The 1,153,433-nt window shown below is 46.3% G+C and overlaps 8 protein-coding genes, 4 long non-coding RNA genes, 4 other non-coding genes, 4 pseudogenes and 4 gene segments (V, D, J or C); 16 read left to right on the top strand and 8 right to left on the bottom strand.

Moving 5' to 3' along the window:
* The first annotated feature begins 79,068 nt into the window (after nt 1-79,068).
* LOC132675103 (U6 spliceosomal RNA) lies at nt 79,069-79,172 on the top strand. The gene has a single exon (XR_009608693.1). It is a non-coding gene; the product is annotated as a U6 spliceosomal RNA (small nuclear RNA).
* A 73,752-nt stretch (nt 79,173-152,924) lies between these two features.
* On the top strand, nt 152,925-153,454 carry LOC132674755 (immunoglobulin lambda variable 1-40-like). The segment is given in 2 exon segments: nt 152,925-153,037; nt 153,151-153,454. Coding segments are annotated over 2 exon segments (345 nt in total).
* A 31,900-nt stretch (nt 153,455-185,354) lies between these two features.
* LOC132676706 (U6 spliceosomal RNA) lies at nt 185,355-185,458 on the bottom strand. Its single transcript, XR_009609089.1, has one exon. It is a non-coding gene; the product is annotated as a U6 spliceosomal RNA (small nuclear RNA).
* A 17,082-nt stretch (nt 185,459-202,540) lies between these two features.
* On the top strand, nt 202,541-204,036 carry LOC132665517 (uncharacterized). The gene is made up of 2 exons (XR_014135858.1): nt 202,541-203,495; nt 203,586-204,036. It is a non-coding gene; the product is annotated as an uncharacterized LOC132665517 (long non-coding RNA).
* A 27,843-nt stretch (nt 204,037-231,879) lies between these two features.
* Nucleotides 231,880-240,752, top strand: LOC132674428 (putative non-functional immunoglobulin lambda variable 5-48 pseudogene; annotated as a pseudogene). Its single transcript, XR_014135911.1, has 2 exons — nt 231,880-231,983; nt 240,340-240,752. The product of XR_014135911.1 is annotated as a putative non-functional immunoglobulin lambda variable 5-48 pseudogene (transcript).
* Nucleotides 240,753-323,530: 82,778 nt separating this feature from the next.
* LOC144613953 (putative non-functional immunoglobulin lambda variable 5-48) lies at nt 323,531-324,065 on the top strand. The segment is given in 2 exon segments: nt 323,531-323,621; nt 323,713-324,065. Coding segments are annotated over 2 exon segments (399 nt in total).
* Nucleotides 324,066-388,820: 64,755 nt separating this feature from the next.
* On the top strand, nt 388,821-388,924 carry LOC144613971 (U6 spliceosomal RNA). The gene has a single exon (XR_013551473.1). It is a non-coding gene; the product is annotated as a U6 spliceosomal RNA (small nuclear RNA).
* Nucleotides 388,925-414,405: 25,481 nt separating this feature from the next.
* LOC132675490 (immunoglobulin lambda-1 light chain-like) lies at nt 414,406-914,833 on the top strand. Of its 2 annotated transcripts, none has more exons than XM_081790729.1 (4): nt 414,406-414,485; nt 414,597-414,888; nt 912,401-912,435; nt 914,348-914,833. In XM_081790729.1, the coding sequence occupies exons 1-4, from the start codon at nt 414,440-414,442 to the stop codon at nt 914,665-914,667; spliced, it is 693 nt and encodes a 230-aa protein (XP_081646855.1). In that variant the 5' UTR covers nt 414,406-414,439; the 3' UTR covers nt 914,668-914,833. The 2 variants fall into 2 exon arrangements, with proteins under 2 accessions (XP_081646855.1, XP_078291784.1); XM_078435658.2 differs by lacking the exons at nt 414,406-414,485; nt 414,597-414,888 and adding exons at nt 440,460-440,541; nt 440,654-440,945.
* LOC144613970 (U6 spliceosomal RNA) lies at nt 460,858-460,961 on the bottom strand. Its single transcript, XR_013551472.1, has one exon. It is a non-coding gene; the product is annotated as a U6 spliceosomal RNA (small nuclear RNA).
* LOC144613894 (immunoglobulin lambda-1 light chain-like) lies at nt 494,231-923,372 on the top strand. The segment is given in 4 exon segments: nt 494,231-494,347; nt 494,467-494,771; nt 921,434-921,470; nt 922,890-923,372. Coding segments are annotated over 4 exon segments (708 nt in total).
* Nucleotides 541,859-546,432, bottom strand: LOC144613963 (uncharacterized). The gene is made up of 4 exons (XR_013551464.1): nt 546,346-546,432; nt 545,765-546,012; nt 543,828-544,060; nt 541,859-542,941 (listed from the first exon to the last, which is right to left on the bottom strand). It is a non-coding gene; the product is annotated as an uncharacterized LOC144613963 (long non-coding RNA).
* On the top strand, nt 571,170-905,053 carry LOC132675035 (Ig lambda-1 chain V regions MOPC 104E/RPC20/J558/S104-like). The segment is given in 4 exon segments: nt 571,170-571,277; nt 571,375-571,677; nt 903,188-903,223; nt 904,568-905,053. Coding segments are annotated over 4 exon segments (705 nt in total).
* ZNF280B (zinc finger protein 280B) lies at nt 596,357-618,112 on the bottom strand. Its single transcript, XM_060612597.3, has 3 exons — nt 617,968-618,112; nt 617,096-617,153; nt 596,357-600,867 (listed from the first exon to the last, which is right to left on the bottom strand). The coding sequence occupies exon 3, from the start codon at nt 600,794-600,796 to the stop codon at nt 599,162-599,164; it is 1,635 nt and encodes a 544-aa protein (XP_060468580.1). The 5' UTR covers nt 600,797-600,867; nt 617,096-617,153; nt 617,968-618,112; the 3' UTR covers nt 596,357-599,161.
* Nucleotides 617,647-629,584, bottom strand: LOC132665203 (zinc finger protein 280A-like; annotated as a pseudogene).
* PRAME (PRAME nuclear receptor transcriptional regulator) lies at nt 642,948-654,871 on the bottom strand. 6 transcript variants are annotated; one of them, XM_078435652.1, is made up of 9 exons: nt 654,781-654,871; nt 654,034-654,082; nt 653,269-653,399; nt 651,165-651,217; nt 647,513-647,599; nt 646,461-646,536; nt 645,941-646,260; nt 644,918-645,526; nt 642,948-643,836 (listed from the first exon to the last, which is right to left on the bottom strand). In XM_078435652.1, the coding sequence occupies exons 6-9, from the start codon at nt 646,497-646,499 to the stop codon at nt 643,260-643,262; spliced, it is 1,545 nt and encodes a 514-aa protein (XP_078291778.1). In that variant the 5' UTR covers nt 646,500-646,536; nt 647,513-647,599; nt 651,165-651,217; nt 653,269-653,399; nt 654,034-654,082; nt 654,781-654,871; the 3' UTR covers nt 642,948-643,259. The 6 variants fall into 6 exon arrangements, with proteins under 6 accessions (XP_078291778.1, XP_078291779.1, XP_078291777.1 ...); XM_078435653.1 differs by having other exon boundaries at nt 653,269-653,378; XM_078435651.2 differs by having other exon boundaries at nt 654,034-654,254; nt 654,781-654,869.
* On the top strand, nt 655,256-658,159 carry LOC132665530 (uncharacterized). The gene is made up of 2 exons (XR_009604168.1): nt 655,256-655,338; nt 657,746-658,159. It is a non-coding gene; the product is annotated as an uncharacterized LOC132665530 (long non-coding RNA).
* LOC144613896 (uncharacterized) lies at nt 689,757-863,719 on the bottom strand. Of its 3 annotated transcripts, XR_013551336.1 has the most exons (6): nt 863,623-863,719; nt 861,204-861,368; nt 796,953-797,081; nt 793,495-793,810; nt 719,704-719,793; nt 689,757-690,255 (listed from the first exon to the last, which is right to left on the bottom strand). It is a non-coding gene; the product is annotated as an uncharacterized LOC144613896 (long non-coding RNA). The 3 variants fall into 3 exon arrangements; XR_013551337.1 differs by lacking the exon at nt 719,704-719,793; XR_013551338.1 differs by lacking the exons at nt 689,757-690,255; nt 719,704-719,793 and adding an exon at nt 773,976-774,084.
* A 2,338-nt stretch (nt 923,373-925,710) lies between the features above and the next one.
* IGLL5 (immunoglobulin lambda like polypeptide 5) lies at nt 925,711-928,261 on the top strand. Its single transcript, XM_078435331.2, has 2 exons — nt 925,711-925,812; nt 927,776-928,261. Exons 1-2 carry the CDS (start codon nt 925,752-925,754, stop codon nt 928,093-928,095), a joined length of 381 nt encoding a protein of 126 aa, XP_078291457.1. The 5' UTR covers nt 925,711-925,751; the 3' UTR covers nt 928,096-928,261.
* Nucleotides 928,262-929,348: 1,087 nt separating this feature from the next.
* On the top strand, nt 929,349-938,058 carry LOC144613954 (immunoglobulin lambda-like polypeptide 5). Its single transcript, XM_081790847.1, has 4 exons — nt 929,349-929,364; nt 933,035-933,263; nt 935,575-935,660; nt 937,573-938,058. Exons 1-4 carry the CDS (start codon nt 929,349-929,351, stop codon nt 937,890-937,892), a joined length of 651 nt encoding a protein of 216 aa, XP_081646973.1. The 3' UTR covers nt 937,893-938,058.
* A 4,905-nt stretch (nt 938,059-942,963) lies between these two features.
* On the top strand, nt 942,964-946,597 carry LOC144613827 (immunoglobulin lambda constant 6 pseudogene; annotated as a pseudogene). Its single transcript, XR_013551245.2, has 3 exons — nt 942,964-943,001; nt 944,487-944,695; nt 946,115-946,597. The product of XR_013551245.2 is annotated as an immunoglobulin lambda constant 6 pseudogene (transcript).
* Nucleotides 946,598-952,743: 6,146 nt separating this feature from the next.
* Nucleotides 952,744-956,071, top strand: LOC132665511 (immunoglobulin lambda constant 6 pseudogene; annotated as a pseudogene). The gene is made up of 3 exons (XR_014135910.1): nt 952,744-952,804; nt 953,519-953,653; nt 955,612-956,071. The product of XR_014135910.1 is annotated as an immunoglobulin lambda constant 6 pseudogene (transcript).
* Nucleotides 956,072-1,011,573: 55,502 nt separating this feature from the next.
* On the top strand, nt 1,011,574-1,069,048 carry LOC132665198 (sodium/glucose cotransporter 1-like). 4 transcript variants are annotated; one of them, XM_078435660.2, is made up of 15 exons: nt 1,011,576-1,011,813; nt 1,016,076-1,016,147; nt 1,020,865-1,020,969; nt 1,022,255-1,022,314; nt 1,031,267-1,031,371; nt 1,033,236-1,033,341; nt 1,034,609-1,034,689; nt 1,039,196-1,039,416; nt 1,046,084-1,046,219; nt 1,048,699-1,048,806; nt 1,050,276-1,050,426; nt 1,060,788-1,060,956; nt 1,063,364-1,063,579; nt 1,065,893-1,065,992; nt 1,068,303-1,069,048. In XM_078435660.2, the coding sequence occupies exons 1-15, from the start codon at nt 1,011,691-1,011,693 to the stop codon at nt 1,068,728-1,068,730; spliced, it is 2,181 nt and encodes a 726-aa protein (XP_078291786.1). In that variant the 5' UTR covers nt 1,011,576-1,011,690; the 3' UTR covers nt 1,068,731-1,069,048. The 4 variants fall into 4 exon arrangements, with proteins under 4 accessions (XP_078291789.1, XP_078291786.1, XP_078291787.1 ...); XM_078435663.2 differs by lacking the exon at nt 1,063,364-1,063,579 and having other exon boundaries at nt 1,011,574-1,011,813; XM_078435661.2 differs by lacking the exon at nt 1,016,076-1,016,147.
* On the bottom strand, nt 1,053,103-1,152,376 carry RSPH14 (radial spoke head 14 homolog). 2 transcript variants are annotated; one of them, XM_078435665.2, is made up of 7 exons: nt 1,152,302-1,152,376; nt 1,150,111-1,150,368; nt 1,148,946-1,149,048; nt 1,145,894-1,146,012; nt 1,077,677-1,077,902; nt 1,075,684-1,075,820; nt 1,053,103-1,053,362 (listed from the first exon to the last, which is right to left on the bottom strand). In XM_078435665.2, the coding sequence occupies exons 2-7, from the start codon at nt 1,150,307-1,150,309 to the stop codon at nt 1,053,313-1,053,315; spliced, it is 834 nt and encodes a 277-aa protein (XP_078291791.1). In that variant the 5' UTR covers nt 1,150,310-1,150,368; nt 1,152,302-1,152,376; the 3' UTR covers nt 1,053,103-1,053,312. The 2 variants fall into 2 exon arrangements, with proteins under 2 accessions (XP_078291791.1, XP_060468573.1); XM_060612590.2 differs by lacking the exon at nt 1,053,103-1,053,362 and adding an exon at nt 1,073,111-1,073,410 and having other exon boundaries at nt 1,152,302-1,152,373.
* Nucleotides 1,084,673-1,138,140, top strand: GNAZ (G protein subunit alpha z). Its single transcript, XM_060612589.3, has 3 exons — nt 1,084,673-1,084,946; nt 1,107,745-1,108,924; nt 1,136,220-1,138,140. The coding sequence occupies exons 2-3, from the start codon at nt 1,108,202-1,108,204 to the stop codon at nt 1,136,562-1,136,564; spliced, it is 1,068 nt and encodes a 355-aa protein (XP_060468572.1). The 5' UTR covers nt 1,084,673-1,084,946; nt 1,107,745-1,108,201; the 3' UTR covers nt 1,136,565-1,138,140.
* Nucleotides 1,152,377-1,153,433: the final 1,057 nt, after the last annotated feature.

Below are 1,153,433 nucleotides of genomic sequence, written 5' to 3'. Positions count from 1 at the left end.
ACAAAACATTTCAGAGAAATTAGAGAAAAGTTGAATAAATGAATAGATATTCTTTGCTTGTGGATCAATATGTTGAATTTGGCTAAGGTAAGGATTCTTCCCAAAATTTTCTGTCAGTAGTTGGTGTCAATAGCTCCCAGGCAGAAAACAAACAAAAAATGGAGTATCTTTCACAAATAGGGACACAAAAATTCCAAAGAAAATACTAGAAACAGTATTCAATCATATATATATCTACATATATATATACATATAGATATATATATACATATCTATATATATATAGATATATATATACATATATATCTATATACATATATATATCTCCTATATTAACAGGCTAAAGGAGAGAAACCCTGATCTTACCAACCATTACAGAAAAACATTTTGCACAATTCATTATAATGGACAAGAATAAATGAATAAATGAATGCAAATGATAAAAGTTCTCAGAGAATGAAAAATAGGGGACCTAAGGAAAAATGCCTAGGAAGCTACAAATATGATCATAAATATATACATTTAAAGAGTAATAAAGAATTTTGGGAATGTTGAAGAATACAAGAGCAACATAGAAAGATCATTTAGATGTGTATACACTAGCAATAAGAACGTGATAAGTAATTTAAAAGAACACTTAAAACCACTCAATGATGATGTATTTGGGTGCATATTTAAAAAAATATGTACAGGGGCGCCTGGGTGGCTCAGTCGGTTAAGCGGCCGACTTCGGCTCAGGTCATGATCTCACAGTCCGTGGGTTTGAGCCCCGCGTCAGGCTCTGTGCTGAAAGCTCAGAGCCTGGAGCCTGTTTCAGATTCTGTGTCTCCCTCTCTCTGACCCTCCCCCATTCATGCTCTGTCTCTCTCTGTCTCAAAAATAAATAAATGTCAAAAAAAATTAAAAAAAAATATGTACAGGCCATTGGTGCTGAAATCTGGACAATCCTGGGAAGTGTACTCAAAGTGGATCTAAAACAGTGGAGAGATATGTTGTGTTCAAGGATTAGAAGATGAAATCTACTAAAGATGAAAATTCTTCCCAAATTCTATAAAAGCGTAAGTCAATTCCTATCACAACAATACAGATTGCTATGGATGGAGGGTAGATACATTGGCCAATGGAACAGAACAGAAAACCCAGAAACAAACTCATAAAAGTATGGATAAGTATTTTTGACAAAATTGCAGAAGACTTCCAGAGGAGAAAGGATGGCATTTTGGACAAATGGCCACAGAACAATTGGATATCCATAGAAGGGAATTAATCTTACCTAAAACTCTCACTTTATAAAACAAAATCACTAGGGACCCCTGGGTGACTCAGTCGGTTAAACTTCCAATTCTTCTTTCAGTTCAGGTCATGTCCTTATGGTTTGTGGGATGGAGCCCCACCTAGAACCTCAGACCCTGCACTGACAGCACAGAGCCTGCTTGGGATTCCCTCTGTCCCTCTCTCTCTCCCCCTTCCCCTCTGGAGCGCGCGCTCTCTCTCTCTCTCTCTCAAAGTAAATAAAGAAACTTGAAAATAAAAAAGAAAAAATAAAAAAAAATTCAATAAATGGATTATAGACCTAACCGTAAAATATAAAGTTATAAACATTAAAAAATGGAGAACATCTTCAGGATACTAAGGTTTAGACAAGACCCCATCAGCAAAAATCATAATAAAAAACTGATCAGTTGGCCTTCACCAAAGATAAATTCATTGTTTTTCCTTAACTTTGTAAATTAGTAAGCAATAAAATTAGCTACAAAATAGATTAAAATAAAACTCAATTTATTGGACAGTAGTTGGAATTCATTGATACAATGCACAGAAGTTGTAAAACATTCACAAGGCAGGCATATTCTAAATTGTATACCAATACAGTGGTATGATGTCTGTAGTATTTTCTGCCAGACGCCAACAATTTACCACTTAATTGTGGTAAATGTTTGCATCTCACGTTAGAAGGACTCATTCTGAGAGTGAAAATCACTGCAGTAACCATAGACGTGCTATGAGATCACATTATCCATGATTCAGATCACTGATGTGTGAATAGACAAGAGACCTGGTGAGCTTAGGAAACCAGCTGGGCTCTCAGGGCTGTGGGACACAGTGAGGTGTGTGCCCTTCAGCCAGCAGGGGGCATTGTGGGACTGCCCTGTGATCTCTACACAGAGGCTCAGTGACGATCTTGAACTCAAAGGAGCCTGGGCCTGGGGACTGAGCCCTGTGCCCCTGATAGGGACTCAGCTGCTGTGTCCTCTCAGGCCTGACAGAATCCCCTGAGCAGGGACATGTGGGTTGTCTCAGCAGGTGCTTCCTCCTAGTGTTCTCCCCAGGGGTGAAGCCAACCCTCATCCTCCCCAGTGTGTGATGTGAGCTGAGCTCCAGCACCAGGGCTCAGCGAGGGGCTGGGCAGTCACTGGATGGACCATATCTGCATGGACAGCCCTCCTGTTGCAGAGGGTGGAGGAGAAACGGAGGCCAGGGGCAGCTCACCCCACTGTGGGGACCAGAGGCTGTGTCACCATGGCCTGGACTCCTCTCCTCTTCATGCTCCTGTCTCACTGCACAGGTAGGGACTGGCCTCAGGGACACAAGGTAGCCCCAAATGATTCTTCCCATGCTCAGCATTTTAAGAAATTTTTTTCCCACTTTTTCCATTTTTAGTCCCATCACTTATGAGTGTCTCTGTTATAGATTCTCGGTCCCTCCCTGTGCTGACCCAGCCACCTTCCCTCAATGCATCTCCTAGAACAGCCAGAATCAAATGCACCTGAGCAGTGACATCAGTGTTGGTGGTTATAGCACATACTGGTACCAGCAGAAGCCAGGAAGCCCTCCCCAGTATCTGCTGAAGGTTCTACGCAGACTCAGATAAACACCAGGGCTCCAGGATCGCCAGCCGCTTCTCTGGATCTGATGATGCCTCGGCCAGCACAGGGCTTCTGCTCACCTCTGGGCTGCAGCCTGAGGACGAGGCTGACTATTACTGTGCAAACTGGCACAGTGGTGCTGGTTACAGTGACACAGACACATGGGAAAGTGGGACAAATACCTCAGCCTGCTCAGACCCCTGGTCTCTGACTCTCTTCCCGTTTAAAATAACTGGAGGGGGGCCTGGGTGGCTCAGCCGATTTAGTGTCTGACTCTTGATCTCAGCTCACATCATGACTCCTGGTTAGTGAGATTGAGTCCCAAGCCAAGCTCTGCACTGACAGCATTTAGCCTGTTTGGGATTCTCTCTCTCCCTCTCTCTCTGCCCCTCCCCCACTCATGCTCCTGCTCTCTCTCTCCAGATAAATAAATAAACTTAAAAAAATAACTGGAAGGCACACTGACTGTACTTGGAAATGGTTTCTAGATCACAATGTCCTTCTTCCCACTTTCCTATTCAACCTCTTTGTAGTCTCAGGAAAACAACAACAACGACAACAACAACAACAAAATACAAGCAACAACAACAAAAAAACCATGATGATGCAGAGACTTTGGTGATCCAGGTGTAAAAATCAGAACTTGTTGAACTGGCTTTTTTTTCTCTTTACAAAGGCAAGTCAACTTTCCTTAGTTTTCTCGGCCAGAGCCTGCGGACCGTTGGACAGTCCTCCACAGAATGGATTCTGTTCCTCCAGGAGTCAGAGCAGAGACCCTCCCTTCCCTCCAGGCTCCTGTGCTCAGGGCTGGTTGAGTAGCTCTGTGTGCCAAGCACAAAGTACTAAGATTGGTGCTGAGTAAGGACTAAGAAGAGGAGGAATCCCAGGCACAGGGCTGGCCTGGCACCGGGGCTAGCTACCTGCCCTTCGGTTGTGGTATCAGGCGATGGTGCTTAGCCCTGGGAGGAGCTTTGGGTGTCAGGTTAGCAAACCTCCCAGTGGGGCTTGTGAGGGTAAGGAGGAGGCTCAACCACTGCTACAAAATCCTGAGCCTGTTCTCGTGAAGGTGGGTGAAGTGGATCCCACAGATGTGAGTTTCCCCCAGCTGCCACCATCATGCCCTGGGGGCACCTTGTGGCTGGTTTCCTGAGCTCACAGACCCTGATTGTGAGCTCCTTTCCTGCTGCATCGGTTCTCATCGATGATCCATGCAGTAGAAAGGCTGTGGGGCATCATGAGAAAGATCTCCCCCATCTGTGCACAAAGGAAGATGTTACCCTAAGAGAAATAAGTCCTACAAAAAAGGCAAATGCTGCATGATCTCATTTATATGTAGAATCTACAGGAGAAAATAGTTTTAAAAATTACTGTAAAATTTTACTGATGATGATGAGTTAGAATAGGGTAACATATAAGCGTGGGGAGGATATTTGCATGAGGACAGCTTCTTAAATATATTTTATTTTCAACTCATAATTTATAATTATGAAAATAAACAACAAAATTTACTATTTTAATCACACTTTAAAGTACAGTTCAGAGGCACTAAGCATCTGCACAGTGAGTGTTTTGTAACCATCACGACTTTCCATTTCCAGAACTTTTTCATTATTCCCAGCACTCAGCAGGGGAATGGGTAACCTGGATATGACAGAGGAGCCAGGGCTCCAGAAGCCCATGCCAATGCAAGAAGCAGCAGAGAGAAGAAGGCACCTCCCTTGGGGGCTCTTGGCAGGTGTGCCTGACTCATGTGAAAGCATTCTTTGGGCTGTGCTTCTTACCCCAGATTAACCATGTGGATGCACGCTGCCCTCCATGCACAGGTATCAATGTGTCCCATTACAGGGGGTCCAGCACTTCCAGCTTTTTCTCCCAAAGTGTGTCAAGACACTTCAGTGACAACCTGAGAATTTGGGTCATCTTCTGTATGAGTCATGCATATTCTTATCTGAATCCCCACCAAACTCCATGTCAGCTGTCTTCCAGAGATGTCACAAAGGCCCTGTTTTCAGCTCACTTGCTCCCTGGTGATCAAGGGGAACTTGCATTACTTTCTGGTCTTTTTATTCTGTGGCATCTCTCTATGTGTGCCTTTCTAGGTCACTACCATACTGTTTTCAATATTATAGCTTTGTTGTATAATTTAAAGGAAGAAGTATGTTGCCTCCACCTTAGTTCTTCTTTCTCAAGATTGCTTTGGCAGTTTGAGGTCTTTTCTGGCTCTATAAAATTCAGGGTTTTTGGGTTTTTTTGTTGGTTTTTTTTTTGTTTTTTTTTTTTTTTTTGCTATTTCTGTGAAAAATGTCATAGGAATTTTCATAGGAATTGCCTTGAATCTATAGATTGTTTTGGGTAGCATAGACATATTAAGGTTATTTTTGTGGTGGAAAACACTGGATTTAGGAATTACCTGGAGGTTGTGTGTGAGGCATAAGGATGTGTCTAAGATGACACCTGTGTCTGTGGTTAAGAATTTAGATGGATGATGACGGCCCAAAGGAAAGAAGAGATACATGCTTAGCCATAGAGTAAGAAAGGAGATATTTGTATTTTTTTCTTGTTTCCTTTGCTGATGTATTTTTTAATTCAAAATTGTTTGCCGAGCACCAACTAAGTATTATCAGCAAGCTCCAGATAGTGCTGCAAGGAGCAAAAAAAATTGTGCAGGTGATGGACACATGCTGGATTTTTTTCTGACTCACTAGGAAAGATAGTGATCAGATGTGTTATGTGAAGTTCAAAGGGAAGCATTAATCATTTGTAGGAATAGGAAATCCAGTTCTATGTTGAGAGTTGCAGTATATATACATTTATGTAACCATATCATATTTTATAACTTGTGTAGAGGTGGGTGGACAGAATGACAGGCTGTCTGAAGTCCAGAGATTCCCTCTCTGCTCAGCTCCAGGGACATCCTGGAGTCATCCAGTCATAGGTGAGTCTGGAGACTGAGACAGCAGGGGGCACTGTGGGCCTGCCCTTGAGGGTCTATGTGGGGGAGGGATCTCAACTGAGCACCCAGGTCTGGAACCCTGCCTTGTACCCTGTGCTCTGTGCTCACTGGGGTCCTGGGGAGGCTACCTAGTCCCACCCAACACTCAGCTGTCACCAAATTCAGCCCTAGAGACCCCAGCGGAAAGAGTGATTTGCATGAAGGCTTCCTCGCTGCTTTCCCAAGAGGGGAGAGGATAAGAGAGGCTTTGTGCAGGTCTGTCACTTGTGGGCTCAGAACCACAGCCTGGGGCATCTCCACCATGGCCTGGACCCCTTTCCTCCTCACTGTCCTTGCTCTCTGCTCAGGTGACTGGCTGTGGAAAGCAGGGGGAGTGATTATGGGCTATCACTGTTCTTCTTCTTGCCCCCTCTTTTTGAGAACATGCTGTGGGCAATACCATGAGATTCACCTGTATGTGTGTCCACTGCTCTGTTGCAGGATCCTGGGCACAGCCTACGCTGACACAGGAAGCCTCCATGTCAGGGTCTGTGGGACAGAAGGTCACCCTCACCTGCACTGGAAACAGCAACAATGTTGGGTCATATTATGTGGGCTGGTACCAACAGATTTCTCACGGTGTCCCCAAAACTGTGATGCTCGGAAGTACTAGACCCTCAGGGATCCCAGCTCAGTTCTCTGGCTCTGACTCTGGGAACACGGCCTCTTTGATTATCTCGGGCCTGCAGCCTGAGGATGAGGCTGATTATTACTGCTCAACGTGGGACAAAAGCATCAAAGCGGACACAGAGCTGCAGGCCCATGGGGACCTGAGACAAAAACCTGCCCCTGTTCCCCATGGTCACCCCCATGACTTCCTGTGACAAACAGGGACACTGTGGAGACCCTGAAGGGTCTGACTCTGAGCCCAGAGGAATTTTAAGGAGTTAGTGATAGAAGCTTCTTCTCATGTTGTATTTTCTAAAAACAAAACAAGTCTATTACGATAATTTACATGCCATAAAGTTCAATCATTTAAATTGTATAATTCAGCAGTCTGTAGTATATTTACTGAGTTTGGCCACCACCATCATGATCAAATTGAGAACATTTCCATCACCTGCAGAAATAATCCACCAGCAGTCAGGCCATTGCCCTCCCCCCCGCGCCCCCCCCCCCCCCACCCTTGCAGTCAACCCTTTGCAGCCACCAATCCTTCCTGTCTGCAGTGATCTTCCTATTGTGCACGTTTCATAGGTGCTGAATCACACAGCAGGTGCCATTCCAAGTTCTCCATTCACTGGCATTAGGAGTGTGGGTAATGTGTGGGGACATCACCACCACCTCTGTAAATATAGGGAATGCTTCATGTATAGACATGTCCATCTTGTACAGAGTCCATGCTAAACTATCTAGATGTCTCCAACTTTAATACAGAGCCTATTGAAATAGCAGAACTATTTTTCTATAGTGGTGTATAAAGTAATTACAATTTCCTTTTTTTTAATTTGTATTTTCCAATGTCTATTACCACCATTGTCAGTTTTAATTTTTTATATTTCTGCATCCTCCATTTTGGTTCAATAATTTAGCCAGTACTGTTTTACTCTTATGAAAAGTAATATTATGTATTAATTAGTCCGTTTTTCCTGTTTTCATCTCATATACTTTTGCTTATGGTGAGAAATGGGCTATGTCTTCTTTCCCTTTTTCCTATTCCTTTGTGTCTGGAAGATGCTAAATGTATCCTTTCCCCTTTTTTCCCATCACTGAATTGTTTCCAGACTCCCTTCTTAACTTTCTCACCCCATCTGCCCACAGCACTGCATCTGAAACATCCTGTCTCCCTCCTGCTCTCCCTGGATTGCCATCCAATTGGCAGGGCTCAGGTGTCCCTACGCGCTGTCCTGTATTTTCACACCTCAGGGGACTTTCTCCTGTGATGGTGGTTCAGGCCATTGCTAGTTTTCCCCTTCTGTCTCCCACAGACTTTTTTATCCTGACTCTTCTTTCCACTAAAGCTCATCACTTACGGTGTGAACATGAGAACCAGTCTGTCAGGATTCTGTAATCCATTTTTATAATGGAGGTATTCATCCACTTATAATGATTTATTAATAGGTTTTCACTTCTAGGTTGTATGAATTTGGTACATGATCTGCATCATGCTTTACTGAAGGTGTGAATTTTGCAGTTTCTTCTTTGTCGTTAATTGTTTATGTAAACACATAATTATGAGCTGTGATGGGTATTTCTAATGTCATTGCTGGGTATTACCTTAGCACCAGAATTTTCCATATTTGTAAATATCAAAAAAAAACATACTAAAAGTCACTTCTTGAAAACTTAGATGCAAGTTTAAAAAAATAAATTGTTTTATTTCATTTTTTTACCTTGTATCTAACATTGACATAAACAGTAAAAATTATCAAAGAATGTTGGTGACCAATACTACTTAATATTCCTCTTCAACTTCTTATCAATACAAAATGAATGTAACTAAAGGGAGAAGTAAAGTGTAATGAGAAGGATACAGGTTTTACTTTTTTAAGTTTATTTATTTATTTTGTGAGAGAGAGAGAGAGAGAGAGAGAGAGAAAGCAATGGAGGGTCAAAGAGAAAAGAAAGGGAGAGAATACCAAGAACTCTCTGAGCTGTCAGCACAGAGCCCAACCCGGTGCTCAATCCCACAAACTATGAGATTATCACCTAAGCCAAAATCTAGAGTGAGCCACTTAAACTACTGAGCCACCCAGGCCCCCATTTTTTTTTTTTATTTGAGAGAAGAAATATATATTACATAGTGAGCTCAGGGTATTTAGTTTAAAAATATTTTGCTGATTCAGTAGAATCATTAGAAACACATAAAATAAAAGTTTTATTTATTATTTTTCATAATAATTTAAAGAAGAAATATGGGGGCACCTGGGTGGCTCAGTCGGCTGGGCGTCCGACTTCGGCTTAGGTCACGATCTCACTGTCCGTGGGTTCAAGCCCCGCATCGGGCTCTGTGCTGACGGCTCAGAGCCTGGAGCCTATTTCGGATTCTGTGTCTCCCTCTCTCTGACCCTCCCCCGTTCATGCTCTGTCTCTCTCTGTCTCAAAAATAAATAAATTTAAAAAAAAAATTAAAAAAAAAAGAAATATGCTTTTTCATAAGTTAAAAATAATGAAAGTGATCCCAATGATATTACCAAAAAGGTAAAGGTTCTGAGTATAGATTCTGAGACATGTGCAATCTGTATGTATTAAAAAAAAAAAATCGTGAGGAGGGGCCAAAATGGCAGAGCAGCATGAAAGTTTTTTGTGTTTCTCGTCCCTGAAATGCAGCTAGATCAACACCAAGCCATCTTGCACACCTAGAAAATTGATCTGAGGATTAACTCAACATCTGCACAACTTGAACCACAGAAATCTTCAGGTACGTGGCGTGGAGAGGTGAACTGGGGGAGAGAGAAGCTGCGAGGGTAGGGAGCTGTTTTTGCTTGCTGGAGAGAGGACAGAGAAGGGGGGAGAGTACAGGAAAAGCATTCCCCTCAAAAGCAGCTGAAGAGAAAGAGAAAGAGTGGAAACACCCATAAAAGAATTAAGACAAAAGGGAGAAAGGACAAAGGAAAGGGTTCGGATACCATTAATACTATACGAACAGGAAATGTAGAGTCTGAAGCTTCATAGCTCTATACCTGGTGGAGCTCTGGTGGGAAAGACGAATCCCCAGGAACAGACAGCAAAGTCCAAGTGGTCTTTAGGCCACGTGGGCAGAAGGTGGTTTCCCTGCTGAGAAGACATTTAGTAGAGGCTGTGTGGCCTCCCCACAGGCAAAGGTCCCAGCAGACGCCGAAGAACAGCCACCTTTGACGGTGTTGGAACAAGGATGTTAAGAGGCAGCGAAGCCTGGCTCCAGATGTGTGTTGTGATTCACCATAATCCCTGAAACACTGCTGCTACACAATAGCACAAACTTTTTCAGGGACAGGCTGGCACCCGGCCATTGCTTGGCGAGACCGTCCCCCAAAGGGTCTGAGTGGGTCAGCCGTAGGGCACTCAGAAGTGAGGAGTTTGGAAACACAGCCCCATCTGGGATAAAACTCAGGAGAGAGGTGCCACCTGGCAGGCTGACAACTTGGTCACAGACAGGGTAGAAGTGGGCAGTGGAAAGAGGCTGGAGGCAAAGGAGGGGGCTTGATTGCCAGTCGGCAAGAGCACAGAGTTCTGATACCAGAGACTGGGTAGCTGGGTGACGCCATTTTCACCTCTCTCGCATATGCACATACATGCATACATGAGCCACAAAGATCCACCCCAGTAAACTAAGCAGCACCATCTAGTGGAGAATGGAATCGTTACACCAAGCGCCATCCAACTGTGCTAACCATGCTCTAGAGGATCAAAACAAGTCTCTCTGCCTGCGTAGTGTAGGGAATATAAAGTGCTTCATATTTCACTTCTAGGGGAAAATGGATGTAATGTCAATCGTATTTCATTCTTTTCACTGAGCCATCTATTTATTTTCTTTTCCTTTTCTCTTATTATTATGGAATACTGAAAGAGAAAAAAATTTGCTTTTATTTTCCATTTTAATAAAAAAGATTGTTCTTTAAGCTTTTCTAGTATTTTTTTACTGTTTTGTAAAATTTTTAAATTCTATTTTACTTTCATCATTTCATTTCATTTCATTCTATTTTATGGTATTCATTTTTTTAAAGTTTTTGAACATTTTCCCTTTTTTCCTACTTTTTTCTGCTGGAGTCCAGCTCCAGCAGGTCCAGGGGTTCCCGAAGGGTGGACAGCGTCAGTGAAAATAAAACAAAACTAAAATAAAAAATAAAAAATAAAAAACTAAAATAAAAATAAAAAATAAAAATGGACACAGACAACAGCAGTGTGTTGAACTGGCCGATTTATTGTAGCAAACGTGGCATTATATATGCTAGTGGTTTCCTTGTAACATACGTCATCTATGTTTTTCTAACATTACCTAATTTTGAAAATGTTCCTATGTGTAATGAACCTTTAAGAAATTACATGGCGATTTTCTCGTAATGTTCCCACATACCCTTTGATTATTGATTAATTTCTTACATTAATCCATTATGAATCTGCATTTGTCTGTAATTATCTACAGTCGATAAAGCATTTGCTTTGCTGTTCTCATGAAAGGCCATCCATTTCTCAACACCTCAAGTGGAACAGTTACAGGGACATGACCTCCTACCCACACGAGGCCAGAAGAACAATGTGTTTGCCTTGGTCTGAGGTGCCAGGAAGGGGTCGGTAAGGCCTTAGAAACCCATGCCTCACACATTCTCACAGAGACAATGCACCTAGGAATTAGTGAACCATTCTGTACCAAAACTGACTAGGTTCAGTCATCATCTGGAATGCCTCCGGGGGGCCAGGTGGGCCTAGGGGTTGAAGTCACCTGTGCCCAGAGATATACTCCTTAGTTGCCGGAGTGGGGCTTTCAAATCCATATGTCTCTCCTTTGTTGGCTGCCTCTGCTGGCAAATGCATGAGGCTATCCTTCCTGTAAGTAGAGGAGTCTCCATAGGGGATGGCAAGGGCTAAACGTAAGGCCACACAATATCTTGCGGAAACTTGTTTTCTACCCTAATGGTTCTTTTCCCAGGGGGTCTGCCGAGGGCAATTCCCCAACAGACAATACCCCAAGTACTTAAGGCCAAATTACCTAAAAGCAGGAGTACAAGAAGCTTCCCTGTCTGTGGGCTGCCTTGCAGTCACCAATCCGTCCACAGTCCAGGCCTTGCCACTCAGGCTGGGATAGCTCGGCTTCCAGCATTTTTCTTTTCTTTTCTTTCCCTTCTTCCTCTATTCTATCAAGCTTCTTTCAACAACCAGACCAAAACACACCTAGGATCTAGCATTCTTTATTTGATTTTTTGTGTTGTTTTTAATTTTTATTATTTATTTTATTAGTTCTTTTTCTGTCTCCAGAATAACAAAATAAAGGAATTCACCCCAAGAAAGAACACAAAGAAATGACAGCCAAGGACTTAATCAACACATTTACAAGCAAGATGTCTGAACCAAAATTTAGAATCACAATAATAAGAATACTAGCTGGGGTTGAAATAAACATAGAATTCCTTTCTGTGGACATAAAATAAGTAAAAGCTAGTCAGGACAAAATTAAAAATGCTATAACTGAGATGCAGTCTTGAATGGATGTTAAAGAGGCAAAGATGGATGAGTCAGAGCAGTGAATCAGTGACTTAGAGGACAAACTTATGGAAAATAATGAAGCAGGAAAAAAGAAGGAAACTAAAAAAAAAGAGCATGATATAAGAATTAGAAAACTCAGTGACTCATTAAAAAGGAATAACATCCAAATCATAGGGGCCCCAGAAGATGAAGAGAAAGAAAAGGGGGTAGAAGGTTTATGTGGGCAAATCATAGCAGAAAACTTTCCTAACCTGAGGAAAGACACAGACATCAAAATCCAGGAACACAGAGAACTCCCATTAGATTCAACAAAAACCAACCATCAATAAGGCATATCGTAGTCAAATTCACAAAATACACAGACAAGAAAAGAATTATGAAAGCAGCAAGGGAAAAATGTCCTTAACCTACAAGGGAAGACAGATCAGGTTTGCAGCAGACCTATCCACAGAAACTTGGCAGGCCAGATGGGAGTGGCAGGATATATTCAATGTGCTGAATCAGAAAAATATGCAGCCAAGAATTCTTTATCCAGCAAGGCTGTCGTTCAAAGTAGAAGGAGAGATAAAAAGTTTCCCAGACAAACAAAAACTAAAGGAGATGCATTTTCCCACATACTGCTTCCGAATACCATTCTCCAGGGAAGAGATGTAGGCTTCTTTGGAGAAATTCTTAATTCCCAAATCAGGAATTACACAGGGTGAGCACATAGCACCTTGTAGGGTCAGAAACTGAAGACTCCTTCCAAACAAACACAAGCATATCAACGCAAACCCACCACACACACCCATGTGTGCACACACATACACACAATGACAACGTTTGTCTAGGAGCTCATGAGGCAACTTAAAGGGCTCCTGTTGGGTGAAACTGGAAAGACTTGAGCAACCAATTATGTGTAATGGCATTGGGTTAAAACTCAAAGTCTAAAATATCTGTCCATGATTCATATTGTTAACTGGTTATACAAATGAATAAATGGAGGGAGAAGAGACACATTCCCATGCAGATAGTTCAAGGAAAAAAGTTTTGGCCCTGAAGAGTGATAGGAATAATCCCCTCTCAGTAAGGGTGGACAAAGACATCAAAACAAGGAGATTCAGAGAAAGCGTCACAGAAAGAGAAGCTTATGGAGACATCACATCTAAATGTAGCAAGGAATTTTGAACTGGATCTGAGAACAGAAAAGGGACATTAGGTAAAAACCAAGAAAATGTGAATAAACTGTGGACATTAATTATTATGGTTTAAACTGTGTCTCCATCTATTTCTATGATAAAATGTTTCAGGATGTGACCTTGCATGGAAATAGGGTTGATGCAGATGTAATCAGCTGAAGGCAAGAGCAGTGAGATGTACTGGCAGGTGTCATATTCCTTTTCTCTCTTTGGTTTTCCTCTGATTTTGTTGGAGTGATGCTGAAGTGCAGCTCATAGTTTATAATATTTTATTATTTCATTTCATTTCATTTCATTTCATTGATTTGTTATGTGTTTTTTGCTTTTTTAAAAACACTGGCTACTCCAGTCTACAGAATGAGATTTACACATAAGCAAAATTAATTAGACTGTGAGCAGGGAACACGGGCCAATGTTAGCTCCAGGAGATCCTGTTAGGAACTCAAGAATAAAAACAAGATATTAAAAGTTTGTTTGAATGTTCTGATTCTTGGTGTGAGAATGACCTCACTTACCTACAATTTCCACATTCATTTAGCATAAGTGCCCATAGATAAGACTTGTTTTGACAACTACCTGACCAGTTAGGTGGGGTTTCTGAGCTATATTTTTAAGAAGCGACTCAACCCAAATCTGATATGATAAACATTACAGGAAGAGACGTGCCATTGCACAGAACAAACACGTTTGTATGAAGAATCCTGAGCAGGAAGACCCTCAGGGAAGAGAATAGTAAAAAACTGGGGAAGAGGGATCTTGAGGCTAAAAGTGAGGTCTCAGCAGCTGAATTCTGGAGAAATCTCCCCCTGGCCTGGATCCTTCTGCCCTTCACCCTCTTCATCAATCACTGGCCAAGGAGATTTTTCAGAGCAAATGAAAGGATGTGTGGGACACATTTTTACCACTTTTCCTCCTGGCATTCAGCATAAATGGTCAGTCATTTTGTATCTGGTTATGAAAATAAAAATGTAACTATATGTGTGTATGTATATATGCATGGATGAGCATATATAATATTTATTATATTTTATGTTAATACATTGATGTGTCTATATAATATGTATATATCAAATATAACGTACAGTTTCGAATCAGTAATAAAATATTTTCATTCAGGCCACCTGGGTGGCTCAGTCTGTTAAGCTTCCAACTCTTGATTTTGGCTCAGGTCATGATCTCATGGTTCATGAGAAAGACATCTGTCTATCAGTGTGGAGCCTGCTCTCTCTCTCTCTCTCTCTCTCTCTCTCTGCCCCTCCCCTACTTGTATGTTCGTATGCTCACTCTAAATTAATTAATTAAATTTAAAAAGTATCTTTACTCAAAATAAGAGCAAGGCAGAAAACATCATGAGAGACTGCTAACAAACATGCAAGAAAACTTCCAAAAACTTTTAAATAGAGAGCACATGACCCAAACTCATTTCTAATCCTAAAAAATCCATGGTGCACGATCCAACATGAGCAATATGAGATATGAAAATTCTCGAATATTCCAATGTTTTCACATAGATGCAGAGTCCTGAGCATATGAACAAAAAGAATCCATCATCATTGGTACAATTCCCTTTGACCTCCAGGGAGGAATTAGGCTGAAAGCAGGGCCCTTGCAGGGTCTCTGGAGGAGAGAGTACAGGGATTGAGGAGGGGCTGCAGACAAGAAGAAACAATGGGTCATATGTCCAACGCCCTAGTAAGATTCTCGGGCTCTCACTGTCAGTTCCTGAGACACTTTGGGAGAGAAAGATGGGGATACTGGGCACACTGACAAAAGACACAATGCCATTCTAGCCCACTGTGGTGGTGCACAGTATCGTGAGTGTGCATAGAGCCACTGAATTGTACAGCTAAAGTGATTAAAGTTTAGAAGCTTACATTTATGCATATTTTGCCACAACTAGAAAATCACCAGCTCAAAGTCCAAGTGTCTTCATTAAGACGTGATAGAATAATCTGTCCTCTATTCCCCTTACCAGATCCATCTCCTGCCTTTCCCTATCTATGACCCACACCTGCTCATGTTCAGCTTCCATGTCACTTGTGCTAATTACATCAGGAAGCCTGGTGCTGTTACCTAGGTCAGCCTTTGCGGAGTCAGTACAATGTGGTTGACCTCCATGGGATCCAACAAAACAGCTCCAAGAAGACAAGGTGAATGGGCTCAGGCTTTTCAGGTATGGGGATTGAGGAAGTCCGGGCATTCACTGAATCCGAAGCAAATCTAGAATGGGTAGCAGAGCAGGATTATGTGCATTGTCTGTGTCCTAGAGATACACTTCAGCAGCTGGGCCTGTCGTTCACACCGCTGAATGGTGTCTTGGAAGCTTCCGGCACTGAAAGTGGTCAAAGAGCATCCAGGAGGAGCTGTTCCCAGGACTCACTCTACGAAGCTGGATGACCTGAACAGTGGAAGGCATGCACTGTCGTCACACAATGGTGCCCACCCAGTAGCTGTGTCAATAACCAACAAGTCTCCTATGTTCTTGGGTAAGGGATCACTCAAGTTCACTAACTCTTCCAAAGGCAGCCTACCTGCAATGACTAACTGATGCGTGGCTCCCTGAGTTTCCCTCTGATCTCCCACCAGGACGCAAAGGCCATCGCAGCGCCAGACTCACCACGGAAGTGACTGAGCTTGTTGCAACAGTATCACGGCGCAAGTCCTTCCTCAGTTCCATTACCCATTCATTCCTCAGTCCTGAACAGCTGGTGACCCTGAGAGGGCGCCCCATCATCTCTGCGGACAAAATCTCCATTTCAGTGACTGCAGCTCAGGACAATTATAAGAATGAGGAAAATCTGATACAGGGATGTAGGCTGAAGAATGACTATCCCATGAACAGTGAAGTTCTGGCTGGGTTGTTGAGCGAGACCTTAGGGGCAGGGAGAGCGATACTCACCACCTGTGTGGATGTGTGGAGTAAGCACTCGGCTTGAAGAAGTCTCGCTTTATTTCAGAGAAGTCACAAAATACCTGTGACACATATCAGCATCTAACAAAGGATTGAAATAATGAGGAAAATTGAGGCAGAGACTTCTTTATTTTTTTAAGTTTATTTAATTATTGAGAGAGAGAGAGAGAGAGAGAGAGAGAGAGAGAGAGAGAGAACACGTGCACCCAAACGGGGGAGGGGCAGAGGAAGAAGGAGGGAGAGAATCCCAAGCAGGCTCAGCACTTGTCAGCTCAGAGCCGGAGAACTCACGGCTGATCCATGAACCTTGAGATCATGACCTGGGCCAGGATCAAGAGTCTGACGCATAACTGACTGAGCCAGGGGTCCAGGAGCCCCGAGTCAGACTTCTTTATGCATATTTGTTTCTACTGCAAATTTAAGGTGATTTGAGGAAATTTCCAGTTTTTAATTAATTAATTAATTATTTTATTAAAAATTTTTTAAATGTTTATTTCATTTTTGAGAGAAACAGAGTGCAAGCGGGGTGGGGCAGACAGAGAGGGAGACACAGAATCCGAAGCAGTCTCTAGGCTCTGAGCTGTCGTCCCAGAGCCCGATGAGGGGCTTGAACTCACAAACTGCAAGATCATGACCTGGGCCAAAGTCAGACACTTAATCGACTGAGCCACCCAGGCACCCCTCTAGGTGTTTAAAAGAGAAGTTTTCTCAGTAATAAAGAAACAAAAAATCTAATTAAAAATGTGAAGGATATGAAGAAAGATAATACACAGATGGCAAATAAGCTTGAGAAAAGATGTTCAACATCACATAACATTAGAAAAGTGTAAAATAATACAGCAATGAAGTAGCATAGCACACGTATTAGAATGGCCAAGTTCAACAACACAGATGGCATCACATGCTGGCCAGGATGTGGAGCTGGAACTCCCTTTCGGTGCTGGAGGGAACACAGGATAGTACAGTCACTTTCAAAAAAGAGTTTGGCAGTTTTCTTTTAAAAGTATGTATCTCCTTACATTAACATCCGGCAACATGGCCCTTGGTATTTACCAAAAGGAGTTGAAAACAGTGTGAACAAAATAAAAAAAACAAACAAACACAAGGACATTTACCGTGGCTTTGTTCATAACTGCCCAAATCTGGAAGCAGCCAGCTGGGATGCCTTTCACTAGGTGATGAATAAATAAACTATGGTGCATGCAAACAATGAATGGAATATTGATCAACACTAGAAGGATCTGCACCATGAAGCCATGAGAAGACAGAGAGGACATTTAGATGCACGTTGCTAGATGAAAGAAGCCAACCTGAAATGGCCGCACGCTGTACGGCTCCCGGAATATAACATTGTCAGGAAAGGCAGATCTATTTGAAAATAAAAGTATTAAGTGGTGCCAGGGGTTGGAGGTAGGAAGGGATGCACAGCTGGAGCACAGAAGAGTTTTAGGGCAGTGGGAGGGAGCTCTCTGTGTGAGACCAAAATGAACATATATCACTGTACGTGTCTTAAACTTCTCGAATGTACACACCAAAAGTGAGCCTTGCTGTCATAAGGTATAGACTTTGGGTCACAGTGACTTGTTGATGTTGGCTCATGGGTCAAAACAAGTGACCACACTGGTGCTGGAGGAGGACAATGGGAAAGACAGAGGTGGATGAGGGGGTTGGTGTGTGTGGGAACTCTGTAATTTACACTAGGTTTTTCTGTGACTTTCAAACTTCTATAAAACGTAAATTCTACTGCTGTTTTTAAGTATTCAGTGGACAAGACCAAACATATGGGCAACTCTGGGCCTCGGGCAGCAGGGGGCGCTGTGGTTTACTCTGAGCGCTGTGTGCTCTGTCCCTTCTGGGAGCCACCTGGCTCTGGTTCTCACCGGGGCTTAGCATCCGGGTGCCAACAGGCTCCTGGGGAGCCCCAGGCCAGGCCCCAATGCTCTATCTCCACCAGCTCCCACGATGAACTTTCTAGGCAGGGGTCGGATTCAGGGTTCAGGCTGGGGCTGGTCAGTCAGGGGGAGGCGGCTGGTTTGTATGAAGTGTTCCCCACCCCACCCTGCCTCTTGGGCTCCTGGAGACAATAAGAGAGACACAGGGAGGCCAGACCCAACTATGGGACATTCAGAACACTCTGCTGAGCAGAGGTCTCCTCCATGGCCTGGGCTCCTCTCCTGCTCACACTGCTGGCTCACTGTACAGGCAGCTGGAGGCTAGGGTCAAGGCTGGAGATGAGAGGACTATGGAACCATCTATGGGCCCTGTCCATTGACCCCTCTCTCTCACCCCGTGCCTCTCTCCTGACATCCAGGGTCCTGGGCCCAGTGTGTGCTGACTCAGTCATCTGCAGTGTCCAAGCCTGTGGGTCAGACTGTCACCACCCCTGCACTGGAAGCAGCAGCAAAGTTGGGGCTGGAGGTGTATCTTGGTACCAGAAGCTCCCGGGCAGAGGCGCCCCCAAACTTGTCATCTCTAACAGCACTGCTAGACCCTCGGGGGTCCCAGCCAGATTCTTGGGCTCCAGGTCAGGGAACATGGCCTCTCTGAGCATCGCTGGACTCCAGGCTGAAGACGAGGCTGATTATTACAGGTCAGTGTGGGACAAAAGTCTCAATGCTCACACAGAGCTCCAGGCCTGGGGGAAGTGAGACACTTAAACCTGCTGTTGCCTTTGATAATATCACCGGAACTTAAGCCCTGGGGATTCTGGTTCAAAATGGCGTCCCACTATAACTGTTTCCTTTTCTTACACATGATACTCATGGAGACTCTAAAATTTCAAACAAACAAACAAACAAACAAAAATCTATATCAGTACTAAGAAACACTAATGTTACTAGTAAGTTCCCACTAGTGAAAGATGTGTAGAATGGACAGTGAAGTTCACCCAGGTAACAGCACCCAATATCATAATATATCTTTGGAAAGATTCCATACATATAATTTCAAGACAGACTGTAACCTGCAGCTTATCCCAGCCCCCAGGGGTTGCTTTTGCCTCCAAATGAGAAAGCCAAGGAAACTGCCGAACCTAATGAGGATCCTTCCTCCATAACAGAGATTTCATGGGAGATCAGCGTTTGTTCCCGCCCAGAACCACAAGCAGCCAGGAGCTTAGAAAATGCATTGGGTGAATGTGCTGCTTGTAAAATAAACTGCCATCTCTCCGTCAACTATGCAACTGCCCTGGCAGTTCTACAGAAGGCACTCACACAGGGTGTTATCGTTTCTTTCTGTTTTTGTTTTCTCCCCTTTGCTTTAGAGTCAAGCCACCCATCCCTGAGGGTCACAGAATACCCAGGACCCCTTCGATGGGCAGTAACCTTTTCCTGTAAAATAAAAGTTGTGTTTATCAATTTTGTGTGTTTGTGTGTTTCTTTAAAAGGTACCTCACTGTACTTTGCATCACAGGGTAAGTTTCCTGCTCCTTGTGAGGTCTTCTTGAAGCATGCTCTTAGTTTCTAATTAAAATACAGCAATGTTTTAGTTTGTTTTTGTGGCAATATTAAATCCTCTTGACAAAGCATAAGAGACTCTTAAAAACTGAGAGCAAGCTGAGGGTTGATGGGGGGTGGGAGGGAGGGGAGGGTGGGTGATGGGTATTGAGGAGGGCACCTTTTGGGATGAGCACTGGGTGTTGTATGGAAACCAATTTGACAATAAATTTCATATATTGAAAAAAAAAGAAAGATTGGGCTCCTTTTATTTGTTTAATTTTTTTAAAACTTTTTTTAATGTTTAATTTTGAGAGAGATAGGGGTGAGTGAGGAGGGGCAGAGAGAGGGAGACACAGAACTTGAAGCAGGCTCCAGGCTTCACGCTGTCAGCACAGAGTCCCATGTGGGGCTTGAACTCACGAACTGAGAGATCATTAGATGATCAACCGACTGAGCCACCCATGCACCCTGGCTCCTTTTAAAAGTGTTCAGTTCACTCATCCTAGAACCTGCAACTGTGCTTCATCCAAAGAAGAGAGACTTAGTAATCGTTGCTAAAATTCTCATGCAAGGGGTTTCTCCTGCAATAATCAACAGATGAAAGTGACAATGTGGCGATCCACACCTGGGGTTCAGCTGACTGTCAACACCACACTAGCTAACTGAGTGCCCCAAATCAGTCTTTATTATTTTAATACTTAAGTCCCTATTTTATTTTTTTAATATTTTTTTAAATTTCTTTTTTTTAATGTTTTTATTTATTTTTGAGACAGAGAGAGAGACAAAGCATGGGCAGGGGAGGGGCAGAGAGAGAGGGAGACACAGAATTTGAAGCAGGCTCCAGGCTCTGAGCTGCCAGCACAGAGCCTGACACGGGGCTTGAACTCACAGACTGTGAGATCATGACCTGATCGGAAGTTGGATGCCCAACCGACTGAGCCACCCAGGCACCCCATGAGTTTATTTATTTATTTTAAGAGAGAGAGAGAGAGAGAGAGAGAGAGAGAGAGCATGGGGTAGGGGCAGAGAGAAAGGGAGAGAGAATCCCAAGTGGGCTCTGCACTGTCTGCACAGAGCCTGATACAGGATTTGAACCCACCAACTGGGAGATCATGACCTAAGTCAAAACTATGAGTCCAGGGCTTAACCAGCTCACCACCCAGGTGCCCCACTGTTTTCTTCTAAAACAATTCATTTATTAAAAACTGGAATTCGGGTTGAGACATGGGTTCAGTATTCATTTTCTATATTAGTACCATGATGGGAAATTACCAGGCAGGCTTTATATGTTTTGGTCAATTATTCTTTTAGTATTTTTCATTTTTATTTGTTGTTTCTTCCTGCCAATACATATGTAGGAATACTTCATTCCCTAACACAAATGATATTGAGCATCTGTTCATGCACTTATTTTCCCTCACTGTATCTTCCTTGGTGAACTTTGAGCATTTTCTTAAACAAGTGTATTGCTTATTTATTTATTTTTCCAGCTTGTTTGTGTTTTATTGACTCCTATGCTCAAACCTTGACCGTGGACTCCTGCAGCTGTAGGGCTGCTCCAGGGATTGGGGATTGGATGGACCTGAGGAGCCCCTGCATCAGGGATGTGGAATGGCCGTGAAGGAGACTGGGGGGGGAGCCCCAGCAGATCTGAAGATCTCTGGGTGCAGAACTCAGGGTTGGCTGCACACTGACCTGCACCCATCTCTTCCCAGTGCTCCCCACTTTATGCACAGGGGACAGGCAGGGACAGCGGAGGATTCTCTTTCTCTCTCTTCATATGCTAAGGTGTCTCCTCAAAGGATAGATCTGAGTCACACACACACACACACACACACACACACACACACACACAACTGGCCCCTGATCCACCTGCACTCATGCTTCCTTGGGCTTGTCCTCTCTGCACCTCCTTGTGCACCCAATATGAATATGAAGATTGTGAAGCTGAGAACCATGCTGGGGACAGTGGTGGCAGAGGCTCCGTGGCCTGGCAAGGTGCTGTCATGACACAGCCCCTCTCTGTCCTCAGTTGTTCTATAGACACGTGTCAAATCCTCTGTCTCCCAGGGAGAGACCAAGGCCCGCTAAACAGGACTACAAAGGAGATGCTGAGCATGCAGTTGGGGTCGTCACCCTCAGGTCCACTCAGAGACACAAAAGGTCAAGGCTGAAGGAGCTCATAGGTAAAACACCTTCTGGAGATGCAATAGGTGCCTGATTGACCCCCATTCCCTGTGGGTCTAGTATCCCTCACTCAAAAGCCAGCAGGGAGCTCCTGGGACATTCACAGATTCCAGCATGTTGGGAGTATGGTGCATAGACCTGTGGGAAACCTAGAACAGATGGCCCATAAGTTCAAGATGGTCTGCGGTAGAAGAGAACTGGGGGCTCGTTCTCCACAGCCACCAAATGTGGGGAGGAATGTGGTGCTTGCTCTGGGCCTCTGTGGGCCCATGGGGGAGAACCACCGGGAGATTCTTTCCATCTTGCTCCAGAGAGCCTCCCCAGGGTAGAATATTGGTCTGTAGGAATGCCCTGAATTTACCCATGAACCTGACTCTTGAGTTCTTTTCAATCCCCGGGCTGTTGTTCATTGAGATATGTTAACAAATACACCAGCCTGTTGTGCTGAACAAGCTTGTCCTGGGGTGGGGTGGGGGGGCGGGCAGTGTGGACAGGGCCTCTGAACTAGGAGTGTGTGCAGATTGCATGATTGTTTCTCTGTGGTCATTGTTTTTCTGTGACAGATTATAAACTCTTGTCCCTTTGTGGTTAGTCATCACCTGCTGTCACTTGCTTTGGCCACAGATACAGTGAGAGGAATCCTGTGCTGCTTGTGGACAAAGTGTTAAGAGCCCATGCTCACCCCAATCCTGGGTCTCCCCTTCTGCTTCCCTGACCCCCATTATGTCAAGGATGGCTCCTCATCCACTTCAGCATGAGAGGCACCTGAGCATGTAGAGGCCAGAAGAGTCCACAGCTGCCTCAGTGGGTGGCTGGGCTGTTGTGTGCCATCAAGCTTGGGATGAAAGGGGTCCATGTGGGAATCCTCCTCTTTGTTCACAAGACACCCAGACAAGAGCATGCAAGTGCTGGGAAATCACTGGCAATCACGGAGGGCACCATACCGAGCAGACCCCGCCCTGGCGGGTCTGGGACCTCCAGTCCTAACTGTGAGTGATGTGCAATGGCAGCGTCAATGTCATGAGAAGGCAAAGAACTCAAGAACCCAGGTCCTCCGAGTGGGACATCGGTCCCACAAGCAGATGAGCAGCTAAGATCTGGTGACCCGTCCCCTGAGGTGGCGACAGTCTTGAATGGGTGGTGGTAGCAGGAAGTTCAACATCTTGTGCCTCAGGATCCATCAGAACAGCAGTGACAGTAAGGTCCTCATGTCCCACTGCACTGACATTGCATTAAGGGAGCAGAGTGACATCAGTAGGAAGATAGCGTAGAAGAGTTTCCAGTGTTCTTCTCCTTCCAGAAACATCAATTTGAACAATGATCCACATGCATAAACACCTCTGTGATAGGTAAGGGTTCCAGGTAAGTCAGTAGAGCACCTGGGTGAAACAACAAATATGAAAATATGACAAAAGAGGTAAGGAAAGAGTTTCACATGATGCCCATAAGCCCTTCCCCAGGCCCAGGGCCCAGCTCAGAGAAAAGTCCTTCCCCTGGGAGGCAGAGTTACATGAGAACCTGACCTGACCACGGACCACAGGTCCTGCCCACACCAGGGACAGGCCAGCTCCCACGAACCCTGGCTCCCACATTCCATGGCTCTTGGATCACCCCTGTGCCCCAACATCCTTTGAAGCCTAAGCAGTTCCTGAGGTCCTAGGCTTCCCACCCTTTCCCACAGAACCAAGCCCCATCTGGGCTATAGTGAACACAGGCTCTTGCATGGTTCCAGACCAGACCAGTTATGGAGAAGCCAGTTTCCACAGACCTAGACTCTAAACCGCTGACCACAGCTAGCTCCCATGCCAGGCTAGCTACATGCACCCAGGGGACAGGAGGGCCCCATCAGACCCAGGATCCCACCTGCCAAAGTACCAGCCCAAGGCCTGCAGCCCCAGGTTCACGTCCAATCTCAGATCCACCTGAGTGCCAGGCTGACCCTCATGGACTTACTCTCCAGACTGGCTCTCTTAGAAACAAGCTCCTGGCCTGACCCAGTGTGAGGTTGGAACCCGTGGACCCAAACTCCCCACAGGCTCACCCAAATCCAGATTCTCAGCCCATTTCAGCCCCAGGCCAGCCCCCACGGACCCAGACACTAGCCCTTTCCCCATGGTCCCCAGAAACTGGTCCCCCTGTAAATCCAAGATCCAGGCCCTTCCACATGGACCTAGGTCCCAGACTCATCACTGCAGAACATGGAGACAGACATGATGTGCTTCCGGCTACTCAGTAAGAAAGCGACAGGGAGGAGGTGTCCAAGGGTCAAATTTTGAGCACAGGAGACAACCTCCAGGAGCATATAAAGCACAAACCATGGTGACCTAGGTGATCTGGGTGATTGTCTGATATCATTTCACTGAAGAACATATAACCATTTGTCGTGCTTCTTCTTCCTTTTTTTTTTTTTTTTTTTGCAACTGACACCTTTACAATTTCATTTTTTTTTAATCCAAGAAATTGTTTATGATACCATTAGCAGAGACTTCAGGGTACCGTGTTTTTATATCATTCATTTAAGTTCAGAGTCTGTAAGACCCACAACATACATTTAGCAACTAATGTAGTAACAGGTTCCAGGGAGAAAACAAATGAGTAAATTCTAACTTGCTACAATTGTTTCTCTTTCTTAAGCTTGAAATGCATATGCTCTTGGGTCAGGCTGGAACCACACCCAGAAACTGTGGTCGGTGCCATGTTCGGTCCATAGCTTGAATGTTATAAAACTTGCACAACAGATTGGTGAATATGGATGAAAGATGTCGGAGGCCGCGAAACATAGAGTATTTTAGAAAATACATCACTTTAGGTCAGAGTATTGATTTGTTATATGGCATGCATACAAAGAGAAACATTTGTTCATTTCACATGGGATATGATATCCTGCAATTTTACCCTCATTTCTACAGCCTCAGCAAACTGTAATTCACAGGCTGGCATGACTTCAGTGGGTGCAGACCTACTGAAGAAGAGATTTTTTTTAAGTTTCATTTATATTTTCTGCACCACACTATGAAGTGCCCCCGGTTGCTTTGTTTCTCAGGGGCAGGATTAGAGCGCAAGACGGGAGAAGAAAGGCATGAAATTCTAGACTTGGAAACATTCAGTCAAGATTTATACTGTATCTCTTGTTCCCTGGCGCCTCTATGATACCCTTCACTGGAGAATTTCAAAGCCCATGATGCTACACAAGTGTATTGATAAGTAAAAATTTAGAACTATTGTCTCTGACAAGATTAATCAAACTACACTAGAGGTGAAATTAATGAGCAACTGAGAAGAGACATTTTGGGTTGTTGGTTTGTTTTGTCAATAAGATCTAACATCAAATAAGTCTGACCCAGTTGGAAGCATGGCAGCCTGAGTTCTTTCTGTTTACTTCTTCTTGGCTCTAGTCCAGTTAGGCCATTGACAATTAGGGGAAAAGACTACTTTCTCTCTCATGTGTCTTACATATGTCTCCATGGTACCAAATAGTCTGTACCAGAACCACATCAAATGCTTTTATTTTTGGCTGGACTTTTTATACTTCACATTTTGGTAAATTATTTTTTTTAATTTACATCCAAGTTAGTTAGCATATAGTGCAACAATGATTTCAGGGGTAGATTCCTTAATGCCCCTTGCCCATTTAGCCCATCCCCCCTCCCACAACCCCTCCAGTAACCCTCTGTTTCTTCTCCGTATTTAAGAGTCTCTTATGTTTTGTCCCCTCCCTGTTTTTATATTTTTTTGCTTCCCTTCCCTTGTGTTCATCTGTTTTGTATATTAAAATCCTCATATGAGTGAAATCATATGATATTTGTCTTTCTCTGACTGACTAATTTCGTTGAGCATTGTACCCTCTAATTCCATCCACATGGTTGCAAATGGCAAGATTACATTCTTTTTGATTGCTGAGTAATAGTCCATTGTATATATATATACATACCACATCTTCTTTATCCATTCATCTGTTGATGGACATTTGGGCTCTTTCCATACTTTGGCTATTGTTGATAGTGCTGCTATAAACATGGGGGTGCATGTGTCCCTTCGAAACAGCACACCTGTATCCCTTGGACAAATACTTAGTAGTGCAATTGCTGGGTCATAGGGCAGTTCTATTTTTAATTTTTTGAGGAACCTCCATACTGTTTTCCAGAGCGGCTGCACTACTGTGCAGTTTGCATTCCCATGTCATGCTTCTTTAATGTGTCACTGGTACAATAAATAAATTAGGTAATGATGGTAGATTAAAACACAAATAAATCGATATGAGAGTATTTAGAACTGTTATGCCCAGAATTCGTGATCCCCAAAGACCACTAGGGAGCCGAGTCCGATGCAAAAGCAAAAGAACCTTTATTCGAGCTAGCTCGAGCTCAATCCCCTACCTGCACCGACGCAGCGGTGAGATACCAGGGAGAGAGAGCGAGTTTCAAAAGCACAAAGGTTTTATAGGGGTCTAGGGGCAGTTGGTGAGGTAATGGCTGTGGCCTCAGCCGATTGGCTGGGGAAGGGTCGTGGCCTCGGCCGATTGGCTGGGGAAGGGTCGGAGTCCTGTTACACAGGTCGCTGGGCGTGTTTTGATCAGGAAATTTGAACGGGTGAGCGGGAGGTTACTCAAGGGGAGGAGGCGCGGTCTGAGGTTTCTGTGATTTTCCCGGAAAATGGGTCATGTCGGGGACATAGTCACTCAAGGTGGAGAACACAGAACAAGATGGAGTCGGCCGGCGTAGGCCCGCCCTTTCATTCCCCCCTTGTCATGTAACTTACGGACCCAATCATGGGACCGGCTGCATTTATGGTGACAAGGGGAACAGAGTTTGGAAGTTTACGCTAAGTTCTGGGAAGCCTGTGTCCCTGGGGTGGCTCTGGGAGGTCTGATTAAGTATTGTCCCCGAGCTGGTATCTATGATCTGCCAGGTGATGTTTTGGGGGACGTGGGGACTCCCGGCAGCATGAGCAATGACAAGCAGAGTTAACAGAGTTACCAATATTAGGTGGGTCGAATGCGCTGTAGCTTGAGCTTGAGCGGGTTGTGTTGGTCCCGACTGATGGCCCATCGCTTGACGAAGTCCTTCCGGATTGAGGAGGGGTCCGCTGGCCGAATGTGGGTGTGATGGACCCAGGTCGCGATGCCGTCTACTTTGAGAGCGGTGGGGGTTGTCAGTACTACAATGTAGGGTCCCTTCCTGCGTGGCTCGAGAGTCTCTCGGTGGTGCCTGTTGACATAGACCCAGTCTCCCGGCTTGTACTGATGAGGTGTCGGGGTCGGGCCAGCCTCGTAGATGGCACGGAGGCGCGGCCAAATGTCCTCGTGCGCCCTCTGGAGCCCTCTCAAGGAAAGAAAAAGTTCTTGATCTTTAAACTCTGCAAGAAGTTCAGCTCGAAGGCTGGGAATAACAGGGGGTGGCCTGCCAAACATGATCTCGTAGGGAGTAAAACCCAGAGTGTAAGGAGTGTTTCTAACCCGGTAAAGGGTGTACGGTAGGAGAGTCACCCAGTCCCCGCCAGTCTCCATGGTTAATTTGGTAAGGGTCTCTTTTAGGGTTCTATTCATTCTTTCTACCTGTCCTGAGCTCTGGGGCCTATAAGCACAATGTAATTTCCAGTTTGCCCCCACCGCCTTGGCTACTGCCTGTGTTACCTGAGAGATAAAAGCTGGTCCATTGTCTGATCCTACCATGGCAGGAAAACCATACCTGGGTAAGATGTCTTCTAGTAGTTTCTTAGCCACCGTCTGAGCCGTTTCATGCTTGGTTGGGTATGCCTCCACCCAGCCAGAGAAGGTGTCTGTAAATACTAAAAGATATTTATAACCATACTTTCCTGGTTTGACTTCAGTGAAGTCGACTTCCCATTGGGCTCCCGGTCTGGTGCCTCTGAGCCTGGTTCCTTTTTTATTTGATGTGGCTCTCACGTTGGTGAGTTGGCAGGTCTTGCAGGCAGATACAACTTGCTCTATTTTGGTGTCCTGTTGGTGAATCTTGATTCCAGCATGTCGGATTAAGTCTTTTAATTTTCGGGCCCCCATGTGAGTAGACCGATGCATGTGCTCTAATATTGAGACTCCGAGCCGGTCTGGCAGCACGAGCTCCTTGTTAGGTGTATACCACCATCCCTTTATCTCCTGGGCCATGGGGAGTTTCTTGATCCGCTGTAACTCCTCCTGGGAGTATTTGGGCTGGTCTGGTAAAACTGGGTCTCCCGGGTCCGGTAGTTGTATGGTCATGGTGGGGACTGGAGTAAGGGCTACTGCCTTGGCTGCCTGGTCAGCCTTTCGATTACCTCTAGCTACTGGGTTATCAGCTTTTTGGTGCCCTTGGCAGTGGATAATGGCTAGCTTGGCAGGAAGCCATAAGGCCGTAAGTAGGTTAAGTATCTCCTGCTTATTTTTTATAGTCCGTCCTTCTGCCGTCAGTAACCCCTCTCCTGATAAATTCCCCCATGAATATGAGCTGTGGCAAATGCATAACGGCTGTCTGTGTAGATGTTAAGCCGTTTTCCAGCTCCCAGCATCAGCGCCTTGGTGAGGGCTATGAGCTCCGCTCGCTGGGCTGACGTTCCGGAGGGTAGAGCCTCCGCCCATACGGTGTCCGTTTCGGTGACCACCGCTGCACCCGCATACCTGTGTCCGTCTCGCACAAAGCTGCTGCCATCAGTGAACCAAGTAGCCTCGGCATCGGGGAGGGGCTGGTCGGTCAGGTCCATCAGGAATCCATGTACTTGTTCCAGGATTCCCGCACAGTCATGTAGTGGAGCACCTAGGTCAGGGTCGGGCAGCAGGGTTGCAGGATTGAGGGCTGCACTGGGGTGGAACCGCACTTGTGGAGGGTTGAGTAGGAGGCTCTGGTAATGAGTCATACATGTATTGCTCATCCATCTATCAGGAGGCTGTTTCAGGATCCCTTCAATGGCGTGTGGGGTCGTGATCCAGATCTCCTGTCCTAGGGTCAGTTTGTCTGCATCCTTGACTAGGAGTGCTGTCGCCGCAATAATTCTTAGGCATGGCGGCCAGCCGGCAGCCACTGGGTCTAGTTTCTTAGACAGGTAAGCCACTGGGCGGTTCCAGGGGCCTAAGGCTTGAGTTAGAACCCCTTTTGCTATTCCCTTATGTTCGTCTACAAAGAGGTGGAAGGGTTTCGTAATGTCTGGTAGGCCCAGGGCTGGGGCACTTAGGAGGGCCTTTTTTAACCGATTAAAGGCAATTTCTTCTTTTTCAGTCCATTTAAATGTTTTCCCCTCTTTGGTAGCTTCATATAGGGGCCTGGCGATCTCAGCAAAACCTGGAACCCAGAGGCGGCAGTAGCCGGCTGATCCTAGGAATTCCCTCACTTCTCTTCGGGAGGTGGGAGTAGGGATCTTTAGGACAGTTTCTTTTCTGGCATCTGATAACCGCCGCTGTCCGCCCTCCAGGATATATCCCAGGTAACTTACCCTCTCCCTGCATATCTGAGCCTTCTTCGCGGATGCCCGCTACCCTAAAGCCCCCAGGGTAGCCAGCAGGTCCTGGGTCCCTCGCTCACAGTCTTTGGCCGTGTCGGCAGCAATCAGGATGTCATCTACGTACTGTAGAAGGGTGAGGCCAGGGTGCTCCCTTCTGTACTCACCCAGGTCCTCGTGTAGTGCCTCGTCGAAGATGGTGGGTGAATTTTTGAATCCCTGAGGTAGCCGTGTCCAGGTGAGTTGCCCACTGTAGCCCTCCTCCGGATCATGCCACTCGAAGGCGAACAGGGGTTGGCTCTGGGGTGCCAGCGGCAGACTGAAGAAGGCGTCCTTTAAATCTAGTACAGTATACCAGACCCTGGAGGGCGCCAAGGAGCTCAAGAGAGTATATGGGTTGGGAACAGTTGGGTATATGTCCGCGACCCTCTTATTTACTTCCCGGAGGTCTTGTACCAGTCGGTAGTCATTTGTGTGAGGCCTTTTGACCGGCAGTAAGGGGGTGTTCCAGGCAGACTGGCAAGGAACTAGTACCCCTAGGCTTCGTAGTCTCCGGATGTGTGGCTGGATCCCCTTCCGGGCCTCCTGTGACATGGGGTATTGTTTGATCCTTACCGGACTCTCTCCTGGCTTGAGCTCTACCAGGACTGGGGTCCTGTGAGCGGCTAGTCCCATCCCCCCACCAGTCTCTGCCCAAACTGAGGGGAATTCTTGTAGCCATCTGTCTATATTATCCTCTCTCGGGAGCGCCTCCTGGTGGAGGAGGTATTCATCCTCCAGTTTCATGGTCAGTACCTGGATGGGGTGGCCCTTGCCATCGGTGACCTGAGGCCCCCCTTGTCTGAAAGTTATCTGAGCTCCAATCTTGGTCAGTAAGTCCTGTCCTAACAGCGGGTAGGGGCATTCTGGTATTACCATAAAGGAGTGGGATACCCGGCCCGTTCCCAAATCTACTGTTCTTCGGGTAGTCCATGAATACTGGCTCATACCAGTTGCCCCTTGTACCCAGGACTTCTTGCTGGCTAGTTTTCCTTGTGGGGTGCGGAGGACCGAATGTTGTGCTCCGGTGTCGACAAGGAAGTCAACAGGGGTCCCCTCCACTTTAAGAGTTACCCTGGGTTCGGGGAGAGGGTCCGAACCCCGACTCCCCTAATCACTTAGTTCATCTAGCTCTAGGACTTTTACTCGATCAGTCTTGCTTCCTTTCCCGCCGGCCCTTTTCAGACAATCTCGGGCCCAATGCCCTATCTCCTTGCAGTATGCGCACTGATCCTTCTGCAGCCTCTGCTTCCCCCCCTTGGTGGTTCTTTTACCTTTTCTTGCGTCGTCTGCCAGCTGCCGGAGACGGCGGTCTCGTTCCTCAGGGGAGTCAGCAGTGGTAGCTAGTAGTATTCTCGCCAGGTCTCGAGTCTGCTTACTGCTGGCAGCCGCCATGGCGCGAGCCTGCTTGTCCTCAGGAAGCTCCCGGTTATTATATACCTTTTCGGCTACCACCAGTAAGTCCTGCAGACTTTTTTCTCCTAGTCTATCTATTTTCTGTAATTTTCTCCTAATGTCTATGGCCGCTTGGTTTACAAAGGCCATGATAACAGCTGCCTTGCTTTCCGGAGCCTCTGGATCCATGGGGGTATAGGTACGGAATGCCTCCATGATCCGTTCTAAAAAGGCAGCCAGAGATTCATCTTTTCCCTGTTGTACATTTCCTACCTTGGCCAAATTGGTTGGCTTTCTAGCAGCCATTCGGAGACCCCCCATTAGAGTCTGGCGGTAGACCCGGAGCCTCTCCTTACCTTCTGCCGTGTTGAAATCCCACTGGGGCCGATTTAAGGGGAAGGAGGCATCTATCTGAGCCTGGTTGGTGGTGGGATTCCCGTCTGTGCCCGGAACTAGTTTTCGGGCCCCATTGAGGATTCTTTCTCTTTCTTCAGTCGTGAACAGGACCTGCAAAAGATGCTGGCAATCGTCCCACGTGGGCTGATGGGTAAAAAGAACAGAGTCTAATAAATCAATAAGCCCTGCCGGTTTCTCGGAAAACTTAGGATTCTGAGCTTTCCAATTGTAGAGGTCACTAGTGGCGAAAGGCCAATAGTGATGGGGCTGGTTCCCCTCCGCATCTGGGGGTCCGGTGGCTCGCAGGGGCAGAATAGTGGAGTCGGCAGCGGAGGCGGATTGCTCCCTCTGAGCCCTTTGTCTGGTGAAGGGCGGGCTTCCCACTGGAGCGTTTCTGCCTCCCGCTCTCGGAACAGCGTCTGCCTCCCCCGGAGGGGGAGGATGGTGTTCTTCCAGCATCCTAGAGGGGTTATACGAGGGAGGAAAAAATTCTTCTTCAGTACCCCCCTGTAAGACAGGGTAGAGGGGTGCTGAAGGCTGGATAAGACTTTTCTTCTTCTTTGTCCCCTGCAAAGCAAGAATGGGTTTTGGCTCCGGAGGGAGCGGGCTAGGAAGGGCTTAAGCCAAGAGGGTGGGTCTTCTACAAGGTCCTGCCAAGTGATAATGTAAGGGAGCTGATCAAGATGGCCCGTCTTAGGCTGAGAGATGATACTCCTGACTCGGTGGATGGTAGGGAGGTCGAAGGTCCCCTCTGGTGGCCATCCGACATTGAAAGTTGGCCACTCGCTAGAACAAAAAAACTGCCACTGACCCTTTCGGACTTCCACACTGAGGTTGTTAGCTCTTCCCCTCACATCCTTAAAGTGATCAATCATAATACTTAGAGGAGTAGTCTGAGTCTGTCCCATAACGTCCGTCCAGTAAGTCCACAGAACAAAACAGAGAAACACAAAAACAGACAAACACAGGGCCCCTAGAAAATCTTCCAACTCCATGGAAGCAAAACTGAAAGCTAGCTTAGACATTTGAGGGGATTCCACGTCCCTCCAAAACCGATGAGGGGATTCCACGTCCCTCCAAAGACGACGGCCTCACGCCGACCAGCGGGAGCAACCCGCCTCGTCTCAGACCTTTGAGGGGATTCCACGTCCCTCCAGAAGGGAGAATCGGAACGTCTTCCGAAACTCCCGGCCCGTGGTCCTCCAGTGCGTCCACTTAGACCGCGTCGGGCACTACCAGAATTCCAGAAGTGAGCTCACACAGAAAAGACAGAACAAACAGACAGATACTAACCGTGGCCAGTCAGGCTCTCCGGGTCGGGGGTCCCTCGGGGGTCTTGGGGATCCCGGACGAGCCCCCAAATGTTATGCCCAGAATTCGTGATCCCCAAAGACCACTAGGGAGCCGAGTCCGATGCAAAAGCAAAAGAACCTTTATTCGAGCTAGCTCGAGCTCAATCCCCTACCTGCACCGACGCAGCGGTGAGATACCAGGGAGAGAGAGCGAGTTTCAAAAGCACAAAGGTTTTATAGGGGTCTAGGGGCAGTTGGTGAGGTAATGGCTGTGGCCTCAGCCGATTGGCTGGGGAAGGGTCGGAGTCCTGTTACGCAGGTCGCTGGGCGTGTTTTGACCAGGAAGTTTGAACGGGTGAGCGGGAGGTTACTCAAGGGGAGGAGGCGCGGTCTGAGGTTTCTGTGATTTTCCCGGAAAAGGGGTCATGTCGGGGACATAGTCACTCAAGGTGGAGAACACAGAACAAGATGGAGTCGGCCAGCGTAGGCCCGCCCTTTCAGAACCCATGGCTTTAATACACAGGAGATGGAACCCTATCTGTGAACCAGACACTGATGTGTGGAGATAGACAGGGACCTGGTGAGTCACAGAAACCCGCTGGGCTCACAGGGCTTTGGCCATCGTGAAGTCTGTGCCCTGTGACCAGCACGGGGAGCTGTGGGACTGCCCCGTGGTCCTTACACAGTTGCTCGGTGAGGGCCATTCACTCAAGACTCTGGGCCTGGAGGCAGGGCCCTGTGTGACCTGAGGGGACTCAGGGAGGGGGGGACCTGAGGGTACTCAGCAGCTGTGTCCCCTCCAGCCTAGCAGAGTCCCCTGAGCAGGGACCTGTGTGTTGCCTCAGCAGGTGCTTCCTCCCAGTCCTATCTCTGGGGTTGAAAGCAACCTCCATTCATCTCAGTATGTGGTATGAGATGAGTTCCAGCACAAGGGAGGGGCTGGGCAGTCACTGGATGGGACCCATTTGCATGGACAGCCCCTCCTGTGGCAGAGGGTGGAGGAGAAAAGGAGGCTTGGGGCAGCCCAGCCCACTGTGGGGACCAGAAGCTGTGCTACCATGGACTGGACTCCTCTCCTCCTCATGCTCCTGTCTCACTGCACAGGTTGGGACAGGCCCGGGGACACAGGGAGCCCCCAAATCTCTATTCCTGTGCTCAGAGTCCTGAGAATTCCTTTTTCCATTTCTAGCTTCATCACCCATGATTATCTGTTTGCAGTTTCCCTGTCCCAGCCTGTGCTGACCCAGCCACCCTCCCTGTCTGCATCTCCGGGAACAACAGCCAGACTCACCTGCGCCCTGAGCAGTGGCTACAATGTTGGCGGCTACTACATAAATTCGTTCCAGCAGAAGCCAGGGAGCCCTCCCCGGTATCTCCTGTACTACTACTCAGACTCAGATAAGCACCAGGGCCCCGGGGTCCCCAGCCACTTCTCCGGGTCCAAAGATGCCTCGGCCAATGCGGGGCTTCTGCTCATCTCTGGGCCACAGCCTGAGGATGAGGCTGACTATTACTGTGCTACATATCATGGCAGTGTTACTCACAGTGACTCAGATAACCAGGAAGTGAGATAAAAACCTCTGGGTCCACAGATTTTGTCTCCAAGCCTCTTTTATTGAGAAGCTTCTGTGGAGGATCCTATAGGGGAGAGTCCTCTGTGGTGAGACCTGTCCTTGAGGAGGTTGAAGTGACACACAAGAAATTTAATAGTGAACATATGGGAATCAACATAGACCTAGAAAGTCAAAAGACACGCAGGCAAAACGAGATCTATGTTTTTGTGAATTACATGGAAGGAGGTAGGGGTCTAGTATTCAATGCAAAGAAATGCACTTCACAGACAGAAGAAGAAGAGTAGAGTAGATGTTTCATAAACAATGTGTGCAGGGCCCCTGGGAAACGATGAGACACAGAGGACTGTGTCTCAACAGGCTTTGCTGGCTTTGCTCAAACAGGCTTTGCTGGGTCCCCGTCTGCCCCACCTCGTTCATATCCTAGTGCAGTTGTCTGTGGTGCCAGCTCTCTTCCTGGGGCAGCTGCCCCCCCCTGAATGTTTCAGTCAGTTGAAGAGACATGAAGAGCTTTTCCTGAGTGTATGGGCATCAACTGCTTTTTAACTCATGATAGTATTCATGTCAGTGTGGCCCATCCAGGGGTGGCCTGCCTTGTGCCCTGTAGTTCTAGTAAAAAGTTGCTAAGGCCAAGGTCAAAACGTTGCTGCCTGTGTTCTCCTCTAGGATTTTGATGGTTTCCCGTCTCACATTTAGGCCTTGCATCCATTTTGATTTTATTTTTGTATAGAAAAATAAGTGTAAGAAAGTGTTCCAGTTCTATTCTTCCGCATGTTTCTGTCCAGTTTTACCCCATGCCATTTGTTGAAAAGACTGTCTTTTTTCCATTGGATATTCTCTCCTGGTTTGTCGGACATGAACTGGCCATATATTTGGGTTTTCTATTCTGTTCCATTGATCTCTGTGCCTGTCCTGTGCCAGTACCATACCATCCTGATGACTCCAGCTCTGTAATCCAGCTTGAAGTCCGGAATCAGAGTCTCTTTAAATAGATGCTATATTATATTCACAGGCTATAAAATACAGACCCTGCTAAATATTTAATGTTATCGAGCTCTTGTGACTCCAGCGTGGCTTTGAGGCCGGTGACCTCAGTGTGATCTCCCTGTTTGCCTGGGTGACAGTCTCATGTTGCTGGACATGTGATGCCGCTGTTTCTGTCCTCATTTCCAGCAGCTTCCTTTCTTCAATGAATACAATTTGGTTCCCTCTGTTCCTTTCTACCCTGATATCTAATTTGGTATCTGTTCAGACTCTGGTCACTTTGTTCAGTACTTGTTTCATCCTATGTAGTTCAAGGTTTATTTTCTCATTTTCTGTTCTGAGGATGAAAATTCATAGCCTGAGGTCCAGTCAATCACCTCCTTGTGTCCCACGTGGGGACACACCCTTCCGCGTCCTGTGCTGTGCCACAGCTGTCCCTTCAGTGTCCCCAACCAGCTCTCGCTGTCACAAATTCTGCCCTAGGACTTCCCACAGAGCAAAATCTCTAATGAGCAGCGCTGACGGCAGGCAAAGCCTGGATAAAAAGTCTCTGGGAACATGGAGGGGAGATCACATGATGGCTCCATAGAGGTCCCTGCTGGATGCTCAGGCCCCGCTCTGCCCTCACACCTGCAAAAGCCTCATCTGAATTTGCTGAGTCCTGTCTGCCCTGCTCCAGACGGGCCTCACATCCTCACACTCTGTGTCCTCCTCTGTGAAGGTGTGTGTCCCTAGGCGAGCTCCTGTTCACACTCTACTCCCAGAGGCAGCTTGCCTCCTCTGAGCCTGTCACGGGGACAGATCCCTTCTGCTGTCTGCTCCCTTTGTCCTTTCTTCAGCTCCACAGTGGTTCACAGGCTCCCCTTGGTCAGGTCTGATCATGTCCCTCCCGCTAGTCCCCTGTCCACAGAGGAAGCCCAGTCAGGGAAGGCTCACCGGGACTGCACTTCCGTCCTTCCCTGGAAGATCACTCTCATCTGGTAGAAATACAGCCATCAGGGAAGTGGATGAAGGAGGGGTTTGGGGGGAGCAGGTAAAAAGGAGAGGTTTCTCCTGCAAGGTTTCTCCTGCAATAATCAACAGATGAAAGTGACAATGTGGCGATCCACACCTGGGGTTCAGCTGACTGTCAACACCACACTAGCTAACTGAGTGCCCCAAATCAGTCTTTATTATTTTAATACTTAAGTCCCTATTTTATTTTTTTAATATTTTTTTAAATTTCTTTTTTTTAATGTTTTTATTTATTTTTGAGACAGAGAGAGAGACAAAGCATGGGCAGGGGAGGGGCAGAGAGAGAGGGAGACACAGAATTTGAAGCAGGCTCCAGGCTCTGAGCTGCCAGCACAGAGCCTGACACGGGGCTTGAACTCACAGACTGTGAGATCATGACCTGATCGGAAGTTGGATGCCCAACCGACTGAGCCACCCAGGCGCCCCATGAGTTTATTTATTTATTTTAAGAGAGAGAGAGAGAGAGAGAGCGCATGGGGTAGGGGCAGAGAGAAAGGGAGAGAGAATCCCAAGCGGGCTCTGCACTGTCTGCACAGAGCCTGATACAGGATTTGAACCCACCAACTGGGAGATCATGACCTAAGTCAAAACTATGAGTCCAGGGCTTAACCAACTCACCACCCAGGTGCCCCGCTGTTTTCTTCTAAAACAATTCATTTATTAAAAACTGGAATTCGGGTTGAGACATGGGTTCAGTATTCATTTTCTATATTAGTACCATGATGGGAAATTACCAGGCAGGCTTTATATGTTTTGGTCAATTATTCTTTTAGTATTTTTCATTTTTATTTGTTGTTTCTTCCTGCCAATACATATGTAGGAATACTTCATTCCCTAACACAAATGATATTGAGCATCTGTTCATGCACTTATTTTCCCTCACTGTATCTTCCTTGGTGAACTTTGAGCATTTTCTTAAACAAGTGTATTGCTTATTTATTTATTTTTCCAGCTTGTTTGTGTTTTATTGACTCCTATGCTCAAACCTTGACCGTGGACTCCTGCAGCTGTAGGGCTGCTCCAGGGATTGGGGATTGGATGGACCTGAGGAGCCCCTGCATCAGGGATGTGGAATGGCCGTGAAGGAGACTGGGGGGGAGCCCCAGCAGATCTGAAGATCTCTGGGTGCAGAACTCAGGGTTGGCTGCACACTGACCTGCACCCATCTCTTCCCAGTGTTCCCCACTTTCTGCACAGGGGACAGGCAGGGACAGCGGAGGATTCTCTTTCTCTCTCTTCATATGCTAAGGTGTCTCCTCAAAGGATAGATCTGAGTCACACACACACACACACACACACACACACACACACACACCAGGCCCCTGATCCATCTGCACTCATGCTTCCTTGGGCTTGTCCTCTCTGCACCTCCTTGTGCACCCAATATGAATATGAAGATTGTGAAGCTGAGAACCATGCTGGGGACAGTGGTGGCAGAGGCTCCGTGGCCTGGCAAGGTGCTGTCATGACACAGCCCCTCTCTGTCCTCAGTTGTTCTATAGACACGTGTCAAATCCTCTGTCTCCCAGGGAGAGACCAAGGCCCGCTAAACAGGACTACAAAGGAGATGCTGAGCATGCAGTTGGGGTCGTCACCCTCAGGTCCACTCAGAGACACAAAAGGTCAAGGCTGAAGGAGCTCATAGGTAAAACACCTTCTGGAGATGCAATAGGTGCCTGATTGACCCCCATTCCCTGTGGGTCTAGTACCCCTCACTCAAAAGCCAGCAGGGAGCTCCTGGGACATTCACAGATTCCAGCATGTTGGGAGTATGGTGAATAGACCTGTGGGAAACCTAGAACAGATGGCCCATAAGTTCAAGATGGTCTGCGGTAGAAGAGAACTGGGGGCTCGTTCTCCACAGCCACCAAATGTGGGGAGGAATGTGGTGCTTGCTCTGGGCCTCTGTGGGCCCATGGGGGAGAACCACTGGGAGATTCTTTCCATCTTGCTCCAGAGAGCCTCCCCAGGGTAGAATATTGGTCTGTAGGAATGCCCTGAATTTACCCATGAACCTGACTCTTGAGTTCTTTTCAATCCCCGGGCTGTTGTTCATTGAGATATGTTAACAAATACACCAGCCTGTTGTGCTGAACAAGCTTGTCCTGGGGTGGGGTGGGGGGCGGGCAGTGTGGACAGGGCCTCTGAACTAGGAGTGTGTGCAGATTGCATGATTGTTTCTCTGTGGTCATTGTTTTTCTGTGACAGATTATAAACTCTTGTCCCTTTGTGGTTAGTCGTCACCTGCTGTCACTTGCTTTGGCCACAGATACAGTGAGAGGAATCTTGTGCTGCTTGTGGACAAAGTGTTAAGAGCCCATGCTCACCCCAATCCTGGGTCTCCCCTTCTGCTTCCCTGACCCCCATTATGCCAAGGATGGCTCCTCATCCACTTCAGCATGAGAGGCACCTGAGCATGTAGAGGCCAGAAGAGTCCACAGCTGCCTCAGTGGGTGGCTGGGCTGTTGTGTGCCATCAAGCTTGGGATGAAAGGGGTCCATGTGGGAATCCTCCTCTTTGTTCACAAGACACCCAGACAAGAGCATGCAAGTGCTGGGAAATCACTGGCAATCACGGAGGGCACCATACCGAGCAGACCCCGCCCTGGCGGGTCTGGGGACCTCCAGTCCTAACTGTGGGTGATGTGCAATGGCAGCGTCAATGCCATGAGAAGGCAAAGAACTCAAGAACCCAGGTCCTCCGAGTGGGACATCGGTCCCACAAACAGATGAGCAGCTAAGATCTGGTGACCCGTCCCCTGAGGTGGCGACAGTCTTGAATGGGTGGTGGTAGCAGGAAGTTCAACATCCTGTGCCTCAGGATCCATCAGAACAGCAGTGACAGTAAGGTCCTCATGTCCCACTGCACTGACATTGCATTAAGGGAGCAGAGTGGCATCAGTAGGAAGATAGTGTAGAAGAGTTTCCAGTGTTCTTCTCCTTCCAGAAACATCAATTTGAACAATGATCCACATGCATAAACACCTCTGTGATAGGTAAGGGTTCCAGGCAAGTCAGTAGAGCACCTGGGTGAAACAACAAATATGAAAATATGACAAAAGAGGTAAGGAAAGAGTTTCACATGATGCCCATAAGCCCTTCCCCAGGCCCAGGGCCCAGCTCAGAGAAAAGTCCTTCCCCTGGGAGGCAGAGTTACATGAGAACCTGACCTGACCACAGACCACAGGCCCTGCCCACACCAGGGACAGGCCAGCTCCCACGAACCCTGGCTCCCACATTCCCTGGCTCTTGGATCACCCCTGTGCCCCAGCATCCTTTGAAGCCTAAGCAGTTTCTGAGGTCCTAGGCTTCCCACCCTTTCCCACAGAACCAAGCCCCATCTGGGCTATAGTGAACACAGGCTCTTGCATGGTTCCAGACCAGACCAGTTATGGGGAAGCCAGTTTCCACAGACCTAGACTCTAAACCACTGACCACGGCTAGCTCCCATGCCAGGCTAGCTACATGCACCCAGGGGACAGGAGGGCCCCATCAGACCCAGGATCCCACCTGCCAAAGTACCAGCCCAAGGCCTGCAGCCCCAGGTTCACGCCCAATCTCAGATCCACCTGAGTACCAGGCTGACCCTCATGGACTTAAGTCTCCAGACTGGCTCTCTTAGAAACAAGCTCCTGGCCTGACCCAGTGTGAGGGTGGAACCCGTGGACCCAAACTCCCCACAGGCTCACCCAAATCCAGATTCTCAGCCCATTTCAGCCCCAGGCCAGCCCCCACGGACCCAGACACTAGCCCTTTCCCCATGGTCCCCAGAAACTGGTCCCCCTGTAAATCCAAGATCCAGACCCTTCCACATGGACCTAGGTCCCAGCCTCATCACTGCAGAACATGGAGACAGACATGATGTGCTTCCGGCTACTCAGTAAGAAAGCGACAGGGAGGAGGTGGCCAAGGGTCAAATTTTGAGCACAGGAGACAACCTCCAGGAGCATATAAAGCACAAACCATGGTGACCTAGGTGATCTGGGTGATTGTCTGATATCATTTCACTGAAGAACATATAACCATTTGTCGTGCTTCTTCTTCCTTTTTTTTTTTTTTTTTGCAACAGACACCTTTACAATTTCATTTTTTTTCAATCCAAGAAATTGTTTATGATACCATTAGCAGAGATTTCAGGGTACCGTGTTTTTATATCATTCATTTAAGTTCAGAGTCTGTAAGACCCACAACATACATTTAGCAACTAATGTAGTAACAGGTTCCAGGGAGAAAACAAATGAGTAAATTCTAACTTGCTACAATTGTTTCTCTTTCTTAAGCTTGAAATGCATATGCCCTTGGGTCAGGCTGGAACCACACCCAGAAACTGTGGTCGGTACCATGTTCGGTCCATAGCTTGAATGTTATAAAACTTGCACAACAGATTGGTGAATATGGATGAAAGATGTCGGAGGCCGCGAAACATAGAGTATTTTAGAAAATACATCACTTTAGGTCAGAGTATTGGTTTGTTATATGGCATGCATACAAGGAGAAACATTTGTTCATTTCACATGGGATATGATATCCTGCAATTTTACCCTCATTTCTACAGCCTCAGCAAACTGTAATTCACAGGCTGGCATGACTTCAGTGGGTGCAGACCTACTGAAGAAGAGATTTTTTTTAAGTTTCATTTATATTTTCTGCACCACACTATGAAGTGCCCCCGGTTGCTTTGTTTCTCAGGGGCAGGATTAGAGCGCAAGACGGGAGAAGAAAGGCATGAAATTCTAGACTTGGAAACATTCAGTCAAGATTTATACTGTATCTCTTGTTACCTGGAGCCTCTATGATACCCTTCACTGGAGAATTTCAAAGCCCATGATGCTACACAAGTGTATTGATAAGTAAAAATTTAGAACTATTGTCTCTGACAAGATTAATCAAACTATATTAGAGGTGAAATTAATGAGCAACTGAGAAGAGACATTTTGGGTTGTTGGTTTGTTTTGTCAATAAGATCTAACATCAAATAAGTCTGACCCAGTTGGAAGCATGGCAGCCTGAGTTCTTTCTGTTTACTTCTTCTTGGCTCTAGTCCAATTAGGCCATTGACAATTAGGGGAAAAGACTACTTTCTCTCTCATGTGTCTTACATATGTCTCCATGGTACCAAATAGTCTGTACCAGAACCACATCAAATGCTTTTATTTTTGGCTGGACTTTTTATACTTCACATTTTGGTAAATTATTTTTTTTAATTTACATCCAAGTTAGTTAGCATATAGTGCAACAATGATTTCAGGGGTAGATTCCTTAATGCCCCTTGCCCATTTAGCCCATCCCCCCTCCCACAACCCCTCCAGTAACCCTCTGTTTCTTCTCCGTATTTAAGAGTCTCTTATGTTTTGTCCCCTCCCTGTTTTTATATTTTTTTGCTTCCCTTCCCTTGTGTTCATCTGTTTTGTATATTAAAATCCTCATATGAGTGAAATCATATGATATTTGTCTTTCTCTGACTGACTAATTTCGTTGAGCATTGTACCCTCTAATTCCATCCACATGGTTGCAAATGGCAAGATTACATTCTTTTTGATTGCCGAGTAATAGTCCATTGTATATATATATGCATACCACATCTTCTTTATCCATTCATCTGTTGATGGACATTTGGGCTCTTTCCATACTTTGGCTATTGTTGATAGTGCTGCTATAAACATGGGGGTGCATGTGTCCCTTCGAAACAGCACACCTGTATCCCTTGGACAAATACTTAGTAGTGCAATTGCTGGGTCATAGGGCAGTTCTATTTTTAATTTTTTGAGGAACCTCCATACTGTTTTCCAGAGCGGCTGCACTACTGTGCAGTTTGCATTCCCATGTCATGCTTCTTTAATGTGTCACTGGTACAATAAATAAATTAGGTAATGATGGTAGATTAAAACACAAATAAATCGATATGAGAGTATTTAGAACCCATGGCTTTAATACACAGGAGATGGAACCCTATCTGTGAACCAGACACTGATGTGTGGAGATAGACAGGGACCTGGTGAGTCACAGAAACCCGCTGGGCTCACAGGGCTTTGGCCATCGTGAAGTCTGTGCACTGTGACCAGCACGGGAAGCTGTGGGACTGCCCCGTGGTCCTTACACAGTTGCTCGGTGAGGGCCATTCACTCAAGACTCTGGGCCTGGAGGCAGGGCCCTGTGTGACCTGAGGGGACTCAGGGAGGGGGGGGGACCTGAGGGGACTCAGCAGCTGTGTCCCCTCCAGCCTAGCAGAGTCCCCTGAGCAGGGACCTGTGTGTTGCCTCAGCAGGTGCTTCCTCCCAGTCCTATCTCTGGGGTTGAAAGCAACCTCCATTCATCTCAGTATGTGGTATGAGATGAGTTCCAGCACAAGGGAGGGGCTGGGCAGTCACTGGATGGGACCCATTTGCATGGACAGCCCCTCCTGTGGCAGAGGGTGGAGGAGAAAAGGAGGCTTGGGGCAGCCCAGCCCACTGTGGGGACCAGAAGCTGTGCTACCATGGACTGGACTCCTCTCCTCCTCATGCTCCTGTCTCACTACACAGGTTGGGACAGGCCCGGGGACACAGGGAGCCCCCAAATCTCTATTCCTGTGCTCAGAGTCCTGAGAATTCCTTTTTCCATTTCTAGCTTCATCACCCATGATTATCTGTTTGCAGTTTCCCTGTCCCAGCCTGTGCTGACCCAGCCGCCCTCCCTGTCTGCATCTCCGGGAACAACAGCCAGACTCAGTGGCTACAATGCTGGCGGCTACTACATAAATTGGTTCCAGCAGAAGCCAGGGAGCCCTCCCCGGTATCTCCTGTACTACTACTCAGACTCAGATAAGCACCAGGGCCCCGGGGTCCCCAGCCGCTTCTCCGGGTCCAAAGATGCCTCGGCCAATGCGGGGCTTCTGCTCATCTCTGGGCCACAGCCTGAGGACGAGGCTGACTATTACTGTGCTACATATCATGGCAGTGTTACTCACAGTGACTCAGATAACCAGGAAGTGAGATAAAAACCTCTGGGTCCACAGATTTTGTCTCCAAGCCTCTTTTATTGAGAAGCTTCTGTGGAGGATCCTATAGGGGAGAGTCCTCTGTGGTGAGACCTGTCCTTGAGGAGGTTGAAGTGATACACAAGAAATTTAATAGTGAACATATGGGAATCAACATAGACCTAGAAAGTCAAAAGACACGCAGGCAAAACGAGATCTATGTTTTTGTGAATTACATGGAAGGAGGTAGGGGTCTAGTATTCAATGCAAAGAAATGCACTTCACAGACAGAAGAAGAAGAGTAGAGTAGATGTTTCATAAACAATGTGTGCAGGGCCCCTGGGAAACGATGAGACACAGAGGACTGTGTCTCATCAGGCTTTGCTGGCTTTGCTCAAACAGGCTTTGCTGGGTCCCCGTCTGCCCCACCTCGTTCATATCCTAGTGCAGTTGTCTGTGGTGCCAGCTCTCTTCCTGGGGCAGCTGCCCCCCCTGAATGTTTCAGTCAGTTGAAGAGACATGAAGAGCTTTTCCTGAGTGTATGGGCATCAACTGCTTTTTAACTCATGATAGTATTCATGTCAGTGTGGCCCATCCAGGGGTGGCCTGCCTTGTGCCCTGTAGTTCTAGTAAAAAGTTGCTAAGGCCAAGGTCAAAACGTTGCTGCCTGTGTTCTCCTCTAGGATTTTGATGGTTTCCCGTCTCACATTTAGGCCTTGCATCCATTTTGATTTTATTTTTGTATAGAAAAATAAGTGTAAGAAAGTGTTCCAGTTCTATTCTTCCGCATGTTTCTGTCCAGTTTTACCCCATGCCATTTGTTGAAAAGACTGTCTTTTTTCCATTGGATATTCTCTCCTGGTTTGTCGGACATGAACTGGCCATATATTTGGGTTTTCTATTCTGTTCCATTGATCTCTGTGCCTGTCCTGTGCCAGTACCATACCATCCTGATGACTCCAGCTCTGTAATCCAGCTTGAAGTCCGGAATCAGAGTCTCTTTAAATAGATGCTATATTATATTCACAGGCTATAAAATACAGACCCTGCTAAATATTTAATGTTATCGAGCTCTTGTGACTCCAGCGTGGCTTTGAGGCCGGTGACCTCAGTGTGATCTCCCTGTTTGCCTGGGTGACAGTCTCATGTTGCTGGACATGTGATGCCGCTGTTTCTGTCCTCATTTCCAGCAGCTTCCTTTCTTCAATGAATACAATTTGGTTCCCTCTGTTCCTTTCTACCCTGATATCTAATTTGGTATCTGTTCAGACTCTGGTCACTTTGTTCAGTACTTGTTTCATCCTATGTAGTTCAAGGTTTATTTTCTCATTTTCTGTTCTGAGGATGAAAATTCATAGCCTGAGGTCCAGTCAATCACCTCCTTGTGTCCCACGTGGGGACACACCCTTCCGCGTCCTGTGCTGTGCCACAGCTGTCCCTTCAGTGTCCCCAACCAGCTCTCGCTGTCACAAATTCTGCCCTAGGACTTCCCACAGAGCAAAATCTCTAATGAGCAGCGCTGACGGCAGGCAAAGCCTGGATAAAAAGTCTCTGGGAACATGGAGGGGAGATCACATGATGGCTCCATAGAGGTCCCTGCTGGATGCTCAGGCCCCGCTCTGCCCTCACACCTGCAAAAGCCTCATCTGAATTTGCTGAGTCCTGTCTGCCCTGCTCCAGACGGGCCTCACATCCTCACACTCTGTGTCCTCCTCTGTGAAGGTGTGTGTCCCTAGGCGAGCTCCTGTTCACACTCTACTCCCAGAGGCAGCTTGCCTCCTCTGAGCCTGTCACGGGGACAGATCCCTTCTGCTGTCTGCTCCCTTTGTCCTTTCTTCAGCTCCACAGTGGTTCACAGGCTCCCCTTGGTCAGGTCTGATCATGTCCCTCCCGCTAGTCCCCTGTCCACAGAGGAAGCCCAGTCAGGGAAGGCTCACCGGGACTGCACTTCCGTCCTTCCCTGGAAGATCACTCTCATCTGGTAGAAATACAGCCATCAGGGAAGTGGATGAAGGAGGGGTTTGGGGGGAGCAGGTAAAAAGGAGAGGTTTCTCCTGCAAGGTTTCTCCTGCAATAATCAACAGATGAAAGTGACAATGTGGCGATCCACACCTGGGGTTCAGCTGACTGTCAACACCACACTAGCTAACTGAGTGCCCCAAATCAGTCTTTATTATTTTAATACTTAAGTCCCTATTTTATTTTTTTAATATTTTTTTAAATTTCTTTTTTTTAATGTTTTTATTTATTTTTGAGACAGAGAGAGAGACAAAGCATGGGCAGGGGAGGGGCAGAGAGAGAGGGAGACACAGAATTTGAAGCAGGCTCCAGGCTCTGAGCTGCCAGCACAGAGCCTGACACGGGGCTTGAACTCACAGACTGTGAGATCATGACCTGATCGGAAGTTGGATGCCCAACCGACTGAGCCACCCAGGCGCCCCATGAGTTTATTTATTTATTTTAAGAGAGAGAGAGAGAGAGAGAGCGCATGGGGTAGGGGCAGAGAGAAAGGGAGAGAGAATCCCAAGCGGGCTCTGCACTGTCTGCACAGAGCCTGATACAGGATTTGAACCCACCAACTGGGAGATCATGACCTAAGTCAAAACTATGAGTCCAGGGCTTAACCAACTCACCACCCAGGTGCCCCGCTGTTTTCTTCTAAAACAATTCATTTATTAAAAACTGGAATTCGGGTTGAGACATGGGTTCAGTATTCATTTTCTATATTAGTACCATGATGGGAAATTACCAGGCAGGCTTTATATGTTTTGGTCAATTATTCTTTTAGTATTTTTCATTTTTATTTGTTGTTTCTTCCTGCCAATACATATGTAGGAATACTTCATTCCCTAACACAAATGATATTGAGCATCTGTTCATGCACTTATTTTCCCTCACTGTATCTTCCTTGGTGAACTTTGAGCATTTTCTTAAACAAGTGTATTGCTTATTTATTTATTTTTCCAGCTTGTTTGTGTTTTATTGACTCCTATGCTCAAACCTTGACCGTGGACTCCTGCAGCTGTAGGGCTGCTCCAGGGATTGGGGATTGGATGGACCTGAGGAGCCCCTGCATCAGGGATGTGGAATGGCCGTGAAGGAGACTGGGGGGGAGCCCCAGCAGATCTGAAGATCTCTGGGTGCAGAACTCAGGGTTGGCTGCACACTGACCTGCACCCATCTCTTCCCAGTGTTCCCCACTTTCTGCACAGGGGACAGGCAGGGACAGCGGAGGATTCTCTTTCTCTCTCTTCATATGCTAAGGTGTCTCCTCAAAGGATAGATCTGAGTCACACACACACACACACACACACACACACACACACACACCAGGCCCCTGATCCATCTGCACTCATGCTTCCTTGGGCTTGTCCTCTCTGCACCTCCTTGTGCACCCAATATGAATATGAAGATTGTGAAGCTGAGAACCATGCTGGGGACAGTGGTGGCAGAGGCTCCGTGGCCTGGCAAGGTGCTGTCATGACACAGCCCCTCTCTGTCCTCAGTTGTTCTATAGACACGTGTCAAATCCTCTGTCTCCCAGGGAGAGACCAAGGCCCGCTAAACAGGACTACAAAGGAGATGCTGAGCATGCAGTTGGGGTCGTCACCCTCAGGTCCACTCAGAGACACAAAAGGTCAAGGCTGAAGGAGCTCATAGGTAAAACACCTTCTGGAGATGCAATAGGTGCCTGATTGACCCCCATTCCCTGTGGGTCTAGTACCCCTCACTCAAAAGCCAGCAGGGAGCTCCTGGGACATTCACAGATTCCAGCATGTTGGGAGTATGGTGAATAGACCTGTGGGAAACCTAGAACAGATGGCCCATAAGTTCAAGATGGTCTGCGGTAGAAGAGAACTGGGGGCTCGTTCTCCACAGCCACCAAATGTGGGGAGGAATGTGGTGCTTGCTCTGGGCCTCTGTGGGCCCATGGGGGAGAACCACTGGGAGATTCTTTCCATCTTGCTCCAGAGAGCCTCCCCAGGGTAGAATATTGGTCTGTAGGAATGCCCTGAATTTACCCATGAACCTGACTCTTGAGTTCTTTTCAATCCCCGGGCTGTTGTTCATTGAGATATGTTAACAAATACACCAGCCTGTTGTGCTGAACAAGCTTGTCCTGGGGTGGGGTGGGGGGCGGGCAGTGTGGACAGGGCCTCTGAACTAGGAGTGTGTGCAGATTGCATGATTGTTTCTCTGTGGTCATTGTTTTTCTGTGACAGATTATAAACTCTTGTCCCTTTGTGGTTAGTCGTCACCTGCTGTCACTTGCTTTGGCCACAGATACAGTGAGAGGAATCTTGTGCTGCTTGTGGACAAAGTGTTAAGAGCCCATGCTCACCCCAATCCTGGGTCTCCCCTTCTGCTTCCCTGACCCCCATTATGCCAAGGATGGCTCCTCATCCACTTCAGCATGAGAGGCACCTGAGCATGTAGAGGCCAGAAGAGTCCACAGCTGCCTCAGTGGGTGGCTGGGCTGTTGTGTGCCATCAAGCTTGGGATGAAAGGGGTCCATGTGGGAATCCTCCTCTTTGTTCACAAGACACCCAGACAAGAGCATGCAAGTGCTGGGAAATCACTGGCAATCACGGAGGGCACCATACCGAGCAGACCCCGCCCTGGCGGGTCTGGGGACCTCCAGTCCTAACTGTGGGTGATGTGCAATGGCAGCGTCAATGCCATGAGAAGGCAAAGAACTCAAGAACCCAGGTCCTCCGAGTGGGACATCGGTCCCACAAACAGATGAGCAGCTAAGATCTGGTGACCCGTCCCCTGAGGTGGCGACAGTCTTGAATGGGTGGTGGTAGCAGGAAGTTCAACATCCTGTGCCTCAGGATCCATCAGAACAGCAGTGACAGTAAGGTCCTCATGTCCCACTGCACTGACATTGCATTAAGGGAGCAGAGTGGCATCAGTAGGAAGATAGTGTAGAAGAGTTTCCAGTGTTCTTCTCCTTCCAGAAACATCAATTTGAACAATGATCCACATGCATAAACACCTCTGTGATAGGTAAGGGTTCCAGGCAAGTCAGTAGAGCACCTGGGTGAAACAACAAATATGAAAATATGACAAAAGAGGTAAGGAAAGAGTTTCACATGATGCCCATAAGCCCTTCCCCAGGCCCAGGGCCCAGCTCAGAGAAAAGTCCTTCCCCTGGGAGGCAGAGTTACATGAGAACCTGACCTGACCACAGACCACAGGCCCTGCCCACACCAGGGACAGGCCAGCTCCCACGAACCCTGGCTCCCACATTCCCTGGCTCTTGGATCACCCCTGTGCCCCAGCATCCTTTGAAGCCTAAGCAGTTTCTGAGGTCCTAGGCTTCCCACCCTTTCCCACAGAACCAAGCCCCATCTGGGCTATAGTGAACACAGGCTCTTGCATGGTTCCAGACCAGACCAGTTATGGGGAAGCCAGTTTCCACAGACCTAGACTCTAAACCACTGACCACGGCTAGCTCCCATGCCAGGCTAGCTACATGCACCCAGGGGACAGGAGGGCCCCATCAGACCCAGGATCCCACCTGCCAAAGTACCAGCCCAAGGCCTGCAGCCCCAGGTTCACGCCCAATCTCAGATCCACCTGAGTACCAGGCTGACCCTCATGGACTTAAGTCTCCAGACTGGCTCTCTTAGAAACAAGCTCCTGGCCTGACCCAGTGTGAGGGTGGAACCCGTGGACCCAAACTCCCCACAGGCTCACCCAAATCCAGATTCTCAGCCCATTTCAGCCCCAGGCCAGCCCCCACGGACCCAGACACTAGCCCTTTCCCCATGGTCCCCAGAAACTGGTCCCCCTGTAAATCCAAGATCCAGACCCTTCCACATGGACCTAGGTCCCAGCCTCATCACTGCAGAACATGGAGACAGACATGATGTGCTTCCGGCTACTCAGTAAGAAAGCGACAGGGAGGAGGTGGCCAAGGGTCAAATTTTGAGCACAGGAGACAACCTCCAGGAGCATATAAAGCACAAACCATGGTGACCTAGGTGATCTGGGTGATTGTCTGATATCATTTCACTGAAGAACATATAACCATTTGTCGTGCTTCTTCTTCCTTTTTTTTTTTTTTTTTGCAACAGACACCTTTACAATTTCATTTTTTTTCAATCCAAGAAATTGTTTATGATACCATTAGCAGAGATTTCAGGGTACCGTGTTTTTATATCATTCATTTAAGTTCAGAGTCTGTAAGACCCACAACATACATTTAGCAACTAATGTAGTAACAGGTTCCAGGGAGAAAACAAATGAGTAAATTCTAACTTGCTACAATTGTTTCTCTTTCTTAAGCTTGAAATGCATATGCCCTTGGGTCAGGCTGGAACCACACCCAGAAACTGTGGTCGGTACCATGTTCGGTCCATAGCTTGAATGTTATAAAACTTGCACAACAGATTGGTGAATATGGATGAAAGATGTCGGAGGCCGCGAAACATAGAGTATTTTAGAAAATACATCACTTTAGGTCAGAGTATTGGTTTGTTATATGGCATGCATACAAGGAGAAACATTTGTTCATTTCACATGGGATATGATATCCTGCAATTTTACCCTCATTTCTACAGCCTCAGCAAACTGTAATTCACAGGCTGGCATGACTTCAGTGGGTGCAGACCTACTGAAGAAGAGATTTTTTTTAAGTTTCATTTATATTTTCTGCACCACACTATGAAGTGCCCCCGGTTGCTTTGTTTCTCAGGGGCAGGATTAGAGCGCAAGACGGGAGAAGAAAGGCATGAAATTCTAGACTTGGAAACATTCAGTCAAGATTTATACTGTATCTCTTGTTACCTGGAGCCTCTATGATACCCTTCACTGGAGAATTTCAAAGCCCATGATGCTACACAAGTGTATTGATAAGTAAAAATTTAGAACTATTGTCTCTGACAAGATTAATCAAACTATATTAGAGGTGAAATTAATGAGCAACTGAGAAGAGACATTTTGGGTTGTTGGTTTGTTTTGTCAATAAGATCTAACATCAAATAAGTCTGACCCAGTTGGAAGCATGGCAGCCTGAGTTCTTTCTGTTTACTTCTTCTTGGCTCTAGTCCAATTAGGCCATTGACAATTAGGGGAAAAGACTACTTTCTCTCTCATGTGTCTTACATATGTCTCCATGGTACCAAATAGTCTGTACCAGAACCACATCAAATGCTTTTATTTTTGGCTGGACTTTTTATACTTCACATTTTGGTAAATTATTTTTTTTAATTTACATCCAAGTTAGTTAGCATATAGTGCAACAATGATTTCAGGGGTAGATTCCTTAATGCCCCTTGCCCATTTAGCCCATCCCCCCTCCCACAACCCCTCCAGTAACCCTCTGTTTCTTCTCCGTATTTAAGAGTCTCTTATGTTTTGTCCCCTCCCTGTTTTTATATTTTTTTGCTTCCCTTCCCTTGTGTTCATCTGTTTTGTATATTAAAATCCTCATATGAGTGAAATCATATGATATTTGTCTTTCTCTGACTGACTAATTTCGTTGAGCATTGTACCCTCTAATTCCATCCACATGGTTGCAAATGGCAAGATTACATTCTTTTTGATTGCCGAGTAATAGTCCATTGTATATATATATGCATACCACATCTTCTTTATCCATTCATCTGTTGATGGACATTTGGGCTCTTTCCATACTTTGGCTATTGTTGATAGTGCTGCTATAAACATGGGGGTGCATGTGTCCCTTCGAAACAGCACACCTGTATCCCTTGGACAAATACTTAGTAGTGCAATTGCTGGGTCATAGGGCAGTTCTATTTTTAATTTTTTGAGGAACCTCCATACTGTTTTCCAGAGCGGCTGCACTACTGTGCAGTTTGCATTCCCATGTCATGCTTCTTTAATGTGTCACTGGTACAATAAATAAATTAGGTAATGATGGTAGATTAAAACACAAATAAATCGATATGAGAGTATTTAGAACCCATGGCTTTAATACACAGGAGATGGAACCCTATCTGTGAACCAGACACTGATGTGTGGAGATAGACAGGGACCTGGTGAGTCACAGAAACCCGCTGGGCTCACAGGGCTTTGGCCATCGTGAAGTCTGTGCACTGTGACCAGCACGGGAAGCTGTGGGACTGCCCCGTGGTCCTTACACAGTTGCTCGGTGAGGGCCATTCACTCAAGACTCTGGGCCTGGAGGCAGGGCCCTGTGTGACCTGAGGGGACTCAGGGAGGGGGGGGGACCTGAGGGGACTCAGCAGCTGTGTCCCCTCCAGCCTAGCAGAGTCCCCTGAGCAGGGACCTGTGTGTTGCCTCAGCAGGTGCTTCCTCCCAGTCCTATCTCTGGGGTTGAAAGCAACCTCCATTCATCTCAGTATGTGGTATGAGATGAGTTCCAGCACAAGGGAGGGGCTGGGCAGTCACTGGATGGGACCCATTTGCATGGACAGCCCCTCCTGTGGCAGAGGGTGGAGGAGAAAAGGAGGCTTGGGGCAGCCCAGCCCACTGTGGGGACCAGAAGCTGTGCTACCATGGACTGGACTCCTCTCCTCCTCATGCTCCTGTCTCACTACACAGGTTGGGACAGGCCCGGGGACACAGGGAGCCCCCAAATCTCTATTCCTGTGCTCAGAGTCCTGAGAATTCCTTTTTCCATTTCTAGCTTCATCACCCATGATTATCTGTTTGCAGTTTCCCTGTCCCAGCCTGTGCTGACCCAGCCGCCCTCCCTGTCTGCATCTCCGGGAACAACAGCCAGACTCAGTGGCTACAATGCTGGCGGCTACTACATAAATTGGTTCCAGCAGAAGCCAGGGAGCCCTCCCCGGTATCTCCTGTACTACTACTCAGACTCAGATAAGCACCAGGGCCCCGGGGTCCCCAGCCGCTTCTCCGGGTCCAAAGATGCCTCGGCCAATGCGGGGCTTCTGCTCATCTCTGGGCCACAGCCTGAGGACGAGGCTGACTATTACTGTGCTACATATCATGGCAGTGTTACTCACAGTGACTCAGATAACCAGGAAGTGAGATAAAAACCTCTGGGTCCACAGATTTTGTCTCCAAGCCTCTTTTATTGAGAAGCTTCTGTGGAGGATCCTATAGGGGAGAGTCCTCTGTGGTGAGACCTGTCCTTGAGGAGGTTGAAGTGATACACAAGAAATTTAATAGTGAACATATGGGAATCAACATAGACCTAGAAAGTCAAAAGACACGCAGGCAAAACGAGATCTATGTTTTTGTGAATTACATGGAAGGAGGTAGGGGTCTAGTATTCAATGCAAAGAAATGCACTTCACAGACAGAAGAAGAAGAGTAGAGTAGATGTTTCATAAACAATGTGTGCAGGGCCCCTGGGAAACGATGAGACACAGAGGACTGTGTCTCATCAGGCTTTGCTGGCTTTGCTCAAACAGGCTTTGCTGGGTCCCCGTCTGCCCCACCTCGTTCATATCCTAGTGCAGTTGTCTGTGGTGCCAGCTGTCTTCCTGGGGCAGCTGCCCCCCCTGAATGTTTCAGTCAGTTGAAGAGACATGAAGAGCTTTTCCTGAGTGTATGGGCATCAACTGCTTTTTAACTCATGATAGTATTCATGTCAGTGTGGCCCATCCAGGGGTGGCCTGCCTTGTGCCCTGTAGTTCTAGTAAAAAGTTGCTAAGGCCAAGGTCAAAACGTTGCTGCCTGTGTTCTCCTCTAGGATTTTGATGGTTTCCCGTCTCACATTTAGGCCTTGCATCCATTTTGATTTTATTTTTGTATAGAAAAATAAGTGTAAGAAAGTGTTCCAGTTCTATTCTTCCGCATGTTTCTGTCCAGTTTTACCCCATGCCATTTGTTGAAAAGACTGTCTTTTTTCCATTGGATATTCTCTCCTGGTTTGTCGGACATGAACTGGCCATATATTTGGGTTTTCTATTCTGTTCCATTGATCTCTGTGCCTGTCCTGTGCCAGTACCATACCGTCCTGATGACTCCAGCTCTGTAATCCAGCTTGAAGTCCGGAATCAGAGTCTCTTTAAATAGATGCTATATTATATTCACAGGCTATAAAATACAGACCCTGCTAAATATTTAATGTTATCGAGCTCTTGTGACTCCAGCGTGGCTTTGAGGCCGGTGACCTCAGTGTGATCTCCCTGTTTGCCTGGGTGACAGTCTCATGTTGCTGGACATGTGATGCCGCTGTTTCTGTCCTCATTTCCAGCAGCTTCCTTTCTTCAATGAATACAATTTGGTTCCCTCTGTTCCTTTCTACCCTGATATCTAATTTGGTATCTGTTCAGACTCTGGTCACTTTGTTCAGTACTTGTTTCATCCTATGTAGTTCAAGGTTTATTTTCTCATTTTCTGTTCTGAGGATGAAAATTCATAGCCTGAGGTCCAGTCAATCACCTCCTTGTGTCCCACGTGGGGACACACCCTTCCGCGTCCTGTGCTGTGCCACAGCTGTCCCTTCAGTGTCCCCAACCAGCTCTCGCTGTCACAAATTCTGCCCTAGGACTTCCCACAGAGCAAAATCTCTAATGAGCAGCGCTGACGGCAGGCAAAGCCTGGATAAAAAGTCTCTGGGAACATGGAGGGGAGATCACATGATGGCTCCATAGAGGTCCCTGCTGGATGCTCAGGCCCCGCTCTGCCCTCACACCTGCAAAAGCCTCATCTGAATTTGCTGAGTCCTGTCTGCCCTGCTCCAGACGGGCTTCACATCCTCACACTCTGTGTCCTCCTCTGTGAAGGTGTGTGTCCCTAGGCGAGCTCCTGTTCACACTCTACTCCCAGAGGCAGCTTGCCTCCTCTGAGCCTGTCACGGGGACAGATCCCTTCTGCTGTCTGCTCCCTTTGTCCTTTCTTCAGCTCCACAGTGGTTCACAGGCTCCCCTTGGTCAGGTCTGATCACGTCCCTCCCGCTAGTCCCCTGTCCACAGAGGAAGCCCAGTCAGGGAAGGCTCACCGGGACTGCACTTCCGTCCTTCCCTGGAAGATCACTCTCATCTGGTAGAAATACAGCCATCAGGGAAGTGGATGAAGGAGGGGTTTGGGGGGAGCAGGTAAAAAGGAGAGGTTTGCCCAGAGAACCGCGGGAGGTGCTGTGAGATGGTGTCTAGAGGTTTCTGCAGGCCACGTGCTCCCAGCTGGGCAGCCCTCCACTGACGGTAGGCCCAAAGACTGGGCTTTTTACTTTCCGTGGGGACTGGGAAAGATTGTTCTCTCTGGGCCTGGCAGAGTCCCCTGCACAGGGGCCTGTGTCTAGTCCTAGGAACTGCTTCCTCCGGGCCCACTCATGGGGAAAACAGCTGCATAAGGCAGGCTCCCTTTCCAAGGGCTTCAGGCATGGTGAAGGCACATGGGGGAGAGGCAGCGGTGGTCTCAGTTGCATGTGAAGCCTCTCTGAGAAGGCCACAGGTAGCAGATAAGAGAGGCCTGGGACATCCCAGTCCCAGCCCTGTGGCCTAATAAGGGTCTGTGTCATTATGGCCTGGACCCATGTCCCCCTTATGCTCCTCTGTCACTGCGCAGGTAAGGACAGACCTCAGCACTCTAGGGTTGGCCTCCAGCCTGAGTCAGAATCCTCTGGCTCACATCCTCCAGTGTCTATACTCTGTCCCTTCTCCTCATTCTGATGTGTCTGTGTTTATACTTCCCTGTCCCAGCCTGTGCTGACCCAGCTGCTCTCCCTCTCCACATCTCCAGAAACAATTGCCAGACTCGGTTGAACCCTGAGCAGAGACAGGAGTGTTGGTGGTTATAACATCTTCTGGTACCAGCAGGAGGCAGGGAGCCCTCTCCGGTCTTTCTGTTCTACTACTCAGACTCATACAAGCAGCTGGGACCTGGGGTCTCCAGTCATATCTCTGGATCCAAAGATGTCTCCACTAATACAGAAATTTTGCCCACGTCTGGGCTGCAGCTTGAGGACGAGGCTGACTATTACTGTGCTACAGCTCATGGCAGTGGGAACGGCTATCGTTACTCACAGCGTCTCAGATAAGGAGGAAGTGATGTAAGACCCCTGGATCCACAGACCTCGGCTTCAGCCTCTTTTCATTGAGAAACTTATGTGGAGGCACAAGCAGGGGTTACATAACTTCAGGAAGATCTGTCCTTGAACAGAGGAAAGACATACCCAGGTTATGCCTGCAACGCGGGACAGCACAGGGCATCCCAGGAAGACACTGACATTGACGTAACACAGCCCAACTTCACGTCCCCGTGGGGTCTGGATGATAAACACGAATAAATACTGCATCTGTAACTGAACGTGCTACCCAGCAAACATTCATCCACACATCAGTTCCACCATCTCATTCCATAAAGTGTGACCTTGTGTCACTACTGACGCATCCACAGCTGACATATTGACAATAACCCTGGTCATAGACACAGTCTCCTCTCTCTGAATCAGCTACACTTGAACTTGGACCAGACTCTACAGACTCTTCCTGATAACACTCCCCACACCCTCCCTTCTTTTCTCCTCTCTGCTCCCTCATCTCTCAGGCTTAGGCCTTCAGTCTCTCCATCTGGCTCTTCAGGTAGGAACTCCGTCTCCATGTTAGGATTTCAGAGGGAACTGGAAATGATCTTGCTGTAGTTTTCCAGTCTCCAGGGCCCAACTCCAGGGAGGAGAATGACCAGAAGATAGAGCTGTGTGAATCCTCTCATATTCTCCTTCCTGCTTCTGTCACTTGACAAGGCCCGGACTTCTGATTGAGGGAAGCGTTAAAAGGTCTGCTCTCAAAGGAGCCACAATTGCCTAATAAATCCTCCTCCAGTAGAAAAGGCTTTAAGAAACTGACTTTTAAATTAAAAATCCTGGGCCCTCAGATGGAGAGCCATCCCTCAGTGTGTGGAGAAGCCTTAAGAGGATTTAAGGGCAACTTGGCCTCATTTTTGGTCACATATGCGCATGCACGCGCCCACGTACAAACACACACACACACGCACGCGCGCACGCGCACGCACACACACACAGAACTCCCTCCTGAGTCTATATTGTCCTGGACTCTGCAATTTCTGGGCTTCTTTGTCTCTCCAGAAGTCATGGTCAACCTGAGCTCACCCAGCCATTCTCAGTAAAACAGCCTCCAGGAGGCAGAACCCCAACCAGCATGAAACCCAGTGACATCGAGTGTAACTGAGGTCCTGTCACCAGGGCAGGATGTGCCCTGATCATCTGCTTTCTGGGACAAGTTTATGCTCAGGAATCCCAGGGCAAGTCTCCATCCATTGGGCAGTTCACCCCCCAACCATCTCTGGGCTCCAGTCACTGCCTGAGGCTGATCAGTAGATTGATTCTGAGACAGCAGAGTCAGTGCTGCTCCCATGGAGCTCAAGGCTCATGAGGACATAACACAGGCCCTCCCTGTACTCTCAGGGCTGGCTTCACTCCCCCAGACACTCCAGTGAACCCCCAGCCAGAATGGACCTGTACTGAAAAGTCTGTCCCAACTGAGGGCCACAGGGACTGTGACTTCAGGGACACAGCGCTCCTTATCTCCACCTCACCTGGAGTCACAAGTGGGATCTTCGAAAGAATTTTCTGGATCAGATTGGTCTTGGGTAATAGAAATTCATTCCTCTAGTCACCGGAAACTGAGTTATTACTCTATTGTGAACTTGCTGGACACAAGATACAGTGACTATTGTTCTACCCACCCCTGAGATGAGTCTGACCCCTAAGCATCCATCCTGGAAGCTCTGTGTGTTAATTCCATCACTGAGGTGGGTCTGAAGTTCACAGGAACTAGCTCTTCATGGTGTTTACCTGGGCACCGCGTTGGGCTTTCCTACTCCTACTTGCAGGACAAGACCTAGTGTACAAAACTCACAATTAAAATAATAATAATAAAAACAATAATAGGTGAAATGATTTAGAAACAAGTTTATAGACCTCTATTCAACTGAGAACCAAAAGTCATATCATTTCATTATTTTTTCATCCATCTTTTTTCAACTACTATTTCAGTCCATATTGTCTCAGCAATAAGCACGAATCTGTGAAAATACACTGGTGATTAAATACCTGCATCTTCCCGTTGACAGTGTCGTTGAGTTTAAATATTCTTACTGAGCTGAATGTTGTATAAAATCACCCACGTTCATTTTGAGCTAACAGTTGTCCAAATGGTGACAGACACATGAAGTCTGTGACGAGGTCCCCGTCAGAGCACCCACGGCTGTCACTCCTTCCCTCCTGGAGCTTCCTGCAGGTTTGCCCTTCGTGTTCTGAGGTCAGAGCCACACTCGGGCTCCTGCAGACTTGGGTCCGTGTGCTGGGGGACAGATTCTAGGAGGGAATCACTAACCACAGTGTGTGGAGAACTGTTGTTTCATGGAGGTGGAAGTAGTGAGACACGACGAAGATGGTCAGTGTGTAACCCCCCTAGGAAGGCACACGAGGGCGTCTACCCACAACCTGGAGAAAAGGGCTCCCTGTCTCTTCAGTGCTGAGGGAGCTTCTGGGAAAGAGAACTCTGAGCCCAGAGAGGAACCAGGGAAGAGGGAAGAAATCAGCCTCCTGCACAGAACTGGCCATGTGTCAATGTGGACCCGTCGCTGCTCTGGCCCTGATCCTCATCTGTGTGGTTGTGCCAGAATCACCACCTCAGTCCTGCCCCATCAACAGCCAAGGGAACCGTGGACAGACTCACTACGTGGAGCCTGAGTAGAGCAAAGTGCACCCTGAGGTGATGGGAGGTCACATAGCGGGCATCCGGCCTGGCCTGAAGGAATGGGACAGTGGACAGAGCAGTGGGGAGGCAGGAGCTCTCTTTGATGGGCTCTGGTCGCCATGCCACATAACGCTGTGTCCAGGCCTGGACACCAGGGGGTGCTCATCACTTGTGTCTGAGGAGTCAGGGATGGCCAGAGCTGGGAGTTTCCACCTGCCACTGCCTGTGCCCTCTGATCATGGGTCACAGCTGTGACGTTCCCACTCCTAGCTCTACATAGCACCTCTCTTGCTCACCCCCCGGACATCCTCAGGCAGAGGCACCTAAAGCAGGACCAGTTAGGGGGCAGAGAGCTGGGGTCTCATTTGCATGGATGGGCCCTCTGGAAGGGAGATATTGGGGGGGGCTCTTCAGCTGTGAGACCACAAAAGGCAGGATCAGTGATGACCCCCACCATGGCCTGGTCACCTGTCTTGCTCACCCTCCTCACTCTCTGCACAGGTAACTGTATGCAGGGACGGGGAAGGGGTCCTGGGAGGACACATGGACCCTGATCCCCCTCTTGCCTCCAGATCCCAGCATCCCCCTCTCTTTGTCTCTCCCACTCCTAGGGTCCTGGGAAGACGTTGGGCCCTGTCTGTGCTGACTCAGCCAGCCTCATTGTTTGTCTGGGTCCCTGGGACAGACAGTCACCATCTCCTGCACTGGAAGTGCCAACAACATCGTATTCTTAAATTTTTGTTTATGTTTATTTATTTTTGATAGACACAGAGAGACAGAGAACAAGTGGGGGAGAGACAGAGACAGAGGGAGACACAGAATCTGAAGCAGGATCCAGGCTCCAAGCTGTCAGCACCGAGCCCGACGTGGGGCTCGAACCCACAATCCGCGAGATCATGACCTGAGCCGAAGTTGGACGCTTAACCGACTGAGCCACCCAGGTGCCCCAACAACATCGGTATTCTTGGTGTGAGCCGGTACCAACAGCTCCCAAGAAAGGCTGCCTCAAACTCCTCATCTATGATAATAGCAAACGACTCTCAGGGCTCCGTGACTGATTTTCTGGCTGCAGGTCTGATGACTCAGACTCTCTGACCATCACTGGGCTCCAGGCTGAGGACAAGGCTGATTATTACTGCCAGTCCTTTGACTACTGTATCAGTGTTCATCCAGTGCTCCAGACCTGTGGGGAAGTGAGATAAAAACCTGTCCCACAGCAATGGGACTTGCCATCCAACCCTGACTTTTTGGCCAAGTCAGCTGTTTCTTTGTTTGTTTGATATAAACCGGGGTCTGAGACCCGCTCCAGGGAATATGTCTGTCTACAAAGTCTTTCCACATTCTTTTAAATTTCGGCTTGAAGCCTGTCCTTGGAAGCAATATCGTGTGATTTTTTTTCAAATTTAGCATATAGTCCAGGATGTCACTGGCAGGCTGCCTTAAGGGTAGAGTCCGTGACAGGTCAGGGCAGAAATAGGGACACCAAATGCAGCTCGGTCTGAGTCAGGACACATCAGGAGAGTCCAATACGTGTCCTGGTAACAACAGCTACCGCAAATGTGCTCCCAAATACTCATCTATTATGATGGTTAGACCCTCTAGGGACCCTGCTCCTCCCTGCCCCTCCTGGGACAGCATCTCGGGCTCACACAGAGCCCCAGGCCCATGAGAACTGAAAGCAGAACCCCTTTCTCATCTGCTGGGAGGGCGAGGCCCCAGCAGCTGCTCAGGTTCAGCCTGTGACTTCTGCTTCTGATGCTCCTGCTGCTGCCGCCATGGGCTCAGGTGCACACAGCAGCGCCACCTGGGAGTGAGGGCTCTGCCTTTCCTTAAGCCCCTTCCTAGACAAAGGGACTCAAGGGACACAGAAAACTCATCTCACCCATTAGGTTGAGACACAGGTCTCTTTTCACTAAAGTTCATGGACTGGGGTCCAGTGTGCCCCTTTCCCACCTGACCTCTCAGGATCTAGCATCTCCATCTTTGGCCATTTACCTATTTCTGGAAGTTTCCAGACCTGTGTAATCCTCTTATTAATCTTCACTAGGAATGCCTGTTCTTTTTGCTCTTTGGGGTGATTTCTTCTGTCACTGTTGCACCAGCCCTGGAGTATCTATGGGTGAATTGTGTTTTGCGGTCTTTTGAAATGAGTTCCTGTCCGTTCCCATCAGTGCTGAGATCCAACCAGTGATTTTTGGTATCCACTTGCATTGTTAATACTTACTTGCAGAAGGATGTTGAATGATAATGGTGTTTAGGTCACGTTAGCCTATTCACCTTGTAGAAATGTCCTTCCCACCCTCACCCCATTAGGTAATTTCCTGGCTGTGGGACTGAGTTCTATGTGTGTGGGAGAGAGTGTCTTATCACAGTATAAATGTCTCTGTTGCCATTTTATGCGTTTTCTATCAGGACTTTTCTTTCAATTTTGTAAAGGATCTTTTGTGTTCTAGTGAGATAATGATTTTCATCTGTTGATTTACAAATACGATGTCTTAGAGGATTTATCAACATATAATTCCACTCTATGTTTGCAATAAATCACATATGGTCCCAATGTAAGATTATTTTAGTCTGATAATGGAATCTCACTGCTGATATTTTACTTAGAGGATTTGCTTCCATATTTTATAATTTCCACAATTTTCATTTTTCTGTATTTTGTATATCAAGTGTATGGATCATTGCGACAATTCTTTCTATAGTAATTTAAATTGTCCTTTGTTATTCATGATATATATATATACATATATATATACATATACATATACATGTATATATACATATATATATATACATATATATACATATATACATATATACATGTATACATATATATATATATATGTATTTTTTTAATGGAACCATTTTTACTTCCTAGTAAAGTAGGCTTTTAAATTATTCTTATTAGACGTTAACAGTATGATTTTTTCACTTTTGATTTTTGTCCACATGCCATTTCTCATTCCCATACTTGTGTATTATCCATTTTCATGCAACGGTTAGTAAGTGAATTGTTCCCTCATTTAAAAACCTGATTTTGCAGTACCGATTAGATTTATATACAGATTATGATTCCGGGGACACTAGGGGGTGCTGTGCCTGACAAGAGAGCAGGGACTGATGCCCACCTCTCCCATACATGGGAAGAGCCTGAGCCTGCTTCAGTGGGACTGGGAACAATGACCCCACCCATGTGTGACTCTTCTGCACTGTGACTCCTGTAACCCATGGAGAAACCAGATGCTGGTCCTACCTCAGGCCTTCGGAAACCTGGTCATCTATTCCTTCTCTCTGTGACTAGAACCATCACCAGCACAGAGTGACGCAGGGACCAGCACGGGGAATGGCAGCCCCCTATTCGCATGAATGACTCCGTTCCCAAGAATGAAAGGAAAAAAGGAATGGGATCCTGTCCCCAGTCCCCAGGGTGGTCCTCAGGAGGCTGTGCTGTCATATTTCCGATATGGCTCCATGTTACTTTGCAAAATACAATGCGTATGAGAACACTCCTTGCTACCCAAGTGCCGCTCAGAGAGGAGCTCCTGCCCTCACTTGCAGGAGGTGGTCCCCGCCCCCCGACCGAGCCCCACCCTATTCACTATTCCAGAACTGCCATCTGCTCCTACTCTGGAATCCAGAGCAGCAGGAGCTGCAAAGTCAGCACAATTACGGTCCCTGTTCAGGTGACCAAATGTCAGGGAGGGCAGGTGGGGACGGGAATCTTCTGATGGGAAGAGAGGCTGTAGGGTGTCCTGAGAGGAGTGAGGAGGTGGAAGTCCTTCAAAATGGGAGACACAAGGTAAGTGACAGATGACAGCTTGTTCAGCTCACAAGGGCATCTCTGACCTGAGAGTAGCCTGAGCAGTGACTGGATCAATCTTCTTGCAGGTTCTCTGTGCCCGTCCAGCTTCTTCATGCCCTCAGCCCTTCCTTTCACCATATTCTGCAGGCTCCTCAGACAGCTCTCTTGCGGAGGGGCAGGGGCTCTGTGTGGAGAGTGTGGGATGAACCAGGCAGAGGGGGTCCTTTCTCTCTGCCTTAGAGGTTCCTCCCTCCCCCTTCACTTCCTTGTTTCACCTTCTCTCCTCTCCAGGGCATCCCCAAATCTTTGAGCTCCTTCCCATCTGGTGACTGACCCATTTCCTTTCACTCTAATCACTTGTCATCCCTAGGTGGGACAGACCCACATATCTCAGGAAGGACTGATGATATTTGACAACCTCCTCTCCTAAGGATTCACATAAGTGGTCTCCATGACCCCTCAACATGAAATACCCTGAACTTTTGTCTGTGCACATGTCATACCCTACTGACACCTACGTATTTTAGATATTAACATACATTTCAAATACGATCTTGTATTTGAAAATTGCACTTTATTGGTCTTTTACTTATAGAGGACAAATACTGAATGATTTCTATAACTTGTTAAATTGTAATTGAAGATGTCTCAGTAATGCAGCACATGAGTCAATAAAATAAAAGTACAATTATCTGGGAATAACTTGTAATTTAAAATTTATAGGTAACTAAGTGCATAATCCCACTGTAAATATAAAAGAAAAGATGAATAACTGGAGTGGAATACGTTTTTTGTCTCCACCTTGAAATAATCCAATACTCCAAGGTGGGTGTCAAAGCTAGAGGGCTTCTTTTAGATGATGTTGATCTAAGAGAAGAGGAATAAGGTTTCAGAGAGGAAGTGTGGGGAGATGCTGGAGGCTGAAGGAAGGAGTGAGAACTGGTCAGCCAGCAGAGAGGCGCTGGGTGCTGGGAGGTCTGGTGTCCTCTCCCAGGGGCCAAACCCTGAGGAAGCAGAGTTCTGGAAGCAGAGCTCTCTTCTCAGTCCTGATAGAACCACTGGGTCAGGAACACAGGAGACAGGAACACAGAGCCGGCTCCTCCCTGACCCTCCGTGTTACTCCCCCATTGCACCCGTCAGAGAATAGTTGGTGCTTACGAAATCTATGTTTCACAAATAGCTAAAAAGTTCTGGAACATAGAAATGAAGAGTTTCTCAAACTTGAAAGGAAGTAAAGCTTTAGAATTTTCAGTTTCCATCATGAGTGGAGATGGCCTGGGTTCTATCTGGTTATTTACCTCCTCATGTGCACAGTGTCTGCCATGTGAGATTGCTCATTTCATGGTCATGGAGGCAGAGCGTCACTTTCTCATTCCCTCCTGCTTCATTACTTGTTCCTACTGTTCCCACATAGGAAACAAACTCTTATTATAACCCTAAATGCTATCTATGTAGCATCTCCTACAAAAGTTCAAGTAGTAATTCTCTAGACTAATCAGGTGGCCTTCTCTATGCCAACATTGAAGAAGCCCATAAGGATACTACAAAATTACTCCACTCTGGACAGCATCAAAAAGAACAAGACATTTAGGAGTGAACTTAACCAAATGGCCAAAAGCCTTGGAATCGGAAAGCTACAAAAGATTGCTGAACATATTAAGCAGACTTACATATATGGGAAGACAGCACGTCCATAAGATGGATGACTTAATATTGTGAAGATATAACCAACACCATCCAAATCCATCTCCACATTCAGTGATGTCTCGCCAAGTGCTTACTGCCCCCAGTATAATCCAAAGAGGTGTACTGCTCACCCCCTCTGGTTCTTTGTTTGGAAAGATGTTGGATAAATGTCTGTTCTTTGGACTGAGATGTTAAACACCCAACCCTCATGAATTCCATGGAGTGCTGAACAAAAAATCTTGGTTAGGGTCCAATGCATGTAGAGCAACAGGTCATTACTACTCCAACATTTTCAGTGAAAGAGAAGTGGAGAACCCCTCAGAAGGGAAGAGGGCTCCATTTATATTAACGTTTTGTTTATGCCAGTACTCATACTGAATAAAATTATAAAACGGATATATCAAGTATATCAGAGTGTCAAATTTATAAGCATTTGTCAGGCTAAAGTTCAAGGGAAACTTGAACCCAGAAAAGTTATCAGGAACAGAAGACACATTTCTCTGACAGCATTCTATCCTCATGGCAAAGACAAGCATCAGAAGTCCTTAAGGTGTGGGTTGAAGGGACCTAGCAGGAGAATCTAACCCACAACAACAATGGTCAAACTGGAAGGCAAGTCCAAGTAGAATTATTTTGAGGCGTGAACCACCTTGGAACTCTAAGAACTTTAAGTCTTTCATTAGGTTCAAGATGACACTAGACTGGTTATGACCCCAGGCACCTCGAAGAGGCAAATTCTGATGTCAGGTAATACCTGGTAGCATTAACACTGTGCAATCGATACACCATGTATTTAACCACATGGAGGTCATTAGTGACCTGGAAAAAATACAACCAGTCCTAAAAAAGCACAGAGGGCACCTCTTCATCCCTCTGCACTCGTCAATGGCACCATTCTAGATCCCATTGCAAAAGTCTGGACACCATTCCAGGGGTGTTGGGAGGTGTCAGAAGGACTAGACCACTTAGTGTCTAAGCCCAGCAGGTGGCACTGTGGGACCTGTCCTGTTTGGACAGGCTTCTGGAGCTGACCAACTAGGGAACCACTCGAATAATTCTCGCACACTCGTCAGGCAGTGTCCTCACGGCAGTGTGACCCTGCAGGGACCCACATGAGCCCTCAGCTCTGACTCCCTCACTCCCATGTTTCATCCTCCAACCCCAAGGAGTCAATGCCCAGGTGGTGTTCAGGTAAGGACAGGTAATCCCACACCTGGAGAAGTTTGCATAATGAAAAAATCACCTGCAATATTCTCTGGTTCTAGAGCAAGGGACCCCTGGGGAGGGGAGGATGGGAATTCCAGCAACATATCCTCAGCCAGCAGAACTTGGGGCTTCCTTGGCCTGTCCTGATTTCTTTCTTTACCTCCTCTCACAGACAGGGAGTTAGCTTTAGGGCTGAAGAGAAAAGATGCTGGGTTGGCAGGTAGGGGAGCAACCTCCCCTGAAAGTATTCACGTGGCTTTCTTTCCATCGTCTGTGCATGGCTAGTCATCACCCCCATTCTTTCTCACCTTGTAGCCTCCAGCTTTCCTTCAAGGGCCTCTGTCAGACTGTGCTACTTTGTCATCCAGGGCATCTGGGTCCTTGATAGGGGCAAAAAGAAATATATATATATATATATATATATATATATATATATATATATATATATTTATTATAAATAAATATTACATATTACAAAAGTATGTATAATATATAAGCAATATATAAACACATTTTAAATATGTGTAATATGTTATGTTGAATTATTACATGTGTAACTGTATTATATAACTATTAAATATAGGTATCTTATATAATATAAAACACTACAGATTGCATATACACATTATATGTATGTTCCATGTTGCAATTTACGTATCATATATTATAATTTATATATTTAAGTAATAGAACTTAGAGAGACAGGGAGAGGAAAATGAAGTTGCTGTCTCAGAACTAAGCTGAGTTCTTTCCACCCAGAGTGAAATTTAGAGACTGCCAGGTGTGTGGTCTCACAGAGGAAACTGGTTTTGCAGCAAAATAATGAGATCACGAGGAATAACATGCAAAGCCTTGAGTCTCAGAGCAGGAGTGAGCAGGTTCTTTTTATTTAGTCATCGGGATCGATATTCAGAAAGGGGACTTTGTCACCCTGCGAAAGGTGGCCATCGTGTCTCACGGGCACACTTAGAAAACAGGACCCTACCTGCATCCTAGGATATGTCCGTGCAGCTTGCGCTCTCATGTGGAGACTGACATCATAACGAAGCAGAAGTAACCGTCCCGCAAGGGGAAGGGGCCAGGGGCCTGCTCCCAGAGCCAGTATAAACTGGAGGAGGTTTGGGCTCCTGACCTGGGGAAAGGAATGTAGGGCCTTGCTTCCTCTGACACAGCGCTGGGAGTTTGCCCTCTGCTGTGTTGTCTCTGATGTGGTGAAGCACTTTCCTGGCCTGGTGGAGATTGTTAACCTTTGTATTCCCTTTGTTCCCTTAAAAACCCTTAATTACTGATGTGTTGTTGCATTTATTTGTAATTCTGACTCATGTTAAAAGCCACTAGGGGTTAGCTGGATCTTTCTGTCCCTTCCAACTTCGTGACGGACTCCAGGGACCTGGGTTCTTCTCCCACCTCCAGTTTTCCAATCCTTCCTGAAACACAGGCCTTCCCAGCAGGGAAGGATTTTCTGACTTGGGGTGCCTTAAGAATATCTGAGAGTTTCTTGGGTTGGCTCAGGGCTCCCTTCAAGGTCAGGGATCCCGGCTGATTAGTGTGACTCCCCAGTTTATTATGATAAATAAAGAATAAATTCATTAGTTTTCAAACTGCTACGATTTCAGTTGCTATTTCTAAGCAATATGATATTCGTCAATTATTTCTATATTTCATGGTGACTTATGGAAGCTGACACTGTATTTTTCAGATGTGTCAATTACTCCTTTTGATTCTTCCTTTTGTCTTAAGTTTTAGATCCTCCTTATATTTTACATTTGGTGCATATACAGTTGTATCCTTTTTTTCCCAGTGTATCAAGGATTCCTTTGATAAATAGACACAAATCGATTGGGTAGGAACCTTTGGGTAATATAAGTTGGGCTGTCAAATACAGAGAAGGAGAAAGGCAAACAGCAACCTTGCACATCATATGAAACAGACAGTGTACCACAACTCTGAAATGAATAGAAAATCATATTTTATTTCACACTGTGATGAGCACTGATCTTACACTTGCGGAAATTACTTTAATGTGGGTTGAATGAAAGAATGAATGAATGAATTGAATGAATGAATGAACGAATGAATGGTGCAGACTAAGCCCACAGTCAAGGAGTTACAGTAACACCCCCATCCTTCCTATGGGGGAGGAAAGGCATCCTTCAGCCCTGGTCGTCTGTGACGTTTCCACACCTGTCTAAATCATGGTTGCCATGTGACGCGGGGACAGCAGACCCCTCACCTGCCCTCCACCTGCTCTCCCACCTGACCTCACCTGTGTCAGTCAGGGCATCTCTGTCTCTCTGGGCATCAGCCTCCTTCCACAAGACCCTCTGGAACATCCCTCCATCTCCCATAGCTGAGGGTCCACTCTGTCACCTCCTTGTGTCCCACCCAGGGACATGTGTCATTCCCCCTTCCCTGTTTCCTCTGTTGTCATCTTTCTCCAGCTGACGCCCAGTGACATCTTCCAGGTCTCCTTGTCCCAAGTTCTGTCCTAGGATTTGCTGTGGAGCTAAATCTCTAATGAGTGGCATTGACCAGAGGCACAGCTGGGATTAAAAGTCTGAGACAAATGGAGGGAATAGCAGGGATCCCAGCAGTGATCCCTGTGGAGAATGAAATTCTCATTAAAAATAAGGAAATACACAAGAGGATTTCCATGCCCAGTTCTCACAGGAGAAGGAAGGAAGGCAGGAAGGAGGAAGACTTCTCTAATCAATGGTTCACTCAGATTTTGTCTATCCTTCCAGATTCTTTTCCCTGAGGTCATATTCCTGACCTGCAGCTCCCTCTCCAATGACCTCATCCCCTCCTTTCCCAAGACCACCATGCAGTCCATGCTTCTGTGACCCAGGACCCCTGGACTGGCCTTGGCTGTCACTGATAGACCTCTAGGCCTGGGGACAGGAAGGCGAGGGAAGGAGCTGAGGAGTAGCGGCTTTGGGTCTCAGCCCCTGTATCTACCAGCTTAAGAAGAATGGATAAATTCACATTTGTTAAAAGAGTTCTTCCCTCCATGGGGCCCAGAGCACCCCGGGTGACCTCTCCTCTCCCTCCCTTTCTCCACACTATCCAGCCACAGGGGTCTCAGGCACACACCATGTTCTCCTGAGATATCTTGGGGTGCAGGCTAAACCTTCCTAAGGACCCTGTATTGCACGAGCATTTATGACAGGCTTTGCCTGGGAGGAGCTGGACCCTCCGCTGTGACCACCAGCCATAATGACACCTGCCCAATGTCCTATACCCATTTCATTAATTGTCAGACCCTTGCATTCTGACTCTCCTGAAGTTTGAAATAACTTGCATACACACTGACTGTACCTGTCAGTGGCTTCTGGATCTGAATGACTTCTTCCCAGTTTCTTATGCAATGTATCAGAACTCTCAGGGAAATTAGAAACAGAAAAGGCAACAAAATAACGATGATAACACAGACACTTTGTCTGGTCAGCCACGTGTAAATATCAGAGCCTATTGAGCTGGCTTTTGTTCTCTTCACAAAGGCACATCAAATTAGTTTTCAGAGTGCAGGCACCATCCTGGCTGGTGGACAGTCCTCCACAATATGTACTCTGTATCTCCTGGGGTCAGAGCCGAGGCCCTCCCTTCCCTCCAGGCTCCTGTGCTCAGGGCTGACTGAGTCGCTGTGTGTTTCCGCTGGCCTGGCGCACTGGCTGGGTACCTGCCCTTCAGGTGTGAAGTCAGGAGATGGCGATTAGCCCTGGGAGGAGCTTTGGGTGTCAGGTTAGCAAACCTCCCAGTGGGGCTTATGAGGGTGAAGAGGAAGTGCCACCATTGCTCCAAAATGCTGAGCCTGCTCTCGGGAAGGTGGGTGAAGTAGACCCCTCAGATGTGAGTTTCCCACAGCTGCCACCACCAGGGCCCAATGGGCACCCCTGTGGCTGGCGCCCTGAGCCCCCAAGGCACTGACTGTGTCCTATTCTCCTCTCCTCATCAGTGATCCCAGTAGTAGGAAGGCGGTGGGGTACCAGGAGCAGGATCTCCCCCATGTGTGCACAAAGGAAGTCAACCCCATGGGTCTTTCCAGGAGGAAGTCCTGTCATTAGTGACAGCTTGGACGAATCTGCAGGACATTGCCCTACGTGAAATAAGCCCAGCGGAGAAAGAGAAATACTGTGCCATCTCCTTTACGTGTGGAATCTGCAGCAAGAAAACAAATTTTTTAATTGCTGTAACTTGTTAGTGCTGGGGTGAGTTACAATAGGGGAGCACATATAAGGGTGGCAAGGGTATTTGTTTGACTATAGCTTCTTAAATATAATTTTGATTTTCAACTTTTAGTTAATAATTACGAAAATACACATAACGGTAAATTTACTAGTTTAATCATTCTCAGAGACGCTAAGTGTATGTGCAGTGTTATGTAACCGTCACAACTATCCATTTCTAGGACCTTTTCATCATTCCCCAAAGTAACAGTGCACCAGCAGGGGAATGGGTAACCTGGAATGGCAGCGGAACCAGGGCTCAGGACCCCGTGCCAACGCAGGAAGCAGCAGAGAAAAGAGGGCAGCTCCTGCAGCGGCTCTTGGCAGGTGTGCCCTGACCCAGCTGAAAGCGTCCTTTGGGCTGCGTTTCTTACCCCAGATTGACCATGTGGATGCACGCTGCCCACCATGGCATGAGTATCAATGTGTCCCATTGCACGGGGTCCGGCATTTCCAGCTGTCTCTCCCAAAATGTGTCAGGAAACACCAGTGAGAACCTGAGGATCTCATTTGGGGCATCTGCGGTATGATTCACGCACATTCCTGGCTGAATCCCCTTCAAAATCCACGTTAGCTCTCTTCCAGAGACCGTGCAAAGTCCTTGTTTTCAGTCTACATCCTCCCTGGTGGTCAAGGGGAACTTGCATTTATTTCTGGTCTCTTTTTTTCCTGTGGCATCTATCTATGTGTCTCATTCTACACCAGTACCACACTGTTTTCATGACTACAAAATTTGAAAGCAGAAAGTATGATGACTCCAGCTTTGTTCTTTGTGGGAGATGCAGGAGAGAAGCCTCCAAGGAAAAGACTTCAAAAGGGAAGGGCTGGAGAAGGTGCAAGGCTTTAGGACATGTTTACATAGCTGAACGTGTCCAAGGTGGATCCTCCTTCACATCTGACCCTTCCTAGTGATACAGAAACCAGTTAACTGGAAATTCAACCTTGAAAAGCTAGACCGTTAGGTTGAGTAACACACTTGCTTAGCTGACTTTATGTACATAGTCTTTAGCAATTATCCTAATAAAAAGAAGCTTCATTCTAGAGTTGGGGCCTCATCCCGACTCGAGTATGAGGACCTTCACTTAACGGCACTTCGTTTGTGGACTCATCTTTTGTGACTCTGGCCATACACCCTGCGACAGTTCGTTCTCAAGATTGCTTTGGCCCCTGGAGGCTTTTCTGACTCGATACAAACTTCGGGACTTTTTTCTATTTCTGTGAAAAAATGTCGTTGGACTTTTCATAGAAATTGTATTTAATCTATAGATTGATTTGGGTAGCATGGACATTTTAAAGTTACTTTTGCTGTGAAAAGCACCGGATTTAGGAATTACCTGGAGGGTATGAGTAAGGTATAAGGATGTGTCTAAGATGACACCCATGCCTGGGGGTAAGAATCTGGGTGGATAATGATGGCCCAAAATAAAATGGAGATATATGTTTTAGCCATAAGTTAAAGAAAGTGATATGTGTATATTTTTTTCTTTTTTTATTCACTGATTTATTTTTTAATTTAAAAATATTGACTGAGCACCAGCTAAGTATCAACAAGCTCCACATACTGTGCTATAAGGAACAAACAGAATTGTGAGGTCATGGACATCTGTTGGGTTTTCATCTAACTCACTATGAAAGACAGTGATCAGATGTTTTATGTGAAGTTCAGAGAGAAACAGTAAGCATTTGTAGGAATAGGGCATACAGTTCTATGTTAAGTGAGAGTGGTTGGCTAGAAGTGTGTATATATGTATATCCATATCTAATATTTCATGTAAGTAATTTGTGTTTCATATGTATGACCACACACACACACACACACATACACACACACATATATATACTTAAATCATACATACACACACACAAGGAAGGTCAGGGCACAGGGTTATAGGGAATGAACTGCAAGAGTGGGAAATGTCTTGAGTTGAGAGAGAGATTGGCTTTCCCCTCAGGCCTCCCACATAGATGCTGTGGAGGGGCGTATGTGCCCTCTGCCCTTGTGCTCAGGTCACATTCTCCCTGATAGTCTGTGGGGGTCTAAGCTCGAAACCCAGGCCTGGGGCCCTACGTTGTGCCCTCTGCTCTGTGCTCACTGCAGCCCCGGAGAGGCCTCCCAGCCCCAACTCACATCCAGCTTTCCCCAAATTCAGTTCCGGCACCCCAGGGGATGGAATGACTTGCATGAAGGGTTCCACTCTGCTGTCCCAGGAGGGGAGCGAGAGGTTTGTGCAGGTGTCTCACTTGTGTGCTCAGAAGCAGAACCTGGTGCCTATCCTCCATGGCATGGACCCCTCTTCACTTATTTGCAAACCACCCTTGTATGGATGCCATGCTAACTGATCTGGAAGATTCCCATTTTAATAAGAGGCTGTCTAAATAAGCATAATTTATTTTTCTTTAGCGCTCTATGAAGTAATTACAGATTTCATTTTTTTAATTTTTATTTTCCAATATCTGTTACCCCTTGTCATTTTTAAACTGTGTATACTTTTGAAGATTCCATTTTTGTTCAAAACTTTAGCCAGTGACTCTTCCATTCTGTTATGAAAATTATTATGTGATTATTAGACAATTTTTCTAGTTTTTGTATCATACATTTTTGCTTTCCTTGTGGTAGGGAGGTGGGCTGTTTCTCTTTTCTCTTCTTTCTTATCCCTCGTGGCTGGCAGGTGCTTACTGTCTCCTTCCCCCTCTTTTCCCATCACTGAGGTGTTTCCAGAGCTGCTCTCCCAACTTTCTTGCCCATCTGCTCACAACAGTGCATCTGAGACCTCCTATCTCCCTCCTGCTCGCCCTGAATGCCCATCCTGTGGTCAGGGTCAGGTCTCCCCGCACTCTGTCCTGTGTCTTCACACTCAGGGGACTTTCTCTTCTGAGGGTGGTTCAGGCCGCTGCTAACTTTCTCCTTCTCTCTTCACAGATGTTTCTGGAACTGACTTCTCTTTCCACTAAAGCTCATGACTTGTGGTGTGAGCGTGCGAGCAAGGCCACCAGGGTCCCTGCATTTACTTTTGCATTTGCATTTACTTCCTCATTTATTTCACTTCCATGTTGTGTGAAGATGATGCATGGTCTGTCTCATGTGTTAAAAGAGTGTGAGTCTTGTGTAGTTTCTTCTGCCTTCTTAATTATGCAGGTGTTTTTAAGAGCTGTCATGGATATTTCACCTCAGCTATCCGGAAATTCTCATGAAAATTTTGTTTAAATGTGAAAAAATCATATCAAAAGGGAACCTCCTTTAAAGAATACTTCTTAAGTTAATTACTGTTTTTATTTTTTACTGGATTCTAACGTTGATATAAGGAGTAAAAACGATCAAATATATTTAGTTTATATGTATTGGCAATTTCTTATTAATACATTCAATAAATGTGACTAAAACCACAGGTAGAGTAGGGAGAATAAGCCAGGTTTTCTTGTTAAGGGATGAAATGTATCAGGTCCAAGTGTCACAGAACCACCATGAGTTCACTCCTTGGTGAGTCACAGGGGGAGAGGCTGCACTAGACGTCACACAAAGGAATCTTGATCTGCAGCCAATAAGGAGATCAGGGGAGTAACTTCCAAAGCTGTGACTCCCTGAGTGGAGGGGAGTGGGTTCCTTTGATTCAGGGTTAGGATGGAGACCCAGAAGAGGGAGTTTTGCCATCCCACGTAAGGTGGCACCAGGTTGTGCAGGGGTCCTGAGAGCACGGGCCTGTGTGTGTATCCTGTGAGGTGTTAGCTGAAGCTTGTGCTCCTCCGAGAGCGGAGATTGAACATCATCCTGAGGCGGAGGTCCCTGGAGGACACGCCGGGGTCCATCTGAGCAGGTGGAGTTGGTGGAGGATGTAACTGGTCTAGGCTGCCAAGCCCGTCCTGCTGTTTGCCTCTGAAACAGAAGGTTGACTTTCCTGTGAAAAAAGAAGGGGTGTCAGTGCAGGTCCTGCTGGGGACAGGTCTAACCTCATTAACCCTTTGGGGCGCGGTTTGAACCCTGCAAAAACAACTCAAGAATGTGCTTTAGGTCAGCTTTACTTTTGAAACAACACTGGGTGTTACACCACTGAGTTTTTGTCTCTGATGTGGTCAGACTGTTTCCTGACCTCGTAGAGACTTAGTTTTCGCATTCCCTTTGTTTCCTTAAAATCTTCTATGACCAGGTTGTTGTATTTATTTGTTCCAACGCTTCCTAGAAGGTTCTGCAAGATGTGTACTGGGCAAGTAGAGCCTGCAGGGTATGGATTCCAGAAAACAGCTGGGGGCTGAAATTATTGCTTTTGGGTCAGGAAAGCTGTCTCCTCTTTTTCTGTTTTTATATTTCTTTTGTTTTGGTTTTGTTCTAGGGACCACCAAACTTTCTGCTTATAGAAAGCTCAAGGTATTTAGATTAAAAATATCGCACTGATAAGAAAATTCAGTGAAGTCATCAGAAATATAAATTAAAGTTTCTATTAATTATTTCAATAATCTTTAAATAATGATACTTTTTCATAAGTTAAAAATAATGAAGGGATGGGGCTCCTAGGTGGCTCAGTCAGTTATTAAACATTCGACTTTGGCTCAGGTCATGATCTCATCATTCCCAAGTTTGAACCCTTGCCTTGGGCTCTGTGCTGACAGCTCAGAGCCTGGAGCCTGTTTCAGATTCTGTGTCTACCTCTCTATGCCCCTCCCCCACTTGCACTCTGTCTCTCTGTGTCTGTATCTGTTTGTCTCTCTCTCTCAAAAATAAATAAACATTAAAACCTTTTAAAAATTTTTTTAATGTTTATTTGTTTTTGACAGAGAGAGAGAGAGAGAGAGAGAGAGAGAGAGAGAGAGAGAGAGAATGAGCAGGTGAGGGGCAGAGAGAGAGGGAGACACAGAATCCAAAGCAGGCTCCAGGCTCTGAGCTGTCAGCACAGAGCCCGACACGGGGCTCGAACTCACAGAACATGAGATCATGACCTGAGCCGAGGTCGGACGCTCAACCGACTGAGCCACCCAGGTGCCCCAATAAACATTAACACTTTTTAAAAAATAATGAAGGGATGCCTGGGTCACTCATCTGTTAAGTGACTGACTGCTTATTTCATCTTAGGTTAGGATCACGGTCGTGAGATCGAGCCCCAGGTCAGCCTGTTGCCAGGCATGGAGCCTGCTTGAGATGCTCCCTCTCCTTCTCCCTCTGCCCCTCCCCTGCAGTCGCTCTCTCTCTCTCCATTCCTCCCTCTCAAAAAAATAATAATGAAAATGATTTTAATGTTATTACGAACAAAATAAAAGTGCTAATGTTACTGGACAAAGAACCAGTTCCAAAGTCGGGTTCTGCTATAGTCACTGAAAAATCAGTGCTGGAGAGACGAGTGATGGTGAGAAAGGAAGCCGGCAACCTGGGAAGACTATGGACAGATGTCTCAAAACCCATCTTTCTTGTCCAGGTGAAGCCAGAGGGTTCACCACGGGAAGGTGTCAAAACGGTAGGGGCTCTGTGCAGGAGAAGCAGGTGCCCAGACCATAAACCATATGAAGACATGACTCTGCACACACTTACTGACATCTGCTGTTTGACTTATCCTCTGGGAGCGTTTGGTCCTTCACTCCTCAGGCCAGTGGTCTGCAAATCTGAAGGAAAGTAGGATAGTTCTGCTATAGGCCAAAAAACTTTGGTCAGCAAATGAAGAATGCATAAGCTTGAAGCAAGTTTTATTTTAAGAATAGTGGGAGTGCTGGGGCGCATGGGTGGCTCGGTTAAGCGTCTGGCTCTTTATTTCGGCTCGGGTCATGATCTCATGGTTTGTGATCTCATGGTTTTCACATTGGGCTCTGTTCTGACAGGGTGGAGCCTGCTTGGGATTCTCTCTCTCCCTCTCTCTGCCCCTTCCCCCGCCTCTGAAAATAAATGTAAAAAATTGTTTTTAAATCTTAAAAAAAGACCAGTGGGAGCGCTATTACAGTAAGAGCAAATATCCTGAGATGTGTGCAATCTGTATATTACGGGGAATTGTAAAACTCCCTGAAGAATGTGAAAGCACGTTTGAAAAAAGTGGTGAACATATTGTTGTGGTCTTTAAGAAGAAAACAAAATATAAGCATTGTAACAGTTCACAGGTGAGCTCCTGCAACTATCTTCTAGCTTCTGTTTCCAATTTGGGGTCTGGATGGGAGATACATTCTAACTTCAAGGAAATTGAGAAAAGTCTGACTATGTACTGTGGACGGGGAAAGACGTAACAATGGATTACAGAGAGGGATGGGAGAAATGGAGGATCACAGAGTGGCTGAGCTAGGGTCTCCCTAGAGGGAGTCTCATAAATTCAGAGCGAGAACAGTCAGCACGGCCACGTGCACCTGCAGCCACAGGCAGCTGGGGAGGAAGTGGCATAGTGGGTTCTGTGGGGGCTGTTAGCGAGGCAGGCAAGACTAATGTCGGTGGTTACAAAGAATACATTATGATGATAAGGATGATCCGTGATTTTAAAGTAAGTGAGGAGGAACAGGGAGTCTAAAGAAATGAAAAAAAGCAAGCAGCGTATTTCCCAGTACAGTGAATCGGGGCCCAGGTTGTTGGAGATAACAGGCCATGGGGGTCCTCATCCAGCAGTGGAAGAATCTGTAATAAAGGCAAGGGTCCATTGATACACTTTATTTATATACAGTGTTCTTTTTATATCAGTCCTAATGTGCAGAGCAATTTTAAAATAGGCTGAAAGGCAATAGATACATCACTGCATCAGAAGAAAACTACGAATTGCCAAGAAAATACCAATAAGTACATTAAAACCCAGAGTAGGGTGCAAGGGCAGAAAATACTTTCCCCACCAGTATTGTATTTTCATGTACAGACCGATGTTAGAGGCCAGGGCCTGTCCCCTGGGATTGAGGGAACCTATCAGGAGACCCTCACAAAACAACAGCTGCAACACATTTGGCACAACAGTAACATGTAAGAGAATCTGTAAGGGAAACCCATGCCAGCTGTAATGATGGGTGAACTTATAGGTCAGTCTGGGTCATTACATGCCTAATGTCTGTTTTTAGATAATCCTAGATTGTTAATCACCCAAGGCACCTGCCAGAAGCCAACTCACTGCCAGATTATGTGGAATATCTGTAGAGGTGACAAGTAGACGGGAGGAATGAGACCTGAACACCTTGGTTCTGTCCTGAATCCCTTGTATCTGAACAAAATCTCCCATTTGGCAGCTGGTTTCCAGCATGTGTGGGCTCAGGGCATGTGTTCCTCAGGCCTCCAGATGGAATCCTCACAAGGACTTTTTCTACCAATGCTGGTAGTCGCTCCAGAGCAAAGTTTCTTTCCTTTTCCCCAAGTTATTAGAAGCACTGGCATATTTGGCCAACTTCAAAGGCAATGACTATGAGAGAAGATCACAGAGGGTTCAGGAGCATTGTAGCAGATGGAGAGCACCCGGCCCATGACTCATATGTAGTATGAGCTGACTGACTGGAAAATCTGATACTCAGTGTCTATACTATAAGAGAAGATGTGTACCATTTCTCCAGAGTAATGACAAAAATAAAATCTAATAGTGAAAACCAATAAACCAGAAACAGAATTTATTTCAGATCAATTGTCAAACTTCTGTACAGTTGAGCAGTACAAAATAAATGCACAAATAAATGTGTATGAGAAAGGAAAGAAAGAAAAAAGGATGGAAGGAAGTAGGGAAGAAGGGAGGGAGGGAGGAAGGAAGGAAGGAATGAAGGAAGGAAGGAAGGAAAAAAGGAAGGAAGGAAGGAAAAAAGGAAGGAAGGAAGGAAGGAAGGAAGGAAGGGAGGAAAGAAATGAGGAAGGATAGATGGGAGGGAGGGAGGAAGGAAGGAAGGAAAGAAAGAAGGAAGGAAGGAAGGAAGGAACCATACAATGAACTTTTCAAACAAGGTACAGGAAAACAAACAACCTGAATAGAAAATAAGTCAAAAACATTACCAGACACTTTGCACAAGATGATATTACCAAGGTCACCTGGACCGGAAGTTCCCATCAAAGAACTCACATATGAGTGGTAGAGAGGTGGAGATAAGGGGGACTGTGTCCCTGAGGTCACAAGCCTTGTAGCTCTGGGTTGGAATAAAAAAGTTCGCTGTAAAGGTTCCCCCTCCCTGCCTGAGGGTGTCACTAAGGGAGTGACAGCCCAGCCCTGAGAGCAGAGGGAGATTATATGTCACATTCTTACGGGCCTTGGCCTTGTGAGAGCAGCACTGAGACTGCTTTCCCAGAATCAATGTACCAAACAGTATCAGCTGCAGATTGGAGCCCAGAGATGGTTGGGGACTGTGCTGCCCACGGGGACAGAGACTCAACCTGGGATGCTTGGTCATTGGCCTTGTTCCAGGAGAGCCCTCCTGCCCCCACACCACAGCCATCCCACAGTCCCCTGTGTCCCCAGGTGTCCACTGTGATGACTTTCAGTGGAAAAGGCTAAAGCCTAGAACATAAGCGACAAGAGGAGAATGTTTCTCTGGAGGATCTACTGTCCAGATAGTTCTTGGGAAACAGATTCTGGGGCATAAGAAAAATGATTCTATATTCTGAAGTTTGCAGGAAGTCTCTGGAAGAGAATCACACCTCCTGAGAGGCTGAGGGAGCCCTGCTGTCATCTAGTTTTTAATAGATCAACTTTTATCACAACCAATTTTTTGTGACAATTATGACAACCAAGGTGTCAAGGTGACCAGGCAGGAGGCAGGGGGGGAGAGATAGCACCCCCTCCTGTCCAGGGTGAAGGTGAGTGGGAGGGTTTTTGGAATAGGAAAGAAACTGCATTTTCTCTTTCCCTTTCCCTGCTGATTTCTTCACTTCCTTATACCCCTTGTCCCTCCTCACTTACATCAAGTCATGGGTCACCATTATCCCCATACTCCATCCCTCATCACCCACCAAGGATTAGTCTCCTCACCTCACTAGCCCCCTCCCCACGCCCATGGAATCCACCAGGATGCTTCTTCTCCCCCTAAATCTGCCAGCTGACTATGGCTGCAGGTGCACACGCCATGCTGACGGCTCCCACTATGGATTTATGAAACTCCCTCTGGGGTGTCCCTAGTTCAGACGCCCCATGACCCTTCACTTCCCACATTCTCTCCGTAACTCATTGGTATGTCTTGCCCTGTCTTCAATACATAGTCAGATTGCCCTCAACTTCCTTGAAGTTAGAAAGTATCTTCTATCCAGACTCCAAAGTAAAACATAGAAGATAGAAATGAGATCACCAGCTAAAAAGGTTAACAGGTTTATGGTTAGTTTTCTTATTGAAGACAAAAGTAAACATTCGCCAGTTTTTTCAAATGTGCTTTCATATACTTCAGGGAATTTTACAATTTCCTTTAAAATACAAATTGCACACATCTCAACATGTTTATTCAGCACTTTAACTTTTTTTGGTAATCTTATTAGGACTATTTTCATTATTTTTAACTTATGAAAAACTAAATGAATATAGAAAAAAATAGTACACATAAAAAAGAGAACAGAAGAATTAACTTAAAAGAAGTCCAAATGTGAACAGTAATTGCTTAAATAATTAAAGACATGAGTAAAAAAAAAATGAGGGATTTAAAAAAGTAAAACTCTTATTTAAAATTTTATTAAAGTAATACGTTTTATTTTACATACTTCTGATGATTTTACTGAATTGTTTTTTTCAGTAAAATATTTTTAAATTTAAATGCCCTGAGCCTTTTATATAACATATTTCATTTCTCAAATAAAAACCTTATTCTTTCTTATTACACTTTACTGCTGTTTTTAGTTACATTCTTTTTGTATTCGTAAGAAGTTGAAGAGAAATATGAAGTGTATTGGTCATAACACTTAGCTCTGATAACTTTTCCTTTTATGTCAATGTTAGATATTAGATAAAGTATGAAATAAAATAATTTATTTTTTACATCTGCATCAACCATTTTAGGAGGTATTCTTTTGTTATTATTTTTTATATTAAAAATATGGAAAATTCTGGTGCTCAGGTAATATCCAACAAAGAAATTGGAAATACCCATGACAGCTGTTAAAAACACACCAACAATTAAGAAGACAGAGGAAACTACACAAAATTCACACCTTCCGTAAAGCATGAGATGGACCGAGTGGCAACTTCGCACAACCCGGAAGTGAAAATCAGCAAATAAATAAGCGCTCAGACTGGAAACCCTGGCGGCTTCACTCCCGTGCTCACACTACAAGTCAGGAGCATCAGTGGGAAGAAAAGTGAGTTCCAGAAAAAGCTGTAGGAGACAGAAAGGGAAGGCGACTAGTGGCCTGAACCAGCATGAGAGGAGAAAGTCCCTTGAATGTGAAGACACAGGCCGGCATGTGGGGAGACCTGAGCCCTGACCACGGGACATGCATCCAGGAAGAGCAAGAGGGAGACAGGAGGTCTCAGTTGCAGAGCTGTGGGCACAGGGGGTGAGAAAGTCAGGAAGGGACTCTGGAAACACCTCAGTCAAGGGAAATGAGAGGCAAGAACATTTGGCATCCACCAGGCACGAGGGAATAGGAACCAGGGAAAGGAGACACAGCCTGCATCCTCTCCAAGGGTAAAGCAAAAATGCATGAGACCAAAACCAGAAAAACAGTCTCATAACACACAGTATTATTTTTCATAACAGAATACAGCAACTACTGGCTAAATTGTTGAACAAAAAGAAGTATGTACAAATATATAACATAAATCATGGAAGGGGTGAATTGATATTGGAAGATAAAAATTGAAAAAGAATGAAATCCTTAATTATTGTATAAACCACTAAGGAAAAGTAAGTGATTACTGTTTTGACAGCCGATGCCATTAAAACTGGAACCATACAGATAGATCGGCATGGTCGCTGCACAAGAGTGACAAGCAACCAAGTGAAGCAATCCATATATTTACAGATGGTGGTGTTGATGTTCCCGCAACAATGCACACATTCTTAATGCCAGTGAGTGAAGTGCTTACAGTGGCACCTGTTCTGTGATTCAGCACCTGTGAAATGTGCGCAAGAGGGAAGTCACTGCAGACAGGAAGGAACCGGTGGTGACAAAGGGGTGAGTGCAGAGAGGGGCAATGGCATGACTGCTAGTGGGTCAGCGCTTTTTCCGCAGGTGATGGAAATGTTGTCGATTCGATCATGATGATGTTTGCACAACTCCGTAAATATACTACAGACTGCTGGGTTGTATACTTGAATGAGTGAACTCGGTGACATGCAAATTATCTCACTAGATTTGTTTTATTTTTAGGAAAAAGAACTTGAGGTGAGAGGCAGGGTGAGTCAAGCCCGGGTGGTGGTGTGTGTAAAGGCTGGAGGAAACACCTGAACATGTGGAATCCCAATGCCAAGCAGCCAGGTCCAAATCCAGATCTACTGACATCAGGTACCCTGAAGGTGCCCATCCTGCCATCCACCACCTGACCACCCTGCCTGCCCTCCAGGCCCCTCTCCATCTCCTGCAGCAGCTCCCCGGGGGAATCCAGCTTTTCCCCAGTGCACCCCCATCCTGCACCATAACCAGGGCATCCGGGAGGCCAACCCCTAGGTCCCTACCTGCTCCCTACCCACCACCTGCTCCTGGCATTCCTCCTGTGAATCCCTTGGCACCTGGCATGCAAAACAGATGGAAAAGAAAACATGGAAGAAAATGAAGAAAGTTCTTACAGATATACAAATACAACAAGCATGGTAAGCATTCCTCCTCCACCTCCTCCTCCTCCTCCTTCTCTTCAGACCGAGTACAGGGCCTGGACCCTTCCCTCAAGCCTTTCTGGTTCTGCTCTCCCACCAAGCTTTAGATGCGAACTTATACTGGAGAAAATTAGCCCCGTCCCTTCCCCCTTCACCCCCAATCTGAGCCTTACACTGCTATGCAGCCCTACTGGCTGGGGAAATTGGATTAGAATGACCATGGGCCAGCAAAGACTGTCTTCTCACTACATGGATGGACGTTTCAGCCGATGAGTTTAGTAGAACTATTTTTGGAAGATGATGAGACTTTGGAGCTAACTACTCAAGACGAGTACAAGATCTGTCAAATGCGATTTTTTAAAACATTTTTTGTAATATTTGTGGTGTCATGGGAGGTGTTGTGGAGATTTAATTATGGAAAAGAGAAACTCTACCATTGTAGTGATGGTTGGCAAACGTTGGTGATTTACTGGCAAATACATTTCCCAGCAGGCCTTTATTGACCCTACTAACTGGAAGGCTGCTGGGAAATGGAGTCCATTGGGTTGATAAGCTCTGCCTGCCCTTTTGGAACCTAATCTCACTGGAGTCTTGGGCCCTTCTCTTTCACCAGCTCTCATTTAATCCAAATAAAGCTCTTTATCCAAGGAAGAAAGGAAGGGAGGAAGGAAGGAAAGAGGAAAGGGAGAGAGATAGAGGGAGAAAGAGAGAGAAGAAAAGAAAGAAAGAAAGAGAGACAGGAAAGGGAGACAGGAAAGGGAGACAGGAAAGGAAGAAAAAACAAATGAGAGGCAACTACTGTCACTGACCCTTTAAATTTCCTCTGTGCTCAGAGTCAGACCCTCAGACCCTCCAGGGTCTCCAAGTCCTCCCTGTCTGTTTCTCACCGGCAGTCCTGGGGGTGACAGAGACAGCTTTCTGTCTCAGGTCCCCATGGGCCTGCAGCAGTATGTCAGAACAGATGCTTCTGCCCCATGTTGAGCACTAACAATAAGGCTCATCCTCAGGCTGCAGGCTGAGAAGGTCCTAGAGGCCTTGTTCCCAGAGTGGGAGCCAGAGAACCGAGCTGAGATCCCCGAGGGCTCATTTCTTCTGAGCACCACAGTTGTGGTAACGCTGAGAGAAATCTCTTGGTAGCAGCCCACATAATTTGCTCCAACACTGTTGCTAATTCCCGTACAGGTGAGGGTCACCTTGTGCCCCTGAAACCCTGACAGGGAGGCCTCCTGTATCGGGGCACACTGTGCCCAGGACCCTGCAACAGAGCAGTGGAGACACGGACAGGCAGGTCCTGAGGGAATGCCTCCAGCTTGTTCTTCAAAAGAGGGGAAGAAGGAGGCCAGCACACCCCAGCCCAAAATCACTCGCCTTGCTTTCCACAGCCAGTCACCTATGCGGAGAACAAGGGGGGTGAGGAGGAGAGGGGTCCAGGTCAAGGTGGAGACAGCCCAGGCTGTGCCCCTGACTGAGCCCACCAGTGAGAGAACTGCACAAAGCCTCTCTCATCCCCTCCCCACTTTGGAGAGCAGAGAGGAATCCTTCATGCAAATCACTCCCCTCCTGGGTCCCTAAACCTACTCACTGAATATGGTGACAACTGAGTTGGGGGGGGGGGGCTGGGGAGCCAATCGTGGGCCCCGGTGAGCATAGAGCAGAGGGTACAAGGCAGGGTTCCAGGACTGGGTGCCCAGCTGAGACACAGCCCAGCCATCCCTGCACCTCCCCCAATGCACAGGGACAGACCTCCAGCGCCCCCTGCTGTCTCAGAGTTCAGACTCACTTAGGACTGGGAGAAGGAACTGGAGTTGAGCAGAGAGAGGGACCCTCTGGACTTGAGCCTGCCTGGCACCCCACCCATCCCTATACAGGGTCGGGGGCTTCTGATCCCCCAAGTGCGACCTCCTGTGTGGCAGGCACCACCACACCTCAGTCCTTACTTCAGAGCTGTGGCTTCCTCAGCATGAATCACTCTGTGCCCCCCCCCCCCCCACCACCACTTAGATAGTTGTGTTGTTGGGACGTCAGGTGAGGGACCCCCTCAGGGAAGTTGTGTCCTGCACTGAGGGATAAGAAGTGCAGAGGGCAGGCTCACCACTCCACAGGCTGTATCAGGAAGGCCTGAGGAGACATCCCATCTCTTTGTCATGCCAGGTCACTTCCCACCCAGGCAAGCCAGTCCCCATAATTCTCTGCACCTGCCCCCATCCTCACACTTCATGGGGCAGGGTCCGTTAACAAAAATGCACATGGGATTCTTCAAGGACAGACTGTAATTAGAAACAAGGGGCATGTGCCTCTCACGTTGCCTTTTCCCAAGAGCACCCATAGGTGATGGTCAACAACACAGTCATCCCTAGATGCAGCCAGGGAGCCCCAGCGCTGAGGAGAGACACTGGAGGTGACTGGGTCACCTGCACCAGAATGGGGCCCCCATCCAGACGGGATTGCCCATTTGGGAACCTGCAGAAGCTTGGGAATTGTAAGGACAGAGCTCATCCCATGACCCAGAAGATCCTGGTGCTCTAAGCCCTCCTTTCTCAGTGTGCAATGTATTATAATTACTCACATCAGATCCCTCTCTAGTCCTTCTCTGTCTCACACAAGGTTCTACTCCTACTGTAAATATTCACACAATTATTTTCCCCAGTGGTTTATCTAATCCATCTCTGCACTGTTCATGACAATACATCTAGGATATATCTCCTGGGATTTATATCATATATGTGTATATATATATATATATATATATATATATATATATGTATATACACACATATATACATATATATGTATATATGTATACATATATATATGTATACATATATACATATATAACACAAAATACGTATAAAGAATACATAAGATACAGTTATACACACACACACTTCTAGTCATCGACTCTCGGTTAACATAGTACCGTGTGCACTAGTCCTATAAATATTCAATGCTTCCCATTGAATACCTCACATGAAACATCTCCTCCTTGTCTGTCATAGTGTGTCAGATGAAAACCTAACAGGCTCCACGACCTTGACAGTTTTGTTTGTCCTTGAGGCACTGAGTGTCTGCAGCCTACTGGTATTTAGCTGGTGCCCAGGAAAGGTTTTTGAATTAAAAAGAATACATCAGTGAATAAAAAAAGAAAAAATACACATATCCACATTCTTTACCTTATTGCCAAAACTAGTAACTCTTCTTTCGTTTGAATCATCATAATCCATACACATTTTTAAGCACAGAGATGGAGGTCATCTTAGACAAACCCTTACACCTCACACACAGCCTCCAGGTAATTCCTAAATCCTGGGATCTCCACAATGAATATAATGCTAAAATGTGCACACTACCCAAAGCACTCTATAAATTCAATGCAATCCCCATAAAAAATCCAATGACGTTTTGCACAGATATAAAAAAAATACACAAATTTTGTATAGAACCAGAAAAGACCCCAAATAGACAAAGCAATCTTGAGAAGGAACAAACCTTGAGACACCATTTTTTGTACTTTCAAATTATATTACAAATCTGTAGTCATGAAAACCAACGTGGTATTGTTCTCAAGAGACACATAGGTTGATGCCATAGAATAAAAAGACCAGAAAGTCATTCAAGTTCCTCTTGACCACCAGGGAAGACATAGGTTGAAAACGGTCCTTTGCGAGGTCTGCGGAACAGAGCTACCATGGATTTGGGAAGGGTTTCAGAAAGAATATACTTGAATCCTAGAGCAGATGCCCCAAATGGGATCCTTAGGATTTAACTGATATTTCCTGATGCACTTTGGGAGAGAAAACTGGAATGACTCAGACGTCTGACAAAGAGCACATTGACATAGATGCCGTGATAGAGTGTGAATCAACACACTCCATCTGGGTAAGAAGCACATGTAAAGAATAATCTCATCAGGGTCAGGTCCCATCTGCCAAAGTTCCCCATGGGAGCTGCCCTCTGCTCTCTGCTGCTTCCTGCATTGGGATGGGTGCCTGAACCCCTGCCTCCGCTGTCATATCCAGTTAACTCCTTCCCTTATTGGTACACATTTACTGTTAGAGGAATGTGTGTAGAGACAACTCTTCAGTCCTGATCCATGAACAATCAAGGGAGCCATGGACAGGCTCACCCCCAGGAGTCTGAGTAGAACAGAGAGTCTGCCCTGAGGTGATGGGGGGCCACGTTGGGAGACCTGGTCTACCACTTAGAGGAGAGTGGCTAGAGCAGTGGGGAGGCAGAAGTGGTCTCTGATGGGCTCTGCTCATGTCATACAATGGCATGTCTGTGTCTGGACACTAAGGGGCACTCAAGGCCTGTTTCTGAGGTGTCACGGTAGATCAGAGATGAGAACTGCCACCTGCCACTGCCTGTGCCCTCTGCTCAGGCCTCACATCTGTGACCTCCCCACCCGCTGCCCTGAAATTGCCCCTACCCTGCCCATCCCCCTGACATCCTCAGACAGAGGCACCTAAAGAAGTCAGTGAGGAGTCAAAAAACAGGGGGGTTGCATTTGCATGGTTGGGCCCTCCCCCTCTCAACAGATCAAGAGGTGAAGGGAGAGGTGAAGGGAGGCTCTGCTCAGCTGTGAGGCAACAGAAGTCAGGATCAGTGCTGACCTCCACCATGGCCTGGTCACCTCTCCTCCTCACCCTCCTCGCCCACTGCACAGGTGACTCGATGTGGGGACACGGGAAGGGGTTCTGGAAGCACAGGTGTGAGCCTGATTCCTCCTCTTGTCTCTAGACTCCAAGAATATCCTCTCTGTTGTTTCTCTTTCCAGGGATTTGGGCTCAGTCAGGGCTGACTCAACCATCCTCAGTGTCTGGGGCCCTGGGCCAGAGGGTCACTATCTCCTGCACTGGAGTTGGTAGTTACGTGCACTGGTACCAACAAATCCCAGGAATGGCCCCCAAAACCATCATCTATGATAATAGCAACCGACCCTCAGGGGTCCCTGATCGATTCTCCGGCTCCAAGTCTGGCAGCACAGGCACCCTGACCATCACTGGGCTCCAGGCCGAGGACGAGGCTGATTATTACTGCTCATTGTGGTACAGCAGTGGCAGTGCTTACACAGTGGTCCAGGCCTGTGGGGAAGTGAGACAAAAACCTAGTTACTCATCTGTAAAGAAGGGAAACACATCAGCAGTTGCCTCCTCAGCTTAGCCTGTGATTCTGCTCATTCCGTGGCTGATGACTTGGACGCAGGTCCATGCAAGGGCACCTCCGTGAGTGAGGTTCCTCCTGTCCTTTCTGTCCTCAAAGTCACTCTCAGAAAACCCTTCCGACACAGAGTCTTGATGGAAGACAAATCTCTTGTTTTATCAGCTCAGGTATTTTACTTCTAGGCCATATCATATCAATTTTTCCTTCTGATATAAAAATAAATAAAGCATTTTTATTTATTCTATGAACTCTACCCATGTGGTCCCTGAAGAAAGTCAGCCTTATTTGCATCTGGTACTATTATCTCCATGGCAGTGGCTAGTCTTTTCTTCTTATCTATTATTTGTGAAAAAATGCCAATTTAAAATTGTAAAATTATGAAGATAAGTTTCAAAACCTTTGTCCATAGGAAAAACCCTGCACTTCAATGTTTATAACAACTGATTGCTAATCACAAAAGCCTGAAAGCACCCTAAACATGGCACATGGATATTTATTCTAGGTTTAAAATAATCACCCAAACCAGGAACCAACTAAGAGGACACCCAGGAGGTGCCACTTTTATAAATAATTTGATAATTATATCAAACATTGGAAGAAGCAAAACTCTGCAAACATCTGTAGGTCGTGGGGGTGCTAAACGCTGAAAAAGAAGTAGTCATGTGAACAGAGGAAAACATTCTGAGCCACAGAATTATTCTCTATGATACTAATGGCCCTTCAATGACACTCTGTCATTGTCTGGCATTGTCTCCAAAACAAACGCAAGGAAATCAGCGCACAACCACCACACATACACATGTGAGCACACACACAAGGACAGGTTGTGTCTAGGAGCTCACGAGCCAACTGAAAGGGCCCCCATGAGGCAAAACTAGAAAGATTTCAACCACAGGAACATAAAAGGATTGGGTTGTAACTCAGTGTCTACACATGTATCTGCCGTCTATATTGTTAACTGATGGTATAAATAAATGGAATCAGATGAGACACGTTCCCGTGTGGAGATTTCATGGAACAGGTGTAAACCCTTGGCTTGAATGACGTCAGGCATAACCCCCACTCAGTAAGTATGGAAAAAGGCACCAACAAGAGGGACAGTCTGAAGAAGTGTCACAGTAAGAAAAGCTTAAGGACAATTCACAACTCAATGTCACAAAGAATCTTAACTGGATCTTACTACAGAAAAAGGACATTAGGTAAAAACTAAGAAAACCTGAATAAACTGTGGATATTAATTGTTACGCGTTGAACTGTGTCTCCAACAATTCATGTGATTAATGGTTCTAAAAACTCCCATATTTCAGGATGAGACTCTATTTGGAAATGAGACTGTTGCAGATGTAATTACCAGGGTGAGACCAGTAGAGTGTAACTGCATCTGTTCTAGGCTTTCTCTGTCTTTGTTTTTCCTCTGACTCGGTCTGGAATGCTGCTGAAAGGAATCTCACTATTTTGGAGAAAAGGCCTATGAACCCATCATACATTGTCTAGAGAACCCTGGTATCACCAGAAAAAATCTAGACATTTTGTCGTCTTTTCACTCTTAACCAATGGAACATTTACCAAATAAAGATAATAGGGTTGAATGTGAGTGGGATTCCCTTCCCTGAATGTCCCTTAATGGATGAGCAGAGAACGAATTTCTAAGAAGATCGATTCCCTTGTACTGTATAATGGTTTACATCATGGTCATCCTGAAAACACTTACAAAACTGAACTATTAGAGAGGCAAATGAGTCATAAGTATACCAGAGAAGAAAACTAAATTCCAGACTAAGTATAAAGGCCCGGTCAAAACCCAAATTGGGAATTAAGTACAGTGGATACTTCTCTGCGGAGACCAGGTAGTCTTTTGACAAACGGAGACTTCAAAGGCCCCAGAGCCTGTACCATGGAGGTGATGGGATATAACAGGAGATTCTCATAATACAGCAGCAACAGCAAAAAGTATTCAAAGTTCAAGAATAACCCCCATGGACTTTTTATCACATATGAACCGGGAGTGATCCTGGGAAATATGAGGCCTTGAAATTGGTTTCGACTGGAGACTGGTAGGGGTGCCTGGGTGCCTCAGTCAGTTAAGCTTCAGACTTCAGCTCAGGTCATGATGTCGTGGTTCGTGAGCCGAAGCCCTGCCTTGGGCTGTGTGCCACTAACTCAGAGCCTGGAACCTGCTTCTGATTCTGCGTCTCCCGCTCTCTCTCTGTACCTCCCTGCTCTCTCTCCCTCTCTCTCTCTCTCTGCCTCTCTCTCTCTCTCTCTCTTTCTCTCTCTGTCCTCTCTCTCTTAAAAAGAAATAAACATTAAAACAAATTCATATTGGAGACTGTTAGTGATGGCAGGGCCCTGCAGCAAGCAAACCCAATGTCAGGGAACACTAATATGTCCAGGAACATAAACACTGTAAAATAAGCCCTATGGTGAGCAGCCTGGATGCTGTTAGTGACCTGAAGAAAATTAATGTCTCCATCCCAAGCACCCAGGAGAGGATCCACTCATGATCCTTCCCTGGACACTGAAAGCTCAAATATCCATCTGCAAAGGTCAGAGCGTCCTCTAGGGATGCTGTGTGTTGTCAGAGCAGCTGGGTGACCAGGACAGGGGTCATCGGTGGGCTGCTCAGACTGCCCTGAGAGGACTGGGCTCTGGGCCAGGCCAGCAGGAAAATACTCGAATGGCTCTCATCTACTAAGGCAAACACGGTCCACACTGCAGTGTGACTGTCCCTCACCTGGGCTCAGGGGCCCCGGGAGTGCTCAGCTCTGACTCACTCCCTTACATCACCTTTCTCCCTCCAACCCCATGGCACCCTTCCCCAGGCCTGAGGCCAGGCACAGACGTCTGGGCCATCGCACAGAACAAAAACGTTTGCAGGAAGAATCTTGAGCGGGACCACAGTCAGGGAGGTGACTACTAGAAAAGTGGGGAAGAGGGGTCTTGTTTTATTCTTCTGCTCTTTTTATTCTGTCGCATCAATCCATGTGTTTCTTTCTAGACCAATGCCCTGCTGGTTTTCATTACTATAGCTTTGTAATATAACTCAAAAGCAGGAAGTCTGGTCCCTCGAGCTTTGTTCTACTCTCTCAATATTGTTTGGCAATTTGGGGTCTTTCTGGTTGTGTATAAAAGTCAGGAGATTTTTTCCATTTCTGTGAAAACTGTCTCTGGAATTTTCATGGGAATTGCATGGAGTCTATAGATTGCTTTGGGCGCTGTGTACATTGTAACATGGCTTTTGGTTTGGAAAACGCTGGATGTAGGAATTACCTGGAGGCTGTGTGTGAGGTCGAAGGATGTGTCCAAGATGACACCCGTGTCTGTGGTTACCAATTTGAATGGATGATGATGGCCCAAAAGAAAGACCCGATGCCAGTTTTAGACATAAGGTAAAGAATGTGGAGACTGGTATTTTTTCCTTTGTTAATTCACTGATGTATTCTTTTTAATTCAAAGGCATTTCCTGAGCACCAAGGACATAGCAGTAAGCTGCAGACACTTAGTGCTGCAAAAGACAAACTAAACTCTCAAGGTCATGGAGCATGTTGGGTCATCACCTGACTCACTATGAAAGACAAGGATAGATGTTTTACGTGAAGTATTCATATATTGTGGCCCTTGAATATATGTACATTCACACACATGCACAATGAGTCAAACCAGATTTCAGGGTTAAGGAAGGTATATTTCTCTTCCTAGGTTTGCCTTTCAATTCCATTTGGAGATGCTGGATTCAGGTGGTCAGTTGGCCTACCTCTTAGACCTCCAGTAGATGTCCACTAGAGTCATCGACAAACAGCCACCCCTCTTTCTCGGGCCTTGACACATGCCCTGACCTCTGACCCAGGGCTCCTCCTCTCAGGGACATCCCTTGGCTCACTCTACAGTTCCCCCCTTACGTACCACAGCTCTGTAAAGACCTCTTTGTCCCAGCTCCCCTGCACGCCGCACATGCACACGGGCCGTGTCGCCATATGTGTGTCCCAGTGACACCCCTTCGCTGTCCTTACATTTACCACGTGCAGCATCTGTAAACAGGAGACACAGAGCAGTTCTGGGGATACTGTTGGCAGAGATGGACATTTTGAACCAAATCACAAGCTTCCACTGAGATACATTTCCAAACGTGAGAGTGTCATGGTTCCAATAAGGGACCCAGAAAGGCCCTTTCGTACTCCGCTCCCATGGGTCACAACATCAGTATGACTGCTGTCCAAATGAACATTCTGCTTGGTGTGCAGAGGGGATCACAGCAGCTAGAGGACATGGTGCTTAGGGCAGCAGGGGAGCAGAGCAAACAGGGGCCTGTAGAGTGAGGGTCAGCAGCTAAGCTGCCTGGGGGGCAGTAGGCACACTGGAGCCTCAGTGCTATGTGACCTGCCTCCACCTGAGAGCGTCCATTGCCCTGTGAGCCCCTGCATCTGGCTGCGTCACCACATTGCTTCCAACGTGGACCACTTCTTCCTTGTTCCCTCTGGCGTCTGGAAATATCAGGCTTATACACAAGGAATAGACAGAGCACATTTCCTAGGAGGAAGTAGGCTCTCAGGACCTGCCCAGAGGATAAGGTAGCTTGTGGGCAGAATCCCTCCAATGGAACCTCAGGGAACAGAGCTCTGTGTAGTCTCCACCATGTCCTGGAGTGTCTCCTTCAGTCCTTTATACAGGGAGCCTTTGCCAGATTTTATGGAAAGCAGTCCCTGAGGTCACACAGGACATGCTCTCTCCTCAGTTCATCAAGGAGCAGGGGCAGCAATACCAGACTCACAACCCGTCTCTTAGTAAACTGGTCACTTGAGCCAAGGTCCCCACTGGAAACCTCTGCAATATGCACTATTCTGGGTGTGGGACAGATGCCCCATCAATGTGAAGCTTGACATCGTATAGGATGCAGCCTGAGTGGGAGGAAATAATCACTTCAGATCCAGGGTCACTGCCCCACACCTTGCAAAGGGCTCTTCACCCGCTCACGTGGGACAAGACCTCTTCTCTGCTGCGTTTGTTCCACCCATCGTGTCTCTGGTACCAAGTGTCACCAGTAAGTCACCAACAGTGACTAATCATTCACTAAGATCTCTGCTGTCACTGCTGCCACAGCACGGCCCTATCTAAGGCCATGACATCCATCTGGGACTTCAAGAGTGACCACTTTCCTTTCCCATCCATGCAAAGTAGTAACCATCGATTTGGCTTTTTAGTTACATTGTCTAACACGTGAGGAATAATGTTGCAAAATAATGGACGTGAAGATTCCCTTTGCAAGTTCTTGATCCTTGTGGAACTGGTCCCCTCGCTACTCCATGAACAAGGATGCCGGCCTCAGGACCACATCATAAGTGTGTGAGAGTGTGTGTTTTACCATGTCATAAATGGATCTGTTTTTGTGTTTATGTGGCTCTTATTAGGATTTGGTGTGACATTTGGCCAAAGACTCTTTGAGACCAGTTGGGGCAATATGATCGTATCTCTTAATGTAATAAGATGGTATGTAAGTAAAGATTTTCTTACTATGTGACCCAACTGTATCATTGGAATAAATCACACTTAATAATTGTGTATCAATTTATTAATATGGTATTGAGGTCTCTTTGTTAATATTTTATACAGAGTATTTCTATCACTATTTAATAATAATGGTCTGTAATTTTCCTTTTTGGGCAATGTTTTTGAAAGTGTACTTTTGAGTTTTATAACCCTTGTAAACGAACTAAGAAATATTATATACCTTTTGATATTATGAAATAACAAGGAGCAAATAAAAAATATTCTTCTCAATTCTGAAGTTTTGTTAGTTGTCCCCTGTGAAAACATCTGTATCTTATGCATTTCTATGGAGTGCTTCTAGAAAAACATTTTCCATTTTTCAATTAAAGTTGGTCTATACACTCAGTATATTTTTAGTATAGCCAAATTGTAACTTTTTGAGAAAGTATGCATTCAATGTATTCTTAATAGGAGCTATCTCTCACAAGTTGCTTCCATTCATTTTTCGTGTTTCAACATGAGTTCAATAGGATGTGCTTGCAACAGCCCTGTGGACCCTACAGTGCTGGTCAGTGACGACCAATCACCCAAAGGAGCCCAACCTGGAGGCTTTGAGCTATGTCAGCATGTGCTTGTTCCAGAGCTCTTCCTGGGGTTTAGTGGAAACTGCACCCTCCTCAGTGTGTGGTGTGGGCTGGGCTCCAGCACCAGGGCTCAGGGAGGGGCTGGACTGTCACTGAATGGGACCCATGTGCATGGACAGCCCCTCCTGTGTCAGGGGTGGAGGGGAAATGAGAGCCTGGGGCAGCCCAGCCCAGTGTGGGGACCAGAGGCTGTGCCACCATGGCCTGGACTCCTGTCTTCCTTAAGCACCTCCCGCACTGCACAGGTAGGGACAGGCCTTGTGGACACAGGGTGGGCTCCAAATCACTCTTTCTGTCCTCAGTGACCTGAGAGATGCTTTTTCTTTTTCCTTTCTAGCCCCATCCCCCCTGAGTGTCTGTGTTCGCATGTCCCCTATCCCAGCCTGTGCTGACCCAGCCGCCCTCCATCCCTGCATCTCCAGAAGCAATGGCCGGACTCACCTGGGCCATGAACAGTGGATTCCGTGTTTGCAGCTACTACATAGACAGGTTCCAGAGAAGCCAGGGAGCCCTCCCTGGTATCTTCTTTCGTTCTCTTCACACTCAAATAAGCACCAGGGTCCGGGGTCCCCAGTTGCTTCTCTGAATCCAAAGATGCCTGGGCCAATGCAGGAATTCTGCTCATCTCTGATGAGCAGCCTAAGCACGAAGCTTCTATTGTGCCACAGATCCTGGCAGTGGAAGCAGCTTTCCTTACAGTGTCTTAGAGGAAGAGCGAGTGAGACCAAAACACTTGGGGCTGAAAGCCTTGTCTCTGAGCATCCTGTACTGAGACACTTGTGTGGACGCTCCTGTAGGAGGGAGTCCTCTGAGGGGTCACGTGTCCTTGAGGAAGAAGGAATAACACACAGATCATGCTGTTGCCTGAGACAGCACAGGTGTCCCAGGAGCGCACACAGGTGAAGGAATAGGCCCGATGGCACAGGCCTATGGGGTCTGGAGAATAAATACTTTTACAGCATAAACCTCAGTCTCTCTCTCTCTTGTTGTCTCTCCTTTACTACTCTCAGAATAATTCACTTTACACACTCCTTGTCATTGATTATATGTTTGTCTGTTTATGTGTTTTCCCACAACAAGGAACTCTCTGGGACATGTGGAGAGTGTCCTCAAATTTACCTGAATTTCACACCGAGGTTTATCTGCCAGGAAAGGTGACATGTGCACAGGTGAAGGGCTCAGCACCAGGAGGCTGCTCCCCATTTTGATGTCAACAGCAGCTAGTAGCTCACCTGTACCCTCTGTCCAACGTGTGACAAATTGGAGGTTCCCACAACTCCCTCGATGCGTTCCATTTATTCGCCTGAGGGGCTCACAGATCTCAGGGAAACACTGACTCCTTTAGTCAGTTCATTAAAGATATGATGAAGGGGACAGGGGAACAAGTAATGAAGAGCCACCTAGTGTCAAGTCTGGGAGCGTCCCGAGCACCAGAGCATCAGTCCCTGGGGAGTTGAGGTGCATCTCTTCTGGGAGTGGATGTGTTCGCCAAACCAGAAGATCTTCAAACACTGTACTTTGTGATTTTATTGAGGATTCGGGGAGACATGATCAGACATTAACTATGCTGTCAGCCTTTTTCCTGTCTCTCAAGTATGAGGGGTGAAGATTCCCAGCCTCTGACCAAGCCTTGGTCTTTCTGGGGACCAGCCCCATCCAGGAGGCTTCAGGGAGCCCACCCAGAGTCACATCATTAGAACTAGGATGTTTCTAGTGTTCTTTTCAGTTAGAAAATGACAAGAATTTCAGCAATTCGGTGTCAGCATCTAGGATGTAGAGACAGGTGTGTAGTTTCTGAGATCATACAGTACTGTTGTCTGGACTGAAAATGGTGACAGAGGTACTCACATTCATCTACAAATCTCAAGCCGTAAACTGTGTCTCTTGTGTTACTGATGACACAACCATATCTGACATGTTAATAAGCACCTTGGTCGGAGACAATTTCCTCTCTCACCCATCTGACTAAAAGTGAGTCCCAAAGTCTTCAGACTCTCCTCACTGCACCCTCCCCCACACACACTCTGCTCGTCTCCCCTCTTCTCCTACTTCCCTCAGGCCTTCCGCCTCTCTCTATGGCTCTTCAGGCCCGAACTCCATCTCTATGTTAGGATTTCAGAGAAAACTATAATCTTGCAAGAGTTTCCACTCTCCAGGGTCCATCTCTACAGAGACGATGCAGAAATGGACCAGCAGGAAATCACTTCCTCATGTGATTCCTGCTCTCATCTCTGATTGTAGTTTTCATGCCCCACCAACCTCATCAATCTCTGTAATACGACCACATGATTACCGTATTTCCGTGAAATGAATGTCCACCCAGCCTTTGAGTATTTGCACAGAGAAGCGATTCATGCAATTACTTCCTCCTTCAGAATGACCGAGGCTGCACACAGGGTAACTTTTGCCATGGTGAACGAAGGAAGGATTGGCTGCATATTTCAATACATGACAGCTTTTCTTGGTCTTGAGAATATTGGTTTCTAAGACCACAAGGACACTCACTCAGCCACACACTTTTGCACCAAGCAATGCAGTGTCAAGCATTAACCCTTTTGCAAAATAACAGTAGACACTATCTGACGGTCACCCAATGGAGGTATCAGGGGATACGAGAGGCACAGTGGGGGAGGGCTGTGATGTGAAGGGCATGAAGAAGGGGCTGTGTGATCAGCCCCTATCTTGTGCTTCCGAAGACCTGAAGACCCCACAGCTATGGGAAATGTGTCTACAGGAAGGAGAATGGATAGAAGGCCCATCCACAAGGCCTGACATTCTGATTCAGTGAAATTCCTATAGAACTAATTCAGACCATATTCCTCCCCTTTGTGTAAGTTTCATACTCGTGCAAGAGAAGTGGCCTTCCAGACATTGGCCTTCTTGAGTTCCAAGCTCCAGAACGCTGGACGGTCATACAGAGAGCCAGCCCCAGGGATGGGTTTGCATGGGGACCAACACAACACTCAGCAAATGCAGAGAGGACACAAGGGGACAGGGATACACTTGTCTTCATGTGTGGCCTCTGAAGGAAAGGTTTTCCATTCTCTCTCTCTTTCTCTCCCTCTGTCTCTCTCACATACACACACACACACACACACACACACCCCCCCCACACACACACACACACGGATCTCTCCTCTATCTGAGTATATGGAGTTCTGGATTTTGTAGCTTCCTGGCTTCTCTTTCGCCCCAAAACTCATGGTCAACCTGTGCTCATCCAGCCAACCTCAGGGTCACAAGCCCAGGAGGAAGCATTCTCATCATCAGGAAACTCCAGCGACATCCAGTGTGACCAGTGTCCTGTCACTGAGCAGCCAGGACTTGCCCTGATCACCTTCTCTCCTAAGACAGGTTGATGCTCAGGAATCCCAGGGTGAGAATCTATCGCTGTGGGCAGCTCAGTCTCTGACCCCCTTGGGCTCCAGTCAGCACTTGAGGCTGATCAGTACATTGGTTCTGGAATAGCAGCTTCAGTGTTGCTCCCACACAGCTCAAAGCCCAGGGTGATGTATCACACCCTCCCTGTGCTCTTAATGCTGGACTGTTACTCCCTCAGTCCCCCCAGCGACACCTCCAGCCAGGTTGGAGTTCTGATGAAAATTCTTCTGTCTCAAACTGGGGCCACAATGCCTGTGACCTCAGAGACATAGTCCCCCTCATCTCCACCTCTCCACCACTCACATGTGGGATCTTTGACCGAAGATTCGTGTAGCCTTGGTGAATAGAAATTCACTCCTCTAGTTATGGTGGCTGGATGAACTATTGCTCTCTCCTGCATATGCTGGACACAAAGAACGCAGGTAGAGCTGTGCTCACCCCAGAGACAAGTCTGACCCCAAATCGCTCGCTCCTAGAAGCTCTGTGTGTGCTTAGTAATTGAGTCACTGAGATGGCTGCGGTTCACAGGAACAGACTCCCCCTGGGCTTTCATTGGACATCATGCCAGACTCACCTACTTATAGAACAATGCCACCATAGTAAGCTGGTGGCAAAGAAAACATGACTTTGCAAAAAGTTTATAGCAGGCATCCTTTTTGCATTGTTTTTCCATCCAGGTTTTTACCTACAATTTCTATCCATCTTTGCTCTGCAATAAATACCGTTGTATGAAAACTATACTAGTGATTGTATCTGCATTTTCATAATAACGATGTCATTGACTGAAATAAATATTACTGAGAGAAATTTTGTGTGAAGGAGCACACACCCATTCAAAGGGCACACTGGGCTAAGTGCTGACTAACACATAAACTGTGTCACCGGATCCTCGTCAGAGCACCTGCTGCTGTCGCTCCTTCCCTCCCAGAACGGCCTGCAAGTTTGTCTTTGGGCTCTGAGGTCAGTGTCACACTCAAGGCTCCTGCAGACTTGGGTCTCTTTGCTGGGAGAGCAGTACCTGGAAGGAATCACTGCACATAGTATGAGGAGAGCTATTGTTTTCAACAAGCAGACAGAGTGACAGATGACAAAGATTTTTTTGTGTAACGCCCTGAGGTATACACACAACTATTTCTACTCACAGCCTGAACAGAAGCTCTTCCCCTCTCCTCAGTGCTGTGGGAACCTTGGAGGAAGGTGAGCTCTGGAAACCCGGGAGAAATCATGTAACAGGAAAGGACACAGAATCCTACACAGAACGGTCCACGTGTCCAGTGGTACTCATCACTGCACTGGGCATGATCTTGATCTAAATGGACTTTTGGTAGAGACACCACCTCATTCCTGACCCATGAGCCATACAGGCGGCCACGGACTGACTCTCCCTGAGGAGTCTGAGTAGAGCATCCAGTCTGGCTTAGGTTATGGGAGATTCCCTAGAGGGACACCTGGACTGACCCTTGTCAGAGTGCAGTGGACAGTGCAATGGGGACACAGGAGCTGTCTTTGGTGTACTTGCCTACCAGTTGAAACAATGGCGGCTCTGAGTCCGAACACCAGGGGGCTCACAGGACCCATTGCTGTGGGTTCAGGGCTGATGACAACTGAAACCTGCCACCTGTACTGTCAGTGCCCCCTGCACACAGCTCACAACTGTGTCCTCCTCACCCTTTGGCCTGAAACAGCCCCCCCTCGACCAGCCCCCAGACATCCTCAGGCAGAGGGAACTGACACAGGCCCAGGGAGGGGTCAGAGAGCTGGGGTCTCATTTGCATGGAGGGGGCCCTCCCTCCCTCAGAAGATGAAGAGGGGAAGGGAGAGGTTAGGGGAGGCTCTGCTCAGCCGTGAGGCACAGAAGACAGAATCGGTGATGACCACCACCATGGCTTGGTCTCCTTTCCTTCTCACTCTCCTCGCTCATTGCACAGGTGACTGGATGAGGGCACACAGGAAGGGGCTCTGGGAGGACATGTGGGTCCTGCTTCCACTGTCTTGTGTCCATACCCCAGCATCACCCTCTCTGTGTTTCTACCCCTTCCAGGTTCCTGGGCCCAGTCAGTGTTGACTCAGCCGCCCTCAGTGTCGGGGTCCCTGGGCCAGAGGGTCACCATCTCCTGCACTGGAAGCAGCTCCAACATCGGGGGTGGTAATTATGTGAGCTGGTACCAACAAGTCCCAGGAGCGACCCCCAGTCTCTTGATTTATGAGAATAACAAAGGACCCTCCGGGGTCCCTGATCGATTCTCTGGCTCCAAGACTGGCAGCTCGGGCTCCCTGACCATCACTGGGCTGCAGGCTGATGACGAGGCTGATTATTGTTATGCATCATGGGACGATAGTCTCAGTGCTCACACAGAGCTCCAGGCCTGTGGGAAAGTGAGACAAAAACCTGCTGTGCCCACAGTGAAGGGCTTTCCTTCTTCAGCCCCACTTTCTGTCAAAACTGTTGCTTCCCTCTTTGTTTAGCCTAAAACTGACCCTGAAACCAAACCCAATGAACCGCCTCTAGTACCTGTCCTTTTCCTGTCAATTCTGTCCCCAAAGCCTGTCCTTATATGCACACATTTTCTGTTTCATACAAGCTGATCAGAAATTCCTGGGTGCTGGGGCAGGTTGTCCTGGGGACCAGTGTCCCTGAGGGTTGTGCCTGTCTGCTAGGCCTACCATATGACGATACCATTCACTGGATGCCTACACCAAAGATAGTGAATTTCTCTCAGTTTGGAGCCTAAATGTCCACGTTCAAGGGGGTGGCAGGATTGATTTCCCCTGAGGTCACTCTCCTTGACTTGCAAGTGGTGACATTCGTCCTGGGTCCTCACGTGGCATTCCCATGTGTACTCACCCATGCTGCCTCTACCTCTTCTGTAAAGACGCCCGCCCTGTTTATGGGGGCAGCACCCTCATAACCTCATTATCCACGATGACATCTTTTAATGCCTTTTCTCAAACAGTCACAATGTGGGTTCAGGTTTCCATACAGGGTTTTGAGGGACACAGATGCGTTCATATCAAGGTGTCAGGACAGACCCGGACACACAGTACAGCTGTGTCTGACTCAGGATAGTCATTGTCCACATGATATGCATGAATGGCATTTACTGAACCCTCACTACATGATCTCTGTTGGTTTAGGAGCTCAAGTTGCAGTGCAGAAGTGACGGGGAGAGTCCCCAGGCTCAGGGAGCCGACACTGTCTGGGGAAGAAAGGGAACACACAGCAATACATTGTGCCTCACCCTGACTTCTCACATGAGGACCGAATGTCTCCACAGGCTCCGGTCACACCCACACGACACACCCTCTGCATGACACAGACTTGTTCTCCGTCTCCCACCAATCAGCCACCTCAGATTTCACGTGACTCGATCACATCACCCCTCCATCTGCCCTGACGCCATTGGGCGACTAGGGAAGGGATTGTGCGATTGGTTTGGTTAACACAGTGCGTGTCTTGTGGGAATTGAACTCAGTCCCTGACTAACCACGTAGCTTGGAAGTTTGGGGTCCAGATCAGAGAGGCAGATGATAGAACTTTGAACAACCAGGTCCCCACCATATGCATCGTCTTCCCTCCATCCTCTTTGTAAATCAGGTTGGGACATGGTCTGTGAGCTCCGGCATCTGCGGAGGAGACACAGGCCAGGTGGTTCCCATCTCATAAAACTACAGCTCGGGCCCCTGTCCATTCTGACGTCTGCACCTGGTCATCTCAGGCCAACACACACTCCCAGGCACAAGGTGCTGATGTGAAACGGAGGCAGGTCCAGGAGAGGTGGAGAGCATTAATAAAAGCAAATGCTTTGTTTTCTTAGAGACTTTAAAAAGAATTCAGAGTGTTCACTGTTTTTGATCCTAGGATAAAGATGTATACATTTCAAATGGCTCTGTAAGAAAACAATCACTGAATTCAGGTAATAACATAAAAGGTAATTTGAATAAATGGTGAAATATTTTCTTTCCTAAAGACCCTGTCTCAAAACTTTAGCAATAAGTAGACAGGTTGCACAAGACTTTATCACTGCTTCTTTTTAGGTTTCCTTTGAGAAGGCGTGTGGGCAGGTACAAGCACAGGTGCCATGCAGATCCTTCTGAGACCGGAACGGGGGAGAAGACGTGGCAAACCCCAGCGACTCAGTGTGCCACCCGGGACACCTGCTCCTTCTCTGAACAGGCTCTTTGACAGCAGAGACAAGCCTCACGTCCAGGCTTCATGGCCCTGAGGACTCAGAAGACTGCCTAGTCTGGTTGTGGCAGTTGCTTCTTTCTGCTTGGGAAAATGTAACAAACTTTGCCGTGAAAAACATGGGCTGGCGCTAACAGCTCTCTGGTGGAGGCCCCAGTTGGGTTTCCGGTGACACCCAGTCCTCAGGGTCTCCTCCTAGTTCTCTAGTTCCAGGTCAGGCTACTCCTCATCCATGCTACTAAATGTAAAAACTGCACAACAGTCAACATGTGAAAGAGTCAATATGTGAAACAGGAGGCAAGAAAAGAGTGAGAAAAGAATTTAACTTCTTTAAATCTAAATCTGGATTTAAGAAGAGAACAAAATAAGATAACAAAAATGATATTAAATTAAATATATTACACAAGGATATTAAATTATATTACATTTAAATGCACCAATTGTTCTAGTTACAGACATGGATTGACATAACGGATCAAAAGGGCCACTCTTAAAATAAAAATACATATAGGATGAATTTAAAAGAACGGTAAATGGGGTGCCTGAATGGCTCAGTCAGTTAGGTGTCTGACTTCGGCACAGGTCATGATCTCCTAGTTCATGAGTTCAGGCTCTGCGATGGGCTCTATGCTGACAGCTCGGAGCCTGCACCTGTTTCAGATTCTGTGTCTCCCTCTCTCTCTGCCCCCCCTTGCTCACACTCTGTCTTTCTCTGTCTCTCTAAGGTGAATAAACTTCAAAAAGTTTTAAACTACAATAAAAGAAAAGAATGGTAGAGAAAAGTATATCTTGAAACAATGAAAGGACAGAAAGATGTGGTTAGATAAGTGTCACGTAAAGCGAAGGACTTGGTGGTTACAAGGGCTGAGTGCAGAGAGGGGGCAATGGCCTGACTGCTGGTGCGTCAGGTACCCTGAAGGTGCCCATCCTGCCATCCACCACCTGACCACCCTGCCTGCCCTTCAGGCCCCTCTCCATCTCCTACAGCAGCTCCCCGGGGGAATCAGCCTTCTCCCCAGTGCACCCCCATCCTGCACCATAACCAGGGTATCCGGGAGGCCAACCCCTAGGTCCCTACCTGCTCCCTACCCACCACCTGCTCCTGCCATCCCTCCTGTGAATCCCTTGGCACCTGGCATGGTAAGACCAGGAATGCCGATGCAAAGAAGATGTGGAAGAAAATGAAGAAAGTTCTTACAGATATACAAAACCACAAGCATGGCAAGCATTCCTCCTCCTCCTCCTCCTCCTCCTCCTCCTTCTCCTCCTCCTTTTCCTTCACCTCCTCCTCTTCCTCCTCCTCCTCCTCCTTCTCTTCTACAGCACTGTTTCTGACTGAGTACAAGGCCTGGACCCTTCCCTCAAGCCTTTCTGGTTCTGCTCTCCGACCAAGAATCAGATGCCATCTTTGTACTGGGGAAAATTAGCCCCATCCCCCTCCTCCTTCACCCCTCTCTGAGCCTTACTCTGCTGTTCAGCCATGGCTGGCCGGGGGAATTGGATAAGAATGACCATGGGTTAGTAAAGACTGTCTTCTCACTACTTGGATGGACATTTCAGCTGATGAGTTTAGTAGAACTCTTTTTGGCAGATGATGAGTCTTCACAGCTAACTACTGAAGACGAGTATAAGAGGTGTCAAATGTGATTTTTTAAACTTTTTTGCAATCTTCGTGGTGTCGTGGGAAGTGATATGGAGTTTTAATTATGGAAAAGAGAAACTCTACCATTGTAGTGATGGTGGGCAAACATTGGTCATTTACTGGCAAATACATTTCCCAGCAGGACTTTACTGACCCTACTACCTGGAAGGCTGCTGGGAAATGGAGTCCATTGGGTTGATAAGCTCTGCCTGCCCTTTTGGAACCTATCTCACAGGCGTCTCAGGCCCTTTGCTTTCTCCAGCTCTCATTTAATCCAAATAAAGCTCTTTATCCAAGGAAGAAAGGAAGGGAAGAAAGAAGGAAAGAGGCAAGGGAGAGAGATAGGGAGATAAAGAGAGAGAAAGAAAAGCAAACAAAAGGAAAGAAAAGATGAAAGAAAGAAGAAAGAAAGAAAGAAGAAAAGAAAGAAAGAAAGAAAGAAAGAAAGAGAAAGAAAGAAAGAAAGAAAGAAAGAAAGAAAGAAAGAAAGAAAGAAAAAAGAGACAGGAGAGGAAGAAAAAACAACATGAGAGGCTACTACTGTCACTGACCCTTTAAATTTCCTCTGTGCTCAGAGTCAGACCCTCAGACCCTCCAGGGTCTCCAAGGCCTCCCTATCTGTTTCTCACCGGCAGTCCTGGGGGTGACAGAGACAGCTTTCTGTCTCAGGTCCCCATGGACCTACAGCAGTAAGTCAGAACTGATGCTTCTGCCCCATGTTGAGCACTAACAATAAGGCTCATCCTCAGGCTGCAGGCTGAGAAGGTCCTAGAGGCCTTGTTCCCAGAGTGGGAGCCAGAGAACCAAGCTGAGATCTGCGAGGTCCCATTTCTTCTGAGCACCACAGTTGTGGTAACGCTGAGAGAAATCTCTTGGAAGCAGCCCACATAATTTGCTCCAACACTGTTGCTAATTCCCGTCCAGGTGAGGGTCACCTTCTGCCCCTGAAGCCCTGACAGGGAGGCCTCCTGTGTCAGGACACACTGTGCCCAGGACCCTGCAACAGAGCAGTGGAGACACGGGCAGGCAGGTCCTGAGGGAATGCCTCCAGCTTGTTCTTCAAAAGAGGGGAAGAAGGAGCCCAGCACACGCCAGTCCATAATCAGTCGCCTTGCTTTCCACAGCCAGTCACCTAAGCGGAGAACAAGGGGGGAGAGGAGGAGAGGGGTCCAGGTCAAGGTGGAGACAGCCCAGGCTGTGCCCCTGACTGAGCCCACCAGTGAGAGAACTGCACAAAGCCTCTCTCATCCCCTCCCCACTTCGGAGAGCAGAGAGGAATCCTTCATGCAAATCACTCCCCTCCTGGGTCCCTAAACTTACTCACTGAATATGGTGACAGCTGGGGGGGGGGGGGGGGGGGGGACTGGGGAGCCAAATGTGGGCCCCGGTGAGCATAGAGCAGAGGGTACAAGGCAGGGTTCCAGGACTGGGTGCCCAGCTGAGACACCCCTCAGCCATCCCTGCACCTCCCTCATGCACAGGGACAGACGTCCAGCGCCCCCTGCTGTCTCAGAGTTCAGACTCACTTAGGACTGGGAGAAGGAACTGGAGTTGAGGAGAGAGAGGGACCCTCTGGACTTGAGCCTGCCTGGCACCCCACCCATCCCTACACAGGGTCGGGGGCTTCTGATCCCCCAAGTGCTACCTCCTGTGTGGCAGGCACCACCACACCTCAGTCCTTACTTCAGAGCTGTAGCTACCTCAGCATGAATCACTCTGTGCCCCCCCCCCACACACACACACCACTTAGATAGTTGTGTTGTTGGGACGTCAGGTGAGTGACCCCTCAGGGAAGTTGTGTCCTGCACTGAGGGATAAGAAGTGCAGAGGGCAGGCTCACCACTCCACAGGCTGTATCAGGAAGGCCTGAGGAGACATCCCATCTCTTTGTCATGTCAGGACACTTCCCACCCAGGCAAGCCAGTCCCCATAATCCTCTGCACCTGCCCCCATCCTCACACTTGATGGGGCAGGGTCCGTTAACAAGAACGCACATGAGATTCTTCAAGGGCACACTGTAATTAGAAACAAGGGACATGTGCCTCTCACGTTGCCTTTTCCCAAGAGCACGCATAGGCGATAGTCAGCAACACAGTCATCCCAGGATGCAGCCAGGAAGCCCCAATGGTGAGGGAGACACTGGAGGTGACTCGGTCCCCGGCACCAGAAGGGTTTCCCTTCCAGACAGGACTGCATATTTGGGAACCTGCAGAAGCTTGGGAATTGTAAGGAAAGAGCTCATCCCATGACTCAGAAGTTCCTGGTGCTCTAAGCCCTCCTTTCTCAGTGTGCAATGTATTATAATTACTCACACCAGACCCTTCTCTAGTCCTTCCGAGTGTCACACAAGGTTCTACTCCTCCTGTAATATTCACACAATTGTTTTCCCCAGTGTTTATCTAATCCATCTCTGCACTGTTCATGACAACATCTAGGATCCTACATCTAGGATATATCTTCTGGAATTTATATCATACATATGTGTGTGTGTGTATATATACACATACATATATATATACATATATACATATATATATATATATGAAACACAAACTACATATAAATAAAACATAAGATTGTTATACACACACACACACTTCTAGTCATCGACTCTCGATTAACATAGAACCCTGTGCTCTAGTCCTATAAATATTTAATGCTTCCCATTGAATACGTCACATGAAACATCTCCTCTTTGTCTGTCATAGTGAGTCAGATGAAAACCCAACAGGCTCCACAACCTTGACAGTTTTGTTTGTCCTTTCAATACTGAGTGTCTGCAGTCTACCGGCACCTAGCTGGTGCCCAGGAAAGGTTTTTGAATTAAAAAGAATACATCAGTGAATAAAAAAAGAAAAAATACACATATCCACATTCTTTACCTTATTGCCAAAACTAGTATCTCTTCTATCATTTGAATCATCATAATCCATCCACATTTTTAAGCACAGAGATGGAGGTCATCTTAGAAAAAGACGTAGACCTCACACACAGCCTAGGTAATTCCTATCCAGGGATCTCCACAATAAATATAATGCTAAAATGTCCACACTACCCAAAGCACTCTATAAATTCAATGAAATCCCCATAAAACTCCAATGACATTTTGCAGAGAAATTAAAAAAAAAAAACAAATTTTGTATAGAACCAGAAAAGACCCCAAATTGCCAAAGCAATGTTGAGAAGGATCAAACCTCGAGACACCATACTTTGCACTTTCAAATTATATTACAAAGCTGTTGTCATGAAAACCAATGCGGTATTGTTCTCAAGAGACACATAGGTTGATGCCATAGAATAAAAACACCAGAAAGTCATTCAAGTTCCTCTTGACCACCAGGGAAGACATAGGCTGAAAACGGTCCTTTGCAAGGTCTCCGGAACAGAGCTACCATGGATTTGGGAGGGAATTCAGAAAGAATATACATGAATCCTAGAGCAGATGCCCCAAATGGGATCCTTAGGATCTCACTGCTATTTCCTGATGCACTTTGGGAGAGAAAACTGGAATGACTCAGACGTCTGACAATGAGCACATTGACATAGATGCCGGGATAGAGTGTGAATCAACACACTCCATCTGGGTAAGAAGCACATGTAAAGAATAATCTCATTGGGGTCAGGTCCCATCTGCCAAACTTCCCCATGGGAGCTGCCCTCTGCTCTCTGCTGTTCCCTGCATTGGCATGGGTGCCTGGAGCCCTGTGTCCACTGTCATATTCAGTTAACTACTTCCCCTATTGGTACACATTTACTGTTAGAGGAATGTGTGTAGAGACAACTCCTCAGGCCTGACCCATGAACAGTCAAGGGAGCCATGGACAGTCTCACCCCCAGGAGTCTGAGTAGAACAGAGAGTCTGCCCTGAGGTGATGGGGGGCCACGTGGGGAGACCTGGCCTAACACTTAGGTAGAGGAGAGTGGCTAGAGCAGTAGGGAGGCAGAAGTGGTCTCTGATGGGCTCTGCTAAAGTCATACAATGACTTGTCTGTGTCTGGACACTAAGGGGCACTCAAGGCCTGTTTCTGAGGGGTCACGGTAGATCAGAGATGAGAACTGCCACCTGCCACTGCCTGTGCCCTCTGCTCAGGGCTCACATCTGTGACCTCCCCACCCGCTGCCCTGAAATTGCCCCTACCCTGCCCATCCCCCTGACATCCTCAGACAGAGGCACCGAAAGAAGTCAGTGAGGAGTCAGAAAACAGGGGGGTCGCATTTGCATGGTTGGGCCCTCCCCCTCTCAACAGATCAAGAGGTGAAGGGAGAGGTGAAGGGAGGCTCTGCTCAGCTGTGAGGCAACAGAAGGCAGGATTGGTGCTGACCTCCACCATGGCCTGGTCCCCTCTCCTCCTCACCCTCCTCGCTCACTGCACAGGTGACTTGATGTGGAGACACGGGAAGGGGTCCTGGAAGCACAAGTGTGGGCCTGATTCCTCCTCTTGTCTCTAGACCCCAGGAATATCCTCTCTGTTGTTTCTCTTTCCAGGGATTTGGGCTCAGTCGGGGCCGAATCAACCATCTTCAGTGTCTGGGGCCCTGGGCCAGAGGGTCACTATCTCCTGCACTGGAGTTGGTAGTTACGTGCACTGGTACCAACAAATCCCAGGAATGGCCCCCAAAACCATCATCTATAATAATAGCAACCGACCCTCAGGGGTCCCTGATCGATTCTCCGGCTCCAAGTCTGGCAGCACAGGCACCCTGACCATCAATGGGCTCCAGGCTGAGGACGAGGCTGATTATTACTGCTCATCGTGGTACAGCAGTGGCAGTGCTTACACAGTGGTCCAGGCCTGTGGGGAAGTGAGACAAAAACCTAGTCACTCATCTGTAAAGAGGGAAACACATCAGCAGTTGCCTCCTCAGCTTAGCCTGTGATTCTGCTCATTCCGTGGCTGATGACTTGGGCGCAGGTCCATGCAAGGGCACCTCCGTGAGTGAGGTTCCTCCTGTCCTTTCTGTCCTCAAAGTCACTCTCAGAAAACCCTTCCGACACAGAGTCTTGATGGAAGACAAATCTCTTGTTTTATCAGCTCAGGTATTTTACTTCTAGGCCTAATCATATCAATTTTTCCGTCTGATATAAAAATAAATAAAGCATTTTTATTTTTTCTCTGAACTCTACCCATGTGGTGCCTGAAGAATACATAAGCCTTATTTGCATCTGGTACTATTATCTCCATGGCAGTGGCTAGTCTCTTCTTCTTAACTATTATATGTGAAAAAATGCCAATTTAAAATTTAAAATTATGAAGATTTCAAAACCTTTGTCCACAGGAAAAACCCTGCACTTCAATGTTTATAACAACTGATTCCTAATCACTAAAGCCTGAAAGCAACCTAAACTTGGTACATGGATATTTATTCTAGGTTTAAAATAATCACCCAAACCAGGAACCAACTAAGAGGTCACCAAGGAGGTGCCACTTTTATAAATAATTTGATAATTGTATCCAACATTGGAAGAAGCAAAACTCTGCAAACATCTGTAGGTCGTGGGGGTGCTAAACGCTTAAAAAGAATGAATCGTGTGAACAGAGGAAAACACTCTGAGCCACAGAATTATTCTATATGATACTAATGGCACTTAAATGACACTCTGTCATTGTCTGTCATTGTCTCCCAAACAAACGCAAGCACATCAGCGCACAACCACCACACATACCCGTGTGCGCACACACACAAGGACAGGGTTTGTTTAGGAGCTCACGAGCCAACGTAAAGGGCCCCCATGAGGCAAAACTAGAAAGATTTCAACCACAGGAACATAAAAGGATTGGGTTGTAACTCAGTGTCTACACATATGTCTGCCGTCCATATTGTTAACTGATGGTATAAATATATGGAATCACATGAGACACATTTCCGTGCAGAAATTTCATGGAACAGGTGTAAATCCTTGGCTTGAATGACGTCAGGCATAACCCCCACTCAGTAAGTATGCACAAAGGCACCAACAAGAGGGACAGTCTGAAGAAGTGTCACAGTAAGAGAAGCTTAAGGACAATTCACAACTCAATGTCACAAAGAATCATAAACTGGATCTTACAACCGAAAAAGGACATTAGGAAAAAACTAAGAACATCTGAATAAACTGTGGATATTAATTGTTACGCGTTGAATTGTGTCTCCAACAATTCATGTGATTAAAATTTCTAAAAACTCCCATGTTTCAGGATGAGACCCTATTTGGAAATGAGACTGTTGCAGATGTAATCACCAGGGTGAAACCAGTAGAGTGTAACTGCATGTGTTCTAGGCTTTCTCTGTCTTTGTTTTTCCTCTGACTCGGCCTGCAATGATGCTGAAAAGAATCTCACTATTTTAGAGAAAAAAGCCGATGAACCCATCCTACCTTGTCCAGAGAACCCTGGCATTACCGGAAAAAATCTAGACATTTTGTTGTCTTTTCACTGTTAACCCATGGAACATTTACCAAATAAAGATAATAGGGTTGAATGTGAGTGGGATTGCCTTTCCTGAATTCCCCTAAGTGGATGAGCAGAGAACAAATTTCTAAGAAGATAGATTCCCTTGTGCTGTATAATGGTTTATATCAATGTTGACACTGAGAACCCTTACAAAACCGGACCAATAGAGAGGCAAACGGGTCATAAGTATACCAGAGAAGAAAATAAATTCCAGACTCAGTATAAAGGCCTGGTCAAAACCCAGATTGGGAATTCAGTGGATACTTCTCTGCGGAGAACAGGTAGTCTTTTGACAAACAGAGACTTCAGATGCCCCAGAGCCTGTACCATGGAGGTGGTGGGATAACAGGAGACTCTCACAATACAGCAACAACAGCAAAAAGTATTCAAAGTTCAAGGATAACCCCCATGGACTTTTTATCACATATGAACCGGGAGTGAACCTGGGAAATATGAGGCTTTGAAATTGGTTTCGATTGGAGACTGGTAGGGGTGCCTGGATGGCTCAGTCGGTTAAGCTTCAGACTTTGGCTCAGGTCTTGATCTCGTGGTTCGTGAGCCGAAGCCCTGCCTGGGGCTCTGTGCCACAGAATCAGAGCCTGGAGCTTGCTTTTGATGCTGCGTCTCCCGCTCTCTCTCTGTACCTCCCTGCTCTCTCTCTCTCTCTATGTCTCTCTTTTTTCTTTCTCTCTATCCTCTCTCTCTAAAAAAAAATAAACATTAAAACAAATTTAGATCGGAGACTGGTAGCGATGCCAGGCCCCCGCAACAAGCAAACCCAATGTCAGGGAACACTAATATGTCCAGGAACATAAACATTGTAAAATAAGCCCTATGTTGACCAGCCGGGACGTTGTCAGTGACCTGAAGAAAATTAATGTCTCCATCCCAAGCACCCGGAAGAGGATCTACTCATGCTCCTTCCCTGAATACTGAAAGCTCAAATATCCATCTGCAAAGGTCAGAGTGTCCTCTAGGGATGTTGTGTGTTGTCAGAGCAGCTGGGTGACCAAGACCGGGGTCAGCAGTGGCCTGTTCACACTGGCACTGAGAGGACAGGGCTGTGAGGCAGGCCAGAAGGAAAATACCCGAACAGGTATCTTCCAGACAGACCTTACTACCCGACAGAGCTCAGTCCCATGACCCAGAAGTTCCTGGTGCTCTAAGCCCTCCTTTCTCCGTGTGCAATGTATTATAATTACTCACACCAGATCCTTCTCTAGTCCTTCTCTGTGTCACACAAGGTTCTACTCATATGTAAATATTCACACAATTATTTTCCCCAGTGGTTTATCTAATCCATCTCTGCACTGTTCATGACAATACAACTAGGATATATCTCCTGGGATTTGTATCATATATATACACATATATATATATACACACACACATATACATATATGTGTATATATAAAAATGTATGAAACACAAACTACATATAAATAAAACATAAGATACAGTTACATGCGCACATACACACTTCTAGTCATCGACTCTTGGTTAACATAGAACCGTGTGCTCTAGCGTATAAATATTTAATCCTTCCCATTGAATACCTCACAAGAAACATCTCCTCGTCTGTCATAGTGAGTCACATGAAAACCCAACATGCCCCACGACCTTGACAGTTTTGTTTGTCCTTGCAACACTGAGTGTCTGCAGCTTACCAACACTTCGCTGGTGCTCAGGAAAGGTTTTTGATTTTTAAAGAATACATCAGTGAAAAAAAGGAAAAATGCACATATCCACATTCTTTACCTTATTGCCAAAACTAGTATCTCTTCTTTTGTTTGAATCATGATAATCCATCCACATTTTTAAGCACAGAGATAGAGGTCATCTTAGACAAACACGTAGACCTCACACACAGCCTCCAGGTAATTCCTAAATCCAGGGATCTCCACAATAAATGTAATGCTAAAATATCCACACTGCCCAAAGCACTCTATAAATTCAGTGCAATCCCCATAAAAATTCCAATGAAGTTTTGCACAGAGATAAAAAACAAAAACCTGAATTTCGTATAGAACCAGTAAAGACCCCAAACTGCCAAAGCAATCTTGAGAAGGAACAAACCTCGAGACACCATACTTCGCACTTTCAAATTATATTACAAAGCTGTAGTCATGAAAACAAATGTGGTATTGTTCTCAGGAGACACATAGATTCATGCCATAGAATAAAAACACCAGAAAGTCATTCAAGTTCCTCTTGACCACCAGGGAAGACATAGGCTGAAAACAGGACCTTTTCAAGGTCTCCGGAACAGAGCTACCATGGATTTGGGAAGGAATTCAGAAAGAATATACATGAATCCTAGAGAAGATGCCCCAAATGGGATCCTTAGGATCTCACTGATATTTCCTGATGCACTTTGGGAGAGAAAACTGGAATGACTCAGACGTCTGACAATGAGCACATTGACATAGATGCTGGGATAGAGTGTGAATCAACACACTCCATCTGGGTAAGAAGCACATGTAAAGAATAATCTCATCAGGGTCACGTCCCATCTGCCAAAGTTCCCCATGGGAGCTGCCCTCTGCTCTCTGCTGCTTCCTGCATTGGGATGGGTGCCTGAACCCCTGCCTCCGCTGTCATATCCAGTTAACTCCTTCTCCTATTGGTACACATTTACTGTTAGAGGAATGTGTGTAGAGACAACTCTTCAGTCTTGATCCATGAACAGTCAAGGGAGCCATGGACAGGCTCACGCCCAGGAGTCTGAGTAGAACAGAGAGTCTGCCCTGAGGTGATGGGGGGCCACATGTGGGGACACCTGGTCTAACCCTGAGGCAGGGGAGAGTGGCTAGAGCAGTGGGGAGGCAGAAGTGGTCTCTGATGGGCTGTGCTCACCTCATACAATGGCATGTCTGTGTCTGGACGCTAAGGGGCACTCAAGTTCTGTTTCTGAGGGGTCACAGTAGATCAGAGGTGAGTCCTGCCACCTGCCACTGCCTGTGCCCTCTGCTCAGGGCTCACATCTGTGACCTCCCCACCCGCTGCCCTGAAATTGCCCCTCCCTTGCTCATCCCCCTGACATACTCACACAGAGGCACCTAAAGAAGTCAGTGAGGAGTCAAAAAACAGGGGGGTCGCATTTGCATGATTGGGCCCTCCCCCTCTCAACAAATCAAGAGGTGAAGGGAGAGGTTAAGGGAGGCTCTGCTCAGCTGTGAGGCAACAGAAGGCAGGATCGGTGCTGCCCTCGCCATGGCCTGGTCTCCTCTTCTCCTCACCCTCCTCGCTCACTGCACAGGTGACTCGATGTGGGGACACGGGAAGGGGTTCTGGAAGCACAAGTGTGGGCCTGATTCCTCCTCTTCTCTCTACACCCCAGAAATATCCTCTCTGTTTGTTTCTCCTTCCAGGGTCTTGGGCTCAGTCGGGGCTGACTCAACCATCCTCAGTGTCTGGGGCCCTGGGCCAGAGGGTCACTATCTCCTGCACTGGAGTTGGTAGTTACGTGGATTGGTACCAACAAATCCCAGGAATGGCCCCCAAAACCATCATCTATAGTAATAGCAATCGACCCTCAGGGGTCCCTGATCGATTCTCCGGCTCCAAGTCTGGCACCACAGGCACCCTGACCATCACTAGGCTCCAGGCTGAGGACGAGGCCGATTATTACTGCTCATCGTGGGACAGCAGTGGCAGTGCTCGCACAGTGGTCCAGGCCTGTGGGGAAGTGAGACAAAAACCTAGTTACTCAACTGTAAAGAAGGGAAACACATCAGCAGTTGCCTTCTCAGCTCAGCCTGTGATTCTGCTCATTCTATGGCTGATGGCTTTGGCGCAGGTCCATGCAAGGGCACCTCCCATGAGTGAAGTTCCTCCTGTCCTCTGTCCTCAAAGTCACTCTCAGAAAACACTTCTGACACAAAGAGTCCTCATGAAAGAGAAATCTCTTTTTTATAAGCTGAGGTATTTAACTTTTAGGCCAGATCATATCAATTTTCCTTCTGACAGTAAAATAAATGAAGTATTTTCAGTTTTCCTCTGAACTCCACCCTTGTGGTGCCTGAAGAATAAGTCAGCCTTATTTGCATCTGGTACTATTATCTCATTGGTGGTGACTAGTTTTGTCTTGTTATCTATTATTTGTGAAAAAATGCCAATTTCAGATTATAAAATTATGAAGATAAGATTCAAAACTTTTGTCCATCGGAAAAACCCTGCACTTCAATGTTTATAACAACTTATTCTGAATCACTAAAGCCTGAAAGCAACCTAAACTTGGCACAAGGATATGTATTCTGGGTTTAAATGTAATCACCCAAACCAGAAACCAACTAAAGGTCACCTAGGAGGTGCCACTTTTATAAATAATTTGATAGTTATGTCAAACATTGGAAGACGCAAAACTGCAAACATCTGCAGGTCGTAGAGGTGCTAAACACTGAAAAGGAGTTAATCATGTGAACGGAGTAAAACATTCTGAGCCACAGAATTATTCTATATCATACTAATGGCACTTAAATGACACTCTGTCATCATCAGAATTCACTGAACACTGTACACCCCCCATGTCAGAAACTTAACGAGTACGTAGAAAAATGTAGGAATTTGGGGCACATGATGGAAAGTAGAAGGTGACAAAACTCATGTAGCTGCAGTAACACGTGTGAGCCCACGTCAGTGCAGGGGTGGAGCGAGACGCTGAGCCGAGTGGCTGAAAGTGAGTGGAGCCTCTATGTGTAAAGACATAAGAAACTGCACGAAAGTTCTGTCCTCTAGTAACTAAGGTTGTGTCCCGTGGTGGGGGGGGGGGGGGCAGGTTGACGATCGTGACGTGACTGCACTGTGTACTGTCACCGAACAATGAAGTAAATGGATGGAATGTGGTGCTGGAGCCACAGTTGTTGCTTGAAAGGAAAGTCACAGATACAACCAAAGGAGGAGGCTGGGGAGAGGATGTGGTCATGGATTAGAGCCGCAGATGGCAGTCTGACGACGTGTGTAGTTTGATGGAGACAGAGACTTGCATGTGGAAACAGTCACCAATATGTCCACGGTCCTGGCTTAGTTTCCTCATGAATTTGTCCTTCATGCATCAGCTGAGTGACACCGGAAGCAATGATGCCCCATAAGGCCTGAGATGCATTTTACCAGATATTACCTTCTAATACCGTTCTCCCGAGAAGACATGGGGCTTTCTCGGGGGAATCTTATCCCAGACAGCAATGGTGCAGGATGAGTACGGAGGACCTTAGTAGTGTCAGAAAACGAAAAAAGTGCAGGAAAAACCCTGCACTTTAATGTTTAAAACAACTGATTCCTAATCACGAAAGCCTGAAAGCAACCTAAACTTGGTACATGGATATTTATTCTAGGTTTAAAATAATCACCCAAACCAGGAACCAACTAAGAGGTCACCCAGGAGGTGCCACTTTTATAAATAATTTGATAATTATATCCAACATTGGAAGAAACAAAACTCTGCAAACATCTGTAGGTCGTGGGGGTGCTAAACGCTGAAAAAGAATTAATCATGTGAACAGAGGAAAACACTCTGAGCCACAGAATTATTCTATATGATACTAATGGCACTTAAATGACACTCTGTCATTGTCTGTCATTGTCTCCCAAACAAACGCAACCAAATCAGTGCACAACCACCACACATGCACATGTACGCACATACACAAGGACAGGGTGTGTCTAAGAGCTCACGAGCCAGCCTAAAGGGCCCCCATGAGGCAAAACTAGAAAGATTTCAACCACAGGAACATAAAAGGATTGGGTTGTAACTCAGTGTCTACACATATGTCTGCCGTCCATATTGTTAACTGATGGTATAAATATATGGAATCACATGAGACACATTTCCTTGCAGAAATTTCATGGAACAGGTGTAAACCCTTGGCTTGAATGACGTCAGGCATAACCCCCACTCAGTAAGTATGCACAAAGGCACCAACAAGAGGGACAGTCTGAAGAAGTGTCACAGTAAGAGAAGCGTAAGGACAATTCACAACTCAATGTCACAAAGAATCTTAACCGGATCTTACTACAGAAAAAGGACATTAGGTAAAAACTAACAAAATCTGAATAAACTGTGGATATTAATTATGATTTGAACTGTGTCTCCAACAATTCATGTGAGTAAGAGTTCTAAAAACTCCCATATTTCAGAATGAGACCTTATTTGGAAATGAGACTGTTGCAGATGTAATTACCAGGGTGAGACCAGTAGAGTGTAACTGCATGTGTTCTAGGCTTTCTCTGTCTTTGTTTTTCCTCTGACTCGGTCTGGAATCATGCTGAAAGAATTTCACCATTTTAGAGAAAAAGGCCTATGAACCCATCCTACCTTGTCCAGAGAACCCTGGTATTACCGGAAAAATCTAGACATTTGGTTGTCTTTTCACTGTTAACCCATGGAACATTTCCCATATAAAGATAATAGTGTTGAATGTGAGTGGGATTCCCTTTCCTCAATGCCCCTTAATGGATAAGCAGAGAAAGAATTTCTAAGAAAATAGAGGTCCCTTGCACGGTATAAGGGTTTCTATCATGTTCATCCGAGAACAATTACAAAACTGGACTAATAGAGAGGCAAATGGGTCATGGGTATACCAAAGAAGAAAATTAAATTCCAGACTAAGTATAAAGGCCTGGTCAAAACCCAGATTGGGAAGTGAGTACCCTGGGTACTCGTTTGCGGAGAGCCGGTAGTCTTTTGACAAACAGAGACTTCAAAGGCCCCAGAGCCTGTACCATGGAGGTGATGGGATATAACAGGAGATCCTCATAATACAGCAACAACAGCAAAAAGTATTCAAAGTTCAAGGATAACCCCCATGGACTTTTTATCACATATGAACCGGGAGTGAACCTGGAAAATATGAGGCCTTGAAATTGGTTTTGATTAGAGACTGGTAGGGGTGCCTGGGTGGCTCAGTCGGTTAAGCTTAGGAATTTGGCTTAGGTCATGGTATCGTGGTTCGTGAGCTGAGCTCTGCCTTGGGCTCTGTGCCACGGAATCAGAGCCTGGAGCCTGCTTCTGATTCTGTGTCTCCCGCTCTCTCACTGTAACTCCCTGCTCTCTCTCTCTCTCTCTGTCTTTTTGTCTCTCTATGTCTCAAAAAAAATAAACATTAAAACAAATTTAGATTGGAGACTGGTAGTGATGCCAGGGCCCTGCAGCAAGCAAACCCAATGTCAGGGAACACTAATATGTCCAGGAACGTAAACACTGTAAACTAAGCCCTATGGTGAGCAGCCTGGACGCTGTTAGGGACCTGAAGAAAATTAATGTCTCCATCCCAAGCACCCAGAAGAGGATCTACTCATGCTCCTTCCCTGAGTACTGAAAGCTCAAATATCCATCTGCAAAGGTCTGAGTGTCCTCTAGGGATGCTGTGTGTTGTCAGAGCAGCTGGGTGACCAGGACCTGGGTCAGCGGTAGCCTGTTCACACTGACACTGAGAGGACAGGGCTGTGAGGCAGGCCAGCAGGAAAATACCCGAACAGGTATTTTCCAGACAGAGCTTACTACCCGACAGAGCTCAGTCCCATGACCCAGAAGTTCCTGGTGCTCTAAGCCCTCCTTTTTCAGTGTGCAATGTTTTATAATTACTCACACCAGATCCCTCTCCAGTCCTTCTCTGTGTCACACAAGGTTCTACTCCTCCTGTAAATATTCACACAATTATTTTCCCCAGTGGTTTATCTAATCCCTCTCTGCCCTGTTCTTGACAATACATCTAGGATATATCTCCTGGGATTTATCTCCTGGGATATATCTCCTGGGATATATCTCCTGGGATAGACAAACTACGTATAAATAAAATATAAGATATAGTTATACACACACACACACACACACACACACTTCTAGTCATCAACTCTCGGTTAACATAGAACCGTGTGCTCCAGCCCTATAAATATTTAATGCTTCCCGTTGAATACCTCCCATGAAACATCTCCTCCTTGTCTGTCATAGTGAGTCACATGAAAACCCAACATGCTCCACGACCTTGACACTTTTGTTTGTCCTTGCAGCACTAAGTGTCTGCAGCTTACCGGTTAGCTGGTGCTCTGGAAAGGTTTTTGTTATTTAAAGAATACATCAGTAAAAAAAAGGAAAAATGCACATATCCACATTCTTTACCTTATTGCCAAAACTAGTATCTCTTCTTTGTTTGAATCATCATAATCCATCCACATTTTTTTTTAATTTTTTTAACGTTTTTATTTATTTTTGAGACAGAGAGAGACAGAGCATGAACGGGGGAGGGTGAGAGAGAGAGGGAGATACAGAATCTGAAACAGGCTTCAGGCTCTGAGCTGTCAGCACAGAGCCCGCCGCGGGGCACGAACTCACGGACAGTGAGATCATGACTGAGCCAAAGTCGGACGCTTAACCGACTGAGCCACCCAGGCACCCAATCCATCCACATTTTTAAGCACAGAGATGGAGGTCATCTTAGACACATCCTTAGACCTCACACACAGCCTCCAGGTAATTCCTAAATCCAGGGATCTCCACATTAAATATAATGCTAAAATGTCCACGCTACTCAAAGCACTCTATAAATTCAATGAAATCCCCATAAAAATTCCAATGATGTTTTGCACAGAAATTAAAAAAAAAAACCTGAATTTTGTATAGAACCAGAAAAGACCCCAAATTGCCAAAGCAATCTTGAGAAGGAACAAACCTCGAGACACCATACTTCGCACTTTCAAATTATATTACAAAGCTGTAGTCATAAAACCAATGTGGTATTGTTCTCAAGAGACACATAGATTGATGCCATAGAATAAAAAGACCAGAAAGTCATTCAAGTTCCTCTTGACCACCAGGGAAGACATAGGCTGAAAACGGTCCTTTGCAAGGTCTCCAGAACAGAGCTACCATAGATTTGGGAAGGGTTTCAGAAAGAATATACATGAATCCTAGAGAAGATGCCCCAAATGGGATCCTTAGGAACTCACTGATATTTCCTGATGCACTTTGGGAGAGAAAACTGGAATCACTCAGACGTCTGGCAATGAGCACATTGACATAGATGTCAAGACAGACTGTGAATCAAGATACTCCATCTGGGTAAGATGCACATGTAAAGAACAATCTCACCAGGGTCAGGTCCCAATTGCCAAAGGCCCCCATGGGAGTTGCCCTCTGCTCTCTGCTGCTTCCTGCATTGGCACGGTCACCTGGAGCCCTGCCTCCACTGTCATATCCAATTAACTCCTTCCCCTTTTGATACACCTTTACTGTTAGAGGAATGTGTGTAGAGACAACTCCTCAGGCCTGACCCATTAAGAGTCAAGGGAGCCATTGGACAGGCTCACGCCCAGGAGTCTGAGTAGAACAGAGAGTCTGTCTTGAGGTGATAGGGGGCCACATGTGGGGACACCTGGTCTAACCTTGAGGCAGGGGAGAGTGGCTAGAGCAGTGGGGAGGCAGAAGTGGTCTCTGATGGGCTGTGCTCACCTCATACAATGGCATGACTGTGTCTGGACACTAAGGGGCACTCAAGGCCTGTTTCTGAGGGGTCACGGTAGACCAGAGCTGAGTCCTGCCACCTGCAACTGTCTGTGCCCTTGGCTCAGGGCTCACATCTGTGACCTCCCTACCCACTGCCCTGAAATTGCCCCTCCCTTGCCCATCCCCCTGACAATCTCAGGCAGAGGCACCTATAGAAATCAGTGAGGAGTCAGAAAACAGGGGGATCGCATTTGCATGGTTGGGCCCTCCCCTTCTCAACAGTTGAAGAGGTGAAGGGAGAGGTTAAGGGAGGCTCTGCTCAGCTTGAGGCAACAGAAGGCAGGATTGGTGCTGACCTCCACCATGGCCTGGTCCCCTCTCCTCCTCACCCTCCTCGCTCACTGCACAGGTGACTCGATGTGGGGACACGGGAAGGGGTCCTGGAAGCACAAGTGTGCGCCTGATTCCTCCTCTTGTGTCTAGACCCCAGGAATAACATCTCTGTTTGTTTCTCCTTCCAGGGTCGTGGGCTCAGTCGGGGCTGACTCAACCATCCTCAGTGTCTGGGACCCTGGGCCAGAGGGTCACTATCTCCTGCACTGGAGTTGGTAGTTACGTGGGTTGGTACCAACAAATCCCAGGAATGACCCCCAAAACCATCATCTATGGTAATAGCGACCGACCCTCAGGGGTCCCTGATCGATTCTCCGGCTCCAAGTCTGGCAGCACAGGCACTCTGACCATCACTGGGCTCCAGGCTGAGGACGAGGCCGATTATTACTGCTCATCATGGGACAGCAGTGGCAGTGCTCGCACAGTGGTCCAGGCCTGTGGGGAAGTGAGACAAAAACCTAGTTACTCATCTGTAAACAGGGAAACACATCAGCAGTTGCCTCCTCAGCTTAGCCTGTGACTCTGCTCATTCTGTGGCTGATGACTTGGGCACAGGTCCATGCAAGGGCACCTCCCATGAGTGAGGTTCCTCCTGTCCTTTCTGTCCTCAAAGTCACTCTCAGAAAACCCTTCCGACACAAAGAGTCTTCATGAAAGAGAAATCTCTTGTTTTATCAGCTCAGGTATTTTACTTGTAGGCCTGATCATATCAATTTTTCCTTCTGATATAAAAAGAAATGAAGCATTTTCATTTTTCCTCTGAACTCTACCCATGTGGTGCCTGAAAAATAAGTTAGCCTTATCTGCATCTGGTACTATTATGTCCATGGCAGTGGCTAGTTTCTTCTTGGTATCTCTGATTTGTGAAAAAATGCCAATTTAAAAGTATAAAATTATGAAGATAAGTTTCAAAACCTTTGTCCATAGGAAAAACCCTGCACTTCAATGTTTATAACAACTTATTCCTAATCACAAAAGCCTGAAAGCAACCTAAACGTGGCACATGGATATTTATTCTACGTTTAAATGTAATCACCCAACCAAGAACCAACTAAGATGTCACCAGGAGGTGCCACTTTTATAAATAATTTGATAATTATATCCAACATTGGAAGAAACAAAACTCTGCAAACATCTGTAGGTCGTGGGGGTGCTAAATGCTTAAAAAGAATTAGTCATGAGAACAGAGGAAAACACTCTGAGCCACAGAATTATTCTATATGATACTAATGGCCCTTCAATGACACTCTGTCATTGTCTGGCATTATCTCCCAAACAAACGCAAGCAAATCAGCACACAACCACCACACATACCCATGTGAGCACACACACAAGGACAGGTTGTGTCTAGGAGCTCACGAGCCAACCTAAAGGGCCCCCATGAGGCAAATAGAACAATTTCAACCACAGGAACATAAAAGGATTGGGTTGTAACTCAGTGTCTACACATGTATCTGCCATCTATATTGTTAACTGATGGTATAAATAAATGGAATCAGATGAGACACGTTCCCGTGCAGAAATTTCATGGAACCGGTATAAACCCTTGGCTTGAATGACGTCAGGCATAACCCCCACTCAGTTAGTATGCACAAAGGCACCAACAAGAGGGACAGTCTGAAGAAGTGTCACAGTAAGAGAAGCTTAAGGACAATTCACAACTCAATGTCGCAAAGAATCTTAACTGGACCTTACTACAGAAAAAGGACATTAGGTAAAAACTAAGAAAATCTGAATAAACTGTGGATATTATTGTTACACGTTGAACTGTGTCTCCAACAATTCATGTGATTAAGAGTTCTAAAAACTCCCATATTTCAGGATGAGACTCTATTTGGAAATGAGACTGTTGCAGATGTAATTACCAGGGTGAGACCAGTAGAGTGTAACTGCATCTGTTCTAGGCTTTCTCTGTCTTTGTTTTTCCTCTGACCCGGTCTGGAATGATGCTGAAAGGAATCTCACTATTTTGGAGAAAAGGCCTATGAACCCATCATACATTGTCTAGAGAACCCTGGTATCACCAGAAAAAATCTAGACATTTTGTCGTCTTTTCACTCTTAACCAATGGAACATTTACCAAATAAAGATAATAGGGTTGAATGTGAGTGGGATTCCCTTCCCTGAATGTCCCTTAATGGATGAGCAGAGAACGAATTTCTAAGAAGATCGATTCCCTTGTACTGTACAGTGGTTTACATCATGTTCATCCTGAAAACACTTACAAAACTGGACTATTAGAGAGGCAAATGAGTCATAAGTATACCAGAGAAGAAAACTAAATTCCAGACTAAGTATAAAGGCCCGGTCAAAACCCAAATTGGGAATTAAGTACAGTGTATACTTCTCTACGGAGACCTGGTAGTCTTTTGACAAACAGAGACTTCAAAGGCCCCAGAGCCTGTACCATGGAGGTGATGGGATATAACAGGAGATTCTCATAATACAGCAGCAACAGCAAAAAGTATTCAAAGTTCAAGGATAACCCCCATGGACTTTTTATCACGTATGAACCGGGAGTGATCCTGGGAAATATGAGGCCTTGCAATTGGTTTCGATTGGAGACTGGTAGGGGTGCCTGGGTGGCTCAGTCGGTTAAGCTTAAGACTTCGGCTCAGGTCATGATATCGTGGTTCATGAGCCGAAGCCCTGCCTTGGGCTGTGTGCCACTAACTCAGAGCCTGGAACCTGCTTCTGATTCTGCGTCTCCCGCTCTCTCTCTGTACCTCCCTGCTCTCTCTCCCTCTCTCTCTATCTCTGCCTCTCTCTCTCTCTCTCTCTTTCTCTCTCTGTCCTCTCTCTCTTAAAAAGAAATAAACATTAAAACAAATTCATTTTGGAGACTGGTAGTGATGGCAGGGCCCTGCAGCAAGCAAACCCAATGTCAGGGAACACTAATATGTCCAGGAACATAAACACTCTAAAATAAGCCCTATGGTGAGCAGCCTGGATGCTGTTAGTGACCTGAAGAAAATTAATGTCTCCATCCCAAGCACCCAGGAGAGGATCCACTCATGATCCTTCCCTGGACACTGAAAGCTCAAATATCCATCTGCAAAGGTCAGAGCGTCCTCTAGGGATGCTGTGTGTTGTCAGAGCAGCTGGGTGACCAGGACAGGGGTCATTGGTGGGCTGCTCAGACTGCCCTGAGAGGACTGGGCTCTGGGCCAGGCCAGCAGGAAAATACTCGAATGGCTCTCATCTACTAAGGCAAACAGGGTCCACATTGTAGTGTGACTGTCCCTCACCTGGGCCTCAGGGGCCCCGGGAGTGCTCAGCTCTGACTCACTCCCTTACATCACCTTTCTCCCTCCAACCCCATGCACCCTTCCCCAGGCCTGAGGCCAGGCACCGACGTCTGGGCCATTGCACAGAACAAAAATGTTTGCAGGAAGAATCTTGAGCGGGACCACAGTCAGGGAGGTGACTACTAGAACACTGGGGAAGAGGGGTCTTGTTTTATTCTTCTGCTCTTTTTATTCTGTCGCATCAATCCATGTGTTTCTTTCTAGGCCAATGCCCTACTGGTTTTCATTACTATAGCTTTGTAATATAACTCAAAAGCAGGAAGTCTGGTGCCTCCAGCTTTGTTCTTCTCTCTCAATATTGTTTGGCAATTTGGGGTCTTTCTGGTTGTGTATAAAAGTCAGGAGATTTTTTCCATTTCTGTGAAAACTGTCTCTGGAATTTTCATGGGAATTGCATGGAGTCTATAGATTGCTTTGGGCAGTGTGTACATTGTAACATGGCTTTTGGTTTGGAAAACGCTGGGTTTAGGAATTACGTGGAGGCTGTGTGTGAGGTCGAAGGATGTGTCCAAGATGACACCCGTGTCTGTGGTTCACAATTTGAATGGATGATGATGGCCCAAAAGAAAGACCCAATGCCAGTTTTAGCCATAAGGTAAAGAATGTGGATATTTTCATTGTTTCCTTTTTTAATTCACTGATGTATTCTTTTTAATTCAAAGGCATTTCCTGAGCACCAAGGACGTAGCAGTAAGCTGCAGACACTTAGTGCTACAAAGGACAAACTAAACTCTCAAGGTCATGGAGTATGTTGGGTCATCACCTGACTCACTATGAAAGACAAGGATCAGATGTTTTACGTGAAGTATTCATATATTGTGGCCCTTGAATATATGTACATTCACACACATGCACAGCGAGTCAAACCAGATTTCAGGGTTAAGGAAGGTATATTTCTCTTCCTAGGCTTGCCTTTCGATTCCATTTGGAGATGCTGGATTCAGGTGGTCAGTTGGCCTACCTCTTAGACCTCCAGTGGATGTCCACTAGAGTCATCAACAAGCAGCCACCCCTCTTTCTCGGGCCTTGACACATGCCCTGACCTCTGACCCAGGGCTCCTCCTCTTAGGGATCCATTGGCTCACCCTAAAGTTCCCCCTTTACGTACCGCAGCTCTGTAAAGAACTCTTTGTCCCAGCTCCCCTGCACGCCGCACATGCACACGGGCTGTGTCCCCATATGTGTGTCCCAGCGACACCCCTTCGCTGTCCTTACATTTACCACGGGCAGCATCTGTGAACAGGAGACACAGAGCAGTTCTGGGGATACTGTTGGCAGAGATGGACATTTTGAACCAAATCACAAGCTTCCATTGAGATACTTTTCCAAACATAAGAGTGTCATGGTTCCAATAAGGGACCCAGAAAGGCCCTTTTGTACTCCGCTCCCATGGCTCACAACATCAGTACGACTGCTGTCCAAATGAACATTCTGCTTGGTGTGCAGAGGGGATCACAGCAGGTGGAGGACATGTTGCCTAGGGCAGCAGGGGAGCAGAGCAAACAGGGGCCTGCAGAGTGAGGGTCAGCAGCTAAGCTGCCTGGGGGGCAGTAGGCACACTGGAGCCTCAGGGCTATGTGACCTGCCTCCACCTGGGAGTGTCCATTGCCCTGTGAGCCCCTGCATCTGGCTGCGTCACCACATTGCTTCCAACATGGATCACTTCTTCCTTTTTCCCTCTGGCGTCTGGAAAATTGCAGGCTTATACACAAGGCATAGACAGAGCGCATTTCCCAGGAGGAAGTGGGCTCTCAGGACCTGCCCACAGGATAAGGCAGCTTGTGGGCAGAATCCCTTCAACGGAACCTCAGGGAACAGAGCTCTGTGTGGTGTCCACCGTGTCCTGGAGTGTCTCCTTCAGTCCTTTATACAGGGAGACTTTGCCAGATTTTACAGAAAGCAGTCCCTGAGGTCACACAGGACATGCTCTCTCCTCAGTTCATCAAGGAGCAGGGACAGCAATACCAGACTCACAACCCATCTCTTAGTAAACTGGTCACTTGAGGCAAGGTGTCCACTGGAAACCTCTGCAATATGCACTATTCTGGGTGTGAGACAGATGCCCCATCAATGTGAAGCTTGACATCGTATAGGATGCAGCCAGAGTGGGAGGAAATAATCACTTCAGATCCGGGGTCACTGCCCCACACCTTGCAAAGGGCTCTTCACCCGCTCACGTGGGACAAGACCTCTTCTCTGCTGCGTTTGTTCCACCCATCGTGTCTCTGGTACCAAGTGTCACCAGTAAGTCACCAACACTGAGACTAATCACTCACTAAGATCTCTGCTGTCACTGCTGCCACAGCACGACCCTATCTAAGGCCATGACATCCATCTGGGACTTCAAGAGTGACCACTTTCCTTTCCCATCCATGCAAAGTAGTAACCATCGATTTGGCTTTTTAGTTACATTGTCTAACACGTGAGGAATAATGTTGCAAAATAATGGACGTGAAGATTCCCTTTGCAATTTCTTGATCCTTGTGGAACTGGTCCCCTCGCTACTCCATGAACAAGGATGCCGGCCTCAGGACCACATCATAAGTGTGTGAGAGTGTGCGTTTTACCATGTTATAAATGGATCTGTTTTTGTGTTTATGTGGCTCTTATTAGGATTTGGTGTGAAATTTGGCCAAAGGCTCTTTGAGACCAATTGGGGCAATATGATCGTATCTCTTAATGTAATAAGATGGTATGTAAGTAAAGATTTTCTTACTATCACACTTAATAATTGTGTATCAATTTATAATATGGTATTGAGGTCTCTTTGTTAATATTTTATACAGAGTATTTCTATCACTATTTAATAATAATGGTCTGTAATTTTCATTTTTGTGCAATGTTTTTTGAAAGTGTACTTTTGAGTTTTATAACCCTTGTAAACGAACTAAAAAATATTATGTACCTTTTGATATTATGAAAAAACAAGGAGCAAATAAAAAATATTCTTCTCAATTCTGAAGTTTTTTTAGTTGTCCCCTGTGAAAACATCTGTATCTTATGCATTTCTATGGAGTGCTTCTAGAAAAACATTTTCCATTTTTCAATTAAAGTTGGTCTATACACTCAGTATATTTTTAGTATAGCCAAATTGTAACTTTTTGAGAAAGTATGCATTCAATGTATTCTTAATAGGAGCTATCTCTCACAAGTTGCTTCCATTCATTTTTCATGTTTCAACATGAGTTCAATAGGATGTGCTTGCAACAGTCCTGTGGACCCTACAGTGCTGGTCAGTGACGACCAGCCACCCAAAGGAGCCCAACCTGGAGGCTTTGAGCTATGTCAGCATGTGCTTGTTCCAGAGCTCTTCCTGGGGTTTAGTGGAAACTGCACCCTCCTCAGTGTGTGGTGTGGGCTGGGCTCCAGCACCAGGGCTCAGGGAGGGGCTGGACTGTCACTGAATGGGACCCATGTGCATGGACAGCCCCTCCTGTGTCAGGGGTGGAGGGGAAATGAGAGCCTGGGGCAGCCCAGCCCAGTGTGGGGACCAGAGGCTGTGCCACCATGGCCTGGACTCCTGTCTTCATTAAGCGCCTCCCGCACTGCACAGGTAGGGACAGGCCTTGTGGACACAGGGTGGGCTCCAAATCACTCTTTCTGTCCTCAGTGACCTGAGAGATGCTTTTTCTTTTTCCTTTCTAGCCCCATCCCCCCTGAGTGTCTGTGTTCGCATGTCCCCTATCCCAGCCTGTGCTGACCCAGCCGCATCTGCATCTCCAGATGCTTCTGCATCTCCAGAAGCAACGGCCGGACTCACCTGCGCCATGAACAGTGGATTCCGTGTTTGCAGCTAGTACATAGACAGGTTCCAGAGAAGCCAGGGAGCCCTCCCTGGTATCTTCTTTGGTTCTCTTCACACTCAAATAAGCACCAGAGTCCGGGGTCCCCAGTTGCTTCTCTGAATCCAAAGATGCCTGGGCCAATGCAGGAATTCTGCTCATCTCTGATGAGCAGCCTAAGCACGAAGCTTCTATTGTGCTACAGATCCTGGCAGTGGGAGCAGCTTTCCTTACAGTGTCTCAGACAAGGAGCGAGTGACACAAACACACTTGGGGCTGAAAGCCTTGTCTCTGAGCATCCTGTACTGAGACACTTGTGTGGACGCTCCTGTAGGAGGGAGTCCTCTGAGGGGTCACGTGTCCTTGAGGAAGAAGGAATAACACACAGATCATGCTGTTGCCTGAGACAGCACAGGTGTCCCAGGAGCGCACACAGGTGAGGGAATAGAGCCCGATGGCACAGGCTTATGGTGTCTGGAGAATAAATACTTTTACAGCATAAACCTCAGTCTCTCTCTCTCTTGTTGTCTCTCCTTTACTAGTCTCAGAATAATTCACTTTACACACTCCTGGTCAGTGATTATATGTTTGTCTGTTTATGTGTTTTCCCACAACAAGGAACTCTCTGGGACATGTGGAGAGTGTCCTCAAATTTACCTGAATTTCACACCGAGGTTTATCTGCCAGGAAACGGTGACATGTGCACAGGTGAAGGGCTCAGCACCAGGAGGCTGCTCCCCATTTTGATGCCAACAGCAGCTAGTAGCTCACCAGTACCCTCTGTCCAACGTGCGACAAATTGGAGGTTCCCACAACTCCCTCGATGCGTTCCGTTTATTCGCCTGAGGGGCTCACAGATATCAGGGAAACACTGACTCCTTTAGTCAGTTCATTAAAGATATGGTGAAGGGGACAGGGGAACAAGTAATGAAGAGCCACCTAGTGTCAAGTCTGGGAGCGTCTCGAGCACCAGAGCATCAGTCCCTGGGGAGTTGAGGTGCATCTTTTCTGGCAGTGGATGTGTTCGCCAAACCAGAAGATCTTCAAACACTGTACTTTGTGACTTTATTGAGGATTCGGGGAGACATGATCAGACATTAACTACGCTGTCAGCCTTTTTCCTGTCTGTCAAGTATGAGGGGTGAAGATTCCCAGCCTCTGACCAAGCCTTGGTCTTTCTGGGGACCAGCCCCATCCAGGAGGCTTCAGGGAGCCCACCCAGAGTCACATCATTAGAACTAGGATGTTTCTAGTGTTCTTTTCATTTAGAAAATGACAAGAATTTCAGCAATTCGGTGTCAGCATCTAGGATGTAGAGACAGGTGTGTAGTTTCTGAGATCATACAGTACTGTTGTCTGGACTGAAAATGGTGACAGAGGTACCCACATTCATCCACAAATCTCAAGCCGTAAACTGTGTCTCTTGTGTTACTGATGACACAACCATATCTGACATGTTAATAAGCACCTTGGTCAGAGACAATTTCCTCTCTCACCCATCTGACTAAAAGTGAGTCCCAAAGTCTTCAGACTCTCCTCACTGCACCCTCCCCCACACACACTCTGCTCGTCTCCCCTCTTCTCCTGCTTCCCTCAGGCCTTCCGTCTCTCTCTATGGCTCTTCAGGCCAGAACTCCATCTCTATGTTAGGATTTCAGAGAAAACTATAATCTTGCAAGAGTTTCCACTCTCCAGGGTCCATCTCTACAGAGACGTTGCCGAAATTGGACCAGCCGGAAATCACTTCCTCATGTGATTCCTGCTCTCATCTCTGATGGTAGTTTTCATGCCCCACCAACCTCATCAATCTCTGTAATACGACCACATGATTACCGTATTTCCGTGAAATGAATGTTCACCCAGCCTTTGAGTATTTGCACAGAGAAGCGATTCATGCAATTACTTCCTCCTTCAGAATGACCAAGGCTGCACACAGGGTAACTTTTGCCATGGTGAACGAAGGAAGGATTGGCTGCATATTTCAATACATGACAGCTTTTCTTGGTCTTGAGAATATTGGTCTCTAAGACCAGCAGGACACTCACTCAGTCACACACTTTTGCACCAAGCAATGCAGTGTCAAGCATTAACCCTTTTGCAAAATAACAGTAGACACTATCTGACGGTCACCCAATGGAGGTATCAGGGGATACGAGAGGCACATTGGGGGAGGGCTGTGATGTGAAGGGCATGAAGAAGGGGCTGTGTGATCAGCCCCTATCTTGTGCTTCCGAAGACCTGAAGACCCCACAGCTATGGGGAATGTGTCTACAGGAAGGAGAATGGATAGAAGGCCCATCCACAAGGCCTGACATCCTGATTCAGTGAAATTCCTATAGAACTAATTCAGACCATATTCCTCCCCTTTGTGTAAGTTTCATACTCGTGCAAGAGAAGTGGCCTTCCAGACATTGGCCTTCTTGAGTTCCAAGCTCCAGAACGCTGGACGGTCATACAGAGAGCCAGCCCCAGGGATGGTTTTGCATGGAGACCAACACAACACTCAGCAAATGCAGAGAGGACACAAGGGGACAGGGATACACTTGTCTTCATGTGTGGCCTCTGAAGAAAAGGTTTTCCATTCTCCCTCTCTTTCTCTCCCTCTCTCTCTCTCTCTCTCTCTCTCTCACACACACAGACACACGCACCCACACACACACACACACACACACAAACACGGATCTCTCCTCTATCTGAGTATATGGTGTTTGGGATTTTGTAGCTTCATGGCTTCTCTTTCTCCCCAAAACACATGGTCAACCTGTGCTCATCCAGCCAACCTCAGGGTCACAAGCCCAGGAGGAAGCATTCTCATCATTAGGAAACTCCAGCGACATCCAGTGTGACCAGTGTCTTGTCACTGAGCAGCCAGGACTTGCCCTGATCACCTTCTCTCCTAAGACAAGTTGTTGCTCAGGAATCCCAGGGTGAGTCTCTATCACTGTGGGCAGCTCAGCCTCTGACCCCCTTGGGCTTCAGTCAGCACTTGAGGCTGATCAGTACATTGGTTCTGGAATAGCAGCTTCAGTGTTGCTCCCACACAGCTCAAAGCCCAGGGGGATGTATCACACCCTCCCTGTGCTCTTAATGCTGGACTGTTACTCCCTCAGTCCCCCCAGGGACACCTCCAGCCAGGTTGGAGTTCTGATGAAAACTCTTCTGTCTCAAACTGGGGCCACAATGCCTGTGACCTCAGGGACATAGTCCCCCTCATCTCCACCTCTCCACCACTCACATGTGGGATCTTTGACCGAAGATTCGTGTAGCCTTGGTGAATAGAAATTCACTCCTCTAGTCATGGTGGCTGGATGAACTATGGCTCTCTCCTGCATATGCTGGACACAAAGAACGCAGGTAGAGCTGTGCTCACCCCAGAGACAAATCTGACCCCAAATCGCTCGCTCCTAGAAGCTCTGTGTGTGCTTAGTAATTGAGTCGCTGAGATGGCTGCGGTTCACAGGAACAGACTCCCCCTGGGCTTTCATTGGATCATGCCAGACTCACCTACTTACAGAACAACGCCACCATAGTAAGCTGGTGGCAAAGAAAACATGACTTTGCAAAAAGTTTATAGCAGGCATCCTTTTTGCATTGTTTTTCCATCCATGTTTTTACCTACAATTTCTATCCATCTTTGCTCTGCAATAAATACTGTTGTATGAAAACTATACTAGTGATTGTATATGCATTTTCATAATAACGATGTCATTGACTGAAATAAATATTTCTGAGAGAAATTTTGTGTGAAGGAGCACACACCCATTCAAAGGGCACACTGGGCTAAGTGCTGACTAACACATAAACTGTGTCACCGGATCCTCGTCAGAGCACCTGCTGCTGTCGCTCCTTCCCTCCCAGAACGGCCTGCAAGTTTGTCTTTGGGCTCTGAGGTCAGTGTCACACTCAAGGCTCCTGCAGACTTGGGTCTCTTTGCTGGGAAAGCAGATCCTGGAAGGAATCACTGCACATAGTATGAGGAGAGCTATTGTTTTCAACAAGCAGACAGAGTGACAGATGACAAAGATTTTTTTGTGTAACGCCCCGAGGAATACACACAACTGTTTCTGCTCACAGCCTGAACAGAAGCTCTCCCCCTCTCCTCAGTGCTGTGGGAACCTTGGAGGAAGGTGAGCTCTGGAAACCCGGGAGAAATCATGTAACAGGAAAGGACACAGAATCCTACACAGAAGGGTCCACGTGTCCGGTGGTACTCATCACTGCACTGGGCATGATCTTGATCTAAGTGGACTTTTGGTAGAGACACCACCTCATTCCTGACCCATGAGCCATACAGGCGGCCATGGACTGACTCTCCCTGAGGAGTCTGAGTAGAGCATCCAGTCTGGCTTAGGTTATGGGAGGTTCCCTAGAGGGACACCAGGACTGACCCTTGTCAGAGTGCTGTGGGCAGTGCAATGGGGACACAGGAGCTGTCTTTGGTGGACTTGCCTACCAGTTCAAACAATGGCGGCTCTGAGTCTGAACACCAGGGGGCTCACAGGACCCATTGCTGTGGGTTCAGGGCTGATGAGAACTGAAACCTGCCACCTGTACTGTCAGTGCCCCTTGCACACAGCTTACAACTGTGTCCTCCTCACCCTTTGGCCTGAAACAGCCCCCCCTCGACCAGCCCCCAGACATCCTCAGGCAGAGGGAACTGACACAGGGCCAGGGAGGGGTCAGAGAGCTGGGGTCTCATTTGCATGGAGGGGGCCCTCCCTCCCTCAGAAGATGAAGAGGGGAAGGGAGAGGTTAGGGGAGGCTCTGCTCAGCCGTGAGGCACAGAAGACAGAATCGGTGATGACCACCACCATGGCTTGGTCTCCTTTCCTTCTCACTCTCCTCACTCATTGCACAGGTGACTGGATGAGGGCACACAGGAAGGGACTCTGGGAGGACATGTGGGTCCTGCTTCCACTGTCTTGTGTCCATACCCCAGCATCACCCTCTCTGTGTTTCTACCCCTTCCAGGGTCCTGGGCCCAGTCAGTGTTGACTCAGCCGCCCTCAGTGTCGGGGTCCCTGGATCAGAGGGTCACCATCTCCTGCACTGGAAGCAGCTCCAACATCGGGGGTGGTAATTATGTGAGCTGGTACCAACAAGTCCCAGGAGCGACCCCCAGTCTCCTGATTTATGAGAATAACAAACGACCCTCCGGGGTCCCCAATCGATTCTCTGGCTCCAAGTCTGGCAGCTCAGGCTCCCTGACCATCACTGGGCTGCAGGCTGATGACGAGGCTGATTATTATTGTGCATCATGGGACGATAGTCTCAGTGCTCACACAGAGCTCCAGGCCTGTGGGAAAATGAGACAAAAACCTGCTGTGCCCACAGTGAAGGGCTTTCCTTCTTCAGCCCCACTTTCTGTCAAAACTGTTGCTTCCCTCTTTGTTTAGCCTAAAACTGACCCTGAAACCAAACCCAATGAACCGCCTCTAGTATCTGTCCTTTTCCTGTCAATTCTGTCCCCAACCTGTCCTTACATGCACACATTTTCTGTTTCATACAAGCTGATCAGAAATTCCTGGATGCTGGGGCAGGTTGTCCTGGGGACCAGTGTCTCTGAGGGTTGTGCCTGTCTGCTACGCCTACCATATGACGATACCACACACTGGATGCCTACACCAAAGATAGTGAATTTCTCTCAGTTTGGAGCCTAAATGTCCACGTTCAAGGGGGTGGCAGGATTGATTTCCCCTGAGGTCACTCTCCTTGACTTGCAAGTGGTGACATTCGTCCTGGGTCCTCACGTGGCATTCCCATGTGTACTCACCCATGCTGCCTCTACCTCTTCTGTAAAGATACCAGGCCTGTTTATGGGCGCAGCACGCTTATAACCTCATTACCACGATGACATCTTTTAATGCCTTTTCTCAAACAGTCACAATGTGGGTTCAGGATTCCATACAGGGTTTTGAGGGGCACAGATGAGTTCATATCAAGGTGTCAGGACAGACCCGGACACACAGTACAGCTGTCCGACTCAGGATAGTCATTGTCCACATGATATGCATGAATGGCATTTACTGAACCCTCACTACATGACGTATGTTGGTTTAGGAGCTCAAGTCGCAGTGCAGAAGTGACAAGGAGGGTCCCCAGGCTCAGGGAGCCGACACTGTCTGGGGAAGAAAGGGAACACACAAGCAATACATTGTGCCTCACCCTGACTTCTCACATGACGACCGAATGTCTCTGCAGGCTCCGGTCACACCCACACGACACACCTTCTGCGTGACACAGACTTGTTCTCTGTCTCCCAACGATCAGCAGCCTCAGATTTCACGTGACTCGATCACATCACCCCTCCATCAGCCCTGACGCTATTGGGCGACAAGGGAAGGGATTGTGCGATTGGTTTGGATAACACAGTGCGTGTCTTGTGGGAATTGAACTCAGTCCCTGACTAACCACGTAGCTTGGAAGTTTGGGGTCCAGATCAGAGAGGCAGATGATAGAACTTTGAACAACCAGGTCCCCACCATATGCATCGTCTTCCCTCCATCGTCTTTGTAATTCAGGTTGGGACATGGTCTGTGGGCTCCGGCATCTGCGGAGGAGACACGGGCCAGGTGGTTCCCATCTCATAAAACTACAGCTCGGGCCCCTGTCCATTCTGACATCTGCACCTGGTCAGCTCAGGCCAACACACACTCCCAGGCACAAGGTGCTGATGTGAAACGGAGGCAGGTCCAGGAGAGGTGGAGAGCATTAATAAAAGCAAATGCTTTGTTTTCTTAGAGACTTTAAAAAGAATTCAGAGTGTTCACTGTTTTTGATCCTAGGATAAAGATGTATACATTCAAATGGCTCTGTAAGAAAACAATCACTGAATTCAGGTAATAACATAATAGGTAATTTGAATAAATGGTGAAATATTTTCTTTCCTAAAGACCCTGGCTCAAAACTTTAGCAATAAGTAGACAGGTTGTGCAAGCACTTTATCACTGCTTCTTTTTAGGTTTCCTTTGAGAAGGCGTGTGGGCAGGTACAAGCACGGGTGCCATGCAGATCCTTCTGAGACCGGAACGGGGGAGAAGACGTGGCAAACCCCAGCGACTCAGTGTGCCACCCGGGACACCTGCTCCTTCTCTGAACAGGCTCTTTGACAGCAGAGACAAGCCTCACGTCCAGGCTTCATGGTCCTGAGGACTCAGAAGGCTGCCTAGTCTGGTTGTGGCAGTCACTTCTTTCTGCTCGGGAAAGTGTAACAAACTTTGGCGTGAAAAACATGGGCCGGCACTAACAGCTCCCGGGTGGAGGCCCCAGTTGGGTTTCCGGTGACACCCAGTCCTCAGGGTCTCCTCCTAGTTCTCTTGTTCCGGGTCAGGCTACTCATCATCCATGCTACTAAATGTAAAAACTGCACAACAGTCAACATGTGAAATAGTCAATATGTGAAACAGGAGGCAAGAAAAGAGTGAGAAAGGAATTTAACTTCTTTAAATCTAAATCTGGATTTAAGAAGAGAACAAAATAAGATAACAAAAATGATATTAAATTAAATATATTACACAAGGATATTAAATTATATTACATTTAAATGCACCAATTGTTCTAGTTACAGACATGGATTGACATAACGGATCAAAAGGGCCACTCTTCAAATAAAGATACATATAGGATGAATTTAAAAGAACGGTAAATGGGGTGCCTGAATGGCTCAGTCAGTTAGGTGTCTGACTTTGGCTCAGGTCATGATCTCCTAGTTCATGAGTTCAGGCTCTGCGATGGGCTCTATGCTGACAGCTCGGAGCCTGCACCTGTTTCAGATTCTGTGTCTCCCTCTCTCTCTGCTCCCCCCCACTTGCTCACACTCTGTCTTTCTCTGTCTCTCAAAGATGAAAAAACTTCAAAGAGTTTTAAACTACAATAAAAGAAAAGAATGGTAAAGAAAAGTATATCTTGAAACAATGCAAGGACAGAAAGCTGTGGTTATATAAGTGTCACGTAAAGCGAAAGACTTGGCGGTTACAAGGGCTGAGTGAGAGGGGGGCAATGGCCTGACTGCTGGTGCGTCAGGTACCCTGAAGGTGCCCATCCTGCCATCCACCACCTGACCACCCTGCCTGCCCTCCAGGCCCCTCTCCATCTCCTGCAGCAGCTCCCCGGGGGAATCCAGCTTTCTCCCCAGTGCACCCCCATCCTGCACCATAACCAGGGTATCCGGGAGGCCAACCCCTAGGTCCCTACCTGCTCCCTACCCACCACCTGCTCATGGCATCCCTCCTGTGAATCCCTTGGCACCTGGCATGGTAAGACCAGGAATGCCGATGCAAAGAAGATGTGGAAGAAAATGAAAAAAGTTCTTACAGATATACAAAACCACAAGCATGGCAAACATTCTTCCTCCTCCTCCTCCTTCTCCTCCTCCACCTCCTCCTCCTTCTTCTCCTCCTTCTTCTTCTCCTTCTCTTCTACAGCACTGTTTCTGACTGACTACAGGGCCTGGACCCTTCCCTCAAGCCTTTCTGGTTCTGCTCTCCGAACAAGAATCAGATGCCATCTTTGTACTGGGGAAAATTAGCCCCATCCCCCTCCTCCTTCACCCCTCTCTGAGCCTCACTCTGCTGTTCAGCCATGACTGACTGGGGAATTGAATAAGAATGACCATGGGTTAGTAAAGACTGTCTTCTCACTACTTGGATGGACATTTCAGCTGATGAGTTTAGTAGAACTCTTTTTGGCAGATGATGAGTCTTCACAGCTAACTACTGAAGATGAGTATAAGAGGTGTCAAATGTGATTTTTTAAACTTTTTTGCAATATTCGTGGTGTCATGGGAAGTGATATGGAGTTTTAATTATGGAAAAGAGAAACTCTACCATTGTACTGATGGTGGGCAAACGTTGGTCATTTACTGGCAAATACATTTCCCAGCACGACTTTACTGACCCTACTAACTGGAAGGCTGCTGGGAAATGGAGTCCATTGGGTTGATAAGCTCTGCCTGCCCTTTTGGAACCTAATCTCACTGGCGTCTCAGGCCCTTCGCTTTCTCCAGCTCTCATTTAATCCAAATAAAGCTCTTTATCCAAGGAAGAAAGGAAGGGAGGAAGGAAGGAAAGAGGAAAGGGAGAGAGATAGGGAGAGAAAGAGAGAGAAAGAAAAGAAAACAAAAGGAAAGAAAAGAAGAAAGAAAGAAAGAAAGAAAGAAAGAAAGAAAGAAAGGGAGACAGGAGAGGAAGAAAAACAACATGAGAGGCAACTACTGTCACTGACCCTTTAAATTTCCTCTGTGCTCAGAGTCAGACCCTCAGACCCTCCAGGGTCTCCAAGGCCTCCCTGTCTGTTTCTCACCGGCAGTCCTGGGGGTGACAGAGACAGCTTTCTGTCTCAGGTCCTCATGGGCCTGCAGCAGTATGTCAGAACTGATGTTTCTGCCCCATGTTGAGCACTAACAATATGGCTCATCCTCAGGCTGCAGGCTGAGAAGGTCCTAGAGGCCTTGTTCCCAGAGTGGGAGCCAGAGAACTGAGCTGAGATCTCCGAGGGCCCATTTCTTCTGAGCACCACAGTTGTGGTAACGCTGAGAGAAAACTCCTGGAAGCAGCCCGCAAAATTTGCTCCAACACTGTTGCTAATTCCCGTCCAGGTGAGGGTCAACTTGTGCCCCTGAAACCCTGACAGGGAGGCCTCCTGTGTCGGGGCACACTGTGCCCAGGACCCTGCAACAGAGCAGTGGAGACACGGAGAGGCAGGTCCTGAGGGAATGCCTCCAGCTTGTTCTTCAAAAGAGGGGAAGAAGGAGCCCAGCACACCCCAGCCCATAATCACTCGCCTTGCTTTCCACAGGCAGTCACCTAAGCGGAGAACAAGGCGGGTGAGGAGAGGGGTCCAGGTCAAGGTGGAGACAGCCCAGGCTGTGCCCCTGACTGAGCCCACCAGTGAGAGAACTGCACAAAGCCTCTCTCATCCCCTCCCCACTTTGGAGAGCAGAGAGGAATCCTTCATGCAAATCACTCCCCTCCTGGGTCCCTAAACCTAATCACTGAATATGGTGACAGCTGAGAGTGGGGTGGGGCTGGGGAGCCAATTGGGGGCCCCGGTGAGCATAGAGCAGAGGGTACAAGGCAAGGTTCCAGGGCTGGGTGCCCAGCTAAGACACCCTTCAGCCATCCCTGCACCTCCCACAATGCACAGGGACAGACCTCCAGCGCTCCCTGCTGCCTCAGAGTTAGGGGGACTCACTTAGGACTGGGAGAAGGAACTGGAGTTGAGCAGAGAGAGGGACCCTCTGGACTTGAGCCTGCCTGGCACCCCACCCATCCCTACACAGGGTCGGGGGCTTCTGATCCCCCAAGTGCGACCTCCTGTGTGGCAGGCACCACCACACCTCAGTCCTTACTTCAGAGCTGTGGCTTCCTCAGCAAGAATCACTCTGTGCCCCCCCCACCACTTAGATAGTTGTGTTGTTGGGACGTCAGGTGAGGGACCCCCTCAGGGAAGTTGTGTCCTACACTGAGGGATAAGAAGGGCAGAGGGCAGCCTCACCACTCCACAGGCTGTATCAGGAAGGCCTGAGGAGACATCCCATCTCTTTGTCATGTCAGGACACTTCCCACCCAGGCAAGCCAGTCCCCATAATCCTCTGCACCTGCCCCCATCCTCACACTTCATGGGGCAGGGTCCGTTAACAAGAATGCACATGAGATTCTTCAAGGACACACTGTAATTAGAAACAGGTGACATGTGCCTCTCATGGTGCCTTTTCCCAAGAGCACCCATAGGCGATAGTCAGCAACACAGTCATCCCAGGATGCAGCCAGGAAGCCCCAGTGGTGAAGGAGACACTGGAGGTGACTGGGTCCCCGGTACCAGATGGGTTTCCCTTCCAGACGGGACTGCACATTTGGGAAACGCAGAAGCTTGGGAATTGTAAGGACAGAGCTCATCCCATGACCCAGAAGATCCTGGTGCTCTAAGCCCTCCTTTCTCAGTGTGCAATGTATTATAATTACTCACACCAGATCCTTCTCTAGTCCTTCTGAGTGTCACACAAGGTTCTACTCCTCCTGTAAATATTCACACAACTGTTTTCCCCAGTGTTTATCTAATCCATCTCTGCACTCTTCATGACAACATCTAGGATCCTACATCTAGGATACATCCTACATCTAGGATATATCTTCTGGGATTTATATCATATATATGTGTGTATATATAAATATATACACACATATATATATACATATACATGTATATATATACATACATATATACATATATATGTATATATATACAAATATATATGAAACACAAACTACGTATAAATAAAACATAAGATATTCTTATACACACACACACACTTCTAGTCATCGACTCTCAATTAACATAGAACCCTGTGCTCTAGTCCTATAAATATTCAATGCTTCCCATTGAATACCTCCCATGAAACATCTCCTCCTTGTCTGTCATAGTGAGTCAGATGAAAACCCAACATGCTCCACAACCTTGAAAGTTTTGTTTGTCCTTTCAGCACTGAGTGTCTGCAGCCTACCGGTACTGAGCTGGTGCCCAGGAAAGGTTTTTGAATTAAAAAGAATACATCAGTGAATAAAAAAAGAAAAAATACACATATCCACATTCTTTACCTTATTGCCAAAACTAGTAACTCTTCTTTCATTTGAATCATCATAATCCATACACATTTTTAAGCACAGAGATGGAGGTCATCTTAGACAAACCCTTACACCTCACACACAGCCTCCAGGTAATTCCTAAATCCTGGTATCTCCACAATGAATATAATGCTAAAATGTCCACACTACCCAAAGCACTCTATAAATTCAATGCAATCCCCTTAAAAAATCCAATGACATTTTGCACAAATATTAAAAAAAAAACACAAATTTTGTATAGAACCAGAAAAGACCCCAAATTGCCAAAGCAATCTTGAGAAGGAAGAAACCTCGGGACACTATTCTTCACACTTTGAAATTATATTACAAAGCTGTAGTCATGAAAACCAACGTGGTATTGTTCTCAGGAGACACATAGATTGATGCCATAGATAAAAAGACCAGAAAAGTCATTCAAGTTCTTCTTGACCACCAGGGAAGACATAGGCTGAAAACGGTCCTTTGCAAGGTCTCCCGAACAGAGCTACCATGGATTTGGAAAGGATTTCAGAAAGAATATACATGAATCCTAGAGAAGATGCCCCAAATGGGATCCTTAGGATCTCACTGATATTTCCTGATGCACTTTGGGAGAGAAAACTGGAATGACTCAGACGTCTGACAAAGAGCACATTGACATAGATGCCGGGATAGAGTGTGAATCAACACACTCCATCTGGGTAAGAAGCACATGTAAAGAATGATCTCATCAGGGTCGGGTCCCATCTGCCAAAGTTCCCCAAGGGAGCTGCCCTCTGCTCTCTGCTGCTTCCTGCATTGGCACGGACGCCTGGAGCCCTGCCTCCGCTGTCATATCCAGTTAACTCCTTCCCCTATGGGTACACATTTACTGTTAGAGGAATGTGTGTAGAGACAACACCTCAGGCCTGACCCATGAACAGTCAAGGGAGCCATGGACAGTCTCACCCCCAGGAATCTGAGTAGAACAGAGAGTCTGCCCTGAGGTGATGGGGGGCCACGTGGGGAGACCTGGTCTAACGCTTAGGTAGAGGAGAGTGGCTAGAGCAGTGGGGAGGCAGAAGTGGTCTCTGATGGGCTCTGCTCATGTCATACAATGGCATGTCTGTGTCTGGACACTAAGGGGCACTCAAGGACTGTTTCTGAGGGGTCACGGTAGACCAGAGCTGAGTCCTGCCACCTGCCACTGTCTGTGCCCTCGGCTCAGGGCTCACATCTGTGACCTCCCCACCCGCTGCCCTGAAATTGCCCCTCCCTTGCCCATCCCCCTGACATCCTCAGGCAGAGGCACCCATAGAAGTCAGTGAGGAGTCAGAAAACAGGGGGGTCGCATTTGCATGGTTGCGCCCTCCTCCTCTCAACAGATCAAGAGGTGAAGGGAGAGGTGAAGGGAGACTCTGCTCAGCTGTGAGGCAACAGAAGGCAGGATCGGTGCTGACCTCCGCCATGGCCTGGTCCCCTCTCTTCCTCACCCTCCTCGCTCACTGCACAGGTGATTTGATGTGGGGACACGGGAAGGGGTCCTGGAAGCACAAGTGTGTGCCTGATTCCTCCTCTTGTCTCTAGACCCCAGGAATATCCTCTCTGTTGTTTCTCTTTCCAGGGATTTGGGCTCAGTCGGGGCTGAATCAACCATCCTCAGTGTCTGGGGCCCTGGGCCAGAGGGTCACTATCTCCTGCACTGGAGTTGGTAGTTACGTGGGCTGGTACCAACAAATCCCAGGAATGGCCCCCAAAACCATCATCTATAGTAATAGCAACCGACCCTCAGGGGTCCCTGATCGATTCTCCGGCTCCAAGTCTGGCAGCACAGGCACTCTGACCATCACTGGGCTCCAGGCCGAGGACGAGGCTGATTATTACTGCTCATCATGGTACAGCAGTGGCAGTGCTTACACAGTGGTCCAGGCCTGTGGGGAAGTGAGACAAAAAGTAGTTACTCATCTGTAAAGAGGGAAACACATCAACAGTTGCCTCCTGAGCTTAGCCTGTGATTCTGCTCATTCCGTGGCTGATGACTTGGACACAGGTCCATGCAAGGGCACCTCCCATGAGTGAGGTTCCTCCTGTCCTTTCTGTCCTCAAAGTCACTCTCAGAAAACCCTTCCGACACAGAGTCTTGATGGAAGACAAATCTCTTGTTTTATCAGCTCAGGTATTTTACTTCTAGGCCAGATCATATCAGTTTTTCCTTCTGATATAAAAAGAAATGAAGTATTTTTATTCTTTCTCTGAACTCTACCCATGTGGTGCCTGAAATATGTAAGCCTTATTTGCATCTGGTACTATTATCTCCATGGCAGTGGCTAGTCTCTTCTTCTTATCTATTATTTGTGAAAAATGCCAATTTAAAATTATAAAATTATGAGGATAAGTTTCATAAATTTTGTCCATGGGAAAAACCCTGCACTTCAATGTTTATAACAACTGATTCCTAACCACTAAAGCCTGAAAGCACCCTAAACTTGCACATGGATATTTATTCTAGGTTTAAAATAATCACCCAAACCAGGAACCAACTAAAAAGTCACCAAGGAGGTGCCACTTTTATAAATAATTTGATAATTATATCAAACATTGAAAGAAGCAAAACTCTGCAAACATCTGTAGGTCACGGGAGTGCTAAACGCTGAAAAAGAATTAATCATGTGAACAGAAGAAAACACTCTGAGCAACAGAATTATTCTATATGATATTAATGACACTTAAATGACACTCTGTCATTGTCTGTCATTCTCTCCCAAACAAACGCAAGCAAATCAGTGCACAACCACCACACATACCCGTGTGAGCACACACACAAGGACAGGGTTTGTCTAGGAGCTCACGAGCCAACTGAAAGGGCCCCCATGAGGCAAAACTAGAAAGATTTCAACCACAGGAACATAAAAGGATTGGGTTGTAACTCAGTGTCTACACATATGTCTGCCGTCCATATTGTTAACTGATGGTATAAATAAATGGAATCAGATGAGACACGTTCCCGTGCAGAGATTTCATGGAACAGGTGTAAACCCTTGGCTTGAATGACGTCAGGCATAACCCCCACTCAGTAAGTATGGACAAAGGCACCAACAAGAGGGACAGTCTGGAGAAGTGTCACAGTAAGAGAAGCTTAAGGACAATTCACAACTCAATGTCGCAAAGAATCATAAACTGGATCATACAACAGAAAAAGGACATTAGGGAAAAACTAAGAAATTCTGAATAAACTGTGGATATTAATTGTTACGTGGTGAACTGTGTCTCCAACAATTCATGTGATTAAAAGTTCTAAAAACTCCCATATTTCAGGATGAGACCCTATTTGGAAATGAGACTGTTGCAGATGTAATTACCAGGGTGAGAGCAGTAAAGTGTAACTGCATGTGTTCTAGGCTTTCTCTGTCTTTGTTTTTCCTCTGACTCGGCCTGCAATGATGCTGAAAGGAATCTCACTATTTTAGAGAAAAAAGCCGATGAACCCATCCTACCTTGTCCAGAGAACCCTGGTATTACCGGAAAAAACCTAGACATTTTGTTGTCTTTTCACTGTTAACCCATGGAACATTTACCAAATAAAGATAATAGGGTTGAATGTGAGTGGGATTCCCTTTCCTGAATTCCCCTTGATGGATGAGCAGAGAACAAATTTCTAAGAAGATAGATTCCCTTGTACTGTATAATGGTTTATATCAATGTTCATCCTGAGAACACTTACAAAACTGGACCAATAGAGAGGCAAACAGGTCATAAGTATACCAAAGAGGAAAATAAATTCCAGGCTCTGTATAAAGGCCTGATCAAAACCCAGATTGGGAATTAAGTACAGTGGATACTTCTCTGCGGAGAACAGGGAGTCTTTTGACAAACAGAGACTTCAGATGCCCCAGAGCCTGTACCATGGAGGTGGTGGGATAACAGGAGACTCTCACAATACAGCAACAACAGCAAAAAGTATTCAAAGTTCAAGGATAACCCCCATGGACTTTTTATCACATATGAACCGGGAGTGAACCTGGAAAATATGAAGCCTTGAAATTGGTTTCGATTGGAGACTGGTAGGGGTGCCTGGATGATTCAGTCAGTTAAGTTTCAGACTTTGGCTCAGGTCATGATCTCGTGGTTCGTGAGCCGAAGCCCTGCCTGGGGCTCTGTGCCACAGAATCAGAGCCTGGAGCTTGCTTTTGATTCTGCGTCTCCCGCTCTCTCTCTGTACCTCCCTGCTCTCTCTCTCTCTCTCTCTCTCTCTCTCTCTCTCTCTCTCTGTCTCTCTTTGTTCTTTCTCTCTGTCCTCTCTCTCTTAAAAAAAATAAACATTAAAACAAATTTAGATTGGAGACTGGTAGTGATGCCAGGCCCCCGCAGCAAGCAAACCCAATGTCAGGGAACACTAATATGTCCAGGAACATAAACATTGTAAAATAAGCCCTATGTTGACAAGCCTGGATGTTGTTAGTGACCTGAAGAAAATTAATGTCTCCATCCCAAGCACCCAGAAGAGAATCTACTCATGCTCCTTCCCTGAGTACTGAAAGCTAAAATATATATCTGCAAAGGTCAGAGTGTCCTCTAGGGATGCTGTGTGTTGTCAGAGCAGCTGGGTGACCAAAACCAGGGTCAGCGGTGGCCTGTTCGCATTGGCACTGAGAGAACTGGGCTGTGAGGCAGGCCAGAAGGAAAATACCCGAACAGGTATTTTCCAGACAGACCTTACTATCCGACAGAGCTCAGTCCCATGACCCAGAAGTTCCTGGTGCTCTAAGCCCTCCTTTCTCAGTGTGCAATGTATTATAATTACTCACACCAGATCCTTCTCTAGGCCTTCTCTGTGTCACACAAGGTTCTACTCATATGTAAATATTCACACAATTATTTTCCCCAGTGGTTTATCTAATCCATCTCTGCACTGTTCATGACAATACCACTAGGATATATCTCCTGGGATTTGTATCATACACACACACACACACACACACACACATATATATATATATATATATATATATATATATATATATACATACATATATATGTATATATAAAAATGTATGAAACACAAACTACATATATATAAAACATAAGATACAGTTACATACACACATACACACTTCTAGTCATCGACTCTTGGTTAACATAGAACCGTGAGCTCTAGCGTATAAATATTTAATCCTTCCCATTGAATCCCTCACAAGAAACATCTCCTCCTTGTCTATCATAGTGAGTCACATGAAAACCCAACATGCTCCACGACCTTGACAGTTTTGTTTGTCCTTGCAACACTGAGTGTCTGCAGCTTACCGATACTTCGCTGGTGCTCAGGAAAGATTTTGATTTTTAAAGAATACATCAGTGAAAAAAAGGAAAAATGCACATATCCACATTCTTTACCTTATTGCCAAAACTAGTATCTCTTCTATCATTTGAATCAGGATAATCCATCCACATTTTTAAGCACAGAGATGGAGGTCATCTTAGACAAACACGTAGACCTCACACACAGCCTCCAGGTAATTCCTAAATCCAGGGATCTCCACAATTAATATAATGCTAAAATGTCCACACTACCCAAAGCACTCTATAAATTCAATGCAATCCCCATAAAAATTCCAATGAAGTTTTGCACAGAGATAAAAAAAACCTGAATTGTATAGAACCAGTAAAGACCCCAAATTGCCAAAGCAATCTTGAGAAGGAACAAACCTCGAGACACCATACTTCGCACTTTCAAATTATATTACAAAGCTGTAGTCATGAAAACAAATGTGGTATTGTTCTCAGGAGACACATAGATTCATGCCATAGAATAAAAACACCAGAAAGTCATTCAAGTTCCTCTTGACCACCAGGGAAGACATAGGTTGAAAACAGGACCTTTGCAAGGTCTCTGGAACAGAGCTACCATGGATTTGGGAAGGAATTCAGAAAGAGTATACATGAATCCTAGAGCAGATGCCCCAAATGGGATCCTTAGGATCTCACTGATATTTCCTGATGCACTTTGGGAGAGAAAACTGGAATGACTCAGACGTCTGACAAAGAGCACATTGACATAGATGCCGTGATAGAGTGTGAATCAACACACTCCATCTGGGTAAGAAGCACATCTAAGAACGATCTCACCAGGGTCAGGTCCCAATTGCCAAAGGCCCCCATGGAAGTTACCCTCTGCTCTCTGCTGCTTCCTGCATTGGCACGGGCGCCTGGAGCCCTGTGTCTGCTGTCATATCCAATTAACTTCTTCCCCTTTTGATACACCTTTACTGTTAGAGGAATGTGTGTAGAGACAACTCTTCAGGCCTGACCCATTAAGAGTCAAGGGAGCCATGGACAGGCTCACGCCCAGGAGTCTCAGTAGAACAGAGAGTCTGCCCTGAGATGATGGGGGGCCACATGTGGGGACACCTGGTCTAGCCCTGAGGCAGGGGAGAGTGGCTAGAGCGGTGGGGAGGCAGAAGTGGTCTCTGATGGGCTCTGCTCATGTCATACAATGGCATGACTGTGTCTGGACGCTAAGGGGCACTCAAGGCCTGTTTCTGAGGGGTCACGGTAGATCAGAGGTGAGTCCTGCCACCTGCCACTGCCTGTGCCCTCTGCTCAGGGCTCACATCTGTGACCTCCCCACCCCCTGCCCTGAAATTGCCCCTCCCTTGCCCATCCCCTTGACATCCTCAGGCAGAGGCACCTAAAGAAGTCAGTGAGGAGTCAAAAAACAGGGAGGTCGCATTTGCATTGTTGGGCCCTCCCCCTCTCAACAAATCAAGAGGTGAAGGGAGAGGTGAAGGGAGGCTCTGCTCAGCTGTGAGGCAACAGAAGGCAGGATCGGTGCTGACCTCCGCCATGGCCTGGTCTCCTCTTCTCCTCACCCTCCTCGCTCACTGCACAGGTGACTCGATGTGGGGACACGGGAAGGGGTCCTGGAAGCACAAGTGTGCGCCTGATTCATCCTCTTGTCTCTACACCCCAGGAATATCCTCTCTGTTTGTTTCTCCTTCCAGGGTCGTGGGCTCAGTCAGGGCTGACTCAACCATCCTCAGTGTCTGGGGCCCTGGGCCAGAGGGTCACTATCTCCTGCACTGGAGTTGGTAGTTACGTGGATTGGTACCAACAAATCCCAGGAATGGCCCCCAAAACCATCATCTATTATGATAGCAACCGACCCTCAGGGGTCCCTGATCGATTCTCCGGCTCCAAGTCTGGCAGCACAGGCACTCTGACCATCACTGGGCTCCAGGCTGAGGACGAGGCTGATTATTACTGCTCATCGTGGGACTATAGTCTAAAAGCTCACACAATGCTCTAGGCCTGTGGGGAAGTGAGACAAAAACCTAGTTACTCAACTGTAAAGAAGGGAAACACATCAGCAGTTGCCTTCTCAGCTCAGCCTGTGATTCTGCTCATTCTATGGCTGATGGCTTTGGCCCAGGTCCATGCAAGGGCACCTCCCATGAGTGAGGTTCCTCCTGTCCTCTGTCCTCAAAGTCACTCTCAGAAAACACTTCTGACACAAAGAGTCCTCATGAAAGAGAAATCTCTTGTTTTATAAGCTGAGGTATTTAACTTTTAGGCCAGGTCATATCAATTTTCCTTCTGACAGTAAAATAAATGAAGCATTTTCAGTTTTCCTCTGAACTCCACCCTTGTGGTGCCTGAAGAATAAGTCAGCCTTATTTGCATCTGGTACTATTATCTCATTGGCGGTGACTAGTTTTGTCTTGTTATCTATTATTTGTGAAAAAATGCCAATTTCAGATTATAAAATTATGAAGATAAGATTCAAAACTTTTGTCCATCGGAAAAACCCTGCACTTCAATGTTTATAACAACTTATTCTGAATCACTAAAGCCTGAAAGCAACCTAAACTTGGCACATGGATATGTATTCTGGGTTTAAATGTAATCACCCAAACCAGAAACCAACTAAGAGGTCACCTAGGAGGTGCCACTTTTATAAATAATTTGATAGTTATGTCAAATATTGGAAGACGCAAAACTGCAAACATCTGCAGGTCGTGGAGGTGCTAAACACTGAAAAGGAGTTAATCATGTGAACGGAGGAAAACATTCTGAGCCACAGAATTATTCTATATGATACTAATGGCACTTAAATGACACTCTGTCATTGTCAGAATTCACTGAACACTGTACACGCCCCATGTCAAAAACTTAACGAGTACGTAGAAAAATGTAGGAATTTGGGGCACATGATGGAAAGTAGAAGGTGACAAAACTCATGTAGCTGCAGTAACACGTGTGAGCCCACGTCAGTGCAGGGGTGGAGCGAGCCACTGAGCCGAGTGGCTGAAAGTGAGTGGAGCCTCTATGTGTAAAGACATAAGAAACTGCACGAAAGTTCTGTCCTCTAGTAACTAAGGTTGTGTCCCGTGGTGGTGGTGGGGGGGGGGGCAGGTTGACGATCGTGACGTGACTGCACTGTGTACTGTCACCGAACAATGAAGTAAATGGATGGAATGTGGTGCTGGAGCCACAGTTGTTGCTTGAAAGGAAAGTCACAGATACAACCAAAGGAGGAGGCTGGGGAGAGGATGTGGTCATGGATTAGAGCCGCAGATGGCAGTCTGACGACGTGTGTAGTTTGATGGAGACAGAGACTTGCATGTGGACACAGTCACCAATATGTCCACGGTCCTCGCTTAGTTTCCTCATGAATTTGTCCTTCATGTGTCAGCTGAGTGACACCGGAAGCAATGATGCCCCATAAGGCCTGAGATGCATTTTACCAGATATTACCTTCTAATACCGTTCTCCCGAGAAGACATGGGGCTTTCTCGGGGGAATCTTATCCCAGACAGCAATGGTGCAGGATGAGTACGGAGGACTTTAGTAGTGTCAGAAAACGAAAAAAGTGCAGGAAAATACTCGAATACTCGAATGGCTCTCATATACTAAGGCAAACACGGTCCACACTGCAGTGTGACTGTCCCTCACCTGGGCTCAGGGGCCCCGGGAGTGCTCAGCTCTGACTCACTCCCTTACATCACCTTTCTTCCTCCAACCCCATGGCACCCTTCCCCAGGCCTGAGGCCAGGCACAGACGTCTGGGCCATCGCACAGAACAAAAACGTTTGCAGGCAGAATCTTGAGCGGGACCACAGTCAGGGAGGTGACTACTAGAAAACTGGGAAGAGGGGTCTTGTTTTATTCTTCTGCTCTTTTTATTCTGTCTCATCAATCCATGTGTTTCTTTCTAGGCCAATGCCCTGCTGGTTTTCATTACTATAGCTTTGTAATATAACTCAAAAGCAGGAAGTCTGGTGCCTCCAGCTTTGTTCTTCTCTCTCAATATTGTTTGGCAATTTGGGGTCTTTCTGGTTGTGTATAAAAGTCAGGAGATTTTTTCCATTTCTGTGAAAACTGTCTCTGGAATTTTCATGGGAATTGCATGGAGTCTATAGATTGTTTTGGGCGCTGTGTACATTGTAACATGGCTTTTGGTTTGGAAAACGCTGGATGTAGGAATTACGTGGAGGCTGTGTGTGAGGTCGAAGGATGTGTCCAAGATGACACCCGTGTCTGTGGTTACCAATTTGAATGGATGATGATGGCCCAAAAGAAAGACCCGATGCCAGTTTTAGACATAAGGTAAAGAATGTGGAGACTGGTATTTTTTCCTTTGTTAATTCACTGATGTATTCTTTTTAATTCAAAACCATTTCCTGAGCACCAAGGACGTAGCAGTAAGCTGCAGACACTTAGTGCTACAAAGGACAAACTAAACTCTCAAGGTCATGGAGCATGTTGGGTCATCACCTGACTCACTATGAAAGACAAGGATCAGATGTTTTATGTGAAGTATTCATATATTGTCGCCCTTGAATATATGTACATTCACACGCATGCACAACGAGTCAAACCAGATTTCAGGGTCAAGGAAGGTATATTTCTCTTCCTAGGTTTGCCTTTCGATTCCATTTGGAGATGCTGGATTCAGGTGGTCAGTTGGCCTACCTCTTAGACCTCCAGTGGATGTCCACTAGAGTCATCAACAAACAGCCACCCCTCTTTCTCGGGCCTTGACACATGCCCTGACCTCTGACCCAGGGCTCCTCCTCTCAGGGACATCCCTTGGCTCACTCTACAGTTCCCCCCTTACGTACCGCAGCTCTGTAAAGACCTCTTTGTCCCAGCTCCCCTGCACGCCGCACATGCACACAGGCCGTGTCCCCATATGTGTGTCCCAGCGACACCCCTTCGCTGTCCTTACATTTACCACGGGCAGCATCTGTGAACAGGAGACACAGAGCAGTTCTGGGGATACTGTTGGCAGAGATGGACATTTTGAACCAAATCACAAGCTTCCACTGAGATACTTTTCCAAACGTGAGAGTGTCATGGTTCCAATAAGGGACCCAGAAAGGCCCTTTCGTACTCCGTTCCCATGGGTCACAACATCAGTATGACTGCTGTCCAAATGAACATTCTGCTTGGTGTGCAGAGGGGATCACAGCAGCTAGAGGACATGGTGCTTAGGGCAGCAGGGGAGCAGAGCGAACAGGGGCCTGTAGAGTGAGGGTCAGCAGCTAAGCTGCCTGGGGGGCAGTAGGCACACTGGAGCCTCAGTGCTATGTGACCTGCCTCCACCTGAGAGCGTCCATTGCCCTGTGAGCCCCTGCATCTGGCTGCGTCACCACATTGCTTCCAACGTGGACCACTTCTTCCTTGTTCCCTCTGGCGTCTGGAAATTTCAGGCTTATACACAAGGAATAGACAGAGCACATTTCCTAGGAGGAAGTGGGCTCTCAGGACCTGCCCACAGGATAAGGCAGCTTGTGGGCAGAATCCCTCCAATGGAACCTCAGGGAACAGAGCTCTGTGTGGTGTCCACCATGTCCTGGAGTGTCTCCTTCAGTCCTTTATACAGGGAGCCTTTGCCAGATTTTATGGAAAGCAGTCCCTGAGGCCACACAGGACATACTCTCTCCTCAGTTCATCAAGGAGCAGGGGCAGCAATACCAGACTCACAACCCGTCTCTTAGTAAACTGGTCACTTGAGCCAAGGTCCCCACTGGAAACCTCTGCCATATGCACTATTCTGGGTGTGAGACAGATGCCCCATCAATGTGAAGCTTGACATCGTATAGGATGCAGCCTGAGTGGGAGGAAATAATCACTTCAGATCCGGGGTCACTGCCCCATACCTTGCAAAGGGCTCTTCACCCGCTCACGTGGGACAAGACCTCTTCTCTGCTGCGTTTGTTCCACCCATCCTGTCTCTGGTACCAAGTGTCACCAGTAAGTCACCAACAGTGACTAATCATTCACTAAGATCTCTGCTGTCACTGCTGCCACAGCACGGCCCTATCTAAGGCCATGACATCATCCATCTGGGACTTCAAGAGTGACCACTTTCCTTTCCCATCCATGCAAAGTAGTAACCATCGATTTTGGCTTTTTAGTTACATTGTCTAACACGTGAGGAATAATGTTGCAAAATAATGGACGTGAAGATTCCCTTTGCAAGTTCTTGATCCTTGTGGAACTGGTCCCCTCGCTACTCCATGAACAAGGATGCCGGCCTCAGGACCACATCATAAGTGTGTGAGAGTGTGTGTTTTACCATGTCATAAATGGATCTGTTTTTGTGTTTATGTGGCTCTTATTAGGATTTGGTGTGAAATTTGGCCAAAGACTCTTTGAGACCAGTTGGGGCAATATGATCGTATCTCTAAATGTAATAAGATGGTATGTAAGTAAAGATTTTCTTACTATGTGACCCAACTGTATCATTGGAATAAATCACACTTAATAATTGTGTATCAATTTATTAATATGGTATTGAGGTCTCTTTGTTAATATTTTATACAGAGTATTTCTATCACTATTTAATAATAATGGTCTGTAATTTTCATTTTTGGGCAATGTTTTTGAAAGTGTACTTTTGAGTTTTATAACCCTTGTAAACGAACTAAAAAATATTATGTACCTTTTGATATTATGAAAAAACAAGGAGCAAATAAAAAATATTCTTCTCAATTCTGAAGTTTTTTTAGTTGTCCCCTGTGAAAACATCTGTATCTTATGCATTTCTATGGAGTGCTTCTAGAAAAACATTTTCCATTTTTCAATTAAAGTTGGTCTATACACTCAGTATATTTTTAGTATAGCCAAATTGTAACTTTTTGAGAAAGTATGCATTCAATGTATTCTTAATAGGAGCTATCTCTCACAAGTTGCTTCCATTCATTTTTCATGTTTCAACATGAGTTCAATAGGATGTGCTTGCAACAGTCCTGTGGACCCTACAGTGCTGGTCAGTGACGACCAGCCACCCAAAGGAGCCCAACCTGGAGGCTTTGAGCTATGTCAGCATGTGCTTGTTCCAGAGCTCTTCCTGGGGTTTAGTGGAAACTGCACCCTCCTCAGTGTGTGGTGTGGGCTGGGCTCCAGCACCAGGGCTCAGGGAGGGGCTGGACTGTCACTGAATGGGACCCATGTGCATGGACAGCCCTCCTGTGTCAGGGGTGGAGGGGAAATGAGAGCCTGGGGCAGCCCAGCCCAGTGTGGGGACCAGAGGCTGTGCCACCATGGCCTGGACTCCTGTCTTCATTAAGTGCCTCCCGCACTGCACAGGTAGGGACAGGCCTTGTGGACACAGGGTGGGCTCCAAATCACTCTTTCTGTCCTCAGTGACCTGAGAGATGCTTTTTCTTTTTCCTTTCTAGCCCCATCCCCCCTGAGTGTCTGTGTTCGCATGTCCCCTATCCCAGCCTGTGCTGACCCAGCTGCATCTGCATCTCCAGATGCTTCTGCATCTCCAGAAGCAACGGCCGGACTCACCTGCGCCATGAACAGTGGATTCTGTGTTTGCAGCTACTACATAGACAGGTTCCAGAGAAGCCAGGGAGCCCTCCCTGGTATCTTCTTTGGTTCTCTTCACACTCAAATAAGCACCAGAGTCCGGGGTCCCCAGTTGCTTCTCTGAATCCAAAGATGCCTGGGCCAATGCAGGAATTCTGCTCATCTCTGATGAGCAGCCTAAGCACGAAGCTTCTATTGTGCTACAGATCCTGGCAGTGGGAGCAGCTTTCCTTACAGTGTCTCAGACAAGGAGCGAGTGACACAAACACACTTGGGGCTGAAAGCCTTGTCTCTGAGCATCCTGTACTGAGACACTTGTGTGGACGCTCCTGTAGGAGGGAGTCCTCTGAGGGGTCACGTGTCCTTGAGGAAGAAGGAATAACACACAGATCATGCTGTTGCCTGAGACAGCACAGGTGTCCCAGGAGCGCACACAGGTGAGGGAATAGGCCCGATGGCACAGGCCTATGGTGTCTGGAGAATAAATACTTTTACAGCATAAACCTCAGTCTCTCTCTCTCTTGTTGTCTCTCCTTTACTAGTCTCAGAATAATTCACTTTACACACTCCTGGTCAGTGATTATATGTTTGTCTGTTTATGTGTTTTCCCACAACAAGGAACTCTCTGGGACATGTGGAGAGTGTCCTCAAATTTACCTGAATTTCACACCGAGGTTTATCTGCCAGGAAACGGTGACATGTGCACAGGTGAAGGGCTCAGCACCAGGAGGCTGCTCCCCATTTTGATGCCAACAGCAGCTAGTAGCTCACCAGTACCCTCTGTCCAACGTGCGACAAATTGGAGGTTCCCACAACTCCCTCGATGCGTTCCGTTTATTCGCCTGAGGGGCTCACAGATATCAGGGAAACACTGACTCCTTTAGTCAGTTCATTAAAGATATGGTGAAGGGGACAGGGGAACAAGTAATGAAGAGCCACCTAGTGTCAAGTCTGGGAGCGTCTCGAGCACCAGAGCATCAGTCCCTGGGGAGTTGAGGTGCATCTCTTCTGGGAGTGGATGTGTTCCCCAAACCAGAAGCTCTTCAAACACTGTACTTTGTGACTTTATTGAGGATTCGGGGAGACATGATCAGACATTAACTACACTGTCAGCCTTTTTCCTGTCTGTCAAGTATGAGGGGTGAAGATTCCCAGCCTCTGACCAAGCCTTGGTCTTTCTGGGGACCAGCCCCATCCAGGAGGCTTCAGGGAGCCCACCCAGAGTCACATCATTAGAACTAGGATGTTTCTAGTGTTCTTTTCATTTAGAAAATGACAAGAATTTCAGCAATTCGGTGTCAGCATCTAGGATGTAGAGACAGGTGTGTAGTTTCTGAGATCATACAGTACTGTTGTCTGGACTGAAAATGGCGACAGAGGTGCTCGCATTCATCCACAAATCTCAAGCCGTAAACTGTGTCTCTTGTGTTACTGATGACACAACCATATCTGACATGTTAATAAGCACCTTGGTCAGAGACAATTTCCTCTCTCACCCATCTGACTAAAAGTGAGTCCCAAAGTCTTCAGACTCTCCTCACTGCACCCTCCCCCACACACACTCTGCTCGTCTCCCTTCTTCTCCTGCTTCCCTCAGGCCTTCCGCCTCTCTCTATGGCTCTTCAGGCCCGAACTCCATCTCTATGTTAGGATTTCAGAGAAAACTATAATCTTGCAAGAGTTTCCACTCTCCAGGGTCCATCTCTACAGAGACGATGCAGAAATGGATCAGCAGGAAATCACTTCCTCTTGTGATTCCTGCTCTCATCTCTGTTGGTAGTTTTCATGCCCCACCAACCTCATCAATCTCTGTAATACGACAACATGATTACCGTATTTCCGTGAAATGAATGTTCACCCAGCCTTTGAGTATTTGCACAGAGAAGCGATTCATGCAATTACTTCCGCCTTCAGAATGACCGAGGCTGCACACAGGGTAACTTTTGCCATGGTGAACGAAGGAAGGATTGGCTGCATATTTCAATACATGACAGCTTTTCTTGGTCTTGAGAATATTGGTTTCTAAGACCATCAGGACACTCACTCAGCCACACACTTTTGCACCAAGCAATGCAGTGTCAAGCATTAACCCTTTTGCAAAATAACAGTAGACACTATCTGACGGTCACCCAATGGAGGTATCAGGGGATACGAGAGGCACAGTGGGGGAGGGCTGTGATATGAAGGGCATGAAGAAGGGGCTGTGTGATCAGCCCCTATCTTGTGCTTCCGAAGACCTGAAGACCCCACAATTATGGGAAATGTGTCTACAGGAAGGAGAATGGATAGAAGGCCCATCCACAAGGCCTGACATCCTGATTCAGTGAAATTCCTATAGAACTAATTCAGACCATATTCCTCCCCTTTGTGTAAGTTTCATACTCGTGCAAGAGAAGTGGCCTTCCAGACATTGGCCTTCTTGAGTTCCAAGCTCCAGAACGCTGGACGGTCATACAGAGAGCCAGCCCCAGGGATGGGTTTGCAAGGGGAACAACACAACACTCAGCAAATGCAGAGAGGACACAAGGGGACAGGGATACACTTGTCTTCATGTGTGGCCTCTGAAGGAAAGGTTTTCCATTCTCTCTCTCTTTCTCTCCCTCTGTCTCCCTCACATACACACACACACACACACACACACGGATCTCTCCTCTATCTGAGTATATGGAGTTCTGGATTTTGTAGCTTCCTGGCTTCTCTTTCTCCCCAAAACTCATGGTCAACCTGTGCTCATCCAGCCAACCTCAGGGTCACAAGCCCAGGAGGAAGCATTCTCATCATCAGGAAACTCCAGCGACATCCAGTGTGACCAGTGTCCTGTCACTGAGCAGCCAGGACTTGCCCTGATCACCTTCTCTCCTAAGACAGGTTGATGCTCAGGAATCCCAGGGTGAGTCTCTATCGCTGTGGGCAGCTCAGCCTCTGACCCCCTTGGGCTCCAGTCAGCACTTGAGGCTGATCAGTACATTGGTTCTGGAATAGCAGCTTCAGTGTTGCTCCCACACAGCTCAAAGCCCAGGGGGATGTATCACACCCTCCCTGTGCTCTTAATGCTGGACTGTTACTCCCTCAGTCCCCCCAGCGACACCTCCAGCCAGGTTGGAGTTCCGATGAAAATTCTTCTGTCTCAAACTGGGGCCACAATGCCTGTGACCTCAGGGACATAGTCCCCCTCATCTCCACCTCTCCACCACTCACATGTGGGATCTTTGACCGAAGATTCATGTAGCCTTGATGAATAGAAATTCACTCCTCTACTCATGGTGGCTGGATGAACTATGGCTCTCTCCTGCATATGCTGGACACAAAGAACGCAGGTAGAGCTGTGCTCACCCCAGAGACAAGTCTGACCCCAAATTGCTCGCTCCTAGAAGCTCTGTGTGTGCTTAGTAATTGAGTCACTGAGATGGCTGCGGTTCACAGGACCAGACTCCCCCTGGGCTTTCATTGGACATCATGCCAGACTCACCTACTTATAGAACAATGCCACCATAGTAAGCTGGTGGCAAAGAAAACATGACATTGCAAAAAGTTTATAGCAGGCATCCTTTTTGCATTGTTTTTCCATCCAGGTTTTTACCTACAATTTCTATCCATCTTTGCTCTGCAATAAATACCGTTGTATGAAAACTATACTAGTGATTGTATCTGCATTTTCATAATAAAGATGTCATTGACTGAAATAAATATTTCTGAGAGAAATTTTGTATAAAGGAGCACACACCCATTCAAAGGGCACACTGGGCTAAGTGCTGACTAACACATAAACTGTGTCACCGGATCCTCATCAGAGCACCTGCTGCTGTCGCTCCTTCCCTCCCAGAACGGCCTGCAAGTTTGTCTTTGGGCTCTGAGGTCAGTGTCACACTCAAGGCTCCTGCAGACTTGGGTCTCTTTGCTGGGAGAGCAGTACCTGGAAGGAATCACTGCACATAGTATGAGGAGAGCTATTGTTTTCAACAAGCAGACATAGTGACAGATGACAAAGATTTTTTTGTGTAACGCCCCGAGGAATACACACAACTCTTTCTACTCACAGCCTGAACAGAAGCTCTCCCCCTCTCCTCAGTGCTGTGGGAACCTTGGAGGAAGGTGAGCTCTGGAAACCCGGGAGAAATCACGTAACAGGAAAGGACACAGAATCCTACACAGAAAGGTCCACATATCCGGTGGTACTCATCACTGCACTGGGCATGATCTTGATCTAAGTGGACTTTTGGTAGAGACACCACCTCCTTCCTGACCCATGACCCATACAGGCGGCCACGGACTGACTCTCCCTGAGGAGTCTGAGTAGAGCATCCAGTCTGGCTTAGGTTATGGGAGGTTCCCTAGAGGGACACCTGGACTGACCCTTGTCAGAGTGCAGTGGACAGTGCAATGGGACACAGGAGCTGTCTTTGGTGGACTTGCCTACCAGTTCAAACAATGGCGGCTCTGAGTCCGAACACCAGGGGGCTCACAGGACCCATTGCTGTGGGTTCAGGGCTGATGACAACTGAAACCTGCCACCTGTACTGTCAGTGCCCCTTGCACACAGCTTACAACTGTGTCCTCCTCACCCTTTGGCCTGAAACAGCCCCCCCTCGACCAGCCCCCTGACATCCTCAGGCAGAGGGAACTGACACAGGCCCAGGGAGGGGTCAGAGAGCTGGGGTCTCATTTGCATGGAGGGGGCCCTCCCTCCCTCAGAAGATGAAGAGGGGAAGGGAGAGGTTAGGGGAGGCTCTGCTCAGCCGTGAGGCACAGAAGACAGAATCGGTGATGACCACCACCATGGCCTGGTCTCCTTTCCTTCTCACTCTCCTCGCTCACTGCACAGGTGACTGGATGAGGGCACACAGGAAAGGGCTCTAGGAGGACATGTGGGTCCTGCTTCCACTCCCTTGTATCCAGACCCCAGCAACACCCTCTCTGTGTTTCTACCCCTTCCAGGTTCCTGGGCCCAGTCAGTGTTGACTCAGCCGCCCTCAGTGTCGGGGTCCCTGGATCAGAGGGTCACCATCTCCTGCACTGGAAGCAGCTCCAACATCGGGGGTGGTAATTATGTGAGCTGGTACCAACAAGTCCCAGGAACGACCCCCAGTCTCCTGATTTATGAGAATAACAAACGACCCTCCGGGGTCCCCAATCGATTCTCTGGCTCCAAGTCTGGCAGCTCAGGCTCCCTGACCATCACTGGGCTGCAGGCTGACGACGAGTCTGATTATTATTGTGCATAGTGGGATGATAGTCTCAGTGCTCACACAGAGCTCCAGGCCTGTGGGAAAATGAGACAAAAACCTGCTGTGCCCACAGTGAAGGGCTTTCCTTCTTCAGCCCCACTTTCTGTCAAAACTGTTGCTTCCCTCTTTGTTTAGCCTAAAACTGACCCTGAAACCAAACCCAATGAACCGCCTCTAGTATCTGTCCTTTTCCTGTCAATTCTGTCCCCAACCTGTCCTTACATGCACACATTTTCTGTTTCATACAAGCTGATCAGAAATTCCTGGATGCTGGGGCAGGTTGTCCTGGGGACCAGTGTCTCTGAGGGTTGTGCCTGTCTGCTACGCCTACCATATGACGATACCACACACTGGATGCCTACACCAAAGATAGTGAATTTCTCTCAGTTTGGAGCCTAAATGTCCACGTTCAAGGGGGTGGCAGGATTGATTTCCCCTGAGGTCACTCTCCTTGACTTGCAAGTGGTGACATTCGTCCTGGGTCCTCACGTGGCATTCCCATGTGTACTCACCCATGCTGCCTCTACCTCTTCTGTAAAGATGCCAGGCCTGTTTATGGGCGCAGCAAGCTTATAACCTCATTACCACGATGACATCTTTTAATGCCTTTTCTCAAACAGTCACAATGTGGGTTCAGGATTCCATACAGGGTTTTGAGGGGCACAGATGAGTTCATATCAAGGTGTCAGGACAGACCCGGACACACAGTACAGCTGTCCGACTCAGGATAGTCATTGTCCACATGATATGCATGAATGGCATTTACTGAACCCTCACTACATGACGTATGTTGGTTTAGGAGCTCAAGTCGCAGTGCAGAAGTGACAAGGAGGGTCCCCAGGCTCAGGGAGCCGACACTGTCTGGGGAAGAAAGGGAACACACAAGCAATACATTGTGCCTCACCCTGACTTCTCACATGACGACCGAATGTCTCTGCAGGCTCCGGTCACACCCACACGACACACCTTCTGCGTGACACAGACTTGTTCTCTGTCTCCCAACGATCAGCAGCCTCAGATTTCACGTGACTCGATCACATCACCCCTCCATCAGCCCTGACGCTATTGGGCGACAAGGGAAGGGATTGTGCGATTGGTTTGGATAACACAGTGCGTGTCTTGTGGGAATTGAACTCAGTCCCTGACTAACCACGTAGCTTGGAAGTTTGGGGTCCAGATCAGAGAGGCAGATGATAGAACTTTGAACAACCAGGTCCCCACCATATGCATCGTCTTCCCTCCATCGTCTTTGTAATTCAGGTTGGGACATGGTCTGTGGGCTCCGGCATCTGCGGAGGAGACACGGGCCAGGTGATTCCCATCTCATAAAACTACAGCTCGGGCCCCTGTCCATTCTGACATCTGCACCTGGTCAGCTCAGGCCAACACACACTCCCAGGCACAAGGTGCTGATGTGAAACGGAGGCAGGTCCAGGAGAGGTGGAGAGCATTAATAAAAGCAAATGCTTTGTTTTCTTAGAGACTTTAAAAAGAATTCAGAGTGTTCACTGTTTTTGATCCTAGGAAAAAGATGTATACATTTCAAATGGCTCTGTAAGAAAACAATCACTGAATTCAGGTAATAACATAAAAGGTATTTTAAATAAATGGTGAAATATTTTCTTTCCTAAAGACCCTGGCTCAAAACTTTAGCAATAAGTAGACAGGTTGCGCAAGCACTTTATCGCTGCTTCTTTTTAGGTTTCCTTTGAGAAGGCGTGTGGGCAGGTACAAGCACAGGTGCCATGCAGATCCTTCTGAGACCGGAACGGGGGAGAAGACGTGGCAAACCCCAGCGACTCAGTGTGCCACCCAGGACACCTGCTCCTTCTCTGAACAGGCTCTTTGACAGCAGAGACAAGCCTCACGTCCAGGCTTCATGGTCCTGAGGACTCAGAAGGCTGCCTAGTCTGGTTGTGGCAGTCACTTCTTTCTGCTCGGGAAAGTGTAACAAACTTTGGCGTGAAAAACATGGGCCGGCACTAACAGCTCCCGGGTGGAGGCCCCAGTTGGGTTTCCGGTGACACCCAGTCCTCAGGGTCTCCTCCTAGTTCTCTTGTTCCGGGTCAGGCTACTCATCATCCATGCTACTAAATGTAAAAACTGCACAACAGTCAACATGTGAAATAGTCAATATGTGAAACAGGAGGCAAGAAAAGAGTGAGAAAGGAATTTAACTTCTTTAAATCTAAATCTGGATTTAAGAAGAGAACAAAATAAGATAACAAAAATGATATTAAATTAAATATATTACACTATTAAATTATATTAAATTATATTACATTTAAATGCACCAATTGTTCCAGTTACAGACATGGATTGACATAACGGATCAAAAGTGCCACTCTTCAAATAAAAATACATATAGGATGAATTTAAAAGAACGGTAAATGGGGTGCCTGAATGGCTCAGTCAGTTAGGTGTCTGACTTTGGCTCAGGTCATGATCTCCTAGTTCATGAGTTCAGGCTCTGCGATGGGCTCTATGCTGACAGCTCGGAGCCTGCACCTGTTTCAGATTCTGTGTCTCCCTCTCTCTCTGCCCCCCCCCCCTTGCTCACACTCTGTCTTTCTCTGTCTCTCTAAGGTGAATAAACTTCAAAAAGTTTTAAACTACAATAAAAGAAAAGAATGGTAGAGAAAAGTATATCTTGAAACAATGAAAGGACAGAAAGATGTGGTTAGATAAGTGTCACGTAAAGCGAAGGACTTGGTGGTTACAAGGGCTGAGTGCAGAGAGGGGGCAATGGCCTGACTGCTGGTGCTTCAGGTACCCTGAAGGTGCCCATCCTGCCATCCACCACCTGACCACCCTGCCTGCCCTCCAGGCCCCTCTCCATCTCCTGCAGCAGCTCCCCGGGGGAATCCAGCTTTCTCCCCAGTGCACCCCATCCTGCACCATAACCAGGGTATCCGGGAGGCCAACCCCTAGGTCCCTACCTGCTCCCTACCCACCACCTGCTCTTGCCATCCCTCCTGTGAATCCCTTGGCACCTGGCATGGTAAGACCAGGAATGCTGATGGAAAGAAGATGTGGAAGAAAATGAAGAAAGTTCTTACAGATATACAAAACCACAAGCATGGCAAGCATTCCTCCTCCTCCTCCTCCTCCTCCTCCTCCTCCTCCTCCTCCTCCTTTTCCTTCACCTCCTCCTCTTCCTCCTCCTCCTCCTCCTTCTCTTCTACAGCACTGTTTCTGACTGACTACAGGGCCTGGACCCTTCCCTCAAGCCTTTCTGGTTCTGCTCTCCGACCAAGAATCAGATGCCATCTTTGTACTGGGGAAAATTAGCCCCATCCCCCTCCTCCTTCACCCCTCTCTGAGCCTTACTCTGCTGTTCAGCCATGGCTGGCCGCGGGAATTGCATAAGAATGACCATGGGTTAGTAAAGACTGTCTTCTCACTACTTGGATGGACATTTCAGCTGATGAGTTTAGTAGAACTCTTTTTGGCAGATGATGAGTCTTCACAGCTAACTACTGAAGATGAGTATAAGAGGTGTCAAATGTGATTTTTTAAACTTTTTTGCAATATTCGTGGTGTCATGGGAAGTGATATGGAGTTTTAATTATGGAAAAGAGAAACTCTACCATTGTACTGATGGTGGGCAAACGTTGGTCATTTACTGGCAAATACATTTCCCAGCACGACTTTACTGACCCTACTAACTGGAAGGCTGCTGGGAAATGGAGTCCATTGGGTTGATAAGCTCTGCCTGCCCTTTTGGAACCTAATCTCACTGGCGTCTCAGGCCCTTCGCTTTCTCCAGCTCTCATTTAATCCAAATAAAGCTCTTTATCCAAGGAAGAAAGGAAGGGAGGAAGGAAGGAAAGAGGAAAGGGAGAGAGATAGGGAGAGAAAGAGAGAGAAAGAAAAGAAAACAAAGGACAGAAGTAGGAAAGAAAGAAAGAAAGAAAGAAAGAAAGAAAGAAAGAAAGAAAGGAAAGAAAGAAAGAAAGAAAGAAAGAAAGAAAGAAAGAAAGAGAGAGAGACAGGAGAGGAAGGAGAGGAAGAAAAAACAACATGAGAGGCAACTACTGTCACTGACCCTTTAAATTTCCTCTGTGCTCAGAGTCAGACCCTCAGACCCTCCAGGGTCTCCAAGGCCTCCCTGTCTGTTTCTCACCGGCAGTCCTGGGGGTGACAGAGACAGCTTTCTGTCTCAGGTCCCCATGGGCCTGCAGCAGTAAGTCAGAACTGATGTTTCTGCCCCATGTTGAGCACTAACAATAAGGATCATCCTCAGGCTGCAGGCTGAGAAAGTCCTAGAGGCCTTGTTCCCAGAGTGGGAGCCAGAGAACCGAGCTGAGATCCCCGAGGGCCCATTTCTTCTGAGCACCACAGTTGTGGTAATTCTGAGAGAAATCTCTTGGAAGCAGCCCACATAATTTGCTCCAACACTGTTGCTAATTCCCGTCCAGGTGAGGGTCACCTTGTGCCCCTGAAACCCTGACAGGGAGGCCTCCTGTGTCGGGGCACACTGTGCCCAGGACCCTGCAACAGAGCAGTGGAGACACGGACAGGCAGGTCCTGAGGGAATGCCTCCAGCTTGTTCTTCAAAAGAGAGGAAGAAGGAGCCCAGCACACCCCAGCCCATAATCACTCGCCTTGCTTTCCACAGCCAGTCACCTAAGCGGAGAACAAGGGGGGAGAGGAGGAGAGGGGTCCAGGTCAAGGTGGAGACAGCCCAGGCTGTGCCCCTGACTGAGCCCACCAGTGAGAGAACTGCACAAAGCCTCTCTCATCCCCTCCCCACTTGGGAGAGCAGAGAGGAATCCTTCATGCAAATCACTCCCCTCCTGGGTCCCTAAACCTAGTCACTAAATATGGTGACAGCTGAGGGGGGGTGGGGCTGGGGAGCCAAATGTGGGCCCCGGTGAGCATAAAGCAGAGGGTACAAGGCAGGGTTCCAGGACTGTGTGCCCAGCTGAGACACCCCTCAGCCATCCCTGCATCTCCCACAATGCACAGGGACAGACCTCCAGCGCTCCCTGCTGCCTCAGAGTTAGGGGGACTCACTTAGGACTGGGAGAAGGAACTGGAGTTGAGCAGAGAGAGGGACCCTCTGGACTTGAGCCTGCCTGGCACCCCACCCATCCCTACACAGGGTCGGGGGCTTCTGATCCCCCAAGTGCGACCTCCTGTGTGGCAGGCACCACCACACCTCAGTCCTTACTTCAGAGCTGTGGCTTCCTCAGCATGCATCACTCGGTGCCCCCACCACCACTTAGATAGTTGTGTTGTTGGGACGTCAGGTGAGTGACCCCTCAGGGAAGTTGTGTCCTGCACTGAGGGATAAGAAGTTCAGAGGGCAGGCTCACCACTCCACAGGCTGTATCAGGAAGGCCTGAGGAGACATCCCATCTCTTTGTCATGTCAGGACACTTCCCACCCAGGCAAGCCAGTCCCCATAATCCTCTGCACCTGCCCCCATCCTCACACTTGATGGGGCAGGGTCCGTTAACAAGAACGCACATGAGATTCTTCAAGGGCACACTGTAATTAGAAACAAGGGACATGTGCCTCTCACGTTGCCTTTTCCCAAGAGCACCCATAGGCGATAGTCAGCAACACAGTCATCCCAGGATGCAGCCAGGAAGCCCCAGTGGTGAGGGAGACACTGGAGGTGACTCGGTCCCTGGCACCAGATGCGTTTCCCTTCCAGACGGGACTGCATATTTGGGAAAACACAGAAGCTTGGGAATTGTAAGGACAGAGCTCATCCCATGACCCAGAAGTTCCTGGTGCTCTAAGCCCTCCTTTCTCAGTGTGCAATGTATTATAATTACTCACACCAGATCCTTCTCTAGTCCTTCTGTGTGTCACACAAGGTTCTACTCCTTCTGTAAATATTCACACAATTGTTTTCCCCAGTATTTATCCAATCCATCTCTGCACTGTTGATGACAATACATCTAGGATATATCTTCTGGGATTCATATCATATATATATGTGTATATATATACATATATATATGAAACACAAACTACGTATAAATAAAACATGAAGTATTGTTATACACACACACACAACTTCTAGTTATCGACTCTCGATTAACATAGAACCCTGTGCTCTAGTCCTATAAATATTTAATGCTTCTCATTGAATACCTCCCATGAAACATCTCCTCCTTGTCTGTCATAGTGAGTCACATGAAAACCCAACAGGCTCCACGACCTTGACAGTTTTGTTTGTCCTTTCAACACTGAGTGTCTGCAGTCTACCGGCACTTAGCTGGTGCCCAGGAAAGGTTTTTGAACTAAAAAGAATACATCAGTGAATTAAAAAAGAAAAAATAGGGGCGCCTGGGTGGTGCAGTCGGTTAAGCGTCCGACTTCAGCCAGGTCACGATCTCGCTGTCCATGAGTTCGAGCCCCGCGTCAGGCTCTGGGCTGATAGCTCGGAGCCTGGAGCCTGTTTCCGATTCTGTGTCTCCCTCTCTCTCTGCCCCTCCCCCGTTCATGCTCTGTCTCTCTCTGTCCCAAAAGTAAAAATAAAAAAACGTTGAAAAAAAAGAAAAAAGAAAAAATACACATATCCACATTCTTTACCTTATTGCCAAAACTAGTAACTCTTCTTTCATTTGAATCATCATAATCCATCCACATTTTTAAGCACAGAGATGGAGGTCATCTTAGACAAACCCTTAGACCTCACACACAGCCTCCATGTAATTCCTAAATCCAGGGATCTCCACAATAAATATAATGCTAAAATGTCCACACTACCCAAAGCACTCTGTAAATTCAATGTAATCCCCATAAAAAATCCAATGATGTTTTGCACAGATATTAAAAAAAAAAAAACAAATTTTGTATAGAACCAGAAAAGACCCCAAATTGCCAAAGCAATCTTGAGAAGGAACAAACCTCCACACACCATTCTTCACACTTTGAAGTTATATTACAAAGCTGTAGTCATGAAAACCAATGTGGTATTGTTCTCGAGAGACACATAGATTCATGCCATAGATAAAAAGACCAGAAAGTCATTCAAGTTCCTCTTGACCACCAGGGAAGACATAGGCTGAAAACGGTCCTTTGCGAGGTCTGCGGAACAGAGCTACCATGGATTTGGGAGGGAATTCAGAAAGAATATACATGAATCCTAGAGCAGATGCCCCAAATGGGATCCTTAGGATCTCACTGCTATTTCCTGATGCACTTCTGGAGAGAAAACTGGAATGACTCAGACGTCTGACAATGAGCTCATTGACATAGATGCCAGGATAGAGTGTGAATCAACACACTCCATCTGGGTAAGAAGCACATGTAAAGAATAATCTCATCAGGGTCAGGTCCCATCTGCCAAAGTTCCCCATGGGAGCTGCCCTCTGCTCTCTGCTGTTTCCTGCATTGGCATGGGCGCCTGGAGCCCTGGCTCTGCTGTCATATTCAGTTAACTCCTTCCCCTATGGGTACACCTTTACTGTTAGAGGAATGTGTGTAGAGAAAACTCCTCTGGCCTGACCCATGAACAGTCAAGGGAGCCATGGACAGTCTCACCCCTAGGAGTCTAGGTAGAACAGAGAGTCTGCCCTGAGGTGATGGGGGGCCACGTGGGGATACCTGGTCTAACACTTGGATAGAGGAGAGTGGCTAGAGGAGTGGGGAGGCAGAAGTGGTCTCTGATGGGCTCTGCTCATGTCATACAATGGCATGACTGTGTCTGGACACTAAGGGGCACTCAAGGCCTGTTTCTGAGGGGTCACGGTAGATCAGAGATGAGAACTGCCACCTGCCACTGCCTGTGCCCTCTGCTCAGGGCTCACATCTGTGACCTCCCCACCCCTGCCCTGAAATTGACCCCACCCTGCCCATCCCCCTGACATCCTCAGGCAGAGGCACCTAAAGAAGTCAGTGAGGAGTCAAAAAACAGGGGGGTCGCATTTGCATGGTTGGGCCCTCCCCCTCTCAACAGATCAAGAGGTGAAGGGAGAGGTGAAGGGAGGCTCTGCTCAGCTGTGAGGCAACAGAAGGCAGGATCGGTGCTGACCTCCGCCATGGCCTGGTCCCCTCTCCTCCTCACCCTCCTCGCTCACTGCACAGGTGACTTGATGTGGGGACACGGGAAGGGGTCCTGGAAGCACAAGTGTGCGCCTGATTCCTCCTCTTGTCTCTAGACCCCAGGAATATCCTCTCTGTTGTTTCTCTTTCCAGGGATTTGGGCTCAGTCGGGGCTGAATCAACCATCCTCAGTGTCTGGGGCCCTGGGCCAGAGGGTCACTATCTCCTGCACTGGAGTTGGTAGTTACGTGTACTGGTACCAACAAATCCCAGGAATGGCCCCCAAAACCATCATCTATGGTAATAGCAACCGACCCTCAGGGGTCCCTGATCGATTCTCCGGCTCCAAGTCTGGCAACACAGGCACTCTGACCATCACTGATCTCCAGGCCGAGGACGAGGCTGATTATTACTGCTTATCATGGTACAGCAGTGGCAGTGCTTACACAGTGGTCCAGGCCTGTGGGGAAGTGAGACAAAAACCTAGTTACTCATCTGTAAAGAGGGAAACACATCAGCGGTTGCCTCCTCAGCTTAGCCTGTGATTCTGCTCATTCTGTGGCTAATGACTTGGACGTAGGTCCATGCAAGGGCACCTCCGTGAGTGAGGTTCCTCCTGTCCTTTCTGTCCTCAAAGTCACTCTCAGAAAACCCTTCCGACACAGAGTCTTGATGGAAGACAAATCTGTTGTTTTATCAGCTGAGGTATTTTACTTCTAGGCCAGATCATATCAATTTTTCCTTCTTATATAAAAATAAATGACGCATTTTTATTTTTTCTCTGAACTCTACCCATGTGGTGCCTGAAGAATAAGTCAGCCTTATTTGCATCTGGTACTATTATCTCCATGGCAGTGGCTAGTCTCTTCTTCTTATCTATTATTTGTGAAAAAATGGCAATTTAAAATTATAAAATTATGAGGATAAGTTTCATAAATTTTGTCCATGGGAAAAACCCTGCACTTCAATGTTTATAACAACTGATTCCTAATCACTAAAGCCTGAAAGCACCCTAAACATGGCACATGGATATTTATTCTAGGTTTAAAATAATCACCCAAACCAGGAACCAACTAAGAGGTCACCAAGGAGGTGTCACTTTTATAAATAATTTGATAATTATATCTAACATTGGAAGCAGCAAAACTCTGCAAACATCTGTAGGTCGCGGGGGTGCTAAACACTGAAAAAGAATTAATCATGTGAACAGAGGAAAACACTCTGAGCCACAGAATTATTCTATATGATACTAATGGCACTTAAATGACACTCTGTCATTGTCTGTCTTTGTCTCCCAAACAAACGCAAGCACATCAGCGCACAACCACCACGCATACCCGTGTGCTCACACGCAAAAGGACAGGGTGTGTCTAGGAGCTCACGAGCCAACTTAAAGGGCCCCCATGAGGCAAAACTAGAAAGATTTCAACCACAGGAACATAAAAGGATTGGGTTGTAACTCAGTGTCTACACATAGTCTGTCGTCCATATTGTTAACTGATGGTATAAATATATGGAATCACATGAGACACATTCCCGTCCAGAGATTTCATGGAACAGGTGTAAACCCTTGGCTTGAATGACATCAGGCATAACCCCCACTCAGTAAGTATGCACAAAGGCACCAACAAGAGGGACAGTCTGAAGAAGTGTCACAGTAAGAGAAGCTTAAGGACAATTCACAACTCAATGTAGCAAAGAATCCTAAACTGGTTCTTACAACAGAAAAAGGACATTAGGTAAAAACGAAGAAAATCTGAATAAACTGTGGATATTAATTATGAGTTGAACTGTGTCTCCAACAATTCATGTGATTAAGAGTTCTAAAAACTCCCATATTTCTGGACGAGACCCTATTTGGAAATGAGACTGTTGCAGATGTAATTACCAGGGTGAGACCAGTAGAGTGTAACTGCATGTGTCCTAGGCTTTCTCTGTCTTTGTTTTTCCTCTGACTCTGTCTGGAATCATGCTGAAAGAATTTCACCATTTTAGAGAAAAAGGCCTATGAACCCATCCTACCTTGTCCAGAGAACCCTGGTATTACCGGAAAAATCTAGACATTTTGTTGTCTTTTCACTCTTAACCTATGGAATATTTACCATATAAAGATAATAGTGTTGAATGTGAGTGGGATTCCCTTTCCTCAATGCCCCTTAATGGATAAGCAGAGAAAGAATTTCTAAGAAAATAGAGGTCCCTTGCACGGTATAAGGGTTTCTATCATGTTCATCCGAGAACAATTACAAAACTGGACTAATAGAGAGGCAAATGGGTCATGAGTATACCAGAGAAGAAAATTAAATTCCAGACTAAGTATAAAGGCCTGGTGAAAACCCAGATTGGGAAGTGAGTACCCTGGGTACTTGTTTGTGGAGAGCCGGTAATCTTTTGACAAACAGAGACTTCAAAGGCCCCAGAGCCTGTACCATGGAGGTAATGGGATATAACAGGAGATCCTCATAATACAGCAACAACAGCAAAAAGTATTCAAAGTTCAAAGACTTTGAATAACCCCCATGGACTTTTTATCACATATGAACCGGGAGTGAACCTGGGAAATATGAGGCCTTGAAATTGGTTTCGATTAGAGACTGGTAGGGGTGCCTGGGTGGCTCAGTCGGTAAAGCTTAGGAATTTGGCTTAGGTCATGATATCGTGGTTCATGAGCCGAAGCTCTGCCTTGGGCTCTGTGCCACGAAATGAGAGCCTGGAGCCTGCTTCTGATTCTGTGTCTCCTGCTCTCTTACTGTAACTCCCTGCTCTCTCTCTCTCTCTGTCTTTCTGTCTCTCTATGTCTTAAAAAATAAACATTAAAACAAATTTAGGTTGGAGACTGGTAGTGATGCCAGGGCCCTACAGCAAGCAAACCCAGTGTCAGGGAACACTAATATGTCCAGGAACGTAAACACTGTAAATTAAGCCCTGTGGTGAGCAGCCTGGACGCTGTTAGGGACCTGAAGAAAATTAATGTCTCCATCCCAATCACCCAGGAGAGGATGCAATCATGCTCTTTCCTTGGGCACTGAAAGCTCAAATATCCGTCTGCAAAGGTCAGAGTGTCCTATAAGGATGCTGTGTGTTGTCAGAGCAGCTGGGTGACCAGGACCTGGGTCAGCGGTAGCCTGTTCACACTGGCACTGAGAGGATGGGCTGTGAGGCAGGCCAGCAGGAAAATACCCGAACAGGTATTTTCCAGACAGAGCTTACTACCCGACAGAGCTCAGTCCCATGACCCAGAAGTTCCTGGTGCTCTAAGCCCTCCTTTCTCAGTGTGCAATGTATTATAATTACTCACACCAGATCCCTCTCCAGTCGTTCTCTGTGTCACACAAGGTTCTACTCCTCCTGTAAATATTCACACAATTATTTTCCCCAGTGGTTTATCTAATCCCTCTCTGCACTGTTCATGACAATACATCTAGGATATATCTCCTGGGGTTTTTACCATATATATATATATATATATATATATATATATATGAAACACAAACTACGTATAAATAAAATATAAGATATAGTTATATACACACACACACTTCTAGTCATCAACTCTCGGTTAACATAGAACCGTGTGTTCCGTCCTATAAATACTCAATGCTTCCCATTGAATACCTCCCATGAAACATCTCCTCCTTGTCTGTCATAGTGAGTCACATGAACCCAACATGCTCCACGACCTTGACAGTCTTGTTTGTCCTTGCAGCACTGAGTGTCTGCAGCTTACCGGTTAGCTGGTGCTCAGGAAAGGTTTTTGATATTTAAAGAATACATCAGTGAAAAAAAGGAAAAATGCACATATCCACATTCTTTACCTTATTGCCAAAACTAGTATCTCTTCTTTTGTTTGAATCATCATAATCCATCCACATTTTTAAGCACAGAGATGGAGGTCATCTTAGACAAACCCTTACACCTCACACACAGCCTCCAGGTAATTCCTAAATCCAGGGATCTCTACATTAAATATGATGCTAAAATGTCCACGCTACTCAAAGCACTCTATAAATTCAATGCAATCCTCATAAAAATTCCAATGAAGTTTTGCGCAGAAATAAAAAAAAAAGCCCTGAATTTTGTATAGAACCAGAAAAGACCCCAAATTGCCAAAGCAATCTTGAGAAGGAACAAACCTCGAGACACCATTCTTTGTACTTCCAAATTATATTACAAAGCTGTAGTCATGAAAACCAATATGGTATTGGTCTCAAGAGACACATAGATTGATGCCATAGAATAAAAAGACCAGAAAGTCATTCAAGTTCCTCTTGACCATCAGGGAAGACATAGGCTGAAAACAGTCCTTTGCAATCTCTCCAGAACTGAGCTACCATGGATTTGGGAAGGAATTCAGAAAGAGTATACATGAATCCTAGAGCAGATGCCCCAAATGGGATCCTTAGGATCTCACTGATATTTCCCGATGCACTTTGGGAGAGAAAACTGGAATGACTCAGACGTCTGACAAAGAGCACATTGACATAGATGCCAGGATAGAGTGTGAATCAAGACAACTATCAGGGTAAGATGCACATGTAAAGAACAATCACACCAGGGTCAGGTCCCATCTGCCAAAGGCCCCCATGGGAGCTGCCCTCTGCTCTCTGCTGCTTCCTGCATTGGCATGGTCGCCTGGAGCCCTGCCTCCACTGTCATATCCAATAACTCCTTCCCCTTTTGATACACCTTTACTGTTAGAGGAATGTGTATAGAGACAACTCTTCAGGCCTGACCCATTAAGAGTCAAGGGAGCCATGGACAGGTTCACGCCCAGGAGTTTGAGTAGAACAGAGAGTCTGCCCTGAGGTGATAGGGGGCCACATGTGGGGACACCTGGTCTAGCCCTGAGGCAGGGGAGAGTGGCTAGAGCAGTTGGAGGCAGAAGTGGTCTCTGATGGGCTCTGCTCACCTCATACAATGGCATGTCTGTGTCTGGACGCTAAGGGGCACTCAAGGCCTGTTTCTGAGGGGTCACGGTAGACCAGAGCTGAGAAGTGCCACCTGCAACTGTCTGTGCCCTTGGCTCAGGGCTCACATCTGTGACCTCCCCACCCCTGCCCTGAAATTGGCCCCACCCTGCCCATCCCCCTGACATCCTCAGACAGAGGCACCTAAAGAAGTCAGTGAGGAGTCAAAAAACAGGGAGGTCGCATTTGCATTGTTGGGCCCTCCCCCTCTCAACAAATCAAGAGGTGAAGGGAGAGGTGAAGGGAGGCTCTGCTCAGCTGTGAGGCAACAGAAGGCAGGATCGGTGCTGACCTCCGCCATGGCCTGGTCCCCTCTCCTCCTCACCCTCCTCTCTCACTGCTCAGGTGACTTGATGTGGGGACACGGGAAGGGGTTCTGGAAGCACAAGTGTGGGCCTGATTCCTCCTCTTGTCTCTAGACCCCAGGAATATCCTCTCTGTTGTTTCTCTTTCCAGGGATTTGGGCTCAGTCGGGGCCGAATCAACCATCCTCAGTGTCTGGGGCCCTAGGCCAGAGGGTCACTATCTCCTGCACTGGAGTTGGTAGTTACGTGGGCTGGTACCAACAAATCCCAGGAATGGCCCCCAAAACCATCATCTATGATGATAGCAACAGACCCTCAGGGGTCTCTGATCAATTCTCCGGCTCCAAGTCTGGCAGCACAGGCACTCTGACCATCACTGGGCTCCAGGCCGAGGACGAGGCTGATTATTACTGCTCATCGTGGTACAGCAGTGGCAGTGCTTACACAGTGGTCCAGGCCTGTGGGGAAGTGAGACAAAAAGTAGTTACTCATCTGTAAAGAGGGAAACACATCAACAGTTGCCTCCTGAGCTTAGCCTGTGATTCTGCTCATTCCATGGCTGATGACTTGGACACAGGTCCATGCAAGGGCACCTCCCATGAGTGAGGTTCCTCCTGTCCTTTCTGTCCTCAAAGTCACTCTCAGAAAACCCTTCTACACAAAGAGTCTTCATGAAAGTGAAATCTCTTGTTTTATCAGCTGAGGTATTTTACTTCTAGGCCAGATCATATCAATTTTTCCCACTGATATAAAAATAAATGAAGAATTTTTATTTTTTCTCTGAACTCTACCCATGTGGTGCCTGGAGAATAAGTCAACCTTATTTGCATCTGGTACTATTATCTCCATGGCAGTGCCTAGTCTCTTCTTATTATCTATGATTTGTGAAAAAATGCCAATTTAAAATTATAAAATTATGAGGATAAGTTTCATAAATTTTGTCCATAGGAAAAACCCTGCACTTTAATGTTTATAACAACTTATTCCTAATCACTAAAGCCTGAAAGAAACCTAAACTTGGCACATGGATATTTGTTCTAGGTTTAAAATAATCACCCAAACCAGGAACCAACTAAGAGGTCACCAAGGAGGTGCCACTTTTATAAATAATTTCATAATTATATCCAACATTGGAAGCAGCAAAACTCTGCAAACATCTGTAGGTCGCGGGGTGCTAAAGGCTGAAAAACAATTAATCATGTGAACATAATAAAACATTCTGGGCAACAGAATTATTCTATATGATACTAATGACACTTGAATGACACTCTGTAATTGTCTGGCATTTTCTCCCAAACAAACGCAAACAAATCAGTGCACAACCACCACACATACCCGTGTGCACACACACACAAGGACAGGGTGTGTCTAGGAGCTCACGAGCCAACGTAAAGGGCCCCCATGTGGCAAAACTAGAAAGATTTCGACCACAGGAACATAAAAGGACTGGGTTGTAACTCAGTGTCTACACATATGTCTGCCGTCTATATTGTTAACTGATGATATAAATATATGGAATCAGATGAGACACATTTCCGTGCAGAGATTTCATGGAACAGGTGTAAACCCTTGGCTTGAATGACGTCAGGCATAGCCCGCACTCAGTAAGTATGCACAAAAGCACCAAAAGAGGGACAGTCTGAAGAAGTGTCGCAGTAAGAGAAGCTTAAGGACAATTCACAACTCAATGTCGCAAAGAATCATAAACTGGATCATAAAACAGAAAAAGGACACTAGGTAAAAACTAAGAAAATCTGAATAAACTGTGGATATTAATTGTTACGCGTTGAACTGTGTCTCCAATAATTCATGTGATTAAAAGTTCTAAAAACTCCCATATTTCAGGATGAGACCTTTTTGGAAATGAGACTGTTGCAGATGTAATTACCAGGGTGAGACCAGTAGAGTGTAACTGCATGTGTTCTAGGCTTTCTCTGTCTTTTTTTTCCCTCTGACTCAGCCTGCAATGATGCTGAAAGGAATCTCACTATTTTAGAGAAAAAAGCCTGTGAACCCATCCTACCTTGTCCAGAGAACCCTGGTATGACCGGAAAAATCTAGACATTTTGTTGTCTTTTCACCGTTAACCCATGGAACATTTACCAAATAAAGATAATAGGGTTGAATGTGAGTGGTATTCGTTCCCTGAATGCCCTTTAATGGATGAGCAGAGAACAAATTTCTAAGATAGATTTTCTTGTACTGTATAATGGTTTATATCAATGTTCATTCGAGAACACTTACAAAACTGGACTAATAGAAAGGCAAATGGGTCATGAGTATACTAGAGAAGAAAATTAAATTCCAGACTAAGTATAAAGGTCTGGTCAAAACCCAGATTGGGAAGAGAGTACAGTGGGTACTTGTTTGCGGAGAGCCGGTAGTCTTTTGACAAACAGAGACTTCACAGGCCCCAGAGCCTGTACCATGGAAGTGATAGGATATAACAGGAGATTCTCATAATACAGCAACAACAGCAAAAAGAATTCAAAGTTCAAGGATAACCCCCATGGACTTTTTATCACGTATGAACCGGGAGTGAACCTGGGAAATATGAGGCCTTGAAATTGGTTTCGATTGGAGACTGGTAGGGGTGCCTGGGTAGCTCAGTCGGTTAAGTTTAGGACTTTGGCTCAGTGCATGATCTCGTGGTTCATGAGCCAAAACCCTGCCTTGGGCTCTGTGCCACGGAATCAGAGCCTGGAGCTTGCTCTTGATTCTGTGTCTCCCGCTATCTCTCTGTAACTCCCTGCTCTCTCTCTCTCTCTGTCTGTCTTTCTGTCTCTCTATGTCTTAAAAAAAATAAACTTTAAAACAAATTTAGATTGGAGACTGGTAGTGATGCCAGGGCCCTGCAGCAAGCAAACCTAATATCAGGGAACACTAATATGTCCAGGAACATAAACACTGTAAACTAAGCCCCATGGTGAGCAGCCTGGACGCTGTTAGTGACCCGAAGAAAATTAATGTCTCCATCCCAATCACCCAGGAGAGGATGCAATCATGCTCTTTCCTTGGGCACTGAAAGCTCAAATATCCGTCTGCAAAGGTCAGAGTGTCCTCTAGGGATGCTGTGTGTTATCAGAGCAGCTGGGTGACCAGGACCGGGGTCAGCGGTGGCCTGTTCACACTGGCACTGAGAGACTGAGCTGTGAGGCAGGCCAGCAGGAAAATACCCGAACAGGTATTATCCAGACAGACCTTACTACCCAACGGAGCTCAGTCCCATGACCCAAAAGTTCCTGGTGCTCTAAGCCCTCCTTTCTCAGTGTGCAATGTATTATAATTACTCACACCAGATCCCTCTCCAGTCCTTCTCTGTGTCACACAAGGTTCTACTCCTCCTGTAAATATTCACACAATTATTTTCCCCAGTGGTTTATCTAATCCCTCTCTATACTGTTCATGACAATACATCTAGGATATATCTCCTGGGATTTATATCATATATATATATATACATATATATATATACACAAACACATATATATGTATGTATATATATAAATATACACATATATACACATATATATGTGTGTATATATATATACATATATATAAATATACACATATATATATACACACACACACACACATATATATATATAAAACACAAACTTCATAAAGATAATACATAAGATACAGTTATACACACACACACTTCTAGTCATCAACTCTCGGTTAACATACAACCGTGTGTTCTAGTCCTATAAATATTTAATGCTTCCCATTGAATACCTCACAAGAAACATCTCCTCCTTGTCTGTCATAGTGAATCAGATGAAAACCCAACAGGCTCCATGACCTTGACAGTTTTGTTTGTCCTCGCACACTAAGTGTCTGCAGCTTACCGGTACTTAGCTGGTGCCCAGGAAAGGTTTTGATTTAAAAAGAGTACATCAGTGAAAAAAATAAAAATAAAAAATGCACATATCCACATTTTTTACCTTATTGCCAAAACTAGTATCTTTTCTTTCGTTTGAATCATCATAATCCATCCACATTTTTAACCACAGAGATGGAGGTCATCTTAGACAAACACTTAGACCTCATACACAACCTTCAGGTAGTTCCTAAATCCAGGCATCTCCACAATAAATATAATGCTAAAATGTCCACACTACTCAAAGCACTCTATAAATTCAATGCAATCCCCATAAAAATTCCAATGACATTTTTCACAGAAACTAAAAAAACCCGAATTTTGTATACAACCAGAAAAGACCCCAAATTGCCAAAGCAATCTTGAGAAGGAACAAACCTCGAGACACCATACTTCCCACTTTGAAATTATATTAACAAAGCTGTAGTCATGAAAACCAACGTGGTATTGTTCTCGAGAGACACATAGATTGATGCCATAGAATAAAAAGACCAGAAAGTCATTCAAGTTCCTCTTACACCCAGGGAACGCATAGGCTGAAAACGGTCCTTTGCAAGGTCTCCGGAACAGAGCTACCATGATTTGGGAAGGAATTCAGAAAGAGTATACACGAATCCTAGAGCAGATTCCCCAGATGGGATCCTTAGGATCTCACTGATATTTCCTGATGCACTTTGGGAGAGAAAACTGGAATGACTCAGACGTCTGACAATGAGCACATTCACATAGATCCCAAGATAGAGTGTGAATCAACACACTCCATCTAAGAAGCACATGTAAAGAACGATCTCATCAGGGTCAGGTCCATCTGCCAAATTTCCCCATGGGAGCTGCCCTCTGTTCTCTGCTGCTCCCAGGCACCCATGCCTGGAGCCCTGCCTCCGCTGTCATATCCAGATAACTCCTTCCCCTATTGGTACACCTTTACTGTTACAGGAATGTGTATAGAGACACCTCCTCTGGCCTGACCCATGAACAGTCAAGGGAGCCATGGACAGGCTCACCCCCAGGAGTTTGAGTAGAACAGAGTCTGCCCTGAGGTGATGGGGGCCACATGTGGGGACACCTGGCCTAGCCCTGAAGCAGGACAGAGGCTAGAGCAGTGGGAGGCAGAAGTGGTCTCTGATGGGCTCTGCTAACCTCATACAATGGCATGTCTGTGTCTGGACGCTAAGGGGCACTCAAGCCCTGTTTCTTAGGGGTCATGGTAGACCAGAGCTGAGTCCTGCCACCTGCCACTGTCTGTGCCCTCGGCTCAGGGCTCACATCTGTGACCTCCCCACCCCCTGCCCTAAAGTTGCCCCTCCCTTGCTCATCCCCCTGGCCTCCTCAGGCAGAGGCACCTATGGAAGTCAGTGAGGAGTCAGAAAACAGGGGGGTCGCATTTGCATGGTTGGGCCCTCCTCCTCTCAACAGATCAAGAGGTGAAGGGAGAGGTGAAGGGAGACTCTGCTCAGCTGTGAGGCAACAGAAGGCAGGATCGGTGCTGACCTCCGCCATGGCCTGGTCCCCTCTCTTCCTCACCCTCCTCGCTCACTGCACAGGTGACTCGATGTGGGGACACGGGAAGGGGTTCTGGAAGCACAAGTGTGCGCCTGATTCCTCCTCTTGTCTCTAGACCCCAGGAATATCCTCTCTGTTGTTTCTCTTTCCAGGGATTTGGGCTCAGTCGGGGCCGAATCAACCATCCTCAGTGTCTGGGGCCCTGGGCCAGAGGGTCACTATCTCCTGCACTGGAGTTGGTAGTTACGTGGGCTGGTACCAACAAATCCCAGGAATGGCCCCCAAAACCATCATCTATTATGATAGCAACCGACCCTCAGGGGTCCCTGATCGATTCTCCGGCTCCAAGTCTGGCAGCACAGGCACCCTGACCATCACTGGGCTCCAGGCCGAAGACGAGGCTGATTATTACTGTGCTCATCATGGTATAGCAGTGGCAGAGCTTACACAGTGGTCCAGGCCTGTGGGGAAGTGAGACAAAAACCTAGTTACTCATCTGTAAAGAGGGAAACACATCAGCAGTTGCCTCCTCAGCTTAGCCTGTGATTCTGCTCATTCTGTGGCTGATGACTTGGGCGCAGGTCCATGCAAGGGCACCTCCCATGAGTGAGGTTCCTCCTCTCCTTTCTGTCCTCAAAGTCACTCTCAGAAAGCCCTTCCAACACAGAGTCTTGATGAAAGAGAAATCTCTTGTTTTATCAGCTGAGGTATTTTATTCTAGGCCAGATCATATCAATTTTTCCTTCTGATATAAAAAGAAATGAAGCATTTTCATTTTTCCTCTGAACTCTACCCATGTGGTACCTGAAAAATAAGTCAGCCTTATTTGCATCTGGTACTATTATCTCATTGGTGGTGTCTAGTGTTGTCTTGTTATCTCTTATTTGTGAAAAAATGCCAATTTAAAATTATAAAATTATGAAGATAAGTTTCAAAACTTTTGTCCATAGGAAAAACCCTGCACTTCAATGCTTATAACAACTTATTCCTAATCACTAAGGCCTGGAAGCAACTTAAACTTGGCACATGGATACTTATTCTAGGTTTAAATGTAAATACCCAAACCAGGAACCAACTAAGAGGTCACCCAGGAGGTGCCACTTTTATAAATAATTTGATAATTATATCCAACATTGGAAGAAGCAAAACTCTGCAAACATCTGTAGGTCGTGGGGGTGCTAAACACCGAAAAAGAATTAATCATGTGAACAGAGGAAAACACTCTGAGCCACGGATTATTCTATATGATACTAATGGCCCTTAAATGACACTCTGTCATTGTCTGGCATTGTCTCCCAAACAAACGCAAGCAAATCAGCGCACAACCACCACACATACCCATGTGAGCACACACACAAGGACAGGGTTTGTCTAGGAGCTCTCAAGCCAACCTAAAGGGCCCCCCTGAGGCAAAACTAGAAAGATTTCAACCACAGGAACATAAAAGGATTGGGTTGTAACTCAGTGTCTACACATGTATCTGCCGTCCATATTGTTAACTGATGGTATAAATAAATGGATCAGATGAGACACATTCCCGTCCAGAGATTTCATGGAACAGGTGTAATCCCTTGGCTTGAATGACGTCAGGCATAACCCCCACTCAGTAAATATGGACAAAGGCACCAACAAGAGGGACAGTCTGGAGAAGTGTCACAGTAAGAGAAGCTTAAGGACAATTCACAACTCAATGTCTCAAAGAATCTTAAACTGGATCTTACTACAGAAAAAGGACATTAGGGAAAAACTAAGAAAATCTGAAAAAACTGTGGATATTAATTGTTACGCGTTGAACTGTGTCTCCAACAATTCATGTGATTAAAAGTTCTAAAAACTCTCGTATTTCAGGATGAGACCTTTTTGGAAATGAGACTGTTGCAGATGTAATTACCCGGGTGAGACCAGTAAAGTGTAAGAGCATGTGTCATAGTCTTTCTCTGTTTTCCCTCTGACTCGGTCTGGAATGATGCTGAAAGGAATCTCACTATTTTAGAGAAAAAGGCCTATGAACCCATCCTACATTGTCCAGAGAACCCTGATATTACCGGAAAAAATCCAGACATTTTGTTGTCTTTTCACTGTTAACCCATGGAACATTACCAAATAAATATAATAGGGATGAATGTGAGTGGGATTCCCTTCCCTGAATGCCCCTTAATGGATGAGCTGAGAATGAATTTCTAAGAAGACAGAGGTCCCTTTTACTGTATAATGTTTTATATCAATGTTCATCCTGAGAACACTTACAAAACTGGACTAATAGAGAGGAAAATGAGTCATAAGTACACCAGAAAAGAAAATTAAATTCCAGACTGAGTACAAAGGCCCGGTCAAAACCCAGATTGGAAAGTAAATACAGTGGATACCTCTCTGCGGAGAGCAGGTAGTCTTTTGACAAACAGAGACTTCTAAGAAAAGAGTAATAAAGGAACTTAAATTGTTTAAATCTAAATTTAGATTTAAGAAGAGAACAAAATAACAAAAATGATATTAAACTTAATATACTACATAATGAGTTAAATTATATTGCATTTAAATGGACAAATTGTTCCAGTTACAGACATGGATTGACCTAACAGAGCATGATGGTTAAAATTTAAAAAAAAGTATACCCTGTAACCATGAAAGTACAAAAAGATGTGGTTATATAAGTGTCACGCCAAAGACTAAGGGAAGAAATTTTCTAGAAAACCAGTGACACATTTAATAGTGATAAAATAATCTATTCAAGAAAAAAAAGAAGCTCAAATATAATAACATACCTTTGCAAAACTATCTGAAGAATAAATTATAGAAGCAAAGAGAGGAATAACTAGTCCACAATTATAGTTGCAGATATTAACACAATGGTCTTAGTAACTGAATGAATACAGAAAAAAAATAGTACACATTAAAAAGAGAACAGAAGAATTAAAAGGAGCACAAATCTGAACGGTAATTGCTTAAGTAATTACATAAAGACAGGAGTAAAAAAAAAAAAAACTGAGGGATTTCCTGATTTACTTCTAATGGATTTGTACGCTTTATCTTGGTTCTGTGAGCAGGGTTGCTCCCTGCGTTTCCTTCTTATTCCTTTTTTTCATCTTCCCCCCTCTCTTATCTTCTCCTTTCCTTACCACTGACCCGGAGCTAGTGCACAGCAGGAAGCGATGCTCCGGCCACTGCACGGGGAGGACAGACTTCGCATATCTCACGTTCTTGTTCCCACGTAGTTCCCACATGCCCACCTTTACACATGTGACACAAACCCCTTTAACTGTCCTCAACCTTATTTTTCCCTCTCATGTCCTTCCCGACAGTGCACACAGCTGGAGCCCTCAGCTCATCCTTTCCCTCACCCTCAGTCCAGGGCCACGGTCACCTCTCCATGCTCTTCCTTGTGGGCCCTACTTGCTCATCTTCCTCCTCCAGATTCCCTGTATACTCAGCCCTCAGGCCCTCCGGACACGGCCTTGCCTGCTCTGTTGTCGTCAGGCACATTGTTGAAACTGACACCACAATGTCTGTCTAAAGTATAAGTTTCTTAGTTAATAATACTGTACTGTAGATTTGAAATTTGCAGACAGGATAGATCTTAAGGGTTCTCATGAAAGAAAGAAAGAAAGAAAGAAAGAAAGAAAGAAAGAAAGAAAGAAGAAAGAAAGAGAGAAAGAAGAAAAGAGAGAGGAGAAAGAAAGAAAGAAGAAAAGAGAGAGCGAAGAAAGGAATGAAGGAAGGAGGGAGGGAGGGAGGAATAAAAATAGAAAACTGGCATGTATATGAAGTGATAAATGTATTGATTAGCTTGATTGTTTCACCTCACAATTTTAATGTATATCCAATCTCCATTCTGTGCCTTAAGTGCATACAATGTTTGATTTTTTATTATACTTGGAAAAGCTGAAAAGTTAAACAGAATAAATAAAAGCAATATGCTGCATTTCAACAATATTTCTCCCGTTTTCAATCTCTAAGAAATACAAATAAAATAAAAGCCAAGCACCTCACTCTGACATAGAAGTACTTTTACACTTAGGCGTCAAACGTCCTCACCCCTTTCGCACTTACATTCCATTTGCTCAAAGCTGCTATCAAATGACGTAGTTTTCGTCCCCTCAACACATCATATCTGATGCCCCACCCACCTCCAATTCCATCTTTCTTCTGGGAAGGTAGTGTGTTTTATTTGTCCTGCTGTAGGAACCCTGGTCCCAACTCTCCACCCAGAGAACCAGTCTCCTCCCTCACGTGGCCCACCTGAGACAGCAGCTCAGGTGTGTTCTTCCAGAAACCGCTGTATTCTCAACCCACTGCGGCCCCATTCACGGTGCTTGGTGGTGATTCACCACATTTCTTTCTCTGACAAACACAGAAATTCTTGGTGGGAAGGCTGTTTGTTCATATGAGTTACCTTGGGCACTAGGGCATATGGCACGTGGATGCTTGTGGTCTGACAGTGGCCAGGCTGTCAGGTCAGTGTCCCTGACATCCTTTCCAGGGACAGACTGAAGCTTGACCTGTGGGCAGCAGGGGGCACTGTCGGCCTCCCCAGGAAGAGCACACTGGGGGCCCCCTGCTGTGTACCCTACAACCCCCTTAGGCCGCCCACACTTTTGCCTATGTGTGCTAGTGAGAACTCAGCAGCTGTGTCCCCTCTGGCTGGGAGGGGTCTCCTGCTCACAGGTCTGTGGAAATTTCCAGCAGCTGCTTCTTCCCTGGTCCCTCCCAGGAGACAAACTCTGAGTCTCTGTGGAAATCAGCCCCCTCTTTCTAAGGGACTAAGCTGACACTTCAGCTAGTAGGCAGGATGGAAATCTGTGTGAACAGCTGGTCCCCATGAGTCCATGGAGAAGACAAAAGAAACCGCTACATGCCCGCCCTGATCTGGGGCTGCAGGAAGAGCATCCATCATGGCCTGGACCCTTCTCCTTGTGCTCCTGGTGCTCCTGGCTCACTGCACAGGTAGGGACATCTCCAGATCCATGGCAGCTCTTTTTTTTTTTTTAATTTTTTTTTCAACGTTTTTTATTTATTTTTGGGACAGAGAGAGACAGAGCATGAACGGGGGAGGGGCAGAGAGAGAGGGAGACACAGAATCGGAAACAGGCTCCAGGCTCCGAGCCATCAGCCCAGAGCCTGACGCGGGGCTCGAACTCACGGACCGCGAGATCGTGACCTGGCTGAAGTCGGACGCTTAACTGACTGCGCCACCCAGGCGCCCCTCCATGGCAGCTCTTGAGTGGGTGTCACCCTCACTGTCACAGACCACCAAGCAGCTTCACCTTTTCCGCTGCCCCGTTTCCCATGAGGGTCTGTGTTTACAGGTTCCCTGTGCCAGCAGGGGATGACCCAGCTACCCTCCTTCTAAAGACTTCCACTGTGCTCCAGATCTATGGGGAAGTGAAACAAAAACCTGGCCTGCACCCTCCTGACTTGGTGTGCCCAAGTAATAAGGAACTCCAAATATCCCTGCCCCCTATATTTTCTGTAATTTAGGTTCCTGTTTCCAGGATCTACAGACTCATCCATCCATGAGGTTGGGGTCAGATCTCAAGGACAAAATCATCTGTAGCAGAAAAAGCAGCAACATGAGATGAAATTGTGGCCTGGCACAAAACACATATGTGGAAGCCATAGAAATAGGGACTGAGGAGATCTTGTCTCATTGTTATCTGAGATGAAACCTCTGGCTTCAGGTCTGCCAAGGCATGATTTCTTAGGTCCTGTCCTAAGACAAGTCTGACCACTGGGTCCAGACATGGGGCCATCTGGACAAACACTGTTCCAGATCAGTGAAGAATCAAGATGCAGCCTCCCTCCTCCTCTTGTGGGCCCTTCACTCTCTGGACACTTATTGCATCTAACTGTACATAATTTACAATCTGTCCTCATCCTCTCAAACTATGTCCCCAAATCCAGTCCTTGGCAACACATATTGTGATACCGTCTCACATTGAGCAGAAATCCCTTGATGCAATGGTCAGCCTTCCCTGGGGGCCAGGTCCATGAAGTGTCAGGTTGGAACCAGAGACACAGGAGTCCAACTGCATTTGACTTAGGACAGTTGACTCACCAAGAGTTCCTTCGTCCCACACTATTTACTAAAACATACTTGGTACCACACTTGGTCTAGAGGCTCAGGATACAGTGTAGGCAAGACAGGGATTGCCCCTGTCCTCAGGGAGCTGACGCTATCTGGGACAGGGAAAACAAACCAGGAAAAGCATAAACACATGTAAAATGTTACCATGGAGTGAGGGGAGTTGAGTATTGTAGGTGGATACAGGAGCCACTGGAGCATTTGACAAAAAGACACAGGATCTAATTCAAGCTTATGAAGAAAAGTCCAGATGTTTCAGTGAACATGAATGAGGAGGAGGGAGGAAGGAAGCCAGTGGGAACACCGGTAGCTGTTAGAGGATAATGGGCAGATTCAGCAAGTTTGGGGAGGAAGGAGGCACCGAAGAAGGGGGTGTGGCTTCGAGCTAACCCTTAGGAGCTGGATGGCATGTGAGTGAGCTCCTAGGGAGAACATTCTTGATCAGAGGTATGGAGATGAGGTCCCAAGTTCACCCCCATGATGGAGGCGTCAACAACTTCCCTGTCTTGTTCAGTGGTAACATGGGGATATTTCGGGGTGTCTGGGTGGTTGGGTCGCTTAAGCATCTGACTCTTGATTTCAGCTCAGGCCATGATCTCACGGTTTGTGAGTTCAAGCCCCACGTCAGGCAGCTTTGCATTGGTAGTGTGGAGCCTGCTTGGGATTCTCTTTCGCTCTCTCTCTGCCCCTCCCCTACTCATTTTCTCTTTCTCTCTCTCTCTCTCTCAAAATAAATAAATAAATAAAACTTAAGAAAATAAAACACAGGCATATTTCCTCTCCAGATAACAAGAGGGAAATCCTTCAGGACTCACTCTTCTTTCTCTGATAGTTATCTGAGACGACCCTTCTCCATGACCCCCATGTCCCCAAGCTGATTTCCCAAATAGGAACAAAATGCCTCTGCATTCCCATGTGTTTCATCCACACAACAAGCCATACAGAATAAGAGATTCTCATCATCCTGGACCCATTGATCAGGAATCCCAGGCTTCAGGACTGGACCAGATCTCTTACACCATCTTCCCTGCCATCAACATGGTACCAGAAAGAAATTCATCTGATTTCTCCCAGAAACATGAGGTTCATCCCAGCATTTGGAGCCAGGATCAATCACGTTCTGACAGCATGACTGGAAGATGTGGGTCTGGATAGGAGAGGAAAAGGTCAGACGGTTTGTGCAAGCATCCCCACCTTGTATATCACTCAGCTCTTTATTACCAGCTCTGCCCTCCACCCTCATAGCTGGTTCATGTTTGAGTCTTGTGTTGTGTACGTTAAGAGCTGAGCAGGGGACACAGACAATGGGGTTTCTGTCTCATACGGTTGTAATTCTGACTCCCAGAGTTTTCTAATGTCTTATAAAATATAAGACATCCCATGACCACCTGTGGTTTTCTCCTCCATCTGTCCCTTCCTCAGGAGAGGATCAGTCCCAGAGGCCCAGCACAAGATGCTCTGTACACATCCCATGATGGTTCCTCATCTGCTCCAGTCCCCAGTAAGTGCCACCCCAGGCCACCTCAAGATCATTGCTGAGAGACTCCACCTCACAGGGAGGTCACAGAAGGCACTGACACATTTAACCTTTTCTGTGTCCTGGGAGTGGGATCAGAATTAGCCAGACTCAAAAAGCCAAATATCTGATTCTCATACAAATACAAAATGAACAAGTGTAAAATATGTTACTCAACTCATCTATTAGTGAGAAGACCAATAAAATGGTGAATCTTGAATAAAGATCAGATAAAAAACAAAAATACTTACAGTTCACCAGGAAAATGGACTTTGAAAAAATATTTTTTTGTGTGTTGGAGATACACTGCTAAATTTGTAACAAGCAAGGAATCACATAAGAGGAAAAAACATGTGTCCTGCACAGAAAGAGACACGTCTTCATGGGGGTAGCACAGTGCTCTGGATTTGATCCTGACTGAAAAGGAATCTGAGCCGAGACGCCACCTCGACCCTGACCCATGAACAGCCAAGGTAGCCATGGCCAGACCTTGAAGAGTCTGGGTAGAGTATACAGCTTTCCTTGAGGTAATGGGAGGCAACATAAGGGGATACCTGGCCCTAAAGCAGGGGATAGGGGACAAAGCAGTAGGATGTCAGGAGGTGTGTCTGACTGGCTCCAGTCACATGTCACACAATGCTGTGTCTGGGCCTGGACCACCAAGGGACACATACGGCCCATTTCAAGGGTTAAAAGGTGATCAGAGCTGGGACCTGCCACCTGGAACTGCCTGTACCCTATGTTCAGGGCTCACAGCGGTGACATCCACACCCCCTGGCCCCACACAGCCCCTCCCATACCCATCCCCTTACCTCCTCAACAGAGAGACCTGACCCAGGGCCAGTGAAGTGTTAGACAGCTATGAATCTCATTTGCATGGACAGATCCTCCCCCTCTTAGAGAATGAAAAGGGGGAAGAGACCTATTAGGGGAGGTCTGCACACCATGGGTTACAGAAGGTAGGAACAGTGATGACTTCCACCATGGCCTGGACCCCTCTTCTCCTCACCCTACTTGCTCACTGTACAGGTAACTGGATGTGAGGCCAAGGGAAGGGGCCCTTGGAGGACATGTGGGTCCTGCTTTTTCCTCTTGTCTCTAGACCCCGGCATCACGGTCTCTGTGTCTCTCATTTGCAGGGTCCTGGGCCCAGTCTGTGCTGACTCAGCCACCATCAGTGTCTGGGACCCTAGGCCAGAGGATCACCATCTCCTGCACCGGAAGCAGCTCCAACATCGGGGGTGGTAATGCTGTGAGCTGGTACCAACAAGTCCCAGGAATGGGCCCCAAAACTGTCATCTATTGGGATAACAGCAAACCCTCGGGGGTCCCAGATAGATTCTCTGGCTCAAAGTCTGGCAGTTCAGGCACGCTGACCATCACTGGGCTGCAGGCTGAGGACGAGGCTGATATTACTGCTCAGCATGGGATGATAGTCTGAGAGCTCACACAGTGCTCCAGGCCTGTGGGGAAGTGAGACTAAAACATGCTGTCCCTGAAGTGATGGGATTTCTTTTGCAGCCCCCATCTTCTGCCAAGATAGCCGGTTCCCCTTTTGTTTGACCTAAATCTGAGGTCTGAAACCCAACTCAGGGAACTTTCTCTAGGATATGTGTCCTTGTCCTCTCAATTGTGTCTCTGCAGCCTGTCTTGCAGGTACACATTTTCTGTTTCATGCTAACTGAGCAGAAATTCCTGTACGCTGGGATATTGCCCTGGGGACAGAGTCCCTGAGGCTTGTGCCTGTCTGCTAGGGCTACCATAACATAACCGTAGACTGTGTGGCTCATCCAAAAGATACTGATTTTCTCACAGTTCTGGATGCTGAATGTCCAAGTTCAAGGTGTTGCCAGCTTTGATTTCTCCTGAGGTCTCTCTCTTTGGCTTGCAGATGGTGGCGTTCTTCCTGGTGCTCACATGGCCTTGTTTGTGTTTTCTCCTCTGGTGTCTCTACCTCTTCTTATAAAGACATCATCCCTATGTTTTAGGACACCACCCATATGACCTCGTTAATCCATAATTACATGCTTCAATGCCTTATCTGCAAACATCACAATGTGGGTTAGGATTTCCACATAGGGTTTTGAGGGCACACAGTTCAGTCCTTATCAAGGGGTCAGGACAGAACCAGGACTCAGAGTCCAGCTGTGTCTGGCTTAGGATAGTCCACTCTTCCAATGGTATGCATTCACACCCTTTACTGAACCCTTGCTACATGGCAGACTTGGGTCTAAGGGGTCATGACACAGCAAAGGAAACACATGGAGGGCACACCTGCTCAGGGAACTGACAGTGTCTGGAAGTAGAGAGAAGAAACAGAAGTAAAACATACTGTGTCTCAGGCTGACTTCCCAGATTGGGACAAATGTCCCTGCAGTCCCAGAATGAGGTCCATACAACACACCCTCTGGACGAGAGATTTGCCCTCCATGACCCATTGACCAGAAACTTCGGTTTTCAAGTTGTCTGGACCAGATCACTCCACCATCTCCCCTGAAATCATCATGGTGACCAGGGAGGGGATTGTCCGAGTGGCTTGGGTATACAGTGGCTATCTGGTTGGAACTGAGCTTAGTCACTGACTAATCACATGGCTGGGGATTTGGGGTTCAAATAGGAGAAGAAAATGATAAGTTTCACCAAATATGGCCGTGCCTGCCACCTCTTCTTCCCTCTACCCTCTTTGTTATTCAAGTTGGGACATGGACTATGGACACTGGCATCTGGGCAGGGGACATGGGCCAGGTTGTTTCCATCTCATAAAATCATAGCTCAATCCCATGACCATTCTGATGTCCATGCACCTGATCAATTCCAGACCAACACACACTCACTCCCCGGCACGAGGTGTTGATATGAAATGTAGGCATTCACATGAGAGTTAGAAAGCAGAAAGTATAGGGGCGCCTGGATGGCTCAGTTGGTTAGGCGACTGACTTCGGCTCAGGTCATGATCTCACAGATCGTGAGTTCAAGCACCGTGTCAGGCTCTGTGCTGACAGCTCAGAGCCTGGAGCCTGCTTCAGATTCTGTGTCTCCCCCTCTCTCTATCCCTCCCCTGCTCACACTCTGTGTGTCTCTCTCTCAATAATAAATAAACATTTAAAAAAATTAAAAAAAAAAGAAACAGAAAGTATATTACTCACATGATGACCTTCTCTTCCCAGAGGTAGAAAGAAGGTGAAGAGTTGCAAGAAACTTCAATGGTGGTCACTTCCCCACCACCTGACACCTGTGATCACTTTGTGATCATGATTTCTCAAGGTCTTTGCAGGACCTAGAGCACAGACTTAGCATTGCCTGATCAGCTGTCTTGATCCCTCTGTAGAACTGAACCATGCAAAGGGCTAGAAAAAAACAAAGAATAAGACTGAGATTTGGATAAAGGACTGCACATGAGTTAGGGTTCTCCTGAGAAACAGAACCAATAAGATGCATGTGTGTATGTATGTGTAATATAATGTATGTATATGTGCATGTCTATGTGTGCATATCAATCTATCTGAGATATTTATTTTAAGGAATCTTATCCATTGTTGTAGCGGTTGGCAAGTCCAAAATCCACAGTGTGGGCTGGAAGGCCACAGACCCAGGAGAGGAAGTGTAGATGTTGTAGTTTTGTTCTGAGGGCAATGTGTTCCCAGAATCCCTTCTTTCTGTGCAAGGTCAGTCTTTTCTACATCAAGGCCTTCAACTGATTGGATGAGGCACATTCACATTATGGATGGTAATTGGCTTTAATAAAAGTCTACTGACTTAATTCCATTTTTTAAAATTTATTCCTTTATTTGAGAAGAGAGAGAGCACAGTGGGGTGGGGGGAGGCAGTGAGAGAAGGGAAGAGAGAATCCCAATCAGGCTTCATGCTTTCAGCTCAGACCCCAATGCAGGGTTCAATCTTATGAACCGTGAGATCATGACCTGATCTGAAATCAAGAGTCAGTTGCTTAACTGACTGAGCCACCCAGGTGCCCCTACTCATTTACTTCTTAATATTATGTGAAATATATATTCGCAGAAACTACTAAAATCATGTTAGACCAAACATCTGGCTCTCATGGCCTACACAAGCTACACGTAATTTAACCATCACAGACCCAATTCCTCAGGGTGTGGAATGGAGTAAGAAGTGTGAGGCAGGTGTGCCCTCGTTGGCGACTTAAGGATCAAGGTGTCAGATCGTGGCCACCACAGACTGAATGCCCCTAGTCCTCCCTGTTCTTACTTACCACCCAGATGAATGCTTCCTGAGCTCCAGCAGGGATCCTACCCTAGCCCCACTCTCTGAAGTGTTGACCCTGCCCTGTGCTCACAGATCTCCACACCTCTCCCTGCTGATCCAGCCTTCATCAGGGACAGAGACCCCAGGACAGAAATGCACTCTCTACTGCCCCCCGAAGGAGCAACAGCAGTGGACAGAATGACATGATTTTGACACATCACTACTGGGATATCTCCTCAAATCTCTGGACTCAACCAGAGTTGAGCCAAATCATTGACTCAACCATGTACCCTGGGACCAAGGTTCCTTTTTTGTCTCCACATCATGCTACCTCATCAGCACTTGTTTCCAATCCATAATGAAGCCAGACATCACTGACCAACACAACCCAAAGGTCGTAGTGCTCCTCCAGTGACCCAGGCTCAGGAACATGAGATCCAACCTTCTTGGGCCCCACAGTCAATCCACTCCATCCTGCAGTGCTAACTACAGGTTGACTACTTCTTCCACTTTGTCCTCTCCTTCTCCTTCTTCTTCTTCTGTTTTTTTCTTCTTCTTCCTTGAGACTCCCCTGTCTGTGTCTCCACTGCTCTGTTACAGGGTCCTGGGCACAGTCTCCACTGACATAGGAAGCATACACATCAGGGTCTGTGGGACAGAAGGTCACCCTCACCTGCACTGGAAACAGTAACAATGTTGGAACAAATTATGTGGGCTGGTACCAACAGATTTCTCACGGTGGCCCCAAAACTGTGATGCTCAGGACAAGTAGGCTCTCACAGTTCCAGATCTCTGGCTCCCACTCTGGGAACACAGCCTCTCTGACCATATTGGGCCCGCAGCCTAAGGACGAGGCTGATTATTACTGCTCAGTGTGGGATGAAAGCATCAATGCTGACACAGTGCTACAGGCCCATGGGGACCTAAGACAAAAACCTGCCCCTGCCCCTCGTGGTCACCCCCATTATTGCCTGTGACAAACAAACAGGGAGACCATGGACACCCTAGAAGGTGTGAGGGTCTGCTCTGAGCACAGAACGACCTTAAAAGGTCGGTCACAGTTGTTCTCCCTCGTATTGTTTTTTTCTAAAAACAAAGCAAAACAAAGCTATTGAGATAATTTGCATGCCACAAAGTTCATTCATTTACAGTGTACAATTCCATGGTCTTTAGTATAGTTACACAGTTGGACAACCTCTATCATGACTGAATTTACCACATTTCCATCGCCTGCAGAGAAACCTTGGACCTACCAGCAGTGAAGTCACTGTTGCCACTGCACTCCGCCCTTTGTAGCCACAAATTCCATTCTGTCTGCAGTGATTTATTGTGGGCATTTCATGTGCACTGAAACACTGAACATGTGCCATTTTAAGTGCCCCATTCACCCACATTAGGTGCATGCACATTGCTGTGGGAACATCACCATCTGTAAATGTATGGAATGTTTCACTTAATTGCCTATCATCCTTGTGTGGAGCCCATGCTAATCTATCTGGAAGGTTCCAATTTTATTGCATAGGCTGTCAAAACAAACATATGATTGCCTTCTGTTGCTGAATCTTAGGTGTAATATGTTTTTGAGGTCCATCTAGTTATATCTGGCTCTGTAGTTCACTTTTTTAAATTGGTGACTAGTATTTCACTGTATGGATGCACCATATGTTCATTATCTATTTATCAGCTGATGGACATTTGTGTCATTGACACCTTCTGTCTATTATGCATATTGCTGCCATAAACACTCCTATACAAGCTGTTTGTGTGGACATATATTTTAGTTTCTTTTGGTTTGATACCTAATAGCTGAATTCCTGGGCCCTATCATGACTTTATTATACACTTCTGAATAAAGTGCCAGACTGTTCTCCAATGTGGCTGCAAAGGATTGCATTCCCACTAGCATACATGAGGTTTCAGATGACCATCTCTTCGTAAAGCTGAAGTGGTATGTAAGTGGTTTTGATCTTCATTTCCCTAATGAGTAGGGATGTTGAGCTCCTTTTCATGGTCTCTACTGTTTCTATCACATTACCAGGAGCCTAGGCTCTGAAACTCTCCAGGAAGCATTGACTTTAAGGAGCTTTAGTCTGAGCTATTGTTGAAATTGTAGGCTCAGCCTGCTCACGTGAACACAGCAGAAAATCCTTGCTCAGGAAGATAATTCTCTCAGAGACACTAGAATGGGGAGACTGAGGGATGTGAGGACCATAGTTAGGAATGTCCTGTGGAATCTGCCTGTGCCAGGCACGGCACGCACAGGACTTCAGACCTGTTCTGGAATCTCTTCCTGACCATGCCGTTCACTAGTCAGCACTGGAGGCAAACTTCAGGCTCAGCAAGTCTCCCCATGGCTCAGAAGAGAAGGTGCCCCTGGGAACCAAGGAATGGTGGCAGCCCCTTCTTCCCTGCCAACACACAGCGGCAACTTTATGAACCCACACATTCCACAGAGACTCCAGCCCATCCCTGACAAAAAATGCATAAACTCTAGGAAAACATGAAAAATCCTTTCAAAAAGATAGAAAAGGACTTGCATAAATAGAAAGATAAACTTGTTGGTAGTTTGGCTTAATGATTTCTTTTTCCCTAATATTTATAAGGACAATTTTAAGGACAGAAATAGTCTAGAGCATTTTGCAAATGAATGGACAAAGAAGTAGGACATAAATTGTTGGATACTGAGACATTTGTTAAAGCTAAAATAATTTAACCAATGTGATACTGATATAAGAATAAAAAACAAGATACGTATTAGCATCCAAGAAAATAATCTATGCATGCAATGCACTTAAGAGTGATGTTTGAAGCACCATCCAGCAGTGAGACAAAATAACTTCACACATGAATAGTTTACTTCTGAATTCTAGAAAAGTGAGATTTTCCATGAGATATATGAAAAACTAACTTTTATGTAAATTTAAAATGGTTCCGGCTATGATGGAAAAACCCAGGAAGGAGTCAACCACCTGAAATTCTGGTCACCAATTCCAGTGTGGTAAGGGATTTCCCCACACCAGCAAGCCATACTGGGACATCAGCTGGGTGCCCGACAAGTCAACTCAATTCACACTACAAGACACTCAGTGCTGGAGATTACACAGATCCCACAGGGCAAGGGCTCAGTCCTGCAAGAATGCCCTCCGTTTGGGGTGCCAATCACAAGTATTGGGTGTTTCCTGAGCTTTGGGCCCACTTGAAGTGGGTTGCAGTTTCCAATCACCTCCTACAGGGATTTGATTAATTTGCTAGAGTGGTTCACACAATTCAAAGAAATGTCTTTTTTTTTTTCTGACAAGATTACTGATTCATTATAAAAAGGTATAACTGAGGAGCATCCAGATGGAAGAGATACACAGGGCCAGGTATGGGGGAAGGGCATGGAGCTTCCATGTCCACTGTGAGCCTGATATGGCTCCAAATCTCCACCTGGTCACCAATCTTGAAGCTCTATGAAGCCCCTCCTTTAAAAAAAAATTTTTTAGAAAGAAAAAACATGCAAGTGGGGGAGAGGGAGGCAGAGAGAGAGAGAGAGAGAGAGAGAGAGAGAGAGATGGAGAATCTTAAGCAGGTTCCATGCTCAGCACTGAGACTGATGCAGGGCTCAATCCCACGACCCTGGGATCATGACCTGAGCCAAAATCAAGAGTTGGATGTTCAAACAACTGAGCCACCCAGGTGCCCTTCCTACTGGGTTTTAGTGGAGACTTCATTACATACTCATGATTGGTTAAATCATCAGCCATTGGCAATAGATTCAAACTAATCCCTCCCCACCCAGGTCACGAGGGGGTATTGATAGTTCCAACCCTCTACTCACAAATGTGACTGCTGGCAACCAGCCCCCTATCTTTAGTTGCTTTGCAAAAGTCACTTTGCTAACTTAACCAAAGACACCTTCACCACTGGCATCGCTTGCAAGGTACATCTTTTTTGTTTGATCTGTAATTAAGGAGTGGTGGGCGTGAGAGTTTCCCCTACTGGTCTCCCAGCAACACTCTAAAGGAGATTTTTCTTTAATTTTGACGCTATATATACATGTTTACACTCCCATAGATCAGGGCTCCTTCTAAGAGTGAGAAAAAAGTATAATAATCATGTGCAGCATTACAGGATCATAGCATTTAGAAATCGGACCTGGATGTTAGAATAGACTGGGACCCGGTGAGCTACAGAAACAGCTGGTCTCTCAGGGCTTCGGGCCATGGTGAGGTGTGTGCCCTCCATCCTGAGCCATGAACAGCCAAAGAGCTATGCGCACACTCACCCTGAGGAGTCTGAGTAGAATGTAAAGTCTGTCCTGAAATGATGGGAGGCCACATAAGCGGAAACCTGGCCTGGCTGTAATGCAGGACTCAGATCAACACAATGTCACCCAATGTTGTGTCTGGGCCTGGAGACCAGGGTGCGCATGGGTTCCATTTCTGAGGGGTCAGGGATGATCAGAGCTGGGACTTGCCACCTGGCACTGCCTGTGCCCTGTACTCAGAGCTCACAGCTGGGGCCTCCCCACTCCTGGCTCCACCCAGCCACTCCCCTACCACCCCCCTGACATCCTCAGATGGAAGGACCTGACCCAGGGCCAGTGAGGGGACAGAGAACTTGGGTCTGATTTGCATGGATGGGCCCTCCCTCTCCCAGATGAAGAGGGGAAGGGAGAGATTAGGGGAGGCTCTGCTCAGCTGGGTGGCCACAGAAAGCAGAAACAGTGACGATCTGCCCCATGCCCTACATTCCTCTCCTCCTTACCCTTCTTGCTCACTGCATAGGTAACTGGATTCAGGGACAGGGAAGTGGTCCAGGGAGGGCTCTTGGGCCCTTTATCCTCCTCTTGTGTCTAGACCCAGCATCATCCTTCCTTTGTCTCTCCCCCTTGCAGAGTCCTGGGCCCAGTCTGTGCTGACTCAGCCACCCTCAGTGTCTGGGGCCCTGAGTCAGAGGTTCTCCATCTCCTGAACTGGAAACACTGACAACATTGGTTGTGTTTATTGCGTTTACTGGTACCAGCGGCTCCCATGAGTATGCTCCTCAGACTTCTCATATGTTATGATAACAATTGACGACTGATGCTCAGCAGTCCCTGATTGACTCTAGAGCTCAAGGTCTTGCAGCCCAAGCTCCTTGACCATCACTGGCCTCATGCTGAGGCTGGGGCTGATTATTATTCCAGGCCTGTGAGAACCATCTCAGTGCTGACATAGTGTTCCAGGTCTGTGGGGAGGTGAGACAAAAACTTACTGTCCTTATAATGATGGGGATCCCTGTGCAGCCCCGACCCCTCTGTCACAATAGTTGCTTCCTTTGTTTGTTTTGTCAAAAGCTAGGGTCTGGGATCCATCCACTGGGAACTTGCTACAAAGAATGGGAACCATCTTCTCAAATTCTGCCCCCAAGCTTGCGGTTGGCCACAATACATTGTCTGTTTTTACTCTAATTGAACATAAATCTCTGGATTCTGGGGCAGGTTGTCCTGGGGAAAGAGTCCACGGAGAGATGTGTCAGTCTGCTTGGGCTGCCATTATGTAATAACACAGGCTGTGTGGCTTAACCAACAGAAGCACATTTTCTCAGTGTGGAGACTGGAGGTCTCCAGTCCAAGGTCTTCGTAGGTTTGCTTTCCTGAGGTCTTTCTTACAGATGGCTGCATTCTTGTGGATCCTCACTGTGGCCTATTTTCTGTGTGTGCTCAACTCTGTTTTTTCTTCTTCTTTTTATGAAGAGACCATTTGATTAGGCCATCACCCTTATTTACGACTTCATTTACCTTAATTACTTCCTTCAGTGACTTATATCCAAATACATACCATTGAGGGTTGGAGCTTCAACACAGGGTTTTGAGGGGGGACACAATTGAGTCCATATCAGGGAGTCAGGGGAGAGCCAGGGACACAGTGTCCAGGTGTGTCGACTCTGAATAATTGACTGTGAAGATCCACACCATTTGGAGAATACCTACTATGGGAGAAACCTGAGTCTAGGGACGCGGACCACATACGGACACCATAGGAAAGGTCCCCATGCTCAGGGCATTGACAGTGTTTGGGGGAAGAGAGAGGACACAGAAGCTAAACATGTATAGGAAAGCTATGTCCTGGGAGCATGGGGATGGGTGGGGTCGGTGGGGTGGAACCGGAGCATTGGAGCGGTTGACAGGGTACTCCAGAATCTGATGTGTTGTGATGAGGTCCCAGTGCTATGCAGACGAGGAAGGAGCAGGAGGGGAACATGAAGGTGGGGACCAGGCGGGGCTGTGGATGATGCCCACGTCACCCGGTCCTGGACGAGGGTTGGCCAGTGGGGTGGAGAAGGAGGGTCAGGACCCCTGTGACATAGAGGATTTAGGGAATAAGGAGGGGGATGGGGATGAGAAAAAAGAAGTGGGCGGTGTGGCAACATTTCAGGGAGGGGGCTCCACCAGCTGGGACAGCATGAGGACCCGTCTCTGATGAAGGATGACTTCCACCTCCTGATTCCGGGAAAGATCAACCCCTGACCCAGGTGACTTGTTCATAGTTCTAGGAATGCACATATCTGCTTACTCTCATCTCACAATGTTCCTGTTGGAAGAGCAAAGAATTGTTACAAGAACACCATGCGAGGCTGAGCTCAGTTCCCTTATTCTCATTGCTACCCATGTGTTATAAACGTTCCCCTTTAGGGAAGCACAGAAAATCACAATTTCCTTTAGATAAGTTAACATGAACTTCAAGAACTGGGGTTCTGTAGTTGGTTTGGATTTAAATGTTTCCAGAGCATTCTTTCATACAATAAAGATTGTTAATGACTACTTGGCTACCCTTCTCACTTTCTTGCTGAGGAAAAGGGATCAACAGGACATGGCGGATAAGGAGGCTGAAGCTGAGCTCCATACAGGACCCCAGCCTCGGAGCAGGGGGTCAGCAGTCCCGCAGGCAGGATCAAGGCAGATGGGTCCACACCCTGACCCTGTCATCCCCTGGTTGGGGCTTGCAAAGATGTGCTGGCAAGCAGTGTTAGGACAGGCTCATTATGTCCCAGGGCACACTGTCTAGAAGAAATAAGGAAACTACTAGAAATCCAATGGGAAGTCACCTAAAGAAGACAAAGCCTACACTGCAGTGATCAGAGGAAGAAGGGTTGAGGCCATGCTTTACAGAAGAATCAGAGAAAACTCTGAGATTATTTCTTAAGGAAAGAATTTCATGTTGTCACTAGTTTATAAATCCATTAAAGGAAACATAACTTTCCACAAGTTCACTTGCCCCTTCATTTACGACACACATGGGCTAATGTGATGGAAAGTTCACTGAGCCAGGCACAGGGTCCCCATCAAGCAAGAGAGAAGCTTAACCTGCAGGGTCTCCCAGCCAGGCGTCTTACAGTCTTTGATCTGGACAGTCTCCCAGAGGAAGAACGCACAAAGGGATCCCTTGGTCCTGCTTCAGCACCATTACATCCAGGGTGACTACAGAGCTTGGGTGAAGATGGCAGGCAGCTGAATGATGACCTTTCAGAAGAAATCACTGTCAGCAGGGTCGCTGGGCACCACTGAGTCTCTGTGATGCCCTTGCTCTTCCTGAAGCCCAGCCCCTCCAGCTGCAGCCCAGCTCCAGAATATTCTGATGTTCCTGCCACAGAGCATTTTCGGGCCAGGCCAGGCTCACGCTCACCCACGGGGTTTGATCTGGAATTTAGGTAGTCTCACGTGACTTAGAAATCAGAAAATAAATTCCTCATGATGGAATTTCTCTGACCCCTTGCACCTTGCTCACACCCAGAGCTGGCCACGTGGCTGGTCAGGGGTTCTTTCTCCCCAGACTCAAATCAGTTCAGAGACTGATGCGTGGAATTCCAGAATTTCTCTTTTTTTATGTTTTTATTTTTTTATTATTTTTTAATGTCTATTCATTTTTGAGAGAGACAGAGACAGAGGGAGAAGATGGGAGGAGCAGAGAGAAAGGGAGACACAGAATCCGAAGCAGGCTCCAGGCTCTGAGCTGTCAGCACAGAGCCCGATGTGGGACTTAAACTCACGAACCACGAGATCATGACCTGAGCTGAAGTCGGATGCCCACCTGACTGAGCCACCCAGGGGCCCCCTAGGATTTTCCTAATTTAAAAGCATCTGTTTACTTTATTTTGGCAAATGGGATCAATGTTTCATCTGTTCATTTTTGGTTGAAGTCTGTTTCTGGCAAGATCATGATGAAAAGTGGATATATTTTCAGATGCAAGCACACAAATTATTGTCATTTTTCTTTAGCTCCCACAGCACTCATTCCTTAATATGGACTATATTTTTCTCAAACTTTACATTTGAAATGTTGATCCTAAACATTTGGTCACCACCAAAGTCATGCTCTTCTGGAACACACCCTGCTCAAGGGATTTAGAGTTTTAAGTAAAATGCTACAGAGAATATCATTTGTCACAGCTCCCTGCAGACTTGTGTCCTGTGCTTGCAGACAAGATTCCTAGGAGTGACTCACTGTGTTAAAAATCTCTATGAATGACAGTAGTCCCAAGTGTGTGGAACGTTGACAGACAAGGAAAATTCGCCTGGAATAACCCACTAGCAATGTCTTCCAGGTCCCTTCCCGTGGCCTCCCATTCTTGCAGAAAGGCTGTCTCTCCCCTTGGTGCTATGGGGAGTTGACAGGGAAGGGGAGCCATGGTCACCAGTAGATCACATCAGAGGAAAGAACACAGCGTCCTGCACAGAAGGGGCCATGTGTCCCTGGTGACGGGATCATGCCCATCACATTTTACACCTTATATATAGACTATTTATTTGTTAATTATACCTCAAAGCGTGTTGGTGAGAAAATGATTGGAAATTGAATTTTAAAGCCCAGATTTTTCTCTCAAAAAATTATCAAATTTGGTAAATTCCTTTCTCATTATCTCTATACGTCATCTACTACTTCGTTGTATGAGGTAAGCCTCTGTACTTAGTGACCTCTCTCTGTGAACTTGTGAGCAATTTCTCTGTCGTTGTGCGTGTGAAGGGCTGCCTGTTACTGAGAAATTCAGAAAGACATACCATGCTATTTCCACAGTGTATCTCTGTTGTGAATATGTAGAGTTAAAAAAAGTGAATGTATACACACCCACATAATTATTCTGCTAATAGTGTCTTTCAGATCATCGAAACCATCTAAGATTAAACATGTATTCTGATTAACAAATCAACACCCAATGAAACACATTCTATGAACAGTTCATTTCACCTCGAACAGGTAAGAAGGTGACTACACACAGCACTCATGGAACAAGTAAAAATTTGGGGACAAAAGTGAGACAGCTGCCACATTTAAAAAAAAGTCAGCGTCATTCATGGTGTGAAATGCTACAGGACACATGCCCATCACAGCTGATTCAGCCCACATGTCTTTGTGAGAGAGAGAGAGACAGACAGACAGAGAGAGGAGTAGAAATCATTATGCCTTTCTGAATGTTTTCCGTAAGAAGGGTGCTGGGGACAGTCAGAGGCAGCTGAACAGGTCTCCAGCCTTCTCCAACAGCACCTCTTCAGAACAGCTCATCACCAAAGAACCGTCCAATCTATTGGATGGTCCTTGTCACCTTCTGACAGGAGGGTCCCCACAGGCCATAGGACAGTCTGAAATCCTCTTTTTCTGTCACTAGCCTCAGCTCAAGCACTCAAAATTACTTTTGGGGGCTCCTGGGAGCCTCATCCCTCACCCCCCTTCATTCCTCAGTCTCTCCTCACACCAGTATCCCCACTCCACCCTGGCCCCGCTCTCTTCATGGAGACCCATCCTCCTCAGGTCAGGGCTCCAGCCCCAGGTCCTACTGGGACAGGCGTGCTAAGAGGTGGGTCTCAGGGAGCCGACCTCTGTTTTCTAAAGGTGCAGAGCACCGTCTTCTCAACCCCTTCCTCCGGGGTCTTCCTCCGGTAGACAGGAGAGGAATCCAGGGGCAGGGCCGGGTTTCTGACCCTGCCTCACTGGAAAGTGAGGTCAGAGGGAGGAGGAGCTCCCCAGCCTTCCCAAACCATGGGCTGTGGCTGGTCCAGGCCTCTGTCTTTCTGATATGCTGACAGCAGGACACATCTCCCTTCAGGTGCTAGGTCTCAGGGCTACCCCGTTCCACTAATGTAACCCATGAGAAAGGGTCAGCATTTGAGGAGGCCGTTCTAGGGAACTAAGGGACGCGTGATTTGAGGAGGTTGCAGCTTCGTGAAAGGCCCCTGGATGAAGGATTTTTCCCATTTCTGAGGCAGGGGCAATGGAAGTGGCGCTGGTCAAGGAGGGCCTGCCCCTCCCTCAGGCAGGATGGTGACCTTGCCTTTCACACCTGGTGCAATGTGCTCCAGGGCCAGCAGGTGGCGCTGTGGGCACGTGCCTCCACCACAAGGTAGCGCCCAGAGCTGGAGACCAAGCACCTGGCTGCTTAGTAGGTGCCCCTGCTCAGGGATGCCTGGGGCCCAGCAGCCCCTTTCTCCCAAGGCCCTAGATGTCTCCACAGAAGAAATTCACCAGTCCCACGCTCTTTAAATACAACTTTGAAGCAGAGGGTATTGATTCCTGGTGGATGGAGAGGTTGGGCCAATCCGGAGGGATGGGGAATAATCTGAATGATGGGCCCTGTTCCCATCAGAGTGAGGGAAGGGATAAGAGAGGCTGGGGGATCTCTATCCCAGCGGGAGTACGGGGAGAAAGTTCTTGGGTCATCTCTACCATGCCCTGGACCCCTCTCCTCTTCACCTTTCTCACATACTACACAGACAACTGAACTCCGACGTCAGTGGTGGGGGAGGGGGGGTCCCTCTGGGGATAACTGGGTCTTTTCTTTCTCCTGGGTCCTTATCTTGAGTTGTTGGTGGGACCCTGACTCTCTCTCACTCTGTCCTTCACTTTAGGGTCCTTGGCATGGTCTTTGGTGACTCAGTCACCATCAGTGTTGGGGACTCTGGTCCAGGACGTCACCATCACCTACACTCGGAGTAGCAGCAGCACCAGATCTGATAATGGTGTGGGTTCCACCTCTTAGTGCTGTTGTTCCCCCAAATACTGGCTTTTGGAAGTACCTGGCCATCAGGGGTTCTAGATTGATCTTCTGCCTCCAAGTCAGATAGATACATGGCTTCACAGACCATCTGTGGGCTCCAACCTGAGGATGAGGTTGATTCTTACTGTCTCACAAATGACAGAGACCTCAATGCCCACAAGGTGCTGGGTTCCCAGGAGAGATTGAAACATAATACACCCTCTGGGGTCCCTGATCAGACCTTCCCACCCTTGCAAATTGCTGTCATCATGACACCAGCACCTGAAGGTCTGAAACCCTCTGTATATCTGTTGATTCAATAATGTCCCCACCTCTGATCCCATCCAGGCTTGAGGCTGAGACATTCTTATGATGACTCCTCTTCTCAGACATGTCCACATAGGCAGGAGCTCAGAGTCTGTCTCAAACACAGAGACATGAAGAAGGCACTAGAGCTGAACCCAGCAGCCTCTGAACTCACGTGGATCCTCAGTTACTGCAGATGAGTATAAACAAGTTAGTGTATTAAGGGTTGGCCAATTGGCCGCATGAGGTGCAAGCGGAAATATTCTCGTTTTCACAGTTGTAATACATGATCTAATCATCAGGAATCCTAAGCATCAGGAATAGGTGATATAATAAAATTCTGCTGATGCAGCTGAGACACAAGCTTTCTATGGCCCCTTTGTAGTGAGAGGGGCCTCCCTTAAGCCCGATGCCCCCTTCTTCAAAATTCCCAGATGCCCTGGGTCTCTCTGTGACATCAGGAGCAGCTCAGAAAAGAGGGTCAGGACAACCTGTGGAACTCTAACTGGGGTGACAGGAGTGCAAGAGAGGACAGGGAGTGTCTGGGGTCTGATGGCTTGTGAGACAGGCTGGGACAATCCTGTGTGGCCCCTGCCAGCAGAGACAGCACTCAGGGCTTCTAGGGTGTTCAGGCATCAGTGTGCTCACTAGATATTGCTGACCTGCCAGGACCCAGGGGCCATCACCACACGGGCCACCCTATCCCTGAGTCAGCTCCTCACCTCCTCCTCTGTTTCCTTCCACCTGTGAGAGGCCCTGACAGGGAGGCCGGACAGATGGACAGCAAGGGCTTAACTGAGCACAGCAAGCCCACCCCTGTGGAACTTTCCAGAGAAGTAAAGAGACTTTGGGTGCTCAGTATCCACGACAGAGCTTTGGCGTCAGAGTCTGGGTCTTAGGACCTGGGTTCCTCTCCTCACCCTCCCCACTCTCTGCACAGATGAGGGCAGACCTCTCTAGGGTGGATGAAAGAACCCCCCAACTCTGCTCCACACCCCCACTCTCCACTGCAGTGGGATGCCATCCTCCTCACATTCCTCTCTGTCCCCTTACAGTGTCTGTGACCGAGGTGGGGCTGAATCAGCCACCGTCGGTGACCAAGCCCACCCTCAGTGACTAAGCCCACCCAAGATGGCCACATTCACCTGCACTGAAAGTAGGAACACTATTGGCAAAAAGTGAGCAGCTTGGCTGCAGCAACACCCGGGCCATGTCCCTACACTTCAAATCAACAGGAAGAAAGAACACCTGGCCCTCTTGTTCTCCCATAGAGCTTCTGGATGCAAGTCAAGCAGGCTGGCCTCTCTGACCACCCCTGAGTCCCAGGCTGAGGACGAGGCTGACCACTCCTACTCAGCATGGAAATGCAACCTTGGAGTTTGCACAGCACTTCAGGCCAGTGGGGAAGTGAGACACCAACCCTGAGCTCCCAGGCCTCACTGGCACGCAGGGCCTTCGTAGAGCACCATGTCACCGGCCCACAAAGAGACAAGGGCTGGGTTCGACCTGACAGTTGTGTGGACTACTCAGGATTATAAGAAATAATAACGTCAAGAAAAAAAAGGCTGGATCTGCAGAATTAGCAAGTGCATATGGACAGCTTCATTACAACTCTATTTGGCCTTTATGAATACATGTACACTCACGTGCTTTCACAAAGAGTAAAAACAGACTTCAGGTTTAAGTGAAAGGATATTTACTTTCCTAGGTCTTTCTTTCTATTTCATTTGGAGATGCTGGATTCATGTGCTCAGCTGGTCCATCCCTATGACCTTGAGTACATATCCGCCAGGGTCACCAGCCACCAGCCCCCTTCCCCCACCATTTCTCCAGCCTTGACACATGCCCTGACCTCTGACCCAGGGCTCCTCCACTTCTTCAGGGACTTCACTCAGCTCACCCTACAGATCTCACCTTACATACCATAGCTGTGCTCAGACTCCTCTGTCCCAGCTGCCCATGTGAACCCCACATGCACACAGGCAGTATCCCCATATGTGTGCCCCTGCCGCACCCCCTTCTGTCCTTCCAGGTACCACATGCAGCAGGAGACACGGTTGGAGCTCCAGGGATACAGTTGACAGAGACGGACCTTTTGAAATAAATCATAGATTTCCACTGAGGTGACATTCCAGTTAGGAGGCTGTCACTGTTCCCAGTAAGAACTTAGAAATTTTCTGTTCCTTTAGATACTATGGGAAAAAAATAGAAACCAAATAAATTGGAACCATCTGATCTCTGAGTGGTTTCTATATGTTCCCTGTGAAAATGTCTGTATCTTCTGACAATCTGTGGAGGGGTTTTAAAATCACATTTTTTTTATTGTTTCTAATAAAAGTATTCTACTTACTCAATTTATGTCTGCTGGAGCCAGTTTTGTATCTTCCTAGGAAAGCGTGTATTATTTCCAGTGGAGCAGAGTTGAAACAAAATGTTAGTTTATACCTATGCTTAATACAGGCTCTCAGATTTTTCGTTTTTCATTTTTCCACATAGGACCACAGGTGATGCTGTGGGACTGTCCTGTGATCCATACACAGCTGCTCAATAAAGACCTTTCTTTCACTCAAAGGAGATTTGCTTCAGGGATGGGCCTTGTGCTCCTGTTGGAGACTCAGAACCTGTGTCCTCCCTGGTCTGATAGAGTCCTCCGAGTAGGAACATGTGTTCCCTCAGCAGGTGTTTCCTCCCAGGGCTCTCCACAAGGGTGAGGCCAACCTCCATGGTCCCCAGTGTATGGTCTGAGCTGAGCTCCAGCACCAGGGCTCAGGGACGGGCTGGGCAGTCACTGGATGGACCACATTTGCATGGACAGCCCCTCCTGTGGCAGAGGGTAGAGGAGAAAAGGAGGCCTGGGGCGGCCCAGCCCACTGTGGGGACCAGGGACTTTGTCACCATGGCCTGAACTCCTGTCCTCCTCGCGCACCTCTCTCAATGCACACGTAGGGACAGGCACCAGGGACACAGAGAAGCCTTCCAGGTGGTCTCGGCCCACCTGGCTCAGACACTAGGAAACTTTTTACCCTGGTCCCCGCCCCATCGCTCATGAGTGTCTGTGTTTGCAGGTTCCCTGTCCCAGCCTGTGCTGACCCAGCTGCCCTCCCTCTCTGCATCTCTGGGAATGACAGCCAGACTCACCTGCACCCTGAGCAGTGGCTTTAGTGTTAATGCTGTATCATATACTGGTTCCAGCAGAAGCCAGGGAGCCCTCCCCAGTATCTCCTGTACTACTACTCAGACTCAATTAAGGAGTTAGTATCTGGAGTCTCCCGCCACTTCTCTGGATCCAAAGATGCCTCGGCCAAGGCAGGGCTTCTGCTCCTCTCTGGGCTGCAGCCTGAGGATGAGGCTGACTATTACTGTGCTACAGCTCATGGCAGTGGGAGCAGCTTTCATTAGTCACAGCATCTCAGATAAGGAGGATGTGAGGCAAAAACTCCTGAACCCACAGACCTAGTCTCTGAGTATTTTTCCTGACAAGCTTCTGTGGAGGCTCCTGTAAGGGAGACACCTCTGTGGTGAGACCTGTCCTTGAGAAGAAAGGAGTGACACACAGATTACACTGTTGCTGGGACAGCACAGGGGTTCCAGGAGCACACGTGGGTGGGGGCATAGATCCCAAGCGCACATGCCCCAGGGTGTGGAGAAAATTAATAAGAAAGAATCATATAAAAGCAAAAGACCTCAGTTTTTCCCTCCCACTGTATCTCTTTTATTATTCATCCAGAATGTTTTATTTCTCACACTTTGGGTCACCAATTCTATGCTTTGTTTGTCAAGTGATTGTCTACAACATCAGTTGCGGGTTCTACAATTTAAATAAATGTAACACTCAACTTATCTGCCTGGAAATGGTGTCAGATGCACAGGTTAGGGGCTCTGTCCCAGGAGACAACTCCTATTCCAACGCCGATAACAAATAGTAGTTAACCCATAAGTTCTGTCCAACGTGATACAAACAGGGGTTCCCGTGCACCCTCCGCAGGTTTGATTAATTTGCTAGAGCTGCTCACAGAACTCAGGGAAACTCTTACTTCCACTTGCCAGTTCACGGAATGATACTGAAAGAGTAGGATGAATGGTCAGACGAAGAAGCACATGGGTAGAGGTCTGACAGGAGCCCCCAAACAAGAGCTCCCGTCCCCGTGCAGTTGGGGTGTGTCACCTTCCCTATATGAATGTGTCCACCTATGTGGGAGTCTTTGAATCCCATATTTTGGCATTTTTATTGAGTCTTCATGTAAACGTAATCAACCATTGACTCCACATTCAGCTCTTCTCCCCTCCCAGCAAGGGGGAGGCTGGATATTCCAAGCGTCTGGTCATGGCTCAGACTTTCTGGGGACCACTCCCAGCCAGGAGCCTTTCTAGGGTTGCCTCACTGAAACAAAAATGCTCCTAGTGGCCTTGTCACCTAGGAAATGCTGAAGGCTTCAGGAGCTCTATGCCAGGAATCGGGACAGAAACCCACGGTTTCTAAGATCTCACAATATCGTCTCAACTGAAAATGATGACAGTCATACTCATCCATTAAATGTAACTCTTTGTACTAATGATACATCCATAGCTGATATGTTAATACCTACCTTGGTCACAGACACAATTTTCTCTTTCTCTGAAGACAAAAAAGTGGTCACAACTGTTTCTTACACTGACAATACCCTCCCCCCCCCCACCGCATACCATACCCCACCTTTTCTCCCCTCTGTTCCTGCCTCCCTCAGGCTTCAGTCTATCCCTCTGGCTATTCAGGTGTGAATGCTGTCTCCAGGTTACGATTTTAGAGAACACTGGAAACGATCTTGCTGTAGTTTCCAGTGTGCAGTGTCCATCTGTAGGGAGAAGTCGCAGAAATTGGATCAGCATGAAATCCCTTCATCATTTGATTCCTGCTGTCATCCCCAGATTGTAGCTCCTATGCAGCATCAGCCTCCATCAGTCTCTAATATGCTGACACGATTACTGTATTTCTTACAAATGAATGCTTATCCAGACTTGGACTATTGGTGTACTTATTTATCTTCTTCAGAATTAGTGAGGACCCACAAAAGGTCACTGTTGAAATAGTCAAAAAAAGGAAAGATTGATTGCATATTTCAATACATGCCAACTTCTCTTGTTCCCCAAAATATTTGTTTCCTAAGACCATCAGGACACTCACTCAGCCACACACACTTTGCTCCAATCAGTGGAGTCTCATGCATTGGCCCTTTGCCAGAATAAGAGTAGATGCTCTCTCATGGTCAACACAAGGGAGGCATCGGGGGATCCTGGAGGTGCAGGGAGGATGGCTGTGATGCAAGAGTTGGGGGAGGGGGAATAACGGGGATGTGTGGTAACCCCTGGTCCTGTGCCTGCTGAGACCTGAAGACCCCAAAGCTGCGGGGCTTTGTGTCTATAGGGATGAAAATGGACAGAAGTCTCTCCATCCAGAAGACTTGAACTTCTGATTCAGTGGAATTACTGTCAGAGCTAATCTGCACCAAATTCCTCCTCCTCGTGTAAATTCCATCCTTGTGCAAGAGAAATAGCACTCAGGACACTGACCTTCTTTAACTCCAAGCTTCAGGACACTGGTGTGTATTGCAATGAGCCAGCCCCAGGAATCAGTTTGCATGGAGATCAACACTCAGGGAGTTGAGAAATCAGAGACGGACAGGGGAACACTTGTATTCATGCTTGGCCACTGAGTGGAAGTCTTCCTGAGGGCACTGGGGTGTATTTTTGTTCTTTCTTTCTCTCTCTTTCATACACACACACACACACACACACACACACACGGCTCTCTCCTCTCTCTCAGTGTCTATTGTCATGGACTCTGCAGTTTCTGGGATTCTCTGTCTTTCCAGAAGTCAGGTTCAGCCTGTGCTCACCCAGCCATCCTCAGAGTCACAACCTCCGGGAGGCAGAATCTTTTCAGCAGGAAATACCATGGACATCGAGTGTGACTGGGATCCTGTCACCAGGGCAGGACATGCCGCGAACACCTGCTCTCCTGGGACAAGGCTGATGCTCAGGAATCCCAGGGCAAGTCTCTATCTCTGTGGGCAGTTCAGCCCTAATAATCTTTGAACTCCAGTCCATGCCTGAGGCTGATCAGCACGTTGATTCTGGGATAGCAGCCTCAGTGTTGCTCCCACAGAGCTCAAGGCCCTGGGGACGTAACACAGTCTCCCTGCGCTCTCAGGGCTGAACTGTCACTCCTGTGACACTCCAGTGGCACCTCCAGCCAGGATGGACCTCTGTTGAAAAGTCGATCCAACCAAGGGCTACAGGGACTGTGACCTCAGGGACATAGTGCCCCTTATCTCCACCTCACCCAGAGTCAAATGTGGGATCTTTGAAAGAATTTTCTGGGTCAAATTGGCCTTGGGTAATAGAAATACATTCCTCTGGTCATGGGTGACTGAATGAGCAATTAATTGCTCTATCTTGAACATACAGGACACACAAAACACAGCAACGATTGTTTTACCCACCCCTGAGATGAGTCTGACTCCTAGTCAGTCCATCCTGGAAGTTCTGTGTTAAATTCCATCACTGAGATGAGTCTGAAGTTCACAGGAACAGGCTACTAATGGTGCTTCCCTGGACACCATGTTGGGCTTTCCTTCTACTTGAAGGACCAGACCTAATATACAAAGTCATGATTAAAAAATAAATTAATAATAACAACAGTAATAAAAATGATTTATTTTTTTATTTTTTTTCTTAAATTTATAATGTTTATTTAGTTTTGAGAGAGAGAGAGAGAGAGAGAGAGAGAGAGAGAGCATGAGTGGGGGAGGGGCAGAGAGGGAGATACAGAATCCAAAGCAGGCTCCAAACTCCAAGCTGTCAGCATAGAGCCCGATGCGGGGCTCCAACCCATGAACTGTGAGACCATGACCTGAGCTGAAGTTGGATGCTTAACCAACTAAGCCACCCAGGTGCCCAAAAGCATGAAGTGATTTAGAAACAAGTTTACAAGACCCCGATTAAACCAAGAACTAAAGTCACATCTTTTCCATTAGGTTTTCATCCATTTTCTCAACTACTATTTCAATCCATAATTTCTCTGCAATAAGCACGAATCTATGAAAACATACTCATGATTGTACCCGCATCTTCCCATTAACAGTGTCATTGAGTTTAAATAATTCTTGCTGAACTGAATTTTGTATAAAATCACCCACATTCATTTTGAGGTAGCAGTTGTCCAAGTGGTGACAGACACATGAATCTGCGACGAGGTCCCCGTCAGAGCACCCGCAGCTGTCACTCCTTCCCTCCTGGAGCTTCCTGCAGGTTTGCCCTTTGTGCTCTGAGGTCAGGGCCACACTCGGGCTCCTGCAGACTTGGGTCTGTGTGCTGGGGGGACAGATCCTAGGAGGGAATCACTAACCACAGTGTGTGGAGAACTGTTGTTTCGCGGAGGTGGAAGTAGTGACAGACGACGAAGATGGTCAGTGTGTAACCCCCCTAGGAAGGCACACAAGGGCATCTACCCACAACCTGGAGAAAAGGGCTCCCTGTCTCCTCAGTGCTGAGGGAACTTCTGGGAAAGGATAACTTTGAAACCAGAAAGGAAACAAGCAGAGGAAAGAAATCAGCCTCCTGCACAGAACTGGCCAGGTGCCAATGTGGACCCATCACAGTTCTGGCCCTGATCCTCATCTGTGTGGTTGTACAAGAGTCACCACCTTAGTCCTGCCCCATCAACAGCCAAGGGAGCCGTGGACACGCTCACTATGTGGAGCCTGAGTAGAGCACAGTGTGTCCTGAGGTGATGGGAAGTCACACAGGGGGACACCTGGCCTGGCCTGAAGGAATGGGACAGTGGACACAGCAGTGAGGAGGCAGGGACTCTCTCTGATGGGCTCTAGTCACCATGTCACATAATGTTGTGTCCAGGCCTGGACACCAGGGGGCACATATCACTTGTTTCTGAGGAGTCACAGATGACCAGAGCTGGGACCTGCCACCTGCTATTGCTTGTGCCCTCTGCTCAGGGCTCACAACTGTGACCTCACCACCCTCTTACCCAACAGAGCCCCTCCCCTTCCCTCCACCCTGACATCCTCAGGCAGAGGGACCTGACCCCGTGCCATTGAAATGTCGAAGAGCTGAGGGTCTCATTTGCATGGATGGGCCCTCCCTCTCTCAGAGGATGAAAAGGAGAAGGAACAGATTACGGGATGTCTGCTCAGCTGTTCAGCCACAGAAGGCAGGATCAGTGATGATCTCGACCATGGCCTGGTCCCCTCTCCTCCTCACCCTTCTCATTCACTGCACAGGTGACTAGATGTGGGGACAAGGGAAGCGGTCCTGGGATAACATGTGTGACCTGATTCTTCATCACCTTCTCTTTGTCTCTCCCCTTCCAGGGTCCTGGGCCCAGTCTGTGCTGACTCAGCCACCCTCAGTGTCTGGGGCCCTGGGCCAGACGGTCACCATCTCCTGCGCTGGAAGTGCCAACAACATCGGTATTGCTGGTGTGAACTGGTACCAGCTGCTTCCAGGAAAGGCCCCTAAACTCCTCATCTATGATAGTAGCGATCAACCCTCAGGGGTCCCTGACAGATTTTCTGGCTCCTCGTCTGGCAACACAGGCTCCTTGACCATCACTGGGCTCCAGGCTGAGGACGAGGCTGATTATTACTGCCAGTCTGTTGACATTACTCAAGGTGCTGACACAGTGTTCCAGGCCTGTGGGGAAGTGAGACAAAAACCTGCTGTCCTCTCAGCAATGGGACTTCCCATCTATCCCTGACTTTTTGGCCATCTGAGCTGCTGCTTTTTTGATATAAACTGGGGTCTGAGACCCACCTCAAGGAATTTTGTCTACAGTCTTTCCACATTCTCTGAAATTTCTCCTTGAAGCCTCTCATTAGGAGCAAGATATTGTGTGATTTTCTCAAACTGGGCACAAATTCCTGCATTCCAGGGGCAGGCTGTCCTGAAGACAGGGTCCATGACAGGTCATGGCAGACACAGGGACACAATATTCAGCTCTGTCTGAGTCAGGACACATCAGGCGTGTCCAATATGTGTCCTGATAATAACAGTTCCCATAAATTGTCCCTAAATCCTCATCTATTATGATGGTTAGATCCTCTGGGGACCCTGATTCATTTTTTGACTCCGTGTCTGGAAACTCTCACTCTGAGATCATCACAGGGCTGAGGTCTGAGGATAAGGCTGCTCCTCCCTGCCCCCTCACCCCCACTGTGACAGCATCTTGGGCTCACACAGAGTCCCAGGCCCATGAGAACTGAAAGCAAAACCCCTTTCTCATCTTCAGGGAGGGCGAGGCCCCAGCAGCTTACCAGGCTCAGCCTGTGGCTTCTGCTTCTGATGCTCCTGCTACTGCCACCATGGGCCCTGGTGCACGCAGCAGCACCACCTGGGAGTGAGGGCTCCTCCTTCCCTTCTGTCCCCGATGTCACTCACAGCAGCCCCTTCCTAGACAAAGGGTCTCAAAGGACACAAGGAAGCTCATCTTGCCCATCAGGTTGAGACACGAGGTTTCTTTGCACCGAAGTTCACGGACTGGGGGTTGTAGGTCCAGTGTTCTCAACTCCCACCTGACCTCTGACGAATCCAGGGTCTCCATCCTTGGTCATTTACCCATTTCTAGAAGTTTCCAGACCTATTTAATCCTCTTATTAGTCTTCAATAAGAATGCCTGTACTTTTTTTGCTCTTTGGGATGATTTCTTCTCTCACTGAAGCATAAGCCCTGGATTACCTATAGCTGAAACATATATTTCAGTCATTTGAAATGAGTCCCTGTCCATTCCCATCAATGCTGAGACCCAACCAGTGACTTTTCTTCTTCACTTTCATTGTATAATACTTGCAGAAAGATGTTGCATAATAATGGTGTTTAGCTCAGATTAGTCTTTTGATCTTATAGAAATGTCCTCCCGTCCCCACCCCATTAGCTAATTTTCTGGTTGTGGGACTGAGTCTGATGTGTGGGTAGAGAGTGTGTTATCACATTATAAAATCTCTGTCTGCTTCCATTTTATGTGGTTTTTATTAGAGCTTTGCTTTCAGGTGGAGTGGACCAAGATGGTGGAGCAGCATGGAAGTTCTAGGCTTCTTTCATCCCTAAAATGCAGCTAGATCAGCACCAAACCATTATTTCTAGCACACCTAGAAAATTGCTCTGAGGATTAACACAACAATCTGCATAACTTGAGCCACAGAACTTGGAAGGTACTTGGCACGGAGAGGTGAACTGGGGGAGAGAGAAGCCACAGAGGGTAGGGAATGGTATTTGGGGACAGAGGACAGAGAAAGGAAGGAACATACAGGAAAAGCACTCCCTGCAAAAGTAGTTGGAGAGAAAGAGTGGAAGCACCCATAAGTGCCTGAATAAGAAAGGGAGAAAGCAGAAAGCAGAAAGGAGAGGGTTTTAGTATCATTATGACTCTATTACCAGGGCAGGACAGCACTGGAAACACTGCAGCGCAATACCTGGCGGCGTGCTGGTGGGAAGACCAAATTCCCAAGGACAGGCAGTGAGGTCTGAGGGATCGACGGGCCACATGGGAGAAGCAGTTTCCCTGGTACCCTGCTAGGAGGGCATTTGGTAGAGGTTGTACGGACTCCCCACAGGCAAAGCTCCCAGAGGACCTCGGAGAACACAATTGCTGGTATTGGAACAGAAACGCCAGGGTGAGGCGAAACCTGACGTGGATAGTGTGTTGTTATTGCGTTGAAATGCTACCACTACACGATCACACAAACTTATTCTGTGGCAGGCCAACATCCAGCCACACCTCTGAGTCTCTACAGCTGCGTGATAGCAGGAACTTTCCTGGGGGCAAGCCGGCATCTGGCCATGGCCTAGGGAGACCATCCGTGAAAGAGTTGGAGCGGGTCCAGGTGGCAGGGCCCTCAGAAGTGAAGGGTTTAGAAATACAGCCCCATATGACATAAAATTTGGGAGGGAGGTGCTGCCTGGCAGGCTGATGTCTTGGACAGGGACACTATAGAAGTGGGGAATGGAAGGACCCCAGAGACCTAGGAGGGGTGCTTGATTGCCAGTCAGATAAAGCACAAAGTTCTGATCTAGAGACTGGAAAGTTAGGTGACGCCATTTTAACCTCTCCCATGCATCAACGCACATCCCACACACCGTGCCACACCAATCCACTTCAGTAAGTTAAGTAGCACCACCTAGTGGAGAATGGAGCCATGACACCAAGCCCCGACCAACTGCACCAACCAAGCCCTAGAAGAACACCACAAGTCTCTCCCACTCCTTAGGGTATGGACTATAAAGTGCTTCATAGTTTGACTTGTAGGGGAAACTGGATGTAATTTCATTCGGATTTCATTCTGTTTGCTGGTCCATCTATTCATTTCTTTGTTTTGTGTTTTCTTTTTTTTTTTCTCTTCTTTCTTATTCTTGGATACAGAAAGAGAAAAAATTATTTTTTACTTTCCACTTTCATATAATTTTTTAAATTTTTTGACTATAATTTTTAGAAATTTATTTTTTATTCTATTTTACCTTCTTCAACTCATTTTATTCTGTTTTATTGTATACATTTTCTTAATTTTTAAACATTATTTTTTTTCTTTTCTTTCCATTCCCTTTTTTCTCTGTTCAATCAAGCTTCTTTCAACAACAAGACCAAAGCATACCAAGGATCTAGCTTCCTTTATTTGATTTTTTTGTTTGTTTTTAATCTTTTTAATTTTTATTTTTTATTTTATTAATTCTTTTTCTTCCTCCAAAATGACAAAACAAAGGAATTCATGCTAAAAGAAAGAATAGGAAGAAATGACAGCCAGAGACCTGATCAACACAGATATCAGTAAGATGTCTTAACTAGAATTTAGAATCATGATAATAAGAATATTAACTGGAGTTGAAAAAAAAGAATAGAATCCCTTTCTGTGGAGATAAAAGAAATAAAATCTAGTCAGGACGGAATTAAAAACGATATAACTAAGCTGCAATCTCGAAGTGATGTCATGGCTGCAAGGATGGATGAAGCAGAAAAGCAAATTAGTGATATAGAAGATACAATTATGGAGAATAAGGAAGCAGAAAAAAGGAGAGGAACTAAGGCAAAAGAGCACAATGTAAGAATTAGAGAACTCAGTGACTCACTAAAAAGGAATAACATCCAAATCATAGGAGTCCCAGAAGATAAAAAGAGAGAAAAACAAGTAGAAAGTTTATGCAAGCAAATCATAATGGAAAATATTCCTAACCTGGGGAAAGACACAAACATCAAAATCTAAGAAGCACAGAGAACTCCCATTAGATTCAACAAAAACCAACTATCAATAGGCATAACATAGTCAAATTCACCAAATAGACAAGGAAAGAATTATGAAAACAGCAAGGGAAAAAAAGTCCTTAACCTATAAGGTAAGACATATCAGGTTCACAGCAGACCTATCCACAGAAACTTAGCAGGCCAGAAAAGAGTCGCAGGACATATTCAATGTGCTGAATTGGAAAAATATGCAAGAAATAAAGAAGTTCCCAGACAAACAAAAACTAAAGGAGTTTGTGACCACTAAACCAGCCTGCAAGAAACTTTAAGAGGGAGTCTCTGAGAGAAGAAAAGACAAAACAAAACAAAAAAGGCCAAAAGCAACAAAGAGTAGAAAGGACCAGAGAACACCACCAGAAACTCCAATTCTACAGGCAACACAATGGCACTAAATTCATATCTTTCAGTATTCACTCTAAATGTCAAAGTTCTAAACATTCTGATCAAAAGACATAGGATAACAGAATGGATAAGAAGAGAAGATCCATCTATATGCTGTTTACAAGAGACCCATTTTAGAACTAAAGACACCTTCAGGTTGAAAGTAAGGGGATGGAGAACCATCTATCATGCTAATAGTCACCAAAAGAAAGCCAGAGAAACCATACTTATATCAGACAATCTAGATTGTAAAATAAGGACTGTAAAAAGAGATGAAGAAGGGCATTATATTAAAAATAAGGGGTCTATCCACAAGATCTAAGAATTGTAAACCTTTATATCCCCAATGTGTAGATACCCAAATATATAAATCAATTAATCACAAACATACAGAACCTCATTGATAATAATACCATAAGAGTAGGGGACTTCAATACCCCACTAAACAGCAATGAACAGATCATCTAAACAGAAAATCAACAAGAAAACAATGATTTTGAGTTATACACTGGACCAAATGGACTTAACAGATATATTCAGAACATTTCTTCCTAAAGCAGCAGAATACACATTCTTCTCGAGTGCACATGGAATGTTCTCCAGAATAGATCACATACTGGGTCACAAATCAGCCACCAGCAAGTTCAAAAAGACAGAGATCACACCATGCTTATTTTCACACCACAATGCTATGAAACTCGAAATCAAACACACGAAAAAATTTGGAAAGACAATGAATACTTGCAAATTATAGAACACCCTACTAAAGAATGAATGGGTTAACCAAGAAGTTAAATAGGAAATTAAAAAGTACATGGAAGCCAATGAAAATGATAATCTGACAGCCCAAAACCTCTAGGATGCAGCAAAGGCAGTCATAAGAGGGAAGTATATAGCAATCCAGGCCTTCCTAAAGAAGGAAGAAAGGTCTCAGATACACAACCTAACCTTACACCTTAAGGAGCTGAAAAAACAACAGTAAATAAAACCGCAAACCAGCAGAAGACATGAAATAATAAAGATTAGAGCAGAAATCAATGCTATGGAAATCAAAAAAATAGTAGAACAGATCAATAAAAACAGGAGCTGGTTCTTTAAAATTATTAACAGAATTGATAAACCCCTAACCAGTTTGATCAAAAAGAAAAAGGAAAGGACCCAAATAAATAAAATCAGAAATGAAAGAGAAGTCACAACGAACACTGTAGAAATAAAAAAAAAAAAAAGAAGAAGAAGAAGAATATTATGAGCAATTGTATGTCAACAACTGGGCAATCTGGAAGAAATGGACAAATTCCTAGAAACATATAAACTACCAAAACTGAAACAGGAAGAAATAGATTATTTGAACAGACCCATAACCGGTAAAGAAATTGAATTAGTAATAAAGAACCTCCCAAAAAACAAGACTCCAGGGCTGGATGGCTTTCCAGGAAAATTCTACCAAACAGTTAATGAAGAGGTAACTCCAATTCTTTTGAAGCTGTACTAAAAAATAGAAATGGAAGAAAAACTTCAAAATTCATTCTATGAGGCCAGAATTACCTTGATTCCAAAACCAGACAAAGACTCCACTAAAAAGGAGAACTATAGTCCAATTTCCCTGATGAAAATGGATGCAAAAATTCTCAACAAGATACTAACCAACCAATCCAACAATGCATTAAAAGAATTATTCATCACAATCAAGTGGTATTTATACCTAACATGCAGGACTGATTCAATATCTGCAAATCAATCAATGTTATACATCACATTAATAAAAGAAAGGACAAGAACCACATGATCCTCTCAATAGATGCAGAGAAAGCATTTGACAAAATGCAGCATCCTTTCTTGATAAAAACCCTCAAGAAAGTAGGGATAGAAGGGTAATACCTCAATATCATAAAAGCCAAATATGAAAGACCCACTGCTAATATCATCCTCAATGGGGAAAAACTGAAAGCTTCCCCCCTAAGGTCAGGAACACGACAGAGGTGTCCACTCTCACCACTGTTGTTTAACATAGTATTGGAAGTCCTAGCCTCAGCAATCAGACAACACAAAGACACAAAAGGCATCCAAATATGCAGGGAGGAAGTCAACCTTTCACTCTTCACAGATGACATGACACTCTATATGGAAAATCCAAAATATTCCCCCAAAAAACTGCTAGAACGGATCCATGAATTCAGCAAAGTTGCTGGATATAAAATCAATGCGCAAAAATCGGTTGCATTTCTATACACCAATAATGAACAACAGAAAGAGAAGTCAAAGTATAAAACCCATTTACACCTGCACCAAAACCCATAAAATACCTAGGAATAAACCTAACCAAAGAGGTGAAAATCTACACACTGAAAACTATAGAAAGCTTATGAAAGAAATTGAAGAAGACGCAAAAAAATTGAAAAATATCCCATGCTCATGTATTGGAAGAACAAATATTGCTAAAATGTCAATACTACCCAAAGCAATCTACATATTCAATGAAATCTCTATCAAAATAACACCAGCATTCTTCACAGAGCTAGAACGAACAAATCCTAAAAATTGTGAGGAACTAGAAAAGACCCTGAAGAGCCAAAACAATCCTGAAAAAGAAAATCAAAGCTGGAGGCATCATAATTTCAGACCTCAAGATGTGTTACAGAGCTGTAATCATCAAGACAGTATGGTACTGGCACAAAAACAGACATTCAGATCAATGGAACAGAATAGAATAGACAACCTACAAATGGACCCACAAACGTATGGCCAATTAATCTTTGACAAAGTAGGAAAAAATATCCAATGGAATAGACAGTCTCTTCAGCAAATCGTGTTGGGAAAACTGGACAATGGCATGCAGAAGAATGAACCTGGACGACTTTCTCACATCATACACAAAAATAAACTCAAAATGGATGAAAGACCTAAACATAAGACAGGAAGCCTTCAAAATCCTAGAGGAAGTAGCAGACAAAAACCTCTTTGACCTCCACTGCAGCAACATCTTACTCAATATGTCTCCAGAGGCAAGGGAAACAAAAGCAAAAATGAACTATTGGGACTTCATCAAGATGAAAAGCTTCTGCACAGCGAAGGAATCAATCAACAAAACTAAAAGGCAACCTACGAATGGGAAAAGATATTTGCAAATGACATAAAAGATAAAGTGTTAGTATCAAAAATCTATAAAGAACTTGTCAAACTCAACACCCAAAAAGCAAATAATCCAGTGAAGAAATGACATGAATAGACATTTTTCCAAAGAAGACATCCAGATGGCCAACCGACACATGAAAAAAATGTTCAACATGAGTCATCATCAGGGAAATACAAGTCAAAATCACAATGAGCTACCACCTCACACCTGTCATAATGGCTAAAATAAAAACTCAGGCAAAGACAGATGTTGGTGAGGATGGGGAGAAAGAGGAACACTTTAGCATTGCTGGTGGGAATGCAAACAGGTGTAGCCACTCTGGAAAACAGTATGGAGGTTCCTCAAAAAATTAGAAATAGAACTACACTACGACCCAGCAATTGCAATACTATGTATTTATCCAAAGGGTACAGGGGTGCTGTTTTGAAGGGGCACATGCACCCCAATGTTTATAGAAGCACTATTGACAATAGCCAAAGTAAGGAAAGAGCCCAAATGTCTATCAACAGATGAATGGATTAAGATGTGGTACATATATACAATGAAGTATTACTCAGCAATCAAAAAGAATGAAATCTTGCCATTTGCAATAATGTGGATGGAACTAGAGGGTATTATGCTGAGCAAAATTAGTTAGTCAGAGAAAGACAAATAGCATATGACCTCACTCATGTGTGGAATTTAAGATACAAAATAGATGAACAGAAGGGAAAGGAAGTAAAAATAATATAAAAACAGGGAGGGGGACAAAACATAAGGGACTCTTATAATACAGAGAATAAACTGAAGGTTGCTGGAGTGGTTGTTATTGGTAGGATGGGCTAAATGGGCAAGGAGGCATTAAGGAGGACACTTGGGTTGAGCTATGGGTGTTATGTGTAGGAGATGAATCACTGGATTCTACTCCTGAAATCATTATTGCATTATATGCCAACTAACTTGGATGCAAATTTTTAAAAATAAATAAAATAATTTTTAAAAACTTTGTTTTCAATTATGCAAATGACTTTTCACAGTCCAGAGAGATCACGTGATTTTCATCTGTTGATTTACTAATTTGTTGTCTTACCTTAGAGGAATCACCCATATGTAATCCCACTCCATATTTGCAAAACTCACATGTGGTCATAGTATGACTATTTTAGTCTGACAAGGGTATCCCACTATTGATATTTTATTTAGAATATTTATGTCAATATTTCATAATATTCCACAATTTTCCTTTTTCTGTATTTTATGTGCCAAGTGTTTGTATCACTGTATATTTCTTTCCATAAGAATTTAAGTTTTCCATTGTTTTTGATGATTTAAATATATATATGCTTCATATATATATATATGCTTCATATATGTTATGCTTATATGCATATATATATATATGCTTCATATATATGTATATATATGAAGCAAGCAAATGAAATTATGATCTCTGAAGATTGCTAGTGGTTTTTGGTGAAGTTAATCACGTCTTATGCCTTTTTGTGGAAAAGTCCCTAATAAATTATCTATTCTTTTTCTAAGGAAATTGGTCTGCTTTTATTTTTGGAAATTTGTTTGTTTTTTAAATGAAACCATTTCTATTTCCTAGTAAAGTATGCTTTTATTTATTGTTAAGAGAGGTTAAGAGTATTATTTTTTTTCATTTTTGATTTTTGTCCACGTGTCATTTCTCCTTTGCATTTTTGTGTATTATCCACTTTCATGTAAAGGTTAGTAAGTGGATTGTTCTATTTTCTTATCAAAATCCTGATTGTCGGAGCACCTGGGTGGCTCAATCGGTTAAGTGTCTGACTTCGGCTCAGGTCATCATCTCAGAGCTCGTGAGTTCGAGCCCCTCATCAGCCTCTGTCCTGACCACTCAGAGCCTGGAGCCTGCTTCAGATTCTGTGTCTCTGTCTCTCTCTGCCCCTCCCCTTCTCTTCTCTCTCTCTCTCTCAAAAATAAATAAGCATTTAAAAATGCATCTTCAAAAGACTAAATAAAAACCTGATTTGGGGGAGGAGGAGTTAGGTTGGCAGAGCAGCATGGAGACCCTGAGCTTGCCATATCCCTGAAATGCAGCTACATCAGCACCAAGCTATTTTGAACACTTAGGAAATTGATCTGAGGGTTAAGGCAACAATCTGTGCAACTTGAGCCACAGAACTGTACAGGTATGTGATGCAGAGCGGTCATCTGGGGGAGAGAAAATCTGCAGAGGGTACGGAGCCATTTTCGCTGAGGGAAGACAGAAAGAGAAAGAGAAGGAGGTGGGGGGAGTGCAGTGCATCAGGATCGTGCAAGAAAAGCAGTCCCCCCGCAAAAGTAGCTGGAGACAAAGAAAAAGGGAAAAAACACTTGCAGGGGCTGAACAAAACAGTCTGTTCCCCAAAACCATTGATGGGGAGAAAGGAGAGGTTTTCAGTGCCACCAGGATTCTATCAATAGTGGAGCACAGAGTCTGAAGTCTTCAGAGCTCAGTGCATGGCGGTGTCCTCAGGACTGGAACTGTGACCTCCTCCCTTTGCCTCCTCTTGCACCTGGACCCCAAACAGGTCAAAGCTGAGGTGTCTCAGGGAATGAGAGAGCCTTGTAAACCTGCAGGTCCTTGCAGGCACAGAGACAACTACCTCTGCCCCAAGCTGCATGCCTGGGAGGGAAGACTCCGTGGGAGACTCACACATCTTAGCCCTCAGCACCTCTGGGGGACACAGTGAAGTCCTCAGACCCTGGAGTAGCCATGGGACCATCGCCATCATGCTCAATCATCAGTTCCTCCTGCCGTCGTGACCTAGACCCTGTCCTTGCCCCCATTATACTTCCAGTCTGACACATGTGGACATTCCATATATATTTGCTTAAAGAATGAATGAGTGAGTGATTGAATGGATGAATGAATGATGAAGACAAAGCTCTCACGTAGGCAGTTGCTGTAACAACTGCATTCTTCCTATAGGGGAGGAAAGGCATTCCTGCAGCCTTGATTGTCTGTGACATTTCTACACCTCTCCACACTTCACATCATGGTTTCAATGTGACACAGGGACAGCAGACCCATCACCTGCCCTCCACCTGCTCTCCCACCTGACCTCACCTGTGACATTCGGGGCACCCGTATCTCTGTAGTATCACGATCCATCCACCTGACACTCTGGACCATCCCTCCCTCTCCCATAGTCCAGGGCCCAGTCAGTCATCTCCCTATGCCCTATCCGGGGACTTGTGCCATTTCTCCCTTCCCTGTTTCCTCTGCTGCCATCTTCCTCCAGCTGCCCCTCTGCCCAGTGTCCCCTTCCAGATATCCCTGTCTCCAGTTCTGTCCTGGAACTTCCCTCAGAGCTATATCTCTAATAAGCAGCACTGATGACAGGCATAGCTGGTATTAAAAGTCTCCCAGCACATGGAGTGGAGGTCACAGGATGGCGCCGTAGTGGTCCCTGCCCTGCCCAGGTCCTATTCTATCCCCACACCTGCAGCAGCCGCATCAGGGTTTGCTGAGTCCTGTCTGTCCTGCTCCAGAAAGGCCTCACATTCCCACAATGTGTGTCCTCCTCAGTGAAGGTGTGTGTCCCCTAAGTGAGCTCCTGTCCACACTCTGCCCCCAGAGTCAGCCCACCTCCTCTGAGCCCCTCCCGGGGACAGATCCCCTCTGTTCTCTGTTCCCTGTGTCTTGTCCTCAGCTCCACAGCAGTTCACAGGCTTTCCCGGGTCAGGACTGCCTGTGTCCTTCCCCTTGACTCCCATCCACAGAGGATGCGTTATCAGGGACAGCACACCAGCGTGGCATCTCTGTCCTTCCCTGGAAGGCCACTCTCATTTGATGGGAACACAAGCATCAGAGAAGCAGGAGAAAAAGAGATTTGAGCACAAAGGGAACGAAGGAGGGGTTCTCGTGGAGACCAGCGGGGGCGATGTGAGACCATGTCTGGGGGTTTCTGTAGGACAGGGGTCCCAGCTGACAGGAGGCCTCAGGGCCTGGCCCTGGCTGCCTAAGGGGACTGGGTAGGCATGCCTTCTCTGAGCCTGGCTGAGTCCCCTGTACATGGACCTGTGTGTGGTCTCAACAATTGCTTCCTCCAGGCCCAGTCATGGGGAAAACTAGAACATCAGATAGGCTCCCTGTCCAAAGGCTCCAGACCCTGCGTGTGCATACAAGGAGAGGCAGGGATGGGTCACATGTGCATGAGAAGCCCCACCTGTGTGAGTTCCATGGGGAGGGGATAAAAGAAGCCAGAGGCAGCCCAGCCCCAGCTCTGTGGCCTAAGAAGAGGCTGTGTCACCATGGTCTGGACCCCTGTCCTCCTCGTGCTCCACTGTCACTGCATAAGTAGAGACAGCCCTCAGGGCCTCAGGGAAGCCCCCTAGCCTGAGACAAATGCCTTTGGCTCGGGTTCCAAACAGCTGCAAATTGTCCCTTCTCTGCATTCTGATATGCCGGGGTTTGCAGATTCTCTGTCCCAGCCACCCTCCCTCTCGGAATCCCTGGAATCATCACCAGACTCACCTGCACACTGAACCAATGACATCAGTGTTGGCGGCTGTGGCACATACTGTTAACAGGAATATGACCATTGGCTGGATATTACCTTAACACCGAAATTTTCCATATTTTTAATATAAACAAACACTAACAAAAAGAATACTTCTTGGAAAATTGGATGCAGATAAAAAATAAATGTTTTTATTTCATTTTTTATCTTATATCTAACATTGACATAAAGGGTAAAAATTATCAAAGAATATTGCTATGGCCAATACTACTTAATATTTCTCTTCAATTTCTTACTAATACAAAACGAATCTAACTAAAATGAGAAGTAAAGTGTAATGAGAAGGAGTCGAGCTTTTTTTTTAAATTTTATTTATTTATTCTGAGGCGGGAGGGGCAGAGATTGAGGGAGAGAGAGAATCCCAAGCAGGTTCCACACTGTCAGCTCCGAACCTGATCCAGGAACTGTGAGATCATGACCTGAGCTGAAATCAAGGGTCAGATGCTTAACTGACTGAGCAAACCAGGGACCCCAGGGTTTTTATTTGAGAGAAGAAATATATTACATAGTGAGTTCAGGGTACTTTAAAAATATTTTACTGATAAAATAATTCAGTAAAACCATTAGAAATGTATAAAATAAAACTTGTATTACTTATTTTAATCATTTTAAAGAAGAATTATACTTCTTCATAAATTAAAGATAATGAAAGTGATTCTAATGGTATTACCAAAAAGGTAAACGTGCCAAGTAAACATCTTGAGACATGTGCAATCTGTTTTAAAAAATAATTGCAAACTCCCTGAAAAATATGAAAGCAAATTGGAAAAACAAATTGAACATTTTTTTTGGTCTTGAATGAGAAAACCAACTGAGTACATCAACAGTTAGTAGGTGATGCCATATAACTTACTTTCTACTTTCTGTTTTCCAGTGTGGAGTCTGAATGGAAGATATTTTCTAACTACAAAGAAATTGAGGAAAATCTGACTATGTATTGCAGACAGGGAAAGACATAACAATGGATTACAGAAAGGAATGTGAGAAATGAAATGTCATGGAGTGTCTGAACTAGGGACACCCTGGAGGGAGTTTCATAAATCCATAGTGGGAGCCGTCAGCATGGCGTGTGCACCTGCAGCCACAGTCAGCTGGCAGATTTAGGGGGAGAAGAAGTATCCTGGTGGATTCCATGGGCGTGGGGAGGGGGCTAGTGAGGTGAGGAGACTAATCCTTGGTGGGTGATGAGGGATGGAGTACGGGGATAATGGTGACCCATGACTTGATGTAAGTGAGGAGGGACAAGGGGTATAAGGAAGTGAAGAAATCAGCAGGGAAAGGGAAAGAGAAAATGCAGTTTCTTTCCTATTCGAAAAACCCTCCCACTCACCTTCACCCTGGACAGGAGGGGGTGCTATCTCTCCCCCCCTGCCTCCTGCCTGGTCACCTTGACACCAAGGTGTCAAGAAAAAAATTGGTTGTGATAATAGTTGAACTATTAAAAACTAGATGACAGTAGGGCTCCCTTAGCCTTTCAGGGGGTGTGATTCTCTTCCAGAGACTTCCTGCAAACGTCAAAATATATAATCATTTTTCTTATGCCCCAGAATCTCTTTCTTAAGAACTATCTGGACAGTAGATCCCCCATGGAAACATTCTCCTCTTGTCCCTTATATCACAGGCTTTAGCCCATCTCTGTCTCCTACTCAATCCCAGGAGACACCTGTGGATAGATTTTTATGGAGAATCATCTCTCACAGTGTGAGGAAGCCACAAGAAGAACTGAGGGCCAGTTGACCTCATTTTTGGTCACACAGAAACACACACACACACACACACACACACACACACTCATAGACACACAAGGATCTTCCCTCTCTCTGAGTGTCTACTATTTTTGATTCTTCAGTTTCTAGGCCTCTTTGTCCCTCCAGAAGTCAGGGACAACCTATGCTCACCCAGCCATCCTCAGGATCTCAGTAACTGGGAGGCAGAATCCCCATTAGCAGAAAACCCCAGGAATAGTGAGTGTAACTGGGGTCCTGTCACCAGGTAGCCAGGATGTGCTCTAAACACCAGCTCTCCCGGGACAAGGCCGATATCAGGAAACCTATAGCAGGTCTCTGTCCCCATGGGAAGCTCAGTCCACAACCATCTCTGGACTCCAATCTGCACCTGAGGGGCTGTGTGGTACATTGATTCCGAGAGCAGCAGCCTGAATGCTGCTGTCATGAGGCCAAGGCCATAGGGAAGTGACACACAATCTCCCCCTGCTGTCAGGGCTGGGCTGATACTCAGCGACACCTCCAGACATGGTGGACTTTTACAGCAAACTCTACTGTTCCAACCCAGAGCCACAAGGCTTGTGACCTCAGGGACACAGTCCCCCTTATCTCCACCTCTCCACCACTCACATGTGGGTTCTTTGAATGACCTGGAACTTCTGGGTCCAGGTGGCCTTGGGTAACAAAAATTCATTCTTTTAGTCATGGGTGGATGAATGAGTACTTGCTCTATCCTGAATATGCTGGACACAAGGCACAGGGATACAACTTTGCACACCCCAGAGACAATTCTGACCCCAAATAGTTTTGTCCTGGAACCTCTCTCAGTGTTTAATAATTCCATCACCGAGATGGCTCTGAGATTCAAAGGAACAGGCCCCTTATAGGGTTTCACTGGATACCATGTTGGGCTTTCCATCCTGCTAAGTCAGACCCATGATAATAAAACTCATGACTAAAAAAAAAATAAGAAGAAATGAATAAAAAATCAAACTACTTTAGTAAAATTTTATAGACTCCTATTCACCTGAAAACAGAAGGCATTCCTATTCCATTGTTTTTCCATCCTTGATTTTAACCACAGTCTCCATCCATATTCTCTCTGGAGTAAGCACAGACCTGGGAAAAATACACTAATGATTTTACCTGCATCTTCTCAATGACATCAGCATCGAAATTAAATCAATCTTAATGAGATGAATTTTATGTAAAAGGACACACCCATTTATATGCAGGTTTGGCTAAGTGGTGACTAATACATAATCTCTGTCACCGGATCCTTGTCAGAGCATCTGCAATTGTTATTCATTTTCTCCTAGAACTTCCTACAGGTTTGTTCTTTGTGCTCTGAGGTCAGTGCCACACACAGCCTCACATGGCAGGGCTCCTGCAGACTGTCTGTGCGCTGGGAGAACAGATCCTAGGAGGGAATCACTGCCCACAATGTATGCAGAACTGTTGTTTTAAGCAGGTGGAAATCATAATGGATTACAAAGATGTTCAGTGAGTAACCCCTCTATGCATGGGCACTAGGACTTCTATGCACAACCTGGAGAGAATCTCTCCCCATCTCCTCAGTGCTGCAGGAACCTCAGAGGAAGGAAATCCTGGAAACCAGGGAGGAATCACATAAGAGGAAAGATGCAGTGACCTGCACAAAAGAGGCCATGTGTCCATGGGGACCTGTCAGTGCTTTGGACTTAAACCTGATCTAAGAAGAGTTTGTGTAGAGACACTTAATCAGGCCAGACCCATGAATAGCCAAGAGAGACATGGACAGACTCACCCTGAAGAATCTGACTAGAGCATAGAGTCTGCCTTCAGGTGATGGGAAGACATATAAGGGGACACTTGACTTGGTCCTAATGCAGGAACCAGTGGACAGAGCAGTGAGGAGGCAAGAGCTGTCTCTGATGAGCTCTGGTCACCATGTCACACAATGGTGTGTCTGTGTCTGGACATTAGGGGGAGCTCAAGGCCAGTTTCAGAGGAGTCAGGGGTGATCAGAGCTGGGACCTGGCACCTGGCACTGCCTGTGCTTTCTGCTCAGGGCTCACAGCTGTGACCTCACTGATGGCCCAGGGACCTGACCACGCCCAGTGAGGGATCTAGAGCTCAGGTTCTCATTTGCATGGATGGGCCCTCCCTCTCTCCGAGGATCAAGAGGGGAAGGGAGACATTAGGGGAGGTCTGCTCAGCTGTGGGCCTGCAGAAGGAAGGAAGGATCCGCGATAACCTCCACCATGGCCTGGTCTCCTCTCCTCCTCATCCTCCTCGCTCACTGCACAGGTGACTGATGTGGGGACAGGGGAAAGGGACACACTTTCCTGGGAGGACAAAATGGGCCCTGCTTCTTCCTCCTGTCTCTATACCAGCATCACCTTCTCTGTGTCTCTCCCCCTTTACAGTGTCCTGGGCCCAGTCTAGGTTGACTCAGCCGCCCTCAGTGTCTGGTTCTCTGGGCCAGAGGGTCACCATCTCCTGCGCTGGAAGCAGCTCTAATATTGGTGGTTATGGTGTGAACTGGCACCAACAATTCCCAGGAATGGCCCCCAAAACCATCATCTATAGTAATAACAATCGACCCTCCGGGGTCCCAGATCGATTCTCCGGCTCCAGGTCTGGCAACACAGGCACCCTGACCATCACTGGGCTCCAGGCTGAGGACGAGGCCGATTATTACTGCTCATCATGGGACAGCAGTGCTCGCACAGTGGTCCAGGCCTGTGGGGAAGTGAGACAAAAACCTGCTTTCTCATCTGTAAAGAGAGGGAACAGACCAGCAGTCGCCTGCTCAGCTAGGTCTGTGATGCTCCTTATTCCTTTGCTGATACTCTGGGCCCAGGTCCATCCAGCGACACCTCGTGTGACTGAGGCTCTTCCTGTCCCTTCTGTTCTCAAATTCACTCTGAGCAGACCATTCTTAGACAAAGAGTCTTCATGAAACAGATGTTTTTGTTTTGTTTTTTGTTTTCTGGGGTATTTTGCTTCTAGGCTGGATCATATTATTTTTTTCTTTTTTTTTTTAAATAAATGAAACATTTTATTTTGCCTCTGAACTTATCATGGGACCTCAGTTACACCCATGCTCTTCTTGAAGAAAAAGTCAGTCTTGTTTGCATATGATATTTTACCCAATTGGTTATAAATGGTGCTGGTTAGTTTTTGTCTTAGTGCCTGATTTGAGAAATAGATGCCAACTTAAAATTACAAAATTATAAAAATAAACCCAAAAAATTTTGTCCATAGGAAAAAAACTGCATGTGAACGTCTATAGCAGTTTCATTCCTAAACACTAAAAATTGAAAGCAACCAGAAATCTGCACATGGATGTTTTTTCCAGGTTTATCTCTAATCACTCAAACCTGGAACCAACTAAGATGCCACCAAATAGGTGGTACATTTATAAAATGGGATATGACTCACAGGACGATTAGAGTTATAGCACATACTGGAAAGGGCAAAACTCTCGAGAGTATAAACATTTGTGGTTTCTGGGGGACTGCAAGTAGAAAAAAAGTTGATCATATGAAGAGAGGAAAATGTTTCCCAGCAATACAATCATTCTATATGTTAGTATAATGACACTGAAATGACACTATGGCATTGCCAGAACTCATTGAAAACTGTACAGCCACATGGCAGAACCTTAGAGTGCACATGCAAAAAACTAATTTAGGAGAGTTGGGGCCCATGATGGAATGCAGAATGTGACAATTCTATTGACTTCCAAGGCAAATGCGTGAACCCACCTCAGTGCAGGGGTTGGGAGAAAGCTGCTGAGCTGTGTGACTTTGAAAATGGGTGGAGCCTCTACATGTAAAGATGTAAGAAACTGCATGCAAGTTCTGAACTCTAGTAGATAAGGTGGTATCCCATGGGGGAACAGGTAGATTATTTTGAATTGGCTGCACTATGTACTGGAACGGAACAAGCAAGTAAATGGTGGTGGTGGTGGGGCCAGATTGCTCACTTTAGGAATGGAAAGTCACAGCTATAACCAAGGGAAGAGACTTAAGTGAAGTGTGTGGTCATGGATTAGAGCTGGAGACGGCAGTTTGGAATCATGTGTAATATGGAAATAGTCACCAATATGTGCACATTGTTGGGTTAGTGTACTCATATATATGCCTTTGTCATCTGAACAAGACTGGAAGCAATGATGCCTCATAGCCATGAGATGCATTTTCCCACATACTGCTTTCTAATACTGTTCTCCAGGGAAGAGATGTAGGCTTCTTTGGAGAAGTGCTTAATTCCTAGTCAGGAATTACACAGGATGAGCATAGAGTACACTGTAGTGTCAGAAAGTGAAGAATCCTTCAAAACAAACACAAGCACATCAGTGCACACCCACCACATACATGCAAGTGTGTGTGCGTGTGTGCGCCCCACCCCACACACACACACAATGACAGGGTGTGTCAAGGACCTCATGAGCCAAATTAAAGGGCTCCCATTGGGCAAAACTGGAAAGATTTGAGCAACCAAATAAATGTAATAGTATGGGGTTAAAACTCAAAGTCTAAAATATCTGTCCATGATCCATATTGTTAACTGGTTGTATAAATGAATAAATGGAAGGAGAAGAGACATATTCCCATGCAGATATTTCAAGGAACAAGTGTAAATACTTGCCCCTGAAGGACGTCAGGCATAATCCCCACTCAGTAAGTATGGACAAAGGTACAAAAAAGAAGGAGAGTCTAAGAAAGTTTCACAGTAAGAGAAGCTTAAGGAAACATCATGACTAAACATCACAAAGAATCCTTGAACTGGATCTTAGAACAGAAGAAGAACATTAGGTAAAAACTAAGAAAATCTGAATAAATTGTTATGGGTTAAACTGTGTCTCTACCAATTCATATGATAAAAAGTTCCCCCAAATCTTATATTTCAGGATGTAACCTTATTTGAAATGAGATTGCTGCAGATCTAATTGGCTAAGGTGAGACCACTAAGGTTTAATTGCATGTGTCAGAATTCTTTTCTCTCTTTGGTTTTCCCCTGACTCTTTGGTTGGAGTGATGGTCAATTGTGTATGAATATTTTAGAGAACAAAGCCTATGAACCCATTCTTCAATTTCATAGAAGGCCTTGAGATTACAGAAAAGAAATATATAAAATGCTGTTTTCTTTTTAAGGTCAATCCCTAGGGCATTTACCAAATAAACATGATTAAGGCTAAATATGGGTTGGGTACCTTATCCTGGAGGCCCTCTCATGTAGAAATGGAGAAATTCTAAGATGACAGAGGGCCCTTGTACAGTGTAATGGTTTATACCGGTCCTCATACCGAGAACAATTATAAATCTGGACTAATAAAAAGGAAAATGAATCATATGTATGTCAGAGAGACAGAAGAAATAATGAATTCCCAGGGTAACTGTAAAGGGTAAGTGAAAACCCAGCCTGAGAAGCATGAACAGTAGACACGTTTTGGTTGAAAGCATTTTAGTCTCATGACAAATGCAGACATCAAATCTCAGGACCTGTGCAGGGGGTTATGGGATGTAACAGGACACTCTCATAATACAGCAACATTAGTCTCCCTGTAAGGAAAACTCAAACAACCTTTTTAAAATTTTTTATTTACTTAAACTCAATTAGTTAACATGCAGTGTAGTGTTGGCTTCAGGGGTAGAACCCAGTGATTCATCACTTACATATAACACTCAGTGCTCATCCCAACAACTGCCCTTCCTAACGCCCATCAGCCATTTAGCCCATCCCCCCACATACCTCTCCTCCAGCAACTCTTAGTTTTTATGATGTATTTAAGAGTCTTTTATGGTTTTCTTCCCTCTCTGTTTTTATCTTATTTTTGCTTCCCTTCCCAATGTTCATCTGTTCTGTTACTTAAATTCCACATATGAGTGAAATCAGTCTTTCTCTATCTCACTTAGCATAATACACACTGGTTCCATTCACATTGTTGTAAATGACAAGATTTCATTCTTTGTGATTGCTGAGTAGTATTCCATTGTATATATAGATACCACATCTTCTTTAATCATTCATCAGTCGATGGACATCTGGGCTTTTTTCATACTTTGTTGATTGTTGATAGTTCTTCTATAAACACCAAGGTGCATATGCCCCTTCAAAGCAGCAGTTTTTGTATCTTTTGGATAAATACTTAGTAGTGCAATTGCTGGGCCATAGGGTAACTCTATTTGTAATTTTTTGAGGAGTCTCCCTACTGTTTTCCAGAGTGGCTGCACCAGTCTGCAATCCCACCAACAGTGCAAAAGTGTTCCCCTTCTACACATGCTCACCAACACCTGTTGTATTTAGCCATTCTGACAGTTGTGAGGTGGTATCTCATTGTGGTTTTGATTTGTATTTCTCTGATGATGAGGGATGTTGAGCATCTTTTCATGTGTCTGTCAACCACCTGGATGTCTTCTTTGGAAAACTGTCTATTTATGTCTTCTGCCCATTTCTTCATTGGATTATTTTTGGGAGATGTTGAGTTTGATAAGTTCTTTATAGATTTTGGATATTAACCCTTTATCTGATATGTCATTTGCAAATATCTTCTCCCATTCTGTCGGTTGCCTTTTAGTTTTGTCGATTGTTTCCTTCACCATGCAAAAGCTTTTTATCTTGAAGTCCCAATAGTTCATGTTTGCTTTTATTGCCTCCAGAGACATGTCTAGTAGGAAGTTGCTGTGGCCAAGATCAAAGAGGTTGCTGCCTGTTTTGTCCTGTAGTATTTGGGGTTTTTGTTTTGGGTTTTTTTATTACTATAATTTATTGTCAAATTGGCTTACATACACCACCCAGGGCTCATTCCAGCAAGTGCCCTCTTCAATACCCTTCACCCATTTTCCCCTCTCCCCCACCCCCATCCACTCTCAATTTGTTCTCTTAAATACAGAGGCAAACCCTCCCTCACTGTAACTATTTTTTCCCCTTCCCTTCTCCCATGGACTTCTGTTAAGTTTCTCAAGATCCACATATGAGTGAAAACATGATATCTGTCCTTCTCTGACTGACTTATTTCACTCAGCATAATACCTTCCAGTTCCATCCATGTTACTGCAAATGGCATGATTTCATTCTTTCTCATTGCCAAGTAGTATTCCATTGTATATATAAACCACATCTTCTTTATCCATTCATCATTTGGTGGACATTTAGGCTCTTTCCCTAATTTGGCTATTGTTGAAATCACAGCTATAAACATTGGAGTACATGTGCTCCTATGACTTAGAACTTCTATATCCCTTGGGTAAATTCCTAGCAGTTCTATTGCTGGGTCATAGGGTAGTTCTATTTTTAATTTTTTGTTTTCGAGAGCAGCTGCAACAGTTTGTATTTCCACCAACAGTTCAAGAGGGTTCCCATTTCTCCACATCCTCGCCAGCATCTATAGTTTCCTGATTTGTTAATTTTAGCCACTCTCACTGGTGCGAGGTGGTATCTCAGTGTGGCTTTGATTTGTATAACCCTGATGATGACTGATGTTGAGCATCATTTCATGTCTGTTGGCTATCTGGATGTCTTCTTTGGAAAAGTGTCTAATCATGTCTTCTGCCCATTTTTTTCACTAGATTATTTGTTTTTGGGGTGTGGAGTTTGACAAGTTCTTTATAGGTTTTGGATACTAGCCCTTTATCTGATATGTCATTTGCAAATACCTTTTCCCATTCCATTGGTTGCCTTCGAGTTTTATTGATTGTTTCTTTTGCAGTGCAGAAGCTTTTTATCTTGATGAGGTCCCAATAGTTCATTTTTGCTTTTAATTCCGTTTCCTTTGGAGATGCGTTAAGCAAGAAATTGCTGCGGCTGAGGTAAAAGAGGTTGTTGCCTGCTTTCTCCTCTAGGGTTTTGATGGTTTCCTGTGTCACATTTAGGTCTTTCATCCATTTTGAGTTTATTTTGGTGTATGGTGTAAGAAAGTGGTCTAGTTTCATTCTTCTGCATGTTGCTGTCCAGTTCTCCCAACACCATTGCTAAAAAGACTGTCTTTTTTCCATTGAATACTCTTTCCTGCTATGTCAAAGATTAGTTGGCCATAAATTTGTGGGTCCAATTCTGGGTTCTCTATTCTATTCCATTGATCTATGTGTCTGTTTTTGCACCAATACCATACTGTCTTGATGAGTGTAGCTTTGTAGTAGAGGCTAAAGTCTGGGATTGTGATGCCTCCTGCTTTGGTTTTCTTCTTCAATATTACTTTGGCTATTCAGGATCTTTTGTAGTTCCATATGAATTTTAGGATTATTCTAGCTTTGAAAAGAATGCTGGTGCAGTTTTTGATTAGGATTGTATTGAATCTGTAGATTGCTTTGGGTAGTATTGACATTTTAACAGTATTTATTTTTCCAATCCATGAGCACGAAATAAATGTTTTTCCATTTCTTTGTGTCTTCTTCAATTTCAATTTTAGGATCTCTTGTAGGGCTGGTTTAGTGGTGATGAATTCCTTCAGCTTTTGTTTGTTTGGGAAGACCTTTATCTCTCCTTCTAGTCTGAATGACAGACTTGCTGGATAAAGGATTCTCAGCTGTATAATTTTTCTGTTCATCACATTGAAGATTTCCTGCCATTCCTTTCTGGCCTGCCAAGGTTCAGTAGATAGATCCGTCACAAGTCTTATTGGTCTCCCTTTATATGTTAGAGCATGTTTATCCCTAGCTGCTTTCAGAATTTTGTCTTTATCCTTGTGTTTTGCCAGTTTCACTACGATGCGTCGTGCAGAAGATCGATTCAAGTTACGTCTGAAGGGAGTTCTCTGTGCCTCTTGGATTTCAATACCTTTTTCCTTCCCCAGATCAGGGAAGTTCTCAGCTATGTTTTGTTCAAGTACCCCTTCAGCCCCTTTCTCTCTCTCTTCCTCTTCTGGAATTCCTATTATACGGGTATTGTTGTGTTTCATTGCATCACTTAGTTCTCTAATTCTCCCCTCATACTCCTGGATTTTTTTTATCTCTCTTTTTCTCAGCTTCCTCTTTTTCCATAATTTTATCTTCTAGCTCACCTGTTCTCTCCTCTGTCTCTTCAATCTGGGCTGTGGTCGCCTGCATTTTATTTTGCACATCATTTATAGCATTTTTTAGCTCCTCATGACTGTTTCTTAGTCCCAAGGTATCTGTAGCAATAGATTCTCTGCTGTCCTCTTTCCTTTTCTCAAGCCCTGCGATTAATTTTATGACTATTATTTTAAATTCATGTTCCGTGATATTGCTTAAATTGTTTTTGATCAATTCGTTAGCTGCCGCTCCTTCCTGGAGTTTCTTTTGAGGAGAATTCTTCCATTTTGTCATTTTGGATAGTCTGTGGGGTGGCACAGAACTGTAGGGCACTTCCCCTGTACTGTCTGGAGTAACTTGTGTTGGTGGGCGGGGCCGCAGTCACACCCGATGTCTGTTCCTAGTCAACCGCTGGCATCACAGTCAGACTGGTGTGTACCTTATCTTCCCCTCTGCCTGGGGCAGGACTCGCTGTGGAGTGGTGTGGCCCCTGTCTGGGCTACTTGCACACTGCCAGGCTTGCGGTGCTGCTTGTATGGGATCTGGCGTATTAGCCAGGGTGGATCCGCAAGGTGCACCAGGGAGGGAAGGGCAGACTCAGCTCAGTTTGCTGTCGGTGGTCCCCTCTGGGAAGGGCCCTGCAGCACCAGGAGGGAAGCAGGCAGACCCGTCCAAGGGATGGATCTACAGAAGCACAGCGTTGGGTGTTTGTGCGGTGCATGCAAGTTCAGTGATGGCAACTGGTTCCCTTTGGGAGTTCAGCTCGGGGATGGGAAAGGGAGATGGCACTGGAGAGCGCCCTTGTTCCCCGGGGAGCTGAGCTCTGTCTTCTGGAGCTCAACACCTCTCCCACCCGGTGTCCTTTTGCCCTCCCGCTCCCCGAGCAGGGCTGTTGACTTTTATAATTCCAGATGTCAAGTCCCGCTGGCTGTCCGAACTCATGGAATCCGGCCCCTCCGCTTTTGCAAGCCACACTTGGGGGCTCTGCCTTGCCCGGCGCGCTGCCCCCCCTCTGCCCCGGATCCCTCCCACCAGTCCATGTAATGCGCACCACCTCTCCACCCTTCCTACCCTCTTCCATGGACCACTTGTGTACACTTGACTCTGGAGAGTCCATTCTGCTAGTCTTCTGGTGGTTTTATGGGTTATTTAGCAGATTTGGGTGGAATCTAAGTGATCAGCCGGATAGGTGAGCCCAGCATCCTCCTACGCAGCCAACTTCTCCAAACAGCCTGCCTGTATATATAAAATTCTAAAGATTCTACCAAAAAACTGTCAGAACCAAGAAATAAATTCAGTAAAGTCACAGGATACAAAATCAATGTACAGAACTCTGTTGCATTTCTATACACTGATAATGAAGCCACAGAAAGAGAAATTAAGAAATCAATCCACCTGGCTCTGGTTCTCACTGTGGCTTAGCCTCTGGGTGCTCACAGGCCCTTGGGGAGCCCCAGGTCAGGCCCCACAGCTTTCGCTCCATCCCCTCCTGGGGTGAGATTTCCAGACAAGGGTCAGCTTCAGGGTTCAGGCTGGGGCTGGCCAGTCAGGGAGAGGGGGCTGGTTTGCATGAAGGGTCTCTCCCTCCCCTTGGGCTGCTGGAGGCAATAAGAGAGACTCTAGGAGCCTGGCTGAGGGACATTGAGGACACACTGCTGAGCAGGGGTCTCCACCATGGCCTGGGCTCCTCTCCTGCTCACACTGCTGGCTCACTGCACAGGTGGCTGGAGGCTGGGATCGGGGCTGGAGACGAGAGGACTGTGGAACCATGTATGGGCCCTGTCCACTGACCCCTCTCTCTCATCCCATGTCTCTCTTCTGACTTGCAGAGTCCTGGGCCCAGTCGGTGGTGACTCAGCCATCTGCAGTGTCCTAGCCTGTGAATAAGACTGTTACCGCCTCCTGCACTGGAAGCAGCAGCAATGTTGGGGCTGGAGGTGTGTCCTGGTACCAGCAGCTCCCAGGCAGTGTCCCCAATGTTGTCATCTATGGTAGCAGTGCTCGGCCTGCGGGGTCCCGTCTAGACTCTCAGGCTCCAGGTCAGGGAACGTGGCCTCCCTGAACATCTCTAGGCTCAAGCCTGGGGATGAGGCTGATTATTACTGCTCAGTGTGGGACCACAGTCTCAAAGCTCACACACTGCTCCAGGCCTGTGGGGAAGGGAGACCCAAACCTGCTGTCCCCTCAGCAATGGACTTCCTGTGAAGCTCACACCCCTTGGCCGACACAGCTGCTTCTTTCTTCGTTTCTTCTAAAAGTGGAGTCTTAGACAAGGCTAGGGAATTTCGTCTAGAAATAGTGTCCTTGTTCTCTCAAATTGTGCCCGGAAACCCAGCCCTACTCTGCAAAACATTGTCTCATTTTCTTCCGTTGGGCAGGATTTACTGCACACCTGGGGGCAGGCTGTCCTGGGAATTGAGTCCCCGTTGGGTCAGACCCTGGCAGGTTTCATGTGTTCCTGATTAGGATAGACGACTGTACAGAGATCCGTCCCTGCACACCCTGTGGTGAACACCAAGTATGTGCCAGCCATGACCCTTGGGCTTAGGCTCGGCGTGAGTGCACTAGGGACAATCTACGTCCTCATGTTGCTGAAAATGTCCTGGGAGAGAAAGAGGACAAAGAAGTATGAATAGCAACACATAAGATGTTTCTGGAGAGTGAACAAGGGTGAGGCAGTGAGGTGGACCTGGAACATTGGGGGATGGGGGGCTGACAGGAAACCCCCGAATCTGACGTGCTGTGATGATGTCTCAGTGCTGCATAGATGATCAAGGAGCCAGAGGGGAGCGTGAGGAGGGGACCAGGCATAGGCTGTTGACTGTGTCCCCATCAGACCCCTCCTCCTCAGGTCAAGGGTCCAGGCTCGGGTCCTGCTGGAAGAGCTGTGCTGAGAGGTGGGTCCCAGGGAGCCACCTCTGTCTTTCTGACAAGGCAGAGCTGCCTCTTTCTAATCCCTTCCCCTGTGGTCCTTGTTGATGGGCTCCCCCATTCCCACAAGCAGTAGAAGAAGAGGAATCCAGGGGAGGGCCGTGGGGTCTGACCCTGTTCAGCAAACTGGGGTCAGAGGGAGAAGGAGTGCCCCAACCTTCCCAAGCCGTGGGATGTGGCCGGTCCAGGCTTCTGTCTGCCTGCTATGCCAGCCGCAGGACACATCATTCCTCAGGGGCCAGGTCTCTGGTCACCCTGTCCTCCACTCATGTAAACCCATGAGGGAGGGTCAGGATCTAGGGAGGCTGCTGTAGGGAATGGAAGGGTGGGTGGGGGTGAGAAGGTTGCAGCCTAGTGATGGGCCCTGAGGTGAGGGATCTCCCCCAATATTGAGGAGGGGGCCGTGGAGCTGGCAGGAGTCAAGAGGGCCTTTTCTTCCCCCAGACGCGATACTCACATTGCCTTTCACGTGCTTTGTTGCCTGTAATGGAGCCAGAAAGGGGTGCTGTGGGCATGTGTATGAAGCACATGGGTGAGCCCAGAGCTGTGGACCCAGCACCTGGCAGCCATCAGGAACAGCTCAGTAACGAGGGTCCAGACAACCACGGGCCTCTAACTGGGGTGCCAGTTTTGTCACAGAGGACAGCATGTTTTCAGGGTGTGAAGGTATGTGGGATAGAATGGAATAATCCATGTGGTTTTGGCCAGCAATCAGGGACAGAAGTCAGGGCCACCAGGGGCCAGCCATCAGTGTGCTCGCTAGAGGATACTCACCTGATAGGACTTGGGGCTCATCACCACCCAGGCTGCCTGTGCCCTTAGGTTAGCTCCTCTCTTCTTCCTCTGGCTCATTCCACCTGTGAAATCCCAGAGCACGGGAGCTGGACAGACGTACAGCAAGGGCGTATCTGAGTGCAGCAACTCCACCCACATGGGAATTTCTGGATACAAGGAGACTTTAGGGAGGCCAGTCTCTGTAACAGAGCTTTAGAGGTCAGAGTCTGCGTGTCCATCATGACCTGGGCCCCTCTCCTCCTCACCTCCCTCCCTCCCCACACAGCTGAGAGCCAGCCTCATCCAAGGTGGGTGGGAGATGTGCCAGCTCTGCTCCAAACCCTCACTCTCATTCACAGTGGACTCCTGTCCTGCTCAAACTCCTCTGGGTCCCTTTAGAGTGTCTGTGAGCCAGGCAGGGCTGACTCGGCCACCGTCTGTGATCAAGGTCCTAGAACGATGGCCAAGTTCTCTTATACTGGACACAGTAACATTGCTGGCAATGAGGCAGAAGCTTGGCTTCAGCAACACCTGAGCCATGTTCTCAAACTTCATTTCAATGGAAGAACAAACATCTAGCCCTCTGGGGTCTCCACTGAGTTTCTGGATGCAGGGCAAGCAGCCTGGCTTCCCTGAACATCCCTGGTTCAGGCTGAGGGGGAGGCTGTTTATTCCCGGTCAGCATGGAAAAGTAGCCTTGGAGTTGCACAGTGCCTCAGGTCAGTTGGTTAGTGACACCCCAACCCTGAGCTCCCAGGCGTCACCCATCACCTGAATACCATGTCACTGGTCCCTGAAGAGACAAGAGCTGGGTTTCCGCTGACAATCGTGTGGACCACTCAGGATTAGAAGACATAATAACGTGAGGATAAAAGGTCAGATATGCAGGATTAGCAAGTGCATGGGAAGTATCATTATGGATCTATTTGGCCTTTGTGACAATATGTACATTCACGTGCTTTCCCAAAGGGGAAACACAGATTTCGGGTTTAAGTAAATGGATACTTATTTTCCAGGTCTTTCTGTTCCATTTGGAGATCTGAATTCATGTGTTCAGCTGGTCCATCTCTCTTCCCTCCAGGAGACATGTTCACCAGGGTCACCAGCCACCACCCTCCCCTGTTTCTTGGGCCTTGGCACATGTTCTGCCCTCTGACCCAGGGCTATCTCCCTTCTGCAGGGACATCAGTTGGGTCACCTTACAAGATCCCACCTTACATACCACAGCTGTGCTCAGACCTCTTTGTCCCGATTCCCGTGCACACCGCACATGCACATGGGCAGTACCCCTGTATGTATGTCCTCTGTCTTTTGGTAATTTTATGAGTATTATGGTTCTGAGTGCCTAAGTAGAGACCCCTCAAAGGGTTTCATTGGGCATCATGTAGACCTTTCCTACCTGGAAGATTAGACCCACAATATAAATAAGTGATTTTAGAAACAGGATATAAACACCTCTTATACTGAGAACAGAACAAATTCCTGCACAGCAGGACCTTTCTCTTTCCCAGGAGGGTCATTCTCAGGTTATGGAAACACAGGCATCAGGGAAGCCAGAGGTGGGAAAGGAGAGGTTCACCCAGAGACCAGCAGGGGGAACTGTGACACTGTGTCTGGGGCTTTCTGCAGGACAGGGGCATCCAGGTGGGCAGTCCTCCACTGACAGAAAGCAAGGACTGGGCCCCTTGCCTCCAGTGGGGCCAGGGCAGGTGTGTTCGGTCAGGACCTGGAGGAGTCCCTGGACCTGGGGTTGTGTGTGTTCCCCAAAGCTGCTGCTTCCAGGCCCACCCAGGGGGAACCCAGTGCATCAGTAAGTCTCTGTGTCCAAGGTCCACAGACCCTGTGTGTGCACATGGAGACGAGGCGGGTGTGGGTCTCATTTGCATGAGCAGCCCCTCCTCTGTGGCCCTGTGGACAGGGGATAAGACAGGCCAGGGGCAGTCCAGCCCCAGCTCTGTGGCCTAAGAAGGGGGTGTGTCACCATGGCCTGGATCCCCGTCTTCCTCGTGCTCCTCTGTCACTGCACAAGTAGGGATAGGATCCAGGGCACCAGGGTGGGCCCGCAGCCAGAATCAAATCCCTGTGGCTCAGCTCCCTAATCTCATGTACCCTGTCCCTTGTCTTCCCTCTGCTGTGTCTGTGTTTGCAGGTTCCCTGTCCCAGCCTGTCGTGACTCAGCCAGCCTCCCTCTCTACATCTCTGGGAGCCACAGCCAGACTCACCTGCACCCTGAGCAGGGACATCAATGTTGGAGGCTACTACATATACTGGTACCAACAGAATCCAGGGAGCCCTCCCCGGTATCTCCTGTACTACTACTCAGACTCCAGTACACAGTAGGGACCTGGGGTCCCCAGCCGCTTCTCCGGATCCAAAGATGCCTCGGCCAATGCAGGGCTTCTGCTCATCTCTGGGCTGCAGCCTGAGGACGAGGCTGACTATTACTGTGCAATCTGGCACAGTAGTGCTGGTCACAGTGACACGAACTCATGGGGAAGTGGGACAAATATCTCAGCCTGCTCACATCCCTGCACTCTGACTCTCTTCCAGTTGAAAATAACTTGAATGCACACTCACTGTCTTTGGAAGTAGCTTCTAGGTCACAATACCCTTCCTCATCTGTGTCCTATTCAAACTCTTTGTACTGTCATGAAAACAAACAAGCCAACAAACAAACAGGCAACAAAGAAAGCCACGACATTGCAGACATTTTGTCTGGTGGTTAAAGTGTAAAGCTCAGAGAATGTTGAGCTGGCCCTCTTTCTCTTTACAAAGGCACATCCACTGTCTTAGTTTTCTAATCAGAGTCTGGACCATCGCAGCAGGTGGACAGTCCTCCAGAATGTAGACTCTGTTCCTCCAGGGATTGGGGCAGAGGCTCCCTTCCCTCCAAGCTCCTGTGCTCAGAGCTGGCTGAATAGCTGTGTGTTCCAGGTAGGATGTACTAAATAAGATTGGTGCCCAGGGAAGACTCACAACAGAAGAAATAGCAGGCACAGAGCTGGCTGGGCAACCAGGCCAGCTACTTGCCCCTTAAATTGTGACGTTGAGGGAGGGGGGTTAGCCAGAGGAGAAACTTTAGTTGTCAGCAAAACTCTCAGTGGTGCTTGTGAAGGCAACATGCAGGGCTCCATCATTGCTACAAAATGCTGAGTCTGCTCTTGGGAAGGTGGGAAGTAGATCCTACAGATGTGAATTTACCAAAGCTGACACCATCAGGCACTTTGGGTACCCCTGTGGTTGGTTTCCTGAATTCCCGGCCCTGACTCTGTCCTCCTCTCTTCTCCTGTGACATCAGGGCTCATCAGTGATCCAAGCAGCAGGGAGGCTGTGGGGCGACAGGGCAGGATGTCCCCTATCTGTGCACAAAGAAGTCCAGTCCTATGTCTCTCCAGAAAGAAGTTCTTCCATTTGTGACAACATGGATGAACCTGCCAGATATTACCCTAGGAGAAATAAGCCCTACAGAGAAAGAATAAATGCTATATGATCTCATTTATATGTGGATTCTATAGGAAAAATAATTTTAAACATTACTGTCAAGTTTTGCTGATGATGATAAGTTAGAATAGGGTACCACATACCAGGACAAGAAGGATATTTGTATAAGTACAGCTTCTTACATATAATTTGATTTTGAACTGATAATTTATAGTGATGAGAATAAACACAAGATTTATTATTTTAATCACTCTGTATTGTGCAATTCAGAGATACTGAGTATACTCACAATGTTTGTAACCACCACAACTGTCCATTTGCAGAACTTTTTCATCATCCCGAGCACCCAACAGGGGAATGGGTAATCTGGAATGGCAGAGGAGCCAGGCCCCAGGAACCCATGCCAATGCAGGAAGCAGCAGAGGGCAGAGGGCAGCTCCCATGGGGGCTCTTGGCAGATGTGGCCTGACGCGGCTGAGAGAGTCTTTAGGCTGGGCTTCTTACCCCAGATTGACCATGTGGATGCATGCTGACCACCACGGCATGCGTACCAACGTGTCCCATTGCAAGGTGTCCAAGAATACCAGCTTTCTCTCCCAGAGTGTGTCAGGAACACCAGTGAGAACCTTAGGATCTCGATTGGGTCACCTGCTGTATGATTCATGTATATGCCTATCTGAATCCCCTCCAAACTCCGTGTCACTTCTCCTCTAGGAACCTTGCAAAGGCCCTGTTTTCAGTGTACTTGCTCCCTGGTGGTCAAGGGGAACTTGCATTACCCTCTGGTCTTTGTATTCTGTGGCATCTATCTATGTGTGGCTTTCTAGGCCAGTTTCATACTGTTTGTATTCCTAGAACTTTGTTATAAATTTAAGCAGGAAGTATGGTGCCTCTAGATATTTATTCTTCTTTCTCAAGAAAGCTTGGGCAATTTTAGGTCTTTTTCTGCCTCTATACAAAAGTCAGGACTTTTTTTTCTATTTCTGTGAAAAATATCATAGGAATTTTCATAGGAAGCCTTGAATCTATAGATTGTTTTGGGTAGTATGGACATTTTAAGGTTACTTTTGTTGTGGAAAACACTGGATATCGGAATTCTGGATGAAATACATAATACACACAGCTTCCATTATCTGCAATAGTCACAGATAAGATTCAGATTATTCTGTGACTTCTCATGTGCTTCAGCATTTTATAGTGACGGATGTGAATTGATAACTTTTCTCTTAAGTTTTAGGTCTTCTTCTTCATCTTGAAATCTGATGCATATAATTACACATTAACCACTGTCTCAAGAATAAATTTGGCTAATAGAATTGGATTTAATATGAATCTTTTTTTGACATTTATTTATTTTTGAGGGGATACAGAGAGAGAGGGAAACAGAGGAACAGAAGCAGGCTTGGCATTGATAGCAGAATGTCCGATGCAGGGCTTGAACTCAGGGACTGTGAGATCACGACCTGAGCTGAAATCGAAAGTCAGATGGTTAACGGACTGAGACACCCAGGTGCCCCGAATTTACTATAAATCTTTACGTCTGATGTGAGTTAAGTCTCTGAACACAGTTGATGGCAAAGAAAGCAATGGTCGTATACGTATCACGAAACAATCTACTAACCATTCAGAAATGAGCATTGGATCACATTCTTATTCCACAGTGGGATGAAGTCCAATTTTGTGGCTTTTCTTTCACCTATTACTCCAGAAATTGTATGTTTTTCCATTTCCGCGGCCACCCTTTTGGTTCTTTCTGCTGCATAGCGACTACACAAGGCAAGGGTATTTTATAATGCCTCGGGATGGTCACACAATGTTTTCAGACAGTGCCATTTTCCTTCTCATTCTTTTTTTCCCTGATGTTTGGAGAAATCTCATAATTTAATGGTGATATGATTACCTTCCCCTCAAAACCAGCAGTTACATTGTTGCTACTTCAGATAATAGATGGCTTCCAAGAGCAAATGAGGATGCCTTCCACAGCCTGGGGTGCCTCTGGTGTAGACTCCCCCACCTCTGGTCTTCTGCCCCATGGCTATCAGGAGACAGGGACTAGGACTGAGTCAGAAGAGACCCTGTTTGTTCATACCCAGCGCGGGCTTTGAAATTTCCAGTGGACTCACTCCTGGAGGACTGACCACTAAGTTTCTCCAAAGAGACAAGAGGCCATTTCACTGGGGAGGGCAGAAAATATTCCCAGGGATGGGGTACATGTGGAATGAACTAGAAGCATGGCTAGGATATGAGAAGCAGATGCATGCCCTCAGTCTGCATTTCCAGGGAAGAAACTTGGGACTGAGGCCACCAGGGACATGGAGGAGATGACTCGGGGCAAGATGTCACCCTGTCACTCAGTGTCCCAGGCTCCCTGCAGTCATTGATTCTGTGTAGTCCCAATATATGCCTCTTTCAAGGTCTCCCCCAGGCGACATCAGGGTGACCAAGGGGCAGTAAAAGAGAGGAAGTTAATTTGCATGAAGCACCTCTCCTCCTCATAGGTCTGCAGGCATGAAAAGGCCCAGAGGAGACCCCAACCCAACCCAAGAACCTGAGGAGGCAAGACCTGTGAGGATCCCCACCATGGCCTGGATGGTGCTTCTTCTCAGGTTCCTTGCTTATGGTTCAGGTCAGGGGAAGAGACCCTGCTTTCTTGGAGGGCACATAAAATCAAGGTTTCAGGGTGACCCTTGCCTCTCCTAATAACACATGTGCCTCCTTTTGGTTTTAGGAACCAATTCTCATACTGTGGTTATCCAAGAGCCATCACAGTCAGTGTCTGCAGGAGGCATGGTGACACTCACCTGTGACTTTAGCTCTGGGTCAGTATCTATCAGTAACTTCCCTGGCTGGTACCAACAGACTCCAGGCAGGGGTGCCCACCCCCTTATCTACCACAAACAATCACCTGTCTCGGGTCTTTGATCACTTCTCCAGGTCCATCTCCAGGAACAAAGCCGTCCTCACCATCACAGGGGCCAGCTTGAGGATGAGGCAGATTAGCACTGTATGCTGTCTCCGGGTAGTGGCATTCCACAGTGATCTCAATCTATGGAGAAGTGCAAGCAGGGCTCAGAATGTCTCAGCCCTGAGCAGCAGGGGAGCAAGCGAGGGGGAGGATGGTCAACACCACCATGGGAAGGGAGGCTCCCTAGCCTGATTCTGCTGTGCAGTGGTTCATCCTGATGTGCCCATCCCATCTCTCCCAGTGTGTGTCCATCTCACCAGTGTGACCCCAAGACTGGGCTTCCTTTCCACATCTGCACATATAATGAAGGGGAGGGGGTTCAGCACCTAAATATATCAACAAATGGTCAGAGTCAGCAACCTCAGCAACCTGCTCCCTGTGAGATGCTTATTCAAATGACATTAAGAGCCATGTTGTCATTCACTAATCTGCTGATGGAGACTAACTGAATAAGTTATGCAGGCCAAGTCGTCAGTCAGGCAAATACTGTAATACCCACATCCTTCCTATGGGGGACAGAAGGCGTTGCTGCAGCCCTGGTTGTCTGTGATGTTTCCAGGCCTCTCAACATGTCACACCGTGGTCTCAGTTTGACACGGGGACAACAGACCCATCATCTGCCCTCCATCTGCTCTCCCACCTGACTTCCCCTGTGTCAGTCAAGGCATTCCTGTCTCTGTGGTCATCACCCTCTAGCCACCTAACTCTCTGGACCATCCCTCCCTCTCCCACAGCTTGGGGTCCATTCAGTTACCTCCCTCTGTTCCACTTGGGGACACAACCCATTTTACCCTTCCTGTTTTCTCTGCTGTCATCTTCCTCCAACCATTCCCCGGGGTTGCCTTCTATTTCTCCTTGCCCCAAAATCTGTCTTAGACTTCCTGCAGAACTAAATCTCTAATGAGCAGCACTGACCAGGAGAAGCCCAGCTGGAATGAAAAGACTCCCAGCACAGGGATGGGAGGTTGCAGGATGGCCCCGCAGTGGTCCTACTGGACTCCCGGGCCCTGCTCTGTCCCCATACCCTCAGCAGCCTCATCAGAGTGTGTGGAGTCCTTTTTGCCATGCTCCAGAAAGGCACAGATTTCCATAATCTATGTGTCCTCCTCTGTGAAGGTTTGTGACCGCTCAGGAAGTTCCTGTTCACACTCATCACCCAGAGTCAGCCTGCACCCTAGAAGCCCCCTGTGGGGGCATATCCCCTGCTCTCTGTTCCCTGCATCTTGTCATCAGCTCCACCGGGATTCCTAGACTGTCCTGGGTCAAGATTGCTCCTGTCCTTCCCACAATAGCCCCGCCCAAGGAAGAACCCGGTTCAGGGAGAGTGCACCAGGACTGCACCACCATCTTTCTCTGAAGGGTCTGTCTCACGTGGTGGAAGCACAAACATCAGGGACGCAGGTAAAGGAGAGCATTGGTAGCAGTGGGAAAGAACAAGAAAGTGGGAAAGAGTGAGACATTTGCCCGGAAAGCAGCAGGGGCTGCTGTGTGATCATGTCTAAGGGTTTCTGCAGGACGGGGGATCCAGCTGCCAGCCCTGCACTGACAGGAGGCCCCAGGTCTGGGCCCCCTTGTTTCCTGTGGGGATATGGCAGGTGTGTCCAATCAGGACCTGGAGGACCTGGAGGACCTGTATTGATTGTATCAATCAATACAGAAAAAGCATTTTACACAATTCAAAACCTATTAAGGACAAAGAGCAAGAATGAATGAATGAATGAATGCATGAAAAGGCAACGTTTCTCAGAGAATGAAAGTAGAGGAGCACATCCTCAGCTTGATAACGAAAATGATGAAACACCACAACTTACACACACTGAAGTGAAGCACTGAAAACTTTCCCCCCAGGGTAGCCACCAAGATCATCATGTCCAGTCTCAATACTGGTGTTGGCCATGGGACTGGATGTGCCTGACCAAACCATAAGGCAAGTCAAACAATGAGAGGCATACAGACTAAGGAGAACAAGAGGCAATTGTCCCTGATTTCAGGCCACAGGATGATATAGGGGAAAAATGCAAAGGGAGCTATGAATTGTGTGTAAATATATGAATTGAAAGGGTAGGGGCGCCTGGGTGGCTCAGTCGGTTGAGCGCTGACTTCGGCTCAGGTCACGATCTCGCAGTCTGTGAGTTCGAGCCCCGCATCGGGCCCCTGTGCTGACAGCTCAGAGCCCGGAGCCTGTTTCAGATTCTGTGTCTCCCTCTCTCTGACCCTCCCCCATTCATGCTCTGTCTCTCTCTGTCTCAAAAATAAATAAACGTTAAAAAAAAAACTTTAAAAAAAAAAAGAAAGGGTAATAAGCAATTTCGGGAAGGTGGTGGAACACAAGATCAATATAGAAAGATCATTTAGTTGCGTATATACAAGCAGTAACCTTGTGAAAAACAATGTAAAAATCACACTTCAAACCACTCCATGATGAAATATTTGGGTGAATATGTAACAAAACATGTACAGGTCATGGATGCTGAAATTTTGACAATGCTGGGAAATGTAATCAAAGTGGATCTAAAACCGTGGAGGGATATGTTGTGTTCAAGGAATAGAAGAGTCAATATAGTAAAGATGACAATTCTTCCCAACTTGTAGAGAAGTGTAATTCAATTCCTATCGCAACAAGACAGAGTGATATGGATGGAAGGTAGACACAGTGGCCAATGTGACAGAACAGAAAATTCAGAACCAAACTCACAAAAGCATGGATAAGAAATACTTATGGATACTTATGGATAACAAAACCTTATTGACAAGGTTGCAGAAGCCTTTCAGAGGAGGAAGGATGGCCTTTGAACAAATGTCCACAGAACCACTGGATATCCATCGAGAGAAATGAATCTCACCGAAAACTCTGACTTCATAAAAAAATTCACTAAAAGGATTATTGACATACTGTAAAGTATACAGTTGAAAACATAAAAGTGGAAAAAGTCAGGCTCTAGGGTTTGTATAAACATGTTTAGATAAGACCTCATTAGCACAAGCCATAAAAAAACTGATACATTGGACTTCATCAAAGATAAATTCATTGTTTTCCCTTTCCTTGATAAATCACTTAGCCAATAAATGAGCGAAAAAATCGCAGATTAAAACAAAACCCAATTTATTGGACACTCGTTGGCATCCATCGTTACAGTGCATAGGAGCTGAAAAACATTCCCAAGGTTTACAGATGCTACCTCGCACACCAGTGCAGGGATATGAAGTCTGCAGCATCTTCTGCCAGATGTCAACAACTTACCACTAATGGGAGGTAATGTTTGCATCTCACAGAGACCAGGACTCCTTCTGAGCGTGCAAAACACTGCAGTCATCACGGGCAGTATTATAGGATCACGTTGGCCATGATTCAGCTCAAGGATGTGTGAACAAAAGGAGCTGAGGAAGCCAGCTGGGCTCTCAGGGCTGTTGGACACAGTGAGGTATGTGCCTGTCAGCCAAGAGGGGGCACTGTGGGAGTACCCTGTGGTGTCTTCACAACTGCTCAGAGCCTGGGCCTGGGGACTGGGCTCTGGGCTCCCTGATGGGAAGTCAGCATGTGTGTCCCTTCTGGTGTGGCAAGTTCCCCCGGGCAGGGACCTGTGAGTTGTGCATGCAGTGCTTCCTCCCAGGGGTCTCCCCAGTGGTGAAGCCAACCTCCATCGTCCCCAGGGTGTGTCCTTCAGCTGGGCTGAAGCACCAGCGTTCAGAGAGGGGCTGGGCAGTCACTAGATGCACTTCATTTGCATGGACAGCTCCTCCTGTGGCAGAGGGTGGAGGAGAAAAGGAGGCCTGGGGCAGCCCAGCCCAGTGTGGGTACCAGGGTCTGTGTCACCATGGCTTGGCCTCTTCTCGTCCTCATACTCCTGTCTCACTGCACAGGTAGGGACTGGCCTCAGGGACACAGGGGGGCCTCAAAGGATACTTCCCATGCTCAGCCTTTTGGGACATTTTCCCCCCATTTCTGGTTCCATCACTGACGAGTGTCTGTGTTTGCAGGTTCCCTGTCCCAGCCTGTGCTGACCCAGCCGCCCTCCCTGTCTGCATCTCCGGGAACAACAGCCAGACTCACCTGCACCCTGAGCAGCGGGTTCAGTGTTGGAGGCTACTACATAAATTGGTTCCAGCAGAAACCAGGGAGCCCTCCCCGGTATCTCCTGTACTACTACTCAGACTCAGATAAGCACCAGGGCCCTGGGGTCCCAAGCCACTTCTCTGGAACCAAAGATGCCTCGGCCAATGCAGGGCTTCTGCTCATCTCTGGGCCACAGCCTGAGGATGAGGCTGACTATTACTGTGCTACAGGTTATGGCAGTGGGAACAGCTACCTTACTCACAGTGACTCAGATAACGAGGAAGTGAGACCAAAACCCCTGGGTCCACAGACCTTGTCTCTGAGCCTCTTTTATTGAGAAGCTTCTGTGGATGCTCCTTTAGGGGAGAGTCCTCTATGGTGAGACCTGTCCTTGAAGAGGTTGAAGTGACACACAAGAAATTTAATAGAGAACATATGGGAATCAACATAGATCTTGAAATTCAAAAGACACTCAGGCAAAAATGAGGTCTATGTTTTTCTGAATTACATGGATGAGGTAGGGGTCTAGTATTCAATGCAAAGAAATACACTTCACAGACAGAAGAAGAAGAGTAGAGTAGACGTTTCATAAACAATATGTGCAGGGCCCCTGGGAAGCGATGGGACACAGAGGACTGTGACTAAACAGGCCTTACTACCCCTTTGCCCCGTCTGCCCCACCTCATCCATATCCTAGGGCAGTTGTCTGTGGTGCCAGCTGTCTTCCCGGAACAGGTGCTACCACTGAATTTTTAGTCAGTTGAAGAGACATGAAGAGCTTTTCCTGAGTGTATGGGCATTGACTGCTTTTTAACTCAAAATGACCGTCATGCCAGGGCGCCTGGGTGGCTCTGTCTGTTAAGCGTCTAATTTCTGCTCGCGTGATGGTCTCATGGTTCGTGGGATGGAGCCCTGCGTGGGGCTCTGTGCTGACAGTTTGGAGCCTGGAAGCTGCTTCAGATTCTGTGTCTCCCTCTCTCTCTGCCCCTCCCCCACCGATGCTCTGTTGCTCTCTGTCTCAAAAGTAAGTAAACACGCGAACATTTTTAAAAAATAATAAATAAAAAAACTTCATGCCCAGTGGCTCATCGAGGGGAGGCCTGCCCTTGTGTCCTGCAGTTCCAGTAAGAATTTGCTATGGTCAAGGTTAAAGTTTGCTCTCTGCGCACTTCTCTTGGATTTTAACAGCTCCCTGTCTCACACGTGGGTCTTTCATCCATGTTGAGTTTATTTTTGTATATGGTATAAGAAAGTGGTGCGGTCGTTCTTCTGCACGTTGCTGTCCAGTTTACTCCACACATTTGTGGAAGACACTGTCTTCTTCCCATTGGATATTCTTTCCTGCTTTGTCCAGCATGAGCTAGTGTATAGTGTCCTGGACTTGACACTTTCCAGGTTCCTCTGTCTCCCCAGGAGTCATTGTCAACCTGTGCTCACCCAGCCTTCATCAGCGTCACAATCCAGGAAACAGAATCCCCATGAGCAGGAAGCCCAGTGACAGCAAGTGTCACAGGAGTCCTAACACCAGGGCAGGACTTGCTTTGAACACCTGCTCTCTTGGGATGAGGCTGATGCGCAGGGATCCCTGGGTGAGTCTCTGTCCCCATGGGCGGCTGAGCCCCCAACCATGTCTGGGTTCCAGGTAGCGCCTGAAGCTGATCAGTGCATGGATTCTGGGACAGCGGCCTCAGTGTTGCTCCCTTGGAGCTCAAGGCCCACGGGGACACGAGGCACACTCTGCATCCTCTCAGGGCTGGACTGTCACCCTCAGACACTCCAGAGACACCTCCAGCCAGGATAGGCCTCTGCTGAAACGTCTGTCTCAGGGCTACAGGGCCTGTGACCTCAGAGACACAGTGCCCCTTATCTCCACCTCAGCTGGAGTCAGTATGGGATCTTTGAAAGAATTTTCTGGGTCAAATTGGCCTTAGATAGTGGAAAATTATTCCTCTAATCAGCAGCGGCTGAATGAGCAATTTTTCTATCCTGAACACGGTGAACACAAGACACAGTGACTATTGCTTTACCCACCCTGAGAGGAGTCTGACCCCTTATCGTTCCATGCAGCAAACTCTGTGTTTGACCATTCCACCAGAGAGATCAGTGTGAAGTTCACTGGAACAGGCTCCTCATGATGTTTCCCCGAGAACCATGTTGGGCTTTCCTACTTTACCTGTTAGTCCAGCCCTAATATGCAGAATTGTTATTAAAATAATAATAGTAATAACAATAATGAATCAAGTGATTTAAGCAAGGAATTGGCCCCTATTCAACCAAGAACTAAATGTCACGTATTTTCCGTTATGTTTTCATGCATTTGGCAACCACTATTTTAAATCATATTCTGTCTGCAATAAACATGGGTCCGGGGAAACACACTCGCAATTGAACCTGTACCTTCCCATTGAAACTGTCACTGAGTTTAAATCACTCTTTCGGAGCTGAGTTTTTGGAAAAAATGACACACATTCATTTTAAGGTAACTGCTGTCTAATAGGTGATTAACACATGAAGTCTGCAAGGAGGTCCCTGTCAGAACACCTGCAGCTGTCACTCCTTCCCTCCCAGAACTCCCTGCAGGTTTGCCCTTTGTGCTCTGAGGTCAATGCCACACACAGCCTCACTTGGCAGGGCTCTTGCAGAGTTGGGTCTATGTGTTTACAGAACAGATAATAGGGATTCCGTGCCCACAGCGTGAGGAGGACTGTTTTCTAAACTGGTGGAAATAGTGACAGATGACTGAGGCTTTTAGGGCTTAACCCTTCTAGGAACAGACACGAGAGCTTCTACACAACCCAGAAAGGAGTGCTCCCCAAGTCCTCAGGGCTGTGTGAACACGAGTGGAAGGGGAGTTCCGGAAACCAGGGAGGAATCCCATAAGAGGAACGGTCAGCCTCCTGGACAGAAGGGAACACCTGTCCATGGAGACCTGTCACTGTTCTGAACTTGATCATGATCTCAAAGGAGTGTATCCCAGAGATACCAGCTCAGTCTTGACCATGAACAAGCAAGGGAGCAGTGGGGAGGCTGGAGCTGTCTCTCTGATGGGCTCTGGTCACCATGTCACACAATGGTGTGTCTGTGACTGGACACTACGGGTCACTCAGGGCCTGGTTCTGAGGGGTCAGGGTTATTGAGACTTGAATCTGCCACCTGGCACTGCCTTTGCCTTCTGCTCAGGGCTCCCATCTGGGACCTCCCCACCCCCTGGCCCCACACAGCCCCTGCCCTGCCCACCCCTGACCTCCTCAGGATGAGGGACCAACCGGGGCCTGTGAAGGGTCAGAGAGCTGGGGGTCTCATGCATGGATGGGCCCTCCCTCTCTCAGAGGATGAAGAGGGGAAGGAGGGGTTAGGGAAGGTCTGCTCAGCTGTGGGGTCACAGAGAGCAGGAGCAGTCATGAGGAACGGGCCTCCACCATGGCCTGGGTCTCTCTCTTCCTCATCGTACTTGCTCACTGCACAGGTGACTGGATGCAGAGACAGGGGAAGGGGCCCTTCTTCCTCCTCTTGTCTCTAGACCCCAGCCTCATCCTCTCTGTCTTTTCTTCTTCCAGAGTCCTTGGCCCAGTCTGTGCTGACTCAGCCATCTTCAGTGTCTGGGTCCCTGGGCCAGACGCTCACCATTTCCTGCACTGGAAGCCCAGCCAACACTGGGGCCGGTTATTGTGTGTTTTGGTACCAACAGTTCCCAGGAATGACCCCTAAAGCCATTCTCCATGAGAACACTTGGTCTTCGGGGGTCCCAGACCAGTTTTCTGGCTCCAAGTCTGGCAACACAGGCTCCTTGACCATCCCTGGTCTCCAGGCGGATAACGAGGCTGATGATCACGGCTCACCGTGGGACAAGAAACTCATTGCTTATGCAGTGCCCAGTCCTTTGGGGAAGTGAGACAAAAATCTGCTGTTTTCCCAGCAACGGGGGTCCTCTTGCAGCCTCCTCCCTTTGGCCAAGTCAGCTGCTTCCTTCGTTTGGGGTAAACTGTAGTGTGAGAACAATGTCAAGGAACTTTGGTTAGCAAATAATCCATATTCTATTAACTTCAGGCCCCCAAGCCTGTCCCCGGTTGGAAGACATTGTAGGAGATTCTCCTACCGAGGAGAAATTCCCGGGTGTCAGGGGCCAGCTGTCCTGGGGACAGAGTCCGTGACAGGTCAGGACAGAGCCAGGAACAAAGAGTCCAGGTATGTCTGAGTGTTGATACAGTGCTTCCCAGATAATGTGCATCCATAGCACTTCCTGAACACCTAGTGTGTGCCACAAATGACTCTAGGGATGTGGGTCCCTGTGGACGTGACAGGAAGGGTCCCCATGTTCAGGGAGTCGACAGTGTCTGGGAGAAGAGAGAAGACACAGAAGCTAAACATGTTGTAAAGGAAGGTTGTCAAAAGTCCTCTCCATGAATATCCTTGATGATGAAACACATTGCAGGAGCATGGGAGTAACATGATCACTGTACATGAGAAGCCTTAAAAGTAGTCATGGCCAAAGACGTGAGTAGAGTTCATTACGATGCAATTGACAAGAAAATGGGTTTATTCCTGTGACACACAACACAAACACATTTTAAAGGCAAGTAGAGAAAGTTACCTAGTTATAAGCAACATGTAAGACTTCTGAAATATTATAAACAATTTGTTTTCAATGAATGACATTTCTGATAAACATAGGAAGTATTTTGGTAAAACAGAGTGCTTGTATTCTAGGCAGATAAGGTTAAAAGTGAATAAACCTTTTGTTTCCATTTTTAATAAGAGCAGACCAATAGTTCAAGAGAATTTTGACCTTTTAACCCAGAGAAAACACAATTTTAATTTTTCATCCATGTATTTTGATATGAAACCTCATTTATTTACTGAATATCTTTAAAATTTAACCAGTACTGACCACACTTAAAATTCCTTTCCAGGTTTCTTTTCCAAAATCCTACTACAGCTTTCTCTTATACATTTAGATCTTGATCTAAGGATTCTTTGAATAACCGGACTCATGTTAGGACAATATTATTTTTCTTTTCCTTCAACACAAAATGTATTCCCTTTCTTCATACTTTTCCCCCTCAAAAAACACACGTCTTACTTTCCTGGAGCACATAGCTGTTTTCCTTATTGTTTTTAGTAGCCTAAGTTATATTTATTAGAATTCCTAACTCTAGAGACCTTAGTTTTCTAGTGAAAATTAAATAGGAAGCAACTGTGAACTGTTTGCTATGCCAGTATTCTTTAGATTAGCAAATTTATGACTGCCTTTCACAATTTCTAGAAACATAATAAAATATTTAAATAAATAACAACCCAAGTTTACTAATGGACCCACATTTATCTTTATAGTTTTTCTGTACTAAGACAAAAGTAGATAAACAGATGGTTCATACTTAAATGTTTTACTATTTTATCTTATTTATCTTACAAAACATAAAGAACTACAATTGTTAGGAAGCTATACTCTCCGTAGCAATTAGTAGATTAAATGCAATCCCTATCAAATGCCCACATGCCTATTTTGCACTCTAAGAAAAAATGATCTTAAAATTTCTGTGGAATTGCAGGGACTCAGACCATGCAAAAAATCCTGAAGAAGAACACATTTTCAGGACTGACAATTCTAGATTTCAAAACTCACTGGGGCACCTGCGTGGCTCAGTTGGTTTGGCATCCAACTTCTGCTCAGGTCATGTTCTCACATGAGTTCGAGCCCCACATTGGGCTCTGTGCTGAAAGCTCGGAGCCTGGAGCCTGCTTCAGATTCTGTGTGTCCCTGTCTCTCCGCTCCTTCCCTGCTCGCACTCTGTGTCCATCTCTCTCTCTCTCAAAAATATATAAACATTAAAAAATTTTTTTCTTAGATTTCAAAACTCACTAAAACTCACTTATGAAACTATAGTCAACATGAATGTGGTACCCGCCTAAGGATAGACATAGGGATAAGTAAAACATATCTCAGAGGCCAGAAAGAAATCATTCATCTATGGTCAATTGATTTTCAAAAGGATGCTCAGAGAATGTACTCTGAAAAAAAAAGGTCTCTCCAACCAAAGGTGCTGGACCAACTAGATATTCACACACAAAAGTATGAAGTTAGACTCTTACCACACACTATAAACAAAAATGGATGTAAAATGGATCAAAGATCTAAATTTTAGAGCTAAAACTATAAAGATCTTAGGAGAAAACAAGAAGAAAATCCCCATGATTTTTGAGCTTGGCAAGAGATTCTTCACATAGGGTATCATAAGAAACACCCAAAAAAGGGGGGGGATGATCATCAATTGGGCTTCTCAAAAGTTCCTATTTTTGTACACCCAAAGATACTATCAAGAAAGAAAATGCAACCCTAAGTACAACCGCATCTCCCAGAGGCCACTGAAGGAGATAAGAAATGCCTGGGACAGCCTAGCTCTAGCCATGGGGTCTCAGGAGGACTGTGACCACCATGGTGTAACCTCTTCTCCTTGTGTTCTCTTCTTACTATACAGGTAAGGACGGTCCTCGGTGACCCAAAGCAGCCTCTGAGCCTATGTCGACACCTATGGATCAGACCTCCAAGCAGCTTCACCTCCATCCCTGCCCCATCACCCATGAGTGTCTGTGTTTGCAAGTTCTTTCTGCCAGCTTGTGCAGACTCAGACCCCCTCCTTCTCCGCATCTCTGAAGAATCAAATAGACTCATTTTCACCCTGAGAAGTGACATCATTGTTGTTTTAAGAAATATGCATAATGGTGCCCGTAGAAGCCATGGAACCCTCGGCGGTATCTCCTGCGATTCAAGGCAGGGTCAAATACCACACCAGAGATCCCAGTGCCCTGTCGTTTTCTGGATCCAAAGATGTTTTGACCAATGCATATGTTCTGACGTCTCTGGAATCTCGTGTGCAAGGAAGTGACTCTTAGTGTCCTATATGCCAAGATAGTACCAATGCTTACACAGTGCTTTAGATCCATAGGGAAGTGAGAGAAAATCTCCCTCCACTCTCTAGACCTGGTGGCATCCCCTGTCAAGAGGTTCCAGGAGTGACTTTTGTTGTCAGATCTTCCAAAAAATTATTTGTTGTCTGGGAATAAGATGATCTGAGAGTGCCATATCCCTTCCTTCAGTTATATCTTCAGAGTGATCCTTATTCACCTGTGTTCATATTTTCGAAGGCAAACTAGCTTGTTCAGAGTTACAAATGACTCAGTGAAGGAGAGCCTGGCTATCTCAGTGGTTAGAGCATGCAACTGTTGACCTTGGGTTCGTGAGTTCAAGCCCCACTTTAGGTACAGAGGTTACTTCAAAATAAACTGTTGAGGGTCACCTGGGTGGCTCAGTTGGTTGAGCGTCCAACTCTTTGATTTCAGCTCAGGTCATGATCCCAGGGTGTTGGGATTGAGTCCTGCGTCAGACTCCACACTCACTTTCTCCCCTTTTCCTGTGATAGAGCTCTGCTGATCTCCTGAATTCCCTGGTGCTGGGCAGTGCCTTCCCAATGAGCAGATCTGAACAGATCCCTTAACAAGGAAGATAGACAAAATGACTATTACACATGCAAAGTGATTTCCAACTTCATATGTCATTGTGGTATTACAAATTGAACAAGGACGTACCAGAGGCCTCCCGTGACCATGGCTAAAGTTCAATACAGTGCCAGCACCAATACTACCGAGGATGTGGGGCAGCAGGAACTCTCATTCACTGCTGGTGGGAGTGCGAAAAGCCCCATCACTTGGGAAGATTCCTTGGCAGTGTCTTCCATGGCAAACAAAGCCTTAAGGATATAATGCAAAAAGAACAGTCCTACGGATTACTCTATATGAGGTTCTTGTGTGCAACTAGAATATGCACCTAAATGTTTGTTGCTGTCTTATTTATGATTGCCAAGACTCGAAAGTGACCAACGCACCCTTTAGAATGGATAAACAATATCTGTATGTCCACACATGGAATAGGATGCAGGAGAGAGAAATGAGTTATCAGGCCACAAAACACATGGATGAAACTTCCATGCATATGTGTTAGTGTCAGAATCCACTGTGAAGAGTCTGCAGCAGTGAGTAGGGGGGATGAGGGGCAGGGACCCAGGCCCCAGCTCCAGGCCCTGGGTCACGGTGCATCCTGTGTCTACCAGACGGCACTGGTGCTCCCCCAATCCCTCAGCTGGCAGGTTCCCTCTCCTTGTGTCTAGCAGGTGCTCTTGATGATTTGCACAGACAGGATTGCAAGTCTCCCAGAACACGGAGGTGAGGTCGCAAGATGGCCTTGCAGTGGTCCCTGCTGGATGCCCAGCCCTGCTCTGTCCCCACACCTGTAGCACCCTCATCAGGGTTTGCTGTGTCTTGTCTCCCCTGCTCTGGAGGGACCCGGCATGCCCACATTACATGTCCTCCTGCGTGAGTGTGTGTCCCCTAGGTGAGCTCCTGTCCACATCCGGCACCCAGAGCCAGCATGCATCGTCTGAGCTGTACCATTGGGACAGATGGTTTCTATTCCCTCTTTTGTGGGTCTTGTCCTCAGCTCCATAGTGGTTCACAGGTTGTACTGAGTTAGGACTGCATGTGTCCCTCTCATCAGACCCCATCCATGGAAGATACCTGATGTACAGAAGGACCTTTCTCTTTCCCTGGAGGGTTACTCTCAGGTGGTGGAAACACAGGCACCAGGGAAGCCTGCACTGGGAAAGGAGAGGGTCACCCAGTCAGCAGCAGGGGGCACGGTGACAAGGTCTGGGGCTTTCTGCAGGATGGGGGCTCCCTGCTGAGTAGCCCTCCAGAGTAGAAAGCCCCAGGGCTGGACCCCTTGTTTCCAGTGGGGACAGTGCAGGTATCTTCTTCTCTGTTCCTAGAGGAGTCCCTGAACCTGGGCCTGTGTGTGGTCCCAACAGCTGCTTCTTCCAGGCCCACCCAGGGGGAAACTAGTGCATCACATAGTCTTCCTGTCAACGGGCTGCAGACCTCTAAGTGCACAGGAGCAAGCAGGAGAGGTGGGTCCCATTTGCATGAGCAGCCCCTCCTTTTGAGCTCTGTGGACTGGGGATAAGAGAGGCCCAGGGCAGCCCAGTCCCGGCTCTGTGGTCTAGGAAGGGCGTGTGTCACCATGGCCTGGATCCCCGTCCTCGTCGTGCTCCTCTGCCACTGAACAGGTAGGGACAGGACCCAGTGTCCCAGGGTGGGCCTGCAGCCAGAATGAAACCCCTGTGGCTCAGCTCCCTAATTCCATGTGCACTGTTCCTTCTCTTCCCTCTGCTATGTCTGTGTTTGCAGGTTCCCTGTCCCAGCCTGTCGTGACTCAGCCAGCCTCCCTCTCTGCATCTCTGGGAACAACAGCCAGACTCACCTGCATTCTGAGCAGGGACATCAATGTTGGAAGCTATAACATATACTGGTTCCAGCAGATGGCAGGGAGCCCTCCCCGGTATCTCCTGTACTACTACTCAGACTCAGATAAGCACCAGGGGCCCGGGGTCCCCAGCCGCTTCTCTGGGTCCAAAGATGCCTCGGCCAATGCAGGGCTTTTGCTCATCTCTGGGCTGCAACCTGAGGATGAGACTGACTATTACTGTGCAATCTGGCCTAGTAGTGCTGGTCACAGTGACACAGACACATGGGGAAGTGGGACAAATACCCAGCCTGCTTAGACCACTGTAGTCTGAATCTCTGAAGTCTAATGTAAATTGAATGCACAGTTACTATACTTGGGTGTAGCTACTGGATCTGAATGTCCTTCTTCCCAATTTCCTATCAAACCTGTATGAACTCTACGAATAAAAGAAAAAAAGAAAAGAAAAATGACAACAACAATAAAGCAAACCAAAGACAACAGAAAAGTTATAATGATGCAGAAATTTCGCCTAGTGGTTCACACGTAAAAATTAGAGCCTGTGGATTTGGCTTTTTTTCTCTTCACAAGGGTCCATCAACTTGCCTTAGGTTTCTGGTCAGAGTCTACAGACCGTGCCTGAGGCAGACAGTCCTCCACAGCATGGCCTGTGTTCCTCCAGGGGTGAGAGCAGAGGCCCTCCCTTCCCTCCAGGCTCCTGTGCTCAGGGCTGACTGAGTAGCTCTGTGTCCCAGCCAGGAGACACTAAGAATCACAGACGCAGAGCTGGCCTGGCCCACTGGCTGGGTACCTGCCCTTCATTTGTGATGTCGGGAGAGTGTGACTGCCCCTGGGAGAAACTGTGTGTGCCAGTCAGCAAACTTCTCAGTGGGGCTTGTGAGGGACAGGTGGGAGTGCCACCAGTGCAGCAAAATTTTTAGTCTGCTTGGGAGATTTCACTGACGTGACTTCCCTACAGCTGACACCATCAGGGCCCATGGGCAGCATGTGGCTGGTTTCTGCAGCCCAGAAGAATGGACTGTGTCTTCCTCTCCTATCCTGCCGCATCGGGGTTGTCCATGATCCATGCAGTAGAGGGGCTGCGGGGCACCAGGTTGCATAAAGGAAGTCGATCCCCTGAGACTTTCCAGGAGAACGTCTTGTCATTTGCGACAACATGGACGAACCTGCAGGACATGACCCTGAGAGAAATAAGGCCTACACAGAAAGGCAAATGCTTTTTTATCTCATTTATATGTGGAACCTACAGGAAAAAGATAATAAAATCCCTGTCAATTTTTAGTGATGAGGATGAGTTAGAATAGGGTAACACATATAAAGATGGGAAAGAGATTGGTGTGAGTGCAACTTCCTTAACATAAGTTGGATTTTCATCTAGTAATTTTTAATTATGAAAATACACACAACAGGAAATTTACTCTTTTCATCACTTTCTTGTGCAATTCAGAGATATGAAATATATTCGCCATGTTGGGTGACCATCACGACTCTCCATTTCTCAAAGCTTTTTATCATCCCAAACAGTAACTGTGCACCCAGGAAGGGAATGGGTCAGCTGGGTGTACAGAGAAGCCAGAGCCCCAGGAGCTCATGCCAATGCAGGAAGCAGCAGAGGGCAGAGGGCAGCTCCCATGGGGGCTCTCTGTGGATGTGGCCTGACCCAGGTGGGATCATTCGTTAGGCTGTGCTTTTTACCCCGGAATGACCACGTGGGTGCACGCTGCAGCCCATGGTATGGGGATCCGTGTGCCCGCTGCAGGTGATCCAGAAACTCCAGCTTTCTTTCCCAAAGTGTGTCAGGGAACATCCGTGAGAACTGAGGTCCTCCTATGAGGCATCTGCTATATGATTCATGCTTATTCTTGTCTGAATTCCCTGCAAAATCCATGTGTGCTCTCCTCCAGAGACTGAGGAAAGGCCTCATTTTCAGTCTACATTCTCTGTGCTTGTCAAGAGGAACTTGCACTTATTTCTGGTCTTTTTATTTATATTATTTGGGTATTTTTAGGTTTATTTATTTATTTTAAGAGAGAGAGAGAGAGAGAGAGAGGAAGGAGCAGAGAGAGAGGGAGAGAGAATCCCAAGCAGGCTCAGAACCCGGCTCAGGGCTCAATTATAGAAGTTGAGGTCATGACCTGAACTGAAATCAAGAGTCTGACACCCAACCGACTGAGCCACCCTATTTCTGGCCTTTTGAATCTGTAGCATTGATATATGTGTCTCTTTTGGGGCCAATACCATACCAATTATAGGTAATGTAGAAAATGCAAAGTTTGATAGATGATAGACAAAATATACTCACGTGATCTATAGCCATGCACCGTCATTGATCTACCTCATCGAGGTCAGTGCAGAGGGTAATGGGGACTGGCCTGCCAGAATGGGAAATGAGATGAGAAAACTGGGGTGTCCCCTCAGGGCTCCCAAAAGAGGCTGTGGAGGGGAGTGAATGCTCTCTGCTCTTGTGCTCACTGGGCGGAAACATCATCCCAGAGCTGTCGATGAGTCTTGGCCCCAACAACACAAGTCTCTAAGTAGTGGGAGGAGCCCAGGGTGATTCATGCTGAGGAGGCCCTGTGTCTGCAGCAAGGACTGAGGTGTGGTGGCACGTGCAGAAGCCCTGAGGGAGGAGAAGATCTGGCCTGTGTGGGGGTGGACAGTATGCCAGGCTGACTGAAGTCCTTAGTGCCCTGGTCTCTCTCTCACAGCTCCAGGATGTCCCTTCTAGTCCTGGGTGCGGCTGGACACTGAGACAGCAGGGGGCGCTGTAGGCCTGTGCCTGAGTGGTGTCTGTGTGGGGAGAGATCCCAGCTGAGAACCCAGGCCTGGAGCCCTGCCTTGTGCCCTCTACAAAATTGTGCCTAGAGGAGTTTCCCTAGTCCCACCCACCCCACACTCAGCTGTCACCACATTCAGTCCCAGGGGAGGGAGAGATTTGCATGAAGGCTTCCTCTCTCTCTTCCAGGAAGGGAGAGGATAAGAGAGGCTTTGTGCAGGTCTCTCCCTTGAGGGCTCAGGACCACAGCCTGGGGTATCTCCACCCTGGCCTGGACCTCTCCCCTCCTCACCTTCCTTGCTCTCTGCTCTGGTTACTGGCTGTGGAAAGCGGAAGAATTGCTTTCGGGGGACCCCTAAGTTGCTTGTTTCCCCCATTTTGAGAACACACTGTGAGTAATAACCTGACACTGACCTGTGTCTCCACTGCTGTGTTGCTGGGTCCTGGACACTGTCTGTGTTGACACAGGAAGCCTCTTCATCAGGGTCTGTGGGCTAGAAGGTCACCCTCACCTGCACTGGAATCAGCAAAAATGCTGGGTCGTATTATGTGGGCTGGTACCCACAGATTCCCCACCGTGTCCCCAAATCTGAAATGCTCAGAAGCACTGGGCCTTCTGGGATCCCAGCTGGGTTCTCGAGAACAGGGCCTCTCTGATCATCTCGGGCCTGCAGCCTGACGACGAGGCTGGTCATTACTGACACAGTGCTCTAAGCCCGTGGGCAAATGATACAGCAACGTGCCCCTGTTTCCCATGGTCAATGCCAGTGACAAATAAACAGGGAGACTGTGGACACCCTGGAGGGTCTGAGGGTCTGACTCTCTGAGCACAGAACAACTATGAAGAGTCAGTGACAGTAGCTTCACCTCATGTTGTTTTCTTCTAAAAATAAGACAAATCTCTTAAGATCATTTACAGGCATAAAGTGCAGTCATTTAAATGGTACGATTCAGTGGTCTGTAGTATGTTTCCTGAGTTTGGCGAACATCATCAGGATCAAATTGACAACATTTCCATCACCTACAGAACAAACCCTGACCCCTGAGCAGTGAGTCCATGGCCCCCCTGCATCAGCCCTTTGGAGCCAAAAATTCCTTTCTGTCTGCAGTGATTTTCCTGTTGTGCACATTTCACAGGTGCCGAATCACAGACCACGTGCCCCCGGAAGCGCACCTTTCATGGCATCAGCCTGTGCATTGTTGGAGGAACATCACGGGCACCATATTTAAATACAGGGAACGTTTCATCGTTTCCTCTAGAGACGTGTTCATCTTGTGCCGAGGACACGCGGATCTATCTAGATGGCTGCAATTTTAATAGAGGCTGTCGAAATAACAGAATTATTTTCCATGATGGTGTGTAATGACAGATTCTTTTTTAAAAGTTTATTTTCCGATGAATATTGTCCCCCACTGTCATTTTTTATTTTGTAGATTTCTGCATGCTGAAATTTTGTTCAATAATTTAGCCGGTGTTGTTTATTATTATGAAAAATAGTATTATGTGTTACGGTCCATTTTTCAAGTTTTTGTCTCATACATTTTTCCTTTCCTTGTGGTGGGGAGGTGGGCTCTGTGGCCTTTCTCTTTTTCCCATTCCCTCATGCCCGGCAGACTCTACATGTCTACTCCCCCTCTTTTTCCTTAGTGAGATGTTTCCAGAGCGTCCCTCCTGACTTCGCTTTCTCTCCCATCTGCCCATAGCACTGCATCTGAGACCTCCCGTTTCACTATTGCTCGCCCTGGATGCCCGTCCTGGGGTCAGGGCTTGGGTCTCTCCACTTGCTGTCCTGTGTCTTCACTCGCAGGGGCTTTTTCGAGTGATGGTGGTTCAGACCCACGGCTAGCTTTCCCCTTCTGTCACCCCAGCCTTTTCGGGAACTGACTTCTCTTTCCACTGACGCTCATGATTTGTGGTGTGAGCCCAGGCGCGAGGCCACCAGGGATTCTTAACAACAGATACCTTTAAAATTATTTCATTTTTTTCTAACTTACTTTGATCTAAAGGGTGAAAATGAGCAGACAAAGATAATTTTAAGAAAACTGTTACTTAATATTTCTCTGAAATTTCTTATTAATAGACTTAAATGTCACTAAAACCACAGGTAGAGAGTAGAGAGAAGAAGGCAGGTTTCCAAGTTAAGGGATGAAATATATTACTTAGAAGTGTTGGAGCTACTTTGAGTTCACTCCTTGGTGAGGTACAGGCAGAGGCTTCAGCAGATGCTGTCACCCAAAGGAAACTTTATTTGCCACAGATAAGGGGATCAGGGACAAGAATTATCAAAGCTGTGACTCCCTGAGTGGAGGCGAGTGGGTTCCTTTCGTTCGGGGTTAAGATGGATACCCAGAAAAGGGAGTTTTGTCATCTTATGCAAGAGTGGGCCTGAGGTTGTGCAGGAATATGGAGAATAGGAGCTGTGTCCCCATCATGTGGTAGGTTAATGAAGCTTGTCCTCCTCCTAGGGCAGAGACTTAACGTTATAAAGAGGCAGAGGTCTCTGGAGGACACTCCCTGGTCCATCTGCACTGGTGGAGCTGTTGCAGGAGATAAAACTGGTCTAGGCTCCCAGGCTCTTTCTGCTGTTTGCCTCTGAAATACGGGAACATTCCTGTGAAAAAGAAGGGTTGTCAGCGGGGGTCCCGCTGGTGACTGTTTTAACCTCATTAACCTGTGGGGCAAGTTTTCAATCCTGCAAAAACAACTCAAGCATGTGCTTTAGGTCAAAGTTTACTTTTGTTCCTGCACTGGGACTTTTCCTCTGGTCATTGTCTCTGAAGCACTCAGGCTATTTCCTGGCCTGGTGGAGACTGGTAGGCTGGCATCCCCTTTGGTCCCCTCAAACCCTGAACTCCTGACCTTGTTGCATTTCTGTTTTCTTTTCCTCCCAGGAAAGTGCTCAGTATGGGTGCTGGGCAAGTAGAACCTGCAGGGCACAGACCACAGAAAATAGCTGGGGGCCTCAAATGAGTGCTCTTGGGGCAGGAAAGCTGTCTCCTCTTTGTATACAGAGATTTTTTTCCCACCTGGGGACCCCTTCAGTTCTGCTTTCAGATGGCTCAGGGTATTTAGTTTAAAAACATTGTGCTAACAGGCGGCCCTGGGCGGCTTAGTCAGTTAAATGTCTGACCTCAGCTCAAGTCATGATCTCCTGGTTTGTGATTTCAATTCCCAAGTCCGCCTGTCTGCTGTCAGCAAGGAGCCAGCCTAGGGGCTAAGGCAGACAGGGGGAACAACCTCAGCGTTAACAAGGCACCTTTTCTTTTGTTAACCATCTTTGCTCTGGGCTGCTTTGCCTGCAGTGTAGAGGTCTGTAACTCAATTTACCTCTTTACCTAACTTGGTCCTTTCCTCCAGTGAAAGCAGTTTTTCTGCTATAGTACTAAGTTGGAGAGTGCTTCTGCCCTGAACACCTAATCTTGCTTACCTCATATACCTTTGTATGGGGAGCCTTTGTGCCTGATCTTATTTTAGGCCTTTTCCCCTTCCTCTCTACTGTGGGGGTTCTGCACCCCTTTCTATTCTGGGGTGCCTTTACATCCCCCTAGTCTTGGGGTGCCAATCTGGTTTGCCCAAATTCAGTTGTGAGCATCCTGTGGCTTTGTGTTTCTTTATGTCATATGAACCCGTTGGTGTAAGCCCAGGGGACTCCTAAGCTCATCCCCCACAGTGAATATCATTTTTTGTTGTCGATAAGAAAACAAAACATGTGCCTGTTAACAATTAGTGGGTGATGCCATGAAACTTATCTTCTAGCTTCTACTTTCCAGTGTGGATTCTGGATGGAAGATATTTTCTCACTTCAAGGAGACTGAGGAAGTCTGACTGTGCACTGTAGATACGGACAGCCCTAACAATGGATGACAGACAGGAATGTGAGAAATGAAGGATCACAGGGTGTCTGACTTGGGATGCCCCAAAGAGCAGCAGGGTCAGTCATCATGGCCATGTGCACCTGCAGCCAGGCAGCTGGGGGCTCAGCTGCAGAGGGAGCAGTATTTGGATTTGATGGGGTGGGTGGTTAGTGAGGCGGGTGGGATTAAACCTTGAGGGGAGGGGTATGTGGGATGGATTGTGATCATGAAAATGATGACTCAGGATTTTAAGAAAGTGAGGATGGACAGGGAGTCTAAGGAAGTGAAGAACCCAGCAGGAGAAGGGCGAGAGAAAATGCCATTTTTTCCATGTCATAAGTATCCTCTCACCCACCCTCATATCAGACAAGAGGGAATGGTATCTGTCTCAGCAGGCTTCCTTCCTTGTCTCTTTGTCACCAAAGTAGAAGTAGAAATAAATCAGTCGTGATAAAAGCCAAAGTATTAAATGACAGCTGAGGGGCCCCTGGGTGGCTCCGTCAGTTAAATATCTGACTTGGGTTCAGGTCATGATCTTATGGCTACCGAGTTCAAATGCCATGTCGGGCTCTCTGCTGACACCTCGGAGCCTCCAGCCTGCTTCGCATTCTGTCTTCCTCTCTCTCTGCCCTTCCCCCACTTGGGTTCTGTCTTTCTCTCTCTCAAATATATATAAACTTTTAAAAAATTAAAAAAGAAAGACAGATGAAAGCATCTCCCTCACTCTCTCAGGTAGGTTTAATTCTCTTCCACTTCCTGCACAGCTTAAAACCTATTTGTGCTCATGGAAAAGAAAGAATGAATATATGAATGAGAGTGATAAAAGTTTTCAGAGAACCAACTATAAAAGAGTACATCTTCAGTTTGGTAAAGAGAACTATAAAACACTTTCCCTTCGTTGAACACACATGGAGATGAAGCACTGAAAGCTTTCCCACCTCGGGTAGGGAGCAAGGCCACCATGTCCTATGTCAACACTGCTGTTCCATAGGACTGGAGGTGCCCGTCAGAACCATAATGCAAGGCAAAAAATGAGAGGCATACAGATGAAGAAGAGCAAGAGACAGTTGCCCCAATTCCAGGTGAGAGAATGATTTCCATGAAAACTACAAAGGAAGCTACAATTAATTATGCAAATGTATAAACTCAAAGAGTAATAAATAATTTTGGAAACATTTTAGAATGAAGATCAACATAGAAATATCATATAGATGTGTATATACTAGCAATAAACTGGTGAAAATAATTTTTTTTTTATTTTTTAATATATGAAATTTACTGTCATATTGGTTTCCATACAACACCCAGAGCTCATCCCAAAAGGTTCCCTCCTCAATACCCATCACCCACCCTGCCCTCCCTCCCACCCTGCCCTCCCTCCCACCTCCCATCAACCCTCAGTTTGTTCTCAGTTTTTAACAGTCTCTTATGCTTTGGCTCTCTCCCACTCTAACCTCTTTTTTTTTTTTTTTTTTTTTTCCCTTCCCCTCCCCCATGGGTTTCTGTTATGTTTCTCAGGATCCACATAAGAGTGAAACCATATGGTATCTGTCTTTCTCTGTATGGCTTATTTCACTTAGCATCACACTCTCCAGTTCCATCCATGTTGCTACAAAAGGCCATATTTCATTTTTTCTCATTGCCACGTAGTATTCCATTGTGTATATAAACCACAATTTCTTTATCCACTCATCAGTTGATGGACATTTAGGCTCTTTCCATAATTTGGCTATTGTTGAGAGTGCCGCTATAAACATTGGGGTACAGGTGCCCCTATGCATCAGTACTCCTGTATCCCTTGGATAAATTCCTAGCAGTGCTATTGCTGGGTCATAGGGTAGGTCTATTTTTAATTTTCTGAGGAACCTCCACACTGCTTTCCAGAGCGGCTGCACCAATTTGCATTCCCACCAACAGTGCAAGAGGGTTCCTGTTTCTCCACATCCTCTCCAGCATCTATAGTCTCCTGATTTCTTCATTTTGGCCACTCTGACTGGCGTGAGGTGGTATCTGAGTGTGGTTTTGATTTGTATTTCCCTGATAAGGAGCGACGTTGAACATCTTTTCATGTGCCTGTTGGCCATCCGGATGTCTTCTTTAGAGAAGTGTCTATTCATGTTTTCTGCCCATTTCTTCACTGGGTTATTTGTTTTTCGGGTGTGGAGTTTGATGAGCTCTTTATAGATTTTGGATACTAGCCCTTTGTCCGATGTGTCATTTGCAAATATCTTTTCCCATTCCGTTGGTTGCCTTTTAGTTTTGTTGATTGTTTCCTTTGCTGTGCAGAAGCTTTTTATCTTCATAAGGTCCCAGTAATTCACTTTTGCTTTTAATTCCCTTGCCTTTGGGGATGTGCCGAGTAAGAGATTGCTACGGCCGAGGTCAGAGAGGTCTTTTCCTGCTTTCTCCTCTAAGGTTTTGATGGTTTCCTGTCTCACATTCAGGTCCTTTATCCATTTTGAGTTTATTTTTGTGAATGGTGTGAGAAAGTGGTCTAGTTTCAACCTTCTGCATGTTGCGGTCCAGTTCTCCCAGAACCATTTGTTAAAGAGACTGTCTTTTTTCCATTGGATGTTCTTTCCTGCTTTGTCAAAGATGAGTTGGCCATACGTTTGTGGGTCTAGTTCTGGGGTTTTTATTCTATTCCATTGGTCTATGTGTCTGTTTTTATGCCAATACCATGCTGTCTTGATGATGACAGCTTTGTAGTAGAGGCTAAAGTCTGGGATTGTGATGCCTCCTGCTTTGGTCTTCTTCAAAATTACTTTGGCTATTCGGGGCCTTTTGTGGTTCCATATGAATTTTAGGATTGCTTGTTCTAGTTTCGAGAAGAATGCTGGTGCAATTTTGATTGGGATTGCATTGGATGTGTAGATAGCTTTGGGTAGTATTGACATTTTGACAATATTTATTCTTCCAATCCATGAGCAGGGAATGTCTTTCCATTTCTTTATATCTTCTTCAATTACCTGCATAAGCTTTCTATAGTTTTCAGCATACAGATCTTTTACATCTTTGGTTAGATTTATTCCTAGGTATTTTATGCTTCTTGGTGCAATTGTGAATGGGATCAGTTTCTTCATTTGTCTTTCTGTTGCTTCATTGTTAGTGTATAAGAATGCAACTGATTTCTGCACATTGATTTTGTATCCTGCAACTTTGCTGAATTCATGTATCAGTTCTAGCAGACTTTTGGTGGAGTCTATCGGATTTTCCATGTATAATATCATGTCATCTGCAAAAAGCGAAAGCTTGACTTCATCTTTGCCAATTTTGATGCCTTTGATTTCCTTTTGTTGTCTGATTGCTGATGCTAGAACTTCCAGCACTATATTAAACAACAGCGGTGACAGTGGGCATCCCTGTCGTGTTCCTGATCTCAGGGAAAAAGCTCTCAGTTTTTCCCCGTTGAGGATGATGTTAGCTGTGGGCTTTTCATAAATGGCCTTTATGATCTTTAAGTATGTTCCTTCTATCCCGACTTTCTCAAGGGTTTTTATTAAGAAAGGGTGCTGGATTTTGTCAAAGGCCTTTTCTGCATCGATTGACAGGATCATATGGTTCTTCTCTCTTTTTTTGTTAATATGATGTATCACGTTGATCGATTTGCGAATGTTGAACCAGCCCTGCATCCCAGGAATGAATCCCACTTGATCATGGTGAATAATTCTTTTTATATGCTGTTGAATTCGATTTGCTAGTATCTTATTAAGAATTTTTGCATCCGTATTCATCAGGGATATTGGCCTGTAGTTCTCTTTTTTTACTGGGTCTCTGTCTGGTTTAGGAATCAAAGTAATACTGGCTTCATAGAATGAGTCTGGAAGTTTTCCTTCCCTTTCTATTTCTTGGAATAGCTTGAGAAGGATAGGTATTATCTCTGCTTTAAATGTCTGGTAGAACTCCCCTGGGAAGCCATCTGGTCCTGGACTCTTATTTGTTGGGAGATTTTTGATAACCGATTCAATTTCTTCGCTGGTTATGGGTCTGTTCAAGCTTTCTATTTCCTCCTGATTGAGTTTTGGAAGAGTGTGGGTGTTTAGAAATTTGTCCATTTCTTCCAGGTTGTCCAATTTGCTGGCATATAATTTTTCATAGTATTCCCTGATAATTGTTTGTATCTCTGAGGGATTGGTTGTAATCATTCCATTTTCATTCATGATTTTATCTATTTGGGTCATCTCCCTTTTCTTTTTGAGAAGCCTGGCTAGAGGTTTGTCAATTTTGTTTATTTTTTCAAAAAACCAACTCTTGGTTTCGTTGATCTGCTCTACAGTTTTTTTAGATTCTATATTGTTTATTTCTGCTCTGATCTTTATTATTTCTCTTCTTCTGCTGGGTTTAGGCTGCCTTTGCTGTTCTGCTTCTATTTCCTTTAGGTGTGCTGTTAGATTTTGTATTTGGGATTTTTCTTGTTTCTTGAGATAGGCCTGGATTGCAATGTATTTTCCTCTCAGGACTGCCTTCGCTGCATCCCAAAGCGTTTGGATTGTTGTATTTTCATTTTCGTTTGTTTCCATATATTTTTTAATTTCTTCTCTAATTGCCTGGTTGACCCACTCATTCGTTAGTAGGGTGTTCTTTAACCTCCATGCTTTTGGAGGTTTTCCAGACTTTTTCCTGTGGTTGATTTCAAGCTTCATAGCATTGTGGTCTGAAAGTATGCATGGTATAATTTCAATTCTTGTAAACTTATGAAGGGCTATTTTGTGACCCAGTATATGATCTATCTTGGAGAATGTTCCATGTGCACTCGAGAAGAAAGTATATTCTGTTGCTTTGGGATGCAGAGTTCTAAATATATCTGTCAAGTCCATCGGATCCAATGTATCATTCAGGGCCCTTGTTTCTTTATTGACCGTGTGTCTAGATGATCTATCCATTTCTGTAAGTGGGGTGTTAAAGTCCCCTGCAATGACCACATTCTTATCAATAAGGTTGCTTATGTATGAGTAATTGTTTTATATATCTGGGGGCTCGGGTATTTGGCGCATAGACATTTATAATAGTTAGCTCTTCCTGGTGGATAGACCCTGTGATTATTATATAATGCCCTTCTTCATCTCTTGTTACAGCCTTTAATTTGAAGTCTAGTTTGTCTGATATAAGTATGGCTACTCCAGCTTTCTTTTGGCTTCCAGGAGCATGATAGATAGTTCTCCATCCCCTCACTCTCAATCTAAAGGTGTCCTCAGATCTAAAATGAGTCTCTTGTAGACAGCAAATAGATGGGTCTTGTTTTTTTATCCATTCTGATACCCTATGTCTTTTAGTTGGCGCATTTAATCCATTTACATTCAGTGTTATTATAGAAAGATATGGGTTTAGAGTCATTGTGATGTCTGTATGTTTTATGCTTGTAGTGATGTCTCTGGTACTTTGTCTCACAGGATCCCCCTTAGGATCTCTTGTAGGGCTGGTTTCATGGTGACAAATTCCTTCAGTTTTTGTTTGTTTGGGAAGACCTTTATCTCTCCTTCTATTCTAAATGACAGACTTGCTGGATAAAGGATTCTCGGCTGCATATTTTTTCTGTTTAGCACACTGTAGATTTCGTGCCAAGCCTTTCTGGCCTGCCAAGTTTCAAAGGAGAGATCAGTCACGAGTCTTATAGGTCTCCCTTTATATGTGAGGGCACGTTTATCCCTTGCTGCTTTCAGAATTTTCTCTTTATCCTTGTATTTTGCCAGTTTCACTATGATATGTCGTGCAGAAGATCGATTCAAGTTACGTCTGAAGGGAGTTCTCTGTGCCTCTTGGATTTCAATGCCTTTTTCCTTCCCCAGTTCAGGGAAGTTCTCAGCTATAATTTCTTCAAGTACCCCTTCAGCACCTTTCCCTCTCTCTTCCTCCTCTGGGATACCAATTATGCGTATATTATTTTTTTTTAGTGTATCACTTAGTTCTCTAATTTTCCCCTCATACTCCTGGATTTTTTTATCTCTCTTTCTTTCAGCTTCCTCTTTCTCCATAACTTTATCTTCTAGTTCACCTATTCTCTCCTCTGCCTCTTCAAGCCGAGCTATCGCGGTTTCCATTTTGTTTTGCATTTCGTTTTAAGCGTTTTTCAGCTCCTCGTGACTGGTCCTTAGTCCCTCGATCTTTGTGGCAAGAGATTCTCTGCTGTCCTGTATACTGTTTTCAAGCCCAGCGATTAATTTTATGACTATTATTCTAAATTCACTTTCTGTTATATTATTTAAATCCTTTTTGATCAGTTCATTAGCTGTTGTTATTTCCTGGAGATTCTTCTGAGGGGAATTCTTCCGTTTGGTCATTTTGGAGAGTCCCTGGCGTGGTGAGGACCTGCAGGGCACTTCCCCTGTGCTGTGGTGTATAACTGGAGTTAGTGGGCGGGGCCGCAGTCCGACCCGATGTCTGCCCCCAGCCCCCCGCTGGGGCCACAGTCAGACTGGTGTGTGCCTTCTCTTCCCCTCTCCTAGGGGCGGGATTCACTGTGGGGTGGCGTGTCCCGTCTGGGCTACTTGCACACTGCCAGGCTTGTGTTGCTGGGGATCTGGCGTATTAGCTGGGGTGGGTAGGCAAGGTGCACGGGGGCTGGAGGGGCAGGCTTAGCTCGCTTCTCCTTAGGTGATCCACTTCAGGAGGAGCCCTGTGGCAGCGGGAGGGAGTCAGATCCGCTGCCGGAGGTTTGGCTCCACAGAAGCACAGAGTTGGGTGTTTGGGCGGAGCGAGCAAGTTCCCTGGCAGGAACTGGTTCTCTTTGGGATTTTGGCTGGGGGATGGGCGAGGGAGATGGCGCTGGTGAGCGCCTTTGTTCCCCACCAAACTGAGCTCTGTAGTCCGGGGGCTCAGCAGCTCTCCCTCCCTTGGTCCTCCAGCCTTCCCGCTTTCCGAGCAGAGCTGTTAACTTATGACCTCCCAGACGCTAAGTCGCGCTTGCTGTCGGAACACAGTCTGTCCAGCCCCTCCGCTTTTGCCAGCCAGACTCGGGGGCTCTGCTTGGCCGGGGAGCCGCCCCTCCGCCCCGGCTCCCTCCCGCCAGTCCGTGGAGCGCGCACCGCCTCGCCACCCTTCCTACCCTCTTCCGTGGGCCTCTAGTCTGCGCTTGACTCTGGAGACTCCCTTCTGCTAATCCTCTGGCGGTTTTCTGGGTTCTTTAGGCAGGTGTAGGTGGAATCTAAGTGATCGGCAGGACGCGCTGTGAGCCCCGCGTCCTCCTACGCCGCCATCTTCCCGAGAGCTCTGAAAATAATTTTTAAAAAACCCTTAAAACCACTCGATGAAGTGTTTAGGGGCATGTTTATTAACACAGGTATAGGCCACAGGTGCTAAAATCTGGACAATGCTGGTAAATGTAATCAAAGTGGACCTAAAACAATGGAAAGATATGTTCTGTTCATGGATTAGAAGACTCATTATCGTGGGGCGCCTGGGTGGCGCAGTCGGTTAAGCGTCCGACTTCAGCCAGGTCACGATCTCACGGTCCGTGAGTTCGAGCCCCGCGTCGGGCTCTGGGCTGATGGCTCGGAGCCTGGAGCCTGTTTCCGATTCTGTGTCTCCCTCTCTCTCTGTCCCTCCCCCGTTCATGCTCTGTCTCTCTCTGTCCCAAAAATAAAAAAAAAATAAAAAAAATAAAAAAAAAAAAAGAAGACTCATTATCGTAAATATGCCAGTTCTTCCCAAATTGTATAAAAGTGTAATTCAGTTCCTGTCCTAGAAGTCAGAGTGGTATGGATAGAGGATAGACACATTGGCCAAGATAACAGAACATAAAACCCAGAAACGGACCCACAGAAATAAGGATAAACAATTTTTTTTTGACAAAGTGAAGAAGCCTTCCCGAGGAGAAAGGATGGACTTTTGGACAAATGGCCACAGAACAATTGGATATCCTGAGAGATAAATGAATCATACTTAAAACTCATTTTATAGGGGCGCCTGGGTGGCTGGCTCGTCGGTTGAGCGTCCAACTTCGGCTCAGGTCATGATCTCACAGTCTGTGGGTTCAAGCCCCACATCGGGCTCTGTGCTGACAGCTCAGAGCCTGGAGCCTGCTTCCGATTCTGTGTCTCCCTGTCTCTCTGGCCCTCCCCTGCTCATGTTCTGTCTCTCTCTGTTGCAAAAATTAATAAAAACATTAAAAAAAACCCTCATTTTATATATATTAAAACATCACTAAAAGGATTATAGAAATAACTGTAAACATAAAGCTGTAAACATAAAAGGAGAAAATATTCAGGATGTAGGGTTTCTATAAAAAAGTGTAGACAAGACACTGTCAGGATAACCCATGAAAAAACAAAAAAAGAAAAACAAAAAATGACACTTGTTAAATACGACTTCATCAAATATAAATTCATTGTATTGCCTTTTCTTCTTAAGGTAGTAAGCCAAGGAAATTACCTAAAAATATAGAAGATTAACATAATACTCAATTTAATGGACAGTAGCTGGAATCCATTGGTTTAACGCACAGGAGTTTTCAAACATTCACGAGATAGACATATTCTCAATTGTAGGCCAGAGGAGGGACATGAGGTCTGGAGTATCTTCTGCAAAGAACTGGCAATTTACCATTTAATTGAGGTAAATGCCTCCAAATCCTATGGACTAGGGCTTGTTTGGGGACTGAAAAATGCTACATTGATCACGGGCAACACTAGAGGATCATTATCCAAGATTCAGCTCAATGATGTGTGAATAAACAGAAGTGAGGAAACCCGCTGGGGCTCTCAGGGTTGTGGGACACAGTGGGCTGTGTGCCCTTCAGCCAGGAGGCGGCGCTGTGGGACTGCCCTGTCGTCCCTACACAGGGCCTCAGTGGGGACCATTCATTAAAAGGAACCTGGGACTGGGGACTGGGCCCTGTACTTCCTGAGGGAGACTGAGCAGGTGCGTCCCTTCTGGTGTGGCAGAGTCCCCACTTGAGCAAGGACATGTGTGTTGTCTCAACAGGTGCTTCCTTGCAGGGGTCTCCCCAGGGGTGAAGCCAACCTCCATCTTCCCTAGTATGTGATGTGAGGTGGCAAGAGTGACAGCTGACAAAGATGATCAGTGTGGAACCCTGTGGAATGCACACGAGAGATGTGGGCTTCTACCCACAACCTGGACAAAAGGTCTCCCTGTGTCCTCAGTGCTGAGGGAGCTTCTGGGAAAGGAAAACTCTCAGACCAGAGAGAAAGCAGGGAAGAGGGAAGAAGTCGGCCTCCTGCACAGAACTGGCCATGTGTCAATGTGGACCCATCGCTCTGTGGCCCTGATCCTCATCTGTGTGGTTATACAAGAGTCACCACGTCTGTCCTGCCCCGTCAATAATAGCCAAGGGCACTGTGGACAGACTCACTATGCGGAGCCAGAGGAGAGCACAGTGTGTCCTCAGGGAATGGGAGGCCACACAGGGGACACCTGGCCTGTCCCGAAGGAAGGGGATGGTGGACAGAGCAGTGGGAAGGCAGGAACTCTGATGAGATCTGCTCACCATGCCACATATGCTGATGATTAGAGCTGGGACCTGCACCTGGACAATGCCTGTGCCCTCTGCTCAGGACTCCAAACTGTGAACTCCCCTCTCCTGGCATGGCCCCAGAGACCACCTCCCCGTCCAACCCACCTGACATCCTCAGGCAGAGGGACTTGACCCAGGGTCAGAGAAGTGTCAGAGAGCTGCTGGTCTGATTTGCATGGATGGGCCCTCCCTCTCTCAGAGGATGAAAAGGGAAAGGAAGGGATTAGAAGAGATCTGCTCAGGTGTGGATCCACAGAAGGCAGGGTCGGTGATGACCTCCACCATGGCCTGGTTCCCTCTTCTCCTCACCCTTCTCATCCACTGCACAGGTAACTAGATGAGGGAACAGAGGAAGTGGTCTGGGGAGGACACGTGGACCTTGGATTCTCCTCTGGTGTCTAGATCCCAGCATCATGCTCTCTTTGTCTCTTCCCTTCCAGGGTCCTGGGCCCAGTCTGTGCTGACTCAGCCGCCCTCAGTGTCTGGGGCCCTGGGCCAGACAGTCACCATCTCCTGTGCTGGAAGTGCCAACAACATCGGTAGAATTGGTGTGAACTGGTACCAACAGCTTCCAGGAAAGGCCCCTAAACTCCTCATCTATGCTAATAACAGACGACCCTCAAGTGTTCCTGACAGATTTTCTGGCTCCACGTCTGGCAACACAGGCTCCTTGACCATCACAGGGCTCCAGGCCAAGGACGAGGCTGATTATTACTGCATGTCTGCTGACTCTGTAGAAAGTGCTGCCACAGTGCTCCAGGCCCGTGGGGAAGTGAGACAAAAACCTGCTGTCCCCACACTGATGCACTTTCCTTGTTCAGCCCCAACCGTCTGTCAACACAGCTGCTTCCCTAAAACGGAGGTCTGAAACCCAAACCAGTGAACTTTCTCTTGAGTATGTGTTCTTGTCCTCTCAATTCAGACACCAAGCCCTGTCCCTGTAGGAGCACATTTTCTTTTTGATGTGAACTGAGCAGAAATTCCTGGATGATGGGACAGGTTGCCCTGGGGACAGAGTCCTTGAGGATTGTGCCTGCCTGCTGGGGCTGCCATAACATAATACCACCCACTGGGTGAGCAAATCAAAAGGTATTTATTTTCTCACAGTTTTGGAGGCTAAATGTCCAAGTTCAAGGTGGGGGCAGGTTTGATGTCCCCTGAGGTCTCTCTCCTTGGCTTGCAAATGGTTACATTCGTCCTGGGTCCTCACGTGGCATTTCCACGTGTGCTCACCCATGCTGTGTCCACCACTTCTATAAAGTCTATAAAGTCACAATGTGGGTTTCCATATAGGAATCTACGGGGACACAGTTCAGTCCATATCAAAGCACCAGGACAGAACCAGCAGCACAGAGCATAGCTGTGTCTGACTCAGGATAGTCAACTGTCCACATGCTCTACATGCGTGGCATTGAGACAACCCTCACTACATGACCTATGTGGGCTCGGGGCTCAGATCACAGTACAGAAATGACAGGGAGGGTCCCCATGCTCAGAGAGCTGACACCGTCTTGGGCAAGAAAGAGGACACATAAGCCGAATGTATTGTGTCTCACACTGACTTCCGACATGGGGAAAATGTGTCTGCAGTCCCAGGTAATGTCCTCACAACATAACGTCTGGATGACAGAGACTGGCCCTTGCGGACCCACTGGTAAGAAACCCCAGATTTGAGGATGACTGGATCAAGCCACCCCGCCCTCTGCCCTGACACCATCATTGCAACCGGGGAAGGGACACCTATTGCTTTGGGTAACATAGTGACTGTCTGGTGGGACCTGGACGCAGTGACTAACCATGTATTTGGGAGAGTTGGGGTCCAGGTAGAAGAAAATGATGGAAGCTTCACCAAAGAAGTCCCAGCCACCTGTATCATCTTCCCTCCATCCTCCGTGTTATTCAGGTCGGAGCACGGACTATGGACAATCTGCACAGGGGACACAGGCCAGGGTCTTTATGTCTCATAAAACTACAGCTCAGCCCCCAGACCATTCTCATGCCCCTGCACCAGATCAATTCCAGCCCAACACACCCTCAGAGGCACGAGGTTCTGGCCTGAAATGTAAACAGTCCCGTGAGAAATAGAAAGCAGAAAACATATTCCTACTCTGATGGCCTCCTATTCCCAGAGGTTGTTAGAAGGTAAAAGTTTTCCAGAAACCTTAATGGTGACTATTTCTAGACCACCACGCACCTGAGACCTTTTCTTTTGCTCTCACTCTGTTGGGTGAGGAACAGACTCAGGGGCCAGTACAGGAACCACTCCTTTTTTTCCACACACTCCATATGGGGCTACTCCTGCTCTCAGGCTCCCTCAGTCACTTCTGTGTCATTGTTGAGTGTTTCCACCTCACAGGGTCCTGGTCACAGGGAGTCAGATCACAGTCTGCCTGATTCCCATGCCACTGTGACTCTGCCTCTGAAAGACACAAAACTTACTATTAAGAGTCACAAATGAACTCTCCTGGTTATCCCACACTTGGAACTCTCTTTGTCAGTGTCCCACCTGAATGTTCTTTCTCTATTCATTAATGTCATGTTATATCTCCAGGCCTAGGGTCATTTCTTTTCCCAAATTCCACTCTTCTCCTTATCCCTCCTCCCCTTTCCACTAATCAGTTCATGAACCTATACTGTCATCTCCTGTCTGTCGCCAGAGTAATGTGGAAAAACACAGAGTCATTAAAGAAGGGTTTACTTCCTAGGAATCACTCCAGGATGTAAGAGAAGTCATTCATTTAAAAAAAAAATTTTTTTAATGTTTATTTATTTTTGAGACAGAGAGAGACAGAGCATGAACAGAGGAGGGTCAGAGAGAGGGAGACACAGAATCCGAGGTAGGCTCCAGGCTCCAAGCTGTCAGCACAGAGCCCGACGCGGGGCTCGAACTCATGGACCGCGAGATCACGACCTGAGCGGAAGTCGGCCGCTTAACCGACTGAGCCACCCAGGCGCCCCTAAGTCATTCATTTTTTAAAGAATTTGTTAATGTTTATTTATTTATTGAGAGAGAGACAGAGAGAGAGAGAGAGAGAGAGAGAGAGAGCATGAACAAGGGAGGGGCAGAGAGGGAGACAAAGAATCTGAAGCCGGTTCCAGGCTCTGAGCTGTCAGCACAGAACCTGATGTGGCGGTCAAAGTCATGAATCGTGAGAGTGAGACCAGAGCTAAAGTGGGACACTTAACCAACTGAACCAGCCAGGAGCACCTAGAAAAGTCATCTGCCCTTAAAGATTTCGGCGTCAAATGACTTTTTTTCTGACATGTCAAATATTATTTTATTTATTTATTTTAAATATTAAGTTTATTGTCAAATTGGTTTCCGTACAACACCCAGTGCCCATCCCAACATGTTCCCTCCTCAATACCCATCACCCACCCTCCTCTCCCTCCCACCCCATCAACCCTCACTTTGTTCTCAGTTTACAGTCCCTTATGGTTTGCCTCCTCCCTCTCTAACCTCTTTTTTTTTTGTTCCCCTTCCCCATGGTCTTCTGTTAAGTTTCTCAGGATCCACCTAAGAATAAAAACATATGGTATCTGTCTTTGTCTGCATGACTCATTTCACTTATCATAACACTCTCCAGTTCCATCCACATGGCTACAAAAGGCCATTTTTCATTCTTTCTCATTGTCACGTAGTATTCCATTGTGTATATAAACCACAATTTCTTTATCCATTCATCAGTTGATGAACATTTAGACTCTTTCCATGATTTGACTATTGTTGAAAATGCTGCTATAAATATTGGGGTACAAGTGCCCCTAAGCATCAGCACTCCTGTATCGTTTGGATAAATTCCTAGCAGTGCTATTGCAGGGTCATAGGGTCGATCTATTTTTAATTTTTTGAGGAACCTCCACACTGTTTTCCAGAGAGGCTGCACCAGTTTGCATGCCCACCAACAGTGCAAGAGGGTTCCCGTTTCTCCACACCCTCTCCAGCATCTGTAGTCTCCTGGTTGGTTCATTTTAGCCACCCTGACTGGCTTGAGGTGGTATCTGAGTGTGGTTTTGATTTGCATTTCCCTGATGAGGGGCGACGTTGAGCATCTTTCCATGTGCCTGTTGGCCATCTGGATGTCTTCTTTAGAGAAGTATCTATTCATGTTTTGTGCCCATTTCTTCACTGGATTATTTGTTTTTCGAGTGTGGAGTTTGGTGGGCTATTTATAGATTTTAGATACTAGCCCTTTGTTCGATATGTCATTTGCAAATATCTTTTCCCATTCCATTGATTGCCTTTTAGTTTTGTTGACTTTTTGCTTTGCTGTGAAGAAGGTTTTTATCTTGATAAGGTCCCAATAGTTCATTTTTGCTTTTAATTCCCTTGCCTTGGGGATGTGTCAAGTAAGAAATTGCTGCGGCTGAGGTCAGAGAGGTTTTTTCCTGCTTTCTCCTCTAGGGTTTTGATGGTTTCCTGTCTCACATTCAGGTCCTTTATCCATCTTGAGTTTGTTTTTGTGAATGGTGTAAGAAAGTGGTCTAGTTTCTTCCTTTTGCATGTTGCTGTCTAGTTCTCCCAGCACCATTTGTTAAAGAGACTGTCTTTTTTCCATTGGATATTCTTTCCTGCTTTGTCAAAGACTAGTTGGGCATATTTTTGTGGGTCTAATTCTGGGGTTTTTATTTTATTCCATTGGTCTATGTGTCTGTTTTTGTGCCAATACCATGCTGTCTTGATGATGACAGCTTTGTAGTAGAGGCCAAAGTCTGGGATTGTGACACCTCCCAATTTGGTCTTCTATTTCACAATTACTTTGGCTATTCGGGGCCTTTTGTGGTTCCATACAAATTTTAGGATTGCTTGTTCTAGTTTCGAGAAGAATGCTCGTGCAATTTTGATTGGGATTGCATTCAATGTGTAGATAGCTTTGGGTAGTATTGACATTTTAACAATATGTATTCTTCTGGGCCCTGAGCACGGAATGTTTTTCCATTTCTTTATATCTTCTTCAATTTCCTTCATAAGCTTTCTATAGTTTTCAGCACACAGATCTTTTACATCTTTGGTTAGGTTTATCCCTAGGTATTTTATGCTTCTTGGTGCAATTGTGAATGGGATCAGTTTCTTTCTTTGTCTTTCTGTTGCTTCATTAGTAGTGTCTAACAATGCAACTGATTTCTGTACATTGATTTTGTATCCTGAGACTTTGCTGAATTCATGTATCAGTTCTAGCAGACTTTTGGTGGAGTCTATCGGGTTTTGCATGTATAATATCATGTCATCTGCAAAAAGTGAAAGCTTAACTTCGTCTTTGCCAGTTTGATGCCTTTGATTTCCTTTTGTCGTCTGATTGCTGATGCTAGCACTTCCAACACTATGTTAAACAACAGCAGTGAGAGTGGACATCCCTGTCGTGTTCCTGATCTCAGGGAGAAAGCTCTCAGTTTTTCTCCATTGAGGATGATATTAGCTGTGGGCTTTTCATAAATGGCTTTTATGATGTTTAAGTACGTTCCTTCTATCCCGACATTCTCAAGGGTTTTTGTTAGGAAAGGATGCTGAATTTTGTCCAATGCTTTTTCTGCATCGATTGTCACGGTCATATGGTTCTTATCTTGTCTTTTATTAATGTCATGTATCACATTGATTGATTTGCAAATGTTGAACCAGCCCTGCAGCCCAGGAATGAATCCCACTTGATCATGCTGTATAATTCTTTTTATATGCTTTCGAATTCAATTTGCTAGTATCTTGTTTCGAATTTTTGCATCCATATTCATCAGGGATATTGGCCTGTAGTTCTCTTTTTTTGCTGGGTCTCTGGTTTAGGAATCCAAGTAATGCTGGCTGCATAGAATGAGTCTGGAAGTTCTCCTTCCCTTTCTATTTTTTGGAATAGCTTGACAAGGATAGGTATTATCTCTGCTTTAAATGTCTGGTAGAATTCCCCTGGGAAGCTAACTGCTCCTGGACTCTTATTTGTTGGGAGATATTTGATAAGCGATTCAATTTCTTCGCTGGTTATGGGTCTGTTCAAATGTTCTATATCTTCCTTTTTGAGTTTTGGAAGTGTGTGGGTGTTTAGGAATTTGCCCATTTCTTCCAGATTGTCCAGTTTGTTGGCATACAATTTTTCATAGTATTCCCTGATAATTGCTTGTATTTCTAAGGGATTGGTTGTCATGATTCCATTTTCATTCATGATTTTATCTATTTGGGTCATCTCTCTTTTCTTTTTGAGAATCCTGGCTAGAGGCTTACCAATTTTGTTTATTTTTTCAAAAAAACAACTCTTGGTTTCAATGATCTGCTCTACAGTTCTTTTAGATTCTGTATGGTTTATTTCTGTTCTGATCTTTATTATTTCTCTTCTTCTGCTGGGTTTGGGGTGTCTTTGCTGTTCTGCTTCTATTTCCCTTAGGTGTGCTGTTAGATTTTGTATTTGGGATTTTTCTTGTTTGTGGAGATAGGCCTGGATTGCAATGTATTTTCCTCTCAAGACTGCCTTTGCTGCATCCCAAAGCGTTTGGATTGTTGTATTTTCACTTTCATTTGCTTCCATATATTTTTAAATTTCTTCTCTAATTGCCTGGTTGTCCCATTCATTCTTTAGTAGGTTGGTCTTAACCGCCATGCTTTTGCAGAGTTCTAAATATAACTGTCAAGTCTATCTGATCCAATGTATCATTCAGCGCTCTTGTTCCTTTATTGATCCTGTGTCTAGATGATCTATCCATTGTTGTAAGTGGAGTATTAAAGTCCCCTGCAATTGCCACATTCTTATCAATTAGGTTGCTTATGTTTGTGATGAATTGTTTTATATATTTGAGGGCTCCCGTGTTCAGTGCATAGACAATTATAATTGTTAGCTCTTCCTGATGTATACACTCTGTAATTATAATATAATGCCCTTCTTCATCTCTTGTTACAGCCTTTAATTTAAAGTCTAGTTTGTCTGATATAAGCATGGCTATCCCAGCTTTCTTTTGACTTCCAGTAGCATGATAGTTCTCCATCCCTTCACTTTCGATCTGAAGGTGTCCTCAGGTCTAAAATGAGACTCTTGTAGACAGCAAATAGATGGGTCTTGTTTTTTTATCCATTCTGATACCCTATGTCTTTGGTTGGAGCATTTAGTCCATTTACTTTCAATGTCATTATAGAAACATAAGGGTTTAGAGTCATTGTGATGTCTGTAGGTTTCATGCTTGGAGTGATGTCTCTGGTACTTTGTGGTCCTTGCAACATTTCACTCACAGAATCCCCCTTAGGATCTCTTGTAGGGCTGGTTTAGTGGTGATGAATTCCTTCAGCTTTTGTTTGTTTAAGAAGACCTTTATCTCTCCTTCTCGCCTGAATGACAGACTTGCTGGATAAACGATTCTCAGCTGCATATTTTTTCTATTCATCACATTGAAGATTTCCTGCCATTCCTTTCTGGCCTGCCAAGGTTCAGTAGATAGATCTGTCACTAGTCTTATCGGACTCCCTTAATATGTTAGAGCGTGTCTATACCTGGCTGCTTTCAGAATTTTGTCTTTATCCTTGTATTTTGCCAGTTTCACTATGATACGTCGTGCAGAAGCTCAATTCAAGTTACGTCTGAAGGGAGTTCTCTGTGCCTCTTGGATTTCAGTGCCTTTTTCCTTCCCTAGATCAGGGAAGTTCTTAGCTATGTTTTGTTCAAGTACCCCTTCAGCCCCTTTGTCTCTCTCTTCCTCTTCTGGAATTCCTATTATACGGATATTGTTGTGTTTCATTGCATCACTTAGTTCTTTAATTCTCCTCTCATACTCCTGGATTTTTTTATCTCTCTTTTTCTCATCTTCCTCTTTTTCCATAATTATATCTTCTAGTTCACCTATTCTCTCCTCTGTTTCTTCAATCCGGGCTGTGGTCGCCTCCATTTTATTTTGCACATCATTTATAGCATTTTTTAGCTCCTCATGACTGTTTCTTAGTCCCAAGGTATCTGTAGCAATAGATTCTCTGCTGTCCTCTTTGCTTTTCTCAAGCCCTAGGATTAATTTTATAACTATGATTTTAAATTCATGTTCCGTGATATTGCTTAAATCGTTTTTGATCAATTCGTTAGCTGCTGCTCCTTCATGGAGTTTCTTTTGAGGAGAATTCTTCCATTTTGCCATTTTGGATAGTCTGTGGGGTGGCACAGAACTGCAGGGCACTTCCCCTGTATTGTCTGGAGTAACTTGTGTTGGTGGGCGGGGCCGCAGTCACACCTGATGTCTGTTCCTAGCCAACTGCTGGCATCACAATCAGACTGGTTTGTACCTTATCTTCCCCTCTGCCTGGGGCAGGACTCACTGTGCAGTGGTGTGGCCCCCGTCTGGGCTACTTGCACACTGCCAGGCTTGCGGTGCTGCTTGTATGGGATCTGGCGCATTAGCCCTGGTGGATCTGCTAGGTGCACCAGGGTGGGAGGGGCAGACTCAGCTCAGTTTGCTGTCGGTGATCCCCTGCGGGAGGGGCCCTGCAGCACCAGGAGGGAAGCAGGCAGACCCGTCCAAGGGATGGACCCACAGAAGCACAGCATTGGGTGTTTGCCTGGTGCAAGCAAGTTCTGTGATGCAACAGGTTCCCTTTGGGAGTTCGGCTGAGGATGGGAGAGGGAGATAGCGCTGGCCAGAGCATTTGTTCCCTGCGGAGCTGAGCTCTGTCTTCTGGGGCTCAACACCTCTCCCTCCTGGTATCCTTTTGCCCTCTCGCTCTCCGAGCAGGGTTGTTGACTTTTAACATTCCAGATGTCAAGTCCGGCTGGCTGTCAGAACTCATGGAATCCGGCCCCTCTGCTTTTGCAAGCCACACTTGGGGGCTCTGCCTTGCCAGGCGCGCTGTCCCCAATCTGCCCCGGATCCCTCCCACCAGTCCGTGTAGTGCGCACCACTTCTCCACCCTTCCTACCCTCTTCCGTGACCCACTTGTATACGCTTGACTCTGGAGAGTCCATTCTGCTAGTCTTCTGGTCGTTTTATGGGTTATTTAGCAGATGTGGGTGGAATCTAAGTGATCAGCAGGACACGGTGAGCCCAGCATCTTCCTACGCAGCCAACTTCTGTGAACAGCCTGCCTGTATATATAAAGTTCTAAAGATCCCACCAAAAAACTGTCAGAACCAAGAAATAAAGTCCGTAAAGTCACAGGATACAAAATCAATATACAGAACTCTGGTGCATTTCTATACACTGATAATGAAGCCACAGAAAGAGAAATTAAGAAGTCAATCCCATTGAAAATTGAACCAAGAATAATAAGATACCCAAGAAGAAACTTAACCGAAGGGGTGAAAGACTTTTACCATGAAAACTCTAAAGCATTGATGAAAGAAATTGAAGATGACACAAGAAATGAACAAACATCCCTGCTCATGGATTGGTAGAACAAATATTGTTAAAATGTTTATACTACCCAAATCGATCTATAGATTGAAGGCAATTCCTATCAAAATGCCAAAAGCCTTTTTTCACAGAACTAGAACAGTCGTAAAATTTGTGTGAAACCACAAAAGTTCCCAAATAGTGAAACAGTCTTGAAAAAGAAAACCAAAACTGGAGGTATCATCATTCCAGATTTCCATTTATATTAGAACACTGTAGTAATGGAATCCGTACGGTACTGGCACAAAACAAGACAACAAAATAAATGAAACAGAATAGAAAACCCAGAAATAAGCCCAAATAATATGACCAATCAATGTTTGACAAAGTAGGCAAGAATAAGCAATGGGAAAAAGACAGTCTTGTCAACAAATGGTGCTGGGAAAACTGGACAGCTACAGGTAAAAGAATGAAACCAGACCACTTTCTTTCACCATACACAAAAATAAACACAAAGTGGATTAAAGACCTACATGTGAGGCCTGAAACCATAACAATTCTAGAGAGAACTGGCAGTTATCTCTCTGACTTTGGCCGTAGCAACATTATTCTGGGGATATCTCCTCAGGCAAGGGAAATCAAAGAAAAAAATAAACTATTGGGACTACATCAAAATAAAAAGCTTCCGCAGAGTGAAGAAAAAAATCGACAGAAGTAGAAGGAAACCTGTTGAATGGGATTAGTCAAGGTCATAACTTTTGCAAAGGAAGCCTGCATGCAATGGCGGACTGATTCATGGTTCCATGATTTTTCCCTCTGACCCCCTCTCAGAATCTAAAAGGCCTTCCCGGTCCCAGGCTCACCATAAAAGGGGATGAACTTGTTTCTCCTGTATTACAACAAAAGTTCTCCCTCTTCACCTTTATTCATTTTTCCTCTTGAGCAGCTGGTGACCCTGTGAGGGCCCCCATATTCTCTGTGGGCAACATCTCCATTTCAGTGACTGCTGCTCAGAAAGTGATGGGGACGAGGAAAGTCTGATACTTATAAGAATGTAGGCTGGAGAATGGCTCCTCCATCTACTCTGAAACTCTGTTCAGGGTGTTTTGAGAGTCCTTCGGTAGATGTTCACCATCCATGAAGATGTTCACCATCCATGATGGGGAGTAAGGACTCCCTTTGGATACATCTCTTCTTATTTCAGGGAAGTCACAAAATACATATGACATATATTTGCATCTAACAAACGATTGCAATAACGAGGAAATGTAGGGCATAGACTTCTTTATACATATTCCTTTCTACTGCAAATGGAAGGTGATTTAAGGAGAGAACTATTTGTTTTTAATTTAAAAGATAAGACTTCACAATAGTAAAGAAACAATCTCAATTTTAAAAATGCAGATTATCTCAACAAAGGTGATGTTCGTGTGATATAAATAAGCTTGAGAAAAGCTGTTCAACATCATATGTCAGTAAGAAATTGCAGAAAAACACAGCAATGACATAGTATTACATACCCATTAGAATGGCCAAAATCAAAACCAAGATGACACCAACGTCTGGCCAGGATGTGGAGCAACGGAACTCTATTTCATTGGTGAGGGGAATTCAGGATGGTACAGCTACTTTGGAAAAGAGTTTGGCAATTTCTTTTAAAACTGAAGATTCTCTGAATTCTTGCCATTTGCAACAAACGTGGATGGAACTAGAGGGTAGTATGCTAAGTGAAATTAGCCAGAGAATCACCAATATAAAATGATTTCACTCATATGGGGAATGTAAGATACAAAACAGATGAACACAAGGGAAGGGAAGCTAAAATAATATAAAAACAGGGAGGCAGACAAAAAATAAGAGGCTCTTAAAAATAGAGAACAACCTAAGGGTTGCTGGAGGTGTTGTGGGAGGGGGGGATAGGCTAAATGGACAAGGGGCATTAAGAAGACATTTGTTGGGATGAGCACGGCCTGTTCTATATAGGGATGAACCGCTGGATCCTACTCCCCAATCATGATTATTGCTAACTAACTTGGATATAATGGAAAAACATTTTTTTTAAACCCAAAAAAGAAAAACCAAACAAACAAAACCCCGGATCATTGTCTTGCTTTAAAATCCAGGGATCATGCATCTTTGCATTTACCTAAAGGAGTTAAAAACAATGTGTACAAAAAAACCCTGCACAAGTATGTGGACAGTGGCTTTATGCATAACTGCCCACACCTGGCAGCAGCCAATCTCAATGCCTTTCAGGAGGTGACAGGTGAGTAAACCCCAATGATAGAATATTGATCAGAGCTACAAAGATATGAGGCACCAAGACATAAAAAGACACAGAAGACATTTTGTTGCACGTTGCTAAATGAAAGCAGCCAACGTGTAATGGCTGCACGCTGTGTGACTCCAAGGATGTAACATTCTCCAAAAAGACGAATCTATGTAGACAATAAAAGAATCAGTGGTTGCAAGGGGTTGAGCATAGGGAGGGATGCACAACTGGAGCACAGAGGTTTTTTGTGGGAGTGGAAGTGTTCTTTGTGGTTCTAAAATGGACATATATCAGTGTATAGCTCTTGACCTATTGAATGAACAACGTCAAGAGTGAGCTTTGCTGTTATAAATATAGACTTTGGGTGACAATGACTTGTCAGTGTTGGTTCATGGTGTATAACAAGTGACCACACTCATGCTAGAGTTGGATGATGGGAAAGACAAGGTGGTGGAGGGGGTTGGTGTATTTGGGAACTCTGGAAATTCTACTAAATTCTTCTGTGACAATAAATCATAAAGTCTATTGATGTTTTTAAGTATTCAGTGGGCAAGACCAAACATATGGGCATGTCTGGGTCTCGGGCAGCAGGGGGCGCTGTGGCCTGTCTCTGAGCCTTGTGTGCTGTGATCCCAGCTGGGAGCCACCTGGCTCTGGTTCTCACTGTGGCTTAGCCTCTGGGTGCTCACAGGCCCTTGGGGAGCCCCAGGTCAGGCCCCACAGCTTTCGCTCCATCACCTCCTGGGGTGAGATTTCCAGACAAGGGTCAGGTTCAGGGTTCAGGCTGGGGCTGGCCAGCCAGGGGGAGGTTTGCACTAACGGTCTCTCCCTCCCCTTGGGCTGCTGGAGGCAATAAGAGAGACTCTGGGAGCCCGGATGAGGGATAGTGAGGACACTCTGCTGAGCAGGGGTCTCCACCATGGCCTGGGCTCCTCTCTTGCTCACACTGCTGGCTCACTGCACAGGTGGCTGGAGGCTGGGATCGGGGCTGGAGATGAGAGGACTGTGGAACCATGTATGGGCCCTGTCCACTGACCCCTCTCTCTCACCCCGTGTCTCTCTTCTGACTTGCAGGGTCCTGGGCCCAGTCGGTGGTGACTCAGCCATCTGCAGTGTCCTAGCCTGTGAATAAGACTGTTACCACCTCCTGCACAGGAAGCAGCAGCAACGTTGGGGCTGGAGGCGTGTCCTGGTACCAGCAGCTCCCAGGCAGTGTCCCCAACGTTGTCATCTATGGTAGCAGTGCTCGGCCTGCGGGGGTCCCGTCCAGACTCTCAGGCTCCAGGTCAGGGAATGTGGCCTCCCTGAGCATCTCTAGCCTCCAGGCTGAGGATAAGGCTGATTATTACTGCTCAGTGTGGGACCACAGTCTCAAAGCTCACACACTGCTCTAGGCCTGTGGAGAGGTGAGACCCAAACCTGCTGCCCTTCAGCAATGGGACTTCCTGTGAAGCTCATACCCCTTGGCCGACAGAGCTGCTTCTTTGTTATTGTCTTCTAATAGTGGAGTCTTAGACAAGGCTAGGGAATTTCGTATACAAATAGTGTCCTTGTTCTCTCAAATTGTGCCCCTAAATCCAGCCCTACTCTGCAAAACATTGTCTGATTTTCTTCCGTTGGGCAGGATTTACTGCACACCTGGCGGCAAGCTGTCCTGGGAATTGAGTCCCCGTTGGGTCGGAAGCAGGCAGATTCCATATGTTCCTGATCAGGATAGACGACTGTACAGAGATCCGTCCCCGCACACCCTCTGGTGAACACCAAGTATGTGCCAGGCATGACCCTTGGGCTTAGGTTCGGCGTGAGTGCGCTAGGGACAATCTACGTCCTCATGTTGCTGAAAATGTCCTGGGAGAGAAAGAGGACAAAGAAGTATGAATAGCAACACATAAGATGTTTCTGGAGAGTGAACAAGGGTGAGGCAGTGAGGTGGACCTGGAACATTGGAGGGGTTGACAGGAAACCCCCGAATCTGATGTGCTGTGATGATGTCTCAGTGCTGCATAGATGATCAAGGTGCCAGAGGGGAACGTGAGGAGGGGACCAGGCAGAGGCTGTTGACTGTGTCCCCATCAGACCCCTCCTCCTCAGGTCAGGGGTCCAGGCTCGGGTCCTGCTGGAAGAGCTGTGCTGAGAGGTGGGTCCCAGGGAGCCATCTCTGTCTTTCTGACAAGGCAGAGCTGCCTCTTTCTAATCCCTTCCCCTGTGGTCCTTGTTGATGGACTCCCCCATTCCCAAAAGCAGTAGACAGGAGAGGAATCCAGGTGAGGGCCCGGGGTCTGACCCTGCTCAGTAATCTGGGGTCAGAGGGAGGAGGAGCACCCCAGCCTTCCTAAACCGTGGGATGTGGCCGGTCCAGGCTTCTGTCTGTCTGCTGTGCCAGCCGAGGACACATCATTCCTCAGGGGCCAGGTCGCTGGTCACCCTGTCCTCCACTCATGTAAACCCATGAGGGAGGGTCAGGATCTGGGGAGGCTGCTGTAGGGAATGGAGGGGTGGGTGCGGGTGAGAAGGTTGCAGCCCAGTGATGGGCCCTGAGCTGAGGGATCTCCCCCAGTAGTGAGGAGGGGGCCGTGGAAGTGGCAGGAGTCAAGAGGGCTTTCCCTTCCCCCAGGCGCGATACTCACATTGCCTTTCACGTGCTTTGTCGCCTGTAACGGAGCCAGAAAGGGGTGCTGTGGGCATGTGTATGAAGCACACGGGTGAGCCCAGAGCTGTGGACCCAGCACCTGGCAGCCATCAGGAACAGCTCAGTAACGAGGGTCCAGACAACCACGGGCCTCTAACTGGGGTGCCAGTTTTGTCACAGAGGACAGGATGTTTTTGGGGTGCGAAGGTATGTGGGATAGAATGGAATAATCCATGTGGTTTTGGCCAGCAATCAGGGACTGCAGAGGCCCACCCCAGGGGCCCCTGGGTGGCTCCGTCAGTTAAATATCTGACTTCGGTTCAGGTCATGATCTCATGCCTACTGAGTTCAAGTCCCATGTCAGGCTCTCTGCTGACAACTCGGAGCCTCCAGCCTGCTTCCCATTCGGTCTCCCTCTCTCTCTGCCCTTCCCCCACTTGTGTTCCGTCTGTCTCTCTCTCAAATATGTATAAACATTAAAAAAATTAAAAAAGAAAGACCGATGAAAGCGTCTTCCTCACTCTCTCAGGTAGGATGAATTCTCTTCCACTTCCTGCACAGCTCAAGGCCTATTTGTGCTCATGGAAAAGAATGAATGAGTATATGAATGAGAGTGATAAAAGTTTTCTGAGAACACAATATGGAAGAGTACATCTTCAGTTTGGTAAAGAAAACTATAAAATGCCTTCCCTTCAGTGAACACACACAGAGATGAAGCACTGAAAGCTTTCCCACCTCGGGTAGGGAGCAAGGCCACCATGTCCTATCTCAACACTGCTGTTCCACATAGGACTGGATGTGTCTGTCAGAACCATAAGGCAAGACAAACAATGAGAGGCATTCAGATGAAGAAGATCAAGAGACAATTGTCCCATTTCAGGTGAGAGAATGACCTACAGGAAAACTACAAAGGAACCTACAATTAGGTATGCAAATATATAAATTCAAAGAGTCATAAATAATTTTGGAAACATTTTAGAATAAAGATCAACATAGAAGATCATATATATGTATACATACTAGCAATAAACAGGTGAAAATAATAAAAAAAAAACCTTAAAACCACTCGATGAACGATTTAGGGGCATATTTAACAAAACAAGTGTAGGCCACAGGTGCTGAAGTCTGGACAATGCTGGTAAATGTAATCAAAGTGGATCTAAAACAAGGAAAGATAAGTTCCGTTCATGGATTAGAAGACTCATTATAGTAAATATGCCAGTTCTTCCCACATTGTATAAAAGTGTAATTCAGTTCCTGTCCTAGCAAGTCAGGGTGCTATGGATAGAGGATAGACACACTGGTCAGTGTAACAGAACATAAAACCCAGAAACGGACCCACTGAATGAAGGATAAATGATTTTTTTCTTTTACAAAGTAGAAGAAGCCTTTCTGAGGAGAAAGGATGGACTTTTGGACAAATGGCCACAGAACAATTGGATATCTTGAGAGAGAAATGAATCATACTTAAAACTCACTTTTTATATATTAAAAAATCACTAAAAGGATTATAGACATAACTGTAAAACATGAAGCTACAAACATTATAAAGGAGAAAATATTCAGGATCTAGGGTTTCTATAAATTTGTTTAAATAAGACCCTGTCAGGGTAACCTATGAAAAAACAAAAAAAGAAAAACAAAAAATGAAACTTGCTAAATAGGACTTCATCAGATATAAATTCATTGTTATTTCCTTTTGTTTTAATGTAGTAAGCCAAGGAAATTACCTAAAAATATGGAAGATTAACATAATACTCAATTTAATGGAAAGTAGCTGGAATCCATTGCTTTAATGCACTGGAGTTTTCAAATATTCACAAGATAGACATATTCTCAATTGTAGGCCAGAGGAGGGACATGAGGTCTGGAGTATCTTCTGCAAAGAACTGGCAACTTACCATTTAATTGAGGTAAATGCCTCCAAATCCTAAGGACTAGGGCTTCTTTGGAGACTGAAAAATGCTACATTGAACATGGGCAGCACTATAGGGTCACATTATCCAAGATTCAGCTCAATGATGTGTGAATAAACAGAAGTGAAGAAACCCACTGGGCTCTCAGGGCTGTGGGACACAGTGGGGTGTGTGCCCTTCAGCCAGGATGGAGCACTGTGGGACTTCCCTGTCTCCCTACACTGGACCTCAGTGGGGACCATTCACTAAAAGGAACCTGGGACTGGGGACTGGGCCCTGTACTTCCTGAGGGAGACTCAGCAGCTGCGTCCTTCTGGTGTGGCAGAGTCCCCACTTGAGCAAGGACATGTGTGTTGTCTCAACAGGTGCTTCCTTGCAGGGGTCTCTCCAGGGGTGAAGCCAACCTCCATCGTCCCCAGTATGTGATGTGAGGTGGCAAGAGTGACAGCTGACAAAGATGTTCAGTGTGGAACCCTGTAGGAATGCACACGACGAATGTAGGCTTCTACCCACAACCTGGACAAAAGGTCTCCCTGTGTCCTCAGTGCTGAGGGAGCTTCTGGGAAAGGAAAACTCTCAGACCAGAGAGGAAGCCGGGAAGGGGGAAGAAATCGGCCTCCTGCACAGAACTGGCCATGTGTCAATGTGGACCCGTCGCTCTGTGGCTCTGATCCTCATCTGTGTGGTTGTACAAGAGTCACCACGTCAGTCCTGCCCCGTCAATAATAGCCAAGGAAGCTGTGGACAGACTCACTATGCAGAGCCAGAGGAGAGCACAGTGTGTCCTCAGGGGATCGGAGGCCACACAGAGGACACCTGGCCTGTCCCGAAGGAAGGGGATGGTGGACAGAGCAGTGGGAAGGCAGGAACTCTGATGAGATCTGCTCACCATGTCACATATGCTGTGTCTGGGCCTGGACACCAGGGGGTGGTCGTCACCTGCTTCTGAGGGTCGGCCATGATTAGAGCTGGGACCTGCACCTGGACAATTCCTGTGCCCTCTGCTCAGGACTCCAAACTGTGACCTCCCCTCTCCTGGCATGGCCCCAGAGACCACCTCCCCGTCCAACCCACCTGACATCCTCAGGCAGAGGGACTTGACCCAGGGTCAGAGAAGTGTCAGAGAGCTGCTGGTCTGATTTGCATGGATGGGCCCTCCCTCTCTCAGAGGATGAAAAGGGAAAGGAAGGGATTAGAAGAGATCTGCTCAGGTGTGGATCCACAGAAGGCAGGGTCGGTGATGACCTCCACCATGGCCTGGTTCCCTCTTCTCCTCACCCTTCTCATCCACTGCACAGGTAACTAGATGAGGGAACAGAGGAAGTGGTCTGGGGAGGACACGTGGACCTTGGATTCTCCTCTGGTGTCTAGATCCCAGCATCATGCTCTCTTTGTCTCTTCCCTTCCAGGGTCCTGGGCCCAGTCTGTGCTGACTCAGCCGCCCTCAGTGTCTGGGGCCCTGGGCCAGACAGTCACCATCTCCTGTGCTGGAAGTGCCAACAAACATCGGTAGAATTGGTGTGAACTGGTACCAACAGCTTCCAGGAAAGGCCCCTAAACTCCTCATCTATGCTAATAACAGACGACCCTCAAGTGTTCCTGACAGATTTTCTGGCTCCACGTCTGGCAACACAGGCTCCTTGACCATCACAGGGCTCCAGGCCAAGGACGAGGCTGATTATTACTGCCTGTCTGCTGACATTACTCAAGGTGCTGACACAGTGCTCCAGGCCTGTGGGGAAGTGAGACAAAAACCTGCTGTCCCCACAGCAATGGGACTTCCTGTGCAGGGCTGACTTTTTGGCCAAGTCATGTGCTTCCTTGTTTGTTTTGTACAAATTAGGGTCTGAGACCCTCCACAAGCAATAAGTCTACAAAGTCTTTCCACATTGTTTGCAATTCCTCCTTGAAGCCTGTCTTTGGGATCAATATACTGTGTGATTTTCTCAAACTGAGCACATTCCTGGGTGCCAAAGGCAGGCTGCCCTGAGGACAGGGTCCATGACAGGTCACAGCAGAAACAGGGACACAAATCCAGCTCTGTCTGAGTCAGGACACATCGGGAGTGTCCGCTATGTGTCCTGGTAACAAAAGCTCCCACTAATTGCCCCTAAATCCTCATCTATTATGATAGTTGGATCCATTGTGGATCCTGATTCCCTCTTTGGCTCCAGGTCTAGCAACTGTGCCTCCCAGATCTTCCCTGGGCTGAGGCCTGAGGGCTGAGGAGAAGGCTTCTTGTCCTTGCCCCTCCTGGGACAGCATCGTGGGCTCACACAGAGTCCCAGGCCCATGAGAACTGAAAGCAGAACCTCTTTCTCATCTGCTGGGAGGGCGAGGCCCCAGCAGCTGCTCAGGTTCAGCCTGTGACTTTTGCTTCTGATGCTCCTGCTGCTGCCACCATGGGCCCCGCAGCAGGCAGCAGCACCACCTGGGAGTGATGGCTCCTCCTTCCCTTCTGTCCCCAACGTCACTCACAGCAGCCCCTTCCTAGACAAAGGGTCTCAAAGGACACAGAAAGCTCATCTCGCCCATCACGTTGCGACACAAGTTCTCTAAGTTCATGGACTGCTGTCATAGGTCCAGTGTTCTCAGCTCCCACCTGACTTCTGAGGAAGCCAGGGTCTCCATCCTTGGCCATTTACCTATTTCTAGAAGTTTCCAGACCTATGTAATCCTCTTATTAGTCTTCAGTAGAAATAACTGTTCTTTTGGCTCTTTGGGATGATGTCTTCTCTCCCTGCAACACCAGCCCCAGAGTATATATGACTAAATCACATTTTTTTTTTTGCCTTTTGTAATGAATCCCTGTCCATTCCCATCAATGCTGAGAACCAACCAGTGATTTTCTTATTCACTTGCATTGCCTACTACTTACAGAAAGATGTTGGATAACATGGCGTTTAGGTCACGTTAGCCTTTTCATCTTGTAGAAATATCCTCCCCACCCCCATCTCATTTTATTTTCTGGGTGTGGGACTGAGTTCTCTGTGTGTGGGAGACTCTGTGTTATCACAGTATACATTTTCTGTCTGTGAATGTGGAACGAGGTTGTAGACAAATGAAACTATGATCTCTGAGGGTCGTTACTGTATTTTGTTTATTGTGTTAGTGTATTATTTATTTCTTCACTCGTCTATTTGCATCTAAATTAGTTAGCATATAGTCCAGTAATAATTTCAGGAGTAGATTCCAGTGATTCATCCCCTATGTAAACACGCAGTGCTCATCCCAACAAGTGTCTTCCTTAATGCCTCTTTCCCATTTAGCCCACGCCTCCCTCACAACCCCGCCAGCATACCTCAGTTTGTTCTCTATATGTAAGAGTCTCTTATGTTTTGTCTCCCTCTTTGTTTTTATATTATTTTTGCTACCCTTCCCTTATGTTCATCTGGTTTGTATCTTAAGTTGCTCATATGAGTGAAGTCATAGGATGTTTCACTTTCTCTGACTTGCTAATTTCACTTAGCCTAATATCCTCCAGTTCCATCCCCGTAGTTGCAAATGGCAAGATTTCATTCTTTTGATTGCTGAGTACTTCTCCATTGTATATATATACCACATCTTCTTTTTCCATTCATCTGTCGATGAACATTTGGACTCTTTCCATACTTTGGCTATTGTTGATAGTGCTGCTAGAAACAGCCTGTTTCTGTGCCCCTTTGAAACAGCACACTTGTATCCCTTGGACAAATACCTAGTAGTGCAATTTCTGGGTTGTAGGGTAGTACTTTTTTTTTCTTTTTTCTCACTCACTTTTTAAAAAAATATAACTTATTGTCAAATTGGCTTGCTACAACACCCAGTGCTCATCCCAACAAGTACCCTCCTCAATGCCCGTCATCCATGGGTAGTTCCATTTTTAGTTTTTTGAGGAACCTCCATACTGTTTTTGAGAGTGACTGCACCAGTTTGCATTCCCACCAGCAGTGCAAGAGAGATCCTTTTTCTCTGCATCCTTGCCAATATCTGTTTTTGCCTGAGTTGTTAATGTTAACCCTTCTGACTGGTGTGAGATGCTATCTCATTGTGGTTTCAATTTGTATTTCTTTGATGATGGGTGATGTAGAAACTTTTTTCATGTGTCTTTAACCATCGGGATGTCTTCTTTGGAAAAGTGTCTATTCATGTCTTTGCCCATTTCTTCACTGGAATATTTGTTTTGGGGGGAATGGTTTGGTGTTTGAGGGTATGTGGGGAAAGGCTGGCTAATCCTGTTTGTCCCCTGCCAGCAGGGACACCATTCAGGGCCTCCTGGGTTTCTGGCAGCAGTGTGCTCACTAGATGATGCTGACCTGCCAGGACCTGGGATTATCACCACCCAGACCACCTCTATCACTGTATTAGTTCATTAACGCCTCCTCTGTGTGCTGCCACTTGTGAAAGCCCCGGGCATGGAATCTGGACAGACAGACAGAAAGGGTTCACTTGAGTGCAGCCAGTCCACCCCCATGGAAGTTTCTGTAGCCATAAATATACTATGGGGAGCTCAGTCTGCACAACAGAGCTGAGTATCTACCATGACCTGGGCTTCTCTACTACTCACCCTCCCCACTCTCTGCACAAGTGAAGGCAGGCCTTACCCAGGACAAGTGGGAGATCCCCCCACTCTGATCCAGGAGATCCGGGGTCACTGCCCCACACCTTGCACAGGGCTCTTCACCCAGTCAAGTGGGACAAGACCTCTCTCTGCTGCCCTTGTTCCACCCATCTTGTCTCTGTTACTTAGTTTCACCAGCACTAGTCAGAGTCAGCAACTAGTCCTCACTGAGGAGATCTCTGCCGTCACGGCTACAGCAACACAGGCCTACCTAAGGCCATGACGTCCATCTGGATATTCAAGAATGACCACTTGTCCTTTGCCATCAATGCTAAGTAATAACCATTGATTTTGGCTTTTTAATTACATTTTCTAGCTATTGAGGAATAATTTGAAAATAAAAGAAGTGAAGATCTCCTTTACCTGCCCTTGATCTTTGTGGAAATCATCTCCTCACTACTGCAGGAACCCAGATGTGGGCCTCAGGACTACATCATCCGTGTGTGCGAGAGTGTGTGTTTTACCATATTATACATGTATCTGTTTGTATTTTTATGTAGGTTTTATTAGGATATGGTGTTAAATCTAGTGAAAGGCCCTTTTGAGACCAATTGGGGCAATATGGTCATATCTCATGATGTAATAATATGGTGTTTAATATAAAACTATTTCTTATTATGTAACCCAATTTGTATCATTGGAATCAATCACACTTAATGATACTATCAATTTGTAAATATGGTATTGAGGTCTCCTTGTCAATATTTTGTACCCAATATTTCTATCAATATTTCATGATACTGTTCTATTCTTTTCCTTTTTGTGAAAGGTATTTTGAAAGTGTATTTTTGAGTTTTATAACATTTTTAAAAGAAGCAAGAAATATTCAATACCGTGTTATATTATGAAAAAATATGAAGCAAATAAATTGGAATCATCTAAATTCTGAAGTTTTGTTAGATGTCCCTTGTGAAAACGTCTGTACCTAATGTATTTCTGTGGAGTGCTTCAGTAATAACCTTTTCCATTTTTATATTGAAATTCGTCTATTCACTCAATGTATTTCTAGGACAGCCAGTTTTGTAACTTCTAAGAAATTACGTATTTAATCTATTCTTAATAAGGTTTACCACTTACAGGATGTTTTTCTTCATTTTTCCTTTTTCCATGTGAGATTAACCGGATGCGCTGTGGGACAGCCCTGTGGTCCCTACACAGCTGGTCAGCGAGGACCAATCACTCAAAGGAGACCAGACCTGGAGGCTTTGTGGTGTCGCAGCAGGTGCTACCTCCCAGGGCTCCCTGGACAGGAGTTCCACCCCCATCCTCCCCAGTGTGTGGTGTGAACTGAGCTCCAGCACCAGGGCTCAGGGAGGGGCTGGGCAGTCACTGGATGGACCTCATTTGCATGCACAGCCACTCCTGTGGCAGAGGGTGGAGGAGGAAAGGAGGCCTGGGGTGGCCCAGCCCAGTGTGGGGACCAGGGGTTGTGTCACCATGGCCTGGATATTGCTGCTCCTCCTACTCTTCCTTCACTGCACAAGTAGGGACAGGCCTTATGGACTCAGGTGCTCCCCACGTCACTCCTCCTCTGCTCAGAATCCTGAATTTTGGTTTCCATTTCTAGCCGCATTCCCAAAGGGTGTCTGTGTTGGCAGGTTCCCTGTCCCAGCCTGTGCTGACCCAGCCGCTCTCCCTGTCTGCATCTCCGGGAAAATTGCCAGACATCTGCACCTTGGGCAGTGGCTTCAGTGTTGGCAGCTATTACATACATTGGTTCCAGCAGAAGCCAGTGAGCCCTCCTCTGTATCTCTTGTACTACTACTCAGACTCAAATAAACACCAATGCGGTCCCCAGCCGCTTCTCTGGGTCCAAAGATGCCTCGGCCAAGGCAGGGCTTCTGCTCCTCTCTGGGCCGCAGCCTGAGGACAAGGCTGACTCTTCCTGTGCTACAGCTCATGGCAGTGGGAGAAGCTTTGGCTTCTCACAGTGACTCAGATACGGAGAAAGTGAGACAAAAACCCCTGGGTCCACAGACCTTGTGTCTGAGCTTCTGTTATTGGGAAGCTTCTGTGGAGGCTCCTGTAGGGGAGAGTCCTCTATGGTGACAGCTGTCCTTGAGGAGGAAGGACTGACACACAGATGATGCTCTTGCCTGAGACAGCACACGTGTCCCAGTAGCCCACGTGAATCAGGGAATGGAGCCCAACTGCACATGCCCCTGGGTCTGGAGAAAAGTAACAAGAGCAACTATTTTACAACCAAAATCTCTGGCTCTCCCTCTAGTCATATCTCCTTTACTACTCGCAGAATACTTCACTTCACACACTCATGTTCATCAATTATACGTTTTGTATCTGTTTTCCCACATCTAGAAATTCTTTGGGACACACACACAATTGAGTGTCCTACAATTTAACTGAATTTAATGCTTAGTTTGTCTGTGGGGAGATAGTGTCAGATCCACAGGGGAAGGGCTCAGCACCAGGAGGCTGCTCCCTATTTTGATGCCAACAACAACTAGTAGATGGCCTGCACCCTCTGTCCAACGTGGCTACACGTTGAAGGTTTCCACGACTCCCTCCTCGAGTTCCATTAATTTGCCAGATCAACTCACAGAACCGAGGGAGACACTGACTCCTTTTGTCAGCTCATTAATGATATGATGATGGGGGTCACATAAACAAATAATGAAGAGACACCTAGTGTTAGGTCTGGGAGCGTCTCAAGCACCAGAGCTTCAGTCCCTGTGGAGTTGAGGTGCATCTGTTCTGAGAGTGGATGTGTTAGCCAAACTGGAAGCTCTTCAAACCCTGTACTTTGGCATTTTTATTGAGGATTCGGGTAGACATGATTGGACATTAAGTGCACTGTCAGTCTTCCCTCCCTGTCTCAAGTATGAGGGGGTGAATATTCGCAACCTCTGATCAAGGCTTGGTCTTTCTGGGCACCAGCCCCATCCAGGAGCCATCCAGAAGCCCACCCAGAGTCATGTCATTAGAATTAAGAAGCTTCTAGTGCTCTTGTCACTTAGGAAACGACAAGAATTTCAGAAACTCTGTGTCAGGATCCAGGGTGCAGAGACTCGTATATAGTTCCTAAGATCACACAGTAGTATTGTCTCAACTGGACAAGGTGAACTAGATAGTCATGTTCATCCACAAATCTCAGGCCAGAAACTGTGACTCTTGTGTTACTGACGACACATCCATACTCGATATGTTAATAAGCACCTTGGTCATAGACACAATTTTCTCTTTCACCCATCTGACAAAGAGTGAGTCACAACTTCTTCAGACTCACCTCACCCCTCCCCCTCCCGACACAGGCTCCTCTTCTCCCCTCTGCTCCTGCCTCCCTCAGGCCTTCAGTCTCTCCCTATGGTGCTTCAGGTCTGAACCCCAGCTCTATGTTAGGATTTCAGAGAGAAGTAAAATTTTACAGTAATTTCCACTCTCTAGGGTTCATCTCTAGTGATGAGAAGTCGCAGAAAATGGACTGGCAGGAAATCCACTCAACATCTGATTCTTGCTCTCATCTCTGCTTGTAGTTTTCATGCCCACCAGCCTCAGTAAATCTCTGTAATATGACAACAATATTATTCTGTTTGTGACAAATGAAGGTTCATTCAGCCTTTGAGTATTTGCCCACAAAAGCCATTAGTACAATGACTTTTTGCCCTTCAAACTTACTGAAGTTCCACCAAAGGTAACTGTTGACATAGCCAACAAAGGAAGGATGGGCTACATAGTTCCAGACATGACAACTTTTCCTGTTGTTGAGAATATTTGTTTCCGAGGCCATCAGGAGACTAACGCAGCCACACAATTTTGTTCCAATCATTGAGGTCTCATGTATTAGCCTTTTTCCAAAATAAAAAAGGCACTCTTTCATGGTCACCGCCAAGGAGGCATCCAGGGACCTTGGAGGCATAGTGGGGGGTGGCTGTGCTGTGAAGGGCAGAAGGAAGGGACTGTGTTGTCACCCCTGTCTTGTGCTTGAGACCTGAACCCACACATGTGGGATATGTATCTGTTGGGTAAAAATGGACTGAAGACCCATCCCCAAGATCCATATTTATGATTCAATGGAATTCCTATCAGAACTAATCTGAACCAAATTCCTCTTCCTTGTGTACATTCCATCCTTGTGCAAGGGAAGTGACCTTCAAGACACTAGCCTTCTTTAGCGCCAAGCTCCAGAACACAGGAGGCTTTTTAAAGAGCCAACCCCAGCGATGGATTTGCATGGAGAACAACACTCAGGGAGTGGAGAGAGGACATTAGAGGGACAGGGGTACACTTGTCTACATAGTTGGCCTCTGAAGGAAAGACTTCCTGAGGATACATGAAGCATTTTCTCTCTGTCTCTTCTCTCTCTCTCTTTCTCTGTCTGTCTTACACACACACAGACACACACGCAGATACACACACACACACACACACACACACACACACACACACATCTCTCCTCTGAGTGTATAGTGTCCTAGAGTTTTCAGTTTCCCAGCTTCTCTTTCTCTCCAGAAATCATACTCAACATGTACTCAAACAGTACCACCAGGGTCAGAATCCCAGGAGGCAGAATCCCCAAAATCAGAAACACCAGCAACATCCTGTGTGACTGGGGTCCTGTCACAAGGGCAACAAGCCCATTATCTGAACACCTGCTCTCCTGGGACAAGATTGATGCTCGGGAATCCCAAGGAGACTCTCTGTCCCATGGGTAGCTCAGTTCCCGACAATCTCTGGGATCCAGCCAGCCCCCAAAGCTGATCAGTTCATTGATTCTGGGACAACATCTTCAGTGATGCTCCCACGGAGCTCAAGGTACATGAGGACATGCGGGGGTCTCTGCTTCAGTCTTCCCAGCGACACCTGCACCAATCTGGATCTCTCCTGAAAATTCTTCTGTCCCACCCAAGGGCCACAGTGACAGTGACCTCAGGGACACAGTTCCCCTTATCGCCATCTCTCCACCAGTCACATATGGAACCTTTGATAGAGAGTTTTCAGCCCAGTTGGCCTCAGATAATAGAAATTCATTCCTCTACTCATGGATGTGTGAATGAGCTTTTTTCTATCCTGAATATACTGGACACAAAGAACAGAGGTAGAGCTGTGTTCATCCCAGAGACAAGTCTGACCCCAAATCACTCTTTCCTGGAAGCTCCCTCAGTGCTTGGTAATTGCATCACAGAGATGGTTCTGGAGTTCATAGAAATAGGTCCCTCATGGGATTTCACTGGACATCATGTCTCTCCTACCGGTAGAAAAATTCCACCATGCTATACTAATGACAAAGAAAACATGATTTTTGAAAAACTTTATCGACTCCTATTCAACCTGCAAGAGAAAGCATCCCTTCTACATTGTTTCCACAATTTCTATCTGTTTTTCTTTGTAGTAAATACAGATCTGTGAAAAGTATCCTAGTGATTGTATCTGCATTTTCATAAGAACATTGTCATTGAGTTTCAGTCAATGTCACTGAGAGAAATTTTTTATACACAAGCATATGCCCATTCAGTTTTTAAAATTATTTTATTGTATTTTTTTAATATGAAATTTACTGTCATGTTGGTTTCCATACAACACCCAGCGCTCATCCCAGCAGGTGCCCTTCTCAATGCCCATCACCCACCCTCCCCTTCCTCCCACCGCCCCATCAACCCTCAGTTTATTCTCAGTTTTTCAGAGTCTCTTATGGTTTGGCTCTCTCCCTCGAGTTCTCTCCCTCAAACTTTTTTTTTTCCTTCTCCTCCCTCATGGTCTTCTGTTAAGTGTCTCAGGATCCACATATGAGTGAAAACATACGATATCTGTCTTTCTCTGACTGACCTATTTCACTTTGCCTAATACCCTCCAGTTCCATCCACATTGCTGCAAATGGCCAGATTTCATTCTTTCTCATTGCCAAGTAGTATTCCATTGTATACATAAACCACATCTTCTTTATCCATTCACTACTTGGTGGATATTTAGGCTCTTTCCATAATTTGGCCATTGTTGAAAGTGCTGCTATAAACATAGGGGCACAAGTGCTCCTAAGCATCAGCACTCCTGTATCCCTTGGGTAAATTCCTAGTAGTGCTATTGCAGGGTCATAGGTAGATCTATTTTTAATTTTTTGAGGAACCTCCACACTGTTTTCCAGAGTGGCTGCACCAGTTTGCAACCCTCAGTGCAAGACAGTTCCCATGTCTCCACATCCTCTCCAGCATCTATAGTCTCCTGATTGGTTCATTTCAGCCACTCTGACTGGCATGAGGTGATATCTCAGTGTGGTTTTGATTTGTATTTTCCTGATGAGGAGTGATGTTAAGCATCTTTCCATGTGCCTGTCGGCCTTGTGGATGTCTTCGTTAGAGAAGTGTCTGTTCATGGTTTCTGCTCATTTCTAAAGTGCACACTTGGCTAAGTGGTGACTAACACATAAACCGTGTCACTGGAACCCTGTCAGAGCACCTGCTGCGGTCACTCCTTCCCTCTTGGAACTTCCTGCAGGTTTGCCCTTTGGGCTCTGTGTTCAGTGCCACACTAGGACCCCTGCATATTTGTATCTGTGTGCTGGGGGTACAGATCCTGGGAGGAAATCACTAACCACAGTGTGTGGAGAACTGTCGTTTCAAATAAGCAGACATAGTGACAGATGGCAAAGATTTTTAGTGGACAGTGCCCTTAGGAATACACACAGTTGTTCCTTCCCACAGCACTGAGGACAGAAGGAGAGCTTCTGTTCAGGCTGTGAGATCCTCAGAGCAGGAGAGCCCTGGAAACCAGGGAGGAAGCACATAATAGGAAAGAACACAGAATCCTACGCAGAAGGGGCCACGTGTCCTTTGGTACTCACCACAGCTCCGGACATGATTCTGATCTAAATGGCGTTTTTGTAGAAATACCACCTCAGTCCTGACCCATGAAACATACAGGGAAACATGGCCTGGCTTTTCCGGAGGAGTCTGAGAAGAGCAGAAAGTCTGGTTTGAGGATATGGGAGGCTACCCAGAAGGATACCTGGCTGGCCCTAGGAAAGGGGCAGTGGACAAAGCAATGGGGGACAGGAGCTCCTTTTATGGGCTCTGGTTACCATTTTGCACAATGATGTTTCTGAGTCTGGACACAAGGGGGCTCACAGGGCCCATTTCTGAGGGTTCAGGGGTGATGAGACCTGAGACCTGCCACCTGCACTGCCTGTGCCCTCTGCTGAGACTCATAACTGTGACTTTTGCACAGTCTGGCCCCACACAGTCATTCCTCTGCACACCCCCTGACATCCACGGGCGGAGGTACCTGACTCAGGTCCAGTGAGGGGTCAGAGAGCTGGGGTATCATTTGCATGGACAGGCCCGCCCTCTCTCAGTGGATGAAAAAGGAACAGATTAGGGGAGGTCTGCTCAGCTGTGGGGCACAGAAGACAGGATCGGTGATGGTCTTCACCATGGCTTGGTCTCCGGTCCTTCTCACCCTCCTCGCTCACTGCACAGGTGATTGGATGTGGGGACAGGGGAAGGGGCTCTGGGAGGACACGTGGGCCCTGCTTCCACCCTCTTGTGTCCAGACCCCTGCTTCACCCTGTCTGTGTCTCTCCATTTTCCAGGGTCCTGGGCCCAGTCTGTACTGACTCAGCCATCCTCAATGTCAGGCTCCTTGGGCCAGAGGGTCACCATCTCCTGCACTGGAAGCAGTTCCAACATCGGTAGCAATTATGTCAGCTGGTACCAACAACTCCCAGGCACAACCCCCAAAACCATAATCTATTGGGATAATAGCAGACCCTCGGGGGTTCCTGAACGATTCTCTGGCTCCAAGTCTGGCAGCACAGGCACCCTGACCATCACTGGGCTCCAGGCTGAGGACGAAGCTGATTATTACTGCTCAGCATGGGATGATAGTCTGAGAGCTCACACAGAGCTCCAGGCCCGTGGGGAAGTGAGACAAAAACCTGCTGTCCCCACACTGATGCGCTTTCCTTCTGCAGCTCCCACCTTCTGCCAACACAGCTGCTTCCCTAAAACGGAGGTCTGAAACCCAAACCAGTGAACTTTCTCTTGAGTGTGTGTCCTTGTCCTCTCAATTCAGACACCAAACCCTGTCCTTGTAGGAGCACATTTTCTGTTTGATGTGAACTGAGCAGAAATTCCTGGATGATGGGACAGGTTGCCCTGGGGACAGAGTCCTTGAGGATTGTGCCTGCCTGCTGGGGCTGCCATAACATAATGCCACCCACTGGGTGAGCAAATCAAAAGATACTTATTTTCTCACAGTTTTGGAGGCTAAATGTCCAAGTTCAAGGTGGTGGCAGGTTTGATGTCCCCTGAGGTCTCTCTCCTTGGCTTGCAAATGGTTACATTCGTCCTGGGTCCTCACGTGGCATTTCCACGTGTGCTCACCCATGCTGTGTCTACCTCTTCTATAAAGTCTATGAAGTCACAGTGTGGGTTTCCATATAGGAAGCTATGGGGACACAGTTCAGTCTATACCAAAGCCCCAGGACAGAACCAGCAACACAGAGCATAGCTGTGTCTGACTCAGGATAGTCAACTGTCCACATGCTCTACATGCGTGGCATTGAGACAACCCTCACTACATGACCTATGTGGGCTCGGGGCTCAGATCACAGTACAGAAATGACAGGGAGGGTCCCCATGCTCAGAGAGCTGACACCGTCTTGGGCAAGAAAGAGGACACATAAGCCAAATGTATTGTGTCTCACACTGACTTCCCACATGGGGAAAATGTGTCTGCAGTCCCAGGTAGTGTCCACACAACATAACGTCTGGATGACAGAGACCCTTACTGACCCACTGGTAAGAAACCCCAGCTTTCAGGATGACTGGATCAAACCACCCCACCCTCTGCGCTGACACCAGCATGGCAACTGGGGAAGGGACACCTATTGCTTTGGGTAACACAGTGACTGTCTGGTGGGACCTGGACTCACTGACTAACCGTGTAGTTCAGAGATTTGGGGTCCAGGTAGAAGAAAATGATGGAAGCTTCGCCAAAGAAGTCCCAGCCACCTGTATCACCTTCCCTCCATCCTCCGTGTTGTTCAGGTCATAGCACGGACTATGGACAATCTGCACAGGGGACACAGGCCAGGGTCTTTATGTCTCATAAAACTACAGCTCAGCCCCCAGACCATTCTCATGCCCCTGCACCAGATCAACTCCAGCCCAACACACCCTCAGAGGCATGAGGTTCTGACCTGAAATGCAAACAGTCCCATGAGAAGTAGAAAGCAGAAAACATATTCCTACTCTGATGGCCTCCTATTCCCAGAGGTTTTTAGAAGGTAAAAGTTTTCCAGAAACTTTAATGGTGACCATTTCTAGACCACCATGCACCTGAGACCTTTTCTTTTGCTCTCACTCTGTCGGGTGAGGAACAGACTCAAGGGCCAGTACAGGAACCACTCCTTTTTTTCCACACACTCCATATGGGACTACTCCTGCTCTCAGGCTCACTCAGTCACCTCTGTGTCATTGCTGAGTGTCTCCACTTCCCAGGGTCCTGGTCACAGGGAGTCAGATCACTGTCTGCCTGATTCCAATGCCACTGTGACTCTGCCTCTGAAAGACACAAAGCTTACTATTAAGAGTCACAAATGAAGTCTCCTAGTTTTCCCACACTTGGAACTCTCTTTGTCAGTGTCCCACCTGAATGTTCTTTATTCATTAATGTCATGTTATATCTCCATGCCCAGGGTCATTTCTTTTCCCAAATTTCACTCTTCCCCTTATCCCTCCTCCCCTTTCCACTAATCAGTTCATGAATCTATACTGTCATCTCCTGTCTGTCGCCACGGTAATGTGGGGTGCATTGCAGGAAAAACACAGGGTCATTAAAGAAGGGTTTACTTCCTAGGAATCACTCCAGGATGTAAGAGAAGTCATGCATTTTTTAAAGAATTTTTTAATGTTTATTTATTTATTGAGAGAGAGACAGAGAGCATGAACAAGGGAGGGGCAGAGAGAGGGAGACACAGAATCTGAAGCAGGTTCCAGGCTCTGAGCTGTCAGCACAGAGACTGATGTGGGGCTCAAACTCATGAACCGTGAGAGTGTGACCTGAGCTAAAGTCGGACGCTTAACCAACTGAACCAGCCAGGAGCCCCAAGAAAAGTCATTCTGCCCTTAAAGATTTCAAACTCAAATGACTTTTGTCTCTCATAAATATACTGGTTTCTCCTGATGGTTTTGAGGGTGGATTCTTAGACTGTGGTGACCCAGGAGCTTTCACTGGCAGGGTCTCCAGGACGGATGGCCACACTTACCTGTGCCTTTCGCTCTGGATCAGTCTCTACCAGACAACCACCCACCCACTTGGGGCCCATGATGGCTTCTCCAGGTCCATCTCTAGGAACAAAGCCACCCTCACTTCTCAGGAGCCTCGCCTGAAGATGAGGCTGTCCCTGCATGCTGTATATGGATAGTGGCATCCCACAAGGATCTAAATCTACGGGATATTACAACCAGAACCTCCTCATGGGCTCAGACTGGCTCAGCCCTTAGAGGCAGTGGAGAAAATTATGGCGGGGGGAGTAGTCAACACCACCAAGGAAAAGAGGCTCCCTGGTTCCATACTTGTGTCCAGTGGTTCATGACCACATGCCCCCATCCCCCTTGTGTCAGGGTGAGTCCATTTCCCAGTGTCACGCTACAAGATTGTGCTTCCTTCTTTCTTCTCTGCCTGTAGTGATGGAGAGGGCATCCACCTCCCAAATGTGTGAACCAGCAATGAGTCCCTGAGACCTCATTGCTCCTTGTGACATACTTCTTATTCAAATAGCATTAACAGCCATGGTCTCATTTATTAATTTGATTACAGAGACCAAATTAATATTGAATATTTCTTCATCTGAAAAGACAGGAGCTGGATCCACAGCACATGCCAGATGCTTCTAGTGTGTGTGCAATGAAGATCATGAAGGAGAGAAACAGGTGGGAGAGTTCGTGTGTTACTGTTGTCTGAGCTACCCACACTTTTCACGTCTTCCGCTTTGGAGAATAATTTAATTTTCTGTGACAGGATATGCCTTTTTAATGGTGCAAAGTAAAAACTTCTCAAAACCTAATATTCACACTATGGTAGAATAAAAAATTACTTACTCATTTGGGAAGGATTTTATATCTGAGAAAGCAATCAATGTATGTCAGGAACTTGGGTCACCCAAGTGCATGGGTGTTTGAGGACTAACAGTGAGCAGGCTGTCTGAACTGACCCCAACATCATTTCTACCCAGAGCTGCAGTTTGACTAGTGGGCATAGGAGGTGATGTGGGCCTCCCTCGGGTCAGGACAGTGGGGTCCATCTGTTGTGTAATCCCCAAAATTTGCCAGGGTTGGGGCATTGGTGTCCATGCGGGCCAGTGGGGTCTCAGCAGCTGTGTCCCCTCTGGCTGGGCAGAGCGTCCTGCTCTCAGGTCTGTGGAAGATCCCAGCTGCTGCTTTTTCCTTGGCACCTCTCATGGGACGAACTCTGAGACTCTCCCTCGGACTCGAGTCTATCTAAGAACTAAGCTCAGACTTCACCTCATGCTCAGGACAGAGCAGATTGTCTAACAGGAAAAAGTTCATGTGAGCAGTGCTCCCCTTTCAGGTCACCGGAGAAGACAAAAGAGGCCTGGTCACCGAGCCCCAGCTTGGATCTCAGGACAGCAGTGTCCCCATCACCTGGTCTGCTGTCCTCCTCATGCTGCCCTCTCACTGGTCACACAGGAACAAGCCTCAGAGACCTGAGCTTGGCCCTGTGACAATCAGGTGATGGGAAGGATTAGACAAGAACATGATTGTCAGGCAGGGATGCTGGTGTCGGATCACCGGGGAAGGAGCTGGAGTGGGAAGAAGAACCCGCACGCGTAAGTCTAAATCACGAAAGGAGACAAGGGAGGAAGGAGCAGGTAGGGAGTGTCTGGGACCAGAGGTCTGAGCATGTCAGCAGGGATGACGAAGGTCCTGGGGCCTGGGGACATTAGAGAAGTCTGCCTCCCCCAGGAAAGGCCTGGCTCAGAAACCTCTGAGCTCATGCTTGCCTGGAGCTGCCCAGGGGCAGTGGGTCTGTCAGTCACCTGGTGTCCTCCCTGCAGGGTCTCCTGGGGTGGGAGTCACCGAAGTCTGCACCTCCAGGGCCACCGCCACCGCCATTTGCAGTGTGCCATCCCCAGGACAGGGGCCGTGCCCTCCTCCCTCTGCATCCTCTTCCATCTGGACCGCAATTAAGTCACAGCTAAGGTGTCTGAGGACATTAGAGCCTTTGTCCCCTGCAGGTCCCTGCAGACACAGAGACAACTACCTCTGCCCCCAGCTGCGTGCTGGGAGGGAATACTTTTTGGGAGGTTCGCACCTCTTAACATTCGGCATTTCTCGGAACATAAAACAGTCCTCAAACTCTCTGTACCCATTGGACCATCTCCAGCATGTTTGTTACCCTGGTTCCTTCTGCTCCAGTGACTGGGCCCTGTCCTTGACCCCATTATATTCCCACTGCCTGACACATGTAGACATTCCATGTAAATCTGTTTATAGAGTGAAGGAATAGGACGCGTGGGTGGCTCAGTTGGTTCAGCACCTGACTCTTGATTTTGGCTCAGGTCCTGATCCCAGGGTTGTGGGATTGAGCCCCACGTTGGGTTTTCACTGAGAATGGAGCCTGCTTAAGATTCTCTCCTCCCTCGGCCCCTCTCCCCCACTCCCATGTGCTCTCTGTCTCTAAAATAAAACACATTAAAAATGAATAAGTGAGTGAATGAAGGAATGAATGGATGGATGGATGGATGATGCAGACTAAGTCCTCAAGCAGGGAGTTAATATAATGCCCACATCCTTCCTACAGGGAAGGAAAGGTGTCCCTCATCCCTGGTTGTCTGTGATGTTTCCACACCTTGTCACATGTCACAGCATGGATGTCATATGACAAGTGACAACAGACCCATCACCTGCCCTCCACCTGCTCTCTCACCTGACGTCACCTGTGTCAATCAAGGCATGTCTCTGTGGGCATCACCCTCCCTTAACCTGACCTCTGGACCATCCCTCCTTCTCCCAAAGCCTGGGGCCCAGTAGGTCCACTCCCTGTGTCCCACCTGGGGACAAGTACCATTTCTCCCTTCCTTGTTTCCTTTGCTGTCATCTTCCTCCAGCTGACCCCCAATGTCCCCTTGTAGGCCTCCCTGTGTCAAATTCTGTCTTAAACTTGGAGCTAAATCTCTCATGAGCAGTACTGACCAGAGGCACAGGCGTGATTAAAAATCTCCCAGCACATGGAGAGGAAGTCGCAGGATGGCTTCACAGTGGTCCCCCTGGACTCGCTGCCCTGCACTGTCCCCACACCTGTCGCAGCCTCCGCAGAGTTTGCTGTGTCCTATCTGCCTGGCTCTGGAAGGGCCCAGATTTTCACAATCTGTGTGTCCTCCTCTGTGAAGATTTGTGACCACTCAGCAAGTTCCTGTTCACGCTCATCACCCAGAGTCAGCCCGCCTCATCTGAGCCCCCTGCGGGGGCAGATCCCCTCTGCTCTCTGTTCCCTGTGTCTTGTCATCAGCTGCACAGGGAATCATAGGCTGTCTGGTCAGGATGGCACCTGTCCCTCCCGCTACAGCCCCACACAAGGAAGAACCCCGATCAGGGCAAATGCGCCAGGACTGCACCTCTATCCTCCCTGGAGGGTTTTTCTCACGTGATGGAAACAGGCATGGGGGAAGCAGGTGAAGGAGAGCTTTGGAAGCAATGGGAAAAAATGAGTCATTTGCCCAGAGAGCAGCAGGGGGTGCTGTGAGACCAGGTCTGGGGGTCTCTGCAGGATGGGGGCTTCCAGCTGGCAGCCCTGTACTAACAGGAGGCCCCAAGTCTGGGGCCCTTGTTTCTTGTGGGGACAGCGCAGGCATGTCCTCTTGGGGCCTGGTGGAGTCCGCTGGACACGGGCCTGTGAGTGGTCGAGCTGCTGCTGCCTCCAGGCCCACCCCTGGGAACACTAGTGTCAAGTGTCAAGTGTCAAGTGTCAAGGGCCCCACTCCCTGTCCAAGGGCCACACACCCTGTGTGTGCACATGGAGAAGGGGCAGGGGTGGGTCCCATTTGCATGAACAGCCCCTCCTCCGTGAGGCCTGTGGACAGGGGATAAGAGATACCCAGGGCAGCCCAGCCCCAGCAATGTGGTCTAAGGAGGGGCTGTGTCACCACGGTCTGGACCCCTGTCCTCCTTGTGTTCCTTTGTCACTGCACAGGTAGGGACAGGACCCAGTCCCCTAAGGTGGGCGGCCCCCAGCCTGAGTCAAATTCCTCTGGCCCAGGTCCCTAAGCAACAGCTACTTGTCTGGTCTCTTCATTCTGATGCATCTGTGTTTGCAGGTTCCTTGTCCCAGCCTGTGGTGACCCAGCCACCATTCCTGTCTGCATTTCCTGAAACACCCGCCAGACTCACCCACTCTCACCCTGAGCAGTGGCTTCAGTGTTGGCAGCTACCACATATACTGGTACCAGCAGAAACTGGGGAGCCCTCCCTCCCTATCTGCATAGGTTCTACTCACATTTAAATAAGCACCAGGGCTCTGGGGTCCCCAGCCGCTTCTCTGGATCCGAAGATGCCTCGGCCAATGCAGGGCTTCTGCCCATCTCTGGGCTCCAGGCTGAGGACGAGGCTGACTGTTACTGTGTAATAGAAGGTAGCAGTGGGAGCAGCTATGCTTACGCACAGTGTCTCAGATAATGAGGAAAATTGGACAAAATCCAGTTGGTCTACAGACCTTGTGTCTGAGCCTCATTTCATTGATAAACTTACCTGGAGACCTACAGTGGGGACCCTTCTATGGAAAGATCTCTCCTTGAACAAAAGAAGGACAAACACACATGCTATGCCTGTAAAGTGACACAGCCCAGGACGTCCTAGGAAGACGCTGATGGATGAGGACGTATCAGAACAGAACCGCACGTCCCCATGGAGTCTGGAGAAGATGAACAGGAATGAAAACTGTGTCTCAAATGAACCTGCTGCCCAGCAAACATTTACCAGTGTCGTCACTCCCCCAGACATTCCGGTAACCCCTCAGCCAGGATGGACCTCTTTTGGAAAATCTGTTCCAATGGAGGGCCGCAGGGCCTGTGACCTCAGGGACACAGTGTCCCTTATCTCCACCTCACCTAGATTCACATGTGGGATCTTTGACAGAAACTTCTGGGTCAAGTTGGCCTTGGGGAATAGAAATTCATTCCTCTAGTCATGGGTGGGTGAATGGACGATTTATGTTGAACATACTGGACATAAAGAAGAGAACCCAGACCTGTGCACACCTCAGAGATGAGTCTGACCCCTCCTCAGTCCATCTTGGAAGTTGTGTTTAGTCATTCCATCACAGAGATGGCTCTGTAGTTCAGACAAACAGGCTCCTCGTGGTGTTCCCCTGGACACCATGTTGGGCCCTCCTCCTTCTACTTGCAGGACAAGACCAACTATATAAAATGCATGTTGATGATGATGATGATGATGATGGTGATGGTGATGGTGATGATGACGATACATCAAATAATTTCGAAACACCCTTATTCAACCGAGAACTAGATGACACTTACTTTCCATCATTTTGCCATCTATTTTTTCAACTACTATTTCAGTCCATATTGTCTCAGCAATAAGCACGAATCTGTGAAAATACACTGGTGATTGTACCTACATCTTCACAATGACAATGTCAGTCGATTTAAATCATTCTTACAGGGCTGAATTCTGTGTAAAATCACCCACATTCATTTTGAGGTAGCAGTTGTCCAAGTGGTGACAGACACATAAAGTCTGTGACGAGGTCCCCGTCAGAGCACCCGCAGCTGTCACTCCTTCCCTCCTGGAGCTTCCTGCAGGTTTGCCCTTCGTGCTCTGAGGTCAGGGCCACACTCGGTCTCCTGCAGACTTGGGTCTGTGTGTTGGGGGACAGATCGTAGGAGGGAAGCACTAAGCACAGGGTGTGGAGAACTGTTGTTTCGCGGAGGTATAAGTAGTGACAGACGACAAAGATGGTCAGTGTGTAACCCCCCTAGGAAGGCACACGAGGGCGTCTACCCACAACCTGGAGAAAAGGCCTCCCTGTCTCCTCAGTGCTGAGGGAACTTCTGGGAAAGGATAACTTTGAAACCAGAAAGGAAACAAGCAGAGGAAAGAAATCAGCCTCCTGCACAGAACTGGCCAGGTGCCAATGTGGACCCATCACAGTTCTGGCCCTGATCCTCATCTGTGTGGCTGTGCCAGAGTCACCACCTCAGTCCTGCCCCATCAACAGCCAAGGGAACCATGGATGGACTCACTACGTGGAGCCTGAGTAGAGCAAAGTGCACCCTGAGGTGATGGGAGGTCACATAGGGGACATCCAGCCTGGCCGGAAGGAAGAGGACAGTGGGCAGAGCAGTGAGGAGGCAGGAACCCTCTCTGATGGGCTCTGGTCACCATGTCACATATGCTGTGTCCAGGCCTGGACATCAGGAGGCACACGTCGCCTTTTTCTGAGGAGTCAGGGATGATCAGAGCTGGAAGTTGCCACCTGACGCTGCCTATGCCCTCTGCCTGCCCAACCCCCTAGCCTATCAGAGCCCCTCCCCTACCCACCACCCTAACATCCTTACACAGAGGGACCTGACCCAAGGCGGTGAAGTGTCTATGAGCTGGGGATCTCATTTGCATAGATGAGTCCTCCCTCTGTCAGAGGATGAAAAGGGGAAGGAACAGATTAGGGGAGGCCCTGTTCAGCTGTGGGGCCACAGAAGGCAGGATCGGTGATGACCTCCACCATGGCCTGGTCCCTTCTCCTCACCCTCCTTGCTCACTGCACAGGTGACTAGATGTGGGGACAGGGGAAGCGTTCCTGGGAGGACACTTGTGCCTTAATTTCTCCTCTTGTCTCCAGACCCCAGCTTTACCCTCTCTTTGTCTCTCCTCCTTCCAGGGTCCTGGGCCCAGTCTATGCTGACTCAGCCGCCATCAGTGTCTGGGGCCCTGGGCCAGAGGGTCACCATCTCTTGCAGTGGAAGCACCAACAGCATCGGTATTTATGGTGTGAACTGGTACCAACAGCTCCCAGGAGAGGCCCCTAAACTCCTCATCTATGGTAGTAGCAATCGACCCTCGGGGGTTCCAGATCAATTTTCTGGCTCCAAGTCTGGCAGCACAGGCTCCTTGACCATCACTGGGCTCCAGGCTGAGGATGAGGCTGATTATTACTGCCAGACCATTCACTTAACTGTCAGTGATTACACAATGTTCCAGGCTCATGGGGAAGTGAGACAAAAACCTGCTGTCCCCACAGAAATGGGACTTTCTGTGTAGCCCTGATATTTTGGCCCCATCGGCTGTTTCTTTGTTTGATATCAACTGAGGTCTGTCACCCGCCTCAAAGAATTTGTCTACAAATCTTTCCACATCCTCTTAAATTTCTCCTTGAAGCCTGTCCTGGGGAGCAAGATATTTTCTGATTTTCTCAAACTGAGCGCAAATTCCTGGGTGCCAGAAACAGGCCACCCTGAGGACAGTGACCATGTCACGTTAGGGCAGAAACAGGGTCACAAAATCCAGAGTATCTATGGCTGATTCGTACATTTGGGTCTTTTGAAATGAGTCCCTGTCCGTTCCCATCCGTGCTGAGATCCAACCAGTGACTTTTGGTATCCACTTGCTATTTGTTATTCACTTTGTTAATACTTACTTGCAGAAGGATGTTGAATGATAATGGTGTTTAGGTCACATTAGCCTGTTCACCGTGTAGAAATGTCCTCCCCTCCACCACCCCATTATTTAATTCCCTGGTTGTGGGAGTGAGTTCTATATGTGTAGGAGAGAATGTGCTGTCACAATATAAATGCTTCTATCTGTTTCCATTTTATGTGGTTTTTATTAGGACTTTGTTTTCAATTTTTCAAAGAATCTTTCAAGGTCTACTGAGATCATGGGATTTTCATCTGTTTGTTTACTAATATGATGCCTTATCTTAGAAGATTTATTAATACGGAATCCCACTCTATATTTGCAATAAATCACGTATAGTCACTTTATATGACTATTTTAGTCTGATAATGGATTCTCACTATTGATATCTTATATTTAGAACATTTGCATCAATATTTCATAATATTCTACAATTTTCCTTTTTCTGTACTTTTAAAACAAATTTTAATTTTACTTCATGACAGAGGGAGACACAGAGCGTGAGCACGAGAGGGGCAAAGATAGAGGGAGACAGAGTCTGAAGCAGGCTCCAGGCTCTGACCTGTTAGGTCACAGCGGGATGTGGGGCTCAAACTCAAGAGCCAAGCCTTGAGATCATGACCTCAGCCAAAGTCAGACACTCAACAAAGTGAGCCACCCAGGCACCCCCCCCTTTTTCTGTATTTTATATATCAAGTGTATGTATTTATTTCTATAAGAATATATATATTTCTTTCTATAATAATATATATATATATGTACATAGAGAGAGAGAGAGAGAGAGAGAGAAGTGCAAACAAATGAAACTATGAAACTATGAGCTCTGAAAGTTGTTAGTGTATTTTGTGCAGTTAACCACATCTTATGCATGTTTATGGAATAGTTCCTAATAATATTGTCTTTTTTTCCTAAGGAAATTGGTCTGTTTATTCATTTTTTTAATGGAACCATTTTTACTTCTTCTTAAATTATGTTTTTAATTTATTATTAAAAGAGGTTGACAGTATGATTTTTCCACTTTTTATTTTTGTGCACATGCCATTTCCCATTTGCATACCTGTGTATTATTCACTTCCATGCAAAAGCTAGTAAGTGGGTTGTTCTGCATTTAAAAACCTGATTTTGAAGTACTAATTAGATTCAAATACACGTTATGATTCTGTGGACACCAGGGGGCGCTGTGGCCTGACAAGAGAGCAGAGACTGATGCCCCCCTCTCTTACACATGGGAAGAGCCCGAGCCTGCTTCAATAGGAATGGGAGCAATGACCCTTTCCCCAAGTATGATTCTCCTGCACTGTGACCCATCTAATCCCATGGGAAAACCGGGTGCTGATCTTCCTTCAGCCCATAGGAAACCCAGACCATCTCTTCCTTTCCCTTGACTAGAACCATCATCAGCCCAGAGTGATGCAGGGGCCAGACATGCCCCATATCTGCATGAATGACTCCATTCCCAAGAATGAAGGGAAAGAAGGAGAGAAATCCTGTCCTCAGTCCCCATGGTGGCCCTCAGGAGGCTCTGCTGTCATATTTCCTGTATGGCTCCATGTTAATTTGCAAAATACAATGCATATGAGAACACTACTTGCTACCCAAGTGCAGCTCAGAGAGAAGTTCCTGCCCTCACTTGCAGAACGTGGTTTTCCCACCCCCCCCCCAGCCCCACCCCATGCAGGATTCCAGAACTGCCATCTGCTCCTACTCTGGAATCCAGAGCAGCAGGAGCTGCAGTCAGCAAAATTACGGTCCCTGCCCAGGTGACCAAATGTCAGGGAGGGCAGGTGAGGGCGGGACTCTTCCCATGGGAAGAGAGGCTGTAAGTTGTCCTGAGAGGAGTCAGGAGGTGGAAATCTCCCAAAATGGGAGACACAGGTGAGTGACCGATGACAGCTTGTTCAGCTCACAGGGGCGTCTCTAACCTGAGAGTGGCCTGAGCTGTGACTGGATCAATCTTCCTACAGGTTCTCTGTGCCTGTCCATCTTCCTTATGCCCTCAGACATTCATTCCGCCACATTCTGCAGGTTCCTCAGACACTCCTCTGTGGAGGGGCAGGGGCTCTGCGTGGGGAAACTGCAATGAACCAGGCAGAGGGGGTCCTTTCTCTCTGCTTTAGATATTCTCCTAATCCCCCCCTTCACTTCCTTGCTTCACCTTCTCTCCTCTCCAGGGCATCCACCAAATCTTTGAGCTCCTTCCCATCTCATGATTGACTCATTTCCCCTCACTCTCATCACCTGTCATTCCCAGAGGTGGGATAGGCCCACACATCATAGGAAGGACTGATGGTTTTTGGCAACCTCCTTCCCTACGGATTCATATAGATGGTCCCCATGAACCCTGAACATAAACTACCCTCTGGTGAACATCCTTGAACATTTGTCCATGTATGTGTCATATGCTACTGATACCTATGTACACTTGACATTAACACACATGTCAAATACTATCTTGTATTTGAAAATATGCACTTTATGGTTACTGGTCTTTTACTATAGAGGACAAATACTTAATGATTTCTATAACTTGTTAAAGGGTATTGAAAAATGCCTCAGTAATGTAGCAATGAATCGATAAAATAAAAGTATAATTACCAGGGAATAATTTATAATCAGAAACTTATAGGTTACTAACTGCACAATCCCTGTGTAAATATAAAAGAAAAGACGAATAATTGGAGTGGAATACGTTTTTTGTCTCCACCTTCAAATAATCCAACAGTCCAAGGTGGGTGTCAAAGCTAGAGGGCTTCTTTTAGATGATGTTGACCTAAGAGAAGAGGAATAAGGGTTCAGAGAGGAGGTGTGGAGAGATGCTGGAGGCTGGAGGAAGGAGTGAGAACTGGCCAGCCAGCAGAGAGGCGCTGGGTGCTGGGAGGTCTGGTGTCCTCTCCCAGGGGCCAAACCCTGAAGAATCAGAGTTCTGGAAGCAGAGCTCTCCTCTCAGTCCTGACGGAACCACTGGGGCAGGAACACAGAGACGGCTCCTTCCTGACCCTTCGTGTTACTCCCTCATTGTACCAGCCAGAGATTAGTTGGTGCTTATGAAATATATGTTTCACAAATAACTATACAAGTTCTGAAATATATAAATGAGTTATTATTTCCCAAACAAAAAAAAATCTTTATGCTTTTCTGTTTCCCTATAAGAAACGGAGGCAGCACAGGATCCACTTAGTTCTTAAAGCCATCCTATGCTCAGAGTCTGCCCTGTGAGATCGCTCATTTCATGGTCAGGCACACAGAGCTCCCCGCTCATACTCCCTCCTGCTCCAAAATGGGGAGCAAACTCTATCATCACCCCAAACCTGGGTCTGTCTAAGATCTCCTACAGGAGTTCACATAGTAATTCCCTACAACACTCGGGTGGTTTTCTCTATGCCTACAAGAAGCCCCAAAGGACATTTAAAACCAATTCCATGTAGGATAGCATCAAAAAGAATAATAATAATTTCAGGAGGCAAAATAAACAAGTAGCAAAAGACTTGCAAACTGAAACCTGCAAAAGATTGCTGAAAACATTAAAAAGATTAAATACGTGAGAGAACACTGTGACCGTGGATTGGGTGACTTAATATGTGAAGGTGTAACCAACAAGGTCCAAATCCATGTCGATATTCAGTGCCATCCTGCCATGAGCTTGCTGCCCCCAGTTTAATCCCTCAATATCTACTGCTCACTCCTTCTGGTTCCTTTGTTGGGAAGATGTTGGGTATACATCTGTTCTGCGGACCCAGATCTTAGACACCCAACCCCCATGAATTACATAGAGTAATAGGTCATGAGTGTTTGCGGTCCAAGAGAGATAGAAAAACCCCTCAGAAGGGAGGAGGTCTCCATTTATAGTAATGTTCTGTTTATACCTATCCTCATACTGATGAAAATTACAAAATGGGGGTGCCTGGGTGACTCAGTCGGTTAAGCGTCTGACTGCAACTTAGGTCATGATCTAGCAGTCTGTGAGTTCAAGCCCCACATTGGGCTCTGTGTTGACAGCTCAGAACCTGAAGCTACTTTGGATTCTGAGTCTCTCTCTCTCTCTGCCTCTCTCTCTCTGCCTCTCTCTCTCTCTCTCTCTCTCTCTCTCAAAAATAAATAAATATTAAAAAAAATTTTAATTACAAACTGATATATGAAGTATATCAGAGTGTCAAATATATAAGCACTTGCCAGGCTAAACTTCAAGGGAAAACGTGAATGCTGAAAAATAAGGAGCAAAAGACACATTTCCCTGACAGCATCCTGTCCTCATGGCAAAGACAGGCATCAAAAGTCCTTGCAGTGTGGGCTGAAGGGATCTGTCAGGAGAATCTAAACCCCCCACCACAACAAAGGTTAAACTAGAGGACGCGTCCAAGAGAACTATTATGAGTTTGAACCATCAAACCATCAGTTTGAACCATCAAACCATCAGTTTGAACCTGAGAACTTTAAGGCTTTCATTAAGTTTAAGATGACACTAGACTGGTTTTGACCCTAGGCACCTGGAAGGGCAAACCCCAATGTCAGGTAATACCTGGTAGCGTTAGCACTGTGCAATCAATACACCATGTATTTAACCACACGGAGGTCATCGGTGACCCAGAAAAATTGCAACCATTCCTAAAATAGACAGAGGGCATCTCTTCATCCTACTGCATTTGGGAATGAAGCCATTCTAGATCCAATTGCAAAAGTCTGGACATCATTCCAAGAGTGCTAGGAAGTTTCAGAATGACTGGACGATTTGGTGTCTAAGCCCAGCAGGTGGCACTGTGGGACCGGTCCTGTGAGGACAAGCTTCTAGAGCTGACCGACTAGGGAACTACTCTAATAATTCCCGCACACTCATCAGGCAGTGTCCCCACGGCAGTGTGACTCTGCAGCCCCTGTGCCCCTGGAGCCACATGAGCCCTCAGCTCTGACTCACTCCCTCGCTCCATGTTTCATCCTCCAACCCCATGGAGTCAGTGCCCAGGTGGTGTTCAGGTAGGGACAGACAATCCCACACCTGGAGAAGTTCGCACAATGAACAAATCACCTGCCATGCTACCTGCGTCTAGGGTAAAAGACCCTTGGGGAGGGGAGGATGGGACTTCTCTGTCCTGTCCTGAGTCCTCTCCTCACCTCCTGCCTCACAGACAAGGAGATCCCTTTAGGGCTGAAGAGAAAAGATGCTGGGGTGGTGGAGGGCGGGGGTGGGGGGGCATTTGCACTCCTTTGTTCCCGTCATCTCTGTATGGCAGTCATCACCCCCATTCTTTCTGTCACCTTATAGCTTCTAGCTTTCCTTCAAGGGTCTCTGTCAGACTGTGCTACTTTGTCATCCAGGGCATCTGGGTCCTTGATAGGGGCAAAAAGAAAAAAAAAAAAAAAAAAATATATATATATATATATATATGATATTTATTATAAATAAATATTACATATTACAAAGCTATGTATAATATATAAACAATATATAAACACATATTTTAAATATGTGTAATATGTTATATTGAATTATTACATATGTAACTGTATTATATAACTATTAAATATAAGTATCTTGTATAATATAAAACACTACAGATTGCATATACACATTATATGTATGTTCCATGTTGCAATTTACATATCATATATTATAATTTATATATTTAAGTAATAGAACTTAGAGAGAGAGGGAGAGGAAAATGAAGTTGCTGTCTCGGAACTAAGCTGAGTTCTTTCCACCCAGAGTGAAATTTAGAGACTCTGCCAGGTATGTGGTCTCACAGAGGAAACTGGATTTGCAGCAAAATAATGAGATCACGAGGAATAACTTGCAAAGCCTTGAGTCTCAGAGCAGGAGTGAGCGGGTTCTTCTTATTTAGTCGTTGGGATCGATATTCAGAAAGGGGACTTTGTCACCCTGCGAAAGGTGGCCATCGTGTCGCACGGGCACACTTAGAAAACAGGACCCTACCTGCATCCTAGGTTATGTCCATGCAGCTTGCGCTCCTCCTCGTGTGGAGACTGACATCATAACGAAGCAGAAGTAACCGTCCCACAAGGGGAAGGGGCCAGGGGCCTGCTCCCAGAGCCAGTATAAACTGGAGGAGGTTTGGGCTCCTGACCTGGGGAAAGGAATGCAGGGCCTTGCTTCCTCTGACACAGCGCTGGGAGTTTGCCCTCTGCTGTGTTGTCTCTGATGTGGTGAAGCACTTTCCTGGCCTGGTGGAGATTGCTAACCTTTGTATTCCCTTTGTTCCCTTAAAAACCCTTAATTACTGATGTGTTGTTGCATTTGTTTGTAATTCTGACTCATGTTAAAAGCCACTAGGGGTTAGCTGGATCTTTCTGTCCCTTCCAACTTCGTGAGGGACTCCAGGGCCCTGGGTTCTTCTCCCACATCCAGTTTTTAAATCCTTCTTTGCTCCACTGACTCCAGGCCTTCCCAGCAGGAAAGGATTCTTCTCACCCATGGTGCCTTGAACCTATCTGAGAGTTTCTTGGGTTGACTCAGGGCTCCCTTCACTGTCAGGGATCCTGGCTGATTACTGTGACTCTGCCATTTATTAGAATGAATATATAATCAATTCATTAGTTTTCAAACTGCTATGATTTCAGTTGCTATTTCTAAGCAATATGATATTGGTCATTTACTTCTATATTACATGGTGACTAATGGAAGCTGATTTTGTATTTTTCAGATGTGTCAATTACTCTTTTTAATTCTTCCCCTTTGTCTTAAGTTATAGATAGATACTCTTTATCTTCAAATTTGGTGCATATACAATTGCATACTTTTCCCCAGTATATCAAAGAATGTTTTGATAAAGAAGCACTAACTGATTTAGTAGGAACCTTTGTGTGATATAAGTTGGACTGCCAAACACAGACAATGAGAAAGGCAAACAGTAACCATGCAAATTATATGAAACAGACAACGTACCAGCGATTCTGAAATGAATAAAAATCAGATTTTCTTTCATGCTGTGATGAGTGCTGATCTGACATGTGTGGACAATACTTAAATGTGTATGTAAGGAATGAATGAGTGAACGAACGAATGAATGAATGATGCAGACTAAGCTGCCAGTCAAGCAGTTACTGTAACTCCCACATCCTTCCTATGGGGGAGGAAAGGCCTCCCTCATGCCTGTTGTGATGTTTCCACAACTCTCCACATGTCACACCATGGTTGCCATGGGACACAGGGACAACAGACCCCATCACCCTGCCTCCCACCTGGTTCCCATCTCACCTCACCTGTGTCAGTCAGGGCATCCCCGTATCTGTGGGCATCACCCTCCCTCCTGACCTGACACTCTGGACCATCCCTCCATCTCCCACAGCCCGGGGTCCAGCCAGTCACCTCACTGTGTCCCACCTGGGGACATCTTTCTCATCTTTCTGTTCTCATCTTTCTCCAGTTGACCCCCAGTGACTCCTTCCAGGTCTTCTTATTTCAAGTTCAGTCCTAGGACTTGCTGTGGAGGTAGGTCTCTAACGAGCAGCATTGCAGAGGCACAGCTGGAATTAAAAGTACCAGAAATATGGAGACGAGGTCACAGGATGGCCCAGCAGTGTTCCCTACTAGACCCAGAGGTTTATTTCAGTCTCCGCACATGCAACAGCCTCATCAGAGTTTGCTGTGCCCTGTCTGCCTGGCTCTGGAAGGGCCCAGCATTCTGACACTGTGTGTCCTCCTCGGTGAAGGTGTGTGTCCCCTCAGCGAGCCCAGTTCACATTTGGCTCCCAGAGTCAGCCTGCCTCCTCTGAGCCCTGCCACGTGGACAGATCCCCCCCTGCTCTCTGTTCCCTGTGTCTTATCCTTAGCTTCACAGAAGTTCACAGGCTCCACTGGGTCAGGACTGCACGTGTTCCTCCTGATAGACATTCCTCCCATCCACGGAGGAAACGTGATCAGGGACAGCACAGGAGGACTTCTGTCCTTCTCTGGAGTGCTGCACACACATGGTGGAAACTCAGGCATCAGGGAAGCAGGTGAAGGGGAAGATTGCCATCCTTGGGCAAGAAGGAGAGCTTCTCCCAGAGACCAGCAGGAGGTGATGTGGCATTGTGTGTGTGTTTCTGCAGGAAAGGGGATTCGAGCTGGCAGCCCTCCAATGACAAGAGGCCCTGGGGCTGGGCCCCTCCTTCCAGTGGGGACAGGGCAAATGTGTCCTATCTAGGCCTGGACCAGTCCCTGAACCTGGGCCTGAGTGTGATGCCAGCAGCTACTTCCTCCAGGCCCACCCAGGGGGAAACTAGTGCATCAGGAAGTCTCCCTGTCCAAGGGCCACAGACCTGTGAGTGCACAGGAGGGAGAGGCAGAGGGGGGTCATATTTGCATGAGCAGCCCCTCCTCGGTGAGGCCTGCAGGGAGAGGACAGGAGAGACTATGGGCAGCCCAGCCCTAGCACTGTGGCTAAAGTAGGGGCTGTGTCACCATGGTCTGGACCCCTGTCTTTCTCCTGTTCATCTGTCACTGCACAGATAAAGCTAGGCCTCAGTCCATAGGGTGGGTCCATAGCCTGAGTCAAATCCCTCTGGCTCAGCTCCCCAATCACATGCACCCTGTCCCTTCTCTTCATTCTGCTGTGTCTGTGTTTGCAGGTTCCCTGTCCCAGCCTGTGCTGACCCAGCCGACCTCCCTGTCTGCATCTCTGGGAACAACAGCCAGACTCACCTGCACCCTGAGCAGTGGCTTCAGTGTTGGTGGTCAAAACATGTACTGGTACCAGCAGACGGCAGGGAGCCATCCCTGGTATTTCCTGTAATACTTAGACTTAGAAAAGCAGCTGGGACCTGGGGTCCCCAATCGTGTCTCTGGATCCAAAGATGCCTCCACTAACACAGCAATTTTGCTCATCTCTGGGCTGCAGCCTGAAGACGAGGCTGAGAATTTCTGTGGTACAGATCACATCGGTGTGAGTGGCTACCGTTACTTACGGAGTCACAGATAACGAGGAAGTGAGACAAAACCCCTGGCTCCTTGTCCCTGGTCCTCTTCATTGGGAAGCTTCTGTGGAACTCACTGTCAAGTGTAGGACAGTGGTGTTTATCACAGTGACAGAGACACATGAGAAGGTGGATGAAACCCTGAGGCCTTAGGTTCCGAGATGTGAAACAATTATTGAGATGATTAGTACCTTTACTAGCAAAATAGCAATAGAACATATTCCCTGGGGTTTCTGGCCTGAAATCTGTAACTCTTGCCGTTTCTTACACACAGTACCCATGGAGCCTCTAAAAAGTTAAACAAAATGTATATTAATACTAATAAATGTTAACATCACTACTATATTTTCAGCTTGCAAAACATGGGTAGAGCAGAACATGAAATCCATCCAGATGACGGCACACACGATCATACTATGTTTTATGAAACTTTACATTGACATGTATATTTTCAAGACAGAGGGTAACCTGCACTTATCCCAGGCCCTGGGGTGTGCTTTTGCCTCCAAATAAGAAAGCCAACTAAATAGATAGAACTTATGATGACCCTCTCCTCCAAGGTAAAGATTTCACCAAAAAGCAGTGTTTGTTTACCAAACCTGGAGTTTAGCAACTGCATTCTCTGAATGTACAGCATTTATTTTTTGTATTTATTTTCTTTTTTTTTGCTATTTATTTCTTTATTGGAGAATTTTTTTTTTAATTTTTTAAAATTTATTGTCAAGTTAGCTAGCATGCAGTGTATACAGTGTGCTTTTGGTTTTGGGGGTAGTTTCCCGTGATTCATCGCTTACATACAACCCCCAGTGACCCCTAACACAGTAGCTCAGTGAGGCCCATTCCCCACCCAAAGAAGATACAGAGCTGGGACTGGGCCCAGTGCTCCCTGATGGGGACTCAGCAGTTGAGTTCCCTCCGGTCTGACTGAGTCCCCTGAGCAGAGACTGTATATTGTTTGCTTTGGTTTGGCTTTCCAAAGAATACATTTCTTTATTAAAGGTACCCAATTACATCGTTTGGTTAAATTATCCTCATACACTTATACAATGTCTTTTTTTCTTACAGTTTCAGTAATGTCTGTCTTATGTATTTATTTTTAACATAATTGTCAGAGACTTTATATTGTCACTGAATACACTTCGTCTCCCCAGGGTTGAAGCCAACCTCCATCCTCTTTAGTGTGTGATGTGAACTGAGCTTCAGCACCAGGGTTCATGGACAGGCTTTGCAGTCCCTGGATGGACCCCATTTACATGGATAGCCCTTTCTGTGGCAGAGAGTGGAGGAGAAAAGGAGGCCTGGGGAGCCCCAGCCCAGTGTGGGGACCGGGGTCTGTGTCATCATGGCCTGGACTCCAATCCTTCTAGTGCTCTTTAAGTGCACAGGTAGGGACAGGCCTTGGGGATGCAGGGTAGCCCTCCAGCCTGCATCAGTCACTCAGTCTCAGACAGTGGGAAACTTTACCCTTGTCCCAGGCAGTGCTGACCCACCCACTCTCTCTCTCTCGGCATCCGTGAGAACAATAACCAGGCTCACCTGCACCTTGGGCAGTGGCTTCAGAGTTGGTAGCTATGGCATAAGCTGGTTTCATTAGAAACCAAGGAGCCCTGGTAAGTCTCGTGTTATTACTCAGAATCAAGGAGTTCGGATCTGCATTTCCCAGCTGCTTATCTGGATCCAAAGATGCTTCAGCCAATGCAGGGATTCTGCTCACTTGTGGGCTGCAGCCTGAGGCTGACTCTTACTGTGCTCTATGTCATGGCAGTGGGGGCAGCTACCGTTACTCACAGTGTCTCAGATAATGAGGAAGTGAGACAAGAACTCTTGGTCCCCCAGACCTTGTTTCTGAATCTCTTTTCAGTGAGGAGCTCATGTAGAGACACATGTAGAAGGGATCATCTGCAGAAACATCTGTCCTTGAAAAGGCAAAAGAGGGACACTCTTGTTTGAATGTAAAGTGAGAGGAAATTGGGCATCCCAGGAAGACACTGACAGATGAGGTAACAGAGCCCAACTGCACGTCCCCACGAGGTCCGGAGAAGATGCACAGGAGTAAATACTGTGCCTGCACCTGAACGTGCTGCCCAGCCAACATTCATCCACACATTAGTTCCACCACCTTATTCCATAGACTGTGACCTTGTGTCAGTACGGATGCATCCACGGCTGATATAGTGACAATAACCCTGGTCAGAGACACAGTCTCCTCTCTCTGAACAAGCTAGACATGAACTTGGACCAGATTCTACAGACTCTCCATGACAACAGCCCCCACACCCTCTCACCTCTTCCCCCCTCTTCTCCTTTGTCCCTCAGGCTTCAGTCCCTCTGGCTCTTCAGGTCTGACCTCTGTCTCCAAGTTAGGATTTCAGAGAAAGCTGGGAATGATCTTGCTGCAGTTTCCCATTTCTGGGACCCATCTCTAGGGAGGAGAATGACCAGATAATAGAGCTGCATGAAAACCCTCATATTCTCCTTCCTGCTGTCACTCAACAAGACTTCTGATCCAGGGAAGTGTTAACAAGTCTTCTCTCCAATGAATCCTCACTGACTAAATAATTCCTCCCCCAGGGAACTGGTATTTGAGATATCTGCCTTTAAATGCAAGGTCTATGACCCTGGAGATGGGCAAATATCTCTCAGGATGTAGAGAAGGAATAAGAGGGATGTAAGGCCACCTGGTTTCATTTTAGGTCACACACCCAGACACACACACACACACACACACACACACACACACACAAAACCACACACACAACCTTCTCCTTTCTCTGAGGGTATAGTGTCCTGGATTCTGTAGTTTCCAGGTGTCTCTGTCCCTCCAGAAGTCAGGGTCAAACTCTGCTTACCCAGCCATCCTCAGTGTCAGATTCTCCATCACTAGAAAGCAACAGGGACATTGAGGGTGACTGGGGCCCTGTCACCAGGGCAGCCAGGACATGTTCTGGACACCTGATCTCCTGGGACGAGGCTGTTGTTCAGGAATCCCAGGGCAAGTGTCTGTCCCCATCAACAGCTCAGTCCCCAACCATCTCTGGGCTCCAGTCAGTGCTTGAGGCTGATCAGTACATTGATTCTGGGAGCAGCAGCCTGAGTTCTGCTCCCATAGAGTTCCAGGCTCATCGGGATGTGAGTCACAGCCTCACCTGGTTCTCAGAGCTGGGCTGTTGCTCCCTCCGTCACCCCAGTGATACCTACAAACAGGCTGACCTCTGCTGAAATGTCTTCTTCCCAAACCCAGGGCCTCAGGGCCTGTGATGTCAGGGACAGAGGCCCCCTTGTCTCTGCCTCTCCACTATTCAGGTGTGGGACCTTTGACAGAAACTTCTGGGTCCAGGTGAACTTGGATAATAGGGACTCATTCCTCTAGTCATGGGCGGTTGCATGAATAAATGCTCTGTCCTGAACATGCTGGACACAAGGTAGAGGGCTACAGCTGTGCCCACCCAAGAGACAAATCTGACCCCAACGGCTCGTTCCTTGAAGCTCTGTGTTTGAATCCCATCACTGAAATGGCTCTGAAGCTCATAGGAACAGGCCCCTCTTGGAGTTTTACTGGGCACCGCGTCAATCTTTCCTGCCTGCAGGGCCAAAGCAATGATTAAAAAAAAAACAAACTCAAGAGAAAAACATCACATGATTTCACAAAATGTTTATGGAACTCTATTAAATGAGAACAGGGGTCATTCCTTCTCCTTTGTTTTTCCACCAAATTTTTAAACCATAATTTCCATCCATATTCTCCCTGCGAGAAGCACAGATCTGTGAACAATGTACTAGTGATTCACAAGGGCGTTATCTTTGAGTTTTAATCAATCCTATTGAGACGAATTTCATGTAAAAGAACACTCATCCGTTTTTATGTGCCAAGTTGGCTAAGTGGTGACAAATACGCAAACTGTGTCACTGGATCCCTGTCAGAGCATCTGCAGCTGTCACGTTCCCGCCTGGATCTTCCCACATATTTTCCCCTTGTGCCCTAAGGCCAATGCCACACACAACCTCTCCTGGCAGGGATCCTTCAGACTTGTGTCTGTGTGCTGGGAAAAGGAATCCTAGGAGGAACCATTGCCCATAGTGTGTGGAGAACTGTTATGTCAAACAGGTGGAAGTAGTGACAGATGACAAAGATGTTCAGTGTGTAACCCCTCTAGGGTTACACACGAGGGCTTCTGCTCACACAATGCAGAGAATTGCTGCCAGTCTCCTTGGTGTTGTGGGAACCTCAGGGTAATGAGACGTCTGTAAAGGGGGGAATAATCACACCACAGGAAACACCTAACACAATGCACAATGGGGACATGTATCCGTGGGGACTAGTCACTGATCTGGACATGACCCTGATCTAAGACGAGTTTGTATAAAGCCCCATGAACAGCCAGGGAGCCCTAGACACATTCAGCCTGAGGAGTCTGAGTAGAGGATAGTCTCCCCTGAGATGATGGGAAGCCATATTAAGGGGACACTTGGTCTGGCCCTAATGCAGGGGACAGGAATCAGAGCAATGGGGAGGCATGAGCTATTTCTGTGTCCTCTCCTCACCATGCACACTATGATGGGTCTGGGTCTTGACACCAGGGGGTGCACCGGTCCTGTTTCTGAGGGGTAAACCATGATCAGAGCTGTGACTGCAGAACTGGCACTGACTGTGCCCTCTGCTCAGGGCTCAAAACTGGGACCTCCCCATACCCTGATTCTACACAGCCCCTCCCATCCCCACCCCTCCTGACATCATCGGTCAGAGGCCTTTGACCCAGGGCCAGTGAGGGGTCAGAGAGCTGGGAGTCTCATTTGCATGGAAGGGCCCTCCCTCTCTCAGAGGATGAAGAGGGGAAGGGAGAGATTAGGGGAGGCTCTGCTCAGCTGTGGGGCCACAGAAGGCAGGAATGCGTGCTGACCTCCACCATGGCCTGGTCCTTTCTCCTCCTCACACTCCTCGCTCACTGCACAGGTGACTGAATGTGGGGACAGGGGAAAGGGACACACTTTCCTGGGAGGACAAAATGGGCCCTGCTTCTTCCTCTTGTCTCTAGACCATATCATCATCCTCTCTGTGTCTCTCCCCCTTCCAGGGTCCTGGGCTCAGTCTGTGCTGACTCAGCCGCCCTCAGTGTCTGGGGCCCTGGGCCAGAGGGTCACCATCTCCTGCACTGGAAGCAGCTCCAACATCGGGCGTGGTGAATATGTGAACTGGTACCAACAACTCTCAGGAACAGCTCCCAAACTCCTCATCTATGGTAATAGCAATCGACCCTCGGGGGTCCCAGATTGATTTTCTGGCTCCAAGTCTGGCAGCACAGGCTCCTTGACCATCACTGGGCTCCAGGCTGAGGACGAGGCTGATTATTTCTGCTCAGCGTGGGACAGCAGTCTCAGTGCTCACACAGTGCTCCAGACCTGTGGGGAAGTGACACAAAAACCTAGTTACTCATTTGTGAAGAGCGTGAATAACCCAGCAGCTGCGTGCTCAGCTTAGTCTGTAAGTTCTGCTTATTCTTTGGCTGATGCCCTGTGTCCCGCTCCATCCAGTTGCACGCCATAGGAGTGAGGCTCCTCCTCTGCCTTCTCTCCTCAAGGTCACTCAGATTAGTTCATTCATAGACAGATGGTCGCTATGGTACCAGAAAGTCCTTGTCCTCATGAACTATGACAATTTACTTCCATGCTAGTTTATATTCATTTATTGTCTTCTGATCTTTCAATGAGTGAAACATCTTCCCTGTTCTGAGCCTCTCGATGGGGCCTCAGCACTGTCCCTGCTCTGCTAGATGGACAAATCAACTCTCTTTGCATCTGGTACCATTTTGCTTAGCTTTAACCAGATGACTAGTTTCGCTTGTATGCTGATATTTGTGGGGAATACAGGAAACGTGCCGAACTTCAAATTGAAAAGGTGAAATAAAAACAATCTGCCCAGAGCAAATCTTGAATGTGAATGTCTGTAGAAGCTTTCTTCATACCCATCACATGTAAAAGCAATGAAAACTCTGCACACGGATGTTTATACCAGCTTTTTACATAATCTCCAAGACTTGACGTGACACAGATTTCCTCCAGTAGGCTGTACATTGTACACTGGGAACTTAGCCAGCTGTAAAACAAATGACCTCTGACGTCACAGTAACATACACCAATTGTAAATACATATTTCTCCAGAAAGGAGAACATTTAAAGTGCTGCATAACACAATTGTGATTGGATTACATTTTAGAAAAGGCACGACTCTGGAGTGTTTGAAGGTCAGTGATCGACAGGAGGTGGAGGAAGGAGCAGGAGGGTGAATGTGTGAAGCACGGCATTGCATTTATGGTGGTGACACTCTCGTACGGGACACCGTGATGGCAGCCACACCGTACTGCTGTGTTGTCACAGATCACTATACTCTGCAGCACAATAACAGCACCTTAGGGCATGCATGTAAAGTCATCTAGGAAGTCTCGGGTCTCGAATAGGGTGCACAGTGTGACATCATCCAATCTACTGCTGCGAGGGCGTGAACCTGCTTCGCCGAAGGGGCGGGGCGAAAGGGTGCTGACCTGAGGGACTTTGAAAAGGAGGGGAGCCTGTATGTTCAGAGACAAAAGAAACCACATGTAAGTTTGGCTGATGTAACTCCATCACTCCAGTTGATGGAGTTGTATCCCATGGGCTGAGTAGTCAATAATCGTGATGTGTCTGGGCTGTGCACTGGAAATGAACAATGAAGTCAATGGTTGCAGATGGTGGGAGGCAGTGTTCTCTCTTCAGGAATGGATGCTAATGTTTTATGGGGGTCTTAGTTTGTCCGTAATCGAAGTGGTGGCCAGACCCACCCTTGTGGTTCTTATTATGCCTACGAGGTATTCTTCAGCTACAACCATCAGGAATCTTTGAAAAATACGGGTTTATTACTTACAAGACCTGGAAACTACACAGCACACTTGGGGCTACAGACTGAGGTCCTGGGCAGAGAAAGAGAAGAGGAAGTGGGGGTGGGGAGCAGTGACCAGAATGAAGTGCCCCTTCCCCTGGGAGCTGAGGGGGTTGAGAAAGATCCTGTAGGTCTGCCTCCCTGTGGTTGGAGGTCCTGGGGATGTGCAGGTGGGGTGAGAGGTTCCTGTTCTTCAGCCCCACTTCATGATGCCCACTGTCCCAGGCATTTCAGTCTGATCTTGGATGCTCCACCCTCACGGACTCTCATGACCTGTCCCAAACTCACCCTTGAGTCTACAGGTCTGCAAACATTACCACCAATCATATTTTCACTGTCACCAGCCCTCCCTGGGCATCAACCTGGGAAAGACAAACCTACCCCCGGCTCACCAGAAGGTAGGACATCATTAATACACACATGCCACACGAATGATGAAGGGACTGGGTACCAGAGCCAGCCTGGACTTAGGGACTCATGGGGGATCCTCTCACCCATTCTGTACAGGGGTATGGTACCCTGGGTTCTGTCCCAGGCTCCTGTCCTTCTTACACATCCACACCTGGGTGGAGACTGCTCACCACGCCTGGACACCAGCCTCAGGCACAGTCACTGTTTGCTGCCACCAAGGTCAGGGTCCACCATTTATGAGCTTGAAATTCACTATTTCTACTTGTTTCCCAGGTCTTCAACTAGTTTCTTAATAGAGAACCATCTCCTTATCTAATGCTTGCCTGCAGTCAAAGGCAGCACCATCTGACGGGTCAGTCAGAGCAGGAACCCCCAGTTCACACTATCCTCTTCCTCCTTCTCTCCCCGAGTTCCTTCTGCCTCACAGTCCTGAGCGTCTCCTGTGAGCACAGCCTCCTGTGTCTCCACCTCCTGTTCTCCTGTCTCAGTTGCTCTCCCTGGACCACATAGTTTCCTAGGTCTTGCCCTGCCGTGTCCACCCTCTGACCCCTGGTCCACAACGTCACCAGATGGTTTCTCCACTCTGTGAAGTCACATCCCATCATGGTTAGAGCAACTTCATGCCCTGTTTTGATTTTCCCTTCTGTGAGCTCATGTGGAGAACACAGTCATCCCTTTCTTTCTCCTGAGATGTAGGAAATGACAACACAGATACATGTAATGTGAGAGTAGTTGGAACCCATTGCTTTAATGTACAAGAACTCTGGAACACTGAACATGAAGGTAACGTGCTAAATCTCTCAAAGTTCATACATCAGTGAAAGCCATACTGATGATGGAGTGTTTGGATTTGTTTTATGTTCAGGAAGGGAGGAGGATGAGGGACAAAGAAAGGTGGAAGAGTCAGCAAAGTGAGACCTTGTGGTTGGACATGGATGCAGGCTATTCTTTACACTTTTGTTTATTGTTTTTCAACTTGAACAGGGCCATGATCTATCTATATCTATATCTATATCTATATCTATATCTATATCTATATCTATAATCTACTTATCTATCTATCTATCTATCATCTATCTATCTTTCCACCTCTAGCTTTTTTCTTATGAGGGATGATGTATGCATATCCTGCTATAAATAAAGTTCTACTCAGAGTTGCCAAAATATGTGTTTCATCCACGATCTGAGGTTATCTCGCGTCTCCTCCCAACAGGCTGAGGAAGAGGCAGCTTGGAGACCTTGGAAGAGATGGGAATTCAGGATTTTAAGTAATAGGAAAGAAGGGAAGTTGGAGGTAGAGATCAAGGGGCGTGGCTGTTCAGGGAGTGGAGAAGTTGGGGGCGGGGGCAGACCATAATGAACACCTTGGGTAGGAAAGACTTTGGGTTTTATGCCAAGAGCACTGAAGGACCTGTCTGAGTTCGACGAGGAAGATCCCTCTGACTGCCTTGAGACAAACTGTCTTAAGGAGGTGGGTGTTTCTGGTCACAGAAATTTACTAAAAAGGGCTTTGAGTCGAGAAGTGTGGGAATCATTTGCACAGTGAAAGTTGAGGTGGATCCATGGTGCAATGAGAAAGTGAGGGTTTATGGAAGCAAATGCTCAGACATTGAACACATCTGAAAAACATTAAAGTCTCACATTTAACCTCTATTAAACTAAGACAATGTGTAATAAAATACAGGTAGGGAATTTTCTTTTAACATAAGGAAATGTTATGACACCAAAATAAACTCCTGACAAGAGATACATGACACAGATATGCAGAACCTACAAATTTGGGGAATATAAAGTCAACTCCTAAGATTAAAAAGTATGGGACACTCTTCACTGGTAAATGTGAAGCTAACCAAAGCTATTGTATGTATGTATGTATGTATGTATTTATCTACTGATCAATAAATCAAATGTAATTATTAGCAACACATTCAGTTCAATTTTTTGAGATGTTGGCTGAATTATCCTCTTTGGAATATGCCACTAGGTGAGTGTATTCCTACAAAATTCTCTTTCTATTCCTTTCCTGGGAACAACCTCTACAATTTCTTCCAAGCAGCTCAAGTGTCCCCTCTTCTCTGACACCTGACCTGATGCACACCTGGGTCATTCAGCTTTGTCTAGAACATCCTGTAATTAATTATATATGCACAGGGCTTCTCCTGGAGGGAGAAGTTACAATAATTAAGCACAAGGATCAGAATCATGGTACAGGTATCTTTACCTTTTGAAAGTTCTGTTTAAGCCACTTACCTTCTAGGAAACATTTACATTAGTACCTGTCTTTGCTGCTAAAAGAAATCTGAGGAGGATTTTCAGTTTTACAAAGGAAGAAGAACCAAAATAGCATCCAGCCTTTGTTTTGCAGGAAGCCTCTACAGAGACAGGGCACAATCAAGCAGCATCAAGGGTGCCATCTAGCTCCTCTCCTGAGAACTGCACACACAGCATCTCAGCACCAGGGCACCAGAGCTTTGAACTGTGTACGTTATGTGCTCTTACTCTCCATACATTTTGTGCATCTGAGAACAAGATGTGTCCATAGGTATTAGAGGAGCCTAGGAAAGGTTGCTTTTTGAGTCAGGAAACATGCAACCAATTGTCCATATAAAGTAATGTTAATGGCTTCTTTGCCTTCTTCCGTTTGTGGCTAAGATTCTTAGGGGTGATGTACTTTCAGATAGCAGGGGGAACATGTGCTAAGGATTGGACGACGGATGTGTGCAAAGACAGGGACCTGGTGAGCTGCAGAAACCAGCTGGGCTCTCGGGGCTTTGAGACACAGTGAGTGCTGTACCCTGTGACCAGGAGGGGTGCTGTGGGACTGTCTTGTGCTTCCTACAAAGCTGCTTAGCGAGGACCATTCAGTCAAGGGCACCTGACCCGGGGACTGAGCCCTGTGCTCCTGATGGGGACTCAGCAGTTGCGTCCTCTCTGGCCTGGCAGAGTCCCCTGAGGAGGGACCTGTGTGTTGTTTCAGCAGGTGCTTCCTCCCAGGGATCTCCCCAGGGGTGAAGCCAACCTCCATCCTCCTCAGTGTGTGGTGTCTGGCCGGTTCCGGCATCAGGGCCGAGGGAGGGGCTGGGCAGTCACCAGATGTGCCTCATTTGCATGGACGGCCCTCCTCTGGCAGATAGTGGAGGAGAAAAGGAGGCCTTGGGCAGCCCCGCCAGCTGTGGGGACCAGGATCTATATCACCATGGCCTGGACTCCTGTCCTCCTCATGCTCCTCTCCCATTGTGCAGGTGGGGAAAGGCCTCATGGAAACTGGGCAGCCCTCAAAATCACTCCTCCTGAAGTCGGAATCTTGAGAAATTTCTCCCTGTTTCTTTGCAGGTTCCCTGTCCCAGCCTGTGCTGACCCAGCCGGCCTCCCTGTCTGCATCTCCGGGAACAACAGCCAGACTCACCTGCACCCTGAGCAGTGGCTACAATGTTGGCAGCTACTACATAAATTGGTTCCAGCAGAAGCCAGGGAGCCCTCCCCGGTATCTCCTGTACTACTACTCAGATTCAAATAAGCACCAGGGCCCTGGGGTCCCCAGCTGCTTCTCCGGGTCCAAAGATGCCTCGGCCAATGCGGGGCTTCTGCTCATCTCTGGGCCGCAGCCTGAGGACGAGGCTGACTATTACTGTGCTACAGCTCATGGCAGTGGGAGCAGCTACCTTTACTCACAGTGTCACAGATAACGAGGAAGTGAGACAAAAACCCCTGAACTCACAGACCTTGTCTCTGAGTCTCTTTTATTGAGAAGCTTCTGTGAAGGCTCCTGTAGGGGAGACACCTCTGTGGTGAGACCTGTCCTTGAGGAGGAAGGAGTGACACACAGATGATGCTATTGTGTGAAGACACAAGATGATCACAGATGTCACAAGAGCACATGCAGGTGAGGGAATAGAGCCCAACTTCCCATGACACAGGGTCTGTGGAAAATTTAAAAAGTATAAATATTCAATAATTGTAGGTATACGTAGAGGCTTTGGCCACCACCGTCATGATTAAATTGACAACATTTCCATCACCTTCAGAGAAAACCCTGACCCACCAGCAGCGGGGCCATTGTCCCCCTGCACTCAGCCCTTTGGAGCCAATAATTCCTTCCTGTCTGTAGTGATTTCCCTACTGAGCACATTCCCCAGGTGCCGAATCACAGAACATGTACCATTGTAAGCGCTCCATTCACTGGCATCGTTGTAGGAGCATCACCACCACCATCTGGAAATACACGGAAGGCTTCACTTACTTGCTTGTCACCCTTGTGCGAAGGCCATGCTAGCTTCTGTATGGCTCCAATTTTAATGCACAGGCTGTCAAAATGATCATTGTTTATTTTTCCATAGTGGCCTATAAGATAATTAGGAATTTCGGTTTTTAGAAAAAAATTTATTCTCCGATGTCTATTATTCTCTTGTCACTTTTTATTTTGCGCATTTGTGCACACAAACATTTTCCTCAATATTTTAGCCAGTTGTTCTATTGGGTTATGAAAAAGAATATTATGTGTTAATTAATTTTTCTAGTTTTTGTCTCATATGTTTTTGCTTTACTTGTGGTGGGGAGGTGGACTGTGTCTCCTTTCCCTTTTTTTCTACTCCCTTGTGTCTGGAAGATGCTAAATGCCTCCTTCCCCCAATTTTACCTCCACTGAGATATTCACAGAGCTCCCCTCCCAACTTTCTCACCCCATCTGCCCACAGTTGTGCATCTGAGACGTCCTGTCTCCCTCCTGCTCGTCCTGGATGCCAGTTGTGTGGTCAGGGCTCAGGTCTCCACACAGGCTGTCCTGTGTCTTCACACTCAAGGGACTTTCTTCCTCTGGCGGTGGTTCATGCCTGCTGCTAGCTCTCCCCTTCCATCTCCCACAGCCTTTTCTGGAACTGACTTCTCTTTCCACTGAAGCTCATGTCTTGTGGTGTGAGCATGGGAGTGAGGCTGCCAGGATTCAGTCATTAGTGCCGCATTTATTTATTCATTTATTTTCACTAACAGGTTGTGAGAAGTTGGTACATAACCTGTCTTATGTTAACAGGATGTAAGTCTTGTGTAGTTTCCTGTCGTCTTAATTGTGTTGGTGTTTTTAAGAGCTTTAATAGGTATTTTGGTTTTTCTGGGTGGATATCATTTCAGCTACCCAGAATTGTTTTTGAAAAACTCATTTATGTAAAAAAAATCATAATAAATCATGATTTCCTTTGAAAATAGATACTTTCTAAATTAATTACTGTGTTTTATTTTTTTTTTAATTTTTTTTAACATTTATTCATTTTTGAAAGGCAGAGAGAGACAGAGCGCGAATGGGGGAGGGGCAGAGAGAGAGGGAGACACAGAAACAGAAGAAGGCTCCAGGCTCTGAGCTGCCAGCAAAGAGCTCGACGCGGGGCTCGAACTCACGGACCGTGAGATCATGACCCGAGCCGAAGTCGGCCGCTCAACCGACTGAGCCACCCAGGCACCCCTACTGTGTTTTATTTTTTACTTGGATCTAACATTGCTATAAAAGGCAGAAGTGATGAAAGATAATTGCTATCACAATTTTTACTTAATATTTCTCCACCGTTTCTTATTAATACATTCAATAAATATAGCTAAAACCACAGGTAAACAATAGGGAGAAAGAGTCAGCTTTTGTACTTAAGAATGAAATATATCATGTAGAGATGTCTGGGAACTACTGCGAGTTCCTTCCTTGGTGAGTCACAGGGAGAGGCTCCACCAGATGCTGCCACACAAAGTAAATTTGATCTGTGGCAAATGAGGAAATCAGGGGGGATAACTTCCAAAGCTGTGACTCCCTGAGTTAGGGTGAGTGGGTTCCTTTCTTTCATTCAGGGTTAGAATGAATGCTCAGTAAGGTGACTTTTGTCATCCCATGTAAGGGTGGGCATAACGTTGTGCAGAGGTACTGGGAACATAAGCTTGTGTTTGCACCCTGTGGTATGTTAGTGAAGCTTGTCCTCCTCCTAGGGCAGAGACTTAACATTATAAAGAGGCAGAGGTCCCTGGAGGACACTCCCTGGTCCATCTGCACTGGTGGAGCTGTTGCAGGAGATAAAACTGGTCTAGGCTCCCAGGCTCTTTCTGCTGTTTGCCTCTGAAATAGATGAACATTCCTGTGAAAAAGAAGGGGTGTCAGTGGGGGTCCTGCTGGTGACTGTTTTAACCTCATTAACCTGTGGGGCAAGGTTTCAATCCTGCAAAAACAACTCAAGCATGTGCTTTAGGTCAATGTTTACTTTTGTTCCTGGGCTGGGACTTTTCCCTCTGGGTCATTGTCTCTGAAGCACTCAGGCTATTTCTTGGCCTGCTGGAGACTGGTAGGTTGACATCCCCTTTGGTCCCCTCAAACCCTGAACTCCTGACCTTGTTGCATTTCTCTTTTCTTTTCCACCCAGGAAAGTGCTCAGTATGGGTGCTGGGCAAGTAGAACCTGCAGGGCACAGACCACAGAAAATAGCTGGGGGCCTCAAATGAGTGCTCTTGGGGCAGGAAAGCTGTCTCCTCTTTATATTGTTTCTTCCCTGGGGACCCCTAATTTTCTGCTTGCAGATGCCTCAGGGTATTTAGTTTAAAAATATTGCACTCACTAAAGTCATGAGAAATATGTAAAATGAAGTTTCTATTATTTCAACAATAATTTAAATAACAATGATACTTTTTAATATGCTAAACATAATGAAAATTGTTCTTAAATACTACCAACAAAGTAAAAATGCTAATACTATCAGAGAACTGGTTCCTAACTCAGATTCTGCTAGTTGCCGCTGGAAAGTCAATACTTGAGAGACAAGGGATGGTTGGAAAGGAATGTGTGCTTTACTCAGGAAGCCAGCAACCTGGGAAGATGGTGAACAAATGTCTCAGAGACCTTCTTCCCCATCCAGGAGAAGCCCTATAGTTTTATAGAGGAAGGTGCAGGAAATGGTGTGGGCTCCATGTAGGAGAAACAAGTGTGCAATCGGCTAATCCTATACGGACATGACCCTGAACGGACTTGCTGGCATCATTTGCAGCTGTTTCAAATGTGGTCAGGTCTTCTCCTCTGGAAAAGTTCGTTCCTTCATTACTCAAGGCCAGTGGTATGCAAATTTCAAGGAAATTAGGTTAATTCTGCTGAAGACCAAGGGACTTAGGTCAGCAAACAAGGAGTGTATAAATTTGAAGCAAGTTCATCCTTAAGACCGGTGGGAGTGCTGTTACACTAAGAGCAAATATCCTGAGACTGTGTGCAATCTGCATATTAAAGGACAATGTAAAATTCCCTGAAGAATGTGAAAGCATATTTGAAAAAAATTGTGAACATCTTATTTGTGTCATCAACAAGAAAACAAAAGATAAGCATTGTTAACAGTTAGTAGGTGATCCCATGCAACTTATCTTCTAGCTTCTATTTTCCAGTTGGGAGTCGGGATGGAAGATACTTTCTCACTTCAAGGGAACTGAGGAACGTCTGACCACACATTGCAGACAGAGAAAAACGTAAGAATGGATTATAGAGAGAGACATGAGAGATGAATTATCACACAGTGTCTGAAGTAGGGACGCCCTAGAGTAAGTCTCCTAAATTCACAGCGGGAGCAGTCAGCATGGCCATGTGCACCTGCAGCCACAGTCCACTGGGGGATTCAACTGGGGAAGAAGGAGCATGGTGGATTCCACGGAGGCGGGTGATTAGTGAGGTGAGTGGGACTAACCCTAGAGGGGTGTATGGACTGTGACGATGATAATGCTGACCGATGATTTTATGTCTGTGAGTGAGGAGGAACAGGGAGTATAAATAAGGAAGTGAAGGAACCAGCAGGGTAAGGGGGAGAGAAAATGCCATTTCTTCCATGTCATGATTATCCCCTCACCCTGACTCCTGCCTTGTCACCTTGATTTCAAAGTAGAAGTAGAAATAAATCAATTGTGATAACAGCCAAAGTATTAAAATGTCAGATGATAGCGGGCTCCCTCACATTCTCAGGTAGGTTTGATTTTCTTCCACTTCCTCCTTATTGAATGTGGTTTCCCCCGTTCTTCTAATTCCACACGTCCTCCACCAGTGAGTCCACTCCCCTCCTGATATCCCCACCCACCCCATTTGTTGATTCGCTACAAGCATTCATGGATGGCCCCCACCTTCTATTGCCAAATATTGACCTGAACCATTTTTATCTACACATAATTCCTTATATACTCCACATTTTTGAAAAGGAGGAAATTGAATCAATTCTATAAAAGTTATGAAACCAAATGACTGCATTGACATCATCATCCAATAGAGACTCCATATGTCATCATTACTTCTCCATCCCTCATCCCCAGAGGCCTTGCTGGTTACCTCTCCTGGATGATCTCACTAATGATTATGTTTTGATTCATGCCCTCCTCCTGATTTCCCCGTGTAATATTTCCTCCAAAACTCTCATGGTCTCTGTTCTCCCTCAAGCCTGCATGCTCTCCAACCAACTTCCTTCCTTTCTTCTTCATGGTCAGATATCACAGACTTGTATATTCCTCCCACAGGCTCTGCTGTCTTGTGACCTTGGGCATTATCACCCACTATATCTTCCTTCACCCAGGACACCCCTCCATCTAGATTCTTTCCAAACCACACCCAGATCCCCACTTCTAGGAACCTCATCCACAGAAACTTCTGCGTGTTGGAAATAAACACATAGAGGATTGTCACTTAGCAAAGTTGTAAAAGAAAAAAAAGACTCACCATGTATTTCTATCCATTGCAGTCCATTGTGACACTGAGAATCTATTCAAATGAGTGAGGTAGGTGTATTGTGAACTTTGAAAGATGCCCTCATTGTATACTTGGTAAATGTAGAAGAAGACAGAAAATATATATACACAAAAACACATACATATGTATATATGTGTATGCATACATATATATGTGTGTGTGTATATATATATATATATATATATATACATATATACATAATATCACTTAAGCACACTTGTGTAGAGATGGCATGCATTTGATAATATATATATTTATTGAAGAATGAGGGGAAAGTCTGAAAAGATACCCATATGAAACTGTTTACTTGAGATAGCTGTAAAAGTAGCTGAATGGAATTAGCAAGAAAAAAACTTTAAAATCTGCATATACACCAATATAGTGTTTGGATGTGCTGTTTTGTGTCATATTATGTTTGTTTTGTATGTACCATTCTGAGTACTTAGGTCAAAAATATGTTTTGTTTTGTTTTGTTTTGTTTTGTTTTGTTTTGTTACAGAGTACTCAGTAACTGCAACCTGAGGCCCAGGTTGGTTTAAATGACTTTACCACTGGAGTTCAAAATCTGCATATTGGGAGTCACTGACTGATTAATATCATAAATCATATAAGATTTGAAGACATCAATTTAAACATGAAAAGATTTTATGCAAAGAGAAGTACACTTTTGTAAAGAATTCAAAAATGAGTCCAAATAGAAGTTTTCAGAAAAAAAGATTGCAAGAACATTGAGGACAATAGTCTGGGAACGTATAAGTAGCAGCATGAATTTAAAATGTTGGAGAAAAGCAGAAACATAGAAAGTTAATGGTTTTTCTCTTAGTCGTTTTACTTTTAGCTTTGTTGTAGAATAGTGTATACAAAAATACTGCCTATTGAATACATACATATTTTTTAATGTTTCTTTACTTATGTTTATATTTATGTTGAGAGGGACAGAGAGAGAGAGAGAGAGAGAGAGAGAGAGAGAGAATACCAAGCAAGCACAAAGCTAGACATCAGCCCTGATCCCACGAACCATGAGATCATGACCTGAACGAAAACCAAGAGTCTTTGCTCAATTGACTGTCACCCACGTGCCCCTTTACATCTTTTCTTTTAAGTTTATTTATTTATTTTGAGAGAGAGAGAGAGAGAGAGAGAGACAGACAGACAGAGAGAGAGAGAATACCAAGCAGTCTTTCCACTGACAGTTCAGGGCCCGATATAGGGCTTGAACTCAAGAACTGCAAGATCATGATCTGAGCTGAGGTTGGTCGCTTAACCAACTGAGCCACCCAGGCGCCCCTGAATATATACATCTTGGTGAGTTTGGACATATGGGTCACCTGTGATACTATCAACACAATCTACATACTACACTTATCTATCCCCTCAAAATATGTATATATGTCTTTTTGTTGTTGTTGCAAGAACACATGACCTGATCTATTTCCTTAACACATTCTAAAGTACAGAATACCATATTGTTAACTAGAGATCCTATGTTGTATCACACATCTCTGGAGCCTATTTATCCTGCATAACCAAAACTTTCTACTCACTGAGCAACAGTTTTCCATTTCTGCTCTCAGTCCCGGGCAACCACTGTTCTATGCTTTTAGTAAGAGTTTCCCTACTTAGAATATTCATATGAGTGGAACTACATAGGATTTGTCCATCAGTTACTGGCAGGCAGGCAGACAGAGAAAGACAGACAGACAGACAGAGAGACTTGGGTTCCTACTCTGTTTCTATGGCCACCAACTTCCACCCTGGTAAGTACATTCCAGAGGGTAGAGACCAGAGAGAATGGTCTCACTGGTCAAAATCCAAGCTATTAAAATGTAGAATGATAAGAAAGAAAATGCTCATCAATTTTTTTTCTGGCTAAGCCTCTTGTAGCCACACTAATATCTAGGAGAAATAGACCATGGGGCTGGGGACTGTGGGGCTTCATGGTTACTTCATTTAATGGAAGTCTTCTTGAGGTTGGTGAATGACCTAGTATCAGTCTAACATGTTCCCTGAACAACTTAGCCCTTGAACTGAGTTTTTGGAAGTGAACATTTTAACAGCTTTTAAGTGCTTGACCTGCACCACTAATTTTGCACTTTGGCTTCCAAGATGCCCCTTAGCAACAGTCTGTAACCCACATCAGATTTTATCCAAACTGACCCCAGTCTGAGGAGAACCGTGGACTCACCAATCTGTGGGACTGACTCCAGAAGAAATCTTCTAGGGCCTATGTTTGCTGTCTGTCCCATAGTAATTTCTTTTTAGGGCATAGAACACTAAAGACACAAAGGAAAACAAAGATCATCTCTGGGAAGAAATGGATCAATAACTAAAATTTGTTTTGTTGTATTTTTACTAAGATTTGCTGAGCCCAAGGAACTAGCGCCACAATATTTTCTTCCGCTAATTGAAATGTAGAGAGAAAAATGTCCTCATACTACTCTTGCTCCATTGGACTCCGCAGACACAGATTGTGTGGGGCTCACATGGTAAGAAATCACCTTTGCTGACTGTATGTCACATGTCCCAGGATGTCAGCTGCTGCATCACATTTAATCAAGTTCACATGTCCTGCCCTCTCTGACGTCCGTCATGGAGGAAGAAGTTCCTATGGACTAAAAATCAAATCAACATGGGAAAGACTAATAGGACATTAATCAAATTTAGTTTCATACTGATGGGGAATCCACATACACCTGAAATTTCAAAGACAGTCATACAACAGAAAGCTTCTCGGACATCCTGAGGAAAGGACAGGGATAGGGGTCTGGGGACACAAATGGGAATGAGACCGTCAGCAGGAAAGTGTGAAGAGATGTATGGAAAAGAAAGATTGCACTGTTATGCAGATATGTTTCTTAGGTACAGAGAAATCTCTGTTAACAGCTCTGTTCTTGATTCAAGCAGGCGGTAGAGGGAGGAATAAAGAGCTTTTACTTTGGATTGATTGAATTGTGAACGTTTTTAACTGAAAATAATTTTCATGCCAAAGATGCCCATCTTGGGACAGCCTGCCCTTGGCCCCACATCGTCAACTTGACTGTGGTGATGGCTTCATGTGTCTATACACCTCTTAAAATGTATCAAGTTGAAAAGTTTAAGTATGTATAGTTGATTCTAAGTCACTTGTAGTTCAATAAAACTGTTGTAAACAGTTTCAAATCTCTTCAAAATGAAAATGTCTGTCTTACTATCTGTCCGTGAACACCCTCACAGTCCAGACATCTCCATGCAGTGGTCACCCCATAGCATTTGTCTTCCTGTCATCAGTGTCTGTGGCTAATGTATCTGTACCTTCTGTTACTGCTGCTAAGAACCCTGCTCTCCTTCCAGGAATCTGTTTCTTTCTTTGCCCTGCAGCAGGACATGCAGCCTGCATCAGACCAGGTCATGAGAGGCCCCTCATGTGGCTGTGCTGAAGAAGAGGCTCAGGCATTTGCCCCCAGGCTTACCCCTTCCCACCTCCCTGTGTTCCCACTCACCCTGCACAGGGTTATATTCCCACATATCTTTCTCCTGGAATTCTAGGAGTTCCCATAATGGAAAAGGGTGTTTATTAATATCAGTTACCTGGGGACATTTCAGGTGCGGTTGCCCGTGGGTATCTGAGAACAGACAGTGATCATGTTGTCAGTCCAGTGTCCTCAACACATTACATCCACTGAGAGAGTGATATTTGGCCAGTGGGCAGCACGGGACACTGTCGGTCTTTCCCTCATGTCTGCACTGGTGTTGACTTCTGTGTAATTCTCCCAAATCACCCAAATACCCCATGGCTGTGTTATCTGTGCCTGTGTCTGGTGACAGGGACTCAGTGTCTGTCCCACCTCTAGGCTGGGCAGAGTCTTCTGCTCACAGGTTTGTGGAAGGTCCCAGCAGCTGCTTCCTCCTTAGTCACTCTCAGGGGACACACTGTGAGACTCACCCATCAGTCCCCTATGTCTAAAACCTGAGTCCATACCTGAGCTGGTTCTCAGAGTGAAGCAGAGTTCACCAACAAGGGAAACAAATTTAGAGGAACAGCTCCTCCTCCCAGAGACCAATGAAAGGCATCACAGATGCCTGGGTCAGCCCAGCTCCAGCCTCGGAGTCTTTGCAAGGCTGTGTCCATCATGGTGTGGACTCTTCTCCTTCTTGTGTTCCCCTCTTGCTGCATATGTAAGAACTAAACTCAGACGTCTGGGGCATCCCCGAGGCTAGGTCAACCGCTTTGGATCACACCCACAAGCAGCTTTACCTCCATCCCTACCCCATTACCATGAAGGTCTGTGTTTGCAGATTCCCACCACAGCCAGTGCTGACTCAGCCACCCTCTTCTGGGTGTCCCTGGAAGAATCTGCAGGACTCATCTGACCCTGAGAAGCAACACCATTGTTGGCAAAAAATAAAAAAAATTAAAAAAAAACATACTGGCACAAGCAGAAGCCAGAGATCCCTCCCTAGTTTCTCCTGAGATTCCACTCAGGATCCTATATACATCAGGGATCCTGGGTCCCCTGTCATTTTCTGAATCCAAAGATGCTTTGATCAATTAAGTTATTCCAATATGTCTGGACTCTAGAATGAGGACAAAGTAAAACCAGGGTGACTATTATGGTCATATATGCCAAGATAGTGCTAATGCTTATGCAGTGCTTTAGATCCATAGGAAAGTGAGACAGAATCTCCCTCCATTCTCTGGGCCTGGTGACATCACCCCTTAGGTGGTTCAGGAGTGATTTCTGTTATCAGATTTTCAACAGACTCTTTGTTGTCCTGAAATGAGATGATTTAACAGTGTCATATTCCTTCTTTCAGTTAATTTTTTAGATTGATAACCTATTCTCACCTTGTTCATGTTTTCAAAGGCAAACTACATTGCTGAAAGGTAAAAATTACTCTGTGGAGATGTTACAGGACAAAAGTTGTTGATTCCAACTCTGGATCTAGGGGTGGATCATAGATAGTTTTTGGTCTGATTGCTTCAAATCTGGGCTTCAGGTTACAAAAACAGCATGTGGAAACAAATGGTGGTCTATATAGAGGCAGTAAACTATCAACACATAAAAATAAAATCTGGGGCACCTGGGTGGCTCAGTTGGTTAAGCATGAGACTTCAGCTCAGGTCGTGATCTCAAGGTCCCTGAGCTGCAGCCTCGCCTCTCACTCACTTGTGCCCTCTCTCTCTCTCAAAGAAAAAAATTAGTAAGTAAAGTCAATGCCATTTATAATGACATAATTATGAAATTCTTAAGGATATATTTTAGAAAAAATGGAAATCTTGTATATGGAAAATTACAAAACATTTCAGAGAAATTAGAGAAAAGTTGAATAAATGAATAGATATTCTTTGCTTGTGGATCAATATGTTGAATTTGGCTAAGGTAAGGATTCTTCCCAAAATTTTCTGTCAGTAGTTGGTGTCAATAGCTCCCAGGCAGAAAACAAACAAAAAATGGAGTATCTTTCACAAATAGGGACACAAAAATTCCAAAGAAAATACTAGAAACAGTATTCAATCATATATATATCTACATATATATATACATATAGATATATATATACATATCTATATATATATAGATATATATATATAGATATATATATACATATCTATATATATATAGATATATATATACATATATATCTATATACATATATATATCTCCTATATTAACAGGCTAAAGGAGAGAAACCCTGATCTTACCAACCATTACAGAAAAACATTTTGCACAATTCATTATAATGGACAAGAATAAATGAATAAATGAATGCAAATGATAAAAGTTCTCAGAGAATGAAAAATAGGGGACCTAAGGAAAAATGCCTAGGAAGCTACAAATATGATCATAAATATATACATTTAAAGAGTAATAAAGAATTTTGGGAATGTTGAAGAATACAAGAGCAACATAGAAAGATCATTTAGATGTGTATACACTAGCAATAAGAACGTGATAAGTAATTTAAAAGAACACTTAAAACCACTCAATGATGATGTATTTGGGTGCATATTTAAAAAAATATGTACAGGGGCGCCTGGGTGGCTCAGTCGGTTAAGCGGCCGACTTCGGCTCAGGTCATGATCTCACAGTCCGTGGGTTTGAGCCCCGCGTCAGGCTCTGTGCTGAAAGCTCAGAGCCTGGAGCCTGTTTCAGATTCTGTGTCTCCCTCTCTCTGACCCTCCCCCATTCATGCTCTGTCTCTCTCTGTCTCAAAAATAAATAAATGTCAAAAAAAATTAAAAAAAAATATGTACAGGCCATTGGTGCTGAAATCTGGACAATCCTGGGAAGTGTACTCAAAGTGGATCTAAAACAGTGGAGAGATATGTTGTGTTCAAGGATTAGAAGATGAAATCTACTAAAGATGAAAATTCTTCCCAAATTCTATAAAAGCGTAAGTCAATTCCTATCACAACAATACAGATTGCTATGGATGGAGGGTAGATACATTGGCCAATGGAACAGAACAGAAAACCCAGAAACAAACTCATAAAAGTATGGATAAGTATTTTTGACAAAATTGCAGAAGACTTCCAGAGGAGAAAGGATGGCATTTTGGACAAATGGCCACAGAACAATTGGATATCCATAGAAGGGAATTAATCTTACCTAAAACTCTCACTTTATAAAACAAAATCACTAGGGACCCCTGGGTGACTCAGTCGGTTAAACTTCCAATTCTTCTTTCAGTTCAGGTCATGTCCTTATGGTTTGTGGGATGGAGCCCCACCTAGAACCTCAGACCCTGCACTGACAGCACAGAGCCTGCTTGGGATTCCCTCTGTCCCTCTCTCTCTCCCCCTTCCCCTCTGGAGCGCGCGCTCTCTCTCTCTCTCTCTCAAAGTAAATAAAGAAACTTGAAAATAAAAAAGAAAAAATAAAAAAAAATTCAATAAATGGATTATAGACCTAACCGTAAAATATAAAGTTATAAACATTAAAAAATGGAGAACATCTTCAGGATACTAAGGTTTAGACAAGACCCCATCAGCAAAAATCATAATAAAAAACTGATCAGTTGGCCTTCACCAAAGATAAATTCATTGTTTTTCCTTAACTTTGTAAATTAGTAAGCAATAAAATTAGCTACAAAATAGATTAAAATAAAACTCAATTTATTGGACAGTAGTTGGAATTCATTGATACAATGCACAGAAGTTGTAAAACATTCACAAGGCAGGCATATTCTAAATTGTATACCAATACAGTGGTATGATGTCTGTAGTATTTTCTGCCAGACGCCAACAATTTACCACTTAATTGTGGTAAATGTTTGCATCTCACGTTAGAAGGACTCATTCTGAGAGTGAAAATCACTGCAGTAACCATAGACGTGCTATGAGATCACATTATCCATGATTCAGATCACTGATGTGTGAATAGACAAGAGACCTGGTGAGCTTAGGAAACCAGCTGGGCTCTCAGGGCTGTGGGACACAGTGAGGTGTGTGCCCTTCAGCCAGCAGGGGGCATTGTGGGACTGCCCTGTGATCTCTACACAGAGGCTCAGTGACGATCTTGAACTCAAAGGAGCCTGGGCCTGGGGACTGAGCCCTGTGCCCCTGATAGGGACTCAGCTGCTGTGTCCTCTCAGGCCTGACAGAATCCCCTGAGCAGGGACATGTGGGTTGTCTCAGCAGGTGCTTCCTCCTAGTGTTCTCCCCAGGGGTGAAGCCAACCCTCATCCTCCCCAGTGTGTGATGTGAGCTGAGCTCCAGCACCAGGGCTCAGCGAGGGGCTGGGCAGTCACTGGATGGACCATATCTGCATGGACAGCCCTCCTGTTGCAGAGGGTGGAGGAGAAACGGAGGCCAGGGGCAGCTCACCCCACTGTGGGGACCAGAGGCTGTGTCACCATGGCCTGGACTCCTCTCCTCTTCATGCTCCTGTCTCACTGCACAGGTAGGGACTGGCCTCAGGGACACAAGGTAGCCCCAAATGATTCTTCCCATGCTCAGCATTTTAAGAAATTTTTTTCCCACTTTTTCCATTTTTAGTCCCATCACTTATGAGTGTCTCTGTTATAGATTCTCGGTCCCTCCCTGTGCTGACCCAGCCACCTTCCCTCAATGCATCTCCTAGAACAGCCAGAATCAAATGCACCTGAGCAGTGACATCAGTGTTGGTGGTTATAGCACATACTGGTACCAGCAGAAGCCAGGAAGCCCTCCCCAGTATCTGCTGAAGGTTCTACGCAGACTCAGATAAACACCAGGGCTCCAGGATCGCCAGCCGCTTCTCTGGATCTGATGATGCCTCGGCCAGCACAGGGCTTCTGCTCACCTCTGGGCTGCAGCCTGAGGACGAGGCTGACTATTACTGTGCAAACTGGCACAGTGGTGCTGGTTACAGTGACACAGACACATGGGAAAGTGGGACAAATACCTCAGCCTGCTCAGACCCCTGGTCTCTGACTCTCTTCCCGTTTAAAATAACTGGAGGGGGGCCTGGGTGGCTCAGCCGATTTAGTGTCTGACTCTTGATCTCAGCTCACATCATGACTCCTGGTTAGTGAGATTGAGTCCCAAGCCAAGCTCTGCACTGACAGCATTTAGCCTGTTTGGGATTCTCTCTCTCCCTCTCTCTCTGCCCCTCCCCCACTCATGCTCCTGCTCTCTCTCTCCAGATAAATAAATAAACTTAAAAAAATAACTGGAAGGCACACTGACTGTACTTGGAAATGGTTTCTAGATCACAATGTCCTTCTTCCCACTTTCCTATTCAACCTCTTTGTAGTCTCAGGAAAACAACAACAACGACAACAACAACAACAAAATACAAGCAACAACAACAAAAAAACCATGATGATGCAGAGACTTTGGTGATCCAGGTGTAAAAATCAGAACTTGTTGAACTGGCTTTTTTTTCTCTTTACAAAGGCAAGTCAACTTTCCTTAGTTTTCTCGGCCAGAGCCTGCGGACCGTTGGACAGTCCTCCACAGAATGGATTCTGTTCCTCCAGGAGTCAGAGCAGAGACCCTCCCTTCCCTCCAGGCTCCTGTGCTCAGGGCTGGTTGAGTAGCTCTGTGTGCCAAGCACAAAGTACTAAGATTGGTGCTGAGTAAGGACTAAGAAGAGGAGGAATCCCAGGCACAGGGCTGGCCTGGCACCGGGGCTAGCTACCTGCCCTTCGGTTGTGGTATCAGGCGATGGTGCTTAGCCCTGGGAGGAGCTTTGGGTGTCAGGTTAGCAAACCTCCCAGTGGGGCTTGTGAGGGTAAGGAGGAGGCTCAACCACTGCTACAAAATCCTGAGCCTGTTCTCGTGAAGGTGGGTGAAGTGGATCCCACAGATGTGAGTTTCCCCCAGCTGCCACCATCATGCCCTGGGGGCACCTTGTGGCTGGTTTCCTGAGCTCACAGACCCTGATTGTGAGCTCCTTTCCTGCTGCATCGGTTCTCATCGATGATCCATGCAGTAGAAAGGCTGTGGGGCATCATGAGAAAGATCTCCCCCATCTGTGCACAAAGGAAGATGTTACCCTAAGAGAAATAAGTCCTACAAAAAAGGCAAATGCTGCATGATCTCATTTATATGTAGAATCTACAGGAGAAAATAGTTTTAAAAATTACTGTAAAATTTTACTGATGATGATGAGTTAGAATAGGGTAACATATAAGCGTGGGGAGGATATTTGCATGAGGACAGCTTCTTAAATATATTTTATTTTCAACTCATAATTTATAATTATGAAAATAAACAACAAAATTTACTATTTTAATCACACTTTAAAGTACAGTTCAGAGGCACTAAGCATCTGCACAGTGAGTGTTTTGTAACCATCACGACTTTCCATTTCCAGAACTTTTTCATTATTCCCAGCACTCAGCAGGGGAATGGGTAACCTGGATATGACAGAGGAGCCAGGGCTCCAGAAGCCCATGCCAATGCAAGAAGCAGCAGAGAGAAGAAGGCACCTCCCTTGGGGGCTCTTGGCAGGTGTGCCTGACTCATGTGAAAGCATTCTTTGGGCTGTGCTTCTTACCCCAGATTAACCATGTGGATGCACGCTGCCCTCCATGCACAGGTATCAACGTGTCCCATTACAGGGGGTCCAGCACTTCCAGCTTTTTCTCCCAAAGTGTGTCAAGACACTTCAGTGACAACCTGAGAATTTGGGTCATCTTCTGTATGAGTCATGCATATTCTTATCTGAATCCACACCAAACTCCATGTCAGCTGTCTTCCAGAGATGTCACAAAGGCCCTGTTTTCAGCTCACTTGCTCCCTGGTGATCAAGGGGAACTTGCATTACTTTCTGGTCTTTTTATTCTGTGGCATCTCTCTATGTGTGCCTTTCTAGGTCACTACCATACTGTTTTCAATATTATAGCTTTGTTGTATAATTTAAAGGAAGAAGTATGTTGCCTCCACCTTAGTTCTTCTTTCTCAAGATTGCTTTGGCAGTTTGAGGTCTTTTCTGGCTCTATAAAATTCAGGGTTTTTGGGTTTTTTTGTTGGTTTTTTTTTTGTTTTTTTTTTTTTTTTTGCTATTTCTGTGAAAAATGTCATAGGAATTTTCATAGGAATTGCCTTGAATCTATAGATTGTTTTGGGTAGCATAGACATATTAAGGTTATTTTTGTGGTGGAAAACACTGGATTTAGGAATTACCTGGAGGTTGTGTGTGAGGCATAAGGATGTGTCTAAGATGACACCTGTGTCTGTGGTTAAGAATTTAGATGGATGATGACGGCCCAAAGGAAAGAAGAGATACATGCTTAGCCATAGAGTAAGAAAGGAGATATTTGTATTTTTTTCTTGTTTCCTTTGCTGATGTATTTTTTAATTCAAAATTGTTTGCCGAGCACCAACTAAGTATTATCAGCAAGCTCCAGATAGTGCTGCAAGGAGCAAAAAAAATTGTGCAGGTGATGGACACATGCTGGATTTTTTTCTGACTCACTAGGAAAGATAGTGATCAGATGTGTTATGTGAAGTTCAAAGGGAAGCATTAATCATTTGTAGGAATAGGAAATCCAGTTCTATGTTGAGAGTTGTTGCAGTATATATACATTTATGTAACCATATCATATTTTATAACTTGTGTAGAGGTGGGTGGACAGAATGACAGGCTGTCTGAAGTCCAGAGATTCCCTCTCTGCTCAGCTCCAGGGACATCCTGGAGTCATCCAGTCATAGGTGAGTCTGGAGACTGAGACAGCAGGGGGCACTGTGGGCCTGCCCTTGAGGGTCTATGTGGGGGAGGGATCTCAACTGAGCACCCAGGTCTGGAACCCTGCCTTGTACCCTGTGCTCTGTGCTCACTGGGGTCCTGGGGAGGCTACCTAGTCCCACCCAACACTCAGCTGTCACCAAATTCAGCCCTAGAGACCCCAGCGGAAAGAGTGATTTGCATGAAGGCTTCCTCGCTGCTTTCCCAAGAGGGGAGAGGATAAGAGAGGCTTTGTGCAGGTCTGTCACTTGTGGGCTCAGAACCACAGCCTGGGGCATCTCCACCATGGCCTGGACCCCTTTCCTCCTCACTGTCCTTGCTCTCTGCTCAGGTGACTGGCTGTGGAAAGCAGGGGGAGTGATTATGGGCTATCACTGTTCTTCTTCTTGCCCCCTCTTTTTGAGAACATGCTGTGGGCAATACCATGAGATTCACCTGTATGTGTGTCCACTGCTCTGTTGCAGGATCCTGGGCACAGCCTACGCTGACACAGGAAGCCTCCATGTCAGGGTCTGTGGGACAGAAGGTCACCCTCACCTGCACTGGAAACAGCAACAATGTTGGGTCATATTATGTGGGCTGGTACCAACAGATTTCTCACGGTGTCCCCAAAACTGTGATGCTCGGAAGTACTAGACCCTCAGGGATCCCAGCTCAGTTCTCTGGCTCTGACTCTGGGAACACGGCCTCTTTGATTATCTCGGGCCTGCAGCCTGAGGATGAGGCTGATTATTACTGCTCAACGTGGGACAAAAGCATCAAAGCGGACACAGAGCTGCAGGCCCATGGGGACCTGAGACAAAAACCTGCCCCTGTTCCCCATGGTCACCCCCATGACTTCCTGTGACAAACAGGGACACTGTGGAGACCCTGAAGGGTCTGACTCTGAGCCCAGAGGAATTTTAAGGAGTTAGTGATAGAAGCTTCTTCTCATGTTGTATTTTCTAAAAACAAAACAAGTCTATTACGATAATTTACATGCCATAAAGTTCAATCATTTAAATTGTATAATTCAGCAGTCTGTAGTATATTTACTGAGTTTGGCCACCACCATCATGATCAAATTGAGAACATTTCCATCACCTGCAGAAATAATCCACCAGCAGTCAGGCCATTGCCCTCCCCCCCGCGCCCCCCCCCCCACCCTTGCAGTCAACCCTTTGCAGCCACCAATCCTTCCTGTCTGCAGTGATCTTCCTATTGTGCACGTTTCATAGGTGCTGAATCACACAGCAGGTGCCATTCCAAGTTCTCCATTCACTGGCATTAGGAGTGTGGGCAATGTGTGGGGACTTCACCACCACCTCTGTAAATATAGGGAATGCTTCATGTATAGACATGTCCATCTTGTACAGAGTCCATGCTAAACTATCTAGATGTCTCCAACTTTAATACAGAGCCTATTGAAATAGCAGAACTATTTTTCTATAGTGGTGTATAAAGTAATTACAATTTCCTTTTTTTTAATTTGTATTTTCCAATGTCTATTACCACCATTGTCAGTTTTAATTTTTTATATTTCTGCATCCTCCATTTTGGTTCAGTAATTTAGCCAGTACTGTTTTACTCTTATGAAAAGTAATATTATGTATTAATTAGTCCGTTTTTCCTGTTTTCATCTCATATACTTTTGCTTATGGTGAGAAATGGGCTATGTCTTCTTTCCCTTTTTCCTATTCCTTTGTGTCTGGAAGATGCTAAGTGTATCCTTTCCCCTTTTTTACCATCACTGAATTGTTTCCAGACTCCCTTCTTAACTTTATCACCTCATCTGCCCACAGCACTGCATCTGAAACATCCTGTCTCCCTCCTGCTCTCCCTGGATTGCCATCCAATTGGCAGGGCTCAGGGGTCCCTATGCGCTGTCCTGTATTTTCACACCTCAGGGGACTTTCTCCTGTGATGGTGGTTCAGGCCATTGCTAGTTTTCCCCTTCTGTCTCCCACAGACTTTTTTGTCCTGACTCTTCTTTCCACTAAAGCTCATCACTTACGGTGTGAACATGAGAACCAGTCTGTAAGGATTCTGTAATCCATTTTTATAATGGAGTTATTCATCCATTTATAATGATTTATTAATAGGTTTTCACTTCTAGGTTGTATGAATTTGGTACATGATCTGCATCATGCTTTACTGAAGGTGTGAATTTTGCAGTTTCTTCTTTGTCGTTAATTGTTTATGTAGACACATAATTATGAGCTGTGATGGGTATTTCTAATTTCATTGCTGGGTATTACCTTAGCACCAGAATTTTCCATATTTGTAAATATCAAAAAAAAAACCATACTAAAAGTCACTTCTTGAAAACTTAGATGCAAGTTTAAAAAAATAAATTGTTTTATTTCATTTTTTTACCTTGTATCTAACATTGACATAAACAGTAAAAATTATCAAAGAATGTTGGTGACCAATACTACTTAATATTCCTCTTCAACTTCTTATCAATACAAAATGAATGGAACTAAAGGGAGAAGTAAAGTGTAATGAGAAGGATACAGGTTTTACTTTTTTAAGTTTATTTATTTATTTTGTGTGAGAGAGAGAGAGAGAGAGAGAAAGCAATGGAGGGTCAAAGAGAAAAGAAAGGGAGAGAATACCAGGAACTCTCTGAGCTGTCAGCACAGAGCCCAACTCGGGGCTCAATCCCACAAACCATGAGATTATCACCTAAGCCAAAATCTAGAGTGAGCCACTTAAACTACTGAGCCACCCAGGCCCCCATTTTTTTTTTTATTTGGGAGAAGAAATATATATTACATAGTGAGCTCAGGGTATTTAGTTTAAAAATATTTTGCTGATTCAGTAGAATCATTAGAAATACATAAAATAAAAGTTTTATTTATTATTTTTCATAATAATTTAAAGAAGAAATATGCTTTTTCGTAAGTTAAAAATAATGAAAGTGATCCCAATGATATTACCAAAAAGGTAAAGGTTCTGAGTATACATTTTGAGACATGTGCAATCTGTATGTATTTAAAAAAAAAATCGTGAGGAGGGGCCAAGATGGCAGAGCAGAATGAAAGTTTTTTGTGTTTCTCATCCCTGAAATGCAGCTAGATCGACACCAAGCCATCTTGCGCACCTAGAAAATTGATCTGAGGATTAACTCATCATCTGCACAACTTGAACCACAGAAATCCTCAGGTACGTGGCGCGGAGAGGTGAACTGGGGGAGAGAGAAGCCGCGAGGGTAGGGAGCTGTTTTTGCTTGCTGGAGAGAGGACAGAGAAGTGGGGGGAGTACAGGAAAAGCATTCCCCCCAAAAACAGCTGAAGAGAAAGAGAAAGAGAGGAAACACCCATAAAGGAATTAAGACAAAAGGGAGAAAGGACAAAGGAAAGGGTTCAGATACCATTAATACTATACGAACAGGAAATGTAGAGTCTGAAGCTTCATAGCTCTATACCTGGTGGAGCTCTGGTGGGAAAGACGAATCCCCAGGAACATACAGCAAAGTCCAAGTGGTCTTTAGGTCACGTGGGCAGAAGTGGTTTCCATGCTGAGAAGATATTTAGTAGAGGCTGTGTGGCCTCCCCACAGGCAGAGGTCCCAGCAGACGAGAAGAACAGCCACCTTTGACGGTGTTGGAACAAGGATGTTAAGAGGCAGTGAAGCCTGGCTCCAGATGTGTGTTGTGATTCACCATAATCCCTGAAACACTGCTGCTACACAATAGCACGAACTTTTTCAGGGACAGGCTGGCACCCGGCCATTGCTTGGCGAGACCATCCCCCAAAGGGTCTGAGTGGGTCAGCCGTAGGGCACTCAGAAGTGAGGGGTTTGGAAACACAGCCCCATCTGGGATAAAACTCAGGAGGGAGGTGCCACCTGGCAGGCTGACAACTTGGTCACAGACAGGGTAGAAGTGGGCAGTGGAAAGAGGCTGGAGGCAAAGGAGGGGGCTTGATTGCCAGTCGGCAAGAGCACAGAGTTCTGATACCAGAGACTGGGTGGCTGGGTGACGCCATTTTCACCTCTCTCGCATATGCACATACATGCATACATGAGCCACAAAGATCCACCCCAGTAAACTAAGCAGCACCATCTAGTGGAGAATGGAATCGTTACACCAAGCGCCATCCAACTGTGCTAACCATGCTCTAGAGGATCAAAACAAGTCTCTCTGCCTGCGTAGTGTAGGGAATATAAAGTGCTTCATATTTCACTTCTAGGGGAAAATGGATGTAATGTCAATCATATTTCACTCTGTTCACTGGGCCATCTATTTAATTTCTTTTCCTTTTCTCTTATTATTATGGAATACCGAAAGAGAAAAAAATTTGCTTTTATTTTCCATTTTAATAAAAGATTGTTCTTTAAGCTTTTCTAGTTTTTTTTTTTACTGTTTTGTAAAATTTTTAAATTCTATTTTACTTTCATCATTTCATTCTATTTTATGGTATTCATTTTTTTAAAGTTTTTGAACATTTTCCATTTTTTCCTACTTTTTTCTGCTGGAGTCCAGCTCCAGCAGGTCCAGCAGTTCCCGAAGGATGGATGGCGTCAGTGAAAATAAAACAAAACTAAAATAAAAAATTAAAAATAAAAAACTAAAATAAAAATAAAAAATAAAAATGGACACAGACAACAGCAGTGTGTTGAACTGGCTGATTTATTGTAGCAAACGTGGCATTATATATGCTAGTGGTTTCCTTGTAACATACGTCATCTATGTTTTTCTAACATTACCTAATTTTGAAAATGTTCCTATGTGTAATGAACCTTTAAGAAATTACATGGCGATTTTCAGGTAATGTTCCCACATACCCTTTGATTATTGATTAATTTCTTACATTAATCCATTATGCATCTGCGTTTATCTGTAATTATCTACAGTCGATAAAGCATTTGCTTTGCTGTTCTCATGAAAGGCCATCCATTTCTCAACACCTCAAGTGGAACAGTTACAGGGACACGACCTCCTACCCACATGAGGCCAGAAGAACAATGTGTTTGCCTTGGTCTGAGGTGCCAGGAAGGGGCCGATAGGGCCTTAGAAACCCATGCCTCACACCTTCTCACAGAGACAATGCACCTAGGAATTAGTGAACCATTCTGTACCAAAACTGACTAGGTTCAGTCATCATCTGGAATGCCTCCGGGGGGCCAGGTGGGCCTAGGGGTTGAAGTCACCTGTGCCCAGAGATATACTCCTTAGTTGCCGGAGTGGGGCTTTCAAATCCATATGTCTCTCCTTTGTTGGCTGCCTCTGCTGGCAAATGCATGAGGCTATCCTTCCTGTAAGTAGAGGAGTCTCCATAGGGGATGGCAAGGGCTAAACGTAAGGCCACACAATATCTTGCGGAAACTTGTTTTCTACCCTAATGGTTCTTTTCCCAGGGGGTCTGCCGAGGGCAATTCCCCAACAGACAATACCCCAAGTACTTAAGGCCAAATTACCTAAAAGCAGGAGTACAAGAAGCTTCCCTGTCTGTGGGCTGCCTTGCAGTCACCAATCCGTCCACAGTCCAGGCCTTGCCACTCAGGCTGGGATAGCTCGGCTTCCAGCATTTTTCTTTTCTTTTCTTTCCCTTTTTCCTCTATTCTATCAAGCTTCTTTCAACAACCAGACCAAAACACACCTAGGATCTAACATTCTTTATTTGATTTTTTGTGTTTTTTTAATTTTTATTATTTATTTTATTAGTTCTTTTTCTGTCTCCAGAATAACAAAATAAAGGAATTCACCTCAAGAAAGAACACAAAGAAATGACAGCCAAGGACTTAATCAACACATTTACAAGCAAGATGTCTGAACCAAAATTTAGAATCACAATAATAAGAATACTAGCTGGGGTTGAAAAAAACATAGAATTCCTTTCTGTGGACATAAAATCAGTAAAAGCTAGTCAGGACAAAATTAAAAATGCTATAACTGAGATGCAATCTCGAATGGATGTTGCAGAGGCAAAGATGGATGAATCAGAGCAGTGAATCAGTGACTTAGAGGACAAACTTATGGAAAATAATGAAGCAGGAAAAAAAGAAGGAAACTAAAACAAAGAGCTTGATATAAGAATTAGAAAACTCAGTGACTCATTAAAAAGGAATAACATCCAAATCATAGGGGCCCCAGAAGATGAAGAGAAAGAAAAGGGGGTAGAAGGTTTATGTGGGCAAATCATAGCAGAAAACTTTCCTAACCTGAGGAAAGACACAAATATCAAAATCCAGGAATACAGAGAACTCCCATTAGATTCAACAAAAACCAACCATCAATAAGGGATACCGTAGTCAAATTCACAAAATACACAGACAAGAAAAGAATTATGAAAGCAGCAAGGGAAAAATGTCCTTAACCTACAAGGGAAGACAGATCAGGTTTGCAGCAGACCTATCCACAGAAACTTGGCAGGCCAGATGTGAGTGGCAGGATAAATTCAATGTGCTGAATCAGAAAAATATGCAGCCAAGAATTCTTTATCCAGCAAGGCTGTCGTTCAAAGTAGAAGGAGAGATAAAAAGTTTCCAAGACAAACAAAAACTAAAGGAGATGCATTTTCCCACATACTGCTTCCAAATACCGTTCTCCAGGGAAGAGATGTAGGCTTCTTTGGAGAAATTCTTAATTCCCAAATCAGGAATTACACAGGGTGAGCACATAGCACCTTGTAGGATCAGAAACTGAAGACTCCTTCCAAACAAACACAAGCATATCAACGCAAACCCACCACACACACCCATGTGTGCACACACATACACACAATGACAACGTTTGTCTAGGAGCTCATGAGGCAACTTAAAGGGCTCCCGTTGGGTGAAACTGGAAAGACTTGAACAACCAATTATGTGTAATGGCATTGGGTTAAAACTCAAAGTCTAAAATATCTGTCCATGATTCATATTGTTAACTGGTTATACAAATGAATAAATGGAGGGAGAAGAGACACATTCCCATGCAGATAGTTCAAGGAACAAAGTCTTGGCCCTGAAGAGTGATAAGAATAATCCCCTCTCAGTAAGTGTGGACAAAGACATCAAAACAAGGAGATTCAGAGAAAGCATCACAGAAAGAGAAGCTTATGGAGACATCACATCTAAATGTAGCAAGGAATTTTGAACTGGATCTGAGAACAGAAAAAGGGACATTAGGTAAAAACCAAGAAAATGTGAATAAACTGTGGACATTAATTATTATGGTTTAAACTGTGTCTCCACCTATTTCTATGATAAAATGTTTCAGGATGTGACCTTGCATGGAAATAGGGTTGATGCAGATGTAATCAGCTGAAGGCAAGAGCAGTGAGATGTACTGGCAGGTGTCATATTCCTTTTCTCTCTTTGGTTTTCCTCTGATTTTGTTTGAGTGATGCTGAAGTGCAGCTCATAGTTTATAATATTTTATTATTTCATTTCATTTCATTTCTTTAATTTGTTATGTGTTTTTTGCTTTTTTAAAAACACTGGCTACTCCAGTCTACAGAATGAGATTTACACATAAGCAAAATTAATTAGACTGTGAGCAGGGAACACGGGCCAATGTTAGCTCCAGGAGATCCTGTTAGGAACTCAAGAATAAAAACAAGATATTAAAAGTTTGTTTGAATGTTCTGATTCTTGGTGTGAGAATGACCTCACTTACCTACAATTTCCACATTCATTTAGCATAAGTGCCCATAGATAAGACTTGTTTTGACAACAACCTGACCAGTTAGGTGGGGTTTCTGAGCTATATTTTTAAGAAGCGACTCAACCCAAATCTGATATGATAAACATTACAGGAAGAGATATGCCATTGCACAGAACAAACACGTTTGTATGAAGAATCCTGAGCAGGAAGACCCTCAGGGAAGAGAATAGTAAAAAACTGGGGAAGAGGGATCTCGAGGCTAAAAGTGAGGTCTCAGCAGCTGAATTCTGGAGAAATCTCCCCCTGGCCTGGATCATTCTGCCCTTCACCCTCTTCATCAATCACTGGCCAAGGAGATTTTTCAGAGCAAATGAAAGGATGTGTGGGACACATTTTTACCACTTTTCCTCCTGGCATTCAGCATAAATGGTCAGTCATTTTGTATCTGGTTATGAAAATAAAAATGTAACTATATGTGTGTATGTATATATGCATGGATGAGCATATATAATATTTATTATATTTTATGTTAATACATTGATGTGTCTATATAATATGTATATATCAAATATAACGTACAGTTTCGAATCAGTAATAAAATATTTTCATTCAGGACACCTGGGTGGCTCAGTCTGTTAAGCGTCCAACTCTTGATTTTGGCTCAGGTCATGATCTCATGGTTCATGAGAAAGACATCTGTCTATCAGTGTGGAGCCTGCTCTCTCTCTCTCTCTCTCTCTCTGCCCCTCCCCTACTTGTATGTTCGTATGCTCACTCTAAATTAATTAATTAAATTTTAAAAATATCTTTACTCAAAATAAGAGCAAGGCAGAAAACATCATGAGAGACTGCTAACAAACATGCAAGAAAACTTCCAAAAACTTTTAAATAGAGAGCACATGACCCAAACTCATTTCTAATCCTAAAAAATCCATGGTGCACGATCCAACATGAGCAATATGAGATATGAAAATTCTCGGATATTCCAATGTTTTCACATAGATGCAGAGTCCTGAGCATATGGACAAAAAGAATCCATCATCATTGGTACAATTCCCTTTGACCTCCAGGGAGGAATTAGGCTGAAAGCAGGGCCCTTGCAGGGTCTCTGGAGGGGAGAGTACAGGGATTGAGGAGGGGCTGCAGACAAGAAGAAACAATGGGTCATATGTCCAACGCCCTAGTAAGATTCTCGGGCTCTCACTGTCGGTTCCTGAGACACTTTGGGAGAGAAAGATGGGGATACTGGGCACACTGACAAAAGACACAATGCCATTCTAGCCCAGGGTGGGCAGCAAACAACGTGGTAATTCTGAATAAAAAGCACAGACCAAACAGAACTCTTACCTGGGTCTGGCCACATTTCCAAAGGCCACAAGGGGAGTTACTCTCTTCTTTCTGCTGCTTCCTGCATCCTCACGGGCTCCTGGAACCCTGGATTCTTCTGTAACTCCCAGTTTGTAGAATCTACTATTCACTCCTGGATAAGGAGAAAAGGGGGTGTGTTCCATGGGTACACAGTTCCTGTTTGGAATTATGAAAGGACTGGAAATGGACAGTGGTGGTGGTGCACAGTATCGTGAGTGTGCATAGAGCCACTGAATTGTACAGCTAAAGTGATTAAAGTTTAGAAGCTTACATTTATGCATATTTTGCCACAACTAGAAAATCACCAGCTCAAAGTCCAAGTGTCTTCATTAAGACGTGATAGAATAATCTGTCCTCTATTCCCCTTACCAGATCCATCTCCTGCCTTTCCCTGTCTATGACCCACACCTTCTCATGTTCAGCTTCCATGTCACTTGTGCTAATTACATCAGGAAGCCTGGTGCTGTTACCTAGGTCAGTCTTTGCGGTGTCAGTACAATGTGGTTGACCTCCATGGGATCCAACAAAACAGCTCCAAGAAGACAAGGTGAATGGGCTCAGGCTTTTCAGGTATGGGGATTGAGGAAGTCGGGGGTTCACTGAATCCGAAGCAAATCTACAATGGGTAGCAGAGCAGGATTATGTGCATTGTCTGTGTCCTAGAGATACACTTCAGCAGCTGGGCCTGTCGTTCACACCGCTGAATGGTGTCTTGGAAGCTTCCAGCACTGAAAGTGGTCAAAGAGCATCCAGGAGGAGCTGTTCCCAGGACTCACTCTACGAAGCTGGACGACCTGAGCAGTGGAAGGCATGCACTGTCGTCATACAATGGTGCCCACCCAGTAGCTGTGTCAATAACCAACAAGTCTCCTATGTCCTTGGGTAAGGGATCACTCAAGTTCACTAACTCTTCCAAAGGCAGCCTACCTGCAATGACTAACAGATGCGTGGCTCCCTGAGTTTGCCCTCTGATCTCCCACCAGGACGCAAAGGCCATCGCAGCGCCAGACTCACCACGAGAGTGACTGAGCTTGTTGCAACAGTATCACGGCGCAAGTCTTTCCTCAGTTCCATTACCCATTCATTCCTCAGTCCTGAAAAGCTGGTGACCCTGAGAGGGTGCCCCATCATCTCTGCGGACAAAATCTCCATTTCAGTGACTGCAGCTCAGGAAAATTATAAGAATGAGGAAAATCTGATACAGGGATGTAGGCTGAAGAATGACTATCCCATGAAGAGTGAAGTTCTGGCTGGGTTGTTGAGCGAGACCTTAGGGGCAGGGAGAGCGATACTCACCACCTGTGTGGATGTGTGGAGTAAGCACTCGGCTTGAAGAAGTCTCGCTTTATTTCAGAGAAGTCACAAAATACCTGTGACACATATCAGCATCTAACAAAGGATTGAAATAATGAGGAAAATTGAGGCAGAGACTTCTTTATTTTTTTAAGTTTATTTAATTATTGAGAGAGAGAGAGAGAGAGAGAGAGAGAGAGAGAGAACACGTGCACCCAAACGGAGGAGGGACAGAGGAAGAAGGAGGGAGAGAATCCCAAGCAGGCTCAGCACTTGTCAGCTCAGAGCCGGAGAACTCACGGCTGATCCATGAACCTTGAGATCATGACCTGGGCCAGGCTCAAGAGTCTGACGCATAACTGACTGAGCCAGGGGTCCAGGAGCCCCAAGTCAGACTTCTTTATGCATATTTGTTTCTACTGCAAATTTAAGGTGATTTGAGGAAATATCCAGTTTTTAATTAATTAATTAATTAATTATTTTATTAAAAATTTTTTAAATGTTTATTTCATTTTTGAGAGAAACAGAGTGCAAGCGGGGTGGGGCAGACAGAGAGGGAGACACAGAATCCGAAGCAGTCTCCAGGCTCTGAGCTGTCGTCCCAGAGCCCGATGAGGGGCTTGAACTCACAAACTGCGAGATCATGACCTGGGCCAAAGTCAGACACTTAATCGACTGAGCCACCCAGGCACCCCTCTAGGTGTTTAAAAGAGAAGTTTTCTCAGTAATAAAGAAACAAAAAATCTAATTAAAAATGTGAAGGATATGAAGAAAGATAATACACAGATGGCAAATAAGCTTGAGAAAAGATGTTCAACATCACATAACATTAGAAAAGTGTAAAATAATACAGCAATGAAATAGCATAGCACACGTATTAGAATGGCCAAGTTCAACAACACAGATGGCATCACATGCTGGCCAGGATGTGGAGCTGGAACTCCCTTTCGGTGCTGGAGGGAACACAGGATAGTACAGTCACTTTCAAAAAAGAGTTTGGCAGTTTTCTTTTAAAAGTATGTATCTCCTTACATTAACATCCGGCAACATGGCCCTTGGTATTTACCAAAAGGAGTTGAAAACAGTATGAACAAAATAAAAAAAACAAACAAACACAAGGACATTTACCGTGGCTTTGTTCATAACTGCCCAAATCTGGAAGCAGCCAGCTGGGATGCCTTTCACTAGGTGATGAATAAATAAACTATGGTGCATGCAAACAATGAATGGAATATTGATCAACACTAGAAGGATCTGCGCCATGAAGCCATGAGAAGACAGAGAGGACATTTAGATGCACGTTGCTAGGTGAAAGAAGCCAACCTGAAATGGCCGCACGCTGTACGACTCCCGGAATATAACATTGTCAGGAAAGGCAGATCTATTTGAAAATAAAAGTATTAAGTGGTGCCAGGGGTTGGAGGTAGGAAGGGATGCACAGCTGGAGCACAGAAGAGTTTTAGGGCAGTGGGAGGGAGCTCTCTGTGTGAGACCAAAATGAACATATATCACTGTACGTGTCTTAAACTTCTCAAATGTACACACCAAAAGTGAGCCTTGCTGTCATAAGGTATAGACTTTGGGTCACAGTGACTTGTTGATGTTGGCTCATGGGTCAAAACAAGTGACCACACTGGTGCTGGAGGAGGACAATGGGAAAGACAGAGGTGGATGAGGGGGTTGGTGCGTGTGGGAACTCTGTAATTTACACTAGGTTTTTCTGTGACTTTCAAATTTCTATAAAACGTAAATTCTACTGCTGTTTTTAAGTATTCAGTGGACAAGACCAAACATATGGGCAACTCTGGGCCTCGGGCAGCAGGGGGCGCTGTGGTTTACTCTGAGCGCTGTGTGCTCTGTCCCTTCTGGGAGCCACCTGGCTCTGGTTCTCACCAGGGCTTAGCATCCAGGTGCCAACAGGCTCCTGGGGAGCCCCAGGCCAGGCCCCAATGCTCTATCTCCACCAGCTCCCACAATGAACTTTCTAGGCAGGGGTCGGATTCAGGGTTCAGGCTGGGGCTGGTCAGTCAGGGGGAGGCGGCTGGTTTGTATGAAGTGTTCCCCACCCCACCCTGCCTCTTGGGCTCCTGGAGACAATAAGAGAGACACAGGGAGGCCAGACCCAACTATGGGACATTCAGAACACTCTGCTGAGCAGGGGTCTCCTCCATGGCCTGGGCTCCTCTCCTGCTCACACTGCTGGCTCTCTGTACAGGCAGCTGGAGGCTGGGGTCAGGGCTGGAGATGAGAGGACTATGGAACCATCTATGAGCCCTGTCCATTGACCCCTCTCTCTCACCCCGTGCCTCTCTCCTGACATCCAGGGTCCTGGGCCCAGTGTGTGCTGACTCAGTCATCTGCAGTGTCCAAGCCTGTGGGTCAGACTGTCACCATCCCCTGCACTGGAAGCAGCAGCAATGTTGGGGCTGGAGGTGTATCTTGGTACCAGAAGCTCCCGGGCAGAGGCGCCCCCAAACTTGTCATCTCTAACAGCACTGCTAGACCCTTGGGGGTCCCAGCCAGATTCTTGGGCTCCAGGTCAGGGAACATGGCCTCTCTGAGCATCGCTGGACTCCAGGCTGAAGACGAGGCTGATTATTACAGGTCAGTGTGGGACAAAAGTCTCAATGCTCACACAGAGCTCCAGGCCTGGGGGAAGTGAGACACTTAAACCTGCTGTTGCCTTTGATAATATCACCAGAACTTAAGCCCTGGGGATTCTGGTTCAAAATGGCGTCCCACTATAACTGTTTCCTTTTCTTACACATGATACTCATGGAGACTCTAAAATTTCAAACAAACAAACAAACAAACAAAAATCTATATCAGTACTAAGAAACACTAATGTTACTAGTAAGTTCCCACTAGTGAAAGATGTGTAGAATGGACAGTGAAGTTCACCCAGGTAACAGCACCCAATATCATAATATGTCTTTGGAAAGATTCCATACATATAATTTCAAGACAGACTGTAACCTGCAGCTTATCCCAGCCCCCAGGGGTTGCTTTTGCCTCCAAATGAGAAAGCCAAGGAAACCGCCGAACCTAATGAGGATCCTTCCTCCATAACAGAGATTTCATGGGAGATCAGCGTTTTTTCCCGCCCAGAACCACAAGCAGCCAGGAGCTTAGAAAATGCATTGGGTGAATGTGCTGCTTGTGAAATAAACTGCCATCTCTCCGTCAACTATGCAACTGCCCTGGTAGTTCTACAGAAGGCACTCACACAGGGTGTTATCGTTTCTTTCTGTTTTTGTTTTCTCCCCTTTGCTTTAGAGTCAACCCACCCATCCCTGAGGGTCACAGAATACCCAGGACCCCTTCGATGGGCAGTAACCTTTTCCTGTAAAATAAAAGTTGTGTTTATCAATTTTGTGTGTTTGTGTGTTTCTTTAAAAGGTACCTCACTGTACTTTGCATCACAGGGTAAGTTTCCTGCTCCTTGTGAGGTCTTCTTGAAGCATGCTCTTAGTTTCTAATTAAAATACAGCAATGTTTTAGTTTGTTTTTGTGGCAATATTAAATCCTCTTGACAAAGCATAAGAGACTCTTAAAAACTGAGAGCAAGCTGAGGGTTGATGGGGGTGGGAGGGAGGGAAGGGTGGGTGATGGGTATTGAGGAGGGCACCTTTTGGGATGAGCACTGGGTGTTGTATGGAAACCAATTTGACAATAAATTTCATATATTGAAAAAAAAAGAAAGATTGGGCTCCTTTTATTTGTTTAATTTTTTTAAAACTTTTTTTAATGTTTAATTTTGAGAGAGATAGGGGTGAGTGAGGAGGGGCAGAGAGAGGGAGACACAGAACTTGAAGCAGGCTCCAGGCTTCACGCTGTCAGCACAGAGTCCCATGTGGGGCTTGAACTCACGAACTGAGAGATCATTAGATGATCAACCGACTGAGCCACCCATGCACCCTGGCTCCTTTTAAAAGTGTTCAGTTCACTCATCCTAGAACCTGCAACTGTGCTTCATCCAAAGAAGAGAGACTTAGTAATCGTTGCTAAAATTCTCATGCAAGGGGTTTCTCCTGCAATAATCAACAGATGAAAGTGACAATGTGGCGATCCACACCTGGGGTTCAGCTGACTGTCAACACCACACTAGCTAACTGAGTGCCCCAAATCAGTCTTTATTATTTTAATACTTAAGTCCCTATTTTATTTTTTTAATATTTTTTTTAAATTTCTTTTTTTAAATGTTTTTATTTATTTTTGAGACAGAGAGAGACAAAGCATGAGCAGGGGAGGGGCAGAGAGAGAGGGAGACACAGAATTTGAAGCAGGCCCCAGGCTCTGAGCTGCCAGCACAGAGCCTGACACGGGGCTTGAACTCACAGACTGTGAGATCATGACCTGATCGGAAGTTGGATGCCCAACCGACTGAGCCACCCAGGCGCCCCATGAGTTTATTTATCTATTTTAAGAGAGAGAGAGAGAGAGAGCATGGGGTAGGGGCAGAGAGAAAGGGAGAGAGAATCCCAAGCGGGCTCTGCACTGTCTGCACAGAGCCTGATACAGGATTTGAACCCACCAACTGGGAGATCATGACCTAAGTCAAAACTATGAGTCCAGGGCTTAACCAACTCACCACCCAGGTGCCCCGCTGTTTTCTTCTAAAACAATTCATTTATTAAAAACTGGAATTCGGGTTGAGACATGGGTTCAGTATTCATTTTCTATATTAGTACCATGATGGGAAATTACCAGGCAGGCTTTATATGTTTTGGTCAATTATTCTTTTAGTATTTTTCATTTTTATTTGTTGTTTCTTCCTGCCAATACATATGTAGGAATACTTCATTCCCTAATGACAAATGATATTGAGCATCTGTTCATGCACTTATTTCCCTTCACTGTATCTTCTTTGGTGAACTTTGAGCATTTTCTTAAAGAAGTGTATTGCTTATTTATTTTTCCAGCTTGTTTGTGTTTTATTGACTCCTATGCTCAAACCTTGACCGTGGACTCCTGCAGCTGTAGGGCTGCTCCAGGGATTGGGGATTGGATGGACCTGAGGAGCCCCTGCATCAGGGATGTGGAATGGCCGTGAGGGAGACTGGGGGGGAGCCCCAGCAGATCTGAAGATCTCTGGGTGCAGAACTCAGGGTTGGCTGCACACTGACCTGAACCCATCTCTTCCCAGTGCTCCCCACTTTATGCACAGGGGACAGGCAGGGACAGCGGAGGATTCTCTTTCTCTCTCTTCATATGCTAAGGTGTCTCCTCAAAGGATAGATCTGAGTCACACACACACACACACACACACACACACCTGGCCCCTGATCCACCTGCACTCATGCTTCCTTGGGCTTGTCCTCTCTGCACCTCCTTGTGCACCCAATATGAATATGAAGATTGTGAAGCTGAGAACCATGCTGGGGACAGTGGTGGCAGAGGCTCCGTGGCCTGGCAAGGTGCTGTCATGACACAGCCCCTCTCTGTCCTCAGTTGTTCTATAGACACGTGTCAAATCCTCTGTCTCCCAGGGAGAGACCAAGGCCCGCTAAACAGGACTACAAAGGAGATGCTGAGCATGCAGTTGGGGTCGTCACCCTCAGGTCCACTCAGAGACACAAAAGGTCAAGGCTGAAGGAGCTCATAGGTAAAACACCTTCTGGAGATGCAATAGGTGCCTGATTGACCCCCATTCCCTGTGGGTCTAGTACCCCTCACTCAAAAGCCAGCAGGGAGCTCCTGGGACATTCACAGATTCCAGCATGTTGGGAGTATGGTGAATAGACCTGTGGGAAACCTAGAACAGATGGCCCATAAGTTCAAGATGGTCTGCGGTAGAAGAGAACTGGGGGCTCGTTCTCCACAGCCACCAAATGTGGGGAGGAATGTGGTGCTTGCTCTGGGCCTCTGTGGGCCCATGGGGGAGAACCACTGGGAGATTCTTTCCATCTTGCTCCAGAGAGCCTCCCCAGGGTAGAATATTGGTCTGTAGGAATGCCCTGAATTTACCCATGAACCTGACTCTTGAGTTCTTTTCAATCCCCGGGCTGTTGTTCATTGAGATATGTTAACAAATACACCAGCCTGTTATGCTGAACAAGCTTGTCCTGGGGTGGGGTGGGGGGGCGGGCAGTGTGGACAGGGCCTCTGAACTAGGAGTGTGTGCAGATTGCATGATTGTTTCTCTGTGGTCATTGTTTTTCTGTGACAGATTATAAACTCTTGTCCCTTTGTGGTTAGTCGTCACCTGCTGTCACTTGCTTTGGCCACAGATACAGTGAGAGGAATCTTGTGCTGCTTGTGGACAAAGTGTTAAGAGCCCATGCTCACCCCAATCCTGGGTCTCCCCTTCTGCTTCCCTGACCCCCATTATGCCAAGGATGGCTCCTCATCCACTTCAGCATGAGAGGCACCTGAGCATGTAGAGGCCAGAAGAGTCCACAGCTGCCTCAGTGGGTGGCTGGGCTGTTGTGTGCCATCAAGCTTGGGATGAAAGGGGTCCATGTGGGAATCCTCCTCTTTGTTCACAAGACACCCAGACAAGAGCATGCAAGTGCTGGGAAATCACTGGCAATCACGGAGGGCACCATACCGAGCAGACCCCGCCCTGGCGGGTCTGGGGACCTCCAGTCCTAACTGTGGGTGATGTGCAATGGCAGCGTCAATGCCATGAGAAGGCAAAGAACTCAAGAACCCAGGTCCTCCGAGTGGGACATCGGTCCCACAAGCAGATGAGCAGCTAAGATCTGGTGACCCATCCCCTGAGGTGGCGACAGTCTTGAATGGGTGGTGGTAGCAGGAAGTTCAACATCTTGTGCCTCAGGATCCATCAGAACAGCAGTGACAGTAAGGTCCTCATGTCCCACTGCACTGACATTGCATTAAGGGAGCAGAGTGGCATCAGTAGGAAGATAGTGTAGAAGAGTTTCCAGTGTTCTTCTCCTTCCAGAAACATCAATTTGAACAATGATTCACATGCATAAACACCTCTGTGATAGGTAAGGGTTCCAGGCAAGTCAGTAGAGCACCTGGGTGAAACAACAAATATGAAAATATGACAAAAGAGGTAAGGAAAGAGTTTCACATGATGCCCATAAGCCCTTCCCCAGGCCCAGGGCCCAGCTCAGAGAAAAGTCCTTCCCCTGGGAGGCAGAGTTACATGAGAACCTAACCTGACCACGGACCACAGGTCCTGCCCACACCAGGGACAGGCCAGCTCCCACGAACCCTGGCTCCCACATTCCATGGCTCTTGGATCACCCCTGTGCCCCAGCATCCTTTGAAGCCTAAGCAGTTCCTGAGGTCCTAGGCTTCCCACCCTTTCCCACAGAACCAAGCCCCATCTGGGCTATAGTGAACACAGGCTCTTGCATGGTTCCAGACCAGACCAGTTATGGGGAAGCCAGTTTCCACAGACCTAGACTCTAAACCACTGACCACGGCTAGCTCCCATGCCAGGCTAGCTACATGCACCCAGGGGACAGGAGGGCCCCATCAGACCCAGGATCCCACCTGCCAAAGTACCAGCCCAAGGCCTGCAGCCCCAGGTTCACGCCCAATCTCAGATCCACCTGAGTGCCAGGCTGACCCTCATGGACTTAGTCTCCAGACTGGCTCTCTTAGAAACAAGCTCCTGGCCTGACCCAGTGTGAGGTTGGAACCCGTGGACCCAAACTCCCCACAGGCTCACCCAAATCCAGATTCTCAGCCCAGTTCAGCCCCAGGCCAGCCCCCACGGACCCAGACACTAGCCCTTTCCCCATGGTCCCCAGAAACTGGTCCCCCTGTAAATCCAAGATCCAGGCCCTCTCACATGGACCTAGGTCCCAGCCTCATCACTGCAGAACATGGAGACAGACATGATGTGCTTCCGGCTACTCAGTAAGAAAACGACAGGGAGGAGGTGGCCAAGAGTCAAATTTTGAGCACAGGAGACAACCTCCAGGAGCATATAAAGCACAAACCATGGTGACCTAGGTGATCTGGGTGATTGTCTGATATCATTTCACTGAAGAACATATAACCATTTGTCGTGCTTCTTCTTCCTTTTTTTTTTTTTTTTGCAACTGACACCTTTACAATTTCATTTTTTTTTAATCCAAGAAATTGTTTATGATACCATTAGCAGAGATTTCAGGGTACCGTGTTTTTATATCATTCATTTAAGTTCAGAGTCTGTAAGACCCACAACATACATTTAGCAACTAATGTAGTAACAGGTTCCAGGGAGAAAACAAATGAGTAAATTCTAACTTGCTACAATTGTTTCTCTTTCTTAAGCTTGAAATGCATATGCTCTTGGGTCAGGCTGGAACCACACCCAGAAACTGTGGTCGGTACCATGTTCGGTCTGTAGCTTGAATGTTATAAAACTTGCACAACAGATTGATGAATATGGATGAAAGATGTCGGAGGCCGCGAAACATAGAGTATTTTAGAAAATACATCACTTTAGGTCAGAGTATTGGTTTGTTATATGGCATGCATACAAGGAGAAACATTTCTTCATTTCACATGGGATACGATATCCTGCAATTTTACCCTCATTTCTACAGCCTCAGCAAACTGTAATTCACAGGCTGGCATGACTTCAGTGGGTGCAGACCTACTGAAGAAGAGATTTTTTTTAAGTTTCATTTATATTTTCTGCACCACACTATGAAGTGCCCCCGATGCTTTGTTTCTCAGGGGCAGGATTAGAGCACAAGACGGGAGAAGAAAGGCATGAAATTCTAGACTTGGAAACATTCAGTCAAGATTTATACTGTATCTCTTGTTACCTGGCGCCTCTATGATACCCTTCACTGGAGAATTTCAAAGCCCATGATGCTACACAAGTGTATTAATAAGTAAAAATTTAGAACTATTGTCTCTGACAAGATTAATCAAACTACACTAGAGGTGAAATTAATGAGCAACTGAGAAGAGACATTTTGGGTTGTTGGTTTGTTTTGTCAATAAGATCTAACATCAAATAGGTCTGACCCAGTTGGAAGCATGGCAGCCTGAGTTCTTTCTGTTTACTTCTTCTTGGCTCTAGTCCAGTTAGGCCATTGACAATTAGGGGAAAAGACTACTTTCTCTCTCATGTGTCTTACATATGTCTCCATGGTACCAAATAGTCTGTACCAGAACCACATCAAATGCTTTTATTTTTGGCTGGACTTTTTATACTTCACATTTTGGTAAATTATTTTTTTTAATTTACATCCAAGTTAGTTAGCATATAGTGCAACAATGATTTCAGGGGTAGATTCCTTAATGCCCCTTGCCCATTTAGCCCATCCCCCCTCCCACAACCCCTCCAGTAACCCTCTGTTTCTTCTCCGTATTTAAGAGTCTCTTATGTTTTGTCCCCTCCCTGTTTTTATATTTTTTTGCTTCCCTTCCCTTGTGTTCATCTGTTTTGTATATTAAAATCCTCATATGAGTGAAATCATATGATATTTGTCTTTCTCTGACTGACTAATTTCGTTGAGCATTGTACCCTCTAATTCCATCCACATGGTTGCAAATGGCAAGCTTACATTCTTTTTGATTGCTGAGTAATAGTCCATTGTATCTATATACATACCACATCTTCTTTATCCATTCATCTGTTGATGGACATTTGGGCTCTTTCCATACTTTGGCTATTGTTGATAGTGCTGCTATAAACATGGGGGTGCATGTGTCCCTTCGAAACAGCACACCTGTATCCTTTGGACAAATACCTAGTAGTGCAATTGCTGGGCCATAGGGCAGTTCTATTTTTAATTTTTTGAGGAACCTCCATACTGTTTTCCAGAGCGGCTGCACTACTGTGCAGTTTGCATTCCCATGTCATGCTTCTTTAATGTGTCACTGGTACAATAAATAAATTAGGTAATGATGGTAGATTAAAACACAAATAAATCGATATGAGAGTATTTAGAACCCATGGCTTTAATACACAGGAGATGGAACCCTATCTGTGAACCAGACACTGATGTGTGGAGATAGACAGGGACCTGGTGAGTCACAGAAACCCGCTGGGCTCACAGGGCTTTGGGCATCGTGAAGTCTGTGCCCTGTGACCAGCAGGGGGAGCTGTGGGACTGCCCCGTGGTCCTTACACAGTTGCTTGGTGAGGGCCATTCACTCAAGACTCTGGGCCTGGAGGCAGGGCCCTGTGTGACCTGAGGGGACTCAGGGAAGGGGGGGACCTGAGGGGACTCAGCAGCTGTGTCCCCTCCAGCCTAGAAGAGTCCCCTGAGCAGGGACCTGTGTGTTGCCTCAGCAGGTGCTTCCTCCCAGTCCTATCTCTGGGGTTGAAAGCAAGCTCCATTCATCTCAGTATGTGGTATGAGATGAGTTCCAGCACAAGGGAGGGGCTGGGCAGTCACTGGATGGGACCCATTTGCATGGACAGCCCCTCCTGTGGCAGAGGGTGGAGGAGAAAAGGAGGCTTGGGGCAGCCCAGCCCACTGTGGGGACCAGAAGCTGTGCTACCATGGACTGGACTCTTCTCCTCCTCATGCTCCTGTCTCACTGCACAGGTTGGGACAGGCCCGGGGACACAGGGAGCCCCCAAATCTCTATTCCTGTGCTCAGAGTCCTGAGAATTCCTTTTTCCATTTCTAGCTTCATCACCCATGATTATCTGTTTGCAGGTTCCCTGTCCCAGCCTGTGCTGACCCAGCCGCCCTCCCTGTCTGCATCTCCGGAAACAACAGCCAGACTCACCTGCACCCTGAGCAGTGGCTACAATGTTGGCAGCTACTACATAAATTGGTTCCAGCAGAAGCCAGGGAGCCCTCCCCGGTATCTCCTGTACTACTACTCAGACTCAGATAAGCACCAGGGCCCCGGGGTCCCCAGCCGCTTCTCCGGGTCCAAAGATGCCTCGGCCAATGCGGGGCTTCTGCTCATCTCTGGGCCACAGCCTGAGGACGAGGCTGACTATTACTGTGCTACATATCATGGCAGTGTTACTCACAGTGACTCAGATAACGAGGAAGTGAGATAAAAACCTCTGGGTCCACAGATTTTGTCTCCAAGCCTCTTTTATTGAGAAGCTTCTGTGGAGGATCCTATAGGGGAGAGTCCTCTGTGGTGAGACCTGTCCTTGAGGAGGTTGAAGTGACACACAAGAAATTTAATAGTGAACATATGGGAGTCAACATAGACCTAGAAAGTCAAAAGACACGCAGGCAAAATGAGATCTATGTTTTTCTGAATTACATGGAAGGAGGTAGGGGTCTAGTATTCAATGCAAAGAAATGCACTTCACAGACAGAAGAAGAAGAGTAGAGTAGATGTTTCATAAACAATGTGTGCAGGGCCCCTGGGAAACGATGGGACACAGAGGACTGTGACCAAACAGGCTTTGCTGGGTCCCTGTCTGCCCCACCTCGTTCATATCCAGTGCAGTTGTCTGTGGTGCCAGCTGTCTTCCTGGGGCAGCTGCCCCCCCTGAATGTTTCAGTCAGTTGAAGAGACATGAAGAGCTTTTCCTGAGTGTATGGGCATCAACTGCTTTTTAACTCATGATAATCTTCATGTCAGTGTGGCCCATCCAGGGGCGGCCTGCCTTGTGCCCTGCAGTTCTAGTAAAAAGTTGCTAAGGCCAAGGTCAAAACGTTGCTGCCTGTGTTCTCCTCTAGGATTTTGATGGTTTCCCGTCTCACATTTAGGCCTTGCATTCATTTTGATTTTATTTTTGTATAGAAAAATAAGTGTAAGAAAGTGGTCCAGTTCTATTCTTCCACATGTTTCTGTCCAGTTTACCCCATGCCATTTGTTGAAAAGACTGTCTTTTTTCCATTGGATATTCTCTCCTGGTTTGTCGGACATGAACTGGCCATATATTTGGGTTTTCTATTCTGTTCCATTGATCTCTGTGCCTGTCCTGTGCCAGGACCATACCGTCCTGATGACTCCAGCTCTGTAATCCAGCTTGAAGTCCGGAATCAGAGTCTCTTTAAACCGATGCTATATTATATTCACAGGCTATAAAATACAGACCCTGCTAAATATTTAATGTTATCGAGCTCTTGTGACTCCAGCGTGGCTTTGAGGCCGGTGACCTCAGTGTGATCTCCCTGTTTGCCTGGGTGACAGTCTCATGTTGCTGGACATGTGATGCCGCTGTTTCTGTCCTCATTTCCAGCAGCTTCCTTTCTTCAATGAATACAATTTGGTTCCCTCTGTTCCTTTCTACCCTGATGTCTAATTTGGTATCTGTTCAGACTCTGGTCACTTCATTCAGTACTTGTTTTATCCTATGTAGTTCAAGGTTTATTTTCTCATTTTCTGTTCTGAGGATGAAAATTCATAGCCTGAGGTCCAGTCAATCACCTCCTTGTGTCCCACGTGGGGACACACCCTTCCGCGTCCTGTGCTGTGCCACAGCTGTCCCTTCAGTGTCCCCAACCAGCTCTCGCTGTCACAAATTCTGCCCTAGGACTTCCCACAGAGCAAAATCTCTAATGAGCAGCGCTGACGGCAGGCAAAGCCTGGATAAAAAGTCTCTGGGAACATGGAGGGGAGATCACATGATGGCTCCATAGAGGTCCCTGCTGGATGCTCAGGCCCCGCTCTGTCCTCACACCTGCAAAAGCCTCATCTGAATTTGCTGAGTCCTGTCTGCCCTGCTCCAGACGGGCCTCACATCCTCACACTCTGTGTCCTCCTCTGTGAAGGTGTGTGTCCCTAGGCGAACTCCTGTTCACACTCTACTCCCAGAGGCAGCTTGCCTCCTCTGAGCCTGTCACGGGGACAGATCCCTTCTGCTGTCTGCTCCCTTTGTCCTTTCTTCAGCTCCACAGTGGTTCACAGGCTCCCCTTGGTCAGGTCTGATCACGTCCCTCCCGCTAGTCCCCTGTCCACAGAGGAAGCCCAGTCAGGGAAGGCTCACCGGGACTGCACTTCCGTCCTTCCCTGGAAGATCACTCTCATCTGGTAGAAATACAGCCATCAGGGAAGTGGATGAAGGAGGGGTTTGGGGGGAGCAGGTAAAAAGGAGAGGTTTGCCCAGAGAACCGCGGGAGGTGCTGTGAGATGGTGTCTAGAGGTTTCTGCAGGCCACGTGCTCCCAGCTGGGCAGCCCTCCACTGACGGTAGGCCCAAAGACTGGGCTTTTTACTTTCCGTGGGGACTGGGAAAGATTGTTCTCTCTGGGCCTGGCAGAGTCCCCTGCACAGGGGCCTGTGTCTAGTCCTAGGAACTGCTTCCTCCGGGCCCACTCATGGGGAAAACAGCTGCATAAGGCAGACTCCCTTTCCAAGGGCTTCAGGCATGGTGAAGGCACATGGGGGAGAGGCAGGGGTGGTCTCAGTTGCATGTGAAGCCTCTCTGAGAAGGCCACAGGTAGCAGATAAGAGAGGCCTGGGACATCCCAGTCCCAGCCCTGTGGCCTAATAAGGGTCTGTGTCATTATGGCCTGGACCCATGTCCCCCTTATGCTCCTCTGTCACTGCGCAGGTAAGGACAGACCTCAGCACTCTAGGGTTGGCCTCCAGCCTGAGTCAGAATCCTCTGGCTCACATCCTCCAGTGTCTATACTCTGTCCCTTCTCCTCATTCTGATGTGTCTGTGTTTATACTTCCCTGTCCCAGCCTGTGCTGACCCAGCTGCTCTCCCTCTCCGCATCTCCAGAAACAATTGCCAGACTCGGCTGAACCCTGAGCAGAGACAGGAGTGTTGGTGGTTATAACATCTTCTGGTACCAGCAGGAGGCAGGGAGCCCTCTCCGGTCTTTCTGTTCTACTACTCAGACTCATACAAGCAGCTGGGACCTGGGGTCTCCAGTCATATCTCTGGATCCAAAGATGTCTCCACTAATACAGAAATTTTGCCCACGTCTGGGCTGCAGCTTGAGGACGAAGCTGACTATTACTGTGCTACAGCTCATGGCAGTGGGAACGGCTATCGTTACTCACAGCGTCTCAGGTAAGGAGGAAGTGATGTAAGACCCCTGGATCCACAGACCTCGGCTTCAGCCTCTTTTCATTGAGAAACTTATGTGGAGGCACAAGCAGGGGTTACATAACTTCAGGAAGATCTGTCCTTGAACCGAGGAAAGAGACATACCCAGGTTATGCCTGCAACGCGGGACAGCACAGGGCATCCCAGGAAGACACTGACATTGACGTAACACAGCCCAACTTCACGTCCCCGTGGGGTCTGGATGATAAACACGAATAAATACTGCATCTGTAACTGAACGTGCTACCCAGCAAACATTCATCCACACATCAGTTCCACCATCTCATTCCATAAAGTGTGACCTTGTGTCACTACTGACGCATCCACAGCTGACATATTGACAATAACCCTGGTCATAGACACAGTCTCCTCTCTCTGAATCAGCTACACTTGAACTTGGACCAGACTCTACAGACTCTTCCTGATAACACTCCCCACACCCTCCCTTCTTTTCTCCTCTCTGCTCCCTCATCTCTCAGGCTTAGGCCTTCAGTCTCTCCATCTGGCTCTTCAGGTAGGAACTCCGTCTCCATGTTAGGATTTCAGAGGGAACTGGAAATGATCTTGCTGTAGTTTTCCAGTCTCCAGGGCCCAACTCTAGGGAGGAGAATGACCAGAAGATAGAGCTGTGTGAATCCTCTCATATTCTCCTTCCTGCTTCTGTCACTTGACAAGGCCCAGACTTCTGATTGAGGGAAGCGTTAAAAGGTCTGCTCTCAAAGGAGCCACAATTGCCTAATAAATCCTCCTCCAGTAGAAATGGCTTTAACAAACTGACTTTCAAATTAAAAATCCTGGGCCCTCAGATGGAGAGCCATCCCTCAGTGTGTGGAGAAGCCTTGAGAGGATTTAAGGGCAACTTGGCCTCATTTTTGGTCACATATGTGCATGCACGCGCCCACGTACAAACACACACACACACACGCGCGCGCGTGCGTGCACACACACACAGAACTCCCTCCTGAGGCTATATTGTCCTGGACTCTGCAATTTCTGGGCTTCTTTGTCTCTCCAGAAGTCATGGTCAACCTGAGCTCACCCAGCCATTCTCAGTAAAACAGCCTCCAGGAGGCAGAACCCCAACCAGCATGAAACCCAGTGACATCGAGTGTAACTGAGGTCCTGTCACCAGGGCAGGATGTGCCCTGATCATCTGCTTTCTGGGACAAGTTTATGCTCAGGAATCCCAGGGCAAGTCTCCATCCATTGGGCAGTTCACCCCTCAACCATCTCTGGGCTCCAGTCACTGCCTGAGGCTGATCAGTAGATTGATTCTGAGACAGCAGAGTCAGTGCTGCTCCCATGGAGCTCAAGGCTCATGAGGACATAACACAGGCCCTCCCTGTACTCTCAGGGCTGGCTTCACTCCCCCAGACACTCCAGTGAACCTCCAGCCAGAATGGACCTGTACTGAAAAGTCTGTCCCAACTGAGGGCCACAGGGACTGTGACTTCAGGGACACAGCGCTCCTTATCTCCACCTCACCTGGAGTCACATACGGGATCTTTGAAAGAATTTTCTGGGTCAAATTGGTCTTGGGTAATAGAAATTCATTCCTCTAGTCACCGGAAACTGAGTTATTACTCTATTGTGAACTTGCTGGACACAAGATACAGTGACTATTGTTCTACCCACCCCTGAGATGAGTCTGACCCCTAAGCATCCATCCTGGAAGCTCTGTGTGTTAATTCCATCATTGAGGTGGGTCTGAAGTTCACAGGAACTAGCTCTTCATGGTGTTTACCTGGGCACCGCGTTGGGCTTTCCTACTCCTACTTGCAGGACAAGACCTAGTGTACAAAACTCACAATTAAAATAATAATAATAAAAACAATAATAGGTGAAATGATTTAGAAACAAGTTTATAGACCTCTATTCAACCGAGAACCAAAAGTCATATCATTTCATTATTTTTTCATCCATCTTTTTTCAACTACTATTTCAGTCCATACTGTCTCAGCAATAAGCACGAATCTGTGAAAATACACTGGTGATTAAATACCTGCATCTTCCCGTTGACAGTGTCGTTGAGTTTAAATATTCTTACTGAGCTGAATGTTGTATAAAATCACCCACGTTCATTTTGAGCTAACAGTTGTCCAAATGGTGACAGACACATGAAGTCTGCGACGAGGTCCCCGTCAGAGCACCTGCGGCTGTCACTCCTTCCCTCCTGGAGCTTCCTGCAGGTTTGCCCTTCGTGTTCTGAGGTCAGGGCCACACTCAGGCTCCTGCAGACTTGGGTCTGTGTGCTGGGGGACAGATTCTAGGAGGGAATCACTAACCACAGTGTGTGGAGAACTGTTGTTTCATGGAGGTGGAAGTAGTGACAGACGACGAAGATGGTCAGTGTAACCCCCCTAGGAAGGCACACGAGGGCGTCTACCCACAACCTGGAGAAAAGGGCTCCCTGTCTCTTCAGTGCTGAGGGAGCTTCTGGGAAAGAGAACTCTGAGCCCAGAGAGGAACCAGGGAAGAGGGAAGAAATCAGCCTCCTGCACAGAACTGGCCATGTGTCAATGTGGACCCGTCGCTGCTCTGGCCCTGATCCACATCTGTGTGACTGTGCCAGAGTCACCACCTCAGTCCTGCCCCATCAACAGCCAAGGGAACCGTGGACAGACTCACTACGTGGAGCCTGAGTAGAGCAAAGTGCACCCTGAGGTGATGGGAGGTCACATAGCGGGCATCCGGCCTGGCCTGAAGGAATGGGACAGTGGACAGAGCAGTGGGGAGGCAGGAGCTCTCTTTGATGGGCTCTGGTCGCCATGCCACATAACGCTGTGTCCAGGCCTGGACACCAGGGGGTGCTCATCACGTGTCTGAGGAGTCAGGGATGGCCAGAGCTGGGAGTTTCCACCTGCCACTGCCTGTGCCCTCTGATCATGGGTCACAGCTGTGACGTTCCCACTCCTAGCTCTACATAGCACCTCTCTTGCTCACCCCCCGGACATCCTCAGGCAGAGGCACCTAAAGCAGGACCAGTTAGGGGGCAGAGAGCTGGGGTCTCATTTGCATGGATGGGCCCTCTGGAAGGGAGATATTGGGGGCGGCTCTTCTGCAGTGAGACCACAAAAGGCAGGATCAGTGATGACCCCCACCATGGCCTGGTCACCTGTCTTGCTCACCCTCCTCACTCTCTGCACAGGTAACTGTATGCAGGGACGGGGAAGGGGTCCTGGGAGGACACATGGACCCTGATCCCCCTCTTGCCTCCAGATCCTAGCATCCCCCTCTCTTTGTCTCTCCCACTCCTAGGGTCCTGGGAAGACGTTGGGCCCTGTCTATGCTGACTCAGCCAGCCTCATTGTTTGTCTGGGTCCCTGGGCCAGACAGTCACCATCTCCTGCACTGGAAGTGCCAACAACATCGTATTCTTAAATTTTTGTTTATGTTTATTTATTTTTGATAGACACAGAGAGACAGAGAACAAGTGGGGGAGAGACAGAGACAGAGGGAGACACAGAATCTGAAGCAGGATCCAGGCTCCAAGCTGTCAGCACCGAGCCCGACGTGGGGCTCGAACCCACAATCCGCGAGATCATGACCTGAGCCGAAGTTGGACGCTTAACCGACTGAGCCACCCAGGTGCCCCAACAACATCGGTATTCTTGGTGTGAGCCGGTACCAACAGCTCCCAAGAAAGGCTGCCTCAAACTCCTCATCTATGATAATAGCAAACGACTCTCAGGGCTCCGTGACTGATTTTCTGGCTGCAGGTCTGATGACTCAGACTCTCTGACCATCACTGGGCTCCAGGCTGAGGACAAGGCTGATTATTACTGCCAGTCTTTTGACTACTGTATCAGGGTTCATCCAGTGCTCCAGGCCTGTGGGGAAGTGAGATAAAAACCTGTCCCACAGCAATGGGACTTGCCATCCAACCCTGACTTTTTGGCCAAGTCAGCTGTTTCTTTGTTTGATATAAACTGGGGTCTGAGACCCGCTCCAGGGAATATGTCTGTCTACAAAGTCTTTCCACATTCTTTTAAATTTCGGCTTGAAGCCTGTCCTTGGAAGCAATATTGTGTGATTTTTTTCAAATTTAGCATATAGTCCAGGATGTCACTGGCAGGCTGCCTTAAGGGTAGAGTCCGTGACAGGTCAGGGCAGAAATAGGGACACCAAATGCAGCTCGGTCTGAGCCAGGACACATCAGGAGAGTCCAATACGTGTCCTGGTAACAACAGCTACCGCGAATGTGCTCCCAAATACTCATCTATTATGATGGTTAGACCCTCTAGGGACCCTGCTCCTCCCTGCCCCTCCTGGGACAGCATCTCGGGCTCACACAGAGCCCCAGGCCCATGAGAACTGAAAGCAGAACCCCTTTCTCATCTGCTGGGAGGGCGAGGCCCCAGCAGCTGCTCAGGTTCAGCCTGTGACTTCTGCTTCTGATGCTCCTGCTGCTGCCGCCATGGGCTCAGGTGCACACAGCAGCGCCACCTGGGAGTGAGGGCTCTGCCTTTCCTTAAGCCCCTTCCTAGACAAAGGGACTCAAGGGACACAGAAAACTCATCTCACCCATTAGGTTGAGACACAGGTCTCTTTTCACTAAAGTTCATGGACTGGGGTCCAGTGTGCCCCTTTCCCACCTGACCTCTCAGGATCTAGCATCTCCATCTTTGGCCATTTACCTATTTCTGGAAGTTTCCAGACCTGTGTAATCCTCTTATTAATCTCCACTAGGAATGCCTGTTCTTTTTGCTCTTTGGGGTGATTTCTTCTGTCACTGTTGCACCAGCCCTGGAGTATCTATGGGTGAATTGTGTTTTGCGGTCTTTTGAAATGAGTTCCTGTCCGTTCCCATCAGTGCTGAGATCCAACCAGTGATTTTTGTTATCCACTTGCATTGTTAATACTTACTTGCAGAAGGATGTTGAATGATAATGGTGTTTAGGTCACGTTAGCCTATTCACCTTGTAGAAATGTCCTTCCCACCCTCACCCCATTAGGTAATTTCCTGGCTGTGGGACTGAGTTCTATGTGTGTGGGAGAGAGTGTCTTATCACAGTATAAATGTCTCTGTTGCCATTTTATGTGTTTTCTATCAGGACTTTTCTTTCAATTTTGTAAAGGATCTTTCGTGTTCTAGTGAGATAATGATTTTCATCTGTTGATTTACAAATACGATGTCTTAGAGGATTTATCAACATATAATTCCACTCTATGTTTGCAATAAATCACATATGGTCCCAATGTAAGATTATTTTAGTCTGATAATGGAATCTCACTGCTGATATTTTACTTAGAGGATTTGCTTCCATATTTGATAATTTCCACAATTTTCATTTTTCTGTATTTTGTATGTCAAGTGTATGGATCATTGCGACACTTCTTTCTATAGTAATTTAAATTGTCCTTTGTTATTCATGATATATATATACATATATGTGTGTGTGTGTGTGTGTGTGTGTGTGTGTGTGTGTATATATATATATATATATATATATATATATATATATTTGTTTGTTTGATATATATCAAATGAAACTATGGTCCCTGAAGGTTGTTGGTGTTTTTCGTGAAGTTAACCACATCTTACACATTTTTGTGGAAGAGTTCCTAATAATGTTGTCTATTTTATTCTAAGGAAAGTGGTCTGCTTTTCATTTTTTTAATGGAACCATTTTTACTTCCTAGTAAAGTACACTTTCAAATTATTCTTATTAGACATTAACAGTATGATTTTTTCACTTTTGATTTTTGTCCACATGCCATTTCTCATTCCCATACTTGTGTATTATCCATTTTCATGCAACGGTTAGTAAGTGAATTGTTCCCTCATTTAAAAACCTGATTTTGCAGTACCGATTAGATTTATATACAGATTATGATTCCGGGGAGACTAGGGGGTGCTGTGCCTGACAAGAGAGCAGGGACTGATGCCCACCTCTCCCATACATGAGAAGAGCCTGAGCCTGCTTCAGTGGGACTGGGAACAATGACCCCACCCATGTGTGACTCTTCTGCACTGTGACTCCTGTAACCCATGGAGAAACCAGATGCTGGTCCTACCTCAGCCCTTCGGAAACCTGGTCATCTATTCCTTCTCTCTGTGACTAGAACCATCACCAGCACAGAGTGACGCAGGGACCAGCACGGGGAATGGCAGCCCCCCATTTGCATGAATGACTCCGTTCCCAAGAATGAAAGGAAAAAAGGAATGGGATCCTGTCCCCAGTCCCCAGGGTGGCCCTCAGGAGGCTGTACTGTCATATTTCCGATACGGCTCCATGTTACTTTGCAAAATACAATGCGTATGAGAACACTCCTTGCTACCCAAGTGCCGCTCAGAGAGGAGCTCCTGCCCTCACTTGCAGAAGGTGGTCCCCCCCCGCCCCGGACCGAGCCCACCCTATTCACTATTCCAGAACTGCCATCTGCTCCTACTCTGGAATCCAGAGCAGCAGGAGCTGCAAAGTCAGCACAATTACGGTCCCTGCCCAGGTGACCAAATGTCAGGGAGGGCAGGTGGGGACGGGAAACTTCTGATGGGAAGAGAGGCTGTAGGGTGTCCTGAGAGGAGTGAGGAGGTGGAAGTCCTTCAAAATGGGAGACACAAGGTAAGTGACAGATGACAGCTTGTTCAGCTCACAAGGGCATCTCTGACCTGAGAGTAGCCTGAGCAGTGACTGGATCAATCTTCTTGCAGGTTCTCTGTGCCCGTCCAGCTTCTTCATGCCCTCAGCCCTTCCTTTCACCATATTCTGCAGGCTCCTCAGACAGCTCTCCTGTGGAGGGGCAGGGGCTCTGTGTGGAGAGTGTGGGATGAACCAGGCAGAGGGGGTCCTTTCTCTCTGCCTTAGAGGTTCCTCCCTCCCCCTTCACTTCCTTGTTTCACCTTCTCTCCTCTCCAGGGCATCCCCAAATCTTTGAGCTCCTTCCCATCTGGTGACTGACCCATTTCCTTTCACTCTAATCACTTGTCATCCCTAGGTGGGACAGACCCACATATCTCAGGAAGGACTGATGATATTTGGCAACCTCCTCTCCTAAGGATTCACATAAGTGGTCTCCATGACCCCTCAACATGAAATACCCTGAACTTTTGTCTGTGCACATGTCATACCCTACTGACACCTACGTATTTTAGATATTAACATACATTTCAAATACGATCTTGTATTTGAAAATTGCACTTTATTGGTCTTTTACTTATAGAGGACAAATACTGAATGATTTCTATAACTTGTTAAATTGTAATTGAAGATGTCTCAGTAATGCAGCACATGAGTCAATAAAATAAAAGTACAATTATCTGGGAATAACTTGTAATTTAAAATTTATAGGTAACTAAGTGCATAATCCCACTGTAAATATAAAAGAAAAGATGAATAACTGGAGTGGAATATGTTTTTTGTCTCCACCTTCAAATAATCCAACAGTCCAAGGTGGGTGTCAAGGCTAGAGGGCTTCTTTTAGATGATGTTGATCTAAGAGAAGAGGAATAAGGGTTCAGAGAGGAAGTGTGGGGAGATGCTGGAGGCTGAAGGAAGGAGTGAGAACTGGCCAGCCAGCGGAGAGGCGCTGGGTGCTGGGAGGTCTGATGTCCTCTCCCAGGGGCCAAACCCTGAGGAAGCAGAGTTCTGGAAGCAGAGCTCTCCTCTCAGTCCTGATAGAACCACTGGGTCAGGAACACAGGAGACAGGAACACAGAGCCGGCTCCTCCCTGACCCTCCGTGTTACTCCCCCATTGTACCCGTCAGAGAATAGTTGGTGCTTACGAAATCTATGTTTCACAAATAGCTAAAAAGTTCTGGAACATAGAAATGAAGTGTTTCTCAAACTTGAAAGGAAGTAAGGCTTTAGAATTTTCAGTTTCCATCATGAGTGGAGATGGCCTGGCTTCTATCTGGTTATTTACCTCCTCGTGTGCACAGTGTCTGCCATGTGAGATTGCTCATTTCATGGTCATGGAGGCAGAGCATCACTTTCTCATTCCCTTCTGCTTCATTACTTGTTCCTACTGTTCCCACATAGGAAACAAACTCCTATTATAAACCTAAATGCTATCTATGTAGCATCTCCTACAAAAGTTCAAGTAGTAATTCTCTAGACTACTCAGGTGGCTTTCTCTACACCAACATTGATGAAGCCCATAAGGATACTACAAAATTACTCCACTCAGGACAGCATCAAAAAGAACAAGACGTTTAGGAGTGAACTTAACCAAATGGTCAAAAGCCTTGGAATCGGAAAGCTACAAAAGATTACTGAACATATTAAGCAGACTTACATATATGGGAAGACAGCACGTCCATAAGATGGATGACTTAATATTGTGAAGATATAACCAACACCATCCAAATCCATCTCCACATTCAGTGATGTCTCGCCAAGTGCTTACTGCCCCCAGTACAATCCAAAGAGGTCTACTGCTCACCCCCTCTGGTTCTTTGTTTGGAAAGATGTTGGATAAATGTCTGTTCTTTGGACTGAGATGTTAAACACCCAACCCTCATGAATTCCATGGAGTGCTGAACAAAAAATCTTGGTTAGGGTCCAATGCATGTAGAGCAACAGGTCATTACTACTCCAACCTTTTCAGTGAAAGAGAAGTGGAGAACCCCTCAGAAGGGAAGAGGGCTCCATTTATATTAACGTTTTGTTTATGCCAGTACTCATACTGAATAAAATTATAAAACTGATATATCAGGTATATTAGAGTGTCAAATTTATAAGCATTTGTCAGGCTAAAGTTCAAGGGAAATTTGAACCCAGAAAAGTTATCAGGAACAGAAGACACATTTCTCTGACAGCATTCTATCCTCATGGCAAAGACAAGCATCAGAAGTCCTTGCGGTGTGGGTTGAAGGGACCTAGCAGGAGAATCTAAACCCACAACAACAATGGTCAAACTGGAAGGCAAGTCCAAGTAGAATTATTCTGAGGCGTGAACCACCTTGGAACTCTAAGAACTTTAAGTCTTTCATTAGGTTCAAGATGACACTAGACTGGTTATGACCCCAGGCACCTCGAAGAGGCAAACTCTGATGTCAGGTAATACCTGGTAGCATTAACACTGTGCAATCGATACACCATGTATTTAGCCACATGGAGGTCATTAGTGACCCGGAAAAAATACAACCAGTCCTAAAAAAGCACAGAGGGCACCTCTTCATCCCTCTGCACTCGTCAATGGCACCATTCTAGATCCCATTGCAAAAGTCTGGACACCATTCCAGGGGTGTTGGGAGGTGTCAGAAGGACTAGACCACTTAGTGTCTAAGCCCAGCAGGTGGCACTGTGGGACCTGTCCTGTTTGGACAGGCTTCTGGAGCTGACCAACTAGGGAACCACTCTAATAATTCTCGCACACTCGTCAGGCAGTGTCCTCACGGCAGTGTGACCCTGCAGGGACCCACATGAGCCCTCAGCTCTGACTCCCTCACTCCCATGTTTCATCCTCCAACCCCAAGGAGTCAATGCCCAGGTGGTGTTCAGGTAAGGACAGGTAATCCCACACCTGGAGAAGTTTGCATAATGAAAAAATCACCTGCAATATTCTCTGGTTCTAGAGCAAGGGACCCCTGGGGAGGGGAGGATGGGAATTCCAGCAACATGTCCTCAGCCAGCAGAACTTGGGGCTTCCTTGGCCTGTCCTGATTTCTTTCTTTACCTCCTCTCACAGACAGGGAGTTAGCTTTAGGGCTGAAGAGAAAAGATGCTGGGTTGGCAGGTAGGGGAGCAACCTCCCCTGAAAGTATTCGAGTGGCTTTCTTTCCATCATCTGTGCATGGCTGGTCATCACCCCCATTCTTTCTCACCTTGTAGCCTCCAGCTTTCCTTCAAGGGCCTCTGTCAGACTGTGCTACTTTGTCATCCAGGGCATCTGGGTCCTTGATAGGGGCAAAAAGAAATAAATATATATATATATATATAAATATATATATATATATAATATTTATTATAAATAAATACTACATATTACAAAATTATGTATAATATAGAAGCAATATATAAACACATTTTAAATATGTGTAATATGTTATGTTGAATTATTACATGTGTAACTGTATTATATAACTATTAAATATAGGTATCTTATATAATATAAAACACTACAGATTGCATATACACATTATATGTATGTTCCATGTTGCAATTTACATATCATATATTATAATTTATATATTTAAGTAATAGAACTTAGAGAGAGAGGGAGAGGAAAATGAAGTTGCTGTCTCGGAACTAAGCTGAGTTCTTTCCACCCAGAGTGAAATTTAGAGACTGCCAGCTGTGTGGTCTCACAGAGGAAACTGGATTTGCAGCAAAATAATGAGATCACGAGGAATAACTTGCAAAGCCTTGAGTCTCAGAGCAGGAGTGAGCAGGTTCTTCTTATTTAGTCATCGGGATCGATATTCAGAAAGGGGACTTTGTCACCCTGCGAAAGGTGGCCATCGTGTCTCACGGGCGCACTTAGAAAACAGGACCCTACCTGCATCCTAGGTTATGTCCGTGCAGCTTGCGCTCCTCCTCGTGTGGAGACTGACATTATAACGAAGCAGAAGTAACCGTCCTTCAAGGGGAAGGGGCCAGGGGCCTGCTCCCAGAGCCAGTATAAACTGGAGGAGGTTTGGGCTCCTGACCTGGGGAAAGGAATGCAGGGCCTTGCTTCCTCTGACACAGCGCTGGGAGTTTGCCCTCTGCTGTGTTGTCTCTGATGTGGTGAAGCACTTTCCTGGCCTGGTGGAGATTGTTAACCTTTGTATTCCCTTTGTTCCCTTAAAAACCCTTAATTACTGATGTGTTGTTGCATTTGTTTGTAATTCTGACTCATGTTAAAAGCCACTAGGGGTTAGCTGGATCTTTCTGTCCCTTCCAACTTCGTGAGGGACTCCAGGGACCTGGGTTCTTCTCCCACATCCAGTTTTCCAATCCTTCCTGAAACACAGGCCTTCCCAGCAGGGAAGGATTTTCTGACTTGGGGTGCCTTAAGAATATCTGAGAGTTTCTTGGGTTGGCTCAGGGCTCCCTTCAAGGTCAGGGATCCTGGCTGATTAGTGTGACTCCCCAGTTTATTATGATAAATAAAGAATAAATTCATTAGTTTTCAAACTGCTACCATTTCAGTTGCTATTTCTAAGCAATATGATATTCGTCAATTATTTCTATATTTCATGGTGACTTATGGAAGCTGACATTGTATTTTTCAGATGTGTCAATTACTCTTTTTGATTCTTCCTTTTGTCTTAAGTTTTAGATACTCCTTATATTTTACATTTGGTGCATATACAATTGTATCCTTTTTTTCCCAGTGTATCAAGGATTCCTTTGATAAATAGACAAATCGATTGGGTAGGAACCTTTGGGTAATATAAATTGGCTGTCAAATACAGAGAAGGAGAAAGGCAAACAGCAACCATGCACATCATATGAAACAGACAGTGTACCACAACTCTGAAATGAATAAAAATCATATTTTATTTCACAGTGTGATGAGCACTGATCTTACACTTGCGGAAATTACTTTAATGTGGGTTGAATGAAAGAATGAATGAATGAATTGAATGAATGAATGAACGAATGAATGGTGCAGACTAAGCCCTCAGTCAAGGAGTTACAGTAACACCCCCATCCTTCCTATGGGGGAGGAAAGGCATCCTTCAGCCCTGGTCGTCTGTGATGTTTCCACACTTATCTAAATCATGGTTGCCATGTGACGCGGGGACAGCAGACCCCTCACCTGCCCTCCCACCTGACCTCACCTGTGTCAGTCAGGGCATCTCTGTCTCTCTGGGCATCAGCCTCCTTCCACAAGACCCTCTGGAACATCCCTCCATCTCCCATAGCTGAGGGTCCACTCTGTCACCTCCCTGTGTCCCACCCGGGGACATGTGTCATTCCCCCTTCCCTGTTTCCTCTGTTGTCATCTTTGTCCAGCTGACCCCCAGTGACATCTTCCAGGTCTCCTTGTCCCAAGTTCTGTCCTAGGATTTGCTGTGTAGCTAAATGTCTAATGAGTGGCATTGACCAGAGGCACACCTGGGATTAAAAGTCTGAGACAAATGGAGGGAATAGCAGGGATCCCAGCAGTGATCCCTGTGGAGAATGAAATTCTCATTAAAAATAAGGAAATACACAAGAGGATATCCATGCCCAGTTCTCACAGGAGAAGGAAGGAAGGCAGGAAGGAGGAAGACTTCTCTAATCAATGGTTCACTCAGATTTTGTCTATCCTTCCAGATTCTTTTCCCTGAGGTCATATTCCTGACCTGCAGCTCCCTCTCCAGTGACCTCATCCCCTCCTTTCCCAAGACCACCATGCAGTCCATGCTTCTGTGACCCAGGACCCCTGGACTGGCCTTGGCTGTCACTGATAGACCTCTAGGCCTGGGGACAGGAAGGCGAGGGAAGGAGCTGAGGAGTAGCGGCTTTGGGTCTCAGCCCCTGTATCTACCAGCTTAAGAAGAATGGATAAATTCACATTTGTTAAAAGAGTTCTTCCCTCCATGGGGCCCAGAGCACCCCGGGTGACCTCTCCTCTCCCTCCCTTTCTCCACACTATCCAGCCACAGGGGTCTCAGGCACACACCATGTTCTCCTGAGATATCTTGGGGTGCAGGCTAAACCTTCCTAAGGACCCTGTATTGCACGAGCATTTATGGCAGCCTTTGCCTGGGAGGAGCTGGACCCTCCGCTGTGACCACCAGCCATAATGACACCTGCCCAATGTCCTATACCCATTTCATTAATTGTCAGACCCTTGCATTCTGACTCTCCTGAAGTTTGAAATAACTTGCATACACACTGACTGTACCTGTCAGTGGCTTCTGGATCTGAATGACTTCTTCCCAGTTTCTTATGCAATGTATCAGAACTCTCAGGGAAATTAGAAACAGAAAAGGCAACAAAATAACGATGATAACACAGACACTTTGTCTGGTCAGCCACGTGTAAATATCAGAGCCTATTGAGCTGGCTTTTGTTCTCTTCACAAAGGCACATCAAATTAGTTTTCAGAGTGCAGGCACCATCCTGGCTGGTGGACAGTCCTCCACAATATGTACTCTGTATCTCCTGGGGTCAGAGCCGAGGCCCTCCCTTCCCTCCAGGCTCCTGTGCTCAGGGCTGACTGAGTCGCTGTGTGTTTCCGCTGGCCTGGCGCACTGGCTGGGTACCTGCCCTTCAGGTGTGAAGTCAGGAGATGGCGATTAGCCCTGGGAGGAGCTTTGGGTGTCAGGTTAGCAAACCTCCCAGTGGGGCTTATGAGGGTGAAGAGGAAGTGCCACCATTGCTCCAAAATGCTGAGCCTGCTCTCGGGAAGGTGGGTGAAGTAGACCCCTCAGATGTGAGTTTCCCACAGCTGCCACCACCAGGGCCCAATGGGCACCCCTGTGGCTGGCGCCCTGAGCCCCCAAGGCACTGACTGTGTCCTATTCTCCTCTCCTCATCAGTGATCCCAGTAGTAGGAAGGCGGTGGGGTACCAGGAGCAGGATCTCCCCCATGTGTGCACAAAGGAAGTCAACCCCATGGGTCTTTCCAGGAGGAAGTCCTGTCATTAGTGACAGCTTGGACGAATCTGCAGGACATTGCCCTACGTGAAATAAGCCCAGCGGAGAAAGAGAAATACTGTGCCATCTCCTTTACGTGTGGAATCTGCAGCAAGAAAACAAATTTTTTAATTGCTGTAACTTGTTAGTGCTGGGGTGAGTTACAATAGGGGAGCACATATAAGGGTGGCAAGGGTATTTGTTTGACTATAGCTTCTTAAATATAATTTTGATTTTCAACTTTTAGTTAATAATTACGAAAATACACATAACGGTAAATTTACTAGTTTAATCATTCTCAGAGACGCTAAGTGTATTTGCAGTGTTATGTAACCGTCACAACTATCCATTTCTAGGACCTTTTCATCATTCCCCAAAGTAACAGTGCACCAGCAGGGGAATGGGTAACCTGGAATGGCAGCGGAACCAGGGCTCAGGACCCCGTGCCAACGCAGGAAGCAGCAGAGAAAAGAGGGCAGCTCCTGCAGCGGCTCTTGGCAGGTGTGCCCTGACCCAGCTGAAAGCGTCCTTTGGGCTGCGTTTCTTACCCCAGATTGACCATGTGGATGCACGCTGCCCACCATGGCATGAGTATCAATGTGTCCCATTGCACGGGGTCCGGCATTTCCAGCTGTCTCTCCCAAAATGTGTCAGGAAACACCAGTGAGAACCTGAGGATCTCATGTGGGGCATCTGCGGTATGATTCACGCACATTCCTGGCTGAATCCCCTTCAAAATCCACGTTAGCTCTCTTCCAGAGACCGTGCAAAGTCCTTGTTTTCAGCCTACATCCTCCCTGGTGGTCAAGGGGAACTTGCCTTTATTTCTGGTCTCTTTTTTTCCTGTGGCATCTATCTATGTGTCTCATTCTACACCAGTACCACACTGTTTTCATGACTACAAAATTTGAAAGCAGAAAGTATGATGACTCCAGCTTTGTTCTTTGTGGGAGATGCAGGAGAGAAGCCTCCAAGGAAAAGACTTCAAAAGGGAAGGGCTGGAGAAGGTGCAAGGCTTTAGGACATGTTTACATAGCTGAACGTGTCCAAGGTGGATCCTCCTTCACATCTGACCCTTCCTAGTGATACAGAAACCAGTTAACTGGAAATTCAACCTTGAAAAGCTAGACCGTTAGGTTGAGTAACACACTTGCTTAGCTGACTTTATGTACATAGTCTTTAGCAATTATCCTAATAAAAAGAAGCTTCATTCTAGAGTTGGGGCCTCATCCCGACTCGAGTATGAGGACCTTCACTTAACGGCACTTCGTTTGCGGACTCATCTTTTGTGACTCTGGCCATACACCCTGCGACAGTTCGTTCTCAAGATTGCTTTGGCCCCTGGAGGCTTTTCTGACTCGATACAAACTTCGGGACTTTTTTCTATTTCTGTGAAAAAATGTCGTTGGACTTTTCATAGAAATTGTATTTAATCTATAGATTGATTTGGGTAGCATGGACATTTTAAAGTTACTTTTGCTGTGAAAAGCACCGGATTTAGGAATTACCTGGAGGTTATGAGTAAGGTATAAGGATGTGTCTAAGATGACACCCATGCCTGGGGGTAAGAATCTGGGTGGATAATGATGGCCCAAAATAAAATGGAGATATATGTTTTAGCCATAAGTTAAAGAAAGTGATATGTGTATATTTTTTTCTTTTTTTATTCACTGATTTATTTTTTAATTTAAAAATATTGACTGAGCACCAGCTAAGTATCAACAAGCTCCACATACTGTGCTATAAGGAACAAACAGAATTGTGAGGTCATGGACATCTGTTGGGTTTTCATCTAACTCACTATGAAAGACAGTGATCAGATGTTTTATGTGAAGTTCAGAGAGAAACAGTAAGCGTTTGTAGGAATAGGGCATACAGTTCTATGTTAAGTGAGAGTGGTTGGCTAGAAGTGTGTATATATGTATATCCATATCTAATATTTCATGTAAGTAATTTGTGTTTCATATGTATGACCACACACACACACACACACATACACACACACATATATATACTTAAATCATACATACACACACACAAGGAAGGTCAGGGCACAGGGTTATAGGGAATGAACTGCAAGAGTGGGAAATGTCTTGAGTTGAGAGAGAGATTGGCTTTCCCCTCAGGCCTCCCACATAGATGCTGTGGAGGGGCGTATGTGCCCTCTGCCCTTGTGCTCAGGTCACATTCTCCCTGATAGTCTGTGGGGGTCTAAGCTCGAAACCCAGGCCTGGGGCCCTACGTTGTGCCCTCTGCTCTGTGCTCACTGCAGCCCCGGAGAGGCCTCCCAGCCCCAACTCACATCCAGCTTTCCCCAAATTCAGTTCCGGCACCCCAGGGGATGGAATGACTTGCATGAAGGGTTCCACTCTGCTGTCCCAGGAGGGGAGCGAGAGGTTTGTGCAGGTGTCTCACTTGTGTGCTCAGAAGCAGAACCTGGTGCCTATCCTCCATGGCATGGACCCCTCTTCACTTATTTGCAAACCACCCTTGTATGGATGCCATGCTAACTGATCTGGAAGATTCCCATTTTAATAAGAGGCTGTCTAAATAAGCATAATTTATTTTTCTTTAGCGCTCTATGAAGTAATTACAGATTTCATTTTTTTAATTTTTATTTTCCAATATCTGTTACCCCTTGTCATTTTTAAACTGTGTATACTTTTGAAGATTCCATTTTTGTTCAAAACTTTAGCCAGTGACTCTTCCATTCTGTTATGAAAATTATTATGTGATTATTAGACAATTTTTCTAGTTTTTGTATCATACATTTTTGCTTTCCTTGTGGTAGGGAGGTGGGCTGTTTCTCTTTTCTCTTCTTTCTTATCCCTCGTGGCTGGCAGGTGCTTACTGTCTCCTTCCCCCTCTTTTCCCATCACTGAGGTGTTTCCAGAGCTGCTCTCCCAACTTTCTTGCCCATCTGCTCACAACAGTGCATCTGAGACCTCCTATCTCCCTCCTGCTCGCCCTGAATGCCCATCCTGTGGTCAGGGTCAGGTCTCCCCGCACTCTGTCCTGTGTCTTCACACTCAGGGGACTTTCTCTTCTGAGGGTGGTTCAGGCCGCTGCTAACTTTCTCCTTCTCTCTTCACAGATGTTTCTGGAACTGACTTCTCTTTCCACTAAAGCTCATGACTTGTGGTGTGAGCGTGCGAGCAAGGCCACCAGGGTCCCTGCATTTACTTTTGCATTTGCATTTACTTCCTCATTTATTTCACTTCCATGTTGTGTGAAGATGATGCATGGTCTGTCTCATGTGTTAAAAGAGTGTGAGTCTTGTGTAGTTTCTTCTGCCTTCTTAATTATGCAGGTGTTTTTAAGAGCTGTCATGGATATTTCACCTCAGCTATCCGGAAATTCTCATGAAAATTTTGTTTAAATGTGAAAAAATCATATCAAAAGGGAACCTCCTTTAAAGAATACTTCTTAAGTTAATTACTGTTTTTATTTTTTACTGGATTCTAACGTTGATATAAGGAGTAAAAACGATCAAATATATTTAGTTTATATGTATTGGCAATTTCTTATTAATACATTCAATAAATGTGACTAAAACCACAGGTAGAGTAGGGAGAATAAGCCAGGTTTTCTTGTTAAGGGATGAAATGTATCAGGTCCAAGTGTCACAGAACCACCATGAGTTCACTCCTTGGTGAGTCACAGGGGGAGAGGCTGCACTAGACGTCACACAAAGGAATCTTGATCTGCAGCCAATAAGGAGATCAGGGGAGTAACTTCCAAAGCTGTGACTCCCTGAGTGGAGGGGAGTGGGTTCCTTTGATTCAGGGTTAGGATGGAGACCCAGAAGAGGGAGTTTTGCCATCCCACGTAAGGTGGCACCAGGTTGTGCAGGGGTCCTGAGAGCACGGGCCTGTGTGTGTATCCTGTGAGGTGTTAGCTGAAGCTTGTGCTCCTCCGAGAGCGGAGATTGAACATCATCCTGAGGCGGAGGTCCCTGGAGGACACGCCGGGGTCCATCTGAGCAGGTGGAGTTGGTGGAGGATGTAACTGGTCTAGGCTGCCAAGCCCGTCCTGCTGTTTGCCTCTGAAACAGAAGGTTGACTTTCCTGTGAAAAAAGAAGGGGTGTCAGTGCAGGTCCTGCTGGGGACAGGTCTAACCTCATTAACCCTTTGGGGTGCGGTTTGAACCCTGCAAAAACAACTCAAGAATGTGCTTTAGGTCAGCTTTACTTTTGAAACAACACTGGGTGTTACACCACTGAGTTTTTGTCTCTGATGTGGTCAGACTGTTTCCTGACCTCGTAGAGACTTAGTTTTCGCATTCCCTTTGTTTCCTTAAAATCTTCTATGACCAGGTTGTTGTATTTATTTGTTCCAACGCTTCCTAGAAGGTTCTGCAAGATGTGTACTGGGCAAGTAGAGCCTGCAGGGTATGGATTCCAGAAAACAGCTGGGGGCTGAAATTATTGCTTTTGGGTCAGGAAAGCTGTCTCCTCTTTTTCTGTTTTTATATTTCTTTTGTTTTGGTTTTGTTCTAGGGACCTCCAAACTTTCTGCTTATAGAAAGCTCAAGGTATTTAGATTAAAAATATCGCACTGATAAGAAAATTCAGTGAAGTCATCAGAAATATAAATTAAAGTTTCTATTAATTATTTCAATAATCTTTAAATAATGATACTTTTTCATAAGTTAAAAATAATGAAGGGATGGGGCTCCTAGGTGGCTCAGTCAGTTATTAAACATTCGACTTTGGCTCAGGTCATGATCTCATCATTCCCAAGTTTGAACCCTTGCCTTGGGCTCTGTGCTGACAGCTCAGAGCCTTGAGCCTGTTTCAGATTCTGTGTCTACCTCTCTATGCCCCTCCCCCACTTGCACTCTGTCTCTCTGTGTCTGTATCTGTTTGTCTCTCTCTCTCAAAAATAAATAAACATTAAAACCTTTTAAAAATTTTTTTAATGTTTATTTGTTTTTGACAGAGAGAGAGAGAGAGAGAGAGACAGAGAGAGAGAGAGAGAGAATGAGCAGGCGAGGGGCAGAGAGAGAGGGAGACACAGAATCCAAAGCAGGCTCCAGGCTCTGAGGTGTCAGCACAGAGCCCGACACGGGGCTCGAACTCACAGAACATGAGATCATGACCTGAGCCAAGGTCGGACGCTCAACCGACTGAGCCACCCAGGTGCCCCAATAAACATTAACACTTTTTAAAAAATAATGAAGGGATGCCTGGGTCACTCATCTGTTAAGTGACTGACTGCTTATTTCATCTTAGGTTAGGATCACGGTCGTGAGATCGAGCCCCAGGTCAGCCTGTTGCCAGGCATGGAGCCTGCTTGAGATGCTCCCTCTCCTTCTCCCTCTGCCCCTCCCCTGCAGTCGCTCTCTCTCTCTCTCCATTCCTCCCTCTCAAAAAAATAATAATGAAAATGATTTTAATGTTATTACGAACAAAATAAAAGTGCTAATGTTACTGGACAAAGAACCAGTTCCAAAGTCGGGTTCTGCTATAGTCACTGAAAAATCAGTGCTGGAGAGACGAGTGATGGTGAGAAAGGAAGCCGGCAACCTGGGAAGACTATGGACAGATGTCTCAAAACCCATCTTTCTTGTCCAGGTGAAGCCAGAGGGTTCACCACGGGAAGGTGTCAAAACGGTAGGGGCTCTGTGCAGGAGAAGCAGGTGCCCAGACCATAAACCATATGAAGACATGACTCTGCACACACTTACTGACATCTGCTGTTTGACTTATCCTCTGGGAACGTTTGGTCCTTCACTCCTCAGGCCAGTGGTCTGCAAATCTGAAGGAAAGTAGGATAGTTCTGCTATAGGCCAAAAAACTTTGGTCAGCAAATGAAGAATGCATAAGCTTGAAGCAAGTTTTATTTTAAGAATAGTGGGAGTGCTGGGGCGCATGGGTGGCTCGGTTAAGCGTCTGGCTCTTTATTTCGGCTCGGGTCATGATCTCATGGTTTGTGATCTCATGGTTTTCACATTGGGCTCTGTTCTGACAGGGTGGAGCCTGCTTGGGATTCTCTCTCTCCCTCTCTCTGCCCCTTCCCCCGCCTCTGAAAATAAATGTAAAAAATTGTTTTTAAATCTTAAAAAAAGACCAGTGGGAGCGCTATTACAGTAAGAGCAAATATCCTGAGATGTGTGCAATCTGTATATTACGGGGAATTGTAAAACTCCCTGAAGAATGTGAAAGCACGTTTGAAAAAAGTGGTGAACATATTGTTGTCTTTAAGAAGAAAACAAAATATAAGCATTGTAACAGTTCACAGGTGAGCTCCTGCAACTATCTTCTAGCTTCTGTTTCCAATTTGGGGTCTGGATGGGAGATACATTCTAACTTCAAGGAAATTGAGAAAAGTCTGACTATGTACTGTGGACGGGGAAAGACGTAACAATGGATTACAGAGAGGGATGGGAGAAATGGAGGATCACAGAGTGGCTGAGCTAGGGTCTCCCTAGAGGGAGTCTCATAAATTCAGAGCGAGAACAGTCAGCACGGCCACGTGCACCTGCAGCCACAGGCAGCTGGGGAGGAAGTGGCATAGTGGGTTCTGTGGGGGCTGTTAGCGAGGCAGGCAAGACTAATGTCGGTGGTTACAAAGAATACATTATGATGATAAGGATGATCCGTGATTTTAAAGTAAGTGAGGAGGAACAGGGAGTCTAAAGAAATGAAAAAAAGCAAGCAGGGTATTTCCCAGTACAGTGAATCGGGGCCCAGGTTGTTGGAGATAACAGGCCATGGGGGTCCTCATCCAGCAGTGGAAGAATCTGTAATAAAGGCAAGGGTCCATTGATACACTTTATTTATATACAGTGTTCTTTTTATATCAGTCCTAATGTGCAGAGCAATTTTAAAATAGGCTGAAAGGCAATAGATACATCACTGCATCAGAAGAAAACTACGAATTGCCAAGAAAATACCAATAAGTACATTAAAACCCAGAGTAGGGTGCAAGGGCAGAAAATACTTTCCCCACCAGTATTGTATTTTCATGTACAGACCGATGTTAGAGGCCAGGGCCTGTCCCCTGGGATTGAGGGAACCTATCAGGAGACCCTCACAAAACAACAGCTGCAACACATTTGGCACAACAGTAACATGTAAGAGAATCTGTAAGGGAAACCCATGCCAGCTGTAATGATGGGTGAACTTATAGGTCAGTCTGGGTCATTACATGCTTAATGTCTGTTTTTAGATAATCCTAGATTGTTAATCACCCAAGGCACCTGCCAGAAGCCAACTCACTGCCAGATTATGTGGAATATCTGTAGAGGTGACAAGCAGACGGGAGGAATGAGACCTGAACACCTTGGTTCTGTCCTGAATCCCTTGTATCTGAACAAAATCTCCCGTTTGGCAGCTGGTTTCCGGCATGTGTGGGCTCAGGGCATGTGTTCCTCAGGCCTCCAGATGGAATCCTCACAAGGACTTTTTCTACCAATGCTGGTAGTCGCTCCAGAGCAAAGTTTCTTTCCTTTTCCCCAAGTTATTAGAAGCACTGGCATATTTGGCCAACTTCAAAGGCAATGACTATGAGAGAAGATCACAGAGGGTTCAGGAGCATTGTAGCAGATGGAGAGCACCCGGCCCATGACTCATATGTAGTATGAGCTGACTGACTGGAAAATCTGATACTCAGTGTCTATACTATAAGAGAAGATGTGTACCATTTCTCCAGAGTAATGACAAAAATAAAATCTAATAGTGAAAACCAATAAACCAGAAACAGAATTTATTTCAGATCAATTGTCAAACTTCTGTACAGTTGATCAGTACAAAATAAATGCACAAATAAATGTGTATGAGAAAGGAAAGAAAGAAAAAAGGATGGAAGGAAGTAGGGAAGAAGGGAGGGAGGGAGGAAGGAAGGAAGGAATGAAGGAAGGAAGGAAAAAAGGAAGGAAGGAAGGAAAAAAGGAAGGAAGGAAGGAAGGAAGGGAGGAAAGAAATGAGGAAGGATAGATGGGAGGGAGGGAGGGAGGAAGGAAGGAAGGAAAGAAAGAAGGAAGGAAGGAAGGAAGGAACCATACAATGAACTTTTCAAACAAACAAGGTACAGGAAAACAAACAACCTGAATAGAAAATAAGTCAAAAACATTACCAGACACTTTGCACAAGATGATATTACCAAGGTCACCTGGACCGGAAGTTCCCATCAAAGAACTCACATATGAGTGGTAGAGAGGTGGAGATAAGGGGGACTGTGTCCCTGAGGTCACAAGCCTTGTAGCTCTGGGTTGGAATAAAAAAGTTCGCTGTAAAGGTTCCCCCTCCCTGCCTGAGGGTGTCACTAAGGGAGTGACAGCCCAGCCCTGAGAGCAGAGGGAGATTATATGTCACATTCTTACGGGCCTTGGCCTTGTGAGAGCAGCACTGAGACTGCTTTCCCAGAATCAATGTACCAAACAGTATCAGCTGCAGATTGGAGCCCAGAGATGGTTGGGGACTGTGCTGCCCACGGGGACAGAGACTCAACCTGGGATGCTTGGTCATTGGCCTTGTTCCAGGAGAGCCCTCCTGCCCCCACACCACAGCCATCCCACAGTCCCCTGTGTCCCCAGGTGTCCACTGTGATGACTTTCAGTGGAAAAGGCTAAAGCCTAGAACATAAGCGACAAGAGGAGAATGTTTCTCTGGAGGATCTACTGTCCAGATAGTTCTTGGGAAACAGATTCTGGGGCATAAGAAAAATGATTCTATATTCTGAAGTTTGCAGGAAGTCTCTGGAAGAGAATCACACCTCCTGAGAGGCTGAGGGAGCCCTGCTGTCATCTAGTTTTTAATAGATCAACTTTTATCACAACCAATTTTTTGTGACAATTATGACAAGCAAGGTGTCAAGGTGACCAGGCAGGAGGCAGGGGGGGAGAGATAGCACCCCCTCCTGTCCAGGGTGAAGGTGAGTGGGAGGGTTTTTGGAATAGGAAAGAAACTGCATTTTCTCTTTCCCTTTCCCTGCTGATTTCTTCACTTCCTTATACCCCTTGTCCCTCCTCACTTACATCAAGTCATGGGTCACCATTATCCCCATACTCCATCCCTCATCACCCACCAAGGATTAGTCTCCTCACCTCACTAGCCCCCTCCCCACGCCCATGGAATCCACCAGGATGCTTCTTCTCCCCCTAAATCTGCCAGCTGACTATGGCTGCAGGTGCACACGCCATGCTGACGGCTCCCACTATGGATTTATGAAACTCCCTCTGGGGTGTCCCTAGTTCAGACGCCCCATGACCCTTCACTTCCCACATTCTCTCCGTAACTCATTGGTATGTCTTGCCCTGTCTTCAATACATAGTCAGATTGCCCTCAACTTCCTTGAAGTTAGAAAGTATCTTCTATCCAGACTCCAAAGTAAAACATAGAAGATAGAAATGAGATCACCAGCTAAAAAGGTTAACATGTTTATGGTTAGTTTTCTTATTGAAGACAAAAGTAAACATTCGCCAGTTTTTTCAAATGTGCTTTCATATACTTCAGGGAATTTTACAATTTCCTTTAAAATACAAATTGCACACATCTCAACATGTTTATTCAGCACTTTAACTTTTTTTGGTAATCTTATTAGGACTATTTTCATTATTTTTAACTTATGAAAAACTAAATGAATATAGAAAAAAATAGTACACATAAAAAAGAGAACAGAAGAATTAACTTAAAAGAAGTCCAAATGTGAACAGTAATTGCTTAAATAATTAAAGACATGAGTAAAAAAAAATGAGGGATTTAAAAAAGTAAAACTCTTATTTAAAATTTTATTAAAATAATACGTTTTATTTTACATACTTCTGATGATTTTACTGAATTGTTTTTTTCAGTAAAATATTTTTAAATTTAAATGCCCTGAGCCTTTTATATAACATATTTCATTTCTCAAATAAAAATCTTATTCTTTCTTATTACACTTTACTGCTGTTTTTAGTTACATTCTTTTTGTATTCGTAAGAAGTTGAAGAGAAATATGAAGTGTATTGGTCATAGCACTTAGCTCTGATAACTTTTCCTTTTATGTCAATGTTAGATATTAGATAAAGTATGAAATAAAATAATTTATTTTTTACATCTGCATCAACCATTTTAGGAGGTATTCTTTTGTTATTATTTTTTATATTAAAAATATGGAAAATTCTGGTGCTCAGGTAATATCCAACAAAGAAATTGGAAATACCCATGACAGCTGTTAAAAACACACCAACAATTAAGAAGACAGAGGAAACTACACAAAATTCACACCTTCCGTAAAGCATGAGATGGACCGAGTTGCAACTTCGCACAACCCGGAAGTGAAAATCAGCAAATAAATAAGCGCTCAGACTGGAAACCCTGGCGGCTTCACTCCCGTGCTCACACTACAAGTCAGGAGCATCAGTGGGAAGAAAAGTGAGTTCCAGAAAAAGCTGTAGGAGACAGAAAGGGAAGGCGACTAGTGGCCTGAACCAGCATGAGAGGAGAAAGTCCCTTGAATGTGAAGACACAGGCCGGCATGTGGGGAGACCTGAGCCCTGACCACGGGACATGCATCCAGGAAGAGCAAGAGGGAGACAGGAGGTCTCAGTTGCAGAGCTGTGGGCACAGGGGGTGAGAAAGTCAGGAAGGGACTCTGGAAACACCTCAGTCAAGGGAAATGAGGGCAAGAACATTTGGCATCCACCAGGCACGAGGGAATAGGAACCAGGGAAAGGAGACACAGCCTGCATCCTCTCCAAGGGTAAAGCAAAAATGCATGACACCAAAACCAAAAAAACAGTCTCATAACACACAGTATTATTTTTCATAACAGAATACAGCAACTACTGGCTAAATTGTTGAACAAAAAGAAGTATGTACAAATATATAACATAAATCATGGAAGGGGTGAATTGATATTGGAAGATAAAAATTGAAAAAGAATGAAATCCTTAATTATTGTATAAACCACTAAGGAAAAGTAAGTGATTACTGTTTTGACAGCCGATGCCATTAAAACTGGAACCATACAGATAGATCGGCATGGTCGCTGCACAAGAGTGACAAGCAACCAAGTGAAGCAATCCATATATTTACAGATGGTGGTGTTGATGTTCCCGCAACAATGCACACATTCTTAATGCCAGTGAGTGAAGTGCTTACAGTGGCACCTGTTCTGTGATTCAGCACCTGTGAAATGTGCGCAAGAGGGAAGTCACTGCAGACAGGAAGGAACCGGTGGTGACAAAGGGGTGAGTGCAGAGAGGGGCAATGGCATGACTGCTAGTGGGTCAGCGCTTTTTCCGCAGGTGATGGAAATGTTGTCGATTCGATCATGATGATGTTTGCACAACTCCGTAAATATACTACAGACTGCTGGGTTGTATACTTGAATGAGTGAACTCGGTGACATGCAAATTATCTCACTAGATTTGTTTTATTTTTAGGAAAAAGAACTTGAGGTGAGAGGCAGGGTGAGTCAAGCCCGGGTGGTGGTGTGTGTAAAGGCTGGAGGAAACACCTGAACATGTGGAATCCCAATGCCAAGCAGCCAGGTCCAAATCCAGATCTACTGACGTCAGGTACCCTGAAGGTGCCCATCCTGCCATCCACCACCTGACCACCCTGCCTGCCCTCCAGGCCCCTCTCCATCTCCTGCAGCAGCTCCCCGGGGGCATCCAGCTTTTCCCCAGTGCACCCCCATCCTGCACCATAACCAGGGCATCCGGGAGGCCAACCCCTAGGTCCCTACCTGCTCCCTACCCACCACCTGCTCCTGGCATTCCTCCTGTGAATCCCTTGGCACCTGGCATGGAAAACAGATGGAAAAGAAAACATGGAAGAAAATGAAGAAAGTTCTTACAGATATACAAATACAACAAGCATGGTAAGCATTCCTCCTCCACCTCCTCCTCCTCCTCCTTCTCTTCAGACCGAGTACAGGGCCTGGACCCTTCCCTCAAGCCTTTCTGGTTCTGCTCTCCCACCAAGCTTTAGATGCGAACTTATACTGGAGAAAATTAGCCCCGTCCCTTCCCCCTTCACCCCCAATCTGAGCCTTACTCTGCTATGCAGCCCTACTGGCTGGGGAAATTGGATTAGAATGACCATGGGCCAGCAAAGACTGTCTTCTCACTACATGGATGGACGTTTCAGCCGATGAGTTTAGTAGAACTATTTTTGGAAGATGATGAGACTTTGGAGCTAACTACTCAAGACGAGTACAAGATCTGTCAAATGCGATTTTTTAAAACATTTTTTGTAATATTTGTGGTGTCATGGGAGGTGTTGTGGAGATTTAAGTATGGAAAAGAGAAACTCTACCATTGTAGTGATGGTTGGCAGACGTTGGTGATTTACTGGCAAATACATTTCCCAGCAGGCCTTTATTGACCCTACTAACTGGAAGGCTGCTGGGAAATGGAGTCCATTGGGTTGATAAGCTCTGCCTGCCCTTTTGGAACCTAATCTCACTGGAGTCTTGGGCCCTTCTCTTTCACCAGCTCTCATTTAATCCAAATAAAGCTCTTTATCCAAGGAAGAAAGGAAGGGAGGAAGGAAGGAAAGAGGAAAGGGAGAGAGATAGAGGGAGAAAGAGAGAGAAGAAAAGAAAGAAAGAAAGAGAGACAGGAAAGGGAGACAGGAAAGGGAGACAGGAAAGGAAGAAAAAACAAATGAGAGGCAACTACTGTCACTGACCCTTTAAATTTCCTCTGTGCTCAGAGTCAGACCCTCAGACCCTCCAGGGTCTCCAAGGCCTCCCTGTCTGTTTCTCACTGGCAGTCCTGGGGGTGACAGAGACAGCTTTCTGTCTCAGGTCCCCATGGGCCTGCAGCAGTATGTCAGAACAGATGCTTCTGCCCCATGTTGAGCACTAACAATAAGGCTCATCCTCAGGCTGCAGGCTGAGAAGGTCCTAGAGGCCTTGTTCCCAGAGTGGGAGCCAGAGAACCGAGCTGAGATCCCCGAGGGCTCATTTCTTCTGAGCACCACAGTTGTGGTAACGCTGAGAGAAATCTCTTGGTAGCAGCCCACATAATTTGCTCCAACACTGTTGCTAATTCCCGTACAGGTGAGGGTCACCTTGTGCCCCTGAAACCCTGACAGTGAGGCCTCCTGTATCGGGGCACACTGTGCCCAGGCCCTGCAACAGAGCAGTGGAGACACGGACAGGCAGGTCCTGAGGGAATGCCTCCAGCTTGTTCTTCAAAAGAGGGGAAGAAGGAGGCCAGCACACCCCAGCCCAAAATCACTCGCCTTGCTTTCCACAGCCAGTCACCTATGCGGAGAACAAGGGGGGTGAGGAGGAGAGGGGTCCAGGTCAAGGTGGAGACAGCCCAGGCTGTGCCCCTGACTGAGCCCACCAGTGAGAGAACTGCACAAAGCCTCTCTCATCCTCTCCCCACTTTGGAGAGCAGAGAGGAATCCTTCATGCAAATCACTCCCCTCCTGGGTCCCTAAACCTACTCACTGAATATGGTGACAACTGAGTTGGGGGGGGGGGCTGGGGAGCCAATCGTGGGCCCCGGTGAGCATAGAGCAGAGGGTACAAGGCAGGGTTCCAGGACTGGGTGCCCAGCTGAGACACAGCCCAGCCATCCCTGCACCTCCCCCAATGCACAGGGACAGACCTCCAGCGCCCCCTGCTGTCTCAGAGTTCAGGCTCACTTAGGACTGGGAGAAGGAACTAGAGTTGAGCAGAGAGGGACCCTCTGGACTTGAGCTTGCCTGGCACCCCATCCATCCGTACACAGGGTCGGGGGCTTCTGATCCCCCAAGTGCGACCTCCTGTGTGGCAGGCACCACCACACCTCAGTCCTTACTTCAGAGCTGTGGCTTCCTCAGCATGAATCACTCTGTGCCCCCCCCCCCCCACCACCACTTAGATAGTTGTGTTGTTGGGACGTCAGGTGAGGGACCCCCTCAGGGAAGTTGTGTCCTGCACTGAGGGATAAGAAGTGCAGAGGGCAGGCTCACCACTCCACAGGCTGTATCAGGAAGGCCTGAGGAGACATCCCATCTCTTTGTCATGCCAGGTCACTTCCCACCCAGGCAAGCCAGTCCCCATAATTCTCTGCACCTGCCCCCATCCTCACACTTCATGGGGCAGGGTACGTTAACAAAAATGCACATGGGATTCTTCAAGGACAGACTGTAATTAGAAACAAGGGGCATGTGCCTCTCACGTTGCCTTTTCCCAAGAGCACCCATAGGTGATGGTCAACAACACAGTCATCCCTAGATGCAGCCAGGGAGCCCCAGCGCTGAGGAGAGACACTGGAGGTGACTGGGTCACCTGCACCAGAATGGGGCCCCCATCCAGACGGGATTGCCCATTTGGGAACCTGCAGAAGCTTGGGAATTGTAAGGACAGAGCTCATCCCATGACCCAGAAGATCCTGGTGCTCTAAGCCCTCCTTTCTCAGTGTGCAATGTATTATAATTACTCACATCAGATCCCTCTCTAGTCCTTCTCTGTCTCACACAAGGTTCTACTCCTACTGTAAATATTCACACAATTATTTTCCCCAGTGGTTTATCTAATCCATCTCTGCACTGTTCATGACAATACATCTAGGATATATCTCCTGGGATTTATATCATATATGTGTGTATATACATATATATATATATATATATGTATATACACACATATATGCATATATATGTATATATGTATACATATATACATATATACATATATAACACAAAATACGTATAAATAATACATAAGATACAGTTATACACACACACACTTCTAGTCATCGACTCTCGGTTAACATAGTACCGTGTGCACTAGTCCTATAAATATTCAATGCTTCCCATTGAATACCTCACATGAAACATCTCCTCCTTGTCTGTCATAGTGTGTCAGATGAAAACCTAACAGGCTCCACGACCTTGACAGTTTTGTTTGTCCTTGAGGCACTGAGTGTCTGCAGCCTACTGGTATTTAGCTGGTGCCCAGGAAAGGTTTTTGAATTAAAAAGAATACATCAGTGAATAAAAAAAGAAAAAATACACATATCCACATTCTTTACCTTATTGCCAAAACTAGTAACTCTTCTTTCGTTTGAATCATCATAATCCATACACATTTTTAAGCACAGAGATGGAGGTCATCTTAGACAAACCCTTACACCTCACACACAGCCTCCAGGTAATTCCTAAATCCTGGGATCTCCACAATGAATATAATGCTAAAATGTGCACACTACCCAAAGCACTCTATAAATTCAATGCAATCCCCATAAAAAATCCAATGACGTTTTGCACAGATATAAAAAAAAAACACACAAATTTTGTATAGAACCAGAAAAGACCCCAAATAGACAAAGCAATCTTGAGAAGGAACAAACCTTGAGACACCATTTTTTGTACTTTCAAATTATATTACAAATCTGTAGTCATGAAAACCAACGTGGTATTGTTCTCAAGAGACACATAGGTTGATGCCATAGAATAAAAAGACCAGAAAGTCATTCAAGTTCCTCTTGACCACCAGGGAAGACATAGGTTGAAAACGGTCCTTTGCGAGGTCTGCGGAACAGAGCTACCATGGATTTGGGAAGGGTTTCAGAAAGAATATACTTGAATCCTAGAGCAGATGCCCCAAATGGGATCCTTAGGATTTAACTGATATTTCCTGATGCACTTTGGGAGAGAAAACTGGAATGACTCAGACGTCTGACAAAGAGCACATTGACATAGATGCCGTGATAGAGTGTGAATCAACACACTCCATCTGGGTAAGAAGCACATGTAAAGAATAATCTCATCAGGGTCAGGTCCCATCTGCCAAAGTTCCCCATGGGAGCTGCCCTCTTCTCTCTGCTGCTTCCTGCATTGGCATGGGTGCCTGAACCCCTGCCTCCGCTGTCATATCCAGTTAACTCCTTCCCTTATTGGTACACATTTACTGTTAGAGGAATGTGTGTAGAGACAACTCTTCAGTCCTGATCCATGAACAGTCAAGGGAGCCATGGACAGGCTCACCCCCAGGAGTCTGAGTAGAACAGAGAGTCTTCCCTGAGGTGATGGGGGGCCACGTTGGGAGACCTGGTCTACCACTTAGAGGAGAGTGGCTAGAGCAGTGGGGAGGCAGAAGTGGTCTCTGATGGGCTCTGCTCATGTCATACAATGGCATGTCTGTGTCTGGACACTAAGGGGCACTCAAGGCCTGTTTCTGAGGTGTCACGGTAGATCAGAGATGAGAACTGCCACCTGCCACTGCCTGTGCCCTCTGCTCAGGCCTCACATCTGTGACCTCCCCACCCGCTGCCCTGAAATTGCCCCTACCCTGCCCATCCCCCTGACATCCTCAGACAGAGGCACCTAAAGAAGTCAGTGAGGAGTCAAAAAACAGGGGGGTTGCATTTGCATGGTTGGGCCCTCCCCCTCTCAACAGATGAAGAGGTGAAGGGAGAGGTGAAGGGAGGCTCTGCTCAGCTGTGAGGCAACAGAAGGCAGGATCAGTGCTGACCTCCACCATGGCCTGGTCACCTCTCCTCCTCACCCTCCTCGCCCACTGCACAGGTGACTTGATGTGGGGACACGGGAAGGGGTTCTGGAAGCACAGGTGTGAGCCTGATTCCTCCTCTTGTCTCTAGACTCCAAGAATATCCTCTCTGTTGTTTCTCTTCCCAGGGATTTGGGCTCAGTCAGGGCTGACTCAACCATCCTCAGTGTCTGGGGCCCTGGGCCAGAGGGTCACTATCTCCTGCACTGGAGTTGGTAGTTACGTGTACTGGTACCAACAAATCCCAGGAATGGCCCCCAAAACCATCATCTATGATAATAGCAACCGACCCTCAGGGGTCCCTGATCGATTCTCCGGCTCCAAGTCTGGCAGCACAGGCACCCTGACCATCACTGGGCTCCAGGCCGAGGACGAGGCTGATTATTACTGCTCATCGTGGTACAGCAGTGGCAGTGCTTACACAGTGGTCCAGGCCTGTGGGGAAGTGAGACAAAAACCTAGTTACTCATCTGTAAAGAAGGGAAACACATCAGCAGTTGCCTCCTCAGCTTAGCCTGTGATTCTGCTCATTCCGTGGCTGATGACTTGGACGCAGGTCCATGCAAGGGCACCTCCGTGAGTGAGGTTCCTCCTGTCCTTTCTGTCCTCAAAGTCACTCTCAGAAAACCCTTCCGACACAGAGTCTTGATGGAAGAAAAATCTCTTGTTTTATCAGCTCAGGTATTTTACTTCTAGGCCATATCATATCAATTTTTCCTTCTGATATAAAAATAAATAAAGCATTTTTATTTATTCTATGAACTCTACCCATGTGGTCCCTGAAGAATAAGTCAGCCTTATTTGCATCTGGTACTATTATCTCCATGGCAGTGGCTAGTCTTTTCTTCTTATCTATTATTTGTGAAAAAATGCCAATTTAAAATTGTAAAATTATGAAGATAAGTTTCAAAACCTTTGTCCATAGGAAAAACCCTGCACTTCAATGTTTATAACAACTGATTGCTAATCACAAAAGCCTGAAAGCACCCTAAACATGGCACATGGATATTTATTCTAGGTTTAAAATAATCACCCAAACCAGGAACCAACTAAGAGGACACCCAGGAGGTGCCACTTTTATAAATAATTTGATAATTATATCCAACATTGGAAGAAGCAAAACTCTGCAAACATCTGTAGGTCGTGGGGGTGCTAAACGCTGAAAAAGAATGAATCGTGTGAACAGAGGAAAACACTCTGAGCCACAGAATTATTCTATATGATACTAATGGCCCTTAAATGACACTCTGTCATTGTCTGGCATTGTCTCCAAAACAAACGCAAGCAAATCAGCGCACAACCACCACACATACACATGTGAGCACACACACAAGGACAGGTTGTGTCTAGGAGCTCACGAGCCAACTGAAAGGGCCCCCATGAGGCAAAACTAGAAAGATTTCAACCACAGGAACATAAAAGGATTGGGTTGTAACTCAGTGTCTACACATGTATCTGCCGTCTATATTGTTAACTGATGGTATAAATAAATGGAATCAGATGAGACACATTCCCGTGTGGAGATTTCATGGAACAGGTGTAAACCCTTGGCTTGAATGACGTCAGGCATAACCCCCACTCAGTAAGTATGGAAAAAGGCACCAACAAGAGGGACAGTCTGAAGAAGTGTCACAGTAAGAAAAGCTTAAGGACAATTCACAACTCAATGTCACAAAGAATCTTAACTGGATCTTACTACAGAAAAAGGACATTAGGTAAAAACTAAGAAAACCTGAATAAACTGTGGATATTAATTGTTACACGTTGAACTGTGTCTCCAACAATTCATGTGATTAATGGTTCTAAAAACTCCCATATTTCAGGATGAGACTCTATTTGGAAATGAGACTGTTGCAGATGTAATTACCAGGGTGAGACCAGTAGAGTGTAACTGCATCTGTTCTAAGCTTTCTCTGTCTTTGTTTTTCCTCTGACTCGGTCTGGAATGCTGCTGAAAGGAATCTCACTATTTTGGAGAAAAGGCCTATGAACCCATCCTACATTGTCTAGAGAACCCTGGTATCACCAGAAAAAATCTAGACATTTTGTCGTCTTTTCACTCTTAACCAATGGAACATTTACCAAATAAATATAATAGGGTTGAATGTGAGTGGGATTCCCTTCCCTGAATGTCCCTTAATGGATGAGCAGAGAACGAATTTCTAAGAAGATCGATTCCCTTGTACTGTATAGTGGTTTACATCATGGTCATCCTGAAAACACTTACAAAACTGAACTATTAGAGAGGCAAATGAGTCATAAGTATACCAGAGAAGAAAACTAAATTCCAGACTAAGTATAAAGGCCCGGTCAAAACCCAAATTGGGAATTAAGTACAGTGGATACTTCTCTGCGGAGACCAGGTAGTCTTTTGACAAACGGAGACTTCAAAGGCCCCAGAGCCTGTACCATGGAGGTGATGGGATATAACAGGAGATTCTCATAATACAGCAGCAACAGCAAAAAGTATTCAAAGTTCAAGAATAACCCCCATGGACTTTTTATCACATATGAACCGGGAGTGATCCTGGGAAATATGAGGCCTTGAAATTGGTTTCGACTGGAGACTGGTAGGGGTGCCTGGGTGCCTCAGTCAGTTAAGCTTCAGACTTCGGCTCAGGTCATGATGTCGTGGTTCGTGAGCCGAAGCCCTGCCTTGGGCTGTGTGCCACTAACTCAGAGCCTGGAACCTGCTTCTGATTCTGCGTCTCCCGCTCTCTCTCTGTACCTCCCTGCTCTCTCTCCCTCTCTTTCTCTCTCTGCCTCTCTCTCTCTCTCTCTTTCTCTCTCTGTCCTCTCTCTCTTTCTCTCTCTGTCCTCTCTCTCTTAAAAAGAAATAAACATTAAAACAAATTCATATTGGAGACTGGTAGTGATGGCAGGGCCCTGCAGCAAGCAAACCCAATGTCAGGGAACACTAATATGTCCAGGAACATAAACACTGTAAAATAAGCCCTATGGTGAGCAGCCTGGATGCTGTTAGTGACCTGAAGAAAATTAATGTCTCCATCCCAAGCACCCAGGAGAGGATCCACTCATGATCCTTCCCTGGACACTGAAAGCTCAAATATCCATCTGCAAAGGTCAGAGCGTCCTCTAGGGATGCTGTGTGTTGTCAGAGCAGCTGGGTGACCAGGACAGGGGTCATCGGTGGGCTGCTCAGACTGCCCTGAGAGGACTGGGCTCTGGGCCAGGCCAGCAGGAAAATACTCGAATGGCTCTCATCTAGTAAGGCAAACACGGTCCACACTGCAGTGTGACTGTCCCTCACCTGGGCTCAGGGGCCCCGGGAGTGCTCAGCTCTGACTCACTCCCTTACATCACCTTTCTCCCTCCAACCCCATGGCACCCTTCCCCAGGCCTGAGGCCAGGCACAGACGTCTGGGCCATCGCACAGAACAAAAACGTTTGCAGGAAGAATCTTGAGCGGGACCACAGTCAGGGAGGTGACTACTAGAAAAGTGGGGAAGAGGGGTCTTGTTTTATTCTTCTGCTCTTTTTATTCTGTCGCATCAATCCATGTGTTTCTTTCTAGGCCAATGCCCTGCTGGTTTTCATTACTATAGCTTTGTAATATAACTCAAAAGCAGGAAGTCTGGTCCCTCGAGCTTTGTTCTACTCTCTCAATATTGTTTGGCAATTTGGGGTCTTTCTGGTTGTGTATAAAAGTCAGGAGATTTTTTCCATTTCTGTGAAAACTGTCTCTGGAATTTTCATGGGAATTGCATGGAGTCTATAGATTGCTTTGGGCGCTGTGTACATTGTAACATGGCTTTTGGTTTGGAAAACGCTGGATGTAGGAATTACCTGGAGGCTGTGTGTGAGGTCGAAGGATGTGTCCAAGATGACACCCGTGTCTGTGGTTACCAATTTGAATGGATGATGATGGCCCAAAAGAAAGACCCGATGCCAGTTTTAGACATAAGGTAAAGAATGTGGAGACTGGTATTTTTTCCTTTGTTAATTCACTGATGTATTCTTTTTAATTCAAAGGCATTTCCTGAGCACCAAGGACGTAGCAGTAAGCTGCAGACACTTAGTGCTGCAAAAGACAAACTAAACTCTCAAGGTCATGGAGCATGTTGGGTCATCACCTGACTCACTATGAAAGACAAGGATAGATGTTTTACGTGAAGTATTCATATATTGTGGCCCTTGAATATATGTACATTCACACACATGCACAACGAGTCAAACCAGATTTCAGGGTTAAGGAAGGTATATTTCTCTTCCTAGGTTTGCCTTTCAATTCCATTTGGAGATGCTGGATTCAGGTGGTCAGTTGGCCTACCTCTTAGACCTCCAGTAGATGTCCACTAGAGTCATCGACAAACAGCCACCCCTCTTTCTCGGGCCTTGACACATGCCCTGACCTCTGACCCAGGGCTCCTCCTCTCAGGGACATCCCTTGGCTCACTCTACAGTTCCCCCCTTACGTACCACAGCTCTGTAAAGACCTCTTTGTCCCAGCTCCCCTGCACGCCGCACATGCACACGGGCCGTGTCCCCATATGTGTGTCCCAGTGACACCCCTTCGCTGTCCTTACATTTACCACGTGCAGCATCTGTAAACAGGAGACACAGAGCAGTTCTGGGGATACTGTTGGCAGAGATGGACATTTTGAACCAAATCACAAGCTTCCACTGAGATACATTTCCAAACGTGAGAGTGTCATGGTTCCAATAAGGGACCCAGAAAGGCCCTTTCGTACTCCGCTCCCATGGGTCACAACATCAGTATGACTGCTGTCCAAATGAACATTCTGCTTGGTGTGCAGAGGGGATCACAGCAGCTAGAGGACATGGTGCTTAGGGCAGCAGGGGAGCAGAGCGAACAGGGGCCTGTAGAGTGAGGGTCAGCAGCTAAGCTGCCTGGGGGGCAGTAGGCACACTGGAGCCTCAGTGCTATGTGACCTGCCTCCACCTGAGAGCGTCCATTGCCCTGTGAGCCCCTGCATCTGGCTGCGTCACCACATTGCTTCCAACGTGGACCACTTCTTCCTTGTTCCCTCTGGCGTCTGGAAATATCAGGCTTATACACAAGGAATAGACAGAGCACATTTCCTAGGAGGAAGTAGGCTCTCAGGACCTGCCCAGAGGATAAGGTAGCTTGTGGGCAGAATCCCTCCAATGGAACCTCAGGGAACAGAGCTCTGTGTAGTCTCCACCATGTCCTGGAGTGTCTCCTTCAGTCCTTTATACAGGGAGCCTTTGACAGATTTTATGGAAAGCAGTCCCTGAGGTCACACAGGACATGCTCTCTCCTCAGTTCATCAAGGAGCAGGGGCAGCAATACCAGACTCACAACCCGTCTCTTAGTAAACTGGTCACTTGAGCCAAGGTCCCCACTGGAAACCTCTGCAATATGCACTATTCTGGGTGTGGGACAGATGCCCCATCAATGTGAAGCTTGACATCGTATAGGATGCAGCCTGAGTGGGAGGAAATAATCACTTCAGATCCAGGGTCACTGCCCCACACCTTGCAAAGGGCTCTTCACCTGGTCACGTGGGACAAGACCTCTTCTCTGCTGCGTTTGTTCCACCCATCGTGTCTCTGGTACCAAGTGTCACCAGTAAGTCACCAACAGTGACTAATCATTCACTAAGATCTCTGCTGTCACTGCTGCCACAGCACGGCCCTATCTAAGGCCATGACATCCATCTGGGACTTCAAGAGTGACCACTTTCCTTTCCCATCCATGCAAAGTAGTAACCATCGATTTGGCTTTTTAGTTACATTGTCTAACACGTGAGGAATAATGTTGCAAAATAATGGACGTGAAGATTCCCTTTGCAAGTTCTTGATCCTTGTGGAACTGGTCCCCTCGCTACTCCATGAACAAGGATGCCGGCCTCAGGACCACATCATAAGTGTGTGAGAGTGTGTGTTTTACCATGTCATAAATGGATCTGTTTTTGTGTTTATGTGGCTCTTATTAGGATTTGGTGTGACATTTGGCCAAAGACTCTTTGAGACCAGTTGGGGCAATATGATCGTATCTCTTAATGTAATAAGATGGTATGTAAGTAAAGATTTTCTTACTATGTGATCCAACTGTATCATTGGAATAAATCACACTTAATAATTGTGTATCAATTTATTAATATGGTATTGAGGTCTCTTTGTTAATATTTTATACAGAGTATTTCTATCACTATTTAATAATAATGGTCTGTAATTTTCCTTTTTGGGCAATGTTTTTGAAAGTGTACTTTTGAGTTTTATAACCCTTGTAAATGAACTAAGAAATATTATATACCTTTTGATATTATGAAATAACAAGGAGCAAATAAAAAATATTCTTCTCAATTCTGAAGTTTTGTTAGTTGTCCCCTGTGAAAACATCTGTATCTTATGCATTTCTATGGAGTGCTTCTAGAAAAACATTTCCCATTTTTCAATTAAAGTTGGTCTATACACTCAGTATATTTTTAGTATAGCCAAATTGTAACTTTTTGAGAAAGTATGCATTCAATGTATTCTTAATAGGAGCTATCTCTCACAAGTTGCTTCCATTCATTTTTCGTGTTTCAACATGAGTTCAATAGGATGTGCTTGCAACAGCCCTGTGGACCCTACAGTGCTGGTCAGTGACGACCAATCACCCAAAGGAGCCCAACCTGGAGGCTTTGAGCTATGTCAGCATGTGCTTGTTCCAGAGCTCTTCCTGGGGTTTAGTGGAAACTGCACCCTCCTCAGTGTGTGGTGTGGGCTGGGCTCCAGCACCAGGGCTCAGGGAGGGGCTGGACTGTCACTGAATGGGACCCATGTGCATGGACAGCCCCTCCTGTGTCAGGGGTGGAGGGCAAATGAGAGCCTGGGGCAGCCCAGCCCAGTGTGGGGACCAGAGGCTGTGCCACCATGGCCTGGACTCCTGTCTTCCTTAAGCGCCTCCCGCACTGCACAGGTAGGGACAGGCCTTGTGGACACAGGGTGGGCTCCAAATCACTCTTTCTGTCCTCAGTGACCTGAGAGATGCTTTTTCTTTTTCCTTTCTAGCCCCATCCCCCCTGAGTGTCTGTGTTCGCATGTCCCCTATCCCAGCCTGTGCTGACCCAGCCGTCCTCCATCCCTGCATCTCCAGAAGCAATGGCCGGACTCACCTGGGCCATGAACAGTGGATTCTGTGTTTGCAGCTACTACATAGACAGGTTCCAGAGAAGCCAGGGAGCCCTCCCTGGTATCTTCTTTGGTTCTCTTCACACTCAAATAAGCACCAGGGTCCGGGGTCCCCAGTTGCTTCTCTGAATCCAAAGATGCCTGGGCCAATGCAGGAATTCTGCTCATCTCTGATGAGCAGCCTAAGCACGAAGCTTCTATTGTGCTACAGATCCTGGCAGTGGAAGCAGCTTTCCTTACAGTGTCTTAGAGGAAGAGCGAGTGAGACCAAAACACTTGGGGCTGAAAGCCTTGTCTCTGAGCATCCTGTACTGAGACACTTGTGTGGACGCTCCTGTAGGAGGGAGTCCTCTGAGGGGTCACGTGTCCTTGAGGAAGAAGGAATAACACACAGATCATGCTGTTGCCTGAGACAGCACAGGTGTCCCAGGAGCGCACACAGGTGAAGGAATAGGCCCGATGGCACAGGCCTATGGGGTCTGGAGAATAAATACTTTTACAGCATAAACCTCAGTCTCTCTCTCTCTTGTTGTCTCTCCTTTACTACTCTCAGAATAATTCACTTTACACACTCCTTGTCATTGATTATATGTTTGTCTGTTTATGTGTTTTCCCACAACAAGGAACTCTCTGGGACATGTGGAGAGTGTCCTCAAATTTACCTGAATTTCACACCGAGGTTTATCTGCCAGGAAAGGTGACATGTGCACAGGTGAAGGGCTCAGCACCAGGAGGCTGCTCCCCATTTTGATGTCAACAGCAGCTAGTAGCTCACCTGTAACCTCTGTCCAACGTGTGACAAATTGGAGGTTCCCACAACTCCCTCGATGCGTTCCATTTATTCGCCTGAGGGGCTCACAGATCTCAGGGAAACACTGACTCCTTTAGTCAGTTCATTAAAGATATGATGAAGGGGACAGGGGAACAAGTAATGAAGAGCCACCTAGTGTCAAGTCTGGGAGCGTCTCGAGCACCAGAGCATCAGTCCCTGGGGAGTTGAGGTGCATCTCTTCTGGGAGTGGATGTGTTCGCCAAACCAGAAGATCTTCAAACACTGTACTTTGTGATTTTATTGAGGATTCGGGGAGACATGATCAGACATTAACTACGCTGTCAGCCTTTTTCCTGTCTCTCAAGTATGAGGGGTGAAGATTCCCAGCCTCTGACCAAGCCTTGGTCTTTCTGGGGACCAGCCCCATCCAGGAGGCTTCAGGGAGCCCACCCAGAGTCACATCATTAGAACTAGGATGTTTCTAGTGTTCTTTTCAGTTAGAAAATGACAAGAATTTCAGCAATTCGGTGTCAGCATCTAGGATGTAGAGACAGGTGTGTAGTTTCTGAGATCATACAGTACTGTTGTCTGGACTGAAAATGGTGACAGAGGTACTCACATTCATCCACAAATCTCAAGCCGTAAACTGTGTCTCTTGTGTTACTGATGACACAACCATATCTGACATGTTAATAAGCACCTTGGTCAGAGACAATTTCCTCTCTCACCCATCTGACTAAAAGTGAGTCCCAAAGTCTTCAGACTCTCCTCACTGCACCCTCCCCCACACACACTCTGCTCGTCTCCCCTCTTCTCCTACTTCCCTCAGGCCTTCCGCCTCTCTCTATGGCTCTTCAGGCCCGAACTCCATCTCTATGTTAGGATTTCAGAGAAAACTATAATCTTGCAAGAGTTTCCACTCTCCAGGGTCCATCTCTACAGAGACGATGCAGAAATGGACCAGCAGGAAATCACTTCCTCATGTGATTCCTGCTCTCATCTCTGATGGTAGTTTTCATGCCCCACCAACCTCATCAATCTCTGTAATACGACCACATGATTACCGTATTTCCGTGAAATGAATGTTCACCCAGCCTTTGAGTATTTGCACAGAGAAGCGATTCATGCAATTACTTCCGCCTTCAGAATGACCGAGGCTGCACACAGGGTAACTTTTGCCATGGTGAACGAAGGAAGGATTGGCTGCATATTTCAATACATGACAGCTTTTCTTGGTCTTGAGAATATTGGTTTCTAAGACCACAAGGACACTCACTCAGCCACACACTTTTGCACCAAGCAATGCAGTGTTAAGCATTAACCCTTTTGCAAAATAACAGTAGACACTATCTGACGGTCACCCAATGGAGGTATCAGGGGATACGAGAGGCACAGTGGGGGAGGGCTGTGATGTGAAGGGCATGAAGAAGGGGCTGTGTGATCAGCCCCTATCTTGTGCTTCTGAAGACCTGAAGACCCCACAGCTATGGGAAATGTGTCTACAGGAAGGAGAATGGATAGAAGGCCCATCCACAAGGCCTGACATTCTGATTCAGTGAAATTCCTATAGAACTAATTCAGACCATATTCCTCCCCTTTGTGTAAGTTTCATACTCGTGCAAGAGAAGTGGCCTTCCAGACATTGGCCTTCTTGAGTTCCAAGCTCCAGAACGCTGGACGGTCATACAGAGAGCCAGCCCCAGGGATGGGTTTGCATGGGGACCAACACAACACTCAGCAAATGCAGAGAGGACACAAGGGGACAGGGATACACTTGTCTTCATGTGTGGCCTCTGAAGGAAAGGTTTTCCATTCTCTCTCTCTTTCTCTCCCTCTGTCTCTCTCACATACACACACACACACACACACACACACACACACACACACGGATCTCTCCTCTATCTGAGTATATGGAGTTCTGGATTTTGTAGCTTCCTGGCTTCTCTTTCGCCCCAAAACTCATGGTCAACCTGTGCTCATCCAGCCAACCTCAGGGTCACAAGCCCAGGAGGAAGCATTCTCATCATCAGGAAACTCCAGCGACATCCAGTGTGACCAGTGTCCTGTCACTGAGCAGCCAGGACTTGCCCTGATCACCTTCTCTCCTAAGACAGGTTGATGCTCAGGAATCCCAGGGTGAGTCTCTATCGCTGTGGGCAGCTCAGTCTCTGACCCCCTTGGGCTCCAGTCAGCACTTGAGGCTGATCAGTACATTGGTTCTGGAATAGCAGCTTCAGTGTTGCTCCCACACAGCTCAAAGCCCAGGGTGATGTATCACACCCTTCCTGTGCTCTTAATGCTGGACTGTTACTCCCTCAGTCCCCCCAGCGACACCTCCAGCCAGGTTGGAGTTCTGATGAAAATTCTTCTGTCTCAAACTGGGGCCACAATGCCTGTGACCTCAGAGACATAGTCCCCCTCATCTCCACCTCTCCACCACTCACATGTGGGATCTTTGACCGAAGATTCATGTAGCCTTGGTGAATAGAAATTCACTCCTCTAGTCATGGTGGCTGGATGAACTATTGCTCTCTCCTGCATATGCTGGACACAAAGAACGCAGGTAGAGCTGTGCTCACCCCAGAGACAAGTCTGACCCCAAATCGCTCGTTCCTAGAAGCTCTGTGTGTGCTTAGTAATTGAGTCACTGAGATGGCTGTGGTTCACAGGAACAGACTCCCCCTGGGCTTTCATTGGACATCATGCCAGACTCACCTACTTATAGAACAATGCCACCATAGTAAGCTGGTGGCAAAGAAAACATGACTTTGCAAAAAGTTTATAGCAGGCATCCTTTTTGCATTGTTTTTCCATCCAGGTTTTTACCTACAATTTCTATCCATCTTTGCTCTGCAATAAATACCGTTGTATGAAAACTATACTAGTGATTGTATCTGCATTTTCATAATAACGATGTCATTGACTGAAATAAATATTACTGAGAGAAATTTTGTGTGAAGGAGCACACACCCATTCAAAGGGCACACTGGGCTAAGTGCTGACTAACACATAAACTGTGTCACCGGATCCTCGTCAGAGCACCTGCTGCTGTCGCTCCTTCCCTCCCAGAACGGCCTGCAAGTTTGTCTTTGGGCTCTGAGGTCAGTGTCACACTCAAGGGTCCTGCAGACTTGGGTCTCTTTGCTGGGAGAGCAGTACCTGGAAGGAATCACTGCACATAGTATGAGGAGAGCTATTGTTTTCAACAAGCAGACAGAGTGACAGATGACAAAGATTTTTTTGTGTAACGCCCTGAGGAATACACACAACTATTTCTACTCACAGCCTGAACAGAAGCTCTTCCCCTCTCCTCAGTGCTGTGGGAACCTTGGAGGAAGGTGAGCTCTGGAAACCCGGGAGAAATCATGTAACAGGAAAGGACACAGAATCCTACACAGAACGGTCCACGTGTCCAGTGGTACTCATCACTGCACTGGGCATGATCTTGATCTAAATGGACTTTTGGTAGAGACACCACCTCATTCCTGACCCATGACCCATACAGGCGGCCATGGACTGACTCTCCCTGAGGAGTCTGAGTAGAGCATCCAGTCTGGCTTAGGTTATGGGAGGTTCCCTAGAGGGACACCTGGACTGACCCTTGTCAGAGTGCAATGGACAGTGCAATGGGGACACAGGAGCTGTCTTTGGTGTACTTGCCTACCAGTTGAAACAATGGCGGCTCTGAGTCCGAACACCAGGGGGCTCACAGGACCCATTGCTGTGGGTTCAGGGCTGATGACAACTGAAACCTGCCACCTGTACTGTCAGTGCCCCCTGCACACAGCTCACAACTGTGTCCTCCTCACCCTTTGGCCTGAAACAGCCCCCCCTCGACCAGCCCCCAGACATCCTCAGGCAGAAGGAACTGACACAGGCCCAGGGAGGGGTCAGAGAGCTGGGGTCTCATTTGCATGGAGGGGGCCCTCACTCCCTCAGAAGATGAAGAGGGGAAGGGAGAGGTTAGGGGAGGCTCTGCTCAGCCGTGAGGCACAGAAGACAGAATCGGTGATGACCACCACCATGGCTTGGTCTCCTTTCCTTCTCACTCTCCTCGCTCACTGCACAGGTGACTGGATGAGGGCACACAGGAAAGGGCTCTGGGAGGACATGTGGGTCCTGCTTCCACTGTCTTATGTCCATACCCCAGCATCACCCTCTCTGTGTTTCTACCCTTCCAGGTTCCTGGGCCCAGTCAGTGTTGACTCAGCCGCCCTCAGTGTCAGGGTTCCTGGGCCAGAGGGTCACCATCTCCTGCACTGGAAGCAGCTCCAACATCGGGGGTGGTAATTATGTGAGCTGGTACCAACAAGTCCCAGAAGCGACCCCCAGTCTCTTGATTTATGAGAATAACAAACGACCCTCCGGGGTCCCTGATCGATTCTCTGGCTCCAAGACTGGCAGCTCGGGCTCCCTGACCATCACTGGGCTGCAGGCTGATGACGAGGCTGATTATTGTTATGCATCATGGGACGATAGTCTCAGTGCTCACACAGAGCTCCAGGCCTGTGGGAAAGTGAGACAAAAACCTGCTGTGCCCACAGTGAAGGGCTTTCCTTCTTCAGCCCCACTTTCTGTCAAAACTGTTGCTTCCCTCTTTGTTTAGCCTAAAACTGACCCTGAAACCAAACCCAATGAACCGCCTCTAGTACCTGTCCTTTTCCTGTCAATTCTGTCCCCAAAGCCTGTCCTTATATGCACACATTTTCTGTTTCATACAAGCTGATCAGAAATTCCTGGGTGCTGGGGCAGGTTGTCCTGGGGACCAGTGTCCCTGAGGGTTGTGCCTGTCTGCTAGGCCTACCATATGACGATACCACTCACTGGATGCCTACACCAAAGATAGTGAATTTCTCTCAGTTTGGAGCCTAAATGTCCACGTTCAAGGGGGTGGCAGGATTGATTTCCCCTGAGGTCACTCTCCTTGACTTGCAAGTGGTGACATTCGTCCTGGGTCCTCACGTGGCATTCCCATGTGTACTCACCCATGCTGCCTCTACCTCTTCTGTAAAGACGCCCGCCCTGTTTATGGGGGCAGCACCCTCATAACCTCATTATCCACGATGACATCTTTTAATGCCTTTTCTCAAACAGTCACAATGTGGGTTCAGGTTTCCATACAGGGTTTTGAGGGACACAGATGCGTTCATATCAAGGTGTCAGGACAGACCCGGACACACAGTACAGCTGTGTCTGACTCAGAAAAGTCATTGTCCACATGATATGCATGAATGGCATTTACTGAACCCTCACTACATGATCTCTGTTGGTTTAGGAGCTCAAGTTGCAGTGCAGAAGTGACGGGGAGTGTCCCCAGGCTCAGGGAGCCGACACTGTCTGGGGAAGAAAGGGAACACACAGCAATACATTGTGCCTCACCCTGACTTCTCACATGAGGACCGAATGTCTCCGCAGGCTCCGGTCACACCCACACGACACACCCTCTGCATGACACAGACTTGTTCTCCGTCTCCCACCAATCAGCCACCTCAGATTTCACGTGACTCGATCACATCACCCCTCCATCTGCCCTGACGCCATTGGGTGACAAGGGAAGGGATTGTGCGATTGGTTTGGTTAACACAGTGCGTGTCTTGTGGGAATTGAACTCAGTCCCTGACTAACCACGTAGCTTGGAAGTTTGGGGTCCAGATCAGAGAGGCAGATGATAGAACTTTGAACAACCAGGTCCCCACCATATGCATCGTCTTCCCTCCATCCTCTTTCTAATTCAGGTTGGAACATGGTCTGTGGGCTCCGGCATCTGCGGAGGAGACACAGGCCAGGTGGTTCCCATCTCATAAAACTACAGCTCGGGCCCCTGTCCATTCTGACGTCTGCACCTGGTCAGCTCAGGCCAACACACACTCCCAGGCACAAGGTGCTGATGTGAAACGGAGGCAGGCCCAGGAGAGGTGGAGAGCATTAATAAAAGCAAATGCTTTGTTTTCTTAGAGACTTTAAAAAGAATTCAGAGTGTTCACTGTTTTTGATCCTAGGATAAAGATGTATACATTTCAAATGGCTCTGTAAGAAAACAATCACTGAATTCAGGTAATAACATAAAAGGTAATTTGAATAAATGGTGAAATATTTTCTTTCCTAAAGACCCTGGCTCAAAACTTTAGCAATAAGTAGACAGGTTGCACAAGACTTTATCACTGCTTCTTTTTAGGTTTCCTTTGAGAAGGCGTGTGGGCAGGTACAAGCACAGGTGCCATGCAGATCCTTCTGAGACCAGAACGGGGGAGAAGACGTGGCAAACCCCAGCGACTCAGTGTGCCACCCGGGACACCTGCTCCTTCTCTGAACAGGCTCTTTGACAGCAGAGACAAGCCTCACGTCCAGGCTTCATGGTCCTGAGGACTCAGAAGGCTACCTAGTCTGGTTGTGGCAGTTGCTTCTTTCTGCTTGGGAAAATGTAACAAACTTTGCCGTGAAAAACATGGGCTGGCGCTAACAGCTCTCAGGTGGAGGCCCCAGTTGGGTTTCCGGTGACACCCAGTCCTCAGCGTCTCCTCCTAGTTCTCTAGTTCCGGGTCAGGCTACTCATCATCCATGCTACTAAATGTAAAAACTGCACAACAGTCAACATGTGAAAGAGTCAATATGTGAAACAGGAGGCAAGAAAAGAGTGAGAAAAGAATTTAACTTCTTTAAATCTAAATCTGGATTTAAGAAGAGAACAAAATAAGATAACAAAAATGATATTAAATTAAATATATTACACAAGGATATTAAATTATATTACATTTAAATGCACCAATTGTTCTAGTTACAGACATGGATTGACATAACGGATCAAAAGGGCCACTCTTCAAATAAAGATACATATAGGATGAATTTAAAAGAATGGTAAATGGGGTGCCTGAATGGCTCAGTCAGTTAGGTGTCTGACTTCGGCACAGGTCATGATCTCCTAGTTCATGAGTTCAGGCTCTGAGATGGGCTCTATGCTGACAGCTCGGAGCCTGCACCTGTTTCAGATTCTGTGTCTCCCTCTCTCTCTGCCCCCCCTTGCTCACACTCTGTCTTTCTCTGCTTCTCAAAGATGAATAAACTTCAAAAAGTTTTAAACTACAATAAAAGAAAAGAATGGTAGAGAAAAGTATATCTTGAAACAATGAAAGGACAGAAAGATGTGGTTATATAAGTGTCACGTAAAGCGAAGGACTTGGCGGTTACAGGGGCTGAGTGCAGAGAGGGGGCAATGGCCTGACTGCTGGTGCGTCAGGTACCCTGAAGGTGCCCATCCTGCCATCCACCACCTGACCACCCTGCCTTCCCTTCAGGCCCCTCTCCATCTCCAGCAGCCGCTCCCCGGGGGAATCCAGCTTTCTCCCCAGTGCACCCCCATCCTGCACCATAACCAGGGTATCCGGGAGGCCAACCCCTAGGTCCCTACCTGCTCCCTACCCACCACCTGCTCCTGGCATCCCTCCTGTGAATCCCTTGGCACCTGGCATGGTAAGACCAGGAATGCCGATGCAAAGAAGATGTGGAAGAAAATGAAGAAAGTTCTTCCAGATATACAAAACCACAAGCATGGCAAGCATTCCTCCTCGTCCTCCTCCTTCACCTCCTCCTCTTCCTCCTCCTCCTCCTCCTTCTCCTCCTTCTCTTCTACAGCACTGTTTCTGACTGAGTACAGGGCCTGGACCCTTCCCTCAAGCCTTTCTGGTTCTGCTCTCCGACCAAGAATCAGATGCCATCTTTGTACTGGGGAAAATTAGCCCCATCCCCCTCCTCCTTCACCCCTCTCTGAGCCTCACTCTGCTGTTCAGCCATGACTGGCCAGGGGAATTGGATAAGAATGACCATGGGCTAGTAAAGACTGTCTTCTCACTACTTGGATGGACATTTCAGCTGATGAGTTTAGTAGAACTCTTTTTGGCAGATGATGAGTCTTCGGACTACTGAAGACGAGTATAAGAGGTGTCAAATGTGATTTTTTAAACTTTTTTGCAATCTTCGTGGTGTTGTGGGAAGTGATACAGAGTTTTAATTATGGAAAAGAGAAACTCTACCATTGTAGTGATGGTGGGCAAACGTTGGTCATTTACTGGCAAATACATTTCCCAGCAGGCCTTTATTGACCCTACTAACTGGAAGGCTGCTGGGAGGTGGAGTCCATTGGGTTGATAAGCTCTGCCTGCTCTTTTGGAACCTAATCTCACTGGCGTCTCGGGCCCTTCGCTTTCTCCAGCTCTCATTTAATCCAAATAAAGCTCTTTATCCAAGGAAGAAAGGAAGGGAGGAAGGAAGGAAAGAGGAAAGGGAGAGAGATAGGGAGAGAAAGAGAGAGAAAGAAAAGAAAACAAAGAAAGAAGAAAGAAAGAAAGAAAGAAAGAAAGAAAGAAAGAAAGAAAGAAGAAAGAAAGAAAGAAAGAGAGACAGGAGAGGAAGGAGAGGAAGAAAAAACAACATGAGAGGCAACTACTGTCACTGACCCTTTAAATTTCCTCTGTGCTCAGAGTCAGACCCTCAGACCCTCCAGGGTCTCCAAGGCCTCCCTGTCTGTTTCTCACCGGCAGTCCTGGGGGTGACAGAGACAGCTTTCTGTCTCAGGTCCCATGGGCCTGCAGCAGTATGTCAGAACTGATGCTTCTGCCCCATGTTGAGCACTAACAATAAGGCTCATCCTCAGGCTGCAGGCTGAGAAGGTCCTAGAGGCCTTGTTCCCAGAGTGGGAGCCAGAGAACCGAGCTGAGATCTCCAAGGGTCCATTTCTTCTGAGCACCACAGTTGTGGTAACGCTGAGAGAAATCTGGAAGCAGCCCACATAATTTGCTCCAACAACGTTGCTAATTCCCGTCCAGGTGAGGGTCACCTTGTGCCCCTGAAACCCTGACAGGGAGGCCTCCTGTGTCGGGGCACACTGTGCCCAGGACCCTGCAACAGAGCAGTGGAGACACGGACAGGCAGGTCCTGAGGGAATGCCTCCAGCTTGTTCTTCAAAAGAGGGGAAGAAGGAGCCCAGCACACCCCAGCCCATAATCACTCACCTTGCTTTCCACAGCCAGTCACCTAAGCGGAGAACAAGGCGGGTGAGGAGGAGAGGGGTCCAGGTCAAGGTGGAGACAGCCCAGGCTGTGCCCCTGACTGAGCCCACCAGTGAGAGAACTGCACAAAGCCTCTCTCATCCCCTCCCCACTTCGGAGAGCAGAGAGGAATCCTTCATGCAAATCACTCCCCTCCTGGGTCCCTAAACTTACTCACTGAATATGGTGACAGCTGGGGGGGGGGGGGGGGGGCTGGGGAGCCAAATGTGGGCCCTGGTGAGCATAAAGCAGAGGGTACAAGGCAGGGTTCCAGGGCTGGGTGCCCACCTGAGACACCCCTCAGCCATTCCTGCACCTCCCCCAATGCACAGGGACAGACCTCCAGTGCCCCCTGCTGTGTCAAGTTCAGACTCACTTAGCACTGGGAGAAGGAACTGGAGTTGAGCAGAGAGAGGGACCCTCTGGACTTGAGCCTGCCTGGCACCCCATCCATCCCTACACAGGGTCGGGGGCTTCTGATCCCCCAAGTGCTACCTCCTGTGTGGCAGGCACCACCACACCTCAGTCCTTACTTCAGAGCTGTGGCTTCCTCAGCATGAATCACTCTGTGCCCCCCCCCCACCACCACTTAGATAGTTGTGTTGTTGGGACGTCAGGTGAGTGACTCCCTCAGGGAAGTTGTGTCCTGCACTGAGGGATAAGAAGGGCAGAGGGCAGGCTCACCACTCCACAGGCTGTATCAGGAAGGCCTGAGGAGACATCCCATCTCTTTGTCATGTCAGGACACTTCCCACCCAGGCAAGCCAGTCCCCATAATCCTCTGCACCTGCCCCCATCCTCACACTTCATGGGGCAGGGTCCGTTAACAAGAATACACATGAGATTCTTCAAGGACACACTGTAATTAGAAACAAGGGACATGTGCCTCTCACGTTGCCTTTTCCCAAGAGCACCCATAGCGATAGTCAGCAACACAGTCATCTCAGGATGCAGCCAGGAAGCCCCAGTGGTGAGGGAGACACTGAAGGTGACTGGGTCCCCGGCACCAGATGGGATCCCCTTCCAGACGGGACTGCACATTTGGGAAACGCAGAAGCTTGGGAATTGTAAGGACAGAGCTCATCCCATGACTCAGAAGCTCCTGGTGCTCTAAGCCCTCCTTTCTCAGTGTGCAATGTATTATAATTACTCACACCAGATCCTTCTCTAGTCCTTCTGAGTGTCACACAAGGTTCTACTCCTCCTGTAAATATTCACACAATTGTTTTCCCCAGTGTTTACCTAATCCCTCTCTGCACTGTTCATGACAACATCTAGGATCCTACATCTAGGATACATCCTACATCTAGGATATATCTTCTGGGATTTATATCATATATATGTGTATATATATATACATATATACGTATATACACATATATATACATACTACGTATAAATAAAACATAAGATATTGTTTTACACACACACACACTTCTAGTCATCGAATCTCGAATAACATAGAACCCTGTGCTCTAGTCCTATAAATATTTAATGCTTCCCATTGAATACCTCCCATGAAACATCTGCTCTGTGTCTGTCATAGTGAGTCAGATGAAAACCCAACAGGCTCCACGAGCTTGACAGTTTTCTTTGTCCTTGCAACACTGAGTGTCTGCAGTCTACCAGCACCTAGCTGGTGCCCAGGAAAGGTTTTTGAATTAAAAAGAATACATCTGGGAATAAAAAAAGGAAAAATGCACATATCCACATTCTTTACCTTATAGCCAAAACTAGTATCTCTTCTATCATTTGAATCATCATAATCCATCCACATTTTTAAGCACAGAGATGGAGGTCATCTTAGACAAACACGTAGACCTCACACACAGCCTCCAGGTAATTCCTATCCAGGGATCTCCACAATAAATATAATGCTAAAATGTCCACACTACACAAAGCACTCTATAAATTCAATGCAATCCCCATAAAAATTCCAATGACATTTTGCACAGAAATTAAAAAAAAAATAAATTTTGTATAACCAGAAAAGACCCCAAATTGCCAAAGCAATCTTGAGAAGGAACAAACCTCGAGACACCATTCTTCACACTTTGAAATTATATTACAAAGCTGTAGTCATGAAAACCAATGCGGTATTGTTCTCAGGAGACACATAGGTTGATGCCATAGAATAAAAAGAACAGAAAGTCATTCAAGTTCCTCTTGACCACCAGGGAAGACATAGGCTGAAAACGGTCCTTTGCAAGGTCTCCGGAACAGAGCTACCATGATTTGGGAAGGAATTCAGAAAGAGTATATATGAATCCTAGAGCAGATTCCCCAGATGGGATCCTTAGGATCTCACTGATATTTCCTGATGCACTTTGGGAGAGAAAACTGGAATGACTCAGACGTCTGACAATGAGCACATTGACATAGATGCCGGGATAGAGTGTGAATCAACACACTCCATCTGGGTAAGAAGCACATCTAAGAACGATCTAACCGGTACGGTCCCAATTGCCAAAGGCCCCCATGGGAGTTGCCCTCTGCTCTCTGCTGCTTCCTGCATTGGCACAGGCGCCTGGAGCCCTGTGCCCGCTGTCATATTCATTTAACTCCTTCCCCTATTGGTACACCTTTACTGTTAGAGGAATGTGTGTAGAGACAACTCCTCAGGCCTGACCCATGAACAGTCAAGGGAGCCATGGACAGTCTCAACCCCAGGAGTCTGAGTAGAACAGAGAATCTGCCCTGAGGTGATGGGGGGCCACATGTGGGGAGACCTGGTCTAACACTTAGGTAGAGGAGAGTGGCTAGAGCAGTGGGGAGGCAGAAGTGGTCTCTGATGGGCTGTGCTCATGTCATACAATGACATGTTTGTGTCTGGACACTAAGGGGCACTCAAGGCCTGTTTCTGAGGGGTCACGGTAGATCAGAGATGAGAACTGCCACCTGCCACTGCCTGTGCCCTCTGCTCAGGTCTCACCTCTGTGACCTCCCCACCCCTGCCCTGAAATTGCCCCCACCCTGCCCATCCCCCTGACATCCTCAGACAGAGGCACCTAAAGAAGTCAGTGAGGAGTCAGAAAACAGGGGGGTCGCATTTGCATGGTTGGGCCCTCCCTCTCTCAACAGATCAAGAGGTGAAGGGAGAGGTGAAGGGAGACTCTGCTGAGGCAACAGAAGGCAGGATCGGTGCTGACCTCCACCATGGCCTGGTCCCCTCTCCTCCTCACCCTCCTCGCTCACTGCACAGGTGACCTGATGTGGGGACATGGGAAGGGGTCCTGGAAGCACAAGTGTGCATATGATTCCTCCTCTTGTCTCTAGACCCCAGGAATATCCTCTCTGTTGTTTCTCTTCCCAGGGATTTGGGCTCAGTCGGGGCCGAATCAACCATCCTCAGTGTCTGGGGCCCTGGGCCAGAGGGTCACTATCTCCTGCACCGGAGTTGGTAGTTACGTGGGTTGGTACCAACAAATCCCAGGAATGGCCCCCAAAACCATCATCTATGGTAATAGCAACCGACCCTCAGGGGTCCCTGATCGATTCTCCGGCTCCAAGTCTGGCAGCACAGGCACCCTGACCATCACTGGGCTCCAGGCTGAGGACGAGGCTGATTATTACTGCTCATCGTGGTACAGCAGTGGCAGTGCTTACACAGTGGTCCAGGCCTGTGGGGAAGTGAGACAAAAGTAGTTACTCATCTGTAAAGAGGGAAACACATCAGCAGTTGCCTCCTCAGCTTAGCCTGTGATTCTGCTCATTCCGGGGCTGATGACTTGGGCGCAGGTCCATGCAAGGGCACCTCCGTGAGTGAGGTTCCTCCTGTCCTTTCTGTCCTCAAAGTCACTCTCAGAAAACCCTTCCGACACAGAGTCTTGATGGAAGACAATCTCTTGTTTTATCAGCTCAGGTATTTTATTTCTAGGCCAGATCATACCAATTTTTCCTTCTGATATAAAAATAAATGACGCATTTTTATTTTTTCTCTGAACTCTACCCATGTGGTGCCTGAAGAATAAGTCAGCCTTATTTGCATCTGGTACTATTATCTCCATGACAGTGGCTAGTCTATCTTCTTATCTATTATTTGTGAAAAAATGCCAATTTAAAAGTATAAAATTATGAAGATAAGTTTCAAAACCTTTGTCCATAGGAAAAACCCTACACTTCAATGTTTATAACAACTGATTCCTAATCACTAAAGCCTGAAAGCAACCTAAACTTTGCACATGGATATTTATTCTACGTTTAAAATAATCACCCAAATCAGGAAACAACTAAGAGGTCACCAAGGAGGTGCCACTTTTATAAATAATTTGATAATTATATCCAACATTGGAAGAAGCAAAACTCTGCAAACATCTGTAGGTCGCGGGGACGCTAAGCGCTGAAAAAGAATGAATCGTGTGAACAGAGGAAAACACTCTGAGCCACAGAATTATTCTATATGATACTAATGGCCCTTAAATGACACTCTGTCATTGTCTGTCATTGTCTCCCAAACAAACGCAAGCACATCAGCGCACAACCACCACAAATACCCGTGTGTGCACACACACAAGGACAGGGTGTGTCTAGGAGCTCACGAGCGAACTTAAAGGGCCCCCATGAGGCAAAACTAGAAAGATTTCAACCACAGGAACATAAAAGGATTGGGTTGTAACTCAGTGTCTACACATATGTCTGCCGTCCATATTGTTAACTGATGGTATAAATATATGGAATCACATGAGACACATTCCCGTGCAGAAATTTCATGGAACAGGTGTAATCCCTTGGCTTGAATGACGTCAGGCATAACCCCCACTCAGTAAGTATGCACAAAGGCACCAACAAGTGAGACAGTCTGAAGAAGTGTCACAGTAAGAGAAGCTTAAGGACAATTCACAACTCAATGTCACAAAGAATCATAAACTGGATCTTACAACCGAAAAAGGACATTAGGAAAAAACTAAGAAAATCTGAATAAACTGTGGATATTAATTGTTATGCGTTGAATTGTGTCTCCAACAATTCATGTGATTAAAAGTTCTAAAAACTCCCATATTTCAGGATGAGACCCTATTTGGAAATGAGACTGTTGCAGATGTAATTACCAGGGTGAGATCAGTAGAGTGTAACTGCATGTGTTCTAGGCTTTCTCTGTCTTTGTTTTTCCTCTGACTCGGCCTGCAATGATGCTGAAAGGAATCTCACTATTTTAGAGAAAAAAGCCTATGAACCCATCCTACCTTGTCCAGAGAACCCTGGTATTACCGGAAAAAATCTAGACATTTTGTTGTCTTTTTACTGTTAACCCATGGAACATTTACCAAATAAAGATAATAGGGTTGAATGTGAGTGGGATTGCCTTTCCTGAATTCCCCTAAATGGATGAGCAGAGAACAAATTTCTAAGAAGATAGATTCCCTTGTACGGTATAATGGTTTATATCAATGTTGACACTGAGAACCCTTACAAAACTGGACCAATAGAGAGGCAAACGGGTCATAAGTATACCAGAGAAGAAAATAAGTTCCAGACTAAGTATAAAGGCCTGGTCAAAACCCAGATTGGGAATTAAGTACAGTGGATACTTCTCTGCGGAGAACAGGCAGTCTTTTGACAAACAGAGACTTCAGATGCCCCCGAGCCTGTACCATGGAGGTGGTGGGATAACAGGAGACTCTCACAATACAGCAACAACAGCAAAAAGTATTCAAAGTTCAAGGATAACCCCCATGGACTTTTTATCACATATGAACCGGGAGTGAACCTGGGAAATATGAGGCCTTGAAATTGGTTTCGATTGGAGACTGGTGGGGTGCCTGGATGGCTCAGTCGGTTAAGTTTCAGACTTTGGCTCAGGTCATGATCTCGTGGTTCGTGAGTCGAAGCCCTGCCTGGGGCTCTGTGCCACAGAATCAGAGCCTGGAGCTTGCTTTTGATTCTGCGTCTCCCACTCTCTCTCTGTACCTCCCTGGTCTCTCTCTCTCTATGTCTCTCTTTTTTCTTTCTCTCTGTCCTCTCTCTCTTAAAAAATATAAACTTTAAAACAAATTTAGATCGGACTGGTAGTGATGCCAGGCCCCCGCAGCAAGAAACCCAATGTCAGGGAACACTAATATGTCCACGAACATAAACACGGTAAACTAAGCCTATGGTGAACAGCCTGGACGCTGTTAGTGACCTGAAGAAAATTAATGTCTCCATCCCAAGCACCCGGAAGAGGATCTACTCATGCTCCTTCCCTGAGTACTGAAAGCTCAAATATCCATCTGCAAAGGTCTGAGTGTCCTCTAGGGATGCTGTGTGTTATCAGAGCAGCTGGGTGACCAGGACCGGGGTCAGCGGTAGCCTGTTCACACTGGCTCTGAGAGGACGGGCTGTGAGGCAAGCCAGCAGGAAAATACCCGAACAGGTATTTTCCAGACAGACCTTACTATCCGACAGAGCTCAGTCCCATGACCCAGAAGTTCCTGGTGCTCTAAGCCCTCCTTTCTCAGTGTGCAATGTATTATAATTACTCACACCAGATCCTTCTCTAGGTCTTCTCTGTGTCACACAAGGTTCTACTCATATGTAAATATTCACACAATTATTTTCCCCAGTGGTTTATCTAATCCATCTCTGCACTGTTCATGACAATACAACTAGGATATATCTCCTGGGATTTGTATCATATATATACACATATGTGTGTATATATAAAAATGTATGAAACACAAACTACATATATATAAAACATAAGATACAGTTACATGCGCACATACACACTTCTAGTCATCGACTCTTGGTTAACATAGAACCGTGTGCTCTAGCGTATAAATATTTAATCCTTCCCATTGAATACCTCACAAGAAACACCTCCTCCTTCTCTGTCATAGTGAGTCACATGAAAACCCAACATGCCCCACGACCTTGACAGTTTTGTTTGTCCTTGCAACACTGAGTGTCTGCAGCTTACCAATACTTCGCTGGTGCTCAGGAAAGGTTTTTGATTTTTAAAGAATACATCAGTGAAAAAAAGGAAAAATGCACATATCCACATTCTTTACCTTATTGCCAAAACTAGTATCTCTTCTTTTGTTTGAATCATCATAATCCATCCACATTTTTAAGCACAGAGATGGAGGTCATCTTAGACAAACACGTAGACCTCACACACAGCCTACAGGTAATTCCTAAATCCAGAGATCTCCACAATAAATGTAATGCTAAAATATCCACAATGCCCAAAGCACTCTATAAATTCAATGCAATCCCCATAAAAATTCCAATGAAGTTTTGCACAGAGATAAAAAAAAAAACCCTGAATTTTGTATAGAACCAGTAAAGACCCCAAATTGCCAAAGCAATCTTGAGAAGGAACAAACCTCGAGACATCATACTTCGCACTTTCAAATTATATTACAAAGCTGTAGTCATGAAAACAAATGTGGTATTGTTCTCAGGAGACACATAGATTCATGCCATAGAATAAAAACACCAGAAAGTCATTCAAGTTCCTCTTGACCACCAGGGAAGACATAGGCTGAAAACAGGACCTTTTCAAGGTCTCCGGAACAGAGCTACCATGGATTTGGGAAGGAATTCAGAAAGAATATACATGAATCCTAGAGCAGATGCCCCAAATGGGATCCTTAGGATCTCACTGATATTTCCTGATGCACTTTGGGAGAGAAAACTGGAATGACTCAGACGTCTGACAATGAGCACATTGACATAGATGCTGGGATAGAGTGTGAATCAACACACTCCACCTGGGTAAGAAGCACATGTAAAGAATAATCTCATCAGGGTCAGGTCCCATCTGCCAAAGTTCCCCATGGGAGCTGCCCTCTGCTCTCTGCTGCTTCCTGCATTGGGATGGGTGCCTGAACCCCTGCCTCCGCTGTCATATCCAGTTAACTCCTTCCCCTATTGGTACACATTTACTGTTAGAGGAATGTGTGTAGAGACAACTCTTCAGTCCTGATCCATGAATAGTCAAGGGAGCCATGGATAGGCTCACCCCCAGGAGTCTGAGTAGAACAGAGAGTCTGCCCTGAGGTGATGGGGGGCCACATGTGGGGACACCTGGTCTAACCCTGAGGCAGGGGAGAGTGGCTAGAGCAGTGGGGAGGCAGAAGTGGTCTCTGATGGGCTGTGCTCACCTCATACAATGGCAAGTCTGTGTCTGGACGCTAAGGGGCACTCAAGTTCTGTTTCTGAGGGGTCACAGTAGATCAGAGGTGAGTCCTGCCACCTGCCACTGCCTGTGCCCTCTGCTCAGGGCTCACATCTGTGACCTCCCCACCCCTGCCCTGAAATTGCCCCTCCCTTGCCCATCCCCCTGACATACTCACACAGAGGCACCTAAAGAAGTCAGTGAGGAGTCAAAAAACAGGGGGGTCGCATTTGCATGGTTGGGCCCTCCCCCTCTCAACAAATCAAGAGGTGAAGGGAGAGGTGAAGGGAGGCTCTGCTCAGCTGTGAGGCAACAGAAGGCAGGATCGGTGCTGACCTCCGCCATGGCCTGGTCTCCTCTTCTCCTCACCCTCCTCGCTCACTGCACAGGTGACTCAATGTGGGGACACGGGAAGGGGTCCTGGAAGCACAAGTGTGCGCCTGATTCCTCCTCTTGTCTCTACACCCCAGGAATATCCTCTCTGTTTGTTTCTCCTTCCAGGGTCTTGGGCTCAGTCGGGGCTGACTCAACCATCCTCAGTGTCTGGGGCCCTGGGCCAGAGGGTCACTATCTCCTGCACTGGAGTTGGTAGTTACGTGGGTTGGTACCAACAAATCCCAGGAATGGCCCCCAAAACCATCATCTATCGTAATAGCAACCGACCCTCAGGGGTCCCTGATCGATTCTCCGGCTCCAAGTCTGGCAGCACAGGCACCCTGACCATCACTAGGCTCCAGGCTGAGGACGAGGCCGATTATTACTGCTCATCGTGGGACAGCAGTGGCAGTGCTCGCACAGTGGTCCAGGCCTGTGGGGAAGTGAGACAAAAACCTAGTTACTCAACTGTAAAGAAGGGAAACACATCAGCAGTTGCCTTCTCAGCTCAGCCTGTGATTCTGCTCATTCTATGGCTGATGGCTTTGGCCCAGGTCCATGCAAGGGCACCTCCCATGAGTGAGGTTCCTCCTGTCCTCTGTCCTCAAAGTCACTCTCAGAAAACACTTCTGACACAAAGAGTCCTCATGAAAGAAAAATCTCTTTTTTATAAGCTGAGGTATTTAACTTTTAGGCCAGATCATATCAATTTTCCTTCTGACAGTAAAATAAATGAAGCATTTTCAGTTTTCCTCTGAACTCCACCCTTGTGGTGCCTGAAGAATAAGTCAGCCTTATTTGCATCTGGTACTATTATCTCATTGGCGGTGACTAGTTTTGTCTTGTTATCTATTATTTGTGAAAAAATGCCAATTTCAGATTATAAAATTATGAAGATAAGATTCAAAACTTTTGTCCATCGGAAAAACCCTACACTTCAATGTTTATAACAACTTATTCTGAATCACTAAAGCCTGAAAGCAACCTAAACTTGGCACATGGATATGTATTCTGGGTTTAAATGTAATCACCCAAACCAGAAACCAACTAAGAGGTCACCCAGGAGGTGCCACTTTTATAAATAATTTGATAGTTATGTCAAACATTGGAAGACGCAAAAGTGCAAACATCTGCAGGTCGTAAGGTGCTAAACACTGAAAAGGAGTTAATCATGTGAACGGAGTAAAACATTCTGAGCCACAGAATTATTCTATATCATACTAATGGCACTTAAATGACACTCTGTCATCATCAGAATTCACTGAACACTGTACACGCCCCATGTCAGAAACTTAACGAGTATGTAGAAAAATGTAGGAATTTGGGGCACATGATGGAAAGTAGAAGGTGACAAAACTCATGTAGCTGCAGTAACATGTGTGAGCCCACGTCAGTGCAGGGGTGGAGCGAGACGCTGAGCCGAGTGGCTGAAAGTGAGTGGAGCCTCTATGTGTAAAGACATAAGAAACTGCACGAAAGTTCTGTCCTCTAGTAACTAAGGTTGTGTCCCGTGGTGGTGGGGGGGGGGGCAGGTTGACGATCGTGACGTGACTGCACTGTGTACTGTCACCGAACAATGAAGTAAATGGATGGAATGTGGTGCTGGAGCCTCAGTTGTTGCTTGAAAGGAAAGTCACAGATACAACCAAAGGAGGAGGCTGGGGAGAGGATGTGGTCATGGATTAGAGCCACAGATGGCAGTCTGACGACGTGTGTAGTTTGATGGAGACAGAGACTTGCATGTGGAAACAGTCACCAATATGTCCACGGTCCTGGCTTAGTTTCCTCATGAATTTGTCCTTCATGCGTCAGCTGAGTGACACCGGAAGCAATGATGCCCCATAAGGCCTGAGATGCATTTTACCAGATATTACCTTCTAATACCGTTCTCCCGGGAAGACATAGGGCTTTCTCGGGGGAATCTTATCCCAGACAGTAATGGAGCAGGATGAGTACGGAGGACCTTAGTAGTATCAGAAAACGAAAAAAGTGCAGGAAAAACCCTGCACTTTAATGTTTATAACAACTGATTCCTAATCACTAAAGCCTGAAAGCAACCTAAACTTGGCACATGGATATTTATTCTACGTTTAAAATAATCACCCAAACCAGGAACCAACTAAGAGGTCACCAAGGAGGTGCCACTTTTATAAATAATTTGATAATTATATCAAACATTGGAAGAAGCAAAACTCTGCAAACATCTGTAGGTCGTGGGGGTGCTAAACGCTGAAAAAGAATTAATCATGTGAACAGAGGAAAACACTCTGAGCCACAGATTATTCTATATGATACTAATGGCACTTAAATGACACTCTGTCATTGTCTGGCATTGTCTCCCAAACAAACGCGACCAAATCAGTGCACAACCACCACACATGCACATGTGCGCACATACACAAGGACAGGGTGTGTCTAAGAGCTCATGAGCCAACCTAAAGGGCCCCCATGAGGCAAAACTAGAAAGATTTCAACCACAGGAACATAAAAGGATTGGGTTGTAACTCAGTGTCTACACATGTCTGCTGTCCATATTGTTAACTGATGGTATAAATATATGGAATCACATGAGACACATTCCCGTGCAGAAATTTCATGGAACAGGTGTAATCCCTTGCCTTGAATGATATCAGGCATAGCCCGCACTCAGGAAGTATGGACAAAGGCACCAACAAGAGGGACAGTCTGAAGAAGTGTCACAGTAAGAGAAGCTTAAGGACAATTCACAACTCAATGTCGCAAAGAATCATAAACTGGTTCTTACAACAGAAAAAGGACATTAGGGAAAAACTAAGAAAATCTGAATAAACTGTGGATATTAGTTATGAGTTGAACTGTGTCTCCAACAATTCATGTGATTAAGAGTTCTAAAAACTCCCATATTTCAGGATGAGACCCTATTTGGAAATGAGACTGTTGCAGATGTAATTACCAGGGTGAGAGCAGTAGAGTGTAACTGCATGTGTCCTAGGCTTTCTCTGTCTTTGTTTTTCCTCTGACTCGGTCTGGAATCATGCTGAAAGAATTTCACCATTTTAGAGAAAAAGGCCTATGAACCCATCCTACCTTGTCCAGAGAACCCTGGTATTACCGGAAAAATCTAGACATTTTTGACTCCCTCGATGTGTTCCATTTATTCGCCTGAGGGGCTCACAGATCTCAGGGAAACACTGACTCCTTTAGTCAGTTCATTAAAGATATGGTGAAGGGGACAGGGGAACAAGTAATGAAGAACCACTAGTGTCAAGTCTGGGAGCGTCTCGAGCACCAGAGCATCAGTCCCTGGGGAGTTGAGGTGCATCTCTTCTGGGAGTGGATGTGTTCGCCAAACCAGAAGATCTTCAAACACTGTACTTTGTGATTTTATTGAGGATTCGGGGAGACATGATCAGACATTAACTACGCTGTCAGCCTTTTTCCTGTCTCTCAAGTATGAGGGGTGAAGATTCCCAGCCTCTGACCAAGCCTTGGTCTTTCTGGGGACCAGCCCCATCCAGGAGGCTTCAGGGAGCCCACCCAGAGTCACATCATTAGAACTAGGATGTTTCTAGTGTTCTTTTCAGTTAGAAAATGACAAGAATTTCAGCAATTCGGTGTCAGCATCTAGGATGTAGAGACAGGTGTGTAGTTTCTGAGATCATACAGTACTGTTGTCTGGACTGAAAATGATGACAGAGGTACTCACATTCATCACAAATCTCAAGCTGTAAAGTGTGTCTCTTGTGTTACTGATGACACAACCATATCTGACATGTTAATAAGCACCTTGATCAGAGACAATTTCCTCTCTCACCTATCTGACTAAAAGTGAGTCCCAAAGTCTTCAGACTCTCCTCACTGCACCCTCCCCCACACACACTCTGCTCGTCTCCCCTCTTCTCCTGCTTCCCTCAGGCCTTCTGTCTCTCTCTATGGCTCTTCAGGCCCGAACTCCACCTCTATGTTAGGATTTCAGAGAAAACTATAATCTTGCAAGAGTTTCCACTCTCCAGGGTCCATCTCTACAGAGACGATGCAGAAATGGACCAGCAGGAAATCACTTCCTCATGTGATTCCTGCTCTCATCTCTGATGGTAGTTTTCATGCCCCACCAACCTCATCAATCTCTGTAATACGACCACATGATTACCGTATTTCCGTGAAATGAATGTTCACCCAGCCTTTGAGTATTTGCACAGAGAAGCGATTCATGCAATTACTTCCGCCTTCAGAATGACCGAGGCTGCACACAGGGTAACTTTTGCCATGGTGAACGAAGGAAGGATTGGCTGCATATTTATATACATGACAGCTTTTCTTGGTCTTGAGAATATTGGTTTCTAAGACCATCAGGACACTCACTCAGCCACACACTTTTGCACCAAGCAATGCAGTGTCAAGCATTAACCCTTTTGCAAAATAACAGTAGACACTATCTGACGGTCACCCAATGGAGGTATCAGGGGATACTAGAGGCACAGTGGGGGAGGGCTGTGATGTGAAGGGCATGAAGAAGGGGCTGTGTGATCAGCCCCTATCTTGTGCTTCCGAAGACCTGAAGACCCCACAGCTATGGGAAATGTGTCTACAAGAAGGAGAATGGATAGAAGGCCCATCCACAAGGCCTGACATTCTGATTCAGTGAAATTCCTATAGAACTAATTCAGACCATATTCCTCCCCTTTGTGTAAGTTTCATACTCGTGCAAGAGAAGTGGCCTTCCAGACATTGGCCTTCTTGAGTTCCAAGCTCCAGAACGCTGGACGGTCATACAGAGAGCCAGCCCCAGGGATGGGTTTGCATGGGAACCAACACAACACTCAGCAAATGCAGCGAGGACATAAGGGGACAGGGATACACTTGTCTTCATGTGTGGCCTCTGAAGGAAAGGTTTTCCATTCTCCCTCTCTTTCTCTCCCCCTCTCTCTCTCTCTCTCTCTCTCTCTCTCTCTCACACACACACACACACACACACACACACAGGCACACGCACACACACACACAGACACACACAAACATGGATCTCTCCTGTATCTGAGTATATGGTGTTCGGGATTTTGTAGCATCCTGGCTTCTCTTCCTCCCCAAAACTCATGGTCAACCTGTGCTCATCCAGCCAACCTCAGGGTCACAAGCCCAGGAGGAAGCATTCTCATCATCAGGAAACTCCAGCGACATCCAGTGTAACCAGTGTCCTCTCACTGAGCAGCCAGGACTTGCCCTGATCACCTTCTCTCCTAAGACAGGTTGATGCTCAGGAATCCCAGGGTGAGTCTCTATCGCTGTGAGCAGCTCAGCCTCTGACCCCCTTGGGCTCCAGTCAGCACTTGAGGCTGATCAGTACATTGGTTCTGGAATAGCAGCTTCAGTGTTGCTCCCACACAGCTCAAAGCCCAGGGGAATGTATCACACCCTCCCTGTGCTCTTAATGCTGGACTGTTACTCCGTCAGTCCCCCCAGTGACACCTCCAGCCAGGTTGGAGTTCTGATGAAAACTCTTCTGTCTCAAACTGGGGCCACAATGCCTGTGACCTCAGGGACATAGTACCCCTCATCTCCACCTCTCCACCACTCACATGTGGGATCTTTGACCGAAGATTCGTGTAGCCTTGGTGAATAGAAATTCCCTCCTCTAGTCATGGTGGCTGGATGAACTATGGCTCTCTCCTGAATATGCTGGACACAAAGAACGCAGGTAGAGCTGTGCTCACCCCAGAGACAAGTCTGACCCCAAATCGCTCGCTCCTAGAAGCTCTGTGTGTGCTTAGTAATTGAGTCACTGAGATGGCTGCGGTTCAGAGGAACAGACTCCCCCTGGGCTTTCATTGGACATCATGCCAGACTCACCTACTTATAGAACAATGCCACCATAGTAAGCTGGTGGCAAAGAAAACATGACTTTGCAAAAAGTTTATAGCAGGCATCCTTTTTGCATTGTTTTTCCATCCATGTTTTTAACCACAATTTCATGTGTTCTCTGTAAGAAATACAGATCTGAGAGAACTATACTAGTGACTGTACCTGCATTTTCATAATAACTATGTCATTGACTGAAATAAATATTACTAAGACAAATTTGTTGTAAAGGAGCACACACCCATTCAAAGGGCAGACTGGGCTAAGTGCTGACTAACACATAAACTGTGTCACCGGATCCTTGTCATAGCACCTGCTGCAGTCGCTCCTTCCCTCCCAGAACGGCCTGCAAGTTTGTCTTTGGGCTCTGAGGTCAGTGTCACACTCAAGGGTCCTGCAGACTTGGGTCTCTTTGCTGGGAGAGCAGTACCTGGAAGGAATCACTGCACATAGTATGAGGAGAGCTATTGTTTTCAACAAGCAGACAGAGTGACAGATGACAAAGATTTTTTTGTGTAATGCCCTGAGGAATACACACAACTGTTTCTACTCACAGCCTGAACAGAAGCTCTCCCCCTCTCCTCAGTGCTGTGGGAACCTTGGAGGAAGCTGAGCTCTGGAAACCCGGGAGAAATCACGTACAGGAAAGGACACAGAATCCTACACAGAAGGGTCCATGTGTCCGGTGGTACTCATCACTGCACTGGGCATGATCTTGATCTAAGTGGACTTTTGGTAGAGACACCACCTCCTTCCTGACCCATGACCCATACAGGCGGCCATGGACTGACACTCCCTGAGGAGTCTGAGTAGAGCATCCAGTCTGGCTTAGGTTATGGGAGGTTCCCTAGAGGGACACCTGGACTGACCCTTGTCAGAGTGCTGTGGGCAGTGCAATGGGGACACAGGAGCTCTCACTGGTGGACTTGGCTACCAGTTGAAACAATGGCGGCTCTGAGTCTGAACACCAGGGGGCTCACAGGACCCATTGCTGTGGGTTCAGGGCTGATGACAACTGAAACCTGTCCCCTGTACTGTCAGTGCCCCCTGCACACGGCTCACAACTGTGTCCTCCTCACCCTTGGCCTGAAACAGCCCCCCCTCGACCAGCCCCCTGACATCCTCAGGCAGAGGGAACTGACACAGGCCCAGGGAGGGGTCAGAGAGCTGGGGTCTCATTTGCATGGAGGGGGCCCTCCCTCCCTCAGAAGATGAAGAGGGGAAGGGAGAGGTTAGGGGAGGCTCTGCTCAGCCGTGAGGCACAGAAGACAGAATCGGTGATGACCACCACCATGGTCTGGTCTCCTTTCCTTCTCACTCTCCTCGCTCACTGCACAGGTGACTGGATGAGGGCACACAGGAAGGGGCTCTGGGAGGACATGTGGATCCTGCTTCCACTGTCTTGTGTCCATACCCCAGCATCACCCTCTCTTTGTGTCTACCCTTCCCGGGTCCTGGGCCCAGTCAGTGTTGACTCAGCCGCCCTCAGTGTCGGGGTCCCTGGGCCAGAGGGTCACCATCTCCTGCACTGGAAGCAGCTCCAACATCGGGGGTGGTAATTATGTGAGCTGGTACAAACAAGTCCCAGGAACGACCCCCAGTCTCCTGATTTATGAGAATAACAAACAACCCTCTGGGGTCCCCGATCGATTCTCTGGCTCCAAGTCTGGCAGCTCAGGCTCCCTGACCATCACTGGGCTGCAGGCTGACGACGAGGCTGATTATTATTGTGCATCATTGGACAATAGTCTCAGTGCTCACACAGAGCTGCAGGTCTGTGGGGAAGTGAGACAAAAACCTGTCGTCCCCACAGTGATGGGCTTTCCTTGTGTAGCTGCCACCTTCTGCTTCCTTCTTTGTTTGAAGCAACACAGCTGCTTCCCTCTTTGTTTGACCTAAAACTGAGGCCTGAAAAAACCCAACGAACCTCCTCTAGTCTATGTCCTTTTCCTGTCAATTCTGTCCCAAAGCCTGTCCTTACAGGCACATATTTTCTGTTTTATACAAGCTGAGCAGAAATTCCTGCATGCTTGGGCCTGTTGTCCTGGGGACCAGTGTCCCTCAGGGTTGTGCCTGTCTGCTGCGCCTACCATATGACGATACCACAGAGTGAATGCCTACACCAAAGATAGTGAATTTCTCTCAGTTTGGAGCCTAAATGTCCACGTTCAAGGGGGTGGCAGGATTGATTTCCCCTGAGGTCACTCTCCTTGGCTTGCAAGTGGTAACATTCGTCCTGGGTCCTCACGTGGCATTCCCATGTGTGCTCACCCATGCTGCCTCTACCTCTTCTGTAAAGACGCCCGCCCTGTTTATGGGGGCAGCACCCTCATAACCTCATTATCCACGATGACATCTTTTAATGCCTTTTCTCAAACAGTCACAATGTGGGTTCAGGTTTCCATACAGGGTTTTGAGGGACACAGATGCGTTCATATCAAGGTGTCAGGACAGACCCGGACACACAGTACAGCTGTGTCTGACTCAGAAAAGTCATTGTCCACATGATATGCATGAATGGCATTTACTGAACCCTCACTACATGATCTCTGTTGGTTTAGGAGCTCAAGTTGCAGTGCAGAAGTGACGGGGAGTGTCCCCAGGCTCAGGGAGCCAACACTGTCTGGGGAAGAAAGGGAACACACAAGCAATACATTGTGCCTCACCCTGACTTCTCACATGAGGACCGAATGTCTCCGCAGGCTCCGGTCACACCCACACGACACACCCTCTGCATGACACAGACTTGTTCTCCGTCTCCCACCAATCAGCCACCTCAGATTTCACGTGACTCGATCACATCACCCCTCCATCTGCCCTGACGCCATTGGGCGGCAAGGGAAGGGATTGTGCGATTGATTTGGTTAACACAGTGCGTGTCTTGTGGGAATTGAACTCAGTCCCTGACTAACCACGTAGCTTGGAAGTTTGGGGTCCAGATCAGAGAGGCAGATGATAGAACTTTGAACAACCAGGTCCCCACCATATGCATCGTCTTCCCTCCATCCTCTTTGTAATTCAGGTTGGAACATGGTCTGTGGGCTCCGGCATCTGCGGAGGAGACAAAGACCAGGTGGTTCCCATCTCATAAAACTACAGCTCGGGCCCCTGTCCATTCTGACGTCTGCACCTGGTCAGCTCAGGCCAACACACACTCCCAGGCACAAGGTGCTGATGTGAAACGGAGGCAGGTCCAGGAGAGGTGGAGAGCATTAATAAAAGCAAATGCTTTGTTTTCTTAGAGACTTTAAAAAGAATTCAGAGTGTTCACTGTTTTTGATCCTAGGATAAAGATGTATACATTCAAATGGCTCTGTAAGAAAACAATCACTGAATTCAGGTAATAACATAAAAGGTAATTTGAATAAATGGTGAAATATTTTCTTTCCTAAAGACCCTGGCTCAAAACTTTAGCAATAAGTAGACAGGTAGTACGAGCACTTTATCACTGCTTCTTTTTAGGTTTCCTTTGAGAAAGCGTGTGGGCAGGTACAAGCACGGGTGCCATGCAGATCCTTCTGAGACCAGAACGGGGGAGAAGACGTGGCAAACCCCAGCGACTCAGTGTGCCACCCGGGACACCTGCTCCTTCTCTGAACAGGCTCTTTGACAGCAGAGACGAGCCTCACGTCCAGGCTTCATGGTCCTGAGGACTCAGAAGGCTGCCTAGTCTGGTTGTGGCAGTCACTTCTTTCTGCTCGGGAAAGTGTAACAAACTTTGGCATGAAAAACATGGGCCGGCACTAACAGCTCCCGGGTGGAGGCCCCAGTTGGGTTTCCGGTGACACCCAGTCCTCAGCGTCTCCTCCTAGTTCTCTTGTTCCAGGTCAGGCTACTCCTCATCCATGCTACTAAATTTAAAAACTGCACAACAGTCAACATGTGAAATAGTCAATATGTGAAACAGGAGGCAAGAAAAGAGTGAGAAAGGAATTTAACTTCTTTAAATCTAAATCTGGATTTACGAAGAGAACAAAATAAGATAACAAAAATGATATTAAATTAAATATATTACATAAGGATATTAAATTATATTACATTTAAATGCACCAATTGTTCCAGTTACAGACATGGATTGACATAACGGATCAAAAAGGCCACTCTTCAAATAAAGATACATATGGGATGAATTTAAAAGAATGGTAAATGGGGTGCCTGAATGGCTCAGTCAGTTAGGTGTCTGACCTTGGCTCAGGTCATGATCTCCTAGTTCATGAGTTCAGGCTCTGCGATGGGCTCTATGCTGACAGCTCGGAGCCTGCACCTGTTTCAGATTCTGTGTCTCCCTCTCTCTCTGCCCCCCCTTGCTCACACTCTGCCTTTCTCTGTCTCTCAAAGATGAATAAACTTCAAAAAGTTTTAAACTACAATAAAAGAAAAGAATGGTAGAGAAAAGTATATCTTGAAACAATGAAAGGACAGAAAGATGTGGTTATATAAGTGTCACGTAAAGCGAAGGACTTGGCGGTTACAAGGGCTGAGTGCAGAGAGGGGGCAATGGCCTGACTGCTGGTGCGTCAGGTACCCTGAAGGTGCCCATCCTGCCATCCACCACCTAACCATGCTGCCTGCCCTTCAGGCCCTTCTCCATCTCCTGCAGCAGCTCCCCGGGGGAATCAGCCTTCTCCCCAGTGCACCCCCATCCTGCACCATAACCAGGGTATCCAGGAGGCCAACCCCTAGGTCCCTACCTGCTCCCTACCCACCACCTGCTCCTGCCATCCCTCCTGTGAATCCCTTGGCACCTGGCATGGTAAGACCAGGAATGCCGATGCAAAGAAGATGTGGAAGAAAATGAAGAAAGTTCTTACAGATATACAAAACCACAAGCATGGCAAATATTCCTCCTCCTCCTCCTCCTCCTCCTCCTCCTCCTCCTCCTTCTTCTCCTCCTTCTCTTCTACAGCACTGTTTCTGACTGAGTACAGGGCCTGGACCCTTCCCTCAAGCCTTTCTGGTTCTGCTCTCCGACCAAGAATCAGATGGCATCTTTGTACTGGGGAAAATTAGCCCCATCCCCCTCCTCCTTCACCCCTCTCTGAGCCTTACTCTGCTGTTCAGCCATGGCTGGCCGGGGGAATTGGATAAGAATGAATATGGGTTAGTAAAGACTGTCTTCTCACTACTTGGATGGACATTTCAGCTGATGAGTTTAGTAGAACTCTTTTTGGCAGATGATGAGTCTTCGCAGCTAACTACTGAAGACGAGTATAAGAGGTGTCAAATGTGATTTTTTAAACTTTTTTGCAATCTTCGTGGTGTCGTGGGAAGTGATATGGAGTTTTAATTATGGAAAAGAGAAACTCTACCATTGTAGTGATGGTGGGCAAACATTGGTCATTTACTGGCAAATACATTTCCCAGCAGGACTTTACTGACCCTACTAACTGGAAGGCTGCTGGGAAATGGAGTCCATTGGGTTGATAAGCTCTGCCTGCCCTTTTGGAACCTATCTCACAGGCGTCTCAAGCCCTTTGCTTTCTCCAGCTCTCATTTAATCCAAATAAAGCTCTTTATCCAAGGAAGAAAGGAAGGGAGGAAAGAAGGAAAGAGGAAAGGGAGAGAGATAGGGAGATAAAGAGAGAGAGAGAGAAAGAAAAGCAAACAAAAGGAAAGAAAAGATGAAAGAAAGAAGAAAGAAAGAAAGAAGAAAAGAAAGAAAGAAAAGAAAGAAAGAAAGAAAAAGAAAGAAAGAAAGAAAGAAAGAAAGAAAGAAAGAAAGAGAGACAGGAGAGAAAGAAAAAACAACATGAGAGGCAACTACTGTCACTGACCCTTTAAATTTCCTCTGTGCTCAGAGTCAGACCCTCAGACCCTCCAGGGTCTCCAAGGCCTCCCTGTCTGTTTCTCACCGGCAGTCCTGGGGGTGACAGAGACAGCTTTCTGTCTCAGGTCCCCATGGGCCTGCAGCAGTAAGTCAGAACTGATGTTTCTGCCCCATGTTGAGCACTAACAATAAGGATCATCCTCAGGCTGCAGGCTGAGAAAGTCCTAGAGGCCTTGTTCCCAGAGTGGGAGCCAGAGAACCGAGCTGAGATACCCGAGGGCCCATTTCTTCTGAGCACCACAGTTGTGGTAACGCTGAGAGAAATCTCTTGGAAGCAGCCCACATAATTTGCTCCAACACTGTTGCTAATTCCCGTCCAGGTGAGGGTCACCTTGTGCCCCTGAAACCCTGACAGGGAGGCCTCCTGTGTCGGGGCACACTGTGCCCAGGACCCTGCAACAGAGCAGTGGAGACACGGAGAGGCAGGTCCTGAGGGAATGCCTCCAGCTTGTTCTTCAAAAGAGAGGAAGAAGGAGCCCAGCACACCCCAGCCCATAATCACTCACCTTGCTTTCCACAGCCAGTCACCTAAGCGGAGAACAAGGGGGGAGAGGAGAGGGGTCCAGGTCAAGGTGGAGACAGCCCAGGCTGTGCCCCTGACTGAGCCCACCAGTGAGAGAACTGCACAAAGCCTCTCTCATCCCCTCCCCACTTTGGAGAGCAGAGAGGAATCCTTCATGAAAATCACTCCCCTCCTGGGTCCTGAAACCTACTCACTGAATATGGTGACAGCTGAGTGGGGGGTGGGGGTGGGGGACTGGGGAGCCAAATGTGGGCCCCGGTGAGCATAGAGCAGAGGGTACAAGGCAGGGTTCCAGGACTGGGTGCCCAGCTGAGACACCCCTCAGCCATCCCTGCACCTCCCTCATGCACAGGGACAGACGTCCAGCGCCCCCTGCTGTCTCAGAGTTCAGACTCACTTAGGACTGGGAGAAGGAACTGGAGTTGAGGAGAGAGAGGGACCCTCTGGACTTGAGCCTCCCTGGCACCCCACCCATCCCTACACAGGGTCGGGGGCTTCTGATCCCCCAAGTGCTACCTCCTGTGTGGCAGGCACCACCACATCTCAGTCCTTACTTCAGAGCTGTGGCTACCTCAGCATGAATCACTCAGTGCCCCCCACCACTTAGATAGTTGTGTTGTTGGGACGTCAGGTGAGTGACTCCCTCAGGGAAGTTGTGTCCTGCACTGAGGGATAAGAAGTGCAGAGGGCAGGCTCACCACTCCACAGGCTGTATCAGGAAGGCCTGAGGAGACATCCCATCTCTTTGTCATGTCAGGACACTTCCCACCCAGGCAAGCCAGTCCCCATAATCCTCTGCACCTGCCCCCATCCTCACACTTCATGGGGCAGGGTCCATTAACAAGAATGCACATGAGATTCTTCAAGGACACACTGTAATTAGAAACAAGGGACATGTGCCTCTCACGTTGCCTTTTCCCAAGAGCACGCATAGGCTATAGTCAGCAACACAGTCATCCCAGGATGCAGCCAGGAAGCCCCAATGGTGAGGGAGACACTGGAGGTGACTCGGTCCCTGGCACCAGAAGGGTTTCCCTTCCAGACGGGACTGCATATTTGGGAACCTGCAGAAGCTTGGGAATTGTAAGGAAAGAGCTCATCCCATGACTCAGAAGTTCCTGGTGCTCTAAGCCCTCCTTTCTCAGTGTGCAATGTATTATAATTACTCACACCAGATCCTTCTCTAGTCCTTCCGAGTGTCACACAAGGTTCTACTCCTCCTGTAAATATTCACACAATTGTTTTCCCCAGTGTTTATCTAATCCATCTCTGCACTGTTCATGACAACATCTAGGATCCTACATCTAGGATATATCTTCTGGAATTTATATCATACATATGTGTGTGTGTGTATATATACACATACATATATATATACATATATACATATATATATATGAAACACAAACTACATATAAATAAAACATAAGATAGTTATACACACACACACACTTCTAGTCATCGACTCTCGATTAACATAGAACCCTGTGCTCTAGTCCTATAAATATTTAATGCTTCCCATTGAATACGTCACATGAAACATCTCCTCTTTGTCTGTCATAGTGAGTCAGATGAAAACCCAACAGGCTCCACAACCTTGACAGTTTTGTTTGTCCTTTCAATACTGAGTGTCTGCAGTCTACCGGCACCTAGCTGGTGCCCAGGAAAGGTTTTTGAATTAAAAAGAATACATCAGTGAATAAAAAAAGAAAAAATACACATATCCACATTCTTTACCTTATTGCCAAAACTAGTATCTCTTCTATCATTTGAATCATCATAATCCATCCACATTTTTAAGCACAGAGATGGAGGTCATCTTAGACAAACACGTAGACCTCACACACAGCCTCCAGGTAATTCCTATCCAGGGATCTCCACAATAAATATAATGCTAAAATGTCCACACTACCCAAAGCACTCTATAAATTCAATGAAATCCCCATAAAACTCCAATGACATTTTGCACAGAAATTTAAAAAAAAAAACAAATTTTGTATAGAACCAGAAAAGACCCCAAACTGCCAAAGCAATCTTGAGAAGGAACAAACCTTGAGACACCATACTTTGCACTTTCAAATTATATTACAAACCTGTAGTCATGAAAACCAATGCGGTATTGTTCTCGAGAGACACATAGGTTGATGCCATAGAATAAAAACACCAGAAAGTCACTCAAGTTCCTCTTGACCACCAGGGAAGACATAGGCTGAAAACGGTCCTTTGCAAGGTCTCCGGAACAGAGCTACCATGGATTTGGGAGGGAATTCAGAAAGAATATACATGAAGCCTAGAGCAGATGCCCCAAATGGGATCCTTAGGATCTCACTGATATTTCCTGATGCACTTTGGGAGAGAAAACTGGAATGACTCAGACGTCTGACAATGAGCACATTGACATAGATGCCGAGATAGAGTGTGAGTCAACACACTCCACCTGGGTAAGAAGCACATGTAAAGAATAATCTCATTGGGGTCAGGTCCCATCTGCCAAACTTCCCCATGGGAGCTGCCCTCTGCTCTCTGCTGTTCCCTGCATTGGCATGGGTGCCTGGAGCCCTGTGTCCACTGTCATATTCAGTTAACTACTTCCCCTATTGGTACACATTTACTGTTAGAGGAATGTGTGTAGAGACAACTCCTCAGGCCTGACCCATGAACAGTCAAGGGAGCCATGGACAGTCTCACCCCCAGGAGTCTGAGTAGAACAGAGAGTCTGCCCTGAGGTGATGGGGGGCCACGTGGGGAGACCTGGCCTAACAGGTAGAGGAGAGTGGCTAGAGCAGTAGGGAGGCAGAAGTGGTCTCTGATGGGCTCTGCTAAAGTCATACAATGACTTGTCTGTGTCTGGACACTAAGGGGCACTCAAGGCCTGTTTCTGAGGGGTCACGGTAGATCAGAGATGAGAACTGCCACCTGCCACTGCCTGTGCCCTCTGCTCAGGCCTCACATCTGTGACCTCCCCACCCCTGCCCTGAAATTGCCCCCACCCTGCCCATCCCCCAGACATCCTCAGACAGAGGCACCTAAAGAAGTCAGTGAGGAGTCAGAAAACAGGGGGGTCGCATTTGCATGGTTGGGCCCTCCCCCTCTCAACAGATCAAGACGTGAAGGGTGAGGTGAAGGGAGACTCTGCTCAGCTGTGAGGCAACAGAAGGCAGGATCGGTGCTGACCTCCACCATGGCCTGGTCCCCTCTCCTCCTCACCCTCCTCGCTCACTGCACAGGTGACTTGATGTGGGGACACGAGAAGGGGTCCTGGAAGCACAAGTGTGCGCCTGATTCCTCCTCTTGTCTCTACACCCCAGGAATATCCTCTCTGTTGTTTCTCTTTCCAGGGATTTGGGCTCAGTCGGGGCCGAATCAACCATCTTCAGTGTCTGGGGCCCTGGGCCAGAGGGTCACTATCTCCTGCACTGGAGTTGGTAGTTACGTGGATTGGTACCAACAAATCCCAGGAATGGCCCCCAAAACCATCATCTATAATAATAGCAACCGACCCTCAGGGGTCCCAGATCGATTCTCCGGCTCCAAGTCTGGCAGCACAGGCACTCTGACCATCACTGGGCTCCAGGCTGAGGACGAGGCTGATTATTACTGCTTATCGTGGTACAGCAGTGGCAGTGTTTACACAGTGGTCCAGGCCTGTGGGGAAGTGAGACAAAAACCTAGTTACTAATCTGTAAAGAGGGAAACACATCAGCAGTTGCCTCCTCAGCTTAGACTGTGATTCTGCTCATTCCGTGGCTGATGACTTGGACGCAAGTCCATGCAAGGGCACCTCCCATGAGTGAGGTTCCTCTTGGCCTTTCTGTCCTCAAAGTCACTCTCAGAAAACCCTTGTGACACAGAGTCTTGATGGAAGACAAATCTCTTGTTTTATCAGCTGAGGTATTTTACTTCTAGGCCTGATCATATCAATTTTTCCTTCTGATATAAAAATAAATGAAGCATTTTTATTTTTTCTCTGAACTCTACCCATGTGGTGCCTGAAGAATACATAAGCCTTATTTGCATCTGGTACTATTATCTCCATGGCAGTGGCTAGTCTCCTCTTCTTATCTATTATTTGTGAAAAACTGCCAATTTAAAATTATAAAATTATGAAGATAAGTTTCAAAACCTTTGTCCATCGGAAAATCTCTGCACTTCAATGTTTATAACAACTGATTCCTCATCACTAAAGCCTGAAAGCACCCTAAGCTTGGCACATGGATATTTATTCTAGGTTTAAAATACTCACCCAAACCAGGAACCAACTAAGAGGTCACCCAGGAGGTGCCACTTTTATAAATAATTTGATAATTATATCCAACATTGGAAGAAGCAAAACTCTGCAAACATCTGTAGGTCGCGGGGGTGCTAAACGCTGAAAAAGAATTAATCATGTGACAGAGGAAAACACTCTGAGCCACAGAATTATTCTATATGATACTAATGGCACTTAAATGACACTCTGTCATTGTCTGTCATTGTCTCCCAAACAAACGCAAGCAAATCAGTGCACAACCACCACAAATACCCGTGTGCGCACACACACAAGGACAGGGTGTGTCTAGGAGCTCACGAGCCAACTTAAAGGGCCCCCATGAGGCAAAACTAGAAAGATTTCAACCACAGGAACATAAAAGGATTGGGTTGTAACTCAGTGTCTACACATATGTCTGCCGTCCATATTGTTAACTGATGGTATAAATAAATGGAATCACATGAGACACATTCCCGTGCAGAGATTTCATGGAACAGGTGTAAACCCTTGGCTTGAATGATGTCAGGCATAACCCCCACTCAGTAAGTATGGACAAAGGCACCAACAAGAGGGACAGTCTGAAGAAGTGTCACAGTAAGAAAAGCTTAAGGACAATTCACAACTGAATGTCACAAAGAATCTTAAACTGGATCTTACTGCAGAAAAAGGACATTAGGAAAAAACTAAGAAAATCTGAATAAACTGTGGATATTAATTGTTACGCGTTGAATTGTGTCTCCAACAATTCATGTGATTAAATCTTCTAAAAACTCCCATTTTTCAGGATGAGAACCTATTTGGAAATGAGACTGTTGCAGATGTAATTACCAGGGTGAGACCAGTAAAGTGTAACTGCATGTGTTCTAGGCTTTCTCTGTCTTTGTTTTTCCTCTGACTCGGCCTGCAATGATGCTGAAAGGAATCTCACTATTTTAGAGAAAAAAGCCTATGAACCCATCCTACCTTGTCCAGAGAACCCTGGTATTACCGGAAAAAATCTAGACATTTTGTTGTCTTTTCACTGCTAACCCATGGAACATTTACCAAATAAAGATAATAAGGTTGAATGTGAGTGGGATTGCCTTTCCTGAATTCCCCTAAATGGATGAGCAGAGAACAAATTTCTAAGAAGATAGATTCCCTTGTACGGTATAATGGTTTATATCAATGTTGACACTGAGAACCCTTACAAAACCGGACCAATAGAGAGGCAAACAGGTCATAAGTATACCAGAGAAGAAAATAAATTCCAGACTAAGTATAAAGGCCTGGTCAAAACCCAGATTGGGAATTCAGTGGATACTTCTCTGCGGAGAACAGGTAGTCTTTTGACAAACAGAGACTTCAGATGCCCCAGAGCCTGTACCATGGAGGTGGTGGGATAACAGGAGACTCTCACAATACAGCAACAACAGCAAAAAGTATTCAAAGTTCAAGGATAACCCCCATGGACTTTTTATCACATATGAACCGGGAGTGATCCTGGGAAATATGAGGCTTTGAAATTGGTTTCGATTGGAGACTGGTAGGGGTGCCTGGATGGCTCAGTCGGTTAAGCTTCAGACTTTGGCTCAGGTCTTGATCTCGTGGTTCATTAACCAAAGCCCTGCCTGGGGCTCTGTGCCACAGAATCAGAGCCTGGAGCTTGCTTTTGATTCTGCGTCTCCCGCTCTCTCTCTGTACCTCCCTGCTCTCTCTCTCTCTCTCTCTCTCTCTCTCTCTCTATGTCTCTCTTTTTTCTTTCTCTCTGTCCTCTCTCTCTAAAAAAAAATAAACATTAAAACAAATTTAGATCGGAGACTGGTAGCGATGCCAGGCCCCCGCAGCAAGCAAACCCAATGTCAGGGAACACTAATATGTCCAGGAACATAAACATTGTAAAATAAGCCCTATGTTGACCAGCCGGGACGTTGTCAGTGACCTGAAGAAAATTAATGTCTCCATTCCAAGCACCCAGAAGAGGATCTACTCATGCTCCTTCCCTGAATACTGAAAGCTCAAATATCCATCTGCAAAGGTCAGAGTGTCCTCTAGGGATGTTGTGTGTTGTCAGAGCAGCTGGGTGACCAAGACCGGGGTCAGCGGTGGCCTGTTCACACTGGCACTGAGAGGACAGGGCTGTGAGGCAGGCCAGAAGGAAAATACCTGAACAGGTATCTTCCAGACAGACCTTACTAGCCGACAGAGCTCAGTCCCATGACCCAGAAGTTCCTGGTGCTCTAAGCCCTCCTTTCTCAGTGTGCAATGTATTATAATTACTCACACCAGATCCTTCTCTAGGCCTTCTCTGTGTCACACAAGGTTCTACTCATATGTAAATATTCACACAATTATTTTCCCCAGTGGTTTATCTAATCCATCTCTGCACTGTTCATGACAATACAACTAGGATATATCTCCTGGGATTTGTATCATATATATACACACATATATATGTGTATATGTATATATATATATATATATATATATATACACACACGTACATATATGTGTACATATAAAAATATATGAAACACAAACTACATATAAATAAAACATAAGATACAGTTACATGCGCACATACACACTTCTAGTCATCGACTCTTGGTTAACATAGAACCGTGTGCTCTAGCGTATAAATATTTAATCCTTCCCATTGAATACCTCACAAGAAACATCTCCTCCTTGTCTGTCATAGTGAGTCACATGAAAACCCAACATGCCCCACGACCTTGACAGTTTTGTTTGTCCTTGCAACACTGAGTGTCTGCAGCTTACCAATACTTCGCTGGTGCTCAGGAAAGGTTTTTGATTTTTAAAGAATACATCAGTGAAAAAAAGGAAAAATGCACATATCCACATTCTTTACCTTATTGCCAAAACTAGTATCTCTTCTTTTGTTTGAATCATGATAATCCATCCACATTTTTAAGCACAGAGATGGAGGTCATCTTAGACAAACACGTAGACCTCACACACAGCCTCCAGGTAATTCCTAAATCCAGGGATCTCCACAATAAATGTAATGCTAAAATATCCACACTGCCCAAAGCACTCTATAAATTCAATGCAATCCCCATAAAAATTCCAATGAAGTTTTGCACAGAGATAAAAAAAAAAACCTGAATTTCGTATAGAACCAGTAAAGACCCCAAACTGCCAAAGCAATCTTGAGAAGGAACAAACCTCAAGACACCATACTTTGCACTTTCAAATTATATTACAAAGCTGTAGTCATGAAAACAAATGTGGTATTGTTCTCAGGAGACACATAGATTCATGCCATAGAATAAAAACACCAGAAAGTCATTCAAGTTCCTCTTGACCACCAGGGAAGACATAGGCTGAAAACAGGACCTTTTCAAGGTCTCCGGAACAGAGCTACCATGGATTTGGGAAGGAATTCAGAAAGAATATACATGAATCCTAGAGCAGATGCCCCAAATGGGATCCTTAGGATCTCACTGATATTTCCTGATGCACTTTGGGAGAGAAAACTGGAATGACTCAGACGTCTGACAATGAGCACATTGACATAGATGCCGGGATAGAGTGTGAATCAACACACTCCACCTGGGTAAGAAGCACATGTAAAGAATAATCTCATCAGGGTCAGGTCCCATCTGCCAAAATTCCCCATGGGAGCTGCCCTCTGCTCTCTGCTGCTTCCTGCATTGGGATGAGTGCCTGAACCCCTGCCTCCGCTGTCATATCCAGTTAACTCCTTCTCCTATTGGTACACATTTACTGTTAGAGGAATGTGTGTAGAGACAACTCTTCAGTCCTGATCCATGAACAGTCAAGGGAGCCATGGACAGGCTCACCCCCAGGAGTCTGAGTAGAACAGAGAGTCTGCCCTGAGGTGATGGGGGGCCACATGTGGGACACCTGGTCTAACCCTGAGGCAGGGGAGAGTGGCTAGAGCAGTGGGGAGGCAGAAGTGGTCTCTGATGGGCTGTGCTCACCTCATACAATGGCATGTCTGTGTCTGGACGCTAAGGGGCACTCAAGTTCTGTTTCTGAGGGGTCACGGTAGATCAGAGATGAGAACTGCCACCTGCCACTGCCTGTGCCCTCTGCTCAGGGCTCACATCTGTGACCTCCCCACCCACTGCCCTGAAATTGCCCCTCCCTTACCCATCCCCCTGACATACTCACACAGAGGCACCTAAAGAAGTCAGTGAGGAGTCAAAAAACAGGGGGGTCGCATTTGCATGGTTGGGCCCTCCCCCTTTCAACAAATCAAGAGGTGAAGGGAGAGGTGAAGGGAGGCTCTGCTCAGCTGTGAGGCAACAGAAGGCAGGATCGGTGCTGACCTCCGCCATGGCCTGGTCTCCTCTTCTCCTCACCCTCCTCGCTCACTGCACAGGTGACTCGATGTGGGGACACGGGAAGGGGTCCTGGAAGCACAAGTGTGCGCCTGATTCCTCCTCTTGTCTCTACACCCCAGGAATATCCTCTCTGTTTGTTTCTCCTTCCAGGGTCTTGGGCTCAGTCGGGGCTGACTCAACCATCCTCAGTGTCTGGGGCCCTGGGCCAGAGGGTCACTATCTCCTGCACTGGAGTTGGTAGTTACGTGGGTTGGTACCAACAAATCCCAGGAATGGCCCCCAAAACCATCATCTATGATAATAGCAACCGACCCTCAGGGGTCCCAGATCGATTCTCCGGCTCCAAGTCTGGCAGCACAGGCACCCTGACCATCACTGGGCTCCAGGCCGAGGACGAGGCCGATTATTACTGCTCATCGTGGTACAGCAGTGGCAGTGCTTACACAGTGGTCCAGGCCTGTGGGGAAGTGAGACAAAAACCTAGTTACTCATCTGTAAAGAGGGAAACACATCAACAGTTGCCTCCTGAGCTTAGCCTGTGATTCCGCTCATTCTGTGGCTGATGACTTGGGCACAGGTCCATGCAAAGTCACCTCCCGTGAGTGAGGTTCCTCCTGTCCTTTCTGTCCTCAAAGTCAATCTCAGAAAACCCTTCCGACACAGAGTCTTGATGGAAGACAAATCTCTTGTTTTATCAGCTGAGGTATTTTACTTCTAGGCCAGATCATATCAATTTTTCCTTCTGATATAAAAATAAATGACGCATTTTTATTTTTTCTCTGATCTCTACCCATGTGGTGCCTGAAGAATAAGTCAGCCTTATTTGCATCTGGTACTATTATCTCCATGGCAGTGCCTAGTCTCTTCTTCTTATCTATTATTTGTGAAAAAATGCCAATTTAAAATTATAAAATTATGAGGATAAGTTTCATAAATTTTGTCCATAGGAAAAACCCTGCACTTCAATGTTTATAACAACTGATTCCTAATCACTAAAGCCTGAAAGCACCCTAAACATGGCACATGGATATTTATTCTACGTTTAAAATAATCACCCAAACCAGGAACCAACTAAGAGGTCACCAAGGAGGTGCCACTTTTATAAATAATTTGATAATTATATCCAACATTGGAAGAAGCAAAACTCTGCAAACATCTGTAGGTCGCGGGGGTGCTAAACACTGAAAAAGAATTAATCGTGTGAACAGAGGAAAACACTCTGAGCCACAGAATTATTCTATATGATACTAATGGCACTTAAATGACACTCTGTCATTGTCTGGCATTGTCTCCCAAACAAACGCAAGCACATCAGCGCACAACCACCACACATACCCGTGTGCGCACACACACAAGGACAGGGTGTGTCTAGGAGCTCACGAGCCAACCTAAAGGGCCCCCATGAGGCAAAACTAGAAAGATTTCGACCACAGGAACATAAAAGGATTGGGTTGTAACTCAGTGTCTACACATATGTCTGCCGTCTATATTGTTAACTGATGATATAAATATATGGAATCAGATGAGACACATTTCCGTGCAGAGATTTCATGGAACAGGTGTAAACCCTTGGCTTGAATGACGTCAGGCATAGCCCGCACTCAGTAAGTATGCACAAAAGCACCAAAAGAGGGACAGTCTGAAGAAGTGTCACAGTAAGAGAAGCTTAAGGACAATTCACAACTCAATGTCGCAAAGAATCATAAACTGGATCATACAACAGAAAAAGGACACTAGGTAAAAACTAAGAAAATCTGAATAAACTGTGGATATTAATTGTTACGCGTTGAACTGTGTCTCCAATAATTCATGTGATTAAAAGTTCTAAAAACTCCCATATTTCAGGATGAGACCTTTTTGGAAATGAGACTGTTGCAGATGTAATTACCAGGGTGAGACCAGTAGAGTGTAACTGCATGTGTTCTAGGCTTTCTCTGTCTTTGTTTTCCCTCTGACTCGGCCTGCAATGATGCTGAAAGGAATCTCACTATTTTAGAGAAAAAAGCCTATGAACCCATCCTACCTTGTCCAGAGAACCCTGGTATGACCGGAAAAATCTAGACATTTTGTTGTCTTTTCACCGTTAACCCATGGAACATTTACCAAATAAAGATAATAGGGTTGAATGTGAGTGGGATTCGTTCCCTGAATGCCCCTTAATGGATGAGCAGAGAACAAATTTCTAAGATAGATTTTCTTGTACTGTATAATGGTTTATACCAATGTTCATTCGAGAACACTTACAAAACTGGACTAATAGAGAGGCAAATGGGTCATGAGTATACTAGAGAAGAAAATTAAATTCCAGACTAAGTATAAAGGTCTGGTCAAAACCCAGATTGGGAAGAGAGTACAGTGGGTACTTGTTTGCGGAGAGCCGGTAGTCTTTTGACAAACAGAGACTTCACAGACCCCAGAGCCTGTACCATGAAAGTGATAGGATATAACAGGAGATTCTCATAATACAGCAACAACAGCAAAAAGAATTCAAAGTTCAAGGATAACCCCCATGGACTTTTTATCACGTATGAACCGGGAGTGAACCTGGGAAATATGAGGCCTTGAAATTGGTTTCGATTGGAGACTGGTAGGGGTGCCTGGGTAGCTCAGTCGGTTAAGTTTAGGAATTTGGCTCAGTACATGATCTCGTGGTTCGTGAGCCGAAGCCCTGCCTTGGGCTCTGTGCCACGGAATCAGAGCCTGGAGCTTGCTCTTGATTCTGTGTCTCCCGCTATCTCTCTGTAACTCCCTGCTCGCTCTCTCTCTCTGTCTTTCTGTCTCTCTATGTCTTAAAAAAAATAAACTTTAAAACAAATTTAGATTGGAGACTGGTAGTGATGCCAGGGCCCTGCAGCAAGCAAACCTAATGTCAGGGAACACTAATATGTCCAGGAACATAAACACTGTAAACTAAGCCCCATGGTGAGCAGCCTGGACGCTGTTAGTGACCCGAAGAAAATTAATGTCTCCATCCCAATCACCCAGGAGAGGATGCAATCATGCTCTTTCCTTGGGCACTGAAAGCTCAAATATCCATCTGCAAAGGTCAGAGTGTCCTCTAGGGATGCTGTGTGTTATCAGAGCAGCTGGGTGACCAGGACCGGGGTCAGCGGTGGCCTGTTCACACTGGCACTGAGAGACTGAGCTGTGAGGCAGGCCAGCAGGAAAATACCCGAACAGGTATCATCCAGACAGACCTTACTACCCAACGGAGCTCAGTCCCATGACCCAGAAGTTCCTGGTGCTCTAAGCCCTCCTTTCTCAGTGTGCAATGTATTATAATTACTCACACCAGATCCCTCTCCAGTCCTTCTCTGTGTCACACAAGTTTCTACTCCTCCTGTAAATATTCACACAATTATTTTCCCCAGTGGTTTATCTAATCCCTCTCTATACTGTTCATGACAATACATCTAGGATATATCTCCTGGGATTTATATCATATATATATATATATATATATATATATATATATATACACACATATATATGTATGTATATATATATATACACATATATATGTATATATATATACACATATATATGTGTATATATATATATACATACATATATATACATATACATATATATATATACACACACACACATATATATATATAAAACACAAACTTCATAAAGATAATACATAAGATACAGTTATACACATACACACTTCTAGTCATCAACTCTCGGTTAACATACAACCGTGTGTTCTAGTCCTATAAATATTTAATGCTTCCCATTGAATACCTCACAAGAAACATCTCCTCCTTGTCTGTCATAGTGAATCAGATGAAAACCCAACAGGCTCCACGACCTTGACAGTTTTGTTTGTCCTCCCACACTAAGTGTCTGCACCTTACCGGTACTTAGCTGGTGCCCAGGAAAGGTTTTGATTTAAAAAGAGTACATCAGTGAAAAAAATAAAAATAAAAAATGCACATATCCACATTCTTTACCTTATTGCCAAAACTAGTATCTTTTCTTTCGTTTGAATCATCATAATCCATCCACATTTTTAACCACAGAGATGGAGGTCATCTTAGACAAACACTTAGACCTCATACACAACCTTCAGGTAGTTCCTAAATCCAGGCATCTCCACAATAAATATAATGCTAAAATGTCCACACTACTCAAAGCACTCTATAAATTCAATGCAATCCCCATAAAAATTCCAATGACATTTTTCACAGAAACTAAAAAAACCCGAATTTGTATACAACCAGAAAAGACCCCAAATTGCCAAAACAATCTTGAGAAGGAACAAACCTCGAGACACCATACTTCCCATTTGAAATTATATTAACAAAGCTGTAGTCATGAAAACCAACGTGGTATTGTTCTCGAGAGACACATAGATTGATGCCATAGAATAAAAAGACCAGAAAGTCATTCAAGTTCCTCTTACACCCAAGGAACGCATAGGCTGAAACGGGCCTTTGCAAGGTCTCCGGAACAGAGCTACCATGATTTGGGAAGGAATTCAGAAAGAGTATACATGAATCCTAGAGCAGATTCCCCAGATGGGATCCTTAGGATCTCACTGATATTTCCTGATGCACTTTGGGAGAGAAAACTGGAATGACTCAGACGTCTGACAATGAGCACATTCACATAGATCCCAAGATAGAGTGTGAATCAACACACTCCATCTAAGAAGCACATGTAAAGAACGATCTCATCAGGGTCAGGTCCATCTGCCAAATTTCCCCATGGGAGCTGCCCTCTGTTCTCTGCTGCTCCCAGGCACCCATGCCTGGAGCCCTGCCTCCGCTGTCATATCCAGATAACTCCTTCCCCTATTGGTACACCTTTACTCTTACAGGAATGTGTATAGAGACACCTCCTCTGGCCTGACCCATGAACAGTCAAGGGAGCCATGGACAGGCTCACCCCCAGGAGTTTGAGTAGAACAGAGTCTGCCCTGAGGTGATGGGGGCCACATGTGGGGACACCTGGCCTAGCCCTGAAGCAGGACAGAGGCTAGAGCAGTGGGGAGGCAGAAGTGGTCTCTGATGGGCTCTGCTAACGTCATACAATGGCATGTCTGTGTCTGGACGCTAAGGGGCACTCAAGCCCTGTTTCTTAGGGGTCATGGTAGACCAGAGCTGAGTCCTGCCACCTGCCACTGTCTGTGCCCTCGGCTCAGGGCTCACATCTGTGACCTCCCCACCCCCTGCCCTAAAGTTGCCCCTCCCTTGCTCATCCCCCTGGCCTCCTCAGGCAGAGGCACCTATAGAAGTCAGTGAGGAGTCAGAAAACAGGGGGGTCGCATTTGCATGGTTGGGCCCTCCCCCTCTCAACAGATCAAGAGGTGAAGGGAGAGGTGAAGGGAGACTCTGCTCAGCTGTGAGGCAACAGAAGGCAGGATCGGTGCTGACCTCCGCCATGGCCTGGTCCCCTCTCTTCCTCACCCTCCTCGCTCACTGCACAGGTGACTCGATGTGGGGACACGGGAAGGGGTTCTGGAAGCACAGGTGTGGGCCTGATTCCTCCTCTTGTCTCTAGACCCCAGGAATATCCTCTCTGTTGTTTCTCTTTCCAGGGATTTGGGCTCAGTCGGGGCCGAATCAACCATCCTCAGTGTCTGGGGCCCTGGGCCAGAGGGTCACTATCTCCTGCACTGGAGTTGGTAGTTACGTGGGCTGGTACCAACAAATCCCAGGAATGGCCCCCAAAACCATCATCTATGATAATAGCAACCGACCCTCAGGGGTCCCTGATCGATTCTCCGGCTCCAAGTCTGGCAGCACAGGCACCCTGACCATCACTGGGCTCCAGGCCGAAGACGAGGCTGGTTATTACTGCTCATCATGGTATAGCAGTGGCAGAGCTTACACAGTGGTCCAGGCCTGTGGGGAAGTGAGACAAAAACCTAGTTACTCATCTGTAAAGAGGGAAACACATCAGCAGTTGCCTTCTCAGCTTAGCCTGTGATTCTGCTCATTCTGTGGCTGATGACTTGGGCGCAGGTCCATGCAAGGGCACCTCCCGTGAGTGAGGTTCCTCCTGTCCTTTCTGTCCTCAAAGTCACTCTCAGAAAGCCCTTCCAACACAGAGTCTTGATGAAAGAGAAATCTCTTGTTTTATCAGCTGAGGTATTTTATTCTAGGCCAGATCATATCAATTTTTCCTTCTGATATAAAAAGAAATGAAGCATTTTCATTTTTCCTCTGAACTCTACCCATGTGGTACCTGAAAAATAAGTCAGCCTTATTTGCATCTGGTACTATTATCTCATTGGTGGTGTCTAGTGTTGTCTTGTTATCTCTTATTTGTGAAAAAATGCCAATTTAAAATTATAAAATTATGAAGATAAGTTTCAAAACTTTTGTCCATAGGAAAAACCCTGCACTTCAATGCTTATAATAACTTATTCCTAATCACTAAGGCCTGGAAGCAACTTAAACTTGGCACATGGATACTTATTCTAAGTTTAAATGTAAATACCCAAACCAGGAACCAACTAAGAGGTCACCCAGGAGGTGCCACTTTTATAAATAATTTGATAATTATATCCAACATTGGAAGAAGCAAAACTCTGCAAACATCTGTAGGTCGTGGGGGTGCTAAACACCGAAAAAGAATTAATCATGTGAACAGAGGAAAACACTCTGAGCCACAGATTATTCTATATGATACTAATGGCCCTTAAATGACACTCTGTCATTGTCTGGCATTGTCTCCCAAACAAACGCAAGCAAATCAGCGCACAACCACCACACATACCCATGTGAGCACACACACAAGGACAGGGTTTGTCTAGGAGCTCTCAAGCCAACCTAAAGGGCCCCCCTGAGGCAAAACTAGAAAGATTTCAACCACAGGAACATAAAAGGATTGGGTTGTAACTCAGTGTCTACACATGTATCTGCCGTCCATATTGTTAACTGATGGTATAAATAAATGGATCAGATGAGACACATTCCCGTCCAGAGATTTCATGGAACAGGTGTAATCCCTTGGCTTGAATGACGTCAGGCATAACCCCCACTCAGTAAGTATGGACAAAGGCACCAACAAGAGGGACAGTCTGAAGAAGTGTCACAGTAAGAGAAGCTTAAGGACAATTCACAACTCAATGTCTCAAAGAATCTTAAACTGGATCTTACTACAGAAAAAGGACATTAGGGAAAAACTAAGAAAATCTGAAAAAACTGTGGATATTAATTGTTACGCGTTGAACTGTGTCTCCAACAATTCATGTGATTAAAAGTTCTAAAAACTCTCATATTTCAGGATGAGACCTTTTTGTAAATGAGACTGTTGCAGATGTAATTACCAGGGTGAGACCAGTAAAGTGTAAGAGCATGTGTCATAGTCTTTCTCTGTTTTCCCTCTGACTCGGTCTGGAATGATGCTGAAAGGAATCTCACTATTTTAGAGAAAAAGGCCTATGAACCCATCCTACATTGTCCAGAGAACCCTGATATTACCGGAAAAAATCCAGACATTTTGTTGTCTTTTCACTGTTAACCCATGGAACATTACCAAATAAATATAATAGGGATGAATGTGAGTGGGATTCCCTTCCCTGAATGCCCCTTAATGGATGAGCTGAGAAAGAATTTCTAAGAAGATAGAGGTCCCTTTTACTGTATAATGTTTTATATCAATGTTCATCCTGAGAACACTTACAAAACTGGACTAATAGAGAGGAAAATGAGTCATAAGTACACCAGAAAAGAAAATTAAATTCCAGACTGAGTACAAAGGCCCGGTCAAAACCCAGATTGGAAAGTAAATACAGTGGATACCTCTCTGCGGAGAGCAGGTAGTCTTTTGACAAACAGAGACTTCTAAGAAAAGAGTAATAAAGGAACTTAAATTGTTTAAATCTAAATCTAGATTTAAGAAGAGAACAAAATAACAAAAATGATATTAAACTTAATATACTACATAATGATGTTAAATTATATTGCATTTAAATGGACAAATTGTTCCAGTTACAGACATGGATTGACCTAACAGAGCATGATGGTTACAATTTAAAAAAAAGTATACCCTGTAACCATGAAAGTACAAAAAGATGTGGTTATATAAGTGTCACGCCAAAGACTAAGGGAAGAAATTTTCTAGAAAACCAGTGACACATTTAATAGTGATAAAATAATCTATTCAAGAAAAAAGAGAAGTATATAATAACATACCTTTGCAAAATTATCTGAAGAATAAATTATAGAAGCAAAGAGAGGAATAACTAGCCCACAATTACAGTTGCAGATATTAACACAATGGTCTTAGTAACTGAATGAATACAGAAAAAAAATAGTACACATTAAAAAGAGAACAGAAGAATTAAAAGGAGCACAAATCTGAACGGTAATTGCTTAAGTAATTACATAAAGACAGGAGTAAAAAAAAAAAAACTGAGGGATTTCCTGATTTACTTCTAATGGATTTGTACGCTTTATCTTGGTTCTGTGAGCAGGGGTGCTCCCTGCGTTTCCTTCTTATTCCTTTTTTTCATCTTCCCCCCTCTCTTATCTTCTCCTTTCCTTACCACTGACCCGGAGCTAGTGCACAGCAGGAAGCGATGCTCCGGCCACTGTACGGGGAAGACGGACTTCGCATATCTCACGTTCTTGTTCCCATGTAGTTCCCACATGCCCACCTTTACACATGTGACACAAACCCCTTTAACTGTCCTCAACCTTATTTTTCCTTCTCATGTCCTTCCCGACAGTGCACACAGCTGGAGCCCTCAGCTCATCCTTTCCCTCACCCTCAGTCCAGGGCCACGGTCACCTCTCCATGCCCTTCCTTGTGGGCCCTACTTGCTCATCTTCCTCCTCCAGATTCCCTGTATACTCAGCCCTCAGGCCCTCCGGACACGGCCTTGCCTGCTCTGTTGTCGTCAGGCACATTGTTGAAACTGACACCACAATGTCTGTCTAAAGTATAAGTTTCTTAGTTAATAATACTGTACTGTAGATTTGAAATTTGCAGACAGGATAGATCTTAAGGGTTCTCATAAAAAAAGAAAGAAAGAAAGAAAGAAAGAAAGAAAGAAAGAAAGAAAGAAAGAAAGAAAAGAGAAAGAAGAAAAGAGAGAGGAGAAAGAAAGAAAGAAAGAAAGAAAGAAGAAAAGAGAGAGCGAAGAAAGGAATGAAGGAAGGAGGGAGGGAGGGAGGAATAAAAATAGAAAACTGGCATGTATATGAAGTGATAAATGTATTGATTAGCTTGATTGTTTCACCTCACAATTTTAATGTATATCCAATCTCCATTCTGTGCCTTAAGTGCATACTATGTTTGATTTTTTATTATACTTGGAAAAGCTGAAAAGTTAAACAGAATAAATAAAAACAATATGCTGCATTTCAACAATATTTCTCCCGTTTTCAATCTCTAAGAAATACAAATAAAATAAAAGCCAAGCACCTCACTCTGACATAGAAGTACTTTTACACTTAGGCGTCAAACGTCCTCACCCCTTTCGCACTTACATTCCATTTGCTCAAAGCTGCTGTCAAATGACGTAGTTTCCGTCCCCTCAACACATCATATCTGATGCCCCACCCACCTCCAATTCCATCTTTCTTCTGGGAAGGTAGTGTGTTTTATTTGTCCTGCTGTAGGAACCCTGGTCCCAACTCTCCACCCAGAGAACCAGTCTCCTCCCTCATGTGGCCCACCTGAGACAGCAGCTCAGGTGTGTGCTTCCAGAAACCGCTGCATTCTCAACCCACTGCGGCCCCATTCACGGTGCTTGGTGGTGATTCACCACAATTCTTTCTCTGACAAACACAGAAATTCTTGGTGGGAAGGCTGTTTGTTCATATGAGTTACCTTGGGCACTAGGGCATATGGCACGTGGATGCTTGTGGTCTGACAGTGGCCAGGCTGTCAGGTCAGTGTCCCTGACATCCTTTCCAGGGACAGACTGAAGCTTGACCTGTGGGCAGCAGGGGGCACTGTCGGCCTCCCCAGGAAGAGCACACTGGGGGCCCCCTGCTGTGTACCCTACAACCCCCTTAGGGCGCCCACACTTTTGCCTATGTGTGCTAGTGAGGACTCAGCAGCTGTGTCCCCTCTGGCTGGGAGGGGTCTCCTGCTCACAGGTCTGTGGAAATTTCCAGCAGCTGTTTCTTCCCTGGTCCCTCCCAGGAGACAAACTCTGAGTCTCTGTGGAAATCAGCCCCCTCTTTCTAAGGGACTAAGCTGACACTTCAGCTAGTAGGCAGGATGGAAATCTGTGTGAACAGCTGGTCCCCATGAGTCCAGGGAGAAGACAAAAGAAACCGCTACATGCCCGCCCTGATCTGGGGCTGCAGGAGGAGCATCCATCATGGCCTGGACCCTTCTCCTTGTGCTCCTGGTGCTCCTGGCTCACTGCACAGGTAGGGACATCTCCAGATCCATGGCAGCTCTTGAGTGGGTGTCACCCTCACTGTCACAGACCACCAAGCAGCTTCACCTTTTCCGCTGCCCCGTTTCCCATGAGGGTCTGTGTTTACAGGTTCCCTGTGCCAGCAGGGGATGACCCAGCTACCCTCCTTCTAAAGACTTCCACTGTGCTCCAGATCTATGGGGAAGTGAAACAAAAACCTGGCCTGCACCCTCCTGACCTGGTGTGCCCTTCACAACAGGGGCTCTACCCTGCCTGGCTTAGGGGGTCAATGGCATTGTCATTTCTTCTGTCAGCACCTGAGTTTCCTCAGTCCACTTGATCTGATAGTATCACATACTTTTCTTCAGATCAAAATTTGGATTAATCCATTGATAATATAGTCTCACCCTGTTAATGTTGCACTGGAAGTAATCCCATGCTCAGAGATTAATAGCTCTTAATGAAGAAATTGGATAAGAATGAAAAGGCTGATTCTGGCCATGCTCTCTGGAAAGTGTAGAGTGACTCAGATATGCTTCTGGTCCGAGTGTTTCCATTTGGGGTGGGGATGCAATCCCCACACACACGTGGGAATTGTATTATCTATTCTAGCATCAACCTCCAAAGATGAAAATTAGAAATAATATCATCTACAATAGCATCAAAAATATGAAACATATAAGGAAAGATCTGAAAGAATTTGAGAATTTTATGCACTAAAAATTATAAACCATTCAAAGGGAGATTAAAGGTTTAAATACATGTACAAATCTATCTGGCTTATGGGTCTAAATATTCAACTTGGGGGCGCCTGGGTGGCTCAGTCAGTTAAGCGTCCGACTTCAGCTCAGGTCATGATCTCGCGGTCCATGAGTTCGAGCCCCACGTTGGGCTCTGGGCTGATGGCTCAGAGCCTGGAGCCTGCTTCCGATTCTGTGTCTCCCTCTCTCTCTGACCCTCCCCCGTTCATGCTCTGTCTCTCTCTGTCTCAAAAATAAAATAAAAATAAACTTTAAAAAATTTAATCTTAAATATTCAACTTGGTAAAGATGTCAATCCTCCCAGAATTGACCAATACAATCATTGTAATAGCTTTGGTAAAATGTCCTTGAAATGGTGGGGAATTTTAGAAAAGAAAAAAGAAAAGAAAGTAGAAACACTAAGAAAACATGTGACTGGAATATAGCCCTGGGAGAATCCTGCCCTGTGTCCTCAGGCCAGCTTGTCTCTGAGGAGGATAAGGCCCAGGAAGTTGGTCTGAAGTCAGAAGAAACAAGTCAGGGTGAGAGCACAGACATGCAGTGTCAACCAAGGACACAGACCGGGTAGAGGACCCTCTGTCCGAAGGCGGAAGCACGGAGTGTGAGTGCAACAGGCCTGTTGCTGGGGACCCCTGGCGATGAGTCTATATAGTGCCCCCCACAGTGTGCATCTGGGGCGATGGTTTCTGTTCATCACTTCAACCTGGCGAAGGACCCTGTGACTTGTAACTTGTTGGAGAATTGGGGCCAGAAGACAGGCACATGAAGAGGGCAGCATGTGATCTCAGAAACTCTGTATTTTCAAGGGTTACAAGTGGAACTTGCATCCATAATTCCCGGGAAGACAGTCTGAGGAAACTGATCAAAAAGAGGTCACCTCCAATGGCTGCCTTGGCCTCTCTTGGAAGGCATGTGGGTGTATCCCTACCCCACATGGGATGTTGTTTGCCTGGTCTTGTGGAGGCATATGTAGTGGGAAGTCATGCCTACTGGAGAAGTCTTGTGTGCTGAAGTTCTTGACTGCAACTTAAGGATGAATTTGAACCCCACTGACCAGCACAATGAAAGGCCCCATGTCCCAGGCCTAGGAGGAAATGAGATTCTAGCTCCTTGAGCACCCACTCCCAATTTCATCTGTCTACAATGACAGTTTTCATGGATTCTTTCTACTAACTTGTCAATGTAAGGCAAGATCTACGTGATCTTGTAAGGAATGAACTGATCTGTGAGGAAATTTAAAATGAGTGTGTATCTTAGCAAATGTGTATCAAGTCTCCTGCACCGATGTAGCAGAGGAACGCCCAGGGTTTCCTTCTCAATTTGTATTCAGATTTATTTTCTCTTTTCTGCCATTCCCTCCCCATTCGCTAACCTTGCTGGCATCCCGAGCTTTGTGCTCTGAATCCCCAAAGTGAGTTAGGCTTTGGACCAAGTAATAAGGAACTCCAAATATCCCTGCCCCCTATATTTTCTGTAATTTAGGTTCCTGTTTCCAGGATCTACAGACTCATCCATCCATGAGGTTGGGGTCAGATCTCAAGGACAAAATCATCTGTAGCAGAAAAAGCAGCAACATGAGATGAAATTGTGGCCTGGCACAAAACACATATGTGGAAGCCATAGAAATAGGGACTGAGGAGATCTTGTCTCATTGTTATCTGAGATGAAACCTCTGGCTTCAGGTCTGCCAAGGCATGATTTCTTAGGTCCTGTCCTAAGACAAGTCTGACCACTGGGTCCAGACATGGGGCCATCTGGACAAACACTGTTCCAGATCAGTGAAGAATCAAGATGCAGCCTCCCTCCTCCTCTTGTGGGCCCTTCACTCTCTGGACACTTATTGCATCTAACTGTACATAATTTACAATCTGTCCTCATCCTCTCAAACTATGTCCCCAAATCCAGTCCTTGGCAACACATATTGTGATACCGTCTCACATTGAGCAGAAATCCCTTGATGCAATGGTCAGCCTTCCCTGGGGGCCAGGTCCATGAAGTGTCAGGTTGGAACCAGAGACACAGGAGTCCAACTGCATTTGACTTAGGACAGTTGACTCACCAAGAGCTCCTTCGTCCCACACTATTTACTAAAACATACTTGGTACCACACTTGGTCTAGAGGCTCAGGATACAGTGTAGGCAAGACAGGGATTGCCCCTGTCCTCAGGGAGCTGACGCTATCTGGGACAGGGAAAACAAACCAGGAAAAGCATAAACACATGTAAACTGTTACCATGGAGTGAGGGGAGTTGAGTATTGTAGGTGGATACAGGAGCCACTGGAGCATTTGACAAAAAGACACAGGATCTAATTCAAGCTTATGAAGAAAAGTCCAGATGTTTCAGTGAACATGAATGAGGAGGAGGGAGGAAGGAAGCCAGTGGGAACACTGGTAGCTGTTAGAGGATAATGGGCAGATTCAGCAAGTTTGGGGAGGAAGGAGGCACCGAAGAAGGGGGTGTGGCTTGGAGCTAACCCTTAGGAGCTGGATGGCATGTGAGTGAGCTCCTAGGGAGAACATTCTTGATCAGAGGTATGGAGATGAGGTCCCAAGTTCACCCCCATGATGGAGGCGTCAACAACTTCCCTGTCTTGTTCAGTGGTAACATGGGGATATTTCGGGGTGTCTGGGTGGTTGGGTCGCTTAAGCATCTGACTCTTGATTTCAGCTCAGGCCATGATCTCACGGTTTGTGAGTTCAAGCCCCACGTCAGGCAGCTTTGCATTGGTAGTGTGGAGCCTGCTTGGGATTCTCTTTCGCTCTCTCTCTGCCCCTCCCCTACTCATTTTCTCTTTCTCTCTCTCTCTCTCTCAAAATAAATAAATAAATAAAACTTAAGAAAATAAAACACAGGCATATTTCCTCTCCAGATAACAAGAGGGAAATCCTTCAGGACTCACTCTTCTTTCTCTGATAGTTATCTGAGACGACCCTTCTCCATGACCCCCATGTCCCCAAGCTGATTTCCCAAATAGGAACAAAATGCCTCTGCATTCCCATGTGTTTCATCCACACAACAAGCCATACAGAATAAGAGATTCTCATCATCCTGGACCCATTGATCAGGAATCCCAGGCTTCAGGACTGGACCAGATCTCTTACACCATCTTCCCTGCCATCAACATGGTACCAGAAAGAAATTCATCTGATTTCTCCCAGAAACATGAGGTTCATCCCAGCATTTGGAGCCAGGATCAATCACGTTCTGACAGCATGACTGGAAGATGTGGGTCTGGATAGGAGAGGAAAAGGTCAGACGGTTTGTGCAAGCATCCCCACCTTGTATATCACTCAGCTCTTTATTACCAGCTCTGCCCTCCACCCTCATAGCTGGTTCATGTTTGAGTCTTGTGTTGTGTACGTTAAGAGCTGAGCAGGGGACACAGACCATGGGGTTTCTGTCTCATACGGTTGTAATTCTGACTCCCAGAGTTTTCTAATGTCTTATAAAATATAAGACATCCCATGACCACCTGTGGTTTTCTCCTCCATCTGTCCCTTCCTCAGGAGAGGATCAGTCCCAGAGGCCCAGCACAAGATGCTCTGTACACATCCCATGATGGTTCCTCATCTGCTCCAGTCCCCAGTAAGTGCCACCCCAGGCCACCTCAAGATCATTGCTGAGAGACTCCACCTCACAGGGAGGTCACAGAAGGCACTGACACATTTAACCTTTTCTGTGTCCTGGGAGTGGGATCAGAATTAGCCAGACTCAAAAAGCCAAATATCTGATTCTCATACAAATACAAAATGAACAAGTGTAAAATATGTTACTCAACTCATCTATTAGTGAGAAGACCAATAAAATGGTGAATCTTGAATAAAGATCAGATAAAAAACAAAAATACTTACAGTTCACCAGGAAAATGGACTTTGAAAAAATATTTTTTTGTGTGTTGGAGATACACTGCTAAATTTGTAACAAGCAAGGAATCACATAAGAGGAAAAAACATGTGTCCTGCACAGAAAGAGACACGTCTTCATGGGGGTAGCACAGTGCTCTGGATTTGATCCTGACTGAAAAGGAATCTGAGCCGAGACGCCACCTCGACCCTGACCCATGAACAGCCAAGGTAGCCATGGCCAGAACTTGAAGAGTCTGGGTAGAGTATACAGCTTTCCTTGAGGTAATGGGAGGCAACATAAGGGGATACCTGGCCCTAAAGCAGGGGATAGGGGACAAAGCAGTAGGATGTCAGGAGGTGTGTCTGACTGGCTCCAGTCACATGTCACACAATGCTGTGTCTGGGCCTGGACCACCAAGGGACACATACGGCCCATTTCAAGGGTTAAAAGGTGATCAGAGCTGGGACCTGCCACCTGGAACTGCCTGTGCCCTATGTTCAGGGCTCACAGCGGTGACATCCACACCCCCTGGCCCCACACAGCCCCTCCCATACCCATCCCCTTACCTCCTCAACAGAGAGACCTGACCCAGGGCCAGTGAAGTGTTAGACAGCTATGAATCTCATTTGCATGGACAGATCCTCCCCCTCTTAGAGAATGAAAAGGGGGAAGAGACCTATTAGGGGAGGTCTGCACACCATGGGTTACAGAAGGTAGGAACAGTGATGACTTCCACCATGGCCTGGACCCCTCTTCTCCTCACCCTACTTGCTCACTGTACAGGTAACTGGATGTGAGGCCAAGGGAAGGGGCCCTTGGAGGACATGTGGGTCCTGCTTTTTCCTCTTGTCTCTAGACCCCGGCATCACGGTCTCTGTGTCTCTCATTTGCAGGGTCCTGGGCCCAGTCTGTGCTGACTCAGCCATCATCAGTGTCTGGGACCCTAGGCCAGAGGATCACCATCTCCTGCACCGGAAGCAGCTCCAACATCGGGGGTGGTAATGCTGTGAGCTGGTACCAACAAGTCCCAGGAATGGGCCCCAAAACTGTCATCTATCGGGATAACAGCAAACCCTCGGGGGTCCCAGATAGATTCTCTGGCTCAAAGTCTGGCAGTTCAGGCACGCTGACCATCACTGGGCTGCAGGCTGAGGACGAGGCTGATATTACTGCTCAGCATGGGATGATAGTCTGAGAGCTCACACAGTGCTCCAGGCCTGTGGGGAAGTGAGACTAAAACATGCTGTCCCTGAAGTGATGGGATTTCTTTTGCAGCCCCCATCTTCTGCCAAGATAGCCGGTTCCCCTTTTGTTTGACCTAAATCTGAGGTCTGAAACCCAACTCAGGGAACTTTCTCTAGGATATGTGTCCTTGTCCTCTCAATTGTGTCTCTGCAGCCTGTCTTGCAGGTACACATTTTCTGTTTCATGCTAACTGAGCAGAAATTCCTGTACGCTGGGATATTGCCCTGGGGACAGAGTCCCTGAGGCTTGTGCCTGTCTGCTAGGGCTACCATAACATAACCGTAGACTGTGTGGCTAATCCAAAAGATACTGATTTTCTCACAGTTCTGGATGCTGAATGTCCAAGTTCAAAGTGTTGCCAGCTTTGATTTCTCCTGAGGTCTCTCTCTTTGGCTTGCAGATGGTGGTGTTCTTCCTGGTGCTCACATGGCCTTGTTTGTGTTTTCTCCTCTGGTGTCTCTACCTCTTCTTATAAAGACATCATCCCTATGTTTTAGGACACCACCCATATGACCTCGTTAATCCATAATTACATGCTTCAATGCCTTATCTGCAAACATCACAATGTGGGTTAGGATTTCCACATAGGGTTTTGAGGGCACACAGTTCAGTCCTTATCAAGGGGTCAGGACAGAACCAGGACTCAGAGTCCAGCTGTGTCTGGCTTAGGATAGTCCACTCTTCCAATGGTATGCATTCACACCCTTTACTGAACCCTTGCTACATGGCAGACTTGGGTCTAAGGGGTCATGACACAGCAAAGGAAACACATGGAGGGTACACCTGCTCAGGGAACTGACAGTGTCTGGAAGTAGAGAGAAGAAACAGAAGTAAAACATACTGTGTCTCAGGCTGACTTCCCAGATTGGGACAAATGTCCCTGCAGTCCCAGAATGAGGTCCATACAACACACCCTCTGGACGAGAGATTTGCCCTCCATGACCCATTGACCAGAAACTTTGGTTTTCAAGTTGCCTGGACCAGATCACTCCACCATCTCCCCTGAAATCATCATGGTGACCAGGTAGGGGATTGTCCGAGTGGCTTGGGTATACAGTGGCTATCTGGTTGGAACTGGGCTTAGTCACTGACTAATCACATAGTTGGGGATTTGGGGTTCAAATAGGAGAAGAAAATGATAAGTTTCACCAAATATGGCCGTGCCTGCCACCTCTTCTTCCCTCTACCCTCTTTGTTATTCAAGTTGGGACATGGACTATGGACACTGGCATCTGGGCAGGGGACATGGGCCAGGTTGTTTCCATCTCATAAAATCATAGCTCAATCCCATGACCATTCTGATGTCCATGCACCTGATCAATTCCAGACCAACACACACTCACTCCCAGGCACGAGGTGTTGATTTGAAATGTAGGCATTCACATGAGAGTTAGAAAGCAGAAAGTATAGGGGGGCCTGGATGGCTCAGTTCGTTAGGCGACTGACTTCGGCTCAGGTCATGATCTCACAGATCGTGAGTTCAAGCACCGTGTCAGGCTCTGTGCTGACAGCTCAGAGCCTGGAGCCTGCTTCAGATTCTGTGTCTCCCCCTCTCTCTATCCCTCCCCTGCTCACACTCTGTGTCTCTCTCTCTCAATAATAAATAAACATTTAAAAAAATTAAAAAAAAAAAGAAACAAAAAGTATATTACTCACATGATGACCTTCTCTTCCCAGAGGTAGAAAGAAGGTGAAGAGTTGCAAGAAACTTCAATGGTGGTCACTTCCCCACCACCTGACACCTGTGATCACTTTGTGATCATGATTTCTCAAGGTCTTTGCAGGACCTAGAGCACAGACTTAGCATTGCCTGATCAGCTGTCTTGATCCCTCTGTAGAACTGAACCATGCAAAGGGCTAGAAAAAAACAAAGAATAAGACTGAGATTTGGATAAAGGACTGCACATGAGTTAGGGTTCTCCTGAGAAACAGAACCAATAAGATGCATGTGTGTATGTATGTGTAATATAATGTATGTATATGTGCATGTCTATGTGTGCATATCAATCTATCTGAGATATTTATTTTAAGGAATCTTATCCATTGTTGTAGTGGTTGGCAAGTCCAAAATCCACAGTGTGGGCTGGAAGGCCACAGACCCAGGAGAGGAAGTGTAGACGTTGTAGTTTTGTTCTGAGGGCAATGTGTTCCCAGAATCCCTTCTTTCTGTGCAAGGTCAGTCTTTTCTACATCAAGGCCTTCAACTGATTGGATGAGGCACATTCACATTATGGATGGTAATTAGCTTTAATAAAAGTCTACTGACTTAATTCCATTTTTTAAAATTTATTCCTTTATTTGAGAAGAGAGAGAGCACAGTGGGGTGGGGGGAGGCAGTGAGAGAAGGGAAGAGAGAATCCCAATCAGGCTTCATGCTTTCAGCTCAGACCCCAATGCAGAGTTCAATCTTATGAACCGTGAGATCATGACCTGATCTGAAATCAAGAGTCAGTTGCTTAACTGACTGAGCCACCCAGGTGCCCCTACTCATTTACTTCTTAATATCATGTGAAATATATATTCGCAGAAACTACTAAAATCATGTTAGACCAAACATCTGGCTCTCATGGCCTACACAAGCTACACGTAATTTAACCATCACAGACCCAATTCCTCAGGGTGTGGAATGGAGTAAGAAGTGTGAGGCAGGTGTGCCCTCATTGGCGACTTAAGGATCAAGGTGTCAGATCGTGGCCACCACAGACTGAATGCCCCTAGTCCTCCCTGTTCTTACTTACCACCCAGATGAATGCTTCCTGAGCTCCAGCAGGGATCCTACTCTAGCCCCACTCTCTGAAGTGTTGACCCTGCCCTGTGCTCACAGATCTCCACACCTCTCCCTGCTGATCCAGCCTCCATCAGGGACAGAGACCCCAGGACAGAAATGCACTCTCTACTGCCCCCCGAAGGAGCAACAGCAGTGGACAGAATGACATGATTTTGACACATCACTACCGGGATATCTCCTCAAATCTCTGGACTCAACCAGAGTTGAGCCAAATCATTGACTCAACCATGTACCCTGGGACCAAGGTTCCTTTTTTGTCTCCACATCATGCTACCTCATCAGCACTTGTTTCCAATCCATAATGAAGCCAGACATCACTGACCAACACAACCCAAAGGTCGTAGTGCTCCTCCAGTGACCCAGGCTCAGGAACATGAGATCCAACCTTCTTGGGCCCCACAGTCAATCCACTCCATCCTGCAGTGCTAACTACAGGTTGACTACTTCTTCCACTTTGTCCTCTCCTTCTCCTTCTTCTTCTTCTGTTTTTTTCTTCTTCTTCCTTGAGACTCCCCTGTCTGTGTCTCCACTGCTCTGTTACAGGGTCCTGGGCACAGTCTCCACTGACATAGGAAGCATACACATCAGGGTCTGTGGGACAGAAGGTCACCCTCACCTGCACTGGAAACAGTAACAATGTTGGAACAAATTATGTGGGCTGGTACCAACAGATTTCTCACGGTGGCCCCAAAACTGTGATGCTCAGGACAAGTAGGCTCTCACAGTTCCAGATCTCTGGCTCCCACTCTGGGAACACAGCCTCTCTGACCATATTGGGCCCGCAGCCTAAGGACGAGGCTGATTATTACTGCTCAGTGTGGGATGAAAGCATCAATGCTGACACAGTGCTACAGGCCCATGGGGACCTAAGACAAAAACCTGCCCCTGCCCCTCGTGGTCACCCCCATTATTGCCTGTGACAAACAAACAGGGAGACCATGGACACCCTAGAAGGTGTGAGGGTCTGCTCTGAGCACAGAACGACCTTAAAAGGTCGGTCACAGTTGTTCTCCCTCGTATTGTTTTTTTCTAAAAACAAAGCAAAACAAAGCTATTGAGATAATTTGCATGCCACAAAGTTCATTCATTTACAGTGTACAATTCCATGGTCTTTAGTATAGTTACACAGTTGGACAACCTCTATCATGACTGAATTTACCACATTTCCATCGCCTGCAGAGAAACCTTGGACCTACCAGCAGTGAAGTCACTGTTGCCACTGCACTCCGCCCTTTGTAGCCACAAATTCCATTCTGTCTGCAGTGATTTATTGTGGGCATTTCATGTGCACTGAAACACTGAACATGTGCCATTTTAAGTGCCCCATTCACCCACATTAGGTGCATGCACATTGCTGTGGGAACATCACCATCTGTAAATGTATGGAATGTTTCACTTAATTGCCTATCATCCTTGTGTGGAGCCCATGCTAATCTATCTGGAAGGTTCCAATTTTATTGCATAGGCTGTCAAAACAAACGTGTGATTGCCTTCTGTTGCTGAATCTTAGGTGTAATATGTTTTTGAGGTCCATCTAGTTATATCTGGCTCTGTAGTTCACTTTTTTAAATTGGTGACTAGTATTTCACTGTATGGATGCACCATATGTTCATTATCTATTTATCAGCTGATGGACATTTGTGTCATTGACACCTTCTGTCTATTATGCATATTGCTGCCATAAACACTCCTATACAAGCTGTTTGTGTGGACATATATTTTAGTTTCTTTTGGTTTGATACCTAATAGCTGAATTCCTGGGCCCTATCATGACTTTATTATACACTTCTGAATAAAGTGCCAGACTGTTCTCCAATGTGGCTGCAAAGGATTGCATTCCCACTAGCATACATGAGGTTTCAGATGACCATCTCTTCATAAAGCTGAAGTGGTATGTAAGTGGTTTTGATCTTCATTTCCCTAATGAGTAGGGATGTTGAGCTCCTTTTCATGGTCTCTACTGTTTCTATCACATTACCAGGAGCCTAGGCTCTGAAACTCTCCAGGAAGCATTGACTTTAAGGAGCTTTAGTCTGAGCTATTGTTGAAATTGTAGGCTCAGCCTGCTCACATGAACACAGCAGAAAATCCTTGCTCAGGAAGATAATTCTCTCAGAGACACTAGAATGGGGAGACTGAGGGATGTGAGGACCATAGTTAGGAATGTCCTGTGGAATCTGCCTGTGCCAGGCACGGCACGCGCAGGACTTCAGACCTGTTCTGGAATCTCTTCCTGACCATGCCGTTCACTAGTCAGCACAGGAGGCAAACTTCAGGCTCAGCAAGTCTCCCCATGGCTCAGAAGAGAAGGTGCCCCTGGGAACCAAGGAATGGTGGCAGCCCCTTCTTCCCTGCCAACACACAGCGGCAACTTTATGAACCCACACATTCCACAGAGACTCCAGCCCATCCCTAACAAAAAATGCATAAACTCTAGGAAAACATGAAAAATCCTTTCAAAAAGATAGAAAAGGACTTGCATAAATAGAAAGATAAACTTGTTGGTAGTTTGGCTTAATGATTTCTTTTTCCCTAATATTTATAAGGACAATTTTAAGGACAGAAATAGTCTAGAGCATTTTGCAAATGAATGGACAAAGAAGTAGGACATAAATTGTTGGATACTGAGACATTTGTTAAAGCTAAAATAATTTAACCAATGTGATACTGATATAAGAATAAAAAACAAGATACGTATTAGCATCCAAGAAAATAATCTATGCATGCAATGCACTTAAGAGTGATGTTTGAAGCACCATCCAGCAGTTAGACAAAATAACCTCACACATGAATAGTTTACTTCTGAATTCTAGAAAAGTGAGATTTTCCATGAGATATATGAAAAACTAATTTTTATGTAAATTTAAAATGGTTCCGGCTATGATGGAAAAACCCAGGAAGGAGTCAACCACCTGAAATTCTGGTCACCAATTCCAGTGTGGTAAGGGATTTCCCCACACCAGCAAGCCATACTGGGACATCAGCTGGGTGCCCGACAAGTCAACTCAATTCACACTACAAGACACTCAGTGCTGGAGATTACACAGATCCCACAGGGCAAGGGCTCAGTCCTGCAAGAATGCCCTCCGTTTGGGGTGCCAATCACAAGTATTGGGTGTTTCCTGAGCTTTGGGCCCACTTGAAGTGGGTTGCAGTTTCCAATCACCTCCTACAGGGATTTGATTAATTTGCTAGAGTGGTTCACACAATTCAAAGAAATGTCTTTTTTTTTCTGACAAGATTACTGATTCATTATAAAAAGGTATAACTGAGGAGCATCCAGATGGAAGAGATACACAGGGCCAGGTATGGGGGAAGGGCATGGAGCTTCCATGTCCACTGTGAGCCTGATATGGCTCCAAATCTCCACCTGGTCACCAATCTTGAAGCTCTATGAAGCCCCTCCTTTAAAAAAAATTTTTTTAGAAAGAAAGAACATGCAAGTGGGGGAGAGGGAGGGAGAGAGAGAGAGAGAGAGAGAGAGAGAGATGGAGAATCTTAAGCAGGTTCCATGCTCAGCACTGAGACTGATGCAGGGCTCAATCCCACGACCCTGGGATCATGACCTGAGCCAAAATCAAGAGTTGGATGCTCAACCAACTGAGCCACCCAGGTGCCCTTCCTACTGGGTTTTAGTGGAGACTTCATTACATACTCATGATTGGTTAAATCATCAGCCATTGGCAATAGATTCAAACTAATCCCTCCCCACCCAGGTCACGAGGGGGTATTGATAGTTCCAACCCTCTACTCACAAATGTGACTGCTGGCAACCAGCCCCCTATCTTTAGTTGCTTTGCAAAAGTCACTTTGCTAACTTAACCAAAGACACCTTCACCACTGGCATCGCTTGCAAGGTACATCTTTTTTGTTTGATCTGTAATTAAGGAGTGGTGGGCGTGAGAGTTTCCCCTACTGGTCTCCCAGCAACACTCTAAAGGAGATTTTTCTTTAATTTTGACGCTATATATACATGTTTACACTCCCATAGATCAGGGCTCCTTCTAAGAGTGAGAAAAAAGTATAATAATCATGTGCAGCATTACAGGATAATAGCATTTAGAAATCGGACCTGGATGTTAGAATAGACTGGGACCCGGTGAGCTACAGAAACAGCTGGTCTCTCAGGGCTTCGGGCCATGGTGAGGTGTGTGCCCTCCATCCTGAGCCATGAACAGCCAAAGAGCTATGCGCACACTCACCCTGAGGAGTCTGAGTAGAATGTAAAGTCTGTCCTGAAATGATGGGAGGCCGCATAAGCGGAAACCTGGCCTGGCTGTAATGCAGGACTCAGATCAACACAATGTCACCCAATGTTGTGTCTGGGCCTGGAGACCAGGGTGCGCATGGGTTCCATTTCTGAGGGGTCAGGGATGATCAGAGCTGGGACTTGCCACCTGGCACTGCCTGTGCCCTGTGCTCAGAGCTCACAGCTGGGGCCTCCCCACTCCTGGCTCCACCCAGCCACTCCCCTACCACCCCCCTGACATCCTCAGATGGAAGGACCTGACCCAGGGCCAGTGAGGGGACAGAGAACTTGGGTCTGATTTGCATGGATGGGCCCTCCCTCTCCCAGAAGATGAAGAGGGGAAGGGAGAGATTAGGGGAGGCTCTGCTCAGCTGGGTGGCCACAGAAAGCAGAAACAGTGACGATCTGCCCCATGCCCTACATTCCTCTCCTCCTTACCCTTCTTGCTCACTGCATAGGTAACTGGATTCAGGGACAGGGAAGTGGTCCAGGGAGGACTCTTGGGCCCTTTATCCTCCTCTTGTGTCTAGACCCAGCATCATCCTTCCTTTGTCTCTCCCCCTTGCAGAGTCCTGGGCCCAGTCTGTGCTGACTCAGCCGCCCTCAGTGTCTGGGGCCCTGAGTCAGAGGTTCTCCATCTCCTGAACTGGAAACACTGACAACATTGGTTGTGTTTATTGCGTTTACTGGTACCAGCGGCTCCCATGAATATGCTCCTCAGACTTCTCATATGTTATGATAACAATTAACGACTGATGCTCAGCAGTCCCTGATTGACTCTAGAGCTCAAGGTCTTGCAGCCCAAGCTCCTTGACCATCACTGGCCTCATGCTGAGGCTGGGGCTGATTATTATTCCAGGCCTGTGAGAACCATCTCAGTGCTGACATAGTGTTCCAGGTCTGCGGGGAGGTGAGACAAAAACTTACTGTCCTCATAATGATGGGGATCCCTGTGCAGCCCCGACCCCTCTGTCACAATAGTTGCTTCCTTTGTTTGTTTTGTCAAAAGCTAGGGTCTGGGATCCATCCACCGGGAACTTGCTACAAAGAATGGGAACCATCTTCTCAAATTCTGCCCCCAAGCTTGCGGATGGCCACAATACATTGTCTGTTTTTACTCTAATTGAACATAAATCTCTGGATTCTGGGACAGGTTGTCCTGGGGAAAGAGTCCACGGAGAGATGTGTCAGTCTGCTTGGGCTGCCATTATGTAATAACACAGGCTGTGTGGCTTAACCAACAGAAGCACATTTTCTCAGTGTGGAGACTGGAGGTCTCCAGTCCAAGGTCTTCGTAGGTTTGCTTTCCTGAGGTCTTTCTTACAGATGGCTGCATTCTTGTGGATCCTCACTGTGGCCTATTTTCTGTGTGTGCTCAACTCTGTTTTTTCTTCTTCTTTTTATGAAAAGACCATTTGATTAGGCCATCACCCTTATTTACGACTTCATTTACCTTAATTACTTCCTTCAGTGACTTATATCCAAATACATACCATTGAGGGTTGGAGCTTCAACATAGGGTTTTGAGGGGGGACACAATTGAGTCCATATCAGGGAGTCAGGGGAGAGCCAGGGACACAGTGTCCAGGTGTGTCGACTCTGAATAATTGACTGTGAAGATCCACACCATTTGGAGAATACCTACTATGTGAGAAACCTGAGTCTAGGGACACGGACCACATACGGACACCATAGGAAAGGTCCCCATGCTCAGGGCATTGACAGTGTTTGGGGGAAGAGAGAGGACACAGAAGCTAAACATGTATAGGAAAGCTATGTCCTGGGAGCATGGGGATGGGTGGGGTCGGTGGGGTGGAACCGGGGCATTGGAGCGGTTGACAGGGTACTCCAGAATCTGATGTGTTGTGATGAGGTCCCAGTGCTATGCAGACGAGGAAGGAGCAGGAGGGGAACATGAAGGTGGGGACCAGGCGGGGCTGTGGATGGTGCCCACGTCACCCGGTCCTGGACGAGGGTTGGCCAGTGGGGTGGAGAAGGAGGGTCAGGACCCCTGTGACATAGAGGATTTAGGGAATAAGGAGGGGGATGGGGATGAGAAAAAAGAAGTGGGAGGTGTGGCAACATTTCAGGGAGGGGGCTCCACCAGCTGGGACAGCATGAGGACCCGTCTCTGATGAAGGATGACTTCCACCTCCTGATTCTGGGAAAGATCAACCCGTGACCCAGGTGACTTGTTCATAGTTCTAGGAATGCACATATCTGCTTACTCTCATCTCACAATGTTCCTGTTGGAAGAGCAAAGAATTGTTACAAGAACACCATGCGAGGCTGAGCTCAGTTCCCTTATTCTCATTGCTACCCATGTGTTATAAACGTTCCCCTTTAGGGAAGCACAGAAAATCACAATTTCCTTTAGATAAGTTAACATGAACTTCAAGAACTGGGGTTCTGTAGTTGGTTTGGATTTAAATGTTTCCAGAGCATTCTTTCATACAATAAAGATTGTTAATGACTACTTGGCTACCCTTCTCACTTTCTTGCTGAGGAAAAGGGATCAACAGGACATGGCGGATAAGGAGGCTGAAGCTGAGCTCCATACAGGACCCCAGCCTCGGAGCAGGGGGTCAGCAGTCCCGCAGGCAGGATCAAGGCAGATGGGTCCACACCCTGACCCTGTCATCCCCTGGTTGGGGCTTGCAAAGATGTGCTGGCAAGCAGTGTTAGGACAGGCTCATTATGTCCCAGGGCACACTGTCTAGAAGAAATAAGGAAACTACTAGAAATCCAATGGGAAGTCACCTAAAGAAGACAAAGCCTACACTGCAGTGATCAGAGGAAGAAGGGTTGAGGCCATGCTTTACAGAAGAATCAGAGAAAACTCTGAGATTATTTCTTAAGGAAAGAATTTCATGTTGTCACTAGTTTATAAATCCATTAAAGGAAACATAACTTTCCACAAGTTCACTTGCCCTTTCATTTACGACACACGTGGGCTAATGTGATGGAAAGTGCACTGAGCCAGGCACAGGGTCCCCATCAAGCAAGAGAGAAGCTTAAGCTGCAGGGTCTCCCAGCCAGGCGTCTTACAGTCTTTGATCTGGACAGTCTCCCAGAGGAAGAACGCACAAAGGGATCCCTTGGTCCTGCTTCAGCACCATTACATCCAGGGTGACTACAGAGCTTGGGTGAAGATGGCAGGCAGCTGAATGATGACCTTTCAGAAGAAATCACTGTCAGCAGGGTCGCTGGGCACCACTGAGTCTCTGTGATGCCCTCGCTCTTCCTGAAGCCCAGCCCCTCCAGCTGCAGCCTAGCTCCAGAATATTCTGATGTTCCTGCCACAGAGCATTTCCGGGCCAGGCCAGGCTCACGCTCACCCACGGGGTTTGATCTGGAATTTAGGTAGTCTCACGTGACTTAGAAATCAGAAAATAAATTCCTCATGATGGAATTTCTCTGACCCCTTGCACCTTGCTCACACCCAGAGCTGGCCACGTGGCTGGTCAGGGGTTCTTTCTCCCCAGACTCAAATCAGTTCAGAGACTGATGCGTGGAATTCCAGAATTTCTCTTTTTTTATGTTTTTAATTTTTTTATTATTTTTTAATGTCTATTCATTTTTGAGAGAGACAGAGACAGAGGGAGAAGATGGGAGGAGCAGAGAGAAAGGGAGACACAGAATCCGAAGCAGGCTCCAGGCTCTGAGCTGTCAGCACAGAGCCCGATGTGGGACTTAAACTCACGAACCACGAGATCATGACCTGAGCTGAAGTCGGATGCCCACCTGACTGAGCCACCCAGGGGCCCCCTAGGATTTTTCTAATTTAAAAACATCTGTTTACTTTATTTTGGCAAACGGGATCAATGTTTCATCTGTTCATTTTTGGTTGAAGTCTATGTTTCTGGCAAGATCATGATGAAAAGTGGATATATTTTCAGATGCAAGCACACAAATTGTTGTCATTTTTCTTTAGCTCCCACAGCACTCATTCTTTAATATGGACTATATTTTTCTCAAACTTTACATTTGAAATGTTGATCCTAAACATTTGGTCACCACCAAAGTCTTGCTCTTCTGGAACACATCCTGCTCAAGGGATTTAGAGTTTTAAGTAAAATGCTACAGAGAATATCATTTGTCACAGCTCCCTGCAGACTTGTGTCCTGTGCTTGCAGACAAGATTCCTAGGAGTGACTCACTGTGTTAAAAATCTCTATGAATGACAGTAGTCCCAAGTGTGTGGAACGTTGACAGACAAGGAAGATTCGCCTGGAATAACCCACTAGCAATGTCTTCCAGGTCCCTTCCCATGGCCTCCCATCCCTGCAGAAAGGCTGTCTCTCCCCTCGGTGCTATGGGGAGTTGACAGGGAAGGGGAGCCATGGTCACCAGTAGATCACAACAGAGGAAAGAACACAGCATCCTGCACAGAAGGGGCCATGTGTCCCTGATGACGGGATCATGCCCATCACATTTTACACCTTATATATAGACTATTTATTTGTTAATTATACCTCAAAGCGTGTTGGTGAGAAAATGATTGGAAGTTGAATTTTAAAGCCCAGATTTTTCTCTCAAAAAATTATCAAATTTGGTAAATTCCTTTCTCATCATCTCTATACGTCATCTACTACTTCGTTGTATGAGGTAAGCCTCTGTACTTAGTGACCTCTCTCTGTGAACTTGTGAGCAATTTCTCTGTCTTTGTGTGTGTGAAGGGCTGCCTGTTACTGAGAAATTCAGAAAGACATACCATGCTATTTCCACAGTGTATCTCTGTTGTGAATATGTAGAGTTAAAAAAAGTGAATGTATACACACCCACATAATTATTCTGCTAATAGTGTCTTTCAGATCATCGAAACCATCTAAGATTAAACATGTATTCTGATTAACAAATCAACACCCAATGAAACACATTCTATGAACAGTTCATTTCACCTCGAACAGGAAAGAAGGTGACTACACACAGCACTCATGGAACAAGTAAAAATTTGGGGACAAAAGTGAGACAGCTGCCACATTTAAAAAAAAGTCAGCATCATTCATGGTGTGAAATGCTACAGGACACATGCCCATCACAGCTGATTCAGCCCACATGTCTTTGTGAGAGAGAGAGAGACAGACAGAGAGAGAGAGAGAGAGAGAGAGAGAGAGAGAGAGAGGAGTAGAAATCATTATGCCTTTCTGAATGTTTTCCATAAGAAGGGTGCTGGGGACAGTCAGAGGCAGCTGAACAGGTCTCCAGCCTTCTCCAAAGACACCTCTTCAGAACAGCTCATCATCAAAGAACCTTCCAATCTACTGGATGGTCTTTGTCACCTTCTGACAGGAGGGTCCCCACAGGCCATAGGACAGTCTGAAATCCTCTTTTTCTGTCACTAGCCTCAGCTCAAGCACTCAAAATTACTTTTGGGGGCTCCTGGGAGCCTCATCCCTCACCCCTCTTCATTCCTCAGTCTCTCCTCACACCAGTATCCCCACTCCACCCTGGCCCTGCTCTCTTCATGGAGACCCATCCCCCTCAGGTCAGGGCTCCAGCCCCCGGTCCTACTGGGACAGGCGTGCTAAGAGATGGGTCTCAGGGAGCCGACCTCTGTCTTTCTAAAGGTGCAGAGCACCGTCTTCTCAACCCCTTCCTCCGGGGTCTTCCTCCGGTAGACAGGAGAGGAATCCAGGGGCAGGGCCGGGTTTCTGACCCTGCCTCACTGGAAAGTGAGGTCAGAGGGAGGAGGAGCTCCCCAGCCTTCCCAAACCATGGGCTGTGGCTGGTCCAGGCCTCTGTCTTTCTGATATGCTGACAGCAGGACACATCTCCCTTCAGGTGCTAGGTCTCAGGGCTACCCCGTTCCACTAATGTAACCCATGAGAAAGGGTCAGCATTTGAGGAGGCCGTTCTAGGGAACTAAGGGACGCGTGATTTGAGGAGGTTGCAGCTTCGTGAAAGGCCCCTGGATGAAGGATTTTTCTCATTTCTGAGGCAGGGGCAATGGAAGTGGCGCTGGTCAAGGAGGGCCTGCCCCTCCCTCAGGCAGGATGGTGACCTTGCCTTTCACACCTGGTGCAATGTGCTCCAGGGCCAGCAGGTGGCGCTGTGGGCACGTGCCTCAACCACAAGGTAGCGCCCAGAGCTGGAGACCAAGCACCTGGCTGCTTAGTAGGTGCCCCTGCTCAGGGATGCCTGGGGCCCAGCAGCCCCTTTCTCCCAAGGCCCTAGATGTCCCCACAGAAGAAATTCACCAGTCCCATGCTCTTTAAATACAACTTTGAAGCAGAGGGTATTGATTCCTGGTTGATGGAGAGGTTGGGCCAATCCGGAGGGATGGGGAATAATCTGAATGATGGGCCCTGTTCCCATCAGAGTGAGGGAAGGGATAAGAGAGGCTGGGGGATCTCTATCCCAGCGGGAGTATGGGGAGAAAGTTCTTGGGTCATCTCTACCATGCCCTGGACCCCTCTCCTCTTCACCTTTCTCGTACTACACAGACAACTGAACTCCGACGTCAGTGGTGGGGGAGGGGGGGGTCCCTCTGGGGATAACTGGGTCTTTTCTTTCTCCTGGGTCCTTATCTTGAGTTGTTGGTGGGACCCTGACTCTCTCTCACTCTGTCCTTCACTTTAGGGTCTTTGGCATGGTCTTTGGTGACTCAGTCACCATCAGTGTTGGGGTCTCTGGTCTAGGACGTCACCATCACCTACACTCGGAGTAGCAGCAGCACCAGATCTGATAATGGTGTGGGTTCCACCTCTTAGTGCTGTTGTTCCCCCAAATACTGGCTTTTGGAAGTACCTGGCCATCAGGGGTTCTAGATTGATCTTCTGCCTCCAAGTCAGATAGGTACATGGCTTCACAGACCATCTGTGGGCTCCAACCTGAGGATGAGGTTGATTCTTACTGTCTCACAAATGACAGAGACCTCAATGCCCACAAGGTGCTGTGTTCCCAGGAGAGATTGAAACATAATACACCCTCTGGGGTCCCTGATCAGACCTTCCCACCCTTGCAAATTGCTGTCACCATGACACCAGCACCTGAAGGTCTGAAACCCTCTGTATATCTGTTGATTCAATAATGTCCCCACCTCTGATCCCATCCAGGCTTGAGGCTGAGACATTCTTATGATGACTCCTCTTCCCAGACATGTCCACATAGGCAGGAGCTCAGAGTCTGTCTCAAACACAGAGACATGAAGAAGGCACTAGAGCTGAACCCAGCAGCCTCTGAACTCACGTGGATCCTCAGTTACTGCAGATGAGTATAAACAAGTTAGTGTATTAAGGGTTGGCCAATTGGCCGCATGAGGTGCAAGCGGAAATATTCTCGTTTTCACAGTTGTAATACATGATCTAATCATCAGGAATCCTAAGCATCAGGAATAGGTAATATAATAAAATTCTGCTGATGCAGCTGAGACACAAGCTTTCTATGGCCCCTTTGTAGTGAGAGGGGCCTCCCTTAAGCCCGATGCCCCCTTCTTCAAAATTCCCAGATGCCCTGGGTCTCTCTGTGACATCAGGAGCAGCTCAGAAAAGAGGTTCAGGACAACCTGTGGAACTCTAACTGGGGTGACAGGAGTGCAAGAGAGGACAGGGAGTGTCTGGGGTCTGATGGCTTGTGAGACAGGCTGGGACAATCCTGTGTCACCCCTGCCAGCAGAGACAGCACTCAGGGCTTCTAGGGTGTTCAGGTATCAGTGTGCTCACTAGATATTGCTGACCTGCCAGGACCCAGGGGCCATCACCACACGGGCCCCCTCTATCCCTGAGTCAGCTCCTCACCTCCTCCTCTGTTTCCTTCCACCTGTGAGAGGCCCTGACAGGGAGGCCGGACAGATGGACAGCAAGGGCTTAACTGAGCACAGCAAGCCCACCCCTGTGGAACTTTCCAGAGAAGTAAAGAGACTTTGGGTGCTCAGTATCCACGACAGAGCTTTAGCGTCAGAGTCTGGGTCTTAGGACCTGGGTTCCTCTCCTCACCCTCCCCACTCTCTGCACAGATGAGGGCAGACCTCTCTAGGGTGGATGAAAGAACCCCCCAACTCTGCTCCACACCCCCACTCTCCACTGCAGTGGGATGCCATCCTCCTCACATTCCTCTCTGTCCCCTTACAGTGTCTGTGACCGAGGTGGGGCTGAATCAGCCACCGTCGGTGACCAAGCCCACCCTCAGTGACCAAGCCCACCCAAGATGGCCACATTCACCTGCACTGGAAGTAGGAACACTATTGGCAAAAAGTGAGCAGCTTGACTGCAGCAACACCCGGGCCATGACCCTACACTTCAAATCAACAGGAAGAAAGAACACCTGGCCCTCTTGTTCTCCCATAGAGCTTCTTGGAGCTCCAGGGATACAGTTGACAGAGACGGACCTTTTGAAATAAATCATAGATTTCCACTGAGGTGACATTCCAGTTAGGAGGCTGTCACTGTTCCCAGTAAGAACTTAGAAATTTTCTGTTCCTTTAGATACTATGGGAAAAAAATAGAAACCAAATAAATTGGAACCATCTGATCTCTGAGTGGTTTCTATATGTTCCCTGTGAAAATGTCTGTATCTTCTGACAATCTGTGGAGGGGTTTTAAAATCACATTTTTTTTATTGTTTCTAATAAAAGTATTCTACTTACTCAATTTATGTCTGCTGGAGCCAGTTTTGTATCTTCCTAGGAAAGCGTGTATTTTTTCCAGTGGAGCAGAGTTGAAACAAAATGTTAGTTTATACCTATGCTTAATACAGGCTCTCAGATTTTTCGTTTTTCATTTTTCCACATAGGACCACCAGGTGATGCTGTGAGACTGTCCTGTGATCCATACACAGCTGCTCAATAAAGACCTTTCTTTCACTCAAAGGAGATTTGCTTCAGGGATGGGCCTTGTGCTCCTGGTGGAGACTCAGAACCTGTGTCCTCTCTGGTCTGATAGAGTCCTCCGAGTAGGAACATGTGTTCCCTCAGCAGGTGTTTCCTCCCAGGGCTCTCCACAGGGGTGAGGCCAACCTCCATGGTCCCCAGTGTATGGTCTGAGCTGAGCTCCAGCACCAGGGCTCAGGGACGGGCTGGGCAGTCACTGGATGGACCACATTTGCATGGACAGCCCCTCCTGTGGCAGAGGGTAGAGGAGAAAAGGAGGCCTGGGGCGGCCCAGCCCACTGTGGGGACCAGGGACTTTGTCACCATGGCCTGAACTCCTGTCCTCCTCGCACACCTCTCTCAATGCACACATAGGGACAGGCACCAGGGACACAGAGAAGCCTTCCAGGTGGTCTCGGCCCACCTGGCTCAGACACTAGGAAACTTTTTACCCTGGTCCCCGCCCCATCGCCCATGAGTGTCTGTGTTTGCAGGTTCCCTGTCCCAGCCTGTGCTGACCCAGCTGCCCTCCCTCTCTGCATCTCTGGGAATGACAGCCAGACTCACCTGCACCCTGAGCAGTGGCTTTGGTGTTAATGCTGTATCATATACTGGTTCCAGCAGAAGCCAGGGAGCCCTCCCCAGTATCTCCTGTACTACTACTCAGACTCAATTAAGGAGTTAGTATCTGGAGTCCCCCGCCGCTTCTCTGGATCCAAAGATGCCTCGGCCAAGGCAGGGCTTCTGCTCCTCTCTGGGCCGCAGCCTGAGGATGAGGCTGACTATTACTGTGCTACAGCTCATGGGAGTGGGAGCGGCTTTCATTAGTCACAGCATCTCAGATAAGGAGGATGTGAGGCAAAAACTCCTGAACCCACAGACCTAGTCTCTGAGTATTTTTCCTGACAAGCTTCTGTGGAGGCTCCTGTAGGGGAGACACTCTGTGGTGAGACCTGTCCTTGAGGAGAAAGGAGTGACACACAGATTACACTGTTGCTGGGACAGCACAGGGGTTCCAGGAGCACACGTGGGTGGGGGCATAGATCCCAAGTGCACATGCCCCAGGGTGTGGAGAAAATTAATAAGAACGAATCATATAAAAGCAAAAGACCTCAGTTTTTCCCTCCCACTGTATCTCTTTTATTATTCATCCAGAATGTTTTATTTCTCACACTTTGGGTCACCAATTCTATGTTTTGTTTGTCAAGTGATTGTCTACAGCATCAGTTGCGGGTTCTACAATTTAAATAAATGTAACACTCAACTTATCTGCCTGGAAATGGTGTCAGATGCACAGGTTAGGGGCTCTGTCCCAGGAGACAACTCCTATTCCAACGCCGATAACAAATAGTAGTTAACCCATAAGTTCTGTCCAACGTGATGCAAACAGGGGTTCCCGTGAACCCTCCGCAGGTTTGATTAATTTGCTAGAGCTGCTCACAGAACTCAGGGAATCTCTTACTTCCACTTGCCAGTTCACAGAATGATACTGAAAGAGTAGGATGAACAGTCAGATGAAGAAGCACATGGGTAGAGGTCTGACAGGAGCCCCCAAACAAGAGCTCCCGTCCCCGTGCAGTTGGGGTGTGTCACCTTCCCTATATGAATGTGTCCACCTATGTGGGAGTCTTTGAATCCCATATTTTGGCATTTTTATTGAGTCTTCATGTAAACGTAATCAACCATTGACTCCACATTCAGCTCTTCTCCCCTCCCAGCAAGGGGGAGGCTGGATATTCCAAGCGTCTGGTCATGGCTCAGACTTTCTGGGGACCACCCCCAGCCAGGAGCCTTTCTAGGGTTGCCTCACTGAAACAAAAATGCTCCTAGTGGCCTTGTCACCTAGGAAATGCTGAAGGCTTCGGGAGCTCTATGCCAGGAATCGGGACAGAAACCCACGGTTTCTAAGATCTCACAATATCGTCTCAACTGAAAATGATGACAGTCATACTCATCCATTAAATGTAACTCTTTGTAGTAATGATACATCCATAGCTGATATGTTAATACCTACCTTGGTCACAGACACAATTTTCTCTTTCTCCGAAGACAAAAAAGTGGTCACAACTGTTTCTTACACTGACAATACCCTCCCCCCCCCACCGCATACCATACCCCACCTTTTCTCCCCTCTGTTCCTGCTTCCCTCAGGCTTCAGTCTATCCCTCTGGCTATTCAGGTGTGAATGCTGTCTCCAGGTTACGATTTTAGAGAACACTGGAAACGATCTTGCTGTAGTTTCCAGTGTGCAGTGTCCATCTGTAGGGAGAAGTCGCAGAAATTGGATCAGCATGAAATCCCTTCATCATTTGATTCCTGCTGTCATCCCCAGATTGTAGCTCCTATGCAGCATCAGCCTCCATCAGTCTCTAATATGCCGACACGATTACTGTATTTCTTACAAATGAATGCTTATCCAGACTTGGAGCTATTGGTGTACTTATTTATCTTCTTCAGAATTAGTGAGGACCCACAAAAGGTCACTGTTGAAATAGTCAAAAAAAGGAAGGATTGATTGCATATTTCAATACATGCCAACTTCTCTTGTTCCCCAAAATATTTGTTTCCTAAGACCATCAGGACACTCACTCAGCCACACACACTTTGCTCCAATCAGTGGAGTCTCATGCATCGGCCCTTTGCCAGAATAAGAGTAGATGCTCTCTCATGGTCAACACAAGGGAGGCATCGGGAGATCCTGGAGGTGCAGGGAGGATGGCTGTGATGCAGGAGTTGGGGGAGGGGGAATAACGGGGATGTGTGGTAACCCCTGGTCCTGTGCCTGCTGAGACCTGAAGACCCCAAAGCTGCGGGGCTTTGTGTCTATAGGGATGAAAATGGACAGAAGTCTCTCCATCCAGAAGACTTGAACTTCTGATTCAGTGGAATTACTGTCAGAGCTAATCTGCACCAAATTCCTCCTCCTCGTGTAAATTCCATCCTTGTGCAAGAGAAATAGCACTCAGGACACTGACCTTCTTTAACTCCAAGCTTCAGGACACTGGTGTGTATTGCAATGAGCCAGCCCCAGGAATCAGTTTGCATGGAGATCAACACTCAGGGAGTTGAGAAATCAGAGACGGACAGGGGAACACTTGTATTCATGCTTGGCCACTGAGTGGAAGTCTTCCTGAGGGCACTGGGGCGTATTTTTGTTCTTTCTTTCTCTCTCTTTCATACACACACACACACACACACACACACACACACACACACGGCTCTCTCCTCTCTCTCAGTGTCTATTGTCATGGACTCTGCAGTTTCTGGGATTCTCTGTCTTTCCAGAAGTCAGGTTCAGCCTGTGCTCACCCAGCCATCCTCAGAGTCACAACCTCCGGGAGGCAGAATCTTTTCAGCAGGAAATACCATGGACATCGAGTGTGACTGGGATCCTGTCACCAGGGCAGGACATGCCGCGAACACCTGCTCTCCTGGGACAAGGCTGATGCTCAGGAATCCCAGGGCAAGTCTCTATCTCCGTGAGCAGTTCAGCCCTAATAATCTTTGAACTCCAGTCCATGCCTGAGGCTGATCAGCACGTTGATTCTGGGATAGCAGCCTCAGTGTTGCTCCCACAGAGCTCAAGGCCCTGGGGACGTAACACAGTCTCCCTGCGCTCTCAGGGCTGAACTGTCACTCCTGTGACACTCCAGTGGCACCTCCAGCCAGGATGGACCTCTGTTGAAAAGTCGATCCAACCAAGGGCTACAGGGACTGTGACCTCAGGGACATAGTGCCCCTTATCTCCACCTCACCCAGAGTCAAATGTGGGATCTTTGAAAGAATTTTCTGGGTCAAATTGGCCTTGGGTAATAGAAATACATTCCTCTGGTCATGGGTGACTGAATGAGCAATTAATTGCTCTATCTTGAACATACGGGACACACAAAACACAGCAACGATTGTTTTACCCACCCCTGAGATGAGTCTGACTCCTAGTCAGTCCATCCTGGAAGTTCTGTGTTAAATTCCATCACTGAGATGAGTCTGAAGTTCACAGGAACAGGCTACTAATGGTGCTTCCCTGGACACCATGTTGGGCTTTCCTTCTACTTGAAGGACCAGACCTAATATACAAAGTCATGATTAAAAAATAAATTAATAATAACAACAGTAATAAAAATGATTTATTTTTTATTTTTTTTCTTAAATTTATAATGTTTATTTAGTTTTGAGAGAGAGAGAGAGAGAGAGAGAGAGAGAGAGAGAGCATGAGTGGGGGAGGGGCAGAGAGGGAGATACAGAATCCAAAGCAGGCTCCAAACTCCAAGCTGTCAGCATAGAGCCCGATGCGGGGCTCCAACCCATGAACTGTGAGACCATGACCTGAGCTGAAGTTGGATGCTTAACCAACTAAGCCACCCAGGTGCCCAAAAGCATGAAGTGATTTAGAAACAAGTTTACAAGACCCCGATTAAACCAAGAACTAAAGTCACATCTTTTCCATTAGGTTTTCATCCATTTTCTCAACTACTATTTCAATCCATAATTTCTCTGTAATAAGCACGAATCTATGAAAACATACTCATGATTGTACCCGCATCTTCCCATTAACAGTGTCATTGAGTTTAAATAATTCTTGCTGAACTGAATTTTGTATAAAATCACCCACATTCATTTTGAGGTAGCAGTTGTCCAAGTGGTGACAGACACATGAATCTGCGACGAGGTCCCCGTCAGAGCACCCGCAGCTGTCACTCCTTCCCTCCTGGAGCTTCCTGCAGGTTTGCCCTTTGTGCTCTGAGGTCAGGGCCACACTCGGGCTCCTGCAGACTTGGGTCTGTGTGCTGGGGGGACAGATCCTAGGAGGGAATCACTAACCACAGTGTGTGGAGAACTGTTGTTTCGCGGAGGTGGAAGTAGTGACAGATGACGAAGATGGTCAGTGTGTAACCCCCCTAGGAAGGCACACGAGGGCGTCTACCCACAACCTGGAGGAAAGGGCTCCCTGTCTCCTCAGTGCTGAGGGAACTTCTGGGAAAGGATAACTTTGAAACCAGAAAGGAAACAAGCAGAGGAAAGAAATCAGCCTCCTGCAAAGAACTGGCCAGGTGCCAATGTGGACCGATCACTGTTCTGTCCCTGATCCTCATCTGTGTGGTTGTACAAGAGTCACCACCTTAGTCCTGCCCCATCAACAGCCAAGGGAGCCGTGGACACGCTCACTATGTGGAGCCTGAGTAGAACACAGTGTGTCCTGAGGTGATGGGAAGTCACACAGGGGGACACCTGGCCTGGCCTGAAGGAATGGGACAGTGGACACAACAGTGAGGAGGCAGGAACTCTCTCTGATGGGCTCTAGTCACCATGTCACATAATGTTGTGTCCAGGCCTGGACACCAGGGGGCACATATCACTTGTTTCTGAGGAGTCACAGATGACCAGAGCTGGGACCTGCCACCTGCTATTGCTTGTGCCCTCTGCTCAGGGCTCACAACTGTGACCTCACCACCCTCTTACCCAACAGAGCCCCTCCCCTTCCCTCCACCCTGACATCCTCAGGCAGAGGGACCTGACCCCGTGCCATTGAAATGTCGAAGAGCTGAGGGTCTCATTTGCATGGATGGGCCCTCCCTCTCTCAGAGGATGAAAAGGAGAAGGAACAGATTAGGGGACGTCTGCTCAGCTGTTCAGCCACAGAAGGCAGGATCAGTGATGATCTCGACCATGGCCTGGTCCCCTCTCCTCCTCACCCTCCTCATTCACTGCACAGGTGACTAGATGTGGGGACAAGGGAAGCAGTCCTGGGATAACATGTGTGACCTGATTCTTCATCACCTTCTCTTTGTCTCTCCCCTTCCAGGGTCCTGGGCCCAGTCTGTGCTGACTCAGCCGCCCTCAGTGTCTGGGGCCCTGGGCCAGACGGTCACCATCTCCTGCGCTGGAAGTGCCAACAACATCGGTATTGCTGGTGTGAACTGGTACCAGCAGCTTCCAGGAAAGGCCCCTAAACTCCTCATCTATGATAGTAGCGATCGACCCTCAGGGGTCCCTGACAGATTTTCTGGCTCCTCGTCTGGCAACACAGGCTCCTTGACCATCACTGGGCTCCAGGCTGAGGACGAGGCTGATTATTACTGCCAGTCTGTTGACATTACTCAAGGTGCTGACACAGTGCTCCAGGCCTGTGGGGAAGTGAGACAAAAACCTGCTGTCCTCTCAGCAATGGGACTTCCCATCTATCTCTGACTTTTTGGCCATCTGAGCTGCTGCTTTTTTGATATAAACTGGGGTCTGAGACCCACCTCAAGGAATTTTGTCTACAGTCTTTCCACATTCTCTGAAATTTCTCCTTGAAGCCTCTCATTAGGAGCAAGATATTGTGTGATTTTCTCAAACTGGGCACAAATTCCTGCATTCCAGGGGCAGGCTGTCCTGAGGACAGGGTCCATGACAGGTCATGGCAGACACAGGGACACAATATTCAGCTCTGTCTGAGTCAGGACACATCAGGCGTGTCCAATATGTGTCCTGATAATAACAGTTCCCATAAATTGTCCCTAAATCCTCATCTATTATGATGGTTAGATCCTCTGGGGACCCTGATTCATTTTTTGACTCCGTGTCTGGAAACTCTCACTCTGAGATCATCACAGGGCTGAGGTCTGAGGATAAGGCTGCTCCTCCCTGCCCCCTCACCCCCGCTGTGACAGCATCTTGGGCTCACACAGAGTCCCAGGCCCATGAGAACTGAAAACAGAACCCCTTTCTCATCTTCAGGGAGGGCGAGGCCCCAGCAGCTTACCAGGCTCAGCCTGTGGCTTCTGCTTCTGATGCTCCTGCTACTGCCACCATGGGCCCTGGTGCACGCAGCAGCACCACCTGGGAGTGAGGGCTCCTCCTTCCCTTCTGTCCCCGACGTCACTCACAGCAGCCCCTTCCTAGACAAAGGGTCTCAAAGGACACAAGGAAGCTCATCTTGCCCATCAGGTTGAGACACGAGGTTTCTTTGCACCGAAGTTCACGGACTGGGGGTTGTAGGTCCAGTGTTCTCAACTCTCACCTGACCTCTGACGAATCCAGGGTCTCCATCCTTGGTCATTTACCCATTTCTAGAAGTTTCCAGACCTATTTAATCCTCTTATTAGTCTTCAATAAGAATGCCTGTACTTTTTTTGCTCTTTGGGATGATTTCTTCTCTCACTGAAGCATAAGCCCTGGATTACCTATAGCTGAAACATATATTTCAGTCATTTGAAATGAGTCCCTGTCCATTCCCATCAATGCTGAGACCCAACCAGTGACTTTTCTTCTTCACTTTCATTGTATAATACTTGCAGAAAGATGTTGCATAATAATGGTGTTTAGCTCAGATTAGTCTTTTGATCTTATAGAAATGTCCTCCCGTCCCCACCCCATTAGCTAATTTTCTGGTTGTGGGACTGAGTCTGATGTGTGGGTAGAGAGTGTGTTATCACATTATAAAATCTCTGTCTGCTTCCATTTTATGTGGTTTTTATTAGAGCTTTGCTTTCAGGTGGAGTGGACCAAGATGGTGGAGCAGCATGGAAGTTCTAGGCTTCTTTCATCCCTAAAATGCAGCTAGATCAGCACCAAACCATTATTTCTAGCACACCTAGAAAATTGCTCTGAGGATTAACACAACAATCTGCATAACTTGAGCCACAGAACTTGGAAGGTACTTGGCACGGAGAGGTGAACTGGGGGAGAGAGAAGCCACAGAGGGTAGGGAATGGTATTTGGGGACAGAGGACAGAGAAAGGAAGGAACATACAGGAAAAGCACTCCCCGCAAAAGTAGTTGGAGAGAAAGAGTGGAAGCACCCATAAGTGCCTGAATAAGAAAGGGAGAAAGCAGAAAGCAGAAAGGAGAGGGTTTTAGTATCATTATGACTCTATTACCAGGGCAGGACAGCACTGGAAACACTGCAGCGCAATACCTGGCGGCGTGCTGGTGGGAAGACCAAATTCCCAAGGACAGGCAGTGAGGTCTGAGGGATCGACGGGCCACATGGGAGAAGCAGTTTCCCTGGTACCCTGCTAGGAGGGCATTTGGTAGAGGTTGTACGGACTCCCCACAGGCAAAGCTCCCAGCGGACCTTGGAGAACACAATTGCTGGTATTGGAACAGAAACGCCAGGGTGAGGCGAAACCTGACGTGGGTAGTGTGTTGTTATTGCGTTGAAATGTTACCACTACACGAGCGCACAAACTTATTCTGTGGCAGGCGGGCATCCAGCCACACCTCTGAGTCTCTACAGCTGCGTGATAGCAGGAACTTTCCTGGGGGCAAGCCGGCATCTGGCCATGGCCTAGGGAGACCATCCGTGAAAGAGTTGGAGCGGGTCCGGGTGGCAGGGCCCTCAGAAGTGAAGGGTTTAGAAATACAGCCCCATATGACATAAAATTTGGGAGGGAGGTGCTACCTGGCAGGCTGATGTCTTGGACAGGGACACTATAGAAGTGGGGAATGGAAGGACCCCAGAGACCTAGGAGGGGTGCTTGATTGCCAGTCAGATAAAGCACAAAGTTCTGATCTAGAGACTGGAAAGTTAGGTGACGCCATTTTAACCTCTCCCATGCATCAACACACATCCCGCACACCGTGCCACACCAATCCACTTCAGTAAGTTAAGTAGCACCACCTAGTGGAGAATGGAGCCATGACACCAAGCCCCGACCAACTGCACCAACCAAGCCCTAGAAGAACACCACAAGTCTCTCCCACTCCTTAGGGTATGGACTATAAAGTGCTTCATAGTTTGACTTGTAGGGGAAACTGGATGTAATTTCATTCGGATTTCATTCTGTTTGCTGGTCCATCTATTCATTTCTTTGTTTTGTGTTTTCTTTTTTTTTTTTCTCTTCTTTCTTATTCTTGGATACAGAAAGAGAAAAAATTATTTTTTACTTTCCACTTTCATATAATTTTTTAAATTTTTTGACTATAATTTTTGGAAATTTATTTTTTATTCTATTTTACCTTCTTCAACTCATTTTATTCTGTTTTATTGCATACATTTTCTTAATTTTTAAACATTATTTTTTTTTCTTTTCTTTCCATTCCCTTTTTTCTCTGTTCAATCAAGCTTCTTTCAACAACAAGACCAAAGCATACCAAGGATCTAGCTTCTTTTATTTGATTTTTTGTTTGTTTTTAATCTTTTTAATTTTTATTTTTTATTTTATTAATTCTTTTTCTTCCTCCAAAATGACAAAACAAAGGAATTCATGCTAAAAGAAAGAATAGGAAGAAATGACAGCCAGAGACCTGATCAACACAGATATCAGTAAGATGTCTTAACTAGAATTTAGAATCATGATAATAAGAATATTAACTGGAGTTGAAAAAAAAGAATAGAATCCCTTTCTGTGGAGATAAAAGAAATAAAATCTAGTCAGGATGGAATTAAAAACGCTATAACGAAGCTGCAATCTCGAACTGATGTCATGGCTGCAAGGATGGATGAAGCAGAAAAGCAAATTAGTGATATAGAAGATACAATTATGGAGAATAAGGAAGCAGAAAAAAGGAGAGAAACTAAGGCAAAAGAGCACAATATAAGAATTAGAGAACTCAGTGACTCACTAAAAAGGAATAACATCCAAATCATAGGAGTCCCAGAAGATAAAAAGAGAGAAAAACAAGTAGAAAGTTCATGCAAGCAAATCATAATGGAAAATGTTCCTAACCTGGGGAAAGACACAAACATCAAAATCTAAGAAGCACAGAGAACTCCCATTAGATTCAACAAAAACCAACTATCAATAGGCATAACATAGTCAAATTCACCAAATAGACAAGGAAAGAATTATGAAAACAGCAAGGGAAAAAAAGTCCTTAACCTATAAGGTAAGACATATCAGGTTCACAGCAGACCTATCCACAGAAACTTAGCAGGCCAGAAAAGAGTCGCAGGACATATTCAATGTGCTGAATTGGAAAAATATGCAAGAAATAAAGAAGTTCCCAGACAAACAAAAACTAAAGGAGTTTGTGACCACTAAACCAGCCTGCAAGAAACTTTAAGAGGGAGTCTCTGAGAGAAGAAAAGACAAAAAAACCAAAAAAGTCCAAAAGCAACAAAGAGTAGAAAGGACCAGAGAACACCACCAGAAACTCCAATTCTACGGGCAACACAATGGCACTAAATTCATATCTTTCAGTACTCACTCTAAATGTCAAAGTTCTAAACATTCCGATCAAAAGACATAGCATAACAGAATGGATAAGAAGAGAAGATCCATCTATATGCTGTTTACAAGAGACCCATTTTAGAACTAAAGACACCTTCAGGTTGAAAGTAAGGGGATGGAGAACCATCTATCATGCTAATAGTCACCAAAAGAAAGCCAGAGTAACCATACTTATATCAGACAATCTAGATTGTAAAATAAGGACTGTAAAAAGAGATGAAGAAGGGCATTATATTAAAAATAAGGGGTCTATCCACAAGATCTAAGAATTGTAAACATTTATATCCCCAATGTGTAGATACCCAAATATACAAATCAATTAATCACAAACATACAGAACCTCATTGATAATAATACCATAAGAGTAGGGGACTTCAATACCCCACTAAACAGCAATGAACAGATCATCTAAACAGAAAATTAACAAGAAAACAATGATTTTGAGTTATACACTGGACCAGATGGACTTAACAGATATATTCAGAACATTTCATCCTAAAGCAGCAGAATACACATTCTTCTCGAGTGCACATGGAATATTCTCCAGAATAGATCACATACTGGGTCACAAATCAGCCACCAGCAAGTTCAAAAAGACAGAGATCATACCATGCTTATTTTCAGACCACAATGCTATGAAACTCGAAATCAAACACACGAAAAAATTTGGAAAGACAATGAATACCTGGAAATTATAGAACACCCTACTAAAGAATGAATGGGTTAACCAAGAAGTTAAATAGGAAATTAAAAAGTACATGGAAGCCAATGAAAATGATAATCTGACAGCCCAAAACCTCTAGCATGCAGCAAAGACAGTCATAAGAGGGAAGTATATAGCAATCCAGGCCTTCCTAAAGAAGGAAGAAAGGTCTCAGATACACAACCTAACCTTACACCTTAAGGAGCTGGAAAAAGAACAGTAAATAAAACCCAAAACCAGCAGAAGACATGAAATAATAAAGATTAGAGCAGAAATCAATGCTATGGAAATCAAAAAAATAGTAGAACAGATCAATAAAAACAGGAGCTGGTTCTTTAAAATTATTAACAGAATTGATAAACCCCTAGCCAGTTTGATCAAAAAGAAAAAGGAAAGGACCCAAATAAATAAAATCAGAAATGAAGGAGAATTCACCACAAACACTGTAGAAATACAAAAAAAAAAAAAAAGAAGAAGAAGAAGAAGAATATTATGAGCAATTGTATGTCAACAACTGGGCAATCTGGAAGAAATGGACAAATTCCTAGAAACATATAAACTACCAAAACTGAAACAGGAAGAAATAGATTATTTGAACAGACCCATAACCAGTAAAGAAATTGAATTAGTAATAAAGAACCTCCCAAAAAACAAGACTCCAGGGCTGGATGGCTTTCCAGGAAAATTCTACCAAACAGTTAAAGAAGAGGTAACTCCTGTTCTTTTGAAGCTGTACTAAAAAATAGAAATGGAAGAAAAACTTCAAAATTCATTCCATGAGGCCAGAATTACCTTGATTCCAAAACCAGACAAAGACTCCACTAAAAAGGAGAACTATAGTCCAATTTCCCTGATGAAAATGGATGCAAAAATTCTCAACAAGATACTAACCAACCAATCCAACAATGCTTTAAAAGAATTATTCATCACAATCAAGTGGTATTTATACCTAACATGCAGGACTGATTCAATATATGCAAATCAATCAATGTTATACATCACATTAATAAAAGAAAGGACAAGAACCACATGATCCTCTCAATAGATGCAGAGAAAGCATTTGACAAAATGCAGCATCCTTTCTTGATAAAAACCCTCAAGAAAGTAAGGATAGAAGGATAATACCTCAATATCATAAAAGCCAAATATGAAAGACCCACCGCTAATATCATCCTCAATGGGGAAAAAGTGAGAGCTTCCCCCCTAAGGTCAGGAACACGACAGAGGTGTCCACTCTCACCACTGTTGTTTAACATAGTATTGGAAGTCCTAGCCTCAGCAATCAGACAACACAAAGACACAAAAGGCATCCAAATATGCAGGGAGGAAGTCAACCTTTCACTCTTCACAGATGACATGACACTCTATATGGAAAATCCAAAATATTCCCCCAAAAAACTGCTAGAACGGATCCATGAATTCAGCAAAGTTGCTGGATATAAAATCAATGCGCAAAAATCGGTTGCATTTCTATACACCAATAATGAACAACAGAAAGAGAAGTCAAAGTATAAAACCCATTTACACCTGCACCAAAACCCATAAAATACCTAGGAATAAACCTAACCAAAGAGGTGAAAATCTACACACTGAAAACTATAGAAAGCTTATGAAAGAAATTGAAGAAGATGCAAAAAAATTGAAAAATATCCCATGCTCATGTATTGGAAGAACAAATATTGCTAAAATGTCAATACTACCCAAAGCAATCTACATATTCAATGAAATCTCTATCAAAATAACACCAGCATTCTTCACAGAGCTAGAACGAACAAATCCTAAAAATTGTGAGGAACTAGAAAAGACCCTGAAGAGCCAAAACAATCCTGAAAAAGAAAATCAAAGCTGGAGGCATCATAATTTCAGACCTCAAGATGTGTTACAGAGCTGTAATCATCAAGACAGTATGGTACTGGCACAAAAACAGACATTCAGATCAATGGAACAGAATAGACAACCCACAAATGGACCCACAAACGTATGGCCAATTAATCTTTGACAAAGTAGGAAAAAATATCCAATGGAATAGACAGTCTCTTCAGCAAATCGTGTTGGGAAAACTGGACAATGGCATGCAGAAGAATGAACCTGGACGACTTTCTCACATCATACACAAAAATAAACTCAAAATGGATGAAAGACCTAAACATAAGACAGGAGGCCTTCAAAATCCTAGAGGAAGTAGGAGACAAAAACCTCTTTGACCTCCACTGCAGCAACATCTTACTCAATATGTCTCCAGAGGCAAGGGAAACAAAAGCAAAAATGAACTATTGGGACTTCATCAAGATGAAAAGCTTCTGCACAGCGAAGGAATCAATCAACAAAACTAAAAGGCAACCTACGAATGGGAAAAGATATTTGCAAATGACATAAAAGATAAAGTGTTAGTATCAAAAATCTATAAAGAACTTGTCAAACTCAACACCCAAAAAACAAATAATCCAGTGAAGAAATGACATGAATAGACACTTTTCCAAAGAAGACATCCAGATGGCCAACCGACACATGAAAAAAATGTTCAACATGACTCATCATCAGGGAAATACAAGTCAAAATCACAATGAGCTACCACCTCACACCTGTCATAATGGCTAAAGTAAAAACTCAGGCAAAGACAGATGTTGGTGAGGATGGGGAGAAAGAGGAACACTTTTGCATTGCTGGTGGGAATGCAAACAGGTGTAGCCACTCTGGAAAACAGTATGGAGGTTCCTCAAAAAATTAGAAATAGAACTACACTACGACCCAGCAATTGCAATACTATGTATTTATCCAAAGGGTACAGGGGTGCTGTTTTGAAGGGCCACATGCACCCCAATGTTTATAGAAGCACTATTGACAATAACCAAAGTAAGGAAAGAGCCCAAATGTCTATCAACAGATGAATGGATTAAGATGTGGTACATATATACAATGAAGTATTCCTCAGCAATCAAAAAGAATGAAATCTTGCCATTTGCAATAATGTGGATGGAACTAGAGGGTATTATGCTGAGCAAAATTAGTTAGTCAGAGAAAGACAAATATCATATGACTTCACTCATGTGCGGAATTTAAGATACAAAATAGATGAACAGAAGGGAAAGGAAGTAAAAATAATATAAAAACAGGGAGGGGGACAAAACATAAGGGACTCTTATAATACAGAGAATAAACTGAGGGTTGCTGGAGTGGTTGTTATTGGGGGGATGGGCTAAATGGGCAAGGGGGCATTAAGGAGGACACTTGGGTTGAGCTATGGGTGTTATGTGTAGGAGATGAATCACTGGATTCTACTCCTGAAATCATTATTGCATTATATGCCAACTAACTTGGATGCAAATTTTAAAAAATAAATAAAATAATTTTTAAAAACTTTGCTTTCAATTATGCAAATGACTTTTCACAGTCCAGAGAGATCACGTGATTTTCATCTGTTGATTTACTCATTTGTTTTCTTACCTTAGAGGAATCACCCATATGTAATCCCACTCCATATTTGCAAAACTCACATGTGGTCATACTATGACTATTTTAGTCTGACAAGGGTATCCCACTATTGATATTTTATTTAGAATGTTTATGTCAATATTTCATAATATTCCACAATTTTCCTTTTTCTGTATTTTATGTGCCAAGTGTTTGTATCACTGTATATTTCTTTCCATAAGAATTTAAGTTTTCCATTGTTTTTTGATGATTTATATATATATATATATATGCTTCATATATACATATATGCTTCATATATGTTATGCTTATATGCATATATATATATATATATGCTTCATATATATATATATATATATATATATATATACGAAGCAAGCAAATGAAATTATGATCTCTGAAGATTGCTAGTGGTTTTTTGTGAAGTTAATCACATCTTATGCCTTTTTGTGGAAAAGTTCCTAATAAATTATCTATTCTTTTTCTAAGGAAATTGGTCTGCTTTTATTTTTGGAAATTTGTTTATTTTTTAAATGAAACCATTTTTATTTCCTAGTAAAGTATGATTTTATTTATTATTAAGAGAGGTTAAGAGTATTATTTTTTTTCATTTTTGATTTTTGTCCTGTGTCATTTCTCCTTTGCATATTTGTGTATTATCCACTTTCATGTAAAGGTTAGTAAGTGGATTGTTCTATTTTCTTATCAAAATCCTGATTGTCGGAGCGCCTTGGTGGCTCAATCGGTTAAGTGTCTGACTTCGGCTCAGGTCATCATCTCAGAGCTCGTGAGTTCGAGCCCCTCATCAGCCTCTGTCCTGACCACTCAGAGCCTGGAGCCTGCTTCAGATTCTGTGTCTCTGTCTCTCTCTGCCCCTCCCCTTCTCTTCTCTCTCTCTCTCAAAAATAAGTAAGCATTTAAAAATGCATCTTCAAAAGACTAAATAAAAATCTGATTTGGGGGAGGAGGAGTTAGGATGGCAGAGCAGCATGGAGACCCTGAGCTTGCCATATCCCTGAAATGCAGCTACATCAGCACCAAGCTATTTTGAACACTTAGGAAATTGATCTGAGGGTTAAGGCAACAATCTGTGCAACTTGAGCCACAGAACTGTACAGGTATGCGATGCAGAGCGGTCATCTGGGGGAGAGAAAATCTGCAGAGGGTACGGAGCCATTTTCGCTGAGGGAAGACAGAAAGAGAAAGAGAAGGAGGTGGGGGGAGTGCAGTGCATCAGGATCATGCAAGAAAAGCAGTCCCCCCGCAAAAGTAGCTGGAGACAAAGAAAAAGGGAAAAAACACTTGCAGGGGCTGAACAAAACAGTCTGTTCCCCAAAACCATTGATGGGGAGAAAGGAGAGGTTTTCAGTGCCACCAGGATTCTGTCAATAGTGGAGCACAGAGTCTGAAGTTTTCAGAGCTCAGTGCACAGTGGTGTCCTCAGGACTGGAACTGTGACCTCCTCCCTTTGCCTCCTCTTGCACCTGGACCCCAAATAGGTCAAAGCTGAGGTGTCTCAGGGAATGAGAGCCTTGTAAACCTGCAGGTCCTTGCAGGCACAGAGACAACTACCTCTGCCCCAAGCTGCATGCCTGGGAGGGAAGACTCCGTGGGAGACTCACACATCTTAGCCCTCAGCACCTCTGGGGGACACAGTGAAGTCCTCAGACCCTGGAGTAGCCATGGAACCATCGCCATCATGCTCAATCATCAGTTCCTCCTGCTGCCGTGACCTAGACCCTGTCCTTGCCCCCATTATACTTCCAGTCTGACACATGTGGACATTCCATATATATTTGCTTAAAGAATGAATGAGTGAGTGATTGAATGGATGAATGAATGATGAAGACAAAGCTCTCAGGTAGGCAGTTGCTGTAACAACTGCATTCTTCCTATAGGGGAGGAAAGGCATTCCTGCAGCCTTGATTTTCTGTGACATTTCTACACCTCTCCACACTTCACATCATGGTTTCAATGTGACACAGGGACAGCAGACCCATCACCTGCCCTCCACCTGCTCTCCCACCTGACCTCACCTGTGACATTCGGGGCACCCGTATCTCTGTAGTATCACGATCCATCCACCTGACACTCTGGACCATCCCTCCCTCTCCCATAGTCCAGGGCCCAGTCAGTCATCTCCCTATGCCCTATCCGGGGACTTGTGCCATTTCTCCCTTCCCTGTTTCCTCTGCTGCCATCTTCCTCCAGCTGCCCCTCTGCCCAGTGTCCCCTTCCAGATATCCCTGTCTCCAGTTCTGTCCTGGAACTTCCCTCAGAGCTATATCTCTAATAAGCAGCACTGATGACAGGCATAGCTGGTATTAAAAGTCTCCCAGCACATGGAGTGGAGGTCACAGGATGGCGCCGTAGTGGTCCCTGCCCTGCCCAGGTCCTATTCTATCCCCACACCTGCAGCAGCCGCATCAGGGTTTGCTGAGTCCTGTCTGTCCTGCTCCAGAAAGGCCTCACATTCCCACAATGTGTGTCCTCCTCAGTGAAGGTGTGTGTCCCCTAAGTGAGCTCCTGTCCACACTCTGCCCCCAGAGTCAGCCCACCTCCTCTGAGCCCCTCCCGGGGACAGATCCCCTCTGTTCTCTGTTCCCTGTGTCTTGTCCTCAGCTCCACAGCAGTTCACAGGCTTTCCCGGGTCAGGACTGCCTGTGTCCTTCCCCTTGACTCCCATCCACAGAGGATGCATTATCAGGGACAGCACACCAGCATAGCATCTCTGTCCTTTCCTGGAAGGCCACTCTCATTTGATGGGAACACAAGCATCAGGGAAGCAGGAGAAAAAGAGATTTGAGCACAAAGGGAACGAAGGAGGGGTTCTCGTGGAGACCAGCCGGGGGCGATGTGAGACCATGTCTGGGGGTTTCTGTAGGACAGGGGTCCCAGCTGACAGGAGGCCTCAGGGCCTGGCCCTGGCTTCCTAAGGGGACTGGACAGGCATGCCCTCTCTGAGCCTGGCTGAGTCCCCTGTACATGGACCTGTGTGTGGTCTCAACAATTGCTTCCTCCAGGCCCAGTCATGGGGAAAACTGGAACATCAGATAGGCTCCCTGTCCAAAGGCTCCAGACCCTGTGTGTGCATACAAGGAGAGGCAGGGATGGGTCACGTGTGCATGAGAAGCCCCACCTGTGTGAGTTCCATGGGGAGGGGATAAAAGAAGCCAGAGGCAGCCCAGCCCCAGCTCTGTGGCCTAAGAAGAGGCTGTGTCACCATGGTCTGGACCCCTGTCCTCCTCGTGCTCCACTGTCACTGCATAAGTAGAGACAGCCCTCAGGGCCTCAGGGAAGCCCCCTAGCCTGAGACAAATGCCTTTGGCTCGGGTTCCAAACAGCTGCAAATTGTCCCTTCTCTGCATTCTGATATGCCGGTGTTTGCAGATTCTCTGCCCCAGCCACCCTCCCTCTCGGAATCCCTGGAATCATCACCAGACTCACCTGCACACTGAACCAATGACATCAGTGTTGGCGGCTGTGGCACATACTGTTAACAGGAATATTACCATTAGCTGGATATTACCTTAACACCGAAATTTTCCATATTTTTAATATAAAAAAACACTAACAAAAAGAATACTTCTTGGAAAATTGGATGCAGATAAAAAATAAATTTTTTTATTTCATTTTTTATCTTATATCTAACATTGACATAAAGGGTAAAAATTATCAAAGAATATTGCTATGGCCAATACTACTTAATATTTCTCTTCAATTTCTTACTAATACAAAATGAATCTAACTAAAATGAGAAGTAAAGTGTAATGAGAAGGAGTCGAGTTTTTTTTTTAATTTTATTTATTTATTCTGAGGGGGGAGGGGCAGACATTGAGGGAGAGAGAGAATCCCAAGCAGGTTCCACACTGTCAGCTCCGAACCTGATCCAGGAACTGTGAGATCATGACCTGAGCTGAAATCAAGGGTCAGATGCTTAACTGACTGAGCAAACCAGGGACCCCAGGGTTTTTATTTGAGAGAAGAAATATATTACATAGTGAATTCAGGGTACTTTAAAAATATTTTACTGATAAAATAATTCAGTAAAACCATTAGAAATGTATAAAATAAAACTTGTATTACTTATTTTAATCATTTTAAAGAAGAATTATACTTCTTCATAAATTAAAGATAATGAAAGTGATTCTAATGGTATTACCAAAAAGGTAAACGTGCCAAGTAAACATCTTGAGACATGTGCAATCTGTTTTAAAAAATAATTGCAAACTCCCTGAAAAATATGAAAGCAAATTGGAAAAACAAATTGAACGTTTTTTTTGGTCTTGAATGAGAAAACCAGCTGAGTACATCAACAGTTAGTAGGTGATGCCATATAACTTACTTTCTACTTTCTGTTTTCCAGTGTGGAGTCTGAATGGAAGATATTTTCTAACTACAAAGAAATTGAGGAAAATCTGACTATGTATTGCAGACAGGGAAAGACATAACAATGGATTACAGAAAGGAATGTGAGAAATGAAAGGTCATGGAGTGTCTGAACTAGGGACACCCTGGAGGGAGTTTCATAAATCCATAGTGGGAGCCGTCAGCGTGGCGTGTGCACCTGCAGCCACAGTCAGCTGGCAGATTTAGGGGGAGAAGAAGTATCCTGGTGGATTCCATGGGCGTGGGGAGGGGGCTAGTGAGGTGAGGAGACTAATCCTTGGTGGGTGATGAGGGATGGAGTATGGGGATAATGGTGACCCATGACTTGATGTAAGTGAGGAGGGACAAGGGGTATAAGGAAGTGAAGAAATCAGCAGGGAAAGGGAAAGAGAAAATGCAGTTTCTTTCCTATTCCAAAAACCCTCCCACTCACCTTCACCCTGGACAGGAGGGGGTGCTATCTCTCCCCCCCCTGCCTCCTGCCTGGTCACCTTGACACCAAGGTGTCAAGAAAAAAATTGGTTGTGATAATAGTTGAACTATTAAAAACTAGATGACAGCAGGGCTCCCTTAGCCTTTCAGGGGGTGTGATTCTCTTCCAGAGACTTCCTGCAAACGTCAGAATACATAATCATTTTTCTTATGCCCCAGAATCTCTTTCTTAAGAACTATCTGGACAGTAGATCCCCCGTGGAAACATTCTCCTCTTGTCCCTTATATCACAGGCTTTAGCCCATCTCTGTCTCCTACTCAATCCCAGGAGACACCTGTGGATAGATTTTTATGGAGAACCATCTTTCACAGTGTGAGGAAGCCACAAGAAGAACTGAGGGCCAGTTGGCCTCATTTTTGGTCACACAGAAACACACACACACACACACACACACACACACACACACACTCATAGACACACAAGGATCTTCCCTCTCTCTGAGTGTCTACTATTTTTGATTCTTCAGTTTCTAGGCCTCTTTGTCCCTCCAGAAGTCAGGGACAACCTATGCTCACCCAGCCATCCTCAGGATCTCAGTAACTGGGAGGCAGAATCCCCATTAGCAGAAAACCCCAGGAATAGTGAGTGTAACTGGGGTCCTGTCACCACGTAGCCAGGATGTGCTCTAAACACCAGCTCTCCCGGGACAAGGCCGATATCAGGAAACCTATAGCAGGTCTCTGTCCCCATGGGAAGCTCAGTCCACAACCATCTCTGGACTCCAATCTGCACCTGAGGGGCTGTGTGGTACATTGATTCCGAGAGCAGCAGCCTAAATGCTGCTCTCATGAGGCCAAGGCCATAGGGAAGTGACACACAATCTCCCCCTGCTGTCAGGGCTGGACTGACACTCCCTCAGCGACACCTCCAGACAGGGTGGACTTTTACAGCAAACTCTACTGTTCCAACCCAGAGCCACAAGGTTTGTGACCTCAGGGACACAGTCCCCCTTATCTCCACCTCTCCACCACTCACATGTGGGTTCTTTGAATGACCTGGAACTTCTGGGTCCAGGTGGCCTTGGGTAACAGAAATTCATTCTTTTAGTCAAGGGTGGATGAATGAGTACTTGCTCTGTCTTGAATATGCTGGACACAAGGCACAGGGATACAACTTTGCACACCCCAGAGACAATTCTGACCCCAAATAGTTTTGTCCTGGAACCTCTCTCAGTGTTTAATAATTCCATCACCGAGATGGCTCTGAGATTCAAAGGAACAGGCCCCTTATAGGGTTTCACTGGATACCATGTTGGGCTTTCCATCCTGCTAAATCAGACCCATGATAATAAAACTCATGACTAAAAAAAAAATAAGAAGAAATGAATAAAAAATCAAACTACTTTAGTAAAATTTTATAGACTCCTATTCACCTGAAAACAGAAGGCATTCCTATTCCATTGTTTTTCCATCCTTGATTTTAACCACAATCTCCATCCATATTCTCTCTGGAGTAAGCACAGACCTGGGAAAAATACACTAATGATTTTACCTGCATCTTCTCAATGACATCAGCATCGAAATTAAATCAATCTTAATGAGATGAATTTTATGTAAAAGGACACACCCATTTATATGCAGGTTTGGCTAAGTGGTGACTAATACATAATCTCTGTCACCAGATCCTTGTCAGAGCATCTGCAATTGTTATTCATTTTCTCCTAGAACTTCCTACAGGTTTGTTCTTTGTGCTCTGAGGTCAGTGCCACACACAGCCTCACATGGCAGGGCTCCTGCAGACTGTCTGTGCGCTGGGAGAACAGATCCTAGGAGGGAATCACTGCCCACAATGTATGCAGAACTGTTGTTTTAAGCAGGTGGAAATCATAATGGATTACAAAGATGTTCAGTGAGTAACCCCTCTATGCATGGGCACTAGGACTTCTATGCACAACCTGGAGAGAATCTCTCCCCATCTCCTCAGTGCTGCAGGAACCTCAGAGGAAGGAAATCCTGGAAACCAGGGAGGAATCACATAAGAGGAAAGATGCAGTGACCTGCACAAAAGAGGCCATGTGTCCATGGGGACCTGTCAGTGCTTTGGACTTGAACCTGATCTAAGAAGAGTTTGTGTAGAGACACTTCATAAGGCCAGACCCATGAATAGCCAAGAGAGACATGGACAGACTCACCCTGAAGAATCTGAGTAGAGCATAGAGTCTGCCTTCAGGTGATGGGAAGACATCTAAGGGGACACTTGACTTGGTCCTAATGCAGGAACCAGTGGACAGAGCAGTGAGGAGGCAAGAGCTGTCTCTGATGAGCTCTGGTCACCATGTCACACAATGGTGTGTCTGTGTCTGGACATTAGGGGGAGCTCAAGGCCAGTTTCAGAGGAGTCAGGGGTGATCAGAGCTGGGACCTGGCACCTGGCACTGCCTGTGCTTTCTGCTCAGGGCTCACAGCTGTGACCTCACTGTTGGCCCAGGGACCTGACCACGCCCAGTGAGGGATCTAGAGCTCAGGTTCTCATTTGCATGGATGGGCCCTCCCTCTCTCCGAGGATGAAGAGGGGAAGGGAGACATTAGGGGAGGTCTGCTCAGCTGTGGGCCTGCAGAAGGAAGGAAGGATCCGCAATAACCTCCACCATGGCCTGGTCTCCTCTCCTCCTCATCCTCCTCGCTCACTGCACAGGTGACTGATGTGGGGACAGGGGAAAGGGACACACTTTCCTGGGAGGACAAAATGGGCCCTGCTTCTTCCTCCTGTGTCTATACCAGCATCACCTTCTCTGTGTCTCTCCCCCTTTACAGTGTCCTGGGCCCAGTCTAGGTTGACTCAGCCGCCCTCAGTGTCTGGTTCTCTGGGCCAGAGGGTCACCATCTCCTGCGCTGGAAGCAGCTCTAATATTGGTGGTTATGGTGTGAACTGGCACCAACAATTCCCAGGAATGGCCCCCAAAACCATCATCTATGGTAATAGCAACCGACCCTCAGGGGTCCCTGATCGATTCTCCGGCTCCAAGTCTGGCAGCACAGGCACTCTGACCATCACTGGGCTCCAGGCTGAGGACGAGGCCGATTATTACTGCTCATCGTGGGACAGCAGTGGCAGTGCTCGCACAGTGGTCCAGGCCTGTGGGGAAGTGAGAAAAAAACCTGCTTTCTCATCTGTAAAGAGAGGGAACAGACCAGCAGTCGCCTGCTCAGCTAGGCCTGTGATGCTCCTTATTCTTTTGCTGATACTCTGGGCCCAGGTCCATCCAGCGACACCTCGTGTGACTGAGGCTCTTCCTGTCCCTTCTGTTCTCAAATTCACTCTGAGCAGACCATTCTCCCTTCTGTTCTCAAATTCACTCTGAGCAGACCATTCTTAGACAAAGACTCTTCATGAAACAGATGTTTTTGTTTTGTTTTTTGTTTTCTGGGGTATTTTGCTTCTAGGCTGGATCATATTATTTTTTTCTTTTTTTTTTTTTAAATAAATGAAACATTTTATTTTGCCTCTGAACTTATCATGGGACCTCAGTTACACCCATGCTCTTCTTGAAGAAAAAGTCAGTCTTGTTTGCATATGATATTTTACCCAATTGGTTATAAATGGTGCTGGTTAGTTTTTATCTTAGTTCCTGTTTTGAGAAATAGATGCCAACTTAAAATTACAAAATTATAAAAATAAACCCCAAAAATTTTGTCCAGAGGAAAAAAACTGCATGTGAACGTCTATAGCAGTTTCATTCCTAAACACTAAAAATTGAAAGCAACCAGAAATCTGCACATGGATGTTTTTTCCAGGTTTATCTCTAATCACTCAAACCTGGAACCAACTAAGATGCCACCAAATAGGTGGTACATTTATAAAATGGGATATGACTCACAGGACGATTAGAGTTATAGCACATACTGGAAAGGGCAAAACTCTCGAGAGTATAAACATTTGTGGTTTCTGGGGGACTGAAAGTAGAAAAAAAGTTGATCATATGAAGAGAGGAAAATGTTTCCCAGCAATACAATCATTCTATGATAGTATAATGACACTGAAATGACACTATGGCATTGCCAGAACTCATTGAAAACTGTACAGCCACATGACAGAACCTTAGAGTGCACATGCAAAAAACTAATTTAAGAGAGTTGGGGCCCATGATGGAATGCAGAATGTGACAATTCTATTGACTTCCAAGACAAATGCGTGAACCCACCTCAGTGCAGGGGTTGGGAGAAAGCTGCTGAGCTGTGTGACTTTGAAAATGGGTGGAGCCTCTACATGTAAAGATGTAAGGAACTGCATGCAAGTTCTGAACTCTAGTAGATAAGGTGGTATCCCATGGGGGAACAGGTAGATTATTTTGAATTGGCTGCACTATGTACTGGAACGGAACAAGCAAGTAAATGGTGGTGGTGGTGGGGCCAGATTGCTCACTTTAGGAATGGAAAGTCACAGCTATAACCAAGGGAAGAGACTTAAGTGAAGTGTGTGGTCATGGATTAGAGCTGGAGACGGCAGTTTGGAATCATGTGTAATATGGAAATAGTCACCAATATGTGCACATTGTTGGGTTAGTGTACTCATATATATGCCTTTGTCATCTGAACAAGACTGGAAGCAATGATGCCTCATAGCCATGAGATGCATTTTCCCATATACTGCTTTCTAATACTGTTCTCCAGGGAAGAGATGTAGGCTTCTTTGGAGAAGTGCTTAATTCCTAGTCAGGAATTACACAGGATGAGCATAGAGTACACTGTAGTGTCAGAAAGTGAAGAATCCTTCAAAACAAACACAAGCACATCAATGCACACCCACCACATACATGCAAGTGTGTGTGCGTGTGTGCGCGCGCACACACACACACACACACACACACACAATGACAGGGTGTGTCAAGGACCTCATGAGCCAAATTAAAGGGCTCCCATTGGGCAAAACTGGAAAGATTTGAGCAACCAAATAAATGTAATAGTATGGGGTTAAAACTCAAAGTCTAAAATATCTGTCCATGATCCATATTGTTAACTGGTTGTATAAATGAATAAATGGAAGGAGAAGAGACATATTCCCATGCAGATATTTCAAGGAACAAGTGTAAATACTTGCCCCTGAAGGACGTCAGGCATAATCCCCACTCAGTAAGTATGGACAAAGGTACAAAAAAGAAGGAGAGTCTAAGAAAGTTTCACAGTAAGAGAAGCTTAAGGAAACATCATGACTAAACATCACAAAGAATCCTTGAACTGGATCTTAGAACAGAAGAAGAACATTAGGTAAAAACTAAGAAAATCTGAATAAATTGTTATGGGTTAAACTGTGTCTCTACCAATTCATATGATAAAAAGTTCCCCCAAATCTTATATTTCAGGATGTAACCTTATTTGAAATGAGATTGCTGCAGATCTAATTGGCTAAGGTGAGACCACTAAGGTTTAATTGCATGTGTCAGAATTCTTTTCTTTCTTTGGTTTTCCCCTGACTCTTTGGTTGGAGTGATGGTCAATTGTGTATGAATATTTTAGAGAACAGAGCCTATGAACCAATTCTTCAATTTCATAGAAGGCCTTGAGATTACAGAAAAGAAATATATAAAATGCTGTTTTCTTTTTAAGGTCAATCCCTAGGGCATTTACCAAATAAACATGATTAAGGCTAAATATGGGTTGGGTACCTTATCCTGGAGGCCCTCTCATGTAGAAATGGAGAAATTCTAAGACGACAGAGGGCCCTTGTACAGTGTAATGGTTTATACCGGTCCTCATACCGAGAACAATTATAAATCTGGACTAATAAAAAGGAAAATGAATCATATGTATGTCAGAGAGACAGAAGAAATAATGAATTCCCAGGGTAACTGTAAAGGGTAAGTGAAAACCCAGCCTGAGAAGCATGAACAGTAGACACGTTTTGGTTGAAAGCATTTTAGTCTCATGACAAATGCAGACATCAAATCTCAGGACCTGTGCAGGGGGTTATGGGATGTAACAGGACACTCTCATAATACAGCAACATTAGTCTCCCTGTAAGGAAAACTCAAACAACCTTTTTAAAATTTTTTATTTACTTAAACTCAATTAGTTAACATGCAGTGTAGTGTTGGCTTCAGGGGTAGAACCCAGTGATTCATCACTTACATATAACACTCAGTGCTCATCCCAACAAGTGCCCTTCCTAACGCCCATCAGCCATTTAGCCCATCCCCCCCACATACCTCTCCTCCAGCAACTCTTAGTTTTTATGATGTATTTAAGAGTCTTTTATGGTTTTCTTCCCTCTCTGTTTTTATCTTATTTTTGCTTCCCTTCCCAATGTTCATCTGTTCTGTTACTTAAATTCCACATATGAGTGAAATCAGTCTTTCTCTGTCTCACTTAGCATAATACACACTGGTTCCATTCACATTGTTGTAAATGACAAGATTTCATTCTTTGTGATTGCTGAGTAGTATTCCATTGTATATATAGATACCACATCTTCTTTAATCATTCATCAGTCGATGGACATCTGGGCTTTTTTCATACTTTGTTGATTGTTGATAGTTCTTCTATAAACACCAAGGTGCATATGCCCCTTCAAAGCAGCAGTTTTTGTATCTTTTGGATAAATACTTAGTAGTGCAATTGCTGGGCCATAGGGTAACTCTATTTGTAATTTTTTGAGGAGTCTCCCTACTGTTTTCCAGAGTGGCTGCATCAGTCTGCAATCCCACCAACAGTGCAAAAGTGTTCCCCTTCTACACATGCTCACCAACACCTGTTGTATTTAGCCATTCTGACTGTTGTGAGGTGGTATCTCATTGTGGTTTTGATTTGTATTTCTCTGATGATGAGGGATGTTGAGCATCTTTTCATGTGTCTGTCAACCACCTGGATGTCTTCTTTGGAAAACTGTCTATTTATGTCTTCTGCCCATTTCTTCATTGGATTATTTTTGGGAGATGTTGAGTTTGATAAGTTCTTTATAGATTTTGGATATTAACCCTTTATCTGATATGTCATTTGCAAATATCTTCTCCCATTCTGTTGGTTGCCTTTTAGTTTTGTCGATTGTTTCCTTCACCATGCAAAAGCTTTTTATCTTGAAGTCCCAATAGTTCATGTTTGCTTTTATTGCCTCCAGAGACATGTCTAGTAGGAAGTTGCTGTGGCCAAGGTCAAAGAGGTTGCTGCCTGTTTTGTCCTGTAGGATTTTGGGTTTTTGTTTTGGGTTTTTTTATTACTATAATTTATTGTCAAATTGGCTTACATACACCACCCAGGGCTCATTCCAGCAAGTGCCCTCTTCAATACCCTTCACCCATTTTCCCCTCTCCCCCACCCCCATCCACTCTCAATTTGTTCTCTTAAATACAGAGGCAAACCCTCCCTCACTGTAACTATTTTTTCCCCTTCCCTTCTCCCATGGACTTCTGTTAAGTTTCTCAAGATCCACATATGAGTGAAAACATGATATCTGTCCTTCTCTGACTGACTTATTTCACTCAGCATAATACCTTCCAGTTCCATCCATGTTACTGCAAATGGCATGATTTCATTCTTTCTCATTGCCAAGTAGTATTCCATTGTATATATAAACCACATCTTCTTTATCCATTCATCATTTGGTGGACATTTAGGCTCTTTCCCTAATTTGGCTATTGTTGAAATCACAGCTATAAACATTGGAGTACATGTGCTCCTATGACTTAGAACTTCTATATCCCTTGGGTAAATTCCTAGCAGTTCTATTGCTGGGTCATAGGGTAGTTCTATTTTTAATTTTTTGTTTTCGAGAGCAGCTGCAACAGTTTGTATTCCCACCAACAGATCAAGAGGGTTCCCATTTCCCCACATCCTCACCAGCATCTATAGTTTCCTGATTTGTTAATTTTAGCCACTCTCACTGGTGCGAGGTGGTATCTCAGTGTGGCTTTGATTTGTATAACCCTGATGATGACTGATGTTGAGCATCATTTCATGTCCGTTGGCTATCTGGATGTCTTCTTTGGAAAAGTGTCTAATCGTGTCTTCTGCCCATTTTTTTCACTAGATTATTTGTTTTTGGGGTGTGGAGTTTGACAAGTTCTTTATAGGTTTTGGATACTAGCCCTTTATCTGATATGTCATTTGCAAATACCTTTTCCCATTCCATTGGTTGCCTTCGAGTTTTATTGATTGTTTCTTTTGCAGTGCAGAAGCTTTTTATCTTGATGAGGTCCCAATAGTTCATTTTTGCTTTTAATTCTGTTTCCTTTGGAGATGCGTTAAGCAAGAAATTGCTGCGGCTGAGGTAAAAGAGGTTGTTGCCTGCTTTCTCCTCTAGGGTTTTGATGGTTTCCTGTGTCACATTTAGGTCTTTCATCCATTTTGAGTTTATTTTGGTGTATGGTGTAAGAAAGTGGTCTAGTTTCATTCTTCTGCATGTTGCTGTCCAGTTCTCCCAACACCATTGCTAAAAAGACTGTCTTTTTTCCATTGAATACTCTTTCCTGCTATGTCAAAGATTAGTTGGCCATAAATTTGTGGGTCCAATTCTGGGTTCTCTATTCTATTCCATTGATCTATGTGTCTGTTTTTGCACCAATACCATACTGTCTTGATGAGTGTAGCTTTGTAGTAGAGGCTAAAGTCTGGGATTGTGATGCCTCCTGCTTTGGTTTTCTTCTTCAATATTACTTTGGCTATTCAGGATCTTTTGTAGTTCCATATGAATTTTAGGATTATTCTAGCTTTGAAAAGAATGCTGGTGCAGTTTTTGATTAGGATTGTATTGAATCTGTAGATTGCTTTGGGTAGTATTGACATTTTAACAGTATTTATTTTTCCAATCCATGAGCACGAAATAAATGTTTTTTGATTTCTTTGTGTCTTCTTCAATTTCAATTTTAGGATCTCTTGTAGGGCTGGTTTAGTGGTGATGAATTCCTTCAGCTTTTGTTTGTTTGGGAAGACCTTTGTCTCTCCTTCTAGTCTGAATGACAGACTTGCTGGATAAAGGATTCTCAGCTGTATAATTTTTCTGTTCATCACATTGAAGATTTCCTGCCATTCCTTTCTGGCCTGCCAAGGTTCAGTAGATAGATCCGTCACAAGTCTTATTGGTCTCCCTTTATATGTTAGAGCGTGTTTATCCCTAGCTGCTTTCAGAATTTTGTCTTTATCCTTGTGTTTTGCCAGTTTCACTATGATACGTCATGCAGAAGATCGATTCAAGTTACGTCTGAAGGGAGTTCTCTGTGCCTCTTGGATTTCATTGCCTTTTTCCTTCCCCAGATCAGGGAAGTTCTCAACTATGTTTTGTTCAAGTACCCCTTCAGCCCCTTTGTCTCTCTCTTCCTCTTCTGGAATTCCTATTATACGGGTATTGTTGTGTTTCATCGCATCACTTAGTTCTCTAATTCTCCCCTCATACTCCTGGATTTTTTTTATCTCTCTTTTTCTCAGCTTCCTCTTTTTCCATAATTTTATCTTCTAGCTCACCTATTCTCTCCTCTGTCTCTTCAATCTGGGCTGTGGTCGCCTGCATTTTATTTTGCACCTCATTTATAGCATTTTTTAGCTCCTCATGACTGTTTCTTAGTCCCAAGGTATCTGTAGCAATAGATTCTCTGCTGTCCTCTTTGCTTTTCTCAAGCCCTGCGATTAATTTTATGACTATTATTTTAAATTCATGTTCCGTGATATTGCTTAAATTGTTTTTGATCAATTCGTTAGCTGCCGCTCCTTCCTGGAGTTTCTTTTGAGGAGAATTCTTCCATTTTGTCATTTTGGATAGTCTGTGGGGTGGCACAGAACTGTAGGGCACTTCCCCTGTACAGTCTGGAGTAACTTGTGTTGGTGGGCGGGGCCGCAGTCACACCTGATGTCTGTTCCTAGTCAACCGCTGGCATCACAGTCAGACTGGTGTGTACCTTATCTTCCCCTCTGCCTGGGGCAGGACTCGCTGTGGAGTGGTGTGGCCCCTGTCTGGGCTACTTGCACACTGCCAGGCTTGCGGTGCTGCTTGTATGGGATCTGGCGTATTAGCCAGGGTGGATCCGCAAGGTGCACCAGGGAGGGAGGGGCAGGCTCAGCTCAGTTTGCTGTTGGTGGTCCCCTCTGGGAAGGGCCCTGCAGCACCAGGAGGGAAGCAGGCAGACCCGTCCAAGGGATGGATCTACAGAAGCACAGCGTTGGGTGTTTGTGCGGTGCATGCAAGTTCAGTGATGGCAACTGGTTCCCTTTGGGAGTTCGGCTCGGGGATGGGAGAGGGAGATGGCACTGGAGAGCGCCCTTGTTCCCCAGGGAGCTGAGCTCTGTCTTCTGGAGCTCAACACCTCTCCCACCCGGTGTCCTTTTGCCCTCCCGCTCCCCGAGCAGGGCTGTTGACTTTTATAATTCCAGATGTCAAGTCCCGCTGGCTGTCCGAACTCATGGAATCCGGCCCCTCCGCTTTTGCAAGCCACACTTGGGGGCTCTGCCTTGCCCGGCGCACTGCCCCCCCTCTGCCCCGGATCCCTCCCACCAGTCCGTGTAGTGCGCACCACCTCTCCACCCTTCCTACCCTCTTCCATGGACCACTTGTGTACACTTGACTCTGGAGAGTCCATTCTGCTAGTCTTCTGGTGGTTTTATGGGTTATTTAGCAGATTTGGGTGGAATCTAAGTGATCAGCAGGATACGGTGAGCCCAGCATCCTCCTACGCAGCCAACTTCTCCAAACAGCATGCCTGTATATATAAAATTCTAAAGATTCTACCAAAAAACTGTCAGAACCAAGAAATAAATTCAGTAAAGTCACAGGATACAAAATCAATGTACAGAACTCTGTTGCATAATGAAGCCGCAGAAAGAGAAATTAAGAAATCAATCCACCTGGCTCTGGTTCTCACTGTGGCTTAGCCTCTGGGTGCTCACAGGCCCTTGGGGAGCCCCAGGTCAGGCCCCACAGCTTTCGCTCCATCACCTCCTGGGGTGAGATTTCCAGACAAGGGTCAGTTTCAGGGTTCAGGCTGGGGCTGGCCAGCCAGGGGGAGGGGGCTGGTTTGCATGAAGGGTCTCTCCCTCCCCTTGGGCTGCTGGAGGCAATAAGAGAGACTCTGGGAGCCTGGCTGAGGGACATTGAGGACACACTGCTGAGCAGGGGTCTCCACCATGGCCTGGGCTCCTCTCCTACTCACACTGCTGGCTCACTGCACAGGTGGCTAGAGGCTGGGATCGGGGCTGGAGACGAGAGGACTGTGGAACCATGTATGGGCCCTGTCCACTGACCCCTCTCTCTCATCCCGTGTCTCTCTTCTGACTTGCAGAGTCCTGGGCCCAGTCGGTGGTGACTCAGCCATCTGCAGTGTCCTAGCCTGTGAATAAGACTGTTACCACCTCCTGCACCGGAAGCAGCAGCAATGTTGGGGCTGGAGGTGTGTCTTGGTACCAGCAGCTCCCAGGCAGTGTCCCCAACGTTGTCATCTATGGTAGCAGTGCTCGGCCTGCGGGGATCCCGTCCAGACTCTCAGGCTCCAGGTCAGGGAACGTGGCCTCCCTGAGCATCTCTAGGCTCAAGCCTGGGGATGAGGCTGATTATTACTGCTCAGTGTGGGACCACAGTCTCAAAGCTCACACACTGCTCCAGGCCTGTGGGGAAGGGAGACCCAAACCTGCTGTCCCCTCAGCAATGGACTTCCTGTGAAGCTCACACCCCTTGGCCGACACAGCTGCTTCTTTCTTCGTTTCTTCTAAAAGTGGAGTCTTAGACAAGGCTAGGGAATTTCGTCTAGAAATAGTGTCCTTGTTCTCTCAAATTGTGCCCGGAAACCCAGCCTTACTCTGCAAAACATTGTCTCATTTTCTTCCATTGGGCAGGATTTACTGCACACCTGGGGGCAGGCTGTCCTGGGAATTGAGTCCCCGTTGGGTCAGACCCCGGCAGGTTTCATGTGTTCCTGATAAGGATAGACGACTATACAGAGATCCGTCCCTGCACAGCCTGTGGTGAACACCAAGTATGTGCCAGGCATGACCCTTGGGCTTAGGCTCGGCGTGAGTGCACTAGGGACAATCTACCTCCTCATGTTGCTGAAAATGTCCTGGGAGAGAAAGAGGACAAAGAAGTATGAATAGCAACACATAAGATGTTTCTGGAGAGTGAACAAGGGTGAGGCAGTGAGGTGGACCTGGAACATTGGGGAAGGGGGGGCTGACAGGAAACCCCCGAATCTGACGTGCTGTGATGATGTCTCAGTGCTGCATAGATGATCAAGGAGCCAGAGGGGAGCGTGAGGAGGGGACCAGGCATAGGCTGTTGACTGTGTCCCCATCAGACCCCTCCTCCTCAGGTCAGGGGTCCAGGATCGGGTCCTGCTGGAAGAGCTGTGCTGAGAGGTGGGTCCCAGGGAGCCACCTCTGTCTTTCTGACAAGGCAGAGCTGCCTCTTTCCAATCCCTTCCCTTGTGGTCCTTGTTGATGGACTCCCCCATTCCCACAAGCAGTAGACAGAAGAGGAATCCAGGGGAGGGCCCGGGGGTCTGACCCTGCTCAGTAATCTGGGGTCAGAGGGAGGAGGAGCGCCCCAGGCTTCCCAAGCCGTGGGATGTGGCTGGTCCAGGCTTCTGTCTGCCTGCTATGCCAGCTGCAGGACACATCATTCCTCAGGAGCCAGGTCTCTGGTCACCCTGTCCTCCACTCATGTAAACCCATGAGGGAGGGTCAGGATCTGGGGAGGCTGCTGTAGGGAATGGAAGGGTGAGTGGGGGTGAGAAGGTTGCCGCCTAGTGATGGGCCCTGAGGTGAGGGATCTCCCCCAATATTGAGGAGGGGGCCGTGGAGCTGGCAGGAGTCAAGAGGGCCTTCCCTTCCCCCAGGCGCGATACTCACATTGTCTTTCACATGCTTTGTCACCTGTAACGGGGCTAGAAAGGGGTGCTGTGGGCACGTGTGTGAACCACACGGGTGAGCCCAGAGCTGTGGACCCAGCACCTGACAGCCATCAGGAGCAGCTCAGTAACGAGGGTCCAGACAACTGGCCTCTAACTGGGGTGCCAGTTTTGTCACAGAGGACAGGATGTTTTTGGGGTGTGAAGGTATGTGGGATAGAATGGAATAATCCATGTGGTTTTGGCCAGCAATCAGGGACAGAAGTCAGGGCCACCAGGGGGCCAGCCATCAGTGTGCTCGCTAGAGGATACTCACCTGATAGGACCTGGGGCTCATCACCACCCAGGCTGCCTGTGCCCTTAGGTTAGCTCCTCTCTTCTTCCTCTGGCTCATTCCACCGGTGAAATTCCAGGGCACGGGAGCTGGACAGACATACAGCAAGGGCGTACCTGAGTGCAGCAACTCCACCCACATGGGAATTTCTGGATACAAGAAGACTTTCAGGAGCCCAGTCTCCATAACAGAGCTTTAGAGGTCAGAGTCTGCGTGTCCATCATGACCTGGGCCCCTCTCCTCCTCTCCTCCCTCCCTCCCCACACAGCTGAGAGCCAACCTCATCCAAGGTGGGTGGGAGATGTGCCAGCTCTGCTCCAAACCCTCACTCTCATTCACAGTGGACTCCTGCCCTGCTCAAACTCCTCTGGGTCCCTTTAGAGTGTCTGTGAGCCAGGCAGGGCTGACTCGGCCACCGTCTGTGATCAAGGTCCTAGAACGATGGCCAAGTTCTCTTATACTGGACACAGTAACATTGCTGGCAATGAGGCAGAAGCTTGGCTTCAGCAACACCTGAGCCATGTCCTCAAACTTCATTTCAATGGAAGAACAAACATCTAGCCCTCTGGGGTCTCCAGAGTTTCTGGATGCAGGGCAAGCATCCTGGCTTCCCTGAACATCCCCGGTCTTCAGGCTGAGGGGGAGGCTGTTTATTTCCGCTCAGCGTGGAAATGCAGCCTTGGAGTTGCACACTGGCTCAGGCCAGTTGGGAAGCGACACCCCAACCCTGACCTCCCAGGCCTCACTCATCACCTGAAGACCATGTCACTGGCCCCAGAAGAGACAAGAGCTGGGTTTCCGCTGACAATCCTGTGGACCACTCAGGATTGGAAGACATAATAATGTGAGGATAAAAGGTCGGGTCTGCAGAATTAGCAAGTGCATGGGAAGTATCATTACGAATCTATTTGGCCTTTGTGACAATATGTACATTCACGTGCTTTCCCAAAGGGGAAACACAGATTTCAGGTTTAAGTAAATGGATACTTATTTTTCCAGGTCTTTCTGTTCCATTTGGAGATGCTGAATTCATGTGTTCAGGTGGTCCATCTCTCTTCCTTCCAGGAGACATGTTCACCAGGGTCACCAGCCCCCACGCTCCCCTGTTTCTTGGGCCTTGGCACATGTTCTGACCTCTGACCCATGGCTATCCCCCTTCTGCAGGGACATCGGTTGGGTCACCTTACAGATCCCACCTTACATACCACAGCTGTGCTTAGACCTCTTTGTCCCGATTCCCCATGCACACCGCACATGCACATGGGCAGTATCCCCGTCTGTATGTCCTTGGGGCACCCTTTGTGTCCTTCCAGGTACCACATGCCGTGTCTGACAACAGGAGACACAGTTGCAGCTCCAGATATACAGTTGACAGAGGTGGCCTTTTGCGATAAATCATAGTCTTCACTGAGACGTGCTCTGCCCTGAACACCTGCTCTCCTGGGCTGAGGCTGATGGACAGGAATCCCCGGGAGAGTCTCTATCCCTGTGGACAGCTCATCCCCCAACCATCTACGGGCTCCACTCAGCGCTTGGTCAGGACACTGATTTTGTGACATAGCCTCAGTGCTGCTCTCACAGAGCTCAAGCCTCATGGGGACAACAGACACAAACCCCCTGTGCTGTCAGGGGTGGGCTGTCACTCCCTCAGTCACTGCAGTGGTACCTCTATCCAGGCTGCACTCTGAAGGAAAGTCTTGTGTCCCAAACCAGGGCCACAGGGGCTGTGATCTCAAGGACAAAGCCTGACTTTTCTCCACCTCTCCATCACTCAGATGAGATAGCTTTGACAGAATCTTCGGGGTCCAGGTGGCCTGGGGTACTAGAAATTCATTCATCTCGTCACGGGTTGTTGAATACATAATTGCTCTATACACAACATCTGGACACAAATTGCGGGGATTGTAGCTGTTCCCACTGCAGAGAGTGGTCAGCCCCAAATCCTTTTGCCTTAGAAGCTCTGTCTTTTGGTAATTTTATGAGTATTATGGTTCTGAGTGCCTAAGTAGAGACCCCTCAAAGGGTTTCACTGGGCATGATGTTGACCTTTCCTACCTGGAAGATTAGACCCACAATATAAATGAGTGATTTTAGAAAAAGGATATAAACCCCTCTTATACTGAGAGCAGAACAAATTCCTGCACAGCAGGGCCTTTCTCTTTCCCAGGAGGGTCATTCTCAGGTTAGGGAAACACAGGCATCAGGGAAGCCAGAGGTGGGAAAGGAGAGGTTCACCCAGAGACCAGCAGGGGGCACTGTGACACTGTGTCTGGGGTTTTCTGCAGGACAGGGGCATCCAGCTGGGCAGTCTTCCACTGACAGAAAGCAAGGACTGGGCCCCTTGTGTCCAGTGGGGCCAGGGCAGGTGTGTCCGGTCAGGACCTGGAGGAGTCCCTGGACCTGGGCCTGTGTGGTCCCCACAGCTGCTGCCTCCAGGCCCACCCAGGGGGAACGCAGTGCATCAGGAAGTCTCCAGTCCAAGACCACAGACCCTGTGTGTGCACATGGAGAAGAGGGAAGGGTGGGTCTAATTTGCATGAGCAGCCCCTCCTCTGTGACCCTGTGGACAGGGGATAAGACAGGCCAGGGGCAATCCAGCCCCAGCTCTGTGGCCTAAGAAGGGCATCTCTGTGTGTCACCATGGCTTGGATCCCCATCCTCCTCGTGCTCCTCTGTCACTGCACAGGTAGGGACAGGATCCAGGGCACCAGGGTGGACCCGCAGCCAGAGTCAAATCCCTGTGGCTCAGCTCCCTAATCTCATGTACCCTGTCCCTTGTCTTCCTTCTGCTGTGTCTGTGTTTGCAGGTTCCCTGTCCCAGCCTGTTGTGACTCAGCCAGCCTCCCTCTCTGCATCTCTGGGAGCCACAGCCAGACTCACCTGCACCCTGAGCAGGGACATCAATGTTGGAGGCTACTACATATACTGGTACCAACAGAATCCAGGGAGCCCTCCCCGGTATCTCCTGTACTACTACTCAGACTCCAGTACACAGTTGGGACCTGGGGTCCCCAGCTGCTTCTCTGGGTCCAAAGATGCCTCGGCCAATGCAGGGCTTCTGCTCATCTCTGGGCTGCAGCCTGAGGACGAGGCTGACTATTACTGTGCAATCTGGCACAGTAGTGCTGGTCACAGTGACACGAACTCATGGGGAAGTGGGACAAATATCTCAGCCTGCTCACATCCCTGCACTCTGACTCTCTTCCAGTTGAAAATAACTTGAATGCACACCGACTGTCTTTGGAAGTAGCTTCTAGGTCACAATACCCTTCCTCATCTCAGTGTCCTATTCAACCTCTTTGTACTGTCAGGAAAACAAACAAGCCAACAAACAAACAGGCAATAAAGAAACCCACGACAATGCAGACATTTTGTCTGGTGGTTAAAGTGTAAAGCTCCGAGAGTGTTGAGCTGGCCCTTTTTCTCTTTACAAAGGCACATCCACTGTCTTAGTTTTCTGATCAGAGTCTGGACCATCGCAGCAGGTGGACAGTCCTCCAGAATGTGGAGTCTGTTCCTCCAGGGGTTGGGGCAGAGGCTCCCTTCCCTCCAGGTTCCTGTGCTCAGAGCTGGCTGAATAGCTGTGTGTTCCAGGTAGGATGTACTAAATAAGATTGGTGCCGAGGGAAGACTCACAACAGAAAAAATAGCAGGCACAGAGCTGGCTGGGCAACCAGGCCAGCTACTTTCCCCTTAAATCGTGACATCAGGGGAGGGGGGTTAGCCAGGGGAGAAACTTTAGGTGTCAGCAAAACTCTCAGTAGTGCTTGTGAAGGTAAAATGCAGCACTCCTTCATTGCTACAAAATGCTGGGTCTGCTCTTGGGAAGGTGGGAAGTAGATCCTACAGATGTGAATTTACCAAAGCTGACACCATCAGGCACTTTGGGTACCCCTGTGGTTGGTTTTCTGAACTCCCAGGCCCTGACTCTGTCCTCCTCTCTTCTCCTGTGACATCAGGGCTCATCAGTGATCCAAGAAGCAGGGAGGCTATGGAGCGGCAGGGCAGGATGTCCCCTATCTGTGCACAAAGAAGTCCAGCCCTGTGTCTTTCCAGAAGGAAGTTCTTCCATTTGTGACAACATGGACGAACCTGCCAGATGTTACCCTAGGAGAAATCAGCCCTACAGAGAAAGACAAATGCTATATGATCTCATTTATATGTGGAATTTACAGGAAATATAATGTTAAAAATTACTGTACAGTTTTACTGATGTCGATGAGTTAGAATAGGGTAACACATACCAGGACAAGAAGGATATTTGTATAAGTCCAGCGTCTTACATAAATTTTGATTTTGAACTGTTAATTTATAGTGATGAAAATAAACATAACAAAATTTATTATTTTAATCACTCTGTATTGTGCAATTCAGAGATACTGAGTATACTCACAATGTTTTGTAACCACCACAACTATCCATTTCCAGAGCTTTTTCATCATCCTGAGCACCCAACAGGGTAATGGGTAATCTGGAATGGCAGAGGAGCCAGGCCCCAGGAACCCATGCCAATTCAGGAAGCAGCAGAGGGCAGAGGGCAGCTCCCATGGGGCTCTTTGCAGATGTGGCCGGACCCAGGTGGGATCGTCGTTAGGCTGTGCTTTTTACCCCGGAATGACCACGTGGGTGCACACTGCAGCCCATGGCACGGGGATCCGTGTGCCCGCAGCAGGGGGTCCAGAAACTCCAGCTTTCTTTCCCAAAGTGTGTCAGGGAACATCCGTGAGAACTGAGGTCCTCCTATGAGGCATCTGCTATATGATTCATGCTTATTCTTGTCTGAATTCCCTGCAAAATCCATGTGTGCTCTCCTCTAGAGACTGAGGAAAGGCCTCATTTTCAGTCTACATTCTCTGTGCTTGTCAAGGGGAACTTGCACTTATTTCTGATCTTTTTATTTATATTATTTGGGTATTCTTAGGTTTATTTATTTATTTTGAGAGAGAGAGAGAGAGAGAGAGAGAGAGGAAGGATCAGAGAGAGAGGGAGTGAGAATCCCAAGTAGGCTCAGAACCCGGCTCAGGGCTCAATCACAGAAGTGGAGATCATGACCCGAACTGAAATCAAGAGTCTGACACCCAACCGACTGAGCCACCCTATTTCTGGCCTTTTGAATCTGTACCATTGATAAATGTGTCTGTTTGAGGACTGATACCATACCAATTATAGGTAATGTAGAAAATGCAAAGTTTGATAGATGATAGAGAGATAGAATATACTCACGTGATCTATAGCCATGCACCGTCATTGATCTACCTCATCCAGTTCAGTGCAGAGGTAATGGGGACTGGCCCGCCAGGATGGGAAGTGAAATGAGAAAACTGGGCTGTCCCCTCAGGGCTTCCGAAAAAGGCTGTTGAGGGGCGTGCATGCTCTCCAATCTTGACTCGCTGGGCGGAAACATCATCCCCCAGCGGTCGATGAGTCTTGGCCCCAACAACACAAGTCTCTAAGCAGTGGGAGGAGCCCAGGGTGATTCATGCTGAGGAGGCCCTGTGTCTGCAGCAAGGACTGAGGTGTGGTGGCACCTGCAGCACAGGAAGAAGCCCTGAGGGAGAAGATCTGGCCCTGTGTGGGTGGACAGTATGCCAGGCTGACTGAAGTCCTTAGTGCCCTGGTCTCTCTCTCACAGCTCCAGGATGTCCCTTCCAGTCATGGGTGTGGCTGGACACTGAGACAGCAGGGAGCGCTGTGGGCCTGTGCCTGAATGGTGTCTGTGTGGGGAGGGGTCCCAGCTGAGAACCCAGGCCTGGAGCCCTGCCTTGTGCCCTCTACAAAATTGTGCCTAGAGGAGTTTCCCTAGTCCCACCCACCCCACACTCAGCTGTCACCACATTCAGTCCCAGGGGAGGGAGAGATTTGCATGAAGGCTTCCTCTCTCTCTTCCAGGAAGGGAGAGGATAAGAGAGGCTTTGTGCAGGTCTCTCCCTTGAGGGCTCAGAAGCACAGCCTGGGATGCCTCCACCCTGGCCTGGACCCCTCCTCTCCTCACCTTCCTTGCTCTCTGCTCAGGTTACTGGCTGTGGAAAGCAGAAGAATTGCTTCTGGGGACCCCTAAGTTGCTTGTTTCCCCCATTTTGAGAACACACTGTGAGTAATAACCTGACACTGACCTGTGTCTCCACTGCTGTGTTGCTGGGTCCTGGGCACTGTCTGTGTTGACACAGGAAGCCTCTTTATCAGGGTCTGTGGGCTAGAAGGTCACCCTCACATGCACTGGAATCAGCAACAATGTTGGGTCATATTATGTGGGTTGGTACCCACAGATTCCCCACCGTGTCCCCAAAGCTGAGATGCTCAGAAACACTAGGCCCTCCGGGATCCCAGCTGGGTTCTCGAGAACAGGGCCTCTCTGATCATCTCGGGCCTGCGGCCTGAGGACGAGGCTGGTCATTACTGACACAGTGCTCTAAGCCCGTGGGCAAATGATACAGCAACGTGCCCCTGTTTCCCATGGTCACTGCCAGTGACAAATAAACAGGGAGACCGTGGACACCCCGGAGGGTCTGAGGGTCTGACTCTCTGAGCACAGAACAACTATGAAGAGTCAGTGACAGTATCTTCCCCTCCTGTTGTTTTCTTCTAAAAATAAGACAAATCTCTTAAGATAATTTACAGGCATAAAGTGCAGTCATTTAAATGGTACGATTCAGTGGTCTGTAGTATGTTTCCTGAGTTTGGCAAACATCATCAGGATCAAATTGACGACATTTCCATCACCTGCAGAAAAAATCCCTGACCCCCGAGCAGTGAGTCCATGGCCCCCCTGCATCAGCCCTTTGGAGCCAAAAATTCCTTTCTGTCTGCAGTGATTTTCCTGTTGTGCACATTTCACAGGTGCCGAATCACAGACCACGTGCCCCCGGAAGCACACCATTCAGTGGCATCAGCGTGTGCATTGTTGTAGGGACATCACGGGCACCGTATATAAATACAGGGAATGTTTCATCGTTTCCTCTAGAGACGGGTTCATCGTGTGCCGAGGACACGAGGATCTATCTAGATGGCTGCAATTTTAATAGAGGCTGTCGAAATAACATAATTATTTTCCATGATGGTGTGTAATCACAGATTCTTTTTTAAAAAGTTTATTTTCCGATGGCTATTTTCCCACATTGTCATTTTTTATTTTGTAGATTTCTGCATACTGCAATTTTGTTCAATAGTTTAGCCGGTGTTGTTTATTATTATGAAGAATAATATTATGTGTTACGGTCCATATTTCAAGATTTTGTCTCATACATTTTTCCTTTCCTTGTGGTGGGGTGTGGGCTCTGTGGCCTTTCTCTTTTTCCCATTCCCTCATGCCCGGCAGACTCTACATGTCTCCTCCCCCTCTTTTTCCTTAGTGAGATGTTTCCAGAGCGTCCCTCCTGACTTCGCTTTCTCACCCATCTGCCCACAGCACTGCATCTGAGACCTCCCGTTTCACTATTGCTTGCCCTGGATGCCCGTCCTGTGGTCAGGGCTTGGGTCTCTCCACTTGCTGTCCTGTGTCTTCACTCTCAGGGCCTTTTTCGAGTGATGGTGGTTCAGACCCACGGCTAGCTTTCCCCTTCTGTCACCCCAGCCTTTTCGGGAACTGACTTCTCTTTCCACTGACATGATTTGTGGTGTGAACGTGGGAACGAGGCCACCAGGGATTCTGGGCTGGTTTTGTGTTCATTTATCATTTATTTTCACTTCCAGGTTGGAGAAGTTGATACATAATAAGTCTCATGTGGATATTACTTCAGCTACCCAGAAATTTTCATGAAAAATATTGTTAAGTCTAAACTAATAACAATAAAAGGAGACCTCCCTTAACAACAGATACCTTTAAAATTATTTCATTTTTTTCTAACTTACTTTGATATAAAGGGTGAAAATGAGCAGACAAAGATAATTTTAAGAAAACTTTTACTTAATATTTCTCTGAAATTTCTTATTAATAGACTTAAATGTCACTAAAACCACAGGTAGAGAGTAGAGAGAAGGCAGGTTTCCAAGTTAAGGGATGAAATATATTACTTAGAAGTGTTGGAGCTACTTTGAGTTCACTCCTTGGTGAGGTACAGGCAGAGGCTTCAGCAGATGCTGTCACCCAAAGGAAACTTTATTTGCCACAGATAAGGGGATCAGGGACAAGAATTATCAAAGCTGTGACTCCCTGAGTGGAGGCGAGTGGGTTCCTTTCGTTCGGGTTTAGGATGGATACCCAGAAAAGGGAGTTTTGTCATCTTATGCAAGAGTGGGCATGAGGTTGTGCAGGAATATGGAGCACAGGAGCTTGTGTCCCCATCATGTGGTAGGTCAATGAAGCTTGTCCTCCTCCTAGGGCAGAGACTCAACATTTTAAAGAGGCAGAGGTCCCTGGAGGACACTCCCTGGTCCATCTGCACTGGTGGAGCTGTTGCAGGAGATAAAACTGGTCTAGGCTCCCAGGCTCTTTCTGCTGTTTGCCTCTGAAATACGGGAACATTCCTGTGAAAAAGAAGGGGTGTCAGCGGGGGTCCTGCTGGTGACCTTTTTAACCTCATTAACCTGTGGGGCAAGTTTTCAATCCTGCAAAAACAACTCAAGCATGTGCTTTAGGTCAAAGTTTACTTTTGTTCCTGCACTGGGACTTTTCCTCTGGTCATTGTCTCTGAAGCACTCAGGCTATTTCCTGGCCTGGTGGAGACTGGTAGGTTGGCATCCCCTTTGTTCTCCTCAAACCCTGAACTCCTGACCTTGTTGCATTTCTCTTTTCTTTTCCTCCCAGGAAAGTGCTCAGTATGGGTGCTGGGCAAGTAGAACCTGCAGGGCACAGACCACAGAAAATAGCTGGGGGCTTCAAAGAGTGCTCTTGGGGCAGGAAAGCTGTCTCCTCTTTATATACAGAGATTTTTTTTCCCACCTGGGGACCCCTTCAGTTCTGCTTTCAGATGGCTCAGGGTATTTAGTTTAAAAACACTGTGTTAACAAGCGGCCCTGGGCAGCTTAGTTAGTTAAATGTCTGACCTCCGCTCAAGTCATGATCTCCTGCTTTGTGATTTCAATTCCCAAGTCCACCTGTCTGCTGTCAGCAAGGAGCCAGCCTAGGGGCTAAGGCAGACAGGGGGAACAACCTCAGGGTTAACAAGGCACCTTTTCTTTCGTTAACCATCTCCGCTCTGGACTGCTTTGTCTGCAGTGCAGTGGTCTGTAGCTCAATTTACCCGTTTACCTAACTTGGTCTTTCCTCCAGTGAAAGCAGTTTTTCTGCTATAGTACTATGTTGGGGAGTGCTTCTGCCCTGAACACCTAATCTTGCTTACCTCATATACCTTTGTATGGGGAGCCTTTGTGCCTGTCCTTATTTTAGGTCTTTTCCCTTTCCTCTCTATTGTGGGGGTTCTGCATCCCTTTCTATGCTGGGGTGCCCTTACATCCCTCTAGTCTTGGGGTCCAATCTGGTTTGCCCAAATTCAGTTGTGAGCATCCTATGGCTTTGTATTTCTTTATGTCGTATTAACGCATTGGTGTAAGCCCAGGGGACTCCTAAGCTCATCCCCCACAGTGAACATCATCTTTTGCTGTCAATAAGAAAACAAAACATGAGCCTGTTAACGATTAGTGGGTGACGCCATGAAACTTATCTTCTAGCTTCTACTTTCCAGCGTGGAGTCTGGATGGAAGATATTTTCTCACTTCAAGGAGACTGAGGAAGTCTGACTGTGCACTGTAGATAGGGACAGCCCTAACAATGGACTACAGAGAGGAATGTGAGAAATGAAGGATCACAGGGTGTCTGATTTGGGAGGTCCTAAAGAGAGTCTCATACATTCACAGCGGGAGCAGCCATCACGGCCATGTGCCCCTGCAGCCAGTCAGCTGGGGGACTCAGCTGGAGAGGGAGCAGTATGTGGATTTGAGGGGGTGGGTGGTCAGTGAGGCGGGTGGGACTAAACCTCGAGGGGTATGTGGGATGGATTGTGATCATGCTAATGATGACCCAGGATTTTAAGAAAGTGAGGAGGGACAGGGAGTATAAGGAAGTGAAGAAACCAGCAGGAAAAGGGAGAGAGAAAATGCCATTTCTTCCATGTCCTAAGTATCCTGTCACCCATCCTCTTACTGGACAAGAGGGAGTGGTATCTGTCTCACCAGGCCTCCTGCCTTGTCTCCTTGACACCAAAGTAGGAGTAGAAATAAATCAGTTGTGATAATAGCAAAAGTATTAAATGACAGCTGAGGGGCCCCTGGGTGGCTCCGTCAGTTAAATATCTGACTTCGGTTCAGGTCATGTTCTCATGGCTACCGAGTTCAAGTGCCATGTTGGGTTCTCTGCTGACACCTCGGAGCCTCCAGCCTGCTTCCCATTCTGTCTCTCTCTCTCTCTCTGCCCTTCCCCCACTTGGGTTCTGTCTTTCTCTCTCTCAAATACATATAAACTTTTAAAAAATTAAAAAAGACAGATGAAAGCATCTCCCTCACTCTCTCAGGTAGGTTTAATTCTCTTCCACTTCCTGCACAGCTTAAAACCTATTTGTGCTCAAGGAAAAGAAAGAATGAATATATGAATGAGAGTGATAAAAGTTTTCAGAGAACAAAATATAGAAGAGTACATCTTCAGTTTGGTAAAGAGAACTATAAAACACTTTCCCTTTGTTTAACACACACGGAGATGAAGCACTGAAATCTTTCCCACCACGGGTAGGGAGCAAGGGCACCATGTCCTATCTCAACACTGCTGTTCCACATAGGACTGGATGTGCCCGTCAGAACCATAATGCAAGACAAACAATGAGAGGCATACAGATGAAGAAGAGCAAGAGACAGTTGCCCCAATTCCAGGTGAGAGAATGATCTCCATGAAAACTACAAAGGAAGCTACAATTAATTATGCAAATATATAAATTCAAAGAGTCATAAATAATTTTGGAAACATTTTAGAATAAAGATCAACATAGAAATATCATATAGATGTGTATATACTAGCAATAAACCGGTGAAAATAATTTAAAAAAACCCTTAAAACCACTCGATGAAGTGTTTGGGGCATGTTTATTAACACAGGTATAGGCCACAGGTGCTAAAATCTGGACAATGCTGGTAAATGTAATCAAAGTGGACCTAAAACAATGGAAAGATATGTTCTGTTCATGGATTAGAAGACTCATTATCGTAAATATGCCAGTTCTTCCCAAATTGTATAAAAGTGTAATTCAGTTCCTGTCCTAGCAAGTCAGAGTGGTATGGATAGAGGATAGACACATTGGCCAAGATAACAGAACATAAAACCCAGAAATGGACCCACAGAAATAAGGATAAACAATTTTTTTTTTACAAAGTTGAAGAAGCCTTTCCGAGAAGAAATGATGGACTTTTGGACAAATGGCCACAGAACAATTGTATATCCTGAAAGTAAATGAATCATACATAAAACTCACTTTATGTATATTAAAAAATCACTAAAAGGATTATAGACATAAATGTAAACATAAAGCTGTAAACATAAAAAAGGAGAAAATATTCAGGATCTAGGGTTTCTATAAAAATTTTTAGACAAGATATTGTCAGGATAACCCATGAAAAAACAAAAAACAAAAACCAAAAAATGAGACTTGTTAAAAAGGACTTCATCAAATATAAATTCATTGTTATTTCCTTTTCTTTTTAATGTAGTAAGCCAAGGAAATTACCTAAAAATATAGATTAACATAATACTCAATTCCAATGACAGAGGCTGGAATCCATTGCTTTAACGCACAGGAGTTTTCAAACATTCACGAGATAGACATAGTCTCAATTGTAGGCCAGAGGAGGGACATGAAGTCTGGAGTATCTTCTGCAAAGAACTGGCAATTTACCATTTAATTGAGGTAAATGCCTCCAAATCCTATGGACTAGGGCTTCTTTGGAGACTGAAAAATGCTCCATTGATCACGGGCAACACTAGAGGATCTTTATCCAAGATTCAGCTCAATGATGTGTGAATAAGCAGAAGTGAGGAAACCCGCTGGGCTCTCAGGGTTGTGGGACACAGTGGGCTGTGTGCCCTTCAGCCAGGAGGGGGCGCTGTGGGACTGCCCTGTCGTCCCTACACAGGGCCTCAGTGGGGACCATTCACTAAAAGGAACCCTGGACTGGGGACTGGGCCCTGTACTTCCTGAGGGAGACTCAGCAGCTGCGTCCCTTCTGGTGTGGCAGAGTCCCCACTTGAGCAAGGACATGTGTGTTGTCTCAACGGGTGCTTCCTTGCAGGGGTCTCCCCAGGGGTGAAGCCAACCTCCATCGTCCCCAGTATGTGATGTGAGGTGGCAAGAGTGACAGCTGACAAAGATGTTCAGTGTGGAACCCTGTAGGAATGCACACGACGAATGTGGGCTTCTACCCACAACCTGGAGAAAAGGTCTCCCTGTGTCCTCAGTGCTGAGGGAGCTTCTGGGAAAGGAGAACTCTGGGACCAGAGAGGAAGCAGGGAAGGGGGAAGAAATCGGCCTCCTGCACAGAACTGGCCATGTGTCAATGTGGACCCATCGCTGCTGTGGCCTTGATCATCATCTGTATGGTTGTACAAGAGTCACCACGTCAGTCCTGCCCCGTCAATAATAGCCAAGGAAGCTGTGGACAGACTCACTATGCGGAGCCAAGGAGAGCACAGTGTGCCCTCAGGGAATGGGAGGCCACACAGGGGACACCTGGCCTGTCCCGAAGGAAGGGGAGGGTGGACAGAGCAGTGGGAACGCAGGAACTCTGATGAGATCTGCTCACCATGTCACATATGCTGTGTCTGGGCCTGAACACCAGGGGGTGATCGTCACCTGCTTCTGAAGGTCGGCCATGACTAGAGCTGGGACCTGTATGTGGACAATGCCTGTGCCCTCTGCTCAGGACTCCAAACTGTGACCTCCCCTCTCCTGGCATGGCCCCAGAGACCACCTCCCCGTCCAACCCACCTGACATCCTCAGGCAGAGGGACTTGACCCAGGGTCAGTGAAGTGTCAGAGAGCTGCTGGTCTGATTTGCATGGATGGGCCCTCCCTCTCTCAGAGGATGAAAAGGGGAAGGAAGGGATTAGAGGAGATCTGCTCAGCTGTGGATCCACAGAAGGCAGGGTCGGTGATGACCTCCACCATGGCCTGGTTCCCTCTTCTCCTCACCCTTCTCATCCACTGCACAGGTGACTAGATGAGGGAACAGAGGAAGTGGTCCAGGGAGGACATGTGGGCCTTGGATTCTCCTCTGGTCTCCAGACCCCAGCATCACGCTCTCTTTGTCTCTTCCCTTCCAGGGTCCTGGGCCCAGTCTGTGCTGATTCAGCCGCCCTCAGTGTCTGGGGCCCTGGGCCAGACGGTCACCATCTCCTGCGCTGGAGCTGCCAACAGCATCGGTATTGTTGGTGTGATCTGGTACCAACAGCTTCCAGGAAAGGCCCCTAAATTCCTCATCTCTGCTAATAGCATTCAACCCTCAGAGGTTTCTGGTCGATTTTCTGGCTCCATGTCTGGCAACACAGGCTCCTTGACCATCACTGGGCTCCAGGCTGAGGACGAGGCTGATTATTACTGCCAGTCTATTGACATGACTCAAGGTGCTGACACAGTGCTCCAGGCCTGTGGGGAAGTGAGACAAAAACCTGCTGTCCCCACAGCAATGGGACTTCCTCTGCAGCTCTGACCTTTTGGCCAAGTCAAGTGCTTCTTTGTTTGTTTCTTACAAACTGGGGTCTGAGACCCCCCACAAGCAATATGACTACAAAGCCTTTCCACATTCTTTGAAATTCCTCCCTGAAGCCTGTCTTTGGGATCAATATACTTTGTGATGTTCTCAAACTGAGCACAAATTCCTGGGTGCCAGGGGCAGGCTGCCCTGAGGACAGGGTCCATGACAGGTCATAGCAGAAACAGGGACACAAATCCAGCTCTGTCTGAGTCAGGACACATCAGGAGTGTCCGCTATGTGTCCTGGTAACAAAAGCTCCCACTAATTGCCCCTAAATCCTCATCTATTATGATAGTTGGATCCATTGTGGATCCTGATTCCCTCTTTGGCTCCATGTCTAGCAACTCTGGCTCCCAGATCTTCACTGGGCTGAGGGCTGAGGGCTGAGGAAGAGGCTTCTGGTCCCTGCTCCTCCTGGGACAGCATCGTGGGCTCACACAGCGTCCCAGGCCCATGAGAACTGAAAGCAGAACCCCCTTCTCATCTGCTGGGAGGGCGAGGCCCCAGCAGCTGCTCAGGTTCAGCCTGTGACTTTTGCTTCTGATGCTCATGCTGCTGCCACCATGGCCCCTGGTGCAGGCAGCAGCACCACCTGGGAGTGAGGGCTCCTCCTTCCCTTCTGTCCCCAACGTCACTCACAGCAGCCCCTTCTAGACAAAGGGTCTCAAAGGACACAGAAAGCTCATCTCGCCCATCAGGTTGCGACACAAGGTCTCTAAGTTCATGGACTGCGGTCATAGGTCCAGTGTTCTCAGCTCCCACCTGACTTCTGAGGAAGCCAGGGTCTCCATCCTTGGCCATTTACCTATTTCTAGAAGTTTCCAGACCTATGTAATCCTCTTATTAGTCTTCAGTAGAAATAACTGTTCTTTTGGCTCTTTGGGATGATGTCTTCTCTCCCTGCAGCACCAGCCCCAGAGTATATATGACTAAATCACAATTTTTTTTGCCTTTTGTAATGAATCCCTGTCCATTCCCATCAATGCTGAGAACCAACCAGTGATTTTCTTATTCACTTGCATTGCCTACTACTTACAGAAAGATGTTGAATAACATGGCGTTTAGGTCACGTTAGCCTTTTCATCTTGTAGAAATGTCCTCCCCACCCCCATCTCATTTTATTTTCTGGATGTGGGACTGAGTTCTCTGTGTGTGGGAGACTCTATGTTATCACAGTATACATTTTCTGTCTGTGAATGTGGAACGAGGTTGTAGACAAATGAAACTATGAGATCTGAAGGCTTTTAGTGTATTTTGTGTATTTTGTTAATGTATTATTTATTTCTTTATTTGTCTGTTTGCATCTAAATTAGTTAGCATATAGTCCAATAATAATTTCAGGAGTAGATTCCAGTGATTCATCCCCTATGTAAACACCCAGTGCTCATCCCAACAAGTGTCTTCCTTAATGCCTCTTACCCATTTAGCCCACGCCCCCCCCCCCACAACCCCTAGCAACCCTCAGTTTGTTCTCTATATGTAAGAGTCTCTTATGTTTTGTCTCCCTCTTTGTTTTTATATTATTTTTGCTACCCTTCCCTTATGTTCATCTGGTTTGTATCCTAAGTTGCTCATATGAGTGAAGTCATAGGATGTTTCTTTCTCTGACTGGCTAATTTCACTTAGCATAATATCCTCCAGTTCCATCCCCGTAGTTGCAAATGGCAAGATTTCATTCTTTTGATTGCCGAGTACTTCTCCATTGTATATATATACCACATCTTCTTTTTCCATTCATCTGTCGATGAACATTTGGACTCTTTCCATACTTTGGCTATTGTTGATAGTGCTGCTAGAAACATTGGGCTGCCTGTGCCCCTTTGAAACAGCACACTTGTATCCCTTGGACAAATACCTAGTAGTGCAATTTCTGGGTTGTAGGGTAGTACTTTTTTTTTCTTTTTTCTCACTTTTTAAAAAAATATAACTTATTGTCAAATTGGTTTGCATACAACACCCAGTGCTCATCCCAACAAGTACTCTCCTCAATGCCCATCATCCACGGGTAGTTCCATTTTTAGTTTTTTGAGGAACCTCCATACTGTTTTTCAGAGTGACTGCACCAGTTTGCATTCCCACCAGCAGTGCAACTGAGATCCTTTTCCTCTGCATCCTTGCCAATATCTGTTTTTGCCTGAGTTGTTAATGTTAGCCGTTCTGACTGGTGTGAGATGATGTCCCATTGTGGTTTTAGTTTGTATTTCTTTGATGATGGGTGATGTAGAAACTTTTTTCATGTGTCTTTAACCATCGGGATGTCTTCTTTGGAAAAGTGTCTATTCATGTCTTTTGCCCATTTCTTCACTGGAATATTTGTTTTGGGGGGAATGGTTTGGTGTTTGAGGGTATGTGGAAAAGGCTAGGACAATCCTGTTTGTCCCCTGCCAGCAGGGACACCATACAGGGCCTCCAGGGTTTCAGGCATCAGTGTGCTCACTAGATGATGCTGACCTGCCAGGACCTGGGGATTATCACCACCCAGACCACCTCTATCGCTGTATTAGTTCATTAACGCCTCCTCTGTGTGCTGCCACTTGTGAAAGCCCCGGGCATGGAATCTGGACAGACAGAAAAGGTTCACTTGAGTGCAGCCAGTCCACCCCCATGGAAGTTTCTGTAGCTATAAATATACTATGGGGAGCTCAGTCTGCACAACAGAGCTGGGTATCTACTATGACCTGGGCTTCTCTACTACTCACCCTCCCCACTCTCTGCACAGGTGAAGTCAGGCCTTACCCAGGACAAGTGGGAGATCCCCCCACCCTGATCCAGGAGATCCGGGGTCACTGCCCCACACCTTGCACAGGGCTCTTCACCCAGTCAAGTGGGACAAGACCTCTCTCTGCTGCCCTTGCTCCACCCATCTTGTCTCTGTTACTTAGCTTCACCAGCACTAGTCAGAGTCAGCGACTAGTCCTCACTGAGGAGTTCTCTGCCGTCACGGCCAAAGCAACACAGGCCTACCTAAGGCCATGATGTCCATCTGGATATTCAAGAATGACCACTTGTCCTTTGCCATCAATGCTAAGTAATAACCATTGATTTTGGCTTTTTAATTACATTTTCTAGCTATTGAGGAATAATTTGAAAATAAAAGAAGTGAAGATCTCCTTTACCTGCTCTTGATCTTTGTGGAAATCGTCTCCTCACTACTGCAGGAACCCAGATATGGGCCTCAGGACTGCATCATCCGTGTGTGCGAGAGTGTGTGTTTTACCATATTATATACATGTATCTGTTTGCATTTTTATGTGGGTTTTATTAGGATATGGTGTTAAATCTAGTGAAAGGCCCTTTTGAGACCAATTGGGGCAATATGGTCATATCTCATGATGTAATAATATGGTGTGTAATATAAAACTCTTTCTTATTATGTAACCTAATTTGTATCATTGGAATCAATCACACTTAATGATACTATCAATTTGTAAATATGGTATTGAGGTCTCCTTGTCAATATTTTGTACCCAATATTTCTATCAATATTTCATGATACTGTTCTATTCTTTTCCTTTTTGTGAAAGGTATTTTGAAAGTGTATTTATGAGTTTTATAACGTTTTTAAAAGAAGTAAGAAATATTCAATACCGTGTTATATTATGAAAAAATATGAAGCAAATAAATTGGAATCATCTAAATTCTGAGGTTTTGTTAGATGTCCCTTGTGAAAACATCTGTACCTAATGTATTTTTGTGGAGTGGTTCTGTAATAACATTTTCCATTTTTATATTGAAATTGGTCTATTCAGTCAATGTATTTCTAGGGCAGCCAATTTTGTAACTTCTAAGAAATTATGTATTTAATGTATTCTTACTAAGATGTACCACTTACAAGTTTTTTTTCTTCATTTTTACTTTTTCCATGTGAGATTAACAGGATGCACTGTGGGACAGCCCTGTGGTCCCTACACAGCTGGTCAGCGAGGACCAATCACTCAAAGGAGACCAGACCTGGAGGCTTTGTGGTGTCGCAGCAGGTGCTACCTCCCAGGGCTCCCCGGGCAGGAGTTCCACCCCCATCCTCCCCAGTGTGTGGTGTGAGCTGAGCTCCAGCACCAGGGCTCAGGGAGGGGCTGGGCAGTCACTGGATGGACCTCATTTGCATGCACAGCCCCTCCTGTGGCAGAGGGTGGAGGAGGAAAGGACGCCTGGGGCGGCCCAGCCCAGTGTGGGGACCAGGGTTCTGTCACCATGGCCTGGGAGCTGCTCCTCCTCCTACTCCTCCTTCACTGCACAGGTAGGGACAGGCCTTATGGACACGGGGTGCTCCCCACAACACCCCCCCTCTGCTCAGAATCCTGAACTTTGGTTTCCATTTCTAGCCGAATCCGCAAAGGGTATCTGTGTTTGCCGGTTCCCTGTCCCAGCTTGTGCTCACTCAACCACCCTCCCTCTCTGCATCTCTGGGAACAACAGCCAGACTCACCTGCACCCTGAGCAGTGGCTACAGTGTTGGTGGCTACCATATATACTGGTACCAGCAGAAACTAGGGACCTTTCCCAGGTATCTGCTGAGATTCTACTCAGACTCAGATAAGCACCAGGGCCCTGGGGTTTCCAGCCGCTTCTCTGGGTCCAAAGATGCCTCGGCCAATGCAGGGCTTCTGTTCCTCTCTGGGCCGTAGCCTGAGGACGAGGCTGACTTTTCCTGTGCTACAGCTCATGGCACTGGGAGAAGTTTTGGCTACTCACAGTGACTCAGATATGGAGAAAGTGAGTCATAAACCCCTGGGTCCACAGACCTTGTGTCTGAGCCTCTGTTATTGGGAAGCTTCTGTGAGGCTCCTGTGGGGGAGACACCTCTATGGTGAGAGCTGTCCTTGAGGAGGAAGGACGGGCACACAGATGATGCTCTTGCCTGAGACAGCACACGTGTCCCAGGAGCCCACACGAATCAGGGAATGGAGCCCAACTGCACATGCCCCTGGGTCTGGAGAAACTTAGCAAGAACAACTATTTTACGACCAAAATCTCTGGCTCTCCCTCTAGTCATATCTCCTTTACTACTCGCAGAATATTCACTTCACACACTCATGTTCATCAATTATATGTTTTGTATCTGTTTTCCCACATCTAGAAATTCTTTGGGATACACAGTGAGTGTCCTACAGTTTAACTGAATTTAACGCTTAGTTTATCTGCGGGAGATAGTGTCAGATCCACAGGTGAAGGGCTCAGCACCAGGAGGCTGCTCCCCATTTTGATGCCAACAACAACTAGTAGATGGCCTGTACCCTCTGTCCAACGTGGCTACACGTCGAAGATTTCCACGACTCCCTCTTCGAGTTCCATTAATTTGCCAGATCAACTCACAGAACCGAGGGAGACACTGACTCCTTTTGTCAGCTCATTAAAGATATGATGAAGGGATCAAGTAAACAAATAATGAAGAGACACCTAGTGCTAGGTCTGGGAGCGTCTTGAGCACCAGAGCTTCAGTCCCTGTGGAGTTGAGGTGCATCTGTGCTGGGAGTGGATGTGTTCACCAAACCGGAAACTGTTCAAACACTTTACTTTGGGATTTTTTTGAGGAATTGGGTAGACGTGATTGGACATTAACTGCACTGTCAGTCTTCCCTCCCTGTCTCAAGTATGAGGGAGTGAATAATTGCAGGCTCTGATCAAGGCTTGGTCTTTCTGGGGACCAGCCCCTTCCAGGAGCCATCCAGAAGCCCACCCAGAGTCATGTCATTAGAACTAAGATGCTTCTAGTGCTCTTGTCACTTAGGAAATGACAAGAATTTCAGAAACTCTGTGTCAGGATCCAGGGCGCAGAGACTCCTATATAGTTCCTAAGATCACACAGTTCGATTGTCTCAACTGGACAAGGTGAACTAGACAGTCATGTTCATCCACAAATCTCAGGCCAGAAACTGTGACTCTTGTGTTACTGACGACACATCTATACTCGATATGTTAATAAGCACCTTGGTCATAGACACAATTTTCTCTTTCAGCCATCTGACAAAAAGTGAGTCACAACGTCTTCAGACTCACCTCATCCCCTCCCCCTCCCGACACAGGCTCCTCTTCTCCCCTCTGCTCCTGCCTCCTTCAGGCCTTCAGTCTCTCCCCATGGCTCTTCAGGTCTGAACCCCATCTCTATGTTAGGATTTCAGAGAGAAGTAAAATCTTACAGTAATTTCCTCTCTCTAGGGTTCATCTCTAGGGAGGAGAAGTCACAGATATTGGACTGGCAGGAAATCCCCTCATCATCTGATTTTCGCTCTCATCTCTGCTTATAGTTTTCATGCCCACCAGCCTCAGTAAATCTCTGTAATTTGACAACAACATTATTGTGTTTGTGACAAATGAAGGTTCATTCAGCCTTTGAGTATTTGCCCACAAAAGCCATTAGTACAATGACTTTTCCCCCTTCAAACTTACTGAGGTTCCACAAAAGATAACTGTTGACATAGCCAACAAAGGAAGGATGGGCTACATAGTTCAAGACATGACAAATTTTCCTGTTTTTGAGAATATTTGTTTCCGAGGCCATCAGGAGACTAACGCAGCCACACACTTTTGTTCCAATCATTGAGGTCTCACGTATTAGCCTTTTTCCAAAATAAAAAAGGCACTCTTTCATGGTCACCGCCAAGGAGGCATCCAGGGACCTTGAGAGCATAGTGGGGGGTGGCTGTGCTGTGAAGGGCAGGAGGAAGGGACTGTGTTGTCACCCCTGCCCTGTGCTTCCTGAGACCTGAACCTACAGATATGGGATGTGTATCTGTTGGGGTGAAAATGGACTGAAGACCCATCCCCAAGATCCAAATTCATGATTCAATGGAATTCCTATCAGAACTAATCTGCACCAAATTCCTCTTCCTTGTGTAAATTCCATCCTTGTGCAAGGGAAGTGACCTTCAAGACACTAGCCTTCTTTAGCTCCAAGCTCCAGAACACAGGAGGCTCTTTAAAGAGCCAGCCTCAGCAATGGATTTGCATGAAGAACAACACTCAGGGAGCAGAGAGAGGACATTAGAGGGACAGGGGTACACTTGTCTACATAGTTGGCCTCTGAAGGAAAGACTTCCTGAGGATACATGGAGCATATTCTCTCTCTCTCTCTCTCTTCTCTCTCTCTCTCTTTCTCTGTCTGTCTTACACACACACAGACACACACGCAGATGCACACACACACACACACACACACACACACACATCTCTCCTCTGAGTGTATAGTGTCCTAGATTCTTCAGTTTCCCAGCTTCTCTTTCTCTCCAGAAATCATAGTCAACATGTACTCAAACAGGACCACCAGGGTCAGAATCCCAGGAGGCAGAATCCCCATCATCAGAAACACCAGCAACATCCAGTGTGACTGGGGTCCTGTCACAAGGGCAACCAGCACATGCTCTGAACACCTGCTCTCCTGGGACAAGGTTGATGCTTGGGAATCCCAAGGAGACTCTCGGTCCCATGGGTAGCTCAGTCCCCGACAATCTCTGGGATCCAGCCAGCCCCCAAGGCTGATCAGTTCATTGATTCTGGGACAGCAGCTCTGAACACCCGCTCTCCTGGGTCAAGGCTGATGCTCAGGAATCCCAAGGAGACTCTCTGTTCCCATGGGCAGCTCAGTCCCCAACAATCTCTGGGATCCAGCCAGCCCCCAAGGCTGATCAGTTCATTGATTCTGGGACAGCAGCTTCACTGATGCTCCCACGGAGCTCAAGGTACATGAGGACATGCGGGGGTCACTGCTTCAGTCTTCCCAGCGACACCTGCACCTTCTGGATCTCTCCTGAAAATTCTTCTGTCCCAACCAAGGGCCACAGTGACAGTGACCTCACGGACACAGTTTCCCTTATCGCCATCTCTCCACTAGTCACATATGGAATCCTTGACAGAAAGTTTTCAGCCCAGTTGGCCTCAGATAATAGAAATTCATTCCTCTACTCATGGATGTCTGAATGAGCTTTTTTTCTATCCTGAATATGCTGGACAAAGAACAGAGGTAGAGCTGTGTTCACCCCAGAGACAAGTCTGACCCCAAATTGTTCTTTCCTGGAAGCTCCCTCAGTGCTTGGTAATTGCATCACAGAGATGGTTCTGGAGTTCATAGAAATAGGTCCCTCATGGGATTTCACTGGACATCATGTCGGGCTCTCCTACCTGCAGAAAAATTCCACCATGCTATACTAAGGACAAAGAAAACATGATTTTTGAAAAACTTTATCGACTCCTATTCAACCTCCAAGAGAAAGCATCCCTTCTACATTGTTCCCACAATTTCTACCTATTTTTCTCTGTAGTAAATACAGATCTGTGAAAAGTATCCTAGTGATTGTATCTGCATTTTCATAAGAACATTGTCATTGAGTTTCAATCAATGTCACTGAGAGAAATTTTTTATACACAAGCATATGCCCATTCAGTTTTTAAAATTATTTTGTTGTATTTTTTTAATATGAAATTTATTGTCAAATTGGTTTCCATACAACACCCAGTGTTCATCCCAGCAGGTGCCCTTCTCAATGCCCATCACCCACCCTCCCCTTCCTCCCACCCCCCATCAACCCTCAGTTTATTCTCAGTTTTTCAGAGACTCTTATGGTTTGGCTCTCTCCCTCTCGAACATTTTTTTTTCTTCTCCTCCCTCATGGTCTTCTGTTAAGTTTCTCAGGATCCACATAAGAGTGAAAACATATGATATCTGTCTTTCTCTGACTGATTTATTTCACTTTACATAATACCCTCCAGTTCCATCCACATTGCTGCAAATGGCCAGATTTCATTCTTTCTCATTGCCAGTAGTATTCCACTTTATATATAAACCACATCTTCTTTATCCATTCAGCAGTTGGTGGACATTTAGGCTCTATCCATAATTTGGCTATTGTTGAAAGTGCTGCTATAAACATTGGGGTACAAGTGCTCCTAAGCATCAGCACTCCTGTATCCCTTGGGTAAATTCCTAGCTGTGCTATTGCAGGGTCATAGGGTTGATCTATTTTTAATTTTTTGAGGAACCTCCACACTGTTTTCCAGAGTGGCTGCACCAGTTTGCAACCCTCAGTGCAAGACAGTTCCCATGTCTCCACATCCTTTCCAGCATCTATAGTCTCCTGATTGGTTCATTTCAGCCACTCTGACTGGTGTGAGGTGGTATCTCAGTGAGGTTTTGATTTGTATTTCCCTGATGAGGAGTGATGTTAAGCATCTTTCCATGTGCCTGTCGGCCTTCTGGATGTCTTCATTACAGAAGTGTCTGTTCATGGTTTCTGCCCATTTCTAAAGTGCACACTTGGCTAAGTGGTAACTAACACATAAACCATGCCACTGGAACCCTGTCAGAGCACCTGCTGCGGTCATTCCTTCCCTCTTGGAACTTCCTGCAGGTTTGCCCTTTGGGCTCTGTGTTCAGTGCCACACACAGGACCCCTGCAGACTCGTATCTGTGTGCTGGGGGGACAGATCCTGGGAGGGAATCACTAACCACAGTGTGTGGAGAACTGTCATCTCAAATAAGCAGACATAGTGACAGATGACAAAGATTTTTATTGCACAGTGACCTTAGGAATACACACAGTTCTTCCTTCCCACAGCACTGAGGACAGAAGGAGAGCTTCTGTTCAGGCTGTGGGAACCTCAGAGCAGGAGAGATCTGGAAACCAGGGAGGAAGCACATAATAGGAAAGAACACAGAATCCTACGCAGAAGGGGCCACGTGTCCATTGGTACTAATCATTGCTCCGGACATGATTCTGATCTAAGTGGCATTTTTGTAGAAATACCACCTCAGTCCTGACCCATGAAACACACAGGGAAACATGGCCTGGCTTTTCCGGAGGAGTCTGAGTAGAGCAGAAAGTTTGGTTTGAGGATATGGGAGGCTACCCAGAAGGATACCTGGCCTGGTCCTAGTAAAGGGGCAGTGGACAAAGCAATGGGGGGCAGGTGCTCCTTTTATGGGCTCTGGTTACCATTTTGCACAATGATGTTTCTGAGTCTGGACACAAGAGGGCTCATAGGGCCCATTTCTGAGGGTTCAGGGGTGGTGAGACCTGAGACCTGCCACCTGCACTGCCTGTGCCCTCTGCTGAGACTCATAACTGTGACTTCTGCACAGCCTGGCCTCACACAGCCATTCCTCTGCCCACCCCCTGACATCCACGAGCAGAGGCACCTGACTCAGGTCCAGTGAGGGGTCAGAGAGCTGGGGTATCATTTGCATGGACAGGCCCACCCTCTCTCAGTGGATGAAAAAGGGACAGATTAGGGGAGGTCTGCTCAGCTGTGGGGCACAGAAGACAGGATCGGTGATGGTCTCCACCATGGCTTGGTCTCCGATCCTTCTCACCCTCCTCGCTCACTGCACAGGTGATTGGATGTGGGGACAGGGGAAGGGGCTCTGGGAGGACACATGGGCCCTGCTTCCACCCTCTTGTGTCCAGACCCCAGCTTCACCGTGTCTGTGTCTCTCCATTTTCCAGGGTCCTGGGCCCAGTCTGTACTGACTCAGCCACCCTCGGTGTCAGGCTCCTTGGGCCAGAGGGTCACCATCTCCTGCACTGAAAGCAGTTCCAACATCGGTAGCAATTATGTCAGCTGGTACCAACAACTCCCAGGCACAACCCCCAAAACCATAATCTATAGGGATAATAGCAGACCCTCGGGGGTTCCTGAACGATTCTCTGGCTCCAAGTCTGGCAGCACAGGCACCCTGACCATCACTGGGCTCCAGGCTGAGGGCGAGGCTGATTATTACTGCTCAGCATGGGATGATAGTCTGAGAGCTCACACAGAGCTCCAGGCCCGTGGGGAAGTGAGACAAAAACCTGCTGTCCCCACAGTGATGCGCTTTCCTTGTGCAGCTCCCACCTTCTGCCAACACAGCTGCTTCCCTAAAACGGAGGTCTGAATCCCAAACCAGTGAACTTCCTCTTCAGTATGTGTCCTTGTCCTCTCAATTCAGACACCAAACTCTATCCTTGTAGGAGCACATTTTCTGTTTGATGTGAACTGAGCAGAAATTCCTGGTTGCTGGGTGAGCAAATCAAAAGATATTTATTTACTCACAGTTTTGGAGGCTAAATGTCCAAGTTCAAGGTGGGGGCAAGTTTGATGTCCCCTGAGGTCTCTCTCCTTGTCTTGCAAATGGTTACATTCGTCCTGGGTCCTCACATGGCATTTCCACGTGTGCTCACCCATGCTGTGTCTACCTCTTCTATAAAGTCTATGAAGTCACAGTGTGGGTTTCCATATAGGAATCTACAGGGATACAGTTCAGTCCATATCAAAGCACCAGGACAGAACAGCGACACAGAGCATAGCTGTGCCTGACTGAGGATAGTCAACCGTCAACATGCTCTACATGTGTGGCATTGAGAGAACCTTCACTACATGACCTATGTGGGCTCGGGGCTCAGATCACAATACAGAAATGACAGGGAGGGTCCCCATGCTCACAGAGCTGACACCGTCTTGGGCAAGAAAGAGGACACATAAGCCAAATGTACTGTGTCTCACACTGACTTCCCACATGGGGAAAATGTGTCTGCAGTCCCAGGTAATGTCCACACAACATAACGTCTGGATGACAGAGACCGGCCCTTACTGACCCACTGGTAAGAAACCCCAGCTTTCAGGATGACTGGATCAAACCACGCCACCCTCTGCACTGACACCAGCATGGCAACCAAGGAAGGGACACCTATTGCTTTGGGTAACACAGTGACTGTCTGGTGGGACCTGGACTCACTGACTAACCATGTAGTTGGGAGAGTTGGGGTCCAGGTAGAAGAAAATGATGGAAGCTTCGCCAAAGAAGTCCCAGCCACCTGTATCATCTTCCCTCCATCCTCCGTGTTATTCAGGTTGGAGCACAGACTATGGACCATCTGCACAGGGGACACAGGCCAGGGTCTTTTGTCTCATAAAACTACAGCTCAGCCCCCAGACCATTCTCATGCCCCTGCACCAGATCAACTGCAGCCCACACACCCTCAGTGGCATGAGGTTCTGACCTGCAATGCAAACAGTTCCATGAGAAATAGAAAGCAGAAAACATATCCTACTATGATGGCCTCCTATTCCCAGAGGTTGTTAGAAGGTACAAAGTTTTCCAGAAACCCTAATGGTGACCATTTCTAGACCACCACGCACCTGAGACCTTTTCTTTTGCTCTCACTCTGTCGGGTGAGAAACAGACTCAGGGCCCAGTACTGGAACCACTCCTTTTTTTCCACACAGTTCATATAGGGCTGCTCCTGCTCTCAGGCTCCCTCAGTCACCTCTGTGTCATTGCTGAGTGTCCCCACCTCACAGGGTCCTGGTCACAGGGAGTCAGATCACAGTCTGCCTGATTCCAATTCCACTGTGACTCTGCCTCTGAAAGACACAAAGCTTACTACTAAGAGTCAGAAATGAACTCTCCTGGTTTTCCCACACTTGGAACTCTCTTTGTCAGTGCCCCTCCTGAATGTTCTTTCTTTATTCATTAATGTCATGTTATATCTCCAGGCCTAGGGTCATTTCTTTTCCCAAATTCCACTCTTCCCCTGATCCCTCCTCCCCTTTCCACTAATCAGTTCATGAACCTATACCGTCATCTCCTGTCTGTCGCCACAGTAATGTGGAAAAACACAGGGTCATTAAAGAAGAGTTTACTTCCTAGGAATCACTCTAGGATGTAGGAGAAGTCATTCATTTTTTAAAGAATTTTTTAATGTTTATTTTTTGAGAGAGAGACAGAGAGAGAGGGAGAGCATGAACAAGGGAGTGGCAGAGAGAGGGAGACAAAGAATCTGAAGCTGGTTCCTGGCTCTGAGCTGTCAGCACAGAACCTGATGTGGCACTCAAAGTCATGAATCATGAGAGTGAGACCTGAGCTAAAGTGGGACACTTAACCAACTGAACCAGCCAGGAGCACCTAGAAAAGTCATCTGCCCTTAAAGATTTCAGCCTCAAATGACTTTTTTTTTTTGACATGTCAAATATTATTTTATTTATTTATTTTAAATATTAAATTTATTGTCAAATTGGTTTCCATACAAACCCAGTGTCCATCACAACAGGTGCCCTCCTCAACCCATTACCCACCCTCCCTTCCCTCCCACCCCCATCAACCCTCAGTTTGTTCTGTTTTTAGAGTCTCTTATGGTTTGCCTCCCTCCCTCTCTAACCTCTTTTTTTTTCTTCCCCTCCCCCATGGTCTTCTGTTAAGTTTCTCAGGATCCACCTAAGAATAAAAACATATGGTATCTGTCTTTGTCTGCATGACTTATTTCTATTAGCATAACACTCTCAAGTTCCATCCACATGGCTACAAAAGGCCATTTTTCATTGTTTCTCATTGTCACGTAGTATTCCATTGTGTATATAAACCACAATTTCTTTATCCATTCATCAGTTGATGAACATTTAGGCTCTTTCCATGATTTGGCTATTGTTGAAAATGCTGCTATAAACATTGGGGTACAAGTGCCCTTAAGCATCAGCACTCCTGTATCCCTTGGGTAAATTCCTAGCAGTGCTATTGCTGGGTCATAGGGTAGATCTATTTTTAATTTTTTGAGGAACCTCCACATTGTTTTCCAGAGTGGCTGCACCAGTTTGCATTCCCACCAACAGTGCAAGAGGGTTCCCGTTTCTCCACATCCTCCCCAGCATCTAGTCTCCTGATTGGTTCATTTTAGCCACTCTGACTGGCGTGAGGTAGTATCTCAGTGTGGTTTTGATTTGCATTTCCCTGATGAGGAGCAACATTGAGCATCTTTCCATGTGCCTGTTGGCCATCTGGATGTCTTCTTTAGAGAAGTGTCTATTCATGTTTTCTGCCCATTTCTTCACTGGATTATTTGTTTTTCGGGTGTAGAGTTTGGTGGGCTCTTTATAGATTTTGGATACTAGCCCTTTGTTCGATATGTCATTTGCAAATATCTTTTCCCATTCTGTTGGTTGCCTTTTAGTTTTGTTGATTGTTTCCTTTGCTGTGCAGAAGGTTTTTATCTTGATAAGGTCCCAATAGTTCATTTTTGCTTTTAATTCCATTGCCTTTGGGGATGTGTCAAGTAAGAAATTGCTGCGGCTGAGGTCAGAGAGGTTTTTTCCTGCTTTCTCCTTTAGGGTTTTGATGGTTTCCTGTCTCACATTCAGGTCCTTTATCCATTTTGAGTTTGTTTTTGTGAATGATGTAAGAAAGTGGTCCAGTTTCTTCCTTCTGCATGTTGCTGTCTAGTTCTCCCAGTACCATTTGTTAAAGAGACTGTCTTTTTTCCATTGGATATTCTTTCCTGCTTTGTCAAAGATCAGTTGGCCATACTTTTGTGGGTCTAATTCTGGGGTTTCTATTCTATTCCATTGGTCTATGTGTCTGTTTTTGTGCTAATATCATGCTGTCTTGATGATGACAGCTTTGTAGTAGAGGCTAAAGTCTGGGATTGTGATGCCTCCCCCTTTGGTCTTCTTCTTCAAAATTACTTTGGCTATTCGGGGCCTTTTGTGGTTCCATACAAATTTTAGCATTGCTTGTTCTAGCTTCGAGAAGAATGCTGGTGCAACTTTGATTGGGATTGCATTCAATGTGTAGATAGCTTTGGGTAGTATTGACATTTTAACAATATTTATTCTTCCAATCCATGAGCACGGAATGTTTTTCCATTTCTTTATATCTTCTTCAATTTCCTTCATAAGCTTTCTATAGTTTTCAGCATACAGATCTTTTACATCTTTGGTTAGGTTTATTCCTAGGTATTTTGTGGTTCTTGGTGCAATTGTAAATGGGATCGATTTCTTTATTTCTCTTTATGTTGCTTCTTTATTGGTGTATAAAAATTTCTATACATTAATTTTGTATCCTGTGACTTTGCTGAATTCATGTATCAGTTCTAGCAGTCTTTTGGTGAAGTCTTTCAGGTTTTCCATGTAGATTATTTTGTCATCTGCAAAAAGTGAAAGTTTGACTTCTTTGACAATTTGGATGATTTTATTTCATTTTGTTGTCTGATTGCTGATGCTAGGACTTCCAACACTATGCTAAACAACAGTGGTGACAGTGGACACCTCTGTCGTGTTCCTGATCTCAGGGGAAAAGCTCTCAGTTTTTCCCCATTGAAGATGATATTAGCTGTGGACTTTTCATACATGGCTTTTACGATGTTTAGGTATGTTCTTTTTATCCCGACTTTCTTGAGGGTTTTTATTAAGAAAGGATGCTGTATTTTGTCAAATGCTTTTTCTGCATCTATTGATAGGATCATATGGTTCTTATCCTTTCTTTTATTAATGTGATGTATCACATTGATTGATTTGTGAATATTGAACAAGCCCTGCAGCCCAGAAATGAATCCCACTTGATCATGGTGAATAATTATTTTTATATGCTGTTGAATTCGATTCGCTATTATGTTGTTGAGAATTTTTGCATCGATGTTCATCAGGGATATTGGCCTGTAGTTCTCCTTTTTTGTGGGGTCTCTGTCTGGTTTGAGAATCAAAGTAATGCTGGCTTCATAGAATGAATCCAGAAGTTTTCCTTCCATTTCTATTTTTTGGAACAGCTTGCAAAGGATAGGTATTAACTCTGCTTTAAATGTCTGGTAGAATTCCCCAAGGAAGCCATCTGGTCCAGGATTCTTATTTGTTAGGAGATTTTTGATAACTGATTCAATTTCTTCACTACTTATGGGTCTGTTCAAATGTTCTATTTCTTCCTGTTTGAGTTTTGGTAGTGTGTGGGTGTTTAGAAATTTGTCTATTTCTTCCAGGTTGTCCTGTGTTGGCATATAATTTTTCATAGTATTCTGATAATTGCTTGTATTTCTGAGGGATTAGTTGTAATAAATCCATTTTCATTTGTGCTTTTATCTATTTGGGTCCTCTCTCTTTTCTTTTTGAGAAGCCTGGCTAGAGGTTTATCAATTTTGTTTATTTTTTCAAAAAACCACTCTTAGTTTCATTGATCTGTTCTGGGTTTTTTTGGATTCTATATTGTTTATTTCTGCTCTGATCTTCATTATTTGTCTTCTTCTGCTGGCCTTGGGGTTTCTTTGTTGTTTTGTTTCTAGTTCTTTTAGGTGTGCTGTTAGATTTTGTATTTTCTTTTCTTGAGATAGGCCTGGGTTGCAATGTATTTTCCTCTTAGGACTGCCTTTGCTGCATTCCAAAAGGTTTGGACCATCGTGTTTTCATTTTCATTTGTTTCCATATATTTTTAAATTTCTTCTTTAATTGCCTGGTTGACCCATTCATTCTTTAGTAGGTTGTTCTTTAACCTCCAGAATTTGGATGTTTTCCAAACTTTTTCCTGTGGTTGATTTCAACTTTCATAGCGTTGTGATCTGAAAGTATGCATCTCAATTCTTTTATATTTATTGAGGGCTGTTTTGTGACCCAGTATGTGATCCATCTTGGAGAATGTTCCATGTGCACTCGAGAAGAATGTATATTCTGCTGCTTTAGGATGAAAAGTTCTAAATATATCTTCCAAGTCCATTTGGTCCAGTGTATCATTCAGGTCCATTGTTTCTTTGTTGATTTTCTGTCTAGATGATCTGTCCATTGTTGTAAGTGGAGTATTAAAGTCCCCTACAAATACCACATTCTTACCAATAAGATTGCTTATGTTTGCAATTAATTGTTTTATATATTTGGGTGCTTTCGAATTTGGTGCATAGATATTTATAATTGTTAGCTCTTCTTGATGAATAGACCCCATAATTATTATATAATGCACTTCTTCATCTCTTGTTACAGCCTTTAGTTTAAAACGTAGTCTGTCTGATATAAGTATGACTACTCCAGTAGTAATGTAGTAGTAATGTCTCTTGTTCTTTGTGGTCCTTGCAAAATTTCACTCAAAGAGTCCCCCTTAGGATCTCTTGTAGGGCTGCTTTATTGGTGATGAGTTCCTTCAGTTTTTGTTTGTTTGGGAAAATCTTTATCTTTCCTTCTATTCTGAATGACAGGTTTGCTGGATAAAGAATTCTTGGCAACATATTTTTCTATTCATCACATTGAAAATTTACTCCCACTCCTTTCTGTCCTGCCAAGTTTCAGTAGATAGGTCTGCTACTACCCTTATGTGTCTACCCTTGTAGGTTAAGACCCATTTATCCCTAGCTTTTTTCAGAATTCTCTCTTTATCTTTGTATTTTGCCAGTTTCACTATGACATGTTGTGCAGAAAATCGATTCAAGTTATGTCTGAAGGGAGTTCTCTGTGCCTGCCTGATTTCAATGTTTGTTTCCTTCTCCAGATTGGGGAAGTTCTCAGCTATGATTTGTTCAAGTACACCTTTGGCCCCTTTCTCTCTCTTCTTCTGGAATGCCTATGATACAGATATTGTTCCATTTCATTGAATCACTTAGTTGTCTAATTCTCCCCTCATGATCCAGAATCTTTTTATCTCTCTTTTTCTCAGCTTCCTCTTTTCCCATAATTTTATCTATTTCACCTATCCTCCCCTCTGCCTCTTCAATCCTTGCTGTGATGGTCTCTATTTTATCTTGCACCTCATTTATAGCATTCTTAATTAATCATTATTATTTTTCCGTTCCTTGATCTCTGCAGCAATAGATTCTCTGCTATCTTCTATGCTTGTTTCAAGCCAAGCAATTAATCTTATGATTACTACTATAAATTCTTGGTCAGTTATATTGTTTACATTTGTTTTGATCAATTCTTTAGCTGTCATTTTTTCCTGGAATTTCTTTTGAGGAGAATTCTTCTGTTTCATCATTTAGACTAGTTTTCTGTCTCTTATGTGTTTGAAAAGCTTGTTATGTGTCCTGCACCTGCAAGCACTATTATATTAAAAGGGGTCATACACTGTCCAGGGCCTGGCCTTTCAGGAGGTGTTTTTTGGAGAGTGTTACTTGCTCTCTGTTGTTGTGACTTTGATTACTTTATCTCCCTACTTGTAGTGATGTTTTGGACCCTCCACTTGGTGTGCTTTGATTTGTTCATTGAAGTAGCCCTATGGCCCATTAGGTTGTCCCGGTGGGTTCCTGGAGGCGTGACTGTTTTTTACCTCCTCGACTTTTGGGGTTCAAAGTCCTTTGGCTTCAACACTTCCACGGTCATGGACTCTCCCTTGTTCTCAGTTGTTCTTCAGAGCACATGCTTCTACTTGACATGAACATTTTCCATTTTCCTATTAAAACTGGTATATTCATCCAATGTATTTCTGGTAGAGCCAATTTTGTATCTTCTTAAGCAGGTACGTATTGATCTACTTTTAATAGGAGTTATCTCTTACAAGTTTTTTTTTCATTTTTTATTTTTCTACATGAGATCAACAGGGGGCTCTGTGGGACAGCCCTGCAGTCCATACACAGCTGCTTAGTGAGTACCATTCACTCAGAGGAAGCCAGGCCTGGAGGCTTTGAGTTGTCTCACACGTGCTTCCTTGCAGAGCTCTCCCCAAGGGTTAAGCCACCTCCAACTTCTTCAGTGTCTGATGTGAGCTGAGCTCCAGCACCAGGACTGGGGAGTCATTGGATGGAAGTCATTTGCATGGACAGCCCCATCTGTGGCAGAAGGTGGAGGAGAAAAGGAGGCCTGGCGCAGCCCAGCCCACTGTGGGGACCAGGGGCTGTGTCACCATGGCCTGGACTCCTGTTCTCCTTGTGCTCCTGTCTCACTGCACATGTATAAACAGGCTTCAGGTACCACGTTACAGTTCTCAGCCTCCATCAGCCCCTCTGGCTCAGATACTGAGAAACTTTACTCTGGCCCCTAGCCCATCACCCATGAGTGTCTGTGTTTGCAAGTTCCCTGTCCCAGCCTGTGCTGACCCAGCTGTCCTCCCTCTCTGCATCTCCGGGAACAACCAGAATCACCTGCACCCTGAGCAGTGGCTTCAATATTGGCAGCTACTACATAAACTGGTTCCAGCAGAAGCCAGGGAGCCCTCCCAGGTATCTCCCAAGCTTCCACTCAGACTCAAATAAACACCAGGGCTCTGGGGTCCCCAGCCACTTCTCTGGATCCAAGGATGCCTCAGCCAACGCAGGACTTCTGTTCATCTCTGTGCTGCAGCCTGAGCACAAGGCTTTTACTGTGCCACAGATCATGGCAGTGAGAGCAGCTTTTGTTACTCACAGTGACTCAGATAAGGAGGAAGTGAGACAAAAACCTCTGAGCCTCCTTTATTGAGAAGCTTCTGTGGAGGCTCCTGTAGGGGACATTCCTCTGTGGTGAGACCTGTCTTTGAGGAGGAAGGACTGGCACAGAGATTATGCTATTGCCTGAGACAGCACAGGTGTCCCAGGAACACACACAGATGAAGGAATAGATCCCAACTGCACGTTCCTCAGGGTCTGGAATATATTAACAATAATTAATAGTTTTAAAGGAAAAACCTCAGCCTTTTCTTCCTGCTTTGTCTCCTGTACCACTGTTGTAAAAGAAGGATGTTCTGTCTATTTCAAGATCCTTCTACCTCGACTAAGATTCAAATTAACATGAGACAAATTAACAAGAGAAAGTCAGATTTAATAGCACACATAGAGAGAATCCACACAGACATGGAAATTCCAAAGACGCTCAGGCAAAGTGAGGTTTGGTAGGGTCCTCTCCCTAAGGAAAGCAAAAAAAAGCCTCAAGGCAACTTGACTATATGCATAAGTGACAACATCCCTCTCAACCTTGTAATGTGAGACCACTTAATCAGACTACATGTTTGTGTGTTACCATGTATGGGAGAATAAGAAGTAAAAAATATATTAAAAAAATTATGCCACGTGGCGTTCGGTCCTCAGTTCTTTGGGTACAAACCCAACTGAGTGATGCCGGCAGGAATAAAGTTGCTTCCTGGAAAGAAAAGCCTTGGTGTAACAACCCTGTGGGAGAATCCTGCTACATTACTTGGGGGCTCATGTCTGGGATTCAGAGAGGGTGCATTTCCACCTCCTTTGCCATCAGGGATACAAACCTCGGAGCCGCACCTGGTGCCAGCCGACCGCTGATCTGCAGGAGACTTGCCCTTCCGCGAGCCAGGGCAAGGACCCCGTGTGTGCCAACAGGACCTGTGAGGCCCAGGAACCAGCTCAGGGAGCACCACCCATCAGACTGGTAAGAACCCCGGGTTCGTTTTGGCAGACCTGCCCCAAGAGGCAGAAGGGGAGCCTGATCACCGCCCAGAGTTGCCCTAGTAGTTCCACAAGGGATGAGGAATGAAGCCGCAAACTCTAAGGGCTGGGCGGTGGGTTGGAGTCACCATGTGACTGTGTGTGGGGACTTGTCTCTAGTTCATTTCCTGGGTCAGTGGCTCTGATAATTAGAGCCAACTGTCTCTGGTTATTCTACCTCAGAACGGGGACTTTAAGGGAGTATTCCCAAGCAGCTGCCAAAACTCCTTTTGTTTCAGGGAAATTCCCTGCATTCTCTGGACTGACATGGACAGTGTGATTCCCCTAGTTGAAAACAAAACGAAAGAAAGGAAACCTGGAGTCTGCTCCTCTGTCTGAGTTGACAATATTTCAAACAGGGAATTCTCTTTCTCTGCCTTCTGAGGCCACCTCTCCTCTTCTGCCTTCCCTTCCGCTCCTCCTTTTCTGCACTACCTGGGGGTCAGCCTGCGTGACAGGCTCCTCGATGCCTCAGGAACCATCAGCTCCTCCTCCCACCCTAGAGATCTTGGAGCGAAGACCCCACACTTCAGATTTCCCCACTGGTGCCTCAGTTAAAAATACCCAGTGGGACACAAATTTATTAACTTTTAAATAGACACAGACAGAACATATTTGGCATTTAAATGGATTTAAATTTGTTGGTTTAAAATAGACATGTCTTGGGGCACCCGGGCGGTTCAGTCAGTTGAGCATCTGACTCCAGCTCAGGTCATGATCTCACGGATCAGGGGTTTGAGCCCCACATGGGGCTCTGTGCTGACAGTTCAGAGCCTGGAGACTGCTTCAGATTCTGTGTCTCCCACTCTCTCTGCCCCTTCCCTACTCCAGCTCTGTCTCTCTTTGTCTCTCAAAAATAAACATTGAAAAAAGTTTTTTAAATAATAAAATAAAATAGAATAGAAATGTCTTTAGAGTTATCAGCATTAAATACATAAAATGTTTTTCTACTTAAGTGTTTCTAAAGGTCAAATAAACTCTTATTATCTCTGTTGCAATTTGTCAGCAAAAAGGTGACTTAAAACGATGGTTAATTTGGTCTGTCTCAAGGCTTTCACGGGTAATTGTTAAGATAGCTTTCAAAGTCTTTGGTAACCTAAAACATTAAAGTTTTGCTTACATGATAAATTGAGATTGAATTCATTGGATATCTAATGAGATAAGGAGCTAAAGCACTAATTACTAGATGTGGGTTTGTGCTTCTGACTTGTTGCAGAGAAACCAAGGATATTTGGATCTGTGGGAAATATGTTTTATGCTTAATGGATTCGTAAGTTTGCCATCTAAAAAAAATTCTGATGTAACGTAGAATTCACAATTGGTTACTATTTAGTTTTCACTGGAGGCTAAGGTTTCTAAGAGTTAAAATTCTGCTAAATATAGTTAAAACTGATGAAAATAAGAAAAGCAACTCTGTATGTAGAAAAGTAGCAGATATAAGAAACGGAAATATATTTTTGTTGAAGGTAAAAGAAAGTAATTTTGTCCTAAATGAGACTGGTTATTTGGAGAGAAATGGCTTGGGACAAAATCTAAATGCAAAGAAAAGTTGTAGAAGGTTCATGAAGGGAAATCTTTAAAAAGAAATTTTATGTGCAGTCAGGACAGATTAAGGTTAAAATAAATGGATTTTAAAAGTACACTGGGTTAGGATTAAAATTCCTCCTCCTTTATCCAAAGGCTGGGAAAATGATGGCAATACCCTTGGTGCCGGCCTCCAAATCCTCCACATTTGTGTTGTTCCTGTTTAGCAGAGGAATGGGTGCCTCTGCCCTATGAGGGAGGGATGATAAATGGAGGACTTTTACTAAGATACATGGGAGCCATGTTACTAAACTTAGCCCACTGTAGTCCAAAAATGGACATCCACATGGCTGAAACATATTTATGTGAGCATTGTTGGAAAAGGCAGGGGAATAGACCTTGACTTTGGCCCTTTAACACCCTCCCTCAACAGCCAATGATCACTATATATGTTATTGTTGGACAAAAAAATAAAATTAGTGCATCCTATGACACCTTGCTTGGTCACAAACCATACCCTCCAAGGTCTTGCAGGTAGGAAACGGAGGGGTAAGAAAAAAAAAAAAAAAACAAAAACAGGAAAGACCAGGTCAGCTCTCAGAGGTAGGGTCAAGCCTGAGTAAGAATGAGTACTCCCAGCACCTCATGAGACTGACAGGGCTTTTGGCTGCCAGTGGCATAGCTAGCCAAAATGCAGAGCCAGGAGATGAGGTTTCTCCTGGCCAGCTATAGGAAAATGAGATAAGGGACAATTTTTCTTCCTTTTTCCTATAGATGGGTAATTCCCCAACCAAGGCCACTGGAATGCATTATGATTCATTTTCTTCTGCACAAAGGCTTGGCCCCGATACAAATTGGAAGAGGAGCCTGGCCACCAGAGGGAAATATCAGTGACAATACTATCCTACAATTGGACTTGTTTTGCAAATGTGAAGGGGAATGGGGAGGATTCCCCTATGTTCACTGTTTTGGGGCCTTAAGAAAAAAATTGAGATACATATAAGCAATGTAAGGTGGATCCTAATTTAATGGCAACCCTTTCTAAAGTCCAGCAATCAGGAGGGGAAACAATTAAGGTCCCTGTATCCAAAACAGACCTAGAGAAGGAGGAAGGGAAGTCTTCCACCTCAACCTCCTCCTCCTCGGGTCCTCAATCTATATTTAAAAAAATAATACAATTCTGCTCCCTGCTACCCGCCTTATCCAGGCCCTCCCCGTAATGTAACAGGCATGTTTCCCTTACAAGAAGCTAGAATGCCAAAAGAAAAAAACCTTTACATTACAAGGTTTAAGACAGATAAAAGAAGATCTAGGTAAATTTTCTGATTGGATAAGTATATAAAGACTTTTCAGAATATTATGTATGTTTTTGAGTTGACCTGGAAAAATACAATGCTTTTGTTAAATCAGACTCTTAATGAGACAGATGTGTTGAAAAAAAATTAAGGAAATCTAAGATTTAGCCCTTAAATTATGCTAAATTAGCCACTATTTTACAAACACAAAATGAGAGCCCAATGGCCTTCCTGGAGAGGTTGAGGGAGGCTCTCATTAAATATATGGCTATCTCCCCTGACACCCCTCAGGACAAATTTGTCACTCAATCAGCCCTAGATATTCAGAGAAAATGCAAAAATTGGCTGTTGGCTTTGAAGGAACCCTGGAGGAGCTCTTATGAGCTGCCAATTGGGTATAAGAAAAAAACAAAACCAAAAACAGAAAAGGAGGCTTAAAAAAAAAAAATCTGAGGTCTTAGTTGTGGTCTTATGTACTACATCATACTGGACTTCCTGAGGTCCTGGCACTGAGTGCCATTTATATAGCCATTCCGAACACTAAAATGAGAATGTCCTCAGAGGGGACAACCAAAATGAAAACCCCATAAGCCATGTCCCTTAACGTGGAGACAATCACTGGAGATCTGAATGCCCTTGGGGACTTTTATCTGCGAGGGTTAGGATAACCAATGTCCCTGGAAGGGACCAAGGCCTGGGGCTCTTCACGGTGGCTCCCCTGAAGCAACTGTCTATCAGAAACCCAGAACCTCGGGTAACTCTAAATATAGAAGGAACACTGGTTGATTTCCTTCTTAACACCAGAGCTACCTTTTCTGTCCTCCTTTCCACTCCAGACCAACTATCCAAATGCAGCATGACGATTAGAGGCATCTCCAGAAAACTTCTAACTAAATTTTTCTCTCAGCCCCTAGGATGTATATGGAGAAACCTAATTTTTCTCATTCTTTCCTGATAATGCCAGAGGGCCTTACTCCCTTGTTAGGAAGGGACATTATAACTAAATTAGAGACTGTGGTGCTACTAACTCCAGGGAAGATAAACAATTGCATGAGTTTTTGGAAATTACTGGATATCGTAGGCTGTATGTACCAGGGTTCAGGAAAATAGTTTGCCTGCTCTATCAATTATTAAAGGAGACTCAATCCCACCTACTCTTCCCCCCCAAAAAATAATAATACACTGGGGTCTGATTCCTAGACACTGTCTCCAGCCCTTGGAATAGTTACAAACAGAGCAGGGCAATTAGCATTACCAAGCTCACAGGGCTAAAAGATCATTAAGACACAGCATAAGGCCTTTCATTCAGGGAGGGACAAAACTTATCAAATGGTCCAAAGGATGTTTACTGGGAAAAAAATTTGTCAAGGACAGTTCTACAAGTAGTATCAGTCTGTAAAGTATGTCTTAAAAACAATCCTTCCAACCACAAACTTGCTCTCCCAGGCACCCAAGGAACTGGAGGCTATCCAGGAAAGACTAACAATTAGGTTTCACTCACGTGCCAAGGTCTAAGGAATTCCAACATCTGTTGGTATGGACTGATACTTTTACTAACTGCGTAAAGGCCTTCTCCTGTGAGACAAAAAAGGAACAAAAAATAATAAAAGTTCTGCTTTATAAGATAATACCCAGGTTTGGATTACCTAAAATTTTGCAATTAGTGGTAAATGGCTGCTTTGACTCTTTCTCTAGTAGAACTCCTGGCTCTTAAAAAAGTTTTACATCTCAAAATAAAGCAGACTGTCTTCTTATACTCAGCAAGACTCTAAATAACACCTCACAAGCATTAGACGCTTTAAATTTTTTTAATTAAATTAGGGCCAAACTCTTGAAAATTGATTACTTACTGCTCCTGCTCCTCCATCACCTGGGTTATGAGAGATTCTCTGACATATGTTGTTTACAAAGTCAGGGTCTCTCCTAGATTGTCTGACAGGTTTGATAAACTATACACATTATCTTAAGATGCCATCTTGTTGGCCAGTATAATCTTTACTTTGTGTTTTTCTCTTTGTGTCTGCTAATGTTTATGCTGCCTCATGCCTGCCAACCTTCCTGTAAAACCATACTGTGGGCCACTCGACCGACCCTTGGGTAGACTCTAACTGCTGTACCCCTACACCATCCATTATCAGCTTGAAGAAGCCAGAATGGTCATCGTCCCTGTTCCCTAACAGCAGTTATAAGCCCTACTCCAGGGAAGAAATAAATAGGGAAAGGGTTAACATTAGGCAGGGAGAGATAAGGGACCTTCAGGAAGGCAGACTGCAACTGCAAATGGGAGGCTAAAGAAGAAGATGGGGTTCTCCCTTTATAAAATCCTTTATGAGCACCCTCCCCCATTATCAAGGGCATAAGGGGGGATCTAAATGAGATAGACAATCTAACCCTAAGACAACAGATGCGGGCCCTTGGCTTGCCCTAACCACCTTACACCACTGGGTCAGGGAACGATTACCTTAGGCCCCAAGCTGGTCCTCAGCACATTCTGCAGCCCCAGGCCCACTCTGATGCTGACCACCTGTGCCACCTGGGCTTGGGCCACCTTGGCTTTGGGATTCAGGGTCTTCTTCATGGTCACCACAAATAACCAGCACAGGAAAAGGAGGAGATCCGGCATGCAAAGTGTCCAAAGCTGGCTTGTAGGTAATTATTTTTGGCAAAGTTGAAAAAATCTTTTAGAAGGATAGCCTTTTGGACAAATGACCACAGAACAATTAGATATCCATTGGGGGAAATTAATTTCACCTAAGCCTCTCTTCTTATTAAAAAAAGAAATCATTAAATGTATCCTAGACTTAACTGTAAAACATAAAGCTATAATCTTTCAGAAGAAAACAGAAGAAAATCTTCAAGATCCAGAGTTTGTGTAAACATGCTTACCTACATATGTCAATATTCTAAATTGCATACAAATGGAGAGATATGATGTTTGCAGTATCATCTCTGGAGTGCCAGCAACTTACGTTGTAATTTAGGTGAACTTTTGGATCTCACATAGACCAGGACTCCTTCTGAGAGTGAAAAACACTACAGTAATCATGGACAGCACTATGGAATCACACTATCAGTAAATCAGATCACAGATGTGTGAATAGATAGGGACCTGGTGAGTTGCAGAAACCAGCTGGGCTCTCAGGGCTTTGGGCCTGTGACAGGCAGGTGGCTCTGTGAGACAGCCTACACAGCTGCTCAGTAAGGACCATTTACTCAAAGGAGCCTGGACCTGAGGACCAGGTCTCCCTGCTGAGAACTTAGCAGCTATGTCCTCTCTGGAGTGGCAGAGTTCCCTGAGGAGGGACCTGTGTGTTGTCTCAACAGATGCTTCTTCCCAGGGCTCTCCCCAGGGGTGAAGTCAACCACCATCCTCTTCAGTGTGTGGTGTGAGCTGAGCTCCAGCACCAGGGCTTAGGGAGGGGCTGGGCAGTCACTAGATGGAACCTATTTGCATGGACAGCCCCTCTTGCGGCAGAGGGTAGAAGACAAAAGGAGGCCAGGGGCAGTCAGGTTTACTGTGGGCACCAGAAATTGTGTCACCATGGCCTGGACTCCTCTCCTCCTAGTGCTCCTCTGTCACTGCACATGTAGGGATAGGCCTTGGGGACAAGTTCTCAGTTCCCAGCCTGCATCAGCCCCTCTGACTCAGAGCATTGAAGACATTTACCCAGGCTTCTGCCCCATCACCCATGCATGTCTGTGTTTGCAGGTTCCATCTCCCAATTTGTGGTGACCCAGCCGCCTTCCCTCTCTGCATCTCTGGGAACAACAGCCAGACTCACCTGCACCCTCAACAGTGAAAGGATTGATATTTACCCCATATTCTGGTACCAGCAAAAGCCAGGGAGCCCTCCTCGTTACCTCCTTACCTATGTAACAGACTCAAATAAGCATCAAGACTCTGGGGTCCCCAGCCACTTCTCTGGATCCAAAGATGCCTCTGCCAATGCAGGGATTTTGCTCATTTCCGGGCTTCAATCAGAGGATGAGGCAGACTATTACTGTCAGTCATTTGATGTTGGTGACAGACACAGTGATAGAAGTAGATGAAGAAGTTGGACAAAAACGTCAGACTGTTCTAGGGGGCGCCTTGGTGGCTCAGTCATTAAGCATCTGATTTCAGCTCAGGTCATGATCTCACGGCTCCTGAGTCTGAGTCCCACATTGGGTGTGTTTGAGTCCTGCTTTGGGTGAGCTTGAGCCCTGCTTCTCTCTCTCTCTCTCTCTCTCTCTCTCTCTCTCTCTCTCTCTGCCCCTCCTTGGATCCTCGGACTGCTCTGGGTACTTTCCCATTTTAAAATAAAATAACTTTGACATATTCTAGTGTTAAGAAGAAACAATAGGCCCAAAATGGAGTCACTTATATTAAGTTCTACAAGGACTTCATACCTAACCTACCTGTAGTTTCAGTCTCTCCAGGAGTTGAGTTTTCAGCCAAACCATCAGGAATTTCCCGGTCAGCACGAGTGATGTAATCTGCCTGATGGGACTCCCTGCCGTTCCCCTAAGGGAAGGTGACCTTGCCAGAAACAACCCTTTTTCTGACTGATACCTTCCTTGTCCCGCCCAGCTTCTCCCTATGAAAGCCTCCATTTCCTAGGACTCCTCTAAGCACCTTCTTTGTCAGATGTGATGTTGCCAGGCTCCTGAATGGATGAATAAAGGCAATCAGAAATTTCAACTTAGTGGGTTGTATGTTTGTCCTTTAACATTAGCTACACCTGGAAGTAGATTCTGATCCACTCTGGATCTCCTCTCAATTTCCCATTTAAGGTTCTGATGTCTTAGGAAAACTTAAAACAAAAAGAAAACTCATGATGACAACAAAACTATGCTTTTTGATCCATATTTCATACGACCAGAACCTCTGGAGTGATATTATTATTATTATTATTAATCAATAGGAAGAAAAATAATTGTCCCTAAGAAAGCTTCTCTCGGGTCAGATGTCCCTGGGCCATTCCAGCAAATTGACAGACCTTCTAGGGCATAGAGTGTGCTCTTTGTAAGGTCAGGGCAGAGCACTTCGCTTCCTTCCCAGACTCCTGTGCTGAGCACTGTCCAGGAGGATGGTGGCCCAGTGACAAAGGGACTCATTGTGAGGTGCTGTGTGAGGACACAGGCCCAGGAGGAATGGCAGGCATGGAGCTGGCCTGGCAAACTGACAGGGTGCCTGAACCTTCAGTTGGGATGTCAGAGAGAGGGGTGTCAGGCACAGGTTGGGTTGAGGGTCAGGTATGGGGCCCTAAGGACAGACAACCACTTTGTATAACGTAAGAGGGTGAATGGGGGGGCTCCACCATCACTGGAAAAACTCTGAGCTTGCTCCAGGGAAAGGGGTGAAGTAGATCCCATGGGTGTGACTTTCCTACAGCTGAGCCCACTCAGGACCCAGGAAAACCACTGTGAGTGGGATTTCCCAGGCCCAGTAAGAACTAGCCTGTGTCCTACCTTGTCACCCTCAATTTCCAGAGTGATCACATGCCCCACACTATGGGGTCCACATGCTGTTGTCTATTTAATTGTATGTCTACATCTAGGAGTGTGCCATTGAAGACTAAATATTTTGTTTCAAAAGGGAATCTCAGTGTCACAATTATTGTTCTCTGTTTTTCAAAACAAGATATTTGTCGGAAAATGACCTGCCCTCCAACTGTGGTTGAGAAAGAAAATTTCAGGGTGAAGAGGACAAAAGCTGGCTTGTTGACAATAAACACAGGCACATTTTTGACTTGACATACCTTACCCATCCATTTCTACCACTCCTGAGTCATTTGACACTTCTAAAACAATTTATAATTTGTTCCAGGTTAAATCAAAAAGAGCAAAGGGTACAAAATATCAGTGATAAGGAGTGCCTGGGTGGTTCAGTTGGTTAAGGATCTGACCCTTCGTTTCGGCACAGGTCATGATCTCACGGTTCATGGATTCAAGCCCCACATCAGGCTCTGCACTGGCAGTGTGCAACATTCCTGGGATTGTCTCTCCCTCTTTCTCTCTGCTTCCCGCCTCCCATCTCAAAATAAATAAATAAACTTTTAAAATAATTAATGTTATATAATTAACATAATTATTTAATAATAGAATAATCTATTAAAATAATATTGTACACTTAATAAAAAGGAGCATTATTAGAAGTTTAAATTTAGTCATATTTATGCAAGAATAGAATTATGAATGTATATAAATGCTTCTCATCATTATGGATATTACATACTTCTTTTCTGCGTGCAGCTAAGTCTCTGTACTTAGTGTCCTCTGTCTCTATGGACTCACGAGCCATCTCTCTGTCATTGTGTGTATGAAAGGTGCTTCTTCACTGAGAAATTAAGAAAAACATATCACGATATTTTCACAGTGCATTTCTGTTGTGGTGAATGGGTCGGTGAATAATTATATGTTACATGACATATACCTATATATAATTATTTTTAATGTTATATTTTAGATAACCCCAAAAATGTAAGATGTGTGTCTTTGGTAAGAAATAGACACCCAGTCACACACATTTTTATGATTTGTTCAAGAAAATTAGTCACAGGAAGGGGAATGACCACACACAGAATTTATGGGACACTTGGAAGTTTTAGGACAAAATGAGACAGTTACCATGTTTACAACAAAGTCAGTATCATTCATGGTATGAAATGTCATAGTACACATGCCCATCACCACTGATTCACTTGACAATTCTCTATGTGTTTGAGAGAGAGAGAGAGAGAGACAGAGAGAAGTAGAAAAGTTTTCTGAATATTTTCCTTGAGAAGGTAGGTGCTAGGGACAGACAGAGGCAGCTGTGTGGGTCCCCAGGCCTCTCCTAGAATACCTCCTCAGGACACCCCACTACCAAAGTATTTTCCAGTCTAATGGGTGGTCCATGTCATCTTCTGATGTGAGGGTCCCTATGGAAACAGGACTTTGTGAAACCCCTCTTTTCTGTCACTTAGCCTCAGCTTAGCCACTCAAAGCGCACTTTTGGGGTCACCTGGGACCCCCAGACCTCACCCCCTGGATTTATTCCTCAGTCTCTCCTCCCACCAGGTCCCAGCTCCACCCTAAGCTCTGCCCTCTTCATGGAGACCCATTCACCTTCAGGTCAGGGTTCCAGCCCCAGGTCCTCCTGAAACAGCTGTGTTGAGATATGTGTCCCAGGGAGCTGACCTCTGTCTTTCTGTCCATGAAGAGCAGCCTCTTCTCAATCCCTTCGTCCATGGTCTTTGTTGATGGAACCCCTGCAACCCCACCAGGGATGTACAGGAGAAGAATACAAGGTGAGACCAGGAATATGAACATGCCTCTAATGGAAAATGGGGTCAGGGGGAGAAGGAACTTCTCCATCTTTTCAAACGATGGGATGTGGCTGGTCCATGGCTTCTTTCTTTCTGCTGTGCTGACAGCAGGACACATCTCCAGGTCACAGGGCTCCCCAGCCCCACTAATGAAAACCCATGAGTGAGGGTCCCTAACTCAACACCTGAGACCATTCTAGGGATCTAAGGGGTACATAGTGGTGAGAAGGTTGCGGCCTAGTGAGGGGCTCGAGTGGGGGTGGGGGGATCCCTCTCATTTTTGAGGAGGGGGTGGTGGAAACCAGGCCTGGGCTGGCCAGACCTAGCCTGCCCCTCGCCCAGGCAGGATGCTGACATTGCCTTTCACATGCAGTGCAACCTGTACTGGGGCCAGCGGGGGCATTGTGGGCACATGTCTGAGCCACATGGGTGAGACCAGAGCTGTGTACTCAACACCTGACTGCTTGACTGGTGGCCTCTGCTCAGGGACCCTGTGTGCTGTCTCAGGGCTCTCCCCAGGGCTGTCCTCAGGGCTGAAACCAACCTCCATCCTCCTCAGTGTGTGGTGTGAGCTGAGCTCCAGCACCAGGGTTCAAGGAGAGGCTGGACTGTCACTGTCACCTATTTGCATGGACAGTCCCTCTTGTGGCAGAGGGTAGAGGAGAAAAGGAGGCCTGGGGCAGCCCAGCCCACTGTGGGGACTAAGTGCTGTATCACCACGGCCTGGACTCCTGTCCTCCATGTGCTCCTGTCTTACTCGGCCGGTAAGGACAAGCTTCAGGGACACAGGGCAGCCCTCTAGTTTGTGTCAGCCCCTCTGGCAGAGACCCTGGGAAACTATACTCTTGTCCTTGTTCCATTACTTATGAGTATCAGGTTCCCTGTCCCAGCCTGTGCTGACCCAGCCGTCTCCCTGTCTGCATCTCGGGGAACAGCCAGACTCACCTGTACACTGAGCAGTGGCTTCGGTGTTGGCGGCTACCACATATACTGGTTCCAGCAGAAACTGGGGAGTTCTCCCCGGCATCTGCTGAGGTTCTACTCAGATTCAAATAAGCACCAGGGCTCGGGGGTCCCAAGCCACTTCTCTGGGTCCAAAGATGCCTCGGCCAATGCGGGGCTTCTGCTCATCCCTTGGCCGCAGCCTGAGGACGAGGCTAACTATTACTGTGCTACATATCATGGCAGTGGGAGCAGCTACTGTTACTCATGGTGACTCAGATAAGGAGGAAGTGAGACAAAAACCCCTAGGTCCACAGACCTTGTCTCCAAGCCTCTTTTATTGAGAAGCTTCTGTGGAGGCCCCTGTAAGGCAGACTTCTCTGTGCTGAGACCTGCCCTTGAGGAGGAAGCAGTGACACACAGATTATGCTGCAGCCTAAGACAGCACAGGTGTCCTAAGAGCACACATGCGTGAGGTAATAGAGCCCAAGTGCACATGCCCCAGGGCATTAATAAGAATAAATACTTATAAAGGAAGAATCTGAGTCTTTTCCTATCTATTGTATACTATTGTATTCCCTTTATTACTGTCGGCGAACAAGAATGTCCTGTCCCCTCAAAGATCCTTCTAGCTGGACTAAGAACCAAATTGATAAGAGACAGATAAAGAGGAGAAAATCAAACTTATTAGCATACATTCAGGGAATCCACTCATACATAGAAATTCCAAAGAGTGTCAGGAAAAAAGAGACATGTATGTCATTCTAACTAAGGAGAAGGGTTAGGGGTCTAGGGCTTCAAAGGGAAGGAATGCAATTCACAGGAAGATGAAAAAGAGTAAATGTTTGGTAAACAATTGTTTGCCCTGCCATATAGATGGGTTACTCAGATATATTTATTTAACTTATTCTGGAAAGGCCATCCAATTTGGATTCTTCTATGTAGATAAAGGAAGGGCCAACATTTCTCTTGACCTCAAAGTGTCTCAGATTAACTTCAGCTCAAAATAATCCACATGAGAAAAGGGCCCATCTTGGGGCAACCCGACCTCAACCCCTACAGTTGCCTCCTCTGAAACACCTCTGAAGTCTCACACATTCGAAGTTGAGCAGGTAGATTGTTACCTCTTGTGGAACCAGTCTCTTAATCTGACAATAGGTCAGTTCAGTTAAACTCATTTCAGGAGGCGGTGATGCTCTCAAAGGAGGCTCTCAAAGCTAGGCCCATATTGGGCAAGCAATCAGGTAACTGATAAGCAGCACTCTTATGGAAACAAAGGAAGAATGTAGGTTAATGGTTGGAACAAATTATAAACCCAGTACCTTGAGTCCTGAATTCTACCAATGAGATATCTAGATGTCGGACTGGAAGCATCTTCAGATGGCATAGGTCAGGCAGTGGTGATGTGAAGGATTTCCCTGGTGGCAGTTTTGATGTCTCTAGTGACCTTCTTGAGGTGCCCACAGAGCAACAGGCAGGAAGATTGTCTATACATGAGCTTTTGTGGGGATTTCTCTGAAGTTTACATCAAGTCATTTCTATTCATTTTGCAGGGCTTCAGGAATAAAGGGAAGTTTGGTTTATCAAATGATTCCAGTTGTCAGAAACTGAGAGAAAAATAAAAAATTTTACCTTGAAGTGTTGTAGCCAGGCATTAGGAGACACTAGAAGAATCCAGGATCTAGTCCAGTTTATAATGATCAATTGTAAAATTTAGTATCTACAAAGGTGTGTTACTGAAGCATATTTTTCTCTATAATCAACCCCATTTTTACTAAGGATAGCCAAATTAATAATAATGTGTTTGCAAAATGAGTCTAGATTTTTTTAAAAATGGCCTGATTATTTACATAATTCCAACAAGAAAGGTTGTTAACCATGTAAGTTCTTTAAAACCTGCTTTGCTAGAACTTTTATGAGGAATCTCTAGATGGAACTTATAACAGCCTCTTAAGGCCAAAAGCCAAGCCAAATTCTTGCCATCAGACTTCCTCTGTGATACCCATAGATTTGGATGAATTCCTCTCTTCTTGAGGTTCTCAAAATATCCTGAGTTTCCTGCACCTGCCAGGAAGTGACCTTCTTTACTCGGTGATGCTGCTGGGATCACTGTGCAGGCTAATATTTCCAAGGGCTTTATTGGCTCCATAAGTTAACGTTAGTTCCTTAAAGCTGTCTGATCATATTCGAGTCTATGTATGCCTCTCTCAAATGTGACATTCCAGCAAAACCTTGGTAATATAATCAATGTTTGCTATTGTGCCCTGTTACAAGAACAGATTCTTATTGAATTAATGCAAATAAATATATTGCCATAAAAATATAAGCATATTTACTGAGAGTTTCTGGATTTTGGAGAGATCAAGCAGGGAGAAAAGATAGATGTTTTAATTTGTTCACAAAGGTGTATTTGATCAAATTGCTGTAAGTCAGCTTAAGATAAAAAGTTCTATTAAATCTATAAAAACAAAGTCTTTTTGAGTCTGTAATGTTTTAAGAAAAGTCATAAAAATTGTAATTATCTTAGTTTATTCAGTCCAATAGTATCATTTATTTTTATTTTAAAATTTTTAATTCCAGTATAATTAACATACAGTGTTATATTAGTTACAGGTGTACAATATAGTGATTCAATAATTCTATACATTACTCAGTGCTCATCATGATAAGTGCACTCTTAATCCCCACCACCTTTCACTCATCCCTACCACCCACTTCCCCTCTGGTAACCACCAGTTTGTTCTCTATATTTAAGAGTCTTGTTTTTTTGTTTGTTTCTTTTTTCTTTGTTAATTTGTTTTGTTTTTTAATATCCACATATTAGTGAAATCATATGGTACTTATCTTTCTCTGATTGATTTATTTCACTTAGCATGATACCTTTGGATCCATCCATGTTGTTGCAAATGACGAGATTCTTTTTATGGCTGAGTAATATTCATTGTATATATACACCACTTTTCCTTTTTTTTTATACACAACTTTTTCTTTACTCATTCATCTATTGCTACATACTTGGGCTGCTTCCATAATTCAGTTATTGTAAATAATACTGCAGTAAACATAGGAGTGTATATATCTTTTTGAATTAGTGTTTTCATATTCCTTGGGTAAATAGCCAGTAGTGGAATTACTGGATGGTATCATATTTTATATTATTTTTTAAGATTTTATTTTTAAGTAATCTGTATACACAATGTGGAGCTCAAACTTACCACTCTGAGATCAAGAGTCACATGCTACACCAACTAAGCCAGCAGGCACCCCTCATAATTTTATCTGAAGAATAAAAGAACCTCCATACTGTTTTCCACAGTGGTTGTACCAGTCTGCATTCTCATCAGCAGTGGCTCCTTTTTCACATCCTCACCAACACTTGTTGTTTCTGGTGTTTTTGAATATTAACCATTCTGACAGGTATAGGGTGATATTGTGGTTTTGATATGTATTTGCCTGATGATTAGTGACATTGAGCATCTTGTCATGTGTTTATTGGCCATTTCTGTGTCTTCTTTGGAGAAATGTCTATTCATGTTCTGCCCATGTTTTAATTGGATTAGTTGGTTTTTTGGTGTTGAGTTGTATAATTTCTTTATATATATTGGGCACTAACCCTTCATCAGATATATCATTTGCAAATATCTTCTCCCATTCCTTAGGTTGTCTTTAAGTTTTGTTGATTGTTTCCTTTTCTGCAAAGAAGCTTTTTTTGTTTGGTTTGGTTTGGTTTGGTTTTAATTAATTTATTTTTTTAATCTACATCCAAGTTAGTTAACATATAGTGTAATAATGATTTCAGGAGTAGAATTTAGTGATTCATCACTTACATATAACACACGGTGCTCATCCCAACAAGTATCCTCCTTAATGCCTCTTATCCATTTAGCCCCTCCCCGCCCAACCACAACCCTTCCAGCAACCCTGTTTGTTCTCTGTATTTAAGATTCTTTTTTGATTTGTCCCCCTCCCTGTTTTTATATTGTTTTTGCTTCCCTTCCTTGATGTTCATCTGTTTTGTATCTTAAATTCCACATATGAGTGAAGCCATATGATATTTGTCTTTCTCTGACGAATTTCCTTTAGCATAATACACTCTAGTTCCATCCATGTTGTTGCAAATGGCAAGATTTCATTCTTTTTGATCACCACAGAAGCTTTTTATTTTGATATAGTTCCAATAGTTTATTTTTGTTGTTGTTTCCCTTGCCTCCGGAGATATATCTGGAAAAATGTTGCTATCTCTGATTCAGAGAAATGACTGCCTATGCTCCTTCTAGGATTTTTATGGTTTCAGGTCTCACATTTAGGTCTTTAATCCATTTTGAGTTTAATGTTATGTATGGTATAAGAAAATGATCCAGTTTCTTTCTTTTGCATTGAGCTGTCCAGTGTTCCTAACACAATTTGTTGAAGAGATTGTCTTTTTCCCACTGCATATTCTTGCCTCCATTGTTGAAGATTAATTGACCACATAATAATGGGTTTATTTCTAGACTCTATTCTGTTCCATTGATCTGTGTATCTATTTTTGTGCCATACTGTTTTGATTACTACAGCTTTGTAGTATATCTTGAAATTTGGGTTGTGATTCCTCCAGCTTTGTTCTTTTGCCTCAAGATTGATTTAGCTATTTGGGGTCTTTTGTGGTTCCATACAAATTTTAGGATTATTTGTTCTATTTCTGAGAAAAACATTGTTGGTAGTTTGATAAGAATTGCATTAAATCTGTACATTGCTTTGAGTAGTATGGACATTTTCACAATATTTTTCTCCCAGTCTATGAGCATGGAATATCATTCCACTGGATGTGTCATCTTCATTTTCTTTCATCGTTGTTTTATAGTTTCCATAGTACAGATCTTTTACCTCCTTGGTTAAATTTATTCCTATATTATTAACCCTTGTTCTGCTTAATCCAGTTTTCCCACTAGCTCTGGAAATATTTATCTAGTTTAGTTTTATGATCTTCAAGTTATCAGAATTTGTCCTCAGAATTCCTTCCACAAATCTCACTTAAGATGAAGCACATTTGCAGGAAGCTTGTATAAACGAATCTGAGTAAAAAGATGTCTGTAATGATAAAACACTTAAAAATGGCCATGTGTTAGATCTGACTTGAGTTTATTATGATACGATTAACAAGGAAATTTTCTTATTTTTGTGACACACAGCACTTCAAGGTAATAACATAGCAGGATAGAAGAGTTCTAGGAATTTCATGCAGTTTTTAAAACATTTATTATTTTTAAAATTTTAAGTTTATTTATGTAGAGAAAGAGAGAGAGAGAGAAAGAGTGTGTGTGTGTGTGTGTGTGTGTGTGTGTGTGCGTGTGCAAGCAGGGGAGGCACAGAGAGAGAGGGAGAGAGAGAATCTGAAGCAGACTCTGCACTGTCAGTACAGAGCCTGATTCAGGGCTCAAACTCACAGACCATGAGATCATGACCTGAGCCAAAATCAAGAGTAGTTCACTTAACTGACTGAGCCACCAGACACTCCAAAACATTTATTTTAATAAAATATCCAAAAATCTAAATAATATAAGAGGTTTTAGTATCACTTATATGGCAATCCTTCCCATGTAATTTAACATACCAAGAAAGTCTAATTACTATAATTTTTCATAAAATCTTTGAAGTATTCCAGGGACCTTCTTCATTTTAGAATTCGATTTTGGGAAGTATGTCAAAAAATATCAAAAGGTTTGAACATTAGATTAAATAGGATCACAAATCGTTATGAAACAATATTTAACTATCCACTTAAGCAAAGTGACAAAAAAAAAATCCAAAGGCAAATACAGAAGGTTAAATAATTGTGAACAAAATTTAGCACTTTTTTTTTTAAATTTTTTTAAGTTTATTTATTTTTGAGACAGAGAGAGACAGAGCATGAACGGGGGAGGGTCAGAGAGAGAGGGAGACACAGAATCGGAAGCAGGCTCCAGGCTCTGAGCCATCAGCCCAGAGCCCAATGCAGGGCTCGAACTCACGGACGGCGAGATCGCGACCTGAGCTGAAGTCGGACGCTTAACCGACTGAGCCACCCAGGTGCCCCAAAAATTTAGCACTTTTAATAATGAGATTCAGTTTTTGGTTTTTATTTTTTTCTTCTGCACATAAATTCAAAGGTAAAGAAAAACTTCTATTTATAATTTCTTATTAAGAGCAGACTAATAGTTCAAGAGAGCTTCTTTACTCACTTAAAATTGATCCTAATCTTAGCCAGTATTGACTATATAAAATGTCTTTCCACAGATTCCTTTCCCATAAACCTTTTAAAGACTTTCTTTCCTGCATTCACATTTTGTCCTTTGTTTTCCTTTTTGAATAACTAATCTTACCTTAGGTTAAAACCACCTCCCCCCCCTCAACAAAAATGTATGTTTATTTCTCTCTCTTTCTTTTTTTTTCCAAAAACACGTGTCTTTCTCTCCTCACATAGAGTTATTCCCCTTGTTATTTCCAGTAGTCTTAATTACATTTAGTAGAATTCTTAATTCTTAGAAACTTTAATTTCTAGTGAAAACTAAGTACTAATTGATGAGGGACCATAAGGCAAGCTGAGGGCCAAGCACAGGCTAACAGTGCCACCCCCCCACCCCCACCCCCGCCCCATGGAATATGTGTGATATTCCTCAGGCATTCCTGGCTGCCTAAGAACAAAGAAAAGACAATCTTATCAATGTTATATCATCCTCATCAAGATGTAAGGGGGGTTAAGTGCTTGCCATGGTGATGTGCAGAACAAAGGCAAATGAAAAATCAAATTCCCTTACTGCCTACAGCCCATTGACAAGTCCTTGAAACAGGAAGCATGACCTTCCGCTAGCAGCAGCAGCTGCCTGGATGATGACACTTTGCTAGGGGCAAAAGGGAATCTTGGCTTAACATTATTCTGATCCCCCAGAATCCTGTGAGTCTCCTTAAACACATAAAAATTCCTTTGCAAACCTCCTTTATCTTAAACCCCCGAGTATATGTTGGCAATTATACCCCAAGCATATGGCACCCAATATACATCTGAAGGATCTCATGACTGAGGTTTTACTAAGCATTAATAAATGACATTTTCCTAAAAACAGCCCCTCAAGCTCCTGGAAACCTTGTTTCCAAAATTCCTGAGAGACTTAGGCTGTTCCTAACCCCCTCCCAACCTGAAGGTATATAATCAGTCACTTTTCACAATCCCAGTGCAGCTCTTTCTGCCCACATCCTGTCCCCATGCTTTAATAAAACCACCTTTTTGCACTAAAGACGTCTTCAAGAGTTCTTTCTTGGCCATTGGCTCCAAACTCCCACCATCACCCCAAAACCCCATCAGTAACAAATTGTAAACTATTACATCAGAATTCTTTAGATTGGCACATTTATGATCATATTTTATAATTTCTACAAACATGTGCCTTTAATACTCAATCTATTAATAAAACATACTTGTTCCTGACAGACCTAGATTTACCCCTAGTTTCTCTGTAACAAGACAAAAGTAGATAAACTATGGTCAGTATTTAATGTTTCATTATTTTATCTTATTTGAAAATTATCTTCATTGAAAATCAATGAAATTTGCATTTCAAGGAATGGCTCCTAGATCCTAGAAAAGGGTAAACAATTTACATCACAAAAGCACAGAGAGAGTATGTGAGTTTTCTCTAAGGAGGAGATTTGGAGCAACTCTGCTATCAGAGTTCTGGTCAAAAGAGCCTTTTTAGAGGTTTATATATATTTTTTAAAGACTTGTTTCTTTCTTTCTTACTTTCTTTCTTTCATTCATTCTTTCTCTAGTATCACAAGATTGTGGGTTGTGTTTATATTTGAAAGATATGATAAAATTTATAATTTCAAGGGATAGAGAAAAATGCAAATTTTTACAAGTTTCAGAATAATTGCTGCTTAAAATTTATCTTATTTTTCTTAACTACAAAAACATTTAGTTTCAATAACCTGATCTTAGAGGGCACCTGTTGGGATGAGCACTGGGTGTTGTATGGAAACCAATTTGACAATAAATTTCATATTAAAAAAAATAATAACCTGATCTTAAATAATATCCACAAATGTTTTGAGAGGAATAGGCAAAGTTTGGGGATTGGTTAGGATGGGTGGGTTCTGCTTGTTTCTAGAGTTGCATTTCTGGTTTTGTAGAGATTTGTAAGACAAGGACAGTTGTTTCTAGCTCCCCCCAAAAAAATGGATTCTAGCCTGAATATCAAGGGACTGCCCCACCCACTTTTAACTAAATTTGCTTTTTCATAGGAGGGAGACATTTACTAAAAGGAGCATCAAAAGATTTATGCTTTTGAGGGGTGCCTGGGTGGCTCAGTCGGGTTAAGGTCTGATGTCGGCTCAGGTCATGATCTCGAGGTTTGTGAGTTTGAGCCCCGCGTCGGGCTCTGTGCTGACAGCTCAGAGCCTGGAACCTGCTTCAGATTCTGTGTCTCCCTCTCCCTCTGCCCCTCCCCTGCTCATGCTCTGTCTTTGTCTCTCAATAATAAATAAAAATGTTTTAAAAAATTTTTTTAAAGATTTATGCTTTTGAAAAGTCTGCATAAAGTACATTAACAAAAACTTTTTTTCTGACTATACACTTTAACCTTGGCTTGTATTAGTCCCTTTAGCCATTCACAGATCATTTGGAGGAGAGCCTAGGATAAGTTTTGGTCCTCTGTTTTCTCTGTGAAGGGGTAGTTGTAAATAGTCAAATAAGCATTTTAGCTACTCTCTAAATTTGGATGATCTTGTAAAAGTAGAGGTAAAAAGACTTTATAACTAAAAATATCAGCTGTTTTCCAGGGGGAAAAAAGGCTTTTTGTGGTGGAGGGTCTAGGATGCACCACCAAAGGACATATAGCAATGCCTGAGGCTGGAAGAGCCTGGTTACAGAACCCTGGAAGGGAGGAGCAAAGGGAGCCTTCTTCCCAGTCTCTGGTGCTTTTGTTAAATTATTTCCTGGCTTTCAGCATTTACAAGGCAATTTGTATACTTTGAACCTAGAGATTAGTCCTGAGTGCTCCCTGTAAATCTTGTAGGGAAAAGTGATTGAAACGGGAAGATGAGACTGGGTCTTAGGAAGGGGGATTTACATTACATGTGAACATTTACTTTGTTCTTAAGTTTAATTTCTGGTTTTTGTTTTCTTGTTTTTATTATTATTATAATTATTATTATTATTATTATTATTATTATTATTTTCTTGCCAAGGAAGTCCGTAAGGTTAATGTTTTACTAATAAGAGAATTGAGAGTTCTCTATAAAGAAAATTTTTCTTTTAAATGTAGCCAAATTAAAGATCCATTGTCTGGCCATTTTAGGCAGAGAAATTGAAGGGACCTCATCAGAGAAAAAGCTGGGTTTTTTTTTTTCCTTTGCTTCTTTTTAGGCTTCTATTCTTTCCAGAACCACTCTACACATGCCTTGTACTGCAAATAGCATATATCCTCCTTGTCAGGGACAAGGGGTTAATGGTTTCTCTAGACTAGGTAACTTCTAAGGAAGGTCCAGTTGAGAATAACCAGAGGGAGCTATCATATGCACATTCCAGACTACCTAACTAGTTCCTGGATGAGAGGACATGTGCACCAGACCACCAACCCCAATAAAAAAAAAAACCAGACCCCCAAACGAACATAAGACTTCCTCTTTTCCTTTCTGAGTCTCTCAAACACTCACTCCATCTGTTATCTGCTCTCTTTATATCGTCAATAAACTCTGCTTTCACCTCCTTTGGCCCACGTTTGATTTCCATCCTCTCAAAGCCAAGGATCCTCTTGGCTGGCTGGTCTGAGGGGCATCCTCTGGGTCTTCGGATCTGCCCTGACAACATCACATTGATAAGTAGGATCTATTAACAGCAATTCAAACCAACAAACCTTGTAATGGCTTAACCAAAGACAAAAGAGGCATCCAGAGAGAGGATAGCTGATGCAGCCCCAGGATCCAAAAGTTTACTCAAGTTAATCTAAGAAAGCAAAGGCCTTCATTGTAATGGCAGTAAGGATGATGTAGTGATTATGCTATGTCCAATCTCCCAAAAAATCTTGATATGCCTCCAGTCACAGACCCACTAATCCATGACACCAGGCAGGTGATACAGGAATGGAAATTTCCAGTACTAACAAGCAATGAGTGTTGAGATGACAAAGGTTTCTATGAGCTGCAAGGTCTTACGGCAAACTCCCCTGAGAGCCGGCATGGCAGAGAGACAGAGACAGATAGACAGAGAGACAGAGAGAGATGGGAGGGGGTATCCCCAGTCTGTTTGACTGGCCACCAAGGTGCACCCCAGTAAGAGCAACCTCTGGATGATGGACACCAGAAGGAATGTTCTCATTGGTCACAAACCAACCCTTTAAGGACATAGAACAAAAAGAAAGAAGAATCATCATCCTATTTTTCTTCTGGCTAAGCCTTGGTCTCTTCGAGCCATTCCAATACTTAGGAGGGATATGCCCTGTGGACTGTTTGGTGCTTTACGGTGTACCTCATTGCACAGAAGTTTCTTGAGGTTGGTAGATGACCTAGTGTCAATCTAACCTGTTCCTGGAACAATTTACACTAACACAGGAGACTTCTTGAGACGGCAAGCACTAAAACAGCTTTTAAGTGTTGACCTGTGCCACTACTTTTGTAGCTTTGGCTTCCATGGTGTCCTCTTAACAACAGCCTGTAACCCACAGCAGAGTTTGTCCAAACAAATGTCAGTCTGATGAAAACATGGAACTCACCAGTCTGTGGGCCAGCTCCAACAGAAGCCTTTTAGGGCCTATGCCTGCCTTCTACCATATGTAATTCCTTTTTAAATGTTTTTTTAATGTTTTTTTATTTATTTTTGAGACAGAGAGAGACAGAGTATGAGCAGGGGAGGGGCAGAGAGAGGGAGACACAGAATCCGAAGCAGGCTCCTGGCTCCGAGCTGTCAGCACAGAGCTCGATGCAGGGCTCGAACTCACGAACCACAAGATCATGACCTGAGCCGAAGTCAGGCACTCAACCGACTGAGCCACCCAGGTGCCCCTAAATTTTTAGACTGATAACTTATTCTGACCGTGTTCATGTTTTCAAAGGCAAACTTGCTTGCACAGAGATAAAAATTCCTCAGAAGATATGTTAGAAGCCCAAAGATGTTGATTCCAGTTCTGGTTCTAGTGGCAGCTCACAGACGCTTCTGGTCTAAGTGTTTCAATATGGGTTTCAGGTTACAAAACCAACATGCAGAACTGAATGGTAGTCTATAAAGAAGCAATAAACCATCAACACTTAAAAATAAAAATAATGCCATTTATAATGACGTAATTTTGAAATTCTTAAGGATATATTTAGAAAAATTGGAAGACATACATGGAAAACTATAAAACACTGTAAGAGAAATGAAAGAAAACTTGAATACATGACTACATATTCCTTGCTTATGGAACAAAATGCAGGATTTGGCTAAGGTAATGAATTTAAATTTTTCAGCTAATACCTGGTGCCAACAGCTTCCTGGCACAAAACAAACAAATGGAATATCCCTCCATTCTTAAGAAAATATTAGAAAATAGAATTCAGTTATATATACTATAATAAGAAGTATATGTCATGACCAAATAGAGTTTATTTCAGGGATGCAAGTCCTGTTTTATATTCAAAAACCAATCAATGCAATCTCCTGTATTAACAGACTAAAGGAGAAAAATCTCATGATCTTATCAATCAATATGGAAAAAGCATATGACACAATTCAAAACCTATTCATAATAATAGATGAGAATGACTAAATGAATACGATAAATATTCGCAGAGAATGAAAACTAGAGGAGCACACCCTCAGCTTAATAAAGAAAACTATAAAATTCCAATAGCTAAACACATGAAGATGAATCACTAAAAGATTTTCTCTTCGGGTAGAGACCAAGGCAATCATGTCCAGTCTCAACACTGCTGTTCAACTGAGGACTGGATGTGCCTGACAGAACCATAAGGCAAGAAAAATAATGAGAGACATACAGACTAACAAGAGACATTGTCCCTATTTTCAGGGACGAGAATGGTCTACAAGAGAAAACACAAAGAAAGCTACAAATATTTATATAAATATAAATTTGAGGAAAAATAAGTAATTTCAGGAAGGTCATATTACAAGATCAACATAGAAAGATCATTTAGATGTACATACTTGCAATAAACATGTGAAAACTGAATTAAAATACCACTAAAACCACTCAACAATGAAATCTTCTGGTGCATATTTAACAAAACACATACAGGCCATGGATGCTGAAATCTGGACAATCCTGGTACGTGTAATCAAAGTAATCAAAGTGGATCTAAAACAATGGAGAGACATATTCTGTTCATGGATTAGAAGACTCAGTATAGTATAGATGTCAATTCTTCCTGAATTGTATAAAAGTTAAATTCAGCCCCTATCACAACAAGACAGAGTGGCATGGATGGAAGGATAGACACATTGGTCAATGTAACAGAACAGAAAACCCAGAAACAGACCCATGAAACTATGGGTAAGTATTTTTTTTTTTTAAGGTTTATTTATTTTTGAGAGAGAGAGTGTGTGTGCACAAGTTGGGGAAAAGCAGAGAGAGAACGAGACACAGAATCTGAAAGCAGGCTCCAGGCTCTGAACTGTCAGCACAGAGCCCGATGCAGGGCTTAGACCCATGAGCCGTGAGATCATGACCTGAGCTGAAGTTGGAGGCTCAACCAACTGATCCACCCAGGCACCTCTTGATAAGTACTTTTGACAAAGTTGCAACAAAAGTCTTTCAGGGGAGGAAAGATGGCCTTCTGGAGAGACAGCCACAGAACTATTGGATATCCACAGGGAGAAATGAATTTCACCTAAAATTCTCACCTTATAAAAAAATTCACTAAATGCATCATAGACATAATGTATAACATAAAGCTATAAATGTTTAGAAGAACACATGGGAGAAAATCTTCAGGATCTAAGGTTTGTATAAACATGTTTAGACAAGACACCAACAGCACAACCTATACAATTAAAAAATGATAAATTGTACATCATCAAAGATAAATCCATTGCTTTTCCTTTACTTTGTAAATTAGTAAGATGATGAAATTCACTGAAGAACTCAATTCATGAGAGAGTAGTTGGAATCCATCGTTTTAATGCAAAGGAGTTTTAAAATACTCAAAACATGCATATTCTAAATCACATACCAAGGGAGGGATATGACAGATGTAGTTCATCTTCTCTGGGTGCCAGCAACTTAAGTTTTAATTTAGGTAAATGTTTGCATCTCCCACAAGCCAGTACCCCCGAGAGTGAAACATGCTACAGGGGTAAGCATAGTGGCAGCACTATGGGCCACACCTTCAATGGATCAGACCACTGATGTGTGAACACACAGGCACTTGGTGAGCTGCAGAAATCAGCAGGACTCAGAGCTTTGGGCCATGGCCAGATGAGTACCCCAGGACCAGCAGGAGGTGCTGTGGGACTGACCTGTGGTCCCTACACAGCTACTAAGTGAGGAACATACACTCAAAGGAGCCTGGTGGGGGCTGGGCCCTGTGCTCCCTGATGGGGACTCAGCAGCTGTGTCCTCTCTGGCCTGGCTTGTGCCCTGAGAAGGGATCTGTATGTTGTGTCAGCAGGTGCTTCCTCCCTGGGCTCTCCCCAGGGGTGAAGCCAACCTCCATCCTGCTCAGTGTGTGGTGTGAGCTGAGCTCCAGCACCAGGACTCAGGGAGAATTGGACAGTCAGTGGATAGACCCCATTTGCATGGACTGCCCCTCCTGTGCAGGGGGTGGAGGAGAAAAGAAGGCCTGGGGCAGCCCATTCCACTGTGATACCAGGGCCTGTGTCACCATGGCTTGGACTCCTGTCCTCCTCGTGCTCCTCTCCCACTGCACAGGTAGGGACAGGCCTCAGGGACACAGGGAAGTCCTCCAGCTGGTGTCTGACCCTGTGGCTCAGATCCTGAAAAACTCTACCCTGGTCTCTACCCTATCACCCATGAGTGTCTGTGTTTGCAGGTTCCCTGTCCCAGCCTGTGCTGACCCAGCCGCCCTCCCTGTCTGCATCTCCGGGAACAACAGCCAGACTCACCTGCACCCTGAGCAGTGGATTCATTGTTGGCAGCTATAGCATGCTATGGTACCAGCAGAAGTCAAGGAACCCTCCCTAGTATCTCCTGTACTATTACTCAGAACATATAGATACCAGGGCTCTGGGGTCCCCAGTCACTTCTCTGGATCCAAAGATGCCTCAGCCAATGCTGGGGTTCTGCTCATCTCTGGGCTCCAGCTTTAGGACGAGGGTAATTGTTACTGTCAGATCTGACACAGCAGTGCTGCTCATAGGGACACACACATGGGAAAGTGGGGCAGATATCTCAGCCTGCTCAGGACCCCGGACACTGACTGACTCTCTTGCAATTTAAAATAACTTGAATACACACTGACCGTACTTGGAAGTAGCTTGTGGGTCACAATGTCCTTCCTAACAGTTTCCTATGCATCCTATGTGACCTCTGGAGAAACAAAAACCAAGACAACAAAAAACCCACGATGACACAGAAACTTTGCCTAGTGATCCAAGTTGTAAAAATCAGAGCCTTTTGAGCTGGCTTTTTTTTTCTCTTTATGACAGCTAACAATTTTTTTAGGTTTCTTGTTGGTCAGGGCCTGAGGACCATCCCAGGAGGTAGACAGTCCTCCACAGTATGGACTCTGTTCCTGCAGGGTTCAGAGCAGAGACCCTCCCTTCTCTTTCAGGCTCCTGTGCTCAGGGCTGGCTGAGGCTGTGTCCCGAGACAAGGCACTAGGATGTGAGATGCTATGTGAGGACACAGGCCAAAGAAGAATTTTAGGCATCGAGCTGTCTTGGAACCTTTGCTGGGTACCTGAGCTTTCAGTTGTGATGTTGGGGTGGGCATTTAGGCAAAATTCCCAAATTCAGGAAAACAAAGAAAGATTGAAAACCTTACACATTGGAGGATTTCAGTATGTCAGGATGAATAAATGCCATGTGGTTAGTTGGAGTGGACCCTGGAACAAAGAATGACATTAGTGGCAAAAAATAAAAATAAAGATAAAAATAACAGAGACTTGTGAGATCTGGATAAAGTCTGCAGTTTCATTAATATCATTGGACCACTGTTCACTTTTTGTTTTACTAAATATGCCATGGTTATGCACGATGTTTTCATTAGAATAATCTGGGTGAAGGGTATTGAGAGATCTCTGAATCTTTGCATTTTTTCCGTAAATATAAAATTATTACAGAATAAAAGTTTCAACACACAAACACATGGGGAATAAAAAAGAATTAAAATATATCCTAGTTAGAACTCCGGTTCTCCTCCATCCATGATTTTACCAGGTCCTGGGGGAGCTCACTTTAACCCCATCCCTCGGCAGGGAGACTGAATGTGGTGCTACAAGGCAGAACTGGTCAGCACTCCTGTACCCCTGCTGGTGACCATGGTGCCAGTGAGGAGCTTATTGTGGACTCCCACCTGACATTAACACACTAATAAGGGGATGGGAAGCAGGGGAGCTGGCCCTGCAGTTGACCACTCCCCCTCCCTGGTGCCAGTGAGGGTATGGGGCCCAGTGAGCTGCTAAGCATTGATCCTAGGCAGCAAAGCAGCTCCATTCAGACCTGTGTGACCCTCCCTGGGGTCAGCAGGGAGCTTGTCCCACTCCCGACCTGATGAGAACTGGGAGGTGACAATCAATGCCCCACTTTTTCCAGGACAAAGTCAGCAGCACAGCAGTGGGGGTGAGCACTCCACATCCTCTGAGGCCACTGGGAAACTGACATAGAACCCCTGAGATCCTGTTGCACCTCAATGAGAGGACCGAATGATTGAAGGAAGATAATTAGGGACCCAACATCCCATGATATAATATCCCAAATATCCAGGATCTAGTAAAAAATATCACCTGTCGGGGCGCCTGGGTGGCTCGGTCGGTTAAGCGTCTGACTTCGGCTCAGGTCATGATCTCACAGTCCGTGAGTTCGAGCCCCGCATCGGGCTCTGTGCTGACAGCTCAGAGCCTGGAGCCTGTTTCAGATTCTGTGTCTCCCTCTCTCTCTGCTCCTCCCCTGTTCATGCTCTGTCTCTCTCTGTCTCAAAAATAAATAAACGTTAAAAAAAAAAAAAAAATATATCACCTGTCATGTCAAGAACCAGGAAGACCAAACCTTGAATGAGAAAGGAGAATCTACTGTCACCAACACTGAAACGACTCACATGCTGAAGTTATGGGACAGATGTTTTTAGGCAACAATCATAATATTCATTTGATGAGCAGCTACAAATACTCTTGGAACAAAGGGAAAAGACAGAAATACAGACTTGAAATAGATGTCATCAAAACAAATGGAATTTATAGAACTGAAAAATACAACAGATGAAACTGAAAAGGAAGATTCTCTGGAGAGACTCAAGAGTGGGTGACATTTATTTATTATTCACTTGCTTCTTGAAAGCAAGAACAGGTTCCCTCTACAGGATTCTCACCGCCATGAACAGACTCTTAAGGATGCCACCAGGGGGCTCTGTGTGCCTGCTCAAAGCTGCCAAGGCCTGAAAGTAACTGAAATGGTTCCAACTGAACGGGCCCTGCACCCATGCCCACTGGCCTGAGTTAGAGGTGACAGCAGCTGCTTCCTCCAAAGGGTCAAATTCAGAGCTCTTAACCACCCCAGACATCCTCTTTGTAGGAAATCTACGAGTAGGGCTGAGGACCCAGTACCAAATGGAGTTCATATTTGCATAATGTAATAACGTAACACCAAACGTACCCTTGACTCCTGAGCTGTGGAGGAGATAAAAGAGACAACCCAGAGACTAGCACCAGCTGTAAGGCCAGGGACCTTTGGAAAGTCCACTCCATGACCTGGACTCCTCTCTTCCTCTTCCCCCTCCTCACCCACTACCCAGGTTCATGGAGATTTCAGAGGTCAGACTTTGGAGGGATCCCTCTGCCTTTATTCTTCATTCCTAACATGTGTCTGTTTTCATTTCAGGGACCAGTTCTCAGGCTGTGGTGACTCGGGAGCCCTCACTGACTGGTCCCCAGGAGGGACAGTCACTCTCACCTGTGGCTCCAGCACTGGAGCAGTTATCGATGCTCACTATCAATACTGTTCTATCAGAAGCTTGGACAAGCCCCCGGGACACTGGTTTTCAACACAAATAGCAAACACTCCTGGACCTCCGCATGGTTCTTAGGCTCCCTCCTTGGGGGCAAAGCTTCCCTGACCCTCACAGGGGCCCAGCCCTAGAACGAGGCTGAGTACCACTGCGGGCTACACTATAGCGGTGCTTGGCACAGTGGGAGACCCAGATGAGGAAAGAAGACACAAACTTTTGTTTAACAGAGCGTGGGTACAAACAAAACCATGTGATGTTGGCATCCCATGACTAGACACCTGAGTTCTCAGGTTAGCCTAAATGTTGACCATCCATAGACAGTGATGCAGAGTCTGAATTGCTTCCCATTCCTGTTTGAGTCCTAAAGTGGAGCAAATATATGAATGTCTTGGGAGGAACTGGTCCACAAAAAGCAGATTTCAATTATTTTGTATTAGACAAAGAACGGTACGTGCCTGGATCAGAACTAAAAACTGAGGTCAAACACATTTCCTCCCAAAAAAAAGGAACATCTCTAATATTCCTTGTCATCTAAGGACAAACAGAGGAAACCCTCATTTTGTATATTTCTAAAGTTTATTGGGGCACCTGGCTGACCCAGTTGGCAGAGCATGTGACTCTTAATCTCAGGGTTGTGAGTTCGAGCCCCACACTGGGTGCAGAGATTATGTAAATAAATAAATAAACTTAAAAAAATTATTTTTAAATAAATAAAGTTTATTTTATTCGGTTGCATTTTAATGCAATGCAAGGATATTGTATATTTTTTAATATTAAAAATTAAAAACAATTTTTGGAAAGAATTCTTTTTCCATAATACTCTGGGTTAAATTGTATCCTCCCAAAGAACGTATATTGAAGTCGTTAGCCCTTAGGACCTACAAATATGACCTTATTTGAAAATAGGGTTGTCATAGATGTCATTAGTTAAGATGAGACAATACTGGGGGAAGGTGGCCTCCTAGTCCAGTATGTCTGGTGTGCTTGTAATAAGACAGCCAGAGGAAGCCAAGGACGGCACTGCGGGAAGCTGGAGGCAGAGTTTGCAGTTTGCATTTGCAACCATGGAATTCCAAAAATTGTCCTCAAACCACTAGCAGTCATGGGAAGGCATGGAAGGGTTCCCCTGCAGGTTTCGGAGGGAACATGGCCCCGCCCTATGGATCTGGGGCTTTTGGCCTCCAGATCTGTGAGACAATAACTTCTTGTTGAAGCCACCATGCTTGTGGTACTTTGTTATGGCACCCCTAGGAACCTAATACATCAAACAGTATATTTCTGAATTTGAACAATTTCTCCCTAACTGGTTTTTAATTATTACTCAATTGTGATCATAGCTTCACTTATATTTCATATTTTTGGTCATGTTTCAAGCACTGCTATTGTCATTAAAGGCTAAAATAAGTAATTTATCCCGAGTTTAGAAGTAAATATACAATTACTGCTTAATATTTAAAAGTTACATTCATAATAAAGATAGTCATTAGGTATTTCCAATTGTTCACCAGTTGTAAAGATTGTGAAGTTGTAAAATTGTGAATATTATCCTGTTCATATTAAAACACATGTGGATGTAGTGAGAGAAAGGGAGATGCTTATTATTTTCAATGGGAAGCCCTAAGTACATTATTCTGGACATAAAATTCACAAAATGATAAAGTTCATTTCCTGAAGAAGTTGGTTGGAAACAGAATAGATTGAAACACGAGAAGTGATCAGTAACCAAAAACAAAGTATATCCTTCCGCATATGTTAGATCAGATAGTCTCTAACTTTAATATACAAGTGAATCATCTGGAATCTTATAAAATTTGGATTCTGATTCCCTACGTCCAGAGTGAGGCCTGAGATTCTGCATTTTTAAGTCTGTGAGAATGGCATAAGAGGGAAGTAATTTGCGGAGAAGAACCAAAGAGAAATCCCTAACAGAACTAAAGTTTTTTGATTGAAGAAGAACCCCATGGTCCACATATCCCAGATAAAGATGCCTCCTGTTCAGACAAAAGCCCCCCTGCCCCTCCCGTCTCTCTCTCTCTTCCAATAAGTCATTTTTAGGACTTTCCCTCCTTAATTGATGCTTTCAGGTTCTGGTTCTGACCTAGTTTGGTACCTGACCATCCAGAATATCCAGGAAGATGATACTGACTCCAACTGTGGAGCAAACCATGGTAGTGGGAGCAGTTTTGTATATCCACAGTGTGACAGGTATGGGTAGTGAGACAAAACCTCACACCTGATCCACCCTGGACCCATGTCCCTCCCCTTGGCTTGACTCACCATTCACCTCCTAACCCTGCTTTGAGAATTTTCACCGAGATATTTTGGTAATGAGCACCTGTCTTTGGAAATCCTGTCTCTGCATACCCTACCTGGTCTTGGTCCACAGCAAATGTTGCCATGCATTGCAAAATATTTTCTCAGGCACTTCTCAAATCATGAGAGTTAATATGTGGACAGGTATGGTTGTTGCCACTCACCTGTTCCCTCATGGGTTTTTAGTTTGCAGGGTGTTGAAGCCTTTCACAGGTGGGCTCATAGTACAAACAGCATCGTCAGCTCCTCTGTTCCCATTGGCCTCATAGCTCAGTCATGTAGTTCTTGGTTGGCCCAGGTTCATAGTAGGATTCCATTACTAAATTGTTCTCTCTGATAGCAACAGGAATCATATGATCCCTAAACATTAAAGGGCAGAGAAACCTCTTATTATTTGAAGATGATGGATTAAATTATGGCAAAGAGCAGCAGTCCAAGAATGTAGTATGCATGGCTACTGGGGGACAGCATTCCAAAGGACAGGGCAGATAGGAGCCACCAAGGATACTGTCAATCTATACAACCGAAAGATAAAGAATGGATGTACAAGGGACTAGGTGCAACCACCCCAAAGAAAATAATAAATTTTATTGCTCAGTAGCCATTTTTCAGGACTTAAAGCTTGTAACTGAAATTTAGGCTGGGACTCTGTGAGGCAGTCACCACTTGACGAACAGATATGGTAATAATTTCCTCACTGCTGCCCTAAAGTGACCTTTGTTTATTTAATATTAATATTAATATTCTGAGTATTGTTGAACACATGATTCAAGTGACATTCATACTCAGGAATCAAGATTATCACCATGCCCTACATTACAGTGGGGAGAACTGCATATCCCATCTAGTAGAGGTATAGCTTACAGCAGATCTATTGGGTCCATAGAATCACCCAATGAACACATTCCCATAATTGTCAGCAAAATCTCCATGCTTGTTTATTGGCCTAGTAAAATAGGCCAAGAAGTATGAGTATTAGTAGTTTAGAAGACCAAGGGAAAGCCTTAGAACCATGCTTTGCTCCATTTTCTTCAAGATGGAAATTTACAAAATAATATTATTGTGGGAAAATAGAAGAGATAAAGTGTTACTATTAATGATGCAGTGGTGTTTTGTCCCCATCATGCTGACATTTAATTCATCAATCTGGCTTCTAAACAAAAACAACAAACAACAACCACCAAAACATATGGATTCTGCCAGATGAAGGTGGATTATTATAAACTCAGTCAAGTTGTATCCCAGTTGAAGCTGCCTGATGTGGTATATCTTCTAGAGCACATTACTTAACATGACTTCAGTTAAATGGTATAGAGTCATAAAACTGGTGAATGCATACTTTTCCATACCTATCAGTTGTCATATGGAGTATCAGGTGCTGTTCACACTCATATAGAGTGGACAGTTGTACACTTAAAGTGTTGCTCCAAGACTATTTTTATTCTTCTTCTTACCCAACATATCCCCCAAGAAAACTGGACCATCTGCATGTTCTACAGAACTCACAATGATGCATTATATTGCTGACATTGATTTATTTGAACAAGATGAGTAGAAGGTGGGAAGTACATCAAAGTCCTTGGTAAAAACACCATGGCTCCTGAGGAGGGGAAACACACCCTGTAAAGAACCAGGGGCCCATCACACCAGTGAGTCCAGCAGTCCACTAGGGATTCCCCAGTCTTTAACATTTTTGGATACCTTATTTATTACCTATTTATTGTTATAGATAATACCTACTTTATTATTAATTACCTATTTATTATTATTATATCTCATAATTTTCATTCTCGAAAAGGAATCACAACACTTTACTAGGTCTATTCTGGTCCTGGAAGCACATATTCTACGATTGGAAAAACTGCTGTGACCCATTTTCAGGTGACCAAGAAAGAGACTAGGTTTGAAAAATCAGAGACAGAGTGGGGGGAAGGAGGGAAAAAAAAAAGTTACAGAGAGGGCTGGGAGGCAGACATGAGAGAGGAGGGCTAGCTGTAGGTCCTTCAGGCCCAGGGTTCCACTGACATGCAAAAGCTCAGTAGCTGTGACCTGGCCACACTGTTGCTGAGAACTCCTGGGAGGGGAGCTCATTTACATGAGATCCCTGCCCCCACAGGTGATAGCAGTTATCATGGGAGCAAGCTGACTCTGCTGAGCTGTGTTGAGAAGCTCAACACTGGGGCATCTACACCATGGCCTGGGCTCTTCTCCTGTTCACACTTCTGTCTCACTGCACAGGTCAGGGGGACTTTCTGGACTGGGGGTGGGAGAGGCCACACTGCACCTTCATGCCCCTGTCCTTTCTCCAGATCTTTGGTCTCTCACTTATTTTCAGGGGCCACTTCCCAAGAAGTAGTGACTCAGGAAACTTCACTCTCAACAACTCCTGGAGGAACAGTCACACTCACCTGTGGCTCCAGTACTGGGGCCGTCACCACCAGTAATTATGCCACCTGGGTCCAACAGAAGCCCTACCAGAGATTCCAGGGTCTGATAGGTGAGACCAGCTACCGGAACCCAGGGGTCCCTGCCCGATTCTCTGGCTCCCTGGTTGGACAGAAGGCCATCCTCACCATCACGGGGGCACAGTCAGAGGATGAAGCTGAGTATTACTGTGTTCTGTGGTTCAGCAACCATTACCACAGAGACAGAGGCAGATGGGGAAGTGAGACACAAACTCCTGGGCTCACCCTCTGCTCCCAATGTCACCCATCTTCGGTTCACAGATGATGCACCTGGCTAGTGTGGGCCCAGAGAGTTTGGTCTCCATGGTCACAGAGGAAGCAGTCAAATACATTGTTGTAAGTTTCAAAATGTTTCATTTTTAATCCACTATTTTTTTTATATAATAGTGTACTCATAAAAGCCAGTACAAAGATATATATCATCAATTGCCTGGTTATTGACAGAAGTAGCAAAATAAAAACTTACACACACACACACACACACACTCTCTCTCTCTCTCTCTCTCTCTCTCTCTCTCCCCCCATACCAAGTTCTGATACAGGCCAGCCAGCATTTAATTACCAAAAGAAAAGTTTCATACTATACAGCTGTGACTCCATGTGTAATGATAAACTTAACAGGAAAATATATAAGGTGACACTTAAGGGAAACAAGGAAGTAATCACACCTCCCTCTTACTGACTTGAAGGAAAGTCTAAAATAAAATAAAATGAAAACAATCCAAAACAATAGGGCCAATTCCAAAATATAGTAACAAATGCAAAAATTTAATGTAAGTATGAGATGACTTATACTCTAGGGAATGCAGTTTCTTTCCCTGCCTCTTAATCCAATTTACAAAACTGATCTCTGTCTTGGAGGTAGGAAAGAAGTTTAGAAAAGAAAAGCAGGGGCTCCTGGGTGGCTTAGTTGGTTAAGCGTCCAACTTTGGCTCAGGTCATGATCTCATGGCTTGTGAGTTCAAGGCCCACGTTGAGATCTGTGCTGACAGCTCTGAGCCTGGACCCTGCTTCAGATTCTGTGTCTTCCTCTCTCTCTGCCCTTCCCCCCCCTCTCTCTCTCTCTCTCTCTCTCTTTCTATCAAAAATAAATTTTAAAAAAAATTAAAAAAAGAAAGAAAAGAAAAGCAGCCCACCACTGGCCACTCTGCCCTCTGTGCATGTTCCCTACAGAGACTCCAAAGTTCTCCGTGGTGTTTACTGAAGAGCTCTAATGGGTAGGCAGGACAATGGGAAGGTTGGGGACTGGATTGACACAGAGCAAGAATCTGCAGGGAAGGTATGTTAGAGAGGCAAGCATCATTTCTCTCTAAATCAAGTCTACTTCCCCCATGATTGATCTTTATTTCTTTCCCCAAAAATATCTTCAAAAAGAGCTGCAAGGTAAGGTTTAAAATTATGAAAGAATAAGATATCAAGGAGTTTTGGATAGGTGAATAATTGCAGAATGGATATATCAAAATATTTTACACAATGGAAGCAGATAAGCAGACCCTCATTGCAAATTGATATGACAAAATGGAAATTTTTAAATCTCTGTGCCTGTCAAGGAGGATCTGCATGAGTTATGAGCCAGTATTCACTACAGCATCCCAGAAGAACACAGGGTTGAGGTTCCCAAGGGCTGAGTATAAATCATAAAGAAACAAGGCCCCTGGTCAAGAGTTTTAATAAGGATCAGTTGGACCTTTAGGTCCCTTGCCTAAATTAATATATTCTATTGATTGTGCCTCACACACCACACTGGGTAGGCCCAGGTATGTTAGCACAGGTAACTCAGATCCCCCTTCAAAGAATTGCTTTTTGCCCCTGCTATTGTGAGGCCTCAATGTTCAGCTTCAAGCTGTCAGCTGTTTAAGGGTTAACTTCATCTGCAGAGTGACATGCTGATCCCCAAGAGTCCCACATTCAATGAGGGTATAAATGCCAGGTAAGTTGACATTGCAGCAGAGATACCAACCTCAAGACACAGCCTTTCTCCTGGGGAGCCATATTTGAGAATGCATATTCACCCTAAAGCATAATTAATTTATGGTGTTTTGCCCTGAATTGAAAAATCATATGGTTCCTGGTACTAAAGGGTACAAGTAGAAGTCCCTCTCTTCATCACAACTGGTGATCCACTTGGGGAGTATGTGTGTTAATTCCCTAAAACTCTGAGCTGTATGGGTGTGGAGGTCATGATTCTTACACATAAATGCATACATGAGAAGACACAGCAAGAGTTGCAATAAACTTTAAGTTCAGCTCTGGGTCACTTGACACCCTCTGTGACAATAGAACAACAGGCAAAGAAAGAAGCCACCAAATGGGAAAGAAAAATTGAGGCTGATCATCAGGGTACAGTAGAGAAAATTTTGTGGCTCTCATGAATGGTATCTATCAACATGTCTTCTTGGTCTAATTTGGGCGATAAGTAGATAGATCCAACAATATAGCCTGAGAAAGACATGGTGATTGGGTTCACACTCGGGAATAAGAGTCTGGGTAACCCTACCAGGGAAGTCACCTGGACTAGCCAAAGTTGAGGCAAATATGAGTGGTGGAGACAGAGGACAATTAACATTGGTTATATTCTTGAGACCACCTTCAGCAGTAGGAACTGCATTTCATCCCACTGAATGACCTCTTTCAAGTTTCCATCTGGAAAAGAGACCAAAACACATCCAGGAGGAATTGTTCCCAAGACTCACTGTATGAAGCCTGGGGATCTGAGCATGGATATGAGGTGGACCTATAATGGATGTAGTGATGCCCTGTCATAACTCCCCATTCTAGGACTAAACCATGCCTTCTCCAGCAACTGAGTGTAACCAGCCAACAGGTCTCCACTGAATCATGCTATGAGACTAAGCCTTGGGCAGGGGATCACCCAAGGCCATTAACTCTTCTAGCTGCAGCTTGTATTCAAAGACTGATGGATGCATAGTTACCAGGCCCTACCCCTCTCATCGCACTTCAGGATCCTGGGGAGACTTCTCAACTCTAGAGCCCATCATAGTAGTGTCTATTTTGTTGCAACTGCATCACAACCTTTGCCTCTGACCAATCATGCCTTCTTCACTCCTCCACATCTGCTTATCCTGGGAGAGTTCCCCATAATCTTTGTGGAAAATCTTGTCATCTGAAAGTCAAGAAACTACAGGTATTTCAGAAAATTTGGACCAGAGAATGGCTTCTCCACATACTCTCCAACTGAGGGGAGGTGGAGATCAGAGTCCTAATGGATAGGGAAAATGGCATGAGCTATCCATTCCCCCATGAGTAGTAAATACTCAGCTTATTTATGGGAGGGTCACAAATGCCTATGAAACATACCTACACCTAATAAAGGATAGAGGAATAACTTATTTTACTGTACTTGGCTTTATTACACTTCACAAATATATTGCATTTTTACAATTTGAAGTTTTGTGGCAACCTTACATTGAGCAAGTTTATTGGCACCATTTTTCCAACATTTGCTCACTTTATGTCTCTGTGTCACATTTTGTTTGTTAATTTCAAACTTGTTAATTATTATTTTATTTGTTATGATGATCTGTGATTACTATTGTAACTGTGCTGGTGCACGACGAACCCTGCCCATATAAGATGGCAAACTTAATTGAAAAACGTATATGTTCTGGCTGCTGCACCAGCCAGCCATTCCCCCATCTCTCTCACTCCCCTTGGGTCTCCCTATTTCCTGATTCACAACAATACTAAAATTAGGCCACTTAACAACTCTACAATGGCCTCATCATGTTCAAGTGAAAGAATTGCACATCTCTCACTTTAAATCAAAAACTAGGAATGATTAAACATAATGAGGAAGACATGTCAAAAGTCAAGATAGACTGAAAACTAGGTTTCTTGTGCCAAACAGTTGGCCAAGTTGTGAATGGGGGAAAAAAAGTTCTGAAGGAAATTGAAAGTTCTACTCCAGTGAATACACAAATGACAAGAAAGCAAAACAGCCTTATCATCATCTGGAGAAAGTGTGAGTGGTCTGGATAGAAGATTGAACCAGCCACAACATTCCTTTAAGCTACAGCCTAATCCAGAGGAAGACCCTAACTCTCTTCAATTCTGTGAAAGCTGAGAGAGGTGAGAAAGCCGCAGAAGAAAAAGTCTGAAGCTAGCGGAGGTCGGTTCATGAGGTTTAAGGAAAGAAGCCATCTCCATAGCATAAAAGTGCAAGAAAAACTATCAAGTGCTAATATATAAGCTGCTAATATATAAGTAATATATATAGTATACTTATAATATACTTATAGTGTATAAGTATAGTATACGTATAATATACTTAGAAGTATGTAAGTATACTTAGAGTATACTTATAATATATAAGTAATATATAAGCTAATATATAAGCTGCTAATATATAAGATCACTAATACATAAGTGATCCAGAAGATCTAGCCAAGACAATTCATGAAGGTGACTACACTAAACAGTGATTGTCAATGTAGATGAAACAGCCTTCTATGGGAAGAAAATGATGTCCAGTATTTTCATAGTTCGAGAGAAGTGAGTGCCTGGCCTCAAAGTTTCAAAGGACAGGCTGACTGTCTCATTAGGGCTAATGCAGTTGTTGACTTAAATTGGAGCCAATGCTCATTAACCATGCCAAAAATCCTATGGCCCTTAAGAATTATGCTAAATCTATTCTACCTGTGCTCTACAAATGGAACATCAAGTGGATGGCAGCACATTTGTTTACAACATGGTTTACTGAATATTTTAAACCCACTGTTGAGATCTACTGCTCAGAAAAACAGATTCCTTTCAAAATATTACTGCTCATTGGGCGCCTGGGTGGCGCAGTCGGTTAAGCGTCCGACTTCAGCCAGGTCACGATCTCGCGGTCCGTGAGTTCGAGCCCCGCGTCAGGCTCTGGGCTGATGGCTCGGAGCCTGGAGCCTGTTTCCGATTCTGTGTCTCCCTCTCTCTCTGCCCCTCCCCCGTTCATGCTCTGTCTCTCTCTGTCCCAAAAATAAAATAAAAAACGTTGAAAAAAAAAAAAAAATTCAAAATATTACTGCTCATTGACAATGTGCCTGGTCACCCAAGAGTTCTGATAGAGATGTACAATGAGATTTATGTTGTTTCATGCCTGCTAGCACAACATTCATTTTGCAACCCATGGATCAAGGAGTAATTTGACTTTCAAGTCGCATCATTGAAGAAATGTTAAAGACATCAAATAGATACTAGTGATTCCTCTGATGGATCTGGATGAAGTAAATGAACAGCTTTCTGGAAGGGATTCACCATTCTAGATGCTGTTGAAAACATTCATGACTCTTGGGAAGAGGTCAGAAGAGCAACATGAACAGGAGTTTAGAAGGAGTAGATCCCAACATTCACACATGACATTGAGGGGTTCAAGACTTCAGTGGAGGAAGTAACTGCAGATGTGGTACATATAGTAACAGAACTAGAATTACAAGTGCAGCCTGAAGATGTGACTGAATTGTTACAATCTCATGATAGAACTTCAACGGATGAGGAGTTGTTTCTTATGGATGAGCAAAGAAATTGAGGCTTTTGAGGTGGAACTTACTCGGGTTTGAGATGGAACCTGGTGAAGATTTGTGCAGTGTGTTGAAATGACACCAAAGGATTGAGAATGTTACACAAGCTTACTTACAAAGCAGCAGCAGGTTTTGAAGGATTGGCTCCAACTGTGAAAGAAATTCCACTGAAGGTAAAATGCTATCAAAACAGCATCACATGCTATAGAGAAATCGTTCTTGAAAAAAGTCACTCAACACAGAAAACTTCATTATTGTCTTATTTTAAGAAATTGCCATACCCCAACCTTTAGCAACCACCTCCCTGATTGGTCAGCAATCATTAACATTGAAGCAAGACCCTCCACCAGCAAAAAGATGATGACTTGCTGAAAGCTCACATGATGGCTAGCACTTTTTAGCAATAACATATTTTTTAATTAAGGCATGCATGTTGTTTTTTAGACATAATGCTATTGCACGCTTAATTCACTACAGTGTCATGTAAACATAACTTTTATATGTACTGGGAAACCAAAAAATTCACTTGACTCACTTTACTGAGATATTCGCTTTACAGCTGTGGTCTGGAAATGAACTGGCAATATCTCTGAGATACACCTATATTAGATTTGGCAATGATTTCTTAGATATGACACCAAAAATAAAGGCAAAAAAGGAAAAAGAAAACAGATAAATTGGACTTTATCAAAATTAAAATGTATGTGCACCAAAGGACACTAACAACAGAGTGAACAAGCAATTTACAGAATAGGAAGATATTTGTGTATCTTATATCTGATCAGAGATCAATATCCAGGCTATATAAAGAACAACAAAATAAAAATGATTACAGCATGGGCAATGGACTTGAATGACATTTCTCCAAAGAAAATATACAAGTGTCCAAGAAACATTTGACAAGTTGCTCTATGCCATTAGAGCATAATGGTATAAATCATTAACCATAAACCATGAAGGAAATGTAAATGAAAATCACAATAATCTACCACTTCACATCCATTATCATGGTATTGCCAAAGAATAGAAACTAACAAGTGTTAAGAAGGATATGCAGAAACTGGAACCCTTGTATATTGCCGGTGGGAACATAAAATTGTGCAGCCACTGTGGAAGAGAGTATGGCGGTTCCTCAAAAAGAATTAAACCAAAAATTACTGTATGATCCAGAAATTTCACCTGAGTACATACCCAAAATAATATTAAGCAGGGTCTTATATTTGTACACCCATATTCATAAAAGCACTATTCACAGCAACTAAAAGGTGGAAGCAATCCAAGTGTCCATTGAAAGATGGATGGATAAACAAAATATGGTATATATATATGCAATGGAGTATTTTTCTGCCTTAAGAAGGCAGGAAATTCTGGGGGCCCCTGGGTGGCTCAGTTGGTTGAGCGTTCGACTTCAACTCAGGTCATGATCTCACAGTTTGTGGGATCAAGCCCCTCATCAGGCTCTGTGCTGACAGCTGGGAGCCTGGAGCCTGCTTCGGATTCTGTGTCTCCCTCTCTCCCTGCCCCTCCCCCACTCATGCTCTGTCTCTCTCTTTCAAAAATAAGTAAAAATGTTAAAAAAATTTTTTTAAAAATGCAGGAAATTCTGATGCATGCTACAATGTGGATGAGCATTGAAAACACTATGCTAAGTGAAATAAGCCAGTTACAGAAGGATAAACACCATATCATTCTACATACATGAGATCTCTAGAGTAGTTAAATTCGTCAACACATAAAGTAGAGTGCTGGTTCCTAGGTACTGGAGGAGGGGAGAATGGGCAGGCACTGTTTGATTGATATGGAATTTCATTCTGGAAGATAAAAAGTTCTGGAGCTGGGTGGTGGTGATGGTAATGGAGTGCGACAAAGTGAATTTACTAATGCCACTGAATTGTGCACTTAAAAATTGTTAAAATTTTAAGTTTTATGTTATGAATGTTTTACCACAATAAACATTGTGGTAAGAGAGAGATTTATATTTGCTGCAGTTTGTCTACTTCCAAAAGTAGTGGAAAAATACAAGACTAAGAAGGTGTGCTTGAGTGTCCAGGATATCTTTCCATTTATGCTGGTCCTGCAGCATCTTAACAGGCCAAGACACTTGGAGTTGCCTCATAACAGGTGACCCAGAATGATGTCACAGATGTCACAAAACAAACTGATGTGAGTCTGGACCCTGAAAAGTCTGAAGAGTCCCCCAAAGTCTGAAGGTACCCCAAAATACCCTCGACTCTGACACCAGTTGCAAATTCAGGGGTCCCCCAGGTCACCTCAGTTTTGATAATTCCCCAGAAGGACTCAGATAATTCACTGAAACCTGATGTACCCATAGATATGGCTTATTACCACAAAAAAGATGCAGATTAAAATCAGCCAAAGGAAGAGGCACATGGGCTGGGTCCAAGAGAATTCCAAGCAAAAGCTTCCATTTGTCTTCTCCCAGTGGAGTCATAGACTGTGCTAACTTCTCCTGGCACCAATGTGTGATACTATGCATGGAGCACTGCCAACCAGGAAAGCTTCCCCAACCTTGGTATCCATAGTTGGGTCGGGATGCCTAGTCCTGTAGACTTAGCAGATCATTCACACAGCTGACTTTAGTCTCTAATGAATTCACAGTAAAAGCTTTAACACTCAGTCTTTAGTGGCTTCTTTTTTAAAGTTCTCTAAAGTAAATTATTAAAATAATTCTGACTTAAACCAGCTGTTTATTCAATGTAAGGTTCAAATTAATAACTTCCTTAGAGTCACCTGGTCATGAAACAATTCCTTTAATCACTCTGAACACTCAGATCAGAAATTAAGACCATGTAACACTAAAATTGATACTGGGTGGGGTGGGTGGTGCCTGGCTGGCTCAGTCGGCAAAGCATGTGACTCTTGATCTCAGGGTTGTGAGTTCAAGCCCCAGGTTGGGTATAGAGATTAATTAAAAATAAAATCTTGGGGTCCCTGGGTGGCTCAATTAGTTAAGCTTCCTGCTCTTGATTTCAACTCAGGTAATGATCCCAGGGTTGTGGTATCCCTGTGTTGGGCTCTGCACTGAGCATGAAGCCTGCTTAAGATTCTCTCTCTCTCTCTCTCTCTCTCTCTCTCTCTCTCTGCCCCTACCCACCCCCCACACTCTCTCTCTCTCAAATAAAATAAAATCTTTAAAAAAATAATAAATAAAATAAAATAAAATAAAATAAAATAAAATAAAATAAAATTGACACTGAGGTGGGATCTTCAACAACTGGAGAAAGAAATACAAACAGGATGAGTGAAGAAGAGACAGCAATGAGTGTGCAATGGCTTGTCAAATACAGTTGCAATGTCAAAAACGTAAATCAATAGTTATTTGTTAAATGAATGAGACCATACACCCTCAGCACAAGGAGGCCACCAGGGGACACTGTGGATCTTCTCAGAGGACTGGCAGAAACCCAAGTTTTTCCAATTTAATGGACCCTGAACAGTTGCTCACTGGCCTGTGAGCAGCTCAGAGCAGCTGTTTCCTCCCAAGAGGTAAATCCACAGCACACAGCCACCCCTGGCCCACACCCTAACCATGTAGTAGCTGTCAGGGCTGAAGACCTATGCAGTGGAAGAGGATGATAAAGGGCTCGGATTTGCATAACGCAACATTCAAACACACCCCTTTCACACACCACGCTCAGTAGGGGATAAAGAACCATCAGAGTCCAGCCTCTGCTCTGGGGCAAGGGATCTTTCCAACATCTGCACCATGGCTTGGACTCCTCTCCTCCTCCTCCCCCTCCTCCCCCACTGCCCACGTTCATGGAGATTTCAGAAGCTAGCCTTTGAAGTGATCCCTCTGCCTTTATTCTTCATTCCTAACATGTGTCTATTTTCATCTCAGGGATCAGTTCCCAGGCTGTGGTGACTCAGGAGCCCTCACTGACCGGTCCCCAGGAGGGACAGTCACTCTCGCCTGTGGCTCCAGCACTGGAGCAGTCACTGATTCTCTCACTATCCATACTGGTTTCGGCAGAAGCCTGGCTAAGCCCCCAGGACATTGATTTACAACACAAACAGCAAACACTCCTGGACCCTTGCCGGTTCTCAGGGTCCCTCTTTGGAGGTAAAGATGCCCTGACCCTCACGGGGCCCAGCCTGAGGACCATGCTGAGTACTACTGCTGGGTGGTATACAGTGGTGGCCTGAGGCAAGTGGCAGATTCAGATAAGAAACAAGGACAAAAACACACCCCAGCCTTTGTGAAAAAAAGATCACATGATCAGACACATCAACTTTCAAGCAGCCTAAATGCGGACCATCTATTGAAAGGTGAAGGCAAGGGTCTGGATTGACTCCTATAACTACCTAAGCCCTAAAGTGGAAGGAAAACATGAATGATTTGGAAGGAACTGATTCAGGAAAAACAAAGTCCAATTATTTCATAATTCGAAGATTATAATCAGATCTAAGGAATGAGATCAAACATATTTCCTCCAAAAAGGAGCATCCTCCATGACACACTTTGCTGACCAAGTGCAAACAGAAGGAACACTCTGCATGTACTAAACATGTATTTAAGTGGGTTGCACTTAATGCAACACACATGTATAAAATCCCAAGTATTAAAAATTACCCCATTTTCCAAAAAGGTTCTTTATGCCAAAACTTTACTAATATCAATATAACTATAATCAATATAACTATACTTCTAAATTTGGATGCATTCTTTAATTTTTGTTCTCGATATTCCCACAATTGTTATCAAACCTTGCCTTCATATTTCTGCATTTTATATACAGCTCCTAAGATTAATGTAGTAATGGGGAACTTGGGTGGGTCAGTTGGTTAAGTGTCCGACTTCAGCTCAATCATGATTTCATGGTTCAGTGAATTCGAGCCCCACATTGGACTCTGTGCTGTCAGTGCAGAGCCCACTCTGGATCCTCTGTCTCCTTCTCTCTCTGCCCCTCCCCCACTAATGTGTGCGCGCGCGCGCGCGCGCTCTCTCTCTCTCTCTCTCTCAAAAATAAAAACACACACATCCTTTGGGATGCACTTACACACTCAAGGAGCTCTTTGTAAGAAGAGCTCAATAATCCCTTCTTTGTCACACAAAAGTGTGGCTGTATATCCCACTCTTCCTAGCTATTGGTGGACATGTGACAAAGTCCTAGCAAATGAAGTACAATATAACTGTGCTATAGAACTTTGGGAAGTCTTCTTTTAAAAAACAGATGAGCTCTGCTTTTGGTATATCTGTATGAGCTCCTCCTAGACAGAACCTTATGCAAATATCAACTATGCCTTCCAGGGAAAAAAGTATTAAAAAGCAACTATCTGAACACCTGACAATGAAGAAAATGCAGGGAGTTAATGGATGGAAATTTAAATTTTTTTAAGGGTATGGTGAGACAGAGTCCCCAATTTTTATGGCTGTTAGCCTGGAGTTAGCATGGATTGGCAAGGCTAAAACTCCTTAAGTAAACCCATAGTCTAACTGTCTTGAAGAAACAGTCAACAGACTTCAGAGCCACTGGAAAGGAAGGGGGGAATTCTATAAAGAAGAGGGTGCAGAGGGGGAAACTGACATTTGTGTATAATTTCTGCCTAAATCTCTGGCTCATCTCTGAATCTGGGATGTGGTGGGCAGTTCCCAAGAAGCCTAAATGAAGAAAAAGATTGACTGAGATTTGAGTTGCCTACCATCCAAGAGACAGGGTCTTCAGTATGACCTCAATCAAACTATTGCCTGCTTTAAAAAATCAAAATTATTGGGGCATCTGGGTGGCTTAGTCAGTTGAGCGTCTGACTTTGGTTCAGATCATGACCTTGCAATTCATGGGTTCGAGCCCTACATCAGGCTCACTGCTGTCAATGTGGAGCCTGCTTCAGATCCTCTGTCCCCTTCTCTCTCTGACTCTCCCCTGTTCATGCTCTCTCTCTTTCAAAAATAAATAAACCTAAAAAAAAAAATCAAAATTACTTAGAGGACTATAATGGGTCTGACATCAATGCAATATAATGTTCATGAAGTTCCAAATACAATTTCAAATTATTTGGCATCAAAGAAATGTGGTTAGTGAGCTTGAGGATCTCAGGCTGATTGAGGAAAAGGGCAAACAAAAAGTGCTGGAACAAGAGGACAGTAACACACAGAGAAATTTATTTGGGTGGCACTTAGAAAGGTCAGGTGAGCAGGAAGTCCCTTACTGCAGTAACCCTTCCAGAAAGAATGGCACAGGGCCAACACCCAGAAAAGTAAAGTAAAGAATTCCCAGGTAGAAAGGGAATCAGAGAAGGGCTTACATGTCTAGGAGATGTCATTCAGCAACACAGCCAGGAGTCTCCAGGTCAGATAGCTAGAAGGCAGTTTGGGATCTTTTATAGTACAAGGATTTTCTCATCTATGGCTAGCAGATGTTGAATGCAGGCTCGTGGGGCAGGCAAAGCAGGCAGGCTCTAAATGGCAAAATACATGCTTATTTGATCTATATTTAAAGCCACTGGATGTGTAAAACCTAATTTTGGTGCAGGCAGGGTAATGGCCATAGCCCTTCCTGAAGAAGAAAACAACATAGGGGCCAATATACTGAGCCCCTCTTTAACCCATTTACATAACAACTAGATTCTAACAAGTAGAATGCAGAAGTGACAGAATGTGACTTCTGATACTAGGTTATTAAAAAAAGAATAGTAGCTTGACTTGGTTGCTGTCTCTTGCTTTCTCTTAGATCATCTGTCCTATGGGAAGTAAGATACCCTGCTCAACACAACCCCATGGAGAAGACCACATAGTAAGGAACCAAGGCCTGCCCATAGCCAGCCCCATGAGAAAGCAGATGCTACTGCTACAGGCAAGCCTTCAGTTGTCTGTGGCTCCTACTGACAGCTCACCTACAATTGAACACTAAGCACTTTAGCAAGTTCTCAGGGGTGTGTGTGTGTGTGTGTGTGTGTAAGTTGATTTATTTATTTTGGACTGGAGAGGCAGAGAAGGAGGGAGAGAGAGAGAATCCCAAGCAGGCTCTGAGCTATCAGTACAGAGCCCGATGCAGGGCTCAATCTCATGAACCGTGAGATCATGACCTGAGCCGAAATCAGGAGTTGGACCCCTAACCGACTAAGCCACCTAGGTACCCTTCTCATTTCTTTTTGGTTCCACTCCCAGTGTCCAACCCACACAACCTCACGTCACATGTATTGTGTATTATTTTACATCCAGGTTGATATGAAAATGTTCTTTTATTCTTCCCTCCCTTCATTCTTCCCTTCCTCTCTCCCTTTCTATCTTCCTTCCATCCTTTTTGCCTTTTGCCCTTGCTTTATTTGATAATAAATCCATAAACTAATTCCTTATCCTTAATTCCTATATCTCTTGCACTTCTTCATTTATTGATCTATTTCAACGAGTATTTATGAATATCCACTATGAGTTAGGCCACGTTCTAGGTGCTGAGGATACAGACCAATGACCTCATGGAGAATATGTTTTCAGAGAGAGCAGAGATATATTGTGTAGTATGTTACAAGGTAGTAAGTTCCATGGATAAAAAATAAAGCAGAGAATGGGAATAAAAAATGACATGGGGATATTTGTGCAAAACCTTGAGGAGGAAGATATGCAGGGCCCTGAGGACCACTATAAGTCTTTTGATGAAACATATCCTCTTTATCCTTTGTTTCTATTATTTTTCCTTATTGTATCTTTGAGAACATTACACATATTTTTTAAATATTTTTAAAAAGTTTATTTATTTATTTTGAGAGGGACAGGGGATGGACAGAGAAAGAGGGAGAGAATGAATCCCAAGCAGGCTCTTCACGGTCAGCACGGAGCCCAATGTGGGGCTTGAACCCACAAACTGCAAGATCATGACCTGAGCCGAAATCAAGAGTCATTTGCTTAACTGACTGAACCTACAGGAGCCCTGAGAACATTACACTTATTTTAAATCTTGACATTCTAGGAGCACCTGATTGGTTCAGTTAGTAGAGCATTCGACTCTTGATCTCAGGGCCTTAAGTTCAAACCCCATGATGGGCGTGGAGCCTACTTTAAACAAACAAACAAATAATCAATCAATCAATCTTGATGTTCTAATTCTAATTCATGTTGTTAAAATGTGGAGTTGATGCCTCTTTTTACACAGTGTGTACGTTTCTATAGGTGTCTTTTTATTTTCTTGACCGTTCTACAGGCATATCAGTTATTCAGATTAGAAAAGTACAAGGAGGGTGCCCAGTCATTAAGCATCTGACTTTGGTTCAGGTCATGATCTCACAATCTGTGAACTCGAGTCCCACATGGGGTCAGCTGGAGCCCCACTTCAGGTGAGCATGAGCCCTGCTTGGGGTAAAAACACAAGCCCTGCTTTGGATGAGCCCCACCCTTCTCTCTTTCTCTCTCTGTATCTCCCCTCAATCACTTGTGCCCTTTCTCTCAGAAAAAAAAAAAAAGAAACAAACAAACAAACAAAAGAAGAGGAGAAGGCACTGAAGTCCAGGATGGTGTTACTTCTATGAATTTGAGTAAGGAGGAGTGATCTGCTCAGAAACAGAGCCCAGGCAAGGTTATAGTGAAGTAGAGTCCACCCTTTTCTGTTGTTTTTGCCCCTCTAGGTGACTACTGACTCCAGCCCCTATCTCCCTTTCTCTCCTCTTGAGATTGATGTTTTTACAACCAGTTGATCTTTTTTTTCTTGTAAATTTAGGGCCTAGGGGAGGATGAGTGTAAGAAGAAATACTTAAACGCTGCCTGCTGCCCCTTGTTAGGCTGCAAATCCACTTTGGCCTGAGCTGGGTTTGTTTTGTTTTGTTTTGTTTTGTTTCCTTTCTTAATCTCTCAGTGGTAAAGCCAGGGAAGCAAGTGGGAGAAAAAAGAGCCTAACTCAAAAGCTGCTTTGCAAACTTTTGCTCTCACAAAGAAATTTGGCTCCCTAGTCCTATGCCCAAAATTGCTGTTTTCTCTATGTAAACAAGGACTCTATGCCCTGATTCCCCTTCTGGTCCCCCTTCTCTTGTAAACAAAACAAAACAAAAACATTGTTGCCACAGATTGGTGCTTGCTTCTCTCTTCTGAGGTCTTTCCATGGAGGAGTGGGCGTTATGGTTTGATATTCTACCCCCCATCCTTCCCCACACCACCACCACCACCACCCCTGCCCTGGCTCTCCCATTCATTCTTCAGACCTCTGCAGAAGGACTTCCTTGTTTGTTATCTCCTCAGGTACTCTCCTTAATGTCAGGAAACAGCTTCTAATTGGCAACTTCATAGATGCATTTTACTTTTCATCTAACTTGCTCCCTCGCCATCCATTAAAAATACTGACATCTTCCTTCTTGAAACATCATTTCCTTTAAGTCCCAAGACAGGACCCTCTTCCTCCTTTCTCTCTGAGCTTACCCCACTCTTCTTTTCCTTTCCTTTTATCCAGCATCCCCCTGCATCCATATTTCATCTGTTTTCCTAAACTACAAGTATGCTCCTGATCTTTCTCCTTGCAAAAGTCACATACACAATCTAAGACATCACGTCCAAAATCCTAACTGAGATATTTTCAACCCTTTTCAGCCTCTGTGATCGAACTTCTCAGCCCTACCCTTGGGTCCAGCTAAGTCAAGTTACTTGACCTCTCCAGACAAGTTTACCCCACTTACTCATGTATTACAATAACCTATTTTCTGAGCTATATTTTTTCCCCAGTCTCTTCTCAAATAGACTCTAAATTCCAAGAGGGTAGAATTTGTCTTCAATTCATCTTCTGTTTGTAATAAAAATTTTATGAAGTTGAATGAATGTATGAACAAATGTAAAAATTGTTTAGTTTCCAAAGGCTCTATCATAGTAGCATCTCCATGACTGGAATCATCCTGATGTACCCCAGGAAAATCCAAACAATCATAACCTGTAATTTCAGAGATGGTCCAGAGGTGGTCATGCTGTTAGACCATAACCCCCTGCATGACAGGATATGTTGCCATTCTGCTCTCTGATACATTCTTCCTGATAGAATCCTGGAAGAATGTCTCCAGTACAGGAGCTGATGAGTTTTCATCCAGTGAATGAACTCAGACATGAATGTATTCTTGAATGGAAAGTTCCACCCTCAGGGTACACCCATCGATTGTTTTAGTAGGCAACTCTGCCGACAAGGGTGAAGAAAGAGTCCAGGACCAGGTATGTGAATCCCGGGTCTAGGGAAAAACATTTCTTTTGTGCCTTCCTCGAAATATCTTAACACCCAAGTCTCAAAAAAGGTCTCATTAAAAGTGGCAGTAGTCAGGGCCTGTGAATGGCTTTCAGTGTTTATTTCATTTCTTTAATCTTTGTGTATTTCCATCACTATCAGCAATTAACATGTCTCTACCATGATAAAAATTATTTGACAAAGTGATAGAGATGGAGGCCACATTAAGGATGCCAGGGAACAAGGATGGGAGAGTTATGCAGATATAAAGGGGTAGCATGAGGTGATTCCTTTGTCTTGCTGGAACAGTTCTGTATCTTGACTGTGATGGTGATTACACAAATGGAGACACAGGAAGAATTGTGTAGAAATACACACACACAAATGAATGCATGTAAAATATGGTGAAAAGTAGATCAGGTCTGTAGTCTAGTTAACAATACTGTACCAATATCAAGTTTCGGTTTTGATTATTTGATTATTTGATTATTATATGTTTCCAATTATGTCACCAATGTGGGAAGCGGAATAAGGGTACATACACAGTACTCCATGTACTATTTTTGCAACAACCTATGAGTATATGATTATTTTATTTGTTTGCTTGTTTGTTTTTAAGTAGGCTCCATGCTCAACGTGGGGCTTGAATTTACAACCCTGGGATTAAGAGTTGGATGTTCTACCGCCTGAGCCAGCCAGGCACCCACTATATGATTATTTTAAAATAATTTTTTTAATGTTTTTCAAGAAAATATAATCCAAAATTTGGAAATACAACAAAAAGGCAATTTATGACCCTGGAATGTCACACTAAATATTTTTTTTTAAATGGTCCCACATGCAGCCCAGAACATCTCCAAGACGATTGCCATATCATAGAACCATAATCTATCTCACTCCTGACAACCCTGTCATTAACCTACAGAATGAAAGTTTTCCCCAGGGCAGCCTCATGAAGGGTAAGAAATGAGCTGGTGATCAGGAACTTCACCTCCAGAGAAGAAGTGGATGTTTCTCCCCTGGTTTTTGAGGAGCCAGTTTAGGGTCCAGCACACCCCTATCCCACCGCCCAGTATCATGTGATGGTCCCTTCTGCTTCAGTCCCCCAACCGTTCTTGGATTAACAAAGCCTGACAAATGTTGGGGGGAATGATTTTCCTCCTTCCTGTGCTGGCCAGAAGTGTTGGGACAGTGTGATTTTGGAGTGATTTCCTACGGTGTTGGTTCCTCCCTCCAGGTTGGGAGGTGATAACCACCATCCCAGGAATTCTCAATGAATTTTTATTACTTAAAATAAATGAATGAATGAAATCAGTGAATGATCCCATCTGACCTTAAAAGATTTTTTATTTATTTTTTTAAAAAATTTTTAACATTTATTTATTATTGAGAGACAGAGAGAGAGACAGAGCATGAGCATGGGAGGGGCAGAGAAAGGGGGAGACACAGAATCCGAAGCAAGCTCCAGGTTCCAAGCTGTCAACATAGAGCCCTATGCGGGACTCCAACTCACAAACCACGAGATCATGACCTGAGCCAAAGTCAGATGCTTTACTGACTGAGCCACCCAGGCGCCCCAGACCTTAAAAGATTTTTTAAATTTTATTTGTCTAGGAATTGATTAGGGTCCAGGGTGCCTGGGGGTCTCAGTCAGTTGAGCATCCGACTTCAGCTCAAGTCATGATCTCGCAGTTCACAAGTTCCAGCCCTGCATCGGGCTCTGTGCTGACAGCTCAGAGCCTGGAGCCCGCTTTGGATACTGTATCTGTCCCTCCCCCACTCATGCTCACTCTTTCTCCCTCTCTCTCAAAAATAAATAAACATTAAAAATTAAAAAATAATTGACTAGGGTACAGATATTTTATAACTGATAAATTTAGATTAGCAGGTAGAAAACAAATTAGAAGTAAAAAAGAAAGGATAATCCCAAGAGTTACAGTTTTAGGATTTTTCACCAGCTTTGTATATAATTTAGGAAACATACTTTAGCTATCTTATTTCAACATCCCCCCACCACCCAGACTATATAAATCCTATTTCTGTATATCCTTATTGAGTCAGCTTTACCATTCTGGTTGCTCCTTCATTAACAGGATACTTATATTAGGCATGTGCTCACTGTTTATGTGATAACTATGCTTTCAATAATATGAGAATTGTGCTTTCACAGTACTTGAATGTACCAATGAAATGTGCTCACCTCGTGAACAAATGAGTCACCTGGGTGGCTCAGTTGGTTAAGTGTCCAACTCTTGGTTTCAGCTCAGGTCATGATCTCATGGTTTGTGAGTTCAAGCCTGGCATGGGGCTCAGTGTTGCTGGTGTGGAGCCTGCGTGGGACTCTCTCCCTCTCTCTCTCTGCCCCCCCTCCTTGCTCTCTCTCTCTCTCTCTCTCTCTCTCTCAAAATAAATGAACTTAAAAAAAATTTTTTTAAAGAAAATAGTATTCATTTTCAGAGCTTATACATGCCAAAGCCTGATGACTTAACACATGCCTACTGTTCCCACAAATATAGATATCCTCTCCCGGAAAGTGCCAGCTTGTGCTATCATATTTTAATGACTTATTATTGCATAAAAAGTAAAATGTGTTACAGGAAACTTCCTTCTTGAAAATTCATTGTTACCAACAAAAGTCCGTAAAACATTTTTATGGAAGGGACCAATTTGACCTAATGTTCCTCATCAAAGTGAATCTTGAATTAAATCAGAGATTTAATTTTCATTCCAAAAAAAAGTGGGGAGGACATAAAAATTGGAAAGGAATAAGTAAAAATTGTCTCGATATTTTTAAGATATTAAGTATCTTCAAATTGGTATTGATATTCAAAGCAATCCCCGAATTCCAGTGAGTTGGCAGAAATTATTAAATTATTTTAAAGTTACATGGAAATCTGAAGGACCTATAATAGCCCTAATAATCTTGAAACTTTTTATAAGACTACAGTAATTAAGACTGTGTGGTATGGGTGTTTCAAAAATAAACCAACACTTTATACTATTGTATACTTTAAATTTGCTAAGACAGTATATCTTAAGACACACACACACAAAAGTAACTACTGATGGATGCATTAATGAACTTAATTGTGGTCTTTTCACAATATATACATATATCAAAACATCACATTGTACACTTTAAATATATATAATCGTATTTGTCAATTATACTTCAATAAGCTGGAGAAATAAATAAATGAATAACCTATATAGTCACTCGATCTTCAACAAAGACACCAATGAAAGTCAAAGGAAAAAGTGGTTCTTTTTAAATAAATGATACTAGAACAACTAGATATTTGTATTAGAAAAAGTAAAAAGGAAATTTAACTCTACCTCACACCATATACAAAATTAATTCAGTATGGATTATGGGCTCAAATGTGAAAACCAAAACAATAAAGCTTTTAGGGAAAAAAAAAAAAGGAGAGAATATTTTCAAAACCTTACCATAGACAAGGCATAAAGATACCAAGGATACAAGAAAAAAATGATAAATTAGACTTCATAAAAGGTAAAAGCTTCTGGGGCATCTGGCTGGCTCAGTCAGTAGAGCATGTGACTCAGTCTCAGGGCTATGTGTTCAAGCTCCACATTGGGCATAAAGCTTACTTCAGAGAAATTTAGGGGTCACCTGGGTGGCTCAGTCAGTTGAGCCTTAAGCACCTGACTCTTGATTTCAGCTCAGGTCATGAGCTCACAGCTCTTAAGTTTGAGCCCTGCATTAGGCTCTGAGCTAACAGTGTGGAGCCTGCGTAGGATTCTGTCTCTCTTTCTCTGCCCCTCTCCAGCTCATGAACACACTCTCTCTCACTCACTCTCTCCATCTCTCTCAAAAATAAATACACTTAAAAAAAATTTTTAAAGCAATTAAAAAGAAATAATGGCTGATATTTGAAGAAAAAAAAAAGCCCAAGGAGTCATTTTTGGGGCACCTGGGTAACTCAGGTGGTTAGGCATCCAACTCTTGGTTTCAACTCAGGTCATTATCTCACAGTTTGTGGGATCAATCCCTGCATCAAACTCCACACTGACAGCACAGAGCCTGCTTGGGATTCTCTTTCCTTCTCTCTCTGCCCCTCCCCTGCTTTCTCTCTCAATAAATAAGTTTAAAAAAAATTTTTAAGTAAAAGCTTCTGCTCATCAAAAGATACCAGTAAGAAAGTGAAAGGCAAGCTACAAGTTGTAGGGGAAAAAAAAATCAAAGGCATTAAAACAATATTTGTTAGTTGAATGAATGAACAGATGACCATCCATTCTCCCTATTTCCCATCACTACTCACATTGTCTTGAAGAAGCCCTCAGGTGGCACTATGCATTCCCTCAGAAGTAAGCACAGTCTGAAACAAACTCAGAGCTTAAAATTTAAAGGACTCTGGACTCATTGGTCATGTAAAAGGTTGCTTCATCAGGTAAACTTGTCTTCTGGTGAGGGTGCTGCTTTCTGAGCTAAGGACACAGTTGAGGAAGTAGTAAAGGGAACAGATTGACACAATACACCACACACATATCCCTCACCCAGGGCATTCAGGAGGGAATAAAAGAGCCAACAGAGAGCTCAGCATCAGCTGAGAAGCCAGCAGATCCTTGGGACATCTGCACCATGGCCTGGATCCCTCTCTTTGTCCTCTCTCTACTCATTCATTGTCTAGGTTCATAGAGATTTCAAAGACTGGTCTTTGGAGTGATCCCCTGATCCTGTTCTTCATTCCTACACTGCGTCTGTTTTCAGTTTTAGAGACTAGTTCTCAGGCTGTGGTGACTCAGGAGCCCTTCCAACCATCCCTAAGAGGGATAGTTACTGTCAGCTGTGGCTCCAGCACAGTAGTCATCACCAATGGTAACTATCCACGCTGGTTCCAGCAGAAGTCTGGACAAACACTGATTTATGACACACACAACCAACACTCAGGGACTCCCACACATTTCTCAGGCTTCCTCTTGGGGTCAAACTGCCCTCACCTTCTCAGGGGCTCAGCTCAAGGAGGAAGCTGAGTACTACCATATATGCTGGCATATCCTGGTGCTTGGCACAATGAAAGACCCAGATGAAGAATGGTGGCATAAGCCTGCCACCTGGCTGATTCTGGGCCCACATATTTATCAACCTGATTTGACTGACAAATGGATAGATATTTTAGCTCTCCAGAAAACCTAAATGTTGGCCACTTATAGAGAAAAAAGTCAAGGGAAGTGGGCTAAAATGATCCAGTGAATGTTTTAGGACATGGGTCTAGGAAAAACAGAACCCCAAAATTTTGTCAATCTGTAGGGCACAATAGAAGCTGTAATACATGAAGTGTTTATGATCAATTCCCTTCCCCCCACCCCAAAAAAAAGCATGTAAGATATACTTCCAACTGCTCATTGGAGCAAACAAAATGAGGTCTTCATTTTATGTAAGTAAAGTTTTCAAAACAATGCAAGTTCACTGCATAAAATTTGTTAATATTTTTAAGGAGTGTTTTTTCCTACCCTGGGAAGACCAAATAGTTCAGAAGTTAGATTACTATAGAAGTTACTAGTTTAGTCTTTTTTTCCTTTAAGTTTCAGATCATACAAATGTATACAAAAATTGGTATCCTGCTAGTTTTCCTTCATACTACTGCAATCTCTCTTAAATATATGTGTGTGTGTGTGTGTGTGTACATATTCCAGCTAAAGCTGGAAGGACTTTGAGAAGTGTGTTAGTATAAGACTTAATAAAAACAAAAACTGGACTTTGAGAATGCTCCAGTGTGGCTTAAAAGGAAGTAAGGAACATGATATTAGAAAATTGAGAAAAGGGTTATGTAGTGGCAGAAAGTTTGGTAACACCATCACCTTCAGTTTATATAAAAGGATAAAATGTACCTAATTAATTGACTCATCTGGCTAAGGAGATTTCCAGCCAGAGAGCTGGAAGTACTGCCTAGCTTCTTCTTGTTGGTTATAGTACAATATGAAGGGAAATAAAAAACAAGTTAAGGGAAGGACTGTTAAAACAGGAGCCAGAACTTGCAGGTTTTGAAAATTCCGTCTCTTCAGATGGCAAAAGATGCTGAAATTAATGGCTACCAAGCAAAGATCATAACCCAGGGCAATGAAGAAAGGTGATCTAAAGATGAGAGTGGGGCTGTAAAATTCTTTGTTAAGGCTCAGAAGGATCAAAGGTGATGCTTCAGAGCACCATTCAGTCAGGTCAAGGCCCTCTAAATAGAGTTTAAGGGTGTGGCTCAAAGATCACCTCAAATCACACAGTGGGGCTTCTACTAAGCTTATGGGTGTTGTCTCTCAACATTCTCAGCAGAAAACCAAGAGAGTCATCCATACCTTGAAGAGATGTGTGGTTGTAGCTTTGGAGTGGAGTTCTTTGGCATGAACACCAATAAGATTAACAGGAGACACACAGTTTTCAATTTAGCTATACCCTTTCTTTCATAAAACCAAGTATGTCATAGGGCAGAATCAAGAATCCAGACATCAAAGCCAAGAGAATCTCCAGGCCTTGCATCCTAATCAATGAACTGCCAGCATATGTATACCTGGTGGGATTTCAGAATTGCCACTAACAAGTGACTCCCATCTCCCCTTCCCCTTTCTAAACAGGCACGTCTATGAAAGTTGTTCTATGCCTGTCCCACTGCTGTTAGGTGGGCATGTAGGTGAGCAGGTAACTTATCTCTTTTGTTCACAGGTCTTCAGATTCAGGGAACTGTACTTGAGATACTGCAAATGAGGAATACCACCCAAGGACTTGATCTACAACTAGACCTGATTAAGATGATGAGATTCTAGACTTCAACTTTTGGAGGCCTTCTGAGGAGGTGAATGTATTTTGCACATAGGAAGTATGTAAACCTGGTGGTTTAAAATTATGCCCATAAAGTCTTCCCTTCAAAGGTAAAGCTTAATTACCCTCCCCTTGATGTGTGCTAGACTTAGTGGCTCATTTCTAATGAACAGAATATTGTAGAAACAACAGAGTAAAATGTCTGAGATTAGGTCATAAAAGACAGTCTAGCTTCCTTGCTCACTTCCTTCGAATATTTGTTCTAGAAGCTAGCTAGGCATGTCTTGAGAATACTTAGGTAACCCAGAAGAGAGGCTCATATGGAAGTATGAGGTTTTCTCCCAACAGTGAGCAAGGAATTGGGAGTTTCCTGTCAATAGCCATGTGAGTAAGCCATCTGGGAAGCAAATCTTCCAGTCTCATTCAGGTCTTCAGATGACTGCAACCTCATGGAACACCCAGAACATGTAATTTCCAGAACAACCCAACTAACTTGCTCCTGGATTTCCAACTCTCAGACACAGTGGAAGAGTAAAAAAAAAAAAAAAAAAATTAAGCTGTTAGTTTTGTGGTATAATTTGTTATACAGGAATAGACAATGAATATATCCCCAAATTTGGGCTCTGCCTTCAGTCCAGTTTTGACAAGAATCTTGCTGGGTCTGTTTATAGAAAATTCCCCACCATTGATATCTGATCACCCTTGATATCTGATCAAATTTCTTATTCTCTACTCTCAACATCATGAATAATTTTTCTTCAACATTTCCAAGTTTTATTATTAGGAATTTCTTTCAAATGAGTGTTTTCATGCTTTTACCTTTTATACTATATTCATTTTGGGGGAACAGATTTCTAGAATTAAAAGTTCATTATTTTTATATCCTTTTTTAATACCCCATGTAGTGATTTGAAAAGGATGTATACAAAGTCATTTAGTATGTACCCACACCCATACCCTAAAAGTTCCAAGGAAAACTTAATTCACAGTAAACTATAAATTTAAGACTAAAACATTCAGTCTGCAAATTCTCACACCTTTGGAATTAACTTACCAAAAGGTATACAGAATGAAAACTTTAATAAAAATGAAAGTATGAATCAAAATATTTAAGACTCAAAGCTGTAAACAAAGGTAGGCAAAGTTTAAATCCTTTATTAAACAAAAATAAAGCTGTTAAAATGTCTTTATAAAAAAAAGAAGAATCCTAAAGAAAATAGAGGTGTCTAATGAATCAAGACAAAAATAGGGAGGGGCGCCTGGGTGGCTCAGTCGGTTAAGCGTCCGACTTTGACTCAGGTCACGATCTTGCGGTACATGAGTTCGAGCCCCGCATCGGGCTCTGGGCTGATGGCTCGGAGCCTAGAGCCTGCTTCCGATTCTGTGTCTCCCTCTCTCTCTGACCCTCCCCCATTAATGCTCTGTCTCTTTCTGTCTCAAAAATAAATAAAACGTTAAAAAAAATTTTTTTAAAAATAGGGAACAAAAAAAAAATTAGTTGGGATAATAAATCAAGGGTTGTTCCTTGGAAGAGTAAATCAGAAACACTGATAAAGCTGTGGCAAATCTAATGAGGGGAAAAGGAAATACGTTTTAATAATAGAAATGAGAAAAGGAATGGGATTCTGAGTAGAGAGGATAATATTCAACCCCAAGTGGAAATATTACTTCAGGAAAGGAAGGTTTCTAATAGAGAAGTATGAATCAGGCTGAGCAAAACCTTTCTGATAGAAAAGTGTGAATCAGGCTGAGCAAAACCTTAGGTTAGTAAAGAAAATGTAAATGATTGCCTCAATAGATATTGTAAGCTATCCAATAAAACTAAGCAATTTTCTTTAAAAATTCTAAAGACAGAAATTAAGCAGTATGTGCATTACCTTTAATGGTAAAGCATTTCTCACTAAAACCAAGAACAAGAAAGCTCATTTACATATCACTGTTTGGAAGTTCTGGCCAATGCAATACGGTTAAAAATAATTAAAATTGGCAGGAAGGCAAAGAGTGTACATAGTGGTTATCAAATAAAAATTAACTTAAACTAAAAATATGCCATGTTATTGGTGAAAAGATAAATAACGAAAACTTTTTTTTTTCAAAAAAGCATTTTATTACTATAATTGCTATTTTACTTACAATTTTTGGCAACATTAACAAAATAATAAATTTTATCTGAAAGAACAAGCAAGCAAAATAGACATGGAAATTCACAAAAGGCAATAACAAAATAGTAATCTTGACAGATATTCAATATATTTGTAAACAAAACAAAGTGACATTGCCTTAAAAAAATATAGAGGTATCAATAGAAAAACAGAGAAAGCTCCTGAAAGAACTCAACTCACTATATTCATTGTCTTTTGGTTGCAGGCACAGAAATTGACTCAAGCTAGCTCAATTCTAAGGTAAGCAAAGCTTTTGATGATTATCTCTTCCTAGCTTTTTGTGAAAACCTAGGAAATTTAACCAGATTGGAGAGGAAAGGAGTGGGGAGGCTTAAAGTGCCTTTAGCAGGGAGGAGGAAAAAGGTATCATTTCATTGTCAGTATTTTTTAAGAACACTGGTGAAGCTCAATAAACTAAAGGAAGTGTCAAACAATTAAGCGAGGTAGCAAGTCATGCAGGCCTAGGAGATGAGCATTCTAAGAAAGAAAGCAACAATTGCAAAGTCTTTGGAACAGGAAAAAATATGATTTGCTTGAAAAAAAAAGCAAGGCCAATGTGTCAAAAACAGTGCACCAATGGGGAAAATGGTAGAGTAGCATGGCAGAGAATGGAAGAGCAAGAGGAGGTAGACAGGGGTCGTATCACTCAACCTGTAGTTGGCAATAAATAACAATTTGTACTACTTAGGGGCATACTTTAGTTAAATAGCAAACAACAGTTAACAGTGTTGATAATACCAAGCAACCACAAAAACAAAGAACTAAAACATTTCATATTTTTACTGTTTTCAAAAACAGAATTTGTTATACGAACAGAACAAGGGAGACAAGTATGCAGAGGTCTGCATATCTATTTATACACAGAAGTTTCCACCTGAGACTAGAACAACTGTGCGTGCACACACACACACACACACACACACACACACACACTCTCTCTCTCTCTCTCTCTCTCTCTCTCTCTCCTTCTCTCCACCTAAAACAGATTCAGGCTGAAATATTAACAAAGTGCCTCGGCCCAAGCAAACTAACTGAAAAGGCCTAGTAAAATGTTCAAAGTGCAAATCAATCAATCATTGAGCAAATAAATACAACAGAATCTACACTCAGGAAGTTCTCTAAAACATGGACAGTATACTCACAACTACTTTGTTATCTGTAGTCCTTCCTCCCCAATTCTAGAAGGGATGCAAAGCCCCTGATGACTAACCATTCCCAGCTTTTTGTAAGGCTTAGGGAATTTAACAAGACTGAGGAGGGAAGAGGGAGGAGAGATAAGATGCTTTGAAAGAGGAGAAAGCAACAGAAAACAGGAAAGACTTCTCCCAGCTCAGGTCTATAGACAGCATCCTAGGTTCCTTAAGTGGTGCACAGAGGCTTGTAGGTACCTGAGTCAGAGGTGGAAGAAAGAAGGGACAGCACTGGAAAATGCCCAGGGACACTCAATCCTGGGAACCCACAGAAGTAGTCAAGGGTGTTGATGTTCAGGAACCAATACTCAGATGGCACTCCAGTTACGTAAGAGTCCTTGGAAATGGCAAAGGGAAAAGGTTCACAGTATAGTCACAGATTAGGCAGTTAGCCAGCTGAAGGACAGGAACTCTAAAACGTAATACTTAATGAAATTAATGGGACATTTCTTGCACACAAGAGTGTGGCAAGGAAGACCCAAACTCACATTAGTTTGATAAAAAGGGAAACTATACACACAAGAGAGTAACTGTTAGCTGTAATACATTCATGTCCAAGGCAAGTTACAAACTTGCAAATTTCACATGTTCAACAGGGGTAAGATACATGTACATGGGAAAATACCAGGAAAAGCCCTATACTGGGTTTAATTTTACTCAGTCACCATGGGTTACTACTTTTATCCACTGTACTTACTATTCTTGGGCAACTCCCATTCCAACTTAATAGTAAGAGAGCTAAATTTAGCCCAGTCCTTGAACTAGGTAGATACCATTTGTTTAGCTCTTTTCAGTTCAAACTATGGGTCTAGTGCAGTTCAAACTATGGATGTCTGGGCTTCTTTCCCTGGGGAAACTTTATTTGCTGTACTGCTGCAGCTGAGAGGTATATGGCTAATTTATTCCAACCAAAGGCCAGCCAGACGAGAACAAACTGAATTCCTCTTTGGATCACTCAACTGGAGCTTCAGACTCTAGCCCCCAATCTATTCATTACCCCTTCTTCTCCATTTGAAGCCAATTGATACACAGTAATTATTTCATGTCTGCAGGAGCCCCTTGCCAAACATCCACGTCCACGTTTTAATACTTTTGCTTCCTTGGATGTTCTTGTGCTAGGAAGACACTCTGAGACTGCTCTTTCTCTCTGCCTTGACTCCCAGACTGGAGTGAGCGAGAGAGTGTGTGTGTGTGTGTGTGTGTGTGTGTGTGTGTGCGCGCGCGCGCGCGTGTGCACTGGCACGCCTCTCCCTCAACCAGAACAATGAGTCTCCACTGACTAATCTTCCAGTTTCTGATTCCCATTCATGACATACCTTCTTCAACTTCACCCTCATGCTCTCAGAGACCGATTATTTTAAACCAGCACAAGAGAGACACTTATAGGGGCTCAGCAGCAAATGGGACCATGTTGTAACAGTCTACGTTGTAACAAAGTCATTCCAGTCTGACTAGAGTTAATATTGAAATCCTCAAGACATGGAAAAAGTTGAAAATAAAATTAAGTACTTAAAGAACTCTAGATTCTATCTGCAGAAGTTAGAGCTTTCAAACTTACAAGTAACATGAAATATCAAAATAAATAGGTTTCCACTTTTTTTCTCTCACACACACATACACACACAAAACACCTTTTATATGTTAAGCCAGATACAGTTACACGAAAGCCAGGTAATATATTTTAAATAACATCTCAAATTCATATCAGACAGTACTGTATTTCATGAATTTAAAAAGAAACTCATAAATAACTCATTGGTTTCACTATGTTTGATGCTACTGAATAATGTATGGTTTGTATTTTTTATTTTTATAGGGTTTTTGACTTTGATTGAAATACCTGCTTTACATTTACTGAAACTTGAATTAACGAGGTTTTTTGGAAACTTTACTCTTAGACCTGGGGGGTGACGGTTCAGAATCTGACGTGCTCACAGTAATGGATGCTACTTCCACTGATTCTGGGTGAAGAGGTCCCAGTGACACTTGAATAACAACTTTTGTTTCAGGAGGCAATCCTTCCAGTTGCTTAGGCTTCTTAAACATTTGATGACACTGGGTCTTGTGCTCCATTTTCTCCTTGAAAGTTAAAAACTGTAGCCGGCATTTGGAACAGTGGTGAACACTCTTTTCCCAGTGTCCCCTATAATGACACATGTATGGTGTTGCAGTTTTGAAAATTTTGAGACAGAATGGACAGAGCAAGTTCTTAGTGTTTTCATGGCAAGTTCTGAAATGTGTTTCCACATCAGCAAAGGCTGATGATCTGTAATTGCAAACCTGGCACACATAGGGCATTTCACCAGGCTTATGATTGTCCTTCATGTGCTGTAAGAGAATTTGGTCTGTTTTGAATGACAATTCACAAATTCTACAGACAGTGGAGGGCTCCTGGGTAGTGTGTACACTTTCAATATGGCATTGCAGCTGGAAGGGAGTGGGAAACTGTCGGTGGCAGTGCTGGCAGGTGGTGTAACTTTCCCAGCTGTCACCCCTCTGCTTCTCAAGTTCCAAATGGTGTTTCATGTGATTCATAAACTTGACATTCTTTAGAACTTTCAAGCAGCTGAGGCATTTAAAGGTTGTGTGAGTCTTCTGTTCTGGCTGTCCATCTCCTTTATGCTGCCCATAATAAAAGTCACGAAGTAATATGACCAGACTTCCTTTCTTGGGATCAACAACCTGGTTTTGACTTGCTAGTCTCAAAAAATCTGTTTTTGCTTGTCTATTTTCCTTAGCAGGATCTGTAGGCTTGAAATGAACACTGTCCTTTGGAAAAGCTGTTGGAAAAGGTGCTCCATTCTGAACATGGCTTAATGAGGTATGAACACTGTTTGAGGGTGTGCTTTGCTCAGCAGTCACTGTATGAAAGATACCTGAAGGGGACAAAGCTGAAGCATGTCCCCCTATGATTCCATCACTGAGTTTAAGCCTTTTGGGATTTACATTGTTTACTTCAGCAGTAGAAAGTTGCTTTGATATGCAAGGACTTTTATTCATACCTCCTACAGAAAGTGCTGCTCCACCTGGATGCTGCAATGAATTTGTGAATGTAATCAAAGGAGAACATAACTCTGAAGAGCTATTAGGCACGACTTGTGGTGAATTACTTTTATAATCAGGTTTAGACAAAGGCTCAATAATAATAGGACTTTCTGTTGATCTTGATTCAGATTCAGAAACAGGCAAGGCAGTCACTGCTTCTGACACAGGGGTCACATGACTTATAGGCTGCAATTTGCAAGTAGTACCTTTTCTGAGGTGACCATACTTTTTTCTCCTTGAACATGAACCCGGGGTGACTCTGTTCAAAATGTTTGAAACGACTGGTTTTGAATTTGAAGTCACCCCAACAAAGATCAGCTCAGCATCATCATTTACATGTTCTACCCCAACAAAGATCAGCTCACCATCTTCATCATCTACCTGTTTGGTTTCTTCTATGTTCTGCTGCGGTTCTGGCTCTTGTTCTTCCTCACATAATATACATGGTTGTTCCATTTTCTAATTTTTTTTTTTATTCTTGAAGGTGTGGCCTCAAGTCCCAGTGTTTTCTTTATATAAATTGCCACCTAAGTACAAACATACTACACATCAGTAAGTACAGAAAAATTCATTACCTTATTTCTCTCCAAAACCCTAAGGTAGTTATAAACACTCTGATTTTATAGATAAGGACATTAAGACTCAAAGGATAAATTACAGCTTAAAAGCTACTGTTACAAGTCTGTGCAGCTCCAGAATCACAGCTTTGCTGATTATGATTTCTTCTATTTAAAAAAGAGGAAAAACTTCTAATAACTAATCTCTAGATAAAATCACATGCAAAGGATACACTACTTTATAAAGGCACCACTCTGCAGTGTATAGAAACATGGGCTTTGGAGTCAGAAAAGAATTAAGCTGAAATTCTAAGTCAGCCATAAACCAGCTGCATCTTTCTTTGGCAAGTTCAAAACTTTTAAATGTGTTTCTGTATCCTAAAGGCAAAAATTCTTATTTCTGGGGTGCCCAGCTGGCTCAGTCAGTGGAGCACACAACTCTTGATCCTGTGGTCATGAGTTCTAACACTGGCTATAGAGATTACCAAAAAAAAAAAAAAAAAAAACTGAATAAAAAAAACTTAAAAAAAAAAAGTTCTTACTTCTCTGACTTAAGGCAATAGCTCGTTTTAAAAAGCATCAACCATTCAATGGCACCTTTTTTTGTAGCAGAATTGAAGAAAAGTTTATATTAAATGAACATCTCAATTGATTCATACATACTAACTTCATAAATATTAATACAGAAGTGTCAAATTCAAAGAACAGAGTACCTCACACAATCAACAAATTGTATAATTCAGTGTCAAATGCTTATCACATGCCTTAGCAAATTAGGAATGAACTCTCTTGATAACCTCATCCCACCTCAAGGCCTTATAGTCTGTTCACTGATGTGTCCTCAATTTATCCCTCTAATCCTGACTTCCCCACTGAAGTCTCTTCTCCACATGGCAGGCAAAATGATTCTGTTCAATCAGATTATATCACTGCTCAGCTCAAAACACTCCAATGGCGGGGCGCCTAGGTGGCTCAGTCGGTTAAGCGGCCGACTTCAGCTCAGGTCATGATCTCACGGTCTGTGAGTTCGAGCCCCGCGTCGGGCTCTGTGCTGACAGCTCAGAGCCTGGAGCCTGTTTCAGATTCTGTGTCTCCCTCTCTCTGACCCTCCCCCGTTCATGCTCTGTCTCTCTCTGTCTCAAAAATAAATAAACGTTAAAAAAAAAAATTAAAAAAAAAAACCACTCCAATGGCTTTCTGGTTTGCTCAGTAAAAGACCAAGTGCTTCCAATGTCTGCAAAACCATGCTTCCAATCCTATATACTGCTCCTGCAGTTATGTCCTACTCCCCTCCCCTATCTACTCACTCTAACCACACTAACCACCTTGCTTTTTCTTAAACATATTAAACACTTTACCTTGAGCTTAGAGACTTTCATTTGCTGTCCTTCTAATATGCATGCTCATCACCCAGATACCTGCATGGCTGGCTCCTCACCATCTTCAGACTTCTGTTCCAAGTCTTCTCAAAGAAGTTCTCAAATAATCCAACCAGCTGCTAATTCACATTCCCAATCTCTCTTCCATTCCCCTCACCTTCAAGTCCTTATCACCATCTAACACATTATTAACTTTATCCATCTTGGTTCTTTTCTACTGCCTACCCAGTAGAATGTAAACACCAAAGGACAGGGATGGTCTTTTGTTGACTACTGTACCCCCAGCACAAAGAACAGTACCTGGTACAACATGGGAGTTCAACAAATACAGAATTTGTTAAATGAGTTAATGGTAACTATCATTAATAAGAACGTTTTTGGTAGAACAGACTGTATGTACTCCATTACTTCCACATTTTCTATGATTTAGTTTGAGAGCCTTGCCCATGTTAGATATTCTGTGGGCCAATGAAGGATTGAAAACTGCTAGCTTTTTACAAACATTTTTTCCTCACAACCCATAGTAAAAAAAAAAAAAAAAAAAAAAAAAAAAAAAAAAAAAACAACAATGTATACAGAATCTCACTACACACATATAAATAATAATTGTTTTACTAAATGGGATGCTTATTCTAATATTTTCTATTTTTTTTAATTGACCATGACCCACAAAATCAATTATGACTCATCAATGGCTCACTACCAGTGGTTTGAAAAACACTGGTTTTAAATTATGATTCATAAACTCACCAACTTCTGAAAACATAATGTCAGAATTCATTGTAGCCCAATATGGACACTTCAAATCCAATCTATAAAAATTAAACTGGCATCTAATATATGTCATGTACTTCTCATTAACTTAATCAGCACATCAGCATATAATTTTGGAACACATAGATATTTAATCTTGAAATGTGTATACCTACTTGGAAATAAGTCAAAAAGGAAGTAGAATATTAAGTAGAATAAAAATTATTTATTCTTTTCTACACTTATTTCACAATTATATTTTGCTTGCCCAACCTGGTCTGGTCTGACACTACCAAGTACTAAGAAGAAAAGTGGTGAATGCATGAAGCTTACAGTCTAGTGTGTCATGAATAGTGATTACAATTTCTTAATTTCTTTTTTTTATGTTTATTTTTGAGAGAGAGAGACAGAGTGCGAGTAGGGGAAGGACAGAGAGAGAGGGAGACAGAGGATTCAAAGCAGGCTCTCAGCTGTCAGCACAGAGCCCAACGTAGGGCTCGAACCCACTATCTGTGAGATCATGACCTGAGCCAAAGTCGGAAGCTCAACGAACAGAGCCACCCAGGCGCCCACACCTTCTTAATTTCTTAAAACTGAGACCAAGTGTAATTAGGAGATATGCTAATGCAAGAAAACATAGAAGTTTGTTTTTTCTTTTTTAAATTTTTTTTTTTTTTAATGTTTATTTATTTTTGAGACCGAGAGAGACAGAGCATGAACGGGGGAGGGCCAGAGAGAGAGGGGGACACAGAATCTGAAACAGACTCCAGGCTCTGAGCTGTCAGCACAGAGCCCGACGCAGGGCTCGAACTCACGGACCGCAAGATCATGACCTGAGCCGAAGTCGGCCGCCCAACCGACTGAGCCACCCAGGCGCCCCGAAAACATAGAAGTTTGAAAGCACTGCTCTTTAATCAATGAAAATTGGTTTGGTATGTCTATATTCAACTTCAATCATCTAACTCCAGGATAATGCCACCTAACCCAGTGGTTCTCAACCTAAGCACCACTAACATGTCTGGACCAGATAATTCTTTGTGGGGGAGAGGAGTGCTGTTGCATGCATTTAGGATGTTTAGTAGTATCCCTGACCTCTACTTACTAGATGACAGTAGCAATCCCTACATGTCCAATCAAAAATGTTCTTATGGGAGGGATGCCTGCATGGCTCAGTTGGTTAAGCATCCAACTTGGGCTCAGGTCATGACTGCACCATTCATGAGTTTGAGGCCCATGTGAGGCTCTGTGCTGACAGCTCATAGCCTGGAGCCTACTTCGGGTTCTGTGTGTATCTCTCTCTCTCTCTGCCCCTCCCAGGCTTGCTCTCTCTCTCAAAAAAAATAAAAATTTAAAAAATAAATAAATAAAAAATAAAGCCTAGAAAAGTTTATACTTTTACTTAAAGTTACCTTAAAGTAAGGTCTGGAGACAGCATTAAAATTCATGATTCCTGAATTCTAGTTCTGTGTTGTCCCCATGAGAACTCTGACTTAATTCATGTCTGAATTTCTGGTGATGTTGCTATTAATTGCTTAGTCCCTAAGAATCAAAGAGTCTCACTGGATTCATTTTTATTCTCCTTGTATTTTATAAAAACTGTTCAAATCTCCCCAACCTCCATCAAATTACTCAAAGAAACTTCTTCTAAGTGGTTCTAAATAACTTTTAAAGCATTAGTCTTTCTAACTACCTTTCATTTCCATTCTTATTAAAGCACCTCCCCACAATTTCTATGTTTAGGTCCACTGGTTACTTCATGTTTTTACATCTGCACTAGGCTCCAAATTGTCTGGTCTCTCTGTCCTTCAAATTATGACCAATTCCATACCACCACTAGATGAATCTTAAAACACCTCTGTAATTATATCACTCCATTATTCCTACATGTTAAATGATTCCTCCAATTCTAGAGAATACATTTTAGGTTATGCTACATGCTGAACTGTGTCCCTCCAAAATTTCTATGTTGAAGTCTTAACCCCCAGTGTGATGGTTTCTGGAGATGCGAACTTCAGGAGATAATTAAGTTTAGATAAATCATGAGGGTGGGGCCCTCATAATGAGATTAGCGCCAAGAAGAGCTATCAGAGAACTTGCTTCTTCTTTATCTCCCATCCACTGTGTGAAGACAGAGTGAGAAGGTGGCCATCTGCAAGCCAGAAGGAGGGAAGCCAATCAGCTGGCACCTTGATCTTGAATTTTCCAGCCTCCAAAACTATGAGAAATCAAATCCTATTGTTTAAAAAAAGTAAAAAATAAACTAGGTTCCAGTAACAATGCCAGACTTTCCACCCAACTGATCTTGGAAGGAGTTTTAGCTGTTGACCATGCTGATTAACTTTCCAATCATTCGAGATGAAAAGTTAAGAGAAAGAATCAGACCTAAAGTGAATAAACTAATGAATGAGTTCATTTAGAATAAGAATTACATTAGACCATGGGAATTTTCTTATCATTTCTCCTCTGGTGTCCTTATTTTCTATTTAGAAACTTAAGATATTGGAGTAGGAAAGCTGGACATGCCAAAGACCTACTACATCTAAGGAGTTAATCCTCAAAAATCACTTCATATCCCCCATCAAGGAAGCTGCCAAAAGCTGTAGGAGGAGTTAATAAGAAGATTTCATGCCAAAGATAGCAGAGAAAGCAGTAGGTGATAGATAACTCATCTCCTAGGTTATTCCTATGAATTTTAACAACAGCCCTTTTAGTGGATCTTTGTTATAGCCACACACCAGCTTTTTTAAGGCACAAGTCTTTCTTGAGAACCTTCTTGAGATCAGACTAACAGGACTCCTCTGTTACCTATCCTCACCATCTTCCCTTGCTCCTGACTCTTTTCACCCCACTAGTGCTCCTCCAAATTCCTACCCCTACTCTTTCCCTACCCACGGCACTCATGTCTCTTCCCCACCAATCTTCTTTCCTTCTCTTCCACTGATCCCACACATCTGCTGCCTTAAAATTTAATGCCCATTAAACACAGATCCTTAGAAGAAATGAGAGGCTCACAGGATCATCCTTAAAACTGCAGTAGACATTTACATTTCACTTTAGGGCAATGAATAAAAATAAAAAATTTTTTTCATAAATATTTGTCCATAAATAAGCTCACAATAGTTGGAGGAGTGTAAAAATGGGGTCTAACCTAGCTTGGGAGTCCAGGAAGGGAACAACTATTAAGCTAAGGTGGTTCTTTATCAAAAGACATGATTATTTCTATAGACTGGACTCAGAAAAATCAATAATTTATAGACCTTCAATACCAATTTCCACTCTCTCTCTCTGACCTCTTTTCCCATTATTCTAACACTCATTCACTCCAATCCAGCCACAGTGGCTTCTCTGCTGCTCCCTTCAGTTTCTGCCTGAAACTCTTATCTCCCAGATATCCTCATGGCTAACAGTTCTATCTCCTTTAAGTCCACGTCCAAACTTACCTTTACCATAAGACTTGTTCTGATCACCGAAACTAAAAGTACAACACTCCTACCTACCCAAAATTCGATCCTATGACTCTGCTCTATTATATTCTTCCTGATTTCATAACATCACATTCTATATCACCAAAGAACGTATTTATTATATTCACTACCTTTCTTTCTCCATTGGACTCGCAGTTCTTTCCACTGGAAAAGTTCTGTTTTGTTTTTAGCTTGTTTTGTTTTTATCTGTTTGTTCACTGATTTCTCCCAAAGTCCTAGAGCAGTCCTGGCACGTAAGTCTTAAATATTCGTTAAAGGAAAATGATTTTCTAGGAGTTAGATATAAATTCAACAAAGGATGGTGGGCTGAGGGAAGGTGTAGGAAATGTTCAAATATGAGGAACAGCCAATTTCCTTCAAGTCTGGGAACGAATGAAGTGTACTATTTTTAAAAAATTTTTGTTAACGTTTATTTATTTTTGAGTGAGAGAAAGATAGAACACGAGTTGGGGAAGGACAGATAGAGAGGGAGACACAGAATCCAAAGCAGGCTCCAGGCTCCGAGTTGTCAGCACAGAGCCCGATGCAGGGCTCAAACTCATGAACCGTGAGATCATGACCCGAGCAGAAGTTGGATGCTTAACCGACTGAGCCACACAGGCATCCCTGAAGTGTACTATTATAGCAAATGTGAGAACCTTGAAATCCTGGAACTCAGGAGAATGACTACAGTCAGGCACTTTCAGTCATTTTCCCTTTTTCTTCCTTTCATCCCAAGAGCACCATGTTAGTGTTAAACACATCTTAGTGAATACACAAAGTAGATATGAGAATGGCAGTTCAACCTAAAAGTGGTGGTTAGTTCAGAAGTTCTTTCTCTAAGACTGAGGGTTTAGAAAGGGTTTGGAAGTATCAGATGAGTGGTGAATGATTTAAATGGAGGTTGCAGACAGCCATAAAAAAGAGAAGTTTAAAAAAAAAAGAGAATGTTAATTTGTTAAATGCCAGCAACAAAGTGAGGCTATAGGAAATGGTGGAATAAGAAACTACAAATATTTCCTCTGTCATAAAAGCAAAGAGAACAATAGCAAAAATTGTCCAAATCAAGCTTTTTGGATCCTGGAAATTAACCAAAGGCTTGCAAAAATCAGAGGATTTCTGTGGAAGACAGTTTGGCAGTTCTCAAAAAGTTAAACACTGAATTATCATATGACCCCACAAGTCCGCTTCCAGGTATATAGATCTTTTGAAAAGAGGTACCCAAACACATGTAAAGTACATGCATGCTTATAGTAGCACGATTCACAATAACTTAATGGTGGAAATAACACAAATGCGGTATACACAAACACTGGAATATTAGAATCATAAAGGGAATAACAGCACCTCCAGGTTCACTGTTGTATTATTTACAATAGCCAAGATACAGAAACAACCTAAGTGTCCACTGGTGGATGAAAAAAAATGTGGTATATACAAACAATGGAATATTATTCAGCCATAAAAAAAATGAATGAAATCTTGTCATCTGCGACATGATGGACCTGAAGGCATGATGCCAAGCGAAATAATTCAAACAGAGAAAGATAAATATATTATCTCACTGATATGTGGAATACTAACAACAACAACAAGCTCACAGATACAGAGAACAGACTGGTAATTACCAGAGACAAGGGAGGGGGGCAAAATGGGTGAAAGGGATCAAAAGGTATAAACTTCCAGTTATAAAATAAGTAAGTTGTGGAGATGTAATGTATAACATGGTGACTATAGTCAATAATACTATATTGCATATTTAAAAGTTGCTAAGAGAGTAGATTTTAAAAGTTATCACAAGACAGAAAAAAATTTTTAACTATGTATGGTGACAGATGTTAACTATACTTATTATGGGCACCATTTCACAATTTATACAACTATCAAATCATGTTGTACACCTGAGACATAAACATATGTTAGATGTCAATTATACCCAATAAATGGAATTTAGTATTGATACATGCTGAATAAACCCTAAGAACATGCAAAGTGAAAGAAGCCAAACAGAAAAGTTCACATATTTTATGATTTCATCTACAGGAAACATCCAGAATAAGTAAGGCCACAGAATCAAAACACAGATTGGTGGTTACCAGGGGATAGAAGGATAGAAGGGGAAATGGACAGAAAATGCTTAATGGTAAAAAAAAGTTTTACTTTGGAATGTTTGAGATGTTTTGGAACTAGATATAGGCGGCAGATGTATGACACTGAGTGCTCTAAATGTCACTCAATCTTTCACTTTAAAATGACTGATTTTATGCTATGTAAATTTTACCTCAATATATTATTTTTTTTAAGTTAGCTTATTTATTTTTGAGAGAGAGAGAGACAGAGCAAGTGCATGAGCAGAAGAAGGGCAGAGACAGAGGGGGAGAGAGAATCCCAAGCAGGCTCTGCACTGTTAGCACAGAGCCTGATGCAGGGCTCAAACTCACAAACCATGAGATCATGACCTAAGCTGAAATCAAGAGTCAGACACTTAACTGAGTGAGCCACCCAGGCGCCCCTCAACATATTATTTTTTTTTAACATATTATTTTTTTTTTAAATAAAGACAGGATATTACTACCAACCACACAGAAATTAAAAAAAAAAAATCTAAGGGAACACTATAAACAATTCTCTTCCAACAAATTAGATAGCCTGATGAAATGCGCAAATTCCTAGAAAGACATAAATTACCAAACTGACTCCAAAAGTACGAACTGACCCAGAATAGATGACTCCAAAAATATGGACTGACCCAGAATATATGAATAGATTCAAAATATATGAATAGATCCAAAATAAATAAAGAGACTGAGTTAGTAATCAAAAAAAAAAAAAAAAAAAAAAATTCCCAAAAGAGAAATCCAAGATCAGATGACTATCCTGGCAAATTCTACCAAAATAATTCAAGAAAAATTAACATTAATCCTTCAACTCTTCCAAAAATTAGCAGAGGAGAGAAAACTTTCCAGCTCATTCTATGAGGCTAGTACTACTCATACCAAAATTAGACAAAGATCTCACACACCAAAAAAACATTATATACCAATATCTCTTATGAGTAGAGGTAAAACTCCTTAACAAAATACTATCAAACACAATTCAATAACACATAAAAAGAACTGTGACCATGACCAACTGAGATTTACGTAAGAAATGCAAAGTTGGTCTATTATACGAAAATGAATCAACATTATACCATTTTAGTAGAAAAAAGCCAAAAAACCCACATCTGCCTGCAAAAAAAGCACAATACAAAATCTAGCACCCTTTCATGAGGGAAGAAAAAAAAAAAAGCACTTAACAATTGGAAAGAGAAAGGAACTTTCTTACTCAGACAAAGGGCATCTGTAAAAACCTGACAGCTAGCATCATACTTCATGGTAAAAAGACTGAAAGCTTCCCCTGTCAGATCAGGAACAGGACAAGGGTGTCCACTTCTACCACTCTGATTCAATATTATATTGTCCTTTAATGGGACATTAGGCAAGAAAAAAAGTAAAAAGGCATTCAGACTGAAAAAAGAAGTAAAACTATATTGGAAAAGACATGATTTTATACATATAGAAAATCCATAGGAAATCTACAAAACAAGTATTAGAACTAATAAACAAGTTCAACAAGCTTGTAGAATACAAGATCAATATAAAAAATCAATTATATTTCTATATACTAGCAATAAACACCTTGAACTGAAATTAGGTAAACAGTTCTATGTACACTAACATTAGAAAGAATAAAATACTTAATAAGTTTACCAAAAAAATTGCATGACTTTCATATTGAAAACACTGAATTATACTGAATACTGAGGCAATTAAAGAAGATCTAAGTAAATGCACACATCCCATGTTCATGGATAAGACTTAATACTGTTAAGATGGCAAGACTACTAATCTATCAAAACCCCAGCTGGCTTCTTCACAGAAATTGAAACTCATATAGAAATGCAAAAGACTCAGAAGAGCCAAAACAATCTTGAAAAAACAACTGAAAATTTCACATTGATTTCAAAATATACTACAAAGCTACTGTAATCAAGAATATGGTACTGACATGCAGATAGAAACACAGATTAACGGAATACAATTCGGAGTCCAGAAATAAACCCATACACTAACAGTCAACTGATTTTTAGCGAAAATAGCAAAATAATTAAGTGGGGAACAGACAAGTCTTTTCAACAAATGCTGGAACTACACAACCATATGCAAAAGAAAGAAGTTGGACCTCTGCTCACACCATACACAAAAAATAAAACAGATTAGAACTAAATATAAATTCTGCCCATAGAATTGGAGAAAATAGGGGTGCCTGAGTGGCTCAGCTGGTTAAGCATCTGATTTTAGTTCAGGTCATGATCTCATAGCTCGTGAGTTCGAGCCCCACATTGGGCTCTGTGGTGACAACTCAGAACCTGAAGCCTGCTTCAGATTCTGTGTATCCTTCTCTCTCTGCCCCTCCCTCCCTCATGCTCTCTCTCAAAAATAAACATTAAAAAAAAAAAAAAGAATGCAAGAAAATATCTGTAAATCCTATTTGTGACAAGGGACTTATATCCACAATACATAAAGACTTCTTATGTCATTAGAGTAAAAAGACAACTCAATTTAAAAAATGGGCAAGGGAATTAAATAGAGATTTCTCCAAAAATGATAAACAAATGGCCAGGTATATGAAAAGATGTTCAACATACCAGTAATCAGAGGAATGTGAATCAAAACCACCATGATATATCACTTCACACCCCTTAGAATGCCTACTATCAAAAAATATAAAAATAAACAAGTACACCAGAAAATAACAACTTTTCGGCGCCTGGGTGGCTTAGTTGGTTAAGCATCCGACTTCGGCTCAGGTCATGATCTTGCAGTTCATGAGTTTGAGCCCCGCATAGGGCATAGGGCTCTGTGCTGACAGCTCGGAGCCTGCTTCAGATTTTGTGTTTCCTTTTCTCTCTGCCTCTTCCCTGCTTGCACTCTCTCTCTCTCAAAAATAAACAAACATTAAAAAAAAAAAAAGAAAAAAATAACAACTGTTGTCAAGGATGCAAAAAAAGTAGAATCCTTATATGCTGTGATTGGAATGTAAAATAGCACAACTGCTATGGAAAACAACAGAGGTTCCTCAAAAAATTAAAATAGAACTACCATATGATCCAGCAATCCCACTTCTGGATACACATCCAAAAGAAATGAAAGCAGGATCTTGAAGAGATCCTTGCACACCCATGTTCACAGCAGCACTGTTCATGATAACCAAAAGGTGGCAGCAGCCCAAATGTCCACCAACTGATGAATGAATTTTAAAAATGTGATACACACATACTATGGGATATTATCTAGCCATAAGAAGGGATTCCTTCACATAGGACAACACCCATGAATCTTGAGGACATTATGCTAAATGAAAAAAGCTAGTCACAAAAAAGACAAATACTATATCAATTTCACTTACATGAAGTATCTAAAGGAGCCAAAGCAACAGAAAAGAAACAAAAAGTGGAATGGTGGATACCAGGGTCTAGGGAAAGAGGGAAAAAAGAAGTATGTTATTTAATGGGGTGGATACAGAGTTTCAATTTTGTAAGATGGAAAGTTCTAGAGATCTGTTTTAAAACAATATGAAAAAAATACAATGCACATATATTTAACACTTAAATGGTTAAGACGATAAAATTTATGTTACCTGTTTTACGACAAAAAATTTATTTAAAAAAATGAATAAAAAATATGAATAGACATTTCATCAAAGATATGCAAATGGCCAATAAGCACAAGAAATATTGCTCAACACAATTAGTCATTAGGGAAATGTAAATCAAAATCATGAGATACAACTTCACATCCACTAGGTTGGTTATAATCAAAAAGAGGAACACTAACAAGTGTTGCAGAGAAATGTGGAGAAATTGGATTCCTCATGTGTTGCTGGTAAAACTGCTATAAAATGGTCAGCCACTTTGGAGAACAGTTCGACAGCACCTCAAAAATTAAATACAGAGTTATATGCTCCAACAATTTCACGCCTAGGTATATACCCCAAAGAATTGAAAACATAAGTCTACACAAAAATTTGCATAAACACAAAAATTTGCATAACAATGTTCACAGCAGCATTAAAAATAAAAGCCACAAAGCACAAAAAATCCAAATGTCCATTAACTGATAAATGGATAAACTGTGGCATAACCATACAATGGAATGTTATTCAGCAATGAAAATGAATTAAGTACTGCTGTATATGTGTGATATGGACGAACCTTGAAAACATGCTAGTGAATAAAGCCAGACACAGAAAGGCCACATACTGTATGACTCCTCTCATAAAATGTCTACAATGGGTAAATCTATAGAGACAAACTACTGGTTGCCACGGGTTGGGAGGAAAAAAGAATGAGGAATGTAGTAGGTTGAATAATGGCCCACCAAAATATCAGATCCTAATCCCTGAAACACATATATGTTACCTAATTTTGGAAAGGGTCTTTTAGATGGGGAGATTACCCTGGATTATACAAATGGGTCCAAAATACCATCACAAATATCCTTAAAAGAGAGGCAGAAGGAGATTTCATACATACACCAGAAGAAAGCATTGTAAAAAGACTGGAGTGACATGGCCACAAGCCAAAGACTGCCAACTGAAAGAGGCCAGCACTGGATTCTCCCCTAGAGTGTCAAGGGTAGCATGGCCCTGCCAACACCTTGATTTAGGCCTCCAGAAGTGAGAGGGAATAAATTTTTGTTGTTTTAATCCACCAAGCTTGTGGCAGTTGGTTATAGTAGCCACAGGAAACTAACACAGGGCTTTAGGGTTGATAAAATGTTCTTGAATTAGGTAGCAGTAAAGACTGCACAATTTTGTGAATATAGTAAAAATCATTCAATTTTGCACTCTATGGAGTAAATTGTATAGTATGTGAATTATATCTCAATTAAAGAAAAAAAATTCCTAGCAATAGGCTGGTGTGACCCCCACATCCTAACAAGTGATACTAAATTTTCAAAGCCCCTAACCAGACTCCATTCATGTAACAAGAGTTAGGTAATTAGGATTATGGTAATAATGCAAACTAATCTAGCCAAGAAAAAGAGTTAAACTAGTATCACAGAGCCAATGTACAAATATGTAGTGGGGGATATACCTTCCCAGGGATGAATGGATATCTTCTTATAGAGTGGACATCACCCTGATACTAAGGACTTAGAACACCGACTTTATTATTAGGATTGCTAAATATCCTAATTTGACCAGGGCAATCCAGTTTGACCTGTTGTCCCTATGTATTTTTTAAAAGTGCCACTTTTTACTCTTAAAAACATCCCCGTTTAGGTGATAAATTAGTCAACCTAATTATAAGGAAACTGGACATTGTGAAAGTGGAGAGCAAATTCTATGCACGCCAGGTGGGCCCTATCATGAATCGCTATATAACATGTATCTCCCTGCTATTGGGAAGCTCCCAGGGAAAATAATACTGGTAAGACTTCCACAGAGCATCCATATTTTGTTTTCAAATATATACAATACTAATGCTTAAGCTGAACTCTCAGAACTCTATAATTCAGTGTTACTCAAATGACTGATTTATACATTTAAAGGAAAGAATAAGGAATGCACCTAGGAACACTTGTCATTGACACATAAGGAACTTACAAAGGATAAGGTTAAGATAACTTGTGTTCCATTTTTTTTCAGTGTTATGAAACCAAAAGATGAAGAAAGCTTCTATTCTTTTTTTCGTATCAAATTGACCCTAACATAATATTGCTGTATTAGAACTCCTGGGTCCAAAGAAAGGAGGAGGGGGGAGTTTTTCTTTTTTCTTTCTTTTTTTCCCTAAGAAATTAGGGAGAAATTGTTATTCTATGGAAAGATCACCCTAAAAGGTTCTATGTGTGGTCATACATATAATATTGGCAATGTCCTGATGTTCACAATTTTGGATGAACTGCAACTATAAAACATACCAAATCAGTAGAATTAGAACATACCCCTATTCACAAAAGACTAAGAAACAAAGAAATGACACAGGAACAGAATGATAACTGCACAGGTCTGACAGCCTCCTAACCACAGAGAAAGGGGGAGGGAGAAGGCTCAAGATGGGTGTTTGTAAGGAATCTGAGTATTAGTGAGTGTTTGGTGAGCCTACCATGTGCCAGGTACTGGTCTCGGTACTGGAGATACAGTAGCGATTGAAACAAAGACCCTTTCTTCAGGGAGCTGACACTGACTGCAACAGACGTAACTGGGAAATACATTTAAAAAATATATACATATAATGTTAACACATGTAATATTACAGTATTACACATTACATATTTTGATATGTAAATAATGTAACAAAAAACATATAAAATGTTATGTTATTATATGTGTATATACATACGCATAGAATTTCAAATGGTTATAAATACTACAGAGAAAATAAAACAGGAAATGGGCCAGGTAGTATGGAGGCAGGCTGGTATCTGTATGGCATGGTTATGGAGATCCGAGAAAGAATTCTCCAGCAGAAAGAAGAGCAAATACAAAGGTTCCGAGACAAGAGCTTGTTTACCAAATTTAAGGACCGGTCAAGAGGCTAACATAATGAGCAAGCCAATGTGAAGGAAATGAGGTCAAAAATGAGTTCACTGTAGTACGTTAATGTAGGCCATTCTAAGTTCTTTGGTTTTTACTGACAGGTCACTGGGAGGTTTTGAGTGAGGAGTGATATGATCTTTCATTTCAACAGGATCACTCTGCTGCTCCTGGAAGACGGAAATCATGTTAAGAGACTACTGAATTAACAGAAACAAAAAAAAAAAATGACTGTACTAGGAGACAAAGGTACTGAGATGGGGTCAGGTTCTAGATCAAAATCCTGAAGGCCCACAAGATTTGTTGACAGACTAACTGGATTTGAGATGTGAAGAAGAGGATGACATATATAAGGGGTGATGCTGAGCAGGTAAATATGAGACAGAACTCAGAGAATGACCTGGGCTAAGTACACAGATTTTGGAGCCTTTGGCATGTAATGTTATTTAAAACACAAGACTGAATGAGATCATCTAGGGAAAGAGGTCTGATATCCAAGCCCTCAGGCATTCCATTGGTTAGAGGTCAGGAACATGAGAAGAAACCAGAAAAGGATATGAAAAGGGAACAGTTACTTACAGCCAACTGTGGTGGGGGTGGGGGTGGGGAGGTGGTAAAGGAGAATGGAGAAAAAGAAGCATGCTGCAATCCAAATGAAAAGTTATTTTCAGGGAAGAGGAAATGAACGACTGATAAATACTGCCAATAGATCACATAAATTAAAAACTAAAAATTGACCATTGGATTGAGCAATATGAAATTCACTGGTGACCCTGGCAAGAGTGGATTTAGAGAAGAATGGGAAAACTGGAGGAAGCAAATATGGACAACTCTGGAGAAATTTTCCTATAATGAAAATAGGAAATAAAATAAGCAGATGAGGGATGTGCAATCAAAAGATGGATTTTTTAATGAGAGGTACTATTACAATCAGTCTGTTTGCTGATGAGAATGATCCAGAGAAACAGAAAACTTAACCCAGGACAAAGAGGAGACTTGCTCGAACAATATTCCTGAATAAACAAAAACTGCTTGGATTTAGCACACAAGGGGAGGTTTTGCCCTTAGCCTGGAGCCAAATAATTGACTCATAATGATAGGTGAATATGGAGAAGAGTTGGAATGGTGGATAAACGGGTATGGGAGCCACCCTCCAAGATGGCCCCAAGTGAATCTTGCCTCCTGTTATTTATTCACACTCTTGTGTAGTCCTCTCCCACACCATCACAGGGCTAGCCTATGTGACTAAGCAAATACAGAAGTCCTGGTTTGTAACTTCTTCAAAAGGCTCTGTACTTCATCTTGGGTACAAGGTTTCTCTTGAATCACTCACTCTGAGGGAAGCCAGCTGCCATGACGTGAGCAGCTCCGTAGAGAGATCCAGAGGGAAGAAGTGATCCCCTCGCTACAAGTCAGGTGAGAAAGCTTAGACATGGATCATCCAACAAAAGTCAAGTCTTGAGAGACTGCCAATCCAGCCAAAAGCTTCACTACAACCTCCTAAGATACCCTGAGCCAGAATCACCCAGCTAAGCCAGTCCTACATCCTACGCTACGACAAACGGCGAAATAAACATTTCTTAAATTATTAAGTTTTGAGACAATGTGTTACACAGCAATAGATAACTAACTATATAATGGGTCTCACTGAGCTATATACACAAGTTCCTGGGCCTAGAACTTACTTATTGTTGTGCCTACTGGCATGAAATGAATTCCTATGGCCTCCCCTACCCAATCACATTCAATTATTTCATGAAATAAAGCCCTCAAGGAAAAGGGTATAGAAATGAACAAAACTAACTCTATGTCACCATTCTTAACCAACACACATTACCCTGAAGGAACCACTTTAGTACTTTACTACCTTAGCTGAAATCTTAGGTATGTGTATCAACCCATTTTAGCCTCCTGCCAGAGTAAAGGAAAAAGAAAGTCAGTTTCACACAGCTTAAAATCTACGATCCTGAAGAAAAAAGACACAATCTTGGCCGTTACTACAAAGACCTTTCATCTTACCTCAGGCGTGCACTGAAACTTCTAAGAACTTGAGCTACTCCAGGCAGAAGGTCACATCCTTGAGGCAACCAGAAGGGAGGGTTAGGGTTACTTCCACGTTACAGGAACACTTTACGTCCCACTGACTATCTGACACTACCATCTGGATGTGTCTGAAGCATCTCACACTTAACCAGAAAAGAAAACTGGGTTCCTTTCTCCCACACCTGTTCCTCCCATCTACCCTCTCTCCGTAAAGAAAGCACTGTGCCTGCCAACCGCCCAAATCCAAAGCCTGGCAAGCACCCCGGGTCCTGGCTGTCAGGGGGCCTTCGTTAGCGTGCAAGGGTCTGAGGTAGAGCCCAGGCAGAGACACAGCGCACAAGAAAACTAAGGCGCTGAGGGAGGCGAGAGAGCAATAAATGAATTTGAAAATGCTTGAATCCCCTTGAAAGGGTCTGGGCCACAGACGTCCAGAACGGGGAGAGGGCTGGCTTGCGAGGTTTAAACGCGCTGAGTTCCAGAAGCGACCCCGGCGGGGCGGGCGAGGTGGGCCGCGGGCGGGGAGGGTGTCAGGAAGCAGGGCAGGCCCCTTCTCCAGGACGCCGAGGCCGGGCCCAGGCCTGGGGGATGGGGCGCCCCGCCCGCGTGGGGGAGGGGAGGCCTCCTGAAAGGCGCCCGCCAAGATCGGGGGAGGGGGTGTGCGCACCCGGGGTCGCAGGACGCGGCGGGGGCCGCTCACCCGACACTCCCTTCAGAGGCCGCGGCGCAGGGACAGGCCTCTCCGGCAGGGCGAGACCGGGAGCGGAGCGGCCCGCGAGACTGCGGCCGCGGAATCCCTCCCATCTCCCCTCTGGGAACACACTACGGCCGCGCCACGCCCCCGTCCTCACCGGCCCCTGTCCGCGGCGGTCGCGGAGCAGCCGGAGGCGCACCGCCCCGAGGTGCTCCCCAGGCGAAGCCCGCGGGGACGACGCCTCCTCAGGGCCCAGGCGCCGCCGCCGCCGCCGCTGCCGCCGCCTCCGCACGCGCGCCCGCTGCGATCTGTGATTGGCCGCCAGGTGCGGGGCCCGAGGCCGGCGCGGCTCTGGGCGCTGCGATCTGATTGGCGGCGAGGCCGGGTCCCGCGCCTGCGCGCGCTCTGGCGCCTCTGCTGGTGATCCCTGGGCGCAGGGTCGGGGTGAGGGGGATGAGCGCCGCCGCTGTCACCCCGAGTCTTCGGAAATGTCTTGGGAAGTCGAGGTTGCAGAGCGGGCCGGGGTTCAAGGTCAAGGGCGGGCTCCCAATCCATCAGGGGATACTTTTGTCAACTTGGAGTTTAGCTCTCACAATCCTCTCAGGTGTGCTACCTTTTTCATAAAAGCACCAGCTGCCAGCCCCACGTTTAAGGGACCTTGATCACACAACTGGGCTTGGCGCCCACACTCCTGAGGTTGCATCTGGGGCCAATCCAGTCCAGCCTGGCACCTATTTTTGTATAGTGTGCAGCGACCGAAGAATGAACTTCACATTTATTAATGGCTTGAAAAAAAGCACAAAGAATATTATTTTGTGACGTCTGAAAATTATATAAAATTCAAATTTCAGTGTCCATAAATAAAGTTTTATTGGAACACAGACATACCCATTCCTTTAGGTATTGTCTATGGCTGCTTTCCTGTTAAAACAGCAAAGTTGATTCGTTTCCAGAAATCATATTCAAAAGCCTAAAATATGTGCTATCTAGCCCTTTATAGAATTTTTTTAATTGCCCATTTCTGCCAGAAAGCCTGTCTAGTTTAGTAATCTTTTGAAAGGAAAAAGAAAGACAGCTTTTGGTTTTGCTAATCAACAATGTTATATTCATCTCTAGCTCATTTATATTATCCACTCATTGTTTTCTTTCTTAGTATCTCTATAGGTTCTGTTGTTCCTCTTACGATATTTAAAAAAAAAAATTTAAATTGTATTGTAGTTGACATACAATATTATATTAGTTTCAGGTGTACAGTGTAATGATTTTTCCAATTCTATACATAATGCAGTGCTCACCATGCTAAGTGTAGTTAGCCTCTGTCACCATACAATGTTATACTCTTTACAATCTTGAGATAAATGTCTGGGATGTTTATTTGTAAATTCTCATTTGTTTCTCTTGTATATAATGCTATTAATTTACTTTATTTTACTTAACTACCAATTTAACTGTGTCCTACAATTTTTGCTTCATAATATGTTCATTATCATTCAATTCCACATATGTCTTAATTTCCCTAGTGATTCTCTTTTTAACACAAGAGTTATATAGTAATATGGTATTTGTTTTCCGAATCTGTGGGATTTTAAAAAGCTGTTCTTTCATGAATTTCTCATCTTGTTGTATTATGGTCAGATAACAGTCTAAATATCATTGATCTTTGCATTTGAGGATTTCTATTCAGTGAAGTATACCATAGTCAAAATGAAGAGGATGTAGATAAAGAGAAAATATTTTGATGTCTAAAATGTGTATTTGGGAAATGACCTCCTTTAGGCCTCAAAATTACTTCAATATCTTTCAGTAAGTTACTATTAACTATGGTCCAGGCTTTATTCACATTTCACTGGTTTTTCCAATGTCCTTTTTCTGTGCCAGATTCCCATACAGGATACTGCACTACGTTGTCATAGTTTCTCCTTAGCCTACTCAGGTCTCTGACAGTTTCTTAAACTTTCCTTGTTTTTCATGATCCTGACAATGTTAAGGAGTCCTTAAAGGGTCAGAGATTTTGCAGAATGTCTCTCAATTTGGGTCTGGTATTTTCCTCCTGGTTACGCTGGGGATATAGGTTTTTGGAATTATACCACAGAGGTGATGTGTCCTTACCACTTCCATCAGGGATACATCCTATCCCTATGACTTACCACTGATTTCTCCACTGCAAAGTTACTTTTTTCTCCTTTCCATATCCTACTCTTTGGAAGCAAGCCACTAAATCCAGCCTACCCTCAGGAAAGGACATGTAGTCTCATTGAAAGGAGAGAATCTATGAGATACACAAATTATTCAGAGTACAGAAATAATATGGAATTCATTTGTAAGGAATATTAGTTTTTCCTACCTTTAAATTTAATTTTAAATTAATCAAAATTAAATAAAATAAAAACTTTAGTACCTCAGTCATACTAGCTACATTTCAATGGCTCAGTAGACACATGTGGCATATTAGAGCAGATACAGAACATTTCTATCACTGCAGAAACTTCTGTCAACAGCACTGACTTAGATCATTAGTTTTCCAATTCTTCTGCTCCTCCTTCTTCTCCTTCCTCTCCTCCATTGAAGTGCAATGATATATAACATTTTATTACTTTCATGCGTCAATGTCCTGATTCAATATTTGTATATATTGTGAAATGATAACCACAATAAGTCCAATGAACATCTATCCATTACCAAACAAAGCTACAAATTTTTTTCTTGTGATGAGAATTTTTAAGATTTACTCTCTTAGGAACTTTTAAATGTGCAATACAGTATTTAACTATAGTCACCATGCTGTGTATTATTACCTCCCCATGACTTATTTTATAATTGGAAGTTTGAACCTTTGGGTCCACTTCACCCATTTTGCCCACCCCAACCCTTCTTCTTTTCAAATATATGCAGCTTAAATATGAATCTCTTCTAACAACCACTTTAGCTTTATCTTACAAATTTTGCTGCTTCAATACAATTCACTTGCAAATATTTTCCTTTCCCACATCATTTTCTCATAGGAGCTCTGAGTTATTTAGAAGCAGAACCAAGACTAGAATGAGCATAGAGTACAGCATTCAAGAGATTTGTGAAAGTGTAGGAATGGTATTTTGCACTTTTGTCTCCTGGCTTCCTACACCCTAGTCCCAGTCTTATTTTCAATTATATTGCTTAATTTCTGAATTTTGGGTTTTTTTCTCAATTATTTTTCTGTTATTGCTTTCTAGCTCAATTTCCCCAAAGTCAGTGGGTAGCTACAAAAAGCCCTACAGCTAACACCATGACTAATGATGAACTATTGTATATGAATCTGAGAACAAGACAAGGATTTCCACTATAATCACTTCAGTTCAACAAAGCACCAGAATAGCCAAGACAACTTTGAACACCAACCCTGGAGAACTTAAACTCCCAGATATCTGTCTTAGTCAGGGTTCTCTAGAAAGATAGAACCAATAGGATAAAAAGAGAGAGAGAGAGATGGGTTTTCTGCAATTATGGAGACAAAGACCCATCATATGCTATCGGCAAGCCACAGACCCAGGAAAGCTACTGGCATAAATCAGTCAGTCTGAAGGCCCAAGAACTAGAAGCTCTGTTGTCCAAAGGCAGGAGATATGGATGTCCCATCTCAAGAAAAGAGAGAGGGAGATTTCTCTTCCTTTATTGTGTTCTCTTAGGGGTCTCAATGGATTGGTCTCAGTCTGCTGATTCAAATGCTAATCTCTTCCAAAAACCCTCACAGATGCACCCAGAAATAATGTCTTACTAGCTATCTAAGCATCCCTTAGCCCAGTCAAGTTGACACATAAAATTAACTATCACATAAACTTAAGCAGAATTACAGTATTTGAAACAGTATGGCATTACCATAAGATTAGAGAAGCAGGGGCGCCTGGGTGGCTCAGTTGGCTAAGCGGCTGACTTCGGCTCAGGTCATGATCTCGCGGTCCGCGAGTTGGAGCCCCGCGTCGGGCTCTGGGCTGATGGCTCAGAGCCTGGAGCCTGCTTCCGATTCTGTGTCTCCCTCTCTCTCTGCCCCTCCCCATTCATGCTCTGTCTCTCTCTGTCCCAAAAATAAATAAACGTTAAAAAAAAAAAAAAAAATTTAAAAAAAAAAAAAAAAAAAAAAAGATTAGAGAAGCAAAGAAATGGGATAGAATGGAGTCCAGAAATATATATACAGTCACCTGCCAGATTTACACAAAGGTTCCTCTGCAATACAGTGAGAAAAGAGTGGTCTTCTTAGTGCTGATTTGAATAAGCATATGAAAAAATAAACCTGGATACCCTGACTTATCACACCATAGACAAAAATAAATAAATTTGAGATGAATCATAGACCTAAAGGCTAGACAGTAAAGCTCCAAAAAGAAAATAGGAAGAATATATTTATGTCCTAGGTGGGCAATAATTTCTTAAGTATGATGCAACATGAAGCACCAACCCAAATGTACATATATACACCCATGAAGTCACCATCCAGGTCAAAATATGGGACATTTCCAGCACCCCCGCAGTTCCTTCATGCCCTTCCCAATTGACAGTCTAGTTTAGAAAGAAAGAAAGAAAGAAAGAAAGAAAGAAAGAAAGAAAAGAAAGAAAGAAAAAAAAAAAAAGAGGGGGCAAGACTTGAATAGACACTTAATAGAAGAGGATGGTATTCAAGTGGCCAATAATCATATGAAAAAAATATTCTCCAGATCATTACTCATTAGGGAGATGTAGATAAAAACAATAATGTGGTACCATTACAACTCCAAGAGAATGGCACTAATGGAAAGGATTGACAGTACTAAGTACTGTATCTGTAGAATTCTCAATATTGTTGGTGGAAATATAAATTATTTCAATCACTCTTGAAACAGTATTTGGCAGAATCTGCACTTAAAAGCTAAATCAAAGTAGTTCCGGCACTTCTCATAAGTATACATACATTCCAGACAAATGACTACATAAGCCTACCAAGAAACATGAACAAGCTCATAGCAGTTTTATTCCAAATAGCAAAACAATCAGCCTCAAAGTTCATCGGGAATTAAAATGGATGCGTAAAACTACCATATTCATTCAATGGGATTCTACCCAGCAATGAAAAAGAATGTGCTATGGCTGCATACAGCAAGAATGCGTCCCACTTACTTAAAGGAAGACAAAGACAAAAATATTGTGATCCCATTTACTCAAAGCTTAAAAAAAGACTCTATGGTGTTAGAGATCAGAATAATGTTTACTTTGCAGGGAGAGGTTGACTGGGAAGGAGCATAAAGAAGCCTTCTGAGCTTCTTGACAGTACAGAGCTAAAGAATTGTCACTGTAAAACCTGACTATTGCTGACCACCATCATCCACAGCCATGATATACAGATGGCCTCGCCTCAATTCTGCCTTCAGAATTCTTGGAGGTGGGTAGAACATAATTTTAGCTATAACGCTGTCTGTGGTAACGTCTGGAATACCTAGAGTTCGTGTCAATCCTCTTTTTAGATTTTATGGGTGACAGCCAGGGGTTAGTGTTGCTCACAATAATGGATGCTGCACTTCTTGATCCTGTTTGAACTTGAGTTTGAATCATAACCTCTGTTTCAGGAGGCAAACCTTCTCTTCTGATGAAGAGACAAGCTTCTGATGATTCTTGAACTGATGCTGTTTTCTCCTTTGAAGTCAAAAACCGAAGCCAGAGTTTGGAACACTGAAAAGACTCTTGTTCCAATGCCTTCAACAATGATTCACATGAAGTATGACAGCTCTGAAAATGTTGGGACAGAGTGGACAAAGCAAATTCTTAGTGTTTTCATGGCACTTTCTGAAATGTTCCCACATTGGCAAAGGCTGATGATCTGTAATTGCAAACCTGGCACACACAGGGCATTTCGCCAGGCTTATGATTGTCCTCCTTGTGCTGTAAGAGAATCTGATCTGTTTTGAATGACAATTCACAAATTTTACAGAAAGTGGAGGGCTCCTAGATTGTGTGTATACTTTCAATGTGACATTGCAGATGGAAGGAGTGAGAAATTGCGGGTGACGGTGCTAGCAGGTGGTGTGGATTTCCCAGCTGTCACCCCTCTGCTTCTCAAGTTCCAAATTGTTCCTCAAATAGCTCATAAACTTGACATTCTTTAGAACTTTCAAGCAGCTGAGGCATTTAAAGGTTCTGTGAGTCTTCTGTTCTGGCTGCCTGTCTCCTTTATGGTGCCCATAGTTAAAGTCACAAAATAACACAATCAGATTTTCCTTCTTGGGATCAATAATCTAGTTTTGACTTGTTGGACTTGAAAAGTCTGTTTTTTTCCAGCCTTTCCAAGCTATTTTTTGTGTCTAGATCCATAGATTGAAATGAGCCCTGTCATTTGCATAAGCCCAAGAAAATAATGTTCCATTCTAAACATGGCTTGATGAGAATGGGACAGATTTTAAGGTTGCGTTCACTGTAGGAGAGAAATCTGAAGGGGCCACAGCTGAGGAATGTCCTCCTGGGATTCCATCACTGAATTTAGGTCTTTTGGGATTTCCACTGTTTACATTGGAAGCAGGAAGTTGCTTTGAACTTCAAGGACTTTCACCCTGCCTCCTACAGAAAGTATAGCTCCAAGTAGACACTGAGATATGAAGACAGAAAATCTGAGGGACTGTAAGACATGACTTGTGATGCGTGCCTTTTACAATCTGGTTTAGATGAAGTCTCCAAATAATAAGACTATTTGGGGCACCTGGGTGGCTCACTTGGCTAAGTATCTGACTCTTGATTTTGGTTCAGGTCATGATCTTAGGGTTCCTGAGTTTGAGCCCTGCTTAGGGCACTCTGCACTCTGCTGTCAACAAAGAGCCCACTTTTGATCCTCTGTGCCCCCCTCTCTGTCCCTCCCCTGCTCTCCCTCTCAAAAATAAACATTGAAAACATTTCTTTTAGATAATAGAACTATCTGTTGCCCTCCGTTCAGATTGAGTGGCCACTTGAGTGTCGCATGGGTCACGTGGTTTGCAGGCTGCAATGCATAAGCAGGATCTTGACTCAAGTGGCCTTCCTTTGTTCTGAGTATCATTCCGGAGTCACTCTCTTCAAAATGTTTGGAATGACTGGTTTTGAATTTGAAACCAGTCTGATGAAGAGAATTTCTGCATCTTCATTTCCATGTTCCACTCATACTAAGATCATCAGCTCAGCATGTTCATTTTCCCTATTCCTGTGTTTGGATTCTCCTGTTCTGCTCTGCTGGTTCTGGCACTTGGTTTTCCTCACACAACAAGAAAAGATTTGCCATTTCATCACTGTTTTTTGCTTGAAGAGGTTCCTTCAACTTCTAGTGCATTCTTTTTGTAAATTACCAGCTAAGTACAACCGCATGTTCTTAGTATTTATACTAATACTAATAATAACTAATAATGGTTATTATGTATATATTACATTTTTTTAATTCGGGTTGGAAAAACCCAAAAGAATATTTTGTGACATGTGAAAATTCTGACATTTAAATTTCAGTGTCCACAAATAAAGTGGTTTATTTTATTTTATTTTATTTTTTTAATTTACATACAAATTAGTTAGCATACAGTGCAACGATGATTTCAGGAGTAGATTCCTTAGTGCCCCTTACCCATTTAGCCCATCCCCCCTCTCACAACCCCTCCAGTAACCTTCTGATTGTTCTCCAAATTTAAGAGTCTCTTCTGTTTTGTCCCCCTCCCTGTTTTTATATTATTTTTGTTTCCCTTCCCTTATGTTCATCTCTTTTGTCTCTTAAAGTCCTCCTATGAGTGAAGTCATATGATTTTTGTCTTTCTCTGACTGACTAATTTCACTTAGCATAATACCCTCCAGTTCCATCCATGTAGTTGCAAATGGCAAGATTTCATTCTTTTTGATTGCCGAGTAATACTCCATTGTATATGTATACCACATCTTCTTTATCCGTTCATCCATTGAGGGACATTTGGGCTCTTTCCATACTTTGGCTATTGTTGATAGTGCTGCTATAAACATTAGGGTGCATGTGTCCCTTCGAGACAGCACACCTGTATCCCATGGATCAATGCCTACTAGTGCACTTGCTGGGTCGTAGCATAGTTCTATTTTTACTTTTTTGAGGAACCTCCATACTGTTTTCCAGAGTGGCTGCACCAGCTTGCATTCCCACCAACAATGCAAAAGAGATCCTCTTTCTCCACATCCTCGCCAACATCTATTGTTGCCTGAGTTGTTAATGTTAGCCATTCTGACAAGTGTGAGGTGGTATCTCATTGTGGTTTTGATTTGTTTTTCCCTGATGATGAGTGACGTTGAGCATTTTTTCATGTGTCGGTTGGCCATCTGGATGTCTTTTTTGGAGAAGTGTCTATTCCTGTCTTTTGCCCATTTCTTCACTAGATTATTTGTTTTTTGGGTGTTGAGTTTGGTAAGTTCTTTATAGATTTTGTATACTAACCCTTTATCTGATATGTCATTTGCAAATATCTTCTCCCATTCTGTCTGTTGCCTTTTAGTTTTGCTGATTGTTTCTTTTGCAGTGCAGAAGCTTTTTATTTTGATGAGGTCCCAATAGTTCAGTTTTGCTTTGTTTCCCTTGCCTCTGGAGATATGTTGAGTAAGAAGTTGCTGCGGCCAAGATCAAAGAGGTTTTTGCCTGCTTTCTCCTCTAGGACTTTGATGGCTTCCTGTCTTACATTGAAGTCTTTCATCCATTTTGAGTTTATTTTTGTGTATGCTGTAAGAAAGTGGTCCAGGTTCATTCTTCTGCATGCCACTGTCCAGTTTTCCCAGCACCACTTGCTGAAGAGACTGTCTTTATTCCATTGGATATTCTTTCCTGCTTTGTCAAAGATTAGTTGGCCATACATTTGTGGGTCCATTTCTGGGTTCTCTCTTCTGTTCCATTGATCTGAGTGTCTGTTCTTGTGCCAGTACCATACTGTCTTGATGATTACAGCTTTGTAGTGTAGCTTGAAGTCTGGGATTGTGATGCCTCCTGCTTTGGTTTTCTTTTCCCAGATTGCTTTGGCTATCCGGGGTCTTTTCTACTTCCAAACAAATTTTAGGATTATTTGTTCTAGCTCTGTGAAGAATTGTGGTGTTACTTTGATAGGGATTGCATTGAATATGTAGATTTCTTTGGGTAGTATTGATATCTTAACAATATTTGTTCTTCCTATCCAGGAGCGTGGAATCTTTTTCCAGTTTTTTGTGTCTTCTTCAATTTCTTTCATAAGCTTTCTATAGTTTTCAGTGTATAGATTTTTCACCTCTTTGGTTAGATTTATCCGTACGTATTTTATGGTTTTTGGTGCAACTGTAAATGGGATCGATTCCTTGATTTCTCTTTTTTTCGCTTCATTGTTGGTGTATAGGAATGCAACCGATTTCTATGCATTGATTTTATATCCTGCAACTTTGCTGAATTCATGAATCAGTTCTAGCAGTTTTTTGGTGGAATCTTTTGGGTTTTCCATATAGAGTATCATGTCCTCTGCAAAGAGTGAAATTTGACCTCTTCCTGGGCGATTTGGATGCCTTTTGTTTCTTTGTGTTGTCTGATTGCTGAGGCTAAGACTTCCAATACTATGTCGAATAACAGTGGTGAGAGTGGACATCCCTGTCTTGTTCCTGACCTCAGGGGGAAAGCTCTCAGTTTTTCCCCACTGAGGATGATATTAGCATTGGGTCGTTCTTTTTTTGTTTTAATTAAAAAAAAATTTTTTACGTTTATTTATTTTTGAGAAACAGAGTGAGACAAAGCATGAGTGGGGGAGGGACAGAGAGAGAAGGAGACAGGAGACAGAATCTGAAGCAGGCTCCAGGCTCTGAGCAAGCGGTCAGCACAGAGCCTGATGCGGGGCTCGAACCCACAAACTGTGAGGTCATGACCTGAGCCAAAGTCAGATGCTCAACCGACTGAGCCACTGGATGCCCCAACATTGGGTTGTTCTTATATGGCTTTTATGATCTCGGGGTATGATCCTTCTATCCCTACTTTCTTGAGGGTTTTTATCCAGAAAGGATGCTGTAATTTGTCAAATGCTTTCTCTGCATCTATTGAGAGGACCATATGGTTCTTGTCCTTCCTTTTATTGATGTGATGAGTTAATTTTTTTGCAGATATTGAACCAGCCCTGCATCCCAAGTATAAATCCCACTTGGTCCTGGCGAATAATTTTTTTAATGTATTGTTGGATCCAGTTGGCTAATATCTTGTTGAGGATTTTTGCATCCATGTTCATCAGGGAAATTGGTCTATAGTTCTCCTTTTTAGTGGGGTCTCTGTCTGGTTTTGGAATCAAGGTAACGCTGGCTTCATAGAAAGAGTTTGGAAGTTTTCCTTCCATTTCTATGTTTTGGAACAGTTTCAAGAGAATAGGTGTTAACTCTTCCTTAAATGTTTGGTAGAATTCCCCTGGAAAGCCATCTGGCCCTGGACTCTTGTTTTTTGGCAGATGTTTGATTACTAATTTGATTTCCTTACTGGTTATGGGTCTGTTCAAATTTTCTATTTCTTCCTGTTTCAGTTTTGGTAGTGTATATGTTTCTAGGAAGTTGTCCATTTCTTCTAGATTACCCATTTTATTGGCATATAATTGCTCATAATATTCTCTTATTATTGTTTTTATTTCTGCGGTGTTGGTTGTGATCTCTCCTCTTTCATTCTTGATTTTTTTTGTTTGGGTCCTTTCCTTTTGCTTTTTGATCAAACTGGCTAATGGTTTATCAATTTTGTGAATTCTTTCAAAGAACCAGCTTCTGGTTTCATTGATGTGTTCTACTGTGTTGTTGTTGTTGTTGTTGTTGTTGTTTTTGTTTTTGTTTCGATAGCATTAATTCCTGCTCTAATCTTTGTTATTTCCTGTCTTCTGCTGGTTTTGGGTTTTATTTGCTATTCTTTTTCCAGTTCCTTAAGGCATAAGGTTAGGTTGTGTATCTGAGATCTTTCTTCCTTCTTTAGGAAGGCCTGGATTGCTATATACTTTCCTCTTATGACCACCTTTGCTGCATCCCAGAGGTTTTGGGTTGTGGTGTTATCATTTTCATTGACTTCCATATGCTTTTTAATTTCCTCTTTAACTTCTTGGTTAGTCCATTCATTCTTTAGTAGGATGTTCTTCAGTCTCCAAGTATTTGTTACCTTCCCAAATTTTTTCTTGTGGTTGATTTTGAGTTTCATAGCGTTGTGGTCTGAAAATATGCACGGTATGATCTTGATCTTTTTGTACTTACTTAGGGCTGATTTGTGTCCCAGTATATGGTCTATTCTGGAGAACGTTCCATATGCACTGGAGAAGAATGTATATTCTTCTGCTTTAGGATGAAATGTTCTGAATATATCTGTTAAGTCCATCTGGTCCAGTGTGTCATTCAAAGTCATTATTTCCTTGTTGATTTTTTGATTAGATGATCTGTCCATTGCTGTGAGTGGGGTGTTGAAGTCTTCTACTATTATGGTATTACTATCGATGAGTTTCTTTACAAATAAACTTTTATTGGGACACATCAGTGATCACTGGTTTAAGGCTATTGTTGGTGGCTGCTTTGACGATACTATGGCAGAGTCAAGCCCTGCAAAAGAAAATGCGAGTCACCTAATACCTAAAATATTTACTTTTTTTTTCAGGAAATTTTGTCCACCCATGGTTTAAGAGAAGCAAAATGGAAGATACCAAACTTATCAGCCCACCAATCCCTGGAGTGTTTCAGATGATTCAGTGGGCCTCAATATTTCCCACCCTGGGCAGCAAGGGAGGGAGAAGCTGCAGCGTCCTTGTTTCTGAGTCCAGAGAAATTTCTCTCCAGTTCAGCTGCACCATGTCCTGTGTCAGTCGAGTGCTTAGCTTGCTGTCTAAATGGCTTTTGAAGTGAGGTCTGACCGGAAGATCCCACCCCCTTTATACGACCATTATAATCCTATCTATAATATCCAGATGGGGCTTCTATCAGTTTTCCCAACAAGTTTACCCTGCTTGGATTTTCAGCTGTTGTCCTGAGTGATTGCCAAAACTTTCCTTTCAAATCTCCCCCACCAAGGAAAGAATGTGGGTGGGGCTTCAGGGCCAGGCCCAGGAGCTGCAGGCCTGGTTGGGGGCCTGTGGTAGAAATGCCCCTCCTCTCTCTGCTGTCCAGAACCCCACCACCTTATCTCCAGTTTAGCTGGGTCTTGAGCTATTGGGGATCAGCAGGGTCAAGGGGAGGGGGTCCACTGAGCTATTCCAACAAAGCTCAAGCTGAGGTTAAGACAACTAAAAGGGCACACGTATTCTTCCAAGTGCTGGGACATCCTCACAGGTCACAGTTTTCCAGCCAAAGAGAACAAAAACCTTCTCTTCCTGTGTCCCCAGGTAGCAAAGTGGCTGGTTTCACTCCCCAGTCGGCAGGGTAGTCTGAACTGGAAGACTCAGCTCCCAGGGGGATTCCCAGGGGACCACACTTTAATCCCAAGAGCTTTTGCTACATATCAGCCAACTCTTTTCTGAATGTTTCCAAGGGTCAAAGGTCATAAGCCAGTTTGCTCTGGCTACCTCTCACATTCTCCCCTCCCCCCTTCACATGCCTTTTCCTCAGCACCTTCTAGTCTCAGGCTTTCCCAACAGCCCTCTTTGCATATGGATTCTTGGGGAAAGGGAGGGCTTCAAGCCCCCCTGACAGGCAAAAAACATTTGTATTCCCACTCCCTCCAGTGTATCCAAGTCACAGAATTAGAACAGAAATCCAGTTTGCTAATTAAAATGTTCTAAAGTGCCATAACCTGACATGACTTTAAAAATATCTTTCTTGGGGGTGCCTGGATGGCTCAGTTGGTTAAGCACCCGACTTCGGCTCTGGTCATGATCTTACAGCTGATGAGTTCCAGTCTCACATCTGGCTCTGTGTTGACAGCTCGGAGCCTGGAGCCTGTTTCAGATTCTGTGTCTCCCTCTCTCTGACCCTCCCCCGCTCATGCTCTGTCTCTCTCTGTCTCAAAAATAAATAAACGTTAAAAAAAATTAAAAAAAAAAGAATATCTGTTTAATAAATGTACGAGGATAGATTTAGAAATAGATTCAGCCATTCAAAAGGATTAGATGGCACTCAGTTTCATATGATTTCTGCCTGGTGGCAATGCTGGTAGTTGCCAAATTGTTTGCTAAGCACAGCATTGAAACGTAAAGTTTTTATATTGTTTCCTTATTTTTAAAGTGTTGGAAAGTCATTTTTAAAGTTGTAAAGTGTGATGAAGCCAAATAAAGTTCATCTGTGTGGTTATTTGGCCTGCGAATTGTCAGTTAGGCACTTTAAGTTTGGAGACATGTTAATTTAATTTAATTTAATTTTGATTTTTAAAAAGATTTTCTTTTTAAGTAATCTCTACACCCAACGTGGGGCTTGCACATAACCCTAAGATCAAGAGTCACATGCTCCACCAACTGAACGAGCCAGGTGCCCCAAGACATATTAATTTTATAATTCACTAGTTCCTAACGTGGTCAGTGGTACAATGTAAGGTGGGATGATGTGGAATAACAGGGTCCCAGACTCTCCACAGAGATCTCTCTAGTGATTTTAGGAATAGCTCAGTCTCAGAATCAGCCCAAATCCCACCTCCCATCCCCCACTTTTAAAAGTGATAATTTAGGTTATCACTTTTGTAAGCCATTTAATCTATGAGGTCTAAGCCAATTGTTTCCATCCTGTTACACATTAGAATTGCCCAGGGAACCTTTAGGAACTCACCTGCCCAATCTCACTGCTGGACAATTAGATTAAAATTTAAGGGAGTTCCTTTATAAACCTTCACCAGCCATGTGCCCTCCACCTGAGAAAACGCCAGTGGTTTGGGGAGTTCCTCTTCACCCTTCCACCTGACAGGAGAAAGGATTTCCCTTCACTTTTTCAGATTCATTTTAGCATGTATGACCCAGGGCATAAAATCCTCCACAGTCACCAAAAAACGGGGCAATTTGAAATAGAGGTAAGAACAAGAATGCCACCTCTAATGACTACATAACAATCCTTTTGATTTGGGGCGAATAACCCAGAAGACATTCAAAGGAGTAAGTGAAGCTGCTATAAGAAAACCATTTCTGTTCTCATGGACTTATTTATTATATATTTTTCAGCATTTCCCTCCAGAAAAACTCAAAGTAGAATCCATGCAAAGCCTGTCTCATTCTAAAGTGGTGATTCTCAGCAAGGGGCAATTTTACCCCTAACAGACATTTGACAATGTCTGGAGATGTTTTTTGATTGCCAATATATTTTATTTCTCACTATTAGCATCTAGTGGGTAGAGATCAAGGATATTGTCAAACATCCTACAATACACAGAATGCCGCCCCCCACCTCCCCTCGACAAAGAATTATCCATCCTAAAATGGTGATAGTGCCTGGGTTGAGAAACCCTGGTCCAGGGTAAAAGAAACTGTCCCACTCCCCTGCATGATGTCCTTGGCAACCTCCTTGTAAGAAAGAGTTAGCATTCCTGACAAAGTGCTTAGATAGTTACCTGATAAACTTAATAGGGCCAAATTTTATTTTTGAAAATTAGTCATCCTTCCCCTGAGATGACTGCCAGTGAAATAACTGACATTTAATCTTATCCTTTTAGGTTTGGTGTTAACGATGGTGATGACTAACTATTCTATTTTCCTTCAGAATGTTCCTAACAAGAGAGAACCTTTGATTTGGCTTGCTTGAAACTTCTCCTTTTGCAGACAGACTGTAATAAAATTTAAGTGCTTGTAACTAAATCATATTGAGATTTCTCTCTCTCTCTCTCTTTTTACAGTAGAAATAAGAACTATTTTTCCAATAAGATTTTATTACATCTAAAAATTACCTATAGAGGCACCTGGATGGCTCAGTCAGTTAAGCATCTGACTCTTAGGTCATGATCTCACAGTTTTGTGAATTCGTCGAGCCCTGTGTCGGGCTCTCTGCTGACAGTGCAGAGCTTGTGTGGGATTCTCTCTCTTCTCCCTCTCTCTCTCCTCCTCCCCTACTCATGCTGTCTCTGTCTTTCTCTAAATAAATAAATAAAATTTTTAAATTACTTGTAAAAATGTGTAATATACTTACATTGTTTCATCAATTCTATATTATCGTTAAAATGATAATTCACTCTAGAAAAAAATAACGAGCCTCATGCTTCTAGGAAATTATTCTGTAAACTTCAATAGGGGCACCTGTGTGGTTCAGTCAGTTAAGCATCCGACTTCAGCTCAGGTCATGATCTCAAGGCTTGTGAGTTTGAGCCTCATGTCCCTCTCTGTGCTGACAGCTCAGAATCTGGAGCTGCTTCGGATTCTGTGTCTCCCTCTCTCTCTGCCCTCCCCCGCTCATGCATGCTCTCTTTCTCTCTGTCAAAAATTAAAAAAAAGTTAAAAAAAATTAAAGAAAAGAATGTGGCCATCTGGAAACCAAGGGAAGAAGCCTCAAGAGAAGCAGAACCTGCTAACACCTTCATCTTGGACTTTAGCTTCCAGAACTATGAGAAAATAATTTTCTGTTGTTGAAGCCACCCAGCCTGCAGTATTTTGTAATGGCAGCCCTAGCAAACTAACACGCTCTCTAGAACAGGAGCCAATGGAGAGGGCTCACTTCAGGGACAGGTAGGGGGTATACAGGTGATAGCTCAGCAACCAAAAGACTCCTGCTCATAAACAAATGCTTGTCTTCCCTGATTTTCCAGGAAGCAACCTGCTCCTCCTTTGGACTATTTCATGGATGCCACTGCTGGTAGGGACTCCCACTCAACTCCTTCTGGCCCCACATCCTTTTCTTTGTCTCCTAGATGGGGAAGGACAGAACCTTGAGGACACGGAGAGTTCCATTTTTGTACCATCCCGGATGTGAGGGGAAATATCTGTGTTCTAGGCCACGTATTGTAGCTAAGAAGAGAAAGAAAAACAAACTGTAGCCATTTAGCAGAATTGGCTGAAATCTAATCACCTGACATACAGAAAGACCTTAAAATGTTAAGCTATGAATAAGCAGAGACCTTAAGTTTAACCTGCTCTGCGCACACTAGGAGGGTCTGCTGAGCGAAGTGACTACTTATCCAATGTGGTTTCCATAGAGAAAAACAAGATGCCTCCTGCAGACTGGCTTGACAGAAGACCGACTTATCAGAGGGAATTTAGGCCTGTAGCCAAAAAAGGAACGTGAGTAGAGAGAGGGCCAGAAAGAGGGAATATGTTATTTCTTCAGTTCTCTACACCTCCAGGAGCCTCCACAAAATGAGCCCTGGGCACAGGGATTCCCTGGATTCGGGGAAAGGAATGTCTGGTTTTGATTTCATCAAAGCCTGTCCCCACAGGGACTGCCTGTCACCAGCTAACATGAGGATACTTCTGGGCAGCATGCTGGGCTCAGGAAACTGTCTGATCTCACCTTTCCTTCCATAACTAGCCTCAGGGCCAAAGAAGCCCAGCTCATGATCCAAGGAGGCAGCTTTTTGACCACAACGTTGTCTCTGGGACCCAAGATCATGATAGTGAAGGAGATATATGGTCAGTTTGATTATCCACCACCAGGGCTGGGTGTCTCAGACAAGCTATGAACTTTGTACCCAGGAGATGAGGTCCATAGGACTGGGGGGCTTCCTTACATGTAAACCAAAGCTATGTAGAAAGTGGTCTCTGTGGCATGGCCCAGGGAGACACCCCTGTTCAAGAGGGCACTAATCAGGGTAGTCTGTCTCTGCTGTCTTTCTCCATCTCCCTGGAGAGCCTGGGTCATGGATCTCCCGTTGTTCTTACAAGCTTTTTCCTCTTCCCCTCTCCCTGGAAGAGCTTCATCCCAAGAGACTTGGCTTTTGTAATCGGTGGCAGTGCCTTTGGCTTCCTGCTTCCTTTGCTCTCACATTTATTATGCCTTTTCCCTGGAGGAAGAAATCACAGAAGGATGGTTTTTCCCAGCTTAAATGAAAGGGTAGAGCACAGAGTGATCAATATGCACACCAACAAGACACGCTAAAAGATTTAATAAATGATGATTTGTATCACCCGCTTACCAAAAAGCAGGGAGATGTTAATTTCTAGGGCATTCATAGATGATAAATTATGTGTTAGATCCAGCTCCTTTAGTCACAAGAAAGGGGGAGATAGAGGGAGCCTCCAATTCTAATGGACACCCCCAAGGAAGAAAACCCAAGAACCTGTCATAGCAAAGTCCTCTAATGGGCAAGTTGAATTAGTTAAAAGTCTTAGCACTGCAAGATTGGCAGAGAAGCAGCCTTTAGGGAAATGCTACCTTTACCAGGTGGAATAAGGCAAAAACTCCAACAGATGAATCATGCCAAGGAGGAAATCTCCAAGTTAAAAGAACTACCAAAATCCTGAAATCAGATGTGACTCTTTCTTTGGTGATTGAAAATGCACTTCAGTCAGCATTTGAATAAATATTTTATCTTGTACACATTTTTGTTAATTTTTAAATTAAAACATGTGGGGGGATATTAGTGGTATAAAAGCATGTTTATAACTATATATTCAGGGGTAATGAATGTGCCTTAAGAACCACTTTCCTTTTCTTTTCTTTTATCTTTTTTTCTTTTTAGTTTATCTCCAAGTTAGTTAGCATATAGTGCAATAATGATTTCAGGAATAGAATCCAGTGATTCATTCCCTACATAGAACACCCAGTGCTCATCCCAACAAGTGTCCTCCTTGATGCCCCTTGCCCATTTAGCCCATCCCCCCAATCACAACCCCTCCAGCAACCCTCAGTTTGTTCTCCATATTTAAGAATCTCTTCTGTTTTGTCCCCCTCCCTGTTTTTATATTATTTTTGTTTCCCTTCCCTTATGTTCATCTGTTTTGTATCTTAAAGCCCTCATATGACTGAAGTTATATGATATTTGTCTTTCTCTGACTAATTTAGCTTAGCATAATACCCTCTAGTTCCATCCACATTGCTGCCAATGGCAAGACTTCATTCTTTTTGATTGCCGAGTAATACTCCATTGTACATACATACCACATCTTCTTTATCCATTCATCCATCAATGGACATTTGAGCTCTTTCCATAATTTGGCTATTGTTGAGAGTGCTGCTATAAACATTAGGGTGCATGTGCCCCTTCAAAACAGCACACCTGTATCTTTTGGATAAATACCTGGTAGTGCAATTGCTGGGTTGTAGTGTAGTTCTATTTTTACTTCTTTGAGGAACCTCCATACTGTTTTCCAGAGTGGCTGCACCAATTTGCATTCCCACCTGCAGTGCAAAAGTGTTCCTCTTTCTCCACATCCTCACCAACATCTGTTGTTGCCTGAGTTATTAATGTTAGCCATTCTGACTGGTGTGAGGTGGTATCTCATTGTGGTTTTGATTTGTATTTCCCTGATGATGAGTGATGTTGAGCATTTTTTTCATGTGTCCATTATCCATCTGGATGTCTTTGGAAGTGTCTACTCTTGTCTTTTGCCCATTTCTTCACTGGATTGTTTTTTGGGTGTTAAATTTGATAAGTTCTTTATAGATTTTGGATACTAACCCTTTATCTGATATGTCATTTGCAGATATCTTCTCCCATTCTGTTGGTTGCCTTTTAATTTTGCTGATTTCTTCCTTTCCTATGCAGAAGCTTTTTATCTTGTTGAGGTCCCAATAGTTCATTTTTGCTTTTGCTTCCCTTGCTTCCAGAGACATGTTGAGTAATGAGTTGCTGTGGCCAAAGTCAAAGAGGTTTTTGCCTGCTTTCTCTTCTAGGACTTTGATGGCTTCCTGTCTTACATTTAGGTCTTTCATTCATTTTGAGTTTATTTTTGTGTATGGTATAAGAAAATGGTCCAGGTTCATTCTTCTTCATGTTGCTTTCCAATTTTCCCAACAATATTTGCTGAAGAGACTGTCTTTATTCCATCGGATATTCTTTCCTGCTTTGTCAAAGATCAGTTGGCCACACATTTGTGGGTCTATTTCTGGGTTTTCTATTCTGTTCCACTGATCTGAGTGTCTGTTTTTGTGCCAGTACCATACTGTCTTGATGATTATAGCTTTGTAATACAGCTTGAAGTCCAGGATTGTGATGCTTGCTGCTTTGGTTTTCTCTTCCCAGATTGCTTTGGCTATTCGGGGTCTTTTCTGGTTCCATACAAATTTTAGGATTATTTGTTCTAGCTCTGTGAAGAATTCTGGTGTTATTTTGATAGGGATTGCATTGAAATGAAGATGTCTTTGGGTAGTATTGACATCTTAACAATATTTGTTCTTCCTATCCAGGAGCATGGAATCTTTTTCCATTTTTTGGTGTCTTGTTCATTTTTTTTCATAAACTTTCTATAGTTTTCAGCATATAGATTTTTCACCTCTTTAGTTAGATTTATTCCTAGGTATTTTATGGTTTTTGGTGCAATTGTAAAATGGATCGATTCATTGATTTCTCTTTCTGCTGCTTCATTATATAGAAATGCAACCGATTTCTGTGCATTGATTTTGTATTCTGCAAATTTGCTGAATTCATGGGTCAGTTCTAGCAGGGTTTTTTTGGTGTAATCTTTTGGATTTTCCATATAGAGTATCATGTCATCTGTGAAAAGTGAAAGTTTAACTTCCTCCTTGCTGATTTGGATGCATTTTATTTCTTCGTGTTGTCTGATTGCTGAGGCTAGGACTTCCAATACTATGTTGAATAACAGTGGTGAGAGTGGACATCCCTGTAGTGCTCCTGACATTATGGGGAAAGCTCTCAGTTTTTCCCCATGCAGGATGATATTAGCAGTGGGTCTTTTGTATATGGCTTTTATGATCTTGAGGTATGATCCTTCTATCCCTACCTTCTTGAGGGTTTTATCAAGAGAGGATGCTATATTTTGTCAAATGCTTTTTTGGCATCTATTGAGAGGAACATGTGGTTCTTGTCCTTTCTTTTATCAACGTGATGTATCACATTGATTGATTGATTTGTGGATATTGAACCAGCCCTTCATCCCAGGTATAAATCCCACTTGATTGTGGTGAATAATTCTTTTAATGTATTGTTGGATCCAGTTGGTTAGTACCTTGTTAAGAATTTTTGCATTCATGTTCATCAGGAAAATTGGTCTGTACTTCTCCTTTTTAGTGGATTTTTGTCTGGTTTTGGAATCAAAGTAATGCTGGCCTCATAGTGTACCCTCATGAGAGATCCTGAGACAGAAACACCTATCTAAGCCACAGCAAGTGTGAAGTAAGAAATATTTATAGTTGTTTTAAGCTACTAAGTTCTGGGATACTGTGTTTTGTAGCAATAGATAACTAAAGAGCTGCACTTGTTATGTTTGGTATGCAATTATTGTTTTCACTACCACATCATTACCATTACCATTACCACCACATCAGTGCCTTGTGATAGAAACAAAATTCTGTCTATTGAACTGTTTCTCCCCCTGCTGAATTAAGCTGGCTTGATGTAAGGGTGAAAGTGCCCATTAGTATTTTTGAAATGACTTGAATCATTTCAGCACACATCATGTATTAGTTTGCCAGGGCTGCTATAACAAAATATCACAGATTAGATCAATTATATAACAGAAAATTATTTTTGCACAGTTCTGGATTTAGAAGTCCATGGTCAAGGTGGACCAGCAGGGTTGGTTTGTCCTGAGGCCCCTCTCGTTGGCTTGCAGATGACTGCCTTCTTACTATGTCCACATGTGGTCTTTCCTCTGAGGGTGTCTGTGCCCTAATCTTTTCTTCTTATAAACACATCAGTCATGTTGGATTAGGGCCCACCCATATGACATCATTTTATGTCCAAATGTAGTTACACTCAGAAGTACTAGGGGTTAGGACTTCAACATACAAATTTTGAGGGAACACAATTGAGCCCATTGCATATTTCATATAGAATATTCAACTTGCAAAACTCAGCAATGTAATTTATATTATAGACTGGCCTAATTTTTTCACTTAAGTGACTAACCATTTATCATGATTAACCAAGTTTTCTCAAGCAGCCTGAAGTGCAGGGTGCCTGGGTGGTCCAGTCTGTTAAGAGTCTGACTCTTACTTTCAGCTCAGGTCATGATCTCATGGTTCGTAGGTTTGAGCACCACGTCAGTCTCTGCTAGGGAATCTCTCCTCTCTCTCTGCCCCTCTCCTCGCTTGTACTCTCTCTCTCTCTCTGTCTCAAAATAAATACATAAACTAAGAAAGAAAGGAAAGAAAGGAAGGGAGGAAGGAAGGAGAGAAACAGTTATTTTTATCAGTGAAATGGGTTTATTTGGGAATAGCAGAGAATTGCAATCCAGGACAAGGATGCTGTGGCGAAATGATAGGCAAGTCCGGAGAACAAAGCAGAGGAATATTCTTATATAGAGGAAATGTGGGGTGGGTGCTGGGAAGGGTTTTTATAAACAAAAAGTCCATTGGAGTAAACTAGGAGTTAAAAGTATAGTGACTTTTCATTGTCTGAGTTGGGACTGTCTCCCATTGGCTGGGCTGTTTCAGGGGAGGGAGGGGATGGGGAAGGGCGGGGAGGAGAACATCTTCCTTCCTCCTGCTGCTGGTAGTAAAGCATCCTCTTCTTCCTGTTGGGACTAGAAGGTAGGTCTCTTCCTGTTGAGTCTGCGGCATGCAATGGGCTCCAAGAAATGCTAGGCATGAGAGGTCCCCTTTCTGGGGGACCTCTCATTTAGTGAAGTGTCTCTTTATTAATTTTCAAAATGTCAAATAGCCTGTGGACTAGAAGAAAGCTGTACAGGTGCTCACCAGGGCCATGAGTGAATAGGGCCTGCAGAGGTTTGACAGACACCAGGATCGATCAGGCATATGTGCATCTCATTTGAAACCTACTCTGGCACGTTTAGGATCCACGCAGTGCTGATGGCCTATATTTCCATAGTCTGCAGTTGCCCATGACACAGACTCAGGGACTCGTGTCCCTGCTCTTTCTAGAGATTGGAAGATCTATTGAAGAAAATATTGGAGAAAGTTCTGTGAGCAATGGCTTTGTGCTCCAGCCCTCTGAGGCCCCGCCTTGTCATCTTATATTAAATTCTGCTTATCCAAATACCAGGTCACCTCTCCTTGTTCTTCTACTCTTTCTAAATTAATCTCTCCAACTCTTAAATGTCTGGACCAACATCCTCCTGTGAGAACCTCAGGTTTGTCTCCTCTTCATGCTGAAGTTCTCTCTCGGGAGTAGCAAATGAATCTCAAACCAGAATTCAGCTCAGCCTGAGGGGCCTTCCATTGCTTAGCTGATTCCTTTTTTAAGTTTCATGGCCCCAGATCACCAGTAAAATATGAGATTGGTCAGGTGATGAAAATATGCTTTTCACAATGATTTCATGTCGGTGGCAGAGTCTGGGCTATTTCTCTCTCTTTCTAATTGTATGGCCACTGCATCCTTACCCTTATTAGTAGTAGAACCAATGATCTGGATCCCTAATACTCTTCTGGATTGTGGGTCAAGTCAACATTTCTTGCTGGCCTTAGAAAATAGCTCTTTTCCCCAACTCTGTCTCTGAGAATTATTAGACACTTTCATTCTGCCTAGGCCTTGGGTCGTCTTTCAGTATCTTTTCGGCCTCTCGATGATTTCCCAGGCTTGCTATATGAGATTGTGCTCTGATTCTTTTCTGTCCACATTCTTCCCATTCATGCTCTTATTCCCCAGCTGCCCTAAATCTAATCTACCTTCTGTGCACAGCAGACAGCTCCGAGGTGAATTAATACCCAAGAACCTTCTGTGTGCACCATACTCCCACTGCTTGCTTTCTAATGACCTGGAGACTCCTCTGTCCCCCGATGGGGCCTCCATCTATGTGGGCCCCCTGCCACCAACAGTCACTACCTCCCCGTACAGCTCGTATGGCCATCCTTACCAATGAGGACTCTCTCCAGATAAACCCAACTTTTAAAAACCTCTTTGCCTTGGTACTATGCTCTTTGAATATTTTTATGGCAAAGTCTAAATTCTGAGTAAATAATCCTGCCAGATTTATCTCTCAGATGAGGTGTCCAAGCCAAACAGAGTCCTGACTGTAGGGCACCCTGCTTTAAAAGCAAGATGCAGGGGCACCTGGGTGGCTCAGTCGGTTGAGCGTCCGACTTCGGCTCAGGTCATGATCTCACAGCTCGTGAGTTCAAGCCCCGTGTCGGGCTCTGTGCTGACAGCTCAGAGCCTGGAGCCTGCTTCTGCTTCTGTGTCTCCCTCTCTCTCTGCCCCTAACCCACTCACATTCTGTCTCTCTCTCAAAAATAAACATTAAAAAAATTTTTTAAATAAATAAATAAAATAAAAGCAAGATGCAGTGGGTACCTGGGTGGCTCAGTAGGTTAAGCAACTGACTCTTGATTTGGGTTCAGGTCTTGAGCTCACAGTTCTTAAGTTTGAGTCCTGCATCAGGCTCCGTGCTGACAGTGCAGCACCTGCTCGGGATTCTCAATCTCTCTCTCTCTCTCTGCCCCTCCCCAGCTCGCTATCAAAATTTTAAAAAACAAAGAAAAGCAAGATGCAGTGTTGACTTTTTTCTTCCTTTACCGTGTTGGGCAGCTATAAATATCACTCTCCTGCACGGGGCTATCCATGAACAGGGCACTTCTATGAGTGCTTTGCATTAAGTTAGCCCCATAGGTAAATCTCACCAGGCTGCTATGGAGTATTACTGTCTCTGTTTTATGGTTGAGGAACCCAATGCTGAGGTCACGTGATGCTCTGCTTTTTGCTCTTCCTCTAAGACAGTCTATTTTGTATGCTTTTTCTCAAATTCAAAGCTGCTGGTTCCCATTCTGGAGAATAGTTCCTGTAATTACAGGGTCCATGTCAGGGACGCTGAAACAGGGTGCACGTCAGGAAAAGGTGAGGCCTTTTATCGACCCCCCCTTTTTTTGAACATACTGTTATACGGGTTTCTGCATTTTCTATTCTTTCAGAAATGGCAAAGTGTGTCCCATAAGCTGATGGGCCCATTTCTGGTTCTTTCTTACAGGGTGTAGGGTAGGAGGATGGAAGGCAGAACAGGGTAACTGCTACAGGAGGAGAATGGAGAAGGGCCAGTTGTGTGTGTGGCAAAATAAGAAGTTGCTGATGCCTAGCAAAGACAGCAGTGCGTGCACACACACACACACACAGAGTGCTAGCACTGAATGAGAGGCACTGGAATAGAGCAGAGAGTACTTCCTCACACTCAACGAAACGTTCAGATGGAGCCCTGCCCCGGGCCTTAGTGTGTGGCCTCCCAAAATATTTTGCCCATGCAGTGAGGGAGATGAGGAAGCCTAGGGCCAGGACGCAGGGGTGTAGGACAGGGAGCCTTCTTGCTCACTGGAGAGCCAATTGCCCATTGAGCATGGGGTCTGACCCCACAGTAGGACATCTTCTTTTCATTTGGATGGTTCATCTCACAGGGTGGCCCTGCACACCCCCAATTCCAAAGTCAGACATATACCAGCTTCCACCAAAGTGCACCCCAGGGCTTGGTAAGGGTTTACTCACTCTTGGAACCCAAATCCACAGCATCTTCCTTGGTCAGGGTTGGCTTACCACCTTGATGGGGAGGAAGGCAGATTTTCTGGGGAGGTGGTCAATCTTGCATTGACATCACCTAGCCCCACAAACACAGGTCATATTTTTAATGTGGGAAACAAATATTAAACCAATGTCATAGGTCTACATGATCTTATTTTGCTAAAAGGAATTTAGATGCTTTTACTGACCACAGTTAGTTGAATTCTATAAAGGGTTGGCCCTGTTTGGAAGACAGTCATGGGCTGGTGAGGCCCAAAGGCTCTGACTCATCTTCAGGGTGATGACCCCTCTAGTACTGGGGACCTGACTTGTGCACAGTGAAGCCGTATCTTGGTGCATCCAAAGGCCAGGGGTGGAGACTATGGATCCACTGGATCCACTGGTGAGGAGTGCTTGAGTACAGAGCCTTGGCAGAGTGAGCAGTGGGAGCCTCCGAAAAGCACTTTTCCTCTAGTGCACTACTGGCCACTTAGTATGTTCCGGGCCCTGAGGATGCACCGTGTGTGTGTTGACCAATTAAATAGCCACGGAAGTAAGTGAGAAGGTAACAGATGCACCAGACACAAGAGCCAAATGAAGGAATGACAAATGGTGCCGTGAACTCCTGGGGCCGAACCTCACCCAGTTTAGCGTTTGTGCATCACAGATGCCGTACCTTCTTGTTTAATCAGTAACTGCAGATTCCCGAGGCTTAAACTGCAGAATAAGCTTAACGTAGCACAGAGGACACCAGATGGTTGACATTGAGGCTCTTTATTTCTGACCACTGCTTTACAACCATCCATTCAGGGATAACTCCCACATCTACCTCCCAAACTCGAATCTCCCTCTAGAAATTCAGATTCATACTTCTAATGCTCTAAATGCGTCTCCCCGAAGATCCCATTAACTCCCAGGTCAACATCCCCCCCTCCCCGATCACCTTTCCTTTAGCTGCTCACATTGGGCAGGTGTCTCAAACTGTGGCTTCTGTGTTCCGTCAAGAAACACTTACACCTGGGCTTCAGCATCCAAGTGCCCAGAACGAGGCCTAGGATACACGCATCCAGCTACACAGGCATGTAACAGGGGCAGAGAATGGGCTCCGGGTCATAGAAGGTCCTATCGCCACAATGAGGACAGGGGTTGGCACTGAACCAGACCATGCCAGGCCGCCCCAGCTCCTGCAGCATCTGCTTCAGCCTGGCATGCAGGTGGGCAAGCCTGCCCAGGTGGAGGGTGCCACGGACATCCTCGTAACTCTCCAGGGGGGCGGGATACAGCACGTGACTCAGCTTGCTCAGCCCGACGGTGTGGTGAAGCAGGTCCTCCAGGACAGCCATGGAGATGGGGTTTCCACAGAAACTGAAAGTCATGAGCTGCGAGCAGTGGCTCAGGGCAGGCAGGATGGCACTGAACTGGGAGTCCATGATCCCACACTCATCTAAGTCCAGGTCCTGGAGGGTGGCAGAGGCTCTCTCTATCAGAACTTGGAGGGGCCCGGCACTCATACAGGTCAGGCTGACCCCACTGAGACCCAGGTCCTTCAGCTGACTGACGTTCAGGTGCTGGGACAGATGCGTCAAGTCTGATTCCGAAAGCAGGCAGTTAGTTATTGACAGGGTCTCCAAGGGGGTCTTCAGGCAGCTGGGAAGAGACAGAGCAGTTAGTTCTAGAGGATGGAGGTGGCAGGCGGAGGGACGTGGGGATGACCCAGGCCTCGAGGGAAGAGAGGCCCACTCCACCAAAACCCAATACGTCACAGATGATGGTCAAGCCCCAGGATGCCGAGTGCGGAAAAAAGGCACTCAAGTCAATCCATATTTCAGTGGAGTCCTTTCTCCATCACTTATGTGCTGGGTGACTTGGTCAAAGTGAACGAAACCTCAAACATCCCCTCTGCTGGCAAGTGGAGCACAGCACGCCCTTCAGAGGTGTTGTAAGCACAGATCAATGGAGCAACAAGAGGCACTCAAAAAGGAAGCCCGGCCCCGTGTCTCAAGGAAGGGAACCACTGAAATCTAGTACTGGGCCACAGGACTAGAAATGCTTTCAACTCAGGCTTCCTTCTGGCCGCTGCTCAGACCCGTCGCTGGGACCCGTTTGCATGAGGCCAATGGGAAATGGGCGTGAAGGGCTAACGTGGGCAAGGTCTGGCAGCACGCAGCCCGAAGGATCTGACTTGACACCGTTCCGCATTTCTGCTCCCTCCCACTCGTGCCCAGAATCAGGCATCTCCTCTGGACGTGGAACCCAGAGCAACCCTTTACTGCCAGGGATGGGAGGCAGGTTTGGAGGGAGAGGCTCACGTTGTCAAAGCTGCCGAGCACAGAGCTTGCGATCTGAAACCTCACGTCAGGATACGCTTTCCCTTCATCAACTCCCTCAGGTTTAGTTATTTTTTTTTGTTAGTTTTGACCATCATCATTCAGGCATCGTTTTCTCAGGAAGAATTCTCAAAGGCACACTCACCTGCCCCCAACCCCCCATATACAGACTCCTAGTGAGGAGTCCCTTCGAGGAGTGTGTATTCTAGTTCATACCCCCAACCTTCATCTGGGAGGTTATGTGACAACACGCATGGGGACATCATGGCCGTGTGTGGACCTTCAGTGACTCCTGCCCTCCGGCAATGTCAAACGGCAGGCATGCGGCAGACGCCCCTTACTGTTTACTGGAATGAAAAAGGGCTTGTGCCCGTCTGCCAAGAAACCTCACCATCCCTCACCTGAGCACTTGGTCCAGGCGGTCCTTAAGGAAGGAGATAGAGTCCAAATAGAGCTCCTCAAGGTAGTGCAGCCTGAGGAACTGAGAGGTGAACTGGCTGACACACTGTTCCTCCTTCGTGGGGGTGGAGTGGGCAGACATGTGAATGTGGGAGAGGAGGAGCCTACGCAGATTGCCCATCTGACCCAGGTGAGGAGCAAACTTCCCCAGGGTGGACAGTTTCCAGGTACAATTCACTTCCAAATCCTGGATAGAGTCCAGCTGCACCATTTTCAGGATCTTCTTGATGTTCTGCATCGGCATGGCGAAAATCTTCAGCTTCTTACAGCACAGGTGCAGCAGACCTTTGCCCTGCTTGACTTTCCGGATGAGGTAGGCGAGAGACTCATCAGGGGTGCCTTCTTTGAGGCAAAGATCGATAAGCACCTCCACAGGAGCCAAGGTCTGCTTGGGCCCTGGCCTGCAACTATCTACTTTTCGCCTCTTCTTCACGGGCTGGGCCACCTCTGGCTCCAACAGGGAGTATATACTGGCCCTGGTCCCAGACCACACGGTCCAGAAGTCCTGATGAGCATTCTTCCGTAAATCCAGTACCTGAAGTTTCCACCTCCTGCAGGGAAGATGGGAGACAGACCGAGAAGCTTTCAGATCAACAGGGAATACGACCATGAGTCTCAGAATCTAGGCGAGGCCCAGACATCTGGCCTGTACTTTTAGTCCAAACTCTGTATGTCGGTGTCTCCTTGGGCTACTGAGATCCTTCCCGCTCCCCACTTGTAGCACCTTTAAGTGCCATGAAGAAGGGTCAGGCACATGCTTCTTTGGTCACCTCTGCATCTCAATCAGCTCTATATATGCACAGCCTGTTCCAAGAGTGACCCCAGCGATGGCCCCAAGACAGCTCTGAGCTTCCTCACCGGCACCAGCAGAAGCCTCTGGCCTACCCTGTGGCCCTGTACTCTCCCTGACCCCAAGCAAGAGCTGGGACCCCGAGGGCCCTCTCAAGCTACGGGATCACCCTCACCTGGGCCGAGGCTCCTGGGCAAGCAGGACGTCGAGTCCATCCAGTGCAGCTTGAAAGATCTCCTGGTGAGGCTGCTGCTCCTTCATCAGGGCCCCCAGAGGAAGGCAGGCAAAGGGCCAGGCCTGCACCATTGCCTTCAGGGTCTCACTGTACCTCCCAGCGAAGGCCGCTGTGAACAGCGGTGGGAAGAGCTCCATGGGCAGCACCTCCAGAGCAGCGATGGCCAAGGCCTGGTCCTTCAGCAGGCTCTGACCTGCCAGATCCACGAGTCTGGGTGGGGCCGGGAGGCTCATCCTGATGAATCTGCTCCGAAAAGAATCCTGGCGAAACATCCAGGGAACAAGGCTAATAAGTATGAGCAACCCCATTATCCCTCCAGCCTTGAGAGAAATGAATTCAAAGCCAAAATCACTGTTCTGACAATAGTTGGGGAGTCCTCAGTTTACCCCAGTTCCATTCTCTGCTAGGTGGCCGCAAACCCACAGTTCTGCCTGTGCGGGAGCCAGAATGAGCATCTTACCAGGCCCTGGTGGGAGAACAAGATAACCACTGGCCCCATCCTTTTTTGAGAAAAGTTGATGATTATAACCTGAGGACTGAAAGTACAGAGGAACAAGGAATGCCACGTGGCCCAGCATAACCCCCTCCTCAGCTCTAACAATCAACCCAGATGGGAAAGATTAAAGAACGTCCGTACAATAAGTACCATTACGTCATTTAAAAAATTTTCAACTGTAAAAGTGGCATAATGTTCTAAAGCATGTGGTAGTTGGAGATAAAAAAAATACACTATTCCCCAAATGATTTTATTATGTCTCTCCTACAAATAAGAAAATTACCATTTTGTTTAGAGAAACATTTTGTTTACAGCTCATATTCAGAACAAAGCCTCCACTTTTAAAAATACTCTATGGAGTATTTTTTTTTCCTACGGAATATTTTTCAAGCTTTTAGTTTATTTTTCTAAAAAAAAAGCTCTAACTAGTAAAATCACAAAACAATAAATTTTATGAACTATAATTCCCAAACACAAACTAAATGTTTAAAATTTAAAACATCATCAAAAAAGTCCAACTAACTGGATGTCTTTCATTTCCCAAAAAAAAAAAAGCTATTTGATTAAGAAATATTGTAAATGTCTGTAAAATGGCCTAGACACCAAAGCAGAAATCAAAAGGTTTGAGATTAAGGCAAAACTGTATTCCGAGGCAAAAGCAAAGCCTACTTGTTCACACGACACGGCTGAGGGCAGTGCGATGGCAGTGTCCCAGCCTGCGGCTGCCGCCTCCCCACGATGGGGCATGGCGCAGGGGACCATCGGCTCGGACTTCAGGCGGCACTCTACTGCTCCAGACCTCTGGGTCTCTCGGCTGGCTCCTCAGATGCAATATTATAGGCCTTTCTGGCCTCACCCCCCTTTTCAAATTCTAGCTGACATTTCAATTTCCAACTGAAAGCACAATCTTATCACTGGCTCTCCATCCAGTTAATCCAGATTGGGTTTCTGACTTTCTCTATACAACTGACTGAATCATATGCCCCATGCATGAAAGAAAAAGAAAGAAAACCAACCTGGAGGTACACTTGGGGGAGTTTTGGCCACATCAGAAAAATCCAAATGTTCGAGTTAAGACAGCTTTATGCAGACAGTGGTGTTGTCTCAAAAGAAAAAAATAAATAAAATAAACTTCCAGAATATCACATAGGCACTTAAACTTTGTATTACCTAAAACCACAAACTGTGTGTCTATTCACAAAGGAACAGTGGTACAATTGAAGAATTGTTGGTTTTCCATATTTTGACGGTCAAGGCTTCCCTGAAGGAGTTCAGGTCAGAATTACAACCAGGGGTTGGCCAGAAGAAGGGAGGGGCTGGGTATTTGAACAGTACTGGCAACCAAACCGGGGACAGGACTAGTCCAATTCTGACAGCCACTGAGGGGTGAAGGCCGTGGGCTCTTTGGGGTCTGAGAGGCAGGGAGAGAAATAAGCGTGAGCTAAAACACACGTAGCCTTGTCATCAAGAAGCTGCCACCAGAAGACTTTCTCTTTAGGCTCAGGTATCCTCTTCCAGAACCTGACTTTTCAAAGGCCAATCAGGTCTAGGCATTTTACGGGGGCCTCGGCCCTAAATGTGATCTCCAAAGGCCCCTTCCCAGGTATATATTGACAACTGCTGTTTCCTCAATCCTAGGAAACAACTAATATAAATGCAACTTCAAAAAGCTCCTTCTGGCTCTGCCCCTAAGCTTCTTAGTTACTCCCATTCTGCTGGGAAAGCACCATTAGGAACAGGAAAACTTTCCCCCACTCTCCATATTAGGTTTCGTGCACAAATACCAACACCTTTCCCTACAAAATTTGAAGCTATATTTGACATTTAAGGATCTGCCAAATTTAGAGATGATTCCCATGCTGCGCTGGATCACACATTGGTGGTTTCAGAACACACAGAGTGAGAACATCTCCCCCCATAAAGAATTCTCCAGGCTATTCTTTACTCCTTGCATGGTGATGCCCAAACAATTCTTATATACTACTGGCAAGGAGACTGGGATTCTCTCCACGATGTTCTCCATTTTAGTATCTTCATGGAGACTGCTTTCTCCAAATTTCTATTACCCGTGTGCATAAAATAGGGTTAAACTGGAATGTGCTCTCTTGGCATTTTAGCCACTAGGCAATCACCGCTACCAATGAGCTGTGAGACTGAGATTGGCAACAAAGATAATCGTAAATGTCCCTGATTATTGAGCTGTCACTGGACACAGAAATGGTGCTCTGGAACATTTCATCCAGTACCCTCAATAACTGTTGCAGAAAATTTAAAGTTCGCTGTAATTTTATTTTTAGCCCAGTGAATCCGGGACTCAACTCTACACAGGGATTAGTTTGGTAGACACCCTCAGAGGAGGGGTCTGGATGGATCTGCCCCACCAAGTGATCAGACAATCTCAATGTTAGAGAGGCCTGATGACAGACTTCATCTGGACCTTGGGAAAATAGGAAAAATTGCAGAAGTCCAAGTTTGGAAAGTGTCTGTGGGATCCCAGTATCCAGATCCAAGGGGGCAGGAGTGACCATTGCCTTCAGATCTAACAATGTTTAGTATGAACCAAACACTCTTCCCTTGTGAAGCAAGGGACACTCCTCTGTTCACCTCCACATAGATAGAAGCCTGTTGGACCAGGGGACACGCTGTGCGGTTGGAGGCAGGGGCACCAAGAGCACATCTAGATAGACCGTCCTTCCTGCCCAGGATCAAGACTGGCTCCGGACAACTCCCAGGGCCAAGGCATGAATTTGAGGCATGTTCCTACTGCATCCTGGTCACCCGTTCTCATGGTCTTCATTTGCTACACAGGCCAGAGCAGCCCCTGGGCTCGTCAGGGTGGGTGCCCTGCCCCCACCCCTTCTAGTCAACAGAATTCCAACTAGGATCCCACAGCATCTACCTTATTGGAAGGTCTTTAGAATGCTTCTGTGCCAACTGGGCAAGCCCGCTCTGTGTCCCTGGCACGTGAGCCCACCTCTCTTAGAGCCTGGGGAGTGGCTACAATGCTGGGGAACACCTTTCCATTGGTATCAACAGAAATCAAGGCATTTCCCTCAATTCTACTGAGCACTATCTTGGAGGACATGACAAGCCACAAGGTGAAGAAAGAAAATAAGCCCAACTGCTTTTCTGGATGCAAGAGGCCCCAGCAATGCCAAAAGACACTTCCTGAGTTCCAGAGTAAGACCCCAACTCCACTGGTCTTCAGGGGTGCCAGGCTAATGAGAAGCTGGGAGCCCAGTCCTGATACAGGGGTCAGTCCCTCTCAGGCTTTCTTGAGGACGCCCTCGGGTAGACAAGATTCCACATGGTATCCAGTACGTCTTCAACATTTTCCCCTGGAGTCACACCTCTTACTACCCTGAAATATTTTGCCCTCTGTGTCTTTAAAAATTAAAGGTCTCTCTCTTGGCCCTCCCTGCCCCTTCCTGTATTCAACAAATCCGGTGACATCTAGACCTAAACACGGGATTGTTCCTTTCTTCCTTGCCAGTGAGGACCTGTCCAACGTCCAGGTCACTCTGGATCTAGCCAGTTAATTCTAAGGAAGTGTTTCTGGAGGCACAGTGGGGGAGGACTCATTCCAGACTGGTGGCAGGAGAAGGGACTAAAAAGGAAAAGGCCAAGAGCATCCCATGTGGGGCCCAGAATGGAGGGAGAGGAGGAAATGACAGCATAACAGGAGGCCAGGTCTTCTGGCTCCCACAGAGCTGTGTCCCTTAAAGGGTGGAGACATGTCTGAGACTACCTAGAGACACTGTGCGCCTGAGTAAGGTGCCAGTGGCTGTGTGTGTGTGTGTATGTGTGTGAATGTGCACGCCTGCATGTCACTGCAGACCAAGGGCACAGAATCAGACAAATGGAGAGTATGGGGAGAGGGAGAGAAAGTGGCAAGCCAATTCCTGCATGCAAAGGTGACAGATTTAGAGGGAAGGTGAGGGCCCCAGCCTCGGCATTCAGCCCTTGGGCTGCTCCTTGGGATTTTGCTCTTCAGCCTCCTTACCTATCACAGCTCAACTGACTGAGATTTGTGCTTTGCGGGGGGCAGGGGGACAGCGAGAGAAAGAGGGAGAGAGAATGGGGTCTGGAACTGTGTCCCTGTCACCAAATTGACCCTCAAATCTTTATTTACTTTTCATTTTTATTAAAAATTTTTGTTAATGTTTTATTTATTTTTGAGAGAGAGAGAGAGGGCGCAAGCAGGGAAGGGTCAGAGAGAGAGGGAGACACAGAATCCGAAGACAGGCTCCAGGCTCTGAGCTGCCGGCACAGAGCCTGACGCGGGGCTTGAACTCACAAGCCGTGACATCATGACCTGAGCTGAAGTTGGGACGCTCAACCGACTGAGCTACCCAGGCGCCCCATGACCCTCAAATCTTGGACTCCAAGCCATAAGAAGGTCATGGTAGCTCACAGTAAAGCCAGATGCATCAGGCTATCAGGCACTTTCCACTGGAATTTGTTCCACTGGACAGGAAGCAATGATCCTCGGGGTTCCAGGGACACTGGCCTCACACTTGGTGGGAAAAATCCCCTATGCCGTAAGTTGAGGGCTGACAGGAGGCACTGGAGCATGTTCACAGGGATGTCTCTGGACCAGCTGGCCCCTTGCCCCATACCCAGACACATGCTCTCTTCTCAATCCGTGATTTACTCAAAAACACTTACTGAGGGTCATGCATCTTGCATTCTATTGAGTAAGCAAATGAAAAAGCAGCAAGCTGAAAAATAAGTTAATCACAGGTTGACTTTGCTTTGTGTGGTAGAACAGGGTCATAAAAGTGACCATGCAAGATGAAACTATGCAAAGCCACCTTAACAATTCACAGGCAAAGTTATGGCTTTTCTGTGGCAATTTAAAAATTATTTTTTGCTAACCCATTAAGAATTCCCTTCCTATCAGTTACAAGTATGTTAAGAAATGAATAAAATAGTAAAACTACTGTTTATTTAGTATACTGATTTTAAACACTAAAAATTAAATCCCTTCTCTGTAAAAAAAAAAAGTATCAAAAGTGGTTTTAACATTGCTTATGGTTCTTCTCCTATAACTTTTGGTACAGAGTGAGCATCTTTTCTGTGCCCTGGCAAACTATCATGCTGCCTTCTAAGTTTGGGGAGGCTTCCGATAGCTTATCCTTCATGTTTTCAACGCCATGACATATTTTTGAGAGAATTCCTTTCGTGTGAAGGTTTTTGCCAGGATCAGTTCCCCCGGGGTATCTTCAACCCTTTGTCATAGCTGTAATCTCCCTTTACACTTCTGCGGGAGATGGGCACTGTGCGCTTGAAGCTGGATTCTCAATCACAACGATGAGTAAAAAGAATTCCTCGTGTTTGGTAGAACTTAGGAAGTTACCAAAGCAGTTCACTTTTCTAGCCTCTACTTTCTCAAGACATAAAATGTCGGGATGCTTAGGCGGCTCAGTGGGTTAAGCATCTCTTTCTTTCAGCTCAGGTCATGATCTCACGGTTGGGAGATCGAGCCTTGTATGTCGGGCTCTGTGCTGAGCATGGAGAAGTCACCTGAGAATGGGAACATACCACTCATGGGGTCAGCAGGTCTGTACCAGCTGAGTCTGTGGGCCCTGTCAGGCATCCAGAAGGACGGGTTGGGGAGGGGTGCAATATTCCCAGGAAGAAATCTGCAAAGGCCTGAGCTCACTGTCTAGAGGCACCTCTGCTCAGCAGCTCTGTCTCTCTGGTTGAGTCAGGCTCAGAACAACTCCTGCGAGAACCCGTCTCCCCTGCACACCCTCGGCAGGAGCAAGTAAGAGAATTCACTGATGGGGTGTCACCCACAGGATCTGAGGTACAGAGGCACATGCAGGTCCCTGCCACATGTGAAGCAGGGGATAAGAAGGGGGGCCCAGGGCGGCGCTGGCGCCACAGGAAGTAGACCTCTGCGACATCTCCACCGTGGCCTGGGTTCTGCTCTGCTCATCTTCCTGGCACTCTACACAGGTGAGGGACACTAAGGAGGGGAGACATTCTGGTCGCCTGGGGCTGACCCCTCTCTCCCCCTCTGCCCCATTCTCCTCTGGAATCATGGCTTTCACCTTGACCTCTCCTCTTTGCAGGTCCTCCTCCTCTCAGGGTCCTGGTCCCAGCGTGTTCTGACACAGACACTCTTAGTATCTGTGGCTCTGGGACGGAAGGTCATCATTTCCTGCTCTGGAGGCCACGGTAACTCTGGGCTTATAAGCCAGGCGTCTTGCTATCAAGGATGCCTATGTGCTGCCTGACACAATGCATGAGGTTGTCCGGGGCCTCCGTCCCTTCTCCAGTTTCAAGTCAGACCATAGGCCTCCCTGATCTTGGGATTTGTCTGGAGCACTAATTGGGCACTATTATTGTTCTCTTTCAAGGAGTGTCCCTTTACCCCCAGTGGCCCAAGCCCACAGGGCAGTGAGACCAAAACTTCCCTGGGCTCACCCACTCCGTCCCTGCTTGACACCAAACAGGAGTCAAGTCTCTAGGGTCTGATGCCAGCCCTGCTCCTGCCCCCAAGCAGAGGTTGTGAACATTACCGTGGCTTTGGGAATGAAGCCCCCAGCACAAGACAGTTCCTTCTAATAAGAAAGCAACAGGACAAATGCTCCACTGGGGAAATGACTGGAAAAAAAATAAAAGCTCCTTCTGCATCTTCCTCCCCTCTTGAGCAGCCTCCAGATGGAGCAGACTCCATCCAGCTCCTCCAAGATAAGAACAGAGGGAACAACAGGGCTTTTCCAGACACCTAAGATGGTTGGGGGGGGGGGGGGCAGCTTACCTGAAGACGTCTTCTGTCCACTGTGGTCTGGCTCAGACCGGCCTCAAGGTCCTCCAATACTTGGTGGCCCTGGTCTCCTAACGTCTCAGTCACCTGTTATCTACCCAAGTCTGAGAGCAAGAACCAAAACGCTCGAGAAACAAAGAGGTTGTGTGTTAACACGTGTATTGAGCAAGCCACGGGTCCCTATGAAAATCTCAGCGAACACTGCTGAAGAAATTGAATACTTGAGACCCGGTCCTGCCCAATGCGGGGGGGGGGGGGGGGGGGGGGGCGGGGGCGCCCTCTAATCTCCAAATCCGACTACCAATTTCTCATGAGCTGAACCAGAGAACAATCTGGAGTGGCAGACCCTGTGGTCAGTCAAAAGCAACCCTTCCCGCGAAGACACAGACCACGTTTCTGCCCCTTCTTCTGTCCCCCCATACCGTGGCACTTCCAGAGGGGCCAGATTCCTAGAAAAGCCACCCCATTTCAAGTGCATACCCATCCATCTAATGAGATCAAACAATAAACGCAGACGCCCGAGTTCGATGAATTATTACGTTTGAGACTCATAACCACGGCCACTTTTACGAAGCAGGTGGCGTACGTGGCCTGACCTGAGCCAGAGCATGTTGTTCGGTCTTCACTCCAACCCTCCGTTTTGATAATTCACTTTTCAGATAAAAAATAGGGGCGAGAGTTGGGGGAGGGGGGGTGCTAACCAGCGATTAGTCCAAGGTCACCCTAAGAGAAAGCGGAGGATCCGGGGCTTGAACTTACGTTTTCTGCAGACCGCGCACTGGGCCACGAGGTCTCCTGCGCACAGACGCTGGAGGGAAAGGACGCGCAATGACTCAGCAAGCTGCACTGAGCTCAGCCTCCGCAAACAGCCTTATCTGACCAATCCCGGTTTCTCTTTCCTTCCAGGGCAAAATCTCACGAGATCTTAGGATCACGAGTGGGGTCGTCCAGGGAGTCCAGAAGGGGTTTATTTTAATGAGCTAGAGAGGATGCAAGATGGGGAGGGGTGGTGCCTGTGGCCACGCCCACTTGGCTGCGAGGTGGGAGAGTGGGGGGCACGAGAGTCGCGGTGGGGGATGAGAGATGGGGACGATTAGGGTGGGTTCCACGGGGTACGGAGGGTCGGATGCGGTAAAGGAAGTGGGGGATGGGGCTGGAGTGGGATGAAGGAGGCCTTTGGGACGGAGGAGAGGATCGAGGCCTGGAACTCCCCACCCCCCCCCCACCCCGGAGCGGGATGTGGGGTGCCGGGGCCCTGAGCGAGGCTTCTCGCCCCACTCCCACCTCCTTGTCTAGAAAAGATGTTTTTGCCTTTGGCCAGGCCAATGCCTCCTACTCCATGGACTTTACCGTTTATGTAACCCCTGCGGCAGAGGAGACCCCAGCTGGGGTTTGATTAGATCGTCCTCTCTCTGGGGTGTGCTTTCTTCAGTCTCCCTCCCGCCCCCCGAATTTGGTTTTCCAGAGCTTTTTCAGAAGCCAGATTCTTGGGTTTGCACTACTTACCTCCCCCCAGTCCTTGGATGATCTCAGCTTTCACTACTCCTAAATGCAGGCTTCCTCTCTTTCAGCAACAAATAACTTTTGATAAAGTCAGGACTAGACCAGAAGGCTGAAAATGTGGGAGGGCGGTCGTGAGAAGCGGGGAGGTCAAGGCTGCCAAGGAGGGATGGATAGGCACCGCCCGGTACCGGTGGTCTTGTGGTCGGCGTCTCTCAGCGCTGTGGCCCCTTCACCCTTGGGATTCTGCGTCAGGGGCCACCAGGGGGCACTGGGGATCTGGCAGCCCGAATGGTTCCAAGACCTGTGTCTGCAAGGCCGGTGTCTGGTTTGAGCACCTGCTTCCGGTCAGTCCGTTTGGGAGAAGAAAAGTCGGGCTTCTGGGAGATGGCATGACCCAGATGGTTGAGGGTCCTTTCCTGGTGAAAAGAGGGGGGTTAAGAGCAAAGCGGAGGTAGCTTGTACTTCAATTTAAAAAAAGAAGGGGGCGCCTGAGTGACACAATCCGTTAAGCGTCCAACTCCTGGTCTCTTGGTTTCGGTTCAGGTCGGTCATTATCTCAAGGTTAGTGAGATCTAGCCCTGCAGGTTCTGGTGCTGGCAGCACAGAGCCCGCTCGATATTCTCTCTCTCCCTCTCTCTCTCTCTCTGCTTCTCCCCTGTTCACCTTCTCTTTCAAAATAAATAAACTTTAAAAAAAAGAAAAGGAAGTACAAGGGGTGCCTGGGTGGTTCAGTCAGTTAAGTGTGGGACTCTTGATTTTGACTCGGGTCACGATCTCAGGGTCGTGAGATCGAGCCCTGGCTCCATGCTGAGAGTATGGAGCCTGCTTTGAGAGACCTGAGAAAATTAAAACCTAAAAGCTTAAGTTACGGGAAACTGAAACCTAACCAAGCTTAACCAGCTTGTTCCGCTTCTGTACAATTGCTTGGCGCGCCCATGTATTCCTGATCAATCATTGTTGCCTGGCACATCCGTATATTCCTGATCAACCATTGTTACTTGGCACATCCGTGTACTCCTGATCAATCATTGTTGCCTGGCACATCCGTGTATTCCTGATCAATCATTGTGATACCCGTACCCCCGGTTGTGGTCTGACCTAAAGGCAGGAACCAATCGAATACTGTTAAGTGTCCAACTTTAAACACCAACCAATCGCAGCTCTGTAACTGTGGAAAATTCCTGATTTCCCCATGACTTGTTTGTACCTGTCTATAAAAGGGGTGTAAAAACCTCTCTCAGGACCTCTCGGCGTCACCGGCAACGAGGGTGCAGAGGTCCAGGTTCGAACCTGCAATAAATGACCCTTGCTGCTTAGCTTTGACTCTGGACTCTGGTGGTTCGTTTTTGGGGGTCTCTTAGACTCTGGGCGTTTCAGCTTGAGAGTCTTTCTCTGCCTCTGTCTCATTCTCTCTCTCTAAATAAATAAATAAACATTTTTTTTTTTTTTAAATAAGCACAAGGGGGCGGCCCCATGCCTCCTTCACACTGGCCTAAGGGACTATACCTCCTCACACTTTGAGATTGTGTTTTTTCTGGAAAGGGAGGTAGGGTCGGGCATTGTGCCTTGGTCATGTAGAGGGTCCTAAATCTGTTACCACAGGCCGCAGGAAGGTCCTGGTGGCTGAGAGTAACAGGGAAGTAAAGGCTGGGTGGTTTTTGTGGGTCTACCTTGCCATTCCCCCAGATATCCCTATGCCTGTGAGGTATAGCAGAGCTGAAGAGAGTGTGTGAATACATAGGTACATGCAAATGAGGTCATTACCTTGATCCCCATTGGATCTACGTTAGTCACCTAGAACAGAGCTCATTTAAAACTCAAGTTTTTCGTGCTTGGATCTGGAGACACTCAGCCTCTCCTTCCTCTGGTCTTCTGGACTCGTTCAACAAACATTTGTCCTTGAGTGGTACTGATGCAACCCTCAGGCAGATATACTCAGTCTCTGGCTCATTAAGTTTAGGATGAAAACTGAAAGAAAAAAAAAAAAAAAAGACCCCAAAACAAGAACACCATTGTTTTAAAGTGGCAAGTTGTAACTAACTCTCTGAAGAAAACAAAGGGGCTGGTATGCAAAGTTACAAAGGCTGGCAGGCTCCTCCCAGTTGCTCAGGAGCCCTGAGGCCTGATTGCTGTTTTGGTGTTGACTGCAATTGATACACTGAAAAGATGAGATGATGTCTGTAATATTTGAAAGCAAAATGCAGATCACATGATTGATCATACAATGCAGTCCTCTTCACATAAAATTAAAACATGAATATTCCATTCATTCATTCATTGCTTCAAGTAATCTTTATGAATGTTTACAGTATTCCTGGGAGGAAGTGAAAGTTACATGGGCTCTACCTTCTGGGAGACACACAAAATAAGCAGGCCAAGGTGTCCAGAAGATGGTCACTAAAATAACACTGGGTATATTAAAATGCCTTTCTGTATTTATTGGAACTTTTTCTATCATATTTTTTTCTTGACCAGCGATGAAAATAGAGCTATTTTTGTTTTAGAACTACGAAAAAAATAGAGGGAAACTCACTAGAAGGCCAAGTGCTCACTGATCCCTGGAGGTGGTACTTCTGTAGCTCCAGGCCCCACAGATCCGGCCTCAAAGTAATTTCTTGGGAAGAGGACTTAGGTCCCCCACACCTTTCCTGCCTGGGGTAGGTCATCTTCATGCTCCTCTGGGTGCTAAGCCTCAGGGCCTGGGGCAGAGGAGGAATTAAGAATCACCAGAGTTCAGGAGCAAACTTGTATGGAGAGCCCCCTTGCATCTCAAACTATGCAGAGGGGATAAGAAAGTCTTGTGTGCCCTGCCCGAGTATTGGGGTCTGAGGAGGAAGAGCTCTGGGGTGTCTTCACCATGGCCTTGGCTCCACTTCCCTTCCCTTCCCCGCCTCACTTAGGACACAGGTGAGTGTCAAGGAAGAGGTCATGTGGGTACCTGGACTGACGCTTCTCTGCCTCTTCCCAGGTTCACCTGGGTCACCTTCTCTGCATTTCTCCTCCCTCTCTGCGTCCTGGGCCCAGTTCTTCCTTGACCCAGCCTCCCTCCGTGTCTGGGACTTTGAGACAGATTGTTGCATCTCCTGCACAGAAGCAGCAGCCATACTGGAATCTACAACCCTGTCTTCTGGCACCAACAACGAGCGGGAATGGCCCCCATATTCCAGATGGATGCTGTGAGTCCTCTGCCTTCAGGGATTCCAGCTCTATTCTCAGGCTCCAGGTGTGGCGATACTGGGTCCTTGACCATCGCTGGACTGCAGCCTGCGGGCGAGGCTGATTATCACTGATAGTCATAGCATTTATCTGCGGTGCTCCAAGCCCACTGGGAATTGAAGCTTAAAAGGTCAAAGATGAAAACTATTAAAGATGAAGATTAAAACCTGCAGTGTTCCAGACCTTTACACCAACCAAGCAGTCAGGCTGTGATTTCTCCTGTCCTTTCCGCTCATCACCCCAGGGGCGTAGGTGCTTCAGGAAGGGGACCCCATACAATTCCTGTTGCTCTTTATGATGATGTGGGAAAGAAAAACAGTTTCCCAGGGGACAAAGCTTCGCAAAAATAAAAGCTCCCTCCTTCTTCTGGGCCTTGGGATGCAGACTGTCTCCCTCTTCAGTGGTAAGACTATGGGAAGAACAAGGGCTTCTCATTGGGCTGAGACAGTTCAGGGACCATGTCACCTGAATACATCCCTCTGCACCTCAGTATGGGTCCATGGGTCCGGGCACTCCAGCACTCAGCAACAAAAGTCTCCCTCCATCTTACCTGTCTCTACCTGGTTTAGACCAAAGTGACCCAGACGATCCAGGAATTATTATCCAGTTTTCCATTGCTGGGTAGTAAACCACCACGAATCTAGTGGCTTGAAACAATACTCATTTATTACTCCACTTTCCCTGGATCAGTTTAGCAGGGTCTCCTGCTCGGTGTCTTTCCAAGCTGAAATGAAAGTATGGTGGCTGCTGCGTTCTATCCAGTAGCTCAACTGAGAAAAAAATCTGCTTGCAAGTTGATTGGCAGAATTCATTTCCTTGCTGCTATATGACTGAAGCCCTGGCTTTCTGAGGGCCTTTGGCTGTCGGTGTTTCTGGTTTCTAGAGGTGGCCCACAGCATCCTGCCACATGGCTCTCTCCATAGGCATGGCTGTTTGCTTCTTCCTGACCAGCAGGGGGACCTCTTTCCAGTTTGCTAAGATGGAATCTCTAAAAATATATATTATTCTACTTTTATTATATATTACTTGTATTTATTATATTACATATAATATGTAGTAATGTATAAGATATTATATTTTTAAACATAGTGTAGTTTACACATAATGTTATATTAGTTTCAGGTGTGCAACATAGTGATTTGTCGACTCTATACATTTTGCTCTGCTCACTACAAGTGTAACTGCCATCTGTCACTGTACAAGACTTTTACAATACCCTACTGTATTCCCTATTCTATACATTTCATCCCCATGACTTATGCATTCCATAACTCGAAGTCTATACCTCCCACTTTCCATCACCGATTAGCCCCTACCTAGCAACTACCAGCTTATTCTCTGTAGTTTTGTTTTTTGTTGTTGTTGTTTTTTCCATTTGTTTTGTATTTTTAGATTCCTCGTATAAGTGAAATCATATGATGTTTTCCTTTTTCTGTCTGACTTATTTCACTTAGCACAATGCCCTCTAGGTTCATCCACGCTGGTGTAAATAGCAAAATCTCATTAAGAGGGAATCTTACAGCACATAATGTAATCACAGGAGTGACATCCAGCCATGTTTTCCATTTAATGTAACCTAATCAAGGAGAGACATCTCATCACCTTTGCAGTGCTTATTGAGTAGAAGCAAATCACAGGTCTTCCTAAATTCTAGGGGAAGAGATTATGCAAAAGTCATCACAGGATGCATCCTCTACTGTCCTCAAATAAGGAGACTTCCAATCCTATTTTTAAGCTCAAATCCATTGTTAAAGCCTCTTGTGAGAAAGCTCAGCAAGTTTCACTATGGGAATAGCAAGAGGTAGGAGACTTTGCTCTTAAGCTTTCAGTGTCCCTGCTGTCATACTTCTCTTAGTTCATGGGCATCAGCCAGGGGAACATTTAGGTGACTGACCATTCTTCTGCCCCACACTAGCCCCTCCCCTCTGCTCTCTGACCACTGCCCTAAAACCAGGCCTCACACCTTCATGCACTTCTTTCTTGGGATCGCTTCAGTACAAAGGGTTCCTCTGTGCCTCCAATCTCTGTGAGGGAAGCTTTTCTTTATACACATCAACCAACGCAACATGTTGCAACAGACTTAGTGCAGAAGTCAATGTGCACATCCAACAGTTTTACAGTAAGCCAGACATTAAAAAGATTTGCGGAAAGGAAAAAAAATTCAATGCCTCATTTTTTTTTTCTAGTCTTTGAATACAGTCCTATTTCATTTCATTGTACTTTGCAGATACTGGGTTTTTGGTTTTGTTTGTTTGTTTTTAAAAATTGAAGGTTTGTGATGACCCTGCATTGAGCAAGTCTATCTACATCATTTTTCCAATAGCATTTGCTTACTTTGTGTCTCTGTGCCCCATTTTGGTAATTCTCACAATATTGAAAATTTTTTCATTATTATTATATTTTTGTGGCGACAATGATTGCAACTCACTGAAATCTCAGATGATGGTTAGCTGTTTTGAGCAATAAAGTATTTTTAATTAAGGTATGTACATTGTTTTTTTGGACATAATGCTATTGCACACTTAATAGACTACAGTATGATGTAAACATAACTTTCATATGCACTGGGAAACCAAAAAATTCATTTGGCTCTCTTTATTGATATTTGTGATATTAATTTAGTGATAGTCACTTTATTACAGTGGTCTGGAACTGAACTGACAATATATCTGAGGTACACTTGCATATAATAAAATACGTATAAATTATATTTATTTACCTGTGGTTTGCTTAGTATTGTTATGTATAATTAAAGTAAACATTTTAAAAATGTTTTTCAATTTTAATTAATCTGGTAAACGTTGAAAGATGTTATCCACACGAACAAAATCTTTGGGGGTAACTCCATAATCTTTAGGAGTATAAAAAGATACTGGAACCAAAAAGTTTGAGAACAGCTGACTTGGAACAGTTGTTTACAAAACAATAAAAACATGGCTTTTCCCAAGTGGTGAGATGCTTGGTGGTGATTCTTTTCTATTTATATAGTTATATTATTATTGAATCTCCTACAAGCCATGCTAATACAGAGTTTGTGAGTAGGGTTATGACATAACCTCAGGTACATTTCAAGGTCCCTATGGTTGCTATGTGGTTCTCGTGGGAGATCCTGGCTTGCCTCTCTGGTTTTGAGGACATCCTGGAGGTAGAACAGCAGGGCTTGCTTTTGGAGAGGATTCAGGTCATAAGGGTGAGTGAGGGTCAAAGGTAACACCTGGAACTTCATCTTGACCCCTTGACATTAGGAAGAATGAGAGAGAAGCAAATATGAAAAAAAATATCTAAGAAGTCTTCAGGCACCGTGTTAAATTTGCAACGTCTCCACTGTTAGGTGTAAAAAAAATAATCAAGTACAGCTAAGCACATACAATATAATCCTCTTCATATACAATCATAAATATATGTAATATTTATTTTCTTCTATTCATTCAATAACTACCTAGCAATGCTTTCATGGACTTTATAATACTTTGGGCGTGCTGAGGCAGAGAATTATGAACACAGCATTAAAATCTGGGACTAATGAATTATGCCTAATTTATATGGGCAAACACTCTTTTGGATGCATAATGATGTGTCTGGAATATGGTCTCTAAAAGGGGAGGACTCTGGCAAGAATTTCTTTTTTAATTTCAATAATATATTTTATTATTAAATGTAGAACACATATTGGGTTATAATGAATTCAAAATATTACTATTTCAACATATAGTCAATATTTTAAACATCATTACTGTGATATTTTACCTTCATTCTTTTGGTACTAAGTCTTCTAAATCTTTCTCAGTTCATTGCAATCTCAGTTCATGGCTAAATTTTCATCAGTAATGCTTGATCTGTATTTAGATTTCATAAAATTTGGTTGAAAAAGTAGATTCATTCACATACTCAAGTTGCTCCAAACGATAACCGAATGGTCATATTTTAAATTTAAATTTAGATCGAGTTAAATTAAAAATTCAATTCCACAGGGTCACTAGATATATTTCAAGTGCTTAATAACCACGTGTGGCTAGTGGCCACCATATTGGAGATTGAGCCCCTGGGCATCTATTTATTATGTGCATCACAGCAGGTAAGACAGGGATGAGTCCGACACAACCCGTTTCCAAGGGTAGGGGAGAGGGTGGTAGTGTTGCTAGGACTGTGGCCTAGGAGAAGCCACGGTAAGCAGTGTGTTTACCTCTGTATGGCAGATGCAGCCACAATCAGGGACACAGCAAGGAGCCCTTGTTTGGGCACCAGGGTCCCTCACCACCATCCAGGGCTCTGCCCGGTCTCCTAGGGAGGGTGAGGGTTAGGCTCACTGGTGCTCTAAACTGCTCCTGAGATTTCAATGACAGAAAGAGATGAAGGAATGACTTACTATATAGATATATATATCATGAACTTTTGTTTGGACTGTTGTGGAACCCCTGAATGAACTTGGACTTACAGTTCTGGAGTCCTGTGGTTTCAGCTCTTCTCCTTTGAGTAACCTCTGCTCAGCAGCTCTGTCTCCCTTGGGACTCTGCCTCAGATCTATTTTGAAACAGATCTTTCAACCATACCTTCCTGTCGAGGGTCCCAGGAAGCACAACATTTTGGAGGGCCCCAGACTCAGGGTCTGGAACCAGATAGGGCAGTGAAAATGGTCAAGGCTCGGTGAGCAGATAGGCATGAAACCCACTCTCCAGTCTCCATTCCAAAACTGGGCAGCCTGGTGGGATAAACAACCCCACCCAGGGCCGTCCTGCCCAGCTGTGGGCTCAGGAGGTGGGCTCTAAATGAAATACTCCATTGTTGTTTTTGGGTGAACTTATTCTTGCTCAATTAGGGCATTGGTCCTAAACTTACCAACTACCTTTGTTTTTGCTTTCAAGCTTGGGGCTCAGTCTGCCCTGACTCAATGTTCCTCAGCATCCAGGGCTCTGGGACAGAAGCTCTGGAAGCAGCAGTGAGCCTGGGGATATCATGAGGTGTCCTGGCACCAATGAGGCCCAGGCACTGCCTCTAAACTCCAATTGATACTGTCAGTTCTTAGCCTTCTGGAATCTCGTACCATTTCTCTGGCTCAAGATCCAGCAGCCCAGCTTCCCTACCATCTCCAGGCTCCACCCTGAGGACAAGGCAGATTATGACTATGTGTCATATTTGAGCGCTGGTACTTAGCCCACCAGGGAAGTGAGAGCAAACTCTGCTCTGAGCTCATGGGACTTTTCCCTACTCTTATCCCTGCTTCTTTCTGTACCGGGACATTTCTGCTTCTGTGGCTGGGTTTCTCTCTGAATTCTTCTTCTGGCTCTTAATGAAGGACACAAGGAATCCTCTCTGGGTCACAGGTCTCTGGGAAAATAAGACCATCTCTTCTGAGTAACAGGGCCCAGAATATGGATGCCATCCGATGCATGGAAGTCACGAGCAGGGGATCCAAAGAGTCTTGTCTGGTGCATTCAAGATGCTCCAAGCACAAACTGATAGTTAAATTCCCCCTAAACCAACTGGTCCATATCACAGGCGACACCCATGTATTCAACTTTGATTTCACCACATTCTGTTCAAGATGGCCCTTTATTGGGGTCATTCTTCTGCAAGTCCATTGCCAAAGCTCTGGTAACAAGAAAGCCTTCAAGATTTGCAGAAGGAATAAAGAGAAGGGGGGATAGATGAGACCCTCCCTTTAGGGTCTATCCTTTGACCTGACACTCCAACAGTACTTCCTGGGACAGAAATGGGGGAGAATTAGAGGGACAGACCTGTCCAGAGGGACGGGCTCTGTACAGAATTGCCTTCCCACAGACCCCAACCCACTGTCCCTGTACCAAGCTTTGCACATGCATTGGCCTCTTCATTTCAGTGAAATATTTCCCAATTGGTTCTTTTGTCCCATCCGTGGAAAAAAAAAAAAGCTGGTGGTTTTGTCTGGTGTGCCACTCTCCTGGCCTGATTCCAGTTATCCAGCTAGATGAAAGAAAAGAAATAAGCACATCCCCGTGTATCATTAATGTTTGCTCAGTCCACTAGGGAACTTGCAAACAGATCTGGGCCTCCAGTGGTGCTTCATGCTTCTTATTTTCTCCTCCCGGAGAAGCAGCCACTTCACAGGGACTGGCGGGAGAGGCCGCTCCTCTCCCTGGTGGCATCACATCCTGGTCATTTTGTCCTTTGTTTCTGTAACTCTGGCCAGGGGCTGGGCCTGGCATCTTTGCAGACATCAAAGGAGGAAGGAGCAGGAGGTTGAGAGGCACTGCCCAGGATGTCCTGGGGACTTCACACTGGAAACCCCTCCATGCCTGCAATGGGAGGAATGGAAGCCTTAAAAAATAAACCTGCTGGGGACAAGTGTGAGAATACATAGGCGATTTCCTAAAATTTCTTTAATTGTGTAAGGAAAACGTCCTGTTAATACTTCTTTGAATGGAAGCAATAGCAAGTGGGGTGGCTGGGTGGCTCATTGCTTAGGTAATGACAAGAGCACTACGAGCTCGACTGTGAACAGGACAGGATTGTACCAGTGGGTATTTCTGGAACTTTTCTTTTCCTGGAGTTCTCCCTTTGTGGAGGCTCAAACAGTACAAATAGCCTCCCAGGTTTCCCTGAGTATTGGAATTAGCTAAAGAAAACAACAGGCCATTTAATAGTGACTTCTAAACATTGGTTGCAGAGAGCTCCCGTTTCTGGAATATATTAGGGCACGACTGTGCAAAACAGATTGAGAACAGCCCCTCAGAGTGTTTCCTGCACATGCACCTCAGTAGGTGTGGTGGCCTGAGTATTAGCCCCCAAAGATATCCAGTTCTAACCTTTGGAAGTTGTGAATGTTACCTCTACGGTAAAAGGCACTTTGCAGATGTGATTAAGGATCTTGAGGTAGGGACTGTGTCAGTTCATTTTACATGCTGACCTCACTGGCCATGGGGAGACCAAATTAAACATGATTTTCTGGTATGTCTGTGAGGGTGTCTCCAGATGAATTCCAGGGATTAGCATTTGAACTGGTGGACTCAGTAAAGTGGGATGCTCTCCCCCATATGGGTGGGCACCTTCCAATCCATTGAGGGCCTGAATAGAACAAAAGGCCGAGGAAGGAGGAACTTGACTTTTATTTTTTCCTGTCTCACTATTGAGCTGGAACGTCTTACACCATCTTTTTCTGTTCTCGGACTGGGATTTGCAACATCGGCATTTCTGGTTTTCTGATCTTCAGCCTCAGACTGAATCACACCAACAGCTTCCCTGGGTCTCCAAGCTTGCAGATTGTGGAAATTCCCACCCTCCAGAATCACATAATCATATATGTATGTGGATCTATGTATCTCCTATTGGTTCTGCTCCTCTGGAGAACCCTGACTAACAGAAAGTCAAGGCACGTTATCTTGGATTATCTGGTGCTCCAGAATGTAATCATGAGTGTCCTTCTAAGAGGAAGGCAGACCTCAGAGGCAGACCTGAGGACGGAAAAGGAGAAAGCATGGTGACCACAGAGCAGCAACTAGCATCACATAGCTACCAGCTACGTGGAATTCTGGTGGCCTCTAGTAGCTGGAAGAGTGAGATATCCGATGTTCCCCTGGAAACTCCAGAAGGAGCCAGCCCATCTGACTCTTTGATTTCAGTCCTGTCAGCCTCATTTTGGAATCTGGGCTCCCAGAACTGTAAGAAAATAATTTTCTATTATTTTAAGCCCCTAAGCTTATGATAGATTGTTATAGTGATGGTAAGAATGTGATACATCTGCATATCATACATTTTGAGATCTTCCCCAACTATTGTGCCCTTTTAATTTGTACTGTACAAGCTTCCTTTGTTTTATGCCCTCCCACTGATAAAACTCAGGTGTACAGCAAATTAGTTTTTAATGTCATCCAGGAAATTCACTTTGTTTTTATAGGTTATAAATCATGTCTAATTCAAATTATCATTTTATTTCTTAATTTGAAACCATTGTACTTCTTATGTTTGCATCGTGATTGATTGTGTGGGCAAATTATTCTTGAACAAATTAAATAAGATAGTGATTCCTGTATCTTGGAGTGCCTGAAAATCCACCAGTTATATATCACTAAAGAGAAACCCTCTGCTTACTTCTTGCAGGAAGCATCCAGTACCTTCTACTGACCTCCATGGGACCTCTGCCTTGTGGACCCCAGACAACGGGGGTTGGCACCCCAGCCAGCACAACTTCCAGTCTGGTGGCAGGTCTCTGACCCTGTTATTTATGCACAGGCATTTTATTGTTATTCAATTTCTGAGGATATGCTGATTTCTAAACATGCCTATAGCAACAGACACATGAGTTTTGCAGGCTCTTCCCCCCGCCCCCAATTCCTGAGACGCTTCCCAAGTTGAACAAGGGGTTCACATGCTTGAAGTTTTTAAATGTGTAGTATGTTATAGTGGAAATGTTCTGTGTGTTCCCTGCTCCATAAGACTTCTCATTCCTAGCCTTTATAGGAGCTTGTTGACTGAGAGAAGTGAAAATGACCATTTGCTGCTGGGCCAATGAAGCGGATGCTATGATGAGTGGCCCAGATTCCATGAAAGTCATGTCATCCCTGATGCTGGAGGGACAGAGAGTCCTCACCTTCCAGTGTTCTCCTGAAACTTCTCTCCCAGGAGGGATTTGCCCTCTCAAAATCATGTCCCTCTCCGGAGCAGCCTGCATGTAGTGATTGTTGGATGCACCAGTATACAGTCCAGGCTGTCCTGCTGTAATATGGGAACACGCGAAGGGCTGTCTCAGCTCCAGAAACGCCCCTGGAGTTGGCTAAGACTACACCATAGCCCAAGTAGGGCAACCACAGATGAGCCTTTCAGATCTGCCTGCCTAAGGAAACCTGCCTCCAGGATGTCAGTACAGGTATCTTCAGGATCTGCCTTAGCTTTCTAGTTAAGGGATGTGCTTCCTGGGCAGTTGCCTGGCAGTGACTGAGCATGTCAATGTGAAAGGCCTCGCCGATTCTCAAAACTGGGATTTCTCTATGCTTACCTCTGCTCTGGAGCTCCCCAACGGGCAGGTTGAGATTTTCTCACTGCTGCTCTGAGTTTGGAGGCTCTTACTCTCTAATCCTCCTTCTGCACCCTTCTCTCTTCTCAGGGGATACATCTCCACTGCTGTCTGTAGGCTCTCCTTGCTGACTCCTGCTCTCTCTCCCCTTTATTCTTCTCAGGCACTGTCCTCCTTTTGTCTTCTGCATGTCCGTCTCTGACTGGGCGAGTGCCCCTGGGAGGGGCTGAAGTGTCACACCACGGGGGCTCATTCCCTGATCCTGCTTCTTCTCTTCCTTTGCATGGGGCAGGGGTGACACCAACAGCACTCTTCTATGTGCTCACTTCCACCTCAGCATCGGTGTCCAGGAAGACCTGGCCCACGACAGGTGGCATCACGAGGGTGACTAATTAGCCTGGTTTGCCTGAGACTTATGGGTATTTCAGGACAGGGAGCAGTCAGGCCTAAAACTAGGACAGTCCTGAACTACTCTAGGGGCAGGTATGTCTGAGAAAGGAGACACAGAAATGAGATTCTGGAGCAATGAAGACTCCAACTAGGGGTTTAGGGATAGGAGAACATAGAGTAATGTAATTGTTTAAATTTTTACTGGAGGGGAACAGAGGTGGTTTACCTGTAGGACAATATGCAAAAGCAGGGCCACGTGTCAGGCAATTGAGAAATACAAGGAAACGGGTACTTTTGAAGAGTGTGGGGACAACCCTACTGCTTTCACTGTTATAAGAGTCTTGCTAAGTGCAATTGATAATTTGCAAAACGTAAAAGGCTGGGAGTACAAATCAGCAAGGACAGGCCTCGAATGAAAGCCAAAAGTCCTCCTTATTAGTTGAAAAAGGCATCCTACCTGTGCAGAGGTCGGGGGAAGCTGAGGCCCAGAACTCAGTCCTCAGAGTAGCAGACCTCCAGAAAGCAGTGATCTCTCCACCAGGCAGCTTTGCTATATGCCAGTCAGGGCCCTGAATGGATAACTACAGGTCCTGAGCCACAAGAAGGAGCCATGTGGATCCAAGCGCCCAAAAGTCTTGAATCAATAATTCCCCTGAGATATACAAGCTGACAGAAGTGACCCCCTCTTAATTTAGGGCTCATCCCTACCCTGCCATTGCTTGGAGATGGTACAGAAGTTTGTGCTCTGAAATAATATTCACCACCCCCCGGCGGGGAGTGGATCCATCCCTTCCTGTCATGCAGGCCTGTGGGCCAATAAGTAGGATTATGTCAGCACAAAACCAGGACAAGAGGGTGTACAGGGGCATAGGAGCTGCACAACCAATCAATTATATACGGTAGGAACTGGAAGAGCATGCACAGGGCTGGATTGTGAGGGTGCAGGATCAAGGGGCAGAAACTCAGTTTGGATGAAGGGAGTTTATTATTAGAAGCCCTATTAGAAGCACTCTTAACTGCCAAGGATGTTGAGACAATCTGCAAGCTCACCGCCAGGACGATGACCCTTAGAAAGACTGAGAAAATGATGGCTTCAGAAGCATTTGGCAGGAGTGGCTCTACCAGGTAAGGCTGGACAGCTCCCCAGGGTAGATGATTCTCAGGAGGGCCTGGCAGACACAGCATTTACTTGAGCAATGAGGAATGTGCTGGCAGAGAAGCACCAGGATCATCAAAAAGTTCAGTGGGTGGCTCTCCTCTAAGCTAGGGCCAGGTTGGGGAGGCAGGGAAGAAGGGGGTTCTGTGGTAGCAATAGAGATGGCAGGACCTGGAAGTGATAGAAGCCTGTTGGTGAGGCTTAAACGTAGAAGTCAAGTGAGTGGCAAAGGGAGAGGTACCAGCAAGGATGCCTGACCTTCATGGGTGTTGGAAATGGTCAAGACTACAGAGCCCCTCAGGGCAAGACAGATGGACCACCAAAAAAGTACCGCCCACCCTGTGATCAGAGCAAGTAAGGAAGGGGAGCAGGGAGACTGGGAGGCTGAGAGCTCTAACTCTAGTAACAAACTCCTTAGGAAGCCAGATCTGCAATGTCCAGTCATTCCAGAGTAGAGTACTGACTTTATGTATGAGTTTCCTGTGGCAGCTGTGACAAATCACAGACTGGACAGCAATAATGAAAAGAAATTTATTCCCTCACAGTTCGGGAGGCCAGAGGTCAGAAATCACCAACACTGGGCCAACATCAACGTGTTAGTGGGGGGCCAAACTTCTTCCAGAGGCTCTAAGTAGATCCATTCCTTGCCTTTTCCTATTGCTGGTGGTGGCCATAATTCCTTGGCTTGTGGCTCCATCACTCCAATTTCTGCCTTCTCCTTCATATGGTCATCTCCGGTGTGTTTGTGTGTGTGTGTGTGTGTGTGTGTGTGTGTGCACACGTGTGTGTGTACATGTGCGTGTGTGTGTGTGTGTGTGTGTGTGTGTATAATCTCCCTGTGTCTTTCTCATAGGAACACTTGTGATATATATCCAGGCCCTTTTCTTATCTCAATCCAGGACATTCTTCCCATCTCAAGATCCTAATTTAACCATATTTGTATAGGACCTTTCCCCAAATGTGATAACAATTACAGAACTTGTAAATGATTACACCTGATATCTCTAGAGCCACAGTTTAGCTCTCAATTCCCTACATACAACTTTGTGTTAAAAAAAACTCACACATCTCTTCATGGGTGGAACTAGAGTCCGAGATTTCCCAGACAGGACTCCCCTCTGACAGGAGGTGCTTAGAGCTAGACCCTCAGGCTGAGGCTCCTTTGAGCCCTGTCCAACTCCTCCTCACCTGCTGAGAACACAAAATCTTTTCCAGGGTTCCTAGAACCTCCTCAGTTTCTCCCCTCTTGAGTTTTATGTCAGACATTTAAAAACTCCAAAATGTTTTCTCTTTGTCCCATTTCTCTCTTGCATGTCTACTGCCAGGATTGGCTTCAATTTTTATTCCACATTCCTCTTGCTCTGAATAGAGACCTGCCTCCCAGGTAGTGATCCACTGACAAGGGTCCCTGGGGAAGCTAGTGGTCCTGAGCTGGGAGTGTGTCAGGTGACAGATTCTACTCTAGATGGAGCTTCAGGAACTTATCCATGGAGCATAGAGTGAATTACACAGACATCAGGGGTGGTGGGTGGGGAGCAAATTCCATTTTGGAAGGAGGGGGAGAAAGGGTGGAAGGGAGGTGAAGCCGATTCCCTAGTCTCCTCCTTATTCTTGGTTTTGGGCTGTCTCAGCTAAGCCACCAGGGGGCAGCAAGAGCCTAGATTTGGGGACTGCAATGACATCCCCCCACCAAACCCCATCCCCAAAGTCCTGCTGAGGTTTCTCCAGGCATCAGCTTCTTTCTCCCCTTTCCTCCTAAGGGGGAAAACTCTTAAGTCTCTTGTCCCTTCTCTGCACAATACAGTAAACAACCCTAAACCTTAGTCCCAGACCCAATCTCAGGCCACTGCAGAGGCTGGGGACAGAGACACGTGTGAGCACCCACCCTAAGGAGAGGTGGAAAGGGAATGCCATGTTCCCAGCCAGGTTTTGGTCTCTGGAAAAGGGGCTACTAGAGCTCAGTTAGACTGGAAGCCTTTGGTCATCCTCTTCATTCAGAGCAGGGATGAATAAGTCTTCAGCCTTCTGTGCAGCCAGAATTGTGTTTTCCGGGAAGGGGTAATGTGGGAAAGAGCAGGTCCTCTGCCCCTGCCTTCCTCCAAGCCATGGGTGACTGCAGAAAGAAACCAAGAGAGTAAAAGGCACAACACCAAGTGTGGCATTTGCCAGGGTGACATATAACAAAACTACAGTTCTATTTTGTGGCCTTCTCCTCAGACCTGGCTGGGAATATTTTTTTGTAACTTGCCTGAATGCAGCTGGAAACTCTTTGGGCAAATACCTTAGCTCAACTTCCCCACTTAATTCATTCCACGGGTAGGATTACTAACTGGGCTGTTGGGGCACATTTCTGTGTCCTCAGAAAGATCCAGACATGTGAGGTATAAAGATATGGGCATTTCAGGCAGAGGAGTAGCCTGTGTAAAGGTGCTGAGGTAGAGGGACTATGGCCAATGAAAACGGAAAGAAATCTAGTGGGCTGGGCAATGGTTGACTGGAGACTCAGAGCAGGGAGATGCATGGGAAGCTGTGGGGACAGCAGATAGATCACATCATGACTGAAAGCCTTGTGAAGAGGGTGAGTATTTTCTAAATGAAAAGAGAATTGAGGTGAGGATTTTCCATAGTTTATACATGAGTTTTAGTCAGTTCTGCTTAGAGTTTTTACCCCAAACTGATTCTTTTCTAGAAAGCACTACTAGATTAAGCAACTCTCTGTCTATGGAAGAAACTTTACCTCAGGAAGGTGCATATCTTGGAAGTGGGGCTTTCTCAATGTGCACAAAGAGGACGTTAGGAAGAAAGTCCCATATTCCCTGTGACACTAAAACGTGCCCTGAGGAGAGATCCCTGGAGCTGGGCCCTCAGGCCAAACCTGACCCGATCCCCTTTTCCCACATCCTCAAACAGTAGAATTCACCTTCTGCTTTCCATTAGGTGGCTTTCAATCCTACAGAGCTTTCTCTTCTTTAGACAGTATTTTTTTTTCCCCTACATTTTGAGAAGCCAATCTATCTTTACCTGTTCTCATTTTTCTCACTCAGCCTTTCTACTGGGGTTTGTTTATTTAACATCTAATGTTGACTCCTCCCTGAGCCCAGAGATGCCTCACAAGCAAGACTCCTAAGCCAAAGCTGTGGTGGGACATGCTGAATAGTCGTGAGGTGAGCGGTGGGCCACCTGGTGTGGCCGATGGCACATTCCATTCTGGAGAAAGTTCCTGGACCAAAGGAAATGTGCTACCAGGGAATAGAAAGGATCAGGGGGTGTGGTACTGAGTTGGATGGGGGAGGGAAGACCACAGTGGGAGGAGAGGAGGGATTTCCAGCTGCCTTCCCTTCCCTGGTGCCTGCAATGCACCTTCGGGGGGGCAGCGAGGGCCTGGATTTAGAGAAGGGATTTTCTGTGACTTAAGCTGTCCATATGAAATGTAAAGAGTTCCTTCCCACTGAGCCCCTCTGAGGCCTCAAAGTGTTGTCCTCCCCAATATCATCTTCTCAAAGTGCTGAAAAACAACCCAGGTTTCAGCCACAGCCTCAGTCTCAAACCACCACAGAGACATAGGATGGAGTGATGCATGAGGACCCATCCTGAGGGCATAAAAAGGTGGTGAGGGGGAATCATGGCCCCCAACTCCACCTTTAGGCCCAGGAAATGGAGCATTTGGATCTCATTCAGCCGGCTTGTCATCCTGGCCCCACAGCTGAGTCACACATCTGGAGGAGAAGCCCTGGGATTCCTTACTTAGGAACCACCAGATTCTCATCACAGGAAATATAAGGATATCTATGGGTTGGATCTATTTCCAGGGCACTGTCATGAGCTCAGTATGACCTGACTGATAATATGTTAAAGATTTTTAAGTCCTGAGTAAGCTCTGCTGCCCAGGGATGCAAAAGTATCTAGAATAAAGAGCCAGGTCAGAGGGTTGAAGAGAGGCAGGTGCAGGAAGCACATTTGCATGGAGGCCCCTCCCTCCTCTGAGCAAGGGGAAGGGGATAAGAGAGGTCTTGGGGAGCCAGGCCCAGGGTTGGGGTCTCAGAAGGCAGTGCTGTTGGGGCATCTGCACCATGGCCTGGGCTCTGGTCCTCCTCGGTCTCCTCACTCAGGACACAGGTGAGGCCTTCAAGGAAGAGTCCACAGGGACATCTGGACTGATCTTTGTCTGCTCTTCAGACTCACTTGGGCCCCCAGCACTGAACTCACTAGAATATGTTCTTTCTCTTTTCAGGGTCCTGGGCCCAGTCTGCCCTGAATCAGCCTCCCTCAGTGTCCGGGGATCTGGGACGCACAGTCACCATCTCCTGTGCTGGCAGCAGCAATGACATTGGGAGATATAATTACGTCTCCTGGTACCAACAGCTCGAAGGCACATCCCCCAAACTCCTGATTTATAGTGTAAATTCCCGGCCTTCAGGGATCCCTGATCGCTTCTCTGGCTCCAAGTCTGGCAACACGGCCTCCTTGACCATCTCTGGGCTCCAGGCTGAAGATGAGGCTGATTATTACTGTTGCTCATATGCTAGGAGTAATACTCTCCACAGTGGTTCAAGTTTATGGGGAAGTGAGACCAAAACCTTCTCTGTACTCACAGGCTCCCTCCTTGCTCTGAAGATGCTTCCAACCCTGTGCAGAGGGGACTTCATGCAGCATGGTCTTGAGAATTCAGGTCTCTGTTCCTCTTCCTTCTCAAGATAAAGTAAAATGAAACACATTCTGCCAAATTGTCTGGGAAATGACAGAGCCTATTTGCTTCTTTGATATGGTCCTAGAAAGTGATTCTTTCCAACTCTGCAATGGCGGGAACTAAGGACCAGGAAGTGCCTGTGCAGTGCACTTCCTGCAATTCCCAGGGAATCCTCACTTTAAATGGCTCCATCTCACACACCAGTGCAGCCTGGCTTGAATTCAGTTTTCCAGAATTGATGTTGTCTTATTAAATCCAGTTTCCAACTTTCTCTTTTTTGGTTTATTGGGGGGGGGGTGCGGTAAGGGTTTTTTTCAGTTATATTTAGATAGCATACAACTCACAAGTTTAAAACAATGGCTCTTAGTATATTCTCCAAATTGAGAAAACATCACTGCTATCACATTTCTATTGTCCTAAAAAGAAACACTGTAACTATTGGCATTCATCTTCCATTTCCCACCAATTTGCTCAGCCTCTGGTAATCAATGACCTACACTCTGTCCCCATAGCATCCCCAGTTTGGACATTTCATATAAATGGAATTGCACAATAGGACATCTTTTGGGAATGACTTTTTTCACTCAGAATGATGTTTTCAAGTTGCATCCATGTTCTAGCATGTACTAGTATTTAGTTACTTTTACTACCAAAATATATCCCATTGTATGGATAACTCACATTTAAGGATTGAAATATAAGACATTTTTCAGTTGTTTCTACCTTGCCCTAGCCAACATGAGCCTCCTTGGTGAGCCATTCTTCAGCATGTCAGTGACTGAAGTAATACCACCTGAGAAAAGATCTAAGACATAGCTGAGGGAATGAAGATAAAGGGAAGGGTTTTTTTCCCCAATGTCCCTTCATCTTTAACTCCACATCCAAGGAATCTGAACAGGAGAGAATATGATTTGAGACTCCGTGATAGGTAGAATCTTCCCTCCCCTGAAATCAATGAGCCCCTGTCCTGGCAGCAGCCCTGCATGTGGACTGTCTGCCCCCAGGGTAGGCTCTTTCCAAAATGGCTCCTTTGTTCCACAAGGAAGAGTTATCTAGTATGCATGTCCCCATTTCACAGAGGTCCCCAAAACATCTGATTTCCATGGGTGGTAAACCCAATTTCTGGGTGAAATGCCAATGATAAAAATTGCAAAACAACACATACACAAAAATGATGGCCAAGAATTCTTCATGCATTGAATGAACCTGAGCATGGTCTCCAGAACTTTGGTCAGGACCAAGTCTCTTCCCGGTTGAGCAGAACTTTCCATGTTTAGCACTGGAAGTGCCACATCCTGGCAATGACCTCATTCATGGGCAAATGGGGATGGATGTTCAGTTTAGCATAGATCCTAGTCTCTCTCTCCCATAATGTTCTTCTATGAATTATTTTCAAAATCTGTTTCAGTACCTTCTCTCTTTCCCTGATAAATGATCAGTACCTTCATACTTAAGTCATCTAGACTGGAAGAGCAACACACCTTGATTACTAGCAGTGGGTTAAAGTACTCTGCAAGGTGGCGTGTGCTAATAGAGGCACAGAATAACTTCCTGAATCACAGCTTCATGTTTGTGTAAGGCGATCAGAGGCTGTGCTTGACTCTAGGGTATGTGTCCTCATGTGGAAATTCTGTAGGAATTAGGCCCTTCTGAAGGGGCCATTGTCTTGTGAGTTTCTAAAGCACCTGTTATGAGAAATTCTTCCTGACTCAAATAGCATCAGTGTCCTTTTTATAAAGTATCTGCTAATGCATAGGAAGGCAGGTGTGACCATTGCCTCTACTAGCGTGTCTCCTTTTTTTTTATTACATTTTTAAATGTATTTTTGAGAGAGACAGAGCACAAGTGGGGGAGGGGCAGAGAGAGAGAGGGAGACACAGAATCCAAAGCAGGCTCCAGGCTCTGAGCTGTCAGCACAGAGCCTGACGCAGGGCTCGAACTTACAAACCGTGAGATATGACCTGAGCTGAAGTCGGTCGCTCAACCGACTGAGCCACCCAGGCGCCCCTAGTGTGTCTCCTTTTAAGGTGAGACCACCATTTCCTCTGGAGAAGGTAGTTATTATGTTTAGAGTAGGAACCATTACCAAGAAATATAGAAGCTAGATGTTGAGTGAACAGGATTGCTTCCAATATGAAAGCTTTAGCTTTATTGGTCATTAATCATATTATGTTCAAATGGTCATTGGAGATACTCTTGCCACTTATTTGAATATTATGCCTTATTGTGTGGTCAAAAGAACCCAGAATAATTAAAAAATATAGTGTTTCCTGCACCATGGGGACCTGAGTTTGCTCTTTGTACTAATAGAGCATGGGGCAGAAGAAAAAGTTGCTCCGACTGTTCCCAGGAAACCTTTCTAGTGATCTCAGGAGGCAAGGACCCAATCTATAAGACCACTCACTCAACCCCAGAACTAAATGATGGATTTATGAGAATGTCATTAACAGGTTACCATTTTATTACTATATGAGGAATAGACATTATTATCTAGATTCATTCTGGAGTAATATAGTACATACAGGCTCAAAACACACATGAACAATCATTTCAAATAAAACAGCTAGCTATCACTTCCTCCTACTACACATTCTCTTTCCCTCAATCCCATATCCACCCGTTATTTCTTTCTATCTCTGGCCAGGGCATCACTTTTCTTGTGTTCTTTAAATGTCCTTCATAGGGTATGAACAAGGACACTAAAATAGTTTCATAAGAACATTCACATTCTATAGAAATATGTCCATTTTCTGAGTGGGCATTTCCATTACCATTCTGGCAAAGAGTAGTCAGCCCTGATTAGAGTCTTTGCCCTAAACCCATCTCTTTAGGAAACACACGAGGTCAAAAATCCTTTTGTGGATGAAGAGGCTGTATTTCAAGATGACACACAGCTCCGAGGGGAGATCTTCTCAATATGCACTAAGGGGCAGGATGAAGAATGTCCAAGTCCCTGTGATCAATAGAAATACTCTCTGTTGAATTGTCTGGGGACAGTCACAGCTTCCTCTTTGCCTGTATGTTACAGCTCCAGAAGGTAGCTCTTTCCAACTCCTCCACAAAGAACAGAGGCACAAGGAAATGCTTACTCAGTGCAATTTCCATAACTGTCAGGAGAATCCTCACTTTAAATGCCTCCATCCCATCTCCCACACCAGTGCAGACAAGCTTATACTTAGGTCATGTAAATTGTCATTGACTTATTCTCTACTCCACCATGCTATAATCAAAATGGCCCTCCTTGCAGGGCTATTCTTGTGTTGAAGCAAAAGCATCTGAAAAAACATCAGATGATATTGCCTAGGGAATGATGACCAAAAGACATTATTTTTCTGTCTAGAGTTCCTCATCCTTGACCCCATATCCAAGAGATTTCATCCAGGAATGTGACACACATTGAGCTCAGTTAGATGTCTGAACCCCCTCTGCTCAGATGCCTGGACCCCTATCCTAGAAACCACCCAGCATGTTTCTGTCCCCTCATTAGAATGGGTGCTTTCCAAAATGGCTCCTCTGTTGCACAAGGGATATTTTGTGGGTCATTCCATACATCCTCTGGAATTCTAAAGGATATCTGATATCCTTAGCTGTCCCCTCAAATGTTAGCTAGATTTCCATTTATACTGAATTGGTATGTACACATCACATTAAGTGTCTGTTCAAGAATTTGTTGGACTCCTAATTGAAACAGGGCTTGAGTTCAAGAGACATGATAGGGTACCACCTTCACTTTACCAGTTTTAGCATGGCAACCCATGTCTGGCACACCTGACTGTTGTTCACTGTGTTTAAAAGCTCAGTCTTTGTCATACATTAATGTACTTAATTTTTTTTTTCACAATCCCTTTCGCATACGGCCTTTATGATGTCAAGGTATGTTCCATCAACTTCGACGAGGATTTTATCAAGAACAGATGGTGTATTTTGTCAAATATTTTTTCTGCACCTATTGAGAGGATCATATGGTTCTTACCCTTCCATTTATTAAGGTGGTGTCTCATGTTGATTGATTTGTGAATATTGAACCACTTCTGGAACCTACGAATAAATCTCACTTGATCGTGGTGAATAATTTTTTTAAGGTACTGTTTGATTTGGTTTGCTAGTATCTTCTCGAGAAATTTTGGAGCCATGTTAATCAGGGATATTGGCCTGTAATTCCCCTTTTTAGTGGGGTCTTTCTCTGGTTTTGGAATCAATGTAATGCTGGCCTTGTGGAAGGAGTATCAAGTTCTCCTTCCATTTCTATTTTCTGGAACAGTTTGAGAAAAATATGTATTAAGTCTTCTTTAAATGTCTGGAAGAATTCCCCTGGGAAGCTTTCTGGCCCTGGACTTTTGTTTGTTGGGAGATTTTGATTACTGATTAAATTTCTTTGCTGGATATAGGTCTGTTCTAATTATCTACTTCTTCCTGTTTTTGTAGTTTGCATGTTTCTAGGAAATTGCCCATTTCTCCATATTGCTCAGTTTGTTGGCATATAATTTTTCATAATGTTCTCTTAATAATTGTTTGTACTTATGTGGTATTGGTTGTGATCTCTCCTCTTTCATTTGTGATTTTATTTATTTGAGTCATTTCTCTTTTCTTTTTGGTAAGTGTGGCTAGAGGCCTCTCAGTTTTAGTAATTCTTTCAAAGAACCAGCTCTTAGTTTCATTGTCTACTCTACTTTTTTTTGTTAGCTTGTTTCTAGATCATATTTTTCTGCTCTAATATTTATTATTTTTCTTCGCTGGCTTTAGGCTTCATTTGTTGTTCATTTTTCTAGCTCCTTAAGGTGTAAGGTTACTTTGTGTATTTGCAACTCTTCTTGCTTCCTGAGGAAGACCTGTATTGCAATATACTTCCCTCTTAGGACTGCCTTTGCTCCATCCCAAAGGTTTTGGACTGTTGTGTTTTCATTTTCATTTGCTTCCATGTATTTTTTTTTAATTTATTCTTTTAATTTCCTATTTAACCCATTCATTCTTCAGTCAGGTGTTCTTTTAATCTCCATGTCTGCTCACTTTTGGCCCCACCATCACAACAACGGAGGCTTTGTTTTTTATTGCTGTTGACAACAGACCTCAGATGGCTGCTGCAGCTCCAGCTATCACAACCAAGTACAGGGAGAGAACACTGCATAATTCTACTCTGTTTCTTCCCTCACAAGAGTAAAAGTCCCCTAAAAGATCCCCACCCAAATGATACATTCAAGGGGCCAATTCTTGGCCACAGGGCCAATCTTGACGATTCAAGAGGGACTTGACAATAGCAATAGTGTGGCTTCTAAATGAATATGGAAGACGAGATACAAGTAGGAGAGGTTGGAGACTGTCTCCGGTACCAACAAAGCAAGACTTCCACTCTGCTGCAGCAGTCCTAAGATGGAAACTCTGACCCAGGGCCCGTGTCCTGTTCACACTGATTTCCCAGGATGGAATGTGTCCCAGACTAAGCGGATCTGAATTAGTGTTTGTTGGACGAGTGTTTTCCTCTGTCTTGGGAGCAGTAGCCGTCATCACACTATTGGCGACACCAGCAGCCAGTGCCAGTTAGAGGCAGTCCCTGGCTTCTGTGTAGCTTTGTGTCACGCCACAGAACCACTCCCACGGCCACCCACCTCCCCAGAGACAGGAGCAGTGATACCGCAGATGGGCCCTGCCTCCTCCTCCTCCTCCTCCTCACATGAGCCTCTTCCTACTTGCATGGATAACCTGACCTCCTCCTGCCTAGTCTTGAGGCTGACAGAGGCCCCTCAGAGAAGAGGAATTCCTTCCCTGGGGTCAGCAGTCCACGGATCAGGGAATCAGGATCTGAGCACTGGGTTCTGAATCTCCACCCGGACAAAGGATTTCACTGGGCCTCGGGCGGTCAAGTGGAGCGGCCACCAGGGGGCAGCAGAGATCACCTGGCAAAGGCCCCTGCACATGGGGAGGGTCTGGGCAACAGGGCATATGCAGGGAGGGTTAGTCATGAGACTCGACTGAAAAGTGTAGGTTGTCTATGGCATCACCTTTGACTCTGGTGTAAAATACTGGTTCAATGTCTCTCAGATTTGTCTCCTGTAGAACGTACTCCTGTCTCTAGCACAGATCCAGTAATTCCTGCCTCTCCAGCCCAGTCCACAGCTGCTTAACTCAGCCACTGTCCAACCCTGTTCAAGGTGGGTCTGCCTCTGGCATTGAGAGCCCCCTAGGCATACTGAGGCACAGCATCGATGGCCTACCCCAGGAGCTCTCCCTCAGGATACAGTCCTACAGAACTTCAATAGCTCGTTGAAACTCCATGTGCACTTGACAAGGGAGGAATTTCTTCAAGTTCTGAAGTTCCTCAACATAGACCTGGGGTAGCACACTGCATTGACCTAAGTTCCCCCAGTCACCTAGAGAGTAAACATTCTGTAATGGGTTCACAAAAGACAGACAGAGGTGCCTGGATAGCTCAGTCGGTTGACCATCCAACTCTTGATTTTGGCTCAGGTCAGAATCTCACAATTCACAAGGCCAAGCCCTGCATCAGCTTCATGTTTGTAGGTTGAGCCTGCTTGGGATTCTGTCTCTCCTTTATCTCTCTCTCTCTCCCCCTCTCTCTGCACCTCCCCTGCTGATGTGTGCTCTCTCTCCCTCTTTCTCTCTCTCAATAAATAAGAAAACCTAGAATAAAAAAGACAGAAACAAAATGTAGACAGATTCCATCCTTGAACTCTGCTGTGTTGACACCCACTCAGGAGCCAGGCAAGGACAGGGAGAGGGATGGAGTGTGTGCCCCAGACTATGGGATCACAGGGTGAAGCATATCCTTTGGGCTGAGGGTGGGTGTGCAGGGGCTGCCCCTCCCATCTCTGTGTCCCTTGGGGCTGAGCCCATTTCTGAAGCCACAAGGCTCCTCAGCAGCATCCCCTGAGCCCTGGCTGATTTGCATGAACAGCAGGTGTCTCCAGCAAGGGGATAAGTCAGGCCTGGGAGGAACCCTGCCCAGCCTCAGGACCTCAGGGAACAGAATCGAGGCACCTCCACCATGGCCTGGACCCCTCTCCTCCTCGGCCTCCTCGCTCACTGCACAGGTGCTGTGCCCAGGCTCACACCCACCCCAGGCCCAGGGTTCTGGGACAAGCCTGGTCCTGACTCTGAGCTCAGCAGGGGAGTCTCAGTGGGGACAGGATGCTCAAGACACTGCTGTGGGATGGGGGGCTGGTGGGGTGATAGCCCCCCACTGTGTTCACTGATCTGTGTGAGCCCTGAAGGGCTGCACCTGCCCAGGGAAAGGAGAGGGGGGTGGTTCTCACTTGTTCAAAGGCTCCATCCACCAGGCGGGCCCATGGGTCCCAGGGACTAAGATGACAGCAGAGTGGACACTGGGGCCTAGAGAATCACTGGAGCTTAAGCCAGGCAGGTGGGAGTGTTCAGGGGATGACACCCCAGGCTGGAAACCCACCTCTCACCTTCTCTCTTGCAGGCTCCATGGCCTCCTACGTGCTGACTCAGCCCCCGTCAGTGTCAATGAACCTGGGAAAGACAGCCAGGATCACGTGTGGAGGAAACAACATTGGAAGTAAATATGCTTACTGGTACCAGCAGAAGCCAGGCCGGGCCCCGATGATGATTATCTATGATGATAGCAAAAGGTCCTCAAGGACCCCTGACCGATTCTCAGGTACCAACTCGGGGAACACGGCCACCCTCACCATCAGCGGGGCCCAGGCCGAGGACGAGGCCAACTATTACTGTCAGGTGTGGGGTGGCAATAGTGATGCTCACAGTGATACAGGCAGATGGGGAAGTGAGACACAAACTCTTTCCCCATCTGTGTCACACTCTCCTCCATCCCCTGGAGGCTTGTGGACAAAGCAGAGTGGGTCTGGTCAAAGTTCCTGGAGCTGAGGTCCCCAGGTTGCCCCCTCCCTCACAGCCCTCTAGGACAGGGATGGTCACAGAACATATGTATAGCTGACAACACTAGGCTTCCCTGGTTCTCTGGGCCTGGGACTGAACTGAGGTCACAGCATAGGGGGAGAAAAGACACAAAAGACTTTTGTCCAGTGGTCATCATCTCTGCATTTCCATGGGGTGGTCGTGGGCTACTGCTCATGCAACTGACCAAAATTAGAGCCCCAAATTTCCCAGCTCACCTGAGGTCTTGAAGCCCTGATGCCATGAGTGCACCTACTTCCACCTGAGTGGAGCAGACGGGTGCAGTAGACACTGGGGCATTACCCACATCCCCCCTTCTGGGCTCATGTCCCCACCCATTGCTGCCTAGAGCCCCTGACAGCTCATAGGGGTGATCCTCCCTGGGAAGAGCTCTTGGTTCAGAAACTGACTCCTTAGGATATGGCCCTTCTCAGAGAGGTTCAGGCAAATGATCTCTTGAAGCCTAGATCCAAGGCCCTGCCTCAGTTCCAATGTCCTAAAGGGTCCCCATTTTAGAGCTCCCTGCAGGAATGACGCCTCATCTGATGTTCCACACCATGTGGGTCGCTCTCCTACTCCCCAGTCTGGCTTCACTTATTCCAATTTCTTACACATGCACTTCTTCATCTCAGAGTCTCCTTCCAGGAACCCAATCCAGGATGGCTGGCATCCCAGACACGGTCCTGAGAGACCTGAGGAGGCCACTATATACACACAAAGTTGGGCTTTCTTCTACAAAACCCCAGTGTGCATGTCCAGTCTCCAGACAGATAGGATTGTTTCTTGTATTTTTAACAATGAGAAACATTTTAAACAATGAGAAAAGATGCAGACACACTAGATGCTCTGGGTTTTGACAGACAGTAAGAGAGTCACATCCATCCTGCGGGTGAATGGGGGACATTGGGGCGGTTGCCTCCTTCTACAAAGTGACCAGAAGATACACAACCATGGGAGTGAGACACAAAATGGGTGCTGCCTCACTTCCACCCCCCAAATCATGCACAGGAATCTCTCTTTATACCCACCCTAACCAGAAATATAGACAGAAAACATTTCTGTGAAATACAGTTCAGCCTGACACTTAATACGCCACCACAGTCAACCCTTGTCCACATGAAATCCACCCAGATGCACGCAAACCAAGTCCGTAGACGTAGGGAATATCAGTAACCATGGTCCACCTGATATGATGAAACTATCCCATGACAACCACATATATGCTCACCCTGCCCCCTAAACAGGATAGGAAAGACACTTTTGTCTGCTAGGGATATTTATTTTTGTCCTAGACGATTTGCTATCCTATAACTTCAATATTGAGATATAAAGTTACTTACTGTTCACACATTTGATGTTAGATGATAATGAGACGACACAGAGAAGAAAATGAACACATACGATTACTATATATCCAAACACATTCCTACAACATAAGGAAGAAACACTTGTTCCATTTAACCTGCTCATTTCTTTTTTTTTTTAATTTTTTTTTTAACGTTTATTTATTTTTGAGACAGAGAGAGACAGAGCATGTAACCTGCTCATTTCTACAGCTACCCTGTGGTTAGAGTGGTGTCTATAACTACCTTCGTCACCACCCACTCGATATCCCTCTTTCCACAGCAAACATCCCAGCCAGTTAGCACAACTAAGCCTTCATTCAAGAAAGTTAGTCCATCGTCAGACCTGCTGAATTGGATTGTGGTGCATTGATGACTATAATGCAGACCCAGGGAATATTAGGGGATCTTCAGAATCCATACACACTCCTTCTTGTCACAGTTGTGCACTAGAAATGCAACTCCCCATGATAATCACCGTGAATTACCACAGGAAGTACCCCCCACATTTCCTGATGATTCACCCCAGGAGGTGCCTAAAGCAGACAAGGCACACTGCCTGCCTCCAGAGCTGTGCAGACCATATTCCCGGAGATATCACCCCATCCACAGCACACACTCCATGTGTCTGGTGAAAGAGTCTAATCTTAAATCATTCCTTCCACATCACTACAGGGACTAGCCCTTGAATCGAACTTGCTTGACCAGGTCAGGACAGTTAAGCCCCATGTTCCAGGTGGCCAGAAAGGACCTGGGGAGACCAGGAGAGGAAGTGACATTTTCCATGGCCTAGACCCCTAGACTGCGATGCTCAGTGAGCACACAGTCCCCTGAGGAGGGGGGTCTCCGCAAGATGCAGCTGCAGCAGGTCGGGGTGGAGTCCGGGCATCTGCATGCGGAACAGCTCCCAGGGCCCTGTGGTGTTGATCCTCCCAGGACCACACTCTGCGTGGCTTCACGCCTGCTCCCCTGCTCCCAGCACAGGTGAGAGGCCCACAGGGAGGCACAGTGTGAGGCACAGATACCCTGCTGTCTCCCATCCAGGGCCTGTGGGGATGGGGCCCTGCCCTCACCCCTGTCCACGTTGCTACCCTGGTTAGGGCTGGGATGAGTCCATACTGACCCAGCCTCCCTTTCTTTCTCCAGGCCCCTCTCCTCTCCTCTCTTATAGACTCTGTGTCTCTCCTGACATGAAGTAGACTCCCCCTGTGTCACAGGCCCTGGTCAGATACAGGGTCCCCAGCTCTGAAGATAAGTTAATGCGTGAACATGCATCTTGGTACCAGCAAAATTCAAACCAGGTCCACGAGCTGGATATACGTGCAGATAAGAGCGGTTCCAAATGTGATTTTGAGGATGGAACTTAGGGACACGCCACCCCCGAGGGCCCCCCGGAGGGCCCGACAAGACTGATCATTTCTGTACTACATAATGTGGCAGTGGGAGTGCCTGGCAGTGACTCAGATGACACAGAAGAATGGTGCACAAACACTCCTCCAAGGCCTGGCTCTCACTCTCACCTGCCCTCTGATCAGGTGTCCTCCCTGGTCCTGGCCCAGCCCCTTGCAACATGAGAGATTCTAGTAGGTTCTTTGGCCTCCTGTCTGTGTTTATCCTACTGAACAGTGGTGAAGGAGAGGGGGCTATTTTGACTATGAGGACTGTAGTCAGGTTTTTTAGTAGATAATAAAGGTTTAGGATGTCACTATACAACACATGGGCCCCAGTGTAATCACGTGTCACTCAGGAGGGGAGGCAGCTGTCTCAGTATGTCCTGCGGGCACTCCTCTTGTCCTGGGTACAGGCAGCCTGGATGGGCCCCGTGTGCTGTGTCACCCCTAGTTCCTGGATGAGACGTCCCCACATCTTGAAGAGCTACCTGAGGCTTCATGAAGAGAGGACCAGGACCCTCCTGCCCCTGGCTCTGCCATCCTCAAGTTTTACAGAAACTGGGGAAAGTGCAGACACTACCTTGTGTCCCACCTGGGGACTTTCACCTGGCACCATTGAACTCCCACTGTCCCAAATCCCATTACATGCACCAAGCAGGTCTGACCCTTAGCTGAGGTCAGACCCACCATGGACTCACACCTCTCACCCCACCCCATGCTGACCCCGTGTAGGGCCTCATCTGAATTTGGGCCTCTGCTGTCGCTATGAGGGGACAGAACTTTTCCAAGAATTAAAATACATTAGTATCACGAAGTGAATTTCTCTCCTTGATTCTTTGACTTCTGGTTTTGAAACTGATTTTTAGAGCAATTGCATTAGGTCAAAAGAACAGATGAGGAATTTATTAAGAAGGAAAAGAAAACGCTTTCACTATTTCCACCTCTGGCTTTTGGTGGAGCGATACGTTCATGGGAGTGGGGAGACACAGGAAAGAACATCATTTTCTCCTCAAAAATTATGGAAAGTACCATTGGAATATTTCATCTAAAATTTACTGATTGACATAATGAACTAGAAAGACAATCTTTGGTTGGATTTCCAGAGATTTTTCAGGTTAAAGGATCATGAGAAGGTCACTCTGGAGAATGATAATCGGGAGATTCTCACTTTAGCCTTTCTCATCAACATAACAATGAATGGGCTGGCACCTCCTTGGTCCCAAGTGGCCCTGTGGCCAATCGCAGCAACACCCCCCCACAAGCAACTGCACTTGAGAGGAAGAAGCTATCTCCTTTAGGACCTGGAAAGTTCTGGCTTAGGTCGTCCCTCATCCCCTCTCAGCCTGGGTGGCCTTCCTCACCTGGTGCAGGTAACTGTTGCTGCCTTGCACCTGCCAGCCTCTGCTCTTCTCTCTACCTCTCCAGGGACTGGGGACCCATGCCCTCTCCCAGCCTCCCTTCCCTCTCAGATGCACCCCCCTTCATGCTCCTGCTCAGCTCAGCTAGCAGTGGGGTGTTGGAGAAAGCAGTGATAGGTAATCTACGTGGGACCTCAGACAGGGCACCAGGACCAGAGGCACATGTAGCACCCTAGTCTACCTGAGGCTTTAGGAAGGCTTTAGACCTCTATGTGTCCAATAACTGCCAGGAGAAACTGACTTAGTACCTGGAAATGGCCTCTTACCACACCTGACCACATGCCTCTGTACCCAGAATGCTCACCTCAGGAGAAACTCAACACTGAGTTCCCTGAACTCAGGTGGAATCCCAGGTCCCTCTGGTTGTCCTGTTCTTTGAGATTCTCTAACCACCATGCCTGCCGCTCCTCTATTGCACCCACTGGAATATTCCCCCACGCATCTCACCTCTTGTTACTCCCCCCCCCCCGACCCCTGCAGCTCCAGAGTTCCCTCTTCAATACAGACTGTGTCTTATTCGTACAGAATTCCCACGATGGAATATGTGCCAGACCAATTTGGGTCTAAATAAGTATCTGCTGGGTGGATACTCTTCTGTCTCTGTCTTTGGGGCATTAGTACCCAGTCACCATCCCTCCATACACATCAGCCCTGCATCCACAGTTGGCACCAATAGGAGCCATCTCCTGAGTCCTTGACCCCATCTCCAAGATGCAGTACCACCTGCATGACCTCCCACCAGCCAGAGACAGGTGCAGGGGCGCATCATTGACACCTGTGCTCTCCTCCTCCAAATGAGCCTGTTCATGTTTTCATGGGTACTCTGGGCCCCTCATGCCAGAATATGAGGCAGGCAGGAGCCATGCATAGAAAGGTCATTCCTCACCGGGGCAAGAGTCCATGGAGCAGGAATTAGCACCTGAGCTGTAGGTTCTGAATCTACACTTTACAAGGGAGGTCCCTGCACCTCCAGCAGCAAGAGTGGAGTGGCCACCAGGGGGCAGCAGAGATCACCCGCCAAAACCATCTGCAGATGGGGAGGGTCTGGGCATCAGGGCTTCTAATAGTCAGTGGGGGGTAGTAACCAGGACCTGGGACTTTCAGTCACTTGTCATTTGCTTACAGTGTCATCCTTCACTTTCAGGTACAAATTTCAGGGTATATGTGTGATGGACTCTGCTCATGGAGACACTGCTTATTTCTCTAATATGGGTCCAGGCACTTTGTCTCCCACCAGCAAGAACTTAGCGAACCCTCACGAGACTGAAGTTCTGTCACTGTCCACAAACACCTGTTCTCCCTGTGATCACAGTTCCCCCCTCCATCCTCTGTGCTGATAGCCCGTGCCAGACACAAATGTCAGGCCCAGACTATGATACCAGAGATTGAGTCAGATTCCCCTGAACTGGGGATGAGCCTGCGTAAGACCCCCCCACCCCGTGTCCCCTGGGGCTGAGGTCTTCTCTGAAACCACAAAGATCCTCAGTAGCAGCCCCTGAGGTGGCTGATGCATAACCTCCAGGTCTCCCCAGGAAGGGATAAGAGGCCAGGAGAGAATCCTGCCCGGCCTTGGGCCTCGGGAGCAGATTCGGGAGACCTCCACCATGTTCTAGACACCTTTCCTCCTCAGCCTCCTTGGCCACTGCACAGGTGCTGCACCCAGCTCACACCCACCCCAACTCAGGGTCATGGACAAGCATGGCCCAGACTCGGAGCTCAGCATGGGCTGCCTGTGGGGCAGGATGCTCATGACCCTGCTGCAGGATGAGGAGCTGCAGGGGTAAAATCCCCTCACTGTGCTCACTGGCTCCGTGTGAGCCCAGATAGACTGCCTCTATGCAGAGAAAGACTTGTTTTTCAATTTGTTCAAAAGCCACATCAACCGGCCAGGCCCATTGGATTCTGGGAACGAGATTGATGAGAGAGGGCAAACCTGGGGTTTGCAGAGAATCCCTGGAGCTCAGGCTAGGTAGGTGGGGGGCTCCTGGGGATTGGACCAGATCTGGAAGCCCACCTCTCCTTTTCTCTCTCACAGGCTCCATGGCCCCTACAAGCTGACTCAACCCCCTCGCTGTCAGTGACTATGAAGGAGACGGCCAGGATCACACGTGGGGGAAAACACATGGGAAGTACATATGTCCACTGGCACCAGCAGAAGCCAAGCTAGACACCCCTGGAAATTATCTATCATTACAGCAACCTGCCCTCAGGGATCCCTGACCAATTTTCAAGTTCCAACTCAAGGACCAGGCCATCCTGACCATAAGCGAGGCCCAGGCCCAGGGCAAAGCTCACTGCCACTCTGCCACCTACCATGGCAGTGGGAGCAGTTTTCAGTGACTCACAGTGACACAGACAGGTGAAGGGGGACCCAAACCTGCTCCCCCAGCCTGGCTCACACAGCTCGCCCTGGTCACACCCAGCGGGACAGAGCCTTCCACACAGAGACTGGCCCTGCCCTCACTCCCCCAGCGATGGAGCCAGTCCTCAGTCCTGTCCGGGTTCTGTCTTCTCCATGGCAACCTGAACAGGCATGCTGATGGGCAGGTGCCCGTTCCCAAAAGATCACCCGAAAACCACTTCATCCCGCGCACCAAGTCCGTTAGTGCTCAGGAGAAAACCCCCAGGCAGAGTCTCAGGAACGTCTCAGGCAGGTGAGGGGAGTGTGTGCAGGGTTTCAGGATGTGCACATGAGGGGCGTGAGACAGGTCTTTCAAGGAAGGAGCAGCCTGACGTGGGTCACTTCTGTGACATAACAGCATAGGACTGGTGGACCCTCTCAAGGGGGCAGTCATCAAACCATCTTGATCAGTAAACTTTTATTTAATAAGCTGTCTGTTTACCCAGATGAGAATGTTTGCCCAGGGGAGCAAACTGTTTAGCTCCTAATGCATTTTCCAGTGCCCTGAGTGATTATTTACATCCTTACCCTTCTGGGCAAGGATTTCTAGATCTAATAGACACCCTGCCACAGGTGGTCTCAGTCCTCAGATCCAAACATGAGGGACAAAATGAAAACGAAGAAGTTCATTGAACTCCAGAGGGAAGACACAGACCTCTCCGTGGGCAGGGACGGGAGATGTAGTGTCTGAGGACCAGACCTACGGGACCTCCTGCCCATGTGGGGGTCACCCCGAGAGCGTGGAGGGATAGGTTGCAGATGGAGGGAGCCCAGAGAACAGGTGCCCACGCTGGACCGAGCTCCAGGGAGAGACGGAGCCTGGCCCGTCCCTGGTCCAGCACCTCCACCAGCATGTTCAGACTTCTCCCTCCGTCTCTCAGGCAGCCCCTCTCTCTCCCTGATCTTTTTTTCTGCCCCTCAATTCCATGCTCTCTCCTTTCTCTGCCCACCTTGCACCATGGCTATCCCCACTGCATACCCCAGGACACTCCCTCGGCCCCATGCCCAGGCCCTGCAGAGGAGGCCAGGCCAGGAACACTGTCAAAAGCTTCAGCATTCAACTGTGTAGAACATTCCTGCAGAACTCAGCCTTTCTCTGTGACTTTCATTTCTACCAATACTAACAGCCTCAGGACCTTGATGGACCTTCTGACCTCAGCTGAGAAAGCAAACCCTAGAGACATGGGCCAGAAGAAGAACCATGTGACAGACATTGAACTGTCATAGGAGACTCTTCCCAGAATAAAGGATTTATTGCCCCCCTAGGCAGAGCTGCATCTGTCTGTAATGACACTGGGCACAACAGAGAGGGAGAGAGGCTTGAATAAATGTTGACCCAGTGATGATGATGTCACAGGGAAGAGCTTTGGCAGCACCCTCTATAGAGGCCCTAAAATAGTGACAGTCACCTGGAGAATTGTTTGTGGCAGTGATTGTGGGAACATGGGGTAGGAACCCTATTTTCTGTTTTTATGGGTCCTAATTCTGTCAAAACCTCCATTGGCATGGTTAGAGGGCTAATGAGGGCTGGTCCTTTTCCACCTGAGCAGGCTCTGCCCTTGAAGGATAAGAGGGTCTGGGAGAGCCGTGCCCTGTTGTGGGGTCCCAGGAGGCAGATCTCTCAGGCATCTCCTCCATGGCCTGGATCCCTCTCCTGCTCCCCCTTCTTACTCTGTGCACACGTGCTGCCCTAGGTCCTGCCTGCACGACCATTTCATTATGGTTATTGCACCCACATTGTCATTGGTGATAAAATGGAACCACATGACTCCACCCAAACAGGAATTCCATCAAGCATGTTTTGGGGACCCAGTCAGAGTCTAGAACTCCTGGAACACACTCATACACAGAGAACTCTACATACACACGCAGCAGATACACATAGCTATGTATGTACACACATGTTCATCAGTATATTCTAAATGCATATGAAGATAAGATACAGGTAGAAGGGGCTGGAGACTCTGCTGTGCCACCAGAGCCACTGTGACCACTCTCCTGCTCCAACCACAAGAAGGAACCTCTGAGAAAGATCCGTGTCTTGTTCACAATCATCTCCCAGGATGATTGTGTCAGACCAAAGTGGGTCTCAATAAATGTTTTCTGGGTGAGAGTTCTCCTGTCTCTGTCTTTGGAATGGCCCTATTTTGATGCATCAGCAGCCAGCACCAGTAAGGGGCTGTTGCTGGGTCCTGTGTCCCTACTGCTAAGCCCAAGAACCACACCCATGACCACCCGTGTCCCCAGAGATATGAGCAGTGATACTTCAGATGGGCCTTACCTTGTCTTCCTCAGATGAGCCTGTTCTTATTTTCATGGATAATCTGATCTCCTCCTGCCTGGTCTTGAGGCTGACAGGGCATTGGAGAAAAGAGCAATTCCTCCTCTGGAGCCAGCAGTCAAGGGATCAGAGAATCAGGTTCTGAGCTGTGGGTTCTTCATCACCTGGACAAAGGAGTTCCCCGAGCCTCCCAGAGTCAGTGTGGAGTGGCCACCAGGGGACAGCAGAGATCACCTGGCAAAGCACCTGGAGATGGGGTGAGCCTGGCATCAGGGCTTCTATCACGCAGGAAGGGTTGGCCATCCGGATGTGAGACCTGAGGGAAAAGGTGTAGGTTTCTACAGGATCACCTCTGACGCTGATATAAAATTCTGCATCCATGTCTCTTAGAACTGTGTCGTGTAGATTTGCCTCTCTCTCTAACACAGGTCAGTACTTCCTGCCTCTCCACTCACCTCATTTCTGCTCAACTCAGTCCAAGGACTGGATCTGTCCTCGACACTGAGTGCACCTTGTGGATACCGAGGCTATGACCTGTCCCAGAAGCTCCCCCCTTCCCCCCCACCCCATGGACAGACACTTACAGCACCTCAATGACGCCTTAAAATTCCATGTGCACTTGCCAAGGGAAGAATTTTATTTAGGTTCTGGTGTTCCCCAACAGAGATATAGCTCAGCAACCCCACTGACTTAAACCTCCTATAGTGTCTATAGAGTAAACATGTTATCATGGGTTCAGAAAATACAGACAAATTCCACTTCTGAGCTCAGCCAGGACAGGTCAGCCCAGGAGTGAGGTCAGGACACGGAGGGGAATGGAGTTGTGCACCCCAGACTATGCGATCAGAGGGTGAAGCAGAATCCCCGGACTGAGGGTAGGTCTGCAGGGCCGTCCCTCCCCTCTCTGGCCTCTCTCAAACCACAGAGTTCCCGGGGAGCAGCCCCCTCACACTGGCTGATTTGCATGTCCACCACGTCTCTCTAGCAAGGGGATAAAAGAGGCCTGGGGTAAGTCCTGCCAGCCTCGAGGCCTGCGACTTAAGGAACAGAATCATTTCACCTCCACCATGGCCTGGAGTCCTCTTTTCCTCGGCCTCCTCATTCACTGCACAGGTGCTGTCCACAGGCTCACATTCACCGCAGCCCCAGGGATCTGGGGCAATCCAGGACCTGACTCTGAGCTAAGCAAGGGGCTGCCTGTTGCGGGAAAGATGATCATGACCTTGCTGCAGGATGAGGGGCTAGGGGTGGGGGAGAGTGACAGTCCCTCAAGTGTCCACTGGCTCTGTGACCTGAGGCACTGCACCTGCCTGGAGAAATTAGATGATGTTCAAAGGCTCCATCCACCAGCCAGGCCCATGAGCATCAGGGGCTGAGATGATGGGACTTGGGAAACTGGAAACCCAGAGACTCCCTGAGCTCAGGCCAGGCAGGTGGGGTTCTCCTGGGGATGAGACCCAGCACCGGAAAACCACCTTTCTTTTCTCTCTTGCAGGTTCCGTGGCCTCCTATGTGCTGACTCAGCAACCCCCTCAGTGTCCATGACTCTCACAGACAGCCAGGATCACCTGTGGGGGAAACAACTTTGGAGGTAGAAGTGTTCAATGGTACCAGCAGAAGCCAGGCCAAGCCCCCATGCTGATTATCTATTATGATAGCAATTGGCCGTCAGGGATCCCTGACCAAATATCTGGCTCCAACTCCAGGAACACAGTCACCCTGACCATCAGTGAGGCCCAGGCTGAGGACAAGGGTGACTATTACTGTCAGGTGTGGGACACTGATAGTGCTCACAGGGACACAAACAGACGGGGAGTGAGACACAAACCCCTTCCCCATCTGTGTCACACGCTCCTGCAGCCCCAGGAGGCTTGTGCACAAAGCAATGAGTGGGTCTGGCCCAGGTCTCCAGATCTGAAGTCCCCACTCTACTCTCCAGGTAGCATGGAAGAAGGTAGACCAGCAGAGAATACGCACACAGTTATTATGAATATATTTCATTGGTTTCTGTGGGTGTGTATGTGACTCAACCAGTTAGAAGGACATATAGAAGCCATTTTTCAAAGACCAAAACTTTACAACTTCCCTAACAGAAACAACATGATCTGACATAGAAAACAACAACAACAACAACAACACTGGATGAGGTTAGCAACAGATTAGATGCTGAAAATGAGATCAGTGAACTTGATGTCATAGCAGTAGAAAGCATTCAAAATGAAATACAGAGGGAAAAAGCTACAAAAAGTAAATAAAATTTTAGCATGTGTAAAACAACTTCCCACAGCCTTAAGTTTGTGTGACTTAGAAATTGTGGGAAAGAAGTTAGAGACCAGTTGTTGCCTTGAAAACACATCTGAAGAATCATAGCAAAAATGGCTTCAAATTTGGTGAAATTCATACACAAATACATACAAGAAACTCAGCAAAGCTCAGGCATGGGAACACGAGAGACAGCACAGCACACATTGTGATGAAACTGCTACAAACCAGTGATGCAGACACTCTTACAGCCAGAGAGGTGACGTGTTCCCTACAGAGGAACCAGCTTCATGGTGGGAGCACATTTCTCGTTACAGCTGTGTAAGCAAGAGAACAGGGAGAAATGTCTTCATAATCCTCATAGAAAATACCTGTCAACTTTGGTTTTTACCCAGGAAAAATCTCATTGAAATGGGAAGACAAACAACCTTTCTCAGACTGCAAACATCACAGAACTGGTCATCTGCAGACTCTCACACAAGCAACACTAAAAGACACCACTTGGACAGCAGGAAAGTGTGACAGAAGGAAAGGAGCAGCTACACAAAGATATAAAAAACGTCAGAAATTATAACTACATGATAAATATACTACAAATGTTATTGGTTAATGTCTATAAAAGCCAAATGCTTAAAGAAAACAACAGCAAAAACAACGGCTGTACAAACAAAACCTATGACAATGAGAAGCAAAAATAATTAGGGAGATGAGACCATGTTAGGACTTCCTTATCCTGTATGTGAGTGATGTCATGTCACTGGGATGTACTTTGATAAGGCAGCAGGTGAGGACTGTGAACCCTAAAGAGACCACTAAAATAAAACCATTTTAACAACAAAGAGTTAGAGCTAATAAGGTGAATTACTTAGTTTGTCTGGAGAATACAGATCCAATAAAGAATGTGTGTCATGTATGTGTGTGGGTATATTTATCTGTGATGCACAGAGACAGTGGGAGAGAGAGACAATGACGTTGACACATGGCTCACGAAGCCATGGGGTGGTTGGTCTGGAAGCTGCAGGAAGGACAGAAGTGGATTTAAGTCAGGACGATGTTGCAGACTTTAACCCAAATCTAGTGAATGACAGAAATGCTAAGAGGAAACAGAGAAGAAAATTAAGGGACCCAAATCAAACTACTAGAGATGAAACCTACAAGGTCTCAGATTACAAACACAAGGATCGAGATTAGCAGCAGACACAACATTCAGACACGTGATTGAACATGAATGCAGCATGGACACTGCAAAAGAAAGACACAAAACAACTCTAAAGTGAGCAGAGCAGCACTGAGTGTAGGAAAGTTCAGCAACGCACACGCATGTGATTGTGTCCCCAGGGAGTGAAGGTGGGGAGGTGGAAAAGAATATTGATGTTTGTGGCCACAAATGTTCTAAATGTCATGAAAATTCAAACCTACAGACTCCAAAATCTTGAGAAACTCCAAGCACAACACTTATCAATACCAAATTGTTTAAGGCAGAAAAAAAAAGTTTTAAAAGCAACCAGAGAGGAAAGACACTTGGTCAGGGAACAATGATATGGATTCTGACAGATTCCTCATTAGCCAGAACAGCATGTGAAAGGACAGTGGATTAACATATTTAAAACACTGAAAAAACTAGGGGTGCCTGGATGGCTCAGTCGGTTAAGTATGTGACTCTGGATTTTGGCCCAGGTTATGATCTCATGGTTCTTGAGATCCAGGGCGTGTCGGGCTCTGTGCTGATAGGCGGAGCCTGCTTGGGATTCGTTCACCCTCTCTCTGCCCCTCCCCTGTTCATTCTCTCTCTCTCTCTCTCTCTCTCAAATAAATAAATAAACAAACATTAAAAGAAAATTTTAAAAAATACTGAACAAACAAACAAACAAAACACCTCAATCTTTTTTCAGGGATAATATCCTTCAATAATTAAAGTGAAATAAAATAGTTTTTCAGATGTACCAAAATGACTGAATTGATCATCAAGTGATGCATAATACAAGCAATGATAATGGACTTCCCTCAGGTAGGAGGAAGTCATTCCAGAGAGAATTGGAATCTACAAAATGACTGTAAGAGTCAGAAGGGCTAACTCAGGGATAAATATGACCAATTGTTTGGATCACTTAACTCTGTTTGAGGAGCTCCTGGGTGGCTCAGTTGGTTGAGTGTCCAACCTCACTCAGGTCATGATCTCATGGTTGACAAGTTCGAGCTGTGCTGACAGCTCAGAGCCAGGAGCCTGCTTCTGAACCCGTGTCTTCCTCTCTCTGGGCCTCTCCCAGCTCACATTCTGTCTCTCTCTTTTTCTCTCTCAAAAATATATAAAAACATTTAAATCTGTTTGAAAAATAAATCATTGTATCAAGCAAATCTAATAACCGAATTCACACAGTAGCTAACACTGATGTGATGACACTCATATGGCAATGCTGAGGAGAGCGAGCTGGAAGTGTGATCTAAGGTTCTGATCCTCTCTGTCACATGGTATAATATTGCCTGAAAGCAGACTGTGACAGGTCACAGATACTAAGGCAGCAAGGAGTTACGGCTAATAATCCAAAACAGACAAATGGAATAGATCATAAAAAATGTTCCATTACGTGGGCGCTTGGGTGGCTCAGTTGGTTAAACTCCAACTTCAGCTCCGGTCATGATCTCGTGGTTCACGAGTTCAAGCCCCATGTCAGGTTCTGTGTTGACAGATAGAGCCTGGAGCCTGCTTTGGATTCTGTGTCTCCCTCTCTCTCTCTCTGCCCTTCCCCTGCTGGCACTCTGTCTGTCTCTCTTTCTCTCTCAAAAATGAACAAACATTAAAAGAATTAAAAATGTTCCATTACTCAAAAACAAGAGCTAAAAGGAAAAATGTAACAAAGAAATGATGGGACACTCAGAAAATAAATAGCAAGATGTGATCTACTAAACTATATTACTACTCTCATTCAGAATGTAGTGTAAATACCACAAATAAAAGATAGATATTTTCAAATTGAGTTGAACAGCAACATCCAAGAAAGAGTAAGAAACCTATAGTAAATAAACTCATACTAAGCACAAGTTCAGGACAATATTCCCACTTGGTTCTGTTGCACAATTCAGGATATAAAAAATTTTCAGAACAGACAGAAAATCAACCTTACAAATGGTTAGGATGGAATATTTCATGGTCTACACACACAAAAATGTAAACAAATGATCGGAGTGTATGTGTCGTGAGAACAGTTAGAGAAACGCCCTCACTTCTTCCCAAGGCTTTAAGTTGTTTCAGACACAGAGTGACGAGAGCTCCCCTATGGAGCCGAGAGGTGAGCACAGCTCCTCATGAGCCAGATCCATGAAGCCCGCCCAGAAGCACAGAGATTCTCTCCACTAGCCAGAGAAGGAGCATTTTCACAGGCACCATTGAGGGCGTGGGGGAGGCTTGGGGAGGCCAGGTTCAACAGTGGGCTCAGGAGACAGAACTCTGGGGTCCTCACCATGGCCTGGACCCTCTCCTCCTCGGCCTCCTGGCTCACTGCACAGGTGCTGCACCCAGGCTCAGACCCACTGCAGCCCCAGGGATCTGCAGCAATTCAGGCCCTGACTCTGAGCTCAGCACGGGGCTGGTTGTAAGGGGAAGGATGGTTATGACCCCGCTGCAGGATGAGAGACTGGATGGGTGTAATCCCACCAAATGCTCACTGGTTCTGTGTGTCCCTGAGACACTGTACCTGCCCAGAGAAAAAGAATATGGTCCCTTTGTTCAAAGGCTCCATCCACCAGCCAGGGCCATGAGCATCAGGGGCTGAAATGTTAGGATGGTGGAAACAGGGTCCAGAGAATCCCTGGAACTCAGGCCAGGTAGGTGGGTGTATCTTTGGGAGATACCCAGAGCACAAGGTAAGTTACATACCTCTAACTACTCTTTTGCAGGTTCTGTGGCTTCCTATGATCTGACTCAGTCACCTTCAGTGTCTGTGACCCTGGCACAAATGGCCAGAATCACTTGTGGGGGAAATAACATTGGAAGGAAAGATGTTCAATGGTACCAGCACAAGATGGGCCAGGCACCCCTGCAGATTATCCTTGGTGATAGAAATTGGCCCTCAGGGATCCATGACCAATTCTCTGGCTCCAACTTGGGCAATACAGCCTTGCTGACCATCAGCAAGGGGCCCATTCTGAGGATGTGGGTGACATTACTGTCAGGTGGAGGACATTGTCATGTTCACAGTAACTCCGGCAGTTGAGAAAGTGAGATACAAACCTCTTCCTCATCTGTGTCACTCTGTCCTCCAGCCCTGGAGGCCTGTGGACAAAGCAGTGAGCAGGTCTGGACCTGCTCCTCAGATCCAAGGTCCCCAGAACTCCTTATCCATCTGCCCTTCCGGCAGTACCTCCAGAGGGTGTATCAGGGTTGTTTAGGGGCTCCTGAGATTGTCTGGGCCTGAGTGTGTTCAGGAACAAAGGGACTGGGTAGAAGGACAAACAGAAACATCCATCCACTGCTCATTATCCCTGCATTTCCATATGGTGGTCATGGGCCACTCCTTCAGCAAACTGACCAATATTACAGCCCAGAATTTCCCAGCTCAGCTGAGATCCTGAAGCCCTGCCACCATGGCAGCTGGGGATTCTGAGTGGAGCAGACAAGTGCATTACCCACTATGGTGCTGTCCCTCTCCTGGGCTCACACATACACTCACCTCTGCCTGGAGCCCCTGGCAGCTCAAAGGCATCTTTCTCACTGGGAAGTGCTCTTGGTTCAGACAACTGCCTTTCCAGATTCTGCCCCTTCTCAGAGAGGTTCAGTTGAATGCTGTCCTGAGTCCAAGGTCCTAAGGTCCTGCCTCATGTTTAGAAGTCCTGAAGGTCCCAGCTTTAGAACTCCCTGCAGGAAAGAGGCCTCATCTGATGTCTCACTCTGTGTGGGTCACTTCTCCTTCTGCCCAGTCTGACTTCCCTCTTCCTTCTAGATTTCCTGCACATTCATTTCTCTATCTCAGAATCTGCTTCCAGGAACCCAATCCAGGATGGCCAGCATCCCCGACAGGGTCCTCCCAGACCTGAGGAAGCCACTCTATTCACAGAGCTGGAGTTTCTCCCCCAGATTACCAATGTGCTTGTCCAATCCCCAGACAGATCGGACCATTTCTTGTATTTTTATACAATGAGAAAAGATGCAGACACACTAGGTGCTCTGGGTTCTGACAGAGAGTTGGAGAGTCACATCCATCCTGCGGGTGAATGAGGAACATTGGGGCAGTTGCCTCCTCCTACAAAGTGACCAGAAGATACACAACGACGGACTGAGACACAAAATAGGTGTTGCCTCACTTCTACTCCAGAAATCATGCACAAGAATTCTTCCTTCACACCCACCCTACCCAAACACATAAACAGAAAACAATTCTGTGAAAAACAGTTCAGCCCGTCAATGCTGACATTAAATAAGGCACCAAAGTTCCCCCTTGTCCACATGAAATCCACCCACATCCCCACAAATCACAGCCTCCAAATAAATAGAATATTGGCTGTCATGCCTGATAGGATGAAACTATCCCGTAAAACCACAAATATGCTCATCCTTTCCCATAGAGGATATAAAATACATTCTTCTCTCCTGGGATATTTATTTTTGTCCCAGGTGATTTGTTATCCTATAACTTCAATGATGTTAGATGATAATGGGATGAGACAGGACAACAAAGCAGAAACTCATGATCAGTATATATTCAAACACATTCTTACAACATTAGGAAGAAACACATGTTACTTCTATGCTGCTCATTTCTGTGACTACCCTGTGCTCAGAGGGGTGTCTATAATGTCCTTCTTCACTACTCACCCCATATCCCCTTCCCACAGCGAATACCTGAGCTAGTCGCCATCACTGCCCGTTGGTAGGACTAGACCTTCATTCTGGAAAGTTAGTCCATTATCAGACCTGCTGAATTGGATTTTGGCACATTTATGACTGTAATGCAGACCCAGGGAGTATTAGGGGATCTTCTGAATCCAGAGACACTCTTCCTGCCCCAATTGTATACTAGAAATGCAGCTCCCTATGATAGTCACCATGAATCACCCCAGCCAGTGCCTCCCATTTTTCTTGATGATTCACTCTCAGGAGGAGCCTAAAGCAGACAAGGCACACTCTCTGCCTCCAGAGCTGTGCACCCCATATTCCCTGGGGTCTCACCCCATCCACAGCACACATTCCATGTGGCTGGTGAAATAGTCTATTCTTTAATTTTTTCCACATCACTACAGGATCTGGAATCTGAATCAAACTCACTTGACCAGAGCAGGACAGTTAAGCCCCACGTCCCAGGTGGCCAAGTAGAAGATAAGCAGAGGAAGTGAGATTTTCCACAATGGCCTAGACTCCAGCTTGTGAAGCTCAGTGAGCACGCAGTCCCCTCAGGTGGGGGTGGGGGGGTCTCCACAAGATGTAGCTGCAGGTGCAGCAGGTCGGGGTGGGGCCCAGGCATCTGCATGTGGAACAGCTCCCAGGTGAGCCTGCGGTGCTCCTAGTCCCAGGTCCACACTCTGCGCGGCCTCACTCCTGCTCCCTGGCTGCTCCCAGCACAGTGGCAGAGTTGGGGGCTATTCTGACTATCGGGATTGTAATTGAGTTTTATGGTTTATAAACAATTGAGTTCTATGGTCGATAGTAAAGATTTACGGTGTCATTAAATATCACACGGGCCCCAGATGTAATCACACGTCACTCAGGAGGGGAGACAGCTGTCTCAGCAACTCTTGTGGGACTTCCTCTTCTCCTTGGGTATAGGCAGCCTGCATGGACGCTGGGGCTGTGTCAGCTCTGGTTCTGCGTGGGGCTTCCCCACATCCCAAAGAGCTACCTGTGGCTTCGTGAAAAGGGGACCAGGCCCCTGATACCCCAGGCTCTTCTTCCTTAGATTTTACACAAACTGTGGAGGAAGTGCAGCCACCATCTTGGATCCCACCTGGGGACTTTCTTCTGGCACCACTGTCTTCCCACTGGCCTAAATCCCATCCCCTGGACCAGACAGGTCTGACCCTTAGCTCAGGACTGACCCACATGGCCTCACAGCCACCCTAGGCTGACCCTGTGTGGTGGCTTCATCTGCATTCAGGCCCCAGCTATCCCTCTGAGGGAGACCTTTTCAAAGACATGAATAATTTTTTTTTCATAAATTGAATTTCCCTTCATGAATCGTTGGCTTGTATTGCTGAAACTAATTTTTAGAGCACTTTCATGAGGTCAAAACAACAGATGAGGAATTTATTAAGAGGGAAAAGCATAAGCTTCCCATATTTCCACTCCAATTTGGAATCAGAGCGATACCTTTGTGGGAGTGGGGAGACACAGGACAGAAAATCATTTTCTCCTCACCAAAGCATGGCAAATGCAATTGGAATATTTCATTGAAAATATCGACCTGATGACTGATTGACCTGATGAACTAAAAAAGTGATCTTTAGTGGGAATCCCTATGACCAAAATAGTATTTCCAGGGATGTTTCAGGTGAAAGGATCATGGAAAGATCACTCTACAGAATTATAATCTGGAGATTCCCACCCTAGGATTTCTCAACAACGTAACAATGAATGGGCTGGCACCACCTCTTCCTCCCACCCCCATGCCCAGGTGGTCCCTTGGCCAAGTGCATCATCACCCAGCACAGGCAGCTGCCAGAACTGAGAGGAAGAAGCTGTCTCCTTCAGGACCTGGAACATTCTGGCTGATATTGTCCTACATCCCCTCTCAGCCTGGGCAACCTTCCTCACTTTGTGCAGGTGACTGTTGGAGCCTTACACCTGCCAGCTCCCACTCTTCTCTCTCCCTCTCAGGGACTGGAGAAGTGCTCCTGGCCTCCCCTCCCTATCAGGTGCACCCCTCTCCCACATTCCTACTCAGTTCAGCCAGTCTGTAGGGTGTTGGAGAGAGCAGTGACAGGCCACCCATGTGTGACCCCAGACAAGGGGCCAGGACCAGAGGCACATATAGCACCTAGTTTCCTTGTGGCTTTAGGTTGGTAAGGGGGGGGGTGGTGGTGGTGCGAGGGATAATAAGCACTGCCCTAAGTGACTTCAATACCCAGGTGACCTGGAAAGATCCCAGGCACTGAGTACATCTATGGCAATAGATGTTCCTATGTCAGCAGCTTCCTCTCAGACACACCTCAGTGTGCCATCAGCTGCCTTGAGAACTTGACTTATTACGTGGAAATAGCCTCTTACCACACCTGGCCATACCCTCTGTGTCCAGAATGTTCACCCCAGGAGAAAACTCCATATAAGCCTGGATATGGCTTTGAATACCAGGTCCTTCAATTTTGTCCTGGTCTATCAGATCTTCTACCCCACCCAACCCCTACCTGAAAGGATGAAGGGGCTCTTCCCACACACATTTCACTGCTTGTTTCTCTTACTGTCCCAAGAAAAGCTCAAGAGTTCCCTCTTAAATACTGCCTCTCTATGGTTCATGCAGAATTACCAGGATGCAATTTGAGCCAGATCAACTGGGTCTGATAAATGTCTGCTGGGTGGACGTTCTCTCTGTCTTTGGGGCATTAGTCCCACAATACCCCCACCAGCACACATAAGCCCTGCATTCACAGTTTGCACCAATAAGAGCCATCCCCTCAGTCCTGTGTCTCCCAGTGCTAAGCTGCGGTACCACCTGCATGATTGTCCACCACCACACAGACAGGTGCAGGGATGCCTCAGTGAAACCAGTGCTCTCCTCCTCCAAATGAGCCTTCTTATGTTTTCATGGATGATCTGGGCCCCTCCTGCTAGAAGGTGAGACAGGAAAAATCCATGCATAGAAAAGTCACTCCACAGTGGGGCATCAGTCCATGGAGCAGGAATCAGGACCTGAGCTGTAGGTTATGAATCTACACTTTACAAGGGAAGCCTCTGCAATCCAGCAGCCACTTGGAGTGGCCACCAGGGGGCAGAAGAGATCACCGGGCAAAGCCACCTGCATATGCTAGGGTCCAGGCATTAGGACTTCTAACAGGAACGGGGGTGGGGTTAGTTAGCAGGACCTGAGACCCTCGGGTCATTTGACATTGGTCATTTGTCTATAGTGTCATCATTCACCCTCAAGTACAAATTCTTCAGGCTATGGTCCTGCTCATGGAGACAATGCCTATTTCTCTAATACAGTGCAGGCAAAATGCCTCCCACCAAGCCGTGCCCTGGCCCACCCTCATGGAACAAAGGGCTGTCACTGTCCACAAACACCCTTCCTCCCTGTGATCACGTGTTTCCTCCTCCCTCCCCTGTGCTGACAGGCCCCTGCCCTGACAGACTCAGGACCCTGCTCCTCCTTCCTGGAAGTTCCTCTCACTTCCCCCTCACTTGTGCCTCCAAGTACCTCCCTCAAGGGAAGAGAGAGGGGACTGGAAAATTCTAATCTTCCCTTTCCCAGTGCCTGTAACGCAGTGATTTTCTCACTAAACTGTTTTCAACTTATCTTCTACATTAAGATGTTTAGGATATATTTTTCCCAAAAACTGAAGACAGCCTAATTATGGTAAGCCTGCCCTTGATGAGCTCATCAAGGGCAGGCTTACCATAATTGAGCTACTGATCTTGAAGCCCCCTCTCATTCTCTTATACAGCAAATATTTCTTTTTTGCACCTGATCTGCCCCTGCCTCTCACTGCAATATGAGGATACTGAAGCACAGACCTTTGACCTACTGCAGGAGCTCACAGCCAGAGCAGACATTTACAGCACCATGATGGTTTTGATTTCTCATTAGGTTTGACTGAGGATGAATTTTATTTGGTGTCTATGGCCGATGAGGTGTGATCTGATGTAGGACCCAACACCTGACTAAACCTCATAGTGTTACTTATAAAATGGGTTCAGATAATAAAGACAGACTCCACCTCTGAGGTATTAAGGGCCAACCAGGCAAGGGGTGAACCCAGAACCTAATCTGGGATAGAGGTGTTGGCCCCAGACTATGGGACCAGGCTGCCCTTCCCCTCTCTGTGCCCCTTGGGGTTAAGCCCTTCCCTGAAACCACAAAGCTCCTCAGCAGCAGCCCCTGACTCCCAGCTGATTTGTATAAACAGTAGGTCCTTTGAGGAAGGGGAGAAGAGAAGCCCAGAGGAGACTTTGCCCAGCTTGGGTCTGGGTAGCACCATCAGAGCACCTCCACCATGGCCTGGACCCCTCTCCTACTCAGTGTCCTGGCGCACTGCACAGATGTTCATTACACTGTATAGGATGAGGGACTAGAGGGGTATAATCCCCCCCACACCTGTGCTCAGTGGCTCTGTGTGAGCCTTAAGGGGATGGTCCTGACCAGAGAAAGGTGTGGATAGGTTCTCATTTTTCAGATTCCATCCACCAGCCAGCCCCATTAACCCCAGGGCTGAGATTGATTAGAGGGGTGCCCTGGGAGTGAGGGAATCCCTGGAGCTCAATCCAGCCAGGCAGCATAAGGGATTTCCTGGAAACGGGTTCTTCATCTTACAGCCCAACTCATTTTTCTCTCTTGTAGGCTCCATGGTCTCCTACGTGTCAATGCAGCCCCATCAATGTCGGTGACCCTGGGACAGACAGCCTGGATCATGTGTAGTGGAAACAACATTGGAGGGAAAGACATTCACTGGTACCAGCAGAAGACAGACCAGCCTTCCATGCTGATTATCTATTATGATAGCAACTGGCCCTCAGGGATCTCTGACCAGTTCTCTGGCTCCAACTTGGGGAACATGGCCACCCTGACCATCAGCATGGCCCGGCCTGAAGACAAGGCTGACTATTACTGTCAGTCATATGATAGCAATTATGATGCTCATAGTGACACAGGCAGATGGGGAAGTGACACACAAACCCCTTCCCCATGTGTGTAACACTCTCCTCTAGATCCAGGGGGCCTGTGGACAAGTCAATGAGCAGGTCTAGCCCAGGCTCCCAGATATGAGATCCCCAGACCTCCCTCCCCACCCAGCTCACCAGGCAGGCTCTGCACAGGGTGGGTCAAGGGAGGGTATGCACACAGTTACTGTAACTATATTCAGTGGGTGGAGGAATGACTGAACATGTTAGATGACACGGAAGACAGTTGTTAAAGACAAATCTTTTAAAACATCCCAAAATGACAATTACATGATCTGAAACATAATGTGATATTGTCAGCAGATTTGATGGTAGGAAAGAAGAGATTCGTGAACTTGAGTTCATGGCAATAAAAACTACTAAGCTGGAAAGAAAACTCAATAAATCATCAAGGTGGTTAGGATAGCTTCATGCAGCCTAAAGTCTGTATTTGGAGTAGCTGAGGGAGAGAAGGTGGGGAGCAGGTGGTTAATACAACAACATTCGAAGAAAAAAGGTATTCCAAATTTGGCGAAGCCTAGTAGACGACGTATCCGTGAGCTCAACAAACCTCTGAGACAGGAACATGAGAGACAGCACAGCACACATCGTAATGAAATTGCTACAAACCAGCGATGCAGATACTCTCACAGCCAGAGAAAAGAGAGTCCTGTTCCCTACAGAGGAACCAGCATCATGGTGGAAACACATTTCTCATTACAACCGTGTAAGCAGGAAAACTGGGGAGCAATGGTTTCAAAATACTAATAGAAAATACCTGTCAACTTTATCTTCACCCACGAAAAATGTCATTGAAAAGTGAAGACAAAATAAGCCTTTCTCAGGCTGCAAACCTCACAGAACTGCTCACCCACAGACCCTCAGCACAAGCAATAGTAAAGGATCCCTGCTGGCAGAAGGAGAGGGTGACAGAGGGAAATGTGAATCTATACAGAGATAGACTAAGTATCTGATATCATAACTATATGGATAAATATAGTAAGATTCTATTGCTTGATGTCTATAAAAGTCAACTGTTTGAGCAGATATAATAACAATATGTTATGACTTACAAGCAATATAAAAATACAATATACGAAAATAAGGAAAATATAGGAAAAAGGATGGGGGAAGGAATATGTTATCACGTACTTATTCTACATGTGAATGACATCATGTCATAAGGAGGTGCATTAATAAGTGAGGAAGAGAAGACTTCCACCCCTAAATAAGACATAAAATGAAGCCATTTGAACCACAACAAGTAAGAGCTACTAAGGTACATTCGTTAGGATTCTCCAGAGAATATGGATGCAATAGACCATGTGTCTCATATCCAACAGTATGTATATTTACAGGTTACACACACACATATGCAGAGAGAGAGAGAGAGAACAGAAAGTTATTTTAAGACCTGGGTCATGTGGTCATGGGGCAGCAGGTCTGGAAGATGCAGGGAGACAGGAGGGCTGGGCATTCAAGCAAGACTGATGTTGCAAAGTTCAGTCAAAATTGAGTCTGAATGTTTGCCACGTTAGCAGGAGACAGAGAAGAAAATGAAAGGATCAAATCAAACTTCTACAGATGAAATCTGCAGCGTCTCAGATCACAAGCACCAGGGTTGAGATGAGCAGCAGACACGACAAGGGGAACAACACGTGGGGGAATCTGCAGACACAGCACAGACCCTGCAGAGGGAGAGACAGAAAAAATGTATAATCTTTAAATTTAAAGAGAATCACCATGTTTTAGGACACCTTTAGCAACATAATAGGATGTGAGTGTGTCAGAAAAGGAGATAAAGTGGGGTGCAGAGGATAGTAAGAGTTAGAGGGAAATTTTTCTAAATTTGTTGAAAACTCAAAAGTAACATGTCCAAAAATCTTAACAAACTTCAAGCACAAGAAATAAGAAAAAAAACCCAACAAATGACAAATCCATTAATATCAAACCCCAAAGCACTGAAAAGAAGACAGTCTTAGAAGCAGCCAGAGGAAGAGACACTCTGCACTCAGAGGAACAAAGAGACGGATTCCAGTAGATTTTGTACTGGCGGAAATGCCAGTGAGAGACAGTGGATTAACATCTCTAAATTACTGAGAAAAGGTAAAGCCTTTTTCTTCATCTAGAGAAGATGTCCTTCAATATGGAGTCTAAATTGAAAGTTTTCTGAAACAAAAACCAACAGAATTGTTCATCAGCTGACCCATAATACAAGCAATAAGTGGACATCACTCCTGCTGGAGAAGGTGATTGCAGAAAGAATGTGAATCTACAAAATGAATGTAAAAACCAGAAATGCTAACTATAGGGATAAATATTAAGGCTTTTTTATTATTTAAATCTCTTTAAGATATAATGTGCTGTGTACAGCAAATATAATAACTATGTATGTTGGAATTTCTAATATAGGCAAAATTATATATATAGTAACATCCTACAAATATGCTGAGAGGTGAGAGATACAAGTATGTTACCAGGTTCTTATACCCCATGTAACATGGGATATTCATGTATTCATCACCTGAAGGTAGATTATTACAAGTTACTGAGAATAAGACAGCAAGAACTTATAGTTAATACACAAAAAAAAGTAAGACAGAGGCATGAATATTCTCCATTAATATAAAAATACAGTTAAATGGAAAGAGGAAGTGAAAAGCACATGGGACAACTAGATAATAAATACATGGATACTATTATTAAACGTGAGTATTAACACATTCAAGAAATGGTCTACACCACGATTAAAAGACAGAAATTGTCAGATTGAATTTCACAGCAACACCCAAGTAGATACTGCAATTAAGAAACCCACAGTAAAGGATATGACACTAAGATCTAAGCAAGAGTTCAGGACAAGGTACACCCAATTGTACTGCACCATGTGGGACATGAAACATTCACAGACAACAGACAGAAAATCTGGGAAGGTGAATTGAAAAGTCAAAAATGCTTATGATAAAAAGTTTTATCTATCTCTTTAACACACACAAAGATGCAAGAAATAGCCACAGGGCACATTTCATGAGAACAGCTACAGAAATGCCCTCACATGCCCCTTCTCCCCCTAGTCTTTCAGATTTTCAAACACAGAGTGACAAGTGCTCCGCTATGGATCCAAGAGGTGAGCACAGCTCCTCACGAACCAGATCCATGACCCCACCAGGAGCACGGAGATTTTCTCCACCAGCCTTAGAAGCAGTATTTTCAAGGGGACCAGTGGGGGCATGAGGGAGGTGTGGGGAGGCCAGGCTCTGCTGTGGGCTCAGGACATGGAACTCTGGGGTCCCCACCATGACCTGGACTCTCTCCTGCTCACCCTTATCACTCTCTGTCCAGTTGCTGCCTCCCTGGCCCTGCCCACAAGCCTACCCTGGATAGGACCTTGAGCAGGACTCTGACCCTGGGTTCAGTCCAGGGGATGCTGCAGGGGGTGACACCCCATAGAATGAGCCCCATAGTCTCCTGAACCTAAAGTTTCCCTACAACACACAGCTGTCCCTTGTAGAGTGGCCATGAGACCCATGTCACTCCCACCTGCTCAAGTGAGCAGAGAGAGAGGACCAAGCAGTAATGCAGAGCGGACCAACAGGTCATGTCCCTGTACAGCCAAACGGCCTCCACCATCCTCACAGATTCTCCAGCTGTAACATGGGACACAACCTCGCTGACCATCCAACATGCAGGCCGAGGAAGCTCCTTTCTAGGCCAGACCAGGATGGGGATGGCAGAAGCCCTACTGGCCAGCCCCACACTCCCCACCTCCCACCCTGGACAAGTTCCACCCCAAAGAGCTCAGGGACTGAATCCAGGATACCTGGGCTCCACTCTGGACTCACCCTACTTTCTTCTGTTCTCTGGGAAACTAGTCTCTGGGCATTAGCTTCACTTGCTATGAAATGGGATCTTATACAGGTGTAAGAAACACATTTTGTTTGAAATTAAATAATATAAAACATTGAAGAGTCTCATTAATGAGAGTGACTCAGTGGGGTCTCAGTGAGTTAACCTTTGTGATGGACTCTCTTGTTTTCTTTTATGGGAATCCAAGGGAAATCTTTCAGGTAAACTGTGACCTGTATCATGTGTATTGTATCCAAGTCTGAATTAGCCAATTTCACCAAACCATGGACAGGCCAGGTTAAAATCCTCCCACACCAAACTCCATGAGATGTGATTTGTATTAAAAAATAAAAGTAGTGAAGATAGTAGTAATAACAATAAGATTAAAGATTAAAGATTTGGCACAACTGAACCTTGTGCCAGAAGAATTACCCATTGTTCTGAGGACCAACTACACTAAAAGAGATACAGGAGGCATCAGTCTTGATTCCTAAATAGGCAGGAATCTGGTGGCTAAGGGACATCACACAGGTTTGTCTGGACATTGACCCTTTTCAAATGCACTGCACTTTACCCTGCATTCTCCTTTTTATAAGAAGACAGTGGACCAGGACAAGGCATTTCAACCCTGGGACAATGACAGGAATCACATCTGTCCTACCTCCTGTACTGTGTATGTGACCTGTGTGTGTTGTACTGTGCTGTGCTGGGCTGGGGAGGGCAGGGCAGGGCAGGGGGGTAGCTGTCTGAGAGAGGCTGGTAACCCTGGTCCACACCCTTTCTCAGGTGACAGGTGCTGTGGGGTGACCTGACCTGCAGAAGGGAAGCTCCCGGTCTGAGTCTCCTCCACCAGCAGGGGGCAGCAGAGCTGCATCAGGAGCAGCAGGACGGAGGCTGGGGCTGCCCAGGTGGAGCCTCACAGGGACACCCGGCCTGGGGGTCACCAGGTGTCCAAAGTTCACTCATCAGAAGGAAGTCACGATGATGCACCCTATCTCCTCAGGCTGCAGGGACAATGTTCTGCAGGTCAGATTCGCACAGGGACATCCAGGGCCCTGACAGGAGTCCTGACACAGCTTACCTCATCTGGGAAATTCCAGTCACCTCACTGTCCAACAGAAGTCTCAGGGAACTGACCCTTCTGTGATGGGCACGATGAGCGATGCCCTGACCACTCTCCCTGTGCCTCTCCCTTTCCACCTCCAGGCAGACTCAAACCAAGGCTGTGGCTTCCTTGCTCAGCAGTGTCTCAGGGGGCAGGAGGTGAGCCAATCAGAGCCCCCGGTCACTGGAGGGAGGGTCTGCAGTCTCCTTGTGAGACTTTCTCCAGAGAAAAGTGGATTCTCCCAGCCTTAAACCACAGCTCTGGTCCCTGGGATGTCCTTGGTTAAATGACAGGATCCAGCTCCTTGCAGTGACCACTGTCTATCCAATTCCCAGAAGTCACTCTGTGTGTAAAGACATGGCCCTGGAACCCAAACAGAGTCACAGAGCCTGAAGTGGGCTTCTCAGTCATGGATGGCTTCTGGCACTTTTCACATGTTTACATAAAAAATGGCTGAAAAAATAAAAGGAATCAAAGTTTTCACTATGCCAGTTGCTGGTCTGTGGTGGGATGGTGGGCTGTATGGAGAGGAAAGTAACATGTGGTGATCAACTAGAAATTGTGATGTATCTCCAACAGCAGGTGGTTGTGCAAGTAAACTCCCACATATACCATGATGAACAAACATTAGAATGAGAGTATGACATGCCAAGGACGGGACATGAATGTGTCTGGAGGACACAAAGAGGACATGAGCAGGAGGTATAGTCAGTGAGGCCACACATCACCTTCCCCTGAATCAGGTGTTGCTGGCATCTCTCCAAGGGCCCAGCCCTGCCCCATGGCCATGCTCCTGAAAGGCCTCCAGCGTGCTGACTCAGCTACCCTTGTTGTCAGAGGCCCTGGGACAGATGGCCATGACCACCTCTCAGGGAGACAATGTAGAAACCTTTGGTGTTCAGTGATACCAGCAGAAGCCAGGACAGACTCCTGTGCTGGTCATATATGACAATAGCAAGCCTCCCTCAGGGATTCCTGACTGATTCTCGGGCTCCAACTTCAAAGACACAGACACCCTAAACATCAGCAGGACCAGAGTCGAGGACAAGGCCGACTATTACTGTCAGGTGTGAAACAGTGGTAGACATGCTCACAGTGACAAAGGCAGACAGGAAAGTGAGACACAAACTCCCTCCCCATCTTTCACACACTCTCCTTCAGTCCCAGGAGGACGGTGGACAAGCATTCAGCAGGTCTGCCCCAGGTGCCCAGATCTGAGATTCCCAGACCTCACTCCCAACCCAGTCTCCAGGCAGGCTCTGCACCCTGTGGATCAGAAGTGCATATGCAGAAGGCAGGATGAAGCTGTCACATTTTCTTGGCTAGGGAATTTGTTGTGGATGGAAGACCTGGCTGGAAGGACAGACAGAGACATCCATGGAGACATGACAAGCTCAAAGTGACAAGGGGTAGTCTTAGTTTTCAGTAGAACAGAATCATTGTTGTGTTACTGGGTGGAAGCACATCTAATTTAGAACTGGTACCTCTAAGGCAGCAGAGTGTAGGGTCATGGTGACAGGCAGTCATAATTTTGCAGCAGGCCTCCAGGAATATCAGTGACTAGGGACATGCTCAGTTCCACCTCTTGACTCCTGACAAACAACTAGCTATCTGACAAACACCACCATATATTGGATACAGATTTACCCCAAGTGTTGCTCCAGACACACAAGGTATTTCCACATGGCAAGCACAGTAACTGAGTCTGCCAAAGGCCATTAGTCCATTCATTCAAGACAGCTGTTTCAGAGTATTGGCGAAGAGGGTTGAACCAAGGAATTCCATGGGCATGGGCACACTGCAGCCCTTCATATCACGTGAAATGAGTGCCTTGGGAAGAAACCACACTGAGATATTAGTGGGCGAGGCACTCTGGAAATCCATGGGTAATAGTTTGGGAGGAAGCATTGCAGTCAAAGTAAGCAAGTCTCTACCTACAGTAAAGGTCTATTCCAAGAAGAACAGAGCTATCCTGTCCAGGATGGAAGAGGTCTAATGTAATGAGTCAGCCAGCAGGCTCCAGGCAGATTCTCAAGCGAATGATCTCCTACTGAGAACTAAGGCTTGGTCTCTACCGTTGGCAGTTTGGTCCTCAGAAGTGGCCAGGTCAGCTTCAGTGAGTGGAAATCCACAGTGATCACCTCATGAATAACCATACACTTTCCAACATGTGCTATGGAGCCCACTGGACCAGTTTACAAGTGGATGGACAAGAAGGCTGACCACTGTCCCCAGACATGTCACATCATCCACCTGATTATTAATATCACTTCCTCTTGACACTATGGTAGGCATTTTCATGGAAAACAAATTTTGTCCACCACTGTACTCATTGGAGGGGTTTCTACTCACATGTCTCTTCCTCCAACATCTTTCATCAATTTTATTTAAGCTTTATTTTATTTTTTAGAGACAGAGAGAAAGTGGGGGGTGATCAGAGAAGGAGGGGAACAGAAGAACCAAAGCAGGCTCTATGCTGACAGCAGCGAGCCGGAAGTGGGGCTCAAACTCATGAATCATGAGATCAGAACCTAAGCTGAAGGTGAAGGCTCAAACTACTGAGCCACCCAGGTGCCCTTCTTTCACCAATTTTCTTATTTTTCCTTCCAAATCTCTGACCATACAGCCAAACTATGAGTCAGAACCCATAGGTTAGTATATAGCCAACTCTGTCCTTCTGTTCCAGGTGAAATGAACCAACTACTCAGCTCAAATATTACCTATTAGAGAATTTTCACCACACATGTTATGCAGGACAGTCCCACATTAGGACTGTAGTACTAATAGTTTAACTCTCAGAGTTGGCTGCATACCATACAGGAACCTCTGTAAGTCAGCCCTCTGTTATTTTCTCTATAGTAGCACAGGCCATAGTTGTGGGAGACAGAGAAAAGACAATGCTGCAGGGGTTGGGGTCATGGACACCCAGCTTCTTCCTCATGCAACTCACTTGTGCCTTCAGAACCTGGTGAAGCCTGATCTCAAATTTATCTCTTCTGTTTGATGATGGAGAGCTGCTGTGAATGCCCAATTCCATGCATGGTTCATCAGATAACACCTGGTCATGCAAGCAGCTCACATCACACGGTAATCTAGTGGCTTCTAAGGAGCATTCCATCTCTGTTAAGTTCAGTAGGAAGCCAAAGTGTTTGCCAAGCATAGCTTTCTATTTATACACATGTAAAAAAAAAATTAGATAGCTACCTATCTATTTCAGTTCTAGGAACATCATTATTAACTAAATGATACTAACGTCCTCTGTCAAATGAGTCTGAACACTAATATGGTCCTGCTGTTCACTGTGGTAACCATACCTACTTCTCATTGGTGAGGAAATGGAACTCTCTGTCTCCTAGAAACTCAAGGATCTCATCAACTACCACTTAGGTACCCAATTCAGAGTTCAGTGTATAGAATATACATGTGCATATGTTGTAAATGTATGTATACATTTACACACACACATATCTTCAAGCACACAATGCAGACACAATTAATATATACGGGCACAAATACAATATATTCATATATGTGTATGTATATAAAAGATATAATAATGAAGGGATGTGTGACAGGAATTTGATGTCATGCGGAACACACACACATGGGTGAGCTGCAGATAAGCCACAGTGACTCAGCTACAAAAGAGCTCCTGCTTCCCTTTCAGTTTGCAGGGAAGCTCACACAGGGACTCCTCTTGTGAGTCCCCTTATATTTGCAACATACAGCGATGAGAATTCTAACCCATCACTCCTGTCCCTGAGGTTATAATATGAGAAAATAATCACCTTGGAACTCAAATAGTTTTGAATCACAGACTCCTAAGGTCCTCACTGTCCCTGCATCCTCAGACAAACCAGACTCTTCTCCACAGGGACTGACTCCAAACACACTCTTTAGTTCTTCTAAACTAAACTGTTCCTTCTTCCCATTCTGAGCAACTCCAAGGTCACCTCTGCAGAGAGGCCTCCTCCAGGCTCTCACCACCCAGCACCTGCCTGTCACCTTGTCTCAGTGCAATTCATTATCTGCACATCATCCAACATGACACATGTTCCCCTAACATTATATTTATTAACTGATAGTTTTGTGTTAATTATCCTAACTGGTCGCAAAGTTCTTAATGCAATACATGCACATCTCAAACAGAGGCATGAACATTCAGGCACTTATTTTTCTCTCACAGAAACAACTTTGAAGTCAGACAGCATTTCTCTAGGTAGTCAGCAATTCCGTGAGGTCCCACCTCTGCCCACGTTCTGTCCCACCATTACTGCTATGGAGGCTTTGCTTTTCACTGATGTTGACAACAGACCTCGGGATGATTGCTGCAGCTCTAGCTACCACACCCATGTTAAAGAGGAAAGGCACTCACTGCATATCTGGTATGCTTTATCATTCACAAGAAGAAAAGTCCCCAGAAAAGACCCCAGCTTACTGACACATCCATGTGCCAAATCTGGCCCACAAGGTCACTCTTGGACAAGAGGGACTTGAGAATAGTAATGGTGTGGCTTCTAAATGAATATAGAGACAAGATACAGGTAGAAGGGTTTGGAGACTGTCTGTTGCATTACCAAATGTGTCCACTGTGCTGCTCCACACACAGGAAGGTAACTGAGCAAGACCTCTGTCTTGTTCACACTCCTTTCTCAGGACAGAATGTGCCAACCCAAGTGAATCTGAATAACTGATGGCTGGGTGAGTGTTCTCTGTGTCTGTCTTTGGAGTGGTAGCCACCACCACCCTATTTTGTGTACCAGGAGCCGGCGCCAGTAAGACACAGTTCCTAAATGCTGTGTCACCTGTGGTGCCAAACCCTAGAACCACACCCGTGACCAACCATCACCCCAAAGATATAAGCAATGATACCTCAGATGGGCCCTGCTTTCTCCTCCTCACATCAGGCTGTTTCTATTTTCATGGATAATTTGGTCTTCTCCTGCCTGGTCTTGAGGCTGACGGGGACCTACAGAAAGGAGCAGTTCCTCCCCTGGGATCAGCAGTCCAGGGATCAGGGAAACAGGACTGAGCACTGGGTTCTGCATCTCCACCTGGACAGGGGACTTCCCTGTTCCTGAAGCAGCCAATGTGGAGGGGTCACTAAGGGGCAGCAGAGATCATCTGGCAAAGCCACTTGCACATGGGGAGGGTCTGGGCATCAGGTGTTCTAACAGGAGGGAAGGTGGGTCACCATGATCTGAGATCAGAAGAAAAAGGGATAGGTTTCTACAGTATCAGCTTTGACAGTGATGTAAAATTCTGATTCAGTGTTTCTCAGATCTGACTTCTATAGAACTTGCCTGTGTTACTAGCACAGATCCAGAAATTCCTGTTTCTCCAGCCCGACCCATATCTGGTAAACTCAATCAAAACTTCCACAAGCTGGGTCTGTCCCTGACACTGAGTACACCATGGGGATACTGAGGCATAGCATGGATAACCTGTCCCAGAAGTTCTCCAACAGGACACATTCCTACCGTACCTCAATGGTTCCTCAAAACTCCACGTGCACTAGACAAGGGAGAAATTTTGTTCAGGTTATGAAGTTCCCCAACACAGAACTGGGGTAGGACACTTCACTGACCTAAGTTTCTCCAGTCACCTAAAGAGTAAACATTCCGTAATAAGTTCAGAAAATGCAGACTCCAACTCTGAGCTCTGCTGTGACCACACCCAACCAGGAGCCTGGACAAGGAGAGGGATGCAGTTGTGGACCCCAACTATGGGCTCAGAGGGTGAAGCAGAATCCCTTGGGCTGAAAGTGGATCTGAAAGGCTGCCCCTCCCATCTCTGTGTCCCTTGGGGCTGAGCCCATTTCTGAAGCCTCAAGGCTCCTCAGCAGCAGCCCCTAGCCCTGGCTGATTTGCATGAACAGCAGGTGTCTCCAGCAAGGGGATAAGTCAGGCCTGGGAGGAACCCTGCCCAGCCTCAGGACCTCAGGGAACAGAATCGAGGCACCTCCACCATGGCCTGGACCCCTCTCCTCCTCGGCCTCCTCGCTCACTGCACAGGTGCTGTGCCCAGGCTCGCACCCAACCCAGGCCCAGGGTTCTGGGACAAGCCTGGTCCTGACTCTGAGCTCAGCAGGGGAGTCTCAGTGGGGACAGGATGCTCAAGACCCTGATGTGGGATGGGGGGCTGGTGGGGTGATAGCCCCCCACTGTGTTCACTGATCTGTGTGAGCCCTGAAGGGCTGCACCTGCCCAGGGAAAGGGGTGGGGTCTGGTTCTCATTTGTTCAAAGGCTCCATCCACCAAGCAGGGAATAAGATGACAGCAGAGTGGAAACTGGGGCCTAGAGAATCACTGGAGCTTAAGCCAGGCAGGTGGGAGTGTTCAGGGGATGACACCCCAGGCTGGAAACCCACCTCTCACCTTCTCTCTTGCAGGCTCCGTGGCTTCCTATGTGCTCACTCAGCCCCCATCAGTGTCAGTGAACCTGGGACAGACGGCCAGGATTACGTGTGGAGGAAACAACATTGGAAATAAATATGCTTACTGGTACCAGCAGAAGTCAGGCCAGACTCCTGTGCTGATTATCTATAAGGATAGCAACCGGCCCTCAGGGATCCCTGACCGATTCTCAGGCACCAACTCGGGGAACACGGCCACCCTGACCATCAGCGGGGCCCGGGCCGAGGACGAGGCTGACTATTACTGTCAGGTGTGGGATGACAGTGATAATGCTCACAGTGACACAGGCAGATGGGGAAGTGAGACACAAACCTCTTCCCCATCTCTGTCATGCTCTCTCCAAGCCCCTGGAGACCTGTACACAAAGCAATGAGCAGATCTGGTCCAGGTCCCCAGATCTGAATTCCCCCCACCTCCCTCCCCATCCAATCTCCAGGAAGCTCTGCATGGGGAGGGTCAGGAGTGCATTTACAGCTGACAGCACTAGGCTTCCCTGCTTCTCGGGGCCTGGGTGTGAACTGGGGACAGAGGGCCTGGGTGGAGAAAAGACACAGGGAGACTTTCGTCCAGTGCTCATTATCTCTGCACTTCCATGTGGTGGCTGTGGGCTACTGCTCTCACAACTGACAAGGATTAGAGCCCCAAATTTCCCAGCTCACCTGAGGTCCTGAAGTCCTGGTGTCATGTGTAGAGCCACCTTCACCTGAGTGCAGTAGACACCGTGAGGTCACCCACACCCTGTCTTTTGGGCTCACACACTCACCCACTACTTCCTGGAGCCTCTGACAGCTCATAGGGGTGCTCCTCATTGCCAAGGGCTCTTGCTTCAGAGAATTGCCTCCCCACGTTTATGTCCCTTCTCAGAGAGATTCAGTTAAGTGATCTCCTGAGGCCTAGAGGCCAAGGCCCTGCCCCACTTTCACATGTCCTGAAAGGTCCCAGCTTTGGAGCTCCCTGCAGGAATGAGGCCTCATCTGATGTCTCACTCCGTGTGGGTCACTTCTCCTTCTGCCCAGTCTGACCTCCCTCTTCCTTCCAGATCTCCTGCACATGCATTTCTCCATCTCAGAGTCAGCTTCCAGGAACCCAATCCAGGATGGCCAGCATCCCTGACAGGGTCCTCTCAGACCTGAAGAGGCCACTGTATACACACAGAGCTAGGGTTTCTCCCCCAGATCACCAATGCGCATGTCCAATCCCCACAAATGTGCTCAGCCTTTAAGAGGATACAAAATACATTTTTCTCTGCTGGGATATTTATTTTCGTCCCAGATGATTTGATATCGTATAGCTTCAGTATTAAGATATAACTATTTGTGAACACATCTGATGTTATGTTATATGATAATGGGATGAGACAGGAGAACAAAACAAACTTATGGTCAATATATATCCAAACACATCCTACAACATTAGGAAGAAGCACGTTACTTCTATACTGCTCATTTCTGTGACTACCCTGTGCTCAGAGGGGTGTCTATAATGTCCTTCTTCACTATTCACCCCATATCTCCTTCCCACAGCAAATACCTGAGCTAGTCGCCATCACTGCCCATTGATAGGACTAGACCTGCATTCTGGAAAGTTAGTTCATTATCATACCTGCTGAATTGGATTGTGGTGCATTTATGACTGTAATGCAGACTCAGGGAGTATTAGGGGATCTTCTGAATCCTTACACACCCTTCTTGCCCCAGTTGTGCACTAGAAACGCAGCTCCCCTGTGATAGTACCATGAATAACCCCAGCCAGTGCCCTGCACTTTTCCTGATGATTCACTTCCAGGAGAAGCCTAAAGCAGACAAGACACACTCTCGGCCTCCAGAGCCGTGCAGCCCATATTCCCTGGGTTCTCACCCCATCCACAGCACACACTCCATGTGGCTGGTGAAAGAGTCCATTCTTAACACATTTTCTCCACAGCACTACACATCACTACAATCTGTACCAAGCTTACGTGACCAGAGTAAAACTGTTATGCCCCATGTCCCAGGGGGCCCGGTAGGACCCAGGGAGATAAACAGAGAAATGAGATATTCAACCATGGCCCAGATCTCTAGCCTGTGACACTCAGTGAGCACACAGTCCCCTGAGGAGGGGGGTGGGGAGGTCTCCACAAGATGCAGCTGCAGGCGCGGCAGGTCTGGGTGGGGCCCCGGGCATCTGCATATGGAACAGCTCCCAGGTGCCTGTGGTGCTGATCCTCCCAGGACCACACTCTGGGTGGCCTCACTCCTGCTCTCTGGCTGCTCCCAGCACAGGTGAGAGGCTCACAGGGAGCCACAGTGTGAGGCACAGGTGCCCTACTCTCCTTCCCATCCTGGGTCCATGGCGTCAGGCCTTGCAATCCCCTGTGTCCACATCGCTCCCTCCCCTAAGGGCTGGGCCAATGATTTCTGACTCACCCTCCCTTTATTCCTCCAGCCCCCTCTCCTCTCCTTTCTTACAGGCTCGATGCCTCCCCTGATCTGAGGAAGACTCCCCCTGTCAGTGGCCCCAAGCAGGCCCAGGATCCCCTGTTCTGCAAATGAGCTCAGGAGTGAACATCTCTCTTGGTACCGACAGAAGCCAAGCTTGTCCCTGAGCTGGTTATATAGACAGATAAGAGTGACCATCAGGGTTCAATTCTGAGGATGGAACTTTGGGACATGGCCCCCCTGAGCTTGACCAGAACTAAGGGCCAGGACAAGGCTGACCATTGCTGTGCCACTTACCATGGCAGTGGGTGTGTCTTCAGTGACTCAAGGTGACACAGAAGGATGGGGATGGGACACAAACCCTCCTACCATGGCCCGGCTCTCACTCTCACCTGTCCTCTGAGCAGCTGCTGGTCAGGACTTAGGTCGGGTAGGTGTCCTCCCTGGTCCTGGCCCAGGCCCTGCACTGTGGGCGACTCTAGCAGTTCTCTGTCCTCTGCTCTATGTTTATCCTACTGAACAGTGGCAGAGTGGGGGGCTAGTATGACTATGGGAGCTGGAGTCAGGATTTACAGTAGGTGATAAAGATTTAGGATGTCATTATACATCACATGGGCCCCAGATGTAATCACATGTCACTTAGGAGGGGAGACAGCTGTCTCGGCACAGTCCTGCAGGAATTCCTCTTCCCTTGGGTACAGACAGCCTGAATGGGCCACAAGGCAGCATCTCCTTTGGTTCCTGGATAAGGTGTCCACACATCATCAAGGGCTGCCTGACGCTTCTTGAAAAGGGGACCAGGCCCCTCCTGCCCCAGGCCCTTCCTTCCTTAGATTTTACAGAAACCGTGAAGGAAGTGCAGACCATTGTGGGTCCCATCTGGGGTCTTTCTCCTGGTGCCATGTCCTCCCGCTGCCCCAATCCCATCACCTGCACCAGGCAGGCCTTACCTTTAGCTCAGGCCTGACCCACATGGCCTCACACTCATGCCCACGCTGACCCTGCATGGACGTTGTGCCTGTATTTGGGCCTCGCCTGTCACTCTGAAAGGAAAGATGAATGAATAAGCTGAATTTCTCTTCATGATTCTTTGATGTATGGTTTTGAAATTGATTTTTAGAGCCATTGTATGAGGTAAAAACTACAAATGAGGTATTAATAAGGAAAAACAGAAGCTTCTGCAGTTTCCCCTCTGGCTTGAATCAGAGCATTACCTTCATGGCAATGGGAGACATAGGTTAAAAAATAATTTCCTCCTCACCAAAGTATGGCATGTACAATTAGAATATTTATAAAAAATTTACTTATTGACATGATGAACTACAAAGAAGATGTTAATGGAAATCCCTGTGACCAAAATAATATTTCCAGGGATTTATCAGGTTAAAGGATCATGAAAAGTTCCCTCTAGAGAATTATAGTCTGGAGATTTCCACATTAGATGTGTTCATTAACATGACAATGAATGAAGGGCGCCTGGGTGGCTGAGTGGGTTGAGCATCCGACTTCTGCTCAGGTCATGATCTCCCAGTCTGTGAGTTCGAGCCCCATGTCGGGCTCTGTGCTGACAGCTGGGAGCCTGGAGCCTGCTTAGGATCTGTGTCTCCCTCTCTCTCTGCCCCTCCCCCGCTCGTGCTCTGTCTCTCTCTCACTCAAAAATAAGAAACATTAAAAAGTTAAAAAAAAAAAAAAATGGGCGCCTGGGTGGCGCAGTCGGTTAAGCGTCCGACTTCAGCCAGGTCACGATCTCACGGTCCGTGAGTTCGAGCCCCGCGTCAGGCTCTGGGCTGATGGCTCAGAGCCTGGAGCCTGTTTCCGATTCTGTGTCTCCCTCTCTCTCTGTCCCTCCCCCGTTCATGCTCTGTCTCTCTCTGTCCCAAAAATAAATAAACGTTGAAAAAAAAAAAAAAAAATTAAAAAGTTAAAAAAAAAAAAACATGACAATGAATGGGCTGTCACCTCCCTGGTCTTCAGGGGGCCCCATGGTCAAGTTTAGCAGTGCCCCCTCCACAACTGGTATCCGGCAGAAGTGAGAAGAAGAAGCTGTCTCCTTCAGGACCTGGAACATTCTGACTGAGGTTGTCCCACATCCCCTCTCAGCCTGGGTGGCCTTCTTCACCTGGTGCAGCTGCCTTGCACCTGCCAGCCTCTGCTCTCTCTCTGCGTCTCAGGGACTGGGAACCAGCATGCCTCTCCAAACCTCCCTTTCCTGTCAGGTGTACCTCTCCCTCATGTTCCTGCTCAGCTCAGCCAGTCTGCGGAGCGTTGAGGAAAGCAGGGACAGGTCATCCGTGGGGGACGAGACAGGAGACCAGGACCAGAGCCACAAGTAGCATCCTAGTCTCCCTGTGGCTTTAGGTGGTAAGGGGGAATGGGAGGGTAACAATCACTTCCCTGAGTGGCCTCAGCCCCCAGGTGAACTGGGGAGTTCCCTGGGCTGAGCACAACTGTGACAAACCTGTCCCTACTTCAGCAGCTTCCTCCTGCAGGCCCCTTAGTGTGCCAAGTGGCTGCCAAGAGAAACTGACTTAGTACCTGGAAATTGCCTCTTACTGCACCTGAGCACAGGTGTTGTTGAACAAGTGAATCTCACAGACAAAATGACAGATGAAAATTCTAAGGATAAAGTCCCACATTCTAATGACATGCCAACTTTGGGACCATATGGGTCTGGCGGAGCCAGAGGAGACATGAAGCAGAAGGAGGAAGGTAATGAGGCCACAGGAACACCTTTCCCTGAATCACGTGTTGTCTGTGTATCTTAGAGGACCCGACCCAGCCCCATAGCCAGGCACCTGAAAGACCACGGTGGGAGCCAAGGACTGATTCCAACACACTTGTGTGAGATAGTTGTCATGTGGCCTGACCCCAAGAAGGTGACTGATCCCAGAAATTGGAAGCCAAGGCTGTTTCCTTTTACCTGATAGCTGATTGCAGGATGCTGGAGGCTATCGTCTTCCTCTTCAGTCACATGTTCTGATCTCACCACTGGTTTGTCAATTAGGAGTCCCTGAAGTGGAGGGACTTTGCATAATTTCGAACACTCATTGACTCAAGGCCACTGGAAGGGCCTGGACCCAACAGTGCCCTTTGTTTGGGTCACAGGAGGCAGAGCTCTTTGTTTCCCCACCATGGCCTGGACCCCTCTCCTGCCCCCCTGCCTCACTCTTTGCACAAGTGCTGCCCCTGGGCCCTGCCCACATGCTCAGTCCCCACAGGATCTGAGCTAGGCCTGCCCCAAAACATGAGCACAGCCCCAGCACAGCCTCAGTATTGGGACCTAGGGAATGAATCCTTGGACCTCACAACAACCTGTTCTGCTCTGTCTTTTCAGGCTCTGTGGCCTGCAGTGGGCTGACTCAGCCACCCTCAGTGTCAGTGGGCTTGGGACATATAGCAACAATCATTTGCCCTGGAGATGTACTATCAGGGAGATATCCACTGTTGTACCAGAAGAATCCAGGCCAATCTCTCATGCTGGTCCTTTATAATGATAGTCGTCTGGCATTCTATCAAACTTTCCAATGAGGAAGTAGGAAAATAGGAGCCAAAATAAGTGAAAGAAAGAGGAGGGGGGGAAGGAAGGAAGGAAGGAAAGAAGGAAGGAAGGAAGGAAGGAAGGAAGGAAGGAAGGAAGAAAGAAAGAAAGAAAGAAAGAAAGAAAGAAAGAAAGAAAGAAGAAAGGAGAGATGAGGGGTAGGGCACCCGGATGGGTCAGTTGGTTGGGCGACAGACTCTGGCTCAGGTCATGATCTCAGGGTTTGTGAGTTCGAGCCCCGTATCATGCTCTGTGCTGACAGCTCAGAGACTGGAGCCTGCTTGGGATTCTGTGTCTCATTCTCTCTCTGCCCTTCCCCGACTTGTGCTCTGTCTCTCTGTCTCTCAAAAATAAATGTTAAAAAAAAATTTAAAAAAAAAGATGAGGGGAGGGGACGGGAGGAAAGAAGGGAAGGGGAGGGGAGGGGAAAGGAGGGGAGAAGGGAAGGGACAGGAAGGGAAGGGAAGGGAAGGGAAGGGAAGGGAAGGGAAGGGAAGGGAAAGAAGAGAAGAAAAGAGAAGAGAGGAGAAGAGAGGAGAAGAGAAAAGACATCAATCGAAACTGACCCTGAAATTCCATTGATGATAAGAATTCACAGGAAGAATGAAAAATACATTTTCATAACTCTATTTCATTTGTACATGAACATCCATCAGCATGATAGATGGTTCTCCATATCCTCACTTGCCATCTGAAGATGTCTTTAGGTCTAAAATGAGTCTTTTGAAGGCAGCATAGAGATGAGTCTTGTTTTTTTTTTTTTGTTTTTTGTTTTGTTTGTTTGTTTAATGCATTCTGTTACCCTATGTCTTTTGATTGGAGCATTTTGTCCATTTAAATTCTGGGTGATTACTGATTGACATGAATTTCATGCCATTGTGTTGCCTGTAAAGTTGATGTTTCTGGTGATGTTCTCTTTTCCTTTCTAGTCTTTGTTGCTTTTGGTCTTGTTTTACCCACTCAAAGAGTCCCCTTTACTATTTCTTGCAGGGCTGGTTTAGTGTCATGAACTCCTTTAGTTTTTGTTTGGGAAACTCTTTATTTCTCCTTCTATTCTGAATGACAGCCTTGCCTGATAAAGTATTCTTGGCTGAGTATTTTTCCCATTCAGCACGTTGAATAGATTTTGGCACTCCCTTCTGGCCTGCCAGATTTCTGTGGACAGATCTACTGCAAACCTGATTTGTCTTCTCTTGTAGGATAAGGACTTTTTTTCCCTTGCGGTTTTCAGGATTCCATCGTTTTCTGGTTTTTGTTTGTTTGTTTGTTGTTTTTGTTTTGTTTTGTTTTGTCAATTTGATTCTGATGCCTCTGGGTGATGGCCAGCTTTTGTTGTATATAATGGGAATTCTCTGTGCTTATAAATGTTGATGTCTGTTTCCTTCCTCTGATTAGGGAGGTTTTAAGCTATGATTTGCTTAAGTAAACCATCTGCTTCTTTATCTTTCTTTTCTGGGATTCCTATGAAACGAATGTTATTAGGCTTTAAGGAGTCATTGAGGTCAATAAGTCTACATTCATGATACAATAATTTTCATACCCACTTATATTCAGAATATTATTTTCCAAAATTTTATCTACTATATCCTCTGCTTCATCCATCCTCATTGTCATTGCATCCATATCAGTTTCAGTGTTTTTTATTTCAGACTGACTACTTCTTTAATCTCTGCAGTAAGGGATTCTCTAGTGTCTTCTATGCTTTTCTCAAACCCAGCTAGGATCCTTATGATTACTGTTTTAAATTCTGGTTCAGGGGCTCCTGCGTGGTTCAGGCAGTTAAGTGTCTGACTTCAGCCAAAGTCATGATCTCACAGCTTGTGGTTTCAAGTCCTGCGACGGGCTCTGTGCTGATGGTTCAGAGCCTGGAGCCTGTTTCAGATTTGGTGTCTCAGTCTCCCTCTGTCCCTCCCATGTTCTCTCTCTCTCTCTCTCTGTCAAAAACAAATAAACATTTAAAAAAATAAAATAAAATAAATTCTGGCTCAAACATCTTACTAGTTTCTGTATTGGTTAAATCCCTGCTGTGACTTCTTCCTGTTCTTTCTTTTGCGGTGAATTCCTCTTGTGTCCTTTTGTCTGATTCACTGTTTTGTATTTGTGTGTGAGTGTTAAGAAAGCCTGTTTTATTCTTGCTCCTGGGAGTAATGGCTATCTTAAGAAGAGGTCCAGATGGACTTAACAGATATATTCAGAACATTCCACCCTAAAGCAGCAGAATATACATTCTTCTCCAGTGCACATGGAACGTTCTCCAGAATAGACCATATACTGGGACAAAAATCAGCCCTAAGTAAGTACAAAAAGATTGAGATCTACCATGCATATTTTCAGACCACAACGCTATGAAACTCAAAATCAACCACAAGAAAAAATTTGGGAAGGTAACAAATACTTGGAGACTGAAGAACATCTTACTAAAGAATGAATGGGCTAACTAAGAAGTTAAAGAGGAAATTAAAAAGTATATGGAAGTCAATGAAAACGATAACACCACAACCCAAAACCTCTGGGATGCAGGAAAGGGGGTCATAAGAGGAAAATATATAGTAATCCAGGCCTTCCTAAAGAAGGAAGAAAGATCTGAGATACACAACCTAACCTTACCCCTTAAGGAGCTGGAAAAAGAACAGCAAATAAAACCCAAAACCAGCAGAAGACAGGAAATAATAAATATCAGAACAGAAATTAATGCTATTGAAACCAAAAAAAAAAAAAAAAACCAAAAACAGTAGACCAGATCAATGAAATCAGAGGCTGGTTCTTTGAAAGAATTCACAAACTGATAAACCACTAGCCAGTTGATTAAGAAGAAAAAGGAAAGGACCCAAATAAATCAAGAATGAAAGAGGAGAGATTACAGCCAACACAACAGAAATAAAAACAATCATAAGAGAATATTATGAGCAATTATATGCCAATAAAATGGGCAATCTGGAAGAAATGGACAACTTCTTAGAAACATATACACTACCAAAACTGAAACAGGAAGAAATAGAAAATTTGAACAGACCCATAACCAGTAAGGAAATCAAATTAGTAATCAAACATCTGCCAAAAAACAAGAGTCCAGGGCCAGATGGCTTTCCAGGGGAATTCTACCAAACATTTAAGGAAGAGTTAACACCTATTCTCTTGAAACTGTTCCAAAACATAGAAATGGAAGGAAAACTTCCAAACTCTTTCTATGAAGCCAGCGTTACCTTGATTCCAAAACCAGACAGAGACCCCACTAAAAAGGAGAACTATAGACCAATTTCCCTGATGAACATGGATGCAAAAATCCTCAACAAGATATTAGCCAACTGGATCCAACAATACATTACAAAAATTATTCATCACGACCAAGTGGGATTTACACCTGGGATGTAGGGCTGGTTCAATATCTGCAAAACAATTAACGTGATTCATCACATCAATAAAAGAAAGGACAAGAACCACATGATCCTCTCAATAGATGCAGAGAAGGCATTTGACAAATTACAGCATCCTTTCTGGATAAAAACCCTCAAGAAAGTAGGGATAGAAGGATCATACCTCAAGATCATAAAAGCCATATAAGAACAACCCAATGCTAATATCCTCCTCAATGGGGAAAAACTGAGAGCTTTCCCCCTGAGGTCAGGAACAAGACAGGGATGTCCACTCTCGCCACTGCTATTCAACATAGTATTAGCCTCAGGAATCAGACCACACAAAGAAACAAAATGCATCCAAATCACCCAGGAGGAGGTCAAACTTTCACTCTTCGCAGAGGACATGATACTCTATATGGAAAACCCAAAAGATTCCACCAAAAAACTGCTAGAACTGATTCATTAATTCAGCAAAGTTGCAGGATATAAAATCAATGCACAGATATCGGGTGCATTCCTATACACCAACAATGAAGCGACAGAAACAGAAATCAAGGAATCGACTGTTTCCGATTCTGTGTCTCCCTCTCTCTCTGCCCCTCCCCCGTTCATGCTCTGTCTCTGTCCCAAAAATAAATAAAAAACGTTGAAAAAAAAATTTAAAAAGAAATCAAGGAATCGATCCCTTTTACAGTTGCACAAAAAAAACATAAAATACCTAGGAATAAATCTAACTAAAGAGGTAAAAAATCTATACACTGAAAACTATAGAAAGCTTATGAAAGAAATTGAAGAAGACACAAAAACTGGAAAAAGATTCCATGCTCCTGGATAGGAAGAATAAATATTGTTAAAATGTCGATACTACCCAAAGCAATCTACATATTCAATGCAATCCCTATCAAAGTAACACCAGCATTCTTCACAGAGCTAGAACAAATAATCCTAAAATTTGTTTGGAAGTAGAAAAGACCCCGAATAGCCAAAGCAATCTTGAAAAAGAAAACCAAAGCAGGAGGCATCACAATCCCAGACTTCAAGCTACTACAAAGCTGTAATCATCAAGACAGTATGGTACTGGCACAAGAACAGACAGATCAATGGAACAGAAGAGAGAACCCAGAAATGGACCCACAAATGTATAGCCAACTAATCTTTGACAAAGCAGGAAAGAATATCCAATGGAATAAAGACAGTCTCTTCAGCAAGTGGTGCTGGGAAAACTGGACAGCGACGTGCAGAAGAATGAACCTGGACCACTTTCTTATGCCATACACAAAAATAAACTCAAAATTGATGAAAGACTTCAATGTAAGACAGGAAGCCATCAAAGTCCTAGAGGAGAAAGCAGGCAAAAACCTCTTTGATCTTGGCTGCAGCAACTTCTTACTCAACACGTCTCTGGAGGCAAGGGAAACAAAAGCAAAAATGAACTACTGGTACCTCATCAAAATAAAAACCTCTGCACAGCGAAGGAAACAATCAGCAAACTAAAAGGCAATAGACAGAATGGGAGGAGATATTTGAAAATGACATATCAGATAAAAGGTTAGTTACAAAATCTATAAAGAACTTACCAAACTCGGGGCGCCTGGGTGGCGCAGTCGGTTAAGCGTCCGACTTCAGCCAGGTCACGATCTCGCGGTCCGTGAGTTCGAGCCCCGCATCAGGCTCTGGGCTGATGGCTCGGAGCCTGGAGCTTGCTTCCGATTCTGTGTCTCCCTCTCTCTCTGCCCCTCCCCCGTTCATGCTCTGTCTCTCTCTGTCCCAAAAATAAATAAAAAACGTTGAAAAAAAAAAAAATTTAAAAAAAAAAAAAAAAAAGAACTTACCAAACTCAACACCTAAAAAAACAAATAATCCAGTGAAGAAATGGACAAAAGACATGAATAGACACTTCTCCAAAGAAGACATCCAGATGGCCAACTGACCCATGAAAAAATGCTGCACATCACTCATCATCAGGGAAATACAAATCAAAACCACAATGAGATACCACCTTACACTTGTCAGAATGGCTAACATTAACAACTCAGGCAACAACAGATGTTGGGGAGGATGCAGAGAAAGAGGATCTCTTTTGCATTGTTGGTGGGAATGCAAGCTGGTGCAGCCACTCTGGAAAACAGTATGGAGGTTCTTCAAAAAATTAGAAATAGAACTACGCTACGACCCAGCAAGTGCACTACTAGGCATTGATCCATGGGATACAGGTGTACTGTCTCGAAGGGACACATGCACCCTAATGTTTATAGCAGCACTATCAACAATAGCCAAAGTATGGAAAGAGCCCAAATGTCCCTCAATGGATGAATGGATAAAGAAGATGTGGTATGTATATACAATGTATATACTTGGCAATCAAAAAGAATGAAATCTTGCCATTTGCAACTACATGGATGGAACTGGAGGGTATTATGCTAAGTGAAATTAGTCAGTCAGAGAAAGACAAAAATCATATGACTTCACTCATAGGAGGACTTTAAGAGACAAAACAGATGAACATAAGGGAAGGGAAACAAAAATAATATAAAAATAGAGAGGGGGACAAAACAGAAGACACTCATAAATATGGAGAACAATCAGAGGGTTCCTGGAGGGGGTGTATGAGGACAGGCTAAATGGTAAGGGGCATTAAGGAATCTACTCCTGAAATTATTGTTTCACTATATGCTAACTAATTTGGATGTGAATTTTAAAAAATAAAAAGTAAAAAATAAAATTAAAATAAATAAATAAATAAATAAATAAATAAATAAATATTCAGAGAATGTTTAAGATTCAAATTATCAAGACTTCTGTTGAATTTAAGGCTAGGAATGCTGAGGAAGAATGATTTCTTTGCCCTTGACTAGCCGATGACCTCTTGGCCAGGTAAAAGATTCTCTGAAGATGGAATGTTTGAAAAAACTGCAGAAGGAAGGTACTACCTGGCAGATAGCAGTGTGGCAGACAAGTACAAGGAATATATGATTTTTTTCTCTCTCGCTCTTTCTACAAGAAAGAGAGTTTAAAAAACAACAACATTTTTTCATTATTTTTAGAATTCAATACTTTTATCAGTATATGCCTCTGTGTGCACTTGTTTATCAAATTCAATAGATTTTGATATGACTTTTGATCTGGAGTCCTCTTCAAAACAAGGGACCTTTTCTTTGAGTACTTGTTTAATCTTTGCCATTCTTTGAACTCTTAGGTCTACATGTAAATATCCTCCAAGTACCTTTTATTTTCTAGTATTTGTATTACAACATGTTTACTGTTCTTTTTGTGACATTTTATGCACTTGGTTTTCAGGTCCTTAAGTGTCCACCCCTTAAGTCATGTATTGAATATTTTTTTCAAAATCATTTTTAAGCTTTATAATGTATATGGTTAACCAGATGCATGACCAGATAATCTGCTGGCAAAACCATACTACTGCCCCACTTGTGGGGTCTATTTCTGGTCAGTCATGATCATAGATAGAAAAAATAGATAGATAGATAGATAGATAGATAGATAGATAGATAATAGACAGATATAGTGATATATATATATATATATATATATATATATATATATATGTATATATAGTGATGTTGTACTTGGATCTTTTATTTCACTGGGTGTAACAGGTTTTTTTTATTTATTTATTTTGAGAGAGAGAGAGAGAGAGAGAGAGGGAACAAGCTTTGGAGGGGCAGAGAGAGGGAGTGACAGAATCCCAAGCAGGCTCTGTGCCATCAGTGCAGAACTAGGTGTAACAGTTTGAGTTCTATCTAAGAACAGATCCACTATGTGTATTTGGGAATAAAGGTAGAGTAGAGGAATGAGTGTTTATTTGAATATTGGAAAAGCTGGAGAAATGAAGGTCCAGGAAGATACTCTAAAAAATCAGATAATCTGTAGCAGGAAGGTCAGGGGAGCAAACACTTAGGAACTCAGCCTGAAGCACCTAAGAAGTTGGTTCGCCGAAGTGCAATCAGGAAATTAAGCCATTCTCAAGAGTGTTGAGTTGAATTCCCAAGCAGGGTCTTTCTTACTGTCTGTGGTAGTGAAGTAGACACTCGTCAAGTGTGTACCAAGAGGCTGCTGTGAATATCATGGTTGCAACCTTCCATTCCACTTTTACATTCTCACTGAAGTTCTCCTGGAGAAAACTCTTAAAACTAAACAGGAAAGAAGACTCTGAAAAATACAGCTCCAAGCTGCTCTAAAATGCAGAGGAGGTCCCAGAAGGAGTCATGACCCCAAGGTGATGAGAGACAATTCAGTACAAGGGGCTTATGTTCTAATTGTGCTACTTATTTCTTTTTTCTGTGTGGTTCCTGGAGTCCTTCATGTTGACTGCTATTTTGTTCAATTTGCTGATTTGAGGCTTAAATCTGTTAACTGGTAGGTTCTTAATGACAGGAATTATGCAATTCCTGAAAGACAAAGAGGACCCTGGACCTTTGGAATCATATTGCAAGGGGAGACTGTTATCTGGAGTAAGGAATTGTATTCTTTAATAGATTTTCCATTTACCTAGCTTCTATATTTGTAACTAACTTAATTTTATCTTTGTCAGTGAATAAACCAGTCTCCACTCTCTTTGCTAGATCCACACAGAGCTGAATGTCTTGTTTGTTCTGATGTTAGTGCTGGGGTCCATTCCCTGAGCTCCACTGTAGCACTTCTGTGGACTGGCCAGGTCACAGAGAAGGAAGCAGCGCCCCAGTCCTCTTTCTGGGGACCAAACAACCTATGGCTTAACTCTTACCCAGTCAGCTTATATTCACCAGAACTGCTTGGCTCAGTAACAATTTAGATTTGGAAGTTGGAGGGGAAGTGAACAATAATCAGGTTGCCATAGTTTAAGATTAGCTCCTGAAATATGATTTTTTTCCCGGTGACATACTTTTAAATGGAATATTAATTAATTAGAACCTTTCAAAGAACTCTTAGGTATAGGATATATACATTAATTCAAAAATGTTATACCATGCACTTGCTGATTACATATTTAGATGGTTTTTAAAAATACGTTACATAGCATTCTCCCTAAGTGATGGAAATAATTACTAATTATTTTTAAGAAATATGTGAGTTGAAAAGAATGTATTTTATTATAAACTAGAGTGTTAAAAAAGATATAAATATACACTGAAAAAAATTATGATGACAATATATATTTTGTTGTGCATTTTAAGAAATTAAAAGATGAAATCAAAACATAAAAAAAGAAGAGGTCCAAAAAAATTAATAAAAAAAGGAAGTTAGATCTTAGTTGTCTTTTGGCCTTCTTCTTAAAAGAAACCAGATCTGAGCCCCCCCATCCCCCGCCCCCAGAAGTAGGAAGCTAGATCCTATCACTGCTAGATCTGAAGCTTTGCAGCACTCTATGATCTGTAGATTTTGTGCGTCTCAGAGGTTATTGCTGGTCTTCTGCAACAGGCAGGTGGAGCCTGCCGTGCTGATACTCAGGCTGACTTGCCCTAGTGGAAATGCACCTGCAGAGCCTAGTGGTGTAGAGCTTAGTGGAGCCAGGCATGGTGTAAGCGATTCTAGCCTCCACTGGGTGGCGCTGTTTTGCTCACTGGAGCCTGTCAGAGCTGATGAGCCAGGCAGAAATGGTGGACCCCTGCTCTCGCATTCCAGAGCCCAGAGTTCAAAGATACCACTCTTCAGGAAGCCCTCATGGAAGACCAAACAAACACCTCTTTTCTGTCCCCTGCTTCCATTAGATCCCTGCCTTTCACCCTGCCTGTGTCGGAGCTGCATGCCTGCCAGGCGGCACGGTACGCCTTTGTTTTATCTCAGGTGTGCGGCTGTGTTTCTAAAATCCTATTTTTAGAAATCCGTGGGGCAGACCGGAGCTGATCCTTTAGGGGAGAGTATAGCTGCACTGTAGCCGGTGCTGGTTTGTCCCGGAAAAGCAATGGCACAACTGCACAGTGGTTCAGAGTTTATAGTAAAGTGCAGCACATAGCCTGCACCAAGTTTTGCTGCCCTCAGCAGGTGTCTTTGTTCCCATGCTAGGGAACCGGGCAGCATGTTAACGCTGCCAGTTCTTTTGTCCCCAGAGAGATCACACCGCCCCTCCCAAATGCACTCCAAGCAGGGGAACTGTTTATCCCCATGCGAGGGGATCCTCAGCCTATGCTGCCTGCCTGCTAACCAGGTCTCTGCCTTCCTTATCCGCTGGAGCACCACCAATTGTTGTGCAATTCCCTGTGTGCTTTCTTCCTCTCTGTCTCTCTCCTTTCCCCATGACCAGGACTCCTTCCACCCTGCAGCACCCCCAGTTCTTTTCTCCCCCAAATCAACTCTCCATGGCTCCTACATTCCATCAGGTGGCCGTTTTTCTACTTCTAGTTGTGCAATTTTGCTCTCTCAGTCCTCAGATCGATTTCTTGGGTTTTCAAAATGACTTAATATTTATCTAGCTGTGTTTGAGGGAGGAGGCAAACTTAAGGTCACCCTACTCTTCTGCCATCTTAACAACACTCCCGCCTCCTTTAATTTGATCAGACACAATTTCATCCTCTCCAATCCCATTTCTCAGATATGCATTTACATTTACACTGTCAAGGTACATTTTTAGGGAATTACTTAGGAGGTAGCCAGGCAATATTCTTGTGTCTTCTTTGAGCCTCCAAAAAGTACATATTCAGCCTCAGCATTCCTTCTTTTTTACCTGCCTTTTAGATAGGATTTCAATATGCTGGGGTAGATGGGAGGGATGTCATGACCTTGACATCGGTCTCATCAGAACAGTAAAACAGGGGCATTTCCTGCCATTGGCTCTTTTTCTTTTCCAGTTTCTTTCTCAAGGATTCTGTGTGATTTTGTGTCCACCAACAGCAAAATCCCCCCAAGGGCAGAGCTTTCTCCTTTTTCTTCTAGTTGTTCACGACAATTTTCTCTTCTACATGTGTTCTCAGTCAGTTCCATGTTAAGTAAAGGAAACATGCTCAGGTATACTTGAGTTTGTTTCACAAAATTTTTATCACGCAGCTTATCAAACTGAAAGAGTGCATAAAATAAATATTTATGGTTTCAGAAAGAATAATTAATGGAAACCACATTACCCATGCAAATATAGCCATCTTAAAAAAAACCACAGCCATCTGAACAATCTACAATTCACTAATACCTGGAGATATTTGGCATTACTCATCCCTTTTATCTTTTATACACTGTTTTCACCTAGGCAATGCATCCCCAACTTTCGTGAATTTAAAACAGTAAGCAGAAAGCAACAAACTAGCTGAGAAAGGAAAGGATAACGTGTCCATTTGGTGACAGCCCAGGATACATTAAGCTTAAGAGAGCCTCAGGATCAGTGTTGGTTGAGCTTCCTGGGAGTTTAGTACAGCCCCAATGAAGGGGACAAGCAAGGCTCAGGGGAAAAAAAAGAGACCCTTAGAATTGAACATCTGGTCTTGCTTTCTGTAGGCCAGTTACGGGGTATCTAGCAGGAATATTGTCAGAGGTTAGGACCCCACGCTCTCTGCTGCCTGGCTCAGCATTTTCTCTGGGAGGTGTCCCAGAACACTTCTCTGCAAGGGCTGATCATGACATTGCTGCTATGCCATGCCAAGAAAACCTAGCTCAGATGGGAAAGTACCAAAAGGAATCCAGGTCAGAGACACATAAGCATTTCGAGCTGATATTAGTGTGGCCAGCGCCTTAGTGGTGTCTGTTTCCTCATGAATGAGCTTTTCACTTTCTTGAGGAAAAGAGACTGGAAAGAGGATGATCATCTGAGGGAGGTGGTCACAGGATTCAACATTCTTATGACACCCAGGTTGTCATCATGATACCACAGTGCCAACTCTACTTAGATTCCCCTGATCCCAAGAGATGTGTTTCATGCTCTTCCCAGACAAATCTGATCAGGGGAGGGGTAGGTAGAATGTGGTCTATTTGTCTCAGCACAGTAAGGAGAGGGGATCTGGAGATTTACCTGCTTATGTAGCAACTTCCACTCATTCTAACTTTTGCTTTCCTCACCCCCATCACCAGTTGAATATCATCAGGGAATAAAATTCCTTGGTTGATATTTTACTAGTAAGTGCATAGTTTTGAAGTCAAAGAGGTGTCTAGAAAGGGGTCGACATAGAATCAGGCAAAATGTGCCTTAATATAGTTTTCTTCATATTCGTTGTCCTTGGGATTTGTTCAGCATCTGGATCTACAGGTCTCCTTCTGTTTCCTGTCTTCTTTTTGAGGATCACCTATTGTATGGATATTGGGACATTTGATGAGACTCCACACTTTACTGATAGTTATTGATCTTTAACATTTTTTTCCCTTTGTATTTTAGATTGTACATTTTCTTGCTATGACTTTGAGGTCACTAGTCTTTTATTTTCCAATCTGTAGTTAATTCCACATAGTGTACTTTTTACTGGTGCTTCATTATATCTTTTATTTCTTGGCTGAGATGTGATGTCTCTCCACTAATTTTCAGAGAATTTCTCCTTTCTTGTGTTAGTTTTTAAGTAGCTGGTTTAAAGTCTTTGTGAGCAAATTCCAATGTTTCTTTCATACTGGGTTAAGCATCATCTTTCTCGCTGGTTGAGCTTTTCATTTTTCCTCCTATAGTGGGTAATTTTGGCATCTATCCTGAATCTATTCAATGCTATTTTATGGAACTGTGATTCTAGTTCTAAATTCCAGGTGATGTTGGGTTGGTTTTGCTTGTTTTTGTTTTTTGTTTGTTTGTTTTACCAGATACTTTACCCAGTCGTGTACAAGCTACTAGTTTCAAACAGTGTTCTGTTGAATGTGTTTTCTGTTTCAGTTCTGTTTACAAACACTTTGCTCTGCTATTTGTATCTGTCCTAAGTGGAAACAACGCAACGATCTTCACAGGTCATATCTGGGATTTTAGTGGAAGCCACTTCCTCAGTTATATTCCCCATGACATTCCATCCTTCTTCTATCAGACACTGCACAAGTGCAGCTCAGAGATGATCCAAGACTCAATAATTGACATCGTTGCTTTCCCAGGCCTCTCCCTCTTCAACATCTCCCCATCCCCAGTATTTCCAGTTCCGTAGATCTTACTTTTGGTCTTCTGGACAGAAACCTAGGACTTGGCTCATCTTCACTGCCATGCACTTCCCCTGACAGTGCTGATGTCTGGGCCAAGTTGCACGAGGACAGAGAGGATTGTCTCTTGTGCAAAATCCTAACGTGAGAAAAATAAGTTCCCAAATACACCACTGTTATTTCTCTCACTACAAAAGCACTTTCTGTGGGCAGGGACATAGAGAAGGAGGAGAATCAAATTTAAAGGAAAAGAAAAAGTGTGCGGCGCCTGGGTAGCTCAGTCAATTAAGCATCTGACTTTGGCTCTGGTCATGTTCTCACAGTTTGTGAGTTCGAGCTCTACATTGAACTGCCTGCTGTCCTCACAGAGCCTGCTTCGAACCCTCTATCTCCCCCTCTCTCTGACCCTCCCTGCTTGCATTCTCTCTATCTCTCTCAAAAATAAACAAACACTTAAAAAATGAAGAAAAGAAAAGAAAAGAAAAGAAAAGAAAAGAAAAGGTGGATATCCAATTTGCTTGAGCTTTAGAAGTCATCCTTCTCACATGTCAACCCAGAACAATGGTGTGTTCCTGGATCTCTTTCTGTCTTAAGCTGGTGACTGGTGCTGCCTCCCAGCTGCCTTGAGGAGAGGTTGAAGGATTCTGAAGGTAAGATAGAAAGGTCCGCATTGATTGTTACTGCAATGTCAATGTCATTCTCAATCTGCCTTGTAGGATCTTTTTCTAGGGACTCAAATAGCTCCTACATAGCTGCTCAAATAGCTGCATTCTTTCCAGGCTTAAAGCAGCATTCATTGGGGAATCATGGTGTCTTCTTACTATATCTTAAATGGAACCTGATCCTGATAACAGTACTTGCAATCTGGGCAATTTTATCTGTTTAAAACAGGCATTAGAAAAAAATGGAAAGTTGAAAAAGAATTTTAAAACCTTCACAAGAACGATATAGGAAGAAATATTTCTAAAATGCTACTGTTTCTTCGGTGTTCCAGGGTCACTGAGGTTGGTTTTATGGTGACTGTTGGGCAGAGTGAGGTGAAGGAAACAGAGTAATGCCAGAAAAATAAATCAAAGATAAAATGGAATGAGAGCTGGATAATATAAAGCTTATAACAAATGACCCCCTGAAACATAGAAATGTCCCATTATCAAGCCTGTACTTCCCTATTCTAATTCAGTTCTCCATAGATCATGTACCATTGACAGTGTAAACTTTATTCTTCATTTCTAGGTTGGGATCTTAGGCTGAAGAAGGGCAACTGGCATGTTAATGAGTGGAATGTACAGAATGTCCTGGCGCATGTTCCTTTTTCCTTCATGGGGTTCACCCACACCTTCCATGTAGCATGCAAGCGAGTGACTGGGGCGACTGATAAGCTGGCAGGTTTCAACGTTGCACATACATCAGCACAAACAAAGAGGGGAAGGATGGTAACAAGCCTTCAGCTGGAGGAGACCTCACCACCAACCACCACTCACAACACATGGTCCACTGATGGGGGCAGGCAGTGACACATTTCTAATAGTACAGAGATCCTCAGAAGTAGGCATCCAGCAGAGGACACAGAAGCAAGGGCCCCAGGCCTGGGATACTCACAGAGACACAGTCATGTCATGAAAGAAATACACAAGGTCCTGGAGCTCATGACTATGAGGGCATAAGGATATCATTGTCTTCTGGACAAATCTGACAAAACATTCAAGTTCTTAACTTCCAGAAAAAACATGTCAGAGTGTTTGAGTCTTTTCAGCTAAGCTCTGCCGCCCAAGGATACAGAAGTATGTAGAATGAAGGGTCATATCTGAGGGGCTGAGGAGAGGCAGGTGCAGGAAGCATATTAGCATAAAGGCCACTCTCTTCTCCGAGGCAGGGTGAGGAGATAATTGAGGCATGAGGGAGCCAGGCCCAGGATCAGAGTCTCAGAAGGAAGTGCTCTTGAGGCATCTCCACCATGGCCTGGACTCTGATCCTTCTCACCCTCCTCACTCAGGACACAGGTGAGGTCGCCAGGGAAGGGACCATGGGGACATCTGGGCTGATCCTTTCTCTCCTTCTCAGGATCATCAGAGTCTTTCAGCACTGCACTAATGAGTGTGCTTTACTTTTTTCAGGGTCCTGGGCCCAGTCTGCCCTGACTCAGTCTCTCTCAGTGTCTGGGCTCTGGGCCAGACAATTACCATCTCTTGTTCTGGAAGCAACAATGACATTCAGGGTTATAAGGATGTCCCCTGGTACCAACAGCTCTCAGCCACATCCCCCAAACTCCTGTTTTATCATGTACATTCTCAGGCTTCAGGGATCCCTGATCATTTCTCTGGCTCCAAGTCTGGCAACACAGCCACCCTGACCATCTCTGGGCTTCAGGCTGAGGACAAGGCTGATTATTACTGTTGTTTATATACAGACAGTGGCACTTACACAGTGGCCCAAGTTCATGGGGGAGGTAAGACCAAAACCTTCCCTGGGGGCACAGCTCCCTCCTTGTTTTAAAGATGCTTCCATAACCTCAACCATGTACAGATGGGGCTCCGTGAAATATAGCCTTGAGCATTCACTTCTCTCTAAGCTCCTCTCCATCCTGCAATGTAACAAAATGGAACAGATTTCCTGGTGAATTGTCTGGTGAAATGACAGTCTCTCTTTGCTCCTTAACATCTTCCCATTCTTCGGTGACAGGAATAAAGGGACAAAGAGAATGTTCCTAATCAGGGGAAAGAATCAGATATCTAAATCCAGGAGGCACAAAGAACTCGCTTCAGATTCAACAAGAATAGGTCTTCACCATGGCATATCATAGTGAAACTGGCAAAATACAAAAATAGAGAGAGGATTCTTAAAGCAGCTAGGAACAAATGGGCCTTAATCTACAAGGTAGACACATAAGGGTAGTAGCAGACCTGTCCACTGAAACTTGGCAGGCCAAAAGGGGTGGCAGGCAATATTCAACGTGTTGAATAGTAAATATATGCAGCCAAGAATGCTTTATCCAGCAAGGTTGTCATTCAGAATAGAAGGAGAGATAAAGACTTTCCCAGATGAACGAAAACTGAAGAAGTTCATGGCCACTACACCAATCCTGCAAGAGATCCTAAGGGGGATTCTGTCAGTGGAATGCTGCAAAGACACAATGACACTAAATCCATATCTTTCAATAATAACTCCGAATGTAAATGGGCTAAATGCCCCAATCAAAAGACATAGGGGATCAGAATGGGTACTTCTATATGCTGTCTACAAGTGACTCATTTTAGACCGGAAGATACCTACAGATTGAAAATGAGGGGATGGAGAACCATCTATCATGCTACTGGGATTCAAAAGAAAGCTGGAGTACCCATACTTATATCAGTCTACATTTTAAGCCAAAGCTGTAACAAAAGATGAAGAAGGGCATTATATCAAAATTGCGGGCTCTACCCACCAAGAAGAGCTAACGATTGTAAATGGTTATGCCCCCAACTTGAGAGAACCCAAATATATAAATCAATTAATCACATACATAAGGAATCTTATTGATAAGAATACAGTAATTGCAAGGGAATCTAATACTCCATTTACAACAATGGACAGATCATCCAGGCAGAAAATCAATAAATAAACAATGGCCTTGAATGATACCCTGGACCAGATGGACTTGACAGATATACTCATAATTTTTCATCTAAAGGCAACAGAATACACATTCTTCTCAAGTGCACATGGAACATTCTCCAAGATAGATCACATACTGGGTCACAAAACAGCCCTCAGTAAACAGAAAAAAATTGAGGTCATACCATGCATATTTTCAGATCACAACACTATGAAACTTGAAATCAACCACAAGAAAAAAGTTGGAAAGCCTCCAAATGCATGGAGGTTAGAGAACATTCTACTAAAGAATGAATGGGTTAGCCAGGCAATTAAAGAGGAAATTTAAAAATACATGGAAACAAATGAAAATGAAAACATGATGGTCCAAACCCTGTGGGATGCAGCAAAAGCAGTCATAAGAGGAAAATACATTACAATCCAGGCCTATCTCAAGTCACAAGAAAAATCCCAAATACAAAACCTAACCACACACCTAAACAAACTAGAAGCAGAGCAGCAATGAAACCCCAAAGCCAGTAAAAGAACAGAAATAATAAAGATTGGAGCAGAAATAAACAATATAGAATCCCCACCCCCCAAAAAAAGCAGTAGAACAGATCAATGAATCTAAAAGCTGGGGTGGTTTTTTTTAAGTTTTTATTTAAATTCCAGTTGGTTAATATATAGTGTAATATTAGCTTCAGATGGTGTATAATATAGTGAGTCAATACTTGCATGCATTACCTACTGCTCATCACAACAAATGCACTCCTTAATCCCCATAACCTATTTCACCCATCCCCCCACCCACCTTCCCCCTGGTAACCATAGTTTTGTTCTCTACAGTTAAGAGTCTGTCTCTTGGCGCAACTGGGTGGTTCAGTCGGTTATATATAAATATAATCTCCCACATCTTCTTTATACATTCATCAGTCAATGGACATTTGGTTTCTTTCCATAATCTGGCTATTGTTGATAATACTGCTATAAACATTGGGGTGCATGTATCCCTTTGAATTGGTATTTTTGTATCCTTTGGGTAAATATCTGGTAGGGCAATTGCTGGATCACAGGGTAGTTCTATTTTTAACTTTTTGAGGAATCTCCATACTGTGTTGTAGAGTGGCTGCACCAGTTGGCATTCCCACCAACAGTGCAAGAAGGATACCCTTTCTCTACATCCTTGCCAACACCTGTTGTTTCTTATGTTGTTGGCTGTACCATTCTGAAAGGTGTGGGGTGATATCTAATTGTAGTTTTAAGTTACATTTCCCTGATGATAAGTTATGATGAGTACCTTTTCATGTATATGTTGGCCATCTGTATGTCTTCTCTGGAAAAATGTCTATTTGGGGGTGCCTGGGTGGCTCAGCTGGTCTAGTGTCCAACTGTTGATTTTGGATCAGGTCATGATCTCATGGTTCGTGAGATCAAGTCCTGTGTCAGGCTCTGTGTCAACAGTGTAGAGCTTGCTTGGGATTCTATCCTTCCCTCCCTGTCTCTCCCCATCAAAATAAATAAATACACATTTTGTAAAAGTTTTATAAATGTATATTTATGTCTTTTTCCCATTTTTAACTGGACTATTTATTTTTGGGGTGTTGAGTTTGACAAGTTCCTCATATATTTTGGATACTAATCCTTTCAAATATGTCATTTGCAAATATCTTCTATTCCATAGGTTGTCATTTAATTTTATTGATTGTTCCCTTTTCTGTGAAGGAGCTTTTTATTTTGATGTAGTCCCAATAGTTTACTTTTGCTTTTGTTTCCCTTGCCTCAGGAGACATATTTAGAAAGAAGTTGTTATGGCCAATATCAAAGAAGTTACTGCCTGTGTTTTCTTCTAGGATTTTTATGGTTTCAAGTCTCATATTTTGATCTTTAATCCACTTTTAATTTATTTTTGTGTATGGTGTAAGAAAGTAGTTCAATTTCATTCGTTTGCATGTTGCTGTCCAGTTTTCCCAACACCATTTGTTGAGAGACATTCTATTTCCCACTGGAAATTATTTCTAGCTTTTTCAAAGAGTAATTGACTATATAATTGTGGGATTATCTCTGGATTTTCTATACTGTTCCACTGATCTGTGTCTATTTTTGTGCCTTTTTTTTTTTTTTAATGTTTATTCAGTTTTGAGAGACAGAGAGCATAAGCCGGGGGGAGGGGCAAACATCAAGGGGAGACACAGAATCTGAAGCAGGCTCCAGGCTCTGACCTGTCAGAACAGAGCCCAATGCCAGGCTCAAACTCACAAACCAAGAGATCATGACCTGAAGCCGGCCACTTAACCAACTGAGCCACCCAGGCGCCCCTAAGAGCTAGGTTTTTGAAAGAATAAACAAAATTGATAACCCCCTAGCCAGACTTCTCAAAAAGAAACCAAATGGATAAAATCACGAATGAAAGAGAGGAGATCACAACCAACACCACAGAAATAAAATTAGTAGAAAGTACTATGAAAAATTATATACCAACAACTGGACAACCTGGAAGACATGGACAAAATTCTAGATACCCCCACATACCAAAACCCAAACCTGAAGAAATAGAAAATGTGAACAGACCCACAACCAGCAAAGAAATTGAATCAGTGATCAAAAATCTCCCAACAGTTGAGAGTCCTGGGCCACATGGCTTACCAGGGGAATCCTACCACACATTTAAAGTAGACTTAATATCTATCCTTCTCAAGCATTCCAAAAAATCAAAATGGAAGGAAACTTCTGGAGTTATTCTATGAAGCCAGCATTACCTTGATTCGAAAACAAGACACCGACCCCATTAAAAAGGAGAATTACAGGCCAATATCCCTGATGGGCACTGGCTGCAAAAATTCTCAACAGCATACTAGCAAATCAAATTAATGTGATACAATCACATTAATAGAAGAAAGGTAAGAGCCATATGATCCTGTCAATGGATGCATTTTCTGCATCTGACATGCTTTTTCTGCATCTGACAAAACATAGCATCATTTCTTAATAAAAATCCTTAAGAAAGTCTGGATAAAAGGAACATACCTTAACATCATAAAAGCCATATATGAAAAGCCCACAGCTAATATCATCCTCAATGGGGGAAAACTGAGACCTTTCCCCCTGAGATCAGGAATGTGATGGGGATGTCCACTCTCACCACCGTTATTTAACATAATGTTGGAAGTCCTAGCCTCAGCAATCAGACAACAAAATAAAATAAAAGGCATCCAAGTTGGCAAAGAAGAAGTCAAACTCTCACTTTTTGCAGATGACATGATACTCTACATGGAAAACCCCAAAGACTCCACCAAAAAGCTGCTAGAACTGATATATGAATTCAACAAAGTCACAGTATACAAAATCAATGTATAGAAATCAGTTGCATTTTTATACACCAATAATGAAGCAACAGAAAGAGAAGTCAAGAAATTGATCCCATTTACAATTGCACTGAGAACCATAAAATACCTACGAATAAACCTGACCAACGATGTAAAAGACCTGTATGCTGCAAACTTTAGAAAACTCATGAAAGAAATTGAAGAAGACATAAAGAAATGGAAGAACCTTCCATTTCTCAATCTCATGGATTGGAAAAACAAGTATTGTTAAATTGTCGATACCACCCAAAGTAATCTACATATTCAATGCAATCCCAATCAAAATTGCACTGGCATTCTCAGAGCTAGAACAAACAATCCTAAAATATGTATGGAACCACAAAAGACCCTGAATATCCAAAATAATGTTGGGGGGAAAAAAACAATGTGGGAGGTATCACCCCCACATTTAGCCTCTACTTTAAACCCATTTAAACCCATTAAAGCCTCTACTTTAGCCCCATTTAAACCCCAGACTTTAGCCTCTACTACAAAGCTGTAATCATCAAGACAGTATGGTATTGGCACAAAAACAGACACATAGGTCAAGGGAATTGAATAGAGAATCCATAATTGGACCCACAAATGTATGGCCAACTAATCTTTGACAAAGCAGGAAAGAGTATCAAGTGGAAAAAAAGACAGTCTCTTTAAAAACATTTTTAATGCTTGTTTATTTCTGACAGAGAGAGAGAGACAGAGCATGAGCAGGGGAGGGGCAGAGAGAGAGGGAGACACAGAATCCAAAGCAGGCTCCAGGCTCTGCACTGTCAGCACAGAGCCCGATGCAGGGCTTGAACTCACAGACTGCGAGATCATGACTTGAGCTGAAGTTGGATGCTCAACCGACTCAGCCACCCAGGCACCTCCAAAAGACAGTCTCTTTAGCAAGTGGTGCCAGGAGAACTGGACAGCAACATTAATAAGAATGATATTGTACCACTTTCTTACACTATACACAAAATTAACTCAAAATGGGAGAAAGACCTAAATGTGAGGCAGGAAACCATCAAAACCCTAGAGGAGTAAACAGGCAACAACCTCTTTGACCCCAGCCACAGCAACTTCTTACTCAACACGTCTCTGAAGGCAAGGGTGAACTATTGGAACCACATCAAGATAAAAATCTTCCACACTGCAAAGGAAACAATCAACAAAACTAAAAGGTAACTGACAGAATGGGAGAAGATATTTGCAAATGACATATCAGATAAAGGGTTAGTATCCAAAATCTATAAAGAACTTACCAGACTCAACACCCAAAAAACAAATAATCCAGTGAAGAAATGCACAGAAGACATGAATAGATACTTTTCAAAGAAGACATCAGATGGCCAACAGATACATGAAAAGATGCTCAACATCATTCATCATCAGGGAAAGACAAAATAAAACCACACTGAGATACCACCTCACACCAGTCAGAGTGGCTACAATTAACAACTAAGGAAACAAAAGATGTTGGTGAGGATGTGGAGAAACAGGAACCCTTGCACTGTTGGTGGGAATGGAAACTGTTGCAGCCACTCTGGAAAACAGTGTGGAGGTTTCTCAAAAAATTAAAAGCAGAATTACCCTAAGACCCAAGAATAGCACTACTAGGAATTTATCCAAAGGATACACGAGTGCTGATTCATAGGAGCACATGTACCCCAAAGTTTATAGCAGCACTTTCAACAATAGCCAAATGATGGAAAGAGCCCAAATGTCCATCAACTGATGAATGGATAAAGAAGATATGGTTTATATATACAATGGAATACTACTTGGCAATGAGAAAGAATGAAATCTGGCCATTTGCAACAACACGGACGGAACTGTAGGGTATTATGCTAAGTGAAATAAGTCAGGCAGAGAAAGACAGATAATGTTTTCTTTCATATGTGGAATTTGAGAAACTTAACAAGAGACCATGGGGGAAGGGAAGGGGGACAATAGTTTCAAACAGAAAGGGAGGTAAACCATAAAAGAATCTTAAATACAGAAAACAAACAGGGTTGATGGGAGGCGGGGGAGAACTGAAAATGGGTGATGGGCATTGAGTAGGGTGCTTGTTGGGAAGAGCACTGTATGTAAGCGATGAATCATGGGACTCTGCTCCCAAGCCAAGAGCACGCTGTATACACTCTGTGTGAGCTAACTTGACAATAAATTATATTTTTTAAAAAATAAATAAGTTATGTCTAAAAGTATAGTACATGCAAGTTTAAAATGCACATGAATGACTGTGATTGTGTCAAAACAAAAACTATCAACACCAACACTGACTTTCCTTCTCCCCCAATCCCTGAGGCCACCAGGTAGCTGATCCAACCCTTGGCCAGGATGTCATCTCCCTGGTGCTCTTAGAAATGCGCATTTTTTAAAATTTTTTTTTTAACGTTTATTTATTTTTGAGACAGAGAGAGACAGAGCATGAACGGGGGAGGGTCAGAGAGAGGGAGACACAGAATCTGAAACAGGCTCCAGGCTCTGAGCGGTCAGCACAGAGCCCGACACGGGGCTCGAACTCACGGACCATGAGATCACGACCTGAGCCGAAGTCAGCCGCTTAACCCACTGAGCCACCCAGGCGCCCCAGAAATGCGCATTTTTGACGTGTGAATAGTGGCACTACAGGAGTTTCTTCAGAACATCCATATGGCATAGAATTCCTAGTCTGTTCTTGAGGGGATGTTTCCCTTCTGGCAGGGATCAGTCAGCTGTGATTGAAATTTCCCCTTTAAACCATCTAATTTAAGAAACACACTGGCTCAAACATCTCTCTGTGGGTGGAAAAGACTTTACCTCAGGAAAGTACACAGCTTTCAGGTACATTAGACTCTGTATAAAGAAGATTAAGACAAGAACATCCTGTGTCCCATGTAATAGAGAAAAGCACTCTGATGAGAGGTCCCTGAAAATGGGCCCTTTAGAGCAATCCTGACTCCAGTCCCCTTCTACCAGATCCACAAACCCTGGAAAACTCTACTGTTTTTCTTTAGGTTGTTCTCAATGTTGACTGAGCTCTTTCTCTCATGCAATACTTTTTGTTTCAACAATGTGAGAAGCAATAGTTTATCTTTTGTGCCATTTTTATCATCCTGGCTTTGTTCAGGGGTTGGTTTTATCTTATGTCTGTGACATTTCTCAGCCCTGATTTAAGAACTGCCACCTTAACACAAAGACTGTGAAAAGGCTGTCTAGGGACAAACTAATTGGTCCTGATGCAGGGTGTCTGAGCTACCCAGTGTGGTAAGTGAACCATTCAATTTTTACGAATATGGAGACAAAGACATATGTTTGGATAGATTTAAGAGGGATCCAGGTACCTGTACAGACTGGGAGGGGAAGAAGGAAGAAGGAGGAGGAGCAGAGCAGAGATTTCCAGCTCTCAATCTGCTGCCTTCCCTGGGGCTTCAGATGCACCATCTGTGGCCACCGGTGGGGGGTGGGGGGGGGGGCAGCAAGGTCTGGTATTGGGGAAGGTCATGGCTGTGATTTACCCTGACCTGTTAGAGAAGTTCCAAAAGCTGATTCCTTTTGGACGGACGTGTGTGAGGGGTGATCCAAATTTATTGTGCCTCAATAACCCTTTGTTTGAAAGATCAACAAAACCCCCAAGGCCTCAGGATCAGAACCTTGTGAGGAAGGGGACAGAGAGAAGCATGAGGACCCACCCTAGTGAGGACAAAAGAAAGGAGGTGAAGGATGTGAAAAACCCAAACCCAGCCCTGTCTTTGGTGCTTACAAAGGAACGAGTGAATCTCTCCTGGTTCCAGCCCTTTGAGACCTTGTCCCACCCTCCATCCACACAGAATAAAGTGTAAGTACTGGGATTATTCATCAATTCTATGGGGACTCCCACAACAGGAACTGAGGGACATTCCAAGAGTGGCTCCATTTCCTTGGAACTAATATGAGCTCTGTCCTAGAGAATCCACGTCAATGTGTTTTGATCATTCAGCTAATTTCTGCTGCCCTGGAATTCAGAAGTGTCTAGAATGAAGGGTCAGATCAGAGGGAGTGAGAATAGGTAGGTGCAGGAAGCACATTTGAATGGAGGCTTCTACCTCCTCTGAGCCAGGGGGAGGGGATAAAAGAGGTTTGGGGGAGCCAGGCCCAAAGTTGAGATCTCAGAAGATAGTGCTCTTGGGGCATCTCCACCATGACCTGGGCTCTGGTTCTCCTTTCTTTCCTCACTCAGGGCACAGGAGAAGCTTCCAGGGAAGATACCAGAGAGACACCTGGGCTGATTATTTGTCTTCTTTTCCTCAGTTTCTTTAAGCCTGCAGCCCTGAACTGATCAGAATGTGTTCTTCTTCTTTTCAGGGTCCTGGGCCCAGTCTTGCCTGACTCAGCCTCTCTTAGTTTCAGGACTGACTCAGCCTCTCTTAGTTTCAGGACACTGGGATGTAGTGTCACAGTCTCCTGTGCTGGAAGCAGCAGTGACATTGGAATTATAATGAAGTATCCTGGTACCACCAGAACCCAGAACAGCCCCCAAACCATTGATTTACTTTACTAATACTCAGCCCTCAGAGATTCCTGATTTCTTCTCTGGCTCCAAGTCTGGTCACACAGCCTCCCTGACCATCTCTGTCCTCTAGGCTACGAAGGAGGCTGCTTATTACTGCTGCTTATATGCTGGTAGTGGCACTTTCCACAGTGGTTCAAATTCATGGGGATTAAGATCAAAACCTGACCTTTGTCCTCAGGCTCCCACCTTGCCCTGAAGCTGCCTCCCCAACCCTGTGCGGAGGGGGCTTCATGCAATAAGACCTTGGGAATTCAATTCTCTCTCAGCTTCTCCCCTTGATCACCATAACATCCAAAGACAACACTCCCTCTGGTGTTTTCCTTGGATATAATGAAGGCTTCCTCTCTGCCTTTGTCCTCTGGTCCCAGAATGGGACTCTTCCCAATTTTTCAACTCAGCAACAAAGAAATGAAGAGACTGTGTTCCCATGAGCATGGAAGTCTTTCTAAAATGGCTCCTTTTCTTCCACAGAGGAATACTTGATGGGAGTGCCCACCTTTCCTCAGAAAAGCCAAAGCATCTGTTTTCCCTGATGAGCCAACCCAAAGTCTAGCTGGAATTCCAGTTACAATGAATTGCCATTTACCTGATAGTAAATAAATGAATTTAATAATTAATAAATATATTTATGAATTGTTTGAACAACTGAATGGAATTAGGCTTAGGCATCAGAAGACCTAGGCCATGAGCAACTCTTTCCATGTTGCCAGGACTTTCCCAGTTTTAGCACTGGAAGTGCCATGTCCTCACAACAACCTCATTCCCAGGTGAAGAATTGGGAAAGATTGTCACTGCAATGGTTAATTCATGAGAGGATCATGGCGTGCCCAGATTAAACATTGTTTCTGGATGTCCCTGTGAGGATCTTGCTGGCTGTGCTTAGTATTTGAATTTGTGTGCTCAGTACAGTAGATTGTTCTCCCTAAAGTGTGTGTGCATGATCCAATCCGTGAGGGCCTGTGTGGAACGAAAGGTAAAAATGGAGGAATTCACCTCTCTTCTTCCATCTCTGGTTGAGCTGGGACTCTTGTCTCACCTTCTCCTGTCGTTGGACAGGAGTTCACATCACTGGCTTCCTGGACTCTCAGGCCTTCAGGCTCCAACAGAATTATGCCCCTGGCTTTCCTGGGTCTGTAGGTTGCAGATTGCAGTTCAAGAACTTCCCTGCCTCAATAACAATTATAAACAAATATTTATAAATATATCAAATTTCACATGGATAATAAAATTTAATTGATATATATCATTTTTGTTTTTTATATAATCTAAATTTCATAAGATATATATATTATAATGATGTACAACCATATTATATATTTATGTATAAAATATATTTATATATAAATACATGTAATTATATATTTTGAAATATAAACAAAAACACACTCACACATACACAACTCATATTAGTTCTCTTTCTCTGGAAAACTCTGACTAACACAGTCACCCATCAAGAGCTCAATCTTTCCATAATGTTCTCACCATCAGTTATTTTCAAACATCTTTTATGACCTACCTCCTTTCTTTCCTTACTAACAGTCAGCACCGTCATGTTTGAATCATTGAGGCTGGAACTGTGTCATACATGGAACCCCTCATCAGCTGGGTCCCAACACACTAGGAAGAGGATCTGTTATGAAGATACAGAATAATGTCCTGAGTCATGGCTGCCTGTCTATGGAAGTCTGCTATAGAGTGCGTGTCTTTATGGAGACAAACAAGTTGGCAGAGGGGACACTGTCTAGCTGTGCTCAGGGGCCTCTGGTGTAACACTTGCTCCTGGACTATAATGTATCAAGGAGACCTCTACAAGTATTCACACGTGCATAGGAGGGCGGGGAGCCAGCACTACCCCTTCAACTGTGTCTACTTTTAAGATGGGACCACATTCCCTTCTGAGAAATTAGTTGCAATTTTCATAATGGGAAAAATCCCCAGGTAAATCACAAACTAGATGTTGAGTGAACAGGATCACTCCAGTATGAGAATTGTGGACTTGCCATAGATTTCTGTGTTGCATGCTATGTCTCAAGCTGTAGGAACAGTCTCCTGAGAGGCTTCTCAAATAATTAAACCATACATACTTAAAATCATTGTTTTAAGTTGAGAAAAAGGGCATTTTTCATACAAATAATTTGAAATGTTTTAGAAGTCCCTATGGTCAATATACCCATCAGTGCTGGTATTATCCTATATGGTGAGAGAAAGTATGTGAAGGAGTTTATCATTCATTTGTCCATTGATTTTCTGGGTCAGATGCCTTACATCTTTATGGATATTTGCTCCTGCTTTCTCTGTCTCTCTTTTAAATTGCTATTGTTTAAGGGATCACTATGTTTAATATAGGTAACAAGAACTCATTGAGTTTTGTGTTTTGTATTGAGTTTTGTGTTTTTAAAAATAATTTTATATGCTTTAGCCTCATTGGTTGCTTATCGTATTATGTGCAAGTGTTAATTTTGCCTCCTTTTGTGGCAGTCAAGCTTATTATTTCTGTCATGTGTAATTGTATGGGCACAATAATCCAGTAGAATTTTACATGAAACCCATACTCCTGTATTATTGGGGTCCCTTAGGGTGCCCCTAATACAGCAGACAGAACAGGCGCCACACAGCTCCTCATGAAGATCAGTGGTTGGTTTCTTGCAGGAAGCCTCTGGACACCTGGAATGTTCACAGGAAGACTCTCCCTAGTGATCCCAAGAGATAGGGATCCAAATTACTGGGCTGTGAATGTAGTTTCAGATGCTTCACTAACTGCTTTATGACAAAATCATCATCTCGTTACCATGTTATTATCTCAAAAGAACATATCATTACCTAAACAAATGTCTAAATAATATAGTACTTGAATGTTTAAAACACACAAACAATAGTCTCTAGTCCCAAACTGTTCTTTTCTCCAACCACACTTTTCCTTTACCCCCTCCCAGAAGCCACAACTCTGCTCATCTCATGCTCTCAGCCAGGGGCACATTGTTCTGAAGTTCTTGGAAACACCTGTCATGTGATATGAGAGGTGACACGAAAAGAGTGTCATCAAAGCATTTCTATTCCGTGGAACTCCTGAAAGGATCGATCAACCCTGATCCGTTTTTCTCCAAGCCTACCTCCTTCTAGAAAAACACACTAGGTCAAGCATCTCTTTGTGGATGAAGAGACTTTGTCCCAGCAAGGCACACAGCTCTGATATTAGGTCACTAATTGTGCACACAGAGACAAGAGACAGAGAACACCCTGTGTTCCCTGTGGCACACAGACTTGCCCTGGTGAGAAGTCCCTGGACCCCTGAGGCCAATACTGACCCCAGTCCCTCCTCCTGGAGGCTCAAACACAGGAATCTTTCTCTTGATTTCAATGAGGTATTTCTCCATCTGGATTGAGCTCTCTTTCATGCATTATTCTTGTTTTCTAACCATTTTGAGAGTTCTATCATTTTCTAGTAGTCCCGCTGTTCTCATCCTGGTAACCACTGGGGTTGGATTAATTTAAGGTGTGATTCTTCCTCAGCCTGAAGTCTACATTCACCTCACATACACTATCCCTGTGACATGGCCTTCCGGGGATAAACAACATGAATCTGGGAGGGAGAATCTGGGCCACTTGATTTTGCCAGAGCCATATTTCATGGGAAGGAAGTGAAGGCCAAAAGGAAAGCATCTTGAATTGCATCAGAAGGGATCAGGGGGCCTTGGAGGGCTTGGAGGGAGGGCAGGAGGAGGAGCAGAGCTGGAGTTTCCTGTTTTCTCTCAAGTGTTTTTCTTTGCGCTCGGCACTTATCATCTGAGGCCACTAGGGGGTAGCATGGGCCTGAATTTGGGAAAGGAAATCTTTTTTGTTTTGTAAGGGTTAAATTGTACTGTAGGGCTAATGCTTAGCTTAAAAGATAACAACTTTGTTCTGACACCGAAGGTCAAAAGATAACAACCTTGCTTTTACTCTTGTAAATCATACTTCATACTCTTGTGAATCAGCCTTTACCAATGAAGGAAACAAAAGCTTAAAAAAGAGAATCAGAGACAAGGTCAAGGAGATCCACTGGTTGCAACTTAGCGGCAGAAAGTCTAAAATAATCACCTCATTCGATAACTGTTTCTGACTCATCTGGCAACTGTTTCTAACTCATCTGGGAACTGTTTATCTGTTCTGTTCCCAGATAATGATAAAACGATGTGATCGGCTTTAAAAACTCTGTACTCCAGCTGTTCAGGGCCACACTCTTATCAAGAGTGTTGGTCCCTATCTGTCGGCCTTGCCTCTCATTGTAATAAACTTTGTTGCAACTGTCACTGGTGCCCATAGCATTCTGTTTTAGGAGTCGTGTGGATGCAACAGTTTAGTCCTGTATGCAGTCCAAATAGTGGCTTCTGGAGCCACTGCTTAGTAGGACATGAGGGAAGGGGTATATAATAGCTGTTGTGTCCCAATAATTCCTTTTCTTGAAGTGCCAGTAAACATCTCCTAACTTCAAACCACTGCAGAGCAGGGAAGAGAGTGATGCTTGAAAACCAAGAACCTGAGGGGCACCAAGGCAGAATTGAGGGAGAATGAGATTCCCAGCTCTGCCTGTGCTCCTGGGAAGGAGTAATTGAATCTCCCATAATCTCAACCAGCCTGGGGTGCTCTTACCCTCCTCACACACAGCAAAGGGGTTCTGATTCCTCTCCCATCCCAAACAGGACTTCCCCAATTGGGAGATAAAAAACATTCCAAGGCTGGCTTGAATGCCTAGTTTCTGGCATGAGTTCAGTCTGTCATGATTCAGAAAACCCATGTCAAAGCATTTTCAAGTCTGGATAGCTTAGCTCTGCTGCCCAGGGATGCAAAAGTATGTAGAATAGAGAGCCAAATAAGAGTGAGTGAGAGAGGCAGGTGCAGGAAGCACATTTGCATGGAGGCCCCTCCCTCCTCTGAGCAAGGGGAAGGGGGTAAGAGAGGTCTTGGGGAGCCAGGCCCAGGGTTGGGGTCTCAGAAGGCAGTGCTGTTGGGGCATCTGCACCATGGCCTGGGCTCTGGTCCTCTTCGGTCTCCTCACTCAGGACACAGGTGCGGCCTTCAAGGAAGAGTCCACAGGGACATCTGGACTGATCTTTGTCTGCTCTTCACACTCACTTGGGCCCCCAGCACTGAACTCACTAGAACATGTTCTTTCTCTTTTCAGGGTCCTGGGCCCAGTCTGCCCTGAATCAGCCTCCCTCAGTGTCCGGGGATCTGGGACGCACAGTCACCATCTCCTGTGCTGGCACCAGCAATGACATTGGGAGATATAATGACATCTCCTGGTACCAACAGCTCGAAGGCACATCCCCCAGACTCCTGATTTATAGTGTAAATTCCCGGCCTTCAGGGATCCCTGATCGCTTCTCTGGCTCCAAGTCTGGCAACACGGCCTCCTTGACCATCTCTGGGCTCCAGGCTGAAGATGAGGCTGATTATCACTGCTCCTCATATGCTGGTAGTAGCATTTACACAGTGGTCCCACTTTATGGGGAAGTGAGACCAAAACCTTCCCTGTACTTACAGCCTCCCTCCATTCCCGTGCAGAGGGACTTCATGCAGCATGGTCTTGAGAATTCAGGTCTGTCTGCTCTCCTTTCTTCACAAGATAAAGTAAAATGAAACACACTCTGCTGAATTGTCTGGGAAATAAATGACAGAGCCTATTTGCTTCTGTGATGTGGTCCTAGAAGTGACTCTTTCTAACTCTGCAAAGGCAGGAACTTCCAACCAGGAGGAGCCTGTGCAGTGCACTTCCTGCAATTCCCAGGGAATCCTCACTTTAAATGGCTCCATTTCACATACCAGTGCAGGCTGGCTCAGAATCAGTTTTCCAGAATTGGTGTTGTCTTAGTCAACCCAGTTTCCAACCTACTCGTTTTCGTTTTCTTCATGGCTTTTTTGAGTTATATATAGATACCATAAAACTCACTCATTTAAAACAATGGCCTTGAGTGCATTCTCCAAATTGTGAAACATCACCACCATCATATTTCAATTGTCCTCGGAAGAAACTCTATACCTATTGGCATTCATTTCCCATTTCCCACCAATTCACCCAGTCCCTAGCAATCAATCATCTACAATCTGTCTCCATAATTTTGCCTAGTCTGGACATTTCATATAAATGGAGTTGCACAATATGGTATCTTTTGAGAATGACTTCTTTCACTCGGAATATTTTCAAGTTACATCCATGTTGTAGCATGTACTGGTATTTAGTTACTTTTACTGCCAGAATATATCCTAATGTATGGATAAATCACATTTAAAAATTGAAATATAAGACATTTTTCAGTCCTTTCTGCCTTGTCCTAGTCAACATGAGCTTCCTTGGTGAGCCATTCTTCTGCATGTCAGTGACTGAAGTAATACCACCTGAGAAAAGATCTGAAGACATAGCTGACGGAATGAGGATAAAGGGAAGGTGATTTTTCCAATGTCCCCTCATTTTTTACCCCACATCCAAGGAACCTGAACAGAGGAAAATGTGACTTGAGACTCTGTGATAGGTAGAATCTTCCCTTCCCTGAAACCAATGAGCCCCTGTCCTGGTAGCAGCCCTGCATGTGGACTGCCTGCTCCAAGGGTGGGCTTTTTCCAAAACAGCTCCTTTTTTCCACAAGGAAGAGCTATTGGCTGGGCATGTCCCCATTCCACAGGGGCCTCCCACATATCTGATTGGGTTGTAAACCCAATTTATGGCTGAAATGCCAACGATAAAAATTTCTAACAACACATATACATAAATAATGGCCAAGAATTCTTTGTGCATTGAACGAACCTAAGCATAATCCTCAGAACATAGGATAGGACCAAGTCTCTTCCCAGTTGAGCAGAACTTTCTATGTTTAGCACTGGAAGTACCATGTCCTGGCAATGACCTCATTCATGAGCAAACGGTGATGGATGTTCAGTTTAGAATAGATCTTAGTCTCTCCCATAATGTTCTTCTATGAATTATTTCCTAAATCTTCTCTATGCCTTGTTTTCTTTCCCTGATACATGGTCAGTACTTTCACGCTTCAGACATCTAGACTGGAAGAGCAACACACCTTGAGTCCTAGCAGGGGTTCTAAGTGAACTGCAACATGGCATGTGCTAAGAAAGACACTGAATAACGTCCTGAGTTACCACCTCATGTTTGTGTAAGAATGATCAGAGGCTGTGCCTGCCTGAAGGATATATGTCCTCATGAGGAAATCCTGCAGGACATGAAGGGGCCATTGCCTTGTTATTTTCTGTCTTGTTATTATCTGTTATGAGACTTGCTTTCTGACTCTAATTACATCAGCATGATTCTATTTTTTTAAGTTTATTGATTTATTTTGAGAGAGGCAGACAGGATGAGTGGGGGAGGGGCAGAGAGACAGAGAGACAGAGATAGAGAATCCCAAGCAGGCTATGCGTTGTTAGCATAGAGTGGGATGCAAAGCTCTAACTCACAAGCCTTGAGATCATGACCTGAGCCAAAACTAAGAGTCAGATGCTTAACCAACTGAGCCTACCAGGTACCCTGCATGATTCTTTATAAAGTATTTACTAATGCATAGGAAGGCAGGTGTCATCATTCCCCATACTAGTGTGTCTCTTTTTAAGGTGATATTGATGGAGATTGAAATGGGGTTCATGAGCACACAGCTAAGAAAGAATTCTTGAGACATCTTTGGTGCAAAAAGGTGATTTTTATTAAAGCCTGGAGACAGGACTCATGGGCAGAAAGAGCTGTGGTTGCAAGTGTAGGGAGAGACTTATATATTTCGAGTTTGCAGAGGGAGAAGATGTATAGCTAACATAAGTCCCCAAGAAATTTCTGGATCCTGAAAGCAGGGTCTCACAGGACTCTGAAGATTTGGTGTTCTCAAGATAAGGTTGCTTTTAGTTTTTTTTTAATTTACTTCTTTATTTTTAATTTAATTCCAAGTTAGTTAGCATATAGTGCTATAATGATTTCAGGAGTAGATTTCAGTTATTTATCCCCTATGTATAATACCCAGTGCTCCTCCAAACAAATGTCCTCCCTAATGTCCCTTACTCCTTTAGTCCATCACCCCACCCACAACCCCTCCAGCAACCCTCAGTTTCTTCTCTGTATTTAAGAGTCACTTATGTTTTGTCCCCCTCCTTGTTTTAATATTATTTTTGCTCCCCTTCCTTTATATTCATCTGTTTTGTATCTTAAATTTCTCATATGAGTGAAGCTGTATGATATTGGTCTTTCTCTGACTGGCTAATTTCACTGAGCACAACACTCTCTAGTTCCATCCACATAGTTGCAAATGACAAGGTTTCATTCTTTTTGATTGCTGAGCAATACTCCAATGTGTGTGTATATGTATATGTATATGTATATGTATATGTATATGTACATGTACATATACACACATATATACCATATTTTCTTCATCCATTCATCCATCTTTGGACATTTGGGCTCTATCCATACTTTGGCCATTGTTGATAACGCTGCTATAAACATTGGGGTACATGTACACGTTTGAAAGAGCACACCTGTATCCTTTGGATAAATACCTGGTAGTGCAATTGTCTGGGTCATATGGTAGTTGTAGTCTTAATTTTTTGAGTAATCTCGATACTGTTTTGGAGAGTGGCTGCACCAGTTTGCATTCCCACCAGCAGCGCAAAAGAGATCCTCTTTCTCCACATCCTCACAAACCTAAGTTGTTGCCTAAGGGTAGCTTTCAGTTTTTGAAGAAGTGTGAACCTTAAGGCATTAAGGCAGCCATAAACTCCTAGAGGAACGTTACATGCTGCAGGTCTCTGGTATATATCAGTGGGCTGCATGCTGTAAGGGATGGAATTTAAATTACATGCTTCTTGTCTTTGTTTCCCTCATCTGTATGACAATTTCCTTTGGAGAAAGTGGTTATTATGTTTATGCTAGGAAACATTACCAAGAAACAAAGAAGTTAGACATTGAGTAAACAGGATTGCTTCCAATAAGACATTTCTAGAGCTATAAAGGCCTTTGTGTCTTGTGTATATGAGTCTCAAAGTATAGGAAAAGCCTCTAGGGTTGTCTTAAGTAATGACTATATACATTTCAAAATTTTTATAAAAAGATGAGAAGATTGTTACTTTTAATAGAGGCAATGTGAAATACTTCAGGTGTTTCTATGGTCAAAATATCTACCAGTGTTTTTCTGTTCAGTACAATCAGGGAAATTAGGGCAAGAACACACATGTGTCCAAAGAATTTCTATGTTAAGTGCCACTCCTTTTACATTGAATCTGTTCTGGTAATTTACTTTTTCTTTTCTTCTTCACTTTCTACAATTATGAAACTATCTTGTTTCATTCAATCTGAATCCTAAAGATTTAGGGACTGATATTTGTGTATTTTTAGTTTATTTGCTTTAGCTTTATTAGTCATTAATCATATTATATTCAAGCGGCATGTTTGCTGCCATTGGAGGTAGTCTTGCTCTTTATTTGAATATTATGCCTTATTTTATGGACACAAGAATCCAAAAGAATTAAGAAAAATAGTGTTTCCTGCACCATAGGGAACTGAGTTTGCTCTTTGTACTAACAGTGCATGGAGCAGAAGAAAAGGCGGCTCTTGCATGTTACCATGTAAGCAGAAGTTGAACACCTGTACTCTTCCCAGGGAACCTGTCTATGGTAATCTCAGGAGGCAAGGATCCAATCTACAAGACTACTCACTCCACCTCAGAACTAAGTGATGGATTTATGAGAAGGTCATTAACAGCTTGCCGTTTTATTATTATTTTAGTAATAGACATTATTATCTAGATTCGTTCTGAGTAATATAGTACATACATGTTCAAAACACACATGAACAACCATTTCAAATAAAACAGCTATCACTTCCTCCTACCATGCATTCTCCTTCCCTCAGTCTCATGTCCGCCAATTATTTCCTCCCACCTTTTGCCAGAGCATCACCTTTCTTATGCTCCTTAAATGTCTTCCACAGGGTGTGAACAAGGACACTGAAATAGTTTCATCAGAACATTCACACTATATAGAAATATGCCCATATTCTGAGTGGGCATTTCCATTTCCATTCTGGCAAAGACTAGTCAGCCCTGATTAGAGTCTCTGCCCCGAACCCATCTCTTTAGTAAACACACTAGGTCAAAAATCCTTGTGGATGAAGAGACTGCTTCAGGATGACACACAGCTACGAGGGGGAGATCTTCTCAATATGCACTATGGGGCAGGATGAAGAATGTCAGGGCAGACCCCTTGGGCTTTGGAGAAGGGGCATGAACAAGGGGCTTTGTAAAGGACTCTCCTAACTGCAGTGCTCATGTGCATCTCCCTCTGTTCTCTTTAGTTCCTAGCTCGCAGCCTGTGGTGACCTAAGAGCCTTCCTTCATAATGATGCCTGAGCTGACAGTCATCCTTACCTGCTCTGAGTCTGGGACATGTCGTGACTGGGAATGTTCCAAGATGGTTCCAGAGGAAACCTGGCCAACCTCCTCTACAACTCATTCTCACAGGCAGAGCTTGCCCTCACCATCTCTAGGGCACTGTCCAAGGACAAGGCTGAGTACTTCTGTATAGTCTGATATAATGCACCTGCTTCACAGCGACACCTTGAAAAGGATGCTGCATTAAAAATTTCAACATGATCATGAACAAAGAGAAAAATCCTCCCATTTTGGGCAAGGGCTGAGACCCAATTAAAACCCAATCTTCCATTCACTCAGCCAGTGATTGCCCTAAGTATAACATTCTTGGAACAAAATCTGTTTTCCAGAGCATTGTGGATGCTGCCTCACTGTTTCACTAGCATTCAATATAACACAGGAGAGGTGTGAAGATGGTCTGATTTTCATTCTTTTGGGTCATAGGACTTTTGTTGTGAGAAGTTATGGAATTCTTTAGAACAAATTTAATTAATCTGAGTTCGAGCACTAGATATATATACACACATCAGGAGAAATTTTTCTGCTGGTACCAGTAATATGCTTTGGGTGCCACAGGTCAAGTGGTGTGACCATCTTCCATCTAGGGAGGGTGTTCTGGCCTTTTCTAGCGATATGCCCATGGGCCTCTGAAGACATCTCATGAAGAGGAGTCTAGTAACCACCCGCCGTCTGGTAGCCAACGATTGGTGCAGGGACACATAATCCTTGTTCCCTCACCTGAAAGTGGAACACACCCCATGGTACACCTTACCCTCCAGAGTTCCCTACAGGATCAGGCAGAGACCAGACTTTACCTTTCTAACTTGCCCACCCTGCTCCCCTCTCTCCCTTCCTGTTTTAAGAACACTCCTGAGTAAATCACATGGGCCCCCACTCCTCTTTCAGACTCTGCTTCCAAGGAACCCAAATGAGACTTTACGTAGGGTAGAGTGAAGAGTAAGTCCCCTGCCCAGGTATTGCATATCAAAGACCATCACATATAGCAACTCTTGTACATCTTTCCAGAAGCAGCTGGGCATATATTACTGCTCCATTCTTTATAAGGCTGCAGATTATTCCACAGGAACATTTTAATCAACTGGACCCTAATGCTAATTCTGATCTTACAAATAACACTATGATGATACTCAGACTATGTATGATCATACAATACATTTCTAGAAGCAGAACTGTTGGGTCAAAGGAATACGTGTCTGTAATGTCCATCTATCATTGTCAGATTCCCTTCCACAGAGATTGTGCCAATTTATAATGCCAGCAAAAAATATATGATCTTTGCCAACCTTAGGTGAAAAATGCTATTTTGATACAGTTTTGCCTTATATTTTTCCTATTATGCTTGGGGTTGAGCATCTTTTCAAATGTTTCTGTGTTCTTGATATTTCAGATGTTGGTACCTTTTCTTAAGGGGCCAGATGGTAAATATTTTAGGGTTTGTTGGGCCCAAAATCAAATTTGAAGATATTACATAAGTACTTGTAAAACCATTTAAAATGTAACTCTTTGTAAGTATTAAAATTTCTGAAGTCAAAAGCCATACAAAAATATGTGAGATGCCAAGTTTGTCCCACTGGATGTGGTTTAATGATCCCTGTTTTGTATGGTTATCTGAAGTTTGAAAGCTCCACAAGTATATGTTCTGGTACAGGTGTCTTTATTAGGAAGGGCATATTTTACCTCATATCATAGCTGGAAGTCTTTGTTTGGATAAGGGAATACTTTTAAAATTTATTTGATTGGATCTCAGGTTTGTCCAAGATAGTACTTATGTTCCATTTTCATAACTTTTTTTCTATCCTTTTGCTCTGAGTTTTGGGAATATTCAGTATCAGAAATAGGCTCCCCCTGGATAGAAAATTGGAGGGAGGGAGAGGGGCAAATGGGCAAGGCAAGTTTGTGCCAAACTCTGGAGTCACCCAGTGCAGGCTCAGAACTTTCCCTGAAAAAGAGAGTCATAAAATCAGGATCATAATGGAGGCAGAAACCAAATTAGATCATTCAAGTTTCATGGAATTAAAAAAAATGAAATGTAAGTATTAAATGCATTGGATATTTATATAAACAACAAAGATTTTAAAACTTGGAATTTAACAACAGATAAAGAAAAAAGCTTGATATCATAAACCCTAAAGACCCCCCAAACAAGTTGCCAGTACACTAGCTTACTAGTGGAAATGTGCTTAGTTTCAAATGATTGTTTTCCATAAATGCAGAACCTTTCCTTTTCTCTTAGGTATAAGGAAACATCTTATGGACCATCCTTCTCTCCTAGTGTCAAGAATACCTCCACCCTGCAAGAGAACTTGAAAGTTCAGTGGGAAACATTTGCACTTTTTGGTAATGATTGGCAGATTTCTTTATTGAACATCAAAATGTGAATGCACAATTGCCAAAATTGGAATTGATAGTTCATGTGTATACAAGAGATTAATTTTTTTGACTACATCATTTCTGACTATGATTTACCTTAGCTAATTGGAAGATATGCTGTTTTTAAAACACTTCAAATTTCATATTCTTGTTTTATTTTCTGCATCAACTATGGTTCTTTTCCAAACACTGCTAAAGACATTCCATGGCTATTGATTATTAAATTCAATTTTATGTGTCTATAATTGGTTAATTTAAATTACTTCAATAATGGACAAAGTTATTTCCACATATCTAATTCATGAAAGTTGTTAATCCTCATATACTCTATCTCCTTCAATCACAGCAGATAAAATGGGAGCTTTGAATTTGCTGATCATCCAGATGATGACAGGAGAGAGAAGGAGGAACTCTCCAAGGCTATTATTTTAAAAGCCTATTCAGTTCTAAGACAGTTTCTGCCCTGTTCTGACAAGTCAGCAGAATCATGACTCTGTGAGAAATTCTGAGTAGAGCATTACAGGGAATACCTTTTGCTGTATCAACGAATTTATATTAACATATTAATATTTATTTATTTGTTATTTTTTAATTTTTAAATCAATATTTTTTAAGGTTTATTTTTTATTTTGGAGACAGAGAGAGAGAGAGAAAGAGAGAGAAAGACAGACAAACCGCGAGCAGGGGAGGGGCAGAGAGAGAGGGAGACACAGAATCGAAAACAGGCTCCAGGCTCTGAGCTGTCAGCACAGAGCCTGATGCAGGGCTCAACTCACTAACTGTGAGATCATGGCATGAGCCAAAGTCAGACACTTAACCAGCTGAGCCACCCAATCACCCCTATTTGTTATTTTTTTAACCCAACCTCTAAAGGTCTACAGAAAATTGTGCTATGGAAAAATAGCAAATGAATAAAGATTTACTCAAGAAAATCTGCTAAATCTTAGTAAGAGCAGCAAGAACCCATTTTTTTTGACTCACTACCTCCCTCTCCAGTCCCCCAAAAGGTCCACTCAGGCTGGTTGTGGCCACAAATATGGGGCTCCCTCTTTATTCAACTCCTGGTCAAGGGCTATAGTATTTCTCCCTGCAGAGGCAGGCCATTAGTACTTCTCATTCTTACAGGTGCATGTTGCAGAGACTAAATTCCGGATGAGACAATACGCTTCCTCCACCCAGCCCCCACTCATAACATAGGTACTCTACTTTAGATCCAGCAGGCTGAGAGTACTGGGGTTCCAGCCACCCTCACCCCAGTTGACTCATAAGGAGAGATAAACAGAGAAGACTTCAGGATGCTGCACCCACCTAGAGTCCTCCTTGTAAAGAGGGGGAAGGTCACTGAGATATGTGGGTAACTCATTTCTCCCATTCCACCCATGGAGAAGAGATTTTGCCTATGGAAAGGTAGGCCATAAGAACAGTGACATCCAAAACTCTCACCAAGGGAACAGACTTTATTTGGAACAGATTGTGAGAAAGATTAAACCTAAGGATGTTCTCAGAAACCATAAAAATTTTGGTGGTAAACAACTTGGAGGTAGGCATGAGAGCAACTGGCTAAACCATAGGCCAGTTAGTTTACCAGAGAGAACCAGAGAAAGAGAAAACTAAGAAAATCCCTCTTGGGTTCAGAGTAAATCTCAAAAGCAGGCCTCAAAACTATCATTGCATTGGGGCTTGAATATAATTGGATCAGAATGTGGAGAAACTTATGCTCAGGGCATTGTCAAAAACGACAGAGCATTCAGCTGGCAATTAGTGAAACCTAACTTCTGAGTGTGATGCCAACAGAGGAGGACAACAGAGATAACAGAAGAAAAGACAGTTAAAAAGAGCTCTGTTATCCCAGGGTGACTGTGCATATCCAAGTTCGTGTATCAGAGGAGCACAATGAGAGGTTTCATGCTGAAGGGAAAACAGACTTCAGTAAAACATTCCAGACAAATCACAAAACTAATAAATAAGGAAGCAACAACAAGCCCTTGAAGGGGATAAGGGGATGGGATCCCAGAGTTGCTACAAAATATCATCTCAAATTACACAACAATCAATAAAAATTGATGAGACATACAATGAAACAGGAAAGTGTTACCATACAAGGGGGAAAAGTGGAAACAGCAGGAACTACCCACAAGAGGGCCAGGATATTGGATTTAGCAGGAAAAAAAAACCCTTTAAAGTAACTATTATAAATGTTTCTTTTATTTTTTTTATTACATTTATTTTATTAATTTTTGAGAGACAGTGAGACAGAGCACGAGCAGTGGAGGGGAAGAGAGAGAAGACACAGAATCCGAAGCAGGGTCCAGGCTCCAGGCAAACTTTCAGCACAAAGCTCCATGCGGGGCTCGAACCCACGAACCGTGAGATCATGACCTGAGCTGAAGTCGGACACTTAACTGACTGAGCCACCCAGGTGCCCCTATAAATATGTTTAAAGAGCCAGAGGGAGCCATGCTTAAAGGAGTAAAAAAATTATGATGACTTGGTCTTATCAAATAGAGAATTTCAGTAGAGGGAAAAAATATGAGAAGCAATCAAGTGGAAATTCTGAACTTGAAAAGAACAATAACTGCAATGAAAAAATCACAAAAGGGGATGAAAGGTAGATTGCAACTAGCAGAAGAAAACTACAACAAACTTAAAAAAAATATTGATGGAGAAAGTTTGCCATCCCAATATATGAGAGGGGAAAGAATGAAGCAAAATGAATGAAACCTCAGAGACAAGTGGGACACCATTAAGCATACCAGCATGAGTATAATGGAATTGCCAGAAAGAAAGGAAGGAAGGAAGGAAGGAAGGAAGGAAGGAAGGAAGAAGAAAAGAAAGAAGAAATTTTTTAAATATTCAAAAAATTAGTTGAAAACATCTATATTTGATGAACATTAATATACGTCCAAGAAGCTTGGCAAACTGCAAAGAGATCCACATAGTGGAGAACAAAAAGAAAATCTTGAAAGCAACAAGATGAAACTGACTCATCATGTATAAGGAAACCCCAGCATATTAATATATGACTTCTCATCAGAAACAGTGGAGGTCAGAAGGCAGTGGAATGATATATTAAAAGTGTTGACAGAAAAAAAATTGTCATTCAAGATTCTTATATCCAGGAAAATTCAAATAAAAATGAAATAAAGGTATTCTCAGGTAAAAATTAGAGTCTATTGCTACCAGACCCACCATCCAAAGAAATATTAAAGAAAGTTCTTCAAGTTCAAAGCAAGTGACCCTCAAGAGTAATCAAATTTATAACAACAAACTAATGACAACAATGAAAGAGTACCAATACGTGTAATTATATACACTAGCCCCCGTTACCTATGGTTTTGCTTTTTATGGTTTTAGTTATCCACAGTCAACTGCAGTCTAGAGACAGATGATCCTCTTTCTGATGTATTGGCAGGTCAATAGTAGCCCAACACCACATTATAAAGCCTACATCATTCACCTCACTTCATCTCATCATATAGGCATTTTATCATCTCACATAATCACAAGAAGAGTGAGTACATTATAATAAGATGTTTTTGAGAGAGACCACATTCACATAACTTTCATTACAGTACACTATTATAATTGTTCTATTTTGTTATTAGGTATTATTGTTAATCCCTTATTATGCCTAATTTATAAGTTAAACTTTATCATAGATATGTATTTATAGGAAAAATTATATATAGGGCTCAGAACTATCTGTAGTTTCAGACATCCTCTAGTGGTCTTGGAACACAACCTCTGCAGGTAAGGGGGGACTACTGTAATTATAAAAGATAGTGTAAGTGCATATTTTTTCATTTTTCTTCTGTAAACTGATTTAAAAAGCAATTGTACAGAACAGTATAGATAAATTTTATTTGACAATAACCGCACAAAGAGGTGAGCAAGGGAAAAGCTATACTATAGTAAGATAATGACATTGGATGGTAACTCCAAATGGAAAGGACAAATGAAGAGAACCATGGATGGTAAAAATGAAGGTACCTATAACAAAGTCAATAGATACTTGCTCTCTTTTATCTCTCGGCTTCTTTAAAAGACATAAAATTATAACTATGAAAACATTGGGTTGTTAAGTTTGTAACATATATAGACATAATACCTACAATAATAATAGAATCTCAAGAGGAAGATGGGGGAAAAAAAAGAAGTGGGATGGAAGTATACAGAAATAATGTTTCTATACCTCACTAGAATTAAGTTTGTATAAATCCGATGTGGATACGGTTATGTTAAGGAACATATGGTAAGCTCCAAAGGAACTACTAAGAAAAACTAACAAATATAGCGAAAACAATCATTAAAAAGTTTAAATGACACTAGAAAATATTGACATAATGCAAAAGAAAGCAGTAAAGGAAGAAGACAAGAACATAAAAACCATGCAACATATAAAATCAAAAGTAAAATGGCAGATGTAAATTCAGATACAGCCATAAGAACATTAATGTGAACGAAGTAAGCAAACCAATTAAAAGGCAGAGATTGTCAACTGAATCACAAGTATACATCGCTATGACCATATATCCTCATAAATCCCTTTCTCCCACCCCATGGTGAATCTTTGCTTCCTGCTCCTTATCCCTCCCTGGAGTCCTGAAGACTAGGTGAGATGCTTTTGCCAAATATTCTCATAAGACTCTGTATTTCCCCTTTTGCAGTGTTCTCATTATTGCCTATTGTTACTGTTAGACTCAGTTCTGTGAGACAGAGTTTGTACAGTTTCCGACAAACTAGTAATTCTGAATATACACAGTCATGCTGCTAACTTGCATTGGAAACTACAGAATGTCCTTATGACACAGGACAAGACCCTTGGAGACCGCTTGTACCATTTCCATCAAGATCCCAGGAGGAGCCTTAGGTTATAGGATAGAATCTTTGCTGTCTGGGGGACTTGAGGCAGGCCCCTGGGGAGGAGAATCAGACATTGTAGAGAGGGAAAGCACATGGCAGGAGGACCCTCCCAAGGTGCTTTTATAATAGACTAAAGCAACTGGAAGGAGCCCAGCCATGCTTCTGCTGCTGCCCTGAGAGCAGAGTTCTGATGGGTGAGTATATTGGTTTTCTAGGGCTGGGATAGCAGCACCACAAACTGGGGAGAGGGGCAGTGCTGATAATAGAAATGTAGTGTCTCACAGTTCTGGAGGTCAGCAGTCTGAGATCAAAGTGCCAGCAGGGATGATGTTGTTTTGTAGGCTGTAAAGGAGAATCTCATCCATGCCTCTCTTCCAGCTCCTGGTGGTTTTCTGGCAATCTTTGGCATTCCTTGGCTTGTAGATTCTGCCTCTATCTTCATGTGGTGTTCTCCCTTGTCAGAATCTGTCCCCAAATTTCCCCTTTTTATAAAGACCAGTCAAATTGGATTAGGGACCCACCCTGCCCAAGTGCAACCTCATCTTAATTTACCTAATTGTATCTTCAATGATCTTATACTGAAATAAAACCACATTGATAGATACTCAGGATTAAGATCTAAACATATAAATTTGGGGGCTAGAGGACATAATTCAACCCACAAGTGCCTTAAGCAAAAAGCTACTATTTTTGTAATGTCTCATTGAGGTGGGGCATGTAAACTCTCACCAAGGGTCTAGCATCTATTGAGGGCTCAGAAGTAGTCATTTTGAGGCTAAAGTCTGGGATTGTGATGCCTCCTGCTTTGGTCTTCTTCTTCAAAATTACTTTGGCTATTCGGGGCCTTTTGTGGTTCCATATGAATTTTAGGATTGCTTGTTCTAGTTTCGAGAAGAATGCTCGTGCAATTTTGATTGGGATTGCATTGAATATGTAAATAGCTTTGGGTAGTATTGACATTTTGACAATATTTATTCTTCCAATCCATGAGCAGGGAATGTCTTTCCATTTCTTTATATCTTCTTCAATTATCTTCATAAGCTTTCTATAGTTTTCAGCATACAGATCTTTTACATCTTTGGTTAGATTTATTCCTAGGTATTTTATGCTTCTTGGTGCAATTGTGAATGGGATCAGTTTCTTTATTTGTCTTTCGGTTGCTTCATTGTTAGTGTATAAGAATGCAACTGATTTCTGTACATTGATTTTGTATCCTGCAACTTTGCTGAATTCATGTGTCAGTTCTAGCAGACTTTTGGTGGAGTCTATCGGATTTTCCATGTATAGTATCATGTCATCTGCAAAAAGTGAAAGCTCTACTACAAAGCTGTAATCATCAAGACAGCATGGTATTGGCACAAAAACAGACACATAGACCAATGGAATAGAATAGAAACCCCAGAACTAGACCCACAAACGTATGGCCAACTCATCTTTGACAAAGCAGGAAAGAACATCCAATGGAAAAAAGACAGTCTCTTTAACAAATGGTGCTGGGAGAACTGGACAGCAACATGCAGAAGGATGAAACTAGACCACTTTCTCACACCATTCACAAAAATAAACTCAAAATGGATAAAGGACCTGAATGTGAGACAGGAAACCATCAAAACCTTAGAGGAGAAAGCAGGAAAAGACCTCTCTGACCTCAGCAGTAGCAATCTCTTACTCGACACATCCCCAAAGGCAAGGGAATTAAAAGCAAAAATGAATTACTGGGACCTTATGAAGATAAAAAGCTTCTGCACAGCAAAGGAAACAGCCAACAAAACTAAAAGGCAACCAACAGAATGGGAAAACATATTTGCAAATGACATATCGGACAAAGGGCTAGTATCCAAAATCTATAAAGAGCTCACCAAACTCCACACCTGAAAAACAAATAACCCAGTGAAGAAATGGGCAGAAAACATGAATAGACACTTCTCTAAAGAAGACATCCGGATGGCCAACAGGCACATGAAAAGATGCTCAACGTCGCTCCTTATCAGGGAAATACAAATCAAAACCACACTCAGATATCACCTCCCGCCAGTCAGAGTGGCCAAAATGAAGAAATCAGGAGACTATAGATGCTGGAGAGGAAGTGGAGAAACGGGAACCCTCTTGCACTGTTGGTGGGAATGCAAATTGGTGCAGCCACTCTGGAAAACAGTGTGGAGGTTCCTCAGAAAATTAAAAATAGACCTACCCTATGACCCAGCAATAGCACTGCTAGGAATTTACCCAAGGGATACAGGAGAACTGATGCATAGGGGCACTTGTACCCCAATGTTTATAGCAGCACTCTCAACAATAGCCAAATTATGGAAAGAGCCTAAATGTCCATCAACTGATGAATGGATAAAGAAATTGTGGTTTATATACACAATGGAGTACTACGTGGCAATGAGAAAGAATGAAATATGGCCCTTTGTAGCAACATGGATGGAACTGGAGAGTGTGATGCTAAGTGAAATAAGCCATACAGAGAAAGACAGATACCATATGTTTTCACTCTTATGTGGATCCTGAGAAACTTAACAGAAACCCATGGGGGAGGTGAAGGAAAAAAAAAAAGAGGTTAGAGTGCGAGACAGCCAAAGCATAAGAGACTCTTAAAAAGTGAGAACAAACTGAGGGTTGATGGGGGGTGGGAGGGAGGGGAGGATGGGTGATGGGTATTGAGGAGGGCACCTTTTGGGATGAGCACTGGGTGTTGTATGGAAGCCAATTTGACAATAAATTTCATATATTGAAAAATAAATAAATAAATAAATAAATAAATAAATAAATAATAAAAACATTTTTGTCAAGATGCAAAAACAAAAAAGAAAAGTAGTCATTTTGTTGAACTAGTAATACATGTAGGATGACATTCATCCTGGGGGCACCAGAGGGCACTGTGGGTCTTGGTTTGGGACCCCAATAAGTCCAAATCCACTGGGCTGTGCTCAAGTGCAAAGGGTGTGACTGATGCTTCCTTTGAAGATACTTGTGTAAAATCAACTCTCCACTCTTGAAAACAACACCTTCCTCTTCTTCTGAACTCAGGAAATTACAGGCATGATGTCTTTAAGCTCAGGGCTCAGACAACAGCTTAGGCAGACACATTGAAGAATGGAGAATAGATTTGCATTTGATGCTCCTCCTTCCTTGAACTCCATAAATGGTTGCACTCCATTTATGAACTCCATGATGGTTGCAGAGCTGGGGTCCATAAAGAGGATAATATGGGAGCTTGGAGAGTTCAGTCCCAGTGGGGCAGCCTCAGAGCAGAGCTCATTGAAGCCACTCCATACCAGGGACTGAGATCCCATTTGCCTCCTGCCCTTCATTTTCCCAATAGGTCAGGGTTCCAACCCCCTGACGTTTCTTTGCAAGGACAATCCCCAGGGACCTCTGTCCTGTGTCTATTACACTCAGCTCATTCTCACATTTTGTGTTTCCTGATTTCTGTGCTCTGTCTGTGCTAACTCAGCCTCCATCAACATTTGCCTCCCCTGGAGCCTCAGTCAAGCTCAACCGCACCCTGAACAATGAGCACAGCAAATACATACTTGAATGGTATAAACAGAGACCAGAGAGGTCCCCTCAGGATGTGATGGAGGTTAAGAGTGATGGAAGCCACAACAAGGGGGATGGAATCCCCAGTCCCTTCTAAGGTTCAAGCTCTGGGATTGACCTCTTACTCCGACATCCAGTCTGAGGATCAGGATGAGTATTACTGTGGTGACAGCCATACAATCGATGGCCAATATGGTTATGACACAGTGACACAGACAAAGGGGAAATGAGGAGAAGACCTCCCACCATCTCTCTCTTCTTCCCCATGGGGACACAGGGGGTGCTGCTGCCTGCTCCTCTCCAGGGCGTTGGGATCTTTGACTCTTCTTACAAATCCTGTCATTCCAAACTTCTATCCCAAGACACCACTATGGAGATGTAGACATACTTCATAATTTAGGTAATTATGACAACACAACATTCTCTTTCCTCCATCATAATTCTGGAAAAGACCTGACCAGCTCAGGCAGTAAAAGGATTCTGAAATAGTAGCTGGGCTGAAATGACATCAAGAGCCATCAGACCCTGTCCATAATGGGTATCTGTTCAGGGGATGGACACAGATCACAGGGTTCTGGAGTTAACCAAGGAGGTTGGTTCAGTGAATATCTTCACCACAATTTCATCATGGAGTATAATGGGACTACTGCCATATTGAATATTCAAAAGGAAACATTTGGTACCAAGTGGAGGCAGTACAGACAGCCTTGAACTCATGATGGTTGCAGAGCTGGGGTCCAGTAGAAAAACAGTGTGCATGTTAGGATATCTGTGGTAGGACCACCATGGAACATGGCTTGGGATTCTCCATCTGTAGTCAATTCTCAGCTTTGGTGCCAAGAATGAATCCACCTCCTGCTTGCAGGACTTTTCTAGGGTCTGTCCAGGACCACCTCTACTGGGACAATAGCAGGGCATGGTGAAGGGGGAACACTAAAGTGGTAAATATATTGACTCCTCTTAATCTCAGCCCTGTGAGTAATCCACCTCAAGTGCATTTGGTGAGAGGTGGGCAAACTTACCAGACATATTGATTTCCTCCATGGTTTTTCTGGCATCTGGGAAACAAACATCTTTCACACACACTCACACTTTTGTGTTAAAATTGAGTTAACACTGTGTTAACATCCATGGGCACTGACCTGAGCAGGGTTGGGAGGGATTTTGATGCTGGATCTCAGAAAGTCAGGTTGGGTCCCCCTAGTCATGGAAAGTCCAGGAACTGCCCACAGCATGGACAACTCGCAAGTGAGTAGGAGGAAAAAAGGTGGCTTTTCTGGAGAGGGAGTGGGCAAGGGTGCAAGAGGAGCAAGAGAAGAGGTCAACATCAAGTCTCAGTCTTGCAGTGAATTCTTTTAGCATTTGGCTGGCTGCAGTCACAGGGGATCACAGGGCCATGCTACTCACTTATGTAGAGGGTTGTTCTCTACCAAGAGTTTGCAGTCATTTTGTTCCAGAACGGCCTCACATAGGTCCCTCTAGTAGGGATTTCCTTCCACTACTTACATTTGAGGAAAAGCAGTAGAGAGGATGGTAGAGAAATAATATCCAAACTTGTAGTGTGAATCATACCACCTCCAAGCCCTCCTGGGGAATTCTGGTATTTATAACTTGGAAGAAATGACCCAGTAGCCTTAAGTGGACAGACAGAAGGACACACCGTGAAGTACAGACAGTGAATGGAAAAGGGAGGCAGATGAAGAGCATTCCCTGTCATGCTTAGATGGTACCCAACCAATGGGAGAGTGACAACTACAAATCATCCGTTAAAAGGGGTTAAAGAATTCCATGAGTAGCCATTTTTATTTGTCAAGTTTATAGCAGGATCAGGGTCTCAGTAAGAGACACTGGTCAGCTCTTGTCATGTGAAAATGAGTAATGACCAGTGTGAAAAATGATATCACTTCTTGGATTGTTCCTCATCAGTGGTTTTTGCCTTCACCAATTGCTAGGAGATCCTGAGACCAGGAATGAAAATATATGTCAAAAGTTCTTGTGTAGCTTGTGGCCTTTTAGAGTCCTCCAGAAAGGAAGTCCTTTAGTACCATTGTCTCATTTGGGGAATCTCTTGGGCCTGGTAAGTTATTTACAATTTAACTCAGGGAGCATCTGAAACAAGTCACAAGATTGAGCCAGGAGGAAAAATGTAGGTGGTAAGACAGGGGTGGCAAGGCATGCTGAGCCAAGAGTGAGAGTGTGTTCAAAGAAGTCTCCTTTCCCCACTCCCCCCTACTCATTCTGCATCACCCTCCCTTCTTCCTTTCCACCCCTCACCAGCTCCCCATTCTCACTAGTTATCAAAAGTTCTCACTCTCAATCTCTTTCTCTGGAGATGTCTGAAGTACTCCCCATTAGTCATGTTCTACTTAATTCTTCTAACATCCCATTGTATCCTATGCTGTGTGTTCCTTTTTCATATGCTCTTTCCAAAATTTTTTTCCTGTCCTAGAGTGGGTGTTTGTGTGTGTGTCTGGCTGTCTTGCTGACTTTGTTCTATAATGGTCACAACACCAAAAATAATGATATTGAGTCTGTGATTGTACTAGTTGTCCCGTGTGACAACCAGAATCCCTGACCTTTACCTACAGGATTGAAGCTTTCATTTCCCAGAGGTGGGGCATGTTGGCAACTGCAGCTCCAGGACCTACTTGTGCCGAAGAGAGCTGGCACTCCAGCGACATGCCCCCTTCCTGATGGCAGCCTGCATCTGGTGACCTCCGCATGTAGGTGGGATGACAGTTGGATGCTTCACCCTATTCTGTAGGACAATGAAGAACACACCCTGTATCAGAGTTCACACAATTTCAACTGCAGGCCAGGCTGTGACAATCTCCCAGGCCAATGTCCTTCCCTGCTCATACCTGTTTCTTCATCTTTTCCTTTACTCTGGGTTGTATTCTCAGGTTTGTCTAGACCTCCTACACTAATCTCTAAGTGAGAGTTTGCTCCTGGGAATCTTTGCCTACCACAGCTTTTTGTTTTCTTTCCTTTCTTTTCCTTTCCTTTCTTTTTTCTCCCCTTTTTAAAATGAGTTGCAATTTACATACACTAAAAACTATCCTTTTAGTGAATATTTCAGTTCTCTGAGTTTTGACAACCTGCACACAGAGGTGTAAGCACTTCCACTATAGCAGTATATGACAGGTCACTCAATTACCCATAAATTCCCAATGCCCCTTTGCAATAGACTCTCCCTCTAGTCACAAACCCTGGCAACTCCTGGTCTGTTGTCTGTCCCTACAGTTTGCACTTTGCAAGTACATCATATAAATGAGATCATACATGGGTAGCCTTTTGGTTCTGACTTCTTTCACTAAGCATAATGCATTTGAGATCCATCTATGTTTTTGTAAGTATTAATAGTTCATTTCATTTTAATTGCTGAGTAGAAGTCTATTGTGTGGATGAACCAGTTTGTTTATCCACTCCCCAGTTAAGGTATATTTGGGTTATTTCCAGTTTCAACTCTATGACAATTTCAAATAAAACATTTAAAACATTTTTTAGTTATTTTGTGGATGTTAAGTTTTCATTTCATTAGGGTAAATAACTAGAAATGGAATTAATGGGTCATATGATAGATACATATTTAACACTCTATGAAACTGTTAAACTAGTTTCCAATGTGAATGCTTGATTTTTCATTTTCTATTTTTTAATGTTAATTTATTTATTTTGAGAGAGAGAGAGCACACAGGGAGTTTCAGAGAGAGGGAAAGAGATCCCAAGCAGGCTCTGCCCTCAGCTTGGAGTCCAATGTGAGGCTCAATCTCATGACCTCGAGATCATGACCTGGGCTGATACTAAAGAGTCTGATACTTAACTGACTGAGGCTCCCCTGCATTTTCATTATCACCAGGCATTGATGGGATTTCAAGTTGCTCCATATCCCTTTAGCACTGAAGACCATCAGTTTGTTTTTATACAGTCATTCTAGTATGTCTGGACTGATGTCTCAGTATGTTTTTAAGTTTCATTTTCTTGGTAACTTATGACACTGAATATCTTTTCAGCATCTTTTTATCTTGTTGTTGAACTGGTTGATTAAATAGTCACCCTTTTTTAACATTCAGATTTCCCCAGGTTTTCTTGTATTCATATGTACTTCAGTGTCTGTGTGTGTCTGTGTATTTAGGTCTATGTGATTTAGACCCATGTGTAGCTTTGTATATCCATTAGAGCAGTCAAGATACAAAAGAGCTCCATCACCACAAGGATCCCTTATATTTCCTTTATCACAACATCCATCTTTCCCCACTCAAGTTCCCTTTTCTGCTTCTACCCATGCCATCCAATAATTCATTTCCACTTCTAAAATATTGTGTGTTCAGAAGTGATATTGAAAAAGAAACAAAGGGGGTGGGGAATCTCACATTACTTAGCTTTGAGGATTGCCATTTTCATTCTTCATAATTCCCTGCAAATTCATCAAAATTGTTGTGTGCATTAAGAGTTCCTTCCTTTTCATTGTTGAGTAGTATTCCATGGTTTCAGTGTACCAAAGTCTGTTTCATCAACTACCCATGGGAAAACATCTGGATTGTTCTCAGTTGGGGCTATTATAGATAATGGTGCTGTGAAATTATGTGCACAGGTTTTTCTGTGAACATAAGTTTTCATTTCTCTGAAATAGATGCACAAGAGTATAGTTGCTGGGTTGCATGGTAAGTGCGAGTTTAGTTTTTTAAGAAGCTGTCAAACTCTTTTCCAGAGTGACTGCACCATTTCACATTCCTATCAGCAATGCATGAGTGATGCAATTCCTTCACATCCTTGCCAGCATTTGGGGTTGTCACAATATTTTATCTTAGCCATTCTGATAGGTATGTAGTGATACCTTATTGTGGTTTTAGTTTGCATGACTCTCATGGCTAATGATGAACATCTTTCCCTGTGCTACTTCAATCTCTGTATTGTCTTTGATGAAATGCTTACTCTTTTGCCCATTTCTTAAATGGTTTCTTTTTAATATTTAGTCTTGATAGTTCTTTGTATACTCTATACACTAGTTGTTGGATGTATTTTGCAAATGTTTTCTATTACTTGTTTATTTCATCCTCTTTAGAAACTTTTGCAAAGCAGAAGATTTTAATTTTGATGAGGTTCAATTTATTAAACTTTCATTTTACTAAACATTTCATCAAAAAATTCTTGCCTAGCCCTGAATCCTGGTGATTTTCTCCTATGTATTTTTCTAACACATAAAACACAGACAAACAAAGAGAAAATGGCCTCAACACTGCATGAACAACTCACTGTGTCAAATGATCGAATTCTGGCCTCTCACACAACAGTATGACCAATGTCTCTACAAACTCTGGTTTCATGAACTCCCAGCCCTACCCCATGGATCTCATCACTACAGTGGATGACTGAGGTGTTCCTGACAAGCCCAGAGAGGAAGCCCCAGACAAAGACTGAATGTGTGTGCATGTCTTGGAGGGAGGGGGTCAGTGTTTTCCCCTCAACCTTAGAGAGAGTTCTGGAGATCTTGAGTACAGGCTTTGGTTTTAGGGCCCATGTAAATTAAGTAACAGCTATTCTCTGTTTAGCAGGGAGCCATTCAAAAAGGCCACAAAGAAGGAAGTAGATTTGCATGAGGACATCCCCTTTATGAGGTTAAGAGAAGCTCTGATGCCCCATTCCCAGTTGTGGGTTCAGAAGCAGAGCCTGGGGCATCTCCACCATGGCCTGGACTCCTCTCCTGCTCCCCCTCCTTATTCTCTGCACAGGTACCTCTCCCCATAGCTCAGCCCCCAAGAGATACCAAGGATCAGCCTGACTTTGACCTTCTGCTCAGAACAGAGGACACTGCAGAGTACGTACTCTCTGAAAATAAGACTCTCATTCTCAGATGCACTCTCCTCTCTTTCAGGTTCTGTGGCAGCTTCTGAACTGACTCAGCCACCTGCGGTGTCTGTGGCCTTGGCACAGACGGCCAGGATTACATGTGAGGCAGGCAGCTTCGAAAGCAGTATTATTAACTGGTATCAGCAGAAACCAGGCCAAGCCCCCGTGCTGGTCATTTATGAGGATAGTGAGCAGCCCACAGGGATTCCTAACAGATTCTCTGGCTCCAGCTCGGGGGATGCAGCCACTCTGACCATCACCGGGGCCCAGGCTGAGGATGAGGCTGACTATTACTGTCAGTCCTATGATAACAGTGGTGATGCTCACAGTGACACAGGCAGATGGGGAAGTGAGACACAAACCCCTTTCCCATCTATGTCACACTCTCCTCCAGTCCCAGCAGGACTGTGCACAAAGCAATCGGTAGGTCTGGCCCAGGTCCCCAGATCTGAGGTCTGGAGTCTGTCCCCTTACTCTTCACCTACCAGGCAGGCTCTGCACAGTGTGGATCAGCAGGGGATTCATAAACAGTTATTAGAACAACATTTCCTCCGTTACTGTGGGTGAATGAATGCCTGCGTGTTGAGGAGCAGACATGGAAGACATTTCTCAAAGACCAACTTCTTTAAAACTCCCGTAATGAAATGTTCTGAAATTTAAAAATACAGCAGATTGGATGCTGTAAAAGAAGAGAAGGGTGAATTTGATGTCACGCAATTAAAACTATTCAAAATGAAACACAGAAGCAAACACCTAAGAAAAAAAGTGAATATAAGCTCAGTGCCTGTAGGACAACTTCAGGGCACCCAGAGAGTGTGCAGGATAGAAACAGAGGGAGAGAAGAGAAGGAACTGATGGTTCATAAAACATAGGTGAGGAAATAATCTATAAAAAGGCTTCAAATTTGGTGAAATCCATAAACCAATATATCCAAGAGTCTAAAGGAAGCTTGGGCACAGGGGACATGAAAGATAGCACAGAACACGTCATGAGGGAATTGCTAGAAACGAGTGATGCCGACACTCTCACAGCCGGAGAGGAGATGTGTTCCCTACAGAGGAACCAATTTCATGGTGGAAGCACATTTCTCATTACAGCCATGTAAGCAAGAGAACAGGAAGCAATGTCTTCACAATCCTCATAGAAAATGCCTGTAAAATTTGGCCTTTACCCAGGGGAAATCTCATTGAAAAGGGAAGACACACTAATCCTTTCTCAGACCGCAAGCCTCTCAGAACACCCACAGACCCTCGGCACAAGCAACAGTAAAGGACGCCCCTCAGACAGAAGGAAAGGGTGACAGAGGGAAAGGGGAATACACACAAAGATAGAAAAAGCATCAGGTATCATAACTCCATGGGTAAATACAAAAATAAGTTTAGTGGTTCATATTTATAAAAGATAGTCAAGTGTTTAAAGAAAAACTATAGTAGTGTATGTGATATATGACGGATGTACAAAAAAACGCACACATGAAATTGTAAGGGAGATGAGACCGTGTTATGACATCCTTATCCTACAGTGTGAATGATTCCATGGCCTGGGACATACTTTGATAGTTAGGAGCTGAGGACTATATACCCAAAATAAACCACTAAAATAATACTATGTTAACAACAAAGGGTTATAGCTAATGAGGTGTGTTACATAGCACAGTCCAGAGACTACAGATCCAATAGAACATGTGTGTCGTATATGGGTCTGTGCATATTTATCTGTGATGCCGAGACAGAGATAATGGGAGAGAGAGACAATGACGTTGAGAAATGTCTCACACAGCCATGGGGTGGTAGGTCTGGAAGCTGCAGGAAGGACAGAAGGCTGGATTTAAGCCAGGATGATGTTGCAGACTTTAACCCAAATCTAGTCTGAATGACAGAAATACTAAGAGGAGACAGAGAAGAAAATTAAAGGAACCAAATCAAACTACTAGAGATGAAACCCACAGGTCTCAGATTACAAACACAAGAACTGAGATTAGCAGCAGACACAACGTGCAGACACGTGATTGAACATGAACGCAGCATGGACACTGCAAAAGAAAGGCACAAAATGACTTTAAAGTGATTAGAGCACCACTGAGTGTAGGAAAGTTCAGCAATGGATACACATGTGATTGTGTCCCCAGGGAGTGAAGGAGGGGAGGTGGAAAAGAATATTCATGAAAATTCAAAACCTATGGATTCCAAATTCTTGAGAAACCCAAGCACAAGCAATGGGGGTAAAAACTACACACAACACCCATCAATATCCAATTGTTTAAGGCAGAGAAAAAGAGTTTTAAAAGAGGGCAGAGAGGAAAGTTACTTGGTTCAGGGGAATACAGATAAGGATTCCAACAGATTTCTCATTAGCAGAGATGCACGAGAGAGGGCAGTGGATTAACATCTTTACAAAAACGAAAAAGAAAAACCTTAATTCTTTATCCATAAAGAAGAAGAATAATTTCATCAGGGAAATTATCCTTCCCTGATGAAGGATATTATAAATTTTTTCAGATATACCAAAGTGACAGAATTGATCATCAGCAGACCCTCAATACAAGAAATAATACTGGGCTTCCCTCCCATAGGAGAAATGGATTCCAGAGAGAATCTGAATCTACAAAATGAATGTAAGAGTCAGAAGTGATAACTACAGAGGTAAACATTAAGAATATCTTTATTATTTACCTCTCTTTGAAAAAGAAATCACCATCTAAAGGAAATCTAATAACTGCAGATGTTGGAATTTACACTGTAGCTAACAGTGAGGTGATGACACTCATACCGCAGGGCTGAGGAGAGCGAGCTGGAAGTGTGCTCTAAGGATGTGATCCTCTCTGTCACGAGGTTTAATATCATCTGAATGCAGACAGTCAGGGGTCACAGATAATAAGCCTAAAAAGAGAAATGAAATGGACCATAAAAAATGTTCCATTATTCAAGAACAAGAGATAAATGTAAAAGGAGAACAGAGTAAACATGGAGCATAGAGAAAACAAACAGCAGGATGCAATAAACAAAGTATGTTGCTACCCAGAGCCAGGAAATGGTCCAAGCATGACAACTGAAAGATGATTTTGTCAAATTGACTTTAACAACATCACACAGATAACAACCTACAGTAAATAAAATGACGCTAAGTACAAGTTCAGGACGATATTCCCACCTGATTCTTTTCCACAAGTTGAGATATAAAAAATTCACAGAACAGACAGAGAATCAAGGAAGATGAACTCTTACAAATGGTTATGATGGAATATTTCATATAATGTGTATTTTAAAGAACACAACAGGGGCGCCTGGGTGGCGCAGTCGGTTAAGCGTCCGACTTCAGCCAGGTCACGATCTCACGGTCCGTGAGTTCGAGCCCCGCGTCAGGCTCTGGGCTGATGGCTCGGAGCCTGGAGCCTGTTTCCGATTCTGTGTCTCCCTCTCTCTCTGCCCCTCCCCCATTCATGCTCTGTCTCTCTCTGTCCCAAAAATAAATAAAAAACGTTGAAAAAAAAAAATTTAAAAAAAATAAAGAACACAACAATGGAAACAAATGATCACAGTGCACATTTCATGAGAAAAGATACAGAAATGCCCTCATGTCCCCCTCACTGTGCTGCAGTTTTTGATATTCAAACACAGAGTGACATGAGCTCCCCTAAGAGATCCAAGAGGTGAGCACAGCTCCACGTGAACCAGATCCATGAAGCCCACCCAGGAGCACTGATATTCTCTCCACCAGCCTGAGAAGGAGCATTTTCATGGGGACCAGTGAAGGCATGAGGGAGACATTGAGTGGCAAGTCTCAGAGTGGGCTCAGGAGATAGAAGTCTGGGGTCCCCACCATGGCCTGGAACTTCCTGCTCTCCCTCCTCACTCCCTGCCCAGGTGCTCCCTCCAGGCCCTACCCACAGGTTCAGTCCCCACAGGACCCTGAGCATGACCCTGACCTTGAGGTCAGTCTAGAGGGTACTGCAGGGGGTGGGACCCAGGGAATGAGCCCTATGGTCTCCTCAACCTGAAGGCCTTGTGTCCCCTGCAAGACTCAAGTGCCCCATTTTAGAGTGGCCATGAGACCTCTGTCACTTTCCCGAGCCTGGAGGACAGAGAAAACCAAACAATAATACAGACCTAGGCCAGGTCCCTACACAGTCAACAGCCTCCACCAGCCCCACAGATTCTCCAGGTCTAACCTGAGACACAATCCTGCTGACTGTCCCTATGTGCAGGCTGAGGAGGCTCCTTTATAGGCCAGAACAGGATGGGGTTGCAGTGAGTCCAGTGACAGAAGCCCCACTACCCAGCTTGGCCTCACCCTCCCTCCTTCATGCCCTGGACAACTCTGCTCCAAAGGGCCCAGAGTCTGAATCCAGTACACCTGGGCTGCACTCCTGGATCACACTGTTTTCCTCTGTATTCTGGGAAACTAGTCTCTCTGGACCTTAACTTCACGTTCCATGTAATGGGGAAGATTATATTGACGTCAGAATCACATTGCTTTCAAATTGAATGAGAAAAAATATTGACAGAGTCTAATTATTGAAAGAGAGACTGCAGGGTCTCAGTCAATGGGTGCTGGTCCGGTATTCTGACAGATTTGTCCATCCTCTGCAGAAATCCAAGGAAAAGGGCTCAGCAAAACTGTGACATTTATGATGTGAAATTGCATATCCAGCTCCAAATTCCCAATTCCCTGTGTCATTCGGGTCACCAACTAGGCTAGTGTAGAAAAACTCCTGCCCCAAACTACAAGTGATAAGGGCTGTAATAACAATGGCAGTAGGAGAGATGATAGTAATAATCCTAATGAAGACTTAGGTGCACACGTGAACTTTAGTGCTAGAAGCATCACCTGTTCCACTATGACTGACCCAACTGCACTCATTGGGATACAGGACACATCAGACTTGATTCCTAAATGGAGAGAAATGGGTAGTAATAGTATGTCACAAAGGTTTCCTGGACTGTGACCCTTTCCAAATGCACTAAAATTTACTCGCACTAACCCTGTTGTAACAAGACAAAGGTCCAGGCTAGGGCACTTCACCCTTGGACACGTACAGGAATCACACCTGTCCTGCCTCCTGCCCCGTGTATTTGACCTGTGTGTGTTGGGATGGGGAGAGCAGGGGGGCAGCTGCCTGGGGGAGGCTGGGCTCCCTGGTCCATACCCTTTCTCAGGTGACAGGTGCTTTGGGGTGACCTGACCTGCAGGAGGGAAGCTCCTGGTCTGAGTCCTCCTCCACCAGCAGGGGGCAGCAGAGCTGCAGCAGGAGCAGCAGGACAGAGGCTGGGGCTGCCCAGGTGGAGCCTCACAGGGACACCAGGCCTGGGGGGTGTCTGTCCAGGGTTCAGTCATCAGAAGAAAGTGGGGATGATCCAACCTATCTTCTCAGGCTGCAGGGACCATGTTCTGAGGGTCAGACACACAGTGTCATCCAGGACACCGACAGGATTTCTGACACAGTGATTACCTCAACTGGGAAATTCCAGTCACCTCACTGTCCAGCAGAAGTCCCAGGAGTTGACCCTTCTGTGATGGGCACATCCGGAGCTATCCTGACCACTCACCGTCTGCCTCTCCTTCCCCATCTACAGGTGCACTCGGGTCGAGGGCTGAAGCATCAGCATCCTTGCTCAGGAGTATCTCAGGGGCAGGAGGTGGGCCAATCAGAGCCTCCAGTCACCGAAGGGAGGGTCTGCAGCCACCTTGTGAGACTGTCTCCAGTGTGAAGTGGATTCTGCCAGCCTCAGACCACAGCTCTGGCCCCTGGGATGTCAGTGTTCCGGAACAGGATCCAGCTCCCTGCAGTGACCACAGACTATCTCGTCCCCACAGCTCACAATGTGACCAAAGACATGACTCTGGTGACCCTCACAGAGACACAGTGCTTGAAGAGGTTTCTTCAGTCAGAGATGGTGTCTGACACCTTCCACGTGTTTATAGGAAACATGGGTGAAAAAAAAAAACAGGAATCAAAGTGTTGACATGCCAGTTGCTGGTCTGTTGTGGGATGGGGATGTCAGAGATGAAATAACCACATGTAAATTCACTAGAAGTCATGATGAATCTCCAACAGCAGGTGTTTATATAACAAGTAACTCCCACATGCAGCATGATGAAAAAACATCAGAAGGAGAGTTTCTCATTCTAATGACATGACAAAGGTGGGACCAGAGTGCATCTAGGGAAGGCAGAGTAGACATGAAGCAAGAGGGGTCATCCAGGAGGCCACAGGGCCACCTCTCCTTGAATCAGGTTTCATTTGTGTCTCTCCAAGGGCCCAGCCCAGCCCCATAGCCAGGCTCCTGAAAGGCCTCCAGTGGGCTGACTCAGTCGCCTTATTGTCAGAGGCCCTGGGGTCAGATGGCCATGACCACCTCTCAGGGAGACAACATAGAAACCTTTGGTGTGCAGTGATACCAGCAGAAGCTAGGACAGACTCCTGTGCTGGTCATATATGACAATAGCAAGCCTCCCTCAGGGATTCCTGACTGGTTCTTGGGCTCAAACTTCAAAGATATGGCCACCCTAAACACCAGCAGGATCAGAGCCAAGGACGAGGCTGACTCCCACTGTCAGGTGTGAGACACTGGTATTAATGCTCACAGTGACAGAGTCAGACAGGGAAATGAGACACAAATCCCTTCCCCCTCTGTGTCACACTCTCCTTCAGCCCCAGGAGGACTTTGGACAAAGCATGAACAGTTCTGGCCCAGCCGCCCAGATCTGCAATTCCCAGACCTCACTCCCAAACCAGCCCTCCAGGCTGGCTCTGCACCCTGTGGATCAGGAGTGCCATACACAGGAGGCAGGATGAGGCTGTCATGTTCTAGGCTATGGTATTTGTTGTGGATGGAAGACCTGCTGAAAGGGCAGACAGAGAGACATCCATGGTGGCATAAGAAGCTCAAAGTGACAAGTGGAAGTCTCAGCTTTCAGTTGAATAGAATCATTGCAGTGTCTCTGGGTAGAAACATTTATCCATTAAAACTAATACCTCTAGCGCAGCAGAGTGTAGGGTCGTGGTGACAGGGAGTTATAATTTTGTAGCAGGTCACCAAGAATATGTGTGAGTGGAGACATTCCCAATTCCAATTCTTAAATCCTGGACCCATGAATGTTAGCTATGGGAGAAACAGCACCGCATATTGGATACAGATTTAGTACAAATATCACCTTCCGGACAATGTTACCCAAGCCAAACAAGGTACTGCCATGTGGTTGGCACAGTGAGTGAGTCTTCAAGAGGCCATTAGTCTATTCATCAAGCCAACTGTCTCAGAATGTTGGGGAAGATGGTTGAGCCAATGAATTCCATGGGCATGGGCACGTTGCAGCCCTTCTTTTGATATAAAATGAGAGCTTTGGACAGAAGTCACAGTGAAATACTAGAACAGTGGGGGAGGCATTCTTCAAGTCCAAGGGTAATATTTTCGGTAGAAGCATTGCAGTCAAAGAAAGGAAGTCCCTATCTAGAGGAGAGGTCTATTCCAACAAAAGAGCTATCTCTTCCATGATGGAATAATAAGTCTAATGTAATGAATCTGCCAGCAGGCTCTAGGCTGATTTCCAAGGAAATGGTCTCACACTGGGAACTCAGGGTTGGTCTCTGCTGTTTGCATACTGGTCCTGAGAAGTGGCCATAGCCAGGTCAGCTTTAATGAGTGAAATCCACACGAATAACCACCCAACTTCCAACATGGGCACTTTGCTATGGAGTCCACTGAACAAGTTCAGGAGTAGATGGAGAAGAAAGGTGACCACTTTCCCCATACGTGTCACATTACCCAACTGATTATTCACATTGATTCATTTTGAGGACACACTATGGTAGGCATTTTCATGAGACACAATTAGCATCCAGCTTTGTGTTCACTGGGAGTGTTCACCTCACATATTTCTTCCTCAAACATCTTTCACCAGTTTTCTTACTGTGTTTCTTTCAAGTCTCTGAACATACAGCCAAATATTGAGTGAGAGCCTATAGGTTAGTATAAAGCCACCTCTGACCTTCTCTCTGTCCAGACAAATGAACCAACTACTCGGCTCAAATGTTACATTTGAGAATTTTCCCCACCCATGTTGTGCAGGAAGGTCCCACATTAGGGCTGCAGTGTTAACTCTCAAAGTTGGCTGCATACCATACAGGAACCTCTGTAAGCCAGCCCTCTGGTTTTTTCTCTGTATCAGCTGGTCATAGGATTGTCCCCACTGGGCCACAGACGTGCGAGACAGAGAAAAGACAATACAGCTGGGATTGGGGTCATGGGCATCTGGCCTCTTCCTCATGCAACTCACCTGTGCCTTCATGACCTGGTGAAGCCTAACCTCAAATTTACCTCTTCTGTTTAATGATGGAGAGCTGCTGTGAATGCCCAAATCCATGCATGGTTAGTCAGGTAACACCCGATTCATGTAGGCAGCTCAGGTCACATGTAACTTTAGTGCTTTATAAGGGGCATACATTCCCTGTTATGTTCAATAGCAAGCCGAAGTATTTGCCAAATGAAGCTCTCTGCTTATACAGATGTAAAAAAAAAAATATGGTGTGCTATGCATCTATTCTTGTGATAGGAACACATCGTTAACTGACACCAATGTCCTTGGCCAAATGAGTCTGAACACTAATTTGGTCCTGCTGTTCATTACAGTGACCACATCCACTTCCTCATTGTTGATAAAATGGGACTGCAGGCCTCATACCAATGCAAGGATCCCATCAACTACAACTTAGGTACCCAATCCAGAGATCAGAATCTCTACAGAATATATGTGTACATATGGCAAATATGCATACACATACACACACACACACAATCTACCAACATACACACACAGACCCAATTAGTATATATATGCATACATATTCACAAATATATTCTTACATGTTGTGTATAAATATATAATATAAAGCATGTGTGGCAGGAATTTGATGTCATGCAGAACATGCACACATATCAGTGAGCCACAGATAAGACACAGGGATGGTCAATTACAAAAGGGCTCCTGCTTCCCTTTCAGTTTTCAGGGAAATTCCACAGGGATTCCTCTTGTGATTCACCTTTCCTAGAAACATACAACAATGAGAATTCTGAACATCAGTCCTGCCCCTCAAAATTTTAACTTGTAAAAAAAAAATATCACTTTGGAACTCAAACCATTTTGAATCACAGACACCTAAGGTCCTCACTGTCCCTGAATCTTCAGACAAACCAGACTTTTCTCCACAGCAACTGACCCCAAACACACTCCTTAGTTCTTGTTCCTTCTTCCCATCCTGACAGCAGCTCCAAGGTCACCTCTGCCAGAGAGGCCTCCTCCAGCCTCTCACCACACAGCACCTGCCTCTCATCTTGTCCGATTTCAGTTCATTATCTGCACACCATGCAACACTGTATATTTTCTCATAATCACTTTATTTATTAATTGATTTTTGTGGTAATTTTTATCCTAATTTGTCAGGAAGTTTTTAATGTAACACACGCACATCTCAATCAGAGGTGTGAACACTCAGGTGTTTAATTTTCTCCCGCAGAAGTAAGGCTGAAGTCAGACTGTATTTCTCCTGGTAGGCAACAATTCTGTGAGCTCCCACATCTGCTCACTTTCTGTCCCACCATCACTACTACGGAGGCTTTGCTTTTCACTGCTGTCACACCCAAGTACAAGGAAAGAGCACTGCATAAATCTACTCTGTTTCTTCCCTCACAAGAGTAAAAGTCCCCCAAAAGATCCCCAAACAAATGACACATTCAAGGGGTCAGTTCTTGGCCACAGGGCCAATCTTGACGTCTCAAGAGAGACTTGACAATAGCAATAGTGTGGTTTCTAAATGAATATGGAAGACGAGATACAAGTAGGAGAGGTTGGAGACTGTCTCCGGTACCAACAAAGCAAGACTTCCACTCTGCTGCAGCAGTCCTAAGATGGAAACTCTGACCCAGGGCCCGTGTCCTGTTCACACTGATTTCCCAGGATGGAATGTGTCCCAGACTAAGCGGATCTGAATTAGTGTTTGTTGGACGAGTGTTTTCCTCTGTCTTGGGAGCAGTAGCCGTCATCACACTATTGGCGACACCAGCAGCCAGTGCCAGTTAGAGGCAGTCCCTGGCTTCTGTGTAGCTTTGTGTCACGCCACAGAACCACTCCCACGGCCACCCACCTCCCCAGAGACAGGAGCAGTGATACCGCAGATGGGCCCTGCCTCCTCCTCCTCCTCCTCCTCACATGAGCCTCTTCCTACTTGCATGGATAACCTGACCTCCTCCTGCCTAGTCTTGAGGCTGACAGAGGCCCCTCAGAGAAGAGGAATTCCTTCCCTGGGGTCAGCAGTCCACGGATCAGGGAATCAGGATCTGAGCACTGGGTTCTGAATCTCCACCCGGACAAAGGATTTCACTGGGCCTCGGGCGGTCAAGTGGAGCGGCCACCAGGGGGCAGCAGAGATCACCTGGCAAAGGCCCCTGCACATGGGGAGGGTCTGGGCAACAGGGCATATGCAGGGAGGGTTAGTCATGAGACTTGACTGAAAAGTGTAGGTTGTCTATGGCATCACCTTTGACTCTGGTGTAAAATACTGGTTCAGTGTCTCTCAGATTTGTCTCCTGTACAATGTGCTCCTGTCTCTAGCACAGATCCAGCAATTCCTGCCTCTCCAGCCCGGCCCATACCTGGTAAACTCGATCAAAACTTCCTCAAGCTGGGTCTGTCCCTGACACTGAGTACACCATGGGGATACTGAGGCATAGCATTGATAACCTGTCCCAGAAGTTCTCCATCAGGACACAATCCTACCACACCTCAATGGTTCCCCCAAAACTCCACGTGCACTAGACAAGAGAGAAATTTTGTTCAGGTTCTGAAGTTCCCCAACACAGACCTGGGGTAGGACACTTCACTGACCTAAGTTCCTCCAGTCATCTAAAGAGTAAACATTCTGTAATAAGTTCAGAAAATTCAGACAGACTCCAACTCTGAGCTCTGCTATGGCCACACCCAACCAGGAGCCTGGACAAGGAGAGGGATGCAGTTGTGGGCCCCATTATGGGATCAGAGGGTGAAGCAGAATCCCCTGGGCTGAAAGTGGATCGGAAGGGCTGCCCCTCCCCCATCTCTGTGTCCCTTGGGGCTGAGCCCATTTCTGAAGCCACAAGGCCCCTCAGCAGCAGCCCCTGAACCCTGGCTGATTTGCATGAACAGCAGGTGTCTCCAGCAAGGGGATAAGTCAGGCCTGGGAGGAACTCTGCCCAGCCTCAGGACCTCAGGGAACAGAATCAAGGCACCTCCACCATGGCCTGGACCCCTCTTCTCCTCGGCCTCCTCGCTCACTGCACAGGTGCTGTGCCCAGGTTCACACCCACCCCAGGCCCAGGGTTCCGGGACAAGCCTGGTCCTGACTCTGAGCTCAGCAGGGGAGTCTCAGTGGGGACAGGATGCTCAAGACCCTGCTGTGAGATGGGGAGCTGGTGGGGTGATATCCCCCCACCATGCTCACTGATCTGTGTGAGCCCTGAAGGGCTGCACCTGCCCAGGGAAAGGAGGGGGGTGGTTCTCATTGGTTCAAAGGCTCCATCCACCAGGCGGGCCCATGGGCCCCAGGGACTAAGATGACAACAGAGTGGACACTGGGGCCTAGAGAATCACTGGAGCTTAAGCCAAGCAGGTGGGAGTGTTCAGGGGATGACACCCCAGGCTGAAAACCCACCTCTCACCTTCTCTCTTGCAGGCTCCGTGGCCTCCTATGAGCTGACTCAGCCCCCGACAGTGTCAGTGAACCTGGGACAGACGGCCAGGATCACGTGTGGAGGAAACAACATTGGAAGTAATTATGCTTACTGGTACCAGCAGAAGTCAGGCCAGGCTCCTGTGCTGATTATCTATAAGGATAGTGAGCGGCCCTCAGGGATCCCTGACCGATTCTCAGGCACCAACTCGGGGAACACAGCCACCCTGACCATCAGCGGGGCCCAGGCCGAGGACGAGGCTGACTATTACTGTCAGTCATATGAGAGCAACTATGATCTTCACAGTGACACAGGCAGATGGGGAAGTGAGACACAAACCCCTTCTGTCTGTGTCACACTCTCTTCCAGTCCCTGGAGGCCTGGGCACAAAGCAGAGCAGGTCTGGCTCAGGTCCCCAGATCTGAGGTCCTCAGACCTTCCCACCCAGTTCCCAAGGCTGACTCTGCACAGGGAGGGTCAGGAGTGCATTTACAGCTGACAGCACTAGGCTTCCCTGCTTCTCAGGGCCTGGGTGTGAACTGAGGACAGAGGGCCTGGGTGGAGAAAAGACACAGGGAGACTTTCGTCCAGTGCTCATTATCTCTGCACTTCCATGTGGTGGCTGTGGGCTACTGCTCTCACAACTGACAAGGATTAGAGCCCCAAATTTCCCAGCTCACCTGAGGTCCTGAAGCCCTGGTGTCATGTGTGGAGCCACCTTCACCTGAGTGCAGTAGACACCGTGGGGTCACCCACACCCTGTCTTTTGGGTTCACACACTCACCCACTACTGCCTGGAGCCTCTGACAGCTCACAGGGGTGCTCCTCACTGCCAAGGACTCTTGCTTCAGAAAACTGCCTTCTCAGAGAGGTTCAGTTAAATAATCTCCTGAGGCCTAGAGGCCAAGGCCCTGCCCCACTTTCACATGTCCTGAAAGGTCCCAGCTTTGGAGCTCCCTGCAGGAATGAGGCCTCATCTGATGTCTCACTCCGTGTGGGTCACTTCTCCTTCTCCTTCTGACCTCCCTCTTCCTTCCAGATCTCCTGCACATGCATTTCTCCATCTCAGAGTCAGCTTCCAGGAACCCAATCCAGGATAGCCAGCATCCTTGACAGGATCCTCTCAGACCTGAAGAGGCCACTGTATACACACAGAGCTAGGGTTTCTCCCCCAGATCCCCAATGTGCATGTCCAGTCCCCACAAATGTGCTCAGCCTTTAAGAGGATACAAAATACATTTTTCTCTGCTGGGATATTTATTTTTGTTCCAGATGATTTGATATCATATAACTTCAATATTGAGATATAAAGTTAACTATTGTTAACACATCTGATGTTAGATGATAATGGGATGAGACAGGAGAATAGAACAGAAACTTATGGTCAATATATATCCAAACACACCCTACAACATTAGGAAGAAACACATGTTACTTCTATGCTGCTCATTTCTGTGACTACCCTGTGCTCAGAGGGGTGTCTATAATTTCCTTCTACTCACCCCATATCCCCTTCCCACAGCAAATACCTGAGCTAGTCGCCATTGCTGCCCGTTGGTAGGACTAGACCTTCATTCTGGAAAGTTAGTCCATTAGCAGACCTGCTGAATTGGGTTGTGGTGCATTTATGACTGTAATGCAGACCCAGGGAGTATTAGGGGATCTTCTGAATCCAGAGACACTCTTCTTGCCCCAATTGTGCACTAGAAATTCAGCTCCTCCATAATAGTCACTATGATTCACTCCAGGCAGTGCATCCCCCACTTTTCCTGATGATTCATCCCCAGGAGGAGCCTAAAGCAGACAAGGCACATTCTCTGCCACTAGAGCCGTGCAGCCCATATTCCCTGGGGTCTCAGCCCATCCACAGCACACACTCCATGTGGCTGGTGAAATAGTCTATTCTTTAATTTTTTCCACATCACTACAGGATCTAGAATCTGAATCAAGCCCACTTGACCAGAGCAGGACAGTTAAGCCCCATGTCCCAGGTGGCCAAATAGGAGATAAGCAGAGGAAGTGAGATTTTCCACAGTGGCCTAGACTTCAGCTTGTGAAGCTCAGTGAGCACACAGTCCCCTGATGGGGCGGGAGGGGGGCGTCTCCACAAGATGTAGCTGCAGGTGCAGCAGGTCGGGGTGGGGCCCAGGCATCTGCATGTGGAACAGCTCCCAGGTGAGCCTGCAGTGTTCTTAGTCCCAGGTCCACACACTGTGTGGCCTCACTCCTGCTCCCTGGCTGCTCCCGCACAGGTGGGAGGCCCACAGGGAGACACAATGTGAGACACAGGTGCCCTGCTCTCTCCCATCCAGGGTCCATGGGGTCAGGGCCCTGCACTCACCTGTGTCCACATTGTTCCCTCCCTTCCAGGCTGGGGCCAGTCGCTTCTGATCCAGCCTCCCTTTCTTCCTCCAAGCCCCTCTCCTCTCCTGTCTTATGAGCTCCATGCCTCCCCTGATCTGAGACTGCCTCCATCCCTGTCAGTGGCCCTGGGGAAGCCCAGGATCCTCAGCTCTGGGGATAAGCTCATGCGTGAACATGCATCTTGGTACCAGCAGAAGGCAAGCCTGGTCCCAAGCTGGTTATACATACAGATATGAGCAACCATCTGGGTCCAAATCTGAGGATGGAACTTAGGAACATAGCCTCCCTGAGCATGACCAGGACTGAGGGCCAAGACAAGACTGACCTTTGCTGAACTACCTAATGTGGCGGTGGGAATGCCTATCAGTGACTCAGGTGATAGGTAAAGATGGGCAGTGGGACACAAACCCTCCTGCCATGGCCTGGCCCTCATTCTCCCTACATCTCTGAGAAGCTGCTGGTCAGGCCTTAGGATCAGGTGACGTCCCTGGTCCTGGCCTGACCCTCCAGGGTGAGAGAATCCAGCAGGTTCTCCATCCTCTGGTCTGTTTATCCTAATGAACAGTGGTGAGGGGGGATGGCTATTCTGACTATTGGGACTGGAGTCAGGTTTATAGTATATAATAAAGATTTAGGATGTCATTGTACATTATACATCACACGGGCCTCAGATATAATCACATGTCATTGAGGAGGGGAGACACCTGTCTCAGACAGCACAGTCCCGGGAATTCCTCTTCTCCTTAGTAACAGACATCCTGGATGGGCCCCACAAGGCTGTGTCTCCTCTGGTTCCTGGATAAGGTGTCCCACATCCTAAGGACTGACAGACACTTCATAAAGCAGGAAACAGGTCCCTGCTGCCCCAGGCCCTTCCCTCCTTAGGTTTAACAGGAACTGTGGAAAAAGTGCAGACGCTACATTGGATCCCACCTAGGGGTCTTCCTTCTGGCACAACTGTCCTCCCACTGCCCCAAATCCCATCTCCTGCACTAGCAGGTCTGACCCTTAGCTCAGGTCTGACCCACAGGTACTCACACCTACCCCCCATGCTGACCCTGTGTGGTGGCTTCATCTGCATTCAGGCCTTACCTGGCACTTGGAGGGGAGAGGTCTTTTCCAAGAATTGAATACATCTGTATCATAAATAATTTCTCTTCATGATTCTTTGACTTGTGATTTTTAGAGCAATTTCATAAGGTCAAAATGACAGGTGATGAATTAATTAAGAAGGAAACACAAGCTTCCCCCATGTCCACTTCTGCCTTGAATCAGGGCAATATCTCCATGGAGTGGGGAGACACAGAACTGAAAATCTTTTTCTCCTCACAAAAGCATGGCATGTATGATTGGAATATTTCATCTAAAGTTTAGTTATTGACCCAATGAATGAGAAAGATGATTTATGGTTGAAATCATATTTCCAGGGATTTTTTCCAGTTGGGATCACAAAAGGTCCCTCTAAAGGATTATAATCTGGATATTCTCACCAAGCCTTTCTTATCAACATGACAATGAATGGACTGGCACCTCCCTAGCCCTCAGATCGTCCCATGACCAAGTACAGCAACATTCCCCATAGACACCTGCCAGAACTGAGAGGAAGAAGCTGTCTCCTTCAGAACCTGGAACATTCTGGCTGAGGTTGTCCTACATCCCCTCTCAGCCGAGTGGCCTTCCTCACATGGTGCAAGTGACTGTTGCAGGTGACTGTTGCTTCCTCACACCTGCCACCATCTTCTTGTCTCTCCCTCTCAGGGAATGGGGACCTGCAGTCATTTCCCTGCCTCCCTTCCCAGTCAGGTGCACCTCTAACACATGTTCCTGCTCAGCTCAGCCAATCTGTGGGGTATTGGTAAAGCAGTGACAGGTCACCCACGTGGGACCCCAGACAGGGGACCAGGACCAGAGGCACATGTAGCACCCTAGTCTCCCTGTGGCTTTAGATTGTTTAGGGGGGTGAGGAGGGATAATAACCACTGCCCTGAGTGGCCTCAGCCCCCACTGGGAGGTCCCAGGCTAACCTGTTCCTATGTCAGCATCTTCCTCCTGGAGGCCTCTCAATGTGACTACCAGCTGCCAAGAGAACCTGACTTACTACCTGGAAATGGCCTCTTACCATACCTGACCTCACCCTCTGTACCCAGAAATGTTCACCTCAGGAGAAACCCCACACTGGCCCTGAACTCAGGTAGAATCCCAGGTCCCTCTGGTTTGTCCTGTTCTTTCAGATCCTCTAACCAGGTCATTTGTCGTTTGCCTACAATGTCATCTTTCACTCTCAGGTATAAATTTCAGGGTATGTGTGTGACGGACCCTGCTCATGGAGACATTGCCTATTTCTCCAATACAGCTCAGGCACTTTGTCTCCCACCAACCCATGCCCTGGCCCACCCTCATGAGACTAATGTCCTGTCACTGTCCACAAACATCCGTCCTCCCTGTGATCACACGTTTCCTCCTTCCTCCAACCCTGTGCTGACAGCCCGTACCAGACACAGCTGCTCCTCCTTGCTGGAAGACCCTCCCACCTTTTCCCTCCACTATCTCCCTCAGTGAAGGGAGAGGAGACTGAAAAATCCTCTTCTTCCCTTTCCCAGTGCCTGCAACACGGTGATTTTCTCAATAAACTAATTTCAACTAAATTAATAAATTCAGATGTTTATTACAAATTTTTCCCAAACTGAAAGCAACTTAATAGTGACAAACATTCCCTTGAAGAGTAACTAAACTTTGAAGCCCCCTCTCATTCTCTTATATGGCAATATTGCTTTTTGCATCTAGTCTCTTCCTACTCCTAACTACAAAATGGGGATACCAAGGCACAGCACCTATGACCTGCCATAGAAGCTCCTGGTCAAGAGCAGATATGACACCACCATGATGCCATTGGAAAATCCATGTGCTCTTGATAGAGGAGGAATTTTTTTTTTTTTTTTTTTTTTTTTTTTTTTTTTTACCTCTGTGGCCCACAAGCTATGACCCGGGGTAGGACCTGCACCTGTGTGAGCACCATAGTGTTTCCCATAGAGGGTGTTCAAAAAATAAAGGTAAACTCCACCTCTGAGTTCTCAATGGTCAGGCCAGCCCAGGACTGACACCAGATCACAAACTGGGGTGCAAATATCAGGCCCAGACTATGATACCAGAGGGTGAAGCAGAATCCCCTGAAATAAGGGTGGGTCTGCACAGGCCACCCCCTCCTCTTTGTGTCCCCTGGGGCTGAGCTCTTCTCTGAAACCACAAAGATCCTCAGTAGCAGCCCCTGAGGTGGCTGATGCATAACCTCCAGGTCTTCCCAGGAAGGGATAAGAGGCCAGGAGAGAATCCTGCCCGGCCTTGGGCCTCGGGAGCAGATTCGGGAGACCTCCACCATGTTCTAGACACCTTTCCTCCTCAGCCTCCTTGGCCACTGCACAGGTGCTGCACCCAGCTCACACCCACCCCAACTCAGGGCCATGGACAAGCATGGCCCAGACTCGGAGCTCAGCATGGGCTGCCTGTGGGGCAGGATGCTCATGACCCTGCTGCAGGATGAGGAGCTGCAGGGGTAAAGTCCCCTCACTGTGCTCACTGGCTCCGTGTGAGCCCAGACAGACTGCCTCTATGCAGAGAAAGACTTGTTTTTCAATTTGTTCAAAAGCCACATCAACCGGCCAGGCCCATTGGATTCTGGGAACGAGATTGATGAGAGAGGGCAAACCTGGGGTTTGCAGAGAATCCCTGGAGCTCAGGCTAGGTAGGTGGGGGGCTCCTGGGGATTGGACCAGATCTGGAAGCCCACCTCTCCTTTTCTCTCTCACAGGCTCCATGGCCCCTACAAGCTGACTCAACCCCCTCGCTGTCAGTGACTATGAAGGAGACGGCCAGGATCACACGTGGGGGAAAACACATGGGAAGTACATATGTCCACTGGCACCAGCAGAAGCCAAGCTAGACACCCCTGGAAATTATCTATCATTACAGCAACCTGCCCTCAGGGATCCCTGACCAATTTTCAAGTTCCAACTCAAGGACCAGGCCATCCTGACCATAAGCGAGGCCCAGGCCCAGGGCAAAGCTCACTGCCACTCTGCCACCTACCATGGCAGTGGGAGCAGTTTTCAGTGACTCACAGTGACACAGACAGGTGAAGGGGGACCCAAACCTGCTCCCCCAGCCTGGCTCACACAGCTCGCCCTGGTCACACCCAGCGGGACAGAGCCTTCCACACAGAGACTGGCCCTGCCCTCACTCCCCCAGCGATGGAGCCAGTCCTCAGTCCTGTCCGGGCTCTGTCTTCTCCATGGCAACCTGAACAGGCATGCTGATGGGCAGGTGCCCGTTCCCAAAAGATCACCCGAAAACCACTTCATCCCGCGCACCAAGTCCGTTAGTGCTCAGGAGAAAACCCCCAGGCAGAGTCTCAGGAACGTCTCAGGCAGGTGAGGGGAGTGTGTGCAGGGTTTCAGGATGTGCACATGAGGGGCGTGAGACAGGTCTTTCAAGGAAGGAGCAGCCTGACGTGGGTCACTTCTGTGACATAACAGCATAGGACTGGTGGACCCTCTCAAGGGGGCAGTCATCAAACCATCTTGATCAGTAAACTTTTATTTAATAAGCTGTCTGTTTACCCAGATGAGAATGTTTGCCCAGGGGAGCAAACTGTTTAGCTCCTAATGCATTTTCCAGTGCCCTGAGTGATTATTTACATCCTTACCCTTCTGGGCAAGGATTTCTAGATCTAATAGACACCCTGCCACAGGCGGTCTCAGTCCTCAGATCCAAACATGAGGGACAAAATGAAAACGAAGAAGTTCATTGAACTCCAGAGGGAAGACACAGACCTCTCCGTGGGCAGGGACGGGAGATGTAGTGTCTGAGGACCAGACCTACGGGACCTCCTGCCCATGTGGGGGTCACCCCGAGAGCGTGGAGGGATAGGTTGCAGATGGAGGGAGCCCAGAGAACAGGTGCCCACGCTGGACCGAGCTCCAGGGAGAGACGGAGCCTGGCCCGTCCCTGGTCCAGCACCTCCACCAACATGTTCAGACCTCTCCCTCCCTCTCTCAGGCAGCCCCTTCCCTCCCTCTGATCCTTCTGGCTCTCCCATTTCTCTGCCCACCCTACACCACAGCTCAACCCACGGTGAGGGGGACACTCCCACGGCCCCATGCCCAGGCCCTGCAGAGGAGGCCAGACCAGGAACACTGTCAGAAACGTCAGTATCCAACTGTGTAGGACATTCCTGCAGAACCTGGCCAGTCTCTGACTTTCATTTCTACCAATACCAACAGCCTCAGGGACCTTGATGGACTCTCCAACCTCCACTGAGAAAGCCGATCATAGAGACATGGGCCAAAAGAAGAACCTTATGATAGACATTGAGCTGTCATAGCAGACCTTTTCTGGACTCAAGGACTTATTGCCCCCTAGGCAGAGCTGGATCTGTCTGCAATGATCCTGGGCAGAACAGAGAAGGGACAGAGGCTTGAATAAAGGTTGAACCAGTGATAATGTCACAGGGCAGAGCTGTAGCAACACCCTCCATGGAGGCCCTAAATTAGCGATCATCACCTGGAGAGTCATTTGTGGCACTGATTGTAGGAACATGGGGTAGGAATGCTACTTTCGGTTTTTCTGGGTCCTGACTTCTGTCAAAACCTCCAGCGGCATCGTCAGAGGGCCAATGAGGGCTGGTCTGCTTTCCAGCTGGGCAGGCTCTGCCCTTGAAGTATAAGAAGGTCTGGGAGAGCCCTGCCCTGCTGTGGGGTCTCAGGATGCAGAGCTCTGGGGCATCTCCTCCATGGCCTGGGCTCCTCTCCTGCTCCCCCTTATTACTCTCTGCACATGTGCTGCCCTAGGTCCTGCTTGCAGGCTCAGCCCCCACAGGACCCGAGTGGACCCACCCCAAACCCTGAACTAGCCCAGGTACAGCTTCAGGTTGGGACCCCTGGGAGTGAGCCCTTCTTCCTCAAGCCCACCTCTCCCCTCCTTCTTGCAGGATCTATGACCTCCATGAGCTGACTGGACTGTTTTCAATTTTGATGTTTCTGGGAGAGCTGGCCACCATCACCTGCCAGAGAGACAAGTAGGATACTATGCTGTGCACTGGAACCCAAGATGCTCATTTGTGATAACACCAAAGGAACCCAACGACCCCTGACTGAGGCTTTGGCTCCAACTCAGGGATCATGGCCACCTTACTGTCAGCAGGGTCTGGACTGAGGGCAAGGCTACTACTCCTGTCATGTGTGGGATAACAACAGGAGATGGGGTCATGGACACACTCTGACTTGTTCCTCATGCATTAACCTGTGCCTTCAGGACCTGGTGAACTCTGATCTTCAATTTACCTCTTCTGCATGATGATGGAGAGCTGCTGTGAAAGCCCAGTCCCTGCATGGTTGGTTATATAACACCCAGTTTACATAGCTGACTCAGGTCATGGGGTTACTTAGTGGCTCATAGTCAGAATACAGCCTCTACTAAGATTCAGTAGCATTCAAAATAACAAGTAGTTGGTAGGCGGCCCGTCTTTGTCAGTTCTAGGTACAGTGTCATTAACTAGCCAACACCAGTGATGGCTGTCAAACGAGTCTGATTATTAATTTGCTTCCATTTCATTACGGTTACCTCACCCACACTGTCATTGGTGATAAATGGAACTACATGGCTCCTGCCATACAAAGGATTCCATCAGGCACGATTTGGGGTCCCAAGTCAGAGTCTAGAACCTCCAGAAGACACACACGCAATGGATATCTACATACACACACATAGTATACACATAAGTACACGTGTACACACATGTTCACCAGTATATTCATATGTAGGTACATACATAGATAATGTAAAGGATATGTCACAGGAGTTCCACAGGCTAAACATACACATGTGGCCCAGGAGTCAGAGAGGCTGAAGGAAGATGAGGGGAAGGTGGAGCCTTTGTGACACGGCCACTGCCATGTTTCAACCAGGTGACCCAGCAGATAAGCCCTGATGACTGTCCCCTACAAAACTGCTCCTGTTTCTTTTGTGTGCACAGGACTTCACACAGGAACTTCCCTCATGCTTCACCCCACCTGGAAACCACAGCAGGGATGATTTTGACAACACGTCACTCCTGTCCCCAAACTTTTAACTTATGAGAAAATGTCACCTTGGAACAGAGCTAGTTTTGAATCATAAACAACATATTTTCTCACTGGTCCTTCATCCTCAGACAAACCAGACTCTTCCCAGCAGGACACAGACTCTGCTCTTGTGAGCACACTTATTATTATGGGTCCCTTCCTCCCAGAATGAGAGCAGCCCTGAAGTCACCTCTCCAGAGATTGCTCCCCCAACTTCTCACCACACACCACCTGCCTGTCATTTCTGTCTGATCTCAATTAATGTTCTGCACATCATCTACAACTACAAATTCCTTCCACTATTACTTTTTAGCTGATTCTTTGTGTTAATTATCATACTAATTGGTAGAATTTTTTTTACTGCCAAGCAGACACATGACTATCAGAGGCAGAAATAGTCAGGAGACTATCTCTCTACCACAAAAAGTAAATCTGGAATCAGAGGCTGACCCTCCAAGTACTCACCAGTTCCATGATGCACCAAATCCTCTCTGTCTGTTCCACCATCCCTACTATGGAGCTTTGCTTTTATTTTTCTACTGTAGTCCTCAGGATGGCTGCAGCCGCTCCAGCTATCACATCCACGTAAAGAAGAAAGGCACTGTATATCCAGTCTACTTCTCTCATTCACAAGACGGCAAGTCCCCAGAAAGGATCCCAGCTGACTGACACAACCATGAGCCATTTCTGGCTTGCAAGGTCAGTCCTGGTCAAGAGGGACCCCAGAATAGCAATAGTGTGGCTACTAAATGCATATGAAGATAAGATACAGGTAGAAGGGGCTGGAGACTCTGCTGTGCCACCAGAGCCACTGTGACCACTCTCCTGCTCCAACCACAAGAAGGAACCTCTGAGAAAGATCTGTGTCTTGTTCACAATTATCTCCCAGGATGATTGTGTCAGACCAAAGTGGGTCTCGATAAATGTTTTCTGGGTGAGAGGTCTCCTGTCTCTGTCTTTGGAATGGCCCTATTTTGATGCATCAGCAGCCAGCACCAGTAAGGGGCTGTCGCTGGGTCCTGTGTTCCTACTATTAAGCCCAAGAACCACACCCATGACCACCCGTGTCCCCAGAGATATGAGCAGTGATACTTCAGATGGGCCTTACCTTGTCTTCCTCAGATGAGCCTGTTCTTATTTTCATGGATAATCTGATCTCCTCCTGCCTGGTCTTGAGGCTGACAGGGCATTGGAGAAAAGAGCAATTCCTCCTCTGGAGCCAGCAGTCAAGGGATCAGAGAATCAGGTTCTGAGCTGTGGGTTCTTCATCACCTGGACAAAGGAGTTCCCCGAGCCTCCCAGAGTCAGTGTGGAGTGGCCACCAGGGGACAGCAGAGATCACCTGGCAAAGCACCTGAAGATGGGGTGAGCCTGGCATCAGGGCTTCTATCACGCAGGAAGGGTTGGCTATCCGGATGTGAGACCTGAGGGAAAAGGTGTAGGTTTCTACAGGATCACCTCTGACGCTGATATAAAATTCTGCATCCATGTCTCTTAGAACTGTGTCGTGTAGATTTGCCTCTCTCTCTAACACAGGTCAGTACTTCCCGCCTCTCCACTCACCTCATTTCTGCTCAACTCAGTCACTGTCACACCTTGCCCAAGGACTGGATCTGTCCTCGACACTGAGTGCACCTTGTGGATACCGAGGCTATGACCTGTCCCAGAAGCTCCCCCCTTCCCCCCCACCCCATGGACAGACACTTACAGCACCTCAATGACGCCTTAAAATTCCATGTGCACTTGCCAAGGGAAGAATTTTATTTAGGTTCTGGTGTTCCCCAACAGAGATATAGCTCAGCAACCCCACTGACTTAAACCTCCTATAGTGTCTGTAGAGTAAACATGTTATCATGGGTTCAGAAAATACAGACAAATTCCACTTCTGAGCCCAGCCAGGACAGGTCAGCCCAGGAGTGAGGTCAGGACATGGAGGGGAATGAAGTTGTGCACCCCAGACTATGCGATCAGAGGGTGAAGCAGAATCTCCAGACTGAGGGTAGGTCTGCAGGGCCGTCCCTCCCCTCTCTGGCCTCTCTCAAACCACAGAGTTCCCGGGGCGCAGCCCCCTCATCCCGGCTGATTTGCATGTCCACCACGTCTCTCTAGCAAGGGGATAAAAGAGGCCTGGGGTAAGTCCTGCCAGCCTCGAGGCCTGCGACTTAAGGAACAGAATCATTTCACCTCCACCATGGCCTGGAGTCCTCTTTTCCTCGGCCTCCTCATTCACTGCACAGGTGCTGTCCACAGGCTCACATTCACCGCAGCCCCAGGGATCTGGGGCAATCCAGGACCTGACTCTGAGCTAAGCAAGGGGCTGCCTGTTGCGGGAAAGATGATCATGACCTTGCTGCAGGATGAGGGGCTAGGGGTGGGGGAGAGTGACAGTCCCTCAAGTGTCCACTGGCTCTGTGACCCTGAGGCACTGCACCTGCCTGGAGAAATTTGATGATGTTCAAAGGCTCCATCCACCAGCCAGGTCCATGAGCATCAGGGGCTGAGATGATGGGACTTGGGAAACTGGAAACCCAGAGACTCCATGAGCTCAGGCCAGGCAGGTGGGGTTCTCCTGGGGATGAGACCCAGCACCGGAAAACCACCTTTCTTTTCTCTCTTGCAGGTTCCGTGGCCTCCTATGTGCTGACTCAGCAACCCCCTCAGTGTCCGTGACTCTGTCACAGACAGCCAGGATCACCTGTGGGGGAAACAACTTTGGAGGTAGAAGTGTTCAATGGTACCAGCAGAAGCCAGGCCAAGCCCCCATGCTGATTATCTATTATGATAGCAAATGGCCCTCAGGGATCCCTGACCAAATATCTGGCTCCAACTCCAGGAACACAGTCACCCTGACCATCAGTGAGGCCCAGGCTGAGGACAAGGGTGACTATTACTGTCAGGTGTGGGACACTGATAGTGCTCACAGGGACACAAACAGACGGGGAGTGAGACACAAACCCCTTCCCCATCTGTGTCACACGCTCCTGCAGCCCCAGGAGGCCTGTGCACAAAGCAATGAGTGGGTCTGGCCCAGGTCTCCAGATCTGAAGTCCCCACTCTACTCTCCAGGTAGCATGGAAGAAGGTAGACCAGCAGAGAATACGCACACAGTTATTATGAATATATTTCATTGGTTTCTGTGGGTGTGTATGTGACTCAACCAGTTAGAAGGACATATAGAAGCCATTTTTCAAAGACCAAAACTTCACAACTTCCCTAACAGAAACAACATGATCTGACATAGAAAACAACAACAACACTGGATGAGGTTAGCAACAGATTAGATGCTGAAAATGAGATCAGTGAACTTGACGTCATAGCAGTAGAAAGCATTCAAAATGAAATACAGAGGGAAAAAGCTACAAAAAGTAAATAAAATTTTAGCATGTGTAAAACAACTTCCCACAGCCTTAAGTTTGTGTGACTTGGAAATTGTGGGAAAGAAGTTAGAGACCAGCTGGTGCCTTGAAAACACATCTGAAGAATCATAGCAAAAATGGCTTCAAATTTGGTGAAATTCATACACTAATACATACAAGAAACTCAGCAAAGCTCAGGCATGGGAACACGAGAGACAGCACAGCACACATTGTGATGAAACTGCTACAAACCAGTGATGCAGACACTCTTACAGCCAGAGAGGAGACGTGTTCCCTACAGAGGAACCAGCTTCATGTGGGAGCACATTTCTCATTACAGACATGTAAGCAAAAGAACAGGGGAGCAATGTCTCCACAATCCTAAGAAAATATCTGTCAACTTTGGCTTTTACTCATAGAAAATGTCATTGAAAAGGGAAGACAAACTAAACCTTTTCAGACTGCAAAGCCTCATAGAACTGATTACCCACACACCCTCAGCAAAGCAACAGTAAAGGACATCCCTTGGACAGAAGGAAAGGGTAGCAGAGGGAAAGTGAAACTATACAAGATGCATAAAGTATCAGATATCCTAAGTACAGGCATAAATATAAGAACTTTAAAAAAAAAAAAAAAGAGGTTAGAGTGGGAGAGAGCCAAAGCATAAGAGACTGTTAAAAACTGAGAACAAACTGAGGGTTGATGGGGGGTGGGAGGGAGGGCAGGGTGGGTGATGGGTATTGAGGAAGGCACCTTTTGGGATGAGCACTGGGTGTTGTATGGAAACCAATTTGACAGTAAATTTCATATATTAAAAAATAAATAAATAAATAAATAAATAAGAACTTTTTTATGGTTACTGCCTGTAGAAAATCCTCAAGTGTTTAAATAAAATAATAATGATAATAATATACTGTGATTTATATTAGATACAAAAATAAAATACATGAAAATGATAGCAGACATGATGGGGGAGACGAGACTGTGTTATGATGTCCTTATTGTGCATGTGAATGATGTCATGTCCCCGGGAGGTAATTTGACCAGTTAGCAGGTGAGGACCACAAACCAAAAAGAAACCATTAAAATCACACCATTGTAACAACAAAGAGTAAGAGCTAATAAGGTGCATTACTTAGGAATCTCCAGAGAACACACATCCAGTGGGACTCATGTCTCATTTATTGAGAGACAGAGGAGAGAGACTCACAATGAGAAGTGGCTCATGCAGTTGTGGGGTGGCAGGTCTAGTCGCTACAGGACAGGACAGAAGGCTGGAGATTCCAGTAAGAACCATGTCGCAGACTCTAATCGAAATTCAGTCTGAATGATCGAAATGCTAAGAGAAGACAGAGAGGAAGAATTAAAAATTCCAATCAAAGTAAGATGAAAACTATGATGTAAACAGCCAAGGGTAGAATATGATTTCATTCATGTGGAATTTAAGAAACAAAACAAAGAAACAAAGTGGGGGAAGACAAACGAAGAAACAGACTCTTAACTGTAGAGAACAACCACATGGTTACCGGAGGGGACCTGGGTCAGGGGATGGATGAAACAGGTGAAGGGGATTAAGGGTACACTTATCAGGATGAGCACTGAGTAATGTGTACAATTATTGAATCACTATATTGTACACCTAAGACTGATATAACACTGTATGTTAGCCTCATTAGAATTAAAAATTTTTTAAATAATAAAATAAAATAAAAATTTTTTAAATAATAAAATAAAAAATACAAAGGTTGAGATTAACACCAGACACAAGATAAAGAACACTTGAAGGAATCTGAAGACACAGCACAGACACTGCAAAATGGAAAACAGATTCTCTGTTTAAAGTGAACAGTTGGGGCACCCAGGTGGCTCAGTGAGTTAAGCATCTGACTTCGGCTCAGGTCATGATCTCACACTTTGAGTGTTCGAGTTCCGTGTCAGGCTCTGTGCTGACAGCTCAGAGCCTGGAGCCTGCTTTGGATTCTGTGTCTCCCTCTCTTTGTGCCCCTCCACTGTTCAAACTTTGTCTCTCACCCTCTCAAAAATAAAAACAAACATTAAAAAAAAGGGAACAGAGAATCACCGAGCTATAGGAAGACCTTACAGCGATGTAATACGATGTGATTGTGTCCCCAAAGGGAAGAAGATGGGGTGCAGAGGATGGAAATATTTGTGATGAAATATTGGCCAAAAATCTTCTGAATATGATGAAAACCCAAACCCACAGATCTCAAAGCTCAACAAAATTCAACTAAGAAATAGTTAAATAAAATAAAACAAAAACAAACAAAAAACCCAACACCCATCAATATCAAATTGTTTATGGCAGGGAAAAGAGACAGGCTTAAAAGCTGCCAGAAGGAGAAGGCACACAGGTTTCAGGGAAAGACAGGGAGGGATTCTAGCAAATTTCTCAGTAGAAGTGCAAGCAAAAGATAGCATATTAACATCTTTAAAATACTGAAAATAGGAAAACAACTTAATTCTTTACCCAGGGAAATATCTTTTAAAAATTAAGGCTAAATAAAAAATTTCCTACACACAAAAAGTGGCAGGATTGATCTTCAGCCAGCCAGATATACAAAAAATAGTACTGGACACCCCTCAGGAAGAAAGGAGTGATTCCGGAAAGAATCTGATTCTACAAAATAAATTTAAAAATCACAAATGCTAACTACTGGGAAAAAATACTAAGAATTTTTTAGTATCTAAATCTCCTTTAAAGATAATTCACTATCTAACGCAAATCTAATACCTGTGTATGTTGGAATTTATAATACAGGTAAAAGTAACATTTGTGAATTACAGCAAAGATGCGGAGAAGAGAGAGAAGTTTGTACTAAGGATCTGACACTGTGTGACATGGGGGAATGAGTCAGGAAAATATGACAGTCATAGGTACAGCTAATAGCCAAAAAGAGAGAGAGAGATAAAATGGAATCATAAAATATGCTCCTTTAACTAAAAAAAAACAGAAATGGAAAAAGGAACATGGAGAATATGGACAAAGAAACACTATATACAATGATGCTATATGGAAATGATAATTACTAATCACATCCAGGAAATGGTCTAAATACAATGAAAAGACAGATTGTGAAACTGAGTTTAACAGCAACACCCAACTCTATGCTGCAATTAAGAATCCTAATGTAAATAAAAATACATTAAAATCCAAGTGTAAGTTCAGAACAAATTCCCACCAATTCTGATCTACAATGTAGAACATGAAACATTCACAGGGAACAGACAGTGTATTGGGGAAGGCAATTGAACACTCACAAATAGGTAGAATGAAAAAATTGATGTCGCATGTATTTAACACACACTCTCAGAAAAGAATTATTCACAGTATACATTTTCAGAAATTGATACAGAAATGCCCTTCACCTCTCCCTCCTTTCCTCTACATTTTAAGAATTTTCAAATGCAGGGGCACCTGGGTGGATCAGTCAGCTGAGTGTCCAACTTTGGCTCAGGTCATGATCTCGTGGTTCGTGAGTTTGAGTCCCACGTCGGGCTCTGTGCTGACAGCTCACAGCCTGGAGCCTGCTTCGGATTCTGTGTCTCCCTCTCTCTCTGCCCCTCCCCTACTCACGCTCTGTCTCTTCCTCTCTCTCAAAAATAAATAAACATTTTTAAAAAAGTAAAAAAAAAAGAATTTTCCAATGCAGAGTGACAAGAGCTCCTCTAGGAGAGCCAAGAGGTGAGCACAGCTCCACATAAACCAGATCCATGAAGCTCACCCAGATGCACAGAGATTTTCTCCACTGGCCTGAGAAGGAGCATTTTCATAGGGACCGCTGAGGGAATGAGGAAGGCTTGAGGTGACCAGGCTCAGCTTTGGACTCAGGAGACAGAAATCTAAGGTCCCGCTATGACCTGGACCCTCTCCTGCTCCCACTCCTCACTCTCTGCCCAGGTGCTGCTCACAGGTTCAGTCCCCACAGGACCCTGAGCATGACCCTGACCCTGAGCTCAGCCCAGGGGATGCTGTGGGGGCAGGATCACTGAGAATGTGCCACATAATCTTCTGATCCTGCAAGCCCTGTGGTCCACTATATACCTTAGCAGCCCCCAGCAGAGTGGCCATGAGACCCCTGTCACTACCACATGCTCAGGAGAGAGAGGACCAAGCAATAATGAAGAATAAACCCAGCAGCACCCAGGCCACGTCCCTGCACAGACAAAGCCACCATCCCTGCAGATTCTCCAGTTCTAACCTGGGACACACTCGCCCTGAACCTCGCCACAGGCAGGCTGAGGGGGCTCGTTTATAGGCCAGGTCAGGATGGGGACGGAAGGGAGTCCAGGGACACAAGCCCTGCTGCCTACCTTGACCTCACCCTCCCTCCCACCCCCTCTGGTCAACCTCTGACCCAAATGGCCCAGGGTCTCAATCCAGGACACCTGGGCTCCCCTTCTGGCCTCACCTCACTTTTATCTGTGTTTCTGGGAACCTAGTCTCTCTGGGCTTCGGCTTTACGTGCTGTGAAATGAGGATGCCTATACTGATGTTAGAAATGATTTTCTGTTTCGAGTTACGGGATACAAAGAATTTTAACAGCTTTATTCATTAAACAGAGGCTCTGTGGGGTCTCTGTGAGTAAGAGCTGGTCTGGGAGTCTCTTGTCCATCCTCTTCAGAAATCCATGGAAAGGACTCAGCAAAGTGTGATGTGTATGGTGTGAAATTGAAGAACCAGGTCTGAATTAGCAGATTCCCAATGTCCTCCCAACTGCCAACTGGGCTGATGTAGAAATCCTCCCACACCAAATTCTAAGAGATGTGGGTTGGGATAAAAATGACAGCAGTAGAAATAATAATACTAATAAAGATTTAGGTGCACAAAGGGAACTTTACGCCAGAAGTATCCCCTGTTCCCACTGACGAAAATCTGCACTAATTGGGTTGGGGAAGCATCAGTCTTGGAACTTAACACAGGAATCTGGTGGCCATGGGACATCACACAGGTTTATCTGGACACCGACCCTTTTCAAATGCACTACACTGTACCCTGCACTCTACATTTTGTAAGAAGACAGTGGGCTAGTCCAGGGCATTTCAACCCTGGGACCAGTACAGGAACCGCACCTGTCCTGCCTCCTGCACCGTGTACGTGACTTGTGTGTGCTGGGCTGGGGAGAGCAGGGGGGCAGCTGCCTGGGGGAGGCTGGGCTCCCTGGTCCACACCCTTTCTCAGGTGACAGGTGCTGTGGGGTGACCTGACCTGCAGGAGGGAAGCTCCCGGTCTGGGTCCTCCTCCACCAACAGGGGGCAGCAGAACTGCATCAGGAGCAGCAGGACGGAGGCTGGGGCTGCCCAGGTGGAGCCTCACAGGGACACCAGGCCTGGGGGGCAGCAGGTGTTCAGGGTTCAGTCCTCACAAGATATCCAGACAATGTGACCTGTCTCCACAAGATGCAGGGGCCTTGTTCTGAGGCTGACACACACTGTGACACCCAGGACACTGATGAAATTGCTGATACCGTGAATTCCTCACCTGGGAAATGCAGGTCGCCACCCCATCCACCAGTGTCCTGAGGGAGCTGACTCATCTGTGACAGGCATGTGGAGAACACCCTGACCACTCACTCTCTGCCTCTCCTTCCCTACCACCACTCAGACCCAGGGCTGCAGCGTCCGGGCTCAGGAGTGTCTCAGGGGGCTGGAGGCCAGGCACTCGGAGTCCCTGGTCCCGGGCAAGAGCATCCACAGTGTCCCTGTGAGGCCGTCTCCAGAATGAAATGGATTCTCACTACCTGACGCCACAGCTCTGGTACCCCCCTTCCTCTCCACTCTCTACAACCCCCCCCCCCTTCGTCTTCTTCCCCTCTCGCTCATCCTATATCTATTATGTGGGAAGACATAATCCTGGGGACCCTAACAAGACACGGAGCTTGATGGTGGTTTTTTAAGTCAGGGATGGCTTCTCACAAAATCTGTACCATTTCATCTAACACTGATGAAACAAAAAAGAAAAAAGTGCCTAGACAATGCCAATTGCTCCTCTGCTGTAGGATGGGGGTGTCAGAGAGATGAAGGTACCACGTGACAATAGACTGGAAGGAGTGATGAATCTCCGACAGCGGTGGTTGTTGAACAAGTGGACCCTCACAGATAAAATGATGAACAAACATTCTAATGATAACGCTCCATATTCTAAGACATGCCAAGTGCCTCTGGGGGGTGCAGTAGAAACATGATGCAGGAGGAGGAGAAACTGAGGCCACAGGACCACCTTGCCCTGAGTCAGGTGTTGTCTGTATCCCTCAGAGCGCCCATCCCAGCCCCACAGCCAGGCTCCCGAAAGACCACAGAGGGAGGCAAGCCCAGACTCCAAGCAGGATGATTTCAGAACATTGTCATGTGGTCTGATTCCATGAATGTGACTGTGATTCCACACCTTGAAGGCCAAGGCTGGTGGTCTGACCTGAGAGCTGTTTGGAGGAAGCTGGGGCTCCCCCCTTCAGTCACATGTTCTGACCTCACAAGTGGCTTATCAGTTAGGAGCCCTAGAAATGGAGGAGATTTGCATAAGTACTAACAATCACAGTCCCAAGGACCTGGAAGGCAATAAGAGAGGCTGGGTGGAGCCCAGCAGTGTTGTGGGTCTCAGGAGGCAGAGCTCTGGGCATCTCCACCATGGCCTGGACCCCTCTCCTGCTCCCCCTCCTTACTCTTTGCACAGGTGCTGTCCCCAGGGCCCTGCACACGCCCAGCCCCCACAGGACCTGAGCTGTACCTGAACCGAACCCTGAGCTCAGACTGGCACAGTCTCAGTATTGAGTCCCTGGAATAATCCCCTGAACCCCATGCCAACCCCTCCTCTTTTGTCTTTTCAGGATTCGTGGCCTCCAGTGAGGTGACTCAGCCGCCCTCAGTGTCAGTGGCCCTGGGACAGACGGCTAGAATCACCTGCTCTGGAGATATGATGGAGAAAAAATATACCAATTGGCACCAGCAGAAGCCAGGTCAAGCCCCCATACAGATCATTTATAAGGATAGTGAGCGGCCCTCGGGGATCCCTGACCGATTCTCTAGCTCCAGTTCAGGGAAAACAGTCACCCTGACCATCAGCGGGGCCCAGGCCGAAGACGAGGCTGACTATTACTGTCAGTCTTATGACATCAGTAGTGATGCTCACAGTGACACAGGCAGATGGGGAAGTGAGACACAAACCCTTCCCCATCTGTGTCATACTCTCCTCCTGCCCCAAGAATACTGTGCATAAAGCTATCGGTAGGCCTGGCCCAGGTCCCCCGATCTGAGGTCTGGAGTCTGTCCCCTTACTCTTCACCCTCCAGACAGACTCTGCACGGTGTGGATCAGCAGGGGATTCGTAAACAGTCATTAGAACTAGATTTCCTCCATTACTGTGGGTGAAGGGTTGAATGAATTGTGAGGAGCAGATATGGATGGCATTTTTCAAGACAAAACCTTTTGAGAACTCCCTAATGAAACGCTCTGATATTTAAAAATACACTGGATAAATTGACAGCAGATAGGATGCTGCAGAAGAGGAGAAGAGTGAATCTGATGTCAAGCAATTTAAATAACTACTTAAAATGAAACAGAGCCAAACACTTAAAAATATGAATATAAGTCAGGTACCTGTAGGACAACTTCACGCCACCCAGAGGGTGTGCAGTGTAGGAGCAGAGGGAGAGCAGGGAAGGAACCGAGACTGAATAACAAACTAGTTAAGAAGTAATCTGCAAAAGGCTTCAAATTTGGTGAACCACATGAACTAATGTATTCAAGAGGCTCAACAATGCTGAGGCACAGGGATCATGAGAGACAGCACAACACACATTGTAATGAAATTGCCACAAACCAATGATGCAGACCTTCTCACAGCCAGAGAGGACCGATGTGTTCCCTATAGAGGAACCAACTTCATGGTGGGGGCACATTTCTCATTACAGCCATGTAAGCAAAAGAACAGGCAGCAATGTCTTCACAATCCTCATAGAAAATACTATCAGCTTTGATCTTTACTCAGTGAAAACGTCATTGAAAACTGAAGAGCACCTAAAACATTTTCAGACTGCAAACCTCACAGGACCGGTCACCTGCAGCCCCTCAGCACAAGCAATAGGAAAGGATTCCCCCTTGGACAGCAGGAAAGGATGACAAAAGGAAATGGGCAGCTACACAAAAATATAAAAAAACATCAGGAATTATTACTACATGATAAATGTAACTAATAATAATGTTATTAGTTAATGTCTATAAAAGATAAGTGCTTAAAGAAAATAACAGCAATATGTTTGATTTGTAATGGCTGTACAAATAAAACATTTGACAGTGAGAAGCAAAACTGATAGGGGAGAGGAGACCATGTTATGACGTCCTTATCATGTACGTGAGTGATGTCATGTCAATGGGATGTACTTTGATAAGACAGGAGGTGAGGACTGTGAACCCTAAAGAGACCTCTAAAATAAAACCAGTTTAATAAACAAAGAGTTATAGCTAATAAGGTGCATTACTTAGTATTGTCTGGAGAATATAGATCCAATAAAGAATGTGTATCATGTGCATGTCTGTGTATATTTATCTGTGATGCACAGAGACAGTGGGAGAGAGAGACAATGACATTGAGAAATGGTTCATGCAATCATAGAGTGGCAGGTCTGGAAGCTGCAGGAAGGACAGAAGGCTGGAGGTTGAAGTCAGGATGATGTTGCAGACTTTCATCCAAATTTAGTCTGAACGATAGAAATGCTAAGAGGAGACAGAAAAGAAAACTGAAGGATCCAAATCAAACTTCTAGAGATGAAAACGACAACATCTCAGGCTGCAAACACAAGGGTTGAGATTAGCAGGTGACATGAGGAGGAGACATGTGAGGGAAACTGAGAACACAGCACAGACTCTGCAGAGTAAAAGGCACAAAAAGACTTTAAAGTGAGCAGAGCAGCACTGAGTGTAGGAAACTTCAGCCATGGATACACAAGTGATTGTGTTCCCAGGGAGTGAAGGTGTGGAGGTAAACAAGAATATTTGATGAGTTATTGCCACAAATGCTCTAAATTTCATGAAAATTCAAAACCAACAGACTACAAATTCTTTTTTAACGTTTATTTATTTTTGAGACAGAGAGAGACAGAGCATGAACGGGGGAGGGTCAGAGAGAGGGAGACACAGAATCTGAAACAGGCTCCAGGCTCTGAGCTGTCAGCACAGAGCCCGATGCGGGGCTCGAACTCACGGACCGTGAGATCATGACCTGAGCCGAAGTCGGACGCTTAACCGACCGAGCCACCCAGGCGCCCCCAGACTCCAAATTCTTGAAAACCCCAAGCACAAGAAATAGAGGAAAAAAACTACACAAAACCCCCATGAATACCACATTGTTTAAGGCAGAGAAAAAGAGACAGTTTAAAGCCAGTGGAGAGGAAACTCAGTTGGTTCAGGGGAACAATGACAAGGATTCTGATAGATTCCTCATTAGCAGAAATGCACATGAGAGGGCAGCGATTAACATCTTTAAAATACTGAATAAACAAGGGTTGCCTGGGTGGTTCAGTCAGTTAAATGTCTGACTATTTAGTTTTCCCTGGTTATGATCTTACAGTTCGTGAGATCGAGCCCTGAGTTGAGCTCTGTGCTGACAGCACGGAGCCTGCTTGGGATTCTCTGTCAGTCTGTCTGTCTCTCTCTCATTGTCTCTCTCTCTTTCTCAAAGAAATAAGCATTAAAAAAAATTAATTACTAAAAAAAAAAGGTATAAACAAAAAAATCCTTTTTTAAAAATTATTTTATTTCCAGGATAGTTAACACACAGTGTTATGTTAGGTTCAGGTGTACAATATAATGATTCAATAATTCTATACATTACTCAATGCTCATCATGATAAATGTGTCATTTTTTAAAATTTACATGCAAGTTACCAGCATTCTTCTCGAAACTAGAACAAGCAATCCTAAAATTCATATGGAACCACAAAAGGCCCCGAATAGCCAAAGTAATTTTGAAGAAGAAGACCAAAGCAGGAGGCATCACAATCCCAGACTTTAGCCTCTACTACAAAGCTGTCATCATCAAGACAGCATGGTATTGGCATAAAAACAGACACATAGACCAATGGAATAGAATAGAAACCCCAGAACTAGACCCACAAACGTATGGCCAACTCATCTTTGACAAAGCAGGAAAGAACATCCAATGGAAAAAAGACAGTCTCTTTAACAAATGGTGCTGGGAGAACTGGACAGCAACATGCAGAAGGTTGAAACTAGACCACTTTCTCACACCATTCACAAAAATAAACTCAAAATGGATAAAGGACCTGAATGTGAGACAGGAAACCATCAAAACCTTAGAGGAGAAAGCAGGAAAAGACCTCTCTGACCTCAGCCGTAGCAATCTCTTACTCGGCACATCCCCAAAGGCAAGGGAATTAAAAGCAAAAGTGAATTACTGGGACCTTATGAAGATAAAAAGCTTCTGCACAGCAAAGGAAACAACCAACAAAACTAAAAGGCAACCAACGGAATGGGAAAAGATATTTGCAAATGACACATCGGACAAAGGGCTAGTATCCAAAATCTATAAAGAGCTCATCAAACTCCACACCCGAAAAACAAATAACCCAGTGAAGAAATGGGCAGAAAACATGAATAGACACTTCTCTAAAGAAGACATCCGGATGGCCAACAGGCACATGAAAAGATGTTCAACGTCGCTCCTTATCAGGGAAATACAAATCAAAACCACACTCAGATACCACCTCACGCCAGTCAGAGTGGCCAAAATGAAGAAATCAGGAGACTATAGATACTGGAGAGGATGTGGAGAAACAGGAACCCTCTTGCACTGTTGGTGGGAATGCAAATGGGTGCAGCCGCTCTGGAAAGCAGTGTGGAGGTTCCTCAGAAAATTAAAAATAGACCTACCCTATGACCCAGCAATAGCACTGCTAGGAATTTATCCAAGGGATACAGGAGTACTGATGCATAGGGGCACCTGTACCCCAATGTTTATAGCGGCACTCTCAACAATAGCCAAATTATGGAAAGAGCCTAAATGTTCATCAACTGATGAATGGATAAAGAAATTGTGGTTTATATACACAATGGAATACTACGTGGCAATGAGAAAAAATGAAATATGGCCTTTTGTAGCAACATGGATGGAACTGGAGAGTGTGATGCTAAGTGAAATAAGCCATACAGAGAAAGACAGATACCATATGGTTTCACTCTTATGTGGATCCTGAGAAACATAACAGAAACCCATGGGGGAGGGGAAGGAAAAAAAAAAAAAAAAAAAAAAAAAAGAGGTTAGAGTGGGAGAGAGCCAAAGCATTAGAGACTGTTAAAAACTGAGAACAAACTGAGGGTTGATGGGGGGTGGGAGGGAGGGCAGGGTGGGAGGGAGGGCAGGGTGGGTGATGGGTATTGAGGAGGGCACCTTTTGGGATGAGCACTGGGTGTTGTATGGAAACCAATTTGACAGTAAATTTCATATATTAAAAAAAAAAATTTACATGCAAGTTAGTTAGCATATAGTGCTATAATGATTTCAGAAGTAGATTCCAGTGATTCATCCCCAATGTATAATACCCAGTGCTCATCCCAAAAGTGTCCTCCCTAATGCCCCTTACCCATTTAGCCCATCCTCCCCACAACCTCTCCATTAACCTTCAGTTTGTTCTCTGTATTTAAGAGTCTCTTGTGTTTTGTCCCCCTCCCTGTTTTTACATTATTTTTGCTTCCCTTCCATTATGCTCATTTTTTTAATCTTAAATTCCTCATATGAGTGAAGTTTTATGATATTTGTCTATCTCCAACTGGCTAGTTTTGCTTAGCATAATACATTCTAGTTCTAGCCATGTAGTTGCAAATGGTGAGATTTCATTCTTTTTCATTGCTAAGTAATACTCCATTGTATATAACACATCTTCTTTATTCATTCATTCGTTGATGGACATTTGGGCTCTTCCCATACTTTGGCTATTGTCAGTAGTGCTGCTATCAATATTGGGGTGCATGTGCCCCTTTGAAACAGCATACCTGTATCCCTTGGATAAATACCTAGTAGTGCAGTTGCTGGGTCATGGGGTAGTTCTATTTTTAGTTTTTTGAGGAACCTCCATACTGTTTTCCAGAATGACTGAACCAGTTTGCATTCCCACCAGCAGTAAAAGATCCTCTTTCTCTGCATCCTCGCCAACATCTGTTGTTGCCTGTGTTGTTAATGTTAGCCATTCTGACAGGTGTGAGGTGGTATCTCATTGTGGTTTTGACTTCTATTTCCCCGATGATGAGTGATGTTGAGCATTTTTTCACGTGTCGGCTGGCCATCTGGATGTCTTCTTTGAAGAAGTGTCTATTCATGTCTTTTGCCCATTTCTTCATTGGATTATTTGGTTTTTTGGGTGTTGAGTTTGATAAGTTCTCTATAGATTTTGGATACTAACCCTTTATCTGATATGTCATTTGCAAATATCTTCTCCTGTTCTGTCAGTTGCCTTTTAGTTTTACTGATTATTTCCTTACCTGTGCAAGAAGCCTTTTATTTTGGTAAGGTCCCAATAGTTCATTTTTGCTTTTGTTTCCCTTGCCTCTGAAGACATGTTGAGTAAGAAGTTGCTGCAGCCAAGGTCAAAGAGATTTTGCCTGCTTTCTCCTCAAGGATTTCAATGGCTTCCTGTCTTACATTGAAGTCTTTCATCCATTTTGAGTTTATTTTTGTGGATGGTGTAAGAAATAGGTCCAGGTTCATTCTTCTGCATGCCGCTGCCCAGTTTTCCCAGCACCATTTGCTGAAGAGACTGTCTTTATTCCATTGGATATTCATTCCAGTTTTGTCAAAGATTAGTTGGCCATACACTTGTGGGTCCATTTCTGGATTTTCTATTCTGTTCCATTGATCTGAGTGTCTGTTTTTGTGACAGTACCATACTGTCTTGATGATTACACCCTTGTAATACATCTTAAAGTCTGGGATAGTAATGCCTCCAGCTTTGGTTTTCTTTTTTGGGACTGTTTTGACTATTTGGGGTGTTTTATGGTTCCATAAAGATTTTAGGATTGTTTGTTCTAGCTCTGCGAAGAATGCTGCTGTTATTTTGATTGGGATCGTATTGAATGTGTATATTGCTTTGGGTAGTATTGACATTTTAACAATATTTGTTCTTCCAATCCATGAACATGGGATATTTTTCCATTTTTTTGTGTGTCTTCTTCAATTTCTGTCATAAGCTTTTTTTCGTTTTTGGTGTATAAATTTTTCACTTCTTTGGTTAGATTTATTCCTAGGTTTATGGTTTTTGGTGCAATTGTAAATGGGTTCGATTCTTTCATTTCTCTTTCTGTTGCTTTATTATAGGTATATAGGAATGCAACTTATTTCTGTGGATTGATTTTATACCCTATGACTTTGTTGAATTCATGGATCAGTTCTAGCAATTTTTTGGTGGGATCTTTTGGATTTTCCATATAGAGCATCATGTCATCTGCAAGGAGTGAAAGTTTGACTTCCTCCTTGCTGATTTGGATGCCTTTATTTCTTTGTGTTGTCTGACTGCTGAGATTAAGACTTCCAATACTACGTTGAAGAACAGTGGTGAGAGTGGACATCCCTACGGTGTTCCTGACCTTGGGGGGAAAGCTCTCAGTTTTTTCCCATTGAGGATGATATTAGCAGTGAGTCTTTCATATATGATGTTTATGATCTTGAGGTACACTCCTTCTATCCCTACATTCTTGAGGGTTTTTATCAAGAAAGGATGCTGTACTTTGTCAAATGCTTTCTCTGCATCTATTGAGAGGATCATGTGGCTCTTGTCCTTTCTTTTATTGATGTGATGTATCACATTGATTGTTTTGCAAATATTGAACCATCCCTGCATTCCAGCTATAAATCCAACTTGATCATGGTGAATAATTCTTTTAATGTATTGTTGGATCCAATTGGCTAATGTCTTGTTGAGGATTTTTGCATCCATGTTCATTAGGAAAATTGGTCTGTAGTTCTCCTTTTTAGTGGGGGTCTTTGGTTTTGGAATCAAGGTAATTCTGGCTTCACAGAATGAGTTTGGAACTTTTACTTCCATTTCTATTTTTTGGAACAGCTTCAAAAGTATAGGTGTTAACTCTTCTTTAAATGTTTGGTAGAATTCCCCTGGAAAGCCATCCGGCCCTGGACTCTTATTTTTTTGGAGACTTTTGATTACTAATTTGATTTCTTTACTGGTTATGGATCTGTTCAAATTTTCTATTTCTTCTTGTTTCAGTTTTGGTAGTTTATATGTTTCTAGGAATCTGTACATTTCTTCCAGATTGTTCTTTTTTCTGGCATAAAATTTCTCATAATATTCTCTTACTATTGTTTGTATTTCTGCTGTGTCAGTTGTGATCTCTCCTCTTTCATTCTTGATTTTATTTATTTGGGTCCTTTCCTTTTTCTTTTTGATCAAACTGGCTAGTGGTATATCAATTTTGTTAATTTTTTCAAAGAACCAGCTCCTGGTTTCATTGATCTGTTCTACTGTTTTGTTTGCTTGGTTGTTTGTTTGTTTGTTTCTTTCGATAGCATTGATTTCTACTCTAATCTTTATTATTCTCCGTCTTCTGCTGGTTTGGGGTTTTATTTGCTGTTCTTTTTCCAGTTCTTTAAGGTGTAAGATTAGGTTATGTATTTGAGATCTTTCTTTCTTCTTTAGGAAGGCCTGGATTGCTATATACTTCTCTCTTATGACTGCCTTTGCTGCGTCCCAGAGGTTTTGGGCTGTGATGTTCTCATTTTCATCGGCTTCTATGTACTTTTTAATCTCCTTTTTAACTTCTTGGTTAGCCCATACATTCTTTAGTAGGATGTTCTTTAGTCTCCAAGTATTTGTTATCGTTCCACATTTTTTCTTGTGGTTGATTTTGGTTTTATAGCGTTGTGGTCTGAAAATCTGCATGTTATGATCTCGATCTTTTTGTACTTGTTGAGGGGTGATTTGTGTCCCAGTATGTGATCTATTCTGGAGAATGTTCCACATGCACTAGAGAAGAATTTGTATCCTGCTGCTTTAGAATGAAATGTTCTGAATGTATCTGTTAAGTCCATCTGGTCCACTGTGTCATTCAAAACCACTGTTTCCTTGTGGATTTTCTGTTTAGATGATCTGTCCATTGTTGTAAGTGGGGTGTTGAAGTCCTCTACTATTATGGTATTAATATCAATGAGTTTCTGTATGTGTGCAATTAATTGATTTATATATTTGGGTTCTACCACGTTTGGAGCATAAATGTTTACAATTGTTAGGTCTTCTTGGTGGATAGACCCCTTAATTGTGATATAATACCCTTCTTCATCTCTTGTCACAGTATTTATTTTAAAATCTAGATTGTCTGCAGGTGCCTGAGTGGCTCAGTCAGTTAGGCATCTGGCTTCAGCTCATGTCATGATCTCACGGTTCATGGGTTCAAGACCCGCATCAGGCTCTGTGCTGACAGCTCAGAGCCTGGAGCCTGCTTGAGATTCTGTCTCACTTTATCTCTGCCCCTCCCTTGCTCACACTCCATCTGTTTGTGTGTGTGTGTGTGTGTGTGTGTGTGTGTGTGTCTCAAAAATAAATAAACATTAAAAAAATTTTTTTAAAATAAACATCCAGAATCCTGGGAAATTGGAAGATGCCCAGTGGAGAATGTCTGTATGTATGCTGGGCCAGAGGTTGCTGGAAACGGTCTCCAGGAGCAGAGAGGAAAGGAAGTGGGATATCTCGTTTCCAGGGTGATCCTATTCCCATTTGAAATGTCAAGCTGGGACAGAGAAACATCCAATCTCTATCTGCAGGGCTTTCTCTGGACTGGGGCCAGCTTCCCTGTTCATGCACCTGGGGAGGAGAGGAGCCAGCCCCAGGCTCAGCAACTAGTTCAGAGGCGAAGTCCACAGTGGGAGAAAGCAATCCCCTCCCTGGAGGGCTGTGGGAAGAAGATATATAACTGTTCAAAGGACAAAGACTGCCTGTGCCCACCAGCCACAAACTGTATACTGGTGGCATGGAGTGGCACTTCCTTGGAATTGGGGCATGGAACGGGATCCTTTAAGACATTGGGGTTTAAATCCCAGCCAAGTGCCAGGGAGGCACCGGAGTCGGTGGAGCAGGACAAACTGCCTCGATTGAGCCAGTGGCACAGTGAGGACTGCCTGAACAGAGTAGTTTGGGACACCCAGTCCATAGAGGAGAGACTGGGGTGTCGCCATTTTTCTCCCCATCACCAACAAGTGGGGCTTCAGGGAATGACAGCAGGCCTATAGTGGAGGCGGGACACATCTACACCAATCCATGCCCCTCCGTGCCTGATAACTGGTATTTACTGGCACGGGATTGATGCTGAGGAACTAGACAGCCTCTCCTCCAGACCAGCACTGCCACCAGTTCCAATGCACCCAGAAGTTTTGCATTTTCCTGATTTAATTATCAGACAATTCTTATTATATATATATTTTTTCCCTTTTTTCCATTTTCTTATCTCTTCCCTCCTCTAGTCTGGTTATTCTGGTTGTTGGTGTGTTTAAGCAGACATATTTAATCTATTCTCTTTATACCTGTTCTACATCTCCTTTGTTTTCCTTTCTCTCTCTCTCTGGATTAAGCCATATAGTTTCTCTGTCTGGTCAGTTTTCTTTTCTGTTCTTTTCTTTTTCCTCGCCCCTGTCATATCTCTCTTTGTATGGGATAAGGCCTCTTCCATTAGCACCACCTCCACCCTGTTGTGTACTTGTAACTGGTGTTTCTGGGTTTTTGCTTTTGGTGTGTTTGTTTTTGGTTTTTGTTGGTTTGTTTGTTTTCCTCTCCAGGGATACTGCAGGGAAAAAATCAAAGCACACCTGGTGGAGGGTCCAAAACATTACTACGAGTAGGGAGATTAAAGCAACCAAAGTCACAAAAACAGAGAGCAAGTAACACACTCAAAAAAAAAAAAAAAAAAACACCTCGTGAAGGGCCAGGCCCTGGACAGTAAATAGAGTAGTGCTCGCAGGTGCAGGGCACACAACAAGCTTTTAAACACATAAGGAACAGAAAACTAGCCAACATGATGAAATGGAAGAATTCTCCTCAAAAGAAATTTCAGGAAGACATGACAGCTAAAGAGTTGATCAAAACAGATATAAAAAATACAACTGAACAAGAATTTAGAATAATAGTCATAAGATTAATCACTGGGCCTGAAAAAAGCATAGAAGACAGCAGAGAATCTATTTCTGCAGAGATCAAGGATCTAAACAAATAGTCATGATGAATTTAAAAACGTTGTAAATGAGGTGCAAAATAAACTAGAGGTGGTGACAGCAAAGTTTGAAGAGGCAGATGGGAGAATAAGTGAAATAGGAAATAAAGTTATGGAAAAAGATGAAGCTGAGAAAAAGATTTAAAAAATTCTAGACCATGAGGGGATAATTAGAGAACTAAGTGATTCAATAAAACAGAATAATATCCATATCATAGGAGTCCCAGGAGAAGAAGAAGAAGAAAAGAAGAAGAAGAAGAAGAAGAAGAAGAAGAAGAAGAAGAAGAAGAAGAGAGAGAAAGGGAAGAAGATGTACTTGAACAAATCATAGCTGAGAACTTCTCCAGTCTGGGGAAGGAAACAGACATTGAAATCCAGGAGGCACAGAGAACTCCCATCAGACGTAACAGGAATCGATCTTCTGCATGACATATAACAGTGAAACTGGCAAAATACAAAGATAAAGAGAGAATTCTGAAAGAAGGTAGGGACAAAAGGGCCTTAACCTACAAGGCTAGACACATAAGGGTAGTAGCAGAACTATCCACCGAAACTTGGCATGCCAGAAGGGAGTGACAGGAAATATTCAAAGTGCTGAATAGGAAAAAAAAATATGCAGCCAAGGATCCTTTATCCAGCAAGGCTGTCATTCAGAATAGGAGGAGAGATAAATATTTTCCCAGACAAACAAAAACTGAAGGAATTCATCACCACTAAACCAGACCTACAGGAGATCCTAAAGGGGATTCTGTGAGTGGAATGTTACAAAGATCACAAAGGACCAGACACATCACTACAAGCATGAAACATACAGATAACACAATGATTCTAAATCCATATCTTTCAATAATTAACACTGAATGTAAATGGACTAAATGCTCCAATCAAAAGACATGGGGTATCAGAATGGATAGAAACACAAGACCCATCTATTTGCTGTCTACAAGAGACCCATTTGAGACCTGAGGACACCTTCAGATTGAAAGTGAGGGGATGATGAGGTGCCTGGGTGGCTCAGTCAGTTGAGTGTCTGACTTTGGCTTAGGTCATGATCTCATGGTTCGTGGGTTCAAGCCCCACTTCAGGTTCTGTGCTGACAGCTCACAGCCTGGAGCCTGCTACTATTCTGTGTCTCCCTCTCTCTCTGTTCATACTCTGTGCCTCTGCCTCTCAAAAATAAATAAAGATTAAAAATTAAGAAAAAAAAAGAAAGTGAGGGGATGAAGAACCATTTATCAGGCTACTGGAAGTCAAAAGAAAGCTGGAGTAGCCATACTTATATCAGACAAACTAGATTTTAAACTAAAGGCAGTAACAAGAGATAAAGAAGCACATTATATCATAATTATGGGGTCTATCCATCAATAAGAGCTAACAATTATAAATTCAGGAGCACCGAATTCAGAAGCACCCAAATATAAAAAACAATTAATCACAAACATAAGCAATCTTACTGATAAGAATGCAGTAATTGCAGGGGACTTTAATACTCCACTTACAGGTATGGATGGATCATATAAGCAGAAAATCAATAAAGAAACAATGGCTCTGAATGATACACTGGACAAGATGGATTTGATAGATATATTCAGAGCTTTTCATCCTAAAGCAGCAGAATACACATTCTTCTCGAGTACACATGGAACATTCTCCAAGATAGGTCACATACTGGGTCACAAAACAGCCCTCAATAAATATGAAATAATTAACCATACCATGCACATTTTTAGATCACAATGCTATGAAACTAGAAATCAACCACAGGAAAAAGTTTGGAAAACCTCCAAATGCATGGAGGTTAAAGAACATCCTGCTAAAGAATAAATGGGTCAACCAGGCAATTAAAGAAGAAATTTAAAAATATATGGAAACAAATGAAAACGAAAACGGGATGGTCCAAACCCTTTGGGATGCAGCAAAAGCAGTCCTAAGAAGAAAATACATTGTAATCCAGGCCTATCTCAAGAAACAAGAATAATCCCAAATACAAAATCTAACAGCACACCTAAAAGAACTAGAAGCAAAACAACAAAGAAACACAAAGGCCAGCAAAAGAAGAGAAAAAGATCAGAGTGGAAATAAAATAAATAGAATAAAACTAAAACAGATCGATGAAACTAAGAGCTATTTTTTGAAAAAATAAACCAAATTGATAACCCCCCAGCCAGACTTCTCAAAAAGAAAACAGAGAAGACCCAAATAGATAAAATCACAAATTAAAATGGACTTATCACAATCAATCTTTCAGAAATACAAACAATTATCAGAGAATACTAGGAAAAATTATATGCCAACCGGACAACCTGGAAGAAACGGACACATTCCTAGACACCCACACACTACCAAAACTCAAATGGGAAGAAATAGAAAATTTGAACAGACCCATAACTAGTGAAGAAATTGAATCAGTTATCAAAAATCTCCCAACAAATAAGAGTCCTGGGCCAGATGGCTTCCCTGGGAATTCTACCAGATATTTAAAGCAGAGTTAATACCTATCCTTCTCAAGCTGTTCCAAAAAATAGAAATGGAAGGAAAGCTTTAAGACTCATTCTATGAAGCCAGCATTACTTTGATTCCCAAAAAACAGAGACCCCACAAAACAGGAATTACAGGCCAGTATCCTTGATGAACATGAATGCAAAAATTCTCAACAAGATACTAGCAAATCAAATCCAACAGCATATGAAAAGAATGATTCACCATGATCAAGTGGGATTCATTCCTGGGCTGCAGGGCTCGTTCAATATTTGCAAAACAATCAATGTGATACATCACATCAATAAAAGAAAGGACAAGAACCACATGATCCTCTCAATAGATGCAGAAAAAGCATTTTCCTTAATACAGCATCCTTTCTTAATCAAATACAGCATCCTTTCTTAATAAAAACCCTCAAGAAATTCGGGATAGAAGGAACATACCTAAATATCATAAAAGCCATATGTGAAAAGCCTACAGCTAATATCATACTCAATGGGGAAAAACTGAGAACTTTCCCCCTGAGATCAGGAACATGACAGGGATGTCCACTCTCACCACTGTTATTTAACATAGTGTTGGAAGTCCTAGCCTCATCAGTGAGACAACCAAACAAAATAAAAGGCATCCAAGTTGGGAAAGAAGAAGTGAAACTTTCACTTTTCACAGAACATTAAACTCTATATTGAAAACCCAAAAGACTCCACCAAAAGGCTACTAGAACTGATACATTAATTCATCAAAGTTGCAGGGTACAAAATCAATGTACAGAAATCGGTTGCATTTCTGTACACCAATAATGAAGCAACAGAAAGAGAAATCAAGAAATTGAACCCATTTACAATTGCACCAAGAACCACAAAATACCTAGGAATAAACCCAACAAAAGATGTAAAAGATCTGTATGCTGAAAACTATGGAAAGCTTATGAAGGAAATTGAAGAAGATACAAAGAAATGGAAAAACATTCCAAGCTCATGGATTGGAAGAATAAATATTGTTAAAATGCCAATACCACCCAAAGCAATCTATACATTCAATGCAATCCCTATCAAAATAGCACTGGCATTCTTCTTAAAGCTAGAACAAACAATCCTAAAACTGTCCCAGGTGGCCCAGTAGGACCTGGGGAGACAAAGGGAGGAAGTGAGATTTTCTACAGTGGCTTAGACTCGGAGTCTGTGACACTCAGTGAGCACACAGTCTCCTGAGGAGGGGTACTTCATAAGATGCAGCTGAGGCGGGTCAGGGTGGGGCCCAGGCATCTGCATGTGGAACAGCTCCCAGGTGCCTGTGGTGCTGATCCTCCAGGACCACACACTGGGTGGCCTCACTCCCACTCCCCTGCTCCCAGCACAAGTGAGAGGCCCCCAGGGAGGCACAGTGTGCAGCACAGATGCCCTGCTCTCTCCCACCCAGGGTCCGTAGGGTCAGGTGCTTGCCCTCACTTCTGTCCACAGGGTTATATATACAGATATGGGGCTGTGTCAGGTCTGGTTCTGCATGAGGCATCCCCACATCCCGAAGAGCTACCTGCGGCTTCGTGAAGAGGGGACCAGGCCCCTGATGCCCCAGGCTCTTCTTCCTTAGATTTTACACAAACTGTGGAGGAAGTACAGACACCATCTTGTGTCCCACGTGGGGACTTTTTCTTGGCACCAGTGCCCTTCCACAGCCCCCTATCCCATCCCCTCCACCAGATAGGTCTGACCCTTAGCTCAGGTCTGACCCACAGTGACTCACACCCACCCCTGTGCTGACCCTGTGTGGTGGCTTCATCTGTATTTTGGCCGCAGTGTCACTCTGAGGAAAAGACTTTTTCCAAGACTTGAATAAATTTTTTCGTAAGTTGAATTTCCCTTCACAAATCTTAGACTTGTGTGTTTGAAACTAATTTTTAGAGCAATTTCATTAGGTCAAAACAACAGGTGAAGAATTTTAGAAGAGGGAAACGCATAAGCTTCCCCTATTTCCACTCCTGGCTCATGTCAAAGGGATACCTTCGTGGGAGTGGGGAGAAACAGGACAGGAAATCATTTTCTCCTCACCAAAGCATAGCAAGTGCAATTTGGAATATTTCATCTAACATTTACTGATTGACCTAATGAACTAAAATGATGATCTTTGGAGGGAATCCCTATGACCAAATAGTATTTCCAGGGATTTTTCAGGTTAAAGGATAATGAATATTCTCCAGATAATTATCATCTGGAGATTCTCACCATAGGCTTTCTCATCAACAGGACAATGAATGGGCTGGCGCCTCCCTGGTCCTCAGGCGGCCCAATGGCCAAGTGCAGCAGCGCCCCCCACAGGCAGCTGCCAGAACTGAGAGGAAGAAGCTGTCCCCTTCAGGACCTGGAACATTCTGGCTGAAGTTGTCCCACATCCCCTCTCAGCCTGGGCAGCCTTTCTCACCTGGTGCAGGTGACTGTTGCTGCCTTGCACCTGCCAGCCTCTGCTCTTCTCTCTGCCTCTCAGGGACTGGGGACCTGCAGGCCTCTCCCAGTCTCTTTTCCCTCTCGGATGCACCCCTCCCTCATGTTCCCGCTCAGCCCAGCCAGTCTGGGGTGTTGGGGAGACCAGTGACAGTTTATCCTTGTGGGACAAGACAGGGGACCAAGACCAGAGGCACAAGTAGTAGTCTCCCTGTGGCTTTACATGGGTAAAAGGGGGATGCAAGGGATAATAACCACTGTCCTGAGTGACTTCATCCCCCAGGTACCTAGGGAGATACCAGGCACTGGGACATGTATTAACCTGTCCCTGCTCTGGCAACCTCCACCTGGAGGCCTCTCTATGTGCCAAGCTGTTGTCAAAAGAGCTTGACTTAGTACTGGAAATGGCCTCTTACCACACCTGACCACACCCTCTGTGCTGAGAATGCTCACTTCAGGAGAAACTCCACCCTGGCCCTGAACTGGGTGTGAACCCAAAGCCCCTTAAGTTTGTCCTGTTCTATCAGATCATTACTCCCACTCACCCCCACCACTACCTGAGGAGATAATAGGGCTCTTCCTACACACATCTCACTGCTTGTTTCTCTTACCATCCCAAGAGCAGCACTACAGTTCCGTTTTCAGTAGGGACTGTGTCTTGTTCACACAGAATTCCCAGGATGGAATGTGAGCCAGCCCAATGTGGGTCTGAATACATGTGTGCTGGGTGGATGCTCTCCTGTCTCTGTCTTTGGGACATTAGTCCCTGGTTACCTCCACCACCACCAAGCAGCCTTGCACCCACCGTTGGCACCAGCAAGAGCCATACCATCAGCCCTGTAAACCCACTGCTAAGTTGTGGTACCTCTTGCATGACCTCCCATCACACGAGAGACAGGTACAGGGACTCCTCAGTGAAACCTGTGCTCTCCTCCTCCAAATGAGCCTTTTCATGTTATCGTGGGTAATCTGGGCCCCTCATGTCAGAACCTGAGGCAGGCAGAATTCATGCATCGAAAAGTCATTCCTCACTGTGGCAATAGTCCATGGATCAGGAATCAGGACCTGAGCTATAGATTATGAATCTACACAAGGGAGGTTCCTACACCTCCAGCAGCAAGTGTGGAGTGGCCACCAGGGGGCAGCAGAGATCACCTGCCAAAACCACCTGCCAATGGGGAGGGCCTGGGCATCAGGGCTTCTAATAGTCAGTGGTGGGTAGTAACCAGGATCTGAGACCTTCAGGTCATTTGACATTGGTCATTCGTCTACAGTGTCATCTTTCACTCTCAAGTACAGATTCTTCAGACTATGTGTGTACAGTCCTGCTCATGGAGATGTTGATTGTTTCTCTAATACAATGCAGGCAAAATGCCCCCCACCAAACCGTGCCCTACCTCACCCTCATGAAACAAAAAGCTCTCAGAGTCCACAAACACCCTTCCTCCCTGTGATCACACATGTCCCTCTCTCTCCCTCTGGGAGGTGCTGACAGCCCCCTGTCCTACCAGACACAGCTGATCCTCCTTCCTGGAAGTTCCTCCCACCTCCCCCTCACTCGTCCCTCCAGGTACCTCCCTAAAGGGAGTAGGGCCTAGAAAATTCTAATAACCCCTTTCCCAGTGCCTGAAACAGTGATTTTCTCAGTAAACTTTTTCGACTTAACTTACACATTAAGATGTTTATTATACATTTTTCCAACAACCGAAGACTTCGTAATTATGGTAAACATTCCCTTGAAGAGTTACTGATCCTTGAAGTCCCCTCTCATTCTCTTATACAACCAATATTTTTTTTGTATCTGACCTGCCCCTGCCCCTCACTGTAAAATGAGGATCCTGAGGCACAGCCCCTATGACCAGCTCACAGCCAAGAACAGACTATTACAGCACCATGATGGTTTTGATTACTCCATTAGCCCTTGACAGAAAACGGACTTTATTTGGTGTCTATGGCCCACGATCTGTGATCTGATGTAGCACCCTGCACCTGTGTAAACCTCAGAGTGTCTCTTATAGAATGTGTTCAGAAAATAAAGACAAACTCCACCTCTGAGGTATCAAGACTAGCCAGGCAAGGAGTGAACCCAGGAGCTAATCTGGGGTGGAGATGTTGGCCCCAGACTATGGAATCAGGCTGCCCCTCCACTCTCTGTGCCCCTTGGGGCTGAGTCCTTCTCTGAAACCACAAAGTTCCGCAACAGCAGCCTGAGGCCCAGCTGATTTGCATAAAGGGCAGGTCCCTCCAGCAAGGGAATAAGAGAGGCCTAGAGGAGACTTTGCCCAGCTCTGGCCTGGGTAGCAGCATCAGGGCACCTCCACCATGGCCCGGACCCCTCTTCTCATTCAGTGTCCTGGCTCACCACACAGGTATTCATTACATTGTATGGGACAAGGGACTAGAGTGGTGTAATCTGCGCCCCCACCCCCCACTGCCCCTGCTCACCAGATCTGTGTGAGCCCTAAGGGGATGGTTCTGACAAGAGAAAGGGTTGGTCCAAGCCTCCATCCACCAGCCAGACCCATAAGCCCCAGGGGATGAGACTGATAAGAAAAGGCGCCTTAGCACCTAAAGAATCCCTGGATCTCAATCCAGGCTGGGTAGTTTAAGGGATTTCCTGGAAATGGATTCTTAAACTTCCATCCCAACTCATTTTGCTCTTTTAAAGTCTCCGTGACCTCCAATGTGCTGATGCAGTCCCCATAAATGTCAGTGATCCTGGGACAGACAGCCCAGATCACAGGTAGTAGAAACATCATTGGAGGGAAAGTTGTTCAATGGTACCAGCAGAAGATGGGCCAGGCCCCCATGCTGATTATCTATGATGATAGCAACTGGCCCTCAGTGATCCCTGACTGGTCCTCTGGCTCCAACTCAGGAAACACAGCCACCCCAACCATCAACGGGGCCGGGCTGAGGACGAGGCTGAGTATTACTGTCAAGCATGGGACAAAGTAGCGATGCCAATGGTGAAACAGGCAAATGGGGAAGCGAGACCCAAACCCATTCCCCATCTGTGTCACACTCTCCTCCAGCCCCAGGAAGCCTGTAGACAAAGCATGAGCAGGACTGACCCAGCTCTCCAGATGAAGTCCCCAGACCTCCGTCCCCACCCAGCTCACCAGGAAGGCTCTGCACAGGATGGATCAGGGGAGAATATGCATACAGTTATTGTAACTCTGTTCATTAGTTACTGGGGGGTGGAGGAATTACTGAACATGTTAGAAGAACACATGGAGGATAGTTTTTAAAGAACCAATCTTTTAAAATGCCCCCAGATGATAATTACATGATCTGAAATACAATGTGATATTGTCAGCAGATTTGATGCTAGAAAAGAAGAGATTAGTGAACTGGATTTCCTGGCAATAAAAACTATTAAAAATGAAACAGAAAGAGCAAATGCTGGAAAAATGAATAAATCCTCAGGGTAATTAGGACAACTTCATGCAGCCTTAAGTCTATAATTGGAGTAACTGAGGGAGAGAAGGTAGGGAGCAGGTGGTTAATAGAAAATAGTTTGAAGAAAAAAAAAAGTATTCCAAATTTGGTGAAACCTATTAGCCAATATGCCCAAAAGTTCAACAAACCTCAGCCGCAGGGAACATGGGAGCCAACACCACACATCTTAATGAAATTGCTACAAACAAGTGCTGCAAACACTCACAACTAGAGAAGAGTCATTGTCCCCACAGAGCAATCAGCATCATGGTGGAACCACATTTCTCATTATAAGCCATGTAAACAGGGAAACGGGGGAGCAATGGTTTCAAAACATTAATAGAAAATACCTGCCAACCTTGCTCTTCATCCACTAAAATTGCCATTGAAATTGAAGATAAAATAAGCCTTTCTCAGGCTGCAAACCTCACAGAACTGGTCACCCACAGACCCTCAGCACAAGCAATAGTAAAGGACACCCCTCGGGTAGGAAAGGGTGACAGAGAGAAATATGAATCTACACACAGATAGACTAAATATCTGATGTCATAACTATATGGGTAAATATAAAAAAGATTACATTGCTTGATGTCTATAAAAGACAGTCAACTGTTTAAGCAGAAATAACAATGTTATGATTTATAATGAATAAAAAAACAAAATATATGACAACGTTAGGAATAGAATGAGGGAAAGAATGTCGCATCCTTATTCTACATGTGAATGACATCATGTCATAAGGAGGTGCATTAATAAGTGAGGAAAAGATTTCCACCCCTAAATAGCACATAAAATGAAGCCATTTGAACCACAATGAGTAAGAAGTACCAAGGTGCATTCGTTAGGATTCTCCAGAGAACATGGAGGCAATAGACCATGTGTCTCATATCGAACAGTATGTATATTTACAGGTTACACACACACATATGCAGAGAGAGAGAACAGAAGGTTATTTTAAGACCTGGGTCATGTGGTCATGGGGCAGTAGGTCTGGAAGATGCAGGGAGACAGGAGGGCTGGGCATTCAAGCAAGACTGATGTTGTAAAGTTCAGTCAAAATTGAGTCTGAATGTTTGCATGTTAGCAGGAGACAGAGAAGAAAATTAAAGGATCAAACCAAACCCTACAGATGAAATCTGCAACATCTCCAATCTCAAGCACGAGGGTTGAGATGAGCAGCAGACACGACAAGGGGAACAATATGTAGGGGAATCTGCAGACACAGCACAGAGAGAGACAGAAAAATGTAAAAATTTAAATTTAAAGAGAATCACCAAGCTTTAGGGCACCTTTAGCAACATAATAGGATGTGAGTGTGTCAGAAAAGGAGAGAAAGTGGGGTACAGAGGATAGTAAGAATTATAGGGAAATTTTTCTAAATTTGTTGAAAACTCAAAAGTAACAGGTCCAAAAATCATAACAAACTTTAAGCACAAGAAATAAGAAAAAAAAAAACCCCACAAATCCATTAATATCAAACGTTCAAGGCACTGAAAAAGAGACAGTCATAGAAGGAACCAGAGGAAGAGACATCCTGCACTCAGGGGAACAAAGAGACAGATTCCAGTGGATTTTGTACTGGCAGAAATGCCAGCAAGAGACGGTGGATTAACATCTTTAAATTACTGAAAAAGGCAAAAACCTTAATTCTTCATCTAGGGAAGATGCCCTTGAAAATGAAAAAGTTTTCTGATAAAAAATTAAAAGTTTTCCTGATAAAAAAAAATGACAGAATTGCTCATCACCTGACCCATAATATAAGCAATAAGTAGACATCCTTCAAGCAGGAGAAGGTAATTCCAGAAAGAATGTGATTCTACAAAATGAATCTAAAAATCAGAACGCTAACTATAGATTTTCAGGGATGGAAGATGGTGGCATAGGAGGACGCTGGGCTCACCTCATCCTGCTGATCCCTTATATTCCACCCACATCTGCCTAAATAACCCAGAAAACCACCAGACCAGCAGAATGGACTCTTTGGAGTCAAACGTAGATAAGACGCCCACAGAAGAGGGTAGGAAGGGCAGAGAGGTGGTGTGCACTACATGGACTGGTGGGAGGGAGCCAGGGCAGTGGAGGGGCAGCCCTCCGGGCAAGGCAAAGCCCCCAAGTGTGGCTTGCAAAAGCGGAGGGGCTGGATTCTGTGAGTTCTGACAGCCAGCAGGACTTGACATCTGGAATGTTAAAAGTCAACAGCCCTGCTCTCGGACAGTGGGGAGGGCGAGAGGACACCGGGAGGGAGAGTTATTGAGCCCCGGAAGACAGAGCTCAGCTCCGTGGGGAAGAAAGGCGCTGGCCAGCGCCATCTCCCTCTCCCATCCCCCAGCTGAACTCCCAAAGGGAACCAATTGTCATCACCGAACTTGCTTGCACCTCACAAACACCCAACACTGTGCTTCTGTGGATCCATCCCTCCAATGGGTCTGCCTGCCTCCTGGTGCTGCAGGGCCCTTGCCACAGGGGACCACCCATGGCAAAGCGGGCTAAGCCTGCCCCTTCTGCCCCTGTGCACCTTCCAGATCCACCCTGGCTAATACGCCCTTGGCCAGATCCCATCGAAGCAGCACCACAAGCCTGGCAGTGTGCAAGTAGCCCAGACAGGGGTCACACCACTCACTCCACAGTGAGTCATGCCCCTGGGAGAGGGGAAGATCATGTACACACCAGTATGACTGTGGCCCCAGTGGTGGGCTGGGGGCAGACATCAGGTCTGACTGCGGCCCCGCCCACCAACTCAAATTACTCGCAGACAGCACGGGGGAAGTGCCCTGTAGTTTGGAGCTACTGCAGGGACTACCCAAAATGATGAAATGGAAGAATTCTCCTCAAAAGAAACTCCAAGAAGCAGCGACAGCTAACAAATTGATCAAAACCAATTTAAGCAATATAAGGGAACAAGAATTTAGAATAATAGTCATAAAATTAATCACTGGGCTTGAAAAAAGCATAGAGGACGGCAGAAAATCTATTGATACAGAGATCAAGGAACTAAGAAATAGTCATGAGGAACTAAAAAATGCTATAAATGAGGTGCAAAATAAAATGGAGGTGGCCATAGCAGGGATTGAAGAGGCAGAGGAGAGAATAGGCGAATTAGAAGATAAAATTATGTAAAAAGAGGAGGCTGAGGAAAAGAGAGATAAAAAAAATCCAGGAGTATGAAGGGAGAATTAGAGAACTAAGTGATGCAATCAAACCGAACAATATCTGTATCATAGGAATTCCAGAAGAAGAAGAAGAAGAAGAAGAAGAAGAAGAAGAAGAGAGAAAGGGTGTACTGAAGGTGTACTGAAGGTGTACTTGAACAAATCATAGCTTAGAACTTCCCTGATCTGGGGAAGGAAAAAGGCATTGAAATCCAAGAGGCACAGAGAACTCCCTTCAGACATAACTTGAATCGATCTTCTGCATGACATATCATAGTGAAACTGGCAAAATACAAGGATAAAGAGAAAATTCTGAAAGCAGCCATGGATAAAAAGGCTCTAACTTACAAAGGTAGACACATAAGAGTAGTAGCAGACCTGTCTATACTGAAACTTGGCAGGCCATAAAGGAATGGCAGGAAATCTTCAATGAGATGAACAGAAAAAATATGCAGACGAGAATCCTTTATCCAGCAAGTCTGTCATTCAGAACAGAAAGACAGATAAAGGTTTCCCCAAACAAACAAAAACTGAAGGAATTCATCACCACTAAACCAGCCCTACAAGGGATCCTAAGGGGGATTCTGTGAGTGAAATGTTGCAAGGACCACAAAGTACCAGAGACATCATTCCAAGCATGAAACGTACAGACATCACAATGACTCTAAACCCATCTCTTTCAATAATAACACTGAATGTAAATGGACTAAATGCTCCAACCAAAAGACATAGGGTATCAGAACTGATAAAAAAAAAAAAAAAAAAACAAGATCCACCTATTTGCTGTCTATAAGAGATTCATTTTAAACCTGAGGACACCCTCAGATTGAAAGTGAGGGGATAGAGAACTATCATGCTACTGGAAGTCAAAAGAAAGCTAGAGTAGCCATACTTATATCAGGCAAACTAGACTTTAAATTAAAGGCTATAACAAGAGATGAAGAAGGGCATTATATAATAATTACAGGGTCTATCCATCAGGAAGAGCTAACAATTATAAATGTCTATGCGCCGAATACGGGAGACCCAAATATATAAAACAATTCATCACAAACATAAGCAACCTTATTGATAAGAATGTGGTAATTGCAGGGGACTTTAATACCCCACTTACAACAATAGATAGATCATCTAGACACAAGATCAATAAAGACACAAGGACCCTGAATGATACATTGGATCAGATGGACTTGACAGGTATATTTAGAACTCTGCATCTCAAAGCAACAGAATATATTTTCTTCTCCACTGCACATGGAACATTCTCCAAGACAGATCACATACTGGGTCACAAAACAGCCCTTCATAAGTATAAAAGAATTGAGATCATACCATGCACACTTTCAGACCACAATGCTATGAAACTTGAAATCAACCACAGGAAGAAGTCTGGAAAACCTCCAAAAGCATGGAGGTTAAAGAACACCCTACTAAAAAATGAATGTGTCAACCAGGCAATTAGAGAAGAAATTTAAAAATATATGGAAACAAATGAAAATGAAAATACAACAATCCAAACGCTTTGGGATGCAGTGAAGGCAATCCTGAGAGGAAAATACATTGCAATCCAGGCCTATCTCAAGAAACAAGAAAAATCCCAAATACAAAACCTAACAGCACACCTAAAGGAAACAGAAGCAGAACAGCAAAGACACCCCAAACCCAGCAGAAGAAGAGAAATAATAAAGATCAGAACAGAAATAAACAATATAGAATCTAAAAAAACTGTAGAGCAGATCAATGAAACCAAGAGTTGGCTTTTTGAAAAAATAAACAAAATTGATAAACCTCTAGCCAGGCTTCTCAAAAAGAAAAGGGAGATGACCCAAATAGATAAAATCATGAATGAAAATTGAATTATTACAACCAATCCTTCAGAAATCCAAGCAATTATCAGGGAATACTATGAAAAATTATATGCCAACAAACTGGACAACCTGGAAGAAATGGACAAATTCCTAAGCACACACACACCTTATAAAACTCAAACAGGAAGAAATAGAAAACTTGACCAGACCCATAACCAGCGAAGAAATTGAATCACTTATCAAAAATCTCCCAACAAATGAGAGTCCAGGACCAGATGGCTTCCCTGGGGAATTCTACCAGACATTTAAAGCAGAGATTGTACCTATCCTTCTCAAGCTATTCCAAAAAATAGAAAGGGAAGGAAAACTTCCAGACTCATTCTATGAAGCCAGCATTACTTTGATTCCCAAACCAGACAGAGACCCAGCAATAAAAGAGAACCACAGGCCAATATCCCTGATGAATATGGATGCAAAAATTTTCAACAAGATATTAGCAAATCAAATTCAACAGCATATAAAAAGAATTATTCACCATGATCAAGTGGGATTTATTCCTGGGCTGCAGGGCTAGTTCAACATTCACAAATCAATCAATGTGATACATCACATTAATAAAAGAAAAGATAAGAACCATATGATCCTGTCAATAGATGGAGAAAAAGCATTTCACAAAATTCAGCATCCTTTCCTAATAAAAACCCTCGAGAAAGTTGGGATAGAAGGGACATACTTAAACATGATAAAAGCCATTTATGAAAAGCCCACAGCTAATATCATCCTCAATGGGGAAAAACTGAGAGCTTTCCCCTGAGATCAGGAACACAACAGGGATGTCCACTATCACTGCTGTTGTTTAACATAGAGTTGGAAGTTCTAGCATCAGCAATCAGGCAACAAAAGGAAATCAAAGGCATCAAATTGGCAAAGATGAAGTCAAGCTTTCACTCTTTGCAGATGACATGATATTATACATGTAAAACCTGATAGACTCCACCAAAGTCTGCTAGAACTGATACATGAATTCAGCAAAGTCGCAGGATACAAAATTAATGTGCAGAAATCAGTTGCATTCTTATACACTAACAGTGAAGCAACAGAAAGACAAATAAAGAAGCTGATCCCATTCATAACTGCACCAAGAAGCATAAAATACCTAGGAATAAACCCAACCAAAGATGTAAAAGATCTGTATGCTATAGAAAGCTTATGAAGGAAATTGAAGAAGATACAAAGAAATGGAAAAACATTCTGTGCTCATGGATTGGATGAATAAATATTGTTAAAATGTCAATACTACCCAAAGCAATATACACATTCAATGCAATCCCAATCAAAATTGCACCAGCATTCTTCTCTAAGCTAGAACAAGCAATCCTAAAATTTATATGGAACCACAAAAGACCTTGAATAGCCAAAGCAATATTGAAGAAGAAGACCAAAGCGGGAGGCATCATAATCCTAGACTTTAGCCTCTACTACAAAGCTGTAATCATCAAGACAGCATGGTATTGGCACAAAAACAGACACATAGACCAATGGAATAGAATAGACAACCCAGAATTGAACCAACAAAAGTATGGCCAACTAATCTTTGACAAAGCAGGAAAGAATATCTAATGGAAAAAAGACAGTCTCTTTAACAAAGTGTGCTGGCAGAACTGGACAGCAACATGCAGAAGAATGAAACTGGACCACTTTCTTATACCATTCACAAAAATAAAATCAAAATGGATAAAGGACCTGAATGTGAGACAGGAAACCATTAAAACCCTAGAGGAGAAAGCAGGAGAAAACCTCTCTCACCTCAGCTGCAGCAATTTCTTACTTGACACATCTCCAAAGGCAAGGGAATTAAAAGCAAAAATGAACTATTGGGACCTCATCAAGATAAAAAGCTTCTGCACTGCAAAGGAAACAATTAATAAAACTAATAGGCAACCGCCGGAATGGGAAAAAATATTTGCAAATGACATATCGGACAAAGGGCTAGTACCCAAAATCTATAAAGAGCTCACCAAACTCCACACCCGAAAAACAAATAATCCAGTGAAGAAATGGGCAGAAGACATGAATAGACACTTCTCTAAAGAAGACATCCAGATGGCCAACAGGCACATGAAAAGATGCTCAACATCATTCCTTATCAGGGAAATACAAATCAAAACCACACTGAGATATCACCTCATGCCAGTCAGAGTGGCTAACATGAACAAATCAGGAAAGTACAGATGCTGGAGAGGATGTGGAGAAAGGGGAACCCTTTTGCACTGTTGGTGGGAATGCAAACTGGTGCAGCCACTTTGGAAACAGTATGGAGGCTCTTCAAAAACGTAAAAATCAATCTACCCTATGACCCAGCAATAGCACTGCTAGGAATTTACCCAAGGGATACAGGAGTGCTGATGCATAGGGGCACTTGTACCCCAATGTTTATAGCAGAATTTTCAACAATAGCCAAATCATGGAAAGAACCTAAATGTCCATCAACTGATAAATGGATAAAGAAATTGTGGTTTATATATACAATGGAATACTACTTGGCAATGAGAAAGAATGAAATATGGCCTTTTGTAGCAACGTGGATGGAACTGGAGAGTCTAATGCTAAGTGAAATAAGTCATACAGAGAAAGACAGATACCATATGTTTTCACTCTTATGTGGATACTGAGAAACTTAACAGAAGACCATGAGGGAGGGGAAGGGAAAAAAAATGTTAGAGAGGGAGGGAACCAAATCATAAGAGACTCTTAAAAACTGAGAATAAACTGAGGGTTGTTGGGGGGTGGGAGGGAGGGGAAAGTTTGTGATGGGCATTGAGGAGGGCACCTGTTGGGATGAGCACTGGGTGTTGTATGGAAAACAATTTGACAATAAATTTCATATTAACAAAAAAAGAAAGACATCCTACTTGTTCATAATGTATAATTATTTTTATACAATAGTAGATTCCATTTTCAATATTTTTTGGAAAATATATGTGTTTTTACTCATGAGAAAAAAAAGAAATGCTAACTATAGGGATAAATATTGAGAGTTTTTATTATTTAAATCTCTTTAAGAGATAATTTGCTGTATACAGCAAATATTATAACTACATATGTTGGAATTTCTAATATAGGTAAAATTATATATATAGTAACATCCTACAAATATGCTGAGAGGTGACATACAAGTATGTTATCAGGTTCTTATACTCCATGTAACATGGTATTCATCACCTGAAGGTAGATTATTACAAGTTACTGAGACTAAGACAAGAAGAACTTATAGGTAATATGCAAAAAAAAAAAAAAAAAAAAAAAAGTAAGACAGAAGCATAAATAGTGCTCCATTAATTTAAAAGTACAGTTAAATGGAAAGAGGAAGTGGAAAGCACATGGGACAACTAGATAATAAATACATGGATACTATTATTAAATGCTAGTACTAACACATTCAAAAAATGGTCTATGCCACAATGAAAAGACAGAGATTGTCGGATTGAATTTCACACCAACACCCAAGTTACTGCAAATAAGAAAACCACAGTAAAGGAAATGACAATAAAATCTAAGGAAAAGTTCAGGACAAGGTACACCCAACCATACTCCACCATGTGGGACATGAAACACTCACAGAGAACAGACAGAAAATCTGGGAAGGTGAATTGAAAAGTCAAAAATGGTTATGATAAAATGTTTCATCTATCTCTTTAACACAAAGAAGCAAAGAAATAGTCACAGGGCACATTTCATGAGAACAGCTACAGAAATGCCCTCACATGCCCCTTCTCTCCCTCATCGTTCAGAGTTTTAAACACAGAGTGACAAGAGCTCCACTATGGAGCTAAGAGGTGAGCACAGCTCCTCATGAACCAGATCCATGAAGCCCACCCAGGAGCACAGAGATTCTCTCCACCAGCCTTAGAAGCAGCGTTTTCAAGGGGACTTGTGAGGATGTGAGGGAGGCTTGGAGTTGCCAGGCTCAGCTGTGGGCTCAGAACACAGAACTCTGGGTCCCACCATGACCTGGACTCTCTCACGCTCCCCTTCCTCACTTTTTGCCCAGGTGCTGCCCCACAGGCACTGCCCACAGGCTCAGCCCAGACAAGACCTTGAGCAGGACCCTCACCCTGGGTTCAGCTCCAGGAATGCTGCAAGGGGTGACATCCCAGAGAATGAGCCCCATAGTCTCTTAAACCTAAAGGTCCCCTACAAGACTCAGCTGCCCCTTGCAGAGTGGCCATGAAACCCCTGTCACTCCCACCTGCTCAGGTGAGCACAGAGAGAGGACTAAGCAGTAATGCAGAGCAGAGCATCAGGACCCAGGCCAGGTCCCCGCACAGCCAGACAGCCTCCACCATCCCCACAGATTCTCCAGTTCTAACCTGGGACATAACCTTGCTGACCATCCAACATGCAGGCTGAGGAGGCTCCTTTCTAGGCCAGACCAGGATGTGGAGGGCAGTGAGCTGAGGGACAGAAGCCCTACTGCCCAGCCCAGCCCCATACTCCCTCCCTCCTGCCCTGGACAAGCTTCACCCCTAAGAGCTCAGGGACTGAATCCAGGACACCTGGGCTCTACTCCTGGACTCGCCTCACTTTCTTCTGTGATCTGGGAATCTAGTCTCTGGGCATTAGCTTTACCTGCTATTAAATGGGAATCTTACACAGATATAAGAAAAACGTTTCTTTCAAATTAAGTAATACAAAATATTGAAGAGTCTCACTAATAAGAATGATTCAGTGGGGTCCCAATGAGTTAACTTTGTTGATGGACTCTCCTGTTTTCCTTTGTGGGAATCCAAGAAAAATCTTTCAGGTAAATTGTGACCTGTATCATGTGCATTGTATCCAAGTCTGAATCAGCAGATTCCCAATTTCAACAAACCACAGGCAGGCTAGGTTAAAATCCTCCCAAACCAAACTCCAAGAGATGTGATTTGTATTAAAAAAATAAAAGTAGTAAAAATAGTAGTAATAACAGTAAGATTAAAGATTTGGGTGCACAACTGAACTTTGTGCCAGAAGAATCACCCGTTATTCTGATGACCAACTACACTAAAATAGATACAGGAGGCATCAGTCTTGTTTCCTAAATAGACAGGAATCTGGTGGCTGTGGGACATCACACAGCTTTGTCAAATGCACTACACTGTATGCTCCATTCTACTTTTTGTAAGAAAACAGTGGGCTAGGACAGGGCATTTCAGCCCTGGGACAATTACAGAAATGGCGTCTGCACTGTGTATGTGACCTGTGTGTGCTGGGCTGTGCTGGGCTGGGTAGGGCAGGGGGGCAGCTGACAGACGCAGACTGGAAACCCTAGTCCACACCCTTTCTCAGGTGACAGGCCCTGTGGGGTAAGAGAAGTTCCTGGTCTGAGTCCTCCTCCACCAGCAGGGGGCAGCAATGCTGCAGGAGAAGCAGGACAGAGGCTGAGGCTGCCCAGGTGGAGCCTCACAGGGACAGGAAATCTGTGGGTTAACAGCTGTCCAAGGTTCAGTCATGAGAAGAAAGCAGGGATGATCCATCCTATCTTCTCAGGCTGCAGGGACAATGTTCTGCAGGTCAGACTCACACAGGGACATCCAAGACACTGATAGGAGTCCTGACACAGTGATTACCTCATCTGGGAAATTTCAGTCACCTCACTGTCCAACAGAAGTCCCAGGGAACTGACTCCTCTGTGCTGCGCACATCCAGAGATGCCCTGACCACTCACCCTCTCCCTCTCCCTCCACACCTCCAGGCTGACTCAGAACCAAGGCTGCAGCTTCCTTGCTCAGGAGTGTCTCAGGGGCAGGAGGTGAGCCAATCAGAGCCCCTGACCACTGGAAGGAGGGTCTGCAGACTCATTATGAGACGGTCTCCAGAGTGAGGTGGATTCTCCCAGACTCAGGCCACATGTCTGGTCCCCGGGATGTCCTTGGTTAAATGACAGAATCCAGCTCCTCGCAGTGGCCACTGACTATACAATCCCCAGAGCTCACTCTGTGTGCAAAGACATGATCCTGGGACCCAAACAGAGACACAGAGGCTGAAGGAGTGTTCCTCAGTCAGCAATGGTTTCTGGAAATTTTCACATTTTTACATGAAACATGGGTGAAACAATAAAAGGAATCAGTGTTCACCATGCCAGCTGCTGGTCTATAGTGGAATGAAGTATGTCATAGAGACAAAAGTACCATGTGGAAATAGACTGGAAATTGTGATGCATCTTCAACAGGAGGGGATTGTATAAAAGTAAACTCCCACATACACCATGATGAACACACATCAGAATGAGAGAGTTTCCCATTCTAATGACGTCCCAAGGTCGGGAGACACGAGTGCATCTGGGGGGTGCAGAGGGGACATGAGCAGGAGGGGTAGGCAGTGAGGCCACATGACCACCTTTCCCTGAATCAGGTGTTGCCTGTATCTGTCCAGGGGCCCAGGCCAGCCCCATGGTCAGGCTCCCTGAAGGCCTCCAGCGTGCTGACTCAGCTACCCTTGTTGTCAGAGGCCCCATGACCACCTCTCAGGGAGACAATGTAGAAACCTTTGGTGTTCAGTGATACCAGCAGAAGCCAGGACAGACTCCTGGTCATATATGACAATAGAAAGCCTCCCTCAGGGATTCCTGACTGATTCTCGGGCTCCAACTTCAAAGACACAGACACCGTAAACATCAGCAGGACCAGGGCCAAGGATGAGGATGCCTATTACTGTCAGGTGTGAAACAGTGGTATTAAAGCTCAGAGTGACACAGGCAGACAGGAAAGTGAGACACACTCCTTCCCCATCTTTGGCACACTCTCTTTCAGCCCCAGGAGGACAGTGGACAAGGATTCAGCAGGTATTCCCCAGGTGCCCAGATCTGAGATTCCCAGACCTCACTCCCAACCCAGCCTCCAGGCAGGCTCTGTACCCTGTGGATCAGGAGTGCATATGCAGAAGGCAGGATGAGGCTGTCACATTTTCTTGGCTAGGGAATTTGTTGTGGATAGAAGACCTGGCTGGAAGGACAGACAGAGAGACATCCATGGAGACATAAGTACCTCAGAGTGATGAGGGGAAGTCTCAGATTTCAGTTGAATACAATCATTGCGGTGTCTCTGGGTGAAAGCATTTCTCCTTTAGAACTAAGACCTCTAGGGCAGCAGAGTATAGGGTCGTGGAGACAAGGAGTCAAAGTTTTACAGCGGGTCACCAGGAATACCAGTGATTGGGGATGTTCCCAATTCCACCTGTTGATTCCTGGACCCATGAATGCTAGATAGCTGTGGGACAAACAGCACCATATGTCAGACACAGAGTTAGTGCAAATATCGTATTCTGGAAAGTGTCGCTCCACCCTCACAAGGTGTAGCCACATGGCTGGCACAGTGGGTCTTCAAGAGGCCACTAGTCCATTCATGCAAGCTGGCTGTTTCAGAATGTTGGAGGAAATGGTTGAACCAGTGAATTCCATGGGCGCAGGTACATTTCATCCCTTCATAAGACGTAAAATGAGTGCTTTGGACAGAAGCCACACTGAAATGCCAGAACACTGGGTGAGGCATTGGATAAGAGTAGTAATTTGGTGGGGCGCCTGGGTGGCTCAGTCGGTTGAGCGTCCGACTTCAGCTCAGGTCACGATCTCACGGTTCGTGAGTTCGAGCCCCGCGTCAGGCTCTGGGCTGATGGCTCGGAGCCTGGAGCCTGCTTCCGATTCTGTGTCTCCCTCTCTCTCTGCCCCTCCCCCATTCATGCTCTGTCTCAAAAATAAATAAACATTAAAAAAAAAAAAGAGTAGTAATTTGGGAAGAAGCATTATAGGCAAAGAAAAGTTGTCCCTATCTAGAGTACAAGTCTGTTTCAAAAAGAAGAGAATTATCTCTTCCATGATGGAATAGGTCTAATGTAATTAATCTGTCAGCAGCTTCCAGGCTGATATTCAAGGAAATGGTCTCAAACTGGGAACTTGGGGTTGCTCTGTGCTGTTTGCATAGTGGTTTTCAGAAGTGGCCATAGCCACGTCAGCTTTAGTGAGTGGAAACCCATAGTGATTATCTGATGAATAACCACCCAACTTCCAACATGGGCACTTTGCTATGGAGTCCACTGAACAAGTTCAGGAGTACATAGAGAAGAAGGCTGACTGTTGTCCCCAGATATGTCACATTATCTGTTTTAATTATTCACATTGTTTCCTTTGTGGACACATTACGGTAGGCATTTTCATGAAGCACAAAAGGCCTCCACCTCTGTTCATTGTGTGGGTTCTACTCACAGAGCTCTTCCGCAAACATCTTTCACCAATTTTCTTACTGTGTTCCTTCCAAGTTTCTGACCATCCAGCCAAACACTGAGTCAAATCCTATAGGTTAGTATAAAAGCCACCTATGCCCAGGAAAAATGAAGCAACTACTGTGCTCAAATGCTACCTTTTGGAGAATTTTCCTCCACCCATGTTGTGCAGGAAGGTCCCACATTAGGGCTGCAGTACTAATAGTGTTAACTCTCAGAGTTGGCTGCATATCATATAGGAACCACTATAAACCAGCCCTCTGTGTTTTTTTTCTCTGTATCAGCTGGTCACAGGATTGTCCCCATTGGGCCATACATGTGTGAGACAGAGAAAAGACAATGCATCTGGGGTTGGGGTCATGGGCATCTGGCCTCTTCCTCATGAAACTCACTTGTCTCTTCAGGACCTGGTGAAGTCTAATCTCAAATTTACCTCTTACATTGAATGAAACAGAGCTTCTGTGAATGGCTAAATCCATGCATGATTGGTCAGATACCACCCTGCTCACGCAGGCAGCTCAGGTCACATGCTAAGTTAGTAGCTTATAAGGGGCATACAGTCTCTGCTAAGCTCAGCAGCAAGCCAAAGTGTCTGCCAAATGAAGCTTATTGTTTATATAGATGTAAAAATTGGTAAGCTACACATCTATTTCAGTTCTAGGAACACCATCATTAACTAACTGATACCAATGTCCTAGGTCAAAGGCTATGGATTACTAATTTGGTCCTGCTATTCATTATACTAACCACACCCACCTTCTCACTGGTGATAAAATGGAACTCTGGGCCTCATAACAATGCAAGGATCCCATCAACTACAACTTTGGTAACCAATTCAGAGATCAGAATCTCTACAAAATATACGTGTACATATGGTAAATATGTATGCATGTATGTGTATACACACACACACATCTACCAACATGCACACCCCATAAGTACGTATGTGCACATATATTCACAAGTATATTAATATGTGTATGTGTATAAGTGTATAATATGAAGGGATTTGTGACAGGAATTTGATGTCACACAGAACACACACACACATAGTTGAGCCGCAGATAAGCCACAGTGACGGTCAGCTACAAAAGGGCTCCTGTTTGCCGTTCAGTTTGCAGGGAAGCTCATTCATGGACTTCTCTTGTGATCCACCTTTCCTAACAAAATTAGCAGTGGGAATTCTAGCACATCAGTCCTGCCCCTCAAATTTTTAACTTATGAGAAAATATCACCTTGGAACCCAACTAATTTTGAATCAGAGACACCTAAGGTCCTCACTGTCCCTGCATCTTCAGATAAACCAGACTTTTCTCCACAGAGACTGACTCCAACATACATTTCAGTTCTTGTTCCTTCTTCCCATCCTGACAGCAGCTCCAAGGTCACCTCTGCAGAGAGGCCTCCTCCAGCCTCTCACCACACAGCACCTGCCTGTCATCTTGTTTGATCTCAATTCATTGTCTACATACCACACAACACGGCACATTTTCCCATCACTATATTTATTCATTGATTTGTTGTGTTAATTATTATCCTAACTGGTCAGGAAATTGTTAATGCAATACATGCACATCTCAGCCAGAGGCATGAACATCAGGCACTTATTTTTATCCCACAGAACAAGTCTGAAGTCTGATGGTGTTTCTCCATGTACTCACCAATTCCATGAGGTGCCAAATCTCACTTTCTGTCCCCCCATCAACTACTATGGAGGCTTTGCTTTTCACTGTTGTTGACAACAGATCTTGGGATGGCTGCTGGAGTTCCAGCTATCACACCCAAGTACAAGGAAAGAGCACTGCATAATCCACTCTGTTTCTTTCGTCACAAGAGCAAAAGTCCCCAAAAGGATCTCCAACCAAATGATACATACATGAGCCAGCTCTGGGCCACGGGGTCAATCCTGAGCAATAGAGACCTGAGAATAGCAATAGTGTGGCTTCTAAGGGAATATAGAAGACAAGATAAAGGTAGAAGGGATTGGAGACTTTCTGCTGTATCACCAAAGCAACTGTGTCCGCTCTGTTGTGTCACCAAGGCAGGAAGATGAGAAAGACATATGTCTTATTCACTAATTTCCTGGGATGGAATGTATGCCAGACCGGGGTGGATCTGAATATGTGTTTGCTGGGTGAATTCTCCTGTCTCTGTCTTTGGAGCAGTAGCCATCATTACACCATTTGGTGTACCTGCAGCCAGTGCCAGTAAGTCAGTCCCCGAGTCCTCTGTCACCTCGTGCCAAGTGCCACAACCATACAGATGACTTCCCACCACCCCAGAGATGTGAGCAGTGATACCTCAAATGGACCTTGCCTTTTCCTTACATGAGCCTCTTCCTATTTCCCTGGATAAACTGATCTCCACCTGCTTGACCTGGAGGCTGACAGGGGCCCCAAAGATAAGAGCAATTCCTCTCCCTGGGAACAGCAGCCCATGGATCAGGGTATCAGGATCTGAGCAGTGGGTTCCACCTCTCCACCTGGACAAAGGACTTCCCTGCCCCTCCAGTAGCCAGTGTGGAGTGGCCATCAAGAGGCAGCAGAGGTCACTTGGCAAAGCCACTTGGACATGGGGAAGGTCTGGGCATCAGAGGTTCTAACAGGGATGGAGGGTGGGTCACCATGACCTGACACCTGAAGGAAAAGGCATAGGCTTCTGCAGTATCACCTTTGACACTGATGTTAAATTCTGACTCGGGGTCTTTCACATCTGTGTCCTGTACAATGTTCTTCTGTCTCTGGCACCAGTCCAGTACTTCCTGCCTCTCCAGCCCAGCCTATACCTGCTAAACTCAGTCACTGTCAAACCTTGCTCCAGGTGGGTCTGCCCCTAGTAATGAGTGTACCCTGGGGATACTGAGGAACAGCTTCTATGACTTTCCCCCGGGACAGACACCTACAGCACCTCAATGGCTCCCCAAAACAAAAGCCATGTGCACTAGGCAAGGGAAAAATTTTATTCAGGTTCTGAAGTTCCCCAACATAGACCTGGGGTAGGACACCGCACTGACCTAAGTTCTTCCAGTCACCTAGAGAATAAACTTCCTATAAGGGGTTCAGAAAATGCAGACAGACTACACCTCCGAGTTCTCCTGTGACTACACCCTACCAGCATCCAGGCCAGGACACAGAGAGGAATAGAGTTGTGGATCCCAGACTATGGGATCAGAGGGTGAAGCAGAATCCCCTGGGCTGAAAGTGGATCTGAAAGGCTGCCCCTCCCATCTCTGTGTCCCTTGGGCTGAGCCCATTTCTGAAACCACAAGTCCCCTCAGCAGCAGCCCCTGAGCCCTGACTGATTTGCATGAACAGCAGGTGTCTCCAGCAAGGGGATAAGTCAAGCCTGGGAGGAACCCTGCCCAGCCTCAGGACCTCAGGGAACAGAATCGAGGCACCTCCACCATGGCCTGGACCCCTCTCCTCCTCGGCCTCCTCGCTCACTGCACAGGTGCTGTGCCCAGGCTCACACCCACCCCAGGCCCAGGGTTCTGGGACAAGCCTGGTCCTGACTCTGAGCTCAGCAGGGGAGTCTCAGTGGGGACAGGATGCTCAAGACCCTGATGTGGGATGGGGGGCTGGTGGGGTGATAGCCCCCCATTGTGCTCACTGATCTGTGTGAGCCCTGAAGGGCTGCACCTGCCCAGGGAAAGGAGGGGGGCTGGCTCTCATTTGTTCAAAGGCTCCATCCACTAGGCAGGCCATGGGCCCCAGGGACTAAGATGACAGCAGAGTGGACACTGGGGCCTAGAGAATCACTGGAGCTTAAGCCAGGCAGGTGGGAGTGTTCAGGGGATGACACCCCAGGCTGGAAACCCACCTCTCACCTTCTCTTTTGCAGGCTCCGTGGCCTCCTATGTGCTGACTCAGCCCCCGTCAGTGTCAGTGAACCTGGGACAGACGGCCAGGATCACATGTGGAGGAAACAACATTGGAAGTAAAAATGCTTACTGGTACCAGCAGAAGTCAGGCCAAACCCCTGTGCTGATTATCTATAATGATAGCAACCGGCCCTCAGGGATCCCTGACCGATTCTCAGGCACCAACTCGGGGAACACGGCCACCCTGACTATCAGCGGGGCCCGGGCTGAGGATGAGGCTGACTATTACTGTCAGGTGTGGGATGACAGTGATAATGCTCACAGTGACACAGGCAGATGGGGAAGTGAGACACAAACCTCTTCCCCATCTCTGTCATGTTCTCTCCAAGCCCCTGGAGACCTGTACACAAAGCAATGAGCAGATCTGGTCCAGGTCCCCAGATCTGAATTCCTCCCACCTCCCTCCCCATCCAATCTCCAGGAAGCTCTGCACAGGGAGAGTCAGGAGTGCATTTACAGCTGACAGCACTAGGCTTCCCTGCTTCTCGGGGCCTGGGTGTGAACTGGGGACAGAGGGCCTGGGTGGAGAAAAGACACAGGGAGACTTTCGTCCAGTGCTCATTATCTCTGCACTTCCATGTGGTGGCTGTGGGCTACTGCTCTCACAACTGACAAGGATTAGAGCCCCAAATTTCCCAGCTCACCTGAAGTCCTGAAGCCCTGGCGTCATGCATGGAGCCACCTCCACCTGAGTACAATGGATGAGTGCAGTAGACAGTGTGGGGCCACCCACATCCCCTCATCTGGGCTCACACACTCCTGCCTGGAGCCTCTGACAGCTCACAGGGGTGCTCCTCACCACAAAGGGCTCTTGCTTCAGAAAAGTGCCTCCCCACATTTATGTCCCTTCTCAGAGAGGTTCAGTTAAATGATTTCCCGAGGCCTAGAGGCCAAGGCCCTGCCTCACTTTCTCATGTCCTGAAAGGTCCCAGCTTTGGAGCTCCCTGCAGGAATGAGGCCTCATCTGATGTCTCACTCTGTGTGGGTCACTTCTTCTGCCCAGTCTGACCTTCCTCCTCCTTCCAGATCTCCTGTACATGCATTTCTCCATCTCAGAGTCTGCTTCCAAGAACCCAATCCAGGATGACCAGTACCCCCAACACAGTCTGCAGGGACCTGAGGAGGCCACTATATACTCACAAAGCTCGAATTTCTCCCCCAAATCCCAAATGTGCATGTGCAATGATCAGACAGATTGGATCATTTCTTGTATTTTTATACAAAGAGAAATGATCCAGACACACTACGTGCTCTGGGTTCTGACAGAAAGTGGGAGAGTCACATCCATTCTGATGGTGAATGGGGGACTTTGGGGCAGTTGCCTCCTCCCACAGAGGGGCCAGAAGATACACAACCATGGAGTGAGCCACAAAATGGGTGCAGTGTCACTTCTACCCCCAAATCTTGCACGAGAATCTTTCCTCACACCCACCCTACCCAGGATATAGACAGAAAACAATTTTGTGAAATACAGTTCAGTCTGTCAATGATGAGTCGATCAAGCTACCACAGGCTCCTGTCATCCACGTAAAGTCCACCCAGATCCACACAAACTACAGTCTGGAAATAAAGACGATGTTGGTAACCATGCTTCTACCTGACATGGTGAAACTATCTCATGACAACCACAAATAATGCTCTCCTTTCTCTCAAAGAGGATCCAACATACATTTGTGTCTGCTATAGATGTTCATTTTTGTCCCAAGGGATTGGTCTCAAAAACTTCAGTATTGAGATAGAAAGTTACCTACCCTTAACACATCTGATGGTAGATGATAATGGGATGACACAGGGGAACAAGACAGAAACATAGGATTAATATACATCCAAACACATCAATACAACATAAGGAAGAAACACTTGTTACATCTACCCTCCTCATTCCTGCAACTAGCCTGTGGTCAGAGTGGTGTCTAAATCATCTTCATCACCACTCACTCTGTATCCCCTTCCCACAGCAAACACCTGAGAGAGTCGTCATCCCTGCCAGTCAGCACAACTAAGCCTTCATTCAGGGAAGTTCATCTATTATCAGAGCTGCTGAGTTGGATTGTGGCCAGACCCCGGGAGTATTAAGGGATCTCCTGAATCCATACACACCCCTTCTTGCCCCAGCTGTGTAGTAGAAACCCAGCTCTCCCGTGATAGTCACCATGATTCACCCCAGACAGTGCCCCCACTTTTCCTGATGATTCACCATAAGGAGGAGCCTAAAGCAGACAAGGCACACTCTCTGCCACTAGAGCCATGTAGCCCATATTCCCTGGGGTCTCACTCCATGCACAGCACACACTCCATGTGGCCAGTGAATGAGTCTATTCTTAAATCATTTTTTCAGATCGGCACAGGGTCTAGTATCTGATTTAAGTTCAGTTGACCAGAGCAGGACAGTTAAGCCCCACCTCCAGGTGTCCAAGTACAACCTAAGGAGACAAGCAGAGGAAGTGAGATTTTCCACAGTGGCCTAGACTCCTAGACTGTGAAGCCAGTGAGCACACACTCCCCTGGAGAAGGGGGGTCTCCACAAGGTGCAGCTGCAGGTGCAGCAGGTCGGGGTGGGGCCCAGGCATCTGCATGTGGAACAGCTCCCAGGTGAGCCTGCGGTGCTCTTAGTCCCAGGACCACACTCTGAGTGGCCTCACTCCTGCTCCCGTGCTGCTCCCGCACAGGTGAGAGGCCCACAGGGAGGCACAGTGTGCGGCACAGGTGCCCTGTTCTCTCCCACCCAGGGTCCATGGGGTCAGGGCCCTGCGATCACCACGACCACATCGCTCCTTTCCCTCACAGGGCTGGGCCAGTCATTCTGACTCAGCCACCGTGTCTTCCTCCAGGACCCTTTCCTCTCCTCTCTTACAGGCTCCATGCAGCCCCTGACATGATGCTGACTTGCTCTGTGTCAGGGGCCCTGGGCAGGCCCAAGATCCTCTGCTCTGCAGATGAGCTCGGGAGTGAACATGCCTCTTGGTACCAGCAGAAGCCAAGCCTGGTCCCCGAGCTGGTAATACATACAGATGTGAGCAACCATCCGGTTCTGATTCTGAGGACAGTACTTAGGGACATGGCCTCCTGAGCATGACCACGACTGAGGGCCAGGACTAGGCTAACCATTGCTGTGCCACTTGCCATGGCAGTGGGAGTGCCTGGCAGTGACTCAGGTAACACAGAAGGATGGACAATGGGACACAAACTCTCCTGTCCTGGTCTGGCTTTTACTCTCACCTGCCTTCTGAGCAGATTCTAGTCAGGGCATAGGATCAGGTATCCTCCCTGGTCCTGGCCACTACAGGGTGGGAGACCCTAGCATGCTCCCTGTCCTCCGATCTATGTTTACCCTGCTGTAAAGTAGCAGAGTGGTAGCATAATCATTCTGACTATGGGGACGGTAGTCAGGTTTTACAGTAGAGAATGAAAATTTAGAGTGTCATTATACATCATATGGGCCCCAAATGTAATCACGTGTCACTCAGCAGTGGAGGCACCTGTCTCAGACAGCACAGACCTGTGGGACTTCCTCTTCTCCTTGGGTACAGGCAGCCTGGATGGGCCGTAGAGAATGTTTCCTCTGGTTTCCTGGATGAGGTGTCCCCACATCCTGAAGGACTGCCTCGCGCTCTGCAAAGAGGGGACCAGGCCCCTGTTTTCCCCGGCCCTTCCATCCTTAGGTTTTACAGAAACTGTGGAGGAAGTGTAGCCACCATCTTGGGTGCTACGTGGGACTTTCTCCTGGCACCTCTGTCCTCCCACAGCCCCAAATCCCATCACCTGCACCAGGCAGCGCTGACCCTTAGCCCAGATCTGACCTACATAGACTCATACCCATCCCCATGCTGACCCTGTATGGTGGCCATGTCTCATTCAGGCCTTACCTGTCTCTCTGAGGGGGAAAGATCTTTCCCAAGAAGTGAATGGATTTTTTACCTAAATTGAATTTCTCTCATGATTCTTTGACTTGTGGTTTTGAAATTAATTTTTAGAGCAGTGCAATTGCAGGAGGTCAAAACAACAAATGAGGAATTAATATTAAGAAGGAAAAGCAGAAGCTTCCCCCTATTTCCATCTGGTTTGAATCAGAGCAATACCTTCATGGGTGTGGGGAGACACAGATGGAAAAAAATCATTGTTCGCAAGAGCATGGCAAATACAGTTGGAATATTTCCTCTAAATTTACTTATTGACCTGATGAACAAGAAAGATGATCTTTGGTGGGAATCCCTATGACCGAAATAATATTTCCAGGGTTTTGTCTGATTAAAGGGTCATGAAGACGTCACTTAAGAGGATTATAATCTTGAAATTCTCATCATTGGCTTTTCCATCAACAGGACAATAAATGGGCTGGCACCTCCCTTGTCCAGGGGGCTCCATGGCCAAGAGCAGCAGCGCCCCCCAGCAGCAGCTGGCATATCTGAGAAAAAATGCTTGTCTCCTTCAGGACCTGGAAAATTCTGGCTGAGGTTGTCCCACATCCCCTCTCAGCCTGGACGGCTTTCCTCACCTGGTGCAGGTGACTTTTGCTGCCTTGAACTTGTTGGCTTCTGCTCTTCTCTCTTCCTCTACAGGGACTGGGAACCTGTGCACTTCTCCAGCCTCCCTTCCTGGTCAGGTGAACCCCTCACTTACATTCCTGTATGCTCTACCATGCTGACTCAGCTACCCTTGTTGTCAGAGGCCCCGGGACAGATGGCCATGACCACCTCTCAGGGAGACAATGTAGAAATCTTTGGTGTTCAGTGATACCAGCAGAAGCCAGGACAGACTCCTGTGCTGGTCATATATGACAATAACAAGCCTCCCTCAGGGATTCCTGACTGATTCTCGGGCTCCAACTTCAAAGACACAGACACCCTAAACATCAGCAGGACCAGAGCCAAGGACGAGGCCGACTATCAGGTGTGAAACAGTGGTAGACATGCTCACAGTGACAAAGGCAGACAGGAAAGTGAGACACAAACTCCTTCCCCATCTTTCGCACACTCTCCTTCAGCCCCAGGAGGACGGTGGACAAGCATTCAGCAGGTCTGCCCCAGGTGCCCAGATCTGAGATTCCCAGACCTCACTCCCAACCCAGTCTCCAGGCAGGCTCTGCACCCTGTGGATCAGAAGTGCATATGCAGAAGGCAGGATGAGGCTGTCACATTTTCTTGGCTAGGGAATTTGTTGTGGATGGAAGACCTGGCTGGAAGGACAGACAGATAGACATCCATGGATACATGACAAGCTCAAAGTGACAAGGGGTAGTCTTAACTTTCAGTAGAACAGAATCATTGTTGTGTCACTGGGTGGAAGCACATCTAATTTAGAACTGGTACCTCTAAGGCAGCAGAGTGTAGGGTCATGGTGACAGGCAGTCATAATTTTTCAGCAGGCCTCCAAGAATATCAGTGACTAGGGACATTCTCAGTTCCACCTCTTGATTCCTGGACCCATGAATCCTGGCTATCTGACAAACAACACCATATACTGGATACAGATTTAGTGCAAATATCATACCCTGGAAAATGCTTCCCCAGACACACAAAGTGTTTCTATGTGGCTAGCACAGTAACTGAGTCTGCCAAAGGCCAAGTCCATTCATTCAAGACAGCTATTTCAAAATGTTGGGGAAGATGGTTGAAGCAATGAATTCCATGGGTATGGGCACATTGCAGCCCTTCATTTTAGTGAAATGAGTGCCTTGCACAGAAGCCACACTGCTTCTGTGGCTTCAGAATAGTGGGCAAGGCACTCTGGAAATCCATGGGTAATAGTTTGGGAGGAAGCGTTGCAGTTAAAGTAAGCAAGTCTCTACCTACAGTAAAGGTCTATTCCAATAAGAACAGAGCTATCCCCTCCAGGATAGAAGGGGCTTATTGTAATGAATCAGCAAGCAGGCTCCAGGAAGATTCCCAAGGGAATGATCTCCTACTGGGAACTAAGACTTGGTCTCTACTGTTGGCAGATTGGTCCTCAGAAGCATCCAGGTCAGCTTTAGTGAGTAGAAATCCACAGTGATCACCCCATGAATAACCACATACTTTCCAACATGTGCACTGTGCTATGGAGCCCACTGGGCCAGTTTACAAGTGGATGGACAAGAAGACTGACCACTGTCCCCAGACATGTCACATTATCCACCTGATTATTAATACCATTTCCTCTTGAGGGCACAGTGTGGTAGGCATTTTCATTGAACACGAATGGCATCTACCTCTGTGTTCATTGGGGGAGGGTTCTATTCACATGTGTCTTCCTCAAACATTTTTCACCAGTTTTCTTATTGTTCCTTCCAAGTCTCTGACCATCCAGCCAAACTATGAGTCAGAGCATATAAGTTAGTAGAAAGCCACCTCTGTCTTTCCCTTTGTCCAGGCAAAATGAACCAAGTACTCTGCTCAAATCTTACTTTATGGAACAATTTTCACCCCCCATGTTATGCAGGGCTGTCCCGGATTAGGGCTGCAGTACTAATAGTGTTAACTCTCAGAGTTGGCTGCATACCATACAGGAACCTCTGTTATTTTCTCTATAGTAGCACAGGCCATAGTTGTGGGAGACAGAGAAAAGACAATGCTGCAGGGGTTGGGGTCATGGACACCCAGCTTCTTCCTCATGCAACTCACTTGTGCCTTCAGAACCTGGTGAAGCCTGATCTCAAATTTACCTCTTCTGTTTGAAGATGGAGAGCTTCTGTAAATGCCCAATTCCATGCATGGTTTATCAGATAACACCTAGTCATGCAAGCAGCTCACATCACACAGTAATCTAGTGGCTTCTAAGGAGCATTCCATCTCTGTTAAGTTCAGTAGGAAGCCAAAGTGTTTGCCAAGCATAGCTTTCTATTTATACACATGTAAAAAAAAATAGACAGCTACCTATCTATTTCAGTTCTAGGAACATCATTATTAACTAAATGATACTAACATCCTCTGTCAAATGAGTCTGAACACTAATATGGTCCTGCTGTTCACTGTGGTAACCATACCTACTTCTCATTGGTGAGGAAATGGAACTCTGTGTCTCCTAGAAACTCAAGGATCTCATCAACTACCACTTAGGTACCCAATTCAGAGTTCAATCTATAGAATATACATGTGCATATGTTGTAAATGTATGTATACATTTACACACACACATATCTGCAAGCACACAATGCAGACACAATTAGTATATACATGCACAAATACAATATATTCATATATGTGTGTGTATATAAAAGATATAATAATGAAGGGATGTGTGACAGGAATTTGATGTCATGCGGAACACACACACATGGGTGAGCTGCAGATAAGCCACAGTGACTCAGCTACAAAAGGACTCCTGCTTCCCTTTCAGTTTGCAGGGAAGCTCACACAGGGACTCCTCTCGTGAGTCCCCTTACCTGGAAACATACAACAATGAGAATTCTAACCCATCACTCCTGTCCCCGAGGTTATATGAGAAAATAATCACCTTGGAACTCAAATAGTTTTGAATCACAGACTCCTAAGGTCCTCACTGTCCCTGCATCCTCAGACAAACCAGACTCTTCTCCACAGGGACTGACTCCAAACACACTCTTTAGTTCTTCTAAACTAAACTGTTCCTTCTTCCCATTCTGAGCAACTCCAAGGTCACCTCTGCAGAGAGGCCTCCTCCAGGCTCTCACCACCCAGCACCTGCCTGTCACCTTGTCTCAGTGCAATTCATTATCTGCACATCATCCAACATGACACATGTTCCCCTAACATTATATTTATTAACTGATAGTTTTGTGTTAATTATCCTAACTGGTCGCAAAGTTCTTAATGCAATACATGCACATCTCAAACAGAGGCATGAACATTCAGGCACTTATTTTTCTCTCACAGAAACAACTTTGAAGTCAGACAGCATTTCTCTAGGTAGTCAGCAATTCCGTGAGGTCCCACCTCTGCCCACGTTCTGTCCCACCATTACTGCTATGGAGGCTTTGCTTTTCACTGTTGTTGACAACAGACCATGGGATGGCTGCTGCTGCTCCAGCTATCACACCCATGTTAAAGAGGAAAGGCACTCACTGCATATCTGGTCTGTTTTATCATTCACTGAAGAAAACTCCCCAAAAAGGACTTCAGCTGACACATTCATGAGCCAGCTCTAGCCCATACGGTCACATTGGCTCAAAAGGGACCTGAGATAGCAATAGTGTGGCTTCTAATTGAATATAGAAACAAGATACAGGTAGAAGGGTTTGGAGACTGTCTGTTGCATTACCAAATGTGTCCACTGTGCTGCTCCACACACAGGAAGGTAACTGAGCAAGACCTCTGTCTTGTTCACACTCCTTTCTCAGGACAGAATGTGCCAACCCAAGTGAATCTGAATAACTGATGGCTGGGTGAGTGTTCTCTGTGTCTGTCTTTGGAGTGGTAGCCACCACCACCCTATTTTGTGTACCAGGAGCCGGCGCCAGTAAGACACAGTTCCTAAATGCTGTGTCACCTGTGGTGCCAAACCCTAGAACCACACCCGTGACCAACCATCACCCCAAAGATATAAGCAATGATACCTCAGATGGGCCCTGCTTTCTCCTCCTCACATCAGGCTGTTTCTATTTTCATGGATAATTTGATTTCTTCCTGCCTGTCTTGAGGCTGGCAGGACCCCACAGAGAGGAGCAGTTCCTCCCCTGGGATTAGTAGTCTAGGAATCAGGGAAACAGGATGTGAGCGGTGGGTTCTGAATCTCCAGCTGGGCAAAGGACTTCCCTGCGCCTCCAGCAGCCAGTGTGGAGCGGCCACCAGAGGGCAGCAGAGATCAACTGGCAAAGCCACTTGGACGTGGGGAGGATCTGGACATCAGCTGTTCTAACAGGGAGGGAAGGTGGGTTGCGATGACCTGACACCAGTAGAAAAAGGTGTAAGTTTCTACAGTATTACTTTTGATAGTGCTGTAAAATTCTGACTTGGTGTCTCTCAGATCTGTCTTCTGTAGAATCTGCCTCTGTCTCTAGCATAGGTCCAGTACTTACTTCATGCCTCTCCAGCCCAGCCCATTCCTGCTAAACTCAGTTACTACCAAACCTTCTTCAAGCCTGGTCTGTCCCTGGCACTGAGTACACTGTGGGGCTACTGAGGCATGGCATGGATGACTCCTGTCCCACGAGTTCTCCCTCAGGACACAATCCTACCACACCTCGTGGCTCCCTAATACTCCATGTGCACTTGGCAAGGGAGGAATTTGTTCAGGTTCTGAAGTTCCCCAACATAGACCTGGGTAGGACACCACACTGACCTAAGCTCTTCCAGTCACCTAGAGAGTAAACATTCTGTAAAAAGTTCAGAAAATGCAGACAGACTCCAACTCTGAACTCTGCTGTGAGGACACCTGCTCAGGAGCTACACCAGGACAGTGAGAGGGATGGAGTGTGGACCCCAATGGGATCAGAGGGTGAAGCAGAATTCCCTGGGCTGAAAGAGGATCTGAAGGGCTGCCCCTCCAATCTTTGTGTCCCTTGGGGCTGAGCCCATTTCTAAAACCACAAGGCTCCTCAGCAGCATCCCCTGAGCCCTGGCTGATTTGCATGAACAGCAGGTGTCTCCAGCAAGGGGATAAGTCAGGCCTGGGAGGAACCCTGCCCAGCCTCAGGACCTCAGGGAACAGAATCGAGGCACCTCCACCATGGCCTGGATCCCTCTCCTCCTCGGCCTCCTCGCTCACTGCACAGGTGCTGTGTCCAGGCTCACACCCACCCCAGGCCCAGGGTTCTGGGACAAGCCTGGCCCTACTCTGAGCTCAGCAGTGGAGTCTCAGTGGGGATAGGATACTCAAGACCCTACTGTGGGATGGGGGACTGGTGGGGTGATAGTCCCCCACTGTGCTCACTGATCTGTGTGAGCCCTGAAGGACTGCACCTGCCCAGGGAAGGGGGGGGGGTTGGTTCTCATTTGTTCAAAGGCTCCATCCACCAGGCAGGGAGTAAGATGACAGCAGAATGGAAACTGGGGGCTAGAGAATCACTGGAGCTTAAGCCAGGCAGGTGGGAGTGTTCAGGGGATGACACCCCAGGCTGGAAACCCACCTCTCACCTTCTCTCTTGCAGGCTCCGTGGCCTCCTATGTGCTGACTCAGCCCCCGTCAGTATCAGTGAACCTAGGACAGACGGCCAGGATCACGTGTGGAGGAAACAACATTGGAAGTAAAAATGCTTACTGGTACCAGCAGAAGTCAGGCCAGGCCCCTGTGCTGATTATCTATGAGGATAGCAACCGGCCCTCAGGGATCCCTGACCGATTCTCAGGCACCAACTCGGGGAACACGGCCACCCTGACTATCAGCGGGGCCCAGGCTGAGGACAAGGCTGACTATTACTGTCAGGTGTGGGATGGCAGTGGTGATGCTCACAGTGACAGAGGCAGATGGGGAAGTGAGACAAAAACCCCTTCTGTCTGTGTCACACTCTCCTCCAGCCCTTGGAGGTCTGTGCACAAAGCAGAGCTGGTCTGGCCCAGGTCTCCTGAAGCCCTCAGATGTCCCTTTCATCCAGTCCCCCAGGCTGGCTCTGCACAGGGGGGGTCAGAGTGAATATTCAGCTGACAGCACTAGGCTTCCCTGCTTCTCAGGCCTGGGTGTGAACTGGGGACAGAGGGCCTCGGTAGAGAAAAGACACAGGGACTTTTGTCCAGGGCTCATTATCTCTGCATTTCTATGTGGTGGCTGTGGGCTACTGCTCTCACAACTGACAAGGATTAGAGCCCCAAATTTCCCAGCTCACCTGAGGTCCTGAAGCCCTGGTGTCATGTGTGGAACCACCTTCACCTGAGTGCAGTAGACACCGTGGGGTCATCCACACCCTGTCTTTTGGGCTCACACACTCACCCACTACTGCCTGGAGCCTCTGACAGCTCACAGGGTGCTTCTCACTGCCAAGGACTCTTGCTTCAGAAAACTGCCTTCTCAGAGAGGTTCAGTTAAATAATCTCCTGAGGCCTAGAGGCCCAGGCCCTGCCCCACTTTCACATGTCCTGAAAGGTCCCAGCTTTGGAGCTCCTTGCAGGAATGAGGCCTCATCTGATGTCTCACTGTGTGTGGGTCACTTCTCCTGCCCAGTCTGACCTCTCTCCTCCTTCCAGATATCCTACACAGGCACTTCTCCATTCAGAGTCTGCTTTCAGGAACCCAATCCAGGATGACCTGCATCCCCAACAGGGTCCTCAGGGACCTGAAGAGGCCACTATATACTCACAGAGCTGGCGTTTCTCCCCCAGATCACCAATGTGCTTGTCCAATCCCCAAACAGATCAGACCATTCCAGTATTTTTATACAATGAAAAAAGATGCAGACACACTAGGTGCTCTGCAAGTTAGGGAGTCACATCCATCCTAAGGGTGAATGAGGGACATTGAGGCAGTTGCCTCCTTCTGCAACATGACCAGAAGATACACAACCATGGAGTGAGCCACAAAATGGGTGTTGCCTCACTTCTATCCCCCAAATCTTGTACAAGAATCTCTCCTTACACCCACCTTACCCAAAAACATAGAAAATAATTCTGTGAAAAACAGTTCAGCCTGTCAATATGGACACTTAACAAGCCACCACAGCCACCCCGTATCTGTATGAAATCCACCCACATCCCCAGAAATCACCGTCTCCAATTAAGAGATGTTGACAGCAATGCTTCCACCAAATATGATGAAACCACCCAGTGAACAATTATAAACATGCTCAGTCCTACCCCCCAAGAGCATACAAAATACATTTTTCTCTGTTAGGGATATTTATTTTTGTCCCAGATGTTTTGACATCCTATAACTTCAATATTGAGAAATAAAGTTAACAGTTGTTAACACATCTGATGTTAGAAGATAAATTGGATGTAGCAGGAGAACTAAACAGAAACTTATGATTAATATACATCCAAACACATTCCTACAACATTAGGAAGAAACACATGTTATTTCTACCCTGCCCATTTCTTTGACTACCCCACCACCCACCCCACATCCCCTTCCCACAGCAAATACCTGAGCTAGTCATCATCGCTGCCCGTTGGTAGGACTAGACCTCATTCTAGAAAGTTGGTCCATTATCAGACCTGCTGAATTGGATTGTGGTGCATTTATGACTGTAATACAGACCCAGGGAGTATTATGGGATCTCCTGCATCCATACACACCAGTGCTTGCGCCAATGGTGTAGTAGACACCCAGCTCCCCCGTGTAGTCACCATGAAATGCCCCAACCAGTGCCGTCCTCTCTTGCACATGATTCACCCCCATGAGGAGACAAAAACAGACAAGGCACACTTTCTGCTTCCAAAGCCATGCACCCCATACTCCCTGGGGTCTCACCCCATCCACAGCACACACTCCACGTGACTGGTGAAAGAGTCCATTCTTAACCCATTTTCTCCCCATCACTACAGGGTCTAGAATCTGAATCAAGTTCACTTGACCAGAGCAGGAGAGTTAAACCCCATGTCCCAGGTGGCCAAATAGGAGATAAGCAGAGGAAGTGAGATTTTCCACAGTGGCCTAGACTTCAGCTTGTGAAGCTCAGGGAGCACACAGTCCCCTGATGGGGTGGGAAGGGGGCGTCTCCACAAGATGTAGCTGCAGGTGCAGCAGGTTGGGGTGGGGCCCAGGTATCTGCATGTGGAACAGCTGCCAGGTGAGCCTGCAGTGCTCCTAGTGCCAGGTTCACTCTGCGTGGCTTCACTCCTGCTCCCCTGCTGCTCCTGCACAGGTGAAAAGCCCATAAGGAGGCACAGTATGTGGCACAGATGCCCTGTTCTCTCCCACCCAGGGTCCATGGGGTCAGGGCCCTGCCCTCACCTGTGTCCACATTGCTCTCTCCCTTCAGTGCTAGGATAGTAATCTCTGACTCAGCTTTCCTTTCTTCTTCCAGACCCCTCTCCTCTCCTCTCTTACTGGCTCTGTGCCACCCCTGACCTGAGACAGCCTCCCTCCAGGTCAATGGTCCTGGGGAGGCCCTGGGGAGCACCTGCTCCCAGCTCCTCTGGAGATAAGCTCATGAACATACCTCTTAGTGCCAGGAGAAGCCAAGCCAGGACCCCGAGCTGGTTATACATACAGATATAAGCAACCATCTGAGTCCAAATCTGAGGATGGAATTTAAGGACATGGTCTCCCTGAGCACGAACAGAAAAGAGGGCCAGGACAAGGTTGGCCATTGCTGTGCCACTTACCACAGCAGTGAGAGTGCCTGGCAATGAATCAAGTGACAGAGAATGATGGACAGTGGTACATAAATGCTGCTCCCATGGCCTGGCTCCCATTCTCCCCACATCTCTGAGAAGCTGCTGGTCAGGCCTTAGGATTAGGTGTCCTCCCTGGTCCTGGCCCAGCCCCTCCTGGCTAGGACACTGTAGCACGTTTTCCAGAGGAAGCATTCATGAGGGAATCTGAAGACACAGTGTGGAAAGTGCGAAGTGAAAAAGAGGAAAAAGTTTTCAAACTGAACAGAGAACCACCAAGCTATTAGGCACCTTTAGCAAGGGAATAGGATGTGATTGTGTCAGAAAGGGAAAGAAAGTGGAGGTGCAGAAATGGAAAAATATTCGAAAGTTATTGGCCAAAATCTTCTAAATGTGATGAAACTCAAGAGGGACAGGTCTAAAAATCTCAACAAACCACAGCCACAAGAAATAAGAAGAAAAAAGGAACAGCCCTATAAATATCAAATGTTCTTTGCAGTGAAAAGGAGACAGTGGTAGAAGCAGCCAGAGGAAAAGACACTGCTCTCAGGGGAACAAAGAGGAGGATTCTAGTGGATTTTGCATTGGTGGAAATGCCTGTGAGAGACAATGGATTAACATGTCTAAATTACTGAAAGAAAGAGAAAAACAATTCTTCACCTACAGAAAATAACCCTTAAAAATGAAGTCTAAATAGAGTCCTAAGGGGAGGACCCAAGATGGTGGAACAGCATGGAAGTTTCTTTTGCATCTCGTGTCCATGAAATATAGCCAGATCAACACTAAACCATCCTGCACACCTAGAAAACTTATTTGAGGATTAAGACAACAATCTGCACAACCTGAATTCAGCAGGTACATGGTGTGGAGAGGTGAACTGAGGGAGAGAGAAGCTGTGGAGGGCAGGGAGCTGTTTTTGCTTGCAGAGAGAGGACGGAGATGAGGGAGAAAAGAACCCCCCCCCCCAAAGCAACTGGAGAGAAAGTGGAAAAGTGGAAAGAGCCACAGGGACTGAACTAAAAAGGGAGAAAGGAGACAGGAGAGGGTTTAAATACCATTAAGACTCTATAAACAGGAGGAGCACAGAGTCTGAAACTCTGCAGCTCAATACCTGGTGGTGCTCTGGTGGGAAGGACAAATCCCCAGGAAGAGAGTGGGGTCCAGGAGGTTCTTGGGCCACAAGGGGAAAAGCAGTTCCACTACTAGAAGGATATTTGGTAGAGGCTGTGCAGCCACCTGGTCCCAGAAGACCCCAGAGAACAACCACATTCACTGGTGTTGGAACAAGGTCATTAAGGGTGAAGTCTGGTGCCAGATGTGTGTTGTGATTCTCCATAATCCCTGAAACGCTGTTGCTACACAATTGCGTAAACTTTTTCTGGGGCAGGCTGGCACCCAGCAGCAGTCTCTGGGCATCAGCAGCAGCACGGTCCCACAAACATTCCCAGGTGTGGCTGGCACCTGGCCATTGCTCAGTGAGACCCTCCCCCAGATGGCCAGAATGGGTCAAAGCCGCAGTCCCTCAGAAGTGAGGGGTCAGGAAACACAGCCACATCTGAGATAAAACTCAGGAGGGAGGTGCCGCCTGATAAAACTCAGGAGGGAGGCAACCTGATGGCTTGGTCACAGACAGTGTAAAAGCAGGGAGTGGTCAGAAGCCGGAAACAAAGGACAAGTGCACTATTGCTGGCCAGGGAGAGCAAAGAGTTCTGATGTCAGAGACTGGTTGCTGGGTAACACCATTTTCACCCCTCCCGTGCATGCACATACACACCTACAAACGCCACAACAATCCACCCCAGTAAGTTAACCAGTGCCATCTAGTGGAGAATGGAACCATTACACTAAACCCTGCCCAACTGGGCCAACCTCACTCTTCAGGAACATCACAAATCTCTCCGCCTGCTTGTTTACAGACTATAAAGTGCTTCATAGTTTCACTTCTAGGGGAAAACGATGTAATTTCAATCATATTTCAGTCTGTTCACTGGTCCATCTATTCAATTTTCTTTTTTTTCTTTTTTGTTTCTTTTCTTTTTCTTGAATTCAGAAAGGGAAAACATTTATTTTTATTTCCATTTTTATTAAAAATATTTTTCTTTGTTTTTTCTACTATATTTTTTACACTTTTGTAACTTTTTCAAATTCTGTTTTACTTCCACCATTTCATTTTATTTTATTTCATTGTATTGATTTTCTCAAATTTTCAAACGTTTTCCTTTTTTTTTCTTGTTTTTCTTTTTGTTCCTCCCCCCCCCCCTTTTTTTTCTGTAATCTAGCAAGCTCCTTTCAATAACCAGATCAAAACACACCTAGGATCTAGCATCATTTATTTGATTTGTGTGTGTGTGTGTTGTTTTTAATTTTTTAATTTTTTTAACTCATTAATTCCTTTTCTTCCTTCAAAATGATGAAATGAAGGACTTCACCCCAAAAGAAAGAGCACAAAGAAATGGCAGCCAGGGATTTCACCAACACATATACAAGCAAGATGTCTGACCCAGAATTTAGAATCATGATAATAAGAATACTAGCTGGGGTCGAAAATAGAATCCTTTTCTGTGGAGATAAGAAAAGTAAAAGCTAGTCAGGATGAAATAAAAAAAAATGCTATAACTGAGCTGCAATCTCGAATGGATGTCATGGTGGCAAGGATTGATGAGGCAGAGCAGTGAATCAGCAATATAGAAGACAAACTTATGGAGAATAATGAATCAGAAAAAAACAGGGAGACTAAAGCAAAAGAGCACGATTCAAGAATAAGAGAAATCAGTGACTCATTATAAAGGGACAACATCAGAATCACAAGAGTCCCAGAAGATGAAGAGAGAGAAAAAGGGGTAGAAGGGTTATGTGAGCAAATCATAGCAGAAAACTTCCCCAACCTGGGGAAAGACACGGACATCAAAATCCAGGAAGCACAGAGGACTCACATTAGATTCAACAAAAACCGACCATTAATAAGGCATATCATAGTCAAATTTACAAAATACTCAGGCAAGGAAAGAATCATGAAAGGAGCAAGGGAAAAAAAAGTCCTTAACCTACAAGGGAAGGCAGATCAGGTTTGCAGCAGAAACTTGGCAGAACAGAAAGGAGTGGAAGGATGTATTCAATGTGCTGAATTGGAAAAAAAAATATGCAGCCAAGAATTCTTTATCCAGCAAGGTTGTCATTCAAAATAGAAGGAGAGGTTAAAAGTTTCCCAGACAAGCAAAAATTAGAGGAGATCATAACCACTAAACCAGCCCTGCAAGAAATTTGAAGGGGGACTCTCTGAGAGGAGAAAAGACAAAATGAAAAAAAAAAAAAAAGACCAAAAGCAACAAAGACTAGAAAGGACCAGAGAACACCACCAGAAACTCCAACTCCACAAGAACATAACGGCAATAAATTCATATCTTTCAGTACTCACCCTAAACATCAATGGACTAAATGCTCTAATCAAAAGACATAGGGTAACAGAATGGATAAGAAAACAAGATCCATCTATATGCTGTTTACAAGAGACCCACTTTAGACCTAAAGACACCTTCAGATTGAAAGTAAGGGGATGGAGAACCATCTATCACACTAATGGCCAAGAAAAGAAAGCCAGAGTAGCCATACTTATATCAGACAGTCAAGACTTTAAAATAAAGACTAGAACAGGAGATGAAGAAGGATATTATATCATAATTGAGGGGTCTATCCACCAAGAAGATCTAACAATTGTAAACATTTATGCTCCAAATGTGCAAGCATCCATATATATAAATCAATCACAAACATAAAGAAACTCATTGATAATAATGCCATAACAGCAGGGGACTTTGACACCCCACTTACAGCAATGGACAGATCATCTAAACAGAAAATCAACAAGGAAACAATAGCTTTGAATGACACACTGGACAAGATGGACTTAACAGATATATTCAGAACATTTCATTGTAAAGCAGTGGAATATATATTCTTCTCCAGTGCACATGGAATGTTCTCCAGAATAGATCACATACTGGGACACAAATCAGCCGTCAACAAATGCAAAAAGATTGAGATCATGCCATGCAGATTTTCAGACCACAACGCTGTGAAACTAGAAGTCAACCACAAGAAAAATTTTGGAAAGATAACAAATACTTGGAGACTAGAGAACATCCTACTAAAGAATGAATGGGCTAGCAAGAAGTTAAAGAGGAAATTAAAAAGTACATGGAAGCAAATGAAAATGATAACACACTGACCAAAACCTCTGGGATGCAGCAAAGGCAGTCATAAGAGGGAAGTACATAGCAATCCAGGCCTTCCTAAAGAAGGAAGAAAGGTTTCAGATAGACAAACTAACCTTACACCTTAAGAGCTGGAAAAAGAACAGCAAATAAAACCCAAAACCAGCAGAAGACAGGAAATAACAAAGATTAGAGCAGAAATCAATGCTATCAAAACTAAAAGAAAAAAAAAAACAGTAGAACACATCAATGAAACCAGAGGCTGGTTCTTTGAAAGAATTAACAAAATTTATAAACCACTAGCCAGTTTGATCAAAAAGAAAAAGGAAAGGACTCAAGTAAATAAAATCAAGAATGAAAGAGGAGAGATCACAAGCAACACAGCAGAAATACAAACAACAATAAGAGAATATTATGAGCAATTATATGCCAATAAAATGGGAAATCTGGAAGAAATGGACAAATTCCTAGAAACATATAAACTACCAAAACTGAAACAGGAAGAAATAGAAAAGTTGAATAGACCCATAATCAGTAAAGAAATCAAACTAGTAGTCAAAAATCTCCCAAAGCACAAGAGTTCAGGGCCAGATGGCTTTCCAGGGAAATTCTACCAAACATTTAAGGAAGAGTTAACACCTATTCTCTTGAAGCTGTTCCAAAGAAATAGAAATGGAAGGAAAACATCCAAACTCTTTCTATGAAGCCAGTATTATCTTGATTCTAAAACCAGACAAAGAACCCCCTAAAAAGGAGAACTATAGACCAATTTCCCTGATGAAAATGGATGCAAAAATCCTCAACAAGATATTAGCCAATCAGATTCAACAATACATTAAAAAAAATATTCACCACGACCAAATGGGATTTATACCTGGGATGTAGGGCTGGTTCAATATTTGCAAAACAATCATGTAATTCATCACATCAATAAAAGAAAGGACAAGAACCACATGATCCTCTCAATAGATGCAGAGGAAGCATTTGACAAATTACAGCATACTTTCTTGACAAAAACCCTCAAGAAAGTAGGGACAGAAGGATCATACCTCAAGATCATAAAAACCATATAAGAACGACCCAATGCTAATATCATCCTCAATGGGGAAAAACTGAGAGCTTTCCCCCTAAGGTCAGGAACAAGATAGGGATGTCCACTCTCGCCATTGTTATTCAACATAGTATTGGAAGTCTTAGCCTCAGCAATCAGACAACACAAAGAAACAAAAGGCATCCAAATTGGCCAGGAGGAGGTCAAATATTCACTCTTCACAGATGACATGATACTTTATATGGAAAACCCAAAAGATTACACCAAAAAACTGCTAGAACTGATCCATGAATTCAGCAAAGTGGCAGGATATAAAATCAAAGCAACAGAAATTGGTTGCATTCCTATACACCAATAATGAAGTGACAGAAAGAAAAATCAAGGAATCAATCCCATTTACAATTGCACCAAAAACCATAACATACCAGGAATAAATCTAACAGAGGTGAAAAATCTATACACTGAAAACCATAGAAAGCTTATGAAAGAAATTGAAGAAGACACCAAAAAATGGGAAAATATTCCATGCTCCTGGATAGGAAGAACAAATATTGTTAAAATGTCAATACTACCCAAAGCAATCTACATATTCAATGCAATACCTGTCAAAATAACACCACCATTCTTCACAGAGCTAGAACAAACAATCCTAAAATTTGTATGGAACCAGAAAAGACCTCGAATAGCTAAAGCAGTCTTGAAAAAAAAAGCAGAAGGCATCACAATCCTGGACTTCAAGCTGTATTACAAAGCTGTAATCATCAAGACAGTATGGTACTGTCAGACACTCAGATCAATGGAACAGAATAGAAAACCCAGAAATGGACCCACAAATGTATGGCCAACTAATCTTTGACAAAGCAGGAAAGAATATCCAATAGAATAAAGACAGTCTCTTCAGCAAGTGGTGCTGGGAAAAATGGACAGCGGCATGCAGAAGAATGAACCTGGACCATTTTCTTACAGCATACACAAAAATAAACTCAAAATGGATGAAAGACCTCAATGTAAGACAGGAAGCCATCAAAATCCTAGAAGAGAAAGCAGGCAAAAACCTCTTTGACTTTGGCCGCAGCAACTTCTTACTCAACACGTCTCCAGAGGCAAGGGAAACAAAAGCAAAAATGAACTATTGGGACCTCAACAAAATAAAACTTCTGCACAGTGAAGGAAACAATCAGCAAAACTAAAAGGCAACTGACAGAATAGTAGAAAATATTTGCAAATGACATATCAGACAAAGGGTTAGTATACAAACTCTATAGAGAACTTATCAAACTCAACACCCAAAAATCAAACAATACAGTGAAGAAACGGGAAAAATACATGAATAGACACTTCTGCAAAGAAGACATCCAGATGGCCAACTGACACATGAAAAAATTCTCAACGTCACTCATCATCAGGGAAATACAAATCAAAACCACAATGAGATACCACCTCACACCTGTCAGAATGGCTAACATTAACAACTCAGGCAACAACAGATGTTGGTGAGGATGTGAAGAAAGAGGATCTCTTTTGCACTTCTGGTAGGAATACAAACTTGTGCAGCCACGCTGGAAAACAGTATGGAGGTTCTTTAAAAAATTAAAAATAGAAATACCTACAATCCAGCAATTGCACTACTAGGTATTTATCCAAGGGATACAGGTGTGCTGTTTTGAAGGGGCACGTGCACCCCAATGCTTATAGCAGCTCTATCAACAATAGCCAAAGAATGGAAAAAGCCCAAATTTCCATCAATGGATGAATGGAGAACGAAGATGTGGTATCTATATACAATGGAGTATTACTCAGCAATCAAAAAGAATGAAATCTTACCATTTGCAACTACTGGATGGAGCTAAAAGGTATAATGCCAAGCGAAATTAGTCAGCCATAGAGAGACCAATATCATATGAATTCACTCATATGAGGACTTAAGATACAAAACAGATGAACATAAGGGAAGGGAAGCAAAAATTAATAAAAAAACAGAGGGGGACAAAACATAAGAGACTCTTAAATCCTGGAGGGATTGTGGGAGGGGCGATGGGCTAAATGGGCAAGAGGCATTAAGGAATCTACCTCTGAAATCATTGTTGCACTATATGATAACTAACTTGAATGGAAATTAAGAAAATAAATTAAAATTTTTAAAATGGTGTAAACATCACAATTAAAAGACAGAGATTGTCAAATTGAGATTAATGGTATCACCCAAGTATAGGCTGCATATAAAAAACATATAGTAAATAAAAGACACTAAAATCTAAGCACAAGCCTGGGATAAGTTCCCAATGAATTCTGCTGCACAATGTGGAACATAAAAAATTCACAGGGAACAGAAAGACAAACTGGGAATGTGAATTGAACACTGAAGGACAGTTGGGATGGGAAATTTTATCATGTTTATTTTACCATAAAAACATGGAAACAAATGATCACAGTACATTATTCATGAGAACAGCTACAGAAATGCCCTCAAGTTCCCCTTCTCTTCCTCCAGGCTTTAAAACTTTTCAAACACAGAGTGACCCAAGCTCCTCTAGGAGAGCCCAGAGGTGAGCACAGCTCCACATGAACCAGATTCATGGAGCCCATCCAGAAGCACAGAGATGCTCTACACCAGCCTGAGAAGGAGCATTTTCACAGGGACCACTCGGGTTATGAGTGAGGCTTGATGTGGTCAGGCTCAGCTACGGACTCAGGAGACAGAGCTCTGGGGTCCCCACCTGACTTGGACCCTCCTGCTCTCCTTCTTCACTCTCTGCCCAGATGCTGTCTGTCAGGCCTGCCCACAGGCTCAGTCCCCACTGGACCCTGCACATGGCTCTGATCCTGAGCTCAGCCTAAGGGATGAGCTGGGGTGAGACCCCTGAGAATTAGCTGCCAAATCTCCTGAATCAGCAGACCCTATGGTCCCCTATAACACTCACCTATCCCCATTAGAGTGACCATGAGAATCCTGTCACTCCCACCTGCTCGGAGAGAGAGGAGCATACAATAATGTATAGAAGAGCCAGCAGGACCCAGGCCACGCCCCCACATAGCAAAAATGTAATGTGTATGATGTGAAATTGTATGTCCAGGTCTGAATTAGTAGAATTCCAAATTCATCCAAGCCACCAACTATGCTAGTGTAGATGTCCTCCCACCAAAACTCCCAGAGGTGTGGGTTGTAATAAATACAGGAATGGTAGAGATTGTAATAATAATAATAATAAATGTTGGTGCACACGTGAACATTAATACTAGGAGCAACACCTATTCACACCATGTCCCAACTGCACTAACTGTAATGTGGAAACATCAGTCTGGATACCTAAATGGACAGAAAAAGGGGTGGCTATAAGATATCACATAGGTTTCCTAGACCATGACCCTCTGTAAATGCATTCCAGTTTACCCTGCGCTCTCTTTTGTAACAATAGGCCAGTCCAGGGCATTTCAATGCTGGAACACAGTACAGGAATTGTACTGCCCTGCCTCCATGCATTTTGTAAGTAGCCTGATTGTGCTGGGCTGGGCTGGCAAGAGGTGGCAGCTGCCTGAGAAGTTGACAAGTACTGTGGGGTGACCTGACCCGCAGGAGGGAAGCTCCCGGTCTGAGTCTCCTCCACCAGCAGGGGGCAGCAGAGCTGCATCAGGAGGAGCAGGACGGAGGCTGGAGCTGCCCAGGTGGAGCCTCACAGGGACACCAGACCTGGGAGTCAGCAGGTGTCCAAGGTTCACTCATCAGAAGAAAATTGGGATGATGCATCCTATCTCCTCAGGCCGTAGGAACCATGTTCTGAGAGGGTCAGACACACAATGTCACCCAGCACACTGATGGATGTCCTGACACTATTAATGCTTCCCTTGGGAAATGCCAATGCCCTCACTGTCCACCGGTGTTCCTAGAGGCTGACTCCTCTGGGATGGACATGTCTAGAGACACCCCGAGCACTCGCCCTCAGCCTCTCCTTCTCCACTTCCAGAAAGACCTAGACCCGGGGCTGAAGTTCTTTTGCTCAGGAGCATCTCACACCAATGATCTTTGTCAATGATCCTGATTACTAATTTGGCCCTAATGTTCATTATGGTCACCATACTCACTTGTCATTTGTCATAAAGTGGATATAGATAGATAGATAGATAGATATGAAACACACTTTATACATATATATATATATATATATATATATATATATATACATACAGATGAGATATATAAATATATATACATATATAAACATACAAACAGCAGAAATATATAAATATATATACATACACATATTCCTAAGTATATTCATATATGTGTACATGCATAAATATGTAATATTAAAGGATGTGTAACAGAAATTTGGTATCATACTGAAACACATACCTGGCACAGGAGTCAGAAGCTGAAGGAGGATGAAAGGTGCAGCCATTGCAATGTGGTCACTGTCATATGTCAACAAGGTGACCCAGCAGATAAGCCTCAACGTCAGCTACAAAAAGGCTGATGCTTCGCCTCCAGTTTTCTGGGAAATTCACACAGGAATCACACCTGCGGTTCAGTAAAAGTGGAAACAAATGGCAAAATAAATTCTGAAAACATATCACTGCAGCCCTGAAATTTTTAACTTAGGAGAAAATATCACCTTGAAATTGAACTAGTTCAGATTCCTAGTCACCTTAGGTTCTCACTGCCCCTTCACCCTCAGACTAACAGAAATCTGCCCTGCAGACCCTAACTCTGCTGTCTCCAAACACACGCCTGGTACCTGTGCCTTCTTCCCATCCTGACAGCAGCTCCAATGTCACCTCCCCAGAGAGGCCTCTTCCAACCACTTCCAACCACACTTTATCTGCCTGTCATTTTGTCAGATCCCCGTCTGCACACTACCTACTACTGAACTTTTCCCCCAATCATTATTTGACTAATTGATTGACTTGTGGCAATTGATTTGTAATAATGAAAAACATACACATGATGATCAGACACAGGAACAAACAGGAGACTATTTTCTCCTCTGATAATAAGTTCTGGATCAGATGGTATCTCTCCAGGTATTCACCAATTCCATGAGGTTCCAAATCTTCTCACTTCTTTTCCACCATCACTACTATGGAGGCCTTGCTTTTCATTCTTGTTGACGACAGACATCAGGATGGCTGCTGCAGCTCCAGCTATCATATCCTCTATGTTCAAGAGGAAAGGCACTCCATAAACCCAGTCTGTTTCTTTCCTTCATGAGAGGACATGTCTCGGGAAAGTATTCCAGACACTGACACTTCTATGGGCAAGTGCTAGGCCACAGGGTCAGTCCTCTGAGGGACCTCAGAATAGCAATGGTCTGGCTATTGAATGAATATAGAAGTCATGATACAGGTAGAAGGTGGTAGAGACTGTCTGCTGTATCACCAAAACAAGTGTGTCCATTATGCTGCCCCACCTATAACATGGAAACTCTGAGGCAGGGACTAGGCTTTCTTCACACTGACTTCCAGGATGAAATGTCCACTAGACCAACGTGGGTCTGAGTGAATGTTTGTTGGAGAAAGTTCTCGTGGCTCTGTCCTTGGAGCTGGAGCCACCACCACCCTATTTTGCTGCACCACCTGCCTGCACCAGGAAGAGGCAGTCCCTGAGTCCTGGGTCCCCCAGGTGCCAAGTACTGTAACCCCACATATGACCACCCACCCCCCTAGAGATATGTGCTATGAGTCCTCAAGGGGCCCCATCTTCTCCTCAATTGATCCTATTCCTATTTTCATGGAGAACCTGATCCCCACCTGCCTGGTCTTGAGGCTGGAAGTATCCACAAAGAGAAGAGCAAGTCCTCCCCTGGGGTCAGCAGTCCATGAGCAGTGGGTTCTGAATCTCCACCTGGACAAAGGACTTCCCTCCACCTCCACAACCAGTGTGGGGTGGCCAAAAAGGGACAACAGAGATCACCAGGCAAAGCCGCTTGGACAAGAGGGGAGCCCAGCATCAGGGATTCTAAGATGCAGGCGGCGTTAGTCACCATGACCTGACACCTGAGGGAAAAGGTGTAGGTTTTCTGCTGTATCACCTTTAACACGGCTGTAAATTCTGATTCAGTGTCTCTCAGATCTGTCTCCCTCCTAGGGTCTCCCAAGAGCAAAGACAGGACAGAACACGGTGTTGAAAAGTCAGATTCAACCATGAGACCAGAGAGTGAAGAAGCACAGTACCCTGGGCTGAGGGTGGGTCTCCAAGGGGTTTCCCCTGTCCTCTCCTTGTCTCTTGGGACTGAGCCTCTCTCTGAAACCACACAGCCCCTCAGCAGCAGCCCCCGAGCCACAGCTGATTTGCATGAACAGCAGGTGTCTCCAGCAAGGGGATAAGTCAGGCTGGGGAGGAACCCTACCCAGCCTCAGGACCTCGGGAGCAGAATCAGGGCACCTCCACCATGGCCTGGACTCCTCTCATCCTCAGCCTCCTCACTTACTGCACAGGTGCTGAGCTCTGGTTCATACCCACCCTAGCAGCAAGGTTCTGAGACGAGCCTGAATTCAGAAGAGGGCTGCCTGTGGGGGGTAGGATGCTAACGAAAAGTCTGGAGGGGTGAAATCTTCCCACTGTGCTCACTCACTCTGTGTGAGTCCTGAGTGGCTGTCTCTACCCAGAGAATAATGATGGTGGCCTCTTTTGTTTAAAAACTCCATCTGCCAGCCAGGTCCATGGGTCCAAAGGGCTGAGAAAGTGGGGGGGGGGGGGGGGGGGCAGAGAATCCCTGGAGATCAGCCAGGCAGGTGGGAGTGTCCTCAGAATGAAACCGAAGCTAGAAACCCACCTCTCCTTTTCTCTCTTGCAGGTTCCGTAGCATCCTATGTGCTGACTCAGCCCCCCTCAGTGTCGGTGAGCCTGGGACAGACAGCCAGGATCACCTGTGGAGGAAACAACATTGAAAGTAAAAGTGTTCAATGGTACCAGCAGAAGTCAGGCCAAACCCCTGTGCTGATTATCTATAATGATAGCAACCGGCCCTCAGGAATCCCCGACCGATTCTCAGGCACCAACTCGGGGAACACGGCCACCCTGACCATCAGCGGGGCCCGGGCCGAGGACGAGGCTGACTATTACTGTCAGGTGTGGGACAGCAGTAGTGATGCTCACAGTGACACAGGAAGATGGGGAAGTGAGACACAAACTCATTTCCAGTCTGTGTTACATCTCCTCCAGGCCCAGGATGTCTGTGGACCGTGAGCAGGTCCGGTCCAGATCCCTAGATCTAAGGTCCTCAAGTACTGGTCCTACCTAGCTCTCCAGGCATCTCTGCACAGGGAGAATCAGGAGTGGATTTAGGGCTGACAGAACTAGGCTTCCCTGCTTGTCTGGGCCTGGGTGTTAACTGCGGACAGAGAGCCTGAGTGACTGTGATCACAGACCCAGGGAAAATTAGGGGATCTCCTGAATCCATACATTCTCACCCCAGTTGTGTAGTAGAAACTCTCCCCCCTTGATAATCATCAAGGATCATCCCATCCAGTGCCCCCTCTTTACCTGACGACTCACTCCCAGGATGAGGCAGGAGGGGCCATGGTGCATTCTCCACCACCAGAGCAGTGCAGTCAATATGCTACTGGGAACTCGATCATCCCATGGGGCTGGTGAAAAAGACTAGTCTTACCTATGTTTCCCACATCACTACAGGGTCTAGAATCTGAGTCAAGCTCGTTGACCAAGGCAGAACAGTTAAGCCCCAAGACCCAGGTGGCCAGAAAGGACATGGGGAGACCAGCAGAGGAGGTGAAATTTTCCATGGTGGTTTACAGCAGAGCCTGTGAAACTGGGTGAGCACCCTGTCCCCCAAGGGGGCGGCCTAGGGGCGCTTCACCAGATGCAGCTGCAGCTGCAGCAGGTCGGGGTGGGGCTCAGGCATCTGCATGCGGAACAGCTCCCAGGGGGTCTGTGGTGCTGATCCTCCCAGGACCACACTCTGCGTGGCCTCACTCCTGCTCCCCCGCTGCTCCCAGCACGGGTGAGAGGCCCACAGGGAGGCACAGTGTGAGGCGCAGATGTCCTGCTCTCTCCCATCCAGGGCCTGTGGGGATGGGGCCCTGCATCCCTGCTTGTCCATTTGCTCCCTCCCGTCAGGGCTGGAACCAATCTGTCCTAACTCAGCCTCCCCAGGTATCTGGGGTCACCCAGACAGTCACCATCTCCCTGAGGTAGCAGGTAGCAGGGACACTGGGGATGTAATTGTGTCTCCTGCTACTAACAGTTCCTGGCACAGCCCCACATGGCCAAGGGTGGAGTCAGGAATCACACCTCGGGAGACCCCAGGCTCCAACTCTGGCAGCCTGACCTCTCTGAACATGTCTAGGCTTCAGAGCAAGTCTAACGCTGTCATAACCCCCAGCTCTGGAGCCCTGAAGGAGCCCGGGCCTCAAGCCATCAAAGATCTTCATGCCTTCTAATAAACCCCTTTCTGCCACCCCATACATACTCCACCTGGTTTCCTGCCCCCCATCGCTCGCTGCACAAGATGCTGGGGTATCCATGCTTAGCTGTTACCAGCAAATCATGCTTCCCTCTGGATTCAAAGTACTTCCTCAGGGTGTCCAGCCGGGCCCAAGGACTGAGTGACAGTCCTGTGCTGAATATTCCCTCAGGACCCTGCATACTCCCCGTTGCAACACTCTTTACACCAAGACTAGGATCTAATTAATACTCCTCCTCATACTTAGTTCAGTCCTGTGAGGGAAGATGGTGCCAGAAATCAGGCCCTGACACACTGACTGAATATACACTGTGCATGCAGATAACTCCCACTGGACACTGCAGAACATTCTTTGGGACCAGACAGTCACTCAGACCCGGGGCCTCCTCCTGCTAGTCACTTCCACGTGCCCAGGGAAAGTCTGCAGCTCCATTCAGGCAGGAGCAGGGTCAGCCCCACCCAGCCTTCCTCCAGCCCCTCCAGCAGGGAAGGAGCCCACCTCTGTGTGTGCTTAGAGACCATGTCCTGACCCATCACCTGGACCCCACATGCTTTCTCCTCCCCTCTCTCCTCAGTGAGCACATCATGTCTGATTCAGCCTATTCTCCTATTCACTAACAATCGTTGCTTCTGTTACATGATTAGTTAGCTTGTTAGTTAACTAGTCACATGACTTATTACCTCATGTGTCTGTGAGGGGGAAGTAAGGCACATGACTATAACCATGATGCTCATGTTTAGACTCAGAGGTTATGGTTGATGTTGGCTCATTCCTCCAGCAGTGTTGAGCCCCCACTATGTGTCCAGTTCTATGCCAAGCGCTAGTCAGAGGCTGTCCGCAACAGAGTCTGGGGTCCAGAAAACCACACGCAAGAGGAGAAAACAGGTCTTAGTCTATACACATTCCGTGTACAAGACACAAGGGAGAAATTACCGGAGTTCTGACATGCTGCTCTCTGGGATGGCACAGAGGCGCCCATATGGAGGATCATGATGTCATCCACACAATGGGGACCTGAACTATCCCTGCCTCTCAGGCTCCTGGGAATGAGAAACATCATAATGTGTGGGCCAGGGGGCTGAGTATAGGCACCTGTCAGCTCCTTGTAAAATATTCACCATGAGTGATCTTCAGGTTGGGAGGATGAACAGTACTCAGTCTGGAGCTCAGTCAGTGTAGCAGTCAGGACTTGTCCCTGCTCCCAGGCTCCTCCCCAGGTGTGCCCTGCACTCAGCTCCATGTGGTCCCGACCCCAGGACCCAGCTTCCACAGACACCGAGGAATGGACAGAAGGGGGTCTGGCACCAAGAGTCTGCAGAATACGGAATCTCAGCCTCGCCTGGGTCACTCCATGGTCCTATAAACTGCAGGCCTCCCTGCCCCATGGGAGGAGATCCCCCTTCTGAACTGATGCTGGGCAGAGAAGAGAGGGCTCAGAGGCCAGCAGAAGCTGAGCTAGTGGTGACCACTGCAGGTCACAGCCATGGCAGAGCCCTCCATGGAGCTCCCGAAGTTGTATAGGATTTCCTTTGGCCTAGGAGAGCAGGTTGTGGGGCTTAGGGTGTGGGCTTGGGGTAAGAACCCTCCTCTCTGTTCCTCTGGATTCTCTGTCTTCTGACAACCTCAGCTGCCTCCTCGGGTGGCCAGAGCAGGCTCGTCTGATTTTAGACCTAGGCAGGCAATGCCTTTGTAGAGTAACAGGGCCGGGGGACCCTGCCCCATCTGTGGAGTCTCAGGAGGCACAGCTCTGGGACATCTTCTTCATGGCCTAGACCCCTCTCCTTCTCTTCACTCTCTGAACAGGTATTGTCCCAGCCTCAGCCCACACACTTGGCCTCCATAGGACCGGAGCTGGGTCTGCCCCAAACTCTGAGTCAGCTCAGAAAACCTTAGAGGGAATGGACCTTACTTCCTTCAGCCCCCTCTCCTCTCTTCTCATACAGGCTCTGTGCCTCTTACAACCCGAGTCAGACCCTGCCCATGTCAGTAGCCCTGGCCAGATCCAGGACCCCCTGCTCTCTAGATAAGCTCATGCATGAATCTGCATCTTGGAACCAGCAGAAGCCAAGCCAGGACCCCAAGCCAGATATATATAAAGACAGTGAAGGACCCTTAGGAATCCCTGACTAATTCTGAGGATCCTACTTGGGGACATGGCCACCCTGAGAATCAGACAAACCCTGTGCCAGGACAAGGCTGACCATTCTGTGCCATTTCCCATGACAGGGGACAACTGGTAGTAATTCGTTGTGACACAGATAAATGAGGAAGTGAGACACAAACCTGCCATCCCTGGCCTGGCATTTACTCGCATTGGCTCTCTGGGCAGGTGTAGGTCAGGCCTTAGGGTCAGGAGCCTTCCCTGGTCCTGGCCCAGCCCCTGCACAGTGGGAGACTCCAGCAGGTTCTCTGTCCTCAGTATCTGTATATCATACCAAACTATACTGACTTGTGGGGACTGTACTGACATATTATACTATATAATGAGGCTTTAGGGTGTCATCATACATTACATGGGCCCCAGATGTAATCACATGTCACAAAAGAGAGGACACAGTTGTCTCAGACAGCACAGTCCTGCGGAAATTCCTCTTCCCTTGGGTACAGCCAGCCTGGATGGGCCCCAGGGGCTGTGCCTCTGATTTCCTGGATGAGGTGTCCCCACATCCTGAAGGACTGTCTGAGGCTTTGTGAAGAGGGAACCAGGCCTCTGCTGCCCCAGGCTCTTCCCTCCTTAGGTTTTACAGAAACTGTGGAAGAAATGCAGATACCCACTTAGGTCCCACGTGGGGACTCTCTCCTGGCCCCACTGTCCTCCCACTGCCCGAAATCCCATCACCTGCACCAGGCAGGTCTAACCCTTAGCTCAGGTGGGTCCCACATGGCCTCACACCACCCCTGTGCTGACCCTGCAGGGTCCACATCTGCAATTGGACATCACCTGTCATTCCAGGATAAAGATCTTTTCCAAGACGTCAATAAAGTTGTATCATGCACTGAATTTCTCTTCAAGATTCTTTGGCTTGTGGTTTTGAAATTGACTTTTAGAGCAATTGCATGAAGTCAAAATGACAGATGATGAATTTATTAAGAAGGAAGAGCAGGGGCACCTGGGTGACTCAGCCCATTAAGCGTCTGACTCTTGATTTTGGCTAATGTCATGATCTTGCAGTTTGTGAGTTCAAACCATGCATGGGGCTCCACACTGATGGTGGGGAGCCTGCATGGGTTTCTCTCTCCCTGTCTCTCTGCCCCTCCCCTGCTCGTTCTCTCTCTCTCCCTCTCTCAAAATAAATAAACTTAAAAAAATTTTAAAGAAGGAAAAACAGAAGCTTCCCCTATTCCCACTCCTTTCTAAATCACAGCGATACCTCCGTGGGGATGGGGAGACACAGGACAGAGAATCATTGTGTCCTAGAAAAGCATGGTAAGTATACTTGCATTATTCCATCTGCGACTTGCTTATGGACCTGGAAAACTAGAAAGACAATTTTTTTGTGGGAATTCCTAAGACTAAAATAATATTTCCAGGAATTTTTCAGGTTAAAGGATCCTGAAAAGGTCACTCTAGACGATTATAATCTGGAGATTCTCACCATAGGATTTCTCATCAACAGGACAAAGAAATCGCTAGCACCTTAGGGAGGTCCTTAGGTTCCCCAGTCCCATGGCCAACTGCAACAGCGTCCCCCACAGATGCCTGACAGACTGAGAGGACCAAGCTGTCTTCTTCAGGACCCAGAACATTCTGGCTGAGGTCGACCCTCATCCCCTCTCAGCCTGGGTGGCCTTCCTCACCTGGTGCAGGTGACTATTGCTGCCTTGCACCTGCCAGCCTCCACTCTTCTCTCTGTCTCTCCAGGGACTGGGGATCGGTGGTCCTCTCCTGGCCTCCCCTCCCTGTCAGGCGCACCCCTCGCTCATGTCCCTGCTCGTGCCATCCAGTCTGTGGGTGTTGGGGAAAGCAGTAACAGGTCATCCACATGGGACCTCAGACAGGGGGCCAGGAACATATACACATGAAGCACCTTAGTCCCTGTGGCTACAGTTGATAAGGGGTTGGGGGGAGGAAAGGACTAGTAACCACTCCTGTGAATGGCCTCAGCCCCCAGGTGACTTAAGGAGAACCCAGGGCTGGTCTGAACCCACCCATGTCAAACTTGTGCCAGCAGTTTCCTCCTGGAGGCCCCTCCAGTGCCCAGCAGCTGCCAAGAGATCCTGACTTTTTTTTTTTATGTTTTTTAAATTTATTTTTGAGACAGAGACAGAGCATGAGCAGGGGAGGGGCAGAGAGAAAGAGGGAGACACAGAATCCGAAGCAGGCTCCAGGCTCTGAGCTGTCAGCACAGAGCCTGACGCTGGCCTCGAACTCACGGACTGTGAGATCATGACATGAGCTGAAGTCAGGCCTAACCGACTGAGCCACCCAGGTACCCCAAGAGATCCTGACTTATTACCTAGAAACTTCCTCTTACCACACCTGACCACACTTTCTGTGCCCAGAATGCTCACCTTAGGAGAAAAGTCCACACAGGCCCTGAACTGGGTTGGAATCCCAGGTCCCTCAGGTTTTTCCTGTTCTTTCAGATCCTTTATACCTTTCCCCAAGGACACTACTGGGCTCTTCCCATACACATCTCACTGCTTGTTTCTTCTTTCTGTACATCTCTAGAGCAGCTCCAGAATAACTGCTTCAGAAGGAACTGTGTGTTTTGTTCATGCAAAATTCCCAGGATGTAATGTGTGCCAGAATAATATGGGTCTGAATAAATGTCTGCTCTGTGGACGCTGTCCTGTCTCTGTCTTTGGGGCATTAGTCCCCAGTCACCTTTCGCCCCACACACATCAGGCTTGAATCCATACTTGGCACCAATAATAATGATTCCCTGAAGCCTGTGTCCCACAGTGCTAAGCTGTGACACCACATGCATGACCTCCCACCACCTTAGAGACAGGTACAGGGATGCCTCAGTGAAACCTGTGCCCTCTTCCACAAAATGAGCCTGTTCGTGTTTTCATGAATAATCTGGGCACCTCATGCCAGGACATGAGGCAGGCAGGAGCCATGCATAGAAAAGTCATTCCTCCCTGGGGCAGCAGTCCATGGAGCAAGACTCAGCATCTGAGCTGTAGGTTAAGAATCTCCACTTTACAAGGGAGGCCCCAGCACCTCCAGCAGCCAGTGTGGAGTGGCCACCAGGGGGGCAACAGAGACCACCTGCCAAAGCCACCTGCAGATGGGAGAGTCTGGCCATTACGGCTTTTAACAGACAAGGGGGGTTAGCAACCCGGACCTGAGACCTTCAGGTTATTTGTCATTGGCCTACAGTGTCATCCTTCACTCTCAAGTACACATTCTTCAGGGTGTATGTGTGTTGGGTCCTGCTCATGGAGACATCGCCTATTCCTCTAATACAGGTAGAGGCACTTTGCCCACCACCAACACATACCCCAGCACACTTTAACGGACCTAAAGCACTTTGTCCACAAACACTGGACCTCCCTGTGATCACACATTTCCCCTTCCCTTCCCTGAGCTGTCAGACACAGCTCCTCCTCCTTCCTGGAAGTTCCTCCCACCTGCACCCTCACCTGTGCCTCCACTTATGTCCCTCAAGAAAGGGAGAGGGGACTGGAATATTCTGTTCTTCCCTTTCACAGTGCCCACAACACAGCAATTTTTATGATAATATTTTTTCAACTTCACTTATACATTAAGATGTTTATTACATATTTTCCCCAACAACTGAAGACAACATAATTATGACAGAGTTGGCTTGAGAAGTCAGTAAACTTTGAAGCCCCCTCTCATTCTCTTATATGGCAATATTTCTTTCTTCACCTGATCTGTGCAGGGTCCAGCCTGAAGATGAAGCTATTACTGTCAGTCAAGAGACAGCAGTGGTGATGCTCACAGTGACACAGGCAGAGGGGGAAGTGAGACACAAACTACTTCCCCATCTATGTCACACTCTCCTTCAGCCTCAGGAGGAATGTGGACAAAGAATTCAGTAGGTCTGGCCCAGGTCTCCAGATCTGAGATGCCCAGACCTCTCTCCCAACCCAACCTCCCAGGCAGGCTCTGCACCCTGTAGGTGAGGAGTGCATGTGCAGGAGGCAGGATGAGGCTGTCAGGTTTTCCTGGCTAGGGTATTTGCTGGGGATGGAAGACCAGGTTGGAAGGACACACAGAGAGACATCCATAGACACATGACAAGCTCGAGGTGACAAGGGGAAGTCTCAGCTCTCAGTTGAAGAATCAGTGCTGTGTCTCTGGATGGAAGCATTTCTCCTTTAGCACCAAGACCTCTAGCGCAGTGAGTGTAGGGTCATGGGAACAGGGAGCAGTAGCTTGGCAGCAGGTCTCCAGGTTTATCAGTGGGGAAATGCTCCCAATTACAGTCCCTGATTCCTGGACGCATGAATGCCAGCTATGGGAGAAACAGTGCCACATAGTGCACATGTGTTTAGAGCAAAGAACGTGTCCTGGAAGGGGTTGCCATGTGGCTGCCAGAGCAACTGAGTCTTCAAGAGGCTGCTAGTCTGTTCATTCGAGCCGGATGCTTCAGAATGTTGAAAAACATGGCCTGATCAGTGAATTCATGGGCATGAGCGTGTTGCACCGCTTCATTTGATGTGAAATGAGTGCCTTGGGAAAAAGCTGCATGTGGAATATGACAACAGTTGCTTAAGCATTCCGTGACTCCATGGAGAATCATCTGGGCAGAGAATGGCAGGCAAAGAAAGCAAGTCCCTGTCTGGGGCTGTAGTACTAACACTGTTAACTATCGGGGTGGCCACACATCATAAAGAAACCTCTGTGAACCAGCCCTAAGTGTTTTTCTCTATGTCACCACTCATAATATGGCCCCACAAGACCATAGTTGTAGGCAATAGAGAAAAGATAATGCAGCAAGGTTGGGGTCATGGGTACTGGGGCCATTTTCTCATGCAACTCACCTGTGACTTGAGGACCTAGTGAAGCCTGATCTCCTATTAGCCTCTTCCAGTTAATGGAAGAGATGGACAGCTCTTGAGAATGCCCAAGTCATGGCATGACTGGTCAGATAACACCCAGTCCATTCAGGCAACTCAGGTCATGGGTAATAAAGAGCACACCGTCTGTATAAGGCTCAGTATCAAGCTAAAGTGTTTGCCAAATGAAGCTTTCTGTTTATACAGATGAAATGAAAATTGGTAGGCTGCTCATCTATTTCAGTTCTAGGAACACCATGATCAACTGGCCGACATCAATGAACTCGGTCAAATAATTCTGATTACTAATTTGATTCTGCTGCTTATTGTGGCAACCACCCCCACCTCATCACTGGTGATAAAATGGACCATTGTGTCTCCTGCCCAACCAAGGATCCCATCAAGTACAATCTAGTATCCGATTCAGGGTTCGGAACCTCTAGAAAAAAACATATATGTATATAAACACACACACCTACATACAAAGAGACAGCAGAGATACTTTAGTATATATTTACTCACACATTCATGATATTCCTATACGTACATGTGCATAAATCTATAATATTAAGGGATGCATTGCAGCATCACAGGAATTTGATGTCATGCTAAATACACGCACCTGGCACAGGAGTCAGAAACTGAAGGGAGATGAAAGGTGCAGCCACTGCAATGTGGTCACTGTCATATGCTAAGGAGATGACCCAGCAGTTAAGCCTCAGTGACTGGAAGCTACAAAAAGGCTGTTGCTTCCCCTTCAGTTTGCTCAGGAAGTCACATAGGAATCACTCCTGTGAGTCACCAAAAAGAGAAACAAACAGCAAAATAAATTCTGGCAACACATCACTCAAGCCCTGAAAATTTTAACTTATAAGAAAATATTACCTTGAAACTGAATGAGTTTTAAATCACAGACACCTTAGATTCTCACACCTCCTTCGCCCTCAGACAAATAGGAATGTTCCCCGCAGGGACTGACCCTGCTGTCCCCAAACACACGCCCGCCACATGCTCCTTCTTCCCATCCTGACAGCAGCTCCAAGGTCACCTCTGGAGAGAGGACCATTCGAATCTCTCTCCACACAGCACCTCCCTGTCATTTCTTCTGATCTCCATTTTAATGGACTACTACTGAATGGTTTTCTCCTTGCCATTATTTTATTAATTCACTGATTGGTGGTAATCATTTCTCTACTGGTCAATAACATTTTCATGTAAAACATACGCATGATAATCAGAGGCAGGATCAGACAAATCCCCTCCCAACAAAGTCTGGAGTCAGATGGCTCTTCTCCAGACACTCACCAATTCCAAGAATTCCCAACTATGTTCATTTTTTGTCCCAACAGCCCAGCTACGGAGCTTTGCTTTTCTTTCTTGCTGACAATAGACAGGTGCCTGCTGCAGCTCCAGCTATCACACCCGTGCTCAAGAGGAAAGGCACTCCACAAATCTGGTCTCTTTCCTTACTTCGTGACAGCGAAAGTCCCCAAACAGATCCCCAGCTGAATGACATATCCATTGGCCAGTGCTGAGCAACAGGGTCCATCCTGGCCCAGAGGGACATGGGAATAGCAATGGTTTGGCTTTCAAATGAATGTAGAACACAAGACGTAGGTAGAAGGCAGTAGAGACGTCTGCTGTGTCACCAAAACAAGTGTGTCCACTACGCCGCCCCTCCCACAGCATGGAAATTCTGGGAAAGAAACTGTGTCTTCTTCATAGAGATTTCCCAGGATGGAAAGTCGGCCAGACCGAAGTGGGTCTGAATAAATGTTTGTTGAGTGTGTGTTCTCCTGTCTCTGTCCTTGGAACACCATGGCCCTATTTGGTGCACCAGCTGACAGCACTAGCAAGAGGCAGTCCCCGAGTCCTGTGTCACCTCCTGCAAGGCCCAGAGCCACACCCATGACCACCCACCTCCCCAGAGATGTGGGCAGTAAAACCTCAGATGGGCCTTACCTGCTCCTCCCATTGGCCTGTTCCTATTTTCATGGATACTCTCATCTCCTGAAGTCTGGCCTTGAGAGTGGCAGGGGCCATGTAGAGAAGAGCAGTTCCTCCCCTGAGGACAGCAGTGCATCAGTCAGGGAATCCTCCTCTGAGCTGTGGGTTCTGAATCTCCAGCGGGGCAAAGGACTTCCCCGCGCCTCCAGCAGCCAGTGTGGAGCCACCACCAGAGGGCAGCAGAGATCACCCAGCAAAGCCACCTGCACACCAGAAGGCTCCAGGTATCACGGGTTCTAACAAGGAGGGAGGGCTGCTCACCAGGACCTGAGACCTGTGGGAAAGATGTAGTTTCTACAGCACCACCTCTGACTCTGATGTAAAATTCTGACTCGCTGTCTCTCAGTTCTGTGCCTTGCAGATTTGTCTCTGTCTCTAGCACAGGTCCAGTACTTCATGCCTCTCCAGCCCGACCCATTCCTGCTAAACTCAGCCACTGTCAAACCTTGCTAAAGCTGGGTCTGTCCCTGGCACTGAGCACACCCTCAGAGTACTGAGGCATAGGATCGATAACCTGTCCTCGGGACAGAAACCTACAATACCTCAATGGCTCCTTAAAAATCCATGTGTACTTGGCAAGGGAGGAATTCTGTTTGGGTTCTGGTGTTCCTCAACAGAGATATAACTTAGGAACCACACTGACCTAAGCCACCTTATACTGCCTGCAGAGGAAACGTGCTCATGGGTTCAGAAAATGCAGACAAACGCCACCTCTGAGCTCAGCTAGGACAAGCCACCCCAGGAGCGAGGTCAGGACACGGAGAGACACGGAGTGTGGACCCAGCCTATGCGACCAGAGTGTAAAGCAGAATTCCCTGGGCTGAGGGTGGGTCTGCAGGGCTGTCCCTCCCTTCTCTGGCCCCTTGGGGCTGAGCCCTTCTCTGAAACCACAAAGCTCCTCAGCAGCAGCCCCTGAGCCCTGGCTGATTTGCATAACCAGCAGGTCTCTCCAGCAAGGGGATAAGAGAGACTTTGCCCAGCCTTGGGCCTTGGTAGCAGAATCAGAGTGACTCCACCATGGCCTGGACCCCTCTCCTCCTCGGCCTCCTCGCTCACTGCACAGGTGCTGCACCCAGGCTCAGACCCACTGCAGACCCAGGGATCTGGAGCAATCCAGCCCCTGACTCTGAGCTCAGCAGGAGGCTGGTTGTAGGGGGAAGGATGGTTATGACCCTGCTGCAGGATGAGAGACTGGAGGGGTGAAATCTCCCCAAATCCTCACTGGCTCTGTGTGACCCTGAGGCGCTACACCTGCCCGGAGAAAAATGAAAATGGACCCCTTTGTTCAAAAGCTCCATACACCAGCCAGGCCTATTGGCCTCAGGGGCTGAAATGATTGGAGGGTGGAAACAGGGGGCCCAGATCCCTGGAGCTCAGGCCAGGTAGGTGAGGGTCTCCTGAGATGAGATCCAGAGCTCAAACCTCTCTTTTCTCTCTTGAAGGTTCCGTGGCTTCCTATGAGCTGACTCAGCCCCCCCTCAGTGTCTGTGACCCTGGAACAGACGGCCAGAATCATTTGTAGAGGAAACAACATAGGAAGGAAGTATGTTCAATGGTACCAGCAGAAGTCAGGCCAGGCCCCCATGCTGGTCATCTAGAGTAACAGCAACCGGCCCTCGGGGATCCCTGGCTGATTCTCTGGCACCAACTCGGGGAACATGGCCACCTTGACCATCAGCAGGGCCCAGGCCGAAGACGAGACTGACTATTACTGCCAGGTGTGGGACAGCAGTAGTGATGCTCACGGTGACACAGGCAGAGGGGGAAGGGAGTTGAAAACTCCTTTCACCATCTGTGTTACACTTTTCTCCAGCCCCAGAAGGCCTGTGCACAAAGCAATGCAGAAGGTCTGACAGAGGTGTCCAGACCCAAGGTCCCCTGACCTCCCTACATACCCACCCTTCAGGTGGTATCTCCAGAAGGTGTATCAGGGTTGATTTGTAGATCCTGAGATTGTCTGGGCCAGACTGTGTGTGAGAACAAAGGGACTGGCTGGAAGGACAAACAAAAACACTCATCCACTTCTCATTACCACTGCATTTCCGTGTGGTGGCCATAGCCCATTCCTTCATTCAACTGACCAGTATTAGAGTCCAGAATTTTCCAGCTCAGCTGAGCTCCAGAAGCCTTGCCACCATGCCAGCTGGGGATTCTGAGTGGAGCACACTAGTGCATGACCCACTGTGGTGTCACCCCCGTCCTGGGCTCACACATGCACCCACCTCTGCCTGGAGCCCCTGACAGCTCACAGGGGTCCTCCTCTCTGGGAAGTGCCCTTGGATCAGAAAACTGCCTCCCCAGGTTTCTGCCCCTTCTCAGAGAGGTTCAGGTGCATGCTGGCCTGAATCTAAGGTCCCAATGCCCTGCCTCACTTTCTTATGTCCTGAAAGGTCCCAGCTTTAGAGCTCCCTGTAGGAATGAGGCTTCATCTGATGTCTCACTCTGTGTGGGTCACTTCTCCTTCGGCCCAGTCTGACCTTCCTCCTCCTTCCAGATCTCCTACACATGCACTTATCCATCTCAGAGTCTGCTTCCAGGAACCCAATCCAGGCTGGTAGGCATCCCTGACAGGGTCCTCAGGGACATGAAGAGATCACTATATACCCACATCTGGGTTTTCTCCCCCTTGTTCCCCAATGTGCTTGTCCAATCCCCAGATAGATCAGATTGGCCCTTGTATTTTTATACAGTGAGAAAAGATACAGACACACTAGGTGCTCCAGGTTCTGACAGACAGTTGGAGAGTCACATCCAACCTGATGGTGATGGTGAATGAGGGACATTGGGGCAGTTGCCTCCTCCTACAAAATGACCAGAAGATACACAACCAGGGACTGAGACACAAAATGGGTGCAATGTCACTTCTACCTCCCAAATCTTGTACAAGAATCTTTCCTGACACCCACCCTACCAATAAATATAGACAGAAAACTATTCTGGGAAATACAGTTTCAATGCTGTCAATTAATAAGCCACCACAGTCCCCCATCATCCACATGAAATCTATCCACATCCCCAGAAACCACAGTCTGCAAATAAAGAGAATACCAGTAGCCATGCTTCCACCTAATATGATAAAAATATCCAGTGAACAATTAAAAACATGTTCATCCTTTCCCCTAAAGAAGATACACAATACCTTTTTCTCTACTAGCGATATTTCTCATTGTTCCAGATAATTTGATATCCTATAACTTCATATTGATACATAAAGTTAACTATTGTGAATACATCTGATGCTAGATGGTAATAGTATGACCCAGGAGAACAAAACAGAAACATAGGATTAATATGTATCCAAACATATTCATATCAACATAAGGAAGAAACACTTGTTCCTTCTATTGTCCTCATTTCTGCCACTACATGTGGTCAGTGGTGTCTATAATTACATCTTCACCACCCACTCCAGATTCCCCTTCCCACAACAAATACCTGAGAGAGTCGTCATCCCTGCCAGTTGCGATGACCAAAACTCTATTCTGGAACATTCACCCATTATCAGACCTGCTGAATTGGAATGTGCTGATTTTTTTTTTTTTTTTACTGTAATCATAGTCCCAGATAATATTAGGGGATCTCCTGAGTCCATACATAAACCTGCTTCCCCAATTGTGTAGGAGAGACCCAACTGCCCCTTGATAGACATCCGAATCACCAACCCAGTGCCCCCTACTTTTCCTGGTGATTCACTGCCAGAAAGACACAGGAGGGGCCATGGCACCCTCTCAACCAGCAGTACAGAGCAGCCAAGATCCCACTGGGTATCATCCCATTCACAACACACAATCCATGTGGCTGATGAAAAAGTCTGTTCCTAAATCATTTTTTCCACATCACTACAGGGTCTACAATCTGTATCAAGCTCAGTCGATGAGGGCAGGACAATTAAGCCCAAGAACCAGGTGACCAAGTAGGACTTGGGGAGACAAGGAGAAGAAGTGAGATGTTCCAGGGTGGCCCAGACCCCTGGCCTGTGACACTCAGTGAGCACACAGTCCCCTGAGGAGGGGGTGGGGGGGGGGTTCACAAGATGCAGCTGCAGGCAAGGCAGCTGGGTGGGGCCCCGGGCATCTGCATGTGGAACAGCTCCCAGGTGCCTGTGGTGCTGATCCTCCCAGGACCACACTCTGTGTGGCCTCACTCCTGCTCTCTGGCTGCTCCCAGCACAGGTGAGGGGCCCACAGGGAGGCACACTGTGCGGCACAGGCAGCCTGCTCTCTCCCACGCAGGGTCCCTGGGGTCAGGTGCTTGCCCTCACCTCTGTCCAAATTGCTCCCTCCCCTCAGTGCTAGACCAGTCACTTCTGACTCAGCCTCCCTTTCTTCCTCCAGGTCCCTCCCCTCTCCTGTCTTAGGAGCTCCATGCCTCCCCTGACCTGAGGCTGCCTCCATCCCTGTCAGTGGCCCTTGGGAAGCCCAGGATTCCCTGCTCTAGGGGTAAGCTCAGGCATGAACATGCATCTTGGTACCAGTGGAAGGAAAGCCGGGTACCCAATCTGGTACGCAGATATGAGCAACCATCTGGGTCTGATTCTGAGGATGCAATTTAAGGACGTGGCCCCCTGAGCATGACCAGGACCAGAAGGGCCAGGACCAGGCTGTCCATTGCTGTGTCAGCTATCATGGCAGCAGAAATGGCTGGCAGTGACTCACAGTGACACAGAAGGATGGGGGATGGGACACAACCCTCCTGTCACAGCCTGCCTCTCATTCCCACCTGCCCTCTGAGCAGCTGTTGGTCAGGCCTTAGGATCAGGTATTCTCCCTGGTCCTGGCCTGACCCTCCAGTGTGGGAGAATCCAGTAAGTTCTCTGTGCTCTGGTCTGTGTTTATCCTAATGAACAGAGTTGGGGGCTATTCTGACTATTTGGATTGTAATTGAGTATTATGGTTGATAGTAAAGATTTGGGGTTTCATTAGATATCGCACGGGTCCCAGATATAATCACATGTTACTCAGGAGGGGAGACAGCTGTCCCAACAGCACAGTTCTGCGGAAACTCCTCCTCTCCTTGGATACAGGCAGCCTGCATGGGCCACAGGGGCCATGTGTACTCGCTTTCCTCAATGAGGCATCCCCACATCCGGAAGTACTGCCTGATGCTTCATGAAGAGGGGACCAGGCCCCTGCTGCCCCAGGCCCTTCCTTAGATTTTACACAAACTGTGGAGGAAGTGCAGCCACCATCTTGGATCCCACCTGGGGACTTTCTCCTGGCACCACTGTCCTCCCACTGCCCCAAATCCCATCACCTGCACCAGGCAGGCCCTACCCTTAGCTCAGGACTGACCCACAGGGACTCACACCCACCCCCAGGCTGACCCTGTGTGGTGGCTTTGCCTGCATTCTGGTCCCAGCTGTCATTCTGAGGGAGGAGACCTTATCCAAGACATGAATAAGTTTTTTTCATAAATTGAATTTCTCTTCACAAATCTTTGACTTGTGGTTTTGAAATCAATTTTTAGAGCAATTTCATGAGGTCAAAACGACAGATGAGGAATGTTTTAAGAGGGAAAGCAGATGCTTCCCCAGTTTCCACTCCTGGCTTGAATCAGAGCAATACCTTCATGGGAGTGGGGAGACACAGGACAGAGAATCATTTTCTCCTCACAAAAGCATCACAAGTGCAATTGCAATATTTCATCTAAAATTTATTTATTACTTATTGATATATAAGGAACTAAATAAAAAGGTAATTTTTGGTGGGATTCCCTATGACTGAAATGATATTTCCAGGGAATTTTCAGGTCAAAGGATCATGAACGGGTCACTATAGAGAGTTATTCTCTAGAGATTCTCACCATAGGCTTTGTCAACAACATGACTTAATGGGCTGGCACGTCCCTAGTCCAGGTGGCCCCATGCCAAGTGTAGCAGCGCCCCCCATAGGCAGCTTCCAGATCTGAGAGGAAGGAGCTGTCTCCTTCAGGACCTGGAACATTCTGGCTGAAGTTGTTCCACATCCCCTCTCAGCCTGCGCAGCCTTCCTCACCTGGTGCAGGTGACTGTTGCTGCCTGGCACCTGCCAGCCTCTGCTCTTCTCTCTGCCTCTCAGGGACTGGGGACCTGCAGGCCTCTCCCAGCTTCCCTTCCCTGTCAGGTGCACCCCTCCCTCATGTTCCTGTTCAGCTCAGCCAGTCTGTGGGGCGTTGGGGAAAACAGTGCTAGGTCATCCACGTGGGACAAAACAGGAGGACAGGACAAGCGACACGTGTAGCACCCTAGTCTCCCTGTGACTTTTAGGTGTGTAAGCAGGGAGGAAAGGGACAATAATACTGCCCTGCTAATAACCACTGCCCTCAGCCCCCAGGTGACCTAGGAAGTTCCCAGGCACTGAGCACACTTGTGTCAAACCTGTTCCTACCTCAGCAGCCTCCTCCTGTTCGTGCCTAGCAGGTGGCCTAGAGAACTTGACTTATTACCTGGAAATTGCCTCTTACCACACCTGACCACACCCTCTGTGCCCAGAATCCTCACCTTAGGAGAAAACTCCATATAGTCCCTGAACTGGGTTGGGATCCCAGGTCCTTCAGGTTTGTCCCATTCTTTCAGATCCTATATCCCCCTGCCCGTGCCTACAGAGGGCATGACTGGGCTCCTCCCACACACATTCCACTGCGTGTTTCTCTTCCTGACTTTAGCAGGGCCAGAGTTCCCTCCTCAAGAGGGATCTATGTCTAGATCATGCAGAATTCCTACGATGCAATGTGAGTCAAACTAATGTGGGTCTGAATAAATGTCTGTCTCTGTTTTGGGGACATTAGTCCCCAGGCACCCCACCACACATTAGCCCTGTATCTGCAGTTGACATCAAAAAGAGCCACCCTGAGTCCTGGGTCCCCCATGTGACACCACCTGTGTGACCTCCCACTACCTCAGAGACAGGTGCAGGGATGCCTCAGTGAAACCTGTGCTCTCTTCCTCCAAATGAGCCTGTTACATTTTCATGGGTAATCTAGGCCCCTCATGTAAGAATGCAAGGCGAGCTGGGGCACCTCGGTGGCTCAGCTGGTTGAGCATCCGACTTCAGCTCAGGTCATGATCTCGAGATTCGTGAGTTTGAGCCCCACATCGGGCTCACTGCTGTCAGCCTGCCAGCACAGAGCCCGCTCTGGATCTTCTATCCCTCTCTCTCTCTGCTCCTCCCCTGCTCACACTCTCCTCGGAATAAATAAATATTTAAAAAAAAAAAAAAAGAATGTGAGGCAAGTAGAAGCCACGCATAGAAACCTCATTCCTCACTGTGGCAACAGTCCATGGAGCAGGAATCAGGACCTGAGCTGTAGGTTATGAATCTACACTTTACAAAGGAAGCCTCTGCAATCCAGCAGCCATTTGGAGTGGCCCCTAGGGGGCAGCAGAGATCACCTGCCAAAATCACACGTAGATCCAGCTCCTAACAGGCAAAGGGGTTTAGTAAGCAGGACCTTCGGGACAATTGTTCAATTATTTGCCATTTGTCTATAGTGTCATCCTTCACTCTCAAGTTCAAATTCTTCAGGGTATGTGTGTGTTGGGTCCTGCTCATGAAGACACTGCCTATTTAACTAATACAGGTCCGGCATTTTGTCTCCCACCAACCCATGCCCTAGCTCACCCTAATGAAACAAAATGCTGTCACTGCCCACAAACACCCATCCTCCCTAGGATCACACGTTTCCCCTCCCTCCCCTGTGCTGACAGACTCAGCTGCTCCTCCTTCCTGGAAGTTCCTCCCACCTGCCCCCTCACCTGTCCCTCCACTCACCTCCCTCAAGGAAGGGGGAGGGGACTGGAAAGTTCTGTTCTTCCCTATTCCCAGTGCCTGCAACACAGTGATTTTCTCTGTAAGCTTTTTTCAACTTATATATTAAGATGTTTGCTACATGTTTTTCCAACAACTGAAGACAACTTAACTATAGTAAACATTCCCTTGAAGAGTTACTAAACTTTAAAGCTCCCTCTCATTATTTTATACCACAATCATTTCTTTGGCCTCTGATCCGACACCAAAATGGGGATGCTGAGTCACAACTTCTATGACCCGCTGCAGGAGTTCATGGCTCAGAGCAGACATTTACAGCACCATGATGGTTTTGTAAACTCCATGTACTCTAGACAGAGGATGAATTTTATTTGGGTTCTGTGGCCAAAAGCTGTGATCTGGGATAGGACCCTATACCTGTGTGAGCCTTATAGTGTCACCTATAGAATGGGCTCAGAAAATACAGACTCCACCTTTGAGGTCTCAGTGGTCAGACCAGCCAAGGAGTAAACCCAGGACATTGAACTGGGAGGGAGATACCAGCCCCAGACTATGGGACAGGGCTGCCCCTCCCCTCTCTGTGTCCCTTAGGGCAGAGCCCTTCTCCGAAACCACAAAGCTACGCAACAGCAACCCCAGAGGCCCAGCTGATTTGCATAAGCAGCAGGTCTTTCCAGCAAGGGGATAAGAGATGCCTGGAAGGAACTTTGCCCAAGGTCTTGGTAGCAGAATCAGTGCGTCTCCACCATGGCCTGGACCCCTCTTCTCCTCAGTATCCTGGCTCACTGCACAGGTGAGGGGTGTAATCCCCACTTGTGCTCACTGGTTCTGTGTGTGCTCAAAGGGGATGGTCCTGACCAGAGAAAGGGGTGGAAAGAATCTTATTTGTTCAAAGGATCCTTCCCACCAGCCCGTCCCATAAGCTCCTGGGGCTAAGACTTATAAGAGAGGGTACCCTGAGGGTCCAGAGAATCCCTGGGGCTCAATGCAGGCCAGGCAGCTTATGGGATTTCCCAGAAATGGGTCCTTCATCTTCTAGCCCAACCCATTTTTCTCTCTTGCAGGTTCCATGGCCTCCTACGTGCTGACCCAGCCCCCGTCAGTGTCAGTGAACCTGGGACAGACAGCCAGAATCACCTGTGGGGGAAACAACATTGGAAGTAAAAATGCTTACTGGTACCAGCAGAAGCCAGGCCAGGCCCCCATGCTGGTCATTTACTATAGCAGCAACCGGCCCTCAGGGATCCCTGACCGATTCTCTGGCACCAACTCAGGGAACACGGCCACCCTGACCATCAGCGGGGCCCAGGCTGAGGACGAGGCTGACTATTACTGTAAGGTGTGGGATGGCAGTAGTGATGCTCACAGTGACACAGGCAGATGGGGAAGTGAGACACAAACCCCTTCCCCATCTGTATCACACTCTCCTCCAGCCTCAGCGGTCTGACCCAGGTCCCCAGACCTCCTATCCACCCACGCTTCACGCAGCACCACCAGAGGATATATCAGGGTTGATCTGGGGGCTCTTGGGATTTTTTTTGAGCCTGAGTATGTTTGGGAACAGAGGACCTGAGTGGAAGGACAAACAGAAAGAAACATCCATCCGCTGCTCCTTACCCCTCCATGTCCATATGGTGGTCATGGGCCGTTCCTTCACCCAACTGACGAATATTAGAGGCCTGAATTTCTCAGCTCAGCTGAGCTCCAGAAGCCCTGCCACCATGACAGCTGGGGATTCTGAGTGGAGCACACTAGTGCATTATTCACTGTGGTGTCACCCCCCTCCTGGGCTCACACATGCACCCACCTCTGCCTGGAGCCCCTGACAGCTCACAGGGGTCCTCCTCACTGTGAAGTGCCCTTGGATCAGACAACTGCCTCCCCAGGTTTCTGCCCCTTCTCAGAGAGGTTCAGGTGCATGCTGGCCTGAGTGAATGAAGGCCCTGCCTCAGGTTCAGATGTCCTGAAGGTCTCAGCTTTAGAGCTCCCTGCAGGGATGGAGGCCTCATCTGATGTCTCACTGCACGTGGGTCACTTCTCCTTCTGCCCAGTCTGACCTTCCTCCTCCTTCCAGATCTCCTACACATGTACTTCTCCATCTCAGAGTCTGATTCCAGGAACCCAATCCAGGTTGGCCAGTATCCCCGACAGGGTCTTCAGGGACATGAAGAGGCTACTATATAAACACATAAAGCTCCGGTTTGTGCCCCAAATCCCCAATATATGTGTCAAAATCCCCAACAGATTAGATTGTTCCTCGTATTTTTAAACAATGAGAAAAGATGCAGACACACTAGGTGCTCTGGGTTCTGACAGACAGTTGAAGGGTCACATCTATCCTGATGGTGAATGAGGGACACTGGGGCAGTTGCCTCCTCCTACAAAGTGACCAGAAGATACACAACCAGGGACTGAGACACAAAATGGGTGCAATGTCACTTCTACCCCCCAAATCTCGCACAAGATTCTTTCTTCACACCCACCCTACCCCAGAATACAGACAGAAAACAATTCTGTGAAATACAGTTCAGTCTGTCGATGTTGACACATAATAAGCCACCACAGTCCAACCTCATCCACGTGAAATCCACCCAATCCAGGCAAACCACAATCTCCAAATAAAGAGAATATTGGCAGCCATGCTTCCACGTGATGTGACAAACTATCCAAACTATCCAATGAAAAATTACCAACATGTTCATCCTTTCCCAGGAGGATACAAAGTATACTACTGTCTGATGGTGGTATTTATTTTTTGTCCCAGCTGAAATGATATCCTATAGCTTCATATTGAGACATAAAGTTAACTATTATGAACACATTGGATGTTAGATGATAATGAGATGACCCAGGAGAACAAAACAGAAACATAGGATTAATAGGTTTCCAAACATATTCATATCAACATAAGGAAGAAACACTTGTTCCTTCTATTATCCTCATTTCTGCCACTACCCTGTGGTCAGAGTTATGTCTATAGTTACATCTTCACCACCCACTCCATATTCCCCTTCCCTCAGCAAACACCTGAGTTAGTCAGTTGGGTCCCTGTCAGTTGAGACGACCAAACCTCCATTCCGGAACATTCACCCATTATCAGACCTGTTGAATTGTATTGTGGTGAATTGATGACTACAGTCACAGACCCAGGGAATATTAGGGGATCTCCTGAATCCATACATCCACCTACTTACCCTCATTGTGTGGTAGAAAATCCCTTACCCCTTGACAGTAGCCAGGAATCACCCCAGCCAGTACCCCCTACTTTTGCCGATGACTCACTGCCAGGCAGAGCCAAAGGGTTCATGGTGCACACTCAGCCAGCAGGGCCGTGCGATCAAGCAAAGCACAAAGTCCCAAGGATGACAAGGGAACATTTAGTTGATGGCTCACTGGGGATAACAGTGAGTGCTGCTACTTGCATTCCCACCCCAATTCCTAGACCCGTGAATCCCAACTAGGGGAGAAGCAATACCATATATGTCTAATACATGACAACTGAAAGTACATACAGAGTCCCAGGGGACATGGCGTGAGCCCTGTGTGCTATTGCCACCACCCAGGTGGCAGCAGAGGTCACTTGCCTAGCCACCTGGTGATGGAGTGGGCCTGGTATCAGGGCTCCTAACATGGCAGGGGGAGCTAGTAACCATGACCTAAGATCTGAAGGAAAAGGTATCTTCCTTCTTAAGTATCATGCTTGACACTGATGTACAAAATCCTTTGGCTCCTTATTCCTCTGATCCAGATCTTGCAGTAATTATTTCTTAGGCACAGATCTGGGACTTCAATCTCCTACATACACCCCAGTGGTGTTAAGGCTCTCTTAAGTCTGCAAAGCCCCCAGGACCATGGGACAAGATGGAGGAACAGCATGGAAGTTTTTTGTGTGTTTTTGTTTTTGTTTTTGTTTTGTGTGTGTGTGTGTGTGTGTGTCTCTCGTCCCTGAAATACAGCAAGATCAACACTAAACCACCCTGCAAACCTAGAAAATTGATTTGAGGATTAACACAACAATCTGCACAACCTGAACCAGAGAACTTAGCAGGTACGTGGAGCAAAGAGGTGAACTGGGGGAGAAGCCATGGAGCGCAGGGGGCTGTTTTTGCTTGTGGAGAGGGGATGGAGGCGGGGGGTGGGGGAGAATACGGGAAAAGTATCCCCCCCCCACAAAAGCAGCTGGAGAGAAAGTGGAAAAGTGGAAACAGCCACAGGGACTGAACCAAAAAGGGAGAAAGGAGAGGGTTTAAATTCCATTAAGACTCTATAAACAGGGGGAGTGCAGAGGCTGAAACTCTGCAGCTCGATACCTGGCGGTGCTCTGGTGGGAAGGACGAATCTCCGGGAGCAGACTGAAGTCCAGGTGTCTTCAGGACACACGGGAGAGGCAGTTCCCCTGCTGGGAGAGCTCCCCACAGGCAAAGATCCCAAAGGATCCTGAAGAACAACCACATTCGCTGGTGCTGGAACAAGGTCATTAAGAGTGAAGCCTGGTGCCAGATGCGTGTTGTGATTTTCCACAATCCCTGAAGGGCTGCTGCTGCATGATCACATGAACTTTTTCTGGGGCGGGCTGGCACCCAGCCACAGTTTATGGGCATCAGCAACAGCACGGTCCCACGGAACGTTCCTGGGTGGGGCCAGCACCCGGCCATTGCTCTGTGAGACCCTCCCCCAGAGGGTCTGAGTGGGTCAAAGCCACAGTCCCTCAGAAGCGAGGGGTCAAGAAACACAGCTGCATCTGAGATAAAACTCAGGAGGGAGGTGCCACCTGGCAACCTGACAGCTTGGTCACAGACAGTGTAAAAGCAGGGAGTGGACGGAAGCCGGAGACAAAGGAAGGGTGCACGACTGCCGATCAGGGAGAACAGAGTTCTAATACTAGAGACTGGGGGTAGCTGGGTGATGCATTTTTTCCCCTCCTGCACATGCACATACACACATACAAGCATCACAATAATCCACCCCAGTAAGCTAAGCAGCACCATCTAGTGGAGAATGGGGCCATTACACTAAGCCCCACGCAACTGGGCCAACCTTGCTCTTCAGGAACACAAGTCTCTCCACCTGCTTAGTTTACAGACTATAAAGTGTTTCATAGTTTGACATCTAGGGGAAGACAATGTGATTTCAATAGTATTTCAGTCTGTTCGCTGGTCCATCTATTCAATTTTCTTTTTTTTTTTCTTTTTCGTTTCTTTTCTTTTTCTTGAATAGGAAAAGAGAAAAAATGTATTTTTATTTTCAATTTTTATTAAAAGTATTTTTTCTACAATACTTTTACTTTTTTGTAAATTTTTCAAATTCTGTTTTACTTCCATCATTTCATTTTATTCTATTTCATTGTATTCATTTTCACAGGAAGTTCATGACCACTAAACTACCCTGCAAGAAATTTTAAGGGGGACTCTCTGAGGGAGAAAAGACAAGGAAACAAAAAAAGACCAAAAGCAACAAAGACTAGAAAGGACCACAGAACACCACCAGAAACTCCAAATCTAAAAGAAACATAATGGCAATAAACTCATATCTTACAGTACTCACTCTAAACGTCAATGGATTAATGCTCCAATCAAAAACATAGGGTAACAGAATGGATAAGAAAACAAGATCCATCTATATGCTGTTTACAAGAGACCCACTTTAGACCTAAAGACACCTTCAGATTGAAAGTAAGGGGATGGAGAACCATCTATCATGCTAATGGTGGACAAAAGAAAGCCAGAATAGCCATACTTATATCAGACAATCCAGACTTTAAATTAAAGACTGTAACAAGAGATGAAGAAGGGCATTATATCATAATTAAGGGGTCTATCCACCAAGAAGATCTAACAATTGTAAACATTTATGCTCCAAATGTGAAGGCGCTCAAATATATAAATGAATTAATCACAAACATAAACTCATTGATAATAATACCATAATAGTAGGGGACTTCAGTACCCCACTTACAACAATGGACAGATCATCTAAACAGAAAATCAACAAGGAAACAATGGCTTTGAATGACACACTGGACCAGATGGACTTACCAGAAATATTCAGAACATTTCATCCTAAAGCAGCAGAATATACATTCTTCTCCAGTACACATGAAACATTCTCCAGTATAGATCACATACTGGTACATAAATCAGCCCTCAACAAGTACAAAAAGATTGAGATCATACTGTGCAGATTTTCAGACCACAACGCTCTGAAACTAGAAGTCAGCCACAAGAAAAAATGTGGAAAGATAACAAATACTTGGAGACTAAAGACCATCCTACTAAGGAATGAATGGGCTAACCAAGAAGTTAAAGCAGAAATTAAAAAGTACATAGAAGCCAATGAAAATGATAACATCACAGCCCAAAACCTCTGGAACTCTGCAAAGGCAGTCATAAGAGGGACGTATATAGCAATCCAGGCCTTCCTAAAGAAGACAGAAAGATCACAGATACACAACCTAACCTTACACCTTAAAGACCTGGAAAAAGAACAGCAAATAAAACCTCAAACCAGCAGAAGACAGGAAATAATTGAGATTAAAGCAAAAATCAATGCTATTGAAACAAACAAACAAAAAAAACCAGTAGAATAGATCAATGAAACCAGAAGCTTGTTCTTTGAAAGAATTAACAACATTAATAAACCCCTAGCCAGTTTGATCAAAAAGAAAAAGGAAAGGACCCAAATAAATAAAACCAAGAATGAAAGAGGAGAGATCACAAGCAACACAGCAGAAATAAAAACAATAATAAGAGAATATTATGAGCAATTATATGCCAATAAAATGGGAAATCTGGAAGAAATGGACAACTTCCTAGAAACATATACACTACCAAAACGGAAACAGGAAGAAATAGAAAAGTTGAACAGACCCATAACCAGTAAAGAAATTAAATTAGTAGTCAAAAATCTCCCAAAACACAAGAGTCCAGGGCCAGATGGCTTTCCAGGGGAATTCTACCAAACATTTAAGGAAGAGTTAACACCTATTCTCTTGAAGCTGTTCCAAAAAATAGAAATGGAAGGAAAACTTCCAAACTCTTTCTATGAAGCCAGCATTACCTTGATTCCAAAACCAGACAAAGACGCCACTAAAAAGGAGAACTATAGACCAATTTCCCTGATGTACAAGGATGCAAAAATCCTCAACAAGATATTAGCCAGCCGGATCCAACAATACATTTAAAAAAATTATTCACCACGACCAAGTGGGATTTATACCTGGGATGTAGGGCTGGTTCAATATCCGCAAAACTATCAGTGTGATTCATCACATCAATAAAAGAAAGGACAAGAACCACATGATCCTCTCAACAGATGCAGAGGAAGCATTTGGCAAAATACAGCATCCTTTCTTGATAAAAACCCTCAAGAAAGTAGGGACAGAAGGATCATACCTGGAGATCATAAAAGCCATATAAGAAAGACCCAATGCTAGTATCATTCTCAATGGGGAAAAACTGAGAGCTTTCCCCCTAAGGTCAGGAACAAGACTGGGATGTCCACTCTTGCCACTGCTATTCAACATAGTATTGGAAGTCTTAATCCCAGCGATCAGACAACACAAAGAAATAAAGCCATCCAAATTGGCAAGGAGGAAATCAAACTTTCACTCCTTGCAGACGACATGATGCTCTATATGGAAAACCCAAAAGATTATACCAAAAAACTGCTAGAACTGATCCATGAATTCAGCAAAGTGGCAGGATATAAAATCAATGCACAGATATCGGTTGCATTCCTATACAACAACAATGAAGCAACAGAAAGAGAAATCAAGGAATCAATCCCATTTACAATTGCACCCAAAAACCATAAAATACCTAGGAATAAATCTAACCAAAGAGGTGAAAAATCTACACACTGAAAACTATAGAAAGCTTGTGAAAATATTGAAGAAGACACACAAAAAAAATGGAAAAAGATTCCATGCTCCTGGACAGGAAGAACAAATATTGTTAAAATGTCAATACTACCCAAAGCAGTCTTCATATTCAATGCAATATCTATCAAAATAACACGAGCATTCTTCACAGAGCTAGAACAAACAATCCTATGATTTGTATGGAACCAGAAAAGACCCTAAATAGCCAAAGCAGTCTTGAAAAAAAAAACAAAAAAAAACAAAGGAAACATCACAATCCTGGACTTCAAGCTGTATTACAAAGCTGTAATCATCAAGACAGTATGGTACTGGCACAAAAACAGACACTCAGATCATTGGAACAGAATAGAAAACCCAGAAATAGACCCACAAATGTATGGCCAACTAATCTTTGACAACGCAGGAAAGAATATCCAATGGAATAAAGACAGTCTCTTCAGCAAGTGGTGCTGGGAAAACTGCACAGCGGCATGCAGAAGAATGAACCTGGACCATTTTCTTACAGCATACACAAAAATAAACTCAAAATGGATGAAAGACCTCAATGTAAGACAGGAAGCCATCAGAATCCTAGAAGAGAAAGCAGGCAAAAAACCTCTTTGACCTTGGCCGCAGCAACTTCTTACTCAACACGTCTCCAGAGGCAAGGGAAACAAAAGCAAAAATGAACTTTTGGGACCTCAACAAAATAAAAAGCTTCTGCACAGCGAAGGAAACAATCAGCAAAACTAAAAGGCAGCCAACAGAATGGGAGAAGATATTTGCAAATGACATATCAGATAAAGGGTTAGTATACAAAATCTATAAGAACTTCTCAAACTCAACACCCCAAAATCAAATAATCCAGTGAAGAAATGGGAAAAATACATGAATAGACACTTCTGCAAAGAAGACATCCAGATGGCCAAATGACACATGAAAAAATGCTCAACATCACTCATCATCAGGGAAATACAAATCAATACCACAATGAGATACCACCTCACACCCGTCAGAATGGCTAACATTAACAACTCAGGCAACAACAGATGTTGGCAAGGATGCGGAGAAAGAGGGTCTCTTTTGCATTGTTGGTGGGAATGCAAACTCGTGCAGCCACTCTGGAAAATAGTATGGAGGTTCCTCAAAAAAGTAAAAATAGAACTACCCTACGACCCAGCAATTGCACTACTAGGTATTTATCCAAGGGATACAGGTATGCTGTTTTGAAGGGGCACATGCACCCCAATGTTTATAGCAGCACTATCAACAATAACCAAAGTATGGAAAGAGCCAAAACGTCCATCGATGGATGGATGGATGGATAAAGAAGATGTGGTATATATATATATATATATATATATATATATATATATATATATACACACACACACACACACACACACACACACACACACACACACACAATGGAATATTACACAGCAATCAAAAAGAATGAAATCTTGCCCTTTGTAACTACATGAATGGAACTAAGGGTATTATGCTAAGCTAAATTAGTCAGAGAAAGGCAAATATCATATGACTTCAGTCATGTGAGGGCTTTAAGATACAAAACAGATGAACATAAGGGAAGGGAAGCGAAATATAAAACATTTTATAAAAACAGGGAGGGGGGCAAAACATAAGAGACTCTTAAATATAGAGAACAAACATAGGGTTGCTAGAGGGGTTTGGGGGGGGGATGGGCTAAATGGGTAGGAGCTTAAGGAATCTACTCCTGAAATCATTGTTGCACCATGTGCTAACTAACTTGGATGTAAATTTAAAAATAAATTACAGAATGTAAAAAAAGTCTATAAAGCCCCCTCTCTCTGAGAACACACATTGTACCCCCCTCTTTGCTCTGAGAGCCTCCTGTCCTGATTTCTAAGAGAAGTTCCTCCTTTCCCCCCTAAACCGTCTCCAGGGGGCTGGTGCCAATTTTCTTTTCTTTTTCTTTTTCCATTCCAAGGACACAGCAGCTATTCAATAACCATTACTCAACCTTATACATTATATTAAATATTTTTATTACCTAATGCATTTTCCCTAGCAACTGAAGTCAAAATCATCATTTCAATTTCACATGAAGTATTCTTAGAATTCAGCCAATTTCATTCTCTTATACTCAAATCACATCTTTTGAGTATGTGATATGTCCCTGCCCCAGCCACACATTGGAGATTCTGAGACACAGCACTTACCACCTGTCCAAGAGCTCATGGCCAAGGGTAGACTCTTATAGCAGCTCCATGGACCTTTAACAACTCCACGTGCACCTGGCAAGGAGGAAATTTTATTCAGGTTCTGGCTCTCACAAACTGTGATCTGCAGTAGAACGCTGCTCCTGTCTCAGGGTTTCCCTGGAGTAGGGGTGAGGAGGGTCACTGCACTGGGGCCTGGGAATGTCAGAGGAGACTCAGTGTGGAAATGCTCTGGAGATGGAGCTAGAAGCAGACCAGCTCGAGGCCCCCACCACAACACAACGATGGATGAGACACTTGGAACTCCTGGATGATATTAACCACCTTCCTCCTGAGCCAGAATGGAGCAGAGGAAAGACCGGGAGCCCAGGACAATCTCAGCATCACCACCATGACTCTGGCCACCTTCATGACGGCACCCAGAACGATTCAGTGAGCATGATTTCAGGTTCCCTGAAAACACAGATAGACTGTTTCTCAGTGGCCAGAACAGCCCAGGATGTAGGCCAGGGCACAGACTGAACGGGGGCTACAGCCCCAGACTAGTGACTACCAGGAGGAGGATCCCCTGGGCTGGGGGTGGAGACTACAAGGGATACCTGTCCTCTCTGTGCCTTGGGGCTGAGCCCTTCCCCCTTCTCTGCAACCACAAAGCTCTTCAGCAGCCTCTAAAGGCTGATCAACGTGAGGGCCTGAAGGCCCAGCCTCTCAGCCCACCTGGGGAAACTGGGAAAGGCCATCTCAACAGCAAAGCTCCCCTATAGCTGATTCCTCCCTCTGCCCATCCTGTCTATCCTGCTTCCCACCCAACCCTTGCACAGGGGTTGGTCCCAATCACTCTCCCTGTAAACCTCCTGCAGTCTGGCTCCATCCCAGTATCAGCTTCTAGGGGAGAGGGGACCACCTGCATAGAGGTGTCACCTAGCCATCTGTCATCCACTTTCCCAGCTTCTGGGATATGCAACAAGAAACTTGAACAGAACTTACTAAGAGATCCCTTGTGTGTCATGTAATTTAAAAGATTGGGAAAAAATTGGGGGTGCCTGGGTAGCTCAGTTCAGCAGCCGACCTCAGCTCAGGTCATGTTCTCACCGTCTGTGAGTTCGAGCTGCATCGAGCTCTCTGCTGTCAGTGTGGAGCCCGCTTCGGAACTTCTGTCCCCCCCCCCCCCGGCTCTGCCCCTCCCCAGCTCATGCTCTCTCTCTCAAAAATAAATAAATATTAACGATAATTTAAAAAAATAAAAGATTGGGGAAAAGTAAAATATCTGTAATCATCGTGCATCTTTGCATCTTTACAATTTTTTTTTTGAAAAACATTATTTCCTCTTGTCATGTGTTTTAAACTGTATTTTTTCCTCCCAAACTTGGGGCTGCCGATTTGAATCATTCAATCTAGGGAAGAGTCCCACTGTTTAACCTAATTGGCAAAGCCAGTCCTCACTGTCCAAGGTCCTATTCAGACGTACTTATGTTAGAAACTGTCTGGCTCTAGTTGTCAACACAAGTAAACATCTGGATGGGTATTTCGGGGAATATTGTAAAATCACTGAAAAGCAAAGGATGTGTCTGGAGAAATGGTCAAACAATAAAGTGAGGTCGATTTTATGTGATTATCTATTTTATAACAACTTTTTTAAAACAAGGTAAGTCTCTAGGCTATTTGCCACTATGGAACTAGCATACGCAGTGCAGTAACTACTATGGTATATGACACGTGTAGTTATAAACAAATGTGAGGGTGTGTGGGCTTTTAGGAATAATGAAGTAAGAACCGAATGTAAATTACGTTAGTATTGGTAGCCATCAGGATGGAGCGCTTTGTATGAATGTAATAAAGGAGGCTGCACCACCCTCTCTAAGAATGTGCTTTGTCCAGCGAGGACCTGCCAGGAGGCTGTTCCCGGTGGAAGAGCTGAAGGAGCTGTGGCTGCTACAAAGCCACCACCTGCCACGCAGGTCCTCATGAAGGGAGTGTACCCCTCCCGGGTATCAATCCAAGACTTTGGAAAGGGCCTGGAAAACTGGGCTCCGCTATGCAAACATCAACCCACCTGGTCAGGTGAGGCTGGAACCACAGGGCGCTGGCCACGCCCACTCCAGAACCCCGCCCCCCGACTTCCTCCACACACCGCCCCCTAAAAAATGTTCCCTGGAGTATCAAACACAGCCGGCACTAGTATGAGCAGAGTAAGCCACTGTCGTTACATGTAAAATTTAAGGGAGGACCCCAAAACTCGTCATCAAAATAATATTTAATGCAATCTTTTTTCACATCGTAATGCAGAAAAATCCCGTAATAAATATAACATCAAAACTGTAAGTCAGTTCAGTATCCGCCCCCCCACTCCACACTGGAGTGACTCGCTTCACTCGCCTCACCCCAGGCCGTGTTTGCAAGGGTTAGGTGGGTGTCAGGGAAGATGTTGGACTAGAGTCCGGCCTCTGCATCCTCCCGCCTGCCACCACCACTGGAGCCTTTCCCGGGCCTCTGTCTGGCCAGCCCCTTCTGAGTTCCAGCCCTTTCTGAGGTTTAGCCTCCCTCTACTGCTGGTCTCTGCTGCCCCCTATTGGACTGTCCCCTCGGGACTGCACTCCAAGCGGCTGTATTGGGAGAGTTGGCCGTTAAAGCACTGAAAAGTTCCCAAGCTCCATCCTTCAGTTCCAGGCTGGCTCCACCTCATGTGCAAAAAAAAAAGCCTGGTCCTCTCAGGTCTCTGGCTGGTACTGGTAAGTCCCAAGACACAGTCTTTACACCAAGTCGCTGTGTGTCTTAGGAAAGAAACTCTCCCTCTCTGTGCCTCAGTTTATCAGTCGAAGGAACTAGAAGGTCCCCACCAGGGTCATGAGTCTGTGACATCTACAGAAGCAGTAGAATTCTCTTTCCATTTGCTGGAGGAAAGCTGGAATGTGGACCCACAAAGGAGTAGGGGTCTCCAGGGATCCTGGGGATCCCTCAGAGTGGGGCTCAGAAGCTGCAGAGCCAGACCCTGACTCCAAGAACTCTGAGAGATTCCAGAACCTCTGTCACATCCCCAGACAGATACTTTGTTACACACACACACACACACACACACACACACACACACACACACACCATGCACAACTGTGAGATGAGAAGGCCCAGCTGGCTTGAGTTTGGGGATGGGGGGGTGGTGGAGCAAGGTGCTGGAGAGACCTGGACTTAGGCAGTCTCTGGGGCTTGTGGAGTACACAGCGGGCAGGAGACTGGTCAGCAGGAGACAGGGGCACCCTCTGACATGGGAAGCAGGACAGAAGTGATTGGACAAGGGCACACCCTGACACTCCATGGGAGAAGGGCTGGGGCAGGGCACAGAGGAGGCAGGGACCCTCAGCAGGGGGTCTACCAAGGGGGACAGATGGACCTGGACTCCTCTGGCCCAGCCTGAATCCAGCCCTCGGCGTATCTCAATCCAGGAAGGAGGTGAGGGGGCAGGCCTGGGTGGGTCAGAGCTGCAGCTGCACCATCTGGGAAGACCCAGCCCATCCCTCAAGTGTCCCCAGGAAACAACCAGACCCAGATTTCTGACTGCAGCCACCACAAGAGGATGTGGTTTGTGGCAGTGGCGGCCCAGAGGCTGTGGCAGGTGCAGGGGTAGGGGAAAAGAGGCACAGCTGGGGATGCTGCCTTTAGGGAGAGCCCCTTCTTCCCAAGACCTGGGGCTGTCCCCCAGAGAACCACAGCTTCTGGGCCCTGGGTAGTAGGTGAGTGTCACACCCACACAGGGGTGCCAGGAGGGAACAGCTTCGGTCTGGACTCCTAGGGCACATGCCACTCCAGCCCCCATGGTACCAGGAACCCAAGGTCAGAGGCAGGCATGGGCCTCATCCCATGGATAGGATGATCTCCTGTCAAATGTAGCAGGAAAGTTAAGGAGTGCCTGACTCAAAACATGGGACACACAACTCTTAAAGGGACCTCCCAGGAAAGTCACTTTGGCAGGCCTGGGAGGCCTCATTTAGGGCTGCTGACACAGAAACTAGAAGCCCTGAGGGGCTGCAACCCAGATTTGAGCAGGTGTATTAAAAGACCTTGTGGCAGAAAAGGCAACTGGAAAGCAAGAGAGGCGCTGGGTGACAGGCGGGATCCTACAACCTGCTGCTTTCAATTCTCTCTTCACCGAGCAGTAAGACTTCACCAGGCCCAGAGAGCTGATGCACAGACATCAACAAAGCATGTCCTGGAGCCGTGCAAGGGCCAGCCGTCTGTATAGAATCTACTTGAACATCAATTTCTTCATCCTCAAATAGGTGAAATGATCTCAGCTCAGCCAGCAGCCGGCCCCGCTGTCTGCCTCAGCCTCATTGCATTACGTATTATATTCCTGGGCTTTCCAATGGCCCCCAGCCCAAAGCACCTGTGCAGTCCATCCCTCCTGCACCTCTGCCCAACAGAACCCAAACCCCACCTCCCTTGGAACCAAAGCATGAGCCTTCCAGGTGGACAAAGAGCTGCAATGCAGGGGAGGAGCTCACTCCTAGATTCTAGATCACCCTGCAGCCCACTCCCAGAACACCCTTGGCCCCAGCTTTCATCTTCTCTGGACCTTAGTTTTCTCACTTGTAATACAGGGAAACGCCCCCCAGGACATGCCAACAGTTATTCTAAAGCCCAAAGTCCGAGGATGGTGGAAAGGGAATGGACATTCATTCAACACCTGCTACATACTGGGGCTTAGCATTCACATGATCTCATTCATCTTCATGACTGCCCTGCTACAGAGGAACTGTGTCCATTTTACAGATGAGGAAAATGAGGCCCAGAGGTGACCTAAGGCTAGGTTTCAACATTCATGAGCCTGACATTACTCCTTGAGTGAGGGATATAGAATCACTCCCTGCAGGGCCCTTGACTGGCTGAGAAGCTGAGATGACCAGAGGGAAACCAGCCAGGATGGACCAACCCTGCCAAGGAAGTGGAGTGTGCAGGGACCCAGCCTGGGGGACTGGTCAGAAGAGAAGCCCTAGCCCCAGTCCCACCCCAAGGAACTCAGGCCTTGGTGATTCCTGATTCACTGGGCACTCAACTGCTTGCTGTGGTCTTTTCAAGTCCCAGGGAGATGCTCCACAGACCTGGGTCACCCTTAGGAATATGGAAATAAGGCAGGTCAGGTATTCCCCACCCAGGACCCCAGGGGCAGGAACTGTGGGCTGGCTTCAGTGGGAGGGGGTGGAGCCCAGAATCTGACCACAGCCGGGCAGCTGGCAGATGTCACTCTGAGGGAGATCTCCAGGGGTAACAGCCATGGGCCCTGGAGAGGACTGGGCACTGAGTGCAGGGACCAGAGAAGGCCCAGACAGAGGACAAGACTATGTGGGCCAGGCACACTGGGACCGCTGCTGCCAACAAGAGGGACCTGAGGCACCTGCCAGCCCCTCTCCTGGAAGTTCAAGCCGAGCTTCCACCCTGAGGGCAGATGAGGCCCGAGACAGGCCAAGTGTGCTGTGAAGCTCCTGGGGGACAGAGCCCTGGCCCCAGGCAGCACTGTCCCCTACTGCTGCTACACCTGGCCATGGGCACCCATGGCTCGCTGCCCACAACACAGCATCATCGAGCAGAGCCCCAGAGGGAAGGAGCCTAAGGTAAGGAGCCAAAAGATCATGGCAGGGGAGGATGTGGAGTTCCCTAAGGTGGGAGCCAGGAGTGGACATCCGAAGAGGAGAGCAGCAGTGAGGGGAAGAGGGGGGAGAAGGAAGAATGGGCCAGAGAGAAGGGGCCTGGGTAGACACCGGCTGTATTTAAAGTGCTGACATCTGTCTTGCGCGGATTTTTTTGCATTGATTTTTTGTTTGTAATACTTTCAATTCTGTATTAAATATATTTAATTAATATATTTAATATTTTTATATTTAATTATTATTAATATATTTAATAATTATATTAAATATAAAAATATATTTAATAATTAAATACAATTCTGTATTCTGTATTAAAATATCGTACGTCTTGATGACGGAGTTTTGGGCATCCCTTAAATTTTGGACTAGTGCTGCACCTGCCTCACCCTTGTCCTCTGGATAGGGCAGAAAGAGGCAGGCAGGAGCAGGATGTGCCCAGCAGGCACTAATCGTTTTAGGGGCAGAAACGCCCTCTGTAGCCCCACAAGTCAGATCCTGCTGTTATCCTCATCTTGCAGAGGAAGATAGAGGTCCAAAGAGGTAAGGTGACCTTCCCAAGGAAGGTCACACAGCACATAGGCACAGTCCCAGCACTGGTAAGAAGCCAGAGGACTGAACCCTGTGACCTCATCAGCATGTCCTGTGTTGAAACAAAATGGCGCAACATTCTGAAGGGGTGCTCTGCCAGGCAGTTAGAGAGGGGAGCAAGGGCTTGTCTGAGTCTCCACCAAGGATGTCCACTCTGCAACTCATTCATAAATATTCACAGGGGTCAGGCCTGGGGACCCAGAGTGGGTGGGCCTGAACCAAGGGGGTCATGTCCAGGCGTGGGGACAATCAAATTGGTCTGACAGGTGAAGAGTCACTGACACGTGATGTGACCACTCCAGGCACCCGGAGCGGCCTGGGCTGAGGAGAGAGAGAGGTTGTGCAGGCACAACAGGGCACTCTGTGCTGCGTGCAGTGTCTTAATGTGCTGCGTCCTTGATCTTGGAGTCCAGAAGAGTTGTTGAGGGATTTAGGTAGCAGACCGTCACAGTCGGATTCATGTTTGGAAAAATGGCTCCAGATAGGAGATTGATGTGAGGCCAGATTAAGGACCCAGGAGAAACAACGGCCAAAGCCTGCATCTTGGGGATGGGGAGGAAGGATCAGGTACCAAGACCACCTATGAAATTAGCAAGTGAATTTAAAGTGACTGTACCAGAGGTTGACCGGGAGGAATGGGCACTCTCATGGACTGTCTATAGACGTCCAAAATGTACAACCATTTTAACAATATGCAGCAAGTCATTTTTTAAGTATATTTATTTAAATTGTGCAATTCCACTTCTATGAATTCATGGTGGGGGAGAGGTGAAAATAATCCAAGATATAACAAAAGGTTTATAAACAAGAATGACTAGCTCAACATTACTAATGGTGGGAGAAAACTGGAAATAATCTAAATATCCAGCAGAAAGGGTGTGGCCAAATACAGTATAGAACATCAATCATAAGGAATCTTCCACAAACCCTCAAAACTATGTGCAGGTTTTTAAAGTATGTGTACATTTTCAAAAGCCTGCCCGAAATAATAGAAAAATGTCAATGGTGTGTCTCTGGCTAATGGGACTTCACCTAATTTAAAACTTTGCTTTCTAATTTTCTATACTTTTGAAAATGTTCACAGGAAGATATATTTGGTTTTTATCTTCTAAAATAATTTTTTAATTTATTTTTTTGGGAGAGCACAAGCTTCTAAAATAATTTTTTTAGTTTATTTTTTTGGGAGGGGCAGAGAGAGGGGGACAGAGGATCTGAAGCAGGCTCTGCGCTGACAGACTGACAGCAGCAAGCCTGATGTGGGGCTCGAACTTTTGAACCGGGAGATCATGACCTGAGCCAAAGTCAGTCAACCAACTGAGCTACCCAGGTGCCCCTAAAATAATTTGTTTAAGTTCATTTCTTTTTGAGAGAGACAGACAGACAGACAGAGTGCGAGTGGGAAAGGGGCAGAGAGAGAGGGAGACACAGAATCTGAAGCAGGCTCCAGGCTCTGAGTCAGCACAGAGCCTGACGTGGGGCTTGAACTCACAAACCACAAGATCATGACCTGAGCCAAAGTTGGATGCTCAACCAACTGAGCCACTCAGGTGCCCCCAAAATAATTTTTAATACAAGAGTAACATGTACTTGTTGTAAATAAAAATAAAAATAAAAATAAAAAAGATTAACCACAGAAGTATATAAAGAAAAAATCCAATGTTTCTGCTTACCATCCCCACACATCTTACCCTAAAACCCATTCTCCAGAGACGGCCACTGTCAGGTTGGTCAATACATTTCCAATGCTTCTCCTATGTGTATATGTCCCTGAAAACACACACACACACACACACACACACACACACACACACACACACCTAGTTGGTATTGGGATTTTTTTTTTAAATGAAACCATACCCTGGAATAAGCTTTTTAAACAATGTGTTACTGATATTTTCTATCTCAATTTGGATAGATCTCCCATGTTCTTGTAATGGCTTTGTAAGACCTCAAAGTTTGGATGAACCAGATTGTATTTAATTATCCCCTTATTAATGGACATTTAGGTTGTTTCCATTTAAAAATATAAATCACAAGTGATGCCGCAATGGAAATCCTCACATATGTGCGCATGTGTTATGTGTGCTTGTATAAAGTGCACTTAAGTATCTACTATGGATAAATAGCTCAAAGTGGAATTGCTCGATCAGAGAGAATGTGTTTGGGGAATGTTCCTAGGCAATGCCCAAATGTCCTTCTGAAAGGTTCCAGCTTATATTCACTGCAGTGAATGATGGTGCCCTTTCCTCTACATCCTTGACAATAATGTGATATTGTTGATCTTTTTTTTTTTTTTTTTGCTCATCCAATGAATATAAGTGAGCCTATGTTTGTTGTTTCATTGGTTACTTGATCATTGGTAAAACTTGTTTTCCTTTCATTTTTTTATTGTCTGATTTTATTTCTACTGTGAATTTATTTACCAGTTGTAATTTTGCCTGTTTCTCCATTCAGTTGGTTGTATTTTCTTATGGATCTATAGAAACCCTTCATATACTTGGGATATTAACTCGTTGTTAAGTACATAGTTGTAAATATTGTTCCCTGGTGTGTTTTATGCCTTTTGTTGATGGGGTCTTTCACCATAAAGCTGTTTTTAATTTTTTTTTTAATTTTTTTTTTAATGTTTATTTATTTTTGAGACAGAGAGAGACAGAGCATGAATGGGGGAGGGGCAGAGAGAGAGGGAGACACAGAATCGGAAGCAGGCTCCAGGCTCTGAGCTGTCAGCACAGAGCCCGACGCGGGGCTCGAACTCACAGACCGTGAGATCATGACCTGAGCCGAAGTCAGACGCTTAACCGACTGAGCCACCCAGGCGCCCCAAAGCTGTTTTTAATTTTTATGTGTCAGATTAGTTTAATTTTTTCTTTATGGTGTCTGAGATCTGTGAGACCACATGTGGGAGAAGGCTACCCATGTCTAACTCATGTCCATGACCCTTCTGTAGAATGCCAAAATCACCCATCTCTGATACTGCCCCACACTAATCATCTCTTCTTGTAAGTTTCTTCTAAGTGTGCATTAAGGAAAAATGAAAACACCAAAATAGGGAGACAGAGGAATAAGAGTACCTCCTTGTTCCCATCAACCAGGTCCCAATCTATCAATTCCCTGATGATGCTGACACAACAACAAAATAATTGCTCTCTTATGCAGTATTTGCAAACAAATTCCAGATATCATATCTTTTTCTCAATAATGATTTCATCTGTGTACCAGAAGATAAAGGCCTACACAGAAACTAAAGTAGCATGATCAAACCGATGTAGAAACTGTAAATCCTTAACAATGAAAATATTTATCAATGAAGACCTCAAACTTGTCACAAGTGAATGCATGGAATTATATTGTTGATGTTATTGCTCTTTGGGGGTATTTCCTTTTCTCTTTCTGAGTATTGAAAATCATTTGACACTGTGATTGTGGGGGTCGGGTGTTTTCAGGACTGTTGGGTCTGTAATAATCCCCCATCACTCTACTTTTCCTTGCAAAGAAGGGACTAAGGGGCTGAGCGGCTGGTCCTGGGATTCTCCCATGGTGGGGATGCAGCCACAGCCTCCCAGAGTTGTATCTGAGCCATCCTCTCTGTTTCCTCATCCTGCAAAGGGCTTCTGGCATCAGATCCTTCAGGAGGTCCAGTTTGTATGACATCAGAATCACCTCCCTGGACAGTTGGCTACTTTGCATCAAAGGACCCACATCAAGTGAACCTTTTTAGGTAGGATTAGCTGCTTTGATGTTCAAAGACTCCGTCCATCCGATGGACAGGGTGCATCACAGCAATATTTCATTTCTGTCCTCCTTCTCCTGGGAGGGCTGACACATACCTAGGTGGGGAGTGCCTTTCATGTGCAGGGAAAAGAAGAAATGTGCACCGTTCCCTGCTCTTCCCTACTTCACAGGATGATGACCTGCTCCCTCCACCCTCCCCTGCTGACTCATTTTTATTTGGCGACCTGGTACATGCTGGGATTCAATGGATCCGATTTTGGGAATGTACCAGTGTTGTCCACACTGCATGATGGCTTCATGTCTGCCCATATGGACATTCGTCCACTGGGAGTCTATTCAGGTGGCTCCTGGGTACATTCACATGACCCCAGGAGATCTCAACAGCTCCAGCTTTCTGAGGGAAAAAATATTCTATTTCATCCTGTGCATACTTGCCCAGGCCTGAAATTGGTCACTGATGCCAGTTTCATTTCGTGGGAGGTGGCATTTAAGACTCTTTAAGAGAAGCATAGCAGCAGTCACATACCAGACCCTCCCCAACATGAGCTCAGATTGGGGCTTGGCTGGGGCTGCTCCCAAGGTCACCTGGACACAGGCTGGCATGTCTTACAGGACCAGGCCACACATCACTTACAACAGTCCCAAACTAGCACATCCCCTGGGATAATAAGACAGAGCCCTCTGAAGTTATGTCTTGGGACATAGTTAGTTGCCAATGTCCATACACAGTCCAACTCTTTCTCCCTGCAAAGGATCCTTTGGGAGGGAGGGTACTCCCTCCACCCTCACCTCACATCTCCCCAGGGTATTACAATGTTTGAACATACAGAAAAGAGATGTCCTGTTCATTTCCATGGAAAATAACTCACAATGACACAAAAGCCTTCCACAAACTCACTCCAATATCCAAGAGATAGTGGTAGAAACAGCAAATCAGATACCAACTTCCATTGGAAGAATTGATTCCAAGGATCCTATTGCTGTACACATGGGGACATTGGTGCTATTCTGATATGGGTGTGGGACATGTGGCTCCTCTGTTGAGCAAACACCAGCCTGAAGCAGTACCCTCACTTCCTCCATCACAGCTGCAAGTGGGGGGCTGGGGTTGGGGCAGGGCCTCCCATGGACGGGGTTTTTGTATGAGCCTGTATCACAGTGTTGGGTGTTCGGCGGAGGTACCCAGCTGAGCGTCCTAGGTGAGTCTCATCTTCTCCCTGCTCCCCTGCTGTTCCAGACATTTGGGCATTTTTTGACTGTTTTTTTTTTCTCTGTGTATCTTATATAAAAGTCTTGGTTACTCTTTCACCCGGCACCTCAGCCCCTAGGACCCTGCTCTCCTCCCTTCCCTGTACCGACTGTCGTGCTTGCTTCTTTGTTCATCATAACCCCGCACCTCCTACCTGAGGCACAGGGAATGGTGGAATGACCTAAAATCTAAAATCTGTCTGCCGGGGCATCCTGGGACCCCCATGTACTCTGTTCTGTCCTCTCCTGTCTGGTCTTGTGTTGGACCTTTTTTATATCTGGGAGTCACTAAGAGTCCCCATAGAAAATGGAAGAAAGAACAGGGAGCATTGAGGGGGGTGACCATGTGGAGAATTTGCAGGGACACGGCACCCTCAGGGCTAAGGCTGGGGACACATGGGTCAGACATTTAAAACAGGGCCCTGGAACTGTGCGACTCAGGATCTGGGGTGGTCAATGGTGTACCGGTGGAGCAGCTAACCCCACCCCCAGGCCTCATGGGGTTGCAAGGCAGAACCCTGAGGTGTCCTGAAAACTCAAGGAAACCAGCAAGAGGGAGGACAGTGGGGAGAAGAGAAGGTGCCAGGGAAAGGGTCATGGAATGAAAGGATGTGAGAACTGGATGAACACTTGAGTCCTTGCAGGAAATACTTCATACCCCAAAGAGAGGCGGAATCTATGGAATGAAGGCTCTAGTGATATGACTGATTTGCAGGACATGGAGGGCAAGGCTGCAGAAGACAATGGAATGAGAGAGACACAAGAGACACAGGCAGACACTCTATTATCAGCAAGGATCCTATCCAATCAGGGACAGCCCAGGAGAGACATATCTGGGTAAAAACAGATCTCTTAGGACAAAGACTCTCACTTCCCCAGCACAGAAGTGTCAGATCAGAATGGTATACAGGATGATTCAATGGAGGTCAGAGAGCTCACATCATAATCCTGACCATAGAGGGACAAACATAGAGCCCAGACAGTCACTGTCAGCATGTCACAGGAGGCAGGGGCAGGACAGTGAGAGTTCAATGTCTCTGTGGGAGGACAGGTGCCAGGAGAGTCTCAGGATGGGTGGTGACAGAAATTCAACTCAAAGACTCCCAGCACAGGTGGGGAGATTTTTGAGGAACACCTTAACCCACCCCCACCCTTGACATGAACCCGTGGACACAGACTGTGCACTAGGGGCCTGATTGGATGTTCAAGAACCTATTCCCACATGAAGACTAAGGTCAAGTGACCCCATGGTGGATGCTGAGCCTCTGACCTCTTTTCCCTCCCCCACCCCACAGGTCAGCCCAAGTCAGCCCCCTCGGTCACACTCTTCCCACCCTCCAATGAGGAGCTCAGCGCCAACAAGGCCACCCTGGTGTGCCTCATCAATGACTTCTACCCCAGAGGCTTGACGGTGGCCTGGAAGGCAGATGGCACCCCCGTCACCAAGGGCGTGGAAACCACCAAGCCCTCCAAACAGAGCAACAACAAGTACGCGGCCAGCAGCTACCTGAGCCTGTCACCGGACGAGTGGAAATCTCGCAGCAGATTCACCTGCCAGGTCACGCATGAGGGGAGCACCGTGGAGAAGAGTGTGGTCCCTGCAGAGTGTTCTTAGGTCCCTGAGACTGACAGGGATGGAGGCCTTCCTCACCCAGATACACCTTCCCCAGTTCATCATGTACCCCTGAGAGCCAACTCCTGGATCAGCTCAGACCAGGAAGGTCACACACCCTCCCGGTTTCTATTTGTGCTCAATAAAGAACTTATTGTTTATCATTCAACATTTTTTATGTGAATTCTCTGTCTGGTTATGTCTGAGTTAATGGCTTAGTAATTAAGAGAAGGGACAGTTATGACACGTGATTCTATCTAACCGCCATCCACCCAACTAACCCTAAAAGGACTCCATTGACTCTGTATCCCCCTGGGTGTGACCCAGAGTAGAAAATAGTCCTGCCATACCAGCCCCCAGGATGCAGTCTTTGCCACCTGGAAAGGGAGAAAAACTGAGTGAGAAGGACCAGGGGTCCCCATAGGGTGTCAGGGAGGAGCAAGGAGAGTCCCAGGAGCCAGCAGTGGGCAGAAGCAACAATAAGGAGGAACGAGGTCCTTGAGCAGAAACTGGTCTTTAGGAACAGAGGTGAACTTCCTGGTTCCATACAGGGTGACCCAGAGGGGAGAGTGACTACCAAGTGAGGGGTCCATGGTTGGCACCTTAGTAGGGAGCCATGGAAAGCTCTGAACAATGCATCTTAGAAGTACATTTCTCAAACTTTCACAATACCTGTTAGGTGAGTAAAGACACTAACAAGTCCTACAGAGAAACAGTTTCATATCTTGTAGCCTAACCCTTCCTGAACCTAGTTGATTCTCCTAACCAACTGAGGAAGCTCTGGAACACTCTTCAAGACAGTTGTGTTGCTACTTGAGGTCAGGCTGAGGCACAAGGACAACAGTCTATGTTCTGTTGGGCCTCAGTCAAGGTCAGGCTCAAAGAGACCCTAACAGGGGGCTGTGACCTCAGTCATGAAGAGTCTCATCATCTAAACTGAGATCAAGGAGAGTTACTCTATGGTTAGGTTATAAATGAAGTTGATGATATCAGCCTGCAAGTGGTGGGGACATGGAGAACTGAGTAAATGACAAAGGAGGCCATCCTGGGCACATAATGGGCAGCCACGATTATCCCAAAGAGGGGAGCCAATTCGTATTCAGGAGTATAGTTCAGCTGGTGCAGACCAAGTCAGGCAGAGTGAGTGTGGCCTGAGGGCTATGGCAAAGTCAGGATCCCCTTCCCCAGGTATTCAGGGTCCACTGAGCCTCCTATGCCTGAGCCTCCTTCACTCACTGTGGCTCAATCCTGAGTGCATCTGTAGCCTGGTATCAGAGACACACTCACTCCCAGGTCAGTGAAGCAGGCGAGGTCGTTCTCACAGAGATGCCGGCACAACAAGCCCCCTGTCTATGTCTCCAGCTCATCAGAGACAAGGAGTTGCTTTCACCTGACCTGCAAGGAAGCCAGATCAGACCAGAGAAGAGCCTACAAAGCCCAGGAATTCTGAGAGCACAGGGAACCCTTAGAGTTTTATCCCAGCCACTCCTGCCCTAGGGAAGCCGAAGAGGGAGAAGGGAGATTAGGGGGTCCTAGTATGCCACAGCACCTGCTGGCCCCATGTCATGGATCTGAGTGCTTGGACCACATGTGGGAGAAGGCCACCCAAGTCTAACTCACAACCCTGCTGTAGAATGCAAAAATCACCCCACCTCTGATACTGCCCCACACTAATCATCTCTTCTTGTAAGTTTCTTCTAAGTGTGCATTAAGGAAAAATGAAAACACCAAAATAGGGAGACAGAGGAATAAGAGTACCTCCATGTTCCCATCAACCAGGTCCCAATCTATCAATTCCCTGATGATGCTGACACAACAACAAAATAATTGCTCTCTTATGCAGTATTTGCAAACAAATTCCAGATATCATATCTTTTTCTCAATAATGATTTCATCTGTGTACCAGAAAAGATAAAGGCCTAAACAGAAACTAAAGTAGCATGATCAAACCGATGTAGAAACTGTAAATCCTTAACAATGAAAATACTTATCAGTGAAGACCTCAAACTTGTCACAAGTGAATGCATGGAATTATATTGTTGATGTTATTGCTCTTTGGGGGTATTTCCTTTTCTCTTTCTGAGTATTGAAAATCATTTGACACTGTGATTGTGGGGGTCGGGTGTCTTCAGGACTGTTGGGTCTGTAAGAATCCCCCATCACTCTACTTTTCCTTGCAAGGAAGGGACTAAGGGGCTGAGCGGCTGGTGCTGGGACTCTCCCATGGTGGGGATGCAGCCACAACCTCCCAGAGTTGTATCTGAGCCATCCTCTCTGTTTTCTCATCCTGCAAAGGGCTTCTGGCATCAGATCCTTCAGGAGGTCCAGTTTGTACAATGTCAGAATCACCTCCCTGAACAGTTGGCTACTTTGCATCAAAGGACCCACATCAAGTGAACCTTTTTAGGTAGGATTAGCTGCTTTGATGTTCAAAGACTCCGTCCATCCGATGGACAGCGTGCATCACGGCAATATTTCATTTGTTTTCCTTCTCCTAGGAGGGCTGCCACGTACCCAGGTGGGGAGTACATTTCATGTGCAGGGAAAAAAAGAAATGTGCACTGTTCCCTGCTCTTCCCTACTTCACAGGATGATGACCTGCTCCCTCACCCTCCCCTGCTGACTCATTTCTATTTGGTGACCTGGTACATGCTGGGATTGAGGAGATAGGCTCGTGGAATGCATGGGGTTGTCCACTATACATATGGTAATGAGGTCGTATCTATGGACATTAGTCCAGTCAGAGCCCTTCAGGTGGCTCCTGGGTACACTCACGTGACCCCAGATGATCTCTATAGCTCCTGCTATCTGATGGACAACATATTCTACTTCACTTGTGCCTACCCACCCCAGGCCTGAAAGTGGTCACTGATACCAGTTCCATTTCATGGCAGGGAGCGTTTAAGCCCCCTGAATAAAGCAGAGCAACAGTCACAAAGAGGCCCCTCCCCAACATGGGAATAGTTTGGCTGGGGCTGTTTCCAAGGTCTTCTGGACAAAGCTTGGAATGTCCCACAGGACCAGGACAGACTTCACATGGCACAGTCCCAAACTAGGACGTCCCCTGGGAATATAAGGCTGAGGACTCTGAAATGATGATTGGGGGCATAGGAAGTTTCCAGTGGACCATACACACAGGCCCACCTGATGTTCCCTGCAGAGGAAGGTTTGGGAGAAAGGGTATACTCTCTACCATCACCTCCTGGTCTCACCAAAGAATTAGGATTGTTTGAACATACAGAGAAGGGATTTCCTCTTCAGTTCCACAGATTGTTACCCAGGGTGACACAGAAGCCCTCCACAAACTCATTCCAATTCCCAGGATATAGAGGTAGAAACAGCAGATCAGACTCCAACTTCCTTTGGAAGAAAGGATTCCAAGGATCCTGTGGCTGCAAAATGGGGACATTGATCCTGTTATCTGCTAGGGGTGGAAGAGCTTTGGCCCCCACTGAGCAGACACTAGTATGGAGCAGTGCCCCCCACTTCTTCCATCACAACTGCAGGTGGGGTTCTAAGGGGTGGGGCAGGGATTCCCAGGCAGTGGTTTTTGTATTAGCCTGTATCGCCATGTTTTGTTTTCAGCGAAGGGACCCGGGTGACCATCCTAGATGAGTCTCATCTTCTCCCTCCTTCCATGTTCTCCCAGATGTTGGGAGTAATTGTCTATTTTTTTTTATGTGTTTTTTCTCAATTTGATAATTCCCTAATTTTGGACACCAGTCCCTGGGACCCTGATCTTCCCTCCCACTACACACTGTCCTGCTTGTTTCTTTGGTCATCACAGCCCCTCCACTGCTACGTGAGAGGCAAGTGATGGTCAGGATGACCTACAAACTCAACTATGTGTCCACCGGGTCATCCTGGGTCCTGTATGTGCTCTTTTCTGTCCACCTTTGTAAGGCCTCCTGTTGGACAACCTTTGTCTCTGGGAGTCACTAAGGGTCCTCACATAAAAGGGAAGAGAGAAGGGGGAGCATTGAGGGGAGTAACCATGTAGAGATATTAAAGGGACGCGGCATGCTATGGGCCAAGGCTGAGGACACACACAAGGCTCAGGAGAAGGCCCAGAGCTCAGGGACTCAGGGTCCAGAATAAGCAATGGTGCAAGTAGAGCTCCCCATGGCCTCATGGGGTGCCGTATACACTCCCGAGCTGGCACGGGGACTCAGACAAACTTGCCAGAGGCAGGATGGAGCTTGTAGGAGTAGATGCCGGAGAAAGAGTCATGGAATGAGAAGATGTGAGACATGAGTGGACTCTTGAGTCCCTGCAGGACACACATCTGCAACAAACACAGGAGAACCTATGGCATGAAAGCTCTAGTGAAATGACCGATTTGCAGGACACGGGGACTGGGGCTGCAGAAAGGCTATGGATTGAGAGTGATGCAAGGCCACGCAGACACACTCTGTATGATCAGCAAGGATCCTGCCCCATCAGGGACAGCCCAGGAGAGACACATCTGAGTAAAAAAAGACCTCTTAAGGCAAAGACCTCACACAAGACTCAAGATAGAATGGTCCACAGGATGAGCCAATAGGAGGTCAGAGAGCTCACGTAATAGCACTGGCCACAGAGGACAAAAGTAGAGCTGAGACAGACACTGTCAAAAGTCAGAGGAGGCAGGAGCAGAACAGTGAGAGTTAGCTGTCTGCGTGGAAGGAAAGATCTCAGAAGAGTCTCGGGATGGGTGGTGATAGGAATCCACCTCAAAGGTTCCCAGCAAAGGTGGGGAGATGATTGAATAACACCTTAACCCACCCCACCACCCCACAACATGGATTCACATGGACACAGAAGGGGAAATGGAGGCCTGACTGAATGTTCAGGTACCTGTACCCACATGAAGGCCGATATCAAGTGAAGTGACCCCAAACGTGGAAGCTGAGCTTCTGACCTCCTGTCCCTCCCCCACCCCACAGGTCAGCCCAAGTCCTCGCCCTCAGTTACCCTCTTTCCACCCTCCCCTGAGGAGCTCAGCAATAACAAGGCCACCCTGGCGTGCCTCATCAGTGACTTCTACCCCAGCTGCTTGACGGTGGCCTGGAAGGCAGACGGCACCCCCGTCACACAGGGCGTGGAGACCAACAACCCCCCCAAACAGAACAACAAGTATGCAGCCAGCAGCTACCTGAGGTTGTTGCCCGACAAGTAAAAATCTCACAGCAGATTCACCTGCCAGTTCACGCACGAGGGGAGCACCATGGAGAAGAATGTGGTCCCTGAGGAGTGCTCTTAGGTCAAGACATCCCCTACCCACTCAAAGGGCTTAGAGCCACAGGACCTCCAGGAAGGATTCCCCTTGCACCAGGATCATCCCAGCCCTCCTCCCAGCACCCAATCATGCTCAATAAAATGTTCTTTATTCAATCAGAATTCAGGCTGTCTGGTAATTTGGGTTAACATTTCAGTCCAGAACTCAACCATCTTTGGGGGAAAACAGGATTCTTTTGGCCTTGGGAAAAGAGCCCAGTGAAGGCGTCCTCATGTTTCATGAGGGGTTATTTTGCTCTCAGCCAGAATTGTCACACAATACTCCTGAACAGGAGATCAAAACAGCAGAAATTAAAGAGACCATCCTCCACAATGTCTCTAGCTTTCCTTCTTGTGTTAACCATGCCCACTGCCAGTCATAGCTTCCCTCACTGATACCAGATCCCCTGGATTTCTTGGATAATTCCTCAGTTTCTCCCTGGACCTGGCACCTCACCATCTACAAGAAGCCCTCCTCTGAATATTCCCACTCTCCTCTTCCTATAGACCCCCACTCACTGCCAGCTTTTCCCTGGTTTCCTACCCCATGTAGACATTCCCCACTGTCACAACCTAGAGCCTCCTCCCTCTCTCATGAGAACACCTGCTCCTACCTCCCCAGGAACACTGACTGTCCTCCTCCCACAGACTCCCTGTCACACTCACTATAGGAGCCCCTGCCTGGGCACTGGTCACTCACACCCACACTCCCACTGCTGGCATCTCACCCCACCAGTGTCTCTTGGTTCACACTACATCCAAGTTCTCTGGGAAACAGACTCCAGCTTTGCTTTCTGGGACCCCTCCGAGGCCAGGCCAACCCATGAGCCCATCATTTGTCTTTCATTAACCTGCCTAGGGTGTCTGTTACAAATCAAGACTCAGATTCTGGAAATGCGCTGTTGACAGGTTTCTCAACTGACTCATCTACTTAGGAGTTCAGTGTAGTATCTGATCATAACACACACACAAGCACACACACAGGTCCCAACAAACAGAAACATACATGCACACTCATGATGATCACAGAGACACTGGTCCATTTACAACACTGCCATGGTGGGCATCTCTATGGAAAGATCAGGAGGAGCTGGGGTAGAAGGGGCTGCACAGGGAGCCAGGATATGACATGAACAGAGACAATTCCATCTCTGTCATCCCTACCAGAGCCAGCCACCAGCAATAGAAGGCTCCAGGGATTCTATTTGTGCTGGAGTGAGACAAGAAACCTCATGGGAAGCTGGAAGGGTGTTTACGCACTCATCGAGAGCAGATCGAGGAAGCCAGTCAGAGTTCTAGCTCAGTGTGCCAATGTGACAAAGAAAGAAGGATGCCAGACCTGTGTGTCCCCTATTGTGAGCTCTGCAGGTGACATCCCAAGGCAAGGATGCAGGAGAAGGCCATAGGTGTCAGAGAGCTTCCTCAATGTGAAGGTCCAGTGCAGAGGTACAGTATGGTTTCCAGCTTGGTGGGGGAACCCTGTGCTAGTGATGCTCCTGCATGTGGGCCATGTGTGATTCTCAGTCAGTTCAAGGCTAGGCACAGACTCCGACACTTCCACTCAGGGCAAAATTGTAGGATGTAGTGACTGCATCCACACACACCAGGGGCCCAACACGTCTATCCAGCTTATATTCAGCCCACATCTCCCTATACCATGACAGTTGCCCTCACAGCTCAGGATAGGCACTAAACAGTGACCATGCTACCTTCCTAAAGAACCAGCCAAAGGCAGCGATTCGGGACATCGGGGCTAAGAGAGAGATCTAAGTGCTGGGGGAAACATGATTCTCCTCCCAACACTTTCCATTCCTGACCCCAAACCTCCACTGCTTCCCCTGCAGATGATGGAGTGGCATATCCAGGAGCCTCCCCATGAGTCCCAACTCTGCAAAGGGCTCCCAGCTCCATCACCTCTGTGCTGAAACACCCCTGCTCACCCCTTCTACAATGACATCCTGACACAGACTGAGGAGAGCACACAGCACCTTCCTAAGCATGGTGTTAGCTGAATTCTGATGCCATACCTAAAGAGCATCTCTCCATCCCCTCCCCATGACTGAGGATAGATGGATTCTGAACCCTCCATGGAACTGATTCCAGGTCCCCAGGCGTCACCCCCATCACCCACCCATCTGCCTGACCAGCACCCGTGACAAGAAGGCTGGGCTTTGGGCCTCCCGAGCAGCTGCAGGTGGGCCTGAGTCAGGGGTGGAGGGGCTGACAGAAGGTTTGTGTTCCAGGCTGTGTCACAGTGTACTTTGTTCGGCGGAGGGACCCATCTGACCGTCCTCGGTGAGTCTCCCCTTTCCTCCTCTTTTGGCTCCAGTATACAATTTCAGGTGATTTTCTTCTGCTTTCTATTGTGACCTGGGCTCAGGCTGAAGGTCTGTGGGGTCTGTAAGTTTTGCCTCTTTTATCTGCCCCTTATCTCCTCCACTGGCCCCATATTGTCAGAAGTGCTCAGGGCTACAGGGGACGTCCCCGTGAGCCCTTCCTAATCTAGACCTGAACTCAGGCCTCACTGTGACTCCAGCTCTCTCCCCAAGGAAATCTTCTCCTCTGGACTCAGGGATGGTCAGCTCACCACTCAATGTCTCTGGGCTCCAAGAGTCCGAGGAGAATTGAGGGTGAAGGGCAAATGAGTAGGGGTTCCTGCTGCCAGAGGGACCGTGAGGTGTGGGAAGGATTCTGCGGATGGCTCGGGCACCGGTTTCCATCCTTGGGGGATCCAAGGCAGAGAACTGCCTGATGAACACTGAGGACAGCCTTGGTCTCGGTACTTGGAGACATGGAGAAGGAAGTGGGACAAGGGGGTCAGGAAGAAAGGAAGGACATCACAGGAGAAGGGGGCCGTGGGTTCTGGGCCTTCCACCTCCATAGGGACACTCAGGAAGCCAGCAACAGGACAGTCTCAGGACACTCAGGCAGCAAAGTAAATGCCTTCACCACCGCAGGAAAGCCTCCTGAGCAGATAGATACGTTGGGCCAGGGTCTCCAGGTAGGAAAAGGTGACAGGTCTTGCCAAGACCTCAGAAATCTAACGATGGACAGACCCCCAGTAAACTTCACAGAACAGGGAGACCCTTCAGAACAGACATAGCCCATCCTTAAAATTGGGTTCCGCGAGTCCAAACAAAATTGAGGGGTGAAGGCAAAGAAGTGGGAGCTTGGGCTGCTAGCAGGGCCACGGGGTGTGAGAAGGATACTGGGGACATTCAGGCATAGTATTCTGTCTTTGGCTCGTCCCAGCTGGAGGGCTGCCTGAAGCACAGAGAGCAGAGCATTGGTCTCGGGACTTGGGGACATGGAGGTGGAAGTGGGACAAGGGGGTGAAAGAGGAGGCAGGTTGTCAGAAGAGAAGGGCCCAAGGGTACTGGGACTTCCCACCTCTAGAGGAACAGTAAGGACACCAAGACCAGAACAGGTCTCAGGAGAGTGTCCTCTAAGGGAGGTGTGGTCCATGAGCAGATACATGGATCAGAGTCCGCTGATAGGGACAGGTGACAGGGACGTTGACTGCCAGCCTTCCAGAAATGGTAAACAGACAGACACCCAAATAAACTTCACAGAACAGGGAGACCCTTCAGAAAAGACATGGCCTAACCTCAAAACTGAAAATTCACCTCACCTGAAAACTCTCCATCTTACAAGACTCCCTGTAATCCAGCTCCAGGAACTCCCACTTCTTACCCACTCAGCATCCCCGGGGTCAGGGGTGGGGGTCCTGTTGGGAGGTGGGCAAGGCTGCAATGATGGTGTGAGGGGCTCTGGGGGCAGGAAACCTACTTTTCAAATGGGAACACAGCCCTGCAACAAGGACAGACTAGACACAGGGTAACCAGGTAAGGGACCTGGCGGATATGGCAGTGATGCCAACGTCCATGACAGACAGAATCACAAGGGAAAGCAGGTCTCAGAGCCAGTGCCACCAAGTCCCAGGGGGAGGACTGTGTGGATTAGGAGGACATGTGACCGGGAGAGAGTCTGAGGCCATGGAGGGACCCACACACTACTGAAGGTGGCAGTCAGATTCATTCCAACAGAAGGTGAGTGACCCTACCCATGGCTGACCTGAACTCAGCCAGCTGGAGCCCTTGAGACCCAAGCCATGGACATGACAGAGCTGTTCCCCACATCAGGACTGAGGTAGGAACTTCAGCCATGGACACCTGATCTGTGACTTATGCCCCTCCCCACCCCACAGGTCAGCCCAAGTCGGCCCCCTCGGTCACACTCTTCCCACCCTCCAATGAGGAGCTCAGCGCCAACAAGGCCACCCTGGTGTGCCTCATCAGTGACTTCTACCCCAGCGGCTTGACGGTGGCCTGGAAGGCAGACGGCACCCCCGTCACCCAGGGCGTGGAGACCACCAAGCCCTCCAAACAGAGCAACAACAAGTACGCGGCCAGCAGCTACCTGAGCCTGTCACCGAACCAGTGGAAATCTCGCAGCAGATTCACCTGCCAGGTCACACACGAGGGGACCAGTGTGGAGAAGAGTGTGGTCCCTGCAGAGTGTTCTTAGGTCCCTGAGACTGACAGGGATGGAGGCCTTCCTCACCCAGATACACCTTCCCCAGTTCATCATGTACCCCTGAGAGCCAACTCCTGGATCAGCTCAGACCAGGAAGGTCACACACCCTCCCGGTTTCTATTTGTGCTCAATAAAGAACTTATCATTTATCATTCAACATTTTTGATGTGAATTCTCTGTCTGGTTATGTCTGAGTTAACCGGCTTAGTAATTAAGAGAAGGGACAGTAATGGTATGAGATTCTATCTAACCGCCATCCACCCAACTAACCCTAAAAGGACCCCATTGATGCTGTATCCCCCTTGGTGCGACCCAGAGTAGGAAATAATCCTGTAGTACCAGCGCCCGGGATGCAGTCCTTGCCACCTGGAAAGGGAGAAACTGAGTGAGAAGGACCAGGGAGGGCCTGCAGGGTATCAGGGAGAAACAAGGAGAGTCCCAGGAGCCAGCAGTGGGCAAAGCAACAGTAAGGAGGAACGAGGTCCTTGAACAGAAACAATGGTCTTTAGGAACAGAAGTGAACTCCCAGTTCCATACAAGTGACCCAGAGGGGAGAATGACTAACAAACGAGGGGGTCCATGGTTGGCCCGTTAGCAGGAAGCCATGGAAAGCATCTTAGAAGTACATTTCTCAAACTCATAATTCATGTTAGGTGAGTAAAGATGCTAACAAGGCCTACTGGGAAACAGTTTCACATCTTGTAGCCTATCCCTTCCCGAACCTACTTGACTCTCCCAACCAACTCAGGAAGCCCTGGAACACTCTTCAAGACAACAGTGTTCACCCACACTAGTGCTGGGAACTGGAGGTCAGGATGAGGCACAAGGACAACCAGTCTATGTGGTTTTGGGCCTAGGTCAAGGTCAGGCTCAAAGGGACCCAAACAGAGGAGCTGGGACCTCAATCCTGAAGTCTCATCATCAGAACTGAGACCAAGGAGAGAGTTACTTTATGGTTAGGTTATAGCTGAACGCGATGATATGACCCTGTATGTGGTAGAGACATGGAGAACTGAGTAAATGACAAAGGACACCTTCTTGGGCACATAATGGGCAGCCAATGATTATCCCAAAGAGAGGGAGCCAATTTGAATTCAGGAGTATAGTTCAGCTGGTGCAGACCAGCCCAGGCAGAGTTGTATGGCCTGAAGGCTACAGCAAAGTAAGGATCCCCTTCCCCAGGTACTCAGGGCCCACTGAACCGCCAATACACAAGCCTCCATCACTCACTGTGGTTGAATACTGAATGCACCTGTGGACTCCTATCAGAGACATACTCATTCTGAGGTCACTGAAGCAGTAGAGGTCAGTCTCGTAGAGATGCGGGCACAAGCAGCCCTCTGTTTATGTCTCCAGCTCATCACAGACAAGGAGCTGCCTTCACCAGACCTGCAAGGGAGCCAGGTCAGCCCAGGGACAGAGCCTACAAAGCCCAGGAGTTCTGAGAGCACAGGGACCCCTTAGAGTTTTATTCCAGCCACCCCTGCCCTAGGGAAGCCTAAGAGGGAGAAGGATGTTAGGGGGTCCTAGTATCCCACAGCAACTGCTGGCCACATTTCATGGATCTGAATGCTGAGCCCCAAATGAGGGAGAAGGCCACCTAGTCTAACTCATATCCATGACCCTGCTGTAGAATGCCAAAATCACCCCACATCTGGTACTGCCCCACACTATCATCTCTTCTTGTAATTTTCTTGTGAAGTGTGCATTAAAGATAAATGAAAACACCAAAAAAGGGAGATAGAGGAAGAAGAATACCTGCATGTTCCCATCAACTAGGTCCCAATCTATCAATACCTTGATGATGCTGACACAATAACAAGATAATTGTTCTGTTATTGCAATATTTGGAAACAAATTCCAGATATCATATCTTTTTCTCAATAATGATTTCATCTGTGTACCAGAAGATAAAGGCCTAAACAGAAACTAAAGTAGCATGATCAAACCGATGTAGACACTGAGAATAAATCCTTAACCACCAAAATACTTATCATCAAAGATCTCAAACTTGTCACAAGTGAATGCATGGAATTATATTGTTGATGCTATCATTATTTGGGGGGACTTCCTTTTCTCTTTCTGAGTATTGAATAACATTTGACAGTGTGATTGCGGTATGTGTCTTCACGTGTCTTGGATCTGTAAGAATCTCCCAAATCACTCTACTTTTCCTTGCAAGGAAGGGGCTTCGGGGGTGAGCTGCTGGTCCTGGGACTGTCCCATGGTGGGGATGCAGCCACAACCTCCCAGAGTTGTATCTGAGCCATCCTCTCTGCTTCCTCATCCTGCAAAGGGCTTCTGGCATCAGATCCTTCAGGAGGTCCAGTTTGTACAACGTCAGAATCACCTCCCTGGACAGTTGGCTACTTTGCATCAAAGGACCCACATCGAGTGGACCTTTTTAGGTAGGATTAGCTGCTTTGATGTTCAATGGCTCTGTCCATCAGATGGAAAGGGTGCATCATGGCAATATTTCATTTCTGTCCTCCTTCTCCTGGGAGGGCTGCCACATACCTAGGTGGGGAGTACCTTTCATGTGCAGGGAAAAGAAGAAATGTGCCCTGTTCCCTGCTCTTCCCTACTTCACAGGATGATGACCTGCTCCCTCCACCCTCCCCTGCTGACTCATTTCTATTTGGTGACCTGGTACATACTGGGATTGACCAGAAAGGCTGGTGGAATGCATTGGGTTGTCCACTATACATATGGAAATGTAGCTGCATCTATGGACATTAGTCTAGTCGGAGCCTCTTCAGGTGGCTCCTGGGTACACTCACAGGACCCCAGGTTATCTCTATAGCTCCTGCTATCTGATGGACAACATATTCTACTTCACTAGTGCCTACCCACTCCAGGCCTGAAAGTGGTCACTGATGCTAGTTCCTTTTTGTGGCAGATGGAATTTAAGACTCCTTGAAACAAGCAGAGCAACAGTCACACAGCCAACCTTCCCCAACATGGCACTAGATAGGGGTTTGGCTAGGGCTGTTCCCCAAGTCACCAGGACATAGGCCGGCATGTCCCACAAGAACAGGACAGACTTCACTTGGGACAGTCCCAAACTAGGACATCCCCTCGCAAAATAAAGCTGAGCTCTATGGAATCATGGTTGGGGGCATAGGAAGTTTCCAGTGGCCCATGCACACAGGCCAACCTGCTATCACCTGCAGAGAAAAGTTTGGGATGAAGGTTAAACTCCCTCCCTCACCTGATTGTCTCACCAAAAAATTAGGATGTTTCAACATATAGAGAAGCGATATCCTCTTCAGATCCATAGATCCTTGCAGTGACAGAGAGGCCCTCCACAAACTCATTCCAATTCCTAGGAGTCATAGGTTGGAACAGCATTCAGACACCTACTTCTTTGGAAGACTTGATTCCAGGATCCTGTGGCTGCACACATAGGGACATTGACCCTGTTATCCACTAGAAGAGGAAGACCTGTGGCCCCCCACTGAAAAGACACCAGCATGGAGCAGTGCCCCAACCTCCTCCCTCACAGCTGCAAGTGGGGGGTCTAGAGGGTGGGGCACGGACTCCCAGGCATTGGTTTTTGTATTAGCATGTATCACAGTGCTTTCTTTTTGGCAAAGGGACCCGGGTGACCATCCTAGGTGAGTCTCATCTTCTCCCTCTTTCCGTGCTTTCCCACATTTTTGGGAAATTTTCTGCTATTTTTTTTCTTTCTGTGTCTTTTCTCAACTTGGTCACTCTTTCGTCTGGGACCCCAGTCCCTGGGACCCTGATCTCCTTCCCTCCCTCTACACTGTCCTGCTTGCTTCTCTGGTCAACACAGCCCCTCCCCTACCAACTGAGAGGCAGAGGATGGTCGGGATGAGCTAAAAACTCATCTGTGTGTCCGCCGGGTCATCCTGGGTCCCACATGTGCTCTTTTCTGTCTACTGTTGTAAGGCCCTGGACAACGTTTGTCTCTGGGACTCACTAAGGGTACCCATAAAAAAGGGAAGAGAGAACAGGGAGCATTGAGGGGGTGACAATGTGGAGTATTTACTGGGTCAGGCAGCCTCAGAGCCAAGGCTGAGGACACAAACGACAAGGTTCAGGGCAGAGCCTGGGGATCAGGGTCCGGAGTCAGCAGTGGTGCAGGTGGAGCTCCCCCCAGGCCTTATGGAGTGGCCATATAGAGTTGGCCTGGGGACTCAGACAAACTTGCCACAGGCAGGATGGAGCTTGTAGGAGTAAATGCCGGAGAAAGGGTCATGGAATGAGAAGATGTGAGACACGAGTGGACTCTTGAGTCCCTGCAGGACACACATCTGCAACAAACACAGGAGAACCTATGGCATGAAAGCTCTAGTGAAATGACCGATTTGCAGGACACGGGGACTGGGGCTGCAGAAAGGCTATGGATTGAGAGTGATGCAAGGCCACGCAGACACACTCTGTATGATCAGCAAGGATCCTACCCCATCAGGGACAGCCCAGGAGAGACACATCTGGGTAAAAACAGACCCTTAGGGCAAAGACCTCACACAAGACTCAAGATAGAATGGTCCACAGGATGAGCCAATAGGAGGTCAGAGAGCTCACGTAATAGCACGGTCACAGAGGACGAAAGTAGAGCTGAGACAGACACTGTCAAAAGTCAGAGGAGAGGCAGGAGCAGGACAGTGAGAGTTAGCTGTCTGCGTGGAAGGAAAGATCTCAGAAGAGTCTCAGGATGGGTGGTGATAGGAATCCACCTCAAAGGTCCCCAGCAAAGGTGGGGAGATGATTGAATAACACCTTAACCCACCCACCCACCCCGACATGGATTCACATGGACGCAGAGTGAGAACTGGGTGCCTGACTGAATGTTCAGGTACCTGTACCCACATGAAGGCCGATGTCAAGTGAAGTGACCCCAAACGTGGAAGCTGAGCTTCTGACCTCCTGTCCCTCCCCTACCCCACAGGTCAGCCCAAGTCCTCACCCTCAGTTACCCTCATCCCACCCTCCCTTGAGGAGCTCAGCGACAACAAGACCACCTAATGAATAACTTCTACCCCAGCAGCTTGACGGTGGCCTAGAAGGCAGACGGCACCCCTGTTACCAGGGCATGGAAACCACCAAGCCCTCCAAACAGGGCAACAACAGGTAAGGGCCAGCAGCTACATAAGCCTGTCACCTGACAAGTGGAAATCTCTCAGCAGCTTCACCTGCCAGGTCACGTACCAGGGGAGCACTATGGAGAAGAATGTGGTCCCTGCAGAGTGCTCTTAGGTCCCCAAGACCCTCACCAACCCAAGGGTGTGTGCAGCCATTGGACCTACAGGAAGGATTCCCCTTGCACCAGGATGATTCCAGCCCTTCTCCCTTCATTCAATCAATGCTCAATAAAATGTCCTTTATTCAATCAGAAATCGCACTATCTGGTCATTTGTGTTTAACATTTTGTGCCCTGAACTCAACCATCCTTGGAGTGAACACAGGTTCACTGGCTTTATGGGGAAGAGCCACCAGAGCAGCCCCATATTTCTTTGTGGAACAGATTCCCACTCACCCAAATTTGCACACACAATATTCTGTACTCGCAACGGAAGCAGCAAGACCCAGAGTACCAAGGTCCACACCTGTGGATCTTGATAGACTTCCGTAGGCCATTTCCACCCCAACCATTTTCAGGATCATAGCCCTTGATTCCCATGGCCTCTTGGTTCGTTTCCAGTCTCCACTCCGGTCCTGGGACCTTATTCACTGGGACCAGCCCAACTCACTGGGATGTCTCCCTTCCTTGAAGGCCCCCACGCAAGGCCATGCCTTTTGTGGTTTCCTACACATTTGGAAACTTCCCATCATCACATCCTAGAGAATCCTTCCTTCCACAGGGGCCCCGTGTCCCTGGATCCCTGGGAACACTGCACTGTTCCCTTCCCCAGACCTGCCCTGCTGCACTTATTACAGGAAACTCAGTCTCTAGACCCTGGTCAGTATCTACCACACTCCCACTGGGGGCCTCTCCTTCCACATGTGTCACGGAGGACCCAGTTGTATTCAAGGCCCCTGGGAGACAGAGACACCTTGGAGTTATGCACAAAATACCACTAAAGTTAAAATGTCCATGCGTATTCATTGGGGCCATGAATCCGTGTCAAGATCCCATTCTGCATTGTGTCATGGATCCATCTGTGCGCACAGTCATTTTCTGGGAAGTTGGGAATGGGCCTTGAGAACCAGGAAGACTCCACTGCTAGCTAGCAGAGCTAGCTCAGAAGGGCAGGTCTAGGCCCCTAGTCACACAGACAGAATAGACATGCACACACACACAATACACTTGCGTGCACACACCAGGACACACACACACACGCCTGCCATTGCACATGTGGCCATGTTGGGCATGTGTCTAGGACATGTGGTGGCATCCAGAACCCTCCATGGGCCTCAGCTCTGCAGAAGGCACAGGCCCCATGATGTCTGTGTTGGAAACTGTGCTGTCCGATCTCCCAGGTAGCATTCCCCAAGCAAGCTGAGCCATACACAGAGCTCCTGCCAGGAGCTACCTGAGTTATGATATGTCACTCAGGCATTCCCTCCTACCCCTCCATGGTGGGGGCTGGGGGGGAAGCTCACCCCATGAGGAAGGGAAGGTGCATTGGGGAGGGGGTGCCCCGTCTCAAGCTCCCATGGGCCAGCCCAACCCCCACAAAGAGGAGGCTGGACTCTGAGCCTCCCAAGCAGCTGCAGGTGGGCCTGGGGAAGGGGGAAGGGTGTCAGGGCTGACAGAGGGTTTGTGTTCAAAGCTGTATCACTGTGTTATGTTTTCGGCGGAGGGACCAAGGTGACCGTCCTCGGTGAGTCTCCCCCTTTCTCTCTCTTTGGCAACCAGAGTGAAAATTGGGGGAATTTTTCTCTTCTTTCTGTGATGACTGTGCTTGGGGTCTGAAACTCTCTAAGGTCTGGGACCTTCACAGTTTGGGGCTGTCCCTCACCACTTTAGCTTGTTCTCTCTTGTCAGACTCCTGGCCGGGGAAGCTCAGGTCAGTCCCAAGGGCCCCTTCCTGTTCCCCCTCACTGTGACCCAGAGCACTCTCAGGGGGCTTCTCCTCTGGACTCTGACACAATCAGCTTCCTTGGGGTCTGTCATCCCCCAGATGTGGGGAAATGAGGGACTGAAGGAACACAGGACTGGGGAACCTGGGCTGGGGCACAAGGGCCATAGGACCAGTAAAGGATGCTTGCATAGCTCATCTGTCCAAGTGTGTATCAATCACACTTGGGTTCTATGCTCTCCGGGTTCTAGGTGGGAGCTACTGAGAGGTTTTGGGAGGAACTCTTGGTTGGCCGTGGAATAAAAGGGAACCCAAGGCAAGGGAAACGAGAACAGAAGGAGGATTTCCTAGGACAAGGTGGCCTCAGAGTGCTGGGTCCCTCATCCTTCTCCAGGACACACAGGACCTCCTCACGCGGGACAGGGCTCAGGACACTCAGGCCCCAAAGCTTGTCCCACCCATATTAACGTTGGAGGAGAGACCCCTGAGCAGATACTGGGGCTGGTGACTCCTCAGGGACAGGAGACAAGGATGGCTGCCAGTGACAGGCACACTGTGATGCTAGCACAGCAGACGCCCCAAGATAACTTCACATGCAAAGTGACCCCTCAGAGAAGCCCCAGCTCCAGCCTCAGAACAGCAGATTCACCTCTTCCAGAAAGCCTCCACCTGCTAGGCTAGATTCCGGCCCAAGGGCAGACACTCTCTCCCCCTCAGGCAACCTTAGAGGGTCTTTGTCAGGAGGTGGGCAGGGGCTGCAATGAGGGATCAGTGGGAATGTGGCCAAGAAACCCCCTCCCGGAAGGGGATGAGAGCTTAACACCAGGACAGACAGATACCTGCATGAGCACCCCTTGGAGATGGACCTGGCAGGACATGCCACAGGACAGACAGGTTCCACAGGGAAAGATTAGGTGTCAAGCAAGATAAAAGTCAGTAACACGGGAGCCTAGAGGCAATTAGGAAAGTGATGAGTACAGTTGAACCTGAAGAGGGACGAAAGCCACAGTTGGGCTCAGATCTCCCAACAGATGGACACTCAGTTTCTCTCCAACAGAAGGTGAGTGACCTTACCCACCGCTGACCAGACCACAGGGAGCAAGGGGCAACTGAGGACCAAGCTTTAGATATGACAGAGCTGTATCCCACTTCAGGACAGAGATAGGAGCTGACTGAATAAGCATGTGAACTCTGACTTGTTACCTCTCCCTTGCCCCACAGGTCAGCCCAAGTCCGCGCCCTCAGTTACCCTCTTTCCACCCTCCAATGAGGAGCTCAGTGCCAACAAGGCCACCCTGGTGTGCCTCATCAGTGACTTCTACCCCAGCGGCTTGACGGTGGCCTGGAAGGCAGACGGCACCCCCGTCACCCAGGGCGTGGAGACCACCAAGCCCTCCAAACAGAGCAACAACAAGTACACGGCCAGCAGCTACCTGAGCCTGTCACCGAACCAGTGGAAATCTCGCAGCAGATTCACCTGCCAGGTCACGCACGAGGGGACCAGCGTGGAGAAGAGTGTGGTCCCTGCAGAGTGCTCTTAGGTTCCCAAGGCTTCCGGGATGGGGGCCTTCCTCACCAGACACCCCTTCCCCAGCCCACTGTGTAGCCGTGAGAACCAACCCCTGGATCAGCTCAGACCAGGCAGGTCACACGCCCTCCCTATTTCTACTTGTGCTCAATAAAGACCTTAGCACATATCACTGACATATCTGGTGTGCATTCACTGTTCCGCGTAACTCTGGGTAAGCCTCAGTAATTAGGGATAGACTTGTCAAGTGAGAACCTATTTACCCACTTTCCCTGTGTGCTTGTCAGCCATGGCCTGAAGAACAAATGGTCCCAACTCAACGGTTGCAGTCCTTGTCCCCATGGGAATGGAGATGGGCCCAGTGAGACAGACTGGAGTCCCAGTGGGGATCAGGCAGAAACAAGGAGGGTCCTGGGGACAATGGGTCTGTTCAGATTTGTGTGTGGTCAGTGAGGCTTAGCGTCACCCTCGCACTGCCTGAGACCTCAGTCATGAAAGTCTGGACACCAGACACATTAGTTATGTTTGGGTTATGGATGGAGCAGATGATATCAGACTTCATAACCTGTGTGGGGGTCACGGAACAACAGGGTGAATAGGAAAGGGCACCATCTCAGCCACACAAAGGGCTGCCACTGATTGTCCAAAAGACAGAGTCATTTCAAATTCAGGAGTAGAGTTAAGGGAGGTCAGACCAGCCAGAGGCCCATGGCAAGGCCAAGCTTCCCAGAGTTTTCAGCAACCCCGGACACCAGGCCCTGAGGATTCCTCCAGCCTGCAACACCATGGCTGTGTACAGAGTGCACCTGTAGCTTTGTGTCATGGACACACTCACTACAGGGCCTGAGGCACTCATGTCAGCCTCTCAGAGGTGCAGGCCACACTCACTCTGCCAGTTCTCCAGTCCTAGGTTGGACAGATACCCTGTCTGAGCCTTCAGCTCATCAGGGTCCGGGAGCTGCCTTCACCAGACTTGTTGGGGGGCAGGAATGCCCAGGAACAGAGCCTCCAAGGACAGCGTGCTCTGGGGCAAGAGTGGGTCAGAGGACAGGGGCCCCCAGGAGTTTTTAAGCAGTGAACAGTCCCCAAATCTACCTATGAGATGACAGAAACTTTGGGATCAGCATCTACATGAACCCATTCCACAGTTGGGAAAGCTAAGACCCCAAGGAACAAAGGGGGGCCACTCAGGCTTCCCTCATTCCAATGGTCCTGCTGGGGAGAATGACATCCTCCCCCATTTAACCTACCCAGAACCACTGCCACCCCTAGACAAACTCTTCCATTCGTTGTTTTAAATGTTTATTATGAACTACACAAACTGAAGAGACAGAGGCAAGGGAGAAACCCCATAAACTCAGTGTGGGAACTGATCATAACACACACACAACCACACACACAGGAAAGATCAGGAGGAGCTGGGGTAGAAGGTGCTGCACAGGGAGCCAGAATGGGACATGAACAAAGACAGCTCCATCTCTGTCGTCCCTACCAGAGTCAGCCAGTAGCAATAGAAGGCCCCGGGGATTCTTATCTAGGCTGGAGCAAGACAAGCAACCTCATGAGCTGTTGGCAAGGTGTTTACACACTAATCAAGAGCAGATCAAGGAAGACGGCCAGAGTTCTGGCTCAGTATGCCAATTTGTCACAGAAAGAAGGATGCCAGACCTGTGTGAGCTCTGCAGGTGACGTCCCAGGCCATGATTCAGGTGAGGCACTGGTTGTCAGTGTCCCTCCTCAGAACGTGAAGGTGTAAGGCAGAGGTACAGTATGTGTCTTGCTTCATGGGGACCAGCCAGTACTAGTGATGCTCCTGTATGTGGGGCATTTGTGATTCTCAGTCAGTTCAAGGGTCAGACACACACCTCAACACTTCAGCTCAGGGCAAAGTTGTAGGACGTAGTGACTGTAGCCCACACACCAGGGGCCACCACGTCTATCCAGCTTACATTCAGCCCACAAACCCCTACAGCGTGACAGCTGCCCTCATGGCACTCAGGACAGGGACTAAGCAGTAACCATCCACTGTACCATCGGAAGAACAAACCAAAGGCAGGAATTCGGGAGCTCAGGACCCTACAGAAGGATCTAAGTGCTGAGGGAAACATGAGTCTCCTCCCAACACTTCCCATTCCTGACTCCAATCCTCCATGGTTTCCTGTGCTGAGGATGTGATGGCATATCCAGGACCATCCCCACGAGTCCCAACTCTGCAAAGCACTCCCAGCTCCATCACCTCTGTGCTGAAGTAGCCTGCTCACCCCTTCCACAATGACATCCTGACACAGACTGAGAGAACACAGCACCTTCCTAAGGACGGCATTAGCTGGGAATTCCAATACCATATCTAGAGGGGTCTCTCCAACCCCTCCCCATAACTGAGGATGGAGAGAATCTGAACCCTCCATGGAACTGAAATTCCAGGTCCCCAGGGGGCACCCCCATCACCCACCCATCTGCCTGACCAACACCCGTGACAAGGAGGCAGGGCTTTGGGTCTCCCGTGCAGCTGCAGGTGGGCCTGGGTCAGCGGTGGAGGGGCTGACAGAGGGTTTATGTTCAAGGCTGTATCACAGTGTCCTATTTTCGGCGGAGGGACCCATCTGACCGTCCTCGGTGAGTCTCCCCTTCTCCCTCCTCTTTTGGATGCAGTGTATAATTTCAGGCTATTTTTCTCTGCTTTCTATTGTGACCTGGGCTTAGGCTGAAGGTCTGTGGGGTCTGTAAGTTTTGCCTCTTTTGTCTACCCCTCATCGCCTCCACTGGTCCCATCTTGTCGATGTGTGGTCAGGGCTATAGGGGACCATCCCCATTAACCATTCCTGATCTAGACCTGAACTCATGCCTCACTATGGCTCCAGCTTTCTCCCCATGGGAACCTTCTCCTCTGGACTCAGGGATGGTGGGCTCCCCACTCAGAGTTTCTGGGCTCAAAGAGCCTGAGGAGAATGAGGAGTAAAGGGCAAGTGAATGGGTGTTCATGCTGCCATAGGGACCGTGGGGTATGGGAAGTTTCTGGGGACGGCTCAGGCACTGGTTCCATCCTCGGGAGGTCCCAGGCAGAGGAGTGCCTGAGGCACAGTGAGGAGAGCCTTGGTCTGAAAACTTGGACATAGAAGAGGAAGGGGGACAAGGGGGCCAAGGAGGAAGGGATGACATCAGAGCAGAAAGGGGCCCTGGGTGCTGGGACCTTCTACCTCGACAGGGACACTCAGGACACTAGCAATAGGACAGATGTCAGGAGACTCAGGCAACAAATGTAAATACCTTCACCACCACAGGAAAGCCTCCTGAGCAGATAGATATGTGGAGTCAGGATCTCGAGATACGGACAGGTGACAGGGACAGGACTTGCCAGGCACTCAGCAATCTGAAGACAGACAGACCCCCAGTAAACTTCACAGAACAGGGAGACCCTTCAAAATAGACATAGCTCATCATTAAAGCTGGGTTCTAAGAGTCTGAGGAGAAGAGAGGGGTGAAGGCAAGGAAGCGGGGCACTCAGGCTGCAAGCAGGGCTGTGGGGTGTGGGAAGGATTCTGGGGACGGCTCAGGCATAGCATTCTGTCTTCAGCTCGTCCCAGCTGGAGGGCTGCCTGAAGCACAGCGAGCAGAGCATTGGTCTGGGGACTTGGAGACATGGAGGTGGAAATGGGACAAGGGGGTCTGGGGGAGGGAGGTCGTCAGAAGAGAATGGCCCCAGGGTTCAGGGACCTTCCACCTCTAGAGGAACAGTAAGGACACCAAGATCAGGACAAGTCTCAGGAAAGTGTCCCGTCAGGACACTCAGCCAGCAGGGGTACATCCCTTCACAGCATGCCACAGCAAGAGAGCTCTGTGAGCAGATACATGGGGTCAGAGTCCCCTGATAGGGAGAGGTGACAGGGGCAGTGACTGCCAGGCTTCCAGAAACAGTAAGTGTTTAGACAGACCCACCAGAAAACCTCACAGAATAGGGAGACCCTTCAGAACAGACATGGCCTGACCTCAAAACTGAAAACTCACCTCACCTGAAAACTCTCCGTCTACAAGACTCCCTGGAATCCAGCTTTAAGAACTCCTACTTCTTACCCACTCAGAATCGCCAGCGGGGGGTCCCTGTTGGGAGGTGGGCAAGGCTGCAATGATGGTGTGAGGGGCTCTGGGGGCAGGAAACCTACTTTTCAAATGGGAACACAGCCCTGCAACCAGGAAGACTGGCTATTGGGGAACCAGGTAAGCAACCTGGGGGATAATGGCAGTGGCACAAACATCTAGGACACACAGATTTACAATGGAACGCTGGTCTGACAACCAGTGCTACCAAGCTCCAGTGGAGGACTCTGTGGATGGGAGGATATGTGACCTGGAGAGTGTCTGAGTCCATGAGGGACCCAGACATTGGGTCAGATTCTGGCAGTCAGATTCATTTCAACAGAAGGTGAGTGACCCTACCCATGGCTGACCTGAACTCAGCCAGCTGGGGCCACATGAGCCCCAAGCCATGGATATGACAGAGCTGTTCCTCATATCAGGACTGAGGTACGAGCTTCAGCCATGGACACCTGATCTCTGACTTACACTCCTCCTCACCCCACAGGTCAGCCTAAGTCGGCCCCCTCAGTCACGCTCTTCCCGCCCTCCTCTGAGGAGCTCAGCGCCAACAAGGCCACCCTGGTGTGCCTCATCAGTGACTTCTACCCCAGCGGCTTGACGGTAGCCTGGAAGGCAGATGGCACCCCCGTCACCCAGGGCGTGGAAACCACCAAGCCCTCCAAACAGAGCAACAACAAGTATGCGGCCAGCAGCTACCTGAGCCTGTCACCGGACCAGTGGAAATCTCGCAGCAGATTCACCTGCCAGGTCACACACGAGGGGAGCACCGTGGAGAAGAATGTGGTCCCTGCAGAGTGTTCTTAGGTCCCCGAGACTGTCAGGGATGGAGGCATTCCTCACCTAGATACGCCTTCCCCAGCTCACCATGTACCCCTGAGAGCCAACTCCTGGATCAGCTCAGACCAGGAAGGTCACACACCCTCCCGGTTTCTATTTGTGCTCAATAAAGAACTTATCGTTTATCATCCAACATTTTTGATGTGAATTCTCTGTCTGGTTATGTCTGAGTTAACCGGCTTAGTAATTAAGAGAAGGGACAGTAATGGTATGACCGCCATCCACCCAACTAACCCTAAAAGGACCCCATTGATGCTGTATCCCCCTGGGTGTGACCCAGAGTAGAAAATAGTCCTGCCACACCAGCCCCCCAGTATGCAGTCCTTGCCACCTGGAAAGGGAGAAAAACTGAGTGAGAAGGACCAGGGGTCCCCGGAGGGTATCAGGGAGGAACAAGAGGGGCCCAGGAGCCAGCAGTGGGCAGAAGCAACAACACGGAGGAACGAGGTCCTTGAGCAGAAACAGTGGTCTTTAGGAACAGAGGTGAACTTCCTGGTTCCATACAGGGTGACCCAGAGGGGATAGCGACTACCAAATGAGGGGTCCATGGTTGGCACCTTAGCAGGGAGCCATGGAAAGCTTTGAACAATACATTAGAAGTACATTTTTCAAACTCACAATTCATGTTAGGTGAGTAAAGACGCTAAGAAGGCCTACAGGGAAACAGTTTCACATCTTGTAGCCTATCCCTTCCCGAACCTACTTGACTCTCCCAACCAACTCAGGAAGCCCTGGGACACTCTTCAAGACAGTAGTGTTCACCCACACTAGTATCTGAAACTTGAGGTCAAGATAAGGCACAAGGACAACCAGTCTATGTTCTGATGGGCCTGGGTCAAGGTCAGGCTCAAAGAGACCCTAACAGGGGGCTGGGACCTCAATCATGAAGAGTCTCATCATCTCAACTGAGTTCAAGGAAAGTTACTTTATGGTTAGGTTAAAGATGAAGTCGATGATATGACCCTGTATGTGGTAGGGACATGGAGAACTGAGTAAATGACAAAAGACACAATCTTTGGCACATAATGGGTATCCAATGATTTTCCAAAAGAGAGGGAGAAAATTCAAATTCAGGAGTATAGTTCAGCTGGTGCAGACCAGCTCAAGCAGAGTGAGTGTGGCCTAAGGGCTACAGCAAAATCAGGGACCTTCCCCAGGTATTCAGGGCCTGCAGATCCCCCTAGGCTCGAGCATCCTTCACTCACTATGGCTCAATCCCGATGGCACCCAAACCAGGTATCAGGGACACACTCACGCCCAGGTACTGAAGCAGCAAGGTCAGTCTCAAAGAGAAGCAGGCACAACCAGCTCCCTGTCTATGTGTCCAGGTATTCAGAGTCAAGGAGTTGCTTTCACCAGACCTGCAAGGGAGACAGGTCAGCCTAGGGACAGAGCCTACAAAGCCCAGAAGTTCTGAGATCATAATGGGACAGACATGGGACTCCTTAGAGTTTTATCCCAGCCACTCCTGCCCTTGAGAAACCTAAGAGGAAGAAGGAAACTTAGGGATGGTAGTATCCCACAGCACCTGCTGGCCCCATGTCATGGATCCGAATGCTAAGGCCTAAATGAGGGAGAAGGCCACCCAGGTCTACCTCATGTCCATGACCCTTCTGTAGAATGCCAAAATCACCCCGCATCAGGCACTGCCCCACACTAATCATCTCTTCTTATAAGTTTCTTCTAAATGTGCATTAAGGAAAAATGAAAACACCAAAATAGGGAGACAGAGGAGTAAGAATAACTCCGTGTTCCCAACAGCCAGGTCCCAATCTATCAATTCCCTGATGATGTTAACACAACAACAAAATAATTGCTCTCTTATGCAATATTTGGAAACAAATTCCAGATATCATATCTTTTTCTCAATAACGATTTCATCTGTGTACCAGAAGATAAAGGCCTAAACAGAAACTAAAGTAGCATGATCAAACTGATGTAGAAACTGTGAGTAAATCCTTAACAACCAAAATACTCATCATTGAAGACCTCAAAGTTTCACAGGTGAATTCATGGAATTACACTACTGATGTTGTTATTTGGGGGTATTTCCTTTTCTCTTTCTGAGTATTGAAAATCATTTGACACTGTAATTGCGGGGGTTGGGTGTCTTCAGGACTGTTGGGTCTGTAAGAATCCCCCATCACTCTACTTTTCCTTGCAAGGAAGGGACTAAGGGGCTGAGCGGCTGGTGCTGGGACTGTCCCATGGTGGGGATGCAGCCACAACCTCCCAGAGTTGTATCTGAGCCATCCTCTCTGCTTCCTCATCCTGCAAAGGGCTTCTGGCATCAGATCCTTCAGGGGGTCCAGTTTGTACAACGTCAGAATCACCTCCCTGGACAGTTGGCTACTTTGCATCAAAGGACCCACATCAAGTGGACCTTTTTAGGTAGGACTAGCTGCTTTGATGTTCAATGGCTCCGTCCATCAGATGGAAAGGGTGCATCATGGTAAAATTTCATTTCTGTCCTTCTCCTGGGAGGGCTGCCATGTACCCATGTGGGGAGTACCTTTCATGTGCAGGGAAAAGAAGAAATGTGCACTCTTCCCTGCTCTTCCCTACTTCACAGGATGATGACCGGCTCTCTCCACCCTCCCCTGCTGACTCATTTCTATTTGGTGACCTGGTACATACTGGGATTGACCAGATAGGCTGGTGGAATGCATTGGGTTGTCCACTATACACATGGAAATGTAGCTGCATCTATGGACATTAGTCTAGTTGGAGCCTCTTCAGGTGGCTCCTGGGTACACTCACAAGACCCCAGGTGATCTCTATACCTCCTGCTATCTGATGGACAACATATTCTATTTCACTTGTGCCTACCCGCCCCAGGCCTGAAAGTGGTCACTGATACCAGGTCCATTACGTGGCAGACAGCATTTAAGCCCCTTTGAATGAAGCAGAGCAACAGTCACAGCAGATCCTTTCCAATATGGGACTAGATAAGGGTTTGGCTTGGGCTGTTCCCAAAGTCACCTGGAAACAGGCTGGCATATCCCACAGGACCAGGACAGACTTCACATGGGACAGTCCCAAACTAGGACATCCCCTTGGAAAATAAGGCTGAGCTCTATGAAGTGATGGTTGGGGGCATAGGAAGTTTCCAGTGGCCCATACACACAGGCCCTCCTGCTGTTCCCTGCAGAGCAAGGTGTGGGAGGGAAGATCCACCCTCTGCCCTCACATCATGGTCTCTCCAAGGAATTAGGATTGTTTGAACAAACACAGAAAGGATTTCCTCTTCAATTCTATAAATCCTTACTCGTGGTGACACAGAGGCCCTCCACAACTCATTCAAATCCCAGGAGACACAGGTAGAAACAGCGGATGAGATACCAACTTCTTCTAGAAGAATTGACTCCAACCATCCTCTGGCTGCACACTTGGGGACCTTAAACCTGTTATCTGCTAGTGGTGGAAGACCTTTTTCTCCCACTGAGCAGACACCAGCATGGAGCAGTGCCCCCCTTCCTCCATCACAGCTGCAGGCGGAGGTCTAGCGGTTTGGGGACGGATTCCACGTGGTGGTTTTAGTATTACGCTGTATCCCAGTGTTTTGGTTTTGGCAGAGAGACCTGGCTGACGGTCCTAGGTGAATCTCACATTCTCCCTCTTTCCCTGCTCCCCAACTTATTTGGGAAAATTTCTGCTATTTTTTTCTTTCTGTGTCTTTTCTCAACCTGGTCACTTGTTCATCTGGAACCCCAGTCCCTGGGACCCTGATCTCCTTCCCTCCCTCAACAGAATGTACTGCTTGCTTCTTTGTCATCACAGCCCCTCCCCTACCACCTGAGAGGCAGAGGATGGTCAGGATGAGCTAAAAACTTATCTGCGTGTCCGCCAGGTCATCCAGGGTCCCACATGTGCTCTTTTCTGTCCACCCTTGTAAGACCTCCTATTGGACAACCTTTGTCTCTGGGAGTCACTAAGCGTCCTCACATAAAAGGGAAGAGATAACAGGGAGCATTGAGGAGGTGACCATGTGGAATATTTACTGGGCCATGCACCCTCAAAGCCAAGGCTGAGGACACAAATGACAAGGTTCAGGGCAGAGCCTGGGGATCAGGGTCCGGAGTCAGCAGTGGTGCAGGTGGAGCTCCCCCCAGGCCTTATGGAGTGGCCATATAGAGTTGGCCTGGGGACTCAGACAAACTTGCCACAGGCAGGATGGAGCTTGTAGGAGTAGATGCCGGAGAAAGAGTCATGGAATGAGAAGATGTGAGACACGAGTGGACTCTTGAGTCCCTGCAGGACACACATCTGCAACAAACACAGGAGAACCTATGGCATGAAAGCTCTAGTGAAATGACCGATTTGCAGGACACGGGGACTGGGGCTGCAGAAAGGCTATGGATTGAGAGTGATGCAAGGCCACGCAGACACACTCTGTATGATCATCAAGGATCCTACTCCATCAGGGACAGCCCAGGAGAGACACATCTGAGTAAAAACAGACCTCTTAGGGCAAAGACCTCACACAAGACTCAAGATAGAATGGTCCACAGGATGAGCCAATAGGAGGTCAGAGAGCTCACGTAATAGCACTGGCCTCAGAGGACAAAAGTAGAGCTGAGACAGACACTGTCAAAAGTCAGAAGAGGCAAGAGCAGGACAGTGACAGTTAGATGTCTGGGTGGAAGGAAAGATCTCAGAAGAGTCTCGGGATGGGTGGTGATAGGAATCCACCTCAAAGGTTCCCAGCAAAGGTGGGGAGATGATTGAATAACACCTTAACCCACCCCACCACCCCACAACATGGATTCACATGGACACAGAAGGGGAAATGGAGGCCTGACTGAATGTTCAGGTACCTGTACCCACATGAAGGCCGATATCAAGTGAAGTGACCCCAAACGTGGAAGCTGAGCTTCTGACCTCCTGTCCCTCCCCCACCCCACAGGTCAGCCCAAGTCCTCGCCCTCAGTTACCCTCTTTCCACCCTCCCCTGAGGAGCTCAGCAATAACAAGGCCACCCTGGCGTGCCTCATCAGTGACTTCTACCCCAGCTGCTTGACGGTGGCCTGGAAGGCAGACGGCACCCCCGTCACACAGGGCGTGGAGACCAACAACCCCCCCAAACAGAACAACAAGTATGCAGCCAGCAGCTACCTGAGGTTGTTGCCCGACAAGTAAAAATCTCACAGCAGATTCACCTGCCAGTTCACGCACGAGGGGAGCACCATGGAGAAGAATGTGGTCCCTGAGGAGTGCTCTTAGGTCAAGACATCCCCTACCCACTCAAAGGGCTTAGAGCCACAGGACCTCCAGGAAGGATTCCCCTTGCACCAGGATCATCCCAGCCCTCCTCCCAGCACCCAATCATGCTCAATAAAATGTTCTTTATTCAATCAGAATTCAGGCTGTCTGGTAATTTGGGTTAACATTTCAGTCCAGAACTCAACCATCTTTGGGGGAAAACAGGATTCTTTTGGCCTTGGGAAAAGAGCCCAGTGAAGGCGTCCTCATGTTTCATGAGGGGTTATTTTGCTCTCAGCCAGAATTGTCACACAATACTCCTGAACAGGAGATCAAAACAGCAGAAATTAAAGAGACCATCCTCCACAATGTCTCTAGCTTTCCTTCTTGTGTTAACCATGCCCACTGCCAGTCATAGCTTCCCTCACTGATACCAGATCCCCTGGATTTCTTGGATAATTCCTCAGTTTCTCCCTGGACCTGGCACCTCACCATCTACAAGAAGCCCTCCTCTGAATATTCCCACTCTCCTCTTCCTATAGACCCCCACTCACTGCCAGCTTTTCCCTGGTTTCCTACCCCATGTAGACATTCCCCACTGTCACAACCTAGAGCCTCCTCCCTCTCTCATGAGAACACCTGCTCCTACCTCCCCAGGAACACTGACTGTCCTCCTCCCACAGACTCCCTGTCACACTCACTATAGGAGCCCCTGCCTGGGCACTGGTCACTCACACCCACACTCCCACTGCTGGCATCTCACCCCACCAGTGTCTCTTGGTTCACACTACATCCAAGTTCTCTGGGAAACAGACTCCAGCTTTGCTTTCTGGGACCCCTCCGAGGCCAGGCCAACCCATGAGCCCATCATTTGTCTTTCATTAACCTGCCTAGGGTGTCTGTTACAAATCAAGACTCAGATTCTGGAAATGCGCTGTTGACAGGTTTCTCAACTGACTCATCTACTTAGGAGTTCAGTGTAGTATCTGATCATAACACACACACAAGCACACACACAGGTCCCAACAAACAGAAACATACATGCACACTCATGATGATCACAGAGACACTGGTCCATTTACAACACTGCCATGGTGGGCATCTCTATGGAAAGATCAGGAGGAGCTGGGGTAGAAGGGGCTGCACAGGGAGCCAGGATATGACATGAACAGAGACAATTCCATCTCTGTCATCCCTACCAGAGCCAGCCACCAGCAATAGAAGGCTCCAGGGATTCTATTTGTGCTGGAGTGAGACAAGAAACCTCATGGGAAGCTGGAAGGGTGTTTACGCACTCATCGAGAGCAGATCGAGGAAGCCAGTCAGAGTTCTAGCTCAGTGTGCCAATGTGACAAAGAAAGAAGGATGCCAGACCTGTGTGTCCCCTATTGTGAGCTCTGCAGGTGACATCCCAAGGCAAGGATGCAGGAGAAGGCCATAGGTGTCAGAGAGCTTCCTCAATGTGAAGGTCCAGTGCAGAGGTACAGTATGGTTTCCAGCTTGGTGGGGGAACCCTGTGCTAGTGATGCTCCTGCATGTGGGCCATGTGTGATTCTCAGTCAGTTCAAGGCTAGGCACAGACTCCGACACTTCCACTCAGGGCAAAATTGTAGGATGTAGTGACTGCATCCACACACACCAGGGGCCCAACACGTCTATCCAGCTTATATTCAGCCCACATCTCCCTATACCATGACAGTTGCCCTCACAGCTCAGGATAGGCACTAAACAGTGACCATGCTACCTTCCTAAAGAACCAGCCAAAGGCAGCGATTCGGGACATCGGGGCTAAGAGAGAGATCTAAGTGCTGGGGGAAACATGATTCTCCTCCCAACACTTTCCATTCCTGACCCCAAACCTCCACTGCTTCCCCTGCAGATGATGGAGTGGCATATCCAGGAGCCTCCCCATGAGTCCCAACTCTGCAAAGGGCTCCCAGCTCCATCACCTCTGTGCTGAAACACCCCTGCTCACCCCTTCTACAATGACATCCTGACACAGACTGAGGAGAGCACACAGCACCTTCCTAAGCATGGTGTTAGCTGAATTCTGATGCCATACCTAAAGAGCATCTCTCCATCCCCTCCCCATGACTGAGGATAGATGGATTCTGAACCCTCCATGGAACTGATTCCAGGTCCCCAGGCGTCACCCCCATCACCCACCCATCTGCCTGACCAGCACCCGTGACAAGAAGGCTGGGCTTTGGGCCTCCCGAGCAGCTGCAGGTGGGCCTGAGTCAGGGGTGGAGGGGCTGACAGAAGGTTTGTGTTCCAGGCTGTGTCACAGTGTACTTTGTTCGGCGGAGGGACCCATCTGACCGTCCTCGGTGAGTCTCCCCTTTCCTCCTCTTTTGGCTCCAGTATACAATTTCAGGTGATTTTCTTCTGCTTTCTATTGTGACCTGGGCTCAGGCTGAAGGTCTGTGGGGTCTGTAAGTTTTGCCTCTTTTATCTGCCCCTTATCTCCTCCACTGGCCCCATATTGTCAGAAGTGCTCAGGGCTACAGGGGACGTCCCCGTGAGCCCTTCCTAATCTAGACCTGAACTCAGGCCTCACTGTGACTCCAGCTCTCTCCCCAAGGAAATCTTCTCCTCTGGACTCAGGGATGGTCAGCTCACCACTCAATGTCTCTGGGCTCCAAGAGTCCGAGGAGAATTGAGGGTGAAGGGCAAATGAGTAGGGGTTCCTGCTGCCAGAGGGACCGTGAGGTGTGGGAAGGATTCTGCGGATGGCTCGGGCACCGGTTTCCATCCTTGGGGGATCCAAGGCAGAGAACTGCCTGATGAACACTGAGGACAGCCTTGGTCTCGGTACTTGGAGACATGGAGAAGGAAGTGGGACAAGGGGGTCAGGAAGAAAGGAAGGACATCACAGGAGAAGGGGGCCGTGGGTTCTGGGCCTTCCACCTCCATAGGGACACTCAGGAAGCCAGCAACAGGACAGTCTCAGGACACTCAGGCAGCAAAGTAAATGCCTTCACCACCGCAGGAAAGCCTCCTGAGCAGATAGATACGTTGGGCCAGGGTCTCCAGGTAGGAAAAGGTGACAGGTCTTGCCAAGACCTCAGAAATCTAACGATGGACAGACCCCCAGTAAACTTCACAGAACAGGGAGACCCTTCAGAACAGACATAGCCCATCCTTAAAATTGGGTTCCGCGAGTCCAAACAAAATTGAGGGGTGAAGGCAAAGAAGTGGGAGCTTGGGCTGCTAGCAGGGCCACGGGGTGTGAGAAGGATACTGGGGACATTCAGGCATAGTATTCTGTCTTTGGCTCGTCCCAGCTGGAGGGCTGCCTGAAGCACAGAGAGCAGAGCATTGGTCTCGGGACTTGGGGACATGGAGGTGGAAGTGGGACAAGGGGGTGAAAGAGGAGGCAGGTTGTCAGAAGAGAAGGGCCCAAGGGTACTGGGACTTCCCACCTCTAGAGGAACAGTAAGGACACCAAGACCAGAACAGGTCTCAGGAGAGTGTCCTCTAAGGGAGGTGTGGTCCATGAGCAGATACATGGATCAGAGTCCGCTGATAGGGACAGGTGACAGGGACGTTGACTGCCAGCCTTCCAGAAATGGTAAACAGACAGACACCCAAATAAACTTCACAGAACAGGGAGACCCTTCAGAAAAGACATGGCCTAACCTCAAAACTGAAAATTCACCTCACCTGAAAACTCTCCATCTTACAAGACTCCCTGTAATCCAGCTCCAGGAACTCCCACTTCTTACCCACTCAGCATCCCCGGGGTCAGGGGTGGGGGTCCTGTTGGGAGGTGGGCAAGGCTGCAATGATGGTGTGAGGGGCTCTGGGGGCAGGAAACCTACTTTTCAAATGGGAACACAGCCCTGCAACAAGGACAGACTAGACACAGGGTAACCAGGTAAGGGACCTGGCGGATATGGCAGTGATGCCAACGTCCATGACAGACAGAATTACAAGGGAAAGCAGGTCTCAGAGCCAGTGCCACCAAGTCCCAGGGGGAGGACTGTGTGGATTAGGAGGACATGTGACCGGGAGAGAGTCTGAGGCCATGGAGGGACCCACACACTACTGAAGGTGGCAGTCAGATTCATTCCAACAGAAGGTGAGTGACCCTACCCATGGCTGACCTGAACTCAGCCAGCTGGAGCCCTTGAGACCCAAGCCATGGACATGACAGAGCTGTTCCCCACATCAGGACTGAGGTAGGAACTTCAGCCATGGACACCTGATCTGTGACTTATGCCCCTCCCCACCCCACAGGTCAGCCCAAGTCGGCCCCCTCGGTCACACTCTTCCCACCCTCCAATGAGGAGCTCAGCGCCAACAAGGCCACCCTGGTGTGCCTCATCAGTGACTTCTACCCCAGCGGCTTGACGGTGGCCTGGAAGGCAGACGGCACCCCCGTCACCCAGGGCGTGGAGACCACCAAGCCCTCCAAACAGAGCAACAACAAGTACGCGGCCAGCAGCTACCTGAGCCTGTCACCGAACCAGTGGAAATCTCGCAGCAGATTCACCTGCCAGGTCACACACGAGGGGACCAGTGTGGAGAAGAGTGTGGTCCCTGCAGAGTGTTCTTAGGTCCCTGAGACTGACAGGGATGGAGGCCTTCCTCACCCAGATACACCTTCCCCAGTTCATCATGTACCCCTGAGAGCCAACTCCTGGATCAGCTCAGACCAGGAAGGTCACACACCCTCCCGGTTTCTATTTGTGCTCAATAAAGAACTTATCATTTATCATTCAACATTTTTGATGTGAATTCTCTGTCTGGTTATGTCTGAGTTAACCGGCTTAGTAATTAAGAGAAGGGACAGTAATGGTATGAGATTCTATCTAACCGCCATCCACCCAACTAACCCTAAAAGGACCCCATTGATGCTGTATCCCCCTTGGTGCGACCCAGAGTAGGAAATAATCCTGTAGTACCAGCGCCCGGGATGCAGTCCTTGCCACCTGGAAAGGGAGAAACTGAGTGAGAAGGACCAGGGAGGGCCTGCAGGGTATCAGGGAGAAACAAGGAGAGTCCCAGGAGCCAGCAGTGGGCAAAGCAACAGTAAGGAGGAACGAGGTCCTTGAACAGAAACAATGGTCTTTAGGAACAGAAGTGAACTCCCAGTTCCATACAAGTGACCCAGAGGGGAGAATGACTAACAAACGAGGGGGTCCATGGTTGGCCCGTTAGCAGGAAGCCATGGAAAGCATCTTAGAAGTACATTTCTCAAACTCATAATTCATGTTAGGTGAGTAAAGATGCTAACAAGGCCTACTGGGAAACAGTTTCACATCTTGTAGCCTATCCCTTCCCGAACCTACTTGACTCTCCCAACCAACTCAGGAAGCCCTGGAACACTCTTCAAGACAACAGTGTTCACCCACACTAGTGCTGGGAACTGGAGGTCAGGATGAGGCACAAGGACAACCAGTCTATGTGGTTTTGGGCCTAGGTCAAGGTCAGGCTCAAAGGGACCCAAACAGAGGAGCTGGGACCTCAATCCTGAAGTCTCATCATCAGAACTGAGACCAAGGAGAGAGTTACTTTATGGTTAGGTTATAGCTGAACGCGATGATATGACCCTGTATGTGGTAGAGACATGGAGAACTGAGTAAATGACAAAGGACACCTTCTTGGGCACATAATGGGCAGCCAATGATTATCCCAAAGAGAGGGAGCCAATTTGAATTCAGGAGTATAGTTCAGCTGGTGCAGACCAGCCCAGGCAGAGTTGTATGGCCTGAAGGCTACAGCAAAGTAAGGATCCCCTTCCCCAGGTACTCAGGGCCCACTGAACCGCCAATACACAAGCCTCCATCACTCACTGTGGTTGAATACTGAATGCACCTGTGGACTCCTATCAGAGACATACTCATTCTGAGGTCACTGAAGCAGTAGAGGTCAGTCTCGTAGAGATGCGGGCACAAGCAGCCCTCTGTTTATGTCTCCAGCTCATCACAGACAAGGAGCTGCCTTCACCAGACCTGCAAGGGAGCCAGGTCAGCCCAGGGACAGAGCCTACAAAGCCCAGGAGTTCTGAGAGCACAGGGACCCCTTAGAGTTTTATTCCAGCCACCCCTGCCCTAGGGAAGCCTAAGAGGGAGAAGGATGTTAGGGGGTCCTAGTATCCCACAGCAACTGCTGGCCACATTTCATGGATCTGAATGCTGAGCCCCAAATGAGGGAGAAGGCCACCTAGTCTAACTCATATCCATGACCCTGCTGTAGAATGCCAAAATCACCCCACATCTGGTACTGCCCCACACTATCATCTCTTCTTGTAATTTTCTTGTGAAGTGTGCATTAAAGATAAATGAAAACACCAAAAAAGGGAGATAGAGGAAGAAGAATACCTGCATGTTCCCATCAACTAGGTCCCAATCTATCAATACCTTGATGATGCTGACACAATAACAAGATAATTGTTCTGTTATTGCAATATTTGGAAACAAATTCCAGATATCATATCTTTTTCTCAATAATGATTTCATCTGTGTACCAGAAGATAAAGGCCTAAACAGAAACTAAAGTAGCATGATCAAACCGATGTAGACACTGAGAATAAATCCTTAACCACCAAAATACTTATCATCAAAGATCTCAAACTTGTCACAAGTGAATGCATGGAATTATATTGTTGATGCTATCATTATTTGGGGGGACTTCCTTTTCTCTTTCTGAGTATTGAATAACATTTGACAGTGTGATTGCGGTATGTGTCTTCACGTGTCTTGGATCTGTAAGAATCTCCCAAATCACTCTACTTTTCCTTGCAAGGAAGGGGCTTCGGGGGTGAGCTGCTGGTCCTGGGACTGTCCCATGGTGGGGATGCAGCCACAACCTCCCAGAGTTGTATCTGAGCCATCCTCTCTGCTTCCTCATCCTGCAAAGGGCTTCTGGCATCAGATCCTTCAGGAGGTCCAGTTTGTACAACGTCAGAATCACCTCCCTGGACAGTTGGCTACTTTGCATCAAAGGACCCACATCGAGTGGACCTTTTTAGGTAGGATTAGCTGCTTTGATGTTCAATGGCTCTGTCCATCAGATGGAAAGGGTGCATCATGGCAATATTTCATTTCTGTCCTCCTTCTCCTGGGAGGGCTGCCACATACCTAGGTGGGGAGTACCTTTCATGTGCAGGGAAAAGAAGAAATGTGCCCTGTTCCCTGCTCTTCCCTACTTCACAGGATGATGACCTGCTCCCTCCACCCTCCCCTGCTGACTCATTTCTATTTGGTGACCTGGTACATACTGGGATTGACCAGAAAGGCTGGTGGAATGCATTGGGTTGTCCACTATACATATGGAAATGTAGCTGCATCTATGGACATTAGTCTAGTCGGAGCCTCTTCAGGTGGCTCCTGGGTACACTCACAGGACCCCAGGTTATCTCTATAGCTCCTGCTATCTGATGGACAACATATTCTACTTCACTAGTGCCTACCCACTCCAGGCCTGAAAGTGGTCACTGATGCTAGTTCCTTTTTGTGGCAGATGGAATTTAAGACTCCTTGAAACAAGCAGAGCAACAGTCACACAGCCAACCTTCCCCAACATGGCACTAGATAGGGGTTTGGCTAGGGCTGTTCCCCAAGTCACCAGGACATAGGCCGGCATGTCCCACAAGAACAGGACAGACTTCACTTGGGACAGTCCCAAACTAGGACATCCCCTCGCAAAATAAAGCTGAGCTCTATGGAATCATGGTTGGGGGCATAGGAAGTTTCCAGTGGCCCATGCACACAGGCCAACCTGCTATCACCTGCAGAGAAAAGTTTGGGATGAAGGTTAAACTCCCTCCCTCACCTGATTGTCTCACCAAAAAATTAGGATGTTTCAACATATAGAGAAGCGATATCCTCTTCAGATCCATAGATCCTTGCAGTGACAGAGAGGCCCTCCACAAACTCATTCCAATTCCTAGGAGTCATAGGTTGGAACAGCATTCAGACACCTACTTCTTTGGAAGACTTGATTCCAGGATCCTGTGGCTGCACACATAGGGACATTGACCCTGTTATCCACTAGAAGAGGAAGACCTGTGGCCCCCCACTGAAAAGACACCAGCATGGAGCAGTGCCCCAACCTCCTCCCTCACAGCTGCAAGTGGGGGGTCTAGAGGGTGGGGCACGGACTCCCAGGCATTGGTTTTTGTATTAGCATGTATCACAGTGCTTTCTTTTTGGCAAAGGGACCCGGGTGACCATCCTAGGTGAGTCTCATCTTCTCCCTCTTTCCGTGCTTTCCCACATTTTTGGGAAATTTTCTGCTATTTTTTTTCTTTCTGTGTCTTTTCTCAACTTGGTCACTCTTTCGTCTGGGACCCCAGTCCCTGGGACCCTGATCTCCTTCCCTCCCTCTACACTGTCCTGCTTGCTTCTCTGGTCAACACAGCCCCTCCCCTACCAACTGAGAGGCAGAGGATGGTCGGGATGAGCTAAAAACTCATCTGTGTGTCCGCCGGGTCATCCTGGGTCCCACATGTGCTCTTTTCTGTCTACTGTTGTAAGGCCCTGGACAACGTTTGTCTCTGGGACTCACTAAGGGTACCCATAAAAAAGGGAAGAGAGAACAGGGAGCATTGAGGGGGTGACAATGTGGAGTATTTACTGGGTCAGGCAGCCTCAGAGCCAAGGCTGAGGACACAAACGACAAGGTTCAGGGCAGAGCCTGGGGATCAGGGTCCGGAGTCAGCAGTGGTGCAGGTGGAGCTCCCCCCAGGCCTTATGGAGTGGCCATATAGAGTTGGCCTGGGGACTCAGACAAACTTGCCACAGGCAGGATGGAGCTTGTAGGAGTAAATGCCGGAGAAAGGGTCATGGAATGAGAAGATGTGAGACACGAGTGGACTCTTGAGTCCCTGCAGGACACACATCTGCAACAAACACAGGAGAACCTATGGCATGAAAGCTCTAGTGAAATGACCGATTTGCAGGACACGGGGACTGGGGCTGCAGAAAGGCTATGGATTGAGAGTGATGCAAGGCCACGCAGACACACTCTGTATGATCAGCAAGGATCCTACCCCATCAGGGACAGCCCAGGAGAGACACATCTGGGTAAAAACAGACCCTTAGGGCAAAGACCTCACACAAGACTCAAGATAGAATGGTCCACAGGATGAGCCAATAGGAGGTCAGAGAGCTCACGTAATAGCACGGTCACAGAGGACGAAAGTAGAGCTGAGACAGACACTGTCAAAAGTCAGAGGAGAGGCAGGAGCAGGACAGTGAGAGTTAGCTGTCTGCGTGGAAGGAAAGATCTCAGAAGAGTCTCAGGATGGGTGGTGATAGGAATCCACCTCAAAGGTCCCCAGCAAAGGTGGGGAGATGATTGAATAACACCTTAACCCACCCACCCACCCCGACATGGATTCACATGGACGCAGAGTGAGAACTGGGTGCCTGACTGAATGTTCAGGTACCTGTACCCACATGAAGGCCGATGTCAAGTGAAGTGACCCCAAACGTGGAAGCTGAGCTTCTGACCTCCTGTCCCTCCCCTACCCCACAGGTCAGCCCAAGTCCTCACCCTCAGTTACCCTCATCCCACCCTCCCTTGAGGAGCTCAGCGACAACAAGACCACCTAATGAATAACTTCTACCCCAGCAGCTTGACGGTGGCCTAGAAGGCAGACGGCACCCCTGTTACCAGGGCATGGAAACCACCAAGCCCTCCAAACAGGGCAACAACAGGTAAGGGCCAGCAGCTACATAAGCCTGTCACCTGACAAGTGGAAATCTCTCAGCAGCTTCACCTGCCAGGTCACGTACCAGGGGAGCACTATGGAGAAGAATGTGGTCCCTGCAGAGTGCTCTTAGGTCCCCAAGACCCTCACCAACCCAAGGGTGTGTGCAGCCATTGGACCTACAGGAAGGATTCCCCTTGCACCAGGATGATTCCAGCCCTTCTCCCTTCATTCAATCAATGCTCAATAAAATGTCCTTTATTCAATCAGAAATCGCACTATCTGGTCATTTGTGTTTAACATTTTGTGCCCTGAACTCAACCATCCTTGGAGTGAACACAGGTTCACTGGCTTTATGGGGAAGAGCCACCAGAGCAGCCCCATATTTCTTTGTGGAACAGATTCCCACTCACCCAAATTTGCACACACAATATTCTGTACTCGCAACGGAAGCAGCAAGACCCAGAGTACCAAGGTCCACACCTGTGGATCTTGATAGACTTCCGTAGGCCATTTCCACCCCAACCATTTTCAGGATCATAGCCCTTGATTCCCATGGCCTCTTGGTTCGTTTCCAGTCTCCACTCCGGTCCTGGGACCTTATTCACTGGGACCAGCCCAACTCACTGGGATGTCTCCCTTCCTTGAAGGCCCCCACGCAAGGCCATGCCTTTTGTGGTTTCCTACACATTTGGAAACTTCCCATCATCACATCCTAGAGAATCCTTCCTTCCACAGGGGCCCCGTGTCCCTGGATCCCTGGGAACACTGCACTGTTCCCTTCCCCAGACCTGCCCTGCTGCACTTATTACAGGAAACTCAGTCTCTAGACCCTGGTCAGTATCTACCACACTCCCACTGGGGGCCTCTCCTTCCACATGTGTCACGGAGGACCCAGTTGTATTCAAGGCCCCTGGGAGACAGAGACACCTTGGAGTTATGCACAAAATACCACTAAAGTTAAAATGTCCATGCGTATTCATTGGGGCCATGAATCCGTGTCAAGATCCCATTCTGCATTGTGTCATGGATCCATCTGTGCGCACAGTCATTTTCTGGGAAGTTGGGAATGGGCCTTGAGAACCAGGAAGACTCCACTGCTAGCTAGCAGAGCTAGCTCAGAAGGGCAGGTCTAGGCCCCTAGTCACACAGACAGAATAGACATGCACACACACACAATACACTTGCGTGCACACACCAGGACACACACACACACGCCTGCCATTGCACATGTGGCCATGTTGGGCATGTGTCTAGGACATGTGGTGGCATCCAGAACCCTCCATGGGCCTCAGCTCTGCAGAAGGCACAGGCCCCATGATGTCTGTGTTGGAAACTGTGCTGTCCGATCTCCCAGGTAGCATTCCCCAAGCAAGCTGAGCCATACACAGAGCTCCTGCCAGGAGCTACCTGAGTTATGATATGTCACTCAGGCATTCCCTCCTACCCCTCCATGGTGGGGGCTGGGGGGGAAGCTCACCCCATGAGGAAGGGAAGGTGCATTGGGGAGGGGGTGCCCCGTCTCAAGCTCCCATGGGCCAGCCCAACCCCCACAAAGAGGAGGCTGGACTCTGAGCCTCCCAAGCAGCTGCAGGTGGGCCTGGGGAAGGGGGAAGGGTGTCAGGGCTGACAGAGGGTTTGTGTTCAAAGCTGTATCACTGTGTTATGTTTTCGGCGGAGGGACCAAGGTGACCGTCCTCGGTGAGTCTCCCCCTTTCTCTCTCTTTGGCAACCAGAGTGAAAATTGGGGGAATTTTTCTCTTCTTTCTGTGATGACTGTGCTTGGGGTCTGAAACTCTCTAAGGTCTGGGACCTTCACAGTTTGGGGCTGTCCCTCACCACTTTAGCTTGTTCTCTCTTGTCAGACTCCTGGCCGGGGAAGCTCAGGTCAGTCCCAAGGACCCCTTCCTGTTCCCCCTCACTGTGACCCAGAGCACTCTCAGGGGGCTTCTCCTCTGGACTCTGACACAATCAGCTTCCTTGGGGTCTGTCATCCCCCAGATGTGGGGAAATGAGGGACTGAAGGAACACAGGACTGGGGAACCTGGGCTGGGGCACAAGGGCCATAGGACCAGTAAAGGATGCTTGCATAGCTCATCTGTCCAAGCGTGTATCAATCACACTTGGGTTCTATGCTCTCCGGGTTCTAGGTGGGAGCTACTGAGAGGTTTTGGGAGGAACTCTTGGTTGGCCGTGGAATAAAAGGGAACCCAAGGCAAGGGAAACGAGAACAGAAGGAGGATTTCCTAGGACAAGGTGGCCTCAGAGTGCTGGGTCCCTCATCCTTCTCCAGGACACACAGGACCTCCTCACGCGGGACAGGGCTCAGGACACTCAGGCCCCAAAGCTTGTCCCACCCATATTAACGTTGGAGGAGAGACCCCTGAGCAGATACTGGGGCTGGTGACTCCTCAGGGACAGGAGACAAGGATGGCTGCCAGTGACAGGCACACTGTGATGCTAGCACAGCAGACGCCCCAAGATAACTTCACATGCAAAGTGACCCCTCAGAGAAGCCCCAGCTCCAGCCTCAGAACAGCAGATTCACCTCTTCCAGAAAGCCTCCACCTGCTAGGCTAGATTCCGGCCCAAGGGCAGACACTCTCTCCCCCTCAGGCAACCTTAGAGGGTCTTTGTCAGGAGGTGGGCAGGGGCTGCAATGAGGGATCAGTGGGAATGTGGCCAAGAAACCCCCTCCCGGAAGGGGATGAGAGCTTAACACCAGGACAGACAGATACCTGCATGAGCACCCCTTGGAGATGGACCTGGCAGGACATGCCACAGGACAGACAGGTTCCACAGGGAAAGATTAGGTGTCAAGCAAGATAAAAGTCAGTAACACGGGAGCCTAGAGGCAATTAGGAAAGTGATGAGTACAGTTGAACCTGAAGAGGGACGAAAGCCACAGTTGGGCTCAGATCTCCCAACAGATGGACACTCAGTTTCTCTCCAACAGAAGGTGAGTGACCTTACCCACCGCTGACCAGACCACAGGGAGCAAGGGGCAACTGAGGACCAAGCTTTAGATATGACAGAGCTGTATCCCACTTCAGGACAGAGATAGGAGCTGACTGAATAAGCATGTGAACTCTGACTTGTTACCTCTCCCTTGCCCCACAGGTCAGCCCAAGTCCGCGCCCTCAGTTACCCTCTTTCCACCCTCCAATGAGGAGCTCAGTGCCAACAAGGCCACCCTGGTGTGCCTCATCAGTGACTTCTACCCCAGCGGCTTGACGGTGGCCTGGAAGGCAGACGGCACCCCCGTCACCCAGGGCGTGGAGACCACCAAGCCCTCCAAACAGAGCAACAACAAGTACACGGCCAGCAGCTACCTGAGCCTGTCACCGAACCAGTGGAAATCTCGCAGCAGATTCACCTGCCAGGTCACGCACGAGGGGACCAGCGTGGAGAAGAGTGTGGTCCCTGCAGAGTGCTCTTAGGTTCCCAAGGCTTCCGGGATGGGGGCCTTCCTCACCAGACACCCCTTCCCCAGCCCACTGTGTAGCCGTGAGAACCAACCCCTGGATCAGCTCAGACCAGGCAGGTCACACGCCCTCCCTATTTCTACTTGTGCTCAATAAAGACCTTAGCACATATCACTGACATATCTGGTGTGCATTCACTGTTCCGCGTAACTCTGGGTAAGCCTCAGTAATTAGGGATAGACTTGTCAAGTGAGAACCTATTTACCCACTTTCCCTGTGTGCTTGTCAGCCATGGCCTGAAGAACAAATGGTCCCAACTCAACGGTTGCAGTCCTTGTCCCCATGGGAATGGAGATGGGCCCAGTGAGACAGACTGGAGTCCCAGTGGGGATCAGGCAGAAACAAGGAGGGTCCTGGGGACAATGGGTCTGTTCAGATTTGTGTGTGGTCAGTGAGGCTTAGCGTCACCCTCGCACTGCCTGAGACCTCAGTCATGAAAGTCTGGACACCAGACACATTAGTTATGTTTGGGTTATGGATGGAGCAGATGATATCAGACTTCATAACCTGTGTGGGGGTCACGGAACAACAGGGTGAATAGGAAAGGGCACCATCTCAGCCACACAAAGGGCTGCCACTGATTGTCCAAAAGACAGAGTCATTTCAAATTCAGGAGTAGAGTTAAGGGAGGTCAGACCAGCCAGAGGCCCATGGCAAGGCCAAGCTTCCCAGAGTTTTCAGCAACCCCGGACACCAGGCCTTGAGGATTCTTCCAGCCTCCAACAGCATGGCCGTGTACAGAGTGCACCTGTAGCTTTGTGTCATGGACACACTCACTACAGGGCCTGAGGCACTCATGTCAGCCTCTCAGAGGTGCAAGCCACGCTCACTCTGCCAGTCCTCCAGTCCTAGATTGGACAGATACCCTGTCTGAGCCTTCAGCTCATCAGGGTCCAGGAGCTGCCTTCACCAGACTTGCTTGTGGGCAAGAATGCCCAGGGACAGATCCTCCAAGGATAGCATGCTCCGGGGCAACAGTGGGTCAGAGACAGGGGCCCCCAAGGAGCTTTTTAGCAGCCAACAGTCCCCAAATCTACCTAGGAGATAATAGAAACTTTGGGATCAGCATCTACATGAACCCATTCCACAGATGGGAAAACTAAGACCCCAAAGGAACAAGGGACCACTCAGGCCTCCCTCATTCCAATGGTCCTGCTGGGGAGAATGACATAATACCCACCTCTCCCCCATCCATAGCCACTGCCACCCCTAGACAAGCTCTTCTATTCATTGTTTTAAGTGTTCATTATGAACTCCACAAACTGAAGAGACAGAAGGCAAGGGAGAAACCCCATGTTCCTATCAACCAGGTGCCAGAGTCCCAGGTGACCTAGTCTGAGGTCTTCCCTTATGCAGCATTTTGAAGCAAATTCAAGATCATACCATTTGTTCTGTATACAATTCATTCGTGAACTGGAAAGACAGGACCTGAGCTACAACTACAACATCATTATCAAATCTAAGCAGAAACCATTGGAACTTCTTAATAGCAAGACAATAGTCCATTTCTCATCAAAAAGCCTCATAGGTATCATAAGTGAATTCATGAAGTTTTATTTTTGATGTTGCTGGTGGTGTTCTTACTTCCTTATTTTTATGAGTATTGAGTAACATTTGACACTGTGATTGGTGGATGTGTCTTCAGGTCTGTTGGGTCTGTAAGAATCTATCCAACCCCTCTACTTTTCCTTCCAAGGAAGTGGCTTGGGTCCTGGCAATGGCTTGCGTCCTTCCTTCTAGGAAGGGCTGTTGGTCCTGGGACTCTCCCACGGTGGGGATGCAGCCACAGCCTCCCATAGCTGTACCCGAACCATTCTCTCCGCCTCCTCTTCCTGCAAAGGGCATCTAGCTCAGAGGCTTCAGGAGGTCCAGCTTGGACTTGGCAAAATCACTTCCCAAGATTGTTGGTCACTTTGCATCAAAGGACCTCAGTCAAGTGGATCTTTTTAGGTAGCATTAGCTGCCTTGATGTTGAATGACACCATTAATCAAATGGGAAGGATGCATCATGGGAATATTTCATTTCTGTCTTCCTTCTCCCATGAAGGCTACAATGTGCCCATGAGGAGAGTGCCTTCATCTGCTCTTTATTCTCCCCACAGCGACCTTCATATATTATAACAAAGAAATATAAACTTTCCCCTCCTGTTCCCCACTTTACAGAATGATGACCTTCTCCCTCCATTTTCCCCTGCTGAAGCATTATTGTCTGCTGACCTGGTGCGCTCTGGGCTTGACCTGATGGGCTTAGGGGGTGGCACCAGGGTAGGCCCCTAGGCATGATGGCAATGTGGCTACACATATGGACATTGGCCCGGTGGGATCTCTTCAGGTAGCTTCTGGTACACTCACATGACCCCAGGTGAGCTCTACAGCTCCTGCTTTCTAATGGACCACATATCATCTTTTCTCATCTCTTCTGTGCCTACCCACCCCAGGCCTGAAATCAGTCACTGATGCCAGTTCCATTTAGTGTCAGGTGGCATTTAAGACCTTTGAAAGAAGGAAAGCAGCAGTCACACACCAGACCCTCCCCAACATGAGACCAGATTGGGGTATCTCTGGGGTACTCCAAAGGTCACATTGACACAGGCTGGCATGTCCCACAGGACCAGGACAGACTTCACGTAGGACTGTCCCAAACTAGGACATTCCTGGGAAGATAAGGCTGAGCCCCCATATGTGACAGTAGGGGATACAGGAAGTTTCCAATGGCCTATACCATAGGCCAACCTGCTTCTCCCTGGAAAGGGAGGTTTGTGAGTGAGGGGACATGCACTGCCTTCAACTCATGGTCTCACCAAGGAATTAGGATTGTTTGAACTTACAGAGAAGGGATGTCCGGTTTATTTCCATGGAACCTGACTCACAATGACACAAAAGACCTCCACAAACTCACCCCAATCCATAGGAGATAGTAAGTAGAAACAGCAGATCAGTTACCAACTTCCTTTGGAAGAATTGCTTGCAAGGATCCTGTTGCCTTTCATGTGGGGACATTGGTCTTGTTATCTGCTAGGAATGGGGGATGTGTGCCCCCCCCTGCTTTGCAGACACCACCAGCCTGGAGCAGTGCCCTCACTTCCTCCAACACAGCTGCAGGTTGGGGGTAAGGGGTGGGGCAGGGCTGACCTGTGCCAGGGATTTTGTATGAGACTATATCACAGTGTTGGGTGTTTGGCGATGGAACCCAGCTGACTGTACTAGGTGAGTCTCATCTTCTCCTTCCTTCCCTGCTCTCCCAGAGGTCTGAACAAGTTTCTCCTTTTTCTGTTCATTTCTGTGTCCTCCCTAAGCCTATTTTCATGCTCTCACCCAGGACCCCAGAGCCTGGGGCCTTCCTCTTCCTCCCATGTACCATCAGAACTTTACCTCTATCCCCAGAGGCAGGAGTATAAGTGGGATGACCTACAGACTCCACTCTCTGTCTGCCAAGGTCATACTGGGTCCTAAATGTGCTCTGTTCCTTCCTCTCCTGTCTGGCCTCATGTCAGTCCACCTTTGTCTCAGGGAGTCACTAAGGTCCCCATCTAAAAGGGAAGAGAGAACAGGGAACATTGTGGGGGTAACCATGTGGAGAATTTACAGGGACACAGCACCCTCAGGGCCATGTCTGAGGACACACAGGTCAGAGGTTCAGGGCAGGGCCCAGAGCTCTGGCATTCAGGATCCAGGGCCAGCAATGGTGCAGGGATGGAGCTGTTCCCCCAGGCCTCTTGGGGAAGCTCAGAGCCCTGAGCTGGCTAGGGGACTCAGGGAAACCAGCAAGGAGGAGGACGATGGAAGAAAGAGAAGGTGCCAAAGAAAGGGTCACAGAATGACCGGATGTGAGAACAAGGTGAACACTGAAGTGTCTGCAGGACATACTTCCTGCCCCAAAGAGAGGCAGAATCTTTGGATTGAAGGTTTTAATGCTAAACAAATTTGCAGGACATGGGGGACGAGGCTGCAGAAAGACAATGGAATGAGAGAGACACAAGGCCAGTCAGACAGAATCTGTATGATCAGCAAGGATCCTACCCCATCACGGACGGCCCAGGAGAGACACATCTGGGTAAAAACAGACCCTTTAGCCCAAGACCCTGACATTCCCAGCACAACAGTGTCAGGATAGAATGGTCCATGGGACGAGTCAATGGGAGGTGAGAGAGCTCACATCATAACCCTAGCCACAGACAGACAAATGTAGAGCCGAGACAGACACTGTCAAAATGTCAGAGGAGGCAGGAGCAGGACAGTGAGAGTTCATTGTCTGTGTGGAAGGAAAGGTTCCAGGAGAATGTCGGGAGGGGTGGTGACAGGAATGCCCCTCAAAAGCTCCCAGAACAGATGGGAGATGATTGAGAAACACCTTAACCTACCCCCCCCCCCCCGCAACTGCCTCAACATGGATATGCAGACACACAGTGGGAACTGGGGACCTGAATGGATGCTTAGGAACTTGCACCTCAAAGAGGACCGAGGGTAAGAGAGCCCACAGTTGATGCTTAACTTCTGAACTCCTGCCCCTCACCCACCCCACAGGTCAGCCCAAGTCCTAGCCCTCAGTTACCCTCTTCCCACCCTCCTCTGAGGAGCTCAGCACCAACAAGGCCACCCTGGTATGCCTCACCAGTGACTTCTACCCCAGCGGCTTGATGGTGCCTGGAAGGCAGATGGCACCCCCATCACCCAGGGCGTGGAGACCACCAAGCCCTCCAAACAGAGCAACAACAAGTACGCGGCCAGTAGCTACGTGAACCTGTCACCAGACCAGTGGAAATCTCGTAGCAGCTACACCTGCCAGGTCACACACAAGGGGAGCACCGTGGAGAAAACAGTGGTCCCCACAGAGTGCTCTTAGGTCATGGTACCCCCTACCCACTCAAAGGGCTTAGAGCCACAGGACCTCCAGGAAGGATTCCCCTTGCACCAGAATCATCCCAGCCCTTCTCCCAGCACCCAGTCAATGCTCAATAAAATGTCTTTTATTCAATCAGAATTCAGACTGTCTGGTAATTAGGGTTTAACATTTTGGTCCGGAATTCAACCATCTTAAGGTGGGGGAGGGGGGGACATGATTCTTTTGGCCTTGGGAAAGAAGCCCACAGAAGGCGTCCTCATGTTTCATAGGGCGTTGTTTTGCTCTCAGCCAGAATTGCCAGAGAATTCTGAACAGCACATCAAAACAGCAGATATTAAAGAGACCATCCTCCACAATGTCTCTAGCTTTCATTCTTGTGCGAACCATGTCTACTTCCAGTCCTAGCTGCCCTGCCCAATATCAGGTCCCCACAATTTCTTAGATAATTCCTGAATTTCTCCCTGGACCTTGCACCTCACAGTCTACAAGAAGCCCTCCTCTGAACATTCCCACTCTCCTCTTCCTATAGGCCCCCACTCAGTGCCACATTTTCCTTCATTTCCTACCCCATGTGGACATTCCCCATCATACCAGCCTAGAGCCACCTCCCTTCTTTATGAGAACCCCTGTTCCTACCTCCCCGGGGACAATCACATGTTCCCCCTCGACTGACTCCCTGTCACACTTACTACAGGACTATCTGCCTGGACGCAGGTCACTCACACCCACACTCCCATTGCTGGCACCTCCCCCTCCCAGTGTCTCTTAGTTCATACTTGCATCCAAGGTCTCTGGGACACAGACTCCAGCTATACCCTCTGGGACCCCTTCAAGTCCAGGCCAAGCCAAGAGCCCACGACTTGTGTTTCAATAACCCACCTGGGGCCTCTGTTATAAATCAAGGATCAGATTCTGGAAATAGGCTGCTGACAGGTTTCTCAACTGACTCATCTATCGACTTAGGAGCTCAGTGTGGGATCTGATCATAACACACACAAGTATACACACAGGTATCAATGAACAGAAACATACATGCACACACATGATGATCACAGAGCCATTGGTCCATTTATAACACTGCCATGGTGGGCATGTCTATGGAAAGATCAGGAGGAGCTGAGGCAAAAGTTGTTGCACAGGGAGCCAGGATATGAAATGAACAAAGACAACTCCATCTCTGTCATCCCTACCAGAGCCAGCCAGTAGCAATAGAAGGTCCCAGGGATTCTACTCAAGGCTGGAGAGAGACAAGCAACTTCATGAGCTGCTGGGAGGGTGTTTACACACTAATCAAGAGTAAGTCAAGGAAGACAGTCATAGTTCTGGCTCAGCATGCCAATGTGCCAATGTGTCACAGAAAGAAGGATGCCAGGCCTGTGTGACCCCTGTGTGAGCTCTGCAAGTGATGTCCCTAGGCCAGGATGCAGGTGAAGGCCCTGGGTGTCAGGGACCCTCCTCACAATGTGAAGGTCCAGTGCAGAGGTATGGTATGTGCGTCCTGCTTGGTGAGGTGACCCTGTGCCAGTGATGCTCCTGTACATGGAGCATGTGTGATTCTCACTCACTTCAAGGGTCAGGCACAGATTCCAACACTCTGGCTGAGGGCGAAATTGTAGGACGTAGTGATAGCCTCCCAAACCACCAGGCGCCCACCAGGTCTAACCAGCTTATATTCAGCCCACACACCCCTACACCATGATAGCTGCCCTCATGGGGCTCAGGACAGGGAGTAAACAGTGATGACGCTAGAAGAACCAGACAAAGGCAGCGATTCAGGAGATCAGAACCCTAGAGAGGGATCTAAGTGCTGGGGAAACATGATTCTCCTCTCAACACTTCCCTATCCTGACCCCAATCCTCCATGGTTTCCTGTGCTGAGGATGTGATGGCATATCTAGGACCCTCCGCATGAGTCCCAAGTCTGCAAAGGGCTCACAGTTCCATCACCTCTGTGCTAAAACAGCCCTGCTCACCCCTTTCACAATGACATCTTGATACAGACTGAGGAGAGAACACAGCCCCTTCCTAAGGATGGCGTTACTTGGGAATTCCAATGCAATATCTAGAGGAGGTGTCTCAACCCCTCCCCATGACTGAGGATGGATGGAATCTGAACCCTCCATGGAACTGAAATTCCAGGTCCCCAGGGGTCACCCCTGTCACCCACCCATCTGCCCAGCCAGCACCCGTGACAAGGAGGCTGGGCTTTGGGCCTCCCGTGCAGCTGCAGGTGGGCCTGGGTCAGGGGTGGAGGGGCTGACAGAGGGTTTGTGTTCCAGGCTGTGTCACAGTGTATTCTGTTCGGCGGAGGGACCCATCTGACCGTCCTCGGTAAGTCTCCCACTTTCCATCCTCTTTTGGATCCAGTATGCAATTTGGGGCTATTTTTCTCTGCTTTCTTTTGTGACCTGGGATCAGGCCAACGGTCTGTGGCGTCTGTAAGTTTTGCCTCTTTTGTCTGCCCCTCATCACCTCTAACCGGTCCCATCTTGTCAGATGGTGGTCAGGGCTACAGGGGACCATTCCCATGAACCCTTCCTGATCTCAGGAGACCTGAACTCAGCCCTCACCATGGTTCCAGCTCTCTCCCTATGGGAACCTAATCCTCTGGACTCAGGATGGTCAGCTCTCCACTCAGGGTCTCTGGGCTCCAAGAGTCTGATGAGAATTGAGGGTGAAGGGCAAGTGACTGGGGGTTCATGCTGCCAGAGGGAACGTGGAGTGTGGGAAGGATTCTGGGGATGGCTCAGGCACCGGGTTCCTCCTCAGGGGGTCCCAGGCAGAGGACTCCCTGAAGCACAGTGAGGAGAGCCTTGGTCTGGGAACTTGGAGGCATGAAGGAGGAAGTGGGACAAGGGGTCAAGGAAGAAGGCTGGACATCAGAGCAGAGGTGGGCCCTGGGCCCTGGGACATTCCACCTCCACAGGAACAGTCAGGACCTCAGCACAGGAAAGGTCTCAGGCAACAAAGTAAATGCCTTCACCACCACAGGAAAGCCTCCTGAGCAGATAGATATGTGGGGTCAGGATCTCGAGATACGGACAGGTGACAGGGACAGGGCTTGCCAGGCACTCAGCAATCTGAAGACAGACAGACCCCCAGTAAACTTCACAGAACAGGGAGACCCTTCAAAATAGACATAGCTCATCATTAAAGCTGGGTTCTAAGAGTCTGAGGAGAAGAGAGGGGTGAAGGCAAGGAAGCGGGGCACTCAGGCTGCAAGCAGGGCTGTGGGGTGTGGGAAGGATTCTGGGGACGGCTCAGGCATAGCATTCTGTCTTCAGCTCGTCCCAGCTGGAGGGCTGCCTGAAGCACAGCGAGCAGAGCATTGGTCTGGGGACTTGGAGACATGGAGGTGGAAATGGGACAAGGGGGTCTGGGGGAGGGAGGTCATCAGAAGAGAATGGCCCCAGGGTTCAGGGACCTTCCACCTCTAGAGGAACAGTAAGGACACCAAGATCAGGACAAGTCTCAGGAAAGTGTCCCGTCAGGACACTCAGCCAGCAGGGGTACATCCCTTCACAGCATGCCACAGCAAGAGAGCTCTGTGAGCAGATACATGGGGTCAGAGTCCCCTGATAGGGAGAGGTGACAGGGGCAGTGACTGCCAGGCTTCCAGAAACAGTAAGTGTTTAGACAGACCCACCAGAAAACCTCACAGAATAGGGAGACCCTTCAGAACAGACATGGCCTGACCTCAAAACTGAAAACTCACCTCACCTGAAAACTCTCCGTCTACAAGACTCCCTGGAATCCAGCTTTAAGAACTCCTACTTCTTACCCACTCAGAATCGCCAGCGGGGGGTCCCTGTTGGGAGGTGGGCAAGGCTGCAATGATGGTGTGAGGGGCTCTGGGGGCAGGAAACCTACTTTTCAAATGGGAACACAGCCCTGCAACCAGGACAGACCAGCTATACAGTAACTGGGTAAGTGACTTGGCATCATGGCAGTGATACCAACATCCAAGGGCAGACAGAATCACAAGGGAAAGCAGGTCTCAGAGCCAGTGCCACCAAGTCCCAGGGGAGGACTGTGTGGATTAGGAGGACATGTGACCGGGAGAGAGTCTGAGGCCATGGAGGGACCCACACACTACTGAAGGTGGCAGTCAGATTCATTCCAACAGAAGGTGAGTGACCCTACCCATGGCTGACCTGAACTCAGCCAGCTGGAGCCCTTGAGACCCAAGCCATGGACATGACAGAGCTGTTCCCCACATCAGGACTGAGGTAGGAGCTTCAGCCATGGACACCTGATCTCTGACTTACTGCCTCTCCCCTGCCCCACAGGTCAGCCCAAGTCGGCCCCCTCGGTCACACTCTTCCCACCCTCCAATGAGGAGCTCAGCGCCAACAAGGCCACCCTGGTGTGCCTCATCAGTGACTTCTACCCCAGTGGCTTGACAGTGGCCTGGAAGGCAGACGGCAACCCTGTCACCCAGGGTGTGGAGACCACCAAGCCCTCCAAACAGAGCAACAACAAGTATGCGGCCAGCAGCTACCTGAGTCTGTCACCTGACCAGTGGAAATCCAGAAGCAGCTACACCTGCCAGGTCACGCATGAGGGGAGCACCGTGGAGAAGAGAGTGGTCCCTGCAGAGTGCTCTTAGGTGCCTGAGACCCACACCCACCCAAGGGGATGTGCAGCCATTGAGCCTCCAGGAAGGATTCCCCTTGTACCAAGACCATTCCAGCCCTTCTCCCAGCACCCAATCGTTGCTCAATAAAACGTCTCTTACTCAATCAGAAATCATGCTTTCTGGTCTTTTAGAGTTAACTTTTTGTGTTCTGAGCTCAACCATCTTTAGGGGGGGAAATCACTCTTTTGGCCTCTTGGGAAAGGAGTCCACAGAAAGATTGGCTTCCTCATGTTTTTTGAGGGGTAGTTTAACTCTCAGCCAAAATTGTCTGAGAATATTCCTCAGCAGGAGATACAATCAGCGGAAACAAGAGAAACTATCCACCACAACGTCTGCATACTTTGCTTCTTGTGTGAACCATGTCCACTGCCAGTCATGGCTGCCCTCACTGATCTTGGGTCCCCATGATGTCTAGGATAATCCTGAGCTTCTCCCTGTACCTGGCGCCACACTGTCTACAACTTGCCCCTCTTATGTGTCCATTCTTCTCTTTTTCTAGACCCCGACTCAATGCCATGTTTTCCCTGGTTTCCTACCCCATGTGAACATTCTCCACATGGGAATGTTCCTCCCTTCCTTATGAGAACCTCTGTTCCTACCCCAGGAACAATCACATGTCTCCCCGCACCACCACCAACTCCCTGCAACACTTACTACAGGACCTTCTGACTGGACGCTGGTCACTCACACCCACTCTCCCATTGCTGGCACCTCCACACAACAGTGTCTCTTGGTTCCCACTTGCATCCAAGTTTTCTGGGAGACAGACACCAGCTATGCTTTCCAGGACCTGTTGAGGCCAGGCCAACCCATAAACCCACTTGTGCTTATGTAACCTGCCTGGGGCCTCTATGTTATAAATCAAGGCTCCCATTTTGGGAATGGGCTGCTGACAGGTTTCTCAACTGACTCATCTACTTAGGATCTCAGTGTGGGATCTGATCATAACATACACAAGCACACACACAGGTACCAATAAACAGAAACATACATGCACACACATGATGATCACAGAACCATTGGTTCATTTATAACACTCCCATGGTGAACATCTCCATGGAAGCATCAAGACAACCTGGGGTAGAAGATGTTGCACTATGTCCCAGGATGGGACATGAACAAAGAAAACTTAGTCCCCATAGAAGCTTCAACGCCAGCCAGTGACAATAGAAGGCCCTGCAGATTGGGGTCTAGGTGGAGTGAGACAAGCAACCTCATGAGCTGGTGTGAGGGAGTTGAGAGATGAAGTGAGAGCAAATCAGGAAAGACAGCAGGAGTGCTGGCTTAGTGTGCAACTGTGTCACAGAAAGAATGCCAGACCTGTGTGTCTCCTGTGTGAGCTCTGCAGGTAACAGCCCTGGGCCTGGATGCAGGCCAGGGCCCTGGGTAAAAGAGACCCTCACAAAGTCATGGTCCAGTGTAGGGAAACAGTATCTGTCCTATGTGGTGGGGCCACCCTGTGCTAGTGATGCTCCTGTACGTGGGGGCATGTGTGATTCTCAGTCAGTTCAAGGGACCAGCACAGACTCCCACACATCAGCTCAGAGCGAAATTGTTGGACCCAGTGCGTGCCTCCCCAAGCACGATGGACCCACCAGGTCTATCCAGCTTACATTCAGCCCACATACCCCAATGGCATGACAACTCTCCTCATGGGGCTAAGGACAGAGACTAAACAGTGATCATGCCACCTTCTAGAAGAACCAGCCAAAGGCAGGGATTCAGGAGCTCAGGACCCTATAGAAGGATCTAAATGCTTGGGGGAAACATGAGTCTCCTCTCAACACTTTCCATTCCTGACCCCAAACCTCCACTGTTTCCTGTGTGGACGATGTAGTGATACATCCAGGACCTTCCTCATGAGTCCCAACTCTGCAAAGGGCTCTCAGCTCCATCACCTCTGTGCTGAAACACCCTTGCTCACCCCTTCTACAATGACATCCTGACACAGACTGAGGAGAGCACACAGCACCTTCCTAAGGATGGTGTTAGCTGAATTCTGATGCCATACCTAAAGAGGGTCTCTCCACCCCTCCCCATGACTGAGGATGGAATCTGAACCCTCCATGGAACTGAAAATCCAGGTCACCAGCGATTATCCCCATCACCCACCCATCTGCCCAGCCAGCACCCGCAACAAGGAGGCTGGGCTTTGGGTCTCCTGTGCAGCTACAGGTTGGCCTGGGTCAGGGGTGGAGGGACTGACAGAGGGTTTGTGTTCCAGGCTGTGTCACGGTGTCCTATTTTCAGTAGAGGGACCCATCTGACTGTCCTCAGTGAGTTTTCCCCCTTTTCCTCCTCTTTCAGATCCAGTGTACAATTTCAGGCTATTGTGCTTTCTACTGTGACCTGGGCTTAGGCTGAAGGTCTGGGGGGTCTGTAAGTTTTGCCTCTTTTATCTGCCCCTCATAGCCTCCACCAGTCCTGACTTGTCAGTTGTCTGGTCAGGGCTACAGGGGACCATCCCTGTAAACTGTTCCTGATCTAGACCTGAATTCAGACCTCACTGTGGCTCCAGCTCTCTCCTCGTGGGAACCTTGTCCTCTAGACTCGGGGATGGTCGCCTCCCCATTTAGGGTATCTGGGCTCAAAGAGTCCGAGAATTGAGGGATGACGTGCATGTGACTGGAGTTTGGGCTGCCAGAGGGGCCATGGGATGTGGATTTTGGGGATGGCTCAGACACTGGGTTCCATCCTCAGGGTGTCCCAGGCAGAGGACTTCCTGAATCACAGTGAGGAGAGCCTTGGTCTGGGTACTAGGAGACACGGAGGAGGAAGTGGGACAAGGGGGTCAAGGATTAAGGGAGAACGTCAGAGGAAAAGGGGTCCTGGTGCTGGGACCTTCCACCTCCATAGGCACAGACAGGACACCAGAAACAGGACAGGTCTCAGGACCGTATCCTTCAGTCAGGACACTCAGGCAGCACAGGTACATCCCTTTATGGCCCACCACAGCAGGAAAGAGCCATGAGCAGATATATGGGGCCAGAGTCCCCTGATACGGACAGGTGATAGGGACACTGACTGCCAGGCTTCCAGACATGGCAGTCAGAGTCCCCAGCATCAATTCACAGAACAGGGAGATCCCTCAGAACTGAAAATTCACCTCACCTACAAACCCTCCATCTACAGGACTCCCTGGAATCCAACTCCAGGGACTCCCACTTCTTACCCACTCAGCATCCCCAGGGAGGGTCCCTGTTGGGAGGCTGCAATGATGGTGTGAGGGGCTCTGGGGGCAGGAAACCTACTTTTCAAATGGGAATACAGCCCTACAACAAGGACAGACCAGCTATACAGTAACCAGGTAAGTGACTTGGCATTATGGCAGTGATACCAACATCCAAGGGTAAACAGATTCACAAGGGAAAGCAGGCCTCAGTGCCAGTGCCACCAAGTCCCAGGGGAGGACTGTGTGGATTAGGAGGACATGTGACCTGAAGAGAGTCTGAGGCCATAGGAGGGACACTACTGAATGTGGCAGTCGTATTCATTCCAACAGAAGGTGAGTGACCCTACCCATGGCTGACCTGAACTCAGCCAGCTGGGGCACTTGAGCCATGGACATGACAGAGCTGTTCCCCACATCAGGACTGAGATAGGAGCTTCAGCCATGGACACCTGATCTCTGACTTACTACCACTCCCCCGCCCCACAGGTCAGCCCAAGTCGGTCCCCTAGGTCACACTCTTCCCACCCTCCTCTGAAGAGCTCAGTGCCAACAAGGCTACCCTGGTGTGCCTCATCAGTGACTTCTACCCCAGTGACTTGACAGTGGCCTGGAAGGCAAATGGCACCCCCGTCACCCAGGGTGTGGAGACCACCAAGCCCTCCAAACAGAGCAACAATTACGTGGCCAGCAGTTTCCTGAGCCTGTCACCTGACCAGTGGAAATCTAGAAGCAGCTACACCCCAGGTCACGTATGAGGGGAGCACCTGGAGAAGAGAGTGGTCCCTGCAGAGTGCTCTTAGGTCACAAGACCCCCACCCACCCAATGAGGCCTAGAGCCACAGGACCTCCAGGAGGGACTTCCCTGAGACAGGATTATCCCAGCCTTTCTGCCAGCACCCAATCAATGCTCAATAAATTGTCTTTATTCAGTCATAAATTTGCTCTCTGGTTATTTGGGTTTAACATTTTTTGTCCTGAATCAACCATCTTTGGGACCATCATTGTTTTGGGTTTTTTGGAGAGGAACCCGCAGAAGTCATCCTCATTTTTATTTTGAGGAGTAGTTTTACTCTCAGCCAGAATTGCCAGAGAATATTCCAGAAGAGGAGATACAAACAGCAGAATCCAGATAGACCATCCTCTGCCATATTTCTATGCTTACTTTTCTTGCATGGACCACATCAGCCATCAGCAACACAGAAGTCCACTGCTCTTGGCTCCCCATGGACTCTTATATAATGTTTGAGCTCCTCTCTGGACCTGGGTCCTCACTGTCTGGTATTAGTCCCCCTCCTGAGATGTCCCACTCTACTTCCATGAATGCCCTCACTTGATGCCATGTTTTCTTGGTTTCCTACCTCATACAGACACTCCACATCGTCACAGACTAGAACATTCTCCCTTTCTTATCAGCCCCCCTCTCCTGCCTCCCCAGGGACACTGTCTTGTGTCCCTCCCACAGACATCTCTGTCATACTTACTACAGAACCCTCAGTTCTTGGACCCTGGCCACTCAAACCCACACTTACACTGGGGGCCCCTCCACCCACATGTGTCACGGGAGGCCCAGGTGTATTCAAGGCCCTGGGAGGCAGGGACCCCTTAGAGTCCATCCACTGCTGACGCCATCACAAGCACTAAACCAAAATGTCCCTGGGTGGTCACTGAGGCCATGAGTTCAGTGTCTAGATTACATTCTGGATTGTACCTTGGGCATATTTGAACTGTGAACTGACACCTTCTTAGGCGTTGTGAATGGGCCCTGAGAACCAGGAAGTCTGTTGTGCTAGGAGCTAACTCAGAATGGCAGGTCTAGGCTCCTTGTCACACAGACAGACTACACATGCACACACACCCAATAAACTTGCACGAACACACCATGACACAGGAACACCTGCTATTGCACACATGGCCATGTTGGGCATGTACCTAGGACATGTGGTGGCATCCAGAACCCTCCACGGGCCTCAGCTCTGCAGAAGGCACAGGCCCCGTGATGTCTGTGTTGGAAACCGTGCTGTCCGATCTCCCAGGTAGCATTCCCCAAGCAAGCTGAGCCATACACAGAGCTCCTGCCAGGAGCTACCTGAGTTATGATATGTCACTCAGGCATTCCCTCCTACCCCTCCATGGTGGGGGCTGGAGGGAAGCTCACCCCATGAGGAAGGGAAGGTGCATTGGGGAGGGGGGCCCCGTCTCAAGCTCCCATGGGCCAGCCCAACCCCCACAAAGAGGAGGCTGGACTCTGAGCCTCCCAAGCAGCTGCAGATGGGCCTGGGTTTGGTGGGGAGAGGGTATGGTGCCAGGGTGACAGAGGGTTTGTGTTCAAGGCTGTATCACTGTGCTATGTGTTCAATGGAGGGACCCAGGTGACGATACTAGGTGAGTCTCCCCCATTCTCTCTCTTTGGGGACCAGAGTCAAATTTGAGAGCATTTTTCTTTCCTTTCTATCCTGAGTGTGGTTGAGGTCTGAATCACTCTGGCATTCTGGAATCTTCACCTTTTTGTCTGGCCATCCCACCGCCTGTAGCCTATTCCTGCTCTGAAGCACCTGGTGGGGACAGAATGGGCCAGTTCCAGTGACCTCTTCCTACCTTTCCTCACTATGACTCAGAGCTCTCTCTCCAGTTAACCATCTCCTCCAGCCGCTAGGGTAGAAGGAGTCCTCATTTTTCTATATGGGATATTTTCATTCTTATCCAGAAAAGCCCAGAGAATGTTTCAGAATAGAAGACAGGCCAGCAGGACAGGATAACCCACCTTCTGGACCTTCCCTATATTTACCATTCTTGTACTGACCATGTCCACCCCCAGTGGTCTTGGGGCCCCACTGCCTATGGTTCCCCAGGGCCTCCTTGTTGGTGTCTAAGCTCCTCCCTGGAATCCTGGGGTCTCACTGTCTGGGACTGTGAGGTAAGAAGCTCCTCCTTGGAAGGGAGGAGAACCTGAAAAACAGAAACCCTGTTGAATACAGATAGACCAAGCCAGACAGACAGAAGCCCTATATGAAGATACTAGGGATAGTTACCTGGGGGGAGATCTCAGACAGCCCGATGCTGTAGGACAGATGGTTTTCCCAAGTTGATACAAGGTCTCAAGGCTGATGCCAGCCAGGACCAGAGGAGCTCAGGGGTGGGATGGTGAGTTATGAGGATGGGTGAACCTGCAGAGAGACTAAGACGAAAGACAGGGTGCCAGAGCTTCCCTGATTCAGGCACTGGGATTCCCCTGACAAACATGAGGGGTCTTTCCAGGCCCCATGCCCATCATCCCCAGCCCTGCTCCCTACACTGAATCAGCTCTCAATACAATGTCTTTTTGTCAATCAGAAACCATTGCTCTCTGTTCATTCTTTTTTGGTCTCATATTTAATTTGCAACCTTCCAGGATCCTCAAGGTGAGGTGCGTGCAATCCTTGGCACCCAGTGGGAAAGCAACCTGAGGGGAAACAAAAACACTCATGGTCTTCCTGGGGGCATCTCCCAGGAAACTAGTCAGGACATGAGGAGTCTGGTCACCTGAAGGAGTCTGGTCACTAGAACCTCAGTACCTCTGTCCCCTCCTTCCCCCATTCCTCCTCCAGCACACAGCTATGCCCACTCCCTGCTACCTCCCTGGTCTGAGTTGGCCAGGGCTGCTGACTTCCAGATAAGCCCTCCCTCCCTGACTTTGTGGGGACCCTCTACACCCCCAGTATCCTCTCTTTCCTTTGGCCTGGACCCCCTCTGCTCCTGGTCCTCACCTCCTGTATGTCCTCCTCCCCCTCTGCCCAGCTCAGCTCCCACCCACTTTTACCCACTCCATGTCACTCCCTCAGGCTGGAGCACCCATAGAGTTCAGGACATTCCAGTAATTTGGCTCCACAGGCTCTTAAATCTGGGGACCACTCTGATTTCTCATGTGATGACAGGTTCAGAGATATAAGAGGAATAGGAGGAAGCCAGGAAGGAAACTGTCCCATAAAAGGCCTGCCCCGAGGTTCAGGCACTTGCCAAAATGAGCTCTGAGCTCCCCAGGAATCAATGCAAGGAGGGAAATAAGTGCCTCCTAATTTCTCTGAGAATAAACACAGCCTTTGCTGGCAGGAAACTGGTGTCTCAGTGCTGTCTCAGGCATCTTGTACCATAATAAAAAGTGGGGACGTGTTTTACCCGAGGCCTTCCCATTGATGGGAATCAGGCCCTGACATACAGATAACTACCTGGCAGTCTCAGCATATGGCAATGACCATGAGGAGGCTATAGCTGCTTCTGCATAGGGAGTCCTCTGTCTCCTTTACTACCAGGTCACCATCACCAGGTGGTGTGGGGGTGCTTACATGGTTTCAGTTCCCTGATTCGCCCCAGTGTGGCTCAGCCAGGCAAGCTCCTGCCCTTGGATCCAGAATGGACCCTTGGCACAAAATCACAGCTCCCTGCATCCACTGCATCTCTAAGCCCACTCCTACTCCGTCTGATAGCCCCTTGGGTATTCCAGGACCTATGAGCCACTCCCCCACTCATGACCCAACTCTGCCAAAGAAAGATGGGGTACTATCTCAGGTGTGTGGCTCAGAAAGTCACCTGCCATCTTCTGGGGAGGGGGATGGAGCATCATTTATTCAGAACTATCTCCATTCAATCCTGGATGTTATTGGGAAAACCAGCATCCATCTGGGGACTTCCTTGGTGGCATTGGGGGCTTTGGGGGTCTGGGGTTCTGGCTGCTTTCTGACAATGAGGGGTGGTGAAAGGACCAAGGACCCTCAGCCCTTCCTGCTGGATCCCTGGGCTCCCACTCCTCCCCTGCACTATGAGGGGCTAGAGGGGGATGGGCCAGGCATGTCATTGTGGGCAGGGGCCACACTAAGTGTCCTGGGAAAATCTGTCCCTTGGCTCCTTGAGCTCATTTCCTATGGCTGCTGTCCCAAATCATTACAAACTGAGTGCCTGAAAACAACACACACTTATTCTCTTATAGGTCTGAAGGTCAGAAGTCTGAAATGGGTCCCGAAGGCAGAAATCCAGGTGTCACAGGGCCACCCCTTCTGGGGACTCCAGATTCCTCTGGATCCCTGTCTGCATTCCTGGACTTTTGACCCCTCCTTCCCTCCTGTCAAGGCTTCAGTGGCATCTTCAAGTCTCTGTCCCTTGTTCTCTGACCTCTGCTTCCACTGCCACATCTCCTCTCTCTCTGAGCCTCCCACCTCCCTCTTCCCTTGGGAAGACCCTACCTGGGGCCACTCACATAATTCAGAATCATCTCCCCACCTCAAGGTCCTTAATTCTATCACCTCTGCAAAATTTCTGATACCAGGTAAAGGAACGGGTTCTGGGGGTTAGGACATGGACACCTTTGGGGGCCTTATTCAGCTTGTTACAGCAAATACTTGGCACACAGGAAGAGACAAGGCACACACACTCAAGGAATCAGAAAAGACTTTATTGTGCACCAGTGCCTGCCCAGCAGAGTCACCTCCAAAGGCTGAGCCCTGAACCTTGGTATCAGCCTCCTTTTATGGCTGGGATGGTAGGGGGTTGAGAGACAAAAGAAAAAGGGGAGGGAGCACTTATCAGTGGTGCTATCTGACAGTTGGTGGACACAGGAGGCAAACAAGATTACAGAAGCCAAAAGTATGCAAGGGGAATATCCAGCCTTGGGCATCTGGCTGGCCCCTTTTATCTTGTTTTTATTAGCTTTTCTTTTCAAGCTGACCACAACACTATTGCTCAGTTTTCTAGGGGTCTGGGAACTTTCTCCCATGTTCCTCTCCCTCCCTGCATCCTGCCCAGTCTGGGCCACTCCTAGGGCCTCCTTGGCCCAGGCTCACCCCGCACCGCACCCACCCCACCCCACCCCACCTGCCTCTTTCAGTCCCTTCTCCTGCTAGGGTCACAGGAAAAGGACTTTGATTTTAGCTATGGCTTTGGGGCATTTCTTCCAACTGGTCCCCAGCTAAATGCTCTCTAGGCCTTACTTGTCAGTCATCAAACTGCCCTTGGAAGAAGATCCTATTATGATCCTTGTCCTATGGATGGAGACACCAGAGCCCAGAGACCCTGAGTGACCTGCCCAAGGTCACAGCAAGAACTGAACCTGGACACCCCAACACCACCTACTCCAGATGTCATCTGACCCCGGGTCCCAGGCCACCCTCAGCACCCTGCCCACCCAACCCGGGCCCTCCAGATTTGTTCAGCTTTATCCCTGGAGAGCTCTGAGTCCCCCTGGACTCACCTCCCTGCCCCAGGACCCACGGCCTAAGAGGACAGAGTTGTAGGGACCAATGAGGGACTGAGGGGGACAGGGCCTCAGGTTGGAGTGTCTGCATTCCTCATGCTTCTTCACCTTCCTCTGGGTCAAAAATCAGGGTCAGGGCATGCAGGGGAGGGGCCAAAAGAAGGTCTCCTCCTCCTGGAGACCCCACCTCAGTCTCAGTCCTGGGAGGTGAAGGTCACAGCAGGGCTCACCCTTGGCTGCCACACCACCAGAAGACTCAGTCCCTGGCAGCTGGCTTCTCCAGCCTAATCCCCCGACTCCCTTGTGCTAGCTGCTCCCCCTCAGGATCCAGGGATTCTCGGTAACACCTTCAGTCAGGGGGGATAATCTCCTCATGGAAAAGCACACAAAACTCTCTGAATGGGGGTCCAGGGAAAGGGGGTCTAGTGCCAAGCACAGCCACTGCTTCAGGGCTGGCTGTTGAATGGAGCCATTGACTCAAGTGGAATTCTCCAGATGGCACACACCCTGACAGGTGAGGACAGCAGGCTGCTTTCCCATTCTGTTCTTGGCTCCCCCCACCTCAGTCCACTTTCACCTCTGCCCTTTCCTGCTGAGAACCTTCCGGCACTCCCATTTCCTCTAGGATTCCATCTGCTGCCCTGAGATGTCACCAAACCTCCCGGGGAAGGTGCAGAAGGGCATTCAGCAGAGGGGACCTGACTTCTGGAACCTTCAGGCTCCAGGATGGACAGACACCCTGTGAGGAATGCGGCATGGCAGGGCTGGAGGGTGATTAGCCTCTGGGACCCAACTCCCAAAAACTCTCCCACCCAAGTCCCCTTAATGAAATCTCAGTGACACCCATTTCCCTGCCATCACTGTAAATGCATGCCACTCCAGTCCCCTTCCCCTGGCCCTGACTGGTCTGGCTGCAGCGGTAACAGCCAGCAGTCATGGCAGCCTCAGGGCCCCTACTCCATCTCTATCAGAGAGCAGCTTCTCAGGCCCAGCACCAGATTTCAGGCCTCAACATCTCAATGTGAGGAGCCACCATCCCTCCCAAGATGGCCATGACAGGACCACAGACATGATCCCAGGCGGAAGAAGTGACCCAGAAGTAATGAAATGCCTGGCCTAGGAATGGCCCATCTGTAACCAGACAAACTCTTGAAGATTCTATTTCCCAGTAAGAAAATAATGGGGCATCAGTGTGTGAACCCATCCTCTAACAGACTGTGTGGGAAACCCCCCGTAAAGCTGGGTCACTGGGCAGTCCATCAGGGCCTCTGACCTCCCTCGGTTATTAGGCATCCCCGGTGACTTCCAAGGCACTCAGTCACTCCAGAGTAGACCACCTGGTGCCCCAGGATACCCCTCCAGGCACCCCTTCACCTATGCACACTCTGACCCTCCAGGATGGCACATCCAGGCCAATCGACCTTCCAGTCACCTTCTCCTGTCCCTCTGGCAGTAAACCCACTCTTTCTCCCACCCCAGAACTCATCTCGGATGCCACCTTCTCTCCTGTTGCTACCTACCTCTCACCTGCCCCCTATAGCATGACTCTAAGGACTCCGGGGCTCCACGGCCCCTTTACCTTGTCTCAAACTAGCTGGTCTGCCTGTCACCCCACCTCTCCCCTACATTTGCCAGGGTATCATCGATGGCCCTCAAGTGCCCTAATCCAACTGTCTCCTCACAGTCTTCCCCTCTGCCGACCTCTAGGTGGACTTGAGAACCGCACACCATTCTCCCCATCTTGAACTCCTCAGGCCCCCAAGGTCCCTCTCCTGAGCCTTCTTCTCTATCCTCTGTCCTCCTCCATCCACTTTGTTCTGGTATTGTCACTCAGGGTCACAGGGAGCTGGCCCCATCAGCCACTCTTTCTAAGTCATAAACTGGATCTAAAAAGGGCTTGTTGTTGTTTGTTTTTGTTATTGTTGTTGTTTTTTTAATGGGCCCTATCTCCCAGCCTGGCCCTGGGCTCCACAACTCAACCAGGCTGCTGACCTCACTTCGGATGGTGGTGCCCTGCCCCAATAGAGCCCAACAACCTGAGTCAGCTTGATGGGAGGCAGGGGGGAGGGGCTGAGGTGGGGGCCACACCTCCCTCCATTCCACAGAGGCTTGACTGAGTGCTGGGTCAACATCACTGGGCCCCTCCAGGACTGCTGCCCAGCAGTGGGATTGTCCCCTGCTCTGCCACAGTTGTTTTCTCATGGGCCATATGGACAGTGTCCCCTCGCTGAGCACTGCTTCTGATGTCTGACATGCTCTACCTATGTGATTCCCAGACCCCCACCCCCGTCAACACACACAGGCAGGTGCTAATACCCCTACACACACACACACACACACACACACACACACACACACACCTTAGGGATGAAGAGACAGAGGTTCCCAGAACTGGTCAAGGCCACACAGAGGATAGACACCCAGGCTTCCTGACCCAAGTCACCGCACCTCCCCCCATGCCAGACAGGAAGCTGCGCCTGCCTGGTTCCTGCTGGTGTTCAGGGATCCCCAACCTGAGGCCACTGTCCCATAGGAGGAGGCTGTGCCTGTGTCAGACCAGGAAAAGGTGCTGGGCACATAGAACCCCACAACCTCCAGAAATCAGGGGCATCCTTAAGAGTCTTTAGAACCTGAGTTCTTCGTTCTATATTGATTTAGTGTGGGTAGGATGCAGGCAGGAGGGGAGTCATGGGAGGACTCTGAATCCACAAAGCAAAGCAGGCGTGGGTGCTGTATATCTATTTTACAAAGAATTGAGGCTCTGACGGTGTGAGGAAGGGCACTGCTAGGGCCACATGGTGAGTTGCTGTTGACCTGCTCCCCAGGATCTTTCCACAGCAGCTCATCCCAACACATGTCATTCATTCATTCACACATTCATTCATTCAACAAACCCTCAGTGAGCACTGCTGTGGGCCAGAGCTGGGTGCAAGGGACAAAGACCACCTGCCCCAGAAGAGCTCATGTGCTATAAGGAGACAACTGTGGAGACTACTGCTGACCCCCACCCTCATCCTTTTTTTTTTTTATGGCTATAAATATTTTATTTATTTATTTATTTTTTTAAATATGAAATTTATTGTCAAATTGGTTTCCATACAACACCCAGTGCTCATCCCAACAGGTGCCCTTCTCAATGCCCATCACCCACCCTTCTCTCCCTCCCACCCCCCATCAACCCTCAGTTTGTTCTCATTTTTTAAGAGTCTCTTATATTTTGGCTCCCTCCCTCTGTAACCTTTTTTTTTCTTCCCCTCCCTCATGGTCTTCTGTTAAGTTTCTCAGGATCCGCATAAGAGTGAAAACATATGGTATCTGTCTTTCTCTGTATGACTTATTTCACTTAGCATAACACTCTCCAGTTCCATCCACTTTGCCACAAAAGGCCATATTTCATTCTTTCTCATTGCCACATAGTATTCCATTGTGTATATAAACCACAATTTCATTCATCAATTGATGGACATTTAGGCTCTTTCCATAATTTGGCTATTGTTGAAAGTGCTACTATAAACATTGGGGTACAAGCGCCCCTATGCATCAGCACTCCTGTATCCCTTGCCCACCCTCATCCTTGAGTTCCCCAGATCAGCTCCCGGCCAAGGGAGCATCTGATGCAACAGATTTTGCTCACTTAAAACTGAACCAACAGAAACATCAGCAGGATGCCTCCACCTGCCATCACGGTCCCTCATGGACCCTTAGAGCTGTCATAGTCCATTTCCCTGAAGGTCACTGACCAGGCGGGTCACACTGGGGCTGCCCTGCCCAGTTCAGAGCAGGGTCATCCCTCCCTTGAAGACATGACTGCCCCAGGACACCAAGCAAGCAGGTCCACACAGGATGAACGCCTCACAAAATAAGAGAAGAGTAGCAGGTCAGGGGAGGGGAGCTTGGCCTGCCCCTGTCCTGTGACCTTGGGCAGCCCTCTCCCTTCTGGGCCTCCTGCCTGCTGGAGGCCTGGGCTCAAGGAGAGGACTGAGTCAGATAGGGTAAGGAGGCTGTGGCTTCCTTCTCAGACCAAAAGCTAGAGCCCAGAATAGCCTCAGACAGGGCAGGGCAGGGCAGAGGAACGCTGCGGGGGAGGGGAAGAGAGGTTGCTGCTGCTCAGGGCCCTGGGGGAGAGGAGAAGGAGGTGATAGCTTAGGGCCCTGTGGGGAGGGGAGGAAGGTGTCAGCTCTGGGCCCTGGGGGAGGGGAGGGAGGTGTCAGCTCTGGGCCCTGGGGGGAAGGGAGAGAGGTGTCTTCTCTGGGCCCTGGGGAAGCCCAGGACTCCTAAGGAGCTGAGCTGCAAGACACTCCCATCTGCCCAGCCCCCCTGTGAGGCCTGCACAGGCATGTAGGCAGTGCTGCTCAGCCAAGCCTACACAGGAGACACCCTCATCCTTCACCCCCACAGTATTCACTGAGCCTGGCAGCACTGAGAATGGGGTCTGTCCCCAGCCTGTGTCTTCTGGGGATATGGACACCAAGAACACCCACACCCCAGCACAAAGATCCAAACCCAGGTTTCCAGCCACCTGGAAAATACAGTTTCCAGGGGTGTCGAACAGTCACCTGCCCACTGTAATGCCCACTGTAATGGCTTAGTGACACATGAGACAGCACAATGACAATCCACATCTCAGAGTGGACTCTCCTTCACCCTCCCTCCCTCCCTACATATCAGCCTCTTCTCTGAGGTCTCTGTGGCCTCAGCAAAGGTTCCACATCTTCCTGTATGATCACACATCTAACCTCCTCCATGTGGCTCCTGAACAGGATGTGTGGGAGGACAGGGGCCAGGTGGCAGGTGTCCCCGGCTGCACACATAGGGAGCATCCGAAACTAGCATCCACAGAGCTGGCCAGGTCTTTCCCGAACATTGTAGTGCAAAGTCCCCAGAGGCACCTTGCACAGGACACCTTTGTGAGGACTTTCTAGGGTAATCTGGGGGAACCTCTGCTCCTATTCAAATACCTTGAGAAACTGCAGATGGCCTCAGCTGTCACAGAGGGTACTGGGGTTGGGGCAGGGCCAGTTTTTCTAAAAAGCCAGTCGATCACTTGGGACCACAACAAACCTAATTCTATTTGGGCAGGAACCCCGCAAGTGACAGTCACCCCCAAAACAGAACACCTGGGTCTGGAAGGGAGTGTTGGAGGGGGGACCTGTGTCCTGGATATTACGGGTTCAGGCCTGTGTCCTGGTGTAGTTATTAATAGTCCTCCTTCCACTCCCAGAAATGTCTCAATTTAGATGATAAATTTGGTTTTTTAAGGTTTTTTTTTTTTGAGAGAGAGAGAAAGAGAGAGAATGAGCAGGGGAGGGGCAGAGAGAGAGAGAGAGAGAGAGAGAGAGAGAGAGAAAGAGAATCCCAAGCAGGCTCTGCACTGTCAGGGTAGAGCCTGACACAGGCCTCAAACTCACAAACTGTGAATTCATGACCTGAGCTGAAATCAAGAGTCAGACGCTTAACTGACTGAGCCACCCAGATGCCCCTAGATGATAAGTTTTGTGAGCTCCTGTTTGCTGAATGAATGATGCTCTTTATAATGAGTTATAATTGGGGGGCAGGGGGCAGAAAACCAACCATGAGGCCCTGCAGTCAGCTGTACCAGACATCACGCAGCACCATCAAGTGCTCAATGGGTCAGGCCTTGATAGAGGCACCACCATGGGACATGCAGCTGCCAGGATGGCCTCACCAGGGGCCATACCTGGGGGTCACCATGAGGTTCCTGGTCTCTGTCGGCCCCTCCCAGAGCCCTTGGGTGTGAGTTCACACCAGCCTAGCCCATGAGAGACCACGGTGTGACCCTGACTTTATTTCCCACCCAATGACACTATAGCATGTATGGGGACCAACAAGGGACAGGTCCTCTGGCAGCCCTTGTCTCCAGGAATCCAGTCGGTATCAAGGAGAATGTCTTGGGGAAACAAGGACAGAGACCAGGGGCAGGACTGAGTGACTTTTGTGGACAGCATCACAGAGCTAGGGTCATCAGAAGCCCCTGTGTCCACTCTGGGGACAGAGTAGCTGATGGTCAGCATGACCTACCAGGGCATCCCTTTGTGGTCACACCCTCTTCCTGTGGCCATATCAACACCCTTGACTCAGCCCCAGGTCCCTCCTGCTCTTCAGTGTCCAGACCAGAGACATTTCATGTTAGGGCCAACAGCCACCGAGTGTCCACTAAGCATACGCTATGCCCAGTGCTTTGCTGATCCAGAGCCTAAACCTGACATGCACCCTCACTGGGTCAGGCAGTTCCTGCCCACCCAGTGCCCAGCCTTCATGGGGAGGTGTTGGGGTCTCCTGACCACCCCAGGGAGGAGAAAGGAAACTGGCCAGACCCAGCCTGGCTGCCAGCAGAGGACAGAAAGGCTGCCATGGGCCAGGCAGCCAAGAGCGGCTCTGTGAGGGAAGGGATGCTGGGTCCAGGTTTGCAGGGCAGAGCAGGCTAGAGAAGGTGGGACTCCAGAGCGGCCAGGGGAACCCCATTCTCAGCTGTCCCTAGTCAGACAGGAGCTCCAACTCAGTTCCAGTGTGGACCAAGGCACAGCATGGATGAGGCCTCTGACCCAGAACAAAGTCACCTGGTCAGCATGTCTTCCCTAGATGCCTATTATGTGCAAAAACCACAGTGGGGACAAGGCAGGCACAGTCTTACTTGCAGCACTCACATTTGAGGGAGACGGAAACAAGCCTAACAGATAAGTGAATGGTGTCATACAGGAGACAGAGTTTGTGCCATGGAGAAAATAAAGTAGGGTGAAGGAGCCAGGCAGCATCTGGCCAGGGTCTCACACCCAAGCAGCTAGAGGAGGCCAGGGGGCCAGGAGGAGCCCTGACTCAGAGCCAGGTCCCTGTAGCTATAATTGGCTGCTTGGGGCCTCAGTTTCCCCTCTGTACAGCCTGGTTGATAATAATGGAACCTCACCCCCTGGAGGGAAGGGAAGGCCAATCAGATGGAAAAGTGGATGTTTTGCTTGTCTCCGTGGTTTATTGTTGTTGCCATTATCATGGGGCTTTTCCAACCCCAGCCAGCACCTCAGGGGCCTGGCACCTTCACCCCCATGCAGCTGGCCTGGTGAAACCAAGAATCCCTGATGCCCAAAATAGCTGGGGAAACCCAAACTGGCCCCAACCCCTGCCCGAGTAGCAGGTGCCTCCTCCCCAGAGTAGGGAGGGGGTCCAGCTGCAGAAGATTCCACAAGCCCAGCTGGAGAAGGGGCCTGCATCCCAGCATCAAGGCCCCCCAAGCCCCTGTGCCCAGGCCTGAGCCGGGCAGGGTTTGAGATCACAGTCAACATTCAGGAGCAGTATTCTGTTCTATGTCAATTCTGCCCCCTCCTCGGGATGCCCCATGAACCTTCCTAAGTGCCACAGATGGATATGCCACTGAATGTGGGACACAGCCAGACTCTTGTTGCTCAGAGGAGCCCTGAGTGGTCATGGTAGCCGGGGCTAGACATGAGACACTTGGTCACGCCTGACCTGCTGCTCCCAGACCTAGAACTCTGGGGATTGGGCCGAGTAGAGGGAAGGGGGGAGAAATGTAGACCCTCGCAGTCACTACTCTGGGAGCCCAGGGTCTGGGTAGCCTAGAAGCACAGCTGTCCCTCAAGAGGCCTCATGGGGTCCTTCCCCAGTGGTCAGGACCTCAGATGGGTCAGTCACTTATATCTCTGTCCATACATCCATCTGTTTGTCTGTCCATCCATTCATCATCTATCTACCCATTCATCCATGAAGTCTCCCTGAGGCTTTCTGGGGGCCTGGTCTGTGAGGGGCTCTCAACTGCCCATGTCCCAGGAAAGGTGGGACTGGTCTAGCCAAGGTCAAAGTGAGACCTGGAAAGTACCTGCTTCACCTTTGGAAGAGGGGCTTCAGCTACCATTCACTGCCTAGTCTGACCATGTACTGAGTGCTAGGTCTAGACACTAAGGGCAAAGGTATGACAGACAGGCCCCCTGCCCAGTGGGTAGCCAAACTCCCCAAGCTCCCCCCACCCCCATTATAGACCTTCTTGATCTACCCTCCAGGTTGACTTCCCCTTTTCTCCTCTCCTCCCTGTCCTTCTCCAATCAGAGATATTCCCAGGACATGCCAAGGCTCTGAGGTCTTGATAGGGATGGGGAATAGGAACCCAGGACCCCATCACATATGCCTGGATTCACCCCCAAAGATGGCAAATATCTTCTACCAGCTCATTCTTGGGGGGTACCAAGTAACTCCCCCAGCCCAGGGAAGCCAGGAGCCAGGCCTACTGGCATCTGCCAGAACACCACATCACCTGACACAGGAGATGTGAAGTATCCCGTGGGCAGGCCTAGGGCGAGTGCCCCTACTGATGAGCCTGGGAGAGTGTGGCCCTCACTCCAGACATGGGCAATCACCTCATCAACACTGTTCACTCACATCACCCCCCCACCTACCCACAACAGACCCAGACATGCCTGGCCCAGGTAACGTCCTGGGGGTGAAGCTAAAATGATGGACACTCATCCCTGCCCAGCCCAGAGCTTCAGTACAGATGAGACCCTCCTCCCCAACAAACATTGGTGGAGAAGACAAGGAGTGGGGGATTCTGGGTGTCCTGCACAGTAGGAAAATGGGGTCTGGTGGCAGCAGCAACTTTGGCAACCTCAAAACAGGGCCTGGGAGGTAGACCCCCAGAGCTGGAAGGACAGAGGTAGGGAGGACATTCTGGGGGGTCAGCATGAGCAAAGGCACAGAGTGGGACTGCAGCACCCCTCAGCTGGTGCTCTCAGGCTCCAATGAAACACCCTGACCCTCCACCTCAAAGATCCCAGACTCCATTCTCCCATGCTGCCTGGCCCACCATCCTGCTCACCACCCAGAAAACCCTGGCATTCTGTGCCACATGATTGAGCCCTGACCTGGGAAGGAAAGAGAATCAGACATAGACAGTGAGCATCAGGCAGAGGAGAGGGGGCATCCAGAGGATGCTGGGAGGCAGGCCAGGGCAGGGCCAGAGAGGCATTCAGGATTTGTCCAGAGCCCTGAAGCCTAGCAGAAGCATAGGGGTAGGGCCCTGAAGGCCTCAGCACTGACTAGATCTTCGATTCCAAAAGGCAACAAATCCCTGAGACCCTATTGAGTGGCCTGTTGTCCCTGTACCATTTACAAAACATGGTGACATGTGGTATTCAGCTGAACCACTCAGGGATTCTGTGAGACTGACAGCCAGGATCATCATCCGATTTCACAGGTGGGAAAACTGAGGCTCAAAATAGTTAACATCACAGAGTGAGCCAGGGCCAGCTCCCACATGTCCCAACTCCCAGCCTCTCATCTGATGGGTGGAGAAACTGAGGCCAGCAGAGAACAGGGCCTGCCCGAGTTCACATAGGGGTGTTCTGTATGGAGAGCTTCCCTCTGCCAGGCATCAGATATGCTCACATGGGATGGCCTCCCTCTATCATTCTACAGCCCCAACTCCCTTTCAGGTGTAAAAGGGGCCCAAAAGTGGATGTCAGGCAGAGCCAGGGTTACAGACCCCTCGGACAGCTCCTCTGCCCCACTGCTGAGAGGAGGGAGGACCAGCAGGCTAAGGGCCTTGGGGAGACTCTGCAGTAGAAGCCCAGACCCCAGGGCTGGCAGGCAGGGCTCCCCACACATACACAGCCATTCTCTACCCTTGACCTTGGGTGATTTGTGTCTCCTCAGTTTCCTCATCTATACAAGGGGGAGATAACTAGTCTCCCCCCAACAGGGTAGGTGTAGAGATTTAAGATGATGCCTATGATGTGCCTAACCCATGGTGCCCTTCACCAACCCCCACCTATTGCTGTCATTTCCTAGGCTCTTGCCCAGGGGATGCTGCTGACATGCTATGTGACCCTGGGCAAGTCCCTTCCCCTCTCTGGGCCCCAACTTTCCTGTCTGCTCAAGGAGAGCTGGGTGAGAAGCCCCAAGGGCCAGAACCCGTAAGAAAACTAGGATTCTGGATGAAGAGGTTGCACAGGGAGGCCCTGGACCTGCAGGGACAGTGAGGTCCAAGGTGGAAGTTAGGTTGGGGAGGGGATCTGGGCAAGGGAGGCCGAGTCATGGCCCTGCCTGCAGCTGGCCACCTACGGGAATCCCCAGGCTAAAGTTAACCCCGCGTTGGCTGAAACCAGAACTCAGGGGTAACCAAAAGAAAGAAGTAAGGGGAAGAGAAACCCAGCCTGCAGCCAGCAGGGCGTGGGACGTGTGACAAACAGGGCCAGGTGTGGCCAGGGACTAGGACAGGGGCAGTTTCAAGGCTACAGCCGGATGTTTGTGCAGCTCCCAGGTGGGGGTAGCAGAGCCCTCCCCAACCCAGCCCCCTCCAGCCCTGGCTGGTCGTGGTGCTGCCCCCTGGCTGCCTCCCCGAGCTCAACTTTGAGACCTGGAGTCCTGGAGGGCCCAGCCTCAAGGCATCTAAGAACCAGCCAGTGGTGGTCCTCCATTGCCAGTAGGGCCCCAAGGAAGGGATAACCAGGGTCACAGAAGGAATCAGCACTGGAGGGAGCACCTAGGGACTGGAACCCCAGCCTCAGGTCCTCCCAGCAGCAGAATGAACAGATGACAGGACCAGTGGGTGAGCACAAGCATCCTGATTTCCCAAGACCCCATGATTCCAAAGGGACTCAGGGAGACACAGCCCAGCCTTTCCAGAGGAAATTCATCCCCTGTGTCCTGGCCTGTTAATGCACTTCCCTTTGACCCTAAGTCCTGCTGGTAGAGATTCATCACCAGCACAGTGCACCCTGTAGCAGCTTTCTAACAGCCATACGTTCAGACAGCCAAATTTCACAGCTCCAAATAGCCCCAGATAAGTGCTGTGGACCAATTCCACAGTGGGGAACAGTGGCACACAGGCGGATGACAAGAGAAGGTCTCATCTGAGCCCATCCTTGTGAAAAGGACATGACTGCATGCAGAGAAAAGTCTGGAAGCATACACACCAACATACTAACAGGAGTCCTCTCTGGTAGTGAGATCAGATGCTTGCTTTATTTTCCTCTTCATTCTTTTCTGTATTTTCTGATTTCTCAAAGAAAATGTGTTATTTTTATTTGTTATTTTTTATAGTTTATTTATTTTAAGAGAGAGACAGAGAGACAGAGAGACAGAGAGGAAGGGGCAGAGAGAAAGGAGAGAGAGAATCCCAAGCAGGCTCCTGCTGTGAGTGCAGAGCCCAACATGGGGCTTGATCTCACAACTATGAGATCATGACCTGAGCCAAAATCAAGAGATGGAGCTCAGCCAACTGAGCCACCCAGGCGCCCCAAACATGTATTACTTTCATAATCAGAAAACAAAACAAGAAACTGATTAAGATCAATGATCCTCTAAAAATGGCGTATTGGAAGATTTGAACAGCATCTGAAGTCTTGAACATGATGTTATCCCAAAGAGGTCACAAGACAAGATGTGACACGTGTGAACATGTGTCTCTGTCTCTGTATCCATAGTTACATCCATACCTGTATCTGTGAGCTGGGGCTACCTGTGGCTGAAACTTTAGGTAAGGTTGGTTTTCACTTTGCACATTGGACTTTTATGATTTTCTACAGTGATTATACATTTATTGTATAATTATGAAAAATGAAGTTTTCCTCACTTAAGGAAGTGTCTTTTTTTTTCAACCCTTAACATCCAGCAAATATTTCTTGCTCACCTGCTACGCCCATGACCTGCCAAGTGCAGGGTTTGGGATAACATTAATGGAGAGACAGAGGGCTATTCTCTCGGGCAGTGATACAACAGGGGACATGTATATGGAAAGAGTCATTACAATACTAATATGGACTCTTTCCCCTAAATCTCAGGTCCTGTCCACATCCACAATACTCCATTCTAGCTCCAGCTCCACACAGGGTCAGAAAGCAGAAGGGAAGTTGCTAAGCTACTAATAAAAGAAAGAAGGTATTCTGGGAGTGGTGAATACCTACCTAGCAGCAGGCATTTGGCAAGGAAGATTAGAGGAAAGCAGTTGAAAACAGAAGAGTGAGCAATTGCAAACCAAGAGTTTAAGCAATTTCTGCAAAGAGTAATAAAAAGCTTCCTACACATAAAGCAGATTAGCGTGAGGCAAGGTCAGTCCAGAATCAGCAGATATGATGGAAAGAAGCACCTTCTGAAGCAGTCAAGAATAAACTTTGAGAATTTTCCTCAGTTCCTTGGACAGGAAGAATTATCTAGTATGCATAGGTTGGAAGACCTAGGTTGACAAACTTCTCTGCCACACAGATGACAATGTACCTTGGCAATCACTTCCTCTCCCCGTGTTCTGATCCAGTCAGTATTGAGCATATTAGTTGCTACCTCATATGTCCATTAATGCAGAATGCATGAGAAATGTGCATAAATCCCTTCCCAGGATGCGTGGTTCAATGAATCACAGAAACAGGTTAGAAATTGTTACTGGAGTCTCACTCTACAGTACCTATAGTTCGTTAATTCTAATCTTGTTTATGTTAGTAATATAGTAACTTGTAGATATGTCATTTCTTACATTCACAAAATCTCAAAAGAAACTCTACATTGAAGCCTACGCTGCCAGCTATCTCGTCTATAAGTAACATGTGGACAGACACTGTATCCCAGCTGTTCACTCCTCGCTTTCTCCACAAGTTTTTAGCCCAATTCAGTGAGTCGGGTGCTGTGACCTAGAGCCCAAAAGAATAGCAATTCAACAGCTACCACTCCAGTCTGCCTGCTGCCTGCCTCAGCTGCCCCTTCCAGGACCCCCATTGACAAAGGGAAAGATGTGACTCCTTCCAGGTATGCAGACTGTTCACCTTACTCCCAGCTCAGGGCCAGGGAGTTACAAGGCTCTCAATACACAATTCAAATGAGGGGAGCAGGAAGGAAGGGATGGATGTGTGTGCACATGATGACTGGTGATGAATGAATGGATGTGTGGATGGATAACTGATGGGTGGGTAGAGGAGTCAATGTACTGATGGGTTCTTGGGTAGGTTAGTTTTGGATGGGTGAATGGGTAGACAGATAGTTAGGTGGCTGGGAAGATCCTAACCATGAGAAACACAGAATCTTTGGCCCCTGGCAGCTCTGTGCAAAGTGACTGAACCCAACATTTGGGTTCTGATGCTGATTCTGACTTGAGTGTGACCTTGGGGCCATGACCACCTGAATGTCTTTAGGCTTTGTCCCCTCACAGGCAACAAAGATGTCGGTCAGTATCTGCCCTGCCCACCTCACCAGCTCAGCTGCTGGGAAGTCAACTAAAAGGACGGGCAGGCACGAAGGTGCTTTTGGAACTCCAAAGAGTTTCCCAGCTGTGTTCTTGGTGTGGACAGACCCTGCAGAGCATCGAGCTGACTCCCCGCTGGAGGTTGGATCATGAGAAGAGCCTGAGCTTGGAGCTTGGAGCCTGGAGCCCAGACAAACCTGGGTTCTAGTCCTGGCTCCACCACTTTCCAAGTACATGACCTTAAGCAGGTGACTGTCTTCTCTGTGTCCTCCTCTGTCATGTGCAGGTGATGATGATGATCCCTCGGGGCTGTGTGAGGATTCAGGAGGATAATTCTGGAAAGCACTCAGCACAGCACCTGGCAGGGCTAAAATAATGGATGTGAGGTCTGCTGTCTGGAGTCACAAAAAAGAGGCTCAACTGCTCTCTCCCCACAGTAGGATGCCCTGGAGGCCTGAGGTGTTCTAGGATGCCTAACTCACGAGTTCACAAAACCCTGAAATTTTTCTGTATAAATGTGCATTGTGGGGAGAGGTCCAGGGCTTTGTGCCTGGAGGTTAACCACACCGATCCAATCTAAGACCCTCATTTAGGAAAATAAGGCCAGAGGCTCACCCAAGAGCACTTGGTGAATCAAGGGATAGCAAAGCACACAGGGATTCAGTCCACTATGAGAACTTCCCTGCCCAGGAGCAGGGCCCTGCCCTGGAACACAGGCCTGAGATAGTGTCACCACCACCTGGAAGCAGCGTGCACCAGGCAGAGGCTTCCAGGTCTGGGATGGGTGGGGACAGGAATAGAAACAGCAGGGGCCACCATTTGGATGAAGCAGTGGGATTGTGGTGGAATTTCAACTTTGTTTTTAAATTCGTCTCTCAAAATTGTTCTACTCTCAGAATAATATTAAAGTTGAGGGAGAAAGAGGTAGTGGCTGGTGGAAAAACAACTCGGCCCACTCCCCAGGGACCTGCAGTTCTAGTTCAGGAGCTTGTGTTAACAAAAATCAACAAAACCAGAGTCCGAAACAAAAAGAGCTGATCAAACATGAGTGTGACGAGGCGCCGGCCAGAGGACGTGGAACGGATAATGCAGGAAGGAGATTGCTGAGCCCGGAAGAGATTTCACTCCTACTTCAGGGCCATCCTAGCAGAGAGATTCGGGCACCTCTGGGGGCCCAGACTCCAGGCCCAGGTGGACACAACAGGAAGTAGATGCGCTACAGGGACACAGGTGTCAGCTCAGCCTAAGGAAGAATCACCTTGTTTGTTATTCTAAGTTCCTCTCAAAACAGAGTTTATCGGTCTTGGTCTTCAGTTTTAAAATAATAACTGCTTAGTGTAAACAACATGAAAAGCAAGAAAAACAAACAAGAGGGGAAAAACAAAACAAAGCCAAACACCCCTCATACCTCACCCAGAGGAGCCAATGCTACTATTTTGAAGGATATTTTAATCGTATTTTCATTGTAAACTGTAGCAACCACAAAATAAATAAAATGCGTCTGTCTGTTTAAATAGTAATAACAGCGGTAACAGTTGCACAACATTGTGAATGTACTAGATGACCGAACTGTTCATTTTTAAATGGCAAACTGTACATGATGTGAACTTTCCATGAACTAGCCCCACAGACTCTGACAGTGACCAGGACCTCAGGAGCCCTTGCGTTAGCCATCTCTACACTTTGTCCAATAGTTTTATGTCCTCCGGGTGCCCTTGAACCAACTGTTTGTCGGCTTCGCCTGTTTTTTAACTTCATATAGATTCAGTGAGGCTGCGTGTGTTTTCTCTCTCTCAACACTGCGCCTTTGACATCCACCCATGCTGACGAGGCTCCTTTTCACTCCCGGAGGAGCCACCACCAGGCTGTGCTCCTGGCCTCCAGAGCCAGCCCGCCACCACCTCTGGAGCTGAGTTAGGGTTTCTCCGGGGTTCTATCAACATGCAACCCACGTTGTTTTGATTTGTTTTGTTTTTAAAAATGGAGACAGCTTAGTTTTTTTTTTCTGATTACAAAAAGGAATTCAAAGATTCTTCTAAAATAAAACAGAAGAACAGCATAAAGAAGTTGCCAGCACAGCCTGGAGACTGTGGTGGTCATATGTGGAGTATGTCCTTCCAGACTTGACCTTGCATTTCACGTAGGCAACAAACAGACAATAGATGATAGATAGACACATGGAGAGCTTTTCCTTTTGTTGCTGAACAACACACCCACACAGGGGCAGGTAAACCTTGGCGTGCATCACATTTGTGAATGTGCAGCTCTAAAAGCCTGTCTCAGGACCCACTGGGTACCACAGTTTGCACAGGACACAGCCAATGCCCCTGGCCTCGACCCCCCTGCTCACGTCCCACCCCTGACTTCAGGTTGACCATTGCCACGTTGATCAAAGGTCGTGCCTGTCTAAGCCTCTGGAAGCATGCTACAGACTGACTTCCAGAAGGCAGCACCCCACCTCTCAGAGCCCTGAAGGCCCCCCTGGAACCTAAGGAAGGGACAGCAAGGGCAAGGACAGACAGGCACCTGAGGACGCTGCCCTCCTACCTGTCCCACCCTGACTCCTGCTCTGCTCTGAGGCAGGGGGCAGAGAGGGGCTCCAGGGCTTCTTCCGAGTTCCTGGTGGCCCCTCCTCAGGAGGTCTCAGACCCCTCTCCCCGATGGTTGCTCTGTGTCTCCTTGGCAGCCCCGAGCTCCAGGTGGGAGGAGAAGCTCGGGGCTGTGAGCTCGTCCTCTGGCTGTTCTGGAGGTGCTGGGAGGGTGTGAGGGCTGCGAGTCGGGGACCATGGGCCGGGGTCTGTGGGGTCTGCACATGTAGGGCTGTGGGAAGGCATGGGAGGCCCTGATGCTGGTCTCCACAGTCAGGACCCTGGGAGGGATTTGGTCTCCTCTGCCCCAGATAACACAGGGCCCCTCAGTGTCTGAGGCCAGAGACCCAAGTGTGGTCTTCCTGGGGAAGCTGCCCTTGATGTGGAGGTTGGAGGGGAAACCTCCAGCCCCAGCACCTCCAGCAGCACAGCCTGGGGCTTACCCTGGGGGAGGGGTCTCAAAGCCTGGGTTGTCAGGCCCATCAGGGGCCCCAGCTGCCCCAGGAACCAGAGGGGATGTTGAGGGGTGTCACTGGGGAAGAGCTGGGACCTTAGAGACTGGGCTCTACCCACTCAGCTTTCACAGGAGAAACTGTGGCCTGCAGAGGGCAAAGGGCTTGCCAGGGTCACACTGTGAGCCTGGCCACCAGACTCAAAGCCAGTTCTCTCCCCAACATGGCACTCACATGCCCTTGGCCCTGAGGGGGCCCTCTCTCTGCTGGGCTCCAGACCTATGACCTGCACCCTGAAACTCAGCATCAACTACTCTGGGCTGAAAATCCCTCAGGGTCTGCAGTCAAGTCCAGAAAGTCAGCATTCTCCACTCCAGGTCTCCCAGCCTCAGGCTCCTCTCTGGTCAACAGGCCTCAGGCTGGCTTCGTTCATGCAAACCCAGTGCCTGCCTACCTTCGTCTGGGCCTGCAGAGCTGCAGCATATTCAAGGCTGAGCATCGCAGCCCAGTCTCTCAGCTTCTCACTCAAGATTCCACCAGCCAAGGTCCAGGCTCAGGGGCAACACCCACAGGGATCCCTGTGTGATCCTTCTGTAAGTAGGTCTCAGTCCCACCCTGAGCAGACAGCATACGAGGGGGCCGGGGGAGTGGTGCCTGGTGCTTATCCGTTGTAAACATGAAGGATGCACAGTGTCTCAGAGAAAAAGCTGTCCCCTCCTACAGCCCTTCCTTCCAGGCCTCAGGGAACAGAGTGACCACACTGTCCCACACCTCACATCTCAGGTCTCTCCTAATAGGCCAGCCCCTCTGCTCTCAGCACTCTCCCAGCCCAAAGGGCCTCAGGTCCCTCCTGCAGAGAGGAGCTCAGGCATGTCAGGAGCTGACCCCAGAAGCATGATTGCCAATTGCCAAGTGGTTGAGGGCCCAGCCAGACAGTCACGGTGCACACTGCAAAGGTGTCACCCACACGGGGGATGTCACCACCTCCCTCACTGTCCTCCATGGGCCATAAGGGAGGCATCCCAGCCACATTTCTGGTCAACGGCCCCGAGTGTCCCTGTACAATGTACCACACACACACACACTCACATTCACACTCACACAAATGCACATGCACACACAAGTCACACCCTCACGCACATGCTCACACATCCACACACTGGTACAGGCACCAAACCTCAAACTGACAGTGCCCTCTAGTGGCTGCTGTTGTCACTTCTCTGAAAGGTCACAGTCAAACTGGTAATAACCACAGGAATCAGAACTCCCAGATGCCCAAGTCTGGGAAGATTATTCTCTCCTTCCACAGAGGGGACTTGGCCAAGGCTATACAGAAGGTAACATGGAGCCCTGGTCCCTGACTTCCAGGCCAGTGTTCTCGCCCACGAGGCCTAGGTTCTCAGATTCCAATTCATTCCAGTTCCCAGGGTCCTGCTAGAGCACAGAGACGGAGCCTGCTCCCAGGGGAGGGGCTGGGACTGAGGAGCTGAGGATCTCAAACCCCCACCTCCCTCACATGAAAGGTGCATGGCCCCCCATGAGGGAAAAAGGCGCTTTGGGGAAGAGGAATTTCCAAACAATAGGGTCCCTGAGAGGGGTCTCCTCTGTGCTAGATGGGAGGGGGTTGGGAGGGGAGGGGGCTGCACTTTATGGAAACACAAAAATACGAAGAATACCAACATAGACCTGTCACACAGAAGCAACACACGCTAACCTGTGGCCAACTAGCTCACTTCTTTTCCTAAGAGAAGAAAAACAATTGGTCAAGCTGGACTCCACTTTTTTCCACCCCCACCCCAAGTCCCATGCTCTCCCTACTTCCTGGAAAGAAAACAAGCACCATTCATTCCCCAGGAAGCAGCTGATCTGCTCCAAATCCTGGCAATACTTTAGGCCCTGGGGACACGGCTGTGGCCTCAGAGACCAAGTCCCAGAGCAAAGTTCCAGTGGGTGCCAGAGGCCAGAACAAACAACACATTATGCTGTAATATGTAGTGTGATGAGTTCTTTAGGAAAAGAAAGGGGTTGAAGGGAAAGAGTGGTAACTGTTAGTTTAGATGGTCAGGAGAGGCCACCCCTGAAGGAAGTGAGAGGACCAGCCGAGGAAGATGCCTTTGGGGAAGAGTGCTCCCTGCAGAAAGAACAGTAAGTGCAAAGGCCCTGGGGTGGGATGTGCCTGACAAGTTGCTAGAACAGCAAGGAGGCCAGTGTGACCTGATCCAAGGAAGGGCAGAATTCTGGCAGGAGAGGGAGTCAGCTGTCCCTGGGGACTTGCAGCTCATACTTAGCACCTTGTATTTTGTTCCAAGTTTTCTTTTTTTCTTTTTGAGAGTGAGAGAGAGAGACAGAGAGAATGAGTGGAGGATGGGCAGAGAGAGGGAAAAAGAGAGAATCCCAAGCAGGCTCCATGCTGTCAGCATAGAGCCCAACTCCGGCTCAATCTCAGGAACAGTGAGATCATGACCTGAGCCAAAATCACGAGTCAGATACTTAACTGACTGAGCCACCCAGGTGCCCCATTGGAGCAAGTTTTCAAATGTACCTGAACATCATGTTGACTTTATCCTACTACTTCTAACTTCCTACATATAACCAAGCAGGCTCTAACCACTGAGCTCAGGGTTCAGTGTGTGACTAGACAGCATGGTACTGGCCATCCTAGGCGATGGATAAACATTTGGGCAGGTCCCATTCCTCCACAAACACTGGCCCAGGAAGGAGAAGAGCACTCATCTCGGGCAAGAGGATCTAAGCTTCTCTTAGAATCAGCTTCCCAACTTTTGTCCGCTTAAAAAGGTACAGAAAGTTTGCACCTTGAACAAGTTCTCAGGGGAATTTACCAATCAATTGGGGGAAAATTGACATCCTACCACATTGAATCTTTCAATCCATCAATAGCCTTTCCTTCTTCCATTAATAAGTTTTAATACTTCACAATGAAGTTGCATGTAGACTTTTCCCTGTAGACAAGCGGCTTGGACATCTCTTTAGATTAGTCCCTAGTTAACTGATATTTTTAATGAGTTGTAAATTGTAGCCTTCTCAGATGTCACTTTCTAATCATCGGCTGATGTATAGAGATACATTTCCATTTTTTATATTGGATCTGGTAAATCTGTTGCACTTTTTTATAGGTTCTATTAATTTATCTGTACATTCTGTGGGATTTGCTACACACTTAAGCATATCAGCTGTGAATAACAACAATTTGTTACTGTTTTCTCAATTCTTAATATTTTATTTATTTGCCTTGCTTACTCCCTCTGCTGGTACTGTAATACAGGTGCAACAGCAGCGGGGGGAAATGGGCATGCTTGTCTTATCACAGAGATATTTTTAACCATTTCATTATGAAACACAATGCCTGCTAGAATTTTCTTTAAAGATTCTCTCATAGATCAAGGAAGTTCTGTCATATTCCTTGTATGATGGGTTTTTTAAAGTCATGTATTGGATTTTATTATATGGTGTTTGGGTTTGTTTTTTTTTTAATGTTGTAAATTGCATAGATTTTCTAGTGTTCAACCAATCTTGCATTCTCAGAATGCATGAACCAGACTTATCCTTTATGTAATATCCTGCAGTATAGCTGGAATTCAGTCTGCTTATACTGTGTTTAAAATATTTGCATCTGTATTTATTCCTAAGAGAGAGCTATAATTTTTCTTTTGCTGCACTTGTCAGGTTTCACAATTAAGGTTGTGTTAGTTTCATAAAATGAGACAGTGTTTATTCTCCAAAAGAATTGTCTTCTTCTCTGAAAGAACCTGTGTAAGGTTAGAAGTGCTGACGAGTGAAGCTCTCCAAGACAGTTTTCTTTGTGGGAAAATTTTGGGCTACTGATTCAATGCCTTTTTTTTAAAGTGTATTTATTTATTTTGAGAGAGACAGTGCAATCGGGGTGGGGGGCAGAGAGAGAGCAAGAGAGAGAGAATCCCAAGCAGGCTCTGTACTGTCATGCAGAGCCTGATTTGGGGCTCAAACCCACAAACCGTGAGATCATAACCCGAACCAAAGTCAAGAGTCAGATGCTTAACCGACTGAGCCACCCGAGCGCCCTGGTTCAATGCCTTTTGAAGAACTGAGATTTTCTATTTCTCCTTGAGTCAAATATACATGTTGGATTAGATTTTTCTAGGAATGTTCTCATTTCATGTCAAATGATTGTCATAATGCTGTTATAACAGACTGTCATTATCCATTTTGGGTATTCCGTGTCTGGAAAAAAACGTCCCCTTTTTCATTCCTGATTTGCATAATTTTTGCCTTCTTTCTTTAGCTCTTGATTAATTCACCAAATAATTTTCAATTTCAGTTGTATCATAAAGCAACCAAACTGTGCTCTCTTGTTGTATCATAAATACTGAATGTTTATTATCTATTTCTTCAGTATTTGTATTTCCTTTCCTGTCTGCCTTCATTCTATTTTTCTTTGGGATTATTTTGTTCTTTTCTAGCTTTGCTGAGTATATGCTTGGCTCATTAATTTTCAGCCTTTTTATTTTCTGTCAAATTTATATAAACATTTTAAGGTTTCCTTAAATTAGTTTTCTTCTGTGTACCACATTAGCTGTGTCCCTTAGGTTTTTATGTAGGGATTTCATTGTTCAGTTCAAAATGCCATTTTATTTCTCATTTTAGTCCTTCTCTAAACCATGAGGAGCATACTTATTTATTTCCAAACATAAAAAGATGTCTAAACATCATACTCAATGATGAAAACCTGAGAGATTTTCCCCTAAGATCAGGAACAAGGATGTCCATTCTCACCACTTTTAGTCAAGAAAGTACTGGAAGTTCTAGGCACAGCAATCAGACAAGAAAAAGAAATAAAAGGCATCCAAACACATGAGGATATCTAGTATTTCTTTGTCATTGATTTCTAGTATTTTGCTTAGAGAACATGTGCTGAATGATTTCCGTCATTTGAAATTTAAGCTTGCTTTATAAACCAGTATATGGTCCACTTTTGTCAATGGCCCTTTCTGCTTGGAGGGAATATACATACTGTAATTTTGGATTCATGTCCTATAAATAAATCCATTAGGTCAAGTCAGTTAAGTATTCCAATCTGCTATCTTCCTCTTCAAGTTATTTCAAGTAATGCTTCTTGGCCATAAAGCTTTTAAATATGATATCAATATAACTACACCAGCTTTCCTTTCCGCAGTAGGAATTATGCAGTATTTTTCCATCCATTTATATTTAATTTATCTGAATAACCTAGCCCACCACTCCTGTAAATGGAAACTCTTCTCCAAATGGCTTTCTTGATGCAACATTCATTTGTGAAATGTGTACCAAGCATTTACACTGCATAAGAGTAATGTCTGGGCTCCTTACGTTTCCAACATTTTAGGTGCCTTTGTATGATGGAACTTCTTTGCCTTTTCTCTCCAATATTTGAGGCTGGGGCAGAATTACTGGGCAGCTCTCCATGCTTCCAGAGCATGTGTGCAGACCTCTGTTAATGGGCATTGTCAGTCAGTGATCATGTGGAACACACCAAAAAGTGGCTTCAAACAAGGAAAGAATTATTGGCTCACATAACTGGGAATCCAGACATGGAACCCTCAGAGCTACATGAACCCAGAGGTCCTAGCCCTGTTCCTCTACGATTCTCCCTGCTCTAACTTTATCCCCACATTGGCTGGCTTCCCTCATGAAGGCAAAACAGCTTCAGTAGGGCAGGTCTTCACCCCTGCACATGACACATCCAAAGAAGGTGGTCTTGAACCTGGTTCCTGATGGGTCTGCACAATATGCTGGTACTACCTGAAAGTGGCCACCTGCAGCTGCACTCAGGGGTGACCCTGAAAGACAGAAGTAGAGAACAGCATTCCCAGGAATAGAAGACTGAGAGGTACATTTCAGGTCTACTTAGCCCGGATTGAGAGATGGCAAGAAATCTGGGTTCACAGTGATTAAGAGCTGCCAGTGGTTTGTCTGGATGGTCGTGTTATAGGCTAAATATTTGTTCCCAGGCCCCTCCAAATTCAGATGTTGAAGGCCTAACCACCAATATGATAGTATTTGGAGGTGGGTCTTTAGGAGTTAGGTTTTGGCGAGGTCATGAAGGGACCCTTGTGATGAGATTATAAGAAAAGAGAATGCTCTCTCTCTCTTTCTATCTATCTCTATCTCTCTTCCCCTCCACACATTCACATACCTAGTAAAGGCCATGTAAGTACACAGTGAGAAGGCGAGTGTCTTCAAGCCAGAAAGAGAGTCCTCACCAGGAACTGAATCTTCCAGTACCTCAATCTCAGACCTTCCAGCCTCTAGTGACAAATAAGTGTCTGTTTTTCAAGCCCCTCAGTCTATGGTATTTTGTTATGGCAACCGAAGCAGACTGAGACAGTTAGGGACTCAGAAAGATCAAGGGTCTGTATTTGAAAATTAATGACAAAGAATGAGAAGAAGTATAGGGATACACCTCTTAGAGTGGACAGCATGTGAAGCCAGTCCCATCCCATATCATCAGTGACATATGAACACTCTCGGTGGAGGAGAGCTCACTAATCATGTGGACAAAATGATACACTTCATGATGTCAGGCAGCATCATTCCCAGCCACTAATGTTTGCCCAGTGGGTTTATCAAGGCTGACCTGGCTACTGCTGCCACCTAGTGGCTAATTTGCCAAGAGCAGAAACCAACTAGGAGCCCTAGCATAGCACCATTCCCTGGGGAACCAAGCCAGCCACCTGATGACAGGTTGGTTCCATTGCACTTCTTCCATCATGGAAGGGGCACAAATTCTGGATATGTATTTGCCTTTCCTGCCTGTAATGCTTCTTCCAGTAACACCATCTTTGGACTCTTGGGATGCCTTAACTACCACCATAGCATTCCCCCACAGCAGGGTCTAATCAAAGAATGTATTTGACCACAAAAGAAATGTATGGAATTAACTGGTCGTATCTCATACCCCATCACCCAGAAGCTGCTGGCCTATTTAAAAGTGGAGTGGCTTACTGAAGACTCAGTTATGGCACAAGTTAACCATGAAATAGGGGCTTCTGTCTTATAGGATGCAGTTTATGCTTTGAATCAGAAACACTTATATGATGCAGTCTCTCCCCAGAGCCAGGATACACAAGTCTGGGAATCAAGGGATAGACCTGAGAGTGGCTTCTTTTACAATTAATCCTAATAATTCACTCAGGGAATGTTTTCTTCCTGTGTTGGCAGCTTTGAGCTCTGCTGCTTTGGAAAATGAGTTCCCAAGAAGATAATCCTTCCACCAGGGCACACTACAATGGTTCTATTGAACTGAAACCAACAGACAGAGAAAGGGGCTACTCTACTGGTGGGGCAGATTCATCCAGATTACTAAGGAGAGATCAGGTTGGTGCTACACAGTGGGGGCAGGGGAGCCTTGTCTACCAAAGCACTAAGCATCTTAGTGCTTCTTAATACTCAGAGCCTTTAAGAATGAGGGTTTAGATCTCCCCCTTAACCACCAGGTGAGGATCCATGACCAGCTGAGGTCCTAGCTAAGGAAAAGAGAAATATCGAATTGGTAGAGGAATAAAAGCCATAGATATCAACTATGGCCTCATGACTAGGATCATCAGACTTAGCAAATAATACAGATGGATTTCAGGTAAACAACAAATAAGCTTTTTAGTATAAGTATATCCTATGCAATATTTGGGACATACCTATACTAAAAACTATTCATTGTTTCAGCACCTGTATTTTATCTGGCAACTCTATTCATGACCAATAAAAAAAAACTTTCACTTTTTTTTGCTTGTTATATGTATATATGCATTTGTATTTATTATTTTCTCTTTTCTGCTTATTATCATTTTACATACAAGTTGTTGGAGGTTAGCAGAATATTCAGTGGAATTGTGATTGACTTTGAGGAGAAATTAATATAATTGGCTATGGTACAATGACTCTTGGGAGCACATGCCTCCTCATTTGGGAGAGCAAGGGTGTAGAGATAGGTGCATCTATTGGATAGAAAGTTGTCTTGCCAGCTGGTGCAAAGCTAGACTTTGCCAATAGAGGGTGCTGGGGGGATACTGCAAGGCCATACCAACAAAAGGGCACCTCACTCATTTTCCTTCCTTTTTATTGAGTACAGATGTCAGTGGGCAGGTGTGTCAAAGGCCCAGTTTCACCTCAGCAGCCCTGACTGACCAGCTCCAACACCTTCAGGGCCTCTCACACCTCTCACACCTTCAGGGCCAGGGTGGGCCACTTCTGCACACTAGCCCTTGCCCAGGCCCTCTGGCAAGATTCTGGTTTGCATTGCCTGAGACCAGCTGATGTCGCACAGCCTCCCCACTCAGACTACACCTTTTCCTTTCTGAAATATTCATGCACCCATTCATTCATCCATTCAGTCAAGTCTTTAATGATCATTTACTGCCAAGTAGTGTTCTAATAAACACTGTGTATGAGTCTTTGTATAAACATATGCTGTCTTTTCTCTTGGGTATATCCTTAGGGGTGGAATGACTGGGTATATGGTAGATATAGTTGGTTGCTTAACTTTTTAAGCAACCACCAAACTGTTTTCCAAAGTGAATGTACAATTATACATTGAAACAGAAGTGGACATAGAAATGAACACAACAAAGTCCTTGCCTTACATTTAAAAAAGGGAGAGATCATAAACAAACACACTTATACACATAAATGATAACAAGTCATGTTAAGCTGTGATAAGAAATTTGAATGTGTTTCCAAATTTAAAAGAAAAGGTTTATGCCATACATATTATTTAGCTACATTTATTTCGCTCAACATTATGTTCTTGAAATCTAGCCATAATAATAATATCTAGTTTATGCATCCTAATTGCTGAATAGTCCATCTTATAAAGGTAACACTATACATATGTATACCTGTTTACATAAGCATATATATATTTTTACAAATGTATATACCTTTTCAGGGTGCTAAATAATAAAGTCTTTATTATTATACAAACTAGGGCAATATGAGGCATAATTCTCCAGGTTGCATGACTGGAGTCTGGAAAAACTGTCACAGGCATCATCAGATAGATATATAGATATAGATATGTAGATATAGATATGACATATATGTCATATACATATATACGTATATGTCACTATATACATGTATATTTATATATATCACTATACACATAAATACCATTTTATACATATATATCGCTATACACACATATATATCACTATACACATATATATCATTATGCACATAGGTATATATAATATACCGGTAAATGATATATACTATATTCATGGTATATACTAGGCATTTAGGTTTCCAATTTTTTGCTGCTACAAATAATGCAGCAATTAGCAAATAATGCTGTTCCAAATACACCCAGAGGTGGAGCCACTGAGTAAAAAGGAATGCATATTTTTCACTTTTCCTGCCCCCTGTTGTGGCTACACTAATTCACACGCCCACCAGCAGTGTGGGGGTCCTACTTGCCACCAGAAGACATTACCAAGTGTTTTCCTTTTTTACCCCCATGTTCTTACAGCAACCCTCCCTTATAGCTCTGAGATAATGCAGGCAAAATCCCACTTGTGTGCCAGATGCCAGGTAAGGCTCCCACTGCAAAATGCCTTTAATCTCCCTCTTCAGAGTGAGCAAAGGAGACAGACTCATTCACCCTTGTTTTCTCCAAGCACACCTAATGCAGTGCTTCACACACAGTAGGGTTCTTTTCCAGTTCTGCCACTAATCTAATAAACTCCCCAAGACTCAGTTTGCCAGCCCATGTCACTAAACTGTCACTACACCCAGTGGTTTGCTGGTAAATGTTGAACAACCCACTCAGCAAGTGTATGTTGGCAGGGTGGAGGGGGAAGCCCTAATGTAGCATTTGCCAATTTCCATGGTGTAACTACTCCCTCCATGGTTGATTTCGAGCTACTAAGGGGCTTCACCGAACACAGAAGAAATGTGTTCAATCAATAATTCTCGTGAGCTGGTGCAAGCAGTCTCCAACACACCACTGACTAACTGCGGAGGCCTGGTCCTTCTTTCTCTGGTCTGGGCCAGCAATAGTCAGCTCCCTGTGCTTCTGAATGACTAGACAGCGACACCCGGTGGCAGAGCCAAGCAAATCCCAGATCACATAGAGAAGTGTCTAGAGGGTGGGAAAAGAAATGGGAAACCCCATCCCCACCTCACCCCTACCTCCCAAGGGTTTCTCCCCTCTGTCTTATTCATTCCTGGGGTCCACCATCTCCAGAAAAGATTCAGTGCCTGGGAAGCACCAGGATGGTGTCTTCCTCCCTGTTGGGCAGAAGTGGCTCCCAGGGTTGGAATAAGAAGTGAACTTCTATGACAGTAAATTCCCACGTCATGCCAGCAGGTCACCACTGCAGACCACCCACCAGTCTACACCTGACGGAGAATTACCAGAACAGCGTATAAATCCAAAGCAGTCACCACAGCATCCCTAGCACAAGAGTCACCGAGCTAACATATCTGGCCACATTTGTTCATGATGAGTCTTCCCTCCTGGGACCTGGAATTTGGCCCCATACCCCAACGCTTTCTTTGATCCAAGACTACCCTCTGTTTCATGTGTAACCCTTGGCTCCCAGATCTCAGAGCCTTATATCCCCACCTGTGGTAGGACAGGTGGAGAAATGAGGGTAGCCTCTGGAATAGAAAAACATTACACTTAACTCTTGGCCACCCCAATCCCCAACAGACTGCTGACTGCTAAACGTTTATCTTTGAGGCTCCTGGGTGGCTCAGTCAGTTAAGCATCCGACTTTGGCTCAGGTCATTGAGCTCACAGTTCATGGATTCGAGCCCCCACATCAGGCTCTGTGCTAACAGCTAGGAGCCTGGAGCTGTTTCAGATTCTGTGTCTCTTGCTTTCTCTGCTCCACCCCTCTCAATAATAAACATCAATCAATCAATCAATTTATCTTTGAATCCTTTCAATAGTGTATTCTTCTAGAATGCTTCTGCTTAGTCCAGGAGTCCATTTTTTCCAGATCCCTTGGAGGGGCAATGTGGAGAAAAAGTATTAATTCAAACATAAATCCCTGGCTGCTATTTCTACACACCCGCTCTGGCTGTATCCCCAAGCAAATGTCTCCCCACCCCAGGAGCTACTCCTGAAGACTTGTCCACCCCACCCCATGCCCTCTGCAATGATGAACCACTTCTAGGGACCAGCTTTGGCCAACACCCTATGACACATTTCTCTCCGTCTGGAGGCTGCATATCTCTGCAAAGCCCTCTTGGGAAGGGTCTGAATCTCAGCCTTGTATGGAGTCCCTCTCCTAAGCCCTTAGTTTATTTATTGTCCAGCCTCATTTCGCCTAGAGGTAGTGGGTAGTACATTAGTGCACCTCTCAGCACCTTCTTTTACCCTTTTGATGAGTTAACTCTTTATAGTAAATGTTTCCTGATCAAACTCAGCCCAAATTGACACAACATGGCATCAAAAGATGGCCTGAAAGCAGGGTGATTTCCAAACTGTTGCTATCATTGGATCTAAAAGCCAAAACCAAAATAAAAAACACCTTCTTCCAGAGGGAAGTGGGAGATGGGGAAGGGGAGGTACCATGAGGGAATTAGTTCAGGGTATATAGATATACCTCACTCACCTGTGACCCCATACAGTCAGATAAAACCTAAAGGGACCTGGGCATGGCGTGGGGGCGTGGGAAAAATTATTAACGCAAACATAACCCCCCCGGTACAGGTAGAAATCAATTACCATTAGCTAAAATAAGAAACCCACTCCATAGGAAATAAGACTGATCATTTGGGGGTAGTCTTTATCAAAAACTTCTTGAGAAAACTGCCTTCCTGGGGGATACAGTTCAATATTTTGCATCTGGCTTTCCCAAAACTTCTGGGCTTACCCCCCTCCACTCCATCCCATGTCCTCTGAGTTCTAACAGGTGAGACCTCCAGGCATTGGGTCCTGTACAATGCAAACAGCCACAGGGAACACCTGAAGGCAACTGTGATGACCAAACAACCCAACTGTGATCAATCCAAACTAGGGTTAAATCAGGTGGGACAGATCAGCCAGTGAGAACACAGGACAGCCAATGTGGGGAGGGAACGAAGAATGGATGTAGGTTCCCTCTCCGATGAGCAGCATCAAGTACAAGATCTCCCAGGATTCGTGAGATTTAATCCCAGGACAGCTAAGTTAGAGCAGCCTGTCCAGAGGTGTATAAAAGAAATCAGAAATTTCTGAAGATGGCAGAGCAGCATGCAAGTTTCTTTTGCATCTTGCGTCCATGAAATACAGCCAGATCAACACTAAACCAGCCTGCACACCTAAAAAACTGAATTGAGGATTAACAACACAACAATCTGCACAACCTGAACCAGAGAACTCGGCAGGTATGTGGCGCAGAGACGTGAACTGGAGAAGAGAGAAGCCACGGAGGGCAGGGAGCTGTTTTTGCTTGCAGAGAGAGGACAGAGACTGGGGACGGGGCGGGGGGAAGTACAGGAAAAGCACCCCCCCAAAAACAGAAGCTGGAGAGAAAATGGAAAAGTGGAAACAGCCACAGGGACTGAACTAAAAAGGGAGAAAGGAGAGGGTTTAAATTCCATTAAGACTATAAACAGGGGGAGCACAGAGCCTGAAACTCCGCAGCGCGATACCTGGCGGTGCTCTGGTGGGAAGGGCGAATCCCCAGGAGCAGAGTGAAGTCCAGGCAGTCCTGGGGCCACACGGGAGAGGTGGTTCCCCTGATGGAAGGACATTTGGTAGAGGCTGTGCCCAGTTCCAGCAGACCCCAGAGAACAAGCACATTTGCTGGTGCTGGAACAAGGTCTTTAAGAGTGAAGCCTGGTGCCAGATGCATGTTGTGATTTTTCACAATCCCTGAAGGGCTGCTGCTGCATGATCACATGAACTTTTTCTGGGGCGGGCTGGCACCCAGCCACGGTTTACGGGCATCAGCAACAGCACGGTCCCGCGGAACATTCCTGGGTGGGGCCAGCACCCGGCCATTGCTCTGTGAGACCCTCTCCCAGAGGGTCTGAGTGGGTCAAAGCCACAGTCCCTCAGAAGCAAGGGGTCAGGAAACACAGCCGCATCTGAGATAAAATGCAGGAGGGAGGTGCTACCTGGCAAACTGACGGCTTGGTCGCAGTGTAAATGCAGGGAGTGGACGGACCGGAGACAAAGGAAGGATGCGTGACTGCCGATCAGGGAGAACAGAGTTCTAATACTAGAGACTGGGGGTAGCTGGGTGACACCATTTTTGCCCCTCCTGCGCATGCACATACACACCTACAAGCTCCACAATAATCCACCCCAGTAAGCTAAGCAGCACCATCTAGTGGAGAATGGAGCCATTACACTAAGCCCCACGCAACTGGGCCAACCTTGCTCTTCAGGAACACAAGTCTCTCCACCTGCTTAGTTTACAGACTATAAAGTGTTTCATAGTTTGACACCTAGGGGAAGACAATGTGATTTCAATGGTATTTCAGTCTGTTCGCTGGTCCATCTATTCAATTTTCTTTTTTTTTTCTTTCTTTTTCGTTTCCTTTCTTTTTCTTGAATAGGGAAAGAGAAAAAATGTATTTTTATTTTCAATTTTTATTAAAAGTATTTTTTCTACAATACTTTTACTTTTTTGTAAATTTTTCAAATTCTGTTTTACTTCCATCATTTCATTTTATTCTATTTCATTGTATTCATTTTCACAGGAAGTTCATGACCACTAAACTACCCTGCAAGAAATTTTAAGGGGGACTCTCTGAGGGAGAAAAGACAAGGAAACAAAAAAAGACCAAAAGCAACAAAGACTAGAAAGGACCACAGAACACCACCAGAAACTCCAAATCTAAAAGAAACATAATGGCAATAAACTCATATCTTACAGTACTCACTCTAAACGTCAATGGATTAATGCTCCAATCAAAAACATAGGGTAACAGAATGGATAAGAAAACAAGATCCATCTATATGCTGTTTACAAGAGACCCACTTTAGACCTAAAGACACCTTCAGATTGAAAGTAAGGGGATGGAGAACCATCTATCATGCTAATGGTGGACAAAAGAAAGCCAGAATAGCCATACTTATATCAGACAATCCAGACTTTAAATTAAAGACTGTAACAAGAGATGAAGAAGGGCATTATATCATAATTAAGGGGTCTATCCACCAAGAAGATCTAACAATTGTAAACATTTATGCTCCAAATGTGAAGGCGCTCAAATATATAAATGAATTAATCACAAACATAAACTCATTGATAATAATACCATAATAGTAGGGGACTTCAGTACCCCACTTACAACAATGGACAGATCATCTAAACAGAAAATCAACAAGGAAACAATGGCTTTGAATGACACACTGGACCAGATGGACTTACCAGAAATATTCAGAACATTTCATCCTAAAGCAGCAGAATATACATTCTTCTCCAGTACACATGAAACATTCTCCAGTATAGATCACATACTGGTACATAAATCAGCCCTCAACAAGTACAAAAAGATTGAGATCATACTGTGCAGATTTTCAGACCACAACGCTCTGAAACTAGAAGTCAGCCACAAGAAAAAATGTGGAAAGATAACAAATACTTGGAGACTAAAGACCATCCTACTAAGGAATGAATGGGCTAACCAAGAAGTTAAAGCAGAAATTAAAAAGTACATAGAAGCCAATGAAAATGATAACATCACAGCCCAAAACCTCTGGAACTCTGCAAAGGCAGTCATAAGAGGGACGTATATAGCAATCCAGGCCTTCCTAAAGAAGACAGAAAGATCACAGATACACAACCTAACCTTACACCTTAAAGACCTGGAAAAAGAACAGCAAATAAAACCTCAAACCAGCAGAAGACAGGAAATAATTGAGATTAAAGCAAAAATCAATGCTATTGAAACAAACAAACAAAAAAAACCAGTAGAATAGATCAATGAAACCAGAAGCTTGTTCTTTGAAAGAATTAACAACATTAATAAACCCCTAGCCAGTTTGATCAAAAAGAAAAAGGAAAGGACCCAAATAAATAAAACCAAGAATGAAAGAGGAGAGATCACAAGCAACACAGCAGAAATAAAAACAATAATAAGAGAATATTATGAGCAATTATATGCCAATAAAATGGGAAATCTGGAAGAAATGGACAACTTCCTAGAAACATATACACTACCAAAACGGAAACAGGAAGAAATAGAAAAGTTGAACAGACCCATAACCAGTAAAGAAATTAAATTAGTAGTCAAAAATCTCCCAAAACACAAGAGTCCAGGGCCAGATGGCTTTCCAGGGGAATTCTACCAAACGTTTAAGGAAGAGTTAACACCTATTCTCTTGAAGCTGTTCCAAAAAGTAGAAATGGAAGGAAAACTTCCAAACTCTTTCTATAAAGCCAGCGTTACCTTGATTCCAAAACCAGACAAAGACCCCACTAAAAAGGAGAACTATAGACCAATTTCCCTAATGTACAAGGATGCAAAGATCCTCAACAAGATATTAGCCAACTGGATCCAACAATACATTAAAAAAAATTATTCACCACGACCAAGTGGGATTTATACCTGGGATGTAGGGCTGGTTCAATATCTGCAAAACTATCAGTGTGATTCATCACATCAATAAAAGGACAAGAACCACATGATCCTCTCAATAGATGCAGAGAAAGCATTTGACAAAATACAGCATCCTTTCTTGATAAAAACCCTCAAGAAAGTAGGGACAGAAGGATCATACTTCAAGATCATAAAAACCATATAAGAACGACCCAATGCTAATATCATTCTCAATGGGGAAAAACTGAGAGCTTTCCCCCTAAGGTCAGGAACAAGACAAGGATGTCCACTCTTGCCACTGCTATTCAACATAGTATTGGAAGTCTTAATCCCAGCAATCAGACAACACAAAGAAATAAAGGCATCCAAATCGTCAATGAGGAAGTCAAACTTTCACTCCTTGCAGACGACATGATGCTCTATATGGAAAACCCAAAAGATTACACCAAAAAACTGCTAGAACTGATTCGTGAATTCAGCAAAGTGGCAGGATATAAAATCAATGCACAGAAATCGGTTGCACTCCTAAACATCAACAATGAAGCAACAGAAAGAGAAATCAAGGTATTGATCCCATTTACAATTGCACCAAAAACCATAACATACCTAGGAATAAATCTAACCAAAGAGGTGAAAAATCTATACACTGAAAACTATAGAAAGCTTATGAAAATATTGAAGAAGACACAAAAAAATGGAAAAAGATTCCATGCTCCTGGATAGGAAGAACAAATATTAAAATGTCAATACTACCCAAAGCAATCTTCATATTCAATGCAATATCTATCAAAATAACACCAGCATTCTTCACAGAGCTAGAACAAACAATCCTAAAATTTGTTTGGAACCAGAAAAGACCCCCAAATAGCCAAAGCAGTCTTGAAAAAGAAAACCAAAGCAGGAGGCATCACAATCCCAGATTTTAAGCTGTATTACAAACCATAATCATCAAGACAGTATGGTATTGGCACAAAAACAGACACTCAAATCAATGGAACAGAATAGAGAACCCAGAAATGGACCCACAAATGTATGGCCAACTAGTCTTTGACAAAGCAGGAAAGAATATCCAAGGGAATAAAGGCAGTCTCTTCAGCAAGTGGTGCTGGGAAAACTGGATAGAGACACGCAGAAAATTGAACCTGGACCTTTCTTACACCATACACAAAAATAAACTCAAAATGGATGAAAGACCTCAATGTAAGACAGGAACCCATCAAAATCCTTGAGGAAAAAGCAGGCAAAAACTCTTTGACTTTGGCCGCAGCGACTACTTACTCAACACGTCTCCAGAGGCAAGGGAAGCAAAAGCAAAAATGAACTATTGGAACCTCATCAAAATAAAAAGCTTCTGCATAGTGAAGGAAACAATCATCAAAACTAAAAGGCAACCAACAGAATGGGAGAAGATGTTTGCAAATGACATATCAGATAAAGGGTTAGTATCCAAAATCTATAGAGAACAAATAATCCAGTGAAGAAATGGGAAAAATACATGAATAGACACTTCTCCAAAGAAGACATCCAGATGGCCAAATGACACATGAAAAAATGTTCAACATCACTCATCATCAGGGAAATACAAACCAAAACCACAATGAGATACCACCTCACACCCGTCAGAATGGCTAACATTAACAACTCAGGCAACAACAGATGTTGGTGAGGATGTGGAGAAAGAGGATCTCTTTTGCATTGTTGGTGGGAATGCAAACTCGTGCAGCCACTCTGGAAAATAGTATGGAGGTTCCTCAAAAAAGTAAAAATAGAACTACCCTATGACCCAGCAATTGCACTACAAGGTATTTATCTAAGGGATACAGGTATGCTTTCAAAGGGGCACATGCACCCCAATGTTTATGGCAACATTATCAACAATAGCCGAAGTATGGAAAGAGCCCAAATGTCCATCAATGGATGAATGGATAAAGAAGATGTGGTATATATATACAATGGAGTATTATTTGGCAATCAAAAAGAATGAAATCTTTCCATTTGCAACTACATGGATGGAACTAGAGGGTATTATGCTAAGCGAAATTAGTCAGAGAAAGACAAATATCATATGACTTCACTCATATGAGGACTTTAGCATACAGAACAGATGAACATAAGGGAAGGGAAGAAAAAATAATATAAAAACAGGGAGGGGGACAAAACATAAGAGACTCTTAAATATGAAGAACAAACAGAGGGTTACCGGAGAGCTGGGGGGGGGGGGGGCTAAATGGATAAGGGGCACTAAGGAATCTACTCCTGAAATCATTGTTGCACTATATGCCAAGTAACTTGGATGTAAATTTTTTTTAGAGAAATTTAAAAATTAAAAAAAAAGAAATTTCTGATGCACCCAGTAGCTGTGACAACTTGGAACCATATATAAACGCTCTTGCAAATGCCTCAGGCCTATAGCTCTAGTTAAGGACGATGAGGTAGGTATGTGTGCAAGAGCCCACACAGGCTGTATTGCATGTGAAAAAAGAGGGCATCAATTTTCCTCTACCCTTGCCCCTGCCAGAGGCTTCATATGATGAGGCCAAGGCCAGATGTTCACCTTTCTCTCTTTAAATATTTCCCTGTCTCCAAGTTGCATGGATGGAGGAAATCATTCTGTCATCTCTCCACACCCTTAATGATGTCTCTGAATGTAGAACTTCTGACTTCGGGGAGTGTCATGTTTTTCAAAAATGATTATCCCTAGATCAGTTTTAGGGCTTTTCATATGGGAAATCTCAAGTAAGGTGAGAAGGCAGAAGAGGTTTGGCCTGCAATAATTAAAACCAACATTCTAGGACAAACTACCACCAAGGAGGTTGGATCTTTTTTTTTTCTAAATGATCCTTCTTGAATAAAATAATAACTAGAGTCCGTGGACTGGATGTCCAATTAAACTAAACACAGCATAGGATGCAGCTCAGGAGTACAAGATCATAGCTTTGGACTGACCACAAAGACAATAGGCTTCTCAACCTTTGGGTCACAAATTCAGGTAGTTTGGTCTGACAAACAATAGAGAGAGGGCTGGGGTGGTAGGACACCTGCAATTAGGTCAATCCCAGTGGATGCCTTCTCTGCTAGAATAAAATGGGTGGGAATAATTGGTTCTCAACCATTAAGATGATCCCCTACTGCTCTGTGGAATGGGGAAAAAAAGGATCTGGAATCATAGGAACCCCAACAGAGGAGGCATATGGATGTGCTACATCCTTTGATGTACTACATCCACTTCACCAAGGACGCCTGGGTGGCTCAGTTAGGCATATGACTCCTGGTTTCCACTCAGGTTGGTGATTTCAAGTCCCATGTTGGGCTCTGTACTGGGAGCATGAAGCCTGCTTGGGATTCTCTCCCCCTTCCCCCTCTCTCTGCCCTTCCCCACTCTCTCTCTCTAAATAAATAAATAAACTTAAAAAAAAATCAATTCACTTCACGAATATAATCTAATGACCAGAAATCACTGTGCTACTGTGATTTATCACTGGAGGGTACCAGAGACTACTAAATCTAATCTAGACTCAAAGTTGTCTATATAAAATTTGCCCACTAGGTGGGGTGAATGCTGGAAGAACACGGGCACCTCAAACAAGGTTGTTTCCCATGTGCCCCTGTCCCCCAACAGAGTGGAAAGAATGAATCCAATCCTAAGAGAATCCTGCTTTAGGATCTAGCTAGATTATGAGTACCCTTTTATGACAAAAGAGCTAGGAAAATTAAAATTCAAGGTAACAAGGGTTTTTACTCTACAAATTAATGTGTGGCCAGCAAAAAAAAAAAATTCTTTTTTTTTTAATTAAGAAAGAAGGTAAGAGGTTTGACTCACTGGGGCATCAATCCTCAAGTCTTTTCTGCAGTAGAAGTTGTGTAAGCATTCAGCTGGGCATTTATTTCCAGAGTTTCAAAAACCATCTGGGGAGAGGGAGAGTTCCACTTTTGTTTTGTTTTGTTGAGTTTTTTGTTTATTTATTTTATTTAAGAGTTTAACTTTTGAAATGGCAACACGAAGAGCTGCACAGATCCACTCTGCAGGAAAACTGGTAAATTTTTAAATTTATATATATATATATATATATATAAAATTTTTATTTATACTTATTATATATATTCTTAAAATATACATAAATTTTAAGAAATAATATATATTTTTATACATAAACATTTAAAGTCTATATATACATATATGTGTATATATACGTCTTTATATATACGTTTACATATTTATATTTATAGTCTCTGGAAACAGACCTGAGGGCATACAGCTAATGAAATATTTATTCAAAAACTAAGGGTTGATGGGGGGTGGGAGGGAGGGGGAGAGTGGATGATGGGCATTGAGGAGGGCACCTGTTGGGATGAGCACTGGGTGTTGTATGGAAACCAATTTGACAATATATTTCATGTTAAAAAAATTTTTTTAATAAATAAATAAAATATCTTTGGAAATAAAAGAGAGAGAAATATTTATTCAAGAGCATCTACTAAAACCTGGCAAAAGAAGTGAGAGTCTATAGCATTTCGATCATAACCTGTTCCCTTCCCCGCCCCCAGCCCAATGTGATTAGAAACACCATTCCTGGCAAGTGCAGCCAAGAAACACAGGGCACCCTCCTCAACCAGCTCGAACTTAAAAGTTATAGTATCCTCCAGAGAAGGGCAGTCCATCAGCATTTTTCACCCCCCAGCCCCAGCTACCTACTGCAGATACTAAATTCCAGGGAGAGGTTGGGGGCTCTGTCCCGCTCAGCATTCACTGTGACAGACACTCTACCTTGGAGAGGACACACTGAAATACTGGGATACACGTCACCCTTGCTGAAGCTTACTCATAAAGTGGACATTGCAGCAAGCTAAGAAGATCAAAGGCCCCTGGATGAGTGCCCAGTTCCTAAAGCAGAGTTGTCAGACCCTGCCCCAGCCTCAGAGCTAAGACTGAGATTTTGCTCAGGGGGAAAGGCAGGACAAAACAAAGATCTCTGAAGCCCTTCCCAAGTGAACTGGCTTTATTTGCAACAGAGTAGGAGGAAGCTCAAACCTAAAGGCACTCTCAAAACAACAGACCTGTGGTAAAATGCAATTAAGAGAAGACTGTTAACTTCACTAGAGAGATAAACTAGACCATAGGCCAGCTAATTTACCAGGGAAAATCAGAAAAAGAGACAACTAAGAAGAGCCCTCCTGGGGTCAGAACAAATCTCAAACACTGACCTCAAAAACTATCCTGGCAAATGAACCTAAATTTAATTGGATCAGTCTGTGAAGCAATGTATGCCCCATGGCATTGTTGAAAATGACAAAGCAATCAGCTGCGATGAGTGAAGCTTATCAGATGGGCCTGGTTGGGGAAAGAGGCTCTAGCCTGGGCAATTAGACAAGGAAAAAAAAGAAAAAAGGCATCCAGATTGAAAGGAAAGAAGTAAAAACTATCTCTATTCACAGATGATGTGACCTCATATATAGTAAATCCTAAGAAATCCACAAAAACACTACTAGGGCTAATTTACAAGTTCAGCAAAATTGCAGGATATAAGATCAATATACAAAAATCAGTTATGAGATGTTAGGGTACAAAGTTTCAATTATTCAGGATGAATAAATTCTGGAGATCTAATGTATAGCATGATAGCTATAGTATACTATATTGTATACTTAAAATTTGCTAAGAAAACAAATGTTCTCACCACACACACACACACACAAAATTACAACTATGTGAGGTGATGGATATGTTAATTAGCTTGATTGTAGTTATCATTTCACAATGTATACATGTATCAAAACATCATATTGTATACCATAAATATATGCAACTTTTATTTGTCAATTATACTGCAATAAAGCTGGAAAAACTCAATTGTATTTCTACACACTAGCAATGAACAATCCAAAAACGAAAGTAAAAAAATAATTCCATTTACAATAAGATCAAAATGAATACATACTTAGGAATATATTTAACAAATGTAGTGGAAAATTTTATACTCTGAAAACCACTATACAGTGTGGAAAGAAATTAAAGAAGACCTAAATAAATAGAGCTATATCCTATGTGCATGGATGAGATGCTATTGATAACATGACAATGCTCTCCAAAATCTACAGATTCAACTCAATCCTTTTAAGAACCCCATCTGGCTTCTTTGTAGAAATTAGAAAGCTGATCCTAAAAATAATATGAAAACTCAAATGACCCAAAATAGTCAAACAATCTTGAAAGAAACCAAGGTTGAAAGACTCACAATTCCCTATTTTAAAACCTATTTACAAAGCAATAATGATAGGGTTGTGGCGGGGGGGGGGGGGGGGGGGGGGGGGCGTGAAGGTTTCAGAGCCAATGGTCAAGAAAGAATTCTGAAATACATCTTTGGTGCAAAAAGGTGATTTTATTAAAGCACAGGGACAGGACATGTAGGCAGAAAGAGCTGCACTGGGGTTGTGAAGAGGGGTATATACTATGGAGTTGCGGGAGATAAGTCAAGAGGAAATTTTTTTAAGGGATTTCCATATGCTAAAAATGACTTACAGGTTACAGGACCTAGCTGTTGTCAAGCTAAGGTTGTTTTCCTTCTAGCAAAGCATTATCAAGAGTGTAAGGAGTCCTGGAGATTAGGCTATTGATAAGACTGCCCTTTTCTTATAATTTTAGTAAGATATTTGCAAACTGGGAGACTCTATCAGTTTAACCATTTGTTTTCTGTCCTTTCCTTTGTTCTTGGGCAGCCAGAAGTGCCTGAGGAATATCACACATATCCCACCTGGGGTGGGGGAGCAGGTTTGTTTGCAGGGTGACAGATTGCCTTACAATCCCTCATCAATAATAATCAAGACAATGTGGTGATAACAGAGGGATACATATATAGATCAGTGGAACATAATTAAGAGTCTAGAAATAAAACCATATTTCAATGGTCAGTTGATTTTTGATAAAGGTGCCAAGACCATTCAATGGGGAAAGAATAGTCTTCTCAACAAATGGTGATGGGAAAACTATATCCACATGTAAAAGAATTACATTGGACCCCTACCTCACCCCATTTAGAAAAATTAATTCAAAATAGATCAAAAGTCTAGATGTAAGAGCTAAAACTATAACACTCTTAAAAGAAAACATATGGGTAAATCTTTATGACTTTGGATTAGGCAAATGATCTCTCAGATATAATACCAAAAGCATGAACAACAAATGAAAACAATACATAAACTGGAATTCATCAAAATTAAAAACTTCTGTGCTTCAGAGATACCATCAAGAAAATGAAAAGACAAGTCACAGAATGGGAAAAATATTCACAAATCATATATTTGATAAGGGACTTGTGCCCAGAATACATAGAGAACTCTTACAACTCAACAATAAAAAGACATCCCAACTAAAAAAAATGTACAAAAGACCCAAATAGACACTTCTCCATGAAAGATATACAAATAGCCAATAACCAAATGAAAATATGTTCAACATGATTAGTCATTTAATCTATATTAGATTAAAACTGCAATGAGATACTACTTCAAACATATTTGGATGGCTATAATCAAAAAGGTAAACAATAAAAGTGCTGGTGAGGATGCGGAGTAATCAGAACCCTCATATGTCACTGGTGGGAACAACCCTGATGCAGCAACACAGGAAAACAGTCTGGCATTCCCTCTGAAAGCAAAACACAGAGTTATGATATGACCCAGCAATTCCACTCCTAGGCATATACCAAAGAGAAAGGAAACCATGTGTCTACACAGAAACATATACATGTATGTTCAAAACAGTATTAGTTATAATAGCCCAAAGTTATGAATTTTAGAATATTTTATCAATTTTGGAACATTTTCACAAACTTGAAAACATTCTACTAAGTGTAAAAAAGCCAGACACCAAAGGCTACATATTGTATGGTTCTATGTACATGAAATGTCTAGAATGTGCAAATCTAGGTCTGGGATGGAATGGGTGAATTAGTGGAGATGGGGTAACAGCTAAAGTGTATGGGGTTTCTTTCTAGGATGATTAAAATGTTCTAAAATTGATTGTAGTTATATTTGCACAACTCTGTGAGTTGTGAGTATACAAAAAAACCACCAAATTGAACACTTTAAATATTTGGAATGTATGATATGTGAATTGTATCTCAATAAATCTGGGTACTTTTTTTAAGGAAAGGATATTCTGGCTAATATATAGTAGTAGGAACCAGATTTACTCCCCCGCATGAAACAATGGGGAAAAAATGAAGCAAAATACATGAAAAAATGGTTGTTGAATCACTGGACATCAGGCAATGAAAGAAGGAATGAGAAACAAACAAGGTGAGCCCTGCAATTGCCCCCAGATTACTCTCTGGAGAGAGTTTCCAGGCTGAGTGGGGAGAATACAGGCAGACCCCAGTGGTCCTCCTGAGTTAAAGAGATAAAGATGCTCCAGGATCCAAAGCAGCTGGAGTTCATAGGGCAGAGTGTCAGAAAAGAGAATGCTGAACAGAAGAAAATTTGGCAAATCTTCAGAGGGTCACCCTCAAGTATTCAACTAAGTGGTGATCAGTGTAAGCCTTTGAGGAAACTACCTGAGGCCAAGGAAAACCTACAAAAAAACAATTAGAGAGACCAATACCCAGAGAAAATTCAGAGCTGAAAATAATGCCTGTTCTCACCAGTGAGCATGAAAAACCTCAGAATTATAAAGCTTGGGTGGAGTACTCAGAAGAGTTTGCCTGAGTAGCAGGGAATTAGCCTTAACACTCCTGTGATCTCACCTGGAAAAAAAAAAAATCTCAAGAGCAAGTCTGGAATTGATTAAGCTGTTTCCAAGTAATTTAACCACACACCAGAACAAAACTCAATAATGTTTGTAGGAGTACAAAAATATCTAGCACCCAACAAAATACAATTCACAATGTCTGTCATTCAACCACAAATGACCGGGCATGCAAAGAAGAGGGAAAACATGATCCATAATCAGGGGAAAATCAACTAATCAAAACTGACCCAGAATTGACATAGATAATAAATGAATAGACAAGGACATTACAGCAATTTTTTTTAAGTTTATTTATTTATTTTGAGAGAAAGAAAGAGCATGAGCAGGGGAGGGGCAGAGAAAGAGGGAGAGAGAATCCCAAGCAGGCTCCACACACCACAGAGCCCAACTCAGAGCTTGAACCCACAAACCTAGATCATGACCTGAGCCGAAGTTGGACCCTTAACCAACTGAGCCACCCAGGTGTCCCCACAACAGCTGTTATGCCATTTTACACGTGCAAGAAGCTTCAGGAAAGATCAAATATGTTAGGTAAGTATATGGAAAAGTTTTTTTATAACTAAAGTTCAAGAACTACATCTGTGATGAAAATGAGATCAATGATAGATTAGAAATTACAGAAGAAAAGAATTGAAATTTGGAATTGAATTTGGATTGAAAAATAAACAGAACATCAGTAACATGGGGGATAACTTCAAGTGATGTAATATGCATGTTCTTGGAGCCTCTGAAAGAGAAGGGAGGCATTTGAAAAAAATGGCAGAAAGTTTTCTTAATTTGATGAAAACTATATGCCAACACATGTAAGAAATTTAACAAACATAATCACAAAAACATAAAGAAAACCCTAACAAGGCACATCTTAATCATCACATTTCTTAAACCAACTCCTTTAAGAGAAAATCTTAAAAGTGGCCAGAGGAAAAAATACACATTATGTACAGAGAAACAAAGATAAGGATGACAGCAAATTTCTCATCAAAATTGATGAATCTAGAAGATGGTAGAGCAAGATCTTAAAAGTACTGAAAGAAAAAAGTATCCTCCTGGAATTCACTTAGTAAAAATATCTTTCGGGGCGCCTGGGTGGCGCAGTCGGTTAAGCGTCCGACTTCGGCTCAGGTCACGATCTCGCGGTCCGTGGGTTCGAGCCCCGCATCGGGCTCTGGGCTGATGGCTCAGACCTGGAGCCTGCTTCCGATTCTGTGTCTCCCTCTCTCTCTGCCCCTCCCCCGTTCATGCTCTGACTCTCTCTGTCTCAAAAATAAATAAAAACGTTAAAAAAATATATATCTTTCAAAAAGATGGCTAAGTAAAGATTTTTCAGACATATAAAAGCTGAAAGAATGTATCACCAGCAGACTCACACACAAGAGATGTTACAGGAAATCACTCGAGCAAAAGAAAAATGACACAAGCTGGAAGTCTGGATCTACACAAAGGAATGAAGAGTGCCAGAAATGGTAATGGTGCGAGTAAATATAAAGATTTTTAAATTATTATTTAAATCTCTTTTAAGGATAACAAACCATTTTAAAAAGAAATAAGATGTATAATTTAAAATTTATAACAAATAGAAAGTACAATGTATGACAATATCACAAAGACTGGAGAGGAGAAATGGAAGCATACAACTGTAAAGTTCTTATATATGAGGTGAAATAATATCACTTGGGTTAAGTTAAAGATATATATTATAAGCTCTAAAACAACCACTGAAATAACATAACTAGAGCACCTGGGTGGCTCAGTCGGTTGAGCACCCAATTTTGGCTCAGGTCATGATCTCGTGGTTCATGAGTTCAAGCCCCACATCGGGCTCACTGCTGTCAGCCTGTCAGCACAGGCTTTGGATCCTCTGTCCTCTTCTCTCTGCCCCTCCTCTGCCTGCGCTCTCCCCCAAAAAATAAATAAATACTTAAAAAAAAAAAACTTGCGCTTAGTTTTTATAGCAGACTCTAGGGAAAGTGTCATGGATGGATACAGTTCTGAAGATCATTTAATATATATGTGCGAATAATATGAATAATCATTTTATAGAACTGCTCAAAGAAATAGAAGGCAATGAATTTAATGAAGTTGTGCTTTTGCCAATGCTCATTGGGTAAGTCTTGAAAACTTCACAATTACTGTAATGTCAACTGCAATTCAAGATTTCCTTGAAATAAAAGGAATGCTTGTTAAATATCCAATAATCAAAGACAAAAACCGGCAGTCTGTACCCATCCTTTCACTAACGTGTACTATGTATGAACTGGCCAAATTTGAATAGTCAAAGAAGGGAAAAACTTATTTGTAATATAGCTAGCCAAGTATAAAAATTTATGTTGAAATTGGAACTTTACGACACAGATCAGTAATAATGATCTTATGCATTCTCCTAACATGACTCAATATGTCAAAGATTTTAATTGTCAACTGGCTGTTCTGTAATTGGCAGCAAAAACTACAAGAAAAATTTGAAGAATGCTTTGTGTTACTGATCAGTTTAGAAATGTTTTTCAAACTATGTAATGCCTTTTTGAATTCATTGTTAATAATATTGCATTGACAACAGAGCTAGTGAATTAACTTGGACAGTTGTAGTTTTGAAAAGGATATGCTTTTGCTTCCAAGTCAAATAAATTCTCACAAAAAGATGAAACAGTTTGTAAGTTAATGACAAACTGTTTGAAATTTGGGTACTTAGTTCAGTTACTGGAAAACTTTTAAGTATATGTAGAACAACTTGGTATGTGAATTTACTTTTTCAAAGGTAAATTTTCTTAAACCTAGGGACACCTGGGTGGCTCAGTCAGTTAAGCATCCAACTCTTGATTTCGGCTCAGGTCATGATCTCACAGTTCATTAGATCAAGCCCCAAGTTGGGCTCTGCACTGACAGCATGGAACCTGCTTGGGATTCTCTCTCTCCCTCTCTGTACCTCCCCACTCTCAGAAATAAATAAATAAACAGTTTAAAATTTTTATTAAATCTAAATATAGATCAAGTACTTCTGGTGAAAAGTTAGCATGTGAACTGAGATGGGCTGTAAGTGTAAAATATATACCAGATTTTGAAGACTTAATGTGGAAAAAAGAATATAAAATATCTCAACCATGTTGACATTAATTACATTGAAATGGTAATATTTTGAATATAATGGGTTAAACAAAATATATTATTTAAACTAATTTCACCTGTTTCTTTTACTTTTTTTTAATGTGGCTACTAGAAAATTTAAAATTATATCTGGGACACAGCCAAGGAAACAATCAACAATATGAAAAAGCAACCTACAGAATGGCAGAAAATATTTGCAAACTCTATACAGGCAGACCTCATTTTATTGCACTCCACTTTCTTGCACACTTTTTTTACAAGGTGAAGGTTGTGGAAACTCTGAGTTGAACAAGTCCATTAACACCATTTTTCCAACAGTATTTGTGCACTTCATGTCTCTGTGCCACATTTTGGTAATTCTCACAATATTTCAAACTTTCTCATTATTATTATATCTGTTATGGTGATGTGTGATTATGATTATGACTTGCTGAAAGCTCAGATGATGGTTAGCATTATTTAGCCAGAAGTATTTTTTATTAAGTTATGTGCATTTTTTTAGATATAATGCTATTGCATACTTAATAGACTACAATATGCTGTAAACATAACTTTTATATGCACTGGGAAACCAAACCATTCATTTGACTCACTTTATTGCAATTTTCGCTTTATTGCAGTTGTCTGGAACTGAACCTCAAGATCTCCAAAGGTATACCTATATCTGATAAGGGATTAATATCCAAAATACATAAGGAACCCATACAACTCAATATCACAAAAACAACCGGTTAAATGGTGGGCAAAGACCCTGAATAGAGACTTTTCCAAAGAAGACATACAAATGACCAACAGGCATATGAAAAGATGCTCAACATCATTCATCATCAAGTAAATATAAATCAAAACCACAATGAGATATCACCTCACACTTGGTAGGATGGCTATTATCAAAAAGACAAGAGATAACAAATACTGGCAAAGATGTAGAGAAAAGGGAAAAAATATTAGTGAGAATGTAAATTGGCACAGCCTCTATGGAAAAGAGCATAGAGGTTCCTCAAAACATTAAAAAAGACTATTACATGATTCAGCAATCCCACTTCTGGGTATGTATCCAAAGGAAATAAAGTCACTATCTCAAAGAGATACCTGCACCCCCATGTTCACTGCAGCGTTATACAGTAGCCAAGATATGGAAGCAACCTAAGCATCCAGGGGCAGATGAATGAGTAAAGAAAATGTGATATATATGGACATAATGGAATATTATTCAGCCTCACAAAAGAAGAAAATCTTGCCATTTGCAATAGCATGGATAAACCTGGAAGACATTATGCTGAGTGAAATAAACTAGGCACAGAAAGGCATTATATGATCTCACCTATACGTGAAATCTAAAAAAATAACAATAATAAAAGCCAAACTCACAGAGACTGAATGGTGGTTACCAGAAGCGAGGGTGGGCCTGGGGGGAAAGGGGAGATATTAATCAAAGGGTACAAATTTGCAGTTATAAAATGAATAAATTCAAGAGACCTAGTGTATGACATGGTGACTACAGTCAATTATAATGTACTGCATACTTGAAATTTGCTAACAGAGTAGATCTCAAGTGTTCTTACCACACACACACACACACACACGAAATGGTAATGATGGGAAGTGATTGATATGTTAGATTATGGTAATTTGTCAAAACATCACCTACACCTTAAATACACACAATTTTTATTTGTCAATCATACCTTAATAAAGCTGGAAAAAAAATTAAATAACATCTGTGATTCATAGTATATTTCTTTTGAACAGCACTGAACTAGGATTACAGAATTCTGCTCAGGAGGCCGTGATCATAGACCTCTAAATGGCTACCAGCCAGTATAAGCAACACCCCCCCCAGCAGCCCCCCATCCTTGTGGTCATAAATTCAACTTGCTTATTGTGAGAATCAAATGAGTTAACACGTGCAAAGTACAAAGAAGGAAATCTAGCAAGAACTATTATGTTAGCTATTATTATTGTTACTAGTATTTTTTGTTGTTAGTATTATTAGCCAAAATTTCAAAAAGTACAATTTAGCAGAAAAACATCTTTGGCAGAAACATCAAGGAGAGTAACGCTTGGCCCAGACTAAAAATGCTCACATCACCAGCGAAAGATCAAATTGCAAAAAGCTGGGGCCCCTCTGAAATCAGTTGGCCCAAGTAGGACCCTGACTAGGGTGAGGCGAGTGAGGCATTTTCCTTGGTGCAGAATTTAAGGGGGCATCGAAAAAGTCAGGACTCGAGAAATAATATCCTAATGTAATTGTTTTACTAAATCCAAATTAACGCAAAAATGAAGACAATGGCAGTATCACGGGCTTCTCACTTTGCTGCAGGCCCCAAGGATGGCTCAGAAAGATGCACAGCGACTGATCCTGCCCCTGTTAACTCACGCTTGGCCCAGTCCAGCCTAACTCGAAGTCCAAGTTCCAGGAAGTGCCGCGCACCCAGGGGAATGGGGGGGGGGAGGGGGGGGAGGTGTTGTACCTGGTACAGCAGTGAGGAAAGGCTTTTCGTTTTCTCACTAAATAGACCAACCCCTAAGGAAGCCGGGATCCCCAACCTGGGAGGGTGGGGGGAGGAGGGAGGAGGGGACTTGGCCGCGCTGGGCCGCGAGGCCTGCAGGTAACTCCCAGGCTGCCCCGCGGCCCTTCCCGTGACGCACTACGGTGGCGGAGCCACAGCCGAAGCCAAAGTGAGAGCCGTTGCCGCCTCCTGTGATAGCCCGCACTACTCACCTGGCCCAGAAGCGCCACCATGAGCTTTTCGTGGTATGGCGACATCTCTAGCTGGAATGCTTTGGGCTTCGGCGTCACTAGCGCCCTAGACATCCTGGTGATGGTTTTGTACTTCCTGTTGGTCCTGGGCATCGGGCTGTGGGTACGTCGTCGGGGCCCGGAGGGGAAGGCGGGGCCCTGGACCCCAGGCTGGGTTTGACCCCCTCCCTGCCAGTCACCTGGTCCCCGACCTTGCATCCCGCCCCAGTATCCTGCCCCAGCCTATGCACAGCCCTTGTTGGCCCGTGGAGACCTCTTCACTCTCCCTGTGCCTACCTACTTCCTACCCTCCAGCCAAAGGTAAATAAATGCAAATCCTCAGTAATGGAGCCATATTGATTAATCTCACGTGTCCCCCACCCCCCCCACCACCACCCAAATAAATGAGCAGGCTCAAATCCCTCCCCCGTGATCGCTGCCTGGAACCTGAGAGGTGTTTGATAAGCAGGCGCTATTAAGATCATGATGATGATGGTGATAATAGTGACGGCTATCTCTGATTAGGCCTTTAAGTGACAGGTCTGCTGTGAGTGCTTCAAGTTCATGTCCTCACAACCCTGCTGTGAATAACATACTGTCATTCCCACTAATTCCCCAGTTGAGGAAACTGAGGCTCAAAGAATTTAAGTAACCAGGGAAAGATTGGGTCCAGATTTGAACCTAGAGCTGTCTGATCTGACTCATGATCTTAATCCCTTTGCCTTGCTAGCAAAATCTCAAAGGTCACTAGTAACTTAGGGCTCTAAGTGTTCCCTTTAAATCTGAATAAAAAGCTTATTTCTTCGTACAAGCTTCTTTTAAGAGGGTGGAGACCATGTCTCCTTTATTGCCATCTGCCCACTAGAGCTTAGTACGTAAGCACTCAAAAAGGTGTCTTTTAACCATGCTACCCTGGGACAGGCCTGCATTCCAGCGAAAGATCAGATGGGTATGACAGCTTTGGTTGGTGTCATGGTGTCACCCCTCCGATAAGCTGTTAACCATCAGAAGCCTCTGCCTGGCCTGCTTCACCAAGCAGGAGTATCTGGTGACTGCCACCATTCACTAAACCAATGGGAGAGTTTTCATTCTGGGTGGCCCCCACCCAGCTGAAGCTTTCATGCCCATGTGACCTTTACTTTGGGACACTTCACCAGGTTACGAGCAGGATCTTACTGTGCAGAATCTTACTGTGCCTTTCAAAATACGATCACTGGACACTCTTTTTGAGGGCTTACACTAAGTCACTATGCTGCTAGTAAGCAGATAGAGTAATGGAGACATGGTCTCCATCCTATTAAGAGAATTTTGTACCAGAAGAGAAAATATAGGCTCTTTATTCCAAACATAAAGGAGAAATCTGGGGTGTTTATCCAGATCATTCAAACTGAGGATTTTTTTTTAATTGGCCTCAGTTATGAGAAACATCCTTCTAAGTACCCAAAGACACAGGGTCTCTGAGTAATGAGTACTTATTTTTGGATCCTTCTTCTAGTGCTCTCATTGAATTGGGAAGCCCCCACCCAGTTTTGTCCCAGACTCAGTTGGGGCCTAAGTCTGGCCAAGGTCAGAGGACTGGTAAGCCATCTGGTCATTTCCTAAAGAAACCTGCTGTTCCTTCTGTTCTGGGAGCCATAAAACATACATAGTTATCCAGAATGCTCTGATCTTTTCCCTTCTTTGTATTATCTTTCCATTTGTTCTTTTGGATAATCTTACATTGTTTTTAATTAGGAAAATATTAACATGCTCATTGTAAGAGTGAAAAGATGCATAAATAAAGAATAAGTTACTATTCTTCCCCCATCCATTCCCATCCCTCTGAGATAACCATGGGTCATGTATCCCTCCCCTTTCTCAGTGCTTATCCACACATGCAGACACACGTAGAATTTTGTGTTTTGTCTTTATAGAAGATGCGATCGTATCATACACATTACTCTGCAGCCTGCCTTTTCCCCCACTTACTATATATGGAGAGAATCCTTTAGGTCAATGGATAGAGATACTGCTTATGTTGTTATTAACTGCCTAGTAGTCCCCACAAATAGATACTATCCAGCTCTTCCCTACTAATCTACACTTAGATTGTTGCCAGGTATTGGTTTTGATGCCAGGTATTGTTGTGTTGGTACTTTTAATCTGTGTAGCATGGATTCCCAAAATTGGAAGTGCTGGGTCAGAAGTATACATTTATTTGAAATTTTAGTAGATATTACTAAATGCTAATCTCCAGAGCTTGTTGAGATTTACATTTTTCACAAGCAGGATATGATCATGCTCTTTCCCCCAAGACTTGCTCATTACTGCGTGTGTGTGTGTGTGTGTGTGTGTGCGTGTGTGTGTGTGTTTTGCCAGCCTGATGGGTGGACAGTGGTATGTCTTTGTAGCTTTAATTTGTACTTCCTAGACTCCTAGTGAGGTTGAGCATCTTTTTATATGCCATTTTTTATCTGTGTTGTTTGCTTTTATCAACTTCTTTGTCATTTGACTTGCTCATTTGTTTTCCCCAAGCTGTCATTTGTCCAAACCAGTGTTTACTACTTATATTTGGGACCAGATAATTCATTGTGGGTATCTGTCCTGTGCATAATAGGATGCTTAGAAGTATCCTTGACGCCTGCCCATTCATAACCAAAAATGTAACCAGACACTGCCAAATATCCCCTGAGTGGTTGGGGAAAAAAATCATCTCTGTTGAGAGCCACTGGTCTAAACTATTAATGGTGTCTTTCTGTCATTTGAGTTTTTGTTCACCTTGAAGAAGTCAACTATCTCTCTTTTCCTTTGCATCTTCTAGATTTCCTGCTTTTCTTAGGAAAGTTTTCTCCCATTCCAAATTTGTACAAATATTATCCCAAATTTTCTTCTAATAGTTTATAGTTTTTTCATATTTAAATCTCTAGAACATCTGAAAATTATTTTTATGTATGATTCAATGGATGAATCTAGCTTTATTTTCTTCCAGTTATTAAACCACCCTTTTCTTGCTGAACCAAATTGCCCACATTCACACAGATGGGACTTCTTTCTGAAAGCATTCATCAACTCCTGTCTGCTGAGTCCCCCAGGGAACTGAGAAATCAGTCTTTGCTGCTAGTGTCTTGGCTCTTATAGGATGGTAAAGGGAAAAAACTTACACTTTGTTTTTGTTTTTGTTTTTCTCTTTTTATCAGTCTCAGCCCAGAGATCTTTGAGAAAGAGTTGGTTGTATCTTCTTCCCCCACCAGCCTGGCTGCTGTGGTGGTGTTATTATTCCAAGAAGAGAGCATGGAGGAAGGAAGAGGCAGGGACAGGCACTTAAGCCACCTTCTCCCCAGGATCTGCTTTTCTTACTGTCTGGTCCTCTCTTTGTGGAAAGCGAGGATGCTTTTATTCTGAGAACAGATGAATTTTTTTAAGTCCTTTTAAAAGTTTCCCAGCTGATGCTTTCTTTAAAAAGTTCAGCTCTGCACATAGTAGACCCTTGGTAAATATTTAGTGACTAGATGAGGTGAGACTAACCTAATGTGTCTGATTTGGAGAGTTGTTTCTTTGGTTTGAGGCTTTATGATGTGAGGAAATTGCATTATAATATAGATACCTCGGATGGCAGGATTTTTTTAATGTTTATTTATTTATTTTGAGAGAGAGAGAAAGCAGGGTAGGGGCAGAGAGAGAGGGAGAGAGAGAGAATTCCAAGCAGGCTCCATGCCCAGCAGGACTCAATCCTAGGAACTGTGAGATCATGGCCTGAGCTGAAATCAAGAGTCAAGACGCTTGACCAACTGAGCCACCCAGGCACCCCTCAGACGGCAGTTTTTAAGTTCACTCTTCCCACAGAAACATATTTCTGTCAATCAGCTGTCATCCTTAGGTCATGCCAGTCCTAGGCATTCCAGGAAATCCCCAGGATTGTCTTTTGGCCACATCAGAGTCTGGGAATCAGAGCTGGGGAGCCTGAGTAGAGAGGACTTGGATGTGTTGGAAGGACACCGTAATAATGGCAGAGTGACAGCTGTTCTGGAAGAAGCTGGGCGCCTGTTCAGGTTTGCCATTCCTCACTGATCCATACATTCACTAACCACTCATCTCCCAGACTCTGCTAGAAGCTATGACACTGGTTAACTAGTTGGGGGAAAAAATAAAGCAATATTAATTTCTCAGAAGTGTAGAGAAATGGAGATGTCCACACAATCAGAGCTAGAAGAGACTGTAGTCTCCTGCTGGGTGGCCAGAGTAACCCAGTGAGTAGGGGCTTCTATTCCTAAAAAGAAAGAAAGGGAAAATGGATTTGGGGGGGTCTCTGCTAAAGAGATTTATGGATAAATGAAGGTGATCGTTTGAGAGATCTGTGTCTTTGGAGCAGTTTGTTTCTTGTATTTCTATTGTTCATTTGTTTTTAAGGCTATCCTGTCAAGCAGTCGTGGGACAGTAGACGACTTCTTCCTGGCTGGCCGCAATCTAGCATGGTGGCCGGTGAGTAAGGCTTGCATGTGGCAATCCGCTTAGGCGGCCACATGTTAACTTGTCTGTTACTTTAATGTAGATATCTTATACCCAAAATAATTTGAAGTTGCTAAATTGGGAAAGTCATTTCATTAGAGTTTGCTTAACTCGTAAGTAGTTTCTTACCAAAATGTTTTCATTCAACTCAGTTTAATTCACTAACCATTTATTAGGTGCCTGGTATGTACAAAGCATTGTTCTAGGTTCCAGGACACAGGTGGGGAACAGACAGTCTTGCCTGCTGGAAGCCCGCAATCTAGAAAGGGAGTTATATGTGTATCCAGCAAATTGCATCACGTTACAGTGCAGGACAGCAGTGAGTCTGGTGGGAGGTGCACAGGCCAGATACTGATGAAAGGTAAACTCAGGCTTGCTGGGTGGAGGGGGTACAAGACGGGAAAGGTCTTCTAGAGGTAGGGTTATCTGAGCAGGGTTTGGAGGTGGAGTAGGTGTTTGCAGGTAGAGTGTGAGGGCATCCCAGGCAGAAGGAACAGCATATACCAAAGCTTGGGTATGGAACAGCATGATGCTAGATGGAGGGAGGCAGGGTAGAAACCATTTCTTGTCTTTTATGTATTATTCATTATTCAAAGTGACTCCATCCAAGAGGAGTGCCTCAAAACCCCCACAGCAGAAGAGGCAGCTGCCTGTCCATGACCCTGTACCCAGGATAGAGTGGGTAGGAGTGCCCCAGGGAGGAGGAAGATGTGGGTCACCAGAAGGGCCCAACCTCCTAGGACCCAAGGCAAGCCTGAGCCAGTGCTGCTTTATAACTTATTATGTAAAAATAGGGGCGCCTGGGTGGCTCAGTCGGTTAAGTGTCCAACTTCAGCTCAGGTTGTGATCTCATAGCTCATGAATTCAAGCCCTGCGTGGGGCTCTGTGCTGACAGCTCGGAGCCTGAAGCCTGCTTTGGATTCTGTGTCTCCCTGTCTGTCTGCCCTTTCCCACCTCACACTCTCTCTCTCAAAAATAAACAAACATTAAAAAAAATTAACTGTAAAATGTACATGTAAAATGTACATGTACATGTAAAAATGTACATGCATTTCCAGCACAGGAATGTAAGGTACATTTAGAGAATTATATAAGAAGCAGGCCCTTACTCATTAATATTCTTTGCCCTCAAATGTTAACCAGTCTTATGGCAAAGATTTTTTTTTCACACTGGGGTAGTACTTCAAAGAGAGAAATCTTGTCTCAGAAGGAGAAATTGCCTTTATTCAAAGGGAAAAGGAAAGTACACTTACTCTGATGGATCCAACAACCTAGCAGAAATGGCTTTGCCTCTTAGCTGGGAGATTTGGGGAAAAGCATTTTCCTGGCATTTAACTCTCTGAATTATACTTGAATCTTCTTTTTTTTTTGTAAACCTGCTTTAGAAAGAGATTGAATGCAGCAAAAAAATGTTTGCAATGGGCCTCCTACCTTAGTTTATTTTTCTGCAGAGGATTCCAGCAACACAGCCTCTTCCTGGGCTGTGAGACCCCCAGTCTTTTGCCTGAGCCACTTAGACCTGTAGTCATGTTTTCTGTACCTAGAGAAATGACAATCTTTCCCATATTACCTCATAAAACTGACACTTCTAACGGTTTCCAAGAGACAGTAACATGCTTTGCCTTCCCAATGTTTACGTATGTTATGATTTATTAATTTCTTTGCTGTGGCTTCTCTTTTCATTGTTAGGGTTATTGCTTCATGAACAAAATATTTTATGGTATTAGTAAAGGAAACTAAAAGAATGATTTTTGCCACTCTGGCTATCTTTTTTGTTTTATATTCTTATTAGCAGATACCTGATGGGTATCAGCTGCTCTTGTTGAGGCCCTCCATGTGACTGACTTTTCCTTCTCTCCTTTTTTTTTTTTTTTTTTTTTTTTTTTTTTTAATTGTACATGGCTTATTCTTGTGCCCAGTTCTCAGTGCTCATCTAAGCTGGCTTGGCAGTGGTGAAACTCTGAGGCTCTTAGTCCTTCCTCCCTCCCTCCCTGTTTTGTCGCCTTGCTCTCCTCCTTTCCAGCTGCCTCCCCAGCTGCTCATGGTCAGTCTCCCCAGCTGGTTTTCCCCATCTCCCTCGCTTCTTAACACTGGAAGTCCCCAGGGCCCACGCCTGACTGCTTCTCTCCAATCACACTCAAATACTTGGCAACTCGTCTAGCTCATGGCATTGAATACCAGTTACATGCTAACAAATCACAGGTCTCTCATGTGAACTCCAGACTCACACATGACACCTGTACTGTTTGACACTGCACTTGAGAGGTCTATCGGGTATCTCAAACTGAACAAGCCCCAAAGGGAGCCCTGGACTTCCCTCAGCAAATCTGCTTCTCTCACCACCTTTCTTTTCTCCTGAATAGCAACACTCCATCTTCTGGTTGCTCTGGTTAACAAACATGGAAGCTTGTTAGATGCTTTAGTTTCTCTTGTACCCAACGTCCCATCTATTAGGAAATCCTGCGACTCGATCTAAAAAATATCTTTCAAATCTGACCACTTCCCATCAACTCTGCCTCCAGGTCCATGCTGCTATTGTCTCTCACCTGGATTAAGTATAACAGCTTGTTGAGCTCCTTCCTTCTACCTTGGCTCTTCTATATGCAATCTCAACAGAGCAGCTAAAGAGAGCCTATTAAAACTCAAGTCAGACCATGTCACTTTTCTGCTTAAAACCCTGTTGGGGTGCCTATGTCACCCAAAATGAAAGTCCAGCCCCTTACAGTGGCCTGTAGTAGGGCACAGATGTCCTGTACCTCGTTACCTCTCTGACCTTGCCTCCCAGGATGCCTGTTCCCCATCTCTAGCCAGTGTCCTTGAACAACCCAGCTGTGTTTCTGCCTCAGGGCCTTTGCCCCTGATGCTTTCTCTGGCTGGAGCACTCTCCCCAGAATCCCCATGGCTTATGCCCCCACCTCTTCTGGTCTTCTTCTCTCAGACAGTCTACCCTGACCACCCAATTTCCCAGTACTTCCTATCCACCTCTCCAGTTTTTTTTCCTCTATAGTATTTATTACTATCATGCTATAAAATAATCTTCTAATTTATTTTGTTTATTCTCTTTTTCCCAAAAGAATGTTGGCTTCATGAGAGTAGGGATTTTTGTCTAGTTTACTCACTAATGTATCCCTAATACCTAGAACAGTGCCTGGGCATAGTTGGCAATGGACATTTATTAGTAGTTATTAAATTAACAAATGGTGCCTTTTAAAGCTATCTTTTAATTTAATAACATGCTAGCAACTTCCAACATCTGTATAAACATAGATAGGTAGATTTATTTTATATTTATATACAGTTGCATAGTGTTATATCATATGGACACGCCACCATTTAAATACCATATTATTGGGCAAATTAGACTGTATATAATTTTTAACTATTATGGTAAATGTAGTGAACATTCTTAATAATAAAAATAACTACTATTATTTGAGTATTTATTATGTGCCACTTCTAAGACTTTTTTGCCTTACAATTGTCCCTGTTAAGGTATTTGATATCTGTATGTTCTCAACGATGGCTTATTAGTGCATTTTACCTTGTAAAAGGTAGTTCTATAAGGTAACTATAAAGTTACTTTAAAAAAATTTTTTTATTATTATGTTTATTTATGAGGAGAGGTAGAGAGAGAGAGAGAGAGAGAGAGAGAGAGAGAGAGAATCCCAAGCAGACTGCACCGCCAGCACAGAGCCTGACGTGGGGCTTGAACCCATGAATCTGAGCCAAAATCAAGAGTGGATGCCTAACTGACTGAGCCCCCAGGGGCCCCTAATGCTTTTGATCTTGAATACTACTTTATCCTATGTCAATATTGTCAGTGATGAGGTGTTTGTTTTTACCTAAAAGGCTTCATTATTTTCAACCTCTCTTGATAATTTAGTTTAAAATCTATCTCATGTCAAAGGCATCATAGTTGGATTTTTGTTTTGAATGGAGTGGCTATCTCTACTCAATTAAAAAGCTGTTATTGGTTTAGGAGGGATTTTGCTCATTTAAATACCTCTAGGAATTTTTTCTTTTGAAAGTAACAGATGTTGATTGTAAAAAGCCCAAAAGTTATAGTCTAAGTATAGAACTTGAAATTTTCTCCTCATTCCATCTCTATAACCATAACTCCAGAAATATTTTGTTATATATATATATATATATATATATATATATATATATGTATCCAGAACCGTTCCCATGCATATATAAGCATATATCTGTGCAAGTGTAAGATGCACACATAAAATTTTAATGAGATTATATCATACATACTGCTTACCTTATTGTTTAATGAAAAGCTCCTTTATTCTTTCTGTATGCTACATTGTATTTCATCATATTCATGCACCTTAGTATTTTAACCAATCACTTACAACCAGTTAGATTATTGATATTTTTAAATTATTTAGACAATGATGAAATTGCACTCTGCTAATATTTCTGCATTAGGGAATTGCAAGTAAGTGGGTGGAGCATGTGAAATGTGGCAATGTAAGAATGGCCATTCTTTTTTCATGTTCTCTCTTCTCACTGGCTTCTAATTTGTAGGTAGGGTGTTTGTGTAGAAGAAACATAAATGGGAATTCTGCCCAGGGAATAATCCCCTTTGAGAAAATGGAAAATTCAGTTTACATTTGTGAAAATGAATTCTTGGAGTTGGACTGATAGTTCTGCTAGGTAATCACCTTTTGATTTTCAGATAGGCGCTTCTCTTTTTGCCTCCAGTATTGGCAGTGGCCACTTCATGGGCCTGGCTGGAATAGGAGCGACTTCAGGGATTGCTATTGGGGCCTTTGAATGGAATGTAAGTAATACCTTGTGCAGCAACTAACCTCCCTCTTTATTATTGTCCAAATAAAACTCCTAAATATAAAAACTTGCTTTCTACCTCTGGTAAATATTGAAGACCTCTTAGAAGTCACAGAAGAAAAGAACCAAGTCTTTGATTTTCAAAATGATTGTGCTAGTTTTCATTCTTCTTAGTTAATGAAGTTAATGAAGAGACAGAGAATGTTTACATCCCAAGGGCTATAGGAATACAATGAACAAAGAACTTTTAGGAGACCATCCAGGGAGGAAAAAGAGAAAAGACCATATTAACATTTAAATAGATGTGTACATACATGTTTATGTGTAGATATACATACAGATATATATGTGTATATGTGTCTATATGTACATGTATGTGTGTATGTATATGCATGTGTATATTTGAAGTATGTATTGAGAATGGGCTCAACTGTGCTCTTCAGGATATTCAACTAATTACTACAAAATTCCTAAATGACCTCCTAAGAATACCAGGTTTGAACCATAAAACCTATTAAATGGATTATTTATTTAATCTGTGGGATATATTTGTTGTAGAACATAGAATTTGTTCGCCTAAATATAAGTGAATTTATAAGTCTTGGGCTTATTAACTTATTTCTGTATAAACCATCTGACTTTTCTGGGTAAATCAGAAAGCTCCCTACTTTCTGAGTCTAATCTTTCTCCTTATAGACTACAAAAATAAACGACACTTCTAGCAGAGTCAATTTCAAACCTAGCAAAAAGCCCTGGCCTTTACCACCATTTACTTCTCAGAATTTACTAGCATCTTCTTTATAAATTCAACTTACCTTACCCCTTCTTTGTAAGAAAGCCAGAGCCAAATTTATTCCTTATTTTCAATAACTTGTATGAAATTTTGGTAGAGTTTCTCCCTCATTTCTCTGAATGGTTTCTGATACTTTTTTTTTTTTTTTTTTTTTTAACTATCTTCTATATATAAGCCACCTTTGTTCCTCTCTGGAAGTAGACAAACAATAGTAAAAATAAATACCTTGAAAACTGGCTCAGTTAAACCTCCCCCTCCCCCTCCCCCCCCCCCCCCCACCAAATTAAGAAGGCACTCTTTCATAGGCAAAGATCAAGTGCCTGTAAGTAGTTTATTGTACTAGAAGGTGCGTGCTTGGGCTGTTGTTTATAAGGTTCCCCAGTACTGATACATTTGTTAGACTCAAAACAGAAGTCACTGAGCTTGCATCTCATTTAAGAGCTTGCCCTAGATGGAACCCTAATGTAATTCTCTTTCTTGGTTTCAGGCTCCGTTTCTGCTGTGTGTTCTTGGTTGGATATTTTCTCCTATTTACATTAAGGCTGGGGTGAGTAGCCATTATCAGTTACTCTGTTCTCTATAGTATTTTTTCTTACAAATATTTCATGTGTACATAAACATATCCTGGAGGCAAGTTAAACTTCTCAGTCTTTTGATCGTTTTACTGACTTCCCTAAACCCTGAGAAATGCCTGAAATAACATCGCTCGGCCTTGGGTACACAGATGCTGGTAATTGCCTGCTGTTTCCCTCTGGACCTTATTCAAGGGTTCACTTTTAAGGGCTTTTACAGAAAACGTTTGAAAACTTTATCTAAAAATAAGACCTAAATAAATGAAACGAACAACTATGTTAATTACTAGAAGACAATATCCTAAAAATGTTAGTTCTCTCCAAATTAGTCTGTGCTGGGAATGAGATTCCAAACAGAATTTTTTTAGAAACTTGACATGCTGATTCTAAAATGTATGTAGGGGACAGCTGGGTGGTTTAGTTGGTTAAGTGTCCAACTCTTGATTTCAGCTCAGGTCATGATCTCATGGTTCATGAATTTAAGCCCCATGTTGGACTCCATGCTGATATTGCAGAGCTTGTTTGGAATTCCCTCTCTCTTCCTCTCTCCTTCTCTCTCTGCCTCTCCTCTCTTCATGCTCATGCTTTCTCTCTCTCTCTCTCAAAAATAAATAAATAAACTTAAAAAAATTTATAATAAAATGTATGTAGGAGATAAGGGGATAAATACATGTCAGTGACCAGCTGAGAGAGAACAGAGACCATCTGGCCTGCACATCTGTGAAGATATGTGGAATAACATCATCAACATGGTGGAATAAGAGCTTTCTGCCATCTTCCCTCAAAGAACACCAATTCAGTAATCACCCACAGATAAGAGGGCCTTTGTGGAAGACCAGAATTCCACTAGAGAAGTTCTAGCACACTGTTGGAAAAAAGAAAATCGAAGACTGGATGTAATGAAGAGAGTGAGAGGAAGAGTTTCAGTGTACCTATGTCCCACCCCTTCCCCAAGGTGGCACAGCTAAGTGCCAGGAGAGACCTTCTCAGCCTGAAATTTCTCCCACAGGGGAAATTGAGAGTATGGGAGTAAGTGCTCAGCAATCTAGTTGTGCAGAAGTCTGCCAAGAGGACCCACTTGTTTCTCATCCCATCCAGAATATGGAGGTGTGCCGCACATCTAGGAGGCTGGGGAGTGGCTGAGAGAACAGCAGCCATGGCTCTCAGCCATGATCAGAGGAACATGAATCCTACTAATTACTTTGCAGACTTATCAGGAAGCCTGCCAGTGAGCCGCTGGGGTCTCCTCACCTATAGATCCCCTCAATTGGCCCAAGGGCACCCCAGCATGCCACACACCTCACCCACATGCACCTCCACCCTCTGGCCAGCTCTCTTTCTGCATCCCTGATGGTGGCAAGAGCAAGTGTTTTTTGTAGAAAGTTAGTGAGCATTCACAGAAAGCCATACTGACTCTGTGGGATTGAGGAAAGCACACTAACTTGAGCATTCAGCATTGCCCTAGGGAAAGCAAGCAAAGGGAGGCTGTCAGAACTTGGCCTGGCTTTGCAGGATCAAGAGAAGACATATAATCTTAAAAAGGATTCCCCCCAAAAAGGAACAAGAAATGTGGAGCAGGTATATCCATAGAAAAAGTCTGAGAAAGCCTTGGAATTTCTAGCAGAGCTTAGAGAAGGTATTTCTCTCCTAAAGCCAGTCAGTAAAGATGTGGAGGTGACTGCTTCCTCAAAGACAGTAATACAAAATTTGAGAAACATGGGGCCATCTGGGTGGTTTAGTCAGTTAAGTGTACAAGTCTTGATCTCAGCTCAGGTCTTGATCTCAGGGCCATGGGTTCAAGCCCCACATTGGGCTCCACACTGGGCATGGAACCTACCTAAAAAAAATTTTTTTTGAGGAACATGAAAAAGCAATGAAACATGGCACCACCAGAGGAGTACAGTTTTCTAGTAACCAATGCCAAAGAAATGGAGATCTGAGATTTGTTTGATAAAGAATGCAAAATAGTTGTTTGAAAGAAGCTTGGTGAGGTACAAGAAAATACAGAAAGACAATTCAATAAAATAAGGAAAACAATACATGGAGGAAATGAGAAGTTTAGCAGAGAGAGATCATGAAAATAATCAAACAAATTCTGGGGCTGGAGAATACAATGAATGAAATGAAAAGTGCAATAGATCACATAAATAGCAGGCTGGATCCAGCAGAAGAATCTGTGAAGTAGAAGACGGGTCATTTGAAATAATTCACTCAAGGGGGACAATGAAAAAGTTAAGAAAGTCTATGAGACTATGGGATACCATTAAGAAAAACAATATACACATCAGGGGCTCCCAGAGGGACAAGAGAGGGAGAAAGGGACAGAAAGCTTATTTTAAGAAATAATGGCTGAGAACTTCCCAAATCTGGGAAGAGATTTGGATATCCAAGATCATAAAGCCTATGGGTCCCCCCACCAAATTTCAACCTAAAACTATATTCTTTTTCTTGTAATGAAAGTGTCTAAAATCAAAGGGAAAATTTTTTAAACAAGAGAAAAGTCTTCACATACATGGGAACCTCCATAATGATATCTGCAGATTTCTTAGCAGAAGCCTTGCAGGCCAAGAAAGAGTGGGATGATATATTTAAAGTGATGGAAAAAAACCCTGCCAACCAAGTATACTTTACCTGGTAAAGTTATCCTTTAGAAATGAAGGAGAGGGGCACCTGGATAGCTCAGTTGGTTAAGCATCTGACTCTTGATTTTGGCTCAGGTCATGATCTCACAGTCGTGAGACTGAGACCCACATCAGGCTCTTTGCTGGGCATAGAGCCTGTTTAAGATTCCCTCTCCCTCTGCCTTTCCCCCACTTGCTTGCTCTCTCTCTCAACTAAATACATATTAAAAAATAAAAATAATTAGGTGTGCCTGGGTGGCTCAGAACATTAAGTGTCCAACTTTGGCTCAGGGAATGACCTTGCAGTTTGTGGGTTGGAGCCCCATGTCAGGCTCTGTGCTGACAGCTCAGAGCCTGGAACGTGCTTCGGATTCTGTGTCTCTCTCTCTGTCCCTCCTCTGCTCACGCTCTCTGTATCTCTCTCAAAATAAATATTTAAAAATAATAAAAAAATAAAAATATTAAAATATAGCTATAATTATTTGTTAATGGATACATAATATAAAAAGAAATTATAACATCAAAACATAAAATGTTGAGGTGGGGAGTAAAAGGTACAGTTTTTGTATGTGATCAAATTTATCACCTTGAAATAGACTATTACATCTATGAGACATTTTATGTAAACCCCATGGTAACAAAAAAGCAAAAAGTTACAGTAGATACACAAAAGATAAATAGGAGGAAATGAAAGCATACTTCCATGGAAAATCATCAATTTGCAAAGGAAGACAGCATGAGGAAGAAAATAACAAGGGAACTACAAAACTGCCAGAAAACAATGAGTAAGATAGCATTTAAGTCCTTATCTTTCAATAATTACTTTAAATATAAAGGAATTAAATTCTCCAATCAAAAGGCACAGAATGGCTACAAGGATTTTTTTTAAGTAGTGTGGTAACTATCATTAACAATACTGTGTTATATGCTTAGAAGTTGTAAGAGAGTAAATCTCAAAAGTTCTCACCATTAAAAAAAAAGGTAATTATATGAGGTGATGGAGATATTTACTGTGATAATCACTTTGCAAGTATATGTATATAGATATCACTTACTGTGATAATCATTTTGCAAGTATATGTTTATCAAATTGTGTTGTACACCTTAAACTTACACAATGTTGTATGTTATTATATATCCATAAAGCTGGAAAAAAGAAAATGTATGTAAAAAAGCATAAAAGTAGCAAAGATACTCCTATCAACGAAAAATAATAAAGATTTGCCCTCAAATATCAAGACTTACTATAAAGCTATAGTAATTAAGACAGTATGGTATTGACACAAGAATTAAAACACTGACAAGTGTAAAAGAGAAATAACTAAGGAACGCTCATATACATGGACTTGGTTTATGACATCAATGGCACTGCAGATCACTGAGTAAAGGAGGGTCAATTGATTATCATATGAAAAAAATTAAATTGGATCCCTATTATACACAAAAATAATTTTAGATTGATTAAAGACTTAAATAGGAAAGGCAAAAGATTTTGAATTTTTATAAGGAAGTATAGAATATCTTTATGTCCTTGAGGTAGAGGGGAATTTTAAAGTAAGATAGAAAAAGCTCAGATCCCTGGCTGACCACCAAAGTACAGATGCATGCATGAGAACCCAGAGAGCCAAAAAAAAAAAAAAAAAAAAGACAGAAACCAAATGGAGCTCTGTCTTACAGAGACAGAGCTATACGTGTGAGATCTGTGACTTTACAGTGCCTAGGACTGAGTACATTCCCCAACCCACACAATGTAGGCAGTGGAGAACAAGTCTTACCCATAACAGAGGAGAGAACAGGGGGCTAACAAAGCAACAGGAAACTTTTGTGGGAGCACCAAAAACAAGGGAGACAAAGAGGGAATTAACTTTGAGTATAAATCAAAGTTTATAAACTTGGCATAAATTCTGCATGAAACCTTGACTGACTGTGAGACTACTCAAGTGCAAAGAAAACCTCCATAGGACCAGGCTAAATTAGCAGCAGCTAGAAACTGAAAAAACAATCATAGACATCAGCAACTATAAACTTCAATGTAGGAGTGGGAGGTGGGATGACATGAAAGATGTTGCAGTTTGAGTCCAGGTAAGTTAATTGCCTACAAAACAACAACAACAACAACAACAACAACAACAACAACAACAAGAAACAGCAATCTTCAGAAGAACAAAGCAGATTGTGGAATGCTACATCATATGATCTATGATGGCCAGTCTGCAACCAGGAATTATTAGACACACAAAGAAATTGCAATATAAATGTGACCCACACTCCAGAAGAAAAAGCAGTAAATAAATGAGCAGGCCCGGATGTTGATTTAACAAAAAAAGGCTTTGAACCTACTATTATAAATATGTTCAAAGAAATAAAGGAAAATGTGATACTAATGAATGAACAAATACAGCCTCTCAACAGAGAAACTGAAACTATAGAAGAGAACCAAATGGAAATTCTAAAGTTAAAAAGCACACTAGCTGAAATGAAAAATACATAGGAGGAACTCAACAGCACCAAAAAAATGACAAAAGAGAGAATCAGTGAATTCAATAAGAATTACCCAAGAGAAAGAACAGAAGGGAAAAAAATTTGAAGAAAAAGGAGCAAAGCCTCAGAGACCTGTGATACAATATCAAGTAGTCCAACGTACATGTAATTGGTATCCCAGAAAGGAGAGCAAGAAAGAGGCAGAAAAAAATTTTTTGAAGAAATAGTAAGAAAGTATCCCAAGTGTGGTGAAAAATGTTAATTTTCCATGCAAAAAGCTTAACAAACACCAATGAACACAAAGCTACACCTAGGTTAACATCATAGTCAAACTGCTAAAAGTAAAGATAAAGAGGACATTTTGAGAGAACTAAAAGAAAATACATTATATGCAGGGAGGAAATGATACAGGTAATGGATGACTTCTGATCAGATACAATGGAAGCCAGAAAACATTAGGATGACATATGTAAATACTGAAAGGAATAAAAATATGTCAACCACAAATTCCATATCCAGCAAAAGTACTCTTCAAAAATGTAGATGAAATATATACAAATATCAAATAATTATTTGTACACCTAAAGCTAATTTAAAAAAACCTTATTGCAAAACAAAATAAAGAAGAATAAAGTGATTAAGTAGGGAAAGATTTCTCAACCAGAACACAAAAAAACCTAAAACCATAAAGGAGGAAATTGATATATGGGACTTCAAAATAAAATTTTTGTTTTTAAGTTTATTTATTTATTTTTAGGGGCACCTGGGTGGCTCAGTTGGTTAAGTGTCATACTTCAGCTCAGGTCATGATCTTGCAGTTCGTGAGTTCAAGCCCCACATCGGGCTCTGTCTGTGCTGACAGATCAGAGCCTGGAGCCTGGTTCAGATTCTGTCTCTCCCTCTCTCTGCCCCTCCCCCACTCGCACTCAGTCTCTCCCTCTCTCTCTCTCTCTCTCTCTCTCTCTCTCTCTCTCTGTCTCAAAATAAATAAACATTTAAAAATTTTTTATTTTGAGAGAGAGAGAAACAGAGCACAAGTTGGGGGGGAGGGGAAGAAAGAATCCCAAGCAGGCTCTGTTTCCAGAACAGAGCCCGATGTGGGACTCAAACTCACAAACCATGAGATCATGACATGAGCCAAAGTCAAGAGCTGGACACTTAACCAACTGAGCCACCAAGGCACCCCTAAAATTTTATTTTTTTTAAGTTTATTTATTTATTTTGAGAGAGGGAGAGAGTGCACCTGAGCAGGGAAGAGGCAGAGGGAGAGAGAGAGTCCCAAGCAGCTTATGCGCTGTCAACTTGCAGCCCGACATGGGGCTCAGTCTCACAAACTGCAAGATCATGACCTGAGCCGAGATCAGGAGTCGGATGTTGGGGCGCCTGGGTGGCTCAGTCGGTTGAGCGACCGACTTCGGCTCAGGTCATGATCTCACGGTTTGTGGGTTCGAGCCCAACGTCAGGCTCTGTGCTGACAGCTCGGAGCCTGGAGCCTGCTTCGGATTCTGTGTCTGCCTCTCTCTCAGCCCCTCCCCCACTCATGCTCTGTCTCAGAAATAAACATTAAAAAAAAAAAAAGAGTTGGATGCTTAACTAACTGAGCCACCCAGGTGCCCCGTAACCTTTAACTCTTTGAAAGATATTTTTTTTTATATAGTAGGAAAATGCTACTTAAGATACCACTGTTCCAGAATGACTAAGAGGAGAAGAGCTGGAGAGGGTGTGGGGCAAATGGGATTCATACATTTCTTGAGGGAATACAGAATCACATGGCCGTGACACTTTGGCAGTTTGTTCACAAATTAAACCTGACCACCCAGTCAGTAGTATTTCCCTGGACATAGATCTTTACCAACCCCAGAGAGATGAAAACATTTGTATACACACAAATTTGTACATGAAGCTTCATAGCAATTGTGTTCCTAATAGCCAAATCTAGAAATAATCTAAATTACAGTAAGAGAGTAGAAAAACAACATGTGATGTGGTATACTACTCAGCATGAAAGAGGGATCATGCAACAATGTGGCTGAATCTCAACCAAGAACATGAGGCCAGTGAAAGAAGCAGGACATTAAAAAGTACATAGTAAATGATTCTATTTATTTAAAATTCTAGAAAAGCAAATCCGTGGGGACAGCTAGGACCAAGGGTGGGTTGAAGGCCTTAACTGCAAACCCTAGGGGGTTTATGGAGGGCATTATGAATGATTAATATTTTGTGAGGCACCTGGGGGGAGCAGTGGGTTAATCATCCAACTCTTGATTTCAGCTCAGGTCATGATCTTATGGTGGTGGGATCGAGTGTCGTGTCAGGCTCCACACTGAGCATGGAAACTGCTTGGGATTCTGTCTCTCTGCCCCTCCCTCCCCCCATAATAAATAAATAGATAAATAAAATCCATCTTAAGAAGAGAATGATTAATATTTTTAATATGGTAGTGATTGTATAATTGTGTACATTTTCCCAAACTCATCAAACTTTACATTTAAAATGGGAGAGTTTTATGTGCATAAATTATGCCTTATAAAACTGTTAAAATTTGTAAATATTTGTAGAGCGGCATTAAAAATGTGAAAGGCTTATTTGCCATGTTGTCTAGCATCTGCAATGGTGAAGCCATAATCCCAAGGAAATTACCTCAGATTATGACTGTATTTTGGGATAAGATCTTCAAAGTAATAAAATGAAATGATTAGGGTGGGCCCTAATCCAGTATGACTTTATAAGAAGGGGAAATTTGGACACAGACATGTACAAAGGAAAGAGAATAGGAAGACACAGGGAGATGACAGCCATCAACAAGCCAAGGAGAGAGGCCTGGACAGATCCTTCCCTCACGGCCCCTAGAAGGAACCAAGCCTGCTGACACCTTGAACTTCTAGCCTTCAGAACTGAGAGATAATAATATTTCTGTTGCTTAAGCCATTCTGTTACACTCTGTGACAGCAGCCCATATGAGGATACTTGGGATAGAAGTGGGACAGTATACATTTAACAAACATTTATTCACCTACTGTGAGCCTGGCACTGCACTTGGGTCCAAGCATCTAATGAACAAAGAGACATCTTGTGCATGCGTGCATCCCTGTCGTGGGGTGCACGCAGCCTGAGACCATGGAAATCGAAATGAACAGGATTGTTTGGGGCAAACAGCACACACATGAGAGCACATGGGCACAGATGACCAGGTTGGAGAGCTGTTGAGTCAAATTCTGTCTCTCCTTAAAATTTTTTTTTAATGTTTTTATTTCTTTTTGAAGGAGAGAGAGAGAGAGACAGAGCATGAGTGGGGAAAGAGCAGAGAGAGAAGGAGACACAGAATCCGAAGCAGGCTCCAGGCTCTGAGCTGTCAACACAGAGCCGACGCGGGGCTCGAACTCACAAACCGTGAGATCCTGACATGAGCCGAAGTTGGTTGCTTAACCGACTGAGCACCCAGGCGCCCCAAATTCTGTCTCTCCTGAGTACTTGTTATATTTGTAGTATGTGATAAGGTATTTGAATTTGCTCTAGGATTATTTCATGAAAGTGATTTGTCATCATGAGACATCTTCAAATGGCTAGATTTCCTCCTACTTTCAGGAGATTGCTTCTTGAAGACAATACTATTGCTTCTCCTTTCTTATTTCCCCCATCTTAACTGGTGGCATGGAATCCAAAGCCAGAGTGGGTGACCCTGCTGCAACTTCTATCCCTGGGCCCCCCCCCCCACCATCAGCTGTGTCTCTATGATGACCAGCACATTGTGATCAAGGCGCATCCCTGTGGGTCTGCCTCTTCTGGCACTCTGTCTGGTAGTGACTTCTCTTATTGCTTGTACAGGTGATGACAATGCCAGAATATTTGAGGAAGAGGTTTGGTGGCTTCCGGATCCAGTTCCTCCTTGCTATTCTGTACTTATTCCTCTATATCTTCAATAAGATCTCGGTGAGTTGTATAAAAGCCATCCCAAGAAACAAAACAAAACAACAAAAATTCAGTAGGTAGGATGGTGCTAGATTGGTGTCAGCAGTTCACTCTGTGGCCCCATAAGTTACTTACGTTTTCTTCTGTCTAAGCTAGAGCAGAGAAAAAAAAATAGCTTAGTAATACTTTGCAAAAAATAAAGGCAGGGGCATCTTATTTGTCTCCCAAGCCTCAGTTACAGGTCCCTCTGCGTTTCTAGAGAACCTTGGCCTTAATCTATGTCATGTCATTAAGTGATGTCACTCCTCTGCTTAAAACAGTCCAGGAATTTCCACCACCCTTTCAAGAAAACCTAAGCCCCTTGTTATGATCTGTGAGGATGTTCTGTTCTAGTCCCTGCCTCTCCAGCCTTGTCTCCTGGTCTCCTCCCCTGTTCTCACCAGGCTCTGGCCCCACTGCCTGCCTTATGTTTCTCAAACCTGCCAATCTTATTCCCACTGAAAGCCCCTGACATTTGTTTCACACTGTGTCTAGAATGTACCCCCCCCTCAAAAAAAATTTTCAAATATCACCTCCTTGAAGAAGCCTTCCATGGGTGTACCTAGTCAATCTCTATTTCATTGTTATGTTTTGGTGGGGTTTTTTTGTAATACTTGTTACCATGTGAGAATAATTTATCTGTTACCTTTCTGATTATCTGCCTTCTCCACTTCAGTGCAAGCTTGTTGAGGCCGAGAGCCTTGCCTGGCTTGTTCACTGCATTACCCACTGTGCTGAGAAAATTATTGGCACCTAAGGCACTTGATAAATGTGTGTGTGTGTGTGTGTGTTTAACTGACTGAATGAGGGGCGTCTGAGTGGCTCAGTTGGTTGAGTGTCCAACTCTTAATTTTGGCTCAGGTCATGATCCCAGGGTCATGTGATCGAGCTGTATACTGAGGGTGGAGCCTGCTTAAGATCCTTTCTCTCTCTTCCTCTGCCCCATTCCCCCACTCATACTGTCTCTATAATAAAAACTATAAATAAATAAATAAATAAATAAATACATGCATGCATCCATACAGATATACAATGTGAGTATCACCTATCACACTACATAGAAATTGCCTATTTAGTTTCTGTCACTAAATATAAGCTTCTTGGGGGCAGCAACTGAGTTTTAGTAGCCCCGTGTCTTCTGAACCCTGTCGAGTATCTGCTATGCTGGTGCACAGTAAACATTTGGTGAATAAATGGATAGATGAATAAAGGGAGGATCTCTGCCCATTGCATCCCTACTTTGGAGACCAGAATAACTAGGCAAGAGATTAGCCAGTTAAATGATATGCAGATGCTTTAAAATCAGTGCCAGCCAAACCAGGGATCAACAAATCCAGCCTGCAGGCCAATCAACCTGATGTTCTGCTTTGTACAGTCCTTGAGCTGAGAATGGCTTTTTATAGTTTTAAATGGTTGTGGAAAGCAGTGGCAGTATGTGGCCTGCAAAGCCTACAGTATTTATTATCTGGTCTTTTAGAGAAAAAACTTACCAGCCCCTGTTGAGCTGTCCCCTTTGCCTCTTCCAATGGCAGAACTATAAGAACAGCTCACTCTCTGAGCATGTTCCCTGTTCTAAGGGTCTAGAGAGGAATAGGCTAAGTTTTGTATGAACTGAATTCATTGGATTGACCCAAGCCCTAAAAGTGCTGACCTTGGTTGAACTCATGGGGCATAAGCCTTTTTTCCCAACAGAACTTGGGTAGGCCTCACCCCATGTCCATTAGTGACGGAGTGAATGTGCTAACCATAGACCACTTCCTGCAGATGGCTTCTAGGGTCTTTATGATACTGCTGTTGATTGAGCTGGAAATGAAAATGCAGCCTGTTTCCTTTGTACTCATTTCAGGTGGAGATCTGTACTGGTGCCATGTTCATGAGACTGGTTTTGGGGTTAGACGTCTACCTGGCCGCCATAATCTTGCTGACAATTATGGGCATTTATACCATCACAGGTGAGGTTACTGTAACCACACAGGTATTTATACCGACACAAAAGCTCTACTTTTTTTTTTAATGTTTATTTTTGAGAGAGAGAGAGTGTGAGTGGGGGAATTGCAGAGAGAGAGGGAGACACAGAATTCGAAGCAGACTCCAGGCTCTGAGCGGTCAGCCTGGAGCCTGACGCGGGGCTTGAACCCACGAGCTATGAGATCATGACCTGACCCAAAGTCAGACGCTTAACCGACTGAGCCACCCACCCCGGGCGCCCCAAAGCTCTACTACTTATAGTGGAGTGCTAGTAGACAAGGAGGCAGAGGGTCTCAGCTTTTGCATTTTCCCTAAGTCTATAGATCATACTGCTAGGCCTGAGGGGGTGGAACAGTGAAAATAATGGAGGCAGGGTGCCTAAGTGACATACTACCTCTAGAAATCAGATCAGGCCAGTGGGGGCTTTCTAAGGGCATTGGCAAGGATGGCAGTGATCATGTTTGGAGCGGGCCATCATCTGACACTGCAGGCTGCTAAGTAAAAGAGTAGAAACAGAAAAGGAATTAGGGGGAGGCGGCAGCTTCAGTCATCCTGGTCACCTGGTAACCTGGTCAGGCCATCAGATAGCATCTTTTATGTAGGCAATTCTGTCCCAGAGTCTCTGCCTAAGTTTTGAGAGCGGGGGCCCTCATCACTTGTTTTTTCCAGCCACAGTGCAAATCTTGGATGCTGGTGAGCGTCCCTGGCAGTTTACCACTGTCTGAGTGAGGAGGATCAGGGTAGGGAATGGAATGCACTCAATTAATGGCTCTCAATGCACAAGGGAGTGGGAGTTGGGGGTTTCTTCCTAGGTGACATTTGGTAATGTCTGGATACATTTTGGGTTGTCCCAACCAGGGGGGGGGGGGGGGTGCTGCTGGCATCTAGCATGTTGAGACCAGAGATGCTGCTAACTGTTGCTTCCAAACTGAGATTTTGTGATTAAAGATGTACTTTTTTGCTTAGGAAAACTACCAGCTTTTCATTCATCCAAAAAATGGGAAGTAAAGGGAAATTGGGACATAGAAGGGCAAGATAAGAATCCAACAAAAGATCATGAGGGATGTTAAAGAGAGAACACAGGATGTACCAAGACTAAGCATGTTACTGTAAGACCTACTGACTTAAAGGTACAAAGGTGTGAATGGAGAGATCTGGAAGGAGACAAGCATGTAGAATAGGGATACAGAAGTGACTTGCAGCAGAGAGTCTCAAATGTTGCTTTTGTTTCTCTTTCTCCTACCTATTCAGGTGGTTTTGCAGCTGTAGTTTATACTGATACCTTACATGCTGCTGTTATGGTTCTGGGATCAATCTTGTTAATGGTCTTTGGTAAGTCAATCTTGGAAGACTGGGCACCATGGCTGGAATCTTCCAGTCTGATTGCTGTCTGGGGCCATTTCAGCACTTTCATCTTTTGCAGATGAGGAGACTGAGGCCCTCAGATCCCTTAGAGCATTATCTCAGGTCACACAAAAAGTTGAGAAGTAAACCTTTGCTCACTTCAGAAGACGTAGAAGTGGTAATGACAAACTGTAGTGCTTTGGGACGGTGATCGACTGGCCCACCACACTCATCCCCACCTCCGTGCCTCAGCCCATGCTCTTCCTCTGCAGTTATAAGCCCCTCTCCTTTTCATCCACACAGTTACATCTACCCATCAAGGTCAACAGAAGACCCACCTCCAAAAATGTGATTCTGTTATTATTCCATCTACATGTCTTTTCTTCTGTGGACTCAAATCACTACTACACACACCTTGATATTTTTGTGATACATACCTTGATTGTTCATTGATTGTGTCATATAAATAAATCATACCCCTCAGCTCCAGAACTTCTTAAGAACCAAAACCATTGTATCCTGCACAGTGTGCAGTCTGAGGCATATGGTAGGTGCTTATTAAGTGGTAAGAATGAAAATAATAGCTAACAGAAAGCGAGTATCAGGTACCACGTAGGCATTTATCCATATTAATCTTCACATCACTGTGATGCATAACTACTATTGTTATCCCCATTTTACAGATGAGGAAACTGAGTTATTCAGTTAAGTAACTTGCCCATGAGACACACTAAGAGCAGAAATCATAGCTGAGTCTCTAAACACCAAATTCCACTATGTGAACTAACATATTATAATACCTGTAATGGCAAATACATTTAACCTTAAAATGATAGTTTTCTCCCACTAGCTAAGATAATGACCTCAGTGAGGATGGTGTTACCCACTGCTCCATGGGTCAGAGATTGGTCTTACATAAATCTAGAAGGAAAAACTCTTGTCTCAGGTATTGAAAAATTATTGAAATGGTACGTGAATACAGTTGAAGGACTGTGGTTCCGTAAAGCATGTTGTTGAGCCCCATTGAATGAGAAATGATAGAATCAAACAGAGTCACGTAGTCCTCACTCTTAACATTCAGTAAGCATTAGTGTGCCATGAGGTGTACTCAGAGCTATATCGCTGAAACACAAAATACACATCAGGCATAATCTAAGGAATTTTTTTAATGAATTGGGAAGCACTGACTAATTTGAATGACAAAACCCTAAACTATAGAACACATTAAGCCATTGTTTTTAATTGTGTACTAGTGTTAAACATCAACATTTTTAAAATCTGCCACCCTCACCCCAATAGTTGAAAATGACATCTGACTAAACTTTAGGAGCAGGTGGAATATTCCACTTAATGTTAGCAATTATATCTCTAAGTAATTATATATTCTTTACTCTTATAGACTGAATATTCGTCTCCCTCCCAAAATTCATATGTTGAAATCCTAACCCCCAAGGCGAAGCCATTGGGAACTGATTAGGTCATAAGAGCAGAGCACTCATGAATGGCATTAGTATCCTTATAAAAGAGACCTCAGAGAGCCCCCTCACTTTTTCCACCATTTGAGGACACATTGAGAAGATAGCCATGTATGAGCCAGGAGGGGGATCCTCACTAGACACCCAATCATCCAGCACTTGACCTCAGACTTCCTAGCCTCCAGAGCCATGGGAAGTAAATATTTGCAGTTTGTAAGTCACCCAACCTATGGTATTTTCTTATAACTGCCCAAACAGACTAAGACTTTTTCTGAGAAATGTAATGGGATTTTTTTATAATTAGGGCATTGATGTTGGTAGGTAAACTATTTTAAACTAATGGAATAATTGTTTTCTTTTAAAAATATACAAGATCTTATACATCCAAATGAGTATTGTCCAAACTAGTCACCATGAGACCCCATACACATCCAGTTGCAATTTTTTGTTTTTAATTTTTAGGTAGTACACACACAAGGTAAACAAAACAAAAAGGTACACAGTGAAATATTCATTGCTCTCAGTTTCTCAATTCAACTCTCCAGAGACAACTAGTATTATTAGTTTTGTATATATCCTTCCAGATATATTCTTCATGTATACAATCTTTTTTTTAATCTATGAGAGACATATTTTAACAGAATCAAAACAAAATTTTGCAGCCTGTTATTCCACCACTGGTTCTATATCTTGGGCAAATTTCTATGTCCGTGAATGGAGATCTATTAAATCTTTTTGTTTTTGTATTTGTAGTAAACTTTATTGAGAAGTGCACAAGTCAAAGTATGTAGCTAGATGAGATATCACAAAGTGAACACAGCCTGGTAACAAGTACCCAGGTCAAGAAGTTATCTTTTTTTCCCTTGCTTTCCAAACTTTATACCTTTTGTTTCCTTTTCTTGCCTATTGCACTGGCCAGGGTCATTAGTACAGTGTTGAATAGAAGTAGAGACAACAGACATCCTTGTCTCTTTGCCAATTTAGAGAGAAATCTTTGGATATTTCACCATTAAATAAATCATTTGCTGTCAATTTTTGGTAAATACTCTTTGCCAGGCTAACAAGTTCCCTTCTAGTCCTAGTTGGCTAGAATTATCATGAACGTGTTTTTTTTTTTTTTAAGTTATTTATTTTGAGAGAGAGGGAGGGAGAGCAAGAGCAAGAGCACACCAGTGGGGGAAGGGCAGAGAGAGAGGGAGAGAGAGAGAATTGCAAGCAGGCTCTGTGCTGTCGGCACAGAGCCCGACATGAGGCTCATACTCATGAACTGTGAGAACATGACCTGAGTTGAAATCAAGAGTTGGATGCCTAACCGACTGAGCCACCCAGGTACCCCTATCATGAACAGGTTTTGAATTGTAGCAAGTGTTTCTTCCACATTTACTGAGATGATTATATTATTTTTCTCCCTTATTCTGTTAACATGGTGAATTATATTGAATTATTTTTCAGTGTTAACTCAATCTTGAATTCCTGGAATAAACCCAGCTTTGTTGAGACATACCCTAAATTATCCTCCAAAGTGGCTGTATTAACATATTCTCAGCAATATATGTCAGAATATGTGTTCCCTACCCTTACAGCCAATAATTGATGTTTTAAGCCTTTTTAAAAATTTGCCAAATAGGGGAAGGAAAAAAAAAGTATCTCATTCTTGTTTTAACTGGAAGTTTCTAGAGACTGGTGAAGTTAAGCATCATTTTATATACTTAGTGGCCATTTGGAGTTCCTCTTTTGTAAATTACCCACTCATATTCTCTACTATATTTCTTCTGAGTAGTTTCCCTTGGCTATTGGTGTATAAGAGTTCTTTATACATGACACAAATTTCTTCTTTTGGCCTGACAGATTTTTAACTTGATTTCAGTCATATAAATTTTAAATTTTGAGGTCAAATTTACCAACTTTCCTCTTCCTTTTTGTGACTTGTCTAAGAAGGTAGACTAACTCAACTCTCTAGTTCTGTAGTTCATGAAGATATTCTGTTTTTTTCTAATAACTTTGTAGTTTAGTATTTTGCTTTCTTTTAATCCATATGGAATTCATTTATAGAAGTGCCATGAGGTGTCTTCACTCAGTATTCTTTTATTGACTACTTTCAACTCTAAATGATTCTGAACACATTTCAATAATCAAATCTGTATCAAAGGAACATGTTTTAATATGCCAAAATAAAGGGAATTTTTTAGTTAAGTGGAACTATGGGTGTTTTGTGCCTTTTAAAAACATTTTTTTTTAATGTTAAGATTGTATACCACTTAGGATATTGACAGATGAATGCTATGACTGAGGAAAATTTCAAATATGACATTTTATAAACATTTTGTTGGCATTGCAGGAAAGTGAATATTAATTTCTATTCTAGCCAAGATTCTTTAGAAAGCTTGTGATAGAACTTTAGTTCAAAACTAGCATAAGCAAGTAAATACCTTCTTGGCTCACGTAAGTAAAAATTCCAGGGGCACAGTACCTTCAGTTATGCCTAGATCCAGGGTTCTGAATGAACCAGGTAAACAAGAGAGCTTCAAACTGCCAGACTAGCTCAGAACCCCAAAGAAAGGAAGAAGGCTTTTTTGGTTCCTTAAGCAGAAGTCTCCTGGGACAGATTCTGATTAGCCCAGTTTGGGTCTCATATCTATTCCTGACACATCAGCTGTTGCCCATGGGACAGAGCATTGGCCAGGCCTGGGGCACATGCCATATTGGAATGGTGGACAGTTTGATGAGGCCCACCTAAGCGACACAGGATGGAATGCAACTGGAAAGAGGGGTTCTGCTACCAGAAGCTGGAGTGGGGGGGGCGCGCGCACACAACCACCAATGTCCACTGTACTCCCATTTCTCTTTGGAAGAGATGATGTCTTTTTTTAGGCACATACAGTTTTGACTATTTTTCAGTCCATTGTGCTTTTTATACTAGGTACAGTCAATGAAACTGGGTCTCACTTTGTAATCTTGGGTCTTCAAACATATGTTATTGTGTGGTGTAAGATACTGATAAATTTTATCATGTTTTAAGCCTTTCAGGAAGTGGGAGGATACCAGGAGCTACTGAATAAATACCCACATAGTAAGCCAGACCCAATCCATGAAGGAAATTGGACTGCCAAGCCAGAGTGTTTTATTCCTCGCCTGGATTTTTTCCATATCTTCCGAGATCCCGTCACTGGAGACCTCCCATGGCCTGGAATCGTCTTTGGCGTCTCCACCCTCTCTTTATACTACTGGTGCACTGATCAGGTAATTAGACGTGGTGCAGGTGAAGTGACTACATTGGAGGCTGGTCGGTCTCATTGCATTCTAGGCTTTACCAGTCTCTATAGGCAACAGCGGGCCTGACTGCACTCAGTGATCAGGTTTCCCTTCCAGTCTTTACTTATTGCCTAAAGAACTTCATAAGAAATTCTGTTTAAAAGGAATTTCACTCACAGTCCCATTATAACCCATCATCTATTTTCATTGTTTCCTTCTTCCCATCATTATCACATGAAAAACATGTCAGTTTTCCCCAACTGAGTCTGTAAATTAAATGTAACCAATCACTATTTCAGTTGGATTTTTTTAAGGACTCAAATTTATTCTGAATATTATATGGCTCACTATCAATGGTAGCTCATTAAATAAGCTATGAAATATTCACATGGTGCAAAGGCAATAGAGAAATGAAAAGAAAGTACAGCTATACACAATAACATGGATGAATCTTCACAGCTTGATTTTAGACACAGAAGGCTAGGCACTGCATGATTACATTTTTATAAAGTTTAACACAGGCAGTGCTAACTTGTGTCATTTAGGAATACATAGTAATTGGCATATATATAAAGAAAAGCAAGGAAGAAATAAAGTAGTCATGAAAGCAGTCATATCTGGAGCAAGGGAAGGGGTTGAGATGAAAAAAAGTCCCATGTAGCAGCATTATTCACAAGTACCACAAGGTGGAAACAATCTAAATGTTCACCCACCAATGAATTAATAAAACAGAATGTGTATCCATTCATTGGAATATTATTCAGCCATGTAAAGGAATGAAGTAGGAACACATACTACAACCTAGATGGATCTTGGAAACATTATACTAAGTGAAAGAAGCCAGACAGAAAGATCACCTAATGTATGATTCCTTTTATATGAAATGTCCAGAGTAGGCAAATCCATAGAGATGGAAATCCAATTAGTGCTTGCCAGGGGCTGGGAGAGAAGGAATGGAGGGGGACAGTTTAATGGATGTGTTTGTTCTTCTGGAGTGATGAAAAAGTTTTGAAAGTAGAGAGAGGTGGTAATTGCATAAGATTGGGAATGCACTAAATGCTCCTGAATTGTTCGCTTTAAAATGGTTAACTATATATTATGTGAATTTCACATTAATTTTTGCAAAAAAACAAAACAAAACAAAAAACAAAAAAAAGAGCCACAGGGAGGCTTCTGGGGTACCTGCAATGTTCCATCTCGATTTGGATGGGTGTTAGACTGTATGCTGTTAATGTGCTACCGTGTACTTTCATATTTATATCACAATAAAAAAAAGGTTTAAACATTTTGTGGAAGAAGAAAATGCTATAAATCCCTAACCCAAGTTTGAAACTGAACAACAAAGGGAGAGAACTTGCCAAACCAGATATTTCAACATCTACAAGGTAGCAATAATAAAAATAGTTTGAAATATCCAAGAATAGACACACAGACTAATGGAACAGAATAAAGAGGTCAGGCAGATTTATGTACTTATAGGAATTTAATATGTATCTAAGGAGGCTTCAGAAATCAACAGGGGTGTGGGGCACCTGGCTGGCTCAGTTAGTAGAGCATACAGACTCTTGATCTCAGGGTCATGAATTCAAGCCCCAGGTTGGGCTTGGAGCCTAACTTAAAATAAAACTAACTAACTAACTAACTAACTAACTAACTAAATGAAAAGAAAGAAAGAAAGAAAGAAAGAAAGAAAGAAAGAAAGAAAGAAAGAAAGAAAGAAAGAAAGAAATGGGGGAGATACATACTCTTTGTTAGAAAACTTAGTTGTTAGAAAACCAGTGGACTATCTGGAGTAACAAAACTTCACCCCCAGCCAGCACTTAGTACAAAGGTAGACTTCAGGTGGGTTAAAGACTTAAATGTGGGAAGTGAAACTATGCATCTAAGGAAGATAACAGAATATTTTTAAGACATATCAGGGAGTACAAATCATACTGGTTTGATTACATTACATATAAGTACTTTTTATTTTTTACTTCTTTAAGTTTATTTTTGAAAGAGAGAAAGAGTATTGGTGAGCATATGAGCAGGGGAGGGGCAGAGAGAGAGGGAGGGAGGGAGAATCCTAAAGGAGAAAGAGAGAATCTGGTCAGCATAGAGCCCAACACAGGGCTCAAGCCCACGAACTTTGAGATCATGACCTGGGCCAAAACCAAGAGGTAGATACTTAACCGACTGAGCCACCCAGGGGCCCATACACAATAGGTACTTTTTAACAAAGAGTATCATAGATAAAGTCAACAGATGACAGATTAGAGAAGATTATTGGATTTATCATGAATAAGAAACAATAGCAAATCCATAAGAAAAAGGAGCTCCAATAGAAATGTGGGCAAAAGATAATGACAGGCCATTTATAAAAAAGGAAATTGAAACAAGCATTAATGCTAACAAACATATAACCCAGAGTTATCACATAAGTACAGCTTAAAACCACAAGAAGCCTGGCAAAATTAGAAAGATTGATAATGCCCAGGTCAGCCCTCACACAAGGGCTCCTGGGTGGCTCAGCCAGTTAAGCACCCAGCTCTTGGTTTCAGCTCAGGTCATAATCTCGTGGTTTCATGAATTCAGGCCCCAAGCTGGGCTCTGTGTTGACTGTGTGGAGCCTGCTTGGGATTCTCTGTCTCCCTCTCTCTCTGCCCTTCCCCCACTTAAACTATCTCTGTCTCTCTCAAAAAACAAAAACAAAAACAAAAAAAACTCGTGTACTTCTGGTGGAAGTATAGACTGGTGTGATCTGTTCTGGAGGGTAATCCAGCAGTATTTTATAAAAGTAAGTATATCGTACTCTGAGCTAGCAGTGGTGTTCCTCAGAAGCTACCTAAAATATCCTCATGCAAGTTCATGAGGGACTATAATATGCAATGTTGATCACAATGTTGATTGTGCTGGTTACTCCTAAGTGGGTAGATAAAATGGCATGGAGGCAGTAAGACTGTGGAATACCGTGCAGTCATGAGAGCAATGGACTAGATGACCTGTAGCAACACTAAAGGGTCTTTAAAATGTAGTGAGTGGAAAGACAAGAAATGAGATCCAGAGCACAATACATGGGTATTCTCTCTAATATAGCTCTGAGGATTTTTTTTTTATTTGTATTTTTGCCGATCTATTTATCACATGTTTATTGATCTTTCTGTATTTTTCTTTTCAGTTTCTTCTGCAAATTTAAAAGTTGCCCCTGGCCTTTCACTTCTGACAATGGGTAAACTAGATTTCCTGAACTACCTCCCATAACAAAATTTTCTAGTCCTACTGGGTAAAATGTAACAAGCATCTTTTTGTAGTCATAGCAAAGCTCATAAGAAAGGAAGAAAATCTCCAGAGGCCAAAAAACCAAAGAGAGTAGTGAACTCAAGAGAGTTACGCTGAGGGGCACCTGGGTGGCTCAGTTGGTTAAGCATCTGACTCTTGGTTTCACCTCAGGTCATGATCTCACGGTTGGTGAGTTTGAGCCCCACGTTGGGCTCTGCACTGACAGGGTGGATCCTGCTTGGAATTCTCTCTCTCCTCTCTACCCCTCCCTTGCTCATATTCTGTATCTCTTTCTATCTCTCAAAAATAAGTAAATAAACATTTAAAAGAGAGAGAGAGTTAAGCTGACACTAACACCTATGGTGCCCTGAGAGCATTTGCCAAGCAAGGATTTCCGAGGCTTAGGTTTAACTGGCCAGGTGAGAACAGGAGAAAGGCCTTGAGTTCATGAGTGGTGAAGAGTGAAGGTTGTTACCTCAGTGAAAAGGTGGACTGGGAAAATATCTGCCCACCAGCAAGGAGAAATAGCTGAAAACAAACACACAAACAAACAAACAAACAAAATCAACCTGGGCCCCAGGAGGAAGAAAAATTCTCCCCTGAGAACTCACAAGGGAAGACTAGCCTTCCTATACATTTAGGTGTTTAATTTAAATTTTTAATTTAATTTAATTCCCTGAATTGTCAGGGAAACCCCATGGGAAGAAATGAACATAAACTCATCCAAAATTTGTTACACATTGACCCGGCAGGAGTAATGGCAGATTTTCCCTGGAGAGATGCACCCTCAGCCGAGGTCTTGCAGGATTCCCACAAATGAATGCCTGCCCAACACGAGCCCCTAAGCTGAAATTAGAAGACACGGAAGAATCAAACCACCTTGAGCCAGAAACAGCAGAATTAATACCCCCAAACTTCAGAACATTGAGGTATACAATACCAAATACAAAAAAAAAAAAAGTTTAAAGAAATAAAAATGGAACTAAAAACATTAACACCATTCTACCAAAATGATAAGTCAGATTTGAATAATCAAACTTCTAGATATGAAAAATAGGCTTGCTGAAATGTGAAACTCAGTAGCTGTTAAAATAGCAGATTAAAGGAGCACCTGGCTGGCTCAGTGGGAGGAGCATGCAACTCTTGATCTCAGAGTCGTAGATCACATTAGGTGTAGAGGTTACTTAAATAAACATTAAAAAACTAGCAGATTAAGCATAGCTGAAGGGGAAAAAATAGTCATCTGAAAGAGATAACTAAAGAAATTGAAAGCACAAAGCTGGAAAGTATGAAAGGGAAACAAAGTGACATGGAAGAGAGAATCAGGATTAAAATATATCTCGTTGGAGCTCCAGAAGAAAAGGAGAGAGAAGCAATATTTTAAGAGAAAGTGGCTGAGAAGTTTTGCCACTGCTAAAAGAGCAGGAAGCATTGGATTCCAGAATCACAGTGAATCTCAAGCAGAAATAATTTACAAATCCACACAAAGAAATGGAATGAAACCGTAATGAAAGTTCAGAACATCGAAGACGAGGAGATTTTGAAAGGTACCTAAGAGGAAAGATTACTGATGAAAGAAGACAGTTATACCAACAACAGGCTTCTCAGCTGCAGACATATAACCCATGGCAGAGGAGTAAAATTTTCAAAGGCATTGAGGAAACTGTCACCTCTAAAGTACATGCCCAGCTAAGGTATTATTCATGACCAAGGGCAAAATTAAGACATAACCTTCCCTAAAGAAGGACTGAAGGATGTACGTTAAAAAAAAAAAAGAAAAGAAAAGAAAAGAAATACTCATGAGCAAGAAAAATAGCAAAGATAGTGACAGGTCCTGAGCAAATGGGCTGAAAAATAATAATACAAGTACAGGAAGTGAAAAATAGAACAAAACTAAAATATTGGACCACAGTTTGGAGTTAAATCTGTCTGTGGACTCTAAATTGTTCAGAAGGGTGGGGATGTTGATGTGAAGACTTGTATTTGTAGACTTGAAGTTGTATCTATGTGAAAATTTTACAGGTCATTATTAAATACACAGAAGTAGAATACATAACTTCTAACTAGCAAAGAAAGTGACTTAAGAAAAATGTTTGATTAAAAGAGAAGCAAACAATCTGAGGGAAGGAAAATTAACTTTGGGCCACCACCATTTTTAAACAATAGTCCTCTCTTTGCCCCACTTTGTAATATATGATAATGTACAAAAGTGCTTAGGACTTCCTACATGGATGATGTACTGCCTTTCTGATCACCCTTGCCTCAGAATGAGAGCCAACTTTCTGTCCTTGCCCTCCTCCTTCATCCCCTCTCTTGAGAGACTGGCTCTTCTGTGCACTGGGCTAAGTAAAGACCAGGAAATGCAGCCTGGCTGCCCACCCACACCCACTCAAGTGGAAGCCTGCGTTCACTGAGAGGCCAGCAACAGGATACCAGTGGACCTCCTGAGAAACAGTACCTGTTGCATGAGGAGCACCACTTTGGGACTCTTCCTCCTATTATTAAAATGATGCATTTGGACAATAAACAAAACATAAAGATGACCATCCTGCCTGCTAATTTTACCATGCCAGGATTAACCACTCTAACCATGTCACTTTATTCCTGTGCACTTTTTTTCTCAGTACAGAGCCACGGTGTACAGCCTGCTGTTGGATCCTGTATGCCTTTTAGTTACCATCACACTGTGAGCATTTTTCACACTATCTAAATGTTTTTCAGAAACGAACTTTGAGTACATACATAATACTGCATTGTTGTGATGCACCGGACCATGTCTTTATGTGCTTTCTTAAGTGCTTCTCCACCTGCCAGCTGTAGCATTCTGTTTGGCCTGAGTGCACACTGCTTCTCATGGCAGGAGCACTATGAAATGGGTCGTGAGACATCTCCTAGGAGATTTTGCATTTTAAAGATCTATACTGGTTCATTTCAATTTAGATGAACAAAGTTAGTCCCAGTTCTGAAAATTCATTTGGTGCCGGGGACCCTTTGCTTTGATTGATGTCACAAGGGCCTTCTTCCTTCTGGCCCCACAGGGACAGTCTGTGCCCTCTAGGAGGGAGTCTCGTCCTTGCCAGGGGACAGTTCATAAGCACTGTGCCTCTGTAATTGGTTTGCAGTGCTAACAATGAGGCCAAGGTCACGCACACCATTCCTGTCCCTTCAGGCAACTGTGCACTGAGCAAAACATGCTATTGGTCACGTGCATCTCCTCTGGCCCTGCCTGCCCTGAAGATGCCTGGACGATTGGGGTGAGCAGCTTAGCAAGAACCCACCAGAGGGCACATCCTGCTGCTGCAGCAGGTCACAGTTATCCTGTCTGTGCCGTGGTAGCCCACACTTGATTCACTGATAGCTCCACCCCCCACCTCACCCATCTGTGTTTCCTTGGCAGATTTTTGTCCAGCGATGCCTGGCAGGGAAGAACATGTCTCATGTGAGAGGCGGCTGCGTCCTTTGTGGGTACCTGAAGCTGCTGCCCATGTTTAGCATAGTGATGCCGGGAATGATCAGCCGCATCTTGTTCCCGGGTAAATTCTTAATTCTGATGTGTTCACACTGATCTTCTGTTTTCTTAGAGATCTAGAGGACGTTTAGGGTCATCAGGCCTCCCACAGTATTGGGAGGTGTTGAGATGCCCCAGATTCCTTTCTAGGGAGCTAAGGGGTTCGGATTAGGGATGCTGCCGAACAGAAGTCTGGCAGAGACCATGGATGTAGGTGGCAAGAGAGAAATTCCGTGCGAAGAGTTCAGGCAGGGAAGAGCTGACCGATGCTCCATGCAGCCAGAGCCCAGTCTCTGCCAGGGCTTGGAGGCACAATCTGCAGGAAGGCTTACTTACTCCCCTTGCACTGATGCATCATCATGGCATGCACGCCTTTGTGCCAGGTGCTGTGCTGGGGATCTGAAAGATGCTATCACTGCTCACTTAGACCTTGAGGAGGGCTTGTCAGAGGGGGAGCTTTATGTAAACCCCCAAAGTGGGTCTGACTCAGGCCCACGTTCTTTCTACTAAATGCCATTAAAGCATCTCTGTTTCCCTTAATGAGCTATCATAATTCTGCGGATGTCTTATTCCCATTTCAACCTTGTCTTACTAGCCGTACTGTCTCTCAAGGTACCAGGTTTGTTTATTCATTAAACCTTCATGGAGCACTTTCTCTGATAGGTGCAGCCACTATCGCAAAGCAGATGGCTTCCATGGGAATCTTCTGCTGCTGATCTTTGACAAGGCCAAACAGAATGTAAAACACTTTTTATTGCTAAGTAACAGGTGCAGGAGACATCTCTAAGCCTAATTCATCCTTCGTTCTGCCCCGAGGCATGCCTCTTTTTAATCCTAATTCCCTTCCAGTTTTAACAGAGAGAAAGGCCTTGTTTCAGCATTCCCAGATTTGGTCTTTGACTGTCAGGTGGCATTTGGGGGTCTCATGCCTCCTCATTGGTTAAGAAATATGCTGCTGTGCTCTTTAGGACTCCAGAATGTCCTGGGCTTTGTGGACCTGCCTCCCTAACCCACTCCACAGCAGAGACCACCCTGCTCACTAAAGAAGAAGACTGGGAAGAGTCACATATATCTTGGACTCTAGAGAAGAAACTACTTAGGGAGAGGGAAAAAGAGCGGGGAATGGCCTCTCCTTCTAGCTGGAGTGGGTTTCGAGAACCCCAACTCTCTCCAGCCTTCTGACCAAGGGATGAACAGAGTTGATGGGATGCACTGGTGGAGAGCCCTTGGGGTGAGAAGAGCCAGGAACCACCTGTTCCTAGTCCTCAGAAATGGCCAGATTCACATATCCATTTGCACATGCCAGGTGTATAAAGCCAGAAAGCCACTTATCATGGAAGCTTGGCACCTGTCCATGTTCCTGGAAGAATATGCTTTTCCAATAACCCAAGTGCTCTTGGCCCTAGATTCTGGGTCTCTCCCCTGGCCAGAGCTGGGGGCCAGACACTGCCAACTGCCAAGGTGTGGTTCTTGAAATCTGTTTTTCTGTTTAGGACACTGTATTATTTGGGGCCCTTGGTTGAACATGACATGCACCTTTTTAGCTCCTCTTTCTTCAGAGCTAGTGTCATCCTCGGGCCTTCTGTTGGCAAAGTGGTCACCAGCTGCAGCAGACCTCTATCCCACCAGCTCAACAATACCCACCAATTGTTTCTTTTCCCTATAGTTCCAGCAAAAATCCTAGAGGAGTCTTAGTGAACTCACTTAGTGATAGGGACCAGTCTTGTAGCCAAGGGGAAGGAACTTCCAGAATGGCCAGGCCTGGCTCCTGGGCCCTTCCTATACCACCCCAAGTGTCACAGAGGTTCTGTTACCCGAAGCAGGAGGCAGGGAGAGTGGGAAGATGTAAATGGATGCAGCTGCCCCCTTGAGTTTCTAATCAAGCTTTAGTATTAGTCTTCCTCAAGATGTTTGGTAACCAGTGCTTAGGCTCGATAGCTGTCCCCAGTAAATAGCTTGCCCCATAAACTGGGGCAATATCCTGCTTCTTTGTCATAAAAGTTGATTTGTTGTTTTGGGTAACTTTATATCAGATTATAACTTTATATTCCTAATTTAAGCTCTTAAACAACATATCACATTCACTCCCTTTCCTTCCCTTTGTCCAAAATTCCTTCCCAAATACTCCGAAATAACACTCCTGTGAGGGCTAAGCAAATAAGGTTATGAGTTGTTCACGCATTAGTATGTGGATGAATAATCTGTCACCTAGCAGTGGTCACTGAAAGGCATGTCGAGGCCATATGACATGCGTGGGGTCAAGCAGTGAATTGGTAGAAGCCCTGATTGATCTGGCTCCTAGGAGCCTAATTCCTAGCCCTTGCCTCTACCCCAAGCTCCTAAGGAGTGATCCTCCTGAGAAGGATCATGAATTGGAGCTGTCACCAGTAGACCAATCTGACATCCACATAGGATTCCTAATTTGCTTCCCTTTCCTTCAACTCAGATTCTAGAGCTCTAAGGCCAACATGTTGGTGTGACCTGACTGTTACCTCCCCTTGCAGATAAAGTGGCATGTGTTGTACCTTCAGTATGTGAGAGGTTCTGTGGCACCAGAACTGGTTGCAGCTCCATTGCCTACCCGGTGCTGGTGGTAGAGCTGCTTCCCGAAGGTAAGAGATGGGCCCTGCCGTGGAAACCACATCATCTGTGTCCCCATTGGAACCTGTGCCCTCAGGCTTTAAGTGGATAGTTAGCAGTGTGAAAGCTGGGGGTGGCTTATCTACCAGGCAGCCCATCTTTCTGGGTGGAAATGTTGGCTGTGAAGTAGGGGGGACATTAGTGATGTAAATGGAGCTTTGCTTGCCCTGAGGGAAGGAGCCGGGCCTCCTTCTCCATCATCTCTCACACGCTCACACAAGGTATATACTCTCAGAGGCACAGCTAGCTCATGCCCACGATTTGCATTATTCACTTCCCCTGCTTAACTCAAGCTTTTACTCACTCATTCCGCTGGAGGGCTCCACTCTGTGCCAGGCATCGTCCTAAGCAATGAGAAGGCAGAGATGAGCAATACCTAGCCCTGATCTCAAAGAGCTTATGTCCACTGGGTGATCAGGGAGATGGACAGTTCACCAACAGTGAGATGGCTTTCACTGCAAATTAACAGTGAGTCTGTGTGTTCATCTCAACTACTTCCTCAAATCCCATGGAGATGGCCAAACATTTTTTAAATCCCATATTAGCTCTAAAGATCAGTAAGAGCTCTAGAGATCAAAGTTGAGCTATTTCCATAAAATCCAATAGAGATGGAATCTGAGTGAGAGAAATACTGACCATTGCACAGTTCAGGAAGGAAGTTGTCCAGGTTACGCAGCTGAGCCCATCCTAAAGCACCCAGGGCTTCAAGTGAGGGTCAACTGCAGGGCACCTGAAGGGAGGTAGATGCAAGGACACCAGTCTTTGCCTGGCCCAGTAGCCTACAGAATACACTGGGAACCTTGCTGCAGTGGGCCTCCAGCTCAGGCTCCAGTTAAGCCTCAGGCTCTCCCATCAACACGTAGAAATCATTCTGCAGAGTCAAGTCCCTGCAGTAGGATAGCCTTTCAGGTGAAAATATTAGATTGTTATGTTAATAGCTCACATTTTATGAGTGCTTGCTCTCTGTTAACCCATCTGCTTAACTTAATCTTAACAACAGCCCTGTGTGATAGGTACTTTTATGCCCACTTTAGAGATGAGGACACTGGGACACAAGGAGTCACATCCCTTGCCTCCAGTCTGAACCTTCTCTGAGCCACTGGCTTCTAAAGTGAGGCAGCAGTGGAGTCCATCTCACAGGGCTGTAGGGAAGATGGTACAGGCTAATGCCCAAGGAAATATTCTGGCACAAAATAACCACCCAAGAGATATTAACTCTCATTATTATATAAAGACAGTGCAGGAAACTAGTAAGTTTCATCACAAAGCAAGGACAAATGTAATGCTTTAATCTATTTTAGATGGAATGCCACTCCAAATAAAATTTGAATGTTTTTTGTAGGAGAAAATGTAGTATATAGAAAAGTGCCTTAGGAGGCCTAAGGCATCTCCTGGCATGGCCAGAGAGCTGGAGGTCTAGGAAATGTCCCTTCTCTTCTAGGCATACGAGGCTTGATGCTGTCCGCACTATGGGCCTCTCTCATGTCCTCCCTGACTTCTATTTTCAACTGTGCCAGCACCCTGTTCACAATGGACATCTATACCCAGATTCGGCCTATGGCCACTGAAAAGGAGCTCATGGTAACAGGAAGGTGAAGGACTCCTCTAACCATGCTAGTTTCTGCTGTCAATGAAAACAATGCCCACCAGAAGTGATTATGTGAAAAATTAGGCTATCATACTGTATATAAGAATTATTTTGTTTAAATACAGTATGGTTGTACTTTTTTGCTGCAGTTTTGCAATGATGATGTATTGTTTTTAAAATCACAAAGAAACTTGTTTCCATTAGGGAAAAAATAATAATCACGATAATTAAAAAATGCTAGCATAGTTTAATGTACCCCCCCCCCAAAGAGTCCTTGTGAGGAAATTTACAGAATTACCTCATTGTCTCATTTAGTCCTCATGACAACCTTTAAAGGTAAGTTTTGCTGTTCTTATTCTCATCTTACCAATCAATGGGGGGAGAGTGGCTCAGAGAAGGAAATTGGTCTACCTGACATCACGCAGTAAGTAGGAGAACATGTCCATCTCAGGACCATGCTGTTAACCATGATGCCATACAGCACCATGCTAGGCATGGGGTGGGGGATGTATATGTGTAAAACACAGTTGCTGTCTTTACTCCATAGGGATTCTCTCTCTCTCTGTGCCTCAACTCATGTTTTCTCTCTCTCTTTCTCTCCCTCTCTCTCACTCAAAATAAATAAATAAACTTAAAAAAAGAAAAATAAATATCTGAAATTAAGAACTTGGATGGGTTAACGATTGGATATAGCAGATAATTAATGGATTGGCAATGGATCAATTGACAATATCAAAAATGAAACACATGCACAAAATGAAGATATACATGGAATGCAATCATAAGAATAATATATATGTCACTTGGAATCACAGAAAGAGAGGAATAGTTTGGGAAGAAGCAATTTTGAAAAGATAATGGCCAAGATTTTCCAAAACTGGTGGATCATTACCCAGAGGTTCAAGAAGTTCCACAATTAATTTAGTTAATACCCGTCATCACGCATAGGTACATATTTTTTTGTGATGAGAATTTTAAAAATCTGCCATCCCAGCAACTTTTGAATATACAATACAGTGTTGTTAGCTATAATCCCCATGCTGGACATTGCATCCCAGAAGTTATTTTTCTTATAACTGGAAGCTCGTGCCTTTAACCTCCATTATCCATTTCTTCCATACCCTCTTCACCTCTGGCAGCCTCCAATCTGCTGTCTGTTTCTAGGAGTTTGGTGTTTTTAGATTCCACCTGTAAGTGAGATCATACGGTATTTGTCTTCCTCTGTCTGATTTATTTCACCTAGCATGATGCCCTTAAGGTCCATCCATGTTGTCACAAATGGCAGGATTTCTTTCCTTTTTTTGACTGAATAATATTCCATTGTGTATCCATATATTTTCTTTATCCAAACATCTGTCAGTGGACCTTTAGATTGTTTCCATGGCTTAGCTACTGTAAATAAAGCTGCAATGAACATGAGGGTACAGATATCTTTTCATAACAGTGATTTGGTTTCCTTCAAATATATACCCACAAGTAGTATTGCTATATTATATGGTAATTCAATTTTTAATTTTTGAGGAACCTCCATGTTGTTTTGCATAGTGGCTTCATCAGTTTGCATTCCAGCATACAGTATACAAGGGATCCTGTTCCTCTGCATCCTCATCAATACTTAGTATTTGTTATCTCTTGCATTTTTGAGAATAGCTATCCAGCAGGTATGAGATGATAGTTCACTGTGGTTTTGATATGCATGTCCCTGACGATTAGTGATGTTGAGCACATTTTCATGTACCTATGGGCCATTTGAATACCTTCTTTGGAAAAAATGTCTATTCAGGTCTTTTGCCCAGGTTTTTTTTTTTTTTTATTTGAGAGAGAGTGCAAGCAGGGGAGAGGGGCAGAGGGGGAGAGAGAGAGGGAGAGAGAGGGAGAGAGAGAATCTTCAGCAGGCTCCACACTTAATATGGAGCCTGACACAGGGCTCAATCCCATGACCCTAGGATCATGACCTGAGCCAAAATCGAGCTGGACACTCAACCAACTGAGCCACCTAGGCGCCCCTGCTCAGTTTTTAATTGGATTACTTGGAATATGTTATATTTTGTTTTGCTATTGAGTTGTATAAGTTCCTTATATATTTTGGATATTAACCCCTTATCAGATGTGTTGTTTGCAAATATTTTATCCCGTTCTGTGGTTGCCTTTTCATTTTGTTGTTTCTTGTGTTATGCAGAAGCTTTTTAGTGTGACCTAGTTCTATTTGTTTATTTTTGCTTTTGTTCCTTGAGATTTTGGAGTCATATCCAAAAACCCATTGCTAAAACCCATATCAAGGAGCTTATTTTCTATCTTTTCTCCCGAGAGTTATAGTTTCAGGTCTCATATTTAAGTCTTTAATCCATTTTTAATTTTTTAATGTTTGTTTATTTTTGAGAGAGAGAGAGAGAGTACGAGTGGGGCAAGGGCAGAGAGAGAGGGAGACACAGAATCTGAAGCAGGCTCCAGCCTCTGAGCTGTCAGTACAGAGCCTGACACGGGGCTCAAACTCACAAATGGTGAGATCATGACCTAAGGCGAAGTCAGATGCTTAACTGACTGAGCCACCCAGGTGCCCCATCTTTAATCCATTTTGAGTTAATTTTTGTGAGTGGTATAAGATAGGGATCTAGTTTTATTTTTTTGCATGTGAATATCCTATTTTCCCAGGACAAATTTATTGAAGAGACCACCTTCATTGAGTGTTCTTGGCTCCTTTGTCCAATATTAGTTGGCTGTATATGTATGGGTTTATTTCTGGACTCTCAATTCTGCTCTACTGGTTTATGCATCTCTTTGTATTCAAGTACCATACTATTTGGATTACTATAGCTTTGTAATATAGTTTGAAATCAAGAAGTGTGATTCCTCTAGCTTTGTTCTTCTTTCTCGGGATTGCTTTGGCTATTCAGGGTCTTTTGTCATTCCAAACAAATTTTAGGATTACTTTTTCTAGTTCTGTTAAAAAAAAAATGCCGTTAGAATCTTGATAAGGAGTGCACTGAATCCACAGATGGCTTTAAGTAGTATGGACATTTTATTAATATTAATTCATTTAGTCCATGAACACAAGATATCTTTCTGTTTATTTATGTCTTCTTCAATTTCTTTTATCAACATCTTAGAGTTTTCAGTGTAGAAATCTTTCACCTCCTTGTTTAAATTTATTCCTAAGTATTTTATTGTTTTTGATGCTATTGTAAATGGGATTGTCTTCTTTATTTCTTTTTCAGGTAACTCATTGTTAGTGTATAGAAACATTACTGATTTTGTACACTACTGTATGTTCATTTTGTATCCTGAGAACTCATTGAAAAGAGATATCTTTAAAATATGATTGAGGCAAGCCTAAAGAAAACATGGTAAAATACATACCATGCCAATATGAACATAGATGCAGAAATTTTAAGCAGAATATTTGCAGGTCCAGTAACATAGAAAAAGAAAAATAGACCATGACCATCTGGGGTTTATTCCAGGAATGCAAGAATAGTTTTTTTAATTCAAAAATCAATCAACGTACTTGACCACATTAACTGAAAACAGGAGAAAATAATACAATCATCACAACAGATGAAAATAATTTAGAATGTTTAATGCCTATTTATTTATTGTTTCATCTTAGAAAATTAGGAATTTAAAGGCACTTCTTTACTCTGGCTTTTAAATATATATGTATATTTTAATATACATATATATTAAAAAACCTATAGTATATATCATACTTTATGTTTACACCTGAAAATATTTTCCCCTGTGATTGGGAACTAGACACAAATGTCCACCACAACCACTTTTATTCAAAGTTTTGCTGGAGTTGTACTATCCTGCACAAAAAGGTAAGAAAAGGAAATAAATGGCATGGGGATAGAAATAAAATTATCATAAAAGACTTTATAGACAAACTGCTAAAATTTAAAAGTGAATTTAACAAGACTGGTACAAGATCAAAATATAAGAATTAATCATATTTTACACATTATCATTTGTAGTGTCATTAAACCATATCAAACACTTAGGAATAAATCTCACAAAAGTGAGAAAATTGCTGAAAATTACAAAGCATTGTTGAGAAAAATTAATGAGACTGAAGTATATAAAGGAATATACCATATCCAGGAATTAGAAGATTCAATATTGACACTATATTCCTTTCATATTATTCTACATATTCAAAGTAATCCTTGTCAAAATTGCAGATTTATTTGTGCATGTAAAAATTGGCAAACCAGTTCTAAAATTAAGACAGACATGTAAAGAGCAAAGAAAGCCAAAACCAAAAAAAAGGAGAAGAAGAAGAAAAGAAAGGCCAAAGCAATTCCTGAAAATGAACAAAGCTGGAGGATTTAAGTTAACAGATACCAGTATCTATTATGAAGTGATACTGATTAGACAATGTGATTTGGGTACAAATATTTGTATCAAATTTGATTTGTCTAAATCAATGGAATATAGTACAGACAGAATACAGAAGAAGGCCCACAGATACACAGTCACCTGATTTATGGCAAAGATTCCAGTATAATGCAGTAGAGAAATTGATGGGGAGAAGGATTTTCAATAAATGGTCCTGGGTGATTTGGCTATTCATGGAAAAAAGAATGCTGACTCTTACTTCACACCATACACAAAATCTATTTCAGATGTATATCTGACTGTGAGCGGTAAAAAAATAATGCTTATAAGAAAAAAAAATGGTCAGCATGACACTCGATTGCTACTCACATTTGCATCAACTGTACCTTTATTAACATAGCTTAAACAAATTTTTGCATCATCTAGAATTGTGGTCACATCTCAGAATGCAAACTCCAGGGGTGCCGGGTGGCTCATTCAGTTAAGTGTCTGACTTTGGCTCAGGTCATTGTCTTACAGTTTGTGAGTTTGAGCCCCATGTCAGGCTCTGTGCTGACAGCTCAGCTTGGAGCCTGAAGCCTGCTTTGGATTCTACATCTCCCTCTCTCTCTCTGCCCCTGCCCTGCTCTCTCTCTCTCTCTCTCTCTCAAAAATAAATAAAACATTGAAACAAAAAAGAATGCAAACTCCCAACATCTGATTTATAACTTTTAACTCATATTCTGTAATCTCCATACCTTTAAGGATTTGTGCCATCATCTATGCATTTTTTTTTCAACGTTTTTTATTTATTTTTGGGACAGAGAGAGACAGAGCATGAACGGGGGAGGGTCAGAGAGAGAGGGAGACACAGAATCGGAAACAGGCTCCAGGCTCCGAGCCATCAGCCCAGAGCCTGACGCGGGGCTCGAACTCACGGACCGCGAGATCGTGACCTGGCTGAAGTCGGATGCTTAACCGACTGCGCCACCCAGGCGCCCCCATCTATGCATTTTTTGACATGCTTTTAGGAGAAGCCATCTTGCCAGACTGCATTCATTACATCTGGTAATCAGTCTTGTCAAGCTAAATCACCCAAGTAGTGTATTTCAGTCCTGATCTTGGTGCAGGTTATTTGCCTAGCATGGTTTTTGCATTCCCTGATATACTGGTAAGCAGGATGTTCAGAAGCATCTTTACTGGGATGGCTCTGAGCACCTCCCATAATTTCATTATCCGTTTAAAATCTGTAGGATCTTTAGCAATAATCCAACTCTCATTCTTGATATTGGTAATTTGTGGTGGGGGGTTATCTTTCTTTTGATAAAATTTGCCTAAGGTATTTTCAATTTTAATAATCTTTCCAAAGAACCAACTTTTGGAATTGTTGATTCTTTTGGTTTTTGTGGGTTTTTTCCCCCATCAATTTCTGTTTTTCTTTTCTTTCTTTGTTTTTTTTTTAAATTTACTCTGAATTTACACTGCTCTTCTTTTTTATAGCTTCTTAAAGTAGAAATTCAGATCATTGCCTTAAAACCTTTCTTATTTTTTATTATTACCATTTAAAGCTATAAATTTCCCTCTAAGGCCTGCCTTAGCTGCATCCCACAAGTTTTGATAGGTTGTGTTTTCATTTTCATTCAGTCCAAAATATTTTCTAATTTCCTTGCGATTTTTTCCTTTGTTCATGGGTTATTTAGAAGTGTGCTGTTGGATGTCCAAGTAGTGGGCACTTTCCTATTTTATTGTTACTGATATCTAAGTTATTCTGCTGTGATCCAAGAATGTACTCTATATGACATTTTAATCTTTTGAAATGTGTTGACATTTCTGTATTCTTAATTTTTGTCTAGTTCTGTTATATATTGTATATATAATTTTATGTATATGATGTGTGTATGTTATATCTATACGTATATACATTCAGTATATTCTATAATGAGAGAAGGGTATTAAAATCTTCAATTGTGATTGTGTAGTTGTCATTTCTCCCTCACTGCAATTCTCTGAGTATTTTTGCTTTATACATATTGAAGTATTAGTATTAGGTGCTTACATATTTATGTTTGTTATGGTTTCCTGAGGAATTAATGCTTTCACCGTTATGAAATGTAGCTTTTTGTCTCTAATAATACTCCTTGTCTTGAGGCTTACTTTGTTATTAATATAGCCCACACTGGCTTTCTTATGCTTAGTGTTTGTAATCTATTTTACTTTTAACCTTTAAATATATTTAAAGTGAGTGCCTTGTAAAGCAGATATAGTTGAACCTTGATTTTTATATCTAATCTGACAATCTCTGCCTTAAAAAAATTTTTTTTATGTTTATTCAGTTTTGAAAGACAGAGAGAGACAGAGCACAAGCAGAGGTGGGGTGGAGAGAGAGGGAGACACAGAATCCAAAGCAAGCTCCAGGCTCTGAGCTGTCAGCACCAGAGCCCAGTGTGGGACTTGAACTCACAAACTGCAAGATCATGACCTGAGCCAAAGTCAAGACGCTCAATCAACTGAGCCACCCAGGCACCCACAGTCTCTGCCTTTTAATTTGAGAGTTAAGTCCATCTGCATTTAACATCATCATTAATATGATTAGGAATAGTTTTTAATTTCTTTTGGTTGTTCTAGGCATTACAATAGGCATTATTAATCTATCTTAGTCTACTTAGAGTTAATACTCTATCATTTTATGTCAAATGTAAGTACCCTACAACAGTATATGCCATTTTCTCCTTCCATCTTTTACATTATGCTTGTCATATATTTTATCTCTCTGTGCATTATAAACCCCATATATATGTGTGTATATAATTGCTATATAGTATAGTGATAGCAATATAATTTTTTGCTGTAAGCAGTCAGTTGCCTTTAAACTAAATTAAAATAGGGGCACCTGGGTGGCTCAGTTAGTTAAACGGCTGACTTCAGCTCAGGTCATGATCTCACAATCTGTGGGCTCAAGCCCCATGTCGGGCTTTGTGCTGACAGCTTGAAGCCTGGAGCCTATTTTGAATTCTGTGTCTCCCTCTCTCTGCCCCTCTTCCACTTACACTCTGTCTCTTTCTCTCAAAAATAAACATTAAAAAAATAAATAAACTAAATTAAAATAAGAAAAAATAAATATATAGCATTTTATATTTACCCATATATTTTACCTTTTTGGTGCTCATCATTACAACCTTAGGTTTAAGTTTCCATCTCTGTAATTTCCCTTCACCCTGAAGAATTTTCTTCAGCACGTCTCATAATGCAGGTCTGTTGGTGACAGATTCTCTCAGCTTTTGGTTATTGGAAAATGTTTTTGTTTTGTCTGTTTTTGAAAGATATTTTTGCTGGGTATATAATTCTGAATTGGCAGTACTTTGCTCACCACTTTAAAGATGCTCTTTCATTCTCTTCTGACCTCTTATTTCTGATAAGAAGTCACCAAAACTCATAGTGCTGCTTTCTATTTATAATGTTTTTTATTCCCCCTGTGGCTTTCAAGATTTTCTCATTTTTGGTTTTGAGCAGTTTTGTTATGATATGCTTAAGGGTATGTGTGCATGTGTTTATATTTATCATGATTTGGTTTTGCTGAGCATATGAATATGTACATAAATGGTTTTCACCAAAGTGGAGAAATTTTTGATCATTGTTTCTTTGTCGATTTTTCTGTTTCATCTCTCCTCTTTATGACTTTGTTTACACACATATTAGCCCTCTTGATATTGTCTCACAGATCACTGAGGTGTGTTTATTTTAAATTTTTTAAAAGTTTCCCTATGTTCTTCAGTTTAGATTTCTATCAGTCTGCCTCTGGGTTTATTGGCCCTTTCTTATACCATTTACAATTTGTTAAGGCCAACCAGTGAATTTTTCATGTCATATATTGAACTGGAATTTCAGTTCTAAAATTTTTATTTTGGTTCCTTTTTAAACTTTTTATAGTTTCCAGTTTTCTATTATGACTTCCCATCTATTCTCTCATAACCATCATTTCTTTTAAGTCCTTTAATGTATCTATAATAGCTGCTTTGAAGTCTTTGCTGATTTTAATATCTGAGCCATCTTGGGGTCTGTTTCTATCAGTTGCCTTTTTTCTTGACTAAAGATCACATTTTCTTATTTCTTCCCATGCCTAGTAAATTTTATTGTATACTGAATGTTGTGAATAAATACATTATTGTAGAGACTCTGATCATGGTCTTCTAAAGTGTATTGGTTCAAGCATGTGGGTAAATTACTAGCTGATCACCTTAAACTTGCAGAGGTCTGTTTTTATACTTTATTAGGGTGGGTCTGTTTCAGTTTCACTCAGTCTTATGGCAAATTCTTAGTCTTGGGATTTAGTCTCTACTTCTATGGCATGGCCCTTCAGGAGTTTCAGTGAAAAGCCTAAGGTGGTTAGACAGGCCCTCTAACTCTATGAGATTCCAACTCCCAATTTCTGTCTCTCCCAGTGTAGGCAGCCACTGAAGTCTGCTCAACTCTTTCAACCTTCCAGCAGCCACTTGTTGATAGACTATTTGGAGATTCTCCCACACATGTATAGTTTGGGGATCAGCCAAGGATATAAGGGAAGTGTATGCACAGATTGGACCCCCTTGTTCAGTAGCTCCCTCCTTTCTAAAATTCCCCCATAGCATTTTCAACCACTCTGAATCCCCATCCTCTATCTTCTTTTTTTTTCTTTTTTTTTTAATTTTTTTTTTAATGTTTATTTATTTTTGAGACAGAGAGAGACAGAGCATGAATGGGGGAGGGTCAGAGAGAGGGAGACACAGAATCTGAAGCAGGCTCCAGGCTCTGAGCTGTCAGCACAGAGCCCAACGTGGGGCTCGAACTCACGGACCGTGAGATCATGACCTGAGCCGAAGTCAGACGCCCAACTGACTGAGCCACCCAGGCGCCCCCCCATCCTCTATCTTCTTATACCCCAACCTAGTAATAGTGAGGCTCTCTGCTAATTTCTAGCCACCCACACCATGCAAACTAGGAAGAGCCTTCAGAAGAAAAGCTGGGTAGTGTAGATAGCATCCACTATGGTTGTATTCTTTCAAGGATTAAATCCTTTCCCATTTCCGCCTGCTTTTTGGCTCCCTGAGTGTTGCAGTTTAATATTTGGCCCCCAACTTATCATTGTTACTGTGGGAGGATTAGTCTCATGCAAACTATCACATCATTACTTGGGTGGGAATTCACATCCTTGTGTCTTCTTTGATTATCAAGGAATTTGTCCTTCATATCTTATAGTCATTCACTCTAAATTATAATTTTTAAGCCCTTGTTGATACAGAACTAAGATTTATTCATCATTGGGATGACATGTAATCTAGTGTAATTTTATATATCAATACATATTTTACAATCTTTTACTTAGAAAAAATAATGGGGGTACCTGTGTGGCTTAGTCAGTTAAGCATCCAACTTTGGCTCAGGTCAGGAACTCGCGGTTCATGAGTTCTAGCCCCACGTCAGGCTCTGTGCTCACAGCTCGGAGCCTGGAGCCTGCTTCAGATTCATGTCTCCCTCTCTCTCTGTTCGCCCCCTGCTCACACTCTGTCTCTCTGTCTCTCTCAAAAATAAACATTTAAAAATTTTTAAGAAGAAATAATGAACATTTGGAGCCTCCACTCAGTTTCATAAAATTTTTAGCAAAATTTAAATAAGTTTCTGAACTTGTCAAAATCTTCAAAATTATGTGCTGTACTAATCTGTCTGAAATGTCTTATAGCATGCTATCCTCAAGAATTTGATATTTTCCATGTACTATAATGTAAGCATGACTGACCAAACACACCCTCCAAATGTGGTGAAAATCTATCCATGGTCTAGTAACAGGCAAATGGACAGTTTTATTTGTTCAGAAGTTAAATGATTTTTATCTGCAGCTTTATGGTTCTATCAGTATTTAGGTATGTAGCTGTCTCCTCTGTTCCACATTTATGAATGGGCATCTGAATTTAATCTAAGGAATAATTGAGCTAATAGTTTATGGTTTATAGATATTTTACTGGTGGGGGGAATAAAGCTCATCAAATTGCCATTGACTATTGGTATAATTTACAGGTTTTTTGTTATAATATTACTTGCTGTCACTATCCTCTGGGTCCCTATTATGGAAACAGAATACAGTGAACGACTATTTGAATACACACATGCAGTTATGAGCTACTTGACCCCGCCCATTGCTGCCATCTTCCTGCTTGCTGTATTTTGCAAGAGAGTCACTGAAAAGGTAGGTAGGTGTTGGCATGGCCACTGCAAGACAGAGTGTGAGGACTTGCCTTCACATCATAGTTGTCTTTGCAAGAGCTGCCCTAGAAGGGTTTCTTGTGCTTCAAGAGTTCACACCATTGCATCATTGCTTTCCAAGAGATTATTTCCTCCTGGGTAGACTTAGTCTGAGCTCCCTCATGCATTCAGGGAAAAGGTGAGCTCTAATTTGTTTTTCTTCCCTTTACAATGTAATCCACTTTTAACCATGACATAGATGATGCAGTGTGCATGCTCCTTCTTCACACATATCTGGTTGTAGGAAAATATAATTCTGTTGCCTCTGTACATGGATGTGTCATACTCAGTGATTTCAGGGTCACAGGGGGATGTACAGTCATGAGCTCCTTTCACCCTTCCTATAGTGAAGACCATATCTTCCATTCACACTTTAAACTAAATAAAGATTCCTACTAATGATTCAATCATTTTATCAATAAGACTTTGAAAGCATGGTTTGCTAGAATATTTTGTTTGTTATTTGAGTCATAACTTGTTTCCCCTAGCAGCACCGAGTAGCTGGGCCTTGCACAATTTCCTGAGCACAGTGTCTAAGGTGTCATGTGATCTGGCTTTTGCCTACCTCTTGGCCCTTGCCCTCTCCATGCACAGCCCCTGGGCCCCAGCTACTCCAATTGATTTGCAGTGCTGATTACCTAACTGTCCTATGCCTTCTCTGTTCTCCCTTCACTTGCATATACTGTTTGCTTTGCCAGGAATATCTTTTTACTCTTCCACATGGCTGGTGCTTCCTATAGGCCCATCTCAGGTGTCCAATCCTCTAGACCAACCTGCCAGAGCTCCTTGCTCTGCTCAGCTCACCAAGACTCAACTTAGCACCAAGAATGTGGGGGGCAGGGTGGCTGGACTCTGCAGATGCCAGAGCTGCTGCCCTCTGCTCTGCTGGCAAGGGCATGGGCAAGAGGGTCAGGCTGTCATGAGAATCTGCCTCCCAATGATGACACCAGCATTGAGGTATTGGAGCCTACTGCCAAAGAAAATTGGGAATCTGCTCAGGGGTTCCCCTGACACCCCTTGTCCAAGGTTACAAGCAATTGCAGGTACCCCTTTGACCTAGAGAGTTTCTCTAGGCCTTCTCCTCCACTCTGCTTCAGATGGCATGCTCATCTGGCTTCTGCTGTCCATCTGTTTCTAGATCTTCCCGTTCTGCACATCTCCTTCAATAAATTGTTCCTGTGGATCATCCACCTGGCGTTTGGTTTTAGGCCTTTTTCCAAGATGTTTGCCCATGTACCATATCTTCTGTCTCCTCTGACATCCATCTCCATCTAAGTCAAGCTCCAGATACAGCTCTAGAGCCAAGATGAAGTCCTTACTCTTAAAGTGTGGACAGTCTGGCTGGAGGAGACAGATTATACCCAATAAGCAGATAAAGATTTCTGATAGTGATGCAGTATTGTTTAAAAGATAAAAAAAGGATAGTAGAGGGTGGCAAGGCAGGCACTAGAGGTAGGGGGGATACAAGGACCTTAGCCAATGGTAGGAGAAGACTTCTAAGAAAGTGACCTTGAATCTGAACCTTGAAGGATGAGCCAGAAATACCAAGATCTAGGGAGAGACCCAAGCAGAGGGAAGGGCAAGTGCAAAGGCCTGAGCCAAGAGCAAAACAGGCAGGTTAAACATGCAGGAGGAAGTTTGCATGCAGTGGCTAAAGTGGAATGACCAAGGGGAGAGTGGCAGAGCCAGGTGAAGTCAACTGATGGGTAGGGTGGAGATTTATTCTGATGGCAGGCCATGAGAAGCCACTGGAGAGTTTAAGCAGAGACAGACAAGGCATTCTCTAATGCATGCTTTGAAGAGTTCACTCTTCTGTGAGGACAGTGGGCAGGCAGGGGCCAGGAAGGGAAGCCACCTATGTGAGAGAAGATGGCAGTTTCAGGATTAGGGCGGTAGCCATAGGGTGATGGGATTCCAGATATACTTTGGAGGCAGAGCCAACAGCATTTGCTGATAGGTTGGTGGTAGGGCAGGATGGAAATAAGGGGACCAGGGATGACTCCTGGGGTTTCAACCTGAGCAACCAGGGAGATGGAGGTGTCACCACAGCCTTTCGGACACATGATGTTTGAGATGCCTTTTTATGATCTTACTTAAAAGTGTTTCCAGTGTTTCTCAAGTTCTCTGATTGACCTAAGAGAAAGTGCAGGGGTCTCAGGTCTTGGTTCAGCCCAAGAAGGCACGGCCTCCTCACTGGTGCTTACATTCTGCTTCCTTCCACAAGATATTTAAAGCCTTTGTTACGATGATGATTTTAATTTCAGAACTCAACTGGTGGGGAGGTGAGGCTGATGGTCTGTCTCACCATCCATCCCCTCCAGATGACTCTCTTGGGGCTCCTCCTTTGGCAGGGTGCCTTCTGGGGGCTGACCGGAGGACTTCTGATTGGCTTCTCTCGAATGTTGTCTGAGTTTGCCTACGGACCCTGGAGCTGTGGGGCAAACAGCAAGTGCCCCCTGATCATCTGTGGCATGCACTACCTCTACTTTGCTGTAATCCTCTTCATAGTCAGCCTTTTCACCATCCTGGGGATCTCTTTATTCACGGACCCAATTCCCGATAAACATGTAAGTGCTGTCGTGAGGTTTTTCTGGGATCAACCCTCAGTCCCAGAGTCCCCGTGAGCAGTAACTAGGCTCTGCTGGTTTGGGAGAGAGTGACTGAATTCCTGCATTCTTTTTGAAAAGAGGGAGGGCTAGGGACTGGGCTTGGGGGATGGGTCAGTAATAGGCAAAGAACAGAGAAAGGGCCCTGCTATAAAAACTAAACTAAAAGACTTTCCAACAATTCACCAATTAGATATTCACTTAGAATGAGAAGTTTGGCTTTTAAGATGCAAATTTTCCTTAGAAGTGTTAAGTTCACTAACCTCAGTGTGAATTAATGTAATCAGAGCAGTCCCAGCTTCCACCCATCCTCAGGGAATTAAGCCATCAGGAAGGGGGAGGGGACTGGAATACTGGAAGCCTCTGGTGGCTCATCTCAGGGCTGGGTGCCTCTCAGCCTTCTCCTGAGCTGCTGTTCCCATCTCCCAGGAAGTAGATATCAGTCGCCCCAATTGGAATATAGGAAGTCTGGGCCCAGAGAAATTAAGTCAAGAAATTAAGTCAAGAAATTAAGCCCAAGGTACCACAAATAGGTAAGCGGTAGGGTTGGGCCCCAACCTGGCTCCCCTACATCACCTCCATCAGCATGGCCAGTAGGCTTCGCAGGACAGGGACTTGGCCAAGCCAGAAAGCCCTACTGTATCTGAAGTTTAGGGAGGAGATCAGAAGGAAGATGAGTCTATGAGATCTACATGCCTGTTTTGCAGCTTTTCCTGGGTTCTGGGTAAAAGCCTTGAACTCAGAAGACTGCCTCAGGGTCTCCCCCTCAATCTTGGGTTTTCCCTCTGGCCATGCTTCCTGGTCAGTGGTTTCCAATTGATTCACTCCTCTCTTGTGCACAGAGCCCAGTTGGAAGAGGGCTAGAGCATATGGGGAGGACAACCAGGGGTGTGGGATGTGCACACCCGCTGCATCAGTGACAGCTGGGAGACTGCCCAGCTCCCAGCGCCTTGAGAATCCGGCGGTGGGTGGGGAACTTGATTTCCTGTTGCTCAGGGTCTTAATTGTCTAGATTGTGTTCTTTGCTGTTCTCTTCCTCTCAACTGTTTGGTTGTGCCCACTTCTCAAGCAGCCAAGTATTTGTTGATTGTTTACCACCTGCCTCCCAGTGTGCCAGGTGCTCTGGAGAACACAAAGCAGCTGCCAACAAGGGAGGGAGAAGTGAACAGGAGAACTGGAACTTATGGATCAGTGTCAGTGGGCCAGGCCCTCTTCTCACCGCCTACCAGAGGAGGCAGGACAACAGGGACAGCACATGAACCCAGGCTCTTCTAGTGCACCCAGCAACCTCTTCCAAAGGGGCTGATAGTGTCGTTGGGAAGGCAAATATACACATATGGCATCATCAGGAAGCAATTAGAGGCTAAACCCAGTCTCTGTTATTAATACAACAGAATTTTAGTTCCAACATTTTAGTCTGAGAGGTGGGGCTCAGGCAGGTCTTGGAGTGGGCTGGCCAGAGAGGGGCCAACCCAGCCTGTTCATATCCCTGCCATATGTTGGGGTAGGGATGCTGGGATTCAAATATAATGAGTCTGGTACAATAGATCAAAATCTATTCCAGGATAGGCTTGGTGGAAATGTTCGTTTAGTTGGCCCTTAAAAACAGCAACAACAACAATTGGCTGGATTTTGTTACTTCCCAAAGTTTCCATGTGTGTTTTCAGGACAAGAGCAAAGTCACAGAGCAGAAGGGAAGGGACACTTCCTTCTGCATCTGCAAATGCCTTATTGAGTCTGAGTAACTAAGCTCAGTGGGGGGCCAGGTAAACCAGGTAAAGCCTCTTCTGGGCTGGGTTAGTGCTCAACTCTGACAGGCAGGAGGGGCTCTTTGAAGGAAAGCAGCTCCTGGGTCTGCCCTGTCCACTCATCCAGTCAGAGGGCCTCCTCCTCCACCAGAAGAAGCAGACCAAGGTGACAGGCGGCTGCTCTCATCCTGAAGGGCACAGGTTCCTGGACTCTTAGAACTGGAAGGAGCTCTGAGCACTTTTTCTCCTACCCCTACTATATAGTTGAAGGACACTGAGCCCCAGACAGTTTGTGTCCCCTGTGCCAAAGCCATGCAAGCACACAGTATCAGAGCCAGAATTGAAATCCAAGGTCCCCAAGTGCCATGCTTTCCCTACCCCATGTTCCTTCTGTCTCTTGTTGGAGTTGAACAACCAGGTCTCATCTCAGTCCATGGAGACCCTGGTGCCCAGCTTCTGGCTGTGACTGGGTACAGTCTGTGTGACAGGGCCCTAGATGGTGACATGCCCCCCGCTCTCTCCCCAGCTCCACCGGCTCTGTTGGAGTTTACGAAATAGTCAAGAGGAAAGGGTAGATCTGGATGCAGAAATACAAAGGAGGAGACCAGCACCCCAAGCACACCCAGGTGAGAAGGATCCAAACCCTGCAGGAGGTCCTGGTTGATAGTGTTTTGGGTGGATGTGGCCTGTACTGCCCCATGGTCCCTCCTCTCAGAAATGCTTTTCCAGGCAGAGGCCCCCTCTGGGGTGTCTGTTGAGGTTGAGATGTCTCTGGACATCTATGCAGAGGCTTCTGGGCTGGGGAGAGGCAGCAGACACAGTGAGCCACCTTTGGAAGGGAGGGGCAGGGGGAGGAGACAGGGATCTGGCCCAGGCAGAAGCAAGAGACACCCCAGGAGAAGCCATTGGAGGAGAGGCAAATACTGATGAGTGAAGAAAGATGAAGCCTTAGGACTGGCCACTGGATTTAGCCACATAGAGATGATGCCCTGCCTTAACAAGAGAAACCTGAGGGAGAAAAGGGAGAGAGGGCTCCGGGAAAAGAGGTCTGAGGACAGTTAGATTTCAGTCCCAGCAAGCAGAAGCAGAATGTTCCGGGGGTGGGGGGGACTCCAGAAGGCCCAGAGGAAGGTTTTCGGCAGATGGGGTCAGAAAAGGAGTGTTGGGGCCATGGGTGGGGGTGGGGGTGGGGGGGGGGTGACCTGAGCTTCTTGTGGCCCTGACGCAAACAGGGATAAAGGCCTAATGAGATTAGTCCTGAGTCTCAGGCAGAGAGTACCCAGGGAGGCTGTGAGTTTAGGGGAGGAGGCAGCCTTCTGGGGCCCCCCTCCACCACTGCTAGGGAAGTTCAGAGCCCAAAGAGGCCCCAGGCTCCCTCTTGTCATCTGCAGAGGAGGCCCTGGGGGCAGGTGCAGAGCAGAAGAGTGGTCTATCCTAAGCAAGGTTGTCCCACACACCTGGAGGATGTAGGACTCTCTGGGAATGTCTCTTCTCTTGGTGGGGGGAAACGGGCTTGTTAGGTGCCAGGTGCTTGTTCTTGGTGCACCTCCCGTTCCTCTTCTTCCTCTCTCCATAGTCATGGGTGGATGATGATGATGATGATGATGATAATGACAGTGGCTAATAATTACTGCTCACTTGGGATGTGCCAGGTGGTGTGATAGGTGTGTGTGATAGGTACAATTATCATCCCCACTTAGAGATGGGGAAACTGAGGCACTGAACAGTTAAGTAACTTGCCCCAGGTCCACAGATAATCAGGCAGAAATAGCGCACCAATGTGAACATGGGCAAGTTTGACTCTAAAATGTGTGCTCTCGGCCACTGGCCATCCCACTGCCCATCATATAACCCTTGGGCCATCATCAAAATGATCAGTTGCATTTTACATACAGTAGCCTCTTGGGCCTGGCAGCTGCATGACAATATGATAACATGGGTATTGAGAATGTGCCACTCAGGACTTCTCAGCACTGGCAGCAGAGATCTGTGTCCCTGGCTTTGAGGTCCTCCTGCTGCAGCAGCCCTCCCTGTGTAACAGAGGCTCCTCTGTCCCTGGCTGATGGGTTCTGTCATCCATGGTGCTACCTCAGCCTCGGGACACGGCTGGCATGGATGCTGCCCAACAGAATGAGACAGAGAACAGGTCGCAACGAACACTGTTGGGTGCACACTCGAACTGAGATATGCCCATCTGGTAATCAAGGAGGAAACTGTTTGCAGGCAGCCGCTGGACCCACATGGGTGTGCCGGAGCTAGCCGTGGTGCTGACCCGAGCCTGAACAGGCCAAAGGAGCAGCCAGCAGGAGCTGTACAGACAGACAGGGAGCAATTTTAAGTCCCAGAAAGGCATTCTGACTAATTTGAATGGAAAATTCCCTGTAAATCCTAGACTTCCCTCCTTTGCCTCCTGAAAAGCATCAGTGATTTCCCCTTCAAGTGCCCGGAGTAACTTATTTTGGGCCAGGCCGTGAGACTGATACCTGCCTGAGGAAAACATTCTCTGAGAGCTTGCCAAGGAGAGCAGTGTCCAGAAATCAGGGGATTTCTTCCATCCTCTAGAGAGTAGCGACTGGGGAGGCAGATTCAGAGGAGCAGTCCTGTGCCCTAAACCTACCAAACTGTGTTCGGCCATGTGCCTAAGACAGAGAAGGGTAGGCACTCCAGGATCTGGGCCCTGTTGAAGGCTCTGCCAGAAGGCAAGCATGGCCCCAGGCAGTTCCCACCCCACTCCTGCCAAACTCCCAAAGCCCCTTAACCCACTCGCCCATGTCTCTGAGGATGGTGGTAGATGTTCCATAGCAGGGGCTGAGGACTGATCATATTGGAGAGAGTCTTTTGGTCTTTCTCTGGGACTGCTGAGATATGACACCATAGAAAGTCCTTCTTGTGTCCTGGCCTGTGATCCTGATCTTTGCCTGTTCCCTCTATTCCAGATGCATTTGAGGAGACCCAGGGCTGCTTCTGGAAAGCGTGGAATGCATTCTGTGGACTGGAGCCACAGCCTGGCCCCAAACTGGCCCCAGAAGAAGTAGCCAAGGAGAGGATGGAGTGTGGTACCATATCGGAAGGGACAGAGCATATATTGGAAGGGACAAAGTGCCAGGACAGGTCTGAAGGGACAAAGTGCTGTGGAACGTCTGAAGGGACAGAGCACAGTGCCACTTTGGAAGAGACAGAGTGCCATGATGTACATATAGGGACAGAGAGTGGTGACATATTAGAAGGGACAAACCACAGTGACATGTGGGAAGGGACAAAGTATGATGACATGTCAGAGATCCCCTTCAGGAGAGAAATTACCAATGCCAGTGGGTTCCTCTTGATATTGACCATAGTCCTGTTGCACATCTACTACTACTAAGGCAGCTGGGGCCCAGGGGTGTCTGGGAAGAGCAAGCAAACCACAGCCTCTTCCAGAGTCCCTCATCATCCAGTGGAGAAAGTGTTTCCTACCGGGAGACTCATGGATATGGGACCAAGGATTACACTAATGTAAACACTCCCTCAGTGTCACAAATCAAGTGCCACCAGCTGCAGGGCATGCATGCTGAGGGGACAGGGTGAAGTCCATTTGCGACTCCAGAGACTATGCAAATGAGAACATCTGTTCCTTTACAAAATGAGTCATTTTCTCCAAATGGCTCTACTGCATAAACACTGACTTTCACTTTAAATTTAATTTTGGCTTTTTATTTCTAGATATATTTGAGATTTTTGCTTGTGTTTACTTCACTGTAACCATTTCCTTCCTATGCCCAACCTCCATTTGCTTTGTTCTCTCCTCCTTTTAAAGGTATGCCCTGCTGGCAAAGATGCCATGTAATGTAAGCCTCACCCCCACGTGGGGGTTCCCACCTACAGGTGCTGTGCCCACTGCCAAAGACCTCACAGACCAGCTGAAGCCGAGGCTGCCCACGGGTGGGACTTTGGCTCCTGTCTGGACCACTGGTGGAGCTGAAGCAGTCTCTGTTCAGTGAAACAGTCCTCTCAACAACTCAGCATTGTCTGGCTAAAGCCATACCGCACCCCTGAAGGGCAGGTGGAAAGGAAAACTTCCTCCTTCTTGAGCTCTTCCCAGTCCTTCCCAGTCTACCTACAATTGGCATGTTATTGGGCATTGGATCCAGGAGCTAAACTCCTTTAGCTGTCAAGTATAGGCCACTCTGAGGCTGTGTTTCTGCAGGGACTCCATAAGCTGCTCCTTCCTCTTCCTTCTTCTCAAAAATCAATAATATGTGTCTTTAGATGAAGTTCCAGGTGCCTTAAAGTGATTTGGCAGAGGCCCACCCAGCATCACAAAAATCACACTCAAGGCACACTCACATGCAGTCTCTCCTCCCTAGTTTATCCCTTCAGCTGACATTTTTGAGTGCCTACTATGTGCCAGCCGCTACAAGGAAATAGTTGTGAATACAGCATAGGAAGCAGAGAGTGAAACACTAGCCATGATAGCCAGCATTTAATATAGCCTACTATTTTGTTGCCAGGGGTAAGTGCATTATCACATTCAAGCCATAGAACCACACTTTGTGGAAGGACTAGAATTAACCACATCTCATAGGGGAAGAGACAGGCTCAGCAAGGGAACTGAGTACATTGGGAATGGGCATAGGGCCTGGAACAGCCCTGCCTGATACCAAAGATACACACTGGCTCTCCATGAGTTGTGTATACAACAAGGAGGCCCACCTAGTCTGAGTCAAGAAAGGTCTCCCCTGGCCAAAGAAGGAAGTCAGTGCACTGGACAACAGAAAGGACAACATGTGGAAAGTCATGACACAAGAGTGGAAAGCATGGTTGAGGATGCCAAGACATGGCTTATGCATAGAACAGTGGGCCACAGGGAGGGCAAGGTGAGCATAGGCCTGATTTGCTTTATTTACTTTGGGATCATAAGTTCTTGGGAGCTTCAGTGGGGAAGTGACAGGTTCAGATTTGCTGGCTGTTGCTGGAAAGATTAAAGGGAAGCAAGAACACCCGCTAGGAGGCTGTTTAGAGCAACCCAGGCAAGTTAGTGGCAAAGAAGAAAAGAGAAGGGAATGGCATCAAGAGAAGCCAGCAATCAGAAGTAACGGGACTTGACTGACTAGACTTCTGGAGGTTGAGGCCAGGATGACTCTCTGGGTTAAGCATGCAGGCAAAGGGTGCACCAATTCCAAAGACAGGCCACACTGGAAAAGGAGTGGATGTGGGAGAAAAGTTGAGCACCATTTGGGACATGTTGAGTTTGAGTTGCATGAAGATACTTATTGCCATCTTGACAATAGTATGTCTTCTGTTCCATGAACATAGGATGTCTTTCCATTTATTTAGGTCCTCTTTCATTTCTTTCAACAATGTTTTATTTTTTGTACTCAAGTTTTGCACTTCTTTTGTTAGATTTATTCCTAGGTATTTTATTCTTTTTGATGCTATTATAAATGGAGTTGTTTTCTTTGTCAACTTTGCTGAACTCATTGATTAGTTCTAATAGTTTTTAAGTGTATTCCTTGAGATTTTCCATGTACGAGATCATGTAGTCTGCAAAAAGAGATAGTTTACTTTTTTCTTTCTAATCTGGATGCTTTTCATTTCATTTTCTTCCCTAATTGCTTTGGCTAGAATCTTCAGTACAGTGTTGAATAGAAGTAGTGAGAGCAGATATCCTGATCTTAGGGGGAACTCATCCAGGCTCTCAGAATTGAGAATGATATTAGCGATGACTTTTTGCAGATGTTCCCTTCTATTCCTAGTTTGGATTTTTTTTTTTTTTTTTTTTTTTTTTTTTTAGAAATGGGTATTGGATTTCATCAAATGCTTTTTCTGCATCTATTAAGATGTTTATGTGATTTCTGTCCTTATTGTAGTTATGTGTTACATTGATTCATTTTCATATGTTAAACCAACCTTGCATTCCTGGAATAAATTCCAGTTCATCATGGTGTATAATGCTTTTTTAGTGTGGCTGGATTTGGTTTGCTGATATTTTGTTGAGTTTTTAGGTCTATATTCATGAAGGATATTGGTCTATAATTTTATTTTCTTGTAATGTTTTTGTCTGGTTTGGGTATGGGGTAAAATTAGCTTCATAGAACGAGTTGGGAAGTGTCCCTTCCTCTTCTGTTTCTCAGAACAGTTTGTGAAGGATTGGCGTTAACTCTTGCCTGGAGACATTTAAGGATAGATGTTAAGTTGGATAGAAGGGTTCAGAACTTAGGAGAGAGGCTGGGGCTGCAGGCCCAGATTTGGGGGAGACAAGGCAGTGGGCAAGCCTAGCTAAGAAGAGAACCTGGTAGAGAAGGCCCATACCAGGAAGGTGAGATTGTGTGGCAGAGTGGGAGGAGAGCAGGCCTAGACAAAGCTGTGAGAAATGCCAACACTACTGGTCACGTAGAGAAAGGGAGTTTTATAAAGGAGACCAAAGAGAGCACAGCCAGAGCCTTGGAAGGAGGCCCAAGATAGCTGCTACAGGAAGGGAGTATCCACACCTGGGCCACAGCGTGGATCAAACACAAAGAGCACAGGGTGTTGGCAGCAAGGCAGTCAGTGACCCTGGCCAGAGCTGCCATGGGTTGAGGTGGGAAGGGGACATGAAGAAGTGGGGTCCTCAAGCACCTGTTTTGCTGAAGGAGAAAAGGTTTCCTCCTATGGGGCCGGTTTTGAGAATGAGACTTACCCGAAACCCCAGATGGGCTCAGCAGCCAGTCCCTTTTAGAACAAGAGCACCTACTTGGGCTAATCCTCTAATTCCAGGGACACAAACTTCTCTGTTGCTTCTAGGAAAGTGAAAGCCCCAGTCACTGAAAGAACTATAAGAAGGTGCTCACTTGAGGACTCTGGTTCTGCTGATAACGTTTATTCTGGGAGAAGTGGGCATTCCATGAGCCTGGGAAGTTCTGTCCCATAGGAAATATGGTTGCAGGTTGGCGCTATAATGAGGAAAGCCTCGTTTGAGTCAGGGAGCCTCAAAAAGCTCCCCTGAAGCTAAGCTCCCCTCCTGAAGCTTCTAGAACAGAGGTCAGAACTGGCTTGAGAACCATCATCCTGCCAGACCAGGCAGGGAAGGCTGGAGGAGATTAAAGGGTTCCCAAGCCTCATACTCTCCACAGCCTGGCTTCTCCTCCAACCCCTTCAAGCTCTCCAGCTTCATTTGCCAGTTTCACTTGGGGGAGAAGAGAGGCAAGTGGAGACAGGTGGAGGCCCAAGTGGAAGGCTGGACAGAGGGCTGCTGTGGGGCTGGGGTATGGTTGGCATAGGCCAGCTGGGAGTTTACTCTTAAGACTTCTTGTTTCTCGGGGAAGATATCTGTCCTGGGCGTGCATCTCTAGGGGGCCTCATACAACTCACATTCCCCCTGAAAGAGCCCACATAGGCTGGCACTGTGACCTTCCCTCCTGACACCCATTGTGAGAAGGGGGAAGAACTGGCTGAACAGGGCAGTATCCAGCCACACCTAAGGGCCTGGTCACTCAAATGTCTGAAACTTGGGTTGTGCCAGATCCAACTGTCTTTCTTCTCCCAATCCAACTCCTGCCCCTCCCTGTCTCTGGAGGGCCTAGCCCTGCTGTCTACCTTCTGTGGGGACTCTTGGCCCCAGCAGAGAGCCAGAATGCCACCCTCCCATCCCTGGGCATTGGACTTAGCCCATGCCTCCTTGCCTGGCCACCCTGACCCAGTCCTTTGAGGCCGGGTGTTTCCCCTTTGCAGGAAATGGAAGATGTGACCACACTCCAGGAATATAAAGTGCCATTCAGACGCAAGATAAAGAGATTCAGCCCATTTATTCAGGCATGCAGCTTATCAGATCTGGCCCAGTAAAAGGCTCAGGGTTTCCACTCAATGACTTTGACGGCGATCTGTGCTGCCCGCCGCACGGCCTCACTGGTGTCATCCTCCAGGACACGGAAGACGGGCACACGAGATTGCAGAAACTTGCGGCCCTCGGGGGCCTCAGCCAGCATGGTGAGGGCCTTGGTGGCATTCAACCGTGCCTTGCTCAAGGATGAGCCAAGCAGGCTCAGGAGCGGGTGGATGGCTTCTGTGTCCAGGGCAGCATACTTTCCTGTGGGCCACCAACACCACGCGTTCCTCAGGGGGCCTCCTCTCACCCCAGCCCAATCCTGGCATCTGGCCTCAGGGGAGGTGCCATTCCTCACTCCCTCGAAGGCCTAGCATCTTCCTTTGCCTCCCACCTTGCCCTCTTCATCTCCTGCCCCTCCAGCCCCTCAACTGGCTTCTCCCCAACCACCCTGATGCCTCTCCGGCAATCCAATTTTCACAAGGAAACACAAAAAGTAAAACCCAATTGTTGATTTATGTGGCAAATGCTTCTTGAGCACCTACTCTGTGTCAGGCACAAAAACTCACATAGTTCTCTCCCTCTTGGTGCTTACAGTCTAGTGGTGGGCACAGACATTAATGTGTAAAGAAGACATTGCTCCTTAACCTTCACCACCTCCCCGCTGTCCTGGCCTGCTAAAAGGCCAGATGGTTGCCCCCTGCCTCCCATCCTTCCTGCTATGCTTAATGTACTCTTCTCTTTTCTTTTTTTTTAATTTTTTAATGTTTATTTATTTTTGAGAGAGAGAGAGAGACAGAGAGAGAGACAGAGCACGAGCAGGGGAGGAGCAGAGAGAGAGAGGGAGACACAGAATCTGAAACAGGCTCCAGGTTCTGAGCTGTCAGCACAGAGCCCGACACGGAGCTCAAACTCACAAACCGTGAGATCGTGACCTGAGCCGAAGCCGGACGCTCAACCAACTAAGCCACCCAGGCACCCCATTGTACTCTTCTCTTAATGCTGGGACCTGTCCAGCTACCTTCCACCGTGCTGACTCCCACTGTCCCTTGGATCAACACCCATGCCCCTCCCAGAGGAGGCTCAGCCCCTGCCCTGGGCCACCACATGCCATGCTTCTCTTCTATATCATCAACCCTCTGCCACTCCCACCAATGTTCACCAGAGGCTGAGATGTCCAGGTCCCCACCACCAAGCACAGGGCCTGGCACATGGCAGGGGCTTGGGGACCCTTGGCTGGAGTGCCAGCTTTGTGAAAAGTGGCCCCACATCCCTAGGTTCTAGCTGTTACCTGGGCCCACCATGAGCCCTCCGGCCCTCCAAGAACTCCCACAGGAAGCCCAAATGAGACACAGCACTGAGGACGCCCAAGAAATAAATGTGCTGGGGGGAGCCCCTGCCCTGGTGGTCAGCATCCTCACTGCATAATCGAAAGGAGGCTGTGGCTCCAGGAAGGCCCCAACCTCTCCTCCTCTGGTATGTCTCAAATTCCACCATTAGGGTCTAGTGGGGAATGGCTGAGAGGCCAATTCTGGGGGGCTTTACAGCATGCTGATTGAGAGTCAGACCCAGTCAGTCCTCTATGGAACACCAAGAGAGCACGGGGCATAGGGCTGGTACAGGCAATTGTGAGCATGGGGAAGGACAGACAGCTTTCAGAGGTCAAGTGGGATTACCCACCCTGGCCTCCAGGTGGGGAAACCAGCCCAGTAGCTCCTGTTAGCCCAGGGTTGGATAACTTAACATGGAAGCCTGACTGGCTGGGGTTCCCCAGGTGGGAGAGGTAATCTCATACTCTTATTTGCTGCCTACCCCACCCATTGAAAAAAGTAATTTTGATTAAAAAAAAAAAAACACCATGAAGGGGTACCTGGGTGGCTCAGTCAGTTAAGCGTCGACTTCGGCTCAAGTCATGATCTCACAGTTTATGAGTTCGAGCCCCACATCGGGTTCTGTACTCTTCTCTGACAGAACCTGGAGCCTGCTTCAGATTCTGTGTCTCCCTCTCTCTCTGCCCCTGTCCCACTCACTCTCTGTTTCTGTCCCTCTCTCTCTCTCAAAAATAAATAAAGATTTAAAAAAAATTTTTAAAAACCCATGAAAGCAAGGCTCCAGTTGTTTGCCTAGGGCTCAAGATAACCAAATCAAGGACGGCAAACGACATAATTAATCCCAGAATCCAGGCTTACAAGCGTCCTGGGTTGGAGGTGGGAATTCCAGTCCCAGGGAACAGCCTGGCAGGAGGGGACAGAGGTCCTAATGGGAGTGACCAGGAGGGACTACAGGTAGGTGGCCCACTGTGGCCAGGAAGAAGAAGGAGGGTGGAGCCTCGGGCCCAAACTTGAAAGGACTTCAACAACAGGCCGGGAAAGTATTTTGGTGGGGCAGGGAGGGGACAGTAGGATGCTGAGCACAAAACGAGAGTTCTGGAAAGCCTGCAGGGACAGCCAGCATGCTGGAGGCTGCAGTGACCCCCCACTGCCCAGTAAGCTCCACCACCTATACAGGGGATGCACCTGGCCAGCAAGCTGCCTCACCTTGAGTTGTCACCGTGGCATACATGAGGGCCCCAGCGGCATTGGCCTGCACCTCCTCCACCTTGTCCTTCAGCAGGTGCACCAGGATGGGGATGACGTCATGCTGCCACACCTGGTTCTTGCCCTCCAGAGGGATGCTAGACCAGAGAGGGAACAACTATGTGGCTTCACTTTTGCAAGAGGAGGTGAGCAGGGCCCAGGACCACCCCAGGGGACACCAGAAAGACTTGTGTTGGGACTATCCCTGGTGGTCCAGGCTTAGCCAATGGGTACCAAGGCACCAGGGAGCACAGATTTGGGTCTCACCCCCCACACTCAGACAACCTGGGAGCATGGCCTGTGGCCACTGAAGGCAAAACCACAGAGGAGCCAGGGTGGGGTGGGTGATGGAGATTTGTCCTAAGGTATCACATGAAAAAAAAAAAACAGACCTGTTCCCCCCAGCTCCAAAATGGGGAGCAGCAGGACCCAGGGGTGCAAACCACAGGGACACTCATTTTGACTCCATGTAAGAGCCAGAGCTACCAGGGATGGGCTCAGCCACACAAATAGCAGCAAGCTGCCAGGGAGACACCGGTAGAGAGCCACCCTCAGGAGAGAGGATGCTGTAAGTCACTTCTAATCCTGGCACTGTACAAAGCTGTGAAAATGTACATGATGGACTCCCCATGAGCTCCCCTTGGGAGCTTGATCAAAGATGCAGAGTCCTGAGGCCCGCCTGCAGGGGTCCCATGTGTTCATTCATTCCCACAGCCAGGGCTGCCCGAGTACCTTGCAGGCCCTGGGGCCAGATGCTGAGGCCAGAGCAGGGTTGCTCCAGCTCAGCACCACTGATGTTGGGGCTGGATGGTTCTTGTGTCCCTTGCATTGTGGGATGCTCAACAGCATCCCTGGCTTCTACCCCCTCAATGCCAGGAGTGCCCCTTCTCCCCAACATTGGAACAACTAAAAATGTCTCCAGATAGTGCTGCCTGTCTCCTAGGGGACCAAAGCTCCCCCTGTTTTGAACCCCTAGTCCCAAGCGGCAAACAGAGCAAAGCCCTGTCCTCAGGAACTCCCCTTGGGGGTGACACACAAAACAGGAGGGAATAGTGCAAAGCACATGCAGGCTGGTGGAGGCTGCCAGTTTCCAGAGCAGGTATGGTCCTTAGAGGCTTCCCTGGAAGGGGACCTCTGAGCAAAGAGCAGATGGTGATGGGCGTGGGGTGGGGCCCCAGAATCTCCATATTCATAAGCTCCCAGGGGTCTGGATCAAGGGCCACACTTGTAGAAACGATGGCCTGGGTTTCTAGAGAGAATCCCAGATGGAGGGAAAGCCAGGCCTCAGGGAGGCAAGAGGTGTCAGGATGAAGGCAGGTGGCCATATCTAAGGCATGGACTTGGGGGGGACGAGGGACCACCCATCCTTGGGGAACATCTCTGTCCAGGCTCACACGCTGCCTCCCTACCGCCCTTCCTCCCAGCTCTGAGGCTTTGTGCTCCCTCAGGCTCCAGGCCAGGATTTAGACTATGATTCTGTGTAACCCTGGGTCCCCTGTGCCTTCATTTCCTTACTTATAAACGGAGATACTCACCTTCCTTGGAGGAATGTCTAAATGTGCGGTCTGTAGGTAATGCCGGGCACATAGGGAACACTCAGTGACCCCTGTCACCACCAGTTCTCCTGTGCTTGCCCTCCTCAGAGGGAGGGGGTAAAAAACCATCTCATGCTCCCCAGGACTGGGGGCTTCCTGGGACACAGGACTGTGAGTGCTAAACCTAGGACACCCTCAGGCCAACAGGGCTGTGGCCACCCCAGGGGAGAGGGTCCTTCTCCCCCAGGGCACAAGCAGGCCAGGGGAAGCAGGCCCTGAGGTGGGCTCCCTGGACCTCCAGGGCAGGCTGGCTTGCTGCAGGGCTGGGGGCAGCTCAGTTGCCTTTTCTGAGCCTCAGCAGAAGCCCCAGGGCCGGCCACTCCCACCCTCCCTGCTCCATCCACTCGGGCCAGGCTCACCTGACCGCAATGAGTGTGCGGGCAGCTTTGCTGCGAATGTCATCATTGGTGCTAAGGAGCTTCTGCTTCAGGAAGGGCACCACGTGGCTACCCAGCGCCTCGGTGGCATCCTCCATCAGGCAGGCCGCCAGTGTGTCCAAGAGGAGCCCCTGGATCTCTTCCTCCTCCCTCTGCAGCTTCCACACGAGTGAGGGGATCAGGCCACTGTTGACAATGCCCTGGGCTCCTGCAGAACAGGAAAGGGCACTGAGTGTGGGCCAGCCCCCCTTACCCGTTCTGGGCAGCAAGCAGGAGCCAGGAAAGTTCTGCAGAGCTGGTGGGGCAGGGGAGGTTTGCAAATGCCTCTGGCTCCTGGGCCCCTGAGCAGCTAGCAGGAGGCTATGGATGACAAGCCAGAGTGGGAACCACACAGCCCTGGAGAACCCCCAAAGGTGCCAGCCTTGTTGTCACCTGTAACTGGGGGGACATCAGTTACAGGCGTTCAACAGGTGTTCAGTAGCCTGAGAAGCAGCGGCCATCCTGTGTAAGCACAACAGCCATCCCTGCATGGCCAGGCATAGAAGCTTCCCTCCCTTCCCCACCCTGCACCAGAAGGAAGAAGGGGGACCACCCAAACCCCTCCTTCCCACTTGAAACCTCTCTAAGCTGCTGGAAACCCCAGACCAGTCTGGCCAGCCCTTGGGGAAAGGGAAAAGAGCTTGCAATCAAGTCTGAGGTAGAAGCTAACAGGCTGGCATCTTATATACAAAAAGAGCTGTGCCTCCAACCCAAGATGACAGGAAGTCCATGAACTCTGGCCAAGGAGGTCTAAAAAAGCCCCCTCAGAAAGGGGAACTCCACATGGCAGCATGGCTGGGGCACTGGGGCTGGAAGAAGCGGTGTGGTGAGCCTCCCCAAGGATGGACTCCACTTCCCTCCTTCCAGCTAGCTCCTCCTCCCTCCGGCAGATGTCTGGAGGGGAACCTGGAACCAGCCCGGGCGGCACCCCCAAGGAGCCTAACTCCCATGTGCCCAGAATTGCTCCCATAGCAGCCATTACTGGGAAGTGAGCAGGGCACTGATGGAAGGGCAGCCCACACTTCCCAGCCCACCTCCCAGCCCTCTTCCTGGCCTCCCCAGTGGCCCACACCACCCACCAAGAAGCCATATATAGCCCCCATGGAGGTGGCCACCAGCAACACCTCTCTCTTCCGCCTCCCCAGAAACCCTCTAATTTGCTCTAGAGAGACAAATAAACAGGTTAATTAGCCGAAAGGTCTCTAAGTGCCAATTAGCACCAGGGATTTCCTCTTTGAAGACATCACCCCAGCCTTCCTCCCTCACTTCCTGAGGATGTCAAATGGCAGGTGCCCCCAGGGTGAGGGGGCGGAGAGGCACAGATGCGTGTCCAGTGGCTCCTAGTTCCCCGGCCAGGTTCTCACTGGGGTGTCATGATGGAAGAAGTAGGTCTGCCCTATTTGTTCTCAGGGCATTCATGATACAGGAAAAGCAGTTTCCCATTGCTTTAAGAGGACTAGGCTTTTTGGGGCGCCTGGGTGGCTCAGTTGGTTAACTTTCCAACTCTTGATTTCAGCTCAGGTCATGATCTCACAGTTCGTGAGATGGAGCCCCGCGTCGGGCTCTGTGCTGACAGTACGGGATCTGCTTGAGATTCTCTCTCTCGACCCCTCCCCCACTTGCATGTATGCTCTCTCTCAAAATAAATACACATTTTTTTTTTTAAAAAAGAGTACTAGGCTTTTTAAGATTTAATACACACGGATTTCCAAAAGTGCCTAGCTTGTACTCCTAAATATATCCAGCTGTGTGACTTTAGACAAGTTACTTAACTTCTCTGAGCCTGGTTTCCTCATTATTGAAACCAGCCTAGCTGGCAAGGAGTTGTGCAATGCCAATGGGTAGTGGGTGGGAACATGCTCTCTGTAAGGGACTATCATCATAAGCCCAAAACAGCTGGGCCTAGCATAATAAGGGACTCCACCATCACTGAGATCCACTAGAGGAGTGTGATACAAAAACAAAAGCTGCAGTCCCTGCCCTGCAGGAACACAGCCTCTGTCTCTCCCCTTCAGCCTCACCCTCCCCATCAGGGCACTGCCAGACCACACACCTGGACTGCTCCAGGTCCATTTCCCACCTGCCATTTCCCAGGCACCTGCCCACAGGCTCCCTACCTGCCCCAGCCCTGGGTCCAACTCAGACACAACGTGACCCAGACAGCCCCTTCCTAGCTCACCATGGGGAGGTAACATTCGATATTTCAAGGATTTGGCTGGCTGGAAAGATTTTGCATAGAGGAAGAAAGTTCCTAGCTGGGGGACACCCAAGCAAAGGGCTGGGGATGAGGAATTTGTGCATCATCCCAATTTGTGCATCATCCCAAGTGAGGCCTGACTGGGGCCTCACTTGCACCTAGGCTTTCCAGGGACCCTCTCCTCCCAAAGGTGTTGTTGGGCACAGGCGGGGGCCAGGGGGGAGGGGGAAGGGCAGAGGAAGACAGTCCAAGTCCAACTGTTAGAGGTGATCACCTCCACTGCTCCCTCCCTTGGTGAGGAAACCAAGGCCCAGAGTGGCAACTCAAGTGCCCAAGATCACACAGCAGACAGGGGCAAAGCCAGGGCCCCAGGCATTTGTCTTGGGCTTCTGCTCCTAGAAATGCTGAGCACTGGGACCCCAGTTCATTCTGAGACAGAGGGAGAAGATTAAAAATAAAACGCGTGCCGGGTGTGTCTCTCTCTGCTCGTTCACTTTGCTTTTCAGCTAAAAGGAGAGTTGCAGGCCTGGCTATTTATAACTAACCCAGATCTGCAACGGCTTGTTCAAGTTGGGGCTGGGGGGGTTGCACAGACCCCAAGGAAATAAACTGGAGAAACCCACTCAGCCCCGCCACAGCCTGAGAGTCAGCCAGAGGGGCTTGGGAGAGCAGGTCAAGCCGGGAGAAGAGCCAGACAGGAGGGTGCTGTTGCCTGCATCCAGAGACTAGCAAGATGCCACCACCCCCATCTTCGGGTAGTGGGGAGACCAATGGCACAATCTGCCCGGGACCAGTCATGACGAGACAGGTTCATACTCACATAGATGAGGAGTTCCAGCATCCTAGGCACTCTGGGCGTGCAGGAAGGTAGGCCCAGGGGAGCTGGGCCTCATGGGGCAGAAGGGCAAAGGCACGAGGCATGGGTGTATTTGGGGAGGGCCCCCGGTCTGGCATGGCTGGTGTGCCAGGACGGATTCAGTGACTGATGAGCCAGAAAGCTCCACCAGTTGCTCTGGAACTGAAGGGACATGATGCCCAGGCACGGAATGCTCTGTGACTGAGTTTTGGTCATTTTCTGGAGATAGGTTGATACCACTTGGAGAGGCCACTCCTCAGCCATCTGTCCCTGCAGGATTGGTGAAGTCCAAGGCTTAATCACTAGGGCCCCCTTCCTCTTTTCACCACAGAGCCCCAAGCTGTTATCTCTTGGTCCTGTTTTCCTGGCTAGGAAGGACTGAGGATGGGGCACCAGCCCCAGCCCCCAGGCCATCTGCACCTCAGGGGGACCCACCTGTCCAGTGTTAGCCTCATGTGGCCCCCATGCCTTGAACTGCTGGCACACTGACCCCCAACTGTGCCCACCTTTGTTCATGAGGACACATCCCTGTCCTTAGCTTACTGGGCCTCTCAATAGCATATGATGTGGCTGACCCCATCTTACCTCTCAAGACACTTTTCCTGAGGCTCCAGGACCCTCTACTTGCTGGTTTCCCGGCTACCTCTCCCACTGGTCCTTCATGTGCTTAGCAAGCACCACCCTTCCTCCAGCACCTCTTCTCATGGGGGCCTCTTCCTTGGCCCCCACCCTCCCCACTCTGCCCCCCCCTGCCAGGGCCAGCTCTTTGTCATGGCTGCAGCCACCACATGGCCCTCTCCTGACACACTCTGTCGCTCAGTGATCCTGCAGCCCTATGCTGAACTCAGCTTCATGCAGAATCTCTGCTTTCTTATTTTCTCTGGGATGAATAGTTGACATTTTTGTTATTTGATTCTGCATATTAAGACAACCTACACCATCTCAGGTGCCTGGGTGGCTCAGTCAGTTAAGCGTCTCTTGGTTTCGGTTCAGATCATGATCTCAGGATCATAGGATTGAGCCTCACATCAGGCTCCACGCTGGGTGTGGAGCCTGCTTGAGATTTCTCTCTCTCCCTCTACTGCTTGTTCTCTCTCTCTCTCTCTCTCTCTCTCTCTCTCTCTCAAAAAAAAAAAAAAATGGGGGCACCTGGGTGGCTCAGTAGGTTGAGCATCTGGCTCTTGGCTTCAGCTCAGATCATGATGTCACGGTTTGTGGGTTCAAGCCCCACACCTGGCCCTGCACTGACAGTGAGGAGCCTGATTGGGATTCTTTCTCTCCCTCTCTCTCAGCCCTTCCCCTGCTCATGCTCTCTCTTTCTCTCTCAAAATAAATAAATACACTTAAAACAATTTTTTTAAAAAATAAAGACATTAAAAGCTAGAGGCACCTGGGTGGCACAATTGAGTGTCCGACTCTTAATTTCAGTTCAGTCACGATCCCAGGATCATGGGATCGAGCCCTGCATTGGGCTTTATGCTGAGCATGGAGCCTACTTAAGATTCCCCTCCTCTCTCTGCCCCGCTCCCCAACTCATGCTCTTTCTAAATAAAATAAATGAATAAACAAAAATTAAAAATTAAAATAAAATAAAAAGCTAATCTTAAAACTCTCCAGTGGTTCTTAGGTCAACATCCCCAATCTTGCATAAGGGCCCCTGGCCCGGTTCAACTGTCCCCAGCTCCACTCCAGCTTTGTATTCTGGCACCCATACTTGCTTGCTGGCTCCAGCCATGCTGGTCTCCCATGGGTTCCTCCAATCATCATAGCTCCTTCACATCCAGCACATCCCCCACCTTGGAACATGCTTCTCTCCTGTCCCAGGTCACAGGCCACCTCCATTCTGCTGTCCCAGTGCCCAGTTCTCCCCCTGCATGTGTGCCCAGGGTTCTGGGGAGGGCTCTCCTCCATGAGGCAAGAGTAATGGTGGATTACTCCCCACAGACAGGAAGGTCCACAGGCAGGGTCGGGCCTGTCTAAATCCCAGAACTGTGTCTGTGCAGAGGAGGTCATCAACAAATAATTGCTGTATGAAGGGTTACAATCATTAGTGGCCCCTAGGGTCAGGTGAGGGAGGTAGCAGCCAGCTCCACTGGGCTGCTTCATGGGCTAGCTCCGATCTTATGCCCGGACTGCTGTAGAGGGTCATCTACACTAACATCTAGTTTGCCTCTGCAAACAGCTCAATTCTGACCCCAATCCTACAACAGAAACTGCCCTCACCCATCTCTAGACATGTGCCTACGTGCACTTCCCCTCAGAATCACTAAGGACAGTCTACTAGTGTCCCCTTTGACAGAAAAGGAAACTGAATTATTTCATCCAGGTGAAATAACTCACCCAAGGGTGTACGGGCAACAGAGCTGGGTCTGTGCTTCACCCTCACCCCCTCTCACCTCTGATCCACATCAGGGCAGGGCCTGTGCCAATCGTCTTCCTGGTATCACATCCATTGGCCTCTGAGTGGTCCTGTGGGCAGGGGCCCAGCCTGATCCAGGCTGGGGGTTTGAGGGCATGCACCCAGAGAAGCCCCACAATTTTGGCCACCTTCCTTTAGTTCTCACTGACCACCTCCAGCCAGCGCTGTGCCAGGTCTACGTTCACCTCGGGATGCCCATCACCAACATCTGTCCTGTCCCTGAGAATCTGGGCAACTTCTTCACAGGTGGGCATGTCATGTCACAGGATATGTAGTCCAACAGTCTCCATCTCAAAAAGCAGAGGAAACATTCCCAGAAAGGTTATGGGATAATGTTGCAATGCTACAGCGTCCAGCCTGCAGAATGGGACCCCCGCCCCTGCCTTCAAACCACAAACCTGGACTGGGATGACCACCCAATCCGCCCTTGCCAATGATCAATTCCAGTGCTCCTGCCAGGTGTTGGGTGATCCTTGCAATGTGACCATGAGGGTGTAAATTGATAAGGAAGGTGTCCCTAGGAGAATCTGCATTTCACCAGGGATGCTCTAGAATACACCAAGCTTCAAGTTACAATGATGGAAAAGACAAGGAGTGGCATTAATATCTTGGTTCTCTGGCCCAAGTCTTTTAAGCACAGGAGTGAGGGACTCCTGGCGTTGAGGCCCAATGGGCCTCCCCCGGAAATTGAAAGAATTTGGCAGACTGGCTCAGGTACATTTTGCTGCCGGTTGGATGCCTTCTACCTTCCACAAGCTTCTAAAAGGCGGCGGGGGTCCTGGCCTTAACTGAGCTGGCTGGCTCCCTCCTGCCTCTCTGATCTAAGGGACACATCCTGGACCCTTCCTCCTCTCCTCCTTTTCCAGGCAACCTTCTATGGCCAGGATTGCCAGGGACCGTTTAAAAAGCCCCTTCACGCTGGGGTAGCAAGCAGCAAAGATGACTAATGTCCCTCCCATCGCTGCACTAACCTCATTGGTGTAAACCTTTAGGGTTTGAATAGCCTCATAGCCTTGCACACGTTCCAGCGGTTGGTCGCGACAATTCAGGGAAGCAGGTGCCACTAGCCCCACTTTGCAAAACAGGCTCAGAGAGGTCAGTTGGTTGCCCAAGGTGGCGGAATTTAGTGCCAAGCTGGGTTCGAATACAAACTGGGGGAGGCGAACGGGGGCCCGGGCCTTCCGCCACTCTTAAGCTCTGTCTCTGGCTCTTTGAGAAGCAGTCCTGCTAGCTCGGAGCCGTGCCCTCGCGCAGCCAGGTCCCGGGGACGCCTGTACGGGCAGCGCCAGCTCGTGCGGGACTGCGGCGCGCGCGGCACCGTGGCTCCACCCCTGCCCGTTGCCATTGGGCCTCATATGCATCGGTCAGCCGCTCTTGCCCAATGGGAAGAGAGCCGGCGCTCGTGGCGGGGCGGTGGCGCCCAGCGCGTGGTCACCGGCGGGCGCGCGGCACCCCCGCCCGCGGTTGGCCTGGCAACGCGCTGCGCTCGCGGCTCCGCCCCCTGCCGGCGGCAGCGCTGCGCGGGGCGGGCGGACCCGCGGGCGGGCGGCGGGCGGCGCGGGAGAGCGGGCGGAGGGAGCCTAGCCGGCCGGAGGGTGTGCGCCGCCCGCGGTCCGGTCACGTCCCCGCGCGGGTGCCGCCGCCCGCGTAGTGCGGAACGAGGGCGCCGCGGCCCGCGCTCGCCGCCCCGCCCCGCCCCACCCGGAGCAGCTCGGCCGATGCACCGTGCGGCGGCCCGGAGGTGAGTGAGCGGACCCGCGGCCGGGGCACACGCTGAACCTCGGGGGGCCGGGGACGCGGCTGGGGCGTCCACCCCACCCCCACCCGGGGCCCCACCCGGGGCCCCACCCGGGCCTTTGTGCTAGGGATCCGCCTGGGCGGGGGGCGCCGGGGAGCAGCGAAAGGGATGCCCGGCCGGGGTGGGGGCGACCAGGGTGGGGATGCCTGCGAGGTGGACAGGGGGAGACCACGGGCCGGGCAGGTGCTGGGAAGGGGCGCCACTGGGCCGAGGAGCTGGCAGGAGGGGGTGGCCGCGGGCCCGGGAGGTGGGCAAGGGCTGCCGGGGATGCCGCGTCGCTCCCCCCACCCCCCCCCCAAAAAAAAAGCCGCCCGTGCGGAGCCGGGGCCAGGAGACCTGCGGGAGAGGCGCTGAGGCGGGGTCTCCCTCCCAGGGGAGCGGGGAGGAGGCGACCCCGGGCCGCAGGAGCGCCGACCTGTGGCCTTGGCTGAAACGAAGGAGAGGGCCCCGGAGGCCTGGGCCCGGGGCCGAGTGGCTCGCAGTTTTCCGTCACCGGTCTTGCAGAGAGCAGGTTCTTTTGGAAGCGTTTAGAGCAAGAGATGAGTATCGACCTGCTGCGATTGTGATATGTTCCTGGCTCAATATTTTTTTCCCTTAAAAGGCGGTGGGGGTGTTGGGGTGTTTGGGGGGAGGGGTGTGAGGGCCTCGGGGCTGGGGCTCCGTATCCTGCGGGAGATCCAGGGGGCTCTGCCTGCAGGGCGGTGCTGAGCGTGCCTTGGTGATGATGGCAGGACTCCGCCTAGGCCGAGAATTGAGGATCTCTGTTACAAGAGAGAAGAAGACAGTGCGGAGACCAGGGTTCCCTAGAGTCCCTGTCTCAGGATGGAGGGACCCGCCTGGTAGGCGAGGTCTGCCTGTTTTGGTGAGGCATCCCAGCCCCCGATGGACTCCCTTCTGCCCAAGTGATTTCCCTGCTCTGGGGAGTGAGTCCGGCTGCCTTGGGCTCTGTCTAGAGGAGGCTCCTTGGCCAAATTCGATTAAACAAATATTTACTGAGCATTTGCTCCCCCAGAGCCTGGCGGTGAGGTAGGAGTGGACTAGGCCTGCCCTCCTGAGACCGACGCACCACCCCACAGGGGAGAAATGTCTCCCAACCCTGAGTGTGGGTGCCAGGGCCTCTGGAGGGACCTTAGAGATGAGGTCTGGGCTGGAGTCAGATGGGCCTGTGGGCAAAGTGACATTTGAACTGGAGCTTGAAGGACATGAGCACATATGGGGTGGGCATTGTGGGCAGAGGGAAGAAAGTGGAACAAACCACAGAGAGGGCACTCAGGCAGTTGGGTCTGGAAGGAGCACAGGATGTGCTTGGGAAGACATAGGTGGTGTGGTGGGAAAGGTGGGTGAGAGGTGCACAGGAGCTAAAGGAGCTGGGGAAATGGAACACCCCACTGCTTGTTAGTTGTGGCTCTTCCAGGTAGGCCACAGTTTCTTCATCTGTAAAAGGGAGTAGCTCTGTGACCTAGGAGCTGGGGTGGGCTTGGGGAAGAGCTTGAAAGACTCTGGGGTCTCCTTGCAACCTAGACTGCCCTTCCAGGCACCTTGTCTCATGGGCAAGGCCAGGGTACTGGGTCACCAACAGCCTGGCCCCCTTCCTAGCCAGGATGGAGAATGATATTTAGTTGGAGACTCTGCCCCTTTGGGGCGTGGATGTTTGTGAACTGTAACAGGGAGGCTTGGGAGTCTCCATTTAGGGGCTGATTGAATGGGAAAGCCTGGCCATGTTCAAATGAAGTGGTGTGCCTTCAACGTTCCTCGTGCTCCAGGGACAAGACACTGGCATTTGGCTTAAAACTCTTGTGTGTCCCTCTAACAGACGTTGATTTTCTGAGACAGGAGGTAAATAAGACATAGTCCCTCCTCCTTGGAAGGCCAGTGTCACTTTCTGCCCTAGATCTGCTCACTTGCTCATACCCGGGGATGTTTTCGCTCTCCCTCTGAGGGGGCTGTTTGTTACTCATGTATGTGGCATTCCCCCCCCCCCCCAAACTCCTAACACACACTCACTTTCAGCTTTTGGCTGAAGCCCATGTTGCTGCAGTGAGAGCAGGGCCTGCCTGCCCTCATAGGGGTGCAGATTATGCCAAGAGGGATAGAGCCACTTCACTCTTGTGCCTGTTGCCAGGCCACATTCTGACTCTGGCAGGAGTCTGTGGGATGCTAGATTTGGGATATGGAATGGATTCCTCCCTCTGTGCCCAACCTCTCAGCTCTTCTGTTTCGTGGAGTCTCAGGAATTCCTTGGTCCAGATCTCAGAAGCTTCTAGGGTGATTTCAGGAACTTCTGGGTAACCAGGTGGACTTGGCAAGGGCCCCTGTAAGAGGCCAGTGGGATGGATGACTGAATGGTGGGAGGGCTGGCCTGAGACTCGGGGTGTGGCCTGAACAGCGTGTTTTTCTGTGTGTTTTTCTCATGCGTACATACCTGTGATGGCAGTGTGTGCCGTGCCTTCCGTCCCTGGATGTGAGGATGAGGCAGCCCTATCCTGTCTCTTGCTAGCACTTGGAAGACCTAAAATGCTGTGTGGGTATAGGATGTTCTCACTGCTGCTGACCATGGCTGGGCTTGCAAGAACTCTGGAAGAAGAAGATTAGCATACTGCTCTCCCACAACCCCAGGAAGGAAACCTGGGGTAACTGAGCCTCCAGACACACGCCTGCAGGCACTGTGGTTGGCAGGAAAGAGGGCAAAAGGAAATGGATAGGGGCATCATGGCAAATGCTGAGGATCAGCCCCAGAGCAGTGGCCGGACACAGCTTAGGCAGACCGGGGATTGACGTGGAAAGGCCCAGATGCCCCAAAGCAGGTTCGGGGGGCCCTCCAGTTAAGGCCTCCAAAGACCTGGGTCAGGCCCTGGCCCTATCACCCCTGGCCCAACCCTGTGCTGACTGAGCTTCTTTGTCTTCATCCATAAACAGAGCCAAGAGTTCCCTGCCCTGTCCCTGCACCTATCCCTGCATGGGACCTCCCCGTGTGTCTGGCCCCTTACACGCATCCACACTGGCAGGGAAGATGCTCGCGGTAGTGAACTGACAGGGACTAACCACAGGGACCATCTGATGGCTCCTGGAGCACATGGGAGATGTCAGCCCTCCGTACAGAGCCCGAGGAAACAGAAATGGTTCGCACATTCATTCATTCCTTTGGCTAATATTTACCAGAACCTGCCGAGTACTAGGCACTGTGCCAGGCACAGGGATATGGCAAGGAGCAGGACAGATGCAGCGTCTGCTCTCATGGTGCTCACAGCAGTCTCAGAGAGGCTGACACAACACCTGGGTAACTGAATGCCAGGTAAGGTAGGTGCTGTGAAGAGAACCAAATTAAATGGGAGGGGGATGGGAGAGGGTCAGGGGTCCCTTTGCATGGAGGGACCATTGGCACAGTGCCATGGAGAGTGACGGGTGAGTCATGACTGACAAGGAAGAGCACCAGGAAAGAGGGTGGCAGGTGCATAGGCACTGAGGCTGACCCACTTCTGCTGCTGGAGGCCTCACCAGAAAGCCAGGTAGCCAGAGCCCAGTAGGGAGGGTGGTTTACGGAGGTCAGGCAGGCCCCAGTGAGGCAGGAAGAGGAGAGAAAGCTTGGAGAAGAGGAGATACTCAAACTAATTCTGCTGTTAAAAGACCTGTGTGGTTGATGGACATGGGGGCAAGAACGGCGGGGGGGGGGGGGGGGGGGGGGCGGGGCGTGAGGGGCTGTTACAGCAGTCAGGGGCAGGAGGCTGCTGACCCAGTACAGTGGGAGCAGTAGGGGTCATGAGAAGTGGTTGGATGGGGTTTATTTTAAAGAGGACCTAATGATGGACGGGAAGCATGGACAGCTGGAGGGATGGCAGTGGCATTGGCAGAGAAGGAAGATGCGGACTCCATCATGAGAGGTAGGAAATTGGAAATTAGGTTAGACCTGGTAGACATGGACACATGTGGCGGTCAGAGGGGCGAGCGAGGCTGGGGGTAGAAACCCGGAGTCCTTGGCACCAGGTGTATGGGAAGCCAGGGACTGGCCAAGGTCACTTGAGGATCAAGGGTAGGTGGGACCAGAGGGGCTGGGTCAGGCCTCAGGGCCTTCACCTCTCAGAGCATGAGCCGAGAAGGAGCTTCCAGAAAAGAGATTGAGAAAGATTGACCAGCAAGTGAGGTGGGAGCACAGTCATGATGGCCACATGGAGTGGAGTGGAGTGGCCACGTGGAGTGGAGGAAGACTGTGGAAGAGGGTGTTCTCAGGAGAGCGGGGCCTCTGAGGCAAACCCCAAGGTATGCGTGGAGTGCATGGGGACTGAGCAACAGGGGTAGGACCAGCTATATGATTTGTGGGCCCTTGGTAAAAGTTGTTAAACATTTCAAGACAGTAGAGCATTACACGAGACATGGGGCCCTGACTGACTGCCCAAGTGCTTGCCCATGAAGCCTGGTTATGGCACTGGGAGGGCAGTTCCACGGGCCTGCCACCATGTTCCCCCTTCTCCCTTGGGCAGTTGGGCACACGGGCTGTGTTTGGCACTTGGGGCCACTAGGGTCAGTCGGAGCCAGCCTGCAAGCCTCACTCTGGCCTCCTGTGAGTGTTGCTTCCTCCCCCTCTGTCCCTTAACCTCGGGAGGGAGGCACGGTTCAAGGGCTGAGGGCTGGGCAGTCCTGTTGGCACGTAGTTGGCTTCATACAACAATGGCTTCCTTGAGTTCATCCCTTTTCCAAAGGAACCTGGTATATCACAGAGTTTTGAGTTATTTGCTTCTAAATTAAGGTATAACTCTCTTTTAGAGACATCCCTGGAGAATCCATCAAAAAGTGCTAAGAAGCGAGACTGTTAAAAACCACGGTGCAGGGAGAGGCCTTACAAACAGTGTCAAGCCCGGCATTCCTTCCAGCAGCCTCTAGCCAGAAACACACCCTTCCCCGAGGGTTTGTCCAGGCCGGCTGTGCCTTTCCTGGCTGTGCAGACAGTGGTCAGAGCAAACGTTTCAGAAAGAGACCCTGCCCCAACTGAATAGCCCTCCCCAACCTCTGGAATGGAGAGCTTTCCAGGCAGGGTTCCAGGATCTGAGCCCTGAGCCCTTCAGCAAGGCTCTATGCCCCTGTGAGCCAGGGAGGTCAAGGTTGTGGTGTTGGAGCAGAGGACAGTAGGCTCAGTTATGCACATTTCCCCCAGAGCCCAAACACAGGCATTCATGAGGACAGCAGCAGAACCTGCTGTGGATTACAGTGAGCTAGTGCCTTCGAAGGGCAGAGGCTCACTTTATCTTTCCACTACCAACTCCTCCAAGAAGGGGCTGATTTTTACCTCAGTTTTGTCCTCATAGTCAAGGAGACTGAGACGTGGGAAGATGGGGTGGCTTTCCCAAGTGGGTAATTGCCTCTATTTCTCCCCTTAGCACTCATCACAATATAACCTATTACCTGTTTTATTTATTTTATATACTATCTCTCTCCTGGATCTAAATGTAAGCTCTGTAAGGTCAAGACCTTCATTGGCTGTTTGCCACTGAGAATCCAGCCCCAGAGCCTGGCCTGGCCTTAGTAGGGCCTCAAGAAATGGCTGTTCAAGGGGTAAATGAATACTGGCAAGTGGTCAGGGCTAACATGATCTTTTGAGCCACGTTCATGCAGAGGGCTGGGCTTCCTAGTGGCTATAGTCCTCACACTGGAGAACCAGTGCTCCAGCTCAACCCTCTGATCCCAAGAGGTGTGTCTTTGGCCTTAAGGTTTGGCCAACAAACACAAATCACCTATAGGTGGACACCACTGGCTGTGCACCAGTGAGGCCCGACTGTGGTTCGCTCACAAGCCAAGGCAGGTGAGTGCCTCACTTCTCATGCTGCCATTATAGGCATGGGTCCCTGCCACTGGAAATCAGATGCCTCAGTTTGACACCTGGCCCCTCAGTGACATGGTATGACCTGGCAAGTCCTTGGTCAGACGTAGAGGTTTCATATGGTCATGACAAATAGGGGCATGTCCATAGGAAACTGTTGTAAGAGAGCAAGACTAGATCCCGGTGGTAGGAAAGGAACACGTGTCTGCAGTGACCATGTGATGGCTGAATGGCCTTTCTATGGCCTGTGCCCCAAGACCAGCTCAGCAGAGCCGCTTGGTGCAGGGGGAAAAGCACTGGAGAGGAAATCAGGAGACCTGGGTTCTAGTCCCAGCTCTCCCTGTAATGCTGACGCTGGTGAAGCCTCTTCACTGTCTGGGTCTAGTGTCCTCACCTTTAAATTGGCCTTGGTCAAGGGTATAGATAGTTTTCATTTCTTGTACCAACTCTGGAGTGACTGTCCAAAGCACAGAGTGTTGAGAAGGATTCTGGGGCTATGTTATGACTCAGAGGGAAAGTGGTCATGGTTGACGAGTGATGTCCATGGTGGGTATTGGAGGGAGGATTTAGACTCAGATGTGTTTGCCAAGGACTGGCTGACCCCGCCCACTACACCGTGACTCTTGCCTAGAAGCTTCAGCTCATCCTTCATCTCTCCTTCATCTCTCCCTTCTCCCAGACACTGACTCTGATCCCCCAGATTAGGTGAGGACTCATCTCCTCTTCAGTGCTTCCTCCACCAGCCTCCTGAGTCTAACAGGCAACCCAGGACCCTACGCATGTTTCTTCCCATGGCAGCCTCTTTCTGTACCCTGAATGAATGAATGAGCAATTTAGTGAGCCTCATGCTGAGCTCCAAGAAGGCTGCCTGGAGTTAGGAGACTAGGTGACCACAGAAACGGTGTTGTAGTGGTGGGGACAGTGCAGGAGGAGGAGGTGAGTGACAAGGGAGGGCTATGAGAAGGTCCTGTGGGGCCCGGTCGTCCTATCTGACCTCAGCCACAGGGCAGCTCACCAAGGTGAACATGAGAAACTGCTCCAAACTGCCCAAAGGGACTTCCAAAGACCCTCCTTGACCATGGGTTGGAGTACTTGACACCTGCAGCCTTCACCCTGCAGGAGGTCCCAGTGACCTGAGCTGGTGGTGCCGCACCTCCACTCCCCCTGGCCACCATGTCAGCAAGCAACCCTGCCCACCCCTTTTGCTGTGACCCAAGCTGCCCCAGCTGTGTGCAGCCTCAGGCCTGCACCACATGTCCCCTCTTGCTTCCTGTGGCCCCATGGAGTAACCACCAGGACCAGCCAGCCAGCCTCCACATCAGCACATGTGGGGTGCGGTGTCCCTGTCCCCAGGCTGGGCTTTCCTCCAGCATGGTCACCCCCCCCTCACCCACTCTGTTACCTCTGATATGCTGTGCAAACATATTTCTCGATAAAATGCTGGGAAGAAAAATAATTAGAGTGTTGCCTCCATTATCCAATTTTTGATTAATCAAACTCTCTTTGTCCTCGGCCAAAATCTATTCATTTCCCTTAAACACTGGGCCAGTGCCAGGCATTGATTTCCTCTATGATAACGCCACGCACGTATGCACGCACATCCCCAGCCCTGCCCCACCTCATGGCAGGGAAGAGGGCGCAAAAACACTGATGGCACTGTCTGAGGCCCCAACCCCACCCGCCTCCTCCAGGAAGCCCCACAGCCACACTGCACCCACCATCCCTGCCCTGGCTCCTCCAGCTCCTCAACTGGGCTCAGTTCCTACGTGGCCTGAGTTTCTGGGTGTGTTCGTCTTGTCTTGCTGGCTGTTCTGGGGCTCTCCTGGGGCGGGCGAGGGGTGGAGGACCGGTGTGGAGGGGGTGTGGGGGTATGGCCACTGTGGCTGCTGAGGATTGGGGCAAAGGAAGAGCTGCAGCCCCAGGCTGTGTTCTGTCACTGGCACAGAAAGGCTGGAGCTGGGTGGGGAGGCCAAGGGTGAGGACCAGGGTTTGTGAAGGGGCCTCAGGGCCTTGAGGGAGGGATGGAGTTGGGGTGGGGGCAAGTTTCCGGTGGCAGCAACGGAAGCCCAGTTCTTATGGGCTTACCAGATGAAGGGACATCTGGGCTGAGGGCTCAGAGGCAGAGCAGTATCAGGGTTGGCCAAGACTAGGTGGGAGGTGGCCACACATCTACCGTGTTCATCTGGGGGAGGCCCAGGGCCTTTCCAGAAGACTTCCCAGAAGTCCCTGGGTGTCCCCTCCCTGTGATGAGTTGGCCCCTCCCTCATTCAGTACAAAGGGCTGGGGTGGATTTATTAGCACCTGCTTCCTGCCGGGTACTCCTGGGCCTGTAGGACACATCATTGGCACACAGACCAACGTCCCTGCCCTGCGAAGCCGGCATTCACAAGTGTGAATGGGGAGCGGGGTAAGTGTGATGGGGGCAAGGGGGGGCAGTAAACACGGTAAGGAAGCTGTGTGCCCTGGTAGAAAACACAGTGTTGTGGGATGTTTGGGGAGTCATAAATAGAATGGGCAAGGGAGGCTTCTTGAGTTGGGGACATCTGAGCCATTTGGGGAAAGAATGGATTGGCTCTCTGGACAAAGAGTGTTCCAGGTGGAGGGAACAGCCAGTGCAGAAGCCCGGAGTTGAGATTGTGGATGATACTCAAGGGACAGCAGGAGGGCCAGTGCACCCAGCATGGAAAGTGGAGGGGGCACGGCAGGGCGGGGGGAGATGCAGGGTCACAGAGCCCTGGGGCCCTGGGAGGACTCAGGCTCTGGCTCAGAACTAAGATGGCCAGCTGTGGGAAGGTTTTGAGCACAGGAGAGATGCTCTGTCTTACAGTCTGACAAGGATCCCCCTGGCTGCTGGGGGAGCACAGAGTGCAGAGGCCAGGAGAGAGCAAAGGTGCCTGAGAGGTCACTGTGGCAGTCCCAGTGAGGGGCTGGGGGGTTGGAGGCTGGTGGCTGGATTTCAGACAGAGGGCTCCTCTGAGGCCAGCCAGGCCTAGCCCTGACCTGAGGCACTGGGTTCTGTCAGAAGGAGTGGGGGCAGGGGACAGAGGGATGCAGAGCAGAGCATGCAGTAGACACATGCCACATATGCCCCCAGATCCCCTTTCCTGTCGGCACACTGTCCCCTACCACATCAGTGTTGCCTGCTCACAGCTGCACCCCTTGCTGGAAAAGAGCCTTGGGCCCTGGGAGGCCCTGTCCTGTCCCTCAAGGTGGGACAGCCTTGATTTCATTTAGGCTCCACAGCTCCCTGGGATCAGGCCACACCAAGAAGGTGGCTGAAACCACACCTTTGCCTGGTTCCCTGCCTGGCCCTGTCCTGTCTCCCTGTCTCCTGAACCTGCTCCCTGGACCAGTCACATGCCCAAGAATCGCCATCTCAGGCTCTGCTTTTTGAGAACTTCATCAACAGGGTCAGAGGTTACCGCAGACTTAGAGACTCCTAGGGCTCGCCCGGCATAGATGGGAGGACCAGTACCAGCCACTGAGAGTGACCTGCAGGGGCCCCAGACTCACAGCCTGCAGGCCTACGTGAGTTCAGAAGGCTTGGGAAGCAGGCTGTGGGGAAGGTCAAGGAAGAAAAAGGGTGGTGCTCACCTTTCAGGTGAGAAAGATTAAAAAAAAAAAAAAAAAAAAAAAAAAAGGAGCTGCACGGAGGCAGAAGGGGCTCGGGGAAGGAGCTATGCACTTGCCTGGTCCATAGAGCCCTCAGCAGAGAGGGTCTGGCCTGGGGGGACGATAGCTGGAGTGGGGGGTAGGATCTTGGGATTCCACACTCAGAGGCAGGAAATTGCAGGGCAAGAGACCCAGAGTGGTTAAATCAGAGTCTTTACCCAGCCCACGGGCCTGACTAAAAGTCAGCAGTTACCTTCCCTATGGAAACCGGGAGCCAGGCTCCACCCCAGGCAGCAACCCCTTCCACTCGGCTTTTAGTAAAGGCCACATGTCTTCCCTGCACATCTGTGCCTCCCTCCTCCTTGTATGTGGAACCTTTTCATTTTTATTTATTTATTTACTCTTGGCTCAGAAATCTCTGGCCTGATTTCCTCCTGAGTCAGTGTTCCTCAGGCGATGCTATCACATCTCATCTCGTCAGCCTTAGCAGCTGTGGGCTAGAAGGCTGAGGGCATCTAGAGCCACAGGACAGTACAGGGCCATAGGGAAGGGCCTCCCTGGCCGTCTTCAGTGCCCTAAGGCTGAGAGGCTGCCTAGCTGGGGTAGAGCCATTTGTTGGGGCCTCTCTGCAGCTGGGGACACTGTGCACCCAACCTTGGTCCTTCCCCCATCTGCTCAGACTCTGGCTCCGAAATAAGCAGGGAGCTAGGAAGAGGCAAAGAAAGGGGGGCTGCTTTTAAGAGGAGACTCGCTATGGGTCTGCCTGTGCCAGGCCGGTCAGGCAGGCTGGGGGGACATGGATAAGCTAATCCAATGGCCTGAGGCCCGGTAGCTGTGGAGTGGCTGCAAAGAACCCAACACAGAGAGTCCTGTTTCCCCAGCACAGAAGTGTCTCACGTGTGCACATGCTACCATTTTTTCAAAGAAGCTGTTGTGATCAATGAAATGCAGAGTCACTTACGAACTTGTAGAAATCTTGGTGCTCTAAGCAAGCTCTACCAATGCTCCCTGGATGAATGGGCGTGCTCTGTTCTCACGATAAAGCGTGCCGGCCGAATGCTCCAGAACAGCAGGGAGCCAGTGTCCTGCACTTTGGCAGCCATCCCTTTGAGTCACTGGTGTTTGGCCCAAACCTGTGTGTGCCAGTTGTACTTGTCATTGTGACTACATCCTTGAACACCATACACACTGATGAAATATGAACGTAAAGAGGAATTCTGTGGAAATTCAGTGGATGCTTTGGAAAGCCTCAGTACAAGCTGTGATTAGGTTTGGTTTGGGCAAGACCAAACTGTGAGACTGGAGACAGAGAGCCATGACAACCTAGGATTCAGGTCCTGGGTACTTTGCAACCTCACACTGCCCGGAGAAAGCCAACTGGACCTCACACATAATGTGCTCTGGTTTGAGAAGGAACAGTGACAGTAACTCCAATGAGTGAGCCTGTGCTCTGAGAAAAGATGGCCCGCCCCCAAAATTGGCAAAGGAATGTATGATTATCTGTCTTAAGTTAAATTAAAATGTTTAAAGTTCGTATTATCATTTCTTATGACTCCCTGTGTTAAGTCATATTTCAATATGCCAACCAGCCAGAAGTCCCAACTTTGATGGCAACTTTTGGTCATTAACCGATCTTGAAAATATACCTATAATAAATACACACACACACACACACACACACGCACGCACGCACCCCTGGTGGAATCTACAGGGTTGGGTTTTTGTTGTTTTTTTTAACCTTAGAACAAGGAGCGGTAGGTCTGTCTACCTGAAAAGCTTGTAAATGATGGGTCAGTAACAGACAAGGGCAGGGGAAGGTCTGCTTGCCCACACTGTAGAGTTCTCTCCTGGGCAAGCCAACCTGGAAGCCCCTTCCTCAGGACCACTCCAGGGGAGAGTCCAGGAGCAACTTGCAGGGAAGTGTGGGGTTTCTCAGTGTGAGAGAGACCAGGAGATGCTGGTGCACAGGGTGGGAGGGGTGGGGTGCACGGGTGTGCTCTCTCCCCCCATGCCTTCCCCGGGCTCCTCTCTTATTTTCAGCAGGATGAGAAACGGTCAGGATAGAGTTTTGGGTGGGATTACAAACCAGCTGAGGCGGGAAAGGGCAGGGTGAACTCCCAGGGGTGGTAGGAGGGGGAGGCAGGAAGGCTCAGGAGGACTCTTGCCTGCAGTTTGGGGAGGGGTGGGTGAAATGCCCTGGGACATTTGGGGGAGGTTAGGCACCGGCAGAGGGGTCAGAGTCCCCTGCTGGGGTCTCAGAGGCCTGGTGTGGATGGCAGTAGACCACACAGGACCACAGGCAAGGTCATGTGAGGTAACCCACTCAGAAGGGAGTGCTGGGAAGCTTTGGAGCTGTGAACCAGTAATTTTTGGTGTTCGTCCATCTACCCATCCATCTGTTCTACACATCTTTACAGAGCTGGCAACAGAGAAGGAGAGGGAGGGTAAGGTGGGCCTCGAATAGGAGGTCAGACCGACCTGAGGGCATGGTGGGTATGCTCAGGGAAGTCACCTGCAAGGCAGCCAGCGGCCCAGAGGCCTATGAAGGGCCAGTCCTGGGCATCCCTGCTGGACTCTCCCGGGGTGAAGTCCAGTCCCAGTGCCAAGCCAGTAGCACATGATACTTAGCTCAAGGTCACACAGGGCCAGGCGGCAAGTCTCCACCGAGTCCCTCAGGCTCCAAGGGGGCTGCCTGGTGCTGCAACAGTGAGGGGGCTCTCACAGTGGGGGAAGCTCTTGCTTGGCCCCAGAGGGGGATGTTTTCAGTGGGGTGGGCTGGGGCAGGGCACTGTGACAGGGGAGTGGGGAACGCAGCCAGGGAGGCAGGGACCAGGCTTCTGGTGGGGGGGTGGGGGGGTGGGGGATCCCAGGAAGGAAGTGGTGGGGTGTGGAGGCCAGCTTTCCCCAGAGGGCAACTCCTAGGAGGGTGGCCTATCCCTGTCCTCCATCCAGTGTTACTGGCACCAAGGCAAGCAGGGGCTTTTATCTCCTCAGGAAGATAAGACTTTTTAGTCCAGAAATATGTGTTGTTGTGTCCAAAACCATTGGAGCATTTGGAATGGGCCGACCCAGATTCTGCTATACGTGATGCTGGTCAGGCCCACAAGCTCTAAAGTGGGGGAGACATGTTGCATTCAGCCGTACTCCTGGGCCTTGCCTTGCCGGCCTTTCTGGGGAGCCCACATGTCCAGGGTCCCACCTAGGGACTGGCAGCAGACTGCCCACAGTTCTTGGGTGCAGGTTGATGCATCCGCCATCACCACCACCAAAGGCACTTTCATGGGAGAAATAAGGTCTCAGTGGGCACAGTTTCTGCCCTCTGGCCCCTGGGAGGAGTTGGTCCCTGCCATGGCAGCCGTCACTGAGCCACTCCCTAGGGAACCATGGGAAGGATGTTGCTCAGGTGGGCCTGCTGTGAGCTGGGCCCAGGCCAGGCAGGTCTTTGCTGCCCAACTGAGCAGTTGTGGCAGTGTCCCCCTCAGGTGTCCTCACCCTGCCTGCCTCCTGCTCTGGCCCCCTCTCCCACCCTTACATGACAATAGCTTCTTACAATTGTGTCTTGTCACCTCCCTGGATCTTCCCGCCACATGCCTCTGCTCCCTCTTCTCCACGGCACTGCCATTTATCAAAAATGGCCTCTCACACTTATTTGCTCATGGTCTCCCCAGCCAGGATATGAGCTCCTCTAGGCACAGACTCAGCTTGTTCCACGCCTCCCCTGCCCATGTCCCCGAGTCCAGAGCTGAGCTGCCACGCACTAGGCTTGATTCCCAGAGGGTGCAGTGATGATCGTCTGGGGCCTAGTGGTTGGTTGATTGATTGATTGATTGCCCATTTGGATCTGAGTGTAGAAGGCCTCAGGCCTGGTTACAGATGCCCACTGCACCTCGTGCTAGGTCATTTAGTGATGGGAGAAGCAGCAGAGGGTGCCCTGATGAACAGGCAGATGGAACTGAGCAGAAGAGGGGGTGACTTCCTGAGGTCAGAGTGGTGTTCTTTCCTGAGATGAGAGATGGTCTTTGGCCTAAGTGAGGACAAGGGATGTGGGGCTGGCACTCCTACCCCACTGTCTCAGCCCGGGGGTCCCAGCTAGAGGACCTCTGGGCCTGGGTTCCCTGTGTATCCATCTGCACCTCCAGAACATACAAGGTGGCCTGAGGCCACAGCTGTGAGCAGCAGCTGCCCTCCCCGTGAGGAGGGTAATCCTTTCTCATTTCTCTCTCAATCCCTTTCCTTCAAGGAGAAAATCTCAGTTTGGTGCCAGTGTGGCTCTCACACCCTCCAGCGCGCTAATCCCAGTTGTTTAACAAACAGCCAGCGCCCCGCTGGCCCTTCCATGGCCAGCGTCCCTGCAGGCAGCAGTGACACCAGCTTACAGTTTAGGTTCCTTCTGCCTACAGCAACCTCAGCTTCCATTTAAGTATGAATACGAAGTCATTTTTAAAGTACTTAAAAATGCAAGTCAATTTAAAGAGAAACTTTGAGTAAGTCACAGCAGGTAAGTGGGTTGTGTCGTGGGGACAGAAGTCGGAGGCCCCAGTGGAGGCTGAGCCCCACAGGCTGCCAGCCAGGCAGCCCTGAGGAAGCACCCCCTGCTCCTCAAACCCTAGTTCCTACATGTGTATGGTCATACCCATGTCCCTGGGACGATATAAGGCCGATTAGACAGGACGTGTATATGAGGACGGGTGGGCACCACCTGTCCCACATATGGAAAGGGAAGGGTTGACCCACACATGAGAGATGCCGGCTGTGTCCCCGACCATGGCTGGCCTCAGCAGCCTAAGGAGGCAGAGTGTGGGCTTGGAAAGTAAAGCCAAGCCTGGCCTTGACACCACGATGCCCAGCTTCCTTGGGACAGACCCTCCCCAGGCCCAGCCCATAGTTATCCCTGACGGTCCAAGGACACAAGGATACGGCACCGTGAAGATTCTGCCAGGCTCTGGCAACCAGACCATTAGGGCGATGCATGCAGATGGGGCCAGTAACACACCCGTAGGGTGCTGGCTGGTGGGCACAGCAGTGCTAGAGAGGGTGACATACCAGCTTGGGCCTCACCGTGTTCAGACAGGGGAGAAGTGGGGAATTGAAAGGGGAGGGAAGTCCAAACCAGCACAAGAACGGGGCAGTGAAAGTACATCAGCTTATGCGAGACCACAGAAGAGCCACTAAGAAGACCCCTGCGGTCCAGGCTGGGTTCTAGAAGACCTAAATCGGGGTGCAGACAAGGAACCCCAGCACATGACACTCAGGCAGGAAGGAGTGTGCACAAATGTTGACCAAAAGTAGAACACTGGATTCTAGTGCGCCAGGCATGAAAGGGCAGTGGGAAACATTTCCTTACTAAGAGGGGAGGAAAACCGATAATCAGTGACTGTACAGGCAGAGGCTTTTCCGGACCCTGTGTTTCTAAAATAAAGCCACGGTGGGAGCTGACGCAGGGATGACGGTTCCGGAGGGCGGGGAGGGAGACTCGCTCTTTAGAAGAAGATGGAAACAACATGGGATGGAAACAACATGGGCGGGTTTGCCCCTAGAAGGCGATGGGAGCCTCTCTGACCTGCAAGCCAAGGCCAGTAAGCAGGAGAGGCATGTGGACCCCAATATGTCAGGGTACCCCAACATGCCTCTCCTGACAGTGCCTGCAAACCCTAAGACATGAGCCTACTGGGACTTGGGGCAGAGCCTTCCCTGCTCTGCCCAGATGCCCTTATGCAAGGAAGGGCCTGAAGTCACAGACACCCAGGCTGGGCCTCCAGCCTCCTCCCACTCCAGGTCACCATAGAGCAGCTGCCAGGTGCCAAGGTGGAGCTGGCAGGTGGGAGAGCCACTGCTGCCAGAGCAGAAGGTGTCTGAGCAAGCTGGGGTGGGGTGCGGGGCCAGGGGACAGTAGTGCTGAGTCATAGCCCTGCCCAGGCAGGCTGATGCTTGGCCTCCATGGGGGGCGACAAGTGGGCAGGTCTGGGGGAATGGAAAGGCCCAGGACCTCAGACTGCTTGCTGATCCCCACACTGGGGCTGAGCACTCTCCAAGGGGCACGTGTGTCATGTCTGCAAGAAAACCGGGGGCCTGCTGGTACCCTGGGTATGTGGTCTCACCCTGCCTGCTGGCCCTGAGACTTGGGCTGCCCTCTGCCTCTGGGGTTCTACCCCTGTTCGCCCACAGCTGGCCATCTGAGTGGCTTCTGCTTGGGCATCAAACACAACCATGCTTCTCCATTTATTCAGTCTAGATGTGGGCCTACCTCCTCAATGGGACCAAATTCTGCCCCCCACCCCCGATTTACCCCTTTCTGATAGCCCAGGACTCAGCATCTCGGCTTGGAGTGGGCTTTCCTTGGGTAAGGAGGGAGTCCACAGAGTGAGGGGCTTGGCTTCTTGTTTCCACCTCCCTCCTGGTGATGAGCGAGTCCCACCTGCCAAGGCCAGGCCTTCTCCAGGCCTGTAAGCTGATAAGCTGTCTTCTCTCCTTGGAGACCCCTGGCTTAGCCTGGCTTGGGCAACACCTTGGTGACCTTGGCCCTAGGCTCTCTTCCTCTGTAGGGGAGCATGCACAAATGCACACAAGAAAAGCAAGGTGCTGCACAGCCTTGCTCCGCCCTGCTCTGTCCTGGCCCTTAACTCAGCCGTGAGCGAGGACAGTAGTGGACATAAGTGTTACCAACCCCACTCCGTCACCAGGCACTGTCCACCATACAGCCCTGCCTCCCCCACCCCTAGCCCTTGCCCATGCTGCTGCCCTGTCACCTGGATAACTACATGTAGGAGCCCACCCTGTTCTATTCAGATAGGGCACTCCTCACTCACACTCTGGTTGGCTTCCAACTTGCTCAGAGAAACAGCAGAACCCCTTACAGTGACCTCCTACTGTCAGCCCCTCACATTCAATGCCAGCTACCCACCTTCTTTCCTGTCTCTCAGACTGGCCAGGCACATTCTCACCTCAGGGCCTTTGACCCAGCAGTTACACTCCCCTCACCACCTGCTCATGGTCACCTGTCACTTGTCAGGAAGCAGGCCCTGCCCGCCTTCACAGACCTGCAGCCTTCACCCCAGCGCCCCCGACCCGACTCTGCAGCTTGGCACCCTTCTCCATCAATTTGCTGCCTTTGGCCTGATTCTGACTTCCCTCCACCTGTGAAAACTCAGGCATGGGTCTTGGCTTCGTTCAACAGTGCCCCCTAACCCCACCCCAATGCCAGGCTCAAAGCCCCAGCCCCAGTAAGTGGTAAGTAACCCCTGACTCCTCCCCTCAGCCCCTCTCGCTCACCCCAGCCCAGCTCCACACTGTAACCCATACCTTCTCTCCCTGTACACTCTGCTGCAGGCACACCACAGCTAGCCGCACACAGACCTGAGCAAGCACTTACATTTTCCCACACACATACACGGACCTGCACACAGGCACATACCTAGACCAGTGCTTACACACACACATACACAGTCCTGCAAACAGGCACATACACACATCTGCAAGTGTGCAACCCCAGACACACACACTCACACACACACACGCACACACACTCAACCCACATGGTCACAAATATGCACCTACACAGTGGGCACCTCTGATCAACCCTGCCTCATCCTCTCACCTGTGACTCCTCTCTCTGTCCAGCCACTCTGACCTTCCTTCATCTCCCCAGTCACACCGTGATTCATCTCTCCCCTCGCCCACAGGGCCTTTGCACATGCCTTTCCTCTGCCTGGCACTCTTTCCCTCACCCATTTGCTCAGTTTCCAGCCAGACCCAGCAGTGCTGTGGTGGGGGACTGTGGGTGTCAGGCCCTGGGGAACCGTGAGCACTTACTGAACCAGGGAACAATGTGGTCGTCCTGCCCTTGGCCCTTTGTCTTTAGGCTGACGGGGAGTCCTAAAGAAGCCCACTAAAGCCCAGAGTAGACTAAAAGAGATAGGACTGGCAGGAGCCTCACATAAAGGCAAAGAAGCTGACCCTCAGAATGGGATTGTCTTGAGGTCCCATTTGGACCTTGGCCAAAGCTCCTGTTCACAGGCCTCCCTCCTTATGTCAGTGCACATCCCTGTTCCCCACCACCGGTTCTATACACCCTGGAATGTGGCCGAGCCCTGCAGAGCCGCAGGGAGAATTCCGAGTGGGCCTTCTGCTTGTTTGATTCTGGTGATCTGAAGGAAGAGGGTACCTCTAATAGAGGGACCCACCTCGGATGTGACTGTTGGGGGCTGCCCCATGCAGATGGCAGAAGCTCCCAGACTTGGCCCAGTGCACACAGTCGCCACCTGACTGTGTTTCTTTCCCCTCTACTCCCATGTTCCCTTGTGGCTTCCCTGGTCAAGGACCATGTGGCCAGCCCCAGGCTCCCCACCCACTGCCCCTAAACTGCTCTCCTGATTCTCAGAAGCTCGGCCCTTAGCCTTGGGGTCATTCCAAAACACAAGTCACACCTCCTTGGATAAGGCAGCTTTGGACCGAAGGCTGGGTTTGCGAGATTCACCCTCTCATGAATCTTGGTACCAGCTGAGGGCCATTAGGTCAGGTGTTCCAGTCCACAGGACGGATGATGTGGCCCCTAAGTGACCTTCCACTAGTGGGTGAAGCCAGGACCAGGCAGGAGCCTGCCTCTTTCTCTTGCACAAGTTGGCCTCCTCACTATTTTTATTTTTGGAGTGGCTTACCCGTAAGACTTGTGTGTTTTTTTGTTTTGTTTTGTTATTGTTTGGGGGTTTTTTGGGTGTTAAAATAGATGTAATATAAAACTTACCATTTTAACCATTTTTAAGTGTACGGTTCAGTGGTATTAAATACATCACTAATGTTGTGCAACCATCTATCTCTGAATTTGATGGCCCTAAGGATCTCATATACGTGGAATCATACAGTGTCCTTTTGTGATGGGCTTATTTCACTGAGCATAAAGTCCTCAAAGTTTATCCATGTTGAAGCATGTGTCTTTCATTTTAAAGGCTGAATAATATTCCCTTGTATGGGTGCATCACATTTTACTTATCCATTTATCTGCCAGTGGACGTTTGGATTGTTTCTACTTCTTAGCTATTGTGAATAATGTGGTTATGAGCACAGGTGTACAAAAATGTCCTCAAGACCTTGATTTCCATTCTTTTGTGTAAATACCCAGGAGTGGAATTGCTGGTAATCCTATTTTTACTTTAAAAAAATTTTTTTTTAAATGTTTTTACTTATTTTTGAGACAGAGGGAGACAGAGCATGAGCAGGGGAGGGGCAGAGAGAGGGGGAGACACAGAATGTGAAGCAGGCTCCAGGCTCTGAGCTGTCAGCACAGAGCCCGACGTGGGGCTTGAACTCACAGAGTGTGAGATCATGACCTGAGCTGAAGTCGGACGCTTAAATGACTGAGCCACCCCGGCGCCCCATTTTTACTTTTTTTTTAAAGTTTATTTATTTATTTTGAGAGAGGGAGCAAGTGGAGGAGGGGCAGAGAAAGAGGGAGAGAGAGAACCCCAAGCAGGCTCCACACCATCAGTGCAGAGCCTGACATGGGGCTCGAACTCATGAACCATGAGATCCTGACCTGAGCTGAAATCAAGAGTCAGATGCTTAACTGACTGAGCCACTCAGGCACCCTTCTATTTTTAATTTTTTGAGGAGGAACTGCCATACTGTTTTCCATAGCAGCTGCACCATTTTATATTTCTACCAACACTGAACAAGGGATCTAATTTCTGCTTATTCTTTTCTTGTTGTTGTTGTTGTTTTTTTCAATATAGTAGTCATTTGTATAGGTATGAGGTAATATCTTACTGTGGTTTTGATTTGCATTCCCCTAATGGTCCTTGATGTTGAGCTTCTTTTCATGTACTTCTTGGCCACTTATTTTCTTCAGAGAAACGTCCATTCAAGTCCTTTACCCAATTTCGAATCAGGTTGTTTTGTGGCCAAGTTTTAGTTCTCCGTATATTCTAGATATTAATCCTTTATCAGATATAGGAATCGCATGTAGTCTCTTCCATCCTGTAGGTTGCCCTTTTACCTGTTGATAGTGCCTTTTTATGCACAAAATTTATTTTTGATGGAGTCCTGTTTGTCTAATTTTTCTTTTCTTAAATTTTTTTAATGTTTATTATTTTTGAGAGAGAGAGACAGAGCATGAGTGGGGGAGGGGCAGAGAGAGAGAAACACACACAGAATCCAAAGCAGACTCCAGGCCCCAAGCTGTCAGCACAGAGCCCGATGTAGGGCTTGAACCCACAAACTATGAGATCATGACCTGAGCCGAAGTTAGACACTTAACCAAATGAGCCACCCAGGTGCCCCTGCTATTTTTTTCTTTTGTTGCCTGTGCCTTTGGTGTCATATCCAAGAGATCATTGTTAAATTCAAGTTCATGCAGCTCTTGACCTCTGCTTTCTTCTACGAGTTCTGTCATTTTAGGTCTTATATTTAAGTCTTTGATCTGCTTTAAGTTAATTTTTGTATATGGTGTTTCGTAAGGGCATCACCATTTTTTAAGGAAACCCCAGGAGAGACCAGAGAAAGAAAGGAGGAGAGACCAGAGAAAGAAAGGACACAGTAGAAAGAGACTCAGGCCACAGGCAGGTACAAGGTGCCCTGCTGGCGGGGTGGCAGCCACGCGTGAGCTGGCCTGTGAAGAATAGGCGGAGTTCTGGTATAGGAGCAAGGCGAGGGGGCCACTGATGAGCAGCCTGGGGTGACTGAGCCAGCCCTCCAGAGCACAGCCTGTGCTGGGCCTGGAGAGGTCCGCGGGCCGAAGTTGCAAGGGGAAGGATTTGGGTTTGAGAAGGATCTGGAGGCAGGGTGATCATGTGCGGCACTGCAAGGAAGCGGCCAATGTCTTGGTCTGTTTGGGTGCAGCTCTGCATGGAGGCAGAGGACTGGCCTGCACGACCTCAGGCCATGTCACCTGTCTGGGCTAGACCATGTCCCAAGAGTGGGGTCACTGCAGGGTGCCCCAAGGCATGGAGACCTGGTGCCTTGTTGCTGCTTGTCTAGGTGACAGTAAATGGTGGAAGGAACCTGCCCTTCTGGATGATCTTTGTCCCTGTCACTAACCAACTGAGAGAGAATTGGTCACTTGGGGCCTGGGTGTACCTTAGATTTTCAAGCACAAATTGAGGAAAACAGTAATGACAACATGGGGCACCCCCAACCTGTCTGGCATTGCCTTCAGGAGGGAGGGCATCAGCACTCCTGCAGGAGTGGTGCCCTGGGCGGCAGCTGCTGGGGACTTTGGACTTCTTTCTACACCCAGGGGGCTTCTGGGTCATCAGTAGGGACCAAGGAGCAGCCACTGGGTCCCTGCTCCACACACTCAGAGTCCAGGGTGGAGAGAGGCAAGTCCTGGGTAGCATGAGAGACAGGGCCTTGTTAAAGCCCTGACTCTTGTTTACAAAACCTTTCTTACAACAAAAGTTCATCAAGAAGATACAAGAAATATGGTAAAATGCAAAGAAGAAAAAAATCCCATGTAATTCCACCATGTGGAACTCACTGCTGCTCAAATCCCTTCCCTGACCTCTGCTTACACAGGGGTACATACCCAGCATGTCCCCCATCCTCAGTCTGATGGGACTGTGGAAAAGCGGCAAAGTTCCTCAGTCTCTTCAAGCCTGAGTCTTTCCCGTCCTCTCTCCCACCAGTGCTTACTGAGTTCCCGTGGTGTGCAGGGTACTGTGCTGCTCCAGGCCTCAGGGGACAGGCACCCACAAGTGATGAGGACACTGGGGCACTGGCTGCCACTGGCTGGGGACTAGGCTCTGCACTGAACACTTCATCTCTAACAGATGCTTGTGACCGGTGAGGGACAGGCTCTGTGATGTGGAGTCAAGTGCCCAGGCCACACAGCTGGGATGAGACTCATCATCCTGGAAGCACTGGGGACACATGAAGTTTCTACTGAGGGGGAGAGGTGGTGTGAGAGGTGCTTACAGGGCCCCTGGCCACAGAGGCAGGTGAGCCAGGGAAAGATCAGGCCCTCAGGGCCTGCTTTGGAGCAGAATTGCCAGGTCTAGCAGGCACAGAGGCCAGCTGGGAGGATGGACCGGTGGAGAAATGAGATGAGGCCCTTGGGTCTTGGGATCCGCCAGGCACCTTGGGTCCTTCCCAACCAGGACCTACCATGAGGGGAATGGGGACATTAGAGGGGAGGACACTGGCCATGGCAGAATGAGGAGGCTGCAGGGGGCAGCCAGGCTGGGACAGAGGTTGGAAGAAGGAGGCAAGAGTTGTGTGGGGCAGGCTCCCAGGTGGGGAGAGCAGAGCCTGAGCTTTGGGACTGCCCTGGAGGGGAGGGCTCTGGCTCAGCTGCTCATAGGTCAATGGGGGAGGCCCAGGAAGAGCATTCGGGCATCCTAGGTCAGCAGGTGGCTGGCTAGGGCTGGGCACTGAGGTGCTGAGGCCCTGCCTAGGGCATGAGCACAACTGTTCCTTACTGACCATCAAGGTGGGAGGCAGGGACATGATAGACTTGGCCTGAAACCAGGAAGCTGGTGGGCTGCCCCCTTGCCTTGCCCTGAACTCAGCATTTCCTGATGCCCTCAGACATACTCTGGCCTGTCTTGCTTCCCACATATGGCTGCTGCCCTGCATCCCACCCCCCAGCCCCTGCTCCCCTAACTGGGCCCACCTAGCCTGAGCCTACCTCCCCCTCACCCACCAGGAGCCAGGCTGCTATCTACCCCGTGGTGCTCCCAGCCTGGGGTCTCCACCTTGCTCTGTTCCCTGCCTGTCTGCTTGCTGCCAGGCCTGGCCAGCCTCCTCCTGGTGAATGTCCTGCCCTGGGAGAGCAGGAGTGACTTAGCTCCTGAGAGCTGGTGGTGAGTGGGGGTCATCCAGTTACTCTGGCATGGGACCTCACCATAAACCAAGGAGGGGCCAAGACCCATTGATGCTGTGGCACATGTGGGTACAGTCCCAGCAGGTGTAGTAGAGGGTGAGGGAGGCCGTGGGAGGGACATCACAGCAGGATTGCCATATTGAATCCTAATGACCACCTGACCCAGAGACTGAGGCTCTGGGAGGGGGAGGTTGCCTGGGTCCAGTGGGCAGGGAGGGGTGGCAGGGCTCCGTACTCACTCCGTCACTCTGAAAACGCTGGTATGGCTCTGGGTACCCTTTCCTCAAGCACCAGGCTTCAGGCAAACTGGCTCACCAGGAGGGGTGTGGGGCGTGGCTCCCAGGCACGTTTGTTTTGCTGTGGTTTGGGCACGACTCAGCAGAGTTCGGAGGAAGGGAGGGGGTTTGATTCACTCTTCCCCAGGCTGCTTCCTGACGACGTCCGAGGTCTGACCCTTTCCCACCCAGCCTGCAGTGGGAGGAGGCTCACCCTCTTCTCTGTGTTGGCAGGTGAAGGGCAGATGCCCAAGGCAGGGGGGCCACAGGGAGCACCCGCGGCACCAGTGGCTGGCCTTCCAGCCGCACTTAGCAGCATCACCACAGCAACCAGCAACCAGACGGCAGCAGCCTAGGCAGCCGCTACAGTACAGCTTCCCACCGTCGGAGAACAGGGAATGACTACGGCGTATCAGGCCCCACATTGGCCTGGGCAGGTGGAGTGTCACTAGAGGGAGGGCTCGGCCACCTCCTCACAACAGAAGATCGCCATGCCAGCCGGAGAAGAGGTGCTGGGGCAGGGGCTGCAGCGTGGCACAGCCTCGCCCCCCCACCCGCACTGAGCGCTTCCAGGGCGCAGGGCTCCGTCTGCCGGGCATACCTGGCCTGCATCTCAGCGTCCCCTGCTTGGTGGCAACAGGGAGAGGTGCCCCGTCCCCTGCTCTGCATCTGGGCCCGCCGCTGCCGGACCATGGGATGTCGGCAAAGCTCAGAGGAGAAAGAGGCGGCGCGGCGGTCCCGGAGAATTGACCGCCACCTGCGCTCAGAGAGCCAGCGGCAGCGCCGTGAGATCAAGCTGCTCCTGCTGGGCACCAGCAACTCGGGCAAGAGCACCATCGTGAAGCAGATGAAGATCATCCACAGTGGTGGCTTCAACCTGGAGGCCTGCAAGGAGTACAAGCCCCTCATCATCTACAACGCCATCGACTCGCTGACCCGCATCATCCGTGCCCTGGCCGCCCTCAAGATCGACTTCCATAACCCGGACCGCGCCTACGACGCAGTCCAACTCTTCGCGCTGACGGGCCCTGCCGAGAGCAAGGGTGAAATCACACCCGAGCTGCTGGGGGTCATGCGGCGGCTGTGGGCCGACCCCGGGGCACAGGCCTGCTTCGGCCGCTCCAGCGAGTACCACCTGGAGGACAACGCCGCCTACTACCTGAACGACCTGGAGCGCATTGCCGCGCCCGACTATATCCCCACTGTTGAGGACATTCTGCGCTCCCGGGACATGACCACGGGCATAGTGGAGAACAAATTCACCTTCAAGGAGCTCACCTTCAAGATGGTGGACGTGGGCGGGCAGAGATCAGAGCGCAAAAAATGGATCCACTGTTTTGAGGGCGTCACAGCCATCATCTTCTGTGTGGAGCTTAGTGGCTACGACCTGAAACTCTATGAGGACAACCAGACGGTGAGTGTGCCAGGCTTTTCTTCTGCTTGTTCCTACCACCGCTGGCTCCTGGGAAGGGGGTGGGCTTGAGGGTATGGGCAGGGCAGGACAGGAGAGGCTGCAGTCAGAAGGGGAGCCAGGGTGGTTCCAGCGACGTGCTGTCTTTGGGAGCACAGTGTGCAATGTGCTGGGTATCACAGCCACTACAGGACCTTGGAGTAGTGTCTGCTGTCACCTTTCTCAGTGGCTGCCCCAGCATGGGCAGGTCCCGTTCTGACCTCAGTACCCTGACAGGCCCTCAGAGCTCTGAATACCCTCTGAGTAACCACCATACCCTCGGGCTCCACCGGGTATGGATGCCCTCATCCAGCTGCTGACAGCACTGCCCTCTAGGTGCTCATAGACCCTAGGTGCCCAGGTAGCCCCCACCTGAGTGCCGCGAGCAGCCCACACCCTATGCCTGAAATACTCTAGGCATGGAGAGCCATCCCTTTGCTGAGTGGGGTCTGCTTCACAGCCCCAAGAGCATGTTGCTTGGAGCCCAGAGGACACCTGGAGGTCACTGGGGAAGCTCGGCCCTGTGAGGGGCTTCACTTCAGGTGATGTTGGGGGGCATTCAGGTGTGGGGGAGGGTAACGCTGGAGGCTGGGAGGGAGGTTGACAGATCTGCAGGATGAGAGTGGAGACAAGGCCCAAGCTAGGGATCCAGTTGTTGGTCCATGTGGCAATTCAGTAAATACACAAAACTCCTGCCAATCCCTGGCACTGTGGGTCCTGGGAACTGCAGCCATGGCCCCACAACCCCATCTGGATCCTGGGAGTCTGGCGGTGACAGGGTTAAGAACTATTTCTGAGGTTTAATCCCCAGGATTTGGGTGGGTATGGGGATTCTTTCAGGCCCTCAGCCCAGGCTGAGAACCACTGTGTGGGGCAGGAGGCTCAAAGGCATGTGGTGGGTGGAGGCCCCAGAGACTGTATGTAGCATAGGGAGGTACAATCAGGGTTGGTGCTGAGCCAGTGAGGGGCTCGATGGGGAGCCTGGGCAGGGAAGGGAGCCAGGCCGCTGGCAAGGAGAGGGTGGGCAACCGATGCAGCTCAACCAAGGCGAAAGGCCCAGTGCACAAGCAATACAGTCTCCTTGGGCGCCCAGGGGTGGTGGTGGAGGCTGAGCAGCCAGATGGGATGGGATTGGCTAAGGCTGCCCCACCCGGCTGTCCTGCAGAGGAGGTGTTGTGCCCGGCAGAAGCACTGAGCAAAGATCTGGAATCTGCTCTTAAGAGATCTTTGATCCTGGAGGTGGGGGGCATGGGGGCAAACAGAAGTCTGCAAGTAGCTGTAGGTGGTATGGGACTGTGGGTGCCAGCAGCTCAGGGAGTCGGTGGGCTGGCAGGGGAAAGGGTGACAATAGTCATCAGGGGGACCCACCATGCTGAGAAATGGCAGGGATGGGGGGCTGACCCTACAGTGTTCAGGAAACCAGGGCAATGGCAAGGAAGGAGCTTAGTTCTTCACTCAGTCTTTTTTTAAGGCAGGTGATGGCTTTATTCTTTGGGTTTAGCTGGGAGTCTTAGTTGGCCCTGTGGCCCCAAGAAAGTCTGTGGATGGCTACGCGCTGTGGCCATCCTGCCAGGTGCCTGAGCATTTTTCTGGATAGAGAGAAGGTCTTCAGCTTTCGTCAGGTTTTCAAGGAAGCCCGGCCTCTTGGAGAAGAGGAAAGAAACAGCTGCAGGTAGTTACGGAGACAGAGGCAGGGCTCCCTTCATCTCTCTGGTGAGATACACCCCCTGTATGCATCCAGGGGTCTCTCCAGGGCCGTGCCAGGCAGTGATGGTATGAGGGTGTCTGGGCTGACGACACCACATCCGCGGGGCAGGGCCTGCCTTGCTCCCAGTACTATGTGGTCTCTAGGGGTTCTAGTTCCTCTTATTCTTCTGCCTGCACCCACTTCAGTGCCATGTGTGGTTCTTGGCAGAAGGAACATCCCAGCTGACAGGCGAGGTCAGGCTCTTTGATGAGGCATTGCTGTGAGCAGAGGACTCGGGGCTGACCAGGCTATGATGCAAAGCAAGTTGCTCAGGTGAGGCCCCAGAACACGGTACTCCTGTGGTCAGCTCTCCAGGCTTCTGCCTGTGTCTGCTGTGTCCTGAGGCTGGTGGTAGCCTGTGCTCTGGGACCTTCCCAGATCTTCCTCGGATCTTGGGGCTGCCTCATTTGTCATCTCCAGAGCAAGCATGGCAAATTCCTCCAGCAATGGGCCAGGCTCCCAGATCGTCTGTTGGCAGGTTCTGTCAACCAAGCCAGTGCCCACAGGTGTGGCAGGACGTGGGAAGCAGGATGCCTGGGGCCTGAGCTGGTCACGTGCTTCATGGAGGGATTTGGTTATTATCTCTGCTCTCTGAACCTATCAGCCAGGAGGCCACCCAAGTGTCCTTAAAGATGGGCCCTAGCCCAGGCCTTCTCCTGCCTGAGGCCCCACCGGCTCCACCTGGCCCATGCCTGCCTCCTTGCTGCCCCTCCCCTCTCTCCTCTGACCTTCGTGGGCTTGTTTCACTCACACGCTCTGCTGTCTCCAGCCTTAAGTGTGTGACCACCCTATCTCTGCCTGCCCCAGTTCTTCAGGTCTCATCTCAGGTGTTACCTTCTTGAAATGCCTTCCCTGACCCCAACACCAGCACACCCCTCCATTGCAGCCTGTCAGTACAGGTGGGTCCCCTCTCGTGGGCAAGTGAATGGCTGCCCAGTTGGGCTGGGTGGACGAAGGACTGCACAGGCAGCCCCACACAGGCCGTTGCATCACTAGCCTACTCCCAGCCCTGTCCCTGTGGCGGCACAGTGGGCAGCCCTGGGCGGTGTTGGCAGCTGCCGGCCTGGCTTGCAGGGGGGAGGGGTGTTTCTGGGAAGCCTGCATTTGCCAGGCTCTGGAGCTGCTCAGGGCATTTTCTGAAGGGAGGGACTAGCAGCCAGGCCTGCACCCCACCACTGCTGCCACCCTGGTCTCAGCAGGCCTGGGGAGGTAGTTGTTCCCCAGAAAAGGAAATTCCTCATGAGAAACTCAAGTGGGGCTGGAAATTCACTGGATTCCAAATAGTTGTGACCTTTCATGCTCTACCAGCAATATCTCGGGATGGAAAACAAACAGGCTGCCGAGGAAAGACAATACCCTCCGTGATTCCTCCAGCCGGCTGGCCGCTGTGGTAGGCTGACAGCCCAGGGGAGAGCCGGGCCAGGCAGAAAGCAGAGCCTGCCTCTGCCGGCGCCTGCAGACAGCTCCCGTCACCACCGCTGGCCCACCTCTTCTGTGCCCCTGTCCTCCTCCTGCCTGGCCAAGGCAAGTGCCACCATAGGGGATGGGACAGGACTGCTACCCATGCCTTCTTTTCTAGGGCCCTGAACTGTCTTCCCTGGGCCGCAGCAAAGGCAAGGCAGCCAAGAACCAGCCATGGTGATTTTTGCAGAAACCAAGGGAACCTGGGGGCCCGGTGCCAGGCTCTGGACATGGCTCCCCAGAGCTCTTCTCCCCGGCTCGGCTCTCAAGGTCTCGTCTTCCCTCTGACAGCGGGCTGGCAGAGCCCCCCGCCCCCATGCCTGGCAAACGAGCCACAGCCACCACCACCACCTCCCCCCACCCACCGCCCGCTGGCATCTGCGTCAGCACGTTGCCAAGGGTAACGTCAGGATCTCTAGGCTCCTGGGCGTGGAGGGCTGTGGAGGGCTGTGGAGGGCTACAGCAAGCGCAGGGCAGCACCTGGGCAGGGGGAGGCAGATTCCGGGTGTCCGTGGAACATGGCAACGAGCAGATGCAAGAAGCCAGGCCCAGCCTTGATTGTGATTCCCCACCCTCATCCTGGAAGGATTTAATGGGTCCTCGGGCCTACCTGGGGCCCCATGCCCCTATACAGTACCAGCAGGCACCTGGGGCCTCCAGAGTCAGGTGGGCCTCTACTATCGCCACATGGGACCCCCTCAGAGAGCACAGGGATGTGTCACCTGACTGATCCTGTGGGGTGGCTGTGCCTATTGTCCCAGTCACTGGTGGGGGAATAGATGGGAGTGCCCGGGCTTAGGACAGGTCATGATCCCTCCCTGAGCCACACCTACAGCCTGGGGCCACACCAGGTCTCCCTGCCTCTGGCCTGCCTTTTCTGGGAAAGCCATTTCCTGGCAGCTCCGCCTTCCTTCTGGGCCTGTCCCTGGCCTCTTCCAGGAGTAAAGAAAGACAGAGCTTTAAACTCAGAAGCTCAGCCATGGCCCCCCCTCAGGCGCAGAGGTGTACCAACTAAGCACCTATCCCACTGTGATAGCCCCAAGAGGCTATGTGCCCAAGGCCCCCCTGTGGGCGTCTCACCCAACTTCTCATCACACATCCCACCAGGTAGGGCCCCAACACCCTGCTGGGAACCGTGGGAAGGCACAGGGGGTGGGCATTTGCTACTGAATCTCTGCCCCTGTGGATCTGCTAATGGACTCTGCCGCTGCTTAATGGTATGGGGATTCTTCAGAAGGGGCAGATTAAAAGGCCTGCCTAGGAAGTGTCAAAGTGTTCTCATGTGAAAACCCACAGGGAGCTCACTAGTTACCCATTTTCTGGTGGAGCTGTTAGTGTTCCCAGCCCTGTAGAGGGTCTGTTGTGCACGTGTTGTGCACCTGCTGTGTACCTGCTGTGCAGATGTAAGGCCTAGACTCAAGGCCAGACGCCAAGATGAGCCCAACCATCCAAGCAGCACAAAGAGCTATTGGGGGGGTAGGGAGGGGGGTGGCTGGTGGGGAGAGGGGCACACATCCAGCATAGTTGCAGCATCATTTCTACAAACCCTCATGTTGCCTTGGGATACCTGCCTCTCCTTCAGAACCTGGCAGGTAGCAGTTCCCAGGGGTGTCCCTTGATTTGCTTTCATCTAGGACCAACTGTGACCACAGGTGCTCTGGGCCATGGCAAGGCTCAGTGTGGGAACCCTGGCATCCCCACTGCTTATCCAACAGACAGCTGGTTGATGTGTATTGAGGAGGGTCCCTAGGGCGATGGGTAGAACACAGGAACATGCCCTTTAGGGGGTCAGGTTCAGCAGGTGGCGGGGGCTACATAACCAGACTCTAGACTATCGATGTTACCTCTGCCTAGCTCTGGCCCTCAGCTGGGGCCTCCTCCTCATCCTGGGGCCCTCAGTTCCCAGGGGAGCTGAACTACAGACAGGTCACAGGTCCACAGCCCTGTCATCCACCCACCCTAGATGGCATGTGCTATGGGCACAGGGTTGGCACACAATGGTGCTCAGCAGACTGGACTGGGCAGGAAGCATGCAGGCTGGGGAAGAGCCAGAGTTCAGAGTCCCATCTTCTGGGTGCACAGCCACTGGGACACTCAGCCCTTCTGGGGAGCCCCTGAAAGTGCTGGGCCCTAAGGGGTGGCCTGTGCAGTGTGCCCAGAGGAGAGGGCTGCTCAAGGCTGTCTTACAAACTGTGTACCCACACCCTAGGACTGCTTTATCATTCAGCCCTAAAGGGAACTGGTTTTGGCACTTTAAAACATTGTGTTGTGTCACAAAATGGCATGTTAAAGGTGATGCACTGTATTGCAGGAAGACAGGCTTCTACTTATTGTTAACAGAGCTGGTGATCACAGAGCTGGTCCAAAGGAGGTGATTAGAATGAGAAATAGCCAGATGTGGATGATACTTCTGCTTAGATTTAGAAGGGACTTCATATATCCTTTAGTGTCCCTAACCAGCCAGTTTTGCAAGTAAGGAAACTGAGGCCTAGAGATCATGCATCATGTGTCCCTGGGCTCTCAGAGGATGGGGAGTTGCAGTGCTCCCTCAGAGATTCCAGGGACTCCAGAATCCCCACATCCTGTAGGTACAGGGGTGCTCCACGGAAGGCCTTGGGGCGGGGACTGGTTTCCACCCTTGGGCTCAGGACAGTTGAGTGGCTGTCAGAGTTGGCCCTGCCCCCACGCCATCAGTGCCAGGACCACAGGCAGCCTGAGCAGAGTACATCCCCACTCTGCCTCATGCTCCTGACTGGTCGAGGACATAGATCCAGGAATTGTGCCATGGGGACTTGGGACAATTCCAGGGAGGCATGCCATTGACCTGCATAGAGGCCACTGGCCTTCCTCCTGCCCCCCAGGCACTGGTCTCCCTGAGCAGCTCCTTCCAGTCTCATGATGTTCCAAGGCCACATCCAATTTGTTGCAACCTCCACAAATTGTGGATGACCCTGGGACATCAGAGACCTCTTGGACCAGAGCCAGGAGGCAGGGCCTGGCTGGCAGAGGGGCCTGGGTTCCTTGGAGTGGACAACCCCAGGCACAGATCTGAGCTGCTCTGAAGAGCAAAGGCAGTAAGAGAGCTGGGCCATGACAGTGCCTCCCATGGCAGGTACAGGTGGGCACAGGGCTCAGCTGGCCACACACTCTCCCCAGCAGCATCCCTCCCACAGATTAGACCAGTTCTCTCTCTGTGGCTGGCTGCAAGGGGGGACAGGCACACATGCATTCACAACTGGATTTCTGGTGGCCCAGAGGTGCTGTCAGTACCTGTGAACAGTCCCTCTGCCTCCATGTGGGCTCCTCAGGCTCTGGGCCCATCCAAGGTCCTTGCTCTGTTGCCTAGCCCTTGTCATAGTCCTAACAGGGCTAAGGCCATCTGGTTCTCACCTCAGTGAACCCTGGGAGTGAGCCCATGGCCCCCACTCAGTGTGTGGCCACCCTGAGCTTCAAATGAGTCCCCACGGAGTGTTGGCTCCAGCCCATGATGGGCAGAGGTGAAGTGGAGGGAGCGTAGAGAAGGCAGCAGCCATCAGCTGTCACTCCCCTGCAGCACAGCCTGATGCCTATATGTGATCCATAGATCTTGCCAACTGATATGTCAGTTCCTTGGGCTGAGACTTCCTTTCCTGTGTTCCCAGGGAGACATGCAGCCACTGAGGCCATTGTCAATAGGTCTTTCCTATGTTCCTTCATCCCTGTTGCACTGAGAACTTCCACGGGCTCCCATTTCCTGTCTACCTTTGTGCTTGGCTCCTTGCCCGGAGTAAGTCTGCAGTCCCATACCAGCCAAACAGAAGGATGAACCTCAGCCCAGGGCTCAGGCCCACCTGCTGCTCAGCATGGCCAGCTCCTCCATCCCTGCTCCGTTCTGTATAGTGGAACTTTGGGATCCTAATACAGCCTTTCATTTATCCCATACCTCCTCATCCTTGGGACCCAGCTCTGCCATTGAGCATATCAGCCACACCTCCATGGTGGTCACCTCCTGCTGTGTCACTGGAGGCCCCTTTCCCCCCAGGCACAGGCTGTCACTAAGCATATCTGGAATGTGATCCCCATCCCTCCCCCTCTTCCACTGTGACAGACTGCCACACGCTTTGGCAGAATCTGCAATAGGGACCTCCACAACGCTCCTCGGATCTCTGAGCCTGGTGGCCCTCCCCAAACGGGAAGTCGACTAACTTGGGCTCCATCGTGGGCCTCCCTCATAGGCGAGTTGGGGTCGGCTTCTTGCCCTAGTGCTGACGAACCAGGAGGGAGGGGGGCAAGCAGGCACTGTCAGCACTGTGCCAGCAGAGTTGGCCCACTACTTGCCTCAGAGGACACTGAAAGCCAAGGTGGCGGCAACAGAGCCTCCCTCTCTGCACACCAGCCCACCGGAGGGCCAGAGCTGCCCAGTACCAGCTCATAAGTGTCAAATTTTCAATTTTTAAGAAGTTGATGAGCTAGCTGTTAGACATCATGTTGGTAGCTTAAAATCATCCAGGAGAACGTATTCACACCACAGAAATTGGCGGATTCTACAAATCAGCGTCCTCCCAACCTGCTGTTAAACACTCACCAGCCTACTGCAGCCAGTGACCCCAAAGCCTAGCCAGAAGGGCCCCTTCTAGGCAGCCTCATTGATAGGTGAATTACAGGATTCACCGTCTGTGTCTTTTTGAAAAGCTAGGCAGTGTCCTCCTTTTTCAGCCTCCTCAGCATTTCCCTACTCCGGCCCTGTGACCGCAGGTGTTATTTCTGTTCACGTTCATCCCGCTTGAGAACAGTAATTTGCCAGAGTGACTCCACGCTCGTCCTGGGCTCCCCCTCCCACTCTCCCCAGGCAGATTTACGAGAATCCTTTCTGCGCAGAGAAGCAGACTCCGAGCTGGGTAGTTCTGCTTTCTCTCTGTCAGCACGTTAGCAGACTAACGTGAGACCATCTGCTCGAGCCAGGGCCTGTCCAGTATTCTTCTCCATCTGAGAAGACAAGCCCTGTGATACTCATTCAGGAAGCGTTTCTTACACACCTCTTATGTGCAAGAAGCTCACCATCTAGGGACAGAAATGATTGTGTCCCTTCCTTCTCTGAGGTCAGATGAGAATGATATCACGCAGCCCCTGAAGGGCTGGGGTGGCTCGGCCAGCACCCATTTCCACTGGCCCCATGCTCGCTGTCGCTGGCCTCAAGGCACCCCTGTGAAGCAGCTGTCTGGGTTTAGAGAAGCCAGAAGGGCCTCCTCTGCCCCAGAGACGAACTTGCAGGAGAGAAGGGGGGCCGAGGCATCAGGATCAGGGCCTGGGTGGATTGGGATAAAGGTAGGGGTGGTAATCTGTATTCAATGTGGACCTTGCAGAATCCAGCCTGGCTGTGGGGGCTGTGGGAGCAGCCAGTAAAGGCAAGACCCAGGGGCTGTTTGAAGGGGGCATGGAGAGCTAGGGCACTGACTACCCTGCAGGAGAGCCAAGGTCCCGGGTGCTGCAAACAATCCCCAGCAGTCTGGGATGGGCATTGGTGCCTGCATACCCTGGGATGGTGGAGCCGGGGTCTGCTGGGGCCATTGCATCTCCCACAATCTGTGCATTTCCCCCCTCTGCCACATGATCTGCTCTAGAGGACGCCCCTTCAGCTGACCACAGAATGTCTCCATTCTGTGCTTCATGGTAACACTTCCCAGCCCGCATCCGACTTGGCTACCCAGACCAGTGGGGTAATTAATTTCCCCAGCGCATTAGCTCTGCTCCTTACGCACACATCAGAACAGCTCTGGGTTTTAAGACACAGATTATTATTGTTTTAAGGGATTTCTATAATCCGAGAACTGAAAAACAACTTGTCCACTTATCAAGAACAGACTGCAGGGTTGCCTGGGTGGCTCAGTCATTTGGTTGACCGACTTGAGCTCAGGTTTTGATCTCGCGGTTTGTGGGTTGGAGCACCACATCGGGTTCTGTGCTCAGAGCCTGGAGCTCAGAGCCTGGAGCCTGATTCAGATTCTTTATCTCCCTCTCTCTCTGCCCTTCCCCTGCTCGCATTCTCTCTCTCTCTCTCTCTCTCTCTCTAAAAAAAAAAAAAAAAAAAGATTATAAAAAAAGAAAAAACAGACTGAAGGAAGGAGGCTGAGAGTAGTGGGGGCCAAGCTGAGCTGGGGACCCTCAGTAACCTGCAGAGATGGGGACATAGGACGTCTGCAACCCAGGGGAGTCCCTCAACTGCCCTGAACAACACCAGAAATGCTTCTGTGCTAACAGGTTACCTGCAGGACCCCTTTTTACCCATCTGTAGGGCCCCTGAGGCCCCACTGGCTCTGACAGTCTAGAGTTTCTGGGGAGATTAGAGTAGCAGTCAGCTGAGGGAAGGGGAGGGGCCCTGGGTATCTGACAGTGGAGCAAAAGGCACTCCTACTCCCCTTGCACATGGCTCCCGACTGGACACATGTCCTCAGATCCAGAGAACAAACGCTCAGGCTGGCCCAGGAGCCCGGGCCACAGCTCACTCTAATCCTGCCTTCCTCACCTCCAGTTGGCATAGCCCTGGCTCATGCACTTTCTCTAATTTCATTAATAAACCCATTCAGCCAAAGGCCCTGGGCTGACTGAGGCAACCTTTGGTTCTTGGGTGGCTTCCCACCCTTGGGCCAGTAGGAAAGGCACTAAGTGGAGACTTCTACTCCATGGTGCTTTGTTCAGTGCCCACTGGGCTCCCAGGTACATCCCCTTTGGCTCCCTTTTTAGCCTTCTCTGCCCAAGGACAGGATCCCAGAAGGCAAAAGGGAGCAGTACCTGGCCAGATGAGGCCCCTGGTCCTGCCCATTCTCAGCTTGGATGATCTGATCCAGTCTTGACTTCCTCATCTGTAAAGTGAAACAGCCCCTCAGCTCAAGGACAAGACATAGTCTTGATGATATTTGCCATTACCTGTGCCTGTTTTTGGTGCCTCAGCGCCTGGAACTGTGGGGCTGGTGCTCTGTTGGAGAGTACAGGCACTGGAGTTTAGACCCTGGTTTGAGTGACAGGGAAGGTGGTATGGGAATCAGCACAGGCCCATGGGGAACATGGTACCATCTTGCCATTTCATTTTCCTCTCATGAGAAATTGCCATGACCTCCCCCTGGACAAGCAAGTGGGCTGAGCCTGCATATAGCTGAGCAACCCCCCCCCCCCCACCTTCCGCCAAAGCTAAGGCCAGCCCACCATATAGCAGGCTGGGGCCATGTGTGGCCTGAGCTGAGACTGGTTCCCCAGGGTAGTCTGCTCCCCAGGTAGCCTATCGGTAGCCATCCTGCCCACCTCCCCCCTTAATCCCACACACCCCTCCCAGGGCCAGGCTTCAAGTGCCTCTTAAGACATGACATCACATCATATCACAGAGGCTACAGACCCCACTGAATCAGGATAAGGGCAGTGCTGGACAGGCCTATCATGCTCTGCTCTGACACTCAGACACTTTGGCTTTTTGTACCCCTCCTGACCGGGGAACCTGGCACAAAGCTCTCAGAGCAAAGGCACTGGGGCACTGCCAGGTCTGGGACAGGACAGGTTCCTCCTAGGGGCATCCCAGTTCCCCTGGCTACAGTGGTATTGGGGGGGGGGGGGGGTGCGGAGGGGGGCGGGGCAGGAGGTCTCATCTGGTCAGCAAGGAACCTGTAGAAGTTGGAGGCCTGACTTCCCCCAGAGCTCTCACAGTGTGTGAGTCTAGCCTACAGTCAGTGAGACTGTGACTGTGACCACTGACTAGCTGGCCCCTGGCTCACCCTTCCCTCAAATCTTGTCCCTGTTCCCACCTAGTGCTCTGTCTGCAAGGCAGAACTGCTCTGGCTCTGTAACTAGGCCCAGACTGTCCTACCCACCTGTGGCCTTACCTGGGCGTCACCCTGGGCTACCCCATTCTCTCCCCCGACACTGCCTGTCTGGGAGGATGGGCTGGCACAGCCCTGGTGAAGCAGGTGGGCACAGGTGCAGGTGGGGTGAGGTGTTTGGGGGCCGCCCAGGGGGCAATGACACATGATCTGCACATCCTGAAGACCAAGACTGTCTCCCGAGTGAAGACGAGGACTTGAGGCCAAAAATGGAACACCACCCACTTTGTCTCACCTCCCTACCTCACCTGTAAATGACCTGAGAGGGTTGGACAGAGCTGGCCAGAGTGAGCACCAAGAAAGCACTGTCTGCTGCTGAGAACCTAGCAGGGTACAGGGTGTATCAATGAACCAATGACAGGTACTGTACCTGTATCCTCCTGGGCAGGATAAAGCCAGCAGCCACCACCTCGGGCAAATGCAGTGTCAGGCACTGGGCCAGCAACAGCCATTCCCAGGGGGAGGCCCCTGTTTTGGCAGTGCTTGGGATCCATGGAGGGTCCCATGGGCCTGCAGAATTCCCTAAATCACACTCCCATTGTGTGGCTGCACCAACACACATGCATGGGCAATCCTTCCTTGGAGAGCCTCTGCCACTGATCAGATTCTCAACGGAGCTGAGATCCCAGAAGACCCAGAAGATTGCACTAGCCTCCCTCATCCCCTGCAGATGGAGAAGCCAGGGTTAGGGCAGTAATGACCCACAGCCAGAGGTTCCCCCTTAAGGTGTCTTAATGGGGACATCTCCCCCCGCCCCCCACCCCACCGACCCTGTCCCCAGTTTCCCATGTCTCTGCAGGAACTGGCTGCCAGTGGTTTCAGCAGCCTTTGCTCCTGGAGGTATGGCCCAGGAGTACGGAAGCATGCTCCTTGTTGAACAGAGTTAGACAAGGGTGTTAGGCTAGTAGGTTCCAGAGGAGTCCTCTGGAGCTAAAGTTGGGAGAGTTTTTTGTGCTCTGTTTCCTCCCTCAGTGACAGTGATGGTCTGCAAGCCCTGGGCCAGGCCTGTAATCTGTGTTGCCAGTTTCCAGTCTTCACGAACCTGCATCCTGCTGTTTGCTAATTTCCCATCGGTGACTGACAGCAGGGGGACTTAGATCAAGCTGGCAAGATTTAACACAAAAACAAATAGGAAACAGTTCTCATTTCAGCTAAAGCAAAAATGCATTGGGGCTTTAAAAGACGTGCTCCTGCCTGAGGCGGTGGGGGGGCAGGGGGTTAAGGTGAGGGCAGGTGGGGCCACAGCCTAGACTTCATCCAGTACTGCCAATAATCTGCTGGGTGGCCCAGGGGCCCCTCCCCTGTCTGGGGCTGGGTGTGAAGTGAGAGAGCAGAATATGGGAACTCCAGGAACCTTTCAGAGAAGATGTTTCCAGTGTTCCCCTGGGAATTTGCTACCCCAAACTGGGAGTTGTTTCTCATACCTAATCTGTCCCCTCAAGTGACAGGCTGCTCACCACCCATGTCACACTAGCCCCAGGGTCCTGTCACCCCAGGGCTCTGCAGATACTTGTGGGAGAGGGATGGTCCTTTCTGGTCCTTTCTGGCTTTAAGATCCTGTAAGTTGATTCCGAGGTTCAGTGAGAGCAGAAAGCAAAACCAAGTGATGTGTGTGTGTCTGGGGTGCTGGTGACACCCGCTCAGACTCTCAGGGGGACAGCTCGGCAATTGGGAGCCCCAGGGCTTTGTGTGGCCTAGATTGCCCAGGTCCAGGCTGGCCCAGTGGCATAGCTCCCGGCCCCTTGTCCCTTGCGCACCTCCTGGGGAGTTTGGGCAATCCATGGGGCTGGGGCACAGCATGCACTCAGAGCTCGGATGGCTGTGTGGGTTGTGGTTGGCCACAGAAGAAATGGAAGGGGGCAAGCTGGGCTGACCACAATTGTATTCAGGCACGTTGGTTCTCAGCCCTGTGCCAGGCAGGCACCCTGGGAGAGTCGGTGGCACCCAGGCCCCAGCCCTTTCTCTCCAGGGGCTGACATCCAGGTGGGAAGACGAAGGCAGGTCAGAGGACAGAGACTAGACCCCCAGATGCAGCCATGGGGCCCTGCACACAAACCTCTAAGACCCTCACCCTGGCGGGGTGTGGCCCCCACCACACGGATGAGGAAACTTCAGGCTGCTCAGCTGGTCCCTCTCTCTACCACCTTATAAGGAGGACCCATGGCTCTCCCCTGCCCAGGGCATGAGAGTTCAGGGACTGGGAGGCTGCCACCCTTGCTATTACTTTGGGTCTCCCTAGTCCCCTCCATGTATACATGGGGAAAACAGGGGCCAGCAGACAAAATGGCCCACAGAAGGGGAGTGGAGGGTGGGTGCCGAGCTGGGTGAGAAGTATCAGCGGCGGGTGGTCCAAAGCTGAACTGCTATGGGAGGCAGGAAGTAGCTGTCTCCCGTTTCTGGCAGGTTTGGAGGGTTTTAGGCTATTAAGACCCGAATTTCAGCTTTACTGGCAGCCTGTTATCTTGTTTAAACAGGCTTTGCTGTTTGAGTAGCAGGCCTGGCCAGTGCTGTTACTATGAGCGTTGCAATTGTCACTGGATTGGGGGGCAAAGGGACAGGCAAGCAATGACTCTGACTTCTGGACTGGTCGGAACACACCCCCAACCCAGAGAAGCCCCATCCGTTGCTGGCCCAAGGCCTGCAGGGCTGAGCACTTTAAAATGGGCCACTTCTGAGCCTCCTGTCCCCCTCCCTCCCTGCCTGGACATGCAGCAAGCTGGGCCCTGGGGCAGGAGAGATCTGGGGAAGAGAAGGAGAGGACAAGGTGATAGGAAGGTCAGGGGCCCCATGAAAACCTGGACTGTCCAAGGGCATGAGGTGTGCCACCCTGAGTTGCTAATCTTTTTGTGTCACATGCTAATCTCCACTCTAGCCAGGGAGTTGTGTGGCCCCAGGACTGTCCGTCCCCAGGTGGCAGCAGAGGCTGGGGGTGATAGGAGCAGGTGCCAGGCAGACCCACCTCACAAGGTGTGGATGGGAACACACCAGTGGAGTCGGGGCCTGGGGCCTCTACACAGAACCCCCTGGGGTTGGCCACAAGGGGCTGAAGTAGGAAAATAAACCTGAGACCACATCCACCAAGACACAGGATCAGGCAGTTCCTGATCATTTTAAAGCCAGAAGAGCGCCTACTTAGCAAACACCTTTTCGGCTAGTTTTGCCAGACTGAGCCACTGAACAACTGAGCTGAAGTGAGGAAGAACACAGGCCAACTGTCTGTGAAAGACCAGGGCAGCATAAGGCCTGTCTCAGAGAGGGAGGCCCAGCCCTGCTGTCCTCAGTAGTCCCTGCCACACATTTGGGGTCCCGGGCAGGGGAGGAGGCCAGGGGCAGTATGAGGCCTGCAGGCCATTTGTGGGGCAGGGGCACTCTGCACCCACGGCTCCTCCCACCCCACCCCAGCCCCGCACACGGCTGTGATGCCAATAAGATTGCCGACAGCGTGCACCATCTGGCCCTGCTGCCATCACCCTGCATCCAGCAGACCACCCTGGCCGGGCACTGGAGAGACCAGTGCCCCTGACGGACGGGGCACTGTGTTCATGGCAGATGATGAGCAATACCAAGAGCAGGATCCAATTGGGCCTGAAGCTGTGTAGCAAATTAAGGTAGTGACTAGGGCGGGTGCTTCAGATAGGGGGCTCACAGAAGGCCTTGGGGAGTTGATCCTCTCTGTGGGAACCCAAGGGAAGGAAAAGCATAGCAGTGGTGGAGGCCCTCAGGCGGGGAGGGGCAGGATGAGTCAGGGAGCTGGCGGAAAGCATGGTATCATCCACTGTGATAGAAGCGACTGGAAGGGTTAGGCTTTGCAGTGATAGGGCCATGACAGAGTCACGGAGCAGAAGCAGGGAGACAGTCTGGCAAGAGATGGTAGCACTGGGAAGGAGAGGTGTGGACAGCTTCCAGGTGTGTCTGGAAGTACCATCGATGGGACAGGATGCGGGCAGAGCCCACAGCCTGACACTGGGCCCTCTGCACACCGTAGCCCCACACACACACCTGGCCTCTGCTAGGGTTGTGCCCATGGCCTGGGGTGCCGCCTCCTCCTCTAGTGGCAGAAATCAGCTCATTCATCAGTGCCCAGCCCAGCTGGCACACCCCACTTCGTGCCACCTGCCCTCAAGCTTGCATGGGGTGGTGCCGGACAGTTGGTGGCATGTGTGTCCTTCCCCTAGGGAGACTCGGTTTTCATAAGCCAGGACTGCTCCTTGCTCTTCTCTGTTTGTCCCTCGAGGCAGGAGTGTGCACTACATTCGGTAGGAGCTTAAGGTGTATCCAAGGGACTGACTGAGGTCCGGAGAAAAGGGCAGCCGAAGCAGCCAGGGGAGGTTGGGCTTGCATCTCAGTGCTGCTGCACCCAAACAGTGGTGCTCAGTGGGTGGGACACTGGGCCTCCAGCCTTCTCTCATTATTGCCTATTGACCACATTTCTGTTGTGACTCATTGCATGATAGCCCAAAGTAACTGCCGTCTGATGGCTCGCAGGACCCAAGGCTCTCGGGTAAGGTAAAGCTCAAGGAGAACCAAGGCAGCCCTCCATGGATCTGGCCGCAGAGTGGGTGGGTAGCCCTGTTGGAGCAGACAGTCTGAGGGCTCCTCACTCAGGCCCTCACCCTGTAGGGTTGCTTCCTGACTTGCTAAGGGTTCAGCTGCTGACCCTTTCAGCCTATCCACACATGCCACCCGGGGAGCCCTAAAGCTGGTAAGTCAGAGAGATAAAGGGGTCAGATGGAAGAGGGGTGGGTGCTGATCTGAGTGGACATCTGACCAAGGGTCAGAGAGCAGGGGTAACCATGGCCTACACTGGGGAGGCCTGTGGCTGGGCCCAGGGACATGAGAACAGGATGGGATAGGAAGACATCAAGTGGGAGGGTGTGGCGGTGCTGAGGAGAGGAAGCCCCCAGTTGCTGCGACAGATAGAGGGGAAGGAGGGGCATGAGCTGCTGTCCCTATGTGTGGACAGGGCTGTGTCCGTCTGTCTCAGCCTGGGCATCTTGAGGGTTTACACACAGCTATGGGGGCAGCGCATCTCCAGGGCCTTGAGGGCCTAAGTTTGGGGGGTGGGTGCAACCGACCTGGGCCTGGCAGCAGTGGGAAGCAGGGCTGTCCTGAGGGGGAGTGCTGCTCACCCCAGGGGTCCTGAATGCCTTGGAGGAGGGGACGAGGGTGAGCAACAGTGCTTCCTGGCTTGCCCACATTGCCCTGGTGGCTCTCCTCTCTGTGCTGTCCCTGCACATTGGCTCTAGAGGCAGTCAGGGGCTCATTGATTCATTAGCCTCATTAATCCAGTTCTCTAGTCTGGCAAGGCAGCATTTAGGTTTGTGCGAGGAAGAAGTAGGAAATGCTAACCAGATTGGTTTGGAAGTGACCCTGGTCATCCAGCTCTGTCCCCAGACACGTCCCCCTTTCCTGAAGCCAATAGCAGTGGGGGATGACCAGGCCTGGGTGGCTGTCGTTGTACGGGGGGCTCTCCTTGGGCGATGGGGGTGGTAGGCCTGGCAGCGGGGCCTGGGCAGTCCAGGTTAACCCTCTGAGCCCCAGTTTCTATGTAAAATGGAAATATCAGGAAGAACCCCACTGTGGCTTCCCTCCGTGGCATGTCTGGGAGCCTCTTACAAGCCTCTTCTCTGAGATGAACACAACTGGACATCTAGGCATCAGGGTAGCCTCCACACAAAGGAAGAAGCAAGGCCCAGAGCCATCAGGGGCAATTGTTGAGGTTAACACTGCCACAGGCTAATTCTGCCAAGGGCCAGACACTATCAGTGACACGACCTTCAGTGACACTACCAGCACCTCACCTCCTCTTCCATCGGGAGGCCCCCTCCACCCAGGGGTGCTCCAGCCAGGAGTAGGTCACAGAAGGACCTCCCCTCTTCTCTGTCCACTACCCTGTCCCTCAGGAAGAGTGGGGTCCACTCAGCTCCCAAAGACCCTCCCCTACCCCCCAACAAGTAGATAGTGATGGACAATATTGGTCATTCCAGCCAGCCAGGGCCAGGCCCGTGTGCCCCTGGGAAGGGACTCCTGGCCCAGCTCAAGGATCGGCAGCCTCCCGCCATCGGTCTGTGTTGCTGTGTGAGGCTCTGAGGGTGGAGGCTTTCTCCTCAGTTGTCATGGAAACAGCAGTGAGTCTGCTGAGCATCTGAGTACTCGGCTCAACAGAGGGAGGGGAGCAGCCACCCTGGGTGGCAGCTGCTATGACAGACTCTCAGCAGCTCAGCATTTGGAAGGACCCCAGGGGCTGCCATGCTCTCAGCTTGGTGAGCACAGAGGGCAACTCAGAGGCCTCCTTACCCACTGTCTCCCTGTTGGCAGCTGGACCGTAACCACATCTGCCCTCTTGTCTGCACAGTTATGGTGGTTTCCATCCAGGCCTGGGTGAGCCGAATACACAGGCCCTGCCTTCCGGGAGACAGTTCCAATGAGGGGACACATACCATGCGGCAGGGGAAGAAGGTAAAGAAACATGGATTCCAGCAGGCAACAACCTTGAGCTGGGGCTGCCTGGGGAGCTCCGAGCATCCTGTCCCCATCCCTGCAGGCATGAGCCGAAATGACTCAGGCCTCCTCCCCCTGCTCCCGCACTGGGCCTCTGCCAAGCAGGAGCAGTCGTGCTGCCTCACTGAGTGGTTTTTGTCTGTCTGCCCATCCCTTCCTCCTACCATCACCTCCCAACTGCATCCCAAGCTCCTTGAGTTCAGGGGAGTGTGTACAGTGGCCTCCCCCTCCGGCTCAAAAGGAGAGTGGCAAAGCCCAAGAGAGACTTCCCTGCAGCATAGCCGTCTGTCTGCCGGTCAGGGGCACAGCCACAAATCTCTAGGCTCCCACCAGGCAAGGGAGGTGAGCTCAGCCCAGCCGCAGAGGGACACCTCAGAAAGTCTTGGGCACTGCCTGATTTCGGTGTGGGGTGTGGTGGGGTGTAGAGATAGGCAGGATGTTGGCTGGAGATGCTTCTCAGCAGAGGTGAATGGCAAAGGATGTCTTGAAGCCCAGATACGCTGTTTGACCCCGGTTCCTCACTGAGTCCGTAACTCCTCTGAAAGGAGAGCGGAGTATCCGAACGTTGACCAAACAGCATCTTTGTGAAAACAGCACAGGGCCTTGTGCCTAGATGAGGTTCTGCTGGTCTAGCATCCTTCTTGCCCCTAGATCCCACCCTGTCTCCTGCCCCTAACAGTACCTGTCCCTCTTCCACTGCTTCCCTTAGGGACAGCCCCCAAGGTACGGTGTGAGGAGGCCTCCAGCTCAGGATGGGGCTCTTGCTCTGTTTCTTGCCACCACCACCCTTTCCCCGGGGGAGGCCTTCTGCCTGTACCCCTCAAATTGAGGGTAGATCCAGGCCAGGGTGAGCTCCTCTTGGACAAGCTAGAGCCTAAAAGGGAATTGAACCCTGGAAGAATGAGGACCCTCAGTGGACTTATGAACTGGCTGGGGAAGCAAAGGGTTTTGAGCCAATGGGCAGCCTGCAGTCTGGGCCCAGGCTGGCCTCTTCCTCATCCCTAGATCAGCCTCGTTTTCATAGCCACCTGGCAGGGCCATCTGAGCATCCCCTGGCCACTCTAGACTTCTCTGCAGCTTTACAGGAAGAGAAACATACACATATGTTTGTCTTAGCGCCAAAGACCTGCCTCCCCACTTCTTTGGAGACAAAGAATAAGCTGTTTCCCTGACTGACTGACGCCATCCTTGGAGTGGTTTTACTCTGGAGGCAGAACCCTGTCTTTACACCAGTCCACAGCTGCAAACACACCTAACACAGGCCCTACCCACCCCTTGCTCCTTCCAGCCAGTACCTTGGGGCATAGGTCTGAGGGTGGGGCCCACTCCCCCTATTTCTGCTGGAAAAGTCTGGAGACAGCAAAGCCAACTTCACCTTGGTAGGGTTCAGGATGGGCCAGGGAAGTCTCGGAGGCTCCTCCCGCCCACCAGTCCCAGAGCACAGGATTCCGGGCCTCACCTGCTTCTGCTGGCGATGCAGTGGGAAGAGGCAGTTGGCACTGCACTGAGGGTGGGCACCAGACTGCCCACTGGGACATGCCACTCACCGGGTCAGCAATGCCCCACCCTTCAGACCATGCCCTGCCAGCTGACGGGGAGCCCCCGTCTTTGGTGCCCCCAAGCTTCCACCACAGAGGGAGCCCAGAGGGGCCAGAGGCTTGGCTGTTACTTTGTGAAGGGTGCCAATTTGATGTCCAGCCCCATATGAAACCTCCCCCTTGGCCCATCCGGCCATGGCGCTGCCAGGCAGCCTCAGTGCCCAGGTCCCACCCTTGGCGCCCTTGGCACCTGGCACTCTGCTGCCCGGGGCTAGGCCCGGTGGCTCAGCTGCAGGGTGGGCAGCTATGGGGCTGGCTCCATCCATGGTGAATGGAATTCATTCATGTGCATAGCCCAGCCTCCAGCCTTACTTCCAGTGTGAAAAGCCGAATTCACAGTTCCCATGAACAAACACTCCAGGCTTTTCTACAACAGGCAGACTTGAGCTTTCCAGGTTATAGCAAAACTGAGACCTCATATTAGAGATGAGGAAACTGAGTCCCACCTGGGCTCTGAGGCCCCAGCTGAGCCAGTGCCAAGGCCTTGGCCCCCTGCTGCATCCCTTCTACCACCCTTCCCAGCTTACCCACACAGCAGCTCTATGCCTTGGCTGGTCTTTACTCCAGGGCCTTTCCCTGCCCTTCCTTTTTCCTTTCAGAGCCCTACCCCCTATAAGGCCCGGTAGAGATACCCCCTGCTCCAGGAAGCCTCCTCTTTTGGCTCAGTCATACCCCTGATGGCTGCTAGTAGCCACAGTGTCTGGGCATGGGGACTTAGCTTTCCCTGAATGTCACATTTCAGTCCTCAGCCACCTTGTGAGGAGGCACGCTACTCAACCTCGTTTTACAGGTGGAGAAACTGAGGCTCAGAACAGCTGAGAGCTGGTGACTCACATATCAAGGATTCTGACCCTTGTTGACCGCTCCACAGCCACACCACTTCATTCATTCCATCCTGCCCAGGACAAGCTCATTGATGACAGAACCATTGACTCTTTCTCTGTCTCCCTTATGCTTAGAACAGCATCTCATGCAAAAGGGCACCTGGAGAGGATCTACCAGGGAGATAAGGAAGGAGTGAGGATTGCAGGGGCTCAGCAGTGAAGGGGTGTTGAAGTGTTGACAGGCCGAAGTTTCCAGGTCAACTTGACCCTAGGGTTCAGGCTAGTGCTGGGAAGAGTTGAAACCTTGACATCCCCTGCATTTTGTGTGAGATCTAAAGCTGGAGACCTCTGTGGATACCAGCTGGCCGTGCCCTGTGCTGTGACCACAGTGAGCCCTGTGCCGGACCCTGGAGAGTGGGAACCTGGTGAAGAGTAAGCAGACAAGGAGACAGGACGGGTCAGCACAGAGCCTTCCCCAGCCACACAACATAACACATGCTACCACCTCCTGGCATATCCCCCACTCAGATTTACCCATCAGGCCCCCATTTGGCCTTCCCCATGTTCCAAGGGTCTAGTTGATGGCATGTCTAGCATGAGTCAGCATTTGCATATGGCTGCCCAAAACCAGTGTGACCCTGGAGGGTCAGGAGGTGCTGGTCCCACCCGCCCCCCTAGAATGTGTGTCCACATAAGAGAAGAGGGCACTGGGAACAGGGTGGACTGGACCAGTATCCCAGGAGGACTACAGAGCTGGGAGCTGGTATGGAAACCAAGGCCACCTGTAGTGTGGGGACTCCACTTTCTGGGGACCCCAGAGGGAGCAAGGAGCAGCATCCATACAGCCTACCTCTTCTTGGAACAGAATAGTGGGGGACCTGTGTGATAATAACAAGGCAGCAAGGTTCGCTAAGCGCCTGTATCTAGACAGGGGCCATGCAGCATGCCTATGGCTCCGCCCACCCGACAGCTAGATGGGGCCTCAAGGCCCAAGAGACAGGTGGAGGACCCAGGGCCCCACAACCAATGATGGAAACCGTATGAGTCTTTGTGTGCGTTTTCTCCATTAAAAGCCACACCTTTTGATGAGGCTGCTCTTACTACCTTCTCACAGATGAGGGGTTGAGGCACTGAGAGACAAGCATTTTGCCCAGGGTGACACAGACTAGAGACAGCCTGTGTAAGGTACTGCGGAGCAGGTGAGGGCCAGGAACAAGGAGTGACGTGGAGGTGGGGGCTGGGAGAAAGATGAGAGCACCCATATCATGAAAGGCCAGCATGCCCCTCTGAGGAGTCCAGCTTTAGCCCCAGGAGCTCAGTCAATAAATCTGGGAATTGAGAGGGTTTCAGAGCATGCCCATGCCCCTTCCCCACAGCTTAGTCCTCAGTCCCAGTGGTGGTCAGTGAATCACCACATACAGGACCTGGGTCCTAACAGAACACCTGTGGTGGCCTGTGAGGAGAGAACAGGAAGGGCACCGCCCTGTGGGCACCCAAAGGTCTGGGTGGCCATCAGGAGAGGTGCGGTGGATAGAGGTCAGACCTTGAGTCTCTGAGGCCCTGGGCCTCTTTCTCTTGCCTGCCTGCCCACCGTTTGGTGCTGCTGGAAAGTGACATGTATGTTGCTGTGTGGGTTGGTCAGGCTATGGTGTAAGGTACCCAGCTCCAAAAACAGGCCCCACCCCTCGTCCGCCCCAGAAGCCTGTTGAGTTGCAGATATGCTGCACACAGGACCCCACACTCTCTATCACAGACTGTGGAGGCAAACTGCACGAGACCAGAAACTGGCTCAGGCTTCAGGAGGCAGGGAGGATGGCCCAAGAGGGCAGGAGACTGAAATGAGCCCCCTAGAGAGACAAGTTAGAAAGACCCAAGGCAGGCTGGGCTGGTAACCTGGTAGTCCTTAGCCAGCTCCCTTACCCTGTTCCCCTACCTCCCTCTAGAAACTACAGTGCCTTAGGGGGCTGAGCAGTGCTCCCTGCCCCAGCCATGCAAGGAACCAGAATTCAGAGAGGGACCCAGGACCACGGCTGGAGGACACCCGCTGTCCCCTCTACCTCAGGCAGGCCAATGAGCTCTCAAGTCAGTAGGAGGCAGATGTTCTGGAAGAGGCTGTGCGGGAAACGTTTGGACAGACCCTTTTGCCTGTAGCAGGGCCCATTATCCTCATGTGCAAAGTGCAGCAGCTGTACCTGAGTGTCCATGATTGGGTTCCAGGCTGGATTTCTGGGACAGCCCTCTCCCACCCAGCCAGCACGCAAGGAAACCAAAGTCTGCCTTGTCATGACAAAGCTCATGGGCCTGACCTGTTAAATCAGGGAAACGATGGTAACTGGAGGTGCTCAGCCTGGCACTTGGGGCTGTCCTGTGCCCCACTAAAAAGCTAAGGGAACCTAGTGCAAGGACGCAGGCCTCCTTGAGGGAGGTAGGTCTTCCACTGAGAGGTGAAAGGAGACAACAGACAGCCCTGTGCTGGGGCAAGGGGCAGTGAGTGACACGGGAGAGTGCCCAGTGGGCAGCAGCAGCAGCCATGGGAAAAGGCCCAGTAGATCTGGGCTCTTCTCATATCAGCACCTTTATTCCTCCTCACAGTTATCTTGACATTGAACGCCGTGACCATCCCATTTTACAGATGAGGAAACCAAGGCCCAGAGAGAAGAAATGACTTGTCCAAGGCACATCAAACACTGGTGGTGACAGTGAACACCAGGCACCTGGCTCCAGACCCGGTACTTGTAACCAGGGATAGGGGACAGCCCTTTTGTGACACAAGGAGAGCCATCGTAGAGAATCAGAACCAAGGGGCAATGTACCAACTCCCCCCACCACCACCACCACCACATGCAGGCTCTCCTTTGCATCCCAGCTCACCCTGGCTGTTGGCCTCAAAATGTAGCTGGTCCCATCCAGGCGACCATGGGTGCTATCACATGGTAGCCATGTGCCTGGTGAAGGCCTCTGCTGCCAAGTTCAGCACTGAACAGAGACTCCAGACTCACAGGCCAGCTAGCTCCTTAGCAACAGGCCATTAGGTCCAGCCTCGTGACATCCACAGGCCACCCTGGGAGAAAGTTCATTCAGTGACACTGAGTATATTTGGACCTGTCCAAGCAGGAGCTTTCTTTTTGCAAATGGCCAAGAAATTACTTCTTTACCACCCCAGGGATTACATCCAGCCACCCAACTGCCTCTTGCTGTCTGACATGCTTTGTTGCAAATCACTCATTTCTCACCATTGGGCAGTAAGATTCCCGCCACTGCATAAGCTTCTGATGGGAATCATCTGCTCCATGTTATTTATATAAATGAATGCGCAGACAAATCCCAGACTCCTAGAAAGTGCCATTTTTCTGGTGAGCAGGCCCTGGGGAGAGCTGGGTGGGCCTCAGAGCCCCCGGCTGGCATTGCAGGCAGCTGCTAGTGGGTGTGTTGCCTCCTGGGTGAAACAACCATGACTGCTCCACTGGCAGCTGGAGCGGTAAAGGCAAGAAGGGCTTCTTCCTGGAAGAGCAAGCGGTTGTTGGAGATACAGGGCTCTTAACGGAGCCCTGGGAGTCAGCCTGTCTGGGCCCCCATCTCCCCACGTGTGAAATCTGTAGCCTCCTGCTCACAGCACAGCCATGGGCTGCAGAGGTGGCCTCTCAGATTCTGGGTCCAAGAGGATGTTTGTGTCAGGCTAATGGAAATTTCACAGGACAAGGGGGTGATATACTAGCGATGATCCCAAAGTTGCCCCTGCCTTCATTTGCCGTAGGGGCCCAGTGGCCCAGTTGGACCTCAAGAGGATGGTGCCCAGTTTTCTCTTACCACCTTTGGGGCCCTCTGCGGCAGCTCTGACCCATGATACCAAGTGGGCAGAGTCATAGGGGAACTAAGCGACATGGGGGAGCCCCACCCAGGCCGAGGAGCAGAAGAATGGGGCCACAGCTGGTGTCCAGGCTGTGCATACCTACCGAGGGCTGTAGAGAGAGGTACCAGGGGAAGCCCTAAAGGCCAGACTGAGGGGCTGGGACTTTACCCTGGTGCAGGACGCATAGCCAGACATGTGCTGCTGCGAGGTGAACAGGGATATGGGGGCGGAAGTAGAGGAGCTTCCAGGAAGAAGGGGTCTTAGGTGAGGCCATAGCAAGCAGAACGTGGAGAGGAGGAGAAGGGAGGCCCTGGAAGCTGGGCGGGGAAGTACACCAGTGGCATTCCTCCCATACTCACACTCATGCAACCTTCACACAGTTTCCAGAGTTACAGCCCAAAATAGCACGTTCCTTTTTCAATGATTTATGCTTTGAGGTGTCAGGACACTGCTCTGCCCACCTGGGAGCGCTTGGAATGAAGGAGTGAGCACACGACAGTGACAGTAGCACTGAGGGCACCGAGTCAAAAGGCCAGGGGACTCCAGCTCCACTCTGCCCACCGTCACCAGCTCTCCTCAGCCAAGGGGCCTCATTTGCAGCTACAGGGGGCGCTGGCCAAGTGGCACCCCTTGTGGGCCATTAGCACCCAGAGAGCAGTAGGGGATAACAGGTGGAGTGCAGCATCTAGCCTGGTGCTTCACAAGCTCTGAAGGTCATGTGCGTTTCTACAAGCCAGTACCCAGTCAGTGCCTTCTGCAGGCTGTGCTGAATCCTGCCTGGCAGGGCCCATGCAGGCAGGGCATCTACACAGATAGAGGTTTTGTGGTTATTCTTTGATGCCTATCACCTCGCAGGTGTGTAAATGATGGCCAGCGTGATTACCCATGGTTTATCCCAAGGAAGAGAGACAAGCAGGAAACCTGAGCCCCCAAAAAACACAAAAGCAAGAAGGAGACTCCTGTGGTCCTAGGCAGTAGTGATCCTATGAGCGTTTGTGAGGCACTGCCAAGGGCATGGCTGCCCTGTGAGGAAAGTGCCTGAGTTCCCAGATTTTCAAGTACAGAGGAACATGAGGCTCAGGGAGATGTCTAAGGACCAAAAAGTCTGCCAAGAGCTGTCTGTGGGGCAGAGGTTCACATGGGACAGGAAGGACTGGTCAGTTGGGGCTGAAGTCAGGAACCTGGGGTGGATATTGAACAGGAAGAGCAACTGAGATGGCCATGGGGTGGGAGGGGCCCTGTGGCCCGTTGACCCCTTCAGTGCCACGCAGGGCCTGCCCTCAAACGACCGACCAGCAGAGGCCTCGGCATGAGCACCGGCCAGCACATACGCGCTGTTTCAGCATGCTGAGTACACCCTCCTGCCCCTCCACTTCCCAGACTCTACAGCCTGCCCAGAGCTGCTGGGCTTGGACCAGGTATAAGAGCTACCTTGGCTCTCACCCCAGGTGACCCAGCAGATACCCATTCTAGGAGCCTGGCTGTGTCCTGGCTTCTCTGCCTGGCCCCCACTCCATGAACACCAGCTCCATACCCCGGGAACTGGCCTGCTGGGTCCTACCTGCTGGTGGCCAGCCCGTCCCCCTCTGAGTCCTGGGCACCTGTCATGGCTCCATCACCTGACATGAGAGCTGGGGCCTGTCACTGGCCCTTAGGGCATGCTCAGCAAGTGTTTGCTCATTGAATTCATGCATACGTGCTAATGACTGTTTCTGTTATTTATCTGATGTGAAGTTTGGGGTCAGAAGCACAGCCCCTGATTATGACATCATTCCTGTGAGAATTGATAGCTCTGTTAGGCTTTACAGTGTGGCTTCCAGAAATCCATTAGAGCTAATTAGTCTCCAGCAGAATGTGACATTCCTAGACCACCACTTATCTCACTTTTGGGAACATCATGTGACTCCTCCAGGCACTGCTGGGGATGGGAATCCTGCATCTTGTTTCTCTCTGGAGAAGGGTCCCCCCCGCCCCTGCTTCCCCAAGACCTGAAACCACCCACTTTCCAGGGTTTCTGGTATTTCTTAGCTCATTCTAAAGAAGGCACAAGATTGGTTTTGGAAAACCTCTTCTCCAAGGTGGAATACGGGATCTGAAGACCGCTTCTCTGAGGTTGGAGAGTAATGACAAGTACCTCTGGGCATCCTCTCCCCACTCAACCTGGTTCCTTCCTAGCACTGATGCTATTAGACCGTGTATCTCAGACAACTCAGGATCTCTGGGAGAGCAGGGTTTCACTGTGGCATCCTCCTGGACAGCCCCACCTGGGGTGATCTCACTTGGGTCCAACAGTGCTGCCCATCCACCCTCCAAGTGAGCCTGAACTCCTGGTTGTGGAACATGGAGCACATTTCCTGCCTCTCCAAGCCTCAGTTTCTTCATCTGTAAAATGGGAATCAGAAGGTGTAAGGACTGAACAAATTGGCATGCCATGGCCACACCATCAGCACCAGCTGCAGCTTCCTTTGTTGTTACCATGTCACCGGTGATATAATCTAGTCAGAAAGTCCTTAATTCTGACACCCTGGATCTAAACTAAACTAGTTCCGGGCTTTGTTCGGACATTTGGCTTGTTCGTTTTATTTTAAAACGAGGGGCAGCTTTCACCATAGTAACTCACCAGCAGTTCTTTTTAGAAGCTAGAATTGTCAGTTCTCTGTGGAAATGGTGAGTGGTGAGTTTGGGAGTCAGAAAAATACATTATGTTCCCTAAAAACTCAGTTACTACAACCCATTTAAGGTCCTCAGAAAGAAGGGGGTAAATAAGGGCCATTGCCATACTCTGGTCACTGAGCCTGGTAGGCCTCTGTCCTCACATGAGCGCAATGACCTGGGCGGGGCAGAGGGGCCTGAGCCTTCCCCAGCTCTCTAGACTGGAGCCTTCGGTTTTGGAAGCACAGGCTGTTAGTTCACAGATCTGGCTGAGGACTGACGGCACCACATGGCAGGGTCGAGGCTTAGAGGACTGGCCCAAGCCCTAGCGGGCTGGAGCTGCTGGCTGGGCAGGAAGCTGGCCACGCTCACATTGAGGGAGATGCGATGGCAGCATGGGGGACTTGAGCCAGCGTGGGGTGGCAGGGGATGGGGCCCTTAGCTATGAGCTTGGAGTTGCCCAGGTCCCTGCCGCTAAGGGAGGCCATGAAGCAGCCCCGAGCCACAGAGGAGGCACCGATGAAGCAGAAGCGCCCATTACTAACAAGTGTCAGGGCGCGGAGGGCGGTGCCAGCCACTGTAGGGGCTCCAGAGCCTGTGGGAGGCAGGTGAAGACAGACTTGGCCTCGCAGAGGAAGACTTCCCAATAAAAGGGTGAATTTTGCAGGGCCAGTGCTGGGCTGGGAGACCTTCCCAAGGGGCCTTTCTCTCTGAAGGGCTGTGGGTCTAGGGCCTTTCCTTGCTGCATCCCCTGATTAACACCAGCATTTTCCTGCCTGCAGAGTCGAATGGCAGAGAGCCTGCGCCTTTTTGATTCCATCTGTAACAACAACTGGTTCATCAACACCTCACTCATCCTCTTCCTGAACAAGAAGGACCTGCTGGCGGAGAAGATCCGGCGCATCCCGCTCACCATCTGCTTCCCTGAGTACAAGGGCCAGAACACCTACGAGGAGGCCGCTGTCTACATCCAGCGGCAGTTCGAGGACCTGAACCGCAACAAGGAGACCAAGGAGATCTACTCCCACTTCACCTGCGCCACCGACACCAGTAACATCCAGTTTGTTTTCGACGCGGTGACAGACGTCATCATACAGAACAATCTCAAGTACATAGGCCTTTGCTGAGGAGCTGGGCAGGCCAGTTTGCCTGTGGCGAAACCCCTGGGGTGTCACACCCCCACTCGTGCTAGGGAGACCCAGCCTAGGGGCAGAAAACGGGGGACCTGAAAAATGTCCCCCCCCCGGCCCTCCACCTCCTTGGCCCCCACATTTCCGCAAACATAAATATATACGGATAGATTGCTAGGTAGGTAGACACACACACACACACACACACACACACACACACACATATGCACACACACAGTCTGGAGATGGCAAAGTTCCCCAAAGCGTTGAGGCCTCTTGAAGACTTAAGCAGTTGTCACCATGTTCACTATGAGCCCTTTATGCCCCCTTCACTTTGCCTTCCCGAGCCGGCCCCGCTCTGCATGGGGGTCCTCGTGGGACTATGAGGAGAGGCGGCTGGGTCATCTGGAGGAAGCCAGCTCTGCCCAAGCTTGGGACTGGGGACCTTGCTGCTGACCAGGAGGGAGGACCAGAGCAGGGTCCATGCGCCTTCCCTGCTGGCCACGCCTACTGCTGGCCTACTCTGTACCACGTTCGTTCTGGAACCAGGGTGCAAGGCCAGATAACAGCACTAACCAGACCTCTAGCCACTCACAGCTCTTTTTAAACAGCTTCAAAATATGCAGCAAAAATCCACACAATAACATGAGTGGCACGATTTGTTTCAAACTAGGCCAGCTGGGTTCCAGCTTTTCTTCTACTAGTCTGATGTTTTATAAATCAAAACCTGGTTTTTCTTCTCTGACATCCTTTTTTTTGGCCAAATCTCGTGGTGTTTCGCAGAAATATGGAAAATTTCAAATGCAGTTGAGTATTCTTTTTTAAAATGCAGATTTTCAAAACATATTTTTTTTTCAGGTGGTCCTTTTTGTGTCTGGCTTGCTGAGTGTAAAAGTTGTTATCTGGATGAGTCTGTCCCTCTGCTCCCGAGCGACACTGGGGCGGACGGCCGCCCTGTGGCAGCCTCGTGGGGCCGCGTTGTACATAAGCCTGTGCAGCGTCCTCTTGTTACTGGTGCGATTTCTGCTTCGTTTTTATTTCAGAAAATAAATGTGATGTATTTAAAGAAGGTTCCTCACCTAGGAGCGAATGAACAATAGCTAAATGTCTTTGGTATTTAAAGAGTAAATTATCCATTGGCTTTGCAAGTGGAGGAAGGGGAAGCAAGAGATGGGGCCCTGGCCCCTGCACACCTTACACCTGAGATGGGCTGAGAGCAGCTACAAGTCCTGTGAAGGCTCAGCGAGCGTTGTAGCCTGAGGGAGGCCCTGCTGGGACCTCGCACTCTGGCCCTTCATGTCCCAGGGCCTGTGGCACCCACCATCATGGAAGGACCTTGGCCGAGGGCCGCATGTAAATATGAACCCCCGCTGTTGAGAGGGAAGGCACCGCCAAAGCCCTTGCCAAATCTCCTTTTCTCTTAGCCTCTGTTCGGTACCTATATGTCCAAGGTCAGTGTGTGGAATCACAGCCAAGGACTTTAAGAGATGTACAGAGGGAAAGAGGAGCTGGTGATTGTATGAAAGTTAAAGATTGTCTACTTTAAGAAAATAAAATACCCTGAATGAGCTGAGCCTTGTCCTGATGTGCTGTATGTGTGCGGCTGACATCTGGGAGGGTGCCCAGAGACACCTTCCGTGCCCAGGGTGCTTTTTCTCTCCCCTAACCCACACATTTAGGCAGAATCATTTGGAAATCAAGACAGCGGGAGGCCTGCCAGGCCCCTGTGTCTGGAGGAGCTGAGGTTCAGGGGTGATGATGGCTCCAAGACCCCTGCCCAGCAATGGCCCAGGCTGCACCAACACCCAGACCCGTCATACCCTAAAGACACCTCTGCCAGAGTCAGACTCATCCCCACAGAGTGGAAGAGGTAGAGAGCCTGGAGGGTGCTGACAATGCCCAAGAGTATAGGGTGGGTCCTACAAGGTGTGGGGAGGAGGGGTCCCCCCACTATCCCACCGTTTGCCGACCCTGGCTTGTGTGGTTAGAGGCATCTCCATGTGGTGGAAAGCACTAGTTAGTAGTCAAGAAACTTTGTTCAGTCTGCACTAGGCTCCTTACAGATTATTTTAACATCTCTACGGTAGCAGGTTGTTAGCTGTGCCCCATTTTACAGATGAGAAAAGGTGTCCAAGGTCAAGGTCAGGGATTGGCGGAACAGAGAGGCAAGGGCTTCCCAAGCCTGGGGTTCTTGTCTGGCTCTGCCCCTGATCATTCTGCACCAGACAGACAGCATCCCATGGGGAGCCCAGAGCCACTCTGCACCTCCTGCTCAAATGCAGGACCCACACAAAGCCCTAAGTGAGGACCAGCAAGTGGAGATGCACACGCACGCACACACGCAGACACACAGCGTGCAGACACATACAGATTGGGCTTTCTCCCTCCCCCACCACGAGCCTCGTGGGGATTCCCTTCACGCCTTCCCACATCACCAAACAGCAAAAACCCAAGGGGACTTTTGTATAAGAAGAAATAGCGTGTGACTTAAAATCTTTGAGACTTATTTTACGCTTTTAATGCCAACTGTGAAAAGAGCAGTAATTTCACCATGAGCATCCTTCACCTAAAAATACACAGAAGGAAAATAGAAGGATTCTGCCTTCTCTCCTGATGTGCTCAGGGATGGGAGGTGCGTTCCCTGGGACAGTCCTCCCAGTTCCCAGAGCCTGGTCCCCAGAGCCCAGTGGGCAGACTCTTCAATGTCCCGCCCTCTGCTGCAATCTATCTGCATTGATTTTTTTTTTTTTTAAACTTACATGAACTACCCCTCCCTGCCTCCTTTCATCAACTCTGGTAAGTATGTGTTCTATATTCTTCTCTTCCACATTTTGGAGACCATGCATTCAGTGAGGGTTTTTTTTCATTTCATGGGCTGACTGTTTTTATTGAAGTATAATTGACATACAATCCTCTTAGTTTCAAGTATACATCATAGGGATTGAGAGGTTTTTTTTAATGTTTATTTTTGAGAGTGGGGGCAGGGGAGGTGCAGAGAGAGAGAGGGAAAGAGGATCTGAAGCGGGCTCTGCGCGGACAGCAGAGAGCCCGATGTAGGGCTCGAACTCACAATCCACGAGATCATGACCAGAGCCGAAGTCGGATGCTCAATCAACTGAGCCACTCAGGTGCCCCAATAATTCAGTATTTTTATATATGTTATGAAATGATCCCCACGATAAGTCTAGTCACCCTCTGTCTGTGCTGGTTCTTCCTCTCGTGGGCATGCTATGTCTTCCTCTTGTTCTGCTAATCATGCTCATGTGCCTTTCCCCACCCTTGAAGTCCAAGAACTGTCTATCCCTCGGGGCTCAGCCTTCTGGGTGTTGCATGTCCGCTCCTTCCCACACTCTACTGCATAAAGTGCTCACTCCAGGGCAAGGTGGGAAGGGTACCTGGCACATTCTGACCCACCTCCTTTCTCTACTGTGCCCAAACAGTTCCCAGTATGGAGAAGGCACATGCTAAGCCAAAGAAAGGCCCAGGAAAGGTCCACCAATGGTGGCATTGGCCAGAGAGAAATGAGCTCTAGGACCAGCAGCAGAGGGACCAGTGAGAGGAGGCCAGGGTTGACAGGAAGACAAAAGACGCTCTCTTACAGGGCACACTGCCCTGTGGGCTCATGGGGGTATTGCCATCCTCCCCTGTAGTTCTCTCGGTCATCCAAGATAGTGTGATGGGTCAGTGACAATAACCCCAGCTCCCCTCAGTGACTGCACACCACATGGCCCTGCGCTGAGCCCCGTACCCACTCGTCTGATCCCAGCCTCCTCCACTCTCAGGACACTGAGATTACTGATTCGATTTTATAGAGGAGAAAGCAGAGACCAGGAGGGGGAATGACTTCCTGGCATCACACTGTGTAGCAAGTGACCCAACCAGGCCTGGGACCCCAGGGGCAGTGCTCCATCTGTCCACCTTCCCTGGAGCCCATGCAAGGCCCTGGCCATCTAGGACAAATAGGCATGGGCTATAGGTCTGCTGACTCAGGGGCAGGTGCTAGGGAGGGGTGCAGTACACCATGAGGACAAGGGGGCCCCACCAAGGCTGGATGGCACCCTGGGGGCTCACCTCACTAAGAGATGAGCTGGGCGAGGGGCTTCAGTGCTGAGGTAGGTCCAAGGCCAGGGGCCAGCTGGTACTGCCCAGCGCATGCACCGGAAAGTCTTGACCCTCTTTGTGTAACAAGCTGTCCCAAACCACCTGGGTATATTACAAAGACCTCATAGAGAAGGCTGAGAAAGATGGCCCACCCCCAGAGAGACCACAAGGATAGCTGCTGGGACAGTGGCCAGCCTTGACTAGGCCAGACAGGGAAAGACTCTTCCGGCTGGAGCAGGCAAGTGTGTGCAGAGGGTGAGGACAGGAGGCATCATGCAGGTGCACCAGGCTGGGAACCAGGTGGGCAGTGTCCCCACTGGTGGGCATCATCATTTGCTAAGTCTGGGAAGGGGGCAACTGCCCACCAAGGACTATCAGGCTGAGGATGTGCCTGGGGCCGGGTGCATCCCATCCTAAAGGCAGGTGAGAAAGGAAAGACCCACCCCCCTGAGGCAGCCAGCCCCATCCCTGTACTCTGTGGTGTCAGGGCTAGGAGGAGCAGGAGGCTACTCTGGGCCACCTCCCGAGGCAGCCTTCAAGGAGAGAAAGGGGTGCAGCAGCTTGCCTGGCTAAGGCTGCCTGGCTGAGGCACACTGTGGAAGGGTGAGAACATCCTGTTTTGCTTCTCCAGCACCCCCTATCCCTAGGCTTCTGCTATTCCCACTGCTTCAGCTCTGATGTTCCCCTGCACCTCAAAACTGCCAAGATCAGAACAGCATCCAACATCATGCCTGGCATGCCCTGTCCCTCCCCAGGCCCACCCTGCTCCTTTCTGAAGCTGAAGAGCCAGTGTCCATAGGAGAGGACTCACATCCCTAGCTCCCTCCCCAGCTGGTGCTCTCCTCTGGGTAGGGAGGGACACCTGTTTTAACCCTCACGGCTTCACCCAAGCCAGGCTGCACACAGTGTGTAGGGGACACAGCAGTCCCCACACCGTGGTCCTGCCACAGCTGGGCCAGCAGCTCAGAGTTCAGTCTCACAGGTGCACCCAGTCACCCTGGTTCCAGGCCACTGTCATAGGGCCCAAGGGGCCTGGGTCATGGCCAGTGGGGCTGGTAGGGAGACACTTCCAGGTCCCCGGTACTATTCAGCTACATCCCAAAGTCCAGTTACAGAAGAATCCTCAATTTCGGCATTAGAGTTCTCTCCTACAGCACGCCTGGCCACAAAACGAGACCTGTTTCTGTGTGCGGTTAGCAGAAACAAGGGAACAGAGATTCCCCCAGAATCCCTAGCGGTCACTTAGGGCCCGGCTGACAGGGAACGTGGCCTGGAGGCTTCTGCGTGGTATTTGCCTCTCCAATCCTGGTTTCTCCCGTGCCTGACTTGCACCACCCTGGGGCCTGACAGCCAGGCTCTGTCAGGCAGTCATCGATCCTGTGGTACCCCCTGCTGGTTACTCTGGGAAACCACACACTAGGCCAGATCTGGCCAGACATCAAGGACTCAGGGAAGACCTACTTCCCCCCCACAGATACCCAACACTACAGACGAAGCAAGTGAGACACAGTGGCTGGAACAGAGCAAGGGCCCAACACACAACTATGTAATTAATGAAAGAAGGGAGGAAGTGCATTGCGGCAAATAACTAACAAATGATCCTTTAAAATACGGCATAAAACCTAAATGCCAACATTTGTTGAGTGCCAGGCACTCTGCCAGGTGCAGAGGGTGCCTTCTGGTGTGGCAGTGGATAGAAAACCCATACCAATGACCACCAGTAGGAGAGCTGTCTGAGTTCCGACTATCCCAGCAGACCACAGAGGCACACATATTCCCGTGCTCGGTAATGAAGCTGAGGCTCTGACAGGCTATGTTACTGCCCAAGGCCACACCCTGGTTAAGAGTGGGACCACTGAAGTGGATCCACTCACCCCACCCAGTGGCCCAGTGAGGACACCACCTAGGACACAGCCATACTGTCTAACCCAGAAGCCATCGTGCTGAGTTCCCCCAGGCAGACCTCTTGCGGTGTCTGGCACACTGTGTGTCTCCCTTTCTCCCTCCAGCTACCCCCACCCACCACTACTGCACATTCCTCACCAGAGTGTCCCAGGCCTCCCTTCCAGACACACCAGAGACAAGGAGTAGCAGCCAAGAGATCCTGTGACAGAAGGCCAAGGCTCACCGCTGGGGCCCCCAGTCAGACTTGTCAGAACCACAGCCCCCCTACTCCTCGTGGTGGGCCCAGTGATTGTGGATTCCAGAACAACTTTGCAGAAAGGAGATGGGGCGGGGCCCTTCCCACCAGAACACAGATCACCATAGAGCTTTTGTAATCAAGACAGTGTAGGACTGGCAAGGGCTATACAAGAAGACCTAGAAACAAACAAAGATCCAATTCAGGTACCTTCACCAGCTAAATGTAAAAAGCAAAACCCTTACACTTTTAGAACAAAATAGGACAGACTATCTTCATGAGCTCTTAAGCATCAAACACAAACATGCACACACACATGCACACACACAAAAAACTTCTGGGCCAATGAATAAGCAAATAAACAGTGAAAAGCCATGCAAACAACCCAGGAAATGGTATTTGCAGTGTATGTAACCAACAAAGGGTTGGAATCCAGGATATATGAAACACTCCCTCAAATCAATAAGAAATGGAAAAACAACTCAACAGAATGTGCTCAGGCTCCGGGGAGGCACTGGGCAGGAGAGGAAACACAAGTGGCGCCAGGCAGAGGAAAGATGCCGCCTCTCCCAGTCACAGGGGATGGCAAAGCCACACAACAGTGAAACAGCACAGCACACCATCAGGTTGCTGGTGAGGATGTGCACCAGGCTCTCTTCCGGCTGGAGGAGGGTGGGCTGGGAAGCAATTGCAGCATCTGGCCAAGCTGAAGGCCATGCATTCTCCCACCCCCACAAGGATGCTCTCCTCCAGCAGAGGCCTTGGAGGGACTCCAGGAAAATCTGAGCGGGAATGCTCAGGATCAGAGACAACCAGCACGCCGCATCAGCCGAGCAGGAGTAAGCATCTGTTCAAACACCAGAAGGGCACACCACAGATAAAATAGGAAAACGGAGCCCATGACAGAACATGGATAAATCTCAAAATTATAACATTAGGTTCTCTAAGTAGCAAGGGTATACATTCAGTAAGATCCATTTACATAGTTTTAAAACATGCAAGGCAAGATCACCAAATAACTACATTCATGGTAAATTATAAAGCCATGCGTTAGGGATATACTCGGAAATTATTGGTGGCTCCAGGGAGGGCAGGAGAAAGGGTGCTTTGGTGGGGAGGTGGGGAGCTTCACAGGGTGCTTTGACTGTCATTACTTTTTTTAAAAACAAAAATACCAAGCAAATATGAAATACGGCAGAAGGTTAAGACTTAGCAAAGCCATGATGGTACTCAATGTTTCTTATTATTGTCTCTGTATTTCTCTGAATGCTTAAACAGGTCACAATCATTTAAGAGGGCTGGCTGGGAGCTTCACACCTCAAGGAGAGTTGCTCCATGGTGAGCACAGGGCATTTACTTAGTTCCGCTCTGAGCATTGGAGCTTCATAGACATCCCAGTATTCCAGTGGCCCTCAACCATGGCCTCGAGGGAGAATCAGCCAAGGTGCATTTGAGAAGATATGTGTGCCCATTCCCAGAAACAGATTCTGTTGGCTTGGGATATGGCCAGGGATAAGCAGGTCTTTTAAAAAAAAACAAAAAAACTACCAGAAGCTTCTGTCATCTGGTCTCACATGCCCAGCCCAGCTGGAAGAAGGCGTGCCTCCCGGATGAGCAGCAATCCCAGGCCCCCAAGGGCTCGCTCTGTTTTGTCCACCTCTCCGCACCTGATCCCATAGTCATCTCTCTCTGGGACCCTCAACTCAGAGAGTGCTCACATGTGGACTTGATGTTTATGGCGTGTTTCGTGCAGGGTGATACACTACATGCTTGGCAAGCATCTTCTCACTTGCCTTCACTTCAGGTCTCCGAGGCAGGTAGTATCAGCCTCACTTTAGAGATGAGGAAATAATCCATCCAGGGGCATGCAAGGAACGAGGGGGAGGGCAAAGGGAACCTAGGGCTGTCTCACTCCTGGGCTGCAATGCCTTTTTGCCCAACTTTAATTTTAAAGCACCCCCTTGAAGACCTTGATATCATGCCTTTTGGAATAAGCCCCCCATTCAAAAATGTTCATTGCACCATGTGACAAGGCAATGTCATTCTGACACAAGATCTCAACTCTCAAGCTGCAGCAGGTGGGTGGCCATCACCCTGGACTCTGCATCTAATTAGCAGAAACAGTCAGGTGAAGGGGACCTTGAGCCTGAGGGTAGAGGGGCCTTTGGGGCAGGCCTTCTTTAATCCTTAAACATGCTATGGCACTTCACAAAGGAAGACGTTTACAGGGCTATAATCATCAGGGAAACACAAATTAAAACCAAAATGAGATACTACCACACACCCACCCACCAAAATAGCTAAAATAAAGAGCCAGGAAAGATCAAGTGTGGGTGAGGATAGAGAGCATGTGGAACTCTAAGACACTGCTAGTGGGAGTGTAAATTGGTGTAACTATTTTAGAAAACCATTGGTGGTACCTTCTAAAGCTGAACATAAACTTATCCTATCCCCAGCAATTCCACTCTTAGGTATGTCTCAAAAGAAATGCCTCTACGCATCCATCAAAAGACAAGAGGATGTTTACAGACACTCTATTCTTGGTATCCATACACTTGACATGATTCAAATGTCCGTCAGCAACAGAGTGGATAAATAAACTGGAATCGTATACTCATATAACATGAATACCATACTCCAGTGCAAATCAGCAAAAACCATACGTGGATCTCAGAGATAAAACGTTGAGCAAAAAGAAAGCTAGAAACAAAATATTTCAGCCTATATGTTTCCACTGATGTAAAGTTTAAGAAAAGGCATAAACTAATCTGTGGTCTTATGAATAGAAGATACTGTTCACCTTTGGATGAGGGGTAGAAACTGGTATGGGGCATGTGGGAAGTTTTCAGAGTGGTGGCGATATGTACAAATTTCTTAATCTGGGTAGTGATTCCATGGCATGTCCACTTGGTACAATGTAATAAAACCTTCATGTATGATTTGTGCCTTTTTGATATGTATGATGTATCTTAATAAAATTGTACCTTTTTTAAAAAACGTGCTTTAGACCATGATCTGCAGCAGGGCACATGAGTGACCTAGAGTGGAGACCAAGGGGCCATCTGAGTGCCCACTGAGAGCCTACCTGAAGGTAGCTGAGCCACATGCTTGAACACCAGGTGCAGGTTCTTCCGGCAGGCTGACTGAGGGTCGTTCAGCAGGTAGGACAAGGCAAGGATGACATCGTGCTCTAAAAAGCCCTCTCTGGGGAAGAGAAGTCAGATTCAGACATAATTAAGACCATGCCCAGAGAGGATCCAGTAAAAACCAGGGGGAAGTTGCCCACCCGCAACCCCACTGACTGAGCCTGTGCTGGTTGGTGCAGACCACATCCCTCTGGCTTCCTGAAAGAAGAAAAAGGCCAGAGGTGGACCATATATTACAGAATCCCTAGAGGCCAGGAGTGTGGCTTGGGTGGCAGTGGAAAGAACCACGTACTGGAATCATGCAGCTCTGCCCCTTCCTTAGCTAGGACTCCAACTGCTCTTTGTGCGCCTGGATCCTTCCTTTCACTCTTGTGAGCCTGTAAAATGAGTATGATGAGGCAGCAGAGCCTCACAACTGACCCACCCTGAATCGGGGCTGCACCCACCAGGGCACACACCCCCTGAAGCTCCAGGCTCTGCAAGCCCCGCCCCTCAAAGCCTCTTCCTTTTCTCCCAGCTGAATTGTGAGCTTGCCAACAGCCAGATGCTGGCCTCCAAACCTATGTGTGCCTGTTATGTTTGTTGTTATAATTATGTAAGTTAATTAGCTATTAGGTAAGCCAATTAGATGTGAGAAGAGTTTTGTGGGTTTTTTTTTTTTTAATTCCTTATGAAAACAAAGTTGATTGCTTCAGGAAGACTCAAAAGTGAGTCTCAAAAAAAAAAAAAGTGAGATGATCATAAAAGATTCTAGAAGGTTTTTACATGCAGATTACTCCATTAATGTCTGAGTTCTCCACTCTATCTTAAAGAAACCAAAGCTGCAAATTAGATGATGTTACAGGTGTGGTTTAAGCAAAAGAGATGACGGGAAACACCAACCAGTGGGCCCACACCCAAGAAGAGGCCTGGGTGACACACAGGGATTGGTGAATGCCTAATTATTTGTGTTTGGAGTTAAAACGAACAGTTTAGGGGTGCCTGGGTGGCTCAGTCAGTTAAGTGTGTGACTCCTGATTTTGGCTCAGGTCATGATGTCACAGTTCGTGGGCTTGAGCCCCACATTGAGAATCTCTCCTTGGGACTCTCTCTCTCTCTCTCTGCCCCTCCCCCACTTGTTCTCTCTCAAAATAAATAAATAAACATTAAAAAAAATTTTTTAATGAACAGTTTAAAGGGAATGTACAATTTCTTCAATTCCTGGCTTTGTAACCATTTCTTCTCATTAACCAACTGCATATGGTGAGGGCTTCTGAGGTCACTTCTCTCAGGCCTGGGATCAGAAATAAGTGAGAACTCACTGTGAGGCCTGTGCCCAGTGCCTGGCACGCAGGAAGTGCCCAACCAATTGTGCTCCTGCTGTGATGGCCAGGACTTAACCATGTGGCGAGTTCTGAGTTGTTCTGGGACAAGAAAATCATAGCGGGATACCCAGGTTGCAGGGACCTTTTCTGACCACCCATCATGAGGTGTCCTGCCCTCCTCAGTCAGTGCCTGGTCACCCCTCCACATCACTCCTGCTCTGCAAGTCTGCTGTGTCTGCCCTGAGGGCAGCTGCCCCATTCACCAGCAAGCAAGGAAGAGGCAGGCAGGGGGAGCTAGTCCTCCCGTGAGGCTCTCCCATTCGTGGGCTGTCACATGAACTCCTCAGGGTGACAAGATGTCGAGCCTTGGGCTGCCACCCTTATCTCCTCTTCCTGTTGCTATTTGTGTGGGTGCAAGAGGCACAAGGGTTTCAACATGGGCAGGTACTTAGAGCTTGACGGGCTCCACAAGCTACTGGCTGTAAGTTATAAGATCACCACCGAACTCAGGCAAACTTCTCAAGCTGGCCTAGGTTATATTTGGCCCTTTGCATTCTCTGTCCATTGTGGTGTGGTGGAGCGAGCCAGTGTGTTAGAATCCTGTGCCCTGGTCACTCAGTTCTCCTCCCCATGCCTGGAGGTGGCAGTGTGAGGGATAGTGGATGCTGAAGGAGTATGTGGGCCAGACCATAGCAGGTCCTTGATCAGTGACAGTTTCTTTGCTGTGTGTCCCCTTTCCCCACCCCTGCTAATGTGGCCATATCCAGGAATCCCACACAACCTCCCCAACCTCCCACTGCCACTAAACAAACCTACAGGCACCCTCGCTATGCTCACAGTTTCCTTGTACTTGCCCAGGTTCCAAGTACCTGTCCTCACAGCATCTGTCAGCCCTTTTTGGGGGTTACTACCCAATGTCCATGGCAGTCCAGAAAGAGAACAAAGGAGCAGAAGAATGAGAGGTGCTTCACCCCCTTGCCTCTAAGTGTTAACTGCCCCAATGAGCAGTTGCAGATGAGGACACTGAGGCACAGAGAGCTTGGGAAGAGGCAGGACTGAGCAACCTTGAGTTTTGTAAGATGCCCTGACACCGCTGAAAAGATCTCAAGCTTCTGTAAAGGACCATCTGTTGTTTACGTCAAACAAGCCGGGGGACACTGAGCACCCTGCCCTTCTATTCCTTCTTTTTGGACATGTGCACACTGGGCATCAGTGCCTGGGCAGGGCTTGAGGGCTGCTTGTGATTCTCAGGTCTGTTTTCTTTCTTTCTTTCTTTCTTTCTTTCTTTCTTTCTTTCTTTCTTTCTGAGAGAGCACACGAGCGAGCAGGGGAGCAGCAGAGGGAGAGAGAATCTTAAGCAGGCTTCACACCCAGCACAGAGAGCCTGATGTGGGGCTCAATCTCACAACCACAAGATCATGACCTGAGCCGAAATTAAGAGTCAGATGCTTAACTGACTGAGCCACCCAGGGGCCCCTTGGTTCTGTTTTCAATACCAGGTAAACCTAGTTATCCCAGGTCAAGAGGGTGAACTGAACTGATATGGGAAAGCACCCCCTCCCTCCCCCGGATACACACAAACTGATAAACCAAAATTCAGAGTGCTCAAGGTCATCCAAGGGCATGCCACCCAGGGGAGTGATGTGGCTCCAAAGCATGACATTCGTTTCCAGAGACAGCTGCCCACCTGCCCACATTATGGGTCGCCATGATGTAGAGCACCTCAGTGGTCTTTATCCGCACCATGTCATTGTTATCCTTCAGCAAAGCTTTCAGGCTCTCCAGGCAGCCTGCAAGGCACAAAAACCTTTGAACATTTACCATTCTCAGAAATCAATGAACCTAGCAGTCAACAGGTGAGCCAACGTTGGGCAGCAAGAGACTACCAGAGGCTCTGCTGCTTTCAGGCCTCAGGGAATCATGTCAGTTACAAAATATTTCAGAGTCACCAAAGGGGTCTCTGTGTGCTACAAAGGCTCACATGGCGGGGGGGGGGGTCGTTTTATCTAAAGCCCTGCAGGCTTCCCACCAATGCCTCCTCTCACAGTCTACTGCAGGATTAAGAAAATGGCCTTTGCCTTTAGAGAGACTGAGGGGTCAAATTCTCATTCCAGGCCCAAAGTAGTCCTACCTGTGAATAGGTTACACCTAGAGATGCCAGGTTGAACAAATAAAAATCCTGCTTTATTTATTTATCTGGCAACCCTAGCCTCATTCCCCTCCTCTGAGTCTCTGATTTTTATCTGTCAGTTTTCTAATCTTCCCTCCCAAAGCAGGTGCTATTAGGATTAAGACAACACAGGCTCTGCACTGGGGTGATGCCGGCCCAGGGTCAGGCTTATTAAATAGCAACCCTTATTACTGAAGCTCCACCCAGTGTCCTGGGCCCTGGTTCTAGGAACCTCAGGCAAAGCTGGAATTAACTAGCCCTTCCACTAAGGCTGGAGGGAGAAGAAGCAGTTCATCCATCATGTGCCTGATCTGAGAAAGGTGTGACCATGCCATGAAAGTCACCTCAAGTCTTATTTTGAGAATTAGAAGAGTGGGACACAAGGGACATAGAGCTCCCAGATATACGTGTGGTTTTCATAAGGTGTGTGCCTATCTTTTGTGACAGCTTTGTGAATTAGATACATAAACAGAACTGTTTGGTGGATTTGTGGCCACCTGGTTGAGCCATAGCAGAGGGGGCTGATTTGTGGCTCTGGGTGGGACACGAGTGGTGTCTGGGCAGGGACTGACTGACCAGCCAGGAGGGATGCGGTAAAGGGGCCAGGTCGCCGCAGCACCTCCCACCTTGAGCCGCTGTCCGTCCATCCTAGTCATGGTTACCTGGGCTGTGACACTCTCACCTGTGTCAATGGCCACGTAGACATGCTCAGGGTCGTGCATAAGGTCGCACAGAGCCATGAGGGCTTTCTGCCTCGTCAGCAGGTCCTCTGACTGCAGCTCCTCGTTCAGCTTGGGCAGGGCCCGACAGCCATAGGCAATGGCAGCCTGGGTGGGGTTGATGTCGGGGGGCAGGTACATGGAGATCCGGGCATGGGCCATCTTTCCACGCCTGCAGAGGGCAACTCTCTAGCTTCCAAAACAAAGCTCTGCAGAAACCACTGATTGAGAGAATCCAAAAAGTTGTTGTTACTACTACTGTGATTTAGAAGCTACTTCCCATTTGATTCTCAAAACTGTAAGGGCAGCCGGGGGGATATTTTTGCTTCCATTTTACAGATGAGCAAACTGAGGCTGAGAACAATGAAGGAATCTGCTCAAGGTCACAGTAAAGGTAAATAGTAGCCCACACTGCAAACTCCAGGGTTCTCCCACCCATAATGACAGAGGAAACCACCAGTACTTTATAGGCTGGGGCCTGTAAAGGCACCAAAGACACAAAACAAACCAAAAAAGCAAACATTAATATGGTCACCACGTGTAGTAGTTATCTTCTGCCAGCAATATCTAGTATCTAACTCAACTACTCCAGAAGGAGGGGACTTGCATTATCCCAATTTTACAAAGGAAGTAGTTGAGGCTTAAGGTTGGGAGTTTGCTTCAGGTCATGGAACTGATAAGGCCAGTAGCCAATGTTCAAATCCAGGTCTACTTCATTCATCCATCAGGGACCCATATCCAGATGCTCCTGACACATCCACAAAAAAGGAATTAAGGTTAAAGTGTGATTTATTTTTATTACACACATACATACTTTGAGCGACTATAAGCAGTGTGGCTAGTACAGCTGACCCTTGAACAACACAGGTTTGAACTTCACGGGTCCACTTACACGTGGATTTTTTATAATATAGTACTTTTTTACATAATACACTTTTGCATAAATACTTTTTATATAATGTATTTTCCCTCCCTTATGCTTTCTTTTTTTTTTTTTAGTTCATTTATTTTGAAAGAGAGTGAGCACGCACCTGCGCACACAAGTTGGGGAGAGGCAGAGAGAGGGGAAGAGAGAGAGAATTCCAAGCAGGCTCCTCATTGTCAGTGTGGAGCCCAAAACGGGTCAGGAACTCACCAACCGTGAGATTATGACCGGAGCTCAGATTGGTAAAGCATCCGACTGAGCTATCCAGGTGCCCCTATGCTTTTCTTTTTTAAAAAATGTTTATTTACTTTGAGAGCGAGAGAGAGGGGGAGAGAGAGAATCCCAAGCAGGCTCCGCACTGCAGAGCCCAACATGAGGCTCAATCTCATGAACTATGAGATCATGACCTGAGCAGAAATCAAGAGTCGGATGCTTAACCGAATTAGTCACCCAGGCACCCCCCCCCCTTACGCTTTTCTTAATAACATTTCCTTTCCTCCAGCTTCCTTTATTGTAAGAATATAATATATAATAAATATAACATAACATACATGTTAATTGACTGTTTATGTTATTGCTAAGGCTTCTGGTCAACAGTGGGCATACTAGTAGTTAAGGAGGGAGTCAGAAGTTATACATGGGTTTTTGACTGTGAGAAAAGGGTAGCGTTGGCACTCCTAAGCCCTAGGTAGTTCAAAGGTTCAGCTGTAGTTAAGAACAGACTTCAGACTTAGGCCATAGGTGGCCCTTGACAAGTTATGTCTGTCTGTGTCTTTCTACAGCTGCAGAAGAGAGGTGATAATAGCACCTCCTTCCCTACTGGAGTTGTCATATGAACTGCTACTCGTGGGCCTGGCACACCAGGCTCGGGATATGTCCTCTGGGGTTATTGTTATAGTGGTGGTGGTTACTGCGATTAGTCGCAGTGACAGTTAACTCCAGGAGGAATGGTCAACTCCCGTAAAAGAGATGAGCCAGACTCTGATTCTGGGCACCAAACCACAGGGAAAGAGGGGAAGGGGCCTAGATGGAAGGAACGTGGCCATTTCTGGACTCCCCCGGCAAGGAACAACGGGTGCTGGGGACAAGGGCCTGCCCTCCTCTAAGGAGCATGGGTTAGGGAGTCCAGCCAGGTGAGAGAACCTTGGGATAAGAGAACATGAGCCCAATGTGAACCCTACTGGATGGGTCTGGGGACCCCCTGTTCCCTTTGGCGGCCGCTGGCTCACCTGCCTCAGCGCGTGGTCCCGGAAGCGCACGCCGTTGCCAGGCGACCAGGTTGCCAAGCTACCCCCGTGGCGTCCTCAGTGCCCAACGCGCAGGCGCGAACGGCACCGGGCTGGGACAAGCTGTGAAATGGGGATAAAGATACTTTACAGGGTTACTGTGAAGAACAAAGGCAGCTCAGTTTTGTTCATGGCACAAAAAGGAAGGGAAGGGAAAGGAAGCGATTGTACGCTCTGAATTGAGCATTGCATGCCTTTAATCCTCAGAGCAAACTCCAGTTCACAGACAGAAACTTCGGAGAGGTTCAGTACCTTCCTTCAAACCACACAGGCCTGATCCCGGGACCGTCTAGCCCTGGCCCATGTTCCTTATCTACTTGCCGACTACCTGGTAATGACACAGATAGGCTCCTGAAGTGGATGCAACACATTACTGGCTGGAGTAATTGTTCTTGAAAGCAAGCCAGACCCAGCCATCACCTGCATAAAACCCTCCTGTGGCACCCCACTGGTCTCAGGATAGATTCCAAACTCCTAGCCTGCCACTTAAGGCCCGGGGTCACGGGCCTCCTTCAGTCATGCTGGATTCTAATTTCCCAAATGGTCAACTCTTTTCTGCAGCCTGAGCTACTTGTAACACTGACCACCTCTTTGTCCTTCAGGACACAGCTTGGTATACACTTCCTCCATGAAGCCTATCCTCTCCCCAATTCCAAATTAGTAAATGTTCCCACAGCTTAACTATCCCATTGGCAAACTTTCTCCTCTAATTCTCTACTTATTTCTGTTTCCTCCTGCAGACTCCAACTTCCCTGAGGGTGGAGACCATGTCAATCTTGTTTACTTGTCTTTCCAGTGCCAGGAATATACTAGAAGGCTTTCAGTAAATGTAGAATAAATGAATGGTTAATGGGCTTGAATCAAGATTTATAATCTACAAAGCACCTTCACCATCTTGTGTGATCCTCACCACAAACCCTTGAAGTACAGGATCAGGTCCATTTTATAGCTGGGTAAACTGAGGCATAGGAGGAGGTAGAGCAACTCACATAAGTCCACCCCCTAAGCCTGAGTCTTCAGCACTGAAATTTAACAAAGGCACCAAGCATCAGCCTCCAGCACATTTAGCTTTGAA

This window comes from Panthera onca, chromosome D3 (assembly GCF_046562875.1).
Source record: "Panthera onca isolate mPanOnc1 chromosome D3, mPanOnc1 haplotype 2, whole genome shotgun sequence".
NCBI lineage: Eukaryota > Metazoa > Chordata > Mammalia > Carnivora > Felidae > Panthera > Panthera onca.
The sequence above is the reverse complement of the archived record's forward strand: the minus strand, read 5'-3'. Positions and strand labels throughout refer to the sequence as shown.

Bases quoted from the DNA above. Each gene is read 5' to 3' on its own strand.
- LOC132675490 (XM_081790729.1), top strand. From the start codon at position 414,440: ATGGCCTGGTCCCCTCTCCTCCTCACCCTCCTCGCTCACTGCACAG. The intron at 414,889-912,400 runs CACAGTGGTCCA...GTCACAGTGTAC, and splicing joins TACAGCAGTGGCAGTGCTTA to TTTGTTCGGCGGAGGGACCC. The intron at 912,436-914,347 runs GTGAGTCTCCCC...CCCACCCCACAG, and splicing joins GACCCATCTGACCGTCCTCG to GTCAGCCCAAGTCGGCCCCC.
- ZNF280B (XM_060612597.3), bottom strand. From the start codon at position 600,796: ATGGAACAACCATGTATATTATGTGAGGAAGAACAAGAGCCAGAACCG.
- PRAME (XM_078435652.1), bottom strand. From the start codon at position 646,499: ATGGGGCCAGTGGTTATCTTGTTCTCCCACCAGGGCCTG. The intron at 645,527-645,940 runs GTGAGGGTGATC...TCTTCCCTGCAG, and splicing joins GCCCAGGAGCCTCGGCCCAG to GAGGTGGAAACTTCAGGTAC. The intron at 643,837-644,917 runs GTGAGGGATGGT...GTCTCTTCCCAG, and splicing joins CGCCTGGACCAAGTGCTCAG to CTGCCTGAAGACCCCCTTGG.
- IGLL5 (XM_078435331.2), top strand. From the start codon at position 925,752: ATGTTCAAGGCTGTATCACAGTGTCCTATTTTCGGCGGAGGGACCCAT. The intron at 925,813-927,775 runs GTGAGTCTCCCC...CTCACCCCACAG, and splicing joins GACCCATCTGACCGTCCTCG to GTCAGCCTAAGTCGGCCCCC.
- LOC144613954 (XM_081790847.1), top strand. The intron at 933,264-935,574 runs GTAAAAATCTCA...GGCCTGAGTCAG, and splicing joins CTGAGGTTGTTGCCCGACAA to GGGTGGAGGGGCTGACAGAA. The intron at 935,661-937,572 runs GTGAGTCTCCCC...CCCACCCCACAG, and splicing joins GACCCATCTGACCGTCCTCG to GTCAGCCCAAGTCGGCCCCC.
- LOC132665198 (XM_078435660.2), top strand. From the start codon at position 1,011,691: ATGAGCTTTTCGTGGTATGGCGACATCTCTAGCTGGAATGCTTTGGGC. The intron at 1,033,342-1,034,608 runs GTGAGGTTACTG...CTACCTATTCAG, and splicing joins GGGCATTTATACCATCACAG to GTGGTTTTGCAGCTGTAGTT. The intron at 1,065,993-1,068,302 runs GTGAGAAGGATC...CCTCTATTCCAG, and splicing joins AGCACCCCAAGCACACCCAG to ATGCATTTGAGGAGACCCAG.
- GNAZ (XM_060612589.3), top strand. From the start codon at position 1,108,202: ATGGGATGTCGGCAAAGCTCAGAGGAGAAAGAGGCGGCGCGGCGGTCC. The intron at 1,108,925-1,136,219 runs GTGAGTGTGCCA...TCCTGCCTGCAG, and splicing joins TCTATGAGGACAACCAGACG to AGTCGAATGGCAGAGAGCCT.
- RSPH14 (XM_060612590.2), bottom strand. From the start codon at position 1,150,309: ATGGCCCATGCCCGGATCTCCATGTACCTGCCCCCCGACATCAACCCC. The intron at 1,146,013-1,148,945 runs GTGGGCAGCTGT...TCTCTTCCCCAG, and splicing joins GCGACCCATAATGTGGGCAG to AGAGGGCTTTTTAGAGCACG. The intron at 1,077,903-1,145,893 runs GTAGGCTCTCAG...CCTGTTCTGCAG, and splicing joins TGTGGCTCAGCTACCTTCAG to GAGCCCAGGGCATTGTCAAC.